The sequence below is a fragment of the Phyllostomus discolor genome, chromosome 6 (assembly GCF_004126475.2).
Source record: "Phyllostomus discolor isolate MPI-MPIP mPhyDis1 chromosome 6, mPhyDis1.pri.v3, whole genome shotgun sequence".
Taxonomy (NCBI): domain Eukaryota; kingdom Metazoa; phylum Chordata; class Mammalia; order Chiroptera; family Phyllostomidae; genus Phyllostomus; species Phyllostomus discolor.
Window position 1 is genome coordinate 107176806 of NC_040908.2, and position 1129918 is coordinate 108306723.

Genomic DNA, 1129918 nt, shown 5'->3' on the forward strand with positions numbered 1-1129918 from the left:
TCCGTCATTTTACAAAAGGGTTTCACAAAGGTATCTGATTATGGGTTGTTTGAGTCCTAAACAAATACTGTTTTAACATTTCAGGCAAGTGTCTTTTTTATTTATTTTTCATCTTTACTACAATGTTGTTATTTTAATTAACATGATATTTTTCCAGCTTCATTGAGATATAAGTGACATGTAACATTGTGTTGATCTGATACACATACATTGTGAAATGATGGCCATCACTAGCTTTAGCCAACACATCCATCACCTCACATAGTTAACATTTCTTTTGTGTGGTGAGAACACTTTAAGATCTACTCTCTTCCCAATTTTCAAGTATATAACACAGTATTTTGACTATAAGCAACATGCTGTCCATTAGATATCCTGAACTTACTCATTGAATAACTGGAAGTTAGTACCCTTTGACCGACATCTCCCCATTTCTCCCACCCCCTCAAGAAAGTGTTTCAATCTCTTTTAGCTTCAGTTTCCTTGTTTTAACGTGGTGGCACTGACAGCCACATGGCTATTGTATGAGAACTGAATGAGATTTTGTACACGAAGTAACAAGGATAATGCCTGACACCTATGTTGACAGTACGAGCTAGACTTTATTCCCCCCTGGGAGTAGCTGAACTTTTAAAACAATGTGTTTTATTCTACTATTCTTCAATTGCTTCACTCCTCTCAACTGATGACAAGAACCAAACCATTTTTCAGGCCCTCCCTGCCTCCCATCTATTGAGATTATGGCGCTGGCCTGGCTACACAGGGGCATAATCTGAGGAGCACCAGTGTGTCCTAGAATCTGAACCTTCTCCGGTGGTGAAATTCCTTGGGCTCTCTGCTCTTTTTCTGGTGCCTAGGTGTCACATGGGGTGAACACAGGGTGTAATTTATAAATAACATGTTCCCTGAGTACTCCAGGAAGAATTTTAGGCAGTTTTCAGGATTTGATTATGCATGAAACAGGAAAGTCATATATCAAAAAGATGAGACAGACTATTAGAAAGATAACTTGGTGAAATATAACTGGGATTTGCTATGGAGCATTCAAGCTTTAAATTGAATCAGTTATTAATCAGTTCATGAAATTAATTGATATAACTACATTGCACTTGGTAAAGAAAGTGTGATTTTATGAAATATTAGTTTCAATTATATATTATGTCATGTATTGTGAAATGTATTGTTTTTTTTTTTAAAAAAAGAGGGGGCTTGAAGGCCATGAGATTAGGCTGCTAATTGTTTATTTTTTCCACTGTTGGTTAGTCGTCAATGTTGGGAAGTTTCTGATTTAACAAACATTTATTGACACTTACTTTTCATAAGATATTCTTCTACATGAATGATTTTCTTTTCTCTTCCCTAACACTGATATTTTTCAGTGTAAGGCAGGTACCTTGTGTCAATCCCACACTCTTCTCGCCCTTCACCTGGCCTCTGATACAGGTTTGAGAGGATTCTGGTTAATAAACAGACTCTGACACTAGGTAGTAAAATGCAAATTCCTAAATAGAGTGAATGAGAGCTTCCCTAAAGCCCCTAAGAATTACGTAAGCTTTAACCCTTAACTTCTGTGCTCATTTTATTCAGAATTTTCTAAGCTTTGCGTCAATGTGAGTTGGAGTAAGGATGGGGAAATAGGGAAGAGGGAAGTGGAGGAAGGTTCCAGGTATGGGTTGAGAAGGGGACGACGTTTCAGGGTGGGATGAGAGGCTGAAAGCGCATCTGGGAGAAGGGGACGCTAGTATACAAAAGACTATTTCCGGCCTTGATTTCGTTACCAAGTCTCTTTGAGTTGAACTTTTTTGGGGGTGGGGGGGTTGGGGGGTAGGGTGGACGACCTCTCCAAAAGAACTAGGTATGTGTGTTCGTTCACACACACAGAGAAGGGAGTCCAGGGTCTCCACTTCAAGTATGAGTATTGTTTTCCACATCTTTGTCTTTCGAAGTTTGGGAGGCTGGGCTACGGGACACCTCTTAATTCCCAGCCCAGGGCATCCTGAACAGCAGCCGCCACAAGAGGCTGGTCCCCAGACAAAGGAACGGGAACGGCAGAGCCGCCTAGCGCAGCCTGGGCTGCTGGGCCGAGGGAACTTGCGCTCCACCACCAAGTGGGCAGTGCAGCCCCAGTGTGGCCCGGAGCTGCCGCGCCCGGAAGACCCAGCTCCCAGGCGCAGACCCCGCCCGGCTGGCTCAGCGCCAGCCTCTGGGCTTCCACTCATTCTTTGACCACCGCCCCCTCCCTGTCCTGACCCGCCCCACCGGCGCTGCCGTAACCACTGTCTCGGCTGCAGCTGCACCTTCTCCGGCGAGAGGCGAGCACTGCACGGTGGGCCTGGCGGCATGGCTGTGTCCTGGAGAAGCTGGCTGGCCAATGAAGGGGTTAAACACCTCTGCCTGGTAGGATGGCGGGCCAAACGCGCGTTGGGTCTCTTGTGCAGCAATTTTGATTCATTCTCTGAGCGTGCGCGGGTGGGAAGCTGGACATGGAAGTTTTGCCTCTAATTCGAACATTCTCAACTAATAAAGCTTCCCGCTGTTAATACCTGCAGACAATAATGATCCCATCCCTCCTCCAATGCATGAAAACTTTCCTATACACTGATGGGAGAGTGGATATGGAGGGAGAAGGGATGACTTTAATGAACACTGTTCTTTCTTAAGAATATCTTCTTTTGAACATCTTCCTATCTTTGCTCTTTTCCTAGATTGTTTCTGCTTGATGATATAGTTTAACAATACACAACTCTTGGGACATGGTGATGTCACTTATTTCTTACTCCTATCTTGCACTGCTGGGGATGTCTGCAGGTCACTCAGAAGACCTGTTGTGAGGCCAAATGCTTACTCTTAGGTGCAGGGACTGAGGGAGGTCAGATTTGTTTTTCTTAGTGTTTTTTTTTTCAACTTGCTGATTAATTGAAATTACTTCCTTCAATTACTAATTGAAATTTCATTGAAAGTATTGTGTCCAAGGAAAACACTTAATGTTTCCATTCATCAAGTAATGCTATGTTTCATTTTTGTTTTCTCCTTTTGTATGATTTAGCTTATCTGGCTCTCCCTGAACGTTTTGCTTTTCTGGAAATCCTTCCTGCTGTATAATCAAGGGCCAGAGTATCACTACCTCCACCAGATGTTGGGGGTAAGTGGGAGTTGGGTGACCTGGTGGATGCATTTAATGTGGGCAGACATTGCTACAATTTTTGGTTATTTCTTCCATTCATCAAAGAAACATAGGTTGTACACTATGAAATACTGATTATTCTCTAAAGTGATCAAGTTTTCTTGATTTCTCATTTATACTTGTCTGGGTTAAAATGATTTTACTCTGTGAAGAACCAAAGATATTGTCTGCTAGAGTGAAGTGGATGAAACTGTCTGACCAGGCTACTGGTGGTGCCTGAGAAAATTGGCTACTTCTTATCAGCTGCAGAGTGCCCTGAAGGATCTGCTTCTCCAGGAGGACCAGCTAGTGGCAGGCTTTTTGTTTTCACTAATCAAGACTTCAGCCTGACCATAAGCTTATCCAGAGGATATCTGCAGTCTTTCCTTTTACTGCCATTTCTCACAAAATATGTGTCTGATGCAGTATTTATTAACTAACATTGAGAAGCAGTTCATTCTTAGTAGTTGTCTGAAATCTCTGCTTTGTATTGCAAAACAACTATTTAGTCAATGGTTTATTTAAACTTATGATACACTGTGTACTTTACAAATAATTTGTTAAAGCCAGGAATCTATTTTTCCCATTTTACACTTGGGGGAATACAGGCTAGGGAAGCTGAATGACTTGCTCAAGTACCATTGGATGGTCAGTGTCAGAGCTGAATTTGAATGCAGTGCTGTCTGCTCTTTGGCATTTTTCTCACACTACACAGATTTTCTAAACCTTCAGTGGCCCATCTCATATATTTATGACACTGTTTACTATTATTATTCTTTATTAGTGCTGCCCAAAAGAAATATGAGTAATTTAAAATTTCCCAGTAGCATATTAAAAACAAAAATCCAGTGACATTAACTTTAATAATATATTTTATTGAAAATAATATTTCCAAAGCATTATAATAGATTGAAGTATTCAAAATATGGTCAATATGTAAAAAATTTAACTATGAGATATTTTTCATTATTTTTGTCTATTCTTTGAAATATACCTTGTGTTTTATATACTTAGGCACATCAAAATTCAGTCATTAAATTTTGATCAGAAATACTGACCTATGTTTAGATATTTTTTTACTTTCCTTTTTTATTGTTTTTCAACTACACTTGTCCTACATTTTTCCCATTGCTCTCCCCTCCCCACCCCTCTGGCCCCCTCCATCCACAGTTAATCTTACCCCCACACCTTGTCCATGCCCATGGGTCATGTTCTTTGACTTATGCCTTCCTCTTCTTTGTCCTGTTATCCCATTCCCCCCACCCCTCTGGTCACTGTCAGTTTGTTCTTTATTTTCATGTCTCTGATTCTGTTGTGTTCATTTATTTGTTTTGTTATTTAGGTTCCACTTATAGCTGAGATCACATGGCATTTGTCTTTCACCACCTGGCTTATTTCACTTAGCATAATGCTCTCCAATTCCATCTATACTGTCATAAAGGGTAGGATCTCCTTCTTTCCGCTGTGTAGTATTCCATTCTGTAAATGTACCACTGTTTTTTGATCTACTCATTTACTGATGGGCACCTATGTTTATATTTTATAAAGTTTTACAGGTGATATAGTATATTTATATATTCAAGTTGTTTCAAACATATTTAAAGCTTTTCTGATAATAAATGAGTATCAGCTTTTAAATTTTAATTTATAATTAATAAAATTAATAAAACTAAAAATTCATTTCCTTCATGGCTCCACACATATTTTACATGCTCACTAGCCATGTGTGGCTAGTGGCCACCATTTTTGGTAGCACAAGTGTAGACTGTGGGGGAAGATATTCCTACCATAATGTCCATATTGCACTTACTCTGCTTTAAAGCAAACAACTAGCCACCAATTCACACAATAAAAAGACATCAGAATATGGGTAGTCATCTTGCTCCCCCTGTCCAGAATAGGAAATGATATTGGAGGGAGAGCTCTGAACTCCAATTATTGGCAGGTAATTATAAAAATATCTCTGACTTTTCTCTAATCTTATGGTGAGAGCCTTTGAGAATAAAGGTAAAGCTATTTAATTTTCAGAACTGAAGTATTCATTTTTATCACTAGTATGCCAGGTGACTGTTCTCACACCAAAATCAAATATTAAAAAAATTGCATAAGAACTGACTTGGAAAAGAAGGTCTTAAGTGACAGAGAATAAAATAATGTTAGAATTAGTATGTCTTAGCACTTTTCATTATGATTGTTTTTTCCCAGACTGGTCTGATCCAGACTTGGAGGCAACACGGTCATGGCTGGTTTATGTTTGAGTTAATGTGCTAATCAGACTGTGTACATCCTAGAAGATGTTTAATTAGGCCATGCTGTGAATATTGGAGTCTTAAAATTATACACGGGGGTAAAAAGTCTTTTGAGGGAAGCCAGTACAACATCCCAACTAACCAACCAACCAAACAATAACTTACTCCATCTTCCCATAACAACTATTTTAAAAATTAAATTTATTAAGGTAACATTACCTTTTCGATAAAGGACTCAATTAATTACTTAAGATAAAATCTGGCCCTGGCTGGTGTGGCTCAGTAGATTGAGTGCCAGCTGGTGAACCAAAGAGTCACTGGAAGGATTCCCAGTCAGGCACATGCCTGTGTTTGGGGCCAGATCTCCAGTAGGGGGTGCTCAAAAGGCAACCACACATTGATGTTTAAAAGAAAAAGAAAGGAAAAAAAATCTGTTTTTATTTATTTTCAAAGAATGGAAAATATAGTTGCTTGTACTTTAGTGGAAAGTACTAATGTGTTATGACTATCTCTGAGAAATTTAATTTCTTAAATTTTTTGAAATCTCAGAGCAATTTGAGAATACCATTTATAAAATCCTTCATATTCATATCCACTTATGTGAGTTGTATTTCTGACATTTTAATGGTTAAAGAGTATAATTTAATTGATATAAACATTTTAATTTGAGAAGAGAATGAGTTTTATCATAGCAGATTCAATGTCTTTGTTTTATATCTTTCTCCCAAAACTAACATATGTGTATGGACTTCAGTTTTAATCCAGTTATTCTTATGATGCCATGATGAGAATTTTTTTTGCTTTGTCTTACAATTATTATTTTAGACCTGCTAGATTGTTATGAAGTTTTTTTTTTTCTAAACTCTTCCTGAGATACCTGTGGTAATTAGAAGAATGTTGTGAGCATTGAGGGTTTTTTTTTTGTTTTTTTGTTTTTTTTTTCTGATTTCACAGTGATGATCTTTCTTTGGTCAATCATTATCCTTCAAGTGGTTTGGAAACATTAACTGATTTACCCTCTCAAGAGTCCTGGGAGTTATATTATAATTAACATATTTCAGAGAAAGAAATCTGATGTTATAGGAGTTTCTTATGGTGAAAGATTGGAGTCCCTGGACCAAGGGACCTAGGATTTTAAGTCAGTATTGGTTTCACTGCTGGCCTAGGCAACTTTACTTTTGCTGAGAAGGCATATATGCCTCCTGTCAATTTCAGAAAAGGATTGATCATTAACTTTTTCCTTTTATTGCACAAAATACCGTGGTTTCAATATGAGATATTTTTGCCTAAGTGTATTTTTTGTTTCCTTTTCTTTTTAATATTCTGATATTTAAAAACAATTTAGTTCCTATTTATTGACAGGCAAAATGGGTTATATTACTTTGGTGAGGTCATTATATTCTTAGTCTATGATAGAGACTGTAGAATTTTAGATTTGGAAGAGAGCTTTGCTATCTTCACTTAGATTTCTTCTTCATTTTACCAAAAACAAAAATGAGGTTGAAGTGGTTTGGACCCTATCAGCACTGAATTCTTGGGTTTGTTACCATTCTGGTGTGTTGACCCTGTCAGCCCAATATTTAGCCTGTTAATAATGAACAAGTCTATGAACCTACGCAAGAACATATTAAACTCTGTACTTAATGGACCTCTAGCTTTTCTCCTATGTGAAATATTTAAAGATGTTAGCGGTTTAAGAGGTTTTAAAAAATATTGATTTATCCCTAAGATCACATGTTTTTAGCACTCCAGTTGTTTTAGACTTGACTCAGACAAACTGTTGAGGTATTATGAGACATTTTTATCTAAATAAGCCCTGATTCCACAGTGTTTCAGCACTTAATGTTTAGCCTCTTTGTTTTATACATTTAAATGGCCACTGTTTATTTCTCTTTTATCAAAATAGCATAGAATTAGGTATTGGAATTAATTTCAGAGATATTTAAATGTACTTTCTTCATTTAATTATTAATAATATCAATAGCAGGTTACATTCATTGAAGGCAGTATCAGGTGTTAATCTAAGAGTTTTGCCTGGATTAATTTATTTAATCTTTTCAGTCGTCCTATAGAGTAGGTATTCTAATTTTGCAGCTATGAAACTGAACTAGAAAAGTTCTGTAACTTGCTAGTGAGTGACAGAGGTAGGACTTTAGCTTAAACATCCTGGTTCTAGAGCTTATATTCTTAACCATGGTGCATGCTGCCTTTATCCAACATTAACTTTAGGGTAAGCCATATGGAATTGCCATTTGATAGAACAGAAATAATCAAGTATCAGCCATTTCATGTGGTTCAAGCTAATAACAACTATTATAATTTATTAATCGTGTGCTCTGTCCTTTTATAATCTCACTTAATTTTTAGTTTTTTGAGGAATCTCCATACTGTTTTCCATAGTGGCTGCAGCAATTTGCAATCTCACCAACAGTGCACAAGGGTTCTCTTCTCTTATTCTTAAGCTTGAGGCAGACTTGTACAGTGAGTAGGTATCCTGATACCTATCGCATTAATTTGCCCAGGCTTCCATAACAAAGGACTACAGACTGGGTGGCTCAAATAACAGCAACTTATTTCCTCACAGAGCTGGAAGCTGTATATTGTATGCTTTCTCCTGGAGAACACCCATTCTAAGGGAGAAGAGCCTGCTGAACTGTGGAATGTTATTGGGACCTTGGGGATTGTTCTAGTTTATTATTCTAATTTGACAGATCAACTTGGTATAGTTAAACACCTTTGTAGAGTCGCTAGAAAGCTCAGTGTGGATGGTAGGTGTTCTAATGTTAGTCAGTGTTTCTGGTTTATCATGCGAAGCATTGCATTGATCATAAATTTGATTTTTAAGGTTTCTGGGTAATTGTGGGGGGAGAAATCAAACAATTCTAATTCCTTTTTGACAAGATCATGGGCTTTGGAACTACAGGAGACTTTGAGTCTTGGCTCAGGCATTTATCTCCCTTATGATTGTGACAAATTACTTGCCCGAGCCTAAGTTTAAATCATCTGTATAGTTAGGCTTAAACCTTCCTCCTATGTTAGTTGTGAAGATTACATGAAAAAAAATTGCATGTGAAATGCTTAGCGCTTGGTGCATATGCACTCAGCAAAAGATAACTGTTGTTGTAAATATTAAATAATATTATTTAGTTTCAATGGCATTAATACTATAAATTAGTATTAAACAGTAATATTATAAATTATTTATGTTCATAAGTAAAAATGTTAAAAGATGTGTGGAGAAATATAAAGATGGAAGGAACTTACTGAGCATACAGCAGATGGCATTAGGACAGGGAAACATTCCTTTGTTTAGTTGATCTCTGGCTGCCTCCTTGATCCTTCTGGACGAAGGAAGGCTATCTGCTGATATTTGTAATCAGCAAAAAATTTATGGCAACTTGGTAATAATTGCTGAATGGAATTTCAGCTTTAGGTATAATGCATTTCATTCAAAAGAGCATTAATCTTCATAAAACCTTGGAATATTAAACAGATGAACAAGGGAAATAATGCCTGTCTCACAAGATTATTTGTGAAACTTAAAGAAAATTTAACCAAATAATAATAATAGTTAAACTCAGCATTCATTGAAATGTTCTCTTGAGCCAGATTGTGTTACATTTTTTGTATGCCTTCAGTGTCAGTGTCTTATCTAATTTACACTGTAGGTTCTATTATATAAGAGGAAGCTAAAGTATAGAAATTATAAATAACTTTCTTACGGATTCAAGTTCCTAGCATAAAGCTCATTATATAATAAAAGTTCCAAAAATGCCAGCTTTTCTTTTTCTTTTCCTCTTCTCTCATTCTTTATGTCATATACAACAATTCACTTAGCTGTTCTGTGCCTGATAAAATGTGATGAAACTCCCCTTCTTATCTCTCAAGTATGTGCTGCGGATTAGAGGATTTAACGGGTACAGAACTACTTTGAAGAACTGAAAGCATCACAGATGTTAAAAAAATAATTGGTTGTTATCACATACTGTTTCTAACATTCCTCCCAGATTTTAGGGCTCCAGCCATGGTACTATTATCAGAGATCTAGCAGTCAAAAAGGATGGTTTGGACAGAGGAATGGGAAAATTTTGTCTTCGTTACAGAGAAGTGTTATATAGCCATTAGCATCCAGTATGCTTTACAGTGTGTACCGTGTTGTCTACTTAAGTGGGATCTTGAAGGCCTGTTACTTGTAGTAATTAATAAGTTTGTTAAGCCATGAGCTAAGTGAGCCAAATATAAAGATAAATTACCTAGGTGGGGAGTGAGTTTACTTCACCTCTTAGTTTCCCTGTCTTAATGCAACTGTGTAAAGTGATAAAAGTCAAAAAATGTCATAAAAAGTTACTCTTGCAAAAAGTAGTTTTTGTTGCATTCTATTGTAGTAATGGGACTAAAGAAAAAGTAGACAGATTTAAGGAGAAGATGACTTCTCATGATCAGTAGAATTTGTTTACATTTTTAGAAATGGGAAAGTAGAATTTAACAATGACTCTTATCTATGCATAAATAAATCCAATACATAGTCTACAGAGTAAAGTGAGGAATACTTTAATGGTTTTCATGGGTTTAGAAATCATTAAAGGTCTTCAGACACATCAAGAATATTAGAGGTCTGATATAGACATTGAGGCAAGAAGAGATGAGTGGTGTTCACAGTGTGAAAGCATTTTATATATCTGACTTTCGTTTTTAGAGTGGGTGCTCCAACACTAATATAAATTAATGAAATTATGATGAAAGCCTTTCTGGCTATATTCTTTTATCTATGATAGGGTTTTATAATAGCTGATTCCAAATTGCAAGTAATTTTATTTAATATAATCTGGGAAACTCAGGTCCATTGAAAGGATCTGAAGTGGTAGTGATCCACACAGGTTTTTTTTTTTCTCATGCTGTACTTTTGGTTTTCTTAGTTAACTTTATTTTTTCCCTCAGTATACTCTCTTTTATTTATTTATTACTTTTAATAGTTTATTTTTTATTTTTTTTCAGTTACCATTTAGCCTACTTATATCCTCTTGCACCTTCACCCACTCCCTCCCGCCTCAGTCACCACACTGTTGTTCCTGTCCATGAATCCTTTTTCTTTTTATTTGACTCCTCTACCCACCCCACCCCCCTCACACAAATATGTCATCCTGCTCTCTGTTTATGAGTCTATCTCTATTTTACTTGTTAGTTCAGTTTAGAAGATTTTACATATGAATGAAATTATATAGTGTTTGTCTTTCTCTGACTGGCTTATTTTACTTAGCATAAAGTTCTGCAGGTTCATCAATGCTATTGCAAAGGGTAAAATGTTCTTTTTATGGCCAAGTACTATTTCATTATGTAAAGGTCCCATAGTTTTGCCCATTCATCTACTGATGGACACTTGGGCTGCTTCCATATTGTGGCTATTGCAAATAATGCTGCAATAAACATAGGGGTGTTTATGTTCTTTCGAATTAGTGTTTCCAGTTTCTTGGTTAAATTTCAACAAGTGGAATTGCTGGGTGCTAAGGCACTTCTGTTTTTAATTTTTGCAGGTAAGTCCATACTGCTTTCCACAGTGGCTGCACCAGCCTATATTCCCCACAAAAGTGTTCCCCTTTCTCCACATCCTCATCAGCTGTTGTTTGCTGATTTATTGATGATAACCATTATGACAAATGATAGGTAATATCTCATTGTGGTTTTAATTTTGCAAACCACAATGTGCAAACCACTAGCTATTTCTCTGATGGCTAGTGACATTGAACATCTTTTCATATGACTATTGGCCATCTCTATGTCCTCTTTGGAGAAGTGTCTATTCAGGTCCTTTGCCCATTTTTTAATTGAACCATTTGTTTTGTGGTTTTTTTTTTGGTGTTGAGTTTTATGTTCTTTATAAATTTTGGGTATTAACCCCTTATCAGATGTATTGGTAGATACGTTCTTCCATTTTGTGGATTGTCTTTTCATTTTGTTGATGGTTCCCTTTGCTGTGCAAAATCTTTTTAGTTTGATATAATCTCATTTGCTTATTTTTTTATTTTGTTTCCCTTGCCTGAGGAGATATATCAGAAAAAAAATTGCTATGATTAATGTTCAAGATTTTACTGCCCATATTCTGTTCTATGGTTTTTATGGCTTTGAATCTATCAATGAACTCCTCAATTCCTTTTGAGTTAATTCTTGTGTTTGGTGTAAGAAGGTGATCTAGTTTCATTTTTCTGCACATATCTGCCCAGTTTTCTCAACACCATTTATTGAATAAACTATCTTTAGCCCATTGTGTGTGCTTGCTTCCTCTGTCGAATATTAATTGATTCTAAAGGTGTGGGTTTATTTCAGGGCAATCAATTATTTCTGTTGATATCTGTGTCTGTTTTTATGCTAGTACCATTCTGTTTTGATTACTATGGCATTATAGTGTAGTTTGATATTAGGTAGATTGATTCCTTTAACTTTGTTCTTCTCAAGATCAGGGTCTTTTTGGTTTCATATAAATTTTTAAAATATTTGTTCTGTGAAATACATAATTTTTATCTTAATAGGAACTGCATTGAATCTACAGATTGTTTTGTGTAGTGTGGACATTTTAATCATGTTAATTCTTTCTATCCATGAATGTGGTATGTGCTTCCACTTATTTGTATCTTTTTAAATTTATTTCTTCAGTGTGTTACAGCTTTCCAAGTACAGATCTTTTATATCCTTGCTTCAATTTATTCCTAGGTATTTTATTCTTTTTGAAGCAATTGTGAATGGGATTTCTTTTTCTTAATTTCCATTTCTGATAGTTCATTATTGGGACATAAAATGCAACTGATTTCTGGATATTAACTTTGTATCCTGTTACTTTAATGAATTCATTTATCAGTTCTAATAATTGCTTGTTGAAATTTTTAGGGTTTTCTATGTACAGTATCATGTCATCTGCAAGTAAGGACAGTGTTGCTTCTTCCTTTCCAGGTTGGATCCCTTTTATTCCTTCTTCTTGTCTGGTTGCTGTGGCTAGGACTTTCAGTACTATATTGAAAAAGAAGTGAAAGTGGACATCCCTATCTTGTTCCTGATCTCAAGGGGAATGCTTGTAGTTTTTGCCCATTGAATATGATGCTCTAGTGGGTTTGTCATATATGGTCTTTATTATATTTATGTTTGTTCCTTCTATTTTCACTTTGCTGAGAGATTTTATCATAAATCATTGCTGGATTTTATCAAATGCTTTTTCTTCACTTATTGACATGATCATGTAGTTTTTATCTTTCATTTTGCTTATATGGTGTATCACATTTATTGATTTTTTTAAAGAATTTCTTTATTTATTTTTAGAGAGAGGGGAAGGGAGGGAGAAAGAGAGGGGGAGAAACATTAATGTGTGGTTGCCTCTCACACACTCCCTACTGGGGACCTGGCTGTAAACCTAGGTGTGTGCCCTGACTGGGAATTGAACTGGCAACCCTTTGCTTTGCAGCCCAGCACTCAATCCACTGAGCCGTGCCAGCCAAGGCACATTTATTGATTTATAACTGTTGTATTAACCTTGCATCTCTGGAATAAATCCCACGTGATCATGGTATATAATCTTTATGATGTTTTGCTGCATTAAGTTTGCTAATATTTTGTTGAGGACTTTAGCATCTATGGTGTGTTCATAAGGGATATTAAGATAATTGTAAAATGAGCTTGGGAGTCTTTTCTCCTCTTGAATTTTTTGGAACCATTTAAGAAGGAGAGGTGTTAGTTCTTGGAATGTAAATTCACCTGTGAAGCCATGGAGTCCAGGGCTTTTGTTGGTTGGAATTTTGATTACTGCTTCAGTTTCAGTTGGTGTCATCTGTCTATTCAGATCCTCTGATTCTTTCTGATTGAGTTTTGGAAGATTGTATGTTTTTAGAAATTTATCCATCTTCACCAGGTTGTCCAATTTGTTGGCATATAGTTGTTTGTAATATTTTCTTACAATCATTTGTGTTTCTTTGGTGTCAGTTGTTATTTCCTCTCTTTCATTTCTGATTTTATTAATTTGGTTCCTGTCTCTTTTTTCTTGATGAGGCTGGTTAAAGTTCTGTCAATCTTGTTTATCTTTTTGAAGCACTAGCCCTTGGATTCATTGATATTTTGTATTTTTTTTTTTTAGATTCTATTTCATTCATCTCTGCTTTGATCTTTCTCATTTACTTCCTTCTACTCACTTTGGGCTTTGCTGTTGTTTTTCAAACTCCTTTAAGTTTGAAGTTAAATTGTTTATTTGAGCATTCTCTAGTTTCTTGATATAGTCCTATATGGTATGAATTTCCCTCTTAAGACTTCTTTTGCTTTGTCCTACAGATTTTGGGTTGTCATATTCTCATTTTCATTTGTTTCAAGGTATCTTTTTAGTTCTTCCTTGATGAACTTCCTTCATGTTGACCCATTCATTGGACCCATTCATTGTTTAATAACATGTTGTTTAGCTTTCTTGTCTGTGTGTACTTCTCAGTTTTCTTCTTGTGATTAATTTCTAGTCTCATAGCATTGTGGTCAGATAAGATGCTTGATACAATTTCAATCTTCTTAAAATTGCAACTTGTTTTGTGTCCTAATATATGGTCTATCCCAGAAAACATTCCATGTGCACTTGAATGTATATTCTGCTGCTTTGGGATGAAATGCTCTGAAGCATCAATTAAATTCTTTTGACCTAGTGTGTCATTTAAGGCTGCTGTCTCCTTGTTGATTTTCTGTCTGGAACATCTATCCATTGAAGTCAATGGGGTGCTAAAATTCCCTACTATGACTTTGTTTCAATCAGTCTCTCCCTTTATGTCCATCAAAATTTGCTTTACATATTTAGGTGCTTCTATGTTGGGTTCGTTAATGTTTACTAGGGTTACATCCTCTTGTTGGGTCATTCCCTTCATCATTATTTAATTTCCTTTTTTGTCTCTTACTAGACACTTGGTTTTAAAGTTCATTTTGTCAGTTATTAGTATTCTACTCCAGCCTTTTTTTTCTTTCTATTTATATGAAATATATTTTTCCATCCCTTTACTTTTAGTCTGTGTGTATCTTTCATTCTGAGGTGGGTATCTTGGAGGCAGCATATATATGGGTCTTGTTTTCTTATCTATTCAGCTACCCTATGTCTTTTGATTGGAGCATTTAAGCCATTTATGTTTAGGGTGATTATTGATAGTTATGTATTTATTGCCATTTTAGTTTTTAACTATTTTCCTCTTTTTTTTTCTTTTTCTTCTTTTAAAGCAAGTCCTTTAAAATTTGCTGCAGTACTGGTTTGGTGTTAACAAACTCCTTTAGCTTTTTCTTGTCTGGGAAGCCCCTTATTTTCTCCTTCATTTTTAAATGATAGCCTTGCTGGGTAAAGTGTCCTTGGTTATAGGTCCTTGCTTTTCATCACCTTGAATATTTCATACCAATTCGTTCTGGTCTAAAATGTTTCTCTTCGAAGAGCAGATGGCCATTTATGGGAACTCCCTTGTAGGTAACTAACTGCTTTTCTCTTGCAGCTTTTAAGATTCTCTCCTTGTCTTTAAGCTATTACCATTTTAATTATGATGTTTCTTGGTGTGGGCTTCTTTGGGTCCATCTTTTTGGGACTCTCTGCAGTTCCCGGATTTGTGTGTCTTCTTTCTTCACCAGATTAGGGAAGTTTTTGGTCATTATTTCTTTAAATAGGTTCTTGATCCCTTGCTCACTCCCTTTTCCATCTGGTAAATACATGGTGTGAATTTGTTATGCTCCGTGTCCCAATCATCCCTTAAAAGTCTCTTTATGTTTTTATTTTTTTTTTTTTCCTTTTTGCTGCTCTGCTTGGGTTTTTTTTTTTTTTTTTTCTATCTTGTCTTAGAAATCACTGATTTAATCCTCTGCCTTATCTAACCTATTGTTTATTCCTTCCAGGGTATTATTTATTCCAGAATTTACATTCTTTATTTCTTATTGGTCTGTTTTTATAATTTCTATGTCTTTTTTCATACCGTTGAGTATGCTTATAATCATTACTTTAAACTCTATATCTAATAAATTGCCTCCATTTCATTTAGCTCCTCTGTATAATTCTCCTGTTCTTTGGTTTAGAGCCTGTTTCTTTGTCTTCTCATTTTGTCTGCCTCTTTGTGTTTGTTTCTTTGTATTAGGTAGATCTTCAAAGACTCTGGTGCAGGCAGACTGTTGTCAGTTGCTGCCTGTGGCTGGCTGTGGGCAACCTGTTTGGAAGCTATCAGTGATCCACAGCTTGTGGCTCTCTGCTGGGCCTGGGTGTGTGGTGAAAGGGTCAAGCTGAGCACCAAGGCTGGCTTTTACCAGCACTAGTTCTGGTTGGAGCGTCAGCTAAAGTAGAACTCCCAGTGATCTGCCTCAGCCTGCAGGCTTTCTGTTAGGATTAATCATGGAAAGTGCCTCCAGGTGTATGCCTCAGCAGCTGGGCTTTAGCTCCACAGCGCCTGGGGAGAGAGATTCCTATGGATGGGGCTATTTCTTCCCCTTAGGCTGATTCTACTTCAAGGGGGAATGGGCTGCCTGAGAAAATGGGTTCTGCAGTAAGGGGAATGACTGAGCACAGGGATCCTGGCAGGTGACCCTTCAGCTCTCTCCCCAGAGCCACCAATGCCAGCCTCTCCTCATGTGACTCTAGCCTGCTCTGCCCTCCCTCTTCCAGAGTCCAGGGTAAGTGGCTGCAAATGAAATTTTGTGTGTTGGTCTTTCAAGGGTCTCTCTTGGTCTCTAGCTGTCTCTTCCTGGTGGACACAAACCTGGCTGGTTTTCACAGATGGATGTTATTTGAGTTCCTTTACTGGTTTTTGTGCTCTAGGCTGGGGAGCCCAGTTTGTGGTTTATACTCCACACTTTTCAGGAGGAATCTCCCTGACTGCCGAAATATCCCTCCATAACTTTGGCTACCATCCTCTCATGCCTCCGCATTCCCTACCAGTCCCATTGTGGTGATGTAGTTTCTGTAAGTCTTTGGTTATAAGGTTTGTCTACAGCTAGTGTTCAGGTTGATTTTTCTAAAATTTGGTTGTAATTCCAGTTTGGTTCTGAGAAGAGGTTAGTGTGGCTTCCACCTACTCTGCTGCTATCTTCCATCTCCTCCACTGACATACTCTCTTTTACATCCCTTCCAATTAGCGTCTTATCCTTAGTGAACTTTGTGTCTCCCCATCTCCAATGAGAGCATGGATTTCAAGGGGGTGGTGAGGTGCCCTAGGAAGAGACAGTTTTGGAACAAGAAAATAAGAACCTCCTATTGAGAACACAGATGAGATAAGGTAGTTTTCGTTGGCCAAGTTACTTTTGATAATTTACTTTGGGCCTTTAAGCTTTGTTAATTCTCTTGGATTGAAAATCTTAGGCCCTAAAGCACATTTATAAAGTGATTTTAGTTATGAAAATAAAGGTAAAAATACATTTTCTTTTTTATTTTCATAGCACAGAATATCTAGAGGGAAAACCAAGCAAATATCAGCAGTGGTCTATACTAATGGATTCCATTTGGAAAACAATGACTCATATTAAACCACAAGAATGTAGAACTTCAATATAAAACTTCTGCTTGAGAAATGGCATTTGCTCTTTGACATTGTCTGTATTACATTTGTTACCTACCACAGAATTTTTCTGGGGGCTGGGCTTTGGCTTGTCCTATGTGGTACCCAACATTGAACTTTTAAGCTATTTTGATCTTGTACATTATTTAAAACATAAGACAGTGAAAGAATAATTCAAATGATATTCTTGGAAAAGTTTAGTTTCCTGGATCATAATGGATCTACAAGGCTTCCTTAGTTTTGGTTTGCCTGAAGAAACATGTGTTGGACATGTACTGGTTTTAAAGCTTGAGAATGTCATACTTAAAGAAGAAAATGCATTTTGTTTAATCCACAGATTTTAGATATATAAAATTTAATTTGTTAAAGTCTTGAATGACATTCATTCTAATTCTAGTTAAAACCAAGTGTCTGCTATTGCCTTTTCCCAAGCAAGGAAAAACTATTAATTTAAATTTCAAATATAGCAACACCTGCAAAAATTCCAGCTTATTAATGGCAACATTATAATATAGTGAGAAGAACATGGATTTTGTAGACTAATTAGTTTATTCCATGATTCTGTGCCTCTGGTTCTCTTTTGCTCATTAATTTATTTTGTTCAGTAGATTCTATTTACAAGTGAGATCATATGATATTTGTCTTTTACCAACTGGCTTATTTCACCTCTTTTTAAAATAAATATAATTTGTTGGGGGTGACAATGGTTAATACAATTGTATAGCTTTCAAGTGTACAGTTCTATGATATACCATCTATAAATTGCATTGTGTGTTTGCCTCCCAAAGTTAAGTCTCTTTTCTGTTGCCATATATTTGACTGCATTTGTACTTTAACCTGTCCCCACCTTTCTTTTTCCTCTGGTACCTACCATACTGTTGTGTATCTATGAGTTTTTGTATTGATTGATCAATTTTTGCTTTCATTTTTATGTCTCACATGAGTGAAATTATATGGTTCTTGACCTTTTCTGTCTTCCTTATTTCATTTAGCATGATATTCCTAAGATCCATCCACGTTGTCACAAATGGCAGTATTTCATCTTTTCTTATGGCTGAGCGGTATTCCATTGCATATATGCATCACATCATCTTTAGCCAATCATCTATGGAAGGACACTTTGATTGTTCCCATATTTTGGCCACCATGAATAATGCTGCTGTAAAGAATGTAGGGATACAGATGAGGACTGTCCAGAAAGTATCCATCCATGTACTCTGAAAAATAGAGATATTTATTGAAGAAGATATAAGATACAAGAAACATTGTACATAGGACAATGATGCCTCAATCTCCTTGAAAGTAGGCACCTTGGGACCTCACACAGTTCTCCCAATCATTATGAGTTGCCCTGTTGTATTTTCCTGATTCTCATTGATGGCCTCAAATCTCTTCCCTTTCTTTCAAAGATGATTTTATTTTTGGGAAAAGTCCAGATGTCACAGGGTGTCAAATCTGGGCTGTAGGTTGGGGGTGAGTCATCTGGGTGATTTGATGTTTTACCAAAAACACTGCGTGAGACATGACGCATGAGTGTGTGCATTGTCATGATGAAGATGCCAGTTACCAGTTACCCATAGTGCAGCCTTTGGAATCATGTGAATAGTTTCTGTGGAGGAATGTTGAAGCAAAATTTGATGCAGATTCATCGCTGTACTCTTTCAGTCATTTTAAATTTGATGGCCAGACAGTACACATGCTCACTCAAGGACTAGTGTAGTGAAGTCGTCATTGTTCATGCATGTGCATTCCAATCCACTCTCCCTGGCTGCCAGATTGGATTGTGTTGTGCAAACTGTTCTTGTATTAACATTGGCTGGACTGTTTCCAGACAGAACTCATATGTCTTTATGAATAAATATTTTCAAATTTTTGGATAGATACCCAGAAGAGAGGTTGCTGTATCATATGGTTAGTCTATTCTTAATTTGGGGGGAACCTTCATCCTGTCTTCCATAGTGGCTATACCAGTTTACATTCCCACCAGCAGTTAGTAAGGATTCCTTTTTCTCCAGAGATTCCCCAACACTTAACATTTGTCTTGTTAATAATAGCCATTCTAATAAGTGTATCTCATTGTGGTTTTGATTTGCCTTTCCCTAGTGGAGCTGACATTGAGCATCTTTTCATATATCTTTCATATATCACAGTTGTTGGCCATTTGTATGTCTTCTTGGGAAAAATATCTCTTTTGGTTCTCTGCCCATTTTTAAAAATGGATTGATTGTTTGGTGTTCAATTGTATGAGGTTTTATATATTTTGGACATTAACACTTTATTGGGAGCATTATTTGCAAATATCTTCTCCCATTTGGTGGGCTGCCTTTTTGTTTTGTTGGTGGTTTCTTTTGCTGTGCAGGAACTTTTTAGGTTGATGTATTAGTTCTATTCATTTATTTTTGCTTTTATTTTCCTTGCTTTTGAGGTCAATTTTATAAAGTCATAAGATCAAGATTTATGAGTTTAGTACCCATGTTTTCCTCTATGTAACTTATAGTTTCAGACCTTATATTAGGTATTTGATCCATTTTGAATTATTTTTTGTGTAAAGTAACAAATAGCTGAGTTTTAGTCTTTTGCAAGTGGCTGCCCAGTTTTTTTAACACCTTTTTTTGAAGAGAGTTTATTTTCCCTCTTTTATGTTATTGGCTCCTTTGTTGAAAAATTTTTGCCTATGTATGAGGGGGCCCAAACCCCCCTAGAATTATCTTCTGGAGGCTAGGTCCCTTGTAGTACAGGCTTCCTCTACTATGTGAGTGATCTAGGAACCCATCTGCAACAGTGTGCCAGGTGGTGTTGTTGTGAGAGGCTGCATTAGGCTTTCAGTGAAATTTTTTTGGAACACTTTTTAAGTGGGTTTTCCATTTTATGATAGGTGATTTGTGAGCACACCTTCTCACACTGTGCTGAGTGTTCAGCAGTTTTTGTCCCATAATGGCATGACTTCCATGCCCCACTCTCCCTATTCACCTGATCTCACCCTGAGTGACTTTATTTTTTTTTTCTCCAGTATGAAAAAATTTCTCAAGGGAAAACATTTTGCCGATATGGAAGAGGTGAAACAAAAACGGCAGGGGCAATAAAAGGCATCAAAAGGAGTTCAAAAATTGTTTGGAGTAGAAAAAAATGTCTCAATAGGTGTATTGCATCAAATGGAAAGTACTTTGAAGGTGACTGAAGTTTAAACATGTAAGAATAATACACAATATTTTATAAGTAAAATAGTTCTTGGGGGTCCTTCCTGATACACAGTTGTTTATATCTGGGCTCTCAATTATGTTTCATTGGTGTCTATGTCTGTTTTCCTGCCAATACCATGCTGGTTGAATTATTGTCTTTTTTTAGTATAACTTGAAGTCAGGATGTGTGATACCTTTGGCTTTGTTTTCTGTTCCCCCTACACCCTACTACTCCCAGGATTGCTTTGTCTGTTGAGTCTTTTGTGGTTCCTTACAAATTTTTAAAAAAATGACATGGGGCTTTTTATAGAGATTGTATTAAATCTATATATTACTTTGGGTAATGTGGCCATTTTAACTATGTTGATTCTTCCGATCTGTGAACATGGAATAACTTTCCATTTCTTTTTGTTTTTTTTTCAATTTCTTTTAATAACAAACATTTTATAGTTTTCATTGTGTTGGTTCTTCACATCCTTTGTTAAGTGTGTTCCTGGGTATTTTATTCTTTTTGTTGCAGTTGCAAAATGATTTTTTTAAATTTCTTTTTCTGAAATTTCATTGTTATAGGAATGCAATGGATTTTTGTACATTGATTTTGTAACCTACAACTTTACTGTGTTTATTGTTTCCAATAGTTTTTTTTTTTTTTTGGTGGTATCTCTAGGGTTTTCTATATAAAAAATCATGTCATCTGCAAAAAGCAACCATTTTACTTCTTCATTCCCAATTTAGGTGCCTTTTATTTCTTTCACTTGCCCAATTACTCTGCCTAGGACTTTAGTACTATGTTGAATAACACTGGTGGAATGGGCATCTTTGTGTTGTTGCCGATCTTAGAGAAGAAGCTTTCAGTTTTTTATCATTGAGTATGATATTAGCTGAGTGTTTGGCCTTTATTATGTTAAGGTACTTTACTTGTATGCCCACCTTATTGTGTGTTTTAATCATAAATGGGTTTTGTATCTTGTCAAATGCTCTTCTACGTTTATTGGCACGGTCATATGATTATTATCCTTTAGTTTTTAAATGTGGTGCACCACATTAATACATTGATTTGTGAATGCTAAACCATTCTTGTGTCTCTGGAAGGAACCCCAGTTGATCATGATGTATTACCCCTTTAATGTATTGTAGCATTTTAAGCTTTTTTTCATTTGTATTCATCAGAGAGATTGGTCTATAGTTGTTATTGTTGTTGTTCTGTGTGTGTGTTTCAACCTTCTGAGTTTTTCTCACTGGCATATGTTGGCCTCATAAAATGTGTTAGGAAGTACCGCCTCTTCTTCAATTTTTTGAAAGAGTTTGAGAAAAACAGGTATTACATCTTCAAAGGTTTGTTAGAAATTGATAGTGAAGCTTTCTGGTCCTGACCTTCTACTTTTGGGGATGTTTTGGATGGTTGTTGCAATTTCCTCACTGTTGATTGGTCTGTTTAGATTTACCAGTTCTACATGGTTCAGTATAGGAAGATCATATATTTCTAAGAATTGTCTATTTCTTCTAGGTTATTGAATTTGCTGGCATATAGTCTTTTGTGGTATCCTTGTATGATCCTTGGTATTTCTGTGGTATCCATTGTAACTCCTTTTTTATTTTTGATTTTGTTTATCTGAGTCTCTTTTTTTCTTAGTGAGTTTACAACATAGTGATTAGGCATTTATATAACTTACGAAGTGATCACCTCAATAAGTCTAATGCTCACCTGGAACCATACATTGTTACTACAATATTATTGATGCTGTAATACTCTGTATGCTGTAATTTATATCCCCATGACTAATTTGTAAATGCCAATTTGTACTTCTTAATCCCTTCTTCTTTTTCACCCCTCCAGTCTGTCACTCATCAGTTTTTCTGTACCTATGAATTTGTTTCTGTTTTGTTTGTTTGTTTTGGATTCCACATATACCTGAAAGCTATGGTATTTATCTTTTTCTGATTTATTTCACTTAGCATAATTTCTTCCACTTGGAAAACTATAAGACATTGAAGAAGGTAGTGGAAGAAGATACAAATATATGGAAGGATATACTGTGCTCATAGATAGAAAGAATTAACATCATTAAAATGCTCATACTACCTAAAGCAATTTATAGATTCATTGTAATCTGTATCAAAATACCAATGCATCAGGTATTATGTAGTAATTTCTGTATTTATATGGCTCTTTCTTATATATTGATCATAATTAATCACTTAAACAAAAACAGAGCACTTCCAGCCAAGATGGAGGTGTAGGTAGATACACTCTGTCTCCTCGCACAACCAAAAGAAGGACAACAACAAATTTAAAAACAAAAAATAACCAGAACTGCCAGAAAATCAGACTGTATGAAAGTCTGACAACCAAGGAGTTAAAGAAGAAACATTTATCCAGACTGGTAGGAGGGGTGGAGATGGGCAGACAGGCCAGAGAGAATAGCATGGCAAAGCAGAGGCCAGAGGATCAGGTGGGTGAGGTGGCAGCTGGTGGACTGGGCAGTCCCACATTTGCATTCAGATAAACTGGGAGAAACAACTGGGGAGGGAGACAAACTGTGCAATCCAGGGTTCCTGCATGGGGAAATAAGGCCTCAAAACCTCTAGCTGCAAAAATCTGTGGGAATTGTGGTGGCGGGAGAATTCCCAGCCTCATAGGAGAGTTTGTTGGAAAGACCCACAGGGTCCTAGAATGTACACAAACCCACCTACCCAGGAAGCAGCACCTAAAGAACCCAGTTTCCTTGTGGGTAGAGGGGAAAGTGACTGAAAGTGGGACAAGACCCAAGCAAACCACATTGATCCCTCTTGAACCTCTCCCCCACATATAGCACCACAACACAGTAACCTCACCCTGGCGAATACCTAAGGCTCTACCCCTTACAACATTAACAGTACATGGCAATAAAGAAATATGGCCCCAAAGAAAGAACAGATCAAAGCTCCAAAAATAGAACTAAGCAATGAAGAGATTGCCAACGTATCAGATACATAGTTCAAAACAGTGGTAATCAGGATGCTCACAAAAATGGTTGAATATGGCCACAAAATGGAGGAAAAAGTGAAGGCTACGCAAAGTGAAATAAAGAAAAATATACAGGGAACCAACAGTGAAAAGGAAACTGGAACTCAAATAAAAAATTTGGAGCAGAAGGAAGAAATAAACATTGAACCAGAACAGAATGAAGAAACAAGAATTCAAAAAATGAGGAGAGGCTTAGGGAACCTCTGGGACAATTTTAAATGTTCTAACATCTGAATTATAGCTGTGCCAGAAGGAGAAGAGGAAGAGCAAGAAATTGCAAACTTATTTGAAAAAATTGTGAAGAACTTCCCTAATCTGGCCAAAGAAATAGACTTCTAGGAAGTTCAGGAAGCTCAGAGAGTCCCAAAGAAGTTGGACCTAAGAAGAAACACACCAAGGCACATCATAATTACATTAGCCAAGGTAAAAATGAAGGAGAGAATCCTAGAAGCAGCAAGAGATAAGGGGACAGTAACCTACAAAGGAGTTCCCATCAGACTGTCAGCTGATCTCAGAGACCTTACAGGCAAGAAGGGGCTGGAAAGAAGTTTTCCAAGTCACAAAAGGCAAGGACCTATATCCCAGATTACTCTATCCAGCAAAGCTTTCATTTAGAATGGAATGGCAGATAAAGTGCTTCTCAGATAAGGTCAAGTTAAAGGAGTTCATCATCACCAAGCCCTTATTATATGAAATGTTAAAGGGACTTATCTAAGAAAAGAAGATAAAGAAAAAAACATGTATAGTAGAAGGACAGCAAACTCACAATTATTAACAACCACACCTAAAGCAAAACCGAAAGAAACTAAGCAAACATCTAGAACAGGAACAGAACCACAGAAATGGACATCACATGGAGGGTTAGCAACAGGGGAGTGGGAGGAGGAGAGAGGGGGAAAAGGTACAGAGAATAAGTAGCATAGTTGGTAGGTTGAAAATAGATAGGGGGAGGGTAAGAATAGTATGGGAAATGTAGAAGCTAAAGAACTTATGACACATGGACATGAACTAAAGGGGGGGATGTGGGTGGGAGAGGGTGTGTAGGGTGGAAGGGAGTGAAGGGGGGAAATGGGACAACTGTAATAGCATAATCAATAAAATATATTAAAAAAAGAAAAAAGAAACCTTTCAGGCTAGAAGAGGCTGGAAGGAAGTATTTCAAGTCATGAAAGGCAAGGACCTACATCCAAGATTACTCTGTCTAGCAATGCTGTCATTTAGAATGGAAGGGCAGATAAAGTACTTCCCAGATAAGGTCAAGTTAAAGAAGTTCATCACCACCAAGCCCTTATTATATGGAATGTTAAAGGGACTTACCTAAGAAAAAGAAGATAATCAAAGATATGAACAGTAAAATGACAACAAATTCACAACTATCAGCAGCTGAACTTAAAAAGAATACAAAAACAAAAACAGAACTAAGCAAACAATTAGAACAGGAACAGAATCACAGAAATGGAGATCACATGAAAGGTTATCAGCAGGGAGGGGGCAGGGTGAGATTGGGAAAAAGGTACAGGGAATATGAAGTGTAATTGGTGGGTACAAAGTAGACAGGAGGAGGTTAAGAATAGTACAGGAAATGTAGAAGCCAAAGAACTTATATATACGATCCATGGACATGAACTAAGTGGGGGGCGTGAATGCTGGTGGGAGGGAGGTATGAAGGGGAGAGGGGAATAAAGGGAAAAAAATGAGACAACTGTATTAGCATAATCAAAATATATTTAAAAACAGCAATAATAGCAGTTACAATAAAAGCAACAACAATAACAAATATAATATCAAATTTGGAAATACTATTAAATGGAGAGAACATTAAAAATCTACGTGGATACAATAGAATGCATTGTAAAAAAAAAGACAAATTGTGACAGTAACAATTTACCCTATCTTTCTGAACTGTAAACTATAATAGAAAGCCTGTGCCAAGCCAAAATACTAAGCAAGGTTTGGGTGGTTGTGAGAATGCATGTGAATGCAGGGTTTATTGTTTGTTTTATTTTTTTATTTTTGCACATGACAGTATATTAGTTTTTAATAAATATTTTAACATATGTTGAAATCTACTCCCCTTTTTTTCAGAATGTTTGCTAAATGTCTTAACAGCATATAAGCTAACCATGATGTAAGAAATATGGCATGGTACCTATGACAAAGGAACCATAGTTTGAATGATATTTAATGTTTGGGTCTCACTTAAGTTGTGTTTTAAAGAAATAGTAACTTTGTCTTTTGTGCCTTCCTATCACCCCAATAGTTGTTTTTTACATTACTTAGAACTGCCCTTTTTCTTCTATAGCTGCAATGTCACTCATTGTAACTTCCACTCTTCTCTGTTTGTTTCCATACCTACTTCATCTTATCCTGTCTTACTGATCCTATGCTTTAAATGGATATTTTTTCATTTATCAGAAGTCTAGAGTCCCACAGTTTATGTCCTTCTCATGAAAGTTTCCTCCTTAAGCTATGAACATATTTTCAAGACAGTTTCATAAAGTTTATCATATATTTTCCAATATGAAATAATATATAAGATTAAAGGGATAAAATGGAAAATGCATAAAAGTAGAAATAAAAGCAAATTTGCCACCCATATTTTCATTATTTAAAGATAATATTATCGCCCTGGCTGGCGTAGCTCAGTGGATTGAGCACGGGCTGGGAACCAAAGTGTCCCAGGTTCGATTCCCAGCCAGGGTACATGCCTGGGTTGCAGGCCATAACCCCCAGCAACCACACATTGATGTTTCTCACTCTCTCTCTCTCTCTCTCTCTCTCTCTCTCTCTCTCTCTCTCTCTCTCCCTCCCTCCCTCCCTCTCTTCCCTCTCTAAAAATAAATAAATAAAATCTTAAAAAAAAAAAGATAATATTATCCTTCAAGTTGTACTTTTAAGACTTTTCCCACTTTCTTTTTTTAGAAAATAATTTTTATTATGACGTTTATATTTGTTGATTCTTTTCCATATTTGTCATAGAGAAATAGGGGAAAATGCAACAGAAAGTCATTTATATCTCATCACCCACATATAACCACAGTTAACATTTTAGTTTTCCTAAATGCAAGTTGTTGTTTTTTTTAAAAATATGATCATTCAGAATAAATAGTTTTATAATCTTTTTTGTTTTATAATCTTTTTTAAAATATAGAATTAAATATATTTCTTGGTATTATTGCAAACTTATTGTTAAACATACATCATTTATTTTTAATATTTTACTGAATAAATAAAAACATACCTAACTTAAACATCCTTATGTTTTTGAACATTCAATTGGCTTCTGTTACTTTACTTACCTAAGAAATGCTGTGAAACACATCATTATGCTGAATATCCCCACTGTTTTTAGAATTCTGTCTTCTGGGAATATTATTACAATTTCAAAGTATATTAACCCATTGATTTCTTTTATTTTGTATTTTTATTGTTATTTGTCCAGTTAGTTCTTTATACTTAGTTGTTAAAATATATGACATTTCAAAAAACATGCTTCCCCCATGTGCTGAATACTGATGAGGCAGTAGAAAAAGTGAAGAAATCCCGTTTACTTCTAAGAAGTAAGCATCTGTCTCTGTATAATCTGTGTCAGTGTCTGCATCTGTGTCTATGCTTGGGCATCTAGATGCCCGTGTACACTTGCATATTATTAATTCAGTGATCTATCCCACATTATTTCACTTTTCTTATACAAATTTAACTTATTTTTAATGGCTACATAGTATCCCATAATGGATACCATAATTTGTTTTTCATTTCTCTACTGCTGACCATTTTAGTCCTATTCTTTTTTGTTTTTGTATTGCACATCACACTGTAGTGATTATCCTTATAGAAGTTTATGTGTACATTTGAATAAAGAATGTCTGTATGTTATTTTACTTTTAAATGAAAGGCCAAGGTGTGCTATTTTGGTCTTATTCAATGTTAGTTTTTTAAGGAAGGAAATCAATTTGATATACACTTCCTCTATTGTACCAACTTGTCACCTTACATTAGATTTAGTGTATTGTTTTATCAGGAGATGAACTAGTGTGAGCCACGGTATGCTGACCAATTAAACTCTGCTAAGGAGTTTGTCAGAAGAGCCTCATGCTTATATAGTGACTTCTCCCTCCTTACCCACAATTTTGCTTTCAACAGTTTGTTTCAGTTAATTGTGGTCAACTGAGGTCTGAAAATATTAAATGAAAAATTCCAGAAATAATTCACAAGGTTAAATTGTGTGTCCTTTGAGTAGCATGATAAAATCTCCGTTCTGTTTTGTCTTGCTTGGAATGCGAATCATCCCTTTGTCCATGATATCCTCATTGTTTATGCTTGCTGTCTGTAAGGATGTTGAGGTTATCAGATCAATTGTGTTATTGCAGTGCTTGTGGCCAAGTGACCCCTATTTTACTTAATAATGCCATATTCACATAACTGTTATTACAGTATATTGTTACAGTTATTTTATATCATTATGTTATTTTTGTTAATCTTGTACTATGCCTAGTTTATAAATTAAACTTTATTATGGGTATGTATATACAGTTGTCACTTGGTATCTGTGAGGTTTGGGTGCAGGACGACCACATATACCAATATCTGTGGATACTCAAGTCCCTTGGTTAGCTCTTCATATCTGTGGATGCAGAATCCAGATACAGAGGGCCCGCTGTATGGAAAAAAACGTAGTGTACATAGGTTCAGTACAGTCTGCTGCTTTAGGCATCCACTGGGGGTCTTGGAACATATCTCCTGTGAATGATGAGGGACTACTGTGTGTGTGCATGCAAAGTTTAGGTAAGTAGTCTGTACCAAGTGATCAACTTATTCAGTCCATCTTTACTGAATTCCTGCCTTTAGGCATATTGGCCATTTTAATACATCAAGAGTTCTTTCTCTTTCATTAGTTTGTTTGAGACAGTATTTTTTTCCCCAAAGATAGACAAAAAAAGTCAACTTGATTCAAAGTTAAAACTTATAGTTAGAGGACATGCTGACTTTGCTAAGATTGCTAGTATTTTGATGTCAAAGATAGAACTTAAATGCAATTTTATAGATTCAAATAAGACAAGTTATTAAATAGGATTGAGTTCAAGAGGAGTCAAATAGACATGTTTAAATAGGGTATGATTGACATGAGAGAAAAATCTTAATATTCAATATCTTATATATAATATTTGAGTTTTAATATATATTATGAATAGTCTGATTAAAATTCTAACCAAGTGAGAGGGTGCCATTGCTATGAGTATTGTTTCCTCTTAGAAAGTATTTAAGCTGCTCAGGACTCTAGTATAACTGTTTTGCCATCTAAGCTTTAGGGGGAATGTTGAGAAATTAAAAATGGTTTAAAGATGAGGAGGAATGATTCAAGGATTTGGAATGATTGTTCCTGATGAAGAGTAGCTGAGAAGAGGTGACCGAATACGCAGTAATTGCGATCAGATGTGCTGGACCTGTGATGAAGGAGAAACAAGACCTGGCTTAGCTTTCTAGAACACAATGCTCTGCAAGGTCCATTCTGTTCCTTGATGGCCTTCCCTGTGCGTGGATCATTTCTGTAGGAGAAGGAAAATATAACAATGGCATTAAACCAGATGCTCTGTAAATCTTGAGACCCTTGTTGTTGTGCCTTAAAAAGGAGGAAAGCATAAGGAATAGGCATGAATATCCACAGAAACTTAATACATGAATTAAAATAAATTCCATTTTAATAATGTTTGTCAGCTACAAAGGTCAAACTTTTACTTGAAATATATTTATATTTATGCTTTATTTTTTTAGAATAGTTTTCTGAGGAAGTTTTTATTATTGTTTTAAATTCTTCAGTTCTAGGTTTTGGAGACAAGTGATGTTGGTGAGGTCACAGTGTTTGTTATCTGTGTTAAAAATCGCATACCTTTTAATCCGATGACCTGTTCACTAAACAACATTGCCTTTAAAACCCGTGAATTTGTTTATATGCATTCTGAATCCCATTTATGTTGAATTTTAACTTTTCTAGGCAGGTACACATTCTAGAAGCGAATATTTTCTGTCTCTTGGCTTTTAGCACAGGAAATAAAAGGGAGACACAATGATAGAAATACCATATTACAATCTTGATTTCTTCTTCTGTAATAGCTATGTTTTCTTCTGATTCAAAATTGTCTTCTAAGGAAAGACCACATTTCTACTGCAAATGGAACAATGTTCTTTTTTAGAGAACATTTAGAGAGGGTAGAATGAAAGGTGATGACATATAAAAGGAAAGATTTGAGTGGAGCGTAAGAAAATCCAGATATAAACCAGGGATGGACACTATACTTTTGGTGCTTGCTTCAATTGTGTGGGAAAAAAAATCCCCCTAGCTTCTTTCTTTAGAATTGGTAGCCTCTTTTAGAGACATTACTTAAAAAATTAAAAAGCAGTTTGTAGATGGGAAAGAGAGATCAACTTGAGGCAAAAATTTCATCACAGTTATAAGTCTCTGGGGCTGTTAGTTGACAGAAACCTGCTAGCATCATTTGGAATGGATTACAGTTCATGATATCATGAAGGGACATCGTGAGCTTTTGGATATACCCTAAGGACTGAATTGGGAGTTTATTTGGGGATTTTTTTTAAAGAAAAATAATTACTGCAGTTATTATTAATTGCTTTCTGGTTGCTCGTGGCACAGTATTCACTATTATTTTTGCACAAAATCTTATCAAAATATTTAGGTAATCCACTTTTGAAGTAGCCCTTCATTGAAATGTCATTTGTTAATTCTTAAGTGCAATCTCACTCCCATGGAATGTCCATGATATTCTAAATAAAATATTATATATTTATGTATTATATATTTTATATAATATAACTATATTATATAATATACTGTATACCATCTATAATAATATATTAATGGTTCAAACTAAATATTTAAATTAGAACCACAGGTTTGATTTATAAGTATATAGGAAAAATAAATTCTGATTTTCTGCCATGGACCCTTTTGGTTACTGTTAAGACTATAAAAAATGCCTACCAGTGCCTTTGCAAATCATGTAGACTACTGTATGTGGTTGTCTCTTTTTATTCATGTTTCTGTTTCATGACAACTTTTCTTTTGGTTTTCATTGCTACAAGTATGCTTTCTCCAAGGAGTATTTTTTGAAATAATTCTCTTTCTTAATGACCATGCATTTTTGAGATCCTGGAAGATAAAAGGCAGTTTGGACTTTGCTGCTTTCCAATGCTGCCACTGCTAGCTTTGTGGGGGAGATGAGGAGGAGATACATAGCTAAAACATTACAATGTGTGTGTTAAATGTTCAAAAGGGGTTATGGTGAAAGGCAGAAAGGAAGCATTGGGAAAGATGCTTAATTTCAGAATATTTGAAGAATGGGGAAATTTGAAAGCATAAAAGAGGCTATAGGTAGGGATGTCAACCCTAGCAAAGCCTGAGAAAATGTCTCTTGGGCTGAGACTTGCAGAATCATAGAATTCATCTGGTAGTTAGCAAGGAGGTTGGAAGAGGAGGGAGTGCTGTGAGAAATGGAAGGAATGGCAGTAGCATGAGCTATGGATAGGGCACCAAGACATGCAGTTAAAACTTGGAATAGCTAATGTGGGTAATGCATCCAGGAGCTGAACTGAGCCATGTAGCATAAAAGTATAGCTGAGTAGCCTGGTTGATATTAAGAATATGACCTATTTCTAACATAAGTTGAATCAAAATGAAGGTTGGACTAGATGACCTATGGAGTCTCATGAAAGGGTTACAGTGACCCTGAGGGTTTTCTTCAAATTGGGTGCCGCTCAGTTCCATAGAGAAAATCCCAGCCTCCAGAATGGTGGGGGTTAGGGAAATGGAGGTAGAGTTGCTGTCCTGGGCAATCTGGTATGATGGAAAGAGAAGGTCCTGAGTTATGATACTAATATGAGCTAGATAGATCTCTAGATAGTAACCTCTTGGTTCTGATTCTTTTTTTCTTAATTTTCAAAATGAGGACATTGAGGATTACCTCATAGACTCATTCATTCATATACATCTACCATATATTCATTGAACACCTACTAGTTACTAGAACTTTCTTTTAAATCTTTATATGCAGTTGAGTGGAATAAAGCTCAGCTTCCATAGCCTCAGTTATAACATCACCCTTAGAGCTGAGGATGAAAACAGTCCTGGAAGGAGCGATTGCAGGAAGCCGTGCTAGAAGAGCCTTTCAATTCTGACACTAGGTTTGGCTTCTGGATGGCAAGGGACTAGGATGACAATAATAGCTCCTGTTGATTTCTTATTTTATGCCAGGCACTGCACTAAGTACTATACAAGCTCATTTAATATAATAAACCTTTGTCATTTTTCAAAATTTTTATAAATGAGAAAAATGAAAGAGAGGGTAAGAAAAATCACCTAAGATCACATAGCTAGTAAAGGGGTTTCAAATTCAAATTTGGATGACTTCAAAGTATATTCTAAAACAGTGGTCTGGTTGTACCTCTTAAGGGCTCTGTTCCATATGGCAGTAATCAGAATTTCAGGAAGTGCAGCAGGCATATATTTATTTTTTATTTTAAAAAAGGTTTTATTTATTTATTTTTAGAGAAAGGAGAGGGAGGGAGAAGAGAGGGAAAGAAACATCAATGTGTGAGAGAATCATTGATCAGCTGCCTCTCGCATGCCCCCAAGTGGGGATCTGGCCCGCAACCCAGTGTGGGTATGGCCCTGACTAGAAATTGAACCATGTTTTGGTTTGCAGGATGATGCCCAACCCACTGAGCCACACCAGCCAGGGCCATATGTTTATTTTTAAGTAGTCCATCAAGTGATTTCAGTGTGCAGTCAGATTAGGGACTCTCGTGTAAAGATTTACTCAAAATGACAAGGAAAGTTGCTGGTTGGATAAAAGTATAAAAACTGACAGAGTAAGAAAGTGTTATGGTTTGGAAAGAACCCTAGACTAGGTGCCTGAGTTCACATCTCTATTCTGGGGAGTGGAATGCTGTTAGGGAAATGGCAGAGAGCATGGAGGGAGGTGTGAGTTCCAGCCCTTGCATCTTTATAAACTCGTATAAGTGGAGGCAAAAAGAAGTTGGAATAATGACTTGTAAGGCCTCATGAAAGAGCTACAGTTCTGTGATTATAAAACATGTGAGAATTAGGTATTGTGTAGGCTTCATTTGGTTTGATTAAACATATTTTCTTGGGGGAATAAAAAAATTGAACTTAATTAGTATAAATTTACATAATTTTTGACAAACATAAAATACCAAATCAGAACATAAAAAATATTTTATAAACCTCTATGGTAATTTTTATTTTTATTTTTTCCTAGAAGTGACTAATTGTTGACTCACCAAGAGATAGTGTAGAAAATGACCAATTATTAAAGCTTACTATTAATACTTCACTGGCCTTTTAAAATCTCTTTGAATAATAGTTATGTATAGAGGTAGAATGTCATTATATTTCCCCCAAATTGTCGAGAAAATTCCCACTTGAAAGAAAAATGTTTATTTAAAAGTTAATTTACCAGAAAAGGTAGTTTGCAGATTCTCTCTAGAGTAAATTATTTCAATAGGATTTTGTTACATTTTAATAGCTTTGTCAAGAACTTGGATAAAGATGTAGAAAACATGAACATAAAATTTTCAGTGAAGGCAAACTAATAAGGGAATAATACATTAGAATACAGGATCCACACTCGATATACTGGGCTAAAGCTATTAAGTTCTTCCATTGTGTATCTGCTCTCTTACACTTCCATTTTTTTTCCTATCGTACAGAGGGGATTATAATGTAATAGCATTTTATGTGAAAAGATCTGTATGTTGTAAACCCCAAGATGAGCCGTTATGTGACATAGTCACCCCACCATGTAGCACAGAAGGAACAAGCAGGTCATGTCCTCAGTGGGGGAAATGATGGTCTTCAGTACTGCTCTCTCCAGTTAGTCTGTGTAGAGCATGTGGTTAATTCTGGTGAATTGGGAAAGGCCACTGAGATGACATGAAAATCACATCAGGAATTTTATAGGCACCTAATTGTGTTTAGCATGAAGAAAACAAAATTGGTCTAGGAAATCGTTCCACTTTTATCTTCAGTGTTTGAATGTCTGTCTTAGGTATATCTAGAGTACCCTACCCAGTAGGTGGAAGTTACAGAGACACAGATTTCATCTAAATGTAAGAAAACAAAATAGAAGCTTTGACAGCGGAATAAGCTGCTGATCCCTGAAAAAATTCAAGCTATGGTCAGGGTTGTGGGTAGACACTGGGTGGATGGGGGGATGTAGGTTAGGCTGTTTTAATTTTCCAGTTTTTGAAGTATGTCTTAGTGAATCATTTAGCAAAATAAATTTAGCAACATATTTATTCAGAACTGAATCCCTTTTTTGTAACAGACTCAGATATATTTGCCATAAAACATAATCCTTGTCTCAAACAAAATTTCACTTTTGTGATGATTAACAACCCAAAGTATAATTGCCAAAGTTACTTTCAATTTGTTTTTCCACACTTCATTCAGAGTGATCGTTACCTGATACTTATGTCCTCAAACCACTTCCATGTTTAAAACACAATCACTCTGCACTAATATTGGGATAAAGGTCCACATTCTTAACATGGCTTCCAAAGGCCAACAAAGTCTACCCCTATCTGCTTCCCTCTAGTTTTATGTTGTTATCACCCCCCATTTCCAGCCCAACCACATTGGACTACTAGTAATTTCTCATATGCTAAACCATGTTCCCATTTGCTACACATCAATTCTCATGCTGTGTTTTTTTTTTTTTTACTATTTTTTTCCTATACAATGGCATAAATATCTTACTTTAAGTATTTCACAGTCATGCAAGTCAATTTTTTCTTTTTATTGAATTTATTGGGGTTATATTCAAGTGTATAATTCTATAACACATCATCTGTATATTGTATTCTGTGTTCACCACCCCAGGTCAAGTTTCCTTCCATCACCGTTTATCCTCCCTGCATCCTCTTCTACCTCCCCCAAACTCCTTTCCCTCTGCCAAAGACCATACTGTTGTTTGTGTCTGTTTTGTTTTTTTATCTTTTCTGCATGGATGGCCTTCTCTTTCCTAGATAAGGCCTGCTGTCACCCTCTATGTCTCTGTTCACTTTTAACTTAAGCAAGGAAGTGTTTTGAACCTTCCTATTGAGATCTCATGTTGTGTTACACATGCTCATACTCTGTATTTCTCATTCACAGCATCGATCACTGTTACAATTTACATTTGATTATGTAACTATTTGATTCAATATCTGCTTCCCCTACTAAAATATAAGCATCCTAAGGCAAAAAGTCATTTTCTGTCTTCAGTTCGCTGTTGAACTCCTGGTGCCTTGCAGTATGCACATATCACAGTAAATGGGTTGAATGAAAAATGCAAATGGCACACTTACTGTGAAGCACAGAAGAGAACATTTAGAGAAGGGATGGGATACTGTGACCCTAAGGCAGTCAGTTAATTTTATATAGTGCTTGTGTTTTTAAAAACTGGTTTTTCACAAAAGTATTAAGAGCTAAATATATTAATTTTATAGTTAAGGACATTTTATCCTTCTCAACTATAAAGATCAGGACAGTTAACAAGATCAAGTTTCATAGTTATTAAGTGACAGACTTGAGATAAGAAGCCATGAGTTTGAGATTTTAGAAAATGACCATCTACTTGATATACCTAGGGTACTATGTTCTTTTATAATTTGCTTCAAATGGCATTATTTTCTTATAATTTTCTATGGGGCTGCCTTGGTTTGGGCTGCTATAACAAAATAGCATAGGCTTGGATGGCTTAAACAACAAACATTAGTTTTTCATGGTCTGGAGACTGGGAAGTTGAAAATCAAGGTACCAGCAGACTCATGTCGGGTGAGGGCCCTTTTCCTGGTTTGCAGGCTGCCCTCTTCATGCTGTCTCCTCACGTGGAGAAGAGGCAGAGCTGTCTCTCCCTCCTCTTGTAAAGGCATGGATCATAACATGGCCTGATTACCTCCCGAAGCCTCTGCCTCCAAATACCATCACATTAGGATTCAACATACGAATTTGGTGGGGACACAAACATTCTATCTACAGCAAGGACTAAGCTATGTTTTATTAACATATAAAGTATGTTTTCAGTTTTAAAAATTACATGTGGAATGGGCAATTAAGTTTCAGAAACTTGGACAGGTAGGATTTTAACCATGAAAGTGTCACTGCCATCTAGTGACAGGAAACCTGAATGAAACGCAGAAACTGGACTAGCAGGTTATGCCCCTTGGAATGGTGGAACACATTATTCACACAGAGTGGGCAGGGCACAAAACTTAAGGTGGTCATTTCTCTTTAGTGAACATTTGAGGCACTTATTCTTAACGAGGTCACAAATGAACGATGACCAAATGAAACAAATGCTGTGGTCTGCAGAATGCCCCCCCCCCCCCCCCCCCCCCCCCCCCCGTAAGTGAGTAGTATTGTACCACTTGACTGGGGTCTGCCTCCATTTTCCTCACTCCCCCCACTGTTTCTGAACGAGGGGATTTGTACTCTGGTAACCTAATGAAAAATTTTCATCTCAGTTTAAAAAACAGAGTATTTTCTGGAAGAAACATACATGTAGAAATGAGTTCTTGGTAAAATTTCCGGTTATGTTTTGCAGCATCTGAAGAAGAAGTGGAATGCCAAAATAAACCCCATCTATCCCGAGGGGACACTTAAAGCCACTTTGAATTAAATTACTGTGTGGTTTAATGTAAGCACAACAATAAAACACTTCCAGACACACAAAAATATTTAGAAAATGAAGTACAACAATTTTCTTTAATCATTGAACCACAAGGGAAATTTGGATAACTTATTTGTACCTCTTAAGTCCTAAATTTAAATATGATAGATTTTAGCTGATCTATTTCAAATGAATTATTATCCTGATACATTAAAATTGCAGGTAAAAATATCTAAAATCCTGTGAGTTAAATTTTCTTATGTATATCAAAAGAGAGAAAAGTTATTTTAATTCTCTGGAGGCCTAAAAAACAAAAGTCTGTCACTTTCAAAGGATAATAATTTTGCTGATTGAGGTGAGAAAATTATATTTAACATTTTTTCAGGTAGTCCAGAGACTTTAAGGTGTTGAACTCATAGTGTAGAAGTAGCCTAATTGGAAATATCAATTACTTTTATACAAGTCAATGGAAATTACTGCTTTCCTGACACTGTTTATTACCTGTCTCCCCTTCAGGGACGGTATTTCATATGTTGACAGTGTGTAACAGAGTTGCTGTTTTGCCAAGAGTTAAGCTGGAAATCTTGGGGGCATGAACCATTTCGTGATAAGAAAAGCATCTGACTTACACGTATTTCTTAGCCAATATCCTTAAAATAGTAGTTTTATGTTTATTTTGGGAAAAGTGTATAGGCATGACCCCGTCTCTTGTTTTCATGTAATAACTACTCATGTGAAGTATGTGATTAGTACCTGCCAATAACAGATGACAGTCTGGCAAGAGTTAGTTGCCAAAAAGTATTGTATCAATACTGACGGGGACTGATGTTTTGAAAAATATGTTGTGCAGTGTGGTTTTGATTAGCTTTGTATGGGGCACAACTAATCTGGGACCTCTCCTAATTTTTGGTCAGGGTTGAATTCTAGAGTTGTGCTTAAGGCTGACAGATGGGTAGAGTTACCGTAGTAAGGTGAAGAGCTTAAAGGCAGCTGCTAGTGTGGAAGGGTGCTATGTGGAGGCCCAGAGTGTTCTAGAATGAGAATATCAACTATAATAAAAAAATTAAATAGAACATAAATGAAAAGCTTTGTTTGAAATCCTCGGTACCTTATCAACAAACAAAGCATTCAACAGTGCACCAGTGTGGAAGTGGAGAATACACTGAGGCTCTCTAGGGCTTTTGATACCTAGAACAGCATGGTGGGGGCAGAACAAGAAATAGACCTCATGGTGGAAGGATGTACTCATTATTATAACTGTAGTAGAAATGAGAGGTGACCAGCTTTTATGGCAGTGCAGAGCAGAAAGAGACCAGTTTCTCTCTTGGGGGTTTTGGTGTGAGGAAAGCGGAAGGTTATTCAAGACTCTTGAAGGAGTTACCTTTACCATGATCCTCAGAGGAGCAGCATGATGTCTGTGTGTGTTTGCAGCTTGCATTTGTCTCTGACTGTGTTTTGACCCTTGTCTTATTTGTTCAGCTAGGATTGTGTCTAAGCAGAGCCTCTGCATCTGTTCTTAACCTCAACTGCAGCCTTATCCTTTTACCCATGTGCCGGACACTCCTGGCTTACATTCGAGGATCCCAGAAGGTAAGAACAATAAAATTATAGTCACAGATTGCAGCATAGAAATCAAGTGTAACTGTGGCATGTTAGTCCTGCATAGTTTTTATGGTCTGCCTTTCTGCTAGAGTGGTTACTTCAAAGATGACAATAAAGACCATGTCACCTTTCAAGAGGATCACTGAGCTATTTTAGATGACAACATTAAAGGTAGGGGTTAATTTAAAAAGTTATTAACAGTGGTATCAAGCACTGTGCTAGCTACTTCACATATGTAATTGTGAAACCTCACAATGACTCTGCAGTCGGGTATTACAGATGAAGAACCTGAGGCATACAGAGTTGGAGTAACTTGAGGATCGTGAGACTAGTGAATGTCAGGACTAAGATCAGTCCCAGTTCTGGGCTCCTTTCACTGAACATTGCCTCACTGAAATCCTGCTTTTCATTTAGTCAAATCCAGGTGAGCAAACATAAGCCCTAAGGCTACCGAGCAATACATAGATTGAGTGCCAGTGTTGGTGGCAATTTATCTCTTAAAGCTCGTAACTTGTTTTGAGCCATGTAGGCTTAGAGAAGGTATCTTGATTAAATAGTGATGTCATGTGTGGCTATTTAGTGTTATAAAATAAAGTATATAAGAAAACAACAGCACTTGGAAAGTTAAAACTCAACTGAATTTCTTTTGTCTTCAGTTACCCTCCTGTGTGTGTGTGTGTGTGTGTGTGTGTGTGTGTGTTATATGCATGTGGTCATTCCTTTCTATGCTAAGATAGTAAGGCATTGTTGGATAGATACTGATATTTATTTATTTATTTTGATATTGATAAATTACAAGGCGTTGTTAATGTGAGGTCACTTTGATGCCCTGTGAAGTTTATACACCCGGAATTACTACAGCAAAGCTTCTCAACCTTTTTATGTAATTGTATTTGGAAAGTCTTTATCTTTAATGTGGTAATTTGTGGAAATAACTCTTGGTTGCCAACCATTTTAAAATGCTATGTTTTGATCCCTGTGGCTGCCCATTGACTTGAAATAAAGAAAGAAAAGATAAATGGTAGGAAAAAAAAGTACCTATCTAAGTCTCTCAGTATTTAATGTATTTAATCTTAAAGGATTTTCCCCTACTGTGAAACATAGGTATTCAAAGATGCTTGACATTTTATTTTTCTTAAGATCAAGCAGGCATTTAAAACCATAATGAAATTGCTTTATTTTTAAAAGATCTTATTTTTTTATTAGAGAAAGTAATGGTATACAGAGTCTGGCACCAATAACGCCCCTTTTTTACTACTAAGTCTTTTGTTACAAAATCATAAGCATGTAATCCTGTAACAGAACAATGTCACACTCAAACCCAGCATATGACATTTCAAGAGAAATGTTCAAATTAAAACTATAAATTATTACACCCACATTATTACCTTACCAACCACACTCAAGTATGTGTTACTTCTGCCAGAGCCTGTATATAGTGAAATTTAAACATTCCAGAAATATGTGAAGTAATTAATGAAGGTTTCTTTTAATACTAGTCTGCCAGAGCAAGTGCTGATTACAATTTGGGGTAAATGACTACTGATATGTTAACATATAATTTAAACAATATAGGATTTGTTTTATAACTTTTTTATCTAACAGTATATCTTGCACATTTTCCACATCAATAAGTCTTCTCACATTCTGTATAATGGTTTGAGTGTACCATTGATTAGATATATCATAATTCACCTCACTACTTTTTAATTGATAGACTTCTGCCATATTTCTAAAATATTAATATTACAAACAGTGTTATAGTGAAAAGTTTTGTACATATATCTTATTTACTGTGTCATTTTTTTACAATATTAAGTGATTTTTATTTAGGTTGCAAGCAGGAAAACTAGAAGATTGTTAGATAAAAGCAGAACATTCCATATAACCTGTGGTGTTACCATCTGTATTTTCTCAGGTGAGAAAACCAAAAGATGTGGAATAGTATGTTATAATAACACATTTTATAAATGCTATTTTTATTATTCTATAAATTATTATTGCCACCAACTTGTGATTTTCTTATATAGCTTAATTTTCTCTTTTATGTTTTTAAAAAGAGTTGTATAGTGGTGCTACAGAAAAAAAGTGTCTTATAAAATGTTTCTTATAAAATGGCCTCCAAGCTGATAATGATTGTTCCCTAAAAGTAAATAACTTCATTTAAGAAATTGGAAGAAACAGACTAAAAGTTTTTAAGCTCTAATAATATGATAGGAGTTTACATGCATCAAATTAGAATGCAAAATGTAGATTTGTTGAATATGATACCAGTTGAAATTTTATTTGATAAATGTTTTTTTGATAATAATATTGAATACTTGGCTAGAGGAGCGCATATTTCAAAAATTTGTGGAAATTTATCCTGCTCAATTCCAATTAAAAATATAAAGTGAGAATGTTTTGGCTTTTAAGAATCATATTGCACACAATGCAATATACAGATTATGTATCATAGAATTGTACCCTTGAAACCTTTATGATTATATTAACCAATGTCACCCCAATAAAATTTAACAAAAAAAAGAAAGAAAAAAGAGTCAGTTTAAAATAAATTTTTATCCTGAGTATTTATGTAATACTTTAAAAAATTTAGAACAGAAAGTAATAAATGTATTAAGTGTGTGGAGTCTGGAAATGGAATGTCTTTATCGCCAACTGCTCTTCTGCCTTACTATGTGACATGCAAATGAGAACATGCATGCGAAGTTCTTAGGGTAGAATTTGTTATTATAATTTGCAATCCTAGGGATTAATTATCTCAGTGGCATAGCCCCAGACATTTTTATCTGGTTGTTATTTGTAAGACATTTGGTTTGGATATTTATGTAAGACCATTTTGATCAGGAGTGTTTTAATATAGCTACTACCAAGCTATCATTTAAACTTTAGCTTTTCAAAAATTGCTAAGTATTTCTTTACTGTTCTATTTCTGAACATCTATCTTTCTATTGGTAGTTCCCACCTATGGAGGTGAGAGATGGAGAGAGGCTTAGGGATGAGATTAGAACTCTAGCGTAGCTTGAGTCCAGGGATGGAGTAAGAGTCCAGGAAGAGGTGAGGGCCAAGGGTATGATAAGAGTTAGGGATGGAATGGAGCTAGGAAAGGTGGAAGGTCAGAAATGGTGGAGGATCATAAAATGTTAGCATTCATAACTTGATTTTCTCTACATTTTTTGCATCCAAATATTCTATAGTTCAGTTGGAGAACAACCAAGAACCTGAGACAGTGCAGCATGTTGCCTTGAATGAGTGAGCATGTTTTCCAGGGGGTCTGTATTCTGCCACTGGCTAGTGGTCTGACCTTGGCTAAATCACCTTTCTAACCTTAGTTTTCATATGTGTAAAATAGGTATGAGTTTATCTACCTCATTTTTTACTGTGAGAATTAAATGAGAAAATCAATACAAAGAACCTGGCATTGCTTTCTCCTTGCTCACTAAAGTTAGAATCCCTGGATTCTTTTGACCTAAAAGACCTTTTAAAGAAGGTGAAGGTACTCCTTTAGCATCCGTCTCATGCAGCTACTCCCTAGGACTTTTATTTAGGAGAATTCAGAGAGAATGACAATTCCACTGAGGATGCCTTTACACTTTTGAGCCATAAAGTATGTAGTTAACATATAAACCTTTAATTTTAAATAAACATTTCTTACTAGTTATTTCTGAAGTGGTGAGGCTTTAGGACACAGACAGGTTTGCTTAAATAATGTTTCATACCTGTGCCAAAGTTGAGTGTCACCTAAATATCCTTTGTTTTATTTCTTTGAAACCTGGTTCTTGCTTGTTAGTTAACTTCTAGTTTCCTGTTTATTTTTTATGAGACTCTCTTCCCTCTTCTCACTTGATCACTGGCGGGAGCTTATAAATCCTTTAAAAATTTTTTAGGTTATTTAGAATTCTAGTCCTTCTCTCTCATTTTGATTTGTCTTTCTGAGTAAGTCAGAACTTTTGGCTTCTCTATACCTCATATGCTAGGTTTGAGGGGATTATAGAGCTTTCTAATTTCTAAGCCATGTCTTCTTTTGAATTAGTAGTTCTGTATATTTGTGTAAACTTTAATGATTTACTAAGCAATTTTGGATCACTTATCTCTTTAGGCCTCTTATTTTTGTCATTTTATAGAGAAGTAACTTGAGGTGTTGGTAGGCAAACAATGAAGCCAAGAAAACAGGTTCCCAACTAATTATCTGTTGTTCTTTCCCATACATTATAATATGCTGTTAATTCAAACCATATTTCACCTACAAGAAAAGGTTGGAAAGGAGGGCATTATAATTCAATACACAAGGTCATTTGCTCCTTCCTTGTCTAACCTCCTCAAGATAATTTTCTTTTTTCCTTGACATGCCAACATGAATTTGTCTTCGACTCTTTAGTAATTTTCTAAAACTTCTTTATCTTGTATGAGCTCTGAGTCAGTTGAGCACTGTTTAGTGTGCCATTGTAGACACATAATTAAGTGGTATTTATTATTTTTCTGAGTGTTCGTCATATGGTTGCCAACACTTTTGGTATTGGGTTTAGGAAATTATGATTTAAATGTATAGATTGTGAAAAGTTTTCACTAGTTAAAAGTCTTTCAGTGAGCCTATACATTAGGGTGAGTGGCAGTGAAGTATACAAGATACATAACAGATTTGGAGTTATGGGAGAGGGGAGAGATGTGGAGCATTTGAAATGTCCCGGAACTGCTTCAGCAAATAAGTAAATGCCCATGTTATTATATTGCTGCTTTTGTAAGTATATGTGTGTGTGCACACGTGTATTTTTTTCTAATCTTGACTTACTAGGCTTATTTTATTCTAGCCTTTGAAAATTCAGTTTTCTTACATAATTTTAAATATTGAAACTGTATACTCAGGATTGTTTGTATCTTTAAAATTCCCCTTTTAAATTTAATATTTTATTGCTCATGTAGCTGTCAAAGTTTGACCCTGTGTTTATTTAGAGAGAGGAACTGACTCCTCTTCCTAGAACATATCTGAAAATCCCTCTGACTTGCACTTTGTGCGATTCTGTAGGGGTGCACGTGGCCGCCCACCTGGTGAATGCCCTCAATTTCTCAGTGAACTACAGAGAGGATTTCGTTGAACTGAACGCAGCAGCATACCGAGATGAGGTGGGTGGTCTCTGTCTCATTTTTCTCTCACTAGTTGTAAGATGACTAATGAGGGCCTATGATTTTCACAGATGATTTGTACTTTGCTGCTTCTTTTGAGTGCTCTTAAATGCAGTTGTCAAGTAGAGTTTTATTCCTTTTCAACTGGAAATATAGGTAATTACTATTTCAAAGTCCCTCCTGCAGAAAATGGGAGTTCAGAGAGTGTCTACTTTTTATTTCACCTTGTTCAGATGGTTGCCACTCAGACTTGCCTTCTGCCTGCCAGCAGCTCTGGTCTAATTCCTTTCGTGTGGTGGAGACTGTCAGCAGTCCCATTCCAGGGTGCAGACCCAGCAGTAACTCAGATACTGTGCTTGGGGGAAACAGGACAGAAGAGCAGGCCAACAGTTTGAGGACCCTGGATAATCATTTTATTTGACTTAAAAAATATTACTGAGTTTTAGTGGTTCATTCACTTTTTTTTAATCCTTGAAATCGGTGACCTTGAGTTGAATTTTGTAGCAGGCACTATCTGACTTAAGGGTGCTTTTCTCCATGTGGAGCTGCCCATGAAATGAAATTCTATTTGTAAGGTGCCAGGCCAGAGCCTGATAAACAGCATATGCACAAACCTGGTTAGGTCTTTGTTGCTCAGTGCTTCAGCCTGTCCTCAGGCTGCCCTTGCTTCATGGCGAGACTGCATTAAAACCCAGCTGCTCTGTTTGTCATTTGTTTGGAACCTGGTCCTGTTCTGCTGAGTCTGGTAGTGACTTAATAAGATTATTCCTCATCTTCTCCTACTCCGCTTTCTCCTCCATACATCACCAGACTTGTCTAGATTAATACCGTTTATGTCTTTGTCCTGCCTCCTGAAACAAAACAAAAAGTAACAACAGACAAAAACAAATTACAAAACCCCAAATAGCAAGCAACCTTTCATAAATCCTTTGACTGTGCTAGTGTTTTCTATTTATTTATTTATTTTTAAAATTTAGTTTAATTTTAATTATTTTTTGTTAATTTTTTATTGTATCTTTTCCATTACCATTTATCCCCCTTATACCCTCTCCCACCTCCACCCACCCCTCTCACCCTCACGATCACTACACTGTTGTCCATGTCCATGAGTCCTTTTTCTCTTTTGCTCTATCCTTCCACTCCTAATCCTCCCTGCCCAGAGCTGTCAGTCTGCTCTCCGTCTATGAGTCTGTCTGTTTTGCTTGTCAGTTCAGTTTATTCGTTAGATTCCACTTATGAGTGAAATCATATGGTATTTGTCTTTTTCTGACTGGCTTATTTCACTAAAACACTGATATGATTTAATTGATCTGGATTGGGGTCAGGCATGGTTGATTTTGAAGTGCTCACCAAGAGATTTTAGTGTGCACCCAGCATGAGGAAGCACTGGGAAGTCCAGCTTCGCAGCACACCAGTGGGAGCTCTTCTCATGTAATGATCTCGGCCCAGGCCTCCACTGCCCCACTCTCCCCTGCCTGTACCCAGTCCTCTGTCCTCCTCTGCAGTTTCCCTTTTGAAACTTTTCCTTCTTTGCTTCTGTCTTTTGTTTTATAATTCATATCTTTAATAACTATAATGCTTGTATTATTTTAATGTAATATGCTTTTGCTTAATATTTCAAAACTGTGAGTCATTAAATTTATTTTATTTTAAGAGGGGGTTATGCTCAGTATAAAATAGTTTAAAACTCCCACGTGTATGAAAAGCGAAATCTTTTCCTCCAAAAATAGCCACAGTTACTAATTTTCTGCTTCCTCTTAAGATGTTTTAAGTGATATTTTATGATAATTATTCCTTAGCAATTTACTTGTTTCCATAAGTACATGTATGTGACTTGCTATATCGGAAAGTATAAATAAATCCTATTCCCATTATATTAATAGGCTATAGTTTATTTTTAGCCTTTTCCTTATTCACAGATATGTAGGTTGATTTCTAGTTTTTGTTATGATCCACACACCAATAAATGAATTTTCTTGTACACTACTGCTAGGCAGATTCATAGAGATAGAATTTTGGTTTCAAAGTTATACTCATTTTTAGTTTAATGAACTTTGTTAACTTTCCTTTCAAAAAGGCTTCACCAGTTGACACACTTCTATTAAGTTTATCAGAGTGCTTATTTCTGTATCTAACTTAAAAAATGTCAATCTGATGAATGAAAAAGGTAACTAATTATTTTACTTCCCCTTTTCTTTATTTCCTTCCTTCCTTTCTTTCTCTTTTTTTTCCTCCCTCTCTGGCAATGTGCTGTGTAAAGATGGAAAAGTATACACAAATTGCAGGCATAAACAGGTATTTTCTTTACTGAATTGTCTTTGAAAATGATGGGTTTGTGCCACTCACCTCATTATTACTTTGTGCTTTCACTCTGCCTCCTCCAGATCTTCAGTGACCATCTTCCAGCTTGCAATGGTGGCACACTCTTCATGGCCTCGCTGAATCTGCCTTATCCTGTCATCTGTGAAACTGTGTCTTACACATTCCATCTTTATTCTATGACAATAGTAATTGTTACATCTCTGAGTTTCCATAACCATTTACTCCATTTTGTTCAACTTGTCTTCTGTTTTTAGTAGTTGTTTATATGCTGATTATTCTACTGTATCCTTTAGCCAGGTATAGAAGTCATTTGGCCTAAGTCAGATGAAGAGCTATTCCTAAGCAAGTGGTTCTCATTCAAGGCCCCTGAAATTGTATCATATAAATAGCTTCCTACTTTGTATATACCTGGCCTGATCCTAGACTCAATGGAGGCATAGGAAAGAAATTCAAAAGTTGAACATTATTAAGCATCATTAGGATGAAAAATAAACTCACAAATATCCTGGTGATTAATCTGTTTCCAGAAGGTAGGAAAACATTTGACTAGGGTCTATTACACCATGAGAGATGTAGTATAAATAAAACACTAATGATATTAATGTTTTATATTTCTGAGTAATAGGAACCTCTCCTTATTTGTCTTCATCACTTTTTACGATATTTGAAAAATGGACTCTCAATTAGTATTCTTTCCACTGAGTTTACAGTGTACAGCGCCTCCTATATATTTTATGACTTTTGATTCCCACTGTTTTAACACATTGTAGGTGTAATTTTGTAATTGTGGTATTAATGTTTCCACATTATAGCCAAAACATTGAGTTTCAGTTTGGTCAAAGGGTGGGCTTCAGGCCACTGCCCCTAGCTTTTAATTAGCCATTATGATTAAAGCTTACACCCTCTGACTCCACATCTAGTGCTCTTCGTTTCTCACATGGATAGACTTCTCTGAGTTGGATTTGTACTTTTTATATTTATAATCCATTTTAGCATCATGCAGCTATTATAAAACTTGAGTCTTATTTCCATTGGGAGGCTACATAGATCTTATACCCAGCCAAGTTTTTTGTAGAATTTTATATCATCCATGTTTTTATCTTTTAGTCAAATATTTTTCCCCCTTTTTTTTTTAGGATCCCAGAATTCTTCTCTTCACAAGTGGTAAGTTGTTATTAATTGCTCTTTTCTTAAGGTTCAGGAAAATCTTTGAAAATAAGCCTCATCAAATTATATAGCAATTAGATATATATTAAAATATAAAATATGAATATTTGCATATTAGAACAAATATTAGGAGTTCAAGGATAAAGTTGCAATGAAAACAGAAAGGTAAGGCAAACAGTTGGGGTTGGATGAAGAATAAAAGTAAGTAAATGCATTTGTCTTTTATATATTCTCCCAGTGAAAGCAATATAATGGCATATGCTTACTGAGGGCCTGCTTCCTGCATGCTGTGGCTCAAGTGCTTGTTGGTGATGACACATATGCAGAAGGTTCCTGCCCTCCAGGTGCTGGAAAGGAATGCCAAGTACTCTGAGCATCAGTGTAGTTCTTACAATTCAATAATTTAGAAGGATATTTTGTAATTTTAAAACATATGGAAGAGATGAAACAATCATTAAAATCATTTATTTTTTCTTGAAATATGTCCCCCCCTTGTTATTTGTAATTTACCTTTCCTTCTCAAGCATATTGTCCATGAAATCTTGGTCTAGACTGCTAATTTGTTATTCAAAGCACCTTGGAATATCCCCAAATTTTGTCCTGATGTTAGTAAAATGTGTACCAAAATTCTTCTCTTTTTAACCTTATACTAATGAAAGAAGAAAGCTTTCTTCTTTTTTGGAGGAGTTTTAGCACATATTTCAGGGATTAGGACAAGTGGGCAGTTGAGAGGTCTCTAAAGGTCTGGCTGTAGGGATCAGAATTGCATATGGGACTGAGGTGTGGCTTTGTCAAATGCATTGTTTTTCTTTTCAATCAACTTTATGATAAAAAATAAAAAGAAATCAGGTATTTTCTCCATCCATGTCACAACTGTATGTTTAGATTTGTAAAATACATTGTCTCTGTCTTATGATATTTGCCACTTGCAAAGCATTTCACAGTTTTCTCTTTAGCAATGCAGCTTAGTTTTGTTTACAACTTTGCTCATTGAAAACAGGCTTTTACTTAAGCCTTAAGAATTGGATGAGAAAAAGCAGAAAAATAAAACCTTATGTATGAATCAATGTATTTTTTGGTTCATATGAATTAATTTAAGAGAAAAAAAATTTGTTCTGATATTTTCTACAGTACACAGTATAGTTGAAGCCATGGAACATTTGAGATGTTTATAAAAGTTTAGTTTATAAAGATATTAAAAATTTCTTATATGACAAAGATATTGCATTAAGAAACTTAGTGTAATTAATACTTCCAAAAACAGGTGATCTCTCCACCTAAGTATAAAACCCCATTGCCTTTTCTCTTCCCCAGAGATTCCCATGACTGATGGTGGACTAAGTAGAGATGACACTTAAAAGTACAAATTTCCTGGATCCATCCTAGAGGGTCTTGTGGTGGGAACTGGCAATGTGCTTTATTAGCCTTCCCATTTACCTTGAGAGCTCTGGTTTTACTCTTTCGGAGCATCTCATCATACTCTTGAGCATAGCTTCTCACTAGCACCTACATTTTGCCTACTTTCTTGGCTTACTGTCTTTTTATCACCTGGTCAACTCCTGCTCAACCTTTTATCTTCAGCTGACTTGCACAAATTGTGCTCCCCCCACCCCCATTCCACTCGGCAGAACTTACCCTTTCTTTGTCTGGATTCCTAAAGATACAAAGTAAAAATGCTGTGTTGCCAAATAATTTATTTCCTCACATATACTGTCTTTTCCACCTGAATATGAGCTTTTCCATGGTGGGGCAGGGGTGCCCCTAGGACGTTCAAGGCCCCTGGCCAATATTTTTGTTCTGTCAGTACAAAACCACTTGGATCACCCCAAATCATCATGTCAGCATTATCTCAGTGGCCCAGTCTACATTATTTTATGAAAGCAGGAGCCACCTACTTCCCAGGTCTTCATCTTGGAATAAGATGAAGTATGAGTCTACAGTTCCTTGGGCATCTGACTGACCCCACTGACTAGTAGCAGGTGAGAAAAAGAGGCAACACCTAAGGATAGTAATGGGATGAGTGACATAGTTTTCTACAAAGACTTAATCTAGCTTAGCTTTACTAATATATCTCTGGCTAAAACTATTCTATAGCTATCACTGAATGTTATCAGACATAGCACCTAGGAAAAACTCAGTTCCTGATGAAGGAATGCAGCATGCATGCATGCTCTCAGCTGTTCTTGTGAGAAAGAATTTTTTTTTTTGTTAGTTGACTTGGTTCTTGGATTTTAGTTTATTTAGTGTTACATAGTCTTCTCTCTCTGTCTTTGAATTTTTTTCAGTGTAACCTATGTCTGAGAAATTAAGATTGTCTTATAGAAAATGAAGTTTGTGGTAGTACAAGTGACATAAAATATGGTAGTTAGTCTCAGTAAATAAGAAATGTTAAAAAAATTTCAATTAAGTTAGAAAATAAAATAAGTTTAAAAATGGGATTATTCAAACATTAATTTAAAAATATTTAGTACATATTGCCAAATTTGCTAGTACCTTGTATGATGAGAATAAAATGCACAATATTTAATTCTATTAGGAAACCCCTCATAAACAAATACATTTATGTTTTCAGTTATGTTAGAAGAAAACAGGATAAGGACTACAAGATGGTATATTTCTGACCATATCTAAGTATGGAGGAAAATGGTCTCAATTTCATCTAGAAATGGCAGCATAGTAAAATCATTCATTTTCAAGACTACTTATTAATGAATCTAATATACATAGATAAAAAGCAATAAGAGTAAACATTCAATCATGTCTTTTACTAAGGAAACAAGTATAGGTTTTGCTCCATAACTTGAAGGATTCAAAGAGTTCACAGTGTACTTCACTTTGGCAAGTAGCTTTGCCCAGTGAGGCTAGACTAGCCTAACAATATTTAACCTGTGCTTTCTGACTAGTCAAATATGTAGGAATGGAAGCTAATATACTGGGATTTAGCCAAGCTGTCATTTCAGGGTAGGTTAGGGTACCTTTTGATATACCTCCACAAACACTTAATACTTAGCTGTCTTTTAGCAGATGCCCTATGTTGTAATGACCTGTGTATCCTGTCTCCCAGACCAGAATGGGATCTCCTCTAGGGCAGAATTTATTTTGCTCTGGCACTTAATATTACACTATAGGTGCCCAGAAAATATTCACAAAATGGGTAAAAGCCACTTCTCTACAACATCCTAGATAACTTGTGGGCCAGACCCTATTTGTTTAATTCCAGTGACAAAATAATCCTAACTTCTTAAAGTATCACCCCACCCCTTCTTTTGGACCACTCTAATTGCAATATTTTTTATTGTGAATTATAAGTAAGTTTTTCTACCTTGCTGACCTTGAAGTCTGTTACTTTGAAAATTATGTACTCTGGTCTTTTTATACTTTTGGGAGATAGAAGAGAAAAAAAATAAATTCTTTACATGAAAAGATAACTTCATAAATCTGAAAGAACATTAAAAAACATTGAATTGATTCACCTTAGCTTGCAGATGAGATTCAGTGAGACCCCAGTTTGGCCTGAGGGGTGGTGACTGGATCACACGCCATTCATTGCATTGGTCAGGCTCTCTGGGGTTTCTACTTCATCTTCAAGTGACTGACCTCACCTATTTCACCCACCAGCCCCACCCAAGTCTTTGAATATTTTTTTCATGTTGTTCTCTAAAACGTGTTCTCTAGTTAAATATTCGAGGAAATATCTGTTCAAATTTAAACTGGTTTCTTGCCTTTTGGACTTTTCAGAGACTTTAATACACTAATGTGCCCTGTGACTTCTCAAGCAATGGTTACAACATCTTGGAGTAATAGAAATAAATATCCCAAAGAATTAATGTTCAAGTAAACACTTTGGAAATTATGCTTCTATTCTAAACACACTCAGTTTTTTCAGGTGTTTCCCTGATGAAGTGATTTGCAAACATGCCATAACTAATCTTGGCATGCTTAGAACCACATAGGAAGCCTTCTATGTAGATGCAGCAAATTTTAATGGTGCTCCAATAAAATTATAGAAACCACAAATATTACATTATAGAGCCAGCTGGGATTCTATTGTTTTTATTTACTTAGTCAAATAAGGATTTAAAAAAATTACTTGAAGTTTGAGAGAACTCTTTTTTCTTCAAATATATTAAGTTATAAATAAAGAACATTAAATTATACATATGTAAATTATGCTACTTTACTGGTTTTGACATGTTTATAATATAAAACTATGACCAAAATCAAGATAACAAATATATCCATCATTCTAAAAAGTTTTTTGTACCCTGTTATAATGTATACTTCTCTCTGTCCCTCCTAGCAACTAAGCTGCTTTCTATCACTAAAGAATGGTTTGAATTTTTTAGATTGTTATATAAAAGGAACCATAAAGCTTATACTCATTGAGTTTTCTTTGAAGGGGCCTGGCTTTTTTCACTCAGAGTAATATTAATAGTTTTGACATTCATTATGTTGTTGCATATATATATATATATATGTGTATATATATATGCAACTTTGCCAAATTATTTATATATATATAAATATAAAATATATTTTTATATATATAAATATATATATATATATCTCAAAGTTCATGGTTTGTTTGTGTATTTTACCACTGATGACTTTTCCAGGTACAAATATTCGTACCATTCAATTGTTTATTGAATGTACTATTCAACACCAAGTAAAATTTTTTAGCCATTCATCTGTTGATGAAGATTTTAGTTGTTTACAGGCATTAACTTTTAAAATGTAAAATGGCTATGAACATCTTTGAACATGCCTTTGTATGAATGTTTCTTTCTCTTGGGTAAATACCGTGGGAGTGGGAAGGCTGGATCATTTTGTAAGCATGCTGTTCTTTTTAAGTAGTATTTTTCTGTACTATTACTCTTTCAGAGTGAACTAGTGTAGTTATCATGCTCTCTCCTCTTACCTCTAAAAAGTTAAGTCCTTGCCTGGAAGAAAAGTGGAGAGAAGAGAGGATTTGGATTAGGCACATCAGAGAAGTCAAGTGTTGTTAGGCTTCCAAATCTGTGTATTGGGAAGAATGAGGAGGAAAGAGTACTCTTGGGTACTTGATAAGAGTACTCTTATTCCTTTATTTCTTATTTGGCCCTTTACATGTACAAACTTGTTTCTATTGTACTGAGATTTCTTTCTTTCTTAATATTATACAGTTTATGCTATTACAGATGTCCTAATGTTTTCCCCTTTGCCCATCTCCACCCAGCCCAACCTCTGATTCCTGCAGTCAGTCCCCATACCATTGTCTATGTCCATGGGTCATGCATAAATGTTCTGTGACTAGTCCCTTCACCTGCTTTCAACCAGTCCCCACCTCCCCTGCCCTCTTACAGCTGTCAGTCTGATCCATGTTTCTATGCCTTTGATCTATTTTTTTCTCATTAGTTTATTTTGTTCATTAGATTCCACTTATAATTGAGATCATGTGGTATTTGTCTTTTACCTACTGGCTTATTTCACTTAGCATAGTAGTTTCCAGTTCCATCCATGCTGTCAACAAAAGGTAAGGATTCCTTCTTTTTTACTGCTGTGCAGTATTCCATTGTGTAAGTGTACTACACCTTTTTTATTCACTCATCTACTCATGGGCACTTAAGCTGTTTGCAAGTCTTCGCTGCTATAAATAATGCGTCTATGAACAAAGGGGTGCATATATTATTTTGAATTGGTATTTTGGGATTCTTAGGATATATTCCCAAAAGCGGATTCTCTGAGTCAAAAGGCAGTTTTATTTTTAATTTTTAAGAAAACTTTATATAGTTTTCCACAGTGACTGCACCAGCATGCATGCCCACAAACAGCTCACTAGGGTTCCCTTTTCTCCACATCCTTGCCAGCCCTTGCTGTTTGTTGACTTATTAATGATAGCCGTTTTGACAGGTGTGAGGTGACATTTCATTGTGGTTTTGATTTATGTGTACCTGATGGCTAGTGATGTTGAGCACTTTTTCATATGTCTATGGACCATCCGTATGTTTTTCTTGGAGAAGTGTCTATTCATGTCCCTAACCCATTTTTTAATTGAATTATTTGTTTTCCTGGTGTTAAGTCATGCAAGTTCTTTATATATTTTTCTCATTAAATCCTTGTCCTATGTATCTTTGGCAAGTATGTACTCCCACACAGTGGGTTCTCTTTTCATTTTGATTATGGTTTCATTAGCTGTGCATTGCTTTTTAATTTGATGTAGTCCCATTTGTTTATTTTTTCCCTTGTTTCCTTTGCCCTAGGAGATATATCAACAAAAATATTGCTATGCAAGAGATCTGAAACCTTACTGTCTATGTTTGCCTCTAGGATTTTATGGTATCACAACTTATAAGTCTTTTATCCATTTTGAGTTTATTCTGTTGTACATTGTAAGTTGGTGGTTTAGTTTCATTTTTTTTTGCATGTTTACTAGTCCAGTTCTCCTAACAACATTTATTGAAGAGACTGTCTTTATTCCATTGTATTCTTTTGCCTCCTTTGTCAAATATTAATTGACCATAAATATGTAGGTTTATTTCTGGGCTCTCTATTGTGTTCCATTGGTCTATGTGTCTATTCTTACGCTGGTACCAGACTGTTTTGATTACAGTGGCCATGTAGTATAGTTTGATATCAGGTATTATGATCCCTTCAACTTTGTTCTTCTTTGTCAAGATTGCTGAGGCTTTCAGGATTGTTTTTGGTTCTATATAAATTTTTGGAATATGTGATCTAGTTCTGTGATTTATGTATCTTGACAGGAATTGCATTGAATCTATAGATTGTTTTGGGTTGTGTGGACATTTTAGTGATGTTAATTCTTCAAGTTCATGGACACAATATATGCTTCCACTTATTTATATCTTTCTCAGTTTCTTTCTTTAGCGTCCTATAGTTTTCTGAGTAAAGGTCTTTTATCTCCTTGGTTAAATTTTTTTCTAGGTACCTTATTGTCTGTTGCCATAGTAAACTATATTGTTTTTTTTTTAGTTTCTCTTTCTGATAGTTCATCACTGGTGTATAAAAATGCCACTGATTCCTGAGTATTGATTTTGTATCCCACTGCTTTGCCAAATTCATTTTTTGGGTCAAGTAGTTTCTAGTAGAGCCTATAGGGTTTTCTATGTACAATATTATGCCATCTGTGAATAATGACAGTTTTACTTCCTCCTTTCCAATTTAGATGCTTTTTATTTCTTTTTCTTGTCTGATCACTGTGGCTAGGACTTGCATTATTATGTTGAATAGGAGTGGTGAAAGTGGACATCCCTGTCTTTTTCCTGATCTTAAGGGAAACACTTTTAGTTTTTACCCATTGAGCATAGTGTTGGCAGTAGGTTTTTCATATATAACCTTTATTATGTTGAGGTATCATCCCTCTATTCTACTTTGCTGAGAGTTTTTATCATAAAAGTTTGCTGGATTTTATCAAATGCTTTTTTTTGCATCTATTGATATGATCATGTGATTTTTATCCTTCATTTTGTTTATGTGGTGAATCACATTTATTGATTTGAAAATACGTACCAACCTTGCCTTCCTGGGATAAATCCCACTTGTTTATGTTGTATAATTTTTTAATGTATGTTGGATCCTGTTTGCTAATATTTTGTTGAGTATTTTAGCATCTATTTTCATTAGAGATATTGGCCTATAATTTTCTTTCTTTGTTGTGTCTCTACCTGGTTTTAGAATTAGGATATTACTGGCCTGTTAAAAGAGCTGGAAGTCTTTCCTTCTCTAGAATTTTTGGAATAGTTTAAGAAAGGTGTTAGTTCTTGGAATGACTGGTAAAATTCACCTGAGAAGCCATCTGGTCCAGATCTTTTGTTTGCTGGGAGTTTTTTGATTACTGCTTCAATTTTTCTAGTTGTTTTTTGGTCTTTTCATGTTTTCTCCTTCTTCCTGAATCAATTTTAGAAGATTGTATGTTTCTAGAAATTTATGCATTTCACCCAGGTTGTCCTATTCCTATGTAGTTGTTCAGAGTATTTTCTTATAATCCTCTGTGGTATTAGTTACTTCTCTTGTTTCATATCTGATTTTATTAATTTGGGTCCTCTCTCTTTTTATCTTGATGAGTCTGGTTACAGGTTCATTAATATTGTTTATTTTTTTCAAAGACAAGCTGCTGGATTCATTGATCTTTTAAATTTTATTTTAATCTGTATGTTATTTAATTTATCTTTGTTATTGATTATTTCCTTCCTTCTCTTTACTCCAGACTTTGCTTGTTGTTGTTTTTCTAGTTTTTTTTAAGTGTAAGTTTACATTTTTTAAAAAAGATTTTATTTATTTATTTTTTTTAGAGAGGGCAGGGAGGGAGAAAGAGGGAGAGAGAGAAACATCAGTGTGCGGTTGCTGGGTGTCATGGCCTGCAACCCAGGCATGTACCCTGACTGGGAATCGAACCTGCGACACTTTGGTTCGCAGCCCACGCTCAATCCACTGAGCTATGCCAGCCAGGGCAGTTTACATTGTTTATTTGAGATTTTCTATCATCTTATGACCGTCTGATAAGCATCTCTCTCTGGCTGCTTTTGCTGTGTCCCATATGTTTTGGGTTGCTGTGTGTTCATTTTCATCTGTTTCCTTGTACTTTTTTATTTCTTCATTGATTTCATTGATAACCCATTCCTTATTTAATACATGCTATTTAGCCTCCATGTAGCTGAATGTTTTTGTTTTTTAATTGAGGCTTATTTCTAGATTTGTGCCAGTGTGGTCTGAGAAAATGCTTCATATGATTTTAATCTTATGGAATTTGTTAAAATTTATTTTGTGTCATACCATGTGGTGTGTCTTTGAGAATGATCCATGTGCACATGAGAAGAATGTGCATTCTGTTGCTTTGGTATGAAATGTTCTGTAAATATCAATTAATTCCAATTGATACAGTGTGTCATTTAAGGTCACTGTTTCCTTTTTGATTTTTTGACCTGTTGGTGACAGAAGGGTGTTAAAATGCTCTACAATGACTGTATTACTGTCAATCTCTTTCTTAAAGTTCTCTGAGATTTCCTTTATTATTTAGATGCTCATATATTGGGTGCATATATGTTTGCAAGGGTTATATTCTCTTGTTGGATTGATCCAGTACTATGTGGTGACCTTCTTTGTCTCTTGTTATGGGCTTTGTTGTAAGTCTATTTCATCAGATATAAGCATTGGTACCCAGCTTTTTTTGGTCTCCATTTGCATGGATCTTTTTCATCCTCTCACTTTGAACTTGTGAAAATCTTTTGTTCTGATGTAGGTCTCTCATAGACAGCATATATGTGTATATGAGTTATGTTTTTTTTAAGATTGTATTTGTTTTTAGAGAGAGGGGAAGGGAAGGGGAAAGCAAGGGAGAGAAACATCAGTGTGTGGTTGCCTCTTTTTCACCCCCGACTGGGGACCTGGCCTGCAATGCAGGCATGTGCCCTGACTGGGAATCAAACCGGTGACCCTTTGGTTTTCAGGTCCATGCTCAATCCACTGAGCCACACCAGCCAAGGTGGGTTATATTTTCTTATCCACTCAGCTGCCCTATGTCTTTAATTGGAGGATTTAGTCCATTTCTATTTTTAACATTATTATTGATAGGTGCTTATTTGTTGCCATTGTTTTGAACCTATGTTCTCTCTATTTCTTCTTCTTAAAGCAGTCTCTTTAACATTTCTTCCAATGTTGGTTTTATGGTAATGAACGCCTTAAGCCTTTTTGGTTTTTGTCTGAGGAGCTCTTTGTTTTGCCTTCATTTTTAAATGACAGCCTTGCAGGATAGAATAGTGTTGGCTGCAGGTCCTTGCTTTTGTTTTCTTTGAGTACTTTATGCCAATCTCTTTTGGCCTGAAGTGTTTCTGTTGGGAAATCAGCTGACAGCTTCATTGGAACTCCCTTGTAGGTAACTAACTTTTTCTCTTTTGTTGCCTTTTAGCTTCTTGTTTCCTTTAAATTTGCCATTTTAATTATGATGTATCTTTGTGTGGATCTCTTTGGGTTCATCTTGATTGGAACTCCGTGCTTCCTGAATTTGTGTGACTTTTTCCTTCACCAGATTAGGAAAGATTTCTGTCATTACTTCAAACAAGTTTTTTTTTATCCCTTGTTTGCTTTCTTCTCCTTCTCATATCCCTATGATGCTGATGTTGTTATACTTCATGTTGTCCCAAAGTTCCCTTAAACTATCCTCATTCTTTTTTAATCTTTTTTCTTTTTGTTTGTATAATTGGTTGTTTTTTTCTACCTTGTCTTTCAAATCGCTGATTTGATCCTCTACTTCCTCTGCCTACTTTTAATTCCTTCTAGTGTATTCTTCATTTCATATATTTCCTTCTTTATTTCCAACTGGGTCTTATTCATAGTTTCTATGTTCTTTTTCAAGCTGATGTAATTCCTACTAAGATCCTTGTAATTCTCACTAAGTTTCTTGATCATCCTTATAACCATTACTTTGAACTTTATATTTGATAAGTTGCTTGCCTCAATTTCATTTAGTTCTTTTTGTGGGGATTCTTCCTTTTCTTTTGTTTGGAGTTGTTCTGTTGTCTCCACATTTTAGCTATCCCCTTTTGTTCATTTCTATGTATTAGATTGATCTGCTTTGCCTCCCTGCCTCCGTGGGGTGGCCTTCTGTGGTGGGTGTCTTGTGGGACCCAATGATACAGTCTGCTTGACCTCCTGAGCTGGAAGTTCTAGGAATGTTTCTCCTGTGGGTTATGTGGGCTCTCCTGTTGTATTGTGTCTTGATTGGTGTTGGCCTATTTGTCAGTGAGATCTCCCCCCTAGCTAGCTGACTGAGAGACTCAACCCTTAGCACATCTTGTGTGCTGTTGTACAGGTACTGACAGAACAAAACAAGACAACACAAAAACAAAGCCAAAATAAGCGTACCCCCACCAAAAAGCAGCAAAATCAATGTCAAAAGAACAAAGAATAATAAAAGCAAAAGAGAAATGGAAAAGTAAAAGTAAAAAGTAATATGAGATCAAAGGAAAAAAATGATTATGTGAAGAGAGAAGTAAGAGAAACATTGAGTAAGGAATAGAAAGAGGAGAATGATAAAAAAATGACAAAGGAAAAAATAAAAACTAAATGGAAAGAAGGAATAATGGAGTAAGAAAAAGAAAGAGTAAAATAAGACATATAAAAGAAGACATAGAAAAAAGAGAAAATAATAAAAAGAGTTTGAAAAAGAAAAAAACAAAAATAATGAGAAACACAAGGTGGAGTTTGTTTCAGTGGAGTTTAGTATCTGCCTACTGGGATCTCTTTTTGGATATGGCTCTGATATTTTCAGAAGCTGGTGTAAGCCAATGTCAGATGCTGTCCACTTATGGCCTTCAGCAGCCTGTTTGAAGCTACAAGTGATCCACAGTTTGTGTCTGTGTCCTCTGGGCTTGGCTAAGCATGGGATGGGCCATGCTGCTCTGTAAGACTGGCTTTTAACAGCACAAAGCCTAGGGGTGGGTCAGAAAATGTCCTAAGGTACCACATGATCCTCCTCCACCTGCCTCTGCTTTCTGTCCTTCTGTCAGTCTTAATGGGGTCCCTGACCTAACTGTTTCTGAGAGGGCTTCTGGTGGAGTTGGGAGGATGGGATCTCTTGGCGGTGCTGATTAGACTTCAGGGAAGATGGTGGGTATGTTCCCTTGGCCTTGAGCACAGTGTCTCATCCTGTCCCAGATTATTTCCCTGAACTCAGCAGGTTGAAGCTTATAGGAGGAAAGTGGGTGTGGCCCTCAGAGCCCAGACTGTGGGTCTGCCAGAAACCAGGAGGATGTTTCTATGGCTCTCCTGTGAGGGGAGAGCTCCAGTGTGGTTCCCCAGGAAAGTGTATGGGATGGCCATGCCCTAAAGCCAGTCCCTGACACCCCCTGAGTCTGCCTATGTTTCTGTTTCCTCAGCAGGGGTAAAGATGCCCTGTGGGAGGAAAAAGATGCAGCATTGGGTGAGCAGGATTTCAGAGGTTGAGGCAAGCAGTATCCTACAGGGTAGCATAATTGCTTTTCCTCTGGGACAGGCTTGCTCTTCTCAAGAAAAATGGCTGCTGCTGTATTTGAGTATGTCCTGGCATAGGAATGCCAGCAGCCACTTCTCCACATCTCCCCCCAGTGCCTCCCATTCCATATTTTCCTCTGGTAATTTCAGTTCACACCACCCTCCCTTTATTGTAGCCCAAGGTCAGTGGGTATGGACAAAAGATCTGTGCTTTCACCCTGGTCTAGAGGTGGTTTCTGTCCACCTTGGCTAAAAGTCTCATTATGCAGTCTTTGGTTGTTTATTTCAGGTGGCTGTTCCCCTCTTTATTTTTATTTCTAACTTGGTTCTGGGAGGAGTTGCAAGAAAGGTACTCCTACTCTGATGGCCTCTTGCAACCAGCTGTACTGAGATTTCTAATTTTTTCAGTGATTATAAACTTTCTGGAATCCTAATAATGCACACCTGTATTGTTCTTATATCGTACCCAGCTTGTCTGCTTCTGCTAGTGGCTTACAGTCCATGATGGCTCTTCTGTTTCACAGCTGGTTCCTTGGCAAGAAGAGAAGCGGGGTGATACCTCTACTTTGGAGACAGAATTGTTTCATTAGGTTTTCCAAGAGAATTTAAGATGGAATCTCTCGGCTAGTACATTTGGGAGTTACTGTTGCTTGTGATTTTAAGAATAATAAAAGTAACTTATACACAAGATATTTTATTTGGTAGTAAAAAGATAATAAGAAATGAGACTATTTTGATTTTAGCTCTTTTTGATATGGCATATGAGCTACTCATTTTGACATGCTGTACAAGCTAACACCAGATTTTTAGCAATCAGTCACATCAATATTAGTTTTAAAAACTAACATATTTGCACATTTTAGTTTTTAAAAAATAAATGTTATGTCATATCAGAAGGACTGATTTCAACATGTTTTCCATACTACTGCAAGTGTTCTGAAAACATCAGCACTAATTTTTTTCTTGAAGTTAAATATTTTTTGTTCTACAGTTGGAGTTATGGTTTTCAGGAAGCTTTAAGTTTTTTTTTATTTTTTAGACGTTATTCTAGATAATTTAGCCCATTAAAAATTATTTGAAATTAAAACTGAAAGAGCTACTAGTTATATAAGAGAGGGGAGGAGAGCAAGGGAGTTTAGTACCATGGTGTGGAAAACCAAGCCCATATGTGTTAATCGTCAAACCTGTGCCATGTATTAATTATTGACATTTGGTATAATATGTACCTATAGAAATATGTACATATTCACCATTCTGAGTGGAATATTTACAAGTATAAAAGGAAACTCTTCTGTTATTGTTAGAAAAGACTGCTTTGACTTAAATATGTTAAAATTGTACTAAGTTTAAAAAAAACTTTTTTGAGGGACAACATACAGGAGATATATGATTTGAAGTGGGCTTCCCACAGAGCAACATAATACTTTGGATTTTAAGGCAATGATTTTTGTACTTTTTCTCAGTATGACTTAAGTTAAAATGTACTCATGTACATTTTTATAGTTCCAGGCCTGACAGGAGTTTGTATGGTACTGGTGCTCTTCCTGATGGTCACAGCTTCCACGTATGCAATGCGGTAAGTGTCAGTCATAATTTCAGTATCTACTGGTCAGATTGTTTAGATTTTCTTCAGATTACCTTCATTTTCATGTGTAGAAACCCACTTGATTGAACAGAATGCTTAGCCAAGCCAGTGTTCTGATGAATACACAATTCTGTGCAACTAAGAGTGAAGTACAGACATTTCTGTATATATCATTTCCTGTTTCTGAAAAATAAATCTTTGTTTTACTTAAATATTCTAGGTTGGTAAGCAACTGTGTATGGAGACTTTTTTTAAACTATGGAAATTTGAGTTCTTCAGGAACATTCTTCTGGAGGATAGTGTATCAATGTGAGGCCTGGGATTGAATTCAATTTGTATGCACAGGAACATATCACTTAAAATTATTTTATAACTCATTTCCTGATACGGGTTTGCTGGACTTTAATGTATTCTAAACAAAGCTTTGGAAACATGGTTAGTTGACATCTGCTAACATAATAAAAATACCAGCATTCACATTATTCTTCTAGTTAAGAGATTTTGAGCAGTTGCAGATCCACATTTCTGTGAACAGTCACATGTTCTTTCTGGATACAGCTGTTTTTCACAGTATTTTACAGTATTTTATGTTACTGGTCAAACTTCTTGGTTAAGAAAGCAAAAAGAAGAAACTATATAGTCTTCAAAAATAGTCATTCTATTTGTTGAGCTGTGAAATGTAATGGAAACACACACACAAACACATACTTTGAAACTATTTGCTCTACATCATGCTCAAAGGAGTCTATCCTTGCACTTCTGAACCTCTATGCACACAAACAGAAACCACAGAAATCTCTCAAGTAAACGCTCCACTCAGATACTAATGCTATAAACTTCCTGGTGTTATGTTTATACATTTCATTCTTCTTGGTTTTGCTTGCTCATTCCCCATGTCTTACCTCTACCAAAGTCACTCTTTCTCTTCCTTTCACATTCCTGATTTGTCTCTTCATATATATGTATTTTACCAAAATTGGACCATATTATATATACTATCTTAAATCAGCTATTTACTTAGATCTTGTTTTGAACAGGTTTTACTTTCCTGATGACACAACATATTACCTTGTACATTACCCTCCCAGTCTCCTATTGGAAGTTTTAGGTGATTCCATTTTTTTTTTTCAGTATTTCACTTGTGAAACAAACACTCTGTCCATATGTCTTTGCATACTTTTTCAATTACATCCTATGGAAAAATACCTAGATGGAGAACAGCTGGGTCAGATGGTGAGCTGATTTTTGTAACTTTTCGTAAGAATTAAAAATCACCTACAGAAAGGCAAATCTCCAACATTAGTGCATCAGGGTGACAATTGTGAGGGGGAACTTTTATTTTAATTAGGTCAATAATTCATAAAAAAAGCTTACTTTTCAAATTTTAGGAGTTCTTGAAGAAAAATTAGGATATCTGACATTTATTTATAAGATTGAAGATTTATAAATGCTCTGTATTTAGAAAAAAAAATCCTTAATTGAGTGATAGTATTATAAAATGGGATATAAAGTCAGCTTTTCTTCTCAACTGAGCCATTACATAAATAATTTAGTAACTGTATCTTGTTAGTTTTTTCATTTGTTTAAAAGAGATTATAAAACTAACTACTTTTCTCCAACCTTCACTGTGAGAGTCATGAAATACTTAAATGGATCATGAATATAATTTTCTTCTATTTTCTCTTTACTTTAAGGAAATAAAACACTAGAGAAAACAGGTGAATAATTATGACTTCAGTATTTGATTTCTGATATTGAATGTTGTCTAATAATTCACCAATGGTTCAATATGTGTCAGTTATTAAATGAAGTAATATATTCTACTAACAAATGACAATAATACTAATATATTTCCTCATCTCAGTAGAATTTGAAATGACAGTTGTTAAATCTGAACTTTAATCCTGAATAGATAAAATAATCAGTTAACTAAAAATCAATTTCCTTTATGAATTAAAAATATAAAAACCAAAACTGAGATCATACTTACCAGTGAATTATGAGATACATTCCTAAGAAAATCATGATAAAGCCAAAGTGATAGTTCAATTCCATTAAAGCATGTCATTATTTACATACAATAAGAAATTAAACATTTAGAATTATTAAAAAGAACCCAGGAACAAGCTGTCATTACTTCCAGAAAGGTAGGTATAATTGTCTAGCCAGAAAATCCAAGAGAACTGTGGAAAAAATACTGTTAATATCAAATAAAATAGTTGAAATAAGTAAATGAGTTCAAAACAACTATTACAAATTGCTGTTTTTATATAATAGCTATTATCAGATTGAAAATTGAATAAAGATTCCATTCATCATTGCAACAAAAACATAGAATATCTACAAATAAACTTATAAAGAACTAAGCGAAAACTATATAGCAAAACAATACTTCACTGAGAGAGAAATGAGTAGAGATTTGAATAAAGACTGTATAATGAAAAGAGGAAGTTCTTCCTCAATTATTTTATGTTTGTTACAATTCCAATCAAAATCCAAGATAGGTTATTTTGTTTGTTTTCTTCCTTGAATTTAACAAAGTGATTGTGTTATTTGACAAGTTTTTATTATAATTATGTGGAACTTGTACATTCTTAATTTGAATAGTTCACTCACAACAATTAAAGAAAATTCCCTATAGGAATTAGAACAGTTACATAATAGAAGAATTAAAAGTGTGTAACACACAAATGAAATAATACCCAATTTCACTTATCCAAAATAATAAAAAGTTACACAGTGGAGTCTGGGTTTGGGGAAAAAGGCACTCCTATTCTAAAGTTGGATTTGTAGTTGATAAACCTGTTTTCAAAGAGCAATGAGCAGTGAGTATCAAAAGCATTGAAAATGTGCTCCCTGCGATCTAGCAACTCAACTTGTAGGAATTTAGACTAAAAAAGAGATTGTGCAAAAAGGCATATGTTACAAGGATGTTAATGATTTCATTCATGATAGCAAAAACTGAATGAAGTAAATGTGAATCAATTGGTCATTGCTTACATCAGGGGTTCTGAAAGTATCTAGGGATTGTATCTGTATTTTTGAGAAGCTTTAAAAAAATACCTGCCCTCCACTTCCAAGATTCTAATATATTAACACCTACGCGGACATACAAAATAACTGTTATGTTTTTTACTTCTGTCAAACATTCTATAGATTGTGTTTATCATACTCCTGCATTTTCAGTCTCATTGTTCTATAGGACAGTAGCTACAAAGAGATGTTTTTAAGCTATACACTGTCCAGGAAGTGAATATAAAACTTTAATGAGTATTTCTTTAATTTCTCTCGATTTGAGTTTTCTTTAAACTACTCTCAAAATATTTATTGGAATAGGAACCTCAGTTGTTTTAAAAATCATTTAAAAATTGAGGCTATTGATAAAAAAGTAGCAAAAATACACATAAGCAGACTATAACTGCTTCTTAGCCCTACATCACAATAACTTTAAACAACTTATTTCAATTCTTTCCACGTGTCTTTATTTCAAATAGAAAAAAAGCCTTCAAAATGATAGAGATATTTATAATTTTTGTCAGTTCTCTCTGCATGGTATGTAAATACTTTGGTATAACACATAGATCTCAAATGAACCCATAATTGAACTCTCTTCAATTGTGACGTGTTTGAAATGCACAATCTTTTTAGTGAAATGGAATGTAAAGTGACATTGAAACTAAATTATTTGTTTTTCCAGAGTTTCTCAGTATGACATCTTCTGGTACACTCATAATCTCTTCTTTGTCTTCTACATGCTGCTGATGTTGCATGTTTCAGGGTAAGTTATAAAAATAAATTTTAAAAAATGTGCACTTAAAAATGGGGTAATGAAAGATACACCTGCAGGAATTTTCATATAGAGTGGTAAAATTATTTGGTTAGTTGGAATTGAGAGTAGTGTCAAGAATGGAAGAAATAATTTTATTTTTAGCATAGCATGTTTAATGGAACTAGTATAAAAGTATATTAAAATTGAAGGAGTTACTTCTCCCACAATGTTATAATTTTTCAAGCTCCCTATAGCTATATCCTGATAACTTCTTTGAGAAAGAAAGAAGTGAATAATTTCTAGAAGATATTGTAGTATTTCTATTTTCAGGAATTCCTTATGACTCTCTACTACAGGATTTGTAATGATGGTACTACTAGGTTTTAGTTTAGACAGGCTTAGAGGCAATAATAGTTGTAGAGAAAGCCAAAGATTTACAATGACCAAAGACAAAGTTGCCAAAAACACTGAGAATCACAAGGAAATAATGTATTCTAAGCTTGTTACAAAGAATATAACCCAATATTCTGAAAAGTACGTGAATCCAAGCAGTGTTCTCAAAAGCATGGTGTTTGAAGTAGTCCATTAGGTCAGAGGAAGAAACTTATATATTTTTGCATAAGCATATGTCTGCACGATCACTAGAGTGGACTTGTGGTTTCGTCTTGACACTCACACTGCTATGACACAATAGGTATCATATTTGCAGGTTCGCTTCATTTAGCAGAAGGATAGAGTAAAGGAAACATGGAAGGTCAACAGGATAATGTCAATGGGAGCCTCCATTATTCAGGCTCCACTTTCCTTTTCCTCTCCTTTATCCCCAAAGTAGTAACTCGGTTTTAAGATGACCAGACCACATGTCTAGGCATGGACTATTTGCCATGGGTAAGGCTCGTACCCCACAGGAACCAGTATCTTGGTTACAGCCCAGGTCTCCTCAAGGGATGACCTCAGTTGTAAGAACGCACTGCACATAGGAAGAAAGGTCTGTGAGTCCTAACATAATTTTATAGTGCACTCACAGACACTTCTGGACCCAATGCATTTCACCAATAATAAATACCAATAATAAATAATGTTGACTGGTTACACAGCTGTCATTCCCCATTTATCTTAACCCCAAATGTTCCCAGGGAAAGTGGAGAATGGTTCGGGCCTTCTGTTAGTCCTTCCTTCAGAATGTTTTGTAATGTACTTTGTCAGTATATTAGGTCATATACATAATTATACATTATTATCAGGATGCATGCTTGAATTATTTTCCCCGTGACTTTGGAGACCACTAGCTTAAAAAGCAGTCAGTAGTATATTGATCTCTATCTCATAGGTCCTGATTTGATTTGTTCTGTACCAAGTTCTAGCAGGGGTGTCCCACCCACAGCCTGCAGGCAACGTGTGTCCCAGTATGGCTATGAATGCAGCCCAACACAAAATTGTAAATTTACTTAAAACATTATGAGATCTTTTTGTCATTACATGTTGCAATGTATTTAATGTGTGGCCCAGGACAACTCTTCTTTTTCTAGTGTAGCCCAGAGACACAGAAAGGTTGGTTACCCCTGTATGTAGAACATCAGAAACATGGCCACACATCATAATCTCAACTCCCAGCTAGCCATGCCTGCCACCTAGGAAAAGCCATGGTTGATGAAGACTCCAGGTTCCTTCTTTTCCCTCTACAAGGATACCACATTCTGTGGAGAATTAGGGCACTAAGAAAGCCTGTGATAGAGAAAATCTGCTTTACCTTCTGTTCTTTAAATGTTTGTTTGCCTTCCCAGAGCTATTATCATAAAATGGACTATGAGTAAGCAGATGCTACTAATGATAACAGTAATTTAAAACAACTACATAATACTCTATGCCAAGTAGAAAATTCAAAATTATTTAGATGTTTTATTTCATTAAAGGATCATAATTTTATAAGGATACATAATATATCCTTACATTAGAGGATAATGTGAAACCCTCTTTACAAGTGGAAAACTGAGGTTTAAAGAGAGTAAGTAACTTGGTAAAGTTTACTTAATGATAGATTCTGGATTTAAATGCAGACATTCTGACTTAAAAACTCATGATTTTTACTACTAGGAGAGCACTGTACTTCTGAGAATTTGGTCTTGAGATTTCTTTAAAAGGGTTAATATCTTGCTTTATCTGAGATAATGATTTCTCATCTATAACAAATGAGAGAAAAATGTAATTATTTGTTTATATAATTAATTATGCATTCTTTGGCCTTTATGTTATACTAAGTTAAAACTCTAAAAATATCTGTTTCTTTGCAATTCAAAATGGAGTCATTTTTTTTAAGATTCAGAAGTTCATATATATTTATGTTTAAAAGGATTATATAGAACGTTCTTTCCCTGTTTTTTGGAAGTAAAAAAAGGCACAGTTAATTTTTGATTTTATTTTTTGTACAACAGTCATAAATAGGTAGTGGCTTTATACAAAGAAATAACAAAAGGAATCTACAAGCTGCATTATATATGATCAATCTGTTATTCCAACTGAAGTAATAGTCCTTTACATATTCTCAGTAGAAATGAAAAAAATTATCCTAATACTAAAATAAGTGTTACGCAACAAAAACACAATACTATAGGCATTCTAAAGTGCACATTTTTAAATGAAGTTTAACTTTTATATAATTGGCTAATAAAATTGTTTTACTTAAAGTATACAATTTAGTGATACACATATATGTTGTGAAATTTCACAAGAAAACAAATTGATATATATGTCACATTATATAGGGTTTTTTTTTTTTTTTACCTTTTTTTTCTGGTGAGAACACTTAATATTTACTCTAATAGCAAATTTCAAATATACAACACAGAATTATTTATTAACTGTGGTCACCATGCTGTGCATTAGATCCTCAGAACTTATTCATCTCACAACTTAAAGTTTACAGCACTATAAAGCTTAATTTTGAATAAAGCTACATCAATTATGCTTCTGATGTGGGAAGAATTACTACTGATAAATCTTGCAGCTTTCTCAAAATAGAACATTTCTCAAAATGTTTTTATTTTAGTTGCCAAAGGATCTTTCTGTAAGTAAATCTGTTGAAGTTATTATCTTTTGTGTCAGCGTTGGGGACTTAGACATATCTTCCTATGAAACGCCTTGATCATTTCATTCTCGAGGTTTTCTTTACATGAGTATAGTTATTCAAAACAGGTTTTGTGGATTTATACTGAGATTCCTGTTAAACAGTGTGCTTTAAGTTCTTTTTGTCAATAATTCTAGTAATTTAGGGAACCGAAGGATCAATGTGCATGAGAAATTTTAGGCTTCCAGGCTGAAATGATTAGAAATTGCTGATTTCTCTACATAAGCAGACATTTGCAGTAAGAAGAGCAATTGCTTCATATGATTTTTCTAAGGTTGCTTTTATTTTCATACAATCTCAAATTGTGACAGAAGCTTAAAGATTGTCTTCACCAAGACTCTCTAAATGTCCCCTATAATATGCCTAAGTAAATATTTAAATCTGAAGCGCCCATTCTGTCTTTGCTAAACTGTAATTTCCATAAAGTTCTTTATCTTCAGAATCAGAATTTATTTTACATTAATTTCTGAGTAGATTGAAAAATCTATGACCATAATAGGTAGACACAAAATAGTCAGGGGTAGGTTAAGAATAATATAGGAAATGGAGAAGCCAAAGAACTTATATGTACAACCAATGGACATGAACTAAGAGGGGGGGAATACTGGAGGGTAGGTGGTGCAGGAAGGAAAAAGGGGAGGGGAGTAAAGGGGAGAAAAATGGGACAACTGTAACAGCATAATCAATAAAATATACTTAAAAAGAAAATAATATAGTGATAAATAATAAATAAGGATAAGCTCTATATTTCCCATGAGAAAATCAATGGCTGTAGAAGCCATAGAAACTGAGTCACTCTCCTCTAAATTCTGTTCATTTGTTTCTTCAGTGATATTTCAAATCTCATCATTATTATAAACTCCTTCCAATAGTTGAAATTCATTTGGTACTTACCATGTATCCTACTGATGTTTGATATCATTGAATCCTGCCAACAATGCTGGTAAAATCTGCTGCTGCTGCTGCTGCTGTTATTCCTGTGAGAGAACAGGGGCAGTGAGAGGTGAAGTAACTTGCTGAAAGTCATGGTGATTAAGAGGAACTCGGGTTTGAATTTAGGTATCAGATTCCTGAGCCCACATTTCTAACCACTACATTATGCTGGCTGCAGTTTGGCATGGCTTCCCTCTATTGCTTTTAAAACTGGAAACTAAACAAAATGCAGGCTTCTGGGGTATATGATCTGATGCTGGCAAAGTAAAAGTCTTACCTTCGTCACTTCAAACATTGCACTCAATATATTTAAGATGTAGTTATTGTACCTTGTTCCATGATTATTAGTGCCCTTAGGTTCACCTGGTCTGCATTCCTGTTACCAATGTTTTAGATTTTTTTCATTATTTATAAGCAAACTTATTGCATGACACCCTAAAAAAACACATTGCATTTACAATAAACTCAGATGTTTCTTTTCAGGGTTCAAATGGATCCTTAAAATTTAATTTTCCTTTCCAAGAGATCATTATAGCATGGCCATTAAATAACTATAGTTCTTAAAAGCTGTAGGACCTTAACAAATAATCTGTTCTTTTTTTTCTTATCTACTAGATGGAATTAATAAAATCATCATAGGGTTATCTCACATTTATATAATAAATGCATTCAGTACTATTGTAGGCAGAATATACACAAACTCAATAAATATCAGTAGACAAAAATTATTCATGTACCAATGCTAATAGCTATATAAGGAAGAAATTCCACAGTTAACTGGAAAATCAGTTTTTTTCAGTTCTTGTAAATGAGACAGCACTTTTTATAACTTTTTTAAATTAAATTAATTGGGGTGACATTGTTTAATAACATTATCACATCCACCAGGACATTGGAAGATGCCAAGCATCCCTTTGGCCTCTGGAAACTTCAGTAACCTGGACACTACATCAAGAGCTATGCATTTTATGTCAGTGCATTTCATAAACGAGGACAGGCCATCAAATGAAAATTGTCATCACTCCAACTTGCCACTTTCCCTGATATCTGAATTCAGAACACCCCAACACAGGCTGTGGTACCTCCTTCCCAATGCTGAATAAGCTCCACCATCTGCAGAAATATGTGTGAGAGAGGAAAACACAAAACTCAGTGCTGTACATTTGCAAAAAAAAGCATACAACTCTATAACACATCATCTGCATAGTGCATCGTGCCCTTGCTACTAAAAGTCAAGTCTCCTGACCATTTATCCCCAATTTTCCCTCTTCTATATCCTACCACCTCCCTTCCCTCTGGCTATCACTGTACTGCTGCCTGTGTATGTTTTTTCTCTTAATCCTTCATTTTTTTCACCCAGCCCCCCGCAACCCTCACCCCTTTGACAGCTATCAGCCTGTTCTCTGTGTCTATGAGTCTTTTTCAATTTCTCTTGTTAGTTTATTTTGTTCATTAGATTCCACACATAAGTGAAATCATATGGTATTTGTCTTTCTCTGACTGGCTTGTTTCATGCAGAGTAATACTCTCCAGGTCCATTCATGCTTCACAAAGGTTAAGATTTCCTTCTCTTTTATGGCTAAGTCATATTCCACTGTGTAAACGGACTACAGCTTTTTTATGTACCCATCTGGTGATGGGCACTTGGGCTGCTTCCAAATCTCATTTATTGTAAACAATGCTGCACTGAGCATAGGGGTGTATTTATTCTTTCAAATTAGTGTTTTGGGTTTCTTAGATAAATTCCCAGAAGTGGAATCACTGGGTCATAATGCAGTTACACTTTTAAATTTTTGTGGAAATTCCATACTGCTTTCCACAATGGCTGTACCAATCTACATTCCCACCAACAGTACAAAAGGATTCCCTTTTCTCCACATCCTCACCAGCACTTGTTTCTTGATTTATTCGCCATTCTGACAGGTGTAAGGTGATATCTCATTGTTGTTTTAATACGCATTTCTCTGATAATTAGTGATGTTGAGCATCTTTTCTTGTGTCTATTGGTCATCTGTCCTCTTTAAAGAAGTGTCTATTCAGGTCATTTACCCATTTTTTAATTGTATCGTTTGTTTCTTTAATGTTGAGTTGTATAAGTTCTTTATACATTTTGGAAATTAACTTCTCATCAGATGTATTATTGGCAGGTATGTTCTCTCATTCAGTGGGTTGTCTTTTCATTTTATTGATGGTTTCCTTTGATTTGCAAAAGGTTTTTAATTTAATATAGTCCCATTTGTTTATTTTTTTCCTTTGTTACTCTTGTCTGAGGAGATATATTGGCAAAAATATTGCTATAAGAAATGTCTTTTACTGCCTATGTTTTGTTCTAGAATTTTTATGGTTTCATGACTTACATTTAAGTCTTTAATCCATTTTGAATTTATTCTTGTGTATGGTGTAAGAAGTTAGTCCAGTTTCATTTGTTGCATATATCTGTCCAATTTACCCAACACTATTTATTGAATACACTGTCTTTACTCCATTATATGTTCTTGCTTCCTTTGTCAAGTGTTAACTGACCATAAAGGTGTGGATTTATTTCTGGACTCTTTATTCTGTCCTACTGATCTATATGGTTGTTTTTATGCCAGCACCATGCTGTTTTGATACTATGGCCTTGTTGTATAGTTTGTCATCAGGTAGCATGATACCTCTAAGTTCCTTGTTCTGTCTCAAAATTTCCGAGGCTATTTAAGGTCTTTGGTGTTTCCATACAAAATTTTGGAATATTTTTTCTAGTCCTATAAGATATGCCTTTGGTATTTTAACAGGGATTGTATTGAATCTATAGATTGCTTTAGGTAGTATGTACATTTTAAAGATGTTAATTCTTCCTATCCATGAACATAGTATATGCTTCCATTTATTTATGTCTTCCTCAAGATTTTTCTTTCGTATTCTATAATGTCCTGGGTACTGGTATTTTAGTTCGTTGGTTAAATTTATTCCTAGGTATCTTATTTTTTGTTGTTGTTGTAATTGTAAATGGAATTTTCTTAGTTTCTCTTTCTGATAGTTCATTATGGTATAAAAATTGCCACTGATCTCTGAATATTAGTTGTATATCCTGCTATGTTGCTGAATTCAATTATGAGTTCTAGTAGTTTTTTTGATGAAGTCTTTAGTGTTTTCTATGTACAATATCATGTCATCTGCAAAAAATGACAGTTTTACTCTTTTCATTCCAATTTGGATGCCTTTTATTTCCTCTTGTCTGATTGATATGGCTAGGACTTCCAGTACTAAGTTGAATAAAAGTGATGAAAGAGGACAGCCCTGTCTTGTGTATGATCTTAAGGGAAGTGCTTTTAGATTTTTCTCATTGGATATGCTATTAGCTATGGGTTTGTCATATATTACCTTTATTAGATTAAGATATATTTCCTCTATTCCCACTTTGCTTAGTGTTTTTGTCATAAATGGATACTGGATTTTATGAAATACGTCTTTGCATTTATTGGTATGATCTTATGGTTTTTCATTCATTATCTGTATGTGGTGTATCATGTTTATTGATTTGCAGATAATGTACCAGTTATGCATCCTCAGAATAAATCCCACTTGATCATAGTATATGATCTTTTTAAAGTATTGCTGGATCCAGTTACTGATTTTTTTGAGGATTTTAGCATCTATGTTTATCAGGGATATTGGACAATAAAATTGTATTTCTTTCTAGTGTCTCTATCTTATTTTAGAATTAAGATAATAACTGGCCTCATAAAAAGAGCTTACAAGTCTTCCTCCTCTTGAATGTTTTAAAATACTTTGAAAAAGATAGGTGTTAGTTCTTCTTTGAATTACTGGTGAAATTCACCTGTGAAGCCATCTGGTCCAGAACTTTTGTTTGCTGGGAGTTATTTGATTCCATCTTTAATTTCATCCATTGTTATCAGTCTATTCATTGTTTAATAACATTATTTAGCCTCTATATGTTTGAATGTTTTCAGTTTTTTTTAAGTAATTGGTTTCTAGTTTTATATCATCATGATCAGAAAAGAGGCTCAATATGATTTTAGTCTCCTTGAATTTATCAAGACTTGTTTTGTTTCCTAACATGTGGTCTATCCTATAGGAAGATCTGTGTGCAGTTGAAAAGAATGTGTATTCTGCTGCCATGGGATGAAATGTTCTGTAAACATCAATTACATTTATCTGGTCCAGAGTGTCATTTAAAGTTGGTTTTTGATTTTTTTTCCTTGTTGATTTTTTTTCTCAGTCTGGAAGATGTATCCTTTGATGTCGATGGAGTGTTAAAATCCCCTATTATGACTGTGTTACTGCTGGCCTCTCCCTTAATGTTCATCAAGATTTTCTGTATATATTGTATTATTTAGGTGCTCCTCTGTTTGCTTCATATATGTTTACAAGAGTTATATCCTCTTGTTGGATCTATCCCTTTAGTATTATGTAATGTCCTTCTTTGGCTTTTCTTATGGACTTTGTTTTGAACTCTGTGTTTTCAGATATAAGCATTGCTACTGAGATTTTTCTTTGTTTGTATTTGCATGGAATATATTTTCTACCTCTTAACTTTTACTCTGTAAGTATCTTTTATTCCAAGGTGGGTCTCTTTTAGACAGAATGTATGTGGGCATGTTTTCTTATCCATTCAGCTACCCTGCATCTTTTGATTAAAGCATTTAATCAATTTACATTTAAAGTTATTATTGATAGGTACTTTTTTTTATTGCTGTTTTATTTTTATACCTATTTTTCTCTTTCTACTTGTTTCTTAAAGAAGGCCCTTTAATATTTCTTACAATACTGATTTGTTGTTAAGGAACCCCTTTAGCTTTTGTTTGTTTGTTTGTTTTGGTCTGGAAGCTTTTTATTTCTCCTTCAATTTTAAATGATAGCCTTTCTGGGTAAATTAGTTGTGGTTGTAGGTCCTTGCTTTTCATCACTTTGAATACTTCATGCCATTACCTTATAGCCTGCAGTATATCTGTTGAGAAATCAGCTGACAACCTTATTGGAGTTCTGTTGATGGTAACTAACTGTCTTTTTCTTGCTGCTCTAAAGACCCTCTCTTTATCTTTAATCTTTGTCATTTTAATTAAGATGTTTCTTGGTGTGTACTTCTTTGGGTCCATCTTGTTTGGGACTTCTGTGTTTTCTGGACTTGGTGTCTTTTTCCTTTACCAGGTTAGGGAAGTTTTCAGCCATTATTTCTTCAGACAGGTTTTTGATTCCTTGCTTACTCTCTTCTCCTTCTGGCTCCCCTGTGATGCAGATGTTGTCCCAGAAGTTCCTTAGACTTTACACATTTTTTGAAATTTGTCTTTTTTTGTTGCTCTGCTTGGGTGTTTTCTGTTATCTGGTCTTCTAAACTGCTGATTTAGTCCTCTGTTTCATCTAACCTACTGTTGATTCCTTCTAGTATATTCTTCATTTTAAATATTATATTCTTCATTTCTGACTTTTTTATGGTTTCTATGTCCTTTTTAATGCTTGCTATCTCTTTATGTTTTCACTGAGATTATCCATTCTATCCCTAAGGTCCTGGAGCATCTTTATCTCCATTGTTTTAAACTCTGCATCTGGCATCTTGGTTGTTTCCATTTCACTTAATTCTTTATCTTGGGATTTCTCTTGATCTTTCATCTGGAGCATATTTCTTTGTCTCCTCGTTTTGTCTGCCTTTTGTTTTTGTCTCTATGTATTAGATAGTACTGCTATGACTCCCAAAGTATTATGATGGATTTATGGTGTAAGTGTCTTGTGGGGCTCAGTGAAGCAATCTTCCAGATCACATGAGCTTAGTGTCCCAGGTATGTTTCTTGTGTGTTATGTATACCCTCCTATTGGAGTGGAGTGGACTGACAGCTATCAGAGAGGGGGGCTTGTTGCAAGACTGGGTAAAAAAGTTGAAGTGATTAAGTGGAAACCCCCTTTCCCCTTAAAAAACCCTCATAGACATAGAATGCTATTGGCCCATTCATGGGTGGAGTTAATTCTCAGCTTGGCACTAACTATAAGGACAAACCTTGATCACCATATATGAGCCACTGTTCACAGGCTGCCCCCCACAGCGGCTTTGTTCCTGGCAGTGTCTAGTGCCTGTCAGAGTCCCCCTTTAGTTGTGCCATTTGTGTTGCTAGTTGGGTTGAGCTCTGGTGTGGTCTGAAGCCCACCACTGGTTGTGTTGGTTCTGGGTGCACTTGGGCGGAGTTTTCGAGCAGATCAAAATCAGATATTTTGTGTAACCAGTTTTGGGCTACCTGTCTGGACCTACCTTGCTGTTCACTCTTTGTGGCTGTGTCTGCTGGACCTGGGTGTGTGTAAGAGGGCCAAGCCTCACAAGGGTTGGCTTCCTGCCACTCTGAGCTGGAGGCAGATCAATAAAAGGTCCAAGGCTCCCAGAGGTCCACCTCCACATGTCAGCTACTTTGCCACCTCTGAGGTCTCCTGGTCTTGCTCCAGAGCCTTCCAAAGAGAGACAGTAGAGTGGGCCCACACTGGACACTACCCACAGAATCTTCCATAAGGCACAAGCTCAATAGGGTGGGGTGATCGAGGTTGGAATATTGGAGCTAGTGGGTCTCTTTCTTGAGGGCAGTGTGGTCAGGTACTCAATGGGGAATGAGTGGCTTCTACTCCACAGCCATACTACTCAGCCTTTCTCTGAGTCTCTGGCCTTAACTCCTCTAGAAGAATCTCACTGCAGGTTCAGTTTGAGTGCAGCCATCTAGACCCTCTGCAGGAATGAGCTCATCAGTTTGGAGACACTGCAAGTTGGAAGGATAAGTCAAGTGAGTCTCCTGTTGGGGTGAGTGGTGCTGCCTGTACTCATAGGGTGGAGAAGAATGGTCCCCCCATACCAGCACTCCACAACCCAGTACCTGTCTGAGTCCCCAGCAAGAGGCTCCCAGGGAGAAAAGCTCCAAAGGTTCCAGCTTTGTACAGCACTTTGATCCCTTTGCAGGGCTGAGCTCAGCAGGGTGGGGTGACAGGGACTTGAGAGGACAGACAAAAACAGTCTCCCATGAGGGTTGTGCTGGCCAAGCCTATAGGAGGAGGGCAAGACTGGCCTTTGTTCCAAAGCCACACAGCTCAAAGACTGTCTGAGTGTCTGCCTAGAGCTTCTCCAGAAAAAGAGCCCACCAAAGGTCCCTGTTCAGTGTAGCCAATAGACCTTTCTACAGGGCTTGACCTTGGCAGGGTTGTGTCACCAGTAGTTGGAGGTTCAGGTTAGTGCACTCCCAAGGCTGTTGCTGAAAGAATAGAATTGTTTGACCTTGGGAGAATGGCACCTGAGGATAGTGTGGGATAAGAACTGAGGACAGGGACCTCAGTGAATGACCCTCCAGATCTTTCCTTGGGGTGATGCACCCAGATCTTTTCTTTATGATTTTGTATGCTCTGAGTCTCCTTCCATCTACCTGAGCCACAGGTGACTGTCCGAGAGAAAGATCCTGTGCATTGGCCCTTTAAGAGAGTACCTGGGATTCTAGTAGACTCCCTCCTTTTCCAGGTAGACAAAGCCCCTGCTAATTTTCACTATCAGTTGCTATTCAGGCTTTTCTTTCCATTCCTGGTTCTCTGGGTTGGGTGTCCTGGTGTGGGGTGAGACCCTATGCTCCTCATGGGGAATATTTGCATCTGAATATCCCTCTGGCTTCTCGGCTGCTGCACATAGGTGCAGGGCCAGCCCCCTCTGTTTCTGGCCTATTCTTATCAGCCTCTATGTGGCTTTTTCTATAAATCCTTGGTTATAGTACTTCTGTCAGCTGTCCTTCAACTGGTTATTCAGGTTGATTGTTGTATAATTTAGTTGTAAATCCAATTTGGTGCTGAGAGTAGAAAGACACAGCACTTTTGAAGAGTCCAAATTTTCCTGTCAGCAAAGTATTTGATGAATATGTAATGAAAACTGCTTAGCAGATCCATAGAATATTCTTTGAAATTAAAGACATAAATGTTAAATTCAAAACCATAAAACTTCTAGAAGAAAACATAGGCAGTACAATCTCAGACATTTCTTGTAACAATTTTTTTTTCTGATATATTGCCTTGGGTAAGAAAAACAAGAGAAAAAAATAAATGAAACTGCATCAAACTAAAAAATGTTTGCATAACAAAGGAAATGATCAACAATGTTAAAAACAAGCCATTATATGGGAGAACATATTCACCAATGATACGTATGATAAGGAGTTAATTTTCAAAATTTATAAAGAACTTAAATGACCCAACACCAACAAAATAAACAATAGAATTAAAAAATGAGCAAATGACCAGAATAGACAATTTTTTAAAGAGGGAATACAGATCCCAATAGATATATGAAAAGATGTTCAACATCACTAATCATTAGAAAATGCAAATTAAAACCACATTGAGATATCACCTCCCACCTCTCAGAATGGCTCTATCAGTAAATCAACAAACAAGTGATGGCAAGGAGAAAAGGGAGCCTTCATGCACTGTTGCTGAGAATGCAGATTGGTATAGTCGTTGTGGAAAGCAGTATGGAATTCCTGCAAAAAAATTAAAAGTGTAACTGCCTTATGACCCAGTGATTCCACTTCTGGGAATGTATGCAAAGAAACCAAAACACTGATTTGAAAAAATATAAGCACCCCTGTGTTCACTGCAGCAGTATTTACAATAGCCAACATTTGGAAGCAGTCCAAGCACCCGTCAGTAGATGAGTGGATAAAAAAGCTGTGGTGCACTTACACAATGGAATACGACTCAGCCATAAAAAGAAGGGAATCTTAACCTTTGTGAAGCATGGACCTGGACAGTATTATGCTAAGTGAAATAAAACCCAGTCAGAGTAAAACAAATATCGTACTATTTCACTCATATGTGGGATCTAATGAACAAAATATAAAAAGACTCATATATACAGAGAATGGACTGACAGCTATCAGAGAGCGGGGCTTGTTGCAAGGCTGGGTGAAAAAGTTGAAGTGATTAAGCGGAAATCCCTCTTCCCCCTAAAAAAACCCCTCATAGACAAAGACAACTGTATGGTTATTTCCAGAGGGAAAGGGTTGGGGGAGGTAGTAGAGGATATAGGGCAGATAACTGTTGATGGAAGGAGATTTGACTTGGAGTGGTGAACACACAATACAATACTATAGAATTGTACTCCTGAAATCTATATAGTGTTACTTACCAATGTTGCTCTAATATATTCAATTTAAAAAAGAAAAAAAAACAATATTATTTGAAAGAGCAACAATTTTTATAACATTGTTAGGTCTCAAATTCAATTGATTTTGACAATAAAGGTTTACCTTGGGACTTGCGAGGCAGCCTTCTCCCTAGGACTTTTTTCTTCTGGTTTTGAGTACATCTTTCTAGGAGGTTGCTATTTGTGTTCTTCTGTATTAAAGATATTTCAATTCATAAGACATTTGGATTGGGGAGAGGAGCCAACATTGTTTCCTCTTTCCAGAGATGAATGTAACTGGATGTTTCTTTCTTCGTCTTTATTTGAAAATCTCATCAGGAGGAATTATATCACTATTCTCACTTACTGATAAAAAGGGTGTTGGAGGGAAAAGCGATTAGGAATGTCCCAGAGCCTCAGCCTCCAGAGCCCCACCCTGCTCCTGTCAGAGGCAGTGCAGTAATGTGGTGTAATGAGATTTGGCTCCCTTACCTCTCCATCTTGCCATAGTCACCACTCCCACTGACTTTAGCTCTGGAGTGTTGTGTGGGTGGTCATTGTGTTTGATCTTTATATTTTCACAAAGGAGGGATTATAATGTGATAATTTTGAGAAGGAGAAAAGGAAGGTCCTTCTTAAATGTATGAATGACAAGAAGAGCCAATTAATAGTATAAATAATTTCTTGTGCCAGGTCTGCTGGACTTCTCAGACTATATTTTATTCTATAAATGATTGCTTGGATTATTCTTTTAAACAGAACTCTCTGACATTTGGGACTATTTGCTGGCAAGAGTTTATTTTAGAGCATGATTTATATTCTACTTTACTCACTTTGTCTAGGGAATTTTAAAGGAATGGTTTTTTATGTGCATGTTCCTAAAAACTTATTAATAAAGCCAGGCAAACACAATGGGCAGCCTTTATCCACATTAATGAATCAGAGTCACTGCCAGCTTCATAGTAATTTGGCCTCAAGAGTTAACCAGGGTTAGATCAATATTTATGAGGATAGGCTTATTACACTGGATTATCCTCCCTCTACTTTGAGCCTAAGAGGAGGAAATTAGAAAGATGCTATTGGAGGATGGAGGTGGTTATGAAATATAAGTAAGTGTTAGAAGTTGCTGATTACCAAGTATCTTGTCTTTTAGAAGCCATTTGCATTGAGGGCTCTTTTTACCCACACTGATGTGTGACCTTCCCGCTAGGGAGAGGCACCTGCTTACTAGAATGTCAAATGGAAACTTGATGAATGAAGCCCAGGTAAAGGAAGGCCTAGAGGTTGTATGTTAAGCAAATTCTGTTTTAGCACTAAGGGAGAAAAGTTTATTTTCATATATTTTCTTCTCAGTTTTGTTTCCCTTGCCTCTTGATTTTAAGTGGCTATATAATTTATTGTGCAAAGCAGACATTTCTGAAAATGAAAACAGATACTGTTAATAATTAAGCTGTGAATGTGGGTAAACCTGTATACATGGTTATTCTACCTATTCCTGGGCACACAGGAAAGTCCTAGGGAGGTTGATGGACTGCTTTTAAGTAAGCCTAGAGCCAGATTCACAAAGACCTTACGTCAAATATTCTCCATGGCTGCATGGGAGCCCAGAACCTGAAAATAATAAATACAGTAGATTTGGCTAACTGTGTCCTACTTTAGAGATTGTAATTGTGTGTCCTCTGCATGGTGAGCAGAAGGTTGAGGATTTGCATGACTGTGACTATAGCTAAATCTTTTGTATATTTTCCAACACTTAAAGATGATTTGTTTCAAATATTTTCTAGATGCTTAATTTCTGTTGGGTCTGACATAATTATTGTAAATTTCATGCCCATTATTTCTAGTACAAAGTCCCACTTCTTCAATAGACTATACTCAATTTGGATTCATAATCTCTAGGATTCATAGATTTCTGAAATATATACATGAGTGACCAAGATATATAATTTCAATGATTCCCAAAGCTGTGTATGGATAAAAAGAAATTAAAAATAATTGAACTGAATGAAGCCTCTTAAAGCTGGATCTTTCACTAGACAGTTAAAATATTATATTTACATATTTCTCCTGCTGAAGTTTCATACGGAGTTAAAAACAATGGATTAGTGGGAAAAATCAGAACTAGTGAGGCAATTTTATCCTCACATGAAGGAAATTGAAAGAAGAACTTAGTGGGCAAATACAGATGTGGACTTATAAATCACACTGCACCACCATTTTAGAGGATAATAATGATACTACTTACAATAATTTCCAGAGTTTACATAATACTTAATATGTTATGGGTACCTTTCTGGGCACTTTTAAAAATTAAATACAGCACTATGATGTAAGTACTGTTATTCTCATTTTAGAGATGAGAATATGAGGCATATGAGGTTAAATTAGGCCCAGAGAACAGACTGACAGCGGTCAGAAGGAAGGGGGTTTCTGGGGATGGGTGAAAAAAGTGAAGGGATTGAGCAATACAAATTGGTAGTTAGCTACAGACATGAGGATGGTAGCATAGGGCTTATACCAATAAGTCAATAATACCAAGATAAATATGTATGGAGCCAAGTGGGTGCCTACGGCAGTGGGGGGACCACACTGTGAAGTGCATGGTTTCCTGGAAACTTTGTGGTACATATGAAACTGATGTGGAATGGTATTAAATGTGAACTGTGAAAGAAAAATAATTATTTTTAGACAAAAATAATTAAAAAATATGACTGCCCAAGAGCACTCAGAACCTGATAGGGCTTGGGATTGAACCCACAGTCTGACCTCAAAATCTAAGCATTTAATTCTACCATTTTCTTGAATTATTAAATCACTCATGATTCAGAAGGTACCCTTGTTTACAAATGAAATATATTGATGTCATGTGAAGATCTAGGATATTATTCCAACTTATCTATATAAGTTGGTGAGTATGTATATGTGAATCCTTGTGTTTTGAATAAATAATTCAATTTTGTTACCAGTTATATAGATTCTGAGATTTTGTTCTCCAAGAAAACAGAAGAAAATGCTGTCTTTTTGACACTGCTTTATAACTGTTTCTTAAAATGTACAATCTCATATGGCACATAATAAATACAATAACTTCATAATAATCTAATAAATTATAAAATATTAATAAATCTAATAGTAAAATTACATGTATGTGGCATTTTTAATTTCCAAAATTTGTCCACATAATTGGAAATAACAACTAAAAAGCTAGATTCTAGACTAGAGCCAATAAAAATACAGTGGAAAAGACACTCTTATCAGTATTCTTTATTGCCATGCTGTATCTTTGTAGCTCTTCATTTAGAGAACAGATTTCCACACCTTTTAAAGTCTGTTACCAAGCCTCTGAGGGGTGCTTGCCATTGCTACCAACATAAAACAGGAATAAGAACAGGAATTGCATGGAAAAAAGAGAAAAAGAAAGAACCTACATATATACTCCTTGAAAAATGTCCAGGAGGAAGATAAATTCACACCATGTTGCCAGAAGTACAGAATATAATACACTATATAAAACATTAGGTAAAAGGGGAAAAGTCAGGTTATAACCGAAGTTGTACTTGAATCGTGGAAAATTCCAGTGTTCTCTTCTGCCCACCTCCATTCTGTGTCTGTGAGTTCCAGCATGAGGGAGAAAATACAGTGGAATGAACTAAAGTGTTTTTGAGGGTAGGAATGTTTCACCTGTCTTTATCAATGGAGTCCCTTTCACAAATCAGCACTCAGTATTTGCTGGACTGAGTGGAGTTGTATTAATTTGCTTTTAGCTGGAAATGTGTTGTCCTTTTACGCCCTTCCATTTTTCCTCCAATTTTTATTGCAGAGAGTGATAAAAATTAATTTGTATATTTGTTTCAATGTAACTTGGATTCCCACTTTGGGAGTCACTTATACTTGATGTTATCTAGGTAGTAAGTTATTATAGAAACTGGTATGACAACACCAGTGCTGGAGGAGGTAGCTGTCAGTGTCTCGGCTTCTTGGCCATGTGACAGACTGGCACATCGTTGTTGGGGATTTTCGTGTGCTTGTATGGGGAAAGTTCTTTGGGGCACAGAAGGAAAAAAATCATTTCTCTTTATTTGCTTTCCTTCACTTTTTGGTTTTTAAAATATTCCACTTAAATATATAGAATGAATAAAATTCCTGAGGAATTATCTTTCCTATATAAAATCTAAATCCCCTCACATAATAGTATTTATATATTTCCCATATGTTAATAAATATAATGTTCTAAAACTGTGACCTATAAGACATAGGTATTTCCCTCTTATAATTTCCCATTTGTAGGATTTATTTTTATGTAGAAATGATTTATTTTTGCTTACAGTTTATTCTGAAAGCTAGGTGGGGGTGGGAATTGAGTTCATATGGTATTTTCTCCCTTAAGGACACTGTATAGATAGAGAGAGGTGTACAGAACATTTTCATGCACATAAATTCTTTTATACTGTAGGCTACATGTTCGAATGAATTTTAATTTTCTGAACTGTGAGTTTACTTTATTCCCATTTTAGATAGCAATAGCCTCAGACCAAATATTTTTTTACATAATTTAAACCTCAGGCTTTCTCTTGGGACCTTATTTATAATAACAAGTGGTTCTGGCTGGAAGTACAGGATGAGAAAGTTGTGAAGGAAGGAGAAGGAACAGGGGCTACATTTATTTTAAGAAATGCTTTTAGTACATTAGTGTTTTATCTCACTGCCATTTTAAAGCCTGGAAGCAGAGGAAATGCTAAGAAATATTGGGTGCTTATATATTTTTTTCTTTCCAAGAGAACAAAACCCTTATTTTTGTGGAATAATAAAGTAGAAGGTAACAGGTACTAACTCTCTTTTTCAGCTCTGCAAACTTAGTAAAATGATTTATTTTAATTCACACATTTGGGGAAGGTTCTCATGTCTTGATCCTATGCTCTTATACTCCAAGGTGTAGTTTCGCTGGCTGCATAGTGTCTGTAACAGGCTGCTTAACTTAAAGAGGTCAATGCTAAATGAAAATATGGGATCCCTTGATAGAAAGTTATTAAATAGTTTAAGATAGTGAAAACAAAGCATTGAACCAATCACAGGGCCTTTCTAAGAGCAGGGTGTCATGAGACCACACAGGCCACACACCCATGTTGCGGGCCCTGTCTGTGTTGCCCAGTCCCATACCTTGGGCAGTGCCCGCAGCAAGAGCTGGACACAATGCGCGTATCAAGCTGCAGGATGCAAGTACACTCGGGTGTCCACAGCAGGAGCCCAGGACAGAATGCTGCAGCAGGAACCGGCTAGAGCAGACAAAGTGGGGATGAGAGTAAGGACTTTGGTTTGATGGGTGCCCAAGATGATTAGGGCTTTTTTGAGGCACATTAAATCCCTAGCTTAGAGAAGCACTCTGCTTCCAGCTGCTGCTAATAGGAAGGATTGACTCCCTTGAAAACTTGTCTGCTTAAGTTAGAATTGGCTCAGGGTCAAGGTTAGGGCTAAGATCTCAGATTGGATTTGGCAGTATTGGAAGGTGAAGACAGATGATGTAAGTTGCAGACTGATTTAATGTTGTTTCCTACAATGGTGAATGTACATACATGATTTATTTTTCTAAATACCATTTGAAAAATCTAGACATCTTGTATGAAGTTAGAATATGATTCAAACTCACTTCTTTGTTTGTTAAAACCAGGGACTCCTCAATCATGTGTTTCATCAACAACTACCACAAGAAGTTTCTATACACTTCCAGTCATTCACTAATTCATTCAATGAATATTCATTGAACCATTTCTACATATTATAGGCACAGTTCTAAGCATGAGAAAAATAACAGAGGCACAGAACATATTTTTGATTGTAAATAGTGTGTATTCTAGTGGAGTACAGAATCCAGTGAATTCCATCGGGTTTTGAAATATTGAATTTGAGTGTATATTCTTAAGCTCTTTTTTTTCTGGTACTTGAAACAAAGTAAAAAGAACTTTGAGAAATAAGTTGTTATCTTTTTTCTGTAAAGAGTAGAAACATTTTTGTGTGTTATACAATGCTAGGAAAAAAGTAGGTTCCTCATGGGACAAGGAGTTTTTCCTTTACTTTCTAGAATGATTAAAATCACCACAAACATGAAAGTAGCATGAGTGACACTACATTTATGAGAAATGTATATATGCCGTTAAAGCAGTGATGATTTTGTTATTCTTTTAACAAGGATGGTATTTTATACAATAATATTTAACCTTTGCCAAAATGTATTTTTTATATTCTATGTACTGTATTTTTATGACTTTGTTACAGCCAGTCATTTAAAAAAGATAGTATAACTATAATGTTTCTTTAAGGCAAAATGAAAAACTTATTTTTTGAAACACTATTGAGTGTTGAAAACATATCTTGAAATTCTTGTGCATGCAAAAGCAATAGTATCTACAACTTTATATTTTGATAAACCATAAAATCTTTGATTTCTCGTGTTAGAACAGTAGACATTCCAAAGAGACTTCAAAATCTCTCCTTTGGAACATAATACGCTATAACCAAAGAAAAAATTAGCAATAAGCATTGCTATTCTCACATGCTCTGGCAGCCTCCTTTTCCTATCACCAATTGTATCGCTGCCTTTACTTGGCAAGACTCAGTTTACCATTCATTAACATCTTTTTCTTCCTGCTTTTTGCTTTCAGATTATATGTCAATTAATTTTGAAAGATGCAATACATACATACAAGAATGTTCCCTACATTTTAACTGTTAGATATACTGATATATTTAAACAAGTTATATAGTTATCATTTGCTTTTAAAGTCTGTTCACCAGAAATGCATTGAAGGTTTCCTATGTGTAAGAAACTTCCTGGGATGGGGGGGTGGGGGGCTGGCAAGGTTTGGCAGTGAGTGTGGACTCATTCCCTTATATAGGGGGTTTATATAAATCAATAAGACATGATTACCTCTTCTAATTTGGAAAGAAACCTTGTGCCTTTGTTCATCTTGACCCCTCATATTTCAGTGCCAGTCTCCTACTCTCTAACCGTTGGAACCTCTGCATCCTTCATTATTTCCTCCATGGAGCCCTTTCCACAAGGTTGTAATCAAAGTTCATTGTCTCATTTACCCTCAAGAGGTCTCTGTATATCTATATAGCATTACTCATTTTGCTTTTTGTTATCGTTCCTTTCATGTCTGATTATACCTATTATAGCTAAGCTGTAGGTATGCAATTTATTTGTTTTACTGTATTTTTTCTGTTACCATTTAGTCCCTTTATACTCCCTTCTCCCTGAAATCATCACACTGTTGTCCATGTGCATGAGTCCTTTTTCCTTTAAGCAGGGTGGCGGCGGGGAGGTTAGGGGGCGGACAGATTGAGCAAAAAAAGGGAAAAAACCTATTCAATTTAAATTAATTAAAATGAAATAACATGAAACATTTAGGTTTGTTGTTCTTTTTTTGCCTGCACTAGCCACATTTCAGTGGCTTAATACCCACATGTAGCTCATGGGTTCCATGTTGGACAGCACAGATTTAGACCATTTTCACCATCACAGAAAGTTCTGCTGGAAAGCAGTGTGGTAAAAATCAATAGTGGAGAGGAGATTGTGAGCTAGAAGGGTCGGCTGGGCAGAAGGGGAAAGGGGAAAAAATTGGGACACTGTAATAGAATAAACAATAAAGAAAAACATGTCTAAAAAGTTGTAAGCTTCTTAAAGGCAAGGGCTCCAAAATTTTTCACTCATTCAAAGATGGAGGCACTGATCTTGACCGCACAAATTTGTTGTCAAGTTTATGAAAATAGGCATTGAAGCATCAAGCACTTGTTTGACACACCCAGTACCTGCCTCAATACTGAGTTCAAAATTTGTCAGTGTCCTCCTTGTGAACCCATCTGTATCTTTACCACCTCACTTAGCCCAATAACTGGAGATTCCGTACTTGAGCTGTTTTTTTCATGAATGAGATCTTTGTTTGATGTCATTGTCTCTCTGTAGACCTTTTCTCCCTTAGGTGTTTCTTTGATGGCTATAAAGACAAACTCAGACAAAGAAAAGAACACTTTTTTGGGGCTTTAAGACAGAGGTAGTCTATGCAGTTTGCTTTGAGAATAGCTTAAAATAATATGTCTTTCAAAATTAAAAGGGATTCTAGAATATTATATGCCACTTTCTATGCCAAGAACAGCAACACTGTTTACTTGACTGAGCTGGCCTGAAGATTTGTAGTGGACAGTGACAACACTGAGCATTCTAAGGACTGCTAGCACATGGGGTTGTGTTCACCTGACCACTGTTATGACTTTGGAGATGGAATAAGTAACATTCCTTTGCATGGTGTTAATTAGTCCCTTTCCAACACACACACAGAGTCAGATCTTATTTCCAGGGTTTTGTTCATTTGAACCCCTTTCCTTGATTTTTAATACTTCTTTAACCAATGGATTTGCTTTGAATTATATAGGTTTTTGGATTCAGGGACATGAGCTTTCTGAATCCCATGTTTTAACTGCTAATTAGTTAATCTCCTACTCAAACAAAGCCTTTGGTATTTCATCTGTGTAATGGGAATAAACACACTTACCTTGTATAAGTATTTTCTTTTGAAGTTTAAGTGAGAAAGAGATGTTTCTTAAAAACTCCTGACATACTTAATACATATTAATATTTCCCACCTTTACCTTTTTAATAGGTATGTTGTTAAGGTCTAATGAACTAATAATATGTTATATAATGAGACGTGAAGAACACAGAATTTGAGTCAGACCTGGGTTCAAATCTTGGGTCTGCCACTTTATCAGCTGTGTGACCCTGGGGTATTACTTATTGAAATAGTATACTAATTTTTAAGGTGGGAATAATAGTTCCTACTTCATGGAGTTGTTGTGAGGAAAATGTGAAATGTGAAATGTGAAACATAAACTGCTCTGTATTAGCCTACTGTCTACCATACACTAATAAGCTGTTACTAAAACACTCTGTTCCAGTTACTATCTGTGGTCTAACTTATGTTCAGCATCTCCCAAGACATCTTCCACTAGATTATAAATTTGTGGAGGGTTAGGAGCCAGATTTGACTCCTTTTTGAACTTTGTAAAACCACCTAGAATAGTGCCAAGAACATTATGCCAGTGTTTGTTCAACTTCTGGCCAATAGAATAAATCCTCGAGATTTTTGGCCTACCCACCTGTCAGCCACTGCCCTCAGGATAGCCAATGGGAGCAACAGGCTTTGGTAAATTATTACTTGCAATGGAAGCTGAATCAAATTAATGAGTGCCGAGTATAATGCTTAAACAATTATATGACTGGAACTCTATGAAAGATTATGTACTTGGCTCACTTTTGTATCATATACATTAATTTATTCTGTACCTAGGCTATGTCTGCTGTGTTACTTTAAAAATTGTGTGTGTCTTCTCATGAGTATTATGAAATATAGCCTACTACACACATGCTCCTGACATGTACTGTTTGTGAATGACTTCATCGTGACTAGTTAGTTATAAGGGAAAAAAATAAAATAAAAAGAAGAGAGAAAGAGAATTGAATATAAGTAAAAAGGAAGAGAATAATCAGGTTGAATAGATGATGCATTTGACCCTGACTGTTCTGTCTTTGCTTTTCTGACTTTCATAGGTAGATCTATTTAGTATTATAGTTTTCATGTTATAGTTTTCATTATTTTAAAATATTATCTTTGTAAAATCATTATAACTATGACATACTGAAAATATACTTTGTTAATATACTAAAATTAATTACTTGGAAGCAGGAAGGGTAATTCAAAAACATATAGTTGTCAACCAGGAAACATAATTTTAGAAATAAAAATTTTAATGTCTATAAAAAATAAAACATACTGAAAAATTGTCAGTGCTTTTCAAAATCTTACTTTTTTCTTCTTATGCAGAAAAATGTTTTGTACAATCTTTCTTTTAAGGCGCTGTCTCTGGGAGGTAGATCTTTACTCATTGACAGGAAATATAGAACACAGAAAGTTGAATGGCTTTTCTTAAAATGTCAAATAATATGAAACAATCAGAATGGGATTTTAGGGTTTTAGGCCCCCCTGCCTAGTATATTATTTTGAGCTTTTTATGTGATCTTGTTTATGGAGAAATTGAAGAGCAAACAGACTTATGGTCTGATTGCTTTGTATTGTTTTCAGACCATAAGAGATGCAGGCGTCCTGTCCCTGTTATTATATTTGTTCAGCATTTCTCTGTAAACCATCAAGGCCTGTTTTATTGTCTTAGCTAAATCAAATATGATTTCTGTACCTTTTCATTTGTGTTTGAAGATATAGTAAAAGTACCCGTCATTGTAGTGTTTATTGAAATGAAAACTTGGGTATGATTATATGATTGCCTAATAGATTTGAAATAAAGGCTGTCAAATTAAAAAAATACTTGGAAAGATTGTATGTGGTTTTTTCTTCCATGCATTTGTGGATTTTGGGGGTTGGAAGGATAAGCAAAATTTTTTGTTTAGTCCAGTAGTACAGAATTTATTTAAAAATGTAAAATTTCTTAATTGCTTTTTAAAATTTTTTATTGTTTATACTATTACAGATGTCTGCATTCCCCTCACCTTTGCCTAACTTCCCCTCACCTCCTCCTTCCCCCCGGCCATCACCATACTGTCGTTGTGTGTGTCTATGGGTTATGCATGTATATAATTTGGCTAATCCCTTCACCTTCTTTTATTCAGTTCCCCTTCCCTCTCCCCTCTGACAACTGTCAGTCTGTTCCATGTATCTGTGCCTCTGTTTCTATTTTGTTTATGAGTTTATTTTGTTCATTAGATTCCACATATTAGTGAAATCAGTTGCTCTTAAGTAAAATATATGAGAAACACTTTTTGGATAAATGCTATGTAAAGTTAACAAGAAAGAGAGGTTATTTCCTTATACTGTGTCCCCTGATTTCAACTTTTTTTTCATCTTCCTGTTTTTATTTTTTTCTTAATTTAATTTTAGAGGATTGCTGAAGTATCAAACTAATTTAGATACCCATCCTCCTGGCTGCATCAATCTTAATAGAACCCGCAACCGGAGTATTCACTTACCCGAATATCTCTCAGAACATGTTCATGAATCTTTCCCTGGAGGATTTTCAAAACCAGATGAGGTTACCCGGAACACATCTGTGAAGATATGTATGGAAGAGCCCAGATTCCAAGCTAATTTTCCACAGGTCAGATAATTTTATGTGTTTGATGGTCTCTACAAAATTGATATTCCCATAGCAATTAATCAATGTTGCTTTAAATACATGTTTTTGAAGGTAATAAAGCAACTATTCTTACAGAATAGAACATTTTAGGATGTTTCAGTGGCAAGTTACTACTTACTGTTCCATTATAGGCAGTTGACAGTTCAAGGGGAAAGACCTGTGACATTATGGAATATAACTGACCATATAATCTTTTGTCTACTATGTCACTGGTTTTGCCACAAGACAGGTAACAAAGATATTCTCCCTGTCCATTGAGAAAAATAGGTTGGATAATAAAAACAATAGTGAGAGAGCTAATAATATTTATCGGAGTGTAGTATAATTATAGTAAAATATTATGTATGATGTAAATATAAATTGTAAAGTTAACTTATTCACTGTTTATTATTATCTGCTAGGCAATGTGCTAATATGCAATATACGAACATTTTTTTAATAGTCACAGTAACTCCTTGAAGCAATTTCTATCATCCTCTGTTTTCTGATGAGGAAATTATTGCTTAAATACATAAAATACCCTGAGCAAACTCCACCAAAGTAATATGTGGCAGAAGTAAGACACTAAACTAGATATTGGAATAAAATGCTTGGTTTTAGAAAACTTCTCCAAAATACCTAGTGAGTAGTTTGATAAGATCTACTTAAGATAAAACCATAATCCTTCTTTGTGGCTATAGTAGCTGCGCATGTGGAATTATACCCTGTAGTCTTTGTACCAACTGGAAGTAGGGGAAACAGTGATGTAGAGTGTCTGTTTTAAGAAGAAGAAAGAGAAAATTAGAAAGAGTAAAAGCAGTCAGATACAAGGTGATAAAGGACACTAGACTTCAGGTGGTGAGCACACAACACAGTATGCAGATGTTGTGTTATAAAGTTGCACACCTGAAAGTTATATAATGTTATTATCCAATGTTGCCTCAGTGAATTTAATTTAAAAAAGAAGAAAGAGGAGTTGAAAGGTAGAGTTGTTGATGACTTTGGAATGAGTGTGATATTCTTGTGTATATTATTAATAATAACCCTCTAGATTTCTATTAAGCTTTACAATTTTCCAAACTTTTCTGCTGTATGTTGGGCAGAGCAAGTGTTGTGACTCCCATTTTACTTATGTGTGACCTGATTCTCAAGGGTTCAGGGACTGTCCCAAAGTTGCAAAACTGCTGTCACATTGTAGAGCTTACCCTGTGATTCTTACACACAGTGTCAAAATGTCAGGAGGAAAGGTATAATTTGTCTCCAGGGAAGGAGGAAGGTCTGCAATAACTATGTAAGAAAGGTTTTAAAAAGTGACCATTAAAATAAGTTTGGGTTGGAGGCCTCTGAATGCAGAGGGAGACAGGGGGTGCAGTTGAGGAGAGAAGGTCGGCTGCACAGGCCTCTGCACTCCCAGGGTGTCAGGGCTGCCGCCCCAGCATGCATGGAGCATGGTTATGCTTTCCAGATCCTAAATATTCTCTTTTTATGTATTCACATTCCATTTATTATGTAAATATAAGTTGTGAGCAGCATGCCTAGTCTATACCATATTTAAAAACATACACATGCACATATTCTGCAGTTTGTATATGTGTTTATGCATGTATGTAATACATTAAAATACCTAGGGTTCTCTAACAAACATCGGACTGGTGCATGGTTGCTAAAATCATCTTCAGATTTACTTAAGCTTTTAAATTCCCTTTGCTCTCTCTTTAGAGAAAAGCCTTGTGTAAATGCATTACATATTCGTTGTGTGCACAGAGGATGTATGAAACAGTATATGCATGATTAACTGTTAATAGGAGCTATACCCGAGGCAGTGGTTTGAGAGGAGGGTCTTGATATTACTGTACCTTTTATTTTATACTTTCCTGTTATTTGAATGTTACAGTGAAAATCTGTTATTTTCTTTTACATTTTATTATTTAGAGTACAGATTATGATATTTTTAATATGTCAAATAAACAAATAGACAGGATCTAAAGTCCTACAATACAAGTATTTCTTAAAGTACATTTTAAAAATTCTCTGTTAGACTTGGCTTTGGATTTCTGGACCTTTGTGCCTGTATTGTGCTGAAAGACTTTACAGGTGCATCCGGAGTAATAAGCCAGTCACCATCACCTCGGTCATAAGTCATCCTTCGGATGTCATGGAAATTCAAATGGTCAAAGAAAATTTTAAAGCCAGACCTGGCCAGGTAAGTCATTGTCCGACAACTTTTAAAATACCCTTTATTCTTATGTAATTTTTGAAAATTGGCAAATTCATGCTATCTTTGGTATACTTGAACTTCTTTCTTAGTCATTTAACATTTTTTGTTGCTTTTTAGTACATTATTCTACATTGTCCCAGTGTGTCTGCATTAGAAAACCATCCATTTACCCTCACAATGGTAAGAAACTTGATTTTAAATTTTTTTAGAATGAAATGCATGTTTTTCTTTGTTGAGTGTATATTACACCTCATTCTAAAACTCATTCAAGGCTGTTACAATATCCTTAATGTTTAAGTAAGTCATCTTTTTTACAAAGAAACATAATTATCTGTACAGAAAGCTTGTAACTGTTATTTATTATTTTCTACCATTTTAAGATTCAAAAAGTAACATTTAAAATTTATTAAATCTTGATGTTTCAAAATGCAGAACATTTCCTTGATATTTGCTCTTTTCCTTTTATGAAGTATGCACCAAAATATAATATGTGCATGATTTTCTTGGAAGAGATTGAATCCATGGGAGAAGAGGGTACTTTTTTTGAGTTACGGTGGAAGGATAAGAAAATCCAGGCAGCGTTTAGATAAGAAAAAGTCCAGTATAATTGGCACTCGTACTGTATATGGAGGAGGAAAAAGAAAATAAAGTCAGAAAAAAAAATGGAATAAAATAATGGAGGAGGGCACCCAGATAAATAATGAAAAGTCATCAAACAGTTTTGCACATTGCTAATATTATTGTATGTATCATAAAAATGGCACAGCCATTATAAAAAAAGTAAATAATTTACAAGTAAATAAAATAAAATAGGAACTTTTCCTCATTTTCCCCCTTTTCAATTATTTTCTCTAGAGTTTGATGTATATTCTTCTAGACATTTTCCAATATAATTTGGCATACATAGGTGTTTGACATGTTTGTTGAATCATTTATTTTATAATTTTCTCTTTCACTCTATATATTATAGAATATAATATATAATATATAGAATATATAATATATTATGGGCAATTTTTCATGTTACTATATATTTATATTTCTCATTTTTAAAATAACTGCACAATATTTTACAATTTATTTAATATTACCCATTGATCATGGGGATCGAGATTTTATTCAGTTTCTGACAAAGTTAGCTGAGAACAGGAACCACATGTTTAAATATATGCTTAACATAAGCAAATAACATTAAAGAAATTATGAGGTGGGAGGCAGATAAAAAACTGGTTTGACCTCAGTGCTGAGGTGTCAGATTGAGGTTCACTAGAATTGGAACTGCTGTCGAATTTGATGTGCCCTTGAGAACATGTACTTGTGACGAGAGCTATAAAGAAATCTATACTTAAAGGATAAGATAAATAAAAGGGAAATGTCAAATGGTTCGAGAAATAATAGAAGTTATTTGAATAGATAATTGCAGTTCTTTAAAAGAAAAAAATTTGCTTCATTGCTCCAAATTTAGCATTCTGTCTGTATGTAGTGAATTTATATATTAATGATTAAGAAAACGGTATTGTAGTTACAAGAGGGAAGGGGTATGAGGGGGTAATAAATGATGAAGGGTATCAAAAATACAGTGATAGAAGATTTGACTTTGGGTGGTGGGTGCACAATGCAACATACAGATGAAACCTGTATTACTTTATTAACCAGTGTCACCCAGTAAATTTAATTTTTAAAAAAGAAAATACAGTTTGGAATCTAGAGAAATAATAGCATTCTATTATATCAAGATTTAAGTTCAGGAGTGAGTTGGATGGAAACAAAGAAATTGGATGCTTGGAATTCTATATTCATGAGTTTTTCATTTTATCTGACCATCTGTATACCATGTATAATGGTTTGTAGCCTTCCCAGATAGTATGAGAATCAGCTCACTAATAGCATCCCCTGAGGGAGTTTCTGTTTTTATAAGAGGGAAAAGAGGCAAATCTTCCTGCTGTCTAGAAATACATTTGAGTAGAGAAAACATTTTTAAGCTAAATTTTACATGGTGCTGTTTGGTTAATTTACCATTTTGCTGATCTTAAACAGAGATACAGATGTTTGTCCAGAAAATTGGGTTTATTTGTGAACAACAAAGAACTGCAATTTGGCACATGTAGTCTAATGGTGAACCTCTTGCAAGTACAAAGAACAAAGGAGAAACTTTGTTTTATAGAAAAAAAGGGGAGTTCAGAAGGGTTGTTGTAAACAGAGTCCATTGGAGGAGACTGAATGTTTGAAGTGTAGTGGCTCTTCATTGGCTGAGTCGTAACAGCCATTGGCTGAGTAGTTGCTGGACAAGAAGATCCTACTTCTTCATATGAGAGTAGGTAAGAAGAAAAATATCTTCCTGTTGGAGATGGAAACTATGTCTCTTCCTGTTGGGGTAATTCACTGAGTGGTGAGTGAGAGCTCTCCCTAGAGGCCCTCACAATTCAAATTTAAATTAGGTTTCTGTTTATTAATCACACTAACTTTTTCTGACTGTCCCTTCATTCTGTCCAATTAGTTCTGTTCAGCACTTATACATGTAAAATGCATGCTTCTTAAACATTGTCACTGGCTAGTTCCCTTAAGGGTTCCTTTAAAAAAATTATTGTTTATTCTATTACCATAGTCCCTATTTTTTCCTTTTGCCCTCCTCCACCCAGCCCACCCCTCTCTCCCACAGTCAATCCCCTTTCCATTGTCCTTGTCCATGAATCATTCATACATGTTCTTTGACTAATCCCTTCTACTTCCTTTCTCCATTTCTCTCTTCCCTCCTCTCTTCCTACAACTATCAGTCTGTTCTATGTTTCCATGTCTCTGGTTCTATTTTTCTCATTAGTTTTTTTGTTCATTAGGTTCCAGTTGTAAGTGAGGTCATATGGTATTTGTCTTTCACCTACTGGCTTATTTCACTCTGTAGTAGTCTCTAGTTCCATCCATGCTGTCATGCAAAAGGTAGGAATTCTTTCTTTCTGCTGCATAGTATGCTATTGTATAAATGGACCACAGTTTTTTTAATCTACTCATCTACTGATGGGCACTTGGGCTATTTTCAACATTTGAACACTTGGCTATTGTAAATAGCACTGCCATGAACATTGGGGTGCATAGGTTCCTTTGGATTGGTGTGTCAGAATTCTTAGGATATAATCCCAGCAGTGGAATCACTGGGTCAAAAGGCAGTTCTATTTTTAGTTTTTTGAGGAAATGCCATACTGTTTTCCACAGTGGCTGTACTAGTCTGCATTCCCACCAAGAGTGCTCTAAAGTTCCCTTTTCTCCACAGCCTCAGCAGCACTTTTTTGTTGATTTATTAATGATAGCCATTTTGGCAGGTGTGAGGTGATATTTCATTGTGGTTTTAATTTGGGTGTTTCTGATGGCTAGTGCTGAACATTTTTTCATGTGTCTGTGGGCCCTCTGTATGTCCTCCTTGGAGAAGTATCTATTCAGGTCCTTTCCCCCTTTTTTAATGGGGTGTTTTCTTTCTGATGTTGAGTCTTATGAGTTCTTTTTTTTAAAAGATTTATTTATTTATTTTTAGAGAGGAAAGGGAGGGAGGAAGAGAGAGAGAGAGAGAAACATCAGTGTGTGGTTGCTGGGGGCCATGGCCTGCAACCCAGGTATGTACCCTGACTGGGAATCGAACCTGTGATACTTTGGTTCACAGCCTGCACTCAATCTTATGAGTTCTTTATATATTTTGGAGATTAAACCCTTGTTCAATGTATCATTGGCAAATAGATTCTCCCATATGGTTGGTTCCCTTTTTGTTCTGATGATGATTTCTTTAGCCGTGCAGAAACTTTTTAATTTGATGTCATCCTATTGTTTATTTTTTCCTTTATTACCTTGCCTTAATATTGACAAAGTATTGTAACATGGGATGTCTGAAATTTTGGTGCCTATGTTTTCCTCTAGGACTTTTATGATATCATGAATTTTATTTAAGTCTTTTATCCATTTTGAGTTTATTCTGGTGTATGGTGTAAGTTGGTGGTCTAGTTTCATTTTTTTGCATGTACCAGTCCAGTTCTCCCAACACCACTTATTGAAGAGACTGTCTTTACTTCATTGTGTGCTTGTGTCCCCTTTGTCAAATATTAATTGACCATAGAGACATAGGTTTATTTCTGGGCCCTCTATTCTGTTCCATTCATCTATGTGTCTGTTCTTATGTCAGTGCCAGGCTGTTTTGATTACAGTGGCCTTGTAGTATTGTTTGGTATCAGGTATTGTGATTCCTCCAACTTTGTTCTTCTTTCTCAGGATTTCTGTGGCTATTCAGGGTCTTTTTTGGTTCCATATACAGTTTTGGGGTATTTGTTCTAGAGCCATGAAATATACCATTGGTATTTTAACAGGGATTGTATTGAGTCTATAGATTGCTCTGAGTTTTTAGACGTTATAATGATGCTAATTCTTCCAATCCATGAACACAGTATATGGTTCCATTTATTTGTATCTTCCTTAATTTCTTTCTTCAGCATCCTAAAATTTTTCGAGTACAGGTCTTTTACATCCTTGGTTAAATTTATTCCTAAGTAATTTTTTTCTTGTTGCTACAGTAAATGAGATTTTTTTCTTAGTTTCTCTTTCTGATAATTCATTGTTGATGTATAAGAGTGCCATCAATTTCTGAATGTTGACTTTGTATCCTGCTACTTTACCTACTTCACTTATTAGGCTGAGTAGTTTTTTGGTGGAGACTATAGCGTTTTCTTTTTTTCCCCTTTGTGGAAATAATATGAAACATTTATGATTTACTTTATATATCAGACAAGAACAGAACCAAGTATTATAACTCTACTGCAGCATTATAAAAATCATCCCTTCACCACAGTGTAAGATTGAAATGCATCTGCATAAGGGTACATGTTACTCAAAGTGTAGTAAGAGTGCTGCTGCCTTACCAAGCCCCTTCCCAGGCCCTACTACAAAACGGGTGTTCCTAGTAGTTTTATTGAAACAAATCATTTCTTAAAAAATAAAGCATTTGAAAATAGAAATCAAAATGCCTCAGTAACCATATATTCAACTCAAACTATTTAAATGTTATTTGCTTCCCACTAATAACTCTTTATTTCACTCAAGCTATCCCCTACTAAAGTATTTTTTGCTCAAATAATTCAAATAAAAACACCCAGATGATTAGTAAATAAAAAATGTAGGGATTAGAACACCCTTTTAATTTGTTTTTAAATATTTTTAAGATTTAAAAGTGTTTAAACTTTATAATTCCTAGTAGGAAAACATTATCTGAAAGAATACTGTAATGGCAAACTGCTGTAAAATGTTACAGCTGCATTTGGAGCAGAGGGGGAGGGATTCTCTTCAATGACCCAGACTTTCTTCATGAGAAGGTCAGAGTTACACTGGTTTGTATTATTGTGACATACATTGGGTGACCCAAGTTGCTCTTCCTTTAATAAGGGCTTTATCTGTCAGAAGGATATTATGCTCGACCTCCAAATTTGGCTGACAATTTACTAATTAGGTTCATAACTTTTGGGTTACTCTGATATTGTGACATATTTGCAGGGTTCTAAGCTGCATCCTGGAAGGCCACCATAACTTCTGGATCCTACATGGCCACAAGAACCTTTGGACCACTGAGATTTCATTGAGCCCAGGCATTCCTGCCATTCCAGGCATTCCTCCAGGAAAGCCACCTGGAAAGGAGCCATACTGAGATCCAGATTGCCAACTGGTTTTTTCTCCGCTCTGGAATCTCTTATGTTCTTCCTGAGCCTTCTTAACCCTTTCCATTCTTTCTTTGTTCTGTCACTCTTCACATTTCTGGTTACTTTCTCTGATGTTCTGCAATTTTCTGGGCCCTTGGTTGAACTTCTTTAAGCATTTCATTAGCATTTCATCATAATCCAATTGACATGCAAGGACGAGGTCATGGGCTGCTTCTTTCCAATGGTCCGGAGGTATGTGTGCTCTCCCTCACCATTTATGAAACTGAACTGAATCAGGATTTATTTCAATAGCTCTGTCACAGTCTCAGATGGCAGTATTTGGCTTCTGTAATTTGATGAAGAAAGACACTGGCTTTCTTGGCATACACAATGACCATAGGAGGATTTAGCTTGATGGCATTTGTGAGCAAGTCAGTGGATTTCTGTAGTTCACCATCATTTAGAGCATCGGAAGCTGCCACTTTTTTATCCATCATCTCCTCAGTTGTCTCAACATTTTCATCTCCCATTTCTTGAACGGCACCAGTGTCTGCTTCAATCACACCCTCATTGTCAATTTCTATATCTTTCTTCACTTGACAGTTCATCTGTCTTCATGTCTTCCTCCACCTTCCTACTATCTGTTTTTTCTTCCTTATTTTCTTCTGATTTGGTTTTATGGGGGTAGCAGGTGGTATTTTACCTCTCATGCTCTCTACACACTCCCTCAGGAAGTGCATTTCCTCAGATCCTGCCTATACGTTTTCATGAAGGTTTAAAATTTGCTCACTTTGCAGGGAACCATGGCTACGAAGTGGCAGGAGGTGGCAGGCATGGCTAAATTTGCTTACTCAGTGAGACTGTGAGGAAGGGGCTATAAGGTTTTTCTGTGTATGCTATCATGTCATCTGTGAATACGGACTGTTTTACTTCCTCCTTTTCAATTTGGATGGCTCTTATTTATTTTTCTTGTCTAATTGCTGTGACTAGGACTTCCAGTATTGTGTTGATTAAGAGTGGTTCCCTTAAGGGTTCCTTTTAAATAAAAACAAAGTAATTTTCCATATGCTATTCCCACTAAAAATTGTGCATACCCCATTTTTGTCGAAGATACTAATCCCTACTAATTAAGTGCCTAAGAGTTTCCTTCATAAACTTTGAAAATATTATATTGTTTAATTCTTACTATGCTCATATTCCTATGAGACATGTATTATTATCTCTATATTGCATAGAAAATAATGTGTCTGTAAGGTATTAAATTAAGTTACACTGTTAGTGGCACAAGTGACATACTGACACAGATCTGCCTGGCTGAAAGGGGTGTTGTTAGCTGTCCTGTACTGCCTCTCTCTTGTCTCACTACTTATTGATGTTCAGAACATTCATATTCCTAAAGCTTCTATTGTTTTGGGCATGTTGTTGGAATCAAACAACAAAAAAGGAGAGAACATTACTGAAACTATAAAAAGGTGGTTTCAAGAGGAATATTTACTTGAAAGTTTTGGACTGTCTGCACAACTAAGCCCTTCAAATATGGTGGAGAGTTAAAAGTTAGATAAATTTTCCCGTTAGAAAAAGTCTAATACTTATTTTCATGTATTGTGACAGGGTAAGGAGATATCAATCTATAAAATATGCAATTATCACACATTTAGTAGTTTGAACTTTAGCTCAGTTTTTAAAATGGAGATTAAGCTTTTAAAACAGAAAATATGAAAAATAAGCACAAAAGATAAAGAACAGAAGCACTGTGGAAATTTTCACAATTTTAGTCCAGTTAAAGCTGAGTTTTGAGTACTGATTTAATTAGATACCCAAAGGTTGCAGTTTTAATTACTTAAGGTGCTTCAGCATTTTTATACTTGACATTGATTTTCCAACAAAAGGACAACATACTAACTTGGTGGGTTTTACTAGAAAGTTGTGATTGTTTTCCACTATTGCACCTGCATTCTCCTAGGGCAGAACCAGCAGGCATACATTTGACAAGACTGAGGGAGGTAGAAGGAAGATAGGAGATAGTATTAGACCATAGACTTTGGAACCCTATACAATCTGGATTGGAGGTCTGGATCTTCCACTTACTAGTACTATATCCCTGGACAAGATAAGTAATATACCTTTGGTTTGCTTCTTTATAAAATGTGGGTAATAATAATAACTTCTTTATGGAGTTACTGTGAATATGAGTTAACAGATATAGTCAAGTGCTAATCATGGTGCATGGCATATAGTAAGTGCTTGGAAGGTTAGAAGTTGTTATCCACCACCTCATCCACATTTCACCTTTCAAAATTTGTTGACATCCCTCCATTGTTGTTATCACTTCCTGTGTTACCTTAGCTATTGTGCTATCTATTTTTATTTGTTATGGTTGTTGTTTCAGATAATGAATGTAGACTCAAGACAGGATTAAACTGAAATTTTTGGTCTCATTCTGCTGCATGCAGTAACTGAGTAACCTCTGGCCACAGACTTGTTTAGAAACAGCCCTTTAGGGGACAGATGATTTATTTGCTTTTTGTGGTTTACTAGCCATTAGGATGAATGATGGACCTTTATTGGCTGAAAACCTGGATAGAATCTTACATGTTGTTCTTCAGCTTTTTGTGGATCTTTAAAAGTGTTTTGCAGCTATGCTCTGTATTAACAAAGTTTGGATTTTTCTACCAAAACAAATCTTCTATTAAAGTATGTCCCAACAACTTTAGATGTATAAATCTGATATGATTTTAAAAAGCCAAACTTAAGAAAGCATGAAACCTACTGCTTATTACAAACTGTAGCTTCTCTTAGCATTTAACTGAGGTAGACATTAATTATGCTCATTAATATTTTTCATGGGTTCTCAATTAAAGAAATAATACAGAATCTACTTTTTAAATGGTAGTGATTGATTGAAGTTTACACAAATATTTCTATATACTTTCCTTATTTTAATTCAGAAGTATGAATGTGCTTTCCTGACATCTGTGTTCTGAGTTGTGTGATTCATTATTTTTAAGCTTGGATAACCTAATTTCACATATTTTTCCATGAGTCAGAGGCAAGTCTAGCTGTTAGTTTATTATTGTCCGTACTTTTACATAGCATGCCTTCACTTGCCATCATTTTTCTGCTTTGTGTTTTTAATCTCTCAACCAGTCACTTTGGGAATAGTCTTTCCAGTTTTCAATGAAAACCAGACTAGAATGGCTGTGAATCTCTTCAAGACTGGAAACATTTTTGTTATTATTGATTTAATTTTATGGGTTTAAATATAAGCAGGAAATCTGCATCAGTGGTTTGGATCTTGGGCCTTGCTCTCATCTATCTAATTTTTGAAAATTGCTTTTCTCTAGAGTTTCACAAATCTCTTGCTTAGACAGCTTAGAAACTCAGCTGGTAGAGATGACAGATTAGCAAGGCAATAAATGTCTTAACTATAGACCAGGCACAGTGGTGGAAATTGACACAGAAGGTCACTAATGTTCATGAAATATAACAGGACATCTGAATTCTCTGAAAGTTAAACATCATCTAATTGCTCTAGCTTGGCTTTCTTCCAGGAAAAAAGAAAATATTTCTTCAGTGCATAAGGGGGACCTGCATAATAAATAAGAACTGAAATCAGTCAGTGTTTTCAGAGTGAACCTGCTGTTTAATATTAAACTTGACTTATTCAATTGGTATTTTTGGATGTCTCTTTTTCACTAGGTATCAAAGAGAAAATGATGGATAAAAGCCCTTTCTTGACTCACATCTCCTTCCAGCCTCTCCCCTATTTTTCAGTTCTTCTGTTTGTTTCCTCTTGTTCTCTCTTAAATCTACCAACTTTTGCCCACAGCGAAAACATTTCCAAGGTCAACATGACCATGTTGTTGCTAAGGCCAGTGTTCCTTTCTCAGTCCTCAGTGGGTTTGACATCTCAGGAGCATTTAGCCCAGCTGATGATCACTTGCTTTATTAACATTTTGCTTCCAGGACTTCTACTCACCTGGTTTTTCTCCTAATTTTCTGGCTCTTTTAAAATATTTTGCTTGTCATCCCTATAACCTCTAAATATCAGAACACTCCAGTGTCCACTTCTTGACACTGGATGTTCTGATATTTTTCTCTAACTAAACTCATTTCTCTGGTGATCCTATTCAGTCTTATTGATGCATCTGTGTGCTATTATCTCCCAAATTTATATTTCCAGCACAGTCCCCAACTATGAGATTCAAGGTTGTACATTCTATTTTCTGTCAGAAACTTCCACTTGGATGTCTAAAATAAATTGTAAGTTAACATGACTAAAATTGAGCTCTTAATCTTCAGCCTTCCAACCCTATTCCGCCCATGGTCTTCCTCCTCTTAAGGTAGTGCCAACTCCACTATCCAAGTTACTCAGGCTGAAAACCTGGACATCAAACTTGACTTGTATCCTTAAAAAAATACAGTCAACAATCTGTCCACAAAAATTCTTGGCTCTCCCTTCAAAATATGTCCAAAATTTTCACAGTGCCTACCCTGGTCTGATCCACTACCATCTGGACACTCTTTTAATTGGTCTCCCTCTGCCTGCCTTTACTCACCTATCAGTTAATCTCAAGAAGCCATCAGGATGATTATTTTAAGATGCAAATCAGATCACATTATTTCTCTGTTTAAAAACCTGGCAGTTTCTACCCGTATTTATGCTTGATATATTTTGGTTTGCATCTGTGTGAGTGTATGTGGGTAAGGAAGAGGAGACATCAGAGGTCACTGTAGCTGGAATACACTAAGAAAAAGGAAAAATGATAGGAAATGATGTCAGAGAAGATCTGAGGAGTCAGATTATGGGGTTTTGGCTTTTAATTTGAGTGAGGATGGAGCCATGGGAGGGTTCTGGGTAGAGGAATGACATGTCCAGCTTGCTTTTTTCACAAGATCACTCTGACTGCTATGTTAATATTAGATGAGAATATAGAGAAGCTGTGAGAACAGTTAGGATGCTCATCCAGTTGAGGTATGATGATGGCTTGCCCCAGAGTGGAGCTAGTAAAAAGTGTCAGGTTCTTGACATATTTTAAAGTTAGTGTTCACCAGGATTCCTTGATAGAAGAGGTATGGACTATGAAATAAATAGAAGGGTCTAGCTTATTGTCGAAGTTTTTGGTCTGAGCAACTGGAGTCACATTAGCTGAGATTGGGAAGGCTTGTATGGGCAGAACAGGTTCTGATAAGAGTATTTAGAGCTTGGTTTTGGGTGGGTAAATGTGAGATGGCACTTAGTGTGCTTTAATGAATGGCATCTCAGATCTAGTTTCCACCGTACTGGTTATTTTTGCATCTAGAGCCTTTTTGTCTCACCTCTGCTTATCTTTGGGTTTGTGGAGGAGTAATAGCCAGGCTTATGCTTGGAGTGAGATGAATCTGGGGGTCAAATTATTCCATATGCAGACATGACCATTTCTTCTTTTTAAATCATGAACCCAAACCCAGCTTCTTTCTTTTATCCCTGAGACCTAAGATTTCTCATTGTTTTGAGGGAAAGATGGGCTAGCTTCTCGAGATGATTCTCTTTTTAAAGGTAGACTAGTAAGTAGGGAAGTAAAGGGGCAAGGAGATTTATAGTTGATCCATGTTGGTTTGGGTGGATTATTAGAGTGAGTCAAAGAGAAACATGGAATACAAAGTTGGAAAGAATTCGGAACAGATGTGGTTGGCCATAGACTATAGGAAAGAAAGTATGTGGGTGTTCTTCCATGGTGGGGCACAAAAGGGAGTAATGGGGCACAGTAATGGGAGATTACTGTGATCAGACACTTTCTTTAATAAGATTATTTAAAAGGACTTGAAAGTCAATTGAATGCTGGCAGGAAGAGAAATACCTGATCTTACTCTGAGATGTGAGCCTCTCTTCTGATAAGGATATATAGGTTCCATAGGTTCCATGTGCAGACATAGGAGAATAAGAAGAAGAATATAACTTAGGAAGTAAGATAACAGCAATTTTAGCTATATTACATTTAGAGTGAATTTCTGGTGGAAATGTCTAGCTGGAATAGAAAATGTGAAACTAGATCTTTGGAAAAAGAAGCTAAAAATAAAGTCCTGACAATAATGATTAAAGAGCATAATGTTCTTTGATCATTTTCTCTGGTTTCATAAATTTAAAAACAAACACTTTGTGGCTTTTAAACTTCTTTTCCATGTTGAGTAAATCCTTGTGCACTGACATCACTTTCACATTTAGTTCCCAAATGTAAGATAATTACATAATATCTGTTTATATTTTTATGGAACTGTTACAAATTCATTAGTCGTTTAAGCACATTAAGATCTCAACACCATACTGAACAACTAATTTGAAGGAAACATTATATTTTATCCACAATAGCAAAGTATACATTCCTTCAGATGTGTTTTTACAAATTCTGTCACTTTACTTTCTTATCCTTAAACTAGATGTTGTGTACTCTGGTACTTATATTAAGGTCAGTATGAACCAAACTCCATTCTCTTCATCTAGGAAACTTACATGAGACTAGAAAAAGACTCAGCAATGTTTCCATGTTTACTTGGAAATTTAACATTGAAAATGATAAGCATTACAAAAAAGCTCATAATAAACTCCTTAAAATAGATGTGTGTAAAGTGAGTTTTCACTTTCTGTCTTTATTTTTCTTTTTCTTGGGATTTGTTAGGATATGAAGTATATAATATCTGGAGAGAAAAAGACACTGAAATTATTAGTCTACATATCTGCCTTTCAGTTAAAATCTTTGGCCTTTTAAATATTTTAAATCAAAATATATTTAAGCAAGATTTATAGTTAGATGTAATATACTAGCAGTTTTAGACTGGTTATATTGTTTTATGTAGATACTTATGAGCTTTTAGAGAAATGTGTATTGTCCTGTTGACTAGTTGATGTTGCTTTTTTTCTTCAACTAATGATGATCTATATAAAAACATTTAGTCCACTGCTTTCTATTTTATATTTGGGGGATTTACTGTGAGAATAAATATCATAATTTAGTAATACTTGGTAATACATAATTATTATTCAGAATTGATCCTAGTGTTTATTTATTTTTTCAGTGTCCTACTGAAACCAAAGCAACATTTGGGGTCCACCTTAAAATAGTAGGAGACTGGACAGGTATGTAGAACATAGAGTTTTAAAATTCATGCTTTGAAAATAATGAGCCATACAATAATGTGTTTAAACAGTGGAATTTCCAGCGCGTATACAAATGTATATATGTTCTCAAACCATTGTTTCCTTTCTTTACTTGTACAGTTTTGACATTTATGTTTTCTTCTTATAAGATGGAATTCTCATTCCAACTTTAGAATTGGAATGTGTTGTATATTAGTAACTTTTTTTTCAAATCTTTACAGCAGCTTTATTTGTAATAGCCAAAAACTGGATACAATCCAAATATCCACTAACAGCTGAGTGGCTAAAAAACAACTGTAGTATATTCATATAATGAAATAATACAAATGAACAAACTATTGATATATGTAACAAAAGGATTATCTCAAAATAGTCATGCTTAATGAAAAATAGTGAATCCCACTCCCCAGAAAGTATATTACATAAAATTCTAGGAAACCTAGTAATTTTTAATAATGTATTATTCACTGTGTTTGCAAATCATAGGTTTCCACTTACTTAGATATACTGGCAATAGTGGGGACACTGAACTATTTTGATTTTAGACAACATGATTTTAAAATTAGCGGTTGGTTTTGCTCTTAAATAACTGACACTTGGGATTGACATCACACAAATCTTCCAGTTCTTGCATGACCTTTCCTGTGGTGTTATCCCCTCCACTACATCTTCGGAATAGTGGTCATTTTTTATAGCAGGTCTATTGGCAATGATATTTTACTCATTTATTCAATATTTTTTTATTATCTAAGAGGTTATATTAAGAATACTGAGTAAATAAAACAAACATTATTCATTCTTCTATTCCCTCGACTGTTTAGGTTGGTTACTCAAAAGAAAGGATGCAGGCATAAGCATGAATGCAGATGTAAATAAAGATACCTTGTAATTGAGTGCTAAACTAGGAGTCGGTTTGTTAAAACTACAGGGAATAAGAAAATGTAGTCTAGAGCTATGAGACAAACTTCACAGAGAAGAGAGAAATTGAGCTGAACCTTGAAAATCAGAGAAATGAGGGAAGAAGTAGGTATGTATATGAAATTCACAGCACTATTAAATATCAGGAAAGATAATGATTAAACCATATTTAAGAAGGGTAAGTCAATCAGCCTTTCAGAAGCAAAGATTTTCTTTTAGGGAATAGTATATTTACTACTTTTTAGTGTCAGCTTGGTGAAAATCTTGAATGTCTAGACAAGATATTAAACTAACTTAGCGATGCTAGGGAACCTTTGAAGAATTTGGAGCATCATAATGAAAATAGCATTAGTAACTTGCTAGTTGGATCAATTAGAAACAAGGGAAGACCTGGTGCTGGAAGTCACAGGGGAGTCATTGGAAGAGAGGGGATGGAAACTGGAAAGTAGAAGGAAAGAAGTTATAAGCACAGGTTGAAAAGTTAGCATCAAGGAACCTGAATAAAGGACACTTGGGCAAAACCAAAGGGGGTAGGGTTGAGGGTGGGAGACAGGGATGGGTGGGATGGTGGTGAGGTGGAAGGGGGAAAGTGGAGACAACTGTACTTGAACAACAATAAAAAAAGTTAGCATTGAAAAGGAGGAAATAGTTTTTTGTAAAAATAAGAAGGGCAAAATATTGTATAATAAGAAAAACATTTTAGGAAAAAGAACAGTTGAAAGAGCTTACTTATATCATTCAGTTAAAAAATAATAGTATAAAATTCTTTGTCTATAGAAAAGGCAGCTGGCTTAGAATTAGAGATTTGAAGAAAATGGAGAAAATAGGCAACATAGGATTACATGGGCAAATGAAATTAATCAGATGATCTTTAAGCTGTAATGACCTGTTTGGACTCATGAAGAAACAGATGTAAATAGATATTGTTCATTCAATAGCATTCAAAGGAGCTCATGGTAGTCCATTGTTATAAAAACACTGGTGTAGTATGGGAACAGTAATTCTCATGACAACTACTTGATGCAATCACAATTGCTTAGCACCCTTTGACAAATGAAGAGTGAGTGAAGTTCTTCCCTGGTTCATATTTCAATATAGTAAGGATTAACTTCAGTAATGAATGATAATTGATAGACTTCTGCATCTGAAGGCAAGCAAGCACAATAAAGATAAAATTTAATTCATCAGTGTAAGCAGAAACTTCATGATGGTTTGTTACTGTTGTTACTGAATTCCTTCATACTTATTTTCTATTGTCAGTAGCTCATTAAAATAAATTCTCATAATTTATTTTAATCTCTATTAAGATTACTTAATAATTTCAATGTTATGTACTATGCCATTGAGGGAGAAACAAGTTAATTCTATTCATACTCAGTTCCAGTCAGATACTTTTCAATTAACAAAGACCCTCTTGGTTGTTAACTTTAATATTTGTTGATTTGGAAAAAATGTCAAGCATTCATGCAGAGAACTCCTAATATGTGTGCCACTCACTGTCTGGTAGTTTCGTTCAGAAGAAAAGAGAGAGGACCCAAATAAATACAATCATAAACGAAAGAGGATAAGTAACAATAGATACCCCAGAATTACAAAGGATTGTAAGAAATTACTATGAACAAATATTCCAAGAAATTGGGCAACCTGGGCAAAATGGATAAATTTCTAGAAACACACAATCTTCCAAAACTGAGTCAGGAAGAATTAGAAAACCTGAATAGACCAATAACAACTAGTGAAATTGAAGCAGTAATCAAAAAAACTCCCGGCACACAAAAGCCCTGGGCCAGATGATGTCATAAGATAATTTTACCAATCATTCAAAGAAGAAATGACACCTATCCTCAAACTATTCCAAAACATTCAAGAAGAGGAAAGGCTTCAAAACTCTTTTCATGAAGTCAGTATCATCCCAATTCCAAAATAAAGTAAAGACACAACAGAGAAAAAATTACAGACCACAGATGCTAAAATCCTCAACAAATCATTAGCAGAGTGAATCCAACAATACTTTAAAAAGATCATAAATCTAGTGAGATTTATTCCAGGGATGCAAGGATGGTGCAATATCTATAAATTGATAAACGTGATATACCAGATAAACAAAATGAAGGATAAAAGTCACATGATCTTATCAATAGATCCAGAAAAAGCATTAATAAGATCCAACACCCATTTATGATAAAAGCACTCAGCAAAGTGAGAACAGAGGGAGCATACCTCAACATAATAAAGGTCATATATGAAAAACCTACTGCCAACACTATACTCAATGGGCAAAGACTAAAAATGTTTCCCTCAAGGTCAGGAACAAGATGGGTGCCCATTTTCACCAGTCTTATTCAACATGTACTGAAAGTCCTAGCTACAATGTGGTCAGGCAAGAAGAAGAAATAAAAGACATTTAAACTGGAAAAGAGGAAGTAAAATTGTCATTCTCAGATGACATGATATTGTACATAGACAACCCTATAGGTGCCACCAAAAAACTGCTTGACCTAGTAAGTGAATTCAGCAAAGTAGCAGGATACAATGTCAATACTCAGAAATTGATGGCATTTATGTATACCAATAATGAACTATCAGAAAGAGAAACTAAGAAAACAATCCCATTTACATTTCAACAACAATAAAACATACCTAAGAATAAATTTAACCAAGGATGTAAAAGATCTATACTAGGAAAACTACAGGACAATGAAGAAAGAAATTGAGGAAGATACAATAGCTGTATAGGACCTGTTTAGCTGTATTAGGACCATGGAATTACCATTATGGAAGGAAAAATGGGAACATTACTCCTGAGATCAAGGATCACTGGTTTTTATTCTGAAAGAATTTATTAAAACTCAGTATTAAGAGCAGTGGTTATAGGAAATACCAAAGAAGTACTTAAATTTTAATGTCAGAGTTTTACTTTTTAAAACTGACTTTGAGATATTTAACAGTGACTTTTTCCTCCCTGAAGTATGTTCTGCTTGGGCAGAACAAGTTTAAGGCCAGCACATGCATAGTTTTTCTTAGACTAATCAACTACACCCAGCTATAGGGTGTCCATGAAGCACATGAAGCAGCTATATGTCACGACATCAAAGTTTTGTATTTATTGTCTAGCTTTTATTTTACCCAGGCCTCCAGCAGCATCTCTTAAATGTGTGAAAGATTTACTATAGATTAGAAGACTCTTCAAACCTCTTAAACCAGGGTTCCCCAACCCCAAGGCCATGAACCCAGAGGAGCAGCTGCAAATTGTCCTTTGCAAAGAGGTGTGACTGCACAGAGACCATAATAAATCAATCGCTTGCAGACTCATATCAAAATCCTATCAGTGAGTGGCAAGTGACAATTTAGCTGCATCTGGTGGTAGGCTTTATAGTGGCAAGTGAGTTGATACATTCTAATTGTACAGCTGCATCTGGTGGCAGGCTTTAAGTCATAATCTGACACTTAATGGGTCAGCGCATGGCCCACCCATTATTTTATTTACCACTTCTGTCTGTGCCTCTTTCCTGCAATGTGCACTTGTCTCAATCACAGTTTTGATAAACCCACATGCTAACCCTAGCCAAAATCAGTGAAAAACAAACACTACTGGAGAACTTCTTTGAAAAGGGAGAAAGACCCAATGATGGGATAACAGGAGACTCTAACACTGCCAACAAAAAGAAAGCTGCATTTAAAAGAAAATTCCAAAAGTCCTACTTAAATTACAGCTTCACTGCAATAGGTGATTCATATTCTCCAAGCCCGCTTTGTATAATAAGTGGTGACTGGGTAGGCAACAAAGCCCTGATACCTTCCAAACTGCTTTTCCACACGAAGACCAAGCACCCTGCATTAAAAGACAAGCCTCTGGAGTTTTTCAAAAGAAAAAAATGTGAGCATGAAGATAAGTGTGAAGTGTGTTGCTTATCTGAGCATAAGGAACACACTTCGGTTGCCCCTGTCTCCCATCACCCCCAATGGAACCATCTGGTTGTGGGAAAACAAGCTCAGGGCTTCCACCGCTTCTGCATTATGGTGAGTTGTAGAATTATTTCATCATATATTACAATGTAATAATAATAGAAATAAAGTGCACAATGAATGTAATATGCTTGAGTCATCCCGAAACCACCCCTCTGGGCCCTCCCTCCCTCCCTCTCTGTCTGTGGAAAAATTGTTTTCCATGTAACCAGTCCCTGGTACCAAAAAGTTTGGGGGGCCGCTGTCTTTACATTTCAGGTTTTTCATTGAAATGATGGTGGTAGAAGGGGTGGAGTGGATTTCACTTTGAATTGAATTAATATTTTGTTGTTCTTCTAAAAAACAGTTGAGCTTTCCAATTTCAAATATATGTGCACAGATGGCCTATTGGTTTGATCTAACTGTTCAAAATATCCTGTTACTTTCTTTATTAGATATCATTATTTTTAATAATGTCTAAAATAATGTTACACCATTGATTATTTTAGTGTTGTAAATATCAGCTTACTCTAGAGAGGTTTGAGTTGTACTATAAAAGCATAATATACCAAATAACCATATGTAATTAATTTAAATTTTTTTGTCATTTTTCCATTTAATAATTAGTATATTATTAATAAACAGACAAAAATGCAACAAAGGGCTTATAACAACTTTTTTCTTGAATCTTGGGTATCAATTTCCATAATGTCTATTGGAAAATCTTGCTACAATTAGAAGTTATGGTTAACTTTGATGAATCAAAGTGGGAATACAAGGATTTACCTTGTATTCTTATGCCTTGATCACATAATACATTTATATTTATAGGAAAAATAATTTTAAATAGAGAATTTAGTTAAAAAGTAGGACAAAAAAGAGGTGATAACTTTTTATAGCTCTATTTAATTCAATATTATTCTATTAGTCAGGCATGTCTCATTATTTTATCTAATTGTTTATGAAAAGACTAAAAGAGAATAAGTGATGTATTTAAAGTGAGTTTCTCCCCCATTTTGGGAAGTTCTTTTTAAGTCATATGATGACCGCACTATATAATAATAATGTCATTGTTTTATAATGACAACATATTTTGGAAAAGTTATGGCATCTGCTCTTATACTGTTTATGTCTGTGACTAGATTTTTATTGCTGTGAAAAAGCAAAAACTTAAAGGTACTCCTATTAAATACTGGGCTTGTTTTTTTTTGTGTGTTTTTTTTCAAGTACATGCCAAAAGATGAGGTCCAAATTAAGTATAAGCATTCTGACTTCTTTGAAGAACACAAAATTGTGTTTCAATATATGAAACATCATAGGTTTTAAATAATTCATGTTCACACAGTATAACTTTAAACTCATAATAAACACAAATTATCAATTGCTACATCTACAAAAAGTGACTAGAAATATGTTTTCCTTGTTTTTCCCTATGATTAGCAAATTATAAAGATTAGATATCTGTGGAAGATAACACAAATTGTTTTTTATTTTGCCTGGTAATCAAATATTTAATATAACTACTATGTGCTAGATTCTATACTGGACTCTGGAGACTGACTAAAACCAAAAAGGTCTCTGCTCTCTTAGAGACTATATTTTAGTCAGTAGAGACTTCCAATAAACAAAAAGAACAGACCAATAAATAGCATGTTAGATAGTGATAAGTACTATGAAGAACAATAAAGGAAGGTAAGGGAGTAAGAGTGACAAAGGGTAGTAGTGCTATTTTAGGTAGAGTGTCTAGTTACAGACATTTTGAGCAGCCATATAAGTAGGTGAGGAGATGAATCAGGTGGATTTTAGAAAGAAGTGTGTTCAGGCTAAGGAAATAATAAGTGCAAAGTTCCGATTATGTTTTTTTTTCACTTTTACCTTTTTATTTAAAATTAAATTTTTTATTTAAAATTCAAAAATTTTTTATTTTACTTTGTAGTTTTTATTATTACTTTGGATATTCCAGGGACAGCAGGGAGCCAGCTGTGCTGGAATACAGGCATTGAGGGAGATAGTGGTAGGACATGAGATCAGAGATTAAGTAGGGTATTGGATGCTAGTGGAGGACTTGGGCTTTTAGTCTGATGAATGTAAAAGGTATAGTGTTGAAGTCTATATCTGAAATGATTATTCATTTTGTTTTAATATGTACTTCCTGGTAGTTAGCAGGCTGAAGTTATTTTTGTTAAGCCTGAATTTAGGAAGAAGGCAGAAAAGGTTAGAAATCTGAACATTGTAGAAAATAGGTCAAACTTTTTTGGTTAGGTGGGTGGAAGAGATGTACCATCATTTTGGAGATGCTTCAGAGGTGGTTCTATTAAAGAGTTTGGTAGGCTCACCTACACCGTATGTCCTACCAGTCCTTGTGGAGGGTAGTAGCTTATTGCTACTCTCTGTATTTCTTCACCACCATCTTTGACTTGGCTTCTCAGTTCTTCCCACACTGGGGTCATTGGTTCCCTGTATTAAATTCCTTCCATTTAAAATATGTAGATTTATTTCTGGTTTGGCTGTATCCAGACTATTATAGGTGGTCAGCAGAACAAAGCACTGAGTCCAGAGGAGTAATATATAGGGAAAATAGGGGGAAATACAAAAGCCCTGAAGCAACCAAATGTTTGTGTTCAGAGACTAGTAATAAAAGCAGTCAGAACTGAGTAAGTAGAAATGTTGTAGGGAATAAAGTATGAGAACTACTCATGGACCAGATATAGTAGGTACTTGCAGTCCCCAGTTTTATTATAAATGTTATAAAAAACCATTGGAAGTCTTCAGTTAGGGTCTTAACCACATTTGATTAGAGTCTGGCTACTATGTAGAGAAAATGATGGGAGTGGGCAAGAGCAGGAATTAAGAGATGAGTAAAGAGAGAAACTCTCGCTGATGTCTAAACAAAAAAATATTCTGGTTATACAAAGGATGATAATCATTGGGTTATGAGAAGTGAAAGGGTTTTAAAGGCACATCTGACTGAGTTTTTTTTTTTGACACATTGGAGGTTGAATATAAGAAAAGTTAGGAATCAAAAATAAATATGAGATAAAGAACATTGTGGCATATTGGGGAGAGGGCAAGAGTTAACATTCAAAGTTCAGTCTTCTACATGTTGAGTTTGAGATGCTTCTTAGACTTTCTAGAAGTGAAGTTGAATAGGTATTTGCATATGTGACTTCAGAGATCAGGGAGAGGTCTGTATTAGAGATCTACACCTGGAATTAGTATTTTCATGGTAAAGCCTTGAAGCTGGATAGAGTCATCAAGGGCAGTAATCCTCAATCATGTGAGTTCTAACACCTTGCTTTATAACATTTTATATGCCCACTTTACATTCTTAAAATATAATTTACAGATATTATTATATACACAAATATGTTATAAAAATAAATATATTATACTAACCTTTTTATAAAGGAGTTATTAACACAATTTATAGTAAATAATTTACATTCAATATTTAAATTTTCAAGTATGACTACACTAGAAGTCATAAAGAAATATGTGACTTGTACCCACATACAGACTGATCATGAATAAGATAGTTGTAAATACAGGTTCCCAATGTAATTGAAATACTATGAGCACTATATTCTTTATGATGTGATGTTCCAAAATGGTAAACATCTTTTGGTTAAGTTCTAAACACAATAGAGTACAATATTACTGCAATTTATAGATTGTTTGCAATCCTGGAAATTTTAGTGCATGCTTAAATCATATAAAAACTTTCCAGTTTTTAATAATTATTTTTATTTACATTAATGTCCAGCAAGTCATTAGAGAAGAATGCAAGAGATGAGACAAGTCCTGCCATACAGTATTCTCCACAACATTTTAGGATATATAATGTCTGTGACTGCTCTCCAAACTTTAGTAACTTCTAGTTATAATTGTGAGAACCAAATTTTCTCTACAAGTTCTCAAAACTGGCCGTAAAAAGTGTTATTGTCTCACCAACAGCAACCAATTTAAGAAATGTGTATAGAGAATAGAACAGAGGACTAAGCCCTGAGACATTTTGACATATAGAGTTCAGCATTTTGACATATAGAGTTCTAAGATGACTTAGAAGGAGTGGTCGCTGGGGTAAGAGGAGGACCAGGAAAGTCTGAGTCCTGGACACCACAGGACAGTGCTTCATAAAAGAGGAATTGAGCTGTTGAAACAAATACTGCTGAGAAGTAGAGGAAAATGAAGGCTGAATTAATGACCTTAGGAGCTGTGTTTTTAATGGAGTGTTGAGAACAAAACTTGACTGAAGTAGGTTTGAGAAATAATAATAATAAGAGAAGTGGACATGGTTAGTATAGACAAATCCAGTGGTATGTTAGGGCCAGCTCCAGTGAACTTACTGGGTCATTGGGGGCTTCTTTTCCAACTCCATGTCCAATGAAGTCAAGTTTGACAGCTTTAAATAATTTATAATATGAGCATTCATCCTATAGAAATTGGTGAACACCATAAAGTAGGGGTTAAACGTTTTTTGAAGACCTGGCTATTAAATATTTGCCAAGACACCAATGGACAAATTCTAAGGAGTTTCTATGTAAAATTACATTAAGAAATAGGGCAGTTACCGAAGGGAGGAGGATATAGGGATAAGGCAGATATAAGTTCAGAGCACATATAACATAAATGTATGTCTGTACTTTTATATATATTTATTATATCCACATATATTTAATGTGAGCTATTATAATAGGTTTACATACTTTTGGGAATAATATGAATAATAGAATGAAGTAGAAAGGAGAACATTGACATTGCTGAAGGGATAAAAGGTATAATTACAGGAGCACAGTCCACAAGTGCCTCCTAATAGGTTCCGTAAGGACTGGATTCCCGTGTACAGTTGGAGGGCCTGGCTTCAGGTAAGGCAGCTGGGCAGTCCATGCTGTGTAAAAGGGGGGAAGACAGAGAAGATGGACGCAGAGCATGGCTACAGATTGGTCAACAGACACCGAGTGAGAGGAATGGGATTTCTCTTCTTCTCTTCTTGTTTTCTGGATCATATAAATAGTAAGGTCATCACTGAGACTGAGGATAGGGGAAGGTATATGGAATTTTGAGAAGAAAGAAGGTATAATGTACCATTTGAAGTAGTAAATTGATGACTGAAGCATGGTGGCCCTCCTGAGTTGTGCCAAGAGGTCTACTGAGATAAGTGGTTCAAAATTTAAAGTGAGACAAACCAAAATAATTGTGATTTTTTTTCTCCCCAGGCATGGTCCACTTCTTTAGATTAACAATTAGGCAGGTGGGGAGTTGAATTTAATCAACATTGGTCTACTCCTGATAAAATTCACTATAGTTGTCATCTCCTATCCATTCTCTGTACTGTAGCCATAGAAACTTCCAAGCATGAATTAAATTAAACCTCTCTCTCTCTTGCTTCAAACACTTTAATAGCTTCTCATTTCTCTTAGAATAAAGACAAAAAAGTCCTTATGATAGACTGGAGCAGGCACCTCCCTGCTCTAGCTCTGTCCAACTTGTCTGCACAGTAGCAACACTGGCCTTTTGATTCCTTTTGTTTTGTTTGCTTCCTCCCACCCTGTATATATCCTGATCCATGTGTTCACATTATTCTCCATCACCCCTACCCACCCCTACCATCATATATACCTAGTATCTTTAAAGCACAGCTCATCAGTTACTTCATCTGAGAAGCCTCTTTGACACCTCAGTTTTTGGTGGTGTTTCTTATATAGGCTGCCATCACTATATTTCTTTATTTAAAAGCACTTATCTCCATTGGTGACTATACATTCAAAGTGTGAACATTGGTGTGACAAATTTCCTCAATAGACTATACACGTTATTGTAAGAACCTGTATCTCTTTTTGCTTACCATTGTACTCAAGGGCCTATTAAAAGGATTTAAAAGTGTTGTTCATAGTAAATGTAAATATTTATTAAGGAAAGGAATAAAGCAGGGGAAGGAGGGAGGAAGGAAGAAGAGAAGAAAGGAGGATGAGAGGGAGGGAGGGAGGGAGGGAGGGGAAGCAGACATAGCCTCTGCTTCACGAAAACTTACAAGTTAGAGGGGCAGTGGTCAGATACAGAAACAAATATAATGCTGTGCCCACAAAAATGAAAGATGTCGTTGCTTCTTGAGGGAGATTTTGGAGGCTTTCTAGGTCGAACTATGTTTTAGTGATAAATAAGATTTGGTCAGAGGGAGAGATTATTCCAGGGAGAATGTCTCAGAGGGTGAACTGCCGTGAAATGCCAAGAAAATGTCATGGTGTTGGAAGGCCAGGCTGTAGTGGTATCCAGAGGTCATGTCATGGATGAGCTTTTAGGAATTGCTAAGAAACTTGGTCTTTTCTCCTAAAGATACTGGTGAAAAATGGAAGGGTTTTCAACCAAAAAATGCAATTAAATTTGTACTTTACAGGGGTGAGCCAAAGCAGATTTACAGTTGTTCATATGGAAAAAGACACACAGGTTATGATTATTACAATGGCTTTATTAACTCAAAAGAATGTCACAAGGCACTTACGAGATTGTGCCTAAGTTCACGGTACCACTGTGATGTTCATATGAACAACTGTAAACCTACTTTGGTCCACCCCTATATTTCAGTCACCCTGATGGTGTTATGCAGATTGGAAAAGAAAAGACCAGGTTAGAGGCCAAGATGCCAAATTAAAGATTTGGAAGCTGAGGAGAAAAAAGTTCTGTGGAGGTAATTGTGTCCAGTGGAATAGGACCGCTCAATAATTTTGTGAAGGGAATTGCTGCTAACCTTAGAAAGATGATCTTACTGGGAAGATGCAGAGGAGAAGTTTGGGATGGTATAAACTACTTTGAATTACTGAGTAAACTGGAGACCAATAAGTAGAGAGGGTTAATAAAAAGAAGCACCTGGCAAATGGGCCTATTTCTAAAGCCATCCATCCTGTTTCTAAATTCCCCCAGGACTCTGAGAGTGATTGAATTCATACTGATCTAGCCTCTGATTAGCAGTGGGGGATGAGTTAAAAAATACACAGATAATTACTTGTATAAAACCATTCAGGTAAATCTGGTCAGAATGAGAATTGATATATTAGATCTTTAAGCATATATTATTTATATAATGAAACAGTATATAAAATTCTAGCCTTTCATGAATGTGAAAATCATTGCAGACAGTTAATTAGTTCATTTGATGGAATTTAACATAACTTATTAACAATAAATCATTCAATAAATATGAGCTGGTGTTAAATGCCATATTTAGTAGCCTCAAAAATCAAGGAAATTTTTCTATCAGGGAAATTAGAAATTTGTCTTACATTTTAATGGCCATCTGTTCTCATGAAGGAGAATAAATTGTTTTCTCCTTGGTTTCTCAGTTAATGAACATGAAATCTATGTTATCATTTTTTAGAAGATGACAGCTCATTTAAAATCCCACTGAAAATGTAGAAACTGCTTAGCAAATTATTGGAATTCACTACTCATAAAGTTTTATTTTAGGTCAGTCATTTTACAAGTCCCAAAAAAAGGAAAATACAAAATTTTTGTTTTCTGGCCAAAAAAATTGTTACTTTTTATTTTTGAAAACAAGCAGATTATATAATTTCTGGACCTGGAAGTGGAGTTATTATAGCAAAGTGGTTTGTTTGCACAGATTGTTATGTTTTCATTAAGGTTTGTTCTGTTCCTAAGAGAAGTTTGGATTCTCTATTATCTGTTATTTTGTTTTATTTTACTATATAATATTAAGGAAACTAAGAATAGTGAGGAATTTTCTCAGTGCCATAATTTCTTAGGCAATGTCAAAAGTATGACAGTAATGCAGTATGTGGCCAAGAAGGTATACGTCATTCTGCCAAGTCATTCTAGTGGTAATGGACTAAATGATTTCAAAGAAGCCAGGAAGGCCAAGGTTCTGTGTCATTATCATTATCATGAGGATCATTTTGAAGTATGCATTTGTTTGATGCACTTGCTAAGTGCTTTTTAAAGGAAGCTAAATTAATAGAGTCCCTATTTTCTAAACAAATTGTAATTTTTAAAGGAAAATTGTGACTTGGTGGATTATCATGAAGCAGAAAATATTCTTTACTGTCATCCAAGTGAACACACCAAATACATATCTTAATACCAAAGGAATATACTTCTTATATTTGTGGATTCCAAGGCAATTGAGTAAGGGAACTTGGGGAATAGTATCTAGCAAAAATGCTACTGTTCTTAGTATGATTTGTGAACTTTAACAAAGGAGGAGGGTGAGATTTTATAAACACATGTAACTAGAGAAAATTTGGAGATAGCAATTAAATAATGGACATGGCATGCTAGGGAACCCTAAGAAATGTTCCTAGATTGGGTAGAATAGTTAGTGAAGTTAGTGAGGAAGAGCTGAAATGGGTTGTGGCAGTGTGAGGAAGAACTTGAGCATAGAAGATTTCTTGATTGTTGTTGGCACTGTATTGGGAAACTAGTAAAATGTTGAGGTGCTATTATGCACATGATTCACATAATTATGAGAAAAAAAAAAGGAGAGAAAATCCACACATAAAACTTTGCATACGCCACTGTTTACAGAGACAATGCTTAACAGAAAGCTGTCTCCAATTGGAGCAAATAAGAAAATGTGTTTTGAATGTGGGAGAGTCCTTAAGAAATAGTCAAGTGATTTGTCATCCTTTCTTCCCCATCTTCTCATGTGTGATGTTGTCCTGACTTTCCACTTTCAACATAACAGAACAAATCTTTTGTTGATGCTGGAATGGTGGACTGTTCGGTGGTGGTTTTGAGCATTGTGTCTTCCCTGGTTGAGATACAATTTTCAACCATAGGCTTTCGAAGTTGGCGGTGAGGATAGTGGAAAAGACAACCAGGGCCAAGATCCAAACCCAGTGGATGTGGGAATTTACCTTTCTCTTTCTTTCTTTCCTTTTTTTTTTTTTTTTTTGGTTTTGGAATGCATTTACATGAATAAATACCCCTATTCCTGCAGTGTTTTCCCAAATTATCTTTTAAAAAGAAGATTTTAACTGTATTTATTATACATTATATTTGTTTATTTAACTAGAGAGGTTGGCTTTTACAATGTAAACCTCTAACAAAATTTTCCTAAGCCTATCAAAGACATTCATTTGATGTTTATTATCTTTTCCATATTAAAAAGAAATCACAGAAAAAATTGATATAACTTTAGTGAATACTGAGAATCAAGCAATATGAAGAAAATGAACAACTTATTTTAAGAATAGGATAGTTTAGAGTGACGTGCTTTGTTTCTACATTTAACGTATGCATGTGGTAAAACCATTAATTCTTGTAAAAATGAGTTATAGGCTTAATATAATTTCAATCAAAATAAAACTCTAAAAAATATTAATGCTTATTTGAAAAAACAGAAGAAAATAATTAAAATAAATAACAAGAAAATCTAGAAAATCTCGAATAACTAGATAGGACTGGTTCCGTTAAAATGAATTATAAAGTGAAATAAAATTTACAAACAAGCTAAGAATTTACAAGGCTAAATAATGTGCCAAGGAACGTGAAGCTATTAAGTGAAAGAATTGAGGGTTGAACTCAGGCTCATTTATGCTAAAGCATGTGCTAATTTACTGTACTACCTTCTATAAACTACAAAAATTAGCATTTAAAATAGTTTAAATACTGTGGTACTAGAGCACAAATGACAAGAAATAAATTAATAAAGAAAATAGGCAGCCCAGAAAGAACCTTTAATATGTGAAAATATATATCATATGAAAAGTAAGTTCCATAAATCAATATGAACTATTAGTTTTTAAATAGCTAAAACAATTGGCACCTATTAAAAAATTAAATCTTTAAATGACAAAGATTATTTCCAGATAGGTTAAATACTTTAACATAAAAAATCTGTAAAGGAATCTGAAGAAAATGAAAATTGATAGTCACCAGCCTCTAAAGTAAAAGGCCATTGTATCTTGTAAGAATTCACAGAGAAACGTAAGTACATTTAGCTAAATAAACATTTTAAAATAATAAGGGAATTGAACAAAAATAAATATGTAGAAATCATCTATTAATGTCTTTAATATATAAAGAGCTACTTCAAGTCAAAGAGAAATAAGCTGCGAAAAGAAATGGATAAACTATGTTAACAAAGTGACTCATTCCAGTATTCAAATAAATGTCAATTAGAATAACCATATATTATATTGCACCTATCAGTTAACAGAGATTTTCTGTGTTGATTAATATTTATTGCTGGTAAAGATGCAAAATACTGACATTTGACTCTCAAGGATATACGATTAGGGTTCTTTAAGAGGATGCAACCTGTTTACTCTGTTGTAAAAAATCATAAAATTTATATAAGCATTGTAAGGTTCATTTGAGCTAGAAAACAGGTTAAAGTGGGAGCTTTCTAGGCAGGAAAGGGCACTGCAGGAAGAGAGAACACTGATTGCAATGAAAAAGGGTGATGTCATTAGGAAACAATCTGAGGTTAATGCAGCTGAGCTGTGAGTTCACAGTGAAAAGTGTTGGGAGACAGGCTACAAGAGATATGCAAGAGCCAGATTTTTAAAGAATGTTGAACATGAAGCTAAATAAATTACACTTTATTCTATATTCTACAGGAGATTAAGAATCCCTATTCCAGTACGTAATTTTACTATGCTGAAAATAAAAAATGAGATCATGTTCATTATTAGTAGGCAAAGTCTGTGAAGCCCGCTTCAAGGAATGGGAATCCGATCCCTTCAATCTTGAACAGATTTTGGTTAAACGAAGGACAAGCAGTCCTGGCTTTGGGAATGCCTATACAAAAACACCAGAGGGGTCAAAGAAAACCCAATTTTGTCCAATAAAACAACTTAACAATAGAAGTGAATTTATATATTTGCTTGTTACTCTTCCCTAATCCACCATTTCATGGGTTTGGTCTTTGACTAGGAGGTCCTGTATTTAAGAGCAGCTTTTGATAGGTTTCAAAGGACCATGCATCGCATGCTGTTAATTTTGTTTGCGCAAGGTTTTAGGTTAGAACTTCATAAAAACGTAAAAGAAGGCCTCTTGTTTCTTTGGATCTCGGATAAAATTGCCTGTTCTTTCTTGAATATGTGCACCCAGGGGGTATTCAGAATTTATGTAGAAAGCAGAAACTGAATTAGAATCAAGCTGAGCCTTGATCACTTTGAGGTGTTTCTTCTGTTGAATGCCTACATTGTTAAAATGTGTATTTGCTGTGACAAATGAAAATATAATATTTTCCTTAAGAGGTGGATTGTGGAAAGCTTAGTAGCAATAATGTGTCTACTCAAAAGTGCCTGTTAATTGCTTTCATTTTCCTTGAACCTCTGTTCTTTTCTTTCCCACTTGTCAATTTTTGTTATAGTTTAGCCTCAGTGGCAACAGAAGAGAATTTATATTTTTGTGAGGAAGCCAGTGATAGACGTTAATTCACTGATGCATTTAGAGGCCAAGAAGTCTGTTTGCAGTTCTTTTAAAAGCTGCTTTTGATTTAAAAAAATAGTATGTTTAAAAATACAAACCAGAATAATGAGTATTGAAGGAACAGACTTTTATCAATGTACTTCCTCTAAAAATAAAAGGATCCATGAAAGAATTTTCCTTTGTGTTTCACTGCATTGCCTACCTTCAGACCTTACGTTAACAGTACCAGTGTGGAGGCATACAGACTGTGTATGACCCTGCTGTGTTTTCTGTTACCATGTAAGCCTTAGGCCAGAAGGAAGGGAAGGAAGAGGGGAGAAAAGGGAGTACACTATTTTCCCTCCCAAGAATGAGGCAGTTTGATACATTGAAAGAGCACGGGACTGTGAGTTTTGAGGGATTTGTTTTTGTTTTAATCTTTTTGCCTCTTGCTAGCCATGTAACCATGGACCAGTCAGCCAGTCTGCTTGGCTTTTAGTTTCTTGACCTACAATATAATGCATTGAGGGAGTTGTTTTCTCCTTTTCCTGCTTATTGCTATGTAAAACTGTATATGCTTTTCAGAGAAATAATTCTAGAATATACATAATATAGTTCTGCATACATTAGGAATTATAATAGATTAATTTTGGGAAAGTTGAGAGAATCTCACAGAGAATATGGTGGAGGTTATATGTCAAGTATAGGATTTTTATGTTTATGTTTCTATCTCCTATTAAGATCCTTACTCATTTATTAGCTCTGGTTATGTATACATTGTGCTCACCAGGTTCTCATCTTCTGCGTCGCAAGTGTGGCTTGCTTTGTTTTGTTTTTTCCTTGCATAAGACAATTATGAGATTCTGTATTTTATATTCCTTTAACACTAACCTCAGTATTTATAAAGAAGGTGGTTTTATACAACCAGAGCATGAAATGGAATGCTTTTATCTCCTAGAATTGCTGTCTATTTCCATTTTAATTTTATCTGCAGAAGATTTGTCTATATCTTTAAGGGGAAATGTTTTTGCTTAGCAACTAGATTTTCTGATTTATTTAAAATAGTATTAATTTGAATACCTTTGATGTTGCTTTGAAAGCAATATTTTAAATAGCAACCATTGTTATTCAATAGCGAATTGCCATGGTAATATAGAATATTCACTTCATTTAAACTTTTCAGAAAAGGAAAATTATACTCTGTATCTTTCTACTTGGTTTAGATGTACAATACCAAGTCTGCCCTTTCTTTTTCTTTTTTGGCTTTTTATTTTTTGAAGTAATTTGTTTTTCTAAGATTAGTGTGCATATTTCTTTTCCTAAGGAAAATAAAACATCACATTTTGACAAACCATTAATTTCTTTGAATCCCTAGGAGAACAGCTCTTCTTTTCCTTTTTAAGTAATTTTATAATTACATTCTAAATTCTTTTTCAAGTAGCTGTAATGGCATTGCTATTCTTTTGTTGTCCTGACATTTTTTCATGATAAACAGGGCTGCCCTTGAGAATACGTTTGTGGTGAATAACAGGTACTTAACAAAAGTTTGTTGAGAGAGTAGATAAACGAAGTATGATTCAATCAATAAAATTGCCTTCTAAAACTTTTAGTTTTACTACTAATTTAAAGTTCTCTGACATTAGATATTAATATATAGAAAAGAGCAAAAATATTAGTAAAATTATTGTCTAGCACCATGGATCAGAATTCTTTTTTTGGTTTCTTTCACTTTTTCTAAACAAAACTTTGCTGATTCTTTTACTTTTTATTACCAACATATCCAGGCAAAGTTGGTTGTCCTGTTCTTCTGGACTCTTAGTAGTATGCACTTAGCACTTATTTATTTTAAGTATATATATCTTTTGATAGCATATATGTGTTCTTTAATGGACTTTTGGCATATTAAGGGCCTAACTTGGTACCTGTTAAATATTTCAGCAAATAGCAGTAAATACTTGCTGAAAAAAAGAAATTTTAGATGTGCATTTTGTTTATATATTTAAACAGTATTTACTGAATGTTATGAAGAAAATTAATCTGTACCTTCCCTTTAAGCAGTGTGTGTGTGTGTGTGTGTGTGTGTGTGTTTCTGCATCAGTGTTGTGTCTTCCTCAGCAGGTGGAAAATCAGACAGGGTTACAAAAGCTATAATGTAGAGACCGTACCCATGAAGGTCTTAATGATTAGTACCCTTGAAGATATTTTAATGTTTGTAATAGTATACACATATATCTTTTGAAAAATAGTTAGTTTTAGATAAGTACTACTAAAAATACAAACAGGATATCAATAAAATAAAAGTTAATGCCTTTTTTCCTTTCTTCATTTGAATTTTTTAGACATACTCATTCTTGACTTTCTGGTGTATATGCTTGTGGACTTGTTAGGTAATTGTAGATGAAGTTATTCAATACCTTACAGAGATTGGAATGCTGGAGAAAATTTATTATGTATGATAGCTTGTCACCCCCTTAGTTAAGTTCTCCTGAATAATTCTTTCACTACAGCTTTGAGAATATACTTATGAAAGGCACTCTAGGACCTTGAGAGGCTCTGTGGTGGCTGATGGCTGGCTGAGGATGACAAGTAAAAGAGGCCACCACTGAAGGGGGCTCCTTGAACCCAGTGGACATGATGAGGTTTCTGATAGGCTTAGGCTAATAGGCAGTACTTAATCAATAAAGCCAAGATAGGTGTGGTTACTATAATGGGCAGCATAGCTGGAAGAGTAATCAGAAAGGATTGACCTGTAGAGATCTTTGGTGGTGATTAACTGACCACGGTGTCCTTAGGACTCAAATAGGTGGATGACATAATAAATTCTAACTTTATTTGTACAAATGAAAGGAAAGCTCTAGGATTGGCAAATAGAGGCACAACTTGAATCATCTCACTAGGGAGTCACAGCCTTCACCCATTTCCCATACTTGAGTCAGTTCATAGATCTGAACCCCTTTAATAAAGGGATGGTCATATTCCTTTGAGAAAGGACTCTTATACATGTCAAAAATGAAACTGTAAAATAATCTTCTTACCCTGCAGCCATTGGTAGAGTGACTCTGCATTGGTGGAAGGGAAATCAACTTTTGGGGACCTAAACCTTGACTCTAAAACAACACTATTTCCTGAAGAACCAGAACATTACAATAACAGACCTATAACAGTAAGGGCTTAATAGAGTTTTGGCTTCAGTCTGTGACGTTATAGGCCCAGTGGTTCCCTGAGTGCATCCCGATGCTAGAATGGTTAATTGGATTAAACATACTTAGCCATTGTCAGGATCCCCTTATTCATAGAATCTCCTCTCCGTCTCTCTTCTTTATATTAATTTTTTCTTAATTTACTTTTATTGTTTCATACTTTTAGGTGAAATGAACATTTTACATTCTTTATTGTTAACTTTAAATTGATTTCTTTATCCATGCCATTGTTTCTTCTTTAACTCCAATAGTTATCTTATTCTTTTATATTCATTTAAAAATTTGTTAAAATGTATGTGTTCAGAGACATCACCCCCTAGCTTGCACCTCACTAATCAAAACATGGTCTTTACCAGCTTACTTTCTTCCCTGAAATTAACTTTCTTAAAGAAAACAAAAAAAACAGACAAACACCTTTTGGAACTATTTTGTGATACAGTCAGGGATGGGTAGGAAATGGCTAAGCAGAAAAGTGAGAAAGAGAAATTTTTGTTGGAAGGGACTTCATTTAATTTGAGGAAGGAAGGAAGGAAGGAAGGGAGGGAGGAAGGAAGGGAGGAAGGGGAGGGAGGGAGGGAGGAAGGAAGGAAGAAATAGGGAAGGAAGAGAGGGAATTGACTTAGGAAAGAGAAAAAGAGAAATAAAACAAGTACCTATTCTTCATAACTTGACAATACAAGCTAGAGACAAAGAGTGACTCTCCCTTGGAGAGTCAAAGCTGCCTTTCAGTAAAGAATGTTGAGATACACAATTAGCAGAAAAAGTGTAAGAGTTTAAGACATTTGTGAACACTTAGCATGTACTAATTCCTCACTCCCACCTACATTTCCATGTCTTGATGATTTGTTTTTGTGCAATGCTATAAAATTAGAATTGCTTTATTATTTTCTTATCTTTCGACAAAGCCAATCTTCAACTTGATTGGTGTTATCTACACAGACCAGATGCCTAGATTCCAGTTATTGTCAAGTTACTTCTATTATTATTGACATTGGTCACCTATTACATCTTTTAAATATTTATGTGTTAAATTGTCCTTATTTGACATTGTTTTTATAAGATAATGAGGAGCTTTTGAAGTAGATGTTGATCCAACATCAACAGATTTATATCTTTTCACATGTTCAATGAAATCAGTATGGCCTCCAGGGTGGATGGCAAATGCTGACATTTTATTTGAGTTACGTGCTCATCACCAGCTTTCTTGAAAGAGAAAAATAAATGTAATGTTTACTTCTTTTTTAATCATTTTATCCTATTACTTTTGAAATGATTTATTATACTTTATAAAAAAAAGATGAAAGCACTGTAATAAGAATATTCAGGCTACTCTATATTCATTAGGGTAGAGTGTTTAACCTCTACTTGCTATATATATTTGTCATATTAACCTAAATGACATTTTTCCACTGACACTCTCACCTTAAAGGCATAATGGCTTTGTGTATCTTGTGGACTGCCTCCTAGGGCATGGTGCAGCTAGTGAGTGTATCTCATGGGCCTGCAGGGGCACTTGCTTATTTCTGCACCCTCCCCCCATATTGGCCCACACTAGATGTTGTTACTTGTCTGAAAGAATGTGTGTCTAAGAATATTTCATTTTAACAGTGAGCACCTGTATTTTCAACAAAGTATTAGTTACATTATGTCTGAAAAGGGATGGAAAAAATGGTTTATTCTGATATAACTGCAAGCATGTGAATCTTACCCAAGAATAGCTGAGATCATGATAGAAGCTCTATGTACAAAGTGGAGGTCTTTAAAGCCCAGCCTTTGCAGCCTGGGTTCTTCAGAGACTGACTCTGAGAAGTAATTCACTGGTAAGTGAATGTAGGATGCATATTAGGGGTCAACACCTATGAATGGAAAAGAAAGTGTGTGGGATGTGGTAGAGGAAGGAGTTGAATAACCAGGCAGACTCTACAAATCCTGGGCCACACTGGTAGGATACTCTGGAGCAAATGTTGCCTGTCAAAATTGCCTGCATAGGGCTAAATTATCCCTGCCTTGTTCAGTCACTGGACATGAGCTTTTCTTGGAAAGGCATTTTCCCTGCACCTGAGGCAGGCACTAATGTAGATGACAGCTAGAACCCACCTGTTTATTGCACTCCCCACAGCTGGGCAAGTACTTCACTGAAACAGAATTTGGGGGAGGCACTTCTCTATATCCATCACAGCACACCCAGAATATTTTATTAGTAATATTCAATTTAATAAAAATAAAATTGAGGTGAATACTAAATTAAGCAGCTTGCTGAAAAGCGTAAACCAGAAACATTCTAGCATAAACCAGAAACGTTCCAGGCAAATCGACATATGACCACCCACTCTCCTTATCAGTGATTTTGGCAAGATTCCCTTCCTGCCCTTAAGCACGTGCTCTTAAAGGGATTCCATGTTGAAGGATGACTTAAAGATCACAGAGCTCCTCTGACTTATTTTTCCATTGACAAAAGGAATTAAGAACAGAGACAAAAGTTGGTAGAGGACTCCTTTTCTAACACCCAATTTGCTGTCTTCTATTATAAACTGTTGCTTCTACCTTCTGCAGTGAGTAAAGATTTGTTCTTTGGTGTCCCCTTTCTTAACGTGTAGCCACTTCCAACACCACCTGTATTATGAGATCATTTTCAGTGCTTCTTGTAAATCATAGAAATATTATAAGGTGATCATTTATTGATCTTCTTTTAGTTTTAAGTTTGAGTATGGAAGTAATGTCTGTTTCTTTGAAACATTTATTCTGTAGCTCCCTATTGTATATTGCATTGTACTAGCTATTGTAAAAACTAAAGCCTTTAATGGGTCTGCTTCAGATCTCTTAATAAGTATTTTATTTCAGTGCTTTTTGGAAAAAAATTAAAACTTGCAAATTGAATACAATATGAACATTAAAAGAAAGGGGAGAAAGTTTGTAACTATTAATAAAAATGCCAAGAATTTCTTTTCAGGTTTTTTTTTAAAGTAACATTGTCACTCTTTAGAGATGTTTTCTCTAATGTTTTTTCCCTGCCCATTATAATCTAGTATTTAAGAAATTAAAATACTCAGTTCCATATTGGAAACTGTGGAGAGGCAAAAGGATTTACCTTGGGGAAACAATGGTTTGAAATTGATAAAACGTTGACAGAGTCCCTCCAGCAAACAATTTCTTAGGTTCTTGTTACAGGCACTGATCAGGTGGCTGTGATCACATCTCTAGATATAAAGGACTTCTAGATTTCAAGAAAATAGCATAATTAGCAACACCTTTATATTTTTACTCTGTCTTTAATTTTTCTTTTTTCCCTTTTTTATAGTGACAGGGAGAAGATATTATTTTATTCTCATCCCAGGAATATATTTGCATACTCTTTTGTTGTAGTATGTAAATTCTTACCCCGTTTGTTATATTCTGAATATTGCAGATTACAAATTGGCCATTTTCCAAAGGGGAAAATAAAGAACTTGTCAACTTTTTGTACATAAGTGTACAAAAAGTACACTTGAATTTGAATTGGAAAGTATTTTATTTTTCTTGCTTTCATTTTTCAATAATTAATTATATTTTCTGGCAATTGATTTTTCAGCGAATCTAAATTAATATAACTGTGTGCAGTATGTTAACCAGGTCTGGTAGCCTCAGAATCGTTTCTGTTAACTGAACAGGAGAAAGGAAGAGTGGGTGAAAATCTACAAAAGCTTGGTGTTAATTATGATATATCCCCTCCTGGTAGAAAATCATGTTCAGACATTATCACATTGTTAGCTCATCAGAGTGTCAGTTTGCAGAAAATCCTCTCATTATTTTCAGCAGCTTTTATGAAATTGTTTTAAGAAGCCCTGTGAATGGACTGAGCCCTAGTATTTGGATAATTACCATTTTCATAAGAAATAGACTTCGAGCCTACCAAGAAAGTAAATCATCTGATGTGGCATTTTGCTGCAAGAGAACAGTATTACTTTATAATTTTTGCTACTTAGCAAAGGAAACATCAATTTACTTGACTCTTTTTTTCTGGTATCATATAAAGAATGGGATGCTAATTGAATAGGTGACAGAATCTTGGAAACTAAAGAAACACTGTGTAAGAATTATAAATAATTTTCATTCACTTGAATTTTTCTAAGCATAAATGTAATCATTTGTTTTTATTCTCATAAAGAAAAATAAACAATCATGTTTATGGGATAAAATTAGTTGTCTTCATTTAAGAACTTATGAATAGAATAATAAAAAATAAAATTTTTTAAAAGGACATAAATTTTAGGTAGAAAAATTTGAAAACTTTATTCACAGAGGTATGGGCACCCTTGGATTCACTGTGTTAATCACAGTGGACAAGACATGGAAACAGCTTGAGTGTGTTTTGATAGATGATTAGATAAAGATGTGGTACATACATACAATGTAATACTACTCAGCCATAACAAAAGATGAACTACTGCCATTTGCAACAACATGGATGAGCCTTGAGGATATTTTGCTAAGCAAAATAAGTAATCAGAAAAAGTTAAAAGCCATGTAATTTCACTCATCTGTGGAATATAAAACTGAAACTCGTAGACATAGACCAGAGGGTGGGAGGGATAATAAAGGGCAAAGGGGACCAAATGTATGATGACAGAAGATGACTTGACTTTGGATGGTGGGCACACAATATAATATATAGATGATGTAACATAGAAATGTGGACCTGAAACCTGTATAATCTTATTAACCAATGTAACCTCAATAAATTTAATTAAAATAAATAAAAGGATATAATTTTAAGGTACTGTTTATATTTTATGTTGTATATAGGTGAACTATTTTTTTGACAGTCATGATAGCTACTCAGGTATCTTCATATTCTCTTGGTATGCCTTGTTTTTATAATATTTAGATTAAAGAATGCTCCAAATGAAGGAATATTAATTATAGATTTAATAGTTTGAGTAGCTTTATAAGTGAACTCTTGTACACTACTTTTGTTCTTTGTGTGCTGGGGGAGGTTTATCTTTTTTTTTGTCTTATTTCATTTTATTTTAGGCCTATCAATAAAATGTAATTTTCAGAGATTTTCTTCCAGATTTATAATCAAATGTACTTTATGATTATATAATTGGGGAAAATCCTATAGTTGTATTATATTATAGTTGTTTGCATTAAGAATTCTGATTTTTCTTTGCATTTAAATCAGTTTGGGAATCATTCAGTAATACTTTAATTCATATCTATTTTTAGCACCCAAGGATATAACATATTTAATATAGTTGTTTGCTTAAACAGTTCTTTAGTTGATGTGTAAAGTTCATTATGTTTGCTGTTGGGTCTTGGGCTTTATGTTTCATGACTTTTCAAGAAAAGGATAAATGGAGGGCAGGAAAGGAAAAGGAGAAATACTACAAATACCTCACTTACTGGTGCACTACATAAATGGGAAAGTAGACTGAAGACCATGAGTCATATCATCAGAATTAGTAGACATTTCATTAAATGTATTTTATTTCTGTTGATTAAAAATTGAAGTATATCAGTCAATAATGTAACTTAAAATTTTAAAATATGAATTCAAATTAAAGAATAAGCATCTTGAAAAGGTAATAAATTGTGCTTTCATGTGGACTGTAATGTACAACCACCTGTGTTTTTTAGTTCTTCCCTAGGTGTATTATAAGAACTGTCAAAGCAGTGAAAACACAAAAAAGAGTAGAAGTCAGTTCTGATTCAATATGTTCTAATAAATATGAAGATAAAAGTCTACATCCTGCCTCTTAGCTGTAACTTGTAGCACAGTGCTCACGGAAGTTTAACATCTAACTATTCAGTAACTGGGAAATGGCAAATGTCATCAAGTATAGATTTTTAGTATTTTGTGGAAATTGCTCGCCTTCCATTAGTGATAGGCTTACTGAAGCCTGGATTTTCAGCTTTGCACTGTGTCTCAGCCAATGGTGTTACTCTGTCAAAGCTGAAGTACAGCTCCCCTTGCTTCCTTCTGGTGGTTGGTAGCATCTGGGGTCTTCTAAGGGCATTATGATTAAGCTTGGCAAACAGTTTTCTATATTCAGCAAAACTGGAAATTGGAAATACTTTTTCAGATAATACTTATCTAGCATCTTAATATGTATGCATAAGATACTGTTCTGTATTCTGGTGGCACTATACCCACCTACTAGAGTATATATCTACCATATAACCATACAAATGTAGTGTGATAAATTCTGTGACAATGTAAGCACAGAGTGTACTAGAAGTACAGAGTGGGGCCATCTATTCCAGATTTTTCAGAGGAGGGAAAGAAAGCAGGGATCAGGGAAGCCTTCCACAAGGGGTGACTACAGAGGTAATGAATATCTAGTCCTAGAAACATGGGATCCATATTAGAGTGATAGATTGTGCAATGCAGATGGCTGTAGAGTACAGCTGTATCTAAGGTAGAACTGAGGATTCTCCCTTCCTCTGCTCATCCTTCTCATTTTTACCATTTTCTTTTTCCCTCCCTCCCTTCCTTCCTCCTTATCTCACTTCATCCCCCTCTTCCTGCCTCCCTCCATGCCTTTTTCTCTCTTTGCCTCTTTTCTCCTTCCCTCCTTCCTTCCTAACCAACTGCATATGGACAGAATTTTGTTAATTAAATGAATGGTTCATGGGCTAATATTATCACTGGACATTTCCTGGCCCTAATGTACTCATTTATTCACTCATTTATGATGCTGTAGTTAATACATGTGTAATATTAGCAATTACACCTACATTTTTGCTTCTTTATTTAATCCCCTCACTCATCCTAAAAGATAGCCATTACCCTGAGTTGTGTATATATAATCCTTTTTTCATTGTGTTTTTCATATATAACATACCTAAACAATTCATTCCTCGGTTGTTGTTTTTTTAACCCAACAACAAAAACAATACTCTACTATATGTAATCTGGTTGGTATTTTTTTCTGCTCAACATCATACTAATATGATTTACTATGTTTATATTTGTAACTGAATTTATAATGTTTTTTATTTCCATTAATTTTTCATTTTGTGAGTATACCACAATTGTGCAGTCTCCTATTGATGAGCAGTGGAGTTGTTTACATTGTGTGGTTATGAACACTGCACACTGCTGCTGTGAACCTGTCCACCTTGCTCCCTGAGACATGCGGAGATTTCTGCTTGCCATGGCATGTGCATACTATCTAGTGGTGTGTGATTTTGGTTTGCATTTTCCAGGTTACCAATGAGAGTGTGCATCTCTTGGTATATTTATTGGTCATATGTATTTCTTCTAATCTTTCAGTTATAAGACTTTATTAGTCTATACTAGTAAATACTTGTTATTTTTACATTTGAGTTGTGATATACTAATCATAAAAAGGTGTACAGCCATTAAGGTGAAATGGGTATATTTTAGTAGTATAGAAAATGGTGGGTAATTTCGATACACAGTCAAATAGTTAACAAATTTAAAAGAATAGGAAATAATTCTATTTTGAAATTACTTTCATGAATATTTTTATAGCTTAATGTTTATTTTTCTTTTGACAGAACGATTTCGAGATTTACTGCTTCCTTCATCTAGTCAAGACTCTGAGATTCTGCCCTTTGTTGAGACTAGAAAATATCCCAAGTAAGCAATAGAAGTTCACTGGGTATTGAAAAGGGAATGGGCAAGTAAGTAATGGGAGAGGTTTGGGAGGACAAAGACAAAATGTTTTCTTTCTTAAGATTTCTGTAAATAAGCCAGGATAATATAACCTAATTAGTTTGAGAATCTCCTGCAATATAATGTCTCAGGCTCTGCACAGCTGGGCCTGAGGAAAAAAAAGACTTGCTTGCGAGTGCAACCAGCTCTGGCTGGGAAATGTTGCAAAGTGCAAACCCTAACTGTCTGTATCAGTGCCTTGTCATAGGTTTCATTTTGCTTGGTGCTGTATCAACAGAGACAGATACTTTTTTGGTGATCCGTCATCTGGTTTCCTGTTTCTATTTTTTAAATGCAAGGATTCATTCACAGTGTAATAAGTGGCTTTCAAATCACCCATGCCAGATATGATTTTAGCAATTTCTGTATACTCCTCTTCACTGTCTTTATAGTCTTTATGAGAAGTGATATCTCCTCTCTTAAATGCCACAAATGTACTTATTGGTTGAAGGCATATGACTTCATCTATCTAGAGAATAAAGAATAGCCACTTCTTTTTTTTTTAAGCATCATCTTTCTAAAGGCTGCTGAATGTTGGTATCTTGATCCTTCCTGTGGAAGTTTGGAGCATCCTCTACTCTATGAATGTCTGACTCTCTTTCCTAGCTAGTATACAAGAGGCTAAAGAATTAATGAACTAATATCTTAAATAAAAAAGGAAGTTCACCAAGTTAAAGAATTAAAGCTTGGTTTACACATTTTTTATCAAAGCTAATTATCATGTTAAATGATTCATTCTTTGATTGGTTTAGCAGTTTGTTCAAGTATTCACTGAACTTCTATTTCTGGTATAATTTTCTCCCCTAATAGTTAGCTTTAATAATATTTACTTAACTCTCTTGCCCTGGCTGGTGTGGCCAGTGGGTTGAAGCATTGTCCCTTAACCAAAAGGCTGCGGGTTCAATTCCTAGTCAGGTCACCTACTTAGGTTGCTGATTTGATCCCCGTTCCGGGCACATATGATCCCCAGTCTGGGCACGTACAGAGGACAACCAGTCAATGCTTCTCTCTTCCATCAAAGTTTTTTTTTTCCTCTTCCTCTCTCTCTAAAAGGAATTTTTTAAAAAATGTCTGTGGGTCTCCATGATATCACCTTTAACAGGAACCTAAACAACAAAACAAAAAAACAAGCAAAATATAACCAAAGACACTGAAATAGGGGATAGTCTGACAGTGACCAGAGGGGAGAGAAGAGGGAATTTCAGGGGGGAATGCGTAGGGTTTACAGGAACAAATTTGGAGGACACATGGACAAAAACTAGGGGTGGGGGGTAATGGGGGGAAGAGGGGAGGGTTGGGTGGGTGGGCTGGAATGGGAGTAGGTGGGAGAAAACTATAGTTGAACAACGATTAAAATAAAATTTAAAAAAATGTCCATGGGTGAGGATTTTTAAAAATTCTGAAAATAACACCCTGGCTGGTGTAGCTCAGTGGATTGAGCACGGGCCTGCACACTAAAAGGTTGCTGGTTCGATTCCCAGTTGGATTGTGGGCCAGGTCCCCAGCTGGGGACACATGAGGGGCAACCACGCATTGATGTTTCTCTCCCTCTCTCCTCTTTCCCTCTCTCTAAATAAATAAAATCTTTAAAAAAATTAAAAAATAAATTCTAAAAATAGTATTTACTTAACTCTCAAAACAAAAATAAATGTAGAATCCAAATTATTCATTGTTTTAAATATTAATTCCAATTTAATCTCTAGCAATATTCTTCCAGTGCCCTCACACCACCCATAGGGACACACATGTGCTGGACAGCCTGGCATGCATACATTATTCTTGCATGTACATGTTGACAGGGAGGATGGAGGTGCCTCAACTGACTAATGAATGTCTCTCAGTATTTTTTTCCCACAGCTGCTATTTGCACAGGCCAGTGATGCCTTCTTTTCTACCTCTTAGTCTCCTGTCTACCTGATACCTTTGCTTAAAGAGGAGAATCACAGGGGTTCTCAGCTGGTAAACTGTTTGCAGCTATTTCCTTAGGTTTTCTTAGCTACGTGGTCTTACATGTATTCTTCGTGTTCTTAGATTACTTTTCTGATAGTGATGTGATACATTCTAATATTTAAGTGAGGCACCATATGATAATCTTTCGCCAATGTCTGAGCCTTGAGGTAAATACTCCTTTTGGTATCTGTGGATTTAAAGAATAAATAGTATCCATTGCTGCCACATACACCATATTTATGGCAGCTAAGAGTGCAGACTCTGAAGCAGATTGCCTCACCAGCTGATGTTGTGACTTGGGACACGTAACCTTCTGTTTCTCAGTCCCACTGGTGTGCAAGGAGGAGGTAATAATACTTGTGTAAACTCAGGGATGTTATGAACATTAAATAAAGTAAACACAGAATATTCAGAACTCAGCTTAGCACTTAGGAATATTTCATTCTAACTGAAGGTTTTATTACTACTCATCTAAAATTGCATATAGAATTAACTAATTTCCCTAATTCCAGAATGTTAGGGGAATAGATTATTGGTCAATTTTGGAGGATAGCTCTTATATCAACAAAACTTTTGTCAGCCTGCCCTCATTAATACTTAGGGAAGTATAGTTATTCACTGTTTCTAAATTGTTGCTAGATGCTAATGTGAGATGCTGCTTTGGTGACCACCTAACATTTTTATGAGGTTTAGTTTTCTAAACTATCAAATGAAAGTATACTAATTAAAGATTTCTGGGTCTGAATTATATTATATAAAAACTCTGAATTAAATATAATTTGCCTATTTAAGTTACAGAATGTTGAGCATTTGCATCTTCCCATTGCCCATTTAATGTTTGGTTTGGCAGTAGAATTTTAGCAGGTGTTGGTGGAAGGCGGGTACAGCTAATACACTTCCATTTGTGCTGTGCCTAAGGAGTGTTGACTGGTCCAGGGAAGGGCATAGGAGTTAAAACTGAGCATGTGTGTGCCCGTGTGAAAGTTGTTGGGGTAGGAGAAGAGAGAGATGTGGGAGGGCCAGTTAATAAGTATGTATATGCCAGGATTTGTGTATGTCCAGACCTAATTTAAACAAATTTTGGATTATTGATTGTTTTAAATATTCTTTATTCTCTCATTTATATTCACTCTCAAATATGCTCTCATTATTCACTATTGCAGATAACTAAAAGTCAAAAAATTTTAAATTTTGTGACACAAAAATTGCTGGAAAGCTGAAAATTAATCAAACTATCGTAATTTGGTGCTTTTATTTTCAACACAGAATACTTATTCACGCTGAGATGTTCTCCCTCACTTTAATGGTTTTTTTTCCTGACTCAGTGAATATAGACTATATTAGTGAGAGGTGTTTTAAGAGCTAAAACATGGATAAAGAAGTGATTTATTTGCCCTACATTATATAGTGTCATAGTGATATTTACTGAGCATAATGTAGCTGACCTTTAAGGGAGATTCAGTCTATACTGGTTAATGTAGGCTGATTAATGAACGGTGGTAATTCGGACTGGGGGTGAGTTCTCAAGTCAGCATACTATCTCTATGATCTTAAGCATCTTGTTATCAAGAGACACCTAATAGTAGGGACACATGATAAAAGGTAAAAGGTATTCTTTATTTTAAGAAAAGGAGAAATTCATGAAGAATTGACTAGTTCTTGAAATGTGCATGTACATACGCACACATGTGCATTTTAAGGGAAAGCCATTTTTTAAAATGCTGCTTGCCATGGTACTGGAAAACACTGTTCTAAAACATGATATTGTTCATTAATCACTTTCTTTTTTTTAATATTTTATTTATTTATTTTTAGAGAGGGAAGGGAGGGAGATAGAGAGAGAGAGAGAGAAACATCAATGTGCGGTTGCTGGGGGTTATGGCCTGCAACCCAGGAATGTAGCCTGACTGGGAATCGAACCTGGGACACTTTGGTTCCCAGCCTGCGCTCAATCCACTGAGCTACGCCAGCCAGGGCTCATTAATCACTTTCTTACATCTGTGAACTTGCACTTAACCCACTGCCAAAACCAGGCATATCCATTCGAATCAGAATGTAACTGAAGACATTGTGCCATGCAAATTCTCAGAGCATGAATAGGTGTGACTTTCATGAGAGACAGAAAGAGGTGGATGAACGAAAAGAAGAAAGTAAATGTATACTTAATACAAAGTAAATGTTGATTCATCAATCAGAGGGAAGAAATGGAGATAATGAAACTTAAGTTTTGTTGTTGATTCCCTATCAGGGGTGTCAAACTCATTTTCACTGGAGGCCACATTAGCCTCATGGTTGCCTTCAAAGGGCTGAATGTAATTTTAGGATTGTGTAAATGTAACTACTCATTAACAGTTAAGTGAGAGCTCAGCACTGCGGCCAGGTAGAAACAAGGTGATGGGCCGGACAAAACAAGGTGGAGTGCCAGATTCGGCCCACAGGCCTTGTGTTCGCCACCAGTTCCTTGGTTGGTGCCACTGTTAGTAACTTTGAAGAATTTAGGGCTAAAATGCATTTAGACTAGAAGGTGGCTATAAATAATCCTATCCTTGTAGGTACAGCATACAGTTGTAAAATGATTTAAGACATTTGGCATAATTTTACTCACAAATGACTTGAGACCATTTTTGCAATTGGGCCAGCAAAACATGATTGAATAATCACTCTAGAAAATTTAATCACAATGCGTACAAAAATACTGTGAAAATACAGGAATAAAATGCTGCATATCTCTGTTTGGTTTTCATAAAGATCAAGTTGCCTGTATACTTAATGACAGAACTGGTTAGAGAGAGGAATATTATTTAAGACAAATTCAGAGCTGTTCCTGTTTGGCTTGGTTTGACACCAAACTTTGATCATTCGGGAAATAGAGCAGTGTCTCAACTCAATCTCATTTCCAACAGGCTGCTTAAAATAGGCTTCAAACAGTGATATTGGGCAATGTACTTACACTGCAAAGCCTCAGATAACCTTCCAGATGTCATCTATTCTCCAGTTTATATTTTTTTTACTCTCAGAGCAAGTTTTGAGTTCCTCTTCTTCTAAATAACCATCCCTCTTCAATAATTTTTATTCAGTCTGCATGTCTACAGTATATTTTTATTATGAGCTATATTATTTCTACTCATAATAAAAAATAATAACACTTAAAGAATTCTTTTTACATGCCAGGTATTGTGTTAAGTCCTTTATATGCATTATTTCATTTAGTCTTTACCATTTCCCTATGAGTTAGGTAGTACTATTTCTCAAATTCTCAAATTTTACAGATTAGGGAGCTGGAATAGAAGGGGTTTAAGTGCCTTACCTCTTACCTAAAATCACATGGAAGAACTGGGTCTCACACCCAGGTCTCTTTGGTCCCCAAAGTACACTTAATTGTCTGTACTGCCTCTCATTCATTTATTCATCCATTCTTCATTCATCCATTCTTCGAATATTTACTGAATAATTACTGTGCACCAGAAGCAATTGGAATTACTGAAAATATAAAAATGATTAGGGCATAGTGTATGGTTTGAGGGGTCTAAAGTCAAGTGGGGGAAGCAGAATCAGAATTAAATGGAGAAATCAATTATAGAAACATGATAAGACGTACAGGTTACAAGAAATGCATTAAAATCAATGGGAGAAGAGAATAGACAGTATCTTCCTATGTGGCTTATTCATATAAAGTTGAATTTTCCCTTGAGTAAAATCTTGACAAGTGCTATGTCAAGATGCAAGATAACACCAGATGAAGACACTTCGTATATGGAACAAAAACATAACAGCCTGGGGAGCCATGGAAGTAGCTGGTTCACTGAGAGATCACCTTCATGTGCCATGGCTGAAAAACTCTGTGTATATATGGACATACACATGGAGTGCAGTAATGAGGATTCCCAGTTCTTTTGATATTTGCAAATCTAGGAAAGCAAGATATCAGAATGAAACTGATCTGTCATTAGGCAGTAGGTCCCAGTCTCTGGGCTTGGGTTCCCAAGTAAAAACTTTACCATCAAAATAGCAAAAGTGCCTCCTGCTTCTCCTACCTCTGCCCTGAGTCACTGACTGTGCAGCTCCAGCCACCTGACTCCCTGTGCTAGCCATCGGTGTTTGGAGTTCTTACAGCATGGCAGGCACTAACAACAAAAAACAGTCTGACCTTGGTCAAGATTTGGATGATGTTGAGGAAGTAGAAGAAGAAGAAACTGGTGAAGAAACAAAACCCCAAGTGCATCAGCTGATTGTTCAGATGGCACAAAATCCTCAGATTCTTGCAGCCCTCCTAGAATGATTTGATGGTCTGGTAGAAACACCGACAGGATACAATGAAAGCTTTCCTGAAGTACTTAACAATCAGTGAGTGTTCTCAAGAATCTTCAAGTTTCATGTGCACAGATAGAAGCCAAGTTCTATGAGGAAGTTCATGATCTTGAAAGAAAGTATGCTGTTTCTATCAGCCTTTATTTGATAAGCTATTTGAGATCATTAATGCAATTTATGAACCTATGGAAGAATGTCAATGGAAACTGATTGAGGAAGATGAAATTTTGGAGGAGCTGAAAATGATTGAAGATGAGAACAGGATGAAGAAAAATAAGATCCCACAAGAATTCTTGAAGTTTGGTTGACTTTTTCCTAAGAATGTTGACTTGCTCAATGATATGGTGAGCAACATGATGACCCCATTCTGAAACACTTGAAAGATATTAAAGTGAAGTTCTGAGATTCTGGCCAGTCTGTGAGTTTTGTTTTAGAACTTCACTTGAACCAATGAATATTTCACAAATGAAGTGTTGACAGAGAAATATAGGATGAAGTCAGAACCAGATGGTTCTGATCTCTTTTGATAGGGGTTGGAATTGGTACCAGATAGATTGGAAGAAAGAACAGAATGTCACTTTGAAATCATTAAAGAGAAACAGAAACACAAGGAAAGTGGGACAGTTCATACTGTGACCAAAATAGTTGGCAGTGATGATTCTTTTTTAAAAATATATTTTTTGCCCCTTCTGAAGTTCCTAAGAGTATAGATCTGGGTGATGCTGCTCCCCTTGCTGCCGACTCTGAAATCAGTCACTTTTTATGCGATCATACAATCCCAAGATCAGTGTTGTATTTTGCTGGAGAAGCTATTGAAGAAGATGATGATGATTATGATGGATGAGGAAGGGGAAGAAGAAGATGAGGAACATGATCCAGAACGTGACTTAAAGGGTCAAAACCCAGCAGAGTGCAAGCAGCGGTGAAGCAGGATATATGTCACCCTGAGGAAAACCTGCGCTTCAATAACCCAAACACAATTATTATTTACTTACAGCCTGACATTTTTCTATTTTCATGGTTGACCCAGTAATTTTTTTAAAGATAAGGAATTAATATTTTAAGGACAATTATTTTACATTGCATTTTAACTTTAGTTTTTCTGCCAGATATGCTGAATGCAGACATTGTCTCACACATTTTCATTCATTGCCACATAATTTGGTTTTTCAAGGGTATTTTTATCATGTAATTATTAGATTACGGGTATAAAAATAAACAACTGTTGAATTAAAAAAAAGAATTGCAAAAACAAGGTGAACTGTGAAAAAAAAAACACTTCAAAACTGAAACACTTCGGAAACTGAAGACTCTGGCTTAGACTTATGATAAGTGAAGAAACTCTTAGTGCAAGGCTGATGGACATGCAGTAAAGATGCCTCGGTGCTAAGTGACGGGATAACTTACTGTGGACTCAGGTGAGAACTGGTTCAAGGATAAGGCCACAATGAGTCTATGGCAGCAAGGTCAGGCAGCTGAAGAAGTAAACACTTTCTAAGAGATAAGTTAAGCACATGTGATATTCCATCTGGTGCCTTTGAGAACTCTTTACTTTCTTTGTTCTGTCCCTCCTACATTCTCAGCTGTCATACATTTTCTCTATAATCAGTTGTTTCTAGTTTTTTAGTTTTATTGTTTGTCTATTTGTTTTGACTCAGAGACTGTCTATGACTTGCTGGAGAAAGTAGCCTAAAGTTTTTCCTTTATTAAGAATCATAAAAGCCCATTTTAATGTTCTTGGATAGAAACTACCTCCTTTTTGCATGAAGCGATTTATAGCTCCTCAACACTATTCTTAGCTCTAGAAAAGTGAGATACTATCAGAGATAAACTATGATTTTAGAAACAGTTTATGAACTCTGTGGCTTAAATGAATATTCAAATAGCAGTTAAAAGACAGTTTTCTATTAAATCTACCCATTTATAATGGTTATGATAGTATGATTTTGATAATATGCCTGTTTTATAGGAATTCCTCACTGAAGAGTTTTTACTCCCTGCAGACCTTAAATTAATTAATGGCTTCTGTTTGTAAGACCTTGATTGAATGACTCCAAGAAACAAACACCAATTAAAGTTTTTTTTCAAACAATGTTGCTTTTATTTATATATGAGATTATGTATAATTACAGAAATTTCTTAGCCCTCTGCTGGGTGAAATTTCTTTTCTTAAATTGTTCCTAGAGTCCAAATGATGTGGACTACTACTCACCACCTCCCACCAAGTCTTAAATCAGATGTTAAGGGCTTACTCTGATCGTCGTATTTAAAATCACCACCTCTACCAACTCTCTCCCTATGCTCCTTACCTGCTCCATCAAAAATATCAGTGGTACATGGGGTATTTTTAGAAATACAGATTCTCAGAGTCACACCAGACAAACTATCAGAAAATTCTGGGGTTGGGACCTCACACTCTGTGTTTTAACAAGCGTTCCAGTAAATTCTGCTGCATACTAATATTTGAAGACCATTAGTGAAGGACAGAAACATTTTTAAGTCTACCTCAGACTTTTGAACCACCCCCTTTTCTTATTGTGTTTACTGATATGATTATCTTCTGGGAATGGAATAGTTTAAAACTGAAACACTATCTTCTCTGGTAGAACAGTTAATTACATTCATCTTTTCCCAAGATAAAGAAAAAATTGTTGTGAAGGATGATCTTGAACTTTTCCAGCCTCCAAAGCAGAATTTTCCAGGAGTTTTGTGACACAGTGTGCCCTTCTCAGATTTTTTTTTTTTTTGCCTAGGTGTGTTATTTCTAACCAAAATAGTATATAATTGACTGTACTGATTAATATGTGATCATTAAGGACATGAACTACGGAATCAAATGTACCAGAAATTTAATAATAGTCTGTCCCCTTAATAGAAGGGTGGCTTTGAGAAAATTACTTAACATATTTGATTTTTAGTTCACATTTCAGTAAAAGGGAGGTTATATATTTCTGTGATAGTTGTGTGGATTAAGAGTGAAGATATATATAGAACATTTAGTGTAGGCCCTGAATTAAATTAAATGTTCAATGAAGAGTTTCTATTGCTACTACACCTCATTTTAGGTTTTAAAGATCAGGGTCTAAGACAGTTTTTGATTTTAAAAAATTAGAACTTTTGCCCTGGCCAGTGTGGCTCAGGTGGATATAGCATTGTCTTGTAACTGAAAGGTTGTGGGTTTGATTCCTGGTCAGAGCACATACCTAGGTTGCAGGTTTGGTCCCTAGTCCAGGCACATATGAGAGGTAACCAATCAATGCTTCTCTCCCACATTGATGTTCCCCTCTCTCTAAAAGCAATAAGGAAATATCCTTGATTGAAGATAAAACATGCACACACAAAAATTAGAACTTCTTTAAAAGTCAAAGCTAATCAGATAAAGGCATATGATTTTTCAAAAAATGTACATTACATTGGTATTCAATGGATGCAAATGGCAACACTTCATTATTAGTAACAATATCAAACATCAAATGCTTATTGTGTCTAGGTAGTATGTTAAAAGCTTATCAAGTGTAGTAGTATTCAGCTACATAAAACAGAAACATAGCTAAAAATGATGGGGCTTATTTTTCTCCTGTAACAAAATGTACCTTAGTAAGTGGCACTGGTATTGGTATAGGGTCAAGATGTTATATCTGAGGTGTCTGCAGGTCTCTTCTCCTTTCCCTCTCATGATCTCAAGGTGACACCTTCAGCTTCACCATCATGTCCTTATTCCAGGCAAAAGGAAGAAAAGCAAAGCCATAAAAGGTCCATGCAAGCTGAGTGGGCCTCCCTTTCAAGAAACTTTTTAGAATCCTAACCCAAACATCTGCTTACATTTAATTAGCCTAAACTGTGTCTTGTTTTGGATATTCCTTTAACCACTTTTTTTTCTGTTGGTATTTACTGATCACTTTTCTACAATAGGTATTCTTTATCTCCTAGTAATGCTGAAGGCATACATGATGTGGGATTTTATTTGCAGTTTTTGTTGTTCATACCATATGGGAGAAGATTCATATTCAGGTAGCAGACATTACTCTCCAGCTCTTGAAATCACTAAATCATTATTTTTTATAGAATCTCAACAAAAATAATATTCACAGAATAAAAAACAAAAATAGAGAGGAAACCTGATTTTATTACTGACAATAGTGGAGTTATCTGGAAAGATTCACAAGAGCACAGCTTCTCAGAATTTAATGTGCATATGACTCATCTAGAAATCTTAATAAAACACAGATTATAATTCAGTAAGTCTGAGGTTGGACTTACAATTCTGACTTCCTAACAAGTTCTCAGATAAAATTCATGGTGTTTATCCAAGAACCACACTTTGATGAGGGCATACCACATCATATCAGTCAAAGCCCAAAAAAGGGCTTTATATTCCCTTTAAGGTCAAATTTTACCACATCTTCCAGGGAAGAGAGAAGTACTCAATGTGCTAAGCAGAAAACAAGAGAGTAGAATAAAGAAGTGTCTCTTCTTCTAGCTGTCCATCTTTGATTTTAAAGGAAAATCTTGAAAGAACACCTTTCCTTTGAACTGAAAATTTCAGTTTGTTTACATTAAGGTACATTCTACAACATTATTTTGTATTTTTATTTGTTCCATTCTACTTTTTCTACTTCTTCCTCTTCTCTTTCTCTTTTTGTCTATGAATGTAAGATGTATAATAATGATAAAAACCATGGTCTATTTATTAATAAAGTTGAACTCTCTAAACCAATGGAAGAAAATGGCAAAAACAAAATATAGTGCAAAGAAATTTTGGGCTTGAAAGTTAGTGAAAGTTGCCCTGGCTGGTGTGGCTCACTGGATTGAGTGCTGACCTGCAAACCAAAGCTTGCCAGTTCAATTCCCACTCAGGGCACATGCCTGAGTTATGGGCCAGATTCCCCAGTAGGGGGCGCTCAAGGGGCAAACACACATTGATGTTTTTCTCTCTGTCTGCCTCCCCTCTTTCCCTCTCTCTAAAAAATAAATAAATAAAATCTTTTTTTAAAAAAAGAAAGTTTATGAAAGCTAAGACTAGCCATCAATGAAGATAAAGACCTGCTATTCACCTTTCTTTCAGCAGGAAGATAAGTTTCCATTTAGAAAAAGCAGGAGAGCTAGGAAAAGGATGGAATGACTTGTTTGAGTGGAAAAAGTAAGATATTTGAGCCTAAAGGCACATAATAAGTCACAGAAAATAAAAGGATCCATTACTATCTAAATAAATAATAGTACAAATTAAATACAATTATTAAAATAGCACTTTTTGTTGGAAAGGTTTATTGTAGTGCAGAAGTCTATAGATCTAAATTCAGTCTTAAAGTGTGCTTAACTGAATACTATGTGCCCTTGACCAACTTTCAGAGATAGTTATTTTAGTAAGGTTTTCAGCTGTGTTTAAATATATGTTGGAGTGGGGTGTGAACTTTGGCTAGACATTACACTTAAAAATTCACTAGGAGTTGGTCAGTTTATAACTCATGCATCCAGTTAACCACCTAGTATTGGAACAGTTTGATAGCTTTTCTTTTATATTCATTGAAGTAGTGCATATCAATGAGAGTTTCAAGTTGTATGTTAGCAGATCAAGCCTGCATTAGCCAGCACAAAAAAACAAAAGGCAAAAAAATTTCCTTTTAATTTTTTATAGGAACCTAGTACAACACTAAATATCCATCTACAATAAATGTATATGTGTTTAAGAGTGAAAAATAAATACAATATACTATACTATGTGCTCAATAATAACCTTGCTGGTACAGAAAATCTAAAAATGTTCCTAACACACACATTAATAATGTATTTTTTATTATTTAATTATAGTTGACATTCAATATTATATTATTTTCAGAGGTACAGCATAGTGCTGAGACATTTATATAACTTACAAAGTGATCCTCCAAATAAGCCTAGTGTCTATCTGGCACTATAAATGGTTATTACAATATTATTGACTATATTCCTTACGCTGTACTTCACCTCCCATGAAGATTTTGTAACTTCCAATTTATAGTTCTTAATCCCTTCACCTTTTTCATCTAGCTCCCCATTCCCCTCCCATCTGGCAACCAACAAACAGAACAGAAACAAACACACATTTATAATTCTTAATGCATGTTTGAAATGTTAGGACAGGAAGGGAGTTGCTTGGAGTTGTAAAGCATAAGAAATTTTCTCCCTAGATGAGTAAATGAAGTGAGCATTTGAGTACATATTTGCTCTTAACAACGAATCTAGTTTCCCCCCCAAATAATAAGGCTGGTCTCAATGGGTCACACATGTGGTTGACAGAGATAAGTCCTGGACTCTGAGGAGGGCCAGAGAGCAGATCAGAGACCTCTGCAAGTTGCTATGTGAAACATCATCACTGGATAAAGGAGAGATTAAACAGTTTGCTCTGCAGGAGGAGATAGTAGGGGTAATTGACTTATTTTGTCCTTGAGTCTGAGAAGAAAAAATTTTTTTAAATCGCCCCTGATATTTAGTAAACAGAAGCTCAGTCTCACTTGGGTTGGAACAGTGAATTCATAATATGTATGTAGCCCAGTAAACCTAGAGTCTATAATTTAGTTTAAAGTGATTTCAGATTTATGGTGTTCTCCTGTTTTGCCTGGAAGAAGATGAAAATCCTTATTTGGAGAACACATTTTAATTCTCAAAGGATTCCTGTACATAAGGCACCAAGGAACATGAGCTCATATTTTTTAAAATGTGGAAACAAAACACCGTGAGCACATGTTAGTAGAAATTGTATATTCAAACATTATAAAATAAATATTTAATACATCTAAAGAAATAAAAACATAAAGTAATGATTAGGACACATGGGACAACCAAATTTCTCAAAGCATTTTTGAAAAAAAGAACCAGTAGATCTTCTAAAAATAAAAGATACAATATCATAAATGTAGCAGATTAATACAGCCGTAGAGAGAACAAATGAATTGTCAAATAGAACTGAAATAGTTATCCAGAATGCCCCACAGAGGGACTAAGATATGGAAAATATGAAGGAAAGGTTGAGAGAGATGATGGTAGATGGAGTGAGAAATTCCTGCATGTCTTTACATTAAAGATCCAAAAGGAAGGGGAAAAGAGGGAGAAAGCATATGGAGGAGATAGAATATTTAAAGAAATAATAGTCCAAATTCAGGGTTACCAGTAAGTCCCAAGCAACATAATAAAAATAAACTCGAGATAGGATACCCTACAGTTTCCTTATAGAAAACTAAAACAGACCAACACTAGTCAGAGTAGTTGAGAAAGGAATGGGGAGGGTACGAAATAAGAAAAGGTGGACAAATAGTACAAGATGATATTTTGGTAAGTGATTCAACATAATTGAACTAAATTCTACAGTTCAAAGGGAAAGGCTTTCAGACTAGAATGAGAAATAGAACAATAAGCTGTTTTCAGGAGAGTCACATAAAATGAAGATTCAGAAAGGTTGAAATTTAAAGAAGGTGAAGCATATAGCAGAGATAATCTAGCCTAAGAATTGTTTCCGGTAAAGTGGACTTTAGGGTAAAAATATTTGTAGGCACAGCCCTGGCTGGCGTAGCTCAGTGGATGGAGCGCGGGCTGGGAACCAAAGTGTCCCAGGTTCGATTCCCAGCCAGGGTACATGCCTAGGTTGCAGGCCATAACCCCCAGCAACCGCACATTGATGTTTCTCTCTCTATCTGTCTCCCTTCCCTCTCTAAAAATAAATAAAAATTAAAAAAAAGAACTCATCAAAATATTATAAAAAAAAAGAAAAAAATATTTGTAGGCATAGAGTTACTGATCACTGATAGAAGTTTCAACCGATTATTTCTCTAAATGAAAATTAAAACAAACCCCTGTTTAGGGAAGACAGTTTTGGTTTGTTTCATTATGAACAAAAACAGAGTTTATTCTGATGGTAGACATAAGCCACCTATTAGATGTGTGGCCTTGAGCAAATATTAAAACTTCTAGAACCTCAGCTTCTCAATCAATAGAGTGGAATAGCACCACCCAACCCTCAGTTATAAATAACTCATCTAAAGCACGAAGCACTGTGCCAATCACATAGCTCTATTGTTGTCAAAATAGGTAAGGAAAATGGTTTTACATGGTAGTATCTTTCCCGAAACCAAAATATTAGGCCTATAAATTTATTTTGGTCAGAAAAATAATTCTTGGGCTGTCTAATTCAAATATAGCTATTCCCTATAGAAACTGCACTTCTCCAGAGATTTGTTATCATTTAAAACTTCATGAAAAGTAACATCTCCTTTGACATCAGTCCAGGTAGAATATGGGAGGAATACACATTTTTGCCTTATTTTACTGATAGAGATTTGACATCAAATCAGAAATTTATATAGATATGCCTTTTAATCTTTAAAATGGCATAAAATTTTTCAGTAGCTATTCCCCTAATGACTATTAAGAAAAAAATTTATTGTTTACTTTTTATACTGTCCTCTCATATAGCCTATTCATTCATTGGGTATGGCTAATAATCACAGGATTTATCTTTTATGTCTTAGGCTAGCACATCTATTCCTTTATTTTTTTAAGTATATTGAGTAAAGTTTCCTCTTTTACAATGTGAATATTTCTAAGAAACTTGCATTTATCAAAGTATGTGATTAAATGATATTTTTGTGGTCACAGAGAAATTGGGGATAGAGAATTTCAGACCTGTAACAACAAAAACTACCTCCCAAGCCCTGGCCCTGCTGATTCTCCATAATAAAAGTGTTTTTATGTTTTTTGTTTTTTTAACTTTTAAGTGCATGGCTGTAACACCTAGACACCACTGAACAATTCCAGAACTTGACCTCATGTAGCTTTTGCTAAGAATGATGGTTTCTTTTTTCCCATCCCTGCAAAGACTGTCTCCAGCCAGGTGTCTGTATACATCCTTTTCACTTTTATCACCTGCATGACTGATTACAAGGCTGCTCACACAGAGCAGCTGTGGAGCAAGAAGCTCTCCTTTTCTGGCTTGTGTGCAAGCAACTACTTTCTGGTAATTCTCACATATAACCAGTGTGTGTCAGAAGAACACATCTTATTCCATCTAGGAGGGGTGGAGCTTAGGACTGGTCTTGGCACCTCTTGGGACATCAGGTTCCTCATTTGTTAAATGGGGGCAATAATACTATACCTACCTTACAAAGTGTTAAGCTTATGACAGATAGGAAAAGTACAAAGCATTGTGTATACATAAAGTGGATATATAATACACTTAATTCTCAAATTACCCTCTATTTTATACTGTGTGTGTTTTTATCCTTGCCACTCTCTTCTTTTTTCTTTTAACCTTTAATATTCTATTTATTAAGTAACCTTTTTAATTGATAAGCACATGGATGGGATGCAGGGATATAGAGATCAGTAAAAAACAATCCTTTTCTCCTTGGGAAGCTTATAGTTGAGGGTTAAAATATACATTTTTGAGATGACTTAAATATATATTTATTATTTTTCCTTTTCTATTAAATTTATTGGGGTGACATTGGTTAATAAAATTATAGAGGTTTCAAGTGTACAATTCTATAATACATCACTATGTATTGTGTGTTTACCACCCACAGGGAAATCTCCTTCCATCACCATGTATTTGACCCTGTTTACCCTCTTCTATCTACCCCCAACCCCTCTTTCCATCTGGTAACCACCACACTTCTCCGTGTCTATGAGTTTTTTGTTTGCCTGTTTGTCTTGTTTGTTCATTTGTTGCTTTCAGTTTTATATCCCACTTATGAGTGAAATCATATGGGTTTTTACCTTTTCTGACTTAATTCACTTAGCATGACTTTCTCAAGATTTGTGACAATATAGATGGATCTTGAAAATAGACTAAACAACTTTCATCTTTATAACCTACTTGAGTACAAACATCGCAATTATTCATCTCTGTTTTTTTCTTCTTTTTTGCTTCAGCAGGTGGTAGTGGGCCTTACTCATAGTAAATCTTCTGTTGTTATAGGTTAATTCCCTCCCATTTATTTAATCTTTAAAATAATTTTTGCAATGTCTGCTGTAGCTGAAGTGATCCTTTGTGAAACCTCACAAAAGAAATAGTCCGTTAAAGAAGAATACCTTTTCTTTTTCTTGATTCTAGGTCTCCATTTCCTAAATTAATCTCTATTCTCTACAACCTTGACAGACATTTTGTGGAGAAAGAAATTTGTGATGAAATATATTTACAAAATGTATCCCCTGCTTGGAGATTATTAAGGCACTCCGGCATGTTAAAGACTTAGAGTTTTGAATTAAAGATATTTTTCAAAATCAAATGAATAAAATAAACCTTTTTGTAACACATTTTCCAAATTTGTTTGACCACGAAATACTCTTTCTCCCCCTCATATTATTGTTTTTTGAAACCCCTTTTAGGAAATACTAATAAAATAATACCTATTTTTTAATTAAAATGTTTTTCTTTTAAAAATGTATGAATTCTGACTAGTTCTCATCTCAGATTGTCTACATAAGTTCTACTTTAATTTATTATGATACCAGTGTCTTTGGGGGATGTGACCAGAAGTGTTGGGAAATAAGATTTCAGGAAGTGTTGGTTGTAATTTTATCTTTTAGTATAGTGGAATTATTTTGTAGCCGATAAATTTCTCCACTGAGAAAAGATCTGAATATAACTGTCATATCACCTGATCAATGTTACTCATTAAATCTACTAACATTTAATGGATTCTACTTTCGAAGGAAAAACAATATTTCAAAATATGTTTATATATTTCTTTTTTAATTTATTTTTATTTTTGTTATTGATGTTCAAGTACAGTTGTCTCTATTTTCCCACTACCACTTTCCCCTGCCCCAACTACCCCCACCTCCCACTCTCCATCCTACCCCCTCTTTGGCTTTGTCCATGGATCCTTTATACATGTTCCTTGACAATCCTACCCTTTTTTTCCCCATAATCTCCCTTCCCCTTCCCCTCTGGTTACCGTCAGTTTGTTCTTTATTTCAGTGTCTCTGGGTATATTGTACTTGCTTCTTTGTTTTGTTGATTAGGTTTCACTTATAGATGAGATCATATGCTAGGTGAAATAAGCCAGGCAGTGAAAGACAAATGCCATGTGATCTCACCAATAAATGTATATATTTCTTTGAACAGGCCAGGGAATAGGATTCTTCCTTTTCTTTGAATTTTCTTAGTTCCACAATCTTCATTAATTTTTTTTTTTGTTAATGGCCGAGCAGTGTTCCATTGTGTAACTGTCCCATACCTGTTTTACCCACTCATCTACTGATGGACATTTGGGCTGCTTCCATATCTTGGCTATTGTAAATAACACTGCAGTGAACCTAGGAGTATACATATTCTTTGAATTAGTGTTTTTGGATTTCTTTATATAAATTCCCAGAAGTGGAATTGCCGTGTCATAAGGCAGTTCCGTTTTTAATGTTTTGAGGTATCTCCACACTGCTTTCCACAGTGGCTGCACCAGTCTGCATTCCCACCAACAGTGCACAAGATTCTCCTTTCTCCACAACCTAGCTAGCAGTTGTTGTGTGTTAATTATTGATGATAGCCTTCTGACAGGTGTGAGGAGATATCACATTGTGGTTTTAATTTGCATTTCTCTGATGATTAGTGATCTTGAGCATATTTTCATATGTCTATTGGCCATCTGTACATCCTCTTTGGAGAAGTGTTTATTCAGGTCCTTTGCCCATTTTTAAGTTGGGTTGTTTGATTTTTTTGGTGTTGAGTTTTGTAAGTTCTTATAAGTTTGGATAGTAACCCCTTATCAGATGTATCAGTGAATATGTTCTCCCATTCTGTAGGTTGTCTTTTCATTTTGCTGATGGTTTCCTTTGCTTTGTAAAACATTTTAGTTTGATGAAGTCCCATTTATTTATCATTTTCTTTTGTTTCCCTTGCTTGAGAAGATATATAAAAAAAAATCTTGCTACAAGGAATGTCCGAGATATTACTGCCTATGTTTTCTTGTAGGATTTTTATGGTTTCAAGTCTAAACATTTAAGTCTTTGATCCATTTTGAGTTTATTCTTCTGTGTGTGGCCATAAAAAAGAAGAAAATTTTACCCTTTACAACAGCATGGATATACCTGGAGAACATTATACTAAGTGAAATAAGCCATTCAGAGAAAGACTAGTACCGTATGTTTTCACTCATATGTGGAATCTAATGAACAAACTGACTCATAGAGAGCAGGCTGACAACCCTGGGGGAGGGAGTTGGGGGTGAAGAGATCAAACAAAATAGAAAAAGAGCTCATGGACAGTGACAACAGTGAGGTGATAGCAGGAAGAAGGGGGTGGGTAGAGGTAGAAGAGGGTATAAGGGGGATAGATATTAATGAAAAAATACAATAAAAGACATTTGTGTACCAAAATACACACACACACACACACACACACACACACACACTAACTTTTCATTAGTCATTAACAAAACTTTAAAAATAAGTCAGGTTAATCTCACCTCCACTATGTTGCTGCAAGACTTTGAGTAGTTGCCTTTACTTTCAGTTGTCTTGTCTCAGCTATAATGATAGTAGTGGTAGACCATTCTTTTAAAGACAAGATATTAAGATAGGAAGAAAAATCACTGCTCATAAATTAAAGGCAATGGACTCTGCACATTAATCAGGTTAAATATGTGAAAAAGTGATTTAAGTAGTTCCTCTTTCTGCTTCCCTCAAAAACCCAGGTGTTGCCAAATAATCAATCATCAGTAGTTTCATTTTTTATCCCTTCTTTCAAAAAATTAGAAATTTATTTCACGTTGCACAAAAAAGCATTTCCAATGACAAAACAGCTGATTCTCTAAGGTTCTTTATATCACATTCTCATCTATATTTTTCATCTCATACTGAAATTAGCCCATGTCTTATCTTAATGCTGGACCTCTCCAATGGCCCCACAGTGGCCTGTAGGTGCTCATGGATACCAGTAAGAAACAAACATTTCAGTCATTGTGCCCTCTACAATTCTTAGCAACCTTTTTCTGTGTTATATTGTATTGTTCCTTTTAGATATGTAGGAAATCAGATTTATAGAGAACAAGTAACACACTAATAATCCTAACCCCAGTAAATGACTAGAACCCTGAGTTCTTGTCTTCTTGCCCAAAGTTATTCTGAAACTCCGAAGAGTAGATGGAGGGGTACCAGAAGGATGTGTGTGTGGGCATGCAGGCTAGAAAACAGACAAGTAGGAAAAGTAATTGATGAATGACTTCTTTCTCTTATCCTTTGCTAGTCAACTACAATGTCATTGTGTCAGTGTTTCCTTTTTGGAAACAGGCATGACTATAGAAGTGAGCAACACCAAAATTGCTGAGGACAGGAGTTGTATTTTTCTATCTCCAGAACTTTGTATATAGAAGATACTTGATAAGTATATACAAATAGAGGACATGTTAGAAAAGAAGTCCTCTACAAGGACAGGGACTTTTGTCTTTGTCCAATCCTGTAATCTCCAGCACCTGAAGAGTGCCTTATGCAGGATAGGTGCTAAAATATTTGTTAATAAACAGGAACCTGCATGCAATGGTCCAAAGAGCATCAGTCCTTACGAAGAAAAATTCATAAACACAGTTACAAGACATTGAACAGAGAAAATGAGTTGAAAGTTCCTGAGAAGGGTTTAGCTTGTGTACATATATACTTAAGCCAAGAATGTTTTGTGTGTTTGTACTTCCTGTTACCTTTCTTAGATGCTTTTATGTCTTCCTGGAATGATTCTTTTACGAGATGCTTTCATACCAAGCTCCTTCACTTGATTTAGATCTCGGTTCAAATGGTACATACACAGAGAGGCCTGCTCTGACAATCCCTTCAAACTGCCTATGCAAAATTTCAAGCATATTCAAAAGTAAACAGAATAGTATAGTGAGTTTTTATGTACCAAATCACCCAGCTTCAATAATTGTTTTATCTATTTCAAAAAAACATTTATCGCCCTGGCTGGAGTAGCTTAGTGGATTGAGCGCGGGCTGTGAACCAAAGCATCGCAGGTTCGATTCCCAGTCAGGGCACATGCCTGGGTTGCAGGCCATGGCCCCCAGCAACTGCACATTGATGTTTCTCTCTCTCTCTCTCTTTCTCCCTTCCTTCCCTCTCTAAAAATAAATAAATAAAATCTTAAAAAAACAAAACATTTATCACTATGTGGCATTATATCATATATCCTTTTATATCTTTATTTATGGGTTAGTCCCTTTCCCATTAAAATAAAAAATCCATGAGATCAGGGACTCTTTTTTCTATCTTGTTCACTTCTATATCCCAGACACTTTGAACAGTATCAGGTACATTGCAAGTACAGAAAACCATTTGTTGAATGAAGAAATGAGTGACTAATTAAGAGCAGATTGCACCACGTCTAGTGGATTCAAAATAGTTGTAGAGATTTACAATAATCTTATTTTTGCAGTTGGAAGTATTTATTTTTAATCCTGATGTTGTTGTTGAATGTTTATGTTCCAAATTTGCTTATATAGTGAAAAGTGGTAGAATCTATTTATATCTGTTGTTTTTGAGCCACTGATATTTTGAGATTTCTATCAAGAATCCAATATATTATATCATTAACTTTTAAATATATATTTTTGTTCATTGAGTAAATAAGCTTTAAAGTATGAGATGGAATAGATGTAATAAGAATCAAGCATATTGTGAGTATGTGATCTCTCAGTTTTTTCTGAATTTCTATGTTTAGAACACTACCTTAAGCATCTAAACTTTGATTATTTTATCTTGAGTTGCAGAAAGTAGCTTTTTAAATAGATATGGTATTTTTTAAAGCACTAGTCTTGTAAGCTTCCAGGACTTCAGAAGGTACTGAACATGTAGTAGTCATTAGTGTCTGAGCTTTGCTGCAGTAACTAGTTAACCTTAAAATATCCCTGAAAATGTGATGAAACACGTTCATTTCTTTTTTTTAAGATTTTATTTATTTTTAGAGAGGGAAGGGAGGGAGAGAGAGAGAGAGAGAGAGAGAGAGAGAGAGAGAGAAAAGCATCAATGTGTGGTTGCTGGGGGTCACGGCCTGCAACCCAGGAATGTATCCTGACTGGGAATTGAACCTTGGTTCACAACCCATGCTCAATCCACTGAGCTACGCTAGCCAGTGCCGAAACATTCATTTCTTGTTCATCAAGTGTCTTCTGTGAGTCTAGTCACCCTCTAGGAAGCTTCCTTCAAGTGCTAAGTCAAGGATTTAGTTGGCTTTGTCTTCTGGTTCAACTCATGGCTTTAGTTCCCATGGGAGGAAAAGAGTTTTCCTTGCTTCATTACAGTAGTAACAGATATCACTGCCACTCACAGCCCACTGGTCAGAATTAGACATAAGGTTCAATATAACTTAAAAAAAGTTCAGGAAGTGTAGTTTTCTGTGTGCCCAGGAGGAAAGGAAACCAGATTTTAGCAATGATTAATAGTATATAACACAAGCTACATGCCATAGACCTCAGAGATCAAAAGACTATCTATTCGTTAATTCATGTAGCAGTCATTTACCAAACACTTAACTGGTAAGCCCATGGATGCCTAATCTTAAGTAATCTGTTGCAATCACTCTAGACAATAAAAGACATGTATATCATAAGACTGACAACATAAATGTACTTTTTATGACTGTTACTATTTTTTTTAGCAAACTTTTTTTTTAATCCTCAACTGAGAACATGCTTATTGATTTTAGAGAGGGAGAGAAACATTGATGAAAGAGAAACATTGATCAGTTGCCTCTCATAGTTGCCCCAACCGGGACCAAACCTACAACCTAGGCATGTGCCCTGACTGGGAATTGAACCTGTAACCTTTTGGTTTATAGGACAGCACTCCAAGCAACTGAGCCACACAGACCAGGGTGTCAAAGTTATGTTTTTTACAATAGAAAAGAGCTTTAAAATTCCAATACCTTATATGCATGCATTTATTTTTTTAACATAAAAGTATCTAAATGTAGGTAGCCTAGAGGCTATGGTAATTATTAACTATGGTAATTAATAATCACAAAAGATAAGTATTTAGAACATCAGGTCAACATTTTAAGCGCCAGCACAAAGGAAAGAAAGGGAGAGGCATAAAGAGATGCAACTTCCAACTGAGACAGCTTCTTTCAATGAGCCTTCCAGTTTTTCCAATTGTACTTACAGGTATACCACTTTAACCAAAACAGAGTCATGTGGCCAAAATAGTTAACCTTGGGAAATGTTAACTATTTCCCGAGATTGGGAAATGTAGTGTTTTTCTGGGTACTTTGCTTCCCAAAATGGAATATTTTGTCACTAGGAAAGAATGGGAGGGTGCATATTGAGTGAACAATTGGCAAGTAGTTTTGCAGTTAAGAGGAATTCACTCACACACACTCATACATACACAGTTGGATATATAAACACAAAAGGAATATATAATCACAAGTAGAGTAATTCAGATTCCTTTAGATTGTTCTTCATCTGTTTCTATACTAATAAAAGCTAACTGGGGCAAAAGGAGAAACTTTTCTTTCTTTCTAGTACTTTTCTGTTCACATAATAAATGTTTTGGTAACTATTTCTGCTACTGACTTTGCCATTAAAGATAATATTAGTTATTGAATATAGACACAATAAGCAGTTGGTATTTTAATTTAGTCAAATATACTAATATAATATTTTTTCTTTTCTTTTTTTATTTTAATCATTGTTCAAATACAGTTTTCTCCTTTTTACTCCCAATCCAGCCCCCCCCTCCCAACCTCCCCACTTCCCTCCCCTTACCACCCTCCCCTTAGCTTATGACCATGTGTCCTTTAAGTTTGTTCCTGTGAATCCTTCCCACTGTCCTCTTAAATTCCCTCTTCTCTCCCCTCCGATCACCATCAGCCTGTCCTATATTTCAGTGTCTTTGGTTATATTTTGCTTGTTTCTTTGTTTTGTTATTTAGGTTCCTGTTAAAGGTGAGATCATATGGTATTTGTCTTTCACTGACTGGCTTGTTTCGCTAAGCATAATGTTTTCCAGCTCCATCCACGCTGCTGCAAAGGGTAGGAGCTCCTTCTTTCTTTCTGCTGCATAGAATTCCATTGTGTAAATGTACCATAGTTTTTTGATCCATTCATTTACTGGTGGGCATCTTGGTTGCTTCCAGCATCTAGCTATTGTAAATTGTGCTGAAATGAACATTGGGATGCATAGGTTCTTTTGAATTGGTGTTTTAGTATTCTTAGGATAGAGTGCCAGCAGTGGAATTGCTGGGTCAAAAGGCAGATCCATTTTTAGTTTCCTGAGGAAGTTCCATACTGCTTTCCATAGTGGTTGTACCAGTCTGCAGTCCCACCAGCAGTGCACTAGGGTCCCCTTTTCTCCACAACCTCTCCAACACTTGTTGTTTGTTGCTTTGTTTATGATGGCCATTCTGTCTGGTGTGAAGTGGTATCTCATTGTGGTTTTAATTTGCATCTCTCTGATAGCTAGCGATATTGAACATCATTTCATGTGTCTTTGGATTTTCTGTATATCCTCCTTGGAGAAGTGTCTGTTCAAGTCCTTTGCCCACTTTTTAATTGGATTCCTTGTCTTCTTAGAGTGCAGTCTTGTAAGTTCTTTATATGTTTTGGAGATTAAACCCTTGTCTGAGGTATCATTGGCAAATATGTTTTCCCATACAGTTGGTTCTCTTTTAATTTTGATACTGTTTTCTTTAGCTGTGCAGAAGCTTTTAATTTTCATGAGGTCCCATTTGTTTATTCTTTCCTTTATGTCCCTTGCTCTAGGGGACACGTCAGTAAAAAAGTTCCTTCGTGAAATATCTGAAGTTTTCCTACCTACGTTCTCCTCTAGGACTTTAATGGTGTCACGTTTTATATTTAAGTCTTTTATCCACCTTGAATTTATTTTTGTATATGGTGTAAGTTGGTGCTCAAGTTTAATTTTTTGTACATGGCTGTCCAGTTCTCCCAACACCACTTGTTGAAGAGGCTATTTTTATTCCATTTAATGTTGTTGTTTCCTTTGTCAAATATTAATTGACCATAGAGACTTGGGGTATTTCTGGGCCCTCTGTTCTGTTCCATTGGTCTATGTGCCTGTTTTTATGCCAGTACCAGGCTGTTTTGATTACAGTGGCCTTGTAGTATAGTTTAGTGTCGGGTATTGTGTTCCCTCCTACTTTACTCTTCTTTCTCAAAATTACAGCAGCTATTTGGGGTCGTTTATAATTCCATATAAATTTTTGAAGTGTTTGTTCTATGTCTGTGAAATATGCCATTGGTACTTTAATAGGAATTGCATTGAATGTGTAAATTGCTTTTGGTATTTTGGTATACCAAAAGCAATTTGGTATATTGCTATATGGACATTTTGATGATATTAATTCTTCCAATCCATGAACATGGTATATGTTTCCATTTGTTGGTGTCTTCCTTGATTTCTTTCTTCAGTGTTGTACAGTTTTCTGAATACAGGTCTTTTACTTCTTTGGTTAGGTTTATTCCTAGATATTTTATTTTTCTTTTGCCATTTCAAATGGGATTTTTTCCTTGATCTCTGTTTCTGCTGTTTCATTGTTGGTATACAGAAATGCCTTTGATTTCTGGATATTGACTTTGTATCCCACTGTTTTGCCAAATTCATTGAATAGGTCAAGCAGTTTTTTGGTAGAGACTATAGGATTTTCTATGTATACTATCATGTCATCTGCAAACAGTGACAGTTTTGTTTCCTCCTTTCCGATTTGAATGCCTTTTATTTCTTTTTCTTGTCTGACTGCTGTGGCTAAAACTTCCAGTATTATATTGAATAGAAGTGGTGAAAGTGGACATCCTTGTGTTGTTCCTGATCTTAGTGGAAAAGATTTTAATTTTTGGCCATTGAGTATGATGTTGGCTGAAGGTCTCTCATGTATGGCCTTTATTATGTTGAGGAATGCTCCCTCTATTCCCACTTTGCCGAGTGTTTTTATCATGAATGGGTGCTGTACCTTATCAAATGCTTTTTCTGCATCAATTGATATGATCATGTGGTTTTTGTCTTTGCGTTTGTTTATGTGATGTATTACATTTACTGACTTGCGAACATTGTACCATCCTTGCATCCCTGGAATGAATCCCACTTGGTCATGGTGTATGATCTTTTTAATGTATTGTTGGATGTGGTTTGCCAGTATCTTGTTGAGGATTTTAGCATCAATGTTCATTAGTGATATTGGCCTGAAGTTTTCTTTCTTTGTTGTGCCTTTATCTGGTTTTGGAATTAAGATGATGTTGGCCTAATAAAAAGAGTTTGGGAGACTCCCATCTTTTTGGATTTTTTGGAATAGTCTGTGAAGGATAGGGGTTAGCTCTTCCTTAAATGCTTTGTAGAATTCTCCTGTGAAACCATCTGGTCCCGGGCTTTTTTGTGTTTGGAGTTTTTTTGATTACTGCTTCAATTTCTTTTGTTGTTATTGGTCTGTTCAGGCTTTCTGCTTCTTTTTCATTGAGTTTTGGAAGATTATATTTTTCTAGAAAGTTGTCCATTTCACCTAGGTTTTCAAATTTCTTGGCATACAGCTCTTTGTAGTCATTCTTGCAGTCCTTTGTATTTCTGTGGTATCTGTTGTAACCTCTCCTCTTTCATTTCTGATTGTGTTTATTTGGGTCTTCTCTCTTTTTTTCTTGATGAGTCTGCTTAAAAGCTTGTCGATTTTGTTTATCTTTTCAAAGAACCAGCTCTTGGATTCATTGATCCTTAGAATTGTGCTTTTAGTCACTATGTCATTTAATTCTGCTCTGATCTTGGTTATTTCCTTCCTTCTGCTTGCTCTGGGCTGCCTTTGTTGTTGTTCCTCGAGTTCTTGTAGACGTAAGGTTAGGTTGTTTGTTTGGAATGTTTCTAACCTTTTTAGGTGGGCCTGTATCACTATGAACTTCCCTGTCAGGACTGCCTTGGCTGTCCCATAAGTTTTGGGTTGTTGTGAGTTCGTTTTCATTTGTTTCCAGAAACCTTTTGATTTCTTCCCTAATATCATTCTTGACCCATTCATTGTTTAATAGCATGCTGTTTAATCTCCATGATTTTGAGTGTTTTGGGTTTTTTTCCTTGGGGTTGGTTTCTAGCTTCAGTCCCTTGTGGTCTGAGAAAATGCTTGGTATGATTTCAATTTTCTTGAAATTGTTGAGGCTTGTTTTGTGTCCTATCATGTGGTCTATCTTTGAGAATGTTCCGTGTACATTTGAAAAGAATGTATATTTAGCTTCTTTTGGATGAAGGGCTCTGTATATATCAGTAAAGTTCATTTCATTAAGGGTATTGCTCAATGCCACAATATCTTTGTTGATATTTTGTTTAGAAGATCTGTCCATTTTTGATAGTGGGGTGTTAAAATCTCCCACTATAATTGTGTTGCTGTCCATTTCTTTCTTGAAGTCCTCTAAGATTTTCTTTATGTATTTTGGCGCTCCTATGTTGGGTGCATATATGTTTACAATATTTATGTCTTCTTGATGGATTCTTCCCTTGAGTATTATGAAGTGACCCTCTGGGTCTCTCTTTATGGACCTTTTTTGGAAATCTATTTTGTCTGATATGAGTATTGCTACCTCGGCTTTTTTTTCCTGTCCATTTGCTTGGAAAATTTGTTTCCAGCCCTTCACTTTCAACCTGTGCAGATCTTTTATCCTGAGGTGGGTCTCTTGTAGGCAGCATATGTGTGTGTCATGTTTTCTTATCCATTCAGCTATTCTATGTCTTTTGATTGGAGCATTTAATCCCTTTACGTTTAAGGTTATTATTGGTAGGTACTTATTCATTGTCTTTTATGTACGTGTGTTCCCCTCTCTCTCTCTCTCTCTTTTCCCTCCCTTCCTTAAAGCGGTCCTTTTAGAATCTCTTCCAGAGCTGGACTGGTCGAGGTGTATTCTTTTAGACTTCTTTTGTCTGGGAAGCTTCTTATTTGGCCTTCTATCTTGATTGAGAGCCTTGCTGGGTATAGTAGCCTTGGTTGCAGCCCTCTGGTTCTCATTACCTGGAGTATTTCTTGCCATTCCCTTCTGACTTGAAGTGTTTCCATTGAGAAGTCAGCTGTTAGCCTTATTGGGGCTCCCTTGTATGTTACTTCCTTTTTCTCCCTTGCTGCCTTTAAGATTCTCTCTTTGTCTTGAAATTTCGTCATTTTAATTATGATGTGCCTTGGGGTGGGTCATTTTGGGTTCCTCTTGATTGGGACTCTCTGTGTTTCCTGAATTTGTGTGACTTTTTCTCTCATCAAATTAGGGAAGTTCTCCTTCATTACTTGTTCAACTAGGTTTTCAATCCCTTGCTTTTCTTCTTCTCCTTCTGGTATCCCTATCATACGGATATTATTACGTTACATATTGTCTTGCATTTCTCTTAATCCCTCTTCATTCTTTCTGAGCCTCTTTTCCTGTTCTTGCTCTTTGTGGATGCTGTTTTCTACTTTGTCCTCCAGCTCGCTAATCCTATCTTCTGCTTCATCAAGCCTGCTTTTCATTCCTTCTACTGTGTTCTTCAGTTCAGAAATTGTATTCTTCATTTCCTCTTGACCTTTGTTGAGAGTTTCTATTTCCTTTTTCATGTTTATATAGTTTGCAGTGAGATTGATGTAGTTTCCCTCTAATTTCTGAAAGCTCATTGTGAGTTCATTGAACTTCCTGGTAATCATTGTTTTGAACTCATTATCTGATAGTTGAGTTGCCTCTATTTCATTTAGCATTTTTCCTGAGGCTTCCTTGTTTACCTTCAATTGGGGGTTGTTTCTTTGTTTTCTCATTGTTCGTGGGTTTCTTCTTTTTTCTTCTTGTTTGTTAATTTGATCTTTTCTAATTCCCTTTAATTATGGTGTGAACTCCTGTGGTAGAATATTTGTGAGATTCAGTGGTGCAATCTCCTTCGTGTATCCTGGTGCTCACAGCTTCCCTCTCGGAACTCTCCCTCACCTCTGGACAGTGAACAGCCGCTCTCCACTTCTGGCAAGAACCCAAATATACTAATATAATGTTATCAGAGCTTTAACTTGTCAGCTGTCACGGCCCTATATGCACTTTCTTACATATTTAATTAATGTTTCCCTTAAAAAGGCATGTTTAGAAACAGATGTATTTATTATTTTAATATTGACAGTTCATAAACAACATTTTCTCATTTTTTTATCCTTGTCACTATGAGAAACAGTAAAGTAAAACCTGAACCATCACAAAACCTAGTAATTGGATTCAGTATGTCTGCTGCATGTTATAGAAAATCACTCTAATTTATTGCCATCTTTCCCACTTTTGTCTCCCTCCCCACAGGCTGTATGTTGATGGTCCATTTGGAAGTCCATTTGAGGAATCGCTGAACTACGAGGTTAGCCTCTGTGTGGCTGGAGGCATTGGAGTAACACCATTTGCGTCAATACTCAACACCCTGCTGTATGTCATTTTGATCCATTTTGTTAGTCCAAATAAAGAACTGCCAATATTTTGGACATGTCCTTTTTAGTATGAAATAATTTCTTCTAAAATCCTTCTACTTGTTATTGAAGGAACTTCGTTTCCTGATTGATCAGAATCTTTAGTTCCTGATTGAAGGGAATGATTCAGTGGTTCTCAGTACATGGCTTTTGGCTTTCAGCATGCTCTGTAAGACATGTCAGCATCACACTTACACACTCCTCCATCTTTGTCCTCTGTTAAAATTATTCACCAGCCTTCATTTCTCTGCTTCCTCATCAGTGTTAAGTGCACTACTTCTCCATCAGTCAGCAAATATTTTTGAGCAACTGTGTTGATCTACCTTATAGGTAAATACTGCTAATCCAACAGTGAATGAAACTGAGCCCCTTCCCTAAAACCTTACATTCAAATGGGGGAGGTAAAAGTAAATCAGTGAAAAATTCATAAGTAACATCACTTCAGAAAATATTCAAACTATGATGAGAAGAGGTACTCATGGGCTATAGAAATAAAGGTACAGGGCAGTAAAGTGGATAAAGGTAAAGTACGGTCAGGAGGAGCTTTTCTGAGGAGATGACAAACGAGTCCTTCACTCCTTGTTCTCTTACTCAGCAAATTTGTAACAGACAGAAGAATAGAAATTTCAGAGGTAAGACTGCTTAACCAGGAACTGCTTCTTCAGTTATTTTTGTCCTAGGAGTATAATCAAAAATTAATTTATTAACATTAATTGTCATGAAAACACAAACAAAATGACAGTAGGAAATTTTTCTCTAATCTATTACATTTGCTCATCAAGATACAATTTGGATTAAAAGGCTGTTTTATGGAAAACCAAAAAAAGAAATCATAGTCTGAAGGGATGTGTTTGAATGATATTTTATTTCAGTTTTAGAGATACTTGATATAAATTTGGGACTTTTTGTACATTCTTAGAAAAATAACCATATTTTATGCCAGAAATTATGTTTCTGGAGAACATATTGCAAGTTATTTGGGCACCTAAATTAAAGTTCAGAAGAGGAAAGAATATTTTCTTAACCTCAAGCTTACTTCCTAATTATAAATAGGAATCCTATTTGGAATCATGATTTACTGGAATATATTACATAGTAGGTGGTTGTGAAATCCCCTTCTTTAATGATGTTAAGAAGGGGATAAACAACCAATTTCTGGAAGGATCTTGGCTTGCTTTGCCTGGAAGCCAGGGTGAGAATGATGACGACTGGATCCCTGCCGAGGGGCAGAATTCGCTGAAAGGAGTGGACTCTTTTCTGAGAGGCAGGGCTCGGATTATTCTTACCTAGGACTTCAGTTTATTGCTTTCAACTGGAAATGAGTGATATGCATATAATATTCACAAGCATGAACACTGAATTCATGGAGAGCATTATGTTTTAAATTCATTTGGGAGTTATAGTAAGGGTTATGTCAGATGCTTGAATGTAAATGACTGGTTTTTCTGTTGGTTCCTTAGTCATGAGAAGCAAATTTTCAAAGATACAGGAACTCTTAACATTTTCTACCATCCTAATCCATATTGTGTTATTTTAATTTTAAAGGGATGACTGGAAACCATATAAGCTTAGAAGACTGTATTTTATCTGGGTGTGCAGAGACATCCAATCCTTCCGTTGGTTTGCCGACTTACTCTGTGTATTGCATAATAAGGTAAAATTAGGTTTGTTTTCAACTTTACAGTTTTTAAATTTAAGAACAATTATTGTTTTTCAAATTACTAAAGTACTAAAGGTTTTCTATAGAAAAACTAATCCAAAAGTATGCAGATAAATAGTAAGGAGGAAAGAGCCTTTAAATTTCAAAAGGCAGAGATAACAGTTGTTAATTGGTACACATATTTTTAAATATTGATGTCTGTGATTTTACGTATCTGTGATTATCTGTGATTATGTGTTTTAACATAGAAATGCTGATTTATGTGTTCTAACATAGAATATTTTAACATAGAAATGCATTCATATTCTAATGATGTTTACATATACACATATATGATGTTTGCAAATGTATGCATATGGGGTGGTGAGGGGAGGCAGATGAAGAGAAACATCAGCAGGCAATTGATACTACACTTTCTATCTTTTGTTCTAATAGCTCTTCCCTCTTATCTCCACCTTTAATATTCCAAATGGACCATCATAAGACCTTTGGCATACTATGCAGAATTTCAAAAGCCCAAATTCTGTTTATTTCTTACAAAGATGAAAGCAGGCATTCTTCATCTGTCCTACTTGTAACCATTTATTTCCCTATTAATATGTCTATATATTTTTTAAGTTGTACAAGTAATACACATCTTTTTTTGCATCTTTGATGTAAATTTTTAAAATAATTAGGATAAAGCAAAATCTTCCCTTACTACTTTCCCGACCTAATCTATGTAACAAGAGGTGACCATGAGTGTTCTATAGATTCTAGCATACTGTTTGTATTGTTCTGAAAGTTGCTTTCTTCATCTTCTGACTATGTCTTGAACATTGTTGGTAGTGGTACATACAGAGTTACGTCATTCTTTTTAGTGCTGTACAGTATTTCATTGTATGAATGTATCTAATTTATTGAACCATTCCCTCGTGATGGATAATTACATTTTTATTACAAAGAGTACTACAGTGAATATCATACATGCCATTTTGTTCAGATATTTACTCAGTCAGTCATTCTATCACTCACTAAATATTTACTAACTGCCTTCTATAAATTAGAAATTGTTCTAGGACATAGAGCTAAATTGGAGATCAAAATAAAAGCAAGTTTCTGATTTCATGTAATTGACATTCTAAGTAGAGAAGATAGGCAATAAACCAATGAATAAATGGGATATCTGGTTCTGATTAGAACAAAGAAGAAATAGAAAGTAGGGTGAAGCAGCAAATAGTAAGTGATGGAGGACATACTAATGTATATTGTGTAATCGGAAATGCCCACCCAAAGTGGTATCTGAGCAGAGACCCCAGTAAAGTAAACAAGGCAGATATCTTGGGGGGAAATTTGTAAGGCAGGCAGACAGACCTGACTTTATAGGCAAGTGCTCTGATGCAATAGTACTAGATTGGAGGAAGATGAAAGAGAGCTGTTGGGCAAATCAGAGTAAGTAAGGGGACTGTGGGACAAACAATCAGAGAGGGTGTGTGTGTGTGTGTGTGTGTGTGTGTGTGTGTTTTGGCAGGTGGGGGGAGGGCAGATTACATAAGGCCTTTGGATTTTATGCAAAAGAGATGAGTTCTGGAAATGCACCCATAATAATTGAAAGCAGCGGCTTGAACAGATGTTTGTACTCCAATGGTCATAGCAGCATTTTTCACAATACCCAAAAGATGGAAACAATGCAGATGTCTATGGATGGATGAATGGGTAAAGAAAATGCAGCATATACATACTGCATTGGAATATTATTCAGCCTTAAAAGGATGAAATTCTGTGGTATGTTATAACATGGGTGAACCTTGAAAACATGCTGAGTGAATTAGTTTAGACATGGATAGACAATTGTTACCTGATTCTACTTAATAATGAGATACCTAGAGCAGTCAATTTCATAGAAGGTTGGTTGCCCAGGTCTGAGAGGGACAGAAAATTGGAACTTATTGGTTAATGGATACAGAGTTTCAGTTTGAGAAGATAAAAAGTTCTGGAGATGGATGGTGTTAATGGTTGCCCATTCATATGAATGTATTCAATGCTACTGAACTGTATACTTAAACATGGTTAAAATGGTAAGTTTATTTTATGTATTTTTTACCACAATAAAAAATAGTTTCCTGGGACCCTCCAGGGACCTGCTGAATGAGGAGGGAAAATAAAGAGAGGAATAAGTAGCTACTGAAAGGATGTGAACAAGACTGATCTAACTATAGATCATCCTGGGAAAGATGAAAATGCCAAGTCCTGGAATACTGCAGTTTCTAGAAGAGCGAAAGATGAGTAATAGCTAACAAAAGAGACTGGTGAGAGTGATGAGTGAGATAGTAGCAAAACAGAAAGGGAGTTCTGTCTTTGAAGCTAAGGGAGAAAAAAATTGTCAGGAAGTGCAAAATCACCATTCTCTAATTTGTGAGAATTTTTTTCTGCACTGATGCCAGAGACTAGACTTTCTGTGTTGGAAGTTGTGACTGAACTTAAATTTTTAAATGATACTGATAAAACTCTCCCAGAAGAGACTAAAACAGTTTACACTTATATCAAAGAATATGAGAGAAATGTATTCCATTAGTCTGATCTCTGAATCTATGAGTCTGTTTCTGTTTTGTTCATCTATTTTGTTCTTTAGATTCCACACATAAATGAAATTGTATGGCATTTGTCTTTCTTTGTCTTACTTATTTCACTTAACATAATACCCTCCAGATTTATAAATGTTGTCACAAATAGTAAGATTTCATTTTTATGGCTAATTAATATTCCCATTGCATATGTCTATCACCTTTTTTATCCAGTTGTCTACCTATGAGTACTTAGGTTGCTTCAATCTTGGCTAGTGTAAATAATGTTGAAATTAACATGGGATGCATATATTTTTAAGTTAGTGTCTAATCATCAGGCTGTACACCTGAAATGTATATAAAATAATATTGAATGCCAACTGTAATTGAAAAATAAATTTAGTATTTTGAATAAACTAGTCCACACATTCTGAGATGAATTGCTAATTCACATACCTTTAAGATATATTGGATAGCATTCTGTATTTTCCTTATGTCATTAATTACTAAATATAATTATAATATCAATATTTAAAGTTTTTGTTCTCAGTTATTTGAAAGATTATTTTTAACTCAAAAATTAAATTAGATATTTTATGCTAAAAGTAAGAAAATATACATCTTTTAATCTTCCAAAAGTGAGTTCTTTCACATCATTGCAGAATGCCTAGAACGTAACTTTCTAGCTGCCCTAGCCACTCAGTCTCCATGTCATACTTTCTGAAATGATTACAGAAGTTGCACCCTGAGTGGTCTTTCTTGGCCAGATTGTCCAATCTGGTGAGTTAAGAAAAGAGTGCAGTGCCAGATGTCACGTGACGATCTGGTACCAGTTCTGCTAATAACTAACTACATGACTTGCTTCAAGTCACTTAACCTTTATAAATCACATTGAGAAAATCAAAAAGAGGAACTAGGTCTACATCAGGCATTTGGAGTCTACCTCATACTGACTCTAAGACCTTGGATAAATCACTTAACCTTTATAAACCCTGTTTCCACTTCCAATTTGTAAATGAAGATAACAGCACTTAAAGCCTGATGTGAGACTTATCTTTAACATATCTAAAGGATCTATCATATTGAGCCCTGGCTGGCGTGGATTGAGTGCCAGCCTGTGAATCAAAGAGTCTAGAGTTCGATTCCAGGTCAGGGCACATGCCTGGGTTGTGGACCAAGTCCCTGTACAAGAGGCAACCACATGTTGATGTTTCTCTTCCTCTCTGTCTTCTTCCCTTCCCCTCTCTAAAAATAAATAAATAAAATCTTAAAAAAATAAAGAATCTGTCATATTGAAAGTATATAATAAATGATTGCTATAATTTCTATAAGTGATCTGTAAAATTCCTTTCAAGAGGTACATTCTGTTATTTTTTATTTGTGAGGAAAACAAGAAAGAGTGACAGGCAGGAGAAATAAAAATGAAACACATAATCTTTGTGCACGACACTATAGTCCTATCTATTTGCAAGACTGGTGATTCATGTATTTGCTGCCTGAACTGGAAGAAAATTGTTCCTTTAGTATGTTTCATTACTTATCTTCTGTGAAAGAGAAGTTGAAATGGAGACATTGAAATCATCAAGAACATTATTTAAATTTGTATAGTTTTTTGGGGGGACTGCAGGCACCAAACGTCAGTTATCAAGAGAGGAGTCACAGAACAGCATCCTGGGAGGCTTTTAAAACAAGAATCAACACAGAGTATGTATTCCATGAGGTGTCACCCATTGCTGGACCTAGAAATCCCTCAGTTCTTCTCAATTAAAATTTGTGAATCCCGATTCAGTTCAGGAAGGGACTTAAAATTAATTTAGTATTTGGTTATAACCTGAGGCATCTATTAGATGGGATATGATTAGTGATGATATTTTAAGAATATTATGGGTACTGATAATCATCTCACTACTTTTAAGGTAATATATATTTCATGAGGATTTTAATATTCAGAGTTGCCACATGTCAGAAAATGTACAATTTTAGATCTGGAAGAGACCCTTGAGATAATATCCTTCAACCGTATCATTGTCTTGGTGAAGAAACTGGAGCCAAGAGAAGTTGAGGAACTTGCTAGAAATCTCTGGCCCAGGCAGTCATGACAATAGACAGAGTCTCTCAGTTACTTCCTAAGTGCCCTCTTCATGGCAAAGGGTGCCAGAGGGTGATGAAACACTGATCACTCTCTGTCTGCAAAATGACTTCTTTTGCATTTTTAAAATATCTACTTGAATCCTAATACATAAATTTTTTAAAAATCATTACTTTCACACTATACATACTTACATATATATATAAAATATATATATATACATATTTGCTTGTATATATTGACTGTGATTAGGCAACATACATCTTAACAAATTCTAGAATCATGTGTGTTAGAATAGGAGGAAGTCTGAGTATACAGAAATAACTTTAATGTCTATTTACTTTTATGTCCTCTCAGTTTTGGCAAGAGAACAGACCAGACTATATCAACATCCAGCTGTACCTCAGTCAAACAGATGGGATACAGGTATGTGGATGGATGTTACTATAAATTAGACAAGCCTCTTGATAGTAGGAAATTTACTGTAAGGGCTGTGCTGGAAGAAAATTTCTGCAGGTGGTTTGAAGAGGTTTCCCACAGGAAGGCCTCTTGGAATGTGTCCAGAAAACTCAGGGCTTGTCCTTGAAGTTGACCATATTATGCCTTTTTGGCCTTCTCACGGGCAGCTGGAGCAGACTTTTGAACTCATTTCTGTCCTCTTCACTGTTGTCTCAAGTTCTTTAACTAGAGAGATCAGACCATAAGTAAACAGTCTTGTGACTATGAACACTGAGAGGAGGTTTTATATGAAAGAAAAATTAAGGTCATCCATAATAAACCTTATTTATCTCCAAGGGAAACAAAAAAATAGTAACAGCTATCATGCATTAGTAATTCACTATGCTAGACACTGTGCTAAGCAGTCATATACATAAGCATGTAATTCCAACAGATTCATGAGGTAGAGAATATTTCTATTCCCAAATTATAGATGAAGAAACCGATATTTTAGACAATATGGAAGAGCTACATAAGTATACGAAGCTGAGCATGAATGTATTCACAAGTTTTATTTTAGTAGTTTCATCATTTTCTGTAATAACTTTGAATACAAGATATGAGTGCTTGTCAGTTAGTTTAAAAAATAATCTAACCCTATTTTTCCTCATCAGAATTCTTCCCTTGGGATATAAATATATTTTATTTTACTACTCTAATGAAGCAAGTCAGTGTCATTGTTCCTCATAGTATTGATGTAATTAAGGTTTAGAGCATATATTGCATTTGGTTCTGTGTGTCATCCTGAAACTCAGACACTTTCTCTTTTCTTACTTCACTTTACCTCCAGGTCTCATATTCTGTTCCTTACAAACAACAGTTCTTTGGAGTTATTTGTTTATAGAGCCAAGATTTGGAGCTCTTCTGTCTTAGGCTTTCTTGTCTGAGGTCATTTCCCCAAACTTATGATTACAATTTGTAGTAACTTACCCATATAATGTGTCAAATATGACAACTGTATTTACAATGCAAAAACAATGCAGTGAAGTTTATGTACTGAGGCCTTTTTGAGAGTAGGTAATTAGACTGCATTTTTCAACATTGCAGTTGTTTAAAAATGAAGCAAATCAGCCATTTGTAATAATGGCATTTAAGAAGAGAATGGATTTTTAAAGGAAAAGAGGAAGGAAATGATGTTCTGATTATACTTAATAGGTTGCCATTTGATACTTATATTCTTTATATCATAGCAATTTGGTAGGAAGCCACAGCAGCAGCAAAAATGATGTTAGAGAAATGGGGAATTTGCCAACTCTGTATCATATAAAATATAATGCTTTCTTTGTGGCAGAAAATAATTGGAGAAAAATATCAAGCACTGAATTCAAGACTTTATATCGGACGTCCTCAGTGGAAACTTGTGTTTGATGAAATAGCAAAATTTAACAGAGGGTAAGTACCATTCTTCAGAAAATTTGACATGTGGTTAATGATCAAACTGAAATATTACCAAGTTATTATGTGAAGTTTTTAAAGATGAATTAGTAATGGGTTTACAAATTAGAAAGCCACTTAAACACTCAATTATCACTATTAAAGGAGGAAGCGAGTCAGACACTACTTTAGTGGTGTGTAATGCCAAGTTATTAAAATTTGGCTTAGAAATAGTGTATAAATTATCTATGAATGAGACTCTTCTACCTACTTTTAAGTTTGCATAGACCCATATAAAAATGAGTGTTGTTCATCCCCGCAGGATGTATCAGGTGATCACTAGAAAAGTTTTCAAAATCCCATTGGCAAACAAGGGGGCTCTACAAATAATTTTAACATTACATGTACCTAAAAATCAGTTTTTGTACCTTTTTTTCTGGTGTACCAGAATGAATACAATTTTTGAAACTTGAAGTTGTTTATCTTCTCTAGTCAGAAATATTTTTAAACTTTTTTATTCTTGAAAGAGGTAATTCTAAAGTAATTTAACATTATGGACTGTGTATCTATGATCTAAAGAGAGTGCTACTGAAAGAAAGCATTCACTTCAGGGCATAGAACAGACAAGCCATTTGCCTTCTATAAACTTATTATGGTGCAAGGCAATAGTCTACAGAAATGTAAAAGCATTTTGAAAACCATATACCACTCTCACATTTTAAATTTGGCATTGAAATAGGTTCATCATAAGGTTAAATAGTTGCAGATGTTGGCATTTTAAAATTAATGTAATTATTTTAAACATATCCACTGGAATCTAAACATCAGTTTTTTGGTATCAACCCCGTATATTATAAATGCACAAACAAGCTTTCATTAGCTGTTAGAATTATACACAATTATTTTGTTCTACTTGAACTTTCATTTCTATCCTGATTAATCTGCAAAATTTCATCAAAGTTCAATATATTTTTATATTTGAACTAATTATATTTTTGTTTCTGACCTAAACATTTTTCCAACAAGAATGTACATAAATTGATGGTTTAATTTTTAAAAGTTCCTGTGACCCTAAAGTGCTACTGTTAATTTTTTCTTCTGGATTGAGTTATCATTATAATTATTAGTATATACTTGATTAATTCATAATTTAAAAACTATATTTGATAAATATAAAATATTTGATTGTAAATGAATGAGACAGCTTCTGAGATGAAGTGATTTTTTAATCTCAATTCATGAATTCATGGATCAAGATGTCTTGAAAGAGTCACTGATTCTTCATGGCCCTTGGCTCCACCTTCACTGGTTTTGATTTGGGAAGCATGGTGTGGAGCCCCGGAAACAAAATTTAAACAGGAATATATTCTCATATAACTCAGATTTCGTGTTTGAAACTATTTCTGTATTCCCTTCCCTTGAGAACGTAGTTCGGGGTTGAAGAGGGAAGCATTATTTAGAAAGTGGAGGTCCTTTGTAACATGCAGGACCCCAGTTAAAGTGAACCTATAGGACAAAGAAAAAAGTCAACCCAGTTTAGATATCTTCTTTCCCATCTTTTCCCAATATCACCCACCTTCCATGTGATCATCTTGTCATACTCACCTGGGTCTTGCTATGCACCACAGACAATTCATTCCTTGTTAGTGACATTTAACTCACCTCTGACAAGCATTCTCATACTAGTTTTTGTAGTACACTGCTGAAAACTTTGAAAGTTTTGGTTTCTTCTTTCTTCCTTTCCTCTCTCTCTCTCTCTTCATTCTTTCTCTCTCTCTTCAATCAAGCCTCAAAACAGTAGAGGATCATTTACAGGAAATTAGACTGGGATTATCGGTTTCTTTGGTTACTAATTAAGAATTCTCATTTGTTATACTGTTCCTAGTTGAGAAGGATTTTGTCTGTTTATTTGGTTTTTCATTTTCCCGAAACAGCAAGCTGGTTTAAGATGAGCAAATGTGCACCACCTACTGTTCACATTGTGTACAACACTTTCACTTTCTGTATTTGCTCTGGTCTGTCACCTGAAATGCATTATTTTGAAAGGATTTTTATGTAGCATAGTTTGAAAAAGAATGAATTGACATTTTTGTTTGTTTTGTTTTATTTCTGAATGTTTATTTTTTTATTACTATTTACCCCCTTTACACCCCCCACCACCCAAGAATCACCACACTGTTGTTCAGGTCCATGCATCCTTTTTCGTTTTTGCTCAATCCCTCCACTCCCTAAATTCTGCCTCCCCTTAGCTGTCATTCTGCTCTCCATGTATGGGCCTGTCTCTATTTTGCTTGTTAGTTCAGTTTGTTCATTATACTCTAAATATGAGTGAAATCATATGGTATTTGTCTTTCTCTGGCTTATTACACTTAGCATAATGTTCTCCAGGTTCATCCATACTGTTGCAAATGGCAAAAATAAATTTTTTTACAGCTGAGTAGTATTTTACTGTGTAAATGTCCCATAGTTATTTTATCACTCATCTGTTGATGGATGCTTGGGCTCCTTCCAAATGTTACCAATTGTAAATAACGCTGCTATGAACATAGGGGTGCATAAATTCTTTTCAATTGGTGTTTTGGGTTCCCTCAGGTATATTTCCAGAAGTGGGATGTCTGAGTTGAAAGGCAGATCCTTTTTTAACTTTTGAGGTATATCCATACTGCTTTCCATAGTGGCTACCCCAATCTGCATTCCCAACAACCATGCAGAAGTGTTCCCCTTTCTCCACATCCTTGCCAGCATTTATTGTTAATTTATTGATGATAGCCATTTTGACAGGTACAAGATGATATCTCATTATGGTTTTAATTTGCATTTCTCTGATGATTAGTGACGTGGAACATCTTTTTATGTCTGTTGGCCATCTGTATGTCCTCTTTGGAAAAGTGTCTGTTCAAGTCCTTTGCCTACTTTTTAAATTGGGCTGTGTTTTTTTTTTCTTTTTTGGTATTGAGTTTTGTAAGTTCTTTATAAATTGTGTATATGAACTCCTTACCAGATGTGTCAGCAAATATGTCTTCCCATTCTGTGGGCTGTCTTTTCATTTTGTTGATATTTTCTTTGCTATGCAGAATTTTTTTAGTTTGATGTAGACCCATTTGTTTATTTTTTCTCTTGTTTCCCTTGCCTGGAGAAATATATCCTATTAAATACTGCTATGAGAAATCACCAAGATTTGCAGCTTTGTTTTATTCTAGAATTTTTATGCTTTAGGGTCTAACATTTGTCTTTAATCCATTTTGAATTTATTCTTGTGTGTGGTATAAGAAGGTGGTCTAGTTTCATTTTAAGGCTTCATTAATTAGAAAAGGTACCATTTAAACAGATGGGTTAATTTCAGATGTATTATTTTGGTTAACCTCCTATATATAAATATACAATGTGATGATTGATGGGGGAGGAGAGTAGGTAGAAGAGGGTATAGGGAGGTTAAAGGGCAATGCAAAGATACAATAAAATGAACTATTAATAAAGAATACGTAGGGAAAGAAATAGAAAAGACAAATTAAATTGCTTTATTTTTATTTTTTTTATTTTTTATTGTTATTATTTTACAGTTATCCCAATTTTTTCCTCTTTGCCCTCCACCACCAATCCTAATCCTGCTCCCACAGTCAGCTCCCACACTGTTGTCCATGTGCATGGGTCATTTCCTACATGTTCTTCAACTAGTCTCTTCCCCTACTTTCCACTGTTATCCCCCTCCCCACTCCTCTCTGATCACTGTCGGTCTCTCCCATGTTTCCATGCCTGTGGTTCTGTTTTGTTTGTTACTTTATTTTGTTCACTAGATTCCTCTTATAAGTGAGCTCATATGGTATTTATCTTTTACCAACTGGCTTATTTCACTTAGCATAGTAGTTTCCAGTTACATCCATGCTGTCAACAAAAGGTAAGAATTCCTTCCTTTTACTGCTGCGTAGTATTCCATTGTATAAGTTTACTACACCTTTTTTATTCACTCATCTACTCATGGGCACTTAAGCTGTTTCCAGCACTTGGCTATTGCAAATTGCACTGCTAACAACACAGGAGTACATAGGTTCTTTTGAATTGGTGTTTCAGGATTCTTAGGGTATATTTCCTAAGATACTGGGTCAGGAGGCAGTTCCATATTTAGCTTTTTGAGGAAATTCCATACTGTTTTCCACAGTGGCTACACCAGTCTGCATTGTCACCAACAGTGCTCTAAAGTTCTCTTTTCTCCATATCCTTACCAGCACTTGTTTGTTGATTTATTAATGATGGTCATTCTGACAGGTGCCAGGTGATATCTCATGTGGTTTTAATTTGAGTATCTCTGATGGCTAGTGATGTTGAGCATTTTTTCATATGTCTATGGGCCATCTGTATGTCCTCCTTGGAGAAATGTCTGTTCAGGTTCATTGCTCATTTTTTAATTGGATTGTTTGTTGTCCTGGAGTGTAGTTGTTTGAGTTCTTTATATATTTTGTAGATCAAATCTTTACCCAAGGTATCATTTGCAAATATATATATTTCCCATACAGACATGCCAACAGTTCCATAAAAATGTGTTCAACATTACTAATCAGAGAAATGCAAATCAGAACCATAATGAAATATTACCACTGGAAGGTACCACTTCATGTACTTTCAGTATCCTTGCATTTCCTTGGCTTTTGTTCTTACTCATTTTACTTCCAAATACACTAGAAGCTTTCTAATATATTATCACTGCTTTTGTTTTAAGCATAAGTTATTTTTTAAAGATTTTATTTATTTATTTTAGAGAGATGGGGAAGGGAGGGAGAAAGAGAGGGAGTGAAACATCAATGTGTGGTTGCCTCTAGCACACCGCATACTGGGGATATGGCCTGTAATCCAGGCATGTGCCCAAACCAGTGATGCTTTGGTTCACAGGCCTGTGCTCAATCCACTGAGCTACACCAGCCAGGGCCAATGTTTGAAGCATAAATTATTTTTTAAGAGATAAAAATAAGACAAAATATACCTTACTATTTATTTACAGATTCACTATTTTGATCCTCTTTATTCTTTTAGGGTAGATTCAAATTTCCATCTGATTTCCTTCTCCTTCCTGAAGAACTTCCTTTAATATATTTTATAGTGTAAGTTTGTTGACAATGAATTCTCTCACCTTTTGTTTGAAAAGTTTGTATTCCACCTTCACTTTGGAAAGTTATTCTTGTTTGATGTAGATTTTGCTTGGCTATATAAAGCTATCTAGGCTGTGCGAGGGTGGGGGGCAGTGGCGGTGGTGGTGGTGGAGGTTGGCTCAGCCCCAGCAGTTGGAGGAACTGCTGTGCCTCAGAGCCAAGTGCCCACTCATGGTCCATTTTCAGGTACCACAGGCTCCACAGTGTGATCCAATGAATGGCATGATGACACAGTCAGCTAAAGAACACTCCAAGTTTAATTTGTGAAGTTGGAAGCTGAAGGTCTTCCTGAAATATGTGAAAAACATGAAATTAGTTCTGTTCCCACCTTTCTGTTTTTCAAGAATTCTCAAAAAATTGACCATTTACATGTACATATGCCCCAGAGTTGACCAAAAAAATTCAGCATCCCTGGGCTCCTTCCCATGAACTGGTAATGGGCACCCCAAAGAAGACTTCGACCTTCGCTAAACAAAATTCATTCATGCTGCCCCTGCATGATGTTTACTTAGTAAAGAGACTCTGCAGGAGCCTTGCTGTGGTTTCAGCAAGCAGGTGGTAGAAATTTTTGACAAACAGAATTTTCAGTTTAGCAATTTTAATATCTCCTCAGATGAAGAAGTTTGTCAAGGCCTCAAAACCTATCCCAATGGCCCACCTATCCGCAGCTCTATGTTTCTGGCAGCTCACAGGACTTCACTTGACATAGTGAAGGAGCTGGAAGCCTCTGAAGCTCTAGGTGCAATTTGCCACAAAGTTCCCAAATTAGAGAGTCTCCAAGTACTGACAGATAAAGCTTCTGTGACACTATGAAAGGAAACAAACAGGAAGCTAAATATGGATTCAGCAAACAAATTCTGGAAATACTGAATAGTACTGGTGTTGAAAATGAGAAAGTTGATATATTAGAGGATGAAGAAGTTCAACAATGATTGAAAACATACCCCAATTGCCAGGCCAAGTTACCCTCAGCAGTACGTGATAGGGGAGCTTGTTGAAGGGCTGGGCATTGTTAAGGAACAGAAAGGAGATGGAGAATTGCTGCCTCCACTGAAGGAGAAAATTCATAAATGTTAAACGTGGTACCCAACTAATATGGAGATAAAGACAGCAGAGCAACTGATGAGTCAGTCCTCAGATGTGGACAGGGAGGAGAAAAGGCTTCTTCCCCAGCCTCTCCCTGTGTACTCCACAAGGTTATGCTAAATAAATGTATGCTATGTGTTTTGTACACAAAAAATAAAATGCAAACACCTTCAAATTCAATTTTTTTAAAAAAAGACTTTGGTATAGAATAGATGATGATTCCGTTTGTTTTTCAGCACTTAGAAGATATCATTTCATTACCTTCTGAATGGCATAGTTGTGACACGTTCATCTTTCATCTTCTGCTAATTTTTTGTAACGTGTCTTTTTCCCCTCTGGTTGCTTTTATGTCTTTCTCTTTGTCACTGGCTTTGAGAGTCTTACTATAAGTTGCCTTAGATGCATGTGTTTATTTTCATTAAATTTGGGGGAAAATTTTGTCAATTATTTCTTAAATGTTTTTTTTTCCCTTCTGTCATCTGTTATTGTTGGGAATACCATTACATATATTTTAGACTAGTTGATATTGTCCCATAGGTCACTGGGCTTTATTTTTTTATTTTGTTGGTTTTTTTTAATTTTTTTCTGTGTACTTTCATTTTGATAGGTTCTAGTGCTGTCTTCCTATTTATTTACTTATGTTTTCTTCTTATGTTTTCAGTACCTAATCTTCTGTTAACTCACAGTATATTTCTCATTTTAAATATTGTATTTAATCATTAGAATTTCTATGTAAACTTTTAAAAACCTTTCTCTTTTCATCATATGGATGCTTATCTTGGAACATATGAAGCATGCTTCTCATTGTTTCAATGACCAATGATAATTCTATCATTTCTGTCATTATGGGCCTTTTTCTATTGACTGATCTTCCTCATTTTGTTAGTTTGCTGGGACTTCTATAACAGTATCCCACAGGCTGAGTAGATTAAATGGTAGAAGTGTATTTTCTCATGTTCTGGATGCTGGGAGTCTAAGATCAAGATGCCAGCAGGGTTGATTTCCCCTGAGACCTCCCTCCTCAGCTTTCAGACGACCACCCTCTTGCTGCCTCTTTATACGGTCTTTTTTCTGTGCATGTGCGCCTCTCATGTCTATTTGTATATACACATTTCCTCTTCTTGCAAAGACACTAGTCAGCTTGGACAGCTTTGCTTTAACTTAATCACATTCATAAAGGTTCTATCTCCAATTACAACTACATTCTCAGGTACTGGGGGTTAGAGATTCAACCTATGAATTGTGGGGTTGGGAGTGTATGGATACAATTCAGCTCATAACACTCCTAGTTATAGTTCATAGTTCCTTGCTTTATACATCCCCGGTAATTTTTTATTGAATGCTGTACATTATGAAGTTTAAATGTAAAATGCCAAATTTTGATTTATTCTTTTCAATATTGTTGGATTTGTTTCTGGCCTGTTTTGTTACTTGGATTTGTTTGATTTTTTCATGACCTGCTTTTAAGCTTTGTTGGTACAGGTCTAAAGCAGCCTTCAGTCTCAGGCTGATTTTACCAATATCCACTCTACCTTTTGCAAATAAGGTGGTACTTTTCTGGAACACTACCCATTGCCCATGGATTATATATAAATCTTATCATTCTGGCTTATGGGAATATGAATTATCCACAACCTTGTTTAAACTCTGCACTTTGTTTGACTTATTGCTCCCTGATAGTTCCTTACTGAGATTCATGTGACTTTTTTCTCACATGAGCAAATCAGTACTCAGCCCAAGACTTGGGGTCACTGATCTCTAGCTCTCCAAAGCTTCTTTCTGTAGATATCTCTCCCCTACTGTATTTTTCTCTGCAAATTCTAGCTGCTTTGGCCTCCACAAATTTTATTTTTTGTCTCCTCAACTCCGTGAGACCACTAGTCAGTGCAGCAGCCAGTGGCTTGTCTCCAGGCAATAAGCAGAGACAGTTGGCGACTCACCTTGTTTTTCCTCTTTCTCAGGGATCACTGTTCTCTTCTGCCTATTGTCCAGTGTCTGAAAATACTTGTTTTATATATATTTGTCTAGTTTTTTAATGCCAGAGGGTAAACCTAGTCCTCATTAATCATAACTGCCAAGGAAAGTTTTATTTTCATAGTTCTTTGATTTATTTTTCAAGATGAAATGTTTTAATAAAACCATTTTTCAGTATTTGTTATAAATTAAATGGATTCACTATCTTTTTTTCAGCACCAATTATTTTCAGACAGTGGGGACATAAGTGTAATTTGTCTAAGATATATGAATTGTTAATCATTGGATATCCTAGGAAGAATTCCAACAAATCAACAAGCTTGGAGGAAGATTATTATAAAATATTTGTCATTTTCTGGGATTTATTTAGTCTATTTAGTCTACATGTATAATTTATCTACTAAAATTTTATGTTAGCAAATAATAAAACCTGCTTGGCGTTTGTTACATTTATTGCCGTGCATAAATGGAAAAGAACATGTATCCAAATTAATAAGCTTTTTATTTCAATGTGGATGTAAATTAGTCACTTAAAATTATGCTTTCAAGTTGGTAATAGCTTCTCTTTCTCTTCTCATGTTCATCATGAGTCATGCAAATCCATGGCCTCTTCAGGGGAAAGTGTTTGTAAAACAGTGGTAGGAGAATATTGACGAGATCCAGTGTGGACGGACGTCTGTCAGTTGCTGCTCTGGGTTTAGTCTCTGGTGTCACTAATGTCATGTAATGAAAAGGCTAAGGCAGACTGTTCACTCTTTGAATAAGTAAATATGTGCGCATAGTTAATATTATTTGAATTATACTGAATTCTAGTATGAAAAGGATGAGGTGAATAAAATATCTTCTAGGTGATCATTTACATTTGGAAAAAATTGAACAATTATTTTAATGGGCCAAAATTATTTTAAATTATCTTAATAGCAAGAAATTAACTTTCTTAAGTACCTTACACATGCTCATAAAGCATACTTCTTGTCATGTTCTGCCAAATTTTCCACCTGATTTGCCATTTTCTTCCTCTCCCTTTGCAGGAAAACGGTTGGTGTTTTTTGCTGTGGACCCAAATCAATTTCTAAGACTCTTCATAAACTGAGTAACCAAAGCAACGCATATGAGACAAGATTTGAATACAATAAAGAGTCTTTCAGCTGAGAATTTTCGCCGTAAACCAGGACTCTGAAGAAGGAATGTGTGCAATTTCTAAGACTTTGAAGTTCAAACAGCCATGTCATTCCAAAGAGTAGCAAGACTTCCTTATTTATGATTATTTAAAGTAGAAATGCAGAGAAGTGGCCAGATGACAGGTCACATTACATGTTTAATCTGGAAACCAAAGAGGCCCTTTGATGTGATTATTCACTTTTCAGCGCTAGAATTAAAACCATTAGATGTGCACTGTTGATTTTTATGGCAGATTCAGGAACTCCCCAGTGAGGAGCTACACTTGCTCACTATGAGGCTGATAGCCTTGGTCCTCTTTAAATTGTTTTTGGTTGAACAAATGCAAGATTGAACAAAATTAAAAATTCATTGAAACCGAGATTACATTTTCTACATAAGTATAAACAGAGTTGATTTAGAAAAGCTCCAGGCAAATATATTAGATGTTTGAAGATACAGCACAGGACTCTATTGATACGGGTACTTTGTGTCAATATCTAATCTTGCTCACTACTGATACTAATACCTCTATTTGATGTCTGTAGACTTCATGTTGAATGAATCTTTTACAGTTGTTGATATAGTATCTATTTTTATATATTTCTCTTCCCCCACCCCCCTCTGTCTAGGGAGGTCTTTCCTCCCTTGGCATGCATTAAGCACAATGATTTAATCAGTCATTTTCACCCTCAATTTATTTAATCAATTACTGTTGCATAATAATGAAAAATTATTATTACTATAAATTATAAAGGGATATATAGACTAAGTTTTTTCCCTTTTCAGCATTGTGATCTCTATTGTTTGTATTTACTTTTGTATCCAGCATAGTTTGTCTTAGTTTTTAGCTTCTTAAGGTACTTCATTTAATTTGCACTTTGAGACCAAAGCTCAGTGTCTATCTGTGGTCACTCAGACAGACAGAAGATGTTGGAGACATTGAAAGTGTACTCACACATCTAACAGAAAATCTGTATTTTACTTCCTACAAAAGATGAAGTACTTCATTAGTTATTCATTTCTAAGTCCAGAATCAAGCATATTATTGCTGAACTACCTTGTGTTTGGGTTCTCAAGAGAGAATTACTGAGTTTAAAGTCATTGTTGGCATTTCTCTATGTTAACCTATCGGTTCATGTTCCCTGCCCATTATAGTCTTGGCTCACAGGAAAAAATTAATTCACTTTATTACCTTAAGAATTAAGGCATTTTTTTTTCAGCTTAGTGATTTTGTTTTGTGGACGTATACCAGTGGCTATCAAATGTAGCATATTGCCAAAATCAGCAGCATGATCGGTGTTGCCTTTGTTTAAATTTGCATGATACCATATTAGATGCTACTGTCATCTTTTGCAGGGATTTACCAATAGCAATCAAGGCTGTTAAAGCATCCAGCATTGAATGCCCATAAATATATTACTTATAGATATTTCCTTCTCCCTTTGGAATTCTTTCTTCTCCCTTCTGAGGAAGACTAATCAGAAAAAGACATGGGAAATGTGCAATGTTCCTGAAGATTTAGCTCTGAAAACATATTTAATAAACAGCACATCTTGGTAACATTTTCTAAATTCAAAATAGTTTTCATATAAACACATAACAGGAAGGACTACTAAAAAGAAACTTGGTAAAGACAATGTGCAATACTGACTCTTTTGATCATAATTTATTTGATTATATTAATACAGCTAATTTCAGTAAACCAAGTGGAAGATTTTTCAGAAGAAGAGTAATCTAAGTAAGTAGGTCTGCTATTCTAAATGAGCCACTTTACCTATTTTAAATTCCAGTTGATGCTCAAACATTGTGTTAACAGGTAATTTTTGCTTCTGTAGATAGCTTCTGTAGTTTGCTTCATCGTGTATGTATATGAAAGCCTTGTTTTGTTTTGAGAAATCCTTTCTCTCTAGCTAATTCTTGTCACACAGATCTTAAAACACTAATTTTGGTGGCAATAAATGTTAGAATTAAAATGCTGTTCTTTAAATCTCTGTATGTTTACTTTCCCTTCACAAAAAATAAAACAGGCAGAGTTTCTTCACCAGATAATGCAAGTTGCAGAAACATTTATGTGAGTGTGTACTGGTGTGAACAGCCCTGGGTGTTCGTGTTCTGGGGTTGTCAGTGTCACTGGTTAAGGATATGACTATGGAAAATTGCTCCTCACTCTGGGATTTCTCATTTGGACGAGATCAGTGCTCAATTAGTCATTTTTAGGAAATGTATCTTTTTGAGGACATCATTAAAAAGACATATTATGGCATACATACAAAATATACAGACAGCCTTGGGGGTCCCACAAACAATCTCAAAATTGAAGTTTGGACCCCTGTTTTAAGAACCTCTGAAGAAAATTATCATCATTATAAGTATTTTTAAAACTCTACCTTTTTTCTTTCATTTTTGGAATAAACTATCAATTTTTATAGACTATACTAAGAAATTAACTCAGTGAACAAAGGAAAGGAAATTCTTTTTGTATCCCCCCAAAGAATCTGATAGACTCTTTCATCAGTTTTTAATCTTCTTGGGTCTCTTGCTTTATGCAAAGCAAGGCTGTGATTTTACATACCAGTAATAATAAAAAAAGTTTCATACACACACACACACACACACACACACCCAAAACACATAAGTTTGGGCCTTAGTTTTTATGAGGTTTTTTTTTTTGGTTTAAAAATGACATGATTGATGGTTTTTCATGCCATGATTTTAAATTCCAGTTGGGTGATTTTGATAGTTTAGGCTCTTAAAATAAAGAAATACAAGCTATACAAAAGCATAGTCTGAATGGATCTACTCCATATATCCACACTATTTGTACCATCCCCCCAAATCAGTGTTTACTGGGAGCCGTCACAGCAGGTACTTGATTTAAATTATAAGGCATTGTTAAAGAGGCTTGCTAGAGGCAAAAGGCTAGCTACTGTCATCACTAGACAATGCTGGTGTTAAAGGATATTGCTTATATTAGAGGAAAAAAATTAGATAATTGTTTTTCCATAAGGATGGTTAACTCAGCTGAACAGTGAGTTTTCTAACCACACCGGTAAGACATTTTCACCTGCTTCTCATGACAAACAGTCCATTTTCTTATGCTATCGAGAGCACTCTTATACCCAGTTATGTTAGAGAAGCATGAAATGCTAAAGTTAGGAGTACTGCTACTTTGCAGTTGAGGAAACTAAGGTCCAAAGGAAGATGGTAACTTGCTTCAATTCATGCACTGAGTTTGTCACAGAGTAAAAAGGAGCTCAGCTTTCCTAACCTTTGCTACTGAAAGACTCTTCCACTTCCCCATGAAATATATACATCTAATAAGACACATCTAGTACCATCCATTTGATCTCCATAAACTCTAGTGCTAGGTGGAAAAGAGGTACTGAATGTTAATTCTAGGTTCACAGCAGAAAATCGCACTCTTCTCTATACGTATATCTTCTGATTCTAAATTTGTTAGACACTTATTTTCCCTATTAAAATCCATTTTCTTGTATCAGTTTTAAAACATGACAATTGTGCTAAAGAGAGTTTGTTCTCTCGGACTCTGTATTAGAAATTTGTAATAATATATAGTTTCTAGGAAATACTAATATTGTAATTTTAAATTTCGCTTGATAGACCATAGTCATAACTTCATCAGCTTTCTAACAACTGAGGGATCTGTTGATATTTAAACAAATGACTGTTGTTTCTTACTTATATGACCATAACAGACCTCTTGTTCAAGAGAAGAGTATTCTTTTTGTAAACTAGTGAGACAGGAAATAAGTGAAATCAAGCATAATGAGATCCACATTTACTTCAACCACTATAGACAATGAGAACTGACTGTTTCCTTGTCTAAATCTCCCCTCCATTACCCCAGCTACTCTATTCTGTTCTGCAGTTCTCAAAGGACTGAGTTGCAAAAGCTAGCTAGCTAGTTTTCTGATGAAAAGAAACAGCAGACTTCTGATACTTAGCAAAGAAGGATCCCTTAAGAGAGAAGAGAAGAGAAAAAAGGCCTTGTGAATGATGATGAAATTAGTAGCGAATTAATTAATGTTGCTTTAGAGTAGAGACTAATAATTTTTTAACGTAAATACACAGAATTTTTATTTTTCCTTATATAAAATTTTACATTTTTGCATACAGAATCTAGAATAGATTTCTTCTTTTATTCTACAATGTAGAAAAAATCACTAGTAATCTTAACACAGAGAGTTAAACTACAATTTAAGAATTAGTAAGGGCAAGGAATGCCTGTGTCAAGGGAGCAAAACTAAGAAAAAAGGGAAGTCAAAGAAAGAAAAATGACTTAATACATCAGGACATGATAATGATTTTCTTTTTAAAACTTAATAGATTCTCAAATGGGTGGCAAAACTGGCTATTACTTGGTTTGGGGAAATGTAAAACAGTATGGGGTTTGGTTTGTTTTTAGAGAGCCTCTCCTATTTTCTTTGCCACCAGAATTATAGCAGAAGCTTTGGTCAGAATGACAATCTTTGAGAATTAGAGCTTTGATGAGCTGCTGGTTGACCCAGAGACAACAGACATTTGGATGAGAACCAGTGCTCTGTAAATGCTCTGATATATATAGCAATAAAGAAGGGGAGGCTGCCACCCACTGATTCAGCCACACAAAACACTCATTAACATTTTGTCATTGCAAGGACATATTTTTCAGCTTGGAGCTTTCCACTCAGTGAATGAAACCTTCTTCACAACGCAGACACTGAGAAACAGGTACCCTTGGTTGTATCCTAGCAGGGTACACTGCTCACCTGTATCAGCACATTCATTTGAGCCTCATTATCAATTTAGGATGATTGTATTTTTTATTTTACTAGTGAGCAGTCTCCAATGCATCAAATGGGAGCCTTGCTGGCCTACTAAAAAGATATGCCAGCCAACACATTGGCTAGGAAGAAAGCAGTTAAATCTTCCAGGTTTTTTGTCTCCAGCAGAGCCCTAAAGGAATGTAAAATACCTTACCCCACACATGCTGAAATGTGACCTGAATGACAGACAGTGATGCGCAGTTTACTCTGCAGACTCCCAGGAACTCTCTGGTTCAGGGAATATCAGCTCTTGAGTCAACCTGGCATCTTTAACCACGTAACTGGGTGCTCACCAGGTGTAATTACATGTTTACTTAAAAGTGACAATCTGCTATCAACATTGGGATGCATAGGTTCTTTTGGATTGGTGTTTTAGTATTCTTAGGATAGAGAACCATTATGCTAAGCGAAACAAGCCAGGCAATGAAAGACAAATGCCATATGATCTCACCTTTAACAGGAACCTAAACAACAAAACAAAGAAACAAGCAAAGTATAACCAAAGACACTGAAATAGAGGACAGGCTGACAGTGACCACAGGGAAGAGAAGAGGGAATTTCAGGGGACAATGGGAAGGGTTCACAGGAACAAATTTAAAGGACACATGGACAAAAACTAGGGGGAGGGTGGTAATGGGAGGGAAGTGGGGAAGGTTGGGAGGGTGGGCTGGATTGGGAGTAAAAGGGAGAAAACTGTACTTGAACAATGATTAAAATAAAATTTAAAAAAAGTGACAACCTTCTGCTTACCAAATGGCTAGAACAGGAAACTGTCTTTATTTTCTTCTGTTCCACAAAATTTGATTAAAGTTTAGAGTTGGGAAAAGTAGAAATCGCCTTGCTAAGTGGGAACAGTTGCTGGCATTTGTGCAAGTGTCATTGTCTCGTCCAGCTGCTTCCAGTGTGTGGAGAGAACAGCATCCTGGGTTAGAAATCAGATTGGCAGCCTTTACCCCTGCAAAGCATTAGACCACACATGTAAAAATGGACATGTGATTGACCTCCACCCAACTTACATGGATATAGCGGGGCAAGAATGTGGGGAGAGGGGGAAAAGAGTGATAAAGAAAAATTTCCTGGGAAAATCTTAAGTAGGTTTTTGCAAACACTGTGAAACATTTCTGAAAAAGCAAAAACAAAGGCATTTAAGTCACAGTCCATTGTAACCAAAAGAGTTAGTGTTTAATTGTGTTTTCTGGGCAAGTAGAGAAGTACCCACAAACAAATCAACACCACTAATCTGTTCTGAGATTCTGATAAACAACATTACCTGTTTTGTCCAGTATAACTGCCTCCTGAATTCCTCTTAAACTAATTTTGTTCAGGCCCAAGGTGACTAGAAATAGTGGTATTGATCTATGACAATCAAGCTAAGGATTGCTGGAAGGCACTATAACTTACCCTGCTTATTTTAGATTTGATGGAGTGAAAAGCAGCTGTTTATGAGACATCCTACTGAGTTAAAAACTAAAGCCTGTGTTGTAGAACTGGAAATAATTCTAAAAAAGACAAGAGCACCGCATCGTAGCTATTTATTTCCTAAGGGAAACAAATAAATGTATCTTTTTATTACTCTTGCCAAAGATACTTTACATTATGTATTTTCATCAAAATTCACATTATTTGGTAGTTATTTATGTTTAAATCATGTATGTATGTGTAGGAGAACAAGTGAGAGAGAGACAAAGAGAAAGCGGGTTTATGGTGGGATGGAAGAAAAATTGCCTGAATGAAAAAGATATTCTGCAATAATGTGTCATGACACTCTCCAACTTTCATAATAAGCATTCAACTATGGCAGCTTTGCCATTGGAAGAAGTGTAGTCCTCCATCAAAACATGAGGCGCTCAGGGATCCAGATGTGGCATTTGATTCTTGTCTGGCTCACGGAACTGTGAGTGCGTACAGTGCTGAAGAAGTGCTGACTCAGACCCAGTGCTTGTAGAGAGTTAGAAAAAGTACATTTGTTTTTATATGTAATTCTATTGCCGTGAAGTCATAGTATGTTTGTAGAAAACCATTATTTTTGGAACATGGATAGTGTTTAAAAGTGAAACAAAGATTAGACAAATATGATGCAAATTTCTTTTACTATAAACTAATTGTGCATCTTTGGCAGTAATAATCAAGAATTTTCTCCAGGATTTTGAGAATGAATTTGTATTATTTTTATTCTAATGAAAAACCAAATGATCACACTAGTCTTTCATGTGAAGATATTAAACAAGTATTTTTTAAAATGTTACTTCAAAAGACTTCGAAAGTGGTCTAATTCCAAGCATGTCAACACATTTGTAACTTTCATTTTAACAGGATTTACAATTAAAATTATAGAATTCTAATCACCAAATTTAATACACCAAATATGGGATTTTGGTTTTATTTTTTTATTTTGTTTCTTTGGTATTGTCAAATTTTATAATTGTGTCTATTAAAATATTGAAATAGTCATACAATTATAAGATGTCAAATTATATATATTTTCTGCACAGAAAATTAATAAAATACAATATGTTCATTAAGAAGACCAAATGTTGAGTTTTTATACTTGATCATTGAAGGTTTCAGTTTTACCTCAACATTCAATTTCTTGTAAATATTTACATGCATATAGTAACTCCTGCTTAAAGGAATTTGTTTATTTTTCCTTTGTCAATGTATCCCCATCTCCCTTTTTTGAAATCTATGAATTATGCAACATAAAAAATAGTCACATAGTAACTCACAGTTTGTCTGACGTTTACATAGATGGGACTTGAGTGGTTTGTCATATATTAACTTAGAGACCTGTGTTTCTAAGGTCACACCTGAAAAGTAGCTGTGTGATTTCCCCATCAGAAAAATGTGGAGCAGCTTTTTCTCTAAGATCATTCCATTTTGTGTGTTCTGTGTTGGCTGGGAACCTATAATTTGACAGTGGACAGGATGAGCAAAAATGCTTCAGTGTACATGACCGTGGTCACTTTTAGGTCCTAAGATATATCTGTGAAGGCATATGAAATTGAAAAGCCTTCTTGCATCAGCAGGATGAAAAGATAGTTGCTTCAGAGTGGAAGACATACTACTGTGTTTCCAAATCTGTGTTCTTTATATTAAATTATTATTATTTATTTTTCTCTAATCTAAAAATCTTTCATGGGTCAGATCAGATGCCACTGTCCTCTGATTTACAGAGCTTTTAGGAGTGGTGACTTGTTTATAGGGTTCAAGAAGTTACTTCACTATGCAGTTGGGCATCATTCTCCATCAATTCCTACCACACTGCAGTCCTTCAAGTGATTTATTGTCGAAGAACCTGCTTTCCTGAGATGGTGTCTTGCCTCCTGTATTTTGCAAAGCTGTCAGGCATTCTGTAATGGGCATTTTAATAGGTCAAGTTCAAATTCATTTAAAAGGCAAGATTAGCAGTTACACGTGCTTGCATTTATTTCCTATGTGCATTGTTTGCTATATGTCACAGTGGGGTCATGCGTACATGCTTTAATAACATTAATGTTGTAAAGATACTCATCCACAGTAGTCAGTGAGGGAAGACCACCAAAGATAATTAGGAGAAAAGGTTTGTGGGGAATGCACAAATCAAGGATACAAATGCAAATCCCAATCTGAAGATTAAAAGTTCTAAAATGCCTTCCCTTATTCATATTGATTACCCTGCTGTCAGGAATGTGTTTGCCGCAGCTCAAATATGAAAATGTGTGACAGTAAAATTTTCTCATCAGACATTTTATTAGGCAATAAAATCTACAAGAAGTCCTTGTAAGTAGCTTGTGTTGCTGAGGTCCTCTTTGCAGCTTGCCGATAATTGTGTTAAAACTGGGAGATGCAAACAAACGTCCAAAACTTGGTTTTGCATTTTAAATATAGACCCAAGGTATTGCTCCACAAATACTTTTTGACTTGGAGTGCTGTTAATTGTGACAGATTTTTCAAAGCCATCTTACATGCATTTTGACAAGGTGATTTCTATAATTCAGTTTCAGGTTTGCTTTGACAAAAGATTTTGTTGAGAGGTTTTGATTAGTAAACAAATTCAGATTTCAAGTTTTAAAAATAGCTGTCTTTCTGTCTTGTTTCTTTTATGGTGGTGGTGAGATGCAGTTAATTACTTATTTTAAATCTCTGATGGGATACTTCAGGGCCAGGGCAGGGCTGAGGGGGGGCGGTGAATGTGGTTTTCCAAAGCAGATGGAAACAACATGTGTAGTAATGTGTTACAACTGTGTAGACTTTTTTTCTTTTTAGTAGTCATTGCCCCTACCCTTTAACTTGACTTGTTTGTAACTTGGAGAGTGCTCCGAGTTGGATCAGCAGGCAGCAGGGAGCCACATTCTCTGAAGACATGCTGTGTGATTAAACAGCCTGACCTGGAAGCTTTGTCAGGACTCTCAGGCATGGTTTTGTTTTGTTTTGTTTTGTTTTGTTTTGTTTTGTTATTTTCCTGTTGTTTTCTAGCCCAGGTATAGATCTGAGAGCCCCCAGGTCCTGTGCTATGCTTAGCATACCCTATTTGTTTGGGCCTTTGGATTAACAGAGGCTCTGCTTCTGTTTCCCTGACTTCAGCCCCTGACTTAACCTACTACCTTTGGTTCTGAGTTTTCCTTTGTCTCAGGGATTAGGGGAGTCATCCAGGCACCTGGCCCTACCTACAGGTCACTGTAGCTGTTCATCACACATAACAGTCTTTTTTTTCAGTGGGTTTGTTCTATAAAGATGCCACACACACACTGAATTAGTAAATACTGAGCCATTGCTCCCAATTAGGTTCTTGTGAGTCTCTGATCTATTTCTGTTGAAGCTCATTTAATACACATGTGTTTTCTATAAGGCAAATCACAGCCTTCTTATGCTGGGGGGCCATTTTAAACAGTGAAACCCCCAACAAAAAGCACAAACATGCAAAAAATGTGATACTAGATAGGCCACAAAAAGAATATTTGAGTATAGTATGAGTTGAAATAGTAAGGCAGAACTACTCCATTTTAGACATCTGCTGGGAATGTGGGCCTCACGCGATACAAGTTTCTCATTGCTCTGTGCACATCTGCACATGGCTGAACGTTCAGCAAGTATTGATTTGGGGGGGTTACAAAAAATTAGTAGGTGATTTGCAAATAAGGAATCCATGAATTACAAGACTTGACTGTCCATGGAATGGTGACTGGAAGGGAAGATTCTGTGCCTTTTATTTCCTGTAGTTTTAGTTATTCCTCACTCACTACTGGTTTCAAACTAACTTGGAGTAGGTTTTCTGTAGGGGAGGTGCTTCTCCATCTTGGTCTGCTTCCTTTCTCAACCCTTTCCTTCTTCTACCTTAAGAATACTTTTAATTTGATTAGGTAGGGTATAATACACTTATTTATTTATTAGTAGCAAATTAGCCCAAATTTATTAGTAGATGTGGTTATTGTATGTACAAGATTGAGGATATAGATGTGTTTAGAGGAGAAGTTACTATACTGAGCCTCAGACTGCTGTTGGTATTAAGGCTGCTTGCAAGGTTGGCCGTTATCTGGCACTTGGGAACTTAGATTTCAGGAGGCTTCCCATCACCCTAACTGGCTCAGAGTGACTGAACTATTATGCAAATAACAAGGTTGTATACAGAGTACTGCTTTTCTTCTGGGAATCTGGAACTTTGACAAGTGCTAATCAGAGGTGCCTACCTGACCAATGTGACCACCCCCCAGTAACAACTTTGGACACTGAGTCTCTAATGAGCTTCTCTTGTAGGCCGCATTTCACAAAGACTGTCAGCCCATTGCTGGAGGAAGTATGTGCATCTTATATAACTTTGCTGGAAGAAGACTCTTGGAAGCTTGGGCCCGGTTTCCTCTGGACTTCACCCCCTGTGCCTCTTCCTTTTGCTGATTTTGCTTTTATTTTTATTTATTTTTATTTTTTTCTGTATAATAAAGCTTAACCTCAAGTACAGCTATAGGCTGTTTTATGAGTCCTAGAGACTGAAGAAACCCACATCACATTGGGCACCCCTGAACAGCCTGCATGACCCTTCATACCTCGTTCTCTCACTGCTCTTTAGTCAGACTGCGAGAGAAGTGGATGCAGGACCTCATCCCATGCTCTCTGCCCTCACTTTCACTTTTTTATTCCATGTTGGCGGCTGGACCCTTAAAGCAGGTTACTGTCTTCTTTGTTACGTCTCTTTTCTCCTTGTTTTTTTTTTTTTTTTTTTTTTTTTTCTCTGACAGAGCCAGAGCAGTAACTGCCCGAGATTTGGAGTCATTCTTTACTAACAGTTAATGTTTCAATAAGTGAACAGTTGGCCTACTGCTTGAATCCCATGCACTAACCTAGTTTTACCAAAGAGCCCCAGATTGGGGTTGGACACTGGCCCAGGTGCCAACACCACTTAGTCCCTTCTGTGTATACTGGTTATTGTATTTACTTCTCACAGAAAACTTGGCCCATGGATAGTAAAGTGTACCAGGCACAACACAGAGGTGATTGGAACGGCAGGATTCAAACATGCTTTGATCTCTTTTGTTCAATTAAATTTAAAAAACCACCCAAACTCCTAATACTTTTCATCTGCTCCTCTCTTTTTTTCTGCTCATATCTTCACCTTGTCTGTTCTCACGTTCTCCTTAAGTAGATTGTGGTGAACGTGGCCTATTTTGGTAGGATTAACCATTCTGAGACATTCTTTTCTCTTTGTTATCTTTCCTGCATTCTCCACTCCATCTCTTTTCATCAAATCTCATAATTCCTAATGTAATCTACAGAACAGGTTATATTCCCAGGAAAAGCAACCTTTATACCATCAGCAATGCTTTATTACACTTTTGAAAACTACCTGTACCCAGTTTTCCAACCAACATTTGGCTTATTTCACTACAGAAGAATTTGCTAGACCTGAAACAGCAGTTTGAGAGTCAATACATGATGGGGTGATGCTGACTGATGATCAGATATCACATTTTCAGTGTTATACTTTATCAAGAAGCCTCTAGGTTTCCATCAGGGTGAAGGCTGATGCTGTAACTGACCTCACAGACTGGTGTCTCTCTGGACCTACAGAATTCCAGATTCATCATGTATTACAATGGTGACAATTTTTTTTGAGACAAACTCCCTGAATTTTAGAGTCACTGCTGAAGTTAAAATCCTGCCTCCACTCAGGTTAACTCTGTTATCTTGGGCAATTTTTAAAAATTGTTCTCAGCTTTAATTTTCTTACCTACGACTGGGGGTGACATGGGTTAATATATATGAAGTATGTAGGGACACTAAGTATTCATTGCTATTAATAACAAGGATGATTGTAATAAGTAGAGAAAGATGTGTATCCAAGTCTGGAAGCAGTGAGGTATGTACAGCAGCAGGTGTAGATTAAAAGTCCTGGCCCTACACTTTAGTAGTTTATACCTTTTGGGCAGGTTTCTGTTCTTCCAATTTCTTCCTGAATAAAGTTAAAATAAAAATGCACTTTCAACCTTTATATGAGAACTAGCAATTACATAATAATAGTGCTATGAATTATGTCTAACATGAATAGATAAAAAGATAACTATTATAATTATTGTGGAAGGAATTAGGCTAACCTGAAGAAATCAGGTAGTAGACTATGAATAATTCATTACTTTTTCTGTATTATGATCTTATTTATGAAAGTGTGTTTAAAATGTTTCTCTGAGGTAATTGTATTTCCAGCACAATTCCATAGTTATTGTTTGTTTTCCTGCCACCTCCACTAATTGCTCATTTCCTCAGTGAAATGCATGTTGGAGTCTTAACAACCTTTATATTCCAGTTCCTAGCAAGATATCTCATTCTCAATAGGTCTCAGTAACTGCTAACTTAAATCTAATTTGCATTGTTGCTATAACTAAGGAGCATAACTAAAAGGAAATATCGGGTATTGTTAGAGGCACTCACTTACAAGCATAGGGAGAATCTTAAAATAGTCATCCTCAAGACAGAAAAATAAAGAGAAACAAAAGGAATCAGTTAATAATTTCTGTGATCAACAGATAATTTTTCATCACTTACACATGAGTTATTTGACTAGTTAAGGAAATATATAGTATCAGACTTTAAAACTTGAATATTAATTTTGATTCTTCCTCTTTGTCACTTATGCATGGTTATATTTCCAGCTCCCTCTTTTTTTAAAAGAGGTAACTTATGGTAACAACCTGTTCTATGAAAATGCATTAACTCACGCTTACTGAGCCCTTGTTATGCACTATTGTAAATGCTTTGCTCTTATTCAGAGTATATCAAGGAAAGTACTAGCTTTATTTATATTTTAGGATAATTTTTCTGTGAGCCCCTCTTTCTTCTTGGGGTTACTGTTTTCACCAGTTTAAATGTGTTTTGAAGTTTCTTGCATCGTACCCTGTGTCTCCCAGTGGCCACCACCTCAGTTGTAGATACAACCTGAACACCAGTTTGTTAACTTATTGGCCAAAATATAGAGTAGCATTCAATTCAAGACGGCTCACACTACATACTAGAAATGATTTTTCCATATGTATTTGAAATGTTTTTATAAAAAATTAATATCCAGAGTTCTTAGACTCCTTTTTTTACTTAATGACTACACTCAAAATTCTTTCAGGCATCAACTCAGGATGCATCTCAATGAAAAGTTTCACAGAATCCTCACCCCAGTAACCTAAAGCCACTGGAGGAGCGGGAGAACGGGGTTTTCTTTTGCTTTGGGGGAAAAGCTCTTTTGTTATCAAAGAAAACAAACTCAAAATTCTCAAACACTCTCTTGTCTGCCTTGCCTTCAAACCTTGATTGAAGACACACCAGTCATCTGAATAACCAGAAAGATTAGCTTAAATGTCATTTCCCCCCAAACTTTTCTTGCTGCTACTATAACAGGGTGCAGCCCAGAGGGGTACCCCAAATAGGGATTTGGGATGGGGTCCAGAACTCAAGGTGTCCAGGAAATATTAGGAAGATATATAGGATGTCCTTACCCCCCCCTCCACACACACACACAGGTGTGAGTTGGGGGAAAGAATACATGGAACAGGAACACGAAGAGCTAATTTGTACAGCAAAAGCTTTGCAGCTAACCTCTGGCATGGTCACTTAACATATCTATAACCTTTAACTAGTTGCATAGATATGTTAAATAGTTGAGGCCATGCTTTGAGCCAGGGGGATGGAAGTGACTTCCACCCAAGATATAACTGTGGGGGGGCAGTTCACCCTGGTTATACCAGGGTGAGAGCCTGGAGAAGATTGGCTCCATGACATGGGACCACACCTGCCCAGACTCACTATGGCAGCCCAGTAAAGGTAGAAGGATATGGGAATGCTGGCAGGTGTAACCAACTGTAGGAGGAGTCAGAAATGGGGGTGCAGAGGAAGGCTGCCGTGGGAATTTAAACCCAGACTTGGCAGCCATGTGAAGAGAGAACCACAAGGCCTTGGCAGAGTGGGGACCCCTGCAGCTTTGGTGAGAGTGAGGACTACATGGCTTTGGGGTGCTCCCTTTTGCCATGTGACTTAGGAAGCAGGAGAGACTTCGCCTGGAAGAAAAGGAGTGAAAGGACTCTTGCTGGTGGGCCATGAGAAGGTGTCACATGACTATGGATTAACTGGAGATCCTGGCAGCGACACAGCTGATGATGCCAGGAGCCTGAATCATGGACTTCTACTTCTTTTCCTGAGATACGGTACCCCAGATTAGGGCTGAGGAAGAAGGAAGGACTGTGTGTGTCTGTGGGTATCCTAAAGGACTTTAATATTTTAATGTAGACAGGTTAGTACTATAAGTCTGTATAGCTTTAAATAAACATTTCCTTTCCTTTTCACAAATCTCTGGCACTGAGAGATATCTTTCCTCTGGCAGTGGACATAGTGAACCTAGTGGGGGGTCCTTTCAGTAATAGTATACTGTACACCCCCCTTGGCCCTGTTCTGTAACACTACCACCACATGCATACACATACACATACAACCTCTAATCACATGCATGTGGCAATAAGCCACACCGACATGGTATATTACAAACCCCATGAACTATGGAGTCAGATGTAGGTTTGGAGCCCAGCTCTATATTTGCATATGACTTTGGCCATGCTGCTTAATCTTTTGGCATTCTAGTTTTCTTATCTTTCAAGTGAGGATAATACTAAACTCAAATAATTTTGTGATAATGAAATAAAGTCAAATGTGAAAAATGCCCAGATCCTGACATGACATACAATAAAATCCTCCCTGAATATTAAGTCTATCAAATCTTTCCACTTTTATAATTTTTCTCCAAAGACCCTAAGCCAAAACTCATATTTTTTTATCATTTGTGCATTAAGTATTTCTTGTTGTTCTCCCTGACTCTGCAACTTAGGGGCAGAAATTCTGTTTATTCCCCTCTGTATCCTGGCTATACCTAGTAATTCCAGCTCATGGTTTCATCCAATGCTTTCTATGAAGAATTATTCTGAATAAAACTATTTTTATAAATTATTGCACTATTGTCTGTCATGAATGGACTTTTCATCAGGATTTATCGCCTGTGGAAGCTCTAGTGGGGATGTCAACCATCTGCATCTAAGAACACTGTGTCTGGTGTCACTAGCAGATGCATCACACCCTTGTGCTTTCAGTTCCTGCTGAGAAGTTTTCTGTGAGCACTTCCTTCTTCTCAAAGTCACTGTTTTCATCAGTTTTAGCTCTCCAGCATAGAGTGGATGTCCTATAAATACTCGTTCCTTAAATTAATAAAATGATTAAAAATAAATCATTACTCTCCAACTCAAAGAGGAGTTTTTCCTGCTGAGGACAGTTGGCCTAGGATTTTCCTTAGTTTAAAGCCCAGTATCACATTAGTAAAGGCAGCTTAACAGCTGCCTTCATTTATGAACTGTAAGCCTGTTACTAGTGTAATTAAGGTTTCTGTGTCCCAAATATTGTTCTGTCTTAAAGCTACACACTTATATTTACTATATTTCATTAAATAGGTGTATTACATTAATATTTAAAATTATGCAAAATGATTTAGCAGAAACAAAATATATGGTTATATTTTTGTCTCCCTCTTTTTTTAACAGTTATGGTAACTTAATCTGTTCTATGAAAATTTTTAAACTCACACATACTGAACACTTGTTATGCACTATTGCATTTATTCAGAATATGTTAAGGAAAGTACTAGCTTTACTTATATTTTAAAAATGAGAAAACCAAGGAACATAAAGGTAAAATAATTCATACAAGGTCATGCAGCTAATGAGAGACTGAGGCAGGAATCAAATTCATAAAGTCTGACTTTAGATCTCACATATGTTAAAGGTTTTTGCATAACTCTAACATACTTAATAACGTAGTCTGTACCATGTTAACCTCAAATTAAGAGTAATTTATCACCTGGACAATTTCCTTGTTAGTTTTTAAGTCCATATTATAAACAGAGTAAGCCTCTCTCCCCAAAATGTCCCTGTCCAAAATCCCAGAACCTATGAATATATTTTCTGACATGGCAAAAGAGCTTTTTGGATGTGATTAAAGGCAAGGACTTTGAGATGGAGCCTTCAGGAGTACCAGATAAGCCCAAACTAATCACATGAATATGTAAAAGCTGGCAATTTTTCTGGCTGTAGTCAGTCACACAGAGATGTTGCTACAAAGAATGACCAGAACAATAAACAAAGCTGGCTCTAAAGATGGAGAGAGGCCACAAGACAAGGAATACACATCAAGTTCTCGCTTAAAATCTTCAATAGGTTCTTAGAAACTGCCACTTTAAGAGAAACATTGTGTATGGAAACCAGTTTAACCCTAGGCCAATTGATATAAACAAGAGTTATGTTTCTATGGCATATTTCTGGTCACAAAAGCATTACCAAATTTTTAAGTAATAATCTAAAATACTTCTAATATCAAACATTGAAATAAATGTGAGCTACACATACATTTAAGAAATATTTATAAAAACAAGGTAATTCTTTTCCAATCTGCTTATTCCAGTTCCGGATCACATGAGAAGCCAGAACCTCTCCCCATAGCTCAGGGTGTGAGGCAGGAGCCCACCCGGGACAGGACGCCCTTCCATCTCGGTGCCACTCACACAGACACCACACTCGCTCAGACTGGGACAGTCTGGACACGTGGATTCTCCCTGCATGCACATCTTTGGGATGTTGGAGGAAGCCAGAGGGCACGAAGAAAGCCCACACAGATAGTGACCTGGCTGGGAGTCAATTAGTTTTCCTCATCAAGATTATAATGAAATGAGATGGAATGAAATGATATTATGCCAGGACCTACTGTATGTGGCTTCTAGAAACTAGAAAAGGTGAGAAAATTAATTCTTCCCTAGCGCCGCCACAAAAACCTCAGCCTCAGTGCCACTGTGATTTTAGCCCAGTGAGACCTATATTGGGCTTCTGCTTTACTGAATTACAAGACAAACCCCTGTTGTTTGCACCACTGTGTGTGTGGTAATGTACTACAGTAGCAATAAAAACTAACACGAAGTTCACTTTGATAGTGGAGAATGTAAAAAAAATTAGTTTTTCTAAATTTTCTTTCACATACACACTCACACAAACACATCTATCTATTCTTTACAATTACTCAGGCAAGAGTGTTTAAAGATGACATGACCTGGTATGGAAGGCTGACCGAAACCCAGGCAGCTTGTAGTATTTGCTCAAAGAGCAGTAAAAAGAAAGTATTCAACCTTGTCTTGGGCTTCATGGCCGCCTGCCCTCCCAGCCTTCCAGACGCCAGTGTGTCTCATCAGCTGAGCCTGACTCGGCTTTGATTCCAATTGTTCTGATGTCCGAGCTTATGATTCCAAGGGCAGATTTCTGGCTTTGCTGTTTTTTATTCCTGCATTATTCTCGAGGCACATTCACTTCTCCACCTAGCTAAGAGGTAACACATTTCTTGAAAATGTCTTATTTTGGGACCACTTGCATTCATGTTATTCCCTATCTCTCTAAGATGGCTTCAGTCTGAATGTTCCTCTAATTTTAGTAAGGGAAAAATGCCTATTAAATACATGTATAATTTGAAAGAGATATATTTATGAAAGGAAGCAATATTTCAAGTGCCAATTATGATCTTCAGCTTCTTTCAAAGAGAATTGCTACTCTTCATCTTTCATTTTTTTCTTTATTCCTTTTGATCTCTTATTTTTTGACTCCTCTTTGCATTTTTAAATCTGTGCAATCCTTTTCAAAAGCACTGTGGCAATTCATTAGAAAAAACCATAAATTATGTATATGCTTGACCCAAAGATCATACCATTGGATAATTACTAATTTGAGAGAATCAGATGCTAAATGTACCAAGATATTCCTTATAGCACTAAACATAATTTAAAACCTTGATAAAGCCTAAATATCTACTAGCAAGAAACTGGTAAGTTATGACACATCAACATAATTGAATATAAACAATGATGAAATTCATAATAACGACCCATCTAGGAGGAATGGATTCAAATTCTACCTCAATTACCAAAGCAACTGAACAGACGTTATAAACCTGGGTAAGGCGTTTGTCCTAGGGAAGCCACAGTCTCCTCCTTTGAATACACAAATAATATTCTCATATCAACAATATGAAGATTGAATAAGTTTATATATATGTGTGTGTACTTAGTCTGGTTCTTGGAACATCATAAATACTCACTTTATCATGACATCTTGTTGTTTATTTTTAATACAAAATTAGAAATCTGCATGATATGATTGTGAAACATGCAAGAATTTGTAGATTAACATGAAGTTATAAGAAAAATTTTTACACTTCTATAAGAAAGGAAACTGACAAAACAATGAATTATACTGAGCTTTAATAAGGTTTTTATTTTTTTTAAAAAATGACTACTGAATCATTCCCATTTAAATTTTAAATAGGTGGAAGATTTGGAAGTCGGTCTCTAGCAGATGTCATAGACAATCTTCTTTATGGTGTACAAACTAGCAAATGGCTTTTGAAACAAACAACACAAAGTTGGGAAAAACACACCATCTTTTTTACTTGTATTTTCAGCAGCTTCTGATTAGAAGAGTCTAATCAGAAGGGGTGTGGAACTTTGTTCTACTGACATGCCCTCCAAAACAGCACAGGCTCACAATAGGTGGCCCCAATGAGGCCCTTTTATGGCAACAAAGAAAAATGTTCCTACAAATCAAAGCCCATATAAACACAGAAAAGGCTATTTTAAAGCTCTCACAATCAATGTCAATTGTCAGCCTGTTAGAGACACTGGCTAAAACGACTTGTACCCTCACATAATTTATTGTACAGATGGAGAATGATATATTTGACTTGTTGGAAAGGTTGGCTACTAAAAATACTCTTTTTATATAAAACACAAAAGAAGAATAAAATGCAGCAGCTGCTTATTTCATTCTATAAGACAACATGTGACTTATAACGGGGCAGTGGGAAAAGAGCAGAGCTGAAAAGGGATCTATTTATAAAAGCCATATTATAAAACAATGCCAGAGAATATAATGTTAACTAGAATTTAATAAAACTACCAGGTGTTCTTGAACTATCAGTCATGTTTTGTTACCTTTTGGAGAAAACCATGGAATCACTGTGGTGGCTGTTTATCACAAATGTTGCTGCTATGTAGGTAGTTAACTTGCTCCCTCAGAGAAAGGAAACAATATTCTCTGTTGACGGGCAGTGAGTGGTAAGGAGGGAACTGTCTTGTGATACAGAAAAGAATGACTTTTTGCAGATCCCTGTCAGTGACAGTTAAAATTCCTTACCTGCATTTTATTCAAGATGCTTTGTTTTTAAAAAAAAAGAATTAAGAATTCCACCAGGACTAAAATTTTGCCTTCACATCAAACCTAGCTAAGCAGTTGTGCCCTGAGATGAGACTCAAGGCAACCACAGTAATGGTGACTGCTTCCCCAGAATCTTCTGCAGACTGTGAGGCAGATCTCTTTTCCCACTCTTGGTTCTTGGTTTTATTTTTTTCCAGTTTCTAACCTATAGTGAACCCACTCCTCAGATGTCATTGCTAATTTATTTCAAATCTTTTTTTTTTCTGGTCATGCACCAAGTTGAGGATATAATTCCCAGTATTTGCCTTCTAATCCCACTGACCCCTGCTTGTGTCCATCAGTAAGTGTGCTGCTCCTCATCCCTTGTCTGATTCCCTCCCTTAGGAATCAGAAGTTAGACAAGCTAGCAAATGGTAAGTTCGACAACTAACCAGAGTAGAAGACTATTGCTCTGTAACTGTTATTAATACTAGTAATTTCTAAGAGTCTGTGACATTGCTTTACCAATATTTATAAATTTATATTTACTCTAGATGAGAATAGCCAAAATCATATGTTGTGTATTGGATGATTTTGCTTTTCTTTGAAATCCCCAACTGGACTCAGTGAAATGTAACCATTTAATGTAATGACATGTATATTTAGGCCAGTCTTTTCCAGATAAAGGCATTTTCAAGAGCTGATCTCTTCAGTAAATTCTTTTTTTAAATGGATTTACAAATAAACCTGAACACTATGCTTCAGAGTTACAGGATTGTAGAAAACTTCAGTTGAAAGTACCATATACAGGTCAGTGTGTTTCATCTTATATATACTCCCAGAGTGTAGAGCTTCAGGTGCCAGACCCAGGCAGGTTTTGGGAGCCTCAGTTGGAATATTCTGTCTTAACGCTTGGCATCGACAATAAGGAGACATGTTCAGAGATGACTCTGAAAAGTAAGTCAAGTAGTCAAACTGAAGGGGAAAAAAGGAAGAAGAAGAAAATGCTGAACAGAGAAATACAAACTAGGTATAAGGCCACATAAACGACTGAGGATGCCAAGACAGAGTGAATGTGTTTGCATGAAAGGGTGGAGTTGGGACCCAGTGACAGCACCCTTGAAATACTGGGGTGGGATCACAGGAATTTTTTACAGAGCATGCTTGGCCTTATTCCTGAATGGTTAGTTAAGAACCTTAAGCCAATTTAAATGTAGCATAGAATTAATTGTACACTTGAAACTTATATAATTTTATTAACCAATGTCACCCCAATATATTTAATTAAAAAATAAAAACAAAAAACCCCTAACACATTCTATAGACTCAATATTAAAATTCTCTTTACTAGAATTCAATTGAATTAGCCATCCAGGACCTATATTTGAAAATAACAGTGGTAATCACTTATATTTTATAAGGGTGTTGATTTTGGTTTTGGAAAGCTCTGAGTATTGTGTAGTTTTTCCTTTTATTGGACCCCTTAACCTCTACCCACTGGTTTCTAGTCTTTTTATGCTTTATATAGCCATACTACAAGTGTAATATCAATGAGTATTTTTAGAATTCAATGGACCCAGTTGAATTCAAGGAGCAGGATTAATCTAGACACCTTAATGTAAGATCTTAATAGCCAAGTAAAATGGAAATGTAATTTAACTAAATTGCAGACAGGCTGATCTTTACATAATTATTCTCAAACTTCAAATGTTTGTGGCATTTAAACATTCTCAAATTAAAATAAAGTTCTTCTAAAGAGGTAAAAAAAAAAGCTCTTAATAGGATTATTTTTGCTGTCGTTAATGGCAAAACAGCACCAGAAAATATTATTGCACTTCAGTCCAGCAACCCAGTACTTTGAATGTGGGCTAAGAAAGAATCAGAGTCAAGACTCAAAATAAAAGCAAAAGTTTATTTAGAAAGTCACAGAGGTAGAAGAAGTGAGCCCCCCAGCTGGGCTGTGTGGGCTCAGGACACAAGTCACAGAGGCAAAAGAAGCTTGAAGCTTAAGAAAAATAGAGTAAAGGTAAGCCCTTGGAAGAGTGTGGACATGCTCCAGAGAGAGAGAGATGCCTGTGAAAGAAGGGGTTGTGGGAAGTTTTGGGAGTGTTCAAGAGACAACAAGACTGCCAATTGGGTCCTCCTCCTGAGGGTTTTAATTTTCTCTCCAAAGCAAGGGATCTAACAGAGGTCCCAGGGGAGGGTTTCAATGGAATATTCATCAGTTTTTCAGGTGGGTCCGTTCAGGATTGTAGTCTTTACTGATTGGTCAGGACTAGGCTAAAGGGGCCTTAGTCATCAAAGCTGGTGCTGATGTCAGCTATAGCATTGCTCCATCTGGTTTTGCTGCTTTTCTGAGCCTGGAGCTGAAACACATGATGTTATCTCTAGTTTGTCCAGAACTGTGTTTCTGTGGTCAACAAACACAAGGCTTTGTTCATTTCTAAGATTATTTGATGTGGGTCAGAACCTCACTGCTCACCTCAGGGCTTATTGCTTAAGGGAATGGTTCTCAAAGGGCTTGTATGGGAGTCATATGAGGCTATTCCTTGGCCCCCTTGTTCCTCTGAAGGGGATATTCCACATGACTAGCAACATGCTAGTGTAGGATAGGTCAGGGGAGAGTCCAAACTGCATGACCAGCAACATGCCAGGGGAAGAAAGGGCACCCTGGGGGTGAGGTCCTTGTTTTCTCAGTTTTGCACATTGCTAGGTACCTGGGACTTTCTTCCCTGGTGACCTTCTGTACCAGGCCTATTGTTCCTACTTTGCGCATGACTAACTGCCTAACACATTGTCAACATATTTGATGAGCACATCTTGAGACAGGCACTTAGCCAGATTTGTTTGTAAGGACAGAGCCCTTGTTTTCAGTGAAGCACCTTCAAAAGCATAGTCAGAACTATGGCAGGAGACAGCTGAAGGATGTTTTATATTTGATGTTTATAACACATTTTGGAGCAGGAATGTAAAATGTAAGGAACATGCTTTCTGAGGAAAATAAAAATGTATTTCTCAAGCTCAAAGTACTCAGTTGTTAATATAAATTTGTTACTATTTTATTAAAATCAAAGAAAGACAATAAAAAAGAAATACGTCATTAAACAATGAAAAAGGAAGAATTTACATGGTTCTCGTATTTATAAGAACACATTTATTCAGATACAAGTAGCAGTTGTTTATTACCAAATGGCATTCTTTCCTGGGAAATATGGGCTTGAGGAACCTGTCAAAGGGATGATCAAAAACAGCAAGGCAAGCACAGGTGTGTTCTACCTGAGATAGAAGAGGGGTATACTTTGTATAAGATCACCATTCTGGTATTGGTCTTCACAGACAAATAGCAGGGATTTCTGTTGGGACATCCCCAGGGACTTGAACATCATTTGATTCAGAGGTCAGGCATTTGGGCCCTACTCTATTGTCTAAGCCTTTTATAAATTGCTCTGATACAACAAGCTGCGGTAATCCTCCTTTTCCATGAGGAGTGGCTGCTGTTCTTCAGAGACTTGCTTTTTCTTTCGACAACATATTCTCTTTCGACGACATATCAGCCTAGTGAGCCCCACCAGCACAGCAGTGATGACAGATCCCAGTATAGCTGCCCCAACGAGCCATGGCAGATCCGACTTGCTTGTTCTAAGTAGGGCTTAATGTAATCTTGAAAAAAGTTCTGGATTCTGAAATAGAAAGGACATCCTAATGGTTTTACTATGTTGTCATCGTCGCCATCCTCATCATCATCATCATCATAGAAGTCGTCATCATCATACTTGCCTAGTACCTTAGAGTCAGATACTTGGGTTTGAATGCTAGCTCTGCTACTTACCAGCTATAAGAGCTTAGGGAAGTTACCCTAATACCTCCTACACCTCAGTTTCTTCATCAGGAAAATAGGAAAACAACAATATCACCTTGTTGGCATGTTTTGAAGTTTATAGATAAAATCTAATCTGTAAATTTTGCAGCGCTTGCCCCCCCAGACAGCTACTGTAAAACTTTTAGGTATTATTCTGGTTTTTGCTTTCATATTTCTAAATGACAGGCAAATATTACTATCTCTTAATTATCAAGTTTATCTTTGGAATTCCTCAAATATAAATAATGATTTTGGTTCTCTTACAACTCCCCTTTCTTTGAGCTTTCCAGTATAATAATATCATGATTTGGGGGCAAATAACATCTATGATTTTTATTATTTTTAATATTTAGATATTATTCACAGTTGAAACAATATATGCTATGATTACATTTCATTTTTACATTATTTCTCCTTGGTAGCAATACTTTATTGTATCCTTTTGCTTGATTTTATGTACTCATCACTATTTTTTTAAAATATATTTTAAAGATTTTATTTATTTTATTTTTAGACAGTGACTAAGGGAGGACGAAAGAGAGGGAGAGGAACATCAATGTGTGGTTGCCTCTCACACCCGCCCCCAACCAGGAACCCTAGCCCACAACCCAGGCATATGCCCCTACTGGGAACTGAACCAGTGAACTCCTGGTTCGCAGGCTGGCACTCAGTCCACTGAGCCACACCAACCAGGGCTCATTGCTATTTATAAAATACCCTAACACCCTGTATCCATTCTGTAATACAATGAAAAGATGAGAGTACATATTGAGCTTAACCTTGCAGAAAATTATGGCTATGTGACTCAAGTCTTGAGCAAAAGTATATATGCAACTTCTGGGCAATTCCCTTGAAAAGAAATGGTATGCCTTCTTCTTTTCACTTAGCTGGAATGCATTAGTTGTCTTTGTGAGCCATCATGGACCATGTAGTCCAGGTAAAACTCTATGTCAAGTGGAACTATAAGAAAGGAGAAGCTCTGGTCCCTGAAGTTATGAAGCTGATACTGGACAGCATACTGAGACTGTTACTTGAGTAATACGTTAACTAAATTAAGCCCTGGATATTTGAACCTAGATCTTCTCTCTATCCCTTCTTTTCCACCCTTGCTGATGTAGAAACTATAACCTTTCTTTATGATCCTTTTCCTTGGCTATAGTCAATACACTGGACCATTGACTTAAGAAGGGCCAATTGGAATTCACTGTGCTGTAATTGAGAGTCACGTGGCTCAGGAGCTGATGACAGCCTTCTCAACAAGTGGAAGACAGGATCAAATCAATACACTCTGAAAAGTGGAGACAAGGGTCAGAGGATAACAAGATTTAGAATGAGAGAGATAGTGTTTAGGGTGCTTTGTTCCCTGGTTCTTGCTGTCCCTCAGTATCAGCTGAATTTCTGCCTTTCCCACAGTTAGAATGCTCATCCTGCTTCTTGAACTTTATAAACCAATAAATTCCATTTTTATTTAATCTCATTCCTATGGAGTTTCTGCCATTTGCATTTCAAAAAGTCCTAATTATTTAAAAATAATTATATGTTTACTATAGTAAAGATAGAGAAGTATCAAGATATTCAGGAAGTACCATTGTCTGCAAATCTTATATATAATAAAAATGAGATCTACAAACCAAGAAAAAGGAATATTTGTTTAATAAATTATCTTAGAAAGAATGGGTAGCAACATGAAATAAAATTTAAAATGAGGGTCTCACTGTTAACCATAAACTCAGTAATGTTCAGAACAATTAAGGGAAGGATGTGTTTTTTTTCAGTCAGGAGAATTTGTTAAAAACAAATTTTATATTAAATCCTAGTATTCACTTAAAGAAGATAAAAGTGGAGCTTCTATGGTTTACATGAGCTATAGAATCAAAACCCTGTTCATTTCTCTTGCTACCTTTTCTTTTTCCTTGGCACTGTTCTTTTGCCAAGGATCACTAAGATCCTCTAAAAGACCTTAGAGCATATTAAGCATTATTTGAACAATACTGGAATTTAATGAAGTAGTGTTTCTTTTCATCAGGAAGGGACAATGACTTGCAAATTATAAACACCAGGTTAATTACTAAAAAGATTTATAATTTTGAATTTATAGTAATTTAACTCTAAATAATGAAATAAAACAAAGCTAAAACAAAAGAAAAAATTTAAAATGTGAAACCTTTTAAAAATCAAGCATAACAGGTATTTTTATATTTAAAAATTATTTGAAAACAGGACTATAAATGCCTAGCTGATGTTGCTACTAATTACTTTATATAGTACATTTAAAATGTCTAGTAAAATGCATAGTACATACAAGTTACATAATAAATATGATTTCCTTTATTTGATTTAAAAATTTAACTAGAAATAAATAATAAATACCGTTAAGCCCCTACTGTGACTTGTTGAGTTTCCTCTCCCTTTACTCTCCAATGGTTTTGGTTGCCTTTCAGTAAAGACTGCCTATTTGGACACTAGGGAAGGAACAGTGAGGTGGAATATGTGTCCAAGACACGTGGGGACTAAAGACAATCCTCTCTTTCATGGAGCAATAGAGACCTAGTCTGGGGTATAATGTTTGCCACTTACTAGCATTGTGATTAAAATTAGTCACTTTGCTTTTTGTTCTCAACTCACTTAACTATAAAATAGAATAGAAATAACTACTACATAGGACTGTGAAACTAGCAGAGATAATAATTTGTATGCTGATGTCTCTTACATTAGTGTCTGCAGGCCAGGCTCTCTTGTGAGTTTCTAGGCAATTCAACTGCCCCAGAGACATATCCACCCTGGTCTCTCATATCACTGCATTTTACTCTGTAACAAATACAACCATGAGATTCCCTCTGTATCTAGCCCTGCTCCTAATGTTACTATCTCAGTGGATTACAGCACCTTTCACTATTTTCATGACTCAGACAGCTTAAAGGCATCTATCCCTACTATCTCTTTCTACCTCACTTATATAAAAATTATTTTTCAAGTTCCATAAATTTCTTTTCAAAATAATATCAAAATCTTTAGGGCTTTCTTCCTCCTTTCCTACCCCCACCACTACAATCCAAACTGACTTCATCTCTTGGACATGTATAATAGTGTTTTCACTGGCTTCCTTCAATATGCTTTGCAACTGCTAGAAAACTTTCTCCATGCTACAGGAACAGTAGTAATCTTTTGAAAACTTTGATTCAACTGTGGTCTATTTAAAATTTATTAAGACTTTCATTATTATAACAATATTGCCAAAATGCATAGTCCTTTATCAAATAATGAGTCTTCCTCACATACTGATATCCTCTGAAATGTCACTTTATTGACCCCTAGAGATGGGTACATTTCTAAATGAGTCATTAGGTAAGTAGTTGTTTAAGGTCTTTTTCTTCCATTAGGATGTAAGCTATCCATAGTGCCTAATACAATGCCTTGTTCAAAGGTAGTTATTAAACATATGTATGTAGAAAGAATAAATAAATCAATAAAACCTCTTAGAAAAACCCAAGTGTGATAGAAGATTTGAAATATATAAAAATACATATCTAAAAATGAGTTGGGAATTAAAAGTGGTGGCATTTTTTCTAGCAAACCTTCATGATAAATATTACTTGCACTCAAACTACTTCATTGATTTTACTCCATACCAGATACCAGTTGGTACTTAGATGGGGGAAGCTTGCAAGATATCAATTCTGACCTTGTAGGGTTCATAGGCAAGGTGGAGCAGAGAAAGATTTATCCATAGAAAAATAACCACATAACTCTAAGAAAGGAGTGATTAAACATGACCATGTAAATGTATAAAATGGTCTGATATCTGAGAGTTACAAATGCATAAATAGGATCAGAATTTAGCCAGCAAGAAGAGCATATTCAAAAGCATGAGTCAATGAAAGACTCCAGCATGTTCTGAAATGGAAGTCAGGAAATCCTAAGTAGTGAATCTTTGACAAACCTTCATCAATATGCTACTTTCATCATGTGCTGTGCGTGTTTACACAAGAAAGGGAAACATGTCACTTAAAACGACTCTTCTTTTTGACTCACGGAAACCCTTCCCCTTACTACACTTTCAGTTTGCAAAATCCCCTGTTCTCGGGATCTTAAATTTTCGAGAATTAATCTCACTAGCCATTTTAGTATTCCTTCCATTAGCTGTGATATTCAGATAAATCAAAATAGGTCAATCAAACTCATATCTATTCAACTAGTGGTCACCCAAAGGGCAGAAAAATGTTGACAAAATGCAGGTTCTCTTATTGGCCCTAAACTGTGGTTCTGCTATGGCACATACTAGATAACTAGAACAAGTTGTTTATTGTCTTTAAGCCTCTGTTTCCTTATCTAACAGTACCTACTTCATGAGGTAGTTGTGAAGATGAAAGGAAACAATGCACACAGCCTACCTCGAAGAGCTCCTGGAACATAGAAAGGACTCACTATGTGTTAGCTGTTGTGAAGTGACTAAATTGAGCTCTCGGGTGTAATTTTCCTTTGCACATACTACACAAATAGGAGAATTTAGCATTCAAGAAATACAATGTACACTTTCCTCCTCTATTTTCCTGTTATCCTTCTTTTAGTTTAGGAGAGACCCTGCCCTTTTATATCTGCTACTTGCCTGCTCGTCCTTCAAGGCCTTGTCATGTCTTTCTAGGTGGAATTATTCAGAAACCACTGTTTTCTTCTCTGTGAAGAGTTTAGAACTCTTTAATATACTTAATGTTTCATGCTATCTTGCACAAGTGTCTGATTTTTACACTGAATTTGGAGCTCTTTTGAGGTCTGGAAATGTGTTAGTCATTATGTCACTAAAATCTAGCACAAAAGGTAAGAAATTGATAAAAGTCATTCATTTGTTCATTTTACTGATCTGGTTATGTTTTCACAAATTATCAATGACTATAATGAAACATCAGTGCTTGTTGAAAGCCTCTTACCCACACGCCATATGTTGTCTTTTAGTTTTTATTGTTGACCTTCTTTACGTTAGAGTGGAAGCATCATGCAGTATGAAGAAGACCTTCTGGTGTTGAAATTGAATCCTCCACATATTGGTATTTGATATTGTGAAAGTCACTTAAATTCTCTTAATATCAGTACCCCACCTCTTTCTAGGGATAACAATACTCATCTAATATGTGGTTGGTTAAAGAAGCATGTGTGGAATCTACACATAGCAAGCTCTCGAGTAAGGGGAGACATTAGTATTTCTTCATCATCAAGAAGCTGCTGATATAGTTCTACTTAGAAAGATTATTCAAAACCCAGACTAATTACCATTCTAGAATTTTACATTGCTACCTTAATCATAGACAGAGCAATTATCATTATAATAGCTATTCTCATTATCATTATTTGGGCTTAAACAGAAAATGTCCACGATATTTCCTGGTAATCAGGCAGGAAGTTCCCAGAGATGATTTTAAAACTGCTAGATGCACTAGGCTCTTGAATACATCACATTCATTTAATTACCATAGTATCTCTTTGAGATATTCTGATCCCAATATTTCAGGTTAAGAAACTGAGATTCAAGGAATTGAAGTAAAATTTCCCAACATCACAAAACAGTCATATCTCATTGAGATAGTCATATCTCAAACTCATTTTTTTCCTGATTTTAATTCTAGTCTCATTCCATGGCTTTCATGTACAAAATACATATTAAGCAGCATGGGTATAAATTTAAAGATCCTTGCAACTTGGTTCATGTAATAATATATTGGTGATAAGGACTATGATGCACTTTCCTGATTTAAAGAATTTGGTGATAACATTGTAAAAACATGTTTTAAAAAAATCCTCACCTGAGGATATGTTGATTGATTTTAGAGAGGCAGGGAGAGGGAGGTGGTGGGGGGAGAGAGAGAGAAAGAGAATGTGAGAGAGAGACATTGATTGGTTACCTCCCATATGTACTGCAACCTAGGTATGTGCCCTGACCAGGGATCAAACCCACATTTTGGTGTATGGATCAATGCTCAAACCAGCTTAGCCACCCTGCCAAGGCAAAACATAACGTTTTGTGTTCTCTCAAAAGAAATTGGTCACACTTTATTCAGCAATTCATATGAAAAAAATTGAACTTTACCTGAATCTTGTAGGTAGCTATAGTCATAGCCCAGGTCTCTCGATGAAATAAAGAAATCACCATTTCTGTAGGGAGGTATAAAAGGAACCATGTAGGATTCCCGGTTATGTCCAATGGGTGCATTGGCTTCAGGATAAACTTCTTGAAGAGGACGGTGCCTTCGGAGCCATTGTTCAAAAATGCTGCAGAGGAAAGGATTATTCAGATTCAGAAACACATTGTTTATAAAAGAAATGTTGATTTCTTATGGTAAAATAACAAGACATATCTTAAATTCCTAAGATATGGAAAGATGCCAGGTTTTTTTTCATTCTTCGAAAATATTTTGTAAAGCACCAGTTCATGCTGTCAGGCCCTGATAAAACTCATTCATTTGAAAGAAATTTAGAGGATAGCTTCAAAACAGGATTTTTTAAATGATAAATGAAACTTACATGGCAAGTTTAGATCCTTCAGAATGCTGCAGCACAAGGGTTATTATTGGATGAGTGACAATTGAGTCATAACTATAAATTAAATACATTTCTTGTGTCAAAGAAAGCCCCCCCAAAAATGTACAAAACTACATTGGAATTACTAATGGAATTTGGTCATGTTTTTGGTCATGGTGGGGACTTTAATTATTTCAGCCTTCTTGTTACGTTTGGAGAAGTGTATACATACTGAATCTTGGAGGGACGAAGAGCGTATCTCCCATGGGAGCTAAAAATACTCACTTGGTTTCCCAAGTTCTGAAGCTAGAGTATAACCATACGATTCATACTCTGCTAATCAGACATACCCATCCAAGACTTTGAAAGAGGACATAGTGACACACAAAAAAAGCGGACAATTGAAAACCAGTCTAGTAGTGAGCAATGGCAGTTGCTATAACAACATTCAGTTTTTAGGGGCAGCAAGACCAGAGGTACCAGGAAAAGTATTTACTGTCCAGGGTTATCCTGTGTTCTATAGCACCATTTTGGCAGGTGACTTCGCCTATGTCCTCTTCCCTTGTTCCCACCTATTTCTGAACCTGCTTCTCCATGACTTCCTGACCTATCCAATATCCTATCAACAAATTATTTTCCTGTTTAAATCAGCCAGTATTAATTTCTGTTGCATTCAATTAAAAACTCTGACTGGAACAATAGATAAAATACTAAGTGCTCAAAAATGTCCAGTAAGAATGAAGTAGAAACTGAAGCTATAGCAGAATTTATAGAGGGCCATTAATCGTGTGACAGAGAGAATGACTTTGTATGTCAGGCTGTATAACATGGAGGAAGAACACTAGGGCTGCAGTCGGAGCATCCCCCTGAGGCCTAGCTCTGTGGATTAAGAGCTGTATGAGTGTAAGCAATCACTGAAACTCTTAGAGACAGCCTTTTCATCCTTAAAAGGAAAGTAATCATTGTTCTATCTGTTTTCAAGGGGATTGTTTAATGTGATGATTTTCATGAAACTGAAAAATAAGTAAGCTATTTTTACTTAGTTTAAAATTCAAACTAGGAGGTAAAAGGTTAGTGCATGGTCAAGAAGGTGGAGTCTTTAAAAAAGGTGATAATGTTTCAAACAAACAATTTTTTAAAAAGAACATTGAACGTTTTGAAGGACAATAAAGAAGAGAACGAGGAAGCCAGACAGCAGGAGTGACGATCATTTTTCTGTGATGGAAAATAATTCTGTTTGCTTGGAGTCTAGACTTCAAATACTAACTCTGGTCAAAGTTGAGTTTTAATTGTGAATGAATTGAGGTATTAGCAGGTCACAGATAAACACTGAAAATACCAACCACTCTCTAAATCACTGAATTATTAACTATGTTTACTGAATAACTCCTATATGTCAAGTTTTAGAGAAACAGGAAACTGGAAAAACCTGAGTTCTTTTGGTTGTGACAAGGGAAAGTTTTGAAATTTCTTAACCTGTTTTATTTTCCTTTACTTCATTTGCAAAATGGGAATAATATTTATGTCATGAAAGAATTGTGAGGATTAATTAAAATAACCTAAGATACACAACTAAGCGCTTGACAAATGGTAAGCAGAAACTATCATCCCTGTCCCCTTCTTCTCCTCTTTATTCTCTTAAAAATAACCTAAGATACACAACTAAGCGCTGACAAATGGTAAGCAGAAACTATCATCCCTGTCCCCTTCTTTTCCTCTTTATTATTAACATTATACTGGGAGAACTTCCCAGTTGGTGAGAAATATGAGACATGCTATAACAGAAATGTTGAAGCCGTGTATATTTGAGCTGGATGTTTAAGAATGGTTATTATTTTGATAGGCCGAAATGAAAAGGGAGAGGATTCAAGAAGATTGGTTGCTCTGTGTGTGCCTCCATTATCTCAAGCAGTTAGAAATGGGCTTAACAAATAAACCCTAAATTCTATTCAAGTCCTATAACTTATGAATTAGTGTTTTTTTTCTTAATGATTTTTAGAGTGTGAGGAAGGGAGGGAGAGAAAGAAACAATTTGTTGTTCCACTTATTTATGCACTCATTAGTTGACTCTTGTATGTGTCCTGATTGAGGAATGAACCCATAAGTGTGGTATATATGGACGATTCTCTAACCAACTGAGCTACCCAGCAGGGCTGTTCTTTTTGTTTTAACTTCTACAGTATTCTGTTCACAAGAATTACTTATTCATTATACAGGTTAGGACAAAAGTAGGTTTATAGTTGTGAGTGTGAACAAACACAGAGTTTATTCTTACATTATTTATTAATTATTGTATTATTTTCACACAAACAACTGTAAACTTACTTTTGCCTCTCCCTGTATACAGGTCAGAAAATATTGTATAAATAAGCAAAAAAAAATTACATGTAATTGCTCCATATTTTTGTTATATCTAGCTTTAAAAATATGTATAACACTACAAACACATTTTAACAAAAATAATTATATTATAGATAATATTTTATAAGGCATTTTATTTGTACCAAACAATGTTTAAGTAATGTTTGCAAGTTTTCAACTGATAAATCTGTTTTTTAATGGGAAGAAGTCTCTTTGATAATTAATCTTTCCCCCACCCCTGATGAACTGACTGATTTAGGAACAGTCCAATATACCATGAGCTACTAGACAAGGGCTTGAGGCAAAAACTGTGCCTTTTGTAAATTGAGAAAAATTACTAATATAGTTCAATTTATAAATAATCTTGTTTCTTCCCAAGAAATAAAAATTCTCTACCTAGATAAGACAAGGACATCAATTCTTAGCACCAAAAAATTTAATGAGTGAAACCATTAATGTGATCACTCACTTTATCAACCTTTTAAAATGAAGGTATTAATCTTGATTAAATTCTTCATTGGTGGTTCTCACCATCAGTTAATTTCATCAAACCATGTCTAGAACAGCTCACATTGGAATACTAATGTTTAACTTAGATAATCACACTGACATTTGAGGGAAAATATTCTCTTACAAAAGATTCATTTAAACTTTTTCTAGATAATTTCCTAGAAGTCTGAGCAACAATGAAATGTACAAAAAGAAATTAGGAAAAGGTCAAGACAATGACAGAGGGAAATAAGAAAGGCTGTATTTTATACATAAAAGTAACACGGGTTTTACATTTGACATTTAAAGACCCTGGTCATTCTCGTCCTTACAATGAGAAACAAACTAGATAAATGGAAAATCAACGACTTTTCTTGGACCCATGAGAGAACTAAGCTCACAGGGCAAACTGCTTCCCCAAAAAACTGCAGACAAGTGCATTCAGAGGAACACAAATGAGTTTTGGTTACCATGAGAAGTGCTGGACCGTAACCCGGTAGGAATACTTAAAATTTGTTGATGAACAAAGATACTAGGGAAATTTGAAGCCTTTGGCACATATAGGCTACAAAAACCATTACACATTATTGTTGGCAGATTAATGTAAATTCTTACATTAATGCCCATCTGCCTCAATACCTATCACCCAATAAAACATGTCTGACTTTCAATAAAAATTACTAGGTATTCCAAAAGGCAAGAACAGATGGGTAATGCAAGCAGACATAAGGAAACCTTAAGGAAAAAATAAAAGAAAATGCTAGAAATAAAAACTGTAATAAAAATGAAAAAGCCTTTAACAGACTCAGTAGACTCAACACAGATGAGAAAGAATCAGTGAGCTTGAAGATAGAAACTTTCAAAACTGAAATGTGAAGACAAAAAAAGAATGAAAAAAATCAACAACTCTGGGACAATATCAAAGGGGTAAAATGCATGTAATTAGAATAACAGAAGCAGAAAGAGTAAGGAGAACAGGAGAAATATTCTTCAATGAAAAAAACCAGAGGTGCCAACCACAATAGTTCCCAAAGATCAAAAGTGGAACAATTTGAACCACAGAGTAAATAAGGTTGAATTAGATTATAACCCAAAGTAAAAAAATAAATATAGATGAGTCCATACTGATATACAGCATGCATGCACATACATACATACATACATACATAGGCATCCTATAAGACATCTGAGCAGTACTCCTCAAAACTGTCAAGGGCATCACACAAGAAAAGTCTGAAAACTGACCCAGCCCAGAGGAGTCTAAGGGACATGATAATCAAATCTACTGTGGTATAGTGAATGGAATCCTAAACAGAAAAAGATATTAGGTAACTCCTAAATAATCCTAATAAAGTATAGATCTTGGTTAATAACAATGTATCAGTATCGTTTCATTAATTATGATGAATGTTCAATACTAACATAAGATGTTAATATTAGGGGAAACTGGGTATGGAATACATGGGAATTCTGTTCTATCTTTGAAAAATTTTTATACATGGACAACTATTCTAAAATAAAAATTTATTTTTAAAAATCTACCAATAGGGAAGCCTTAATGTAGTTAGATATTCAGTATATTCACCACCACCACCATCACAAAAATGTAACATTCACATATACAATAGAATACTTTAACTCATGTATTCATTTATTTCACAAGTAAATATGTATATTCTGAGCATCTTTAATAAACTGACTCTGTGCAAGGTATTGGTGGAGTTCCCTGTCCTTGTGGTACTCAAAGTCTAGTGGTGGAGATAGATAGTAACCAGAGATTTCAGACACATATCTATAATTACAGACTAGTAAATACCTTGAAAGAAAGCAACACATAACAATATTTGATTGGGAAAACTCATTTAGCCTCCAGCCTCTGGGAAAGTCTTTGGTGGTGTATTAAGCCCCAGAATTGAAGAATGAATATTTAGAGAAATGGTAGTGGTGTTCCTGAAGACTAGAATATAATTGGCAAAGGGATTTTGAGGAGAGGTATGAAACAATTTCAAGGAACTAAAAAATGATACCACTGGTATGGCTACCCATGGACAGTAAGGAGAGACTAGTTCAAGATAAGCCTAGTTAAGATAAGAGGTAAATGGGACCCAAATCATAAAGGGTAGAGGAGGCCATTTGAGAAATATTTGTAGTTTTTTCCTAAGAGCAATAGGAAACCACTGTTTGCATGTGGGGTGAGGGTATTAACATGAACAAATCATCATTTTTAAATGATTACACAGATTGCATTTTGGAGAAGGAGCTGATGGATAGATAGTAAGAGCTGATGTGTGGGGATTAGGCAATGAGGAAATCAGTGAGAAAACTGTATTTAGGTGAAAAGCAGTGGCTATCCAAGCAGTACAACTAACTGAAGGATGCGATGTCACAGAAGACTCCATGTTTCCTGGTGTATGCTGTGGAACAAGATATTTTTATTCCCAAAGATATAGATCACTGGAGGAAAAGTGTAGCATGAGGGGGATGTTAATATCTGAGTTTTGATGTGCTGTGCTTGACGATGCCTCTGAGACATTCCAGTGGGGATATAAGGTGGATATTTGGGTCTGAATTTCAGAGCAAGATTTACTCTGGACATATAAATTGAGACACTATCAGCCTATAGGAAATAAGTGAAGCTATGGGTGTAGGGAGACAATAAAAACACAAGAGAATCTGGGGTTCTTTTGTCTCAGATGTCATCTTTCTGAAAAGACAGGACAGATGAAGTGACAACTGCATTGCCTTTGAAAACCACAGCTTGAGATGCCAGCCATCCATTAAAAATTCTAGTCACTCAAATGTATTGCATGGTTTCCCATCTTTTCACTTTTTTGCTTTAGTTTTTTCTTCCATGTAGCCTTACTTTTGAAACATTTATCCACTTAAAGAAACCTTAATTATTAAAAAGACAATAAATATCTTCATTTAAACTCAGAGAATACCTCTAAGCCTCTAAACTTAGAGAAACTACTCATGTGTACAATGGGGATGGAATTATCTACTTTAACATAGTTAGGAGAACAAAAATGAAATAAAGCATTAAGTAGAATAATAACACTTAAGATAAGATGAAAGAATGTTCACAAAGTACATGGCCTAGTTCCTAAAAAGTAATAGTTTATGTTTCCTTTCCTTCTAAACCCCTTATTTTACAGACTAAATATTTCTAATCTAAACAACACAGCTAGTTAGTAGCACAACCAAGATTGGAATTGAGTGATCTGTGGCTGATTATAGTAAATGCCCTTGTCCTCTGTGTGCTTACATAGGGTGATGGAGGGTCCTGAAGTAGTGAGAATGTATGTGCTTCTACTAGAGATTATCTCTCTCTAAGAAAACTTGGAAGGGGCTCTGCTTGACTTTCATTTGAAACGTAAGCTGTTCAATAGACACCTGAATTAATTCTACAGTATTTACCCTAACTGTTCCTTTGTTCTAAAGACTTGCAGGTCCCACATACTCAAGGAACAGAAATGAATATGATACAAAAAAGATCAGGAAAGGATAGCATAGTAAATACAACAAAAGAGAGCAGAATCGTAAAAAAGACGAGAAAGAGAGAGAGTATTGTATCTGAGTGTGTAGGGAATGGGTGATGTATTACTCAGCATTTTCCAGAAAAACAGAACCAACCGAATGGGTATGTGTGTGTGTGTGTGTGCGCACAAAAGGGAAGAATGGGCACACCCACACACACACACACACACAGAAACAGAATAGTGTTTGACCACATGGCTGGGTACCATGGCCTAGACAAGTTGACATTGTATTAACCAACATAGGTATTGTCCAGTAAAGCACCTCATCTTAGATGACACTTGAACCTTAGTCTTGAAAACTGAATAGCAGAAGTCTGGGTAAAGTAATGAAGGGGAAAAGGCAATTTAGTAAGAGTAAGGCACAAGCATGAAGAAGTCTGCTTTTGGGGCCTTGCAAGTAGTTCTGAAGGACTACAGGGAAGGATATACGTGGTGCAAGTGGCAAAACCAAGGTAACACAGGGCCTTTCTACACATTATGAAAAGGAAAAACTCTGATTATTAGTCTGACATCTATGAAGAGCCATTGGAAGATTTTAAGCAATGGGTGAAATAACCATGTTTAATCAATGTGTAATTAGGTGAACCAACAGCTGAATTTGGGGGCCCAAGAGTAACCAGAAATAGATCGTGCGTGACCTACTTCACTGAAACTACTGGAAAAATTTAGTCTCCCTCTGGGTTGGAAATAACAATGTCCCAGTAGGTCTTTTAGTTCATGCTTCTAGCTAATGATAGAACTCATTTAAGAAGTATTTGGAAGTTTTTAATGAAAAACAACTTTTAAAAGAAACAGACACGTTCAGGGCATAGATTGTCAAGGCTGAGTAGCTAGCTACAAATGAAAAGCCTATTATACAGCTAAGAATTCAACTGCTCCCAACCCCAACTGAGTATAATTTCAAATATATAATCTAAAACTTTTTAGCTTAGTTATGGAAAGGGTAAACTAGTCCTTGGGGGATGGGTAAGGGAGTAAAAACCAGATTAAAATCATTTAAGCTAATGATGAAACCTGAGAGAAGTTAGTGTAACAACTAAAATATCAGTGATAATGAACCAAAAAGAACCAAAGAATTAGAAGTCTAAGAATGAAAAGGCCATTTCAGAGGGTTTTTTCCTTTTCCCATAAACACTTATGGGTGTCATTAAGTGGCAAGACACCCTGCTATGAACTGTTTTGAGAGTGGATTAAAAGCATGCCATAGTGCTCCCCAAGTGATTATAATGTGCACCCTTGATTGGGAGCCACTGTGTTAGGCAGAAATTGTACTCAAATCAAATGAGCCAGGCTGCACTCACAAGGTCATAGCTATTCAGAATGAATCTGTGAAAGATTCATCCTAAATGGCCATCCCTCCCAGATGAAGTTGAGTGTAAGCAGGGAACAGACTATTCATTTAACTCTCAATAAGTATTACTGATTGACATTTAAGTTCTCAGTGCTCTTACCTGTGATGTGGTAATAATAAAGCCTACTTTCCCCCTTCACTAAATTGTCCCTTTATTTCTTCCTTATATATTCTGTCTTATATTCACTACATATCATGCTCCCAGAATGGATAAGAATAGATCCCTGTCCTTATGGATCTCACTTTATGATGTGGTGAAGAGACACATAAATTTCAAAATGATGTAATGATGCTCTTGGAAGCAGGTGTATAAATCCTGTGGGATTACAGCAGAATCAGAGTCCAGGAAATCTTCACAGCTGGGATGTGTTTAAACTAGTAAGTAGATAGATTATGGGAAAGGCATTACATTTGAAACACAAACACAGACCCACAGGCAGCCTGGTCACTGATGCAATTGAAACATGAAAGCAGTTTGGTGGGCCAGACAGAATATAGGGTAGTGCAGGATCAACAGGAAACAAGGCCGGAAAAGTGAGAAAGGACAGATTGTGAAAGACCTTCTGTATACCAACTGGGAGAGATAGTTTGGACTTGATCTTGAGAGCTAATTTATCATCTAAGTACTTTAGATAAAGAGTGACCATAATTTGATTTGAATTTCAGGAATATAATTATAGTGGATATGTATATTTATATATTACATTAAATAACAAATCAACATGTATTCCATCTATGAAAGATCTACATTTAATAATAATAGATCAAAATGTGTTACTTCTGTCTATTGGAGATCACAATGTATCAATGGACTAATTGTAAATAAGGTAACTTCTATATAAGCAGACAACTAGTATTTTCTTAAGAAGGCTATGCTGCCCCCTTCCTTTAAAATTTCTCTTCATTTAACTCAGACTTTTCATTAGTTTCTATTTTTCATTAGAATAGTGCTTCTGAGTCTCATAAAATCATTTTTAAAAAGCTAGTCAATTTAGTAGCAGTTCCATTTAGCAGGTAGTCATGTCTCCAGTACTCTGCTGGGGATTTGGGCAGTCAGCTCCAGGGATGCTGCAAGGGGTGCCAGTGGCAATAGTGAGAGCCAGCATGGCAACCACATATGAGGTCCTGGTGTAAGTACTTCTCATACAGGAACTCATCTCATCAAAATGATCCTGTGATACATTTTATCCCTGTTATCCTTATTTTACAGATGGGAAAATGAAAGAGAAGAGGATAAGAAATGTCCCCAAGGTTACACTAAGAAGGGGCAAGTAGCAGAATTAGCATCCAAAACCAACAGTTTAATTGCAATATATGCTTTTAGCATCAGTGAAGTGTCACCACTCACAACAGTAGTCACATTAAAACACATGGAAAAAAACAAAAAAAAAACAAATGAAGTGGGAATTCACATAACCTTCCTCCATTTTTTAGTTAATAAACAGAGCAGCAGGAATCCACACAGGTTTGTTGTACTTGACACTTACCATGACACCAGTGTTTTCAATTGTGTGTTTTGTAGACACATTCACACACACACACAAACACACACACAGAGTAAACATGTGTGATTTGCATATTTTCTCATCAAATCAGGAAAGTGAAAGGAACACTGTTAAAGAGCTTCCAGTGGAAAAACCTATGGTATTTTGTATTAGAAATGAAAGCTTAATCTGTTCACTGCTACATCTGTAAAACCTACAACAGTTCCTGCACACAGTTGATACTCAGATGAATAATGCACCCAGAGGGTTCCTACAACTTGTTCCCTGGGAATAAGGAGAACATATTGTGTATTTCTTTAAAAATACTCAGAAAATACTTCTAGAATATCTATCCATATAGGCAAGAATGGACAGAGTATATGGTACAGTGGGAGATAAAATGTTTCAAAAGGAAGAGTTCTTAATCAGCTTTACAGAGAAAAGTCACCTACTCCATTTACATATTTGGAACATAAATACAGGTCCAAGGCCTTATATCTTTTGCTTTAGCCAAGGTCCAAGGACTGTATCTCATGTGGAAAAATGTCTTTAGGTCCTACAAAGTAAAAGTTATTATCATTCATGGTAATAATAGTAATATAAATTCAAGGTGGGCATAATTAGTAAAGACACCATTTCACTGACTGATTGTTTCTGGGGTGAGCACCAGACACACTCCATGGTTCCCAACATCCTCTCTGAATTTATGTTTAGGTACCATATCCCTAGGCCCTCAGCATCAGCTTTCACTGTTAACAGCCTTACTGCTTCCTCCCAGTTGGGGTAGATTTCCCCCACCTCTGAGGATTATAATAGAGAGTTCAGGACATGTCTTATGCCTATACAGATGGAGAATGCGTTTGTTCAGAATTATAATGTTCCTGCAAACAAAAGGATATCAGCACTATTTTGGGATATGGCCCTTCAGACACACACTGTATTACTTTCAGCCTCACAAGGAATGGGTATGATTTGATGGGAATTCAGAGATCACAACCTAGGGGTCCTTGAATTCACAACATCACAAAAGCTATAATTCCATTCATTAATTTTCTCCAAATCTCAACTGGAATTAGAATATTTTTTATTTCCATTGTAGGCTCTATGAATATATATTAATAAAATCACTAAGAATCTCATTCTGTATCTTGAATCATTAATAATTTGCCAACTCATCAATACCTATACCTGGCCTGAATATCTTCTGGGTCTCATCTCTTCTCCAGAACATATAATGAGAAAAATGAATGGGTTAGTTTGGTGCATATGAATAAAAAAGGGAGTTTAAATAACTTTTCTCAGTCCATTTAGTTAAAAATGGAAAAATGTAGGCAGACAGGAATAAAAGAGCAAAAAATATATGGGAATCAGCCTAAGGCATTTGAATTTATTCCATATATAATGAGAGTCACAGTTGCCATTTGAGAGGGTGATAAGGTTAAAAAATAGTTGTACATGGAAAGATTTATATGGAAGTGTTGTTCAGGATGGCTTTTGTATCTGAGAGATTGGAGGTAAGGGACCAACACATCGGGGTAGCTAAGTACCTGGACCTGTACTAAAAATATAAGAAAAATCAAAGGTAACATCTGTAAACAAAACAAGAAAGCAAAGAAAGTCACAAATGTTTGAACACAAGGAATGCCATCTGACAGAAGGAAAATTCAATGTGAACTCAAATGCTTCTTTTTAATGAACACCAAACATCCATGATGCCTAGGAATATGTATATTTATGATGTATAACTAAAGAATGCATGGAACACAAACACAGATAATTGTGGGGTAATAATATTACTATTGTTGGAAATGTAGATGAGAAAAATTATAAAGTGTTCAAGGCTAGCCTAAAAACAAGGAAGAAAATGTAAAGCAGCTTTCAGAAAAGCAAACCCAGCTGAAGTTGACAACCTGACATCTTGCAACGAGATGACTATTACTCTGACTACTGGAAGAAAGAAGCCCAAGAAAAGACCTCTATGCCTGAAAAAGAGATTACTTTTATATGTTTTTCTTTAAAATAGTAGTTATATCCCCACCTATCTACCTCTTATTTTCTCTGTAGCTGAATCTTCACCTACTATTTTCAAGTCTCTTTATTTTTCTATTCCTCTAATCTTCTCTTCCAGTTAGGAAAAACTGATGAATGTGTTTCTTACAAAGGTCAGTGATCAGAGTGACAACTAACCTGTAGTCAAAATATAAATTGCCACTTCAGGCAAAGGAAACTTGATTATTCTGTTTGTACTGTATCTCCACAATGGGAATGGAGCCAACCAAAGGGAAAGAATGCCTGCCTTCTGTGCTAAGAAGTAATATGTAGAAAGGTGAGAAATTAGTGAAGCCCATAAAACAATGAATAACAGAGTACAGAAGATCAAAGGAGCAAACACAGACTATCTCAGGAAGAGTTAGGAATATAAACTAAAGGGTCTATGACAGTGAGAACTTTGGAATCTCTATAAATGTCCCAAGTTGTTATCACTTGTTTTGTATTTTCCCCAAAGGATTATTAGTAAGATTCATGAAATGAAAAGCATGTGAAGGGAAAGAGAAACTATGGAGGTACTTTCCACTCCACTGTCAAGTGGCAGAGAAAGAGGAATTCTGAGTGATAGAATGAACATGGCAACCACACTTGTGAATTTTTCTTTGAGCCCAGCAAATAATAGTATGGTATCTGGCCATCCTTTGCATAAAAATGATACCTTACATTCTCCATCTGAAATCAGGGTCAGTGTTTGTTAATCCCCAAACTCAGGGTCCCTACACAGAATTCATCTGATGTTTCTGAGTGGCTACTGTGACTTTTGTACATAATGCCTTGGACATGTTGTTCTTGCACTCAAAAGCACCCATAGTCTGTAATGGAAGACAGGTATGTGAATATGCAGTTTTAATGGGCACTATGATAGAGATAAGTAAAAGGCAGTAAAAAGAAGGATGTGATCAGCTCTAATTGAAAGGAAAAATAAGTAATGTTTGAGCTGGAGCTGGAAAGGTTGCTAGAAGCTCGGCTGATGGATGAAGAGGAAGGGACAACTTGGTAATTTCAAGGAACAGATAACAGTTGGCACAATGGTCTTTTGGAGGAGGGCACATTCCTGATGATTCCAGCTGAGAAATCTGAGCTCTCCCTAGCTGGGGGATAGGTGAGTGTACTTTGCCTTGAATTTTCAGTGCCTTCACTTATGGTATCTACTTTTCATTCTCTCCTCAAAAAACGTTCATTGCCCTTCATTTAGAGACCTGTATCCAAATAGAAAGGAACTTCATAATTAATCATGTCATACCAAAATATTGTGAGAGCATGAGAGAAACTTTGAAAAATATTTAACTTGCTATTCTCCATAGAAAGAATTCTCAAGGGAGGAATATCTGAGGAAATTTATATCTGGGGGAAAATAGATGCTATATAATAAAGAAAGTTATTATTTAGAACATGTCATAGTTATGAAGCCATTATCATACAGATCCAAATACACTTTCCATTATCAATAGCAAGGTGGACAAGTTGATACATTCTGTTGACTTGGTTCAGCTTCTTTTTCAAGTTGCAACAGTTTTTCCCCGATAAACACATGTAAAAAGTTAGTCATAGTGACAGAGATAGAGGCTAGGCATGGGTTCAACAGTCTAGCTTTCCTTCTCACAAAGGCTGACCTAGCTACCATTATATGGAGTGCCAAATATGCTAATACCAGAGACCAACTACGAGGTTCTGACAAAACACCGTTTGGAGCAGGGAAGAATTCACTCACCCAGTACATTGATTGTATTGGACTCCTATCATCAGAAAGCATATAGCAATTGCATTCCCCAGAATAGACAAGTATCTGTATATAGATTTCCTACCTCTGTGGATAATGCTTCTGCCAGCACCACCATGGGCCCATGGAATGTTTCTTTATTATCGCATTATTCTGGTCAACTTTGCTTCTGACTGCAGGACTCATTCCATACCAAAAACATTGCAACGCTGCTATCGCCTATGGAATTCACTAGCTTTACCATGTAGTCTATTACCTAAAAGCAGTAATGTTCAACTGGTGTGCCTCAGGGATTTTTAAAACATGCAATACCTGACTGTTTAGTCAGGGACACTGACCTCTTTTCCCTTAGATTGCCAAATAAAAATATGACAACAGCCAACACAACAATAGCTGTCCAGTGTGAACACTCTGTCTTGAACCATAAATAAATAGGTCCTTTAGCAGAGGTGCATCTAAGTGGTCACATCACATAATAAGGTTATGTCTGATGGTTTAATTCTTGGTACCCAAAATCCTTATATATAAGTATGGGCATCTGATTTTTTACAAAGGCACTTTGGAGCAAAAACTGTAAGTGATCACTATTACTACACTACTGCTATGGCTATTAGTTTATTATTATTAATTATTATTATAAATCAGTCAAAATTATACCTATTTTTGTCAGATTACAAAAGATATATTTTTGTGCCATGGAATTTTAATAATTAGTTCATGTGCCATGAGATGAAAAAGGCTGAAAATCTCTGCCTAAAAGCAACTGATCTAATAAAAGAATGGACTGGCCATTCAAGATTCAGCTAGGGTACCAGCTGGGAGAAAACATCCTAAAGAACTGAGGTTGTGTCTTACAAAGGCAATATGTGCTTTGTATTACCGACCTGTATTTCTCCCATGTGCATTCTTTACAGGTTCTAGAATAAAGGCAGAAATGGGTGTGGTTTCTTTCACAATTACATCTTATAGACCACTTACATAACTTTTCTCTGTCACTAAAATTTTAAATTGTCGGCTTTTTAGGTATTTTTTTCAAGTAGGAGTGCTTCTGCAAGGGTGCATAGCAATATTGCATTGAATTGGAAATTTAACTGAAGGACATTTAGTTTTTTAATGCCTCTGAGTGCATGTGTAAGAAAGGATACTAAACTGGTGGGTGTGATCAATCCTGATTTTCAAGGCATATTTGGGGCGTTGTTGCACAGTAGTGTAGGGAAGTCTATATATAAGATTTAGGGTGTTCTCTGGGGGAGTTTTAGCATTTCTATGTTAAACAGTATGATTTAATGAAAGACTATGTACAGTAAACAAAGTAACGCAAAAGTATTTGGAATGCAGATACTCCAGGAATAAAACTTGCTGTCATTCACTAGGTAAAGATCCCTGGCTAGCAGAGATACTGGCTAAGGGCAAACATAACGTGTTAGAGCTAGTTGGAAAAATTGTATAATGATTATAGCATTATAATCTGTTATGTAAATGAGGTCTGCAGCAGCCATGCCTATTTTCTTCCCTGTCTATTCTAAGCATAATTTTACATACTACCTAATTTGTGCCTGTGTATATATATCCACATACACTGATATGTTAACTTCTTTTTTCAGGTCTCCTTTCTTCTTGTTATTTCATAAAAATTATCAATAATGTTTAATTTTACAACTTAGTTATTAGTACAGAATATCCAATACGGGCTGTGGCAGAAGTTGAGAATAAATAGCAACATTTCTTGGGGAGAGATACTATGATATCATCAGAAATGACATAATGGCTTATGGGGCTTTAGTTTCTCTTTTTGGTGATAGAATGTGAGAACCTTTGTGTGTAAAGGGAAAGAAAGCATGTGTGGCATTGGTCTAATATGAAATTTAACCATGTGTAGGAGAGTGGTGTGTATTGATTCTAAATGGCCAAAGGGTAGACTCAGCTAGTAATTAGCTAGTGTTTCTCAGTCCCCAAAATATCATACTATACTTTACTTTGTGACACCAGGGCTGAGACTCTGTAAGTGATGTATGTCTTTTGCTAGTGGGATCCCTCACACACACTGGCAATAGGCTGGAAGAACAAGGGACCTGTTGCCTCTTATTTATTCCAGCACCTGCTTTTGCCCTAAGAAAGCAGTCAAGTTCAGCCTCTAGCTTTTTTTTTTTTTTTATCAGCACTTACAGAATCAGCCTCATCATTCCCTTTAAAAAGTTTAACATGAGTTGGCCTATCATCACCCTCTCGGAGGTCTGAGATCTAGTTCTTAAAAATTGCTGAATTCCTGAGATACCAATACCAGCTGACTAGAACCCCCTACTCAGAGATTTGAATTTCTGCTCCATGAATTCCCTCTTTTAAAAACAAAGTAGTGCTGTGAGATGCCAACAGTAACGTAAGAAGTCTGAGTTCAGTTCTGTCAAGGCCTCCAAAACCACGTGAACCCCATGTCTCTAACCATTGGCTTATCTTTCTCCAGCCCCAGGGGTGGCACTGCATCTTCTGGTTCCTATCCCTGTTTCCTTTCAGTGTCCTTTTTCATGTTTTAGTTCTTTCATCTATTTAACCTACTGTTTGTATTAAAATCTGTTAAAAGAACTGTCATTCTTTCTATTTTCTCTCATCTAATCCTGACTGATAGAGAACACACACACGGATCCTTATTAGTTTTGATGATAAACTATAAAAAACAAAGTTCTTTTTGGCTAATTGGTCATGGGTTAATTTTTTTACCAAGTTAATAAAAGTTTTACATATAAATTAAGAAAAAACCTAGCCAGTAATTATAGAATATACCTTGAAGATATAAGACATTATCAAAAATACTCAATGTGTATTTGGATTTCACACATTTGCACATGAAGGCATATATTACATACTCAGATTGTTCCAAACATACCTATAAGTTTTCTAATAATAGAAGCATATATCTAGTTCTAAATTAAAATGAAAAATTACACATCTTACAAAATAGCCAAATTTATATTTGAAAAAATACAAATATTTAATGTGAAGGGAATGTAAAATAAGTTGTGATACAGAAATTCCCAATTATACCAAGAAATTTGGAGGTGAAATTTAAAATAAAGTGAATCTTTATAAATGGGTAATCAATATCAAAGGCATATTTGCAAATGAATTAATTGGAATAAACTGAAAGAAAAATAAAATTTTAAAATAGAAAAACCGCACACACCTGAAGTTCACTAGCAAAATGTTGGTTATTCAATATCCACATGTGCAGACCTGGATCATTGCTTTCTTAGCCATGTTTTACCCTGATGATATAACAACCTATGAATGTTATTTTGAATCACATGTGGTAGTTGCAGATGCCAAAGATCAGAATACAAGAAAAATGTCACTATTCGTAGTGTTTACTTTTCTTCTTTGTTCTGCCTCCACATGGGCCCACAAGCCTGCCTGAGAAGGGAAACACAGCTCTTCCATATGAATGCCATAGTAATATAATGCACCAGAAGAATTATTCTGGGTGGGAAATGGGACCACAGCAGTGCCTGAGCCGTTGTATATTTCTTTATTCCTGAACTTTGATTCTTAAGTTAACACCCCTCCCAGTGAGCAGTTCCTCCTAATAGCAGCTCTGTATCATCTGAACATGCTTCATGTCTTAACTATAATTTGCTGCTGTCTCAGGATCCATTCCTCACTGCCTATTCTTTGCCCAAGGTTTTTGTTTGATTACTTCCATCTTGACACTTACCAGAGACCCTAGTATGCCTTCACTTTGTGACTGAGTAGAGAGGAGAAATTAATACTTATCAGCAATCAGTTCTGCTTCTGCTTAAGAGGTAAAAATATTGCAAGAGAACAGTCATTCCCAATTTAACATTAAGAAAAATTTGCAACTTAAAAATCATATTTTTGCTTCATCAGAGAGCTAGAGTCACAGGGAAGCCAGGCAAGCTGATTCTAACGTGTGGTAAGCCATGTTGAGGAGAGCCAGGACATGTGAACTGTTTTGACTTTGGCAGAATATGAGAGGAAAGAGTAAAAGTTATACAATTGGATGAGGAAAACAAATTTTAACAATTAATTAAGCTACAGTGGGCTATGAAACCATTTAGAATTTCTGGGAATCCAAGACAGAGAGAATTCTCAACCACTTACCAGCTCTTTTCCATCAGCCATTACTGAGTGCCCATGGGAAAGAATGGGAGGCAGAAGAGAAGACATGTTGGGCCTGCCCAGGTCGAAGGTGAAGAACATGTACATCTGTGCTCTGGGCTGCACGAGCACAGGCTTCTAATGGGCTGATTGGCTGCTAGTGAGGGAGAGGTAGAAAAATTGCTCAGATCACAGGAGGGTTTTAGTGTTTTATTTATTTATTTATTTAATTTTAGGGAGGGTAGGGATGGGAAGAAGAGGAGAGAACAGAGAGCATCGATGTGCAAGAGAAATATCAGCTTGTGTCCTTGCACATGCACCCTGGCCCTTACCCAGACTAGGGATGGAGCTTGGCAACCTAGGCATGTTCCCTCCTGAAAACTGAACTGCAGAACTTTCAGTTTGGTAGGATGACACCCACCCAACCAACTAAGCCACTGCAGCCACAAATCTACCCATCTTTCTTCCTCTTTCTTCCTTTCCTTCCTTCCTTTCCTTCCTCCCTTCCTTCCCCCCTCCCTCCCTCCCTCCCTCCCTCCCTCCCTCCCTCCCTCCCTCCCTCCCTCCTTCCTTCCTTCCTTCCTTCCTTCCTTCCTTCCTTCCTTCCTTCCTTCCTTCCTTCCGTCCTTCCTTCCCTCCCTTCTCACTCTCTCTCTCTTTCTTCTCTTTTTATATGGAAAAAGACATCAGATGCTGGGAAATGGGAGGAAACATTTGCACCTACACCCCAGTTCTTGCCTTGTTTCCAGGCAAAGATCAGCTGCCTCTGGGAAGGAGCTAAGAATTCTGCCACCAAATGCCAAGCTGTACTGATTGACACTAGGCATCCTACAATATACATCTTGAAGCTTGTTCTTCTTGTCTTCTTTTTCTCCCTGAGATTAAGGGGTTTTCCTGCTTCTTTTGTTGAGGGAAAAAAGCACTTAAAAAAATAACTTTTGTCTTTGATAACTATATATGTATATATAAAATCTTCCTTCTGATTGCTTTGCATAAGGACACAGCTACAGAAAACCTTTTTCATTACTGCTATTTTTGACTTATTGAGTTTAATAATATAATCTTTCCTGAGTTTCCAACTGATTCTCATCCTCATTGTTATTCTAGACTATTGTGCCATTTTATACTTGACAACAGGTTATCTTGGGCCTTCTTGACTCCAGGATGGAAATAACATTTGTATTATACATCCTTGGTTTTCTGCTTTGCCAACCTTACATGCAGAAATTTTGTTTTGATATTTCCAGAAACCTTTATATTAACTAAATCATCTTAATAAATTTCATACAATAAAAAACATTGTATGAATAATTTGACAAATGAGGTTCTCAGTATAATAGTTTCTATGGATATTTTATATAGCATGATTCTTTGATTAGTTTTCTTTAGGAGACAATGTGGGGTAATTTACCCTACAGAATGATCTTTTAGAATTGAAACCATATTTTTCATAGTTTACTTTTTAAAGCATTTCAGTGTGCTTCACTTTAATGTTTTTTCTCTCATTTCCTTAGCAAATTTTCTTTAAATTACAAATTCAGCCATGTATCTCTTATTGTTAAAGAAAAAAAGGCCATTCCAGAATCCTTTCTTCTTAATTATTCTTCCTGTCAAACATGTTGCTGTCCTCTTGGTTTTATTTTGTCATCCATTTTTTAAAAGCATGGACAACTTTGACACTTTCAATTCATATTCTACATTCTTTCTACTACAATTTGATTTATTTTTACCACCTATCATGGGCTGAAATGTGCCTCACCCCTGCCCCCCCAAAATTTATATGTTGAAGTCCTAATTCATAGGACCTCAGAATATGACATAATTTGAAACAGGTTCTTTAAAGAAGTAATTAAGTTAAAGTGAGGTCTTTAGGGTGAGCCTTAACCCAGTGTGACTGGTGTCCTTATACGAAGAGGAATTTAAAAACCCAGACATGTGTGTAAAAACACCATATGAAGACACTGGGAGAAGATGGCCATATACAAGCCAAGGAGAGAGAAGCTAACCCTGCCAATACTTTGATTATGTACTTCTAGCCTCAAGACTTCTGAAAAATAAATTTGTCTTGTTTATACCACAGAGTCCATGGTACTTTGTTATAGCAGCCCTAACAGGCTAATCTATTACTCTACAGACACGTTTCTGGTTTCTGATGGTACTACCAGTGACCTCTTAGTTGGGATAATGATAGAACTGAAAGATGGGCACTTTCAAGTAATACTAATGAGTTAAAATCCTTTTTCAGTCATTAATAGCTCTGAAACTTTGGGTAAATATTTAATCTTTCCGAGCCTTAACCTTCAAACTTTTAAAAAGGGGATAAAAATACTTTTTTTAAGAACCAAAAATATGGTATATATGGAAATGCCTTTGAATAGTATTAAGCAGATGTTAAATAAAAGCCATTATGTTTATTTCTTTGCTATTGTCCAACCAGCATGTTTCTTTAAGTTAGCAAACCATTGTCATACTAGATTACTTATCTAATATTTTTTCTCTAACTTTACACAAAATCTTCCTTTCCTATTCTGATTCTCTCAGTCAGCCCACCCCACTTAGACCTGAAAACCTCCCATTATATTTTGATGACAATATAGAAGTAATCAGGTCAGAATACCCTAATTTCCAACACCAAGTTTACAAGCACATGTGCATCTATATCCTATGTATTCTTTGTCTCCCTCCAGGTCTAAAGGAAGATCCAACCCTAGTCATCACAAATGTCCACCTCTCAATTGGTCTTTGGACCTCAAATCTCAAGAACCTTGCTCAGGCAGATTTTCTTTTTCACTATTGTGTCTCTTCCTTTGCACTTGTTTCATTTCCAATAGTTTCATAAATATGCTTTAATATCCTCTGTCCTTAAAAAAATTAAGAGTCCTAATTCCTCCTTTGATCCCATATCCCCACTTCTGCTTCCCATTTCTCTGCTCCTTTCCTGGTCTAAAAAATTTCAAAATATTTACTATATTTACTATATATTAGTAAATATTACTAATATTACTCCAAAATATTACCTATTTACTATAGCTTCTCATGCTTCCATTCTACTAAAACTGCTGCTCTCAGGGTCACAGCTACCCCAATGTTTTCAGACCCAATAGGCAGAGATCGAAGGTGGTAGAGGAGTAAATAGAAGCTGCACAAACCTCACTCCAGGACCAAACTAGAATTTCAACTAAATTGTAGAGAAATCATCCTGAATAACCAACTGAACACTAGCTGGAGAAAAGCCTTACAACCAAGAACAGAAGGAAGACACCTCTTCACCACAAGACTGGCAGAGAGTGTGGAGGAGATACAAGAGGCTAGTTGGCTCCCATGGGTGGTGGCTAAAGTTTTGGAGGGGTATTTAAGCAGCCAAGGGTGATCCCCCTGAGAAGTGTGGGGTCTAAACCCCAAGCTTGGTTCCCCAGTCTTCAGCACCAAAACGAAGAATGGAACCCAGATAATATCAACTATGAAAAGCAGTGTGGTTTCTGTCCACCACAGAGAGATGGCTGGAGATACAGCAAGACTTTTATAGGGCTAACACACAAACTTCTGTTTACAGCCACTTACCCTGGGCTCTGGCAGAAGGGCAGAGTGGACTAGATTTGTGTGAGGCAAGCCTGGGGCTGGTGACTCTGGGGAGAGCACTGAAGGAACAGCCACCTGGATTCCTGGGCTGAGTAATTCCCCACACTACAGAGGCCAGCTTTGTCAGGAAAAGCACTCCCCTCCAAGTGTCATCAGCCTAAGAAGAAGCAATAACCCCACCCACAGAAATTACTCTGCCCTACTCTGTGAAGCTTAAGCCAGGCGGCTGAGTACAGCTTGAGGTTACACCAGTGATTAAGTTTAATAATGAAGGCCAACCTCTGGTAACTCTGAGACTTTAGCTGACCCTCTCCTGGGCCCAGTGCTGGTAAAAGCTGGCCTTGATTCATAGCCTGGCTCTTTCTGCACATACCCAGGCACAGCAGAGAAAGCCAAAAGCTGTGGATCACTGATAGCTCCAAACAGGTTGCCCAGGGCCAGTTATAGACATCTGACATAGGTCCACACAGAGTCTGTGGAGCTACCTAATACAGAAAAACAAATGAAAAGAGGCAGTTGAAATGGAAAGACAAAAAATAGCCCCCAAACGAAAGAACAATAGAATCCTCCAGAAAAAGAACTAAAGGAAGGGAGGCAAGCAATTGATCAGATATAGAGTTTAGAGTAATGATTATAAAGATACTAAACAACTTAAAAAGACATAGGAACAATAAAAAAGACCAGAGAGAAACAATGAATGGAATATCTGAAATAAATAATACACTGGAAAGAATAAACAGTAGGTTGGATGAAACAGAAAATCAAATCAGCGATTTGGAAGACAGGGTAGAAAAAACACTCAAGCAGAGCAGCAAAAGAAAAAAATAATTTAAAAAAATGAGGATAGCCTAAGAAACCTTTGGGATAACATGAAGCAGACTGACATCCACATCATGAGAATACCAGAAGAAAGAAAGTGGGCAAGGGATCGAGAATCTATTTGAAGAAATAATGATGGAAAACTTCCCTAGTCTGGTGAGAGAAAAACACCCAAGTTAAGGAAACACAGAGAGTTCCAAACAAGATGAACCCAAAGGGGCCTACACCAAGACACCATCATAATTAAAATAACGAGACTTAAAGAGAAGGCAAGAATCCTAAAAGTTGCAAGAGAAAATCAGGTAGTTACCTACAAGGGAGCTCCAATTAGACTGTCATCTGATTTCTCAACAGAAACATTTCAGGCCAGAAAGGATTAGCATGAAATATTCAAGGTGATGAAAAGCAAGGACATACAACCAAGGCTTCTTACACAGGAAGGCTATCATTTAAATTTTCAGGGGAAATGAGAAGCTTCCCAGAGGAGAAAAAGCTCAAGGAACTTGTTAATACCATACCAGAACTGCAACAAATGTTAAAGGGCTTGCTTTAAGAAGACAAAAGAGAAAAAGAAGAAAAAAAACAGAGGAAAATAGTTTAAGAAATAAAATGTCAATAAATATGTACCTGTTAATAATCACCTTAAATAAAAATGGCTTAAATACTCCAACCAAAAGACATAGGGTCACCCAATGAATAAGAAAACAAGACCCATATATATGCTGCCTCCAAGATACCCACCTCAGATTGAAAGGTACACACAAACTATAAGTAAAGGGATGGAAAATATATTTCATGCAAATGGAAAGAAAAAAAAAGCTAGGCTAGTAACACTTACAGCCAACAAAATAAACTTTAAAACCAAGGCTGTATAGTATAAAACACAGAAGGACACTACCTAATATTAAAGGTAACAATCGAACAAGAAGATATAACCCTAGTAAACATTTATGCACCCAACACAGGAGCACCTAAGTATGTAAAGCAAATCTTGAGGGACATAAAAGAAGGGATTGACAGAAATACAGTCATAATTGGGGATTTTAACACCACACTGACTTCAAAGGACAGATCTTCCAGACAGAAAATCAACAAGACAGTGGCCTTAAATGACACACTAGATCAAATAGATTTAATTGATATCTTCAGGGCATTTCACCCCCAAGTAGCAGAAAATACATACTTTTCAAGTACACATAGAACATTTTCCAGGATAGACCACGTGTTAGGACACAAAACAAGTCTCAATAAATTTAAGAAGATTGGAATCATATCAAGCACTTTCTCTGATCACAATGCTATAAAACTAGAAATCAACTATAAGAAGAACACTGAAAAATACATGACATGGGAGCTAAATAATGTGTTATTAAACAATGAATGGTCAATAAAGAGATCAAGGAAGAAATCAAAGGATACCATGAAAGAAATGAAAATGACAACACACCAATGAAAATCTGTGGGACACTGGGAAAGCAGTCCTAAGAGGGAAATTAATAGCGTTGCAGGCCTATCTCAAGAAACAAGAAAAGGCTTAAATAAAGACTAACTTTATACTTAAAAGAGCTCAAAAAAAGAACAACAAAGAAAGCCCTGAGTAAAAGAAAGTAAATAATAAAGGTCAGAGCAAAAATACATGAAACAGAGTCTAAGAAAATGATACAAAAAGTCAATGAATCCAAGAGCTCATTCTTTGGAAAGATAAACAAGATTGACAGACCCAATAGGCATTTCCTCTCCCCATTGCCTTAATCTCTTAACAGCACTTGATATACTTGTCCACTCCCTCATTCTAGAAATTGTTTGCCTGTATGACTTTTATGACTTAATGTTCACGTTTTCCCCTTCCCTCTTTGGCCAATGGTTTTTAGTCTGCTTCTCTGACTCATCTGTATCCCCTCATCCTCTTAATGATGGGTGTACCAGACTGTCACTTTTCTTCTCTATTTATACTCAGTCCCTGGGTGATCTCATCTACTCCCATGATGTTATTTAATGTCTGTAGGATAACAAATCAAATATATGTCTCTGACCCCTTTCTTTCTTTTGAGTTCCATACTTCAACCCAACCAACTACTTGGCAGCCTCTCTTGGATAGCTAATAACCATATCCAAAAAAGACCCTAATATATTTTTTAAAACCCGTCTTGATTCAGTTTTCTTTAATAAATGTATTGCTAGCCTAGTCTTTTCTATTTCAGTAAACAACCCCATTTTCTTTTCTAATGCGCCTGAACCTAGGAGATATCCTTGAGTCCACCTTCCTTTTCTTTTTAGCATTAGCTATATTTATACCACCACATAGTCTGTTGATATGTCTAGTTGGTTTTACTGCTAAAATGCACATGGACTGAGTTTTATTCCCTATAGCTCCACTGTCACCCATCTCACTGTAACCACTATCATCTCTCACCTGGACCATTGGAATAGTAATCTATGTCCCTACTGAAGTTCTCACCCCAACAATTCATTTATACAGCAGTCAGGATAACTTTTAAAAATGTCAGTCTACTTAAAGTTATTTTAGTACCTTGGTAAAATGATTTAAAGTCTTTCCATTGTACTTAGGTCTCTGCTGATTCCCACTAATCATTTTATACCAGCTTCCTTTTGTTCACCATCTTTAGCTTTGTTGGTCTCCTTGAGAAAAGCTAAGCTCTTTCCTTCCATGGGCCTTTTGAGTTTGTTCTTGCTTTCTGAAACACTTTTCCAAAAAGAATTTTCTATGGTTTACTGCTTCTAATGAACCCAGTGTCAAGTCATAGCTCACTGCCTTGGCAATGCCAGCTGTGACTAGCCTATCTGAATTGGAAATGTTTCAAGTAATTTTTATAAAATATATACTATATATCACACAATAGTACTTAATTGAATTTTGTACTCATTTCTTTATTTCTCTACTTGTATTCTCCCTTACTAGAATATAAGAATATTAATGGCAGGGACTTTGGCTGTCTTATAATTGTGTGCTAAGAACTTGTGTGTGTGTTTATAAAAATATATTCATTACCAAACCTACAACTTTAACAGGTAGTAATATTAACAGAATTTTATGGCCAAGAAAAGAAAGGATTAGGCTCTCTAAATAATTATGGTGAGAACCTTCCAATAGTCATGCTGCTTCTGCCTTCCTTGGTTAAATATCCCCCTGTCATGTTAAAAATTCCTTTCTGTCTCTGGGGCCTCCACCTTGCACCACAAGGCCTCAAAACATTCTTCCCTCTATTTTGTAAAACACTGTGTCCTTGGGAAGCTCACCCTCTCTGAGCCCTGATCTCCTTATTTATAAAAAAAAAGTGAGGGAGCGGGGAGTTGATTTATCTTACTATTTTTTTTTCAGATTTTAAAGTTCAACAAATATTGATGACAACTCATGTTCCTTTATCCTCTTTTATTAAGATTTTCAAGTTATCAATATTAATTTAAACAACTTAATTTCCCTAATACTAAAATGCATTAATCATGCAAAGAGCCTAGAGATTTTCCACATTGTACAAGGAACATTCTTTAGGTTGCCATGTGGTTTCTTTATCGGCTAATAGAATCCCAGTTCAATTCCCTTAGGTTAATATTTTGCTCCACAACAAAATAAGGCTGCCTGACTTAGAATGATCAGTTATACAACACTTTAGTAAGCATTTAATGAATGTCTCTTATATGCCAGGGTCTATGTTAGGTGCTTGGGTCTTTGTTAAATTCAAGGGATGTTCAATACATAAACCCTGTCTTCATGGAACTTAAGATTTAGTGGAAGAAACAGACAAATCCACAGATAAGTTCAAACAAAGCAGATTGGTACAAGAGCTCAATTCAACAATAGCAGCAAGAACAAAAATAGTTGTGGGGACATGGATAAGGATGACTATAGTGATACAACTGCTATGTGTTCTAGGGAATTAATTCTCCTGCTTTTGAAAACAAACAGGGAGTATTTTTAAAGTTGGTCACAATCCAACAGTATGAAATGAAACCAAGAAACAGACAGATCCTCCTCTGCCATCTGTCTGATTCCTAGAGTAGGCTTGAAGACATTTCTCTGGTTTCCGAGCTCACCTCCTTCCAAAACCCTGGGATATCTGCCTTTCTGAGCAAGCTTCAGCCTTGCAATCACCAGCAGGCAAGCAATCTGCTATTCATCCTTGAAGCTCCAGGGACCTGCCTTCTGCCTGGATTATTTGTGGTCTGCCAACTCAGCAGGTACTTGGCTTATGGGCACGCGGGTCAGGGCAGCCTTCTTAGCCGGATGGCCCAGAGGATGCTTGGGGAGCAGAATGGAGGGGGAGCCTCAGTGGCGAATACAGCCAAGAAGTCACTCCAAAACATGTAATTAATCTGTAGCTGAAGAGTGGGGCAAGCTTGCCAGCCCAGGAATGTTTTGCTTCAGGTTTATACCTCATCAGGATTCCCATGCACTAGAGAGACAAGCTACAGAAGAAACAGTGAGGTGTTGTCAACACTGTAGAGCACTGAGAACAGTGAGTAAAGAACAAAATATTGTGTATTCTTTAAAAAGTCCCTTAATACTCTACTATCTTTATAAGAACTAGTTTATATATACTAACATTTCTTCTGTGAAGTCTCTCTCTAAATCCTTTATGGAACAGAATATAGAAAAGTTTAAGAACATGGATTCATATCCTGACATGTTACTTAACCTTTCTGTGCTTCAGTCCATTTATCTGTAAGATGGGGATGATAATGACAGCTAACTGGTAAGACTGCTGCAAATGTTAAATGAGTCAACCCATATGATGCACTTAGCACTTGGTGCACAGCAAGCACCAAATGCCAGCTGTGCTTTTAGTCTTTTAGTAGTTTTAACTATTGCCTATTTCTAAAAATCTGTTTTGTTTTTTTATTTTTGTTTTGTTTTTGACCTCACACTTTCTTGCTTTGTTTCCTATGAATTAAAGGTTTTTATTACCAAATTTCACAGGTAAAAATCCTACCCCTTATTCACAAGGCCACCATTATAAGAGTGCTCCAAACAATAGGATGTAACAACAGAATATCCATTGCATATCCATTCAGTGTCAGGCATGGTGGTAGGTGCTGCAGATGCAATGCTTGAACTAGACTGCTCTTGTGGTCTTTACTTCCTTGAGCTTTTTTCTTTGCTCCTACATATTCTAGCCCATTAAACCACCATTACTACAGAAGTTGCATTTTGTTATGCACACACGTAGACTGGGAGGCATTGGGTAGGGAGGAATAGTATTAGTGACTGCTGCATCCCCATGGCCTGATATAGCACGCAACACACAGAGAACATTTAATGCTTGTTGAATTAGCAGATGAATGACCACAAGCATGTAGAAGTGTGCTTGCTTTTGTTCGCCTGGGCCCTTCTTGAGTGATTAGGTGCCAAGGAAATGGAAGGCTTTCCAAAGCCACCTGTCTATTGCTTTGACATTTATCCACAGGGCACCATCTAGCACTAATGTTCATCTTCTTTCCTTAGGAAGCAATAGGTATAAAAGCTCTCTATTCCACTGTGAAAATTTCACCTTTGCTTGATGGGTGTTGTAATGTTAGGTTAGTTAAAAGTTTCAATTTTTTCTATCTTTAGCATGCCCCAAATCCAATATTCTTAGAGAAAGAGAATAAACAAAACTCCAAACTGTTCTTTTTGTTTCAGTGATTACTCCTCAACCCTCTCTCCTTGCCAGAAAGGTTTTTTTGTTTTGTTTTGTTTTGTTTTTTATCTTTCAAACATGACGAGAGTGTCAAGTCCCTTGTCAGGCCTTAATCTGAATAGTGGAGGAACATAATTTTAAGTATGAATTGGACTTATCTGTCAGTTACCTATTAATCATAATTAAAAGCATGATTAAGCTGTCACTAAGAAATCTGCTAAAGCCCTTATTTGTGCTAATGTATTCTAGTGTCATTTAAAAAAAATTATCCAGAGTATTGTAAAGTCCAGAAAGGACCTTGGAGCTTTAGCTCAATTCAATATTTTTACAAATGAAAGTACAAAAAATTAAGGACTCTGAAGCCATGAACAAAAGATCGCATAAAAAGGACCATATAAAAACAAATTCTGAGTAGCTAGAAGCATAACACTTACATGTTAAAAGATAATTAAGGACTACAGAAAATATTTGCAATGTTTTGACAAAAATGAACAGTTAAGATAAAGTATGACAAGCCTATATAGTTCAGGAATAAAAAGATAAATAGACCTAATATGAAAGAGCAGAGAATGCAAACAGACATTTTAGAAAAAATATATATTACATAACATATATAGGAAATAGAGAAATTCTAATGAATACTAATGAATACTTTTCAGAGTAGCAAAGATTAAAAAGGCACATCACACCTAGGGCAGGAGGACAGAAACACTTTCATTCTCTGTGAGAATGAAGCTGGCACAGTCACTTTTGGAAGGCAATTTGGAAATATCTAACAATTTTAAATGCAATAAAGTGTGATAAACACCTTTCAATTCCAGTGTTGAGAATTTGATCTTTAGCTATATTCACAAATCAAAATCATATATTTATATATATTGTTTAGCAAAAGAGAGAGAAACAACTAAAATGCCTGTTAATAAGTGATTTCTAAATTATGGCATGTCTATACAATGAAATTCTTATTTAAAAACCTCGATTGATTCATTTAAAGATAGAAATTATACACACATTGAATGTCAATAGCATCTTAATATTATAATTAGTGCTGACTTTGTGAAGCCCTTAAAAATCCTGAAAGTGTCAGGTTTTTCCAAAATATGGAAGGACAAAATTTGGAAAGCAAATTTTATTTGACCTGATTTATAATACCTAACTTAAAAAAAAAGTTATAAAATTTGTTAAAAACCATAGCAAATTGTTCTCAATTCTGATGGCCTTTTTTCCTTCGATTAGTGCTTATTGCCTTTTCCTACAATATAAAGGATTATTTTTTACTTTTTAAATGCCAGAGATTCTGTATGTAACCAGAATATCTCTCTGTACTTTATGCCAACTTTATTATATTCTTTACTATTTAAGAAAGAAAAGAAAAAGATTCAACAGTTTCCTCACTATCCATTTTATGTTTCTAATAAAATGGTGCTTTGTCTGATATCAGGTAACAACAGCACAGTGTTTACCAGTCACTTCAGTTATTTAAAATATTAAGTAGGTCATAGCCTTACTTCTGTTTGGTTGGTTTGTGTTTTAGAGAAGCTTTAGGTTTACAACAAAATTGAGAGGAAGGTACAGAGATTTCCCAGGTAAACCCCTGCCCCCACCAGAGTGGTGCATTGTTACAACTGATGGACCTACATGGCACATCATTATCACCCAAAGTCCACAGTTTACATTAGGGGTCACTAGGGGTACTGTACATTAGAGGGCTCGGACAAGTATATGCTGACATACATCTGCCATTATAGTATCATACAGAGTACTTTCACTGCCCTAAGAATGCTCTGTGCTCTCCCTATTCTCCCTCATCCCTACCCTTGGCAAACACTGATCACTGCACAGTCTCCATAGTTTTGCCTTTTCCAGGATCTCAGAAAGTTGGGATCAGACAGTATATAAACTTTTCATATTTGCTTCTTTCCTTGGTAATATATATGTAAGTTTCCTCCATGTCTTTTCATGGCTTGATAGGTCATTTCTTTTTATTGCTGAATTATATTCCATTTCTAAATGTACCATCCATTACTTATTACTTATCCATTCACATACTGGAGGATATTTTGTTTGCCTCCAAGCTTTGGAAATTTTAAAGTTGCTCTAAACATTTATGTACAGGTTTTTTGGTGGTCATACATTTTTAGCTCCTTTGGGTAAATACCAAGGAACAAGAAGGTACCATACTGTCTTCAAAGCAAGCTGTAATATTTTATATTCCCATTAGTAATGAATGAGATTCCTGTTGCTCCACATCCTCCCCAGTATTTGGTGTTACTAGTGTTCCAGATTTTGAGCATTTTAATAGATGTGTAGTGGTATCTTATTTTAATTCAGTTTACAAGGGGATAGGATGATATATGATGTGGAGTATATTTTCATATGCTCATTTTTGCCATTATGTATTTTTTTGGTGAGGTATCTAGTAAGGATTTTGACCTATTTTTAAATCCTTTATTTTTTTATTGCTGAGTTTTTAGAGTTCTTTGTATATTTTGGATAACAATTCTTTAGCAGATGTGTGTTTTGCAAATATTTTGTCCCAGTTGGTGGCTTGTTTTCTCATTGTCTTGACATACAATGGAATTCTAAAACAGATTTTACAAGGAAAAAGGTAGATCTGCATGTATTGATGTGGAAATATATCTAAGATAGATGATTAAGTAGGAAAAAAGTACAGAATCATGTGCAAATACAATTCTCTACTGTACACAAGATAAATAATATGCTTTTTTTCCTCCCAGGGACAAGAAGAGAATAGTGAATGGGGACTTATTTTATTAATTTGATCCTTTTTATACTTCCCCAAATTTTCTAAATTTTTAAAATTTTATTTTATTTTTAAGATTTTATATATTTATTTTTTTAGAGGGGAAGGGAGGGAGAGAAGGAGAGAAACATCAATATGTTGTTGCCTCTTGAGTGCCCCTTACTGGGGACCTGGCCCACAACCCAGGCATGTGCCTTGATTGGGAATCAAAAGAGTGACCCTTTGGTTTTCAGGCTGGTGCTCAGTCCACTGAGCCACACAAGCCATGGCTCTGTTTTTTTTTTTTTTTTTAGAAGATAGAATAGGTTTTAGGCAATTTTCCCACTTGTCTGCTTTATATATTTTTCTAAATAAAAAAACACACTATATTTTATTCATTTATTTATTTATTTTTGGAGACTTAAATACCCAGTTTTATTTATTTTCAATAATGAAAGCAACAGAACAAAGAAGAATTAATCCACTAATTTTTAAATCTATCACAGCCTTAGCACAAAAATATACTTATTAAATAAAAAAACATTCCTAGTAACCAAGTAAGACTATTCTTGAGACTCTCTTGGGTATTGCCTGTACTTTACACAAGACTGGGTGGTAGGAAAATAAACACGTGTAGATATTGACTGACAAGTACTGGAAGAAAAGAAGAGCCAAGGAGCAGGGTCCCCAAATATTAAGTTACAAAAGGGAACATGGGTTTTCAAAGAAGTCTACAAATCAGAGTTCACTGGAGGATGCAAGGGTTTGATATAGTCCATGCTCAAGGTATTGCAAAGAAATCTTTCCACATTTCTAGATTCTTGATTTGGAATCCATCACAGTCTAGAGGAGCTGCTGCCAAAGGACAGGAGGCTCTTCATTCACACTGCCTGGAAACACCTGTCTCTTAATTTTCCTCCTTTGACTTGGTCACTAGCTCCTATCACCAATATAACAGGGTTTCCACCCCCCCCCCCCCCCCCAAAAAACTTACTACTGTGTAGACCAGCGATTTTCAACTGGTGTGCTGCAAGACTTTTTAAAACATGCAATACCTGACTTTTTAGTTCGGGGCACTGACCTCTTTTGCCTTAAATTGTCAAATTAAAAAAATGACAAAAGCCAACACAACAAAGCAGTCTGGTATGAATGAATCAAAAGTATACCTGTATTTTCTGTCACATCAGCAAAAACTATATTTTGGGGTGTGCCACAGATTTTGTAATAAGTTTATGTGTGCCATGAGATGGAAAATCACTGATATATCTCTGATTTATCTTTTCCTTTAATAAGAACACTGATACTGCCAGGGACAGTTGTGAACATACCCAATACCTTTAATTTTTATCCTCCTACACACTGATTGGCTACAAAAATCTAGGACTCACAGATCATTGGTCCAAAGACAGGTTTTCAATAAAAGAATCTCTAAGTTTCAATGGTCACAATTTTTTTCCTACCTTATCTGCCACACCTTTTTATCTGCCACATCTTTTTCTTTCTCATTATCTTCTTGATTATGTCTTTTGGAAAGCAGTTATCTGAGTTGCATTCTGAGCACCAGATTTTTTGATCAATGAATCTCAAGTATCCTCATCATTTTTTGGAAATCTAAGTTTCCAAATGGGATCCCATCAGCCCTCTGAGTAGGCTCTGAAAAGGAAGCAGTAGCCTTCAGCTCACCACTGTATTTTTTAAACGGTTTTATTTATTTATTTTTGGAGAGAGGGAAAGGGAGAGAGAGAAACAGCAATGTGATTGACGTTTCGGATGGGTTGCCTCTCACACACCACGGACTGGGGACCTGGCCTGCAACTCAGGTATGTGCCCTTACTGAGAATTGAATCAGTGACCTGTCCATTTTGCAGGCTGGTATTCGATCCACTGAGTCACACCAGCCAGGGCTCACCACTAATTTTAGAAAAGGCCTATGTGACTGTTGACAGACCAAAGTTAAACTTTCTCATTAACTGCAGGATGATCTTAATGGCAGCTCCCACTGCTGGTGGACAAACTTTTCCATCTTCTTCCTCATCAGGCTGCATCTATGAGTCTTCCTTAGGTGTGGGTGGATCATCATCACACATCATTAAGTATATTTCAAAATCAGGCCTCTCCTGCACCACAGGCTCCTCAAACCCTCTGGTGGCTTCTACAAACATCTTTTGGACTGCTTCTTCATTCTCCCTGATCTCTACCTTTACAAATTCTTCTCCAGGCAAGTCTGGAGTTGTCTTACTCTATAGTTCTTCGCTATCAGCAGCCTCTGGTCTTCCTCTGTTCTGCTGGAGTTTCTGGGAGGATGACTCAATAGGTACTTATGTTCCTAGCCCTGCAGTGCTTGAAGTAGCAGTCCTTCCAGGACTGCCAGGAGTGCTGAGGGAGCTGATTGGGCTGAAGTTGCCCCAGGCATATTAAGATAAGTTGAACCAAGAATTCTGGGAGGGCAGAATTTTTTTATTTTCAAAGGTGTCAAGAGTGGCATCTAAAACCCACCTGCCTAATGGCTTTGTTTCTGTTAATCAGACATGACTCCAGATATTGAATTTAATTATAGCACTTTTTAATAAATATATATTTAGTGGGCTAGCTAAAGCTCAACTTTTTTCCTTTTATCTGGTATATAAGTATATAATTATGAAATTTTGTGTTCTGGCAGGGGTCAACAAATTTTTTTCTCTATGGTGATAAAAACTAAATATTTTTCAGTTTGTGGGCCATTTGATCTTGGTCACAACTATTCAACTCTGCCTTTTAGCATAAAAGCAGCACAGACAATATGTTAATAAATAATTGTGCCTGTGTGCCAATAAAACCTTATTTACAAAGAAGGTAGAAGATAGATTTGACCTATAAACCATAGTTTAAGATTCCTTGCCTAAGACATTAAGTATCTAGGGAATCTAGAATTCTTTTAATTCATGAGATAACACTGAATATAAAAACTGCCAAAAACTCACAAGGACAATACAATATAAAAAATGACTCAGTAAAAAAAAAGTTCAATCTATTTTTTCTGGTATGATGTTGATCCAACCCTCCTTTATATATGGGTATAGGTGGTTATAGTATTATATTGCCATGATAATTTTTAATGTATATACACTTTCTTAAAAAGTATTTTCTGGCCCTGACTGATATGGCTCAGTTGGTTGGGAGTCATCCTGCAAAGCAAAATCTTGCTGGTTCATTTCCCAGTCAGGGCACATGACTGGGTTGTGGGTTCAGTTCCCAGTTGGAGCATGTTTGAGAGGCAATAGATCAATGTTTCTTTCTCACATCGATGTTTCTATTCCTCTTTTTCTCTCTCCCTAAAAATATAAAAATAAATAAATAAATAACTGTTTTCTGAGTAAAACTTGACTTGTGATATTAATTAATTCCTATAATATTAGAGTTGCCATGAAGGCAATAACAATCTTTCTAATAATCTTTCAGACTTCTAGTCACTTTGTTATTTAATATTATGTCCATGTTCCTGGGAGCATGACTGAGGTGGAAATGGTGATGAGTAAAACATTTAGTTTTCAGTTTTAGTTTCTCTATCTTTACAACAGGAAAAATGGAACCTGTTATATTTACTAAAGACAATGACAGTATTATCTTAACAGTTGATATAAATCTGTGCTCTTTGTTCATTAGCTGTTGTGAGAAAATTACTTTAGAAGGAACAGGAAAAAAACCCTACATTTGTCTGTCATGATTTGATGCTTTATTTTCTTCTCTTCTCTTTAATAACAGATACAGACAGCTGACCATCCTCCATATACTTTCTCCTCTGCTATCAATGATAAGGGTTAATAAGGGAGAGGGGAACTCCAGGGGAATTAAATTGCTGTAAACAGGATGATTGGGCCATAGTGGATCCTGTCTGGAGAACTGTTCATATAATTCTCAGGCCAGTCATTGAGATCAAAGACTGTATCTATTTATATGTAACAATATAAGGTTAGAAAAGAAGAAATAACAATATAATACCAGAAAGAGAAAATATATATATGAGATACAGCAGATTAGTGCCCTGTTCAGATGGCATTAGATAGCCTTGTACCAACTCTATGTACCCACCTTCCTGACTCTAAACAATGTAGCCAATGGCTATTCAATGTGGGAGTCCAAAAAATCAGTTCCTTTGTCTTAAGGTAAGACAAACTGATGTGTACTTTACACTCTACTAAGATCTGGCTAAGACTGGGACTTTGACTGAAACTGTACTCTTATTTGGCTTCTTCCTTTTTCTTACCTGCTTTACTTATTCTATCTGGTTTCTCTGTAATAAAACACTTCAGTAAAACATTTACATTCAAATCCTTAGTTTAAATTCCGTTTCTTAGAGAACCTGATCTGAGACAATAGGCCATCATAGCTCCTTGGCAAATGGAATAGATAATGTCATACTCATTTACCACCAACATGCACACAATTTATAAAGAACTGTCCACCAACCTGTCAACGAATGCATGGTGAAGAAGGAAAATGGGGTCGTTGGCAGATCCTTGTACCTGAGACATTGTTCCATTCATATACACGTGCAAGGCATTGTGCATAGTGCTTCGGGAGGCATCTGCTATCCCAGTAAGTGGACTAGCGAATCCTGTTAGTGAAAAGAATATTGAAAAAGATTAGTTTACTTTAATGATTGAAAATCTAAGTGATTATTTCATTTGGTTTACAATAACAAGCACAAGCCTAATTCAAAGTCATAGAATGAATAATAAAATTCATTCTGTATTGGGATATTTTACATTCTGAATATCCAGTGAATATTTAATAAATCTTTCTGGAATTGAATGGTATTAATCTGGGTACTGTGAACTGATTAATCAGATAAGTTAGGTTGAGCCAACTTGTACTCCCTTCTGTTGCTCCTGCCTATTATTCCTCCTTTAGATACTGAAAAGTAGTTAGACCTTTTTTTATAATTATCAGCATAGTTATTCTCACTTCAGTCTGTAACATTTAGAACAGACCTTTCTAGCCTGATATGTGTCATTTTGCTTTCCAGTTCTGGTGGTTACCTTTAATTTTGGATTCTAGCTCCAGAGAAAGTATAATATGCCTGACCTTCCACATCACTGTGCATTATCAACAGTCTGGGGTCTGGGTGAGGGGTGGGGGAACAGGCATCAGGTGAGAGTGTATTTGATTTTGCAAAACATTCGTTTCAGAGTTCATCAGAACTCCATTAATTTGTTCCATTCACTGCATCAGGACTAATTGTGGGAATAATAGTTATAATAAGAGCTATTGTTTTCTGAATGTTAATTGGACTAAATGCTTCTTTGTGATATATGTTCTCTAATCTACAGCAACTCTGTCAATTAGGAATTATTATTCCCATTGTAAATAAGAGGAAACTGAGGTTCAGAGAAATTCTGAGTTTCCCAAGGCTACAGAAGTAGTGGTAGAGTTGGGATTTTAACTCATTTTAATTAAACTTCAAGATCTAAGCTCTTGATATTTTGTGTTCTCTCTCACACACTCCCTGGGAAGAGGTAGAATAAGACATCATTTAAGTACATTTAGTCAAAACAAAATATAAGCAGAACTCAAGGCTGAGAACAAGACAAAGATGTCAGAGTAATAGAGTTAAATTCTAAGCTGGAACCAAGTTAGGGAACTATGACCAAGGCCATATTATTGAATTTCATCTTTTAAAAATATCAAGTAAGCAGAAACTGGTAAGATGATGATGACAATGATGACAATGATGACAATGATGATGATGATGTAGAATAGACACCATTAAAGCATTACAATTCGGACAGGGGAGGTCTAGCTTTATTTTGTGCACATAGGATTTTGTAATCCACCTCTTCATTTCTAAAGGTGCAGTTTTTGACTTTTGCATTTGATGCTTTGTGGATCGGAGTAGCTCTGACCCCTCAGCTAGGGATTCATTCCCTTCTTTTAACTTTTTTAATTCATTCTAAGAGACCATATTAAGTCCTGGTACCTCTGAAAACTTAGTCCAAGAACAATCACTTACCTCCCATCTGAACTCTCTTATCTATGTCAGCTTTTATCATTGACAATCACTATGTGCAGGAATTTTTCTGGCTTGACATAACTAATTTCATACAACCTTGAGAATGATGCTACAAAATAATTACCTTCATCATCTCCATTATATAGACTTGGGAAAAAGGGGCTTAGAGAGGTCAAGTAACTTGTCTAAGATTAAAAAACAAGTAAGAGGAGTTAAGGTTAGAACATCAACCTGTTTTTTTGTAGAGCCTAAGCTCTTAACTGCATGCTTTACTGCCTTTCCCATGTAGCAATGAATCACATACCATGCAGGGCAAAGTTCTGTAGAGCAATGGACTTCAAGCTTATTCTTGAGTAGTATCAAATGAAACATTTAAAGTAGATTCCAAAATGTTTTAATCATAATTAGGAATAGTTTCAGAGGACATAATTTCAAGGATGTTACAAATAGTATAAATTTAAAAACTAACAATTTAATATCACTTTTAGAAAATGTATCTTATTCACCATCATTTATGTAAAAAATACTTAAACATACTTTATTATACTCTAAAATTTTATGGGGTTTCCTTTTTTACTTAATCTCTTCTTTTTATTCTATTTTCCCACAGAATTATGCCTAAATATTATGTTATACTTGAAACATTTTTTTAAAAAGCCATTATATCAGCCCATCTTACTTTTCTGCAACAACAGCTGGTATAAAAATTTAAACTTGTAAAAACTTTCATGTGACTTAACCTAATCTCCTGGATTAAGTTATCATTAAATAATTTAGTTATAATTTATTTTTTAAATGTTTATATTTTTCAATTACCATCAACACACAATATTATATTAGTTCCAGGTGTACAAAATAGTAATTAGACATTTATATAACTTAACCCAATTAATCTTGTACCTGTATGACACTATACATAGTTATTATAATTTTATTGATTATATTTCCTATGATGTACTTTACCTCCCCATACCTGTTTTTATAACTGGGGATTTGTACACCTAAAGTAATTATTAGACTCTGGCTGGGTAACTCATTTGGTTAGAGCATCATCCCTAAAAGCCAAGGTTGCAGATTTGATCCCCAGTGAAGGCACATACAAGACTCAACAACTGAATGTATAAATAAGTGGAACAACAAATCAATGGGTCTATCTCTCTGTCTGTGTTTCTCTCTCAAATAGATAAATAAATTATTTATTAATAAATAATTATTAGCTATAAAAGTAATTCTTTATTAATAATTATTAACTATAAAAGTAAAGTTTTATTTAAAATTTATTTCTTAATTATATTGATGGAAGATTATTAATTAAAAATTAATTCAGAAAAGGGGAAGAGTTTACAGGAACAAGTATAAAGGACACATGGACAAAAACTAGGGGGGTGGAAATGGGAAGGAGATGGGGAAGGCCAAGGGGGGTTGGTGGGGATGGGTGTAAAAGACAGAAAATTGCACTTGAACAACAATTGAATAAAAAAAGAAAAGAAAGAAAGATAAATAAATAAATAAATAATTCAGAGATTAAGGAATGAATATTATTTATTGCTAGAAAGAATAAAATTACACATAAAATCTATTCTAGTTTTTTATACATATTTTTCATTTTAACTGTTGTTGCAGTATTTCTGAAATTCCCTGAAATTCCCTGAAATTCCTTTGAAATTCCCTGAAATTTCCCCCTGAAATTCCCCTGAAATTCCCCTGAAATTCCTTCTCTTCCCTCTGAACACTGCCAGACTGTTCTCTATTTCAGTGTCTTTGGTTATATTTTGCTTGTTTCTTTGTTTTGTTCTTTAGGTTCCTGTTAAAGGTGAGATCATATGGTATTTGTGTTTCACTGCCTGGCTTATTTCGCTTAGCATAACACTTTCCAGTTGCATCCATGTTGTTGCAAAAGATAGGAGCTCCTTCTTTCTTTCTGCTGCATAGAATTCCATTGTGTAAATGTACCATAGTTTTTTGATCTATTCATTTACTGATGGGCATCTAGGTTGCTTCCAACACTTGGCTGTTGTAAATTGTGCTACTATCAACATTGGGGTGCATAGGTTATTTTGGATTGGTGTTTTATTCTAAATTTTTTAAAATAAATTGAGTTCTAAGAAAATTTTGTCCTCATAAAAAACTAGGTTAGAATGAAAATATTTCCATATTAATTTCACTTAATTATTTGAATCCTTTTTAGTTATATATGCCAAAAATGATGTACTGATCCAGGATCTGAATAATCTGATCCATCAACTGACAATTTAATCAAGATTCTTTAATGAAAGCAATCTTATAAATTATAAATTTATTTACAAATCACTTGACTTGCAATATTTTTGCTACTTAGTTATTAAAGTCACTCCCTTCAGCAACACTGCCACAATATTTTGAATTCTCTGCTTCTAAGTTTTTACCCTTTCTGGGAAAGTGCTGTGTTGAGAATGGGTTCAGGATGGGGAAAGGTATGCCTTTCTTCTAAAAAGTCAGAGAAGGGAAACCATGAAAGTGGAGGTGGTAAAGGAGCACCTTCAAAGGAGTCTTCTTGCTCAGATTCATTGTAGGAAATTATACTTGCAAGTAGGACCTGGAAATAAATTTCCTTAAAGCTTTCTATGCTATGTACTCTTCAGCAAATCTTAGCAAACCTGCAGTAGTGTGTCTATCCAAGTTTGAAGGTACTACCATAGTGGAAGAACTTTTAAAATTAATTAGACCATGGTTTAAATGTTACATTACTTACAGAAAGTATAACCTTTGTCAAGTTAGTTATCTTCTTTCAGCCTTGGTTTCTTTATTGGTAGGAGAGAAAATAATTAATGCCCATCTCTACAATTTTCATGAAGATTAATTTTGATAGCACATATGAAGCACCCAATATAGAATCTGGTATAAAATGGATGCTTCCTCAGTAGAAGCTATCATTTTTATAAATTCATTGAATTTGATAAATGGGTGCTTATCATAAGAGCTACTGATCAAGACTAGCAGAAAAGCCTATTTTATCACAATTCACCACTGTCAGGACCCATTCCAGCACCAGACATCTCTTCCCCTCCTGAACTCCACTGCTCTACAGAAACCTGCTTGCTTCTTGCCTTCATATAACATTAGGTGCTCCTGGGTGATCCTAGGATTGTCACTCAATCCTAGAAGTGGGATTGCCATTCTAGTAATTGCCACATTAGTAATTGAGAGAATCAAACAATTGAATATACCTGTGATTGATTTCAAAACCTGTGCTTTTTTCCTGTAGACTAGAGATAGACTATGTCTGTACTGACTTGCTGACACACCTTAGGAACCTCTTTTTCCTATGGACTGTGAAATGAACCTATTGACTTGTTATTTTCACCTATTAACTGTGGCATGCAGAACGTGTTATTACCTCACTCTTGTCCAAGGAATCCCCATGGGTAGAAAGTCTAATAAGCCAGCAGGGACCTTGTTAGCAGTCACAGATGCCAAAATGGCTCGAAGTTCTTTGTGACAGTGACAGTTGCCCAAATTACTCTGTGTTATGCCTTTAAATCTGCATGCTACATTCCCACCAGAAATTAATATATACAGTTTCAGGCTGATGATAATAATAAGAAACTGCAGTTTGTCAATCCATCTCTTTCTCTTTCATTTCTTTCCCAGTAGCACTCTGAGAGTGTTTGTCTGTTTAATATTGATGCCTATCTCTGATCCCTGGAGATTCAAATGTAATTGTATATAGTGGGGCTCAGGCACTCGGAGTTTTAAAAACACCTTAGGTGATTGTAAAGGGCAACAAGGCTTGAATTCACCAATTTAGGTTAAGTTGCTCTCCCTCCTTTAAAATTGAATTCACACTTTAAAAACTTTATTGAATATATTATTTATCTGAATATATTATTTCATTCACTTGAACTTTTCTCCTCCTAGATTGTGACAATCTAAAAATGCTTCAGCCTTTAAAATCTCACATCACTTACTTCTGTGTTTATATTGATAACTGTTATAATGTGAACCCTTGAAAATGTTTAAAAAAATGAGCAACTACTGAGTGGCAGGCACTGGGCAGACATTTTCACACATCATCTTATTTAATTCAGTATGCTCTTTTGTGGGAAGCTGGGTTATAGGTAAATTTTATGTTGCCTTTTGGATTTTGAAATGTGGAAAAGTATGTTGTTAAATCTTCACAAGACAGTAAATTTAATTTATTTGATTTAGTTATATTTTAAATGAATTTCAAACCAATTTTAATATTTCATAGAGCTTCACAGATTTAATTGGAGAAAAAAAGTAAAAAGAAATTAAAAAAATATACATTAGTGCATGTGAAGATTGAAGAGAAGTGACTGTTAGACCCACTGGCTATATCCCCCCTAATTTACTCTTCTAACATAAAACTTAATTCAGAAACTATGACATGCACAAGTTAACACACAATAATTTTAAGAGGTTCTATTTGATGGCTGAGTACTTTTTAAAGGCTTGCATTTAAAACTAATTGCAGCAGAAGTATAATATTACAGATCAGGAAGGATTCTGGATCTAAGCAAGTCCTTAGGTATAATAGGAACATTAACTTTTAATCCAATTCAAGTTTTCTCAAATAAAGTGCCAGCCCTATAGCCATAAATGAACTAATTAGCATTTGTATTTATTAGAACATACTTTTAATTTGACTCAGGAAATTCTCTCACCTATGAAACAGAGCAATGAAGTAAATGTAGTGATGAGTGATTGGTTTCTTGCCATCTAATTACATGTTAAATGGTAGTTAAGGTCACAGATGCTCCATAAATTCTGTGGTCATCAAAAGTACCAGCAACACAACATGTAAACTTGTTAGAAATGCAAACACTCTAGCCCTACTAGAGACCTACTGAAGCAGAATGTCAGGGGGATTCACCACTTGCTTTAACAAGTCTTCCAGGAAATTCTCATATGCACTGAGTTTGAGAATGACTCCTCTAATTACCTTCACTTTTTGCACAAAGTTGGATCAGTCATAATGAGTCACAGTCTTCTCCAGAAACTCAATACAGGAGATCAACAGAACTATTTCATGTGTTTTCACTTTAAATTGTCTATTATTTTAAACATCAGATTAATTTCTCCTCTTGGTAACCTCAATGTTTGTGGGTGTGTTTTGTGTATGTGCACACATGTCTAATCTTTTGCTTTATGTAATTATATCATCCAGTGATTTTTTCAACATTTCATAGATCTTATTTCTAATTTCTAAACACATCTATAGAATTATCTTAAGTATCAAGAATACTGGTCCATTTATTCTTTTAAAATTTGTCTGGAACTTGCTTTAAGGAACAATTTTATACTGGCTTTTTATAGTCTAAGACTAGATTTGTGTGTTTGGAAAGAGTTGGGAACAGTGAACCACACAACAGAATAATTTAGTTCACTAAGTTGTACAGAATGAAATAAGCAAAGATCTTTATAGACAAAAGTATGATTTAAGCTGTATTCCCTTCCTGCTCTTATGACTGAATTGATAATACTTGGTATTTTTTGGTATATTTCACTGCGTATGCTAAAACATTAATAATACATTAATACTAACTATTTTTTGAAACAAAGGTAGGGTAGCTAACCATCCTAGTCTCTGTTTGCCTCCAGAGTTCTGGCTTTAGCACTGAAAGTCCTATGTCTCCTAGGTAAGCCACCTTCATAAACATGCAACTGAGCATTACCTGGGACTGTCCATGCTTGGCTTAATGCTCTCTGCTGCTGCTATCTTGAAATTCTTAATAATTTTCAAACATGGTGTCCAGTGTTTTAATTTTGCACTGTGTCCTACAAATTATGTAGCTTGTCCTGGTCCCCGGAAAGACCATATCAGTCCTAGGCAAACAGATGGTCAGTTGCCTTGCAAAGGTTCTATGTAACCTTCATTGCCTTGATTTGATAGGCCCTTTTTATAATATACAAGTCAATTAAATCATTTAAATATGTCCTACTATCTCATTTATATCTTTGCTTTTTAATTAGAAAAATCATTTGATGATATTTTAATATGCAAGTCTCAGATTCCATATCTATACTTTTCCATAATGAATATTATAACATTATTTGCATTACATGTTATAGTTCGCAAAACACTTTCAGGCACATTTTCTCATTAGACATTCCCAGTAGTGTACTAGCAAAAGATTAATAACTAAATCTCAGAGGAGAAGTGGAGAATGGAGAATATTTTGATTCATAGCACCTGTCAATTTTCATGGTGTAAATATTTCATGATTGTTAATTTCAAAGTATCAATTTATTGTCATTGAGTGAAGAGTTTGGAAAAGATGCTATCAGTTCTCACAGCAGATGTGTCAACTCCAGAGCACCATTGGATGTTCCTCACCTAAGGGAGATAGAGTAAGTATGAACATGCCTATACTGCAGATGAAGATACTTCTGAGCAAGATGAGGGAATCCTGATGACATATTAAAGGTCACATGTCTTCTGAATGGCTAATTCCAAAGCTATCTCCTCAGTCTTCTCATTTTGAATCCTATGGTCTTCTCCTTATACTACACTATTTTGTTTTTACCTTTAATATCTATAAATTTGTATATAGGGATTATTATTAAGGGTGTATAACAAGAACAAATATATGCCACAGATAAAAAGTTAACATTACATAAAGTTAGTTGCAGGAAAACATAACAAAGATTCCACTTTTGTTAAATTGAGGGTAATTATTTTTAAGATACTTTGATTAAAATCACTTGAAAATATCTTTGAATTTTTTACAGGTGTGTTTGCACTTATCAACCTTCAATTTCAAATAAAGTTTCCTTGTGCTTACATATCACAAAGCCTCATCTTCATGATTTAATTATAAATGAAATATGATTTATGTAGTTTCTATTTATCTTTGTTACTATTACTTAATTATCATTTGACAACAAGTTACTACCATTACTGTAGTTTCAACTCCTGCATAGTGGGCATTAGGCTAAGTGTTTTCTTATGCTCTTATATCAATTAATCTTCATAGTAACTCTATAAAGAAGATGACAACATTCTTTTCTAGTTATTTTTCTAGTTCTAACAGCACCTTTGTTTCCCTTTCTTTTTTTTTTCATAAAAATTCTGAAAAAACTGAGGCACCTGATCCAGACCAGTTCTCTACTGATATACTTGGTAGGGAAGAGAAAGCCCTTCATCGTGGTTCCCATGCTCCCTCTCCCTCTGGATGAGGGCTTCAGAAGCTTCCTATCACAGGACTTGGGATAGCATACAATCAGCTGGATCAATCAGATTCTTGTCACAATGCACAGGAAAGACTGGAATTCCTTGGTAGTGCCACCGGTGTACAACTATAAGGCCAGATGTTCACCTCCTTAAGACCGATGTTTGTTTCTGTTCAACTGAATTCCCTGATTGAGTTTCAAAAATTTGTAGGAGGTAAAACTGCAGCTTAAAGGTTGTGTTTAAAAAGTAATTCTAAGTAGAAAGTACTATTATTTTGTTACACTTTGGGTATCAGTTCAATTTAGGACTAATGCTTTTCTGAAACAATTTTTGTCCACTGGAGTTCTGAAATGCTAGTCTACTTCACTGTTTAGAATTTGTTTCTGTAGGGAGCTAGAAAATTAGCACATCAACATGCAAGAGTGACTTTATTATTTAATGACATTTTTCTATTACAGAGACTGTTCTAAGTATTTTACAAATGTTAATTGAAGTAATCTTTTCTAAAAGCATGTGAGGTAGGTATTGTTATTATCTCTACTTTGAAAATGAAGGATTTCAATAAAGACAGGTTAAACTTATGAAAATTCATCTGGCTAGTAAGAGATAGTATCAGGATTTTAACCCAGGGAGTCTGACTCTTAACCATTGCTCTCTGCTCCCTCTAAAATTATGTCCCTCTATTTGAAAGACTTGGGGACATGACTTCCCCTTTTGATGATCCAGTTTTGCTACCTCTTAGCCGTATGACATTGTCAAGATTTTTAAATTCTCTGAATCTCGGTTTCCTTATCTGTGAGATGAATGTAGCGAGAAATGTTATAAGGCTTTTGAGAGGAGTAATTAAAATAATAAATGTGAAAAGTTTTAGGAGCAGAAAAATATTCACATCCATGGTTATTATTAATTACAAGGACTCTCTGGAATTTTTAAGGCTATTTTATTAGGCTATTGGAAAGAACTTGTAACTTCTCCCCCTCTGTTTCCTTGCACTTTAGCTGATCTGCTTCACTTATCCTTGAGTATATCAGATCCTTGGTCAGAGTTTCTCTGACAATAAACACTCGATCAGGTACCTCTATTTAATAACATTTATACTTCCCTCTTTTAATAATTTATTTCCTTTACATTATGGTTAGGTATTAATGGTTCAGTTCTTAATTAGACTGTAAGTTCCAAAAGAAAAGGATCTGTATCATATTCACAGTTATTCCTAGTGTTTTGCAAAGTGCCTGCACACAGTAGATTGCTTTATAAATGTTTGTTGAATAAATAAATAAATACAAAATATTTATTTCTCTCTAAAACATGTAACTTCAGTTGCTAACACTGATTTTAAAATCAGTGAAGCTAAAATTTTTTGGAATGTTCCCATAACATTCCAAGGTTTGTGTCTCAGACAGGTTGTGGCTCTGAATCTGGCTCTTATGTCTTTATGTAATAGGCCATTCTCTCAATATTCTCCTAATGGAATACTTAATTGTATGTAGAGAAAGGACTAAGCAGCTTATATGAAAACTACCCAAGGTATTGCTCAGAATGGAGATGATAATAGATGTTAGGAGGTAAGAGCTAGGTTATTGTTCATTCAAAGCATGTTAATAAAAAACAATGAGTCACCCACAAGTTATGAAATATACTTTGGGAGATGCCATTGGAAAGAAGAATATACAATGACTAATAGAAACAGAATGTCATGGCCTTTTTCTATTTAGTGAAGAGTTGGTAAGTGGAAAAATATTATAGGAAGGCGGGAAAATAAGGCAATGAAAAATGAGAGGAAAATGAATTACCTTTGTCAGCCAAAAACTGAGGCTAAAATGTAAATAAGGTAGCTCAGCCCCAAACTAAAACCCCAAGCAATGACTGGCCCCTAGAGGGGAAAAAGCTGAAGAGGCTTAAGCAGAAAGACCCAACAGATCCATTCGATGTGTTCATGAAACTTCTTTCCTCAAACTCCTGGATGTGCAACCAGCTTCCCATTTAGGTGTGGCCTTGTGAATGTACTGTGGCCAGTGGCATGTGGGCAGAAGGTAGGTGGGCCACTGGCAGGGCTGGCCCATCTATTCCTTCTGTAGGTCTCTCTAAACACCCTCTTCCCTTGTCTCCCAAAAGATGCAGAAAATCCATCAAAGAGGTGGTGGACAGTAGAGTCACTGAAGTACCCATGTGAAAGACCCGTCACCAAACATTAACATCTGAACTGGGCCTTGTATGAGCAAGAAATCAATTTTTATTAGGTTAGGCCACTAAAATTTTGTGGTTGGTTTGTTATAGCTCCTATGTCTTAGTCTGTTTGGGCTACTATAACAAAGTACCCCAAAGTACCCCAGTCTATGGAAAAGAGATTGTATTAGAAATTGCTATTTTTCATTAATACTATTTTTTCTCTTTGTACTAATGATAAATATCCTAAATGTAGTAGGGCACATGGCTAGGCGATCACACTTTCCAGTTTTCCTTTAGAGCTGTGTGGCCATACCTGTTGGGCCATAGGGATAAAATGGAATTGATGATAGACACTTCTCAACTTATGCCTTTAAATAGGAATGGGCATGCACTCCACTTTCTACTTTGTGCTCTTCCTGCTACTTAAGATAAAGATATTAGAATGAAGATGTAGAGATAGCTGGGAGTTGAGGATGGTAGCCCTGCACTCTCTGTCCTGGATTATTTATCTCTGCATTGTTTCATAAGAGCAAAATAAAGTCTATCTTTTTTAAAGCCACATTATTTGTTTTTTCTTTCTTACACTATTTTAAAGTGAGTTTTAATTAATAAAGGGAGAGCTAGACTAATTCAACAATATTCTATAAAACTAAAGGCCTGCAGAATCTTGGAATACATAGAACCACAGTTGCATTTGGTGTTTATGTAAGTAAAGTTTCTTGATCAATTGCCATATTTCAAGCATTTCTACCCATAAACTGAGCCTTTTATTAATACATTCTCTCCTAGTCATTTAAGCACTAAAGTTTTAATTCCAAGTCACAAGCTTTCAGAGCATCTATTGGAAAGCCACCTACTCTAAGGTCACTGTCACGAGGTTCGGAAATTTCTACAGGAGGAAAAAGAAAAATCGATACAGTTAGAGTTAAAATTGTTTATAAAATAAAACAATATTCTAATACCTTGTCTTCATTGTAATATAACAGAGGCTTTCCACATTTAACAGACATCTTATTTGATACTCATGTAAATATGCAGACATGTAGTAAAGAAATATTATCTTGGCTTCACAAATAAAAAGATGTGCTATGTGAAACTGAATGACATACCCAGTATCTCATCATGTCTTGAATTCAAGTGATCTCTCTTCAAGGATGCTAGCATACTTATCACATTTCTAAATTTCATATTCTAGCTCTAGCACTTATACTCTATGTTGCTATAAGCAGATAAAAGGTAGGCAAATTATTTAGTAAAGTACCTAACCCTTAGTAACCTCTCAATAAAAGTTGGCTATTTGGGTTCTTTTATTTTAGCTTTTAATTTTTATAGGGATAGATTTACAGAAAGTTTTTAAAGCAAAACCCTAGGGAATACCACTTACATTATATTTTATGATACTTTTATTCTCTAGAGCACAATACAAAAAAAGTGAATGGTGTCCTTAGAGTTATAAAATGCATTAACCTTAATGAATCTTAAGAACTGGGTGCATTTTATCTTGAGAAAAGTGGCATCTCACCATATACTTAGCATTGGAGATAAGCTTCTATCTCACGTATTTTCCCTTGGATCTAACTAAAGCTCTACTACAAATTTCTACTGAAGTCTCTGTCTAAATAAATGAACAATCACTTTGACTTGGTGAAACATAACTATAAGGAAAAAAAGGGTAGTTATTCATAGTGTCTGGCATAAAATCAATTGAGTCTAATAAGCTGGACACTAGAGCTGATCCTTGGTATTGTTAGAAGCAAAATTTTAATTTTAGAGCAGATTTTCCCAAGTACATTTCTGGAAATCTATAAATAAAATTTATTTTGGAATTTTTAAAGTATATTTTATTATATAAGTATATTAATATCATTGATAAAAATTGGGACAGTTGTCCCAATTTTTTTCTCCCCTTTATCCGCCTTCTGCCCTGCACCCTCCCCGCCTTAGCTCACTCCCACGAGTTGTACATATAAGTTCTTTGGTTTCTCTATTTCCTATAATATTTTTAACCTACCCCTGTCTATTTTATGCCTACCATTTATGCTTCTTATTCCCTGTACCTTTTCCCCCATTCTCCCTCTTCCTCCTACCCCACTGAAAACCCTCCATGGTATCTCCATTTCTGTGATTTTGTTCTTGCTAGTTGTTTGCTTAGTTTTTGTTTTTTAGGTTCAGTTTTTGAGGAGTTATGAGTTTCTTGTCATTTTACTGCTAATATTTTTGATCTTATCCTTTTTCTTAGAAAAGTCTCTTTAACATTTCATATAATAAGGGCCTAGTGATGATGAACTCTCTTCACTTGACCTTATCTGAGAAGCACTTTATCTGCCCTTCCATTCTAAATGATAGCTTTTCTAGATAGAGTAATCTTGGATGTAGGTCCTTGCCTTTCATGAATTTTAATACTTCTTTCTAGCCCCTTCTTGCCTGTAAGGCTTTTTTTCAAAAATAAGTTTATAGTCTTATGGGAACTCCTTTGTAGGTAACTCTCCCCTTTCCTCTTGCTGCTTTTAAGATTCTCTCCTTATCTTTAATTTTGAGTAACTTAATTATAATGTGCCTTGGTGTGTTCCTCCTTGGGTCCAATTTCTTTGGGACTCTCTGGTCATCCTTCCTGGAAGGACTTCCTGGAAGTCTATTTCCTTTGCCAGATTGAGGAAGTTTTCCTTCATTATTAGTTTAAATAAGTTTTCAATTTCTTGCTCTTCCTCTTCTACTTCTGGCAGCCCTATTATGCAGATGTTGGAGTGCTTAAACTTGTCCCAGAGGTTCTGAAGCTTCACCTCATTTTTTTGTATTCTTGCTTCTTCATTCTGTTCTGGTTGGATGTTTATTTCTTCCTTTCATTCCAAATAGTTGATTTGAACCCTTGTTTTCTTCCCTTCACTGTTGTTTCCCTGTATATTTTGCTTTATTTTACTTTGTGTAGCCTTCATTTCTTCCTTCATGTTGCAACTGAGCTCAGTCAATTCTGTAAGCACTCTGATTACCAGTGTTTTGAACTCTGCATCAGATAGGTTGTCTATCTCCTTGTGGCTTAGTTCTTTTTCTGAAGTTTTGATCTGTTCTTTCATTTGGGCCATATTTCTTTATCACACCACAACCGTTAAGTTGTTAGGGGGTGGGGCTTCAGGTATTCACCAGGGTGGGGCAACCCTTATTGCTGCTTTGTGGTACTATCTGTGGCGGAGGGGTCAGAGAGGGAAAAGTACTGCTTGCTTACTCTATTCTAGCCCCACTTTCCAATGAACTCTCCTGTGAGACTGGGAGTTTCTCTCACCTTCACAACCCCCGTAGTATTTACAGCTAGAGGTTTTGAGTCTTTAGTTTCTGGGTGGGTTAGCCCCTCCTCACCCATGCAGTCCACCACCTTGCCTTGGGTCCTCTCCATTTGGCTGCCTATTTCCACTTCTCCTACTTGTCTGGATAAATGTTTCTTTAATCCCTTGTTTGTCAGAGTTCCATGCAGCTTGATTTTCCAGGACTTCTGGTTGTTTGTAGTTTTTAAATTGGCTATTATCTTGGTTTTGGTTGTTCAAGGGAGTGAAGCATTTCTACCTATGCCTCCATCTTGGCCTGACTAAACCCAAAGATTTTAAAAGAGTGTTCAGGAAAATCAAAGACACAAAGTGATAGTGGTGGGTGGGTTTTATAGTCAAATTAGTTGGAAATATTTAAGGTTTAACAAATCAAAACAAATCTCTATATTGTAGACCTTCTCAGATCCCTTATTCTAAGATGTATTTTGAAGCTCTAAAAAGGTATGTACTATCTATTGTTGCTGTTTTTCATTAATGTATGAGATTTTCCTGCTCCTTATTTCAATTTTATACCTGTACAAGGCTGGATTTTTTAAAAAATTTTGAGCCAAATACAATAGTATAATGTATTGCATATAGAAGCAGGAATTGAATCCATTTATCTTCTTTTATTTTTTTCAAAAATGTGAAGCAGTACCATTCCACTTACTATTTTTATATATATTTTAATTATGTTATTTTTACTAAAATGTAATAATTATTTTGCTATTCTAATAAATCAATAAATATCTTCAAATTTTCTCAGTTTAAGTTTTAAGAATGGTACATAGCTATAAATGTAACCTATATAAATAATAGTTTCTGGAGTTTTCCACATATTGTAAGAGTCGTAAATAGATAATGAAACCAAAAAATATTTTAGATCATTCACTGTAGAAGATTAGAAAGCAGTCCTACAGATACATGGGATATAGATAATTTACCTTGATATCCTGAAGTCTCTCATATGTGCTAAATGAATAAATACATAAAAATAGACTTCTTTTTTTATTCTTTCTATTGTTTACTTCTAATGAGTAGTAGCATCTTCATCTGAGGTTTGTCCCAAGGAAGTAAAATCTGTATATATACAATGCTAACTCTATACTTAGAAGAGGTGCATTATTATTTTGCTCCTTAAAAATGTTCGAGGTTTTTAAGTTGGGTTATTGGAAAAATGAGATTATTCTTTAGCAAACATTTTCCACAACAGTGAATTCACATGATGAATAATTAAATGAAAGCTATCTAATATGAATAAATATACATCATAAAGACTAACAGCTTATGCTAAATTATAAGGAGAGTTGAGAAGACTGAAGATTACAGAGAGGACAGGAGTGGGGGAAAAGGGAGACATTTCTTGTATATGTAGTAGGAGCTAGGTATTTATACATCTTCACAATAGCCTGAATGTATAATTATTAAGTAAATTTCTAAAATGAGAGAAGAGATGCTCATAATATTACAACTGAGGTTTAAATATGGTATTATACACCTTCAAAATCAGTGTTTCAATGCTCTTTAAAGAGCCCTTCCCATCTGGCTGGCGTAGCTCAGTGGATTGAGCGCGGGCTGGGAACCAAAGTGTCCCAGGTTCGATTCCCAGCCAGGGTACATTCCTGGGTTGCAGGATATAACTCTCAGCAACCGCACATTGATGTTTCTCTCTCTCTCTCTCTCTCCCTCCCTTCCCTCTCTAAAAAATAAATAAATAAAAAAAAAAAAAAAAAAAGAGCCCTTCCCAATCTGGGGAGTTCTTTGTCTTTCTCTCTCCAATGTAGCCTCCTAAAATGGTGTTTACCAGCATGTAATACCAGCACCTTTTATTTTTATTTTTTATTTTATCTGTTTTTCCCTTTTACATTTTTATTCAAGTAATAAATGACCATTATAAAGTTTTATAAGTATAATGAGAACAGTGGTTTTCTGTTCCAGTTTTTAGTTCTCCAAATTTCTAGATAATGTAGTATCTCTTTTTTGGCCTTTTTCAAAATTAATTTTTTGAGGTGACAATAGTTAATAAAATTATATAGATTTTAAGTGTACAAATCATCTGTACATCGTATTGTATGCCCACCTCTAGCACCTTTTAATTCATAGCAAAGATGTCACATGCCTTAAGTAAATTACTTTACTTTCTCAAAATTCACATTTGGTGAGAACAATTTGCATGTCAGTTCAACTAGTACATTATGGAAGAAATGAAGTAATCACTTAAAAACATATAAATACATGGTGATTGATACTCCTTTTTTTTTTTTTTTACAGAGATTGCTCAGGTTATATCATTGCACTTGCTGCTAACAGTTTACTGAGTATCAAGTGATAATATCCCCAAATTTTAAACTATTCTGTTTTTAAGTTGTTTTTTCTTTCCGAAAAAATATATAACTATGAGTTTCTACCCCCAAGATATCAGAACAATGTTTCTGGGCCTAAAGAAATCTGTCTCTGCAAAACTGAAAATGTCCCCTAATGTTCAAACAGTCACAGTTTCTATCAGGCTATAACAGAATCCTGACTTGAGAGTTTCTGACAAACAGGTACAATGAACATATTCTGGTGTTGCTGCCCTTCCACTTTAGGAAACAAGGCACTGACTGAAAATTTAATAGGCATTGGCATACATAGAAATTATGATTCACTTACTTTTTGTGAGCCTAGTATATAGGTATTAACTCTTCCCTGAGAGTAGCTTCCACCCTAGATATCTTAAAACATTTATACATACCGACAAAGCCTTCTCTATCATATAGCAGTCCTTATTTTATTTAAGGCTTTTTAGAAGTTAATGTAATCTTCTGATTACGGAATCACATTCAAAGTAAACCCACTTGGAAAGTAATACACAGGACACTGTTTTGAATTCCCTACATGTTATAGAACAGGACCTCTTTGCCCTGAGACAAAAGGTTATGCTTTGAGTCAAATGATTTGGGTTAGCTCATTCAGCTAGAAAGAGACAGATAGTCACCTAAACTCATTGGAATAACTACTTCACTGAAGATGGTGCTTTAATCAGTGAATGTTAAATATCATTAGGCTGTTCTAAGGACTAAGTGACATAATGAGAAATTAGAATATATGGTATATAAAGATTGTTGTTACAGTTATTATGATCAGAAGTATTGCCTGATCAGAATATCAACAAAATTGCTAAGGTGGTAATTCTAGGGAATTAAGTAACCAAGACTTGGAAAGTTAACCTGGTCTAGATGAATTATCTGTCAGAACCTCCCACCTTTGTTCTGAGTCAGCATTCACCAATCTATATCAAGCTACTCAGCCTTCTGATTCTCTCAGAATTGGTAAAGATATATAGGAAAGGACTTGAGCATTCCCATTCCTAGAATGTCTCACTCTGCTGAAGTAACCTCCTTGGCATTCTGGTTTACATAATCAGTCTCAATTGAATTTATTTATTTTTTTCTGAGTCATTGTGATCATTTCTGGATGTCCTAAGAAAGTTCTGGGACTTTGGGAAAGTCCCTGAGAAAGTCCCGGGACTTTGGGAAAGTTCCTGGGAAAGGGAGGGACACTGAAAAGAAGGTTATCCTTTGAGACTTCATTGTGACTTGCCACTGGCCTTTCTCTTCAAATATGCACACTGTTACCTAAAACTTCATTCAAAATTTCAAAACTTTCATATTTTTTTATTAAAGCCCAGAGCTAACTTTCCATTTTCTAGACTGTTCCTCAAGAAATCCTAGCAAATGAAGAAGTAAGATACTTCCAAGTGACATAGTTGACAGTTGTAATAAATCAGAAAGGATTAAAGGACTGTAGAGGGGAAACGGTTCTGAAGAATTATACTAGCAGATTTTTAGAAGTTATATGAAGACAAGCTCAATTTTTTTATGGCATATAGCTTAAGAGGACAAAACAAGACAGATTATTAAAAATCAATGGCAGACATTTCAGAATCATTCTTGATGTCTTGTTCACCTTGCTACCTCATAATCACTCACCAAAAAGAGCTTTGGGTTCTCTTTACTCTAGAGTATACAAGAGTTTCTGCACCTTAGCTAACTCATCTTCTTTTCATTCTCCCCATCTTAATACAAGCCCTCACCACCTATCCTTCTCCCATTAGTTCAGCTATCCATCTTTCTTCATTTTGCTAAGGCCGCTAGCTCCATGTATTTCTGAAATATAGGTAGAATCATATAAATTTACTGCTTAAAAAGCTCTCATTACTCTAGCTGTCTATAGAAGTGTTTCACAAAACAAGGGATGTAGACATATTCTTGAAGATATGAACATTATATCATGATTTTTAAACATTGGGTTTTCATCTATATCTCTTTTACAGGGAAGAAATGAAATCCATTTACATAGACTATACTTTAGTCCCTCAATTATGTAAGAATATGTGGATGTATACTTAGGGGCCTATATTTTTCTTCCTCCAGAGAAAATGGAGAAACACTGGTATTCATGGTATATTCTGAACTCTTTATACCTCCTCTTATTTCCCACTACAAACTTAATATTCTAGCTATATACCACTTCTCATTTTTTGTAACTAACTTCACCCATTCATTCTTCTGGTCCAATGCATGTATTGTTCCCTCTGCTGAAAATGCCTTTCCTTTTCTTCTCTTCTTCGTGAGAAATTATTGATATTTCAAGATTCAGTTTTATTTTTATCTTATTGGGAAATATTTCTGCTATATCTCTGGGTTCTAAATTCATTTTGTTTACTGATCATCATGTTGTGGTTTTCTCATGTGTTCATGTGGTATTTCATTAGATGGTGAGGTCCTTGAGGTCAGAAATTGTATAATAGTCATCTTTGTATGTATTTGTTCTTCCATAATTTCCTGAAATGCCAGGATTATGGAGGGCTCTTTAAATTGAATGAAATTAATTTTTTCTCAGTCTAAAGAACTTCCCATTCTCTCTTGTGAAGTAAGTGAATCCTAGTCCTTGAATGACCACATAAGGATATACCATATTAGCATCTCAGCATTGTATGGGATGTTAGACTGAATACATTGAAAAGTGTTTTCCAGTTGGAAGCTCCTATGATCCTAAATTGCACTGTGCTTAGGGTTGGAAATATGCCATTAAATTAGAGTTGTTTCTTGTTCCTGCACTTTATTCCCTTTTGTGTAACAATAGCTACCTTTGCTCTTGCCTCCATGTTTGAGAGAATTCTCCCCAAAAGCCAGTTATCTTAAAAAATGTCATCTATCCCTGGGTCTATATTGAGAATTTTTTTCATCCTTTCTCCTCCCTAGTTTTCTGCTATACCTAGCCCATCATGATCTATTTCTTCAGATCAAGTCTATACTTGGTTTGTAAGCTAATTGTCAAAAAATGTAATGACTGATAACTGACTGCCAATGGCTAATTACAGTTTAACATAATAACAGATGCCATTTATTGAAGAAATGTTACAAATTCCTTACATGTATTATACCACTCAATTCTTACACAAATTCCATAAATTATTATTCTTGTCTGCATTTTAGAGATGATGAAACTAAGGTTGAGAGGTAAATAACTTACTTAACACATCCAAGAAGTGGTGGAATTTGAATCAAATTCCAGTTAGTTTGATTGCTTTTAGCTATTTGCTAAAGTGCCAGTCCTCCCTCACTCTCCAACACACATAGTAGTTCTAATTTTTCATGAGTAATATTAAACTGTGAAATACAAGACACCATGAACAGTCAGAGATTTGCATGAGAAGATTCTTTGTGTCAAATAACCCATACTCCATGGGGACCAAACTATTTAGTCTTACTTTTTATAATACATGCTTATTTTTCTTTGCTTTATCTAAAAACATGTCTCTTTTATACAATTTATAAATTGTACATCTTTAATATTTACTTCAGCAATAAGTCTAAAAGGAAAGCTGTGAATACATAAATAACTTCAGTAGATGCAAACACAACAGGTCCTCCAACCCAGGGGTGCCTGTGAGAATTTTTTCTACAGGAGATACATTATACACTGCTCACAAGTCCCACAATAAAAAAGGGCACCAACAACTGTGAGATTCAATCAAAACCAATCATTCAATTACAACTGCATTTATTGACACAGGAGAGTGCAATGGTTGCTTTTGCTCCTGCTTTCCCAATCCCATTCTCCTCATAACTATATTCACTTGAGCACTCCTCATAAGCCAAGGCATCCCACACCCCCCACTACATCTGGGTTTTGAGATCAAATGTGTCTCCCTATCAAGCAAAACTTACTTCCAGATCTTTGTCTCTAATAGCCTTCCTCACTGAGAAGAACCAATGTTTCTTGGAGATATGACTGATTCCAGGCCTGGGACAGTGTAGGTACAGGATGACTCTAAAATATTTTATTCTACCAGAATGGGAGTGCTAAAAAAATGATGGGGATATAAAACAGAGACATAAGAACCAGCTTAATGGTGAGGTCACAGGTGAACTTTGCGACCATTTGAATATCAAGATAATTATGCACCTTAAGGAATTATATATATAATTCAATAATATATATATATATTATTGAAAAAATTTAAAGTCTTTACTCCATATGGTAGTCAGGAAGGAAAGAAAGAAGGAAAGAAGGAAGGAAACTCTCTTGCTAGCTGTAGAATCCTAAAGTGCTGGCTAATAAATGCAGAGGTAGTGCTAAAGTTGGAAAGTCATTATTTTGGGACCATCAGTGGATGGTAGTTGCAGGAGAAAATTGTGATGAGAAGAAAGATATTTGCATAATGTTAAAAAGTCCCCATGTAGTCAATTTATTAATTGAAAAGGGGAAAATGTAATTTATACAATGGGAAAATTGCACCACACCTGGAGCAAATGATCAAATTAATATGACCAACATGAGACAGATGGTTAGCATGTGCCTCCAGATGTGATACCCTCTGAGAAAGACACAAAATTGCCTGCTTAGAATTCTGGCTAAGAACACGTTACTTGGATCTGAACATGAGGAGATATCAGACACATTCAAACTGAGGAAGATTCTGTTTTAAAATGGTTGGAGGGAAGTTACTCCCCAAACATCAATCTCATAAAAAAAAGGCTGCTAAAATATTTCATATTAAAGAAGGCTAATGAGGCATAACAACTAAATGCTGCCTGACCCTCAACAGGATCCTGTTCCAGAGAGGAAAAATGTTATAAAGGATATTATTAGGTCTATTGAAAAAATTGGAATATAAATTCTAGATTAGAATAAAACTTTACATCAATACAGAATTTACTGAAGTCGATAACTGTTCTGTGATTATGTAAGGGAATGTTCCTGTTCTAAGGCAAAACACACCAAAGTGTCCATGAGTAAAGGATTTGATGTATGTGATCTACCTCAGATGGTTCAGACTGGGAGACAGAGAAAGAAAGAAAACAGGATAAACTGTAAACAGTAAGTGAATCTGTAAAGAGTATGTGTGTATGTATGTGATTCTGTTGTTATACTGTTTTTATTGGTGCAATTTTTCCTTAAGATTAAAATTATTCCTGAATCAACATTTAAAGAAGAGTAAACTATGTGTCCCCAGTCAGGAAAAACTCTTGTTAAATAGAGTCAATGTTTTATAACATGTTCCTACTAGAACATTAGCTTCATATAACAAATATAAACTAAACAGTGAGTTAGATGCAGTTTGAAATACCTTAGATATTATTTATGTGTTCAGTTATCAACACTTATTAAACACACATTATGTATCAGATAATGTTCCATGATATGACTTTCCTTACCCCTTCAAGTTATGTGTGAATGAGAATAAATTATTGGAAAGGAATTATCAAACAATTTTTAGTGATAGCAAATTATTTCCTATAAACTTAATGTTCTCAACTCATCTCTGTGCATTAGAAACTCATTTGAAAGCTACTAGCTGAATTGATACAGCTCAAGTCACTTCTTTTTTATTTGAAGCCCAGAGACGTGAAGCTCCCCAACCTTATTTCTGTGACCAGCCCACATTCCTTAATAACAAAGTTCATGCTTTCCCAATGCCAGAAAATCTGGCTAAAAGACCTGTAGAAACATGGAGGGTTAGCAACAGGGGAGTGGGAGGAGGAGAGAGGGAGAGTAAAGATACAGAGAATAAGTAGCATAGATGGTAGGTAGAAAATAGAGAGGGGGAGGGTAAGAATAGTATGGGAAATGTAGAAGCCAAAGAACTTATAAGTATGACACATGGACATGAACTAAAGAAGGGGAATGTGGGTGGGAGAGGGTGTGCAGGGTGGAAGGGAATGAAGGGGTGAAATGGGACAACTGTAATAGCATAATCAATAAAATATATTAAAAAAAAAAGATCCGTAGAGTACTTCAGTTCCTTTAAGTGTGGAGCCTCTTTGCATGTCATTAAGTCAGCATTTGGAATCCTGTTAAACCCTGCACAGTACCCATGGATACCCCAGACCAACCCTCCAGATGGTGGCTGACAATTTGTGTGTGTGCCTTAGTCTCAGCTTGTCTTGTCTGAGGCTCCTGGGTACCATGCATTGCCTTCATGTATGATTGTTGAAAGGCCAGCTTTATATTGTCCACCTTCAAGAAACTCAGCATGCTCTGTTTGTCAGAGTACAATGGAAAGGACTCTTGTATTTTGGCATTTGACAAATCTAGGGACAGATTTAGCTTTGCCCCTTAACAAATGAGCCATGGTACCCAAATTACTCAATACCTCTGATCTTGTTTCTTCCCTTTAAACTGGAAATAATGATGCCTTTTTTCTTAGAGGGTGACTTGAATGATTAAGTGAGATAGGGCTATAGAAATGTTTGGCATAGTGCCTTGCACACAGTGATTATTTGGAAAATGTTAATCATTGATATTACTTTAGTAAAGTAAGCATACTTTTTATTTCAACTGTTGCACCAGGATTCTTCTTTAGAGTGATATTCTCTTTGTTTTACTTTCTTCTCAGGAAGCATAAGGTCCAGAGTTAGAGGGTGTAAGGGCACAGGGAAATGAAAGAGACAGGGAAATTCCTTTACATAGTTAAGCAATAGAAGTTAAAAGATAAAACAATCATCACAAGGACAAGGAAACAAAACAAAACAAGTTAAGGATAAAGAATGAAAGAGAGCGCCCTGGCTGGTGTGGCTCAGTGGAATGAGCACCAGCCTGTGAACCAAGGGGTTGCTGGTTCGATTCCCAATCAAGGCACATATGTGGCTTGTGGGCCAGGTCCCTAGTGGGGGGCACGTAAGAGGCAGCCACACATTGATGTTTCTCTCCCTCTCTTTCTCCTTTCCCCTCAGTCTAAAAATAAATAAACAAAATCTTTAGCCCTGGCTGGCATAGCTCAGATTTGAGCATGGGCTGCGAACCAAAGTGTTGCAGGTTCAATTCCCAGTCAGGGTACATGCCTGGGTTGCAGGCCATGACCCCCAGCAACCGCACATTGATGTTTCTCTCTGTCTCTTTCTCCCTCCCTTCCCTCTCTAAAAATAAATAAATAAAATCTTTAAAGAAAAAAAAAAAAGAATGAAAGAGAGCAAGGTTTTTCTACCTGGTAGGGTGCCAAAGGTTTTAGAGGGTAGAGTGTCTAGTGTTAAATTCTGTTTTTGTCTTGTTACAAGTCAGTACCCTATGTTTTTCCAAACCTCCAGTGACTTGAGTTAATGTTCTTGTTTGCTTGTGTTGTTTGTTGGTTTGTGTTCATAATGCAAATTGAGGTGAAGAGGATGGATTTTATGACTGGGACCACCTTGGGCAGAGGAAAATGGACAGGTGCTGAAGGAATGACACATGCAAGATTGAGAGCTTTGCAGGAGAAGTAAGGAGGACCTAAAAGAGACTACGAAATGGCATCTCTGATGAAGCAAAAGATCTTAAGGGATAATGGAACAGGGGCTTAACCCCCACATGTGGGTTTTATCCTTATTCAAGTTAGAGGAATGGACTTGCCTCAAAGAATCTAGGGTCTAGAATATTTTAAACTAAATAAAATACTAAAGCTTAGGAAAGTATAATAGATCTCCAGTTCTATATTAATAATTACAAAAACTTCTGAACATTTATTGTTTTGTTTGGCACCAACATTCTTTTAGTGGAAAGACCTGACTTTACTTGCCATTAGGCTGCCTATTATCTCTACTGATTGCTACAGTGGATACAGCCACACATTTTGCTAGCGAGTTATTAATGTGTTGGATTATGGTGCACTGCCTAGACTCTGCTTTGTTTATGGGCCAACTATCTATGTATGACATGCCCTTATACTCAAAATTCTGAATTTTCAAACTCTTCTGCACTTACGGTGTTGGATAAGAGACAGTAAACATAAATTCAGAAAAAATATAAATTTTAAATGAGTGAAAAAGGGAGGTATTACCTTCCAGTGTGTTTCTAAAGCTGAAATTGGCGGTTCTATCCATGGAACCCGTTTCATACTGGGTCAGACTCAGGCAAAATTCCACGTCAGCTGAGGAGGGGAGCCTCGGGGTCCTGGCTTTGTCATGGTTTCCAGGGTTGCGCAGTAACGGTCCCTCAGAAGTCCCATTGCACAGTACCTGGCGGCTGTCGTACTCCTCCGATCGGCTACAGATGATCTGCACAGAACACCTTGATGTTAAAGTTGTCACCACCTCTAAGTCAAAGTCAAAGGGGAAAGTAAGGAAGTTGAAATTCCTGGTTGCCATATTTTTATCCCGAATTATAAGGAGGTTAATAATTTAAAGGTTGTTGAAGAAAGCAGCTTTCTGTGTGTTGAAGAATAACCCACAGAAATTAAGATATAGAAAAGAATTGTAGTCTTGAATCTACCACTTAAGAAAATGTGTTCAATTCCCTAAGCCTCAGTTATCAAATGGGGATAACAATGTCTTTGTATAATTGTTGTCAAATATTTATTTGAGGAGAAAACTAACTTGACAGACATGTTAATTACCTGTTGTATGGCTTCACTGGTTTTATGCCCATGAGACCAGGTATGGCCCAGAGTTTAGGTCTGTACCCCTCTTATTTTACCCCTTTCTGTATCTTCTCTGGCTGAACAACCAATTCCATGGCTTACATTAAATAATCAGAACTCCCCAATTCCTATCTCTAGTTCAAAGTGACTCCTCTGAGCCCTTAGTCTGTATATTCATCTCTGACTCCATTTTTCAATGATATCTCACATGCATCACAAATATAACATTAAAAACCCTAAATCTGTTACTCTATCTACATTTTCTATCTCACCAACCATCCTGCAATTCAAACCAGAAGCCCATGGATTATCATGTTTAAGCCAGACATTGGTATTTAGTGTTTGTGTTTTATTCTCTTTTGTCTTTCACATTGAAACCATCAACCAATATTTTCAATTCTGCCTCCAGAGGATATCTTGAATTTGATAGCCACTCTCCATTTGCTGAAAATTCTGTGATCCTACTGTTAAATTATGATGGGCTACTCTTTTCTGGGCATTGCAGGTGCCCCTTCATCCCACACTTTTTTCCTTCCATAACACCACCCATTCCTTGCCATGCATCTGATATTCTACCCAATCTTCAGGGTCAAGGCATCTTTTGAAAAAAAAAAAAAACAAAAAACAAACAAACACTGTAGATTCTGACTTTAAAAAATAATTCAAAAAGATTTAACTCTAAATATGAAGTTATAGGCATCTTTCACTGAAATATTCTTTTTGTAGTTTTCCTTATATGTATGTGAACAGTGAACTATGATAAAAAATTTGACTAAAAAAGACAAAAGTAGCTCTTTCAATAAATATAAAATAAAAATTCTAAGGGGTTAATAATATCACATAATTTAATTGACAGACTAATATTTTAGTGGTATATAAATTAATTCTTCATTTTAAAATCATTGGTGCCTTAGATTCAATGAGAGCAAGTAACTAGGTAGCAAGATGTCAACACTAAACCAAAACATAAGTGCAGGAGAACCTGCCCTGCCATCACTGACTATTCACAAGAGGCACAGGCTTCCACAGGAGACTTCTGCACACTCAGTAGATAATATTCTTCTTTGTCAAACTTACACTTTATTCACTTTCTTCTCCTGTGATAAAAAAAAAATTTCTGCATAACTTCCCTTAAAAAACTGTAATCTCCACAAGGATAACTTTCTTCTTAAATTATTATTATTGTTGATTCTCAGAATGTACGATAGAGGCTCAATAAATATTTGATGAGTGAATAAACAGATTCAGGGATAAACCAATGTATCTTCAACTACAAACATATGCTGAACACACTTTTTTCCAATCCTTTTATTGGTAAAAACTTCTGCACTAGAAGATATTTGCAGAAATGTATCATTTTTAGTAAATATATATCAGGGCCCTACTGTGTCCCAGACCATGAGGAAGACATCACTGTGTACATTTTTAAAAATTCTCACCTTGTTGGTTTATAGGATCTTATCTTTATTTCAGTGATGAGAAAAGTAAGCCCTGGTGTGGAAGAATATGAAAGGCTGCAAGACCTAGAACCCTCTGTTATGGTTAATAATCTTATAGACAATAGGTAAGACACAAGAATATTTTTCAAGTGAAAAGAATTCCTGGTCAGCTGTTTGTACCACAGTTGAAAATAATCAAGACAATCCTATCAGTCCCCTGCTCTTGTGGGTTTGCAATCTATAGGAATGTCACAGCAAATTAAGTCACCGTCAACTGAATGAGCCCTGTGTCCCAGGAATGGCTGCTGCTGTGTTAAATGAGAAACACTTAAAGAAGCTTTTAATTTTTGGTCAGTAAAATGATATTTATGAGTTGAAAAGAATTGGGCCCTAAAATCAAGGTGATATGGAATTCAGTTGTAGTTCAACTACTTACTAGCAGTGTGTCAATGAGCATGTTATTTAGACATGTTAAGTCTCAGTTTCCTCAACTATAATGTGAAATAATAAATGCATCTAACATTATATAATATAAATATGTGATTAATATATTGATAATATAATAAATAATAATTGAAATAATGTAATTCTGACTCAACAAATGACAGCTTCTAGTTTTCTTTATACTTCAACACATTCCACAATCCTTTTATTCACACATAATTGAGAACTAAAAGAGTTAGTTAACTTTTCTAAGGCCATAAGATGTTTAGAGCTAGAGCTAGAAAATTAATATGCATTTCTCTTATTCCAAAGCTATATAAACTACATTTATTAGTGCCTGTAAGTGACTTAGGGATGTCTGAATAAACACAATGTAACTTTTGTTTCAGATGTAATGTGTTGGATTCATTTATAGTGTCAATTAACTAGACACCATGGCAGGAACATAGAGGAGATCATTTTTATTTCTGTTTGAATAATAGAACATCTCATGATATTCTTGGTTAAATTAGAGAGGATTGAATGGAACTATTTTTGCTGAAATGCCACCTGCCAAGTGACTAAGTGTTCAGATGACTGGATGTATTAGTAACAAGGAGGAAATCTACCTTGGTTCCAGAAATAACTTGAAAAACTTAACCTCAAATCATTGTCTTTCTATTTGATACAGAGGGGAGGCAAGGTAGGGGAAATTGTTGGCACTAATGTTGTGACCAATCATGTAGATCACAATCAGAAAGACATGGTTCCCAATATTGACTCTTAATTAGCTACATGACCTTGGACAAAATACTTGAGCTCTCTGAGTATCAAAGTTTTTCATTTGTAAATGGAGATTATAACAACTTTCTATGAAAGATAAAATAATCTAACACATGTAAAGCCCTTAGTACATAGTGCCAAGGATAGAGTGTTTAATAATAGCAGCTCTTAAAATTTATTGAATACAAGACCATTGGGCAGGTCACCAAATTTTCTTTAACTCTGATTATATAATACTGGTTGAATATTTATTATTATAGTAACTAACACTGGAATATCATATAAGGACATATTATAATAGTAATTTATACACATATAACTCAAAGAATATGTTAGGTACTAAACTAATTATTTTATATTAACAGATTTCATCAAATCTCTTCACAATGCTGCTTTACAATATTATTTTAATATTTTTAATATTTTATTGATTATGCCACTACAGCTGTCCTGGTTTTCCTCCCTTTGCCCCCCTCTACCCCATACCCCTTATTCCTTTAGACAACACCCCAATCCTTGTTCATATCCATGAGTCATGGGTCCAAGTTCTTTGGCTACTGTACCTTACATCCTCATGGCTATTCCGTAACTACCTATTTTTACTTCTTAATCTTCTCACATCTTACCCACTCTTCCATGCCCCCCTCCCATCTCTTTATCTTTAATTTTTGCATTTTAATTATATATCTTGGAGTGGGCCTCTTTGCATCCATCTTGTTTAGGACTCTCTGTGCTTCCTGAATTTGCATGTCTATTTCCTTCACCAAATTAGGGAAGTTTTCTTTCATTATTTTTTTTCAAATAAATTTCCAATTTCTTGCTCTATCTCTTCTCTTTCTGACACCCCTATGACGTGAACATTGGATTGCTTAAAGCTTTTCCATAGGCTGCTTACACTATCCTCAATTTTTTGGATTCTCTGCTGTGATTGGTTGTTTTTTGCTTCCTTATGTTCGAAAACATTGATTTGATACTCAGCTTCATCTGCTCTACTATTATTTCCCTATAAGTTGTTCTTTATTTCAATTAGTGTAGTCTTCATTTCTGACTGGATCTTTTTTGTGCTGTTAAGGTCCTCATTAACTTCCTTGAGCATCCTTATAATCAATATTTTGAACTCTGCATCTGATAGATTGCTTATATCCATTTCATTTAGCTCTTTTTCTGGGGTTTTGATCTGTTCTTTCCTTTGGGCCATGTTTCTATGTCTCCTCATTTTGGCAGCCTCCCTGTGCTTGTTTCTGTGTATTAGGTAGAGCTGCTTTGACTTTGTGTCTTGGTAGTGTGGCCTAATGTAGTAGGTGTCCTATAGGGTCCAGTGTCACAGCCTCCCCTATCACCCAAGCTGAATACTCAAGGTGCACCCTTTGTGTGGGCTGAGTACACCTTCCTCTTGAGCCTTGGTTGCTGTTGGCAGACCAATGGGAGGGATTTACTCAGGCCAGTCAGCTGCAAGGATTGGCTATGACCACTTACCCTCAACCTCCACCCTCTGTGGAGGGTCAGCTGTGCAGGGGAAGAATGGTGGTGCTCCAATGTGGTCTGTAGCTGTTCAATGGGAGCATTGGCCCTAGTGTTTCCCAGGTGGTGCAGGCCAAGATCAGCCCCTACCTGTGTTTTTCTTGAGGCCACCCTGCCTGAGTTATAAAGCAATCTGAGATGGCTGCTACTTGTGCTGGGCCAAGCAAAGTAGAGATTGCCAAGCAAATGCAAGCTGTGAGTCTAGGCTGCCAGTTCCAGGCCTGGGGCTCACTGAGGCCAGCTGATTCTTATTTGAGAGGATTTAGGAGTTTTGAAGCATGAGCCAATACCAGCCATTCATATGAAAATGAAGCTTGGGTGGGCCTTATAGTGGGTAGGGCAGAGTCTCGGGGGATCTCAAAGGCAGGTCAAACAGTGTTAGCCATGTTGATAGAATCTTAGATATGGCACCAGTCTGCTGGCTCTGTAGAGATAGGCCCCAGAAAAGGGACAATGGCCTCTGCTCACCTTGATGCCAGACACCTTAGTCTCCCCCTGCCCACCACCCATGCCCCTCAATATCCACCCTGGTGCCGGAGCGCAGAGGGAGTGAGTCTGCATAGGTGAGTCCATGTGTGGGTTCTTTAAGAGGAACTTCTTGGGGTTCCTGAAGTTTCTTCCACTTACTCAGCTTTTGTAGCCAGAAGTTGTGGGGACTTACCTTCCTGGCACTGGAACCCTGAACTGGGGACTTGGTGTAGGGCTGGGACTCCTTGCCCCCAAGATATCCCTCCTGAATTTTTATCCACCACATGTTATGTGGAACCTGCCCGTTCCATGTCTGCACCCCTCCTACCAGTCTGGATGGATGTGGTTTCTTTAATTCCATAGTTGTCAGGCTTCCATTCAACACAATTTCTGTTGGCTCTAAGTGATAGTTTTTCTATATTTTAGTTGTAATTTTGTTGTGATTTTGCAAAGAGGTGAGCCATGTCTGTGTATGCCACCCTCTTGATCAGAAGTCTACAGACTTGCTCTTGGAGTCAAGTACTTTCCCACATCTATTTTATTATTTGAATTTTAGAAAAAAAAGATATCAGAGTAAATTTTCAGATACCAGATACCAGAATCTGATTCTGATATTCAGATATCAGAACCTTGTAGTTAAGTTACAATAGTCTACTGATACTCATGTTTATATGACCTGAAAAATTACATACCCTTTCCATGATACTATTGGGTTTTCTGTTCCATTCAGTATTTCCATTAACACAGAAAACAAGTATCTATGATCATTGTAGCTCAGTTTTTTGTTGTTGAGAAAAACCAAAGGTCAGAGCATCTAAATAACTTACCCAATATCATCTGGCAATGGTCTTTAGACAAAGATTTGTTCTTTTTCTATTTCAACACCTGTGGTTTATAATAATAACGGGAAAAAATCAAGTGTACCAAGTCAAATGAGAAAAGGAGATAGAAGAAACAGATGTATTAACAAAGAAGGTGAACCTAGCCAGTGCTCTCTTAAATTTAAAGAGATAGCAATAAACTACCAGTTATTAAAAGCTTTTAGGAGCAAAGATTCTTATTATGGCATTTGAGGTTTTGTCTGAAAAAAAATTGTAGAACATATGACATTCCACAGAATCTTTTTCATAAAAAAAGAGAGAGAAGCTGTTATTTCATTGAGCTGTTACCATGGTTACCTAAAACCCATGACTTTCTGCTAAAATGTGACTTTTTTTCTTCCCACTGTTTGCTTCCATGTGATGTGCTTTTCACCTGATGAGTGAATTCCCTGGCAACATTTCCCTCATGTCTATCATCTAGGAAATTGTTTTTTCTTTTTATTTTGATCCATCATGACAGCTGTTCCCAACCTACCTTTTCTTTTATTGGCTAGCTTTTCTGCTGCCTGCATAACATTGAATCAAATTGTGTTGAGCATAGGTATTTGTCCTTTAATATTGTTAAGAACCTCCCCCTCTCCAAAAATAATAAACGATTTTAATTGATGACAAATATGCTTTTCCTTGAAAAGATTTTGACACTAAACAAAAAATAAATGAACAAACATACAAAAAAGGTGTGAATTCTGAATATAAGCTTTCTAATATATTAGATTAGATTTTTATATATTATTTTATATATAAAACACCTGATTTTTAATATATTATTTTACTTATTAGAAAACCTTATCATTCAATATTATTAACCACTTTAAATGATACTTAGATATGCTTGATTTTTTTTTATTACGTGGTCCCTTGTTTTCAGGCACACACGTACACACATGCCGAGAGAGAACCATACAAAATGTCTTTTTCCAGACTGTAAGTTTGCTGCTTAAATGGCATTTTTGTATCCTTAGCCTTAGGGATCTAATGTTATAAAGAAGTGCCATGTAAAATTCCAGAAATCCAGCCATGCATAATTTAATTTTTAATGTTTGTTAGCATTGGAGTTAATATTTCTATGAGTTTTAATTTTGTTCCTTTCAACATACATTTGTAAAGCCTATTCCATGTATATATCATGGTCTTAGCATCTGTGGATATAAAAATAAATAAGAAATGATCTCTACCTTGGAGCAGTGGTCAACCCTGTAGACAAAGGGAGGTTTACAAACAATGATATGCACTGAAGAGTTATAGGTGTTATGATACAGATCTGTACAATGGGTGATAGTGATAACAAAGGGGTTAGAGCTAATTCTACTTGAGTAATGGATGTGGAATATGTTTATTATAATATGAATGAAAAGGACTACATAAGTATGTCTGCCCCAGTTGTCTGTACCATTGAATTTAAGGGAGTGAAAGGGACTTCAAGTAAAATGTTACACCCATAAATTAGTAGCTCATTTAATTCCTTCTGAGTCTAACTGGCTCCTTGTAAATAGGGAACAACATGGATGGCTTGAAATAGTATTGGAGTCAGAAGCACTGGGTTTTAGTCTTCAACTGTGTGACCTTGGACAAATTGTCCTAGCTTCTGGGGCCTCTCTACATTCCTTTATAAAATATGGACACAATACTAGATACTGTTGAAGGGTCTCACAGTCTGAGTTCAAAAATCCTATGAATCTCTAAAATTCTATTTTGTTGAATTTGGTGTCAAGTAAAAAATAACTAAAATCAAGGGGAAAATATAGGCTTTGTGTCAAAGGGGCTATCAATCTAGCTGATTTGAAAGGTATTAATGAGTATGGAAGCTTTGCAATTTCATCTCACACAAAATAGTCTAGTTCTTGATTTGAGTGTTCAGTGCAGGTAAATACGTTTAACCAAGTGGTGTGCCTATTACAGAACCTGAGTTGATAAGGTGGAAGAGGTACCAAAACAATCTAATAATCATTAAACCAGTGATTCTCAGTGTTGTCTGCACATTAGAGTTGCATGGGAAGGTTTTGAAATGCAGATGCCTAGACTTCACAGTGGACCAACTGAATATGATTTTCTGGTAGAAGTCAGATGGGAGCCCATGTGATTGTTTTTGAGTTTTTTTGTTTTGTTTTGTTTTTTAAAGCTCCCTAAATAATTTAGATGCTGAGAACTGCCAAATTAAATCAATATAAACAATTTATCTTAATTTTTAGAAGACTGTAACAAGAGAGGTTGTATGAAGGAATGGAAACAGCGAGCTAAAGGTTGGTTTTCACTGTCACTTCATGCAGTGACACCACAGATAGTAGGTGAATATGAATGTTTATTCATCTCACCTTCCTTATTTAAACTATTGTTTATGTGGTTTTTGTCAATGGCCTTTGTCCACCCTGCTTCATAATTTCCTTTTTAACACCAGTTACTACATAGCAGTTTAAATATAGAACTACATTGAAACGAATGTTATAACAATTTAGTCTAGTACTTACCTATTAGATTCAATAAGTTTTATATAGAAATGAAATTGGCCACAATCATAAAGGAACAAAAAGAAAAATTTTCCACTAAAAGTTAATAAATGATTCAAAAATTATTATAAATATAATTCATGTGTCACCAAGTAGCATACCTCTCATGTAATTAAATATCAGTTAGTATCTATCTACTAGGTTTCAGTGTGGATGTTATAACTTCTTTTTTTTTTTTTGTAATTTAGATAATCATGGGTCAAGTGAAGCTGTACAGTTAAGGAAAGCATTATAATTTCCTTGAGTGAAATGACTCAAAATCCCACATCCAAACTTAGCAGTATTTTAAGCAGTAACAGAGGTTGTGAGAGTTAGATGAGAGTTGTGCACTTATAGATTAAGTCAGGAGGGTCTGAAGTCTTATTGAAATAGATTTTTTCCCAGTACCTTTTTAATAGCCTTTCCTGCACAAATTCATTCATTAATCTTGGTAAATAGTTGACATTAATGACATCAGGCATTATACAGCAACTATTTTTCAATGAGCTTCAATAGGCTCCATTTGAAAGGTGTGAGAACTTAGATTGTTGGGCGGGGAGTGGAGGAGGCAAAGGGGATGGATGGGAAGCCATCCACATTTCAAAACTTCAGAATGTGAAGTACAAATATAATATCTTTCCCATCTTATTTAAATAGTGGGCTTAGTTCCATAAAGCACTGCTACAATACAAGTGTTTAGAATATAAACAGAAAAACATTCCTTCTAGCTTATGGCTTAAAATGATAAATAATTAAAAACATATTTCTTTGGTTACCTTTTGTCCCAAATCCAGAATGAAAAATTTAGAATAGGAGAAATATGAATTAAATTTTAGAATAGCAATTCTTTATCTTGTACCTCTAAAGTATGCATATTTTAGGGGGAGAAGAGCTAATTTCTTCTGCAGCTTAAGGAAAAAAGTGAAACAGAATGGCCATATCTTTTGGCTGAAGGCATCCAGCAGTCATGTCCTTGGAAATAGTTTTGGGTGATCATGAAGAAAATCGACCAGGCAACAAATCTTGTCTCTGCTACTTGCTAGCTCAGTGATCTTGTACAAGTTACCTACTATCTTTGTGCCTCAGTTATTTAATCTTTAAAAGGGGAATAGTTAATAAAAATATTAAATTAGTTAATGCACAAAAACACTTGCAACAGGGTTTCACACATACTAAATGCTCAATAAATGTTAGCTATTTTCACTATTTACCTATGTGGGCCTCAGGGTTGTCATGTATTTAAAATTAAAAAAGATTTAATCTAAAGACTATTCCCCAAATTGTCCTGATGGTAATAATCACCAAAGACATTTAGTAAATAATGCTTCCCCAGGACTGTCCACTAAAGATTCTGATCAATGGGTCTGGGATTAGGCCAGGAATTTTTACTTTTAATATGTGCTCTGTTGAATTTCATTGTGATGAAAATTTCAGACACACTGATATACATCATTTATTTATTTAATCATCTAAATATTCATTCATTCTTTCAATAAATAATAAACCCTTACCATTTCCAGGTCACCATCCTAAGTGCTAGAGGATACAGTGATGAACCAAATATTCTGTTTATTAGAGTTTGGGAACTAAGTAGAAGATATTAGACAAATAAGCGCAGAAATATCTATATAACTACAATTGTGAAGTGTGCTCTATTAAAGGAAAAACACAAGGTATGTTGAGAGTTTTGAATAGGGGTCCTCTTCTACTCCTGGCAGAAGAGATAAGGAGGGAGGTTTGCTTAGACCTGCCTGAAGAAGGTATTACTAAATTTCCTCTATGCCCTGATATTGTATGTTCAGCACACCTTACCTGCCAAGAGGAAAAGAAGGATGCTGGGCTGAGTAGGTTGGGGTTTGTTGGGTTGCGCCCTCCCATATATTCATCCGTGCAAATGTCACAGTTTTCAGCATCTCTCCAGTCCCAGTAAGGAATGGTGAAGTTCTCATCCCCTGTAAGCTCCTGGATTTCTCGTTCCCACAGCAACAAGAAGAGTCTGTGCCAAGGCAGGAAACCTGGTGCTTCATGAGCAAAATCAATGTCTCTCCAGATTTCAGACCCCCCAAGCAGTGTGTCCCTTGACACATAATAGTGCATCCAGACAAAGAGGTCATAAATGTTGATGTCACTAAACATGGGTGTTGACCCATTATTCATTTGGCCATAGGTGCCTGTGGGGATGACGTAGTCTGGGCTAGTAGTACGCTTTGCTAAAATGAGGTAAGCAAGAAATTTGTTCTTCTCTGGAATACTCAAATCAAAGATGTTTCTTCTCACCAAAAGCCGCCTTTCTGTGCAGTTTGGTCCCCCAAAGCCAAACTTGCAGTTTCCACAGTTGAATCCCATGAAGTTGCTAGAGCACTGGCAGGTCCTGTTATAAAAGACAGAGGGCCAGGACTCCCGGTCGTCCACCCCCGTGAAGGGGAATTGAGGCCCAAGGGGTGCATTGGATAGAACAATGTCCTGACAGGAACCCCTGCCTGAAAGCTGACCACAGGGACTCCCGTCACCCCTCCATGGTGGGCAGCATTCCTTCTCCATCAGGTCCTTGGAGGACACACAGGCTCGAGGGAAATGGCCATCAGAGGTCTGGAAACTCCACAGCAGGCAGTACAACACAGCCAGGAGCATTCTTCCTCTAGTTCTGACAAGGTCTGCTTGAGCTAGGTAATCGAGCCACACACTTCTCTTCCAGCTACCCCTGCAGTGACTATCACATGTTCTGGCTAAGTCCTGTATATCACCACTCCCACCTCCAGCATCAAACACTCTCAGTCTTTATCCTAAGCTTTCATCTTCTGAAAACCACATGACTAACTTTTTTTTGTTGGAGTTGGCATGTACCCCACAAGTGGGATAGGCCTGAGAAACACTATTCACCATTAATAGTTTCTTATGGTTAGAATAATAATAAATAATATTATTAATAATAGTGCCTGATCTATGTAAAACCCAGTTAATTGACTATGAAATTAATGATGATTTGAATTTGGAAATAAGAAGTAGTATTAGTAGTAGAGGTTCTCTTAGTAAGAAAGCTCTGGAAGTGTTAGACATTGTAGGTGTAAGGTAGGTGTTCCTCAGAGACCACAAATAGGTCACAGCATTTTCAGAGGTAAGCTTTGCAAAAAAAGGACCCTTTTCAGAGCCCAAAGATTATTTCTTATAACTGAATATACTACAATTTATTTATTTTGTATAAAGTATCAGAAGAAAAAAAAATCATTCTGCTACTCTTCCCTAATTATCTTGATGCATTTGGCTGCTTGCCAGCTCTCTAAGTGCTGATTTTCTGACTATACTTAAGGATAGGTCACTTTACTAGGTAGGTGGTCTGCCTTATTGAGGAGACTTTTATTAGTTAATATCCCAAAAGAAACTCTTCTTTTTAATGCTGTAGCCATTGCCAACTTTTCAATTTAGTGAGTGACTGACTCAGGAGTTTTGTATTTATTCAACAAATATTTATTGATCATATAAATTCTCCCAGGAATTCTTTCTCTGTGTGCATAGTGACTTGGATAAATTAAAATACATGAATAAAAACATAATTTTACCACTTACACTAATTTTCAAATGAGTAGTACAAATAATAAATATATGCGATTTTTAATAGAAGGATGTCTCATGAACTGAGGATCCTTGAAAGAATTGCACAGTTTTTGGATTTTTTTTTGTTTTTGTTTTTATATTTAGAGAGCAAGGAAGGGAAGGAGAGAAACATCAATGTGTGGTTGCCTCTTGTGTGTCCCCAGGTGGGGACTTGGCCTGCAACCCAGACATGTGCCCTGACTGGGAATCAAACCAGCGACACTTTGGTTTGCAGCCTGCGTTCAATCCACTGAGCTATACCAGCTAGGGCCGAATTGCACAGTTTTTTATAACAATATTCAAATTTTATTTAGGGAGTACCTTGAATAAAACCTTATATGGTGGGGATAAGTCAGAGAGACAAAAGAGAAAGGAGTCACTACTTCAGGCAGGAGAAACTATAGGGGAGGGAGCTGCATTTCATTGGCAGAGCATTGGATTCAGATAGGCTCCGCACATGATAGGAAATTAAATCTGGGTCCAATCCATGGAGGTGCTTAAAAATGAAAAAGTTTGAACTAAGGTGAGTTGAAGAATTAGAGGATGAGAGTAGTCAAATCAAAGTTGCCTCTCCTAGACTTCTTTATCCTGCTCCACACCCACACCTGGGTGGTGGAAAGAGCAAGTGTGGAAAGTGAAGGCTACGAGGAAGGCGGCAGTGTCTGGGCTCTTGGCTGTGGGGTTCTAGCGAAGGTCATCCCTATCGTGGCGACCTCAGAATGTCAGCCTGTCTGCCCTCTTCCCTTTCTGCTGAAGTTTATCTCATGAAAAAACATCTAGGTTCCTTCATACCGCTCTCTGGAGTCTCAAAGCAGCCTTTTGAGGTGGAAAGAGCAGTGTGTGGGTGAAGAGGAAGAGAGCAAGAAGTTTCCATGGAAATGCTGCCTCTAGCTGGGATCAGGAAATCATCACATGATCTCCACAAGGAGACTTAATCTTTTTTCTTCCTCCTTTCAGAGCCACAAAGAGATTAAAACAGGGTTTCTAGTCCCTGGGGAGTCTTGATTCTGTATTACTTTTAACCACATGGGGCCTTTTGTAATTCTGTTCCATCTACTTGCAGACAGAATTCAGCTTCTCATGTTCAATTTAATTAAGAATTTTGTTTTCCACTTGCCCCTCTGTCTCGGAGTAACTTAGAAAGCTTCCATCACGCCACCAGGCCTGTGTGTTTACTCTCCCAAGTCCGCTTTTCTTATCCTTCAGAGCATGTTCAGAGGAATGGCTAAAATTCGTTTGTCCTCTAATTTCTTTCACAGGGTTGATTTCTTTAACAGACCTCATTATTATTCTCAAATATAGGATACTAACTACTCTGGCCCATATGTATATCAGTCTTATTGTCAATACAAACTTCTTAGGTATCAAACCTCGTTTAGACTGGTTCCTCTCTGAACTCAAGGTGAACTCTAGGTGTCTCTAGTTTATAGAATTTGAGTGTTCTATCATCCAGGAAGATTATTGTGTGATTCAGCACCTCAGTTCATGAAATACTTTGTTAATCAGTACTAGGGGCTCAGTAAATATTCTGCAAAGATTTATTGATCATCAATTTTCAGGCATATACTGAGAGATGCGGATGTCATGGTAAGCACAAGCAAGAGCTTTCTACCCTCATGAAGCATGTTAATATCTATTAAAATAATATTTTCCTTTCAGTAATTTTGGATAATATTTATAACTATATATATTTTAAACAATGTTTTCCTGGTTAAATGTCTTTTTAAGCTGCTATAAAAGACAAACAGAGCTATTAGGAAAGGTGACAAAAGGACCTATCTAGTCAAGAAAGGTTTTCCAAGATTAATTACATGGCAAGTGTCCTCTGAAACATTAGTAGAAACCTGTTTAGGGAAGAGAACAGTGGCTGTGAGAGCATTCCAGACAAAAGGAGTTTCATGTGCAAAGTGAAAGGGGCATGGCATGCTCAGGAAACCAAAGGACATTTCAAGTGGTTATAATCTGCAAAGCTATGAAGATATGATACAAGTACAGAGGTATGTTCATGGATGAGATGATAGTCCTTAAAGGGTTTACAGCAGAGTTTTGAAATAATCATGAGAGAATTAAAAAATTCCACTCAAGCTGCTGAGATGACAACAGATGTGGGGTTGAGAGTAAGAGTAAATGTAAAAATAATTATTAGAGATTACTGGAATAATCCAGGCAAGAAATTATGTGGTTTGACCCAGAAAGATGATCCCTGAGGTAAAAGCAATGAATTCAAGAGAAGGGAAAGGTAATGGGCAGAGAGATTTCGAGTTGACGTCTAGGTTTCTGGCATGTGCCACTAACTAAAATGAGGACCAGTCAATGATAAAATGTTTGTAGGAAATGAACATGGATTCATTTTAGGCATGTTGAATTTGACAGTTTAAGCTATAGTCTAGCCATAAACAATTCTCCTCTGTTTTCTGATGTTTGCACCTATCATTCACACTCACTGGGATTTGATCTAGTCAGCCTTGCTCTTTCCCTCACTCTGAGCATTTGTCTGCTCATTTATTGGATGATAGTTTAAACATTCTTCTCTGGATTTTAGCCCTCATCTCAATTTTAATACTAGCTACAGTTTACTGAGTGTAAGTGACACTCAGTTCACTTAGTGATACTGACACTAAGTGATACTTAGTTCAGCTTGAATAACTACAATGGAACCAGAAAAAAAAGTAATTTAATGAATTAGCATGTAACCATCATCAAGACTGAACAACTATTATCTTTCTATAGGCATTGTTTCTTCTGTCCCACCAAAATAAAAAGAAACAAATTCTTTAGTGTTTTTAAAAAACTTTATATGTTCTCCATAATAATATCTCAGTCTACATAGCTAACAATTAAAGACTTAAAAATATAACCACGATACCAGTACATCTCAGACAAAAAGAGAGAACAATTGCTTAATGCCATCTGATTTTTAAATCTATGCTTAATTTACTTTCATTATCTTAAAAATGTTTTTTTCAAGATCCAAAAAAGTCTATATATTGCTTTTGTTTAAAATTATTTCTTAAGTTTTTAAAAATCTATATTTCTTTTTTCTTCATTTTAAATGTAATTTATTTTTAGAAGAAACCGAATTTTTGTCCTGTAGAATTTCCCCACTTCTCAGGTTGCCTAATGTTATCCTTATGGTATCACTTACCATGCACATTTCTCTATCCTGTATTTTCTATCATCTCAGAGACAGAGAGAGAGGATTGACTTCAGGGTCAATTTTGTTATTGTTTTTGTTAAGAATTATTTCACAGTTCTTGCTGTATACTACTTACTCAAAGACAGCAGAGGAATATGTTATATGGTTTCTGCACTAGTATTTTTTTTTGTTAATCAGTGGTTTGAGTTGATGTCAGACTGTCTTATATACTATATAGTGCTATGACAAAGTTTTACCTCATGGTTTTATTATCACTAATAATTGTTTCCTATATCCATTGTTTCATTAAAAATACAAGAATAGTGAACTTTGTAATTTTATGTGCATTTATTAATTGTGATTCTTTTGTAAAAATAACTTTTCCTCATTAACTATTTGGTTGCTCTCACATACATTCTGTACAAAAAGAAGGGTAAACGCTTGATTCTTGTCCTTTATCAGTTTTATGATAATGACTTAGTGCCCTAACGACCTCTAAACATAACTGATGTATTCATTTTAATTATCATATGATGATTTCTAGAGTTTAATGTACTTGATGTGATTCTTTTAAAGGTAAATGTTTTTTAAATATATATATATATCCAATATTCAGCTAATTAGTATGCATCAGCCAAGCTACATTATGATATGTTGGGCAATGATAATTATGATTGTGTTTATGTACATGCATGTGTAGAGCTGAAGGGAAAAATATGTAGCCATCAACTCTCTATAGTTTAAGTTTAGACTCATTCACTTATTCAATAAATATTGAGTACCTACCATGCCCAAGATCCTATCCTGGATACCTGGGGGATGCAAAGTGGCATAATTCTAAGGCCTCAGCTGTCCCTGGATTTGATACTTTGAAGTCAGATCCTGAAATTTTATCCAGAGTCTGCCAGTTATTAGTTCTTATGCCCCATGGGAATTAAAAAGGGGGAAGATAAGAAGTATATATTCAATAATTTCATTTTAAGCACATAGTTATGATTGTTCCATAATTTAATGTATCACTGCCTGAGTATTCTCAAACTTACAACATTCTTTGGAGTTGTACAAGTTCTGACACATGTTAAGTACTCAATAAATGTTAACTGCTATTATTAAAAACCACAAATTGGGTGCTCATGATGTTAATTGCTACAGTATTTCTCATTACTTCTAGACCTTCTCAGTGTTAAGAGCTAAGAAATAACTACTTTATTAGATAAAACTAGATATCATTATTATAAATTGACCCTTTCTTCTCTACCTGGCATTCTCACTTTCCCTTTTCTTCCAATTAAAACCTTGTTCTTAGAGATACTGGACATCTGCCATAACATACAGATGTCACACTTACTTAGGATTCTGAGCTTAGCACATGTTCTTTTCCCTACTAAGAATGTTTTCTCCTTTTATTTGTTTGCATAATCTAGTCATACTGCAAAGATTTAGCTCAGATGTCACAGCCTCAAGAAACCCTTTGCTTTCTACAGACTTCTTCTAGTCTTTCGTTGTAACCTGAGCTCACTTTTGCCATTGCAATCATCACAATACATTGTAATAATTTATTCATTTGTGTGATTCTCCCTTCAGATCAATTCTTTGGGGTAAAAATGTGATTTAATGCTAAGTCCTGGTACAGTACCTGACACTTTAAGAATATCTTCATTAGCTGGAGAATGGATGGATTGAGGACACATTTTACCAGCACTCTGATAGAAGCTCAGCTAGGCAAAGAAAGGGGACTAGTATTGACCTAGGATTTATTCAACAATCGATTCCATACAACACTATTCATTGGAAGTTTACATTGGGCTGGGCATTTTACATACAATTTTTAAAAATTTAATCCTCCAAACAAGACTGCAAGGTATATATTATAACCCTTCTATAGTTAAGAAAACTGATATTAATGATTAAGGTCAAATTATCATTAAATTGAAGAGGTAATATCTGTATAATTCCAAATCTCACAAGTACTCTCTTATATTATCTTCTATGTTAATATAATTTTACTCACTGCACTTTACTGTACTAATCCCACTTCTATATTATCTATACCTCATATTTTGCTTGGGGTCCATTGCATTATGGATGAGACATGACAAATTCACATGGACTATGGAGTCCTGTGGAGGAAAAGGGACAGGGACAGCGCGGCTTCTCTCTCAAGAAGAGAAAAAGCCTCAGCCCTTGCCTTGACAAGCTTGTATTGCTTTTCTGGGCACATTACATGATGGTCCTCATTTACTATGCACAGGCTGACTTTAGGTGGTTACCTTTTACAGAAAACAAAGGAGAGGATGCTGCTAATCACATCACAGAAGGATATTTGCAAATGCAAAGGGAAAAGTGGTTGAACTGGTTGCACTCCTCCTTGGAAGGTTTAGCATGGATTTTAGGAAGTTTAAAGATATGCAGTAAATGTTTGCTACCTCAATTCAAAGTGAGGAAGTTTTAGCAAAAGCAAGTCTCATAGCAATCTAGGTACAATGCGGGCTTGATTTTCAAGGGAAAACCTATCTGTGGGTGTGGGTCTTGTGCATCTCCAAGTGGAAGATGGGCCCACACCAGGCAGAATGGTCTCCTATAATTTTTTATACATTAAAATTGATATTTTCTTTTTCATAGTATATACAAGCATTTATAAAATATTAAGTGTATATGTTCAAGTCAGAAAAATCACTCATTCTGCACATAACCACAAATTGTTTTGGAACATGCAAAGCCCCATGCATTAACTAGTTTCCCTGTGGTCTCTACACAGAATGGTTGGAGTCCCTGATGTGGGCAATGCCATCCAGCAGTTTGATGTGCTTGTGAGAGCGTATGTGGCTCTAGGACACCAAAACTTCAGCCAAAGTGAGGGTCCTCACGAGCAATCCCCGAGGGTTTCATCAATAAAAGTAATCTCTTGTTATTAAAAAAATTGCGTAAAAGTGTCAAAAACAACAAATTTACTATAATGAAAAATAAACATATAAAACTTTTAGAAAGAAGAAGGATTTGGAAAAAGGGTGTACAATAAAGTCAGGTAAACTACTGGTCAATTCTGTGTAAAGAGAGTCATCCTGGTAAAGTGGAAAACACTGGGTCACACATTCATTCACATTAGTTCAGGTGCTGCCATGTTCTGTGTGACTTTGTGCAAAGTACCTAACCTCTCTGATTTTAACCTTCCACAGTTATAACATGGAAGTGATAACACCTGCCTGTCTACTCCCAAAGGTTGTTAAAATAATGTTGCTTTTTCATAGCTTTAGATAACAAAGTATGTTCACAAACTCAACCTTCTTGTTTCTTAAAGTATCACATTCCAAATATGAGCCCCCATCTCAACCCATAATTTCTGACTGGACACTTGAAACCAAGTATCTGTTTCTGAGCATCTGTCTTTCTTGAGTACCCAGTGATCCCTGTGACAACTAGAACAGACTGTAATTCCTAACATTATTCCCACCCCCACTAAATTAACATAATTAACATATCACTTATGGTAAAGAGAAAAAAGTAACCTAGTGGTCATGCTTCAAGTGATATCTTTTCAAATGGATGCACCAAGATAATATTCTCTGCAAGACAATGATTGAAAACATGTTTACCAAATAATCTACTGAATGCTTCCCTTCTCAATTCACTTCTTTCCAAATAGTTACATAGATTACTGAACTAAGTATGGGCTTACAGACATTTTTACATTCATTACTGCAAACATTTATTCCTACAGGGTGGGGCAAAAGTAGGTTTACAATGGTTCCCATGGAAATAATATAACAATTAATAAATAGTAATAGAAGAATAAACTCTGTGTTTTGCGTACTCACAACTGTAAACCTTTTGCCCCACCCTGTATTACCCAGTGTGAAGCACTATATGCAGAAGGATAAAGGGCAGTATCTACTTTTAAGGAGCCAAAATAATAAATACTCTTTCCCTTCTTCATTTAATCAATCAATGATCACTTATTGAGTGTTTTTATTTTGCAACACAATGTATGTGGTAACAGGAATAACAGTGACAAATGAATCAAGGTCCCTGCTCTGAAGTAGTTCATAGTCTGACAAGGGATTCAGAGAAATCAAAAGACAATTACCAGACAGTTCATTAAGTGCATATTGTTAATAATATTGAATGTGGTATCATCAGTCAGGGTCCTGGCAGGAAACAGCTGACACACTCAGGCTGACTTTTAAAGTTGATTTCATAAAGAAGCTATTTACAATTCTGGGAGGAGGGTTAAGGAAAATGAACAAGGAATAATGTAGTATCCTAGGCATGAAGGGTGAGGGGAGGAAACAATTGCTGGAACACAGAGAAGGTCACTGTATTAAGTGAGCCAGCTGGCAGGGGCTGAACCCTTGCAGAAGGATGCAAGCGACCTCTGGCTAACTGGCAAAGAGGGATTTGGGGACTAAATACCCTGACCCTGACTTCACTTTCCTTCTGCCCTCTGATCTTTCTGTCTGTGCACGGTCTGTGCATGAAGCCCAGCTCAAGCCAAAGAGGGACAGAGACCACTAACGAAGTTCTTCTCAGTCGGCTTCCTGGACGTCAGAACAGGGTAGAGAAGGCAAAGAATGGGCCTAGGAGGAATGGTATCTAGTACAAATGCCTACTCCGTGTTTTTCACATAGTATCATTCATCTTTGCAATGAACCTATATGAATGGTTATTCTAATCTTGCAGATAAAGAAAATGAGTTTCAGAAAACTTAAATGATTTATCCAAAGTCATGCAATTAATAACCGATGAATCCAGGGACTGAACACACCAGTGTGGTTACACTATCTTTGTTCTTTATACCAGGTCCACATGTTGGGATTTATGTGAGGGAACTATGGAAACATGATGAAGACATATAACCCAGATCATCTGTGAAGGGCCCTGGGGAGACTAGATAGTCAGGGAAGGTTTCCTGAGGAGAGATGATTCCTGAACTGAACTGTGAAGGAATAATGGTATAAGTAAACAGAAGAAGAGGAAGAAAGTATAACATAGGTTTAGGGAACAGAAAAATACACAGGTGACAGCATGCATTTAAGACCTCTAGTAATTGGTTATGATTGAATCAGGGCAAAGGAAATAAGAAAATGTGACTTCTAGACTAGCAGCATAAAAAATTGTTAAAATTTAGGGACTTTAGGTAAGTTAAGGGCTGCATGCTATTACCTCAAGGTATATAGATATTAAAGCTTATGTAGACAAATGAATAGGATTATTTTAGGTGAAAATAAGAGAAAAGAAGATATTAGGAAAGACCATTATGAGGACACAGCATGCTTCTTCATTACTGAAACCCAACTCTTTTACCATTAGAATTCAATTTATCACCTGCAAGGACTAGGCCAATATTTTCTAGATATTTTATCATTATAAAATGTAAAATTCTTATTAATGTGCACAGTTTTATCATAATGTTGTACTATTAAAGTGGCTCATAGTCCTAAGCCCATTATAAATATTGCATGTATGAAAAAAGTCAATCAGCGGTGCCCAGTCTACAAGAGGATTGGCAAGACTTCTGGCCTGGAAATTCTGTAACAGTATGTGTGGTATAGCTTTGCCCCCACACCATTTAAATATGAACTCCATTATTTTTTTGTCAAACATCTCCTGTTTGTCCAATGACTGAACAATAATAGAACCTTTATACAGAGTCAATCATGATCAAAGCAAAATCAAACAAATAAGCAAAGAAAAAGAAAAAAGGCTTTTTTTCAAGACCAAAGGTCTGTGTTATAGAAGCCATTGACCTCATTTTGAGCCTCAGTTTCTCTTTTTGTAAAATAAAGATAATAAAATCAGCTTATGGGATCACCATGAGAATGCACTTAGATAATGTTTTTAAAACAGGGGGCTTCTATCCCTCAGTTCCTCAAATATTCCATACCCCATTGCTTTGTATGGGGTTGGCCAAAAACTTCTTTTGGTTCTTTTTCCCTATTGTTACAGGGTGCAGCCAAGAGGGGGGACCCCAAATGGGCATTTGAAATGAGGTCCAGAATTCAAAGTGTCCAGGAGATTTTAAGATGTCTCTACCCCTTCCCCCACAGGTGTGAGTTGGGGGCAGGGGCACATGGAACAAGAACATGCAGGGCAACTTTGCAGCTAATCCATGGCATAGTCATTTAACATACCTATAGCCTTCGACAGGTCACTTAGATATGCTAAATAGTTATGGCCATGCTCTGGGCCAGGGGGATGGAAAGGGACTCTCCCACCCAAGATGTGACTGGGGGACAGGTCCCCTGAGTTACAGCACCTGCATGGGAGCTCGGAGAAGACTGGCTCCATGACATGGGGTCACACCTGCTCAGACCCACGATGGCGACCAGAAAAGCTGGAAAGGATAGCAGATTGAGGGCAAGTATGGCTGAGTGTGGGAGGAGTCAGAAATTGGGCTGCAGAGGAAGACTGGCATGGGGATTTAAAACACGGCAACCACTGAAGAAAGAAGCACGCGGTTTTGGCTGAGTGGGGACTCCCGTGGCCCTGGGAGAGAGGACCACGTACCTTTGCCAGAGCAGGGACCCCCACAGCTTTAGAAGAGGGAACTACCACTCAGCTTTAGCAGAGATCCCAGCGACACAGCTGAGGGTGCCAGGAACCCAGGGAGGTCTCCCAGTCAAGATGGATCACTGGGAAGAACCGAGGGCTGCCTGAGCCAAGGACTTCTATTTCCTTTCCTGCGATACGATACTCTGGACTGGGCAAGGGGGGAAGGAAGGACTGTGTCTGTTTGTGGGTGTTTTAAGGGACTTTAGGATTTTGATGAAGACATTAGGTCACTATTTGAAATCTGTATAGCATTAAATAAACATTTCCTTTCCTTTTCACAAATCTCTGGCATTGAGAGATGTCTTTCCTATAAATGGCGGACATAACAGACCTGGGGGTTTCTTTCAGTAATAGTATATCATCCCAGGCCCCCCTAGTTTTTTTCTGTAGCACTATGGTGGCTAAGTAGCACTTTAAGTTCATTTGAAACAAATGTTTCACTATATTTGTTACACTATATTATGACAGCTGTCATATCAGCATGCATAAAAAAACACATCAAAATTGGTGACTTTTTGTGTAGCCATTTTAATATTGAAGATGAAAGAAAATATGCAACATTTTTAGTATATTATGTTTTATTATTTCAAGAAAGGTAAAAATGCAACTGAAACACACACACAAAATGTGCAGTGTATGGAGAAGGTGCTGTGATTGATCGAATGTGTCAAAAGTGGTTTGTAAAGTTTTGTGCTGGAGATTTCTCACTGGATGATGGTTCACAATATGGTAGACCAGTTGAAGTTGGTAGTGATCAAATCAAGACATTGAGAACAATTGTTATACCATGTAGGAGTAAGCCAACATACTTAAAATATCCAAATTAATAAAGTTATCAGTAAAAATGATAAAAATGTGTCTTTTACTTTATGGAAAAAATTAAATGGCTTTTTTGGCCAACCCAATATTTTTTACAACTCTTTGCTGAAATCCATGCCATTATTTGACTTAAATAGAAGAGGTAAAATTTTAAAATGTGGAATTCACATATATTTAATTTGTTCCTTATATTAAGTAATTCTTTAAAAATATTAGACAGTAAATAGAATTTATATAAAATTTGAGTTATCAACTTCTCTTTCAGCTCACATCATCTCAATTTACTCATAGTTGAGCTTAGAAGTAAACGTGTCTTTGTGCTACTAAGATGGTACATCATGGCCCTGGCTGGAGTAGCTCAGTGGATTGAGCGTGGGCTGGGAACCAAAGTGTCCCAGGTTCGATTCCCAGCCAGGGCACATGCCTGGGTTGCAGGCCACGACCCCCAGCAACCGCACATTGATGTTTCTCTCTCTCTCCCTCCCTCCCTACCTTCCCTCTCTAAAAATAAATAAATAAAATCTTAAAAAAAAATTGTACATCATATTATTTCTATATTACTTGGTAGACAGTAAATAGAATTTATATAAAATTTGAGTTATCAACTTCTCTTTCAGCTCACCTCATCTCAATTTACTCATAGTTGAGCTTAGAAGTAAACGTGTCTTTGTGCTACTAAGATTGTACATCATATTATTTCTATATTACTTGGTAGAGAATCAGACAGTCTAAAGGATTAAGAAACTTTTCCATGATCCTAGGAGTATTCCATAGCTGTAACTTAATCCACTGACATAGAATTCCTCATTCTTTGTGATCACTTCACTTCTAAAGGGCCTGATATCTGTAAAGCTCTTTGATATCACCAGATGAAAATTGCTACTGTACACAAGGGCATATTTATATCATACAATCAGAAGCACTGAAGCATGGAAAAAATACATCCTTTGTGCCATAAGAAAGCAACTCTGATGCTGCCTGAAATTTGTGGCCTTGTGTTAGCATAAAAGAAGCTGGGGATGAGGCAATTGCCCCACATCAATATATTTTGTAAAGCAGGGAAAGAAACCCTGTGGGAAAATCTACTAGTTTTCCATAGAAGCAGGAACTTTCACCTACACCACATTCTACACGAAGTCAATTCAATTGTCTCTCCCAACCTGCTTCTCTTCTTTCACCCTGTCAAGGAAGGATAGTTTATTACAAACTAGGAACATACAGAGTACTGACAGCTTTCAGATGCTAACTGTATGATTCAGTTTCACTTCCTTGAGTTATAATGACTAACTGCAAAGCCAAAAGAAGGCCATACTGTGCAAAAGGTTAGTGGAGGACATCGAGTATGCATCAGAACGACAGAAGAAGGGGGAGCTGTGCTTTCATTTGACAGCCCAAATCCTGCTGCAGAGTCAGGCTGCCTTCTGTGCCTCTATTTAGCGGCTTAGAATCTTTCCAGCCAAGAGCTGGGTTAGCAGACTTATTTTTGTAATGGAAGTCACATTACTTTCTTTTTAATTAAGAAGTAAGTCTAAATTAAGAAGAAATAAGGATTTGTAAGATGCAAGCTTTTTGTTACAAGGCTCCTAGGGATACATGTGATTATTTCCCTTTTTCTTTCCAGAGTGTGAATATAATATATATTTATAGAAACACAAAGTAGAAAACTGATACAGACACTTGGCATGCTTTAAAATAAACTTAAATTCTGAAAAAATATTTAACAATACATAATTGGTAGAAGTCAAAAGTAAAGAAAAGGAGGAAGGGAGGGAGAATGGGAAGGAGTGAAAGAGAGAGGCAGGAAGAGAAAACATTGTTCTACAAATGCATAGAAAATAAAAAGCCAGAATGGTAATCTATCTATTGCATTGGTATGCATGAGGTTAATAATTCTGATATGCTCTTAATACTAGGAGATGAAGTTTTAACACCAATATAGGACCGATTTTGAAATGGAAAACTTTGTGCAGTTGGCAATGAAAAAAGTTTGCTCCTCAAAGAGAGGTTGAATAGCACAAACACATCCATCAGCACAAAGAAGTCACAGATAAGTAATAATTACAAACGCCTGGAAGTTTTACAAATTATAATACAACATTATTCCTCAATTTAAGAAGTGGAATGAGCTACAAGCAGAATAAACAAATAACTTCTAAAAATATTATAGGAAAACAAAACATAAATCTTAAAAAATAACTTCATAGAAGAGACTATTACAATTTAAAAAATCGGCAATTAAAAAGTACAGAAGACAATAAAAGGACATATAGAAAGTACTAAGAAAAAATAGTCCCAAAACATACAATTTTATAGTTAAACATATTATGATATACAAAAGACGTTAAATAAAGACATTTTGTCTGAGAATATTTACTATTCACAGCTTTCCAATAAAAGAATGACTAAACAATGTATGTCATTATGGAGGGGAAAAAAAAACAGAAAGATACAATGGTAGGCAAATATAACTGGATAAAAGAGATGGGAAATTTAAAATACACTGACCATAAAATCAGTAACAATATTGAGTAATTGGAGTGGTTTAAAAATGAAGTAGAATGGTAGTATGTAATAAACAATATGAACTTTAAGGTAAAAGCTTGATTAAGGATAAAAAGCCACCCTTATTACCAGAAAGCCCAAAATTACCAGAAAGCTAATTTTTTTCTGAGTTTCTAAATACACCTATTCATTGTCCCAACCAAGATCTCAAGTATAAAGATAACAAAAGGCTGAAGTAAAGAGACAGAAGAAAAAATACAGGAAATTATTATCCAAGATAAATCTATTGTAGCTTCATTATTATCAGATAAAATAGACTTTAAAGCCAAAAATATTTATTAAGGATAAATATGCTATTGTTGACAATAAAGAAACAATTCTGTACCATATAATTCAAGGCCATTTATTTCATTTAGAAGCATCTTATTTGAGTAATATAAATTTTAATTACAGTGTTTTATTGTTTAATTATAAATATTTTATAATTTTGTACCAGCAGCATACAAATTTTCTATACTTTTACACTCCCCAAAATTTATTAAAAAAGCAAAAGAGGCACTGACAAAATTGAACACTGATATTGAAATGTTCAAAATTGGTAAAAAAATCCTTTAGAAACTGTTACAACAAAGTTCATCTTTTTAGTAAAATATGAAACATTTCAATAATTGACAATCTACTAAGCCAAAAATTAAATCACAATAAACACTGAGTAAACAAAATTAGACAGATGTCTTTTCTAGCCATATTGAAATAAAAGTATTAATTAGTTTCAAAAGGCCAAATATATTTATAAATATCAAATCTTGAAAGAAAGATAAACAGGCATTAAAATATTTTAGAATTGGACATACAAGTTTTATGTAAAAAGGCTTAGAGGATGCAGGAAAAAATGTTTCTTAGAAGGAAATACATAGTTCAAAATGCATATATCATAATAGAGGCCATTACTAAAGATTAGTGATTTAAAAGTTCAATTCAAGAAGTTAGGGAACAAAAGAGGTAGCCAAAGAGTATAAAACAAAAGAAATAAGACAAAATACTGATTTTTAAAGTCGATAAAACAATAAAGAGGATCTTTTTTGTAGAACTAATAAAATAGTTAAATTTCTAAAAATGTTGATAAGAAACTCCAGAGAAAGCACAAACTAATTCTATGAAATTATGAAGGTAACATAACTACAGAGGCAGAGGGCATTAAAATCATACAAGAATTCTACCAAAAATTTATGATTAAATATTTAAAGGTTTAGGTGCTTTCCCTTTTCAGGTAAAATACAATAAATAAAACAGACTTTATAAGAAATAGAAGATCTGAATAAACTAAAACAATTAAAGTAATTAATTCATAGCAAAACACCCATGTCTCTGGACAAAAGCAACATTCCCAGGTGGTTTTACAATGATGTCTTGTCAAAACATCCAGGAACACATATCCCTGATATTAATCCCTTACAGATTATAAAAATGATCCAGTTTGCTTTATTTCAAAACCACACCAAGACAATATGAGAAAGGGAAACCGAAAGGGAATATCTCCTATAGACATAATGCAAAAATCTCAATAAAATTTTAGCAAACTTAGCAAATTAATTAAAAACTAACATGCTATGACCAACTAGAATTCATCTTAGTAGTTAGAATATAATTTATAATTATAAATTTATTAATAGATTTGGCTAAAGCATACTTAATTTCACTTCCTGATAAAATTAAACACAAATAAATGATAAAGGGGAATCTTACATGAATAAATTCACAAGGACATGAGTAAAAGAAGTGATAGCAACACATCGGTGAAGATGGAATGCAAAGGATGAGTGGTAAAGGTAGCCAACCTCACCAAGCTGAATCCTAACTTGGAAGAGAGGAAATCAACAAAGCTATTCAATGTGTACTGTAGAAAGTCTGAAAAGCTCAGGAATTGACAGCACAATGTAACTTTGGGAGTGGATGTGCAGGCAAAACTGAAAACAGCATGATTGAAATCTTCTGAAGATACAGTTTAATTGCAACATCTGGAAACCCAGTTCTGATTGTCTCCTCTGCACTCCAATACCACACGAGCAGAAATGCAGATTGCTTACTCTCTGAGAACCGCCTCTACCATTTCTCTAAGGGATGAAATGCACAGTTGCAGGTGGGAGCACTGCATTGAAAACAGAACTGGGGAGAAGCCCCACTACCTATTCTAAGGTGGTCCCCAAACGTCAACTCTCATCTCCAATTTAGCTTCTAGATTTCTAACAGTTGTTTGTTTTTCTTTTCTCTTTTGGGGAAGAGGTAGGATATTTTCTCTGAGAAATTTGACCAGCCCCAGAAAACAATCTGGGATTTCCAAATAAAACAGCTTTTTCAGAGACCTGTCTAACATTAAGCCTACAATTTATACCTGCCCCCAACATGTTCAATAAGCTTTTTAGTAATTTAAGTTGAAATGCGAGCCAAGATCTCAAAATACCTGAAGAAATCTCCAAATGAAATGATGAATGCAAAGAGGCAACAACAACTGTGAATGAACTGTAACTGTTATAAACAATACGTTGTTTTCTAGAAACTCCTAGGGTAGGAAGCTTTCTCTAGCAAAACATAAAGATGACTTTCTATTGACTTCAGGCATTTGGTTTTATGAAGTGTGGGACCATTCTTATTTTTATTTCTTTCTTTACAGATGATTTATCTGGATTCTTAGAAGATTCTATAATGGGGTAGGTCAGACCTAGAGAGCTGAGGATACCCCAGGTCCAGGGGAGCTCCACCCCCAAATCCAGCAGAAAGGCAGGGGAGCAGGGAAAGCTGCTGAGGCAGCAGATTAAAGCAACCTTGCCATCCCTGGAAGGGAGGGGCTGTTGAAGGAGGCTGCTGCCCAGGGCAAACTGTAAACAAAGACAACTGTAATCCAGCCACACCTAATGTGGAGGGGTTGGGGGTGAGAAGAGGGGAAGGAAGTTCATACAGTGCTTGCGTGAGCTGTGGGGGCTGGACATCCTGACCAGGGTGACTAGTGACTTCTGCCCACAGCTGATAAAAGGGGCAAAGACAAACACGGTCATTGGTTGGAAAGCTGAACACTCCACCTGGCTTCCTGTGCATACAGGATTTTCAGAGGCCCTTTTAAAAAGCAAAGGCTGGGGGAAGCTCACTTTCTTACTTGATACAGGCCTTTTGAAGCTTGGCGCAAGCTCTATCTCTCTCTCTCCCTACCTGGCTTTTGGTGCCAGGTGTGGGCTCTAGGCTTTGAGCTTGCTCCCCACATGGACTGGCATTTGCAGGACCAGGCAGATGTCGGGCCCATCAAGGGCTTAGGCTCTGCATGGTTGGAAGCCTGGTTCTGGAGGCTGGGTCCCATGTTGGGACAAGTGCATCACTGGGCTCCAGACTCTGGGACACTGTGATTCAGTGCAGCATGGCACACACATCCTGGACTGCTACATGGAGACTGAGAACAGCATACCTCGGATTCTGAGAGAGAGAGCTGCTGCAAGAAGATGGTGACTCTGAAACACCCCAGTGCACATTCAGGAGAAGATGGACATTTGTTTGCATCACTAGCTTAAGGACAGATAAAGAAATGGGGGAACTTCTGGGCATGGTTTTGGCTTGTAATCTTTTGGGGAGCAAGAAAAGTTCTGAGTCTCATGGGAGAGAAGGGCACAGAGCAAGGGTGTTCTCAGCACCCTCCCCACAAGTTCAAACCCTATTAATAAAAACCTGTTTCCTTCAATACAAATCACAGGGTCATGTGGACAAACACCATTCTGCACAATTACAATTCTTTCTGTCTTCAAAGGAAAATTAGAATTTTGTAAAACTTTGTAGTGAGAAGGAAAAATATTATAAGCATTTACTAAAAGTTCTTTCAAGAAAATTGTAATGAAGATTATTATGAAGTTTTGCGATACAATTTAGACTTTGCTGTCTCTTTAAAATAGTTAAATAATGGCACAGCCAGCTAGCTTAGTTGGTAGAGCATGAGATTCTTAAAATAGTTAAATAATGAAACATAATTCTTTTTCAAAATTTTGATATCAATATTTAGTTTTGATGGAATATCATGTCTCCAAGACTGTCTGCAAAGTGATCCAGTAATATTTGGCTAACAGATGCAAATAAATGCCAACATTTCACTAAAATGTCTTTTGGATTGCTATATCTTTATGAATATTTTTAGTATCTGGACATGTGGGGTATGGAATAATAATCTTGCATTTCAAACATAGCCTCCATGTAGAGAAGGCTGCTTGTGGGAAGGTGGCTATCCATTTTGCTGTTTGACAAAAACCTGGATCTGTCAGTTGGAGAATTCTAAATCAATAAGAAAAAGATAAATTACCTCTTTAACTTCTTTCATATGGATGGGACTCTTCTACTTCAAGAGGTGATTTGTGAACAGGACACTTACTGACATTTGTTTGTTTTTACATTGATTTATTTTAACCAGCTCTATCAGTATTAAAATTAGTGGAAATTCTTAGTTCTCAAATTGTCAGTGTCCCTTTAAATAATGGTGTAAATTTTATCTTTATCTATGTCCTTACAAGTAAGTACTTTAGTGATAAGTTTGAGAGGACATGTCTGGAGCTGCTAATCAAGTGTCACTTTAAATGAGAATTCCCAGTTGTTGTTTAATAGAGTTGGCATTTTTAAATTAAATATTTTGTATGCTTCCTTATTAACTCTTAACTCTTAACTCTCCAGTGGGGGGCAGTGATTTGGAGTATTCACCTATATAACATATTTATTTTTTATGTATTATGTTCCAGACTCTGTGTTGGCCCTAGGGAAATAATCAATTATATGATGATATTCCTTTACCTTCCAAAGGAATAACAATTTAATGTGAAGACAGCCTAGTAACAGATAAATCCAAATTCAGTACAAATTGAAGGAGCTATAATAGTGGTAAGCACAAAGTAGCATCGAAATTGATGAGTACAAAAACTATTTTGAGCAGTGGAAAAAAGTCTTGATAGGCATATTGCATCAAATGGAGAGTACTTTGAAGGTGACAAGTTTAAGCATGTGAGAATACACACTTTTTCATAAATAAATTCCATTTGGGGGGTTTCCCCCTTGTATGTGTTTGCACAGAAACATATACCTGAACATTTATAGTCACTTTATTTATAATACACCAAAGTGGAAACACCTCAATTATCTAACAATGGATGCATGGATAAACAAAATCTGAAATATCTCTGCACTGGAATATTATTCAGCCATAAAAAAAACCCAAAAACAAGGAACTGATACATGGATATTCATGTTGTGCTTCTTTGTTTCTGTTTGAGACATGAGGATGAGGGATGTAAAACAGGTTAGGACTGCAATCACCACCAGCTTCTGCTGACCTGAACTGCACAGTCAATAAGACATACTCTCCCTCATTCTCCTTCCACATGTTCCCCCAAGTCTCTCACATCATAGGCATGAGAAAATATAGGGTTGTGGAACTGGTTTTAATTTATTTTACCATTCAGAAGTTTACCAGGTTGAAGAGAAATACATTTTTAAAAAATTAACAAAAATAAAAGAAAAATAAACAATGCCAAAGGACAAATTTGATTAAACGTTATATTCCTGAGATACACTTTACTTGATCGTAATGAATTTTACTTTTTATAAGTTTCTGTGTTTGATATGCTTGCATTTTTCTAGGAAGTTTTGCATCCCCATTATCTAAATATAATAGCAGAGCTTGTAGGTTAAGTGCTTTAGAGCAAGAAAAAGATTGAGTTCTGGGTTAAATTCTGGCCCAGAGTACAGGATATAATTTATTCTAAGTCATTGCTGTTCATTTTAACAGTGTTAATAAAAATCCTTTGCCTTTCTAATGAATTTATACTTTAAAATTGCTTTTATGAGCATTATTTAATAAGATTTTCACGATAAATTTCTGGAGGAATATTCACTTTTTTCATTGTTTTTGATAAAGCAACTAACATTTGAAAAGATAAAATGATTTGCTCAAGTTCTTAGAGTTTAGAGGACTGTACTTTAAAATAGCTATTATTTTGGAATATAACATTTCTAACTCCAATTCAGTATCCTTAACATTTCCTGTACCTTTGTACTTCTTAAGTTTAGCCTAATATTTTGGTATAGATGGTTTGTTTTCATACTTCTGGCCACCCAATTCTATACCCTTTTCTTTTCCTCTGCCCATGTTCAGTCCTGAAGCCCTAACTATGTAGGATCTGCATAATCTATTTCCCAAATCTTCACACACCACAACACATCTCAAGCATCACAGCTGTCTTAGAGCTTTCATTTATAGCATCTTCAAGAACTATGCTTCACTGACTTTAAGATACTACTGGTTATCAGATGCCTTATCAATAACACTATTAATTTACTAATGACACTATTACTATGAAATGTATTATTGCACATTACACTGTGAAATGGTGCTTTCTCATCACATTCTTTATAATCCTAATAGTAGAAATGTTAAAGTGTAAAAAAAGCTGCTTCATTTATCTATTGCTGTGTAATGATCCACTTCCAAATTTAGCAGCTTAGTATAAAAAATCATTAGTAGCTTTTTTGGTTCTGTGGGTTGACTGGACTCAACTGAGCCGTTCTCTCTTGGGTTTTCTCAAGCAACTGCATTCCAATAGGAGTTATGACTGTAGTAATTCAAGGCATCACTGGGATCAATGAACCAGAAGGATCATTCACATGGATGGCATTTGAGGCTGACTATTGAAGGAGAGTTCAGATAGAGCTATTGAATAGACTACTTAAACATAACTTCACATGGCATTTGCTTCTCACAGTATAGAAACTGCATTCAAAGAACAAGCATTCTGAAGTGCATCCCAAAGAGAGAAAGTAGAAGCTGCCAATCTAATTAAGGGGTGGGCCTGTAACTGTAGCACCATTACTTCACTTACAATTTACTGGTAAAAGAAGTCACAGGACCTCCTTTATTCGAGTGAATAAAGAAATAGACTATCATGATGGAAGATTGACAAGTGCAAATATATTACAAATATAAATATACTTCTGTGAGTTCAAGAATGATTTGAGGATATACGCCAAGCTTCTTAATTATGATTTCTCCTTGTTATAGAGATTTGGAAGGAGTGACTCCTTTACAGGACTACAAATTTAAATCTTGGGATTATTACAGATTTTTATTTTTTGTGTTTTCCCCTTATATTCTAAGTACATTTTAAAGAGCATTAAAAAATGTTCAGAATTAATATTGATTAACTGCCCTTTCCAAATTTTCTATGATGCTTCCAGGGATAGAGTGATTACTACCATTGAAAGTATAATTTATCTATATTTTTCAAATTCTTTTTTTCTAACAATTCCTTTAAAATACCACTGTTACATTTTTATTCCTCATGTTTGCATAGGCATCAACCTCTTAAAGAAATAAGACTTCACAACTTTATTCTTCATATCTCAGAGCCCACATTTTTGGTAGTGAAGTAAAACTTAGAAAGACAAGTGGAATCCTTTGAAAAAGTGAGGATTAGAAATCATTTCTCTTAATCCTTTGTGTTATATAGATTGCCATAATGATGGGAAGATGAAGGAATTGGGGGGATTCTGGTGGTATTATTTAGCTATTTCACCATACTAACTCTTGGTGAAATTTTCTCTTTCTCATTTTCGCTTAATCTAGGTAAGACCATGTTTCAAGAAAGGTTTCTAAAAAGTCAGGTAAATGGCTTCTACTTCTTTCTACAGTTGACCTTGAAACAGCACAGAGGTTGGGGACATTTATCTCCTGCACAGTCAAAAATCCACGTATAACTTTGACTCCCTCAAAACTTAACTGCAATTTGATTGACGCTGAGCAGAAGCCTTGCTGATAACATAAACAGTTGATTGACATATGTTTTATATGTTGTATGTGTTATGTACCATATTCTTATTGTGAAGGAAAGAATGTCCAGCCTATAGATACACAAGACAGAACCAGATTGGGCTGATACAAGAAAGTCAGCCTTCTCCAGCTAAGTACGAAAGAAGAACAGAGTGAGTAAGTTTTTGTTTTTGTTTTTGTTTTTTACAAATGAGAAAAATGTTTACTAAGCACACAGTTTAATAGTTCTCCTTTAACAGAATTTTACATATATGAACACAACCTGAAGGCAATTAAAGTTTCAAGTAACACACTACATAGGGTGCCTAGTCTATAACTGAAAAGCTGCTGAAGTTTGTGACATGCCACTATAAATGTATTATGAAAAATTATAAATTATTTGACGATTATTCTGATAACCTCTTGAATGCAGCAATAGTGTGTGGCTCTGTAGCTCCATATTGGCAAAATTCATGGACATAATCATCTTCCACCATTACAGATAGTCCATATTCCAGAAGGAAGCTGATGAGACAAGACTTCAACTTTTCTATATCTCTTTCAATTTGGTAATTATATACCCCTGGATATCTACCATGTTGTTTATGAAATCCATCCATAGCCTGTAGCATTAAGTATAATACCATCTCATTATCTGGATTGTCCATGCTGAAGATAATTTCATCCCTGTTAACTGCACTTAAGCCATATTCCTCAGCTAAGGTTCAACACCTTACCACTCGAAGAAGTGCAGAATTGCTGCAGAGTAATTTTAATTCTTTTTCTGAAATGGACTCTTGTCCCTGGCCTATAGACTTTCCCAATTTGGCCACATGATTACCCACAGCAGTAGCATCTTCCTTGGCTTTATCATGGTAAACATTTTGCAGTTTTATATATTTGGCAGAATCTGTAATCCTGTTAGGAATTGTGCCTTGGACACAATCTGAGGACCTGCCCAGAAACAAAATCTCAAGTGTTTGAGTAAATGCCCTACAGAATGGCAGTTTTATAGCTTATTTTGTGCACTAGAATCAAATGAGGAGATGTAAGGAAGGTTACATGAAATCCAATGGTGGTAGATTAAATAAGTGGGAGAAAGCAAAGCAAGGAAGCCTCTAGGACTGGATAAAAAGCAAAATGAAGAGACACATACTTCTTTCACACTGGTGGGTGCAGGATAGTTAACATTTAGTATTTACGGCACATAGAGATGGAATGTAGGCAACAAGGTACAAAGAGGAGCTTTGTGGTCTTGCACTCTGGTGCCAGAGTTGTGCCTTTGAGAGTTCTGGAAAAGAATATTACTCTGTCATTTCAAAGGTGTGTTATCCTAGATGCACAGAAACAATAGACAGACCTCACTTAAGGTAAAGATTAAAGTTTATCAGCAAAAGTACGGGCCTAGGATGTGACTACCCACCATGACCTGTATAGTTAGGAATTTTTATGTTCAAACCATTACCTGTGGTGACTTTCGGTCAGCACCTTTGCCAGGCCCACCACGTGCCCCTTCCACCCTTAGCTGAGCTTGTCATTAGTATATGGCCCCCTTTTCTTTAACATTACACTAAAGTAAGTTAGAGAAAAGATGTTAAGAAAATCATGAAGAAGAGGAAATATTTATAGTATTTATTGAAAAAATGTGCATATAAGTGGACCTGCATACTTCAAACCCATGTTGTTCAGGGGTCAACTGTATGCTATTCCTTTACCTCTGGATATCCCCTTTCCTCAAAAGGGCCACATCTACCAAAAAGGGGAGAGATGGAGTACTTGGAACAGCAACACTATTGATTCCCAGTAGTAGGAAAAATAAGTGATGATTATTTTGTAATCACTGCAGGACACTATAGGCATTCATAATTACTATGAACTCAACTTTAAATCTTCATCTTGTAACTAGAAAAGACACCGGCAGTCAGGCTACCAGTCACTACCAAACCTAATAAGCAATGATAGTGATTGAATCTTTATGGGCACTTTATTCAGATGGCCGATGATTTGAGAAGATGGTGGGTTCACACCCTAAGAGACCACCTTCCCTTTTCTTTCCTGGCCAAGAAGTTTTATAAGGTGGGGGTGAATGGATAAACAAAGAGTGGTAAGGGCTTTGAAATTCAAGCAGGATTAGATGAGCAAAGCTTCAGCATTCCTGTTCTGGGCAGTTAGCTGTTTCCAGGGGATGGTGGTAGTCTGCTCTCCCTGTAGCACAAAAGGTCCGGGTGTCCCCAGGCAGCAATCTTCTATCAGTGCCCCAGAGGGCCAGCTGTTTTCCCAAGAGCCAGGAGGGGCCTTATCTGTAGTTTCTGAAACAAAAGCTTTAACATACACATTATTTGCTAGACTTATAACTTTTGCCTTAAGCTAAAATTTTCCAAGTCTTGAGTCCCCTATCAATCTTATTTTTAGTAAACCCTCATGAGGTGAAAGAACTGAAAATTAAAGTGCAGGTTTCTGAAGACATCAAAATAAAGTCTTTGAGAGTTTAAAAATTGATATGCTCCAAATCTGTCATAGAGGATTTTGTATATGTTTTTCTTTCATTTACTGTGATGCTTTCTCCATGGGCCACAATGCTTTCTGAACATCTATTCAAGCGTGCTGTAACAGTAGATACTGGAGTAATGAGAAATGATTTTATGATCTTTATAGTTCCTTTCCCCTTTCCGGATTTTCTCCCTTCCTGTCCATAAAACTTGAAGAGCACCACTTATCTTTCTACAGATCAGATTGACACTAACTAAGGTGTATCCAGAGTTTGAGGCTGATTCTGTTATGACAGGTAATAAATCACCTGAACATTCTTTTCTATATTTGAGGAGGTGTCAAAATCTCTTTTCTAGCAAGCTGATTATAGATTATTTTTTCCCCTCAGATGGCAAGAGCTTTCACACCCATACCAATTTTCCAGTGGCTGTTGAACTAATGCCCCAGTTCCAATTAAATTCTTATATTTCTTGTCATCTGTTTTCTGGTCACAAAAGGGATGGAATCCTGAAGGTACTGATATTGGGATCTTTTTTCATATATTAATACATAGTCAGAGAAAACACTGTTATTAACCTTATAAGTAATTACTCCCCATTTTTTTCTATTCAAAATAAGGAGGAAGTCCAGAGAGATTTATCAATAATATTCTTTCCTACATTCCATTCTCAGAGTGATAACACTAGGGAGAAAAAATTATAGGCCTGTGACCATCTGATCAAATACAAATTAAATTTGTTGAATTTAGCTGGACTTTCAGTATTCTTCTTCATCTTTCTTACAAAGGATACTTCATACTTGTTTTTCACACTCTTGCTTCCTTTTAGCAGATGACCCAATCTTTTGCTTTAGCTAGAAAATTTCTCTTTTTCACAGGAAAGGGGCTTTCACCATTCTTCTCATTCTTTGATTTCTGTCACAACTTGCTCTTTTGTTATCCTCCCACATCCTGCCCCCAAACCCTCATGACATCCTGTACCAGCCTTTGCAGCCTGCCCTGAAGCTCATCAAGTCTTCCCTTCAGGGAAAAACCTTCTCTTGAGTCTCCCAGAATTGCCTTTTCTTTGCTTTTATCTCCATAGTCTAAATCCTTTTTTTTTTTTTTTTCACTCCCTACTCTGACTATAGTTCTCTTTGTGGTAGAAGCCTGTCTCTCACAGATCAGCAGTAGATTCCTAGTACCTAACAATCAGTTTATCTTAGTTTTTATTCTTTGACATCTCTATGCAGACTGTTTGTTATCTTCCTCCTCTGTATTTAAAAGCTTCCCACTTTTGTTTTCTGTGATTTCCAACTTCTCTGGTAATTCCACCTTCTTTCAGCTGTTTTTCTTTTTATTTTTCCTCCTAACATTGTTACAGGGTGCAGCCAAGATGGGGGGCCCCAAATAGGCATTTGAAATGGGGTCCAGAACTTAAGGTGTCTAGGAGATTTTGGGATGTCTCCATCCCCCCCCCCCCACCCTGGCCCAAGGTGTGGGTTGGGGGAAGGGACAAATGGAGCAGGGCCATTGAGAGCTGTTTAGCATAGCAACAGCCTTGCAGCTAAGCTCTGGCATGGTAGTTTGGCATATTTGGCATATCTATAACCTTTGACTGGTTGCATAGATATGTTAAGTAGCTGTGATCAGCTCTAAGCCAGGGGAATGGAAGTAACTTCCCCACCCAGATGTAACTGGGCGGGGCGGGTCCCCTGAGTTACAGCGCCTGCGTGGGAGCTCAGAGAGGATTGGCTCCAGGACATGGGGCCATGCCTGCCCAGACTCATGATGGCAGCCCAGTAAAGCTGGAAGGATACGAGTTCTGGCATGTGAAGCCGACTGGAGGAGGAGAGCCATGCACAGCCCTGAGAAGAAGAGCCATGTGCAGCCATTGGGGGAGAAGCACGCGGCCTTGACAGAGTGGGGACTCCCGTGACCCTGGGAGAGAAGACCACGTGCCTGTGCCAGAGTGGGTACCCCCACAGCTTTAGAAGGGGGAACCACCGCCTGGTTTTAGCAGAGATCCTGGCGACTCAGCTGAGGGTGCCGGGAACCCAGAGAGGTCTCCCAGTCGAGACTGAGCACTAACTGGGAAGAACCAGAGGACTGCCTGAGCCATGGACTTCTATTTCCTTTCCTGAGATATGGTACTCTAGACTGGGCAAAGGGGGAAGGAAGGAAGGACTGTGTCTGTTTGTGGGTGTTTTAAGGGACTTTGGGATTTTGGTGAAGACATTAGGTCACTACTTTAAGTTTGCATAGCATTAAATAAACATTTCCTTTCCTTATCACAAATCTCTGGCATTGAGAGACGTCTTTCCTAGGGCGGCGGACATAACGGACCCGGGGCCTTCTTTCAATAATAGTCTATCATCCCAGGCCCCCCTTGTTTGTTCTGTAACAACATCACCTAGGTGCGTTCTATTTCTCAGCATTCTATTCTCAGCCTTTCATATATTTATTTTCTATCCCAGAGAGGTTATCTAAACTTTTAGTTTTGAAACCAAGGGTCATTGTAATTCTGATTTGATTTTAACTTTAGTTTTTAAATAACCATGTTTCTTTCTTCTCTCTTAGTGCTCTTCACTGACCTGACCTTAGTCTCCCATCTTGACCATTGACCTCTGTGGCAGCAGAAGACTCAAGCCCAGCCCTGACCCATGGTCATACGTTTAAGCCCCAGACAGGCTACAGGTAACAACTGTGGATGAAAAGGGGCCACATGCTAAACCTGACAAGCTCAGGGCAGGCCTGCCTGGAAGCCTTACAAACACAGAAACCTAAAGTAGCCACATAAGATAGTCTAAAATTAAAAGTTTTTGACTAAAAGCAGTTCTTGGAGGGTAATCATGTCCTAAGACAGTGTATTTCTCTAACAAAGGTCAATCTTCATCCCGACTAAGCCTGTCTGCTGTTTTTTTGAAGCTGGAAGAGCCAGGGTTCCTGCTCTCTGTCACTTACCAGACCCCATAGGCAGAGACAGGGATTGAATCTTTGTGAACGCTTTATTCAGAAGACCTGTCATCCGAGAAGATGGTGGGTTTGTACCCTAGCAGAACTCAGAACATCTTAAATTCCATTTTCAACTGACCCTTTTTATAACGAAAACAAAGTATAGGTAAGGGGATTGGAATTCAGGGAAAAAGTTAATCAAATAAAAAAAGCTGCAGCATTCTTTCATCCATGCCCTGGGCTGTGGTCTTCATCTGTGTCTTGGGTGGTGGGTGGTGGGCCTCCGTCCCTAGAGTACAATGGCTCAGATACCATCTTGATTGCTTGCAGTCCTCCTGAGACACAAAGGTGGAACTGCTTGTGGTCTCCTGGAGTCACTGTGGGTCATACCTTCAGTCCCTGAAACAATACCTTTTTACATGAATTGATTACTAAGATTATTAGTTATTACCTGAAACTACATTTTTTCCAACATTTGAGCCCTCCATCATTTTTACATTTAGGATAACATACCTGATAGCATGTCTTTGCAAAAATAATTTCTCTTTTTCTGGACCCCTCATACAACAGGCCACACCCTGTGGAGAGCAAAGGTCCCCTCATTGTTATTGTTATTATGTTAATTGTTGACTATTAACTATCCTATTCACTTGTGTAAAAGAAGTTGGTGTCTGTCACTTTACCTTTTACCCAGTCCCAGAGGTTCCACCCCACACCCCACCGCTTCTTTGCTTTCTCCCACCTACCTAATCTATCGCCAGTAGATTTCATATAACCTACTTACCTCTTCTCTTTTGACTGTAATATATAAAATAAGGTGCATAACTGCCATTCACTGGAACATTTTCTTAACTCATTGAGGTTTTGCTTCCTGGCAGTTGTCATTAGTTTGGCTCAAATAAATTCATAAAAATTCTCTATGGGTTTGAACGTGCCTTACATTGGTATAACCTAATCTAATTTATATTTCAGCTCTTGAGCTCTAAGGCAGGTCAACCCCCTTGGCTATCTCTCTTTGAAACTGGTTCTGAAAACAGAAACTGACCTCAGAGCTGTCCTTGAGACCTGAAGAAATGATTTATTGCCCTTACCTTACCTCTGACCAATCAGCTCCTAACATGACTCTGAACCCCTAACCCTTGGTGTCTTGTAATATTGCTCTATATAATCTGCAGCCTACATGCCATCAGAGACTTGAGTCTTTTAGAGCACAGGCTTGTGTATTTCTGAATTGGCCATTTCTAATAAACTAATTTCTTTTTTTATGCAAATCCCTGCTTATGTATTTATAAGCAGGCAACAGGCAGATGAACTTAATTATTTGGGTTTGGTAACAGTTTTAGTACCTACTCTTAAAATACATTTTCAAAATCTGTATCTCCTAAATTGCTTCTCTTTCTGTATTTTAGCTTTTCAAGCAAAAAATCTGGGTGCTATTTGTAAATTTTTCCACTTCCATTCTCCCCATTTAGACCAATAAACATTGAATGGGAATAGAATTTGGCACACGGAAATGTGCCTCTTTAGCATAAAAATTATCTTTAGCTGATTACTTTTTAAGAAACAGCAGACACAGGAAAAGTTCTAAAAACTGAGTAGAACTTATACTTTTCTAAGGGATTATTTACATATCTAAGGGAAATCTATTTGTAAGGATGTATCCCACTCTGAAACACAAGGAGGAAGATGACAATTTCTAGAGACTCTTATCAGGAGAAGACAGGCCTGAAATCTACATTACAACTATACCCTTATTTACAGACTTTTTTTTCTATAAAATGCCTTCTTTTATCTTTAGTTGGAGATAGTATTTAAGCTGGTGGCTTGGGCCATATTAGAGAGTTAGTCTGTTTTCCTGAGTGTCTTCCTTGTATATAGGAAATATACATGTTATTAAATGTCTATTCATTTTTCCACTATTAATCTGTCATTTTATTACAAGGTGGTCTCAGCCAGGAACCTCAAAGAGTAGAATAATTTTATTCTTCCTCCTCTAAAATAAACAAGAGTAACTCAAAATTACTTCTACCTGATTCATTTCTTTCATTAAGAATTCACTGGTTCATTTCTCTTTAAAACTTCATAATCCCTTGTCTAGACATGTGAAATAGTTTCCTAACTCTTTACATCTTAAGTTTCTCTTCCCTATATTTGTTTCTCTAACTTACTAGCATATTCTCTCTAAATGCATGCTTAAACATATCTCTTATAGAGATTTTGACTCTTCAAAGTATGCTTCACTCAATATAAGATTTATTTCTCTCTCAAATTATCATTATCATGTGATAAATCAATGTCTGCTTATATTTTAATTTTGCAAATGGAAAAAAATGAAACTTTAAACACATAAGCCTGAGGTTGCTCTGAGATCTGAAAATATTAGAATCTAAATTGCAATTGTTTGCTTATCATGCTGGCTATTTATACTTATTCCAACTCAGAAAGCTTCAAAATAAGTAAATAAACAATAAAGTAAACAAATATTACTGGTATCTGCCATGATAGGTGGGAACCCATTGAATAAAATGCAGTAAAAATTTAAAGTAGGGCTTGTCATCTTGGCTGGATACTGAAGTCACCTAGGGAGTTTGAAAAAAAAAAGTTGATGTTTAAGTTTTACTAGAATCTCTGGAGATGGGGCTCTGACATCAGTATCTCTCTCTCTTTATCTCCATATGTGTGTGTATAATTTTTAAAAACATTTCAGTTGATTAAAATCACAAGTAGGATTGAGAACCAACAGTCTGACTTGCTACCCAATATGTTGTGAAGGAGGAAGAAACTTTCCTCTACCCTCAAGTTTCTCTTTAATGGCCTAATAGTTAAATCTAAATGAGACAGATTAACAAGAGGACATAACCAAATTCAATCACTTACATATGCACAGGAACCCCACATAGATGAGAGTCAGAGACCCCCCTGCAGGAGAGGTTCAGAGACAGAATGGGAAAATGAGATGCTTCATGACATTCTGAGCCAAGGATGTTGTAAGCTGTCTTGGGGCTTCAGAAGGGAAGAAGGTCATTGCAGGACAGTAAGAAGAGCAGAAGTTTGGTAATTAGTAGTTTTCCCTAACATACAGATGGTCAAAAAATGTTATTTCTGCCAAGAACTCTTACTATGGGTAAGGCTCCTATTTTACATGCTAAGGGAGAGGTAAAAGTTTCTTATGAGACTGCAGGGTCTTGATTGCCTTCAATTCAAATAATTCACATGCCCAAGTGTCACATTTAGGGGAAGCCAGTTCTGAACCTCTACTATGTGATCCTTTTGGTGCAGGTGTTCCAAGGGTCAGGGGACCCAGAGGTCTATGACCTGTGGGTTCTTGGCTTCATGCAGCAAAGAATTCAATTAAGGGCCTACATAGGATTTAAAGTGAAAGTGTGTTTATTAGTAAAGCAGTGAGACAAGGAATGGGCTATTCCACAGACAGAGCAGTCCTTTAGTGGAATTTGCTTCCTTTATTGAGGTTCATTTAATGAAAGGGGGTTTGGTATTTAATAAGTGGGGAGGGAATATTCAGGATCTTCCCAGGCAGAGGGTGGGGATTACTCAGAGAAGTATGGTCTGCCATTTCGTGTCCTTATATGGGCTTTCCATTTCTGGTCTAGGCAGCTCCAGGTGCATCAATTAACATGCTATTGAATTGCACTGGGGGTATAATGAGACTATGGGTTATCATTGGGTGAAATTAGTCACCATGTGGGATTGATCTGGTCTGTCTGGTTTTAGTCATCCATCTAGTGGGGAGTGGTCTTACTTCCTTGTTGACAATTCCTCTCACCACATACTCTATCTCACTCTGACTTCAAGTAACAATATTACTCTCAGAGCTACTTAGAAACACAAAATCTGGGATGTGACCTGTGATTCTGTACTTCTAAGGCAAATTCTGAAAGTGGTCTATGGGATGTTACAGAAAATGTATTTAAGGAAAATTAGATTACACAGAGTTAAATAGAACTATTTAGTGCTTTTATATGCAAATGTATTAAATTCCTCTCTAAGAAAAGGTATGGTATTCACAATTGAACAAATTTACTTATCACTGTTATTGTTTTGTGAGTTGTTGGTTTGTTTTTCATAGTATTTCCTAGGACTGAAATGTTTGACAGAGTACTTAAGAAAACAATTGGTATAACAATGTTTCTCATAGGAGAACTATTGGCATTTTTGATGGCATATTTATAATGGTACTTATTATTAAGGCATTCTTTGTTTTACACATTTCAGGAAGTTTTGCATCCCTGACCCCTGTTCATTAAAGTCAGCACCACTGCCTAGTGAAGAATAAGCCCTGCCCATAAGTTACCAAACAATGTTAAAGGGTGGTACTCCAGATTGAGAACTATCTTTTAGCTAGTCATTGGACAAAAAGAACAAAGGAGATCAAGTTTACCAATTGGAAATGGTTTTCACTACAAATCTCTGAGCCTTATTAACATTGGCCTAAATTTTTCTTATCTTTGTTTGGACCGATATGTAAAACATCAATCCCTGCTGGTGCCATATCTAGACTTGTTAAGCCCTCATTAAGAGCACTTCCAAGAGCTAGAGAGGTCCGAAGTCATCATAAGGATTCTGTTCTGTACAGAGATTACAGAATCCCATACCTGATAGGGAGCATTGCACACTGATGAGGGTTAAGTTGCTGGGGCCATTCAGATCACATCAACCTTAGCTTTCTATCCTCATCTTCCATATGTCCACTAGGATTATCTTTTTCCTAAGTCACTGATCATATTATTTCATTCCTTTACCAAAAAATCCTATATCAGTTTCCTATTTCTAAACATTACAATCTAGATCCTCAGTGAGACATTTAAAAAATCATAATATTTGAACAAATTGCCTTTTTCACATGTACCTGCACACTCATATACACATGCAATTTTTCTATTTCTCTCTCTGTGTCAATTCTAGTAACAAGCTCTTTCTGACTGAATTCTCACTATTTGCCAAATGAGCTATATACTTTGTATCTCTAAGTTTTTGCTCTTATTACTTGGAATGCCCTTTTCAACTTGACTTTCTAACAAAAATTCTACTTAACTTTCAAAATATCTTATAAATGTCACCTCTCTGCAAAAAGTTCTCCAACATTTCTAGTTCTTTCTGCTCATAGCTTCAGACTCATACCATCCACAGCAGTGATCTACCTGGAATTAGAAGGAGTGTTGGCTGATGTGGAAGATCTCTTTTTCCCTTTCCCACATTCCCACTTGGGCTCTTAGAGGAGAGTGCTCTGTAGACCTGATGTCCTCTGATATCAGGCTGAGAAGGCAGCTTCCATCTTCTATGAATCTCTTCACTTGCCCTTTCTTATAAAAGAAATAGTTGTTAATCTACTTTGTGAGGCTCTGACATGTAATGAGCAACATTGTTCAACCAGCTGTTAGAGTTATTTTGCCTAGATATTAGAAAGTACAGTCTACTCTTTTCCTGGTTCTGCCTAATGAATAAGATTAGTGGAAAGACTTTCCTGTATATTTTGCCTCCATGTGGTAAGAATCTTTAGTCAGGGGCCTAATACCACCTCCTAAAGGCAGTAACCTCAGTCTCTCTCTGTCTCCATCTCTCTTTCCATCTGCTCTCCCAACACCCCCCGCGCGCGCGCGCGCGCGCGTGTGTGTGTGCGCGCGCGGGCACCTATGTTTCTCTTTGTCTCCTTTTTCTCCTTACCTGGCTGTGTATGTTCTCTGTTGCTCTCTGTCTGACTTCCTCTCTCCTTTCTCTGTGAATAACTGGAGTGTGTGAAAGGCCTGAATTATCTGTAGTTTATTAAGTCAACTGCTTTCTGTAGGTGGGTGTTCTAGGCTATAAACATGGATGGATTATAAAAAGACTCTATTTGACTTACATCTAAGCCACATTTTTTAATCTGCTTTTACTTTGAGAGACCTGTGCTTTGAGGTTATAGGGCACTTGCTTACCAGATTAGAGCTTTTCAGTTTGTTTATATTTTCTCCTCCTCTTTCCATTAGATAGAACTTGTACAGAATCCTCCCACTTGATCTCTTTTGGTATATTGGAGGGTGCAGGGAGTGCTGGGACAAACTATGGCAGCAGCTCTAGAGTGGAAATGTTGATTCTGATTTTTTTGGAAGTGCAGAATAAATGAAAAAGCTTGCATTTACAGAGGCAATTTTTATAAAGAAAAACCAGATTTCATTTAAGTAAGACCCCCTTAGGACTGGGCCAGGAAAATTAAGATATTAATGTTGGAAGACTATTGGGCTTGATGTAGAAAGATATTGTGGAAAAGGAATGCAGCATCGGTAGGATCTGGTGTCAAGATGTAATACTATAGCAAATGTTTAAAGTTTGAAAGAATACAAGAGCCTTTGAGAGTCTTCACATGATTTTTCTCTCTAATTCTTATTTCCCAAATACCATTTAGATGTCTCTACCATGGCCTTTTGTAGGATGATCCAAACTGTTAGTAAGTTCTAGCTGCTGGAAACAAAATTTGCTTAGCATAACATCTGAAAGTATTATATTGGTTTTTGCATTTTAGAGATAAAAAGCAGGTGTGGTTGTAGAGCTGATTATGTGATATTTTCCTGAGACTTATTGGCTTTTTGAACTCTTTATAAAAGTGGAACTTAAAAGAGTCTTAGAATAGGATTAATATAGCTCCAGAGACATTTAAAGAGTCATAGCTATGCGGAGAAATCCAGATATTATTGGAGAGAAAATTTGGGGGTTGAGACTGAAAACTTCTTATTTGAACTCCTTTAAATTATAAAGAGTGGGTGTTTTATTTTTTGGACTTAATTTTTTTATTGGGGGAATTAAACATGTTTTTTATATTGCAAAACCTATATTATTTTGAATACTCTTATGGTACCTCACAGCACTCACTATCCTACATGCCCTTAATAGAAACACTGGACTAGATAACAAGAAAATTGGACTTCTGGCCAAGATGGAGGCATAGGTAGATATACTGTGCCTCCTCGCACAACCAAGATAGGGACAAAAATAATTTAGAAACAGAATAATAACCAGAACTGACAGAAAATTGAACTGTATGAAATCGAACAACCAAGAAGTTAAAATAGACCCATTCATCCAGACCGGTAGGAGGGGTGGAGATGGGTAGCCGGGCACGGGTCACAGCGTGGAGAGCAGAGAGCATTGGGACTGGACACATAAGGCATCTGTGGTGCGTAAGACGGCAGCGGGTGTACCCTGAGTACGCAAGAGGCAGCTGGCAGACCTGGGACTAGGGGTGGCAAATGTCAGACCCAGCTAGGCGGGAATTGTGAAGCAAGGCACTGTGTGCAACCCAGGATCACAGTTCTGGGAAAGAGCCTCAGGACACTGATTGAAAACACCTGTGGGGGTTGAGGCACAGGGAGGGACTCCCAGCCTCACAGGAGAGGTCCTTGGAAAGTCCCGCAGGGTGCACAAGCCCACCCACATGGGGATTGGCACCAGAGAGGCCTGGTTTGCTTAAGGGAAGTGGCGGAGGGGACTGAGGTCCTACAGAGAGCGGAGCAAGCGCCATTGTTCCCTCTTGACCCCACCCCCACATACAATGTCACAACCCAGTGGCTGTGGTGCCCCGCCCTGGTGAATACCTAAGGCTCCACCCCTCATACGTAACAGGCACAACCAGACCAAAGGGTGGAGGGGGAAGTTGGCTCAAACAGAACTGAAAGCCCCAGAAGCTTTCCTTTTAAGCGACTAAGAGATAGCCAACCTATCAGATGCACAGTTCAAAGCACTGGTGATCAGGATGCTCACAGAATTGGTTAATTTTGGTCACAAATTAGATGAACAAATGCAGGCTATGATAAGAGAAATGAAGGAAAATGCACAGGGAACCAATACTGATGGGAAGGAAACTGGGACTCAAAATAATAGAGTGGACCAGAAGGAAGAGAGAAACAACCAAACAGAAAAGAATGGAGAAATAAGAATTCAAAAAAATGAGGAGAAGCTTAGGAACCTCCAGAACATCTTTAAATGTTCCAACATCTGAATTATAGGGGTACCAGAAGGAGAAGAGGAAGAGCAACAAGTGGAAAACTTATTTGAACAAATAATAAAGGAGAACCTCCCCATTCTGGCAAAGGAAACAGACTTCCAGGCAGTCAAGGAAACTCGGAGAGTCCCAAAGAAGTTGGACCCAAGAAGGAACACACCAAGGCACATCATAATTACATTAGCCAAGGTAAAAATGAAAGAAAGAATCCTAGAAGCAGCAAGAGATAAGGAGACAGTAACCTACAAAGAAGTTCCCATCAGGCTGTCAGCTGATTTCTCAGAGACCTTACAGGCAAGAAGGGACTGGAAAGAAGCATTCCAAATCATGAAAGACAAGGACCTACATCCAAGACTGCTCTATCCAGCAAAGCTTTCATTTAGAATGGAAGGGCAGATAAAGTGCTTCTCAGATAAGGTCAAGTTAAAGGAGTTCATCATCACCAAGCCCTTATTATATGAAATGTTAAATGTTAAAATCTAAGAAAAAGAAGATAAAAAAATGTACAGTAAAATGACAGCAAGCTCACAATTATTAACAACCACACTTAAACAAAAACAAAAAGAAACTAAGCAAATAACTAGAACAGGAACAGACCCACAAAATGGAGATCACATGGAGGGTTAGCAACAGGGGAGTGGGAGGAGGAGAGAGGGGGAAAAGGTACAGAGAGTAAGTAGCATAGATGGTAGGTAGAAAATAGATAGGGGGAAGGCAAGAATAGTATGGGAAATGTAGAAGCTAAAGAATTTATGACACATGGACATGAACTAAAGGGGGGGAATGTGGGTGGGAGAGGGTGTGCAGGGTGGAGAGGAATTAAGGGGGTGTAATGGGATAACTGTAATAGCATAATCAATAAAATATATTTAAAAAAAGAAAATTTAAGATGGAAAAGTAAGTTAGAATAAAATATAATTAATATCCTTCATTTATTAATTTTCGATTTAGCCAACTATATATAAACACTGAGCTAACCAGGTCTTGTCCTAAGAAGAGAGAAAGAATCAGTGGTAGAAAAGATTAGGGAGCAAAATGATGAAGGTGGGGGTAGAGCAAGCATTATTTGTTACTAGTTTTTTCCCAATGGGCTTATAAATATCCCTGGCTGCCATAGGTATTGCTATTGCCTTTCGAATAAAATAAAAAAATATGAAGAATTATGTAATACATTATACTAGAAAAGTGTGATATATATACATACATATATACACACATACAAATACACACAGGCACACTTAGTTAGGTTTGAGTTGAAAACTATGTATAAAGACCTTAAATAGATCATGCCTTGGGTATGAATTGTATTATAAGTAATTACTGATGGCAATATCTCTAACTTGCAGGAGACTTTATTTTTTAAAGTTTATTTTATTGATTATGCTATTAAAGTTTTCCCAATTTTCCCCTTTATCCCCTTTCCACCCTGCACCCCCCAACCCTCCAGCATTCCCCTTCCTTAGTTCATGTTCATGGGTTGTACATATAAGTTGAGTTCTCTGTTTCCTATACCATTCTTAACCTCTCCCCATCTATTTTATGCCTACCAATTCTGCTTCTTATAACCTGTACCTTACCCCTCATTCTTCCCCTCCCCTTCTCCACTGGAAAACCTCCATGTGATGTCCATTTCTCTATTCTGTTCCTGTTCTAGTTGTTTGCTTAGTATTTGTTTTCATTGTTATTGTTTTTTTTTTTAGGTTCATTTGTTGATAGTTGTAAGGTTGTCACTTTACTGTTCATAGTTTTTTATCTTCTTCTACTTCTTAGATAAGTCCTTTTAACATTTCATATAACAAGGGCTTGGCAATGATGAACTCCTTTAACTTGACCTCATCTGGGAAGCATTTTATCTGCCCTTCCATTCTAAATGATAGCTTTGCTGGACTGAGTAATCTTGGATGGATGTTCTTGCCTTTCATGACTACAAATACTTCTTTTCAGCCCCTTCTTGCCTGTAAGGGTTTTTTATGAGAAATCAGCTGATAGTCTTACGGGAACTCCTTTGTAGGTAACTCTCCCCTTTCCTCTTGCTGCTTTTAAGATTCTCTCTTTATCTTTAATCTTGGGTAACTTAATGATGATGTGCCTTGGTGTATTCCTCTTTGGATCCAACTTCTTTGGAACTCTCTGGGCTTCCTGAACTTCCTGGAAGTCTATTTCCTTTGGCAGATTGGGGATATTTTCCTCCATTATTTTTCCAAATAAATTTTCAATTTCTTGCTATTGTTCTTCTCCTTCTGGCACCCCTATCATTTGGATATTGGAATATTTCAAGTTGTCCCAGAGGTTCCTAAACCTCTCTTCATTTTTTTGAATTCTTGTTTCTTCACTCTGTTCCAGTTGGGTGTTTATTTCTTCCTTTTGTTACAAATTGTTGATTTGATTCTGGTTTCCTTCCTGTCACTGTTGGTTCTGTGAATATTTTGCTTTATTTCACTTTGGGTTTCTTTCATTTTTCAACCAAGCTCAATCAGTTCTGTAAGAATCCTGATTACCAGTTTTTTGAATTCCACATCAGATAGGTTGGCTATCTCCTCATTGCTTATCTCTTTCTCTGGAGTTTTGCTCTGTTCTTTCACTTGGGCCCTATTTCCTTGTCTTGGGGGCAGGGGGCACCTGTTAAGTTGTAAGGGGGAATGGCCTTAGGTATTTGCCAGGGCAGGGCAGCCCTCGGCTGCATTGTGGTGCTGTCTGTAGGGGAGGGGCCAGAGAAGGAACAATGCAGCTCACTTGCTGGGCTCTAGCACCGCTTTCCAATGAGCTCTGGTGTGAGACTGGAAGTTTCTCCCACTGTGGTAACCCCTGCCATAGTCCACAGTCAGCTCTGAGTCTCAGTTTCCCGTTCAGTCAGCCCTGCCTGCACTGTTTGCTGTCTTGCCTTGGGTTCTCTCTTTCCGCCCGTCTGCCCATCTCCCTCCTACTGGTCTAGTTCTTCTGGTTAACTAATTAGTTAATTCCTTGGTTGTTGGAGTGTGATTTTCTGGCACTTCTGGCTACTTACTGTTTTAGATTGGTTGTTATCCTCCTTTTGGTTGTGTGAGGAAGCAAAGGGTTTCTACCTACTCCTCCATCTTGGCCAGAACTCAAATTTTATATATATATACTGCTATCAGATTATTAGATTACTGTTTTGGAAATAATTTACAATGCAGTTCATACCCTATTTAAGGTGTTTTATGCATAGTTCTCAATTGAAACCTAGTTGATTAAACATGTGTATGTATTTGTATATTGTATATGTAGGTATACTAAATTTTCTTTTCCAGGTATTATATATAATTTAGCATATTTCTTATCTTACTATATGATAGTTTATTATAAAACATATATAATCAATGATATACCTTATATAAATAATATTCACCATAAAAGCATACTTTTTTCAGAAGTTATGCTAAATATTTTAAAGTTTATATTATTCTCATTAATTTTCACTTTTATTTTACCATCTCATTCTAAGTCTTAGGTTGGAGCCCTTTCAATTGGTTTGATTTTAATATTTGGTTTTATGAAAAAATTATAGAACTTTAGAGCTGGAGGGCCTTGCTGAACATCAAAGACCAGAGCTGCTTATTTTGAAGCAGTCAGATGTTCTTTGACTTGGCTACAGGCTCTGTTCACCCAGCTTGTGTTGTCTGACCTAATCATGAGTAAGGTTTTAATTCACTTTCTGCCACAATACCCTCAGAAGTCTGTGACTTTCTCTATATTCTGCAGTAAGAAAACAGAAATAAAAGGAAGAGAAATGGAACACAAATTCCCATGTGTCTAAGCTGTGTTGCCAAACACTCATATTTTCTCTACCTACTTGCCTTTGCTTTGATGAATTTCAGCAGGTCTTTCTGAGCCACAGCTCAGAATCCCTTCACAGCTCAGCTTTGGAGCAGCAATATGATGGAAAGATGGACCAAGGTGACCTAACCTGCATGTACATAGAGGGTGCACTGGTTTTATTTACTTTGTATAATGTAAATAAACAAAAATAGTAGTCACTTTCTAAAAATGACTTTTTTGGTTTTACATAAAGTTGAAAAATGTCAATTGACTTTATTAGTTAGCAGTCAGTGCTACAGGTTGGGTGTTTTTATAGATTGTTTAGTGGTGGATGTTAAAGTCCTCCACGAACTATTTCTTGGCACCATCACTAACCAAGGACTTGATTTATTTGAAAACAGTATAAGTTTTACACACAACCAAGTTATGTGTGTATGTATGCAAATGTGTGTATATATACATATATGTGTATGTATACATATATAAACAATTATAAATTTTAATGTTTTAAATAACCTATTTCTTGCAGTATCAGCTATCAAAATGGAAACCTAAGAGTAGTCAGGATTAATTTTTTAAGAAACATTTTGTTAATAGGAAAGTCATCATTATACCAATGATTCTTAACCTGAGATTCAAGTGCAGATTGATGGACTTCACCTTATTCAGGACCACCTCAAAATTTACATGGATATGTACTTTTCTTTAGATCTATAATTTTATAAAACCACACTCTATTATACAGGTTAACAGGATATATGTAAAGCTACATATAATAGAAGCCCCAAGTTTTGAAATCTTGATGTGGTAGAAACATGTATCTTCCTCACTTAAAATTCCAGGCTGATATGGTAACTTGACATTCTGAAATGGTCATAGATCCAGGATCCATTGATCTTTTGTTCCATCATTATATATATTATTTATAGATGGCTCATAAATAGATCAGCATTTCAGCCAACATAAAGACCCTTTCCTTTTAAAGGCAAAACTGAAAATTGTACCAGACTGTCACTGAAGTCTCATTAATTAGAACTTAGACAAAATTGTTATTCTGAATCTCAAAGTGTCTAGCCAAAAATGATTGTACTACCTTAAAAGGAATATGGGAATAATTATTAGGGAAAATCAACAGTTTGCCATAAGCATACACTATAAAGTAATTAGAATGATACCTAATATATAATAAGGACACATCAAATATTAGCTATTTTAACCATGGATTCTTTAAAGGATTCTCTATCATATAAAACTGAAAAGAAAATGATAGTAGAAGAGGAGTTAAGAGAATTTGATCTATAAATTAGTTACCCCATGTAGCATTGTCTTCTTTGCTTTATATATAATTTAAACTCTGTATTAATAAGAATTGTTTATTCTAATAGAGTGGGATGTATAGGTGTTTCTCCCACAGAACTAGGTATGTAATAAATGGTATGCTAGTTGACACAACTCTAGAATTCTAACTTTAGTTTGAGATATTGAAAGACATTCTGTTTGGTGTGAAATTTCAGCATTAGATACCTTTTTTCTCTACTACATGGAAATAGATATTTTAGATTTGGACTAAAAGAACAATTGTTCTACATGATTATCTTATACTACCCACATTGTTTTACTTAATATAGGAAGCCTGAGGGTTCTTTGGTTTAATTTTCTTAAACCAAAGAAATATATCCCTGAATATGAGGACTGTCCACAAAGTATACAGCCACATACTATGAAAAATAGAGACATTTATTGAAGAAGATATAAGAAACATGTATATAGGACAATGACACCTCAATCCCTTTGAAAGTAGGCATCTTGGGACCTCACACAGTTCTCCTAATCACCATCAGCTGCCCTGTCATATTTTTCTTGATCTCATTGACAGTATGAAATCTCTTCCCTTTCAAAGGTGATTTTAGTTTTTGGAAAAGCCAGAAGTCACAGGGGGCCAAATTTGGGCTGTAGGGGGTGTGAGTCACCTGGGTGATTTGATGTTTGCCAAATAACTCTGCATGAGACATGATGCATGAGCCAGCACATTGTCATGATGAAGCTGCCAATCACTAGTTTCCCACAGCTGTGGCCTCTTGAATCATCCAAATAGTTTCTGTGGAGGAATGTCCAAACTTAATACAAAATCTAATGCAGATTTGTTGCTCTACTTGCTCAGTCATTTTGAATGCAATGATCACACAGTACACATGCTCACTCAGTGGTGTCCACTGCCCACACTGACTAGTACAATGAAGTTGCCATGTATGTACATTCTGGTCCACTCTTCTTGGCTGCCAGGTTATATCAATGTTGTGCAAACTATTCTCCTTATATTAACAATGGTTGGACTTTTTCTGGATATCCCATAGCAAAGACCTAGGGTATATGTCAATATTTCTAAACTGTCATAAGAAATTCATAGTATATAGATATTATATCATAATTATTACCAGTACTAATTTTTTTACATAACCAATTTGGTAGTTAGCCATCCAGCCAGGAATATGAGACATCTTTGAAAGTTCTGAACTTTATCAGCCCTCTAAGAAACCAGATCAAATACTTTATAAACATACTGCATACTATCCCCCTTATTCAGCATACTTACAATTAAATAATATTTGTGATTCCCTTCACTCTGAAAAACAGTGTGTTATAGTAAACATGAAACTTATTAATTTGATATGTGTTAGAGATATTATCAAGAGTATTTGTGTTAATTTGTTATTTTTTCAATTACAAGGCCTAGGCTTATTATAATTTCACTCCTAACAATGTGATAACTGATGAGTCATCCAATTTCCAATTCTGTAAGTTCAAATGATCTACCTGTAAAAATTTACACTTAATTATTTAGAAGTATCAATTCAAAGGAAAAATTAAATGGTTAAAACATAATTTCAGTTGCATGTGACAGAAACATAATTTAAAGCAAATTAATGAAATGGGGGAGGGTGTTGAATGGTAATGGAGGCATTTATCTTTGAACACATTTCAGGACCAGATGAATCATGATGGAGAGGTTCAGGGGATGATATGAATGGCCAGTCTTGGGCATATGGCTACCTTAGTGCTTGCAGTCAAGCCTTGTAAGTCAAGGCAGTAACCAGAGAAGCAGGAAGGAAGACACTAATAATAACACTAAAATTAGGACACCAAGTGGTTTTGATTAAAGTTTCCATTATTGGTGTAAGAGAACTCCATCAACATAAGAGGGAAATTTAAGTGGACATTTATACATGAACAGTTTGATATATTTATAATATAATAAAAATTCATTAATATTTTAGATAGCATTTATGCATTTATATTTTCTTATAGATGTAGATAACTCATTCATTCAAATAAAGACTAAAGTAGTAGTTGACTTGGGCTGCCATAACAAAATACCACAAACTGAATGACTTAAACAACAAATATTTTTGTCTCAGTTTTAGAAGCTAGAAGTCTGCAATGAAAACATTGGCAGGGTTGGTTTCTTCTGAAGGTTATGAGGGAAGGATCTGCTCTAGGCCTCTCTCCTTGGCTTATGGATGGCCCTGTTCCTATTGACATAGAATGTTCCATGTATACATGTCTGTGTCCAAATTTCTCCTTTGTACAAAACCATTTATATTGAATTAAGGTCAAGCAAATTAGGTCATTCTAACTTGATTACTTCTATAAGGAACCTATTTCCAAACAAAGTCAAATCCTGAAATATTGAGATTTAAGACTTCGACATGACTTTTTCACAGTTGCTTCTTTACTGCCCCTTTCCGAAGTTTTATTGAGATACAATTAGCATACAGAACAATATAAGTTTAAGGTGTACAGAATAATGATTTGACTTACATATATCATAAAATGAGTATTACAATAAGTGTAGTTGACATCTATTATCTCTCATAGAGATACGATAGGAAAACAAAACTTTCCCCTCATGATGATAACTCTCAGGATTTACTCTCATAACAATGTTCATGTTCATGTTCATGTCAATGTTCATGTTTACTACACAGCAGTGCTAACTATAGTCATGATGCACATTCCATTCCTAGTACTTATTTATCTTATAATGTGAAGATTGTGCCTTTTGACTATCTTCATCCAGTCACTTCTCCCTCTGCCCTCCACTCCAGTTTTTATTTGGCTCTATGTGTTGTATGACTCCCCAGACTACACCCTCCTGACCAAAGTAATTGAGGGAAAGGCAGGATATTTTCATATTTATTCACACATTCTTTTCTTTGTGACACTCCATTTCTCCATAATCATTCAGCCCTTGAAGTGAGCCTGATTCATCTGCCTGACCATTCTGGGTACTCATTGAACACCCTTGACTTCTTTTCTGCCAGCATTCCTCACCTGATTTACTTCAAGTAACAGGATCATAAAGATTTTAAAAAAACTGAGCCTCAGAAAGAGAGGGGTTGAGTATAGGCTCTAGACTACATTTTTCTCTCTGAGGTTCCTTGCCTTTGTAAATCTTTTTACTGCTTCACCAGTGATATAAACTAGACTGACATTATCTATTAACCATCACCACTAACCAATAATGGCTCATTCCACATTTTTGCTAGAGTGGCAAGAGTTCTCTTACTTTGTGTGACCTTAGCTGACAGGGAGCATCCATGGGATTCCTCCTAGAATAATAATGGCACCAAAAAAGCTCTGCTCTGTCAAAATATAATTTTTAAATGTTAAAAAATGACTTTTGTACAAATATATATCAAACTCATTTCACACATTTAATCAGTCCTTTGAAGAAGCCAGAAGGATGGTAAAGCTGGTTCCAAAAACGTTTGTAGAACATATTTATTTATTCAGCTAAAAGAGAAATGTGTAAATACATTTGCTAAACTAGATACAAAGCTGACTAATATCCTATATGCCAATAATAATATAATTTTTTATTTTTTAAAGATTTTATTTTTTATTTATATTTAGAGAGAGAGGAAGGGAAGGAGAGAAACATCAATGTGTGGTTGCCTCTTGTGTGCTCCCAAGTGGGGACTTGGCCTGCAACCCAGGCATGTGCCCTGACTGGGAATTGAACTGGAGACACTTTGGTTCATAGCCCACTCTCAATCCACTGAGCCACACCAGACAGGGCTCAATAATAATATAATTTTTAAAGTTATCTTTTCTAGTAGACAACAATTTTTTTTTCTGGACAAAAATTATAGTTGCAATTTAGGAATTTTCTAAGTGTTTTAAGAGTTTACAACTTTACGGAGTCTATAAATAGAGATCTGATCAATAGAAAATAGTGAGTCAAATACACATTCACCTAGGAGACAAGATTATTCTAGGCTTTGTGTCTAATTTAGCAAACTTAATTTTTTATTTTTTACCTTACTGACAGTGTAGGTCTTTACTTCTCAAATACTCTGAATTCTCAAGTGGGTCTATTAGAATACACCTGTGTATGACAATGGACAATATGAAATAAACTTTTTGTGTTATTTCTACATTTTGGAAAATTTTATCTTGACTACTCTAAAGTTATATGCTGCATGATTAACAGAGTTAGGAGGGAAATCAATCTTTAAAATCACTTAACAATTTTTAAAAATTAAATCACCAGATGCCTAATTATATGTTAATTATTATAAGCAACTAAGGTCTTAGATTTGTTCATTAACTATTTATATTACTACCTCCCTTTCAGCAGATAAGAGCATCAAACACAAAAAACTTGGTTGCCTCTTAAAACACTTATGGAACATCAAAGGTATGCCTACTTATCATGATAGTTTAATCCTCACAGCAGCTTGGCAAGATGGTTATAATGCTATTATTAATTTACCAGATTATTTAAGTAACTGGTCAAGATCACTTAATTTATAAGTAGTAGAACTGGATTATACTGGACAGTAGAAACCTGCTGTCTTGGCTCGTAAATCCAGAGTCTTTTCCCTACACTATCTCAGAGACAATTTCTCGACAATTTTCAAGGGAGCTTGTTGGAAGAGTGAAATTTAATGAGGTAATTATCAAGAGTTTAGTCTAAAAGCTCTAATAGGGTGAAAGTAATTCTGTTTGAAATGACTAAGCAAGCATCAAAGAATATCAAGTATTCTAATTCCACATAATAGCAAACTGATGTCTGCTTCTTTTCTTGCTTTACACTACATGCCAGGTGTGATTAGTGTGGAAAAATAAGAAAGAAGGAGATATCACTAGGGTGAGGGTTACAGTCATTGCTATTGGCTTGAACTGATAATTTTTAAAAAAATGCAGGAAGAGGCTATTAATGGAAGGAGTACTGCAGGAAGATGTAGGATAAATTTGGAGTCCAAGGTGCTAATCTCACTCTACTACCAAATCAATATGGCCTGGCCAGGTTAATGTTCCTGGGCTGCAGTTCCTTACTGTGTGAATTAAAGTGGTTGAGCCAAATGATCTCTAAGGTCTATTTTAGCTTTAATATTCCTCGAGCCCATTAAGGAGTCAATAATAGGGGACAAACAATACATACCAGCAACATTTTTTATTGCTTAAAATCTTTTAATGACTCCCTATTGCAGTATTCATAGCATTGTGGTTAAGAAATTGCTCAATTTCTCTGTGTCCTAATATTCTTACTTGGGCTGTTAGCATCTAACTAAGATTGGGTATGTTAAAAACATACCACAATGCTCAGAAAATGATAAGCATTTACTAAGTACTGGCTGTCACTATGGGCTATAAGATTAAGTGATTTAATCTTATGATTTACCTAGCCCCTTTAAACTTGTCTACCTCACTGGCATTCTCTCTCACTATTCTCTGCCGTACACATCATGTTGTAAAGCACAAAACAATCTTTATTTTTCAGTCACTTTTGAAGAACTATTTTACAAGGTAAAGATTTCTACATTAGTAACCTTTAGTTTTTTCCTCTCATAATGCTTTAAGTATTCCATTCCACTCTCCTCACTTGCATGGTTTCTGAGGAGAAGTTGGATATAATTGTTTTTCCCCTCTGGCTTCTTTCACATTTTTTTAATTTTTGATTTTTTGCAATTTAAATATAATAAATATGCTTAGGTGAAAGTTAGCATCATTTATTCTGCTTGGTGTTCTTTGAACTTCTTAGATCTGTGATTTGATATCAGACATTAAATTGAGGACATTTTCAGGCACTATTGCTTCAAATATGTTTTAGGTTTTTTTCCATCTTCCTTTTCCTGCTGGTATTACCATCACTATTAGGTTTTCACATCTTTCAGAGTTGTCCCACAGTTCTTGGTGATCCTGGGGTTTTTGTTCTTTTAATTCATTTTTTTTCTCTTTGCCTTTCAGTTTTGGCAGTTTGTATTTAAATGTCCTCAAGCTCAGAAATTCTTGTCTTGGTTGTCAACCCCACTAATGAGCCCATTAAAAACATTATATATTTTTTGTAAACTCTAGCATGTCTTTTTAAAATTCTTTCTTAAAACTTCTCTCTCTCTGCTTACATCATCTGATCTATTCTCACACACTGTGTACTTTATCAAAATTCTTAACATAATAATCATAGTTGTCTTAACTTCCCAGTCCAATAATTCCAACATGTCTACTATATCTGAGTCTGGTTGTGTTGCTTGTCCTGTCTCTTAAAATTGTGTTTTTTGCCATTTTGTATGCCCTGTAATTTTTTTTCTTAGTACCTGGGCAAGATATACTAGGTTAAGGGTCTCCTGTAGACAGGCCTTTAGTACTGTGGTGGTGAGGTATAGGGGAAGGGAAAGGATTCTTTAGTCCCATGTTGTAGGACTGAGTCTGTGTTGTAGTGAGTCTGTGCCTCTGGACCGTGAACTTCACAAGTGCTTCTCAGTTCCCCCTGCCCTGAAATGCGAAAGAATAGCTAGAGTGGGTTGAAGTCAGGTATTTCCTTTCTCTCATGTGGAAAGCTAGAAGGGCCTAGCTTTCCACATGAGAGAAAGGAGGTGAGTATTTCCCTTCCTCTCTGTGGAAGGTTAGAGCCAGCTGGAGTTGGTTATTTCCCCTTTTTCCAAGTCAGGCTCTAGTAAAAATCTCAGCATATTAGGTTCTGGTTAAAATTTCACCTGAGAGCAGGCCATGATAAGAATATAATGCTCTGCCATATTTTAAAACAGAGATTTTTCCCTGGCTGGTGTGTGGCTCAGTGGATTGAGTGACAGCCTGTGAACCAAAGGTGTGCTGGTTCAATTCCCAGTCTAAGGCAACCCATACCTGTGTTGCAGGTCATGTCCCCAGTGGGGAGCACAACACATTGATGTTTCTCTCCCTCTCTTTCTCCCTTCCTTCCCCTCTCTAAAAACAAATAAATTAGATCTTTTTAAAAATAGTGATTTTTTTCTCTTCTTCTTCAGGACACTTGAGGGGTTTTCCCCAATACTCACTGTGAGAACCTTGTTGAGCTTCTAAGCTAAAACTCATAAACATAGGAGGATCTCCTCTTCCATGAATGAGGCCTCTGAAGTTCTCAAACTTGTTCACACTGAGCCTGAAGCAATTCACCAAGCAATGACCATTCAAGTTTCCTATCCCAGCACCAGTTCCCTCATGGGTTTCTGCTCCAGTAAGTTGTGATTCTCTCTATTAGCTTTTCTGTCTCTTTGATTTTGGAGACATCAGTTTTCTCTTACTTTTCTTGTGGATCTAAAAGGAGTTGCTGATTTTTCAGCTTGTGCAACTTTTTATGCATTGTTAGGCTGGAGAGGTCATTTCTAAGCTCCTCACATGCCACACCACAAACTGGAAATTTTTGAAATTTGCCTTAGTGAAATTTGAAAGGCTTGTTTTGTATACAAGTGCAGATATCCATCAGACAACTGAAAACTGGTATTGATATATCACAAAAAAATATTTGAAGCCTAAAGATGTCAATTAAGAAGATGAGATGGAGGTAATATTACCAGGGCATAGAGAAAAGGGCATAGAAAAAAAGATACATGATACTAGAATCTTGGGGGGGGTCCCCCACCCTTATTGTGACAAGGTAATATAATATTTCCTGTAATGTTTATCCTCCCTGTTCTATGGGTTTGACCCTGAGGTAGCTTATAACCCTGAAAGTGCAAATATTAACATGGTAATAAATAAAATCTATGTGACAAAGGAACATGTCATTTTAAGACACCATTTACTTGCAGAATCAACAATTCTCAGGCAAACATTTTATTACTCAAGCCTTAAAAATCATCTTAATTTTACTGACACTGTAATTATCAAAGGACATGTCTAGTCTTAAAGTAGCAAGTCTGTCCAATCAGTCATTTCACACCATGTGTTAGCACTAATCTTTATACCATTCTCAACAATCTGAAAATATGTTCTCTACCATTGTGGATGGCACAGGCAAAAAGTTTAATATACTTATCATTTATCATTCTCAATAATTCTTTTCCAGTGAATTCAAAACTTAGAGCAATGTTTTTATGAGAAGGATTTTTTTTTACAGTGATGTTAACCTTTAGGTGTGTTTGACTTTGTAGTGTGAGAATAATCAATTTGCTTGACTTTACCTTTCATGGTTGATTTAATTTTACCTTGGAAGGTTTTTTCACTTGTCCTGCTATCATACTGTTCTTTGCAGTGATTATGTTAAGTAAGAGAATATATACCTATTTCCAAGTGCCATAAGAATACAAGTTTATATATTTGCCATGTTGTTTTATACCTTATGTCCCCTGATTCTCCACCCCCCCACTGATATAGCTTATGAGTTAATCCATTTAGATTCAATATACTAAATTTCAAGTGGAATTTAATACATGGGTTCCTTAGACAATGAACGACAAATTAGAAAATGCCTAACACCTTAATCTAAACAATGTATATTTCTTCCATGACTCTTGTAAGGTCAACTAATATTGCAGAAGAGAACACCACATCCTAGATTTTCTCTGCTGCTGAACATCTGGCTGAATTGACCACTCCCTGTTTGCTTGCTAACAACTTAAGAAATAATTGCACCTGTCAATGAATAAAACATTGAACAAAAATCATTTTGAAGGAAAAGTGTCCAGATCTTCAGACCTTTTGCATCTACACAGCCCCTAAAAGAAACTTGGTGGGGTCACCACTCTGAAACACCAGCCCTGAATTTCACAGGCTAGAGATCCTTGCTGGATGTAAAGGGAAACATTGAGAGCTGTACAATTATATTAAGAGAACAGTCTCCAGAAGACAAACTCTGACAAGTCCTCCTCACATGGGAAAAGCATTCATTCTGTGTTAAGTGGTTATACTGGAAAGTAATGAAATTACAGAATTGCTATTATTTAGTATATCTAAGAGGAAATGAGTTGACTCTAGTACATGATAAAAGTGGCATCTCAAATCACTGGTTTAGAGATGGACTTTTTAATAAATGTTACCACAGCAATTGGTTAATCATTTGAAAAAAATAGGAACTTTGGTCCTTTCCTCACTCTATATACAAAAATAAGCTCTAAATGGATCAGTGATACAATACTAAACATTAAACCATATGAGTACTAGAAAAGTATATCATTTTAAAATGTTCATTCATCTTTATTTTTAAATTTTTAAATTTAAAATACATTCCTCTTTAACCTCAAAGAAAGGCATTCCAACTATGAATCAAAATCCAGATTAAAAAAAAAGACTGATAAATTTGATTACACACAATTTTTTTTAATCCTCGCTCAAGGACATTTTTATTGCTTTTAGAGAGGAGGAAGGAGGGAGGAGAGAGAGAGAGAGAGAGAGACATCAATTGGTGGCTTTCTTGTACCCACCCTGACCTGACCTGGAATCTAACTCACAACCTTTCCAACTGAGCAACTCTGGCCAGGGTGATGACATACATTTTTTAAAACAATAACTTTTGTGACAAAAAACACATTATAAACTAGGTTAAATGATACAAACTCAGAGAAAATATTTTCAATATATATTATATATAATAGGGATACTTTCTGCACACCTATATGAGAATTAACTCCAAATGAATTATGGACCCCAAATATAATAGCTAAATATCAAACATGTCAGAAATAAAGAAATGATAGCCTGTGACTCTGGAGACCATAAATCATAAAAGATACTGAAGCTTCCTTCTTTCTCACTCTTTCTCTCTCTGTTCAAACCATGTACCCTGGGGAAAGCCAGCTACAATGATTGGAGAAGTCATCTGGAGGTGTCCTTTTCACAGGAACTGAGGCCTCCTGCCAACAGACACACGAGTGGCTTGGAAATGGATCCTCCTGCCCCAGTCAAACTTTCAGATGACTGTAGCTTCAGCATATATTTTATTGTAAATTCATAAGTGATCCTAAGCCAGAAACACCCAGGTAAACTGTTCCTAGATTCCTGATCTTCTGAACCTACGTTACATATAAAATGCTTAATGTTTACATGTGAGATTTCCAGGGGAAAAATGTTAAAATGTCCCTCCCTCCCCCTGCCTGTTGCTTATAATAAATAAGCAAGGCCATTTTACATGAAGAGGTTGAGATTTGATTGTTTTGAAATTTTTAAACCTCAAGATATCAAAGCATGTTAAAATTAAGAAATGACTTCTGAGCAAAGAATAAATCCAGAACATGTCCAGAAAACCCAGGTCCATGGATAAAGAAAATACTGTGACTGAAAAGTATTTCGATAAAATTTTAGATCGATTGAAGGTGGTGTTTCCATGTGTACTTTAGTCAGGCAAAAGCCATCCAGGGAGATTGGGTTTCTAGGAAAGTTAAGAGTGTTGTCTGTTAGCATTATCCACAGGAATCCAATTAGAGAGGATTTATCACAAAAGGATTCATGACTGTGGCTTTTGTCTAACGGAATGGACAACATAAATTTCACAAGAGATCCAAAATGATTTATGAAAATTATATCGGATTGGGCTAAAGGGTCAGAGAGAGTACAGAATGAGAAGCCTTTGGACTCCCACACTTCACTTGCAGGATATGGACTGAGAAGACTATTTATGCCCAAACACATATTACTTCTCTTGGACAAGCAGGAATGACTCAGTCATAAAAAGATTCCAAAAAGCAAAGTCATGAACTATGGAGAGTAGCTCCTGGGCAAAAGTCCTGCATTATAATCAAAGAACTTGCACTATTTTCCCAAATGGATCTCAGAACTGCTAGAAACCAAGACTCCTATGTACCACGTTTTCCCCCTTTTCTGAGAAGGGATATAAATGTATGTAGAAGTTGGTCTATGCTTATATTGGATGTATGAGAGGCAGATAACTAGTTTTTCTAGTTCATAAGACTTCAAATTGGAAGTAACTACACTTTAAGATTTTTAACATATGAAAACTATACCAAGGATCCTTATTGGAATCTTGACTTCATTAAGGTGACATGATTCTGGACTTCAAGCAGATGTTGTAATAGAATGAGGCATTGGGGGGTGGAGCATTTCAGTGTATTTTATATATTTTGCTTGTGAGATGGATATGAACAGTGTCTAGACTATGGTAGCCAGCATATGAAACAGCCTCCACAGATCCGCACCTCTTCGTAGTCATGTCCTTATATATTACCTTTCCACATTCTATCACAGATCCTCTTAATGTCCAGTAGGATTAAAATAGGAGAGACAATATAAGATTTTGGAAAACTGTAGGTCATAAAAGACATTGGAAATTAATTCCCTCAATGTCCCTCCCTCTTTCTATGTTTCTTTTTCTCACTAATGGAAGTTTCCTGCTGTGTCATGAGCAACCCTATGGAACTAATATTTGAATGAGATTCCCCAGCCCTTGTCAAGCCTCCAGTTGGTTCCAACCCCACTTCACAGCTTGACTGAAACCACATGACAGACCCTGAGTCCAAATCATCTATCCAGGCTGCTCCAGGAGCTCTGATCCTCAGAAACTCTGGAAAAAAAATGCTTACCAAAGCTAATAAGTTTTGGAGTACTTAATTAGCCAAAAATGGATGATTAATATACCAAAATAATGGTGTGTGGTAGAGTTGGTCTGAGGATCACCTTGTCTTATTGCTTCACTTGATAAAAAATAAAGTGGGAGAATCCTTTGTAATCACTGAATAGCAGTAGCATGTAGACATGGCTTTTGCTTTATGATTTACACTGAGTTGTTTTTTTTTCTACAGGAAGACTATAGGCACATTACCTAGTTGAGAGAGATTTACTCTGACTTATTACCCACTGGCTATGTCAACTTTGCCTCCATTATTCTTAGGTTGAAATCTGTACTTTACCCACATAGAATTACTTATATTGCCCCAATAAGTCATATTTTTGACATTTTTACATCTGATTTTCCTTTATCGTATTATCTTCTTATCTAGTTAATAAACCCCTTATCATTCTTCAGATCTTGTTTAAGCATTTTCTCTTCTCTAATGCCTTTTATACTGCTTTCAAAAAATTGGCTTCTTTTGCCTATTAATGTACTTTGAATACAATTTTATTTAATAACCATCATACTATATCTCTATGTTTTCAGTGCCTCACCTAGTGTCATGCACAGAATAAGTGTTATTACTAAATATTTTCTGGGTTAATTAAGGAAAGACTGAATAGGTGAGATAGGACTCTGAAGATACCTGATGAATATGAAGTATACAATAAAAGCTTATTGGCCTGAAGTTCTACAAAAAAAAGTCATATGAAACTAGACAGTGACAATTACTATTATGTTTCTAAATGTATTAGCACCTTAAACCTGTAAGTATTTAACATATAATTTATAAAGAAAGACTTCTTGATTTACTATAGAACTGGGCTTTTATTCTTGCAGAAAATAAAAGCTGTGTTTATATTCTGGAGGTTATTGGTGGCAGTCATTGAGTAAAAGAGTCATAAAGCTGCCATATTCCTATTTAAATTTCTAGAGGCCATAAATTATGTTTCATGAGTGGACTATCTAGCAATGACATAAGAGAGGCCAAGCAATTGGATTTAGCCAAATTGAATTCCAGATTCCAGCATGCTTCATAAAATAGCAGGCAGAAGGACCAGGGGAGAGGGTTTCATCTGAGTCTGCAGCACACATTTAGCAAACACCTGTTTGAGCTTAATGGCAGACATGGACCTTGCCTATTAAGTCTTATTATTAAGTATAAAAAAATAAAGAAATGTGGCAAATGACTCTGGTAAACTGACATGATGCCCTAAGAGTTGTGATAAAAAAAATTGAGAAGAGAAAAACAGGAATTTGAAGAATGGTAGATCATGAAATGGGGAAGGTGGCATCTCAAACAGATTTTAAGTATAGATAGATACACACCCATGATTCACAAAATCATTTTGATTATAAGAATCAGTGTAGAATAACATTAAGAGCATCACTTTTAGAACCAGAAAGAACAGGGCTAGAATGCTGTTTCTCTTTCTTACTAATTATAGGACCTTGAATATATTATATTACCTTCCTGAGTCTTGATTTTATCATATGTAAAATGAATATAATAATAATAATTCCTCCCTCTAGAATTGTCAGAAAAATTATGTGAGACAATCTATGGAGAAATATTATACAGCCTGGCACAAAGGCAGCAACGAATGCATTGAAATAATTATTGCTGCTAGTATAGCTATGGTGACTATAGCTATGGTGGAAACCCTCAAAGATGAACTGAACTTTTTACTCCTTCACCTTACCATGAATGCCAATAGAATTCAGCCTTCATGTGGTCATGGGAAAAGGCCAAGAGAAAGATACAATAATAGAGATTTTCAGCTTCTTTTCATTGAGCCTTTGAACTAGACCTGCAACATCTTTATTGTAAGATTCCTGTTACACAAGAGCTGTAATCCATGAATTTTAAGTCAATGTTTAATAGGGTATTTTATCTATTTGCATCCCAAAACATTCCTAGCTGACATATTAACTATCCAACAAAAACCCTTCTTAAATTACAGAGAAGTAGCAGACACTACATAGCATGAGGGCTTTGATAGGTACAAGTCATCTCCATATTCATTACAGAAGGTAATTCTGCAAAGGTTTACTAGATTACAGAGTGTGAGTAGAGAGAAAAACAGTAGCTTCCTGGACTTAAACTGCTAGCCGATACCTTCCACTCCCATGACCTCCATGCTCATGACAAAATCTGAGTTTCCTCATTTGTACTATGGAAGTAAATAATAAGGACTTTATAGAGCTGTTGTGAAGATTAAATATGATAGTGTTTGGAGATTTCCTTCCATAGTGTCTAGCAATAGATATCGTTCGTTAATTGGTAGCTATTTATGTTATGATAGCATCATATTATCATGTCCTAATGGATTTTCTTGAAAAATTTCCCAGTTGTTTTATATGTAATAAACTAGTCTTCTCACTTGATATATAAATTCCTCCTGGAAGGGGCTCAGATCTTCTATTTAGTTTCGACCCCATTCACTTACCCCCAGTCCCACCCCCCAGCCAGTCAGCAGCCAACTCAGAGAACGTGCTTATTGAATTAAGGATGTCCAAACTACTTTAAGATACTAACCCATTAGTATCCCTTCACATAACTGAGGCTGCTTCACATGGAGGTTGCACTTCCTTGACAGAAATGCAAAAATCCTGAGGCTTTTTTATTAAACAATTTTACCATATTAATTTATCCTTTAGAGTTAAAATTTCTAAAAGTTACCTAAGCTTGTCCTCAACATATACATTTATTTTCTGGATATATGAAGATAAGTTTGCAAACTGTGAGAGAGTATCATCAGTAAGGCTCATCTTGATTATATTTTAAAGGAAATAATAAGGAAACATCCTAACTAATGGCTCTATTAGCATATTTCTTGGAAGTCCTGATAACTGTGACAGAGTTGACTCTAAAGTAATGAATGACTTAGAGATAAGAAGTTTCTGCTGTAACTATAATTATACTTGCAGGTTCTTGGAGTTATGCAATAAGATAGTTTTAAGTCACAGGCACCAGGATCAAGTAAACCTCCCTGTTTGATCCTATCCTGATTCTGTTTCCTATGGAGTTTTGAGAAAAATTACCTAATATCTCTAAGCCATATTATTCATTTGTACAATGTTGTTGAATACTATGCTCGCTTGATAGGGTTATGAAAATTGGATAAAACCATATATGTAAAATGCATTAAATAATGCTGGTAATAGTAATTGCTTAGTAAACATGGGCTACTCACATTGTAGATTGCAAGTATAATATAGATTTTAGTTAGGCTCTCTGTGCTTCTTAATATCTGGATTGGATTAGCTTGAGCCCACCTGTTCATAGCAGACTGCTATAGTATTTCTAAAATCCCAAGAGTGGTCAATTCTCATAGCCATGTTTTACTCTGGATTTTATGTCTGCTGGATTATTGCTTATTGGCATTAATTTCAGGGTTATCCCTTCATTGCTGTTTCATGTTAATTCAAGCAGAACAAAGCATATTCTCCAGATTTTCTTATGTAATAAATGCAGTTCTTAACATACCCTACTGCCAAACCCAGCCCTAAATTTCACTTTTCTATAACTCTGTCATAAAAACTCATTAATGCACTCTGCCAAACAACTGGGCTGACCATACCTGGTCTTTGTGTCTCTCTTTACCTGATAATAACTATGCCACCATCACCTGCCCATCTCTACCTGCCCTGTCCCCCACACACACATTATAAAGGAGCTAGGACTGTGATTGTTTTGTGTTTAAAATGACGAAGTTTATTTTTGATATTTTCTCAGCATTTTGAATAAAGGAAATGCCATTTTTGAGATAAGTTTTTTTTTAATTTTATTTATTTATTTTTAGAGAGGGAAGGGAGGGAGATAGATAGAGAGAGAGAGAGAGAGAGAGAGAGAGAGAGAGAGAGACATCAATGTGCGGTTGCTGGGGCTTATGGCCTGCAACCCAGGCATGTACCCTGGCTGGGAATCGAACCTGGGACACTTTGGTTCCCAGCCCGCGCTCAATCCACTGAGCTATGCCAGCCAGGGCAGGAAATGCCATTTTGTATAAGTTTTTATTACCTTATAATAAGTTTTTATTATATTCACAGGTTGAGTTGCTATTAAACACTCATCTAAAACTAAAAGGACAGATCTTTTCTTGCAAGACTTGCTTTTGGCTTGTTTGTGTGTTATAATTTGAGCAGTCTGCACCATTTTAAAAGAGCATGCCATTCATTCAAGGATGACAGGATTTAGAGTCAAACTTCGTGTGTTCCCATCCTTATCTCAGTGTCTTTATCTGTCCAAAGAGTAAACTAACATTTATTCTAACACAGTGCTTGTGATGGATGAATTAGAAAATCAACATTAATATTTTTGTAAAATATAAAACATGATCCATGTGTTACTCGGTATTGAATTGGAAAAGCATGGCAGAATAGAAAAAACACAAACTCTGATGTCAGTGGCTCTGGGTGAGTGACTTGGAACAATTAATTTCACTTCCCTTTATCTCACTGCCACCTCAAAATGAGGCACACATTAATGATTACAATAATCATAACTTTTCATGGGTTTTTAAATAAAAGTTAAGAATAATAACGCTTTTGAGTATTTTTATAGCATTGTGGAAAAGAAAAAGTTCACTGAATCCTTACCATTTTTCCTTTCTCATTTATTTGGTTCTAGAAGTCAATAATATTACCTTGCTTCTTGTCCAGAATTCTGTTAGTCACTATCCTAGGGAGAGTCTGCTAAATCTGCTGATGCTGACAGGTGATAGTGCCCTGGCCATCGGGAGCACAAGGGACAGTATTGACCTTTGGTCTTGTTTGGTCCAAAGTTCATTGGGATGATCATTTAAAGAACTTACTTCATTCCGAGGCAGCGTGATTCTCAGCTTCTGTGAAGAGGAGGAAAACTCGTGGATCTGTGGAGGAATAGAGCATGTGGCCTAGGTTACCGAATCACTTTTGAAAGCAGTTCATCAAAAATTATTGTGATCATTGAAAAACCAGACGGTAAGGAGACTGCTTCAGGACAAAAGGGACCCAGGGATCAGCGTGGGGACCAGGGGGGTTGCAGTCCCCAGGCCCCGTGCTCCTGGGTCTGCCTCAGGGCTCCAGGGAGAGGTGAGTCATTGCTCTCTCCCCAGAATTCGGGGGTTGAACAACTCCAGGGGAGACCTTGTTGCTTGAATTCACTGAGAGGCCAGTCGGACAGGGGGAAAAAAATCACCCAGGGACTGTGAACACCCACCCAGAGACCTGGGAGAAGTGAGTGCCTCCAGCCGGCACCACCAGGGGTGGCCTGGAAGAGCGCCCGCACCCCTAACCTGGTGGGAGTGTGGATCGGTGGAAAACCCAGACACCACAACCACGATCCAGGAAAGGGCACAGGTATTCTCAGGTTTCTGGAGCCTGCAGTGCTGAACTGTGGGAGCGCGCGCTCCTTTGGGAATGCTGACTCTCGCACTGTGAACCCAGAAGGGATGCAGCACTTAGTGCATTCCTAGAGCCCGAAACTCAAAAATTTGGTGGATGGGAGCGCCCTTCTATGATCCCCAGAGATGGCACAGTGAATCCCAAAATGTCATGGGTGCTTCCTGAAATCATAGAGCTGGAACCCTGCGGGGACCCTGGAGCCGGGGAAAACTTGGCAGTGAGCTCTGGAGAGTGAGTGTGCTCGGGAGTGCCCAGAGTCCTGTAGGGGAAAGTCAGATTGGCCCTGGGGATAGTACCTGAGAGAGTTACTGAGATTTGGCTGGGAAGAGTGATAAGCATTTCCCTCAGTCAGCTGAAGCCAGCAAGATCAGAAAAACCGGTCTGGCCAGTTAAAAACCAACAAGAGGTTTTTTTGTTTTGTTTTGTTTTGTTTTGTTTTTTGTGGCTGGATTGATTTTATCTTGTGTTTTAAGTGACATTTTATTTTTTAATTCTTATTATTTTTATATCTCTCAATCCCTATGTTTCTCTTCCATTCATCCTAGTATTATTCCTTCCACTCCAAATTTATCTCTCCTGCATTCCATCTTCTGCTTTTTTTCCTTTTTTGGGGGGGATATTGTGTGTTTGTTTGTTTATTTTTGATTTTGCAAGTTACTGTAAATTTGTATTATCTTTTTTTCACTCTTCTGACATTTTTTATTTTAATAGTATTTTGGTATTCTTTTTCTTTCTGTATAATCTTCTTTGCTTGGCTAATTATACTGTCATTTGACAGGTCCCCCCTGGTATCTCAGTCACAGTGTATTGATAATTTACTATCCTTCATTTGTGTTCCATTAATGCACCTCTCAAGGTTCTATACTCCTTATTCCTGTTATCTAGATCTCATTGATTCTGCCACAAGACTGTTGCTTTACTATTACTGTTAATAAGACCTAGCTCATACAATTGTAAATACTACTCAACACCCCTACCTGAACTCAGCCCACTTTACAATTTCCTGAACTATACTATTGTGGGGGTTGTCTCTATTCTTTTACACACTACTCCTATTCACTAATCTTTATTCCAACCCTACCTTAGAATCTCACCTCCCACAGCCTCACAGCTTGCTAGTTCCAACTAACAATCCTTTCATCCCCAATAAGAGTCTTACCTTCTTTCCATCCTTTCTAAAATGTGGATAGTGTGGTGGAGGATCACAGTTAAGAAGTTAACACTATAAGGAGGCAAAGGATAACCCATCTCTTCTCTACTGGCTGCTAATGTAAATATCATAGTATACTGTCTTGCTGTCTTAAACCATTTTGCCGTACTCCTCCAACTGATCACACAAAAACAGTAGGGGGAAGTTGTGAACACCAGGATACATGAAGGAGACTGCACCACTGAATCTCACAAGTATTCTACCACAGAAGTTCACACCATAATTACAGGGAACAAGAACAGATCAACTTAAGAAACAGAAGCTAACACGAAGAAACCCACAAACAATGAGAAAACAAAGAAACAATCCCCAACTGAAGGGAAATGAGGAAGCCTCAAGAAAAATGCTAAATGAAATAGAGGCAACTCAACTATCAGATAGTGAGTTCAAAACAATGATTACCAGGAAGTTCAACGAACTCACAATGAGCTATCAGAAACTACAGGGAAGCTACAACAATCTCACTGCAAACTATATAAACATGAAAAAGGAAATAGAGACTTTCAACAAGGGCCAAAAGGAAATGAAGAATGCCATTTCTGAACTGAGGAACACAGTAGAAGGAATGAAAAGCAGGATTGATGAAGCATAAGATAGGATTAGCGAGCTAGAAGACAAAGTAGAAAACAACACCCAGAAAAAGCAAGAAAAGGAAAAGAGGCTCAGAAAGAATGAAGAAGGATTAAGAGAAATGCAAGACAATATGAAACGTAATAATATCCGTGTAATAGGGATACCAGAAGGAGAAGAAGAAGAGCAAGGGATTGAAAACCTAGTTGAAAACGTAATGAAGGACAACTTCCCTAATTCGATTAGAGAAAAAGCCACACAAATCCAGGAAACACAGAGAGTCCCAATCAAGAGGAACCCAAAGAGGCCGACCTCAAGACACATCATAATCAAAATGGCAAAACTTCAGGACAAAGAGAGAATCTTAAAGGCAGCAAGGGAGAAAAAGGAAGTAACATACAAAGGAGCCGCAATAAGGCTAACAGCTGACTTCTCAATAGAAACACTTCAAGCCAGAAGACAATGGCAAGAAATACTCCAAGTAATGAGAACCAGAGGTCTGCCACCAAGGCTACTTTACCCAGAAAGGCTCTCAATCAAGATAGAAGGCCAAATAAGAAGCTTCCAAGACAAAAGAAGTCTAAAAGAATACACCTACACCAAACCAGCTCTGAAAGAGATTCTAAAGGGACTGCTTTAAGGAAAGGAAGGAAAAGAGAGAGAGAGAGGAACACTCGTACATAAAAGACAATGAATAAGTACCTATCAATAATAACCTTAAATGTAAATGGATTAAACGCTCCAATCAAAAGACATAGAATAGCTGAATGGATAAGAAAAAATGACCCACATATCTGCTGCCAACAAGAGACCCACCTCAGGATAAAAGACCTACACAGTCTGAAAGTGAAGGGCTGGAAACAAATCTTCCAAGCAAATGGACAGGAAAAAAAAAAAGCCAGGGTAGCAATATTCATATCAGACAAAATAGACTTCCAAAAAAGGTCCATAAAGAGAAACCCAGAAGGTCACTTCATAACACTCAAGGGAAGAACCCACCAAGAACACATAAATATTGTAAATATATATGCACCCAACATAGGAGCACCCAAATACATAAAGAAAATCTTAGAGGACTTCAAGAAAGATATGGACAGCAACACAATTATAGTGGGGGATTTTAACACCCCACTATCAAAAATGGACAGATCTTCCAAACAAAATATCAACAAAGATATTGTGGCATTGAATAATACCCTTAATGAAATGGACTTTACTGATATATACAGAGCCCTCCATCCAAAAGAAGCTAAATACACATTCTTTTCAAATGTACACGTAACATTTTCAAAGATTGACCACATGATAGGACACAAAACAAGCCTCAACAATTTCAAGAAAATTGAAATCATACCAAGCATTTTCTCGGACCACAAGGGACTGAGGCTAGAAACTAACCCCAAGGAAAAAAACCCAAAACACTCAAAATCATGGAGGTTAAACAGCATGCTATTAAACAATGAATGGGTCAAGAATGATATTAGGGAAGAAATCACAAGGTTTCTGGAAACAAATGAAAACGAACTCACAACAACCCAAACCTTATGGGACACAGCCAAGGCAGTCCTGAGAGGGAAGTTCATAGTGATACAGGCCCACCTAAAAAGGTTAGAAACATTCCAAACAAACAACCTAACCCTACGTCTACAAAAACTCGAGGAACAACAACAAAGACAGCCCAGAGCAAGCAACAGGAAGGAAATAACCAAGATCAGAGCAGAATTAAATGACATAGAGACTCAAAGCACAATTCTAAGGATCAATGAATCCAAGAGCTGGTTCTCTGAAAAGATAAACAAAATCAACAAGCCTTTAAGCAGACTCATCAAGAAAAAAAGAGAGAAGACCCAAATCAACACAATCAGAAATGAAAGAGGAGAGATTACAACAGATACCACAGAAATACAAAGGACTGCAAGAAATTACTACAAAGAGCTGTATGCCAAGAAATTTGAAAACCTAGGTGAAATGGACAACTTTCTAGAAAAATATAATCTTCCAAAACTCAATGGAAAAGAAGCAGAAAGCCTGAACAGACCAATAACAACAAAAGAAATTGAAGCAGTAATCAAAAAAAACTCCCAACATACAAAAGCCCTGGACCAGATGGTTTCACAGGAGAATTCTACAAAGCATTCAAGGAAGAGCTAACCCCTATCCTTCACAGACTATTCCAAAAAAATCCAAAAAGATGCGAGACTCCCAAACTCTTTTTATGAGGCCAACATCATCCTAATTCCAAAACCAGATAAAGACACAGCAAAGAAAGAAAACTTCAGGCCAGTATCACTAATGAACATTAACGCTAAAATCCTCAACAAAATACTGGCAAACCGCATCCAACATTACATTAAAAAGATCATCACCATGACCAAGTGGGATTCATTCCAGGGATGCAAGGATGGTACAATATTCGCAAATCAGTAAATGTAATACATCACATAAACAAAAGCAAAGACAAAAACCACATGATCATATCAATAGATGCAGAAAAAGCATTTGATAAGGTACAGCACCCATTTATGATAAAATCACTTGGCAAAGTGGGAATAGAGGGAGCATTCCTCAAATAATAAAGGCCATATATGAGAGACCTACAGCCAACATTATTTTCAATGGGCAAAAAATAAATCTTTTCCACTAAGATCAGGAACAAGACAAGGATGTCCACTTTCACCACTTCTATTCAATACAGTACTGGAAGTTTTAGCCACAGCAATCAGACAAGAAAAAGAAATAAAAGGCATCCAAATCGGAAAGGAGGAAACAGAGCTGTCACTATTTGCAGTTGACCTGATAGTGTACATAGAAAATCCTATAGACTCCACAAAAAAAACTGCTTGACCTAATAAATAAATTTGGCAAAACATCAGGATACAAAGTCAATATCCAGAAACCAAAGGCATTTCTGTACATCAACAATGAAACAGCAGAAGCAGAAATCAAGGAAAAAATCCCATTTGAAATAGCAAAAAGAAAAATAAAATATCTAGGAATAAACCTAACCAAAGAGGTAAAAGACCTATATTCAGAAAACTACATAACACTCAGGAAAGAAATCAAGGAAGACACAAACAAATGGAAACATATACCGTGTTCATGGATTGGAAGAATTAATATCATCAAAATGTCCATACTACTCAAAGTAATTTACACATTCAATGCAATTCCTATTAAAGTACCAGTGGTGTGTTTCACAGGCATAGAACAAACACTTCAAAAATTTATATGGAATCATAAACGACCCCGAATAGCTGCTACAATTTTGAGAAAGAAGAGTCAAGTAGGAGGGATCACAATACCTGACACTAAACTATACTACAAGGCCACTGTAATCAAAACAGCCTGGTACTGGCATAAAAACAGGCACATAGACCAATGGAACAGAACAGAGGGCCCAGAAATAAACCCATATCTCTATGGTCAAATAATATTTGACAAAGGAAAGCAGCAACATAAAATGGAGTAAAAATAGCCTCTTCAACAAATGGTGTTGGCAGAACTGGACAGCCACGTGCAAAAAAATGAAACTCGAGCACCAACTTACACCATATACAAAAATAAATTCAAGGTGGATAAAAGACTTAAATATAAACTGTGACACTATTAAAGTCCTAGAGGAGAAGGTAGGTAAGAAAATCTCAGATATTTCATGCAGAAACTTTTTTACTGACTTGTCCCCTAGAGCAAGGGACATAAAGGAAAGAATAAACAAATGAGACCTCATCAAAATTAAAAGCTTCTGCACAGCTAAAGAAAACAGTATCAAAATTAAAAGAGAACCAACTGTATAGGAAAACATATTTGCCAACGGTGCCTCAGACAAGGGTTTAATCTTCAAAATATATGAAGAACTTACACGACTACACTCAGAGAAGACAAGAAATCCAATTAAAAAATGGGCAGAGGATTTGAACTGCCACTTCTCCAAGGAGGACATACAGAGGATCCAGAGACACATGAAACGATATTCAATATCGCTAGCTATCAGAGAGATGCAAATTAAAACCACAATGAGATACCACTTCACACCAGTCAGAATGGCCATCATAAACAAAGCAACAAACAACAAGTGCTGGAGAGGTTGTGGAGAAAAGGGGACCCTAGTGTACTGTTGGTGGGACTGCAGACTTGTACAACCACTATGGAAAGCAGTATGGAGCTCCCTCAGAAAACTAAAAATGGGTCTACCTTTTGACCCAGCAATTCCACTGCTGGGACTATATCCTAAGAACACTGAAACACCAATACAAAACAACCTTTGCACCCCAATGTTCATAGCAGCACAATTTACAATAGCTGGGTGCTGGAAGCAACCTAGATGCCCATCAGTAAATGAATGGATCAAAAAACTATGGTACATTTACACAATGGAATTCTATGCAGCAGAAAGAAAGAAGGAGCTCCTACCCTTTGCAACAGCTTGGATGGAGCTGGAAAGCATTACAGTAAGTGAAACAAGCCAGGCATTGAAAGACAAATACCATATTATCTCACCGTTAACAGGAACCTAAACAACAAGACAAAGGAACAAGCAAAATATAACCAAAGACATTGAAATAGAGGACAGGCTGACAGTGACCACAGGGGAGAAAAGAGGGAATTTCAGGGGACAATGGGAAGGGTTCACAGGAACAAATTTAAAGGACACATGGACAAAAACTAGGGGGAGGGTGGTAATGGGATTTAAGTTGGGAGGGCTGGGAGGGTGGGCTGGATTGGGAGTAAAAGGGAGAAAACTGTACTTGAACAATGATTAAAATAAAATTAAAAAAAAAAAAGAGAACTTTCTTCATTCCTTTGATGCATTTGTAGCTTGATGTCTTCAATATCACTGTCAGACTGCCTCTCAAAGATATCAGTAGGTAAGAGACATCCTGCTTGATGCTGCTGACAAACCAGGCATTATATACCAGGTTTCTGTAGAGCATAAAAAGAAATAAAATTTATCATACTACTGCTGCTTTAAGAAAGAAGGACCGTTAAAATAGCCATGTGGATTAATTGCCCTTTGTAGTAATATGATGAATTCTTACAATTAAAAAAAAAATACTGAGAGTCTGTAGGGCACCAGGCCCTGTGCTGTTGCTGGGGTTGCAGAGAAGAACCCCATAGGCAGTCTTGTCCCTGCCTTCACGTTATTGTCAAATAAATGCTCTGAGACATCAGTTTTCATTTTGTATATGCTCAGCTTAAGTAAGGGACTCAGGATGCATGAATGTTTACCATGGATAGAAAGATAAAAAGGTTTTGAATCTTGAGTTTCATAGCATGCTTAGAGGCCACTGTATTTTTAACGGGGGAGAAATTAACAACAGTGGACTGAGAGTGTCTGGAGAGGAAACTGGATAAATGGGGGCCACACGGGGGATACATATTTATGTCATAGGATCTACGTTGGAGATTTACTTTATCAAGAAATCAAATGTTCATTAGTAGGTAAGACGCCTTATTAGAAAAATGCCCTTGAATTGTCACTCTGATTATACACTATGCTCCCTCTTACTTTTGGAGAACATGTAACTCAAGCTAGTCTCACTCTTATAAATGACATCTTTCTCAGGCCAAAGCTCTACCAAGGGAACTCACCTCTTTACTGTAAGTACATCAATGCTCTATTTTAATGATTTTCAACCAGTGTGTCGCAAGCATTTTTAAAACATGCAGCACCTGACTACTTAGTCAGAGGGGCACTGCCCTCCTTTCCCTTAGATTGTCAGATTAAGAAATGACAAGAGCCAAAACAATAGCTATCTAGTGTGAATGAAGCAAAGTTACACCAAGTATTTTTGCCATATCAGCAAAAAATATAATGTATTTTGGGGGGCGCCACAGAATGTTAGTAATTAGTTTACGTGTGCCATGGGATGGAAAAGGTTGAAAATCACTGCTCTGTTTGAATAGAGCCTCTGTGGGTGATCACCTACGCCTGTAGCAGCTCTTACTCTGCAACCCTCTGCTACCCTCTTCTGGTGGGAGTCTATCACTGCAATTAGCCCTTCAAACCCGAGTGAACCTTATCTCCAGGTCTGGTTGTGGTAATGGCCAAATTAGGAAAAATGATGTAAGGCAGACAGACCTCATAGCAAGACCAAGTTCCTGGCTCTAGGAAATCAAGTCCCATCCCAGACATTGACATCTGAAGACAACAGTAAGAGGCTTCAGGTGGCGGATCAAGGAATCAGTCCATATCAGACTGGTGACCTATTATACAGGGTCCAGCACAAATAACACCCTTTTTTTTAATTTCAAAATCATAAGCATGTAATTCTGTAAGATAACAATATCATACTGAAGCACACTATATGACATTCTAAGTGAAGCGTTCAAATTGCTGTTCATCTTGTGGGAGATAGTCACATACCCTACCAACCACACCCAAGCAGGTGTTACTTTTGCCTTACTTACTTACTTTCTTACTTCATATTGGTATGCTCCCCAGCAGAGAGTAGGCATGACAGTAGCAAAACTATTACTTTTTATTAGGCCACATTAAGAAGCACAGGCAGCAGATAGATCTGTGCCTTCTTGTGAGGACTTTCCTTATTTAAAATTATCTTCCCGCTTCAATATATTTTTTTCCATGTTCCAAAATTTTCTATATTGCTTAACCATCTAACAAGCTATGTTTAATTATTTAATTTTGTTAGTTATTTGTATATGCTATTAGAACATAAACTTTAGGAAAGTGTGGCTTTTTTCTGTTGTCACTGCTGTCTTCCCAACACTTAGATTAGGACATATCATGTATTAGTTACTCAATAAACACTTTCAGAACAAAGAAATATCAGCAGGAATCAGACTCTGTGGTCACTGAGCTGTGGGTTGAGGCCTGAATGTTCTCAGTGAAAATACATCAAAGTCCCCCATTTCTGATGCTTCGAAGTGAGAACCAGGGACAGGGCAGTAGATATGAATTAAATGACCAAAACTGGACTCAGGATTAGTCACAGGATTTGGCAAATGTGATTGATAGGTTTGACTATACATAGTTCTCAAATGCTACAGCTTATAACAATGACCTGGGAAGCTTGTTAAATTGCAGATTCCTGAATCCCTATACCCAGAAATTATAACTGAGGAGGTACAGATTAGAGTTCAAAATCTGGATTTTTAACAAGTACCACAAAGATACTCTGATACAGAAAGTCCTTTGATGACACATGGAGGAAAAAAGGAAATGAATACTTCGTGGATGAAGATTAAAGTCATGCTGCCAGAAGGAGGGAGATAGTGCAGATGGGGATTGTGCCTGTGGAAAAGAAGGTTTGCAGAGGCTGGGAACACCTGGAGTCTGAGGGTGGTAGAGTGTCAGTGTCTGCTCAGTTTCCACCCTGGTTAAAATGTGCTTTCTGCAATCTTAGGTGTCTGTAATCAAATGTTAAATTTTAATATACAGCAGGTGATTCTGATACCAGAAGCCCAAAAGTTGTAGTTTGAGAAATACTGGCATAAAAGGAAGGGCAGAGCAGGGATATTGTTTTTTTCTTAAAAATCCCTTCTGTACATGTACCAGGCACTTAGCCAAGAGAGCTTTACACAGAGGTAAACATTATCACTGTTACTTGACAGGTGAGAAAAAACGAGAGCAGCACCTATACACGTCCCTGAGGTCGCACTGGTAAGAAAGAGGTGAACTGTGACTCAGATGAAAGAAGTCCTGCATCCACTACCTATGGTCCTTTTACTGCACTTGGATTTATCTAGTATTCATGGTGGCCCTCCTGTAGTTCATTCATAATTTGGTCAACTGTATGTAGTTGTGTAGACCCTGTCACAATCAAGATATAGAATCTTACCACCATATCAAAAATGTTTCCTGGTGGTATTTTGCAATTATTCCCTCCCCCCTATCAGTAGTTCTTGCTAAAAGATGATCTGATTCTGTCCTTATAGTTTTGCCTTTCATAGAATTTATAGAAATGGAATCATTCTGTATGTAGTCTTTTGTGTCTTGATTACCGTAGCTTTACTGTAATCACTGAAATCAGAAAGTCAGTGTAGTCCTTCAATATTTTTCTTTTATTACAAGTTCTTTTACTTTTCCAAATAAATTTTAGACTATGCTTGTAAATTTCAGCTAAAAATAAGCTTGCCGAGAGATTTTTGTATCTTGAATTTAATCTATAGATCAGTTTGAGGAAAATTTTGTGTCTTCTAATCATTGAACACAATTTATGTATTCATCAACTGAAATACTTTTTCACTTTTCTTAGCAATGTCCTATAATTTACAGCATATAAATCTTGAACATCTTATATGCATCGTTATGTGTTTCATACCTTATTTGAATTTCAAGTTGTTCATTGCTGGCCCCACAACTCTGATAATGAGTAACTTCTTAAATTTTGTACCTCAAGTAACACTTTTGCTTCACCTTAATATTCCCTGGCTAGTATATAAAAATGTAAGTAAATTTTATATATTTAATTGTGTCCTGTGATCTTGTTAAGGTCACTTATTAGTTCTAATAGCTTTTGGGGTATACATTTTTGGGGATTTTTAATGTAGACTTAAATATCACCTATAAATAAAGGCTAATCTCTTCCTTTCCAATTTACATGTATTATTTGTATTTATCTTATCATATTGCTTTAGTAGGAGTCTACTTCCAGTACAATATTCAAAAGATGTAGTAGGAAAAGATATTTATTACTTGTTTATGATTATTAAGAGAGAAAGCATTTAATCCTTTACTCTTAGGTATACGTTTTTATATGACTGCTTTTTATCAGGTTGAGAACATTTCTTTTTTATTCTTACTGTGCTGAGAATTTTTATTATGAAAAAATGTTGAATTTTTGTCAAATATGTTTATGCATCTGTTGAAATCATTATAAAGTTTTACTTTTATTTGTATGTTGTTCATATACTGCATGAAATTATTTTCCAATGCTAACATAATGCTTCACTTATAAAAGCTATTTGTCATGACATATTTTTTTAATATATTGCTAGATTCACTTTGCTCTCATATACTAGGAAAATATTGGCCAAATTAAAAACTAATTGACTTCAAAATAAGTGACAAAAATGGATATGAAAATCAACTAAAATACCTAATGATTAAAATGGGCATGCAAATAACAGATATTCTAAAAACAAAACCTAATAAAGGCAAAAGAAGATATAGACAAATTCACAATTATGATTTTAGATTTCTGAACATTTCTTATAACAATTAATAAAATAAATTGACAAAAATTTGTAAGAAGCCCTGTGCTAAACATTCAACCAACTATAACTAAAAAAAAAAAAACACATTTTTTTCAAATGTGTATAGAATCCATTAAGATAGATCATATTTTAGACCTAAAAAAGTCTCAATAAATTTAAAAGGATAGAAATCATATAAAGCATGTGTATAAACCACAATGGAATAAAACAAACAAAAAATTGGGTAAATTTGGGAAACATTTTGGAATAAGTATAAATGAAAGTACAATATACTAAAATTTGTTGGACACAGTTTAGAGAGAAATTTATAGCCCTAAATTCAACAGACAAGAACAAGCCTTCAATTTAAGAAACTATTAAAAGAACAAATCAAATCAAAACAGAGAGAAGGAAATAAGTGTGTAAGAAACCAATATAGTAGATATCAGTGAAACAGAAATCTGAAAAATAGAGAAATTTTTAAAAACCCAAAACTGTTTTTTGAAAAGATCTTTAAAATTGATAAATTTATATTCCACCTGCAAAAATAAACCTTACCAATATTAAGAATGAAAAAGACTACATTTATTAGACAATAATTTATATGAAAAGGCAACAAATCTTAATAGCCAACAATTTTCTATGATTTTTACTGTGAAAAACACCTAACATCAAATTTACCATCTTAACCACTTTTAGGTGTGCAGTATAGTAGTTTTAATTTTATGCGTATTGTTATGCAATAGATCTTTAGAACTTTTTCATTTTGCAAAACTAAAAACCTATACCCATGAAAAACTCCTCTCCCCCCTTCTCTTCTGGGAACCACCCTTTTATCTTGTTTCTGAGAGTTTGACTATTTTATACACCTTATAGAAATGGGATCATATAGTCTTTTTACAACAGGTTTATTTCAATCAATATAATGTCCTCAAGGTTCATCCATGTTAGAGTATATGACAGGGTTTCCTTCTTTTTTAAGGCTAAATAATATTCCATTGTATGTATGTACCACACTTTCTTTACCCAGCCATCTGATGACGAACATATAGGTTGCTTCACCCCCTGGTTATTGTGAGTAATACTGCAATGAACACAGCATGTGCAAATATCTCTTTAAGATTCTTTGTTTTATTCTTTTGCATATATATTCAGAAGTGAAATTTCTGTATCATATGGTAGTTCTACTTTTAATTTTTTGAGGAAACTCTATGCTGTTTGCCGTAGCAACTGTACCATTTCACATTCCCACTGGCTGTGAACAAGGTTTCCAATTTCTCCACATCCTCACTAATCCTTGTTTTTTGGGGTGTGTGTGTGTGTGTGTGTATGTGTGTGTTATAGTGGTATCCTAATTGGCAAGAGGTAAGATGTCATTATGGTCTTGCTTTCCATGTCTCTGATGATTAGTGACATTAAGCATATTTTATGATACACCTTTTGTTTTTGAGAAATATCTGTTTAAATCCTTCTTACCTTCTCCCGGTAACTTGAAAGGATATTCGTGTCCAGTTGATCTCTCAAAGAATTCTTGGATAAAATTTAGACCTCATTTCCTCTCTGGAGACCGAAAGGTAGAAGCAACTTTACTTCCTTGCTGGCTTCATAAATATCAGTGCTCATGCTGTGTGGGGACGAAACCAGAGCTTTTATACACCTACAGTGCTATGCCAAAAATAAGATGGAATTATTTGTTTCCTAGGCAACCATTTTATAGAACATGCGTAGTTTTCCTTTGAAGGTGTGTGAAACAGTAAAATTTACTATATACTATTTTCATTTGTCCCCTTTTTAAAAAATAATAATCTATTAGCCAATTGTTTTAGCATGCATAGATTGTTAAGTTATGCAACTAAACTCTGACCAAATTTTAACTTGTTCGTGAGGAGGCCAGGTGTTCTTTTTTGTGTGAACTCAGCATGGAAGACAAAGAGGTGGTGGGGTAAAGGACAGAAGGAAGAAAAAAAGGAAGGAAGGAAGGAAGGGAAGGAGGGAAGGAAGGGAAGAAAAGTATATTTACCTATATTTATTTAACTTTAGTACATTCACTCTATATACTAAAAGGGAAGAAGGAAGAAAAGAAATAAGAAAGGAGAGAGGGGAAAAGAACTACTAACGAATACCCAACCATGGGATTGTTATGTAGATTAAAGCAAGATGCTAAGTATGATGCTTGGCACTTATTATATGGTCAATAAATGTCAACATTAAGACTATAATTTCAGGGATCATTTCTATAGTATGTTAATAAATGGCAACATTATTATATTTTATTTTGTTAAACTAAAAACAATTATATCTGTGTCAAAAACATAGGCAAGGACTCAAGTGTTAAACATATTAGAAAGTATAATCTGCAGTGTGTCTGAGATGGTAATATTTAGGCCTGGGAATCAGTGAAGATAAGGCATTGATAGGCTTGGATGGAGCAATCTGTCCTTTGTTAGCCTAAATCAACATTAGAATATAGAAATGTATAGAAATCAACTAGAATATAGAAATCTGTGTGACTTTCACTCGATTCTTTAAACTATTTAGCACCACTCCTCTAGGAGGCTTTATATGCAGTATTTTACATGCAATGACTGTTTCAATTCTGACATCCTAAAATAAAGGTATCACTGTTGATATTTTAACAGGCATGAAACAGATGCTCAGAAATTTTAAGTTATTCAGATCAAGCTTACAAGACCTATTTAGGTTTAGGAACCAGAATTCAAACTCAGATCAGATCCTTGTTCAACCACGCATGGGTGTAGAGGTCCTCTCCTTGTCCTTCTCCCCAGGAAACTTGGTATAGCATTTTCAGAAAAGCAAAAGTAGCTGAAGAATATTTGATAAGAAAAATCAAGGTATAGCTTATCTAGTAGAGTAAGGAATGTATAATATCTGATACTCCAGACTATGAGTAGGAATCAAGCCAAAATTATAAATTATTTTGGTGGTACTTTCTCATAAGAGACCTTTAGTTCTAGATTAGTAATGCAATTCAATAAATACATTTCATAGTAATTGATGGTGTTATTTCAAACTCGAAACATTCCTGGGTTTATACAGTTGCCTTAGAATCACAGCTGCTACAAAACAGGTTCATGGAGAACTGTAGCAAAGAACCACATCTTAGCCCTGGCTGGCATAGCTCAGTGGATTGAACATGGGCTGTGAACCAAAGTGTCGCAGGTTCGATTCCCAGTCAGGGTACATGCCTGGGTTGCAGGCCATGACCCCCAGCAACTGCACATTGATTTCTCTCTCTCTCTCTCTTTCTCCCTCCCTTCTGTCTTTAAAAATAAACAAATAAAATCTTTAAAAAAACCCACATATTTTTCCTTTTCTTCCTCCTCTTCAAAAATAAACCTCTTAAAAAGATGCACCAAAACAAGACATGTAAACTAGCCATTAAATGAACTGGCACCAACCTCCATTTAGTTTTTTAAACTGCAAAATTATTATTTTATTTCATTTGCATTAGATTGTCTTACTTTGATAAACTTGCATATTTAAAAAATAATTTAGAACAAATTTTAGTTGTCTTTTTAAAAATGTATTTTTAGAACTATCAAAGCATAAATGTTTTTGTTAGTTCAAAACACATTTTCCTTTCTCTTTTCCAGAGTTGGGTGCAATCCTCTTATAGGACAATGGCACTTCATAAGCCTTTATCTAAGGACTGGCTTGGACGAAGGAATTCAGCTGGCTCAACTTCTCCAGCCCTCTCCCCTGGGTAATAGAAACAAATGTCTCGGTTTCCTTTGTCAGTATGGCCCCAGACTATTAGTGCCATGTGGACAAATAAGATGCTCTGAGAGGTTTCAGTTTATTAGGATCTGAACGAAACCAAATACGCTTTTGTAGAAAATGGATCCTTCAATTATAATGCCTTTTTAAGAGTGTTTTAATCATTTTAGCTTGGGTGAGGTTTGGTGAGGCTAGACACAGATCAAAAGAGAGAAGCCAAAGAGGGTTTACCATGTGGGCCCTCACAGGCCCCTGGGGAGAGCACAGGGTGCCCCACAGGGCCACTCAGGGAAGTATCAGGACTGGTCCCTGGGGAGAAAGAGAGAGAGAAACTGTGGGCCAGTGCCTTTCTGTGGTTTCTATGGGGAAGCATACTTAGGATAAGTTACTTTGAATAATTTCAGCAGGCTTTCCACAGTGGCTGCCCCCAGTTGTCTGGTGCCTGGCCTTGGAACAATTAGGGCAGGAGTATAGTAGCCTGGAATGTGAGAGTCTGATCCTGGAGCTGCTTAGTGGGCTTAATTGGTTACTCAAGAACTGACTGACCTCTACAAGAGCCTCAAAACTGGGTCAACACCACTGCTCTGGCTGGTGTGGCTCAGTAGATTGAGTACCGTCCTGCAGATTGAAAGGTCACCAGTTCCGTTCCCCATCAGAACACACACTTGGGTTCCAGGTCAGGTCCCTGTCTGGGGCCTGTGAGAGGCAACTGATTGATGTATCTCTCAAGCATCAAAGTTTCTCTCCCTCTCTTTCTCCTTCCCTTCCTCAACTCTCATCTGCCATGCTGTCACTGCTGACTACCGTGAACAACCAGTACATGTTTTTGAAGCTTAAGGATATAGCTGTTACAGGACCTAGGGCTAGTTATGCAAACAATAACTAACTTGTGTGTACATTTTGAGTCTTTTTCAGAGCAATGACAATATTAATGGGAAAATTTAGTTCAAATCTCATAAGGTAGAAATTATTATGCCAGTAATATATGACACTAACACAGTAACATTCCTACATAGTACAATGCAAACAATATTTTTCTCTAATCTTGGAAGATTTTTTCCCCTCTGTTTTGTTGCTATTCTCAATTATAATTCCTTGATTTTGCAGAAATCAGGCCTGAGACAGGAAATTTTTTTCTTGGCCCTAGATGTGGAGTTTCCAAAGGGCAAGAACTTTTTCTTTCCTTTAATTTTTTTTCTTTTCCTTTTTTGTCACACTATGCAAATTCAATCTCCCTCTAACCCACAAACACACTAATCAGCATGGAGTCACATATATAGTTTTGTATTATATAGTTGTTTGTCTAAATTTATGGACACTTTGATATTGCAGCTTAAGCCATTTAAAGGTCTATTTTATATTTTAACTAGCCTGACTTGAGGATGATTGTGAAAAACATTATAAAGCATCAGCTGGTTGATTTTAAAACATGAAGCCAGGAAGACACCACTGCGTATTCTTTTCCTGTTGTGATACCTACCATTATTTCCCATGGTTACCTTTTGGATTATTTAAAAAACTGTTTCTGGGAACTATGCATAAAGTGTTATAATTGATTGATCCTACTAAAGCTAGACAAAGAAATGAAAATGTTGATGATCTCTTCTCAAGCCTAGTTTTCCCATTACTCAAAGGTTCTGTGAAGCAAAGAGATTCTTGAGAGATTACATAATTTGCTTATTCCCCAGATGGTTTATATATGTGCTATATGTTATATAGTTTTTAAAATATGCACACTAGATCAAACATGTGATGACATACTGTGTTGGTGAATGTGCAGGGAAGTAAATGTATCTTGAAGGATGAATATGTACTCATTAGGGAAAAAAAGGGGATTTCCCCTTTTTTAAGGACATTTCCCAGATGAAATTTTAAGTAGCACAGCCTCTGTGGAGGAAATTTTGGTGATATCTGTAAAAATTACAATTGATGATATTCTTTGGATGTAACCTAGATTCATATTTACAGTTACAAACATATACTAAAAGCCAAATATATCCATAACTGGGAAGCAAGAGCAGGATCTGAAATAGAGAACTCTATAGGGCTTTTTGTGCTGTTTTTACAGGTACTCATTGCTTTTATTTTGAGTTTTTTTTTATGAGTGTGTAACTTAATCATTTTATTCTTTGGAGGGTCCTCTTTAGGATCTTAATTCATCTTGGAACAAAATTGTCCCAATGTCAAGTGGATCTCATTCCCTGGATGCCATTCTTTTCTTCCACCTTTATGTCACATTGGTCACATAGTACCCACACTGAAGTTTCTTGCTAGAATTGCATCTTTTCACAAGCCCCAGAACACTTGTCTCATAATGAAAATTGTCTAACTGTGGCCTGACCACTTCTACTAGAGGCATAAAGGGTGTTTGCTTCTCTTCAGTGAAGCTGAATAACCTGGTACTAGAATGTCTCCAATGTACCTGCTTCAAAGATCATCAGCCACTTCAGTGGCCTTGTGTTTATTACCAGACTCCAGATGCTGATGCCCACTCAAGCCCTATGTGACTTTGCTACCTTTCTTTTGTCATTGTAGACAGTTATTCTCATTGTGTTTACTCCTTGAGGCGAGCTCTACAACTTGGTCATTTTTCCTAATCTCTGGGAGTTTGCCTCTTGGCTGAGAGAATCCCAGTTAGCAAAATAAATAAATAAATAAACAAACCAAGAAATAGATAAAGCAGAGAGGACAAGCAGAACAACTAGAGGAGTGAAAAGGTATTCATTCATTTATTCTAAAAATAGTTTTTGATTGCTAACTCAGGGCCTTGCACTGTGCTAGAAATAGTAAGGTGAGTATTTGGTTGCTGGTTGCTGTTCTCAATTTCTCAGATATTAGAATAACTTTCATCAAAGTTATTTCCAAATTTTCATAGAAACTGCCAGAAGCTTCATAACTGATGCTTTCATGCATGTTTAAAAAATCATCAGTGGCTACATTGTATTGTTATGGGTGTTGCTTTTTGATGATGCCTCTTTGATACCTACTGTAAGTAATTCAGGATGGAGGCTCTTTAATATTATGAACTGTAGGCCCATAAAGTAACTTAAAGAGGAGAAAGGACTATTTCAAAATACCTTCAAGGATTTTGCCATGGTGCCTCACTGTGATCCTGCTCTCATTTCTCAGTTACATGTATTTGACTTTTAGTATATATAACCATGTGTAACTGTAGCTTTCCAACAGTTCATCACAAGATCTTAAATTTGTGTCTCCTGGGTGCTCTCAAAGCACTTTAATGTGCCCTCATGTGGTGGCTTGTACCCTGCTCTGCCCTGGCCCTCATCAGGATGTGCTGTCACTGTTCTCCCCCAATTCCTAACTAGACTGTGAGATTCTTAGAAAATGTGCATGGCTTAAAAATAGGGTTGCCAGATTTAGCAAATGTAAATACATGACAGCCAGTTAAAATTTGATTTTAGAAAAACAAAAAAGATTTTTTTAGTGTAAGTATATCCCATAAAATATTTGGGACATACTTATATGGGAAAAATGATTCAGTAATCTGAAATTCAAAATTTAACTTGGCTTTCTGTATTTTTTCTAGAAGCACTACTTTGAAGATGTCATATAACATGAAGATTTTATAATTCTACCTTTAAATATCATTTAGCAAAAAGGACAAGATTTAATTATTAGCTATAAAAACTTTTAAAAATAACATAAATCCCATTATTAAATACTGTAGTCTGACAGTCTACTTTTACATAAATCCTATTATTAAATACTGTAGTCTGGTAGTCTACCTTTATATCTACATTTATATATAAAAATAATAACCATGTATATGTGTGTGTATATATATATATTACAAAATGTTATACAATTTGCTGGGTTTCCTTTAAACCACAAGTTTTGAGTATTAATTTCATTTTCTTTTTCTTTCTTATGCATTCATGGGCTATTAAAATAAATGAAAGCCAATTGTTCAAATGTCAACTCATGTTTTTATTTAGTAAAGATGTTTTAAGCTGCTAGAACATGTTGGGCATGTCCTAACCAGGATAATGCATGATAGTAAGAAGACAATGAGAATATGGTCATAATTTTGTAGAAATAACACTGGATGATCTAAACAGTAAACATTTAATAACTATATAATGTGGATATTTGTGATTATAGAAATTTTGGAACTTTGGAAACAAAATAAGAGGTTCAATAAATCCAAACAAAAAAGAGTTAATAACTATATAATATGGGCATTTGGTATTATAGAAATCGGTAGAACTTTGGGAACAAAATAGGAGGTCAGTTGATATCAATGAGATGGAGATATCAAGGTTATCTAAGGAAGACTTTAGTTTTTTCTATTCTTCAGTCAATGCATTATTTATCTGTTTCTAACTGGAAATTGATTATTTATAATAAAATACACAGGATAATCAAGTAAAAAGAATTGGATTAAAATTTTGAACTAACAATTATGGTCTAGCAAAATTGAGAGCTTAAATTAAGATAGAACCTGTTTATAGTAGAAAATGGCAACGTTTCTAGGGAATTTTCTTAATTGTATTGTGCATATTATTTGATGCAGGAGAGCCATATTTAGAATGTTCTGGATTTAAAAAATCAGTTACAGGTTATTAACTTAATCCCCTGAAGCACAGCTTATGCCTCCCATACAGTTCCGTTTTCTCAGTTGTTCTTTGTTGGTGTTACAGATGCTGTGTTTCTGTGGAAGAAAGAAATCTGAATTGATATGCATTTCATCAGAGAAATAAACACAAGGCAATTCTACTCATTTATCTATCTATCTATCATCTACCTAAAAATTTAACATTGTACTCAATCTCTTATTTATTTCTCTTTCCTCCTACTTTTTATTAAGATGATAATGTATTATGTAAGGTAAAGACTTTAAGTTAAAGGCACCCTTCCTTGGGGTTTCAGAAATGGAGGAAAGATTTTAATTCTGAGATTCTGAAAATAAGTAATGAGAGAAGGTAATTTTTTTATTATTTAAAAGACTCATGAGTATGGTCACCATGGAAACCAGACATGAGTCCATGGAACGTCAAGAGACCAGAGGAGAGGTCTAGGGCTGAAATACTGAGTCTTAAATTTGGAATGCTGACATTGATTTTAACCCTCATTTCAGAATAACTTCTTCATAAATTATGTGATTTATTTTAGATAACACTGTCTTGGGATTTAATAGGTTTTGCTAAATACAACCCTGTGCTATTTTCTTTCTGTTTTTTTTCTTCCCTCTCCCTTCTTCCACCTTTTCCATCTTCTCTCCCTCTTTTTCTTTCTTCCTTCATTAATTTTTCTCTTTTTTTTTTTCTATTTCTCTTTTTTTTCCTCTTCATCTTCATTTTTTGAGTGAAGATCTATGGGGGGCACATGTGAAAGAAACAAGATGGGAGAAAACTCCCTTGGCTTTTCTATATTTATAATATAACTGAAGATTTAGGAAAATGTTATAACATATTAAAATATATAGTGAGAGCAATAATTGGAAAATAGATCATTTAAATATTCTAAAAAACTGAATGCTCTAGCTAGTTCAGTGTGAACTCATACTTTAAAAAAATGTTGATCCCTTTTGGAGGATGTCCTTATATAATTATATACCAATAAAATAAAATGATATGTAGTGAAAAATAATAATCAGTATATTTACAAATACAGGAAATTATCTAGAAACAAGCAAAGTAAAGCAATAAGAATACAATTTACATTGGTGTACAATCACGTACAACTAGACTTGCAGAATCCTGAGGTTATTGCTCTTTGTAACCTCTCTATCAGTGCACTGTCTGATGTGTAACAGCTGCTCAATTGACATTTACCTTAAAAGTCTATAAAATACACTCCCCCACACACATACATGCACAGATATATTTTTAAAAATTAATAAATAAAATGTGGAAGATTAAAAGCTACTTTTTATGAAGTTATTGGAAAATAAAATAAACCATTTTCTTGCTTTTTTTTTAAAAAAAAAGAACATTGAATTAATTATCCTTTAACATTTTGAACATTATTATCCCTTCCTGAATTTTCATAAAGTGAATTGCTATATAACTTTATTTTGCTGTTACTCTTTAAAGAAATCCAGTGATACTAGTTTAATTGAGATTTTATAATAAAATTGTTTTATTGCAGATTATATGAATCCAGTATTTCAATATTTGAAATTTACACAACTATGTGTCAAAGAGTAGAGGTATTTGTGGAGATAAGGGGCAGTATGAGATAATGGAAGTAGAACAAGTTTAGAGTTTCAGGATAATATTTTGCTTTTAGGAGTTGCTATTATAAACTTGTCTGATAAGGGTAAGCTACTTCACCTCTCTGGATTTTACCATCTACTTCTCACAACTGATATGAACATTTGGAGATATGTGTTTCCTATATAAAGTATGCCTTTAAAATGTTTGTAAATATGAAATATGTGAGTTCATTTTAAAAGATTTCCATACTCAGATGGGGCTAACAGGGCATTAATCTCATAAAAGTTATATATTTTCCTTTGCCTAATAACATGGTGCCTACACTCTTATTTATGATATCATTTATGCCAAATTAATTTAAAATAAACATAAATGTTTTCAATAGAGTGGGCATTGGATCTAAATATTGGCTGCACATTAGAATTATCTGTGAAGCTCTTTAAAAAACAATTACCTGGAACTTCCAGCCAAGATGGAGATGTAAGTAGATATGCTTTGGTTCCTCACACAAGAAAAGGACAACAATGAGTTTAAAAAAAAAAGTTACCAGAACTGCCAAGAAATTGAACTGTGTGGAAGTCTAACACTAAGGAGTTAAAGAAACATTCATCCAGACTGGTAGGAGGTGTGGAGACAGGTAGCAGGGTCAAGAGGATGCTCAGCAAGGTGACAGACCAAGCCAGGAGGGGTTGCTGCTGGCAGACTGAATGGTCCCACATTTGCGTGAAGATACACCAGGAGGAACAACTGGGAGCAAGACAGACAATACAACCCAGGGTTCCGGCGAAGGAAACTAAACCCTCAAATCCTCTGGCTGTAAACATCTGTGGGGGGCTGCTGCACTGGGAGAAACACCCAGACTCACAAGAGAGTTCATTGGAGAGACCCACAGGGTCCTAGAACATACACAAGCTGACCTACCTGGGAATCAGCAGTAGAAGGGCCGAATTTGCTTGTGGGTCATGGAGGAAGTGACTGAGAGCCAGCGAGAAATGAGCAAGTAGCATTTTTCCTTCTCTAACCCCTCCCCCACATACAGCATCACAACACAAGGAGGTGGGTTGCCCCACCCTGGTGAATATCTAAGGCTCTGCCCTGTAAATGTAACAGGTACACCAAGACAAAGAAATATGGCCCAAATTAAAGAACAGAACAAAACTCCATAAAAAAGACTAAGTGATGATGAGGAGATAGCCAACCTATCAGATGCACAGTTCAAAACAGTGGTAATCAGGATGCTCAGAGAAATGACTGAATAAAGATGCAAAATAGAGGGAGAAGTGAAGGCTGTGCAAAGTAAAATAGAAAAATATACAGGGAACCCACAATGAAGGAAAGGAAACTGGGATGCAAATAAACAATTTGGAACAGAAGGAAGAAATAAATATTTGACTAGAACAGAATGAAGATACAAGAATTAGAAAAAAAAAAGGCTCTGGGACAACTTTAAATGTTCTGACATCCAAATCATACGAGTGTCAGAAAGGGAAGAGGAAGAGCAAGAAATTGAAAACTTACTTGAAAAAAATTATGAAGGAGAACTTCCCCAATCTAGAGAAGGAACTAGACTTTCAGGAAGCCCAGGAAGCTCAGAGAGTCCCAAAGAAGTTGGATCCAAGGAAGAACATACCATGGCACATGAATTACATCAGCCAAGACTAAAGGTAAAGAGAGACTCTTACTAGCAGCAAGAGAGAAGGAGATAGTTACCTACAAAGGAGTAGGTAAGACTATCAGCTGATTTCTCAAAAGAAAGTTTGTAGGCAAGAAGGGGCTGGAAAGGAGTATTCAAAGCCATGAAAGGCAAGGACCTACATCCAAGATTGCTCTATCCAGCAAAGCTATCATTTAGAATCAAAGGACAAATAAAGTGTTTCCCAAATATGGTAAAGTTATAGGAGCTCATCATCAGCTAGCCCTCATTATATGAAATGTTAAAGGGTCTTATCTGAGAAAAAGAAGATGAAAATTATGAACGGTAAAATGACAACAAACTCACAACTATCAACTCAACCTAAAAAACAAACAAACAAATAAAACTAAGCAAATGACTAGAGCAGGAACAGAATCAAGAAATCGAGCTCACATGGAGGGTTATCAGCAGGTAGGAGGAGGGGAGAGAATGGGGGAAAAGGTACAGGGAATAAGAAGCATAATTGGTAGATACAAAATAGAGGGAATTAAGAATAGTATAGGAAATGGAGAAGCCAAAGAACTTATATGTACGACCCATGGACATGAACTAAGAGAGGGAATGCTGGTGGGAGGGGGGTACAGGGCAGAGTGGGATGGGGGGTGAAAATAATGGGACAACTATAATAGCATAATAAATTAAATATACCTGAAAAAATTAAAAGTAAACTAATTCCCTGGTTCCCTACATGCTCAGTGGTTTTAAAATTTCTATTAGTGGTCCTAAAGTGTAGCCTAAATTCAGAATTACTAAACTAGAAAGTCTATAAATCTGAATCCATTTAAGCCTGTTTCAGAATGCAGCTTATGGGAATCTGGATTGATTGATAGAATATATTCACTAATTTTTGAAAGTATTATATGTTTGGTATATATGTTTGGTAACTACTATGCCAGATATTAGGAATGCATAACATATGATGTTTACCCTACAAAAGTTTGCATTGTATCAGAGGAGGTGGGATCCTAAATAAATAATTATGATTCAATATTATACATCTTATGTTAGGGCTTTTTAGGAAAGTTATGCGCTAGCACAAAAAATGGTGGGTACTCCTTCAAGAGATTTGGGCAGTATTTCATTGCAGCCAATCTTGAAAGATGAATGAAAATGCACTCATTAGGAAAAGAGAAGGATAAAAATAAGAGTCTTTTCAAAAAGTTTTTTTTTTAACAAAGCTATGATAAAACTACATAGTATGTTAGGAAGGTAACATAGTAAAGGTAAGCCAGTAATGAAGAGAACATAAAAGAGCACGGGACCAAACAAGGAGGAGACCCGGGTGCCATACTTCCGAGTTTGAACTGTGATCTACAAGCATTATAGAAATGAGAGTACACAGTAGTGTGTGTGTGTGCGTGTGTGTGTGTGTGTGTGAGAGAGAGAGAGAGAGAGAGAAAGAGAGAATGGGATTAGGAGTAAGACCTTCTATTGTTTTCAAGTGTCCTGAAGATATCCATTCCAATCTAAGATTTAGAAAGCTGAATGTTTCATAGTTCTTTGGATTATCAAGTTCAGTTTAACTATAGGAAGCTTTTTAAGTTGAATGATGATTACATTTAAACTGCTTGCTAAATTATTATATGTGAATAATAGCTATCATGGCATAATAACTATGTGCAAGGCACTTTCATAAAGACTTGAGAGTAGTTAGCTCCTTTAACAGTAACAAAGACCTATGTGGTACTTGCCATTACTCTCTGTCTACTTCATAGAAATGGAAACTAAGGCAAAGAAAGGTTGAATAATTAGTCTGTAAACAATATAAGCAACACAACCAAGATTTGAATCCATGGAGACTGGTATCGAAGATTGTGCTTATTCATGTGGTATGCAGCATTCATCTACAATAACTATAACTAACAATGTGTTGAATGCTTGGCATGTACCAAGCTCCGTGCTTAACAAGTATAATTGATTTAGTCTTCACAACTAACTTATAGAACTAGTAATTTTCCCATTTTACACCTAAGGGGAGTTAGAAAGCAAAAGTGAATGCTTTATTAGTTCAACTGTAGCACTTGGATTCTTGGTCCATCAGTCAGAGTTCTTGATAGATCCATAGTGTAGCACAGCTCAAAAATCCTGTTAAATCTTGAAGAGATGTTAACACCAAGTGATTAGTAACATCAAAAGGCATCCTTTCATCAATTTTCAGTTTCTGGCATTGCACCAAATACTACATAAATTATTGACTTTAGCTCAATAAACTACTAAGGAAATGAAACATTGGAAAACAGAAATCTCCTAAATCACTACTGTGAATGTTAAATATGATGTTAGATTTCAGGTGATTGAGTTAAGACTCTTTATAATTAAATATATTATAAATAGTTATAATAGTTATATCTATACTATTAAGAGCATAATCATCTCTTATATATACAGTGCAAAGTTTCCAGAGATTTTATTAAGCAATGATTCCAAGACTCTGTTGTGAAGGATATAATCCTTTACACAACCTTGCTTGGTCACTTAAATGCAAAAGAGAATCCTGCTGCCATTTTATTTAATCTATTTTTGATTATAGATATAAAAGAAATCACTGCCTTTGCCAAAAGTATTAACTAAGAATTAGAAGATCTTACACTGCAATTTATAAAAGATGAACTGTACCAGACTACAAGGTGGGTTTTAAATTTTCAAGGTCCCCAAAAAGATTAGACCTCAAACCTCAAACTATAAATCTAGAGCCTTGCATATTCCAGTATACAGGATGTAAATAACTGTAAATTAAAATAAACTAATTCTCACTCCCATCATTACCATCTCCAAATATCATGTACTTACTGCATTTCAGGGATTATACATTCGCTTCACACTCATTATTGCTTATGTTAGCGGCAACCCTAGGCAGATACCATTATCCATGTTTTAGAAAAGAGAAATAAAAAGTTTCTAGTCAATAGGAAAACAGAATACAGAGATGAATTTTTCTTTATTTATGAGCATATTAATCCAATGTTATTATCAAAATTTTTGCCCACACATGGTATTGTACTGGAATAATAGAGCCAGATTGTGAGGAAATGTAATAAAAAAAAGAACCATGCTTTGCCCACAATCCTATAATAATTTTATAGTTTGCAAAATGACTTTATATATAACCAAGAAAATTAGATATTTCCCATTTCCAGAGAAGGAATTGAGGTTGTGAGGTTCAGTAGTTTGTCTAAGTGCCCTAGTTAAATAAGAGCAAGAGCCAGTTTTCAAATGCCTATTTATTAGGTTTGAAATCCAGCAGGCACTATGATACACTCTTTGGTTTGGGGTGCAAAACCTAACTCACTCAGAGTGAATCTGGGTATTCACTCTGGACTATCAGGGAAGTGCTTTGTCTATTGCCATGACAGCATTAAGCACGACAAAGGATCACAGAGTGAAGATGAGTATCTTTGTGTTTGCCACATGTATGTCAAGAGCACAGGTTGGGCAGAGCTTCATCCTGGAAAACAGTGGTGGAAGTATCTGTAGTTTCCCAAGTACTGAGAGGACAAAGCTCTTTAATTAATGTATTTTTACCCAGTATCATGAAAAATTGAAAACTTCCCAGGCCATATTCTAAATCTTTACTGCTTGAATAATAGGGAGATAAGTGACACTAGACCCATAAATTCTTTGAGTTAAATTTGCATGTTATGCCTGGAACTTGAAGTTTTCAACAAAACCATGTAATATGAAAAAGGTTTCCATTTTTCTTGTAAAATTCTTGTTAAAACATTTAGTTTTTAAAGACCATTTAGAAAAGTTCCTATGTAGAATATTAGCATTTAGTAACAGTAGCAACAACAAAATTCTTTTTTTCTAAGAATAACCATTTTCTTATATCAGATGATAATTAGGGAAGACATTTTCTGTCATAAATAAATGTTTTCTGCTAGACCGCAGATTCTACATTAGTCTAAACCATTCACGTGTTTGTCACCTCTTTCTGCATGGTTTTTGTCTTCTATATCAATAACTTTTATGTATATAATCGCCTCATTCATGTTTTGAAATCAGGCAGATTAAATTTATTAAATAAAATCAGCTAAAACAGCAACCTCTATTTTGCAATTAAGTGTACTGAAATACAACGAAGGTTTTCCAAGCTCCACTTAATCGACACCAATATCTTTTCAGTTTCTATAAAATGGTAAGTGTTCTCCTGTCTCAGAAGTGCCAGCTGTTGTTCCCTATGCCTGTAACCCACTTCCTTTCTTCTCTCCCTTTGGTTATTCACCCCTTCCTACCCCCAACCCAAACAACACAAACACACTCATCCTTTGCATAGTTGAATCTTTTGGATCGTTACCAAATATTACTGTCTCAAAGAGATGGAGTTTTTTACTGCCCTATACAAGCAAGATATCCAGGGGCCTTCTAATGCTGTTATTCTTTATAATTTGCCTGTTAAATTCTTTATCGCGCCTCCTATAAGTTGCAAGACATATTTGTTGGTGTGCCCCTTACTTGACTTTATTTTATTTTCCATTCTATCCCCAGTACCTAGCCATGTCTGGTCCATGCTAGTTTAATAAATATGTAACAAGTAGCATCAGTAAACCTATATACACTCATATGTGCATACCTAATAACTTGGTTTTCTCATGTCAAGCCAGTATTTATTTTGTTGCAGTTTTTGATTGGCAACTGGCAAAATAAAAATGCTTGATGGAGTGTTCATTAAATGAATGAAAATTTCCTTCAGAGAAATTATTTTAAAAAACCACATATAATCTGTGATTTGATGAGTTCAGATAATCATACAATTGCAAAATATTCAGTATTGCAAAGAGCTTTTTGGAGTCTAAAATATGAGTTGGGTAATTCTAAGCACAAATGCAAAAACAGAATGTACGAGGTATATAAGAGTGTTCAAATTGCAGAAGAGTGCCGCCATTCAGGGGTCTTACAATTCTCCTGCAAACATTCACATAGTTGACTGTCAGTGATCCCAACTAAGAAAATAAAGGACAGCATGCATGTAACATGTATATCTCTATTTTCATAAATGTTTATTCAGACATTCAAATATATTTATTGAGTAGCTTCTATGTGCCAGAATTTTCTTTGGATTTGGAATATAACAGTAAAACAAAGATTCCTTTCCTTGAGGAGTTCACATTCTGATGGTGGAGGGGGGAACAAACAGATAATACACAGTAATCAAAATGGTGAATAGATTATATAATCCAATCATATTATGATCTAGAAATATGGAGGGAATAGTGTTAGGTAAAAGGGATCAGGAGCACTGAGATCATGAAGTATAAAAGTTTACAGTAGGGTAGTTTGGGAAGGCCTATTTAGAGAAGTAAGATTTGAGCAAAGATTTGAAGAAGAGGAGTTAGCCTCCTTCAAATGGCAAGTTCCTGGAGGACTTTGATTTAAGCTAACTTCTTACAAAGAACACTCTTTCTGCTGTGTTGAATACAGCTGGTAGAGAAAAGGGAAGAAGCTATAAGTTACTAGTTGTAACCAGATAAAAGATGATGTGGCTTGATTCAACATGGTATCTGTGAAGGTGGTTAAAAGCAGTAAGATTCTGGATATATTTTGAAGATGAGAGAAAGAGAGGGTTCCAAGTTTCAAACTTAATCAATCATAAGTATAAATAACTTTTTTCATCCCACACAAGAACTACAATATTTTGATTAATAGCTCATCTTAAGGCGAAAATCATACCCTTGAGCAATTTACAATCAGAACTTACTTTTGGGACATAGTTGTTTTTATGCTCCTTTTACTTTTAATTTTACCTAATTCAGCACTTTATAATTATGAGGTAAATCTATACTGTAAAATGTCACAGAGCAATTTAAGATTATATAATTTTGTTTTCCTTCTCATCTGAAAATACCACTGTGTACTACATGGAGAATGTTCTTCACATCTTAGCTTTTAGAGCACAGGAAGTGGATATGCCTTGGTAAACGATGTACTATTAAATGTAATATTACCTTCATGGAGTGCTTTATCATGTGTGACATGCTTTAACATGTTTCATCTCATCACATCCTCTCCATAACACTGGGAGACAGCAGGGAAGGAAATTGAAGACTTTAAGTGACTAAGTGGCCACCATGAGATCTTCCCTAATCTCAGCCCACTCACTTGTATACTTTGAGCCAGTTCCAGCTGACGAAGAAAGATGGGGGATTTTGTGTGTCCTATGATAACCATGGTAACAAAGACTCAAATCTTTGACCTTGCTATACAACCAATTCTTCATCCAATTGGGCTAGTAAATCATTTTTTTAAAGATTTTATTCATTTATTTTTAGAGAGAGAAGGGAGGGAGGGAGAGGGAGAGAGAGAGAAAGAGAGAGGGAGAGAGACATCAATGTGTGGTTGCTGGGGGTCATGGCCTGCAACCAAGGTATGTATCCTGACTAGGAATCGAACCTGCAACACTTTGGTTCGCAGCCCATGCTCAATCCACTGAGCTATACCAGCCAGGGCTAGTAAATAATTTTATATATAAGACAATTAATTATATTTCCAAAATCCTCTTATCATTAGTTACCCTTTATTTTCCTCAGAACTCTCATTATTTTTTTTTGTATTTTCTCATCTGTATCATATTTCTCATCTTTCTTATTCAGGAAGATCAACCACAGCTTTGCTGGCCTCTCTACAAAGTAGTAAAGTTTGCTTTGTGGATTGCAATAAAAGAATCTCAAAAATTAATGGCACCATCAGAATACACATGAAAATGGGGAGAAAAAAGATGTCATTGTAAAGATCAACAAGGTGTGGTAGATACTTACATTTTTCTTTTCCTGTTGAATCCTGGAGCTATCAAAGAACAAGTTGCCTTGTTTTCAAGGATGCTGTGGGAAACCTACATTAGTAATGTATGCATCATAACCAACATCATCAACTTCAGTGTTTTTATCTCTTAATCTTTCATCCAAATGCTACAACACCTAGGGCCCAAAATTCAGCTAGGGAGGTATATAGATAGGTATAATAATCACATTGCTCCAATGCCTTTCTTTTCTTTATATGTAGCTATGCAATTAATTTATACCAATTTGTTTTTCAGAGGCAGAAATGAAATGTTTTTGGGAATTTAAAATTAGCTCAGCATATCTGTATATATCTATATTTATATCTATATCTATCATTTATATATAGGGTGTGGCAGAAGTAACACCTGCTTGAATGTGGTTGTTAGGGTACATGAACATCTCACATGAGATACCATTTTGAACATTTCACCTAAAATGACATATGGTGTGCTTGAGTGTGATATTGTCATGTTACAGAATTACATGCTTATGATTTTGTAATAAAAGACTTTGTAATAAAAATGGGGTATTATTTGTGCCACACCCTGTGTGTGTGTGTGTGTGTGCGCGCGCGCGTGTGTGTACAATCTTGGTGAGTTATAGGGGTGGTGGGAGAAGGGAAGCAAAGTCATAGTGAAAGATATTTAACTGCTTTGGAGGAAGAAATTTTAATGGGTGTAGAATCATTTGTAAGAAGTGCAGACATGCAAAATGGCATTAGTAATAAGTAATGCCATTAAAGAGACCATTCTTTCTAACCACTCACACCTCTGAATCTGGGTTCCGGACTTCCTGATTTTCTCTACCCTCCAGCACTGAAGACCCTTCTCCCAAACATTGTCAGGGGTTTAAGTAACATCGTCAGAGAGAAACTCATTATCTACCTGCTCCCCAGCTTCTCTCTGAGTGACACACCACCCACGCCTCCCCACACATTTCTTCTTCCGCGGCTTATGGAGGGAAGCTGAGGAGCTGCAGCGGGAGCCTGAAGCAACCGTCTCCTGAACCCCGAGACTATGATGCTGCAAGACACTTGTCACCCATTGAGTCTGTGCCCTAGTCGTTCTACCGCCCCCCGCCGTGCGCTGCAGGAGTAGGAGCCAGCCCAGCGCTGCGCTCCCAGCTGCGTCTGCCTGAGTGCGGCACGTGCTCCAAGCGCTGGCGCGGGAGAACCAGCGCCACCGCCGGGGCCCTGAGCCGCTCTGCCTGCTGCCACCGCTGCCTCCATCGCCGCCAGTAGCGCTCCCGCTGCAGCCCAGGCCGCTAACCGAGCGCAGGAAGCCCGCGAGGAGCGGCTGGCTGGGGGCGCCAGGCTCAGGGCGCACATCTGGTAAGCGCAGCGCGTTTTTCTTTCTTTCAGATCTCGAGTCACCACGGATGTAGGATACCGCCGGAGCCCCTCCCCCAGCACAGGGCTGGAAAGCATTCAGTCAGGGGGCGGGAGCTTGGGCAAACGGACCCAGGAGGGCAGGTGGTAGGCAGGTGAAGAACTGGTGGAGCCAGGGACGCTACGAGGTCCTGCAAGTTTAGAAAAGTCACCCTGCAAGGACGTGTGCTGTGTGAATCAGACATGAATTTCTAGTCAGGAGCCCAGGCTACCGCGGCATAGCTCCAATGAGAGGTTTATGAAGATCATTTTGCTTTTATTTGCATGAGTGAGGGATTTAAGTGTTTTGTTTCCATAGAAAACGAACTAAAAAATATCAGAGGAAAACATAGAGATCTGAAGCAAAGGAGACATTTGGACACCTCTCTTTCTTTCACTCTCATACCAATGCATGTGCACAAAGGGGCGCATTTATCAAGGAGGGGGGGCTTTACCATCTTTGAGGCTATTAGGTGTTTTGGGAGCTATAAAAGCTTTCGCTGTTGCTTCCCCCCGGAAAGAGACAGCAAAAAAAGGGACCTTGTTGGGCATGAATGCCAGTGTTCCATTTCTAAAATGACACTTCCATGACTACATTAACCGGAGGAAGGGATTTTCTATAACAAGGGGCCATTTTAAGGGGGTACACATGGAACTCTGGACCTTTAAGCTCAAGTTTATGTACTCCAGGTGAAGCTAGGAAGACATCCTTACTCTGGGTTCCTTTGTGGAACTTTGGCAAAGGATGGGGTTGTAGAGAGTGGTGGGGGGAGAGAGGAGGAGAAGGGAGCTGAATATGACTAAATGAACTGTGTGAGGAGGAAGAAGGAGCAGAAGGCTGGACGTCAGGTTTGGAATCACTGTGTTCATTCAGTTCCACCCTGAGTAGTCTCTGGGCTGGTCTCCAGGGAAATGTGTGACCTTGAACAAATTCCTTAACATTTTTGTATTCAATTCCCCATCTGCAAATTGTAGAGGTTCTTCTGGGATTCGGGACACTAATGTCCCATGCAGCAGTGTCTGTCTATGACTGTATGGGTTTGAGGATCTACATTCAAGGGAGGAAAAACACACAGAAAATCCAGATAATGGAAGCATCAGTGCATTTTCCCCAAAGTACCAAAGGCATTTGCAAGCTCCTGGCTGTGCATTTGGTGTAACGCCTGTTGGGAGGTCTGTAGAAATGGGTGAGCAGGACAATCGGACACCTAGCTGATAGCCAAGGGAACCTGGGGTTCTGAGTGCTATTTGGACAGGTTCAGATCCACTGAGCCTAAAGTCACATGCTTTTTTTTTAAAGGTATCAATTAAAGAAGGAGGTTTGGTAGCAAGCTGCGAAGTTCTGTCAATTTGAGGGTTTGGGAAATAATTTGGAATCAATTTTAACACAAGAAAAATAAATGGAACCTCACTTTAAAGGTTGGGGACTAAGGATGGGAGGGAAAAGGTTTTAGAGTGAGATATGAGAAGACTGCAATCTGAGCAGACGGGTGAGGAGGGAGAAAAGAATGGATCTCCTTCCTGAGACAAGGGTTGCTAGACTCCTAGGAGGCAACTGGCATTTGTCCAGTGTCCTTGACACCTCTGGCACTTGTCTGAAGAGGGCACAGGTACCCCTTACCCTTCAATACAAGCTCATTCTTAGAACTTAGTGATTTGCCACCCAGGTGTTGAGATATAAAGATGAACATGGGAAAACTCAAGTCCTAGGGGTGTTCCCCCAATCTCCCCACCATGTAAGCATCTGGTGGTGGAGCTAGTTTACCTTATCCAAATTCAACCCAAAGTCTGTGTTCCTAAAGGAACTCACTGTGCCACTTGGTGGCACCAAAAAGTTGTGTTAAGAACTCTGTTCTCTATAAATACAAACTACCACCCCTCCCTCCTCCGCACTCTCCCCTTCCCCCTTCCCCTTTTCTCAGTAGCAGGGACATTGCTGCACACACCGCCCTCAGCTCTGCTGTTCTGCGCTCACTGAGCGCAAGAGATGAGCTTAAGATCATCTTGGGGGGACCCCGGGACTGGAGAGGCCGGCTCTGCCCCACTGATCCGTAAGCCCCAACTTTATGGGGGGCTAGCTGGACCTCATCTCACTGCCCACTGCACAGTCAACAGGGGGGTAAGCTTGCTAAGTGTCTGTGTGACCAAAAGTCCCCGGGGCGGGAAGGATGTAGCCGCTATCAGCTTGCTGGGTGGCTCTCAGTTTGGTTTGGGGGAGGGGGATGAGGGTGGAGCAAGGGTGGCCAGAACCTCGAGACTGAAGTCTGCTCTGTTTGCCCGCGGCCTTAGTAAACCTGTCGGGAGAAAAGGTGAGAGCAATAGGGCAAAGGAGGAATGACTGCAAGGGTTGAGAAAGGGATTATGCATGTCTTGAGATCCGAGTTCCCGCTCCCCAAAGCCAGGTGCGCATATTTAGAATGCAGGCTGAGCTTCCCCAAACCGCCGGAGGGATTGGAATAGAAAGAAGAACAGGTAGAGAGGGAAAGAAAGGGGAGTCGCTTCCCAGTAGCTCGGTTAGCTGCCGTGACTGGGGCGCTTGCTGCAGAAAAGTGGGGACAGCGGGTGGTGCTGAAGGCTCAGGTCTTTCAGTCTAGCGAGCCTCTGTCTAAATCTCAGTCTGCGCCCTCCGCTTTTTCCTCTCTCATGGATGTGTCTTTCCCGTCGGACGTAAAGCCTAATAGTTACCCCGGAGTGGCAGCATGAGCGGCATGGTGAAGAATGTGCCCAGGCTACAGCGACTTGGGGGAAGAACCCGGGGCAGGCCCGTGAGCTAGCTTGTCACCAGAGTCTAATCCCTCACTCACTTGGGACCTCGCAGAGGGACGTGAAGAATTTGCCTGGAGGGCTCTCGGAACTGGTGCTGGAATTTCCAACAGCCCCTATTTCCCTCCGGAGCAGGTTCTGTGGGGAAGGGAAGTTGAGAAGAAGTTAACAAGCTCTTGTGCTTATTTAGGCACAATCTTGGTGCTGCCTCAGCTGCACTGTAAGCTTGAGTAGTCAGGCAGATAGATCCTCCAACACTTTACTCCCCACTAAGAAATTGACACAGACTAGTGGGGGGGCAGAGTCTCCCTTCCACCTTCTTCTTCATTCCCTACGTGCTGATTTGTTGTTTTGAGTCCCTAGAGACTGAACTAGAGCTCATCTGTATCCTTAATGCTGGCTGCTGTCCATGTGAGGCAGCCAAGGGAGCATTGTCTTGTACTATGTGCAACCCCTTCACCCAGTGGGAATAAGGCAGGGTTTCCGTGGAATCCTATTAGTTATACAACATTCTAGACATTCTTTTGAGTATTGAGTGTTTGGGCATGCTATCTCTTGTTAGGGTTCTTTGTGGTCTTCATTTCCTTCATGGTACACAGGAAATTTTCTTTTTTAATTTCTTCTTTAATTTATATTTATGTAAATACACGTTTAAGAATCAGTTGTGACAATTTCTACCCTTTATGGATGTGATTCCTGTTTTAAAAAAGGGTCTTTTATTGGGCACTTGAAAATGTTGCTTCCTGAACTCATCAGGTTAGTGCACATCCTACAAAAGTCTCTAGCCTTCTCCAGAGGAAACCTTTTCAGCACTCCGGACAGATCCTTGAAGGTTTCTTCCAAGAAGAACATGGATAGAACTCTTTCTGCATAACTGCTTTTAAGAGAAAAGCTTTCGCTGGTCATCTACACACCTTGACAAAATATACAATCTAGATATTTTTATTGCACACCCTACATCTCTGCTATCACATGGCCATCTTTTGGTTGTGGGCTATGCTCAAAGACAAATCAAACTTTTCAATGTTCATTTATTAAAGGGAATATTAAGATTATTTGAAGAATGGGGGTGGTGGTATTTGAATAATCCGAGTACTTGCACAGTTCTTCACTTTACTTCCATAGGTATACACAGGCCTCTAATATCACTTCATAGTCCACACTATTGACATGATGACAAACACCAAGGTGAAAATGGAAAAATTCATTCATAGGTACTAGATCCAACTAGCACAAAACACACACACTTTAAGGATATTTGAGTAACTACATACAATTTTTTAGCTTTTACTCTAATTATTAACATTGTCTCAGTTCAATAATTATTTCAAACCTGTTCACTTTCCTGGCTAAAGGATGTTAATAATTCCAAATTTTAAATTTTCCTTCAAAACGCATTGAAGATTTTATAAGATTGGTATTATACTGTCTTTTATGGAATTGTCAGAGCATTTTAGATAGAAAAACTAAATTAAATGCTCATAAGGATAGGTGAAATTGCAGGTAGAAAATATAAGATAATCATGAAAAATATTGTATTTATTTGTATACCATTTTCTCCCAGGATATTCATACTCACTTGGATAAAGAGATACATCTCACTATTTTTCTTTACATTTTTGCCATGTTATTTTAGTAGATATATAGAATATAAACTAACTCCTATTTTATAAATAGATATATGTTTATATATGGTGGTATGCTAAAGCTAATCAGCTTGTTTGAAGTTTGAATATACTGATGGTGTATTACTGCAAAGCAGGAACATTCTAGAATTTAGAAAATTGTGTTATTTTAATATCTAGAGAAATATTAATCTTAGTCACAAAGCAACATTAAGTCATCATTTTCATTAATGAATGGAGCTTAGAAGAACATAAGAAGATAGGAAAATCTAAAATAATATTTTTGAGTTTATTTTGTGCTTGCACAATGAAAGAAAAAAATTTTCATTTTAAAATTTCAACTATTTGTAAATGAGACAATATCTTCTTGATATTACTTTACCTCAGTTAAATGATAGTTCTAAAATATGTTATGTCACTGTCTTGCTTTCATTTCCTTCAAATTTACAAAAAAAGAGAAAATTTTACCAGTTTTAATCTTGTTTGAATAATATATACCTTCAGTCAGAAGGGGAATTAAGCAGAATTCTTGATGCAGGCTCAGGCTCACCCTTACTCTAATAACTACATTTAAGCGAGCACATTGGGCACCAAGCCAAGCACTAGATATATTATTTAATCCTCATAACAATCATACAAGGCAATATGTGTTCATACTTTTTTTATGTTGTTCATACAGTTTATTTTTCCATTCTCACATAACAAGGAAATGGAAGGAATAAAAAAAAAAAAACATATACATCTGCTATTTTGGAACTCAAATTTACCTTATTCCATCACAGTAGATAACTTTAACCTATGATGTGGTTAAACATCATGAAATTGTTTCATTGCAGTCTCCAGTGAGTTGTGGTATTGTGAGTGCAGACACTTGCACAAGGTTGCCCACGTTTGAACCCCAGCTTGGTGGCTTATAGCTATGTGACCTTGGACAACTCAATGTTGCTCTGCCTGTGTTTCCTCATTTTAAAAATGGGAAACAGGTTGTAACACTATTAGCCTCCTTGAGTGATTATGATGAATTAATCGCACAAATTTAAGTAAAGTGCCTGACCCACAGTGAACAGAACAGAAATGGATGTGATAGCTATTAATCCCATCCAGGCCCTTGAATATCAAATGTTTCCTAGTTTTTTCATGTTATTGAATTTAATCTTGTCAACAACTCTGTGGGTTGGTACATAATTGCTTTCTCAAATATCTTTTCTTATTTTAGTCAAACTATTCAGGAAATTTACATTAAGTGTAGCAAATGTGTTTTATGTAAATGTGATTCTGTTGGTCTTACAAAAATACCAGACCTAAGAATAATTCCCTAATAATTATTTTTTCACAATAAATCTGGTAATAGACCCCTAGCTTTAAACTTCTGAACATAAATATTCTAAGAAATATTAAAAGCCTATAATCATAGTGGCACTAGTGGGCATTGCAATGATAATGCTGCCTATTTACATTTACAATATTTTGCAGAGGAATAATTTAAAATATTTTTAAAAAATCAGTTTGCCTTAATACACACTAATGTGGTAGAACCCTTCAAAGGTCCAAAAGAAAAGTAAATAACAATGTTATATTACTTAAAAAATACAAATGAGATTTAAAAAATCAAGTTATAAATTACTGTATAAAGTTACCCTTATCATGTTAAAATCATAATGGACTTTGCACTTTATATTTAAAAAAGCCTTTGAAATGGTGAAGTATATTATAGGATACTCTTCTCACATTCATTTATTGTAGTTTGTGGATAATCAGAACTATCTTTATTTAATGTAAGGCAATGTGATCCTTGATGCTCACAATTTAATCTGTACTTCTCAAATTGAAATTGCAGCCAAAAGCAAGATAGAAACCAAGTAAACAAGGACTATGACACATCTATTTCAAACTGTTTTCCTTAGAATTATTAGGAGGTTTCAGGAGAAGACTCTGTAGAGCTGACATATCCAAGTGATTCGCTCTTAGCTGTGTTCTTTTTTGATGATTACGTAGAGTTTACCAGAATGAATTTCATGTAAATCAGTGGTTTTCAGCCAGGAATGACTTTGACCTGTGGGGGACTTTTGACAGTCTGGGGACATTTTTATTCATCACAACTAGTGGAGGTGTGTGCTATTGGCATCTGGCGACCAGGAATGCTGCTAAACATCCTACAATGCACAGAACAGAAGCCTTCCACCCCCCACAGCAAAGAATCATCTGGTCCAAAATGTCAACAGAACTCAGGTTGAGAAACCCTGATATAAATGATTCTAAGAAACAGTTGCCTACGTTTATTTGCTTTGTGTCCTCTGAATGTAGCTGATTGGCATTACATAAGAATTTGATGGAAAACAGTCTCCAGGATATCTTGTAATCAATGTATAAGGTTTAACCAAATAACCCATTTGATCTTATGGAAGACATTATCATTTGACTATGTATACTTTGAAGCCAAGAAAATTGGTTTCATCTGACTCTGCCATTTATTATAGATACAAGATTTGTGGCAAAATACTTTACCTCTAAATCTCAGTTTCTAGGGACATTAAATGTAGCTAGTGATCATACCAACCTCACAGGGTTGTTGTGAGACTTACATTGGAATAATGCTTATACAGTACATTGTTTGCATAAAATAGGCATTCACTAAGAATTAGATGTTGATAAGTACCTAGAGATTGAATTAGAAACACAAAATCACATTTTCAGAGACCTGATGATAGGTAATATAATATGCACAATAATGCTTTACAGTTTTTAGAGCTACGCCATAAATAATAAGAAAGCAGCTGAAGGCTGCAAAATGGGAAGAAGGCTATAATCCCTGCTTGATAATTAAATTGAGACTAGTTAACAGTGGATTACATCATTTTTATTGCTTTGCTGTACAAGGCTGTTTCAGGTCTTCATGGACTACTAAACGAGTATTTTTAAAATGATTTACAACGATTTAGTAAGCTTTATTCCACTGCCAGTATCTTTTAATTAATGCATAACATTGCAGATTTCTCTTTCATACAATATTATTTAAGATCCTTTTTTTCAGTATTAGGCTTTTTCAGTTAAAATATGGCATATTTTTTTCTCCTGGGCTAAACAGAGAGGGTGCTGGGCTTTCTTGTTTACCAGGTCACAGATATGTGCTTGAGATAGCTACAACAACGGGGTTTTCTTCAGACTATAAAGCTCTCAATATTATTGTACCTCAGAGTGTCTCTTACTTATGGGATGTGCTTGTTTTCAGGAAATATGTCAAAAGCATCCATGGCATATGCAATATTGACACCCCTGACTACTTGTGATGAGGCTGTTGCTCACGCAGGAGGAATCATTTTATTGTTGATGTCCTGAGCTGTGTGATTTGCTTGTGTGGGGATTAAGTTATATAAGAGACATCTGTGCCAGAAAGATGGTCAGCGTTTGAGAAGATTGTTGAAAACAAAAGACAACGTGATTATGAATCTAGTTACAATGTAAGTTGTCAGTTATGGAAAACTCTATGTCTCAATGTTTCTTCTTTATATTCATTTAGGGTACAGCATGAGACTGTATTATTACCTGAGACAAAATAGTTTTATGCATATGAAATATATGTCTGTTGTTTTCTATAATGGGGTAGTGATTAATTTTGTCATGCTGTGAACCCAGAAATATAAAATTGATTGAAGAAGTTTAGTGTTTCTGAAAATAGGACCTGAACCAATATATCATATAAGTTGCACTATTTATATAAATTCTCATCATTTCCCACTTCTGACTCAATAAAGGTTTTAATATCATTAGATTGTAGAACTATAACATTTTGTAGGTGTTTTATCATTGTATTAGTTAATCCTTGCCCACTATCTATAGCAAAAACCTGATTTATTTTTTTGCTACCAACCTATAACCCCTACTACCTCAGAGTTATAACCTAAAGCAAATAATTTATTCTCATTGAGACTCTATTTACTGATATATGAAATGGGCATGATCAGACCTTCTTAGAGTAATTTTGTTTAAGATTGAAGGAGGATTGGTAATGGAGAAAGAGTCTGTACACTGAAATAAAGTACATGGTATTATTTCCCTTCCTTTTCTTTCTGCCAGACCCATGCTAAATGAACCAATGAAACTCATGTTGAAATAGCTAAGGAGAAGTGGCTTCACCCTATGAATGTATATAGAAGCAAGAAAGTGCAGATCCTCATGGAAAGAACATTGTGTGGTACCCAGAATTGATGAGGTTAAGGAGAAAGGACTGAGAGTGAAGCTAATGCTGCCTTTTAAAATCTAAATTGATAGATTATAAAATGTGAAAACATTTATGACAGCAATATCATGCATTTGTCCCATAAAAATACTTTCAAATATAAGAGAAACACTGTTTATAAAAGTAAGAAAATCTGTAAGCAATCTAAATATCTAACAATAGGACATAATTAAATAAATCTTGGTTCATTCATGTAATTGAATACTAGGCAACTATCAAAAAGAAATGGATTTTCTAAGCATGAATCGTAGCTCTGCTATTCACTTGCTTTGGAATATTAGCCAAACTATTCTATGCCATGGAGCCTGAGATCCTCCATCTGTAAAATGTGCATAAATTTATTTATCCTATAGTTTTTGATGACAATTAAATGACACTTCATAATCATGACTAAGCATATTGCCTAGCACTTGATAAGCTCTCTATTTTAATTTTTGTTATCATTGTCCCCATCATCAAAATGAATTAACATAGAAAATCTTTATAAACATTATGTAGAGAAGAATTAAAATATGTGATGATATAGATTTCATACTAAGGGTCCATTTAAATAAAAATATTTGTGTATAAAATATGCTTAGAAAATTATAGAAGAGTGGATGCTAAGTTGTAGAATGTGATTAAGCCTGGGTTTTGAGGTGACTGTAGCAGGATCTGGTCCAAGGGCTGCTAAAAATTATGTAATCTCTGTGGGTTTCAGTTAAACTGAATCATCTACAGGGCTCTCTCTAGTTCTATGCTGCTGTTTTCCTTAATAGGTTGAAAAGCTGTGGGGAGCGCTTAAAGTTTCCCCCTGCCACTTTGTCAGTTTTTGCCTCTTTTTCTTTTGTTTTTGTTTGCTTCTTTGTTTTTGTCCTTTGTTGCCTAGACCCATTGAACAGAAGGAGTTTCATTATGTATTTTTCAGTTTTCCATGGTTGGGCAGGGGTAATTATTTGTGAACTTTAGCTAGATAGTTGATCAGAAAGCTAAGTGGAACCAATTCACTACTTGTTCACTTGTGGAATTTACTGAATGTTTATTTAGTGCAAGGATTTTACCAGGTGCTGTATATGGTGCAAATTTAACCTTTAAGGGGTTTGTTGGAAAATAAAATGTGTATAAATAGCTATAATTTTAGCTTAGTAATAAATATCATAAGAAAGAATGCATAAACACTCAATGTGAGTTCAGAGAACAGAACAAACACCGCAAGGTGAGGAATTAGGGAAGATATTATAAAGGGGCTATTTGAAAATATTGTCTCATTTAATCCTCATTAAAAGTCTTTAAGGTAGGTACCATTCTCATTCCAATTAGGCTCAGAGAGGCTAAGTAACCAAGGGCACACAGCCAGCAGATGGCATTGCCAGGATTCAAACCCAGGTCTACTGACTCCAACCAAGTCCATGCTCTTAAAAATTCTCCTGTAAAGGCCTTTGAATTAAGGGCATATCAGGGACCAGAAGAGGCATGAAGAAAACCATTGGGGAAAAGAGGTATATTCCTGGAGGAGACACACATTTAACCTGACTAGCAGACCCCCAAGGAAGAGCAAACTGAGGTCAGATGAGGCCTCAAGAAAGACTCTGGCAAAATTTAAAAGGCGAATTCCTCAATCTCACCTAAGAGAATCACAAATAATACATATAATTTGATAGCAAATTTAGGAATTTAAAAAACACAGATTAAGACAAAGAAGAACATCTTATTAATGTCCTGTAGCTGGATGCTTCAAAAACATCTCAAATTTAACTTGTTCAAAAGAAAATTATTAAGGGTTCCTCTGCCTCCATCTATTTCTGTACCAGTCTATTCTATGTCTTTTAATGGGACATAAATACACTAGTTTTTTTAGACACAAACAGTGATTCCACTCTCCCTTACTGTCCACATCCAGTCCATCACAAAGTCCAGTTCATTATACCTGCAAAACATGATTGTGTCTTCTTCTCTCCATATCTATGCTCACCAATCATAGCCAAACCACCATCATCCTTACCTAAATGTGTATGAGTCTCTTAATCAGATTTCTATAACCCATAATCCAGAACAATGACAGGCTAGAACAATCTTTTCTAACACTGAGTTGTGCCAATCACTTGTTTACATCTCCATTGCTTTCTGTTGCACTTACATCCAAATTAGATTTTAAGAGCCAACAAGATTCTATATGGTCTGGCCCTTTATTAGCTTTTTATACCTCATCTTGTAGTACTATCCCTCCCATTCTTTATGCTCTAGCCACACTTTCACAAGACCATCATTTTCATCCTTTATTTTATTGTTCTTTGCACTTACCAGGTTCCAGCTAAAGTGACCTTTAGAGTATCTGTAAGCCCCATGAGTATAAGCAACATGTATAAGTTGTTCTCTCTTGAATGTTTAATTCTTAGGAGAGAGTTGTAGCACAGCCATGCCATGTATATTTGTCAAAGGAGTTAAAGAATAAATGACTGGTGCATAATCGATAATGACAGTAATTATCAATTGACATCATTGCATTTTGTTATATTAGTGTCTCCCACCCAATAGTTAATAGATATTTGTTCAATTAATTGAACAATTAATTTAGCTATAATAGAAAGTATGTGTATGTAATATACAACATATTTTAAATAAGTCTTAATCTATTTGTTATTAATCACATATATGCACTATATCTCAATATATAGGGCTTGCTTAAAATAGTTCCAACAAATAAAATGCACACGACTAATATTTTAGTTTCATCAGTTTGATGGGCTACCTCTAATCCAGGTGTGTCAAACTCATTTTCACTGGGGACCACATTAGCCTCATGGTTGCCTTCAAAGGGCCAAATGTAATTTTAGGACTGCGTAAATGTAACTACTCCTTAACAAGGTGCAAGGAGCTCAGCATTGCTGCCAGGCAGAAACAAGGTGCCAGGACAGATAAAACAAGGTGGAGGGCAGGATTTGGCCTGTGGGCCTAGTGTTTGCCACCTGTACTCTAGTCTCGTATCACCTTGATGATCACATAATAAAATAAACCTTGTTTTGTTATTGAGCTTGCTCACTAATATTCTGGATTTAACTAGAAATTGTGGTTACTTTTACTTCAGTTTTTTTTTTTCTGTCTGCAATAAAATTCACATGATCATGAGGGTAAGCATTGGCCCCAGGTCTGTGGTCTAAGCAAAATGAGGAGAAATCTTGAGACTACTCAAATAGTTTCCAAATGAAAATATTAACATCAGTCTTTGTTCCCTCCCCCTCTGGTCTACAAAGCCAAATTCCACTGATTTTTTCTCCTAAACATTGCTAAATATCTGGTTATTCTGGAAGATCTTGTCATTTGCAGTGGTTTTTTTTTTTTGAAGCGTTTGGCACTATACAGAGGGATTCTTTCTCTGTTGTATAGGAAACAGTTGGGGGGGGATGAAAATGAGAGTGAGAGTGATTAGAAATGTGGTTCAGGTTATATTCATTTTGTGTTGGGACTAGAATTTTTGCAGATCTGATGACTTTTGAAAACCATTAGTATTCCTGAAGAAGCATCACCTGTCTTTGAAAGGTGGTGCTTAGGGAGTTAGTCACTTTAAAACAGTTTGAGATCCTTGGTTGGCAGAGAAGATAACTTACAAAATAAGTCTCCTATACAATTATTTAAATGACCCAAATCACTAACTTGTCAGTTCTTTTATAAATTATGCTAGAATTTGTTGTAGGCAACTTGGGAATTTTTTTTCTTTTTTCCAGGAGTTTAACCTGAAAAATTGACTATATTCATAGCTATGCTAAGTTTCTACTTGGAAGGATGGTTCCGAACATACATTCTCTCAGCCCTTTGAGTCTTCCTGATGTATTTTTTTCCCTGGATTAGAGATAGAGGTCTGATTACTGTGAATTACAAGACTCTGTAATTACTTTGAAGACTCTAGAGGACCAAGTGAGTTGCCAAAGAATTTTCTCTTCCTCACCACCTAGTCACAGAATGCCTTTGGAAATTTACTAACAGAAGAGGTTATGTCTTAAATATGCATAGCCCTAGTCAACACACAAAACACTTGCATAACTGATACCTTACATTGATTCTTATAAAGGTGGCTTAACAGATATTATTTCCACTTTTCAGATGAGGAAATTCTGGTACTGAAAGGTTAAATAATTTACTAATACTTCTTGGTACCATAACTGGAATTTTAACCTGAATATATTCTTCAAAAATTGGTGCTCATGTCACTATGCTTGTTGTCTGTGGGACATTGTTTTGTGTAATATCCCAACCCTCTTCCTTCTCTCCTGTAGTTCATTTAACTTGGAAATACTCACATGACCACATTGTCTTTGTTCTATCACATATGGAAACTAGACACAACACTTACCTATTGGGAAGATTATTCAACTTGCTTTACATTGCATTTGAAGAAGTGATATGTAGACTCTCTTTAAGTAACTTTATTTTTGTAGTTGTATAACTAATACATGCTCAGTGATGGAAATTCAGAAAGAAACAAAAAGCATTTGTAAAAAAAATTAGCATCACCCAGTGATCACCAATGTTTAATATTTTGGGATTCATACTCTCTAAGGTTTTCTGTTCATGGAATAGTTTTGCTTTTAAGATGCTTTCTCTCACCTCCATGTGAATACATGTTACAGCTTACTACATATAAGATTTAGTTTTCTTTACTTCAGGTGAACAAATGGAAAAAAATATTAACCTAAACAAAGTAAGATCAAGAAGCTATATCAGCTTCTTCATCATATCACAAAATTCACAAAAGAAACATACAAAGGATAAAAAGATTTTTGTATTCTTTTTTTCAAGTTATCTGTATCATGAAAAACTCATCTTTCTCTAGTAGCATACACACCACTAGAAATTCCCAAACTAGTGGCACTTATGTTGTTAAATACCTATGCTACTTTTTTCCAGGTTTTAAAGACCATGGTCGTGTGGATGCATCTAAGTGAATGCTACCTGGGGACATCGTGGTCCTTTAGAGAGAACCTCTAAAACACTGGCTAATTTCTTGGTTTGCCACTCAACGGGGGACACTATTTGATTCTATCTATCAGGACTCTCCTAAATTCTCCCCACCATGCTATCTTTATTAGCTTGAACTCCTTTCCTAAAATGGTCCTTCTGTTGATCCTGTCAGTCCTGCTTTTGAAAGAAGATGTCCGTGGGAGTGCACAGTCCAGCGAGAGGAGAGTGGTGGCTCACATGCCCGGTGACATCATTATTGGAGCTCTGTTTTCTGTCCACCACCAGCCCACCGTGGACAAAGTCCATGAGAGGAAGTGTGGGGCAGTTCGTGAACAGTATGGCATTCAGAGGGTGGAGGCTATGTTGCACACCTTGGAAAGGATCAACTCGGACCCCACACTCTTGCCCAACATCACACTGGGCTGTGAGATAAGGGATTCCTGCTGGCATTCGGCTGTGGCCCTAGAGCAGAGCATTGAGTTCATAAGGGACTCCCTCATTTCTTCAGAAGAGGAAGAAGGGTTGGTGCGCTGTGTGGATGGCTCTTCCTCTTCCTTCCGCTCCAAGAAGCCCATAGTTGGGGTCATTGGGCCTGGCTCCAGTTCTGTGGCCATTCAGGTCCAGAACTTGCTCCAGCTTTTCAACATACCTCAGATTGCTTACTCAGCAACAAGCATGGATCTGAGTGACAAGACTCTGTTCAAGTACTTCATGAGGGTTGTGCCTTCAGATGCCCAGCAGGCACGGGCCATGGTGGACATAGTGAAGAGATACAACTGGACCTATGTGTCAGCTGTGCACACAGAAGGTAGGATTCCTTTACATTCATCAAGTATGTTTTATTGTGGACTCAATAGCTTCCCAGTGAAAATTTCAGGTTTTTCAAAGGCTAAAATATTCCTAACTGTTTGGAATGTTTTGAGTTGCCCCATTATACATCACTAATAAAGAAGGGACTGGATGGCATACGTACAAAGCAACATTGATTTAAGATGAGTGTTCATGTGGCCATCATTTGGTAAAGTGGAGGTTTTTTTGGATTATGTATTATATTATTTGCACTTCTGCTAAAACAGCAGTAGAGATTTTTAAGTTTTCTAGATCTTCACTGAACACATTTGAAAACATTTTAAATGTGTTCCAATAGCCTGTTATTTCAGATAAAGAGAGGTACATATAACTACACATAAGGAATGAAGGCAGCCAGTTCTGGCCCAGGTATACTGTAGTAGAAAATTATCAGACAGCTTAGTCTTCCAACTGTGTTTCAGTTGAGTATATAATTAAATTGGAAATTACGATGTGTATGAAATAGTTTTATCTTCATATAGAACATACCTACTAAGAAAGTGTAAGTTTTAATAATTCATTGTTAGTTTGAAATGCATTGCATCTTTGTGCCTAAAGTATAGCAAGGAAGGAAAATATGGCTGAGACTTTATAACAGTTAATAATAATATTAGCTCTTTTTATTACATATTGTATTTTTAAAAAGCTTTTTTGTTTACATTACTTGTTAGTTCTTACCCAAGGCTGTTTGGGATAGGGTTTTTTTTTTTTTTTTTTTTTGACCTACATGGTTTAAGGAGCCCAAATGGTGAGATTCACTGGTTACGCAACATTCTGACAACAAACTGCATACACTACACATGCTATAGAACACCAACAAAGGTTCCAAATACTTTTTATATCTCATTTAATCATTGGGAGGATTAGGTTAGTCCTGCAATAATACTATCAGTGTGGTCCAAACAATCTAATCCTATAAAATGTGGGGTGACATTATAGGGAAATTAATGAAATGCCCAAAGAAAGTCTGCTACAGAAATTGGGAGCCAATCTCCAATTAGATACAGCATAATTTTATATTAAGTGGCATAATATGGATTTCACTGTATAGCTGCTCTTATTAATTATATTCAAAATAACATAAACATAAAATGAGTTTCTATTTTGATTCAGAAGGACATATGCTTCTGAAATTTTCATGTATAAACTTCTAATTTACTTACATATTTGTTGATATATAGAGGTGATTGGAGTAGGAGAAGTTTGACTTTTTTCCCTAATGCTGAGATTTCCTTATAAAACCACTATTTCATTAGATTCTCACAATGAGCAGTGATATAGATAATCCCATTACTCCCATATTTTATTCCCATTTTAAAATAAAAAAATTTTTTAAGAATTTAAATAATTCATTCAATAAATACCTGATACCAATTTCAGATTCACGAGTAAGGCTCATAGCTAGTGACTCCTAGTTCAGTGTCCTACTATAATTTAGCAGAATCCAATGACATCACATTCTAAGGATATATTTATACAACACATATTTATTAAGTACAAGTAGATGAAAGGCCCTCTGGTAGTTCTCAGAAGGACAGCATGCAATCTGGCAAAGGAGATGAAGCATGCACTAATATAACAATGATTCAAGATGACAAGGAGTTAAAATATGCCTCTAAAGTAAATTGTATGAGAAAAAAACACATTCTACTCTGTGGTGATGGGGGCTATGGTGGAAATCTTAGAGAATGAAATGGAATTTGAGAGTTGAATTTTAACAGGAAAAAAACCTGACAATTGGTGAAAATTAAGAAAGGGTGGATTTCTAGTAAAAGGAGTGAGAAAACAAAAAAAAAATGTAATAAAAAGGATAAAAGTATGTCTTGGTTTGCCTCAAAAAATCATACATTTTATTAGGAACTTCCCTCTAGATTCAGAAGTGTAGGGCTTGGTCACTATATGGGAGTTGTTCATTCAAGATTGTATTAAAAAAGAAACTCATCATCACGACCCCTGACTTACTAATTTAAACTGTTTTTTAAATGAGATGAATACCAATAGTAACCTAATAAAATAAATCATGATGCATTCCATGTATTATTACAGTGCCATTGAAATTAATGAGGCTTTTTATGGTGAGACCATAATGATCCCCAAGATCATTTTAAGTGAAAAAAGCAAGGGAAAGTTCTGTGTATATGGTATGTTTTTTGAGTTTATAAAAGCCATTTACTTGGGTATTTATAGAATTGCTCTCAGAGCATAGCAAAACTGATAACAATTGCTCCTCTGGGGATAAAATCTAAGTAGTTTGGGGATGAGATGGAATAAATGAAACTTATTTTTCTTTTGTTCAATATAACATTTGCATGCAAATATTTGAAGTTATGTATTACATACAAAAACTATAGATTACAACAGAACAATTAAAAGAAAATATTCTTTTTGTGAGTAAAAACTGAGCCAAAATATTCTGTTGCCAAACTTAGGCAAATTTAATTATTTTGCCAAAAATAGGCCAATGGAAATTTTGTTGCCAAATTATGGCAAAATGTTTGGATAATACCATCAACACTCAGGAGGGAACAGATTTTGAATATGAATATTCAAAGACTGGAGGAAATGCTCTTTGGTTTATTGTTTTACATGGTTTAGTCAAGAAGTGTTTGATCACAATCATGTATATGGATAATGAGTGTTACTTACATTTTATCAGTGTAGGAGCAGCATGGTAGGAAGTTTCACAAGGTAAAGCTCACGTCTAGGATCAGAAAACTACTTGAGTAACAAGTTACAGCTCATTTGGGTACTGTTGGGAGCTCCTAGGTACTGCCCTGTTTTCTGTTGCCTGGTCCTTCAGGAAGTCCCTGCTGGAATTTTTGTGAAATGGCAGTGCCAGTTCTTAAGTTGACACCTTTTTGGGTAGGATTGGAATAATTCTTTCTAGCCCTTGGTCACTCAGCCCTACTATCCCAAATTTATCCCTATGTCCTTATAATTTTCTTCCTTTGCTGAATATCAACTGATATTCCTCATTCTTTAGGAATATAGACAATTTCAAATGCTTTCACATGAGGCATTGAGGTCTATGAAAAGATGTCCCACTTTCAAAAACTATCTCCCAATTTGCCTATTTATTTATTATTATTATTTTTAATTTTAATTGTTGTTCAAGTACAGTTTTCTGTCTTTCACTCCCATCCCAGCCCACCTCCCAATGCTCTCCACCTCTCTTCACTTTCCACACCCCCTAGTTTTTGTTCAGGTGACCTTTATACTTGTTTCTGTAAACCCTTCCTCTTTTCCCCTGAAATTCCCTCCCCTCTCTCCTCTGGTCACTGTCAGCCTATTGCCTATTTATTTTATACTTAACCATGACAGTACCGTGCCGCTCAGTCCTCTTGGCAGCTATCACAGATGTTCCTTTAACAACATGTATGCTATCACAGAATTCCAGAGGAGAACAAAAAGAGACTTCATTTTCTGCTTCCAGGTTAATCTCTTACATTTGCTTTGCCCTTGATTTGTGATTTTTGTAGGCTACAGGACTATGTATTTACTGTGGCTTACTGTGTTATGCAGAAGCCGTTCCTAGGTGTTTTTAGGCAAAAAGATTAATAGTACCCAAAGAAAAAAATTAAGGCAGACAACATTAGCCCTTCAACTGTATGGGGGAAAGGAACATGCAATGACTGAATTTTTTTTACTCCTTTTAAAGGAGTCAAGTTTAAGGGATCCTTTGCCTCAATACTTTTGCAACCCTTGGTTCACGTGCCCACTATGGCACAGAATTCATGGGCTCACCTGTTTAGGTGTATGGAAGATGGATTGCTTTGGCTTTGATGACTTCCATTAATGATCCCCTTTGCTTTGTATGTTGAGAGCTTCCTTCTGCTCTAATGCCACACTACCCTATGACTGCTTTGGTCAACAGAATTTGGTGTAAGTGAGGACTCTCTTTCTAATCTGTCTGTCTTGGAACCCTGTGATTACCATGAGAAGGATAAGAACACCCATGTTTTCTAGATAAGGCCATTTCAGGCCACTTGATCTCATTCACCTGAGAGCAGCCAATGAAGAGCCACACAGCTGCCTTCCTGACACACAGTTATTTGCAATCATGTAATAAAGCCTGGCTGAAACCATAAACATTACCCAGCTAACCATAAATTTATGAGCAATAATAATTACCTTCAAGATGGGTCCATTATAAGTATATTCATCCCAATGACTTTAAATTTTAATCCTCCTCTCAAAATGAGATACTACTACAATGTTTAAACATCAAAAATTTAAAAAGTATATTAACTTGTATTAATAGTCTTGATATTTAAATATGAAATAAAATGGAGTAAATGCTGTAGGCAAGAAGAAAAACTTTAAAGGCTTCCCTCATACTTCTATAGCTAGAGATAAAATTCCCTAAAGCATGAATGTTTTAAATAGTCATATACTTGTATATGTTCCATTATTCCATGCTTCCCCTTAATCTAGCTTAATTTATTGAGAAAAGTAATTATAGATAGCACTTTATACACAAAACTATGTATATCATCTCATTTTATGGATGACTTACAGGATTTTCACATCGCCATTTTTGCTGACTTTATTTTAAAGTTCACTGTGCATCCCTAGGGCCTGTTAGTGTGCTTAGCACACAATTGGTGCTCGATGACTGCTGAATGGTTGAATTTGTGTTAGAATAGTACCTATATCACTATTTATGAATATATAGCATGCAGATAAATAGAAGGCACTCATAAGTTCTCACAGTTTTGCTTCTTTATAAAAATGAGGTGCCAAAATACCTCCCTTAATTAATTGTAAAATGCTATTCACACCCTACTTCCTTTTTTTGTTTGCACTGGTTCTTGAATTTATTATTTCCATCTAATGATAATGGAATGCTAATTTATTCTACCTAAAAAAAAAGTGTCGGCGATGCCCTGGGGGATGCATGTACCAATAAGTAGTGCTGGTAATGTGACATCATTAAAACATTGTCTTCAGGCTAACTTACATATTGTAATGTTGTACCACTTTTAGGTTATGATATAGTTTGCCATCAATTATTTTAAAATGTGATAGCAACTAGGCTTTGGTTGAAAGAACTTCAGTGTAATTCATAGTTTATATGCTTAGCTTCACTTCTTAAAAAATGGAAATATAGTTCTCCCAACACACATTTCCTCTTGTAATTATATCAAAACAACAATTAAGTTCGGAAAGACCAGAAATGTCACCATGGGCCCTACTTTTTAAAGGGGTTTTCTTTTCTTTTTTGTTTTTGAAGATTTTATTTACTTATTTATTTTTAGAGATAGGTGAGAGAGGTTGAGAAAGAGAGAGAGAAACATCACAGGTTAGAGGTAGGTTGATCGCATGTCCCCAGCTGGGGACCTGGCCTGCAATCCAGGCTTGTGCTATGACTGGGAATAGAACTGGAGACTGGTTCACAGGCTGATGCTCAATCCACTGAGCTGCACCAGCCAGGGCCAAAGGGGTTTTATTTTCTTTCTCCAGGGGTAAGTATTGTTGAGGGTTGAGATTAATTTTGAGATGATTATCATGTTAATTCAGACATACAAACTACTAGTAGCTTTGTAGAATGTTGACACTGAAAGGGCTTTAGGCAAACATTTAATCTAACTCCTTTATCTCACAGTTGGTAAAGCAGAAGCAGTCAAGACAAGTATTCTGGACTTACTTGTACATAATTCTTTACAGAGCTGGATCTCAAAACTTAGGGTTCTAGTCCAGAATTTTGTTCACACATCATTGTGGAAGATAATTACTCCTTTTTTTTTTATTTTTGCCATTGTATTACCTCTCCATTTGATTGCTTCATTCCTTTTTCCTTCATAGGAATGATGCCAATTCACTCAACCTTTTAATGCTTATTTTAAAAATTGGCTTTGAGGAGAAGCATGGTTCCTTTGTTCTTTTTACCTGTAAATTAGATGAAGTGCTTCTTTGCCTGAGTCATATTGAAGATTTGAAGAAACTTTGAAAAATTTTTATTTGCTTCATAAACATTCTGAAAACATTAGAACCATAAATTTTTGTAAGTATGGATTGATTGGATCATTATTTTGGTTATCACTGACATAATAATAAATAAAAATCAGAAAATACAAAGGCTTTTAGGTAGATTCTTCATTAAATTAGATCATAGATCCACAACCTTGGAGACTCATTGGCAACTATAATAATAAAGAAGCAATTTTTCATGGTCTTGTCACTGCCAGAAACTACATCGTTAATACTGAAGAAAATACAGATAGCCCTGGGAAGTGTGCTCAGAGAGGTGCTACCTCTCTTGCCTTCCAGATAGAATAGCTTATGTACTCTTAGCTGATAGCCTCTAAGGGAGTTATTATTGTCTCCTTCAGAAAACAAAAATGGAATCCATTGACATGTCTAGCTGTGACCAAGGCAAGACCTTTCCTATTTTCAGTTTTTGTTTATTTGTTTGTTTATTTATTTGTTTTTAATACAAGCTCTGGCTTGGACTCTGACTCACCTATAAAAGGCTCATGTCTGTAATAAAATAATACCCATGTTTCCACTTTCTCAGGTACTATTGCTGTCCATTCACTGCTGAAAATACTAGAATTTCCCCCCAGGTGCTCTATGCCTGGGGTGACTATATGTGAGAATGAACTTTGTTTTCAGAGGATGTCATTCCGTCATTCCCCCAACACACATAAATAAGTACCTGGGGTGATGTGCGAATGTGGACACTATAGTTCTATTAATCAGATGCTTCTTTTGACTTGAAGATAATCTCTGAGTGAGAATGCGTGTTCAGTGTTGGACACTTATCCATTTTATGGTTGGGAACTGAACAAATAGTGTATTTTTCCTTAGTCTCCCTTATTCTATATCTCACAGAAATAACATTATTGTCTGAGCTTTAGCATTTGCATATTCAGAAAGTCTATTCATTCTGTCTATAAGAACTAGACTTGTGACTCAATTCTTGGTCATCGTAACCTTATTAGATTCTAGGTTTATAAAGTTTAGTAATGAGTAACAGATGTTGCTTCTGATTGAGGAAAGCTGAGGAATGGGAGGGCATGGTGAAAAACATTTATGTTCCAATGTAAAGCAATTTCTGCACAGCAACTCTACTAAACACATAGGAAGCAGGCATATAAGAAAAAAAGAACAGAAGTAGAGATCCACATAACTCTAAAAAGAGGATTTTTTTACTTCATCCTCTCTTTTTGTTTACCATGTTTTCCTCATCTCTTTTGTTACCAAACATTTTTATATTTTGTAGGCTGTTCACTAAGTCTTGTCAAGAGTAATAGCCATCTCATTATGTCAATAATTTTAAAGTGGATTGAAGAAAGCTGGAGATTACATTAATGATATCTTGAAAGTGAAAAAATTAAAAAGGACTAGAAATACAGAAAGATAACCGACATCAGAGTTTCTACTATGTGATTCTGAGAAAGTCACTCTAACTCCTTTCTTCATTTGTCAGATGAAAAGGGGCTAGAAAGGACATTCTGGGAGATCCCTTCTATGACTAACCTTCAGTTACCTGCTCTTCACATGCTTCCACAGACCATGGTTGGGCTGGATTAAATGGTGGACAACACATTTAAAATAAATGCAACCAAGTATGGTCTGTTCAAAGGAGAGTAGCCAAAATGGTTATGTGACTTGATATCATGTCTTCAAAATTAGTTGAGAAAAGGCAAGACATAGCAGGGACCAGACCACTACATTTAGGTATTTGAAAAATTCAGATGGAAAGGAGCTAGATTCATTTTATATGGAGAATTACAAAGAGGTAATTACTGAAATGCCAGAGTAACAGATTATTTAAAAAATGGTATTTCTGTTCATTAACAGAACTGTTCAATGAAGGAATTGTCTCTCTTAGGAGACAGTGATCAGCTCTCTATAACTTCTGTGTGCAAGCCTGGAATGGACAACCACCTAGAGGGGCTGTGGACAAATGAACATCAACCTCAGCTGAGGGAGGAAAGGCATTGGGCTATTTATCCTTTTAGATAACTCCCATTATTGACAATCAAATATAATTTAATTGGGATTCTATTATTCTGTGAGTTAAAACATGGCCATACATACTATAATCTTTCATAAATGTGTTAGTTGATTCATTTATTCCATACAAAAGTCTGATAATGTTACATTTTATATGTAAGATAATAGATATTGAAAAAGTGTTTCCCCCACCATATACAGCTAGTTACTGGCAGAGCGAGGATTTGGACCCAAGTCCAACTCTTTCCAATTAATTCCAAACTTCCCCCATTTATATTGAGGAAGTTATGAGTTAAAGGAAAAGTAGAATGCACATCTATTGATTCTTTACCTCGTCCCTAAAAAAAACAAGAAAACACCATCTGTTTCCCCACAGAGAAAATCTTGTTCTAATATTTCCTGTGTCTTTTTATCTGGCTTTGAAACCAGTACATTTCCTTGTTCCCATGGAAAGAATTAATTACAGTAAAAAGAAAATAAATTAAGGAAGAGGTATGTGGCAACAAGTCGACCTCATAGAAGACCTTTTGTGGGTCTAATGGTCTGATGGCACAGACTGTACCTGGTTGTTTCTATTCACATCTCTGTTGCACATTCTGCACTCCATCTTCAGAGGCCAATTATGGGAGGAAGCGATATGGTGCACATTTTTTAAGAGCAAGAGGACATATTGTTAAAAGCTGTAGCCTTATGTATGAAAGACTTCTTTGGAATTCATGAGGACTAGGAGTTATGAAATCTCATTTTGGCACATTTGCAAATACTCCAGAAGGATTTCCCAATTTAACCAAATGTTGAGGAGACTTTTTGGCAAGAGGTATGGTAGTCAGATATATTCATTTTAGGGGACATTGAAACAAGAGATTGTGCCACGATGATTTTATGCATCAATTTTCATACACACAGTCACACCTACACAGGCTTTCAAAGGAACGAGATTGTCTAGTCAGTGTTTTTTTTTTCAAAAAGTGTATTATAATCTGTAAGTTATTTGTCAAACAAATTTAGTGGGTTGAGACTAGTAGTTAATATAGAGTATGATAAAATAGAATAGAGTAAGATATAAACGTCAGAATATATCTAATGATAAGAGTAGATATTGTTTTGTAAATTTTAATTTTAGGTGCATATAGCTAGCTATATGTGTACTGTGGGTTATCATGGAAAATCTATTTATTACTAGGACTTATAGCAGAAAAAAAATGCTTACAAGCAACTTACTCTGTTTTTTCCTTTAACATTATTAATATTTTGGTTGCTTTTTGTTTGAGAAATGCAACTTACATACAGAAGTTTATTTTTCTGCAACAATGTCATTTGGTTTGTCTTTCCTGGATGGGTGGGCTTTAAATCTTATTATTAAAAACAAGCGCCCCAGCTGGCGTAGCTCAGTGGATTGAGCGCGGGCTGCGAACCAAAGTGTCGCAGGTTCGATTCCCAGTCAGGGCACATGCCTGGGTTGCAGGCCATGACCCCCAGCAACCGCACATTGATGTTTCTCTCTCTCTCTTTCTCCCTCCCTTCCCTCTCTAAAAATAAATAAATAAAATCTTAAAAAAAAAAAAAAAAACAAGCAAGAATTCCAAAGCACCATGGTGGGAAATGTTAGAGGCTTTGAGAAAAATATAAATAATTAATATATTGTTGGTAAATGGCATATGCATCAATATGAGACAATGGCAAAGATACTAGATCTGGATGTTGGGGGTAAGTTTCCAGTCCTAGGTTTTATCAGATATCCAAATAAACCTGGAAACATTTTTTAAATATCTCAATATAGTACATTACATATAAATGTAAAATACATTAATTATAATTTTGGTATTAAAATTTTACATATAAAAAATTAGCCCTGGCTGGTGGCTCAGTCAGTCAGAGCATTGTCCCATTGCACCAAAAGGTTGCAGATTCATTCCCCAATTAGGAATTGGGACACATACATAAGTTGTAGATTTGATTCCTGTCAGGGTACCTACAGAGGCAGCTGATCAGTATTTCTCTCTCACATGAATGTTTCTTTCTCTCTCTCTCTCCCTGCTTTCCTCTTACTCTAACTTTAATAAAAACATATCCTTGGGTAAGTATTAAAAAATAAATTAGAAAAAAATAAACATGTCTAACTTCTTACAACACACACACAAAATACAATGTGATGCATGTATGCTATTCATAAGACAATTTCTTGGTTATATAAAACAAATCAGTGCTCCACTTTCTGTTGTTGTGTGTAATAAGGCAAAGTTTTAATGTATAAAGTGAGTCTTCTTTCAGTTTTCTGAGTTTCCCAATAATTATGTGTACAATCTCAGTTGATGTGTAGTCAAGTCTAAATTTGAGGTCTTTTGAGAACTATGAAGGTCAGGCCAAATGCCAATCATAAAGTGAGGTTAGATATGAGAGAGCACTTTGAGAAGTAAAGTAGTTCCATGAAGTGGGTAAGCTACAGTGGACTTGTGATCTTAAATTCACAGTTTGCTGCAAAGACATCTCAGGAATCTCAGTTCCTAATTCTCTGGAATTATATTATTTGAGTAGTAGTATGGACACAGGCAGGTTTCAGTGCATGTACTGATTACTGTTCTTGCTAGTGAAAGGACTTTGGACAAGTCATTTAATTTAGTTTTCTCATTATCATGTTGCGAGAACAATACCTGCCCCATCAGACTGTTGCAAAAAGAAAATATAAAGCACATGGCATTATGTTTGGCATGTAGCAAGTGCTTAATGAGGACTTTCTAAACTAGCCTGCCGAAAACTTGCCTTATCTGAGACATAAAAAATAAATAATTAATGTTTCACTCCTTTCCTTAGTCAAAAGTTATTATTAAATGATGTGAAGAACCAGTCAGGAAAATGACCAACAAACAGTGAGTTTTAGATTCTTACCAATTGTCCTTTCGGAAGTTAGGCTTGCAATTGTATAATGTAATGCAGGGTGCTTAGTACCTTGGCACAGTTATAAGTGGATCCCACAACCTCTCCTCCAATTGCTGAGAGGCATTATGGTATAGTAAATGAGCAAAGTCTGGAAAGTTCCAGAGCTAGACTGTTAATGTGGTTATCTTCACTGTGTGTGTGTAGGCAGTGGAAGTATGGATACAGAGGAGCTTAAAGATAGAAAGTTAATCCTGTATTTTAAGCATTTCTTTTTTTAAATTTTTATAACAAGCATCTTTATCAGTAAAAAGTCAGCACAATGAATAACTTCTTGTAAACTTCAAATTAAACTTACTAAATTTACTAGTCAGTAACTGCAATTTGTTAATGAAACTGAGTTACAGCACATTGAAGCATTCCATAGGCCTGAGTATAAAACAAAAGGAGATAATATGGGCCTTAAGAAATGGAAGAGTTTGTATTTAATAGCTACCTTGGTTTGAAAACTAAATGATGGTCTCTTAAATTTTTTATGGACCAGATAATAAAATAACAATAGTATTTTATTGAATACTTATTATAATATCAGAAATGATTAAAGTTTTTTATTATCTATGAAGTGATATAAAGATTTACATTTTGGTGCTATTATTAATATGTAATTATTAAAATTATCAGAAAGTCAGTCTTACCCATAGCTAAAATAAAAATAGATATAATATAGAGTAAAAAGAGTATTTCTGTGTTCCTTTTCTCCAGGATTCTAAGAACAGAACTATTTGTATTTTTGACAATTCCTTTAGAAATTTTTATCATCTTTTTCTGATTATAGAACTTTTCTTCAAAAGTATCTTCTTTGTATCAGATTTGGGTTAGGATGCCCAGCCTTGAGCCTCGCTCTCTAATGAGAGAGCCTTTCATTTTTTAAGAATATATTATTGCATTGTCACATGATGGATTTTTATTCTTTAGATCAGCTGAAGAAATATGAAAGTTAAGTAAGACATATTTAAGTTTCCTGTTACTTTAATTTTAATTTCATGGAATTTAAAAAAAATAAATTACAAATGAAGCTGGTAATTATTATGTTTTATTAAACGAAGAAAAGAGAGAAAAACTATATTAAGACAGTGAAAAGAGTTTAACACTTCATGTGGTTATTCTATTTGTAATCAAACTTAATTTGATTGCTTTCAATTCCCAAATTAGTGCACTCATCCCTCATTATACGAATGCAATTAGTTCTTTTTTGTTTAGAAGAAATAAAAAAATATGCAAATCATTAGTTTCCACTATATTTAATGTACAAATATAATTAGTTTTCCTTTTTTGTTCAGAGAAGTAAAATATATATAAATAATTAATTTCCACTATATTTAACATTAAAACCTAGGTTTTGTTAAGTAATATATGCTGAAGAATCAAGCTGGCAATAATAATTATTTGGACTTGTATTTATATACAATTGATAACTTATAAAACTAATAAAATGCAAAAAAAGTTATTTGTGTTTGGTGGTGCTTTCATTTGCCAATGTGTAAAGAGTTATAAAAATGAGAAACTTGCAACAACATTTTTGATTTGAGAAAATTTTTTGCACAGAATAAATAATAAATTTTTTATAAAGTTCAATATAAATATATATTTCAATAAAAGCATACCTCATAGAGCTTGAGGCCTATGTGATGTTCTAACAAATGAATTAATTTATTCATTAATGTGAAAATATTTATTGAGAAGATGTGTTCTAGCCTCTGTGGTACACACTGTGAAAATTGTGAGGTGGAAGCACTTGCCAGCATGTGACTTTTCACAGGTGTATACCAAGCCATGCTTCATATTAATATAAAGTTTACCCTCACAAAAATAATACAGTTTTGTGTAAGAAAAAACTCATGAAGTGACAACACTATAGCAAGAGATGAGTGTATTAAATGAGATTGGAAGAAACAAATCTTTATTAAGTATAATTTGGATAATTAGAGAGTTTAAAGATTTTTTAATAAGAAATCACTCTTCACTTACCAGTCCTCACCAAATAGTACAAGTGAAGCATGTGATCCTAGAAGCAGGGTATCACATGATTAATAGGGATGAATATTTGTTGAAGGTACAAGGAAAAAAGAAAAAGAAAAAAAAAGAGCAATGTGTTGTCATTTTGTTTAGCACAATGTGATTCTGCACTTGCCTCGTGCTTAATATTCTGGAATGGAAGGGAGCCCTGCAGAACCACAGGCAGCATGGTTATTATGCTTCCATTTATACTTTTCAATGTCTCCTGCTCTAGTATGAAGTTAGTAAGTACTCTTCTATCCCAGATAGGAAGTCTGAGATGGGTACCATTGATAGCATTTTTTTATAGAAGGTTAAAATTTTAATCTCAGATTTTATATCCTTGTTAATGGGCATAGCAGACAACTTCAAACAATAAGCTATAAAATGTATAATCACTAGTAATTAAGACATTGTATAGCTTGTTTAAGAAGATAGAGATCCATTCTTTTTATGATTTTTAGGACCCTGATAATGAACTATCTGGAACTCTAGGAAAACTTAAATAATTTTTATGCCTTCTAATCATACTACATTTTTACTTGCATAAATTTAACATCATTTGAGTGAAATTATTCACAATTTCAAACCTATTTCTGACTTTGATGTGCTTGGTACCTGTCTTTCTTAAATTCTCAGCCTTCTTCCTGAGTCTTCCTTGAGTCTTTTTTAAGTCTTAAACTCTATTGTAAGGGATAAGTGTATTAAGTGCTGTGTTTCAAGTTCTTTTGAGTAACTAGTAGAATTAATGGTTGTACTGACTTAGTTTCACTTTTTTGAAAAGCACCTTTCTTGAAGGAGGCTGTGCTGTCTTGTGACTGTAGAGAATAGTAATGTGACTTTGTCTTGCAGGATAATTCTCTTCTAGCCTCAAAGCCTGTTACATGCCTTTGCTTTCAACCTTCACTTTATCAGTAGATGGCAAATTACTGCATAAGATAATAAGCATTAAAGAGGTCAAAAAGAGTATAGAACACATGCCACCAGTAGGAATAAAGATTGTCATTTAGAAGCATGAGAGGACTTTCAGAAATTGTACACAATTTCTAATGAAAGGCAACTAAGATGCCTTAACCATTCCTGAAAAAGATCAGAAACTAATGCTGAAGTGATTGAACTTTAGTATGGAAAACTTTACTTCTGATCTGGTTAGAGTGTCAAAGAATTTGATTTTAAGTTCAGTGGAAAAGGCATGAATTTTGGAATTACCCTGGAGACCATGTTCAATTTCCCACTTTGGGATAACCTTCGTCAGTTCACTTAATGCTTCTGAACACACAGGTCCTCATTTGCAAGACGACAAATGGCTTTATCTGCACTCTTTGTACTAATACTTTGTTATAATTGTCCTGTAACATTATTTGTTATAATGGTCAGCTGAATAATCAGTTAATGCACTTTGTAAATCCAAAGTTGGAGAGCATTATACTAAGTGAAATAAGCCAGGTGGTGAGGGACAAATACCATATGATTTCACCTTTAACTGGAACCTAACCAACAAAACAAACAAGTAAGCAAAATATAACCAGAGACATTGAAATTAAGAACAACCTGACAGTAACCAGAGGGGAGGTGGAAGGGGACAATGGGAGAAAGGGGGAAAGTGTTTTCAGGAACAACTATAAAGGACACATGGACAAAAACAAGGTGGGTAGGAACAAGGGAGAGAGGTGGGGATGGCTGGGGTGGGGAGTAAATGCACACCATTGTAATTGAACAACAATAAAATAATTAAAATAAAATGAAATAAAATAAAATAAAATTTACACTTAAGTTTTAAGCCACTGCCAAGAACAGTCACTTTACAGATATTAATATTGGATATTACCTTTATTAAAATTGGATCATCCCTGTTAAAAAAAACCGCAGTAAACTAATGCTTAAATCTAAAAAAAATGTTGGCTGATATGTTAACTAATTAAATATTAAGTGAGCACTCACTGTGTGCCAAGAGCTATTAGCCTGGACTAGGTTATTACAAAATACTGAGTACAGTACTGTGGAAATCAAACACTAATCAATGATTTTTTATTAATTATGTCTCTATCACAAGAAAACAGTGAGATTTTGGCTGCCAAATGTGGTTGGGGGAAAATGTTAAAATCCTTTTCCAACATTATGCCATGTCTCATCAGTAATTGACAAATATTGATAAAATGTCAGATGTAGAAGGGACCTGACAGTTATAGCAATAGGTGCACTGAATAGTTAAGAGAAAGCTCAGATGTTAGGTAAATTCAGACCTTGGATTCAAATCTCAGTCCTGTCACTGTCTTCTGTGGACATGAGGTGAGTTTTCTAAACCTAAATTACATCATTATAGAAAAGGTGTGATTATTAATATTTTTGGCTCATCAGGTAGTTGCAATCATGGATTTAGTATAATACCTTGCACACAATAAAGGTTTGAAAAATTTTGGCTGTAGTTATTTTGTGTTCTTTGTTCAACTATTTCATGTTTAGAAAAGAGAAATTCAGGCCTAGGAAATTTAAGCAACTTATGTAAGGTCATAGAGTTACTAATTCCAGGAGAATATTTAGAAAATAGGCTAAGTGCTTGGAGAATTTTTCTTGTAAGGACACTTAGTTGTATAGCAATTACATTTTAATTATAATTGAAATATTTATTTACTGTGTTTATCTTTGAGTTGAAGGGCCTGGACTCTGGTTAAACAGGTCAGAATTTGAACAAGTTTTTTAACCTCTGTAATTCTCAGCTCCATCAAATGTAAAATGATTAATGATGCTGATGGTGAGGAGCTGGATGATGATGATGGTAGAAAATAGTTATAGGGCATGCAACCATGTGTCTAGGCCTTTTTCTCAGTTCTTTTATATATATTAATTCATTTAATACTCAGATCCTCTGAAGTAGTACTATTTTTATCTCAGTTTTACAGATGAGGAAACTATGTCTCAGAAGAATCAGAATAGTATACATACATCAAATATTTCTGTGAACATTCCAATGAACATTTAAAACTGTGTAAAACACTTACTTATGATGGGCAGTTCACATTAGACAGTCAGTAAATATCATCTGTTAATACTAATTTGATTATTATAATTAACTTCTTTTTGGCCTAGTCATTGATTCAAATGGAACTTCTTGGGTTACATTTGCACTTTGAAAAAAACAACTTAAATGATACATATTAAGGGAAAATGAGGAGAGCACAATCTATTTAAAAATATATATATAATTTTTAAATATGAAAATAACATACAGATATTATTTAATACATGCAGAATAAAAAAGTGAAAAAAGAACTTTAAAAATCATTAATACTCCAATATAAATAAAACTTTATGTCAGGATATCTTTTATTTTTATCTTTCTTGTGCACAATTGGAAAAACTAGTTATAACTAATTTTAAAACTAGTTATACATGATTTTGTGTTTCTTTTTTGTTCACATTTTAACTTAGCATTATAAAGAGAACATTTTTGTCATATTGTATGAATATTATTACCCATAGCTATATAATATCCTATCATTTTCTACAACATTACCCTTAGGCTATTTAAATTTTTTATTATTCTGAAAAGCATATAAGTGAATACAATTTGTCTGGAAGTTAGCTCTGTAATTTTAAAGAGTTTCTTAGCTAAATTTACAAAACAAACAAATAAAAAACAAAATAAGCAAGCAAGCAAGAAGATTAAATTCCCACAGAACTTGAAAGGCTATTGACAACACTTAAGATTTTCTATTTATAACAGCAAGATTGTAAATTTTAAAAAAATTAATTGTTGGTAATATATTGGGTTAGCTGAAAAGTTTGTTTAGTTTCTTTTTCCACACGATGGCTCTAGTAGTGCTTAGCTGTCTTTAACTTCATCTGGAACAAATTTGTTAGATTGTATTGTGACAGCTGTCATATCATCATGAATTAAAAGAAACATCAAAATTGGTGAATTTAATTTTGAAGGTGGAAGAAAATATGCAGCATTTTTCACGTATTAGGCTTTATTATTTTAAGAAAGGTAAAAATGCAACTAAAATGCAAAAAAGATTCATGCAATGTTTGGAGAAGGTGCTGTGACTAATCAAACATGTCAGATGTGGTTTGTGAAGTGTTTTGGTACTATTGACATTGTGGCCAATAGTGGGGCTATCTATGCATTGGAAGATGTTTAGCAGCACCATTGGCCTCTATCCACTAGAAGCCTATAGCAGAGAGATAACCAAACTATTAAAAATATCCAAATCAATAAAGTTATTGGTGAAAATGAAAAATGTGCCTTTTATTTACAGAAGAAACTACATGGCCTTTTTGGCCAACCCAATAAGTACATTTATCTAACTATTAGCTTGCTTAAGAAGCAAAACATTGCCTTTCTCCCTGCCTATGGATTACATATCCAAGCTGCTTTCAAAATAATTTTTTTTTGTATTATAAAATAGAATTTTGAAGGTTTAAATATGTAGACTGTTCATGCATCAAATATGACGTTGTTATTAAACCTTTGTTAGGCATCATCTAAATCACCCTTTTTTTTTCATGAGTCCTACTCTTAACCATACACATAAATGTTACTGTAACTCTTGTGATTTTTGGGGGGGAGCAGCTTTATTTCAATATATTAATATATAAGAACCTGCAAATATTTGATATTTATAATTTTATGAGTTTGGACATATATATACACCTGTGAAACTATCTTTGAAATCCATACATTGGATGACCTTTTTCCTCCTAGGAAAAAGGACATTGTACCCATTTTTGAAGTCATGTTTGGTCCTACTTCTTCCATGGGTTACTTAGCCACCTGTATTATTCTTCTCTGTCTTCTCCCCTAAATTTTTCAGTGTTTGTTCATATTATTGGAATACTTTACTTCCAGTTTTGCTTCTGTGTCCTATGGTCTTAGTGAAATATAGTAGGGCACAAGAGTACAGAATTTGGAGTCAAATAATCTGGACCTAAAATTCTCAATATAACAACTTAGCAACATCACATAACTCATTTTAAGGACTTAGCTTAAATATTTTAAAACAATTATTCTTTAAATATGAGATTACTCTGGCATAGTGTTATCTCATTACTATAGTTAATACTGAGTATTTGCTATATTTCCAGGAACCATGGTCCTGTTTTATTTAATTCTTATAAGAATACTGTGAGTTAATTAAATTATTATTGTCGTTTAACAGATGAGGAAATTGAGGCAAAAAGTAGTTAAGTAAAAGCACTTACTTGCCAAAGTGCTCCCTGAAAAAGGCAACCACATGATTTTGTGATTATTTCTGCCTTATTTTTTCTTCTTTCAGTTGAGAAAATGTCTGCAGTATGGGTGGATGCATGTTGAGACTTGGGTATTGCCACAGAGTTTTTTAGCCCTTTATGGAGCCAAAGAAACAATAAATTGTACCAAAAATTAATGTGGGTACTCTTGTGAAGGCCAATCATGCTGAAAACACTTTTATTGTAAAAGGAATTGGCTAGAATAATTAGGGTTAAAGACAAATATACAAATTTTACCATTTAGAAAATGATTAGGGTCAGCTGATCAAAAACAGTAAGCAGTTCCAGACCTGAACCCACTGTAGTTGTACTACTTGTATTAGTTAGAAAGAGGATGAAGTCTGGTTCCTGTATTTTCATGCTTTCTGTGTCATTATTGGTCTGTCTGTTTTAGAGTTTGTTTTTTTTTTTTTAAAGGCAGTGTCTCTCTTCAAGAAAGAAGAAAAAAAAGTAAATGAGAGTAGTAAGCTATAAAAATAACATAATGGAAGTAAAAATTATCATGTAACATAATATGTATAACTTCTGTTATTTCTTTGTTGCATCCCTACCTCCCCACATATTGATCCCTCCAGGAAGAAGGCATTCACTAATTTCTGCTACCCAGTTAACCACCTTGGTCTGATTATTCAATAAATGAATTTTATAGAAAATTCTGTAGGAAATTTTGACTAAATGATGTAGGGGCTCCTTAATACAAGACATTTAGAACAGAAGAAGTTTCTGCATGCACCATCCCCACTATTGCCCCTCCACAATAACTCCTATAAAATCTGGTAAGAGATGCATCTGGAATGCATCTGGAATTATTAAGTACACATTATCCTGGTGTTACAAAAACAAGACAAAAATTAAAGAACTAAATCTTTACATTTTAACCAGCATAACTTTAATGTCAGAGTGTTTGTGATAGAAGACTAGAAAGCTATTCTCTACATGAATTGAAATATTGACTTTAGATACATATTCTTAATCAACAAAACTAACAAATGAACAGAAAAGAACCAGAAACATGGATATAAAGAACAACCTACAGTGTCCAGAGCGTAGGGAGGAGGGGAATAATGGGAGAAATAAGAGGAAGGGTCAAGTTAAAGAACATATACAAAGGACCCATGGTCAAGGACAATGAAGTGGGGATTGTCTTTGGAAGCAGAGGTTGGATGGGGCAAGGAAGAGCAATTGCCGGTGGGGGGGATGGGGACAGCTGTAACTGAACAACAATTTTTAAAAAAAGGTGTTCCCCAGCGGGGGAGGGGCAGCGGGGTAGTTACCTTCCAAAATGAATGTGACCTGCTATTAAGTTATATCAGAATCTTAGGAACAAATCACTAATTATTTAGGTAACTTGAGAAGGGGAAGGGACTAGTCAAAGAACATGTATGAATGACCCATGGACTTGGACAATGCTATTGTGGAGATTGGGCACAGGGGTTGGGCTGGGTGGAAGAGGGCAAAGGGGGGAAAATGGGGACAACTGTAATAGAATAACAATAAAAAACCTTCCTGCTAAGTATGTATGAATTATTATATCTGAACTTCTTTTTTTTTTAAGATTTTATTTATTTATTTTTAGGGAGGGAAGGGAGGGGGAGAGAGAGAGAAAGAGAGAGAGAGAGAGAGAGAGAGAGAGACATCAATGTGCGGTTGCTGGGGGTTATGGCCTGCAACCCAGGAATGTACCCTGGCTGGGAATCGAACCTGGGACATTTTGGTTCCCAGCCCACGCTCAATCCACTGAGCTATGCCAGCCAGGGATATCTGAACTTCTTATATGTCACTAGTTGTTTCCACATTTTATTTATTCCTCAAAAAATACCATTCTGACACAATGACCAAAAATATTTTAATAATGCCTCTACCAGATAATTTGTATATTCCTTCCTTCATTAACTTCTTAGGCTTATTTGTGTTCAAAATTCTATGTTTTTGAAAGAAAACACTCCATTAGAGCTCTACCAAAGCACTTTTCCATTTTAACACATAATAATATATTGTGTATTTAATGGCACTAAACACTTTGGTTTATGAGATATAAGCCAAAAAGTATAGTAATTTAAATCCAGTATTTAAATTGCTAAAAAATGAGCCAATAATTCTGTTGGGGTAAGGTATTACATGACTGTTAGTTATAATTAATGAGAATGGAAGCGTCTTTTAGTAAAGGACAACAGATTTGTTTGATGTCTTTCAAAGCACTTGCCAATATTGTGAGTACATGAATGCCAAACAAATACATGTTGAAATACATTTATTCAAAGTTGAATTCAAATATGACCATATATTCTAATAAAGACACACAAATGTTAAATAATATGGAAGTGTTTTATTTTAGGACCTAGAGGTCACAATCTTATTTTATGGGGTAGGCTGGGTGACCAGTTTATGGTAGCTTGGTCTGTACTATAACCTCAGAGTTTATGGATTCTATCTGATATAGAAGTGTGAAAATCTGAAACTTTGTCATAAGCTAATTTTATTTAACAAACCAACTCTTTTTTGGCCTTCCTTGTTCCCATAGCCTATTGCTAGGGGTTTTGAAATAGTGAGTGAATAGCCAGATGTCATGTGGAACAATTACTGGGCATAGATAGTGAGCTATCATCCAATGTGAAAGAAAGTGTAAGATGAGTGAGAGAAAGCTGGACCCTGCATCCTGAAAGGGAGTGATGAAGCTCCTTTCCTTTTTCCCAGGTGCACCTGTTCTTTGTGTTAACATTTCTACTTTGTAACATGGATTACTTACCTCATGTATTTTCAATTGTGTATGAGAGATATAATTGTAAGACAAAATTTAAATGATTATAAAACTAGTTTTCCCAGGTCACCTTCCATACTACCCTGTGTATTTCTCTTTTTCTTAAATTGTATTCAGTTTACTGGAAAAGAAAGTAATTCATTTACTGTATTCTTCTTTCTTCCAAGAGGGCAAGAAATATGAGAAATAATAACTGATGCCACACATTGAATGATAATCATGTACATAGCATTTTCATGTGTGATCTTATTTGATATTCCTATTGACTTATAATGCAGATATGATTGTTATAGGAACCAAGGAAACTAAAGAATTGAGAAAATAATTTTATAACACTAAGGTATGCTGAAATAAAATTTTATTTTAAGCATTTCTGATTCTAGAAATTATTTCCATTATATCATGCTATATTGAATATTTCAAAATCAAATACAATGAAAGTATAAAAAGTACCTATTAAACCCAGACCCTCCAATTCCACTCATGGAGATAGCTGCTGCTGTCAATTTTGTGTGTAGTTTTCCACCTTTTCTCTATAATTTTTAAAAAATCAGTTTATTTTCCTTCTTTCCTTTTTCCCATTTTTAAATTTTTTATTGTTCAGTTACAGTTGTCCCCATTTTCCCCCATTGCTCTCCCTGTCCTACCTACCCCCACCTCCCACACTCATTCCTCCTCTCCTTGCCTTTGTCCATGGGTACTTTTACACCTATTCCTTGAGTTGACCCTGTCCCTTCTTCCCCCAATTTCCCCCCTCCCATCTGGTCGCTGTCAGTTTGTTTTAAAGTAATGATTATAACAATAAGTCAACCCTGCACACCTTCTTCTGCAGCTTAATTAAAAATGCAATAGCAACAACAATGTATTGGGGGCACCATTCCAAATAAGTATGATGCATCTTTTAAGTGTAAATCATTGTTCAGGTGCTATCACACTGCTTCTTTGTAATTTTATTGGCTCTGCATTCTTTATTCTGCATTACTTCTGTCTCATATTTTCACTGTTGATGAAGTTTTCAGCATTTGGCCTACATTTCCACTGCATCCTTTGTTATCATACCTAGAAACCTGTAAACACAAGTTAATGTCTATTTCAGGTACTGAACTTACAATTTATGGTCAGCCACAAATACAGATCCAGCCAAAAAGTTATCAGTTGAACAGAACTACAATTTTCCTCTGGCAATCAGGAACATGAATAGAAGTATTCCCCTCAGAGAAGCAAAGTGTTATTCATATTCCTTTTTCTCATACCCCACTGCTCCACACATCCCTACATCACAAGAGGTAGAAGGGAAAATGGAGGCATATAAAACAAATAAAATTTTCTAGATTACATTTTTACTACACTTGGTGCTTAGCTTTTAGTTTCTCTTGCCAACATCTTATGGATTTCTGGCTAAAGAAAGACATCAAGAAGAGACAATAACCTTTCTTGGTAGAAAACTTGCCTAATCATGATGTAGAACTGATCTGATTACCTGTCATCTGAGATTGTCATCTATGGAAGAGCCAGTTCTGGTTATTAGGGAATCTACTATAATGCAGGAGTGGGCAAGGTGTAGATGATAATATATAAACAGAGTTCTAGGCCCAATATTAGGTTATGAGGCTTGATCCATAAATTTCAAGCTTATAAGCAGGGCCATTAAATTTGTTCTTTACAGTTATACAAACAACAATCGAAAATATGTCATTACAAGGTTGAACAAAGAACACATTGTTTTTCCAGTATTGTTGGCCATAATATACTGGAAGAGAATACAAATTTCTCTGTTGCTTTCATCTTGAGATCTTTGCACTAAAACAGTGATATGGTGATATGAGGTCACATGTCTGTTGTTATTTAGTGTTTAGTAAGGTCTATATCAACCAAAGTATAGAATTCTAATATTTGGAATAATGAAATTAAAAGTTAATTTAATGCTGTAACAAGCTACTTCATTAATTACTAGAGCATCATAATTATTTGTGAGATGAGAATTCTGAAATCAAAGACAGACTGGAGGATATTTTAAAGTAGTGATGGTGCAGTTGGGGTCTCATTCAGTATACCCTTCTCAGTATCTCTGGCATGGCAGGTCTAGCTGTTTGAGGCTAGGATTTATTTTTATGTATTTTTAAAATATATTTTATTGATTATGCTATTACAGTTGTCCCATTTCCCCCCTTTTATTATGTTCTGCCCTGAACACCCCCTCCCACCCACATTCTCCCCCTCCTTTAGTTCATGTCCATGGGTAGTACATGTAAGTTCTTTGGCTTCTACATTTCCTATACTATTCTTACTCTCCCCCTGTCTATTTTCTACCTACTATTTATGCTACTTATTCTCTATACCTTTCCCCCATCTCTCCCCCTCCCCCACTGATAACCCTCCATGTGATCTCCATTTCTGTGATTCTGTTCCTGTTCTAGTTGTTTGCTTAGTTTTTTTTTTGTTTGTTTGTTTGTTTGTTTTTTTAGGTTCTGTTGTTAAAAGCCGTGAGTTTGTTGTCATTTTACTGTTCATATTTTTTATCTTCTTTTCTTAGATAAGTCCCTTTAACATTTCATATAATAAGGGCTTGGTGGTGATGAACTCCTTTAACTAGAACTTATCTGGGGAGCATTTTATCTGCCCTTTTATTATAAATGATAGCTTTGCTGGATGAGTAATCTTGGATGTAGCTTGCCTTTCATGACTTGGAATACTTCTTTCTAGCCCCTTCTTACCTTAAGGTTTCTTTTGAGAAATCAGCTGATAGTCTTACCTACTCCTTTGTAGGTAACTGTCTCCTTTCCTCTTGCTGCTTGTAAAATTCTCTCCTTATCTTTAAGCATGGGTAATGTAATTATGATGTGTCTTAATGTGTTCCTCCTCGGGTCCAACTTCTTTGGGACTTTCTAGCTTCCTGGATTTCCTGTAAGTCTATTTCCTTTGCCAGATTGGGGAAGTTCTCCTTCATTATTTGTTCAAATAAGTTTTCAATTTCTTAGTCTTCCTCTTCACCCTCTTGCACCTCTATGATTCAGATGTTAGAACATTTAAAGGTGTCCCAGAGATTCCTAAACCTCTCCTTATTTTTCTGAATTCTTATTCCTTCATTCTGTTCTGGTTGAATATTTCTTTCTTCCTTCAGGTCCACTCCATTGATTTGAGTCCTGGTTTCCTTCCTGTCACTGTTGGTCCCCCGTAGATTTTTATTTATTTCATATAATACAACCTTCATTGCTTCCTGGGTCTTTTTTATGCTATTGAAGTACCCAGTGAGTTCCTGGAGAATCCTGATAACAAGTGTTTTGAACTGTGTATCTAACTGGTTGGCTATCTCCTTGCCACTTAGTTGTATTTTTTTCTGGAATTTTGAACTGTTCTTTCATTTGGGTCATTTTTTTTTCCATCTCAGTGCAATTATTATGTACTAAGGGGTGGAGTCTTAGGTGTTCACCAGGGCAGGGCAACCCAGGATGCTGTGTTGTGGTGGTGTGTGTGGGGGTGGGATCCGAGAGAGAACAGTGCTGCTTGCTTAGCTCTCTGTCAGTTTTCAGTCACTTCCCCCTCTACCCACAAGCAAATTGATGCTGATTCCAAGGTGGGTGGGTTTGTGTACATTCAAGGACCCTGTTGGTCTCTCCAATGGACTCTTCTGTGAGGCTGGAAGTTTCTACTGCTGCTGCCTCAACCCCCACAGGTGTTTTCAGTCAGGGGCTTTGAGGCTTTATTTCGCTGCACTGGGCCCTGGGTTGTGCAGCCTGTCTCAGCTCCCTACTTGTTCCTCCTGGTTTATCTGCATGTGAATATGGGATCACCCCCTCCAGTCCTCCAGCTGCTGCTTCACTGGGACTCCTCTCCACCTGGCTCCCCATCTTTCTTCCTCCTACAGGTCTGGATGAATGTTTCTTCTTTAACTCCTTGGTTGTCGGACTTCCATACAGTTCGCTTTTCTGTGAGTTCTGGTTGTTTTTTGTTTTTGAATTTGTTGTCCTTCTTTTGGTTGTGCAAGGAGGCACAGTGTGTCTACCTATGCTTCCATCTTGGCCAGAAGTTCTATTTTTATGTTTTAATGTGCATCATCAGGGTAAAAAGAAAGACACCTCATATAAAATGGATAATCTGAAGATTAAGATTAATATTTTAAAATATAGTAGGGACCAACCTTAATATTAGAGATCATCAAGGAACTTCCGAAGACTATGTGGATGGTTGAGGAAAGACCCTGATGTGTCTGGGACTAGTTACAAACCAGTCTGTATCACCTTGAGACTTGAGAATTTCCTATGACCCCAGTGGCTGTTAATCCCAATTTAACAGAAATAATTTTGTTTCTTTAACATTATGATAGGTAAGATGAGTTTGGGTAGGAGAAGGAAGAGGACAGAAGAGGAAGGAATGAGGCCATGTTGTATAAAATGGAAAGCAGAGGAATATGAAAGGAATATTATTTTTCCAGGTAGTGTGGCATGGACCATTCTCCAACTTTATTCCATTATTCTGCATATACTCACACAATAAATATTTACACACATACCCCACACACCCCTTATATGTATTTTGCTCATGATCCATAACAGAGCAGAGGGGTCCAATGATACCACCCTAGTATAGCATATGTCGCTGCCTGGGATATGTGCCTGGAGACATTCATGTGAAGACTCACTTGGAACCTTGTCAGAAATACACATTCATGGGCCCCACCCCAGACGTAGTGAATCAGAAACTTGGAGGGGGAGGGCTAGCAATCTTTGTTTTAACCTTTCTGTTGCAGGCTAGTGTTTGAACTCAGTACTGAATTCAGTTTCTGGGAATTTCATTTTGAACATAATTCCTGAAAAGCAGTTGCTCCTACATTTTCATTTTTAAGTATCTCTAGACTCAGTTAAAATACACTTCCTCCTTCAGTCCTCCTGAGAACCCCATGATAAGTGAGGGGAAATCTCCACATACTGAAAACATTCATTCGAAAGCATCACACCTGGGAACCTTTTAAGGCACTGTCTTGTATTATTGTTCTATTCAAACACATTTTACCTCCCTGGCCAGACAAATAAGGAAAATTACTTCATCTTACTCTCTTTTTAAAAAAATTTTGCATACCTCTGAGCTTAGATGGGTCGTATTTAAATAATTAGTGAATGGTGACTATAGGGTAAGGGTTCTGTAATGTCAGAATACTTAAAATTTTGGTTAGCCTGTGTAGTATATTGTTGAATGTTTTAAGACATGAGAACCAGCTTTGTACAGGAATACAAAGAAAAATCATGAAGTGAGAACCTACAGGGGTGCCAAGCACATATTCACTTAAAGTAGTATATATTTACTACCTGCTGCAAACCAGTCCTCATAGGGTACATTGGGAAAAATATAATATGGCATCTGCCCTTAAAAATCTACAGCCTTTCCTTACTTACATCTCTCAGATAGTCTTCTCAATACCACCCTATCTATGCCAGGCTACACCCAAACCAACCCAACCCTTAAGACACCATCTAACACATCATCCTGTTTTATTTTCTAAAGAACATTTATCATTATCTCAAAATCTCATGTTTTTTTTGTTGCTGTTGTTCTCCTACTTACTCTCTGTCCCTCTTCCAACTCCATCAAAGTCAGTTTTGCCCAATACATTCTCAAATGTATCTGCAAATGCCTAAAAAAGAACCTGGTACATAGCATCCACTCATTACCTGGATGAATGGATGAATGATTTAAAGAGTAAACAACATTCTGAAAAAGACATTGTAAATAAAAGATATCATAGGTAAAGAAACAAAGGTGCTGAGAATTTAAATTCAAAGCTTAAATGGTGAACATCTGGAATTCAAGTCAAATTCTTCCCAATTCTAAAGCTTGTATTCCTTACTTACACTGGCTGTTTCCATGTGATTTTCCCTCTTAGTGTCTCTTTTTTCAAACATACACAGGAATTTGAGCTGCAGTTCTCAGTACAGATTGGCTGTGCTTAAAAACTGGCTGCTCAAAATGGTAGGGAGCTTTGCAGTGAAGTGTTTCTATAAATTAAAATACCTAGGAATACGACCGAACCATCTCTCCCAATAGTTTTGCTGTCTGAAGCCTCAGCTTGTGGAAGCTTCCTTGAACTGAAGCAAGGAAGCAGAAAGATGGGATTAAAAGCAGTCAGCCAATAGATTGCCAATCCAGTGAACTGATAGCAGGACAACAGGAACCTTGGCCATGGACTGCTTTTAAAGAGGCCTGTGCAGGTGATGGGGTGACCTTGTCGTTGGTGATATTCCCTCCCTATTTTTTAAATATGTTTCTCTTTATGATATTGAGGGAAGCACATGGCTCATGAAGAACTTTAGGGAGCCTTTTTATCCCTATGAATTTTAGTTCTTTTGTAGTATAGCCATTTAAATCTGACCTTTTCTTATTAGTTTCAAAATTTGAGTATCAGATTATTCTAAGAACAAACTCATTTATTATGGACTAATAAGGTTGTATAAAGCTAATGATGACATGGAACTTAGATAGTGAAATGAGGCAATTCTTTATTCCTGGGGATTCTCACAGGGCTCTGGGAAAGTGAATGTGGCCCAGCAAGAAGAAAATCACAAATTTGAATCCTAGTTCTGCCACCATCAGAAAGCACTTATCCTCAGTAAGCCTTAGTTTCTTTTTCTGCTAAATGGGATTCATCATGATTACATGGCAAGGATATTTGAGAGTTAAGTGAGATAATGATTGTGAAGGCCCTTTGTACAGTGCTTGGCATATAGTAAGTCCTGCATAAGTGTGTGTTGGAGTTATTTTAATGTAGAATAATATGTAACAAATAAGCTTTCAGTTGGAATCTATTAATAATTAATCGAAAACTAGGCTGGAGCTTGGGAGCTAGAACCAATGCTGCCTACAGTTCTGTGTCTAGCCCATGTAGGCCTAATTATCTTGAGGTCTTTAAGGAGGCTGCCTACTAGTCCAGTTGATGGAGGGCCAACATGGCCATACTTTGGTTTGGTTTCACTCCTCTGGCTACTAGCATTATAGTTAGATTTTTCTAACCACTGATACTTAGTAATCTTTTTTTTAATACAGTCTATTACTAAATTCTCCTTTGCTTCACACTCTTAATATGGGCGTCTATTTTTTTTCTACTCACAAGAAGAATCATGACTTAGCTTAAGAATGTTTTCTACAAGTAATCTTGCTCTGCAATCTCTGTGGTGGTAAAAAAAAATGAATATATTATTAAAGTTGCTCTCTGTTCAAAATATATTTCAGTCCTATAAACATGGAACTGCAACTCCTAGCACTTGGGTTTAAATTCTAGTTCTGCCACTTTCCATATAGTATGATCTGGGTCCTACATTACTCTGCTATAAAATAGGGCCAGTGATGCCCACCTCACAGGGTTATTAAGTGAGTTACATTAAATAAGACAATGCATATTCAACACCTTGCAAGTGAGAAATTAATCATTGTTAATGCTTTCACTTACCTCCTTCCACAAACCTTGCACAGCTGCACATCACCCCTCTCCCTGCCCAGATTGTGCACTAATGAGATTATAAGGCACGTCCTAAGCTTGCTACAGCTGCAGCCCACTAAACAGAGCTCTCTGTGTGATTGAAGAACATTGTACTAAGATGGGCTCCCAGAGTCCTGTTGCTTCTTTCAGGCAGTGCACTGTCTTCCATTAAATCATATGAATAGTTAAACCAAAGGTCACCAATTCATCACCCTATTTTATAGCTAAAATGTTTCTGCAGGTTCCAGAATCATAAATAATCCTCCCACTCTGTAATTTTGGAACTAATTGTGATTAAAGGTAATGTTTTTTAAGATGGCACTTTTCTTGTACTAAGCCTAGATAAAATGAAAGGGTAAAAGAGAGTAACTTTCTAGTACATGAACCTTAGTGAGGTGATCAAATTTAACATAAAAAGTCATAAGTGATATTGATAGTGTGTACCCTTGAAATGATGTATTGAAAATAGCACTTTCTTCATTGGTCTTTCTCCCAAAACCATATAACCCCACTCTAGTCATGAGAAAAACATCAGATAAGACCCAATTTAAGGACATATACAAAATACCAGATTAGTATTCCCCTCAAAACTGTCAAGATAATGCAAAAGAAGAAAAATCTGAGAGAATCAATCCATCTTGAGATTGATGCCTCCTAAAAAAGGCATAATAACTAAATATAATGTTATGTCCTGGATGGGATCCTAGAAAACCAAAAAGGAAAGTAAGCCAAAACTAAGGAAATTTGAGTATAGATTTTAGTTAATAATAAAGCAAGATGTTAACAATAGGAGAAATTGGGTATGGATGCACAAGGATTCTCTGTACTATCTTGGTAGTAATTCTAAAGCTATTCCCAAAATTATCATAACTCTTATCCTTAAATACTCAGGTCACTCCTTTAGGAAACCTTTTTATGTAACCCTATAATCTCATATCTTCTCACTCCCCCCATCACCCTGCTTTGGACATGCCTCTCCTATTGATTCTGTATTACATTGCCTTGTACTCCAATTGTTTCAATAGGACTGAATGTCCCTTAAGGACACGGATTTGTTCTTTTATCTCCACATTCTACTATGTTTCACAGAGTTCAGGATACATGATAGATAAGTGCTTAGTAAGTGATAGAATAAATGCAAAAAAATTGAACAAATCAATGTTAAAATAAATGGATGAGTTTTTTTTTTTTTTTTTTTAATGAATGAGTATCAGGAGGGCCAGCAGATGCTATGATTTGCAATTGTGCTGAGATGATGTTGAAAAAGAGCAGGACTGATGGCCCTGACTGCAGCACATGTTACATATTGTTATGCCACTGATAATCACTAACAAATGGTCCATTTCTGAGTGGCAGAGCTCCAGTCTAAGGAGCTATTTCATGTATTGATATTCCATGTGACCTACCCATGGGTTTCATTCATCAATTCATTCAACAAACTTATAATAACAAAGCCAACAATAATAGCTAGCATTTATTGAATACTTACTATGTAAGTATAGATAGCCATATATTGGCTATTTGCTAAAGTGAACAAACTGGTTTCATCCATGCAACAACTTTGTAATGTACATTAATATTATTAGTCCTATTTTACACATGAGAACATTGAGGTAGATAGATTAAATTAACTTTCCCTGAAGTTACATATAAAGAGTTTACTATGTTCCAAGCACTGGATATACAACTGCAAGAGTAGGAGAGAAAAACTGTGGAGAAGGGTGATAAGGAACAGAAACAATGCTACTCACGAACATATTCACCTGGACTTTTACTTAAAAGGTTGTATCACTTCTGCCCTTCCTTTTGAAGGAGCTGAGAACCAAGCCTTCTGTAGATTTTCTTTTCACTCTTTTCTTTTCCTTCTTCAATAGAGATTTGGTACTGAGTAGTCAACAAATAGCAAGTAACAGCTCTGCATCCAACATAGTGCTGGTTAGAGAAAGCACATTGTTGTGTCAAAGATTTCAAACCAAAATCAGGTAGACCTGGACTGGAATTGTGATCTGCAATTGGAGTTTTTATACCTTGGGAAGACAGCTTTGGCTTCTTTGAAGTTGAAAGGCATTTGAGAGTTCAAGCGCCCTTTCCTTATGTCCACCTGTGTAGTCATCCATGAGAGAACATGACTTCTTGATAGTGTTGGTAGTGCCAGTCTTGCTACTTGTACTTGGTAGTAAGAATGTATAGCTCCTCTTTATACTAGGATTTTAAAATACCCTTATTTTAAAATCTCATTATAAAGCTTATCTGTAGATAGCTATTATCCAGTATCATCTCCATGTGAAAAACTGAGTGGAAGTAATATTTAGAACGATATGTTCAAGACTATTTTATCCTTCTATTTCTCTAATGGGAGAACTTGATATCATGTACCAAATCTCAAGAGTCAGTATGTTTCTCATTGGTTTTGCATCTTGGAAGAAGCGTGTTCAATGAATTATGCCCAGATTTATGGAAATGCCACATAATAATGGCTTTATGTTATACCAGCTGACTGACCGTAAAGAAATCACTTCTCTAAATGCTGATTTCATCCTCTCATGAAGTGGAGATGATAATATCTACTTTTCAGATGTTTTTAAATGTAAAGGATTATATATTAGCCAGCAAATACTACATCCTCAAAATATTTTAAAACTTTTTAAGCAATTTTTTGATATAAGACTACTATTAGAGACAATATTACTTTATTCATAGTTCTTATATAAAAGAACATAGTGAAAATATTCTTACTGGAACAAATTTCATGAAAATATCTATTTTCTATGTATATGGAAAATATATAGGCATATATATAACTATATGCTCCCATATATGTCTATATGGAAAATCATATTTCCATGCATATAACAGAATGTATAATAAATATAAAATATATGTTATACATACATGTTATATTTATTTATGTTAATATCTATAAAACATGTAACATAAATAATGGTGACATATAGATATTTTTTCTTTTTACCTAAAATTTCATAAAGCTCAGTGTTAGAATAATTTTTTAAACACAGTATTTTTTTCCTTAAATAATTGATCCTTTAATTCTCTTTCCTTCCAACTGGATTTTGATGGTTCAATTTCAGCAATTTGCTCCTTCTATTGGGAACTACTTTTGATCACATTAGAGACAAGGAAGACCTCAGATGAAAAATATCATGCCATCTATTTCAAGATTTTAAAAAAAACAGTTAGGGTAATGACATGTTCCTTAAATCACGCAGCTAGCCAATGGCAGACTCAAGGTGAGAATAGCCAAGTCTGCCTGGTGCTCTTCCAAACTGGCCTGTGTAGTCACTCAAAGTTTTAATGAGGGCTCATGAAGCTCTTTTTAAAGTACTTAACACATATACTGGGAAATGACAGTTAGTTCTATCTGTGCCTGTGTGCTACTTAATTGATTTAGACTGAAAAAAGAAAAAAAAAAACAAAGGAACTGATAATTTCCTGATGTAGAATGAGGGCAGACTCATATCCAGAAAAAATTCTGTTTGCCCATAAGTAATTACTTCTATATATTACCTAAGAAATGCATATTCCAATACTGCCACAGACACCTATTGATTTCTTTTCAGTCATTAGTAGTGAGTGGCAGGGAAAAGCACAATAAAATAAACAAGCAACATATTCCCTTGGAGCTGACAACAAAGTAATGAGTTGCCTCACAGTGAAGGGAAACAGAAGGAATGAGAGATCAGTCTATAAATGTTAAATTGTGTGGTATGATATCACTAATTTTTGTATGATGATTAAATTTACAAAATTATATAATGTAGCAATATTGTGAATGGATTAATGCAGCAGTTTTCAAACTTTTCATCTCATGTGACACATAAACTAATTTCTAAAATTTGGGTACACACCAAAAATATATTTTTTGCCAATCTGGCAGAAAATAAGTACAATTTTGATTCATTCATGCCAGATAGGTATTGTTGTGTTAGCTGTTTTAATTTTTCATTTGACAATCTAAGGGAAAAGAGGTCAGTGCTCCTGACTAAATAGTCAGATATTACATGTTTCAAAAACTCCAGCAGCACACTGGTTGAAAATCTCTATATTAATGGAATTTTATAATTATGTTCATTTCACCAGTAAAGGATTTAAGGTTTAGACAACAAATAAAGTGACCGATCCAAGTTCAAATAAATATTAAGTCATGGAATATTATTTAAACCTAGATTTTTTGAAACCTAGTGCTGTGCTTTTTCAACTGAGCCATGTTATATTGTGTTTGTGTGATTCTACTGATTGACATAAGCCACAAGCTAGAACCTTAATACACTATTGGTCACCCTACAAACCAGCCTTCACCATGGTGAAGGATGAATGGATGCAGGTCACCTGAACACCTGCAATGGGCACTCTGAACAGAAGAAGCAGGCAGGGTCAAAACCAGCCATCAAGAGTATTTGAAGCAAAAAGGGAAGAAACAGACCTGTCTGCAAGAACAATGAATTGAGGAAATAACTTCTAAAACAAGTTCAGATAAGATCAGCAAACTTTCTTCATGCTTTTATGATGTTCTAGCACTGTTGACCACACACACCAACTGCTTTCTATTTCTATACCATACATTGATGCTATAGGCAGGGATATGGCACAAATAATGCCCCTCATTTATTATACAATATTTTATTACAAAATCATAAGCATGTAAATCTGTAACATAAAATATCACACTCAAGCACAGCATATGACATTTTAAGTAAAATGTTCAAATTAAAACGATAAATTATTACATCCATATTATTACCCTACCAACCACACCCTCAAGCAGGTGTTACTTCTGCCCGACCTTGTATATATTACAAAATAGTCCATGACACTTGCAATTTTCTTTCCTTAAGAAGGCTATATTTCTTATTAGGAAATAGAGGTTGTGAAAAGATAAAAGATGCCTGGAGTATTCTGTTTGTGGCATGTGTATGTGTGTATGATGCAGGCACACATATGTATGTATAAGCATGTGCTCAGTGTTGTCATATGTAACCATGCTAGTGAATCTCTTTAATAGAAGACTTGATTTACTGATGTTGGGCATTGTTTTTCTTAAACTAGAACTAAAAATATATAGCCTTACAGATTTAAATCTGTCCATACCTTCACATATAATGTTCCCTGTCAGGACTGAGAGATCACACAATTCAATACCAATCTCAACTCACTAGACATTAACACTGTAGTCATTGAGTAAGCACATAATCACATAATTTCAATAACCATCTGGCAGGTTATGATGAGTACTATAAAAAGGTTAAAGTGTTAAAGTGTCACAGAAGACGGGATGGTAGGTTTAGACTTGGCATACAAAAACCATTTCTCAGTAGAAATGGCATTTGGTTGAAACCTTAATTATGAAAAGGATGTTGACATGGGATGATGAACAGCTTCCACAGTTCACAGCTATGGTCATAACCAAAAGAATTCCTACCTGAAAGTAGTTTAGGGTAATTCTGCTGTAATAGCACAGATCTGACAGCACTTCAGAATATGTTGTCAGTTAGTGGGCTTTTGGTGCTAGGTTTTTATTATTCACTCTCTTCTACACCAGCATCCTGGCCAAAACCTGATGCCCGTAGAGCGCAATGGAGAGATCTATAAATCAGCTTTATTCAAGTGTCCCACACACGGACACTTGAATAGTTACCCTCTCTTCTCTGATAGAATTTAGAGACAAATATAAAAATTTCCTAATACACCCCAGACTAGAGAAGTACTCTTGGACATGTGTTCTCTGTGGGCCAAGGCAGGGACATAGGTGAGGAGAGCCTAAATAATTTCTGCTGAAATAGCTACTGACAAATATAGGAAAAAATGCATGTTCATTTTATTTGCAATATTTGTCATTTATCATAGTGACAAAATTCTCACATGAGGTGAGCTAACATGCCATTCCAAAGACTCATCCAATCTGAACAGAAAAGGGAAATAAAACTGCATGTATTGACTTGGTCCATTGGGACTTAGATTCAGTGAAATATGGAGAATGGATCACATTACATTTGTAATGATATAGCTAACAAATGATGAATGTTCTAGTGATATCTTTGGGTAATCATCTGCAAACATGTTTTTTTTTCAGGACTTCATGGGATGTTGATTTTATGCACACTAGAAACCCTCAACCATCTGTAATGGCAAATGAGTTCTCATTGTTTTGGCTAATAATAGACAGAGCACCCAGTGAAGTTTTGAAATTATTCAAATAGTATAGAATGATTCCTTAATGTTGTTCTTGAGCATTGTTTTACTGCTCTTTGAGAGTTTGGGCTGGATGCAATGCTGACATGTCTAGGCTTTATAAAATTTTAATGTTCAGTCTCTGTAGGGCCTTCAAATTTTGTTCAATTTTGTACATGCATTGAGTGCTCATCTCCTTCAACCCATTTCCTTCTTCTTCATTACAGGGTGTGGGTTGTCAAAAGCTTCTGTGCAGCAGTAGCATTTGATTCTTTTAAATATGGCCCCAGAGACAAAATTATGTATGCACTCTGGGTAGAATTATAAGGTAATTATATTTTTCTACTTGCCACGGATTGTACCAAAGAGATACCCATTTGCTATAAGCAAATTAACTCTCTCAGCAAATTAACTTTCTAAGCATGCCAGGTTAAATGATCTAGACTCAGCTCAAGGTAATTTGATGCCAGAGCTCACTGGATTGGATCTGACTGCTTCGACTTTAGGAAAGTGAACAAGCATGTTAAATTCCTACTCCCACTAGATGATCATTTGCTAGTATCATTTGCAGGTATATCTTGCCTTCTTTTGCCCAAAGTTCTATTTCAACAAGTCTACTCTTAGTCCGCTATTCACTTTGTCTTCATTTTCTTCTTTGATCATAGATTTCCCACTTATTTTTTTTTACACTTATAACAATCTTCCTTCCTTTTTTTCCTTTCTTCTTTCTTATCTTTTTGAATCTGTGTTAAAAATACATGCATTAACCTATGCATTATGGCTATTAGATAAGTAACATGGAAAACAAAATAACTTGTTATTTAAAAGAACTATCTTTGGAATCAAAGTAATTTGGGGTCTAATCCATGGTTGTGTCCTTCCTAGTTATGGGAGAAGGGAGCAAGCCATTTAACCTCTTTAAATTCAAGCTTCATCATATATAAAGACATCTATGAAATAATATTGTTATTAAATAAATATTAATAGGATTGATAACATCCACATAACAACAATGCCATGAATATTATGTAAAATAATGTAAGCAATGCATTAAGGAGACTCATCCATAGTAAAAACTCAATCAGTGGTCTAGATGCTGTGATTGGTGTTGCTGTTTTGGTGATACTGTTGGTTGCAGTGGTGGCAGTGGTGGCAAAGATGGGTCATTGTGCTTTTCAAGTGTGTCATACTTAGTTCCCTGTGAAAGTGTATGCAAAATTCATGTCATCAGTGTTAGGAGGCCACCATGACTGAAAGGGCAATTTTGTGTCAAGTTCTGGTTTTCAGGAATCAATTATGATAAATTCTTTCTATAGGCAAGCTGAAGCATTCATTCCTCAGCAGCCCTTGCCAATTTCTCTGCAATACAGGAATAGTCAACTAGACACCACTGAACTTGTAATAACTGTCATAGCTCTTATAAGTTGTTTCTGTAAAATCCACAACTCTGTTAGCCTGAACAAACACCTTGATGAATGTATCTATTTTTAAATTATTTTTTCATCCCTCTATTCTCATAAAACAACATCCAAATTAACATTGCTCCATAAGGTTGAAATATAAGAAACCTGACTGTAAATTACTATAAGTAAAGCTAATGAAGGATTATGGGGGTTTTCAAAGGAAAAAAAAAAGAGGAGACTAATGCATTGGGAAAATTAAGCAGATGCACTGTGAACATTAATTACAGTTCACTAAGATTTTGTTTACTGAGGTTAGCAGGTTCTAAGTCATTGAGTTTTCTTAGAAAATGTCCACAGCCAGCCTTGCACCATAATTTATGAAACAGAAGATATTGTTTCTCTCTACAAACTGAACCATGTAAAGTTAAACACAGATTTTCTTAATAGCCCCTTGAAAAGCAAAAGAGGGGGGACCTAGAGTCCACCAGGATGTTTAACACCACTAAGGACTTCTCCATTTCTACACTGTGCCATCCTCTGCAGATACCAGCTTTAGTTTTGCAAACTCCTGGTGTGGTGCATTACATGTGGCTCTACAATGTGGGAAAGGATATTGAAATAAGCTAGATACCCCTGTTCTAGTAGCTCTTTTTCACTATCCAGCTGTGTGGTACCCATAGCCTCATTAGGTCCCTGGGCTTCCAATTTTTCATCTATAAAAAGTTATTTGTTTTGTATCATTAGTTCTTAAATATTTTCAATCATAATCCCCTTTGCAAGTACCATGAAATCTATTGGGTCTTGGGGTCAGACATATGGAAATTTTACAAAATAAATTTATGTACAATTTTGATAGTTCTATGATACCTTAAAGCTCTTACAACTGTGTGGACCTTAGGCTAAGACCTATACTATAGGTGATTCGTATTGTCTATCATAACTCCATAATTCTATGATCTTTAGCCATTTAAATATTTTCTCCCTCAAATAGCTTTTGCTTTTAGAGTCTAGTGATAAAATGTACATGCAGAACCTCTAGAGAAGAATTCTGAGACTTGGCTATGTTCATCTTGTTCTTCCTTTAGTTTTGGAGTTACTGTGAGATTGCTGGCAAATTACACATATTCTGTGGGATACCCTTATAGAGTAATATAGTGAAAAAATCTTGGACTTTGAAATCAGATAGATCTCAGTTGAAATTTTGGTTATATCATATATTCACTGTGCAACCTTAAGGGAAAATATTCTGTGGGAGTGCATTCATTTTATATAATCTGTCTAATAGTTTGTAGTCTCAAGGCTTTAAAAAATCACATTTAAAAACTATTTGCCCAATGTTTACCTCAATCCCTTATAACTAAGTTTCTCTCAAGTCTAAGAAGGCACTGCAATAGTGACTCCTACATCCCTCTTTATTCTCTCCCTTTGCATCTTTCATTCCAGTCTTCTCTAAGCTCATTCTGCACCATCCTTAAGTCATCACTTTCTATTTGAAACAAGGTGTAGACTATGATATGATGTGCTTGTGGCAGCTCTGAATTTTTAACTCAAAGTGTTAATACATGTCAAAGCCATATGAGGACATTTGTAAGTCCTAGGCACCCTTTACAAGTAGAATTGCTCTTCCCAAAATAACATTCATATTAAAATACATTCACATTCCAAATTTAAAAAAATTTTCTGTTGCTGAAAATATGAATTTTTTTTACATTTTATAATTTTGAATCTTGAATTTTAAAAATTTGCTTTTTTCTGTTGCCTAATATATGTGTGTATTTCAGCGTGTATATATATGTATGCACTTAGAAGATATATAGTATATATATGCTATATACAGTGTGTGTATACACACATATACACTTTGCCAAACACACACATATGTATAAAGGATTCCTCTCATCTAGTGAATTAACACATCCATTACCTCATATACAATAGCTTTGGTATGAGTCCTAGTTTTGTCATTTATTAGTTAGATGATCTTGGGCAAATTCTTTCCATTTCTCTGAGCTTTAATTTTCTTTTTTTTTTATTTTAATATATTTTATTGATTATGCTATTACAGTTGTCCCATTTTTCTCCTTTTATTCCTCTCTGCCATGCACAACCCCTCCCACCTGCATTCCCCCCCTTTAGTTCATGCCCATGGGTAGTACTTACATAGTTCTTTGGCTTCTACATTTCCTATACTATTCTTAACCTCCTCCTGTCTATTTTGTACCTACCACTTATGCAACTTATTCCCTGTACTTTTTCACCCATTCCTCCTTCCCCTTCCCCACTGATAACCCTCCATGTGATCTCCATTTCTGTGATTCTGTTCCTGTTCTAGTTGTTTGCTTAGTATTTCATTTTGTTTTTTTAAGGTACAGTTGTTAATAGCTGTAAGTTTGTTGTCATTTTACTGTTCATATTTTTTATCTTCTTTTTCTTAGATAAGTCCCTTTAACATATCATATAATAAGGGCTTGGTGGTGATGAACTCCTTCAACTTGACCTTATCTGGGAAGCACTTTATCTGCCCTTCCATTCTAAATGATAGTTTTGCTGGATAGAGTAATCTTGGATGTAGCTGCTTGCCTTTCATGACTTGGAATACTTCTTTCTAGCCCCTTCATGCCTTCAAAGTTTATTTTGAGAAGTCTTTGAGAAGCTGATAGTCTTACCTACTCCTTTGTAGGTAACTGTCTCCTTTCCTCTTGCTGCTTGTAAGATTCTCTCCTTATCTTTAAGCATGGGTAATGTAGTTATGATGTGCCTTGGTGTGAGCTTCCTTGAGTCCAACTTCTTTGGGACTTTCTGAGCTTCCTGGACTTCCTGAATGTCTATTTCCTTTGCCAGACTGGGGAAATTCTCTTTCATTATTTGTTCAAATAAGTTTTCAATATTTTGGTCTTCCTTTTCTCCTTCTGGCACCCCTATGATTCAGATGTTAGAACGTTTAAAGATGTCCTGGAGGTTCCCAAGCCTCTCCTAATTTTTTTTTTGAATTCTTGTTTCTTCATTCTGTTTTGGTTCAATGTTTCTTTTTTCCTTCTGCTACAAACTGTTGATTTGAGTCTTGGTTTCCTTCCTGTCACTGTTGGTTCCCTGTACATTTTTCTTTATTTTACTTTTCATAGCCTTCATTTTCCTCTAATTTGTGACCATATTCAACCAATTCTGTGAGCATCCTGATTACCAGTGTTTTGAACTGTGCATCTGATAGTTTGGCTATCTCTTTGTTACTAGTTGTATTTTTTCTGGAGCTTTGATTTGTTCCTTCATCTGGGCCTTTTTTTTTTTTGTCTCAGCTGGTCTGTCAGTGACCTGTTATTTTTCAATCAAAGAAACTTAGGTTAATGGGTGGCTAAAGTAAAGTTGAATACAATTATCTAATTCTTAACTATTCAATATTTAAAAAAATAAAATTAGTTCATTCAACCTAAAAATGTCTAAGGAATACAAGAGAAGGAATAGACTTAATAGCCTGTGATTATTTAGTTTACAATTTAGTGCTGTTCCATACCTGTGTGCTAGCATGTCAAGTTACCTTTGTTTTAAGACATTACTTTTATATATTTTATTTAGTAACTTAGAAACACTTGGTTTATTTTTAATAGTTTTGTCTGTATTTTTGAAATTGGTAGAAGGAGCAAAGGAGGATGAGATGCATAGGTATATTAGACATTGATAGTGTCTTTTATATGGTGTTTAAAATGATAGAGCTAAAGGCAGAGAACGGATGTATCCTTTGTAAATTAGTTTTTTTAAAATTATACCAAATGCACTTAATTAGTAAACAAACTCTAAGGAAATAACAGAGGCAGATGAAAGTACAGGAATTTTAAAAGAACCTGTATACATTTATTTTTTTCCTCTATCCTCTTAACATGCAATTTTTTATTGCTTTAATGAGACCATTACTTGTATATAACTAGCTGATAATCATAACTTATTGTATAAAGTGAAGAAACAATTTTTTTCTTGACTTTGAATCAGAAACAATACGAGGTATATTTAAAGTAGGAGATGCAAGGCAGTAGAGTAGACCAAACTATTTTTAAAATTTTATTAAGTTTATTGGGGTGATATCAGTTAATATATTGTGTAAGCTTCAAGTGTACAGTTCTTTAACATATCATGTGTAGGTTGCATTGTGAATTCACCACTCAAGGTCAAGTCCCCTTGTTCTGTCACCACATATAGATCCATTTTACCCTCTACTAATTTCCCCAACCTCTTTTTCCTTAGGGTAACTGCCACACTGTTGTCTGTGTGTATGAGTATTTTTTGCTTTGTTTGTTTTGTTGGTTTTCAGATTTATATCCCATATATGAATACTATCATATGATGCTTGACTTAAAAAAAATCAAAGTACATTCTCCAACATCAGAAGTTACAATGAAATCTTGTACTGTGTGAACTAGGTAAATTAAGTTTAGGGTAAAAACACTAACAACAAAATGATTGTGTTCCTTGAGTTCAATAATAACAGAAAAGACCAAAAAATTGGTGAATTATCCATTACCATCTATTGTAGCCATAATTTTGAGTGTGTTTCTATCAAAATGAATCTTTTACAATCTTGACAAATATAGCCATGAGGAATAACACTTAGTTGGAAAAATATAGACTGTAGAGTAAATTTTACAGAATAGTTCTTGTTTATTTACATATAATGGACAAAAATAACAAGAAAGAAAATGTGTTGCTTATAATAGAGATCTGAGCATAGTCAAATTACCAAGCTAACCATGACTATTATCTTAGTTAGAAAAGTCAGTGTTTTAATTAGTAAATATTCTTTATCTGTCAATTTATTTATTGGCATGGGATAAAGCTCTTTTGAAACATAGTATCCCAATAAACAAATTATGGTCCAAAAATATGTCTTCTCTATGCAATACTATTTTCTACAGATTCCTTTTAAATTAAGACTCAACAAAAAGAAAAATATTTTTTCCATATTTCCTCTCTAAAATCAAAGATAGGTATTTTTTTAGCATAGAATAATCATACTGAGATTTGAAATTCTGTTTTCTAAGTGGCCCCCAGGACTGCTTTTCTTTATTAGAAATTTAGATGTTTTAATATTCTGAGTGATGAAACAATAAATAAAAGATTTCCACTTTAACCATCCAAGTGCAGCTATTATTATGCAGCATTGAACCCAGGAAGATTAGAAAATCAGAGATCCTCAGGACCCACAACCCTAGTTCAGAACCTTATTTTCTCAGTTTGATTACAGGAGAGCCTTCTTGCTGGCCTCCCTACTTTCTCTTTGCCCTTGCCATGCGTTTTGCACTCTGATTCCAGAAGCTCCTTAAACACTGAGCTACTCGTGCATTTCTTCTACTTAACCCTTTATTGATTCCTCCTATACACTTGGGTAGAAGCTGCACCAAGCAAGGTAGACATGATCCTCCATTATCCATTCCTTTCTTGATTCTCCAAGGATTATTTTTTCTTCCTCATTGAAGTGCATCTGTGCTCTAGACACAAAAATCCTAACCATGAAATAATAAAAGGCAGCAATAATGGTAACAAAACCCACTCCCATTTGATTGATTAGCAACAATGTGATCAATCACTGGGCCTGAGGTTTTCATTTATTCATCCACTCAAGAAATACTTACTGAATGCTTAACATATACTTGGCATTATACTTACCAGAGAGGTTCATTGGCAAGAAAAGAACACTAGTCATATGGGTCAAGCAACAACAAATACATTCCCTGCCCTCCAGGACTATAGTCTTAGGTAGGGGATATACCAAGATTGCAACTCCAGGAGGGCAGGGGATATATTTGCATTCACCTAAGCAAATGCAGGATTTCATTTTGTTGTTGTTGTTGTTGGGTCCTAAAAAATACAGGGAATACGTCCTGGGAGATTCCATGATAAGGGCTTGTGACTTAATCAGGAAGGATGGGGGAAATACACTCGATACAAGAGTTGAAGAATGACTAGAAATTATATTGGCAAAGTGGGAGATAGAGAAGAGCTAGGCAGAAGTAATATTCAAATGCAAAGAACAGGCGAGAGAAGGTGTGTGAATTAAAAGAAGGCAAGAGCGATGGAACACAGAACATGGGGGAAGGCGAGTCATGAAAGTAGCTTTAGTGAGACAGGGGACAAGTCTTGCAAGACCATTTAAATAGATCATCAATAATTTAGTTTTGGGGACAAAGGTATGTCATTTTAGGACTTCTAAGTGAAAATGTGACTTTATTTGGTGTTTGTTCTGAAAAGGTCCCTCAGCCTGCTATGGAGCATGAGTTAGAGGCAGAGTCCAATGGGATGTGGGAAGGGTTAGAGATAGTGGCTAAAGTCCCAGAGAAAGGGTGTCAGTTTATACTTAGGCTAGTTTTCAAATGGTGGGTTTGTTTCTAAAACAAAATGTATCATTCCATTTAAGCCTCACAATAATGCTATGAGGGAAACCTTGTCACGTCCACTTTACACATCAGTAAATTGAGGCTTAGAGTTAATATGAATTTACTTAGTCCCTTAGAAATATGCGGCACAGTCAGGGCACAGAAACCAGGCCTCTGAATTATAGATCATATTCTCTTTCAGCTATGCTGCTCTCTTTTTGTATTCTGGCATGCTGTACTTCTCGCGATGCTGTAACTTTACTGCACCCTGAACTTGAAATACCCTTCCATTAAACAAATCTCTGGGATTTTTCTCTAACCACAGCCACTTCATGCCCCCAGTCTCTGTTAATATATGTCCTCCACAATCTTATAACACTTTGTGCTTTCCTGCTGTTTCCTTACTTCTTTTCTTCTTCTACTAGATTATGAGCTTCTAAACACAGGGAGTAGTAGTTTTATTTTCATAGCCCCAATGGCTAGCAAGATGCCAAGTGTAAACTAGGTTAGCAACAACTTAAATGCTCATGGTAATCTTCTAGATCAAACACCCACACAAAACTTGGATAGTCTGTGCAGTATTCCTGGCAAATGGTCACTGGAGACATCTGCCATTACCTTAAGTAATACATTATTCTAAGTGCCAGGCACAAAACAACACTTACAATAGAATCATATTTTATACTCACAAAGTCTGTATACAATACATGTTATCATGACCATAATACATGTGAGGAAACTAAGTATGTTGTCTAAAGTCACCAACTCCAGAATTTAAGCTTAAATCACTGGGCATTCAAAGACTTTTGACCTAGATATGATATATCCACCTCTGTTGCACTTGTGTGGTCATTTTCAGTTGTCCAGTGTGAGATGTAGGATGGAGAATAACTTCTTCACTTTCCTGACCCTAGACTGACAAATTAGATAGCTTTCCCAAGTCACCAGAGAGAAACAGGTGGTTCTTTCTGATCCTAGTCATTTCTTCTCTTTCCAGCTCCTTCCAGTTATGGAATGTATAACCTGTTTGTAATATACAATGACATGCATTCAGCTTCTCCTGAAATGATGAGGAATCTCTCAGAAAGCACTGGCAACAACTCTTTCAAATCTATATTTTATATAAGTACATTTTAAAATATAAGACATAAGGAAATATATAGTAAAAGGTAAAAGGTTAATATGATCTGAAGAGAAACCAGAATATACATAGGGAAATATTTAGAAAAACAATTATGGCACCTTATTTGTCAACCTAAATCTATGGCTAAGGTTCACCTATTTAAGAGTTTTGCTAAATGTTGGCTCTGCTCCCAGCACATGAAATCCTGCAGTCATAAAAGGCAGTAGCATCCTAAGCCTGGAAGTATCCTGGTCTGCCAGAGTGTGTTCCAGATTGGGAGCTGGAATCATTGGGTTCTCAATTGTATATAGTCCGTATGTTATCTCTTTGAGCTTCATAGCTCTCTGATTAGACTGAGCAAACTATCAGAGCTTTGTCTGAAAAACAATGTCTAATTTTTTAATTCTTTTAAAAAAAATCCTCACCTGAGGATATGTTTATTTATTTTAGAGAGAGGGGAAGAGAGACAGAGAGAGAGAGAGAGAGAGGGAGTGAGAGAGAGAGGAAGGAGAGAAGAGAGATAGAAACATCATCGTAAGGTAGAAACATTGATCAGTTGCCTTCCATATGTGCCCCGACCAGTGATAGAAACTGCAACCTAAGTGTGTGCCCTGATGGGGAAATGGACCCACAGCCTTTTGGTGTATGACACAATGCTCCCACTAGCTGATCTGCCCAGCTGGGGTAAAAGACAATGTGTTTCTACAGTGTGGTAGAAACTTCTAGTCTCAAAAACATGGACATTTCACTCAATTGTATGTAGTATTAAATAATTGTAGATTTCGTGTAGATCTTAAAAGTTCATGTAATCAAATTCTTTTTCTTACCAGCTTACGAACAGCTTCCTTGGCTATGCTGTGTTGCAAGAGAAAAATGATTCTTAGAAAGACAAGTAAATTGCTCAAGTCACAAAGCTGGATTTCAAACCTAGGTCTAAATGATTCTAGAGCCTAAGCTCTTAAACATGAAGACATATTTTTATTTTTTCCCTTTTCAAAAAAATTATTTTAATTGTTGTTGCAGTACTATTTTCTATCTTTTACCCCCATATCAGCCTACCCACCCCTAGTTTTTTTTCTTTTTTTTTTTTAATAGAGAACAGGCTGACAGTGTTCAGAGAGGAGAGGAGAGAGAATTTCAGGGGAAAGGAGAAGGGTTTACAGGAACAAGTATAAATGAAGACATATTTTAAAATGGCTATGTTTTTCCTTTGGTTTCAGGTTAAATATCCTAAGTCCTATAAACTTTCCTTAATTGATGTGGCTTTATTTTGTTCTCAACATTGATCCCCAATCATGAATACTAATCGGAAAAGGAAAGGAAAGCCATCCAACCCAAGTGCACAAGATCTTTAACAAAGGCAATACAAGTGCAAATGTAAAATAATTTGAGAATTTCAATTTTATTTACATTGCAGAATGTAAGTCTCAATATTAGAGACTTTTTCAGGCTTCTCACACTTGAAAGCTATTTTCTGATAAAATAATATAATATCAAAATACTACAAACCATATTTTCCTCCTAAGTGAAATGAGAAACACCTTATAAATCTTTCTTTGGGTTTTGCATAGAGGTTAATGAGGTCATTTGGCCTAACCCCTACCATTTAAGAAAAAGTTGTGGTATGTTCATTTATTGAAAAGATACCATTTAAGATATTAATTTGCCAGGGCCTCTACTATGGTCTAGCTTTCTAACTGTTTTCCTCTAGTACCCCTAACTCAAATAATTCTTTGATTTCTTGATGACCTACAACTCATTGTCTTTAGTTACCTCTTAATCTTTCTTCATTATCTTTCTCAAGACCTCATTACTATCTTATTCAGACTATATTTTAAGGTCAACTTTATAATCACTCTTTGGATTAGCTTTATTTTCCTTGTACATCATTTCTGCCAACACACTTCATTGGCACAATTCCAGCTTTGGCTATCCCACTTGTCCTTATTCAACACCTGCATCTGAGCCTCTGAACAGGGCTGGAGAAAACAAGCAATGATGCTGACTGGTTTTTACTTAAATTTAGTATCATGAACCTCATGTGGCCCCAATTTACTGCCTGTCAATCCTACCACTACATTTTGTTAGTCAATTCACTCTCCCTCTGTCCTAGATTATTTTACACCTGCTCCTCTCTTCTGAATCCTGTAATACTTCTCTGATTTTTTACACCCAATAATAACTTTTCTTCCTATTTCACTGAGAAAATGAAGAAAAACCAGTAGAGATCTTAATTCTCTCACCAACAGACCCACCACAATTCCTGCAATCCTACCCACGTGTTTCACTTTCCCTTCTGTTTAATAGATAAAACATGTACAGAGTCCTAGAGATTACAGTCCTTAGGGGTATGACACCTCTCCTTACGGAATGTACCAGCCAATGAGGTTGGTAGGTATCAAACAGATGACTGCATGACTTGATCTCAGAAAACTTGGGCAGCATACATAGCTACATAACTTTGGGAGTGAGTTAAAGCAAATCTCTGAAATCTCAGTTCCTTGTCTTTACAAATAGAGGTAGCGCATCTACAACCCATATCATGAGATTTCAATGATATAACAACCATGAGTGTGTTCTGTAAATTATAAAACATTTGAACATGAAGCATAGTAATACTTTGTCAGAACCAAGGCTGCACCATTGCTGCACTGATTGAACATGCACTAATGTAGTAGATGGTTGAGGAGAGGTTTGCAGTTAGATTTTGAAGTGAATGCCCCACAATACTTGGTGCTACATTGGCTTCCCTGACTAATACATTCATATAACAAGTTGTTTATGTGTTCAAGGATAGTGTCTCAGCAGTTTCCCTTTGCAGCTCATTTTAGCTTTACAATTTTTAAAGCACTGTTAAAAAAGTGTCATTTGCCCTGACTGATGTGGCTCTGTTGCTTGGGCATCATCCTGCAGAGTGAAAAATCACTAGTTCAATTCCTGGTCTGGGCACATGCCTGGGATGCTGGTTTAGTCCCTGATCAGGGCATGTATGAAAGGTAACCAATCTGTTTCTCTCTCACATCATTGTTTCCTTCCCTCTCTTTCTCCCTCTCTTCCCCTTTCTCTAAACAACAATTTAAAAAATTTGTTAATCCTTTAAGATCCAATTCAAGTGTTACCCTTAAAGCCTCCCATGCCATTTTTATAATCTTTTCCCCATGTTCCAAAATACTTTGCATTCATCTTAATCACACATTCATTGCTCTTTTTTCTTTTATTTATATTTTCCCCTCCCAGTACCCCCTGCCTCCTTCTTTTTATATCATCCCCTCAGGGGAAGGATTTTCAGGACTATGCTCATTCTTTTTGTCTTTCTATCCCAAGACTTAGCAAGAAAAGGAAGCCTGGTACTACGACACAGATTGGACTGAAGTACTGAGGTTATTGGTCTGTTTTCAATATCCTTCCCTCACCCCAGTTCCAGCCTCTCCCTCCACAGTGAGACCAATGAGAGGAAAGGCTGTCTTTGTTATGTCATTCCAGTGCTAACATGATGCCATGAACATAATGAATAGTAAGCTAATGTTTGGGAAAACATGGCAAGGGAGAAAAAGATCCTCCATTTATTAAACATATCTTTTGGAGCAAATAACCTGTGCCTTGTCATGAAGGAAATGCTGAAGATAAAGCAATGAGCAAAAATACAATTAAATATTCTTGCTTTTTGGAGCTTATATTCCAGTGACAAAGATTGACAATAAAAATAATAAATTAACCCTAAATTTTGTTAGTGTGATCTAGACTACATCAAGGATTAAATAAGGTTCCCAAGGCAAACTTCACTGGAGACATGACTTTAGAGTAATGATTTCAAGCAAGTGAGGGAGTGAGATATGTGACTTTCTGTAGGAAGAGTATTCTGAGAAGTGAGAAAAAGTGTAGAAGGCTTAATAAGGATAGGGAGATTTAGGAGAGTTTTAAACAGAGGGATGATGTATGATTTATGCTAAAATATATAGATAAATGAAAATGCAAGAGAGTACACTGATTATAAAATGTACAATGGTTGACTTTATTAAATACTCATTTCTGTTGGCTCTGTGTATTTTATTGAAGCTGGGTATATGTAAAACAAAGGCTGTAATTGTTGTGAAATATATATTTGGTGCTTATAATCAACAAATGCGTTCATTATATCTTTGGTGAATAAACAAGTTAATGAACTTGAAAGAGAGGTTGCCAAGGGGTAGTCTACTGGCATTCATTGCAAAAGAAGACTGTCATTATGTGGAAATCAAGGGCAACAAATCCAGTTTTTAGCATTAGCAGCTTCTCATTTTTTGATTTTTTTGGAAAACAGGATTTTTCTGCATACTTTACTTAATGTTCTTGAATGGAAAAATTAATACACATCCAGTTTGCTGAATACATCCACAAATCCTTTCCCTGATGCAAATAACTTACACATTTTAATAAATCTTCCAGATCCTAGTTATGATTTTATTTAAAACATGATCTTTGGAATTCTTAATTGTCCTCCAACTTTGGCACCTTAACATTTTTCTTAACCTAAATACAGTTAGGAAAACAAGTTAAAAATAGATAAAGTTGAAATAGAAGCCAATGCATTTACGCCAAGAGGTTTAGAAGACAAGATGTGCTAAGGCACTTCCTTATTCCTTACATGCCTTTTAAAATGTTATCACCATATTTCCAGAACTCTCCTGGGACAGAAGATAGCTCACAGTTTCAAGATATACATGTGTTTCTTGTTTCTTTTGTGTGTGTGTGTGTGTGTGTGTGTGTGTGTGTGTGTGTGTAGGTAAAATCATCATGGAGTGAGAGCATTAGGAACAAGTAGGATTTTTTAAAAATTACTTTATTGTTGTTCAATTACAGTTCTCTGCATTTTCTCCCCACAACCCCCCCACCCCAGCCAAACCGACACCCACTTGCTTCCACCCTCCCCCTTGGTTTTGTCCATGTGTCCTTTATAGTAGTAACTAAAAACCCTTCTCCCCATTGTCCCATCCCTCCTGGCTATTGTTAGATTGTTCCTAATTTCAATGTCTCTGTTATATTTCATTTGCTTTTTTCTTTTGTTGATTATGTCCCAGTTAAAGGTGAGATCATATGGTATTTGTCCCTCACCACCTGGCTTATTTCACTTAGCATAATGCTTTCCAGTTCCACCCATGCTGTCACAAATGGTAGGAGCTCCTTCTTTCTCTCTGCTGCAGAGAATTCCATTGTGTAAATGTACCATAGTTTTTTGAGCTACTCATTTGCTGATGGGCACTTAGGTTGCTTCCAGCACTTGGCTATTGTAAATTGTGCTGCAATGAACATTGGGGTGCATAGGTTCTTTTGAATTGGTGTTTCAGGATTCTTAGGGTATAATCCCAACAGCAGAATTGCTGGATCAAAAGGCAGTTCCATTTTTAGTTTACTGAGGAAATCCCATACTGTTTTCCACAGTGGCTGCACCAGTCTTCATTCCCACCAACAGTGCACTAGGGTTCCCTTTTCTCCACATCCTCTCCATCATTTGTTTGTTGATTTGTTTATGTTGGCCATTCTGACTGGTGTGAGGTGATATCTCATTGTGGTTTTAATTTGCATCTCTCTGATGGCTAAGTATGCTGAGCATCTTTTCATGTGCCTCTGGACCCTCTGTATGTTGTCCTTGGAGAAGTGTTGGAACAAGTAGGATTTCGAATCTGTTTTAATAATGACAATCTGCCTAAAATATATGTGTTTTGGTTTTGTTGACTCTATTATGATTAATGTGATATTATTTAAAGTCTGATTTATTTTGAAAGAAGCAGGACACTGATGTTAGGAGCTTTTTAAAATAAACATTTAATTTTGAGGTAATTAGAGACTTACATGCAGTTGTAAGAAATATATGGAGATACCTCATGTACTTGTTACCTAGTTTCCTCCAGTGGTGACATTTTGCAAAGCTATAGCACAAATCACAACCAGGAAAGTGACATTAATACAGTCAAGATGCACAGCAGCTCCTCCCCATGAGGATCCCTCATGCCTCCTTTTTCAAGCAGCATCATTCTCTCCATTCACCCACATCCCAGACCCCTGGCAACCACTAAACTGTTCTCTTCTCTGTTTCTATGATTTTGTCATTTGAAGAATGTAATATAAATGAAACCATGCAATATTTGACTCGTTTGGGGTTGATCCCATGTGGAATCATTTTCTGTTTCTAGTATTATTACTTTATAGTATGTTCATGATCACTCTATCAGTGCTTGACATTCCATGTATCTCAGCATAGCCCATCCTAATTCAGCTCTCAGACACCCTCCACATAGCTTAAAATGAGCAAGGTAGACCAAACAGCAGAGAGAAACAGGAGGAGGATTCAAATTTTGTTAAAAGGTAAAAATTTTCTTTTATTATTTTTGTCTTTAAATTCAATAGAGAGTTAGAAATAGCACCCATGTATGGTATTTGACATCCATCACTATTCAAATTTGTTAAGTAACTAGCTCCAGCCACACATGGTGTTCATGCATATGTGTCTGTGTGTGCTTATGTGCATTAAGTGTGTATTGTTTCAACTTGCAATTTCTTGCATGGTTTATGAAGCCCAAGTTCACAAAATGCCACCACTTCTTCTCTTCAGAGGTACTTAAAGAAGTGCTTTGGAAGTTCATCATTATTTTTCTCCTTGTTTTTGAAGATGAAGTCTTTTATTCCTGACACAGATAGCATTTTTTCATGAATTTCAGAGACAAACACATAGTTATAATCAAATTTTGTGTGTAGAAAATAGGCTGACTTGTAGTAAAACCCCCACAGAATTTGTGTGTGTGTGTGTGTGTGTGTGTGTGTGTGTGATGAGTCAAACTTTGAATCTGACAAACTGACTGATAATTAAAACTTTCCTGAAAATTGTGAGGCTTAAAAGCTCTCACACAACTATTTTTACTTTGACTAACAACTGTGTACAGTTGCCTCTCTGTTCAGTGAGAGGTTTTTATTTTTGTTTTCATTTCTGTTTGCCTTTCTTTCCCTGCTTTTAAAGACCATGTTCATGGTAGATGTCAATTTCTGAAAAGTCTCTGGATGAAGAATTCAGGTGAAGAAAGCAGTTGTATGTTTCCTCTCTACTCCATGCCCAAAGCTCCAATTTATGACCATTCATTATGCATTTGTATCTATTTTATCATTTGGAATTTCAAGTTCTAGGGCTTGGTGCCCTGCATCTTTTTGATAAAATTTATACACTACATGTCAATCATATTATTAGAGATAAGAACTTGTATTTAGAAAACGTCAAATTATTTGCCTCTGTGAATCTCAGTATCTCAACAAACATCATAGTTTTTAGCCTAGTCAGTTCTGGGGATCTCTAAATGGTCTTGCATGAGGCTCTGTCCTACAACATCAATGCATTAAACATCTTTTGCAGCATGTTGCCTACACATCCCTTCCACAGCTTGCACTATGTGCATTCCAGGCCTTAATTTTACATACATGTTCACATATAGCTTTTGCCCTATACAGCCATCTCATCCCTTTGTGGTTCTTCTATTTCATCTTCTTTCTCATGTGAGTGTCAAATATCTCCTAACCTCTTACCCCAAATCTTTGCATGCTTTTAAAATTTTGGTTGTAATGTCATTTTTTTTTACTCTCTTCATACGCACAACTCCCAAAGATTAGGTGCCCACAGCTAGGCAGGACTCATTTTGTTCATTTCTGTATCTCCATAGTCTGGCAATTGGTAAGTATATAATAAACATCCTTCAAATGACTTAATTTTAATAATGGTTATGGAAATGAATGAAAAGATGGGTGAATATCTTGAGTATAAGTTGAAATTTATTGCCATAACATTTCCTAAGATTATTAAGATAACTTAAGTCATGCTCATTGCTTCCAGGAAGCTGTGGGGATCTCAGTTGAACCCCACCTTGTGAGTCCTTGGATCTTGATCCCATGGAACCAGAGGTATACTTGGGACAATAATTTAATAAACAAAGCCTTAAGATATAAAGTAAATTCAAATTCTCATTCTAATCAAATCCTAATCATACCAAGAACACCAACAGATATTTTATAAGATGCTTTAATTCAGTACTTTTCAAAGAATGTCCATGGACATCTGAGGGGTCCTAAAGACCCTTTCAGAAGATCCACAATGTCAAAATTACTTTTCTAGAAATCATAAAAACCTAGTAAAAACATACCATATAATAATGATAATATTAAAAGTGATAAAAATTAATATTAATATAATTCAGTTTTTGTGTCAGGCATCTTACCAGATGCTTTAGTGTTTTATCTCATTTAATTTCACAATAAATCTATAAAGTAATAGTCATTTTTCTTATAAAAGAAGGAATTAAGGTTCAGAGTCCCACCTCAAGTTACAGAGTTAAAATATAGTAAAGGAGAAATTTAAATCCAAGTGTATATTATTAATCCATTGACTAAACTTCCCCCCATACCACTTCTCTTCTCCATCAAATTTCAGTGGAGAAGGAAAGCAGGAAAGCAACCATTAGTTATATGAGAGTATAACATTGTGTCCATCTAAGGTAAAGAAGCAGAGAAGAGTGACCACACTGTTGTGAAGATGGTCAAGGAAACACTTTTTTTGGTCTGAGTTGGATATTTAAGAGATAACTAGGTTTTATCAAGTAGTAGGAATAGGTAGAACAGAAGGTCACTCTTGGCACAATGACTAGTCTGTATGAAGGTAAAAGTGTTAACTTAGTGAAACACATTTCAAGAACTGCAGACTGTACCAATAAAGTTTCAAGGGCAAGAAATCAACAGAGGAGATAAGTTTGGAGGGGAGACAGGAGCTAAATTACAGAGTACCTTGTATGCTTACATAAAATGCTTAGTATTTGACTAGAAACAATGAGTAGGGGACAATTCTAAACCATAGATTTTTTTTTCAAAAGCAATCTTTATTTGGGAATAATTTTAAATTTACAGAAAAGTTGCAAAGATAGAATAGATGACAGGTCCCAGGCATTCCTCACTCAGCCTCTCCTAATTGTTAATATTTCATATACTTCTGCCATGTTTTTCAGAAGTAAGAAACTGACATTGGTTTACTATCATTAACTAAATTACAGTCTTTATTTGGATTTAACCAGTTTTTCCACTAATGCCCTTTCTTTTTATGTTTCCATATCCAATTCAGGGTATTAACAGTATGTTGCATTTGGCAATGTTCAGTAGTGCTAATACCTCTAATCTTTTACAATTTCCTATATATTTTTTATGACATTGCTATATTTCTGAAGATTTTTACTTATAGATTTTAAAAATTGGATTCTTTATCTTATAATAAATGTAAATTCACATGTAGCTGCAAAAAGTAATACAATAAAACTCAAGTATACTGTATGCAGTTTCCACCTATGGCAGTATCTTACAAAACTAAAGTACAATATTACCATCAGGATATAGGCATTGAAATAAGTAATAAACAGCAGTTTGATTACCACCAGGATCTCTTATGTTGCTCTTTTCTTATGGCTGCAACTACATCCCCTCTCTTTTCTCTTGCTCAATCCCTGTCAACCACAAATCTATTTTCCATTTTTATAATTTTATCATTTCAAGAATGTTTATATGCATAGGATAATAAATTTATGACTTTTTGTAGATTGGCTTTTAACAGTCAGCATAATTTTCTGGAGACTTATGTAAGTAGTACATATCAACAGTTTGTTTTGTTGTTGTTGTTGCCTAGTGGTAGATGTATCACATTTCTTTAAATATTCTTCCACTGAAGGATATCTGTTTCCGGTTATGACAAATAAACATGATATAAAGATTTGTGCCCTGGCTGGTGTAGCTCAGTGGATTGAGCACGGGCTATGAACCAAAGCATCGCAGGTTCGATTCCCAGTCAGGGCACATGCCTGGGTTGCAGGCCATGGCCCCCAGCAACTGCACATTGATGTTTCTCTTTATCTCTCTCTCTGTCTTTCTCCCTCCCTACCCTCCCTAAAAATAAATAAATAAAATCTTAACAATGACAACAACAAAAAAGTTCCTCTATAAAAAAAAATTTGCAAACACTTTTTTTTTCTGTAAACATGAGTTTTTATTTTCCATCCTAAAGATTTATCCTAAATGTTTAGGTAGGAGTACAGTTGCTGGGTTGTATGATAGTAGAAAGTTTATTTACTTTTTATTTATTTTGAAGAAACTGCCAAACTGTTTTCTAAAGGTACCATTTTACATTCCCACCAGCAATATATGAATGATTGGTGTAAATTTTTTTTATTTTGGACACCTTGATAGTTATTCCATGATGTTCCATTATAGTTTTGATTTGCAATTCCCTGTTAGCTAATGACATTGAACACCGTTTCATGTGCTTATTCATCACCTACATAAACTCTTCAGTGAAATATCTCATCACAACTTTTGCCTATTTTCTAGTTGCAGGTTTGGGGGGTGCTTTGTTTATCTTAGTCTTTGTTTTTGTTTTTACTATTAAGTTTTTTAAAAAGATTTTATTTATTTATTTTTAGAGAGGGGAAGGGAAGGAGAGAGAGAGAGAGAGAGACATCAATGTGTGGTTGCTTCTCACATGGCCCACACTGGGGACATGGCCTGCAACCCAGGAATGTGCCCTGATTGGGAACCGAACCTGCAATGCTTTGGTTCACAGCTTGCACTCAATCCACTGAGCTATGCCAGCCAGGGCTTTACTATTAAGTTTTTAAAGTTTGTGTGCACTAGATGCTAGTCCTTCAACAGATTATGTGGTTTGAATATCATTTCTCCCCATCTGTAGGTTGTCTTTTCATTTCCTTCCCACGGGCTTTCACAAAGCAGAGCATTTACATTGATGAATTCCTATTTATCAGTTTTCATTTCACAAATCATGCTTCTGTCAAATCTAAGGATTATTTGTGTTACTCTAGTTAAAAATTTTCTCTTACATTTTTGTTTTTTTCCTAAAGGTTTTGTAGTTTTATGTCTTACATTTAAGACTGTTACCTACTTGAGCTAGTTTCTGTATAAAACATAAGGTTTCAATTGAGGTTGTATATCTGTAGACATTTTTTATACAATCCTTCCGAAATGTTCAAAATCTGTGTTGAAAAGGAAATCCTTCCTCCATTGAATGAATTGCTCTGGCAGTTTTGTCAAAAATTGTTGGCCATATTTGTGTTAGTCTATTTCTGAGTGTTCTATTCCACTGATTTTCAAGTATTTCTCCACTAATTCCATTCTATTTTGATTACTGTGGCTAAATAGTAGCCTTGATTTTATTAACCATAGATTTTTTATGAGATATAGCATAAATTTACCATCACTCTCTTTTTGTATTACATATTATGGATCTATACAAAAGACAAATGATTTTTACTAATTCTCTACATCTGGAAGTGAAACATGAGGTGTCATGGAAAAAGTTCTGGACATAAATCTAGGTTCAGTTGTCAGGCAAGCATTCTTAGAATTTAACAAATTAAATAAAATATTTCTTTTAGATGCTATACCCTGGAAAATAAAAGTACCAAAGTCTCTCTTTAGATTTCATTGACCAGTACTGAAATTCAAATCTTAGCCTTTCCTTCTCTTGGTGTGTTTTTTAAATTAATTTACTTTTTTTCAATGACAATGTATATTCAATACCATTTTATACCTATTTCAGATGTACAGTTTAGTAGTCAATCACATACCCTACAAAATGCTCTCTCAGTAAAATGCTCTCTTGGTGTTTCAAATAAACCATCTGAGTAGTACATGGATTTAAAAACCTTTAGATGGAAAAAAAAGCCTTTAGATGAAAAATATGTATCTCTTACAGATATAAAGTGAACTCAATTTAGAAAGGTTTTATAATCTTTGTTTTTTTAAATTTAAAGAAGTAACTCTTTTACAGTTAAAAGAATGATTTGTTGCATAATATACATATCATTGTTATGCACATATAAGCTTTCGATGCTAATTAAGACAAGTTGGGAAAATATCCAAGGGGGAAATAGAGTTTTATTGGTATGTAAATTTAAAATAGCAAGAGAATTGCTGTGAGGAAGAAAATTTTATAATGAATTAATCCAGAAGTTATTATGATTGTATTACAAAGTCTTGTCTGTTAGTATCATAGCATACAATTAAAAATGTAAATGAGAGTGCCTTGCAAAAGAAAAATTATGAAAGCAGGCTCTATTATGATTGTGAAAGTTAGCCTAAGTTTTAAACTGTTTGGAAGAAGAAAATCAGCAATAAAATGTAGGAGAATTATGTCTTTGACTCAAGCTAAAACAGTGTGAATTAATATGGACTCTGCTATAAATCATTCATTCACTCAACACTTATTTATCGAGTGAGCACCTACTATGTACTCACTCAATAATTCAAGATACAGAACAACAAATAAGGTGGATTCTATCTCTAGCCTCAGGGTCTTTATCCTATTGGCTCATGACTCCTTACTATTCCAAATTACCTCATAATGATTTGACTACTTGAAGTTGGCATACTACACCAATTTAGCACTATGTTTCCAAATTCTCCTGCTCACATATATATACTTGAAATGAATTTTACACACACAGACACAAACAAGGCAGTCATGCACACCTTAGTAATTTTTTGTTTTTATCTAAAATGTTTAATTATAAGTTTGAATATTAACAAGGGACATTATTTATGTTATAGGGTATTTACATTTTAAAATAAAATATAATATTACTGATTTAAATGTAAACAGTGAAATCTTACTACCATATGGACTTGATATTCAGCACTGAGCCATTTAAAAATAAAAGAATGTATTTTTACTATTATCTGTAAGTTAACATTGTTCCCAGTTCCTCTTGAATTTATATTTCCAGTCTACATTCTTCACAAAATGTAATCTTAATGTAATATATTTTTTATTTTTATCTATTATACATTTCTAAAATTTTATAAAAATGCAGGTAAATTTTGTGTATACTTTTTACTGTGATTAAAATATTATACTGAATTGAGTTATTCTCATAAGTATTTTAGTATTAAATAGTTTGAGACCATCATACACATATTACACATTATAAAATATAATTTTTTATACAGTGTGTTATTTTTAAAGATTTTATTTATTTATATTTAGAGAGAGAAGGGAGGGAGATAGAGAGAGAGAGAGACATCAATGTGTGGTTGCTGGGGGTCGTGGCCTACAACCCAGGCATGTACCCTGACTGGGAATTGAACCTGCAACATTTTGGTTCACAGCCCATGCTCAATCCACTGAGCTACACAAGCCAGGGCTATAAAATATAAATAAATTAATTTATTTAAAATGACAACTTTTTATAAGATAGATGAAGATTTTTCCACTATTAGTCATGAACCTGTGACTAAATATTATTTAATGTTAGAATTGAGATTTACATTAGCAAAAAATTTACATATCACTTTTTTTTTCAATTTTTTAATTTTGTAAATGTAAGGGTTGTGAAATACTGTAGACATAAGTAAAGAGCTGGGATAGAAGAGGTTCTGTTTTTCAATTGACACTAAATTCTTTGAAATCATTCTGGATCATTTGCCAAAAATCATATGTGAAACAAAAGAAAGTAATTTTAATGACAAGTTGACCACCTGATAAATCTTTCTTTAATTTTGATTGAAATAATTATAATTCATTTGACTTGAAAAAATACTTGTTATCCAATACTAACACCAATATTTTGAAATGACATTTTGCTCTCCCCAAATATTTTACACCATGGACAAATGCATCATGGTAAATTTAGGGAAAAAATGCTATAAATCTTGCATTGCAAGAGTACAAAGGAAAGAAAAAACTAGCATTGTTGATTAATATAAGGATCTAGCTCAGGTTCAAACTTAGGTTGGACTCTTTGATCACAATATTCCCTGAGCACTTTACCTGCTTGAGGTCATTTAACTTTTGTATACACCTGTGATATAAGAAATTATTCTAATTCTATAGAAGAAGAAAGTGAGGCCTAGAGAAGGTAACAGCCTATCAAAATTCAGCAGAGCTAGGGTTTGAACTCAAGTTCATTGCTCTTTGCACTTAAACATGCTGCCAGTCACCACTTTTATTTCTATAATCTTAAAATATAAATCTGATATGTGTATGGTGAGATAGTGCCTGAGAAAGTATTTGGTTCTGCATCCTGTCTGAGAAAAACAGATGTCTAAATCATCCAGAATGAATGATTTTTCTCTCCTTGATTTGTAGTTTGGACAGCAATCCTTTGATAATTCATTCCAGTATTATATCTTTAAATTGTAAAAAAGAATGCTGTTAATGAAAAAAACCTTTCATTTAAAATATATGCCATTTAAAAACTACTTTAATGTATATTGATTCATTACTATTTCAAGAGAGATTGCGTGAGTCTAGGATTCAATGTCATATGGACTTGAGTACTTCCGGTCAAGATGGAGGCATAGCTAAATATGGTTCACCTCCTTGTACAACCACATAAACTTTACAACTAAACTATAGAACAACCATCACTCAGAACTGTCAAAAAATGAGCTGAATGGAAGTCTCACAACTATAGAATTAAAGAAATCTCATCCATCCAGACTGGTAGGAGGGGTGCAGACACAGAGATGCACAATGGGCTGGTTTCGTTCTCACATGTGGTAGACAAAATTCAGGAGGGTTATCTTTGGAGAAAAGAGTCTCAGTCCCACACCAAGCCCCTGAGTCAATGGTTCCAGTGCCAGGAAGATAGTCCACATAACTTCTGGATGTAAAAACCAGCTGGGATTCAGTTGGTAGAAGAAACTTCTGGAGTTCCAAGCAGTTCCTTTTAAAGAACCCCCATACAGACTTACTCAGACTTACTCCCTCTGAGCTCCAGCACTGGGGGAGCAGCTTGAAAGACAGCAGTGACATATGCAGAGGAACTGCAGTGTTTGGCATTAAGGCGAGAGCTGGGGGACAGCTTTCTCCCAGACAGAAACCCTCCCCTAACACAGCCACAGACTGCAGGCAGGGGCCATATCTGAGACTCTATCCACCTGGTTAGCCCTGTTTGCCCCACCTTGGAGATCCCCTGAGGCTTCACCCCACTCAATTTATTGGCCCACCCAATCTGTTAACAGTAGCTTTATCATATGAATTGTTGGTCTTGGCTCATGCTAATCTGAGGGCAGATAAAGCACTTCTCAGACAAGGAAAAACTAAAGGAATTCATCACCACCAAACCATTATTATATGAAATGTTTAAAGGGACATATTTAAGAAAAAGATCAAATCCATGAAAAATAAAATGGCAATAAATACATATCTATCAACAAGTATATCTAAAAAGCAAATCAAGCAAACAAGAACAGAGACAGAATCACAGATATGGAGAAATTTTAATGGGAAGGGAGATGGGGTAATGGGTGAAGAGGTGAGGGATTAAGAACTACAAATTGGTAGCCACAGAGTAGCTGTGGGGATGTAAAGTACAATACAGGAAATGGAGTAGCAAAGAACTTAGGCACACGACCAGTGGGCATGGCTAAAGGTGAGGGGATTGCCTGAGGGAGTGAGGGGTGCTGGGTGGAGTGGGGCAAAGGGAGAAAATTGGAACAACTGTAATAGCATAATCAAAAAACATATAAAAATAAAGTAATACAGACTTGCACACCTTTTAAAAATTATTGTTGTTCAAGTACAGTTTTCTACCTTTTCCCCCTATCTCTCCCTACCACCCTAGCCATCCCATCTCCCTTCCCTGATTCCACCCCCTCTTGGTTTTGTCCATGTGTCCTTATAGTTGTTCTTGAAAAAACCCTTCACCCTTTACCCCCATTATTGCACACCTTGATGTTTTATTAAATATATGACACATTGTATGAATTACCTAATCTCTGAGCCTTATTATCCTCATCTCTCAAATGCAGCTAATAATAAGGTAAACATGCAATTTTATGAGATGACATACACAAAATGTTAACAAAGTGAATAGCATAGAATAAATACCTGGAATCAAGGGCGGTGGGTGCTGGGAGGAGGTAAAGTTGAAAAGGCATAGGAGTGAGATCACAGAGTACCTTGTATATCTAGATAAAAGGTATAATCTTTGAATAAGAATATTGGTAAGGAATGGTTCCTACTCATCATTTTTTTTAAAAAAATAACTTTTTCATTTGGTAATAATTTTATATTTACAGAAAAGTTGTGAAGATAGTACCTACGATTCCTTCACCCCCCTTCCCCTAATAGTAACATCTTATATTTGTCAAATAATAAAAGAGCATGGTGTAATACTATCAACAAACTATTAGTCATATTGTTTTTATAATGTAAGAATTATTAGGAAAGGTAATAATCCTTTTATTTTATCAACATAACTCTTTTGCAGTTTTTTTCTTTTAGGTCTTCTCTTCTCACCAACATCAGGTAGCCATTGAAGTTGAGTATGTCAGGACTTTTCTGCCCTGCTTAATTCTCAGAAAGCAGTCAGTAAGGATCCTGTTATTACTTTTAAAAATTGGTTAAATATAGTTTATATCTTGTTAATTAATCAGAACATATTTACTTAAACTTAAATCCTTATTTTTTACCATTTAAATTAAGAGTGGGTGACTGAGCTATTATATTATTTGTCCCTAATACTTCCAATGTTTTCAGTTATTTTTCAAATATAAAACTCAGAGGTAATTATTACAATGTGCACTGAAGTTTTAGTCAGTGGACAGAATAATAGGTGTGCAGGATTCAAACACCTGCACATGAAAAGCCTCTATTCACCTCACCATCCTCATATCTCCAGAGTCTACCAATTCTCTTTATCCACATTTAAAATTTCACAGTTCTTTATGGACTGAATGACCCAGGCAATTTGACACTTTTGTTTTTGAGCTTTTTGCTTTTGTTAGGCCAATGTGGGCTCCATAGGAAGAGGTTGGTTGATAATTAGAGAAGACTATGACTGAACCTCATCAGCATTAGAAAATATGCTCATGTCTGTTACAGGCCTCCATGCATCTCAGAAACCCATCGACTTTGGCACAAATTCTCACTAGGAAATCATAAAAAGAGTTTGTTTTCCTATGCAAAGGAATTTAAAGTACTCCTTTCTACTGCAATACAGGACAGTAATAGACAGAAATATACAGAAGTATCAGACCTGAGCACAGAGAAAGGCAGAACCAGAGTATTAAGCAGATGGGCTAAAAGAAAAGTTTGAGCAAAGCTGAAGGCTTTTTTGTCAATTGTAGGGAAAATGCTGAGAAAATACAAATGGCATGAGGCCCTCCAAATATGGCCAGCAATAATAGGACATGCGTAAAAAAGAGTGTAGACCCAAATAAATTCTCATATCAAGGGTCATAATTTTTTTCAAATGCCTTAGAAAATTTATAACAGACTCAGAGTATATATATAACTGACATATGAATTTGTATTTAAGTTAGAGAATAATATTTAGTTCATTATTCCAGTAAATAAATGGTTGGCTCCAGTGTCTCAAAAATTATTTTGTTTACTTTTTGGAATTAAAAGTTAAATCCTCCATGTGTTCTGAAACCATGGGGGTGAGATGAGCTTGACCCCCATCACCTGCAAGGCTTCTGGTCTTGTAACAGACTGGTTGCTGTCAGGGTGAGCTCAGCATTCATCACAACACTCAGTGCTCTTACAACCTTTCACCTGCCTTTGACCTTGCCACCATTCATTAGGTTTGTATTACTTAAGAGTTACTAGAGCATCAGAAAGAAAACTACATTGCTCAACACAAAAATGGATTCTAGATCCCTGTGAAATAGATTTTTAGTAGAACTGGAACTGTTTTAGAAACAGTGGGAGGTAAATTAAGGGTCTCAATGACACTCTATTGTAGTTATGTCCTCTCTAACACAGGAATGAGTTTGCAACCTTAAAGCACAGAAACTGAATTTAGTAATCATGCAGTTAATGTCAGCTCTTCTATTCACTGGATTGATGTTTTTTGACAAGTTGCTTACCCTCTCTGAGCCCCAGTTTCTCCACCAGTAAAGTGGAATTTATGCATACCAAATAGAGAATGTGAGGATTATACAACATAACTGATATGAAGCTCCTTGTTCAGTAACTCTCACTGGAAAGGGACTGGGCCTGGAGCAGGAATATCTTGGGCTGGCCTGTAGCATATGGGTTCCTGACTTCATATAGGGAAGATTCCACAACATGAGTCTGGGTGATTTGGAGAGTACGTTTTTTTAAACCTGGGACAGTGAAACAAAAGAAGGACTTAGGAAAGAAGAAGCAACAGGAGAGAGCCTAGGTGGGTTTCTTTGGCTCTCTGGAAAAGAAGAAAGTTATAGTAAAGAAGTGAGCCAAGCTGGGGTTGCGTGGATTCACTGAAAAGTAAGAATCACAGTGACAGAAGTGGGCCAAGGAGCTGCTGTTAGCTCACTGAAAAGTCCGTGGAAAGGGGTCCTTGAGACAGGTTAAGGAGATCAGCCCAGGATGAACTGCTGTTGCAAACTGCTCCTCTGGTTGCAAGTCTCATGGGGACCCATAGAGTTCAGGAGAAAGAAAAAATGTATATGCCCAAGAAAAGGAGGGGCATGGGTATGATCCAAGGAAAGTATGTGCTGGGTTCTTTGTTTTGAGGGTTTTTATATTTTCTAAAGTTGGGAATATTAGGGGATGTCTCAGTGAAGTATATCAATACAATATTCATAACCTTTACAGATGTGTCCGTTAATATGTTGATTCATCAAAATGAGCATATAGAGGAGTAGGGCCATTCTCTTGTCTGTTTCATCTCCAAAGAATGTCACCGAAGAGGGACCCAAATGGAGGTAGGTCTACCCCTTTAGGGTCTAGAATGTGTAAATCATTTGCTCCTGTGTCCTTGGTTAGGGAAGATAAGACCTTGTGATTTATACCCGACCAAATTGCTTGATCAGTTTGTTCAGCTATCCATCTCATTTCCCCATTTCACTTGCTAAGGAATTTTCCTAGCTTCTTACTACCCTGCTGCTGTATGAGGCACTCAAAGCATTAGCTGCTGTCTTCCTTCTGTCCAGCATCAACAGTTTGAGCGTGTTATGTGTTGTTTAGTCTTCTCTTACCCCTGTTGACTCTATGAATGAGTGATGTCCACAATATTCTGGCTTCAAAGCCTTGCTCAGCTCCTGTGGACTCAACTTTTTAGATCAACCTTTTAGAGCAGGCTAATTGTGACAAATGAAAGAAAAACTTATTACTGCAAATGAAAATATGCAGAGTTTTCTATATAGTGTCAGATAAAGCAGGTGATATGCTTAAGGATTTATAAGCAAAAATGACAAATGTCAGGGGAAGTGAAAAATTCTATGCAAGATTTGTACAAGATCAAATGCCTTGGTGATGGAGTTATGCTGGTGTGCAAGAGAAAGTAATTCTCTCTGCCTGTCTTTACCATGGAATTTTGAAGTCAAATAATATTCTTTTTAGTTGCCAATATAGAGCCTGAGAGTTCCTAGGAAATTCTATACATATTACATCTGTCTTCCTACACAAGGTTTCCTTCCAGAGCAAATGGCCTCTAATTCAATGCTGAAGGCAGTACAGTATGGTAGCTTAAATTAAAATTTCAATTTTTTAACTGTAGGAACTATGCTTCTCACCAGCTAGGGTCATTTACGCAGAACAAGTCTCAACCTCTTGCATGTGATACCACTTCAGATATTCCAGACCGTTATGGCTGATAGCAAGTATGTAAGTTCCTTGAAATTTAAACATATGCATTTTGAATGAAATTTAATTTTTAAAAATTGACCTATTTTTTAAAGACTTTAGTGATCATAATCAGATTTTAAAGGTACCTAAGTTGAAACCATCTAGGATGAATGTCCCTAGTTTATTTAGAATTGGAAAAATTCTTTCATTTAGACAAAGGGTCTTCTTTAATATCTTCGAATGAATCTACTATTTGAAAACACAATTTTGCTGGAATCTCATTTTATGTGCACCAAAAATAGTATTTCATTTAATCTATAGGAAAATTAGAACAAACTTTAAGTTTCTATCCAAATATTGACTAGTGTTCTAGAGATAAAATTATTAATTTTCTCTCTTGAAAAGCAAAATTATTTAGGGGAAATATGCTAAGCCTAGAGAAAAAAAATCAGCATACCTAAGTATTTTTATTGTATTTATAGGAAAATAATGGTTGGTATAAGTCTACACTAGATGTCTAAAAGAACTTCTATCTTATCTCAGAAAAAATGTTTTATGTGTTGCATTTACTTCTAAATTGCACTAGTACAATATAAAAAACTTACTCTGGATTCTTAATTCGGTGAACAATTATCAAATGTTGCTTCTATGTATAATGAAGTGCTACTAATCATAAAGAACACAATATTGAAAAAGAGCCTCATCAGATTCCGCACAAATCTATTGTGGGTGAAATTTACATAATAACAGCTATTATTGATTTGTTTTTTGCTAAGCCCCATGTTCAGCACCTAGACTTTTAAATGCATTTCTTACAACAATCCCTTTTAGTAGATATTATTATCTTCATTTATTAGATAAAGACACAAAATCTTTGGAATAGAAGAATTGAGCTACCAAATTCCTTTTAAAAAAGTAGAGTTTAAGAAAGAAAAGACTCCTAAGACTAAAGTATATTTCAGTAAGTTTAGAGCTTATTACTCAAGACATTTTAAGAACTCTGAAAAGGAAGCAATAAAACACAGTAACAATGTTTAAATAGACTTCATACTCTTTTAAAAAGAAAGTTTAGAAATATGAAGTTACAAGAATATGTAGGCACAATGTATCTGGCTATTGACAATATGTTTAACAAGGTTTTTGATAATATGCTCACATCTAAGATGTCAAAATGTGAGATGGAAGATTCAGGTAGATTCATAACTTCTTTGCTAATGAGAAGAAATATGCAGATTTGGGGGTCTGTATTTGGAATCATAATTGCCCTGCTTATGCCTCACTTCCTTTGTTTGTAAAATTGTTATAGTATCTCTATTATTGAATACTTATCAAATATTTCTCCTGGTTATTACTGAGACCCAGTGCCTGTTACTGATGATCCATGTTACTTTCTCTCTTGGAAATGTATATGTAATGTTTATATTACATACACATTCATATATTTACACACATACCAGAAATATGTATATAATTAAGTTATTTACATTGTTTGATCAGATTAAGATTATGGGAGAAAGCAGTGAATTACCAAAATGTAAATTTTGTACAGCAGTCTCTTCTTCATCTTTAATACTAAAAGATATTCTCATTGAATTCTGGGTAAACACCTTACATCATTTCAAAATCTCAGCTAGCATAACAATAACCTAATACTGCAAAGTTGGCATAAGAGTTATTTTAAAATATGGATGCATTTATAATAACAACAGGGAGAATGCGTACTTTAGGCAGTGGCTATGACTCTGAATCTTGTAAAACACAGAAACAATTTTAGGAAAACTGCTAGATTTCATTTGATGAGTTTAAGATCCTTGAGTCCAATAGCATTGACTCAGTAGGTTGTTCTTCAAAGAGACAGATCATCAAGGGTCAATTTGTAATCTGCCCCTGTTTTTTCTATTAGGCCTTTGATTATTTTCCTAATATTATCTACAGCCATAGTTTTCTCCAAGCAATATAAAAGGCTTTGGGGAGCAGACAATGTGGCAAAGAGCTACTGAGTTAGGATCAGCTGTGTTTAACTTACCCTTCAGCACTGTTACTAACTCCACTACTTCGAGGGATTCAATCCTACCAACACATGAGATCTAAAATGAGCCAGATTCTCCAGGATTTGCTGCCTTTTCTGATATGACCCCTTGAAGGCTTATACTTGGGATCTTTGTCAAAACCATATTCCTTAGCTGGCCCTCCAGCCTGGCTCCTCCTGTATGGTCTTCCAGACCACCATAGCAAAAATCTCCATACTAGACACTGTCCCTTTACTATCTTTCACGCAACCTGTGTTCATCTTTGTGGTGTTTGCTCAACTGTGGGGACTGGAGAGAAGCGGTATTTAGATATAAACTATCAGGATCTTTGAGGAGGTAAGGATGCTGAACACTACATGAGATGGCTTTAATGATTAACACTAGGAGAACTTAAGCAGAATCTGAATGATTATCTGACAAGAATGAAGTAGGAAATGAGATAACCTGAAAATTATCTTTCAACTTTAAAAGAACAAAATTGCATTTTGTTCTTGCCAGCATTTTTGTTCTTGCTTAGCCCAGCTCAAATATTCTCCCTTATGACTGTTCCTTGTTAGACACCAGGAAGTCAAGTGGGTGGCTCAGAATGCAGTTCTCTCCTCAATACCCTGGTAATATGCTCATTTTTCCTGGTAATGTATTCAGTGCCATAGACGTGCTAATTAATGTATTAGTGAGTTGTTTCACTTTTGCAGGGTGTTTTGAATAATGGGTAGCTTTGCTTTGATGATAGTATTGGACAAAAGGCTTATAAACTTACTTGTCTGATTACTCACAAATAAGAGGTAAGGACAGAGCAAGGAAACCTTGCTCACTTACAAGGTTTCCCTCCCAATTTCATCCACCACATGTGAGTGTGGGACCACCCATTCTACCAGCAACCACTGCCTCACTGCCTCCACACTGTATCCTCTCTGCTCTGGCTCCCCATCTCTGCCCCTCCTACCCATCTGGGTGAATATTGCTTCTTTAAATCCCTGGTCGTCAAACTTCCATACAGTCGACTTCTGGGCAGTTCTGGGTGGTTTTTTTTTTTTTTTTTTTTTTTAAGGTTAGTTGTAATCCTTTTTATGGTTGTGCAAGGAGGCAAAGAGTGTCTACCTACACCTTCATCATGATGGAAGTTGACCTAAGTAATTTTTAAAATAGTGGTTGATTCATTTATTCTGTGATCTGGTAAGTCACAGCCTCTCTTATATCCCTATATCATGTCAAGTTTAGTAGTGTTATTTCCAGACATACATTACTCTTAAACTATGGTCATTTTTTGAGGCAATTGATGTGAAAAAAATGAAGAATAAAAGCAGCAGAAGGAAGAATGTTATATAGGTTTCTTCTCCAAGAAACAGTCAAAACAAAGAAAGTTTTAAGAGGTATCCTGATCCCTTCATAGAAAATCAGTTGCTAAGAGACTGTATTAGTTTTCTATTGCTGTATAACAAATAACCAAGATCTTATCAATTTAAAAGAACAATTTGAAATAAATCTGAAATCTGAAAGCAACTTACTGGGTGATTCTGGACCAATGGTCTCTCCTGAGTTTCACCTGAAGGCTTGGCTGGGGGAATAGTCTCTCCAAACCCTCTCCTTGTGTTTGTTGGCAGGGCTCAATTCCTCAATGATGATAGGAGATTTCAGTTCTCCACCAAACACATGAGCCTCTCCATAGGCTACCTGAATGTTCTCACAATATATCAGCTGGTTTTAGGTAGACCTAATGTGCCCAAGATGGAGGTCTGTCTTTTTATATTCCGATCATGGAAGTAACTGATTATCACTTGTGGTGTATTCTAATCATTAGAGATGAGTCAATCAACTCAGCCAACATTCAAACAGAGGACAACTAAGCACTGTTTGTTAAAGGAAGAGTATCAAAGAATTTGTTGACATAATATTAAAACCATCACATGGGCATCTTCAGAGAGAAATGTTTACAGACCAATATGGCTTAATGTGGTTAATTCCAGCTTTGGGGTAAACAGTCTGGTACAGGAAAGAGCACTGATCCAAAGAGCAAAAGTAAATAATTTCTTGTTCTGATACTGATTCCATATGTGGTCTGTCAATTTGAAACTTTATAGTGAATATAAGTTACCATGAAGGATTGGTAAAACATGGATTTTCAGGACCCATGCACAGATACCCTCATTCTCTGGGCCTCAAGTAAGGCCAGAGAGTGGATTTCTAAAGGCTTAGATCATGCTCTGCTGCCAGTCTGGGGCCAACTTGAAACCTCAAGCTCCCAAATGTGGCCTATGGCCAGCACATCAGTATTACCTGGGAACTGTTAGAAATGTTACAATCTTAGGCTCCACCTAGATCTACAGAATCAGAAGCAGCAGTTTAATATTATCCCCAGGTGGTTTGTATGAGCGTTAAAGTTTGATAAGCACTGCAGTCTGGGAGGTATTGCTTAGCAGATGAAGGCCTTAGTTTCCGCCTTTGTTAAAATAGCCATGTTGATCTCATTTCAATTCTGACATACTGTGGATTAAAAATTAAGGTTTGAGCCCTGGCTGGCATAGCTCAGTGGACTGAGCATGGGCTGTGAACCAAAGTGTCGCAGGTTCGATTCCCAGTCAGGGCACATGCCTGGGTTGCAGGCCATGACCCCCAGCAACCAGATATTGATGTCTCTCTCTCTCTCTCTCTCCCTCCCCTTCCCTCTCTAAAAATAAATAAAATCTTTTAGAAAATTAAGGTTTGAAGGCAAACTTGTAGGAATGAATTGTGCTCCTGCAAATCTTAGCTTCTGCATGGATATAATGGGTGTCACATAGCATCTGCCCTTGGTTAAGGTAAGAGAGAAATGATGTGATGAATATAACGGTCCTAGCTTCCATTTGAACAGAGAGCTACAGTCTGACATTGGTTTTATACTTTTTCATGAATATTCAGGTTGCAGCTAGCACAGAGCTGTTTGTGAAATTGCTTATTTGTTATGTTGGTTCCACCTATTTGATTAGTTAATTTGGTAAATTTAATGATGCTTTAACTGAAATGATTCCAGTTAATGATTATTGATTTGAACCTCAGGAAGAGGGAACTAAAATTGATTCCCAGGTAATTATAACTTAAAAATACATACATGGAGTGTGTGCAGATGCTGACTGATTAAAGATAATGAATATTTAAAAAACTGATATAAAATTGAGACCAAATTGGAGGGAGGCAGATTGTGACTTGGAGAGTAATTAAAACAAAAATGAGATATGACTGACCAACAATTAAATGGGTTGGCCTGTCAAGGGGGTGTTCTTCCTTATGGGGAGTGTTCAAGCTGAAGTTAGATGCCTGATTTTTAAACCTCCATGCCCTTTTTTTTTCATAACACCATCTCTCATACCCTTCACTGCAGCTATGTAATTCTAATTGTAACATTCTGTATTAATATAGACTAACTATTGGGCCAGACATTCATAACTAACAATGACTTTAACAAGACATATGTGTATTTCATTTTCACATGTGAGACCTAACTGAGCCTTTTCCCATAAAAGCCTCCAGTAAATTGTCAGGGGACCAGGCTCTTTCTATTCGGCTCCTCTACCACAACAGATGGCTTCTCCTCACATCCAAATTGTAACTAAAAAGAAAAAAAAAGACAAGGCCAACTATCTCTTTCATTTGTGTAGTTGTTGGCCATTCATTTAAAGCCTTAAGATGCATACTTCACTTTTCCCTGTTCTGCTGGGTAATCTGGTAGATGGCCTTGGCAGGTAAGGTATTTCTCTCTGTCTCCCTTGAGTGTCATTCATTGCAGGTGTATTTCCTTTGTGCCCCCGATCTCATACATATGTCCAAGGTTCATAACTCAGTTCTCACTCTCAGTGCTCAAGCAGTCATCAACAGAGAGCTTTGGTTTTGAACTCCTCCTGGTATCCCTCTATTTCTATGAGTTGAAGTGGTCATGTCCTTCTGTTGTAAATTTTTAATAGGTAAAGGTCTATTCAGTGTGTGTGTGTATGTAAATATACGTATATATCTCATTTAGTGAGCTTGGCTAGTTTGTAACTTTGTTTTGCTTCTTAAACCTTTTGTCACTGTGTAACAGATTTATTCTATGAAATACCTTCTATGAAATACCTTGAAACACATGGACTAGTCTCATTTTAATAGCTGAGTTATGCCTAACAGAGTACATGACACTGAATTCCACACATTAGTTTGGCACTTCTTTTGGCCTACTAGTCTGGCCACAGCTAGTTTTGAAAGATGGTGGGTAGAACTTCCAGTACTCGGTTGAATAAGAAAGGTGAAAGGGGCACCTTTGCCTTTCTTGTCCTGATCTTAAGGGGAAAGCTTATAGTTTTTGCCTGTGTGGGTACATAATAATGTTACTTATTTAATTTGTGATAGGCATATTTATGTATTTTTCTTTGTAGTTAAAATTTAATTTTTTTTCAAATATGCAGCTTTTGGTTACATTGATTAGTTTCTATTGCTTTTCCATTTTTAGTTACAGTGATTTATGCCAACAATTTTATTGTTTCTTTCTGCTTCATTTAAACTTATTGTCTCTTCTATATCTAATTTATTTTTTTAAGATTTTATTTATTTATTTTTAGAGATAGAAGAGAGGGAGAAAGAGAGAGAGAGAGAGAGAAACATCAATGTGCGGTTGCTGGGGGCCATGGCCTGCAACCCAGGCATGTGCCCTGACGGGGAATTGAACCTGCGATACTTTGGTTTGCAGCCTGCGCTCAATCCACTGAGCTATGCCAGCCAGGGCTATCCCTAATTTCTTAAATTGAAATTTAGATTATTGATTTAAGACCTTATTTTATAAGGTAGGTATTTATTGGTATAACTTTTAAAAATTTATTTAGTTGCATCTTACACATTTTGATGTTATTTACATTTTTATTTAGTTTAATTTTTTTCCTGAGATTTTCTCTTTGACATTTACATTATTTAGAAGTCTTTCATTTAGTTTTCAAACATTTGGGAATTTTCCAGATATCTTTCTATTATTTATTCCAGGTAAATTTTACTATGGTTTAAGAATATACTTTGTATGATTTTTTACTTTTGTAAAATTTAAAGTTCATTGAATTTCTAAATACATATTGTTTATCTTGGTGAAGGTGCATGTGTACTTGAAAACAATGTATATTCTGCTGTTTTGGGGTAGAGTGTTCAATGATATGTTCCTTAGGCCAATTTGGTTACTTTTTGAGGTTTTAGATATTTGAGGTTTCCTGATTTTATTGCCTCCTTATTCTATAATTTATTGAGAAGTCTCAAACTATAGTTGTGGATTTATATATTTCTCATTTCTGTACTAACAGTTTTTGATTTATGTATTTTGAGACTAGTTGTTCATTGCATACACAATTAAGATTATTTTATGTCTTAGAGAAATGATCCGGTTATGCAACTTTTTATACCTGATAATATTTTTGTTCTGAGTTCTACTTATTCTAGTATTAATACTGCCATTCCAACTTTCCTTTGATTAATGTCTGTTCACCACATCTCTTTCCATCTCTTTTATTTTACCATATATGAGGCTTCACATTTTAAGTGAATCGTAGATAGTATATGCCTTAAATTTTTATCAAATCTGACTATGTTTTATCAAATCTGACTATGTAAATGTTTAGAACATTCACACTTAACATTATTAATATGGTTGTATTATAATCTACAAATCTGCTAGGTGTGTTGTAGTTATTCCATTGTTTTTTTCATTTTTTAAAATATTCTGACTACTCTTGTGTAACCATTTTTAAAGGAAATTTTCATGTTTCTTTTCTTCTTTGACACTTTAAAGATGTCACTTTATTTTCTTTCAGCTTGTAGATTTCTGAAGGGGACTCCATTATAATTCTTACTCTTATTCCACTGTATATAATTTAACTTTATTCTTTGGCTACCTGAAGAGATTGTATTTGTCTTTGGTGATCAGCAGCTTGTATATGATGTAACTAAACATGGTATTTTGGGTATTCTCCCTGTTGTTCTGAGCTTCTTGGATCTGTGACTTGTTTTCTATCAATAATATTGGAAAAGTATTATGTTTTACTTCTTTCTGCAGGTATCTCTCCATTTGTTGATCTGGGCAAATTAAATGCTCTGTGACCACAGCACTTTCATGGGTTCAACAACATTTGTGAACTTGATGTTTGCCTGGCTTATTTTTGTTGTCGTACTGGGACTGGTGCACATTCTAGCTCCCTACACCTTTTAGAAGTATATGGATTATAGTATGAAGTCTGCAAAATCTTATTTCTTCAAATTCTGTATAAATTCTGTCTATCCTACTGTCTCTCAGAACAATGACAGTTATGGTGGAGTCCTCTGAAACAACAAGGTTGGATGGGAAGATAGCACCCTTAATTTAATTTTTGCTACTATAGTGGCTGCAATGTCTGGCTAACATTTTTTAATTAAAAAGGTTTGGTAGCATCTTCTTTTCTCCAGCTAAGGTACTTTTTTGAAGCTCCTTAATATTACTGTTTCAATCTAAAATGAAACAAATCAATCCACTTTTCTAATAAGACTACAAATAACCAGAATCACTATCAATTAAATTGCAAGCTACCTATAAAGACTGCCTCACTGAGCATATCTGTATACCCCTCAACCTGTAAAAATTGTTTAGCTTGGGGCCAATGTCATCCCTCTCTCCTGGGACCTTACTAAAATATCAAAGAAGACCTGATATAATATCCTGAATGTGTCTAATCATTTCCTCATCAGCATAGACTCTCAGGAAGTAATCTTTTTTCTTAGTATTGGGAGAAGTTTTACCAAATATTTGTCACAACATACTTAAGAGTAATTAGCTTTTCAGAATGTATTACCTGTGCTTTCAGAGCCCACTCTACTACCTCAAAGACAGTGCCACATGTTTTATATTCTGTTATAGAAAAGTCCCATTTTAAGGAAATAAAGTCTAAATTGTTTAAATATAGGTTCACATGTCATTAAAAATTGAATTAATAAATGAAAAGTACTTAAATAAAATAGCAGTTAAAAGCCCAAGCTAGATCATTTTTGAAAGCACAGCCATCCAGGCCTTTCATTTTCCTACCCTACTTACTCTCTCCTCTCTAGCAGGATGCTTTTATCTACACAGTCCAAGATGGCTCAATAATGCAATGATTATATTTTTGATTTTATATATATATATTCCAATAAAATGCAAGATAAAAAGGATATAATATTTTTCATTTAAAACATAAGAATATTATATGCATCACACCTGCCCATATTCAATGATCAAAACATATAAATGGTGATAGAGGCTGGGAAATGTAAATTTAATTTTGGGTAACTATTTGCTTAGCTATTAAGCAGTGGGCTTATCACTGTCAAAGAGAATGCAGTGGTACAATGTAATTGGGGGAGGATTAACAACAATCTGCCACATATATGCTGTTACTTAATGCAAATTTATAATTGCTTCACTGTTTTCCATTGCCTGAAATGACTGTTTCCCTTGTTTTCCAACTTGTCTACTCATGTTTCTTTGGAAACTGCATCTGTGTGTCACCTACCTGAACCACATTCACTCTCCATACTATGAAGTTGGTTTCTCCTCTGATTCTTGAAACAGACTTTAAGATAGTCTAGGGCATGTCTTACTCATTTTAGTATTCTATGTATCTAGCATAGAGTAAATTAATTAATGAATAGGTGACTGAGTAAATTGACAGATTTGCAAGGTGTTCACAATACAGATGAGTGAGGAAATTAATGAATGATTTAGAGTACAGTTGGATGGATGAGTAGATCAGTGAATGGATTTTTCAGTGCACATGAAGATTAAATGACTAGATGGGTGAGTGAAGGGATGGATGGATGGGTGGATTGAAGAGCAGATGCATGAATATATGAATGAATGAATGAATGAATGAATGAGTACATGGATAGAAGTGAAGGTAGGTGAATAAATGAATCATTAAATAGATGGATAAATAAATGCATACATATATTGGTGAGTGGATAGTGAGTGGAACCTACACACGTATGTCTGAATTGCAACTTCTGCCAAAGTGCATCAAGTTGGGAAATAGAAAAGCCTGGATTTTTATCACACTTTTGCCATTTTCTCTCTGATTTTCCCAAGTTCCTTAAGCTCTCTGCATTTTAATATCCTTGATTCTAAACTCTAAACCCAAATTGTAATACATATCTTACAAGTTTCTGTGAAGGTTAAATAGTGCACTATATAATGTGATTGGTACAAAGCACATGCTCCATTAAGAGTAATTGCTATTCCAATCATTATCATCAAATACGCCATCAAATCTTGCTTTTTTGGTTATTTTATTTATTTATTTATTTATTTATTTATTTGTTTGTTTGTTTATATTTTCACAACATTTGACTGACGTGGGCATATGTGGAAATATATATGTAATCTTGGCTTCCACGATCTTTGGGTAGATAAGACATATGTATTAAAGGATAACCACTATTAAAGTAAAGTAAAGTATCAGTGCCAAGTGATAAATTTATGAGGAATTGAAGAAAGAGAAAGATCATGGAGGGTCAATCAAGTCTTGGAACATTATATTTGAGTTTGATAGGTAAAGAGGGTGATTAAATTAGCAGAGAGTTGAGAACATATTATCGATGCTTCTGATTAAACAGCAAAGTATCTGAAGAATATCAAAGTAAAAATGAATAAGTTGCAAGAGTTTTATTTAACTGTGAAAGAAAATGAGGTCTTAAAACAGTTGAATGAATGGCCCAAGGACAGACGGTGACTTTGACCCTGGCACAGTTGCAAATGGCAGTCTCAGTTCTTGGCTGCTGTGTCTCTGGATTTGCCAGTATTCTTAAAATAAGCAAAATATTTTTTAAATGCTGTAACATTTCTCTGAGGACAACTTGGCTGAGTTCTTTTGACTTAAACCAGAAAAGTAAATCACTGGGAACAGCTAAGATGCTAGCCCATTGAACCCATTTGTTTACCTCCCTGTCTAGATGCTAAAAACAATGTTCTAAAACAGTGAATTCATGTATGTTACCTAGTCACATGGTACCTCTTTTACCCTACCTGTCTCCAGTCAAGCCTCCTAGATTTACTTGATTTATATGTATATTTAGATTATTCCTGAAAAATTTATAACCGAGAGATCCGGAGACTCCTGAACATCTTCAAGGAGTTAGTGGTATAATTTAGAGCTATTTTAGGCCCTGACGTCTAACACAAATTGAGTTATAATAAAAACTACCAGTTAGCTGTGTGTCCTTGTGTATGTGGCCTAATCTCTCTCAGCCATATCAGTATCATGGAAATGCCAATATCTGTTGACTCACTTTGGTAGATCTAGGATATATTTTCACCTGAATTTGAGCTCACTGTTTGTACTAACTACAGTCCCATAGACTTGTTTGGTTTAGATCTGTGCTCTCATTATGCTGGACTCCTTAAATGCTCTTTTTGCCCTGAGTTATCAAATGCAACCAACTCTATTAGATGTCCATCAGTGATGGAGAATCCAGGATAAATCAACCAAAACTTCTTCATATCTCACATTTACCTGAGAATCCCAAAATCCTTGAATTTGTGAGTTTACCAAATCTTCCTGATTCCACATTTACTCTGCTACTGACTGTTTTCAAAATGAGGAGTGATTCTTTGAAATTAGAAATTAGTTCTGCTACATGAAGCATTAGCCACAAATCAACTTTCAGTTTGTTGTGCATGTTTCTTTCTAAAAAGCTTTGCCTTTCTCTAAAAGTGGTTGAGAAAGTCAATTTTAAGAGTTCCATAAAGCAGTTTTGAGAGGTAGCAACATTATTTTTAAAATAAAAATTATGTATAAATGCAATATAATGATTTAATATACATAGTAAGAAGATCACTACAGTCAAGCTACTTAGCATTTTATTTCCTTATATAGAGTTACCTTTTGTGTGTGATGAGAGCATATGAAATCTACTCTTGGCAAATAAAATTAATGTCATTTAATAATATTCTTATAAAGTACCTGCTTCATAGAGTTGTTATGGGAATTAGATAATCTTACATAAAGATTAGTACTGCCTGACACACACTGATTGTTATCTGTGTTGATTATTGGATAATATCTTGCTCTTTTTGTGACCTTTCAGTAGTTTTCAAACTCACTCATAGTAAATGTAAACTGACCTACACATTCTGATCCCTATTGCTTCTCTGACCTCATGACTTCTTTCCTCCCATTCTTGCATTTTATTTTAAGCAAACAGTTTACTTCCCCTTCTCACAAAACTCCAAGTGCAAGTGCATCTCAGTTTCTTTGCATGTGAGGTTCCCCCTGCCTATAGAACATGCTTCTCTCCTACAGTCTGCATGGCTTGCTCCTTTCCTCTTCTAGTTGTCATCTTATCAGTGAAGGTTTCATTGAACACCATAATTTTTCAAAGTGTTAGGCAATTAAGTTTATTAGAAACTCAAAGGATAGAGTTTCCAAATTTTTTCACAATACTTAAACATTTTCTCAGGTTGGTCAGAGCTTACTTTTGAAATCTGAGCTTTAAACATCAATTTAGCAACCTATGCACTGTCCACACTCTTGGAAAGTCTCAGCAAGACATGAACACTACTTCATGCCTGGTTGCAATGAGACAGCCCTCTAGATCCCTGAGCAGTGCTTCACAAGTTCTAGCATTGGATTCCTCCTTGATATTGAGGGATAAGGCATAGGGTTTTCTAAGCTTTGGGGTTTTGTTGTTGTTGTTGTTGTTTGTTTGTTTGTTTTATTTCTCCAGCGCTTAACTGAACTGGCTTACAAGCTGTCCTTTTCAACCTCTATGGAGAATATATGTTATATCACCCTAGGTCCATGTCCTACTTAAGCCTACTTTTGTAAAAATGGAAAAAAAACTGGGAAGGAAAAGAAAAGCAGAACTACATAGCCAGCTATTTTTTAATCTTTTTTATTGTTTCTTTTTTTTAACTTCTTTTTTCTTATTGTTGTTCAAGTATAGTTGTCTCCATTTTCCCCCTACCACTCCCCCTGACCCCAACCATCCCCATCTCCTTCCACTGTGTCCACCCCCGCCTTGGTTTTGTCCATGTGTCTTTTATAGATGTTCCTGAAAACCCTTCCCTGCTCCCCCCATTACCCCCTCCCACCTCCCCTCTGGTTACTGTCAGATTGTTCTTAATTTCAATGCCTCTGGTTATATTTTGCTTGCTTCTTTGTTTTGTTAATTAGGTTCCACTTATAGATGGGATCATATGGTATTTGTCTTTCACCACCTGGATTATTTCACTTGGCATAATGCTCTGCCATTCCATCCATCCTTTGCTATTGCAAAGGGTAGGAGCTCCTTCTTTCTTTCTGCTGCATATAATTTCATTGTATAAATGTACCATAGTTTTTTAATCTATTCATTTACTGATGGGCACTTGGGTTGCTTCTAGCACTTGGCTATTATAAATTGTGCTGCTATGGACATTGGGGTGCATAGGTTCTTTTGAATTGGTGTTTTAGGGCTCTTAGGGTATAATCCCAGCAGTGGAAACAGTAATATTTTCCATACTACTTCTTTTTTGCTACTTTCCTTTGCTTTTAACACCATATTTTAAATTGCATTGAAAATATTCTATGGAAAGTAAGACAAGAAAGTCTTTCCAAATTCTAGCTGTATTATTTTTTCCTGTCAGGAAAGCTTGGTTTGATTTTATGATTTATTCTGCCCCATCTCATCTAAACACAGAAGTCAGGGGTATGACTGATAGCAATACACTGACCTCTTATCACGTTCCCTCGTTATTGTCTGGGCAGTGGTTCTAATGTAGAATTCTGTGTCTCTGGCTTATTCACCCAAGGTCAAGACCTCAACGCTATCCCAAATAAGAGATGAAACTGTGTGCATATGTGTCTGTGTGTGTGCATGTATGGGGGAGTATGGTATCTTGATTTGTTCCCAAACTGGAGTTGCTTTAAAGGAGCTCCAGTTTTGATATGAGTAGTGCATATTTATCCATTCATACCAGTATAACAGTATTTACTCCAGGACTTAAACATTTCAAAATGTTAGATGCATGTGACACAAAATTATTTTTTAAAATAACATTTATGTATATTGAAGCTAATTTTAAATTTTGTTTGTATTAGGTATCTGAACATTAAAAATTATATGGGCTAAATATTATTTGGTAAAATTTTACATAAAATTATCACTTTCTTAGATATTATGTCTCTAATAGAGTTCCTGATACAATTCTGAATACATTTAAATATGATGTCACTATTTTATTTTTCTGTAAAATTTCTAATTTAGCTTTACTTCCTAATATAGTGACTATCAATATATATTGCCACATCACAAAAGTCATTCTGAGTACCCAACAATATACCTAATAGATATTAGAACAAATTCTGTTAAAAAAAGGATATGTTCACTTACAATTTTATGTTGAAATTGTAAATACCTAAGCCCAAATAGTCTTACAGCTATGGTCTTTTTCTCCCTTAAATTTTTCTCTTGACAAATATTTTTATAAGTCAAAACTCATCAAACAGTTGTTTCTATGATTATTTTAATTATTTTAACAATTTCAGATACTAAAAACTTTTATATCTTCTCAATTTCAAACTTTGGTATTATAAATTTTCTTGATTAAAAGTAGGAGATCTTAAAATACACTTCAATTTCAGAAAGAACAAAACACTATTCAAAAATTTATAAATTAGAACACTATGCACATCTTTCCGATCTGCCCTTTTTGTTTTGGTAGGATAAATATAAATATGTTTTTGTTAAGTTTTGTTGTCATTACTTGAAATTTTACTGAAATTAAAAAAATTATTTGGTACCCCAGTAACTGGGTAATGTGATCACAAATTCTAAACTGATTTTGAACTAAATTTCAACCAAAATTTATACAAGTCACTAATAAAATTCATTAGGAAAGAAAATTGAGGTTTAGGTTAAATTAATACTTCAAATGCTAAAATATTTTTTAAGTTTTGATTAGTGGGCAGCAAAGAGACAAAGGCTATATGCAACATTTTTGAAGTTTTTTAAAAATTCAATATCAGTTACATTACAAATAATTCAAAGTTCGGATACCCTTCGAATATATATTTGTGCTTTTGACAACCACAGATTCAACTTGAATTAGAAGAATATTGCAGCTTGTTTTGATGCACTTATGAATTATGTACACACAGCACCAAATTGCAAGTATATTTTGTTCCTTACCATTTTTGTACAGTAAGAATATTGTTTCCTATGTCACTGAGCTCCATCAAAATTTGTACTTTTATTAGCATCACAAAAGCAAGTTGTTTTATCTTCAATGCTTATCTTTCAACTGAATTTATAATAGCATTCACAATGTTGCCAGATATTTTATTTTCAGTGGAAAGAACTTTCAAAAGTTCACTCCATGAAATAGAAGGGGGAAAAAAAAAAGCATCTAATAATTCTATTATAAACTGCATCATGTGACTATTACAGTTAACCTGTTTAGCACCATATTTTATTTTCTGTATTTATACAAGACAACTTGAAATGGAAATGACAAAAATTAATATATAACAGTTATTTGATCTAAACAAAAAATAATGCACCTTCTGTGTCTATACATAGGTTGCATTATTGTCCCAGGCACAGTGTACTTAAAATCATGACTCACTTTTGAACCATGTGCTAACTAGAAAAAAATCAGTATCATCAAGTGTTCAGGTTTTCAAACAGTCAATGATATGACTGTGACTGTCGTGTGCAATGCTAAATGTCCAAAAACATTTTGTGTAAGTTTATATTATACATCAATGTCTACAACAATGGAAAGTCAGTATCTTTTCATTAAACATGCACCTCTATTTTGTTCAGGTTGCTGCTGCTGAAGCAGTTTATTTACAAAATAATAAAAAGCATCATAATATAATTAAATGCCTGCATAGTTGTACCCCATTCACAAATAATCAAACAGCTGTAAAAAAAGTGTTCAAATTACTCTTTTACACATTCATTGGCAATATTGCTTAATCTCTATTTCATGAACATATTTTCAATGTACCTTTCAATATTTTACACTTTTTCTCTTAATGCAGCAAACTGACTGGTACACCAAAACCAGACAGCTTTCAAACACTTCCCTTACAACCACATAAGACCCAAAGTAGTTACCTCTTCTGAGCCACTCATGTGAAAGCATGCTATGTTTTGTCAGCACGAATCCTACATGCTACCCTTGAAAAGATGACTACTTAGAGTGTGTGTGAAAAGAGTCAGCAGAAGAGAGAGGAACTTCACATTTAACCCCATGGTAAAGTAAAAACATTGTTAACTGCACATTTGTTTCACACTTTAATAAATAAGATTATAGAGGAAGGTGAAATTAAAAAATGGACATTATGAAACTATCCCAAATCCCTTAATGCAGTTATTTTTGAACAAAAAAAGATAATTTGTTATTTCTCATGCAGATGAGAAGGATGTTCAGAAGTGAGTAGGTGGTCCACAGTAAGTAGATGGCTCTGCCCTGTAAGATCACTGGGGATACGTGTGGTATCTGCCCCAGTGCCCACCAGTCCCTTAAGGTCTTGCCTTCATCCCACAGTTGAAGCTGGCTAATGACATTTGAGCCTCAGGAAGAAAAGGAAAGGAAGTACAAAATAAGCAATTTCATTTAAGGAGTCAATACACATCATTTGTGCTTATATTTCACTTGGAAGAATACGAGTATAGTCCTGGACACCCTCGGCTGCAAGTAAGATTAAGAAATAGAGGCTGGGAAGTGTTGCAAGGAAACAATTACAAAGTCAGAACGTAAAACCAAGACTGTGCCAATTATAAGAACTACATTATCAAAAAAAGGAAGGAGAATTCTCACCAGCCAGGCCTCAGGACTACATTAGTTTAAATATTTGATTGGGCAGATGCATAAATATGCCCAAGGCCTCCTATAATATTTTCTTGAGGTTTAATGCAATAATTAAAAAAAGAAATATTTAAAAATGAAAAATTCAAGAGAAATACTAAACTAGGACACCATGACAACAAGGATAAACTGGGACAGTTTTGGGAAAACTTGAATATGTGGTCTCCCCAACTATTATGATTGACAGTAGAAAAAAAAACAACAAATTGATTTGGCACCTAATAAAGAGCTGGACTGTGCTAATTACTTTAAATCTGCAGTGTACTTTTTCTTTTCAATCATCCAAGCCTGTTATTATTATTAGCCTCAGTTTCTATATGAATAAAGTGAAAAGGTTGGCAAGCTTCTCAAAGGCCATGTAATCCATAAAAGTCTCTAAATCATGCTCTTTCCACCAGACCAAACTCTCTCTATTAATGAATAGGTTCTGAATAAGGATTTATCAGAAGATTGAAGTGTATTATGGAATTATTTCATGCTTTAAAATAATTTCCCCATAGAGAAACTATTGCTCTTTATTTTTCCTTTGAGTAATCTTAGTTCATGTTTTATTCCCTTTAATATTTAAGTCCCACTGATCTGGAAATGCATCTTGTTTTTTTGGTGTATATTGAGAAAATTCTCATGTAGTAACATACATAGAAACATATCAGGATGGTACTCATCTTATTGGACTAAATTCTCCCCACTGTTTCTAATATGATGTACTTAGATCTCAAACAATGATTGAAATATAATATTAGTAGGAATGGTAATTCGGGTATTCATATGTCTATTTTCATTATGACAAATGGGTAAAAAAATAGGTCTTTTAAAGAACATACTTCCTTTTAGTGGGATAGTCTGGTGATACATCAACACTACACCTATTACTAATCACTACATCATTTTGATTGTTCTCATCGCTCCCTCATCTCTATCCATGTAGTCTGTAACTAAATTCAAAGTTTTCTCAGCTATGGCTTGGAATAGTGGGAGTAAACTCCCAACCTGTTTTCTCATTTAAAACTTCAGCTCCATAAAATGTGTTCTATAAACTGTAGCCATACTGCTCTTTATAAAATGGAAATCCATTCATAGCCCTCCTCCTTTGAGTGTTTCTTGGATCCCTTTGCCAGGCTTCATAGGCTCTTCTCCATATGCCTTATGCTCCAGCCATGCTGTGCTGCTCACACATATTCTTCCAAGTACATGCCCTTAATCTGGAACACCCGTCTCCTTCTCAGTGATGTCACCTGGAAAATTCCTGCTCATCTTTCAAGTCTTACTTTCAACATTTCTCCCTCTGAGAAGCCTCCTCCAACTGCTCTGACAGAATGAGGTCCTTTTCTGTTCACATATACCTAGCAGACAGTACTCTTTGGTCATAGGACTGTTCACCTTGAATTACAATTATTATCATGAATAATTACTGAGTATTTATTAAACTCCAAACACCATACTAAGTATTGTATGAAATTACATATGTTGGGTTACATAATTCTCACATTAACCCAATGAGGTATGTTCTTTAATTCCCCCATTTTACCCATGAAGAGTGGGTTCAAGGGAAGCTGAGGGAACTGTCCAAAGTTAAATGATTAGTTAATCAAGCCAGGAAAGAAATGAAAGTCAGTGTACTTAAAGTTGTGTTTTTAGCTATTATGTAATTCTGCCTTCCTGATCAGACTGTGAGTTCTTGAGAATAAAGACAATGTAATATTTATAATCAGTCTCTAGCCTAGCAGAGTGCATAGCATACAATGCTTGCTTAATGAACACTTGCTGAATAAATAAATAAAATGCTTATCAAATCATGGTAAAATATGTTTTTAGAATAATAACTGGGAAACAAAGTAATTCACTTAATAAATGCTATTATAATAAATGTCACATCACTTAGATTATTTTATTCTCTGACTGCTTTACTTAAAAATTCTGTTAAGGGAGTTGTACTCTGAAAACTCTAGTTTTTATGTGCAAAGATTGTGAAAGCAAAGTGTTAGGTGATTATTCTGACAGAATTATCAAGGTGAGGGGATCCTGTGCCAACCTGCTACTCTACACTTCACACTTTCACATTCTCACTTATGAGTGGTACCAGGAGCACTTGAGCAGAGGACTGGGTTTCCTTCTAATGCTGTTTTGTGAACTGATAGTCTCGACCAGCAATTTTCAACCTTTTTCATCTCATGGCACATGTAAACTAACTACTAAAATGCTATGACACACCATAAAATATATTCTATTTTTTCCAATCTGAGGAAAAATAGATATAATTTTGATTTATTCACGCCAAACAGCTATGTTATGTTAGCTGTTGTCATGTTTTTTATTTGACAATCTAAGGGGAAAGAGGTCAGTGCCTGACTAAATAGTCAGGTACTGCATGTTTTAAAAATTTTTTTTGCAGTGCACTGATGTGCCATGGCACACTGGTTGGAAATTGCTGGTCTAGAAAGAGTAAGACTAAAACAACTGAAACACAAACACTGTTTTCACATCTTGATTTTTGAAAAAATTCCTTTCAACTGTATTTTTTTATATTTTGATTATTTTTTCTTTTAAAACAATTACCTCTGAAGTCACATGTATTATTTACATAATGAGAAGAGTTAGTATTTAGTAATTATATCCACAGCTGAAAAGTTTTCCAAATTCCATTTGGTATAAATTGAACTTCAGTGTGTTCAAACATGCTTTTTTAGTGTTCTAAGAACCTATTTTATAAGCAGGCACTTTAAAGGGATTCAAACGGTCCTCACCTAAAGGAGCTTTTCAATTACTGACTAGTAACGTGTTTTTAGAGATCTTTTTATTGTGTGAAACATAATGTTAAAGTTAGGATTGCTGAAAAATACTGAGGAGGGAGTGATAAATTCTTATAAAAGAAAAATCTCTGTACTGGGAAGTAACTCATCTAGGAACTAATGATGTAAGATTCAGTAGGTGGGGGACAGGTGGGAAGAGCACGCTAACAAAACTCCACCCATAATGGCAGAAAAGTGAGAAAGTTCAGGGTAAATTTGGGACAGGGAGAGAAACAAAGGTGTGATTAGAGTGTAGGTGAAATGTCAAGAAATTTGATACAAAAAGTACAGGCATTTAAGCTAATGAAGAAGTTGAGTGTGGGGGAAGAAGTTTGACAAATTGGTTTTATATGCTGAAGAAATGGAGATTCTTAAAAACTATAATTATGTATCATAATTGTATATATAGTTATGTTATTGAGAGGTAAGGTGCATGGTATACAAAATTTATTTTCACAATCATATAATTAAACATAAATATTCATCAACTATTATTGTCAAATCTGAATATTTGGCATAAGATTTTTTAGCATTACCATTTAAGCATGGCAGTGATCAATGTATAAGTATAAAACATGTTGTACTGTTCAAAATATTTTGTGTAGCAGATTTTCAGATTGTCTTCATCTTTTCTATTCTTACAGAATAAAACTGTTCCACCCCTGTGGCTGTGTAACTGAATGTTACATTAGTTTAATTTATATTTGTAAAAAAATAATACAAAATAACTTGGTTTGCTTTTTGTTGTTGTTACCGTTCTTATACAATTGAAATGTTAGAAAGGTCAAATGTAAATCATAGGTGTGTCCCAATAATTTTTTGGAAACTTAGTAAGTGGGAAACTACTTTCATAAATTGTATTAGTTTGGAAGACATAATAGCTTAAAGAGTCCTTTCCCTTTACCCTGCTACACTTGACTCCTTCAGCCTTTACTATTGCCCATTCGCTGGTCTCCTCTATTCGCCCATCCCCAGTGCCATCTCCCCCATGCACACCACCAGGCGGTGAGGCTAGCAGAACCATTGTTGCAAGTAGACTGCACTCCCAATGGTGGGAACAAAATGAACCAGGTGATTACAAGATAGCAATGAGGGGTTGCCCAGCACTGTGTTGTCCACTATTGTAGCTACTACTCACATGTGGGTATTTAAATTTAAATAACTTAAAATTAAGCAAATGAAAAATCAGTTCCTTAGCTGTACTAATCACATTTCAAGTGCTCAGTGGCCAGAGCTGGCAGACAGCTCAGACTTATGGAACATTTCCATCATTGCAGAAAGTTTTATTGGACAGTGTCATACTTCAATGTTAGACCTGACTATAGTCCTAAGTTGTTCATCTTTCATCAGTTACTTATTCTCTCTGGGCCTCCTTTTTCTTTATATAACATTATGATAAAAATAGTAACATTGGCCTTACTTACCTATGGGACCATACAAAGAAATGTTAGCTAAAATTTTTTTTAACATTGTATTAAAAATCACTGTAAAGTGTCACGTGTTATATTATTTTGGGATCTCCTGAGCCTGATAGGAGGTTTTGAATGCTCTACCAGTTTCTTTTTAGGTCTGCATCATCGCATCCTAAATGAAACATTTTTGATGCTATTATATGCAGGAGACCAGCGCAGTTTGATATGCTTTTTTTTTTTTTCATTCTCCCATTTGGAAAGGAAAGCATTTTAGCTAAATTGTGGACTCATATTTAACATTAAATAAATCTGCTGAGAAATGGCCAGAATGAGAATCTAACTCTAACAATAGTTGAACAGTATGTTGATGATCATTCTTTGAATAGGAACTTACCATAATGGTCTATACCATTATGATTCAAAGGCTGAATCAACATAAAATCTAATGTGTTTCTTTCCGTGGTGTTTACAGAAGCCTCTGCTTCATGACATGTGCATTTAGGTGAAATGCTTCTCTTGAATGCTTCTTAGGTGGAATGCCACAAACAAAGGTCATATGCAAATGATTGCTGAAATATCCTTAGCAGCACAAAACATTCAATTATATAATTTTCTGCCTTGCAGTGAATTCATTCCTTTTTTCTCCATAAAATGACATTTTATATTTTTTCCATAACATGTGTGATTCAGCAGCACAGATACTGGGATCAAATTACCAAGTTAGTCATTGTTCATATTGTGCATAGAGAGGATTCTGTGGTTCCTGTGTGTGGCTAAAGGAGGTTGGTCAACTAGTATTTATTCAGTGGCCAGAACACTCCACAGAGACCAGCAGTAATGTCCATAACAAGGCATAAGGAAGCAAATGAGGCTGCAGGCTTGTATGGTCTTATGGATTATAAAGGGTCAGGATATGTGAATTTAAGGGGTCATCAGAGTGTATATATTCAGGATATATTTCAGCTCAACATACGTTCATGTAGTCCTTCAAAGATAGTTTTAATGAAGGAACGTATAATAAAATGGACTTTTGCAATTTAAAGAAGCCATTTAGACTTTCTTAAGATCTCATTCTGAAAACCTATTTTCTGCCTAATTTTATGCTAGGAGCTTTTGATCTATTGTACTTACAGATGCAACACTACTGAACTTTGAAATTACTTTGAAGTTTGAGTTTAATTGATTTTTTACAATATGGCATTTGCTCTTTCAGTACCTCAAGAGGTAGGTTTCAACATCTTTGTTATCACATTTTTCTCTTTTTTTGTTCTAATAAACTGCAGAATGCAAACTAAAAGCCCAAGTCAAAAATTTTAGAGCAATGCATGTATCAAGCAAGCAATTCTAATTGCTCTATTAATATGACACCGTTTCTTGAACCCTTATAATCCCCTATTATGTAAGGGGTAAGTGATCCCTTATGAGCATATTACTGTTGTTGTTATTAATAACTGTTATTACTCTGAGGTTAGAGAGATTAACTGATACATTCTAACACAGCTTCTGATGGGTGTCGTTAGTAAAGAACTCCTGCATTCTGTGGCCAATATGACCTCTCCTCTCACATATTAGGCAGTACATTTTGATATTTGTACAGTTTTTAAATTTATAGTAGTCGTTTAACCAAGTCTATCTTTCATTTTGAAACTGATATGCTATAAAATTTCTCCAGGCAACTAGAAATCATCATGAAATGGATGTGAGTCTCTGTTTTTTCTATACATTAGCTTCAGAGTTAGCAGCAATTGCATAATCATCCATTTCCACCATTTCTTCTAACACATAAATGCTACTAATTCTAAAATTTGAAAGTCTCAGTCATACTGAGTATAGCCAATTTTCTATTGTACATAACCATCTCAATATATTGCTGTTACTCACTGATAACATTGACTGGTAAGGCTCATTTGGTTGGGCATCATCCCACAAAACAGAAGGTCACCGGTTGAATTCCTGGTCAGGGCACATACCCAGGCTGCAGGTTGGGTCCCAAGTCAGGGCACATATGAGATGGAACCAATCAATATTTCTCTCTCACACTGATGCTTCTCTCCCTCTCTTTGTCCCTTCCTTCCCCTGTCTCTAAAAATGAATACATAATTTTGTTTAAAAAATCATAGCTTCTTTTCTTTCTCCTGTGATCTTCTCATCAATTAATAATGTTCCACAAGGCTTCCAATTGAGAGCTCTTGGTGCCCTATGGGAATTCCTCTCTCTTACTCACCATGAAAAGTAGCATACTGCAGTGAAAATTGTGATACAAGAGGAATTAATAGATCTGGACATTGTGTCGATAGATATGGATTCAAATTCTGAGTGTATCTTTAACTGAGTGCATGCCCTTTCTTGTTTGGGGCCTCAGAAATCTCTTTCTAAGATGGAGATAACAAACCTTACCTGAAGAGTTTGTTGTAAATAATAACTATGAATAATCAATGTCAAATGCTTGTCACTTTAATAGTTTGGGGCAAAGAATAAATGTTCTCAAAATTGTGTGTGACCTGAAACAAGATACATTTGAGCTGCATCTTGGAGGTGAAATTGGTTGGTCACTACTAGGACTTCATGAAAAGTCTTTTTAGGAGAAAGGTTTTCCATTCTTATGAGGTTGTCTCATGATGGGGTAAGTAAGAGATTTACTTTGGTAAATGCAAAGAATATAGGGATACAGATGCTAAAGTTTAAACTGGAAAGATAAGGAGAGACCAGATTATAAAGTTTCTTCTATGGCAAATTTAGGATTTTGGATTATAGAGAACTAGTGAAGGTGTTTAAGCAAGAAATAAACATAACAAAGCTATGTGCACCTCTATGTGTATGTGTTTGGTTCAGAGTGAACTATTTTGACTCAAATTCCACATAGAATATGCGCTGGATTACAAAGAACTAAAAACAAAGGCTGCAATTCACTAGGATGTCTAGAATTTGCAAACAAATTAATCAATTATTTTAAGGACCAAACTGTTATGACCTCTTCAAACATTATTGTTATTGTTGTTTTTGTTAGTTATTTAATCTGGCCTCTTTACAAGGTTCTGGAAGACAATAAGAATATGATGGCATCCACATTACTGATGGAATCTCAGTCAAAGAAATGTTATCACCTGGAGCATTCTTAAACTTCTTTATTATTTCTTGCACTCTAATTGGACTAAGAATGTTTACATCTGGGGATTTCTTTGCACAGGTAGAGTCACTGAAGAATCTAACAACTTTATTAGTGAAGCATTCTTTGGCATTAAAGATCAATTGGACATACTGACTTTTTTAAACAAAGGAATAGGAAATACATGAGTACAAAAACAGTAAGGTGACTACATGTGAGATTGCATGCACAATTATGAAAAATGATTCCATTTTATTATGCCACTTGCCTTTTGCCATTTAATCCTTCCTCATGCATTAATTAATATTTTTATGTTCTTGCATGTTAAAGTTGATAGAAATCCCTATTTTGAGCATGTTTGGTCATTCTGTTGAAAACTTTTATTGAATTAACACTGATTAAACAACTTTATCAAAAACCATATTTACTTTACATGCCAGTGCCACCCATACAGAAGTAAATGCAAACTCGTCACTGGGACAGTCAAAAGACTAACACCTTCCCTTCTGACACAACTCCTCTACCTACCAATGCATACCATGGAGGCTACTCATCATGAAGTTTTACTTTTTAACCTCTGTGCCTTTGCAACTGTTAATTCCCTTTTCCTGGCATTCCTTTTATACTCTTTGCCTGGGGCACTCAGTATTCAAGGCTCTCCTTTAACTCTCAAACATAATTTCTGGTTTTTAAGTCTTTGTAACTACTGACTCTGCATTGGTGAAGTTTTGGTTAATTAATAGATTAATATAATCCATCTGTAATGCAGGAGTAGACCTGCTCTTACAGGTTAGAGGTGGTGATCACCAGGGCTACTCTCCTTTTATTAAAAAAAAGAAAACATATTCAGAGCTAAGGAATAAATAGTGAATAAATATTCTACTATATCTAAAACACCTCACTCCTATCTGCTTTCCCCCAACTACCAATAATATCAATGATTTGCATGTATGAAGGGTTTTTTTTTTAAAACAATTGTAGTTTTAAGGCCTAAGCTCTGGAGCTAGAAACAGAAAATTAGATCAGGTAGCCACTGACTTTCAAGTGTGAGCAACAGAAATCTTCACCCCCTGGAAGTGCCTCAGAGGTGCCTGGGAGAGTGGAAGGAGGATGGAAGCCAAAAGGATAGGTAGACAAGAAAAGAGGGGGCTTGGGACAACCCACACCATCTCAACCAGAGCAGTCCCATTTTATCTGTTTTATGTATTGGCCTTCTGTATAAGATTCCCTTTCAAGAAAGAAAGAAAACTGGTACTTTTATTTTAAAAAGTTGAAAATTATTGGTAAAAACATTCTGACTTCCCATATTAGTGGTTCAAAGTATGAGGGACTTTATTCCCCAATTCTTGAATCAGGGATTGATACTCAGAGCAGTTTGAGTCATGTACTGGTTTCTTTAATTAACTCCCAGGGTGGTTCACAAAAGACAGATGGCTACAATGTCAGCGCTGTGGCTAAGGATGGCATGCTGATTCCAGTTCACACAATTCTAACAATGACCAGAAACATAATTTTACCCATGACAGTAAAAAATTAAACTTTAATAAAATTTTCCTCTTTTACACATTTGGAGAAAACATGCTGTTTCTTTGTTAACTTAGGTATAACCTGGGTGGGCACATAGTCCAAGTCTAGAAGAAATCAAAAAGTTCTTAGAGGTTTTGACTACTACATGCAACAAACACATTTCTTTTGTCATGACCATTCTGTCTCCTATGCCTTGCCCAGCTAATATGCACACACTTTTAAAAATTTTTTATTATCACTATTATGAAAAGGCTTATATCCAAAAGAAAACATAAAGTCAAGAAATAGTTATCAGTTTCTGATTTTATGCAAAATATTAGGTCTCAAAGGAATAAAGTTAATCATGGAAATCATTCAAAGAGCAGAATAAAAGGGGAAATAAAACTTTAAACTAAGGAATATAATACAAAGAAGAAAAAAGAACAACAAAGGCAAGTGCAAATAAAGTGTAATTTCAGGGGAAAAGGGGAAGGGTTTGCAGGAACAAGTATAAAGGACACATGGACAAAAACAAGGGGGATGGAAACACGGGAGGGATGTGGGGGGTTGGGGGGGCTAGGCTGGGAGTAAAAGGCAGAAAACTGTACTTGAACAACAATTAAAATAAATTAAAAAAAAAACACAAAAAAAGGAAGAATGATTACTTGCAGTTGGGGCAAGCCAGGGGAAACAAAACATGTCCACCTGCTCATTTTATTTCTGGAATGACATTATTCTGTGCCCAGCTAAACAATCGAGCACAAAATCAGTTCATTCCTCTCCTTACTGCCTAGATTGATGACTGACATGCAAGTCCCTATGAGATGTATGAGCAATCTCTGGCCACTATGATTAGGGTTTTATAATAAAAATACAATGAATAAGGAATCAGATATCAATATAAATCTGAGTGCTTTGCAGGGAGAACTTCCCTTCTTCCCTTCATCCATGAACTCACATTCTTCCTACTGTTTCCAGTCATGGTTGTGATTTTCTAAAACAGTGTGCTCCATCAAGACTTCCAGCCAAGATGGTGGCATAGGTAGATACACTTTGCCTCCTTGTACAACCAAAAGAAGGATGACAAATTTAAAAACAAAAAACTACCAGAACTGCCAGAAAATTGAACTGTATGGAAGTCCAGCAACAAAGGAGTTAAAGAAGAGACATTCATCCAGACTTGTGTGCTGAGACAAAAAAAATATGGCCCAAGTTGAAACAGCATATCAAAACTCTAGGAAAACAACTAAGTGATGAAGAGATAGCCAGCTTATCAGATGCATAGTTCAAAACACTAGTAACTAGGATGCTCATAGAAATGGTTGAGTATGATAGCAAAATAGAGGAAAAATGGAAGGCTATGCAAAGTAAAATAGAGAAAAATGTACAAGGAACCAATAGTGAAGTGAAGGAAACCAGGACTCAAATCAATGATTTATAGCAGAAGGAAGAAATAAACAGTCAACCAGAGCAGAATGGAGAAACAAGAATCCAAAAAAGTGAGGAGAGGCTTAGGAACCTGTGGGACAACTTTAAACATTCCAACATCTGAATTATAGGGGTGTCAGAAGGAGAAGAAGAACAAGAAATTGAAAACTTATTTGAAAAAATAAGGGTAATCTGGCAAAGGAACTAGACTTCCAGGAAGTCCAGGAAGCTCAGAGAGTCCCAAAGAGGTTGGATCCATGGAAGCATGCACCAAAGCACATCATAATGACATTACCCAAGATTGAAGATGAGAGAATCTTAGAAACAGCAAGAGAGAATGAGAGAGTTATGTACAAAGGAGTTTCCATAAGACTGTCAGCTTATTTCCCAAAAGAAATCTTACTGGCAAGAAGGGGCTAGAAAGAAGTATTCAAAGTTGTGAAAGGCAAGAGCCTACCTCCAAGATTACTCTGTCCAGCAAAACTTTCATTTAGGATGGAAGAGCAGATAAAGTGCTTCTCAGATAAGGTCAAGTTAAAGGAGTTCATCATCACCAAGCCCTTATTATATGAAATGTTAAAGAGATTTATCTAACAAAAAGATCAAAACTATGAACAGTAAAATGACAACAAACTCACAACTATCAACAAGTTGATAAAACAAAACAAAACAAAAAAAACAAATGAAGGAAACAACTAGAACAGGAAAAGAATCACAGAAAGGGAGATCACATGGAGGGTTATCAGTGTGGAGGAGGTGAGGGGAGAAAAGGGAAAAGGTACAGGGAATAAGAAGCATAAATTGTAGGTACAAAATAGACAGGGAGAGGTTCAGAATAGTATAGGAAATGTAGAAGCCAAAGAACTTATATGTATGACCCATGGATATAAACTAAAGGGGGACAATGCTGGTTAAAGGGGTATGCAGGGCAGAGGGGAATAAAGGGGAAAAAATGGGAAAACTGTAATAGCATAATCAATAAAACATACTAAAAATTAAAAAATAAAACTTTGTGTTCATTCAGCTCTGAATTTCTTTGATTAACCTAATCATCACATTGTATTATTGCTGCTGGTTCACTACATCTCCTCTATTACTGTAAACACTTTGAGGGAAATACTTTGTCTACTTGATCTCCATCACATCCGCACTGTGTATCCCAGTTTTACTAAGCAAATATTTTTTAAATGAACAAATTTTTCCATGCTAGGTATAATCATGAATATTATCTTCTATTCCCACCTTGCTGAGTGTTTTTATCATAAATGGATGCTGGATTTTATCAAATGCTTTTTTTAGCATCTATTGAAATGATCATGAAGTTTTTGTCCATTTTGTTTATGTAATGTGTTACATTTATTGATTTACAAATATTGTACCATCCTTACATCCCGGAGATGAATCCCACTTGGTCATGACATATTATCTTTTAAATGTATTGTGAAATCTGGATTGTCAATATTTTGTTGAGGATTTTAGCATTTATGTTGATCAGAGACATTGTGCTGCAGTTTTCTTTCTTTGTTGTGTCTTTACCTCATTTTGGAATTAAGATGATACTGGCCTTATAAAAAGATTTTGGACGTCTTACCTCTTCTTGAATTTTTTGGAATAGATTGAGAAAGATAGGAGTTAGTTCTTCTTTAAATGTTTGGTAACATTCCTATTTGAAGAAATATTTTAAGTAATTGAACAGACCAATGGCTGAGCCTGACTGTAACATGGACAGTTTATGAAGTAACATGGACAGGTTAGTTATTATAAGATACCAAATATAAAATTGTAAGAAGGCTCCAACTTTTAGTTTAAAGACATTTAAGGCTAAACTTAAGAATACCTTTAAAATGCTGTATACTGTTTTTAATAAAAAGTTTAATATTTTTAAATAAAAGTTTAAATGTTAATTACTTATCAGTGACCTCTCTGAATTGCCCACTTGGAAGGCTTGTCTCTGAGGGAATGTAAAAGAATCTCAAAAAATATGTTTTTCCAAATAAAACACATTTGGAAAAAGGTCATCAACATGATTTACAGACATGTGGGCCAGACAAGTAGATAAGTAATTGCAAATTAAAGGTTAACAGTTTGGTAGTCTTTAATGAAAGCCTTTTCAGCATTTTGGTGACACCAGGTTTTAAAGACTTTTATCTACCAAATCAATAGGGCACTGAAACTTCCATATAGCACTGTTTTTATTAGAGTGAATTTCAATTTGGAGTAAGCCAATGTGATTTAAAAATATCAGTAACTTCAGAAAATATCTGGAGAGTACAAGATATTTATAAACAAAGAATCTTGTTTATTTATTTTTTTATTATTGACACTATTACAGATGTCACCAATATCCCCCACCTTTGTCACCCTCCACCCAGCCCCCAACCCCTGGCCTTTACCACATTGTTGTGGGCTATGCATATATATATATGCATATATGTATTTTTTTCCTTTGGCTAATCTCTTCCAGTCCCCACCACCACCCTCCCTTCTGAGATCTGTCAGTTTGTTCCATGCTTCCATGCCTTTGGTTTTATTTTGTTTGTCAGTTTATTTTGTTCATTAGATTCCACATATGAGTGAGAGCTTATTTAGCTTAGCACAATCTTCTCCAGGTCCATCTATGCTGTTACAAAGGGTAAGAGTCCCTTCTTTTGTATAGCCGCATAGTATTCTATTGTGTAAATATACCACTTCTTTTTTATATACTCATCAACTGATGGGTACTTGCACTGTTTTAAGATCTTGGCTGTTGTAAATAATGCTTCTATGAATACAGGGGTGTATATATTCAACAAAGAATCATTTTTTAAATCACTGTAATGCCATGACCTAAATATAACACCACTTAACATGTTGTTACATATACACCTATTTCTCTTTCTTTTTATAATTATCCTGGGCATAGTTATAAAACCTGTTTCTTATTATTTATATATTGATATTAATTTTTATTACTAATAGACCAGAACAATAGTAATAATAGCAAGCAGGATCAACTGCTGACTATATGCAAAGAACTATGCTAAGCATCACTTACACATATTATGGATATTTCTATGTCACTAAATGTATGTGTATATATTTTAATTTTTAGCTTCCATATAGTATGTAAATATGATATTACATGACTATATCATAATTATTGCTAGGCATTTATGTTATTTCCAACTATTCTAGTGTATATATGTGTGTGTGTTTATATATATATATGATTTTTGCATAGTCAAACCTTTTATGCATCTTAAAACATTACTTTGAGATAAATTGTTGTATTATTCCTTAAACAAAACATTTACCTATTCCACTAAAACATCATTATTGTGCTGTTGTATCAGAAGGGTAGAGAGAAATGGTGAGGTTTTGATATGGATAGGTGAGTTATCATCCAGTAGTCTTGTCCTAGTTTACCTTCCCATTGATCATGATATTTCTTTCCCTACATCCATGCTGACAATGATATCATTATGTATCAATCTTTGATGAGGTTAGTAAGCCTTGAAGATGATCCAGGTGAATTTATTTGATCCAGGAGACATGGAATGATTATTCTCTCTCTTGATAGGTGGATCAACATCTTTGAACATCTTAATAGGTGGCCCGAGTAGTGTGCCTTCACAGTATACCTAATGTTATACTCTGAACCGTAAAAAAGGCTGAAAGTATTTCAGCATACTTTCCACATATACATACCTAACAAGTGACAATGTAAAAAGATATAAGGACATTTATCATCCAAATGTTATATAACATTGTACACAATGTAATTCTTGGGTTATAACATAGAACCTGTTCAGGGGATAAAAACAACAGCAATAACAACTGCAATGGCTAAGAATTTACACATTTTTGCCTTTGCTCCTGCTTTTTCCTTAACTTGGTGTTACAGGGCTGCTTTAGGTTTCTTACTTCCCTATTTACATTCTGCTAATCATTGGGATCTAGATCAAATGCCTGACCTACTTTGGAGCTTTCTTGATCTTCCCTAATTAGAATTGACCTTTGTTTTTCCTTTTGGTTTCCCAATATATTCTTTCTCTCTCTGTTCATTTATTTTTTTAATTTGGTATACTTCATAGTTAATAAGGTTATTTCTCCCATTTTGATGCATATTCCTGAAGGTGGGCTATACATTACTTACCCATGCTGTACAATCATAACTCAATATCACAGTGCCTGTCAAAACACATACTTTCAAATATTTGTTGAATGAATAGGCACAATGTTTATTTTCAGTAATTCTTGTACCTTATAATATTCTAAAACCTTTGAAGAATTATTTTTTCCTTTATATTGAATTTATTGGGGTGTCACTGGTTAACAAAATTATACAGGTTTCAGGTGCACAATTCCACAACTCATTATCTGTACACCTAAAATAAGCAGTTACTTTCAGGAAATATTTTATTTTGTTCTTTGAAAGGACTCAACATATCTATAGCATGTATAAGGGCATTTTTCTCCATTCTATCATTAGAATAAAATCCCCCCATTTTGATATAGTTGAAATAAATTTTCACAGCTAAAATTGAGAAAATTGTATACCACATTCCAACCTTTTCTTGTTTTTAGAAAAAACTACCACCATTTCAATTTATCCATAACTGAAATGGTCCTTATGGCTACTTCCTTTTGTTCTCTACCTTCAAGGACTTAGGGATATGATATGAAATTATATTTTAGGGTCAACTAATCCAAGTTGTATATTTTCCTTTAATAATGTGCCAAGTTATTAATCCTTTCTTTCTTTTTGCCTGAGTTAAAACAGGCAATCTTTCTTTAGTATGTCTTATTTTCTTTGGGCTTAAAAAACATAGACAGTAGTAAAGTTTGGGGGAAATGACAGTTTCTTGTCTGTGTCTAACAACTTTATTTAGTTGTTTATATTTTAATTTATTTCATTAAAATATCACTCTGACCCAAACTAATATTCTTGTCATTTAAACAAAACAGAAGTGGATGAGAATAATGCATATATCACTTACACATATAGATTCAGTCCAGATGAAGTGGGGAAATTTTTTCTCATTTTTATTCTTTTTGGAGCTTCTCTTAGATTATTTATATTGGATTGGAAGACATGTATAGTGCATGCTAGCAAATGATTAATACACTTAATTTCCTATAAATTTCCTATAAATTTGTAATTTAATTTCCTATAAATTTCCTATAAATTTGTAATTTAATTTCCTATAAATTTGTAATGCATTTAAAAATAATTTTTGAGGTCTCATTGACAAATATAGGTTAACTTTGTCTGGTCATAAATACTTGTTGATAAAGAGAGGAGAGGCTAAAACCACAAAAAGGAACATTAATGAACCCAAATTATGTTGCCAGACTCATTATTAATTTTAAGTAGAGCACTAGCTAAAGCAAAAACTTTTCTTGATAAGTTAGAATCATCTCAGATTTTTTATTTTGTTTTGATTATACATAGGAAAATCTGAGTATGAATATTCTAACTGAATTTGTATAACACCAGTATTTAGTTCATGTTAAATAACAGTTAAAGATGAGTGGTAAAGTAAATTGTATTTTATTGCTTCCTTTCTTTAAATCTTCCTTTACAAAGCATCTCTTTCATTACTTGTTCTATTAATGAGTAATTAACAGTTACAGTATTATTTTAAAAGCATAATTGAGTATGTACTCATTGTTAGGTTTTAGTTCTACATGCATACCTATGGAAGTAGAAATCAAACCAATAATCCAGAACCAAGGACCTGTTAAAGGTAGGCTGTAGAGCCTAATTTTTGAGCTACAACTATGCCATGTATTGTCCCAATTTCACATGATGAAATTGAAATTAAAACTGTTTATTTACTTAATCCCCCCTTTTTTGTCTACGGAAAGAGCTAGGGTATAAAGTTAAGTTTGTCTGACACTAGATCTTACACGCAGCAGTAAATGTTCATTCCTAAGAAATACACTCTAAATACATGTATATAACATAGGTACACACCTCTAGTTAACATTTAGGGAAAGAATTTCTCCATCCACAACTCTTAATATCCTTTTACTGCAATCTATGCATCTACAAAGGCACATGCTAGCAAATGGCCTAAATTTTAAAATTATATTGATGTATGTTAAACAGAAACATTAAAACAAATTAATAGGCCTGCATTTGAAATGTTTAATTCAACCTTTGAACTCTGTATTTATTGAGCCATACATAGCTTATCAGCCATCTGGAGGAGCCTTTCCTGTGTGTTTTGGCAGAGCCCACACTTAGGTGTCATTTTTTCACTATTGGTAGATTTGGAAAACAGGTACTGATCAAACACTTGAGTGAATCGATGGATCTCTTAAATGCTTTAGATTTTATTGTGTGTTACACGTCACTGAGTTAGCTCTAAGTCCTGGCAACCCTGTGAATGAGAAATGTCCACACTGTCCTCTCCCCAGGAGCCCTGCTCTGCTCCTATAGACTCCTGCCTATGGCTTCTTCTATGGAGTCAATCCATCTCATATCTGGCCCTCCTCTTTTCCTGCTGCCTTCTTTTTCTCACAGTACTATTATCTTTTCCAAAGAACCCTGCTTTCTCATGAGGTGTCTGAAGTAGGACAACTTCAATTTTGTTATTTTTGCCTTTAGCAATGTTTCAGGCTTGATGTGCTCTGGGACTCACCTGTTCATTTTTCCAGTGGTTCAGGCTATCCGCAGACCTCTCCTCCAACACTGCCCAACTTTAATCACAGTAAAGTCACCTTTCTTTAGAAACATAATGTGTGAAGTACGTTGTGAGTACATAGATGGAACTTGGTACACTTGTGGACTCAGCCTCCTCTCAACGACTCTTTTTGGCGTTATAGTTGACTGCAGCCTACAGTATGAAATCTCTACTATAGCCTATTCTCATTTCAGAGATGAAGTAACTATGCCCAAGAAGGGAAGTTAGTCATTTGCCATTGTACAAATTGTAAATACACTACTATAATTAGAATTCAGAATTGCTTAATTTTGGTCCTCCATGCTTTCCCCCACACTAAAATTTCTTATCATGTTTGCTCAAGGCCTATTTGAGAATTGGGTGGATTGTTAGCCCAGAAAAATGTGCATGTGTGCATCCATGCGAAATGTATTACATTGTCCAAATAGGGTTCACAGAATTGTCAGAGGATACTCACAAGCCCCAGATATTAACACTTGTGAAAATGATCATCTTCATTTCTATGTTAAAATCAAGTAGTCTGAGGGGCAGAGTCACAGTGGGCTTCCAGAAGCTGATTCTGAAATCCCAATGATTGACAGAAGTTTTTAGATAATATTTTTAAAAATAGTTCCTCAATTTTCAACAAGAAATACTTGATATAATGTGTATTTAGTAGAGGCTATATTTGAGCAACAAACAATGTCTCTTGAGAATGTTTTTAGGCTACAAAACTCTAAAATTTTTTAAAAGGAAAAAACAATCTAAATCTCACTCTTATTACACACATACACACACAAGCAAAACAAGAGAAAATGAAGAATAAAAAATCTTTGCTGCTTAACTTTGTGGTGTTTTAAAAAGTAAGGCCTGCCATTAGTTAGAAAAATGACAGGGAAGTTAATAATGCGGCTCATAAATATGGAGGAGCATGATCCTCCTCTAGAGACAGTGCCTACCAATTCCTGTGGATTCTGGTTGCCAGGAGACAAAGTTTGGCCCATTTAAATTAAGTTCAGTGGTCTAACAAATGCCACATTTATGATAAAATGCTAAGTCTTTTGTGGTAGAAAAATTTCTATTTAAAATATGTAGGCCTTTTAAAATGTAATCTTCTTTCTAAATAATGACAAATATGTGCAACTTTCAAATTGAGATTCTTTCTTTCTTTTTTAGAGTTAGAATTCACATTGCAAATTCTAAATAATGATGCCTTCTCCCAGATAGTCAAAACAATCTAACATTGAGGTCTTATTCTACAATACATTCTTGCTGCCAAAAATTCTGAAGGCTTTCATTTTCAATCCTGGGGTATTTGGCTGTGTGCAAATAACTGCCAGTAGAATTGGGGTAGGGCCAACAGGAGGACAGAGCTTTCTGTGCAACTACTGACTTCCTTCCTTTTGGTACATCTTCAGTCCTTGTGCATTCAGATAAGTTCTTCCAAACCACTGAGGGATAAAGAGAACTTCATCCATCATGGGGCTGACAGTGAATTAGTATAGTGTGCATTAAAGCTTTAGTCTTCTGAAAAGAAAGGCTAAAAGAAAGACTACAAGAAATGGATCATCATTTTAGTGTAAATAGTTTAAATATGTAAGTATGAATATTTAACTGTTAATTAAATATTAAGTAGTTGAAATGTAATTACTAAATATTTAATTTATCTATTTGATATAGAAGAGTTAGATTAATTTATTCATTGGAGATGTTTTGCTGAGTGACTACCATGGGTAAAGAACCATTCTAGGCCTGGGATCAATGGTGAACAGAGCACGGAGCTGCTCTCATGGGACTTACATTTTGGTGGGCTCTAGATTGAGGTCCTTAAAGTAGGTTGCTCTAGGATTTATGTGTTAACCCATAGCCTTATGTTACTTTAGAAAATCTGTACAAGATAGCTTGAAAAACTATTTCAGAGGATAACTATTGACATTTCCTCCCTTCTTCCTTCCCTCCCCCCTCTTCTTCTTATCACTACTATATAGCTTTTGATCTGAACACAATTAGAGATTAATAATTTTAATTCTATCAAGAATAAGTGGTAGTAGCCATAACCAGTGCTCTAAATGTTATAATTGTCAATTATTTTACCTTTTGAAAAATGTGGACATTCTCCTTTTTATAAAAGCCTAATCTTTTTAAGCCATTATAAATCTTATTGAAGAAACCTTGATTATCTGAATATTTTCTTACCCTTACCCAAACAACAAGACCAATTAAAGAAAGTAATCACCTCCTTTTTTGTTTTATACAAATTTTCAATGAACAATTCAATAAACTGCTTTTTAAATTAAATGTATTGGGGTGACATTGGTTAATAAAATTATATAGGTTTCAAGTGGTTAATTGTGATATACCATCTGTATATTGCATTGTGTGTTTACCACCCAGAGTCAAATCTCCTTTTGTTACCATATATTTGACCCCCTTTACTCTTTTGTACCCCCCACCTCTCTTTGCCTCTGGTAATCACCATACTGTTGTCTGTGGCTATGAGTGGACAGATCTTGAGAATATCTCACTAGTCAACAGAAAAAGTCAATAAAAGGTCTCTTACTTGCCATTTATTTTTCATTTTGCCATGGGAACTAAGCAGCTTATTATAATTTTATTGTTTAACATTTGAGAAAATAAAAAATAATAAATGTTTCTAAGAAAAAGGAAAATTATTTCTCTTGTCCTTTTGAGGTGGGTGTTATTGACCTTTTGAAATTCACTATGCAGTTTTTCACATCATGTTTGAAGTAAACCAGTAAAATGCAAGTGGAGTATGAATCCTACCTTGGGATTCAGTGAAATAGGGCAACAAGATGCATACTGAGGCCCAGAATTAGCCTTAGCATCCCCACTGCCACTCTCTGGTCTGAGCTGCCATGACCTTTCGCCTGTATTATTCTAATCGTTCTCCCTCTTTCTGCCTCTGGCTTCTGGCAGTGTATTCTCAATACAGCTGCTAGGTGGTCCTTCTAAATTGTCAGACATGTCATTTAGTTGCTCAAAGTTTCCTGGTTTATTATCTGTCACTCCTCAAAAGAATATAGGCTCCATTAAGACAGAAAATTTTATGTGCTTGATCACTACTATGTCCTCAGCACTTGGAAGAATACTTGAGGTACAATGAGAACTTTCCAGAAAAAGTCCAGCCATTGCTAATATAACAAGAACGGTTTGCATGACATTGATGTAACCTAGCAGGCAAGGAGAGTGGACTGGAATGACTATTCATGAATAATGATGACTTCATTGTACTAGTCACTGGGGGTGGTAGACAACCTTGAGTGAGCATGTGTACTGTGTGGCCCTCACATTCAAAATGACTGAGCAAGTAGTGCAATGGATCTGCACCAAATTTTGCATTAAGTTTGAACACTCCTTTATGGAAACTCTTTGGATGATGCAGAAGGCTTTTGGGGACTATGCAATGAGTGTGGCACAAAGCTTCAAAGATGGCCAAGGATTTGTGGAAAGTGATCCACATTCTGGAAGGCCTGCAACAAACAAAACACTTGAGAATGTTGAACATGCATGACTATAGTCAACAAAGATTAGTAAGTGACAGTGAGAGAACTAGAAACTGATCTGGGGATTCCAAAACTACTGAGTCCAAAATTCTGACACAGGACCTTGACATTAAACATGTCACAGCAAAATTTGTTCCATAGCTTCTGCTACCAGAGCAAAAGGAACATGGTGCTGCAGTTGCTAACTTGATTCAAACCACTACCAATGAAGCAAATTTCCTCAAGGAGGTCATAACCCCAGATGAATCATGGATCTACAGCTATGATCTGGAAACAAAGGCCCAGTCTTCCCAATGGAAGTCACCTTGTTCCCCACACCTGAAGGAAGTATGACAAAGTCACAGCAATATCAAGACCATGTTGACTGTTTCTTGATTGGGAAGGTGTTGTCCATCATGAGTACACCCCTTCAGGCCAAAAAATTAATAAGGTGTACTACCTCAGAGTTTTTTCATGGTTGACAAATGCAATATGATAAAAACAGCCACAACTATGAGCAACTGGTGATTTACAGCTTCATCACTGACAAGGCCTGCACTCATGCATCACATCTCATGCAGAATTTTTTGGTGAAACATCAAATCACCCAGGTGACTTAGCCCCCATGCAGCCCATATTTGACACTCTGTGACTTCTGGCTTTCCTCAAAAATAAAATCACCTTTGAAAGGGACAGAATTTCAGATTATTGATGAGATTCAGGAAAATACAACAGGGAAGCTAATGGCAATTCCAACAAAGGATTTTGCAGAGTGTTTTTAGCAGTGGAAGAAAAGAACCTATGCACCCCCATGTTCATAGCAGCACAATTTACAATAGCCAAGTGCTGGAAGCAACCTAGGTGCCCATCAGTAAATGAGTGGATAAAAAAACTATGGCACATTTATGCAATGGAATTCTATGCAGCAGAAAGAAAGAAGGGGCTCCTACCCTTTGTGACAGCATGGATGGAACTGGAAAGCATTATGCTAAGTGAATTAAGCAAGGCAGTGAAAGACAAATACCATATGATCTCACCTTTAACAGGAACCTGTCAACAAAACAAAGAAACAAGCAAAATATAACCAAAGACACTGAAATAGAAAACAGACTGACAGTGACCAGAGGGGAGAGGGGAGGGAATTTCAGGTGAAAGGGGGAAGGGTTTGGAGGAACAAATATAAAGGACACATGGACAAAAACAAGGGGGATAGAAATGGGAGGGAGGTGGGGAGGGCTGGGGTTTTGGGCTGGTATGGGAGTAAAAGGCAGAAAACTGTACTTGAACAACAATTAAAATAAAAAATAAACAGTGGAAGAGACACTAGGAGAACTGTGAGGTTTCAAGGTGCCTTCTTTGAAGGAGACTGAGGCCTCATTGTCCTATGTACAATGTTTCTTGTATCTTGAATGCTCTTCAATAAATGTGTCTATTTGTCATATTATGTAGTTGGATACCTTCTAGACCAAACTCATATAGAACAAGGAGAGAAATTGTATTTTAAGCCAAATTAGATATGGAATTATGGAAGAAGGGCTAACCAGTGGGAACTCTAGTCAGTGATGGATGCAGATTCTATTAGAAGTACAGGTCTCACATAGGAATGGAGGAGAAAAAACATCCTGAGGTCTCTCTTCTATGCCCCTCATTCCTATTTCCAATCATTAACCAAACCCAGCTAGAAGCCAGACAAGAAGGGATCCCAGTTTCTGTACTCCTCGGTGTTAGCCTTTTTTGGCACAGAGTAGACCAGAGAATTATAGAGTCTGGGTCTGAAGAGGATGGAGATCGGGAGGCATAGGAGATAATCACCACAGGATGTAATTATGCCTCTGATTTCCTCATTGATCAGACCACACATAGGTGACTATTTAATTCTGGGCACCACCTGCTAACAGGGTCATTCACAGACTAAAGGACACAAGCTAATTAAATATACATAATTGTGAGTATAGGAATTAGAATTTCTAACCTTGAGAATATATGATTTGAGAGAATATATAGAACTGACTACATAATTTGCAAGGCCCATTTCAAAATGAAGATATAAGAGCATTGTTCAAAAGTGATTAAAACTAACAGGTCAGTGACAGTGAAGGGGTAAACCAAGGGTGCTGCCTTCTAGGTCCCACTCTCAGGTTGTGTGCCCATAGAGGCAGCCCTAAGGACATGTCAGCCTGTGTCTGACATTTAAAGGTCTGGCATGTGGATGATGAGGTCAATGGATAAAGCTTAGCCTGTGTCTGAAGACAGTAAAAACCACATCAAAAGAAGGACAATTTATCAAGTGTTCTTTGCTTTTTTGTTTTTTTAATAAGTTGATCTGTTTGATAACATAATGTCTTTCCTATAGCTGGCATTGTTTGTGCTGCATTTAGCTATCATCTGTCAGCAATACTATAGAAAGGATTTCATGTTAGGCAAGATGTTGGAGAAATTAATAATATGGATGTTTTCAGTTCTAAGGATTATATGACATTGTACAGAAACATAGGACAAATGCTTAGAGGGCAAATGCCAGCCTTTGACAGTAGTGGAGTCAACTTAAAAACACATGATCAGAATCAGAGCTTACAGATTTCCAACCTAAAGTTATTTCTATGAAATAGGATGGAGTAAAGAAGTTTCTTAGGGTTAGTCAGACCCTTTTTGAAAATAATAAACTTGTATTTGTTTCATGACAGTGAATTGTTAGTAAAGCATTATTATTATTTTCTTTATACCTAAGAACTGTATAGTTTAATATGTATTAATGCAAAAAAATCTACTGAAGCACAGAATTGTGACTTGGGCTTCACTTTCGGGCACTTTCCTCTCTTCACTGTGGCCCCTTTCTCAAACTGACACGTGCTCCTCTGAGCCTTACCAGCACTGCGCTTTGCACCCCAGCTGGTAGGTGCTGCCATTGTAGCTGGTTTATAGTGAGAAAGTAAACAAAGTTTAACTGATATAACAAGGAATTTATTGTTACTAAATAATGCATATTTGTAGGTTCCCCACCACTGTCTTTAACAAGAGACTTTTGTTTTTCTCCCAAAACAAAATTGTGCCCACACCCCAAAAGCATGAAAAAATACAGGTAAAATCATTGTCTGTGATGTGAGTATAAAGCATCCAGAGCCCCACAAATTCACCAGTTCCTCACATCTAATTTTAACTTATGAGACGACACAATGTGTAAAACAATAATCTAGTTCAACCTCCTCAACGTACAAGTAAGGAAACACAGCCCAGATAGATTTGGTAGCTCATTTAATACCACATAGCTTATTAGAAGTAGAACCAGGAAAACATAAGGCTCTGAACATCACTACTTTTTAAAGTACAGTATTCTACCTGGACTAAATAAAGCCCTGTTGATCTATGAATGCACTAACCACTCTGACAATCATATGGATAGAAAACTTTAGAGCATTCTAACAGTGAGGAAAAACTTTACCTTTGAGTCCAAAAATCTACATGCTTTCAAATTTGTTTTAATCATACCTGGATTGTTTCATTATTTTTTTTCAGTAGGAAATGAACAAGAAACACAAAATAGATAAGTAAATAAAGATAAAGATACAGAACCCACACAAGCTATGTAGTTACAGTGCTGTGTAGGCAAAGGACTTGCTAATTTTTTTCCCCCTTAGGACTCCTCAGGAGTCCAGGCAGTTATTCCTGTGCCTGGAGCTGAGCTGTGCACACCATGGGGTCCAGACCATTTTCATTGTTACTAGACTCTATATGGTAGATTTTAATCTTTTTTATCTTTTTGAGGGCAGGTGAGTCATATGGAAAATTCAAGAAGTGACTAGGAAAAAATATGTTTCTATTTACAAAGAAACCATTTTGTTCCAAATATGATATGGTGTATTTACTTGTTATTTTAGGATATTTGCTCATTCCAGTATAAGATTTAATCCTTAGGAGTCAGGGGGACTTTGAATTTCTTTTTCCCCATTCTGTAGTTACAAAAAAGGACGGAGCCCAGAAATCCCAATTCTTTCATATATTTCAGGTTACATGGAAGTTTAGGACTTTTATTTGAAATGGAAATGGAACATGTTCTGCATTTCATGTTTTAGAGTGCAGAGCCCATTTATGCAGTTATATATTTATGTGCATATGTGTAGCTATTTCAGTTGAGTTTTGCTTAAAATGGTCTCTGCTGATTTGTCATGTTTTTGTGTTAACTGCCATTGATTCAAATGGCATAGGTGCTAATGTTTCTCTTTGTCTGTTTCACAATTTTAGACATGTTTATGAGGAATTGGTTTAAGCTTTTGTTTAACTCATACCCTCTTCACAATCTCAGTTGAAGGAAAAGCCAATCTCAACTACACCCACAAGAATGTAAAACAGTGTAGCTGCCATGGAAACAATTTGGCGGTACCTCAAAAAGTTAAACATAGAGTTACCATATGACTCTAAAATTCAACCTCTAGGTATATACCCAAAAGTATTAAAAACAGGAACTAAAAAGGATACATGCACACCACTATTTGTAAAAGCATTATTTTATAATAGCTACATGAATGGATAAACCCAATGTGGTATTTCTATACAATGGCATATCATTCAGCCATAAAAGATGAAGTTCTGATCCATGCTACAACACAGATGAATCTTGAAAACATTATGCTAAGATAAATAACCTAGACACAAAGCCTCGAACATTTTATGATTCTGCTTATATGAAATATCTATAATAGGTATCTTAATAGAGAAAGAAAGTAGATTAGAGGGTACTAGGGCCTGAGGAAATGCAAGATGGTAAGTTATTGTTTAATGGGTAAAGCATTTCTCTTTGGAGTAAAAAAGTTTTGGGGATAGTGAAGGTGGTTGTACAACCTTGTAAATGTAATTAATGCCACCAGAGTTTTCATTTAAAATAATTAAAATGGTAAATTTTATGTTATATTATACCACAACTTAGAATGAAATACCCCCACCTTTTCTAGAGGAAAAAGAAAAACAAAGAGCAGGAAAAATCTTTTTTGACCTCAAAATAACTATTATTGGAAAGCTTGGCCTGCCCACTCCAGGGTTCTAGGTACCTGATAGCAGGTGAGAATGTATTTATCATTATTTTCTCGTTATCCATGTGAGGCACTGCTATGGGAACTGTGGATACAGAGGTGAGTAAGATAAACACACCCCCTGCCTTAGCCTGTGTCCAGTGAGGAAGGCTGAGAAACATCAAACAGACAAACAAAAAGAAAAATGTAAGTTATAATATCTGCCTTGAAGGAAAGAAGCTAGGGACTGCAATAGAGACTCTGTGTGTTTACATGTGCATAAGTTAGGGATGGGGGTGGTGGAGGACCTCCTTTCCAAAGAAATATAAGATGTTGACTGAGAGAAAAATCAAAGCGTATACAAAGTCAGAGGAATGGATGGCAGGTCAATCTAGCCATTTAGGTACATGGTAGTGGTAGGTAAAAAAGAAAGGATAATATGAGCATGCCTTGGAACCAGTTTGCCTCACACACCAGCCCCATTGGGGAAGGAAATAGATGAGCAAGAACAAGTTGCTGACTTTGTTAATATGTTAAGTGTAAATATCAGAGGAGTTTTAAATTGCTATTAAATAGTGTTTGGCCAGAGGATGTCAGAATTGCTAGAACCATGTCTTATAAATTATCTATTTTTTCTTGAGGCTTCCAAGTAATGATATTCTCAATGAACAATGACAAATGAGAAATCAAAGTTCCACTTTAATTTTAGTTTGGCTAGTGCTTATAACTGCCAATGAAACTTTTTGGACAACCTGGATTGGAGCATGTGAATTGGATTCAATATTCTCAAGCAAAGCTTTCTACCTCAAAGTACAGATCTTACCAATAACTGGCTGCCAAGTTCAAAGAAATGAGAGTTTCTGTGTTTGAAAGAAAGCAACAAAGAAAGTGTGGTTGATAGGCTTCCTTGGATAGTGGAGAGAAAAGATAGGCCCATGGCTTTGGGTGAGCTCACTTATTGTTATGCAATCCATTAAGTGGCCATCCTGACATCTGACCCATCTTTTAAAATCTACTCTTTGGTGACATGTTAAGTTAATTTGAGATATGAAAAAGATTTTCACAGGCAGATAAGGGAACAATTATGCATGCCAGTCAAAGGAAGAGAATGACCAAAAGGTTTGAGGACTGTTTTCCAATATACCTAGAACATAATATATAATAATAAAAGGTGTAATAGGATAAGAAGCTGAAACTGCAATTTAAGGCCATACTACTTTTTTTTAAGATTTTATTTATTCATTTTGAGAGAGAGAGAGAGAGAGAGAGAGACATCAATGTGCGGTTGCTGGGGGTCACTTCTCACTTTTTATGCTTTGGGCAATCATTTTCAAGTTCATAGGAAAATAGTCACCTGATCTGGGTTGGGGGCTATGTGGGAAAGGAGACTTGCAGAAGAAAGAGACTACAGCAGGGTGGAAGTAAGGATCCAATTACTACTGACCAGACCTGAGATGACATTTACTGATATTACTAGAAAAGAGTCTAATAATTTGTTTTCTCTCTTATCATGTAATAAGACATGATGAATTATAACTATTATTTTCAAAAAGCTGTCATGCAATCCTAGGCTTTTCAGGACCAATATTCCCTACTGTAGTTTTCAGATGACAGGGAGCAGCGGGTTTATTCTATTCTGAATAGCATTCTACGCCAGGTAATGTCCACATGGTACTCTACTCACAATTATTTCTACTTACTCATATTATTCACTCAAATATTAAATATAGTATTTGCAGAAAATTATAACATGGGCATTATGGGCATTGATAAATGTGAAACATTGCCCTGAGTTTTATCTCATTTTGATAACCATTTAGTATTTTAGTACATATTTTCTGTAAATATTATGTGACATTGTTTTATACTGCACTTGCACTATTATTATCTTTTGTTTTTAGTCAGATAATAGCATTTGCAGATGATTCATGGTGGAATTATGTGCAAATGGTATGTATCACATACAGCAGAGATCCACTCAAGATATTTTCAAAGCTGGTATTTATGAGCACCAACCCTGTTTGATTTTCTGCTATGAGGTATTGTAACTATGACTATGTGTGAATAAATTTTTATTTAAGTCTTTAATAATTCTATGAGAAACATGTCTTAATTACCACTCTTCATATTAAGACACTGACACAGAGAAGTTAAGTGAACTTCCCAGATTACAAAGGTAGTAAGTGACAGAGCTGGGATTTAATCCATATCTGCTTGTTTCCAAAGCTCTAGGTCTTCGCACTCAACTTATTTTGCTCTCCTCCCTTGTAAATCATAAAACCTTGTCAAATGCTCCATGTAATTATAATAATGTAAAATGTACAGATGAATAAAAACAGCTGGAAAGAGAGGCTGAGGCACTTTTAAAGCTTACAGATCATTAGTGGTAAGGTAGAGCATTCACAGTCAGACCTCGAGTTGTGGCCCAGCCCTCTGCCTTCTAAAGTCTATTGTGTTAGGAGGAAATAGCTCTGTATTCTGTGCCCACCATTTCCTTTCCTAGTCTTCCCTCTCAGTCTCGCTCCCAGTCTCTTTTTATGTCCCTGTGTGTCACTATAACATGTCTGAACAGAGCCAGATTGGGGAGCACAGAGAGCCGGAAGAGGTTCCTCTGGGGCTTTTGTGGGAGGCTGGAAGGAAACCAGCTGTAACCTCTTGGCTGTTAGCAGCCTGTCAGCCTAACTCTACAATGACCCCTATTACCTAATACTAATGGGGTTAGCACTATATGCCTGACAAGCCTCTAGGTACTTTACATGTAGTTTCTTAATTTGCATAAACATCCCATTATACAGATAAAGACAATGTTGCACAGAGAAGCCAAATAACCCCTGCAAACTCCCACAGCTAGAAAATGGACCAGCTAGAACTTCAACTCTGGCTTCTGCTTCCAAGCCAGTATTCTTCACACATTAGCCAAACTACTTCAAATAGTCAAAGTAACTCTTAAATTTCAAAAACAGCCAAATAGAATACAGACTTTTACTGACCATTATAGGTGGTCAAAATAGTAATGAGCATCTGGAATTACTTACTATTTCTTTTTATTGATAATAATCACTGATTATCTCCTACTTTAGCCTAATCTGGTGTGACTTCCTAACCACTTTCAAACCTGGCAGTGTGTTGTAATCTCTCTAACTACTCCATGCTGAGTCACCCAATTTTTAATGGAGAAAGGTGATATTTAAGTGAGATTAAGTTATCTGTACAAGGTCACATAGCTAACATATGACAAAGTTCAAAATTTACTATGCCCTATTTCCCAACTCCAAGTCAGCTATTATCTTCATTGTACCATGATAGTGCTTATTTTTTAACATGGGTAATTTCCAATATTGTGACATATTATTTTTCTAAAACTTACCTACATCTATTTGTTATAGGAATGTAGGTTTGCCTCTGCCTAGGAAGTAAAAGGAGAACAGACAAAAATAATGTAGAACTTTAAAAAAATCTTTTTTCTAAGATGAAAAGCATTACTTCTATAATGGTTATATCCTTGAGAGCTATCTAGTGAGATAATCCCTTGAAAATAACTATTGGACTTATATATAAATATACTCATAATTTGAGGATAGTAAATAAAATGTGTCTCACCTCCTAGGAAAGTCACTTGAGAGACACTCAGTTTCAGCTGCTCTGTGTATTGTCTTTCATGAAAATCACCCAATACTGAGAACTCTCCAATGGCAGAGCCAAAAGAAGCTAAAATGAACAAGCCAGTAACCATAAATGCCTTTGATTTTATTTGTAAATACATGCAAGTTATTTCATCCACCTTAAACAGATGCTTAAAAATTAAGTCCTGTTTACTGAACATGGAGGGCCAATATAATTCCATTTCTACTCTCTTATTCATCATGTAGATTTAAGGGTACTTCAAGGATTTTTAATATATTGTTAAAGTTTTTTAGATCTTGCTCTACCACTCCTCACCACCTTTATTTTGGTTTCCTGGAAAAAAAATAAGACTTGAATATGTATGTTTCTCCTCTTTTGGAATGAGCTTCTGAGAGATGCAGGGAGAGCCCTGCACTCAGAGTCAGATGTCACTAAAAAAATCCTTCAGAAGATCCCAAACTCTTTCATAAATTACACTCTTGGTTCTTATGGGCATGTCTTCGACTCTCTGGCAAGCTCTTGCTTTTAGTCCTCTCATAAATAAATATTGCCCTATCTTTGGGAAATGTACCCAAGCTTTATTTTCCCACTCTTTCCTATCTTATAATCTTCCTCTCACTGAGATGATTTATCTATACAGATAACATTTTTCTTTCCCTTTAAATTTTTAAAAGATCAGCAGATAAAACATAAACACAGTAGGCCTATATCTTCTGATGGGATGCAGATGTATAATACATTCATTATTTGGTTGTATAATTATATACCTCTGAAAATGACAATGTTCTTTAGATAAAAGGACTTTCATTTATAGAGTCTTTTATAGTAACATAATAATCCTAGATATTTAATAGATAATTTAGCCTGATAGCTCTCCAATCCAATTTCATTTTTCATATATATATATGTATTTGTGTGCGTGTGTATGTGTATGTGTGTATTGTGTAATGAGTTGAATGCTGATCCCTTAAAAGTACACATACTATAATTTAATGCATATATAGTGCATTATGTAAGACACACTTTATATTTACAAGTTAACATGAGTATTTAGTCTCAAACTTATGGTCCATGGACTCCTAGAATTTCACTAAAGAAGTAACAAAAGTATTAAAGTTATTTCCAGTATTTAAAATAACCTAAGAGATAGCATATGGTGCTTGCACAGATTGATAAAAATCAGAGGTTCATTTGCTCTTGGCTAGAATAATGACTTTGGGAGTGGATGATGTTGGTTTGCTTTCACCAATTAGTTCAGATTGATGGTTAATTGTGGCTTTAGTGAAAAGTATATGGTAGCATGAGTTCATTATAAATTATTTTTCATGAATAAAATATTTCAAGGTAGGGACTTCAAGAAGAAAATAAATTATCAAAAATTTTTTATAGGTAGTAAAGTCCTGATCATTAGACCCAGGCCAGGGGTGCATACATACATTCAAAGTCTTGCACAGGTCATGATGCCTTTGTCTTAATTTTCTTTTACAAGGTTAGTTTACTTTTAATATCTCATTTTTCAACTTGTCACCCTATTTTTTATATGAACTTTCTCTGTTTTAAAGGATTCTTTTCATCAGTTGGCTGCTAGATACTTGGTTGTCAATTTGAAGCTGCCCCTCTCCTTAATTATTTCTTTTGTATACAGTTAAAGCATCACCAATTCATGTGATGCTTTAATTATAATCTCATTCTGAGCTCTGAAATGGCTTTCCATCTCACTCACAATAAAATCCATAGTTCTCACCTGACCAGCAAGCCTTAAAGGTCTGTCCCAGTATCATGCTCATACTTTCCTCCTAACATTCCCCATCTAAACTTCCCTCCCATCACTCCCCTTCTACCAGCCAAGCTACTTATTTGTGTCTCTCTGAAGATGTCAGAAACCCTCTGGCCTCAGGGCCTTTGCACTTGCTCTTCCCCAGGTTAGAGATACAAGTGTTTCCCTTTCTTCATTCAGGTGGTCATCCCTAAACATAAATAAATAAATAAAAATAAACACTTCCACCCTGGCTGGTGTAGCTCAGTGGATTGAGCGTGGGCTGGGAACCAAAGTGTCCCAGGTTCAATTCCCAGCCAGGGTACATTCCTGGGTTGCAGGCCATAACCCCCAGCAACCACACACTGATCTCTCTCTCTCTCTCTCTCTCTCCCCCACTTCCCTCCCTAAAAATAAATAAAATATTAAAAAAATTAAAAAAAAGAAATTTAAAAAAATTTAATAAAATAAATAAAAATAAACACTTCTTTTGCTATTTTCTATTCCCTTACTATGATTTATTTCCATATATCGCATACTAGATTTAATTTTGTTTGCTGTCTGTCTCTCTTTAGGAGAATGCAAGCTACATAAAATCAGAGGGTGGCACAGATGTGCTCAAGGCTGCTTTCCCACACCTTAGACGTGTGTCTAGAATACAGTAAACCACACGAGATGTTTTCTGAATGAATAAATACATTTATTTCTTTATTCTCCATTCAACATTTGAAGATATAATACAGAAGTCAGCAAAAGTAGGTTTACAGTTATAAGTATATGAAATGCAGAGTTTGTTCTTGTGTTATTATTTATTATTTTATTATTTACTTGTATTACAACTGTAAACCTACATTTTTTCATGCCTGTAGTAACATTTGTTGAATTCTCAGTATGCTTCAGTAAATCTTTCAAACAATTCACATAGACCATTTCCATTCAATTCTCACAAAAAAACCTTTTGAGGTAAGTTGTCTTATTGCCTGCTCTTTACAGATGAATAAATGAGGCTGAGAGAAATTAAGAAATTTTTCCAAAGACCACACAGCAATAAGTGGCAGAGGCAAGACTTAACCATAGATATCCTAACCACAGACGGAAACTCTTACACATTAGGTTCTACCAGAATTGCACCAAATTCAAGGGAGAAACTAATTAATAAAACTGCTTTATAAGCAAAAGAGAAAAGCAGCCTGTAATACAATGGGAAAAGGGGTAGGATGAGGGATACTTTGGGAACTTCTCAGAGGACTGTTTAAATCATAAAAAATAAGGAGAATTTTGACATGTAAGAAAAGAGAGATAGGATGGTCCTGCTCCCAGAAGTGGGGACAGCCTGTGGAATGCCAGAATTGTACTGATTAAAAAGTCATGGCTTAATGTGGAATTCATGTGGGCTCTTTGCGTAGGAGATAGGGGAACAGAGCTGAAGCATTTGGCTTATTTAACCCTAGGTTTGAGATGGCTTCAAAGATGTCAAGTAATTAAAAATAAGCACCGAAAAGAGATGAAAAGAAAATATCAGGGGTTGTGGGAAGATCTCTGTTCAGAGCAATCAAGCAAATGATCATTGTCACAGACTAAGGAAAAGTGGGCCTCCCTTCTAATTAGTAAACTGGAGATATTGCCGACAAGTCAGTGTGACTTGATGGCAAATTCCCTGCCATTTCAGAGCTCATTCAAAAGGATGTAATTCTTGAAGGGTCATAGCCTGAATCCTTCATTTTCCCTGGCTTTGCTACCTTGCCAATGTAGTAGATAAGGGAACTTTCCAAAATTGCTCAGAGATCAAAGAACATTAAGGCTTGCAACTAACACAGGAGATTTCAAAGAGATTAGAATCAGGAAGAATAAGGTTGGAATTCTACCTCTGGCTCTTCTTAACTTTGGGATTTTATGTAGCTTAAAAGTTATCTCATTTTTTTTAATATAAGGAGGGAAAGAAAGATATCAACTTATAGGTCTATTGTGAGAATTAAGTAAATTAATACATGTGAAAAGAACTAACATTGAAGTCACACAATAAACAACAATTCCCTTTTTTGTGATTAGCCAGCCAAAACCTTTTATTTCATTGATAAGAAAACTGATAAGGGAAAATGAGATGACCAAACTCACACCTGGCAGTCATTAATCATGTGGGCTCTCCATCTCAGTATCACCACCAAAATGGCTTTACATTCCATTGAAGATCTTGTGTCTTTTCTAAAACTTCTAATTTTCAGCATCTCTTTACCATCCTCTCAAAATCATGAACCTGCTTCACTTTCAAGTGAACTCTTCAGAGATCACTTCAAATATGGGGGTCAGGTATGGTAGGCAATACTGGAATGACTCTAAAAGTAACAGAATAGTGTTTCATAAAGTGGCTCTGGTAGCCCCAGTTTCCCTGCAAGTCAGCCTGAAGCAGACTGGGCTAAACATCCCTTCTCTGTCCTGGAGGACAGGTGCTTTTCTCCATCTTATGATGTGTTCCATTACCTACTAGAATTATCTAGTTAGTGGCCCTCTCTAGTATGTGAGGGCAGGTGCAACACTCTACTCATCTCAGAGTCACCTGCTGAGAGCATCATGTTTAATACATAGTAGATATACTATAATATTTAATATAATCTAATAGTAGTTTGTTGTAATTAATATGAGGCCTATAGAGAAAGTCATTACTGTGTTGTAATAACATCAGTAGTATGAGGATGATTATGCCAATATACATATTCAAAATAGTACTTTGACTAGCATTCTCTTGGGTGTATAGGTTTTACATTAGTTAAAAATTCACATAGATGTTTTATTTGTATCTGGCAAAATAATCATTCACTCTACAAATTTATATCCAAGTAATGGAGTGTTCTATTTTGTTCAGACCAACTCATAAAAGCCGGTTGTGTGTATCTCTTCCTAACTCCATGTTCAGCAACTTCATATTGATAGTTTGAAATTGGCAATGGTGGGAGTGATCATGCCATGGAAATCAACAGATGAGTGAGTCTTGGGGATTTTTATTTTTCAGAGAGCAAGTTGTTGTATATTTTCCAGCATATCACTGTATAGGACTCTTAATCCACTATAATTTGTGTAGTTCTATATTCATGGATGTATCTGTCTACGGTGTAGGCTATGTCTCATTTTCTGGCTCCACTTCATTCTTCACATAACCTGAGTACCCATAAATAATTCCTTGCAGAGTTGTTTCTATACATAAGAGACATCTCCAAAATGAAGTTAATTAATATGGGAAAACAGTCTCCATAACTAATTCGTTTTCCCCTGATATATATTTTCTCTCTCTCTCTCTCTCTCTCTCTTTTTTTTTTTTTTTTGGTTTATTAAATAGTAGTTGGGAGGATCTGCTTAGTAGTTGTGGATCAAACTCAAAGTTTAGTGGACTGGACAAAAAAGTCTTTCTGGAACTAAAAAACAATGATATTGCTTTAAAAATGCAGATAAATTAAATCAGCTGATCAAACCTTTGCCTTATTTATTTGGAAAGAGAAATGTGGAGTTAAGGTGGTTTTTCAGATTATTCTTGAAAAACTGAAGCTGAGATTGTTTTAGACCTCTTTATATAGAAACAGGGTAGGTTTTTCACCTCTTAAGATTTCTATTCAGGATAATACAGTTTTTTCAGCCTAGTCCAGTATCATGAATAAATCTATTTTGTCCATAAACGAAGCTTGGTTATAAAATGCAGGTCATTACTATAAAGCAATCCTAGGTTATAAGTTAGTCCATTTCCTCTGTCATTACTTGAGGGTAGAATTATTCAAAAATATGGGTATGTTTAAAAATTCTATTAGATTACTATTCAGCTTTTTCTCTCATAAATAAATCACTGAAGCGACTAGATTTGTCTTCCAAATATAGTAAATGAGAAAGAAACAATTTTTATTGCTAAAGGTAAATCAGTTCTATATTTCTGACATCTCAGAGAGTGAGATAACACCTAACTGTGATTGATAGATGTCTCCGTTTTAAGTAGCATCTTTAATAGTGAGATTTCTCTCACACTTTATCCCAGTGCAGAATGTTATGTTGTTGAAGATGAAATAACCCGAGAGAACAATGAATTATTTTGACATAGATTCCAAAAGGATCTTGGGAAACTGTAGCGGATACCATTGGGATTTTAAAAATCCATGTTTGCTTGCTTGTTTGTTTTGTTGATTAGGTTCCACTTAAAGGTGAGAGCATATGGTATTTGTCTTTCACTGCCTGGATTATTTCACTTAGCATAATGCTCTCCAGTTCCACCCATACTGTCACAAAGGGTAGGAGCTCCTTCTTTCTTCTGCTGTGTAGTATTCCATAATGTAAATGTACCACAGTTTTTTGATCCACTCATTTACTGATGGGCACTTAGGCTGCTTCCAGCACTTGGAAAATGTGCTTCTATGAACATTGAGGTTGCGGGGAGTAGTAGGGCACAGTATGCAGACAACTGTACTTGGACAACAATTTTTAAAAAAGAAAAGAATCCAAGTTTGTAGAGGAATAAAAAGATCTAAAGCTCACAATCAGATATCTAGGAAACTATCAAGTAACAAGAACAAGAATATAAAAAAAGAATAGAAATAACAAAACAAAACATGCATATTCCTTAGGTTACTTCTGGTACTACCTGAACTCCGACTAAGAGAAATTGAGGTTTAAAGGGAATATTTTTGGTAAAGTCTAGGCATTTTTAAATCTATCCATTCATTTGCTCACTCCTCCTTCTTCTTAATCAGTAAATCCTTAATAAGTAAGCTAATGTATGTATTGGGCATCTAAAAATTAACTGCAACAGTCTTTGATCCACAAAGTAGTAGCAAACCAGAGAGACAAATAGATATGCAGGTTGAATATAATGTCATAAATGGAAAGGAAATTGCAACATGTTTTGTGCGAATACCAAGGAGATATAAATATCTTGGAGAAATGTAAATGAAAAGGGAAAATACATATTTGAACACCTGTGATATACCAGGTGATATGCTATTTGGTTTTCCATAGCTTATTTCTTTTACTGTTTCTCATTAATACTGCAGACAGTATTGTTGCATTTTACAGATGAAGAAACTGAAGCTTAGGGAAATTAAGTTGGAGTTTGGTTTGAATCATGTCCTTCCCAAAAGATATGTTGAAGTCCTAATTTCAAGAACCTCAGAATATGACCTTATTTGGAAAAGTGTCTACCGAGGTAATTAAATGTAAAGTAGACTGTCAGGGTGAGCCCTAATTCAATATGACTGATATACATATAAAAGGGGAAATTTGAACACAGAGACTGACATGGACAGAGGAAAGACACACATGAGAAAGCCATATAAAGATGGAGGATTGGAATGATGCATTTATTAGAAAAGGAATGCCAGAGATTGCTGTCAAACCCCTAGAAGCTAGAAATAGGCAAGGGAAGCTTTCCCTACAGGTTTCAGTGGATCATGGCCCTGCCATTGAGGACTCCTAGCATCCAGAACTGGGAGACAAAAACTTTATCTTGTACTAAGCCATCCAGTTGGTGACACTTGGTATGTCAGCCTAGAAAACTTACAACATTTGTCAAAAACATAAGGCTAGTAAGTAGTGACTCACAACCTTCCTTTTTTGTTTCCAAGCCCACATGTTTCCTCCTACACAAAGGAAGTGATTTTTTTACCCAAGTCTTTAAGGATGAGTTTCGGGTGGAAGAGTAAGGAAAGTGCCTTCTTTTATTAGAAAACTGTGAGTTCAGGCTTATTCTAAAGACCCTCATGAATGACTCACTATTTTTCTTACTTTTAAAATCTTTTTTATTTATTTTATTGTTGTTCAAGTACAGTTGTCTCCATTCTCCCCCCACCACTACCCCATGCCCCACCCATCACTGCCTCCCAGCCTCAATCCTTCCCCCCTTTGGCTTTGTCCAAATGTCCTTTATACGTGTTCCTTGATGACCCTTCCCCTTTTCCCCATTATCCTCTTCCCCCCACCCCTCTGGTTATTGTGAGTTTGTTCTTTTTTTCAGTGTCTCTGGTTATATTTTGCTTGCTTGTTTGTTTTGTTGATTAGGTTCCATGATCAAGACTGACTCACTATTAAATTATAGCTGACATAAGGATTCCTGAGGATCTCAGATTCATTTGAACAAGTTGTTAACATGGCTGTTAGTCCCTAGAGTTGTGTTTGTTTTTAAGTTCATAAAGATAGGGACTCACTTTTGTGGTATGTAGAATGATAAAGCTTAAAAGCATAATCTCTCTGACTGTTCCAGACTATCATAGCTGCCTGAGACTCAGGACTCGTGCAGTTGTTATATAAATGCCACAATTTTGACAACTGCATTCTGCCTTATAACTGTTTTGAAAATGGATATGCCTGGGTTTCTATCTACTTTTACCTTTCACTCTTCAAACATTTTCAGACTACACTTACGTTTTTCATTTTCCTATTCAGAGTTTAACATAGTAGACTCTAAAACCCATATTGATTGTGTGGCAAGTAGTCTGACAAACTCTTGTCATTAGTGCAACAGAGTTCAGTGTCCTGAAATAGACATAATGTACATGTATTATTCTGAAGAAGGAAGAAGAGTTTATTCCCCTATATTTCTATTGATAATTGGGTGAAGCAAAATGCTTCTACCGAGTTTTAAATTAAAAAAATCGCAATCATGTGTGAATGAAGACAAAAAAATCTATGGAATAACAGAGGATGTGTTTCAGTAATCATGTATGAAAAACACATACGCACAATCTCAGGGTCCCAAACAATGTACAATCTGTTATGTGAAAAAATACCATAACAAATATATTTTTGGTATTGTGATTTATTTTTAAGAAAAATCTTTCTTTAAAATGCAAATACTCCAAATTAACACAGAAATAAATTTATAAATGAGGAACCTACCACAAACTCTATTCTTACTATCCTTGCAGGTATTGTTTTTTTTTAATGATAATTAAAATATCTTAATACATTAAACTATTGTACAAAAATATAACTTAATTATATTGAGTTTGCATTAATATTTGCAGACTACGCTAAAGTTTTACATTTATATTTTTTCTATTCTAAAGAAAAAATGATAGCTCTTTTTTTTGTAATAATCTTCATCACATTTCTGACAGTTTGAAAAGACATAGTGTAGCCTTTTCTGGTTATTGTAATAGCAATTATGACCAAATAGAACATATATTTATTTTTTCTTTTTCTTTCTGCCATCTCTTTGGTTTTCTGCAACTAGGAAAGTGTCTCCACTTTTAAGGACTCATGTGATTGGATGGTGACCACCTGAATATTCCAGGATAAGTGCACCATCTTAAGGTCCTTGACCTTAATCACATCTGCAAAGTCCCTTTTGCCAAGTAAGGTAACATATTTTCTGAGTTTAAGGATTTGGCATAGACCTATTTGAGGGCCATTATTCTGCTTTCACAGGCAGAAAACAAATTCAAATAGCAATTCAAATACAGAGGTGAAAAACGTATTTTATAATTTTTATGATCTGCCTTATAAAACCTGAAACAAACAGAAGCTGAGGAGAAGTGACTTTTATTTGAAAGCTATATAAATCTAGACAATAATGTTAGCTCAAATAAAACTTCTATATCTTCCTATAATTAAGGTGCTATCAATTTGAAGTAGATTTTGATGAGTTGAGATATGTAGTGTAAGCCTGACAGGACCCACTAAAAAACACTTTATAAAAGTTAAAAGAAAGATTGAGTTAATTGTTTGTAGATGTCAGTGGTTTTAGAATGGGACATTTGTATCAAAGAATTACAGAACAGTCTCTGTGACATGAATGTCATCATCTGCAAACTGGACTTAGTCCTGAAAACGACTTCCTAAGTGGATTGTAGGGTGATGAACATGAATGAGCTTTGGCTTCCAACAAACTGGAATTTTTTTTTTAATTTTAATCATTGTTCAAGTACAGTTTTCTGTCTTTTATTCCCATTCCAGCCCACCCACCCAACCCTCCCCACCTCCCTCCCATTACCACCCTTCCCTTAGTTTTTGTCCATGTGTCCTTTATATTTGTTCCTGTAAACCCTTCCCATTCTCCCCTGAAAATCCCTCTTCTCTCCCCTCTGGTCACTGTCAGCTGTCCTCTATTTCAGTGTCTTTGGTTATATTTTGCTTGTTTCTTTGTTTTGTTGATTAGGTTCCTGTTAAAGGTGAGATCATATGGTATTTGTCTTTCACTGCCTGACTTGTTTCGCTTAGCATAATGTTTTCCACCTCCATCCACGCTGTTGCAAAGGGTAGGAGCTCCTTCTTTCTTTCTGCTGCATAGAATTTCATTGTGTAAATGTACCATAGTTTTTTGATCCATTCATTTACTGATGGACATCTAGGTTGCTTCCAGCACCTAGCTATTGTAAATTGTGCTGTTATGAACATCGGGGTACAAAGGTTCTTTTGTATCAGTGTTTTAGTGTTCTTAGGATAGAGTCCCAGCAGTGGAATTGCTGGGTCAAAAGGCAGATCTATTTTTAGTTTTCTGAGGAAGTTCCATACTGCTTTCCATAGTGGTTGTACCAGTCTACAGTCCCACCAACAATGCACTAGGGATCCCTTTTCTCCACAACCTCTCCAACATCTGTTGTTTGTTGCTTTGTTTATGATGGCCATTCTTTATACCATGAAGTGGTGTCTCATTGTGGTTTTAATTTGCATCTCTCTGATAACTAGCGATATTGAACATTGTTTCATGTGCCTTTGGATCCTCTGTATATTCTCCTTGGAAAAGTGTCTGTTCAAGTCCTTTGCTGATTTTTTAATTGGATTCCTTGTCTTCTTAGAGTGGAGTCATGTAAGTCTTTATGTATTTTGGAGATTAAACCCTTGTCTGAGGTATCACTGGCAAATATGTTTTCCCATACAGTTGGTTCTCTTTTAATTTTGATACTGTTTTCTTTAGCTGTGCAGAAGCTTTTTATTTTGATGAGGTCCCATTTGTTTATTCTGTGCTTTACATCCCTTGCTCTAGGGGACATGTCAGTAAAAAGGTTTCTGTATGAAATATCTGAGATTTTCCTACCTACATTCTCCTACAAACTGGAATTCCAACATGCAGCTTTATAATTTTGAGCACATCATTTCACCTCAGTAAAGCTGTTTCTTTTATTGTAAAAAAGGGATAATAACCATACCATCTTAGTTATTCTATGAGAATTAAATAGAATAATGCATTAAAGAATTTTGCATGGGTAATAATAAATGTTGGCTTTCATAATTGAGTTGTAAAATATTTTTGAGCTATAAGATGTGTAAAATATTCATTATTATTATTTTTCCCTAGCTTCCCTGCCAAGGCAAAAATGTAGAGACAAATCTAAGAAGCCAATATATATTTATTTCTTGCTTTCCTGACAGATGTGCTAATCTTTAAAAGATATGCTCCTATTCATAATCTTGTGTGGAAAACAGCACTAAAATTGAGAAACATTAATATAACTTTTGAATTTGACTTGAAGGAGGAATTGGAGTACTCTAGGCAAAAAAAATGTGCAAAGACATTCCAAAATATATTATTAGTTTACCTGTATTAGAGAGTAGCTACAATGTACAGGAGTATAGTACATGATATATCACTTATATAACAACTACTCCAACTTCAAAAATGAAGAAGTTAGAATTCAGAGGGTTTAAGGTTTTTATCGTGTAACTGCAGATTGTGGATGGTCATTTAAAGTTCAAATCCAAATTTATCTCCAACATTTGTGCATCTAACCACTAGCATACCTAAAGGAAGAAGACAATTCTCAAACAAGTATTTAAGCCTCCCAGAGCTTTATAAAAGAAAAAGACATCATATGGAGATCTGAGTTCTAGTACACCATACCCTAACCAACTGAACTAACTAGCCAACCAGTGTTACTAAAACCTAGGATGCTACATCAGTTTAATTGTAATGGCTAAAGCTAAACAATTCTTTAATGATTATCTTCATCTCTGGGGGGGTGGGGGGGCGGCGGAAACTTATCAAAATGACAAAATTGAAAAAGTACAAAAGGAACTTCAAATTTCTCTAAAATACTGAACAGATAATATAGTTTAATGAATTAACACTTACCAATGTTAAAATTTTGAAAAAAAAAAATAGGCTTCTGCCATTTTCTTCAGCCTAGAACTTTTAGCTGGAAGTCAATACTTACACAGAAAAGCCCATGATTTTTCCTCCTGGGCCCATGGCAAACATGCTTAATTAAAAATATTCCTTTTCTAATCTGTAAAAACTCTAATAGTTCTTTTTAGTACCATGTTTTAGACAACTACTAATCACGTAATAAATTATGAAATTGTTTATTAATATGAAATAATCACAAAATAAATTTCACCTGTAATACTATTACCTGGTAAATATCAGTGATGCTTTAAGGCAGTGATTCTCAGTGGGGAATCATTTACTCCTGTAAGGACACTTGGAAATTGGAGATTTTTAAATTGTTGTGCTGTTACAGTTGTCCTCGTTTGAATGTTGTAATTGGAAAGGATGCTACTGACACCAAGTGAGTTGAAGTCAGGGGTGATGTTAACCTACATTGTACAAAATGTCAGTGAGGTCAAAGTTGAGAGACTGAACTTTAAGGAGTTTATTGAAGAAAAACCATTATGTGAGCCTATTTAGTTAATTTGTTGAAATAAAGATGTTTGTTTGTAAAGGGCTCTTATGAGAATATAGTGGTGACTGGAGTACCTAAAAATGAAGACCCAGATGATGGTTGAATTTCATCTATTATTTTCCTACCAGCTGAGGGCAAGACTCTTTCCCAGGGGGACCTACCTGTTTTGTTTTGTTTTTTGTAAAAGCGGAGATGTCCAGTTCCTGCCAGCAGCATATGAAAAGATGACATACATACACAGGCTGCAGAACCAGACCAGTGATTTTTCCTCCACTCACTGCTCACAAAGAAGTTGCCTGAATAAATAGCTGCTATTCATTTCTTCACATAAAGAAGCTGACACATAACATGGCTTTTTGTACTCATTTTGCTAGCTAAAGGATTTTCCGTGTGTCCTCTAGCAGATAGTAAATTAGGATTTACATGTATCATAAATAAGGTACATACTCTAATGCACTGAATTACACATACTTTCCTGAATTATCCTGGATCCACAGAAGTTTTCTACAACCTGTTCAACATGTTCTAAGCAAGTAATAGGAGAACATACAGCTTATATTAGCAAATGAAATTAAGTTGATCAATAAATTGATGAACAATCCTTTTGTGGAGTTTTGTTGAGCTCTAGAAGCTCACATTAAAAAAATACCAATCTCAACAGTATTAATAAAGTAAAAGTTTGGGTGAGGTTCCTTTCTTTATATATGTATTCTCAATTGTTCCAAGCATCATTTGTTACAAAAAGAAAATTGTCCTTTCTCCTTTAAATTGCCTTTGTAACTAAGTCAAACACTAATATGCCATATGTATTTGGTTCTATTTCTAGGCTTTCTTTTCTAGTCTATTGACTTATGTGTGTATATTTTCACCAGTAATGTTTGATTCATATAACTTTATAGCCTTGATATCAGTCTATAAGAGTACTCTACATTTGTTCTTTTTTAAAGTTGTTTTGGTTATTTTGAGTCTTTTGCCTTTTAATATAAATTTTAAAATAAACAACACTATCTACAAAAAATTCTGTTGTAATTTTGATGGGAATTGTGATGAATCTATGGGTAAAGTTGAGGAAAAATGACACCTTAACAACATTCAATTTTCCAATTCATGAACATTGATCTCTCTTCATTCTTTTATATCTTACTGATTTCTTTTATCCATGTTTTATAGCTTTTAGTATACATATTCTTCATTAGTTTCTTTGGATATACCTTATGTCTAAGTATTTATGTGAGGTGCTATTGCAAATGCCACTGTTGTTTAAACTTTAAATTCTAGCTATTCATTGCCAACGCTTAGAAATATGATTGATTTCATATAATGATCTTTCCTGTATTCTAAATTTACTAATGAATTCTTCCAAGCATTTAAAAAAGATATAATGCCACTTCTACACAATCTCATCCAGAAAATAGGATAAGGGAAAACAATTCCTAATTTATTTATAAAGCCAAAATTGCCCTAATACCAAAATGTGAAAAAAATATTGCAAGGAAACTGTGGACCTGTATTCCTAATAAACATACCCAAGAAATCTCTTCAATATAATGCTAAATTAATTCCACCAATATATAAAAGAGATAATACATCATGATAAAGTGTGGCTTATTCTAGGAATGCAAGGCTAGCTCAACATTAAAAAATCAAACAATAGAATTTACTATGTAAACAGAATAAAGAAGAAAAATAATATGATCCTCTCAGTATTTGCAGAAAAAATTTAAGATTCAACATCTTTTCATGATAAAAACTCTTAGGAAAACTAGCACTCGAGTGAGACTTCATTAATATAATAAAGGACATTCACAAAATTATACAGATAGTGTCATGCTTCATGTGAAAGACCGGATGCATTTCCTTCTAGGTCAGGAACAATGAAAGTATGTCCCCTCTCACCACTCTGATTCAACATTGTACTGGAATTAAAAAAAAATATCTCCATTCACATTGTTTTACATAATTGTCTAGGTAAACTATCCCAAGGAGTCTGCAGAGAACCTCCTAGATGATAAGTGAGTTTAGCAAGATCATAGAATCTTCTCTAAAGATTTTCCTGCAAATATTGAGAGGATCGTACTATTTTTCTTCTTTATTCTGTTTACATAGTGAATTACATTGTTTGATTTTTGAATGTTGAGCTAGCCTTGCATTCCTAGAATAAGCCACAGTTTATTGTGATGTGTTGTCTCTTTTATATAGTGCTGGAATTAATTTAACATTATGTTGAGGAGTTTTCTTGGCTATGTTTTTTAAGGATATAGGTCCACAGTTTCCTTGCACTATTTTGTTTTCAGATTTTGGTATTAGGGCAATTTTGGCTTTATAAAATGAATTAGGAATTGCTTTCCCTTATCCTGTTTTCTAGATGAGATTGTGTAGAAATGGTATTATATCTTTCATAAATTCTTGGAAGAATTCAGTAAAAAATGATCTGAGCCCAGAGCTTTATTTATTGGAAAAATTTTAAGTATGTTCTTAATATTTTTTAATCAGTATAGAGGTCTTTTATTTTCTTCACACTTATCATGCCATGAATTCATAGGGAATTGGTTCCAGTAGCTCAGCCTCCTTCACCTTGGTTCTCACAAAGTGTGCTTCTTCAAGGGGTGTGGGCTGGCACTTCAGTTGAATCCAGGTAACTTTCTCTTTGACTTCCTTCTTTTTCTGATCATTTTCCTTCATATGTTTCAGGAAGCTATCTCAGCTCTCAGAGTGCTTAATACATACATTACGGTCAACACATATATTCTGTTGGCAAGGATTTTGCCCTTAACTTGTTTGTTCACAACAATGTCCACCCCATGATGGGTGACACTCTAGACTCTTCCAGTTTTGCCCTGGTAACATTGGTGGGGCACTTCTTTTTGAAGTGCCCCTTCCTTTGATGTCTATAATATTACCTTTCTTGAAGGTTCACATGTATGTGGCCAAAGGAACAACTCCATGTTTTCAAAAAGGCCTAGAGAACATATAGCAGGTGCTTCTCCTCCTTCCCTTTGCTTTAGTCATTTTGGTGAATTACTGGAAGTTGGCGGTTCCAGACAAAAAGGAGGCCAAGCTGACATATATTATTTTAACATATGTTATTATATATATAACTATTCCAATTACCCATTTATTCCTAGGTATTAGTAGGTATGTCTTTAAAATAATTGTCCCATTTCATCTAAGGTGTCAAATTTGTGGTCATAGTAGCATTCCCTTGTTATATCTTTGATGCCTGTAGGGTATGTAGTGATGTTCTTATTTCATTCCTGGTATCTGTGATTTACACCATCTCCCTTTTAATCTTGGTAAATATGATTAGTAGTTTAGCTTTTGGTTTCATAAATTTTCTCAATTGTTTTTCTGTTTTAGATTCAATCAGTATCTGTCCTGGTGTGTGTGTGTGATCTCCCCTCCTCTGGATTTAATGTGCTTATTTTTTTCTATTATATTAAGGTTAAATTTTAGATTATTGATTTAATAATTTCATCTCATTTATACAATTAATGCTATCAATTTCTAAGCCCTGGTGTACTGCATTCCACAAATTTTGATATTTTCCATTTTATTTTTTGCTAACCAAATTTATGAATGCTATGAATTCCAGCCATAGAAACTTTGAAGACATAGAGACCAGTTAAGAAACTTTATAAGAGTAAAATAGACCAAGAAATGCAACTAAAACACCTCTTCTCTGAATGATCCCTGTATAAATAAATGGCAGGTAGCTATCAGGGCAAAATATTCTCAGTCCAACTGATCTTAGATTGCTTTACTCAATACATATTCAGTATAATTTATAATTTGCCCTTAAGTTATGTTTTTAGCCCAATGACCTTCTCTTATACTATGGGATTATTCTACTCTAAGTACAATTGGATTTTATTTTACATTATTGACTAAAACTGATCTTACACTCTTATTTCTGTGTCTTTTTCCCTTCACTTGAAATGTCTTCCTTCTTGAACTTAGTCATTCGAAATAGTATCCAAGTTTTAGTCTGCTATCTTTTATACATATCAAGCTGTTATTTTCACCTTTCAGTGAACAATTTTTTACTACGATATAGACTTCTCAAAGTTATGCATTGTCTCAGCCTTCTGTATTTGCTTCTCAGTGTCCTGAGCTTCCCCATGTGAATGCTCAGTAAATATTTACTGTTTTGTTTTTGATATTTTCATCCTTCAGTTTATTGTCATTTAATGGAAATCTTTAAGATTAAATACTGTAATAGCATCTTTTTCCTATAAAGATAGATCTGATTAGCTTAAAATATTTTACATAATCTATTTTGCTTTCATTAATATTCATAATTAATATACAAAAATGTTGTGGTCTATCCTAAAAGATTATCCCACTTAAAATACAGAGGTCTTAACGGAGGAAATATTGAATTATTATGAATTTACCTTTTACAAGGCTCATTTCTGTAAAATGTAAATTTAAAAGTATCCCTGAGTTCCATAATTTCTCTTGTATATATTATAATTCTTGGGTGATTGAATTTACGTCATCATATTGCATTTGTGCCCTGTTTTCTATTATCTTGGTATGTTTTTTCCCTTGGATATTAATTTTATTTCTCATTATTCTTTGCATATATAATGATATAACATCTTCTAAAACATGTAGCTTTCATTAGCTCACAGAGATTTCCAGAAATACCTTGACAATGCTAAATAATGTTAATTTCTGTCCTCCTCATTTTTCTTCTTTTTTTAATTTTATTTTAATCATTGTTCAAATACAGTTTTCTCCTTTTTACTCCCAATCCAGCCCCCGCTCCCATGCCTCCCCACTCCCCTCCCATTACCACCACCCCTTAGTTTTTGACCATGTGTCCTTTAAGTTTGTTCCCGTGAACCCTTCCCACTGTCCCCTGAAATTCCCTCTAATCTCTTCTGTGGCCACTGTCAGCCTGACCTCTATTTCAGTGTCTTTGGTTATATTTTGCTTGTTTCTTTGTTTTGTTGATTAGGTTCCTGTTAAAGGTGAGATCATATGGTATTTGTCTTTCACTGCCTGGCTTGTATCGCTTAGCATAATGTTTTCCACCTCCATCCACACTGTTGCAAAGGGTAGGAGCTGCTTCTTTCTGCTGCATAGAATTCCATTGTGTAAATGTACTATAGTTTTTTGATCCATTCATTTACTGATGGGCATCTTGGTTGCTTCCAGCATCTAGCTATTGTAAATTGTGCTGCTATGAACATTGGGATGCATAGGTTCTTTTGGATTGGTGTTTTAGTAGTCTTAGGATAGAGTCCCAGCAGTGGAATCACAGGGTCAAAAGGCAGATCCATTTTTAGTTTTCTGAGGAAGTTCCATACTGCTTTCCATAATGGTTGTACCAGTCTGCAGTACCCCCAGCAGTGCACTAGGGATCCCTTTTCTCCACAACCTCTCCAACACTTGTTGTTTGTTACTTTGTTTATAATGGCCATTCTGACTGCTGTGAAGTGGTATCTCATTGTGGTTTTAATTGGCATCTCTCTGATAGCTAGCGATATTGAACATCGTTTCATGTGTCTTTGGATCTTCTGTATGTCCTCCTTGGAGAAGTGTCTATTCAAGTCCTTTGCCCACTTTTTAATTGGATTCCTGGTCTTCTTAGAGTACAGTCGTGTAAATTCTTTATATATTTTGGAGATTAAACCCTTGTCTGAGGTATCATTGGCAAATATGTTTTCCCATACAGTTGGATCTCTTTTAATTTTGATACCGTTTTCTTTAGCTGTGCAGAAGCTTTTAATTTTGATGAGGTCCCATTTGTTTATTCTTTCCTTTATGTCCCTTGCTCTAGGAGACAAGTCAGTAAAAAAGTTTCTTTGTGAAATATCTGAGATTTTCCTACCTACCTTCTCCTGTAGGACTTTAATGGTGTCACAGTTTGTATTTACATCTTTTATCCACCTTGATTTTATTGTTGTATATGGTGTAAGTTGGTGCTCAAGTTTCATTTTTTTGCATGTGGCTGTCCAGTTCTCCCCACACCATTTGTTGAAGAGGCTATTTTTACTCCATTTTATGTTGCTGCCTCTTTTGTCAAATATTAATTGACCATAGAGACTTGGGTTTATTTCTGGGCTCTCTGTTTTGTTCCATTGGTCCATGTGCCTGTTTTTATGCCAGTACCAGGCTGTTTTGATTACAGTGGCCTTGTAGTATAGTTTAGTGTCAGGTATTGTGATCCCTCCTACTTGACTCTTCTTTCTCAAAATTGCAGCAGCTATTCAGGGTCATTTATGATTCCATATAAATTTTTGGAGCATTTGTTCTATGTCTGTGAAATATGTCATTGGTACTTTAATAGGAATTGCATTGAATGTGTAAATTGCTTTGGGCAGTATGGACATTTTGATGATATTAATTCTTCCAATCCATGAACACAGTATATGTTTCCATTTGTTTGTGTCTTCCTTGGTTTCTTTCCTGAGTGTTATATAGTTTTCTGAATACAGGTCTTTTACCTCTTTGGTTAGGTTTATTCCTAGATATTTTATTTTTCTTTTGGCTATTTCAAATGGGATTTCTTCCTTGATCTCTGCTTCTGCTGTTTCATTGTTGGTGTACAGAAATGCCTTTGATTTCTAGATATTGACTTTGTATCCCGCTGTTTTGCCAAATTCATTTATTAGGTCAAGCAGTTTTTTTTGTGGAGTCTATAGGATTTTCTATGTATACTATCATGTCATCTGCAAACAGTGACAGTTTTGTTTCCTCCTTTCTGATTTGGATGCCTTTTATTTCTTTTTCTTGTCTGATTGCTGTGGCTAAAACTTCCAGTACCATATTGAATAGAAATGGTGAAAGTGGACAGCCTTGTCTTGTTCCTGATCTTAGTGGAAAAGATTTTAATTTTTGCCCATTGAATATGATATTGGCTGTAGGTCTCTCATATATGGCCTTTATTATGTTGAGGAATGCTCTCTCTATTCCCACTTTGCCAAGTGTTTTTATCATGAATGGGTGCTGTACCTTATCAAATGCTTTTTCTGTATCTATTGATATGATCATGTGGTTTTTGTCTTTGCTTTTGTTTATGTGATGTATTACATTTACTGATTTTTGAATATTATACCATCCTTGCATCCCTGGAATGAATCCCACTTGGTCATGGTGCATGATCTTTTTAATATACTGTTGGATGTGGTTTGCCAGTATTTTGTTGAGGATTTTAGCATCAATGTTCATCAGTGATATTGGCCTGAAGTCTTCTTTCTTTGTTGTGTCTTTATCTGGTTTTGGAATTAGGATGATGTTGGCCTCATAAAAAGAGTTTGGGAGACTCCCATCTTTTTGGATATTTTGGAATAGTCTGTGAAGGATAGGGGTTAGCTCTTCCTTAAATGCTTTGTAGAATTCTGCTGTGAAACCATCTGGTCCAGGGCTTTTGTGTGTTGGGAGTTTTTTGATTACTGCTTCAATTTCTTTTGTTGTTATTGGTCTGTTCAGGCTTTCTGCATCTTTTCCATTGAGTTTTGGAAGATTATATTTTTCTAGAAATTTTTCCATTTCACCTAGGTTTTCAAATTTCTTAGCATACAGTTCTTTGTGGTAATTTCTTACAATCCTTTGTATTTCTGTGGTATCTGTTGTAATCTCTCTTTCATTTATGATTGTGTTTATTTGGGTCTTCTCTCTTTTTTTCTTGATGACTCTGCTTAAAGGCTTGTCGATTTTGTTTATCTTTTCAAAAAACCAGCTCTTGGATTCATTGATCCTTAGAATTGTGCTTTTAGTCTCTATGTCATTTAATTCTGCTCTGATCTTGGTTATTTCCTTCCTACTGCTTGCTCTGGGCTGTCTTTGTTGTTGTTCCTCGCGTTTTTGTACATGTAGGGTTAGGTTGTTTGTTTGGAATGTTTCTAACCTTTTTAGGTGGGCCTGTATCACTCTGAACTTCCCTATCAGGACTGCCTTGGCTGTGTCCCATAAGTTTTGGGTTGTTGTGAGTTCATTTTCATTTGTTTCCAGAAACCTTTTAATTTCTTCCCTCATATCATTCTTGACCCATTTATTGTTTAATAGCATGCTGTTTAATCTCCATGATTTTGAGTGTTTGGGTTTTTTTCCTTGGGGTTGGTTTCTAGTTTCAGTCCCTTTTGTTCTGAGAAAATGCTTGGTATGATTTCAATTTTCTTGAAATTGTTGATGCTTGTTTTGTGTCCTATCATGTGGTCAATCTTTGAAAATGTTACGTGTACATTTGAAAAGAATGTATATTTAGCTTCTTTTGGATGGAGGGCTCTGTATATATCAGTAAAGCCCATTTCATCAAGGGTATTATTCAATGCCACAATATCTTTGTTAATACTTTGTTTGGAAGATCTGTCCATTTTTGATAGTGGGGTGTTAAAATCCCCCACAATAATTGTGTTGCTGTCCATATCTTTCTTGAAGTCCTCTAAGATTTTCTTTATGTATTTGGGTGCTCCTATGTTGGGTGCATATATATTTACAATATTTATGTCTTCTTGATGGATTCTTCCCTTGAGTATTATGAAGTGACCTTCTGGGTCTCTCTTTATGGACCTTTTTTGGAAGTCTATTTTGTCTGATATGAGTACCCCGGCCTTTTTTTCCTGTCCATTTGCTTGGAAGATTTGTTTCCAGCCCTTCACTTTCAGCCTGTGTAGGTCTTTTATCCTGAGGTGGGTCTCTTGTAGACAGTAGATATGTGGGTCATTTTTTCTTATCCAATCAGCTATTCTATGTCTTTTGATTGGAGCATTTAATCCATTTAGATTTAAGGTTATTATTGATAGGTACTTATTCATTGTCTTTTATGTACGTGTGTTCCTCTCTGTCTCTCTCTCTCTCTTTTCCTTCCCTTCCTTAAAGTAGTCCCTTTAGAATCTCTTTCAGAGCTGGTTTGGTGGAGGTGTATTCTTTTAAACTTCTTTTGTCTGGGAAGCTTCTTATTTGGCCTTCTATCTTGATTGAGAGCCTTGCTGGATATAGTAGCCTTGGTTGCAGACCTCTGATTCTCCTTACCTGGAGTATTTCTTGCCATTCTCTTCTGACTTGAAGTGTTTCCATTGATAAGTCAGCTGTTAGCCTTATTGGGGCTCCCTTGTATGTTACTTCCTTTTTCTCCCTTGCTGCCTTTAAGATTCTCTCTTTGTCTTGAAATTTTGCCATTTTAATTATGATGTGTCTTGAGGTGGGCCTCTTAGGGTTCCTCTTGATTGGGACTCTCTGTGTTTCCTGGATTTGTGTGGCTTTTTCTCTCATCAAATTAGGGAAGTTCTCCTTCATTACTTGTTCAATTAGGTTTTCTATCCCTTGCTCTTCTTCTTCTCCTTCTGATATCCCTATTATACGGATATTATTACGTTTCATAATGTCTTGCATTTCTCTTAATCCCTCTTCATTTTTTCTGAGCCTCTTTTCCTTTTCTTGCTCTTTTGGGGTGTTGTTTTCTACTTTGTCCTCCAGCCCGCTAATCCGATCTTCTGCTTCATCGATCCTGCTTTTCATTCCTTCTACTGTGTTCTTCAGTTCAGAAATTGTATTCTTCATTTCCTCGACCTTTGTTGAGAGTTTCTATTTCCTTTTTCATGTTTATATAGTTTGCAGTGAGATTGATGTAGTTTCCCTCTAATTTCTGATAGCTCATTGTGAGTTCATTGAACTTCCTGATAATCATTGTTTTGAACTCACTATCTGGTAGTTGAGTTGCCTCTATTTCATTTAGGATTTTTCCTGAGGCTTCCTCTTTTCCCTTCAATTGGGGGTTGTTTCTTTGTTTTCTCATTTTTTGTGGGTTTGTTCTTTTCTTCTTGTTTGTTAAATTGATCTGTTCTGATCCCCTGTAATTATGGTGTGAACTTCTGTGGTAGAGTATTTTTGAGATTCAGTGGTGCAATCTCCTTTGTGTATCCTGGTGTTCACAGCTTCCTCCCACTCTTTTTTTTGTGATAAGTTGGAGGAGTAAGGCGAAATGGTTTAAGACAGCAAGACAATCTGCTATGATATTTACATTAGCAGCCAGTAGAGAAGAGATGGGTTATCCTTTGGTTCCTTATAGTGTTAACCATGATCCTCCACCCCACTATCCATGTTTTAGAAAGGATGGAAAGAGGGTAAGACTCTTATTGGGGACGAGAGGATTGTTAGTTGGATCTAGAAAGCTGTGAGGCTGTGGGAGGTGAGATTCTAAGGTAGGGTTGGATTAAAGATTAGTATATAGGAGTAGTGTGTAAAAGAATAGAGACAACCCCCACAGTAGTAGAGTTCAGGAAATTGCAAAATGGGCTGAGATCAGGTAGGGGTATTGAGTAGTATTTAAAATTGTATAGACTAGGTCTTACTAACAGTAATAGTAAAGTGACAGTCTTGTGGCAGAATTGATGAGGTCTAGATAACAAGAATAAAGAGTATAGAACCTTGAAAGGTGTATTAATGGAACACAGATGAAGGATAGTAACTTATCAACACCTTGTGACTGAGATACCAGGGGGAACCTATCAAATGACAGTATAACCAGCCAAGCAAAGAAGATTATACAGAAAGAAAAAGAATGCTAAAATATTATTAAAATAAAAAATGTCGGAAAAGTGAGAAAAAGATAATACAAATTTACAGTAACTTGCAAGATTAAAAAAAAGGAAAGAAAAGCAGAAGATGTAGTGCAGGAGAGATAAATTTGGAGTGGAAAGAATAATATTAGGATGAATGGAAGGGAAACATAAGGGATTGCGAGTTATAAAAATAATAAGAATTGAAAAATAAAATGTCACTTAAAACACAAGATAAAATCAATCAACCAACAACAGCCACAAAAACAAAACAAAACAAAACAAAACAAAACAAAATTAAAAAAAAACCTTTTGTTGGTTTCTAACTGGCCAGACCAGTTTTTCTGATCTTTCTGGCTTCAGCTGGCTGAGGGACCTTTGAAATGCTTCTCTCACTTCCCTGCCAGATCTCAGCAAGTGTGTCAGGTACCCTGGGCGGTCCCGAGCACACTGGCTCTCCGGATCTCACTTCCACGTTCTTCCAGACTCAGGGGTCCTGCAGGGTTCCAGCTCTATGATCTCAGGAGGCACCCGCGACATTTTGGGATTCACTGTGCCCTCCCTGGGAATCGTAAAAGGGCACGCCCTTCCCCCAAACTTTTGAGATTTGGGGTCTAGGATCACCCTAAGCGCCTCGCCATGACCCTTCTGGGTTCACAGCGAGCACGAGTCAGGCTTCCCAATGGTGCGAGAGCCGAGCCCTTTCCAGCTCCGTGTTCCCCGCCGAACTGCACTCCACCAGGGCTAGGGGTGTTGGCGCCTTTCCCGGCTCCCCAGGTCGGGCTGGCTGGAAATTTCTGAGCCAGTACTGTAGGAATGCACCAAGTGCCCTGTCCCTCCTGGGATCACAGCGCGAGATTCAGGCCTCCCTATGGGGCACGAGCCAGCCCCTCCTGGCTCTGTGCTCTCCACCGATCTGCACTTCCACCGGGCTAGGGGTGTGGGAGCTCTTCTAGGCTGCCCCTGGTCCAGTCAGCTGGAGGCCCTCACTTCTCCCAGGTCTCTGGGCAGTGTTCATAGTCCCTGGGCGATTTTTTTCCAGTCCAACTGGCCAGTCTGTTCCTTCAAGCAACACGTTCTCCCCTGGAGTTGTTCACCCCCGTATTCAGGGGAGGGAGCAGCAACTCCCCTCTCCCAGGAGCCCTGAGGCAGACCCAGGAGCACCAGGCCTGGGGACTGCACACCCCTAGACCCCGCACTGATCCCTGGGTCCCTTTTGTCCTGAAGCAGTCTCCTTACCGTCTGGTTTTTCAGTGATCGCAATAATTTTGGTGTCCTGCTTTCAAAAGTAATTCGGTAACCTAGTCCACTTGCTCTGTTTCTCCACAGATCCGCGAGTTTCCCTCCTCTTCACAGAAGCCGAGAAAAACACTGCCTAGAGTAAAGCCGCCATCTTCCGCCCCCCCCCCCCCCACCGCCTTATTTTTCTTCTAAATGAAAATTTAGGTATTCTTTTTTTAAAGATTTTATTTATTTATTTTTAGAGATGGAAGGGAGGGAGAAAGAGAGAGAGAGAAAAACATCAATGTGTGATTGCTGGGGGCCGTGGCCTACAACCCAGGCATGTACCCTTACTGGGAATCGAACCTGCAATGCTTTGGTTCTCAGCCTGCATTCAACCCACTGAGCTCTGCCAGCCAGGGAAGAAAATTTAGGTATTCTTAATAGCCAGATGGATACTTGGATTTATAAGTTTCTGTGTCATATAATGGAAAGAGCACTTGATAAATTCCAGAAGCTTGCTTCCTATTCCTAATATGTACCAGTTTTTGATCTTCAGCAAGTTACTAAATTTTTCTGGACTTCAGTTTGTTTATATATGTACATATATTGGGAATAACCATCTCTAACTCATTCTCCCATGGTTATTATGAAGTTACAATGTAGTTAACTGCCAATAAAATGTCATTAAAATTACTTTAAATTATAGCCATTAATTTAATATCTGTTCATTCCTTTTCAGAAATAGTGTTTTATATTTCTCTGAAAAGTGAAAATATTGCATGAATGAAAGCTTTTCTAACATGCTAGTGCCTTTCTTGCTAATGTTGGTTAACCTAATTTAGATTGGTCACCTCCTTCCTATCATGTCCATATACTGAATTTGAGGTCTATAAACTCTCCCTGTCCCTCCTATTCCTCATCTTACCTTTGTACTCTGAAGTATGATCTATACTCCACTGCTAAATATAATGCCAATCATTCTTTTCTTCTTGTAAGTACCCTTATTGTTCATTCTTTTTTTCTTTATTTCTGCAGCCTGTGTCCTTTTTCGAGCTCTTATCATCTCACAATTGGATTCCTTTAGTAGTTTTTCATTAGATCTCTCACTGTGCTTGACTCCAATCATCACAACAAATCACTTCCAGAAAAATCTTTTTAAAATACTATTCTCATTCTGTAACTTTCCTGCTTGAAACATAAAATGGTTTTATTGTCTATTGCATTAGGTTGACACTCTTCTCCTGGTCTTCAAACTTCTTTATATTTTAGTGCTTTCTTACATTGCTAACCTATGTGAACCCTGTGATTCAGAAAAATCAAATACCCATGAACATAATTTATATTCAATATACCATCCCTCAACCCCATAAAAGTTTTAACCCATATCTGGGATTCTCTCTCATTAGCTAAAATATTTATTATTTGCACCCTGCCTTTGCAGCTTAATTAAAGTTCTATCATCTGTATGGACTAATTTTTTTCTCTATCTTATACTTGTTTCTTCTTACTTTAATTAGATTAACAGTTAGGACACTAATTGTAAGTAATAGAATTTGAAATCAAGCTAGGCTAAGCAAAAAAAGGGGGGGATTTATTTATTTATATAATTATGAAAGTCAGGAATGTAGTAAGAGCAACTAACAAGTAAAACTAGTGGTGCAATGCCAACAAATCCATTCTTGCCACATTTAATTTCTCTCCTTTTTGTGAGAACATCATTCTCTCTTTTCATTTCTTCATGAGCCTAGAACCATGCTGCTGCCTACTCTTGGCTCACATTTTTGTAAAAAACAAACAGATTTTGCAGAGAATAAAAAGATTCCCTACATTAGCTTGAGTTTGGAAAATATCCAAGCAAAAATTCTTATGACCAGTTTAGTAATAACACCCATTTAGGCCAATTGCCAGGGCCAGTGGTCTGCAGATCTGTAAGTGTAAAGTGGATAATTTCCTTTTTTCATAGCTGGTGTACAGGCTTATGACTTAACACAGTCCTGAATTGTAGGGTTATTTTAAAAACTGAATCAGTTTTTGTTTTTTTGCAAAGTTAGAAATAGATATGACTCTGATATCAGGGATTTCTCTCTACCAGAATTGCCCCTTGGAGGAGAATCAATGATGTCTTGAGGGACAGGGAGGAAATAAGCCGCATTGGCAGCCTCCATATGCTTCAGAGAGTAACGTGCTATTCCTGTATGTTAGGTAATCCCAAACGGTTTATTACACTCTAGCATCCCAAAGGTATGATTAAAGGATTAGAGTGTGGAGAAAACAGCAGACATTAATGCAACAGAGTGAAAAAAAAAAAACACTTTGGTATTATCCTGGGATTTCATCAGCAACAAAATGAGGACAAAAGAATTGGACCATGAGCAATTTTATTTAAACACTGGGTGAATCCAATCAAGATGCTTTAGCTTTTAGCTTCCCTGATGACAGAGGTTATGTCTGTTCTAATTTGCTTTGTGAGGTGTCTACATAGGCAACAGGGATAGGGATCATGTTTTTAAGAAATACTCAAATGTTTGTAGCAACATTACCAAACACTCAGTGCACCACCATATCTAATGAGCAGCTTTAGTTTTAAATTCCTTGGAAGAACGCTCAGTGATAGTGAAATTAACAGGAGATATAAATTGGGAGCTGTGGTTGTTAGCTGAAGCATTGAAAATAGACACAAGAACATAGGGAGACTTTCTATTAAGAGGAGCTGGTTGCAGTCAGTGAAGGCAAATATCAGCATCTATGAAAAAGAATTTATAGGAAAAAAACTTATAAAACTGTGTATGATTAAGAATAGTAATGATCGTTGAGCTATTTTTATGTGCCAGATTTTGTTCTGAACATTTCACATGCAAAAGTCAAATTTAATCTTTATAACTACTTCATGAGAATTTTATGGATGAGGAAACAAAGGCTTAGAGAGATAAATAACTTGCCCAAACTCCAAAATTAGTGACAGAGCCAGGATTAGAACCCTGATTTGATTAGAGTAAGATTTAAACTTAGTCTAACTTTAGAGCCATTTTCCTGAAGCCTATTTTGTGACTACCTATTGGGAAGAAAAATTTATAAAAAAGCTAAGATAGGGACTAATGTTTATTGGGAATCTATTTTGTGCAGACATTGAACTGGTAGTTATCCTACTATTCCTGAGGTGATTTAGAAACTGAAACTCGGGGGCATTTAAATAACTTGTCTAGGCCCATATATAGAGAGAAAATTGCATATGCAAGAATTAAACTCAGTCTATATATATTGCAAGATGCAATGTCATTTCCAAATATCATGATGACTATGACAACATATTATCTTAATTCTTATCTTGCCCAAGGATTTGGGTACCTTTTGTGGCTAGATGTTTTCGTCAGCTGCAGAGGTATATTTTAGTTTGTTGGGCAGCCATAACAAAGAACCAGAAACTAGGTGACTTAAACAACAATTTATTTCCTCATAGTTCTGGAGGCTAGAAGTCTAAAAATCAGTATATAGTAGGGTTGTCTTCCTTTTAGGGCCTTACTCCTTGACTTGCAGATGGTCACCTTCTCCCTGTGTCCTCATATGGTCTTCCCTTTGAGCATATCTGTGTCCTGATCTCCTCAACTTATAAGGACATGACTCATATTTGATTTGGGACTCATATGACCTCATTTTACTTTAATTGACTCGTCAAATGTCCTATCTCCAAATACTGTAACATGTTAAGGTACTGGGGGTTAGATTTCAATACATGAATTTTGGGGATACACAACCTAACTCATAACAAGGGCATATAGTGCTTTGGGAAAATGACAAAAACTGAAGAGTCAGGTAGGCTGTAAGGTCCACTGCCAGCACTTTCAAGTTACCATAATTTCTTATCTGGACTATTACATCAACCTCCTAACTAAGCTTCTTGCTTTCTCTCTTATCTAATCTTACAGGAAATAATAATTTGTCAGGGTTGTTCCTTAAAAGACCATATAGCACAATTCCAAAAATCATCATTTACTTTGTAGTCCATGTGAATGCCAACCTTCTCCAAGTTATATTACAAAATGGCACTGGATACCTTCTGGTCTTTGTTTCCTTTATTAATTCTAAACATTTGTAATTACAATACTATTTTTCTCTCTGGACTACAGCTCCACTCTCTTGTCTCATTATTGCTAGTGTATTCTTTTTTAAGTGCAGCTCAGATAATGTCATCTGCCCTCTCAAACCCCTTGTCTTGTCCCTCTTTATCAAGTCAGAGCCTCCCCATTGTGACCCTAGCCTGCTCCTGCTCCTCCCTTCTTGTTGGCCCTGCAGTGGGAAGACTGGATCTTCACTACATATTTACCCACCTCAACCTGCTTGTGCTTATTCTGCTTGCTCCATCTGGAAAGCCATCAACTTATTGCCAAAATCTACTCCTTTTGCAAGACCCAACTTAAATTCCACTTCATGAACAGACATTTTCCTGACATAGCTAATCAGAAGTGATATAATCTCTTTTTCTCCACCATTAAACTTTCACCTTTACTATGCTGGATCTTTTTACAAAGGGAGTCTTTATTGCAGCCACTGTAACCTCAGTGGCCCTTTCAAAGTCTTGGAGTAACTGAAAACATGATAGAGACCATTGGCCAGCAAATCTTAGGAGACTTTATCAGAATAGTCCAGTGTTGCACTCGCAACAGCTCATAAACGTACGCACAAGAGAATTGTTACATTCCATAGTCTGCTGTTGCACAAAGCCTTTACTAAAAATTAAATTATATAAATGTATAATTTAATAAATTATTTTTAAAAGTAAAATATCAGCAAATTCTAGTTAAAAATAAATTATTACCAATTATTTTACCATTTTTAAAATATTCTATTTATTTACTTTTAGAGAGAGTGTAAGGGAAGGAGAAAGAGAAGGAGAAAAACATTAATGTGTAGTTGCCCCTGGTATGTCCTCCTCCCCCCACGGGGACCTGGCCCACAACCCAGGCATGTGCCTGACTGGGAATCAAACCCCCCAGCGACACTTTGGTTTGCAGGCAGGCACTCAATCCACTAAGCCACACCAGCCAGGACACATTTTACTGTATTTTTTTCCCTCTTTAGGATACTTACAGCTATATGTTCAATATAACATATATTGGTGTACTACTATGCATCTCCTTCCAATGCCATGTTTAATGATCTCACATTGGTAGCCTAAAGTTTCTTGGGGTGGGAATATTTACACCATGGAAATTAGTGCGCTAAAAATCAGGGCTTGATTTTTATTGCCTAGATTTAAGAAAGTGATGCAGAACATGTAAAAGTTCAGATTAGACTTAAAAGTGTGTCATGTCTATAGCCATTATATTGCAAATAGCACAATGTGTAAAGAAATACATTTCCAGTATTTGAAACTATTTTCTGATTCAGAAAAGTTACTTGTGTCATTGATTGGTGAGCAAAGTTCTGACATATACCTTATTTGTTTTCAATTTCATCAAATATCTTAACATATGTAAAAGTCAGTCAATATTCATGTCAGAAATATACCAAGTAATCAATTGCAATCATACATTGGCTGTGGATACAAGATTTTGACATTTTGTGAGAGTTAAGGAGCCATATGAAGTTTCTAGTAAAGAAGATTGTATATTTTGTTATTTCTGAATTATGTGCTACATTTATTTTATAAGTAAAATTTGTAATACACACATAGCACACACACATATTCCTCCAGAAAGGTAGTCGTTAAACATTTACCACCAGATGCCCCCAGATCATGGGGGTCAAGTGAACTCCTTGTCAAAATCTAAGAAACACACATTTGTAAATAGTTAAAATAACATCAGTGTTTTACCTTTCCTATATCAGATATCACTTAAGACACTACTTTAAATCTCCTTGGCTTCATTTATGTCCAGGCCCTTTTTCTTTCTTTCACTCCCAGCTGGTAAAACCAGACTTGAAATCATCACACATGAGTGCCTGGCCTCATGTCTGTCTACATACCTCTGACTTTCTACTTAGGACCTCTCTTTGCTCAGGTAGACTGCTTGGAGCGAATTCATGATAACAAAGAATAGATAAAATAATACCTTGAGGAGGTCATCTTTAACCATTAGCAAGGAGAGACTGCGGGCATTTTTCCTCCCTTCCTTTTCAATACAGCCTTGAGAAGTAGTCTTTATATGGCCTCTTGATAGATCATCCCATGAAATGCGCAAATAGCCTCAGTAATCCACCCTTGTGTTGGCTTTCTCTCTGTCTCAATCTTGGTTTCCCTCAGCCCTGTGTTATGGAGGACCAAGGCTAAGATACTTCTCATAATCATGTGGGGCAAGTGGACAAACATCTAATAACATCTGCTTCATGTGACTAAACTAATTCTTGGAAAGAGGGCATAGCTAAGTTATTTTCCATGTCAAATACAAAAATTAAAATTATCCAGTAATAACTGAAAGGAGACACAAGTAGCAAAAGGATGTATTATATGTCTCATCACCTGATGTGTCCAATTATAAGTAATCTCTTCTTCCTTTGAACTCAACCACCTACATCCAACTTACTACTTTGTACCTGTATTATGGTATATACCTATATTTTTATGCACATAAATATGTTTATGTCATATATATAGATAACTATATACATTCACATATAAGTATATCTATCATATATGTACAGGTCTGCCCAGAAAGTATTCAGCCATTTAATATGAAAAATAGAGATATTTATTGAAAAGGTTACAAGAAACATTGTACATAGGACAATGACACCTCAGTCCCCTTCAAAGTAGGCACTTTGGGACCTCACACAGTTTTCTCAATTGCCATCAGCTGCCCTGTCATATTTTTTTGAATCTCATCAATAGTCTAAAATCTCTTATCTTTCAAAGGTGATTTTAGTTTTGGGAAAAACCAGAGCTTCAAGGTGCCAAATCTGGGCTCTAGTGGGGCTAAGTCACCTGTGTGATTTGGTGTTTTGCCAAAAAGCTCTGCATGAGACTTGGTGTATGAGCGGGCTCATTGTCAGTGATGAAGCTACCAATCACCAGTTGCCCATAGCTGTGGTTTTCTGAATCATCTGAATAGTTTCTGTAGAAGAATGTTCAAGCTTAATGCAAAATTTGATGCAGATTCATTGCTGCACTCACTCATTTTGATGCAACAGCCACAAAGAACACGTGCTTACTCAATAGCATCTACTGCCCCCACTGACCATACAGTGAAGTCATCATTGTTCCCACGTGCGAATTCCAGTCTACTCTCCTTGGCTGCCAGGTTACATCAATGTCACACAAACCATTCTCATTATATTAACAACAGTTGGACTTTTTCTGGACTGAATATATATATAAAAATCATATATATGATCCTTCATCAGCCCCTCATGTACTTATCAATGTATTAAGTAACAGATATATATGTATGTAGCTGACCTTCCTTCAACCTTGTATAGTATATAGCTTTTAAATTATTATTCATTTCTATAAATGCTTGGATATTGAATAGGATGGAATCTGTCCTCTTAAGAGTATTAAATCTAGGATCTATGGAGACTACCCAATATTAAAAAAACTAGTAAACTGGGTCAGCCTTCCTGCACCAACAGCCATCTTTTCCCCAGATTAAGCAAGAGTTTTAGTGATTTCTATAAGTGTATAAAACCTGAAATAAACATAGTAATGCTTGAAACTGGATTTCTTTCTAGAGGAAAAATAAAATCACAACTTTTGTGGTTCCATTCCAGAAGGTTTTGCCCTTGCTTTACAACAGACACTCCTGAGGATTTTTTAATATTTAAAATAAAAAAAAAACTTGCTAAATCTAATTTATAAGGAAATGTTACATTTCTTCCCTACAGGTTCCCAATTATTATCAGCAAACAATTTATTTCTTCAGAAATATATTAGTGATCTTTGTTCTCCCTTGGTTTGATATATATGAAGAAAATGCATTTCTTGTGTCTGGTGAAAAGTTACAGCAGTTGTTGGCATGCATTTACAAATAGAAATGAATGCATTAAGGAAAAAGAACTCTCAAAAGGGTGGATATCTTGAAAGGCCAAATGATATTTGATATACTGTCTGGGGAATACTGGTAGAACAGATGATTGAATAAAGATTAGTTACATAAATTTCAAGTTTTCCCACTTCAGTGAAGACTATTTTTCATATGTCATCAGAGACATGTTACCAGATACCTTTTCAATAGTTCTGCATTGAGTACAATTTCCAACTCTTGATACATACTTAAATATGTACAAAGAAAACCTAACATAAATTATCCATAAGGCTCAGAATATATATTGAGAAACAGAAAATGTAATTCAGAGCAAGCATGTATAAAAGGAATAGAGAAAATGGCTAAAATTATTTTCATAATGATTACAATATAATGGATCAATGTAAGAGGCAGATCTAACATCCCACTCTCTAAGGATCCTTAGAGTGATCATTTTATAGATAAGGGGAAAGCTGACAAGAAAAGCTACACGGTTTCTCAAAACCATGCAGGTGATGAGTTACCAAGATTTCAAACACTATCGTTGTTCCATTTGAGGCACAGGATTCTAAGCTCTGCTGCCCTTCACCATGGACCCCGTCTTAGTTTAGCCCAGTGCTTTTGGTTCAACACCACAGCTGCTTCGCACAGCTGTTCACAGTAGATGCTTAATAACAATTCATTAAAGAAAAGTTGATGAACCTTGAGGGCATTATGCTAAGTAAAATAAATCAAGCAGAGAAACATAAACACTGCATGATCTTTCTTATATGTGGAATCTAAAAAAGCCAAACTCATAGAAACAAAGAGGAAAGTGGTGGTTGCCAGGAGCTGCAGGTGGGGAGGTGCATAGTGGAGGAAATAGGGAGGTGTTGGTCAAAGGGTGCAAATGTTTAGGATGAATAATTCTGAGCATCTAACATGCTACATAAAGGCTATAGTTAACAATACTGTGTTGCACTTGACAGTTGCTAGAGAGAGCATTTCTTAAGTATCCTTGCCAAAAAAAAAAGGTAGCTATGTGAGGTTATGAATATGTTAACTAACCATATTATGGTAACCACTTTACAACATATGTTTATATCAAGTCATCACATTCACACATTAAATTTACACTATGTTATATGTCATTTATATCTCAACAATCTTGGGGGAAGAGTTAGTACTTATTTTTTTCAAATGCATTTATTCAACAAATATTTAATCACCTTAGGCTCTAGAGGGGGGATAGAGGGGAATTAAAATGTAACGCCTTTTGCTGATTAGCTCACAGTCTCCTAAGGAGTCATAAAAACAAAATAATTACACTAAACCATGAAAAAAACCTGTTACATTGGAGTGAGTGGGCAGTGAGGGCACAGCAGTAATTCATACTCTAATAAAGATATACTGCTAGCTAGATGTGTAATTTATAAAAGGTAAAAACACAGGTGAAATTAATTTTAAAAGTACATTTTTATTTAACTCAATGCATCCAAAATTTTATTATTTCAACATAAAATCAATTTTATAAAGTATTAATAGGATATTTTACATTTTTTGTACTGAGTCTTTCTTTTATGCCAAGAAAATATCTCAGTTTGAGTTAGCCACCACATATCAAGTAGCCACATTCATGCTCGGTAACCACATGTGGCCAATGGCTCCCATACTAGACAGCATAGGCCTAACCAACAGACAACAGTTGCCAAGGCCATAATTCTGCAGCAAGGTTTGTTTGACTCACTCCTCAATGAAGTTCAGAGTTTGGAAACAACCACAGCATAGCCACTGTACTATACTTCAGTTCCTTCTACTCATTTCTCAGTTCTAAAGTGAATGATGGTCCAGACAGATATTTCCAAACTGAGTCCTTCCGTTCACTACTGTAGGAGGCACTGAGTCCTCCCAGACGGAATCTAGCAACCACAGAGCCTAGACAGTGCCCACCCAAACCGGACAAAGTGGTGGCGGGACAAGGAGCTGCTGTCAAAGAAGTTAATTCTTTTCAGAAAAGGCTGTCAAGCTTGAACAGATTTGGCTGTGCTGCAGAGAATTTTGTGCCTTCAGCTGGCAATGGGAGAATTTCTGGGTTGTCATTAGACCCAGTTAGAATGGAGGATCAGAGGTGACTAGCAAGCTAAAACAGAGGCACATGAATAACTCACCAACCCCCCAGGCCCACTGGCACACAGTTCCATATAGGGGTTTATTCTTTCTGTGGAAATGGAATCACTCTTAATGAGACATGCACGGCAGGCTTCAGCTGTGAGGTTGACAGCTTATAAAGAAAGTAGAAGGAAGTTGAATTCTGAAGGGTTACAGCAGGAATCTGGGTCATAGCTTCTGTCTCAACTTTTTTTATTTTCCTCTAGGAAGAATAGCCAGAAAATGAAACTAGTCAGAACTGCATTATTTTTGAGAAGATCAATATAAAGTGATTTTTTAAAAACTTTGCAAATCTCAATTTATTTTATTAACAGGTAATAATTAAAATACTGCAAAAATCTTAATACCAAAATTAATTTTTCCCTTTTGCTTGTCCCTCTGTAGTCCTTTCTCCCCAACAAAGATTTTGTTAAGTAACTAATAATGTGACACGGCATGTCCGGTTCCAAAACCACCTGCTAATTTTACAGGCCTTCATCTGTAGAAAAGCTATAATTAGGCATTGTATGTTTTGTAGGAAGGCTTTGATATTTAAACACCAATTCTTGGCAGTGATGCAGATTGGATCATTTAGTACTAAATCATATATGTCTATAATATTTCTAGTAATTAGGCAAAAAGTTATTTGTTAAATAATATATGTTTGCTGAGATGAATTCAATTTAGTAGTATCTGTAACTAGTTTCAAATGAAACATTTCGCCGTGGGTAAGGGCCTTTGAAAGAACCACGGAACTATTGAGCAATTCCCAGTTCTTTTTTTTTAAAGATTTTATTTATTTATTAATAGAGAGATGGAAAGGGAGGGAGAAAGAGAGGGAGAGAAACATTAATGTGTGGTTGCCTCTCACCAGGCCCCCACTGGGGACCTGGCCTGCAACCCAGGCATATGCCCTGACTGGGAATCGAACTGGTGACCCTTTGGTTCACAGCCCGTGCTCAAGCCACTGAACTACACCAGTCAGGGTCAAAATTCCCAGTTCTTGAGGGAAAATAATATACCGTAGGAAAAGAGCACAGGCTTTGAAATTTGACAGATAAAGGTTGAAATTCCAGTTTTTCCACAAACCAGCTATTCATTATTTGGCAAATTATCCCAGAATAAGCAATTCATTATAAATATGAGGAATAATAGCTACCTCATAGGAAGAGTTGGCTTGAATAATAACTATTATTATTATTATTTGAAATGACTTGTGTAGTAATTGGTACATATTATTAACCTTTAACCAATTAATTCCACAGGATCTAGAAAAATTTTAATAGTGATGACGATGATGATGATGGTCATACAGCCTGCTCTTTTATGGCTTCTACCATGGTGCCAAAATCAGTGAATTTCTTTTACTATTCATCTTATTTGAGTATTCACACAATTAATTGTACAAAGAAAATAGAAGCCCTTTGTTATCTCAGTTTCCATAAGAATGCATTCTCTTGAGTTCTCTTCTTTTTATATTTTTATTTTTTATTTATTTTAGAGAGAGAAACATCAAGTTGTTGTTCCTCTTATCTATGCATTTATTGGGTGATTCTCCTATGTGCCCAGGCTGGGGATCAAATCTGCAATGTTGGTGTGTAGGGATGATGCTCTAACCCACTGAGTAGTGAGCTAGGTCTTTGATTTATCTCCTTCTTCATTGTTTTTGTGAGCTTTAACTTCTCAAATGATGCATAAATATTTGAATTATTTAGGGTGTCATCAGAACTCTCTTACTTTTACATCCTACACTTTGTCTATTACTGTTACTGGCTATATGTCAATGACTCCCAAACAGTTCCAACTCAGACTTCTATTCTCTGACCCAGATTGTCCTTATTCAGTTTCTATCATGATATTTTGAACTGGCCATTTCACAGAAATTTGAAAATAAATTCTAAAACTTTATTTTATTTTTTTCTACATTAGGTTCTACTTTAATTTTCTCTCTCTTGGTTAGTTCAACCCATTCCAAGAACCAAAGTTACTATAGGGAATAAATGCTACAACTTTATTCCAAGGCTCAGAACAGGACTACAGATGGAACTCAGACTTGTATAAGTACTTCACATGAGTGGCAGTTATAACTGTCATGTACATTTCTTTCATTGATTCCATTTCATGTCCTTGGTCATGCATGCCTTAGTGTATTCAACTTTTCCCTTAAAGTCAAACTTCTTTTTCTAGTTTCATTCCTGGTAGCCAGAAGAAAAATTTACCAACTTAGTATACCTTTCATTAAACCATTTGACATGTACTTTTTCTGACAATATCCTGTGGCCATGGTTAGTATTCCCATAAATAATATTTTATATATATAGTTCAAAATCTGAGTTACTAAGTTATGTTATACTAGCATTTTTTTTCCTGCTGAATTCACTATTGAAGTATTGTTCAAATTTTGCTTGTATAACCCATGCCTAAAGTAATGACTAAGGTAAATTTGCTAAATGAGATGCTTCTAGTAGTTGCAGTATTGAGACAACCTGGATGAGATCCAATAATGGCCTGCTATTATAATGAATACTGTGTGATATGGTTCATGTCATAGAAAGACTTCAGGGTAGGATTTGAAATAATTGGACAAACTTTGGAAATCTATTTGTTAGCAAAGTTTTCTTAGTAAAGGCACTTATAATTACTGATGGAACCTTTATGAGGGTACATAATGATGATAACATTTAACAACAATCTTTTAGCTTTAATTTTTTTTATTAATTATATCTCCAGCATCTAAAACACCTAGCTGTCAAGTTCAATGGCCTTATTTAGGAATATTCCTTGGGTCACTTAACTTCCTTTTTCCTTTCCATTCAACAAAAGTTTTTTTTTTTTTAGATTTTTTATTTATTTTTAGAGAGGGAAGGCAGGGAGGGAGAGAGAGAGAGAGAGAGAAACATCAATGTGCGGTTGCTGGGGGTTATGGCCTGCGACCCAGGAATGTACCCTGGCTGGGAATTGAACCCTGGACACTTTGGTTCCCAGCCTGCACTCAATCCACTGAGCTACGCCAGCCAGGGAAAAGTTTTTATATACATTGTTTCTGTTGTGAGGATAGAAATCTCTTCTTTTTTTTTTTTTATTTCAATCATTGTTCAAGTACAGTTTTCTCCCCCCTACTCCTGTTCCAGCCCCTCCACCCAACCCTCCCCCCTTCCCCCCATTACCCCCCACCCCTAGTTTTTGTCCATGTGTCCTCCAAATTTGTTCCTGTAATCCCTACCCATTCCCCCCTGAAATTCCCTCTTCTCTCCCCTCTGGCCACTGTCAGACTATTCCCTATTTCAGTGTCTTTGGTTATATTTTGCTAGTTTTTTGTTTTGTTTTGTTTTGTTGTTTAGATTCCTGTTAAAGGTGATATCATGTGGTATTTGTCTTTCACTGCCTGGCTTGTTTCACTTAGCATAATGCTTTCCAGCTCCATCCATGCTGTTGCAAAGGGTATGAAATCTCTTCTTTAAAGAACATTATTATCTAGTAGCAGGAGATAAACATAAACAAATGAGTGATACAGAGTTTGAAATTGCTATAATCATTGTACATGGTTATAATGAGAAAAATGCATGTATGTTAAAAAGAGAGGAACAGAACATCCTTATAAAAGAGATATTAATAAAAATGAGAACAGGTGTTGGCGCTCTAGCTTTTCTCACTTCTGGCTGTTTTAGGTAACCACACTGGTTTAACTAAAACACAGCCCACTCAATATGGGCAGCTTTGGCTAAGATCTCCTCATGCACAGTTATGATCCCTGAAAAGGCAGGAAGGGGTGAGTGAGCATTGGTTTATTGATCCTTCCCACGCATATTTTGGGGGGATGGTATCATGCCAGGCAGTAACTCTCATGAGAAATGACAGCATTTTCCTTCACTAGTAGTCATTAATAGAATACATTATTTATAATAGTGAAAGGATATTAGTAGTAAAAGCCACTTGGAATATATTTTTAAATTACTGTTTATATTGAGAATTTTAATTTCCTTTTTGACAAAAGATAATTTGGTCCAACTAAAAGGATAAAAGTTCTAATATGGAAGGCCAAGCTTAATATTTTTTTTAAAAAATTAAACTAATAATTCCTAAAGTGAATACTTTCTGAAAGTTTTTAATCTACTTGATAATTATATTTGAACAAATAAATTTATATAAAATTTTATTCTTACCTATCTTTCTGTACCACCTTTTTTGTTCAAGAAATCCCTGATTACCCACTATTGATGATAAATATAATTGAACAAGTTTATTTACTACCCTCAAGGGGTTTACAGTTTGGAAAATAGAATATATGAATCTATTCAAAATATAATAAATAAATATATATAGGATGGAGCATAAATATATATATGTAATATAAAAATACAGAATATATACTTTAAATTCATTCTAGCACAGCATAATAGTTAACACCATAACTTGTCATCTGAATCAGGGAACTCTTAGAAATCCCATGAGAAAACAAATTATGTAAAGTGGGTTATGTTTTACTAAAGAAGATATGTTAATATTGTAGATGGTATTTTTAACCAAGTTCTCAATATCAAATAAATCATCTGTATGATTAACCTTGTCATAAAGGTAAATGAACCACAATTATAAGCATTACTAGCAATTATAAGTAACAGGAATTATACTCTTCAATATTATAAAATAGATCAATAGGCTAAAATGTGTAAATATCTAGAGTCTACCATGTGCCTAATATTATACCTATACTTGATGAGTTAATATCTATGAAATGAGTTACTATCTATGAAATGAGTAACTAGGTTACATTATCCCTATAGGGAGATCCTTGAAAAGCATGGTGGAGCAGGTCAATTTAGTTCCACAGGCATTTTCTGGGTGGCACTATGGAGATATGGTCTACATTCTAAGTAAGTTTACAGTCTGGACATTTGAGTTGGACCAGAAAGAATGGGTCAACATGGAGAAATAGGAGAAGGGTATTCCAGGTGGAAAGAACATCATGATTAAAAGTAATGGTGAGAATATTTGGGGTATCTAAGGTACATTTGGAAGAGCCTAGTAAGAAATAAGAACCACCCCCTTGCCCAAGACCCCCTGAATCCCCTAGACTCACCCCCCTGAGAACCACCCCCTAGTGCCCTGCACTGCCCCATTTTCTCTCCAATGAGGTGAAAGAAACTACCATGAACCAAGGGAAACTCACCAAACTGCAGGCATATGTGCACAGTGGTGAGAAAGGAAATGCTCGTAGAAAGAATGTGATTCACAGAACAGCTACAGCATATGATAAAAAAAAAACCCTTCAGTTCTCATTATAGAAGTTAGGGATAAAAAATACCTCTGGTATTGAAGAGGTAAACATGTTCACAAACCAAGGGATGGTGATCCACTTTAACAACCCTAAAGTTCAGGCATCTCTGGCATGAACACTTTCACCATTACAGGGCATGCTGAGCCAAAGCAGCTGAGAGATACACTACCCAGCATTTTAAATCAGCTTGGTGCACACAGTCTGACTAGATTAAGGAGACTGGCTGAAGCTCTGCTCAAACAATCTGTGGATGGAAAAGGACCCCTTGCTATAGGAGAGGATGATGATGATGAAGTTCCAGTTCATGTGGAGAATTTTGATGAGGTTTCCAAGAGTGAAGCAAATTGAATTGAGTCAACTTCTGAAGATAAACTTGAAGAAGTTACTGGAAGCTACTATTTTATATTATGACTGCTTTTTAAAATTTCCTTTATGGATCTAATAAAATCTAGATCTCAAATATTTTAAGCCCTAGCCCCTTGGACACTGTTGCTCTTTTCAGTTTTGGTTTATAGACAAATCATTCTTTGCAGCTAAGCTGAAGAAGGGACTAAAGTTTAAAATAATGGTTAATAAAGTTCATTACCTAGTTAAAAAAAATAAGATCCCCCCAGTAGTGGTACATAAGGCGTAAAAAAATGAAAGCTAGGAGATGATAGGAGGTTATGTTACCATGTAAGCTCCTGTGCAAGGAATAATGAGTGAGGATTTGATTATAGTGGGAGAAGGGGAGTACAATAGAAAACCAGAAACTCATGTCAGAGAAAAGAAAATTATTTGTATTTTTAAGGATTCTGTTAATTTTTATTCTTATCATCATTTTCCCCAACACACATAAGATTTGTAAATTTGAACCATCTCTCCAACGAATATTTTGTCAGAAAAATTTCTCACTTACTCTATATATTCTATTTATATTACCATTCTTTGTTACTGTTATCTGAAAGTATGTTTAAGCCACAGAAGGACAGCAGTTCCTGATAGTGAATTGGTACCACCAGAAACAGCACTTGTCTGTGATTATACAGTACACACTGAAGAATTGTTTAGTGTCTTTAAACACTAAATATCAAATAAATCATTTTTCTTAGGTCAGAAGAGAGATTTAAAGTTATTCTGTAGCAAGTTTCACTTTCATTGTGTACCTTCAGTCTCAAGTAGAGGCAGGTATTTCTCTGGAAGTATGACTGACACAATACAGGTCAATTAGTACTAGTGAAAACAACTACCTTTAAATAATATTTGAGGTTGACATATTAGAATCTTTCTATCCAGGGAACACTGAAGTCCTCGGGAGAAAATTCATATGGGTTAACTATTGCACAACATGATTCTTTAAGTTTTAAGTGAAATACTATGTAATCATTTGAGTGATACATTCTAGACACAAATGCTGAAATTCTAATTGTAGGCCAGATAACCAATTTGACAATTATTTTGTCTGGAAAATTCCCAGTAGGTATTGATTACTTTCTACTATTCTATTCATTCATTTTTTAAGGTTTACAATTAAGTTTCTTTTTTTATTGTTGTTCAGCTACAGTTGTTCCAGCCTTTTCCCTATTGCTCTCCCAGGCCTCCACTTCCACTCCCACAGTCAGTCCCCACTGCATTGTCCATGACCATGAGTCATCTGCTCATGTTCCTTTACTTGAACCTTCACCTTCCTTCCCCTGCTATTCCCTTCCCCCCTACCTCCTGGTTACTGTCAGTTTGTTCTTTATTTCCATGTCTTTGGTTCTATTTTACGTATTTGTTTGTTTTGTTGATTAGGTTCAACTTATATGTGAGATCATATGGTATTTTTCTTTCATTGCCTGGCTTATTTTACTTAGCATAATGCTCCCCAGTTCCATCCATGCTGTCATGAGGGGTAGGAGTTCCTTCTTCCTTTCTGCTGTGTAGTATTTCATTGTGTAAATGTACCACAGCTTTTTGATCCACTCATTTACTGACGGGCACTTGGGCTGTTTCCAGGACTTGGCTATTGGAAATAGCACTGCTATGAATACTGAGGTATAGGTTCTTTTGAATTGGTATTTCAGGATTCTTAGGATATAGTCCCAGCAGTGGAATTGCTGGGTCAAAAGGCAGTTCCATTTCTAGTGTTTTGAGGACATTCCACACTCTTTTCCACAGTGGCTGTGCCTGTCTGCATTCCCACTAACATTGTACCCTTTTTTCCACAACCTCACTAGCACTTGCTGTTAGTTGATTTGTTAATGATGGCCATTATCACCAGTGTGAAGTGGTATATCAGAAAACTACAGAACACTGAAGAAATAAATTAAGGAAGACACAAACGAATGGAAGCATATACTGTGTTCATGGACTAGGAGAATTAACATCATTAAAATGTCCATACTACCCAAAGCAATTTATAGATTCAATGCAATCCCTATCAAAATACCAATGAAATAATTCACCATTATAGAACAAATATTTCAATTTATATGGGACCATAAATGACCCCAGATAGCCTCAGCAATTTTGATAAAGAAGAACAAAGTAGGAGGGATCACAATACCAGATATCAAACTATATTAAAAGGCCACTGTAATCAAGAGTCTGGTACTGACATGAGAACAGACACATAGACCAATGGAACAGAACAGAAATAAACCCATGTCTCTATAGTCAATTAATATTTGACAAAGGGGACAGGAACATTAAATGGAGTAAAATACCCTCTTCAATAAATGGTGTTGGGAGAGATATGGACAACTGTATGCAAAAAAATGAAAATAGACCACCAACATATACCATACACCAAAATAAACTCAAGATGGATAAAAAGCTTAAATATAAGAAGTGATACCATGAAGGTCCTATAGGAGAATATAGTCAGGAAAATTTCAGATGTCCCACACAGCAATATTTTCACTGATACATTGCCTGGGGCAAGGGATACACAGTCATCCCTCACTATATTGCGGTTCACTATATAGTGAGGGATGATTATGTATACTTTACTGGTGAGCACCTATATAGAATTTTATATGTTGTTAAAATTACATAGGTTTAAGAGTGTAGAAAGTGTTTAAAAGCATATGAAGTGTTTATAAGAGTGTGTGAAAGGTTTACAGGAGTGTGGGAGGGGTTTATAAAGCCTTAATATATATATAAATAATAAAATAAATATAACACCACTACTTCACAGATTTTCACCTATCGCAAGAGTCTCTGGAATGTGTCTCCCGAGATAGGTGAGGGATCACTGTAAAGCAAAGAATTAACAAATGGGACTATCTCAAACTAAAAATCTTCTGCATGGCTAAAGAAAACATCTGCAAAATGGAAAGGGAACCGACTGTATGGGAAAATATATTTTCCAATGATACTTCGGACAAGGGTTTGATCTCCAAAATATATAATGAACTCACATGACTCCACACCAGGAAGACAAACAATCCAATTAAAAAATGGGCAAAGGACATGAACAGACACTTCTACAAGAAGGACATACAGAGGGCCCAGAGACACATGAAAAATTGCTCAACATTCATTTATTCTTTATTCAACTTGTGTTAGTTATCTTCCAGGTCCCTGTGAGGAATTAGGAATACCAAAGTAAAGAACACTCATGTTCTGAAGGTTTAGTAGGAGCAAAGAGAAGACAATGTTCTTTTCTTTTTAGTTTTATTGTTATTTAAGTACAGTTGTCTGCATTTTCCCCCACCACTTTCCCCAACCCCAGCCATTCCCACCTCCCTCCCCTGATTCTACCTCCCTTGGTTTTGTCCTTGTGTCCATTAGTTGTTCCTGAAATCCCTTTTCCCATTTTTCCCCTATTCTCCCCTCCCACCTCCCCTCTGGTTACAGTTAGATTGTTCTTAATTTCAGTGTCTCTGGTTACATTCTGCTTGCTTGTTTGTTTTGTTGATTAGGTTCCCCTTAAAGGTGACAATGTTCTATTGTAAGATCAAACAAGGCACAAAGGAGGGAATGCACAGGAGTGTTAGGGAAGACTTTGCAGAGGAATCCCTTGAGCTTGATATTGGAAAATCAGTAAGTAGAAGGTCATTTGACAAGAGGAAGGAAAAGTCACTGGATTTTACTTTTTTCATTTGGATCAGTGGCATCTTGTGGAAACCATCTTATTTCTAAAGTTTTCTGGTATACCAGAAATGACTCATATAGTCTTAAGTTAGAGTATTTACTCTTAGAATAAATGTGGATTAAGCATGTTGTCATGGGTTTCAGGATTACTGTGTTTCATAATATAAGAAAAAAATAACCCTGGATCTATTTTACATTTTCATGCATTAGGCTCCCATTCTGTGACTGAAATGGAAAAAGAATTAAGCATCTTTGAAAAAACAATGTAGCCAAAACCAACTGATATGATAGAAAATTAAAACAAAAAAAGATAGTTAAGCAAGTGTTTGAAATAATATTTGATTTTGATTAAATTTATACTATAGTAATGCTATTTACAAAATTAGCCAGTTATTCTCATTATAGGGATAGTATAAGAATAATTGCATATTGATATATATCACCAGAAACATATGAGAATTTCTAAGTTATAAATTAATATTTACTATTTTATATTTGATTCAAGAATATTATAGGAAAATTTTATCTTCAATATGGGCATGCCTGATTTCTTTATTCAGTGATATTCACATGGCATTTCATTTAAAATTGTCCAGCTCCACTTTTCAATTTCAGCAACTTCCAAGTATGTTATTTAAATTTTTCCATCAAGCTGTACTTTTATATTTTTCAAAATCTAATAGTACAGAAGGGCTCCAAGTAAAAAGAAAATTTTATGCAGTTTTTGTTTTCACCTTTATATTTCTAAGTAGTATGAGTATATGCTTAATTTTTTAATGCCTACGTTTTAATTTATGAACAATAGTCATCTTTTCATTCACGTCTTCTTACTTATTTTAATAGTATTTGGCTAGTCTTATTTTCTTAGATTTGAATAATTCCCTCAATCATCTTATTTTTGTTTCCTGTATATTCTACTTCCAAATTGTGAGTAGAAGATCTGAATACTCTTCCCTTTCCACCAGCTCTCCCCACTTCACTTCTCAACCTATTGTCTCACTCTTTAATTTTCATAGTAAGTATTGATAACATGTGTATTCTACTGCATAATGACTTTCTCACTTTATATGTGCACTTATAAAGGTAAAAATCAGTATTTGAAATTTGCATCATCATGAATCTAGTGTGTGCTGAGTCAAGTGAGGCTGTGATTACATGTCTTTTATAATTCCAAGTCACAGGCCCTCTGATACTTAAAAGAGAACATCTGATGGGTTCCTCCTTTTAGCAGTTTCTTAAAACGAATCCATAGACTAGTTTGATATTTCATGCCATGTATTCCTTTCTCAAGAATTTTTGTTGTGCTGTTGAAAATAATCTTTGCTTTCTCAGATTTTCCCTTACTCCATATGTTGCTTATAATCTATTTAATTTTCTTCAAGAAGCCTATGAACACTTTTAGTTTCTCCTTTTAAAAAAAATATATAATTCCACTATACAGTATTTTTATCAGCTACTGAAAATCTCAACACTTTAGGCTTTCCAATTTTATTGGAAAAACTGGAATATATATGTTCCTATTCTTAGTTTCACATATAAATGGGTTTCCTTTATTAAATTATTATTCTGCTGAATTTTTATGTCTCATATCCATTAAGATTCTTTCCTATTTAAATTTTAAGGTGTACTACTTGGGTTTTGCTCTGATAAAATCATGTTTCCCCAGTAAGCTTATTCTTTAGTCTAATGATCAGTATTAATGCCACCTGACACGTTATTTATTTTAGTTGTTCTGAAGGAGAGCAGCTTAACTATGCCTACAATACTTGTTTATAATTCCAGTGGGTGCAATTAATTGGGTTCAGGCTCTCTGCCAGAACTGTACATATATTAAATATAATATACACAATGCCCATACATTAGGCAGTGTTACCTCTGATTTTCAGGTGAGAAAGATGAGATTTAGAGTGACTATTCAAGCTGAATTAGAACTCTTCCTAATAACTATGAACCTATCTCTTTTTGCAAGCTGCTTCCATATATCTTACTGTATAAACAAAAGAAAATATTAAAACAAAGCTGTTAGGAGAGGAGCTAAAATTACAAATGTGTCAGGTATTTTTTTCTTGTTTAACTGAATACTGAGAATTTTCACTAATGCCACCACAATCACTATATCTAATTTCAAATTATTTATGTAAATGCCCAACATTAATCAAAATGGTAAGTTCAAAACAGTCAGTTGAAAAATAGAGTTGGCAAAAAACACATCAGAGAATAATAGATTACTCCAATTAGTACAAAACTAGTAATTTAGGCTGCTTGTCACATTTTTCAGAGAAAGCCCTTTAAACTTTGTTACTTGCAAAATAACTATATTGCCCACCTGCCATCATCATCAGAGCTCCTTGTTGTTTAATCCTGGAGAAGTAAAGATGCATCTGGCCCACCAGTGGTTTTGGCTGTGTCTCAAGATGGTCTGTTCTGCTTTGCCCCATAAAACTGCACAAAAGTCCACCCTCAGTGTCTGAGAATTCTCATTGGCAAAAGTTACTTGTGCTATCGCGGAGCACACACACAGGGTCAAGAGTGAGAAGACATCTGTTCCAACCAAGATTCTGCCACCTGCTTGCTAAATGCAACTTCAGGTGTCTCTGCTGAGAAAAAAATAATATTACCTTTATCCAGACTTCGTGTGAGAAGCAGTGAGCTAATGTATATGAACTGACTTTCCAAAATTCAAAATAAACAGTTATTTATGTTACCTTTAATATAGTCATATAGTGAAACCTGTACAATTGAATGCCTTGTGCTGTCCTATTCATTTGAGATCTACTCCTGATGAAATTTCCTTTCTTAGGTCTAGTTATTATTAGTCCAATTCCATCTTTATGTGTCCCACAGCTTGGGTCTCATAATAGTCGCCTGTGTTCTTTAAATCAATGCCCCTCACCCATCTAATTTTTGAAAACTCAGAAAATGAGCTCCAAAATCATCTAAAATTGAAGCTTAGTGACCTTTAGTTTGGAAAGAGAAATGCAGATATAATTGGGCTTCTGAGTCTCCTAAAAGTCAGCCATAGAGGAATGCAGGGAGCAGAATCATTACCCTTAGATCTGCAAATGAAGTTCAGCCTTCCACCCACTGTGTATGTGCCTCTGGGAAAGTGCAAGCCCAACTGCCTCACCTGTTTCCTTATCTGTGTCATAGAGGTCAGAATGCATACCTCAAAATATTGTTGTAAGAGTTAAGTGTGGTTCCATATACAGAGATTTTACACTTCCTAGCATGCAGTCAATTGTCAGTATTAATTCCCAGTTTTCACTAATTTTAAAAGACCTTGATCAATCCTTAACTCCCAAATTTTCCAAAGAAATTTTCAATCATTGCCCAGTATACCTAACTTCCCTATGATTATATAGAATGAACCTTTAAGTGTTTTTCCCAACTTATACATTTATCTGTACCAAGACTAAAGGTGAGATGAACACACTATGAGAAGCAAAGGGAAGTGAGATAGAAGGAAAAAAATGCAGATAAATGTTTCTTATCATCTCACACTAGACTATAAGCTTTTTTGAGTCAAATATGAAGCTGAGTTGTTTATTTCTAATATTATTCACTCTCAGTGAAAATTTTTAAAAAGTTCAATGCATATATATAGAATGTAGTTTTATTTTAAAGTGTCCCAAATGAGCAAGTCAATAAAAGAGCAAAAGCTCTTTTTGCTCTTCAGGTCTTCAGGTCCCAAATCCGAGACTACCAAGTAACCTTCATGCTCCTAGCCCTTCTGCCTTCGAATTGTACCCAATTAATCCAACACTCCCATTTCACCACCCCTCTGCTTAAATCTTCACACAGGCAACTACGGAGAGAGTGGGATGGAAGCTTTCAAAGATATGTCAGCCAAGGAAGGAATCTGCATTGCTCACTCTTACAAAATCTACAGCAACGCGGGGGAGCAGAGCTTCGATAAACTGCTCAAGAAGCTCAGGAGTCACTTGCCCAAGGCCCGAGTGGTAGCCTGCTTCTGCGAGGGCATGACCGTTCGAGGACTACTGATGGCCATGCGGCGCCTGGGTCTAGCTGGAGAATTCCTGCTTCTGGGGAGGTGAGTGACTGTAAGAAAATTCACATGGAGGTAATACCAGGAAACTGGCAGCATCAAAAGGCATCTTTAGGTGCACAAGAACAGGTGCTTTGGAAGCTTAACCTGTGAGTGGAAGTAGAGCTTAAATATAAAACACCAGAGCCTGGAAATAATCATGGAAGATAAGTAGATATGCCATGTGCTAGTTAATGCTGATAACAGGAATAAATCTATAAAGATGATGGGTCCTTAAGTCCTCCAAAACATGACTATAATGAAAGATAGATTCTTAAAAGTTTGCATAATTCCCTTGGGCAGTAAACACATTTCAAACTACTTGCTGTTGCCTTTGAAACTGATTTTGAGAATGACTACAAAAACATATTTCATAATATAGAATTATAGAATTTTGGGTTTGAAAGCAAGAAATTGCTTTTACAACTAATTTTCTAAATGTTCAAAAATGGACTCTTATTCTACTTTTTTTAAAAAGATTTTATTTATTTACTTTTAGAAAGAGGGGAAGGGAAGGAAAAAGAGAGGGAAACATCCATGTGGGAGAAATACAATGATTGGTTGCCTCTTCGTATGCCCCCAACTGGAAGCCTGGCCTAGCAACCCAGGCATGTACCCTGAAAGGGAATGGAACCCACGACCTTTTGGTCTGCAGGCCAGCACTCAATCTACTGAGCCACACCAGCCAGGGCTGGCTCATTAGTATATGTAACAAAGGTGTTATTACATTTCCTGATCACCCACATTGTTACCAGCCACATTTATAAAAGATTAACTTCTATAGGGATTTATTTTAATTAGCTGGATAATCCACTTGATTAGCACAACTCAGTTCATTCTCTGCTGGTTCTGTTGAATCAGTGTATTCTAGTTCTCCAGAGAAACAGAAATGATAGTATGAGTATATATAGCAAAAGACCCAAGAAAGCCAATATTGTGGCTCTGGTCCAAAAGCTGGCAGCCTGAAGACCAAGCAGAGACAATGTTTCTGTGTAAGTCTGAAGACCAGAAAAGACCAATGTTTCAATTCATGTGGGAAGACAGACCAGTTCCCACTGACTGGGCTTTTCTGTTTTATTCATATCTTCAGTTCACTGGATGAAGCCCACTCAGATTAGGGAAAACAATTCGAATTATTCAATCTACTGATACAAATGTTAATCTAGATGATCTAGAAACACCCTTATAGACACACCCAGAATAATATTTGACCGAATAAATGTCTGGGCACCCCGTGGCCCAGGCAAACTGTCACATAAAATTAACCACTGCAACAGCAAGATACCGAACAAAAACTGAGGTTCAGCAGGCTGCTGCTTCTAAAAGCCTAACAGGTGTTGGTACAAAAAGGAAAGAGTTCTATTCAAGTGTAGTACAACCTGGGAATATGGTGAACTCCCATCTGAAAGGTATCTTAATCCTCCTGCTAAAGCCCCCAGTATTTACAAGGGTAGGGAGGGGAGGGCTTTTTCCTAATCCAGTTATCTTCCCAGCTTTTGGAGTGCTGGGGACCCTATCCATTCATCTTTTTAGCTTTCCATGCTTGCCTGAGCCTCATCTCCCTGCTATCTTGGCCAGTGGGCAGAGTCTCCCCTCCCTCTTGACTGACTGTTTTGGGGTAATATGGCACCATAGCTTGAATGTGTGAATGAAGTTCACCATGCTATGCCATAAAAAGGTTACCATTTCATCACACATCTTTTCTAGTAGGCAGCCAATTTAAAGAATATTGAAATTCTCCAAAGCCACTGCATCTACCTCAATATTACTGTCCAAAATAGAAAGTTAACTCATTATTTATTTTTAAATGCTCATTAAAATAAGATGGTTCCTTTATTTTCCAAATGCTTAACTGACCCTCTGTGATCAGATGGAGCACCTGCTTAGCCATATTTTATGATAGCCACTCTATGTACCTTATTTTTTCTGTCAGATCTGATGGCAGTAGATTGATGCTTTATTTTAATGTGAGAGCAACTATCCTTCATAACAGTGATATTGAGAGATTGCTTTTTCATCGATGTCATACATTTTACCGAACATCATCCCTACCTGGCGAAAGAGATGCACCAGTTAGTTTCATACAACCCAGGAATATGCCCACTGCCAATATTCTTAAATTCCAAAGTTCAGTGTTGCCACTCAAGTAAAAGAACTGAAAAGTAAAAGCTGTCTTTTAACAATCCTGCCTTTCTGATAGGGAATAAAATATTTTGTATCTCCTATCTGCTTTTTTGCCAACATTAGTAAGATAAAACAATTGCATTTCTTTTCACCCATAATTTGTCAACAAGTAAATGTTTTTGATAACATGTACACAAGGAAAATTGGTTTTTACTGTATTTGCTACTTTCTAACTGTATTTTTATTGCTAACAGCACCCTAAGGACAAAATTCAAAATTTTTGTATGTTTTTAAATTTATTCTGTGTATGCTGTTTATATGAACTTCTCTTCAATTAATTTAATTTATAGAATAATAGTTGGATAACCTTTCATTAGATTTCCTAATCCTTTCATTGACTGGCTAATAAGAAATCAATATTGCCTTGGCCAGGTGGCTCAGCTGGTGGGAGTATTGTGCCATATGCCAAAAATTTGTAGTTCTGATTCCTGGTCAGGGCTCCTAGTACCCAGATTGCGGGTTTGACCTCCCGTTGGGGCACATACCAGATGCAGCTGATCGATGTTCCTCACATCGTTGTTTTTCTGTCTTTCTCTCCCTTCCTCTCTAAAATCAGTTAAAAAGAGGATTTTAAAAATTTAACATCGAGTTGAGCATCACTTCATTTCATCTTTGAGCAGTGTTTTTAGAAAAGGCTTTTTTACTCTGAGTTAAAAAAAATAACTCCATGAAGTTTCCACTTCTTGAATCATTCTTCTTCTTCTTTGTTTTTTTTTGAAAATTACATATAATACTCTTTCAAATATTTGGAAACAGCAGTACAGTCCTCAGTCCCCTTAACCCTCTCTTTGAAGCATTCCTATTTCTTCCATTTCTACTTCTTCATAATGAAGGAGCACTCTACATATTAATAAAACCATTTGTAGGGTCATCTATAAAATGCTGTGTGCTAATTAATATGCTAAGCACTTTATATGCATTGTTTTATTTAATTATTTATTTGACAAATATTGAGTGCCTATACTATATGTTGAGATGAGATGAATCAGTGAATAAAACAGACAACAATTCCACCTCTTATGGACCTTACAGATAACAAGTTTATATAGAAGGTAAATAAGTGCAATGAGAAAAAATAAATCTAAGAATAACTTTCATATTGAGTACTATTATTATCTTCGCTTTATAGACAAGGACCTTATGACTCAGTAAATATTGAGTAAAATGATATGAAGGAGGCCATATATATGTACATGATGAAGGCAAAATTACAATAAGTCTGTGTAAATCTAGAGACTGAGTATTTAGCACTGTGTTTTACTGTTTCTCAGTAAGTTCAAAGTATTCCTGATCATAAAATTGGAGGTCTGAGGTAGTGAGTTGAAAAGCAAAATTCAATAATTTTAAGAGAGAATTTAGACCATCTACTCACTCTCATTTTGTAAGTGAGAAAAGTAATACTTCAAAAGTTTGGATGACATGGTCAAAGTTATACAAGAGCCTTATTACCGTCACTCTCAATCCATTGCTTTTCTCCACCAGTCTGATTCCTATTAAATAGAAACAGAGGGAAGTTATAATTGGATAGCAAATTCCCACTTCCTCATAAATCCTGGTGAGATACAAGAAAACTATCCTGCATAATTCAACTTTAAGTTAGCATTTTAAAACTAATGTTGCCTCCTAAAATTATTCAATTTACCCTATAACTCTTCTTAGTATTTTGAGATTATTTTGTTTGCATATATTTTCCCAGTCTCTCTTTATGCTTCCTTCTTTCCCCACCTGCAATTTAATGTGGATGTATAGTTCTCTAGAAACTAGGTGTCAAAGCTTCAAGAAAAGAATCTATATTCAGAACTTCCTAGAATGTCGCACATTTAGTAGATGCAGTTACTTATAAATCTCTCCTGGTGCATTGGGATAGGCCATTTCAATAAGTCATTTAATACTGGCAAACCGCATCCAACAATACATTAAAAAGATCACACACCATGGCCAATTGGGATTCATTCCAGATCCCTGGATGCAAGGATGGTTCAATATTCATAAATCAGTAAATGTAATACATCACATAAACAAAAGCAAAGACAAAAACCACATGATCATATCAACTGATGCAGAAAAAGCATTTGATAAGGTACAGCACCCACTTATGATAAAAACACTTGGCAAAGTGGGAATAGAGGGAGAATCCCTCAACATAATAAAGGCCATATATGAGAGACCTACAGCCAACATCATACTCAATGGGCAAAAATTAAAATCTTTTCTACTAAGATCAGGAACAAGACAAGGCTGTCCACTTTCACCACTTCTATTCAATATAGTACTGGAAGTTTTAGCCATAGCAGTCAGACAAGAAAAAGAAATAAAAGGCATCCAAATTGGAAAAGAGGGAACAAAATTATCACTGTTTGCAGATGACATGATAGTATACATAGAAAATCCTATAGACTCCACCAAAAAACTGCTTGACCTAATAAATGAATTTGGCAAAACAGTGGGATACAAAGTCAATATCCAGAAATCAAAGGCATTTCTGTACACCAACAATGAAACAGCAGAAGCAGAGATCAAGGAAAAAATCCCATTTGAAATAGCAAAAAGAAAAATAAAATATCTAGGAATAAACCTAACCAAAGAGGTAAAAGACCTGTATTCAGAAAACTACATAACACTGAGGAAAGAAATCAAGGAAGACACAAACAAATGAAAACATATACCATGTTCATGGATTGGAAGAATTGATACCATCAAAATGTCCATACTACCCAAAGCTATTTACACATTCAATGCAATTCCTATTAAAGTACCAATGGAATATGTCACAGACATAGAACAAACACTTCAAAAATTTATATGGAATCATAAATGACCCCAAATAGCTGCTGCAATTTTGAGAAAGAAGAGTCAAGTAGGAGGGATCACAATACCCGACACTAAATGATACTACAAGGCCACTGTAATCAAAACAGCCTGGTACTGGCATAAAAACAGGCACATGGACCAATGGAACAAAACAGAGAGCCCAGAAATAAACCCAAGTCTCTAATATTAACCCAATTAATATTTGACAAAAGAGGCAGCAACATAAAATGGAGTAAAAATAGCCTCTTCAACAAATGATGTTGAAGGGAGAACTGGATAGCCACATGCAAAAAAATGAAACTTGAGCACCAACTTACACCATATACAAAAATAAAATCAAGGTGGATAAAAGACGTAAATACAAACTGTGACACCATTAAAGTCCTAGAGGAGAACGTAGGTAGGAAAATCTCAGATATTTCACAAAGAAACTTTTTTACTGACTTGTCCCCTAGAGCAAGGGACATAAAGGAAAGAATAAACAAATGGGACCTCATCAAAATTAAAAGCTTCTGCACAGCTAAAGAAAACGGTATCAAAATTAAAAGAGAACCACTGTATGGGAAAACATATTTGCCAATAATACCTCAGACAAGGGTTTAATCTCCAAAATATATAAAGAACTTACACGACTGCACTCTAAGAAGACCAGGAATCCAATTAAAAAGTGGGCAAAGGACTTGAATAGACACTTCTCCAAGGAGGACATACAGAAGATCCAAAGACACATGAAACGATGTTCAATATCGCTAGCTATCAGAGAGATGCAAATTAAAACCACAATGAGATACCACTTCACACCAGTCAGAATGGCCATCATAAACAAAGCAACAAACAACAAGTGTTGGAGAGGTTGTGGAGAAAAGGGATCCCTAGTGCACTGCTGGTGGGACTGCAGACTGGTACAACCACTATGGAAAGCAGTGTGGAACTTCCTCAGAAAACTAAAAATAGATCTGCCTTTTGACCCTGTGATTCCACTGCTGGGACTCTATCCTAAGACTACTAAAACACCAATCCAAAAGAACCTATGCATCCCAATGTTCATAGCAGCACAATTTACAATAGCTAGATGCTGGAAGCAACCAAGATGCCCAACTTGTAAATGAATGGATCAAAAAACTATGGAACATTTACACAATGGAATTCTATGCAGCAGAAGAAAGAAGGAGCTCCTACCCTTTGCAACAGCTTGGATAGAGCTGGAAAACATGCTAAGCGAAGCAAGTCAGGCAATGAAAGACAAATACCATATGATCTCACCTTTAACAGGAACCTAAACAACAACACAAAGAAACAAGCAAAATATAACCAAAGACACTGAAATAGAGGACAGGCTGACAGTGCCCACAGGAGAGAGTAGAGGGAATTTCAGGGGACATTGGGAAGGGTTCATGGGAACAAACTTAAAGGACACATGGTCAAAAAGTAAGGGGAGGGTGGTAATGGGAGGGAAGTGGGGAGGGGTGGAAGGGGGGATGGATTGGGAGTAAATAAGGAGAAAACTGTATTTGAACAATGATTTAAATAAAATTTTAAAAAATAAGTCATTTAACTAAAACGTTTGGTAGGACTAAGGTTACTCTCCTGCTAAGACAACCTTATCCATCAACATATCTCACCACCTGTGCTGCACATCAGTTGAATGTTAGATTGATATGGACTTGACCACTGGGTCTTCTCATTCAAGGTCTGGATAATCTGCTGTCTCACTGCCAGTAAAAAGGTGCTGTCCAGGTCCCTGAAATACCTTGCTAAACACTTTGACTCTGACAACAGGAAAGGATCAATAATCTAAACAAAAATAACATTTGTAAAAGGCCTTATTTTTCTAGAATGGATACATTGCTTTAATTCTTGACCTCAGAAAACATTATTTGAGATATACTATTTATGAATTATAAACCTGAATATGAAATTGGAAATAAGGAACAATTTTTAGCATTTTAACTATATAAAGAGAGCTTTATCTTTTCTTTGATTAACAAAAATTATTTATATATTTGAATTAAGAATCTGTCTTAAATTTTCTGTCTAAAGAACAGAGAGTCTTGTGATAATTGCTACCAAGCCATAAGAAGAAATGTGCTTAATTGCAAAATATACTTGGGAATTATAACTGATAATTCTCAGTACGAGGTCATGCTACATTAATATTTTTAAAAATGGAAAGGACAAGAGCTTACTCCAATAAAGATCTTTGTGGATAGAATTACAAGTAATTGTTCTAGTAAAACTACAGTAGTAGTTATTAACCAGAATTAGACATTAGTCTTTATTCTTGTATAAAGCCACAGTATTTATTTCAAATTAAAGCCACTTGAAAACAAATATTATTTTATTCCATTTGGGCCACTCAGTGTCATTTAATTGTTATGCCAAAAAAAGGTTATTTTCATTGAATTCCCATACATGTTAGGAAACAAGTAGGGAGAGAAACCAAACAGGAAGGAGAAAGAGAACAAGGGGAAGACATAAAAGGAGAAGATGATGAGAAGAAATGAAAGGAGAGAAAGAGAGGAGAGACAGAGACAAAGACACTAATTAAATGCTTTGAACAACACTGGACATGCCAGTTTTAGATGACTTTGAGCTTGGTACTAAAATCCCTATTTTACAGGAGAGAGAATTGAGACTCAAAAAGTAAATGACTGGGCAAGACCATACCAGTTTCTTCCTCTAGTGGACATTCTTAGTATTGCAAGGAGAGATGTTTTAAAGCAACATAAATGTTCCTACACTTGTGATAAGCTCAGTTTACTTTTGCTTTATTTTTTGCTTTTTGCTGTTTTAGGTTTTTTTCAAAATTAAATAAACTTAGTAAATGACTTAAAATTGTTTATATTTTTGTTATGAATTTATAATGCAAATAAGACAGCCAAACCATGCCCCCCTTTGCCTGGAGGAGTCTTACTGCTTCTCTACAGTGAGCTGGGAAGAACAGACTAATTGTATAATGTTCATTCTATAAACAGCCAGTTGTTTAAATATATATGCCTAAGATGACATGCAAAATTTTCTGAAACATATGAGTTGAGCACAGAGTAAAGAGATCATGGGTGAAAAATTTGGAGAGGTGCCTAGGAGACACTATTTTCAGCTTTGAAGTGCTTTGACATTTATTCCATTACTGGGTAAGAATTTATTCTGTGGGAATGAGAATATGATTGGTTTAGTTTTCCAAAGGATATTTCTGGGATATAGATAATGGATTAGAAGAGTTAAGGCAGATACAGGGTATCAGTATTCATAACAAAAATGATCCTGTTGACTTAGGCAGTGTGGATATAAAAAGGTAGCAGAACAAAAGCCACTCATTAATTAAAATATGCTTATTACCTTATGTGTGGAGATACTATTAGAGACATATGCAAACTCACCAAAATGAAGACATTAAATATGTACAACTCAATAAGTTGAAAAACATAAGTGTGGTAGCTGCTGATGTGTTGGATATTGTGGAGGAGTAAGGGAAAATGTCAAGGATGACTCCTAGGTTTTTGTGTTGTGTAACAACATAAATGACGGTACCTTTAGTGAAATGAAGACAATTGGGAAAAGATCATGTGAGAGGCAGAAAGGAGATCATGAGTTCAATTTTGGATAAGTTGACCTAATATGCATTTCAAATATAAAAGTAGTCAACAAAGTAGGAGAATATGTGAGTCTGGAGCTCAAAAGAGACATAGAGGCTATAAATAAAAATGAGCAAGTCATCTAATTCAGATTTATTAACAGAATATATGGGTGTGTAGAATTTAGAAAGAGAAAGTCTCAGAACTTAGCTTTGAGGAATCTCAAAATTTAATGGTCACAGAAAAGATGAAGTATGAAAGGAAGAGAAGGATAAACAAATCCAAAGATATAGGAGGAAAACCTAGCAAGACCCAGAGAGGGTCTTGTCACCCAACCTAGAGGAGGGTGTTTAAAGGAGAGAACAGCAGTGTCAAATGGTTCTAGGAGATCAAGTGAAAATAATGCTAAATGGGCTTTTAGATTTATTGAGATGGTAAAAGTTAATGATTTAGCAAAAGATGGATGAATGGAGAAATAAAAGCATTCAGTATAAAGTAGCTAAGAAGTGAGTAGAAATAGAAAATAAACCCGTGGCATATAAGCCACTGTTTTGTGACATTAAACTAATAAGGAATGGATAATGATAAAACTTTATCTTGATGAAAAATCAGGTCAAAAGAAAGATATTTAACATAATATTTTTATTTTGTCCAAAAAGGTAATTTATCATCATAAAAAACAGTGAGAAACACTATATAATAAAAAGCACGTATATTTCTACATCTGTATCAACACAGGATATTACTAAGTTATTTGACATTTGTTAATCTTCTAGGTGCATTTGACATCATTATTTTTAAATTTGTATTTCTTCAATTATAACTGGGATTGTACATCTTTCACATGTCAATAAGTGATACATATTTATATTGTCTATAAGCTACCTAATCAAGCAATAAGTCCATTTTTTTTCTGTTTACTTTCCTTATTGATTTATATCAGTGATTTTCAACCTTTTCATCTCATGGCACACATAAACTAATTACTAAAATTCTGTGGCACACCAAAGAAATGTATTTTTTGCTGATCTGAGAAAAAATAGGTATAATTTTGATTCATTCACACCAGGTGGCTATTGTTGAGCTGGCTGTTGTCATTTTTTTTACTTGACAACCTAAAGGAAAAGAAGTCAATGCCCCTGACTAAATAGATAGTTATTGCATCTTTTAAAAACTCTTGCAGCACACAAGTGTTTGGTGACACACAGGTTGAAAATCGCTGACTTACATAAAAGCACTTTATAAATTAAAAAGGGGAAGGGTCAAGTCAAGGAACATGTTAATAGACCAATGGACAAAAACAACAGGGAGAGGACTGAATGTGGGAGGTGAGGGATGGGTAGGACAGGGAAGAGTAATGGAGGGTGGGAGGGGAATGGGGACAACTGTAACTGAACAATGATAAAAAGAGGAAAAAAAAGTAGTTCATTGACATGTGCAGCAAATATTTTTCCTCCTGCCATTTAATTTTTATCTTATTTATGGCATTTTGAACAATGCCAAACTTTATCTTTCAGGTTTTTTTACACTTTTTAATGACTCATGGTATTTGTATATTGCATGTAGAGGCCAGCTACAGAGGTTTGTTTAATAACTGGTTGTTTAATGTTAGGATCCAGGTAGGATAGGAGAATGTAACAAATGAGGAGGGTGCAATGTATAGTGTAAAATCCCCCAAATGTGGGGCTGGGGGGCAGAGCACACATGGAGGGAACAAACTGAGGGGGTCAGCTCCAGAGCTGAAACAGAAATACAAATTATGTCGGGGCAGAGGTAGGTATGTTTAAAGGTTTGAAAACGGGAAATTCTCTTGATAGTTCCTCTCATCTTTGTAAATTTGGAGGCAAGAAGGGAGGGGTGTGTGTGTGTGTTGCAGGGCTCCAGTGGGGAGTGGGTTGAGAAGTTGTCAATAGAGATTGGAGAACCAGGAAAACTGTGTCGTTAGTAAGTGGTATCATATGTTATCTTCATTTCATACCACTCCATTTATTATAAACTGTGGGAGAGAAAGAAGATCTGGCTATAGTATAAAGGAGAAATGTTCTTAAAATAACAAACTTAACATTTGTACCAATACTGTCACATTGGTAATGTCATAGATTATTACTGTTGTTAGGGCTTTAAAGGTTGGTTAAACAGCCTTGTTTTCAAATTAAAAATCAGAAGAATTGAGTCATGGAGGTTTATGCACATCTACTAATTAGAGACTTTGACCTGTGACCAAATGGAACTCCTAATGCTAACCCCACCCCCAGAGTCATGGGCATGGCTAGGCAATAGCAGGACTTTCCTACTTTAGAAGATGGCTCTCAGAATGACAGTAGGAGGCTCCTCAGTTCAGAGGGCAGACTGCTCCATAAAAAGTCAAGGCTGAGTCACACATGCTCAACTTTGCAGTTTCACCACACAGATAAGTCACTCATTCTTAAGAGAGAAGGGAGGGAGATAGTGGAGAAAAGCTATGAGTTTTTATTTTCATGCTTTTTCTTCCCAGGGAGTGGAAATCTCTGAAACTCTCCTCATAAAATGTGAGGAGTAAGATATATTCTATTTCTCACAAGTTCCATCTGAAGTAGACACAGTTACAATGAAGACTATGAAAATCAGAGGCATTACTTGTCTCATCAATGTCACCATGCTCATCATATTTGTAGCTGAAATTTAAATGAAACTGGTTACTTTGAATGATGCTAGGGATTCAATCTGACCAGTGAAAATGCCCAGAAGGAAAACAGAGGGCCTGGATGTTATTGGACAGAGATGGATTCCTGTGTGAGGTATGAAACCCACTGATGACTTTGAAGGCCTCTTCTTGTACTAGGGTTTGTGTTTTAGAGACCTCTGCATCTCAAAGGGTTCTGGTAACTTAAGACAGATTGCAATTTTAATATTTGATTAGATGAACTTTAAAAACAATTGGATGATAATAATAGCTATTGTTTGTGTGTATCAAGCACTGTCCTAAGTGGTTAGTTTAATTAATTAATTCATTGACTTTTTATGACAATTCTATTAGAAAGTTATTACTATTAACTTCATTTTACTGCTGAGAAAACAGAGGCCAGAAAGACAATTAATTTTCTCAAGATTACACAGGCAGTAAGTGGCAGAGAAGGCATTGGATAATGGCCTGTATTATTAACCACTATGGTGTAACTAAGTCTTTGATCATCCTTAATTTCAATAATAAATTTGACCCTTATGGTATAAAATACTAATTTATTTTTATATATTATTAAAATAGTCTTCAATAAAGGAAAGTAGTAATTACAGATGATTCTGAAACAGAGAAGTCTTCTTTTTTTAAGTAAGATATATCAAACCTGGAGCAATCCAACATTCTGTAAACAAGACAAATTCAATAATGAGATGGACTAGTCAACCCAAATTACTATTTTCCCATGCAAACATTCTGGTAAAATTTAGTTTTCAGGAGAGAGAGAACTTTGAAGTTGCTTTAAGAAAATGATCAAATATCTGTGAAGGAATAAAGGCAAATACAGAATATTAGTTTGTGCTGAAACCAGATGAAATTCATCTGTTTTTTCATTGTTTTCTTTTTTAAAAAAATTTATTTATTTATTTTTAGAGATAGGGAAAGGGAAGGAGAATGAGAGGGAGAGAAAGAAACATCAATGTGTGGTTGCCTCTCACACCACTCCCCGCCCCCCCTCACTGGGAACCTGGCCTGCAACCCAGGTATGTGCCTTGACTGGGAATAGAACTAGCAACCCTTTGGTTCACAAACTCATGCTCAGTCCATTGAGCTACACCAGCCAGGCATGTTCTTCCATTGTTTTCTAGAAGAGTAATACAATTTGATGGAATGAACGTCTTGTGTACATGTTTCTTCAAGTTGGAGGATGCTATGATAAATCATTGTAAGGCAGCTCTGACAAATTAAGGTCTGTGGGACAAATCCAGAACCCTCCCTAATTGTGTAAATAAAGTTTTATTGTAAAACAGTCACACTTATTTATTATATGGTGTGTATGACTGCTTTTGGGCTATGATGGTAGAGTGGAGTAGAACTTGTAACAGAGACCATATGTCCCATAAATCCTAAAATATTTACTATCAGACCCTTTACAAAAAAGTTTGTTGATGCCTGATCTAGAGTTTTTTCCATCTGTCAATATGGTTTTGCTTACTCACACCACATATTAGGCCTTATGCTTTGAATATTTATTCAGCAGTAGTCAAGGTTTGCACATAAACCCCACTTTCTTTGAATTTCTCCTTGAGGCTGTAAGGCTCCCGCTGAGTCAAGGCTCCAGACAGTTCTGGCAGTGTAGGCTGAAGTGAAGGGTACAAGTTTGAATGTGGTGTTTATCAGTGGAGAAGGAGACCAGGAACAAAGGAGCTTTTTTTGATTTTAGCATCCTGGAACATAATGTTCAAAATAATTGGAACATATAGTACATTTGAAATGCCTCCTTTTCAATCTTGAGTGATTAATTTTTCCAAAAATGAAAGAACACACTAAATTTAGCAAGGAATATACTGTTTGAGTGTAAATATTCATCCTTCTAATAAGTTATTCTTCTCTCATTTGCTAAATTGGACTGGTGGACCTGGATTAACAGTTCACATGATCTTTCTCCCTCCATCTTCCCCATTTTCCTGGGAGTTAGTTTTGTCTTAAACTAATTTAATTATTTAATCCTTCTGTTAATAATCTTAGTTGACTCCCTTTCTCTTTTATATTCAAATCCCAAATTTGGCATACATGGCCCTCAACATATGGCCAAATTTGCCAATCATTTCCCATTATACCCAGAAGTGAGATTTAAAATATTTAATAACCAGTAAGATGTATACAATTAGAATAGATGAAATCCACAACTAATGGGTAAATCTGTGCCAGTGCATGCCACCTAAGTATCAGAAATAATACACTTCCACATCTCTCCCATCAAGTCCAATTATCCACTTTTCCTATATCAAAGAGACCTAGCTGTTATAATTCCCCAGATACCTGGCTCACAGTGTCACCTATACTTCTTCTTGCAATGGAACCCAAGTTTATCATGTAAGACATTCCCCAACAGTTTTGAAGACCACCTGAACTCTAGTAGGACTTCCACAAAGTACTTTAAAGCTCCTGTGACTTTTCATTTCTGGTGCTTTGTTTTCCTCTTCCTCTTTTCCACTGGAATATGGGCTCCTGGAAGTACAAGTAAAGTTTTATTCATCTTTGTGCCTCTAGTACCTAAGATATTATACATACTTGAGAATGGCTGTGACTACAGAGGAAAAAAATTATGTGTGGCAATTATATAGAGGTAGAAAAAGTTTCCAACTTCCATCAGCCTGAGTGAAAAACAGGCTTCTCAGGCTCATACAGAGTAGAAAAGCAGAATGAATATGTGTTGCTCCACAACGAAGCCAAGTAAGAACCCATAGTAGAGGGCAGAGTTCATTCCTGAGGACATACTCTATATGATTTTATGAAAGATCTAATTCATAGGTTTTAGTATCAATAGTGAGCTTCTAGCCTTCACAAAACAGATTAATGAAAAAATAGGTATGTCCTGTGAGGCTAAACTATGCAATCGACTAACAAATCACTTGCAATAGGCAAAGTCAAATAATTAGTAAGATGGTGAGACAAGAAATACAATGAACATATTTAGACTTCTGTCTGCTCTGCTTCAAAGGTTTAGGTTTCTTTCAAAATTGGGAAGAGAGCAGGTCCAATTTCTTCAGTCCTCTGATCTTATATTAGAGTTGCCAATGTTAACTAGAAATGGTTTAATTATTCATTCAGAACACTTTAAGGCTTTATTGTTTTCTATTCTCTTATCAAGACATCAACAAAACAAAGAGACAACCTACTAAATAAAAGAAGATATTCACCAGTGATACATCTGATAAGGGGTTACTATTCAAAATGTATGAAGAATTCATAAAACTGAACACCAAAAAGCCAAACAATGCAATCAAAAAGTGGACAGAGGAAGTGCCCATTCATTTTTTAAAAAATACGTTAATATAAGGAAACATTAGGCTAATGCATATTTTTCCCATACTTCCATTACCTTTTTTATGTTTCCCTTACCTCTTCCTTCTTCCTCACTTCTCTCCTTTCCTTCATTCTAGATAACCAATATGAATGACTTGGCTGTTTTCTTCCTTGCCTTTCTTCTTCTAGTAATCATCAGCAACAGATACATTTTCCTCCAATTTCATTGTGTTTTTTTTAACTTTGATTATGCCACATTTTCTCATTCCATTTAGATATATAATGAAATATCAGTCTTTATGTAGTCCTGAACTTCCTTCTTTGATCAAAAAGTTTTCTCTGAAGCCAGGAAATACTGTTTGTTTTATACCTTTATGCATTTAATGCAACTAGAATTATTTTTTAGTTAAATCTATTCAGTAATAAATCCAACATTATTTTCTTTAAGGTAGATGCTGAAATGTGTCTACAGGATATACTAAATAAGTAATTCTTTTTCACTGAAATAACAATAATGCTTTATATATTAAATTTTACACTTTAAAATTACATATTTTTTGTATACTCAGATATAACTTTAGATTCTGCCTTTGGTACCATAGTATGACTTGTCTTGTTTTTTTTGCCAGTAGCAGAGTGTTTGTATGACAGTCTTTCTAGTATACTTTAATAACTGGTAAGACATACCACCCTTATTATTCCTATTTCTATAATTTTATTTTTTATTAAATATTGTTGGTTCATAAAAAATTATTTTTTCTAATTATAAAGTTAGGTTTCCAAACATTAATTTTTGGAGGGTTGGAAATTCAGTGATATTATATGGTCTGATCAAAAATAGGAAATAAATTTTAATTATATTTTTATACCTTTTCATAAAGATAAATTATTTTATAAAGATTTTATATTTTTATTGAATTATTATAGTGCTTATAGTTTTTGTTAGCATATATTTAATTTCCAGCTAATTATTGCTAGTATAGAGAAAAGCCACACCATGTTTGGATAATTAAATTCCTCTTTAAATATCTGTTACTATTTCCAGAAGCTTTCCACTTTCTAGATATGCAAAAATGTCATCAACACAAAGTAATTGCTCTACTTCCTCTCTATTAGTTAAAATAGTTACATCATTTTCTCAACTGTTCACATTCAATAAAATCTCTAAACAAAGATATATAATAGTGACAGGTATCCTTTTCTGTCAACTTAATATTGATGAGATTAAGTTGTTAATTTACTTTTTAGAATGCAATTTTATACTTTTGTCTTTATCATATTTACTTACTTTCTTCTTGCATTGTCATTTTAGTAATTCTGTATTCTGGTATCTTCAGATCCAAATACATACATTAAACACACACACACACATACACACACAGAAACTGAAATTAGAAAAAACAAAAGTAGATGTGTAATTAGGAGCCTAACTGGTAAAGTTACAATGTAATTTTAAAAATTATATTTGGATCTGATTCAAGATGGCAACCTAAATGCACAAGTTTACCCTTCCTCCTGCCTCAAAAATCCGCTGAACTGACCAGCCATTTTATTTAGAGTAGAAACTACTGTCTTTACAGTTTTACCAGACTCCCACATATACCCCTCCCCCTCCTATTGCTCTTCCCCTCTCCCCCCACCCCAGCCACAATTGTTTTATTAGTGTTCCTCCAAAATCCTAATCTCATTTACACCACAGGGCCTATGCATTTACTGTTTCTTCCTTTGCCTGAAACAATCTTCGATCTGAGATATCTCATCACTGTGGATTTTATCTTAAGTCTTCACTCAAATGTTACATTCTCAGGGCAGCTCCCCTGACCACCATATTTAAACTTGAAACATACACTGCCACACACACTTCCCACTACCTACCTACTTTATATTTCTCAACAGCATGTATTCCCCTCTAATATGCTACATAATTTTCTTACTCAACTTGGTTCATTGTCTCTCTGGTGTGCACTAGAAGGTAAACTCTAGGAGGACAGGGATTTTGTTTTTAATCCTCACCAAGGGATATGTTTATTGATTTTGGGGGGAGAGAGAAAGAGAAAGAGTAAGAGTAAGAGAGAGATACATCAATGTGGGCGAGAAACATGGATTGGTTGCCTCCAGTACACACCCCGACCAACCAGGGATCAAGCCCACAACCTTTTGGTGTATGGGGACAGTGCTGCAACTAAGTGAGCCATCTGTCCCCAGCCAGGGCATGGATTTTTATTGGTTTTGTTCACTGTTCTATTATCTGTCTCTGGAAAAATACCTGGTACATAATAAAAACCTAACAAAATCATCCTAAACTGGAGAACCCTTAAACCATATTTTGTCTGACAGAATTTTTACAGTTTCCTGGTTAGAAACCTGGAGTCACCTACAATCAGAGATATCAATTATGGCAGAAGAAGTAAGCTTTACATTACCAGCTAATTAATATTTGTACTATGGCAGAACAGCTGAGCTAGTTCCCTCATTCTCACCAGCTTCCTCTCAGCTGAACTCTCTTGGTACAGCTGACTCTTCCTTTGTCCTCAAGCAAAGCCTTGAATAGGAAGAAGTGCCCAGTATATTAAGAAAAAAATTAAAGCTAAGAGTTCTAGAGATTTTCATGAAGTATGCCTACAGGGACAAGTTATATGAGACCTGGAAAGATGAGATGTGTTTAAAGATTCCAGTATAAAAATGCAACAAAACCCCTGTGGAGCAGTGCTAACCTGGAGGCGGCCCTAGGACAGGGTGACTGAATTAATGTCAAGGTGAATGACACTGCCATTAGCTCACTGATAAGTTATCTATATAAATGTTAAATTTGCTGGGGTTTCTGGGTTTTTAGTGTTCAGATGCCCTTATATTGCAACTAAAACAAATGTAATTTGTACAAATCACTTATTTCGCCTGAGAAGGGAGCATTATTCCCTTCCAAAAAATCCATTACAAATAATCCTTTTGTCTCATACAATAGAATCTTAATTCTGATACTATATCAAAAAACTTTTAAGATGTATCTGCATTTAGTATGGTAGCCTCAAGAGATTGTGATAGCTTGACATTTCCACTTTTTCCATTTTTACAGTTTCCATAGCAGGCTGGGTTATGTGGCAAAACAATGGGAAAAGGCAGTGCTGAAAACTCCTGTGGGAAAATTTCATTCCTGAAAATGCTACATAATCTTATTACTTCTAAGTAGAGAAGATTTTTTTTGCTTAGAATTTGCTACTGTGCATTTTGAAGTAGTACAGGGCTAATACCTTATATTTCTGTAGTGCTTTAAAGATTACAAATGCTTTTATGTGCATTATGGCATTTAATCCTCCTTGTGCAGTAAATGCAAAATAGTCATCAGTGAAAGTATGTCCAGATGGCTGAAAATAAACATCAGCCACCCAAATAAATGCTACACTAGTAACTACTAAATGCATGCCTTAGAAGCTTTAATGAAAATATCAAAGGTCCAAAGTAAAATTAAACAATTTTGTGTACATATGCATGCATCTATATCTGTATATATAGTTGCTATCTGTAATTTTTCATTTATTTATTGCTTCAACAGGTATTTATCTGATACTAACCATTTTGCAGGCACTATTCATTGAATATAATGTAGCTAAAATGACTCATGCAACCCTGCCCTTCTGGAGGTTAAAGTCTAAGTAGACAACAAACAAGAACCAAATATTTAATTCTAATTCAATGGTTTTTAGCTTTATCAAGGTATAATTGATATATGAAATATTGTACACACTTAATATATACATCTCGATAAGTTTAAATATATGCCTAATCTGTGATACCCTCACTACAACCAAGATACTAAACATACCTGTCACTCCCAAAAATGTCCTTGTCTTGTCTTTGTGTGTGTGTGTCTGTATTTTGGTAAGACTATAACATGAGATTTATCTTCTTAATGTATTTTAAAGTGCAAAATACCATTGTTACCTATAGTTACTGTGTTGTACAGCAACTCTGTAGAGTGTATTCATCTTGCATAACTGAAACTTTATACCCACTGAAAACAACCACCCATTTCTCCTTCGCCCAGATCCTAGCAGCCAACATTTTATTCTTTCCTTCTATGAGTTTGACTATTTTAGATACTTCATATGGGTAAAATTGTGCTGTATTTGTACTTCTGTGACTGGCTTGTTTTACTTTACAGAAGGTTCTCTGGCTTTATCCGTGTTGTCAGAAAAAAGAGTTTTCTTTTTAATTTTTTTTTATTGTTGTCCAAGTACACTTGTCTCCATTTTTAGAGCTGAATAATATTTCATTGTATGTATACTAGTATGCCATATTTTCTTTATCTATTCAACTGCCAACAGACATTTTGCATCGCTTCTGTGTGTTGGTGGTTGTGAATAATGCTGCAGTGCACCTGGAAGTGCAGGTATGTCTTCAAGATCTTGATGACAATGCTTTTGGGTTTCTAGCCTGAGCTGGAATTGCTGGACAATGTGGTAGTTCTATTTTTAGTTTTTTTGAGAAGCCTCCTGTTTACCATGTGGATAAACCATTCCCCACAACAATGTGTAAGGATTCCAGTGTCTCCACATTCTCACCAATACTCCGTTTTTTAAAAAAAATAGCCACCCTAACAGGCATAAGGTGATATCTCACTGTAGTTTTGGTGAGCATTTCCCTGATGATTAGTGATGCTGGGCACCTTTTCATATACCTATTGTCCATTTGTATGTCTTTTTTGGAAACATGTCTATTCAAGACCTTTCCCCATTTTTAATTAGGTTATCCAGTTTTTTGGTATTGAGATACATGGTTTCTTTATGTACTTTGTGTATTAACAAAATAGATGGTTTGTGAATATTTTCTCCCATTTGTAGGCTACATTTTCAACCTGTTGATTGTTTCTTTGCTGTGCTGAAGGAAAATTTAACAAGTATAGTAAAGAAATGGTATTTTTACTTAGGGAAGTAAAATATTCTTTCTTACATTAAATGATAATTAGTGGTAATTTGTTTTACTAAAATTAGGAAAAATAAACTGAATTGCCAATGTTCCATTGGCTCTAAATTATTTCATAACTTTTATAGTATTTGTGAACCGCCATTTAAGCCTTTTCCATAATGCACATATACCTTTAAAGATATAATCAGAGAGGGAGTAGCAATAAGTTTAAAAACCAGCTTGACACCTACAGTGAGACTTGTTCTTTTCTCTTACATAAGAGTAATTACTTCTTCCAACAGAACCCAGTCACTTTCCAGAAAATACAATGTATTTGTGTTCTGAATTAGAATGCAGAATATGGTTAACATTTATACATGCGTAACATTGTTTGAGCATGCAGTGTGTTAAAGGTGAAATAAAGTAAGGATGACCAAAAATATCAAAGTATGTAGTCTCATTCACAATTAGCCAAGCTGCCTTAATTTCTTTCAGTATTCCTTTAGGAATATGTAGACAATGATCATCTTTCTTGTTGCTAGAATCAATATTTGCTCTAATTAATTTCTTATTCCAAAAGCTATAATCATTGAATGTATCTTGTCTTTTATGTTTTAAATTGTGATTGATTCACTCATATATAAAACACAAAGCAGCTTTTTTCAAATATCTAACATTCATTGCACTCCACTTGTTTTTATGTTGTCAACCTCATTTTACAAGGCCTTTTGAAGTATTATGAGAGAGATCCACAGTTGTATGTCAAATGCCATCTATTGCCTCATCTTGACAAGTCATGAAAAAGGCCACTTTGCTGATTGAAGACATATCGCACTTCTGAATTTATACAATTAAGGTGACAGAATAGTAAATAAAGTACGTAAGACTGCTTCTGGTAATTATGAACAGAGTGGGCCAGTGCTAATGCAGTGCCTCTGAGGGAAAAATTGAAGGCAACTGATAATAGGGATGAAACAGTAAAAACCTTTCAACCTCATTCGAGTGTCCTTCCACTTGTCATTGGCTGGCAAAAATGCAGTAATTAGGAAAAAAACAAATCTTAAACAAAAGATTCAAGATCCTGCTTAGTTGATCTTTATTCTGTTAATTGAAATAAAATATAATTCAGAAAGCAAATTGAATAGCCATCAGAAAGGTAGTAAAAAAGTTGCAGATGAAAATATAAGGAAAAATCAAACATCAGACTGAGGCACTAATATACGTACTAAGTGTCAGGCTGCACTCACAGTCAGAGTGGTAGTCCTCACAGGAACTCAAAAGTATTTATTCATATGTGTTTAGCTAAAATTAAAATACATTTGCTCAGTCTTATACAAATGATTGTGCATTCAGTATTTTTAACTCTGAAAATGAGCACACGATACAAATATATGCCTCCTAAAAGGTGAGGGTAGCTAAGAATATTCAATTTAAATATACATATACATACCCCCCCTACACACACACATCTCACTTGCAGAAGATGATTAATGATTTAGAGCTTTCTAAATGAGCCATAGTGTGTGTCTATGGGCTGGTGGGGGAAAGGGCAATGCATATGGGCATTCAAAAAGATTAAAGTATTCCTTCATATAATCTAGCCCTATAGTTCCTGACGTATTCATAAAAGACTGCTATTATCTGCAGTCCTTCTTGTTCACTACCCCAGAGCCTTCTGTGAAGCTTTAAAAGCCAGTCTAATCAATTTCCAATAATCAGAGAGTGTTAAATGCTGTCATTTAATTCTATTTTTTCTGAATGCTTCCAAATTGAATAAAGGGTGTTTTCCATAATTAATGCAAAGACAAAAAGAATGAAAGAAGAAATGATAGCACTATGATTGTAAAGTGGACAAATGGTAGAAATAAGGCCCAGAGACAACCTAACTATGCAGTATAGAACCCTCCAAAAGCTCAAGAGTTTGTGAAAGTAGTTACCTCTGACAGCTGAACTAAAAAACAAAAGAGCAGAAGTAACTGAAATTTTGCATGAATATTAAATACTCCTAGAGTCCCATCTATCTGGCAGAAAAGTTGACATGTGTTGAGAGTATAAAGCAAAAGGGAGGATCTCCAGGTTGAAGAGCCCAAAGGCCAATTGAAAGAAAAACAACTACACTCAGGGAGATAAGGTAATGTTTATGTACTAAATGTGGATAGCCCCAGTCCTTTTTCCCACTTGGGATCCTAAAAGGAAAGAAGTCAGATCTTTCTCTCCAAGTGGAAGAGACATGTGATGAGCCCAACTTCAGGGATGACCCAACAAACAGCCCAGTAGGGGTTTCCTGGTACAAAATCCATAAAAAACAAGTACTACCCACCAGCACAGAGTCTGCATTTTTTTTTCTGTTGTTTTTTTAATGTCCCACTACTAAATATGAAGAGACCATTGCATATCCCAAGACACCTGAGAAAGGACTCTAACATGGAAGATAGAGCACAAAACCAATAAACAAAGGCTAGTTGGAGGAAACAGAGACCCTTTGAAAAGGTGAAAAGTTCAAATAAAGAACTAATAGTAATATTTCCAAAGACATGATAAGATATTGTATCCTTGGAAGTAGAAACAAACACTGCACAAACGAATATGACAAGGAAAAGACTTAGAAATGAAAAACATATGAAAGGATAAAAATAAAACACTTTCTAGAAGTGTGTGAAGAAACAAATTGATGAAAAATATAAAAATGTAAAACAAAAGAGTGAAGGAATGGTATATAAGAGAAAAAATATATGACTACAGAACTAATTCAGGATGCCCAAACATTTAAATAAGAAGAGTTTAAGAGTAGAGAAAACAAAGGAAATAAATCGTTAAAACCATATTTGAAGAAAATGTCCCAGAACTGAATAACATGAATTTCAAGGCTGAAATGGCCCTATGAATACCATATGGTAGAAATACCCACCCACCCCTGCATAACCACCAGCCTGAACCCATTTTTTCCAAATTTTAGATAATGAGCAAAAGTTAAAATATATCAGGTTTCCAGAGAGAGAAGATGGGGGTGGGAGGACGGGAAAAGAGAGTTAAAAGGATTAGGAATCAATATAACTTAGAGGTATTTAAACACACTTAATAAGTGAGAAGATATACCACATTTGGAGATGAGAAGAGCCAATTTGTTAAGATGGCAAGTCTATTTCAGCCCCGTCTTCTACTTTCTTTATGCTTTCCATGATCTCATCATGTACCAGCTAATGCTATATTTGTTTGAGTTCTTAAACTGTACCAAGACTTTCTCTGCCTCAGAGTGCTTGCACATGCCTTTCTTTCAATGCTCTTATAGACTTAACTCAGCTAATTCTCAGCTACTCATCCATCAAATATCAATGTAGCTGTCACTTCCTCAGTGAGTTATCTTATTATCTAAAATAACTTTGTTCCTTTTGCATTAAACTATATTTTTAAATTAGTGCATTTATGTAATTTATAATTATGATTTGGGATTTTTACCTATATAATATCAATTTTATTCCTAAGATCATAAACTCTACTATGCCTAGCACATGGAAGGTTTCCTATCAAATTATTAATTATCTTATGGTAGATTGTAATTCTTATTCCAACTAAGACATCAATTCCATTTGGCAAAAATTATGTCTGTTTTACCATTGTATTCCCAGTGCCTGGCATTTAGTAGTTGCCTGTAAAATATATGTTATGCAGTCACTTAAATACTTGCTCCAAACAAAAGTTTGAGAGAAGAAGCATTGAAAGATACTTGAGTAAGAACTTTCACTGAAATAATTTCCCATGAAAGAGGCATCAAAGAGGAAAGATTCTCTGTAAATCCTAGGGCACAAGCTGACTCATAATAAAATTGTGTAGCAAATAAGGGGAAGTTATTATTTGCTAACTCTTTCATTAAAAAGTATTTGTGGTAGACCTACTATGTGTCAGGTCCAAGAGGGACAAATGAGTATATAGTGGGGAAGAGGTGAGGTATATGGGTAAACACTATGGTCATCTCATGTAGACCACACCTGTCTATGGCTTTCAGAGTCCTATGGGAACTTCCCTCATGCTCTGGAATGTTCTCATCAGTCATCTGGGTTAATATAGTCCCCTTATCTTTCAAAGACATCCTAAGGGTTAAGTAGTATCAAGTTCACTGTCTCTCTTCAAGCCTGGGAGACTTGTTCCTCATTCTTTCTTCCATTACTATTTTTGCTAGGAATACTAACACCCTTGCTCCTCTACACAACACTCACCTGTTTTTCAAGCACTTTTCAAGTCCAAATTCCCTCTGGCTAGAGAAGAACCTGAAAACATATACTAGGTTCAAAATTCGAAGAGAGTTTTTTCCAAGCTAAATTTTTTCCTGTAGATAATGGTCTAATGGAGCATTCTAAGAAGGGGAAGTACTGGAACAGTTTTGCTATCCTTAATAAGGATCATTGCAGGAGAACCAGACTAGAGCTATGGAAGATCAGCTAGGATATTGTGGCAATAATTCAGGCGCTGCCACGAGTCTGGAGGAAAGTGGTAATAGGGGAAGAACAGAGAAACTAAAGAACCTGGTTTATACAGCATGGGGGAAGGTGGTTATGAAAAGTGAGCCTCTCCCTGTGGGGGGCTGGTCCTGGAAGGAAGGGCTCTCTGCTCAGGAAAACAATGCCACTTCAAACCCTACCTTATTCTCCACTTTCTTTTTGGCTCCTTAGGAAATTTTTCAAAGATGCAGACAACTTGAAAGATTTGTAAATATATTTTTAAGTAGGAAACAGGAAGTCAGTGAATTTAAGAAGTTCAAACTCTGTGTTTACATCTCTGTTTTTGATGACTTACTCTCAGAAACTTAGAACAGCTCTTTTCAAATGGATTCTCAGGACAGATGCTTAATTATGTTGTTATTTATGGCCATTTCACATTGATGTAGAGACCTTTCTGGAATTCAGCTGAGGCCATTGGATCATTACCTTTGCTGACAAACTTCCTGACTCCAGTGATCCGTATCTGCAGGCAGTGGCCTCTATTTGTTTATATTTCTAAAATGAGATCCTACAAGTCTGAATAAAGAGAATTTTGCTTTTCTACTATGAGAATAAATTGTCTATTGCCCCCCAAAAAAGGGCTTTGGAGAGAACCAATTTTGGTGTTTTTGCTGACTTATATAAATTTTAGAGAATCCATTTTCTTAGTGTTCATTATATTTCCTAGTTAAAATATATATGTTTAGGAATCCATGCAACCAAAAGATGTACCTAGAAATATTTCATTCTGTTTCAGAGAGAAAGGGGAATGGTGAGGGGGAAGAATGTATTGGGGATAACACTTAAGTTCAGACATTGACTTAATATTGTGCACATGTCATTTTACTTACTTTCAAAGCAAGCTGGCAAATTAAGAATTTATCTGACATATTTCTACAGATGAACAGGCCAGACTACTTGTGTAGTTAATAAATGTCAGAGCCAGGTTTAAATCATAGTTTTTCAAACTCTAAAATTATTTTTCCCAATATCTAACAGCAGATGAGTTAATTGACCAATGAATGCCTCATTTTTCTTTTACAGAGTAGAATACTTCTAATAATATAGCTTTAATTGAATAAAAACTGTACAAAAATGTTTTTAATTTTTGGATAACAATATTTTACTATAATTGCCTCTGTAACTTAAGAGGTTTGTAATCCATGCTGTAAATAATTGAAGGTTTCTTCCCATTCTTTCTGCCTTCTTCTTTTTTCTTTTTTGAACCCACAGACAAAGAAAATGGGTGGGGAAAGGATTGAATGCCTCATTTTCAAAAGGTATGTGACTGGGGAGAGGATAGAAATAATAGGAACATTAATTTTGCTGATTATATTTACATTGGCTTATTTAGTTAGGGCTCTTAAAAAAGAAATTGTGTTATCTACAGGAATCACATGGATTCATTTAAAATAATTTAAGTTGAAATAGTCTTCCTCTTTTAGTAGGAATGAAGGGCAAATCATTGCCATTAACAATATGTATTTACTCACTTTTAAAAAAAAATGACATTTAAGGCCCTGTCTGGTGTAGCTAAGTGGATTGAGCGTGGGCTGCGAAACAAAGCATCACAGGTTCAATTCCCAGTCAGGGCACATGCCTGGGTTGCAGGCCACGGCCCCCAGCAACCACACATCAATGTTTCTCTCTCTCTCTTTCTCCCTCCCTTCCCTCTCTAAAAATAAATAAATAAAATCTTTAATTAAAAATGCATATAATTTTTTAAAAAGTGACATTTAGATACTGAATTTATCAACATAGCTAATAAAAATCTGTGCAGATATTATACAGGATATGTAAAATGGGAGTTAAGATATGTAGATAGTTAAGTGTTAATTTAGATGGATTCATTACTTAAATAATGTTTATATATTAATACCAACTTAAGAGTTGTCATCAGTGACACAGCTACTGTACAATATAAATACCATTTGTAAATTTATATAGTCATTTGAACTTTGCAAGGTATTTTTATATTTTTGTGCATAATCTTTGCTTCAGAGGAAAAAGCTATGACTCACTGTGTTATAAGATTTGCCCAAGGTCACAAGCTCAGAAATAATGGCATCGAGCCTCAAACCTAGTTATTTTGATTCCAAGATCTATGCTCTCTCCACTCTATTTAGACTGCCTTTCTTTCCTTAGAATCATTGGTATTAGTGATTTGTATGAAGTCGTGGAAGTGTTGTTTATCAAATTTGTCCTTCACACAGAACCAGAAGTTTCAGCTAATGTGAGTAATGACAGAGTAAAAATCAGAAGGAAAAACCTTCTGACAGAAAGGTTGAATTTAAACTAGAAAGTTGAAATTTAGTAGAGATAAGCTCTAGCAATTAGGTTTAATTGATGGTCTCAGTGATCTTGCAAGTCCTACAAAACTATGAGAATCTTTTAAGTAGAGTACTTTCTTTTTATTTCCTTTCCTATTTGGTAGAATTGAAACCTACATTTGCCTTTGATATCTCCTGTATGGTTTATTGAATAATTAATTATATAGGAAACTATGATATAGATATGCATACCTGATTATTGGTCAGCTTTTCTCTGCAAATGAACTCATTGATTACAGCTATTTTGAGGAGAATAATTTGAGAACTTTAGGTAGAATGACTTTAGGGTTAAATAATGCCTATTGTATACAAACTGAGGTAGAATGATATAAGGTTGAATAATGCCTACTGCGTACAAACTAAATGAATATGCAATTCTGTTACAATTTACAAAACAGTAATTCCTACATAATAAATGTTTAACAGAATGAGAAAATTGTATGAATATCTAAGCAGCCTTATATTTGTAAATCTAACCTCACTGCTAGAAAGAGCATGACTTAACTTACATTTTAAAGATGCATTTATCATTCATGAACATATTTTCAAAATATAGCTTGGTCATATACTTCTGCACAGAATAGAGGCATTTATAGAATGTTAAGGGCTGATTTATTTTTCTGCCATAATCATGAATACCACCTATTGCTAAATAAAGCCAGAAATAATGGTGGCAGGTAAACCAAATATGCTATTTCAATTTATACCTGTAGGATTCCCATTGTCTTCCCAGGTGTCATCAAAATGGGATTGTCACAGACTCAGATCATTAGTTCATTTTCATTTTTTCTTTTTGTGGTTTTATTGTTTTGTATGTTTATGTTTCATAAGCTGTATTCCTCTCCAAAGCAAAAAGGAACAGAGGTTTTGATCAGTTTAAATAAAGGAAATACCAGTGAGCAAATTGCTTGTTATATAATAAACTTTCTGTGAGTACTTGCTACTTCTAAATTGCCATAAAAGGTGAGACTATGATGTAAAAAAGAGACTTAAGGAAGTATTATGGCATAGTGAGTAAAAAATGACTTCAGAGTAGAACAAAATTGATTTCAGTTGTTAGGTCTGTGGATTACCAGCTAATGTCTCAGGCAAGTTATTTAATTTATCTTTACTTCATTTTTCTCATGTATAAAGATGACTATCAATTAATGTCACATATTTGTAGCAAATAGAAACAATGAACATAAAGAATTTAACACAAGATGTGGCACAAAGTAAACACTTGATGACTTCATAAATAATTTAACATTATTATCCCTCCCTCAAGGAACTTAACAGGTGTTTCCTTACACATTCAGAGAATGTTTGCTTTTGTTTGTTGGCTGATTGGTTGGTGATAAAAATATCCTTCATTAACTGATGTTATTTTTGAAAACATTAATCAGAGAAATTAGAAATCAATGTAAAAATTTAAATAAGGTAAAAGATTAGCACTTTTTGAGTTGATATCATATGATTACACCAAACTGAAAACCAATAATTCAGGTCTTGAGAATTTTTTTAAATACAGCTGAAAATTGAGTAGGTAACAAGTTTAAGTCCATGAAGCAATTAATCTAAAAGAATGAACATGTATAAAAAAGAAAAAAACTGCTTACTATTGTCCAATATTAAATTTTCTTAAATCAAAGTGTCATTTTATACACTGCTTACACTTCAGTGGCAGAATTTAGCAAAGTAATTCCAAATTATTTTTAAAAATTCCCATTTGTGTTCCTGCTGCAAAATTCCAATATAATTTGAATACATCTTAGAACTGGTCAAATATGTGAGCCTCAACTACAGAGTATTACAGAGCCAAATTTTGTCTTCTAAACAGATTGATAATTTGGTAGTTTGGATTGTTGTAATTCATAGGTGTTAATTTTATGTGTATATATTTCTTGGCACTATTTTGTCAACAGCTTTATTAAAGTAGAATTGACATACATTAACTGCACAATTTTAAATATCCAATGAGTCTATCTGCCACCCCCAAAATATTCCAATCCATTTGCCCTTAATTCTTTTTTGCTGTCTTATTGGCTAAAACTTCCACTATAATGTTTAATAAGTATGTTGACAGCCAGAAATAATTTTTTCTCATTGATTTTGGGGAAAAGTATTTAGCCTTTAACCATTATATATATTGGTTTTAACTTTCTTATAAATGACCTTTATTAGGTAAGATCCTTTCTATTCCTAGTTTACTGAAAACATTTATGAGGAAAGGATGCTGAATTTTTGTCAAAATGCCTTTATTGTGTCTATTTAAATAATCATATTATTTTTATTTTAGTGTGGTAATATATAGTATTAAATTGATTTTTGTGTGTTAAGCCAAATGCAAGTTATTATAATAACAATAGCAGTGAAGCAATTAACTGTTTTTGTTTGTTTAAAAAGCTTTAAACTACAAATTTATATTAAAAATAACTAAGTCTAGTAGAGTTTTCTATTTCTGAAAAAGTTATGAAGGAATTTTTTATTTCATCTTTATTCTCAAAAGTGTTAGAATAATTTTTGTAATACTCCTCTTGATTATTTTATTTCTTTTTATTTTTTGCCATTGACTTGTATACTTTATTCTTTTAAAAAATTTAGTCGAATTATCCATCCTCCATTTAACACCCTTATACCCCCCTCCAATCACCACATTTTTGTCCATGTCCATAAGTCCTTTTTCCTATTTGCTTGATCCCTCCACCCCCTAACCTCCCTCCTACAATAGCTCTCATTCTGCTCTCTATGAGTCTGTCTCTATTTTGCTTTTTAGTTAAGATTGTTCACTTGATTCCACATATAAGTGAAATCATATGGTATTTATCTTTCCCTAACTGGCTTATTCCACTTAGCATAATGTTCACCACGTCAATCCATGGTGTCACAAAGGATAAAATTGTTTGTGTGTGTGTTGAAACTCTTAAATTTATTGTTTGAGCATAACATACATTAAAATAGCATCGGGATGTCCCAAAGAAAACTGCAAACAGCTTCTTTTCTTTTCTATTTCTTTTTTCTTTTTTATTGTTTCCATTACTATTTACCCCCCTATACCGACCTTTCCCCCAAATCACCACATTGCTGTCCAGGTCCATGAGTCCTTATGCCTCTTTGCTCAATCCCCCCAATCCTAACCACTCCTGCACCCCAGAGCTGTCAGCTGCTCTTTAAGTCTGTCTCTACTTTTTTTGTTATTTCAGTTTTTTATTACATTCCACATATGAGTGAAATCATATGGAATTTGTCTTTCTGTGACTGGCTTATTTCACTTGGCATAATATTCTCCAGGTCCATTCATGCTCTCCAAAAGGGTACAATTTTCTTCTTTTTTATGGCTGAGAAGTATTTTATTGTCTAAATGTCCCATACTTGTTTTATCCACTTACATACTAATGGACACTTGGGCTGCTTCCATATCTTGGTGATTGTAAATAATGCTACAATGAAAATAGGGGTGCTTATATTCTTTTGAATTAGTGTTTCAGGTATCATGGGTAAATTTCCAGAAGTGGGATTGCTGAGTCATAAGGCAGTTTCATTTTTAACTTTTTGAAGTATCTTCATACCACTTTCCACAGTGGCTACACCAATTTTCATTCATACCAACCAAGAAAAAATGGTATTCTTTTTTCTCTATATCTTCATCAATACTTGTTAGTTATTGATTCATTGATGATAGCCATTCTGACTTGTGTGAAGTGATATCTCATTGTGGTTTTAATTTGCATTTTTCTGATGACTAGTGACATTGAGCATCTTTCCATATGTCTATTGGCCATCTGTATGCCCTCTTTGGAGAAGTGTCTATTCAGATCTTTGGCCATTTTTATATTGGATTATATGGGGGTGGTATTTTGTTTGATAAATTCTTTATATGTTTTGGATATTAAGCCCTTCTCAGATGTATTGATGAATATGTTTTCCCATTCTGTGGGTTATCTTTTTATTTTCTTGATGGTTTTCTTACATCTTTGGGAGCTCTGAGACTTTAGCTAACTCTCTCCCTGGACCCAGTGCTGGTAAAAGCCAACTTTGGTGCACATATTTGTTCTTTCAGCACACACCAAAGCCCAGGAAAGGGAGACACAAACAGTGGATTGCTGATAGCTTCAAACAGGTTTCCCAGAGCTGGTATAGGCAATGTGTGACATAGGCCTTCAGCAGTTCAGCAGAGTCTGTGAAGATCTACCTAGTACATAGAAACAAACATAAAAAAGCAGCCAAAATGGTAAGACAAAGAAACAGGCCCCGAATGAATGAACAAGAGAATTCTCCAGAAAAAGAACTAGATGAAAAGGAGGCAAGCAATTTCTCAGATAGAGAATTTAGCATAATGACTATAATGATATTCAGCAGCATAAAAAATACTCAGAAATTATAAAAAGGGATGAGTTAAAAATAAAAAATACAATATCTGAAATAAATAATATGCTGGAAGAAATAAGCATTAGGTTAGATGAAGCAGGGTCAATGAGTGATTTGGAAGACAAGGTAGAAAAAAACACTGAAGCAGAGCAGCAGAAATAAAAAAGCATTTAAAAATGAGGAGAGGTTAATAATCCTTTTGGGCAACATTAGTGTGACAACATCTGCATCATGTAAGTATGAGAAGGAGAAAAAAATGAGGAAGGGGGTGAGAACCTATTTGAAGAAATAATCACTGAAAACTTCCCTAATGTGGTGAAAGAAAAAAGACACCCAAGTCCAAGAAGTGCAGAGAGTACCAAACAAGATGAACCCAAAGAGGCCCACATCAACACATATAATTAAAATGGCAAAGCTTTAAAACAAGGAGTGAATCTTAAAAGCCATAAGAGAGAAACCCTTAGTTACCTACAAGGGAGCTCCCATTAGACTGTCATCTATTTTCTTAACAGAAACATTTCAGGCCAAAAGGGATTGGCATGAAATATTCAAGGTGATGGGAAGCAAAGACCTACATGCAAGGCTATTTTATCCAGCAAGGCTATTATTTAAAATTGAAGGAGAAATAAAGAGCTTGCCAGACAAGAATAAGCTAAAGGAGTTTGTTGATATCAGTATTGCACTAAATGTTAAAAGACTTGCTTGAAGAAGAAGAAAAAAAAACATAGGAAATAGTTAAAAATAAAATACCAATAAATATGTGCTTAAATAATCACTTTAAATATAATGGCTAAATGTTCCAATCAAAAGACATAGGGTAGCTGAATGAATAAGGAAATAAGAACCATATATATGTTGCATCCAAGAAACCCACATCAGAACAAAAGACACACACAGATTAAAAGTAAAGAGATGGAAAAATATATTTCACAGATGTAAAGGAAAAAAGGCTGGGTAACAATTCTTCTGTTCAACAAAATAGACTGTAAAACCAAGGGTATAGTAAGAGACAAAGAAGGACACTATATAATATAGAGAACAATTCAACAAGAGGATACAATCCTAGTAAATATTTCTGCACCCAATATATGAGCAGGTAAATATATAAAGCATATCTTATGGACTTAATAGAAGACATCAAGAGAAATATAGTCAAACTAGGGGATTTTTAAAAAGATTTTATTTATTTATTTTTAGAGAGAGAGGAAGGAAGGGAGAAAAGCAAGGAGAGAATCATCAATGTGTGGTTACCTCTCACATACCCCATACTGGGGATCTGGCCTGCAACCCAGGCATGTGCCCTGACTGGGAATTGAACTGGTGACCCTTTGGTTTGCAGGCCCAGCATTCAATCCACTGAGCCACACCAGCCAATACACCAAAATAGGGGATTTTATCATCCACTTGATTTCAATGAACATATCTTCAAGACAGATAATCACCAAGGAGATAGAGACCTTATATGACACACTAGATAAAATGGATTTAATTGATATGTTCAGAGCATTTCATCTCAAAGCATCTCTTTTCAATTGCATATGGGATGTTTTCTAGGATAGGCTACATGTTAACACACCAAAACAAGTCTCAACAAATTTAAGAAGACTGAAATCATATTAAGCATATCTCTAACCACAATGCTATGAAACTAGAAATCAATCACAAGAAGAAAATTGGAAAATACATGAAGACATGGAAGCTAAATAACATATTATTAAACAATGAATGAATCAGCAATGAGCTCAAGGAAGACATCAAAAGGCACATTGGGCCCTGGCTGGTGTGGCTCAGTGGATTATGTGCCACCTGCTAAGTAAAGGATTGCCAGTTTGACTCCCAGTGGGGCACATGCCCAGGTTGTGGGCCAAGTCCTTGGTTGGGGGCATGCAAGAGGTAACCAATCAACACATTGATGTTTCTCTCCCTCTCTTTGTCCCTCCCCATTCTCTAAAAATAAATGAATAAAATCTTTTTGAAAAAGATGTATTGAAACACATAAAAATGAGAACATAACAATCAAAACTGTAGGACATTGGGAAAGCAGTTCTAAGAGAGAAATTCATAGCATTACAAGAAAAAGCTCAACTAAACAATTTAACTTTATACTTAAAAGAATTTATAAAATAACAACAAACAAAGCCCAAAGTGAGTAAAAATGAGGGATAATAAAGATCAGAGCAGAAATAAATGAAATAGAGTCTAAAAAATAGAAAAGATCGATGAATCCAAAAGCTAGTTCTTCAAAAAGATAAATAAGAAATAACAACTTTTGGCCAGACTCATCAAGGAAAAGAGAAAGGGACCAAGTAAATAAAATCAGTAATGAAAGAAGAGAAATAACAACTAATACCAAAGAAATATGAAGGATTTTAAGAAAATATTATGAACACATCCATGGCAACAAATTGGACAACTTGCATGAAATGATTAAATTCCTAGAAACATACAATCTTCTAAATATAAACCAGGAAAAATCAGAGAATATGAATAGACAGACTATACCTACTGAAACTGAAGCAGTAATTCAAAAAATCCCAATAAACAAAAGCCCTGGACCAGATGAGTTCATATGTGAATTTTACCAAACATTCCAAGAAGAACTGACACCTCTTCTTCTCAAACTATTTCAAGAAATTGAAGAGGAGGGAGACCTCCCAAGCTTATTTTACAAGGCCAACATTATCCTAATCCCAAAACCAAATAGAGACACTACAAAAATGAAATTTATAAGCCAATATCACAGATGAACTTAAATCCTCAACAAAATACTAGCAAAATGAATATAGCAATACATCAAAAAGATCATACACCATGATCAAGTGAGATTTATTCCAGGAATGTCATTTTGGTACAACATTTGCAAATCAAGAAATGTGATATACCATATAAACAAAATAAAGTATAAAAACACATGATCATATCAATAGATGCAGAGAAAATGTTTGATAAAATCCAATACCCATTTATGATAAAAACTGTCAGTAAAGTGGGAATAGAAGGAACATACTGAAGCATAATAAAAGCCATATATGAGACACCCACTGCCAGCATCATACTCACTGGGCAAAACTACAAACATTTCCCTTAAGACTGGAAAAAAAGACAATCTTTTTTACCTCCAGTACTATTCAACATAGTACTGGAAGTCCTAGCCCGAGCAATCAGACAAGAAGAAGAAATAAAAGGCATCCAAATTGAAAGGAAGAAGTAAAACTGCCTTTACTTGCAGATGACATGATAGTGTACATAGAAAACCCTAAAGATTCCACCAAGAAAGTACTAGAACTGATAAATGAATTCAGCAAAGTATCAGGATACAAAATTAATATCCAGAAATTAGTTGCATTTTATATGCCAATGAACTATCAGAAAGGGAAATTAAGAAAACAATCCCATTCACAACTGCTTCAAAAAGAATAAAATACCTAGGAATAAATCTAATGAAAGATGTAAAAGACCTGAACTTGGAAAATTATAAGACACTGAAGAAAGCAATTGAAGAAGATACAAATAAGTGGAAGAATATACCATGGATAGGAAGAATTAACATTATTAAAATATCCCTCCTACCCAAAGCAATCTCTAGATTCAGTGCAATCCCTATCAAGATACCAATGGTATCTATACCTAGACCAAATATTTCAAAAATGTATGTGGAGTCAAAAAAGGCCCCAAATAGCAACAACAATCTTGTGAAAGAAGAACAAATTTGGAGGAATCATGCTACCTAATATCAAACTATACTATAAAGTCATAGCAATCAAAGCAGTGTGGTGCCAGCATAAACACAGACACCTAGATCAATGTAACAGAATAGATTGACCAGAAATAAACCCACACCTTTATAGTCAATTAATATTCAACAGATGAAGCAAGCACATGCAATGGGCTAAAGATGGTTTATTCAGTAAATGGTTTTAGAGAAATTGGACAGATGCATTCACAAAAATGAAATTAGACAACCTTCTTACATCTTACACTAGAATAAATTCAAAGTGAATTAAAGACTTAAATGTTGGACCCAAACCCACAAAATTCCTAGAAGAAAACATAGGCACTGAAATCTTGGACATTGCTCATAGCAATATTTTTCTAATATATCTCCTCAGGCAAGGGAAACAAAATTAAAAAAAAAAAAACAAATGGGAATACATCAAATTAAAAAAAGGTTTTGCATGGCAAAGAATTGACACTTTGATCCAAGGTAATATTTTTTTCAATTCTGGTTCTGTTTCAATTGATTATTTTTTCCAGTTATGGGTTATGTTTTCCTACTATTATACATGACTAGAAACTTTTTTATTGGAATCTAGATAATGTAAGTTGTACCTTCATAGTAATTGTGTTAGGCAGGACACTACAGCTATGCTTAGTCTAGAGGTAAATGTTCTCTTCTACAGAAGCAAGAACCTTTTGAGTGCCTGTGAATTATGAGTTTCTCCATTTGACTTATAGAAATAGATGCTCTTTGAGGCCCTCTATATTCACTGGGTACCATTTTATCTAATACTTTTGAATAGTGCATTCCATAGCCTCTAGCAGTTAGCTCACATGCATGCACTTATCAGTACCCTGCTAAATACTTGAGGGAGACCCTCTGTAGGTATCTAGGATCCCTTCTCCAGTCTTCTATCTGATAAACTCTAGCAGCAGTTTTCTCCTCAGACTTCAATTCACTCAAGATAGTATGCCGGGGCCATCTTGCTTGTTTTCCACATTTTATGGTAACTGTCCTTTATTGTTTGATATGTAAGTTTCTTGAAACATTTAAAATATATTTTGTCCATTTTTCCCTGCTGTTTCAAGTGGAAGGGTAAATCTGATCTCTGCTACAATATCTTGGTTTAGAAGCCAAATACCAATCACACTAATTTCTGAATGATTACTATTAGAAAGTACTGTTACATCCTAGAAGCAACTTGAATTTATAAAGCCACATCTTGCTTTTCTTTATCTTTTTAATTAATGGTTAAATAAGAAAGTAAATATTATAAAGATACTATGTATGATAGAGGGATAGAGCTTATTGAAATAGAATAAAGAAAGCATATTTATTTCCTAAATATTTTAAGGTACTTTATTCATGATTGTACATTTTTGCTGTAATGTAAAATTATCCGGGTAACCTAAAATTTTACATGAATCATATTGTATGTGGAAATGTGTACACACACATTTGTTTGTCTGCTTTGCTTAATTTATAAAGATACTATGAATTAATACAAACGTTCTGAATCTATTTTACTTTATCATGACACAGTTGTGATATACAACCTATAACTTGTCAAAATGTATTTAGAAAACTTGCACTGAATGGAAATGAGGAAACAAGGTATTTTACCAATACCAGCCCTGAAATGTTTCAAATATATGGCAGTTTTTTCTTTGAAAAAATTTTAATGAGTTGAAGACAATTGAAATGAAGTAGATGGTGGTAGAAAAAGTTGGACTGGAGCGGGTTGTAAAGTGATACCCAATGTGTGCTGATTAAAAGACCTCGGCAAACCTCTAGGGAGAAGGCAAAGAGTGGCCTGGGTTGCTGTCCTTGGTGCTGTCTTATTAGCCACTCATGCATTTAGCAAGTGGGCTACCTGCAAGTCACAGGGGACACAAACATGAATATTTTATGTTTGTCAGTAACTTCTTAAAACTCAGAAAAACAGTGTTTAACACATTTATGAAAGATGTAAGCCTAATAAAAATCACCAATTTCTTGGGTAAAAAATATTAGGATTTTGAAAGATCTAGAATACTGAAGCAATGTACCAAAATAAGAACAAAAAGATAAAATGAAATACAGTGTTACACTACAGTTAAAGAAAAAAATCAAATATAAATATGTGAAGTTGGCAGTGAGGATGGGGAGGTGGGACAAAAAGCAAGGCTTTACCATAATTTTGTTGAGAAAATATAAAGATAAGTAGAAAATGCATAGAATGAGAGATTCAGAGGCCTTGATTTCAAGTCATTTTCTTGTTGTGAAACCATGTTCAAAACATTTAAAAACATTAGTGTTCCCACTTCCCCACATGTATAACTGGGTGTGTATAATCGCATAAGGAGTATTTTAATTCCTACAGTTTGGTACTTTCTGTGCTCAAATCTGAACTGTGGGAAGATATGTACTTTTATTTTTCATCATTGAGAAGGTTTGGTAGCTTCTTTACATCTCCTTATAAAAACATTCAAGGTAGGGATCCAAGACAACCCAATAGGGAAAGGCTAGACTCTTAACAAATGGTGCTGGCAAAATGGGGGAAACACAAGCAGAACAGTAAAAGTGGATACCTATCTCACACAACTCACAAAAATTAACTTGACATGAATCAAAAACTTATAAATAAGTCCTGAATTCATAAAACTTCTAGATAAAAATATAGGGAGAGCTCATCAAAATTTGCCTTGACAATAATTTTTGGGCATGATGCCAAAAGCACAAACAACAAAATCAAGGCATGGCACTACATCAAACTCAAAGGCTTCTGCATAGTAAAAGAAACAATTAACAAAATAAAAAAGAACCTATAGAAGGTGAGAAAATTTTTTCAAACCATATTTCAGATATGGGGTTAATATTCAATGTATATAAAGAGCTCAGTCAGCTGAATAACAAAAAATATGAATAAAATAGACAGAAAACTAAACAAACATTTCTCCAAAGATAACATTAAAATTGGCAATAGGCACATGAAAAGATGCTAATCATCACTAATCATTAGGGAAATGAAAATCAAAACTACAATAAAATGTTACCTCATACTTGTCAGGATGGCTGTCATCAAGAAGACAACAGACAAGTGCTAGAGAGGATGTTGTGAAATGGAACACTTATTGATTGCTGGTAGTAATGTACGAGTTCTGTCTGGAAAAAGTCCAACCATTATTAATATAATGAGAATGGCCTTCATGACATCAGTGTAATCTGGCAACCAACAAGAGTGGACTAGAATTCACATGTATGAATAATGGATTCTCTACAGTAGTTAGTGGGGATGGTAGATACCATTGAGTGAGCATGTGTACTGTGTGGCCATCACATTCAAAATAAATGAGTGAATAGAGCAACAAAATCTGCATTAAATTTTGTGATAAGCTTGAACATTCCTACTCAGAAACTATTCAGATGATTCAGAAGGCGGCAGCTATGGGCAACTAACTGGTGATTGGCAGATTCATCACAACCACTCATACATCATATGTCCTGCAGAGTATTTTGGTAAAACAACAAATCACTCAGGTGATTCAGTGCCCACCACAGTCCAGATTTGGTGCCCTGTGACTTCTGGCTTTTCCCAAAACTAAAATCACCTTCGCAAGGGAAGAGAATTCAGACCATTGATGAGATTCAGGGAAATACAACAGGACAATTGTTGATCATTAGAACTGTGTGAGGACCCAAGGTGCCTACTTTGAAGGAGACTGAGGCATCATTGTCCTATGTGCAGTGTTTCTTGTATCTTGTATCTTCTTCAATAAATTTCTAGTTTTCATAGTATGTGGCTGGATACTTTTTGGACAGGCCTCATTCATCGGCCCAGCCACTTTGGAAAACAATATGGAGATTCTTCAAAAATTTAAAGTAGATCTGCCATACACCCCAGCAATTCCACTTCTGGTTATATTCCCAAAGGAAATGAAAGCAGAATTTCGATGAGGTATATGTACTCCCATATTCATCACAGCAGTATTCGCAATAGCCAGATATGGAAACAACCCAAATGCCCTTTAACAAATAAATGCAAAAAAAGATGTAGTATATATACTCAATTAAATATTATTCAGCCATACAAAATGAAGATATGCCCTCCTATTTTACCAACATGGATGGACTTTGAGCACATGGTACTAAGTCACAGAGAGAAAGACACATATTATATCACTTATACGTGAAATCTAAAAAAGTTAAACCTATAAAAAACAGTGTACCAAGGAATAGGATTGGGGAAGGGTGTAAGAGTATGGTGTTTAAGGCTTCAGACATCTAATGAGTAGTAAGTAAGCTATAGAGATCTAATGCACAATATAATATAGACAATAATAATGTACTATAATTATGTAATGTGATATAGTGACATCAACAATCTTATTACCATATATAAATGTATCAAAGTAATATGTGTTACTCCTTAAAGTTATTTAATATTACACATTAAATTTATTCAATAAAAAAGGATCATCATGGTAGAGACAAAGTGTTAGCCATATTTGTATCAATGATAATAGTTTATTGATGGAAAGAATTTAAATCAGAAGAGCTGATCCAGACCTATGTCTTCCACTTACTGTGCAACCCTAAGCAAATACAGCCAGCTCCCCATATGTAGGTTCTGCACCTGCAGATTCAACCAACCACAGATAAAAAATACTTTTTAAATGTTATGTTGTTATTGACCTATAGTTGCATCTATACTGAATATGTACTGACCTTTTCATAATATTCCCTAACAATACAGCATAACACCTATTGACATAATATTTACATTGCATTAGGTATTATAAGTAATATAGAGATGACTCAAAGTATATGGGTAGAATGTGCATAGGTTATATACAAATACTAAGCCATTTTATATAAAGGACATAAGTGTCTGCAATTTTGGTATCCATGGAGATCCTGGAACTAATTACCAAGGGACAACTGTAATCTCCAAGTGTCAGTTGCCTTATCTTTGTGATAAGTGCATTAGAAAATACCTATTCAGCTAGAGCATTCTATATTTCTTAGATTCTTATTCATACATAATTAAGCAGCTCAGCTCTCACCAATATGCTTTTGGTTGTTGATATAGCACATATAATTATCTGAAGTTTGAGGGAGCTCTTTAGAGTCTCATCACTGAAATGGCTTTTCCTGCTGAGCCAATTGCAATATATTTATGAATATTGGGACAATTTCTCTTGGATATTTATGAAATTACTATGGAAATACAGTGTTTTTTGGCAGAAAATGGTTAATATTGTATGTAGCTTATCATTATAGTATTGCACCCTTCAGACTTATAAAACATGTAACTTCTAAAGGGAAATTAACTTCACCTTCCTCTTGTTACAAGATGAAAGCGGTAACATTAGCAATATCATCGAAGTGGCCTGCAGTGTGCTCATTTATTGTGAGTCTTATATAACTGACCTAATTCTCCCTCTCCACTCTGGAGGAAAGACTTTCTTCAGGGAAAGTTTCATGTTCTTCCTAGCCATTACCTCTGATACATATTATAAATTTGTACCACTGGATACTGGTTTTTTTTGGAATGTTATGCCTCTAGAAGAGGACAGACATTGGGTTAAGAAGAGCAGATTTGATTGGAGAAGGACAGAAATTACCATTTATTATGTGCTTATGGTATGCATTATATAAGATAGCTCATTTAATACAAGACAGGACATATGCATATATTTTGCATCATTGCTTCTCCATTTCATGAAGTCTGTGTTTGTCTTATAGCTATTAACTTACAGGGACCAATCTCTTTAGTTCTGAAAAATCCTTTCTATTTCACTAATCAGGACAGAATTGACCCCTTCAAATCTACCAGAGTGCACCAGGGCTGTTGTCTGACAAAACCATTTTCTTCTCTACTCTCAGAAAGGCCTCCAGGAATCCTTTCTTTCCTCTGCCTGGAAGGACCAAGAGTTAGAATTTTCCCACATGTACAGAATAGTATGGAACACTGTGGGTTGTATCAATGGTCTTTTTTGCTTGTTTTAAACTATTCAAAACTAAGTTTTGGATTCCTTCTATGGTAGGAGACCTGTGAGATTCAGTGCTGCAGTCTCCTTGATCTCCTAAACTTGCTGCTCTTGGGCTGTCATTTATGTCAGCTCTCTGGATGTCTTTGGGTTTTGATTGTTGTTGGGTCTTTCTTTGGTGTGTCCTTCCCTCTAGTTGGTTAACTAAGGGTCGCTCCACCTACCACATCTTGTATTCTGTTGTGCAGGTGTGGACAGGTTGTGTTGAAGCTGGTTCTTCTGTCTTTACAAGGCTTTGTGGTTCTCTCTTGCTATTATTGTTCAGTTGTTTGTTCTGGGTGGTTTCTCCACCATCTAGTTGTAATTCCAGATTGGTCCTGGGTGGAGGTTATTGTGTCTTCCCCTCACTCCTTCACCTTCTTCTGTTATTATCTGTTGGTGGTCCTTTTGTTGGTGGGTTCTCTCTTCCAGCATGTATACTGGTGTTCACAGCTCCTATCTAAGTTTTGGATTCCTTATTCTGCTCTTCAAACTCCTTGTTTCTTTAGATTTTATGTTAAGCCTTTTATTCCATTCTTTCTCTCCTCTTTCTATAATCTTTCATGAAGAATATTTTTCATAAAAGACCTTTATGTATTTGTCCTCAATAATACCATCTTAGACCATGTCCTGCTGGAGACATGTTTGAATAATTGAATTGTTGCCCAAGTGTTCTTACTTCTAATATGTCCTCCTAATTTCTCAGATAATCATAGTATCTTGAGAATGGAAATGACAATAAAGTTATATCTAGATTAATGACTTTTTCAATGCAGGGAGCCTAAGATATTAGAGCTAAGATTGTTCTTGCTCAAATCTTATCTAATTTAATCTTCATCATCTTTCTCTAAGGTAGGCCATCTTATCCCCATTTTATAAGTGAATAAACTCTGTTTCTCTCAAATAAGAGATGATTTAGAAAATTCTTTGAGGGCAGGGAGACCATCTGCCAATATTGACTTCCTTCTGGGATGTGGTTGGTGACAAACACGTGTAGATGCTTTCTGCACCATGCTTATCCTAACAGTCCCTTAGGTGAGTGAGCTTCAGTATCTTCCGCTACCCTATTTTAATTCCTGGTTTCCAAGGCTCCACTTGAACTTGCTCATCTTATTTTGTGGCATTTATTCTCTTTTAGTTGTTTCTTCCTATAGGGTTTATAGAGCTAAAGGGAATATTGGTCCAGAAATGATGTTTAATAAAGATTGAGCCCCATGTGTTTATTTTTGCTAATGTTACCACAGAGAGACTGACACTCGTTTACTAGTCTTGACATTCCGAAATCCTACTCATTTTTTAAGAGTTTACCCAAGTTTCTCTCTGCAAAGCCCTTCTCAACTACTCATATTTCATAATTGCTAGCTTTCCTGGATTCCAACAAGCCTACCACACACAGTACTCTTCCATTAACTCAAACTCTTTGATCTAAACTTCAGTTTTACCCATTTTGCTCTGAAGTCTTGCTCATACCTGAATCCCATCTCTAAGATTGAGGGTCACCATGTCAGAGATTTAACCAAAATATAGAAATTGTATTATATACATTCCTCCAGTGGTTTCCAATCTCACTGGGAAAGATCTCTCTAGCCTTTACTGCTAGATCTTTTAGGTTCAAGTTCCTGAATAGGACTTTTAGATAAAACACAGCACATCCAGTTAAATTTAAATGTCAGGTTAAAAAGAAAAACAGTTGCTTAATATCAGTTGTGCCAAATATTGCATGGAAAATACTAATGCCAAAAATACTCATTTTTATGAAATTCTAATTTAATTGGTAACCCTGCATTTTTTGTTTGCTAAACCTGGTGACCCTTTCCCTGAGGAATCCCCCCATTTTTGACATATTAACTTCATAATACCTCGTCAAAATCCATCTTGATTTAGTGTCCTTTTATGATACAGTACCTTACACATCTATAATGCTGCACTGCTTTCAAAGTGCATGTATACCTTATTTATTCTTCAAAGTTACCCAAGTATATCATTCTACCTTTACCCCTATTTACTCATATTTTTAATATCTCTGTGTTTCAACTTTCTAGGACATAACTGAGTTAATTATACCTGCTTTGATGAATTGTTACAAAGATTAAATGGGATAAATGACATAAAATAAACTCCCTGAAAGATAAAAAGAAAACCGATAGCCAAATGAACCTATATGGCTTCTACACTCCTCTGCCATCACCCTAGCTTGCTTAATATCATGAAGCAAATACATAAGAAAGGGACTTTAAACATGAATCAGCTGGTTACAGTTACAAACTTTTGTAATATGCTTCATAGAGAGTAATAAAGTCTGACATGAAGCTTAAGAATATACACTTACACATCACCTTCCTTCCTTCACTTGGATATTCCCCTATCTTCATGATAGATATTTTTCATTATTATAAGATTATAATAAACATAGGAAATAATAACCTTAATTTGAATCTGTTGCTCTGCATTTTCTGTCAGTATTTAGAATTTTTTTAAAGTTTAAAAGGAATATTTTTAAGGAGTCTCGGCTAAAACTAATTAATAGTCTCCACATGAGAACAAACATACAATTCAAAGATAAAATAGATTGTAAGTCTGTGTCCATTCTCTCTTTGGATATTCAAGAATATCAGTTAGTAAAGCCCTAATGCCAACGCATGCCAAAAAACTGTCTCATAAATTTTTGCGAGATGTGAAAAATAAAAATATGTCCTGGTGAGCAGAACAAATTCATGCTCAGTGATCATATTTCCAGGTACATTATTAGTATTATGAAGATGGAATGAGCAGAATCCAGAGACTTCCACCAAGATAGCAATTCATCAAGGAAGACTGAAAGATTGAAAAGAGGAGCTGTTAAAATAGCTAATTTTGATTTTATTACTATTAATATTTTTCATACAGTGACATTTTAGATCCCAACATATGCTGACACCTAGGAGTGGCATTTTCCAAGGTCACCATGTTCAAATGTGTTTTGAGAAATTGGTCACCTCTTAATAAAGTCTAGGGAAATTTACTTTTTCACTTCACAAAAACTGTTTTACACAGTCTCATGCTATTTACCTGTAAAGATCATTGCTAGTCTCTGCTTTTCTTTCCTTTTTATAGTAGAGAAATTAAAAATAATAATGGAAATACTTCATAGAGTTTTAGTATTTTTTTGTGTGTGCCTGCATATTTTTTCAAAAATGCACTTTTCACAGTACACACTCTGTATATTGAATCAAAATTCTATGACTATAAAGTAACAGAGACTATAACAGTGTCTAAAAACAACCAGATTTTCTTTTATCTTGTAAATTTTTGGACTGCTTTAAACACTTAGAAATTAGAAAATAATGTCATCCCAAAATTCTTTTCCCAGTAGAACACTGAAATATGAGATATTAGGTAACAAGGCTTTAATGCACACGAACAAATCTACTCCATGTACACACTATGTAAAACATGTCTGTTATAAATAATTGCCAGTAAATATATCATGCCATACAATGATTAAACAGTAGATATTATACAATGTTATTTGTACACACACATAGCATAGAATACATAACCAAAATCTAGAAATTCATACTTGAGTATTTAACCAAAATATATGGTATAAAATGTTTAATGTGTTTATTTTAGGATTAAAATTTACATTCTATAAATGATAATAAACATGGAGGAATAATTTTCCAAAGTGTTATAAAAACTGCCTGACAAGTGAGAAACAGCCTATTAATTGGGTAGTAGATATAACTAAATTTCTTAGCACAGTGTATTCAAATAATATAAAGAGGTCTTATTTGAAAGTTATATTTATTCACTTTCAAATCATTAAAAATAATAGTTTCTATGAAGAAAATCTTCTTGCTTATTCTCTAAATTTTTTAGGAAACAATAAATGCAATTTACATATCAGGTATCGCCTTTGGTGACAGATCTGCCTAATAGCCTGATGGAGAATAATCACTTACAATTTGTAGGTTTCTCAAAAAGATGACAGATCCTCAATCACTCCTGATTCAGGGGCCCAGCAGTGAGTGCTTACCAGAGAGGTGGTATTTTCCGGACATAAGTGGGATAAATGTTGAATGTCACATTGAGCCCCAGCAGCTCAATCTCTCAGCAGGGAGATGTTTCACATTACCATAGTAGAACAACAGCCCCAGCAGCTCAATCTCCCAGCAGGGAGATGTTTCACATTACCATAGTAGAACAACAGTCACCTGATTACCTTCCCTTGCCCTGTACTAAGCACCTGGGGAATGTGTAGATCCTCTCCTTGATCTCCTAGAGCACCAGCCCAACCTTAATTGCTTCCCATTTGAGCAAGTCTTCTAAATAGTTTCTCCTTTTCCTGTCTCTTCAGACTTGAGAATAATGTCTTCATTGTAGAGAGGATAATCTGCTTCAGGTGATGCAGATTAGAAATGCAGAGCTGATATTTGAATTTAGAGTTGTTTTATGTGAGAGGTCTCTCTCTTTCTGCAAATATGATTCCACCTGATGAGAAATCCAGTGGTTTCCCATTGATTTAAGAGGTCAGAGCTCAAACTCAGTTGCATACACACTTAAAACTATGGAATCTGCCTCCATCCTACACATCTTTTCAAAATTTATCCCAATCAACAGAAATAGCTATGCACTCGATTCATGTGTTACTCACTCCTTGACTTTGTATATGTATTCTGTCTGCTTGAAATATCCTTCCCAATTCTCTGCTTATTTAACTACTATATTTTTTAAGACCGATTCCAAAGTGTCATTGAGGAAAAAGATAAGAGACTACTCCTCAAAGGTCTAATAACCCTCAACTAGAACAAAAGAAATTAGATATGTTTTTTGAGATTGATGAATTCCCTCATTGAGTAAACATTATTGAACCTTTATCAAATGCTAATTACTGAGAATAGAAAAAATGAGAAAATAAATGATGAAGCATAGATTTTACTATTTGGGATTTTAGAATTTTTTAAAACTGTTTTTGTCTAGAAGACTGAAGACTCTTAGATCAATAATGTTTGATTTTCCTTGAAGTCTCTCTTGCATTAATAAAGATTTCCTATTTTTCTGGAATCCAACACTGAGTGCCTTAAGTATGTTTTATAAAGCAATATTTTCTGTTTTCTGTAATTCTACAGAGCAATGCCAGCATGCATGGGCTACATGTGAAAGCTTGTGAGACATAGAACCTCAGACCCCAGCTCCTTAGTAAGCTACCTCCTGTTGGTTGCAATAATGCCCATTACATCACCAATACAGAAAGTTACAAAGGAGACACTAGTCAATAATGATTGAATTCATTTCAATTGAGCTTTTGGAATCAACTCTTATTTGGAATTTCTGGGGTTTGTTTGTTTGTTTGTTTGTCTGTTTGTATTGTAAAGTGAGCCAAATGTCCTATAATCTTAAAGCCTGGACCAAATGCAGAAGAAATGTTATTCTTCATTAGTTTTCTCTATGTCCTTACTCTTAAAACTGGGCCCATGAGCTCTTATCACTTGCATTGTAAGTGTTGAAAAAAATCAAGGAAACCAAGGAAAAAAGAGAGAATCTGTCTCCCTGAAGCTTAGAAGAACTATCTTGAAGCACTTCTCCACATGCCCTTTCCCAACACTGGTCTCTGCCTGGTCAGTCAAGGGAAGAGTTTTCCTGTAGCTTGGTAATATTCCTGGTCCTATTGCATCATCTGCATGGAAGCAACCAGGAAATGGTTTAACCTTTGTTCAGCATACCAAACCTGGCCCTTATCAAGCATGACCTAAATAAGCTTTTTTTTCCTCATACAAGTTATATAATTAGACTGAGGCTGTATATCTAGAAAATGGCAGGACCAGAATTTAAATCTGGACTTAGGAATGTATGACTCCAAAGCCAATGAGCCTTCTACTTAACTACACTCTATCTGTGTGAAAGGAATCTAATTTTCCCATCATATGATTTTCTCACCTATGCCTCAGTTTCTATCCATTGTCCTCTTCCCACACTTCTTTGATGCTTAAGAAAGAACTAATGAGTCCCAGCCAGTGTGTCTCCATGGTTGCAGCACCATCGTGTTCCCAGACAGGGCACATTCGGGAGACAGCTGATTGATATTTCTCTCACATCACTCTCTCTCTCTCTCCTTCTCTTTTTCTTTGTCTTGCTCTCTCTTCCACCCCCCCCCCCGCCCCTGCTCTCCTTCCTTCCCCCCGCCCCCCACTCAAGTGAGAATTTTTTTTAAAAAGAAAGAAAGAATGAATGAGGTTTTAGAGATCAAATCACAGAATTTAGGCTGGCTGGTATACTTAAGAACATTAGATGTTCCTCAGTTTTCTTCCAGTAGGGCTTAGATGGATGATTATTTACAATAGATTTATTTTCCTCAAAGAACTACATTGGTCTGTGCAGTCAGCTGGCTGTTGGCATTCCTGAATTAAGCATTTACAATGTTTCCCATGCAAAAGGGAATCCAGCAGCCTGTGCTGTGTAGTGGTTTACATCTGTATTGAGACACAAATAGGAATCTTCAATGCAGAAACACATTGCCAAGTACCTGTATGGCAACATCCTTTCTTATCCTCATTTGCAATTATTTTTGCATTTTAGGAGAAAATTATGGGATGCAGAGTATTTCAGGTTTGTGGAAGTGCCCCAAACCCATGGATGTATCATTATCAGAGGCCAGAAGGTCTACTGATAGGCCCCTGAACTGTCAGGGTCTCAGGACTATACAGCCATTGACTTTGGATCTCTCAACACAAGCCACCGGATACTGATGTCACATTCTAGTAGAAATAGCTTTACATGTTGTATTTTATTATAACAGGCGTTCTATTTGAACAATATGCCCTCATTGAAAAAGCCAGACCATAGTTAAAAACCCTCTTTCTGAAAGTGTATCCCTTTCATTCATGTAACAATTTGCCTTTAATAAAATTACTTTTACTTTCACATACATCACATTTGATCCTCATGGCCACACTGGGAGGTGGAATAGCAGATATTATTTCATCGGATTTATCAATAAAGAACATGTTGCTCAGGGTATTTAGGGTCTTGCTTAGTCTTGCATTTAGGAAGTGACACCTATGGGACTTAAATCCAGGGATCTTAACTGTCAGTCAGCTCTTTCTACCGTATCACAATATCCTCTGTCTAATCCATCAAGAGTACCTCTCATCACCACTTACAACTGTAAAAAAATATCATTCACTGATCTATTAAATATTTACTGGATGCCTGCTGTATTATGGACAGTGTAATTGGCACTAAGGATTTGAAGTGAATAAAATATGATACTTGTCTTCGAGGAAGACAGTGTTTGCTATGGGAGATAAATAAATTAAAAAATTTGATTCTGATTTGCAACTAGTTGTATAGAGGTTTAAAAAAGAGTGCTATCTCACAAAAAATATATTACATAATCACCCTAGCTAGTTTGACTCGGTTGGAGCACTATCCTGTGCCTTAAAGGGTTGCAAATTTGATTCCCAATCAAGGCACATGCTGGGTCATGGGTTTAGCCCCAGTAAGAGCCCATGCTAAAGGCAACCAATGAATGTTTCTCTCCCTCTCCCTTCCTTCCCTTTTCTCTAAAATCAATACTCCTGCCCTTCTGTAAGGATCAAAACTACATATTACGTTGCTCTGCCTGGGATTATCAGAAAAGAGTTTGATATGACATAATTGCCTTTTGTCCAGGGAATTACAAAGCCCACAAAAACAGTAGTGCTTGTGCATTAAGCTGAAAATCAGATTTTATTTTATTTTATTATTTTTGGTTTGTTTTTAGAAAGTTTCTTTTTAATTTTTTTATTTTATTTTTAAGATTTGATTTTAAAGAACTAATTTGTAAAGTGACTTTGGCAGATTTTCCCCTTTTGGGCCTCAATTTCTTCATCTGTGAAATGAAAGGAGTGAGCTAAATGACAGGTAAGTTCATTTCTAGCCCTATGCTTTTATTTTATTTTATTCTTTTTATTTTTCTCACAGGTGTGCATAAACTCTCTGTAGGGCTGTTTTCAGAAATTGCTTCTTAGGCTTATTTTTTAGTTAGAAGCTCATTCATGATGTCAGTTTCTCTTTTTACTAGGAGGTTGGTTCTCATTTTCATTGTCTTTTAGCCGACAGTCTGTAGGTTGCCAGGAGGTCTGGGACCAAAGCCCAGTCTGTTTCAGTTGGAATTACTGATATGTGCTTCACTGTGTTATCCAGTATTTGGTTTGAGCTGGCCATTTTCCAAACTATTTACGCCATTCTCATTTCTGTAGGTGAAGTATAAGACAATGTAGATGAAAAGACCTTTTAGCCTCTATTATTCTGTGATTGCTGTGACCGTAGGCACACGAGAAAGCCAACAATCACTCCAGAGAAACCTAAGACAGGCAGCTATATATATCCACATGCAAATTTAGGCTGAAATCACATCTGTTTTCCAATAAAATTGCTAGTGTGGTACATTAAGTTTGGAAATTTTTGTGGTATACACTTCTACTTCTTTGTATTATTTATTTCATTGATTATTTGCCCATATTACCCATACCTTCACTGCCCTCAAAAAAACAGGACTAAAAATTTGATGCAAATCCTCTAAAACTTCTCCATGTCTGTACATATGTATATCATAATATGTTATATATATAAAATATATAATATATAATTCTCTTGAAATATACTCACTTAGACTTTTATGAAAATGAGATAACACTACATATACTGCTTTGTATTTCCTAATTAGTCCTGATGAATTTCCATGTTTCATGGTTAGCTATAAATATTCATTTTTAATATTCAAAAATTATTTATAAAATCAATAATAAAACTTTAGGTTGAATCAATGTTTTACTATTATATACAGAAATATAATAAAAATGTTCTTATAAAACTAATTTCTAAAAGTGAACTTCCAAATTAAAGGTCACATACTTTTTAGAAATTTTAATGCATATTACCAATTTGTCCTCAAAGAAGGGCATAAAAAAAAGGGAAGGAGGGTGGCTGAGAGGGACAAAAAAAATTAAAAAAAAATGAAGGGCATGGAAGTCCCTTTATTTCACGTATTTTTCTTTCTTTTTTTTTTTTTTTTAAAGATTTTATTTATTTATTTTTAGGGAGGGAGAGAGAGAGAGAGAGAGACATCAATGTGCGGTTGCTGGGGGTCATGGCCTGCAACCCAGGAATGTACCCTGGCTGGGAATCGAACCTGGGACACTTTGGTTCCCAGCCCGCGCTCAATCCACTGAGCTACGCCAGCCAGGGTTATTTCACGTATTTTTCAAAATTAGATACTAAGCAGTAATTTATTTTGGAAAACAAAAGCATTTTAAAAAAACATATACTTTTCTCATTTATATACATGCAGAGCTATCTTAGAAAAAGTATCTTCTACAGTTTTTCATAAAAAATAAGTTTCACTATTGTATTTTATCCTGATTTTCTAAGATTAATAAATCTTAGAAACTGACTTTGACTCCAAAGCCAGGACATTAAATAGCAATCTCTCTCTCTCTCGGAAACATCCCCATCTATGAAACAATAATTATGGACTTAACAATAACTTTTTACAATACCATATGACTCTCAAAACTTCCAGATTTATTCCCTCATTTATTTTTCATACCAATGTTGTTAAAACCAAGAAAAGACAGACATGTCATTAAAAGAAAAAAGTCCACTTTTGTTAAACAGAGAATTATAAATTTAATTATGTGAAATGAAGGCTGTTTTCTGCCCTGCATAGGCAACCACCCACAACCACCAACTTCCACTCAAGATTTTTTTCTTTAAAATGAACTGCCTTTTAAAATTTCTTTGACTTACTCTAAGTTCCCATTCATTGATTCATTCATTCACAGAACAATTTCTTTTTTTTAAAGATTTTATTTATTTATTTATTTATTTTTTAGAGAGGGAAGGGAGGGAGAAAGAGAGAGAATCATCAATGTGCAGTCACTGGGGGACATGGCCTGCAACCCAGGCATGTGCTCTGACTGGGAATCGAACCTGTGATGCTTTGGTTCGCAGCCCGAGCTCAATCCACTGAGCTACACCAGCCAGAGCAGAACAATTTCTAATATACTGAACTTAGGATCAAGAGTTCCTAGCATCAAATAGAGTGCTTTGTATACAACAACTATTTAATGAGACTGTTTAGAATGAGTAAATGAAAGATTATATAACATAGTAGGTGTCTTCAATGGATTTTTTCAGACAAATGAAGATGAGAGGAGAAACACAAGTTAGTTAAGTGGTGTTGTCATATCCAATATAATAAGATTGAGAGCAGAGTTGAGTGCCACCAAACACTGATTTAGGTGTGAGGAAAACATTTTGTGTCAGAAAATATTTCCATCCAATATTGATACTTTACCTGGCACTTAAAGCCTGAATAGGAGTTTGTTATTTGCCAAGAGAAGAAATGAGATTCTAGTCAGTGAGAGAAAAAGACAGGATTTAAAGAAAAGCATTACAAAGCTCATAGAAGAAAAAAAAAGCACTGTATTTTATCATGCATCACAAAGTTTATGGCACAATATTTATGTCATATGTCAAATTAATTTTAAAGAGAGGTAGGTTGCCCTGCCAGGTGGCTCAGATAGTTGGAGCATCATTCCATACACCAAAAAGTTTCAGGTTCAATGCCTGGTCAGGGCACATACCTAGGTTGTGGGTTCCATCTCCAGTAAGGGCACGTGTGGGAGGCAACCAATCAATATTTCTTTCTCTCTCTCTCTTCCCTCCTTCCCTCCCTCTCTTCCTTCCTCTCTAAAATAGCATATCCTCAAGTGAGGATTAAAAAAAAAGAGAAAGGTGGGGTTATAGGGGGGACAATATGCTAACTTACTCCTTAATGTTCATTTTTAACAATAGTAATTCATTAAATTGTTTATTTAAGTTAATACAGTGAATTATATTTTCAAAATCAAGAGAGAAATATGGGTGTCCTGATACTAATCTCTATTATCTTGCACCACAATAGGCTCCTACATTGTGACAAGTGGGAGAATCCAGAAAATTTAGAACCAGCCTTAAAAGGCAAAAGGAAGAGGCTATTATTAGATTGTGAGATTAGTGTATCTGGACTTATTAAATTTTAGTTTCACTGGTACACTGTTTTTTTTTATGGTCACAAGCAAACCTTGGAAGAATGAAATGACGAGACTCTCTGAGCTATTGTTTAGATCACTAAAGACACTCACTACATTTGGCATATCTCAGGCACTAGCTCTTCGATTTGCATTTGTTAAAAAAAAAACAACCTTTATTTCTTCCCACTCCATGTGCGTGTGTTCCCTTTCTTGGTGGTGTCACTTGAAGCATAAAAGTTTTCAATTTTGATTGTCTAAAACAACAACGACAACAAAAACCAGACTGATAATGAGCACCATTGTCTTCTCAAGTTGAACACCTAAGTTTTGCAGAGATGGTGCCCATGCCCACACAGTCACTGGATTTAATATGGCAATTATTCATTCAATAGCAAACACATCTTGGTTTACAACTGTGTACCATGTAGTAATCCAGATTCTAAAAGTGTAATAAGATTACAGTCCTGTTTCGTAACATGTGTTTATCTTCCTCCCTCCTGTGGCATCAGCAAAAATGATACAGTCTCCTGTTTATCTTGCATCTTCCCGAGAGAACAATATTACTTCATGGCCCTCAAAAAAGGTAACTTGTGGCAAAGGAAAAACACGTATGACCCTAAATTCTAAAGAATACTGTTACTCATTTGCTAATTTTGGATTGTTTTTAGGCTATCAGGCATATATAATGAAGGACCAATGGCAGATGTGGTTGATCCCTCTTTCACAGATAATGGAAATCTGTCATGAAAATATCCTGGCACTTAACAAATAATTACTACTCCAATTATATATTAACTGACTTTTATCATCATGAATTTCTACAGAAGTAACAATATTGAATTCGAAGCTGTTCGCAGTTCTCTGATCCAATTCTCTATCATCAGCACAAAATAGCTTAAATTTATTAAATAAGGTGTTGTGTTATATATATCTTTTAAATTGTGTCTTCCACAAAATTTGGAAGTAAATGTTACTTTTTATAAAAGTTGATTGCATTTACTCAACATATATTTAGCAAGCATCACTTGTGCCAAGCAACATATGAGAACCCAGCCAAGTATGGTCTTAAAAAAAATAAAAGATAGCTGCCCTAAAAAAAACTTAGAGTGTGAGGGTTATTTAAATTGAGTAATTCCTTAGAAATGAAATACATAGTAGAAGACCCAAATTCTGATACTATTTAATATTGACCTTGCTTTGCTTTTGTTAGCTAACTGTATGGCTGATTTCGTTGAACTGCATTTTGTTCATGGATCTATTCATTCCCATTACTTATTTTTAATTATACTAGGAGTGCAAGCAGTCCTGAAGACGAGTAACAGTGTTTATTCTGGCAATAATAGTGCATGAGGCAATTTAATTGTATCCTTGAGATGATTTTCTGGACCCATTAGTTGAACCCATTTTCTCTGAGTAATTCATTGTAGTCCATTTCAAATTACTAATACATTTCATTAAATAGGTAACAATTCAGAGGATTGGCTAATTGTTGTTATTATTTTTACCAAGAAAGCTTCTGAAATGCCTCTCTAGGGTCCTTCTATGCAGTAGGGACACATGTAACTATGAAATATTTTGTTTCTTAGGCTAAGGTAAACACATTGGTAAGCACATCAGCAGGATAGCAAAATGATTAAGAACAAGGACTGAGTTCCAAGTCTCATGTCATCCACTTATGAGAGAAATGACTTGGGGCAAGTTATATAACCTTTATAAGCCTTCATTTACTCCTTTGTAAAATGAGGAGTAATAATAGTATCTAATTAATAAAGTTGCTGTAAAGGAAGAATAATATCCAGGCTAAGAACCTACCACAGAAGCCTTGTGGAAATTGTGTTCAATCCTGTAATTATTATTTTTACTAATAGTATTACCATTAATTGGTTATTTCTCATTTCCAGATGTATCCAAGCAGTGATGCCATGAAAAGCTATTCTTTTATTGCCTTTTCCTATTATATATTCCATCCTGATAGACTATCTATGTTTATAGTCAAATTACTTTCCTTTGTTTTCCAGTTGCATGCTCCAGCCTTCCCCTCTGTGGTGTCCCCGAGGGAATTACAACACTGCTGTTGAACTTGAGCGCCACTGTTGTGTAGTAGGCAGGGCATTGTGCTGGGAATCAACTGTATCAGATTATGTCACCAACTGACATAAAGGCCCTTTCAGTCCTGGCATGCCATAATCCTTATGAAATTCTACAGAATGGGATCCCAGTGCCTCTCAGCACATTCTTATATTCCTCCAATAGGGACCCCACCATTTTTCTCCCTGTTCTAGCTCTATTAAAATAGCCTCACTAATTCTAACCTGAAATTTTTGTAAATTCTACTCATTTCAGTTTGATCTTTGTTATTTTTTTTTTGTCTTTACGAACTCACAGCCAAAATTCTTTTTCATGCAAGGCACCTTAGGGGATGGTAATCATGCCCTATCAGTTGTCTGGGCTTTACATCTACAGTTGTCTTAGCTAATTCTCATATGAAAGAGGCCCCAAACTCATAGACGGACCCTTTATGTAGCCCATCAGAGAGGCAAGCCCATTAGGATATAAATGTACTTCTGCACCTGATTCTTTATCCCAGTTGACAAGGCAGGTACAATGACCCTGCAGTGACAGGATTTGACCCCCACCTTAACACTTAATAATATCATCATCCTCTTCCTTGTTCAGGCTTGAATCTCTTGAATACTCAATGCATGTACAGTATTTTGTTTTCCAGTTCTGTTAAGTTCCTCTCAATGATGCTTCTCGCATCCATTCCCACTGATTCACCTTATTTCATGTTCTTAACATCTCAGTTGTAATAGCTTCTTCACTGATCATTTTGCTTGTAGTGTCTTCACCTTGGTTTATCTTTTAATGGTATATCAAAATATTCCTCTTAAAACATAACTTATTCAAAATTCTGTGATCTGACCCCAGAATCAACACACTATACAGCTCTGCCAGAGAATCTTAAGCCATGGTAAATAATTCTTACTTGAGATGACCAATAAGTACTTACAGCAGTTTTATGGAGAGGGTTAAAATAATTTGTTATTAGAAAGGTTATGTTAATTCAGTGCAAATAATGGCTTGAATATGGGTTGTTGCATGAATCCAGGTGAAACATGCTGGTGCCCTAAAGGAAGATAGCACAGATGGGAATACATGAAATGGGCATCTTACAAACACTCTGAGGAATCTAAGCTCAGTATGAATTATTCTTTCTCCACCCCTCCCCAGCCTGTCTGTGGTGCCTTCTATTCCTTCTTCTTCTTCTTCATTTTTTTTAACATCACTGCTTGAATATGTCTCTGTTCCACTGTGAACACAGTGGAACCCAGTTGACGCTCCTAGTAGGTTTGTCCTGGCTCTAGTTCTAAAATGTTAGACAATGATTATATAACAAAGTAGAGGGAGATTCTACACCTTACACAAAAATCCATTCTATCAGAAAGAAAGGGGGTCGGTAGAGGTAAGAGAGGTTATAGGAGAAATAAATGGTGATGGAAGGAGACCTGACTCAGGGTGGTGAACACACAACACAATATACATATGACTTATTATAGAATTGTACACCTAAAACTTAAATAATGTTATTATCCAATATCTCCCAAATAAATTCAATTAAAAGGTGAAAAAAGAAAAAGAAACACATTCTAATGTCTGTCCTGCATATCAGGATGGACACTTTCTTATTTTTAAGGAATTTTAAAATACAATGCATATATTTATAAGTCTAGGAGAGTAGGGAAATGGTATGATTTCTTATAAGACTAAAAAGAAATTTTTTTCAAGGAAACACTATTTGATGACAATATTGTATGATAAAAATTATGTATTATACTATTTCAAAGCACCAAAGTATATTGAGTGGGTTAGGCAATGTGTATTGACTACATAGTGATTGAGTTATTGAATGATGGTGGGAGGAAGACATAGGGTGGAGGGGAACAAAGGGTAGAACACATGAGACAACAGTAATAACACAATCAATAAAATATATTAAAAAAGAAATTCCTCTTTAAAATTTTTTTCTTTCAACAGAGATGTAAGTTGGAGGTTTATCAGTCTGGTATCTAGAAATTCCCCTTATTTTCGACGTCTTTGTTATCTGCTCAGTACCAGAAATTGTAGAAGTCGTGTTGTAAATATGTTTTGTCTTTTGTTTTTTTTTAATGCATTGTGTTAATGATAGCTCATTTAAAAATTGTTTCCTTGACTACCACATTTAATTGTTTACTATTTCAACACTTGGCACCAATTGTGCTACTTCTGCCCTGTAAGTAGTCCACATTAGAATAATGAAACAAATATGCCACATTCCCCATGAGTGACTTTACCCAGGTGTTCACATATGCAGACTCATCCAAGCATGAGACAGACTATTTCTAGAGCAAAACTACCTGGGGGATTTGTCAGGCCCCCCTAAGCAAACAGTGCTGCTGATTTGACTGTAGTATTCACCCCTCAAATGCTACCACAAGAACTTAAAAAATCAGATTATTGGTAATAAAATTGGGTGCTTGATGAATCAGCCTAACAGTAAAAAGTCTTATTGCTAGGATTTTATATTCTGTCCACCTTGTTCTCCTTGCTTTCTTTAATTTCCAAATTTTCCTTCTGCCTAGCTTAACACATTACCCAGGTAATGTACCAACAATGCATTAAAACTCGTGTTACTCTTATTTTAGCTAGGCTAAAAATGGATGTTACAAATAACTGAATAGGAAATAAGTGACACAGCAGCCCAGTGGAAAGCAAATGAGTTTACAGAGCACAGAGTTAAACACTGATTAAAGGAAGGAACACAAACTTCAGGCCAGAGATTTAACATAAATTAATGTCCACTTTATTTCTGACTATTCCTTAAAATTGTAAGCTTTTAAAATAGTGATATACTGCCTTAAGATGTTTACACTTTTTTATTTAATAGTGTCATTCTTCCATATACTTCAGTATTTATTTTAATATTGACCATGTAATAGGTATTGATATTTTATAACCCTGAGACATGTTATAGGAATAAAAGGACTGTCCAAGTTATCTATGGAATGTCCATTTATCGAGTCCCTACTTTGTGACAGGTGGTTTGCATCTGTTATTTAATCAAGGGATATTGGAGGTTGGTAATGGGATCAGGTCAACTTTAATGGCTGCAGTGCAGCATTTGTTGATGGCTCCAGACTTTATGTCTGAAATTGAGAATATAGAGAAAATAGGACAACGTTGTTCTTTTCAAACATACTGTGTTCCCCCATACCTACGTTGTAAAGCCAAAATTCTTTTGTAAGTTTCTCACCCACATATTTAGCTGCTTATATGACATTTCCAATGAATATTCATGATACCTCAAATTCAGCTAGAATGAAACATTCATCATCTTACCATCTAAAGCTTATCCTGCCCTCTTTTCAGCAGTATCAATCTTGAAGAATTAGAATCATTGTAGAATCTTCCTTTAAAAGCTTGACCCTCAGGTCTAATTAATAACTACATACTTCTTTCATATGCTTGTTCACTCCTCTGCATTCCCACATCAGTGCTTTCAGACCTCCATCATTGCTTGCTCTGCAATGTTTCCTATTTGGTCTTCCTTTATTCCCTCTACCACCCTTGCAATCCATCTTTCTCATTGCTGTCAGAGTGATATTTGTAAAATTTAATTCTTCTGTTTCCATTGTCTACTAAATAAAGTTTAAATTACCAATGCATTTAAAGCTCTTCATTATCTAAGCATTTACCATCTTCTCTAAACCTACCATTTGCTGTGCTCATTCCTGTTTTTAAATGCTCCAGCTTGACCTTTCCAAAGTACACCATGTCATTCCCTACCTGCAAATCATTACATCTGTTGCCTGAAATGCCCTTCTTCTTACCTTTACTTCTCATTTTTTACTTCATGCTTTTTCTCTCTTCCATCCTAGGCATCCTGTCCTTCCATAGAGTCTGTCTATATGTCATATACACCTACCCTTATATGTTTGTTTAAAAATGACTTATTACATATTTTCTCCCAGGAATATTTTATATTTAAAAAACAAATGTTTTGCAATTCATCTAAAGTTATAAGTCACATATGGTAAGATTTACCATGGAGTGGTCTTTTTTTCTGATTAAGGTGGGTGTTAGAGAATAATAAAATACTTTAATGTGTGGCTTTTTGTTTATTCAATAAAGATGAGTAAGACAGAATCTAGGTTGTCAAAGAATTCATATTTTGATAGGAAAACCAGTCACATAATTGATAAGTACAGTAAAGTGTGGTATTATAGGTATATGTGTGCAAATAGCATGAATCACATATTATGAGTAAATTAATGGGTAGATAGATGGGAAAATTAATATTGTGCAAAACCAGCATAGAAGAACACCTAGAATTTTCTGGCACATAAATGATGGTCAATAAATAATTGTGGCATGAATTCATTTTAGACATTAGTGATTTTTAAGGAGTCATCTGGTATATTGTACTAACTAAACCTTGAAGGGTATGTAAGGTTTGGGTAGAAACACAGGGAAAGAAATACATTGTAGGCCAAAGGATATGTGCAAAAACACGGGAGTACAAACAAGTATGGTATATTTGGGAAGAATCAAATAATACTTTGATATTGTTACAGCATAGAATTTACTATAAGGAAGACTGTAAAGAATCTCTAGAAGTAGTGAACTTTTTAGTATATTAGCTATTCTGTAGACTATGGGTTGCTACTGGTGTATGGTTTAATGAGTTAGAATTTTTCTCTTGCATTTTTAATGTGGTACCAGAGGAGGTAGTTAAGAAATTTTGATCATGCCAAAAGGTAGAACCATAAGATTTTAGTGAGTATAAAGGACATGTGGACAAAAACTAGGGGTGGGTGGAAATGGGAGGGAGGTGGGGAGGGCTGGGTGGGTGGGCTGGGTGGGAGTAAAAGATAGAAAACTGTACTTGAATAATAATTAAAATAAAACTTAAAAAAGAAAAAAATCCCTTATATATATCTAGTAAACTTTAAATAAATGCCTAAATATAGTGAACTTGAATAATAAATGTTGTTTCAATTGGACACAAAATGAAAAGTATTATATATGGCAGATAACTGAAATTTAAGCATTATGTCAGTAACTCATTCTTAAATTTTCAATCAAGATATTTTTCTTTGCTTGTGTGCTTAAATTAAATTTGGCCTCCAAATATTGACAGTTTATCTCAGCCACTATTTCCTTCTTATTAAGTATATTATCCTTCTGCACTTCCTGAGGTCCCATTCATCTATTTGCCAATCACAGATTATATTATCATAGCTAGAACAAATTATTTGCCCCATATTCTTCACTATCCAGATGTTTTAATTGGGGGACTAAAGAGGGGAACTAACTTCCCTAAATTTACAACTGGACCTGGTTTGGAACATGGTTGTAATTCTTGGTCCAATGATCTTTCCTCTAGTTATGTTGTTGATACAAAAAGACCTTGGATTTTCTTCCAGGTTTATTCATCCTCCTTATCAACACACTTTCCAACATGCCAATAAGTTGGATACCCACAAAAATGCCAGTGTTTTATGGTAAAGGTGGCACAGAATTTCCATCAAAATATCAGTTAAAGAGCCTTTCATCCTTCCTGTAGACTCTCACACATCCTCTTGCCTCTGAAGTTGTCTAACTGCTTGCATCTCCACTTGATGTATTTTTTCAGTATAGCTTTTTATATACAATTTGACAGCCCTTATCCAGTTTCCCTAGCAACTGATCAAATTTGAAAACAATAAAGTTGCTTTAAACAGAACTGGAAATTAAGAACAAGAAACTTGAACTTACTTTCATTCCAGTCAAATCTTTAGAGATCTCAAATACTTTTGACATTTTTGTAGTAATTTGCTCTCACTATTTTTACTTCAGGGCTGACTGTGTCACTCTTTTTTCTCAGTTATAAGAAAGACCATGTGAAACAGAGGTCCTGTGGAGACAATATAAAACTATAATTTTAATATTTTTGGTAAATGGAATTATTGTACAAAAGTATAAAAGTCCTTTCTTCATCTCAATTATTTTATGTACTTTACCACCTCACATGGCTCCTGGCCTCTCCTCACTCTATTTTTACTGTTTTCTCTGTTCTCCCTTTAATCTCCAATCTAAAATTCTTCATATTTCTTTACGCCTACAGTTTTATCCTGTACTTTTATCTGTGTTGTTTCTTCTAAAAATTTGCCATTAGGTTTATTTTTTTCATATCCCATAGTGTTTACTTTACAAAACAAAAACAAAATCACTTAAAATGTTATTCTTGATTCAATCATTTACACATAATGGCCCATTCTGATCTAAGGATTAAAGAAGAGTAAGGAGATTTTTTTTTCTAACCTAGTTTCTACCTGGTAAACCAGAAGGATATAAAGATAATAACCTTTTACAACATTTATAAAAGAAACACTTTGCCATAAAGATGAATAAAGCAAAATAGCTCCTCTTGAGAAATTCATATCTTAATGGGGAACACAGGCATAGATGGAACCTATGTATTTACTTGCCCATTTGACATCTCCACTTGGACAGCATACACACCTTTTAAACTTAAAAGGTCAAAAAATAAACAAAACAGACCTAGATTTTCATTTCTTTCTCTCTAATCAGGTCAGACTCCCCATCTCAGTAAATTATATTATTTCATTACCAAAGATAGAAAATTGAATACCTTTTCTTCACTTCCAGTTTCTATCCATCAATAACACCTATTGATGTTATTGAAGGTATTAAAGGATACCTTAATATATTTAATTCTCATCCAAGTCATGGCAGTGCAAAGCATTAAGCATTCTGTGAGCTCCAAGTTATCACCTCTGTTCATTTTGGGTGATGCAGGGAGAGCAGAATCAGCAATGATTTTTTGGAGGAAATCATAGCTGAGATGGCTTTTATTTGCCTATTAAAGCCCTAGCCTTCATTCAGAACACATCCTGATTGTCACCTCCATCACACTGTCACTACATCTTATGGATGCTTCCCTTTCTGTTCATTGCATGTAATCTGTTTCTCTCTTAGGCTGTGAGTTTCTTGGTGCCAGGAACCATGCCATATTAATGTCTGTATATTCAATACCTGGCACCATGTGTGGCAAATACTTAATGTGTGGAGATTAGAAAATGTGTTCCTGCTGGAGCTTCTGAAACAGCAGCTATTTAAATGACTGAGCATCTCACATGTGTCGATGTATGATATTAAGCTAAGCATGAGAGTGCTGCCAATAAATGCCAGATATCAGCTGGTTTTCTTTACCTAATTTACCATGCCTACAGCTAAATGTTTCGCAGTCACTATAACTACTACTGCTTATGTCAAAAAATGACAAACTATACGGAGATGCTCCTTTCTTGTTAATTTCTTTAATGCTAAAATTTTCAATAAAAAAATTGAGGCTTCACTTCATTAATCATAGTAAGCTTTTTCTAAATACTTATTATTTGCAAACAGCTTTAGTAAGAGTGACTAATTGATTCAAGCAACTAAATACTTTGACTACATATGTGTATGAGGATTACATATCATTCACCAAAATGTGTTTTCAACAACATGATTACACACACAATATTCTTAGACATGATGGTTCAGCTGCCTTAAATTTCAAATTCTTTTACTTTAACTATATGTTTTGGAGTCACAAGGAATATGAGAGTGCAGATCTTCACTCCATCCTTCTCACTTCATTAAAAAAATTAGTCAATTTCCTCTTACACTATTTTTCCCTACATTAAGCATTAGCATAAACTAAATTTTCTTCTTTCTAATGTGTTCAGGGAATCAGGGAAGAAGATCATGTACTCTACATTTAGAAATTGAGTGAAATAACTACTGAAATAGGGAGAAGAATGGTAAAGTATGTAATTTGTTAACAAAGCAGTTTATTTGAAGGTCATTAATTATAAGGGAACATAATTGCAATTTTAATGTTACTAAGTAACCAAATGCTTACCATAGAATCATTTCAGTTGAGATAGAAAGATAATCCCATACACTCCACCTCCACTGACAACCCTCTGCAGAATACATTTGGAATCTTTTAAAAGCTCTGTTTAATGCTAGTAATCAAAATGTTCTGCTGTTTTAGTGTGTTAGTTACCATAATGTGATAAATTTAATACAGAATTTTCAGTCTTAGAATCTCTTAAGAATGGTTTCAAAATGTCAGCTTAAGGCAGGACTTCTCTTGTGAATTACATGTCATAGAACTGTAAAAATATTTCAAGATAAATTTACCAGAAGGGATTATGTAATGGAATAACAGTTAAATATTTGCAGCATGTGACCAGAGATTAACATTCCCAAAGATGGACAGCCCTTCATCTGCTAATCTGGTTTAGTATGAACTTGCTTTGGATTTTGATAATTCTGTAAGGAGATGTGAAATTCTGCATTTATGGAATCATGTTTTAAAACTTTCATTTCCTAATGCCTCAGTTATTTTCCCTTATCAGGTGAATCACATTGTCGCAGGTTTGATTCCCAGTCAGGGCACATGGCTAGGTTGCAGGCCATGGCCCCCAGCAACCGCACATGGATGTCTCTCTCTCTCTCTCTCTCTCCTTCCCTTCCCTCTCTAAAAATAAATAAATAAAATCTTAAAAAAAGATGAATCACATCTATCCATGCAACACTTTTTATTAAAAAGAATGGGAAGGGACATAGTACAGTGATGAAGAGCACTGACTTTGGAGTTTTATTGTCTATGTTTTAGCCAACCACATTTCATCACCTACAGCTCTGTGGCATTGGGTTATTCACTTAGTCTCTCTTCACCTCATTTTTCTGCTGTGGCAGATAATGCCTCACATTAAATTAATGTCATAATTAAATGTGATTTACATTGGAAATAATCACTCAGAACAGTATCTGGTACCTAAGAAAGAGTGGGCTCAGTGGGAAGAGTGCAATGACCAATAAGTCAGTCCTCTAATGGACCTGAGGATGGAGAGTAGAAATGTGCTTCCTATGAGTGGTTCTGAACTAGCAGATTTTTCCACGAAGTGATTGGGCATCCTATCTAATGGATCCGTACACAATTAGATGATATTTTCTTATCTTTGACACCTGAACAGACTGTGAGATTGTTGTGAGCACAAGATACCTGATTGCTTTCTTTCCAGTAGTTGTTTTCCACTGTGCCTGCTGCTATAAGACTTACTAGAGTGAAGAATATGGGAGGAAAATTATGTGGTGTGCTGGTGAATGTACAACAACTGAATCTGAGAGAAAACGGTGGGTGGGGAGCTGGCATGGAGGAGTTTGATTTGTAGCATTATAAGATGTTAGGAAGAATGTGCATAACAGGCTCCTGTAAACTGGAGTGAGGCTGACACCAGCACTTCCCTGATTATGGGGGATTATTTTTCTTCTGTGTAGAGAAGGACTCACTGTTAGCAGATTTATGGGATCAAAAGACAGAATGTAAAAATAATCACTAGTGTTTCCTCTGTGCCAATGGATAAGGTGCTTTGCAAGCACTAACCCATATAATCCCCCCAAAGCCCTGTAAAATAGGTGTTTTTATCCATTTTAGAAATAAGAGGAATAAGGTTAAGATATATTCTAAGTACAAAAAAAAAAGGAGGAAATAGAAGTGCCCCTTCGATCTATCATAATATGTCTCATGCTGACTCAATCATATGGATGTACCAGCATCCAAGATTAATATGTGTAGAGTTGTCTTCATTACCCAGAAAGAAGAAAAAATAGAATTAGAAGTCAAACTCCTATAGTCATAGTTATTGTGTAGTAGACCTTTGGGATACATGCATTGCTTGAACTACCACCTCTGCTTCATTGTTTTCCTTTGTCTTTTCTTTTATTCTAAAGTCTGCCTTCACACACCTATCTACATGCATTTTCTGCACTTATACTGTAGTGCTCTAGAGCCTGCAGAATTTGAAATAATTTGTATAGACAAATTGACAACATCCGGGCGACAAACTGTTATTTTATAATGGAAGCCTAGTCATAATATATGTGGACAATAAGGAAGAGGCAACATTTAATGCTTAATTGATTACAGGATTCTAAAGACTGAAAGATGACTCTAATGAACAAATCATTTAAATATAAGTCCATCACAGTGAGTTTGATTTGAAGATATCTCCAAATTCCTATTAGTTAAACCTCACTAAATCCAACAGACAGCCTCCATCTCTCTAACTATATGTAAATACATCTTCACTCCATTTTGAAAGTGTAGGAACAAACACATTATTTAGAAAATAATTAATTTCAGTATGAGTTAGCATAGTAATTTAGAGTTCAGACTTTCAAGGAGCATAGGCTTTAGTTTTAGTCCTGAGCTTAATCTATAAACCTCAGTTTTCATCTTTAAAGTGGAAATAATATTAATGATTAACTAATTAACTGCTTACAAAGATTAAGAACAATAATGTCAATGAAGAGCTTAGCACTCTGCTCGGAACAGGTAGTGAGTGGGCCATGCATGAGCGCAGCCATTGGCACTATTAACATTTCCTCTGAAACCTGCTGGCACCACAATTGGTTAGTCTTGGACCACTTGAATTGCTGTTTTAATTATGTGGACATTCTACTAATAAAGACAATTTTCTCCTATATCATAATGAAACCTAAAGTTTTCAATATCCGGAGCATAGAGAGGTATAGCCTCATTTATAATACAATTTTAAATGAGCCAATACATGTAAAGTCATAGGGACATATCTGACAAAAAGTATCTACTTTATAAAAACTAGCCATACCTATTATTGTCATTATTATTGCTATTACTACTTCTACAAGAATAATTGATTTTTTCCATTTAGAAATTCAATCTTAGTTTTTGAAAAATATGAACCTAATAATATATGTGTTTACAAACATATGATATAAGGAGAGAAACCTAAATAAATAAAAGTGATAATTTTGTGAATCGCAAAATTTTTATCTAAGATAGACAGCATATTAGGATGACTTAGAAATCATGTGTATAAATCCAGTATTGTGTTAATGTGATTCTCAGGCTCCTGATGTCATATAGAGCCATGTTGTTGCCAGCCAGGAGTGTCCCTAGTTCCTCTGCTCAGCATGGGATCTCAGCTTTGTTGGCCTGTCAATTTCAACAGGTGTCACCGAGCTACAAGGTGATTAGACCCAGGATGCTAGTTCCCATGTGGTGGCAGAACTCCACACCTGAGTTGTTGTATGGTCAGCACCTTGAAGGCTCCCCTCCTTGTTCACACTTAGCAGGAACCCAGGCACCTTTCTGAAAGCCACATAGCAGCAGAACAAGCTCACTATTTGCCTGACAAATGGGCCTGGTTGGAAGCAACCAGGGGACCATCTGTGAGAATCAAATGTAGTTATAATGGCTGGAATCACAGCCAGGAAAAATTCAACCTGCTTAAAAATTCCAAGCAAAGGGCTGTATCACACCTTTGCTCCACTTAACTGTACATTGACATAATGCATGCACAGAAGTGTGGATAAAATGGTTTTGCTTATGCTTATATCTGTGAACAAATGAAAGATCTCTGTCTACACATAATAAGGACTCTTGCATATACCTTGCGAGGTCCATCTCTGTTTCTGTAGTGTTTTCAGTATACCCCTGCCAATGCTCAGAGCACATTCTGCCAGCGAACAGTGCTGATAACCAGAGAGACAAACTAAAGATGGTGAATTTTCTCTTTCCTTTCATGCTTCCTTTTTTAGCCACCTTTACCCACCATGTGCTTTTCTAAATAAGCCTTGCACAAAATGTTACACCAATAGCAAATATAGATGTGGTAGCTTGGTTGCTTCTCTAGTGTCCCATTTGTTTGTTTTTTTCAGCTCTGAATGCCATATGTACTGCTACTCAGAAAGACTAGGATCAGTCTGAGCTGATTTTCAAGAAGTTTTAAAATTTCCTAGTTTAAAAGAAACACTAAACTATGACTTTTTATGACTACAGTGTGAAGAGATGAAAGAATAAGGCAAATGTATGCCACTCTTGAGAGCTACTCTTATTGGTAATGAGAGTTTATTTCTAAGTTGTATTGGTCATTTTTCTATGTCTCTAAGAACGCATTTGAACCCTGGCTGGTGTGGCTCAGTGGATTGAACACCAGACTGAAAAGCAAAGGGTCGCCGGTTCTATTCCCAGTCAGGGCACATGCCTGGGTTGTGGGCTAGGTCCCCAGTAGGGGGTGCACGAGAGGCAACCATGCATTGATGTTTCTCTCCCTCACTTTCTCCCTCCCTTCCCCCTTTCTAAAAATAAATAAATAAAATCTTTTTTTAAAAGAACTCATTTGAGATATATATCATAAATATATAGGTATTCCTAAAATGCAAATTAATATTTGATAACATTCATGGGCATTATATATGTATCCTCAAATATATTACCTAAATTAACTCTTTTAACTCTAAAATCTCCATGAGATTCAGTGCTATTATAATCTTCATTTTCCAGATGAGTAAACTGACTCACAGAGAAATTAAGATACTCTCCCAATATCATGCAACTGATAAGTAGCTTGGTCAACCTCAGTTACATGGGTTAAGAAAAGGAGTCTAAAACCATGACTTGTCTAAATCATGGTCTCAGCCATCAGTAGTGGGAGTTGAAGAGTCATCAAGGAACATGTATAAAGGATTCATGGACAAAGACAATGGGAGGAGAAGATTGAATGTGGGAGGTAGGGATGGGTAGGGCGGGAAGATGAATGGGGACAACTGTAATTGCACAACAAAAAAGGAAAAAAATACAACCAATAACACTGGGGAAAAAACAACAAAACACTTGATACTTTTACTAGTATTTTGGAAAATTTCAAAGTTGACCCAATGGGAGTAATGAAGGTAATTCTTGATTAGAAAAAAAGCAGCTTAGTGTAGTGGAGAAGCAGGCTAGTACAATAGTTAAGAACATTCCAACAGGGAAGACAAATATTAAAATAAGTTGCATAGTTACTTGTTATCTTTATAAGTGCTACAAGAAAAGCACACAGGATACTATAAGAGCCTATTAAAAGAAAACTTATTTTATCTTCCTTATTTCTGCAGGAAAGGATTCTAAAGAAGAATTGACACCTGAGCAATTAGTAAGACTTTGCACAGGAAAGGAGGTGTGGGGTGAATCTTTCAGGCCAAGGGGGAAGCATCTCATTTTCTAGAAATGAAGAAAACCATGGTGACTAGAACATGGAGAGGAAGAAGGAGATATAGCCTAGGAAGAGGTGATGAGGGCCATGACTGGGGTGGGTGCCATGCCAAAGAGGGAGAGGATGGATGTAAGAGACATCATGGAGTTGGCATTGATGGACCTTAGTAACAGTGTTGATGTATGAAGTGAAAAATGTTGATCTGAAGCAGATGTGCTATGGTTTTTGCTTTTGGATGACTAGGAAACCAAATAAGGAATTTTTTTTTTAGCTGTGATATAGAAGTTAGGAGGAGGAGCAGTTCCAAGAGCTCTTCCAGAACTCTATGTGTGGGTGGGCATGTGTGTAGGTGTGTGAGGATATTAATTTCTTTAATTCTGAAATTAGAAAACTGAACTCATTTCCTCTTTCTCGCAAAAGAGCACAGAACAAAATCCTATTATTGAAATCAACAGATAATGGAGGGGGGGTGGTGGCTCGGGTTTCTAAATAGCAGGAAAATTGAATGTCTGTCTAAACTCAAAACAGTGTTCTCTTTTCTCCTTACCCTCTGTTGCATAGTAATCCTTTATACCCAGTGCAGCCCGATAAATTTAAGATGTCAGTTTGCATGTTTTCTTTAGAGCAAGTGCCACCATGGCTAGATTCAGTCAGATGAGAAATCGAAGGGATCTCAACTGCCTGCTACTCCTAAAGAGCTGTGAAAGGCTAAATTATCCTTCTGGGGTTCCTATTTACAGCTCCAGCAGCTTAACTAGGCACTTCTTCATGTATTCAGGGGCAGTTGAAAACAGTGGATAAAGCACAGGCTTCAGATACAACATTTCTCTTTAAATACCATGCGTACCACATTCTGACTAGTTGTGGTTACTTCAGCAAGTTATTCTCTGAGCATCGTATTCTTCATCTATAGAGAATTTTGATGATAATCAAACTCATTAAATTATGCAAGTTATTTGTATACACAGTAAAGCCTTGGTCTAGAAAGAGTAAGCACTAGATAAATGGTAACATTTTATTTAACCTAGGAGGTCAGCAGGTCATGCTCTTGCTTCAATAGAGAGCAGTAAACTTCTTATATAAAATATATTTGAACTGCATGAATCCTAAGTGAAAATATTCTAGGTAATAAATAATTTAAAACAAATCTTCCCCTCATCTAATAGAGAAACAGTTTTATTTGAAAATACCCAATCAACTAAGAACAGGAACTGGCATTGATTATATAAGTTCTCTGGTCTGTGTCTCCTTTTCCTTTTTTCATGTTTTTGTGTTTGTTTGAATCTTTTTTAAAATACATTTTATTGACTATGCTATTACAATTGTCCCATTTTTATTCTCCCCTTTCTTCCTCTCCACCTGGCAGCCCCCCTACAATGGCACTACCCCCCCCCCCCCCAGTTCATGTCCATGGGTTGTACATATAAGTTCTTTGGCTTCTACATTTCCTATACTACTCTTAACCTCCCCTGTCTATTTTTGTACCTACCAATTATCCTTCCTATTCCTTGTATCTTTTCCTCCATTCTCCACCTTCCCTGTCCCCACTGATAACCCTCCATGTGATCTCCATTTCCATGATTCTGTTCCTGTTCTAGTTGTATGCTTACTTTGATTTTTTTTTAAATTTTTTGGTTGCATTGTTGATAGTTGTGAGTTTCTTGTCATTTTACTGTTCATATTTTTGGTCATCTTTTTGTTAGATAAGTTCCTTTAACATTTTGTGTAATAAAGGGCTTGGTGATGATGAACTCCTTTAATTTGACTTTATCTAGGAAGCACTTTATCTGCCCTCTCATTCTAAATGATAGCTTTGCTGGATAGAGTAATCTTGGGTGTAGATCTTTGCCTTTCATGACTTTGAATACTTCTTTCCAGCTCCTTCTTGCCTGCAAGTTTTCTTTTGAGAAATCGGCTGATAGTCTTATGGGAACCCTTTTGTACATAACTCTCTCCTTTCCTCTTGCTGATTGTCAGATTATCTCCTTATCTTCAAATGTGGATAATGTAATTATGATGTGCCTTGATATGTGCTCCCTTGGCTCCAACTTCTTTTCGACTCTCTAGGCTTCCTGGAATTCCTGGAAGTCTATTTCCTTTGCCAGATTGGGGAAGTTCTCCTTCATTATTTGTTCAAATAAGTTTTCAATATTTTGGCCTTCCTCTTCTCCTTCTGGCACCCCTATGATTTGGATGTTAGGACATTTAAAGTTGTCTTGGAAGTTCCTAGGCCTCTCCTCATTTTTTTGAATTCTTGTTTCTTCATTCTGTTCTGGTTGAATATTTATTTCTTCCTTCTTTTCCAAATTGTTGATTTGAGTCCTCGTTTCCTTCCCTTTACTGTTGGTTCCATTTATATTTTTCTTTATTCACTTTGCATAACCTTGTCTTTTTCCTCTATTTCATGATCATACTCAACCACTTCTGTGAGCATCCTAATTATCAGTGTTTTGAACTCTGCATCTGATAAGTTGGCTATCTCTTCATGCTTAGTTCTTTTTCTGGAGATTTGATCTATTCTTTCATTTGGGCCATACTTTTTTTGTCTCTGCACACCTGTTACATTGTAAGGGGAAGAGCCACAGGTATTCACCAGAATGGAGCAACCCAAGTAGCTGGGTTGTGGTGCTGTATGTGAGGGAGGAGTCAGAGAAGGAACAATGCTGCTTGCTCAGCTCTTTGCCATCTTTTAGTCACTTCCCCCACTACCCACAAGCTGGTTCCAAAGTGGATGGGTTTGTTTATATTCTAGGATGCTGTGGGTCTCTCCAACAAACTCTCCTGCGAGGCTGGGAGTTTCTCCCACTACCACAACCCCCACAGGTTTTTACAACCAGAGGTTTTGAGGCTTTATTTCCCATTCTGGAACCCTGGGTTGCATGCTCTGTCTTGTGCCCCCGTTGTTCCACCTGGTTTATCTACACGCAAACGTGGGACCTCGAGGTCTGTCAGTCTCCTTGCCTACCCTGTCTGCTGTACATTGCCTTGCTGTGTGTCCTCTCTGCCTTGGCTTTCCATCTCTGCCCCTCCTACCAGTCTGAATGAATGTTTTTTTCTTTAACTGCTTGGTTGTCAGACTTCTATACAGTTCAATTTTCTTGCAGTTTTGGTTTATTTATTTTTTTAATTTGTTGTTGTCCTTTTGGCTGTGCAAGAATGCAAAGTACATTTGCCTATGCCTCCATCTTGGCTAGAATTCTCTGTCTTTTATACAAAAAGCAAATTAAACTAGACCAATATCGTCCAATAGAAATATAATGTGAGAGAAATATAATGTGGGCCACATGTATAATTTTAAATTTCCAAATGGCAAAATTATAAAAATAAAAAGGAGCAGGTGAATTTTTAATATTATATTTTACTTAGTTTAATAGATCTAAAATATTACCATTTCAATATGTAATCAATATAAAAAGTGTTGTACTTTCTAGTTTTTGTTATTAAGGCTTTAAAATCACATATGTGTTTTACAGTTTCAGCATATCTTCATTCAGAGCAGCCATGTGTCAAGTGGCTACCATACTGGAGAGCCTGAGGCTAGATAATCTCTAAAAATCTTTCCATGCCTAACATTCTATGGTATTAACTACATATTAAGCCATTTTCTTTTCTATTTTTATTGAATGTTATTTTTTATGAGCACATGGGTTTAGCAATAGCGAGAGAGGAATTTCTGATATAGCTGAGTTAAAAATGAGAAAAAGACATTTACAGTGCTTAACAGCTGCTGAGTGGAAATATGATCATATCTATCCAGAAATCCATTCTGAGGCTAAGTGACAAATATCCTTCTGTTATTCTTTTTGAAACTGAGTACATTATCAAATGATTATATTTAAATTAATAGTGCCAAATTCTACTAATACATATTTATCAATAATTTAAATTATTAGACGCCACAGAATTATAAACTTTATTATTTCTGTCAAGTATATATTATTTGCTAGAAGCATATTCCTGTTACTCTTTCATGTGATAAACTTCTGTTCAGTTTTAGTGACACATACTATCAATCACAAAGTAATAAAACAAACATATAACCAAGCCAACTCTGTTTCTGGTTCCTGTGAGGTTAAAACAGAAACCATTTGGTCATTTCATCAAGTAATTCTGAGCATGGAATTTTTTCAGTTTCTTTCTTTATGAATAGACTTTATTTTTAGAAGTTTTAGGCTTACAGAAAATTTGAGGAAATAGTAAAAAAGTTCCCTGTTACCCTCAAAGATGTACATAAATGATTTTCCCAATTATTAACATCTTTAATAATATATTAATTGTATATTAATGAGGTACATTTGTTCAAATTAATGAAAAATATTGTACATCATCATTAAATAAAGTAAGTAGTTTATTAATATTGCTTTAGTTTTCACTTAATGTTCTTTTCCTATTCTGGGATCCCATCCAGGGTACCACATCACATTTAGTCATCATGTCTTGTTAGCTCCTTATGACTGTAATTGTTTCTCATACCTTCCTTGACTTTGATGACCTTGAGAGTTTCCCTCATCAGATATGCCATAGAACATTCCCAAATTGAGATTCATCTGATTTTTTCTCGTGATTAAATTAGGGTAATAGATTTCTGAATGCTGGATCACAGAGGTCAAGTGACATTTTAATTACATTATATCAAGGGTGCATACTATCAACAAGATTTATAATTGTTAATATTGACCTTGACTACCTACTGAAGGAGGGTTTCTCAGGTTTCCCCAATGTGAAGTTACTCTCCCCTCCTGTTTCCATACTTTACTCTTTGAAAGGATGTCACTATACATACACTCACTTTAAGAGTAGAGAGTTTTGCTCCCTCCTCTTTAGGATAGACAAATGCTTACATAGTTTATTCTTCTACAGTGAAAATTTGTCTCTTTTTCCCATTTACTAATTTATTCAAGTATTCACTTATATCAGTATAACTTATAAATATTTATTTTATACTCTAAATTATAATCTAATAATACTTTACTTTGTTGCTCAAAGTGTCCAGCTTTTCCTACTGGAAGTTCTTTAAGTTTGTTCTTATGCCCCTTTGAAATACCCCATTAATGTGTTTTATTGTTGTTTTGTGAAAGCTTCCTTACTTTCTGGTACTACAAGATACTCCAGGCACATCTTATATATTTCCAGTACCTAGAATCAACCATGTCCCCAAGCAGCCCTGGTTACTTTTATTGGAGAATGGTAATAGAAACCAAGATCTGAATGCTAGTTGTGCCTATTACTATTGGGCCCTTTCAGCTGACAGAGCAAAGAAATGTATGCTTTATATATTTGGCTGCTTTATCCTGAACATGATTTAGATTGCTGACAGATCTAAAAGTCAAAAATAAACAACAAGACAATAACAGTAGGAGACTTCAATATTCCACTTTTAATAATGGATAGGACATCCAGATAGAAAATCAATACAGAAACAGAAGACTTAACATGAGAGACTAAAAGACCCAAATAGACATATACAGAACATTCCCCCAAATGGCAGTACAATTCATATTCTCCTCAAGGGCATATAAAACATTCTTCAACATATATCACATGTTGGTTTCAGAATAAGTCTTAACAAATTAATAAGATTGAAATTATACCATATATTTTATTATAATTGTATTGAATCTGCAGATCAATTTGGGAAAAGTTAACATCTCAACATTACTCTTCCAAATTATGAACACAGAACATCTCTTCACTTATCTGATTTCTTTCATCATAATTTTATAGATTTTCACATTCAGATGCTCTGCATATTTTATTAGAAATATTTCCAAAGCATTTCACTTTCTTATCCAATTTAAGTGGTATTTTAGTTTTACTTTAAAACCTGAAGAGCTCATTGCAGAAAGAAAGAAAGAAAGAAAGAAAGAAAGAAAGAAAGAAAGAAAGAAAGAAAGAGAAAGAAAGAAAGAAAGAAAGAAAGAAAGAAAGAAAGAAAGAAAGAAAGAAAGAAAGAAAGAAAGAAAGAAAGAAAGAAAAAGGAAGAAAGAAACTTTGGTATATCCCTATGTATCTTGTGACCTAGCTCTAATTTCTTGTTTATTCCAGGAGTCTTTTTTTTTTGGTCAATTCTTTAGGATTTTTTTTACAAAAGTAATCATTATTATCTGTGTATGATTAATAGAGTTCACATTTTATGACTAGATTTCTTGAATTCATTTTTAAAATTCTGATATTGGCAACAACAGCCATAATTCTTCTTCATTCTCAAATACTTACATGCTTTATATTTTTTCTGTTTGCAACTAGCTTTGATGTAAAAACATGTAGAAAATGTTTTTCTAGCTATGTTAATAGATATTCTTTCGCTATAACGACTGATTTAAAATTCTGGAAAATTATTTTCATGTTCAAATCAATTAGTATATAAAGAAGGAAGATGAATATTGATTAGCTTATATAGTAGAAAAAGATGTAGGGTTAAGTTTTCCTTTTTCCCCCTCTAAATGTAATAGGTACAAAATGAATACCATTTCTGCCTCAAGAATATAAAATGTTTTTTAGATAAAAGCTGTTTTTATTGTTGTTCAATTACAGTTGCCCCCATATTTCTCCCATTACTCTCCCCTGCCCTACCCACTTCCATTTTATCTTCTCCCTGATTGTCTTCGTCCATGGATCCTTTATACATGTTCCTTGACTTGACTCTTCCTGTTCTTTCCTCAGTTGTCTCCCTCCCGCCTCCCTCTGGCCACTGTCAGTTTGTTCTTTATTTCCATTTTTCTGGTTCTATTTTTCTCATTTGTTTGTGTTGTCGATTAGGTTCCACTTGTAGGTGAGATCATATGGGATGGTATGGGAGAATATAAATTCTTCACTATAGTTATCATAACTATCATGGTTAGCATTTATTGAGCATTTGCTATATGCCATCATTTCGATTAACCTGGATAACAATCCTGTGATGGATATTATGTTTTTGCCCTTTCACAGATAAGTAAATATTGAGGCTTAGAAAGGTTAAATATTTTATCTAGGTTCATGCAGCTATTAAGTGAAGGGGTCAAGATTTGAATAGAGGCCTTTTGATTCATCATATAATAGAGTATTTGATTAAGAGTCAGAGAAGCCAGTAAAATACCATGAAATTAAAATAAGATATCCTTTTTCAACATAAGGAGTATAACAAAATTATGCCATTGTCTCATTTGGGGAACTAAATGATAGAAGTTCTGTTTTGAAGTGTCTTAACAGTGAAAATAAACATTGTATCATCATGTGTAGTGTGGAAACAGCCCTGCCTACCAGCTGAGGATTCATAATTGGCAAGCAGTGTATAAAATTGGAACAATATAGTAGGGCTAAATTATACAGGACTTGGAAGAACAAATAGAGCTTAATCTTGATGAATTAGAAAACAAAATACCTTTAAAGATTATCAAAAAAAGATGGTACACTATTCTGAAAGTCCTAGGTCCCTGAGACAAGATAAGATCCAGTATTAGAATCAGCAAGGAAAAGAGAGTTTGCTTATATATGACACCCAGCAATTTCATTTTGTAAACATTTATGATAAGTACCATGCTAGAAGCATACTGAATAAAGATAGCTTAGAAACCATCCCAGTTGTTAAGCAGTTTATTGTCCTAAAGTTAAGTAGGAAAATGTCAAATTAAAGGGAAAAAATGTGCCTTACAATGTTGGAGAAGCATGTTTCAGAGGAAGTGCAAAAGAATATACAATTAACCCCAAAAGGATAGTTAGACTGAGGATAGTGAGGATAACCACCCCCAAAGGCTTGACCCCTGAATTGTGTTTTTTTAGGACATGGTAAAAAGGTTAAAGAGGAATGGGGGTAATTAGATGATTATCAGATTTACAGCAAAGGCTGGAACCATGGAGGATCCTAAGGACCAACATTTATTGTGTGCTCACTATGTGCCAGGCACTCAGCAAGGGTTATTTCTTTTATTTCTTAAAAAAAGCCCTTAGAGATTAGTAGTCTTATTGTGTTCATTTTACAAATGAAAGAATTGAGACACAGTGAGGCTAAATAATGTGATCAAGGTCATCCAGGGAATAAATGGATAAACCCAAACTTCTTTTAGCTAAGCTGTCTGATGCTCAAGCCTTACCATTGCATTGTGCCACCTCCACATAAAATGGAGGGAAGCTTAACAGAATGCTAGAACCAAGGAAGCAGTCTAGAATAAGTGTTCAAACAGGAGTGAATGTCACAGGTAGAGTTCAAATCACAAAGATCCACTAGGACATAGGAGAATTAATTTAGAAAGCAGAAAATAAGGCAAGGTGTCAACCAGGAAAATACAGGCAGGAAGCTCTTTTCTATCCCAGGCATAAATAATCAGAGAAGCTTCTCAGACAATGTCCCTGTCTAGCTAAACCTGGCCACCTTAGTGATAATGCCTCATCTTGCTATATCAGAGACATCCTAATGAAGTTTCACAATAAAAATTTGATTCACCAACTTTTGAATATCATGTATTAAATAATATTAAGAAATTATTCTTAATGAATTATGAAGTATGATTATATTATAAAGTATATATTTTAAATGTCAGTTAGAAAGAAATATTAATGTGTTTATAGGTATAATGCTTTGATTCCAAGGACTTACATTAAAATAAGAGAGACAGACAGAGAGAGGGAGAGAATTAGTTTAGGTGAAATAAGATGATTGACAAATATGTGGAAGAGTATTTAAACCAATGATGGAGAAATGGGGGTTCATCATATTATCCTGTCTTTTTGTATATATGTTTGAAACTTTCTGTAGTAAAATGTTGAAAAATGGTTTCAAGATAACTTAATATCAAATAACAGTTTCCAATTCAGCAAGGTAATTAGAAATGAGGTCTTATTTAATTTAGATTAATGTAAAACTTATTTTTGATCAAGACTAGAAAATAGATACAATTAATTCTGTGGTATTTGAATATCTTCAAGGTCAAATTATACAGAATTTTTACATGTAAAACTGAAGACAAAAAGGAAAATTTTGAAAAGTGTTATTTCCTTCAAATATTTTGTTTCTAGTCCCAGTGGGAAACCAAAATAAAGGGAACATACTCTTTCAAATCACTAATTCAAGGAAGTTTCTCTTCACACTTATCTCTTAAAATGAATTTGTTTAGTCTTAACACTATTCCTAAGTTTTATTAGTTCTTTCCTTTGGACCACGGCTGGCTGGTATTAAGTACTTATCTACTTAGAGCTTTCCATTTGGATCTCATTAGAGAGGAAGATCAATCAATCAGCTGCTTCTACATTTTGAAGTGTTTTCTTCATTTCTGTTGACTTCCCCCAAAACCAGGGCTCACTGTCACTGGCTTTTCCTCTAGACAGGACTCTGGGTTGTTGAGTACCTGCAAAGAAGAGACATAGTTGAGAGAAATGTAATATGATTATGAGATGAGAAAATGAGATAAATAAAGTGTATACATCTTTTTAAAACAGAATCATGCAGGAGATCATTTGGGAGCCAAGTCAGTGGGCACCAGTTCTCATCTGTCCTATACAGGAAGTTAGGCTGGGGTATCCATTGGCCATGATGGGTCTTGGGTCAGCTGGATATTATTAAACCCTTATGGTTTACCCAGGAATCACGTCCTCTGGGCTTTGTAAGAATGCCTTGCTCTTGAATGCCTCAGGCAGCCTACTCTGCATGCATAGAAACTAATAAAAAAGCCAGGATTGGGGAAGGCTCCTGGGGACTCTTATCCTAGAGCTTTCCTAGAGCAGTCCTTTGTCACTGGCATCACTATTGACATGTTCTATGGCATTAGTATGTGAGGTACCATCTCTGGTATTGGGGAGAATATAGAGAAATATCCAAGCTTGCCATTTCCTTGGAGATAATGGACTAGAACAGAAAGAACCTTAGAAATTAAAAATGCAGGATATTTTCTTTAATTGTCCATGCAACTTCTATTGTCAAACATCCATTTGAGGAGGCAGTTTGGCAGTTTCTTGTGAAACTAAATATTCTCTTACCATGTGATCTGGCAATTATGCTCCTATTTACCCAAAGCAGTTGAAAACTTAGGTGCACACAAAAACATGCATTTGGATGTTTATAGCAGTTTTACTCATGATTGGTAGAAATTACAAGCAATCAAGATGTTCTTCAGTGAGTGAATGAACAGGTAAATTGTGCATAGGCATACCAGATACTGAAATATTATGCAGCACTAAAAAGAAATGAAAATCACCCTGATTGTTGTAGCTCAGTGGGTTGGGCATCATCCTGCAAACTGAAAGATCACTGGTTTGAATCCTGCTCAGGGCACATGCCTGGGTTGTGGGCCAGGTCCCTGGCTAGGGGACATGACAGAGGCAACTGATCAATGTTTCTCTTGAACACTGATGTTTCTCTCCCTCCTTTCCCCTTTTTCTAAAAATAAATAGATAGAATTTTTAAATACAATGAAATATTGAACCAGAATGACATGGAGGAATGAACCTTAAATGCATATAATTAAGTGAAAGAAGCCAACCTGCAAAGGCTATGTACCATGTAATTCCAATTATATGGCATTCTAGAAAAGGCAAACTTACAAAGATCATAAAAAATATCTGCTAGATTAGTGTTGAGAGAGGAATGAGTGGTAAAGAGGCAAAAACAGGGAATTTGGAACCCATAGGCTTGGGTATATACTCGGGCTTTGCCACTTCTTGACCATGTAACCTGTGTAAGTCACTTAACCACTCTGTGATACATTCAATTTTTTTATCTGTAAGGTCAAATAATAATTATGCTATCAGGTAATAATACAAGTAAGTTGTCTGGTACAGAGACAAGCATTGTTAGTCAACGTGCGCTAGTGAACTTACTTCTCAATTGGTATAAAGATGTATGATTATTCTGGAATAGGTAGGACTTCCGTTGTCCTAAAATCCAGAGGTTTTCAAATTTTTGTGCCTTTTAAGTGTTTCCAAGATAATTATTTTTGAGGTTCTAGAAAATGCCTCTGATAGAGTTGTTTTGGGTCAAGAATAAACTGCTGAGACTGAAGCCCGCGTACGACCAGCACTGCCACTGCTTCACCAAATAGACCAATAATGATTCCTTCCCAGAAGCACAGCATGGTGTGGGGATTGAATGAGCGGGGGCTGTGAAAAGCATAGAGATGTGCACTTTTCCACCATAGGGGCTTAATAATTGTTACTTCCTTCCCTTCACTTGAATTCCCTACTCTTGGGCGTCACCAGCAGAAGCTGTAAATGAAAGGGAAGATTTTGTAACTTTTAAGATTTCACCAGCCTATTGCTCAGTGATTGCTAAATAACTACTTATAGAAAAGGTGACCTTGTCATAAATAAAGGTTTGCTGCACATAATGCCTGGCACGTCTCCCTGTCTGTTTGTAATCATTGCCTTTAAACCTCAGTTTCATTTTTTCTTGCCCTGCCTTTTTTCCCTCTGACCCTTCATTAACATTATTCACTTGGAGGTAGTTAATGTAAATCAAATTGCTGTCACTTGGCTTTCCACCAAGCTGTGGTGCAAATTTATTTGTCAAACTACGGTCCTGGATTTATAAATTCAGACCTAAGTAAACAAGAGATGCATGTGTAACCTCCTGTTGTAATCACGATACAGAAGAGAACTTACCTAGCATGTTTGTCAGATTTACATTCATTTCACCAGTCTGCCAACAGCCACCTTGTTCTCCAACCTCCAGTACCATTTCAATATTTTCTTGAAACAGCTTTGAATTTTTTTATATTTGCCTAACTAGTCAATATAAGCTTCATTACCATTGGCAATTAACAGCAATTTCTTCCAGCATGTATAGCCAAATCAGTGTGTGTGGTTGATCATCTAGAACTAATTAGAAGTATCTGCTGCTTATAGGGCTACAATCTGCCACTTCTGGTTAGTGATTAATTGAGCAAAATTGTTGTTAAGTTTCTGATATGATGCAATGTGATTTAATTTGCCTCAAATCTCTTTCAGACAGGCTGTTTGATTCACTACTAATTTGGATCCTGGCAAAATGGCTCAAGTCCTAACCTGAGGCTTTATAATCATATTCCTTTCACTGTCACTGAATCCTGTGTGCCCGCTCAGACTGTGAGAGCCCACAAAATAAAAGGGATAATGTCCTCAAAGAGGTCACCACTGAGGGTAATTTTGGGAAAGACCTGGGTTCTGCTATTTCCAATCAACCCAAGCACATCGAACAGTGGAGAGGGGAGACTGGGAGATAAAGTGTGATATAGCAAGTATTTGAAAATTGAGATTGAGATAAAGATTCAACATATTCAGGTTATTAAAATATCATCCGTCCACCATTCTCCCTTCCCCCATAGAATCTTCTGCCACTAAAAAAAAAAAAAATATAATTGTGAGACCTGTTGTATACCCAGATTCTGTGCCAAATAGTGGCAGGTTGGACAATTATTGTTCTCAGAGTTTTGTACATTTGCTTACGTGCCAAATTCCAATGGGGAAGGTGAGAGAGTTCCTCACCATTGTTCCTGAAATCCTTGGATCTGATGTCACAGACCATGCAGGCACAAATATGGCGTTTATATAAAAGTAGGGATTAAAGGGTGGCAATGACATTGGAAGGAAAGCTTAGGAAACTTCTTACAGCATTGTTTGCACAGCAAGCTTTCCATTTTTGTATTTGTCTTTTCAAGGCTTAAAAGCAGGATATCAGATATGATATCCGATGTGATGTTTATTGCAACTTTATTCACAATAGAAAAGATATGGAAACAACCTAAGTGCCTGTTAGCAGATGAATGGATAAAAAAGGTACCTACACACACACACACACACACACACACACATACACACACACATGAATATTATCAGCCACAAGAAAGAAAATCTTGCCATTTGTGACAACATAGATAGACCTTAAAAGCATTAAGCTAAGTGAGGTAAGTCAGACAGAAAAAGACAAATACTTTACAACTTCATATATATGTAGAATCTAAAAAAAGCTGAACTTGTTAAAAAAAAGTAGAATGGTGGGTACTAGGGGCTAGAAAGTGAGGGAAATGGGGATGTGCTGATGAAAGGGCACAAACGTTCAGCTAGGAGGTGAATACGCACAGCATTGTGATTATAGTTAACAATGCTGTATTATATACTTCAACGTTGCTAAGAAACTAGATCTTAAATGTTTTCAGCACAAAAATGAAATGATAATCACAGGATTTGATGGCAGTGCCATCTAATGCTAGGATGCTAATAATCATATTATAATATATGAATGTGTCAAACAACAACTGTACACCTTAAACTTATACAATGTTATATACCAGTTATATCTCAATTTTTTAAAAATGAGGCAAAAAATACAGGTTGATGATATATGCGATAGGCCTAGAGCCCCTCCAACCCTACTCCCAAATGCTCCTTTCGCATGGAGGGAAGCTGGCCAACTTCCTCATCACCTTTCCTCGGCTTCATCTATTCTAATAGGGAGAAGGGGTTTTGTTTGTTTGTCTTGTTTGTTTGTTTGTCTTTTTTGTTTATTTGTTTGTTTTATGACAGAGCTTCCAAGGTCTCTGTGGAGGCAGTTCTCAAAGTTCAGTGTTCATCAAAATTCCCAGTTGGACTTGTTAAAAATACATTCCTCACACCCCCAGATTCTCACTTAGAAAGACTGACATAAAGATAAAAATGCACCTTTTCCATAGACTCCTGAGGAGATGCTAAGATAGGTATTCAGCAGGGATCACACTTTCAAAGACTTTTTCTATATGACATTTTCCACCCCCATCCAGGAGCATCTTCACATAAAGGGGACAATAGGTACATGGGGAGTCACTAAGAGAGAATAGTAGACACTCATTTCAAAGTATGAATTTCCCCTTGATTAACTAGAAAACTGGAGAAGTTGGTATTATGGAAAGAATACTGGGTGAGAAGTTAAAATCCTTGATTCCACATTAGACCCTATTTCCTAGCTTTGTTTTCTCTGGCCATTAAATTTTCTAGCTCCCTTAGCTTCCCGTTCTGGGAAATAAGGATTTTAATATTACTTCTGCTATCTCACCATCTTCTTATGAGAATCAAATGAGATAATAGTTAAAGAAGTGCTTATAAAGTATTATGCAAATGTAAATAATTGTCATTATACCTTGTCCAGAATAGAAATGATCGGAGATTGAGCTCCATGATTGCCTGGATCTTCCGCAGTTCTAATTCCTATTATTAGGGAAGGGGTTACACAAATGTCATTCAGTGCCACACTTCACAGCTACTTAAGAGTCTATAAATATCTCTGGCACAGCCTAACTTTCCTTTTATTTCACCATAGCTGAACCTGTTAATCAGAGATGGTAATGGGGATGGTTTTGATGATATTCTTTTACTGAGACAGTCATTTGCTTGCTGGACCACTTCACTTTTTTAAAATGTGTTTGCATTTATAACAGATGTGTGCTTCTGTTAGTACTTGTCTCAATTTCTCTGTCTTGATTTTCCTCACAGCTGGATCTATTTTCATCATGAAATCATCTCTTAACCCTCCCACCCAGACACACCACCAAAAGTTTGAGTCACTGTTCCCTCCCATGTATTTATGGGTGTATTATTGGAACAGTGTCTCACCAGAGCTCAATTCTTCAAGGATGTAAGTTATGTCTCGATCATGGCCTATTCCCTGCATATATGCATGGCTTGTTGTAGGCACTTGATGAACAGTGAACACATGGATGTAAAGAGTAAATGAATGAAAGAGCACCATCTATAGGTTCAAGTACATCTAGTTCTTGAGACATTTCCTGGCAGACAAGTATCAGTGAATGCTAAAATTGGTGTGTTAAAGCAATGAGAAATAGGATATTTTCATATTTTGAAATATCTATCTACAATGTATTTAACTATTACAAAGGGAAAAAATAGTAAACTGATATTTCGGAGACCTGACAAAAATCTCTTAACCCAGTGATCAAAATGAACATCAGTAGTAATGAGACATATCAATATCATGTATCTCAATATGATTCTCTGAGAGGACTCAAAATAACTTTTGTAGTATTCTCACCAAAAATGCATAATTTAAATTTAATCAGGAAGAAACAGGCAAGCCCAAATTGGGCAATATTCTACAAAGTAACTGGCCAGTGTTCTTCAAAAGTGACAAAGTCATCGATAGCAAACATGTATAAAGGATCCATGGACATGGACAATAGGGTGAGGATTCACTAAGGTAGTGGATGTGGGGGGTGGGGCAGGGAGAGCAGTAGGGGGAAAATTGGAGCAATTGTAATTGAACAACAATAAAAAAAACAAAGGAAGACTGAAAATCTGTTCTAAATTAAAGGAAACTTGAGGTGACATGACAACCAAATACTGTATATGGTTCCAAATTGTATCCTTGTCTGGAGAAAGAACTTTAGCGGGGAAATTAGCAAACTCTGAAAAAACTCAATAGACTAATCAGTTTACAAGTGGGGTCAATTTCCTGGTCTTGAAAATGTACTTGGTCATGTAATGTTAGCATTCAGAGTATCTGGGTGAAGGCTACTTGAGAATTAGTTGTACTATCAGTGAGATTTTTATAAGTCTGAACCTAGCACCATATGCCAAGAAGGGGACTAGTTCTACTTCTCAGATGGTTACATAAATTAAACATGGGGGCATATATTCCAGGAGCTTTAGTCTAGTAAAGGATATAAAATGACAGTGTAAAAAAGTGCTAAATGCTATGATAAGAGATATTTAACTTTAATTCCTATGCATATGTTAGAAATAGAAATATCCCTTATAATGGGAATATAAAAAATACAGTCTGAATAAGGCAGCACTTTAGTTGCTCCTTAAATAATGTCTAGAATCAAAATGTGTAATGATAGGGGAGAAGAAAGTCAAGGTGTAAGAATGGCATTTCTTTCAATAAAGATCCCAGAGCAAATAATTGCAGTGAGAGTTTCCTGGAACATGGGGATTTGTAGGAGGTGAGTTGAACGTGGGTATTGAGACTTTATTGAAGAGGTTCTTGAATGTGATGACAAAATGCCATAATTTCATTCAATCGTCATTAAGGAGCCATGGATAGATTTGGGACAAGATGATGTCAAGATTAGTAAGAAAGATATAAAAGGACTGGGTTAGATGGAGTAAAATGAGGATTATGGCATGAACTGTTGGCTACTTTATGTTATTTAAACACTCAGCATTCAAAAAAAAAGGAAAAGTGGTCTGCAGCTATGAATATTACTCTCTTCACTGTGAAAGAGTCATTCATGTTTAAATTGTCCAATCAATAAAGAATTGTGAATTCAGAGATCTTCACATTCATAGAGGCAGATGGTGGGATTAAAAAGAGTTCTCTTATGAGCAGCTATATGACTAATACATTTGCCACCCAGCTGTTCCACATAATAGATAGGGAAGTTTTAAATAAAGGTTTGGAAGTGGATGGGTGTTTTATTGTTATGCAAATTTGGATAAGTCAAGTGCCATTTCTTTTGGTGTCAAGTGCCATTTAAGAGCCTGAAGACACATTTCACTGAGGTTCTGACCATTGATTTCTCTTTAACGTTTCTTAAATATCTACTGATTGCAGAAGTATTGAACCATAATAGTTAGGTGACCAGCTCTGCAATACATAATTAACATTTTCATATTCTAGTCTGTCACAATTAATCTTTTTATATTCTATTCTGTCAGATTTGTATAATTATGCAAAAGTACAAATAATTAAACTGTAAAAATATAGAAACATGCATTTAAATATTTCAAAATGCCCAAGGATTTTAAATAGCAGTAGTAGTTTACAATCTTTTGCTTCAAAATTACTCTGAATAACCGAATTTTTAAAAATTTATTTTTGCCAGATAAAACTTCCCAATTTTTTATATTCAAGTTTGTGTATTCTCTCTCTCTCTCTCTCTCTCTCTCTTTCTCTCTCTCTCACACACACACACACACACACATATACATATATATGTCTCAAAAACATTGTAAGTATGATTTCTACTATTTTTGTCACTGTAACATTTTTAACATTGACAACAAAATCTGTGTCTGGACATAAAAACATCACTTTATGAGCATTCACTGTTCTCTCTGAAGACATGACATATTTTCACAACTTGAACTTCAACTTGCATGTTTACATCCAGTCACAACACCTGGGATTCAGATTCTCTCTATTCCTCTAGAGGCCTTCCTTTTTGAAATTCTAGGTCCCATAATCAATTTATTTATATTGCTTAATGGTCCAAAATTTAGTTTGATCTATCCAGTGCATTTCTATCTTAGATATAGAGACTGACTTGGGGAAAACTGTTCAGATACATGCAAAAAATGAAACTAGACCACCTTCTTATGTGATATACAAGAATAAACTTAAAATGGACTAAGGACTTAATTGCAAGACCTGAGACTATCAAACTCCTAAAAGAAAAGATAGGCATTAAACTCTCTGACATTACTTTTAGTATGTAGATATAGATATAGATATAGATGATATATGTAGATAGATATAGATATAAACACAGATGTCTTCAAGCAAGGGGAACAAAAGAAAAAATAATTGAAACTATGTTAAACTAAAAAGCTTTTGCACAGCAAAGGAAACCATTAACAAAATGAAAAGACTAGCTACCAATTAGGAGAAGATATTTACCAATGATACATCTGATAAAGGGTTAATATCCAAAATATATAAAGAATTCATATAACTTAACACACACAAAGCAAACAAACAATCCAATTAAAAAGGGACAGAGAAACTGAATAGACGTTTCTCCAAAGAGGATATCCATATGGCCAATAGACATGTGAAAAGATGCTCAACATCACTAATTCTCAGGGAAATGCAAGTGAAAACCACAGTGAGATATCACCTGGCACCTGTCAGAATGGCTACCATCAGTAAGTCAACAAACAACAAGTGCCGGTGAAGATGTGGAGGGCAAAAAAACCCTGTGCACTGTTGGTGGGATTGCAAGTTGGTGTGGCCACTGTAGAAAGCAGTATGGAGGTTCCTCAAAAAATTAAAAATAGAACTACCTTATGGCTTAGCAATTCCACTCCTGGGTATTTATCCAAAGAAATGCAAAAATACTACTTCAGAAAATATATAAGTATCCCTATGTTCATGGCAGCATTATTTACAATAGCCAAGATATGAAAGCAACCCAAGTGACTATTAACAGGCAATTAGATAAAGGAGAAGTGGTAGATATATACAATGAAATATTACCCAACCATAAAGAGAATTAAATTTTACCATTTGCAACAACATGGATGGACCTAGAGGGTGTTAAAGCTAAGTGAAGTAAATCAGAGAAAGACAAATGCCAGATGATGTCACTTATATGTGGAATCTAAAGAACAAATGAACAAACAAAACAAACAGAATCATAGGTACAGAGACCATTTTGCAGATACCAAAGGGGAAAGGGGTTGGCAGACTGGGTGAAAAAGATAAAGGGATTAGGAATTATAGATTAGTAGTTTAAAAAATAGTCATGGGGATGTAAAGTACAGCATAGGGAATACAGTCAATAATATTGTAATAACTCTGCATGGTGCCAGGTGGGTACTAGACTTATTGGGGGACCACTTTGTAAATTATATAAATAACCACTGTGCTATACACCAAAACTAATATAATATTGCAATTGAAATAAAAGACTCAGAGACTAAGTGACAAGAATGCCCAGCTGTAACATGGGAGCATTGGGACAGGGCTGGAGACTTGCCAGTACTCCTGTTGAATTGTGATGCATCATTCTCAGTATATTGATAATAAATAATTTTGCATCCCCATTGAAATGACTACTGATACCATGAAAGCAGCACTCTAATATTGTCACGATGTTTTATGTTGCTTAACACCAGAGAATCAGCAAAGTATAGTTTCCCTATTCATTCTTGTCCTGCAGAGAAACATGCCGAAGTGGGCTAGCTGAGGGCACTATGAAAAATGTTACCACAGTAGCACCCTGACCTCTTCACACGCATGTATTTGTCAGAAAGTTGTAAAGGAAAGCACTGTGTAATAACAGAGGTTTCTTGGTTGAGGGAATAGCCTTGGTAGAAAGGGGGCCTCCAGCATTTGACTGCTAGCATCAGCCTGTCCTGTCTTTAGCTGACTCAGTCCTGTTCACCTAGCTTCTTGCAAAGAGGTACTAAGGAAGAGATACAGAGAAAGTAAGCCTCCAGGGCCATGGGAACTTATCTGTCCTTACCTGTTTAAGGTTGGATAGATGTGGAATCAGTTTGTGCGTAAAAATACAAAGACATGGGAAAAGTTACTGTATTAAATCCAAACATAAAGTAAATTTCATATTACTACTGGGGATGGGTGGATTTCAGAAAAGTATTTTTTAATTAATTTTTTTGTTTTTCTTTGTAATTGAGATTGGCCTTATTTTTAATAGAACATTAGAAGAACTAGAAGGATCTTTAAAAATCATTATGGTCAGTTTCTTTCACTGAGACTAAAGGAGAGGAGCACATTTTTCTAAGGATATAAATAGGGTAACCACAGTTGATTGTCTAAATCAGTACACCTTTGAGAGTATTCAAAAGTGTTATTATTCTGGGAGAATACTCATAAAAGGAAATATCACAGAAAAACTAGGTCACATGGTTATTCCAGACATAAAAATTAACAATTAATAATTTTGTCTTTTGAATTTGGTAATCAAACAATTTTGCAATTATACCTCCTTCATGCCTGGGAGGGAGGCTGAGGCTGGGTGTGCATACTGGGTGTCAGTAGTGTGGAGAATGGTGTTAGCCCAGTCCATGTTGCCTGCACAGTCTGGCATTTTGATATTATGACTTTGCAGAGTTGAGAGTAAGGCGAAGAGCCAATAAATTGTTTTACAGTTATAACCTAGTAGAAAGGTGGAAGCACACATAGACTGGTGTCTATGCAAATGTGAAAATGTAGTTGAGTGTTCCTATGTACAGCCAGGTGTCTACATGCCCAGGCATTGGGCACGTAGACACATTTCAAACCCTGTTTACCTGTCAGAGGGAAGGAGGGCCCAGTCTACTTCCAGATTCTCCATGGCTCAGAGATTGGGGGACGAAGTGCATCCCTGGGTAGGCTATCATCACAGACTGCTGTGTAGAGGTAAAGCTAGCAGAGATGAATAGATGTAGGCAAGAAGTGACACAGAGCAAAACAAAAGTTTTACTGTGACACCAGACAACAAAGTAATGGGCACAGAAAATGTTTATCCTGAGAACTCATTTTATTTCATTTTTCAGCAAAATGGAATACTGGCCAAACTACATTTTTAGGCTAAGTTTTGTGACCACAGAGTGTCTGGGAAGCTGAGAGATTTCACTTCACTGTTAAAGTAACAGTTATCTTTGGACAAATGAAGGAAAAACCCATGAGACAAGGGTGAGAATGGGCGAATATCAATGTTACAAAATAAAACTGAATTTAATATATTTTTCAGAGTTATATAATGAGATTTCATTTAGAGTGAATAACTCAAGTACTATAAAAGCAGTGATAGCTTAAAATAGGTTTATTTTGAATGTGCACATCAAATGTAGGATCTCAAATGTAGTAATATGTCTCTAGCAATATGAGACTAGTTTATTAGAAGTTTACATAATTCATTTATTTTAGTATATTATCTAAATAAATATTAATTTAATGAACCTAGAGTTCATCTATGATGTCTCTCCTTGGATACCCAGCATATCCATTTCTGAATTCCAAACTATTGATTTCAACACTGGAATTTATTTCCAATTCCCATACATATCATCAATAACAGACTCTTCAAAAGTGTAAAATTGAGTGCCTTTATTTAGCACCTTCTGTACTGTTGCGCGTGGGTCACCGGCCAACAGTGACCACGGAACGCTGTGGATGGCTCGCCGAAAAACACGCGAGAAACAAACACACATGCACAGAGACAAGACTAGTTTCTGTGGGGAAGAAGGGATGAAATGGCCACCCCCCCTAGTGGGGAGCGCGCTGATTTACCGTCCACACTTGCTTTTATTGGGCTCATTTTGCATAATAATTCAGGTAAAGTACAGTACTTATCAGGGGAAAGTAAGGAACTATAGAAAACAAGGAACTCCGCTGGTCTATTGAGTTGGGGTCAAAGAGCTGTAAGACTTTGAGGAACAAACTTCCTTCTTGGACCCCTCTCATTCAACTGAGAGCATTCTAAACAAAGAAGGTTTCACAGTAATTTACATGTTCTTTCTTAGGCCTGATCACCCAAGGAATCTGCCCTTTTCAGCACAGAGCTGCACCACCCTGTCATTGTTTCAGGCTTAGCATGGGAACTAAGGCAATAAGGAGATTTTCTCCCAGGCGATGAGAACTCAGGCTATGTCAAAGCCAAGGAGCGAGGGTCCGTCACCCTCTTTTGCTGCAGCCCCCCAAATCCTTCTTTTGGGGGGCCTCCCAAAGTGATCATGCCTGGCTTAGGTCATTCCCCCCGTGGGGAATCTTACCCGTCTTTGGCTAACCGACCAAGCTTTTTAGGGTTCAGCAGCAGAAGCAGCATTCCTGCCAGGGAGATAAGCCCTTGTCTCCTTGCTGGCTTACGGTTCCAAGGGCGTTCCCTTAGCCTTAGCCTAGGCGGGGGTTTCAGCTTCTGACACCAGTCAGGGCAGTTCCCAACACTGTATCAGGCCTGTATTATGTAGAAAAATAATATACAAAACTTTTAACTTTCTAACATCTATGACATACACAAAATTATCCAAATATTCTCAAATTAAAATAGGCTCAATATATTGACAGCATACAACTCCAGCTTCCTTTTATTTCACAAAGAAAATTGGAAAATGGAAGACTATTTGGATCAATTTATGCTGTAACATACTGTTTCTTGAATGTCAGTCATTATTATTTCATATAGCAGAAATAATTTTCCATGTCCATACACTACCTATATTATTAGTTGCTTTATTGTTTCTGAATAAAGTCACTTCTATACCAAAATAAGTTTATTTTAGAAGGCAAAGTATCTTTAAAGCTGTAACTGGAAGAAGAGAGAATTTTAACAAGTATCAGTTAACAATAAAACACATGACTATTGAAATAAAAATATACATCAGTAAGTCCCTAAAATGATCTTGCACATTCCTAGGGTCCTCACACCATTCATTCTTTGGTGAACACAGCTCACCCAACATCTTAGAAATGAAGAGCAAGGAAACGCAGCTGACCAGAACATGCAGGTGACATACTGGAGCTGCTGTGAGTGAGGCACGTGTGGCCCTGCCCTGCCAAAATGTTTAAGGCCCAGTTGAGATCTGTTGGAAAAAAAAATAACAGACATTACTAAGTGGTTTTTGTAGTTCAAAAGAAAGCAAAGAGGGTGCCACAGTAGCAAACAACCAGCAAACTTAGTCTATTTGGAGAGTCAGAGAAAATCTTAATAATGTATGCAAAACTTATGTGAGGGCCCTGAATGTGGGAGAGAAGAGAAAGAATGCGTAAGAAACCTCAGAGGTAGGAGGGGACTGGTCACAGGTACTCTTTTTCTCCCACATTCACTACTGTATTTTGTTCTTGTGGAAGCCAGTTGCCTTTTCTAAAGCTTATTACATAACTCCCTTAAGCTCCCCCAGAACCATAAACAGTTGCAAGAATAAAATCAACTCAGGTTCCTGAGAAGTTTCTTTGCCATTATGTAACAAACAAAAGAGAGAACATCTACAGTCCTATGGGGTCAACTCCCAGAAATCTTAATATCTAATCACTAAAGCTTTGATATTTCCTGCATTTCCATTTTAACTTGTTAATGTGTCTAAGACTACCACAGCATAAATGGCAGCATCACTCATTTTCTCTGAAGAGAAAACCTCACAGTCAGAAAGTTGCCAGGCTCTGAAGGTATGTCACATCAAGAGAATTCTTAACTCCCAAGATGATTAAATGGCAGAGAGGACTCAAATTCAGAAAATCTGGGTTCTAATCCTCAAAATGTCTGAGGAAATATCTGTTCTCACTGAATCTCAGCATGTACATAAAATATTTTGTCCATAAGTTATCCAGTCATGCAATATGAAAAATAGACATTTATTGAAGAAGATACAAGATACAAGAAACATTGTACCTAGGACAATGATGCCTCAGTCCCCTTCAAAGTAGGCACCTTGGGACCTTACTCACTTCTTCCAGCATCTCTTCTACTGTTCAAAACACTCTGCAAAACCCTTTGTTGGAATTACCATCAGCTACTCTGTCATATTTTCCTGAATCTCACTGATGGTCTGAAATATCTTCCCTTTCCAAGGTGATTTTAGTTTTGGGAAAATCCAGAAGTCACAGGGTGCCAAATCTGGGCTGTAGTGGGGCTGAGTCATCTGAGTGATTTGATATTTCACCAAAACCTCTGCATGAGACATGATGCATGAGCACGTGCCTTGTTGTGATGAAGCTGCCAATCACCAGTTGCCCGTAGCTGTGGCCATTTTCATCATATTGCATCTTCTCAACTGATGAAAAACACAGAGGTAGTTTTTCTTATTAATTGTTTGGCCTGGAGGAGTGTACTCATAATAAACAACACCTTTCCAATAAACAAATCAGTTATCACAATCTTTATCCTGCTGCGACTTCAGACATGGAGAACCAGGTGACTTCCATTGGGACAACTGGGCCTTGTTTCCAGACCATAGCCGTAGACCCAGGATTCATCTCTGGTTATGACCTTCTTGAGGAAAATTGGTTCATTGGTAGCAGTTTGAACCAAATCATTAGCAATTATAGCACAATGTTCCTTCTGCTCTGGTAGCAGAAGACGTGAAACACATTTTGCCATGATATGTTGCATGCTAAGATCCTACACCAAAATCTCAGACACCATAGATTTTGGAATCCCAGATCAGCTTCTAGTTCTTGTGTTGTCAGTCACTGATCTTGGTTGATTGCAGCCCATACATGTTCAACATTCTCCGGTGTTGTGCTTGTTGCAGGCCTTCCAGAACGTGGATCACTTTCAATAGATTCTCAACCACCTTTGAAGCATTTGTGCCACACGTTTATTTACGCTGCACTCATTGAATCATCCCCCAAAACCTTCTGAATCACCTGAATAGTTTCCATGGAGGAATGTTCAAGCTTAATGCAAAATTTGATGCAGGTTCATTGCTCCACTTGCTCAGTCATTTGTAATGTGATGGTCACATAGTACACATGCTCACTTGATGGCATCTACAGCTCCCCACCCCCCAATGAGTACAGTGAATGAAGTCATTCATACATGTGTATTCTAGTCTACCCTCCTTGGTTGCCAGGTTACACTGATGTTGCACAAACTGTTCTCATTATATTAATAATGGCTGGACTTTTTCTGGACAGACCTCAAATATGTATGCTGGGGGGAAAAATCATTACTTATCTCAAAGTATATATTTTTGTCAGGCTTTCCAGAACCTTCGTGACCATATGGGAGAATGATATATATGTTTTAATGATTCAATGACAGACTTGATTTACAGCTATTATATTTAAGATAGTATCCTTGATTCAGCATGCACAGCTAACCACAATGTAGTTTCTATTTTCAAAGAGCTTACAATATAATGAGGAAAATAATGTATAAACACCCAGAGAAATGCCACACTCTATAGAAAATATTGCCTGATCCTGTAGAAACTAAAATGTTTTTATCTGCCCTTAAATCCATTATTGATAAATAGTTTTATTGGGCCATTACTATGAAATCTACTTCATAGGATATACAAGTTAAACTAAAATAAAAGTGTGAAGGAAATTCAGAAAAAATAAAGTGCCCTTAAGTAATCACAGCTTTGAAAAGATCCTTCAACAAGGATCTGAACTTAAATTGTCTGCTGACACCACCAAGTCCTGGAAAACTATTGCCAGGAGAGGTCTTCCAAGGTCTCCAGGGCAGAGTGAGTTCTATCCACTTAGACCAACAGGGACAGTGAAGGGGATGAAATGAGACCTTGCATTCTGAGGATGACACAGTTTGCATGGTGAGGGTTAATTCTGGCCCTTAATCAGAGATCTTTTCATCTTCTTTCTCCTCATATTATCTCTCTTTAAAAATTTTTGCCTTTAAATAATAGTCTCAGTAGCAGGAATAGGAACTTTGGTATCAGATGTTTCTTAAATTCATAGCCCTATTCTCTGAATTTGAGTTTCCTTATCTAAAAAAAAAGGTGATTTTCTTTATGTTAATAGGTTATTATAAAGATGAAACAAGGTAACTTGAAAAAATGCTTAGAACCTAGCACAGTGTTCAGTACATAGTAGGCATTCAGTAAATGCCAGTTCTTCCCCAAAGCCAATGTTATATTATATTTTGCAAATATTGTAGATTTCTTATTTTTATGTGTTTATAACACCTATCCATAACACTATGCTCTACTTATTCTTATTGTACATGTGATCATTGGTTCATTCATTAAGAAAACATTGATGTGTCCATGGGCTAGACACTGAATTAGCGGAACAGGGTCCTGCCTTCAGGGATCTTTCAATAAAACATGGGAGACATACATTTCAAGTGGTTTTAATGCAATTGGGAAATGCTGTGATGGAGACACGTCTAGGGCACAGAGGAGGATGTGCTCAAATTTGTTGGTAGGCAAGGATGTTTTGAAAAGGAAATAGTCAAATAATTATTGTCTCAGAGACGGGGGAAAGAACTAGCATGTGATCCAAGAGAACCTGGGTAAATCTTACTTTTGGTCTCATTTTTATGAGGTCTCTCTAATGATAGGGGCCTTGAATCGGTGGTCCTAGGTTAGCTTAGACTGCAGCTGGGACACAATCACTCATTTTCTAGTCTAGAAGAAATAAATTTTGACAGCTGTAAATGAAGTTTGCAAATTTACATACTGTTTTAAGCTCTTAGGTTACCTAGGATGAACAAAAAGGATACTGTGATTGTTTCAGTGGACTACTCTTGAGGGGCTCTGACCCTGCTCACTATTGTTTACACTGATTATTCAGTTAATTTCAGTGAACTTAGGTCAGGGAGCTACTACCTTCCAGGCACCTGGGATAGACAGTGAACAAAACAAATAGTCTCATCACAGATGTCATTCCCAGTTTCAAGAAGAGATGGGAAGATAAACAGGAATTTTCCAATGATGTTGTTGTAACTTTGTAAGTGATGTTGAATCTCCATTAAATATCTGTTGAACATTTTTCCATGATACAGGATAGGACAGACTGACGTAGCAGCACAGGGATACACCCTTGGCTGTTCCAGAGATTTATAAAAAGCTTCCTAGAGAAGGTAACACCTAAGTTGTATCAAAATAAACAAAGAAGAAGAAGAAACAGACTCATAGATAGAGAAGAGACTGACAGTTGATGGAGGGAAGAAGGGTTGGGGGGCTGAGTGAAAAGGGTGAAGGGTTTAAGTACTAATTGGTAGTTACTGAATAGTCACAGAGATGTAAATTACAGTATAGGGAATACAGTCAATAATATCATACTGACTATGTTTGGTGCCAGATGAGCACTTGAAATATCAGGGGGACCACTGTGTAAAATGCATGATCATCTAACAATTATGCTCTGCATCTAAAACTAATACAGATTAATAGTGAATGTCAACTATAACAGAAAAAGATGAGCAATGTCACAGGGCTATAAAACATCAAGGCGCCCATTGGAAATAGCCTACAGGTCAGTCCAGCATGCCTAGAACATCACATATAAGGGAGAAGTGGTAGGTGATGAGGCAGCAGTGAAGTCATGACAAACCTGGCATGTATGCCTAAGTGTGTGTGATAAAGGGCTTTATCAGCTTGCTTTCTGGGGTCATTAAAAGAAATAACAACTTGTCTGGATAATGGAAGTTTCTGTTGATAGTAGCGCATTGATAAAGATATTTATTTCTAAGTCAGTAGTTTCCACCTGGAATTACAATACCTATATGGTTTTTATTTTCTATTCATTCACTCAGTAATTGTTTATAGATTTCCTGCAATGTCCAATCACTATTATGGCTCCTGAGAATAAAGCAGTGGGCAAAATACATGCAATCCTACCCTCATGAAACATACTGTCTAGAGAAGGAAATAAATATCAAGCAGATAACTGTGAAATAGCACTGTGGGAATTTCTGTGAAGAAGTATGGGGTATTGGCAAGCCACTAACTTCAGGGCCCAATGTGCACAGGATGCCAGAGAAGGTCCCTGAGAAAAGGTGACTTCAAGAGAGACCTGAAGAATGAATATGATTATAACAGATGAAGATGGGGTGGGAGAGAAGATACCTTCCAACTCAAAGGAATGGTATGTGTTTAAGCTCTGTGGTACACTAGTAACTTGTACTCTCATGGCACCAGGAAGCAGCTGATAGTAACGGCTGATCATCAAGAATATGATCAGAGATGATGGATCAGGAGAAATTGGTAGTTATCAGTACATGCAAGGCCTCAAAGATTACGCTAAGGATCTGGACTACCTTCTAGCAGTGTTTAGGTAAGATCTGCATTTTGAAAACCTCACTCTGGCTACCAAGTGAATAAAGAATTAGAATAGGTGCCCTGGCCAGTATGGCTCAGTGGGTTGGACATCATCCTGCAAACCAAAGGGTTTCAGGTTTGATTCCCAGTCAGGGCACATGCCTGGGTTGCAGGTTTGTTCCCCAGTTGGAAAGCATGTAGGACGCAACCAATCAATGTTTCTCTCTTCCATCAGTGTTTCTGTCCCAGTCTTTTTCCTCCCCCTCTCTCTAGAATCAATAAAAGAAAAAAAATTAAAAACTAAAGACTAAAAGAGTTGGAATAGGTGTTGGAAGATCAAACATGAGGTTAGAGAAAAGGTGTTAGACCAAGATCTGACCACAGTAATGGAAATCATTGGAGACACAAAACACAGGTTAACTCTGCAGCTCAAAATACAGTGCTCTGCCTGGACAGGCTTTTTATTATCTTGATTTTTCAGATGCTTGACTTTTCAGATGTTTCCTAGATGTTTTTCAGAATTCATGTAGCTCAGCAGCCTCTTCAACAGTAAAAACCATTTGATTGGAGAGACAAACAAGAAAAAAGCAAAGAATAACAGGAACGGTCATTCATTGCTGGTGGGAAAGAGGAAAGGATACAGCCAATTTAGAAGACAGTTTGGCAGTTTCTTACAAAACTAAACATACTCTTACCGTACAAAGCAGTAATCATGCTCCTTGTAGTTACTCAACCTCACTGAAAACAGGTCCACACAAAAACCTGAACGCAAATGTGTATACCAGCTTTATTCATAATTGCCAAAACTTGAAAGCAACCAAAATATCCTTTAGTAGGTGAATAAACAAAGTGGTGTACATTCAGACCATAAAATATGATTTAGTAATGAAAAGAAATGAGCCATCAAGCCATGGAAAGATGTGGAGAAACTTTGATAGTATATTGCTGGGTAAAAGACAGCAACCTGAAAATGCTATAGTGTATGATCAAACTACATGCCACTCTGGAAAATGCAAAACTATGGAAACAGTAAAAAAATCACTTGTTGCCAGGAGTTTCAGGGGAGGGTGAATGGGTAGAGCAGGAGGGATATTTAAGGCACTGAAACTGTTACTGAACAATAAGGGGGGGCTAGGAGGGTAAGGCAATTTACTATTACCCAAAAGGAACCCCCCAGGTTTGCTATGTCCGCCACCAGAGGAAAGACATCTCTCAATGCCAGAGATTCATGAAAAGGAAAGGAAATGTTTATTTAATACTATATAAACTTAAAGTAGTAACCTAATGTCTTCATCTAAATCTCAAGGCCCCTTAAAACACCCACAAACACACACAGTCCTTCCTTCCCCCTTTGCCTAGTCTGGGGTACTGTATCTCAGGAAAGGAAATAGAAGTTCTTGGCTTAGGCAGTCCCCAGTTCTTCCCAGTGATCGTGTCAGCTGGGAGGCCTCCCTCAGTTCCTGGAACCATCAGCTGTGTCACCAGGATCTCTGCTAAAGCCAGGTGGTGGTTCCCCCTTCCAAAGCTGTGGGGGTCCCCACCCTGGCAAAGCTGCGAGGTTCTCTCTCCAGTGCCCCAGCCACGTGGTCCTCCCTGCACAATGGCTGCAGGAGTCCCCACTCTGGCAAAGCTGCGTGGATCTCTCTCCCAGGGCCACGGGAGTCCCCACTCTGCTAAAGACCAAGTGATTCTCCCTCCAATGGCTGCCACTTCTGGGTTTAAATCCCCACGCCAACCTTCCTCTGCAGCCCCATTTCCAATTCCTCCCACACCCAGCTACACTTGCAATCAGTCCCATATCCTTCCAGCTTTACTGGGCTACCATTGTGGGTCTGGGCAGGTGTGGCCCCATGTCATGGAGCCAATCTTCTTCAAGGTCCCACGCAGGCGCTGTAACTTGGAGGACCTGCCTCCCAGTTACATCTTGGCGGGGAAGTTACTTCCATCCCTCTGGCTCAGAGCATGGCCACAGCTATTTAACATATCTGTGCAACTGGTTAAAGGTTATAGATGTGTTAAATGACCACGCCAGAGGTTAGCTATAAAGCTGTTGCTATGCAAAATAGCTCTTAATGGCCCTGCTCCATTTATCCCTTCCCCCAGCCCTCACCTGGGGGAGGGGGAGTGAGGACATCCTAATATTTCCTGGACATCTTGAGTTCTGGACCCCATTCCAAATCCTTATTTGGGGTCCCCTTCTTGGCTGCACCCTGTTACAAACTACTCTGGATACACATCATCATACATTTGTCAAAACCTATAGAATGTGTAATACAAAGACTGAAGTTTCGTGTCAACTGGGAACTGAAGTTAATAATAATGTATCAATATTGGTTCACCAATTATAACAAATGTGTCACACTAATGTAATATGTTAATAATAAAGGAAAACCAGGGGCAAGGTGAGCGAATATATGGACAGTTTGTACTTTCTGATACACTTGTTGTAAATCTAAAACTGCTCTGTATATTCGTCTGATAGTTGTAAAAAATACAAAAGTCATGGCATCCCCATGAATTTTTGAAAACTCAAACTAAACAGATCATTTTGTTACACACCAAACAATGGTATGATTTTTTGCTTTTTGCCCAGGGATTGTTCTAATCTTAGTACACAGAGATGGATTATGCCAGTGCCTTCCAGACAATATGAGAGATTTAGGAAGTGGAAGCAGCTGCACCAAGAAATCTACATGTTCTGGTCTCTGAAAAATATAAAAACTATCATGAAGTGATTCCTCTCACTTCTGGGTTTTCCCTCTGCTTAACAAGTAGAAATATGTCCAAAAGACAGTCCCAGCAAGGGACCCGGAGCAGGATGAAGTAGTATCAAAAATCTCAGCAAATTCCCACAAATACTACAGACGTTTGGAGGTAGATGTTATGTCAGGTCATCAGGGCATCTCTGTGGTGATACCAACTTACATGACCACAATTTCAAACAGGAGCAGCTGATTAACATTACTCTGCTATTCCGCACCCCTTCCCCGAAAGGCCCAAACCAGAGAAAGGTACAAACAGGTGTTAATTGTTTGCAATTCTCAGCCATACTGTGTAATCTTGGCTAAATGTGGACCAAGAGAATATTCATTTATTTGATGTTTTCTTCTCATTGCTTTGCTAATTAATTTAGAAATGTGAATTGACACAATATCAGCAATGGGCCTTGTGTGCAGCTTGTGATAATTAGATATCACTAGTCATTCAGTCACACCTTACATCCCCAGTCTGTTTTTCTGGGAAGAAATTAGGAAGCAATGAGGTATGTCTTCATAAAAGGGAACAGTCTTTCAAATTTGCATCCAGTATTGTGGAGAACAAAAGCTGCCTTTTTCTTTGTCAATTTCCTTTCACATATTTGATGATCTCCGTATAATAGGACATTCTTGTCTATATTAACCTCAGATGCATAAAAATTTCTTTAGGGAGAGAGACTTCATAGATAGAATATTTGCACTCATTTTCAACACACTGTCAGTGCCTAGAAGTCAAGCACAAACTGTCGGCTATGTAGATGGCACGATAAGTGGTGGATGTGCATTTGTAACAGTATGACTGTGGGGAGGTTAGCTCTTATTGAGAATAATTGCTGATATTTAACTTTAAAAAAGTATGCATGATTAATGCCACTTACAATGAAAGAATGCTACAAACAGTAATTTTAAACATTGTTTTTATAGTTGCTATTATGCATTAAGCATATTTGTCTGAATTAAGGAAAAAGGTAACAGTTCCTAGTTTTATATGCTTTGGTTAGTAAAACCAAGAAAACATGAAATAGTGTATTCTTAATGTTCAGATTCTTCACTGCTGCTGAAGTGGTTGCAATGATCAGATGCTGCCTCCTTCAGGGATCTTTCTCAACCCCATACTCCCATCAAAAAAATCAGTTCCAGAACGAAGTAAAGTTAGTTGCTCTTTCTTGATGGAAATGTTCACTATTATAGCTAACAGTTATTGTCTGTGTTTCTGTGTTGTGGACATGATACTAAATGTTTGATATATACTCTCTCATTTAATCTCCCCAACAATCTTATATTAAGGTTCTGTTATTACCAAATTTATAGCAGGAGAGAGTATGTTTCCAAGAGGTTAAACAATGTGATTTTAAGGTTACACATGTAGCCCTGGCTGATGTGGCTCAGTGGATTGAGTACCAGCCTGTAAACCAAAGGTTACACATGTAGTGAAATAGCAGTGCCAAGATTTGAACCCACATATCATCATCATGACCATCCTACATTAACAGCTGTGTTTTTGTTTCTCCCTTATAGAATGCACAGATGAGGTTTTATAGACATTATGGGATATTTGTCATTCTCAGGTGGGACTGATTTTGAGACAAGTACTAGAAACTCAACATGAACAACCCCCCATCACCATGACCACTACCATATACACAAACACACCCGGTAATAAGTGTCCCAACAAAAACCACATGAGCCTGAGTCTATAGAAATGGTCTTTGGATAGGGCAATAATGATTTTTAGAGACATTAACCAGAAAAACGCAGCCCAACATTATTTTTAACTTTGCATTTTGATAAACTGAGTATATCTCCCCATTGTAAAAAAAAGACTGACCAATGTTTGTTTATAGCAGACAGTTTGGTTATATTAACTAAGAATAGGAAAAATCTGATCTAACAATAGGCCACGTTAGCTCCGATTGCCACAAGAAAACAAAATTTATCTTTTGTTCTTACAATCTGTTGTCTAGTTTATCAGTGAGTTACCTCAAGTGGTTACCTTTGTGTCTGTTTCTCTTCCCTTCTTCTTGGGGGACTACATGGAAGAAGCCTGGCACTCCAAAAAGGACTTTGTTGAGATTGAGTAGCCTGTCCAGATGGGTATCTTGTTAGACCTGAATTAAGTGTTTCAAGCTAAGACTTTACATACTCTTCAAGGCCATGATCTTTGGGATACAATTTTACAGCCTTCTTAACTCAGTGGATTGTGCAAGAGGTAGGGTCTTAAACACTTTTTTAAGGTGTGTGGCAGGTTTATGAGCAGATAATTCCTCAAGTTACATTTTCCCAAAGGCTGAGAGTGGCCTCTTAGTAGATTATTTACATTTAATAAAAGGATGTTGGTCCTTCTCTTCATTTAAATGTCTGCTAGGGACAGTTATGATCCTGATCAAATCTGTACATTAGTCAACATTTAAAAAACAAAAACAAAACTACAACACAGAGCTCTTTCCAGAGCATTATCGTGAGTTCAGTGCCTCTCATGGTTGCCAAAATGATATCCCATCTTCCGTCTCTATAGTTTTGTACATGGTATTCATTTTTTCAACAAATAGCAAATTAGGTACCTCCAGTATGACATGGCCCATTTCAGGCTCTAGGGGTATAACAGTGAACAAAACAGTGAACAATTTACCTCTATCTCTGTTCATAGAGCTTATACTCTAGTGAGGACAGATAAGCAATGGAGAGGTAAATAAGTAAAATGTATACCATGTTAGATGGAAATAAGTACTAAGGAGAAAAATATAGTAGAGAAGGCAAATAGAGAGCTATGAACAAAGATGGAATAAAGCCATCGTATGTATGTATGTATGTATGTATGTATTTACGTGACATTAGTTCAAAAACTGTACAGATCTCCAGTGTACAACTCAAAAAAGCATCATTTGCACCCTGCATCATGCTGTCATCATCCCAAGCAAAGGCTCTTTCCATCCCCATTTTCCCCATTTGCCCACCTTTGCCTACCCTAACCCCCTTTCCCTCTGGCTATCACCACCTTATTGTTTGTGTCTATGTGATATATATATATATATATATATATATATATATATATATATATATTTAATTCTTTCACCGTCTTTTATCCATTCCCCAATGCCCCTCCCCTCTGACAGCTGTCAGTCTGTTCTATGTATCCATGCCTCTGCTTCTGTTCAAGTGAAGGGACACTAGATTTACAATGGGAAGCAGATGAAAAATTTTGTCTCCTAAATACAAGATGTTGCCTTCTCATTGAGGTCTTTTGCAGTCTGTGAGGTATTTGAGAAAGGAGTCATGTGCAAGTCCAGTCATTATCAAATGTATTTTGAGTTAAGCCTTCACGATATAAAGTGAATTAATAGACCTTGCACTCTTCCTTACATCATAGTAGGGAAAACAGTCATAGATAAATAATTACAATGCAGTGAAATCCATAAATATAGAGACATAAAAAGCAAAATGGAAATTAGGGAGACAGAGACAGAACTAAGCCTAAGGAGAATACAAGAAGGCTTTAGAAAGGAGGTGATATTTAAACAGAGAATTAAAGATAATAATGGCTAATAATAACAGCTAACCTTGTCTTCTCTTTCAAAGGAAATTTTAATAAAATTTCCTGCTTTTATATTTTAAGTTACATAATAGTATACGATGAATATATTTCCTTTGTAGAACTTTCAAACAGAAGTGCATATAGGAAATGTGAATGCTACACACCACTCTTTCACATTATTGCCTCTAAATCCTGGATGAAAACACTTGGTCATGCTGACAATGGAGGGAGAAATAAGTAAAAGAAGGCTATTTATTTATACAACAAACATGTGTTGAAGGCTTACTGTGTAAGGTAAATTGAGTACTAGTATTAAGAAACATGTGTTTTGAGGACATGACCTTTGTCCTCAAGAAGGTTATATTGTAGACAAATGGAACCACCTGTATAGGCATTGAATTATGAAGGAATATAGCACTTTCAAGTGGTGGATGGAACCAGAGTGTAGAATAGACCTCACAGAAAGTTTTACGCATTAAGTCTTGAAAGATGGGGGCTGGATTATAAATCTGGGAAAATAGCCAATGGCTAGATTATAAAGGATCTCATATGGTAACTAAGGCATTTGGATTTCTAAATATTTTTCTATGTGGCATCTTTAGAAATTGTAAGTAAAAGAATAATACTATTGCATGTTCACAGCTCTTTTGTCTAACTAAAAGCCTTCTCAATATTTTGATTAATTTCCTTATAACCTTACTAATATATTAATAGTCTATTTTAATTAGTAACATATAATTACTTATATCTTTCTAACTATAAATAGTTATTATATAAAATATGGAAAGCACAGGGGAGTAATGGGAAGAGGCCAAAAATACATCTGTTATTCAACCACCCAGAGAAAAATGCTAACATTTTTATGTATTTTCTTCAAGCATTTTTATAAACGTGTATATACATATTTATTGAGTTTCATAAATACTATACAATGGACATTTTACCATGCTTTTAAATATTCTTTGAAAACATAATTGACTAGAGAATGATAATCTAGTGTAGGGAAAGATCTATTTTAGTTACTTAAAGCTAATTTGGTGTACGCCTAAAAATATGGGCTGAGGAGTCAAACAGAACAAGGCTTCAGTTCTTTCCTGAACTTGCTAGCTGGAGGTCTCAAGGTAGTTCAGTCTCCATAAACCTCAATTTTTTCATTAATACACTAAAGATAAAAAATTGATATATTTTATAGTATATTATGAAGATTGAATAAAGTGTGCAAGCTTTCAAAGGATAGTGCCTGGAGATATTAAACATTAAATAGATAAATGTTAACTACTATAATTATTAACAAATATAATTATTATATATTATTATGTGTAATAAAATATCAACAACTATTTTCCTAATGTTTCAGTGTTTATAAAGCAATCTTAACATACACAAAGACTAGCAGATGATTTTTATTAGCATATTGCCCTCAGTAGGCACTAAAATTGTTTTTTGGTGGTAAAGAGAACTGGATGCTATTTAAGTAGCTTGTTCTACACAAGGCCTTTTTTTTTCAGTATTTAAGACAAATTTATTGTTCATACACCAAAAAGACATTTTTCAAACCAGGAGCATTCAGACCAAACCATGAACTGACTTTTGATTAGCATTCACCTAATAGGTAGTGGAGTTGAGCATCTTTTCCTGTAACTGTTGGCCATCTTGGCCCAACTGTTGGCCATCTCTGTGTCTTCTTGGGGAAGGTGTCTGTTTAGGTCCTTTACCTTTTTTAATTGAATTGTTTGTGTTGTTGTTGTTTAGTTGTATGCATTTTCATATGTTTTTTTATATTAGCTCCCTATCATTTACAAATATTTTCTCCTATTCCATTGGTTACCCTTTTGTTCTGTTGATGGTTTCTTCTGCTGGGCAGAAATATTTTCAGTTTGGTAAGTCCTATTTATTTATTTTTGTGTTTGCTTCCCTTGCCTTTGGGGTCAAGTTCACAAAAACCTTTCTGAGACCAAGGTCAATAAGTTTAATACCTATGTTTTCTCCTATGTATTTCATTGTTCCAGGCTTACATTCAACTGAGTTCCTTTCCTCTAAAGAAAGCAGCTGCATTGTGTAGTTTTGCTGGTAAGGGGCACAGATACATGATGATTTACTATTTTTCTATGTGATAAATATTTGAAATATAGGCAATTGGGCTGACTTAATTTTCATAATTAGTTTAAGTCACTCCAAGATAGTCAAACCTAAATAAACAGTTTAGGGCATCTACCTCTGGCCTCAGTCACTTTGGATTTGGGCAGGTGCTTTGTCCAAGCTGCCCATGACTTTCCAGAACAAATTCTCCTTACAGCAACTCTCATCTTTTGCTCTAATGTTACCTCTCAGGACAGTGCTCTGCTGACAGACATATTCACTTCTTTTTGTCCACACTGTTTTTGTAAGAAACCTTTAAAATGATAGGAAATCATAGAATTCTAAAGCTAGAAGGGATTTTAGTGTGCATCTAATTCAGTGTTGTCTTTTCTTTCTTTTTTCTTTTCCCTTCCCTTCCCTTCCCTTCCCTTCCCTTCCCTTTCCTTTCCTTTCCTTTTTTTCCTTGTTGTTATTCAGTTACACTTGCCCCATCTTTTCCCCTATTGCTCTCCCCTGCCCCATTCCCCCAACTTCTAGAATCAAGCCCCCCCCATTGTCCTTGCCTATGTGTTCTCTATTCATGTTCCTTGACTTGCCCTTTCCCTTCCTTTCTCCATTATCCCCCTCCCCCTACCTTCTGATCACTGTCAGTTTGTTCTTTATTTCAATGTCTCTGGTTCTATTCTGCTCATTTGTTTGTTTTGTTATTAGGTTCCACTTACAGGTGAGATCATATGGTATTTGTCTTTCACCACCTGGCTTGTTTCACTTAGCATAATGCTCTCCAGTTCCATCCATATTCTCACAAAGGGTAGGAGCTCCTTCTTTCTTTCTGCTGTGTAGAATTCCACTGTGTAAATGTACCACAGTTTTTTATCCATTCATCTACTCATGGGTACTTAGGCTGTTTCCAGCACTTGGCTATTGTAAATAACATAGCTATGAACATTGGGGTGCATAGGTTCTTTTGAATTGGTGATCAGATATAGCTGTAATCAGAATTATCTGGGGCGATTTATGAAAAATAAAAAATTTCAGACCTAACCTCTAATAGTCCAATTGTGTATTTTTAACTAACTCCATGGGTTATCTTTATATACAACCATGTTTAAAAACCACTAATTTGATTAATCTTCCCATCTAAATTAAAGTTAATTCAGGCAGGAATTGCATCTTTTCTCAATTATATCCTGATCCCAGAAATGAAGTTGACAGTAAGTAATACCTGTTGAAATGAAAGTGAAACCCTAGTATATCTTCAGAATTGCCTATTTGTGTATTTATGCTTACTCATCCTTGTTTCAAAAGGATTTAAGACAGCTTACAAATATTCATGTAAAAACTCCATTCTGCATCAGGAGAGGATTCAATTGTAGAATAATCAAGGGGGGAATCAGCAGCTCTGTCTGCTTCCTAGATGAATTCTCATTCCAAATTAGTAACATTCACTTTACTGAGAATTGTTTAGTTATTTTCCTTTCATGAAAAATGCCATTATGGAGAGATATTATGATACTATCTTGCAGTCGAATAAACCTGCATTCAAATCTTTCTATGTGCATAACACCTACCCTGTGGTGGCTCAGTAGTCCTGGGAAATACACTTAATTGTTCTTTACTGCTAATTCTTCAAATTGCAAGAGTCAACCCAGTTCATTTTTATTTCACAAGTATTAATTGAGCATCTAGTATGTGGCAGGCACTATTTTAAGCACTTTGGCGACAAAACAGATGGCATGACCACTCTCATGATGCTTTTAATCTATGATACATAATTCTGCTTGTTCAGATGTTTGTTGCTATGGAGATGAAATGTACACAAAGGCCTGGTATATTTGCAAACATTCCATAAATGTTAATTATCTTCTCCACCTTTGATTTTCTTCAAGTGCTATACACAAACAAAAGTAATTTCCCCAAATGTCCCCTTTCAAAAAAATTATCGTAATTCTTAAGAAAATTCAGATAAAAGATAGTGTCTAAAGGAGTACTTTGGCTTGCATGTAGGCTCTTTCATCCATGCAGAATTCATGGAATTCACAGTCTCAGAATTTTCCACCTTAAATTGGTTCCAGGGAGAAGCAAGTACTCACATCTTCTTATGTAGTTTCAGATACAGCTATACAGTAGACACACTCAATATGCATCAACAGAAAACATGCACCCACATTCATTCTTATGTGCATAAAGCTTCATTTCACAAGGCTTAGAGCTTAATGAAATGACTATAGATGAACTTGCAAACAGCAAAGACAAATTCATTACTAACTAGTTGCTAATCATGTTGGGACTATGCCTCAAAGAAGGGACATATAGCCAGGTTATGCAATGCTATGTGGCCATATTGGTGAGCTACAGGACATGCTTTAAATTTCCATCACTGTTTCCCAGAATCTCTCCATCAAAATAATTTCCCTCTACCCTTATCAAAAATGAATATTAATCCTAAAGAGAGAGATGTTGATGTTATATTTTTAAGCTGACCTGATAGCTGACACCCCCACCCTGGCACCTCCATGCATGCCTACCTTAAGGTATACCTTTCAGATGCTTTGAGAAACACTCTTACCCCTCCTCTTTCACCCACCATTATCCTCATCATCCCATAAACCCCAGCTCATAGCCTACATCCTTTAGAAAACCTTTCACAGTCCCCATGAGGTCCACGGTACATTCCTATCTCCCATATTTCTCCAAAATTTACTCTCTAGGCCACTAGTTAAAGAAACCACAAAACAAAACCCCTAAGTCTGTATCAAATTAGCTAAAATCCATGTTCTTTATACAAAAAATGAACCTATCTACAATATTTGATAAATTAATTATAGCTCATAAATTTCATAAATCTAAAATTTCAGTGTTAATCTTGTCTCTACATTGTCTTTTAAAAATGGGCTGTTTTCAATTGGAAGGAAAATATCTCACCTCTTAAGTTTCATGGAGAGAAGTCAACAATCTGGAGGATTTTTATAAGTCATTGGAAGTATTTTTCTCCTGAGGCATCGTAACCACTTAGGCTCATTAGGCTCCCAAATGAATCTAAGTCTCCAAAGATGGCCCTGAATGCTTGAGGCAAGTTGCCCATGCCTGTAGAGGCGAAGTTGCATACTTTCCACCAAAGGAAAAGATTATTCTTCTTCCTTCCATTGAACATTTATAACATCACATTCATGACTCTGACATTATAACAGAAAAAGTATCTGTGCCACAGGATAGTATAAAAGATGCGTACAGATTCTCCAGCTAACTACACCACTTCTTTTCTGTAACTTTATAGCACATGTCACAGTAAGATCTGTTTCTGTAGGTGCCTTTCCTAATAAATATCAAAGTAGCCATCATTAGCTGATCACTTATATGTTACAGGCTCTGTGCTGAAAGCTTTACAATTATCAGCCTGTTTCATCTTCAGCATTCCTAAATGGTAGATATAATTATTACCCCTATTTTACATATGACAAAAACGGGGGCTTGGAAAGAGAGGATCAGGTTGCATACCCAAAGCTTTTACTCTTAGTTGCTGCTCTACACTGGCATAAACTATGAACTCCTCTGGGAAAGAGGACATTTTTATTAACATATTTAGAAGCTGCTTAGCTAACATAGCACATGGCTCTGAGTGCATACTTAGGAAATATTTGTTGTTTTCACTAAATGTTCAAAGTGAATTATAGGTACACTATGGCATAATGCTTTCTGGAATGCAATTGCAAACTGTGTTTCCAAATTTTGCTATAATCTGCTAAGAGCTGTCTGAATCTAGATAGGAATTGAAGTCAAACATTCCTTTTTCTACACTAGGGCTCTTCAATACTCAAGCATAATTGCAAAACTTGGCCAAATGGAAGAAACAAACTACAATGAATACCAAAAGCACCAAACAGAAAGAACAATCTGTAAAGTTCCAGTTTTTATAAATACAAAGTAGTAACTTTTGAGTTTTGCATTGCTCTCTATATCTCTTTCACAGCACAGATAAAATTACAACTGGTTCTAATGACATACCTAATATGATGACAAAGCAAGTTAATTTAATTTTATAATTTAATGAAATTACCCTGTCCAACCAAGTGTCTATGATAGGTCTTCTGACTCTTTGTCTATTTGCCTTATGGATTTTTTGACATCAAATGACGAATAGGATTGAAGATCATTCTAACTCTAAAATGACTAATTTATGCATGTTATTATGTAAGAGCTCTGTATTTCCTCCCATGCTAGTAAGACATTAAGATCACACTTCTGGTTATATATTTTCAGCCTCTATTTTCCCAGAGAAACCCCAATCTGTCCCAATGCTCAATGCCAAAACCACTATAAGCATCTCATTGAAAGATGCATTGAATAAAACATCATTCCTCTACCAGACAATAACAAAATCATAGACTGTAGAGCATATTAGCTCTAATGAATTTATACAAGCCATAGATTATCTCTACTTCCAGTATACACATGTGATGGGGGAGGGGAGAGCTTCAGAAGTGGTGGCACAAATATTTCAACCAAAGGGCCTCAGAGTAGTCATATGATAATCAATCATTTACAATTTATTACTAAATCTCAGTACCTTCTTGAAGAAACCACATTATACTTTGTTATTTAAAGAACTATTTACATAGGACAGAGATAAGGATTTTAGGCTTGCAAGGGAAGTTCTTCCTCTGTAATGATTCTGTACCTTCTGACACTGTGTTTTATATACTCATTCATTAAACATTTATTGAGCAAAAATTGTGTACTGTGAGGGTGCCTGGATGCAAAATAAATATCATATAATAATTTCCCTCAAGAAATATCCAGTCTTGCAGGATGGGGTCAATGAGGGGAAGTGCAGGCTACTATTCTTAGAGTTGATGTGTTGTAGTGAATCTCTCTCTCCTCAGTTCTGACACCAACTAGTTGTGTGATTTTTTTTGAAAAGTCTCTAAACTTTGATACTTTATTCTTTCAAATGTCAATAATATGAATGAAGAAATTCAACATTTTTTTAACTCCTGCTATTTGTCAGACACTATTCTAAATGTATTATTTCACATAATCCTTTCAATAGTCCTAATCAAAAGTTAGTATTATTATTCCCACTCTATAGATAAGGAACTTGAATGATTAAATTACTTGTTCATGGTCATATAGCTAACACATGGTATGTCCAGGCTATGAACCTGGGCCAACAGAATTCAAAGCCTGTGAACTGGAGGAGTCCATGGCAGCATGAGAACTATGGGGGCTATAAGGCAAAGAATTCTAAGGCTGGCAGCCTCCATTGTCATTAGAATAAAGATACCTTCCTTTAGAGAGAATGTCCCTTCTGCTTGCCATTCCAGATCTACAATCACCTCTCCTCTGTCCCATGGCCTGCCTCAGTGGGCTCGTGCTTTTGACTGCAGGAGGACTTCACCAGCCGGAGGCAGCAGCCAGAAGTCGGAGGGAGGAAGGGAAGTGAGATCAGAATATTTTTTTCTCCAGCGGCCACCCTTTCTGTGGGCTTACTTTGAACTGGCTGCCTGCTTTCCCTAGCAGGCCCTGTTTCCTCAACCCTTTCTATCCCTGGGTCTGAGTGAGGTCACTGCTCCCCCCATCCTTTGCTCCTTTGCTTTAGGGCTGGTACCTAGGCTCCACTGTTACTAAGATATGGATATTCAATCCTTAATGATTTCACCACATCCTGCCTACACCTTCATAAACAGTGCCTTTGTTAATCTTTCTTAAATTTTCCTAATTATCCTAATCTAAGTGTCCCATCTGTTTCTCCACAAATACACTGAGTTATAACACACTAAATGATCAGCACCCCTGGCCCCAATTCACCCTTAATAGTGTAATTTTCTACCTCAGTTTTCAGTGCTTCTGCAACATAAATTGTTTTTCAAATCTTCAGACTTGCAATCCTTCTGGTTCAGGGACTTTATCTGCCCTGGTCCTTCTACCTGGAGTACCCCTTCTACCTGGAGTGCCCCTTCTCAATACAACCCACCACACACACACACACACACACACACACTCACACATACACAAACATACCTGGCATGTAATAGGTTTCAATGATATATTTTGGAGTTAATAAATGAAACTAGGAGCCAAAAAAAAAGAATTTGCTTCAATTTTTATCAAGTAATTATGATTCTTTAGCATTGAATAGCTCATATTTTGAAGGGCATGTTCTATGTTCACCCACACCTATTCTGTGAGGTGAAGAACATGAGTTCTGGAAACTTTAGTGACTTGCCTAAGAAGCCACAATAGTAAGTGGCAGAGCCATTAGTTAATCCTTGTTTGGTGGAAATCCATGTCCTACTATCACTGCTTTTTGGGGCTCTGGCTTGAGAGTTGGGGCCAGGCAAAATTGTCACCAGCTCAGCAAGGTTCTCCCAGGCCCTAAAATTAAATAAAGCCACTTTTGTAAGGATGTTCTGGAAACTATTCTTTCCTTTTTTTCTCAGGCCAGGTTTTTATTTGCATCTGGGCATGATAGGGGTAAAGCGGATCATTCTGATGAAAAAGAAGCAGGCAATGGTAAACATGGCCCAAGCCATCCAGTGGACTGATTTTTGTGTGTGCCACTCCTCCTGCTCTCATTCTATCTCCAGCTTCTTCAGGTTCTAGTCAGGCATATTGAGTGAGTACAACATGGTCTGATTATCCTTTGTGGTGGCATTCTGGGTAGCCAGTGTGTTGGGGTTAAGGCTCTGGTCCAGGACTTGCTTTTCTTCTGCCAGCTTCTACTGGAGGCTCTGGTGTTTCTGTAGGACAAGGTCTAGCTTGGCTGCCAACTGCTTCTCATCCCCTGGCCTGGGCCCTACTGCCCCAGTTCTCTTCCTCACACCCAGCTTGGGCTCCCTAACAGAGCCCATGGCTAGCAGCTCACTCCATATCTCACTGGTGTATCATGCCAGGAACTGCAGATGTACCATTTGGTGGCAGTACCTGCTCCCTGCCTGTGGTTGGTGCAGCTGGTCTCTGAGGAGGAGGTCGGTGTCTCTCTGCAGCATCCAGTAATTACTTCAGAAAGTAATTACTTACTTCAAAAGTAAGTCAGCCTTGTGGGAATATTCATTGAGCACCTCAGAGGCCTGTTTGCTTGCCTGGGCTTTCAGGGTATGCAACACATCCTCAAGGACTCCCAGGTCATTGTCCAAATGCCTCTCTGTCACACTTTTCTGTTGCCATTTCTCCACATCAGGTTTGGCTTCAGCCTCAACAAAGCCATCACCCACCAGAGGTACCACACCCTTTCACCCCAGAAACTATTCTTTTCCAAACCTTTTCATTTCCTATCTAGTTTCTATTTCTATTTTTTTCTAGTATGTTTTTCCTGCCCACCATTTTTATGAAACCAAACAAAACAACACTTTCTGTAGTGAACATGACTGCACCTTTGCAAGTGCCTTATTTTGGAACAGATAAAGGAACAATGCCTATTGTTTGAAAGCACTTGATTGCAGAGTGCCACAGGACTACTGAGAAACATTAGCTGAGGTAATTCAGCTCCTGGGGCAGTTTAATTTGAAACAATTGCAGTTGTGAATGCAATTATGCAGCCTTTCCCTCTGGTGTACAGGGGGGAGAGAACCAAAGGGACCTTCAGCAAGAAGCTAGAAGAGACCACTTCGTAGGCAACAGAGCTGTTACTTGCTTTCTGTGCCAACCCTAGAGCACAGTTTTTGCCTATTAAGAACAGATTCCGTTTGTTCAGTGAGTGTTTGTGAAGACAGAGATATTCAGACACATGGCTATAATAGAACATTAGCACATTCAAAAACCCACCTAAATTTGCCCCTGGGGCACATGGGAATGATGCCAGGAATGCATGTTTGCCCAAAAATGATCATGGAAATACAGTTCCTACTTACTTAGGGTAACTTCAGGCAAATAGCCCAGCCACCCAATGCCACAGGTTAATGCCAGGGCACACTTGTTTCTGCTCTGACCAATCTTCATGACACTGAGATGGCCTCCTCTCCAGAGACTTCCCTTGTTCTAGACAGCTGGGTTTGGGCTCCATGTCCAAAAGTCCCTTCCATGTTCTGGTCCTCACTGTCATAGCCTACTTTCTTCCATGCCATTAGTCCAGGGGAATCTGTCAATGTTGCAAGTCCAAGCTTGCCAGGCCCTGCTTAAAGGCTTCCTTATTACTCATCAGATAAAGTCCAGATCACTTAACCTGGCTCTACGTGACTTGACCTCTACTCAACTCTTTGGCCTCATGGCCCATCATCACTTTATCCTCACCCCCGCCCCCCACCTCTATGCTATCACTACCCAGAATGATGCACAGGGCCTTGACACATGATCACTTATCTTGTTGGGTCCTTGCACACACCACTCCCTCCCTTGCCACATTCCTCCTTCCTTGGTCCACTCATGGAGAGGTCACTAAGCACCTCTTCTCTGGGAAGCTTTTTCTGACATCTGCTCTCTCCTGTTCTCTCCAGAGCACTCTAGACTTTTCCTCCAAAAGAGTAGTTGCTATTTTCATCATTGTAAGACATCATCAAATGTAAGATATGTCTCACAGAAATGTGAAGACAAGAAAAAAATGTGGAAACTAGAATTGATAAAATATTGTACCATGATTTTCTGTTTATTCATCTCTCTCATTAGACCTTTTGAGAGCATGTGTTCTGTCATGTATTTCCATAACTGAGTTCCTACCATGTTATCTGGCTCTTATCAGGATCTTAATAAATGCTTTTGGTTTTTTAATAAGCGAATGAGATTTTGAGGGTGGGGACTAGGTGATATTTGTAAAGTGTCCACATATGACCCACAATAGAGCAAAAACGCCAGTCTTTATCACTCCTAAAATGGGGTAACAAGAAATTTTTCCCATTATAAGCCTTTAAAAAAACTTTAGAAACAGTAAATTATTTATTCAACTCTGAACATCTTCAATGTGTGAGACTGTGTGGAAGAATCTTTTACACACATTGTCTAATGTTATAGCCACTAAATCTCTGTGGTGGAGATGGACTGACATGTTTACAGATTAAAACAAACTCAAAAAGGAAAATTATTTGAAAGGTCGCATATTAAATGGCAGAGAGACGATTTCAATCCAACATTTATATCTCAAAGCCTTTAGTTTTTATACCATTTCTTTGCCTCCCCTCATCCCAGTATTTCCCCAAATGTGAGATGCCTACAAGAGAATGATACAAATAGAAAGTATTAAATAACATGCTGACAAAGTTATTCCCTTTCTCATTTAGTCTTTTAGATCATACCAAAAAAACAAAAACAAAAACAAAAAAACACTCTCCCTTTGCTCAACATGTTGACAAGCAATAGCACCCAGTTAGGCTATTTTTCCTGCCTTGATCTACCACCACTTGATGCTCTTCAGATTGCTTGTATCAGTTCAATAAAGGAGTGCAGTTTCAATAATATTATATGCAGGTTGTTTAATGCACAAAGAATGTTCAAATCCCATATTGCCATGTTTCCTTCCTCTTCAAAGGATCTTGAAAAACCTATACACAAAGAAGGAAAGGACCCTGTTTTATTAGCTGGGCCATGGCTGATAGAACCACTGGTACATAGCTGATGCTTGAGACCTAAAGGTCCTTATTCCTCAGCTTGAATCAAAACTTCACACTTGTATTACCCACTGGAGGCCTCATGGTATAAAAATATTAAGTATCAACCAACATTCTCAGCCAGATGCAGAAGGAAAGATGTGGGTAGATGTCATACATATGGGAGGTAGAGTAGTTGGGGATGGGCTAGTTGGTTGGTTCAGCTAAGGAATACCCCCTCATGTGATGAGAAAGGAAAAGAGCCTCACACATGTGTATATTCTTTACATGCACAGTGACACTGCCCATTTATTTATCTAACTTGTATATATCATACTACATGCCAGGTTTGACTTAAATATTTTAGATATTAACATAACTGTGTGATGTAGGTACTACTACTAGTCTATAGATGAGGAAACTGAGGCACATTAAATAGTTTCTCCAAGATCGCACAGCTAATGGATACCAGCATTTGGAATCAACCCCAGATAGTCAAGCACAAGTGATCATCTTGTTAAGACTAATGTAATCAATCAGATTATCCATTAGTGTTCCCCTTGAAGGACTTAGAAAGGCGGTATACAGAGAAATGGGAGAATTATTCCTTGGATGCTGTCAAACAAGATTAAGAAATGGTTCCATTGCATTCACCCTTAAACATTGCAGTCTAGGTGTTATATTGGTCAATAATTAATTTACTATATGATCACCAAATTCATGAGCTTTCCCTTAATAATGCCAGTAATTTGCCACCACTAACTAAATATCATCTCTTCTGATGAGAGGCTATCTACTAATTTTAGGTTAAACTAAACTATAAGCAAAATTATAGATACTGTAAAATTATAAATGCCCATATCCTGGAGAATTTGTATGATTCTATAGGCCAAATAAAGGATTTACCAAAAGGCAGATCAATTTATAAATTCTTTCCGAGGGAATTGGATATTAACATGGAGGAAATTTCCCGAGGAAGCAGTTTTAAAAATAAGGAAACCATACATCCAGGTTTATGTCCCTTATATCCATGTATGTTATCCGTGGGCAACCATTAATTGTGCCCCCTTTCAGTCTCAGAAATTTCCCAGGCTGGATATCATAGTATAAGGTTGCTCCATGTCAGGGCCATAACATAGTCCATGTCAGGGACTTCAGTCTCCACTGTAGCGGGTAATAGGAGTACAAAAATAAAAGACACATTCCCTGACCCCAAGAATCTCACAGATTAGATTTCATTCCACTTTGATGTAGATGCATAAAAAGAAAATTACTATAATACAATAAATTCCACAATGAAGAAGTCAAAACAAGGTGTTAGGTTAGTAAAAGGCACTAAATGTAGAGTGAAGAAGCTTGAAGGCTTAAGAAACTTCTTCCAGGAAAGTTAACATTTCAGTTGAATCTTAAAGGATCATAAATGCTAATTAGTATTTGAGGACATGGCAAAAGATGAGCATTCAAAATGGAACAAATAGCCCTGGCCAGGTTGCTAAGTTGGTTGGAGCTCTATCCCCATACACAAAAGGTTGTGTGCAGGTTGGTTGGGGTGTGTGCAGGAGACTACTGATTAATGTTTCTCTCTCTCTGTCAAATCAACAAACATATTGTCAGGTGAGGATTAAAAAAATGCAACAAATAAACTTAGATGAGATATGTGAGGGAGTTAATAACACTGTTCAAAAAGCATAGGATTTGGGATCAAAGTGTTAGATTTTGAATTCCAAGTATGTGAAATTCCAGCTCTGTGTCTTTAGGAAGTTACTGAACCTCTCAGAGTCTTGGTTTCTTTATGGGTAAAATGGAGAACAACAGTATCTAACTCATGGGATTGTTATAAGGCTTCAATAAATTAATATATGTAAAAACCTTTAACAAGTAGATGATGAATAGTAAATGCTATAAAAGATGGGTTATTGTTAATTTAATTAGGCTGAAATATGTAGAGCGTATGCATGTGAATATCTTAAGTTGAGAACAAAAATGAGTTTCATGTGTGACATAACGAAAGAGTTTTTACTTGACCCTAGGAGAAATAGCAGTTATTAAAGGGGAGTACTATAAAGCAGATTGGATTCTTTAAAAATGAATCATTTTTGGTAAGTGTATAGAAGACAGATTGGAGATGAGATTAACAGGAGGCACAGAGACAGGCTATGTAGTAGATAAGGAGTGGCAGCAAGGAAGGAAAATGTCACCACTCTATTAGGAAATGTATAGGCAGTATCACCTGACTCCCTGTCAGAACTGTCACTGTATTGATGTGACACCCTTACCACAAGAGCAAGTCAACCAAGTTAGGGGTGTGGAGATGAAATTTGAGTTTTCAACACAGTAATACTTTTATCATCTATTTTACAAAGGTTACATTTAGGAGCAACTGAATGTTAAAGCTACATAAGGGACCTAAAAAATGATTTAGCTCCAAGGTTCTCTATTCTAGCTACCATTAAAACACCCTGGGGAGATTTTACAAAATAACACTCCCCAGACCCCACATTTGGTTAAATAAGTAAGAGTCTAAGAGTGAAATTCAAGTGCTGATGTGTCTTTAATGATCCCCAGGTGATTCTAATGTTCAGCCAGGACAGAGAACCACCCAATCTCATCCAACCCCCATGCTGGACAGAGGTGGAAGATGAGCCCCAGAAACTCAGCTTCTTTTAGGATGTGGATGGTAATTGTGTTATCTGTCTTCCCTAGAATATATACATACGTTTCTTATATACTTAATAGTTGGGTATCTCTTGGACATAATATATTTGGTAATTAGTTTATGCCAGTGCTAGAAGTGGGAAGAAAAATTAATACATGAAAACAAAATTGCAAAATAAGGGAAAAAAGAGAGGAAGGGCTTTATGCAAATGGAAATGAATACAGGAAAAGGATACATATGTATCCTTCTGATCTAAGGGAGATGAGGCCTCCTAAATTATGCCAAATGTGTTTCCTCCTTGGAAAAACGTAGTTAGGAGAGAGCAGAAAAAGCATAGAGATAAGAAGAAAAAGACATCGCATGGCTTCAAGGGGCTGTGTCTGTCTTGTTTACTTTTGCATCTTCACCATCACTAAAGTGCAGAACTTTGCAAGTAGATTAGTTTCAGTCCTTAGTTAAGAACTAAATAAGTGGAAGGAAGAATGTGAAAAGAGCAAAAGAGTCAGGCAGAGTCACTCATTCACTTTTTCTGTTAGATCCATTAAATCTTTCCAACAGTTTCAGAGATGATAAAATAATTTTCAGAATGTTCAATTCCTTTATATACTGGGCTTCTTTTTCTGCCATAAGCATCCTTGAGTTTCTTTGAGACTGAAATATGCAGTGGTCCCTGTCTTCTGTCTGATGGTCCATGTAGAGAAGGCAGTCACTGATGCTCTGTGTATAAATGAGGGCTCAGCAGAGAATAAGTTCTGGACTTAAAATTGGGCCCTGTTGGTTATCATGTGATGTGGGGGCAAGGTCCTTAACTTTCTTTACCATCAGTTTCCTGATGGAAATGGATATTACTATGGACCTGATGCTTGTGTCCCCTTCAAATTCATATTTTGAAGCCCTAAATCCCTAAAATGTTGGTATTTGGAGGTGAGACCTTCAAGACATAACTAATACTAGATTAGATCATGAGAGTGAGGCCCTTATCATGGGGTTAGTGCCCTTCTAAAAAAAAGAAGTTGCAAACTCTCTCTCCACATGTATGCACCAAGGAGAAGCCATGTGAGGATATAAGAAGGCATCTATCTGAAAAACAGGAAGCAGCCCCTCACTAGATTAAAAATCTTCTGGAACCTTGATGTTGGACTTCCCATACTCCAGACTGTGAGAAATACGTATTTGTTGTTTAAGCCACCCAGCCTATGATATTTTATTATTAGCAGCCTGAATGGACTGACACGTGTATGGGGTTATTGCAAAGGCTAATGATGTGATACATATAAAGTTAGTAAGACCTTTAAAGTTAGTCACCACATGATAAGTGCTCTTAAATATTGTTTTATAATATTTATTATAATATTATATTAAAATATTATATTATTATATTATACTTATTGTTGTATTACTATTTTAACTATTATTATTTGATCCATTCTACTTCTCACTGATGAAAACAAAGAACCAGAACATGAGAAACTACAGATATTACAAGAAGCTCATAGGGGTGGATACAACTTTATTGTCCTTTGCCCAACCTTTTATTTCAAAATAAAACTCTTTACTGGGCTTTGCTTTGCCTGCCTATAGCTCCACTGTGATCACAGATTGGAAATTAGGTGTTTTAATATAATACTAAATTTCCCTATGCCATCCTTTAGATATCTAATCCTATCACAAGATGATAAGTTTCTTGAAAAAAGAAATTCTTATTCTTTAGAGTATAATTAAATAAATTGGAAATAGTGTGACTGAAAAGAGACTTCTTTCTCACTTTATATATCTTCCTTAGAAATCTTGATTATTTCATGGGAAGGTACAACACAGGACAGGGAGGGTTATGTGTGGGAAGGACTCAGCCCTTTCTCCTGCGGACAGACATCCATCAAAGATTTCTTTTTAAATATGACAAGACTTTAGACTGAATTCTCTGTTTTGTGCTGACCATCTTGAGAAAACATGTGATTAAGTCAAAAAAGATGTATAATCCCCTAATTCCAAACATCCTTATGTCTTAGTTTACTGGGACTGTCATGACAAAACGCCACAAACTGAGTGGCTTAAACAACAAAAATGCATTTTCTCACAGTTATGGAGGCTGGAAGTCCAACATCAAGGTGCCAGCAGATTTGATTCCCTCTGAGGCCTCTCTCCTTGGCTTGCAGACACCTCATTCTGGTTCTTCTTCACATGTTTGCTCTTTGGTGTATTTCTGAGTGTCCTAATGTCTTTTTCTTAAAAGGCCTCCAGTCCTATTTGATTACCTCCACACACACTGGGACCTCATTTAACCTTAATTCCCTCTTTAAAAACCTTATCTCTAAATATGGCGATTACATTCTTAGGTACTGGCGGGGTTAAGACCTCAACATATGAATGGAGGTGGGGGAACACATTTTAGCCAATAATTCCTTATTAATGATTTTTAATTTAATGAGTAATATGTTTTGACCCTATTAAATGGTCCAAAAGTGCCTCCTGAGTTACTTGCAAGTATACAGCACCTCCCCATAAAACCAAGTAAACACCAAATATTAAAGAGTAGCTGAATTTCTGTTTGAATTCATAATACAATATCATAGGCTGAGTCTCCAAGAAACAGACATTGAGAATATGCATGCATGAGCTTTACTAAAAAGTGTTCTTGACCACAACATCTGTGAAGGATGAACAAAGCAGGACTGGAAAGAGAAGCTGAACTGTGAGACAGTTGCAACAGAGAATGGTTTCTGATCCTTTAGCACCCTCAAGCTAGATAAACTTTCACGGTTTCCTCCTTTTGAAGCAATTGTTCCCCTTTATCCTTCTGCACCTGTGTGGGTGGGGAGTGCCTTGGACAAGACAGCATTCTTGTGTCTGCCACAGTCTACCCTCTGTACTCCTTGGATCTAGTTACTTTGTGTATTGAATTTACTAAGAATAGCTGTTGCAAGATTCTCATTGGACTTTTTCCCAAGGAACCATACACAAGAAAGGCCGATGAAACAAATTATAGGTCCCACATGTGAAGCTGACCTTGAGTGCTTACCTGATACTGTTTGTTATCTTTACCTTCCTCTACCACCTATTCTAGATTTCCCTCATTCCAAGCAAGCACCATTGGCTGTCCTTGTCTAGATGGCTTACCTACTTAATCGTGACGCAGTGCTTCATCCCTGAATGGTTTTAGTTCTTGGTCACCATGTCTTTCATATATCATGGCTACTGCATTTGTTACTTTTCTGTCATGATGGGGCAGGGAGGTACCAAAAGACATTCCAGTGATTCACCCAAGTAACAGTCGTATTTTTCTCTATCATTACGGTCACAATGTACTGGCATCTCTTCTCTTATTTTTTTTTTAATTTTCTTTTTTAAAAAGTTTTATTTATTTATTTTTAGAGAGCAGAAGGGAGGGAAAAGGAGACAGAGAGAAACAGCAATATATTGTTGCCTCTTATATGCCCTCTACTGGGGACCTGGCCTGCAACCCAAGCATGTGCCGTAGACTGAGAATCAAACCAGCAACCCTTTGGTTTGTAGGCCAGCACTAAATCCACTGAGCCACACCAGCCAGGTATCTTCTCTTCTTGAAAGCTGGGTCAGTGATCTATGCCAGCATAGTGGTTCTTTTCTTTGCTTGATGAGCTCTTCGCCCAAGAAGCCGAAAGTGACAGAGTGACAGCTAAAGCTAAAAGTCTACTGGGGTACTTGTGTCCCCTGTTGTGTTCCTATTTGGAAACCCAGACATCTAGAGCCACAAAACCTAAATGTATGATGATGGAAAGCACACATACCCTACTTAGGATCATGTTAAATGGAACCACTAATAGTGTCACTGCTTGATTGCTGAACTGCTTGGTTGTTGAATAAATTCAACCTACTGGACACACGGCAACACTTCACTTATTAAAGATGTTTATTGTATCTTAGAGAATGGCATTTCGTACTTGCAGGACACTATACTTAAGCTAATACCTTAGTTGTGCCTTCAAGATTCTGTCCCATTACTCTATAAGGCTAGCAGGTTCTAGACTGTATACTATGTGATAGAACCAGTGAATCCCATGGGAATGTGACCACTACCACACCCCTTGGCTGATCAGTGAGTCCTTTGGTCTAGTGCAACAGTAGGCAGGATCCCATGTTGGTAAACCAAACATTCTGTGAGCCTTCATTTAGTGGTGCTGACTGAAGCCTTGTGGGCAGGAAAGATAAGTCCATACATGCAATATGTATGTTGATATCAGTCAGAATAAATTGTTGCCCCTTTCAAGGTAGAAGAAGTACAACACAGACAACATACCGCCATGTGGCTAATTGGACTCCTTGAACATGGGGACTCAACTTGGTCTCTATGGCTTATAAGTTGAACCTATACAGATCAATGATAGAGAATGAGAGTCATGCTATTGGATCCATGATTAGCTAACAGATACTCTTGAGCCCATTCTACCAGCAAAGGGGTGGTCACTGACAAAGAATGGCTGCTTGGTGCCTCCTCTGTGGTGGATGCTTTCTGATGAACTATAATATTCAACACAAAGTTCTCTTTACACGTCGTCCACCCCCATAGGTGGTTCATACATATATCTTTTTCCCAGACTTCCCAGTGGCTGCCAGTTTCCCCCTTTTATTCCTTGCAGCCCCTAATTAACCAGTCATTCAACACTATATATCTGTATATCTGTATCATCTATACCTATATATCTATATCTATATAGATAAATAGATATATCTTATCTATACCTATAGATATATACATATAGAATATATGTACAGATATAAATATATAGACATAGCTTTCTACTTCAGTCCACTTTTCTTCCCACCCAGAGTGGATAACTGCCAAAGTTCTGCCCACTGGGAGGATTTTCTCTCACCACTATTTTTCAGGGCTACCCTGAGAAGGTCTGTGGTTTGGCAATAGCCCATTTTTGCTTTGTACTCATAATCTAGCTCATCCATTAATCAAGCTTATCTTTTTTTTCTCTATCACTGGGTCATAAGAAACTCCCCATGCAGCCATAGGTGTTAGCTCTAGGAAAATTACTGATTTAGCAGTGGTGGATTCCATAGGATCTGGACTTTTGTGTTATACTAGTGCTTACTGGCTTCATACACATTTGACCCAGACTGTACCACTTTTTTATCTTACAGCAGAATAGCACTTCACCCTCCAAAGTTGTATCCATGTGAAAGAAGAGAGTCGGCCTTAGTACCTCCACATTGGAAGGAGGATGCTCTCATGGATGTTGAGTGGCTAGAATGAAGCAACTTCTTAGATCCTTTGGCCGAGCTAACTCCTGGAGAAGGGCTCAGTTGTGACTTGTCAGCAGTCAATACCCCAGGCAGCTGAGAGAATAAATACCTTGGTCCTAAAGAGTCATCTTCATGGCACTCCACAGCAACCACTGCCCATATTTGACAGGATTATACTGGCAGATAAGGCCTAAGAACTGAGGGAAGTTTGGTAGCTCTAAAACTTGCTTGAGGTCTGATTCCAGGAAGAATTACACACACACACACACACACACACACACACACACACACTCCAGTGAAGGTCTAGAGTCTCTGTTTCTATCTACATGTCTCAGTCTTCTCACAAATGACCTGATGAATATAGAAATAGCCTATCTGGTTGTTGTTACGAAGCCTCAGTTTTCTGCACCTATAAACTTGAAACAGCTACAGTTTCTGCATAGGTTGTAACTATTTCTAGAACATGGAAGCTTATCAATACCCAAAAACACATAGCTAGAAAGTGAAGGGAGAGAGCATTTAGTCTCAGGAAAAATGGTTAAAAATCCTTCAATTTGTTCAACCTACTGTACATCTATAATTTCTACTTCTAAAAACCTTATCTTTAAGTAAAATATGCCATTCATTCAGCAAATACTTATTGATGCCTCCTCTGTACCAGGCATAACGCCAAGCCATAGAAATTTAATAGTTAAGAGTACTTGCACTCTGGTCGGATGGCCCAGTTGGTTGGAGCTTTGTCGCATACACCAAAAGATTGTGAGTTCCATTCCCAGTCAGGGCACATACCTCAGTTTCGAGTTTGATCCCCCAGTGGTGGCATGTATAGGAGGCAACCAATTAATGTCTCTTTTTTTCTCTCTTGCTCTCTCTCTCTTCCTTCCTCCCCCTCTCTATAAAATCGATTAAAAAACATATCCTTGGGAAAGGATAAAATACAAGGATACTTGCTTTCATGGAACCTGCAAGTCTACTTGTAAGGATTCACATTTATCAAACAGCCACAAAGTAAATAAAAACTTACAATTGTGGTAAGTGCTCTGAAAGAGAGGAATGTGGTTCCATGAGTGTCCATATTGGAACTGATCTAACCATGGAGGTCATGGAAGATTTTCTTAATGTCTACTGCTTAGAGATATGAAACATTAGTAAAGTTGACTAGATGAATTAATTTTTTTAAGTATTCAAGGCACAGGGAACAATATGGGCTGAGATCCTTTGGCAGAAGAAGGCGTTGCACATACAAAAAAAATCAAAGGAAGGTTATTCTGCCTGGAGAAAATAAATGAGAGTGTGCAGCATAGTGAGATGTCAGGGGTAAGCAAGGGCCAGACCATGCAAGATCATGATCAGGACTTTTGTATTTACCCTGAGAGAACTCGCTAAATTGTTTTAATTATGGAAGGTTGTAATATGATTTAGGTCCCCTAGCTGCAAAAATGGATTGGCAGAGGACAAGACTGGGTAATGACAAACAGTTAAGGGACTATTGCAGTTGTTCTGATAAAAGGTGGTGATAGCATGACCGGATTCAGTTGGTAGAGCTGGAGAAAAGGGGGTGGGTTTGAAAAATACTTAGTGAACAAAACAGCACTCTATGCTGGATTACACATGGAGAGAAGATGTCTAGGGTCACTTTCAAGATTCTTGGTTAGCATAACTGAATGGAAGTAGTGCCAAGTTGGACACACATAAACATTTCCAGGCAAAATGTGATTAAATATTTCATTAGCTTACTTGCCCACAGAGAGATTCTATTAATTTAGAGCCATGGCCTGCAACACAGTCCTTAATTTTTGACTGTGAATTCTGTAAGAAAATGATGAAAATTATAAAAACTCTGTTCAGACAAAAGCACTTTGCACTGACACACAATTATGCACATATTTTATTGGTCAGCTTAATCCATGTTAATTTCAATTCACATGGCATTTATGAAGTCCATGATCTGAGGCAAAAAGGCTCTTCCAGATCTTTATTCTAAGTATACCCCATTACTTCACTTGCACACAGTTGGAAGACAGGGAACATGATTTTGTACCTCTGTTACAGTTACACATTTATCGTATTTTACTGTTGGTTAACAAGTGAGTATTGAGTGGGAACTTGCAAAGCACTATCCTAGTCCTCACAAGGAATCACAAAACATAAATGCTCCTGTGGGAAGTCATTCAAAATTGCATCAATCCTTAATGACAGAACCAAACACAAGGGTCCTCTGGCAACTGCTGTCAGAGAAAAACAGCTCTCCTTCAGAGAAAAACTGCCTTATGTCAGCTCCTTTTCACATTCCTGGCTTCATGTGGCCTTGGGGGGGGGATAAAAAATATTTCCTCCCCAGGGTAAGAGTCATTTGGATACAGCTGTATTTGAAAGGGAATTGCTGACTTAAGATTTGATTCCATGATGAGCATTTCATAAACACACTATATATAGTAATTATATACACTATATACTGTATATACATGAGATATAAATTATATGCTAAATCAGCTCCTGTGCCAATTGGACATAATGGAAAAGAGAATCAGTGCTTAAATTGTAGCTGGCAGGCTTACAAAGAAAAATATTTTAAAGGAGAACCATATACAGGGATATGCAGTATCACCTTCTCCAGAGTCTTTTTGAATTACGCATCAGCTGACATGAAATTTAGCCATAATCCTTAGAGTTTAGGGATAAATTTGATACAGTTCAAAGATTTCTTCTATTTCTCTCATTCAAAAACCTCTTAAGGGCTTACTGCATGCCAAACACTGTCCTAGTACTTTACCTACTTTATCCATTTAATCTTCACAATAATTCTATGAGGTAGGTACCATTTTAGAAAACCCATTTTACTAAGGAACAAACCAAAACTCAGAAGTGTCATATTATTTCCCCAGCAGGATGCTATCATCAAATACCTAATGCCATATCAAATCCAGGTGTGTCTGACTTGGAACAGACAAGTGCTATCTTATAAATTACCACTTCACCTAAGCTAGACATCCCAACTAAGTGGAAATAATAATGAGTAGTTTAATATCCAAATGATCTGCCGTTGTTAACTGCTATAGCTATACAACTACCAATGATGTGTGCTGATTTCTTGAAAACTAAACTACAGTTCTTTCAGGACCATTGTAATTGAAAGACACAGAAAAACCCACTGGGAGATATTCAAATATTAAAAGCAAATTTAATCTAAGTCACCACAGTAGAATCATATCAATGTTTCTTTGATCATGAGAAATATAGAATTACTTGGGATCTGGAGGAATTTCTTTAAAAAATATCATCCATACTTATTTCCTATAAATGCTGACCTGGGGCCTTCCAAAGCAGTAATACAATCACACAAAGTATAAATATGCTATTGCATGAAAAGTTTCTTCATAGTGAATCTCAGTATTTTCTCTTAGAGAGTAAGTAGGACAACTCTATTATAAAAATAATGAAAGTATATATTTGGAAGATGGCTGAGTTAAGGAATGGTCAAGCAGTAACTTTTTTCAACATCTAAGAACTGTGTATTTTTAAAATATAAATCATTCTTACATGTTACATAATCATTTTTAGAGGTTGTTAAATTGCAATTAGACAAGGCCTTTTGGCCTTCTTCTGAAAAGTAAGAGGCACACAAGCTTTTTGCTATATTGTTTCTGCTTGTCAGAAGTCACACCTAGATGGCTGTAAATAATCCCTTCCAATTATTTTATAGCCTTTGATCTAGACATATAACTTATCTCTGAATTCAGCCATTAAACTCATAGAAGGCCAGGGTTTATATGGTTAAGTTCATGGCTCTTTTAAGAGCAGGTACTTCGTTAGGTAGAAATGGTTCCATTTGAAGATCCCAGTCTACAGTCTACAGCCATACCACCCTGAACACACCCGATCTCATCTGAAGATCCCAGTTTGCACTTAGTCTTCAACAAAAAGTCTGGTAATGGATGTCCTTTTGCATTCTTGCACATTCATGCACAGGAGAAATAGTTCATCTGTACCTATAGTCGTGTATAATCAATAGCATAAGATTATTCTATAGCCATTAACACTAATGTATACAATAAAATAAAAATAGCTATAATATTGCTCTCTGAAAAACCAAGAAAGTGCATAACTGAATAATTCTTAGTTCTATGGTCATCATGGTCCTCTGAGTGTGCATTTAAAAACATTTAGGGCCCTGGAGGATTGCTGGTTCAGTTTACAGCTTGTTCAAGCTCATTAGTCTGATCCCATCAGAAAAGTTAGATGCTCTAGGAAGGGCGGAACTAAAAATGGAATTATGCCCAGTGTTTTTTTTTTACCCTTATGTCCTTCGGCAGTCTTCATTTACATTCATCCTACCTCACATAAACTTTGTCATGTCCTTGTACTTAGCTCTACACTTTTTTTTTGTTCTATTCATTGTGCCCACCTGTGATGCTCTTCTGCTGCACCAATCCATATGAGACTCTTCCTATACTAATGTATTACAGCAATATTGTAGAATACATGTGTTTCATAGGTTCAATTCACTTCAGGAACTCCCAATACACGGGAATTGGATTTCACCAAGCTGATAAATCATAAAGAAACAGATTATTTAATAAAACTCAAAATCCCAAATTTACTTTGTAAAGGAAGTTGTCTGATTATTCAGCATACCTATCTCTTATTCAGTCATGCTGGTAGTAAAAAGTATCATAGCTGCCATTTATCGAAACTGTGAAATGGATACTATTAACCCCAACTTGAAGATGAGAAAACCAAGGTTCAGAGAGTTCAGGCAACTTGTATAGATCAAGAAAGAATTAAGATTAACCCCATATCTGTTTCCCTCAGTAGAGTGTTCTTAATCATTACATAATACATCTCCTTAGAGCTTGATTATAAGGCTCACATTTAGACTGCCTGAAATGTCCCTCCCACTCTTTCATCACTTAAATCCTATTCTATGCTGTGAGTGTTTCTTCCCTACTCCTAATATTTCCTCTCTACGAGGGATCCTAGTTAGTGTGGCCCTGGGCTTCTCTGCAAGCAGGTAGAATGGCATCTCTAACTGGTAAGTGTGGAAAGAATAACTAGGATCAGTCCCCCTTCACCTTTCTTCTATAGGGAGTGATCCTTCTTTTAGAGCAAGAGCTGTCCTGGGTTCCTAAGGTTTACATGTGCAGCCTGTCCACGTGGAGAAGTATGTCCAGTCTACTGATACCTTGTTGGGTGGGTAAGTCTGCCTAGTTCTGGGGATCAGTTTAAAGAAGCCCACTTGACTCTGCATTCAACTAGTATCCTAGTTTAATGTCATCAGTAATTATGTTGATGCTTTTTGCCCTATACTTTCACTAGCTTTTTCAGAATTGGACAGGGATGAGGGGTGCAGATTGGGATCCCACCCAGACACCTATGTTCTACTTTCTCTGAAAAGCCTTTCACAGAAATCACCTTTCCCTTTCCTATCCCCACAATACTTTGTGTTTCCATACTAGCCTTTATAACAGGTTCGTTTATGTTAATAACATGTTCTACTACCCATGTGAAACTACAGAGGCTCTGAAGTGTCTTTCTTCCACATATCACTGTACCTCCCACAGAACCTAATATAGTGTTTTGTATAGTGTAATATATAGTGAGGTCCAAACAGTAGGACCTCAAAAGGATTTCTGTTGAATGAAGTGAATTGAATTCAATTGCTTCTGTGTCATATCATCTTTGCGTATAGTCTTAAACTTTTTTAAATTTACGCTTTCTTGAATTCCCCAGTCAGTTAAAAGCTCTAGGAAGTACATACTCCTTTTTGTCTCCTCTGCAGTAGACCACTCGGTGTAGTGATTCAGGCTCAGCGGAGAAACTATTAAATTTTTGGCCATCTCACTGACCACGCACCATCATTTCCACTGGGAGAATTGCTGGTTTGCCTCTCTTCACATTCACTGTGATTATGCACCCTATACCACCCCCAGGTGCAACCATCATGAAAGGTTACCCTGGAATTAAGAGAGTTGGCACCTCAGAAATGGTAACATTTTCATGATTATAGCTGAGGCATCTTCACAAGCAACTGGGAGCCAGCTGCCATTAAATCTATATCAAGCAAGAGGAAACCTAGCCTTTTTCATTGTAAATGGAATGTTGTTGCATATCTTAAAGTTTTATTCCAAATGAGTATGAGCGTGACAGTGTTTCTAAAGCAATGAATTTAACACCTAGCATTTTAAGAGCTTGCACTTACTGCCAAAGCACTAATTAAGCTTTATAAATGAAAGACTAAGTGACTCATTAGAGGTCACAGAGACCATCAGTGTGGGGCTTTTGAATGTCATAAGGGCCTTGTATGAAGGTCAGGCTCTGTTCGTTCAGCATTATTTTTATGTGAAGTTCATTCTGTAGCTAATCATAATCCAGTTCATTTATGTACTCATTCATCCATTCATGTGTCCATGTCTTAAAACATTCGAAAAGCTCTTGTTGAGCATATTTACAAAATCTCATAGGAATGGCTAGAGACAGAAATAAACAAATCATCACTCTTGCCCTTAGGGAAGGACAGATCAAAAAAAGGAATTATTAGAGTATACAGGCTATGAGATAAAGATGCTATGGTAGGATGAGAGGGTCTCTACCCAGGGGTTTGGGAAAACTCCATAAAGGAGATCAGGTTTGAGCTGCATATTAAGGGATTTCACAGGAATTATTCAAAGACAAAAGTAATGGTGCAGAGCTTCCAGTATTTTCAGAACAGAATTTCTTCTGAGAACTATAGCAGATAAGGGCTGAGTAGGGCTGGGACCAGATTATGAAGTGCCCATAGGTCACACTAAGTAAATAATTGATGATGTCATCCTCAAGCAGGAGGATGACATCATAAATTACACCATAAAAAGTTCACTGTGAAACCAGGGAAATAGATTATAAGCTGTTGTAATAATCTTGGCTAATAAGAATGAATGGGATGGATAAGAGTCTTATTTGAAAAATACTTATAACAGAATGACAGGACTTGTTCGTGATTAAATGTCAGTTTGTTGGGGGTTCAGAGGAGAGACAGTAGAACACAAGGTAAGAACTGTGAAGAACTCCTAAAATCCTGGCTTAAACAGGTGAGGAGGTAGTAATATCTATTACCAGTGTTAGGAAAATCAAGATGATATGGAAATGTGGGAAAATAAATAAATCCAGATGTTGAGATTGAAGTATTTGTGGAATATCCACATTACAGTGGATGGATACAGTAGAGAGTAGCTGGAGATTAACATCAGGAAGCATAAAATAGTCATCAATATAGTGGTTGAAATTATAAAATCATTTCCACATCTAGCCATGTTTCTCATTGCTTTGACTTCACAGATAGTGTTTCTTACTTCTGATAGGATCACTGTCAGATCTTCCAACATGGCTGAGGAATGATTATTCTTTTGAAATATCAAACACCAGAATTATGACACATCTACTCATTATTCTTAGGAATATAGGAAAATGATTATGTGAATAAGTACAGTACTTAAAATATGTTAAAACGTGATCCTTTCTCCAGTAATAGAGAGGAAAAAAAAAAATGTGGTTACAGTGGGATTTGAACAAGCCCCTGTTTAACATTATTAGAAATGCAATATCCTCTCCTATACCACTTTTTATGCTCTCCTCTGTGCATCCTCCACTCTTTCCACCCTTACCCCATGGAATTTGCTGAGCTGACTGCATTTTAACCCTCCAAATGTCAGTGGTAAATCATTTAAAGAAGATCCAGAAAAGTGAGGCCCTCTGTGTTCTATAACTTTCACATATCAGGTTAAATAAATTTGTCTATATGCTGCTTTAAATTGGTTCTCTTCCAAACTCCACATATGCAAGTTTCATTTGTAAAGCTAACCCAAATCACTGACCAGAGAGATGAATAAAGATGTGGGGCCAAAACTGAATGTGAAATCAGTGATTGTACAATTTACTTTCACAGCTCAGTTCAGGCTGGACCTCTGGCCTAGAAAATTTCCACAGCCCCTCTTGCTCCCAGACCCACCCTGATGTGGAAGGGCACTTTATCACACCACCTCAGATCACCTCGTATCTCTGGGGCTAGAGTGGCAGCTCCTTGATGGCGAGGACCATGCCCTTCATTTTAGTTGCCTCAGAACCTAGTTTGGCATCAAATCCAAAATAAAAATTTAGTTTTTTATCTATTTTTTGTCAAACCATGACAAGTTATATGAATTAGGAACTATTTCTTCTAAATGAAACTGTAATTCATTCTAGAATTCACAGATAGCATTTTATCTTTTTAAAAAGATAAATTATCATGAACAAAAACATCATTGGATAATTGTATATAATATCCTATTTTAATGAATGAATCTATTTCAGGATATTGCTTTCTTTGTTCAAGGTTTATAATATGCTTTCCCACAATGATGGAATTTCTTTTCTCCCCAAAAATAGATTGAGCTCTGTTCAAAAAATGAAATATGAGTCATTAAGTTAGAATAAAATATTCTAAATTATATATCTGAAATTCAGGGCTAAGAAATTCTGAATTTCATATTCTATAATAAAAGGGTTGGATTAACCTTAAGAAACAAAAAATAATAATACCATGATATCTGATATATGCATTTCTATTATATATGCTCAACTGTATTCTTATTTATCTGTATTAATAAATTGACTGTAAGATAAGAATCATCTCTGTGTTACTGGATCTTTGCACAAATTTTATCAGCATCTTTCTGCAGTAGGCAGTTGCCTACAGTTTGTTTATCCAACTGGATAATGAGCTCCCAAAGTACAGGTTGTTTAGGTTCTTCAATATCTATGATGGTGCATGGCATAAAGAACTGTAAACATACATCCTCAGTTAAGTAAAAACCAAAAAATGTTCTGATTAAATAATGGCATCAGAGCCATGCATTTCTTCCCAGCTGAGTCTCAGCTGGCGTCTGGTGGTCATCGTTATCACCATGTTCCACAGCTGGGCCTCTGTCTTCATGCCAAGAGCAGCACATGGGAAGAAGCCAAGAAAGGGTCATGAACAGATGTCAGACATCAGGAGAAATAGGCATGACCTCAAAGCTGACCAGATAGAAGGAAAACAGAGCTGGGGATCAGAAAGTGATCTACTAAAACGAAGCCCAGACACAAGTGAGAACAACAGTGCCTGAGGGACTGTCTGGGATCAGGATCCTGAGAGGTTAGTGACTTACAAACTGAAGAAAACCAGCAAGGATATCCATGGTGTAAAGATCCTCACTAGCCATATAGGCCCATAATCAACTAGGCTTTCTCTAGTGTTTACGCTATTCCCTCCACCAATACTACAATTTGGTCACCTCAGTTCTTCGTTATTTTTGTACAGACCCATTCCTCTCACTCATTCTCTGAAAAGTCTTACCAAATTTTCAAAATTAAATTTGGTGCACTTCCTACAAGTTCATAAGTAAATAAGGTTGCACTAATTCACGTATACCCAAATCCTAAAACAGTGCCTAATACAGAATAGGCATTGGTAAATATTTGTTGAATGAAATAAGAAGAAATGTGTTCTATTTATGTATGGACAGAAACTGTTGAAACACAAGAGTTGCCTTATCAGTATCATAGTTAGAAGTTTCTAGTATTTATTCATTTAAAAAATATTTTTCAATAGCCTAGGTACTATACTAGATGCTGTGAGCACTGCATTATGAATGTTTATCGTATCTTTGCAATGGCCCTTTCCCTTAATGTTGGTTTTGTATGAGTGCTTTGAGATAAGGTTGATAAATAAGGTGCTTTTTTGTATTTTGACACTAATTATAACAATAACCAAGTAGAGGTGGTTCTTTTGTCATACATTTTGCAGATGATGAAAATGAGTTTCACGGAGTTAAAGGTCTAATTGAGTAACTTGAAAAGGTGGCTGAAATCAAACTCATATCTGTCTTATTCAAAGACAATTCTTTTTATACTATGTGTTTGTGAAAATGTCCTTATATTGTTATTATTATCATTCCCTTACTAGTTGAGCAAAGTATAGAGATTTTATTCCTCTTTGATATATTGGGATTAGTAAATAAAATATTTGGGTAATTTGTTTCCTCAAGAAATTGTCATCCTGACTAGTGTGGCTCAATGGGTTAGTCATCCTCCCACAAACAGAAAGGTCTCCAGTTCAATTCCCAGTCAGGGCACATGCCTGGTTGTGGGTCAAGTCCCCAGTTGGGAGTGTGCAAGAGGCAACTCACCAGTGTTTCTGTCTCACATTGATGTGTCTCTCTCTTTCTCCCTCCCTTCACCTCTCTCTAAAAATAAATAAATAAAATCCTTTATAAAAAATGAAATTTTCTATATAAGTAAAAAAATAGTCTCAGAGTAAGTAAAAAGTTTTCTAGTTGGATCTTCCTATGTGCCTTAAAAATTGTCTTTAGCTAGGCTATATTTAATTATTAAATCAAATAGAATTTATTAAAATATAAGAACTACTTTTGGTTAATACTTTATCAATGCTACTTAGTTTTGTATTGAAATTTAGAGAATGTTATACTGAGTTCTTCTCTGGGCCTCCTACAGCCTGAGCATCCTTGATTGTACCTATTGAGAATAAAATGATTTAAAATTAAATACAATTTTTTTCAATTAAAGAAAATTGAAAGAGACTATGTGACAACTAAATGTTAAGATATAAACTTTATTTTACCCATAATTTGGTTCCTTTATTACATTTATTTAAATACCCAACAACCTTATTCTAAGAGTTTAAGTCTTTAGCATTTAAGTCCAGTACTGAAGGGAGATCTTATAGGGCTTTATATTATAGGTCTATAATCAAATGTGTCACACTGTGCTTCTCACTTCTCACTCAAGACCTTTCCAAATGGCCCAGCCTATTTGAACACTTAATATGAATGAGTGTGTATGTGCAAATGCCTATGATTGTAGGTAAATGAATGCACTGAAGGGAAGAAAAAGAGTAAAAATTAAATAAATTAAATATTTTAGACTTCTATATAAGCTGATTTAGAGTGGAAGGATGGTTGCAATTGTAGACAGAGTTCTGAATTTGGCCCTCAGTCCTATCACTGTCTTGCAACATAGATAAAATTTTTAAAGTTTTCTAATTTTTCTCATACATAGTATAGTTGTACTAATAGTTAATTAGCATGAGTACTTTGATGAGTTATTTAAATAATATTGGTGAAGGGCTATTTTAAATCACTCTAGCTAAGTACCACCATCCCCTCCACTATTACTATCTAATCCACTGTACTTAATATATTTTATTCCATCATACATCACCACCTAAAATTATTATATGTGTATATTTGTTTGTTCTGCCAACCCTTCCAATAGGAGCTCTATAATAATAGGTGCTCTTCTTACCACTTATCACTACTAGTTTTCCAGGGACTAGGGAAGGGCTAGGGCTTATTAAGTTTTTTTTAGCTGTTGAATTATATTGTCTTATATAATCTATTTTCATGTGTTCAAAGTAGATGTTAAATCTTGCATAAGAGCACAAGCAGTTCTTTTAAAACTACCAACTATAAATTAATTTATATTGAAAACTAATTTCCAAATAATGGAACTTAGTAAGATATTTTGAGTGGGTAATATTGAATTTGAGGACAATGCTGACTTCATTTTGATAATTCCACTCATAGCTTAACACATTTTACCTAGGAAATCTGTAACATGTTTTGTCTAGCAGGAGCTGAATTAATTAATTAATTAATTAATCAATTTAACAGGTACAATATAAAGTGCTAAGGTAATAGAATATGATTGTGTACATTGTTTCCCTTGTGACAACTTAGTAGGAAGGACTTTTCACTAGAGGAATTGAGTGCAAGCTAAGTAATCAAGAAGCATAAGAGTTTTACAAATGCTCATACCTCATGGGGACATTGACAATACCATTAATGAACTGCAGTGTGAAATTAATGCACTGCCTTGTAGGGACAATAATCCCCTGAGACCCACCTGTGGTGGCATTACAGCTATGACTCATTTTCATAAATTGTTAGGAGGAAAAGTACCATGAAAATAGGATAGAAACTTTATTAATAGCATAATGCTTGTATGAGTTAGGAGGGAAGTCTCTTGCTTTTAAGTGTTGAGAAAGTAACTCTTTAAGGTAGCAATGAAACTGAAATCATTTAAAGTGCTCAATGTAAAATGGTTGCCTGAAATCAGTTGGTTAAAAAGACTATTTAATTTAAACATCAGTAAGCTATTGAGCAGCCATAATGAACCAAATAAATGGGAAATACCAAGGAAAAAAAAGAATAAAGGGAAGGAAGCAAGGAAAGAAACAGACAAGGAGAGAAGGAGGGAGAGAGGGAGGTTGGGAGGAAGGGAGGGAGGCTTCTTTAATTCAAAGGCAACACAAATTAATTGTCATATACACAAACACCTGATTGTACCCTATACAACTGTAATGAGCAATAACTGCATAAATATACACACAAACAAAACATTATCAGCAGATGTATAAAAAATGATTCATTATTGAGAATATAGCAAGGACTGGGTAAAATGTCAGGAAGTAATTAATGTCAGAGTGTCTCCTTAAAGGATAAATAGGATTTAAAGAGAAAAAAAGAAATGGTACACATTTTTCAGATGTTGAATAATTGATATTCTGGCAGTAGTTTTCAAAAGGGCTAAATAGATAGGTAGTCCTGTATGTTATTGCTACACATGATTATGTCTAACAGCAACCCTGATTATAATGAATGTTTACCGTTTTCTGATTTGAATCATACACTCAGTATTTTTATTAAAATAATTATTCTCCAAGGTTAGATTATTGCTGAATTTTTTATTACATTCACATGAAAGTTGCATGCTGAAGGTTTTATCTCCAAACTCTGCCTCTTTACTTTGGCCAAATTCCCGACAACTCCATAGATGTATACTAATACATAAGAAAACACATTATTTATTCTGTACTCACTCCTAGTTTAATTAAAGTCAGTTTATTGGACTTAAATAAAAAAGTAATTGTGAATTTTAAATTATACTGAGAATACTGTAATCTTGGTGTTCTATATAACACTAGATTTATATATGTGGTGGCTGCTATTTAGATCATTTAATGAGTAGGAAAAGCAAGCATCTTAAGAATGGTTACATTTATCAAAAAAAAGAGCATGCAATGTGAATAACAAAAAGAGTTTGTTATTCAGACTCAACCTCTAGAGTTTGTGGACAACAAGGGAAATATAATTCAGAAATTAAAAGGAAGAAAAGGATTCAGAAAAGTAGTTTCAAGCCAAATAACACTGGGTCATGAAACCAGAGAGGAAGGAGTTCAAAAAGAAATTCCAGGATCCAAAGATATCAAAGGGGTAAAAGACAAATATTGCAAAATAATTACATCAGTAAATAATTTATTTACCTAACAAAGCAATTTCTGTAAAAGAAGTAAAGGGGAAAATGACTTTAAAAGGTAAAAAGAAAAATGCATGGAAAAGTGGAAGAATAAGGAGTGCTCTATTAATACAAATTTGAAAGTGAAAAAGAAGAAATAAACAAGACATAATTCAGGAGGAGTGAGGAACAAATTAATGCTGCTATTTTTTTTCTAAGATATGGAGATCTGAGTAAATATGAACATCCAGGAAAGGAGGGAATGCAGAGAGAATAACTGAAATATTTACAAAGATTCTGAGAGCAAGTCCATTCAAGAGTCTGGAAGAGGAGTGTCTGAAACTTAAAGACAATGAAAGACATTGAAGCTGAGACTTAGAATCAGTCATTAGGATATTGTACAAAAGCCACAGAGTCTTGCAAAATTATCTCTTATTTATAATTATCAACTATGTTTTTCACATAGTATTTGACACCAAGATGAATTTTTGATTACCATATTTGTCCCAAAATACTGTCTTCTTTTTGTTAAGTGATACAGGCCTCTTTGCTCAAAAAGATCTTTCAGTCCAGCTCTGAATTTAAAAACAAAAAAAAATCTCATATATAAATAAGAAATTTTTTTCAAGGATCACCTGTGACTCATGGAGGAAATTTATATCATGGGATACTCCAGAGAGGGTAGTATCCATGTCATCATTGCTCCTTCACTATCTTCTTTATATACTTCTCTCTGAGTACTCTTCAGACAATCAACAATGCTGAAGAAGAAAAATGGTAAGGATGATGTGATGGAAATGAGTTGTTGACATGTTGAAAGATCAAGAGGGTAAAAATTTTTGGTTTAATTGCGAGATTGTCACTGAAGTTACTGGTTATAGAATACCAACTCAGGATCTGGAGAAGACAAGAGAAAGATAATAAACTAAGTTTATGTAAGTAAATTAGTGGTTTAATCATTGGAATTGTAGCAATCCTCAAGTGGCTGTGGGGTACTTTTTGTCTGTTTCTTCTTAAGTGGGTGAGAAAGATGAAGAGAAGAAAAGTGTCATGAAACATATAGTTAAGGGAGTAAGTTCCAAGTTCAAGATCTCAAAAATAGAAAGGTTATTTGAAATCAATTTGTCCAGTATGTGGCCAAGCTTGTGTTTTACTGAATTTAATTCATAGAAATCAAGTATGGTGGAGATGTCTTTAACAGAGATATCCCTGAGATTGACACTTGCTATTCAACCTCTATCCCACGTAGTTTTCAAACTAATTTAGTTTAGCTTCTCTCCCAACTTATAAATTGAATGAGCTAATAAAATCATTGGGGTCTCAGGATACAGTGATACATGAAGTCAGCTCTATGAGTGGACTTCCCAGTAATATAAGGCAACAGAATTCAGATGAATGTATAAATGGATGGGTGGATTGATGGATGGATGGATGGATGCATGGAAAGTAGATAGATGAGACAGATAGATCAATAGATAGGTAAATTAAATAGGTTAGTTAGATAAATAGGCATATATATACATACATATATTTACCAAGCTAGGGTGTATTTGATTTCTTTTTTTAACCTAATAAACCTGACTCTTCATTCTCAGATTCATGTCCCCAATGCAAACTCTTTTGAATCCCAAACAGGTATATCTGACATTTCTACTTATGCATTAGAAAGTCATCATATTTAAACTAAAATTCTTAATTTTCTCTACAAAACAGTGTACCTTCTCCCAATGAATGGTGCAACTAGCCCTAAAGTTGTTTAAGCAGATTTTTAAAAGTCATATAATCTTGTTCTTATGCCAATACCAGACTATTTTGATTACAGTGGCTCTGTAGTATAGTTTGGTATTGGGTGTTGTGATCCCTCCTACTTTGTTCTTTTTCAAGATTGCTAAGGCTATTCAGGGTCTTTTTGGTCCCTTAAAGTTTTTGAAATATTTGTTATAGATCTGTGAAATATGCCATTGTATTTTAATAGGAATTGCATGGAATCTATAGGTTGCTTTGGGTAGTATGAACATTTTAATGATGTTAATTCTTCCAATCCATGAACATAGTGTATGCTTCCATTTATTTGTATCTTCCTTAATTTCTTTCTTCAGTGTGCTATACTTTTCCTAGCACAGGTCTTTTACCTACTTGGTTAAATTTATTCCTAGGTACTTAATTTTTCTTGTTACTATAGTAAATGGGATTTTTTCCTAGTTTCTCTTTCTATATTTCATTGTTGTTATACAAATATGTCATTGATTTCTGAATATTGAATATTGACTTTGTATCCTGCTATTTTGTCAAATTCACTTATTAGGTCAAGTAGTTTTTTGGTGGAGACTATAGGGTTTTCTATGTGCACTATCATGTCATCTCTGAATAATGACAGTTTTACTTCCTCATTTCCAATTTGGGTATCTTTCATTCATTTTTCTTTTGTCTAAGAACTTCCAGTACCATGTTGAATAAGAGTGGTGAAAGTGGACATCTTTGTCTTGTTCCTGATCTTAGGGGGAAAAATTTTAGTTTTTGCCTATTGAGTATAATGTTAGCTGTAGGTTTCTCATATAAGACTTTTATTATGTTGAAATATGCTCCCTCTATTCCCACTTTGATGAGTGTTTTTATCATAAATGGGTGCTGTACCTTATCAAATGCTTTTTCAGCATCTATTGATATGATCATGTAATTTTTGTCCTTCACTTTGTTTATGTGGTGTACTATATTGGAACAGAATAGAGAACCCAGAAATAAACCCAGATCACTATAATTAATTAATGTTTGATGGAGGGCACAAGAGCATACAATGGAATAAAGACAGCCTCTTCAATAAATGGTGTTGGGAGAACTGGACTGGTACATGCAAACAAAATGAAACTAGACCACCAACTTATACCATATACCAGAATAAATTCAAAATGGATAAAAGACTTACATATAAGTTGTAACACCATAAAAGTCCTAGAGGAAAACATAAGCAGTACAATTTCAGATCTCTTGTGTTAGCAATATTTTTGCCAATATATCTCTTGGGGCAAGGGAAATGAAGGAAAAATAAACAAATGGGACTATATCAAATTAAAAAGCTCTTGCATGGCTAAAGAAACCATTATAAAAATGAAAAGGGAACCAACCATATGGGAGAACATATTTGCCAATGATACATCAGACAAGGGTTTGACTTCCAAATATGTAAAGAACTCATAAGACTCAACAACAGGAAGATAAACAATCCAATTAAAAAATGGACAAAGGAACTGAATAGACTCTTCTCCAAGGAGGACATACAGATTGCCCATAGACATATGAAAGAATGCTCAATATCACTAGCCATCAGAGAGATGCAAATTAAAACCACAATGAGATATCACCACACACCAGTCAGAATGGCCATCAATAACAAATCTATAAACAGCAAGTGCTGGTGAGGATGTGAAGAAAAGGTAACCCTAGTGCACTGTTGGTGGGAATGCAGACTGGTGGAGCCACTATGGAAAATAATAAGGAATTTCCTCAAAAAACTAAAAATGGAATTGCCTTTTGACCCAGCAATTCCACTGATGGGGATATACCCTAAGAATCCCAAATCACCAATGCAAAAGAACTTATGCACCCTACATTCACAGCAGTGCTATTTACAATAGCCAAGTGCTGGAAAGAGCCTAAGTGCCCATTAGTAAATGAGTGGATCAAAAAACTGGTACATTTACACAATGGAATACTATGCAGCAGAAAGAAAGAACTCCTACACTTTACAACGCATGGACAGAACTGGAAAGTATTATGCTCAATGAAATAAGCCAAGTGGTGAAAGACAAATACCATATAATCTCACCTGTAAGAGGACTCTAATGAACAAAACAGAACCACAGGCATGGAAACATGGAACAGACAGAGTGTGATCAGAAAGGAGGGAGGAGGAGGGTAGTGGTGGAAAGGAACTAGGCAAAGGATATGTATGAATAACCCATGGACAACTGTGGGAACTGACTGTGGGAATGGAGGTAGGATGTGCAGAGGAGGGCAAAGTGGAAAAATTCGGACAACTGTAATAGAATAACAATAAGAAATAATTTAAAATAAAAGTCATACAGTCCTTCATATAGCCAACATGTCTGAAAATCTCACAGTTCTATTTCTTAATATCTCTCAAATTTCTTCATTATCTTCCATCTCCACTACCATCATCCAAGCTACAGTGACCTCTCTCATGAATCAATATAATTACATCTTAATTTGCAACATATTTTTTAATATTCAACTTAATTTTTCATATTTTAACTAGTACATAGAATGATATTTCTAAAATGCAAATCTCATCCGGTCATTGCTTGCTTAAAACCCTCCATTGACTTTTCATTGTTCTTGGAACAAAAACTTAAAAATCTTTAAAGTGGCCTGTGTGTTTCCTATGAAGTGGCCTTTGTTATGTTATGTCACTGTCCCCCTTATCCTCTGCTTTGGCCTTCTTTCATCTGTTTACATGAGCCACATTCCTTCCTACCTAAGGGGATTCAAACTTTTTCCTAGGATATTGCCTTTCCTGATTAATTATTACTCACATATATTTTTTTTACTTTGTTAATTATTACTCATCTTTGAGCTCAGATTAAACATTCCCTTCCTCAGGGAAGTCAGCTTCTGATATTTTTCCATTGTTGTATTTCTTTTCCTTATGATCTTGGTGTTAATATTTTTATTCATTGTTATGGCATCAAATATATCTTTTTTGCTACATTGTATATTTTGTTCCTAAATTCATTGCCTGGCATACAAGAGTTGCCAAATGTATGTTGAATGTATAATGTTATTAACCAATGTCATCCTAATAACTTTAATTTAAAAAAAATAATAAATAAATTAGAAAATCCTGGAGGAGAAAGAATTGGCCAATTTTTGAAGTATATAAGAAAATTGAAAATAATGCTGATGGACAACAAATTAAAGAAGCAATAATTTGGATGGTGCGGTTCAGCTAAAGGACGAGTGTGGAAAGTTTCAGAAGGTCTAAGTCAATCAAAACTTTATGATGTTTATAATCATAAGTCCACATTATTCTGTATATTGTGATTCTTAAGTTGTTAAGAATCAGAAATCTATTATCAATGTTATATAATATTAATTTTAATATTTGGAAATATGTGTAGCATAATTGTCAATAACTATTATTATAACATTTTATGTATTGTGATAATATACAATACTAATCTAAAAACTTGCCAATTTTTAGAAGCCAATAAGTCTCTTCCATCTAAATGTTTAATGTAGCAAATCAAGCACAAAGTTACAACCTTATGATCAATGATAAATTCATAGCCACATCTGAATTTCACACCTGCTTATAAGATTTAATATTTTTGTTTTTAATATAGGTAACAGATAATACAGACTGGCTTCAGCATTAAAGAGGACTTATTAGTTCATGTAATTAAAAAGTCCAAGATGGTCAGGTTTTAGGCATGGTATGACCAAAAATCTGACTCCATTTCTTTGTGACTCTCCATGTTTCAACTTTACTCTCAGATTGGCTTTTCCATCATGGTGAATAATAGCAATTAGCAGCTTTACAGTTTCTTATAACATTTTCCAGAAGAAGAAAGAGAATATCTATGTCCCACAGAATCCAGAAAATATCCTGATTAGACCAGGGGAAACACATTCTAATTATACTGACTAAGGTTACCTAAAACAATACCTGTGGCAATAAAAGAGATTACTTTGATTGAGACCAGTCCAGACTGATCTCTAGAATTGAAATGTGTTTACAGCAGGGGAGGACAAGAGTGAATATCAACAAAAAAACACCACTCACTATAAGTTTGGTCTTCTGGATGCTGCTGTAAATGTACAACTGAATAAAAATTCTCTCTATATACATGCACATGTGCATGTACATATATAAACACACATGTACACACATACATATATGTACATATATACAATACAAACACATGCATGGCGTGTCCAGAAAGTATCCGGCCATGTACTATGAAAAATAGAGACATTTATCAAAAAAGATACAAGATACAAGAAACATTGCACCTAGGACAATGATGCCTCAGTCCCCTTCAAAGTAGACACCTTCGGACCTCACACAGTTCTCCCAATCTCCATCAACTACCCTGTAGTATTTTCCTGAATCTCATCAATGCCCTGAAATCTCTTCCCTTTTGAAGGTGATTTTAGTTTTGGGAAAAGTCAAAAGTCACAGGGTGCCAAATCTGGGCTGTAGCAGGGCTGAGTCACTGAGTGACTTGATGTTTAGCCAAAAACTCTGCACAAGATGTGATGTATGAGTGACTGCATTGTCATGATGAAGCTGCCAATCACCAGTTGCCCATAGCTGAAACCTTCTGAATCATCTGAATAGTTCCTGGGGAGAAATGTTCTAGCTTATCACAAAATTTGATGCAGAATTTTTGCTCTGCTCACTCAGTCATTTGGAATGTGACAGCCACACAGTACACATGCTCACTCAATGGCAACTACTGCCCCTACAGACTAGTGAAGGCATCATTGTTCACACATATGCAATCCAGTCCACTCTCCTTGGCTGCCAGGTTACATTGATGTTGTGCAAACCATTCTCATTATATTAACAATGGATGGAATTTTTCCAGATATGTATATTCTAGTCACGTAACTATGTATAGAAAAATTAACTTCATTGGACATTAACATAAGTAAAAATGTGAAATTACAGGTTGTCCACCAATAAAATAATTTAATCCATTTATATAACAACTTGTTATGTCATTGCTCTAACTACATTTCCACAGCTTTCAAGTATTTTTCAAAAAGTTCAGTAATCAGAACAGATTGTTTTCATTTTTTCAAATACAAATGTATTTTCTATAATTCCAGGTGAATAATCACTGAGTTCCTTCAACAAAAATGTACATGTCTTGGCCACAATTTGACCACACAATAGGTACTAAATAAAGAAGTGTTGATTATTTGAATAAATTAACTTTAAAGATTCATTAACCTATCAAGTCTTTAATTTTCACTTAAAAAAATAGTCACTTCCATTATCTAGTAGCTTGACAACAATGGAGTATTGAGTTGAAGGATTCATTGTGTCCTAGTCACATTCTTGTTCAAAAATTTTTCAACAAAATTGAAACTCTGTCCTCTGAAATACTCTGTTCTAGGCAGTAATTATTCTTTTTATACTCCCTGTAGCATCATATGCATATATAAAACATAGATAGCCCTTGTAATGTGTAATTTGTCATCCATCGATTCAACAAATGTTTATTCAGTATTTACTCTGTTCCAAGTTCTGAGATATAAATAAAACAAAGATATAATACCTGCCCCCAAGGAACTTAACTGTGTGGGGTTGGATGAGAGTGGACAAAGAATGTCTTATTTGTCATTGTAACTCAACAGTAGCATAGATATATAGTAGGTGCCTAATAAACATTGAAGTTCATAAATAACTCATTGAAGACTAAATTAATTACGTCTTTGGAGAATTTATCATTCACTACATTGCTCTGGAAAGGATGGAAATGGGACTCTAGTCAATCACAGTTATAAAACCAATCAATTAAGGGAATAAAACACTGAATTAGAAAAACTAAATTTTATGAGTGTTGTAATAAAATTCAAGGCATTAAATTAAGTTTTATGGAATGCTGATGCCTTCCCTAAGGAACAAAATACTTTGACTTTCCTAATGATTCCTGTTGCCTAGTTCTTTGTAAGAATTAACCTCAGGGCTTTTATTTAAAGGTTAATGAAACCAGACCTGCAGTTCTAAGCACTTGATGTTTCTAATTCTTGAAACACTGTGAGTGATTGTCTTATATATGAGGGTGCCCAGACCCTCAGTGTTAACATCTATTCTTTCTGCATTTACACACTCAGTCCATCTGTCCTATGTATATCTTTCCACCTGGTCACATTGGTTTTACTTCAACAAACATTTATAGAGTGTCTATTATGAGTCAAGATCGTTACTGGACTTGTGGGTGAGGGATGTGGAAAAATGCAACCAAGTTTTGAAGTCCAGATAACTTTGGCATAAATCTAGACAGGGCAAATGGCTAGGGAGTAAAGAATATAAGTCTGATTTTTTTAAGAAGATAAGTTTGATTTTAAGTACAGAGCTTCAGGTGAGGCTGGGACATCTTGACAGACCATATGGTAAATAGTTGTAATTGTTGGTCAGAATCTTTGGAGAGTTTGGATCTTCACAGAGACAATAGTTAAGTTGGAATTCTTACCACCACTCACACATGCCATGAACATCTCCATTCTTTTCCTGGTGATACCTTTACCTGAAATATCCCATTTTTCTCAGCCTACACAAAAGCTATGAACACATAAAAACTCAGTTCAAGTTATTTTCTTTAGATCCTGCTTTGACTGTCCTTTTTATCCCTCTAAATATCCCTTACTACTGAACTTCTTTTCTTGTGCCCATCATAACACCTGATATTTGCTTATAACTTCAGGTTGTTCTAAATTATTTTGTGTGTCAAAAGTTTATCAACCAAGATTTTAATCTTCTTGAAGTAGGAAAATATTATTTACCCTCTCATATATCCCACAAGCCTGAGAGTTCAGCAAATCCTCCAAAATCCTTTGTCATTTAAATTGCTAGTATACCCCTCTTGGCCTTCTCATAACAAAGTCCTTCATCTTTAAAAATCATCACCCTCCTTCTGTTTATTCAGCATTCAGGAGTCCCTGTTTCATTGACAAGCAATGGGTTAATTGTTCTTTCTTGAAGAAGAGAGGCATCTAAACTATTGAAATGCAATGTGCTATATGCTAGATTGAAATTAAGCACAGGGTGTTTATGGTACAAAAATGCATCTTTCTTTTAGACAGGTAGGATTATTAAAGGCTTAGAAGAAAAGGCATTTGAAACAAGGTCAAATTGAGTAAGATGAGGGGAAAAGGTGTGACTAAGCTAGCATGAATGATTATTAAAACTGGTAGTAGGAAGAATTAGTAAGAAATCATAATATCTTCTAGGAAGAACTGAAAGTAATCAGGGCATACAGAAATAACAGGAGATTGATAAGAGAGAATATTGAGCAAGGACAACAACATGAAAGATCTGTGTTCTTGTTAAGAAGCTGGCTTTTATTTAAAGGCAGAGAGAGCCAAAGAAAATGTTTCAGCACAGATGTAATATTACTTAATTTGTGTTTTATAAATATTTCCAATAAGAGCAAAGGGAGACCAGTAGTACCTATTCCAAGTGAGAGAGGATGAGTTCCTAAATAAATTCATCACTTGGGAGGTCATGAAAAAATAGGTTCCCAAGACAGTAAGGATGTGGAATCACAATGACTTTGTATCTAGAAGGGGCAATCCTTGAAAAAAAATAGGAGTGACACTGGCCTCCCACTAAGATGATGGTTTGAACAATTACAGGAGAAATGGTAGCATCCATATGCACAGCAGAAAGGACAAATGTTACTGTTGGGGAAAATGATGACTTTTCCCCAACAGTAACAAGTGGGGGAAAAGTTGTCTTTTGGACAACTTTTGGACAAGTTGTCTATCTCACAGGTGTCAAAAACTCTAATCTGAGCTCAGGAAGCATAATAAGGCTGGAGGTAGAGATTTAGAAATAACTAGATAAAAATGGTAATTGAAGTTATGAGATGAAATGTGAGACTCTAAGAAAGTGCAGGTAGAAAGTGCCAAAGACAAAACCCCAGGGAACACTAATCCTCAAGGTGCATAGGCTCACCCAAAAGAATGCCAGAGAATGGAGTAGTCAGGGCAGTAAGAGGAGGGCCAGGAAAAGATGATGCCATGGGAGAACAGATTTTCAAGGAAGACATGGTCAATCATTTAAAATGCAGCAAAGGTCAGTGACGCTCAACACCCCTTCCCTACCCAAACAGGACACGGGCTGATTATCTACTTCACTCTGGTATTTCTTAGATCCCACATATGAACAAGACATGCTTGTTCTTCCTCCACACTTCTCTGAATCCTCTCAGAGCTTCTCTGTAAACTCTCCACCTTGTCCTCACATCTGCTTTATTTGAACAGGGCAACACACTCCTACAACCAGTAGCACATGGACACCTGTTAATTATAATTTTTCTTCAAAATAGTGTGGTGTCTCCTAATATAAAATTATGCACTATTTGGTCCTGCCCAACCCTTCTCTATTCTTCTTCACAGTCTGGGTTTATATTTTCAACTAAAGATAAAATACACATCCCAAAACTTTTTTTTTCTTTTTACTTCTAAAACATGTGTTTTGCTCTAACTGGACATTAAAACATGAACAGCCAGTACATTTAAACCATTTAGGGGCAATTGCAAACTAAAAAAGCAATTTTAGCAGCCTAAAAAATATCAATAATAAATGAACTTGGTCAGATGAGAAACAAATGAGTCTACAACTCAGAAATAAACTGTTCTTAAATTGCCAGGCTTCTCTGGGTGGCTTTCATCACCAGACGCAGGTCCAGAGCAGAGTGACTGAACTGCTTCACTTCAAACTCAGAGTGTTGATTATTTACATTGTTGACTCTTCTGTGTTGAATGTGACTAAAACTTTGTCATCCTCATTGCCAATAATTTTATAACTACAGACCATATTGTCTTGGTTCTTTGGAACTGTTTTCCTCTTTACAAAATATCCTGTAAGGAATCAACACTCAGGTGAAGGGATGCTTACTAAAAGTAACAGGTTCTGTTTTTCCTACACTAATTTATGTACATCTGGGTGTACATACATATATGCATGCTTGTATACATTAGCATGCATACTGATGTGTGTACGTGTGTGACTCTTTGTGTAAAACTCTAACTGCCCTAGAGGACAAATACTATCAGTGCTTTTCTTGTTAGCAGAGAAGACAAGGAAGGTTATGTACCCATTTAGATAAAAATATTCTGCCCATCCAATGAACATCACATTGGGTTAAAACAATTCAACAAATAACAATAACAAACAAAATAACCTCCTTGTTATTGAAATGTTTACTGATGCCTGTAGAAGAGCTTCTAGTAGTAAAATTTATTATAATCTAACATGATAATATATGTGAGCTTAAAAATAATTGGTTGAAGTGAAATTTAATAAAAAATAATAGTGTTGCATGGTGGGTAAGAAAAATAAATGCCCCATTTCTGCTAGCACGGCACATCCTGAATTCTTTCATCACCTATTAAAATGTAAATCCAGTATCCAGCTCTCTGAATAAGCATGATTTTATCATCTCTTAATTCACTTTTAGCATCTTTTTTTTTGCTTTTACTATCTCTTATTTTTGCTGTCCTTTCTATGGCCTTGCTCTCATAGAATTTTGTCATTTTATGATTTCTCTATCCCTTCATAATATCTCAGTTTCTTCCAAGCCAACCTGACCTTCTTAATAATCTTATGCCATAGTTGATTGATCAGACCAATTTCCCAACCAAACCTTCAAATCTCTTGCAAACCTGATCTTACACTCCACTCATTTAGTGAAATCAATCCTATAATCCACCTGCTACAGCTCTGTGTCTAAGCTGTGGAGAACTACTAGAGAAAAGCATGCAACTGAATCCTGTCCTGATCCACATCAGCTTGGTCATCTTCTTCTCTTCTCCTTCATCTCACTCCACTAAAATCTGGCTTCTGTTCTTACCATGCCACCACACCTCCCCAATTGTGTTGCCAGATCCTAAAGGCAGTTATATCGTTCCTTTTGAAGCTCTTGCCTTCGTTGGCTTTTTATTAGCATTCTACTCACCACCACTACTCCCACTGTTATTCTCTTCCCTCCTCACCTTTTCTTCTCAAAATCCTAAATGAACATCTTCTCCTCCAAGTATTCCTTAAGTATTGGTGTCATCTGGCCTTCTGCATTTCTCCCTTGCTCATATCATGCATAACACTCTCATTGGGTAATCATATTTCCTATAACAGTTCCACCAAGAACTGATTTATTGACCACATTTAAATTGAATATCTCAGGCCAGACTTCTCTGAATTTATACTATATGTGTAATTGTGTTCTTTTTGTTTTATTGTTGTTCAAGTATAGTTGTCTCCATTTTCCCACCACCACTTTCCCCTGCCCCACCCACCCCCACATCCCACCTTTAGTCCTACCCTCCTTTGGCTTTAAAGGATGCATTTTTAACATAATCCACTTGAGTACCTTGCAAGCATTTCAAAATCAACATATCTAAAACTGAACTTCTCAACACACATTTCTCTTTATAAATGTTACTGGTCACTCAAATAAAAAAAATCAGCCATTCTGGACTCCTTTTCCTTAATCACACTCCACAGACTATTAATCAGCAAGTCCTGCCTCTTTGAACTCCTAATACAGAAGTTCTTACTTTAATTCCTTACTTTTCATTTTACAATCACTTCCTTTTTATAAACCCTCATTAGTCCTTACCTGAATTATTGCAGAAGCTTCCCTGTAAATACCCTGATTTTATTTCTTCAAGTTTATTTACATGAAAGAGTCATCTATCAAAACTGTACATTGATCTATGTCACATTCATGTTTAAAATTTCTATAAAAATTAAACTGCTGGTCACCATGATATAATCAATATGGAGACATAAGTTTTTCTTGACTTCAGTTATCCTCAAAAGAGGGACAGCTAACAGCTATCCATAGACAAGACACTATTGTGAAAATCTAAGAACCTAAGGGTAAAGCTGAAGTACCCTCCTAGAAGACAGACTGAGAAGGACCACATTTGGAAGGGTAAGAGGAGCAGCCACCCTCTGACCACATTGCCCCTCTCCTAGGTTGGCACAGCCCCACAGTGAGAGGGCTTCCCTCAGTCTATGGTTTTGCTGGGGGGATGCGGCGAGAGCCCAAGGTAGACATCTAGCTCCCCCAATGTTGCAGGGTAGTTCCTGGGAGGCACATCTGGGCCTCACATAACTGAGATAACTAGGATAATCTATGGGTTTTGACTTCTAAGAATCAGATAGAATCAGAGAGAAGGAGGGTGAAGTTTACAGCAATTAGCATTTAGGTGTTGGCAGACTACATACCTCCTCACAGCTGCACCCGAGTAGAGGTTGCCACCAGTAGCCCTGTCCATCTGTGGAGTCAAGCTAGTGGCCCTATCTGGCAGAGAGCTCAGTTGGTATCTCTTCCAGATTCAGGTCACCAGCCAAGGAGCTGTATCTGCTTTGGAGCCTCACCTGCTGCTTTTGTTCCAACTTCCTATCCTCTTTTCCTTGCCTTTCAATGAACTGTTGCATACCTCAAAGGTTAAGTTTTACCTCAGTACACGTTTTTTGTTCTCTGGGATCTTAGCCTCTTGAGCGCTAGCTGACCAGATAGTTTTCTAACAGCATAGATACATTTTTGTTTAAAGTTTATCCAGCCTTCCCAGTTGTTTTCAGAGGGAGTTTGTCTAATCTATCATGCCTAGAAATGGAAGTAGCTGTTTGGTTTTAGTATAATTTACATTTTCAGTCTATTTGGATTAATTATTGAGCAGATGGCAATCATATTTTTCAGACTTTCAGGTTCTGACTTTTGTCTGGCTTCTTATATAATGATTATTTCTAAAACTTAATCTCATACCCAGAACAATTCTCAATTACTTACTGGTCTTCCACAGCTTATAAATTTTCAATGGTAAACCATATCTGATAGATGTGAGAAGTTAACAATAGAGTTGGTTTCAGCCTGTGTCATGGGGACACTTTGTCAAGGAAAAGCATGTTGCCTCAGAGTGAAATGGGATTTGAAGATAGTCCATTCTCCATTTATGTACAGATATCAAGGTCTCTTGGGCATTTTGTAATAGTGCTTTCCCTTATGAAGAATGAGACTCTTCATAACTTTCCTTACACTACAAACATGGGTATTTTATCAGAAGATGACTGCAGTGGTTTAAAGCAGTTCTCTGTTTACAGTTTTGGGGAGGAAATAAAGAAGAAAACAATTCCAAGGTATGGGTGTGTGTGTGTGTATGTGTGTGTGTGTATAATAAAAATTAAAATAACTCTTCTCTTTACATTTTCATATACAAAATCAGATAACTTTTGACACAGATTTGGATCAAAGACCACATTAAGAGGTTGTACAGGTTCAGTTTGGGTTTCCAGATTTAGGTAAACTAAGTTTGAATCCTGTATAGCCCTGGGTGATTTACTACTTTTCAAGCTGAAGTATCCTAACCTTAAATGTGAAGATGTAAACACATCTACTTCACAGGATTATACTGTATATAATACCTGGAGGATAACACACCCTAAATATGTAATCACTGTTATTCTGTAAGTTTTCATTTGCCGGGCTCTAATGCTGAAGAGTGAGTAGGGAGTAAAGTTTTTTCCTTCTGTTTATTCTTTATACACAGTGCTCTGCAAAGAAATTGGCATATGCAGTGTTGCCCATCAGGCTTTGCTAGATGAAAAAGTAATGTCAGATAATGTGGCAGGTTAAGCAAAGTATGAGGAAATAAATAAGATAAAAATTATAAGTCCCTCATGACCTGTTATAAGAAATAAAGAAAGAAAACACAGGAAGGGTGGCAGTCATATTTGTCAACACCATAATGAAATCTGCCTTACTGCTGGAAATGTAATGCACGTTCAAACAGTAAGTATTGACTGTTTGACCAAACACTGTGTTTAGCTTAGCAGCATTAACAGGAGAAACTGATACAATTCAATGGAAAAAAAAGTTTGTAGACTGAAAACTGGAAGGTTATTTAAGCAAGGAAGCTTCACGAGGACACATAAAAAGTACTACATAAAGCTGTGGATACCCTACTGATAATGTGCTTTCTCTTTTTAACTGAACCATTTATCTTACTCTATATTACACATTTTATGCAACCATTTCAACTTTTACACTTCTTCAAATGACTATAATATGCCAAGAGACACATGGGCTGTGTAATTCATAAAATAACCTATTTACACATTTTTTCAGCCTATCCTCTTTGAAGGGTGTGTATAATAAGGAAGCATTTGTGGAGGGACAAGACTTGAAACCAGAAGGGAGAGCATTTGCCATCCTAGAACCTACAGTGAGGAAGGATGGATGTTCCATCTATTCTAATGTTTGATACTGTTGATCATTTTTTATAATTCCCCAAGTGTTTGGAAGTCAGTCTACTCTGACCAAACATAAAGTTAGATCAGACCTCCTAACACTGTATTCCTTCCAGTATTGATATGCTTGGCCTTTCAAGTGAGGAAATATAGAAAGGAGGTGGGGAGTTGGTAATAACTTTCTACAGCTTTGTAACAAATTACCACAAATTTAGCAGCTTCAAAAAATATCCACTTATTCTCACATCTTCTGAAGGTTGTGAGTCCATGTATGGCATAGTGGGTTCACCATTCAGGATTAAAAAGGCTGAGATCAGGTGTTCCCCAGCTGCATTCCTTTCTGGAAGCCTTGTGAGAGAATCTGCTTCCCAGCACATTCAAAGTTTGGGCTGAATTCCATTCCCTTTGGATTTAGACCTGAGTCCCTATTTCCTTGCTGCTTTTTAGCCAGGAGTCACTCTTGGGTCAGGGAAGTCACCTGCATTCCTTTACACAAAGCTCCCTCTGACTTCATAGCCAGCAGTACAGCTTTTCCTGCAGCTGTCTCATACTAAATCCCTCTCATGATTGAATGTCTTTGGGAAGACTCAGGACTCTTTTCAAGGATCACCTAGGTAGGTCAGCTTTGCTGAGGAATAATTTCCCTATTTTAAGGTCAATTTATTTGGGACCTTAATTACATCTTGAAAATTCCTTCAACAGCAGCACCTATGGTGATTAGTATTTTATTTTAATTGCTGTTCAAGTACAATTTCTGCCCCATCCCAGCCCACCCCCAACAGCCCCCCCTCCTGTCTCCACCCCCTCCTTCTTATTTGATTGAAAAATAATTGAAAACAGGTGTTGTACCAGACAGCAGGAATCTTGGATGCCATGTTAGAATTTTACCTGTACAGTCCCAACCCTATGGTCCCTGTCCCCCATTACATGGCTCTGAAGCATCTCCCTTAAGAACATTCTCCATCCTCTCATCACTGTATGCCATTATTTTGGAGGCTCTATGAAGCACAGAAAGTGTTGAAGTTTTAGAACTGGAAAGATATGAATTTAAATCCCCTCTATATTTGCTGTGGGATTTCAAATGGGTTACTTGGTCCCTCAGAGCCTCAGTTTCCTGAGTGGTAAAATCTAGGGAATTAAGAAAAGTAATTCAATGGCAATCATCTGTCCTATGCTAGACACTCAGCAAACTTTAGGTTCCTGACTTTTCATCCTTTTGAATGTTCTGAGATAGCTCCTCCAATCCACATCTAGTTATTCTGTATAAAGCCTTGGAAATTGAAAGACTAGATTTACAAACCCCAGAAATCAGTTGATTTTCAGTAAATAACCTAACCATTTTCTCAAAACTTCTACATCATGCTTGTTTTTTGTTTTTTGAATTAAACAATTCACTGATGTTGACTGGCATATATTCATTAGAAATTTTAAAGTATAATATCCTTCCTTGCTTTTCACTATTATTTAGAGATTCTAACACCTTCTACGCCCCCAGGGGAGGGAAAAAAGGAATATCATATGAAGACAGCCAAGCAGTCAGTAGACTCCCACTATTGGGAAAAAAAATCCCAAAATATCTGTTAAAATGCTATTGGTAAGAGATTTGGCAGGGTGATGATTACATGTGGGTAGAACAGCAGTTTCCATAATAATTATGTGGGTTGCAAACAGATTTTGAAAAAAATAAAAGCTCTGGGATGTTTAATGAATGTTCGAATGTTCTAATAACCTTAATAGCATCAGGTAGAGACAGAAAACCATTTTGGAGGGGGAACCAACTTAGCCTTTCAGAATCATTTTATAAGGCACATCCAACAGCATTGTTTTCTCAGTTAAAAATGACTATATGCAGTTATCTGAACAGCATTCCCCTATAATTTGAAGTTTGCCTTTTAAAGTCTAATTTCCTAATAAGTCATTTTAAACATCTCTTGAGTGCTTAATATGTGCCAGACATTATAATAAACATAAGGCTGAAGAGACATCCAAAACATAAAATTTATAGTCTACTTGGGGAAAACAGAAGTGAATGTGCCTAACTTTAATACTATGATAAATACAAAACTGAAAACATCATAACATTGCCTCCTTGAGAGCAGAAATCCTATCTTCTTGTTCATCACTATGCCCCAACATTTAGAATATGAGTTACCCAATACCTGTTCAATAAATAAGGGAATAAATATCACGGTGTTTTGGAAGTAGAGAGGAGGGAACTATTTAGCCCAGGGGAGCTTGAGAAAGGTTGTTATAACTTTCATTGAAGCTCAGTCTGTCTGCTTGATGAATGAGTTGGATTTTATCAAATCATGAAACACATGAAGAGGTGAAAAGATGGCACTCTGTGCAGAGAGAATAGCATCCTCAAAGACTTGGAGGTGTGAAAGAGTGACATATTTGAGAAATACAAATCGGCATGCTGTGTCTCCAATATACAACACATGCCTGGTTGGTGTCAGCAGTAACAATATCATCATGATAAGCAGGACTAAAGAATTCAGTGAGCAAGAATAAATGTGTTCCTGACCCACCCATGACAAGTCTCCCCCTCATTTCCCCTCATGTTCCTGATACAAAATTTAATGACTTCAGGAATAGACATTCTGTGGCTACATTTTTAGTCTGATATTGCTCCTTTGAAACAGATTTTGAGGTGATTTATTTATGTTATTTGCTCATGGCAGATGGTTCCCCCAAAACTCTGTAGAGTTATACTAAATAATTGTGTTGCCAATTGAGAGTACAAATAATGAAATTCTACCCATTGCATGTGATTAGCCTTCCATGTACATAAATCAGAAGATTGTAAATGTAAAAATAAAAAGTTTGAAAACACCCAGAATACTAATTGAGGTGATCAGGGAATAATTTCAGGGAGACAAGACAGGAATATGAATTTCAGTGAGAGATGATTCAGTGACTAGAAACCTAATGGATTTTACTTTTGTGGACAGACTGAGTAAAAAAGGAAAGAAGATGTTCAGTGTATAGGATAAGCGAGGAAACTTCTAATGGTTTAGAAGTCATCAATACCTATCCAAGCAGGTCATGCCTAATGGGATGACAAGAACAGGAAGACTGTTACTAAACGGTCACCTCATGCTACATATATTTTTCTGTTTTCCATAGCAGTAACTTAAAACATAGATTGATAAAAAATAAAAAAGGAAAGAAAGATTATTTTGGCTGCCTTATAAAGTTTTAGATTTTTATACGGGAGACAATTTAAAGTTATATAGCATCTCTATATTAACATTCAATAGTGAATGAAACATTTTTCCTCATAATTTTCTAAGAGTTCTTTTTATTCTTGTTAGCATGTAGTCCTCAGGAACTTCCACATTTCAGAAATTTATTTGGTACTAAATCTAGTGATTGTAAATCCTGCAGTAATTATTTTATAGCCATAACTACTTGGTGCACTTTATACGAGTAAGTTTAGTTATTAAAGGACAAGTAAGATTATCCATCTCTGGGCATTGAGAGCTATTAAGTGTATGTGTTCAAAGAAGAGAGGAGAGGTTAAGTTTAGACTACTTAAGACTTATATTAGAAAATTATGAGAATTAAATTTTGGTACATTAGATTGCTAATGTTTGGAATAATTGGGAGAGAATCAGTGATTTAAAGCAAGAGAAGAGAGAGGAAGTTCTGGGAGTTTTCAAAAGTGAGAAAGATGAGGAAGGATTTTTATAGTTGGAGAGAAGTACAACATTTGAAACCTTAGAGTAAAGTAGGGCTGGGGGACCAGCTGCTTCAAGGTAGAACTATATGTGCATGCCAATAAGTACAGAAGTTAAAGTCAATAAATAAACAACAATTTGGATATTAATGTTACCAAGGATAATAATGGTAATGGTATTTTAAAGTGCTTTCTTATGTGCCAGTAACTATTTAAGTGTTTTATGGGCTCTAACTCATGTACTCCTTGTAAGGTAGATATTATTAGTACTCACTTTAAATAAGAAAACTAAGACAAAAGATATTCAATTGCCTTAAATCACAGTTGAAGTGTTAGAGTCAGGATTCAGACCCAAATGGTATGACTCCAGAATCTGTGCTCTTAGCCATTATACTTCCTCCCAAACTAAAAAAGTGACTTCAATTTCAAAGAAAAACAATAAAGGGTTGGAAGGAAAAATGTGAGCCAATTGGTAAAACATTTAGAAAGATAAAAGTGAATACTAAAGACAAATGCAAGATTAAGGGTGATTAGAATTGAGTGATATAAATGAATGGATGATACTAACTTCACATTTAAGGCTGTGATGAGAAGACATAGTCAGGGGCCAAGAGTCAGTTTTCCCACCTGTCCTCTGACTTAGGAGTGGGAGATGATGAAGCCCATGAAAAAGTTACTCAGAAAAGCTGTTTCCTTTGGTATGAGATAGGAGAGAGAGGAGGCAGAGGGAAAAGAAACCACTAAAAAAGTAGGGGAAATGGGAGAAGGGAGAGATGACATGTTTTAAGCTAAAAATAAATGAATTAGCCAAAAAGCAAATGTTTGCATAGCTCATTGCATTCTTTAACTAAGGCTTGGAGTGAGCCAGCAAGTAACTGGTCAAGAATTGTCTTAAGACCTTTCAAGAAGATAAGTCATAGTGATCTGTCAGTCCTACAGATGGAGGCTAGTGTGACCTGGTATTAAGAAGGAAAAGGTCATTTCTCGTTGGTTTACCACTCTATGCACTGTGGTTGATGCCATCTAAGAAATATACTAGACATTCAATAAACAACTATTTGCTAAATGAACCAATCATCATAACTAATGATGACAAGCTGTTATTCTTTGTATGCCTGACACTGTGACAGCATTTATAGTGAATACATTTCATGGAGTATGGTTGGGCAAATATTGCAATATAGTTGAAGCATATTATTTAGAAAATACTAGGCTAAGTAGGTATTGATGGATTTTAAATTATATTACTTTATTATTCTCATTTTTTCTAGCTTTATTTAGGTCTAATTGACAAATAAAGTTATGAGATATTTAAAGTATAAAACATGATGATTTTATACACATATACATCATAAAAGGATTATTCCTCCAAGTTATTTAATGCATCTGTCACTTCACATATCTACCTTTTTTTAAATCAAGAACTTATAGCTCTACTGTTAACACATTTTAATTATACAATACAGTTTTACCAACTATATTCACCATGTTATACATTAGATCCTCAGACCTTATTCAAATTATAACTGAAAGTTTTACCGACCTCTCCCTGTTTCCCCCACCCTGCAGACCCTACAGCCACTTTTCTACTCCCTGTTTCTATGATTTTGATTCTTCCTTCCTCCCTTCCTTCCTTCCTCCTTCCTTCCTTCCTTCCTTCCTTCCTTCCTTCCTTCCTTCCTTCCTTCCTTCCTTCCTTCCTTCCTGTTTTTGATTTCACATATAAGTGATACCATCTGGTATTTGTTTCTCTCTCTGGCTTATTTCCCTTAGCATAATGTCCTCTCAGTTCATCTTTTTTGTTGTTTTTGTTCAGGCATTGTATTAATGAACCAAATATTTATTGAGCACCTGCTATATGTCAGATATTAGTTGAAATGGCAGTAAAACAGAATAGACCTGGTTGGCAGCATCCTCAGTGGAGGTTATCATACAGTAGAGGGAAGTGACATTCTCTCAGCATGCATGTAACTAATTATAGATGTACTAAGTTATTACCTTACATAATTGCCTGGACAACCAGAGAATTGACCCCTCTGTTAGAAGATAAGGATGGTGGAAAAGGCTTTCAGAATTAGAGATACCATCATATGTAGGCCACAGAGGAAACTCTACAGTAGTGAAATATTTTTATGAAAAATGTATTTCTTTCAAAAGTTGAGTAGAGTTGGTGTTGAAGACAGAAATGAAAACTCATTTGGTAGCACAGTTCTCAATATGATCATTCAAATTTTTAAAAGATTTTATGATTTTAGAGCAGCTTTAGGTTCACAGGAAAATTGAGAGGAAGGTACAGAGATTTCACATATCCCCCCTGCCATGACACAAGCATGATCCCCCCCCACACCCCACAATTATCAATTCCCTCCACTAGACTGGTATGTAAGTTATAACTGATGAACCTGCCATGCAAATTACCCAAAGTTCACAGTTTAAATTAGGTTTCACTCTTGATATTGTACATGTGTCTATCATGCAAAGTAGTTGTGGTACCATGCAGAGTATTTTCACTGTCCTAAAAATTCTGTGTTCTACCTCATCATATCTCTGTCTGCCCCTACCCCTTAATCCCTGGCAACCACTGATGTTTTTACTGCCTCCATAGTTTTGCCTTTTCTGGAATGTCAAATAATTTCACTCAGAAATATGTATTCAAGTTTTTTCCATGTCTTTCCTGGCTTGGCAGCTCACTACTTTTTAGCACTGATTAATATTCCATTATCTGGATATAGCAGTTTATTTATCCATTCACTTGCTGAAGGACATCTTGGTTGCTTCCAAGTTGTTACAATTATGAATCAAGCTGCTCTAAACATATACATGCAGGTTTTTCTGTGTATATAAATTTTGGAATTCTTTGGTTTAATACCAAGAAGTGTGATTGTTGGATCATTTGAAAAAATTTATGTTCTGTTTTATAAGAAACCACCAAACTGTCCTCAAAGTGGCTGTGCCATTTCATATCCATGCCCCCCCTCCAACTAATGAGCAAGAATTCCTGTTGCTCTACATTCTTTTAGCATTTGACATGGTCTCTGTCCTGGGTTTTGGTAATTCTAATAGTTATGTAATGCTATCTTGTTGTTTTAATTTATAATGAATGATAAAATAATAATCTTTAAATTGAAATATTTATGTTATAAACATATAATGGTATGGAGTATCAGGTCTTTACAGTTCTGTAATTATCATTGTTTCTCGTTTGTTTGAGTGCCAATAGCTATTATTCAGCATACAAAAACATGAACAGAATAGAGTGGTTTAAATATGGTACTAGAACCACACATAATAAAAGTATTAACTTGTATTTTTAACATTCAAATCAATTTGATGGAAATTATATAGAAATCAAGAGAAGAAACACTAGAGAGCATATAAAGGAAAATCTGATCATTGCAGGCCCCAACATGTATTCATGTTCTCCATTTATTACTCAAACCTGATCTCTTCTTATATTTTATGGATTAGAACATGGAGCTACAATATCATTAATTTTTCTCCCATAAACCATAAAAACCCCACTACTCCCTCTTTTCTACACATCTAATCTGAGGGATTCCTAGAATCTTCCCCATTGCTGAAGCTGCTTTAATTCAATCCTGCATAGGTTTACTTGACCATTGCAACACATTTTCATTGTTTTTTTTTAAATAGTATGTTATTATTTATGCTATTAGAGTTGTTCCAATTTCCTCCTCTTTTCCCCTCTTCACCCAGCCTGCCTCCCCACTCCCACAGTCAATCAACAAACTGTTTCCCAGGCCCATGGGTCATTGTTGTACGTTCTTTGACTAATCCTTTCACCTTCTTTCAATCAGTCCCCACCTTTCCCTTCCCTTTTTACAGCTGTCAGTCTGTTCCACATTTCTATGCCTCTGGTCCTATTTTGCTTATTAGTTTACTTTGTTCATTAGATTCTACTTATAAATGAGATTATATGATATTTGTCTTTCACCAACTGGTTTATTTTACTTAGCATAGTAGTTTCCACTTCCATCCATGCTGTAACTAAAGGTAAGAATTCCTTCTTTTTTACTGCTGCATAGTATTCCATTGTGTAAATGTAATACAGTTCTTTTTTTTTTATCCACTCATCAACTCATGGGTACTTAAGCTGTTTCCAAATCTTGGGTAAATGTAAATAGCACTGCTATGAACATAAGGGTGCATATATTCTTTTCAATTTGTATTTGGGTCTTCTTAGGATATAGTCCCAGTATTGGAATTGCTAGGTTAAGAGGCAGTTTTCACTTTTAAGTTTTCTGAGGAAATTCCATACTGTTTTTCATAGTGGCTGCACCAATCTGCACTTCCCACCAAGTGCAATAGGGTTCCCTTTTCTCCATACCCTCTCCAGCACTTATTGTTTGTTGATTTACTGACGATAGCCATTTTGGCAGGTGTGAGGTGACATCTCATTGAGGTTTTAATTTTCATCTGTCTGATGGCTAGTGATGTTGAGCATTTTTTGTTACGTCTATGGGGCATCCATATATTCTCCTTGTAAAAGTGTCTATTCGGTCCTTTGACCATTTTTGATTGAATTGTTTGTCTTCCTATTGTTGAGTTGTATAAGTTCTTTGTATATTTTAGAGATTAACCCTTTTTCAATGTATTGTTGGCAAATATGTTCTCCCATAAATTGGGTTCCCTTTTCATTTTGATGATGGTTTATTTAGCTGTGCATAAGCTTTTTAATTTGTTGAAGTCCCATTTGTTTATTTTGTCCTTTGTTTCTCTTGCCCTAGGAGATATATCAGCAAAAATATTACTACACAACAGATCTGAAATTTTACTGCGTATGTTTTCCTCAGGGATGTTTATGGTATCATGACTTATATTAAAGTCTTTTATCCATTTTGAGTTTATTGTGGTATATGGTATAAGATGGTAGTGTAGTTTCATTTTATTGCATGTAACAGTCCACTTCTCCCAACACCATTTATTGAAAAGACTATCTTTACTCCACTGTATGCTCTTGCCTCCTTTGTCAAATATTAATTGATAATAACAACACAAGTTGATGTCTAGGCTCTCTACTCTGTTTCATTGATCTATGTGTCTGTTCTTATGCCACTACTAGACCATTTTGATTATAGTAGAATTATAGTATAGTTTGATATCAGGTCATGTGCTCCCTCCAACTTTGTTCTTCTTTCTCAAGATTGCTGAAGCAATGGAGGGGCTTTTGTTTCCATATAAATTTTTGCAGTGTTTCTTCTAGATCTGTGAAATACTCCACCGTTATTTTTATGGGAATTGCATTGAATCTATACATTATTTTGGGTAATATGGACATTTAATGATGTTAATTCTTACAATTCATGAATATGGTATATCCTTCCAATTATTTTCATCTTCCTTGATTTCTTTGTCCTATAGTTGTCCAAGAATAGGTCTTTTTCCTCCTTGGTTAAATTTACTTCTATGTATCTTTTTTTTTTGCAATAGTAAATGCAATTGATTCCTTAGTTTCTCTTTCTGATAGCTCATTATTGGTGTACAAAAATTCCATTGATTTCTGGATGTTGACTTTGTATCCTGCTACATTATACTTCAACATAATAAAAGCCATATTCAAAAAACCTACTGCCAACATCATATTCCACAGGCAAAAACTAAAAGCTTTCCCACTAAGATCAAGAGCAAGACAAGTGTATCTGCTTTCACCACTCTTATTCAACATAGTACTGGAAGTTATGACCTCAGCAATCAGACATGAAGAAAAAATAGCAGGCATCCAAATGGGAAAGGAAAAGTAAAACTGTCACTACTCACAGATGGCATTATAGTGTACATAGAAAGCCTTACCAAAAAGCTTCCTGACCTAATAAATGAATTTAGCAACACATTTTCTAACTTGGGTCTCTAACACTCATCTATAACCACTCTGATCTGTCACTTGCACTACTACCACTTCCAATTCTCATCCCTCTTCCTCTTATTTTTCACCTTAGAAGCCACCACTGGCTCCCCATTACATGAAATATAATGGGATAGCACAAAAGGCCATTCAAAATTGGTCCTCCTCTGCTTATTTTTTCCTTAGTTCACTATCCTGTGCATGCTACATGGTTGCAAAGCCTAATACTTATCATTCCCTGATTCCTAAATACATTCTCCTTATTTTTAATATTTCAAAATATTATTATTGCTCTATTATCAAAATTTTCCAAAACTCAAATCTTATCATTCTATAAGCAGTGAGTCAGCAATTTAATGATCTTTCCCAAGTGCATTTGGTTCATACCTACAACAATAACTCATTTGTATCTGGTCATTTATTAATTTGTCTGTCCTCCAGACTCATTCTTCCTCTAGACTCAGCCTCTGGAGTGTAGTTTTGAAAACCTTTTTAACTTACATTTTTTTCAGTTTCAATACAGTTTCAACACACAGTATGGTAGATTGTATTTTTCTTCAAAATATTCATTGACTCTCTCTTTGGAAAAAAATTACACACACACATCTGTCCCATTCTTGTCAGGTTTGCCCTTACAATTTGCTTCAGCTAATGAAATGGTGTCACTTTGAATCAGCATACTTAGGAACCATTGTGTGGTTCCATTATGCTCATCCCCATCCCCTTCTACCAGACAGGCATATTTCAGAAGGAAACTGTTCTTTCAGACTAGGTCTCAGAATGCGAGTGACATGGAGCAGAGTTGTAGGCCTTCTGCAGTGAACCTAAACACTGAACAAGAAATAATCTTTTGTTCTGAACCACTGAGATATTGGAGCTGTCTATTACCACACAATAATTTAGTTTAAAATAATTATATATTTAACAAATGTTGAAGAAAATAAGGAAAGTTATAGAGACATAGAAGGTAAATTTTGACTGGGGAATTCCAGCATCAATTTAATTTTAAATAAGAACCTTCTGTTGAAAACAGAGAAGTAAATATTATGTGTTGATCATTATGAGAAATAAGGGGAATTGGGGTTTGAGAGGAAAAAGGGGGAAGTGCAGATCATAGATTGCATATGGTGCAATCTTAGGGAAAAAAATGAAAATAAATTTTTACTACATGAACATGTCCTTAGGATGTCTGCAGGAAAAATGTAAAGGAATCTATGGTATCTACCGAAGAGGTGTTTTGAGAGTGGGTACACTTTGAAGATTCCTCCTTTAGTTAAGCCAACCTAAGTAATTTAATTTTTTTTCAAAAAATAAATGAAAATAAAATAAAGTGATTTTTCCTGTTTCAGTGTCCATCTGTTTACAGTCAAAGACTGGATGTCTGACTAAAAGAACATCCAAATTAAGAATTTATATGTACACTCAATTCTTGTTATTTATAGTAGTTATGGTCTATTAACATGTACCAAACACTAAATAAGTAAATACTGATCAATCCACCCCAAATACTAGTGAATACTGATCAATAGGCTTAAATTGCCAGGAGCTTCTAGTCAAAACATTTTCAACTACTCAATACATAGCCTTGCTTATGTGTGTTCATTCCTGAAAACACCTTATTTCATGTATATTGTTGATTCATTAATATTAAACTCACAGAAAACAGCACTTTACTCACACTCAAGTGCAGCTGATTTTATATAGGTATTTTCTTTTCTTTTCTTTTTTTTTTACTATTGTGTGATTACAGTTGTCCCCAGTTTACCCCCTTTACTCTCCCTGCCCTAACCATGCCCCACCTTCCACATTCAATCTTCCCCCCACCCCTATTGCCTTTGTCCATGGGTCCTTTATACATTGTCCTTGATTTGATCCTTCCCCTTCTTGCCCCCAATACCCCCTACTTCCCCCACCCCTCAGGTCACTGTCAGTTTGTTCTTTATTTCTTTGCCTCTGGTTCAATTTTACTTGATTGTTTGTTTTATTGATTAGGTTCCACTTATAGGTGAGATCACATGGTATTCGTCTTTCACCACCTGGCTTATTTCATTGAGCATAATACTCTCCAGTTTTGTCCATGCTGTCGTGAAGGGTAGAAGTTCCTTCTTTCTTTCTGTTGCATGGTATTCCATTGTGTAAATGTACCAGTTTCTTGATCCATTCATTTACTGATTGATTCTTAGGCTGTTTCCAGTACTTGGCTATTGTAAATAATGCTGCTATGAACATTGGGGTGCATAGGTTCCTTTGAATTAGTGTTTCAGGATTCTTAGGGTATAATCACAGCAGTGAAATTGCCAGGTCAAAAGGCAGTTCCATTTTTAGTGTTTTGAGGGAATCCCATACTGTTTTGCACAGTAGCTGCACCAGTCTGCATTCCCACCAGCAGTGCACTAGGGTTCCCTTTTCTCCATATCCTCGTCAAAACTTGTTTATTGACTTGTTTATGATGGCCACTCTGTCTAGTGTGAAAGGTATCTCATTGTGGTTCTAACTTGCATCTCTCTGATGGTTAGTGATGCTGAGCATCTTTTCATGTTTCTGGGCCTTCTATATGTCCTCTTTGGAGAACTGTCTATTCAGGTCCTTTATCCATTTTTTTAATTAGATAGTTTGTCTCCCTGCTGTTAACTCATATAAATTCTTCATATATTTTTGAAATGAAACCCTTGTTTGAGTGTCATTGGCAAATATATTTTTCCATATGTTTGTTTCCCTTTTCATTTTGCTGATGTTTTCTTTAGCCATGCAGAAACTTTTTCATTTGATGTAGTCTATTTGTTTATTATTTCCTTTATATCCCTTGCCCTAGGGGACATATTGGTGAAAATATTGCTGCATGGAATATCTGAAATTTTCCTGCCTACATTCTCCTCCAGGACTTTCCTGTTGTCACAACTTATATTTAAGTCTTTAATTCATCTTGATTTTATTTTTGTGTATGGAAGTTGGTGGTGGAGTTTCAAAGCATTAACATTATCAAAATGTCCATACTACCCAAATCAATTTATAGATTCAATGCAATCCCTACTAAAATATCAATGACATATTTAACAGATATAGAACAAACATTTCAAAAATGCATATGGAACCATAAATGACCCAAATAGCCTCAGCAATTCTGAGAAAGAAGTGAAAAGTAGGAGGAATCACAATTCCTGGTATCAAACTATATTACAAAGCCACTATAATCAAAACAGTCTGATACTGGCATAAGAACAGACATATAAATCAATGAAACAGAATAGAGAGCTCAGAAATAAACCCATGTCTATGTGGCCAATTAATATTTGACAAATGGGGCAGGTGCATAAAATAGAAAAAATAGCCTCTTCAACAAATGGTGTTGGGAGATCTGGACAGCTACATGTGTATAGGTATTTTCTATGTAAGGTATATCACAGCCTTTGTTCTTGGGAATTCAATAACAAATCAGCACCATGATTGGGGGTTACTTTTAACAGCAAAATCAACAAAACACACACACACAAATTATTAAGTTGGTAACTCTGCAAATACAAAATCTACATATAATGAGGATTCACTCATTATCAAATAATTGGAAAGAAAATAATGAATTGATTAGAGGAGATCAATAAAAATACCAACCAGTGAGAAAAGAGAAATTAGGTGGATGGATAGTTGGACAGATGGCTGGCTGGTTGGATGGATGAATGAATGGGTGAATAACCTGATAGATAGTTAGATAGGGAGATAGATCAGTTGATTGATAGATCAATAGATAGATGGATACATATATAGATACAAACAAACAAATTCTAGAAAAGTGCCTTAAATGCAGTGCATTTTCAGTTTGTGTCCTAATCTTGCTGCCCTTTTTTCCTGATCTGGTAAATTATTTGTTACCCAAAGGCATTGAAGAAGTGCCAGAGCCTTGAGAGGCCACACTTTCAGTGCAGTAGAAAGCAGCACATAGTAGAAAAGTAAGCTCAAGTTTTTCTTGGGATTTTAGCTTACTTTTAAATTTATTATTTCTTACTTACAGATACTCTGTCATCTTAACACAAATCTTAAAAGTACATTTTTATGAAAATGTAAATATTTAATAAACTAAAGTCAATATAACACCATCTAACTTAGCCACCATGGAACTGAAATTGGAGAAATCAGCATTTGTGCTGTCTGTTACTACCAGAACCAATAAGCAGAGATAAGGATTGCATCTTTATGGGCACTTTATTCAGATGGTCAATGATCTGAGAAGACAGTGGGTTATGTACCCTAAAAGACTATCTTATATCTCATCTCAAGTCAACCTTTTTTATAAGGAGAAGAAAAGTGTGGGTAAGAGGTTTGGAATTCAGAAAAAAAGTAGGTAAAGGGTTTGGAATTTAGGGGAAAATTTAATCAGATGAAAGGTGAAGTCCTGCAATTTTCCTACTATTCTTTCATCTGTGGGCCATTGATTTTCTTTTTTAAAATTATATTTTATTGATTATGCTATTACAATTGTCCCAATTTTCCCCTCAGGCAATCCCCAAACCATTGCTCATGCCCATGGGTCATGCATATAGGTTCTTTGGCTGCTTCACTTCCTATACTGTACTTTACATCCCCATGGCTATTCTGTAACTACCTATTTGTAATTCTTACTCCCCTCACCTCTTCATCCATTCCTCCACACCCCTCTCCCATCTGAGTCCTGGACAGTGTATGTCTTTCCCTGGAGCCCAAAGGCTCAGATACCATCTTGATCGCTTATAGTCCTCCTGGGGCACAAAGGACAAATTGCTTGTTGGTCTCCTGGTGTCAGGGTGGGTCTGGCCATCCTGGTTCCTAGAACAATAGCTTTCTACATGCATTAATTACTGTCTACATGCATTAATTACTAAGCTTATCAACTGTAAGTTAAAACTAAAAATTTTCCAATTCTTGAGTCCCCCCATCAGAATGAATTTACTTGAGACTTACAGAGCAGATAATCCCCAATAAATTCAAATAGAATAACTATGTTTTGTCACATAGATATTGGAATTTTCTGTTCACATACAAATCCTCTATGGTTTTTATTTTGCTGTTGAATGAAAATATATGGACCAAAATTATTTTAAATTCACAACTCCAACTTATAAGCTACTAATAAAATATCATCTCTGGGTAAAGTTTTAAATACAGAAAAGAGATCTACACTTTTTTTAAAAAGCTAAAGAACATAATGAAAGATTAGTAAATTAACACAATTTGCCTCTGACATTTTTGAATGGAAATATAACCTCTAAAAAAGTTTATGAAGACAGACTTTTATAATACCCATTAAATTTGATGAATTAATTGTGAAGAGTAAATTGGACCCATTATAATCTTGCATTTCTTATGTAATACTCATAATCATAACATTACATGAAAGCAAGCTAGTGATAACAGAAGAAGCGATTTCAATTTTCTCTTCCTCTGACAGTGGGTGCTTGACAAGCAGAGCTTCCTGTCCCATTCAAAGTATGCTGTGCTTCTCCTCAAATGCCAATGAGACCCACACTATCATACCATGTATATAATAAACCCTCCAAAACAGAGGGAGAAAACGAGGCAAACAAGCCTACTTCATTTCAACTTGTCAGCTTTAAATAAAGCTTCTGTAGCTGAATATAAGAATCTTGAGGGAAGATGTGTGAAGTAACAAAATTCAACATGGGAACAAAACATATTGCATTCTTTTTTTTTCCCCAGATCTGCCACAAAAGTTTTGAAATTTTACCATAGATAAATTTTAATAAAATACCTTCTTGTCAAGGAGGACTTAGAGGAAGAAATAGTTTATTTTGGTTTTTTTTTTCTCCTCTTCCACCCACTGAGGCCTTAGGAAATATCTCAAGTTGTCTCAAACCCTTGCAATATCTTTGGAACAACTCTCACTATCAATTTTTTAAGTCAGAGCTGATATGGAAAGTTGACACTGAAAAACAGGAAATCCTTTTGCAATTATGTTAATTACTTACATAATACTTCTGGATAGATTTTATAAGCAAAATATAGGAGCATGCTCTCTGCCTACAAAAATAGAGTATAAATGCATTTGAACAATAATAAAAAGTAATTAACATTCCGATAAACATAAATATCTGAGTATCAATAAACAATTATTGTTAATATAAATCCTTTTCTTCACCCTTTCCCCAGTGTCCACTCCCATTAACCCAACTCCAAACACTCCAGCAAAGCATTTTGGAGGCTCCATTCTATTCTTCCACTCAACTCATTCCATATCCCTTCTCTTCCCTGTTTGGGTTTTTTTTTTTTTCATTGTTAAATTTTCCCTTGACTCTATCTTTCCTGAAAGAGCCATTGCTCCTCTTCGAAGGAAGGACAACATCACTGGGTCCCAGCAGGTACATAGCACAAGTTGTGTAAATTCCAGTGGGAGAGAGAATGGAAAAAGTCAGTGTCTTTTCCTTGAATGCCCCAAGGTGTGAATAAATTTGATACAAAGATCAAGTCCTGTCTTTTATTTCCAGTGTTTCATCTCATGTATTTTTCTAATAAACTTAAAATGTTTTTCCTTGTTCTGTTATACTCAAACCATTATAACATGAACTCTCTGATTTCAACTCTTTTATTGTGCAATTGCTAGATTACTTTGAGTGATCAGTGCATAAAATGATAGTGATGTTGAGGAGTATGCACCCTGACACCATGTCTGATGGTACATTGTTAAGATGTTCTTTCAATCACTCCACTATAAGACATAATTTCGTGTGTGTGTTTTAAGTGCATTAGAGGAACAGTATGAGAATAAAAACAAATATATGGGCTATGGACTACAAGGACTTCAGTTTGAGGCTCTGATGAATGTTCATAATAGCGAGTTTTTTTTAACCTCTCTATAATTCACTTGTGAAATGGAAGGAAGGAAGGGAGGGAGGGAGGGAGGGTGGATAATGTGATATAGGACAGTTAAATTAATAATAATCATGTTTTAGAAATAGTTTCATTATTTTATGATCATTATAATAATTACTATACAGAAAAAAATATATTCAAAGTTAACTTGACCTAGCTATAAAATGTTCAATAAATAGTGTGAATGGTGATATTATGCAGCTTCCAGGCATACACAGTATTTTGCAACCAATAAAATTCTGCCAGAACATTAGTTATTCCCTGAAGTTCAAGGTAAGTGGGCTTGGTGCCTTCCAGTACTCTTAGACCCAAAGTTTCCACTGTGTTTTGCATTTTTTATTCTAAATAGCTGCTATCTTAGGAATCATGCAGGCATCATGCAGGACCATGGTGTGGCCTAAAGTAGCTATTTAATGACATCCTTTCAAAAGGAAAGCCAATGGAATCATTTTCTTAAAAGATATCTGTTCTAAGCTGAAGGGTTTTCTGTTTCCCCACAGTGATGGATGGGCTGACAGGTATGATGTAACAGATGGATATCAGCGAGAAGCTGTTGGTGGAATCACAATCAAACTCCAGTCTCCTGATGTCAAGTGGTTTGATGATTATTATCTGAAGCTCCGGCCAGAAACAAACCTCCGAAACCCTTGGTTTCAAGAATTTTGGCAGCATCGTTTTCAGTGTCGCCTGGAAGGGTTTGCACAGGAGAACAGCAAATACAACAAGACATGCAATAGTAAGCATATTTACTGTTTCGTTTAAAGTGAATAAGTCGGAGACTCCAATTTGAGTAAATAGTGTCATGGAGATAGCGGCTGTAATCTGTTAGAGAGGAGGGCTTTTATATAAACCAAGTATTGCTACATATAGTGATAATCAGGTTTTATTCTCATATTAGAGCAGTATCTACTCTATTGAGATTAAAATGATTATTTATATTTATGTCATTCAAGAAATTGTCACTATGCTAAAAGAGTGATGTAAGCTCCATAGTAGGATATTCTTGACATCCTCAGAGGCAACTACATACTGCTCTTTGATTAGCTTTAGTAGTTAGCACATTGTGAGGCACACAGTAAGGTTTTTTTACATATCTGAAGAATGAGTAAGTAAAGGTTGAAGGACAGAGCCAACTTCTACTTGCACCAATAAACCATAAAATAGTTGCAGGGAGGGGCTATACATAATTACAATGTTTCAAGACATAACATGAACAGAGCCATTCATTCAGTCAGTCAACTAGTATTTATAAAGTGCCAAATATTGCTTTAGGTGTAAGGGAACCAAGTTAAGAAAAAGTAGTTCCTATCTTCAAGGGCTTTAGTGTGTTTTACAGGAGATAGTTATCCTAACAAAAATTGCAGTTCAACATTGTCATTGCTATAAGGTTAAACAAAACATTTGGTTATTATTACTTGTAGCACATCCAAAAGGAATCTTGACTCTAATAACCAGGTAGGACCAATATTGTCAATGCTGAAAAGGTTAATGTTTGTTAAAATTGGTAAGGGACTTGTTTGTAGTGACTTATTGCACATTGAGTAAAAGAAACCCCGTATGTATTGGCATAGGAATAAAATGTTTTAGTTGGTGATGTAGGTGCCTTCATCCATGATACTGGAACACATGAGTGTACTGGGGTAGTATAGTAGGGTCATGGACCATAGTCCTGGTCCATGAACTAATGTTAGTCCCCCCCAAAATTGCCACATAACAGCACCAAAATGAGGAAAGCAGTAATAATGTAGTAAGTTTTTTATAATTCATTTTCCTCTGAGTTTATGTCAGTCCTATGTTTTTTGTATCAGTTCATTTTTTGTGAAATGGTGGAATAGTAAATGGTGATTTGTGCTTGTTTTTAAATGTCCATGTTGTTTAGTAAAATAAAAACTTAGCTTTATGCCAGTACATATTTGGGTAGAGTATAAGAGACAGATGCTGGAGGGTGGATAGCGTACTGGTCAATGAAACCCAGAAATAGTAGAAGCACAGTGTGAAACTAGGTTTGCTTCTCTCCCACTTTCCATATCCTGCTAACTCTTGTCCAAAATCTTCAAATGCTTATTGATTTACTGTGTTTTTATTCTTTATTTTCATGAAGAAATGTATACGAATAAATGGCATTGTGATTTGTTTTCACAATTTCAATTTTATAACTGTTATCATATCTTTCACAGTTCTTTTTTTTTTCTGTCTTCTACTCTCCTTCCAGCTTGCCCTCCCCAGCCCTCCCCCAACCCCTGTTCTATTCAATTTCTGAAGGACACAGACTTTTTTCCTCTGTTGAGACTTGGGTGCTTATGCCTCTCTATGTTCCCATTCTATGATTATGTAAAAATTCCTATCTGTAGCTACATTGTAGGAGTTATAAAGAGCAAGCTGTATATCTGATCTCATCTCTAGTTCCTCTTCACTAAGGAGTTACTCACAACCCCTAACTACTGTGATTAAGATAATTTTTACAGTTAGTCTTTCCCTTCTTTTGTACTAATGTTCTTCTTGTCCCACTGCTTTTTGTTAGAAGTGCCTTCTACTTGAAATAGTAGAAGAATAGTTCTTTCTCTCTTTTACTCTTTTATTTTCCTGCTGGAGGTCATATCTAGATATAGTCTTGAAAAACTCATTTATTGATTTTCATGGAAACAGTATTTCTATGGAAATGATCTATGAAATCCTCCCTTTGAACCAGTTGCTGTAGCTCTCTGTCCCTCCCAGGAGCACCCTGATGTTATCTCTCTGCTCAGAATGTGTTCCTTACTCCAGTACTGGAAAGCACTCAGTAGCCTCCACCCGTTGGGAATCTTACCTGACACCAAATGTCATTTTGTATACAACCATGGACACGCGTAATATCTCCATTATCTTCTCCATGAGGGAAGTGCTATTATCCTTATTTTAAAGCTAACAAAACCAAGATTTACAGATACAAAATAACTTGTTCAAGGTCATACAGCTATTAAATACTGAGACTAAGAATTAAATTCAGATTTGTCTAGAGTTTAAGCAATATACTCCACTAAAAAGGTAGAATACTATAATTTTAAAAATAGCCCCATCAAATTTGCAATATGCAATCATAAATACATAGGTCAAAGATACCAAAAAGTAAAAATAAATCTTAAAGTTATTTGTGTATGACTATAGACTGTAATAATAGATACTGAAATATTCACTAATCTCTACTGTTGACCTTATTTCCTAATTTACTCAAATGTCCTTTTAGCATCTCAATCCCCACCTTCAAAAAGACCCCAGGTGGTTTATCAGTATCTGTAACACTACTGCACATGTACAGCATTTCCCTAAATACTAATGTCCTTAAGCTCTTTCATCAGGCAGTGTGTGTAAAACAATTTTTGAGTTGGAATGGTAAGAAATTTTAGGAGTTTCTAATTCATTTCAGACAAGAAAGTTTCACCTTATTCACTGTTCATAGTGACTGAAACCTAATAGATAATTCAAAAAGCAAAATGTCTTCACCCAAAGAGTAGAAATACCCATAGATTCTTAGGAGCTTCTTGGAAGGCAAAGTATGACAGCTAAGAGAAGCATCTAAATCTAATAGTCAAGACCTATCCATAGCCTTATAAAGAATGAAGTATTAGCCCTGGCTGGCGTAGCTCAGTGGATTGAGCTCGGGCTGTGAACCAAAGCATCGCAGGTTCAATTCCCAGCCAGGGTATATGCCTGGGTTGCAAGCCATGACCCCCAGCAACCACACATTGATGTTTCTCTCTCTCTATCTCCCCCCTTTCCCTCTCTAAAAATAAATAAATAAAATCTTAAAAAAAAGAATGAAGTATTAAAAAGCTCAGTAACCAGAAAGCTTACAGAAAACTCCTAGTCTTGAGTAAGTAACAAAGCCATGCTGGAAATAGATCAACTCCTAGAAATTAATTCTGGACTAACTAAAAGGAAGTAAGTGATTTTTTATCTAGATAGAAAACCAATGCAACAAATAACAGTAAAATGTTAATGGAAAAGCCACTAATACTACCTTAGTACAATTTTCCAAATATAATTTATTTTTCTTTAGAATGATTTATTTATGAGTTATAATAACACCTAGCTGACAGTCTTTTATATAGCCTCTTCCAATTTCTCACTTAAGTATCAATGAATACATCAATAACAAAAACAGAGAAAAAAAAAGAAGAAAACTTATGTAACAACAATCTTGCTAAAAATGACAACCATCAAAATGTCAATGCCCAGAGGACTTCCACTAAATAGCCATAACACCTATGAAGTCAGAAAAAATGTTAGTAGTCTTATTTCACAACCATGTGTGTGTGAACCTCCCCAGCACACACCCCAATGAGTAAAAAAGTTAAGTGTGGAAAAGGAAAACTAAAGAGACAAAAGAAACTATTGTATGGGGGTAAGTTTTTTCTCAGGAAAAAAATGAAAGTATATGACAATGGGACTATGGGGTGGTTTTCCTTGAAAAAAAATTGTAAAGTCATTGTGTTAAAAATCGTAAACAAAGTTAAAAGCAAAAAAATGGCATATATAGCAATCTAAATATTGACTTTCTTACAATAAAATTTCATGCAACATTGTAATATAAACATTTAGAAAGAAATGTATGATAGATATATTGGCAGGTGTTTCATAGAAAATTAGAAATAAGTAATAAACATAAAAATTTCACTCTCCCTGTTAATTATAAAACTGAAAATTTTTCTTTTTATCTTTCTATACTTTTCAAACATTCTAAAATGAGGATAAGTTATTTTTTATTCAAAGAAAAAGCATTTCAAATAATTATTTTAGGACACACACTCCCCCACACACATTTTTAAGGGAGACACTTTCACTTATGTGTGGTGTATGTGTGTGTGTTTCATGGAAATATATATATATATATTTCAGATATATATGTAAATATACATATATAAAACAAATCATATATATATATATATATAACATATCTTAAGTGTACAGCTTGATAAGATTTACATTTATACATCTCTGTAACTGTCACCCAAAACAACAATATCAGCAAGTTGCTTCATGTCCAATCCTAATCAATAACATGCCCCATTAATATGAATGTTTTCAGTGTCCATCAGTACTCCCTCTCCTGGTACATTATAAAAATGGAATCTTATGCTATTTACTTCTTTGTGTCTAGCCTATTCCCCTCAATAGAATGTTGTGGGACTCATCCCTGTTCTTTTATGTAGCAGCATATTTTTTATTGCTGTGTAGTGTTCCTTTGTATGCATGTCAGAATTTATTAATTCTCCTATAGGTAGACATTGAATTATTTATAGTTTTAAGTATTAAACATAAAGCTTTTGTGAACTTTATTGTACGTATATCCTGGCAGACCTATAGCCTAAGTCCTGTTAGATGTATACCTAGTAGTGGAGTTGTTAGGTCATAGGCTAAGCATATGTTTAGATTTAGTAGTTAATGTCAACCAGCCTTCCAAAGTGGTGGTACTAATTTACATACTTTACTGAAATGGATGACAGTTTAAACTGCTCTGTACCTTTGTCAATATTTGTTTTTTTGTTTTATTTTAAACATTCTATGAGCATGTGGTAGTAATTTTGATTGGCATTTCCATTGCATATTATAAGGTTAAGCTTTTTTTCATATATTTATTGGAAATTTGGGCATATTCTTTTGTAAAGTGTTCAAGTCTTTTCCACATTTCTTTAAATTGATTACCTTTAGAATATCTATTTTAAGAGTTCCTCATGTACAGAGGATGTGAGTCCTTTGTTAGATATATCTATCATGAAAATTGCCCAGTTGGAACAAAGCTTATTACAATTTCCTTTTTTCTCATTTGCTATTTGTTTTATGTTGTCCAATTTGTTCTTTAATTTTTTTCTTCCTCCTTCTTTACTGCCTTCTTTTGGATTAATTCAAAATTTTTATTATTCTATTTTACCACCTGTCTCAATATTTTTGTTTCATCTCTTAGTATAATTAGTTCATTTAGAGTTTTCAGTAGAAATTGCTAAACAAATTCTTAATTTAATACAAACTATTCTAAGTTGATTTCTTGTTTACATTCAAGAATCATGCACATCATTAAGTTAATATACCCTGTCATACTTTTTTTGCTATCACCATATAATTTACTTTTATGCATCTATGTGCTATATATAATACTACAGAGCTTTGTCAGGGTATTTGCTAAAAATGGTCACCAGCATCCAGGACTGTTCATTACTTTCATCTGTGAGTCTTTCAGCCTGAAGAATTTCCTTGAGCATTTCTTGTAATGTAGGTCTACTGCCAACAAATTACATCAGCTTTTTTACCCTGGGAGTATTTCACTTTTAGTTTTGAAGGATCTACTCACTAAGTATAGCATTCTATATTGGCAGGTTTTCTTTTGCTTAGTTTTATTTTAATTTTTTAGTTTTTTTTTCTTTAAAAACAACACTCCATATTTTTTTCCCAAGATTCCATAATTCCACTGGGAAGTTAGTCATAATTCTTAATGTGGTTTCCCTGATGGCAATATGTCCTTTTATTTAACTTTTAAGTTATATATATATATATATTTATATATATATGTTACATATATAAATTATATATATATAACTTATATATAAGTTATATGTATATATATATATTTCCAAAGTTATATATAAGTTATATATATATATATATATAAAACTTAAAAGTTAAATAAAAGGACATATTGCCATCAGGGAAACTATATATATATATATATATATATATATATATATATATATATATATATTAGTTTTTAGTTGACTATGGTGATAATAGGAATGCATTCCCTTGCATATTTCTTTGTCAGGGCTACCAGAGCTTTCCAAACCCATGCATTAAAGATTCACATCAGTTTTGAAAAAAATCACCAGAAATTATTTCCTAACTCATTCTACCATATTTCTGTTTGCTCCTTCTGGGACCCATTTACACCAATGCGAGATTGTTACGTTGAGTCCTGGTGTGACTTTTTCTCCAGGCTCTCTTCACATCTTTTTTCTCTCTGTGCTCAGTTTCACTCTTTTCTATTATTCTGTTTTCAATTTTACTAATCATGTCTTCTCCTATGTCCAGTTTGCTGCTAACCAAAATAAGTGGTTCTTAATCTCTGATATGGTGCTTTACACTCCCAGAATGCCAATGTAATTATTTTTGCAGTTTTCAATTTTATGTTAAAGTACTCCTTCTCATGCATTTTTAATCCTGTACTTTGTTTCCTTGAACATATTGATTATAGTTATTTTAATGTCCTTTTTTCTAATTCTAATATCCAGATCTTTGATCATTCTACTTCTATTGACTGATTTTTCTTAGTTATTGATCACATTTTATACTTCCTGCACATGTGCAATATATTTTCTTTTATGCCAATGAGTTGAAAATCACCATAAGGACTGAATCTTACTTTGTATTCCCTGGAGTGATAGTTTGCCTTTTCCAGGTTCAAAGTTATTAAGATTAGGTAGTCTGTAGCATAAGACAGCAGCAATCAACCCCTTGTTAAATGTCTTGAATGGACAATTAGCATGGGATTTTTAATTGAGAGTCTAGTTATTACATTCCCTGCCCTGAATGACTAACTTAATCAGATTTTTACTATTTCTCAGCTTTGCTCTCCAGTCTCCTATATCATAATGTTTCTAAGTTCAGCATGTATCTTGAGAAAAAAGCCCATTGAAGTTAGAGCAGTTGCAGCCCTGGCTGGCGTAGCCCAGTGGATTGAGCACGGGCTGGGAACCAAAGTGTCCCAGGTTCGATTCCCAGCCAGGGTACATTCCTGGGTTGCAGGTATAACCCCCAGCAACTGCACATTGATGTTTCTCTTCTCTCTCTCTCTCTCTCTCTCTCTCTCTCTCTCTCTCCCCCTTCCCTCCATAAAAAAATAAATAAATAAAATCTTAAAAAAAAAAAAGTTAGAGCAGTTGCCATTCCTCAAGTGGATCTTTTCTTCCAAATGGTAAAAAAACAATGAGAGCCTTCAGTCTTTCTATTCCAAATCTTGAGCCTCTCATGAAGCCTCCAGAATCAGCAACTGAATCATGAGGGGAAACGGTTATCATGCATTTATGGCTCCTGGAGCGTACAAACAGATATGCCAGAGCATTTCAATATCCAAAAGTGTTCCTGGTTTCTCTTTTTTCCAGAAGTGTTGTATACAACAATTTGTGTTCTTTCCCAGATCCTCACAATATGACTACTAGAAATAGCATCATTGAAGATGTAATTAGGTGAGAATAGGGCATACTGACATAAGACAAAATCTTAATCCAATATGACTGATGTCTTTGTGCAAAGAGAAGTGACTCAGAAACAGAGAGACACACAGGGAAACTGCTATGGGAAAACACAAGGCAAACACTGGAACGACACAGCAGAAAGACAAGGACTGACAAAGATTAACAGCTACCACCAGGAGCTAGAAAGAGGCATGGAAGGATTCCACCCAGAGTCCCAGGGGATGCTGCCCCCTGATTTTGGACCTCTAGCATCCAGGCGTGTGAGAGAATAAATTGGTTGTTTTAAGAAACCTTGTTTCTGGGACTTCGTTATAGCAGCCTTAGGAAACCAATGTTTCTTCCTTTAGGCCAAGCTAGGTCATTACCTGGGTCCAGAACATGCAGATACCCTCTAATAATAAAGCAGCTAGTAGCACCTGCCTACTTTTGCAAGATTTCCACCTGCAAAAGGAATTTTAATTCATTTCCTTTGTTGTTTCTATACAGCTTCACTGCTTTAAATTTTTTTAACTTTAATTTTTGTTCAAGTACAGTTTTCTTTTACTCCCATCCCAGCCCACCTACCCAGCCCTCCCCACCTCCTTCCCATTTCTACGCCCCCCCTAGTTTTTGTCCATGTGTCCTTTATGCTTGTTCTTGTAGACCCTTCCCCTTTCCCCCTGAAATTCCCTCCCCTTTCCCCTCTGGTCACTGTCAGCCAAATAAAAATTTTTAACTTTTGCATTTCATTGGCCTTTTGAAGTTATACGGTGAAAGAGTTTTCATTTGCTTTCTTTTTCATCCTGCTTAACACTGGAAGTCCCTCCTTCACTCTTTAGTCTCATCACCCCTTGCAATCCCCAGTTTGATGTATAAATAAAGCCTGTCATTTCTTGTTAATTCTGGTTTTGTTTTTAAGCACTTAAAACCTTAAATCAGAATACTACTATAGCCCTCATGTGTTTTATCTATGATGAAGTGTTAATATCCAGTTTTATATACTATTAACAGTGAGCCTGAGTTTGGTTGTTTTACTTAAACTGCACAATTATTTTAGACTTAAATTATAAGTTAAATTAATAATAGTAAATTACCCTGGCTGGTGTAGCTCAGTGGATTGAGTGTGGGCTGGGAACCAAAGTGTCCCAGGTTCAATTCCCAGCCAGGGTACATACCTGGGTTGCAGGCCATAACCCCCAGCAACCGCACATTGATGTTTCTCTCTCTCTCTCTCTCTCTCTCTCTCTCTCTGTCCCTCCCTTCCCTCTCTAAAAATAAATTTAAAAAATTCAGTTCAACCATTACTTCTAGAAAGTTTTTCTTTATTAAAAAATAATAATAGTAGTAAATTAAAAGTATTAGGAATATAATTTAATTTTTCCAATTGTGCACTTAAATTACATAGTAATAAAAGATACAGGAATTTAATTAATACTGTTTTCTAATAACTGTATGATAGTCTATTTTCTAATCAATTTAAGGACCCATTTCCTTTACAGTTATACCCTGTCACCCACTGACATTCGGTTGCTTTCTCCTTTCTATGAATTCTCCTTGTCACACATATCAACTTCTAGAGGTGTCTTTTATGACACAACACACAATCACCTGGATGTCCTAAAGACACCTGGAATTTTGTATCTAATACTAACCTCATTGTAACTTCTATTACCACAGCCTCCAACTTTGAGTTCCTCCTTTTAGAATCTCCAGCTTAAGTAAATGATTCACTTTTCTACCCTGTCTCCTAAGATGTAGGGGTAACTGAACCACATATAGTCCTCATTACAAGGCTGTGAATTCTACTGTCTGAACAACTTCACATCTGTTCCCTTCTTTTCTTACTGCCTAAATTCAAATATTTATACTATTGCTGAGGTTTAGCTCTTCATTATCTCTCACTTCAAGTATCAGAATAATTTTCCTGTTTAATCTTCCTTTTGATACCAGTTTCTTTCTCCTCCATTTATGCTGGAAATTGTCCCAAAGGTGTTCGTCTAAAGTATGAATCTCATCATGTTACCCTCATTCTTAAAAGTCTTCCTCGGTTCTCCAATACCTACAAAAAGGAATACCAACTGTTTCATTCCAGTCATAACTCTTTAAATTCAGCATTTGAATTTACATCTTCTGTTCCTTAACCCCATGAAATCTGCGCTCCAGCCACTTCACAGATTGTGTTCCTTTACGGTGACATGTTGTTTAATTGCCCGTGCTTTTGTACATGCTAAATCTTATTCAATGAAAGGCCTACCTCAAGATATTTGTCAACTCCCCTGAGCTTACATTCTCATGCATTCTAATACCTCATTTACCAATCTCAAAGAAACTCTATTTTCCTTACATTTCACTTCTTGTGTCTTTTGTCTTATTTTTGTCACATACTAATTCAGACATTTAATGCAGATCCTAGTCTTCCTTTATTTTTATGTCAACATGTAACCACTCACATAGCCATCTGTATTTGGAGATGCTTCTTTTCTCTTTCTGTGTCAGTAAGTTTCCAGCTAGAGGTGTCCACGTGAGGACCTGAGGTGAGTTAGTTAAAGGATACTTCTTTATGTATCACATAACAATTTTTTCTATCATCTTGTTTGCATTTAAAATGCACATTAGTGATTTGGCTATTATTCAAAAACACTTCACCATTTCTGAAAACATGACTAAAATGCCAAAAACTGTGCATTGAGGGGAAATAATTGTCTGGGTAAGAGTAGCTGGACCCTAAGAAAAGTATTACAAATTAAAATAAAGTGTCACAGCTAACCCCTAGATTAGAGACTCTTCATCGTCACACAATATTAACATATCCAAGACTATATTTGTAAAGAAAACTAATCCAGATTCCATAAGTACATATATTGAGATAATCACATTCTGTATCCATTTTGGGGGGATTCATAAGATGCATAAACTTGTTAGAAAAAGACAAAAGAACCTGTTGTAAAAATGTTTAAATACCCTCCCTTCTTTTATGCAGCATCTTTTTGTTTGTATTTTACTATGAATTCAACCTTGTTATGTAACACTGACTATCACCATACTTTAGAAAAGACCATACTAGAGCAATATTAATAACCATACATTGAACGAAAAAACTGATCATACTATCCTAGTGCATGTGGTGAAATCTGCTGAACAAAAGCCCATTTCTACATTTTTATATCAGCCAAAGAATTAAGTTAATTAGAATTTGATGTGACAGTTTGACTTAATATGATTCTTGGATTTTCTTACATTTTGATACTTTTCATTGCCAGGGGGAAAATTTTTCTGCATCTTAAAGTCTGTTTTAAGAAAATGAAACATAAAGGCAGATCACGCCCCCAGACACTAACATATCATTTTTTTAAAAAATGTTATCTGTCATATTTTTCTTTTAATTCCAGAATTTAAGAAATGAGAGTGATTATCCATCCAAGTAAGTGGTGGTGTATGTAATTTCCCATAATGAATATCCATCCACAGAAAGTACTCAGTGAGGTCCCCAGGAGAAAGCCCTTGCATTAGGATCTGCAGAGGTTCCAAAATTCTTAATACACTAGATTGGAACCCAAGATACATTAAAGATATTTAAAATAAACTAGAGTGAACCTGACAAGCTTGCCAAACCAATCACTGGAGGCATACAGATGCACTGTGAAGAGCACTGGGTTTTCTCTGGCCGGTGTGGTTCAGTTGGTGGCAGCATCATCCTGTAAACTGATTACAGTCTCAGGGCACAGGCCTAGGTTGTGGATCAATGTTTTTCACTTTCTCATTGATGTTTCTGTCCCTCACCTTCTCCCTCCCTTCCCCTCTCTCTAAAATCAGTAATTGTTTCCTCAGGCAAGGATAAAAAAAATGGATTTAGACCCAGAAAATCTATATTAAAAAGTCAACCTATAACTATCACTAGGCCTCTCTGAGTCTCAGTTTTCTTGTGTGTGAGATAAGGATAATAATTAAAAATACCTAACTCTTAAGAGTCTAGTGAGGCTTCAGCATGCTGATGAATGGGAAGACAAAGATCAGATGGGAAAATGCCTACCTTCAACAAAGATGAACTAATAGAAGCTGAATTTACTCTCCTGCTTAAAATAACAAGAGAAAATAAAAACAGGACAACATGTATAAAATATAGTTTCAAAGCATTGGACATCAAGCAATGAATGACAGTTGTCCTCAAGATACTAGAAATAAATGAGGTGAGCCCTCCAAGTTAAGGAGATGGCATTATGAGTTCAGAGAAACCAAGGAAGTTTTCAGAGCCCAGGAACAGAGGATAGAGCTGTGTGAAAAGAGGACTCTGGAGATCTGCAGAGATTCCCTCTAGAGCAGTATTTTCAACCCATTGTTGCAAGAATTTTTAAAACATGCAATACCTTACTATTTCTCAGGGGTGCTGACCTCTTTTCCCTTAGATTGTCAAATATATGAATGACAACAGGCAACCTACCAATTGCTGTCCAGTGTGAATGACCTGCCTTGAACCATAAATAAATAGGTCACATAATAGAGTTCCATCTTATTGGCCAGGAGGCATAATAATGTTACATCTGATTGGTTAATTCTTGGTACCAGAAATCTTTATATATTGTACAAGTATAGGCACCTGATTTTTTAAAAAAAGCCATTTGTGAGCAAAAAGAATAGGTAATTACTATTATCATTTTCTTGTGTGTAAAGCAATCAAAATCACACCTAATTTTTTGTCAAATCAGCAAAGAATGCATTTTTGATGTCCTGTAGAATTTTTGTAATTAGTTTATGTGTGCCATGAGATGAAAAAGGTTGAAAATTACTGCACTAGAGTAGTCAACTACGTATTGATGTCTACACACATTTGAAGCCTGGAACTGAACCACCCTGAAGGATTAGAGTGAACAATACTCCTGGCACCCATATGGCACAAGGAACAGTATCTATCCCCACCAGTGAGACTGAGAAAACTTATAATTCAGAGTATTAAAACAACACTTAAAGGAAATTTTAAAGCATTAACTGACTATATTAGAAAGGGAAAAATTTTCAAATCAATGTCTAAAGACCTACCTTAAGAAATTTGGAAAATAAGAGAAAATTAAACCTGAAGTAAGAAGAAACAAAATAATAGATCAGAATGAAAATCAATGAAATATAAAACAGGAACATAATAGAGAACAACAATGAAACTAAAATGTTTATTTTAAAAAATCAATAAAATTGAAAAAAAACAGATTGGTCAGGAAAAGGAAGAAAACATAAATTACTAATATCAAGAATGAGAGATGTAGCATCAGTACAGAGTCTGCAGATAGGAAAAAAATAAAATATTTTAAAACAACTTTATCAAATAAATTCATCAATTTAAATGAATTGAAGAAATTCCTTGAAATGTATAAATGACCAAAGTTCACTGATAAATAGACAACCTGAATAGTCCAATATCTGTTAAAAAAATCAAATTTGTACTAAAACACTTTCCCACAAAGAAAATTCCAGAGCAGATGGTTTCACAGGTGAATTGCTACCAAATAATTCAAGAAGAACTGATGAACATTCTACATAAAATCTACCAGAAAGCTAAAAAGGTAGGACTACTTCCCAATTCAATCAATGATGTCAGCATTCCCCTGATACTAGAACCAGACCAAGATATCACAAGTAAAGAAAATTAAAGATCAATATGCCTCATGAACATTGATGTAAATATCTTAAACAAAGTTTTAGTAAATCATACCCAACAATATTTTTTAAAGATTTTATTTAATTATTTCTTAGAGAAGGGAAAGGAGAGAGAAAGAGAGAGAGAAAAAAATGTGTGGTTGCCTTTCATATGCCCCCTACTAGGGACCTAGCCCACAACCCAGGCATGTACCCTAGACTGGGAATCAAACCAGAGACCCTTTGATTCATAGGCCAACACTCAATCACTGAGTCACAGTAGCCAATGTCCCAATAATACTTTTAACATATACTATATCATAACTAAGGAGGACTTACCCCAAATGTAAGGTTGATTTAATATTCAATAATTGATCAGTATAATATGTCAAAACCTAATATTAATTTCTCATAAAATTCTTAGCAAACCAGGAATAGACTAAACATCCTCCACCTAATAAGATGTCCCCCTGTGATGAGGCAAGAAGTTTGCCTCTTACCACCAGAAGTTTTCGTCAGTAAAATATACAACATCAACTAAAGAAATAAAAAGCACCGAGATTTGACATGATAAAATAAAATTGTCTTTATTGATAAATGCCATGATTGCCTATTTAGAATATCTAATGGTATCTACAAAAGTTCCAGTGAGTTTATTAAGTTTTGCAGTATATCAGATTAATATATAAAGGTTTATTTTATTTTTATATTAGTAGTAAAAATTAGAAAATGAAATTAAAATACTACCATTTAAAATAATATTAAAAATATGAAATAGTGGTAAGTCTGGCAATAGATAGCATCTCTTTATGCTGAAAACTACAAAACATTGCTCAGAAAACTGAAGATATAAATAAATGGAGGGATACACTGTGTGTGCATATTAGAATACTCAATAGTGTTAACATTGTCGATTCTCCCAGAGTTCATCTATAGAGTTGAAGAATGACAATCAACATCCTAGAATTCTTTTTAAATAGAAATTGACAAACAAATATTAAAATGCATGTGGAATGCAAATGACCTAGAATACTCAAAATAACTCTGAAAAAGAAGAATGAATTTGGTGCATTAGCACTACATGATTTTCAAGACTCTGTCTAAAACTAGTAATCAAAACAGCATGGTATCAGCATAAAGATAGACAAATAGATCAATAAAACAAAACAGGAAATTCAGAAACAGACCCACATATATATGGAAAACTGATTTTGACAAACATGCACAAGCAATTCAGTGTAGAAAAGATAGGCTTTTTAATAGATGGCACTAGAAAATTTGGATTGCCATAGGTTCAATGGATTACTCATCAAGAGAAAGCAATGAACTGTTGATATTCCTAACAATGTAGCAAATCTCAAAATATTTATGCTGAGTGAGAAATCAGGAAAAGAAAGAGTACATGCTGCATAATTCATTTTCTTAGAAACTTTAGAAAATGCAAAATAATTTACAATGAAAGAAAGCATCAGTTGTTTCCTGTGGATGGGAGGGACTAAAAGATCCATGGGAAAGCATGTCAGAATGGATACATTCATTATCCTGATTGTTGTAATGGTTTCACAAAGGTATCTATATACAAAAACTTAAGTTGTTCACTTTCAGTATGTGAAGTTTATCAAATTTTAATTATACTTTAATAAAGCTTTTAAAAGTGTTTAAGTTCAATTATATACATATGTTTATTTGAGCATAAGCCAGATTTACTCTCAGGCTTCAAAGAATTCCAACAAATAAGGAAATAGTGAAATCCTTTGTCTCTTATATCACTTCTAATTTTGATGCTCATAACCAAATAAAATTTATTTTACAGAAGTATTTATATTTGTAGAAGGATTTTTCCTTCTGTTTTTAATCCCTAAACTCATCCCTTTTGAGCTGCCAGGTGCAGCATTCTCTCCTAGCCTCTCAGATGGCTCAGCAGTGGGCGGGGGAGCTTCAGAGGGGGGACCTGTTAAGTTTAGCTCCACCAGGTCAGCGCTACCACTCACTCACTCTGTAACCTTGGGCCCATTACCTAGCCTTGTCTTCTTCACTTATAGAATTTAGATATTACTTATATTATAGCATCAATATAAAGATATTAAAAAGATGATATATGTGAAGATTCTATAAAAGGATCTCTAGAAATGTATTAAAACTTTGTGCTTACAATGTTATCACAATAGATTGAGCTTTGGAAAATATTTGCTTTTAAGTTATTGTGAAAAATAAATGCACCATGTTGTATTCATGGATTTTCCAATAATCTCCAGGCTAGGAAGAATGATTAATAGTATATTATTAGAATACAACATTGAAAAAAGATGCCTGCTCTTCCTCCATTGGCCTTAGTCTTCATATTAATGTGGGAGTTTAGTATGCCTGCCTTATAACAGGTGCCATTCCCTGAGCCAATATATGAAGCTAATTATAATTTTAATTTTATGGCTGAGTGTCTAATGTAGTATATGAATTTACCCACATCACCATGGCAACACTGTGGGATCATTGTCACCACAGCCCTCATGGTTGGCATGGTGTTTTAACTTTTCGGTAATTCCCACTGTCACAACCTTCAAAAATTGTAGAGAACTCACACATAGACCTGCTGGCTACTAGATAAAGAAGCTACTGTCTCCTATAGCTAGGATGTGCAGTTGAGGTGTCCAGAGAGCCTTCTATCAAAGAAGTGAAACAGCATGATGGCATTGTTGTTACACCCTTACCACCTTGGGTAATGACAGGGGGGATCTAAGGAAAGAGCAGAATCTGGTACTTGATTTCAGGGTATCAATGTAAAAGGATAAAATATATGTTATTAAAACTAAATAAATTATCTTTTCAGTAAGTACTTACTGAATGCATATTATGTGCCACTTATTATCCATTTGATTTGGTGCCAGAACTATAGAAGTAAGTAAAACAGACAAAAATACCTGCCTTCATGGAGCTTACATTCTTGTTAGGGGGAGACAGATTAAAACAAAATAGGTAAGTAGTTATGTATTATACCAGACATTGAAAATGCTAAAAATCTTGAAGTTTGGAAGCAGGATTTAGAATGTTAGGGTGGATGCAATTTAAATAAAGTGTTTAGGGAAGACCTTACTAAGAAAGGGACCTTGTGTAAACCCCAGGAGGAAATAGGGGACTAACCCACCTTGCACATGGGAAAGATGGTTTGGGAGTAGGAAATCACAGACACAGAGTCCACAGAGGGGCCTAAGCTGTCATTTTTGAGGAAACAGGTGGGAAGCCAATGTGGCTAGAGAAGAGTAAGTTGGAGGACACTAGGAGATGATGGCAAAGAGGTAACAGAGGTTGAGATCTTGTAGATTCTAGTTGGCATTGTGCTGACCTTGGATTTTACTTCAGTGAAACATGAAGCCATTAGAGAATTTTGGCAAAGGAAGGACTCAAACTGGCTTTTTTAAAGATCACTTTGGCTGTCATGTTAAGAATAAACAGTAAATGTGAGCAAAGAAAGAAAACATGGAGATGATTAGAAGGCTATTGTGGTGATATGCTGAGAGATGATGGCTTCGGGTTCAGGCCATAGCAGTGGAAAGCAGTGGTTATTTTTAATTATGTCCATTTATTGAATGCTTTTACATGCCAGGCATTGCAGAAGAGAGATTCAAGTACAGTTTTATCCCATTGAGTAGTAGTAGTATAATTATTTACTACAGTAGGAAACTAACGCTTTAATAGGTTTACTAGTTTTTCCAGGACAAGTTGAACTTCAAGTACTTAAACTTCATCAGGCTTCACAGTCCCTGCTCTGTGCACTGTGCCCCAAGGTCTCTCAGGCTTAAGGCTTGCTGAATGTGTGACTCAACCAGGGAGAGTAGTAGAAGCAAGCCTATGGATAGGAGAAATCAGCACAGGTCAGCATATCCAAGAATAATTGGAAGGCAGAGTTTGGAAGTGGTGTGGATAAGTGGAAAGGAGAGGCCAAGGAGAGAGACTAGTCTGAGTGAATAGGAAAGGAGTGCTTGCATAGACATTCCATCATGGAGAGGGCTTCTGTTTGTCTATGGACAATAATGACAGCATTCCAATTCCCAAAGCATGTGATAGAAAGAGCATGGTTCCCCGAGTTGCTTGGAATATACATCAGATTGTGTTGTGAACAAGAAATAAACTTTTATTGTATTAAGATACTAAAAATTTGAAGGTTGTCACAAAAGGAAGGTTAGTTACTCTGACTTGCTATACCTTTCTGCTGCAGCAGCAGACTTTTGTCATGATGTGTTAATACTACTCTACTCCAAAGTGACTACAAGAATGAAAGGATCCATCTGCTACCATGATGATTCTTAATGAGCTTCTCAATTCAGTTTTTGGAATATGTCCAGAAAATATGAGCTGTTGCTTTCAAAATATTTTACTGATTAGCTTGAGGCCTCATGAAAATTAGAGTAGATGGTAAATATGACCCAAGTGGCACACGATTTCTTTTCAAAAAAAAAAGTATTGATACAAATTCGGGGCATTTATTAAATTTCAATTTATTTTCTTTAACCTAGTTACTATTTTATTTGGACATCCATTAAGCAAGATCCTGAGCTAGTTTAAAAGCTGTAAAAGAGAGTATAAAGATTATCTAGTGGTTAATTTCTTCCTTCAGGTATAATACATCTAAGGAAAGCTTTAATATGAAGTTACACATGTTAACTAGAAAATTAGTGAAGTGAGCCTTGAGGGATCCAGGCATATTAGAGAAGGTAGAGAATGCTTGTGTCTGGGGAGATTGGGCCTTAATGACATAGTTAGTGTTTCAGTTAAGTCCTGAAGTTTGATTGGGCTGTGACCGGGAGAGTTTGAAGCAGAGTATTACAAGCTTAGAAGACTAGAGGAACTGAAGAACAGAATTGAGAAAACACAAGGACTGTTCAGGTGGTAGAAGGTAAACTTGTTCAACCAGAGCAGAAGTGTCATAGACAGTAACAGGTAAGGCTGGACATAACAGAGAGAAAAGTTTTCTTAAGGATAGTGCATGTGAGGCCATGAATTGAGAAATTTTCTTCTTCATATTAAGTAACTGTTGAAAATTTTTTAGAAAAAAAATGATATAATCAAAAATCACATTAACAAAAGTTAATATGAAAGCATCATTTGGAGTTTATTGGCTGGCAGAGAGATTAGTACTTTATTGTATTGAGCCACTGGGAATTTGAGGGCATCAGAACAGCTACTGATGGATGACAGAAAAATGGCATGAACCTGGTGATGCCTGAAGTTGAGAGAATGGGAGAAGTAAAGGGTGACTTCAAGGTTTCAATGATAGGTTACCGAGAAAACTTTGTTAATAAAAAAATAGAGAAAATAGAAAAAGGGACTAAATGGGTAGCGAAGATACATTTGGCTTAAAATATTTCAAGTTTGAAGTCACACAGGTAGAAATGCAAAGACAATTAGAAGTGGAACTGGTACCTTAACAAAATGCAACAGTAATGAAGACTCCTGTGGTGAAAAATTACTAATAGTATTGTCTACTTACTTAAATGAAACATGTCTAGTAAACAAGAAGCCTAGATGGAAGCATGGAGAACTCCATGCTGACAAAAACTGTCCTGTGTCCATCTTTCAGACAGTAACTTCAGGAAGAGCAGGGACTATTAGACCAAAAAATGTTCCACGAAGAAATATGAGGTAAAGTCATATATTAATATCACGATCTGATTCAATTGATTCACAGGTGGTGAATTTACATAAATAAAAATGTACACACGTTAGAGAATATCATAGTATTACAGTTAAATATAAGCTCTGTCATTTGACAGGCTAGATTTATATCCTGTTTCTGCCACTTGACAGCTCTCGGACACTGGGCAAGTTGCTTAAACTCTGTTTCTTTAGTTTCTTCAGATGTAAATTTGGGATGATATTAAATGCATACCTGATAGAGATCTTACTAAAAGAATGTGGAATAGGATCAGTGAAGCATTTGACACTGTCTTTTAGCCAGCTCAGGCTACCGTAACAAAATACTATGGACTGGGATGTTTAAGTAACAGAAATTTATTTTCTCACAGTCCTGGAGGCTGGAAGTCCAAGATCAGGGGGCCGGTGTGGTTGGGTTCTATTGAGAACCTCTCCATTGCTTACAGACACCTGCCTCCTCACATGGCAGAGAGAAAGAGAGCAAGCTTTCGTGTTTCTTTTTATAAGGACCCTAATCCCAACATGAGAGCCCCACCCTCATGGTTTCATAGTCCCAATCCCACATACCCACCAAAATCCCATCTCCCAAAGACCCCATCCCAAATGCCATCACACTGGCGCATAGAGCTTTACCATAATTTTGAGGTGATACAATTCAGTCTAGAGTACATAGTCTCTGACATTTAGTAAAATTCAATAAATTACATCATTATTAGTAATTTCCTGCTCTATAATATTTTCTCTAGCACTTTAGTAGAGCTAAGAAGCCCACACTTCAGAACAAATTAAAAAATGTAATTTTAAGAAAGAATACATCAAAAAATTACATTGTCGAAAAATGTAACTCAAATAAATTGAAATTACAAACCTCTCCAAGTCACAGGAGAGCAAAACATAAGAGGGTAGTGCATTGATAAATTATGTGTAAATGCTTGCTTCTTTGAATGTTCCAGGTCAAAGTATTTTCTGTGTTCTGTTTGAGCTGGCATTTGTTGCATCTGGGAAATTCTAACAAAATATTAAAATAGTATTCAAGGGTGTTTTATGGTTCTAGAACACCTTATCTGACATACGAGGTCTGTCCAGGTTTCCACCCTTGTAATATAAAAAATAGGGACATTTATTGAATAAAATGAAGATAAAAGAAACTGTACATAGGACAATGAGACCTCAGGACCCTTCAAAGTAGCCACCTTGGGACCTCACACAGTTCCCATCATCATCAGCTGTTCCAACATATTTTCCTGAATGTCATCAATGGTTTGAAATCTCCTCCCTTTCAGAGGTGATTTTAGTTTTGGGAAAAGCCAGAAGTCACAGGGTGCCAAATCTGGGCTATAGTGGAGGGACTGAATCACCTGGATGATTGGATGTTTGCCAAAAAACTCTGCACTATACTTGATGCATGAGCAGGCATGTTGTCACGTTGAAGCTACCAATCACCAGTTTCCCATAGCTGCAGCCTTCTGAATCATCTGAATAGTTTCCACAGAGGAATGTTCAAGCTGAACACAAAATTTAATGCAGATTTCTTCCTCTATTCACTCAGTCATTTTGAATGCAATGGCCACACAGTACACATCCTCATTCAATGGCATCTACCTGATGCATGGGTCACCGGCCAGCAGTGATCACGGAACGCTGTGGATGGCTCGTCGAAAAACACGCAAGAAAAAAACACATGCACAGAGACAAACTAGTTTCTGTGGGGAAGTAGGGACAAAATGGCCACCCCCTCTAGTGGGGAGCGCACCGATTTACCATCCATACCTGCTTTTATTGGGCTCATTTTGCATAATAATTCAGGTAAAGTACAGTACTCATTAGGGGGAAGTAAGGAACTATAGAAAACAAGGAACTCTGCCGGTCTATTGAGTCGGGGTCAAAGAGCTGTAAGACTTTGAGGAACAAACTAACTTCCTCCTAGGACCCCTCTCATTCAACTGAGAGCATTCTAAACAAAGAAGGTTTCACAGTAATTTACATATTCTTTCTTAGGACTGATCACCCAGGGAATGCGCCCTTTTCAACACAGAGCTGCACCACCCTGTCATTGTTTCAGGCTTAGGTGGAGCAGGGGAACTAAGGCAACCAAGAGATAAGGAGATTTTCTCCCAGACAATGAGAACTCAGGCTATGTCAAAGCCGAGGAGTGAGGGTCCATCACCCCCTTTTGCTGCAGCTCCCCAAGTCCTTCTTTTGGGGGGCCTCCCAAAGTGATCGTGCCTGTCTTAGGTCGTTCCCCCCTTGGGGAATCTTACCTGTCTTTGGCTAACCAACCAAGCTTTTGGGGGTTCAGTTATGAATAGAGCAACAGAAGCAGCATTCCTGCCAGGGAGATAAGCTTTTGTCTCCTTGCTGGCTTACGGTTCCAAGGGTGTTCCCTTAGCCTTAGCCTAGGCAGGGCTGTCAGCTTCTAATACCAGTCAGGTGGTTCCCAACATCTACGGCCCCCACTGACTAGTACAGTGAGGTTCTCATTGTTCACACATGCACATTCCAGTCCACTCTCGTTGGCTGCCAGGTTACATCTGTTGGGGACAACCCTGCCTGGTCTCAGGAAGCTGTAACCCCCTGCAACTTAGGCTGAGTGAGAGACCTCCGAACCAGGAGACACTAAGGAAATAAAACTTATTCCCCTGGCATGAACGCTGCCTGTTCTGTGCTTGGCCTCCTAGGCTTGACCAGTTAGCCACTGACTGGTAAGATTTCCCATGAAGGGAATTGACTAAGACAGGCATGATCACAAGAAGGCCTCAGGGAAGAGACTCAGGGCTGTGGAAATGAAGGGGTGATGTACATCAACCCCTGCCCCCTTGGCTTTGTCAAAGCCTGAGTCATTGTTCTTAGATGTGAGAAATCCAATTCTCCTGGCTGCCTTTGTCTCCTCTGCCCAACTCTGGCCTGCAGAAATAGCAGGGGCAGTGCAGTCCAGACCAGAGAGGGCAGACCCCCAGGGTAATCAGGCCTGGGACATAGAATATGCAAGATCCTGTGAGACCTGTTTACTGGAGGATGATTAGATTGGAATTTGAAGGCACAGACAGGAAACCAAAACTAGCCCTTTGAGCCCTGTAGTCCTTTCAAATGATAAAACTCCAAACTTTGGCCAGAATCACAGCGGGGATTTGGTCAGCATCTTTGAAAGTCACCTATTTCTTTTAATCTTTTCTGGCAGATTGTGATCCACAAACTAAGTCTGTATTCTTTTTTTTTCTTTCTTTTTAATTTTATTTTAATCATTGTTCAAGTACAGTTTTCTCCCTTTTACTCCCATTCCAGTCCCCCATCCAACCCTCCCCACTTCCCTCCCATTACCACCCTCCCCCTAGCTTTTGCCCATGTGTTCTTTAAATTTGTTCCTGTAAACCCTTCTCATTCTCCCCTGAAATTCCCTATTCTCTCCCTCTGGTCACTGTCAACCTGTCCCCTATTTCAGTGTCTTTGATTATATTTTGCTTGTTTCTTTGTTTTGCTGTTTAGGTTCCTATTACAGGTGAGATCATATGGTATTTGTCTTTCACTGCTTGGCTTGTTTCGCTTAGCATAATGCTTTCCAGTTCCATCCAAGCTGTTGCAAAGGGTAGGAGCTCCTTCTTTCTTTCTGCTGCATAGAATTCCATTGTGTAAATGTACCAGAGTTTGTTGATCCATTCATTTACTGATGGGCATCTAGGTTGCTTCCAGCACCTAGCTATTGTAAATTGTGCTGCTATGAACATCGGGGTGCAAAGGTTCTTTTGTATTGGTGTTTTAGTGTTCTTAGGATATAGTCCCAGCAGTGGAATTGCTGGGTTAAAAGGCAGATCCATTTTTAGTTTTCTGAGGAAGTTCCATACTGCTTTCCATAGTGGTTGTACCAGTCTGCAGTCCCACCAACAGTGCACTAAGGAGGATCCCCTTTCTTCCACAACCTTTCCAACACTTGTTTGTGGCTTTGTTTATGATGGCCATTCTGACTGGTGTGAAGTGATATCTCATTGTGGTTTTAATTTGCATCTCTCTGGTAGCTAGTGATATTGAGCATCTTTTCATGTTCCTCTGGATCCTCTGTAGGTCCTCCTTGGAGAAGTGTCTGTTAAGTCCTTTGCCCATTTTTTAATTGGGTTACTTGTCTTCTTAGAGTGGAGTCGTGTAAGTTCTTTATATATTTTGGAAATTAAACCCTTGTCTGAGGTATCATTGGCAAATATGTTTTCCCATATAGTTGGTTCTCTTTTTATTTTGATAGTTTTCTTTAGCTGTGCAAAAGCTTTTTATTTTGATGAGGTCCCATTTGTTTATTCTTTCTTTAATGTCCCTTGCTCAAGGAGACATGTCAGCAAAAAAGTTTCCGCATGAAATATCTGAGATTTTCCTACCTACATTCTCTTCTAGGACTTTAATGGTGTCACGGTTTATATTTAAGTCTTTTATCCACCTTGAATTTATTTTTGTATAAGGTGAAAGTTGTTGCTTCAGTTTCATTTTTTTGTATGTAGCTGTCCAGTTCTCCCAACACCATTTGTTGAAGAGGCTATTTTTACTCCATTTTATGTTGCTGCTTCCTTTGTCAAATATTAATTGACCATAGATACTTGGGTTTATTTCTGGGCTCTCTGTTCTGTTCCATTGGTCCATGTGCCTGTCTTTATGCCAGTACCATGCTGTTTTGATTACAGTGGCCTTGTAGTATAGTTTAGTGTCAGGTATTGTGATCCCTCCAAGTTTACTCTTCTTTCTCAAAATTGCAGCAGCTATTCCGGGTCATTTATGGTTCCATATAAATTTTTGAAGTGTGTGTTCTATGTCTGTGAAATAAGTCATTGGTACTTTAATAGGTATTGCATTGAATGTGTAAATTGCTTTCGGTAGTATGGACATTTTGATGATATTAATTCTTTGAAGCCATGAACATGGTATATGTTTCCATTTGTTTGTGTATTCCTTGATTTCTTTCCTCAGTGTTATGTAATGTTTTGAATACAGGTCTTTTATCTCTTTGGTTAGGTTTATTCCTAGGTATTTTATTTTTCTTTTTGCTATTTCAAATGGGATTCTTTTCTTGATTTCTGCTTCTGCTGTTTCATTGTTGGTGTACAGAAATACCTTTGGTTTCTGGATATTGACTTTGTATCCCGCTGTTTTGCCAAATTCATTTATTAGGTCAAGAAGTTTGTTGGTGGAGTCTATAGGATTTTCTATGTACACTATCATGTCATCTGCAAACAGTGAGAGTTTTGTTTCCTCCTTTCCAATTTCGATGCCTTTTATTTCTTTTTCTTGTCTAATCGCTGTGGCTAAAACTTCCAGCACTATATTGAATAGAAGTGGTGAAAGTGGACAGCCTTGTCTTGTTCCTGATCTTAGTGGAAAAGATTTTAATTTTTGCCCATTGAGTATGATGTTGGCTGTAGGTCTCTCATATATGGCCTTATTTATGTTGAGGAATGCTCCCTCTATTCCCACTTTACTGAGTGTTTTTATCATAAATGGGTGCTATACCTTATCAAATGCTTTTTCTGCATCTATTGATATGATCATGTGGTTTTTGTCTTTGCTTTTGTTTACGCGATGTATTACATTTACTGATTTGTGAATATTGTACCATCCTTACATCCTTGGAATGAATCCCAGTTGTTCATGGTGTATGATGTTTTTAATGTAGCATTAGATGCGGTTTGCCAGTATTTTGTTGGCGATTTTAGCATCAATGTTCATCAGCGATATTGGCCTGAAGTTTGCTTTCTTTGTTGTGTCTTTATCTAGTTTTGGAATTAGGATGATGTTTGCCTCATAAAAAGAGTTTGGAAGTCTTCAATCTCTTTGGAGTTTTTGGAATAGTCTGTGAAGGATAGGGGTTAGCTCTTCCTTAAATGCTTTGTAGAATTCTCCTGTGAAACCATCTGGTCCAGGGCTTTTGTGTGTTGGAATTTTTTGATTACTGCTTCAATCTCTTTTGCTGTTATTGTTCTGTTCAGGCTTTCTGCTTCCTTTTTCACTGAGTTTTGGAAGATTATATTTTTCTAGAAATTTGTCCATTTCACCTAGGATTTCAAATTTCTTGGCATACAGTTCTTCGTAGTAATTTCTTACAATCTTTTGTATTTCTGTGGTATCTGTTGTAATCTCTCCTTTTTCATTTCTGATTGTGATTATTTGGGTCTTCTCTCTTTTTTTCTTGATGACTCTGCTTAAAGGCTTGTCGATTTTGTTTATCTTTTCAAAGAACCAGCTCTTGGGTTCATTGATCCTTAGAATTGTGCTTTGAGTCTCTATGTCATTTAATTCTGCTCTGATCTTGGTTATTTCCTTCCTTCTGCTTGCTCTGGGCTGTCTTTGTTGTTGTTCCTCGAGTTCTTGTACACATAGGGTTAGGTTGTTTGTTTGAAATGTTTCTAACTTTTTTAGGTGGGCCTGTATCACTATGAACTTCCCCCTCAGGACTGCCTTGGCTATGTCCCATAAATTTTGGGTTGTTGTGAGTTTGTTTTCATTTGTTTCCAGAAACCTTTTGATTTCTTCCCTAATTTCATTCTTGACCCATTCATTGTTTAATAGCATGCTATTAATCTTCATGATTTTGAGTGTTTTGTGTTTTTTTTTCCTTGGGGTTGGTTTCTAGCTTCAGTCCCTTGTGATCCGAGAAAATGTTTGGTATGATTTCAATTTTCTTGAAATTGTTGAGGCTTGTTTTGTGTCCTATCATGTGGTCTATCTTTGAAAATGTTCCGTGTACATTTGAAAGGAATGTGTATTTGGCTTCTTTGGGATGGAGGGCTCTGTATATATCAGTTAAGTCCATTTCATCAAGGGTATTGTTCAATGCCACTATATCTTTGTTGATATTTTGTTTGGAAGATCTGTCCATTTTTGACAGTGGGGTGTTAAAATCCCCCACTATAATTGTGTTGCTTCACTATCTTTCTTGAAGTCCTCTAAGATTTTCCTTATATATTTTGGTTCTCCTATGTTGGATGCATATGTATTTACAATATTTATATCTTCTTGGTGGATTCTTCCCTTGAGTATTATGAAGTGATCTTCTGGGTCTCTCTTTATGGCCCCTTTTTGGAAGTCTATTTTGTCTGATATGAGTGTTGCTACCCCGGCTTTTTTTTCATTGTCCATTTGCTTGGAAAATTTGTTTCCAGCCCTTCACTTTCAGCCTGTGCAGGTCTTTTATCTTGAGGTGGGTCTCTTGTAGGCAGCATATGTGTGGGTCATGTTTTCTTATCCATTCAGCTATTCCATGTCTTTTGATTGGAGCATTTAATCCATTTACGTTTAAGGTTATTATTGATAGGTACTTATTCATTGTCTTTTATGTACGTGTGTTCCTCTCTCTCTCCCTCTCTCTCTCTTTCTCTCTTTTCCTTCCTTTCTTAAAGCAGTCCCTTTAGAATCTCTTGCAGGCCTGGTTTGGTGGAGGTGTATTCTTTTAGACTTCTTTTGTCTGGGAAGCTTCTTATTTGGCCTTCTATCTTGATTGAGAGCCTTGCTGGGTAAAGTAGCCTTGGTTGCAGACCTCTGGTTCTCATTACTTGGAATATTTCTTGCCATTCTCTTCTGGCTTGGAGTGTTTCTATTGAGAAGTCAGCTGTTAGCCTTATTGGGGATCCCTTGTATGTTACTTCTTTTTTTCCCTTGCTGCCTTTAATATTCTCTCTTTGTCTGGAAATGTTGCCATTTTAATTATGATGTGTCTTCAGGTGGGCCTCTTTGGGTTCCTCTTGATTGGGACTCTCTGTGTTTCCTGGATTTGTGTGACTTTTTCTCTCATCAAATTAGGGAAGTTTTCCATCATTACTTTTTCAAATAGGTTTTCTATCCCTTGCTCTTCTTCTTCTTTTTCTGGTATCCCTATTATACAGATATTATTACGTTTCATATTGTCTTGCATTTCTCTTAATCCCTCTTCATTCTTTCTTAGTCTCTTTTCCTTTTCTTGCTCTTTTGGGGTGTTCTTTTCTACTTTGTCCTCCAATTTGCTAATCTGGTCTTCTGCTTCATCAGTCCTGCTTTTCATTCTTTCTACTGTGTTCTTCAGTTCAGAAATTGTATTCTTCATTTCCTCTTGGCCCTTGTTGAGAGTTTCTTTTTCCTTTTTCATGCTGATGTAATTTTCAGCATGAAAATTTTCAGTGAGTTCATTGTAGCTTCCCTGTAGTTTCTGGTAGCTCATTGTGAGCTCATTGAGCTTCCTGACGATCATTGCTTTGAACTCAATATCTGATAGTTGAATTGTCTCTATTTCATTTAGCATTCTTTCTGAGGCTTCCTCCTTTCCTTTCATTTGGGGATTGTTTCTTTGTCTTCCCATTGTTTGTGAGACTCTTCTTGTTAGCTTCAGCTTCTTAAATTGATCAGTTCTGGCTCCCTGGGTTTGTGGTGTGAACTTCTTTAGTAGAATAGCAGTGAGTTTCAGTGGTGCAGTTTCCTTGATCTCCCAAGCTCACTGGTCTTGTGATGTCGTTTAAGTTGGCTTTGTGTTTGCCTTTGGGTTTTGATTGTTGTTGTTGAGTCTTTCTTCGGTGGTTCCTTCCCACCAGCTGGTTAAATGAGGGTCACTCTGTCCACCACCTCCTGTATTTTGTTGTGCTGGCGAGGGCAGGTTCTGTTGAAGCTGGTTCTTCCATGTGTATAAGGTTTAAAGAAATCTTGTTCAGTTGTTTGTATTGGGTACTGTCTCTACTGTTTAGTTGTATTTCCAGATAGGTCCTGGATTGAGGTTTGTGTGGTTACTACTACCTCTTTCACCTTCTTCTGTTATTATCTGTTAGTGGTTCCTTTGTTGTTGGGTTTCCTCTTCCAGTGGGTATCCTCTTGTTCACCAACTCCACCTATTCTTTTTTGTCATCAGTTGAAGGGGGAAGGCAAAATGGTTTAAGACAACAACAGAGAATTCTATGATATTTACAGTAGTAGCAAGTAGGGAAGAGATGGGAGATCCTTTGACTATGTATAGTGTTAACCGTGATCTTCCACCCAGCTAGCTGATTTTTAGAAAGGATGGAAAGAAGATAAGACTCTTGTTGGGGATGGAAGGATTGTGAGTTGGATCTATAAAGCAGGGAGGTTGTGGGAGGTCAGATTCTGAGGTAATGTGAGAGTAAAGGATAGTAAATAGGTGTAGTGTGTGAGAGAATAGAGTTAACCACTACAGTAATAGAGTTCAGGAATCTTTGAAATGGGCTAAGATTTTGGGGGGGGGGGGTGTTGTGAGGTAATTACAATTGCATGGAACAGCAGTTATTTACAATAATATTATGGCAACAATCATATGACAGAATCTATAAGATCTAGGTAACAAGAATAGGGAGTACAGAACCTCGAGTAGTGTGCTAATGGGACACAGGAGAGTTAAAGGACAGTAGATTAGCAGTACAGTATGGAAAGAGATATCAGGGGAAAGCTGTCAGATAATACAATATATCCAGCCTAGCAAAGCAAACTATACAAAAAGAAGAGGGATACAAAAATAATATTAAAAAAGATGTAGGAATACTGGAAAAATAATAATAATACAAATTGGAATAACTTGCATGTTCTCTGTAATAGCAGAGTGAAACTTATCTCACTGTTGCAGCTGTTGTGATGCCCCATCTTTGGGTTCAACTTTGGTCTTTTCACAGATCCAGGATTTTGTCTCACTTGTAGGTATTTAGAAAAAAATTTTATTTTATTTTTTTTTAATATATTTTATTGATTATGCTTTTACAGTTGTCCCACTTCTCCCCCTCTCTCCCCTCCACCCTGTACCCCCCTCCCACCCACATTTCCCCCTTTAGTACATGTCCATGTGTCATATTTATGAGTTCTTTAGTTTCTACATTTCCCGTACTATTCTTGCCCTCCCCCTATCTATTTTCAACTTACATTCTATGCTACTTATTCTCTATACCTTTTCCCTCTCTCTCCTCCTCCCACCCCCTGCTGCTAACCCTCCATGTGCCCTCCATTTCTGTGGTTCTGTTCCTGTTCTAATTGTTTACTTAGTTTCTTTTGGTTTTGCTTTAGGTGTGGTTGTTGATATTTGTGAGTTTGCTGTCCTTTTACTATACATGTCTTTTCTTTATCTTCTTTTCTTAGATAAGTCCCTTTAGCATTTCATAAAATAAGGGCTTGGTGATGATGAACTCCTTTAACTTGACCTTATCTGAGAAGCACTTTATCTGCCCTTCCATTCTAAATGAGAGCTTTGCTGGATAGAGCAATCTGGGATGTAGGTCCTTGTCTTTCATGACTTGGAATATTTCTTTCCAGCCCCTTCTTGCCTGGAAGGTCTCTTTGGAGAAATCAGCTGACAGTCTGATGGGAACTCCTTTGTAGGTGACTGTCCCCTTACCTCTTGCTGCCTCTAGGATTCTCTCCTTCGTTTTTACCTTGGCTAATGTAATTATGATGTGCCTTGGTGTGTTTCTTCTGGGGTCCAACTTCTTTGGGGCTCTCTGAGCTTCTTGGATTTCTTGGAAGACTGTTCCCTTTGCCAGATTGGGGAAGTTCTCCTTTATTATTTGTTCAAATACGTGCTCAATCTGTTGCTTTTCCCCTTCCGATTCTGGTACCCCTATAATTCGGATATTGGAACGTTTAAAGGTGTCTTGGACGCTCTTAATCTTTTCCTCAATTTTTTGAATTCTTATTTCATCATGCTTTCCTGCTTGGTTGATTCTATCTTCCTTCTGGTCCACTGTATTGTTTTGAGACTCATATTCCTTCCTTTCACTATTGGCTCTCCTCCGCGTGTCTTCCTGCATCTGTTTTATGGTAATCTGCATTCTTTCATCTAAATTTCGTCCAAAATCCACCAGTTCCGTGAGCTTTCTGATCACCAGTGTTTTGAACTGCGCATCTGATAGATTGGCTAATTCTTGGTCGCTCAAAAGGATGAGTCCTGGGGGACTGATCTGCTCTGGTGAAAACATGGTTTTTGTTTTTGTTTTTTCCCCTGTCTCTCCTTTTTCTTTTTTCTGGTCTGGTTGCTCTTGTTACGGTGGGGGGCGGAGCCTTAGGTGCTCACCGGGGCTGGGCACCCCGTCGCTAGATTGTGACGTTATACATGGGGGCGGGGCGGGAGCGGGAGCGGGGCGGGAGAAAACAATGGCGGTAGTTCCGTTCCCCTGGACTCAGACCCTTGTCTGGGCTTCTGGGCCGCGAGTTCTGCCCTGGTCCACAATCGCTACCCCTCTGGGTCTGCCAGCCGCAGCTTGCGTACTCAGGGATCACCGCTGCCTTCTTACGCGCCCGATGGCTTTTGCGCCGATTTCCTGCCAAACCTTCCCCCGACCTCGCGTGCCGCTGGCCCGAGCCAGCCCCGCGTCCACCGGCTCGTCTTCTCCTACCAGTCCGGATGAACACGTCTACTTCAACCTCTTGGCTGCCCGACTTCCATTCAGATAAATCCTCTGCCGGATCTGGGTGTTATTCTGATAGTAAATTATTGTTGTAAATTATTGGTTTTCTAATCTTGGTTGTACGAGGAGGTATGGTGCGTCCACCTATCCCTCCATCTTGCCGGAAGTCAGAAAAAAATTTTAAAAAGTAGAAATAGAAAAGGTAGACGAACGAAGGAAGAAGAGATGAAATTGGAGGAAAGGAAGGAGGAAGGAATAAAACAAGAAATCAGGAAAGAAAGGAAAAAGAAATCAAAAGAGAATAAAAACAATAAAAATTTAAAAATTAAAAATTGTTAAAAAATTAGAATCAAGTTAAAAAGTCTCTTGGTTTCAAAGTGGCCAAACCGGTTTTTCTGCTCTTGCTGGCTGTGGCAGGCTGAGGGGTGATTGGTATGGCTTTTCTTCCTGGGCCATCGGAGCTCCTCAGCCTTGTGCCCTGGGTGTAGGAATCAGGTCTTTCCCCAGGGTTACTGCTGTGGACTGGGGTGTGGGGATGCTCTCCCTGCACTCTCGCCCACACGCCCATGGCTGGATAGCAGTGAGGCTGGAGCGACTGATCACTTTAGGGGAATTCTCCAAACAGTGTCTGTCTATTCACTCCTTCCTCTTGAGAAACTCCTCCTGTTCAAGCCTGCCGCTCCCCACAGTGGCCTGGCTTCTCCCACCGCCGAACCCTCCAGCCAGACTGGTGACTGTGGGGGTCAGGTCTGCTACATGACCCAGCCTCTCCGGTGTCCTCAGCCTCCAAAGGTGCTCACAGCCCCTGTGTGTTTGCTAGCACCTGGGTTCCTCCCAGTGCCGCTCAGACCTTGTTTGGCTGGGGAGGGAGTAGTTGTCCCGGCTCTCTCCCAAGGACTCTGTGGCAAACCCAGCAGTGGGCCCTGGGCCTGGGGCTGCAGCCCCCGGACCACATGCTGGTCCCCGGGACCCTACCTTGTTGCAGCCCTCTTCTTAGGGTCCGGTTTTTCGGTTCCACCACAATCCTTGGTCCCCTATTTTCACATATGCTGAAGTATGTTGGTTGGTTGCTTCTCTACTCCATAGATCCATCAGGATTTTCTCCCCTGAGCAGAGGGAAGCCAAATCTGCTCCTTCCTACTCCGACGCCATCTTAGCCCCCCTAAGTCTGTATTCTTAATAAAAACCTGCTTGGGAATGGAAATGGGGTGCTTCCCAATAGAGAGAGTGGCCGTTCCATCCCTACTTCCCCACAGGACCTGGTTGTCTCTGTATGTTTTTCTCCTGTTTCAATGAGCCATCTGCAGGGTTTTGCGATCACTACAGGCCAGTGAGCACGCGTCATACATCAATGTCATGCACACTGTTCCAATTATATTAACAATGGCTGGACTTTTTCTGGACAGACCTCGTATAGCAAATTGCTCCAAAAGAGTTTTGGGTTGTTGGTTTTTTTTAAGCCTGGTTGACTAGCTGCTACTGGACATCATGCAGAAGGTTTGGAAAATAAAACTGGTGTTTGAACTGATTCTCAGCAGCACATGACAAGTTTTCTTTAGTAGAATTTCCTTGGATGCCTGAAATTTTCAGTTTCTCATACCAGTTTCTCTATTGTTATTTTTCCTTCCTTCTTATTTTACCTCCTTCTTTGGAGGAGATAAAAAATCAGGCATGGACCAGGGTTTCCTTTTATGCTCTGATGTAATATTTAATTAAGCCTCAGCTGGTGACGAGAAAGAAGAAAATGTATCTGGTGATTCTTTTTCTAAACTGAATTAGGTGGTTCAAATAGTCACAGGTAATTGGAGAGTGTGATCCCTTGTGAAATCAGCTTCCATCACACCAGGCATCTGCTAACTTGGATAAGGGAAAGGAACATTAGTGAATTGAATTTGATGTCTGCATTCTTTTTGTCAAATAATTCAGCTCAGGAAATCTTTTGGTCCGTGGCTCTACTTTAATATAAAATTAAATAATTTCTCTCTGTTGGACTGCAGGTGCCCATACAACCCATGAAATATGGGATAGAGCCAAACCAGTAATTATTATAAAAATTAATAGTTGAAATTCAAATAATTAGTAAATAGTTGTCTAGCTGATAACAGGTTTCTTTTCCAAAAACAATTTGTCCCATGTTAGGGGTTTTGGTTGTAATCACTAGAAACCAATTTTAGACTGGCTCTCTTAACCAAAATAAATAAACATAAATAAAAGTAAATACTGTTATTTGGAAGAATATTGAGGCCTGCTAGGATCTACTGGTAGCTGGGAGACAAGGTTTGTAAACTTTGACCAGCTCCCTAGGGCCAGGAAACAAAGAAGCTCCACTTTCAGCTGTTTGGCCAGAGCATAACTGCATTTGGACCCTACAACTTGCTTCTTTGCAAATAAATTCTTGCCGTCCTTTTACTTTATGTCACTTTCTCTGATTCCAGGGAAGGTGTTTCCAATTTCCTGAGCCTGGGATGCATTCCATTAGCTGGCAACCCAGGAATGGAGAACATAGGAAGACAAAGCTACTCCAACTTTACCAGTGAAAGGATTCTACACCCTTCTAGAATCCAGGTGTAATAAAGAACTCATCAAAATTAGGAAGGGGATTTGGATTCTATGCAGCTAGATAATGAAGATTACTATAGCTTAATTTAGAAAGTGGGAATGATATAAGTGGTCTCATTATCATTATTGTTGTCATAGTTAACATTAATAAGCAGTTCCTTGCTTTCTAGGCTCTATTCTTTACCCACACTTTCCCAGCACAAACTCATTGTATGCTGCTATCAATCTTATGAGATAGCTACTATTAGTGTCCTTTTATTAAAAAATGAAGCAAAACTGCTTAGTAAGGTTAAATAACTTGCTCAAGATACACACCAAATAGCAAAGCAGTCTCAAGCCTCAGGCTGTATAGCTGAAATAAGCTAACATGTGCACACACATGGGAATGACTTCTCTGCAGCCATTAGATAATTTTATTGAGTACACAAGGTGTTTGACAAATATTAGCTGAAAACTCTGGCTAGAATAGCTTCAGTTGGTACTCAATAAATATTTGTTGAATGAATAAAGGGATGCATATTACATGTTTATTAAAAGGCCAGGTGTCAGGTGACAGGTGTCCCCTCTCCTCTCTAGTCACCCCGCCTCTTGCGTGTAGCTCTGAGCCTGTGTGGAGCTGGTGATCCCAGGAATCAAAGAAAATAAAGTCCAGGTTGTAGTCAAATTAGTTCATATGCACAATGGTAGGCTGAACTGTGTATTTAAGCAGTTGTTTATCTTCATTCCTTCCTTTTAAACTTGATATTTTAGTAAATGTTTTTAAATAAGAGATTGTTATATATAATTGAAATGTCTTTGTGGATCATTTTATTTTTCAACTCCACAGCTTCTCATTGTGATTTTTTTAATGTGGATCAATCCTGGAGACTATGCAGAGAAGAGAAGTGTTATTTCAGACACAGGACAGAAACATCTTCACATAGAGCCATGGTTACTATATAACCAAGGGCAGGTCCCACCTTGAATTCCAGCAACAATTAGAGGTAACAAGTGGGAGTTCTTTCCAAAGGACAGTAATGTTTCAGCTCTGAATTGCTTCACTCTGGATGAGTGTCAGGCCAGATGATCCAGCTCACAAATTCTTTGGAGAACTGTATAACCTGCCCTAAAATCTACAGATTATAAAATAATAATATTATTTTTACAATTATAAATGGTTCAAGGTTTCCTCCCCCTCTTTCATTCACTTGCTGCTCTGTCCCAATCCTCAGATATTATTGTAGTTGCTATTTTACAGATGAGCAAACTAAGGCTCAGTGAGGTTTACTGGATTGCCCAGGCCAGGACATATGACTGACAAATAAAGAGCTAAAATTGGAATCCAAGCATCTAAAATTATCTTCTTTTTTAGTATATTGTGCTGCCCTCCATAAATGCAAAACAAACACATGGAACACTAAACAGAACCAGATCAGTGATTTTTATAAATTTCAATACTTAGATCAGAACTCAAATAATTAGTCTAGCTGATAACACTGAGCCACCATTGAACCAATTTGGAACTTTACAGAATGATGAACATAGAAAAATCACTGAGTAGTCTAGAGATCTAGTTTAGTTTCTATGTTACTAGATTTTGACTCTAACATGGGTATTAAATACCAGTTCACTAGAGAAAATCTTGGTTGTGTTGTATCTGTCTGCTGTTTGGATAGATGATTGGAGTTAAGTTGGGACTGAGACTAAGTGGTAAAAAAGTTAATGTTTCAAAGAATGGTTTATACCCACCCCCCAAGATTCTCTATGTAATACAGTTCTGGAGTGTTTGAAAAGTGTTCAGTCCAGATACTAGCAATGGTTTACAATTTGATGTGTTTTCAATCTGTTTGTCCTTAGAACATTTGTCTGACATATATGAAACTCAGTTTCTTTGTATTAAAAAACAAGGCTAATGGTAAGACTTGTAATGGTTAAATTAGAATAATGATAATTTATCAATAAACATTACCCATTATTATTAATTAAAATCTTTAACATATTTTTCATTTGGTCTTTAAGTGCTACCCTCAGAAGTTAGTAGAAATGATTATTCTCAGTTTCAAGTAACAGAAAATGACATTTGCCAAAGTGACCTTCTTACATTTATAAAAAGTTAAGGGAGATATAGGCACAGAAAGGTCAGCCTATAGAGCCAGCTGAACTGAGTTTGAAATTCCACTTTAGCATGTTTTAGCTTTATATGTCATTGGCATTTAATTTTAACTCTCTGAGCTCAAATTTTCTCAGCTAAACAGAGGCAGAATACAATGCTTAGTTTACAGGTTTGCCATGAGAATTAAGTGAGACCATGAATGTTAAGCATCTAGCATCTGTGGGATACTTTCTTCTCCCATCTCTTATCCTTTAATAACTAACTTTAAAATATTTCAGAATAAAGTGGTTTATAGAAAATAACCATTATCATGGTTAAAAGTGGCATTATTGTGCTTATAAACTAAAAACTAGTTCTGATGGTACAGTAACTAGTACACCCAAAAGAGGGTGCTTCATATAGACTTTTTATTAAAAAATCCAATGTATAACATTTTATACAAATATTTTTACACTAATCAAATCTCTTGTAATATACATAATAATTAATCTTCTATGTGTACAATTTGTGAACTCTGCATTTTGTGGTTGAACTCTTTGCAGAAAATTTATATACGGCAATATAATTCATTTTTTTCAATTTTCTACTTAATTCCAGTTATGGTACTTATTATATGAGATTGGGTTTTCATTTAGCATGCTCATTATATTAATTAGAAGTAAAAGTCTTAATGGAACTTAAATTTAGCATCCCTTATGATCAGAAGTATAAACATTGTGTGAGTAAAAAGAACATCGTAATTCTCAAATTTGTACAGGTGGGGACAGGAAATTTTCTGAATTTATTAAACTATTCTAGTGATCTTTTGCATATAAATTGTACTATGTGTACAACAAAAACAGCATGAATTTCTAGTCATTGAGTACCTGTTGCAGAGTCATGACTTCTGATTTATTGTCCCTAATTCTCACAACTCTACAAGCAGTTATTGTTTGTCTTGGTTTCCCAATAAAGAAGCTCTGAAAAAAGAATTACTCAATCCAACTGGGAAACTCTAGCAAGACTTCACAATAAAGTTACCATTAAACTGTTTTGAAAAATGATAGGAAGCCCATCAGATAAAGATGAGATAGCCACATCTGTAGGAAATATTATAAAACACAGTTAAAAAGGAAAAGAATAATGGCAATGAAGATAGATAGAGCCAAGTAGGAAAGGGGCTGGTCTTGGAATTTGGCCTGAGTGTAATAAAGAGAATACTGTGGCTTTTTGCCACATCTTCTTTTGAATAATGTCATAACCACCAGCTTTTATATCCCCATGGAATTCTTCCTTCATTTATACACCATATGGAAGTTCCTCAAAATACTGTGATGTGAATGAAAGAGATATGCTAGCTGAAATAACATCCATCAGAGGGCTGCCAACTGGCTTTTAATGGTGAATCATTTAAATTTAAAAAGTTGGCATTCTGCGCATAAAAATGTATAATCCCTATTCAGCTTCTATAGCTCCCTGAAGATGTCTTCTTTCCACACCTCTTGAGATCATTTCCTTTTCAACATCAGCATTTAGAGGTCAACTGTCTGTATTCCAAGCACAGTTATAAACTGGAGACATTGCAGAAAATCAAAACCAGTGTCTCTACAGGGGAGTGCTACAACTCTGGGTTTCCAGTGCTTCCTGATGCACAGGAGGCACATACAGTGTTAGGAAAGGGGATGGTAATTTATGGAATGTCACTAGTTACTTCTGCGCTTCCATAGACTAATCTTTCATTCATGACATCACTAGTCTCTCTCCAAGTCCTAGATCACATAACTAGTCCTTTATTTTATTAATCTTAACATATTCTCCCAAGAAGCTATCTGTGTCTTCATTAATTTCATGGTCTGGCCCACTATATATTAATTCCATGCAGTAAATCTATTCATATTTATTCATCATTCATATGACCTGCCAATATATTCTTGACAATATTGACCACTGCTCTGGGTGCTGAAAATACAATAATAAGATCAATGTGGGCTTAGTCTGCATAGAGTTGACTACCTATTCTGAATTAATCTCTGAATCTCCTAGTATGTTTAGAAGCTTTTGCACATGTTGATAAATGTTAAATAAAAGAATAAATTGCATACTCTATGCCACAGTGTTAAGAACTGTGGAAGATACAATATAAACAAGATCGTTTTAGCCTTCAGAATGCTCATACTCTGTGGTGGGCACAGACAAGCACATAGATAATTCTAATGTATGGCAGAAAGCATTATGTGTTGTAATAGAGGTATAAACACACTTCTGTGGGAGCAGGTAATGGCAGAAGATTAATTCTGTCTTGGAGGATGCTCTGCCCTGCTGTCACGGCAGGGAACAAATTATGCTGCCATCCTTGGAGCAAAACTGGAATCCATTTGCCATATGCATGAGGAATGAGTAGAGTTAGAAAATAAATGAGAGTCAGGAGAATTTGTTTCACTGTAATTCATCCTCATTGCAATGTTACAGTATGTTATCCAATAGCATCTTCCCAATTTATAATCTCCTTTCTAGCAAATACTTGAATTCCTTCCCATAAAGCCTGTTTTTCTTTACTATTCTTTCTCTACTGGTAGGTAGTGAGGAAATAATGAGGGCAATCTGAATGTCTTTTAGTTTCTAGCATAAGGACTGACACAAACTAATTTGCCAATTTCATTAGCCTACAGTCATGAGTTAACTTGCTGAAAACAATATTAAATCATGGTTTCCTTTACCTCCCACATGAAAATAGCACTAATCCAAGAGTTTGGATACAGCATGTATTGGGCCAGCTACGACCAGGTGTGACTTTAGAGAAATCCTTTTCCTTCCCTCCACCTTATTTCCATCATCTATAAAATAAGTTTAATGGAGCAGATTAGTATAGGAGCCCAACAAGTAAAAACTAGAGGCAGGTCAATATTTGCCATGTGAGAAGGTGAAGCCAGTTATTGTGACATCTGAGTTTTTCAAGAGAGTTTACAAAGCTGGATTCTTATGTGAACAGAAGAATATTTAGGCCAAACAAGAACAAAAGAATTTGGCCCAGGGGCTTCCAGTCTGCAGTTTCTAGAGTAGATGCTTTCTCAGGTCTCTTGTCCCTCAGACATTTTCTTATTCTGCTTTTTGAGACAGTCTGATTTCCCTTTGTTTAACAGCTACTAAGCTTCAAAGTTCCGGTTCCCCAGATGAATTAAAGAACATGTTTTGAGTGCTGTAAAATTAAATTGTCATTCCAGATTGGGGGATTTAGTGTCTGCTAATCCTTTTGGGGTCTTCTGATTTGATTAAACAATAGAAAAACTAGGACTGAATGTTAAGTGTTCTGAATTAGGAATCCAGTTTTGAAGAAACAGAGAGCAACCATCCTTCCCTCTTGCATTTCTCAGATCGGGCCTGAGGGCAGCTGGCCAGTTTGGGTTGGCACAAATCCTCCTGCCTACATTGGCCTGCCCTGTAGTAGGCCCTAAAAAAGAATCCTTGAACAAAGTTGACACTGCTGAATGAAGTCCAGTTCCTTCATACATTAACATGCCAAGTCATTAGCATGTTCTCTCTTTCTTCCTTCTTATTGAATAAGAAAAGAAGTCTGGATAAAATGAGCCCTTTTATTATGCACACTCAGGACTTTAGAATCTGCCTAATAAGGTAAAATTTCTTGGGACACACAAACTTCTATCACTAAGCCCCCATGTTCCTTACGTGCTGAGTTTTTTGAGTACGTTACTCATGTTTATATCACCAGCACTGAACACAGTGTTTGACATACAGCAAGGGCTCCGTAAGTGTCTATTTAATCAGTAACTTCATCAAACTCTGAATATATCAACAAATAAATTAACTAATGACCCAGAATTTCTCTGTAGGGTCTAAAAAGCAAGAACAAAGGAAGTGAATATAACTTAGTTTTATTGAGACATCTAAAGAAAGATTGTGTCTACCAAAGGAGAGCAGGGAGCTTGAAAATGTAGACAGAAAATCAGTACAAGGTGGTGGGACCCTTTCAGCACTCCCAAATAATCATGGACAGTCCCTTACTCCAGCTGTCATCTCATGATTCTAGACATTTCAAATCCAATGTTATCTTATGTCATAGAATGTTAATTTAAAATATACAGGAAACCACCTCGGTTAGCTTCCAGTTTCAGGTTCACCCCCACCTTCCGTGGGCTGTGATTCCACCATCAGGGCAGTTGTCCAAGCCTGTGCAGTGCCATCAGAGTCCACAGCACATGTGCCTCAAGGAGCCATCAGTCTTGGACCCAGGCAATGTTGTCTCCACAGTTCATATCTCAAAACTTTGGTATGCTGACTGAGGTCAAATCCATGCCTACACAGCTCAGGCGGGAGCCTGGGAGTTCATATTCAGTTATTGGGGATCACTTTCTTGAGCTCTTCCCCTCTCCATAGTCTCTGTGACACTCCAGTGCCCAACCTTTCCCATTCCCCTCCTGGTCCCCTGGGTAGAAATCTGAGGCTTTAGTTTCTACCTCTGCCTCACACTTCCTATTTCTTCTACTAGATTTCCATGGGAGCCAAGTGGGGAGAGGCTAGAGGAAGGGAGAAAGCAACGGGGAGTTTCTCTATACTTAGGGAACACAGTTTCTCTGGTCACAGACAAGGGGTCTCACCCTAAGTTACAAGTGTTTGCCAAGCCATGATTGCCTTCGCCATCATCCCCTCTGTGGAGAAGCCTGGGGGCTTGCACAGGAAAACGAACAAATAGAAAAGAAAAATGAAACTCCTCCCACTCTCTCCGACCTGTAGGGTACCCTTCCCATTCTTCAGACCAGAAATAGAGAGCTCCTCTTTGTGTTCTTTCTGCCTGCCCCTGGGACTGGTTAACCGTTCATGTTTTGGGCTGCCTTTGAATCCAGGCCACAGGGTCCTGGAGAAAAGGGATCCAAGAATCTCATGCATGGTTCAGTGGTATTATGAATTCTGGTGTCCTTCCCCAGTCCACCAGTTACCATTCATTTACTGTTTAGGATCCTCAGAAAGTCATTCCACCCAGGGTTTTTAGCTGCATTCAGAGTGAAGAGTGCTTTCTCCATCTTGACTGGACTAGAATTTTTGCCATGTAGTTTTATTAGTTGGTAAAAGCACACAGGATTGCTTAATAGTAATGGGCAACCTGGCAAATCCTGCTGTAAACTGGCATTGTTATTTAGTTTTGTTTAGCATCTTTCTACAAAGAAACAATTGCTCTAGTAAAATGATTTGATAGTCTGAAGACCAAATCTGGTATTTGGTGACATCTTTGAAATATCAGGCTTTACTCACATACTTAATATGCCTTATTAGTGTCAATTATGTGTAAAGTGCTGCATTAGACACAATGGCCACCTCTGTGAATGATGCAAAATCTTCATCCTTAGGGTGTATAACAGATTAGAATAAAGAGGTAAATTGAGGACAGAATAAGAAAGGTCTTGAAGGTCAGAAAAAGGCATTTACAGTGTAATTTGCTTATCAACTGAACGGTTTTGATAAAGGACTAAAAAAATCAGTTTTGTGCTAAAGAAAGACTACTCTCTACATATCTACATTGGAAATACAGAGACTCAGGCAGGGCAAGATTGGAGGCAGTGAGATATGTTAGGAGGCTGTTGAGAAAATTATAAGACATTCTGGAATTAGTACAAGTAAATCATGCTATATCCATACAAATGAACCCTATACAGCCAGTAAAATAGTCTGGCATGTCTATGTTAAAGAAGTAATCTAAAAGTAAAACAAGAGTCTACTGTCTGAGCTGGATCCAATCAGTTTGTGGTATTTCTCTGAGAAAACAGTCCAAGCCTTGTATTATACGGCCCCTCAATAAACACACTAGGCACAGGCGGCCTGGCTAATGTCTCTGCTTGGTAACATACTTCTTCCAGATCTTTATATTTTGAATGTAGAGAAACAAACCAGAGCATTGGTAACAGAACCAAGTGACATAAATTAATTTATTTTATCAAATGCTTTGTAAGTATAAACATATTTAATCCTTGTATAAAACCATTTCAGTTAAAATCAAAATATTTTAAGATTAAAAACAGTCAGATACTATTACAAAACCCATTTTCTTCAGGCACAGAATGGTTAATGATCTTGGCCAAAGTCGCATAGCTAATAAGAAGCACAGCTGTGATTCTCACCAGCTGCTGGTTCCAGAATCTGTCCTCCTGTCCTCTGTGCTCTGCTGCTCTGAGTTGGCATGTCCTCTCTAACATAGCGCAAGACATCTTGCAGATTCACCTCCTTCAGAAGTGTGTGGAGTTAGGAAGGGGATGGAGCTAGACAGAGTCCCAAGCCTGAAGAGATGAGGCAGAAGAATTCTCTAATTAACCGACAATGCCCCCACATCTACAAACATTGAGTCTATTGTATTAATTACTTTTAAATGTGAACAGCACTCCTCATTATACACAGAAAGCTAAGCTTGCCAGAGCTTTAGTAAATCATCTTGATTTCCTTGGGTTCTTCATCTATAGTGGAAATAGCTCCTAGTTCATTGAGTTTTATGAAATTAAAGCATTTTGTAAAGTATCTATTTTGTTAGCACGTATTTTAGCAAAGCTCTGCCAGCTCCCTGAAGGTGAGAGCTCTGCTATGAATTGCTCCTTCTAATAAAGGAAAATGTCTGGAAAGTGGGCAGAAGTCAAACTTCAATGTCTTTGAATTGAACCCCTGCTACATTCTGAATGCTAAAACAGCTTAAAATATTCTTCTTTAAAAATACATGTTATCAAAAAGACTTGAGAATTTCAGAGTCTTAATTTAAGCTCCATTAGTTTCTTCTAGCAAGTTTTTTTTTTTAATTTGGAATCTTTGGATGATAAGGGAAAATATTCAGTTACAAGGAACTTTTACAAGGCTCTAATGCTGTCCAAATAGGCCAGTTGTTCCCAGGTGCTCAATAATTAACAAGTGAGTCAACACACTGCACAAACATTTTCTTTGGTTTTCAAGCTCTTGTTTTTGCTCAGCTTCTCTTGTATATTCCTGGACTCAGGTCTGAGGCAGCACCAGGGGGCGCTATTGGAGGGAACAGAAACAGCACTTTCCAGGAAAGATCCAATCGTGTTACTAGTTTGTTTTGCCCTAATTTTAACTTTTAATTAAACTATTTAAAACTGTGATACAATATGTATCGGATACAGATATGTGTTCAGGGAGTACATATTTCCAGGGAAAAACAATGCTGTGTAGAAAAAGAGAACACTAAGCACTAGAAATTCTTGTCTACTTATGATTTTTACTATCTGTAAGACCTTGGAAAATCTACATAACCTTTCTCCACCTCAGTTTCTTTATCTTTACAGTTTGGATACAGCATTGATGCACATCACTGGTACACACAAAAATTATTTTGAAAACTGCCAAATAAATGCTAATATTCATTCTTGCTCCCAATTCAATTCAAGAAATAGTACAGTAACCTTTGACCTAAGCACTGTGATCTGATATGCAAATGAATATGGCTCAAATTGCTTTTGTGCCAGTTGCTGTCTATCTCAGATAAGGCATTAAAAAAAATAAGGAAGAGAACCTGAAAGATGACTGCTTGGGAGCTCCACTGAGCTTTGCATCAGATGAGACCTTTGACTAGCTTTTAATCTCCAAAGTCTTTGCCACAAAACAAAGTGACTAAAGGTTATTATGGTTTATATTTCAAGATACTTACTGTTCATGAAGGACCTATGTTCTGCCAGGCTTTGTGTGAGGTACTTATGACTTTTGTAAACATTTAATTCTCATATCACCCTTGCCAGATAAAGGCTGCCATTTAACAAATAACTAAATTGAATCTTAGAGAATTTAAGTAACTTGTCAAAGTCACAGAGCTAGGAAACCCAATTCTGCTCAGAAGATGAAAAATAAAAGGATAAGAATTAAACTACCACCCATTTAATAGACACACAAAAAAACACCTATTGCTAAACCATGACCATGGGTTTGGAGGCTGAGTTGCAGTATGTGGATTAGGCTCAAGATCAAGCACCTATAATAGCCCCAAAGATGACCTATTTTCATTCAGTTTTTGGGAAATAGAATCAACCAGGTGAGTAACTCTGCCTCTATTTAGGGAGTTAAGGAGAGGAAAGTAGGGGATGGACTGACTTGGGGACTGGATGTTCAAATTCTCCTTCCCCTGAGTATACCTGCATTGCTATAGTATGGTACACAGGGTGCCTGAAAGAGGTACAGAGAAAGTAATGAAGAGTTTGGAAGGACAAGCTTAATTTTAGTGTCTGCAATAGTGGTGGGCTTTGTGAAGGAAGTGCTCTTGGAGTCTTTAAAAATAAGTCGGTTTAGTGTTAACAGGGTCAGGAAGGAAAAGAAAATAGAAGGGATAGTCTAGTTGGAAGGGACAGTTTTTTTAATGCATTCAAGAAATATTTATTGAGGACCCACTATGTGCCTGGCACTGTTCTAAGCACTGAGTAATGAACAGAACAGGGAAAAAATCCCTGTTCTCACAGAGTTTACATTTCAGTGGGTGGATGAGACAACAAACAAGACAGATATATAAATACAATATTTAGGTGGTGGTAAGGAAAAAAAAATATTGGGAAAGGAGTTAGGGAGAGTGAGGTGGAAATGCAACTTAGGCAGAATATCCAGATAAGTCTCACAGAGAGGACAATATTTAAGTAAAGACCTAACTCGGGGGAGGGAACAGGTTCTATAGATCTCTGAGGCAGAACATTCCAGGATGAAAGAACAAGAAGTATAAGGGCCTTGAGGCAGAAACACACCTGGCATGTCTGAGGGTCAGGGAGGAGGTCAGTGTGGCTGGAGAGGAATAATGTAAGTGCAGAGTAGCCAGAATGGAGTCACAGGGTAAGGCTGGAGCACCATGAGCCAAACTCCAAATGTCTTTCATGGTCATTGCAAGGACTTGACTTTTACTTTTGATAATAAGGGAGCCACTGATAACTTTGATCAGAGGAGCCTCATGATCTGACATATTTTAATGGAATTTATCTGGCTATTTTATTGAAAATCAGCTTGAGTAGCCAGATGGACAAAGATAGGAAAGAGACCAGTTAAAAGACTGTTGCTATAATCCAGGCAGGGAATGATATATCTTGAACCTGGCAGAAGTAGATTAGAAAGAAAATGTTTAATTCTGGATGCATTTTGAAAATAGATCAAATAGGAGTTGAGAAGTTATGAAGAGAAAAAAGAGGAGTCAAAAGTGCCACCAAAGTATTTGACAGCACCTAGAGGAATGGAGTTTCCAGCAATATGAGAAGAAATGTGGAAATACAAATAGACTCAGCATAGAGAAGGACATTGTAAGGTTTGGTTGGTAGCCTGAGGCCAGTGTTACCTTGAGAAGGAAGCAGGATTCCTCATCTTACCCTTATGTCAGAATGAACCATGCTGGTTTTCCTAGCAGTCCTCTCTGCTCATGGAAACTTAGAGAGCCAGCAATCAAGAATAGGATAATATATCTCTAAAGTTTAAAAACTTATCAAGAACCATGCTATCTTTGGAGAGTTACTTTTTATTCCACTTAAAGAAAACTTCACAATATGACAAACTCTGTCATTACCTGGGCTTCCATTTCACCTTATTACTATGCTCCTTCTATTTGTCTCATTCCTTTGCATTCTTCAGTCACTGGACCTGGTAAGAGATTCTGCCTCCTAAACACTCATGACCATAACCATGGCCCCTACCCTAGTGAAGGTCATTTTCAGCTACCGCCAGGATTGTGGCAGTGTTTCTTAACATGTCTTCCTGACTCCACTCCTATAGCCCTTTAAATCTTTCTCCGTACTGTAGCCAGATGGGTCTTTCTAAAAGAGAAATCTTATCAGGTTGCTTACATTTTAAACACTATAAAAGATTCTCATGCTCTTACAATAAAGTATAGCAAACTGACAGTAGCTTAATCAGTCCTACCTTCTCTATTACTTCAGTTCTCCCCATTCTCTCACTGTCCATTCCATGATCTGGCCATTCCAATCTTCTGAAATTTCCCAAATGTGCTCTATCTAGTGTGTGTACCTCCAGACATGCTGGGAACACTCTTCTCCTACTCTTCTTCCAGCTGACACTCAACCATAATGCCAGGTTTAGTGAACTTCTGGGTCTGGTGTCCCTTCTGATTCAGTCCTACCTCAGCACTTGCCAAACCAGATGCTTATCTGCCCTCTAGACTCTAAGAAAACAGGAGCAAAAATCATGTCCATCTTGTTCAACATTTTCCCCCACTCACAGCAAGTTCTGAGCAGTGAGAAGAAACAGGCACTCACTCCATTTTTCCTGAATCAATAACCCATACCCAGTGTTAATTTTTTAATGTCAATTCCCCTCTTTGGGCCTCTATAGATTTTAATTCCACTTATATTACAGATTTATCACCTTATGCCTTTCACTGTAGTTAGATAATTTATCTCTATTATTGCACAAGTTTCTTCTTAAGTGCAGAATCCGCGTTCATTCATCTTTGTAGTTCCCCTGTCTCACCTGCCACACAGCTTTATGTATGCTCAGACTCCAATAAATGTTTGCGGAATTAATTAATGAATTAATTGTGTTTAAATGTTATATTTCATAATTTCCAAACAGTCCAGTTTATGGAGAGCACATACTTTGAGGTTCCAAGTGGCAGGTGAAAAATCTAAATTGGTAAGTTGAGGCAAGATAGTGGGAGATCAAGTTTGCTTCCGTGGTGATTTGGAGATTTGTTGAGGGTTTCTAAATCATGGAAGTATATTATCACAGCACAGTTCAAGATAGATTAATTCATCCTTATGATAACTTTTGTGGTAGAGAAATTCAGTGCTATCCTATATCCATTCCCAGAATCTGTTAATGGGGTAACTGAATCTTGATACTGTTGGGGATTCAGGTCCTTCAGGATTTGGAGGAAACGACCTGGAAATAGAAGACAAGTATTAGGCATAGTAGTTGGCTCCTGGGTCTTAGTATTGCCTCTTGTTCTAACTCTAATATCGTTCCACTGCATTTTCTAATTATTTAGAGTCATAGATATCACTATAGTGGAATTAAATCTCAGAGTTAATTCCTAATTTGTTTCCCAATAGGTTCTCTGACTCTGAGAACACATCACGTTCAAGATTCCAAAATGGGATTTGTGATCAATGCAATCTATTCCATGGCCTATGGGCTCCACAACATGCAGATGTCCCTCTGCCCCGGCTACGCAGGCCTCTGCGATGCAATGAAGCCTATCGATGGACGGAAGCTTTTGGACTCCCTAATGAAAACCAACTTTACTGGAGTTTCTGGAGATACAATCCTATTTGATGAGAATGGCGACTCTCCAGGAAGGTATTGTTACAATTCCCCTCTAGACAATAGAGCCTGAACAACAGACATCTCTTGATCCTGAGGTGCTGTTTCTCTCATTTGTGGTTATCCAGGCATCCTGGCCGTGTTTGACTACCTCTGACACCACAAAGTGAGTAGAGCCCTATTTCCTGTGGCCAGGGAAAAGTATGGATGCTGATGTGTAAAACATGGTCTTGGAGTCATCCCCACATTTCAAAGATCTAAACACAGAGGCAGGAGGCTCACATTATCACAGATGATCAAAAGCAAGTTCTGTTGCCATGTATTCCATGTATTCCATTGTCTTCTTGGGTCATAGAACTATTCTGAAACAGGAACAATTCAATTTCCAGTAATCCAGAAATAGGCATGAGGTGCTGTTATATTGTTTGCTGTACCTACAGTGAGTTATAGGTCATATTTTATTTTATTATCCTCCAAAAGGAGCACTTTCTCCTTTCTCAAGGCCTAAATTGCTTTTTTTCTCTGAAATTTTACCCTCCATTACTTATAGAGAGGAGCCTGAAAATATGGATTTACTCATAATTATATGTGAGCCTCCAGGGAAAGTCATTAAGTACCTCAAACTTTCAGAATTCAAATCTTTTTCATACTCCAAATTCTTAAGTGACTCTATACATGGAATGTCTAATCCATGAGAGATAATGTTATTGAAATGGTATTCGGAGATGTAGCAGGGCTGAGTGTTCACTCTGCCTTGCTCTAGATCAACTGGGGTCCTTTGGTCTCCGGCTGTAAAATCCCAAGTACTCTTCCAGTGACACATTATGCTGACAGCTCTGCTTGCAGAGCATGACCTTATATGTTTGCAGTCGAGTGTGGCCAAGCAGGTGTCATGACCCTCCATGACTTGCAGCCCAGGTGCCTACACATTGTGCCAGTCTCCTTGGTTTAGCTTGTTTTCCATATCCCTGAGGTAAGCTGGAGCTTGTCTCTGCTGCAACTCTTACCTTCTTACAAGAGGAACTTCCAAGTGACAACTAGTATTAGGTCATGAAGCTAAAAGAAAAGCTGGATATTTTCTCTTTTCTAGAAACATGAAGATTATTGCTCCAGGCAAGCCATTAGCTAAGATTAACTGACTTTTCATATGTGGTTATCTAATTTTTGACTACTCAGTATATCCGTTGTGAGAGGGTGAAGGATTCAGAGTGGGGAGGAGAAATACAAATATTTTCCCAAGGTTAAAGTAACTTGGCGTTTTAAGTAACTCTTCTTGGGGCAGGTGGACCAATGAGTTCAGTCTTTGGACTAAGGTCAAGGTCTATGCTCTGGCATCTATGCAGGGATTTATCATTCTTCTGTGTATCCCTACAGTACTGACATCATCTTGGGACTTGTTCACAGACTTTGATAATTACAGCTTCACCAATTCAAAGCATTTCCATATTATATACCCAAGCCAGTTCCACAAACTGGATAGTGAAGAATGGTTCAGCTCTATCCCTATGGGAAACCTTAATGAGTTTGAGGGAACATCACTATCTCATTTACAATCCTCCAAATATGCTTGTAATGGGGCACATTTCCAACCTTAGTTCTTAGTCTTCTTTTGGGACATGAATTTCTTTAAAATTAAGATAAAAAATTATAGTTATTCTCTCATTGACAATACACATAACATTTTACAAACAATTTGTGGGAATTTACAGTTGTTTAGAGATTTTCCATGTATTACTAAGGTTGGGTATTATATTAGCCCATTAATAAATGATCAGAATTGGCCTCTGAGGGCATGAGCCAGACTTGGGGGAGAAAAAAAAAAGGTGGTTTGCAACTTTTTTTTTCCAACTAATCCAGTTATATTTACAAAATAAATAGAACTAACATTTATTGAGTGTGTGTCCTTAGTCAAACGATAAGTCCTTGCATTTTAATCCTGAGATAAGTAATGTTATTATTCTCATTTTCAGCTAAAGGTTTACAAGCACAGACTTACAGAGGTTGAATGACTTGTCCAAAGACACAGTCTAGTGAAATGATAGTCAAGATTCTTACTCAGTATGCTGGGCTTCACCCCTTAACCATATATATATAACATGCTGCCAACTAATCAACCAGAATCACAATGAAAAAGACATTATTTTGTATGTATTATGTTGTTATTTCTGTGGATTAAAATCTACAGTGCTGCTGGATCAGAAACATTTCAAACTGGGCAACAGACCAGGGGAACTTGGAGTGATCAAGTGTTCCCTTAAAATGCCAGCATCACAGAGAAGCTGCCACCGCCCTCAGGCACACACACTTGTGGGTCACTGGAGAGTAAACTAGAATCATGGTTTTTATACTTCATGTCTAATTAGACTACTGTCAGTTCACATTGCTTTAACAAAACCCCTGGTGCCAGGTGTGTTAGAGAATTCAAAAGTTTTGAATTTACAAAAGGTTATGCAGCCCTCTAATGCTTCCAACACATGGTGGAAAAGCACTTCTTAATCAACACAGTAATATTTCTGCAGCAAAACATACACATACTCACATGGAGTGTGATAAATAGACTATAAATAGACTCATGACAGTGTAGGTCAAGTTTTGTCACTCGATAAGTTCAGATTGGGTCATGTTATACTGCCAAGTGAGTTATTTAAAAAAAAACTTTAGTTTTCAGAGCTCTGAAGATTTAAGATTTATAAATTAGAAATATGGACCTTTACCACTTACTGTCAACCATATAGATCACAGGTCAGCAAACTATGGTCTGCAGACAGAATCGAGTCTGCTGTCTTTGTAAATAAGGATTCGTTAGAATACATTCACACTCACTTGTTTAGATACTGTTCATGGTTGCTTTCACATGACATTAGCAGTGTTGAGAAGTTGCAACAGAGATAATTTCCTTTGGCCCAAAATATTTACTGTTTGTCTCTTACAGCAAAAGTTTTCTGACCTCTGGTATAGCGTTCATTGGAAACTAAAGTTTTGGAGGCCTCATCATGGCCTTGGATGGATCATAATAGAACAGAGGAAATATGGGGAATCTATGTTAGACCAATGAGTATTTAAGGCAAAAGTTTTAACATTATATTGGGGAACTTACAAATGAATGTAAAATATGTGAATGCAAAATATTTGACAACATGAAGGACAGGGGTATAGAATTATATAAGGGTAAGGTTCTTATATTTTACATTAAGTGGCACATTAACTTTCAGCAGAAGTTAAGATAAATTTAAAGTGCATATTGTAATCCCTTAAACACCCACTAAAATGTTAATGCAAGGTGAAGGGATTAGTTTAAGAACATATGTGCATAACCTGTAGACACAGAAAACAGTGTGGTGATGGCCATCAGGAAGACAGATGAGGGCTGGGAGACAGAGGGAGGCAAAGGGGGATGGGAAATGGAGACATCTGTAATAGTGTAAATACAAATAAAGTTTTTAAAAAGTCAATAGAGGAATTCTAAAACCAAAATTATTCCAAAAGAAGTCAGGAAATGAGGAACAAATGGACAAAAACAAATGTGACAAATAGTAAACAAGGGTAGAACACTAGAAATTTGCAGATACTGAGCTGGTTTGCACACTGATTCTTGTTATGTGGCTCTGCCCATAAAAGGACCATAGAGATGATCTGTTTCAACGTCCTAACTACCCTGGGAGAAAGTTGAATTTCAGAGAAAGGAAGAGGAATGCTCAAGGTAACACAGACCATTGGTAACAGAGAAATGACACTACACAGACCTTAGGCCTAATCATCACATAAGAAGAATTATTAAATTGTTTTCATTGTCTTTATATTACATTTGAAGTGATTCTGTATATACAGTTGAAAGGTTTCATTATTAAAGTTACCATTAAAGTTTTGGGTGAAACCAACTCTGTGGTCTCTAAAGAGAGACCATAATCTGTGATTATATAACCCCAAAGGCATAGACTATTATGTGCTTGGAGTGTCCATTATGTTGGCCAATAGAAAATTCATCACATATTTAAGAATTAACCTTTTTCTTTTAAGAAGCACTTCAGCACCTGAATTATAGACTGGGAGGGCCTTAGGAGCCATGTAAGCCCAATAATCTGCACAGTGCCCCCCACCAAATGATGCTTCAGTTCCTTCGACAATAGTCTTGCTTCAGCCCCTTGGCTGAGTTCAGAAGCTCACTGTTTCTGAGGAAGCCTGCTCTAATTTTCAGAAAGTTATTTTTTTAACTGAGCACTGCCTTCCTTTAGTTTCTATTTATGCTTTAATAGAACATTTTCCCCTTTTGGTTAAAATATATTATAGATTTTCTTGGAACAATATATAAAATTAAGTAAATTTTTTTTTCAGGTATTTCAACTTGAAATTTTGGTCAGTTAAAGTGGTAGCTGAAGGAGGCAAAGGGTTTTCATGTTTATTTTTTGAAATCTAGATCCCTTCAGTTTTTACCATTTTCCCTATGCGAAACAACAACAAAAAAAGCATGGATATAGCTATAAGAGCCTTAAATTGTGGAGTAGTTCAGATTTCTGCAATATTTAAACAATGGGAAGCTGATCCCGTAGCTCTGTCGAGTAGATCCAGAGCGCAGTGGAGCCTAAAGGCTGAGATTAGGTCTGGCTCTGCTACTAGCATGCTCTGCATCTTGGTCATACTCATTAGCCTCGCTGAGCTTCAGTTCCATTATCTGTAAAATTGATGTTTGGGACTAGGTTTTTTCAGAGTTAAGAATTGGTAGAATGGGAGTGATGGCTCATTTGAGGGTGAACAATGAAACCGTCAAAACTGTTCAAATCAGTAGCAGCAAAGAAGGAAGCCTCCTGACACCAGCATTTCTTTCTGCCTCCAAGCCTAGAGTGTTCAAAAGTTACATGCTCACAGAGGCACCTTTTGAAGACCTAGAAGTCCAATGTGTTTGAAGTAGCCAATGACATAATCCATGAGCTCTTTTTGTCTATGTTCTCTGTTCTAATGGCTCAACTCATTGTATACTTATAGTAGCCATGAGATAACTGGCAGTGAAAAGACGTAGGATTCAGTTTTGTTTCCCATAGATCGTACTTTTGGTTTAGAAATGGAATTTAGACAGTTACTCAGAATTGTTACCGACTACAAATACAACACGGTAGAATAATCCTTAAGCCACTGAACAGCCAACAAAAACTTAAGAATGAGTTAACATTCTGAAAAAAAAATAGTACAGTAAAAAATGTGATTGGGCATGAAAACAGAGTGGTATCATTTTACAACGTTCATCCAAACAGGTGGATGTCAGGACTGGTCTTAGTATATATGTCCTGAGCATTGGTCTGAATATGCTAATCTGGCAACTTGAACCCAAAAGCCAGAAAGTTTTCCATCCATGTCATTTTCCACATAACTAAATATGCTGAGCATGGGAAGTTGCAGGAGGTATTTATAAGAGTCCATCTTCCAGTCCTATAAACCTTGAGAGGGAAAGTCATAGGGTAATACGTGAAAACTTCGTGTAACTAAGACATACCTATAGATATGTCTGATACAGCCACCAGCCTGCAGTGACAGCGGAATGCTGCGGATGGCTGGTTGAAACAGGAGAAAAACATACACAGGGACAACTGGGTCCTGTGAAGAAATAGGGATGAAATGGCCACTCTCTCTAGTGGAGAGTGCCATGACCACCCTCTGTAGTGGAGAGCATGCCACTTTCCCACCAAAGCAAGCTTTTATTAAGAATGCAGATACAGTTTGTGGATTACATACAGTCTGGCAGGGAAGATCAAAAGGAATAGGTAGCTTTCAAAGGTGCTAGTAGATCTCCCGCTGGGATTCTGGGCTGAGAGTTTGTGTTTTATCACCTAAAAAGACTACAGGACCTAAAAGGTTACTCTCGTTTCCTGCCTGTGCCTTCATATTCTAATTCAATAGCATCCTCCAGCAAGCAGATCTCACAGGATCTTGCATATTCTATGTCCCAGGCCTGATTACCCCAAGGGTCCACCATCTCTGGTCTGGACTGCACCATCCCTGCTATTTCCTTAGGCCTGAGTTGTGCAGAGGAGAGAAAGGCAGCCAGGAGACTTGGATTTCTCACAACTAAGAACAAAGACTCAGGTTTTGATGAAGCCAAGGGGGGCAGGGGTCAATGTCGATCACCCCTTCATTTCCACAGCCCCCCAAGTCCTTCCCTGAGGCCTCCACGTGATCATGCCTGTCTTAGATGATTCCCTCCTTGGGAAATCTTACCCATCAATGGCTAACTGATCAAGCATTGGAGGCCAGGCACAGAACAGGCAGCATTCATGCCAGGGGAATAAGTTGTGTCTCCTTAGTGTCTCCTGGTTCAAGGGTCTCTCACTCAGCTTAAGTCATGGGGGGTTACAGCTTCCTGAGACCAGGCAGGGAAGACCCCAACATATGTCTACAAGAAAGGACATAGGGATGGCACTTCTCCAATGTCCTCAGACTGAAAAGTTATTTCAGAAGTGCTTCTGTGGTAATGTTCTTACATGGAAGAAAAATCATCTAGACACACACATCAATTTTCCTTCTTTATATCTCTACCCCATACTCAAAATAAAAATAACACCTAATAAGGGCAAAGAATTCACAAGGTACTAGTATATCCCAGGATTTTTTGCATTGCATGAGGTACTTTAGAAGCAATTTTCAGGCTTATTTTAAATATCACTCCTGTAAATGTCTTTACAGAATGAATTTAGCCATTGATTAAGAATAAATAATAAGGGAAAAATCAGGCCCTTTTCAAATTACCCCCAAATTCCCTATACCTGAAGACAATATTAAAACTTACCAAATTTCTCACTTGGTTAGAAAAGGAAAATTTTATTTTCCTTGAGTGAAGATGAAAACCTTTTCATCATTTTTTGAAGTCTAACAGTAGTACTTGTTTAAACCTCTTGAACTTACTTCAAAACTTGTCTCTTATCCTGCTAAGGTCAAGTCACCTTCTCACATGGCATTATTTTCTATTTCAGGTATAGACTTGAATATTTTTTTAAAGTGGTCTCTGAAAAAAAAGTGAAACATACAGGTTTTTTGTTATTCTTAGTGTAGTCATGGAAAATTCCAGTATCACTGATATGACAGTAGATACATAGTTTGGGATGAAATGTATTGCTTTTTCATAGCTGAGATTTTCTATTGTTAGCTGAGTAATTATTATATTCTTGTTCCTAAGGTATGAAATAATGAATTTCAAAGAAATGGGAAAAGATTATTTTGATTACATCAATGTTGGAAGCTGGGACAACGGTGAGTTAAAGATGGATGATGATGAGGTGTGGTCCAAGAAAAGCACCATCATCAGATCTGTGTGCAGTGAACCATGTGAGAAAGGCCAGATAAAGGTAAAACAGGGTCTATGTTCCTTTATTTCTTGTTGTAAATTCAAAAGTGTTCATTGTCTTTGGCTACTGTTTAAAATTTTAGAAACTTGTTTTATCTTATATACTGTAAGCTTCCAAATGTCAGAAACTGTACTTTTTACTTTTTTCTCATTAATTCCTTGTGATATCTGGTATGACCCACAATAATCTTAGTACTTGGACTCATTGAACCAATTGATAAGTCATGTTTGCCCACACTCTTTCTACCTATGAGAGTTTTTAAAGACATATTTCCTGGGAGTACATAGTTCACAGTTGGAACTCATATTAACTTGTAATTATCTTAACAACTATTTATCAAACTCCTACTAATGTAATAGTTTATATCAATGGAGAAAAATAAGTAAGACACCTCTACTGCTGGAAGAGTTACAATCTAGTTGAAGAAGAAGATATCATGGGCACAGATAAGTAATGTTGTGTAAAAATGCGATGATTTCATTAAGAAAGAAAAGAAGGGAACTATATAAATTCATATAAAGGGAAGGGAAAGATTTCTTCTGAATAAAATGTCAGACATTGTACCACAAACAATAGCTATGATTTCAGAGAGAGATGAGGGGAAATGCAATAATTACTTCCTGTTCTAGTAAAAGAACATTAATAGGAAAGGCATAGAAGTGGTCAGGTTTTCTGAAATAATTGTGAATAATCTAGGGTATATTGCTTTAAATACTTGTTATAAAAGAGAAAGTTAAAATAATATATTGAATCCATATTAATGAAGAGTTCTAAATAGGTTGAATTTAATTTTATTAACCAGGGGTTTGAGAATAATTTTGACCAAGATGTTGACATACACTGGGCTATAGTAGGTGAAGATTCATGAATAGAGGTATGAAACATAAGTAACGAAAGAAGAGACAAGTTAGAAGTACACTGTGGTTAGAAAGGCCCTGAATTGTGCAAGAAACAATGAGAATGGAAAGGGAGCAAGGATGTTTGAGATGAACTTATTGAGGTAGACGCTACCAGCCCTGGCTACTATTTGGATGTAAGGTTGGAGAAGAGAAAGAAGTCTGAGACAATCATCTGTGATTCCTAGGCTTAGTAACTAAAGAGCTCCATTGTCAGGAACAGAAAAATGGAAATGGATTTACGGAAAAGGCAATAGGTTAGTCTGGGGTGTTGGTTTTGAGATATCTAGTCAGTGGTAGAAAATATTGGTCTTTAACAAAGAGAAATAAGGCTGAAGATACAGATTTGGGAATTAATTGAACAGAGCTAAAATGGAAGCTATTTGAGGAGATGAGATCACTGCACCTGAAAGTACAGAGAGAAAATAAACGTACACCAAGAATAGAGATCTTGAACAAGGTCTGCAAAAAGGAACAAAAAGTAGAGAATGAACAGCCACAGGGTCAGGGACATATAAAGAACCAGAGAGCACGGTGTCATGTAAGGTAGTCATCAATGGAAGAGAGAGGTCAAGGAGAGAAGGACTGAAGGAAAGACATAAAAATTGGGGTTAGCCCTTCACTTGGGGCCTTCTGGAAACAGGAGCCTGCCAGATTAAACAGAATAGAATGGTAACTGAGCAATGAGAACTGTATGGCAAAATGCAGGCAAAGGGGTGGTCTGGGAGTTTGAGGACTATGTATAGCTACTTTTACACTAAATAAGGTCTAGCTACATGAACAGGAAACCATCCAGTGAAAGAGGAGGGTGAAAGTATACTAAAAATTAAAAGGAGCTTATCTAATGGGATATAATGCCCTAGGGGAAGAAAAACAAAGTCAAAATAAGTTATTCATCAAATAGTTATTAAACTACTACTGGACATTTCATGCACTTTATATAACTAGTATAATTAACCTTGCTATTTTCTATCAACCTTACCTTCACACTGTTTAGAACACATTCAAGTTGCTCATTTATTGAATATTTCAGTATCAATTGTAAAGTCTTCAAAAGGTTGTTATGAAGACTTAGTAAGCATTAGACCAGAAAAAAGAATGACAAGGTAAATGAAGATAAGTATAAATTTATTAATACCTGCTAAATCACCCAACAGCTTATGTGGTATCTGAAAATTTCCTCATGTTTTGTTGTGATACACAAGGGTTGGTCAGCTGTGGCCCACAGGCCTAATCTAACCTCCTGCCTGTTTTTATGCAGTTTTATTGAAATCAAGCCATGCTTATTTGTTTATGTAATGCCTATGGCTGCTATAGTAAACAGAATTGAATAGTTGAATTTCCGTAAAGACTGTATGGCCTATAAAGCCTGAAATATTTACTGTCTGATATTTTTCAAAGGGTTTGCTAACCTTTAATGCACAATGACAGTCTGCATTTTGGCCCATCATCTTGCAGCTAAACACTTCATGTGAAATTCTTTACGAACTCATTCAGAATATCAATTGCTCACAGTTTCCAGTTCCTCCTGTAGAAATATTACCCTACGTAATTACTCCATGGGCTCTGTCTTGGCCCTTCACAGCAATAGTTTGAACATGTAACTTCAAAATGCCAAATGGCTGATTTGAGAGATTTCTTTATAATACGTTTTGTTTCACACCATTTCATATAGAGGCCTTGAGGGCATCTACAGATTTTGGTATCTACAGGGAGTCCTGGCAACAGCTGCCTGCAGAAGGGACAACTTAAGTTTTTGTTGGCATCAAAAGTTATATGTGAATTTGGATTGTGCCAGGTTGGGGGAGGAGGGTTGGTGCCCCTGACCTCCATGTTATTCTAGGGTTAAATGTATATACTTTTCTACTTCATTCTACTAGGAATAATTTATACAATAGAAGAATTTGATTCCCTATTGTAATAGTTTAAACACTAGTTAATTTGTAATATTTATTTAGTCATTTTGATTCCAAAGTCTATTCTCCTAACCAGATCTTATTTTCACTCTATTAAATATAAAATTTACAACATTTTCTTAATATGGTTTAAGGCTCTCACTTTGCAACTTCATTAATAATAGCAATATCATATGGCATTGTTCAGATTTACTCATTTAGAGTCCAAGAAAGGGAATTAGTACAGCAAAGGTTCAAATATGTTACATATATTTATTCAGAATGAAAGCACCACTACTTCTAGGATATTCAGAAAAGAATTGAAATTACTTTGAAAGAGAATTGTCACCACCTCTTGTACTCAAAATGAATGTGAGACAGAACATACATAACAAATGAAAAAAAGTAAAACAAGTCAGTTTCGAATGATCAGAAGACATATTAGTTGTCACTACTGATACAAAAAAGGGGTGTAATGTTTGAATTAATCTTGAAATATAACATGAACTTATTTTGGTAAAAAAAGATGAAATTCACAAGCCAATATGAACTGAACCACAGGAAGTCAGCATATTTCTAGAGGGAAAAATGCAACTGCTCTTGTTTGCTCAGCCCTGCAAAGAAAAAGAATCCTGCAGTATTTGAAATGTGTCTGAAGCATTACTAATAACTATAGTTTTACCAGCATGGTTGAAATTACCCCCAAAATGAAGTTAATGTCTCTATGTGAATATTTATATGCATACTAATAATAAAAGAGTTAACATTTTACTGTTGTACAGTTGACAAATTACTGTGATATACTTTTAATCTTTTTAATCTTTATGTTCCTAAACAGAGACCTGTGCAAAAATGACATACTATCCATCCAGATAGGTTTTTGTCATACTTTGCCTATCAGTGGAATAGTTCCATTTATAAAGTTTTATACATCAAAAAGCTTTGAATTTAACCAGGCTGTCCATTAATTCATCTCTGAAAAAGTTAAGAGGAATTTAATTATAGCTACTAAGCATAGTAGCTATATTTAGTAGCTACTAAAATATATAGCATTAAAACGTAATCCTCAGGAAACCTTATAAAGGTAGGTATATTTAAACAGCAATGGCCTTGGTTTGAAGAAACAGGGTCAGATGGAGGATGCACAGCTACTTAGTGGATACAAGCGATAATAGAACCATGGTGCCTTTTGATCGCCAGGCCAGTACTCTTTCCTCTACATCTTTCAAAATATCATGAACTCAATCTTTATATAGACCAATAAGGCTCAGCATTCATGGGCATGACCCTGAAGTCCAAGAGGCACTGTTTGATTCCTCATTTACCCACACATGTTGTGTGAGCTCATGATGCCTCCATTTTCTCTCTAAAACAAAGCAAAAAAAATAAAATAAACCAGTTTTGTTACAAAGGGTTGTTCGAATGTTTTAATGAGGTAACAACTTGTGGCATTCACTAAATAGCCAGTAAACAGCCAATATTACTGTAGAGAATACTTTAGCTTGATTAAACAGGGTCAAGTGAGCAGTTCTGCCTCACTTCTCTGGATGTTTTAAGGAAAGGATAGTTTAGACCCTTTTTGTCACCATTCCCTACCTATATTATTGCAGTGCCAAGAGTCAGCACAAGGAATGGTACAAAAAAAGAAAGAAGTGCCACCTTACAATTGTGTTTAGCTATAGACGTCTGGTCATTGTTATTAGCAAAGGTTCTTAATAGAGTCAGCATCTAAGACAAGGAATAGAGTATGAGGTGTGGAGGGAGGTAGACATCCTTTTCTAAAGAATAATATCTGAGACTCTTACAATTGTTAAATTATTTCAATTCTTTTCTATCACCTAAAAGATCAAATAGATGAAGAGGTATATAATAGTTTCTATGACCTTACCCATGTCCACTTTCATCCCAAGCAAATCAAATTTACTAGAATAAGAAGGGATGGGCTGAATTATTAAACTATGTTTTTAGTAGAAACAGAGACCAAGAGAGGACCTCCAAAAAAATTTCAAAGTCTGTCTCTTCATTCAATACAAATTCCTAGTCATTTTTGATCAATATGGACAGATTGTTCAACTTTAGCAAATATACAACAGTTTTTGCTAACAATCTGCAGCTAGTGGACAGGTGCTAAGGTAAATCCAGAGAACACAAGTTCTTAATTTGAGGGAAAGACAGGCATAGCTTAGGAAAATTCAGTTACATATAAGCATATGTGGATGTATGTGTATTTACATATGAGTACAAACACAGGCACTTATGTACACAGTTAATTTTCCAAAGACTTACATTTAATTTAATTCTTGACCTATCACCAACCAATTTTATGATGTTGAAATGGTTACCTGGCCTGTTTCTTTAATTATATAATGAGAATATTAATACTTATACTGCCTACCTGGTAACATTTGAAATAAGTTGAAAGTAACATTTGAAAGTCCTTTCTGCTTTGTGAAGCAGTACATTTGAATAAAAGATTGCTGGATTTTTATGCATGCAAAAAAAATAATGGTAGTTTTGAATACTTGCTGTAGGTGATCCGGAAGGGGGAAGTCAGCTGCTGCTGGACCTGCACACCCTGTAAAGAGAATGAGTATGTCTTCGATGAGTACACCTGCAAGGCGTGCCAGCTGGGGTCCTGGCCCAATGATGACCTTACAGGTACATGTATCCCAGTGTCAGCACAGATACATTTCTCAAAAAAAAAAAAAAAAAGAAAAAGAAAAAGACACAGGCATGGGAGGAGGGGGTCATTTATCTCCAAGTATTTCTCATCTTGGTGGCCTTGGTTTATGTGACAAAGGATTTCCTTAAGAACAGAAGCCTTCCCAACAACTGGATAATCAGGAAAATCTATAGATCTTACAGAGAGATTGGCCTATATGCCCACCCTCACCACCAAACTAAATCAGAAGCCCCAAGTTTACTACTGGGCATTTTCACCCCATCCTCAAGATACTCAGAAGTTCCTATGCAGGACCCCAGTTTACTGTCATGTGAGGTAGTGAGCGAGAGCTGCTGACCGGGAAGAGACTAAAATACATTACGATGTATCAAAGAGCAAAAGAGTTACACAGAGTTGAGTAGTGCTTTTCTTTAAACCAGGAACCTCCAACTAATGAGTCTTCAAATAAAGTTAGCCCAAGGCAAACTGATCTCTGCTTGGTTTTTGTTTCATTTTGTTTTGGTTTGTTTTTTGGAGGGTGAGGTAGGTGTTTTGTGTTGTTTTGGTTTGGGTTTATTTTTTACAAAAATGTTCAGGAATGTATCATTTTGTTCTCAACATTATATTTCATAGCTATATCTAATTTTTACAATACAGAAACAGAATATGTAGCTTTCATCTTTCCCTCTAATTTATTCAGTGCATATTACCTGCCTGTTTGCCTACCACTGAAATAAAGATACAGCCTCTGTCTTAAACAAGTTAATAAGGAAGGCAAAAAGATAAAAATATGATTCCAATTAATAAAAAGGCAAATTTGTGAAAGAAAAGTATAAAGAGAGGTCCTATGAGACTAAATTTTCTAAGAAAATAGAGAAAAACAATTCAGGAAGAGGAGCACCAAGTGTTACGTCAGGTCATCTAGCAGTTTTAAAATTAATACAGATTTAGCACAGCTTAAGGCTTGAAAACTATAACATCATCAGTGTTAGTCTCCATCCCTCACTGGATGAGAAACTATTCATGGTAGTTGTATTGGCTCATTTTGAAAGACTTTTTCTAAAACTCCTGTGATCTTGGGCCTTTTGAGGCCAATTCACAGTAAAGCTTTGTTTTCAATGATTGGCATTTATGCAGAAAACTTTCCTTTTCTTAAAAAACAAAAATCTCTGCCCTGGCTGGCATAGCTCAGTGGATTGAGTGCGGGCTGCAAACCAAAGTGTCGCAGGTTCGATTTCCAGCCAGGGTACATGCCTGGGCTGCAGGCCATAACCTCCAGCAACTGCACATTGATGTTTCTCTCTATCTCCCTCCCTTCCCTCTCTAAAAATAAGTAAATAAATGATAATAATAAAATCTTAAAATAAAAAAATAAAATAAATAAAAATCTCTGATTTAGTAAAAAACCCAAATGCCTTGTGTTAGCACTGGAATCTTATTTTTACCATTAGGCAATGAGCTTTCTGATCTTCTTATACATCCTGGTATCCCACAAGCCAAGTCAGTGGCAAACACAAAGTCTTCCATAAATTTAGTTGAATAGATGAACTATAGCCCACTTGCACACTCTCAGTAAAATGTCAGAAAGAAAAACAAACAATGATTGGTTTCTGTGGGAGGGGGGTGAGGAGCAGTATTGTGATCTTTACCTTTTTGCTATTTCTCTTTTACTCAAATTCCTAATTTCAACATGGATTATCATTAATTGAACAACTATCTTGCAGATTCAACTATCTGCATTGCTAAGCACCTTGAAACTCAATATATAGATGTAATATTTTTTGTTGTATATTTTGTAAAACCATGCTGCTGACAATGAACATGGTCTGCTTATGTAGACATTGAACAGAAAAATATTTATTATTCTTATTTGCATTATAAAATAAGTGGTAGAGAAACTGAGGTTAAAAACCAGATGTGGCTTTATACTTTATCATCTTATCAGAAGAGAAACATTAACCACCACCCCCTTCTCTCCTTCTCTCACCTCTGTGTAACACACACACACACACAGACAAATTGTGTTCAGTAATATGAGGTAAAAAAACAATATTTTTAAATTAAAATATTAGGAAAGGCATAATTTAAATGTGCAGTCATAAAAGATCTCTCAGAAGGAATGAAAAGTAGATGAGACCTAAATGGTGAATAGTAATAGCTAGCAAAGAATCGTGAGACGGGCCATTCTGGCTGGAGGAAAAGCACATGGGAAGGCCTGCGGACAGGGAAGCAAGTGGGAAAATGGTGTCAGGAGAGATCAGAAATGTGGCAGGGGCTAGATCCCATAGAGCCTTGGAGAACACGTTCAGGATCTGAGTGTTTACTATTCAACACAATGATAAACCATTGTGGGCAAAGCACTAGGAGAAAAAAATGATTGCAGGTATATCTTTAAAATATTCTAATTTCTGTGAGGGAGAATACTGTGGAAAGAGTTGAAAACTGGGAACAGAGAGATCAGCTGGGTGGTTACTGCAGGGTGGCTGGAATGAATATTAAGTAAAGCTACCAAATACTCTGCCTTGAAAGCTGGAGAAATAAATGCACTTTTTCATAAAAATCAATAGTCTGGTTCCAGACAAGATCACTTTGAGATGCCTTTGAGATTTTCAAGTGTGAATTAATTAATTTAACAATTAAGACCTTCTAGTTTGTGCCAGAAAATGTAATAGGAACTGGAAATATAAAATACAGTTGAAGTTTCCAAGAAACTCACAACCTAGAACAGCAATGTTCAACCTTTTTTATATCATGGCACACAAACTCATCACTAAAATTCTGTGGCACACTGATCTGACAAAAAATAGTTATAATTTTGATTCATTCACATTGGATGGCTGTTGTGTTGGCTGTTGTCATTTCTTTTGACAATCTAAAGGAAAAGAGATCAGTACCCCTGACTAAATAGTCAGAATTGCATGTTTTAAAAATTCTTGTGGCACACCAGTGTGCCTCTTGCCACACACTAGATAAAGATCGCTGATCTAGTGGGAGAAAAGCATGCAAACAGGTAACAACAGTGTACTAAGTGCTGTAGGTGAAGAATGAACAAAGTATAATGGAAAAGTGGAGGAGGGCCTACCTAACACTGGAGAATTTGGGATGGCTTACTTTTTTTTTTAAGATTTTATTTATTTATTTTCAGAGAGAGAAGGGAGGGAGATAGAGAGAGAGAGAGAGAAATATCAATGTGCGGTTGCTGGGGGTCATGGCCTGCAACCCAAGCATGTGCCCTGACTGGGAATCGAACCTGCGGGACTTTGGTTCGCAGCCCAAGCTCAATCCATTCAGCTACACCAACCAGGGGATGGTTTACTTTTGAGGCTTGATCTTGAAGCTCACTTAATAAAAAAGTACAGATCATATTAGAAAGCAAGGACAGCACCAGGGCTGTGAATGACACCATCATTCTCCAAACTGGCCCAACCCAAAAGAAGTGACCCTTCTCTAACCCTGTCCACCCATATCTAGTCAATTATCAAGTCTGGCTGCTTGACTTGCTAAATATTCTTACCCCGTCCATACAACTCTTCCCTTGACTGTGTTCTCATCATCTGACATTTGACTACTACAATCATTTCCCAGTTTATTGCCCTACTCCCAAATTTATACTATATTCCTGTAAGTCTACTATTCACCTTGCTACTGGATAATGTATCCAAAATACAGATTTATCCCCTTGATTTCATTGCTTAGCACTTACCAGTGTTTTCATGTCTCTATAGGATATATTCCAAGTTTTTCAACATGACACACAAAATTCCCTCTCTCCCATCCTTTCCTATGATCTTGCCACTTTCAATCACCACCTTTTTATAATGCTCATGTTACATTCTGGTATAAAGGGCTGCTTATAATTCTCATCTACACACAGCACTATTTGATTCTTCCATGCCCATACATGTATTTTCTTTTCTACTTGGGATGCACTTACTCGGTGATATAGAGGAGGCTCTCAGTCAATGTGTGTCAGCCTGCACTAAAACAATGGGGAGAGCTACCAGTGAAGATGAAAGTAGGCATTAGGGGCATCCTGTGAAGTGAGCCTGTAACTAAAACATTTGGACTTTGTCCTATAGATAGTGTGGGGCCAGTGGAGGTTTGTAATCAGAAGAATGAAATGATTCCTCTGGTTACACTGATATTATGTGAAGTTTAACCTTTAATTGAGATCTACAGCACTTTGTCTAAGAGCCTCTAGCTATTTGCAGCCCTATCTCACTGACTCTGATGCAAAGTAACAGATCACTTGGAGCTGCTGGCGAGAAGACTGCTCTGATGGCTTCAGTTATTCCAAAACCTGCCACAGAAATGCTTCAGGGAACAGTGTAAGCCTCTCCTCTACCCACTTGGCTTATAGTTGCCCCACTTCACACTGCAGCATGACAGTTCAGACCACCCTTGGTCAGTGCCCTCACTGTGGTAATAGCAGCTCGCTCACACATAATGCTTCCTGTGTGCCAGGAACTGTTTAAAGCATCTTCCAAATGTTAATTCAATTAATGCCAGCAAAACTCTGTAAGACTGGTAGCACAGTTAAGAGATCTGAGCCCACTTAGAATTGAATAATTACTTAGAAAAACAAGTAGGAATTGCAATCAACAGGCATTACTGTCCATATACAGGGTCCAGTAGAAGTAAGGCCTGCTTGGGGGTAGTTGGCAGGGTAATAATATGGGTGTAATAATTTATAGTTTTAATTTGGACATTTCACCTAAAATGTCACATGGTGTGCTTGAGTGTGATATTGTTATGTTACAGAATTACATGCTTATGATTTTGAAATAAAAGATTTTGTAATGAAAAGGGGGCATTATTTATGCCAGCCCTGTATTTACCTATGGACTTGTATGTACATATACATTCAGAAAAAGATGTCTGAAATGAAGGTTACCTATTGATAAGAAAATATGTTTATGAGTGATGGGATTGTGGGCTACTTTTTCAAATATACACATATACGTGTAAACATACATTCATATAATATGAATTATATTGTGAAAATGTGTTTTTATAAATAAAGCCTTTAAAATAAATGTTAAGCTAGCCATATTCTTAATAGTCATCATAGACTAGCAGGAACCAGGGACCAGGAATGAGGGAGAGGAGGAGAATCTAGCATGAAAACTAGAAAGAAAAGGCAGAAAGAAATTTATAAATGGAAGGTGAGGGCAGAACACAGACAACATTCCTAATTCAACTTATCTTTATTGAGGACAGCAAGTAGTAATTCTTTACCTAACAATTGTCAGATATTGTTGTCAGCAGTGAGTAGGAAACAGGATCTGTGCCCTCAAAGAGATCATCATCCTAAATACCGATAAATGATAAGATATTTAGTGTTAAGAGCAAAGAAAAGCTGTTAACAGCAAAGAAAAAGAGTAAGTGAAAATAAGCTTCCACTTATTTAAGTGAAGTGAAAACACTTAAATAAGGTTTAAAGTTGCCTCTTCAGTGAATTGAATACATACAAGCATCAAAGTAAAGTTGGATGTCGAGCAAACTAAAATGAAAGAGAAGAGTGTCTTGGATGTAGAATGATGAACTGAGAGTGATATAGGCAAGCTGGACAAAGGTCAACTCTTAGAGGGCTTTGGAAACCATGATGAACATTTTAAAGTTCATCCTAAGGGAAACTGAAACCATTTGTTATTCATTCAATCATGTAGTCATTCATTCAACAAATATAGACTGAAGTGTTGAAAATATTTCTATGACCAAACTATAATTATCTGCCCCATAACATTTACATTCTAATGGAGAGAATAGTTTTAAATGGGTCAATTATTATCACCAGAATATCAAATATCAAAAAAGAAAGGAAATGTAATCAAGATAGACTACTGTGTAAATACTATTTACATAGTCACAACATAAAGAGTGAATATTGTTTAAAAAACGATGAACAGGGGGGATACTGATTTCAGAATAGTAGTTTCATCTAGAAAGAGAAAGGAGTCAGATGTGAGTTACAAAAGTGATTCCGGTTGTATCTGTAAGTTGTGTGTGTATATAAGGTGAAACAAATAACAAGATCTGTTAAATCTATTTTTTGCTCTATGCCTCCCTGCATGTTTATAAAGTATTCATATTATTTGAGATAAATATTGAATGCTAAAAGATAAAACGTAAAAATAAAGGCTAAATTGGGAATTTCAAAAGAAAGAGAAGAGAAAATGACAATAAGGAAATTTTGTGAATCACAATGTGAATCTGTTTGTGGTTTGGAGTATGATGATGCAGTGGGAATAAAAAGCAATGAAAAGATCTTATTAGGAGATAAAATCAATAGGAGGACATAATTGTTTCCCTAGGAGAAAACATTAAGTGAAATGTGGTCTGGTTTGAGAGAGGAAGGAGGGATAAAAGTGTAAGGCAACAATTTAAGCTAGGCACCAGATAATTCCCTAACAGCTGCTGCCAAGGTAACTTTTTTGTTGCATACCATTCCTCACCAGAAACAGGCGAAAAGTGTCCTAGAAAGAATATTTAATTTGCTTTCTCTCAAAGAATTTAGGATAGGATGTAAGTAGCAAATCTTTAGCTCCCCTGGCCAAAGCCAAAGGCATGAAAACACTTCCAGGTGGGTTTGCCAAGTCTGGCCACCTTCCAACAAACCCAAGTAAAAAAAAAAAGCAAAAACAAGGTGGCTTTCAAAAAATAACTTGATGGAAAACTTTTTGAGGAAATTAGAATGATTTCGTGCTTTTTCACTCATAAAGAAATGTATCATACTTATTTTTATGTGCAAAGCTGTAAAATGGAAGGGAGGCACTGCATATAGGCATTTTAATGTCAAAAGGAACATTCTCTAAGAAGTTTCTTTGGTTCCCTCCAAAAGGTTCTTTTGGAGGTAGGAACCTTTGTGTCTTACCTTAAGAGGAAAAAAGGGAACAAACAAAAAGGGAGTTGGTGGGAACCTAGGAGGGACTGGAAGATGAGCTCCAAGGAGGTGTATCCATAGATGCACTTTGTAACTCCAGCTTTCGAGTTACTCTCTTCTTACATTGGTTGTTTCTTCTGTGTTCCTGGGTTGTCTCACTAATCCTGGGATTAATTTTTTAAACTTTTAAGAAGTACACTAAATAAAAACATGGGAGGATTGCTTTTACATTACAATAATTAAAACTATCTTAAGCACTATCCTTTGGAATCTTATGAGATCAATATTACTATTTTACAGTTGAATTAATTAAGACCCTGGAAGATTCTTTATGTTGCTCAAGATCACAAAATTAGTGAAAAATCAAGTTTGAGTGCTATGATTTCACTACTTTATGCTACCTGCCTTTCTTCACAATCACATTTTGAAGCCCCATAGTTTCAGAAAATTATAGAAAGAGAAAAAAAACAGCTTTCAAGTAGTCATATGTTACTTATTACCAAGTTGCTCTGATAGTTTTCATTTCAAGTGTGCTTAAAACAAGCTGTCTGTTTGATTATTACAATTTAATTTGGACAAGAAAAGGGGTAAAAAATCCTTGCCATTTATTAAGTATCATGTGTCTCTGAATCTTTGTAATAGAATTTAGATAAGAAATGTGTTTATTTCTGTTAAAATAATTGGAACAAATAGTTCCTGTTGATATTAAAAATAGAACAGGCTTTCAGAATGATAACCTGTTATTTCTTGGCTTCTAGGTTAGGTAATAATCTGGATAAAAACATGCTATATAGCTGGTTATCCTCTCATTTATTCATTCAGCAAAAGTTCTTTTATCAAGTTTTCTTTCAACACAGTTTTCAACACTGTGCAAGGTTCTAGTGCTAGAAATATAAAAGGGGTGTATCTTACTTTCCATTTATATGGAATCAAAACTTTTTAGTGGAAGAGGCTGACTTAAATAAGTTATTGCATTAAGAGTATAACATATGATACATACAATAGTTGAATCATATGCCAAGGCCAATGGTGGCACAAAGAACAGAAGTATTCCTTAGCAAATAGTTCCAACTAAGCACAAACAGCACTGGGAACTGACCACAGAGTGTTCATGCAGCCAGAGTTCCTACCCTCAAGTACCCCAGAGCCTAGGCAGACACGCATACAAATAAGCAGTTCAGTTATATTAACTGTTACCTCTCTGGTGTTAAAAAAAAGTTTTAAAAATATATAGTGATGAGAAATGGACATAGAGATAAATGGATTGATTTAAGAATAAATGAATAATGAAATCCCAAAAAAGTTCAAACCTCCCTCTATTGAATGTCTTCCACATTTTAAAGTAACTACATTAAGTATGCCTGGAATATAATAAAAACTCGTTTAATGTTTGTCTAATGAAAGAATAAAAGAGACGGGGAAGTAAGAGAAATAATGAAGAAACAAACAAACAGAGGAAAGGAATGAAGGAGGAAAAAAACAAAAGAGCTAGGAGGAGTAAGAACTGGTCACTATAGGAACACAGAGGAGAGAATATTTACCAGCTCTTGAGTGCTTAGTGGTCCCTTCTGGGAGGAGACAGAACCAGTGTGAGTGGAAATGAGAAGTTAATCAAGTAAAAGGGGGAGAAACTTTCAAGTGGGAAGGCCCTAAGGTTGATAAAACATGTCCTAGCTAAGAAAATGTATATTTTTTCCAATATCACAAAGCTATTCAGAGGCAAGTGAATAACTATTTCACATTCACCTTTCTATCAAAGTCTATCCTATGATAACTACCCCTTTCTAAAGAATATACATCATGATCATGAGTAGCTGTTAAAAAAAGAGTGATCATTTTGTCTAATGATATAATTTCCAGATCCCAAAGCACTTTTCAGACTTTCCTTGTTAATATTGCTACATAAACATTCACCAATATAACCTAGGGAAGGTAGATTTATGACAAATAAATTATCTCTAATAATTCATCTTTATTATCTTCCAACAGCACAGCAATTAAATCAAAAGGCTTTGGAGTCAGACATGTCCATGTTGAAATCCACATTCCATCAATGAGACATTGGTGTGATTTTATGCAAATAAATTTCCTTCTCTGAGCTTCAACTTCCTCTTCCATTAAGTGGAGATAATTGTAGTAATGAATTTATTGATTTTGACGGGAGATTAAATAGCATTCATAAGTTAATACCCCTTAACAATCCTATTAACTGTCATCTCTCCAGTGTTCAAAAGAAAAGTCTTTAAAAACATATAATGATGAGAAGTAAACAGAGATAAATGAATTGACTTAAGAATAAGCAAATGATAAAATCTGGAAAATGTTCCAACATCTCTCTATCAAATGTCTAATATATTTAAAAGTAGGATCCTTTAAGTCAATGACTATTGAGCCCAGTGAATTGCATAGGGTAGGTGAGAAATTTGTATTTGTTGAATACAAATTCTCTGTAAAGATAGTCATGAGCCGTAACAATACTAAAAAATAATCTGCTATTTTTTTAATCACTCTCCCCGATTTTTAAAAAAAAATAGTTTTCTGGTTTCATTTATGACTTCATCACTCACCTTTGATGTTTTTCTTACATATAAGGGAAAAATTTTTTTAACCTTTCCAGAAGGGATCTAGCATCTACTACTGCCATCAATACTTCTACATTCATTGTCAACTATTCATTGGGTAGTATTTGAAATAAAACTAAGGGTGGAGTTTTGCAGTGTTCCAGGGGTTATTATTGATCTTCTTTTCTATCTACTTTCACTTCATTGGAGATCTTACTCAGTCTCATATTATTAAATATTATCCATACACTGAAAATTTCTGAATTTAAATATATAGACTTGACTCTTCATCTAATCTCCAAGCGTGAATATTCAACTACCTACTTAACATGTTTATGAAAATATCGATTAGATATCTCAAATCCTACATTTCCAAAGCAGAAATCCAGCTCTGTAACTTCTTTATCTCCAAGGCTGCTCTATCTTTAGCATTCTATATTTCACCTGATGGCAATCCATTCTTTCATCAGTTCAGGCCAATGCCTTTGGAGTCATCTTTTGACTCATATCCTTTAATCAGCTAGTAAAAATCTCCAGTGACTCTTCCTTCAAATACAGAATTTTATCATTACCTCCACTCTAAGGTTCCTGGTCCTAGTTAGTAATCAACATTAATCACCTTTACTGCTGAAATAACCTCCTAACTAGTCTTCTTGATCCTACCCTCACGCCTATCTACAGCCACCACTTAAGACCCCAGGCAGAGATACCTTTTTAAAAAGCAAGCCAGACCATGCTACTCCATTGTCTAAGAACCTACAATGATTTCCCATTTTAATCAAAGTCAAAGCCCTTACAAATTATTATCTGGCCCCTTGTTATATCTCTGCACTACTTTCCCCTTCACTTCATCTCCCTCTTACTCCATCATAGAGGTCCTTTTGTTCTTCTTTAAAATACCTGGAAGTCTCTCACTCTGGGGCCATTGCCCCAGCTGTTCTGTGCCTGGAACACCCCACCACAGATGCCACAGGGCTTTCTCCTCTCCTCCTGCAAGTCCTAGCTGAAATGTCTACCCAGACCAACTTGTTTAACATTACAAACTGACCCCTTACCCTATTCTACCTCTTATTTTCTTCATTTAATATATAACCTTTTATCCTATTATACTTTTTATGTATTATTTTTGTTGATTATATATTGTCAGCCTCCCCAGTTGGAATATAAGCTAAAGGGCAGGGTTTGTTTGTTTGTATGTTTTGTTCACTTGGAAATAGATAAGTTCTGAAACACAGTCAATACTCAATAAATATTTGCTGAAGAAATAAATTACAGAATGGAAGAAAGAAAACAAATCCCCAGTATTGAGTGCCTATCATTCATTGTCATAGAAACTTAGTTTTCTGCCAGCTAATCCTTATCTGCTGTTTACAAACAAACAAACAAACAAACAAAACCCTGAGGTTGAAGATGTAAAATATCTGTGCTGTATTCACACACTAAGTAGCAGAAGTAAGGTTCAAGCTTTACTGTAAAAATTGTTCTGAAAACTCATGCTTTCTCTTGATACAATGCTGCAGGTAACATGGAAATGACCATGAATCACTGGATTCTTTCTAAAAGGATCTCTAAAATCCTGTGAAAAAAATGTGTGCACTTGTGCTTTAAAAACAATGAGTTATTTCATGTTGTGCTGAAAAGAACAATTACTTTTTTTTTAAATGAAATGCCAGGGCTCATGCATTGAAAATTTATAAAATGCCTTCTTACTCTTCCAATTTCTCAATTCTCATTAACTTATGAATTTGTTTATCCCATCAGATGAGTCAGAAAGATGGTATATTTATAAATGTAATACAATTTGCTACAGGAAGAAACAATTGCTAAAAGGCCCTCTCTCCGTGGAACTTTTCAAAACAAGTCCTCAAAGAGAACATAAACCAGTTTTCCTCTTGCTAGAAACTGAGCAATAAAAAATGTACATTGTGCTCTTTTTCACAGTGATAAATTTGTGGTATGGCTAGAAATAATGTCATCATGGTCAAAAACCACTCTGATATAACCAGACTGGAGAAAATAATGTAGTTCCATTGATTTCAGGTTTTGAAAAATATAGCTTACCCAAAATAAATTATCACATTTCCCCCCAAGACCATAAAACATTATAACACAGTGCTTACCACTACAGTCTCTAACCCACTTGGAAGATGCTTCATAAAGCATCAGTATATTATATGAGTAATATGAAGCAGATAAATGTCTCCCATCTTGCTACTTCTTAAAAGTCCCATTAAGTCAAGTGAAAAATTCAGGGAGCACATGCACTACCCTGTACTTACAAACAATTTAAGATAACATAATACCATTTACTTGGGGCTGTGTATATATAAACAGGCTAAAAAGATAAAATAGGCCTGGCTTTTCCCCAGAAGAGCATAAGATGACCTAATAAAACACAGAGGCACTGATGTTGAGTCACTACTGTTTTATGTACGTATTTCTCTTTTTCCTCTTTTTATCACTTTACAGTTATTAAGCCAGTGTTCAAGTCACATGTTATTTTATATCATCCTCACAGTAACCCTTGAGATGTAGGCAGGAAGGTGTTATTCTCTTCCCTCCTACAGTTTTAACTGATTTCCCATTTGAACTGTCAGCAGTACTTCCAGAGATGTTGTGATGTTCTTATGAAACTAAATTACTACTATGCTGTAAAGGTATTATTCCTCTGTACATCTGATTCCTGCATTTTGGCTGTTTCCTTTACATTTCTCTTCTCCCCATTCCATGTCTGTACTTCTCCTTGCATGGTTCCTTTCACTTGAAATGCTCTTCAGTCCCAACCCTACCTCAGTTCCCACAACTAAAAAGGAATGAAATAGTGGGGCATCCCTCATAAGACATTGTAGGCATTAAAGAAGGTGGTGAGTGTATAGTACTTAGCACAGTGCCTAGAAGAGTTGAATCCCAGAGCCTGAGCATTTGACCAGTACCCTCTTTTAGTGGAACAGACAATTGCCTTTGTATCACCATGGTGCAGGCCCAGTAGCTTCAATAGTGTAGATGCTAAGTAATGGGCATTGAACTAAGAAGTGAGTGTAATGCTCTAATTGTGCTAGGTGAACAATTTTCAATATCTAGTCAGCACATTTTCTTATTTAGATTCATATGCTGTGTTTTTCCACTTCGTCTGCAGTAGGACCAGAGTCATATTTGTCAAAGCTGATCCCTACAAATGTGCATCTGGGATAATCCTTCCCCTTAGCACTCTGCAGTATGATCAAATCATTCTTTACGCCTTAATTATGAAATAAATCTTTAAATACAATTTCAAATTCTGCCATAAAATGTACCCAATAACAAAGAACAAAAATAAAACTACAGTAAAAATATAGCTCAAGTTGACTCAACTCTCTAAATTTTATTTAGGGAACCTAAACCAAAATTATACAATAAGCCAGGAAGGGCTGGGTTCAATGATAAACGGAGGTCTGCGAGCCCCTCTGAGCAGTGTGAGGGATGCCCCCTTGTCCATCCTTGTTCGCTTGTGCTGTGGGTATTCAGTGCCCATTCAGAAAAATATCTGCACTAGAAAACTTCAGAAACACAAACCCAACAATTTTCCAATCAGGGTCTCTAACTAGAAACCCTCAAGACATACAGGCAAGGATGACAACCTTGCTGAAGAGTTGGAACTAATGTGATTTTTCAGACTGGAACATGGATTTATGTCAGAAAAACAAATATCAAATACTTATATTACCACTAGCCTTGCCTTGCCCATGGCAGACATTGTTAATTACTCATGATTCTCCTTCCATTAGTAGCCTCAGGACCCACTTCAGAGGGACACTTGATCAATTTGCCTCCTCTGATACAGCATCAATCAAGCAAGCAAGCAGGCAAGCAAAAATCCCAGTGTTTTAATCTCAGCCCCAACAGGTTAGCGTATTGAACCTCATATTGACCCTCTTTAAATAGAGGAATGATTCCAACTTCAGTTGTCTAGTATAAAGTTTACCTAAGACATCTAGGACAGCACCTGACATACAGCAATAAATGTTAGTGTACTGCCTCTTTTAAATGCTGGTGTGAACAGGACCAAGGCAAATTTGCCTCCAACTGAGGCAATTTATGATAAATCTTAAATAACATTTGGATGAAGACTAAGTTTGTATTTGAGGGAGTGACTGGGGTATGTTTTCACACTAACATAATGGTAAAAATCAAGTCTATGATATGCCTTCCCTCAGAGGACTCAGGGTGCTTTTCTTCTGCCCAAGGTAAAAATTGTTGCAATTAACAGTTTTGGGGGGAACAGTTAATCTGAACTTTAAATTAGATGGTACTTGTTAAAAATTACTACTGTTTACTGTATTCCTCCTTCTTCTACCCGTATTTCTCAGATTCAATGAATTACTCAGAATTAGATTAATCAGTCGATCACAAAACACTTAACAGTACTTAATCAACACCAGGAATATTTCTAATGTGAAACATGTCATACTACTAGGCAGTAAGCCTTTTGAGTGCTTATTTAATTTTGCCCTCTCTTCATTACTAGAATCTTGACTAAAATTTAGATGCAGTACCCTGAATTTGGTCTTCTGTCTGTAACAGTATGAGGAGGAACTCCCCTAAAAATGGAATTTATTTATAAAAAATTGTGTGTTTGTTCTTTACATGTTTAAACTTCAGTCACCTTCAAAGTACTTTCCACCTAATGCAATACACCTAATAAGATGTTTTTCCCACTGCTCAAAATAGTTTTTGAGCCTGTTGATTTAAATGCCATTTTTTGTTTCATCTCTTTCACATCAGCAAAACATTTCCATTTGAAGACTTTTTCATCCAGGGAAACAAAAAAACCGTCTCTCAGGGCAAAATCAGATGAATGGGGAGGGTGGAGTACTGGGGTCGTGCAGTTTTTAGTCATAAACTGCTGAACACTCAGTGCAGTGTGGGCAGGTGTGCTCCTTAATCACCCATCATGAAATGGGAAAACAGGTTGAAAGAGTCGTCAAAAAAATTAACTGAAGCCAAACATAGCCTCTCACAACAATGCCAGCTGGTACACTGATACAGATAGGTTCCTAGAACACTCACTTCGTGGGGAAAGCCTATACTACAAGGGACCCACCTTCCAGAAGATAATTCCAGTTTTTTGGCAGTCCCCCTCATACATAACATTTCCATAATTGGGGACTTATCATAAGTAAACAAAAAATTTTACTGAGAATGATTTGATCCACATACCAGATAAGAATTATATACTTTGGTTATACAGCAAATATATTGGTTTGTAATTGCTGTGCTGACTGTGTAAGTGAGACACTGTGCTTAGTACTGGGGATCCATTTGTGAGCAAAAGAGACAAAGTCCTTAATATCAGGGTGCTTACTCAGTCAAGCAGGGAAAACAGACCCTAACAATATAACCTCTCTCTCCCCGCTCTCTCTCACTGTCTCTCTCTCATATACATACACACATACACTAATTCCAATTCTCCTGAACTATGGAAGTTATGAAAAACTGAAGTTTAGGCTTAGTGAAGACAAAATGGTACAAGATCAGGGATATGGACAATGCAGGAAAAATCCTGAGTCTGCATTCCTCTGCCTTCTCAAACCAACACCTAGAGATCCAAAGCTAGAGGGGTGAAGAGAGGAGAGTCATTCAAGTGGTCTCTTGATGGAATCACTTGAAAGCAAGCATTACGTTGTTATAACACCTTGTGCTCTGGCAGAATTGTTGCTCGTGTACCAGTTTTGTGTACTTGAAATGGCCTTACAAGCAGCTGAGGACATGTACATCTGACTCTCAGAGGCTCTCAACAGCAACTTTCCTTCCTCCAAAAATATACCAGGAATAATGAATCTTGTTAAAGAGTGCTTGTCTAGCCTACTTGCAGAATGTCAGGCACCTATCCCAAGATCTCTGACTTCTCATTCCTTCCGCCTGAACAGACACTTGGAACAGGGGTTGAAAATGCAATAGTTTAGGACTATTAATACAGTCCTAAATAAATACCCAAATTAAAGTGTAAAATTAATACCCAAACAGTGAGCATGAGTGAGCACAGTCATTGCTGAAGAGTCATATCATTTTTAGGTGTCCCAGAAATCAGTGGACCATTTTTTTCCACTAGATGTGTCAAACCACATTGGTGGAATCACAGGATGAATGTGAATACCATTTTGGCAGCTCACTTTCCCTTTTTAAAAAAGTTGTAATTTTCAATATATATTTCACTTCAAGCTATGAAAAGATGAATTGTACTACAGAACCATAAAATATGGATCAAGCATGAACAGGGAGGAAAGTGAGAAGTGAATAGCTACTTAAATAGATGTCATCAGATAATAGGCCATTCCAGCCAATGGCTTGTCTGTATTTCTCGAAAGCAATGTAATGATGCATATCTTCTGAGGAACTCTCATATGCTTGCTAGGAGGGAACTGCACTGGCATGATCAAGATCTTTTAATCTAAAATATAATATATATATGCTAAATTGATAAAATTTATAATAAAACTATAAAATATATACACTGTAGATTTGTAGTTAACCTCTGTATGCCCTTCTAGTAGGTAGTAACTTAATAACTCTTTGGGTAAGGATTTAAGAAAAAGAAATATTTTAGAGGGTATGCTGGACCATCCAATTAACTGCTTGCCTTTGGCTTCTGACACGCTTCTTTCCTTCTAAGCTGATCTCTCTTATGACTTCCCTGACCTGTCCTCTTCCCTGCCATTCCTTAGCATTGGTGTTACACCAGACCTCTAGGCCCTGATCTCTTCTACATCTCTGAATTTCCTCATTGATTGCTTTCATTTACATGTCTCTCACTTCACCCGTAAACAAGTGATTCTTTTTTTAAGTATTTTTATTGATTATGCTATTGCAGTTTTCCCAATTTTTCCCCCTTTATCCTCCCTCCACCCTGTCCCCAACCTTCCAGTATCTCCGCCCCCCTTAGCTCATATTCATGCGTTGTACATATAAGTTCTTTGAGTCCTCTGTTTCCTATACCATTTTGTATTTTTCCCCATCTATTTTATGCCTATTAATTATGCTTCTTCTTCCCTGTACCTTTTCCCCCCTGTTCCTCCCTTCCCCCTCCCCACTGAACTCCCTCTGCGTGATGTCCATTTCTCTGATTCTGTTTCCGTTGTGGTTGTTTGCTTAGTTTTTGTTTTCATTGTTTTTCTTTTCTTTTAGGTTCATTTGTTAATTATTGTGAGTTTGTTGTCATTTTATTGTTCATATTTTTTATCTTCTTTTTCTTAGATAAGTCCCTTTAATGTTTCATATAATAAGGTCTTGGTGATGATGAACTCCTTTAACTTGACCTTATCTGGGAAGCACTTTATCTGCCCTTCCATTCTAATGAAAGCTTTGCTGGACACAGTAATCTTGAATGTAGGTCCTTGCCTTTCATTACTACAAATACTTCTTTCCTGAAATCAGCTGACAGTCTTATGGGAACTCATTTGTTGGCAACTGTCTCCTTTTCTCCTGCTGCTTTTAGAATTTTCTCTGTCTTTTTTTTCCTTTGTTTTATTTTAATCATTGTTCAAGTACAGTTTTCTCCCTTTTACTCCCAATCCAGCCCACCCACCCAACCCTTCCCACTTCCCTCCCATTACCACCTGCCCCCCCAGTGTTTGTCCCTGTGTCCTTTAAATTTGTTCCTGTAAACCCTTCCCATTTTCCCCTGAAATTCCCTCTTCTCTCCCTTCTGGTCACTGTCAGCCTGTCCTCTATTTCAGTGTCTTTGGTTATATTTCACTTGTTTCTTTGTTTTGTTGTTTAGGTTCCTGTTAAAGGTGAGATCATATGGTGTTTGTCTTTCACTGCTTGGCTTATTTCATTTAGCATAATGCTTTCCAGCTCCACCCAAGCTGTTGCAAAGGATAGGAGCTCCTTCTTTCTTTCCGCTGCATAGAATTCCATTGTGTAAATGTACCAGAGGTTTTTGATCCATTCATTTATTGATGGGCATCTAGGTTGCTTCCAGCACCCAGCTATTGTAAATTGTGCTGCTATGAACATCGGGGTGCAAAGGTTCTTTTGTATTGGTGTTTTAGTGTTCTTAGGATATAGTCCTAGCAGTGGAATTGCTGGGTCAAAAGGCAGATCCATTTTTAGTTTTCTGAGGAAGTTCCATACTGCTTTCCATAGTGGTTGTACCAGTCTGCAGTCCCACCAACAGTGCACTAGGGAGGGTCCTCTTTTCTCTACAGCCTCTCCAACACTTGTTGTTTGTTGCTTTGTTTATGATGGCCGTTCTGACTGGTGTGAAGTGGTATCTCATTGTGGTTTTAATTTGCATCTCTCTGGTAGCTAGTGATATTGAGCATCTTTTCATGTGCCTCTGGATCCTCTGTAGGTCCTCCTTAGAGAAGTGTCTGTTCGAGTCCTTTGCCCATTTTTTAATTGGGTTACTTGTCTTCTTAGAGTGGAGTCGTGTAAGTTCTTTATATATTTTGGCAATTAAACCCTTGTCTGAGGTATCACTGGCAAATATGTTTTCCCATACAGTTGGTTCTCTTTTTATTTTGATACTGTTTTCTTTAGCTGTGCAAAAGCTTTTTATTTTGATGAGGTCCCATTTGTTTATTCTTTCCTTTATGTCCCTTGCTCTAGGGGACATGTCAGTAAAACAGTTTCTGCATGAAATATCTGAGATTTTCCTACCTACGTTCTCTTCTAGGACTTTAATGGTGTCACGGTTTATATTTAAGTCTTTTATCCACCTTGAATTTATTTTTGTATAAGGTGTAAGTTGGTGCTTGAGTTTCATTTTTTTGCATGTAGCTGTCCAATTCTCCCAACACCATTTGTTGAAGAGGCTATTTTTATTCCATTTTATGTTGCTGCTTCTTTTGTCAATATTAATTGACTGTAGAGACTTGGGTTTATTTCTGGGCTCTCTGTTCTGTTCCATTGGTCCATGTGCCTGTTTTTGTGCCAGTACCAGGCTGTTTTGATTACAGTGGCCCTGTAGTATAGTTTAGTGACAGGTATTGTGATCCCTCCTACTTTACTCTTCTTTCTCAAAATTGCAGCAGCTATTCTGGATCGTTTATGGTTCCATGTAAATTTTTGAAGTGTGTGTCCTATGTCTGTGAAATAAGCCATTGGTACTTTAATAGGTATTGCATTGAATGTGTAAATAGCTTTGGGTAGTATGGACATTTTGATGTTATTAATTTTTCTAATCCATGAACATGGTATATGTTTTCATTTGTTTGTGTCTTCCTCGATTTCTTTCCTCAGTGTTATGTAGTTTTCTGAATACAGGTCTTTTACCTCTTTGGTTAGGTTTATTCCTAGGCATTTTATTTTTCTTTTTGCTATTTCAAATGGGATTTTTTTTCTTGATTTCTGCTTCTGCTGTTTCATTGTTGGTGTACAGAAATGCCTTTGATTTCTGGATATTGACTTTGTATCCCGCTGTTTTGCCAAATTCATTTATTAGGTCAAGCAGTTTGTTGGTGGAGTCTATAGGATTTTCTATGTACACTATCATGTCATCTGCAAACAATGAGAGTTTTGTTTCCTCCTTTCCAATTTGGATGCCTTTTATTTCTTTTTCTTGTCTGATCGCTGTGGCTAAAACTTCCAGCACTATATTGAATAGAAGTGGTGAAAGTGGACAGCCTTGTCTTGTTCCTGATCTTAGTGGAAAAGATTTTAATTTTTGCCCATTGAGTATGATGTTGGCTGTAGGTCTCTCATATATGGCCTTATTTATGTTGAGGAATGTTCCCTCTATTGCCACTTTGCTGAGTGTTTTTATCATAAATGGGTGCTATACCTTATCAAATGCTTTTTCTGCATCTATTGATATGATCATGTTGTTTTTGTCTTTGCTTTTTTTTATGTGATCTATTACATTTACTGTTTTGTGAATATTGTACCATTCTTGCATCCTTGGAATGAATCCACTTGGTCATTGTGTTTGATCTTTTTAATGTACCATTGGATGTGGTTTGCCAGTATTTTGTTGAGGATTTTAGTGTCAATGTTCATCAGTGATATTGGCCTGAAGTTTGCTTTCTTTGTTGTGTCTTTATCTGGTTTTGGAATTAGGATGATGTTGGCCTCATAAAAAGAGTTTGGGAGACTCCCATCTTTTTGGATATTTTGGAATAGTCTGTGAAGGATAGGGGTTAGCTCTTCCTTAAATGCTTTGTAGAATTCTCCTGTGAAACCATCTGGTCCCGGGCTTTTGTGTGTTGGGAGTTTTTTGATTACTGCTTCAATTTCTTTTGCTGTTACTGTTCTGTTCAGGCTTTCTGCTTCCTTTTCACTGAGTTTTGGAAGATTATATTTTTCTAGAAATTTGTCCATTTCCCCTAGGTTTTCAAATTTCTTGGCATACAGTTCTTCGTAGTAATTTCTTACAATCCTTTGTATTTCTGTGGTATCTGTTGTAATCTCTCCTCTTTCATTTCTGATTGTGATTATTTGGGTCTTCTCTCTTTTTTTCTTGATGAGTCTGCTTAAAGGCTTGTCGATTTTGTTTATCTTTTCAAAGAACCAGCTCTTGGGTTCATTGATCCTTAGAATTGTGCTTTGAGTCTCTATGTCATTTAATTCTGCTCTGATCTTGGTTATTTCCTTCCTTCTGCTTGGTCTGGGCCATCTTTGTTGTTGTTCCTCGAGTTCTTGTACACATAGGGTTAGGTTGTATGTTTGAAATGTTTCTAACTTTTTTAGGTGGGCCTGTATCACTATGAACTTGCCCCTCGGGACTGCCTTGGCTGTGTCCCATAAGTTTTGGGTTGTTGTGAGTTTGTTTTCATTTGTTTCCAGAAACTTTTTGATTTCTTCCCTAATTTCATTCTTGACCCATTCATTGTTTAATAGCATGCTATTTAATCTTCATGATTTTGAGTGTTTCGTGTTTTTTTCCTTGGGGCTGGTTTCTAGCTTCAGTCCCTTGTGACCGAGAAAATGTTTGGTATGATTTCAATTTTTTTAAAATTGTTGAGGCTTGTTTTGTGTCCTATCATGTGGTCTATCTTTGAACATGTTCCATGTACATTTGAAAGGAATGTGTATTTGGCTTCTTTGGGATGGAGGGCTCTGTATATATCAGGTAAGTCCATTTCATCTAGGGTATTGTTCAATGCCACTATATCTTTGTTGATATTTTGTTTGGGAGATCTGTCCATTTTCGACAGTGGGGTGTTAAAATCGCCCACTATAATTGTGCTGCTTCACTATCTTTCTTGAAGTCCTCTAAGATTTTCTTTATATATTTGGGTTCTCCTATGTTGGATGCATATGTATTTACAATATTTATATCTTCTTGGTGGATTCTTCCCTTGAGTATTATGAAGTGGGTCTCTCTTTATGGCCCCTTTTTGGAAGTCTATTTTGTCTGATATGAGTATTGCTACCTTGGCTTTTTTTTCCCTGTCCATTTGCTTGGAAAATTTGTTTCCAGCCCTTCACTTTCAGCCTGTGCAGGTCTTTTATCTTGAGGTGGGTCTCTTGTAGGCAGCATATGTGTGGGTCATGTTTTGTTATCCATTCAGCTATTCTATGTCTTTTGATTGGAGCATTTAATGCATTCACGTTTAAGGTTATATTGATAGGTATTTATTCGTTGTCTTTTATGTACGTGTGTTCCTCTCTCTCTCTCTCACTCTCACTCTCTTTTCCTTCCTTTCTTTAAAGCAGTCCCTTTAGAATCTCTTGCAGGCCTGGTTTGGTGGAGGTGTATTCTTTTAGACTTCTTTTATCTGGGAAGCTTCTTATTTGGCCTTCTATCTTGATTGAGAGCCTTGCTGGGTAAAGTAGCCTTGGTTGCAGACCTCTGGTTCTCATTACTTGGAATATTTCTTGCCATTCTCTTCTGGCTTGGAGTGTTTCCATTGAGAAGTCAGCTGTTAGCCTTATTGGGGATCCCTTGTATGTTACTTCTTTTTTTTCCCTTGCTGCCTTTAATATTCTCTCTTTGTCTGAAATGTTGCCATTTCATTATGATGTGTCTTGAGGTGGGCCTCTTTGGGTTCCTCTTGATTGGGACTCTCTGTGCTTCCTGGATTTGTGTGACTTTTTCTCTCATCAAATTAGGGAAGTTTTCCTTCATTACTTTTTCAAATAGGTTTTCTATCCCTTTCTCTTCTTCTTATTTTTCTGGTATCCCTATTATACAGATATTATTACATTTCATATTGTCTTGCATTTCTCTTAATCCCTCTTCATTTTTTCTTAGCCTCTTTTCCTTTTCTTGCTCTTTTGGGGTGTTCTTTTCTACTTTGTCCTCCAATTTGCTAATCTGGTCTTCTGCTTCATCAGTCCTGCTTTTCATTCCTTCTACTGTGTTCTTCAGTTCAGAAATTGTATTCTTCATTTCCTCTTGGCCCTTGTTGATAGTTTCTATTTCCTTTTTCATGTTGATATAGTTTGCAGTGAAATCGTTGTAGTTTCCCTCTAGTTTCTGGTAGCGCATTGTGAGTTCATTGAGCTTCCTGATAATCATTGTTTTGAACTCAATATCTGACAGTTGAGTTGCCTCTATTTCCTTTAGCATTTTTTCTGAGGCTTCCTCCTTTCCCTTCATTTGGGGATTGTTTCTTTGTTTTCTCATTGTTCGTGAGACTCTTCTTGTTAGCCTCTGTTTCTTAAATTGATCTGTTCTTGTTCCCTGTGAATATGGTGTGAACTTCTGTGGTAGAATTCCTGTGAGATTCAGTGGTGCAGTCTCCTTCATGTATCCTGGTGTTCACAGCTTCCCCCTACTCTCTTGTTGGTTTCTAACTAGACAGACCAGTTTTTCTGGTCTTGCTGTCTTTAGCAGACTGAGGGGCCTTTCAAATGCTTATCACTCTTCCACTCTTTTTGTCTTTAAACTTGGGTAACTTAATGATGATGTGCCTTGGTGTGTTCATCTTTGGGTCCAACTTCTTTGGGACTCTCTAGGCTTCCTGGACTTCCTAGAAGTCTATTTCCTTTGCCAGATTGGGGAAGTTTTCCTTCATTATTTGTTCAAATAAGTTTTCAATTTCTTGCTGTTGTTCTTCTCCTTCTGGCACCCGTATAAATTTGGATATCGGAATGTTTCAGGTTGTTCCAGAGAATCCTCAGCCTCTCTTCATTTTTGGGGGTTCTTGTTTCCTTGTTCTAATCTACTTGGATGTTTATTTCTTTTTTTGTTCCAAATCATTGCTTTGAATACTGGTTTCCTTCTTGTCACTGTCAGTTCCCTGAATATTTTGCTTTATTTCATTTTGGGTATCTTTCATTTGTTCTTTCATTTTTTAATCAAACTCAATCAGTTCTGTGAGCATTTTGATTATGAGGGCTTTTAATTCTCCATCAGATAGGTTGGTAATCTCCTCATGCCTTAGTTCTGAGCTTTTGCTGTGTTCTTTCATTTGGGCCATATTTCTTTGTCTTAGCACACTTGATAAGTTGTAAGGGGCGAAGCCCTACTTATTCACCTGGGTGGGGCAACCATTTATGCTGCACTGCCTGTGAGGGAGGGGCCAGAGAGGGAGCAAAGTAGCTTGCCTGCTCATTCTTTAGCTCACTTTCCAACAGACTGTTGTGTCCAACTGGAAGTATCTCCCACTGCAGCAACCCCAGCTGTAGCCCATAGTCAGCTCTGAGTCTCAGTTTTCCCTTTAAGTCAGTCCCTCCCTTGCAGCTAGCTCCCCCAAGCTCGGCAGTCAGCCTCGCCCCTCAGCTGCCTTGCTGTGGTTTTTCTGAATCTGCCCACACAGTCACCTTACCAGTTTCGTTGTTCTGGTTGATTTTTTTCTTTAATTCCTTGGTTATTAGAGTTCCATGCAGTTTGATTTTCTGTTGCTTTTGGTTATTTATTGATTTTAGGTTGGTTGTTATTCTCCTTTTCGTTGTGCAAGGAAGCAAAGGGTTTCTACCTACACCTTCATCTTGGCCAGAATTCTAAACAAGTGATTCTTAAAGCTATAAGTTTCATCCTGATATCTCTTCTAAGCTTCTGTTACCATGTCCTCAGTAGGTCATAGATACTTTAAACATAACACTGCCAAACTGGAACTAGATATCATTCCCATAAATGTGACCTTTACTTCCTACAGCCTTTATCTTAGTTAATAGAGTTGCCTTCAACTTAGTGTGAAGACTCTCTCCTGATTTTTCTATATGTCTACCTCACAATTTCTTCAATCCAAGCTCTAAAGTGTCTTTACTAGCTGAGTATTATCTTAAGTGCAGTGACTCATAGTTTTTGACCTATCATCCCTTGACTTTCCTCTTGTGATAGCCTTTCTGACCAGCTCCTTTGCCTCTAGAGTCCACCTACCATCTTTACCTGCCTTTCCAATCTTTCTTCCCCCACCACTAGTCCAGGCTATGAGACAATGTAGTTCATGAAAAGCTTTAGGTAGGGTTAGGGTGATCACGTTTTTGAATGAGTATATAAGACATTTGCATGCTGGATGAGAAGTCCACCTGATCATCTATAAGGCTCGGTTGCCAACCAAGGAACAAGGACCAGTTATGTAGTCATTGAGCTTAAGATTCCTTTGTCCCACCCCAATGTACTGATTCAAATCTCCTAAATTTAGACCCTTGAATTGTACTTCTGTAGGCTCCCCAAATGATTGTGATTCACATCTGTTTTTGGAAACTCTAAGATCTTATCCAATTATAAGACTCAGTCAGTGATTATAACACTCTAATCAGAATCCAATTTGCTATTCCAACGAAAAGTGCAAAAGTATTTTGTGCAATGACAGCATCATTTAACTAAACATAAAGACTTCTGAGTGGTACAGATTTAATGAAAAAACATTCATTTAAATATATAAATTCTGGTAAATTTGTGAAAATAATCACATCACATTAGAGGCATGCTTTATGTACATTTCTTCCAACACACATATCTAATGGGGTTTTCTTTAGCTTCACACATGATGTTAATTAGTTGCACATGAATAGCTGAAGAAAATATATAAAGTGAAAACAGTGGTGAATGTTATCATATGCAAAACATTTAGTAATTAGGGTGTTAATTACATTTAGATAAAAACAATTAAGATTTAGCAGAACAGCAGAAAAAACAGAAGCGAGGAAAATGAAAACTTGTTTCCCTTTCTGGCCATGAGCTACTAATGCCATATGTAGTAACTGATATAGGAAACATGTTATATGGCACCCAAAGCAGAACTTCTGTCATTAGCTAGAGAGAATCAGCTCAAAAAAGAAATTTAAAAAGAAGGCATGTAACCTAAACGATGCCAAATTGTATCACCTTTTTTTTTCTGTTGTGTAATAAAATGACATTTAAAAAAAAAAAAAACCTGTGAGGCATGAGTAGAGAATAATTTGAGAATGTTGGCATTTGCCACACAAGCCAACTGTTTGTCTTTGGGGTCGGTTTTCCTCTACTACCTCTTCCTTTTTTTAAACACTATCTTCTCTTCTGCATCTCCCAGACTTATCTCAGGCCACTCATCACACTATTGTATAGTTTCCTCCTTTCTTCCTTCCAGTGCCTCCTAGTTCTTTCCTTATAATTAATCTGTTTGCCAAAACTATCAAATTCCTGAACTCAGCCAAATCAATATTTTCATTAGCTAATTCGGGTTGAAGGAAGACTTTATTGCTCCTATAGACTGGGTCAGGATCTATACTATACTTCTTCATGGCCCTTATTATAGTTGTAATTTTTTAGAAGCCTCTCCCACCTGATTATTTTTTATAAAGGCAGGAAAATGTGTTCATTTTCTTCATCATTTTGTTTTCAGAACAGGAACAGCTCTTATCACAGAATATGAATTAATAATATAGAGATAAATATTTTATGAATGAGTACATGAAGAGATGAGTAGTGTGGGTTCCTGAAATTGAAATGGTAGATTGGAGACAATGTGAAAGGGTCATGAGCAGCTGCTTGTAACTTAGGTACAACTGGCCCAAGTAAATATTTCTTCCTTCTTTTTCAATATGTGTCTGTGTTTTTGCAGGTTGTGATTTGATCCCAGTACAGTACCTTCGCTGGGGTGACCCTGAGCCCATTGCAGCTGTGGTGTTTGCCTGCCTCGGCCTGCTGGCCACCCTGTTTGTTACCGCAGTCTTCATCATTTACCGTGATACCCCGGTAGTCAAGTCCTCCAGCAGGGAGCTCTGCTACATTATCCTTGCTGGCATCTGCCTGGGCTACTTATGTACCTTCTGCCTCATTGCAAAGCCCAAACAGATTTATTGCTACCTTCAGAGAATCGGCATTGGTCTCTCCCCAGCCATGAGCTACTCAGCCCTTGTAACCAAGACCAACCGCATTGCGAGGATCCTGGCTGGCAGCAAGAAGAAAATCTGTACCAAAAAACCCCGATTCATGAGTGCCTGTGCCCAGCTGGTGATTGCTTTCATTCTCATATGCATCCAGTTGGGCATCATCGTCGCCCTCTTTATAATGGAGCCTCCTGATATAATGCACGACTACCCAAGCATTCGGGAAGTCTACCTGATTTGTAACACCACCAACCTAGGAGTTGTCACTCCTCTCGGATACAATGGGTTGCTGATTTTGAGCTGTACCTTCTATGCTTTCAAGACCAGAAACGTCCCGGCTAACTTCAACGAGGCCAAGTATATAGCCTTCACAATGTACACCACCTGCATTATATGGCTGGCCTTTGTGCCAATCTACTTTGGCAGCAATTACAAAATCATCACCATGTGTTTCTCAGTCAGCCTCAGTGCCACAGTAGCTCTAGGCTGCATGTTTGTGCCGAAGGTGTACATCATCCTGGCCAAGCCAGAGAGAAACGTGCGCAGCGCCTTCACCACCTCTACCGTGGTGCGCATGCACGTGGGGGATGGCAAGTCATCCTCGGCAGCCAGCAGATCCAGCAGCCTAGTCAACCTATGGAAGAGGAGAGGCTCCTCTGGGGAAACCTTAAGGTAAAAGCCGCGGGGACCTTGTGGGGCACTGGCCCTATGGCTGAAGCAGTGGCATTTGTTTCTGTTTTTTTTTGTTTTTTTAGGTGGAAAATATCTGAATGAGTGAAACTATAGGAGGCATAGTGCTGGGAAAGGGATTTTGGACATTTTCACTGAGTGGTTTTTGTGGGGTTAATTGGATGTGGACCCAGGGACTTAGGCCAAGCCAGAAACATAGAAATTGGGACCTCTGGTAAAGCAAAGTTATAGTAAAAGGTGGGTGAAGTCTGAGGGCAGGGAGAGTACAATTAAGTCATTGAGCCAGGGCAAGGCCCTCCAGGTCCTGAGAGGACAGAGATACTTTGTGCACTAAATTCTAGTTCACCAGGAAAGAGTAGAGAAAATTATTTTTAACAAAGAAGATTATGCTGAGAACAGAACACCAAGAACCTCACACTTCCAACTGTACCCACATGTGCCTGAACTTTTTTCAAGCCCAGAAAAGTTACTGATTGTCCAGTCCATAGAGGTATGAGAATGTAGAATTTATATTCTAGTTCTTAATGGGCAAGTTGGACTCTTGAGAAATGTCTGAGTAGATGAAAGAAACAAGAAAATAAAGTAGCTTTGACTACATTCTTCCTAAACAACCAGCCAGCCTCCCACTTTCCCTGTTGCCAACAATCCCATCCCACCCCATCAAGTTCAGTGCCACAGGTATGGTTACTAGGCAACAGCCATCTGAAAAGAATCTGAAGCCAAGTTCTGAAGTCAGTGATCCCCCCACACGCACACATGTGAAAGACTATCTTATGTGATAAATGCCCCCCCATAAGTTACTTCAAAAGGCAATGAGAACATCTTATCAGTGGTTTGGGAACACATTTGAAGGTGTGAAAAAAGCTATATAGGTTGTTGAATTGGAAATAAGGATCTGCTTTCATTAAGAAGTGCCTATCAAGAGAGCTAATCATGACTCATCTTCTAATTGTACTGAAATTTGACAATTTTCCTAAAATCTAGATAAATAAGGGGAAGACAAATATATTTCAAATGGAAGACAAATGGCTAAATAATGTAGCTTGAACAACTCTCTTATACCATCATTTAGTCTATATAAAAAGTCCTATTTTCTATCAGCCCTAATTCCTCAAAGCCCAAATTGTGGAGATGGTAAAGATACCATGCCTGCTGAGGACTGAAAAGGACTCACAAGATACTTAGAGTTATCCACATGGCCCAATTCATTTGCATTATTTATGTGTATCCTTCCCTCTTTCGATTCTTTTTAAGCCTTGCATGCCTCTCATCTCTTTCCATGCACCTTGTACAAGGTAGTCAACCAGAGTGTAAACTTCAGAAAAAAAACTGTCTTTTATTTCTTCAATAAATCCTGGAGATGCTACATTCTATACACAGAAGACCTTCCATATCTCAAACCTGCTGGCATATTTTCCATCTGCCTTCCTTACTCCTCTCTAAAACATTCTTTTTCAGAAACTTCTGCAAAATCAGCCTTTTATTTTGTTGAAAATAACTTATTTTTTCAAACTTACTTTATCAGCCTTTCTTTAAACTCTTTCTGTAAATAAAATCTTCCTTGGCATCCTGAGAAATAAAACATGCAGGTTGCCAAAGGGACAGAACTGTGAGTATGTGCTGAAGCACTCCCAAGACTCTTGAGGGCAGTCTCCTTAGAGAAAGCGTGGGGTGGTGATGAAGGACACTGGCTTTGGAGCCAGGTTCTCCTGAGCTTGAGCACCATTTCTTCTCTCTCAGCCTTAATTTCTTCATCCTCCAAATTGAGATCATCTCACCGGCTTCATAAAACTGTAAAGAGAGAAAGGCTTAATATGTGTGAAGTCCAGGCACACAGTAGATACTTATTGAAAGTAGCAGGGTCCAGAACTAGATGGCACTGGGATTGAAGCCTGGCAGCATCACTTACTATCTGTGTAACTTAACTGTAGGCAAATCACTTTACCTTTCTGTGCCTCAGTTTCCTCCTCTGATAAATGGAGATGATCTCTCCATTACCATCATGCATACTTCAAATGCATACTTCATCCAGTGATTGTGAGACTAAATGAGTTAATGTGTGTAAAGTGCATATGCCATATAGTAAGCACTTTTTAAGTGTTTGCTATTAAGTCAACAATAGTCAGTCTTCTTCAATATCTGAAAATCTCTGTGTTGGGTATGCCACCAGGATGATCTCACTAATGAAAACATAATAAAAGGCAGTACAGATCTATAGACACATTGATACAGCCTGGGTTTTCCAGGGCATTTCCATCCTTACATTATCCAACTTCTTGGCAAACTGTAGAGCACACCCTTTGTCCTGGTTTGAGCAGGGTAAGCTCCTTAGGAGTGAGGGCCTTATATACCTTTTTCATTACTGGGTCTCCAGTGCCTGGAAGTATGTAGAAAGGTGCTTGGCATATAGAAGATACTCAATAATCATTTGTTGAATGAACGGATTTGGGAAGGTGGTGATGTGGTAGGGATTTTTGTCTTGTATTCAAGTGGTTGAACACATGCTACTACCCTCTAGTGGTTCTACTTTCATAAAATTAAGCCTACAGTGACCTGTATCACAAATACCTACCACACTCCTGTGGTCATCAGTTTCTGACAAAGAATCAGGCCATTCATCCCATCCATTGATCTCATGTTTTGCTATAACTCTAATGTTCCACTAGTAATATTAGATTACTATTTTCAACTATATCATTTGTACTTCAGTAAAGAAAGAAGGAACATCAACAACAAAATTTACTGAGAATGCCAATAGAAAATAGGAATGCTCTGGGTTTGGGCAATATTTTAATTTGTTTCCCCTACAAGGCCATGTACTTCTTAATCACTGAATTTTGCAGTCAGTGCATTTGGGTAGTAGGCGATCAAAAGGAGTAAGGGGGGACCTTGGAAATTGTTGGGCTTTCAGTGTATGGTCTTAACAAATTCATATCTGTCTATGGGATCATGTGGTCATGTCTAAGGCAGGCTACAGTAAGATTATATAGAGAGTTCTGTTTTGCCATTAACCAGGATGTACAGATTTGAACCTGATTTTTGCATGGAGAAGAAGAAAGGCCAGAGAAAACAATAATACCCTTAAATCACACACATACCATACCTACTCCCCCTTTTAAGCTACAGTCCTAAGAAATAAATTAGATCTGAACTAAAATACCTTTTCTGTATGCCTCCCATGAGCTATCAAATTAAATGTTTCTCTTTGTGATTCAAAATCAAGACATTGAGAACACTAATATAATTATATATGACATATGACAGTGGTTATGCATGGATTTACTTCCCTGTTTAGTTTATGGTTTTATAAAGGCCAGTGTGTTTCACATTGCCTGTCACATTAGGGCTGAAATAACAGCAAACAAGTGAACTTGGGTACTTCTAATACTTTCACGTTTTATTCTAAATTACCCCCATTAGTTATGCTTCTCTGGCTTGAATTCCGTAATATGCCAATGATCCAATCTGTTGGGATCTAGGGTGCTGTGTGATTGTGAACAGGTACTTCAGTTCATTTCTTCCACTATAAAATGGTAGATAGTTAATCCTGTTGTGAGGACTAAATGAAGTGATGTGTGTTAAATTCTTCATATCACCACATAGAAAAGTATTCAAAAAATGGTAGCTTAAACTTTTAGATTTGTGTGCAGCTGCAAGAAAGATAAAGGCAGATTCTCAGAGGCCTACATGATTTGTTTGGTTTCATTTTCTTCATTTCACAAAAATATATGCAGGTAAACTGCTCCTGGTGTTCCTCCAAGGCTCAGTGACTCAGACCTGACATCTCTGCTATTCTGTATACCTCTGCTCATGGTTGCATGATGACTGTCCTGGCTCCATGCATGGCATCCTTTTATTAGGGAAAACAACAGTCTTCTCAGAGTCCCACAAAAATTGTCCTTATGTTTCATGGACACAATCATCTCATACAGCTATCTCTAGCTGCATGAGTATAGACAGTGTGCGTTTAGCTTTTACATCCTCCATAACAGAAACTGAAAGGCAGAAGGGAGAGGGGTCAAGCTATTGGAAAAACCAACAAATAGTGTCTACCATGGAAGGTGGCAGCACCTAATAGTAATAGTGGTGGTAATAAGAGAAATGTCTCATGGTCACAAAATATTGAAAGTAGAAGCAAAAATATTCCCATTTTTCAGAAGAGGAATTTGAGGTGCAGCATGGTTAGAAGCCTTGCCCATAGATAAGTCAGTTATGAAGCACTTTTTATACTAAGCCTCAGCTGTTTTGGCACTTGAGCTTACCATTTCCCAGAATGAATTTTTTGGAAAGCTAGTCTCACAAATACTGCTCCGTGAGAAAAACAAAAAATGCAGTTGGTCAAACAAGTCTGGAAAAAAAAAACTCTCACTACTCTATCCTTTTGTTGTAAATAAACATTAAGAAGTCTTGCAGTGTGGAAACCAATTGTTCATCTTTTCTTTTTTTTTTTCAATGTTTCCCAAGCATTTGAATACAGGGCTATTTTTTTCCAGTAACTTGGTTAACATTCTAGGGAATTGATACTACAAGGGGACTCACTTGGGAATACATCATCAGAAGGCATGCTTCTGAAGAGTAAATCCTATCTTCAGTGAGAAGGGTGACAGAAAAAGCCAATTTCTACCTCCATCATAGAGATTGCTTCAGTGTTCTAAATTCCTATGGGAAGAATGCAGCTACTTTTAACAGATCTAGGGGTTTACTGGGAAGTTAAATAGGCTCACCCTAGAACACAAAAAATGTCCAGAGTCAGTCATTCAATTCACTTAAATAGCACAGATTTTTATTTAAAAGGAAGTGAGTCACTATAGATTGTTTATATAGAAACGTACTATTTATGCCACCAATGTATAGTGATCCCTGTGATTAACATTTTGGTTCTAGACACTAATTCCCAGCATGCGTGGTGCCGCATCAAATCATTGTCAAGCAGATAATACCATGCTTCCGTTTAAGGCCTTCACTTCAGCTGCAGATTGACAAACACAGAACTAGTTGGGACCTAATAAAGTACTGTTTGTGATGAGTCTAAAGTTCTGGCTTTACAAGAGTCAGAATGTCCAGGGTCTTGGGGCAGAGGGTCTCAGAGGCAGTGGGCCTTCCGTGGCTGAATTAATGACATGGGCCTGTTGCAGTACATCAGAAATTTTCTCAGAAAGTAAAATGCTCCCTGGGAATTTTACTGGCAAAAACATTACCATGGCCTCCACCTTAATTTTAGAAATTACCATTTGCCACTTTTGTTTTAATTAACTAATTAAGTTTGCTTTAATTAACATTGTCATGAGGGCCCCCTTAGGCTGTTTGCTAACGCAACTGATAGTCCTTTCACATCCATCGCCAAAATTACAATTTGCCTGGAAACCTGGTTCTCTTGTGTGAATTCCAATATAACCCAACTATTATCAGAATTTTGATGATCTCCAATTGCTCAGATTTCATTAAGGGGTTATTAGTCTGTGTGAAGTAAGGTTCATGCTATCTCTCCCTCCTTAGAAACCCCTTTCTCTTCCTGCTGCCTCTTCAGATCCTTTCTGCTTTCCAAGGCCCAGGGCCCTCAAGGAAACCCTGTCAGATTAAGCAATCTCACAGACTTGGCCTCATCTGGACTCAGAACATGTATTATGTATATCCTATGTTTAGCACACATTGCTTACATCTTCTTCATTTATTACTAAACTCACAAGCCTGCACTGAGAACTGAGCACAGCCAGGCACTGTGCTAGGCCCTGGGGATATGGAGATTGTTTTGTGTACATGGGCAATATTTTCACATCGGATGTTGTTGTAGAAATATTCATCTCTTCCTTGGTGCCTAGCACAGTGCCTGACATAGTGCAATGCTAGAGGGTAGATTATGCATCTGGTGGGGAGCAGCTCTGAGAGCTCACACCACCCCCATGGTGAGACCACTTGCTTTGTTGACTTGATTACCCAGATTTCATATGACAATGCTTTGTTCTAAATATATAAGAAATGCCTTTTTTTCTAAAACCAAACTTTTTCTTTGAGTCTAGTTTCCACTGAGTGCCTGCTCTGTGGCAAGCACTGTTACAGACCATGGGGTTGCAGAGATAACTAAAAGACACTTTCTGAGGACTTCTCAGTCTGCTGAGACAGAGTTGGAAGCAGAGAAGCTCAGTAAAGCAATGCAGTGCCAGCAGAGGAGTCTGTAGGGGAACAAAGGGTCCCGGAAGCAGAATCAGTAAATTCTACATGTTGGGAATTAGAAAAATCTTCTAAAGGAACCAATTGAAAAAGAGAAACTATACAATCATTTTAATCCCTGCTTAGACGTCTTCAAGGTTCTCCACTGGCTATGACAGGATAGAGCCCAATTTTCTCTGCCTGGCAAGAAAGACCCCTGGTGGTGTGACTCCTTCTCCCCAGCCAGCCTGTCACCTAGTCACTTCCTATTTGACTTTCCATACTGACCCACTCACATTTTTTTTCCTTTTGGGCCTCTATGGAGGCACCAGTAGAGGCACAAAATACATGGGCTCCATTCACCCTCCAGTCTCACTTGGCCAGCTCATAGTCATCTTCTCCTGGAAAAACCTGTCCTAGCATCACACTCCCTTAGGTCCCCCTCCATATGAAGAGATGGGCCTGTGCTCCTCCATATAGAAGACTTATCAGCCATTGTTATAACTACCTGTTTAATTGTAAGGTTCCCTAACACACATGCGCATGCACACACTCACACACACTGTACTGTGAACTTGTAAAGCACAGGGCCCACATCCCAGGCATTTTCTGTGCCACTGGCACCCAGTGTAGTGCCAGGCACATTGTGAACACTCAGAAATGTTTGCTAAGGGACTGAGTTGATGGACAAACAATGATGTCTGAGCCACAATGGCATTTGCCAATGAACCTTCAAAGGCTTAAAATAGTAAATAATTATGTTACTGAGTACTTGCTATAAGTCCAGGACTGCTCTAAGCCTCTTAACATGTATTAACTCTTTAAAAAATTTTAAGAACAATCCTCATTTTACAAATGAGGAACCTGAGGCAATCGGAAGCTAATTTGCTTGCTCAAGCCCATGCAGATAAGAAATAGAAAAGGCAGCTGGCTTCAAAGCCCATGCAGATAACCATTAAGCAATGTTCCCCATTCCAGCTGCTAATACACTGTGGCCTGAACTGAGAAAAATTAAGATTAAATGTGTAGAGTAAGACTCAGCCCCGGAGTTTCCCTGAAAACTGCTTCTTTGATCTGCATTGCCCTGTACTTTCTTAATGTGGCCATTCCTTCAACTGAGCCTCATTTGATTTCTTTTTTGCTGCACAAATAAAATACACAAAAGGCTCTGATATAAAATTTGAATTTTAAAGGACTGCCTGAAATTTTTTTTTGTTTAGTGATGATTTTAAATATCTGTATAGATTTTGTTTGTGAGCAAAAGCCTAACTGACTCATTTTTACTACTTATTTATCATTAATAATATTATTATTTTATTACAACTAGGAATTATGAGGATTTACATTACTTTCCTGACTAATTCTACTTTTTTTTTCTATGCTAATATTATATAAATACTCACAAAATAGGCCAGGAATCCTGATGTTTCCCTCTTTGGTCCAGTCCATTTTAATTCCAACCAGTGTTTTTAGAGAAATTACTATGTACTGAGTACAGTGCTGAATTCTAGGAGTGTAGAGATAGAACACAAATTCACCCTTAGTAAAACCTCACAGAGCACTGGGGAGCAACCCATACACAACTTCTTAAGAAAGGAAAAATGTACCAGGAAATCAGAGGTCACTAAAAAGGCTACCTTGTCCAATCTGGAGTTTCTGGGAAGGCTTCTCAGAAGGGTGACGCCTGAGTTGGATCCCAAAGGATGATGAAGCAAGCCAGATGAAAACCACGGCATATAGTGTCCTGGGGATCAACATGAACCAGACCCTGTGACACTGAAAAAAGATGGTGCATTCAAGGAAATACGACACATAAAATGGGTGTCTGCAGGTGACAGGAAACAGGCTGGAGAAGCCGATAGAGAAGAGGTTCAGCCTGAGGAGCTGTCAGTCAACCTCCTTCCAGCTCCCTCGATTTCCTTTCCATAGTCTCTTCGATCTGTTTACCCTACCTTTACACATCCAGTTTCCTCATACTCGTGGCCACCTCCCACCAACATAATGCCCCCCACATACCCCAGCCAAAACTCTGTGTCCTCATCCTTCCTCTGGGCTAGAGAATAGATAAATTAATTTGTGATATTACAATAATTATATATAATTTGCTTCATCCATTATGCCATAAATACTTATTAGACAATTACTTTATTACAGGGGATACTATATATATATATATATATATATATATATATATATATATATATAATTGGACCTTCACACAAAGTTTTATAATAAGAAATAGTGCTTCCATCCAAGGTAAGAAAAAAATAATAACTGAAACATGTAAGAAAACCCTTTATTTGGTGCATATTTAATAAGTAGTAAAACCCAAAACTTGGGATTCAAACCCAAATCTATATGTGTTCAAAGCTCTTTTTCATTCTAACATTGCCTTTCTGATGGATCAATTTTCTCAACCATGAGTTCCATTTTGTTGCTGTTATTATTCATAAACAAGGTCAGTGCGAATATATTTCTACCACATAAAATATTCATATTCTGATTCTGATTTTTACTCTTAGAGAAATGACCCTAAAGGTGACTTTTTTTCTTTTCTTTTCTTTTCTTTTTTTTTGTATAGAGCCAAATCAGTCAAGGTGACTGATAGGACAAGGTAGCCTATCCGTACCTCTCATGTTATGAACTGGCAGAAGTAGCATGAGCCTTACCAGCAAAGACATTTATTCCAGTCCCAGCTCTGCCACTTACAACATGAAACCCTGAACAAAACACTTAACTCTCAAAGCACCTGGAAATGGGGACAATAATATTCATCACACTCTGTCATGTTCACAGGTTCACTGTGAGCATAACACAGAGATTGTCCCACAGGCCAGGTTCATAAAGTGGAGCTCCTGTCATCCTAATCATGGAGTCCTCCCAGTTCATGTCCATCCATAGCACACCTCTGGTGATGGAACACGGGCAGGTTCCATGACATCACTCTTCAGGAAAGCTACGGAAATGGAAATATTCTACTTCGTGAATCTGGCCTGAATATCTTGCAAGCCCACTGCCCTCTAAATTTCCATTATACTTTTAGATGGGAGGTTAAGAAGTTTTTGTTAAAGTGCTTTTTTAAAAATAAGCCTTTCCAATGCCCTGGCTGGCGTAGTTCAGTGGATTGAGCTCGTGCTGCGAACCAAAGTGTCGCAGGTTTGATTCCCAGTAAGGCCACATGCCTGGGTTGCAGGCCATGGCCCCCAGCAACCACACATTGATGTTTCTCTTTCTCTCTCTTTCTCCCTCCCTTCCCTCTCTAAAAATAAATAAATACAATCTTAAAAAAAATAAGCCCTTCCCCAGAGTTTAAAGGTGTTCTGTAGGTGTTAGCCACTTTTCTCACTTCCCTTGCGATTTTGGCAGGCATTTACATTCCTTCGCTTAAAAAAGATTACTTCTTACCTGGCCCAGAACATATGGATCCACTTTACCTAAAATTCAGAAACTAAGTAACAAATCACTGCCGTGCATTTTATACGTAACATAATATGAAGTTCTCTTTGTTGAGGGAAGTATGTGCTCATATTATTCACTTACGTTTAGCCAAAAAAAAAAAGGCGTCAATTGAAGGAGCTCATCACTACCTCCCTCACGTGCACAAGCTCGCCACCTGGTCCCATGCTCCAGCATCAAAACAGCACACTCCATGTGGCAGGAGCTGCCAGAGAGCATGGCTCTCCCTGTGCTGAGTTAAAATGGCACAGCCAAAAACACAGACCAGTAATGCTGTTTTCTATAATTTGTTAGTCATGTGGCTTTCTTAGTTGGAGGGAAAAAGAGAGAGCATGACTTGGTAAACAAACATAGATCTGTCACTGACTTTGTTCTTTCAAAACAAATAATAACTGAAAAGAAATGCCTGGCAAACCTCATGAAGCTCTCAGTGAAGATAATAATAATTACAATCAGCATTTGTAAAGCAAGCCCCAGTCCTGTGAGAGACACTGTATTATATGTTTTACATATTAGCAGTTTATAGAATAACGCTCTCCAACCCATCTGGAGCTCAAATAAATAGTCCTATCCTGGCCACAACACTCCCTGAAAGACATAGGCCATTGAGGCTCAGGCTGAGGGAGAGGAGATTTTGGTCTTCTCCAACACAAAACTCCTGTGAAGTTCCATGACATTGCACAAGGTTTTTACTCTGGTCATATGTAACATACACACACACTTGCAAGCACACACCCACATGCTACCAGAGATCACTAAGGGCAGAAACACTTCCTTTTTCATCTCTACAACAGCTCTGAGCAGAAGCTCAGTAATCACTCTTGCAGTAAGACAGGAGGTAAGAAGGAGATGGAGCCCAAGTGTGCCCTCCTAGTTATTCTCTGCAAAGTATATAAAGGTGCCGCTGCCCTACACCATCCATCTTAAGTATCCTCTATGCTATCTATGTCCTGTCCACTTTAGTCTGGATGCCACCAGCGTTGTGGTCAGAAGCCAAGAAGAACAGGGCCTTCTGGTGAGAGTCAGGCACACCAGACGCTGTGCTCTGGCTCAGGCAAACACATTATGACATTGCAGGAAAAAAAGGGGCACAGCAGAACATCTGAGGGAAGAAAGGGAACTTGAGTTCAGAGTGAACAGTGGGCACCTCTCTCAGAGGCTTTCCAGCCACCGGGCACAGCCAAGTGAGCAGCCCATTGCTGAAGAATGGATCAGGGCGAAAGTGGGCTTTTCTCTTCCACTCACAGAGAGCTAGTGCCTGCCAAAACGGCAAAATGAGAACCAAATGTTCTAGCCTAAATGGAGCAGTAAGCACTTTTCCCTTTCATTGGTTAACTAATAAAAATACAAGAAAAAATTGATTTCGACATCCACTCACAACAGCATTCTAACTTTAGGACTTGTTTTAATCCAAGGGATGTTTGAAATGTCTGATACTTAAGAGAAACTGAACAAATTGACTTCAGTGAGAACTTACAAAGACGCATTAGCAGAATGTTAATGTGCTGAACTGGAGCTGAGCAGATGCAGACTTCTTCTGTCCCGCTTGTCTTTTTCACCTTCAAATTCCAAATTCCTGCATCAAAGTGCATGTTATCTAATTTTCCCTTGGACATTTCCAGAGGCTTTCTGTTAATTGTATTCACTGTGCAGACACTGCTTTGTGACTGCATCTCCAGGGAGAATGGTGCCAGACAGTGAGCAAGTTGCAGGCTGAAAGGAGCAGACAGCCTTTAAACTCCTGGGCATTTCTCACCATCCTTAGTGGTGCTTGTGAACAACCAAGCTCTACGTGTCAACTGTTTGCAGATTCTCTCCTTTCTTCCTCCTTTCCTTGCCCCCACAACCCTCATCCCCACCCCCAGCAGTCAGGGGACTAGGTTCCTCTCCTGGCCACTAGGTGGCAGGCAGGGTTCTCTGGGCAGCTGCAGTGGGAGAGAGCCTTTCTGCTCAAGATGCTCTCAGTTTGTGTAGCTATGTTAGAGGGCCACCTCTATGGGCTGCACAGAGAGCTCATTGCAAACAGCCAGAGGCAGACTTTTGCAGAAGCAATGCTAACAGTATACACACTGATTCCCAGATGTGCCAAATGAAGAAGGTTCCTAATACAAACCTGTTGGTTTTCTCATCATTGCTGATATCACATTTCCATACCTATAAACATAGGGTGACATATAAAAGCTAGAAAAAAATCAGCATTGAGGTTGTGTTTTTTAAAGATACATATTAGTTTCACATACCACAGAGGAGCCTTGACTGACTATCCTCCTACCACTCACTTTTGCCACCAGGAAGGCCTTTCAAATTTGACAGGTCATGCTTCCAGTGTTTATTCTTCAGGAATCAAACCAACTACTATTAAGATCGCCAATGTGTAGTATTTATTTAATCCAATTCATTTCTTACAAAGACACTGAGAAGGTTTGTTATGCCCATTATACTGATAAGTACACTAAAGGTCAGAGAGATAAATACTCTCACCCAAAGTGGTAAGTGGCTAAACTAGGGTTTCAACTTAACTGTTGTAGTTGCCTATAATTCACTAAATTTAAGGCTTTCTCTAAAGTTTGATCTTCTGAATGAGAAGCCAGTCTGCCCTGCCATACATTTAGTCACACCATTTCTGGCGAGGAAGAAAGCATGGTAAAGGGCAGGGAGGCTTTTACTTCAGTGAAAATGAATGAGTTGGACTCTGCAGCATTTTTACCTGAGTGTTCAATGCTAGTAAGACAAAATTGAGGTCTGCTGGTGGGAGGTGGGTGAGAAAGGAATCTTACATGCGGCAGACAGTCACTACTAGATGTAAAATCAAGTTTTTAGGCACTCTGGCCAAAAGTTGAAACAGGAAGAACCTACAGAAGAGAAGGTGGAGTGTAGGATGTGGAAAGAGGATGATAAGAATAATGATGTGATGATGATAGTTTTTATCAATGTTTATAATGTGGTAGGCACTACTGTCTGTGTGTCATAAACATTCGTTGTATCCTTAAGACAACCCCGATAGTAGGTATTCCCATTTTATAAATGAGAGAATTGACACATTGAGATTGAACAAACTGTCCAGAGGAAGATAGCAGGAAAGGGCTGGACTTGAATCTTAATCAAAACAGTGTAGCTCTAGAGTCAATGACCTCAACTGCCAGAAATTATAAACACTAAGTCTTATTTGAAAGGGTAGTAAAAAGTATTCAGGAATCAGTGAAGGGTCAGGGTTGAGAAAGACATTTGATAAAGTGTCATCACTTCTGTAATTTGATTTAAGTTGGATATCCTCCTGTTTAAACCCCTCGACAAACTAAATGTTTATCCATTGCCCCATTTTCTTTCATTAACCTTACCACTTTCCTTCCAAATCTCCCTTACCACTTTCTCTTTCTATGAGACTTAAAGCCACTATCTAGAGTACTTTGCTGAGTTATAAGCCATTTAAAGCACAAAGCAATCTGCTTTGGCCAACACAGAGAGTACACACAAGAAAGACATTTCAGCATCTGCGTAATGGAGATAGCACTGACTTGAACTAACTCGGTCAGAGTGATGGGATATGTTTCCTAAAGGCAGATTCAGATTAAGTGCATGCTTTCACTTTTATCTGCTCTAAGTTTTATGATTTATTTTTATTTCCTTTTTTCAAATGAAGACCATTTCTATGTTGTTGATTTTAAACATGTGAAATGGTGGAAGGTGTCTTTTAAAAGTGGTCAGGTACAGTAGAAATTCACCAGATATTTCTTAAATATCTACTTCTTGTAACTTTTTGAATTAAGTGTGTTTCATATCTCAGATAATTTTAACATCTAAGACAGAGCACTAGAGGCAAATATTATTTTGACAAATAAATTAAATAATTATTTCACTATCATTTCTCTAGACATTATCACTGATGGCTCTTCTTCCTCTTACACTTCTCCGGATAAAAGCTGCACCTCCAACCTAGTTGCCTAGTCTCATGTCATTCTTGGCTCTCCACTTTCCTTGACACTTCATTTTCTCTACTTTTGTGTTCTCATTGATATTGCCATTGATCAGGACCCTGTGATCTAATGCCTGAACTACTGACATAATTTCCTTCCAAATCTCCATTATTGGTGCATCATCCTGTCCCAACAGCTGCCAGAGTGATCTTCCTACATGCAAATCTGATCCCCTCACTCAGCCTTCAAATTAGTAGGTATATATACCTTACCATATAAATATTTAAAATTTTTGACATGTCTCACAAAGCCCTTAAGGACCTGTTCCTGGAAGACTTGACTTTCTCAACCTGAGCTTCAGCCACCAATCTATTCCACCAATCCCCTAATGCCCCTACCAGAGGTGCTCTTCCAAACACTTCACACATCCCAGCAGCACCAAACAGCATATACTATAGTCCCCTAAACACACCATGTCTCAGCTGTCTCTGTTTGGTGTGCTCCTGCTGGTGTAAATTCTACTCTTTCTGCCTCTACTACTACCTGCCTTTGTGTCCCCTCTTTTTATCTAGAAAATGCGCTCTTACCCTTCAGTTCCTAACACAGATATTACCCCTCTTTTATAAATTGAATTTCCATTCAACTTTCTGGATCTCCTCATGCAGAATTCCCCAAGTTGTATTGTCTTGTTGGTTTATCCTCAAGTTGTATTGTCTTGTTGGTTGATGTGTTTTTCTCCTTGCTAAACTTTCAATTTCTTGTAGGTATTGCCTTCTGTGTTTTCATCACCAGAAACTAACTAACCAGCAACTAATACAGAATCTGTTTTAACAAGTTCTCTAATAAATATATTTTAAGTGAATGACCAGCAACAATTCACTTCTCCAGTTTCCTTTGAAGACCTTGCTTCTCCCCTAGTGGTGACTAAGCACTCAATAGTAGTTCATTGTCCAAGAGAATAAGTCAACTTTTCCTCTCTTGCCCTACCACTGCCTGATAGTCCTGTCTCTTACTGAGCATGTGGAAAGTAAATGCTAAGAAGATTTAGATCTGGTACGTTGTATTGTTATGAATGATATGTTTCAGGTGTTTAATTTTGGGGAAGAGATATGCTTTGAAATGATTAATTAAGTGGTTTGGCTCTGCAATACCTGAAGTGTATTTGTGGGGCTATAAAAGACTATGTCTGGATTATTTTGATGAATTACATCTAAAACACTCCCTTTATAAAATGAATTGAAATTCTTGAATGCTGTGATTACAGTGAATTTTAATTTGCATGTGATGTTAGTGGTCTCTTTTGTTACTACTTGAATTTGATTAAAATATTTTTGATTAATTGATATAAATTGGTTGGTAGAATAAACTAAGCTTTTTATTTTTTCAAAATGCTATATTCCCAGCAATGTTCATCTTATTCGTATTAGCTCTGCTTAGAAGTGGCCTAGCTGCACCATATCTGGGGCATGCAAGTCATTTCTGTTTCAGAACATAACATTTCATACCAGGAAAAGTTTGCTGGAGGCACAATTCCTAGAGTTAATAATTCTTTTTCTTCCCTGAAGCTCCATTCCCTTGACAGAGATGAAATTCTTGAGAAAGAAATAAATAATGGGAAGATTATATCCTTTTCCCTAGCTTCTTGGCTAAAATAAGTACTCTACATTGCCTGAGTCATTTGGCCACCATTTCTCTGTCATCCTTACCAAGTACCCCCAATATACACACACACACACAAGAAAAGAACAAATATTTATCAAGCTCCTTCCATGTGTTCTGTGCTGTTTCACACACTATGTTATTTAATTTGTTCAACCTTGCAAAGTAAAGACAAACCAATTTTTATAGCTGTGAAAACTGAGACTCATAGAGATGAAATAAGTTTTCTAAGAATGTCCACTTAGCTTGTGATTGAGTTGATTTGAACCCATCCCTCCCAGGCTTCTTTTCATGGTCTTTGCACTGTGCCTTATTATATCCTCCATTACTCCTTGGCTGGGGAAAATAGTCCTGTTGGTATGGGAATCAGTTATAGAATTTCAACTCTCGGTTTTCTTCTAGAGAAACTCACAGAGGTGGTAGCATTGAAAAGAAATCTAATTGGGAGTGTTTGAGTTGCTCATCAGGAGAAGATAAAGCAAGTTACCTAGCCAGAGATAACTGCAGGCTCAAAGGTACAGAGTGCAGGGCTACTTGGAGTCACCCCTGGTCTCCCAGCTGTCAGTGTTCTCTAAGGTCAAGCTGTTGTCCTTGGCTCTCTTCTCCTCATGCTCTCTTTGGAGAACTCAACCATCGTTGCTATTTCAATTCTCAAGTGTTCTTCCTTGAACTTTAAATGACAACTGGATAATTCCACCTTCATAACTGCAACCTCAACTCACTCTTATATCAAATAAACTTGCCTGTAACAGTTTCTTTATTTCTGTATTTCTGTTTCTGTAACAAATGCTACTCCCCACACTCAACATGTCAGTCATGCTTAATTTGTCTTTGTCTTCAACTTAAACATATTAAACCAGATATTACATGCTCTTGTGATATTACATGCTAGTTTAAATTGTTTTTTCAAACATTTTGGGTTTTTATCTATATTTTTATTTCCACAACTGTTATATAGATCCAACACCTTATCTCTGCATATCTGAATTACTGCAATAGTGATTAAACCCAATATATTTTACCAACTCAAAAATAGCCCGTGCTCTTTCACATCTTACATGCTGAAAACATGCTGACAATTCAAGGCTTTTCATAATGTCTTCAGCTTATCTTTTGTACCTTTTCAACCTTACCTCATGCTGCTCGTGAGCTCTAATCTTCTGGATAAATCAAGCTGCCTCCCCCATGAACCCCAAACACTCTTGTACATTGCTGCTTCTACAAAGTATTTACTGAGCATGAAATTCATTCCCAATCATTTTACTCAATCCAGCTTATGCCATTTATAAAGCCATTATTTACTCTAGTCCACAAAAGTTCTAAATGTATATATACCATATTAATGACTTTACCATTCCCTTAGATTGATATATATCAATATATATGATACATATCATATATAAATATGTGAGAGAGAGTGCCTTTAAGTTGTTATAATGTGTGTGATGTCTTATCTCTGTAATACAAATTTAAAAATTTTCTCATATTTTTAGTTATCATGAATTCTCCATAGTATGTAGAAAAATATTCTTTCTTAGTTTTGACTGCTGAAGAGTTTGTACAGGAACATCTTTCTAAAACAAAGAAAGCTTTATGTAGTCAAGTTACAATCAAACTACATTAGGTTAGCTATACTATCATAACAACAACGGCAATACACAATACATAATGTATTTACATATATAGATAGATATAGATTAGATATAGATATAGGTAGATATAGGTATAGATCCACCCATTGATGACAAAGCAAAAGTCATGTGACAGAGGACTTGTCCAGAAAGGTGAGAAGAAAATGTAGATGGGTAGCAGAGGATCAAAGTAAGGTACAGATTTTGTATTTTGTCCTGATTTTTATGGGGAGCTTTGGAAGTTTTCAGAAGTTACCTGATCATATTAATACATTAAAACTATCCCTATGGTTTCTGTAAATAAAATAAAATCTAGAATGTAAAGAAGAAAAAGGAGAAATTAGACATCCATTATGGACTGGGTAAGAGATTGTAATGATTTAAAATAGAAAGTAAGACTTAATGATTATTATATTATATATAAAAGAAAGAGAAAAATTAAAGGTGAGCCCCAGGTTTTACGACCTGTGGAAATGGAAGGATTGGGTCCTGTGTCACTCAGCCTTGGGGAGGGCAGATATGAAGGGTAAAATCAAGGCTCAGTTTTGGACATGTTAATACTATATACCCTATGTGCTTAGAGTGAAGTCCAGGGTAGAGATTAAAATAAGATTTGGGGGGAGCCACCCACACTTGATAATAATAGGACTAAATTACAAGAAATTTGGAATGGGGGGATGGTAAGGTAAAGGAGAGAAAGTCTGAAGTAAGGTAAGTTTGGTTTTGAAATTGTTAAATTCAAGATGCATAAGAGACATTTAAGTGAACAAGTCCAAGAAACTGCTGAGAAGATCAAAGAGAGTTTGGTGTTTGAAGTACAGTTTAGGACAGCCAAGGGCAGGGCCCAGGGATCAAATAAATAAGGGGAAGTTGAGAACTAAACCAAGAAGTCCTGAATGTTAGTATTAAGTACACTTAAGACCCAAATACAAGTGATGCCAGAAACAAACATAAAAAGAATGATTCAAAATGAAGGGGTGGTCAATAGTTCTAATGTTACAGAGAAGTCGAATTACATGGAATGAAGAGTCTTTATCACTGGATATGGTAACTGGTTTGGCTTTAAAAAAAAAAAAGAAAACAATTTTAGTACTGATATCTTTGAGGAAGCTTTTTATCTCCCAAAGGCCCAAGCAAAGAAGGAAGTCAGTGTTCATTCACCTAGTAGAACTCTAAGTAGTAGATATAGGAGGCCACAGAGTAAACTTTGATATAATATACGAATTACCAAAATGCAAGCAGGACACCCATAACTGAGGATCCTATTGGTACCAAGAGCATTGAGACCCCATAACAGCCTTTTGAAAACTTCCACTTGGGATGGGTCTCAGTTCTTAAGATCTTTCTTGCTTGCTCTGCCCAAGTTTCATACTCCTGAATCTACTACATACATAGCCACAAGTTTATGAACTGGACTGCAGGAGCAGGCAGGGGAGCCCTGGGCGGTGGCAGCCCTGCCACAAGGGCTGGGCAGTGCCACCCAAGGACTGGGCTGCCAAGCATGGAGCAAACTGGTCTTGAGGAGTGTGTGAGGAGCAAGGCCCCCTAGAGGGCAGCAGAGCCTCACAGGGCCAGGGAGAACTACTGTACCAAACCAGGGGTTAGCGGGCAGCTTCACAAAGAGACACAAGGGGGCAATAGACACTTTTATGGAAAATAGAATCGAAATGAAATGTAGTGGATTAAAGGAACAGTTACACCAGAGGTAGAAAGATCTAAGTTGTATACCAGACAACAAAAACAAATGGGCTAAAAAAAGGTGAGTTGGGCACTGGTCCATCATAGGCCAGCAAAGTTCTCTGCTTGGTGAATGTGAATGCTTGTACCCAAACAATAATAATAAATAGGTACTATTTGTTGAAAATCTATTACTTATGCTGTCTCTTATGAACTAGTTGATATTTTAGGCACCAGAGAGGTGAAGATGAATACACCAGATAACTCCTGTTCTCACAGTAGAGCCAGAGACGTAAGCAAATGATTAGAGAATTGTAGTGGTTTTAAGTCTCTGTTGGGGGTGCATAAAAAGAAGTAATTACAGGAGAGGTGACTGAAAAGGCCTCAAAGAAAGAATAACATGATGGTGTTATTCTGGTTGTGGTAGGTTTTTCCTCTTCTTCTCTGATTTCTCTCGGTCTTCCCTGAAATAATCTTTCACCTCACCTCATTCATTCATTCTTTCATTCAGCACATTTCTCTACTGAGCCCTGCCAGAGTTCAGTCACTGTTGTGGGCATCGGGTTGCAGCTGTGGTGTCTGACATGGCAATTACAGGCAAGGCAGTGAGCTTGCCCCTGTTGGTTTTCTTCCTCCTCCCCTCTCTGCACCCTGCTCTCTCTCTAGTGACAAAGGAGAAAACTTGGGCCTTCAATTCTAGTAAGTCTGGTGAGGACGAAAGGTGACAGAAAAACACCATGCCTTTCACTTGACTAACTGTTATTGTTTATGCATTCAACAAATAGTGATTGTGCACATGAGCTAATCTTCTGCCTGACATGCCAGGTTAAGTTCAAGATCCACCATGACATTTCCCATTTTAATCCTAGGATCTTTCCGTCTTAGCCATACATTGATGTTGTTTTCTTCATCATCGATTTAATGTCTTCTCTTTATGTCATCCCCATTAGATTCTAAGATGGCTCTCAAGGAGCTCAGAGCTATGCAATGTACCTTCCTATGCCCACTCAGAACCAAGCACTGTGCAAAGTATCAAGAAGATGCACCATATGTGTCTAAGTATATTATTTATAATCAGAAGGACCCAGTTTTGAATTCCAACATCAACATTCATCAGCCTTGTGAATTATAATTCTCTTTTAAATAACATCATCACTATCCTTCTCCAGGGTTCCAAAGATGTTCAAGAACATCCTAAAGTGCTATAAAAACATAATATAAAATGCATAAAGACTCCTAACACAGGCCATGTTTTCTCTCCCTCCATTTCTTCCCATTCTTTGGCTTCTCCTGGAGTTTTTATTTTTTTCTGAATTGAGTTTTCTTTTCCCTTTCATTGCCCCTTTGGTAATTTGACTATTTTCTTCTACCTCACATTTTAGGGCACAATCTTTAGAATTCAGCAGAGCAGGCATGGACCCTGGCTCTGCCTTACTGTGACTTGGAGCAGATACTTAATGACTCTTGCTCACTGTCTTTATCTGTAATATGGGAATAAAAATAGTACCTACTTCATAGCATCTTTGTGAGATTTCATTACATTAAGATCCATTTAAAACATCAGTGCTGTGAGTTAAGTAACATTGCTTCTATTATTCAAAGAGAAAATTAAGGAAAGTTATATAAGTTATCCCGTATCATACAGCTCCAAGTGATAGTGCTAGGAAATCAAAACTATGTTAATTAATTCCAAAGTCAGTCCACTTAATTACTATGATTTGTTGCCTATTTCAAGTCGACTAAAGTGAAATAGTTTAGAAAAATTTGAAGAACTATTGTATATCTATACATGTGTGTGTTTGTTTATGATTAATAAGAGATAAGTATGTTTGTGGTTATACATGTATATGTACATTTATAGTATATATTATGCTATTATATAGCATACATTAATTTGTTACACTCTGCCATGATAAATTCCTATATTTCTAGATCACCAAAGAAGTCCTAGTTCAATATCTAAGTCCATAAGAAACACTAGTGAATTTACCATAGAAAAGACCTTACAGAATAATTTGTAAGTAATGTTTCCTTGGATATCTCCCATTATGAAATCAAAACAATCTCATTTTCAATGTATCGTGATAGACACTGAGGGATGTGGAATTTGCTTGGCAAAATGGATGAGAGATGGCAAAACTAGTAAATCCTTCTGTTAACAATATATGTTGACTATAAGAAAGTACATTATTCCCAAACCAGGAGAAATATAATTTCCTTTATTAAAATGACACTATTAAACAATGCGATGAAGAATAGAAGGAAAGTAGAAAGGTAGTATGAGTCATGCACTTGTGATTGTCTTATGTTGTCCAGTGTAAAGAAAGCTCATGTAACAGCACAACTCATCAGCCCCAGGGCTTCCCTGTCCTTGGGTCATCCCCACCCTTAGGAGCTGCACCACAGAAAAATGCCCTCCCTTCACCTCACCCCTCACATACCTACCGGAACCAGGAGTACCCCAACGTCCCTCTACCACTCCTACCTCATCTTGGTCTTATAAAAATCAAGTGGTTTTAAAGTCTGAGAGAGAGGGAAACCAAGATCCTTTGGCAAAATTTGGAAACACTTTTGATTTGTTCATCAGTAGTCAACAGACAGAGGAATGGAAAGAAGAATGAAAAGACATGTCTGAAGGTGGGGCAGGAGTGACCAAGGGTCAGGGAGAAGACTAGAAGACTGGCAAACAAAACAACTTTGTTGAGATAAGAATTGCTGAATGAACCTCTGTGTAAAACAGAAAGGGAAAGAGAGCTAGATGAACAGAGTCAGGTTTAGATAAATATTATTGCCTTGCCTTTGACAAACATTGTTGCTTTTACCATTTTCACAATTGTACTCATGCATAAAAGCAACTACTGTATACAAGGCCCTATACTAAGTGCTTGTGAAAAGAACAGGCATGCCCTTGCTGTCGTGAAGTTTACAGTCCAATGAAAGAGACGGATAACAAACTAGTGAACAAACGACTAATGGTAATTTGTAATAACCAGTGTTATGAAGAAAGAGACTATGACTCTAATAAAGATCAACAGGGGAGAAAGGCTCAGTTGTAGTGAAGAGAAGAGCTTCATCTATCTCCATAGCATTTTCAAATCCAGCCTAAGTCACAGCAGCATAAGTTAGGGTGTGGGAGGGAATAGATCATGAGAGCTGAGTCTAAATGGAAGTAAAAATTAAAGATTAATTAACCCACAAGATTTAATGGAGATGATACAGGGTATGTCCCATATGAAGACTCATGGTTTCAGAAGTATTAGGAGACATGTGGGGGAAAAGTGAAAACAAGGCAAAATATTTTATATTAGGACTGTCAGAAAACCCTGCCTGGTTATAGAAATTATTAGTAAGGAAAAAAAGACAGATATGAAAGTAACACTATTTTGCACTCTATTAAGATCAAGAATTTTACATAAATTGTCTGACTTAATCCTCAACATTTCTATTTTGCAGATGGGGCAATTGTAACTCAGAAAGCAATAGCAAGTCTGGTAATAACAGCTAGGTAATTTATGATTTCCATTCCTGTTTTTTTCTTCTATATTTTTATTGTTGACACTATTACAGCTGTCTCCATTTTGTCCCTTTCCCCGCTCCCTCCACCCTTACCTCTGGCCATCAACACAATATCGTTTTTGTCCATGAGTTATGCACATATATTCTTCAGCTAACTCCTTGACCTTCTTCCAACCAGTCCTCCACAACCCCCATGACCTCTGACAGGTGTCAGTCTCTTCCATGTATCCATGCCTCTGTCCTATTTTGTTCTTCAGTTTATTTTGTTCATTAGATTCTACATAGAAGTGAGATCATCTATTTGTCTTTCTCTGGCTGGCTTCTTTTATTTAGCATAATTGGCTAGAAGGGAAACTGAGATTCAGGGGTAGAGACAAGTTTTGTGATACTTAAAGTTCATACAGTTTGGCTGGTAGTTACAAAAACAGTCATGAGGATGTAAAGTATAGATAGGAGATACAGTCAATAAAAGTGTAATAACAGTGTATTGTGTCAGGTGGGGGTGATCACTTCATAAGGTATCTAAATGCCTAACCACTATGAGTACACCTGAAACTGATATAATATTGAATATCAATTAAATTGTCATTCAACTGCAATTGAAAAATATTCCAATTTAAAAAATAGAAATATAAGGTTCATTCAATTTGGGAAGCTCTATTTAAGAGAAAAATTATCAAATGTGAGTACAGAGATAAGAACAGAGACTTATAAGAAATTGATTTGAGGAAAGGGCTCTGGTTCTCCATCAGCTTCAAAGCAAATCTGTTTCCATGGGGAAGCACGGAGGTTTGGGCTCCAACAGACCCCAGGCTGAGAAAGTCAAGCTGCTGAGGGTAAACTGTAATCAAGGCCAGCACCCAAGAGAGATCAGGCTTCCTGTCTACTTGGATGGAAAGAGTCAGAAAAGAGCAAAGGCAGGGGCTCCAGCCAGTAGATCAGGAGAAAAAAGAAAGGGTTTGAAAAATAGCAGTTGCTTGTGTGCTTTAAGCCATTTAAAGATGAACCAGGCTCAACAAATGGCCCAGCTAGCATTTGTCACCAGCATTTTTAGTGAGAACCAATATGCACATGGTTAACCAACCCAGTAACCTTGCACAAGATGTTTAATCTCCCTGTGTCCTAGTTCTTCCCCACTCGTGAAACAGGGATGAAAACAGAACTTAATTCATAGGGATGTTGCAGCGATTACATCAGTAATTTGTCTGGTATATTCCAAGTGCTCAGAAATTATTGGCTCTTGCTGTCATTATTATCCATCTTGATCTGACGTCAAAGTTCTTTCCGTTGTTCACACACAAAAAATGTTAGGAAAAATTTCCGTTGGAAAATGAATCCTCTGTCTTTAGGAAGAAAAATTATTTTGTCTGAAAATTCCTCAATCTTAAAATAGAAGCTTGCAACTTTTAATTAATGATTTACTACAATGTTCCTTTAGGCTGACCCTGTCCTGATATGGAGACACTCCCTTTGGGAAACATTATGTTCCTCCCTGGAAAGTTTCCCTTTGGAGGATGTTGTGTAAGCCTGTGAAGCACCTTAGGATTAGTTTTAAATCTGGATCTTCCTGGGTTTCTGTTGATTTCGAAACAAGCAGCAAAGCTGAGCGAAAGCACACAATGAAAAGGCAATGACTTGAGATGATTCATTTCTGAAAACAAGTTCTCATCATAGGTGGCATTAAAATACATGTTTTGGGAATTTTCTAGAAGTGAAATGAAAGGCTTTACTCAATACAAAATTTAACACATTTCCATAATATTGCTATGCTGCAATTTATTAAACTATTCTCTGGTGGTTTGTTTGTTCTTATTTTGTTTAGTTTTTGCTATTTTCCATAACACCAAAGGGAAAGATCTTTGTACAGAAGCCTTTGAGCAGCTGTTGAATTATTTCCTTAGAATAAATTTGTATGAATAGAATTCCTGGGTCAATATAGCTGATTCTGTACATTTTAATTGTTTATCTGCACTGCTTTCCCACCTGTCAACCTCCACCTTCCTTCCATTTCACAGAGGACAGAGTAATATGTTCCTTGGCAGTTTCTCAAATACTTTCGCAGCTTATGTTCATTATTGACATTACCTTCCAGGACCATTTGACCAATTAATCATGGTCAATTTTCATTTTTAATCTGAAATCTTTGAATGAATCAATTTGACACTTCAAGTCTGGGCAAAAGCTCTTTTTCTGCACATAGAGACCACAAGATCTGCTGGAACACGTAGAAAAAAACATTCTAATATATTTACTTCCTTATAGATACACAGAGGGTGAAAGATGAGACTGAAATAAGGAATTAAGTACCAATATTACTTGGTGATATTGAACTAGATCAGGTTACTCTTTTCCTCTAAACTGAGGATCTGTAAGGACTTTCCTTCTGTATTCTTCTAGAATTCTCCTTTGGCCAATTGGACTTGAACAATTGACTTGGGCTTCCTTCCAGCTCTCTTTGTAACACCTGAGGGTTGTTGAAATATTCCACCACCTCATCCTGTCTGTCTCCTGGTATCACGGTGTCCCACATGTTGACACTGCCTGGCAATTCTAAGTATTGCCTCTTCTACTGCCTTCAGATTTCTGTGTGTTGCTGTGTGGGTGGACATGGCAGTCTGTGTGCATGTTAGCAGGGCGCCAGGAGGGTGGTCATTCCACTTCACCATTGTGTGGTCTGATTTTGACCTTTGAAAGCATAAGTTTTCCTCTTCCTTTCATGTATGACATTTCAGTCTCTGAAATGGGTTATAAGATTATTTAAATAAGTTTATTTTTTCAGCATAAAATGAACAAAAAAGTGAGGTTGTTAATAAAGCACATGAAGCTTAGAAGTAAAACTCTGGTTTCTAGTCCCGCTTCTGTGATTTATTATCATTTATGGGGCATTGGCCACACTATGAGGCTATCTAAGCCACAGGTTCCTTATCTGAAGGATGAGGATAATAATCACATTACTCAGTGTGTTGAGATAATTAAATGGTAATGAGAAAGTCTTCTATAATATTTTAAATGATATTCAAATGTATATCTCAGTTTCTCTCCTTACTTTATCACTGTCAGGATCTGAAGTTAGGGTAGTCAGAAAGGTAATGTGGCAATAAATCTGGAAAATAAAATATATTGTGCTGCATTTAGCTTCATACATTTTTAACTTAGAAATTGTTTCTGGGTAATTTTTAATCTATCACCTATGGGTAGGCATTTGATCTGAACTTTGCCTGTCTGGAGTCCAAAGCTGAGGTCTAAGCTGGGGTTTGAGGAACCAACATGGAAACAGGGTAGGATGTATCCAAAGCTGTTATAAAGGTTTATAGCGGTACAAGGAAGGTGAGGCAATGATTGGAGCAAAGTCAAGATTAAAAACTAAAGGCAGCAACATGCTGTCCAAAACCAGAGAGGCACTGGAAAGGGAGAGCTAAGAAAAAAACTTGTCTCCAATGGTTCCTATAAGAGGACTTCAATATAATGGTACCTGAAAGAGAATGATGGTACCTAAAACCATCATTGAGAAGAGTCCAAACCACTTTCACCTGTATCTGTAACTGACTGGGTAAGGGATAGTTAGCACATAATGACCCTGAGCCTTGTTTTCTTCATTTGCTTTTTCTTGGCATTTTCTTTGTCTGGTGACTTGAAGAGTAATTGAGAGAAATCCTTGGCAAATAAATACATGCCGACCAATGCCAATTCTGCAAACGTGTGACCAAAAGCTTTACCAAAGTGTTTACTTAAGTGCTCTGACTTGTGACAGTTCCTGCTAACTAATCTAAATTTAGTTTTACTTAGAAAATGTAAAACTAAACCCATAGTAACTGGTTATTTTTGGTTCCTGGATCCAGTTACAATATGGTGGGGGGACACTTCATCACACCAGCATGAAATTCCCCTGACACCCTCTTGTGTCCTATAATTCAACTCAATTCTGAAACTGTCTACCCAGAGATAGCATCAGGCCCCACAGGTTAAACCAGTCCTAAACCTAACTTATCACCTGTGCTGATGGACAAGCTGTAGACTGGAGGCTCCAGTGACCTCCTCCTTGGACTTTAGATGCCAGCTCTAAGTCCAGGTTGTTACCTGTACTTCTGACTGACTGGCTATAAATCAGAGGTCCCCACAGTCCCCTTATCCCTTTCTCCTCCAAACCCCACCATCATCTATTTTGCTTAATTTGCTAGAGTGGCTCCCAGAACTTACAGAATTATTTTAGTTGCTAGATAATTAGTTCATTATCAAAGGACATAACTCAGGAACGGCCATATGAAAGAGATATAGGAGCTTCCACATCCTCTCCACATGCCCCTCTATTCCTGTGCCACTGCTTGTTCACCAGCCCGAAGGACAGCTTTATTACTCTCAACACTTGGGAAACTCCTAGGGTATTTGGAAGCTGTGGACCACGAACCACAGTCATCAGACTGACCAAATGTATTTTTTTAATAATTTTTCCTTATAAATCACAATATGGCCTGGCTATGACTGTAATTAGTATGGCTTCAAGTAAGTAAACAGTGACATTTGTACCAGGGTTATGGGAGCCAACTGTTTCATCACTCTCTAAATAAAGATTATTGGGAAAACAGTACTTTGTTTTACCCAGGCTATCTACCCCTTTTTTCTTAAACACATCTAATTCTATGAAGACTGTAATAGTGTGTATGAACAGGAACAATATTTTAAAAAACAAGATCAATTACATAAGACTAGATTATTTGTCAGTAAGTTGCTTCTTTAGAGTCTTCATAAATACACACACACACACAACTTGTAAATATCCAAATCTAAGTAAATGCTATAAATAACCTTCAAAGGTCTAGGGCTCATCCTGGATAGAAAAAGTAATAAAAACAAAGTTAAGAGGTAGGATTTGGTATTAGAGAATCTAAAATCTAGTTCAAAGTGGTTTACATGATAAGGAAATTAATCTCATATAAAAAGAAGTTTTAAAGTTAAAAAGGCTAATTCAGTGTTCAGAGACATTGCCCAGAACTTACATTCTTTAATTTTTCAAGTTTTTAGAATGTTAGCTTTGCTTCTCTCATGCCTGCAAAATGACATGGTTGTGGCATTGTCAGGTATCACATCCAGACAACTGTCCAGAGCAAAAAGGGATTCTGTTTTCCAGCTAAAACAAAAAAAAAATTGTTCTTATAAATCTTCAGAAGAATTAGTTTATTGGGTTACAATTATCATCTTAACCTAATAAAGACCTAACTTCCCAAGGTAAGGAGGAGGCAGATTTTTAGGAAGAATGTGGCCATGCTAGGGAGGGGCAATTTTTTTTAAATGAGTATCTTTTATACAAACTTCCTAGTTTCAGTTATTCACTTTCTGCCAATCATGTCCCCCATATTTTTTGCTCACTCTATAAGTTTCCTGCCCAAAGAAGCTATTTCACTTTTCCATCCGTACTTTCACAAAACTTAGGTTGCATCAGTTCTACCATCATCCCACTTGCAGCTTAATCAAGAGACCTAATGTCATTTAATATGAGTTTGCTGCTCTTTCCTCCTTCCCATCTGAAGTTTTCCCCATAACTTGGTTCTCCTTTTATTCACTCATTCATATGTGCATCCATTCGACAAATATCACCTGTAATTAGCATGGCGGCATCATAGGCACTGTAAAGACCACAGTGAAGGAACAGTCCTAAATCCATGCCTTCATAGAGCTTACATTCTTTTGAATATTCTACTGGAGAAAAATAGTAAATAAAACAAATAACCAAAATATAAATTATGTTGGATAAGACAAATGTAGGAAATGGTAACAGGAAGAATGGATCATATTTGCATTTTAAAATAGGGTGCTCCTGGTAGGTTATGCTGAGAAAGTAACCTTTAGGAAAAGATAGAAGGTATCTAAGGATATTTTTTTGGAAAACATTGAAGGCAGAGAAAATGGCCATAGCAAAGACAACACACCATGATGGAAGGGTGCCTGTGGTAGGGGGCTCTAAGTAAGGACAGATGCAGGACCAGAATGGGAAGCTATTACAGTTTTCAAAGTTATGAGATGATGGTGACTTGAACCGAAGTAGTAAATGGAGGTGGTAAGAAATGGTCAGATTCTGGGTTATGTTTTGAACATGGAGCCTTCAGTGTAGCTACTCTTCAATTATGAAGTGTAAGGGAAAAATTGTGGTCTCCCCTTTTTCACAAGTATTTTATATCAAAATTTCTACATTAGTTATTCCCTTTACTCACATCTTTAATTTTTTCTTTCTTCCTTGGTATCTTGACTTAAGTCTACAAAGTTGCCTCATTTTGTAATTATTAAAATAAAAACAAAAAAACAACAAAGCTCTTTGAAGATTGTTACCTTCCCATTGCATTCATTTATTCATCCATGCATTCATTCACAAGGTCTACTCACTCTGATCATCTTTTTTAATTCTCCAGTCATCCAGTTTTGTGCTCAATCTCAGCCTTGAGAGTGCCTTCTGGACTGCAATCTTTTGTATGAAAAGCCTTTAATGGGCTTGCTACAACATTTGGAATGACCTGTTCTATAATTGTTTCAAGTGTCCCTCACTCAATAATTTACTTTTTCTGCACCTTATTGGCCAAAAAGTACTCTTTTCTTTCCATATCATTTTCTCTGCTCATACCATACCTGTATTCTGAATAACAACAGGTAGTTGAGGAAAAAGAGGGTTTAAATTTGCTTTGTAAATAGGATGCTTTCATAATGATTTAAATAGAGCTTTCCTTGAAGAACATCCTCCTATCCACTTATTTCCCAGCCTTACCCTCCAGCCCCATTAGTATCTATTCCATATTGAATTACTAAAATTAAAATGTACTGAACTAATAAAATTAATAAATGTTCGACATTTTCAATCTGCTGTTCACTGTTCACTGACTTCTAAGAGAGATCATATTGTTTGCTTTTACTCTGAATACTTTAAAGAATGATAGGATGCCCTGAATGGGTAGCTTAGTTGGTTAGAGTGCTGTCCTGATTTGTCAGGGCTGCAGGTTTGATCCCTGGTCAGAGCACATATAAGAATCAACCAATGAATGAATCAATAAATGGTAGAGCAAATGGATCTCTCTCTCTCTCTCTCTCTCTCTCTCTCTCTCTCTCTCTCTCTCTCTCTCTCTCTCTTCCTCTCTTCCTCTCTCTCTAAAAAAAAAAGAATGATGGGTTAAGTAAAATATGTATACAATGATTTCCACCCATATAGGGAAATATCTCCCTGTAGTTTTCACTAAACTGAATGATACATAGCTTGGGAGAGGAAAAAAGGCTATGTATAGAAGTTCAGAAAAATTAACTCATTGCTTCTCCTTCAAAGAGTAGAGTTTGGCACACAGTAGAAGTCAGCATGGGAGAGATGATAAGAGAAAATTATTTCTCAAGATAATTTTATCTATAGGAGAGAACAAAACCTTAAGCAGAACAAGCCCTTGACAAAATTGTAGAGTCAAGGAAATGTGCCTCTAGTGCCTTCAGCTTTCCCCTTTTCTATTCCCTTTTCCCTTCCACTATGGAAACCTCTAGCATCCCTATCCTGTCTTCCTCCACTCATTTCTAGCCATGTTCTCAGAGAGTCTGCAATACCAACCTAAAAAAATCCCTCCAGCTTCAGGAATCATCCCCCAGTTCTTGCTTTTTTACCTTATATACACATTTTTTAAAATTTCTTCATTTTATTCTAGTGTTTCATCTCATTCTCGACTCACTTATTCATTCTGGACCACATAGCCTATATATAAATGTCAACAATCCTATGTTTATTAGATATTGATAGGAAAGGAGAAAAGAGTGAGGAAATGGAATTTTTTATTGAAACCGTAATGGAAAAATTATATTTTCTATCTAATCCTGAGAGAGTCTTACCCCCATATCTTTCAATTTACCAGATGACCATAGGCTCTTGTGGAACTGAGTAAAAGGAGCTAAAGCTTCCTGGGTAAAGGAGTTATGAAAGAAACAACAACAAAAATCTTCACGGAAGGTAGCTAAAGCTAATTTCAAAACAAATCATTCTTAAATCTATTAAAAGTTTGTGATATTTTTATGTAAAGGTTATGGCCCAGAAATCAAAGTGTCAAAGCTATGTGGGGCACAAATCTAAATGTCTGGAAACTGTATCATAAAAAAAAAACACATTCAAAAACTCTGAATTTAGTATCTGGCATTTGGTAGGTACTCAATAAATGTTTCAAGGAAATACTTACATTAACAGTGTTATAAAAGTTTTTGAACAGGTATGATGAGCAAGTCTGTAGGCCCCTCTCTCCACTGACTTCAAATTCTGCATGCTCTCTGTGAACACTTAAACCATGCTCATGGTATTTGCAACCATTAAGTTCATGGCTCCTCAGTGAATAACCATTTTCCAACCTCCAGATTCTTATAGCCATGTGTCTACTGAATAGTCCACTTGGGTATCCTACTAGCTTCTCAAACTCAATACTCCAAAATGAAGCTTTTTTATGTCAGCCCCCAAATATACTCATTTTCTATATTTTCTTAACTCAGTTGTAAGTACACCACCCAAGGCAGTAACTGGAGTAGCATTCCACTCACCTTTCTCTTACACTCATCATCTAGTAGATCCTACTCATTTTACCTCCCCCATATTTTTGAAACTGTACCTTTTCATTCATATCATCATTACCCTAATGCATTATCTCATCATCCTTCACATGGACTATTGCCATAGTATGAGTCTATCTGTAGTTTTGTTCCATCAAATTCATAGTATTTTGTCTAAATGTCATTCTGACCACACTTTTTTTCTTAGCTTAAAATGTCACAGAGGAATCGCATAACCTACAGGATAAATTCATCCATAAACTACATTTTATATATGCCTCTCCATCCACACTGCCTATTTTACCTTGTCTCATTTTATTCCTGATTACCATAAAAAATGCTAAACACTGTTTCCCTATGTACACCATGTGGCTAAGACTATCTATGTGTTTGCTCTTGATTTTTCTTCTGCCTGCCTACTTATCTTTTCACACTGTTCCCACTCATCTTTCAAGATTTATCTTAGGTGTTGTATCTCACTAAAATTTTCCTGCCATTCTAGTATTTGGTAGGTAGGCCTTTTTGTATGTTCCTATAATAAAACTTCTCACATTGTTTAAAAATGTTCTGTTTACATTGCATCCTCCCACTCCTGGTTGTGAGCTTATCAATGGCATAGAGTTACCCACATGTTCCTTATCACAATGCCTTGCATGTGGAGTATTCAGTAAATGGTTTGAATGATCTAAACTAAGCATACATGGTACATCTATAGGAACCCAAATGAAGGAATAAAATTTAAAATCCTATACTAGGCCCTCCACTGGCTGTCTTTGCTAACTGTACCACTCATTTGCAAAATGGGGTCAAGGAGAGAAAAGCTAAATAACAAGCCTTCATAGTTTTGTTTCTAAAGTTACTGGCATTGTTACTTAAAGGGATGTTTAATAAGAAGAGCTCTGGAATCAGACAGGCCCAATTTCTAATCATGGGTTCCCCACCCATAAACACTATGAGCTTGCGCTTATTGACACTGATCCTAAATGCCTGTCTCTTTGGAATGAGGACATTAGTATCTTCTATATAGAGTAGTATTATGAATTAATGATAATGTACTGAAAAGTATCTGGCACATTCAAATGTAGCATTATGATTATTATTGCTACTGTAACTTTGAATATAATTCAGTAAAATAAGCATTTCATTTGACAAGTGAGTTAATATTAAAACAGTACCTCACAAGTATGTGTGTGTGCATGTATATACATATATTTTAGTAAGTGCTTAAAAGATATATTAATTTGTTATATAAGAAAAATAATTTATTTATTTTTAAAAAATATTTTATTTATTTTTAGAGAGGGAAAGGAGGGAGAAAGAGAGAAACATCAATGTGCGGTTGCTGGGGGGCCATGGCCTGCAACCCAGGCATGTGCCCTGACTGGGAATCAAACCTGCGACACTTTGGTTCACAGCCCGCGCTCAATCCACTCAGCTACACCAGCCAGGGCTTGAGAAAAATAATTTAGATTGATATTTAATACACTAAAAACTATTAAAAAGCTTAGACTATTTTAATTAAGTTCTATATTTCTGAAAAAAAAAACAAATAAAAAGAATTGTACATCTGCAGAAAGAACTGTGAAAGCATTATTAGTTACTTTAAAAGCACATTATTGGTGAATGGAATAATGAATATGTGAATGAATGAAAATGTGAATTATTTAAGTATATGGTAAACATAATTAAGCTGTAATTATAATTATAGACAAACAATAAAGTTCCCATCTGAAGGCAAGATGAGCTTCCCCAACTGAATGGCATTTTCACCTTCTTTTGAATATAAGAAATACTAGATAGTTCCAAAAAGTCAACTGTATCTTGCTTCACTGGAATGAGTTGGAATTTGTATTTTTTTGTTTTTTGTTTCATTTTGTTTTGTTTTGTAAAAGCTTTTACCAAATGAAGTTGAAGTTGGGCTTTGATAGCATAGGATGTTTAGGATGTATTTCATAACCATGGTTAACTGGCAGAGAGAGAAAAGAGCTTATGAGCATGAAGAGTATAGATATCCTAACTTATCTATGAAAGTTTTCAATTAATTGGCAATTAGGCTAACTCTTGAAGATATTCAAAAATACTTTAAGGATCCCTTTGAGTGACCACTCGTCATTCTAGTCCATTAATATTCTTTTAACCTTTGCTATAGAGTAGCATTTTGGTTGTAGGGCCCAATTGATAAATAAGCACAAAATATTTTCTATTGACATGTGGAATGCCATTCAATGATTGGGGTTTCACAAGGGATTCTCTTCTGAGGTGTGTTTTTTTTTTAATATATTGAGGTGAGGCTGGCTAAAAATTTATACAAGTTTCAGATGCACAATTCTACAACACATCATTTGTGCACTGTATTGCTGTGGCTGGGACATCCAGTGCTTTAAATAACAGTGGTGAAAACAGCCTGTCTTGTTCCTGATCTTAAAGGAAATACTTGTAGATTTTGCCCATTGAGTATGATGTTGGATATGAGTTTTTCATTTTATGGCCTTCATAATAGTGTGATATATTCCCTCTCTTCCCACTTTGCTGAGAGTGTTTATTACGAATGAGTGCTGAATTTTATCAAATGCTTTTTCTATATCTGTTAATATGATCATGTGGTTTTCATCCTTCATTTTGTTTATGTGGTGGGTCACATTTATTGATTTGCAGATATTGTACCAGCTTTAACACTACTTGATCATGGTATACATTTTTAATGCATCACTGAATCCTGTTTGCTAATAGTTTTTGAGAATTTTATCATCTATTTTCATTGGGGATATTAGACTATAATTTTCTTTCTTTGTAGTGCTTTTATCTAATTTTGGAATTAGGATAATAGTGCTCCTATGTCAGATGCATTAATGTTTACTAGAGTTATATCCTTTTGTAGGATTCATCCCTTTATCATTTTGTAGTGCCCTTCTTTGTCTCTTACTAGAGCCATTGTTTTAAAGTCTATTTTGTCAAATATAAGTACTGTTGCCCCAGCTTTTTCTTTTTATTTCCATTTACATGAAATATCTTTTTCCATCCCCTTTAGACTGTGTGTATCTTTCATTCTGAGGTGAGTCTCTTGCATGTGTATACACATGCACACACGCATATATATGTTTTCTTTTTTATAATATACATGTTGTTTTTAATGATTATGATTATTTGCAAACCCTATAACTAATGCAGTCCTAATTCTCCACAAAATGGTGATAAGTTCTAAGTTATAAATGCTTAAAAACAACTGATTTATCCTTCTGCCAGGCTCCTGGCTGTGCCTCTGCCCAACCTCTCCTTTCCCAATCTGCCTCAGGACTTACTTTTTGAAACACATTTGAACACAGCACCTTTAAAACAAAGAGCTACTGTACTCTGGTTTCCTCTTGAGCCCAGGGTAGTGACATGCTTGATATGGAGATGTTATGTTAAGGGAGATGAGGCTAAACACACTTTTAGTGAGTTGAAAAACTATCCATTTAAAACTAATTAAGATAATTAAAGAAAATGCTCATTTAATTAACATTCTAAATCTTGTTTTCTTATCTACTCAGCTACCCTATGCCTTTTGATTGGAGCATTTAAGCCATTTACATGTAAAGTGATTATCAGTAGGCACATATTTATTGCCATTTCATTCCTCTTACTATGTTCCTGTGTTTCTTCTCCTCCTCATTCTTCTCCTACCTCTTCTTCTTAAAGTAGGCCTTTTAACATTTCTTATAATACTGATTTGGTGGTAACAAACCTCTCTAGCTTTTTCTTATTTGGGAAGGCCTTTATTTCTCCTTCAATTTTAAACGATAGCCTTGCTGGGTAAAGTAGTCTTGATTATAGGCCCTTGCCTTTCATCACTTTGAATATTTCATGTCAATCCCTTCTGGCCTGAAATGTTTCTGTTGATAGTTGACAGTCTTATGGGAACTCCCTTGTAGGTAACTAAATGTCTTTCTCTTGTGGCTTTTAAGGTCTTCTTTGTTATTTTAATTATGATGTGTTTTGGAGTGGCCGTCTTTGGGTCCACCCTGTTTGGGATCCTCTGCATTTCTTGGACTTGTAAGTCTTTCTTTCACTGGGTTAGGAAAGTTTTGGTTATAGGACTTCTCATCAGCTAGGCTTCAGTTGGTTATTCAGGATAATCACTCTGTAATTTAGTTGTAATTCCAGTTTGGTCCTGAGAGGAGGTAAGTGTTGCTTCCACCTACTTAGTCTGGTTTGGTCCAATCCTTTACTTCTCTAATCAAGCCTTTAAGTTCTTTCCCTCTCATCTTTATGGCCTAGACATAAAGTCACTTGTGTACATACTGCCTGCTTCTGTTATTTCCCTCACTAGTCTGTGGGCTCTATCAGGTAAGACTTACGGATTATTTATCTCTATTGCCCCAGGACAAAGTCCATTGCCTAGAATTTAACAGATGCTCAATTAATGTCTACTGAATAAGGTAATCCATTCCATCTGCTTGGCTTAATTTAATGAGCCATTTTTATTCAAATACTAAATACTTTTAACATCTTTTAGGAGGAAAAAATAAGAAGAAGACCTTCAGCTCTGGCCAGTGTGGCTCAGTTGGTGGCAGCGTTGTCCTGTAAACTGAAAAGTTGTGAGTTTGATTCACAGTCAGAGCACATGCCTAAGCTCCAGGTTACCCAGTCAGGATGTGTGCAAGAAGCAACCAATCAATGTGTCTCTCTGACATCAATGTTTCTCTTTCTCTCTCTCCCTCTCTTCCCTACTCTTTAAAATCAATAAGCATGTCCTCACGTGAGGATTAAAAAAGAGGAAGACCTCTATCCCAGAACTAATAATTATTTTAATTTTGTTTTACTTAAATATTAATTTTGAGACAGCAGGAAAAGAAACTTTTTTTTAAAGTGACCATACCAAGGGTAAACAAGTGTTCTGATAGTGATTGTATCACTGACTGTTGAATACCAAAAGTAGATGAAGTGCCATAATATCAGGCTCCAGTTTTACAAGTAAAAAAAGGTGATGGAGATAATGAACTCTAAGAGTATTGGGCCCCTGCAAGCTCTACTGGCAGCTGTTTTCTACTGACTAGGCTGGTGACATTGGTAACGTCAGTTAAGTAAGTCTCAGTCACTTCACTTGGCAAATGAGGACGACAGTGCCTCTTTACCCCACAGTCTTAAACTGATGAATAAAAAAGAGACTTTCTATGAAAGTATGTTGGCTTTAAAAACTGTCATTCAAATATAATGGCTCAAATATTTGAACTGTCATTCAAATATCAATTCATCTGGATGAACCATGTAGGAAACTAATGTTGAAAATCTTATAACTTATTTTAGATGAAACATCTCAGTAACTTCTAGGATTGATGAATTGCCAGTTCTGATGCAAAAGTTGTTTGAGCCACCCTGCACAATTAAAGCAACCCAATCCTGACTTTCAAACTTCAGCTTAATGGTTATATAAACCTCTCACATCAAAGGAATATCTTTTCTCTTTTGGCGTCACCAGTCTCTAACATACGAGAGTGAACAAAAGTAGGTTTACAGTTGTGCAGAACAGAGTTTATTCTTATATATGTATATATTTATTAATTATTGTATTATTTACTTGTGTTATTTCTCTTCTTCTTATATTATTGCTATTATTTTGTATCCTTACATATGATTTATCTTTTAGGTAATGATGGCTGGTAACTTAACCTAATTTTGACCACCCCTGTAACGTTCGAACATAGTACCACTTCATGAAGGTTCTTTCATGGCAATAATTATTTTTTTAATAATTATGGAAGGCAAAAAGTATGGATTCTAAACTTGGACTTTCTGTGTCAAAAATCCTTGATAAATCTACCTAATCCTTACAATTTTAGGTTTCTTCCTCAGATACGTGGATATGATAATAACAGAGCCTCTGCCACAGGACTGCTGCCAGAATTAAATGAAGTAACATTCTCTCTGTCTGGCACATGGTAAACAGTAAAGAAATAATAATTCATTGATACTAATCTTTTTCTTAGATGGTAGGGATTGCACGGCTTTTACCACTAACTATTAAATATGATGAACTCACAGATTAATAAGTAATGTGAAAGGATAGATGACATATAGTTTAACCAAGAAATAACAAAATTGTCTCCACTGTTACTCATTTACCATCACAGTCATCTGATAAGTATCACAGGTCAGCTGTTGCTTTGAAAAACAGGAGCCCCTGTTTTGCCTTGGAGTGACCCTCTGCAGCCGCAGCTCTTCCTGAGCCTGGCCAGTTAAGCATACAATCACATCTCTCTGTTTGCTCCTGTCCTTGTTCATGCTCACTAGGTACAAAGACAGGAGATTGGCCCAGCACAAGTCGGAAATAGAGTGTTTCACCCCCAAAGGGAGTATGGGGAATGGTGGGAGAGCAACAATGAGCAGGTAAGCAAACTGTGAGTGGCCTGAGGTGGTGTGAACTAAATGTATGCAAGCTAGAGGAACAGGTGGCTCCCTGGTCTGGGTCCTCACTCAATTGTGCATCCCATACAGTGTGTCCAACCTGGGCCACCACTGGTTTTCTATGTGTGTTTGACTTGCAAAACCCATGCCATCTTCATGTAAAGTGATGGGAGCCTCCTGTTCTAGATGCTGCTGTTTCCCAGGGCTGTGTGCTTTGCATGTCTGAAGCCTTAGCTCACAGTCAGTTCTCCCATGGATTTTAACATATTGGTAAACTGCTTCTGGAGTTTGCAAAGTGGAAGAGCTTGGAGGAAATTCACATTTTGGGGTTATCCACTCACTTAAAAAAAAAACAAATTCAAAAGCCTAAGACTGGTTTTGAGAGAAGGACTACAACTGAGGGAAGATGCCAGCCCCTGATCCCAAACAAGCCTGGGAATTAATCTGACTTACTTTGAGCATAATGTGAACTCATAGCTGAAGGCAAATGCCATGCCAAACTATCGAACTGTAGAGGCAAGAGGCTTTTCGTGACTGAAATCAGGAAAGCTAGTCCTCCTCTAGCTACAGTAGCTTTGCATCTCCTTTACTTCTCTGTGTCTGGTGGTGAATACCCCCTGTTGCTGCGCTATGCATGTTCCTTCATACCAGGCACTCCCAACTGAGCTGTGCCCAGCAAGCTGGGGTATTTGGAACTCGAAACATCAACTAAGCTGTGCTGCATGAAATTAATGTGCTTTATTGCATGGGACTGGGTTTAAAGAAAGGGGCTCTGGAGATAAAGACTTTCAAGATTGGCATTAAACAGTTCCAGAATGCTGGAAAAGTCTAGAGGACAGGGAGTCATTTACCATGGCGTAACTCTCCACCTCTAATTTCTTGTGGCATTTCCTAATCTATCTGTGAGATGTGGAAGGGTAGCTCTTGCAAATCATCCTGGACTAAAGGAAAGGGGAAGTGCAGAAAGTAGAGTATATACCTGTGTGTGCATGTCCTGAGAGCAGAGCTTAAGAGCCAGCTCCATAGCAAGAACATAATTCTGCTGAATCCTGTTAAACTCTTACCCCAAATATTGTGTTTGCTTCCTCAGTAGGGGATCCTTCTGGTTTTCAAAACAATGTCTAACTTTCTTAAAGGACCACTGCATTGCAAACTTCTAGGAGACCATTCACATGGCTGTACATGAAAATGGTGCCTTTAACTGTACAACATACAGCCTGAGAAATCATTCATGGCAGCTCTGGTCAAGAGCTTGACCAACTTCATCCATGGCTCCCAGAGACAAGACAATGAGAGTGTTTGTGTAGGCACTTATTGTGCACATTGGTGTATCTGATGGTGTTATGCCTATGATCACTTTCTACAACTATTTTTGGATCTCAGTGCATCTGGAAGATAAGCCTCAAGGTTGTTTTGTGGTAGTAACTCAATAGACTGCTACTGAGCTTACTGGTTTCCTTCCATACGGATATGACAAAATGTCATAATTCCTGTCTTTGAAAATCAGTCAAATAGCACCTGAGTTGGCTGGACAAGGTGAAAATGAATGCATCAAACACAGGGGCTCTGTCCAGAGTGACTTAATGATTTGAGGCAATTGTGTATGATGGGAGTTTGGCTGCCTGTCAAACATACTGTGGCAAAATCTTAGACAATATAACCTAGAAATCTATAGCATTACATGTTTCTTAGGTCATCCTAATTTAAGCAGTCAATGCTGATATTTAGGAATACTCCATTTATCTAAGAGATGACATGAAGCTCTTCCTGGCGAACCTTAGGTCTCAATCCTACCAAGCAGTGTTCTTGGGAGTGTTTGGTCAATGCTCAGAACTCTCAGATCTGATCAGCCCTCATTTAGATTTGCTTAAGGCTGCCTTGATTGGGAATGGACAAGAGACAGTAGGACACAGAGGGTAAGGGGACCCAGAGCACACAAAACAAACTTCCTTGGGTGAGGTCTAGATCTACGGAGGTAGGCACTCAATGTGTCTGCACTGAGAATGGTCCAGCTTTCTCTACAACAGCAAAATACCATTTAGCTCTTGTTTCCTCAGTTGTTTGGATGTAGCCAAGGTAATGGCAAGGCTTATTACATTGATATGTCCTGGTGGGGCAGAGGGATATCAAGCATGCTGTTGGAAAGACAGTTCTGTGGGAGTGACAACCTCAGCCCCTCAGGCAAGCATAATTAATTGGGACAAATGATTTTCTCTTCCTGCCTTTTCTTCCTTCTCATTTATTTATCATTAACTAAAAGCTGACAATGAGAGAGAGAGAGAGAATGCGTGGGAGAAGAAGGGAGTCCTTCAGTGCTCTAAGAGAACTTTTTTCATTGGGGAAGACAAAAGTCCTAGAGACAAACAAAAGGAGAGAACACAGTGTCTAAGGCCTTTGAATCCTTTTTTTCCAACTTTATATTTGCTCATATAAACATACATACAATGACATTTATCAAGGAGAAATAAGATTAAAATGAATATGAAGGAAAACTATATCACAGAAAAGACAACTGCAATGTAAACCATTTCTAATAAGAGGTGAGAGTAGTTAATCCCAATTTGCTTACTCTGGAATTGAATGGAAGGGCTGGGAGTCAGACAACTGCATGAGGCTTTTATAGATACTTTTAGCATCACCATATGGCCATCTTTCTTATTACTCCCCCCAGTTGCTTCCCAGAGCCATAGTTATTATCATATTCACTTTGCAAATAGCTGGGCTGGTTCTGTGAACATTACTAAACAACCAGTCCCAGGGAGGGGCTAAGGAATCTCAAACCACAGAAAAGCAGGAGGGTCACCCTGCATCTCATTTGCCCTATGTGTTCTACAGTAAAACTATAGAATGGACAGGACCCTATGAATTCACACCCAGGTGATTCTTCATAGCCAAGATGCCAGGCAGCAGAGGAGTTTTAAATGCTCATAATCATAACTGGCCAGAACACTTTATCTGTAACATTGGTAGAACCTTAGAGACATTCCTCACTTCTCCCTCCTACCTCCACCATTATAATGTGGGCATTTGAAAAGGAATGACAACATTATATACATCCATAATACTCTAGCTTCCTGAAATATTTTGTTCCCGTTTCCCCTTTATGTGAACAGTTTATTTTTTCTTTGTGTCAGAATATAGCATAACTTGTCATCTTTTCCTGTTTTCACAGTGGACAGTCTAAGTGTGTTTCAGAGCACAGTCCTCCTGATTGCAGGAGAAGTGAAATAGAGTCCTAAACAGGGAGGTGCTCTATGAATTGGAAATTCCCTAGACCTTGTTACCCTGTAAGTTCATACTGATATGGTCCACCCCCAGGAATGGCTAAAGCTTCAGCAATGAATGTTGTTATCTCCTTTATCAGCAAGGATATTCTGATGGAGTCTATGTGTGATGTGCTCATGTAGGACCCCATTAGAAGAGGCTCAGACATTCTGAGCCTCCCAATCTCTCTCTGAGAAACGGCTCCCTTAGTCAAATGAAAGTGATAGATCTTCAGTCACCCACCAGTGCTAGAAGAGAGGAGGGTGGTACCAAATTATTTTTATTGTTGCTAGATCATGATATCAATTGCGTGAACTTCTAAACCCCCTTCAGCTAAGTAACTAATTTTTACCTAGTAGGATAATTTATGTGTCAAAATAACTCCTTATTTGATATCATTTCTATAGCTTATGCTACTGCAAATAGAATTAAGAGTAATGGAAACTAAATAATAAACCTGAACTGAGTATTCAGCTAGGGCTACGCCTACAGTTACATAAAATTCAGAATCCATAGAAGAGACAGATCCTGCCTTTTGGAACAATAGAGGTCAATTTAGTTGGTTAGCAATATATCAGAACTACTCTTCATTCTTTCCCAAAATCAATTTCAAATTAATGTTCTAACTTATATTTAGAGATGTTCTAAAGCAGATAATGATAATTACTATAATTACTATACATTTGACACTGTAGTAGTCCCTTCGTATATGATATGCATTCTCCCAAGAACATTATAAACAAGGTATTTTTCATTTCTGTGGTACAGATCAGGAAAATGAAGATCAGGAATATTAAATAACTTGTACAGTAGAGTTGTTTAGTGAAAATTCTGAGATCAAAGAGATCTTATAACCTAATGTCAGCTGTAGCCAGAAATGTGACACGCCTTAGCTGAGATGCTTTAACATCAAAAGGAGTCTTTTGCCTGAACAAATCATTTTTTTGGAACCATTTTAAAAATCCTGTAATATTCTCTTATTCTACAGCCCCCCCAAGATTCATCTCTGCGATATTTAGGTCAATTGATAAAGAGCTTTGAAATATCTGATCAGGTTATTTTATGGACACAGACTTGGGTGTTGCCATTTCCCTGGACACTCCACAAACATGTGTCCTATCACTCCTGTGCACCTCAGCACTTAGAGCAGACACAATATTGAACAGTGGCAATGACTCTGGATTTAGGTTCAGATCTGAGGCACAGTTCTGCCTTTTATTTGACTTGGACAACTTAGTTAACTTCTATAAGCCTCAGTTTTTGTATCTACAGTACAAATAAATAATACCTGTCTACACCAAGGGTTCAAGGTGATGGAATTTACTTCATTTCCCAAACACTCCCAGCCCACCTACTGCACACGAGGGGCCATACCAAGCACAGCAAATGCATGTAGTTACTGCCTTTGGAGTGTTCTAGGATAAGCCCAGGAACAGATTTATAAATAAGTAATTAAAAACAGCTCCCGATAAGTGCTATGTCAGACAACCATTGTGAGGACAAGTATAGTAAGATAGGTGAAAACTTCTTGAAGGTGTAAAGTTCTATTCAAATGGGAGCTATTGCCTTCCCCAATCAAGCTGGTTTCCTCCAGAAAGTCTTCCTGGCTGTACCATCCTACCGGCACAAAGCAGCCATGTCTTCTTTTGTTCTCTCTTTACTCAATTTTACTCTGGACTTTATACTGATTGCTGAGGGGAAAAAAATCATTTCCTGTTATGGGGGGTAAAAAACCCTCTCATCTTAGTTGAAGCACCTCAACTAAAGCCTAGAATTTAAATCTCATCATGAGAGGTTTAGTTTGAGATTTGCGTCCATGTTACTGAATTATGAAACATAAGAAATAGCTTAATTTGAGGAAGGAAACTGTGATGACCCAACAAAATGCCTCTTCTTGGCACATGCCCCTGCCTCACATCCTTTGTTAGACACTTTCTTTTGATGAGGTCTTAGGGGTAGTAGCACCCTGAATATGTAACATTTTGAAAAGGCCTCCTGTTGGTGTTAAACCAAAGAGAAGTTAAAAGAGGGCCCAACTGTTCTCTCCAAACACAGATTTAGGAATTTTCAGAGAAGGATGCAGCCACTGCTACCTCCCCAGCTATTCAGAAGGGAGGGAAAGTCCATCTTACAGGGTTGTGGGAAAATTTCATGAGATTAAGCACATGGAATCAGAATCTTTCCCATATATGCAATACATGTTAATTGGAGTCTGTTGATCCATGTTATTTTAAGATTCCCCAGGCTTTATGCCTCATTAAGCTCCACTTTATATGCAAATCCTTTGAAAGTTCTTCCGCAGTGAGCAACATTTTCTCTGAAATATTTCAACACCAACAAGAAAATTCTAATGGGCAAGAACAAATGTCTTTCCTTTTATGATAGTTCTTGGGCCAATAGTATATTCTTTTCCATCCTCATTTTTTTTTATCACAACTCTTAGCATCTCAAAACTGTATCCCTACACTATGAAAACAAGCTCTTAAATGTACTCTGGACACCACTATCTGACTTGTGTCAGTCTTCTTGGTTCCTCACTTCCTCAAAGACTAATTAGCTTAACAAATATTAATCAGGCCTTAACATTTTCTTGAAGTAGGACCAAGATGGGGGCCAGATGATGAGTAAGGTCAATGGGTGAAGTTGGGGTGAGGGTTTAGAAGATTATGTCATGGTTCCTACATTCAATATGTTTTTGTTAAGATCAAGCAAGAAGATTGAATGCATAAAATATTAAATAAAAATGCAGAATTCTTACAGTGGAAGAATAACAGAAAAGAAGCTGTGCAATATTCATTCATTTATTGATCAAGCACATAGATTGCATATGTATCTAAGACTTACATAATCTCTCTGATGTAATACATTAGACTGCCCAAGTATTCCTGATACAAGAAGCCCAAGGTGAAAAAGGTGAAGGGATCAAGAAAAAAAAGAGAGAAAAAAAACACCCTCATACACACAGACAACAGTTTGGTGATTACCAAAGGGAAAGAGGGGTGGGGGGAGGTGGAAGAGGTTAAAGGAGAGATAAATAATAATAATGGAAGAAGACTTGACTTGGGGTGCTGAACACACAATACAATGTAAAAAACCTATATAATTTTATTAAGCGATGTCACTCCAATAAATTCAATAAAAATAAAGAAACTAGCATTTGAGTACAGAAACCTAATAGCTAACCAGAGACAAGAACTCAAATAAACCAAATAAAGTTTAATTTTTTCTATCTAATCTGAAATGATCTAGCTGGGTTGCTAGGGTTTGGGCCAGGATCCTTTCTTTCTTTAATATATGTTTGCTACCAGCTGAAAAAAAAACCCCACAAACCCCAAAGTTAATTACTGAGTTATTCAAAAAGCAAAAGAAAAAAATCTATATAGGTCAGGGGTGGCCAGGAAGAATTTTCATACTGGACAAAAAAATCCAAACTCTATCTTCCAATGCCTTAACTTCTTCATCCCACACAGTCAAACTGTACTACTGCTTATCTTTGGAAAATTCCTTGTAGATTCCTGAACTTCTGTCATTGCTATTCTTCCTGGAGGTCAATGTCAAGCACTCTTTTTGTACTTGGCTATAATCTTCTAATTATTCAAGACCTAGATACAATCTGTCTGCTATGGGCCCACAGTATTCACTGGCCACCACTTTCCTCCTTCTGGAAATGGTTTCTTCCTCTTATGAAGTTTTGAATTTCTTGTGAGCTTCACCCTCTAGAAACTCAGTGAAGTCAGTCCTTGTTTTCATGCTCCACTATCCCTCACTCTCCTCACCCACAGCACCCTACCACCCACCCATTGACTTTATTTCAAGGCCCTAAGAAGAAAAAAAAGCCTCTATCAAACTACCCTGAGTAACTCATATTTTTAACCTTCTGTGTGTATCTTCTCTCTTTAATTCAACTTTATCCTCTTTGATGGTGATCTCTTATCTCAATATTTCTCAGTCACAATATCAATAAGCATTGCAGAATAAAATCATTGGCAAAGGTATCACATATCTTCTGCTACCAATATTAGTTGAAGGTTATGTTTGCAATTATTTTTCATTAACTGGCATTCCAAGTTAAGCCAGAGAGAAAATGAGAAACTTAGAACTATCAGGGTAGGAATTAAGTGTGCTACATATAGGACAATTGTCTTTTATTGGATAACAGCACCAAAAAAAAGGCTGAAAATTGCCACATAATATTAATGTATGTGGTTGTCAGCTTCCTGTGCCTTCATCATCAAGGCATTCATTCATTATCCTTGACAAATGTAGGTGCTCAGTCAAGCTGTGCTTCTGAGTTAACAACCAAAGAGAGATATATAGGGTTTGTTCTTCAGAGTGCAAAGTATGTGATTAAGTAGTACATCAACATAGGATAATAGTGAATATAAATCAAATGGCTAAATTTTCTACTTAAAAACGTGTATTACCACCAGGTAGCACCTGAGACTTCTCTTCCATGGAATAAGGAGAGCTTCAAAGAGCAAATATAGACAGTGTTCTGTCATGGAAAATGGAATTGGAAATTGTGATATGGTATTAGTCCCACTTTGCCATTTTCTGTGTAACCTTGGGCAAATATCTAATCTCACTGAGCTTCAGTATTCTCGTATTTGAAACTGGGATAAAGATGTTGATACTTTTGGCCTTGGAGGAGCAGAATGATCCTAAAAGTGCTTTGTAAGGCAGTATGCAAATACAATGCTCTATTGCTTTGTTATTGTATCTGTACTAGGCAATTTGGTCCTTGACTTCATTTCCATTTACGGCAGTGTTTTTTCTACATACATACATACATACATACATCTCTGATGCATACATCATCATGGCCATTTAAGTTGTTTTTGTCAGGGAGGTAGCTATTTACATCCATTTATGCTGTTAACTGGGAAATTTATATAAATGATTCTGTCACATTCTTATATATTATGGTGTATTTCTCAGTGTAGTTGTTGAAATTAAGACATCAGGGTTTAAAGCTCAAAAAGAAATTTTCCACCTAACTTAGAATATCTGAATACCAACAATTTCAAATTACTCAGCATCTTTTAAAAACTGCATTTCCATATTTTGTAATTCAAAGCAAATTACTGAAAGGAAAATGTATTGATAAAAAGTTTAACAAATGAGCTGAAAATGGAACTACAATTGCAAATTTTCTGCTTATACTATTCCTAACTCATGAAATTCTCTTATTGACCTAGTATTTTCTGATGTCATTCCAAAGACATATTTGCTAATTAACAAGTTTTTTAAAAAGACAATACTTTTTGTGTTAGAAAACTCAGAATCATACTATGTCTCTCTCCTGCCTACCCTTCAGTCCAAAATCACAAACAAGAGAGATTTGGTAATTAAGATAGCTTTTTCATAAAAAAATTGTTAATTTTCAGAGGACATATATGAGTATTCTGATGCCCTGAAACTGTGTAACTTATGAAAGTACTAATAAGCTATGTAACAAAAGAGAAAGTAAGGGTTTAGTTATTTTTTTTCTATTCAATGAAATACTCTGAGAATTTTAATTGTTTATATGCTATCAATAAACCCCAAAACAAGTTCTGGGGGTGGGTGGGAGTGGAAGCACACAGATTATTCAAAAGCCATTTAAAATGAATGCAAAAATTCTAAATTCTATAGACATTTTTGATGGTCAGACTCTCTGCATTAACATTTGTTTCCTGATGATGGTGTGGTGTGCCCTGGCAGAATGCTCTAATTTCTGCAGGTTTTGGCAGATGAATGGAGAAATGGGAAAGGTCATTGAGCTGACATTCAGAGATGGCTTGAAATGAATAAATTATTTGTGTCCCACATAGAAAAGAAGACTGAATATACTTGTGAGAACAAATATATAAGATTTTAGCAGACCCAAAATGTAAACAAAAAATAAACAAACAACAAACCCAGCCCTCAAATAACATTGAAATGCTGCTTTTTTTTTTTTTCAGGAACAAAGAACAAACTCTTATGTATTATAAAACAATAGATTTATTACATAGTATATTTGGCAACATAGTTAATTGGTGCCTGGAAAGAGCAAGAAGGTTTTTTGGTGTTTGTTTTTGTTGTTGCTTTGGCCACTTTGCCCTCCTTCCCAGATGTAGCAAGCTATTGGTTCCATCTCTCCTCCATTCCTCTTTCTTCCTCCTTGTATTCTAATATCCAAAATACTCAGCAGGTAAGGTGAAGTGCTCCAGATAGAAAAGGAAAATTTGCTTTTGCTTTTTCTTACCTCAGGCCCCTAGGACAAATGTATAATCCTGATGCTTTAAAAAAATTATCAGCCTAAGTAATAATAAATAATATTGTATGGCTGAATGTAAGGTTTGATGGTGATAAATAAAACATCTCTTGCAGAGGTGCTTTGCTTAATAAAGTACCCTCATGTGTATTACCCTTAGGTTCCTCCCAAAAATGTAAGGTCAGCAGGGAAGGTTTATTTCTCCTTCTTCTTCCCTTTCTCTCTCTCTCTTTTTTTAACCAATAAGCAGAGAGGCTTAAGTATGTTAAGTGATTTGCCCAGTGTCACTCAGGGCCAGATCTTGGACTCATTCTAGGTCCTCTGCCCAAACTGCCCCAGTAAGCTATCACCACTGAGAAGTTTCACTAAAACAGATATATATGAATTACACAAAAGTAATAAATACTTCCTTTGTGATTTTCATGGTAGACTTCAAGATCTGTGTTTTCATATTTAGCTAATGAAATTTTTTATATGTATACACTGAGTACTATTCAGTACAGTGAGTTATATATAAAAAAATTGACCCATAGGACAAAAATAATTTATATTAAGGTTTAATCGATTAAACCTTAATTCTAACAGGAAAATAAGTCAGTATGAATATATTTTAAATGAAATGCATTTATCCACTCAACCTACTGTTATAGCCAAAGGTACTGTGGATATTAACAGACAACAAAGCACCCTCTGGCTGTGCCTTCATAACTCTCCATTCAGCAATGAGATACAGATACAGCAAAGAGTTATCACCTCATGCAGGGACTATGAGAACCCAGTTTAGTCAGGGGTAGGGTCAAGGAAAGCATTCCTCAAGAAAAGGCCATTAAGGTAAAATCAATTTTTTTTTAAATGAGCCAAAGCAAAAAGGAAGGAAAAGGCAGAGAGAACAGAGAACAATGAAATGAAAGAGCATTTCAGGACAAAGTAAAATGTGGAATTTGGTGGTGCAGGTGGCATCACCCAAGGATGAGAAAGAAGCCACAGATCAAACTCTAGGGAACTCCAATTTTTGTTACAGTTGGTCAGATTAAGGAGAAAAACCAGAAATATGTTATAGCTTTACCACATGTTTCTACCTTGCACTGAATTCTCTGTTTCTCAAACAAGAGCTCAAAATGTAACTGGGTATACTGTATGTATTTCCTGAAATGTAGTACTTGGGAATGCAAAAACTAATCCATAGCTACCGTCTCCTTACCAGACCCCCTTTCACCTACATCCTCACAATGATCTTCATCAAATGAAATACTGTTTGTTTTTTACCAAGGCTTAAAGAGATTATTATTTTGCAAGCATACAGGGTGGCTGATCCAGATTTAGAACCCAGATTTTATGATCCTTTGTCCATTACACTTTCTAGGACTTGAATCCTTTCTAGCACAGAAGGATTCAACACAATCTAAGAATCCTTTTCATCCATCCGGATGCTTATTAAAACCTACTTGTGGTACCAATGAATAAGATAGATAAGGTCCCTGTCTTCTTGGAAACTCTATTCTACTAATAAACAAATTAATGTCATAAGTTGTTTTTTTTTCCCTTAGAGTTTCCATTTACTTTATAGGACAAAAAATCTTTTATTACCCAAGAAATGAAGTGAAGTGCTCAGATTTGGACTCAGTTTCTCTGGTGTCTCCAGTGTCCATTTCCCTTGTTACTTTAATTGTCTGGTGCTCTCTCTCCCACATGACTGTGGGCACTGTGAGCAAAGGTATGGCAGGAAAGAGATCAGTGTTTTGTGCAGATTGGTTGGCTAGCATAGTTTTCTTCTCATACGTTCATCCAAAGGTCTTACAATCTGCCATCATGTCTTTGGGCATGGCTACGTGATACCAAAGGCTGTCACTGTTAACACCCAAAGTTACATTCCATCAAAATCTTTCTGGGCTGGGAACAAGAACTTCCCTAGGGTAAAACTTGGAGGATAAATCTAGTTATGCTTTTCATTTGTAGTCCATGCTTTGTATTAAAGTGGCCTCAGAGACCTAAAAGACTAATTGTCCCTCTCAACATGCTTGCTTTTCATCCTGCTCGTAGGAGAGAAAGGGGTTTGTTGGCAACCATCCATCTAATCAAATCCCATAAATAATCTGGCCCATTTATTCTGTGCCATGTTCCAGGAGTTAGTGGACATGTGGGAAGAAGAAAAGTAATGCACTAAAAACATAAAAAGTGGCAGGTCAGATTAATGCAAAATGCAAAACAAACTATGAACCTTTCCTAGAAACAAAAGTTAAGAGGTAGGCAGTTCCCTTTCGGCTACTGAGGCTGCATAGCAACCTGAAAATAATCTATCAATTCTTTGCAGGGAGAGAGCTGTGGGTGGGGGATATCTCACATTCCAGAATCCTGAAGGCCACCAGCTTGCAATGCACTGGTTAGGTTAAATGGAATGAGAGTTCAAAGGAAGGAACAGAGGAAGGAAGACCACAAAGTGCAAAGGGATAGATAGGAGCAGTGTGGGAAAGAGGCAGGATGCATGTTGTTATAGGGACTGCAGAACCAGTGATCTGTTATCAACAGGGTTGGTGTCTCAGGCAGAGTGGTTCTGGCAGTTACTTTGGCAGCCCTCAGGCAGGTGGACTCCAAAGAGAATTTAGTCCACTGCCTGGCAAAGGTAGGCCAGTCTTCTAGGTTGGCTTCTAAGAGGCCAAGGGAGCAATGGGAACCCAGAGAAAAAGGATAGCTTCTTGTTCGAGTTTCTCAGTTTGTGAAATATCCGCTGCAGAATTTTTTGGAGATCAGGGTACAGAGTACTTGTAAAACACATAGATTCTTAAAACCCAATCCAAGCAATCAGAATCCCCTGGGATCCTGCCTAGGATATTTGACAAATGCCCTCCATGAGTCTTATGCACAATTAAATTTAATAACCACTTGTCCAGATGATAAAAATTGGGTGGCCATTAGTCTACAGACTGCCCAAGGCTATCTCTTGGTCACGGCACATAGAACAGAGCTGTCTGGACATAACAGACCCCTTGTTACAGAGGTCTCAGATCTGTTTGTGAGAGAAGCCACACTGGGATCTCTTCATATACCATCCCTGAAGGTCCTGCCACAACCCAGGCCATAAGTAGCTTCAGAGGCTGTTGTGTCACTTTTTTCACTCAGGTGCTGAGGCACCAATAGCATTGTCATCAGAGCAGCTTACAACCCCAGGGTGGAACCAAAAAGAACTGCGTAGGGAAAGAAGGAGGGATAAAGGCCCTGAGAAATCAGGCCAGTCAGACAATATTCAAGACCCTATAGAAAGTGACATGCCAGGTGTCAAAGGCAATATACTGCATGCCCCCTCGGAGAATTTTTTCAAATTTTAAGCCTGAAAATAAATTTGTGAGGAAAATTTCTGTGAAGTTAAAAAGTTCTACTTAATTAGATATTCCTATATGCGTTCACTGAATTTGTATTTTCCAGCAGATAAGCCAGATTAAGTGAAACCATTTTCAAAGTCAGGAATTCATACAGAAATCCCTAGTTAAGTACACCAGCTATTGGCCTGCAGAATAAAAACTGAACTGGAAGCATTGGGTACTTCCTGGTAAACCTTGACTCTTACCCCTTCTCTCTAACTGGGTTGGTGATTTGAGGTCCTAGTTCTCCTGTTTCCTTTCAAAGGCTGCCAGCTCTAGGAAGCCCTTGCCGGTAGCAGGCTCTTCTGCACACAGCCAGCCTTCTCTTCTATGTTTGCAGTATAACCAGCTGTTGCACTCCTGGGTGGGCTCAGAGCTACTACAGAATCCCCATAAATACTTCTTCATCCTTACTAATATCCCCTTTGACCACTCTCGTGGAAATGATAAACAGAAGGCTAGATACAAGAAAGCAGACTTTAATGCAAAGCAAAACAAGCAAATGCCACTTCCAGGATCTCTTTGACTGGTATCCTTTTGATGCCCTATGTCCTGAAAAAACAAGGAGAGTCCGTCCCAATCTAAGCCCCATAACCACCCACCATAGGGGAAGCCCGCAGGGGACTACGCTAAGTCACCTTTCTTCTCCCCTTTCTCCCCAGCTCCAATGGAAAATCCGTCACGTGGGCCCAGAACGAGAGGGGCGGCCGTGGACAGCACCTGTGGCAGCGGCTGTCCATCCACATCAACAAGAAGGAGAATCCCAACCAAACGGCTGTCATCAAGCCCTTCCCCAAGAGCACTGAAAGCCGCAGCCTGGGCGCCGGCAGCGCGGGTGCCAGCGCGGGGGTCACAGGAGGTGCCAGCTGTGCAGCCTCGGGCCCTGGCGGCCCAGAGCCCCCAGACGCCAGCCCCAAGGCGCTGTACGACGTGGCGGAGACCGAGGAGCAACTCCCCGTGTCAGCGCGCCCGCGCTCCCCATCGCCCATCAGCACGCTGAGCCACCTCGCGGGCTCTGCCAGCCGCACGGAGGACGACGTGCCCTCGCTGCACTCAGAGCCGGCAGCGCGAAGCAGCTCCTCGCAGGGCTCGCTGATGGAGCAGATCAGCAGCGTGGTGACCCGCTTCACCGCCAACATCAGCGAGCTCAACTCCATGATGTTGTCCACCCCGTCTCCCGGGTCCAGCGTGGGCCCTCCGCTCTGCTCGTCCTACCTGATCCCCAAAGAGATCCAGCTGCCCACCACCATGACCACGTTCGCTGAAATTCAGCCTCTGCCTGCCATTGAGGTCACTGCGGGCGCGCAGCCTGCCGCCACGGTGGCCCCGCCACCTGGGGGCGCTGCCCTGGAGACCCCAGTGACTGGGCCCGAGGCTTCGGCAGGCAAGCCGGACCTGGAGGAATTGGTGGCTCTCACCCCGCCGTCCCCCTTCAGAGACTCGGTGGATTCGGGGAGTACAACCCCCAACTCACCAGTGTCCGAGTCAGCCCTCTGTATCCCATCGTCTCCCAAATATGACACACTGATTATAAGAGATTACACTCAGAGCTCCTCGTCGTTGTGAATGTCTTTGGAAACCACGCAGGGTTCCCCAATGGAGCCAAGACCGCTGGTGTTCACGCAATGACAAGCGTAGTCGCCTGGTTAAGATCTGAGGTGGAAGATGCCGAATTGAACCATGAGATTAATAGTGCTACTTAACATCAGCCGATGAAGACACCAACTACAAATCTTTTGGCAGATTTTCTTCTAGTGGCCTTAGAAAACATGGGCTTTTAAGAAACACTGCTATTTTTTGAGGGCTAACAGGAGTCTGTTGAAACAGTTACATACCAAGTGCTTTGCTCTAGGGACACAATGAGTGTGAAACAGTGTAATGGAGGGGGAAAAGGCATAGTTAATAAGCAACTGTAAAAAGTTTCATTTGTTTACTTTAGTTCTTTTCCCAGAAGATTCTTTGATTCACCAAACATGAATGTACATTTTCTAACAAACTCAAAATCTGGGACCAAAACATCAACCTTTCTCTTTTTTCTTTCCTTCTTTCTTCTTTCTTTTAAAGACTTTGAAAAGTTGTACCTTGGGCTTGGGCCCGGTATTTACTGAGGCATAGTGAGTTTGTTGGAGGCCTACACACGACTAGAAGAAAGGTGCGCTGATGTCTGTAGGACTTTTAACCAGAGACTTACTTTCCTCTCCAATTTGTTTGTGAAATCCTCTTCCAAAAGCCTGTGACTGGAATTCCACCTAGTTATTTCAGTTCACCTCCATTAACCAAGAAAACCAGTGGAAGATTTCTTGACTATTTCACCATGTTGCCAATCAATACTGGAGTAGCAAAAAATATTTTCTGGAATACTGTTTTGTAATTCCCTCATTGGGGTGCGTTGTGTAGCTGGAAATTCTCTTTATAATAATAATTCTTAAGCTCCAGCTCGGCTATCTCTTTCATGAAATGTGGCCACTCCTCCTTATGAACGCTGTTCCGTTAGCATTGCCAGCTAAAATATTAACATGCATTTGGGCTTCTTCACTACTTTCTTTTGAGAACCTGATGCACAAAAAGCTCCTCTGTTCTTTCCAAGTCCCACCACTGGAAGAATGGTCCATAGACCCAATGAAGACATTGACACGATCGGAGGGACTGTTATTCAAAAAATTAACACAGTCTCAATACACTGGAAATCTTAAACTGTGTCAAGTTGGATTAGCAGAGATTTAGCCATGCCAGTGAGCAGTGATTTTAACTTATCTTGGCTGCTGAAACAGGGCAGCTATGAACTATGACAAATGTAGATTTTTCAAAGCAATACAGAATACTAAAACAGAGGAACCTTAATGAATATAAAGTATACAATCCTTCTTAGCCATTCCAAAAAGAGGCAAAGCAATTATTAATATTTTCCTTTTTAAAATAATTATTAATATGATTTTGTGCACTTCACACTGTCACTTTTTAAAGACTGCAGAAAAGAGATTTGAAGTTATAATAGAAACACACACACTTTGATAGGCTCATGTAGACAGACTTCACAGCTCAAGACCTGCATCCGCTGTCGTCTCTCTCTTCCTCCCATTACAGCTATCCTCGGGTGCCAAATGTTTTTGATTTTAAATAAGGATAGTAATAAAAGGAGGAGGTGTCCTATAAATTTAAAGTTCAGTTGACCCAGCCTTATACTAAAGATAGCCTTATGAGAAAGATTTTCTGTGAGGCCGAAGTATATATTTGGCAGAGAGAAAAACAAGTGAAACCTTTTACTTTTTGCTCAATACCCTTTTTTTGTATGTGTTTTTTTTTTACTTTACATCTCCTTAAAAAAGACATTGAGAAATGGAAATATATCCATTGGCATAATTTATCATCCTTCATTTTTAAAATCTATAATAAATATATTGCTGGATTTCCCTTTTCTGGTACCTGTTTTAATATTAAATTTTAAATCAAATCTGCCAATATAAGATATTAAAAACTAACACTAATTTAATAAAATGTAAATTTAAGAATTCAAACCTCCCATGACAAATTTGAAATAACATCATCTGAGTGCCCTGATCCCAAATATGATAATGAGACTCTTGAAACAGAATGAATATAATTAAGTGTTATGGTTTCACTGAAAGCAAATGTCTGCCTCTACTTGAAAAACAAATGTAAATATTTTGAAGTATTATTATCCCTGGATCCTCATCAAAAAGGTGGCATTCACCTGAGGATTACTATCTTGATTTCTTAGGCATTGAAATCTTTCTAAATATGCTTTGCTATCCGAGTTTTAAAATTTGTTTCATAAAACCCTTATGTTGAGTTCCACTTTATTCTCAAGTACAATTAAGTTTCACTGTACTGACCAAGAGAAGAACAATTTTTGAACTTTCTTCATAATCAAATTACTTTTTAATTTTTTAGTGACACATTTCTTTTAAAAGTACACTAATTTATGAGAAAATGTATCACAAAATAAAATTTAACACAAGAAATTACCATGTTACAATTCCATATGAAATTGCAATCAACTGTAAAAAAATAATCCAATTAGAGGAGAACAAAATGTATTTTTCTCTGTATTTCTATACCCTTTGCCACTTCATTCTGTACATTGTATAATACATATTATTATTAGTAATGCATTCTTGAGATCTTTCATTTTGGAATGATGCTCTCTTTTTTGCCAGTTTTCATACCAGGTTCCCAGTAATAAATCTTCAATACAAAGAGAACGGAATACTCATTCTAGAACTAGGATATGAACTTCACAATTCATTTGGGTATCTATTTTCACTGAATTTCCTTGAAAACAATCTGTTCCTGGTGCCCAGTGATAATTCAGTTGGGAGCAAAAGGAAGGAGAAAGTACAGTGAAATGCTAAAGTTCATTTTCAGGTCAGAAAAGTGATCCGAAAGGACAGTTTGGTTCCAGAATGAAAAAAAGAAGACCTGGTTTGATCAAGTAATATGGACTATCTAAGCAGTCCACCCAACCTTCAATTTGGGGAGAGGAGCGGGGTCAGCCTGAGAAGAGCGTATCTGGATTGGGAAGAACCGTCTGTCTAGATTAGGAGTGGGGAACATAAAGAAAGGGACTATGGAAAGGAGAACCAGATGAAATTTTACTGAAGCAAAGGAAAAAAGCAAACCCCCAAATGCACTAAGCCTTGTTAGTAACAGTCTTTCCCAAGCTACTGCTGTTACCAGCAAACGATCAAAAGGACTAGGAGCTATTTCTGACTGTAAATGAATTGTATAATGGCTCTGCTGCAGTTCTGTGACTTCCAAACCAGGAATTAAAAACACTTACTAAGAAAAAAGCATTTCCTATGCTAGTCTCCCAGCAAAATGTACATGTTTTGGAGACTTCAAAGGTATTATCTGAGTTCACATTTAGCCACAGCTTATTAATAACCCTCAAGCTGTCAGAATCCCTATAGTAACCATTTACAATTTTATACTGTGAAAAAATACAGATCAGTGAAAAGCATAAAGATTAATTAGAATTTACTTTAGGGAGGGTCTAAGGCCTGGGAGATTCTCTACTATCTGTTGAAGAATGAGGCATGTATAAATAGTCAGCTGAATTTCACTGATCTTCCCAATGTGAACAAATATACTATGTATATTGTGTGTATTTCTAGATTTCAATGGCAGCTGCTGGTGGTGTTGTAATTAGAAATCTATATAGAATATAGATGTTTTAGGAAGATGGTGCCAATCCTAAAAGATTTGTGTGGGCTACAAGTGCTTGTACTTACTTTTTGCACTTATAACTGATTTGGTTTTAAAATTGTGTGCGTGTATCTGTTCTTTTTCTGTTGTTGCAGCTTGTACTATTAAAACAATAGAGAATGTTAAATTATTTTGATGTGAATTGCAAATGATTTTTTTCATAAAGTTTAACATTTTTATCAGCATTGTTTCGCTTTGTACTTGTATAAATGTGTTTTACTTTAGCATTTTAAAGTACACTTGCCTGTTTCTCAGTTGTCTAAATCATGTTATAGTTGGTGTTTGTGAAGTCAGTTACTTTTTGAAAAATATTAAAAAAGAAACTATGACATGACTTTAAGATTCTTCCCCTGAAATGATTAGAATGTTGTGTTAATAGTGTTTTCTAACACCCAAGGAGCCATATTCTAAATGTTAAACTCTGAATGATCCACACATTTGAATTATGGAGTTTACAAAGTACTTGCCTGTGGACAGTAGATTAAAACCAAAATATAAACCCAATCACAAATCAACTGGAGATGCTGTACCCAAAGATATCTACAAACACCTTTCAAGACATAAATACTTAAAAAAAAACAAGGAAATATGTAGGCAAAATAGTTTGTGTGTGTGTGTGTGTCTGGAAATATAAGTACAAATTATTGTATATAGTTCCACAATCATCTGTGTTGATAGAGGTAGTATCACAAAAATAATATAGATTTGTGTGTGTAGACATGTGTGTATATAAATATACACACATCTATGTAGATATTTCACTTTTGAATCTATCTATACATGCTTTTCTGTGTTTACATGTGTTTCTGTGTACATGTGTGGGCATATCCACATAATTTTTTCAGTAAAACTTTTACTTGACAAATCACTTTTTACTTTGATCTTAAGCAAAAAAACTTAAATAAACTTACACTATTGTACACAAGTTAGTTAAAACCTAAAAGCAAAATATGGGCTAGATATTTAATGTGTGGAAGAGAAAGACATGGTAGATTTTAAAATACAGGGTCCAGCACAAATAACATCCCTTTTTATTACAAAATCATAAGCATATAATTCTGTAACATAACAATACCACACTCAAGCATACCACATGACATTTTAGGTAAAATGTTCAAATTAAAACTATAAATTATTGCATTTATATTATTACCCTACCAACCACACTCAAGCAGGTGTTACTTCTGCCAGGCCCTGTATAGCTTTTCTGTTTCCTTACATTGTATTATTTACTAACTTACAATATACACATATATTCTCATAGTATGTATGGAAGTTTATACAAAACTGTTTGATCTTAAAAAAAGAAACCATTTTTTGTGCATTGTCAGAATTTCCTGCTTTAGCATCTTTATTCTGAAGTAATACAAATGGGTATGTGTTCATATAAACTTGAGGTTGGAGGTGAGGTATCTGTGCCACATACAGAAAATTATCTTCTAAAGATCAAAAAAGTCTTGGGAGACTCCATAGAATTATGGAAGGTCAGTCAAAAGCAGCTAATACAATAGAAATGGCATTGAATTAAAAGTCAGGATCTATTACCCTGTGCCACATGACCTTGGATAAATTGACTTCTCCATAACTCAATTCCTCTTTCTTTAAAAGAAGAAGTGAGTGACAATAACCCATGAGATTTCTTTCACTGCTATCATTCCTGGTACCTGATAAATGCTTAATAGATTAGTGTATTAGTAGATTAGTATATGCTCAATAGAATAGATCTATTATTAGTGGTAACATATACTGTTAATATTCAGCAGGCGGCTTAGATATGTTTTGTCCAATATTACTTGTGGGGCTGTAACAAATTCTTGTCCAACTTAAAGCATACACCATCTGGGGGGAAGCCTATCAATATTAGAACTCATATGCAACCTTGGAACTATCTATCTAGAATGACTTAGAAAACCAACCTTAAACACCACAGAAAGAATGCTTTTCTTCTTTTGTAATCTATGCTGGCCAGTTTTCCTTGGTTATACTGTATGTGAATAAATTTTAACATGCAACCAATTCTCAAATATTTACCTTTTTAGGTACCTAGCAAACTAGATAGATAGATAAATAGATGGAGTTATATTAATGAAACTATCTCCTAAACAAAAGTAGAGTAGTACAGATTTTTATCAAACTATTTCAAAATTTGGAATCACTTATTAGCCTGTTTATTTATTTATTTTTTAAGAGAGAGGGGAAGAGAGGGAGAAAGAGAGGGAGACAAACATCAAAGTGAGTGAGAAACATCGATCAGCAACCCAGGCATGTGCCCTGGCTGGGAATTGAACAGGCAACCTTTTGGTTTGTAAGATGATGCCCAGCCAACTGGGTCGCACTGGTCAGGGGTGTTTATTATTTTAACAAAATTATTTTAATAGTTAAATTCTATGAAGAAAACCTCTGTAATCAGTTTCTCCAGACACTCTTAGAATCCTAAACCAAAAGTGTTTACAGAAAAATTTAGCTTAACCTCAACAAGGATAAATATTTTTAACTAGTTTTTACTCCAGAATAAAGACATTTATTTTTGCCAGGACATGTAAGTCTTTTTTTGGATGTGACCTATATGAATATTTATTTAAACAGGCTAATTATGCATTGTATATATCAGGCACATTTGGCTTATTTATTTATAGGTCATATTTTTTAATCATTGACATAAAATAAAGTTTCTCATAACTATATTTCTATAACAGGATAAATCTTATATGATAAATTATATAAATGATATATTTATGAAAATTACATAATATAATAAGTTGGCTTTTCTGAACTGCTAAAAATTAATAGGTGTTTCATAAAAGTTTTTAGAGTTTTAAAAGTTTTCAAAACATAATTCTGAGTTACATGGCTGCCTTCACCTCGGAACTTGCCAGACTTTAAACAGGAAAATGTTCATTAACTCTGAAAATCTTTTTGTTTAATATTTTATTTATTTATTTTTAGAGAGTAGAAGGGAAGGAGAAAGAGGGAGAGAGAAACATCAATGTGTGGGAGAAACAGATCAGTTGCTTCTCACATGTCCCCACCAGGAACTTGGCTCACAGTGTCAACCCAAGCATGTGCCCTGACCAGGAATCAAATCAGTGGACTTTCAGTTTGTAGGACAACACCCAACCCACTGAGCCTCCTCAGTCCGGCCTTTCCCTTCTTTTCCCTTCCCTTTTCCCTCCCCTTCCCTTTCTCTTTCCCTTCCCTTCCTTTTTTCCTTTCCCTTCCTTTTTCTCTCTTTCCCTTTTTCCTTCTCTTTTTCATTTCCTTTCTTTAATGAGTAGTCTTCTCAGAGTAGTTTTATGGAACATTTATAATTTATACATACTTTTTATTTTAGTGTTAAAAATTAATTGCTAATGATCCCCAAAGGCTTCTAGAGCATAACATATGAATTGATACAGTTATAGCATCACTAAGAGTCATTTCACTGGACTGTGGGAGGTCCTGCTTAGTTTTATTGTTTACTTGCTCCCTATTTCCTGACTTCTCAGAATTCTATCAGCACATTTACTTTATTCTCAGGGATCAGTTAAGGGTCTTTGTTTCTTTCTTTTCTTTTTATTTTCATCATATATGTTGGATGGTTCCCTTAAATCCAACAGCCTCAAATGGAACATTATGTGAGATAGCAGTGTTCACTGTCAATGTTGAGTAGTCAGTGAACTGTATTCCAAGAGCAGACTAAAATGAAATAAAATACTAGTAATGTAAACACCAAGAACAATCAAGCATATTTAAAGGTTTAAACAGATAATAGATATTATTTCCATCATTTATGAATCATTCAAAAACATTAACTTTCGATTTGATGGCAAAGGAAATCTTAATGATAAATTTCAAAAAAATCATATAGGCTACATTCACTGGCTTAAAAACATGCAATTTTTGAAATCATACAGACACACACACAAAATAAACCTGTTTGGGATCTTTCTTTAAGTGTTTTCTGGGATGAAAAAGAAAACTTACCTAAAATCACAACTTACTTAAAAATGAGCATCAGTGAATACCTTGACTATTAAAATCTGCATAACAGCCAAAAAGTAGTCCAAAGAAAATATTTTACTCTAAATGCACATATTTAAAAAAAGATTGAAAATACATTAAATATTCAAATGAATACATTTAAAAATAAATAAAACAAATAAGAAAATACAAATAAATATTAAGTCAAACTTAATACAAGAAAACAAATATCTAACAAAAACTTCAAAATGATTATTAAAACCTGTCTTTTAATTTGAAAAGACCAGTACATTGACATTCATTGAGGTTTGGTAAACATAATTGAAAAAAGGAGAGAAACCACAATTAACTAGTAATAAAAAAGGAGTCATAGCTACACATAGAGGATATGCATATAGAAAACACTAGGTAACACTTTATACTAATGAATTTGAAAGTATATATTAAATTAGTATTATCCTAGAGAGGTGAAATTATCAAATGAAAATAAAAGTAAGTAGAAAATTCATACCAATAATGACAGAATATGAGTAAATTTTAAAAGATTTTAAAATAACCCTTAAAAGCATAAACCTAAATATTTTTCAGGTTATTTTCACCATGGTATATAAATATCCAGTTTGTTGTGTATGACAGGAATTCCTTCTCTTTTAAGGCTAAATAACAATCCAATTTATTCATACACCATGTGATATGTGTACACCACCTTATATTTATCCATTCATCCATTGACGAACATTTAACTTGTTTCCACATCTTTAGCTATTATGAATAACTTAAAAAGAAGTATTTCAATACATGTTGCCCAAGACCCTTCTAGAGAGTTCTAGACAACCTCCTTCTTCCCCTTCTTTTCCCTCAAAGTCTGTGCCTTTATCAGCTGAGCAGGCTACTTGAAGTTGGGAGGTGTAGGGTGTATATAGTAGTAGGAGTGGATGGTCCCCTTGCCAAGGACTTGCTTCATGTTCTTGTAAACCATGGAGAACTCCCCCAGCTAAAGACTGATTGTTTCTGGCTGATTTCCACCTGGCTTAAGGTCTTGCAATTGCAGATGCCCACCAAGTCCCGCAAGATGATCACATACCACAGGGCTCCTTCCCCACCTCCTTCCCCACCTGAGACTTCTCTGGGGGCCACGCCTCCTCCTTGGCCTTGTGCAGGTGCTTCAGCAGAGAGGGCAGTGCCCTCCTCAGGCCAGGGTTTAGGCTCCTAAGGGCTGCATCAGCTGCTCTGCTCCGGGAACTGGTACTCCAGCTTATCAAGGTCCTCATTGAGGTAGGTGAGTTTGCGGAAGGTTCATTTTTTCTGCTGCTGTACTCCCTCCATTTGTCATTCCTTCAAAAGTCTTTTTGTTGTTGTTTCCATTGTCTATTATAATTTTTTAACACAAAAACTTGGAGAAAAAAATTCTTTCTCAGTTCTCCCACGGTTCTTATCCCTCCCTCTTGCCCACACAACTCCTGACCTATTTGTGAGGGTCCAGTTCCTGTTTACCAAACCTGTTTACTGCCATTTTCACAGAAATCAACCAGGGCTGTAGGGGCAGGAGTTTAGAAGAGGGTGACAGGACTGATCCACCCAAAGGTAGGCCAGGTGCAGCTTCACGGAATTCAAACGAAAAAGCTGGTAGCCTCACCTTGAATATTCTAAAGTAAGCTGGTGAAGACATGGGGTGGGTCCATCGAGGCTTACAGGACCTCATGGGCCTGTGTCAAACCCCAATAATGAACACCTGGAGAAGAATGGAGAGGACCAGAGAGGCAGTCTTGTGAAAAGTTTCACAATTCTCCCATGTTGGGAGGTGAGGAAAGTCTAGAGGCACCAGGAGTCTCACTCATTTTGTCAGAAAAATTTAACTTGAGTGTTAGCAAGTCACTGATACTGAGAAAGGTTATGAGGGGTTGAGCAGCTGATAAGAATGACAAATGAAAGTTCCTGATACTTTCATTTGGATTGTTAAACACAATTATTAAGCACTGAGTTGCTTTTAACTGTTTTTTTTAGCTCAATAGTGGTTTAAACATAAAGATGTCAGGTTTAATTTAGAAACAAATCAAGAACATTATAAATATGTGCAATTTGATTTTTAAACTCCAAATATACTTCCTAATATCAGATCATGAAGCAAGATTTTTGCCATAATATGTGGTGCTATTTCAACCTACCTTTAAACTACACTCGATCTCTAAACCAAACATGAAATAATGTCAAGTCTTACTCTGTTATCAAAACAGGATTTTCTTTCCGAATAGAATTTGAGTACATTTTAAGAAGCTTTTTGATTAATGAAAAAGATGGAAATATGTCCTTATATATAATTCATTTAAACAAGAAATTATGAATGTCTGCCACATTCCAGGATACTTTTCTAGATTCTGAGGGTTGAGCAAGGAACAAAACAGAAATTATTGTTTGCATGGACCTTACTATTTATTATGTGTGTGAATATGTGTGTGCTGGCAGAAGAGACAACAAACAAAATTTAAAAACAAGATCTAGTGTATATAAGAAAGTGGTGTGGAGAAAAATAAAGCCAGTAAGGAGACAGAAATTCAGGAAAGGGGAGTAATTTTAAATAAGCTTATCAGGAAGTATCTTCTAAGTATATGTGAGCAAAAACTTAAAGGAGGTACAGAAACAAATCATGAAATTATCTGTGGAAAGCATTTGTCAAGCAGAGTAAATAGTAAGTGCAAAGGCCCTGAGGAAAGAGTAAGCCTGGAAATGTTAGGAACTGCAACAAGTCTAGTGTGGCTCCAGGAGACTGATCCTGGAGTAGGATAGGAAGACCTGATGTCAGTAAGCCCAGAGACAACTCATGTGGAGTCTTCTGAGCCATTATGTGGAAGTTGGCTTTTACTCTGAGCATTTTGAGCGAAACATTGTCTGATTTATTTTAAGAGTCTGGAAGTCCTGGAATAAATTGTTAGAAGCAAGAAAACTAGGAAGAAGGTACTGCACTTAAGAGACAAGAAAATGATAGTAACTTACAGAGCACATCAGTGGCAGTGTAGGTCATGAGAAGTGGTCATAATTTACATGTATATTTGTAAGATCGACTCATTGAGATTTGCTGATGGACTGCATGTGAGCTGTTAAAGAAAGAGGAGTTGAGAATGACTCCAAGTTATTTGGGCAAAGATGAAAATGCTCCTAATTGAGTTAGAAAGGCTATAGTTGGGGCAGATTTTGGAGGGAGAATCAGGACATGTTGAATTTGGGATGTTTGCTGGGGAAGACGTTTGGATGTTAGAGTTTAGAGCTCACATAAGAAGTCTAAGCTAGAGCTATTCCCATGTCAATTAATGATGCCAAGAGCAAATTCTATTATGTAATATGTAATCTTACATAATATATAAAGATCAGGAAGCTCAGAAAGTCCCAAAGAAGTTGGACCCAAGGAGGAACACACCAAGGCACATCGTAATTACATTAGCCAAGATAAAAATGGAGAGAATCCTAGAAGCAACAAGAGACAAGGGACAGTAACCTACAAAGGAATTCCCATCAGACTGTCAGGTGATTTCTCAAAAGAGGCCTTACAGGCAAGAAGAGGCAGGAAAGAACTATTCCAAGTGAAAGGCAAGGACCCACATCCAAGATTGCTCTATCCAGCAAAGCTTTCATTTAACATGGAAGGGCAGATAAAGTGCTTTTCAGATAAGGTCAAGTTCAAGGAGTTCATCATCACCAAGCCCTTATTTTATGAAATGTCAAAGGGACTTATCTAAAAAAAGAAGATAAAAAAACATGTAGAGTAAAATGGCAGCAAACTATAATTATTAACAACCACAGCTAAAACAAAAACCAAAAGAAACTAAGTGAACAACTGGAATAGGGAGAGAACCACAGAAATGGAGATCACATGGAGCATTAGCAAGGGGGGGGGGGGTGGAGGGGTAAAGGTACAGAGAATAAATAGCATAGATGATAGGTAGAAAAATAGACGGGGAGGGCAAGAATATTATGGGGAATGTAGAAGCTAAAGAACTTATGACACATGGACATGAACTAAAGCGGGGAGTGTGGGTGGGAGAGGGTGTGCAGGGTAGAGGGGATGAAGGGGGGGAATGGGACAACTATGATAGCATAATCAATAAAACATATTAAAAAATAAATTATTTAATATAAAATTACTCATCATTTACTACCTAAAAATTATGTTTTCTTTAAATTCTAAGAGAGATGTTGTGAAATTACCTACTTATGAAAGGGGTTTGCAAATTAAAGATTGAAAAATACTATATTTCCCTAATATATTTATATATTATCCTTCTGGTTAATTTTAGTATAAAAATCATGGAACTTTATAGTATGGGTAGAAGCTTTAAATTACATCTACTTCAGCAATAATAGTTCACAACTGAAAAAGAGCACTTCTGCGTGATAGGTGAGATTGGCCTGACTAATAAATACTTCAATCTTAGTTCTGACTCAAAGGCAAAACTCAGAGCCAGTTTCACTTATACCATTTCTTCAGACTGCCCTCTGTAACTTGAGGCCTCTGCATAACTATTAAGCAAGCTGTTCATTGGTATAACATTCTCTGGACTTTTCTTAAAAGCTATGAAACTGGTCAACAGAAGACCCGACATTCAAAACCTTCTTCTATTCCAAGATCCATCAGCCATTCCAACACAACTTGTCTCATGAGACTTGGCTCTGACATTTCTCTCCAAAACAGCTCACAGTTGAGTCCCAGGCTCATTCCAGGCCTAGGCAGTATCTTAAGAAGAGCAAGCATAGAGCTCATGGTGTTCACTTGACATAGGACAAGTCAGAAACGGTGTTATTTCATCCAGCAGAACAGAACACCTTGCCCTGGGACATGCTATCACCTGAAGAATAGGGGCCACTGTAACCCTTAAGGCACACCCAAACTAGTTGTGGGTGTTGTAGTTGTCTGGGAAAGTTTCCTAGAGAAGGTGATGCTGGAAGTAGGACTTGAGGGACTACTAGGCACAGGGTATTCTTGACACAGGAAACAGTATGTAAAAATGCACAAATGCAAGGTTCGATCATCTGTGATAAATGTGAGAGTTTTGGTAGTTTTCAAGGGTAGTGTTCTTATGAGGAAGTGTCAAAGTGACTAAGAAGTTTAGTAAATAAAAAGAAAGAAAGGCTTTGTATTCTTTGCTAAGGATTTAGATTTTATCTTTAAGGCAATAAGGAGCCAGCAAGTTGTTTTAAGAGTGAATTGATATAAACAGGTTTTTGTAAAATATGATTGCAGTAGACAGGTTTTTGGAAAATATGATTTCCATCCTGTGGAAAAGGATGGGGAAGGCAAGCTAGGGGCAGATGGATCCATTAAGAGGCAATCTATTTGACAAATAATGAGAGCAGAAACTGTGCAGATGGTGAAGAAGTGGTGATTTTAGGAAACATTATTAAGGAGAATTGATATAAATTAGCAGCTGGCTAAATGAAGTGAGTAAGATGAAGAGCGCTAGGATGACACTCAGGTGTCTGGTGTGGTGCTTGATAGAGAGTAGTACCAATCACCGAGTCAGGCCACGCATTGGGAGGAACAGGTTTGTGATGAGTTCTGTTTTGGAGTTGAGATAACTGTGAAACTATGGTAACATGTCCAGTATGTATTGGATTATTGGGGCAGAGCTGAAGAAAGAGGAAAATTTAGAATCTCAGTAGGAAATAGGTGGCTAACTCAAAAAGGTAATTAGAAAGGTGTTAATGAAGGATGTATTACAACAGTCTGAGTGGGATTAGGCAACTAACTAGAGATTGGTTGGAAATGAAGGGGTAAGAGGGAAAAGGGTTTACTGAATGGGCAAGAGCTACAGCTCTACTAGACGACAACCTGAAAGGTGCTGTGGTCTTTGGGAGCAGGGAAATGCCACATTCCCTTTCTTCAAAGCAATCTGCATCTCAGATGGGTTGCCTGGACCTATGGCAGTTGACTACATGAGATACACTTACTCAGGAGAGGTAGCTTGTCCTTTGCATCAGCCTAGGAAGACTGTCCTGTTACCAACAGTTTGACCAAATATCCTTGGATTATTACAGCATTGCATTTCTAAGTAACACTGGCAACTGTTTATATAATTCTAATTGCCTGATAACCAGGGCAATCAGTTAAATCTGTAAATCATCAAAATTACAAAAGACTATAGACATGACCTTCTATAGTCTGCTATTTCCACATCTCTGGATGTGCATGTATCTAGGAGCTAACGCTGTAAAGGGAACATAGGGAAGCAGAGAATAAACACAACTCCAAGGCATTTATTTCATGTTAAAACAATCATACATACATAATAGGACAGAATGCAAATAAATCCATGTGAATTTTAAAGATAAAACAGAATATGTAGAGTAATTTCATGTTCCTCTTCCATGAGGAAAATTGGGAGAAGCATTACGTCCAGTTGCCATTGGAGTCCATAACTCAAACTCTACCATTTAAAGTTTTCATGACCTTGGACAAATTGTTAAAATTCTCAGAGCCTTGAATGTCTTATCTGTCTCAGGATGATAATATCTAACACAAGTGTTACTATGAGGATTAAATGAAATAATTTGTTACAACAAACTAGCACAGTGCTTGGCAACACTGCCTAAGTATGCACTCTTTTCATTCTCAGCTCATCTTGCACTAGACATGAGGTTACTGAGAGTGGTACTGATTTGTCCAACAATAAGTTCATGGAAGAGTCAGGACCAGGAAAGGGAAAGATTGAGCATCTGTTATGTGTTTGCAACTGCACATGGAGCATACGTAATGTCATTTAATCCATACAAAAGGCCTTGTGACTTAGACTGAACCTATTTTCTGGCCCCCATCCCAGCAGCTTTCTGCTACATCACACTGCTTCTCTTTATTTGGATTCTCCACTTGCTCAACATGCAATTGCATTATCTTCCAAGAAGCCTTCTGAGACATTCACATCAAATTTGCCCTCTTGCTGTAGCCTTTCTTTTGCATACCATGATGAAAGCTGATTCCAAAATCATAAATGGATGGGATTCTGAAAGGCAGAATTGAGCACCTGAGAGGCCAAGGTCAGGAAAACACCCAGATTCAGATTTTAGGAGATTGGAATCAGGCTTGGAAATATTTCTTCCTTCCATCTTCTTTACTAGAGAGAATAGCTTAGGATGGACCCAAATGACTTTTTACTTTTTCTAAATAAAGAAATATGCTTATGCAATTGCCAATTTGGAAGATACTAGCAGCAAAAGAGTGAGACGTGTATATAGCAGCATTTCCTCAACACTTTCTACAGATGAGTCTAACACAGCTCTGGCTCAGAAGCCCTGGCCAAGGGATTGTAGCCACTGCTAATATCATCCATCTGTGGACAATATGCTCACAAACCTTTCTGCCAATACAATGACAGGGCTGCATGAGATAGCACCTTTACACTAAGGGAGATGGTCCTTTCAGGATTATTACATTATGCTCCTTCTTACCCTACCAGGGATCACTTGGGTTATTTTAACTCAATTTTACCAACACCTGCCTCTGCTGCTCAGGAAGGACATACAAATGCAAAGCATCCATGGGGACATTCAGAGTGCTGAGAAACATGCAACTACTTGAGTCAGGCAAACAACTCAACATAAATTCACTTTATTATGCATCTGGTCTTAGCTGAAATGACAAATTGTGTCTGGACATACAATGTGCAGAGATGAAGAAGAGAGAAAGGAGAAAGCTTAGCAAGTTTTACATTTTTATTTTAGGGTTTTCATTAGATCAAGGGTTCATGAATTTGAGCCAAAATTCTTTGCAAATGAAAGATAGAGAGACTGGCCTAGGTTTTTCACAGAACCAAGTATGGCAAGTTTTCTACAAAGAGCAATAGAATTAACATGTCCTCAGCTCTGTTTACTAACACTCCGCAGTTCTACTAAGGGAGATGGTCCCCTTAATTGTCAGAATTCTCATCAGTAAGATATTCTTCACTGCAGGGTTAATGGAAGCTAAAGCAAAAAAAATGTTTGCCTTAATGAATTATTAATATTTATTGATTTAAATAATAATAAGTTCCATTCTAAATAAGATTTGCATTAGCTTTTGACAGGAACATGATCAAACAACTAATATGCTATTATAGAATGCCAAAACTTGAACTAGGTCTTGTAACGTCTGGTCCTGATGTAAGGGGTTACCTCCATGACACCCTGCTGCTTTCTCCTTTTTCTTGAACTCTGCTATATCTCAGCAAGTTGCAAAAGAATTTGCCTCTTTCAGGCCACAAGTGCACAGGGCTAAGTGTGTCAATTTCTTAGAGAAGCACAGTCATGTAGTTAAGCATTCCTCTCACCTTTCCCCTTGTGTCTGTATCTCCGTAGAATGGCATTAGCTGTCAGCTGCTTTGGTTACACAGGCTGGAGTATAAGAAAACAGTGTGAAAGCAAAAATACATTTAGTCTGAAAAAATACTGGATAAACAACAAATTAAAAGGTGAATACACTGTGGCCTAGCTTTGCATCAAACAGACCTGGGTTAACATTTGAGTCCCATCATTAACTAACTGTGAGATCTTAGGCAAAGTAATTTAATTTCCCTGAGATGTAGTTTTACTTTCTGTAACATAGAGATAATAATAATGCCAAGACTATGTTCAAGGTTGTTTTGATGATAACATACTGTAATAATATGTACAAATACCCTTGTAATTATAAAGAACCATAAAATGATTAGCTGTTAGCTGTTATGGTAGGTATTAAAATACTCAAATATTTCTGCTCAGCCTGCTATCAACTTAATTCCATTTGTTAAAAACTGTATCCTCAACTCCTCTTTTTTCTTTTCTCTCATACCTTTATAACTCTCGTTTGATCTATATTCAAAATATATACAGAATCAGAACATTTCACATCAATTTACTTCTACCTGTTTCAAGTCATCTCTTGTCTGGATTTCAGCAATCATCTTCTAAAAGGTCTCTGTTCCACCTTTCCTTCCCCTCCCTACCCCAAGGTATTTTCATTGTAATATCTGGAGTGATGCCTTTAAATTATCAGTCAGGTCATGCCACTCCTTTGCTTAAAACCTTCCAAGACCTTATCTTATCACTAAGAATAGAAGCTGATATCCTTACAGTAACCTTCAAAGTCTTTTTATTTCTTAAAGAATGTCCTGCTAATGCATCAGATCATGTACGCCAACATAGTCCTTGGTCTCTGAAGACTTAGGAAACAATAAAACCACCCACTTCCAGGTTTCACCTGACACAGGGCTTGTCCTTATCTACAGTCAGTTCCCTATCTGTTATCATTCCCTTGCTAGTTTACAAAGCATTACTTTAGATCAGGCTCCCAAAGCTCTAGAATCCTATTGTTGAACACAGGTAGCCTCAGGAACCCACGTGACATCCTCCGAAGCTTACAGTTAAGGGAAAGATCAGGATTGGCTTTGGTCTAAGCCCAAAAGAGACGAATGTCAGACCTCTATATCCGTGTACAAGATGTTCCATTTGCCTAGACTGCTTTTTCCACGTATGTAACTTGTCAAAATTCTACTCATTAGTCACAGTTGAACTTAGATGCCACTGACTTCCTATATACTTACCTAATCGACCCATTTAAAAGTCAGTTTTTCTTCCTCTGCTCCACCAACACTCTCCTTCCATTTTAACCTGCAAATCATCTTCTTCATCTTAACACACTGAATGTATCTGCTAAATATTGAAAAAATGTCACTTTTTTAACAGTGGATCATTGCAATATTAATTCTCAAGGCAAAATAGGAAGATGGTCCCTTCAAATTTTTGAGTGGGGATTAAAGTGGGTTGAGAGAGGATATTGCTTTCTGGCAGGGTGAAATACTCACTTAGAGGGATCTATGCTCTCCCTTCCCTCCTCCTATCTCTCACCTTAAAGTATTAACTGTATTAAGAAGTTGAAAGTTGTAGACTTCTAGTCAAGATGGAGATGTAGATAAACATAGCTCACTTCCTTGTACAACCAAAGCAAAAATTACAACTAAACTACTAAACAACTATCACCCAGAATTATCAGAAAATTGATCTGTATGGAAGTCCAACAACCAAGGAAATAAAGAAGTCATATTCGTTCAGATGTGTAGGAAGGGTGGAGATGCAGAGACACAGAACAGGTGGCACAGGAGACACAGAACAGGGACACAGAACAGGCAATCCCACCCCCGTGTGTGATGGGTAAAAATCGGGAAGGATATTTCAGGAGCAAGACATTTCATCCCCACACCAGGCCCCCCAGCCCATGGTTCCAGAGCCAGGAAGATAAGTCCCCATAAGTTCTGGTTGTAAAAATCAGTGGGGGGTGGGGTGGCAGAAGAGAAGGAGGCATTCTCAGACATCTCTACTTAAAGGGTCTCAAACAGTCCTAGGATTTACACAGACTTACTCCCTCTGGGCTCGAGAACCAGGGCAACAGCTTGACAGGTGGGCACCAGTAGCATACAGGGAGAAACTGAAGTGTCTGGCATCAGAGCAAGTGCCAAGTGTCCTTCTGGACAAAACTCCAGAGGCCAGGCATTGTCCCATTTCTGAGCCGCCCCCCCCCCCATACAGATCTACAGAGCTGCAACACCATATATGAAACTCCAACCTGGTTCACACAGGTTGCCCCACCCAGGCAATTACATAGGCTCCATCATATCCACCCCATCCAACTTAGAGGTGTCGAGGCAGCTCTACCTAATACATAGAAACAAACACAGGGAAGCTGCCAAAATGGGGCAACAAATAACAACAACAACAACAACAACAGGAGCAGCAGCAAAAAAAAAAAAAAAAAAAAAAAAAAACCTCCAGAAAAAGAACTAAACAAAATGGCAATAAGCAATTTATCAGATACAGAGTTCAAAACACTGGTTATTAGGATGTTCAAGAAACTCACTAGGTACTTCAACAGCATGAAAAAGACCCAGGAGGAAATAAACATTACACTAAGTGAAATAAAGGAAAATTTACATGGACTCAACAGTGGAGTGGAAGAAGCCAAGAATCAAATCAATGATTTGAAACACAAGGAAGAAAAAAATTCAATCAGAACAGCAAGAAGAAACAAGAATAAAAAGAAAATGAAGATAGGGCAAGGAGCCTCTGGGACAACTTCAAACATACCAATATTTGAATTATATGAGGTGCTGGGAGAAGAAGAGAAAGAGCAAGAAATTGAAAACATACTTGAAAAAATAATGAAATAAAACTTTCTTAATCTGGTGAAGAGAATAGACATAAAAAAGTCCAGGAAGCACAGAGAGTCCCAAACAAGTTGGACCCAATGAGGACCACACCAGGACACATCATAATTAAAATGCCAAATGTTAAAGATGAAGAGCGAATCTTAAAAGTGGCAAGAGAAAAGCACAGCGTTACCTACAAAAGACCTCCCATAACACTGTCAGCTGATTTCTCAAAAGAAACTTTGCAGGCTAGAAGGAGTTGGCAAGAAGTATTCAAAGTGATGGAAAGCAAGATCCTACAACCTAGATTACTCTATCCAGCAAAGCTGTCATTTAGAATGGATGGGCAGATAAAGTACTTCCCAGACAAGATAAAGCTAAAGAAGTTCATCATCACCAAGCCATTATTATATGAAATGTTAAAGGGACTTACTGAAAAAGAAGTTCAAAACTATGAACATTAAAATGGCAATAAATTCACAATTATCAACAATTGAATCTAAAAAAAACCAAACTGAGCAAACAAGCAGAACAGAAACAGAATCATAGATATAGAGATCATTTGGATGGTTACCAGTTGAGAGGGGGAAGGGGAGAATGGGGGAAAAGGTGCAGGGATTAAGAAGTACAAATTGGTAGGTCCAGAATAGACAGGATAATTGCAAGAACAGTATAGCCAATGGAGTAGCCAAAAAACTTATATGCATGACCTGTGGACATGAACTAAGGGTGGAGATTGCCAGAGGGAATGGTGGTACCAGGTGGAGGAGGGCAAAGGTGTACAAATTGAAATAACTGTAATAGCACAATCAATAAAATATATTTTTAAAAATTGATACCATAGAAAGGAAGGAAAGAGGGGAAGGAAAGGAAGGAAGGGAGGGAGGGAGGGAGGGAAAAGAAAAAGAAAAGAAAAAAGAAAAGAAAAGAAAGAAAGAAGAGATGGAGAGATGGAGGGGAAAGTGGAGAATGGGAGGGGAGGGGAGGGGAGGAGAGGAGAGGAGAATTAGTTGTAGACTAACAGTTATTCCCAAAAGCAGGCAGGGAGAGCTGTGTAGCAGAATCATCTGGGGAGAATTTTAAATAAAGTCATACTTCTGTACTCGTTGGCTTCAGAACTCATCAAAACCTGTACTCTGTCTCATTTTTAAATGATACATTTGTTAATGATCTTGGTTTTATTTTTTTATCATTTTTATTATTATTACAGTTGTCTCAGTTTTTCCCCCTTTGCCCTCCTCCACCCATCTAAACCCCTGCTCCCACAGTCAATCCCCACACTGTTGTCCATATCCATGGGTCATTCATACATGTTCTTCGTCTAGTCCCTTTTCCTTCTTTCCTCCATTACCCCCCTCCCCTCTCCTCTCTGGTCACTTTCAGTCTGATAACATGTGTGCTTGCCTGTGGTTCTGTTTTGTTGATTAGTTTACATTGTTCATTAGATACAGGTGAAATCATTTTGATGAGAAAAAGTGTTTCAGCACTTGGCTCAGCACTTGGCTCAGCACTTGGCTCAGCACTTGGCTCAGCACTTGTCACACTTGCTAGAACTTGTATGCATCATGATGCCGCCTAACGAGAGAAAATGCTTCATCACTCATTGCTTGTTTTGACTGGTCAGTTTCAGCACTCGTCACAAGTTCCACAATGAGTTAACGACGAGTACTGAGATACCACTGTATAAGGATCCCTGGGCTGCTTCTCTGGAAAGCCCTAGAACTTCAGTTTATGTACATCTGGGCCAGGACCTAGGTGTAATAACATTCAGCATCGAATGCTCAGCAAAGTTTAGGAATAATTGGCTTAGAGGCTATTTTAATACATTTTTAACAGATGGTGGCGACTGTAGATGAGGGAGGAAAAATCATTCTGACCCTCAACACAGCACAAGAGAGAAGATGACCTAGCTAGAGGGTGTGCTTTTCCAGTTTAAGGTCATTTTATTTTTTTGTCTTATCATTTTATTTTCTTTGTCTTGTCATTATATTCACTAATAACTTCCAAATAAAAAATTTTTTAGGCTTAGGTCACCCTCAGGGAATGAATATGTGAGCCAAAGATATATGTCTCAGTGTAAATTAGTAAGTTGACATCCTAGTCACTGTATATTAGTCTATGTTGTGTGGGCTTTGCTGTGAGTCTTTTCTAAGAGATGTAACCATTTTATCGACAACATTAGGTTTCTGAAGTTGCAAACCTTCAGGCCTTGTGAAAAAGGACCAAGCAGAGGTTCATCCCATTAAAAGTTCATACATTAGTAGCTGGTGGAAATCTCTGAACACTCCACTTACCTTTTACTCATTAACATATCATTAATACATAAAAAATGAAAAATAGGGAAGATTTGGAGACCTGGCTACAGGTCTTGACTCTGTGACTGATTTACTTTGTAATATCAATCAATACTGATCAAATACCACTTATATACTGTATTGCTGTGTCCCCAGCATCATCCTGGACATCTTATGCCCATCATTCTGCTTAATTATTCCATCAATCCTGCAAAAGGGTTATTATGTGGCAGATGCTATTAGATTCCTACACATTAGTGATTTTTTCATTGTCCTTAGAGAATCCCAATTTCATTTCAGGTTCTTGGTACATAAAATGTATCCAAAAGAGTTGGAATTCTTGCAGCTGTCTTGGAGTCTAGGGTGACTTTAAGGATGTAACCCACTTGCTAAGAATGAAGAGGAGTAATAGCCTGGGCCCCTGAACAGACTGGAAGGCAATGTGCACTCCCTGGATGGTGTCCCTCTGTATTTCTTTTCCATACAAGATAAATAAACCACTGAAATCTTGGGTTTTCTTTTTATGTTGCCAAACATAATCTAAAGTGCTACAGAACTAGATTGTTATTTTAGATTAAGGAAACCAGGTTCAGAGAGATTAAGTAATTTTCCTGAGATCACAAAGCTAGTGAGTACTGAGCATAAATTCCTTACCTGGTAATAGGATTCTAAGGTCAATGTTGTATGCTATATGACCTCCAAAAAAGATATTTCACTTTTATGTTTGGTATAGGCATTGTGCTTGGTATTGTAACATATATTATTTATTCTTTAAGGACGGGATTCGCTATATCTAAAAATTGGGTGATTTAATTAAATTATCTCTTCTTTCCCTGGCTGGTGTGGCTCTGTGGATTGAGCATGGGTTGGGAACCAAAGGGTCACCAGTTCAATTCCCAGTCGGGGCACAAGCCTAGGTTGTGGGCCAGGTCCCCAGTTGGGGGCCCCTGAGAGGCAACCACACATTGATGTTTCTCTCTCCCTCTTTTTCCCTCCGTTCGCCTTTCTCTAAAAATAAATAAATAAAATCTTTAAAAAAAGAGATATAAGGTCTTTACCACCACCCCCACAAAAAACAAATTATCTCTTCTTTTCATTTCTATGAACCAAAACCAAAGACCCTTACCTATAGTCTAGCAAAGAACACTTGCCAACTTAGCCAAAGATTGGCTGAAGTCTTTTCTCCAAGTCAGATGTTCTCCAAGTCAGAAAGAAATGACCTCTTCATCTTTGATAAACACTCTTACATGAGGTTCAACAAGCCAAACTTGTTCTAGTCCTCTGCTTCCCTTTCAAAGTTACTTACACGTTGTGGAAGTTGTATTGGAGCCTTAGGACCCATTAGAAATAGGATGAAAGAGAACAGAAATGTAGATAGCTCTCCTGCTAGAGGAAAGAGATGGGAAAAAAAAAAGGAGAGAATGGCTCGTTCTACAAAGCAGCAACTCCACATTAGAAGGTTAAATGAAGAAAACACACATATACAAACTGAGAAAGTTAAAAACTAAAACTAGAAAATTCTGAAAACACCATACATCACTGTGTATTTAAGTACAGTTGAAGTGTTGAGTATAAAACAAAAGCAAAACACACAAAGTGAAGCCATAAAAAAAAAGAAAACTGATTATTTAAGCTCAGGATGAAAAAGTTTTTTTTTTAAAACAAAGAAATGAGGAAAAGACAACAAAGGGAAAGAGCAATAGATTTGATTATTTTTAAAAAACTAAAAAATATAAATAACAATAGGAAAAGTTCAATTGTATGAGGAAAGAATTGCACATTACAATGATAAATCGTTTCAAACACATCAACAAACATTTAAATAACACAGTGTTAGGCAAAAGGTAACTAAACCAGCATCTTAATACACTGATGGTGGGGAGATAAAATAACAGCTTGTCTAAAAAGAATTTTAGCAATGACTATTTACCCAAGAATTCAGATCAAAACTTATTTGCAAATGTTTTCATTTTTTCAAATATTTTATTAAACATGACCTTTGACTCTTTCTTGAAAGAAAAGCCCCTTTTAAAATTATGAATATTTACTTTCAGTGAAACTATTTATTTAACAAAATTCACAACAGGCTCCCTAGACTTCCAGAAAAGATTTGCTAATGCTACATTTATCAGAAGCTACATGAATTTGCCAAGGACACTACCTGGAAATCTTTAAAATCCTCTAGAATGTAAATGTCCTAGGTACAGTGATTTTCAACTTTTTTATCTCATGGCATATGTAAACTAATACTAAAATTCTGTAGCACTCTAAAAAATATATATATTTGCCTACCTAACAAAAAAATAGATATAATTTTGATTCATTCACACTGGATAGCTATTGTTTTGTTGGCTGTGGTCTTTTTTTTTTTTGACAATCTAAAAGAAAAAGGGTCTGTACCCCTGATTAAATAGCCATTATATGTTTTAAAAATTCTTGTGGCACACTGGTTGAAAATTTCTGTTCTAGTATGATGGCTAGGAAGGGAGTCTCATTCATTCACTTATTCATTGTGAAAATCTGTGAAAAACATCCCTTTTTATTTTTTATTTTTTAAAATAATGTTTCATATCTATATGTTGGTGATAACAAATTGGATTTGTACAACACCAGGTTATTCGCATTACAAATTCACATTAAATCACAGCTTTAACTATAGATTGAAATGTAGTTTCATAGTATTGAAGACTTACTTTTCTACCGCTAAATTATTTTCATTTCCTAGAACCAGTTACTCTCTTCTTAGTTTTTATGTCAGCATTCTTTTTTTTTTTTTTTTTTTTTTTTTAAAGATTTTATTTATTTTTAGAGAGGGAAGGGAGGGAGAGAGAGAGAGAGAGAGAGAGACAGAGAGAGAGAGAAACATCAATGTGCCGTTGCTGGGGGTTATGGCCTGCAACCCAGGCATGTACCCTGGCTGGGAATCGAACCTGGGACACTTTGGTTCCCAGCCCGCGCTCCATCAACTGAGCTACGCCAGCCAGGGCTATGTCAGCATTCTTAATTAAGGTCAGGTTCAACAAACAATGCCAGATTCCACAGATGTGGAAAAGTAAATATTTATTATGCAACAATTGTAATTATTTTCCATTTCCCAAAGCAATTTTTTTTCTTTTTTAAAAAATTATTTTATTGTTGTTCAAGTACAGTTGCCTGCATTTACCCCCACTACCCCCTCCACATCCCAGCCATCCCCACCTCCCTCCCCAGATTCCATCCAGAAACATCCCTTTTTAATTACAAGTTTCTTTTCTAAAGTTAGTAACTTTCCCAGGATTGAAACTCTCTGAAAATTTAAGCTGTAAACAACATGCTGTTTTTAATTAAAAAATCAGGATCTATTTTACTCACAGCTATATCCTTTATACCTAGTGCCAACCATATATTAGGTGCCTAGTACATAATTCTTTTGGAATGGACTTACTGGGATTGCTGGTTTAGAAGAGCCATAAGGAGGCTCCAGAAAAGGAACTAGCAACCCTTTATGCTTGTAAGAATCAGCTAGTGGGCTTAAAAAGGAAAAGGAAAGAGTAAAAAAAAGAAAAGAAACCTTGTGCACACTACCCGCTCTACCTGTGGAACTAGAATCTTTAAGGATGCGATGGAGCTCAAGGAATCTGTATTTATCCCAGAACTCAGGTAATTCTGATGCATAAAAGAATGCTTTTGGCCATTTAAAGACCACTGCATATTTTTCTCCTTTTATTTTTTTAACCCACCTGGGCACTGTGGGGAAATTGTTGCAATACCATTAAACATGACATTAATGATATAAAAAGGTAGAGAAGTACCCACATATGAATGCCCAGGAATGTATAGAAAATCTATTTGTTTATATTAAAGGCTAGATGTAATTTATTTTTCAAAATATAAAAGATTGTTTTTGTCAAAATCTACATTTCAGTGATTTCCTCTGTAGTCAAATCATCAAGTATGATGTCTGTCCAGAAAAAGTCCAGCCAGACATTTTTACTATAACGAGAACCATTTGTATGACATCGATGTGACCTGGCAGCCAAGGGGAGTGGACTGAAATTGGCAGCTTCATCATGAGAGTGCGCATGCTCATGCATCACATTTCATGCAGTTTTTTGCCAAAACATCAAATCACCCAGGTGACTCAGCCCACCTATAGCTTAGATTTGGCGCCCTGTGACTTCTGGCTTTTCTCAAAACCCAAATCACTTTTGAAAGAGAAGAGATTTCAAACCTTCAATGAGACTCAGGAAAATATCACAGGGCAGCTGATGGTGATTGGGAATACTGTGTGAGGTCCCAAGGTGCCTACTTTGAAGGGGGACTGAGACATCATTGTCCTATGTATAGTGTTTCTTGTATCGTGTATCTTCTTCAACAAATGTCTCGATTTTTCATATTACATGGCTGGATACCTTCTGGAAAGATTTTGTATATGTTGAGTGACAATGAGGTTTTCTATCTATGCTGGGAGTGGGAAATCTGATTTTAGGATTTGTACCTTGCATCCTGGGGGAATTTTAATGGGGATGTGGATCCTTATACAAACACAAGGTGGAAAAAAATAAGATATGAGGAAAGGAGGGACAGTAGAAAAAAGGGTTTACACTCTGAGCACTGGTTTACAATGAGTTACGGTGATGCTTGGTGATCTACAGATATCTCATTTAAGGATTTGATTATTATCACCTTGGAGATAAAAAACTGAGCTTTTAAAAATGGATTAGATTCTCAAGGTTGTTTCATCCCTTGGTCTACATTCTTTCTGAGTAGACATACAACTAGAATGACACAACCTTATTTTTCTTTGGGACTGTCCCAATTTATGCCTGTTGTTCCAGTGTAATTTTTGAGAGCATTCACTTTCACTCACAAATGTATCCCAATTTAGGTGATAATTGTGTGGCCTCTCTACATATGCCTAGATATTAAATGTAAGCAGACCACAGAAGTCAAAGGTGGAGGATACTTGATGGACCTCCATGAGTGACATGTTTTGGAGTCAGGCAAACCTATGTTTAAATCCCTGCTCTTCCACTTCATAGTATTCCATGGGCTAGACAAGTTATATTGGAATCTTGAGCCAGTTTCTTTACCTCCCTAATATTCAGTTGCACCAACTGCAAAAGGGACATAATAATGGTGCCTTCCTCATAGGGTTGTGCTGAGAATTAATCATGCAAGAAGAATGTTTGCATGGCTCAAAATAAAGAATAGATCAATAAAATCATTTCTCCCCACAGCATACACAAGGGCAGTTTTCCAACTGCCTATTTCCATTAAATAATAGGATGAGACCCATACCTGTAGAAAGGACACAGGTACGGTTGGTTTCTTCATGACACATTGATGGCTCATGGGAAAGCACTTTCACTTCAAATAACAAATTTTTTCAACATGCCTGAGTTATGGTCTCTGTCCAGAGAACTAGCATTTGACCTGAAGATGACACATACGCAAGACCATCTCCTTTTAGTCCGTAGAAAATAACAGTTTAAATGGCCCAATGTTTACCTCTCTGCAGCTTTCTTTCTTTATCTTGGGGGTAATTAAAAATAAGATCTCAGTGGTAGCCTTTCAGAACATGTCAGTTCATATTACTTGAGAGATGTCTCCCTATGTCCTTAAGTTCTGCATCCTACCAGTGAACAAGCAAAAGCCAGAAAAAGAACAGGATGTGCTAGGGACTGTTTTTTCTCTTCATAGATTCCACCTAAAAGATAGTCACTTTAGATGTCACTTAATCTGGCATATGAAGGATGTCATCTTAGGTCTCAGCCTCCCCCTCTTTACCTCTCCCAACCAGCCTTCTTGCTGATCTGATCTTTAACTCCATGCTATCCTTAGTCTTGAGGTAATAATTGAAATTACTGTAATCCCATTCCCCAGCCACCAGCCAGTCAGAGCTCGAGGAGTGGGTGTGGGGCACAGATCAAACCAATGATATCCATGAACATCTTTCCATATAATATCCCCATTCCCCTGCTATTGCTCTCTATCCCTTTATCAGGATATAGCCAGATGCAAATGCTGAAAAGTATCAACTGCACATGGCTTACACAATAAAGGAATGTATGATTTTAACTAACAAAATATCCAGAGTTATAGTTGGTTCTCTGAGAATTTTATCCTTGGATAAGTGGCAAGATAGCTTCAGCTGTGCCAGGTTTTACCTCTAGAAAATGCCAATTTTCACTTTAGCTGGGTAGAAAGTAGTAAAGCTGACCAAAAAAATGGTCTCTCTCCTCAAATTCAGTTAAATCAACAAATACAGAGAGGTAACTGGGTACCAGGCATTGAATTAAGTGTAGGTTTACAAATGTGAAAATATAGTTGCTGCCTTTAAAAAGCTTACAATTTAGAGAAATAAATATGTTAACAGATGTTATCCAAAAAGCACTAAAAAAAAGTCTGTGCTATAACTATGCATATGATACTATGAGAGGGTAGATGAAGGGAAATAACCTAAAAGGGGTTTGGGGAAGGCTTTCTGGAGGAGAGGATGGCTTAGCTGTCTTATTAAGTTTACAGTATAGCTCAGTGGTAGAGAGAGGTGTATGTAAGTGAGCACTGCACCAACAGAACTAAGAGAGGGCACAATGGGGTTTATGACGGGAGTGCACATAGAAAGGATCATCAGTCTGCCTGAAACATTCTGAAAACCTTCTTGGAAGACAAAGTGCTAGGCTTGTGGAATGAGTAGGATTTTGATAGGCAGGAAAGATTACAGAAGGAAAACGTAAGTTATCAATATACTGAAGGAATACATAGATTTAAGGAAAGTGAATAATCAATCTAGAGAAGGTAGAATGTGATGTCAGATATGAGCTGGGAATTAAAAACTGAATGTCATGTAGACACCAGATTATGAAGGACTTTGAACTACATGTAGGTTAATGACATTGGACACTATTCTCTAAGTGGTGATTATGAGGAAAAAGAACATATTTCCTACCTAAAATGAGCACTAGTTATGCAGACATGGCAGATCAACCCCATTCCATAGTGTTGTTCTGCGCCTACAATCATTTGTTCTAGAAGCAATGTAAAAGACAGATAAACACGTCGGCAATCCAGGAAGCCATGGTATGGAACATGGTGATGCTGGAGAAACATCGCTACCCGTAATTTCCAAGTTTCCATGCTTGAGTTCTAGCCACAGTGGGTCTCTCACTCTTTCTGTTTTATTTTTGTTTTTACTCTTAGGCTTCTTCTGGACCCCAAATTCCTAGCAAAGTAATTTTGACTGATCTGTGATTACATGCCCAAACTGGGGGCTGGAGTGTCTACTAATCATCAAACATTTTGGACCTGAAATTTTAAATGCCTGAATTTTTATCTGTATTTTACTGCTACTATTAACAAGGCATTCTCTGTGGGTCTTGATCCTCTCAAAAATAAAGTATCTGTAGTTAACCTTGCCCAGCCTACCTCACAGGGTAACTGTGAGGACCAAATAGAACAACTCCTCCTCTTTCTCCTCGTATTGTTAAGACTAATTAAGTGCTTATCAGGCATAAGCACTATTTTAAGCACTTTAAACATTATTGACATTTCTTCTCTCATTGACCTTATGAGATAGGGGCTAATTTATACCCACCTCACAAATGAGAAACTGAAAAACAGAGAAGGTAAAGTCTTGTCCAAGCTCACACAGTTATAGCAACAGATCAGGGAACATAGCTTTTGAGTTCATGTTCTCAACAACTCCTAACATGGATGTGCAAACACCTGGTAATCTACAAATCACTGTCCACAGATTGTTATTACTGTCAAGCAGTGCATTTTAAAACCAGAAAAAGACTGTTAATGTCAGAAGATCAAACAAATTAGATATTATTGAGCATTTCTATCTTGGTTTATACACGATTTTGGTAGTTCAATTTTGCCCTATTTTAGTAGTTGTAGAAAAAATACATACTCAATTCTGGCTCAAATTTTTCTATGTGAGGTTTTTGGAAAATGTTATGTTTGGCTTTTGTGACAAATATTTTGATGCCTCTGGCACAAATTAATACTTTGGGTTTATTCAGTTTCATGACTCACACAATGTGTATAATTTATTGCTGCTTTGCATACAAAAGAAAAGCATAAGAAAAGTGGTGAGAGTGACTAAGGCGAGGAACAAAGAACAAAGGACCCAGCAGAGGGCAAGGCAAGGGAACAGAATCTTGATCATTTTCTAAAGGAGCATGTTCTCCCGGAAAAGACTAATCAAGGCTCTTTCATTTTTAGGAGAGTTACCAAACTAAGAAGGGAGAGAGTGTTGTCAGAATGCAGTGAAACTTGAAGAATGAAGTGTAAGACCTGCAGTATGGCTGGGCACCCTGGAAGCTGAGGCTGGAAAGCTGAGAACAGGGCAAGGGTCTTTACCAGAAGGCCCACCATTAATGCAACTCAGTAATTGGATGTGCAACAAATTTGCCTTTCTTTTCCACTTCCAACTAATTCAGTTTATCAATATGTGAACCAAACCTTAAAGTGCAGCTTATGTTTTTTGCTGCAGTATGGATGGCCAAACTTTGATTCAGGTGTTCACCGGGTCAAACAAGCTGTGTCCCAGGAGAATATTCAAGGTGTGTAAAGCCAAAAATAGGGAGCAAGGAATATTCTATTAAAGAAGTTGTACCTGGGTAGACACACTAAACTATCCAGTAACATTTAATAGCCCTGACTAATTGTGGGTTTATGTAAGAGATGCAAAACAGCACAAGGCAGGTAATTTTTTTGCACAAAACTTGAGCTCTGTTTGAAATATTGGACTATAAGCAAATAATAAAACAAAATTAAAAGAGAAATTGGTGTCTAATTAAAAAAAACTTTGTGATGCACTAAAGACAGCATATGCCATAAAGAACTCATCAACAAAACAAACAAGCAAGCAAAATATAACCAGAGACACTGAAATTAAGAACAAACTGACAGTTACCAGAGGGGAGGTGGGGGAGGGGGGATAATGGGGGGAAAGAGAGGGGAGGTTCTCAGGAACAACTATAAAGGACACAAGAACAAAACCAAAGGGAAGGTGGGATAGAGGGTGGGAAGTAGGGATGGCTGTGGTGGTGGGGAGTGGTGGGGTGAAATGGAGATAACTATACTTGAACAACAACAACAACAAAGTTATAAAAAAAAAGAACTCAGAGAAAAATGAAGCTAGGTGACCAGAGTGGTAGGAGAGGGCTTCCTAGGAGAGCCTGGGCCTGACTTGAACCTGGAAGGATCACTGGGTTTGGATAGGATGGTAAAGGCTATTTCATGTAGGAAGGAATGAGAAAGGCACAACTTTGCTTCAAACTAATTTGCATAACAAATAGGTTGAACTTCTCTTATATGTGGCAGATGCTGTGTTAGGATATGCAGTTATCAATGGGTACTTCAAAAATTCTTGATGGATGAAATGATAGAGAGTCTACATAAATAGGAAAGATGTATTAGAGAACAGTACAAGATGCACAATAGAGATGAGGCCATAATGTGGAGAGGGTTAAAAGCCAGGCAACAGACTTTTAGGAAACAGAAAACTATTAAAGGGGCTCAGATTAAGAAATATCATGATGAAATTGGCATTCAAAGAGGATGAGGTGTATAATCGGGAGGCAGAGAAGCCATCCAGAAGAAAATGGCTAGTGACTCGGTGTGAATGATCGAGGACCTGGTCCAGGTTGTTGGCAGGGTAGAGAGAGAAAAAGGCTGACATGAATGATATTCTAAAGGAAGCAGTCAGGAGAGGATGAATCATTGATACTTCTGAGGTCCTCAGGCCATATATAACTACAGGTGATAACAGGTTGGAAATGGAGGGATTGGGAAGAAGAACGCATTTCAGTATCTTCCTAAATGTGATATGATGATGACGGAAAGTAGTAAACACTCACAGCCTGGATGGTAACTCTGTTAATGACATTGCTAGGGCATTTCTTTTCTTGTTTCTTTCTCTTTTTTTTTTTTCTGATTAACATATTTCTGGCACCTTATTTTCAATGGATACAGAGAAAAGAAACAGGCCTAGCATCAGGCTTCTCATTTTAGTGAATGACAAGATTGCACTTAGAAGGCGTCATTAAGAAGAATGCTGTCCCAAAACTGAAAAGTACTCCCGCATGTCATGGCTGTTTCCCCTAGAATACACGATTCTTTTATTGTCACATTGATTTACTAACTGGGGCTTATTTCAACAGAGGCTGACATACTGAGTTAATGGCCCTGGCTGAGCAGGTGAGAGTGACAGGGAACAATGCCCAATTACCTAGGATAAATGCCAGCCTGATTTCACCCCACCCCAAGGGAAAGGTTTGTTGTTCACCCACAGAGTAAGGTGTGCTCAGAGAGTATAGCACCAGGACGCATGTCCAAATTAGGGCAGGGAAGCTCATTTGAACTGACTTTCTTTTAAAAAAAGTATATTACTCACTACTAAAATACTACTTTTCTTTCCCAAGAAATGTTTCCAACTCTTAAGCCTCCTTCTTTGGCCAAAGTAGAAGACTGCATGACTCCTTCTGATTCCTCTTGTTTTCCACCAGGAAGTTAGTTTATTGTCTTCAGAGATCTTCTCCTAGAAAATCTACCCCAGCAGCAGTGTCTGTGGGCAACAGGTTTTATGCCAGGATTTCCCCTGTAGTTTGCTCTCAGGGGAATTTTACCTTTTGAATAGCATGATTTTAATCCAAACAGAACTGGGAAGTCCTGACAGCTAGGCTTCGGCTGGCACTCAATAAATCTAGTTGAAAGACAGAAAATTTAGTCCCTTTGACGTGGAATTTCTGGGTGATTTCTGCACAAGTGGAATTTTGGGTCCATAAAGTCAGGACAGCTTGAAGAATGAATATATTTTTCACTTTACAGTAAACTCACTCAGTTTCATTAGTTTAGCATGATCACGGTTGAGTCAGGAATTATGAAAATGCTTTACTTCCAGAAGTTAGAAGTTTTGGGTGGTGGCACACAATACAATATACAAATCATTTATCACAGAAATATACACTTGAAACCTCAACTATAATCTTATTAACCAATATCACCCAAATAAACTTAATAAAAAGTTCAATATTTGATATATGATTAGATTGATTTTTCTTTTTTTTTAAGATTTTATTTATTTATTTTAGAGAGAGGGGAAGGGAGGGAAAAAAGAAGAAAAGAAACATCAGTGGATACAAAGAAAAGAAATCAATGTGTGGTTGCCTCTTGCGTGCCCTGGTGCCCCACACCAGGAACCTAGCTCACAACCCAGTCATGTGCTATGACTGAGAATAAAACAGCAACCATTTGGTAGCAGGCTGGCCACACCAGCCAGGGTGATTTTTTTCTTTTTTTTGATTTTCATTTTTTGTTTTACTTTTTCCAACTTAATTGAAGCATACTTGACAGATAAAAATTATATATATTTAAGCTATACTGCATGAGGTTTTGATATATATAACATTGGAAAATGACCATCACAATTAAGCTAATTAACATATTAATCACCTCACAGTTATGAGTTTTTCTGTGTGCATGTGTGTATATGGTACAAACAATACATATCAACTCAGCCAATTTCAAGTATACAACGCAGTATTATTTTTTATTTTTTAATTGTAGTTCCCACATAATATTATATTAGTTCCAGTTATGCAACATAGTGCTTATACATTTACATACTATATGAAGTGATTCTCCTGATATATCTAGTACCCGTCTGGCATCCTACATGGATGTAGGATGTTATTACAATATTATTAACCCTTTTTCCCTGTGCTGTACTTTATATCTTGTGACTATTTTTTTAACTGCCACTTTGTACTTAATCCCTTTCACCTTTTTTTCCCATTCTGCTACTCCCTCCCATTTAGCGGCCATCAGTTTGTTCTGATCTATGACTTTGTTTTGTTTGTTCATTTATTTTGGTTTTTAGATTCTATATATAAGTTAAATAATATGGCTTTTGTTTTTCTCTGGTATAGTTCACTTAACATAATACCCTCTAGCTCCATCCATGTTGTTGTAAGTGATACGATTTTATTCTTTTTAAAAAATATATTTTATTGATTGTGCTATTACAGTTGTCCCCTTTGGCCCTTCCACCTGGTACCACCATTCCCTCTGGCACTCCCCACCCTTAGTTCATGTCCGTGGATTGTACATATAAGCTCTTTGGCTTTTCCATTTCTTATAATGTTCTTACAATTCCCCTGCCTATTCTGGACCTGCCAATTTGTACTTCTTAATCCCTGCACCTTTTCCCCCATTCTCTCCCATCCCCCTCCCAACTGGTAACCATCCAAATGATCTCCATATCTATGATTCTGTTTCTGTTCTGCTTGTTTGCTCAGTTTGGTTTTTTTAGATTCAATTGTTGATAGTTGTGAATTTATTGCCATTTTAACGTTCACAGTTTTGATCTTCTTCTTCTTTTTAAATAAGTCCCTTTAACATTTCATATAGTAATGGCTTGGTGATGATGAACTCCTTTAGCTTTATCTTGTCTGGGAAGCACTTTATCTGCGCATCCATTCTAAATGACAGCTTTGCTGGATAGAGTAATCTAGGTTGTAGGATCTTGCTTTCCATCACTTTGAATACTTCTTGCCAACTCCTTCTAGCCTGCAAAGTTTCTTTTGAGAAATCAGCTGACAGTGTTATGGGAGGTCTTTTGTAGGTAACGCTGTGCTTTTCTCCTGCCACTTTTAAGATTCTCTTTATCTTTAACATTTGGCATTTTAATTATGATGTGTCCTGGTGTGGTCCTCATTGGGTCCAACTGGTTTGGGACTCTCTGTGTTTCCTGGACTTTTTTATGCCTATTCTCTTCACCAAATTAAGGAAGTTTTCTTTCATTATTGTTTCAAGTAAATTTTCAATTTCTTGCTCTTTCTCTTCTTCTCCCAGCACCCCTATGATTCAAATGTTGATACATTTGAAGTTGTCCCAGAGGAAACATACCCTATCCTCCTTTTCTCAGTTCTTTTTTCTTCTTGCGGTTCTCATTGAATACTTTTCTTTTTCTTAGGTTCCAAATTGTTGGTTTGATTCTCAGCTTCATCCCCTCCACTGTTGGTTCCCTGTAGATTTATGGCTGAGTAAACCCATTGTATGTATGAACCACATCTTCTTTATCCAGTTATCTATTGGTAGACACTTAGGTTGCTTCCATGTCTTGGCTATTATAAATAATGCTGCAATGAACATAGGGGTAGATATATCTTTTCAAATCAATATTTTAGATTTCTTCAGGTAAATACCCAGTAGTGGAGTTGCTGAAAATGTGATATTTTGATATATATAATGTTGTGATTATGTGAACACAAGCAATTCAATTGACCTTATCTGTAAAGTGAAAATTACTCCTACCCTAGAAAGTTGGTATCCAGATTACATGGTATGATGTTTCTTTAAATTCCAAGTGGCATTCTTTATATATTGTAGGAACTCAAGTTTATAAATATTTTACATATGTGTAGATAGTTGTGCTTGAATGGTCAACTTCAAGCAAGATTTGTGGCAGTCATTGTAAATTATCCCTTAAAATCAGGGAAGCAGCATGGATATACTTTTAAAAAACTGTATTCATTTCAGTGTAACTGGGTCCTAATTGCTAACTTCTCCTCTTCCTACCTGAGGAAATTCAAGATTTACATTTTAAGAATCAATGTTCTTATCTGTGAAATATGGAAATTTTTTATATATTCCTTATAGAATTGTTATAGTAACATTCTGAAGACAGAGGGACTTTGTAATATATAAGCTGCTTTTAAAATCTAAATGGTTACTTTGACTATAGACAAGACCTGTGGGGAACACTGTGGCATCACTTAGGAGAAAGGTCAGAGTGGTCTTATGTAGATTCTGAATAGCTGCACATTGTAGAGAATCTACAATATACCAGTCATTTCCTCAAGCACTTTACAGACACATTCTCTGACTCACTAAATCCTCACAACAATCAGGATTTAGATTGTTCCCAGTTTCCATAAGGAAATTGAGGTTCAAAGAGGTTAAGCTAAGCATTAAGATGCTTAGGCCCCTTGGTAATGAGTATGACCAAGGCATAAGCCCAGGTCTGTCTGGTCCAAAGCCCATGCTCTTTGCCCCATGTGGCACTGACATAGCAGTATGAACTAACAGATGCCGCCCAAATTAAAATTACATGGACTTGTGGTAAGCACACTGGCATGGGGCGTGTGAAGTGGGTGGGACAGATGCTGAAACTATGCACAAGTATGTGTACTGTCTGAAGGGAACCAGGGCAAAAAACTTGCTTATGAAAAAAATCTGTTGCTCTCAAAATGTTAAAACATTTTGTTTAAATAGAATCCTCATTTTCCTGAAATCGGAACAGTCATAGATTTAGTAGAATATGATTAGTGAGGCAATCAGGAATGCTGTTATAAGTTACAGTGTGGCTGGTCCTAGGAAGGCCCCCTAAGTATAGTATGACCTTTAAATTGGCCTCATTTAAAGTTTGACCCTTCATTCCATTAATGTCCCTCTTGGCAATATTTTTAAATTACTTATAAAAATGTCATATAACTTGTTAAAAGAAACACAAAGGAGATTTTCAATCGTGGTGGCTTATATGGTCATAGAGTACCCCCCAAAAAAGACGTTTTACTGGTAAATGGTGTCCTTTCTTTTTAAATTGTGAGATCGACTGCACAACTTTTTATTTAGTGAAAGTTGAATTTCAAAGGAGCAGAGAAAGTAACTGATTCTGTCTATACTATGTGGTTATAAAGTCCTTTCTGAAAACATCATCAAAATGGAAACTTTAATAAGTAAATAACATGATTTCTGAATATTGATTTTGTATCTTGATGTTTTGCCAAATTCACTTATTAGGTCGAGTAGATTTTTGGTGAAGTCTATACGGTTTTCTATGTACACTATCATGTCATCTGTAAATAATGACAGTTTACTTCCACCCTTCCAATTTGGGGGACATCCTTTTCTTGTTCCTGATCTTAGTGGGAAAGCTTTTAGTTTTGGGCCATTGAATATGATGTTGGCTGTAGGTTTCTTGTATATGGCCTTTATTATATTGAGGAATGCTACCTCCATTCCCACTTTGCTGAGTGTTTTAATCATAAATGGGTGCTGTACCTTATCAAATGATTTTTCAGCATCTATTGATATGATCAAGTGATTTTTGTCTTTCCTTTTGTTTATGTAATATACTACATTTATTGATTTGCAAATATTGTACCATGCTTGCATCCCTGGGATGAATCCCACTTGGTCATGGTGTATATGACCTCTTTAATGTATTGCTGGATGAGGTTTGCCAATATTTTGTTGAGGAGTTTAGCTTCCATGTTCATCAGTGATACTGGCCTGTAGTTTTATTTCTTTGTTGTGTCTTCATCTGTTTTTGGGATTAGGATGATGCTGGCTTCATAAAAAGAGTTTCGGAATCTTCCCTCTTCTTGGATTTTTTGGAATAGTTTGAGAAGGATAAGGGTTAGCTCTTCCTTAAATGTTTCATAAAATTCTCCTGTGAAACCATCCAGTCTAGGGCTTTTGTGTGTGCTGGGAGTCTTTTGATTACTGCTTCAATTTCCCTAGCTGTTATTGTTCTGTTCAGGCTTTCTGCTTCTTCTTGATTCAGTTTTAGAAGAATATATGTTTCTAGAAATTTGTCCATTTCACCCAGGTTTTCATGAGAAAATATATTTGCCAATGATGCCTCAGACAAGGGTTCGATCTCCAAAATATGTAAATAACTCACATGACTCCACACCAGGAAGACAAACAATCCAGTTAAAAAATGGGCAAAGAACCTGAACAGACACTTTTCAAGGAGATCATACAGAGGGCCCATAGACATATGAAAGGATGTTGAATATCACTAGCCATCAGAGAGATGCTAAAAACACAATGAAATACCACTTCACACTTGTCAGAATGCCCATCATTAACAAATCAACAAACAACTAGTACGGGCCAGGTTGTGGAGGAAAGGGAACCCTAGTACCCTGTTGGTGGGAATGCAGACTGATTCAATCACTGTGGAAAACACTGTGGAAAAACACTGAGGAAGAATTTCCTCAAAAAACTAAAAATAGAACTGCCTTTTGACCCAGCAATACCACTGTTGGGATTATACCCTAAGAATCCTGAAACACCAATTCAAAAGAACCTGTGTACCCCAATGTTCATAGCAGCACTATTTACAATAGCCAAGCGCTAGAAACAGCCTAAGTGCCTATCAGTAAATGAGTGGATCAAAAAATTGTGGTACACTTACACAATGGAATACTACACAGCAGAAATATTCCATTACACAATGGAATACTACTGACCTGCCTTTCTCAACAGCATGGATGGAAATGGAGAGCGTTATGCTAAATAAAATAAGTCAGGTGATAAAAGGCAAATACCATATTCACTCACCTATAAGTGGAACCTACTCAACAAAACAAAGAAGCAAGCAAAATAGAACAAGAGACATGGAAATAAAGAACAAACTGACAGTGACCAGAGGGGAGGAGGGAAGAAAATAATGAGGGAAAAAAGGGGAAGGATAAGTCAAGGAACAACTATAGAGGACTCATGGACAAGGACAACAGAGGAGAGAATTGAATGTGGGAGAGGGCATGTGCGCAGGGCAGGGGAAAGTAATGGTGTGAAAATGGGGACAACTGTCATTGAACAATAGTAAATTTTTTTAAGTAAATGAAATAATGGGGATCTTTTAGTAAAATCTGTGTTGGATTTCCCATGCAAATATTTGGAGTTAAGTCATTTTCTTTTCTAAATATTAATTGAACTCTTTTGTATTTTTACTGATCATAAACAATGATACATTCCTGTTCTAAATATTTTAAATAATGCCAATATTACATAAAATAAGTGTAATCGTTTAAACATAAACATTTTTAGCACCTTGATGAACATTCTTCTGCACACGTGTATGTTCTGTGACTGTCTCTTTCTCTTGCACACACTCCTACACGCAAGCACATACACACATAATCTTATAAAAATGGAACGAGACACATCTAACATTTTATTAAGGTTCTTCTTTGCAAGTTTCCATGGATATCTTTCCAAGTTTTCTGTTATGCTTTATGTCTGCTTAGCATTTTCATTGTATAGATGGATGAGGCTTATTAATAGTTATCAACTGATTAAAAAGCCTGGAATAAAAGTCAGCAGTTTCTGCCAACTTGTAAGTACCTCTTCCTCTTAAGTTTTAAGGCCCTTGTCTGTAAAATAAGGTGGCTGAAGTGACTTACCTAACACTAATGTGCCGTATGTCTTCCATATCCTCCCTTGAATTGTTCTCTTCAGTTTCATGTGCCTCTCTCTTCCCTCACCTCCCAGAATGAATTAAATACTGTAAAAGAGGTATCATGAGAACACACAAAAAAAGAGATAGAGGGGGAGGGGATGATTACTTCATTTGGGAATCAAGAGATGATTTTTGGTGGGCAGCTTAAAGGTTGAACTTAAAGAGCTGGTAGTATTGAATGTGAGGTATGGTGTGGAAAGAGGCATTCAAAAAGCAGGAACAGCACAAACATGGGCATTGAGTCAGGACAGAGCACACAGTCAGGTGATACCTATATAAAGATTACTTAAAAGGCAGTGACTGCTCTGGCTGGCGTAGCTCAGTGGATTGAGTGTGGGCTGCAAACCAAAGTGTTGCAGGTTCGATTCCCAGTCAGGCCACATGCCTGGGTTGCAGGCCATGGCCCCCAGCAACCACACATTGATGTTTCTTTCTTTCTCTCTCTTTCTCCCTCACTTCCCTCCCTAAAAAATAAATAAATAAAATCTTTTTAAAAAGTGACAATAAAGTGGCTGGGATCATATTATGGAGGAAATTTATAAATTGTGAGAGTTTTGAGGGTGGGATGAAGAGGAGTAGAAAATGAGAGTTCTTTAAAGCTCTTAAATTAGAGGAGGATGAAAAAGAAAAAGGGTAAAATGATTCCTCACCTCCACCCCCTAGCCTTTTTTGAGCAGCTGAGAAGGGGAGAGTTTCTAGGTGTAAAAGGCCAGTTGGGAGAGTGCAAGATCTGAATCTTGTTAGCAGCACTGGGACGGGCAGGCAACAGGAGGTGCAGCAGGGTGCAGTTTTTAAGAGCATGGCCTCTAGGGCCAGACTGCCAGGGTGTGAATCTTTTCTCCAGGGTTCAGTAAATGTGTGAGTCCAGGAACTTACTTAAACTCTGCTTTAGTTTCTCCATCTGAATACTGAGGATAGTACTATTAAGTACCTTCATTGTGTGTATTATGAGGATTAAATGTGTTGATATTTGCATATAACAAGCACTATAAGCATTTGACAGAAGTAAAGATGGAATGAATGAATGACATTTCAGATAGGAGTCACTGGGATATTTAGGGGAAAAGATTTGATGCCATAACATAAGGAAGTAAAGATGGCTACAGCAATTGTAGGTCAGGTTACTGAGAAGGTGCTAGAAAGTTGGGAAATCATGAGTAGGTTTGCAAAGGGAGACTGTGAATGATGTCTGACTCATGGTAGGTGGATTTTAAGCTACTAAAAGTATAGTCACATACAATATGCAGCTGGAAAATTAAAACATAATATGAGACTAGGGAACTCAAGGAGAGGGGTAGTTTTAGAATCATGAGTTTCATAAATCATTAGGAGTGATTTTTGGCTTGGGATATGATAAGGTGAAAATTCTCGACTTAAAGAGATAAAAGTGCATGCTTTCACCCAATAAAGATATATTAGAGATATGGAAGAATATAATTTTAACATTGGTCCTGGATAACAAGGATCCATTTGACACATAACTTAAAATGGTCCCTTATTACCTCCAAGAAAACATTGATGACAATACTGTGCTTCTGACACTCAGCCTGCCTGTAATGTAATTTTCAAATGATGACTTTCCAACTGGGCTGCATAACACAATGACAAATGCTCTATTTAATGAGCCTCCAAGCAATTAAGACACCAATACATCAGAGAATTCTATTGCATTTAATCATCAGGGAAATAATGTACAAAAATGTACTGTGATAATTAAATGAACTTGATAAATCAATTATGAGTTAATTTCCAAAACAGATTTCCAAGGCTATAGAACTCTGATATAACATGGTTATAAGTTAGTTGTTAAGTTTTGAAAAAAAGAGAGAGAAATAATGGAAAAAGTACTTATTTAGGATTTAGAAAACACTAGTTGTTTGTGCTCGCCAACTAATTTCAAGACTTTTGTCAAATCATTATATTTTTCCTGAACCTCAATTTTTATAAGGTTTATACTATTTTTTTGAAGATTTTATTTATTTATTTTTTAGAGAGGGAAGGGAGGGAGATAGAGAGAGAGAGAGAAACATCAATGTGTGGTTGCTGGGAGTTATAGCCTGCAACCCAGGCATGCACCGTTGCTGGGAATTGAACCTGTGACACTTTGGTTCGCAGCCCGAGCTCAATCCACTGAGCTACACCAGCCAGGGCTAACCTCAATTTTTTATTTGTTGTATTACACTAAAATATCTTTGTGATACTGTGATGAAAATAGTATTGCAGGTAGAAATTATATCATAGTCTGCTGCTCAGTTTTGCTAACACATGCTGGGTGGGTCATTGGTGTCTGTGGCAAAGAGAGCAGGCCTAGGTGCCAAGAAATCATATCACAGTTTTATCATAACTTTTGTGTGTTTAACTTACTGCACGTCAAGGTCTGGACCTCAGCCTTGCAGGCCCAGCACATGTGGGAACAGATCCAGTTCTCAGTAGCAGGTTCATATATGCAAGTGAATAAAACAAGAAAGAAAACAGAATTCCAATGTTCTAATTAATAAGATATAATGATCAGAGAGAATGGAATACTTAACATAGAAATTCCATCATATTCTCCTCCTTTTCTCATACTTTCTTGAGAAGACAGATATTAACAATGCCATTTTAATATATGGAATTTAAAATATGAGGAATTACCTAGAATCAGAAGTGTAACTATATGACATTACACACTCACTTGCTGCAGACATCTCATAACAGAGGTCCTGTCTTGGTGAAGACTCCTGCTCCTTGGGTGGTACTTGGTCATGGCCCCAAACTCACCTCTGTGATTCCCCTTTTCTAATCATTATTGACTGATCAAACACCATTCTCAAAGTACATCTTTCATATGTTACTATAATAAAGCTAGTTAACAGTTAAGTCCATTGCCTGGTGAGCCACTATCACTAGACCTTTTATTTCTGTCATATGGTCAAGCTGGTGTTGACTCTACAGGTTTCTTCTCAAATGAACGTCTTACTTGCAAGTTCCTGAGGAGCAACTCATGCCCTCTTCTCTGTTTCAGTGTAAGGTAGCAAAAATTTTCCTTTATACCCAGTTAGGCTGACTATGAGATCCTAGGAAGCAGAATAAGATAGACCATTAATGTTGTCCAGTAGAACTTTTTGCAATGATGATACTATTCTACAATCCATGTGGTATAATACAGTGACCACTGGTTATATATAGCTATCAAGCACCTCATATATAATTATTGTGACTGAGGAACTGAATTCAAATGTTATTTTTAATTTAAATATTAGTAGCCACATGACACTAATGGCTACCATACTGGGCTGCAAAGGTAGAGTAGTAGTTCCCAAAATTACTGAATCAGAAAACTTTGTGAGTGGACTCCAGCATCTATGCTTTTAGAAATAGCTCCTCAGAATTCTGATGTAAAAACACCTTTGGAAACTTGTCAAGAAAAAGTAGTGGACTTAGAATTGAGAAGCCTAATCCTACCCATGATCTGTTACATAATAGTTTTGGACAAATAAATTAGTGGATATGATTATCAGCTTCTTTTTGTTTATAAAGAAAAATTACCTTGGGGCTACTATATACATTAGCTAAATTAATACTTCTGATAAATTGTCAGGTCATATTCTTGGTGAGTTCCAGTATTTTCAGCATAGTGGATGATGTTGAATATGTGACTGAATAAATGATTAAACTATAGCAGTGGAAAATCCCTGACAAGGTATTACTTAGTTGTTCACAAGCATCATCTCATAATAATACTTACAGATAAAATTAACGAGTTACTGTATGCCAGCCAAAGTGCTTAATATTTAACTTGTGTTGACCTGTGTAGTACATATGAAGTCTGTCCAGACAAAGCCCAGCCATTGTTAATATAAGGATAATGGTTCGTGAGACATCAATGTAACCTGGAAGGCCAGAAGAGTGGACTGGAATGTGCATGTGTGAACAATGATGACTTCACTGTACTAGTCAGTGGGGGTGGTAGACGCTGTTGAGTGAGGCTATGTACTGTGTGGCCATTGCATTCAAAATGACTGAGCAAGTACAGCAACAAATCCACATCAAATTTTGCATTAAGCTTGAACATTCTTCTGCAGAAACTATGCAGATGATTCAGAAGACCACAACTATGGGCAAACTGGTGATTGGCAGCTTCTTCACAACATGCCTGTTCATGCATCATGTCTCATGCAGAGTTTTTGAGCAAAACATCAAGTCACTCAAGTGGCTCAGCCACTCTACAGCCCACATTTGGCAACCTGTGACTTCTGGCTTTTCCTAAAACTACATCTCTCCACCTTTGAAAGGGGAGGGATTTCAGATCATCAGTGACATTCAGGAAAATATGATGAGGAAGCTGATGGCAATTGGAAGAACTGTGTGAGGTCCCAAGGTGCCTACTTTGAAGGGGACTGAGGTGTCACTGTCCTATGTACAATGTTTCTTGTATCTTTTATTCAGTAAATGTCTCTATTTTTCATATTACATTACTGGATACCTTCTGGACAGACCTCATGTTTTATAAATATGGTGTCTAACATTCAAGAAGGTTAAATTTTTTATCCCAAACCATGAAGCTAACAAGTAGTTGGGAAGGGGGATAAATCCATATCCATTACAAACCAATATCCATGTACTTGATCAGAAAACTCTAATTTCAAAATGGCATTAGCTCTTCTTCCATTGGGTTACCTAAAGCAGAGCAACAGAAGAAGTGGTACATATAGGCTTTACTGCTCGTACCCTGACTGATTTGAAGTTGCCATCAAAGTGTAGAAACAGGATGAATTCAAGAGAAGAGACACTTGACACAAATCACAGATGAGGTGAGATTAGACTTAGAAGTAGGTTACCAGCAAGCTCTGAGGTCGAGCACCAGGCTTAAGGAGCATTCAAGCACTTGCACAAACCAGCCCAAGGTAACCCCCCTGCTCAGTTCTTAGTTTTAGTTAACACGCCTGAAATTGAATGCTGTGACAAATTTTGTTGAAAGTGTTAAGTCAGGTATCACACATTCCCGAAGCTCAAGCTCTCATTTTGATACTAGATATTTTTCATAATTTTGTTTTGTCACTTCTCAAAATGTCATTTCCCCCACCAGAATTCCTCTCCTACCAAATACCACTTTATCATACCTTAAATATATACATACATTATAAAAGCTTGAGCAGGTTTGTCTGTTTACATTTCTGTAGCAATTACAAGGGACTGACTCATCTAATCCTAATGTTTTTCCTGTCTCTACAGTGGAGGCTATAAAACTAATTATTCAATTTTCCACTCCTTTAGTGAAGAGTAACCACATCTCACTGACCCATAACATGCAACTGGAAGTCTGTTTTAGGTGCTTCCTTGCCCCTTTTATTCTTCATGGCACTTTTACCCTTGGTGGCTGGAGGTGTATTCGAGTGGTTATCTTGAGAAAAAAGCCCTGGGAAAAGGAAAGCTGTTGATTTGACCTTTTTAACCTGTGGAACTAAGGCCAGCCACCTCCTGCCACAGACACGCCTATTTTGAGGCTAAAGTAAGACTTTGCTTTTTTTCCTCTGAAGTAAGGTTACTAATATGTACAGTTAAAAGTACCCCAGCTTGAATAACTGGCTTTATAAAATGGATTGGGATATTCTTCCTTTTTAATGACCCGTAATTGTTAACCATTAGAATCATGTATATTTTAAATTTAGATCTTAGCTACTTAAATTATCTGGTTCTATTGCTTTATAAATGTTATCTTTCCACTCCCTTCTTGATAACTGGTTGATTCAAGTTATTTTGGGGGAAGGTGAGACTTCTTTTTATAACATATTTTGTTAGGAAATTATCTATTTTTTCCAGGATTGAAGGAATTTTCTTTTGCAGGAGTTGCACACAATGTTCTTATATATTTTGTCATTTTCATTTCTCTAGATATATATTTTTTCCTTATTCCTAATTTCAACTGTTTTTTGCTGACTCACTGTTTTTGCTTAGTCAAGGTTGAACTGTTTGTTTCAAATGACAATTTTAGAATTGATTTTTCTATTTATTTTCTACTTCATTAATTTTAAAAGTTATTAATTCTTTTACCCTACTTATATTTTGCATGATTTATAATTATTTTATTTTCTAAATTAGTGATGTAAATATTAAATTCCTTGACTCTAGTCCTTTATTGTTTAATAATGAAAACATTTAGGTATAGATTTTTTCTGTTAATTGTTTTAGCTCTTTCTCATAGTTTGAATTTGAAATGTTTACATTTTGTATTTTTATAGGAATTAGGCAATTTTAGGTTTTATTTTTATTATGATCTAAATGTTATCTAAATATGTATTTATTAACTATAAGCACTTAATGTAATGTTTTTATTTATTTCTAATATGGTGACTTCTCATCAGAGAGTAGATATTAAATACTTACTTTTTAGAGTAACTGTGAAGATATGGTTTGTAACCAAGTACATGATGACTTATGTTAGTTATATGAATATGCAGTAACATTTATGTTCTATTGGAAGGAGCGAATAAAGCACCTGTTATGTGCCAGTTACTTATTTAAGTGCTGTAGATAAAACAGTCACCACAAATAGGTTATAGTAAAGCTCACATTTCAATTTTAAGGAAAAACACAATAATCTCACAACAAATAAATACAACATATATCATCTTGAAGATAATAAGATGGTGATACTAGTAATATTTACTAACTAGTACAGATAAAGAAAATTCTAATTCCAAAAAAATGTTATTCTCTAAATCAATGTTTACCAAGTGATAGAAGTTGTGGTATTAATCATTCGTAATATCATTCTTATTATTTCAAAATCATTTATTCATCTTAGAAATTGGTAGTGGTCTCTTTGGATTGAGTCAACTGTTATTAGTTAAATGATACCTTTTTTTGGTTCTATAATTTGAGACAGATTTTGACAGAGAGAATTGTATAAGTATTTTAATGAGCACTCTTCATTTAAGTTGATAGCCATTAGGTGATTTGTAGCCTCAACAAGTAAAAAAATGTTTCTTAATAATAATGATAATATTAACAGCTCTAAATCTCTCTGTTCCTTTTGAACAACAGTTATATTCAAAATGATTTTCTAATGACCTTTAACTATATTAAAATTTCAGTTAGTGTTCATCTCTCTACATCTAAGTGAAGAAAATCAACACCAAAAAATTCAACAACAACAACAACAAACAGCTAAAAAATGGTCAAAGGATCTGAATAGACACTTCTCTAAAGAGGACATACAGAGGGCCAATGGATGTATGAAAAGATGCCCAACATCACTAATAATCAGAGAAATGTAAATTCGAGTCACAATGAGATATCACCTGATACCTGTCAGAATGGCTCTCATATATAAATCAACAAACAAGTGTTGATGAGAATATGGGGAAAGGGAACCCTCATGCACAGTTGGTTGGAATGAAGATTGTTGCAGCCACTGTGGAAAGCAGTGTGGAATTACTTCAAAAAATTAAAAATGGAACTGCCTTAGACCTAGTAATTCCACTTTGGTAATTTATCCAAAGAAACTCAAAACACTAATTCTAAAGGATATATGCATGCCTGTGTTCATTACAGTGTTATTTACCATAGTCAATATTTGCAAGCAGCCCAAGTGCCCACCAGTAGATGAGTGGATAAAAAAGTGTGGTACATTTACACACAGAATATTACTCAGCTGTAAAAAAAAAGGAGATCTTACCCTTTGAGACAGCATGGATGGACCTGGAGAACATTATATCAAGTGAAATAAGCCAGTCAGATTTCACTCATGATTTCACTCATATATGGAATCTAATGAACAAAATGAACTAACAAGCAAAATAGAGACAGACTCGTAGATGGAAATCAGGCTAACAGCTTTCAAGGATGCTGGGGAGGTGGAGAGATTGAGCAAAAAAATGAAAATAACAGAAAAAAAAACTAGTAGACAAAGACAATAGTGTGGTAATTGCCAAGGGAAGGGGAGTGGGGGGAGGTGGAGGAGGGTAATGGGGGGAATAAATGGTGACAGACAGAGACTTGACTTGGGGTGATAAACACACAATACAGAGTACAGATGATGTGTTGTAGAATTGTGCACCTGAAACATGTATAATTTTGTTAACCAGTATAACCCTAATAAAAAAGAAAACCTTTTATTAGAGTATGTTAAGCAATGAAGATTATTTGCTAAAATATATTTAATTACTTGCCTCAATTGCATTAAACTTTTTTAGCGCTAACTCATAGCATTTTACAGACATCATTGGGCCAAATTTCAGGACTCAAGAGATTAAGAGAAATATAAAATTTTATTATCTCTTTCATGTTTGTCACCTTACAAGCACATTTTCTAATTTATTAAGCAATCTAAGCCTCTAGAAATTGTTATTTAGTTTAATTTTATGTGAATATGTAGTCATGCCATGTTTCATTTCTAGACGTTTACTTTCATGGATTCTTTATTTTGATTTATACATTCAGTCACTTTAACTGTCTATTGAATTAATCTAACAGCTTTATTATTAATCTGTTTCCTTCTTGTGAAGAAAAAAACACTAGCATATCTGTTCAAATGTCATTTGGAAAGCCAAAGTTAGCTTAAAACTTACTTTTTCAAGTTTTTAATGACTTCTATTTCATAATTTTCATCAAAGTGAATATTCAAGGCCTGATACAATTTCCAAACCACTTCTGTGGCTACAGTATAAGTTGCTGCCAATTTGGCTTATATATATGTTCTTCTAATTTCTAATTTCTAGATCCTCAGATATATTGTTTAATTATGTTTGACAGTTATGTGCCAATTAGAACCAAATTTAAAGTTTATTGAAAAAAAGATGATTAAAATGATTTACCTAATTATTGCATCATCTAGAGATACTTTTATTTGGAGACGCTGCCAATTAAAACATCTGGAAATTTTCAAAATCTTGGCTGAAATTTAAGTCAATCTGTCTGTTTAATATTATACTGAACCATTTGCACAAAGATTTGATAGTTTTCAAAGTTCTCAATGATCCCACTTTTTCACTCATAAATAATGCTAACTATATTACTTCAGATAATGCCCCTTCTAGTCCACAGGATTTATATAAACCATTAAAATGACTTGAAAGTCTTGAATTTTACATTTTAAGTAAATTTTTAAACAAGTTAAACAGTTGAAACATTGTTGATAATGCTGGATTTTTTAAAGACATTTCTAAAGTATAGCAAACACAGAAAAATGCACAGGTTATAAGTTCATGGCTACATAAATTATTGCAGAAGAATGACTATTACTTTTTTTGGAAGCCTTCCCTCTCTGTCCCATATGAAATGGAAACTCAGTTTCAGTATCCTCCAACACTCCTGCTTCCTTTTTTCTCTATGACTCTTAGAGCCATCTCAGATCAAATAAATTTTCTTATTTACCTGGACTCTCAAAATAGTCCCCTAAGTTTATTTCCTACAGCCTTGTACTCTCTTAGTTCTTAAGGTCTTGAAAATTTGTTTTACCATTTCAGTACTGAAATGGCTACACTGCTAATTTGTTCTTTTTAATTGAGATTCTTTCATATCACTTGGTAACCAATGAAATAGTAATTATGGTAAACAGCAAGATTAATTAATAATCAAAGTTATGTCACTGGTATTTGCTGATAGTCTCAGGATGCCACAGAGAACACTGGGGAACTGCGTTCCCATTGTGGTGGCATTCTCAAAACAATGCTGCCTTCCAGTTAACTGACCTAACTTATGATTAGTTGCAAGGCTGCTCTGAGGATTGTTGTCTACTAAACGCTTTGTGCTTTGTGTGAAGTATCAGTTCATCATTCTTAAATAATGTTGTAGCTAATAATTCTGAGGTTAGATGAATCTTCTAAATCTAGAGAGAAAAAAATAACACTAACAATGAACTTCAGTCTAAATTCTGTGCACAAGTCAGAAAAGCGGGTAATTGGAATGTCATTTGATGATATGGAAAAATTAGCACAAGATAAAAACAAGTAACTGTATTTGGGTGAAGAAAACTCATTGAATATTTAACCAAAACATGAGTGACTTACTATTGCTAATAACATAAATGTTGGTTACAAACAACCCTCAAAAGTTTTATCATTAAAAGTTGAAAGTGCTAAGCATTTACTATTTCTATCACTCATCTTCCATTTAAAATTTATGGTCCAGGTATAAAAGATTGCATTTAACCAAGAAGAAAATGTCTTTAAAAGAACGTGAATCAACTTCACAGTGAAGGAATAAAAATAAAATCTTGGGAAATATTCTTAATTACAGAGTGTGTATAAACTCTATCAGAGAGGATCTCCAAGGCATCCCCTTTCACATGAGCTTCTTTATCTGTCTGTATGGTTTGATAACACCTTGCCTTATTTGATGTCTTAATAAAGGATCTCACAGTCCTACCCTAATTTTGATCTTTATAACCTGTTTCTTAAATTCAGAAGTATCTGGAGAAGTTGGAAATTTTTGAACCCAGCAAGTCCTGGCTCCTTTAGATTTAACCTTTTTTTTTCTTTAAATTTTATTTATTTATTTTTTAATTTTTTTAGAGAGGGAAGGGAGGGAGGGGGGGAGAGAGAGAGAGAAACATCAATGTGCGGTTTTTGGGGGTTATGGCCTGCAACACAGGCATGTACCCTGGCTGGGAATCAAACCTGGGATACTTTGGTTCCCAGCCTGCACTCAATCCATTGAGCTACACCAGCCAGGGCCAGATTTAACCTTTTTTTTTTCTTTATCTCATTGCTGTCCTCTCATATTTCTTAAGGCAATGAGAGAAAGCCAGGTGGCACTTTCAGTACTATTCCTGGAAATCAACCCAGCTACATCATCCAGTTTGTTAGATAGGTATCTTACTTTCCACATTGCTGCAGGTTAACAGTGTTGTCAAACTTTCTACTACTTAGTAAAAAGAGTCTTCTTCCTTCCAACTACCAGTGTTACTTTCCTTCATGCCACTGAGGGCCTCCTCAACACTTCATTGTCTTCACTGACACTCTTTTTGTGGCCCTCTGGCTTTCACCCCCAGCACAGTCCCAAAGTCAGTGTTTTGGGGTTTTGTTATAGTAGTATGCAACTTCTGGCACCAAAATCACTTCTAGTTACTCTTTTGCTGCATGACAACCACAAACTTAGTGACATAAAGCAACCACCATTTACACTCATGGATTTTGTAGGAATTCAGAAATGTTACCACAGGAATAGGTTTTCAGCTCTTTGATGTCTGGGGCCTCACATGAGAAGACTCAACAACCAGGGATGACTCAGTAACTGAGAGCTGGACTCATCTGAATGTTTGCTCACTAACAAGTGGGTTAGATTTTGCTGCTGTCAGCTGAGACCTCATACCTACATATGAAGACATGAAAAAGACTACTCCATGTGGCTGATTAGGCTTTCTTATGCATAGTAACTGAGTTCCAGGAGTGATAGTCCCAAGAGAAAAAGCAGGAACTTTTATCACTTTTTGTGGCCTAGCTGCAAAGGTCATATAGAAGCACTTAGCTGTCACAAGCCCAACCAGTTTCAAGAGGAGACAACATAAGTCTCACCTATCTATGGAAGGAATGTCACATTGTAGGAAGAGTATGCATTATGGGAAATAGCTTTGTGGCAGACTGGAAAATACAATCAGCAACAATAGTATTTTCAAGCTAAATGAACCATAACTTTGAAAATTAAATAAAATATGAATCCAGTAGAAAGAGTTGGCACACATAAATTATATACTTTAAGGAAAGTTTATAAGAGACTACAAATGTGACAGCAGGGTTTAGTAAAATTGTGTAGAATAGTGTACTATCCAAGGCAGGACATTGTTATCACTCTTAAGTTTGAAATAGTAAATCTGGTTTTGAATCGTACTGTATCGTTTCATATCTTGCTCCTTTTTTCAGCAGTATGTAAGTTTCATGTGTTCTTGCAGGCAGCTCACACATCATTTTCTTTACTGTGTATAATTCTTTTTTTTTTAACATATCACAGTTTATTTATCCTGTTGATGGACTTTTTCCTAGTTTTGGCCATTGCAAACAATGTTGCTCTAAACATTCTTGAATTTGTATCCTGGTGCTCACGTGCACAGATTTTTAGGATATCTACCATGAGCAGAATGACTGCATCATACATCCTGTACATCTTCAGCTTTACTAGTTAACGTCAAACCACTTTGCAGTGTAATTGAATCAATCTATGATAAAAACAACAGTGAATAAGAGTATCTTTTGTCTGATATCTTTGATGACACTTAGTATTGTCAGACTTATTTGTTATTGTTTCCTGCTCTCGTGTTGTGGTGCATTTTGATTTTTTTTCCCTGATTCCTAGTGCTGTTGTGCATTTTAGGCTTTCTATTTGTAAAAGTAATAGTTTAAGACTTCTGCTTAATTTTCTGTTGTTTTCTGTTTTGTCTTGATGTTTTTTTCAGATGTCTTTATATATTCTGGAATAAACCCTTTACCAAAAATATATATTGCAATACCTTGCTCTTTTTCACTTTCCCTAAAATGTTAATCTTTAATCACATGGTAAACTTTTCCTTTTTTAATTGGTTAAGCAATTTTACCTTACTACTTCATGATATTTTCTCATGTGATCTTCTGAAAACATTATAGTTTTCCATCTTTAGTTAGGTCTACAAACTATTGAAGTTAATGCATTTGTTTCATGTGTAGGATATGTGCAATTTTATTTATTTCCCTACAAATACTCCATTGTCTGAAGCATTTATTGAAAGAAATGTCTTTTCCCCTTTGCTTCATATTTGTATAAGAAATACCATCTCACACTTGCTATAATAACTGATATACTTGGTTTTATCTGTGTCATTTTATTTTATGTCTGTTACATAATATTTTCTTCTTACTTATTTCTTTCTGTTTTGGTTTTAGTAAGTTTTAGTCAACATTTCCCCCTTTTTATTATGGAAGATTTATATTCTTCCATACTCCTATATTTAGACTCCATTTCCTGAAACTCAAATATCTATATTTATAAACCTCTGTATTCAGTGTTATATGAAAACAAGATACCAACTATTTCCATACCTATATTTTCTGTTTTTCTTGTTTATTTCATACTCATTTATTTCACATTTTAGTCTATTTTACTTCCCTACCATAGCTTAGTCCAGGAAAAAAAGGTTAGAAAGTTTTAAGATTTCACCTATTTCTCCTACTTCCTGAATACCTGTATTTGTTAAGATAATTTAGAAACTTTAATCAGAGGTGATTATCAAGTTTTTCTTTGCAGCATAACTAAATTAGTTTAGTAGTCCTTGTTTAGAATTTTTTATACATTTATAAACTGTCATTATCCATTTATACACACATGCATGGAGGTTAAAAATGAGAGAAAGATTGAGTGATTGCTAACCACTTCACTTTCGCCCATCTTGATTCTCTGAACTGTTTTATTTCTTGATTTGTTAGAATCCTTCTGGGAATATTTTTATCAAAGAGGTATATTTTCCAAATATTTCAGTATCTAGAATTTACTTAATTTTAATAAGATAAATGATGAATGATATTTGTATTGGCTCTTAGAGTCTAGTGTAGTAATTATTTTTCTCTATCATCTGTAGATGTTATTATTCTTTATCTTCTAGATTCTGTTGTTTCAGATAAAATGTCTCATACCACTCTAATTTTTTTTTACAAATTACTTGTTTTTATGTGTGGAAACTTTTAAATTTTTGTCTCTATTTTTTAATCTTAAAAAAGCCTTATCTTTAGAGTTCACATATTTTACCAGGATATATGTATGTGCATATATTCATTTTATCAAAATTGCTTGGAACATGGTGAGTACTTATTTAAATGTTCTAAAATTCAGTGAGATTTTTTTTATCATTTGTTTAACCTTTGCTCTTTTTTTTTACATCAGCTCCTTTTTCTTCTGTAAGTCTCACAGTTAATTCTTTTTTGTTTTCCTCCAAGTCCATTATCTTTTCTTCCATTACCGATTCCTTATACCTTGTGCATGTTTGGTCATATATTGAACTTCTTCATGTTCTTCCAAAAATATTAATAACTGTCTCAAAAGTATCTACCTTCTCTTTTTCTTCCCCTGAGTTATTTTCAGATTTGAATTTTGTTAATTTAAAGCCTCCCTTTATTTTGTCTTTTTTTATTTCCTTGCAAGCTTTCAGTTTCTGTTTTCAGTTTCTGATAGTATAACATTTTCAAGAATTTTAGGGGTCTGTCATGTATGTCTCATTAGAAAAGAAGCTCTTCCACAGGACTTTCTTGTGTAATCAATTTCTGTTCTTGGCCTCTATTTAGATTGTTGAGGGGAATCCATGAGTCATGTGTCTAATCTCTTCAATGAGATTTCCTTGTGATTGAACACTCTGTCTTTCTGATCTTTCCAAGCCACTGTCAAACAGTTATTGAGCTACATCCTTGGCTTTCTGTCCAGAGCATACTTTCAGAACAGTAAATTTTCTAATTTTTGCATCTTTTGCAGTCTGGATAGGTTGACAGTGTTCCAAATCATGAAGTATTTGTTCCTTTTTGTTTAACAGGTCCTCAATTCTTTGCTTGGAAATGTACCCAGGTAAATATCCAATTTCATTGCTTAGAGGTTTTGCTTTCCACATTGCTGTAAGGCACAATTCAGCTAAGCTTTGTGTTACTGTATAATGAGGATATTCTTTTTTTCCACTTTCCAATAACATGTTCCTCATTTTCTCTGATTTCTCACTAGCAATATCTTTAGTGCTCATGTTTCTATCAATAGTCTGTTTATAATGCTTTGTGTGTTTATGAAGACAACATAGGTTTTTGCTATCATGTTTTTTGCTTCCTCACTAGGACACATTAATGTCCACATTTATATTAATAACCTGTTCAAGTCAATCTATACTTTTTCTATCATGCTTCTCAAAATTCTTTCATCTTCTGCCCATTGTCCAATTCCAAATCTCCTCCTTTTTGGTATTTACATAGTTGCACCCCACTTTCAGGTATCATAATCTGCATTAACTTCCTATTGCTGCTCTAACAAAGTGCAACAATCTTAGTGATTTAAAAGAACACAAATTTATTGTTTTATAGTTCCGTGTATCAGAAATCTGAAATAGCTTTCATCACAAAACCTTTAACTTAATCACATAGTCCAGTTCCTTTTGCTTTGTCAGGTCAGGTAACACAGTGTACAAGTCAGGCTTCTCCAGAACAGAAGCAATAAGATAGATGATAGATACATGATAGATACATGATAGATAGATAGACAGATTCCCTCTTCACTGGAAGAGGACAATTTTTTGCCTAAGTCCTTCAACTGATTGAAGGAGGTCCATTTATATTATAGAGGGTAATCAAAGTTTATTGATTTAAATGTCAGTGCCAGTAAAATACCTTTACAAAAACATGTAAAATAATATTGGGCCAACTATCTGTCTTAGTTGACACATAAAATTAACCATCATACACAGTAATAGATTTCAGGGATTAGTAGTTGAATGTCTTTGGAGGATCATTATTCTGCCTACCACAGTAATGATATAAGAATGTGAAGAATTAAAGGAGTAAAGTAAGAAAACAGAAGTGACAGGAAGAAGAGCAGAAGTATAAATGGTATTGTCAAAAAGCATTTCAGACAGATAAAACATAATTTACAACAGCATGGGAATGCAGATGTCAAAAAATGTAGCAAGAGACAAAGATACAGAGGTGGCCATGGCCAGCTTACAGGTGTAAGAAGTTAGTCTTCATAAAGGGTTATGACTTTTACCCTAAAGTAAATCATTGGGTGTGGATAGTGAGACTATCCATAGTGAATCACTGCAGAGTTTTGCTTTTAATTATTGACACTGTTACAGATATCCCCTAATTTCTCCCCCTTTGCCCACCTCCACCCCACCCCTGCCCTCCTCCCAGGCCTTTACCACACTATTGATTGTGTCCATGGGCTATGCATACATGTTCTTTGGCTAAACTCTTCACTATTTTTACCCAGTCCTCCCAACCTCTTCCATCTGAGATCTATCAGTCTGTTCCATGTACCCATGCCTCTGGTTCTATTTTGTTCAACAGTTTATTTTATTCCTTTGATCCTGTACATAAGTATGTTCATATGGTATTTGTCTTTCTCTGACTGGTTTATTTTGTTTAGCATAATAATCTCCAGATCCATTCATGCTGTCACAAAAGGTAAGAGTTTCTTCTTTCCTACAGCTATGAAGTATTCCATTATGTTAATGTACTGCAGCTTTTTTCTCCACTTACCTATTGATGGGCCCTTGGGTCCAGATCTTTGCTATTACAAACAACACTGCTATGAGCATAAAGGTGCATATCTGTTTTTGATTGGTGTTTTAGGATTCTTAGGGTATATTTCCAAAACTGGGATCATTGGATCAGAAGGCAGTTCCATTTTTTTTTTTTTTTGTGGGGAAACTTCATACTGTTATCCACAGTGGCTGAATCATTCTGCATTCCTACCAACAGTGCATTAGGGTGCTCTTTTCTCCACATCCTTGCCAGCACTTGTCATTTGTTAATTTGTTGATGGTAGTCATTTTAGCAGGTGTAAGAAACCTCAAGCCAACATTGTACTCAATGGGCAAAAATTGAAATCATTTTTTTTAAGGTCAGGCAGAGGACAGGGATGTCCACTTTCACCACTCTTATTCAACATAGTACTAGAAGTAATAGCTGCAGTGATCAAACAAGAAGAAATAAAAAGCATCCAAATTGGAAATGAGGAAATAAAACTGATGTTATTTGCAAATGACATGATATTGTGCATAGAATACCCTAAAAACTCCACTAAAAATAACCAGATCTAGTAAATGAAGTTGGGAAAGTAGCAGGATACAAAGTTAATATCCAGAAATTGGTGGCATTTTTATACACCAATAATGAACTATCAGAAAAAGGAACTAAGAATAAAATCCCATTTCCTATTTCAAAAATTAAATAAATAAATAAAATACCTAGGTACAAACTGAACCAAGGAGGCAAAAGATCTGTACTTGGAAAACTGTAGGACACTGAAAAAAGAAATAGAGGAAAACATAAACAAGTGGAATCATATACAATGTTTATGGATTGGGAGAATTAACATCATTAAGATGTCCATTACCCAAAGAAATCTATAGAGTTAATGCAATTCTTACTAAAATACCAATGACATATTTCACAAGTCTAGAACAAATATTCAAAAATTTATAGGGAATGAAAAAAGACCCCGAATAACCTCAGCAATCTTGAGAAAGAAGAACAAGGTTGGAGGGATCACAACACTGGATATCAAACTATACTACAAAGCCATTGTTATTAAAACAGTCTGGTACTGGTAGAGGAACAGGTGATGGATCAACAGAACAGAACAGAGAGTCCAGAAATCAGCCACACCTTTATGATCAATTAATATTTGACCATGGAGGCAAGATATTACAATGGAATAAAAACAGTCTCTTCAATATATAGTGTTGGGAAAATTGGACAAGTATATGCAAAAAAAAATGAAACTAGGTCACCAATTTATACCATACACAAGAATAAACTCAAAATGGATAAAAAACTTAACTATAAGTTACAAAACCATAAAAATCCTTGAAGAACACATAGGAAATAAAATCTCTAACATCTCACGTAGCAATATTTTTGCCAATATATCTTCTAGGGCAAGGGAAACAAAGGAAAAAAATAGATGGATTACACCAAACTAAAAAGTTTCTGCACAGTGAAAGAAACCATCAACAAAATGAAAAGAAAACCCACTGAATGGGAGAACCCACCAATAACATATCTGATAAGGGGTTAACTTCCAAAATATTTAAAGTACTTACACAACTGAACACCAGGAAGACAAATTAAAAATGGGCAAGACCTGAACAGACACTTCTCCAAAGAGGAAATACAGATGGTCAATGGACATGAAATATTGTTCAATGTCACTAATCATCAGAGAGATGCAAATTAAAACTACAATAAGGTATCACTTTACACCTGCCAGAATCACTGCTGAGTTTTAAGTAGGGAATGATGAGCTAATCATTGTGTTTGAGGTAGACCACTCTCGTAGCAGTGTGAAGGCCTGACTTCCAAGAAGAGTTGTTGTGGGTGAGGGGAAAATGAACAGTGACTGAAAAAACAATGACATTGAAGGGAAGGAGCTCAGAGGATAATCAGTAAGGCTTGGTGCTAGATGAGTTAAAGATGATACATCAGTAAAAATATGTCTAACAAAAATTTGAAAGATGTTCATGTCTAAGACAGAAATGTGATTTCAAGGACAGTTGATTATATTATTATAAAACAATGTAGGCATCTGGCAATGTCTTGTTAGAGTGATGATATTTTATTATATGCTAAGAAAATGTCATGGTCTATTGATAGGAAATGATGGGGGCTTCTCATTCCCAAAGACTTTCAAGGGAATTTCAAGGAGTCTATAGTTAAGATATTTCTTTTTATGGCCCCAGTGTGAGACTAGAATAGGAGGGTTTGATGAGTGTGCTAGCAGTGAAATGGTAGCTATAGAAATCTTACACCATATCAGAAAAATGAAATGAAAAAAAATTCACTGTCATGTGGTATGTATTATTTGCTAGGTACTGTCATAGGCATTATTACATATGATTGTTTTAAATCTTAATAATAATGACTCAATTTTTACTGAGCATGGTGTCAGGTTTTAACAAATAACTTACATGTACTTATTTAATCATCATGTATACTTGGAAATTATACACACACACACACATAATTAGTATTGCTATATTTTACTGTTAGTATTGCTATATTAAGATGAAGTAACTGAAGCTCGGGAAGCTAAATCATCTTACTCCAAATCACATAGGAGAGAATTCACACTTAGACATCTCAGACTCTAATAACTGTTCTTGTAAGAAACAAAAGGCAGGTTCCATTTCTCTTTACCAACAAGGTCTCACTCAGTATAAGTCATGGACCAAATCGCAGCTGTGGTGTAATGTACAAAGAAGACAGCCAATGGCTAGCTGTGAAACCTTGAGCAAGTCTTTACTCTCTGTGTGTTCCACTTTCCTCATTTGTGAATTAGATTTATGTTTTCCATCCACTGACCTATTGACCAGCACAAAAAAATCGCTCTTTTGTGACTGTTTCTTTCACTGTTCCCTTCTGTGAGACTGTGAGGCTCAGATTCCCCTTTTTCCTATCTCATATTTTAGATTCCACCTGGTAGATGGTGACCACTGACCAAATATGCAGCATGATTGGGTTTGCAGAACATCAAATAAGACCTCTAAAGCCCCAGAGCATAAAGTCTATTAATGTGCTGCAGCTGATAAAGTTTGCGTTTTTTTGTAAAATTGTAAATGTATTCAGCTGTGAAAAAAAAACGCTGTTTACTGAGATGCTTTTGAAGGAGCATTTCATTTTGTATAGAGAAGAAATCCTAACAGAAGTAGAAATGAACAAATAAAGGCAGGTGGAATGTCTTCTCTGTGGGAGAGATAAAAAGTAGTGCTAACGTGCATTAAGGACAATGGAATATAGACAGTACAGATTCCTTCCAGAACTTAGAGACATCTTCACACCCTGGAATTAGTTATAGAGAGTGGATAAAAAGAAATAAAGGCTTCCTGGAGTGATCCAAGAAAAAGTAATTTGACATTTGCAAAACTCTTTAGTCCTGAGTTCCCAAAAAACAAAATTGTTTATTTTACTTAGAAATTCAATTTAACTTAACAACATGGAAGTAGCAGGTGGGCTTTTAAAGGTAAACACTGAAGTATGGAAAGCTATTATACAGGGGACTCACACTCTGTGACAAGCTATAAACCAATATCTTTCTTCAGTAGAAGTGTATGACAGGGCTTGGGGCTGTTAAAACGATTGAAGTTCCTTCTAATTGGAAAATTGCCACTTTCACACAGTCCATCAGACACTCACTTGGCTAATACTTAATGGAAGATGCTGATGGAAAGCCACAAAGGTGTCACTGGGGTGACATTCCATTTAAAGTCACCCTGAAATAGACACTGTGAGCTTTCCAAGGGGAGACATAACCATTGGGCTGGAAGCAGGCAGGAGTATAGAGCAGAACCTAACAACACAGGAGAGAGTTGTACAACCCAGTGGCTGAGGGACTGGGCTCAGTGGGATGAAGTATCACTGATGTCTGCAGATGTATTTTGCATCCCTCTTCCAACACCTCTCTAAGCCCTGCCTACTCCCTGAAGACAGAATGTAGAATATGGGAACAAATGTGCAATTCTATTTGATTGAGAATTTGTGCAAGTGAAAATGAGGAGTAGAAAGAAAAACAAGTCTTTGTATAACAGCAAGTAGATTAGAAAGCAGGAGAACAAATATGTGTGGCCTCTCTTAATGTGACCTCTTTTGTTATCAATGAGGGAATTGCTTTAGATGATGTCAAAGTCAGCTCCAAAAGTTTATTTCTGCTAATTAATTATTCTTTGTTTATTTCAGTTGGATAGATGGAGTTAAGGTATAAAGCAAGAGCAAATATTGGCAGGTCTTTTTGAGAAATAAAAGAACATTGACCTAAGTTAATTATGGTGACTGCTGACAAGTATGACATCATACCTACTGACTGACTCTTGAGTCTGCTTCCTTCTCTTCTTCCATCAGCTGCCCACCACTGTTCATTGTCTCAGTTATTACAGACTTGCCCATGGATTTCCCTGCCTCTGTTTTACCATCTTCCAATCTATCTCTACACAGCAGCCAGAGTGCTATTTCCCCAAATCACAAAACTTGTTTGCTCACAAATCATAAATTGTTCATTGTTGGCTTCACAAATAAGATCCAAACTCATTAGCGTGTTGCACAATACCTTTTGTGATATGGTCTCAAGTGGGTGCCACCCATAGCAGGATGAAGAAGGAAGCCTGCAATGACTGGGGGTTGTTTATCTGAGTGACTCTCAGATATGTTCTTTGGAGAGAGAACAGGAGTCATGTACAGAAGGAGGTGCCTAGAAGCCAATAAAAATGCGTAGCATCAAATTTGAAGGCTTGAAGATAAAAACATGAGGTCCAGAAACAAGTTAGAAATATCTGGAGAAAAACAGATGTGGAGCAAAGAACAGATAGCATGGAAGCTTCAAGAGGAGAATTGCATAAAGTGAGGGTGGGACTCTTCATTTACATGCTGCCTCTCATATGATATGAGAGAGAAGGAGAATGTAACAGGTTGCAGGGGGGGCAGGAAGTACTCAACACTGCATCTCTTCCTAGCCTCAACTGCTCCTTGCCCTCACATATGCTATGCTCTTCCAGTGAAAGAGACTGAAAATTACTTCATGTTCTTTCACATGACTTTGCTCATGCTGTCCTCACTCTGGAATAGACTGTTATTTTCATCTGCCTGACAAATTCTTTTTCAACCTTCAAGACATGGCATAGATTTCAAAAACTGAATGGAACTGCCCTGACCAGTGTGACTCAGTTGGTTGGGCATTGTCCCACAAAGCTAAAGTTCACCAGTTCAATTCATGGTCAGGGCATATGCCTGAGTTGTGTGCCAGGTCCGCAGTTGGGATGTGTATAAGATGCAACCAATCACTGTTTCTTTCCCTCTTTTTCTCCCTCCTTTCCCCTCTCTCTAAAAATAAAATAAATATTTTTTAGAAAGCTGAATGGACCCTTCTGCAGACCCTGACACATTTAACTCTTCGCACTCTGTGTCACCACAGGACTTTGTAAATACCTAAGAGATACTACGTATTACATACCATTATTCTTTGTTAATGTAGCTGTCTCCATACTAGGATGTTTTTGGAATTTAGGGGTTTGTGTTATTCAATACACTAAATGTAGGAGAGAGATCAAGACCCATTAAAGACTCTCCACTCTCCTTTCTCATAGATTGAACCTGAAGGACTAAAACAGAGCTCTACTTTCAGTATTATCATTTTTCTGACTTCAGATCACCACAGGGAATATCTGCTTCTGATTTAAAATAGATGTCCAGAAGAGGAAGACCTGTAGAGAAGAAAAGACAAGGACTTGAAGGACTTTAGATCAAAATAGTACAGATATGGGGTAGAGAGCAACTTGATTCTCATACCACGTAATGTTAAAGATTTTTAAGTTGCTTCCCAGAAAAAGATGACTTCGCTTGCCTTGGATGGGAGTGGGTAAACAGTAAAGGAAGCTGAAGGTGCATCCAATACTGCTTATTTATCACAATAATACTTTCTTTTGGATAAGAGGCTAAATTGCTACCAAGCTGGATTTGGGAAGGGATAGCATCTTAAAAGACATGAGTATCAAAGTCTTAAGATGATATATTTTTTTAATTGCCCCATTATCTTTCTGAGATGAGGAGAACTTTTCAGTATATGGAAAGATTCAATTCAAGTAAATTCAATTCTGCAAATATGTATTAGATTTTTGCTAGAATAAAAGTTACTATGCTAAATTGGAATTACAAAAGAGAAATGAAATCATGTATAAGTGAATGTGTGAAGCAATGTAAAGAAATGTGTGATTTAGCTTTGGCACTAGATAGATCTGGGTTCATAACACAAATCTTCCATTATTCTATGTAACATATTGGGTGTTATTATATAAATTAGAAGACTAAAGTATGTGGACAAGCTAGGATGATTCCAGATGAAAGTTAACAGAATATCCATCTAATAGTGACTTAAACCATATGGTAAGAAAATGTTTCACATAAGAGGAAACTCAAAAGAAAAGGTAGTACTGGGATTAGTGCTGGCCCATTGATGTCAAAAAGGATCATGCTTTTCCATTGTGTTTGGGTTGAATTGTGTTACCCCAATAATGTATCTTGAAGTTCTATTTCTCAGAGCCTAACAATGTGACCTTACTTGAAATTAGTCTTAACATAGGTTATCAAGTTAAAGTAGGGTGGGCTATAATACAGTATGACTTATGTCCTTATAAAAAAAGAAATTTGGACACAGAGATAGACATGCACAGAGGGAAAATGACATGAACAAACACAGGGAAAACACTATGTCAAGACAGAAGTTTGGAGAGATGTATCGACAAGGCAAGGAGCACCAATGGTGGCTAACAAATCATCAGAAGTTCTAGAACAGTTAACAAAAGACTCCGATGTTGGGAACCGCCCTGACTGGTATCAGAAGCTGAAACCCCCACCTAGGCTAAGGCTAAGGGAACGCCCTTGGAACCGTAAGCTAGCAAGGAGACAAAAACTTATCTCCCTGGCAGGAATGCTGCTTCTGCTGCTGAACCCCAAAAAGCTTGGTCGATTAGCCAAAGACGGGTAAGATTCCCCACGGGGGGAACGACCTAAGGCAGGCATGATCACTTTGGGAGGCCCCCCAAAAGAAGGACTTTGGGGGCTGCAGCAAAAGGGGGTGATGGACCCTCGCTCCTCAGCTTTGGCATAGCCTGAGTTATCATCTGGGAGAAAATCTCCTTATTGCCTTAGTTCCTGTGCTAAGCCTGAAACAATGACAGGGTGGTGCAGCTCTGTGCTGAAAAGGGGCAGATTCCCTGGGTGATCAGGCCTAAGAAAGAACATGTAAATTACTGTGAAACCTTCTTTGTTTAGAATGCTCTCAGTTGAATGAGAAGGGTCCAAGGAGGAAGTTTGTTCCTCAAAGTCTTACAGCTCTTTGACCCCAACTCAATAGACCAGCAGAGTTCCTTGTTTTCTATAGTTCCTTACTTCCCCCTGATAAGTACTGTACTTTACCTGAATTATTATGCAAAATGAGCCCAATAAAAGCATGTATGGACGGTAAATCGGGGCGCTCCCCACTAGGGGGGGTGGCCATTCCGTCCCTACTTCCCCACAGAAACTAGTCTTGTCTCTGTGCATGTTTGTGTTTGTTTCTCGCGTGTTTTTCGGCGAGCCATCCACAGCGTTCCATGGTCACTGCTGGCCGGTGACCCACGCGCAACACTCCTCTACAGGTTTCAGAGGGAGCATAGCCCTGCTGATATCTTGATTTCAGACTTTTAGCCTCCAGAATTGTAGGCAATAAGTTTTTGTTGGTTTGAGTCCAACAGTTTATGGTATTTTATTATGACAGACCATAACTGGAAAACTAATACACATCGTTTCAGTTCTACCAACCTCAATTTTCTTCTTGGTGCCAATCTCTTCACATAATCACAAAATGAGTATGGCAGTCCCAGGCACTACATCCTGCCTCTTTGTCCAGAAGAGAAAAGAGGGCAGTTTTTCCTGCTGTACTTCATTTTTAGGGAGAAAAAAAAAAAAGAAAGAGAGGGAGGGAGAGAGGGATAAGGATAAAGAGAGAGAAGGAGGGAGAAATTTCTTTTCCCAAACTTAGGTCCCCAAGAAGACTTCTCTTCAGGTTCCATTAGTTAGGAATGAGTCCTGTGCCCATTCTCTACATTGCAAGGGCGGCTGGCAACAAGAACATCTGGAATGTTACACCCGTCTCACAGGAGACAGACACTGCTTTCAAAGAAAAAAGAAGAGAATAATAGCTGCCAAGTTGGCAACCAGTGCCATCTGCCATAGTACATAAAGAGCCTTAGATGGGTGATGACAGCTATTAAAATCTTTAATTCCATTTTGGCAGTTTATATAGACTCTTATGTAGAATAAAATTGTATATTAAAATAACAGCTAGCTAAGATCTATCTGATTATCTACTGTATGGTAGGCACTGTGATAGACTTCACATGTATTTCCTAATTCTGTTTGAACAAGCACCTGACAAAGTCAGTACAGTTTATGTTGCCATTTAACAGGTGGGAAAACTGAGACAGAGAGCACGTTACTCAATTAGTAAATGTTGGGGCCAAGAATTAGTAAATGTTGGGGCCAAGAATTGATCTTAAGTAGACTCATTTGAAAAATCAATAAATATAATATCTATCCTGTGAGATAGAAAAATATGTCCTTTAACAATCAGTTTTCCTTTAGGAGAACTGTGAAAAAATTAAAGCTTTCATAAAACTCCACAAATATCCTTAGAGATTTTTGCAAACTGCCTTGAACACAAAATTCTATAAACTCACTCTTTATAAATACAGAGTTGGTCAAAAGTATGTTTACAGTCATGCATATGGAAAATAATACAGTAATAATGCAAGAATAAACTCTTTGTTTCATGTACTCAAAACTACTTTTGCCCCACACTTTATAAAAAGCCCTAATTCTTCAGAGGAAAATACTTTTATCCAAATTCAAGAAAGAATGTTTGGAAAACAAATGTGTTGTTTTATTAGGGAGTTAGTCTGGCTTAGTGAGAAACTCACTAATTTTAGAGTCATTGGATCCCATTTTAGTCACTTAAAAAATATATAAACTGTGGCTGCTACTAAGCATCTCCAAACCTCATATTCCTCATATGTAAAACAGTGACAATAATGACTAAATTTGTGTGGCTGTCTTAAGGATGAAATGAGATGATGTATGTTAAATACTTAGCATGCTATATGTTGCCGAGTAATCACTCAATACTTGTAGCTCTTATTATTCCACATTAGAATTTTGTCTCAGTTCTCATGCATGAGCACTGTCATGGAAATTATTAGCACCATCTTAACAATTTTTTTAAAGATATATACATTGACTAATTTATGTAAGCGTCAGTGAATCAAACTGAAAAATATATCCAGAATGTGCTTATGCGTTGGAACAACCCCCCAAAATGTCAGGTGACCATATTTTCAAAGTAACCAATTTATTGCTTTTTAAAATTAGCATTACAGTAATGAATGTTGTCACATGACAATAGCCTGTGAAAAGTGGCTAGAAGTGACAAAGTTAGTTTTGTATTTAACAGCAAAAAAACACTGGGAATATATTAAATGATACTGGTGCCCCTGTCAAAAGTCCCTTCACGGCTTTGGTTATTTGTTCAATGGAATTTCCGAATGTGTTTTAGAAAGGTGGTTCCTTTTTCATTTCAAATTTATTTGTTCTAAATGGTTTTAGCATATACTCCTCATCTAATATGCAAGATTAGATTCAACCTGGCAACAATGGTTTTCTGATTTAGCAGTTTAGTAGTGCCTAATCCAGAGGATTTTTGTGAGGATTAAATGAGTTTTTATGTTCCAATTGCTTAGAAGTGTCTGACACAGTGAGAATTCCATAAGAATTAGTTGTTATTGTTACTGTCATCTTTGCCATCATTATTAAACATAAATGAGAAATGAAATTAATTTATGATATAACATTTTCTAAACAAGAAATAGGAAGCACATGACTATATTTAGAGAGGTCTGTGTAAATTCTTTCATGAGTATAATTCCTAGGTTTAAATGAGTAGATTATTATCAATTATCAAAACCTTAAAACATAAAAAGGTATGGATTATATTGCCCCAGATCCATAAGCATTATAAAAGAAAGGGCATGTTGATTTTGTGTTTTATTCCATTTTTTAAAACTTCTAATTACATGTCAAATCTTCTTGATGCCAAAAAGTATTCACCTTATAGAAAGTATTCACCTTTCTATCTATATGACAAAATGTTAGAGATTCTTGGATAACTTAGAGATATTAAGCATATCTAATATCTATTTGCTGGACAGATAGTAGGTAGATAGATATAATTTACTATTTTATAGATCATCAATTTACTCTCAAATAGATAACTTAATTCTTTAAGGAGTTTATACAGTGAGATTATAAATTTCCTTGTGTTTATTAATCCCTTAGAGATACTCAGTTGCTCAATAGTCATTTAATATTGACTCTCCATTTTACATTAAAATAAATTCTTCTAATGCTTGCCATTAGGAAAAGACAACTACCAAGGGCTTAAGATCCCGACTTCAAGTAACTCATAATCTAGTATGGAATGCATATACAAATAAAAGTAATCATAATTTGGTGGACCCCATTTCTTTCCTGGTTGTCAGCTAGAGATCTGTCTCTCTGAGATGCAAAGACTGGCCCTCTCCACTGGCAATGCACAGCATGAATGGTTGCTTTCTCTCATGTCAGCAGAGCCTAGCTTTCTATCTTCTGCTTTCCCCTTCTGTCCTTGTTCTTTGTTTTTAACAGCTCCCATGGTTATATTGGGCTCATCTGGACAATTTAGAAGAAACTCCCTATTTTAAGGTCAATTGATTAGTAACTTCAATTACATCTGTAAAGTCCCTATTGTTATGTAAGCTAATGTATTCACCAGACTGTTATTTCATCATATTCACAGCTTCCAGGAACTAGGGCAGGACATCTTTTGAGGCCGCTATCTGCCTTCTGTATCTAATTAAAGTTGTGATAGTTTTAAAAGTCAAACAGTATTAAAAGATTAAAAATGGAAAAAGAAGTCATTAGTCCTTCCTCAAAGACATACCTCTCTGCATTGTGCTTATCCAGATCAACTATTTTCAATTATTTTGTGATTTTGTGATTTCTTCAAAAATTAAAAAGTTTTAAAAATGAATTTGCTGACAGTTGGGATTGACAATTTCCATTTGGGATAAGATTGAATACACTCGTCTCTCTGCTCCTCCCCACTAAGTACAAATAAAAAACCTGGAAATAATACAGTGGACAATTATAGGAGGATGCTAAAATGTGAAAAGAGGGCAGACAGGCTGGAGACCCCAGAACCTGAGGAAAAGATAGAGGCCTGGCATCTCTCGCCTCCCCCATGAACAAAACCAGGGAAGGAGGCCAGGGTACAATATTCTCAGGATACACGCAGCACCTGCAGGGACTGGAAGGGATCCTTGCTAGCACCTACCCTCACAGGCCCAAACTCTCCCACTTCCCACCTAAAGTCACCAGGTCCAGAAAATTCATGTCTCACAGTACAGGTGGCGTAAGAAGAAATCAAACAAGAGACCAGTGACATCAAGTGAAGGAAGCAGGCCAAAATTGTACTGAAAGACTTCTAAAAACTAAATTGTTAAAGGAAATGCAGTCCACAAAATAGACGAAGATATATATGCTCAAGCTGAAAAGGGTGACTTCTTGCTAAAATAGAAGATTTAAATAGAATTCAGAATCACCTAAAGTCCCAAATTTTGATGATCCAACCAAAAATCACCTGACATACCAAAAAACAAACAAAAAATCTCAACTTGAAAAAGAAAAGTCATTCAAAAGGCACTGAAGTGAATTTGATGTTGGAATTACTTGACAATGGATTTTAAAACAGACATAATTAAAAAAATAAAAGAGCATTATAAATACTCTTGAAGCAATAAAAAATAGAAATATCACAAAGAAAGACAAGATATAAAAAAGAAGCAAAAGTTACAGAACTGAAAATTATTATAACCAAAATAATACATTTCCCATGTATAATGGGCACCCACATTTTTGTGAGCATTAATAATCCTGTTATACACAGGATTATTTTATCCATTGTTATACTCATGTATAATGTGCATCCTTATTTCCCTCAAAAATTTGAACAAAAAGTACTCATTATTCAAGGCAAAATACAATAAGCTTTCACCACTCTGATTTAACATACTATTTAAATTTTTAGCCAATAAAATAAGACAGAGAAAAGAAATAAAAAAACATACAGATTGAAAAGGGAAGGGAGTTGGGGGGTAATGAAAGCTAAAGGGAGCCAAATATATGGTGACAAAAGATGATTTGTTTTTGGGTGTTGTGCATACAATGCAATATACAGATCATGTATCATGGAAATGTAAACCTACATAATCTTATTAACCAATGCCACCTTAATAAATTGAATATAAATAAATAAATAGAAATCCATTCTTAAAAAATTTGTTTTATCCAAAAAAAAGAAAGAAAGAAAACTCTCCCTATTTGCAGATGACATGATTTTGTACACAGAAAATACCAAGGAATCTACAAAAGCTCCAAAGAATAATAAGGTTCACCACGGTTGTAGAATACAAGATTAAACATACAAATCAACTGTATTTCTACATACTAACAAAGAACATTCCATGAACACTAAAATTAAAGAAAAAAAATACCATTTACAGGTGTTCAAAAGAAAATTAAATATTTAGGAATAAATGTTAAAAAAGATATGTAACAGCTATATCTAAAAATTACAAAGTGCTAATGAAGTAAATCACAGGTGAGCTAAATAAATGGAGAGACATACCGTATTCATTGATTGGAAGACCCAAGATAGTGAAGGTGCCAATTCTCCGCACGTTGGTCTATGCGTTTAACAAAATCTCCATTAAAACCCCACCAACCAGGAAAAAAAAAAAAAGATAGCGGCAGAGGAGGATATATTGTGCACCTCCTCTCAGAAACAAATTGGAAATAAAACTAAAGAGAGGACTAGACACCTGAGTTAAACTGAAGACTACCCAAAAAAGAGGCTTTTAACTACGGACAGGAAAAAACCTACCATGACAGGTAGGAAACGTGCAGTCGATGAGGGGTCGGCTTTTTCACAAGGGCAGCAGGCTGAGGTGGCAGCGTGGCTCTGGAGCTTCCCCTTGAAAGGAGAGAAGTGAGTAACACAGACCAGGGTCCCGAACACAGAGCACCAGTGCTGAAATCAGCAGACCGTGAAGCACCCAGCAGTGAAAGGCCCCGGGGGTCTGTCTCTGCTGGGGAGAGACGAGACCCACTGGAGAAAAATCCACTAATGTAATTTTTTCTTTCTTAATTCTTAAAGGGGCCAAAGCACAGGTTTTATGTTTGTAACTACTCACCTTGGGCACCAGTGAAGGCAAGGCAGCGAGGACTGCAGTGTGGTGAGGATAGTTTAGTGTGGGAGGCACTGGAGAGTGACATGCGGGAGTAGCTGTGGGGCTTTCTGGGCAGGGATATACCTGGATTCCATGGCAGCCATCTTGCTACAGAAGAGCAAGCCCCGCCCCTCCCGGGGGCGGGGGATCAATTACCTTTCCCTGTGGTAATACCACTCCCCCTAACCTCCCTCTGGAATCCTACTCCCTCTACGCTACATCTTTTTTTTTTTCCTTTTAAATGGTTTGTTCAGTGTTTTGCTTTGTTTTGTTTTGTTTTGTTCTGTTTTGTTTTGTGTGGGTTTTCTTCCTTTTATTATTTGTTTTCTCCCATCCTGCATCTTAACCCCTGCTGAGGAGACGGAAGCATACACAGACGCAGGGGATTTCAAAGGCCAGCTATAGAGCACAGCCATACCATATACTCTGTGGGGAAACAAACATGTTTTTCCCTCATAGGAAAACAGTAGAAAGACAAGGTAGGAAAAAAACACCCATTCAGAGCAACAAAATGAAAAAAAGACTTAAAAAGAATGATATTTTAAGGGAGTTTTGGGACAACATGAAATGTAACAATATTCACATCATATGGATACCAGAAGGAGAAGAAAGTGAGCAAAGGATAGAAAGCCTGTTTGAAGAGATAGTGACAGAAAACTTCCCTAACTTGATAAAGGAAAAAGCCACTCAAAATTAGGAAGCAGTAAAGGTACCAATTAAGATGAATCCAAAGAAGCCTATACCAAGATACACAATTAAAATGGCAAAGTTTAATGACAAAGACAGAATCTTACAGGCATCAAGGCAGAAAAGTTATCTACAAGGGAGCTCTTATAGCAGCTGATTTCTCAAGAGAAACAATACAGGCCAGAAGGGATTGGCATGAAATATTCCAAGTAATGGAAAACAAAAACCTGCAACCAAGACTACTCTGCCCATCAAGGCTCTCATGTAAAATGGAAGGTGAAATAAAGAGCTTCCCAGATTAAAAAAAAAGGCTGAAGGAATACATTTCCACTGAAGTAGCATTGCAAGAGATGCTAAAGTAACTGCTATAAGAAGAAGAAGAAATAGAAGAGCATAGGTACAAATGACAGTGAATCGTGTTGTGGATCCTGGATCCTGGGGTCCGTGGTGTTATGGATGAGATGAGACAAATTCACATGGACTGCCGAGTCCTGTGGAGGAAAAGGGATGGCATGGCCACTATCTCAAGGGGAGAGCACCTCGACCCTTGCCTTGACAAGCTTTTATTGGGTTCAATTTGTACAGGAATACAGGGTGTATACACAAAGCTCATCTTTGTTTACATCAGTCATTGTCAGGCAGAAATGATTAAACAATAGATGATATTCAAAGAACTCTGAGGGCTTATTCTGAGTCAGGGTCAGATTGTTAAAAGGCCATAAAATTTTGAGGAACAAACTCACTTCCTGCTTGGACCCTTATCATTTAAATTGAAGATATTAGCAAAGTAGGTTTCATAGGATTTTTTGCATTCTTTTTTTAGGCCTGATTGCCCTAGGGAACCTGCCCTTTCCAGCACAGGGGCACACCAACTCCAGCATTGTTTCAGGCTTAAGGCATTGTTTCAGGTTTAAGTCAGGCAGGGGAAGTAAGGCAGCCAAGAGATTAGGAGACTTCTTGCAGACAGAATGAGGACTCAGGCTATGTCAAAGCCAAGGGGCGAGGGTCCATCACCCCCTTTTTCTATACCTCCCCAAATCCTTCCCTGAGGGCCCCTTCTCAACTGTGCCTGTCTTAGGTCATTCCTCTTTTGAGGAATCTTACCCATCATTGGCTAACCAGTCATCTGCCCAGGGCCAAGCAGGGTGAAGAGAAAGGGGGCAGAGGTGGTGCCCCTACAAGGAAGATAAGCTTTGTCTCCTAAGCAGCTTATGGCCCCAAGGTCCTTTACTCAGCCTTAGTTATGGGGAATTATAGCTTCTGAAACCAGGCAGGGCAGTTTTCAACAGAATAGTACCTATCAATAATGACCTTAAATATAAATGTGTTAAATGATCCAATCAAAAGACATAGGGTTGCCAACTAGATAAGAAAACAAGACCTGCATATATGCTGTCTACAAGAGACTCACCTCAAAATAAAAAATTTACACAGACTGAAAGTAAAGGGATGGAAAAAAGTATTCCATGTGAATGGTGGCAAAAGAAAAGCTGAGTTAGCAATGCTTTTGTCTGACAAAGTAGACTTCAAAACAAAGGCCATAATAAGAGACAAAGAAGGACACTACATAATACTTCAGGATTCAGTCCAACAAGAAGATATAACACCTGTAAACATATATGCTCCCAATCTAGGAGCACTTAAATATATAAAGAAAATCTGGGCAAACTTTAAGAAAGAGATCGACAGCAATGCACTCATAGTAGGGAATTTTAACACCCCACTGTGAACAATGGAGAGCTCTTCCAGACAAAAAATCAACAAGAATATAGCAGCATTAAAGGACACACTAGATAAAATGGATTCAATCAACATCTACAGAACATTTCACCCCAAAAAAGCAAAATATGTGTTCTTTTCAAATGCACATGGATCATTCTCAAAGATAGATTGCACAATAAGACACAAAATAAACCTTAACAAATGCAAAACATTTGTTAAGCATTGAAATTATATCAAGCATTTACTCAGATCGTAATGGCCTGAAACTAGAAATCAACCTCAAAGCAAAAACAAACAAACAAACAAACAAAAAAACACCCAAATACATGGAGGTTAAATAATATGTTAATAAATAATGAATGGGTTAACAATGAGATAAAGAAATAAAAAAGTATCTGGAAGTAAATGCAAATGAATACACAACAAACCAAAGCCTATGAGGCACAATGAAGGCGGTCTGGAGAGGGAAATTCATACCATTATAGGCCTACCTAAAGAAGATAGCAAGTTTTCAAATAAACAACCTAACCCTAGACCTAAAAGAGCTAGAAAAACAGCAGCAACAACAACAACAAAAAAACAGAGCAAGTAGAAGGAAGGATATAATCAAGATCAGAACAGAAATAAATGACATAGAAACAAACAAAACAAAAACCAATTCAAAAGATCAACAAATCCAGGAGCTGGTTCTTTGAAAAGATGAAAAAAAATTGACAGAGCTTTAACCAGACTCATCAAGAAAAACAGAGAGAGGACCCGAATAAATAAAATCAGAATTGAAAGGATAGAAGTTACAACTGATACCATAGAAATACAAAGGTTTGTAAGAAATTGCTATGAACAATTATATGCCAAGAAACTAGACAAGCTGAGTGAAGTGGATACATTTCCAGAAATATACAATCTTCCAAAACTGAATCAGGAAGAAGCAGAAAACCTGCATAGACCAATAACCAGTAGTGATATTGAGGCAGTAATCAAAAAAGTCTTGGCACACAAAAGCCTTGGACCAGATGGCTTCACAGGCAAATTTTATCAATCATTCCAAGAAGAACTAACACCTATTCCAAAAAATTCAAGAAATGGGAAGACTTCCAAACTCTTTTTATGGTCCAAAATTGGTAGACACAACAAAGAAAGAAAAATATAGGCCAATATCTCTGATGAACAAAAATGCTAAAATTCTTAACAACATATTGGCAATACATCAAAAAGATCATACATCAAGATTGACTGGGTTTTATTCCAGGGATGCAAAGATGGTACCATATCGGCAAATCAACAAACATGATAGATCATATAAAGAAAATGAAAGGAAAAAAATCACATAATCGTATAAATAGATGCAGAAAAAAACACTTGATAAAATCCAGCCACCCATGTATGATAAAAACACTCAGCAAAGTGGGAATAAAGGGAGCATACCTCTATATAATAAAGTTCATATATGACAAACCCATTGCCAGCATCATACTCAATGGGCAATAACTGGAAGTGTTTTCCTTAAGATCAGGAACAAGACAGGGGTATCTGCTATCACCACTTATTCAACATAGTACTGGAAGTCCTAGCCACAGTGATCAGAAAAGAAATAAAAGACATCCAAATTAGAAATGAGGAAATAAAGCTGTCATTATTCACAGATTACATAATATTATACATAGAAAACCCTATAGGCTCCACCAAAAAACTACTAGAGCTAATAATAGATGAATTCAGCAAAGTAATGGGATACAAAGTCAATATTGAGAAATTGATTGCATTTTTATACACTGAGAGAGCTATCAGAAAGAGAAACTAAGAAAAAAAAATCCCATTTACTATTGCAACAACAACTAAAAAGATAAAGTACTTAGGAATGAATTTAACTAAGGACGTAAAAGGCCTGTATTTAGAAAACTACAGGACACTGAATAAAGAGATTGAGGAAAATACAAATATGTGGAAGCATATACTGTGTTCATGGATTGAAAGAAGTAACTGTTAAAATGTCCATACTACCCAAAGCAATCTAGAGATTCAACACAATTTCTGCTATGATACCAATGGCATACTTCACAGACATAGAACAAATATTTCAAAATTTTATATGGAACCAAAACAACCCCAAATGGCCTCAGCAATCTTAAGAAAAAAAGAATAAAGTTGGATGGATCACAATACCTGATATCAAACTATACTACAAGGCCACTGTAATCAAAGCAGCCTGGTGTTGGTATAAGAATAGACCCATGGATCAATGGAACAGATTAGAGAGCCCAGAAATTAACCCATGTTTTTATGGTCAGTTAATATGTGACAAATGAGGTAAGATCATACAATGGAGTAAAGGCAGTCTCTTCAATAAAAGGTATTGGGAGAACTGGACTGGTACATGCAAACAAATGAAACTAGACCACTATCTTACACCATATACCAGAATAAATTCACAATGGATAAAAGACTTAAATATAAGTTGTGATAACATAAAAATCATGAAGGAAAACACAGTAAAATTTTGAATATTTTGTGTAGCAATATTTTTGCCAATATATCTCCTAGGGCAAGGGAAATATAGGAAAAAATAAACAAATGGGACTACATCAAATGAAAAAGCTTCTGCACAGCTAAAGAAACCATAATCAAAATGAAAAGGGATTCAACTGTTTGGGAAAACATATTTGCCAACAATACATTGGACAGGGGTTTAATCCCCAAAATATATAAAGAACTTACACAACTCAACACCAGGGAGACAAATAATCCAATGAAAAATGGGCAAAGGACCTGAATAGACACTTCCCCAAGGAGGACATACAGATGGCCCATAGACATATGAAAAAGTTCTCAACATTACTATCCATCAGAGAGGTGCAAATTAAAACCATAATGAGATATTACCTCACATCTCTCAGAATGGCTATCATTAATAAATCTACAAACAAGAAGTGCTGGCAAGAGTGTGGAGAAAAGGGGACCCTAGTACACTGTTGGTAGGAATGCAGATGGGTGTAGCCACTGTGCAAAACAGCGTGGAATTTCCTCAGAAAACTGAAAATGGAACTCCCTTTTGATCCAGAGATTCCACTATTGAGAATATACCCAAAGAACCCAAAAACACCAGTCAGAGGAATTTATGCACCTCCATATTCATAGCAGTGTTTTTTACAATAGCCAGGATTTGGAAACAGCCTAAGTGTCCATCAGTAGATGAGTCAATAAAAAAAAAAAAACTGTGGTACATCTATACAGTGGAATACTGCACAGAAAGAAAGAAGGAGTTCCTACCTTTTGCAACAGCATGAATGGAAATGGAGACTATTATGCTAAATGAAATAAGCTAGGTGGTGAAAGACTAATACCATATGATCTCACTTACAAGAGGAATCTAATGAATAAAATAAACTAATGAGCAAAATAGAACCAGAGACATAGAATCATGGAACAGACTTATAGCTGTTAAAGGGGAGGTGGGGACTAACTGAAATATCATGAAAGGACTAGTCAGAGAACATATATGAAGGACCCATGGACATGGACAATGGTGAGGGGGCTGAGTAAAGGAGGAAAATGTGGGACAACTGTAATAGCATAAACAATAAAATAGTTTTTAAAAACCCATCAAGGCTTTTTTGTAGCTATGGACAATACTAATTCTAAAATTTACATGGGCGTTAATGGACCTAGAATAGCTCAAACAATTTTGAAAGAGAATAATGTGGGAGGAATAACAGTACTTTAGGTTAAAATATATAGCAACAGTAGTAGCAGCACAATGGTATTGGCAAAAAGACCGACACACAATTCAGTGGAACCCAATAGAGAGTGCAGAAATAGCCATATATGAGTATGGCCAACTGACTTCACAAAGATCCAAAAGTACATTTGATGACAGAATGATAGCTTTTTAACAAATGGTGTCAGTGTAATTGAACATCTGTCTATAGGAAAACAAACAAAAAACACGAACTTCTCAATTTAAAGAATGAAAACATAGGAGAAACGTCTTCATTACCTAGGGCTATGTGAAAAGTTCTTGTTCTTGACATGAAAAGCATGTTTCATAGAATGGAAAATCAGTCAATTAAATTTCTTTAAAAGTAGAAACTTTTAAAGAAAGTCTCTCCCTGGCCATGTAGCTCAGTTGATTGGGTGTCATCCTACAAAACATGAGGTTACAAGTTTGATTCAGAGCCCAGGCAGATGGTTGGGGCATGTGTGGAAGGCAACCAATCAGTCGTTTCTCTTTCACATCAATGTTTCTCTCCCTCTCTTTCTTGCCCCATTCCCCTCTCTCTAAAATCAAAAATAAAATAAAGATGAAAATAAATATAAGAAGGAACTTCTCTGCAAAAGTCTCTTTTAAGATAATAAGAAGACAGTAAGGTATAGGCCAAGAGAAAATACAAATAAAACACATGTCCTTTAAAGAACCAATATCTAAAATATAGAAAGAACTCTCAAAACTCAACCATAAAAATAATTACACATGACCTGGCTGGTGTGGCTCAGTGGATTGGGCGTCAACTTGTGAACCTAAAGGTCACTGGTTTGACTCCCGGTCAGGACACATGTCTGGGTTGTAGGCCAGGTCCCCAGCTGGAGTCATGCAAGAGTCAACCAGTTGATGTTTCTCTCACACATCTATGTTTCTCTTGCTGTCTTTCTCCCTCCTACACTCTCTAAAAATAAACAATAAATAAAATATTTTTAAAATAATTGCACAATTCAGTAAGAAAATAATTGGCAATAGACATGAATAGACATTACACTGAAAAGAATATTCAGATGACAATAAGCACATGCAAAGATGTTCAACATCTTCAGCTATTTAAAGGAAAATTAAAAAAAAAAAAAACAAAATAAAATACCACTACATAGCTATCAGAATAAATAAAACCAAAACCTTGATAATAACAAATACTGACAGAAAACTTAGATCATACATACAATGCTAGTGGGAATGTAAACTTGTTCTGGAAAAGAATAAAACTCAGTGATGCTTAGTTATAAGGGAAATTCAAATGAAAACCACACTGAAGTACTGCCTCATACCTGTTAGAATGGCTGTTATCAGTAAAACCAGAAATAAGTGTCAGAGAGGATACAGAGAAAAAGGAAACCTTAGGCACTGCTGGTGAGAAGGTAAAGTGGAATAGTCACTATGGAAAACAGTATAGAGATTCCTCAAAAAATTAAGAAGAGAGCTACCATATGACCCAGAAATCTCTCTTGTGGGTTTCTACCTGAAATATTTGAAAACACTAATTAGTAAAGATATGTGCAGCATTATTCATGGGAGCCAAGACATGGAAATGACCTACATGTCTTTCAATGAGTGATTGGATAAAGAAAATATGGTACACATACACAATGGACTTCTCAGCCATAAGAAAAGAAGATAAAATACTGCCATTGCAACAACATGGGTGCATCTTTAGAATATCTCACTAAGAAAAATAAGTCAGATGGAAAAGAACAAGACCATGTAACAAACTCATAGACACAGACAATAATATGGTGGTTACCAGACAGAAAGTGGGTGGAGGAAGGATGAGGGATAAATGGGGTCAAATATGTGGTGATGGAGGAAGACTAGATTTTAGGTGGTGAGAACAAAATACAATATACAGATGGTGTATTATAGAATTGTACACTTGAAACTTATATAATGTTATTAACCAATATCACCTCTCCCAATAATTTTGTGTTTTTTAAAGCCACAGGAACTTCTCTGGACATTTTGGGCTTTTTGTGAATTTATTATTCCAAAACAAAAAAAAGATTAAAAATATATATTTACTATTACCTTTTGTGTCATGTTTAAATATTCTCAACTGACTTCCTATTATGGAAAATGAAGATTTTATCTTACTTACATCCTCCATTCCCCTTTCATCTCACATTTCCCCATTATAGTTACTACCACTATTATTGGTTAAATCTGTATGAAGTGTTTTTATTTTTATGATGACATAAATATTATTCCTTTTTATACAAATTACTAGTTATATTAAAGTTAAAACTTTTTATTTGCTTATGTGAATAAATGGCTAAACCTTCTTCTTACACTTCTTTCAACAGCTCTGTACAATATTATACACAGAAAGCCTATCAGATAACCAATTCCACTTTTTTTCCATTTCCTCCTTGGAGTCTTTTCTGAGATTTTCTGTCCCATACTCCACTCTCCAGGCTGGTCTACATAAAGCTCTGCTGCATAATTGAGGTCTTGGAAGTTCTGTTACCATTCTAGAAAATCACCTCATTTTTCCCCTGTGCTGGATTGCCCATCTCCCAGTGCCATGTACCCCATGTCCTGATCCACCGCCCATTTTTGGTGGTGTATATCTTCTAGCAGCTTCCTGAGAAGGGATGCATGCAGACTGAGATCTTGTATGGCTGAAACTATTATTTTCTTCGCCCTTACACCTGACTGGTTATTGAGTTATACATGTGATTCTATGTTGAAAAAAATTTTTTCCTCAGAATTTAGAGACATTATTAATATATTACCTATACATTTTTATTCTCAACACAAAATTATCTATACATACAGTTTTTACTGTCAGGATTAATTTTAAATTAACATTTTATCATTGGTATTTATAAATTTATGAGTTTGTTTTGACAAATTCTAAGTGGGCCTTTACAGCTAGAAAATTCATATCCTAAGAAATTTTCTTATATTTTTTATAATGTTATTATTTTCATTTCCTGTTCCTTTTTTCCTCAAATTGTTATTGTTTAGATAATATCTCCTAGACTGGTTCCCTAAATTTTATTTCTATTTTTTTGTTGTACTTAGCGAATGATTTATTAACTTTATCTTCCAAACCTGTTTCAATTTGGATATTATATTTTAATTTCTGGGAAGTTGTTCCCACCTCCTGAGTGTTCATTTTTTTAAAGCCACCTAATCATTCATAGATGCAGCAACTTCCTTGTGAGCATTAATTTTAACCTCTCACAAGTTTTCTTCTACTCCTTGCATTGTCTGTTTCTTCTAAGTGCTGGCTTTTTAATTTTTTGTTTTGAATTATCGCTTTCACTTTAGATACTTCCACCAGTGTTCAATAATTCCTTGTTTCCCTTTCACATTTGAAAGTGAGGCCCTGAAGAGCTGGTTGGAAATACCATGTACGTGTTCAGGGCTTCTTGAATGATATACACCTCTTGGAACTAGTTGCACAGTATTTCTGCTTTTGTGTTAAGCCTCAAATTTCAATATATGTTGGGTTTTTATCGGTATCGCTTTGGTTTTTTCCTCCAGAAAAGAATTATCCCAACTTCTACCAAGAATACATAAGCCTAGCTACTAACATATTAAAGCTAGAAGGACAAAGGGACGAGGATGGGAGATCTTACCTTGGATATCTAGGTTTTCACTTAATTACTTCAAGCATAGAGCTTTACCTCTGCTGGATGTCTGCAAATCCATAGCCTTTCTGCTTTAATTTTTCAAGAAAATATACTTCCAGTGTCCTTCACTGGTGGAGAAAGGGACCTAGGTGGACTAAATGCTCTTTTGTAGACTTCCAAATAGTCCTCTTGTTTTCAGACCAGCCAGAAATTGATGGGGACCCTGGCTCATGGGGTCTGCCACATTGTGAATGAGATATGAGACAAATTCACATAGACTGCTGAGTACTGTGGAAGAAAAGGGACAGCATGTCTTTTCTCTCAAGGGGAGAAAAAGCTACGGCCCTTGCTGTGACCAGCCTTTATTGCTTTTCTGGGCACATTACATGATGGTCTTCATTTACTTTGCACAGGTTCACTTTAGGTGGTTATCTTTTACAGAAAACAAAGGAGAGGATGCTGCTAATCACATCACAGAAGAAGGGTATTTGCAAATGCAAAGAGAAAAGTGGTTGAACTGGTTACACTTGTCCTTGGAAGGTTTAGCATGGATTTTAGGAAGTTACTTTGCAGCAAATGTTTGCTGCCTCAATTCAGGGTGAGGGAGTTTTAGCAAAAGCAAGTCTCATAGCAGTCTAGGTACAATGCAGGCCTGATTCCCCATGGGAGAATCTGTCCGTGAGTGTGAGTCCTGTGCATCGAACCTTGCTTTCCACTGGAAGCTGGGCCCATGCCATGCAGAATGGTCTCCTACAAGAAATCTCAAGAATTTATAAACATGTACAACAAAAAGAAGAATGAAATTAACCCAGTCCCTATTACATCTCTGACACTTTCTTGCCACTAAATTTACTTTGTCTTGTTTAATTCTGTCTACTACTTTCTGAGATGTATTATCCTTATTTACAGAAGAGGAAGCTGAAGTACAAAGAGGCTGATTAAGTTTTCTAGTAACACACAGCTAATACGTGTTGAGAAATTCAATATAATTTCTTATTAGAGTTCTTTAGTCTTTTACCCCAATTTGTGCAAGGGTTCAAACATAGGATACTAGGACTATTAGGAGTATTGCTGTTGTCCTTGTTCATCAGTCCATACTGGTGACTTCTTAGATGCTCCTTGATGTAAAACATGTGTTCCCATCTTGCTCATTCCCTGGGGCATGGACATCTTTTTCTAATTTAGGTAATGACAATGGTTGGTATTTGTGCTCTGTAGATGTGCTACACAGACTTCCTCCCTGTGGTCTGGAGAGCTTCCTGGAGGGTGGTCATGTTGGACATGAGACTTGACTGTTTCCAGAACACATTAACCTCTATCCTCTTCCCAGGAGAAGAAACTCTCTCAAAAGTATTCCTACCACTCTTACGTCAACCTTTCAGGGACATGACTCACTTGATCTCTGTAATAAACTTAAGGGATTTTACAGAAAAATAAAGAAGAGTCATACACCAAAGACGTTTCTGTTTGCCACTCTAGAAAAACTTATGAGGAAGTGAATTAGCCAGATCATTTTTTTGAAATGAGAGATGCAAGACTAAAGAGTGAACAAATTAATAGTTTGATAAGTTATTCTGCCAAACATACTACTTTAAAAAAAAATCTGGATTCTTCAGCAAGCACTCTATACAATGCCACTAATTTTTAAAATTATGTTCTTTTGTTCTTAATTGAGGCCCCTTGAAACAGTACAATGTGCATTGCATTTTTTGGGAGCTTTGTAATCTCTCTAGTAGACTTCCCTTCCAGATGTGTCATGATGCTGTGTCATGATTGTTTTTTTCCCTCTGAACTTCTTGAAATCTGCTTCCTAAAGCAAACTTCAGTTTATGTGTGGTCTTTTGTTCTCTGGCTCTGATAAGCTAACAAACATGGCAGCTTTCTACCCCAGCTCTATCTCTTGACCCAAATACTAGTTCCCCTAGGCTCCTTATCTCCTTTTCAGGAATCAAAGTATCCAAATGACAGGAAAGAATTCCTCAGAAATTATTCTTTGAGTTGAAACAGTGTTTTGGCAAATGTTACTAGGTTGGTTTTGTGTCCTTTCTTGGTTAGGATATGTTTCTTTCTGTGACTGGTCCCTGCTCTTTGTCATGTTGAGACAGGATAGTAAGGACCTAGAAAAATTTCCTGACAAGTGAAATAGAAAACTGAGATAGGTAGCTAAACAAACTGGCAGAGCAGTTTGCAGCCAATTGCAGATGGTCTCTAGGGCAGAAGGCCCAGTGCCTGGCAGGGGCACAGGGAAAACAAAGACCTCACGCCCAGGTCTTTCCTCCAATCACCTTTCCTCCTTGGAGATAACATCTAGGCCTCAGTTGTGTTTCAGTTACAGGCCTAGAAAAGCAGCAAAATCCATTGAGCAATGCCAGGACCTACTGCAATGACTAAACCCACCCCTTTCCCCCACTGCCCTGCCACTGACCAATCACTGGAGACTGTGACCCTGAAAGGGAACACCTGAAGAACTGATGAATGTTCTGCTGAAACCCTCCCCTGAGACCTCCCCTAAGGTCCCCACCTGCAAGAAGGAAATAAGAACTCAAGACAAAGGACCTAGCATGCACAGTCCCTCTAGGGAGCACCATTTCTTTTCCCATCTTCTTCCCCCACTTCTTTCTTCATAGGCAGGAGTCTCCTAAACTTCAAGGCAATGGGCAGCTGGCAGTATGTCCCAGGCTGATCCCCTGAACCTGTCCCTAAAGCCCTTTTTTGCCTGACTTCCCAGTGGACTAAGGCAACCCAGCCTAGGCTCTCCTGTTGCTTCTTCTTACACGAAGACCTTTCTTGTTTCATTGTCCCCAACTTTAATAAGTTCATCCTCATAGTCACCAAGACCCATGTTATGAAATCTTTTCTATACCAAGTCAAGAACCCACATCCTACAGCTGGCCCTAGGCAGATGCACTGAGGGCCAGGACCCTTGTTTGGTAACAGTGTGAAACCCCTATGATACCACCTCAGTTTCTCTCCCTGCATTCTCATGGAAATGAACTCTAAAATCTAATTTGAAGATTTCCACAGAATGTATACTGTTGATATAGAGTAGACCCATAAATCTCTGCCCAAAGGATGTATTTTTTTAAAGGGCTCAAGCTTAAATCACCATATTTCAGTCTTGAGTTTCAACCAATCGTTACAAGATTGTTTATCTATCTTCTAAATTGCAAAAGTTAATATTAAGTATACAATTTCTTTCCCCCTTTTTTCTTTTTTATCCTTACCTGAGGACATTTTTTTTCATAGCTTTACATGTCCCAATGTGGGATTGAACCTGCAACCTGGGTTATGTTCCCTGACTAGTAATCTAACCCTCGAGTTTTCAGTGTATGGGATTCCAACCAACTGAGCCACACCAGCCAGGGCTTCTTTTCCTCTTTATTACTGTTTTCTATTGTTGTTGTTTAGAGTTGTCACATACTTTATATATTCTCCTTTTTTCACATTACAACTCTGCCTGGTTTGGTGCTGTTTAACTGACAGGTGAACAATTTAGTAGACCATAAATTCTCAAAGCTCACAGTGCATAAGAAGTTGTTGTAGAACTAATTTAGAGTTGCAGATTCAGTGACTTCCAATTTCATTTTCCCAATGGGCTCAATAGGTTTATGGTAAGGCCCAGATATAGATATTCTGGGGGATAATTCTGATGTAGGCCACACTTTGAGAAGTACTATTCCAGACACACAAGTGTTCCACCTTTGCTGGGATAGACTACAATCATCCAAGGACCCACCATTCCAGTATCTTATGCTATTGTCCAGAAGTCAAAATGAAATACTTTCTGTGTAGCCAAATGTTCAACTGAGACCATTTTTCTCCTCTAAAGTCTTACAAATAGAAAGATATGTTAAAAATACCACCCAGGATTTGTTCTTTCTTTATTTCCTTTAACTTTCTACCCAACACTTCAGAAAGAATTCTACCTCCAATGTTTTGAATTCAAAGTCAGCAAGAGTGGGAAATGGTTAGCCATCTTGCAAAAACTTTCCTTTTCTTATATGAGACATGTTTTCGGAAAACAAGACATCTCCTGAATGATAAGGATGTTCACATTCATCTGAATCTAAATGAATCAATTGAAAGCTACCTAGAGCCATGCCAAGTTATTCCTACCTCCAGTGATCACTGGAAAGCTATCTTTTTCCCAACAGTGCTTGAAAATCATCCTTCCTGGATCATGTCTTTCCAGATGACCTGAAGTCTCTAAATCAGTGGTTCTAAACCAGGTGCAGCTTTGACTCAGGGAATATTTGGCAATGTCTGGAAGACATTTATAGTTGTCATGAGTAGAGAAGGAGGAGTCACTTGAATCCAGTGAGTAGAGGCCAAGGATGTTGCTAAACATTTACAATACACAGATCAGCATCCCCCCAATAGAAAATAACTGTAAATTATGCTGATATTAGAGGCCCTGCTATATGTAAAACAAGCCTCATACCTGTTATGAATATGCAATATCCTCCTTAGCTATTTTTCTTGCTTATTAAATATTTATATTCCATTACCTTAATGTCATACTTTTCAAACTTTATTCTCACAATACAGCCTTTAGCTTCCTTGTATAAGCTTTTATCCCATTCACTCTTTTTTTTCTCACTTTTCCATATTAGAAGGATTACCGTGGACATCTGGACATCTGTGTTTTTTATGACTAGCAAGTCTTCCTTTAGGTGAACAGCATCTCACCTGTTCCCTCCATGTGGTCCCTATGAGTCTGCCAAGCATGAGCTCCTTGCTTTCCTAAACACATGGGTGATCATGGGGGCCAATGCTCAGTCAATCTGTCTTTTTTCCACTGGGAATGACAGACCTACACTTGACTGAAGGCACACAAGAGCACAAGATCGTTGTAACTGAATCATCCAGTGACAGCACTTGAATGAGAAAGGCCCCACATTTCTGCTTCTACAAGCTACACGTACACATGGATTCTTCTCTCTGAACTATCCAGGATATTTACCTTTCTATATTCAAAATCATTAGAGACCTATAGTGTTGCTAGCAGTCCCAGAACTTATAGGATACACTTTTATCACTGATCTGCTGACCCAGAGAAGAAATAAATTCCCAGCTGCTTCACCCCTTATTTTGGGAAAAGACCTGCTTGAAATTAATTCAGAATGAGTTGGGGCCTGTGTCTGGTCAGTAGAACAACTTGGTGTGCATTCTCAAAGCCCTGAAGTCTGCCTCAACACCCACTCAAGGAAGCAGAATAGAGTATTTTACAGTGGTGCTCTTCAAAAGCTGGCCAGCCTTTTAGCAGCATCAGCAACCCCATGGCTCTTTAGAAATGCAAATGAGGGGCTTCTTAGAATTGCCATAGTTCTCAAATTTCAGCATGCATAAAAGTCATGGGGACAGCTTGTTAAAATAAAGGTACCTAGAATTCAGTAGGTCTGGGTTGGGACCCAAGGGTTCACTTTGCTAAGGAGTTTCAAGATGCAGGTACTGTTGCCACTTTTCTTCAGACAACCTTTAGAGCAGCTTAGTGAGAACATGTCACTTTTTCTGCTTTTAACCTTTATCTCATCTGACATAAAGCTTGGTTGCTCTCAGTTGCAAATAATAGGAGCTGCTTCAAACTGGCTTAAATAACAAAGGGAATTTATTTCCTTGTACAAATTGTACTTCAGAGTTTTGAGAGCTTCAGCCCTAGTACAGCTATGTTGCCAACTATCTCGTTTTTTCCAAGTAAAAGACCTTTCTTTGAATATTGCTGACAAATGTGAAGTTGTCAGGTGTGGATGTACTTACTAACTGATTACCACTCCTCAAATTTATCTTTCACCATATCCATATAGCATTTTAGCAAATTTTAGGCCTGCAATAAATATACGTTAATATCTGTCCTTCCATGGTAGGCAGTTAAACAGGCGTGAGCAGAGTAGGAATGATAGGCCAGGTACAGAAGGTCACCAAGGTGGAAAGCCCCGAGTGCCTAGCAATGGACAATTGTAAGGTGATCTTTCGTCCCATAGCATATCGCTGGTCATGCTGTTTTGACCCTCTGACCTTTCATGTCACTAGTAGACCCCCTTAGAGGAGAAGCAAGGGGGCCAGAGAATAGCTTCATATGACTCCTTTGCATGACCATTCCCTTAAGCAGTAAAGCCCTGGAGATGACATTTAGGCCTCAGTTGTGTTTTAGCTCCAGGCTCAGAAAAAGCATCAAGGCCAAGCAGGGAGTTGCCAGAGCTGACATCAGGACTAGCTGCGATGACTAATGGCCCCATACTTGACCCCATATTTCTGATGCCAAATAGTCGATGGAGACCACGACCCTGAGAGAACACACTTGGAAAGCTGATGGGATCACGACCCTGAGAGAACACACCTGGAAAGCTGATGAGATCCTCCCCTATAGTACCCACCAAACAGAAAATAAAATCCCTTGAGACGAAGGACTCAGCAAATTCTCTCTCTCTCTCTCTCTTTCACACATATACACACACTCACACATATACACATGTCTGCACCTTTCCCCACCCCTTTCTTTCCCCAGCCCAAGCTCTCTCTGGAGCATGACCAAGGGAGCCTTTCTGCCTCTCCTTCTGCCGGGCACAGACATCCTTGCTTTATTGTTTCAAGGGCCTTGCTTTTACTCAACTGGCTTATTTTTTTCTACCTCTAACTTTAGATTTATTTATTTAATTTTAGAGATTGGGGGAGGCAGGGAGAAAGATGGGTTGTTTTTCACACACCCCCATCTGGGGACCTGGACCTGGCCCACAACCCAGGCAAGTACCCTGACTGGAAATCAAACCAGCACCCTTTCGATTCACAGGCCTGTGCTCAATCCATTGAGCCACAGGAGCCAGGGCTTTGACTTTAAACTTTCACTTGTATTTGAGCTCTGAATTCTTTCTTAGCTGAAACTCAAGGACCAAAGTCCAACATCTGGTGCTTCTCTTCCTTTGAAGATGTCTTTCTGTTATCTCTACCTGAAACAATCTCTTTTTTTGTACTATCATATCCCTTCATTGTACCACAGTAACTCCCAAATGCCAGGAACTCCTTTGTGATGGGTAGAGAGTGGAGGACAAAACTGATATGGTCTGTGCTTTAAAAAGCTTTAAAATACTTTAAAATTCAGCTTAGATGACTTTCTAAGAAGTTTTCAGTTCTCCTCACCTTCTTCTCCTACCCACATCTGCCCAAAACAATGTAGTAATCCCGGTTAGTCCTATATTTCCTCTTTCACAGTGTGTCGTATTATACTGTGTATATATAATAAGTAGACAAATCTGAATAAACATTGTGAAAAGTTGATATAAATGGAGGCATTTTTTAAATGGAGCAGAGCAGCCATTCCACAGGAACTGCCTTGCATGTCTTGCTACTTGAACCTTTACAATATCCAAACTGGGCAAATAACCTTTGGATTGAACCATGGCAACATTGTCTTCCAAACAACCACTGGCAAATCTAACATTAAAGCAGACATCCTGACCACAGAGATGGATGATAATGGACTTTCTTTCTGAAGACAGAATCAGTAACCAACCATATGTAGCTAAAGAGTAACTTAGCCTGTTATCACCAATGGAAATTTCTTTCTTCTATTCACTTAGGTATCCCTTTTTTATTTCTCTTAAAAATCCCTAGCCCTGGCTGGTGTAGCTCAGTGGATTGAGCACGGGCTGTGAACCAAAATGTCGCAGGTTTGATTCCCAACCAGGGTACATGCCTGGGTTGCAGGCCATAACCCCCAGCAACCGCACATTGATGTTTCTCTCTCTCTCTCTATCTCTCTCCCTTCCCTCTCTAAAAATAAATAAATAAAATCTTTAAAAAAAATCCCTGCATAATTGGGGCAATATTTGGGTTTTTGTCTAAATCTGTGCTACACAGGTTCAGGTTCTTTTTTTATCTCAAATAGATGCTAACTGCCTCTCATTTTGGCTTTTTTATTTTTGGTATAAAATAGAATCACTCAAGTAGAAAGAGATAACTCAGAGAATCTGACCATGTGTATGTAAAAGTCATGGGGTTTTGGTAACTTGGATCAGGATCCATTCAATTAATGTTATTGAGATACTCTCATTTTGAAATATACAAGGTCTGTCCAGAAAAAGTCCAGCCATTGTTACTATAATGAGAATGGTTTGCACAACATTGATTTAACCTGTCAGCCAGGCAGAGTGGACCGGAATGTACATGTATGAGCAAAGATGACTTCACTGTACTAGTCAGTGGGGACGGTAGATGCCATTAAATGAGCATGTGTACTGTGTGGACATTGCATTCAAAATGAGCAAGTAGAGCAAAGAAATCTGCATCAAATTCTATGTTAAGCTTGGACATTCCTCTGCAGAAACATCTTGGATGACTCAGAAGGCCGCAGTTACAGGAAACGGGTGATTGGCAGCTTCATCACAAAAACGTGCCCACTCATGCATCACATCTCATGCAGATTTTTTTGGCAAAATATCCATTCATATCACCAGATGACTCAGCCTCCTTACAGCCAAGATTTGGTGCCCTGCAACTTCTGGCTTTTCCCCAAACTAAAATAACCTTTGAAAGAGAGGTGATTTCAGAATTTTGATGACATTCAAGAAAATATGATGGAGCCACTGACAGCAATTTGGAGAACTGTGTGAGGTCCCAAGGTGCCTACTTTGAATGGGACTGAGGCATCATTGTATCATCTTGTATCATCTTGTATCTTGTACCTTCTTCAATAAATGTCCCTAGTTTTCATAGTGCATGGCTGGACAGATCTCACATAACACACAGGGTAATGAAGACTGGGAAAACATAAAAATTCCATATCAGTTGTATTATTTTTAAAATTAAATCTAGATATTAAAATATATGATGGCATCTTGAGAAATAAACAACATTGCAAAGTATTTTTTTAAATAATTCTATTCTGCTGTGGGATAGTCAACTGTATTAACTGTTATTTTTCCACCTAAGCACAAAATAAAACCATGAGGTCCTGGACCTGGATTGGACATGTCTTTAGTTGAATAAATCCCCTGAAGAGTACAGACTTGATTTATAACTCCATTTGAGCCATTTACTTTACTGATGATCTTTTCTCCTTCCATCCAGCATGGTAAAGTGCTGTCAAAGAAAACAAATGACTCGGACTCTGGGTGTTGTGTTGGTGTCTAGTTTACCTGGGGTCCTTCATGTTCTTCCCTTGTGCATATCTAAAAATGGCCTCTCAAGGTCAGGAAAAGGGTGTGTGCACACTGCTGAGCAAATTGGAAATAAAACTAGGAAAGCTTATGAAGAAAGGGCAGCAAAGGGGAAGCAGTCTCCAGCTCCCACCTCAACTTACCTTCAGGTTTCTCCTTTTTGTTTTTTTCTTCTCTCAACTCATTTGGCATTGGCGTAGCCAAGATGACTGTTAATCATTATATTTTAATCTGTTGCTATAACAATAATAATAGAAATTGTGATATGGTGATTTTGGCAAGGGCCAAGAAAGTACCAAGACTATATAGTGAGAAACACAGCCTGGCCTTCTATGGTTCGGCTCGTTTACACCAGACAGATCAGTAAACCACAAGTAAAGGAGAGCAGTGTGACACCTGCTGTTCTATTTACATAGGAAAGATCAATATTTTGTGGGACCAAAAGTCATTACAGTATTGAGTGCTTAGGAAAAAGAACACAAAATAAAAAATGTGTAAAAGGTGTTCATAAAATGATAAAGGAAATGGGAAAATTACAAATGTAAAAGTGTTAACAGATACCACCAATATCATAAAATCTAGAAAAATAGTATATAATATTATTAACAAACTGACTCTCCCACTTTTATGATACTTTCTCCCTCATATATATGTCCAATTCCAGGTGCCATAAAGTGCTTTTAAATAGCAAATAACTCTGCAGGTTCTGGAGTGGAGAGAGGTAATAGACTTAACTGATATGGTTTAAATATATATTATGATTGTAAAATTTACAAAGGCATGTCAACAAATTGATGGTCCTCCTGTAATGTGACCTGGAAGTGCATCTGCTATAGATTGAAATTTTTGTCTCCCCAAAACATACATATATTAAAACTCTGACTCCCATTGTAGTGGAATGAGGAGGCAGGACCTTTGGGACGAATTAGGTCATGAGGGTAGCAGCTGCGTGAATTAATGTCCTTATAAAAGAAACTCCAGAGAGCTCCCTCATCCCTTTTTACCATGTATGGACACAGTGAAAAAATAGCTATGAATCAGGAATCGGGTGTTCATCAGACACCCAATCTGCTGGCACCTTGACCTTGGACTTCCTAACATCCAGAACTATGTGAAATAAGTTTGTGTTGTTTTTAAGTCTCACAGTCCATGTCACTTTGTTATAGCAGCCTGAAAAGACTAAGACAGGACCCAAGCAAGTGAGGAGCCTTGTAGCTTTAAGTTTCATTAACTTAACAGTAAATCCATCTCATGTGCTGTGTGCATTTGGCTAGGAACTTGACTGTTAAAATTCAGTGAATATTTTGAGATCCTGTGCTAGAAATATTGGAGAGATTTATGAGGCACATAATAATGTGGAAGGGAGCCTATTTATATACTTCCATCTTAGAATTTTGAAATTTTGATCTATGTGAATGCATTGCCCATTCTTAAAGTAAGTAAATAACTTTAAAATAAAAATTTAAAAAGAAACCTATGAGACATGGTTATTATTGTTACCTTTGATAAGCTTTTTCAAATTATGCTGGGATGGAAGAAGAGAATAAGAAATGAAAAGTTTGAGAACTCTCAGGAATCTAACGGGGACATAGACTTTAGTTCCTGTGAAATTATTTGTGTATCTCAACTCAGGCTTTGTTCTGAACTGAAGGGAAGAAAGATGAGGCCAAACAGGAAAGAAAGGTAGTCAAGAGAGGGGTCATTGTGTTCTCAAGAGATGAATTCACTTACAAAGTTCCTTCATAAAACCTTGTTTAGAGTGAGAGTAAAGGCCCCAGCCAAGCCACTGGTGCTAAGCATGAGTCAGTATCTTGAAGGCCATACAAGGCCCAGTTGAATGGTCTGGACCAAGAAAACCAGAGGAGGATGTCTGCTTCCAAGTAGACACTGATATTCCCCTTGCTTGCCCCATGCACCCTGTGCAGTCCAAGTAGTCCACTGCAAGATAACTCTGCACTCTATAGGAGGTAGCCTTAGGCCATAGATGTGTGAGAGGCTTCATGATGGCCCTTACAATCCCCTGACCTACACAATCTGTGAACATGATAAAATGATTGTCATTTTAAGCCACTACATTTGGTATAATTTGTTAGACAGCACCATAACCAGAACACTATTCTCTACCCATCTATTTCTGAAGCAAGATACTAAATACTTTAAGCATAAATTATTTTCAACAGAGTTGGAACTTTTTTGTGCAAAGACCTGGAGGCATTCTCTCAGTGTGTTATGACATATTGTTAGACAAGTAGTAGCTTGAGTAGCAATATGACCCTCAGAGACTAAGAGGTGGAATGCATTCCAGTCCTACTGCACAAGTGCATTCCAGGAGTGCTGAACTCCCAGAGCCTCTCCAAACTTGCTGTGTTCTCTTACCTAGATACATGCTGTTCTTTTTGCCATGAGTACTCTCCCCTGTGTCTCATTCCTTCAATCACATCCCTCCCCTCCATCACCACCTTCTTCTTTAACTAACCCCCTAAAGTGTAAGTGATCTCCTTCTCTGTGTAGCCCCCTGCTTTTGTCATTGAGAGCAACCATCACACTGCCTGGTAAATACCTTTTTGTACATATCTTCACAAGATTAAGAAATTGTAAAAGGATTTCAATCTAAAAGGGAACTGGGGGAATACAAAGTGGATAATCTCATGCATGAGACCTCAGAAGAATGGAATTTAAGAACTGGAAGATTTCATATATGCCTGATTTATAAAAGACCAAGACTCATCTCCTGACCCAAATCTCTTCCATCCTCAAGCCACTGGACTTACTGCTTGGATTTTGGCTGGACTTATCCCTCTTTGCACTCCTTGACCACAAATAGAGTATGCCCTGCCCTGAGCACTCCCACCCCGAGTCCTCAATGAACTTGCCTATATGCAGCATGCATTCATGAAATTGCAATTTCTCTCATATTCCAGAATAAACTCATTTTCTGGTTATTTGAACTTGCCTCAGTTTATTTCTTTATTTAAGTTAACAAAATCTTAAAAGGTATGGAAAAGTTCTTGTTCATTGTTGTACTTCTAAAACTCTAACATGCACATAGAACCTGGTATATTGTAAGTGCTCATTACTTACTCATTAAAGGGATAAATGAACTATAACATGTTCTTTAATGGAGGGATTCACTTAAGTGACCCTTTAGCTCACTTTAGTTTTTCTTAGTGTTATTGGTTAAATGGAACTGAACCTTTATTCTATTCTTAGAAAAGAGAAGGAACCATTCCATGAATCAATATTAAGACTTGGGCTAGTGAATTTACTGACCTGGTCATATAAAGCCAATGGCCACATTGACCTGGCTCCTTATATTCTATGACCACCTATAATGGCCCCTATAAAGTGAACCCCCACAATCCTGTTGGAAGAATTACAACTTGAGAAATATTTGAACACTCTCCCCTTATGACAGCTCCTAGGTTAATCTTGAGCCTATTTGGGCCATGCATCTGCCCGGTCTCCACAATCCAGGCCTTCAAGAATGGGTAAAATGTAAAGACTTTCACAAATCTTAATTATTGTTGCAAGCACAAAATATAGATAAGACATACTTAGTAAAATATCAGTGAAAGATGAAAAGAACTATCTCTATAAATGTAACAAATAAGTAGCTGTACCATTTACCAATGGCCTTGGGCATATCACCTAATCGTGTTTGCATGTCTTTGCTCAGATGCAAAATAAAAGTTGGAAATAAAAGTTGCATTTACCTACAGTGTTAATGTGTGTAAAATGCTCAACCTACCACCTGGCATACAATGAATTATCATTACTGATTCACAAAACACTACTGTGTACTTTTAATGTACTTTTGAATTATCTTTGGACATTTAGGAAAAGAAATTTTTTTATTTATTTTTAATTTTAAAAATTTACTTTTTGGTTTGGAAGAATAAGAGGAAATTTCATGATAGAAGAAGTATATTATCTGTGTTTTGAAAAATAGATAACATTTTGAAATAAACAAAAAGAAAGTTCTTAAAATTTTCTTCTAACTGAGAATTGAAAAGGTATGCTCTGCCAGCCAGCTTTCCGGAAAAGTTAGAATTATATTCTAAGCTTTCATTATAGAATATGGTAGGAACGTGGCAACTGGGGGAGAAAGAGAAGGGAATTAACAAAGATTTCTAGTCCTTCCAACCCTTGACCTTTCACAAGGTGGGACCTTAGTGGCAATGTAAGAATTAGAACCAAAGCCTTTGTTCCAGGGATATTTCAAATGGATCAAAATTTAGTTCATGATTGTTCACTGAATCATTTGGTCTCTTTTAACAATTGGAAATATGGTGATTAACTTGAACCTTTCCTAAATAAGGTCACACATATACCGTATTTTTCAGACTATAAGACGCACCTTTTCCCCCCAAAATCTGGGATGAATAATGGTTGCTAATGCTGATGTTGAATTCTGTTTTCATTTACATTGGTGAAATATTACATTGTTTATGTTATTAAATATTTTACCACATTTTTTGCTTCAAAATAATTTTCCCTATTTTCCTCTTCTAAAACCTAGGTGCATCTTATGATCCTAAAAATATGGATGGGGTGAAAGAGAGGAGAGGAGACAAGAAAGGAGGAGTGGGGAGGGGAAGGGAGGGTATAGGGGACAGATGGGGGGGAGAGAGAAGAGAGAAAGAGAGATTGAGATTTACCTGGTAATCAATAATGCAAGAATACTATTCTGCCTGTCTGCCTTTCTTACCCCAGCCCCATCCACATCTCTCTAGAGCAATTTCAGCCACTCCCATCATAAAAGACCCAGCTGACAGAAGTGTAGGCTAATTAAGTACTTGAAAAAAAGGAAGGGAGGAAGGGAGGGTAATAGAAATGTTATTATGTACCCCTGTGGGCCAAAACAAAACTAAAATTATAAAGTAAACTTCATTATGTTTCACAGTTCTATTTTTAAAGGGGTAAAGAATTAGGAAAATGGTAATGAACAGAAAGAAAAAATACCCTAGGGAAGAACTGACAACAGAGAGAGAGCTGCCCTCTGAGGAGTAAAGGAAACTTGCTGTCTTCTCTGAGTCACATTGGAGAGGGATCAAAGTTGGTGCCCTACCTTGCTGACTGTGAACTCCTTAAAGACAAGCTGGCAAGAGGAAGCTGTGGGAAGGGTGTTTGCAAGGCATGGTTTTCTCAGAAAAGTGGTTCTTCAAATCTTAGGGTTCCTGGAGGTCATGTGACAGGTTATTTCCTGGTATCCATTCTGAAGACTTTGGGGACAAAAGCAGCTTTCTGTCCACCCACTGCAACCTCACTATATTTCCTGTGCTTTGGGGCTTTTTGCCTAAGAAGGAAGTTTGACTAGAGTATGTCAATGTAAAATTGACCAAACCTGTGGAGAATTTTTGTAAGTTTATTTGAACCAAACTGACGATACACCTTGAAGCAAGATCTCAAAAGACTATGAGAAAAATGCTTCCCAGGATAACAGTTTGTAGCTTCTCTTTACACATTTAGAATTAAGGAGGAAATTAAAGAGATTACATGAAAACGGGAGAAAGCAAGGCAGGGAAATTTCTATGATTGGATTGCAGGATAGTTAGCAAGATTAGGTGCTCTTTTGAGGCTGATTGGACTTCTGAGGGGTCTGAAAAAGAGGTATGTCAAAGGTGTGGTAAACTAGATGCACAAAAACAATGGACAGGACTTGCTTAAGGCAAAAGATAAGTCTTCTATAGGTCTGGAGTGTGACTACCCACCATGACCTGCAGTTAGGAATTCATGAGGTTACTTTTGCTTAGATTTATTTCAGAGCCCCCTTTTCACCCACAAGCAAAAAGAAATAAACACACAAAGATACCACTCTCCCAAATCCCAAATATACTTTAATGTAGGGCTGGTACATAGCACATCCCTTTGATACTTAGAACAATCCTCGCTGGAAGAGAATGTATTTCTGTGATTTTACTTGTGGCCTTCTGTGTTAATTCAGTTTAAATCCTCTAATTTTCTACAAAAGCTCCAAATAATTGTTACTTTCAGTTCTCCTGGCCCATGAAATATAAATGTGAATATGGAAAGAATATTAAGGATTACTTAAGGTTTGTAATCCCCTCAGACCTTACCAGAAGTTTGACTTCCCAAAGTGGCAGAGTTTTCTGTGAGGCCGTGACCCTCTCTGGACATAATGTCAGAAAGCAGGTGTTATAGGTGACTCTGGCTTCATCACCCAGGCTTTCAGCTTTCTACTGCAAAGCCTCACTCCTTTGCATCAGGGCTCTTCTGGTCCCTGCCCACAACCAGTCTGTGAGCAGGAAGGTGGGGATCAGCCGCTTAACTTGGTTTGGATTTCAATATCAGTATTCACTCTCTATGTATGTAAGAGGAAGATTTGTTCTTTAATTAGAGGATTTTGGACACTTCCCGTAATACATGGTGAGGGAGAGAGTTTTAAAAGAAAGCCTTGACATCACACCAGAAAATCATTTGCTCACTTGGCACAAACATGAAACAGGCGGTAAATGGGGTAAAACATGAGCCAAAGAGAGTCTGGGAATTTATCCCTCCCCGTACCCTGTGTCCCTCCTCAGCACACACAGCCAAATTGTTTCTAACAGTCAGCAAACTTGTCTTGACATCCTGTTCTCACGACACTCTCAGGCTCTTTTATTTCTCTGCTGACTCCTGACTCTCCTTAGGCCAGCTGGAAATCCTGCCACCACAGCTAGACATGATTCAAAAGCAAAAGTCCCTCTCTCCCCTCCCAACTCATGACTCTGTACAGCCTGTCCTTTGACCATCCACGTGACTGAAGTTGCTCTTCAGTCTTGTCTGCTATTGCGGCCTGTAGGATCTTCCTCTGGAGTCTCTCTATGGCTCATTACTACTTCCCACCACTTTATAGCCTTGTTCTGTGTCAGAGGGCTGCAATTTCCCACCCTAGATGCCTCCTCTGGGCTTATAAAAGTTAGTACTGGGCCAAATTATGAAATTTTCCCAAGTCTTTGAGTCTAGGCCTTCCCATCCCTTTTGACATTCTTTTTCCAATTGGAGCATCAGAAGGGTGTATTATGTAGGCATTGAAGTATACTTACTCTCTTATATAAGGTGTGGTGTTGCTACTTTAGCAACATAGTACACCATGGGCAAAATGGGAAATAAGCCCTAAATATTTTTAATGATCTTTAAAATATTCCTCTCCATTCTTAATGCATTGTCCTGGTTCATACCTTTATCATTTTCTTACCTGGGCACAATCTTCCCAACACAGTTCCATATTCCCCGTCTGCCTCTAACCTCTCCATTCTATGCATTTCCCACTGCCACCACTGTAAACTGTAAAAGATGTGAGGCATCACACTGTAAGTATGATGATCTTAAGTATCTTAGCACTTACAGGATAAAATCTAAGATCCACAGCAGAGTATTCAATTCCATCTCCTGCCACCCTCCCAAGATCACCACAGGCAATGGAAGCTACACTATTGTTCCTTGACTACTGCTTGCTGAGCCTCTACTCCTTGGGGTTCTCCTCCTGGAATGTCATTTCCTAGGTTCTTTCAACCCCCACAAAACATTTTAACCCTCAAAACTAAACACAGAGATTACACTCAGACATTTAATTCAGAAATATCTACTCCCATAACATCTTTTGTGTAACTTATTCAAAATGTTTGTAAGCCCTGGCTGGTGTAGCTCAGTGGATTGAGCGCAGGCTGGGAACCAAAGTGTCCCAGGTTCGATTCCCAGCCAGGGTACATGCCTGGGTTGCGGGCCATAAACCCCAGCAACCGCACATTGATATTTCTCTCTCTCTCTATCTCCCTCCCTTCCCTCTCTAAAAATAAATAAATAAAATCTTTAAAAAAATGTTTGCCACTTTATATTTTTATTGAAATGTTTTGGGTTACATTTCTATTTAGAAAATGTATTTATTGCAGAAAATTCAGAAAACACAAAAAATAAAGCCAAGTAAAATCATCTGGAGATAAAGTCTACTGTTGGGAACCGCCCTGTCAGGGAGAGGAGACAAGGCAGTGGAGAGATTGGAGACTTCGCACAGGCAGAATGAGGACTCAGGCTTTGCCAAAGCCGAGAGGCAAGGGCTGATCACCCTCTCTTGCCATAGCCCCCCAAGTCCTTCCCTGGGGCCTCCACATAATCATGCCTGTCTTACTTAGATGGTTCCCCCCTTGGGGAATCTTACCTGTCATTGGCTAACTGATCAAGCATTGGGGGCCAGGTAAGGAGCAGAAGCAGCGCTTCTGCCAGGGAGATAAGTTTTGTCTCCTTAGTGGCTTCTGGTCTGGAGGTCTCTCACTCAGCCTTAGCCATGCGGGGTTACAGCTCCTGAAACCCGGCAGGGTGATTCCCAACAGTCTACTAATGTGTTGAAGTATATTTTCCCATCTTTGATTCTATGCACAGTTTCATGGCTTTTTCTCTCTTGCTCCCTTGCATGCACCTCATATATACTCACAAACACACACTTGGCCATTCTAACATATTTTATAATGACTTCTATATTCTACTTACAATGCATCATAGCTTTATTTTATATTTCTAAGTGTTCAGAGAATAAGCTCCATGAGGAATAGGAACTCTGTGTGTGTAAAACAGATATATAGAGACATTTAGGTGAGTTAATAGTCAAGAATTATTTGTTAAACAAATTTAATAAGGAAAATGAATAAGAAAGAAAGAACATGAGAAGAACTGGAGCACATGTAAGGTAAAGAGATAAGGAGAAGAAAATAAATGACTGAACAAGGCATTTATGACTTTTAAAGTTTTTATATACTTTATATTGATTCTCACAGTAGCCTTCTGAAGTAGCTGTAACAGTTATTTACAAGTCAGGAAAAGGAAGCTCAGAAAGGTTAAGTGACTTGCCCTTCGTTGTGCACTTAGTAAGTGGAACAACTAGTTTTGGGAATCTGTAAATTGTGTTTGTCTCACTCTACCTAACTTCTAAAAAGGAGAGGGCAGCAACAAGGTCCCTGCTGAGGTCTGGGAGCTTGAAGCTGCCTGGCATGGTGTCTGGTGCATAGCTGCACTAAATAAGTGGTTGTTGAACTGAACCAAGGACTAGAAATGAGAAAATACAAGCAAAAGATAATGTCCAGGGATAGGCATCCTCAGTCCACTTTTCTCTGTCCTCACCATGCTTGCCTGATCACTGGAGAAAGTCTCTTAATAGATCTGCCTGCTTCTAGTCTACCATTCTTCATAAATGGACACTGGTAACATTAAATAATTTATTGGTTCCCTCTGCTCTTGGGGAAATGTTCAAAATATTCTTCTGGCTTAAAAGGCTCTTCATGATTGGGCCCATTTCATCTCCATCTTTATTTCTCACTTCTCTTCCTCTTGTTCATTTGAGACACCTCTAGATCCCCAAAAGTGCTAGAACATTCCTCTCCTGCTCTTCCTCAGTAACTGTTACTCTGAGCCTTTCTTAACTGATTGTATTCATTTTCTATTATGTGTAACAGATTGTCACACACATCTGGCATAATGTGGCTGGATTATCTTCTTAAGGTCTCACTGGGCTAAAATCAAGGTATTGGCCAGGACTATGCTTGTCTTCTGGAGCTGAGGTTCATCTTTCAGACTTACCAGTTCTTAGCAGGATTCACATCCTTGTGGTTACAGGGCAATGGTCCCCATTTCCTTATCCCCTTCCTCTTCAAGCCAACAATAGGGCATTAAGTCCTCTGGTGCTTTGAATCTCTCTTGTTTCTCCTTCTGCCTCTCTCTTGTTTTAAGGGTTCTCGTGATGACACTAGGCACTTTTGGATAATCATGGATAACCTCTCTATCTTGAGGTCAGTTAATTTATGAACTCTATTAAACCAGCAAAGTCTTTTTACCAAGTAACATAACATATTCACAGGTATAACACGAGAGGGTGAATGTCATGCTAGTCAGATTTCTGCCTACCCCACTGATCACTCCCACTTTGGCTTAGGTGTCCATAGAATACGACCCATGCCCATTTATTTCTTGGCCTCTCTTTCTAGACTTTAAACTCCATGAGGACAATGAATAGATCTATTTCACAAGGCAGTGGTCTGTTGGCACAAACTTGTCCCAACTAGCAAGTTCCTATTATTAAATATTCAGCAAATTTGCAATCTGGCAGTTAAACATAGATTATTATTAAAAATTACACATTTACAATTAAATAAAGTATATTTTCAAAAGAATGAATAATCAGAACTCATCACTTCCTATTTTATTATACTCCTGGTTCCTCACATCTGTCATCTTGAGGTTATTTTCCTTGATTGTATCTCTATTGTAGAAACACTGATGTGCTACTTACTGCACGTCTCTTCCCAGCTCCCTGTTTAGTGATGCTACATTGGTAGCCTGAAATTGGCCATAGTGAGAGGATTTATATCAGCTATTAGCAAATACCAGTTGATGGTTTAATATGTTATTTTCTTTTCTAGACTTAAGAAAATGATGGTGAAAATGTTCATAATATAGATTAAACTTAAAAGTGAGCTGTAGCCATTCCATAAAAACTTGAAATGTTATTCTTCCAGTATTCAAAACCTATGATCAGCAAAGAAGTAGCTTACATTATTGACAAAAGAGTGAAGTTACAACATATTTCATTGTTTTCCTCTTACATATTTATTTTTATTTTATTTTATTTTATTTTATTTTATTTTTTAGAGAGGGAAGGGAGGGAAATAGAGAGAGAGAGAGAAACATCAATGTGCAGTTGCTGGGGGTTATGGCCTGCAACCCAGGAATGTACCCTGGCTGGGAATCGAACCTGGGACACTTTGGTTCCCAGCCCGCACTCAATCCACTGAGCTACGCCAGCCAGGGCTCCTCTTACATATTTTTAAAGGTTTTATTTATTTTTTTAGGGAGAAAGGAAGGGAGGGAGAAAGAGAGGGTTAAAATCAAGCAACATTCCTGTGTGAACTAACATTCATTCATCAGTTGCAAATATAGGTTGGCTGAAGATACAGGAATTTGACCCCCCCCCAAAAAAATATCAACAAGAAATTGGCTCTATGGAATTTGCACAAAGAATATTGAAAATTGTGTGCTATAAATTATTTATATTGATGTTTTACATAAAGCATGCATATATATGTATGTATGCATGTGCACACATACATGTTGATGCTCATCATTAAAATTTACCAGCCCACCACTGAATGTACTTGAATATGCTCCTAGAGCTTACCACAATACTTTGCATATAGCAGGTACTCAGAAAATATTTGTTTAATGAGTGACTAGATGGAAGAAGGTATCATCTACCTGATTGACCAGAGAACACAGGTGGGTGGAAAGGGAAGGGAGACCAGAAATAAAGCAATGGAGTAGAAAAATTGGAAGGATTCAAGGGACTAGAGGTCAGCAGGGTGAACAGAGAATTTCTCTAAAATTCAACAGAAGTGAGGGAGTGGAGAAGGAAAAAAATAAAGGAGCTATGTTGACAGAGAGTATTTGAGGAGTTAGAAATAATAGTTAATATGTATTAGGCACTACCTTTTTTGCTAGGCCCTCTGCTGTTAAGTCCACTTCAGGTCAATACTCTTTTATAATCCTAAGAAAATCCATATTTATTCTGGTATCGTAAGTGAAGAAACTAGGCCAGTAGACTTAATAAACTTGTTCAGAATGAGTCAGCTAGTAAAAAGCAGAAACCAATGTGGTCCGAACCCAAAGTTTGGACTCTGCAAAGCTGCACGAAGATTGGAGAGAGAACAAGGCTTCGAGTAGGTGTCATCTAAGGCCTTGTGACTCACGACTCACAATGTGTTCAAGAGGCAGTACCTGGAAACTTGTTAGAAGGTTGATACTTGCCCAGATTTACTAAGTCAAAATTTATCCTTTTAAAAATTATTTTACAAGTTACCCTGGAAATTCTTATGCACCTTAAATTTGAAAAACCACTGGTTTGGGGGCACATGTACCAGCAGGTGACTACACTACACATGATCATTAAAGCTAAAGAAGTCAAGAAATACTATGGGAGATATTACAAGATTGAAGTTTCCAGCACAAAGTGAGGATGCTGCCTCTAGCATGTGGCATATTAATAGCACCTAGAAAGTTTTATATATTATCAGGGCATTGATCCTTATACATACCATGCTGAGATCTGGCCAGTAGCCCCCAGTAATCAAAACAATGAAGGAATGTCTGTGGATCTGACCTTAGGTTTCAGAGGCTCCAGCCATCTCCTGCCCAGGGGTGTAATCACTGCTTACCTCCACAGTGAACTCCACAGGTCTTGCTTTCTATACAAATGGCCGTGCCTTCCCATCCCAAACAACGGTCCCTCTGGCTCTTAGGATTTCACATGTCACATGCCCCTCACCTAACATACTCTGTTTCCTCCTTGCCACCAAGCCACATTTCCATCTTCCAGCCCACATTTATTTCCAGTCTTAAAATGATTTTTTAACATAAGCCATTTTCCCTGCTCACATGATATCAACTCCCTTACAAGGATCAAATTATACCACAGATCCTTGGAAACAAATTATCCAAAATAAACAGGTTTTAAGAGAGGGTAGATAGTCCTATTTGTTCAAATGAAGCATTCTCCTTTTTTTAAAGAGCCAGAAGCTAGCTCCTTCCTTCTTACCAGGGTCCTCTGTTGCTCAATAACAATCTAAGGCCCACAAATGTGTGAGAGCTGCCACCCACATAAACTTTTTCTCCAGCAACAGACTTTCTAGCTGACTACAGAGGAACAATAGTCAGCTCACACTAGCCAACTCTCAAAACAGGTCTTTGAAGAAGACAGGGAGCAGAAGCAAATTGGTGCTTCTAGTTTTTTCTCAGATTTATGTATGGACTCCTGTTATCAGTTTTGTTTGATCTCTTTGTCTCTTTGTCTCCATTTGGGTGATAGGGAGTCTCTGTGAGAACAGCAATGAGAAAAAGCTTATGAGCCTCCCCTCACATGATCACCCAACTGATTACATCCTTGTGGTTTAGCAACTTCCTCTTCTCTCTCAGCAGCTGCTAACCGCATTGCCAATAACCTTGATTGGGGATGTAATTGGTTCTTTGGATTTTGCTGTATTCCTCACAATATTTCAAGCTTGTAATTAGAGAGTGAGTTATACAGACTGAAAAAATGGTTCAGCTGATTGTAAGGGAGAATGCTTACAGATTATTCTTTCATTATAAAAATTCATCAGAGCATGTAAACCAATTCGTTTTTCCTCTTTCATTTCTCAGAGAAAGGTTTTGGTTTGGTTTGGTTTGGTTTGGTTTGGTTTGGTTTGGTTTTGCTCGGGAGAAGTGATGATGGTGGTAGCTTACAGAAATTCTAGAAAAAAAACATGGAGATGAAATGTGCTTAAAACAGGGGAGCTGAAACAGTCTCCTACAAGGAAGTCTGTAGTGAACCACTTCTGGAGATGTGGAAATGTAGCTTAGCACTCATGTGGAAAACCAGTAGGGGGTGAGTCGGCACACAGGATCACGCCTGTGAAGTTCTCCCATGGGAAATCAGGCCTGCATTATACCTAGGCTGCTTTGTGACTTGCTTTTGCTAAAACTCTCTCACTCTGAGCTCAGGCAGCAAGCCCTTGCTGCGTATCTGTAAAGTAACTTCCTGAAGTCTGTGCTAATTCTCCCAAGGACTGAAGAGTAACCAGACCTGTTACTCTTATCATTCCCTTGCATTTACAACATTTTTTCCCTTATAATCTGTAAGAAGTAATCAGTAACATCCTTTCTGTTGCTATCTGTAAAAAGTAATTACCTAAAGCAAACCTAAGTATAATGAATGAAAACCTTCTTTGATGTATGCTATTAGAAAGCTAATAAAAGCATGTCAAGGTCAGGGTCAAGGTGCTCTCCCCTTGACAGAGTAGCCATGCCATCCCTTTTCCTCCACAGAACTCAGTAGTCAGTGTGAATTTATCTCGTCTCATCCATAATGCCATGGACACTCCAGGCCAGTGTCCATGCCAGAAGTCAAGCAAAATTCCCTAGACATTTGGAAAGCTTTTTGATTTGATCTGAGTCCTCACTGGTACTTTGTAAGTTAAAATTTGCTATATTTAGATTACAAATTTTAGATATATAGACACTCATGATGATTCATTTATGCATATGTGCATTTAACCACTAATTCACTCATTTATTCAATAAACGTTTATTAGGCGTGAGATTGAAACAATAAGTTCAGAATAAACAGAAATAAATAAGACATCTTCCCTGCCCTCCAGTAGCTTATAATCTAAAGGGGTAGAAAAGTATATATTTAAAGATATATTTCTCTAAAATTATATAAATACTAAAATGGAGATTTCTAGAGAATACAGTGAGATCCAGTAAACATGGTCATTTCTGTAAGAGTGGTAGTATCTTGGTAGAAAGCTTTTCTTAATAAAGCAAAGGAAGGAAGAATAGCATAGAATTTTTGGTGGAGTAGATAGAGCTTTAGGATCACTTTCTATAATCAAAACTGATGTGCTCACATCTTATATCTAGCTCACCCCATTTTTTCTGTCCATGACTGCACGTTACCAGAATCAAATTATATCACAAATCCTTGGAAACAAGTTATGCAAAACAAAAAGAAGGCTTTAAGGAAAGGTATATAGTTTTTTTTTTCAAATTAGTATTTTTCTTTTTTTTTTAAAGATTTTGTTTATTTACTTTTAGAGAGAGGAGAAAGACATCAATGTGTGATTGCCTCTCACTTGCCCTCCACTGGGGACCCAGTCCACAATCCAGGCATGTGCCCTGACTGGGAACCAAATTAGCAACTCTTTGGTTCACAGGCCAGCACTCTATCTATTGAGCCACACCAGCCAGGGCAGTATTTTTCTTATTTTTTAAAAAAACCCTATCTAGTATTGTTTTTTACATGCAATGCATATGTCAATTAGGGTATTCCTGCTCCTTAAACTCAGACTGCTCAGCGCTCCCACACCATAACCAAAGCCTTCTCTAAGAGTTCTCAGAATCCCTGGAGGACTTAGATTTCCATTGTCACTTCTACCTCTGAGCACCTACTCTCACAGGTCACTTTTATTTAAGGATTATCTCATCTTCCTTGCATGATGCCTTTGATTTATACCACTTTCACTCAGGTATACAATCTTCAGATCTTTTCCTTGGACTTGAGAAAATACCAACAACAAAATCATCCAGTTGTGGTGCTCATATGCATAACAACAGTGTAAGCAGTGAAGAACCAAATCCCTATGTGAACCATTACCCCATTTGAACCAATCACCTTTGTCCTTTGGCCACCTGGGCACAGTGGTGTCACTTGCTCTCCATCTTAGTGGCATGTCTTTCTTCCTTTCTCACTCTTTTCCTTCTAGATGGGCCTCCTGGCTTGAGCCTGGAAACTTCAAATTCTTTTTCAGTGTGCAGAGTAATGTGGTACCCTCTAGCCGCAACTCTAAAATTCAGCTCTAGAACAATTTTTTAAAATTCATTTTTCACTTATAGTTGACATGAAATGTTATGGTAGCTTCAGGTATGTATATACATAGTGTTTACACATTTATTTACCTTACAAAATGCTCACCCTGATAAACCTAGTAACCACCTGACACCATACATTGTTATTAAAATATTATTGACTATATTCCCTATGTTGTATTTACATCCCTCTATTTTTAAAACTGCCAATTTGTACTTTTTTTTGAGTGAGAACTTTATTTTCAAATATTTTATCAGGATATAAAGAAATAAATTCAGTATTATTTTGGAAGAGAAGGAATTTACCTTTCCATTAACTTTGGCCCCTCCCAACATATGTACTCTCCTTTTCCAGTTTTAATTTTTTCCATCGTTAATATTCATTCAATTTTACCCACACATTTACCCTTTAAAAAATTTTGGACTTCTTTATCCCTTCACCTTTTCACCCATCTCCCCAAACTCCCTCCAATCAGTGACCATCAGTTTTCTCTTTGTATCCGTGAGTTTATTTTTCATTTGTTTCTTTCTTTTGTTTTTTATATTCCACATATAAGCAATATTGTATTATATTTGTCTTTCTCTGTCAGATTTACTTCACTTAGCCCAATACCCTCTAAGTCCATTCACATTACTACAAGCAGTAAGATTTCATTCTTTCTCGCACTGAGAAATATTGCGACGTATGTGTATGTAGGTACCACCTCTGTGTGTCCACTTGCATATTGATGGGCACATAGGTTTCTTTCACATTTTGACTACCTCTTTAACATTTCTTATAGTACTGTTTTGGTGGGATAAACTCCTTTAGCTTTCTTTTTCTTGTCTAGGAAACTTTATATCTCCTTCAGTTCTAAATGATAGCCTTGTTGGGTAGAGCAACCTTAGTTGTTACCTTTCATCACTTTGAATATTTCATGTCAGTCCCTTATGGCTGACAAAACTTCTGTTGATAAATCAGCTGATGGGTTTATGGAAGCCTCCTCATATATAACCACTTTTCTCTTGCTGCTTTTAAGATTCTCTCTTACCTTTAGCATTTAATTATGATGTGTCTTGCTGTAGGCCTATTTGGGATCATCTTGTTTGGGATATCTGTACTTCCTGGACTTTTATGTCTATTTTCTTTGTCAGATTAGAGAAATTTTCATCATTACTTCTTTTTTTAAATTTTCTTTTAAAGTTTTAATAGACTTTATTTATTATTTTCTAAAACTTGATACCATTAGAGTTGTCCCACTTTCTCCCCCTTTGTCCCCCTCCACCTCAGCCCACCCTCACTCCCATAGTCAGTCCCCACATTGTTGTCCATGTCTATGTGTCCTTCATACATGTCCTTTGACTAATCCTTTCACCTTTCAATCAGTCCCTCCCTCCCCCTTCTCTACTTATAGCCATCAGTCTGTTCCATGATTCTGTGCCTCTGGTTCTATTTTGCTCATTAGTTTATTTTGTTCATTATATTCCTCTTTTAAGTGAGATCATATGGTATTTTCACCAACTGCTTTATTTCATAGGTTTTCAATCCCTTGCTCTCTTTCCTCTCCTTCTGGTACCCCTATGATGCAAATTGATGCAGACACCGGCCCACGTTATGTATGAGGTGAGACAAATTCACATGGACTACAGAAATCTTGAAGAAAAAAAGGGATGACATGGCCCCTCTCCGTGAAAGAGAGGGTCAGCCCCATCCCTTGCCTGGACAGGCTTTTATTGCTTTCCTGGGCACATTACATTGAGGATGGTCCTCACTTACTATGCACAGGTTCACTTTAGGTAGTTACCTTTTACAGAAAACAAAGGAGAGAATGCTAATTACATCACAGAAGAAGCGTATTTGCAAATGTAAAGAAAAAGTGATTGAACTGGTTGTAGTCATCCTTGGGAGATTTAGCATAGATTTTAGGAAGTTACTTCAAAAATATGCAGTAAATATGTGCTGCCTCAATTCAGGGTGAGAGAGTTTTAGCAAAAAGCAAGTTTCAAAGTGGCCTAGGTACAATGGCAGGACTGATTCCCCATGGCAGTACCTATCCATGGGTGTGGGTCCTGTATGCTAGACCTTGCTTTCCACTGGCCTTTCTGAGTGGGAGCTGGGCTGCATTTCCCACTGCCACACAGAGCGGTCTCCTATAGCAAATGTTGTTACACTTGATGCTGTCCCAGAGATCTCTTAAGTTATCCTAATTTTTTAAATGTTTTGTTTCTTTTTGCTGTTCGGATTGGGTATTTTCTGCAACCTTGTCTCCAAGATAGCTGATTTTATCCTTCATTTCATCTAACCTGATGTTGATTACCTTTAATATATTCTTCATTTCAGTTATTGTGTTTTTCATTCTGACTGGTTCTTTTTTATGTTTTCTGTCTCTTTGTTGAAATTCTCACTATGTTCACCTATTCTTTCCCCAAGTTCATTGAGCATTCTTATATCCAATGTTTTGCACTCTGTATCTGGTAGTTAGCTTTTTATTTATTTAGTTCTTTTTCTAGTATTTTGTTCTATTCTGTCATTTGGGACATGTTTCTTTATCTCCTCATTTTAGCTGACTCCCTGTGCTTATTTCTATGTATTAGGTAGAGCTGCTATATCTCCTGGTCTTGGCCAGGTGGCCCTTAATAGAATGTGTCTTATGGGGATCAGTGGCATAGTCTCCCTGGTCACCTGAACTTGTGTCCTCTATATGGGTTGTGTGCGACCTCCTGTTGTAGTTGGGCCTGAGTTGCTATAGTGGGTAAGGTTGACCCTCAGGCTAACTGACTATAAGGTCTGGTCATGTCCACAGCAAATGAGCTCTTATGCTGGAGATGACCCCACAGAGCCAGAGTCAGTTTAGTAGGTCTGTGGTACCAGCCAAGTTTGCCCTTAATTTGTGCTCTTTGTGGAACTGTTTGGGTGATTCTCTGGTGTGGTCTGAGGCCAGCCATGGGGTGTATTGGTTCTGGAGACTCTTAAAAGGGGACCCTGTATAGGCCAATGTCAATCACTGCTTTGTGCTTGGCTTGGGGCTTCTTGGTAGGAGCTACAAAGTAATCTGCAGTTGGTTGCTGATTCTGCTGGGCTTGACAGCACTTGAGAGAGGCTCTTCTGTAAACTGAGGCTGGCAGCTACTTATGCCAGGTATGGGACCCTTTATGGGCACCATGGTATGAGCTGAGGCTAGCTTCCACTTTTGCTGAGTTTGTGGCCACTTAGTTGAAGCTAAGTTCCTTTCCAAGTCTGGCTGCTACTTGTGCCAAGCTTGAGGCCACCTGTTGTGCAAGTTCTAACCAGTCTCTACTTGTACTGGGCTTGGAGCCATCAAGGAGGAGCTATAAGTCATGCTGAGGTCAGCCACTGCTTGTTTGGACTTGTGGACCTTTCAGAGATTTGGGGGAAGTCTGCAACATGAGCTAAGTCAGGCTGCTTGGGTGGAGAAGTAGCTAGCCAGGCCAAGCAGGCTATTTAGGTGGTTAGGATTTTAGGGTCCCACCAGGACAAAGTAAAGTGTATTAGCCAGGTTAGTGGAAAGTTCAGATTTGGTATTTGCCTGCACTAGACCAGCTGGCACCTGCCAGTGCTTATGTTCCTAGAGAAACTTGCTCTGACCCCTAACCCTCTAGCCTTTGCTCTGAAGTTACTAAACTTAGTTTTTCCCTGTATGTCCCTAGTGCTTTTAGAATGTCTTCCCTTATGCTGGGGCTTAGAGCAAGTGAGTTTTGTCTGTGTGTGGTCCTTTTAATACCTTCAGTGTCTTGGTTTCCAACAGTCCTTTGTTTCTCTAGGACACAGTCCCTGCTGGTTTTCACAGGCAGATGTTATGGGGACTCTTCTTCCCATCACTGATTATGCTTCAATTTGGGGAGCCTAGTTTGGGGCTGGGACTGCTCACTCCTTAAGGGAGACCTCTGTAGCCAAGATATCCCTTCTGTTTCTTTTTTTTTTTTAAAGATTTTATTTATTTATTTTTAGAGAGAGGGGAAGGGAAGGAGAGAGAGGGAGAGAATCGTTGTATGAGAGAAACATTGATTGGTTGCTTCTCCCATGCCCACAGCTGGGGAGCTGGCCTGCAACTCAGGCATATGCCTTGACTAGGAATCAAACCAGTGATCTTTTGGTTTGCAGGAAGATGCCCAATCCACTAAGTCACACCAGTCAGGGTTCCCTCCTGTTTCTTAAACTCCACACTGTGGGTATGGGGCCTGCCTGTTCTGCATCTCCCTCTCTACCAGTCTGTCCTGGCTATTTCTTTACATTCTTAGTTATAGCAATCATGTTTACTTAGTCTTCAGGTGTTTCTCAGTGATGGTTGTTGCTCTAACTTAGTATAATTTTGATGTAGTCATAAGAGGAGGAGAGAAGAGTATACCTACTCCACCATCTTGACTGGAAACCCTAGGACACTTTTTCTTTATTAAAAACCCTCCAGGGTCTGAGTAACCTTGGGATGGTGCTTTGAATCCCAGGAGAAATTACACTTCTAACACAATCTGCTCTTCTTAGAAAGTACTTATGGTTTTATGTAGTACTCTCCTCCTACATTACATCAAGAACTCTTCAGATTTGAAGATGGCATTATTAGTGATCAAATTCTGCTTTGTTCTTGTTTTCTTTGGAGCTGGTTTGCAAGAAATTTAGTCCCATTACTACACAGCTATGCGTCACTGTTAACTCCAAGCATAGTCAGATCATGGTTTTGTTGAATCTGGATATCTTAACTCTCTAGATATCTAAAATATGCAAGAACAAGTATTAGTCACCAGTCACAATATTAAAAATAGGCCACTGCCTCTGGATGAACTTAATTGTTCTATGAACCTTAATCATGTACCAGACATTAAATTAACTTTTGTTCTACTCTATAAGAGTTTGCATTCTGACCAAATATAAATCCCAAGATGGTTTAAGAAAAGGCAGCATCTTAGGATTAGTGAGTAACCTCTAAAGAGGGTGACTTTAAAGGGGAAATATTCTTTCTTAGTATATTTCCTAGTTCATTAGGGCATCAACCCCATGCTTTGCATTTGTGCCTCATCCTACATGCTCTATCTCCAGGGATATAATAGTGATAACATAGGAATATCCTCTGAAAAAGAAAAAAAAACATAGTTTTAGAAATATAATGGATAAGAGTCTTCCACTACCACCAATTGTGACTTAGAAAGTTCTCCATGTTTTCAAGGAGCCTAGAGCATTACGCATATTACATTGTATTATAATTGTGCAATCATGTGTCTGTCTCCTCTCTTGGCTGTGAGCCCCTAGAGGGCAGGGTACAGTACAGTTTACCCAAACTCAGTTCTTAGCGTGCTACCTGAAACTGGCAGTGTATTCACAGGAGCCTTACTGAAGTAAGGGAAGAGGGGATGAGGGAAGAAGAGAGACAAAGAGGAGAAGGTATTATGACTGTCACTAGTGAGAATGAGATTATTCTACACAATTATTTCAATTGGCATCTGGGAGAATCCCCCTTCAGAAGTGTGGTCAATCATACAGAGTTTGTGTAAGGATCAGCACAAGGATCTCAGCTGCCAGCTGTATCAAATTGAGTATAGCCTAAGTACTGGGTTAAATGCCTTCTTGTAATATGGGCAAGAATATTAAATTCTCACAGATATTTTATGCCAAACAGTATTACCTGATACTTCATTTTGCTATGGAAAACCACAGTGGGATTCTAAGCTTTGTTTTATTTTGTTTTAATGTAAAATGCAATCAATTTGTCATATGTTAGTGTTGTTGGCTTAACTGTGTCTCCTCCCACCCGGCAATTGATATGTTGAAACCCTTACTCCCACTACCTCATAATGTGACTATTTGGAAATAGACCTTCAAAGAGCTGATTAAAATAAATAGAGGCTATGAAGGTGGGCTCTAATCCAATCTGACTAGTGTCTTTATGAGATAAGAACATTTGGACCTGACAGAGAGAGAGACATCAGGCGTTTACACACATAAGGAAAGACCAAGTGAGGACACAAAAAGATTATCTGCACACCAACCAGGGAGGCCTCAGAAGAAGCCAAACCTTCTGACACCTTGTGGATTTCCAGCCTCCAAAACTGTGAAAGAATTAATTTCTGTTGTTTAAGCCATGTGGTCCGCGGTGTTTTGTTAGGGCAGTCCTAGCAAGCTAGTACACTTAGAAATAGCACTGATCTCTAGTCCATGCCAGTAAGACTAATCTTGGTTCTTCCACTAAACAACAAATACTCACTTTTTAAAATTTAGTTTAAAAAAATAAATGAGTGAATAAATGAATTAATGAAGTGATTAACGAAGAGAAAAGATCTAGAAAAATGTTACAAGTTAAATTAAAAAAAACACCAAAACCCTACTTGTGTACTCCCAGATAATCTCTTATTTTCAGAATATCTGAGTTTTCTAATTTCTGAAATAAAACTGTTGGAAAGTTATTTTGTCCCTTGACTTTAAGAGTCTGTCATTTACCCTTAAGTACATGATTAATAATGCTGGTTATGACGATGAGGAAGAAAAGTGAGAGTCAAGCCAGGATTTCAGCTGCCATGAGTGTAAGATCGTGTAATCAACACATGGTGCAGGTTTGCATTGACTTGAAGACTACCATTAGAAACCAACTTTTTCAGCCTGAGAAGATAAAAACTAAAATCTATCACATGATTGTATGTTATTACAATAGGCTAGATTGTGCTGCAATAATAACCAACCTCTAAATCTCAATGACTTAACACCTACTCTACGTCTGTGTTCATCTCCAGTGCATGTCAGCACTGCTCATATTAGTGGCATTAATCTAAAGCATAGTGTCAAAAAAGACTTTCCAAAAATCACTTAAAAAATAACAAGGAAAGAGAATGAAAGTATGAAATCATCATGCCTTTTTAGATTATTGATCAAATTATGCCCATGAACTATCAACGTGGACAGAATTCTTTTTGTCCCTAACACTTATTCTAAACTAGAATGAGTATTTTTTTCCAATAAACCTTTGGAAAAACAAATAAATAATTCTTACTAGGGGAGGTCCAAGAAACAAATATAGGAGGTATCAGAAAAGACTCTTTTGATGATATAACCTCGTTTGAAATTGCATATCTTACAAAACAAAAAGAACAAATTGTTTTGTAAAAAGAACAAACTAATTAACTAGACTAACGAAGGAAAGAGAGTTTCTTCTGATCATTGACTAAGGCTCTCTGAAAAAAATGTTACTGATTCTGTTTTACAGATGAAGAAACTGAGGTTCAAAAACAGTCAAGTCATCCATTTGAAATCCAATTCTGGTTTTCTCTACTCACTTCCTCCACATTTTTACCCTCTCTCTCTCTTTACTTCTCAAATGCCTTCCTTTTTCTGCTCACTGCTAGAATTTCAAAATCTAGAATCAAGAAAGTCCCAATGGACTGAATTCTCAAGAAACAATAACTCACACTGTTCAAGTTTTCTCCCAGGCCTTTATTTCCTTCAGAAGAGATTCAGCCAGAATTTTACTTGTTAATCCTTGTATCAGGCTTTACATTTTAAGAACAAGTGTGAGAGGCTGCTTGATTTTGATGAAAGAAAGAATCCTTTACAGTGGGATTATGAACTTTAGGGAGAGGGAAAAGTGAGTGAAGGCTTTCCTCGTGACCTTGGAACCACACCACAGCAGGCATCAGCCCACGCTAGGAATGGCATTGCTCTGATTCTTCCAGTCCAGGCACAAGAAATCTGCCATGCAAAAATGGTCATCCCTGAGACAAGAAATTTAATTCAAAACAAAGGTTTTAAAAATATATAGGGTATTAGGGGGATGATTTCAGACACTCTACTTCAACTACAATATTTTTTAAAAGGGGAAAATCCACAAGCATTCATGTTCTTATTTGCTCAGAGATGAGTCATCTACTCTTTTGTAGTTTTCTGCCATTCACTAAGACTCCTCTAATTAAATCATCTGTTACTCTCATGGATATTTCCAGACTGACTACTGATTACACTCTTCCTTCACAGCTTGCTGGCTCCCCCTTGTAATAGGACATGATCTCTTAAGTCGGTGCTCAGTAGCATTTTAGCACAGGACTAGCATAAGGATAATCTCAGTTAATTAGAGGTAAATCTAAGCTAAAGACAATGGTCTGCTAAGAAAATCTCTGTGTACCAAAACTGTACTACAATCTAATTCGAGAAAGACAGGAAAATGAATAGAATGGCTCCTTGCCAGAAAGCTCTGATCCTTCTCTGATTTTCCCATGGCTATTTGGCATACCAGAAAGCCCTTGAGTTTAATTTCTTTGTTTAGCCTTGTCTCCTTTTTTTCCTCAGTGTTGCAACTTGCTTACCTAAGCTTCATCAACCCACTTAAGCAGAAATGGGAATTTCCATTGAACACATTTCTAGAGAACATCAGATGTTGGTCATTGAATTGGAAGTAGCTCTGTTATCTAATGTACACAAAACATTTTTAACTCCTTTCGATATCATGACCCTTTCACACCAGCGTTTTAATACTCAGCCAGAGACTGTATTTAGAATATGCCTCTTTTCTGACAACTCTAAGTATATCTAAGGAGCTAAATCTGATAGATGAAATCTGAAACTAAGCTGTGACCTAGAAATGGGATTTTTCTGTGGCTATTCATAAAACAGATTCCTGGACCTGGGTGATTTAAGTTGACCCATAGCTCAACAAACCTTAAGGAAAACCACAGTAAGCCACTGAAAAAGAGTAAGATGAATACAAAAGAGGAAAAAGAACCAGTTTCCCACTAATGTTTTTCACAATCTGATGGAATATATAAGTAAAAATATTCATATTTATACTGATAATTCTAGGAAACAGGCACTGCCAACTGGTGTTAAAAATCATCTTTGGAGGGGGGCATGAGGTGGCCTGGTGCCTCGGTGATGCTGATGACATAGGCATGCTCAGTTTGCCCATTTATGTGCATCTTGCCTTATTTTTTAACACATTTATGTATTCTATATATACTATTTTAGTTTTAAAAATTCAAAAAACCTTTTAATTAGTTACATATATCTGGGTGTAAATCTCCAGGATTGTTTCTAATAATCATCCTGGTTATCACTAACATTTGAGCAGCTTAAATACCTTTTCAAACAAAGGGAGATGAAAATAAGTAAGCAACAATAACAGCAACAACAATAGGAGCTTCCTAGTTAAGCCTGACAGTGTGCAAATCACTGGGCCAGGCCTCAGAGATCAAAAGGCACAGTGCAGGGGAGAAGTTTTTGTCCACCAGAGGTCTCAAACTGAGACTTAGGAGTACCTGTACTATTTCCAGGTATATAATTTCAACTGGGGAGGTGGGGGGAAAAGAAGAATTTGAAGATGTATAGGCAAAATATGCTGTCTGGTGAATTGCTAGCCACACCATTTGCTACTGTCTTGTGCCCACCTGTGTCACACATTTATGCACACATACAAGGACCCAGAGGGAGGCCAAGGTCCTAACCAGTTCTAGACTTTTCTGTTCTTCGAGTGAATCTGAAATTCCAATTTTTGCGTCAGCATCAAGCTGTATGTGGAATCATTGAGCAACCTGCCAGATCTCCAAGCAACTCCTAGCACTGAACACAAGTGTATAGGCCAGGCTAGGTAGCGAACACATCAATAAAACTAAGAATCCACTATCCTCTGTTGTGGAAAGTGCTGTGCATCCCTCATTAACCTTCTAAGTAGCCACAGTCATGCAGTGAGCACTAATTATCCTCATAAAATGTGGTGAAAATTGAAATCATAACCAGGTTTTACTGTTTTTGAAAATAGCAATGGCCTTACTTGCATCTTGGGATATTATCAAATGTTTCTCTTGCTCTTGTCCTTTTTATTCCATCTCCATCTCTACCTCCTTCCCCCTGCCATCTTCTCTCACCCAATTGCTGTGCTGTTATTTGTAAAGCCTTGACCACCCAACCTGAGGGGAAGTAGATGGCAGTGATTTTATTTTATTCATCTTGTATGCTCACTGCCTAACACACTGTTCAGACACTAGACTGTCTCTCAATAAATATGGGTTCAATATTGAAGAAGATATAAAGACTAATCAAATTATATGAGACTAAATATAAATGTGCAACTTAAAACCTAAGAATCCATTTAATCTGGTAGAAAAATTCTAGCCCTTTATAAAATGTTAGAATTGGAAAGGAATTATATTTTATTTTGTTCAATATCCTTGTTTAAACAGAGAAGGTAAAGCAAGAAAGGAAATGGATAATGATTTTTAAAATACTGCAAAACCAGAGTGTCATTATTTGTAGACATACATTCTTCATAGAACTTCCAATTACCTATAAATTATTAGAATTAGTAAAAGAGCTTAGTAAGTTTTCTAGATATAAAATCAATATAGGAATCAACTGTATTTCTGTATACCAGGAATAATGAAATTAGAAAGTGCAGTTTTTAAAAATATCATTTACAATAGCAACAACAAAATAAGGTCCCAAGGAATAAGTCTAGAAAAGATGCACAAGCTCTTTTTGGAGAAAATTATGAAACTTTGGTGAAAGATATTAATAAGTCTTAAATAAAGAGAATAATATAATTTTCCCATGGATAGAAAGATTGAACATCTTAAAGATCTCATTTCTCTCCAAACTATTCTATAAATTCAATAAAAAAATACCAATAACATGTTTGTAGAACTTTACAATCTAATTCTTAAAAGTATAAAGAAGAGCCCAGGGCTGAAAATAGCTCAGAGAGTTCAATGTGTTCCACCAGAATCAAGATATAGTATACAGCTTCAGTAATTAAGCTTCTGTGTTGCTGATACTGGGATGAAAAAACCCCAGATGGAGCATAAAGAGAACCCAGAAAGTCATCTACACTTAAATCAAACAGGATATATCATAGATCAGGAGCTGCAGATCAGAAGGGTCATTTATATATAAAAAAAGAAAAAGTCAGTGTGCATCCCCAGAAAGGTCCTATAGTCAGCTAAGGGAAAGCCATGCTTTGACCTTTCTCCAGGAACCATGAAAGTTTCTCTGCCTCATGCATACTCTTTTCTGTTTAATTTCTCATTCTTATCACTTGCACTTTGGTATTGCCTCACCTAAAATGTTCTCATGATTTTTCTTTTTTTTGTCAGTTGTGTTGTTTTCTTTCATGAGTCAGACTCTTCTCACTAACTGTAGTGTCCCTTTCTTAACCTTTCAACTACTTCTCTTTTAAATATTCTCTAAGTTGCCTAAATTTCCACCATCCCTTTCAAGTTTGTGGAGGCAAGGAACAGTGCATAGTATATAAGTGGGGGGTTTAAAAACCCTATTCTCAAATGTGATGTGAATTCATTGGAAAGTGTACAAGGGAGAGGAAGGAAGTGTCCCAGGCTACTCAGGAAATACCAAAGCCTAAAAAACTCCCAGCCAGACAGGATAGAACATACTTGAGAAATCTGGAAAGAGGTCCAAAAGGACACTGTTTTACAAATTATTAAAAGTAAATGGATAAGAAGACTCATTTGATATTTCAAATAATACAATTCAGTAATGAGTTTGATGCCCTTTAAGAGAGAATGATCCATGGATTGGGAGAGTACCGTGCCTCACAAGCATAGGAGTGTTCTCACTGAGGGATTTGGGGCAAGCAAGAGCAAGTTATACAGAAGATTTGAAGAGGCAATGCAAACACAAGGCGTGACTGACTAGGAGGTCAGGAATTTTCTGGTGAGGCTAGTGTGTTCTGTTTTTTAGGGAAAGGTGAGCTCGTTAAAGCTGAGCCAGAGGGTTGCGAATGGTGTAAGTTTCCTAGATAGTGAGTCATTTCCTGTAAGTGTGGGCTGAATTAGGTTTGGATTGGTATGGTGGGCTGGGTCACTAGAGTAGCCTGCATTTTGTGGGTCCTGATATGTGGATTTCCTTTATCAGGGGTATCTTTCCAAAATATAAGCAATATAAAAATAAAACAAAGTCCAAAGTTGGTATATTCATTCAAATATTCATTTATTCAACTAACATTTAGAAAGCATGTTCATTTGTACCAAACCTCACACCAGACAACTGGGCTATAGTGGAAAAAAAGAAACGATTCCTCAAGTAGTTTAGGCTCAAGAGACAAGGGAATATTAAATTTCTCATATGTATTGATTTTCAGCAGAAGTCTAGGTTTATTTCAATCTTGCCATAAGGGTACTAACTACAAAGAAAGTTCAAATCTTGCTTCTGCCAAGAGTCTTTATAGGAAATAAACAAACAAAACAAACAAATACACAAAAATACTGTCTTGATAAAATTGTTAGTCTGGGTGCATAAAAAAGTGTACATTAAAATTTGTTGATCTAGTCCTAAGATTGTTTAAAGGTTTTAAGTTTTGAAACTTTGCAGGATAAACTATAACTTCATTGCCCAGGGTAATAATCATAAATACCACCAATTAGTAAAGAAAAATGAAGTTAGATGTTATCAAAAAGCAATTATGCTTTTGCCCAGGTTTGAGACGATTTGTTTCTTTTCCAGTCCCTAAAATTCTACTAAGAAAAAGGGGAGAAGTATAAACTGAAAAGTATGATATATATTGCTTATCATGAATAAACATTGTAACAGAGCTTTTGTGACAAATAAGAATTGTTAGACTTCTGGCCATGATGGAAGTGTAGGTAGACTCATTTTTTCTCCTCACACAACTGTAAGATGGGTAACAACCAATCTAAAAACAAAACACAACTAGAAGTGCAAGAAAATCAAACCATATGGAAGTCTGACAACCAAGAATTTATAAAAGAAATATTCAATCAGAGGGTAGAAAGGGTGCAGAGGATGTGGTGTGGTGTGCAGAGGAGGTGGTGGGCAGCCGCAGGAAGGCAGCTGTGGTGGCAGCCTGTGGAATAAGTGGTCCCACATTAATGTGTGGTGATAAAAACCAAGAGGGACAACAGAGGAGCTAGTGATCCCATCCCCAGGCCAGACCATGCAGCCCAGGGTTCCAGTGATGGGAGAGTCAAGCTTCATAACCTCTAGCTATAAACTAGAGGGGGTTGGTCCGGTGGAAGAAACTGCTGGTCTCTCAGGAGAGTCCATGCAAAGGGCTCATTGGGTCGTAGAATGTCTGCAGATGCGCCCACTCTGGGAATCAGCACAGGGGCAGCTACTAGAAGGGTGTCAGACACTCCCAGGAAGTGGAGGAAGAGACTGGAAATGGAGTGAGAGCCCAGCAAGTGGCATTGTTCCCTCTCTGACCCCTCCTCTACATACAGCACCAAAAACTGGCAAAGTGGGCTGGCCTGCCCTGGCACATACCTAAGGCTATGCCCCTTACAACATAACAGGTGTGCTAAACATGGGAAGCTAATACCTAAAAAGCAGGTCTACCTAATACACAGAAACATAGGGTGGCTGCCAAAATGAAGAGACAGGGAGATAAGGCCCAAGTGAAGGAATGGATCAAAACTCCAGAGAAAAAGCTGAGAGACACAGAGATAGCCACTCTATCAGACGCAGAGTTCAAGGCATTGGTGATCAGGATGCTCATAGAAATGATTGAGTGCAGCCACAAAAAAGAGGACAAAGTGAAGGCTATGCAAAGTGAAATACAGAAAAACATACAGGGAACCAACAGTGAAGTGAAGGAAGCCAGGATTCAAATCAATGATTTGGCACAAAAGGAAAAAATAAATAGTCAACTGGGACAGAAAGAAGAAACAAGAATTCAAAAAAAAAAACAAGGAGAGGCTTGGGAACATCTGGGACAATTTGAAACGTTCAAACATCAAAATCACAGGGTGCCAGAAGGAGAAGAGGAAGAGCAAAAAATTGAAAACTTATTTGAAATAATAATGAGAAAAACAACAACAAACTTCCCTAATTTGGTGAAGGAAATAGACATACAAGTCCAGGAAGCTCATAGAGTCCCAAACAAGTTGGATGCAAAGAGGGCCACAGAATGACACATCATTATTAAAATATAGAGACTCTTAAAAGCAGCAAGAGAAAAAAAGAGAGTTAGCTACAAAGGAGTTCCCATAAGACTATCAGCTGATTTCTCAAAAGAAATACTGCAGGCAAGAAGTATTCAAAGAGATGAAAAGCAAGGATCTACATCCAATATTTCTTTATTCAGCAAAGATATTACTTAGAATAGAAGGACAGATAAAGTGCTTCCCAGACAAGGTAAAGCTAAAGGAGTTCATCATCACCAAGTCTTTGTTGTATGAAATGTTAAAGGGACTTATTTAAGAAAAAAAGATTAAAAATATGAACAGTAAAGTGACAACAAACTCACAACTATCAACAACAGAATCTAAAAAAAAAAACTAAAACAAACTGGGAAAGCAACTAGAACAGGAATAGATTCACAGAAATGGGGATCACATGGAGGGTTGTCAGTGAGCTGGGGGCAGAGGGAGAATGGGGGAAAGGGTACAGGGAATAAGAAGCATAGTTGGTGGGTATAGAATGGATGGGGGTTGGTGTTAGGAATAGTATTGGAAGTGGAAAAGCCAAGAACTCATATCTAAGACCCATGGACATGAACTAAAAGGAAATGGGAATGCTGGAGGGAATGGGGGTCTAGGGCAGAGGAGGTCCAAGGGGGAAAAATGGGACAACTGTAATAGCATAGTTAATAAAATATACTTAATAAAAATAATTAGTAGTAAAAGCAATAAATAAAAGCAAAAATGATAGTATAAAATGTTCAATATCTGCTACTTCAAATTAGGAAGATACATAATCATTCCTACCAGAGGAACTTCAGTGTTCTTCTGTCCTCTATCACACCCTATATGGAATATTCAGTTAACTAACAAATTCTCTTCACCTTGATTCTCATTTATCAAGTACTCTTATCATTACCTGACCAGCGATGAAAAGTACTTGGAGCAGAGAGACTTGGCATGAATAGTTGTCCCACCATTTAAACAGGTTGAAAGATTGAAAAAGTTATTTAAACTTTCTGAACATTAGTTTCTTGATGTGGACCCTGGCCCACAGAGTCTGTGTGTTGTGGCTACAACAGACAAATTCACACGGACTACAGAAATCCCGTGGAGAAAAAGGGATGGCATGGCCACTCCCTGAGTGAGAGAAGGCCTTGACCCTTGCCTGGACAAGCTTTTATTGCCTTTCTGGGCACATGATATCGAGGGTGGTCCTCATTTACTATGCAGAGGTTGGCTTTAGATGGTTACTTTTTACAGAAAACAAAGGAGAGGATGTTGCTAATTACATCACAGAAGAAAGACAGTTGCAAATGCAAAGGGAAAAGTGGTTGAACTGGTTACACTCGTCCTTGGGAGGTTTAGCATGGATTTTAGGGAGCTACTTTAAGGATATGCAGTACACATTTGCTGCCTCAATTCAGGGTGAGGGAGTTTTAGTAAAAGCAAGCCTCATAGCAGCCTAGGTACAATGCTGGCCTGATTCCCCACAGGAGAACCTATCCATGGGTGTGGGTACTGTATGCTGGGCCTTGCTTCCCACCGGCCTTTCTGAGTGGGAGCTGGGCTGCATTTCCCACTGCCACATAAAACGGTCCCCTGCAGTTTCCTCAATTCTAATATGGAAGTAGTTTCCCACCTAATAGAGTTTTTGTGAAGGTTACATAAGATAATGCACATAAAACCACCTGGCACAAAGTAGGCATCCAATAAAATTATAATTAATTATATTATCATAATCTTTATTTCCAGCCAGCATGGATTCACTCTGCCCATTGCATCTTATGTTTGGATCTTAGCTCCAAAATTATCAGCTGTAAGATAAAGTGTCTCATTTAAGTTCCTCATCTGTTAAACAAGGATGAAGTAAGAATTACATTACAGAATTGTAATGGCAACTAATGGAAATAATGTGAGAAAGTACTCACTGCCATATGGTGTAGTCCCTTACTAAATGACATTCCCCTGACCCAGAATAACCAGACCTGGTATTTTGGCCAATTGAGAGGCATTCTTGTGTTATAAATGAATAAATGGGCATTTAATTTGTCAGTTTGGTTGTATGTTTTGTTAGTGTGAGGGAGTCAGTCCTCAGTGGCCTCTAGGGCTATTATCCCTGGGTAAATTGAGCAAATTGAGGAAAAATCAGAATATCCTATCAATAGCGGTCCATATAGGAAGCCCTACATCATGAAATCGCTTGTTCTCTGATGTAAATTGTGTATAAATGCATAAAAAGAAATGAAAATTAGGGTACTGATTTCCATGTTGTATGTCTAAAAGGAATAAAAAAATGGTTATAAATTCCTGCAGATGGATTACAGGGGACTGAGCATGAGATTAGCTTCTCAGGAATTTACATCCTCTGTCACCATTCCCCCATGCTCATCCATATGCCCCATCTGTTGAGATCTCTGCTCCAGGCTCCTGCCATTATGAACTACCTGATATTCTCTGATGATTTTGTGATTTCTCATTTTCATGCCTTTGTACCCTCTAGTCCCTCTGCCAAAAGTGGCTCTGTGCCCCTTTGCTCTACCTTTCTTGTATACCTGCATTACTTTTAAGACTCAGCTCAAATGCCACTTCTTCTGAGAAGACTTCCTTCTCTCATATCATCAATACCATTTTTCTGTGTCTTCTGGATCCTTCCTTGACCTTCACTCTAAACAGGCAGGCAATATCTTTTATCCTCCATCTGCCCAAAGCATAAAACATAGGCACTGACAACTGTTTTTATTTTTATTTTTTTAACCTCAAGCCTAGTCCATAGTAAGTTGTCACTAACATGTAACCTGAGACTGACAAGCCAAAAATCGAGGTAAAAATAAGGTCCAATTTCAAGTAAAGATAAAAATAAGCAGCTTTATCTTTAATTGGTAGGAAGAATTTAAGTCTTGGGATCTTGTAGTATGTTATTCTTAGCAAAGTTTTTCTTGTTATTTGTTTTATTTTTGTTTTAGTATGGGGCACATGTTTTTGTATTTCTAAAATAGGAATAATAATTATTATTCAAGGTGATTGTAATATTTGAAAAAGATATTATATGTAAATGTGCACAGTGTAGTACTTGGATGAAGATAAGCAATCGATAGATGTTACTAGTCTAACCCAGTTGTCAGTAACCTATTCCTAAAAAAAAACCCAACAACTTACAATAACTAGTGGCTGACATTGACTTTACTGAATATTTTATAGGAAAACAGAAAAAAGTATTTACATCTCACCCCCCACCACAAACCACAGAACACACCAAATACAAAGCCTCTTTTTGGCCATGATACCACCGCAGATCTCATTGACGCTTCAATAACTAACTATGAGTAGAATGGTTAGATTATATAATAGATACATACTTAATTTTTAAAAAAACTGACAACAGTTTTACAAAGTGGTTTTACCATTTTAGATTCCCATCAAGTGTTTATGAGAATTCCAGTTCCTCCACACTGTTGCTAACTTTTGGTATCATCAGTCTGCTTAATTTTAGTTAATTGAGTTAATTAACTTAACTCAATTAACTTAAATTTAGTTAATTTTAGTTAATTCTGCTTAATATGAAAAGAACTATGCCAATTAATAAGAAAAGAAATGTCCACTTTAATAAAAAATGAAGTGGAAAAATTAAAACATAGGGAAAAAACCCACAATTCTTGAATAAGCGCTTACCAAAAGGAGAAGGCTAATTTACCTGCTGAGAGTAGGAGCAGGGAGATCTTAAAGAGAGAGGCGAGTATTTAAAATAGGTCAGTAAAGGAATGAGAACAGTTTGTGATCAGAAGCACACACAAAGCTTTCATAGCAGCACTGGGAGACCAGTTGAGACATTATCCAACAGGGGTGCATAATTTCTCCAGCATTGTTCAGTCTCTTGTGAACAGTGGGAGAGGATCAAGTTCTAAGTCAGAGATAATAATCAGTAAGGTGCAGCAGGGTGGGACAACTACTGAAACAAATGATCCCAAGATATTAATGGCATATTGCCAAAGAAGAGTTTGACATTAAAATGTAGGCAGTGGATGGTCTATGCTCCACACAGTCACTCAGGCATCAGGGGTTTTTTTATCGTGTCTCTTTGCAATCCTGTAGATTTTCTAAATTCTCTCCATTCATCCAATAGATGCAGGAATATTGCTAAAATTAGAGATGGGAGGTTTTCATGGACCAGGCTGGGAAATGCTGTTTATTACTTCTACTCACACTTCACTGGCTAGAACTTAGTTATTGGTTTTATCTAATTGCTGGGGGAAAGGTTAAAAAAATCATCTGTCCTGAAAGATGAGGATAATAAAGATACTGGTGACCACTTTCAGTCTCTGACACATAAGACAAATGTCAGATACCACAATATTTTTCAGAATAGGGTCAAAAATAGAGATGTGATAAGTTTTCAAGTTTAGTTTGTATAGGAATGTAATGTATTACACACCCTCCTTTTTTTAATTTCTCCTTCTGAAAGCTGGTTCATGGACCTGCCTCCTTAATATCTTTAGCACTTAGTGCCCAGTCCCCTCTTTTTACCTCAGTCCTGGCATCATTCTCTGTTGGGTGTAGAGTTCATATTCCTTCATCAACTCAGCTCTGTACTGAGAACTTACTGGTGGCTTGAGTTTACTCCCTCTCTACATATCTGTTCCAGCTGCCTGTGGTCTGATTTACTCCTGTGCTCAGGTAGTTGGTTTCCCCTTCTCTTTCTTTTGCCTGTTCAAAATCCTTTTTATTCTTCAAAGTTCAACTTAATTCAAAGAATGCTTTTTTGTGAGCTTTTCCATATCCAAATGCCTAAGCCATTGACATGCTTTTAGATTCTGTATCTTCCATTTTACTTACTTTGATCTTGGATTGGGACATCAAAGACTTTGAGGATCACTTTTTTATCTGCAATATGGGAGTAGTAGTTATCTTCAAGAATAATGGTAAGTGTTCAACCTAGTAAATAAAGTACAAAGTATCTAGGCTCTAATAGATAAATCAAAATCCCAAAGGTAATTTCCACTCTGCCCAGAACTTCTTTGGCATTTTTATTTTATCAGTCCTTTCAACATTGCCACATTTTCTCATGTGTCATTGGTGTCTGTGCACTTGTCTTCTCCTTGTTATTGGATTTGTAATTATGAGCAGATGTTCTTTTCTAAGCAAGCATGTACATGCATGTGTGCGTGCATACATGCATGCATGAAAGAATTCTAATAGCATTGAGCACATCTACTCATGGCACAGATCCAATAAATGTGTGTTGAAGGTCTCTCAAAAAAAGTAGATAACTAAAAGGTTTAAGTCAATGTGGTAAATACAAGAAACACACAAGCTTTTAACAAGGAAGAATCCTGTATTAGCAAGCAAAAAATGTATCTCAGTAAATATGAAAGTGCTATATAAACTGTAGCATGTTACATCAATGGAAAGGATTAGCATAAAGTAGAATAACATTGAGGTTAAAATTTTTTGTGTTCACCAGTTACCATTAAGAGTCCAGTTCATAGCTCTTCCTTTCATTGCTTTTCTTTCCTCCAGGAGTTAAATTTTTAAAAGTTTAACTTGTTCATCATTTTCCACCAATTGTATTTGCTTGATAGAGCTGAATGCAATCCTGTAGCTGTTCTTCTTTCCTAAATACTGAAGGAAAGCCTCATATGGACATCAGGTTTAAGCAAATAAGTGACAGGCAACAGTATGTGACCAATATGCACATAAACTGGAGAGAAATTTACAAAAGATTCAGAACTTGAATGTCTAAAAGCAAATGGAGTGGTCTTTAACACACTTTTTACTCATATTTCATATACACAGATTTTTTCTATTACATACAACTGACAGAAATAAATATACCAAACTTTTTCATTATATGTAATGTTCATCTTAGTATTAATATTAAGCTCTTGCTTCTAAAGTCACTATTCAGGAAGTTGATTTATAGCTTTAAAGTTGCTGTTCCTTATGAATTTCTAAAAAAAAAAAAAAACTAAAAGTTGCTTTGGCTGGTGTGGCTCAGTGGATTGAATGCCAGCCTGTGAACCAAAGGGTCACTAGTTCAATTCCCAGTCAGGGCACATGCCTAAGTTGTAGGCCAGGTCCCCCATCAGGGGTGCGCTGGAGGCAACAACACATTGATGTTTCTCTCCCTCTCTTTCTCCTTCTCTTACCCTCCCTCTAAAAATAAAGTCTTTTACATTTTTTAAAAAAATAATAAACAAAGTTAGCAAGTTAGTATGTGGAATTAGGGGCTAAAATAAAAATAAAGACAACTAAAAATACTTTATGCCCTCATTTTTGAAGCCCTGAAGTTATTTATTTTTTTTTTACAGAGTTCCTGATAAGGCCCTAGTTGAAAATATTTCTATCATTGCCATTTTAATCTGTAGAGCATTGAACTGACATGGAATCTAGATTGCTTCTGATTATATAAGGATTGAAAAAGACAGCTTTTTCAGGTTTAAGGACTACCTGTCTACTCATGGGACCTCTATAGTTAAAATGTGAGTACGAAAAATATTTATTTTTAACTAAATTAAAATGGATTCTGATAATAAGCAATAAGATATGTAGGGGAAAACCTGTTTGGAAGTACTCACTCTTTTGCATGTATGAATTTACATTCCTTCAATAACAACCATTATATATATTAAGCTCTACAATATTTGGGGCATGGTATGAGTTGCTTAAAAGATTACACCTATTGGCTGGATTGCTACTCCCCTCCGCCATCCCCTTCACCATTCACACATCCATAAGAGAAATTTTGCAACCAATTATGCTGGGAAAAGATACCACCAGATAAATCTACCACCCTACTATTATTTATCGTGTCCCATGATTTAAGGTTTTCTGCTTAGCTGATCCTTTAGGTACTCAGTAACTACCATCCATCCATCCATCCATTTATCCATCCATCCATCCATCCATCCTTACCTTCATCCATTTATTCAGAGCTATTTAAGAGTGGGCATTGACTTACTGTGAGTTAGGCACTTCCTATGAGATGCAAAACAGATATGGTTTCTATTACCACAGAACTTTAGTAGGAGATAGGCAGCAATCAAGTAATTACCTAAATAAATACCTAAATAGTTATATATAATGCTAAAATAAGAGCTATGGTAGAAAGAAATCATATGAAAGAGAATAACAATAAGGTCTAATTTAGCCTGGAGGCTTAGGAAAAATTTAAGAAAATAGTGTTTAAGTGGGCATCTAAGACTAATTGGGATTAGTCAAATGAGAAGTGAGGAGAGTAGGAGAGAATTCCCAGAGGAAACACTAAAGTTGAAAAAGTATCTAAGCATTGGAGTAACTGAGAGAGGACTAGACAATAAGTATAGTGAGTAGAGGGAGAAGCAGAAGGAAGCAGAACCAGATCTTAAAGGACTCAGTATGTCGTTCAGTGGTTTTAGATCTTTTCTTAAAACTATTGGGAAATACTTAACAATACTGATTATATGATGCTATGTAATCTTTATACATGGTAATATTTGTAATATTTATAAATGTTAATTATTTATAATACTGATGATTTAAAGCAGAAGACTAATATCATCAGATTTATCTTTTGAAAAAATCACTCTGGCTGCTAGTAAGGAGGAGAAATATGACAGCATCCAGGGAGGATATAGGATATTAGACAAGACATAAATGATGGTCCCTTGGACCACAGTGGTGGTAGAGCTTAGAGACATTTCTATAGACAAGAGCTGATTACTATTGTAGCCAGCCTCCAAAATGGTTTCCAAAGGTCTCTACCTCCTGGCGTTTATGCTCTTGAATAAACTACCTCCATATTAAATTAGACTAACCTGTGTGAACATTAGAATACTACAAAAGTGACAATATGTGACTACTGAGGTTAGATCAGAAAAGGCATTGTAAACTTCTTAAATTGCTCGTTCTAGGGAAAGTTGTCAGCCATACCACGTAGCCTTTATGAGAAGTCCATGTGAAGGAGAACTGGGGCTTCACACACCAACAATCAAGACCAAATTGTCAACCATGTGAATGAGTTAGCTTCAAAGTAGATCTTTCTGCCCCAGTCAAGCCTTACCTGTGCAGCCTTACCTGATACCCAACTGCATTATAAGGACAGACTCAAAGCCAGAATTGCCTAGCCAAGTCATATCTTCTTGCACCACAGAAATTGTGAGAGATAATAAATGGTTATTGCTACTTTAAACCACTAATTTGTTACACAGCAGTAATTAATATGTGAAAGACTGAATATGGTTAAGTGACAAAGACAGAGGTATGACGGAGAATTCCTAGACTTTTGGCTTACACAGCTGGTTTGACATGCCTTTACAAAGAATACAGGCAGTGACCTAGTTCCTGATAATAAAACAAACTGTTTCATTTTTGATTAATTTGGGGTGCTTTTGGTACTTCCAAGGATTATAAGCATCAGGATTATTAGTTGGAAGCAAGGTAAACAAGCTTTGTCAGATTTACACAAAAATAATTCACTAAAAATTATTGGGGAAAAATCTCTGTAGAAGAAAACAGGAAAATATCAACATGAATTTCTAGTAGGCAATTATTTCTTTTTTAAAGTTCTTTTTTTTTCGATTTTAATTATTGTTCAAGTACAGTTTTCTCCCTTTTACCCACAATCCAGCCAACCCACCCAACCCTCCCCATTTCCTTCCCATTAGCACCCTCCCCCTAGTTTTTGTCCATGTGTCCTTTAAATTTGTTCCTGAGAACCCTTCCCATTCTCCCCTGAAATTCTCACTTCTCTCCCCTCTGGTCACTGTCAGCCTGTCCGCTATTTCAGCCTCTTTGGTTATATTTTGCTTGTTTCTTTGTTTTGTTGTTTAGGTTCCTGTTAAAGGTGAGATCATATGGTATTTGTCTTTCACTGCCTGGCTTATTTCACTCGGCATAATGCTTTCCAGCTCCATCCATGCTGTTGCAAAGGGTAGGAGCTGCTTCTTTCTTTCTGCTGCATAGAATTCCATTGTGTAAATGTACCATAGTTTTTTGATCCATTCATTTACTGATGGGCATCTAGGTTGCTTCCAGCACCTAGCTATTGTAAATTGTGCTGCTATGAACATCGGGGTGCAAAGGTTCTTTTGTATTGGTGTTTTAGTGTTCTTAGGATAGAGTCCCAGCAGTGGAATTGCTGGGTCAAAGGGCAGATCCATTTTTAGTTTTCTGAGGAAGTTCCATACTGCTTTCCATAGTGGTTGTACCAGTCTGCAGTCCCACCAACAGTGCTCTAGGGTCCCCTTTTCTCCACAACCTCTCCAACACTTGTTGTTTGTTGCTTTGTTTATGATGGCCATTCTGACTGGTGTGAAGAGGTATCTCATTGTGGTTTTAATTTGCATCTCTCTGATAGCTAGCAATATTGAACATCATTTCATGTGTCTTTGGATCTTCTGTATGTCCTCCTTGGAGAAGTGTCTGTTCAAGTCCTTTGCCCATTTTTTAATTGGGTTGCTTGTCTTCTTAGAGTGGAGTCATGTAAATTCTTTCTATATTTTGGAGATTAAACCCTTGTCTGAGGTATCATTGGCAAATGTTTTCCCATACAGTTGGTTCTCTTTTTATTTTGATTCTGTTTTCTTTAGCTGTGCAGAAGCTTTTTATTTTGGTGAGGTCCCATTTATTTATTCTTTCCTTTATGTCCCTTGCTCTAGGGGACATGTCAGTAAAAAAGTTTCTGCATGAAATATCTGAGATTTTCCTACCTACATTCTCTTCTAGGACTTTAATGGTGTCACGATTTATATTTAAGTCTTTTATCCACCTTGAATTTATTTTTGTATATGGTGTAAGTTGGTGCTCGAGTTTCATTTTTTTTGCACATAACTGTCCAGTTCTCCCAACACCATTTGTTGAAGAGGCTATTTTACTCCATTTTATATTGCTGCCTCCTTTGTCACATATTAATTGACCATAGAGACTTGGGTTTATTTCTGGGCTCTCTGTTCTGTTCCATTGGTCCATGTGCCTGTTTTTATGCCAGTACCAGGCTGTTTTGATTACAGTGGCCTTGTAGTATAGTTTAGTGTCAGGTATTGTGATCCCTCCTACTTGACTCTTCTTTCTCAAAATTGCAGCAGCTATTCTGGGTCGTTTATGGTTCCATATAAATTTTTGAAGTGTGTGTTCTATGTCTGTGAAATAAGCCATTGGTACTTTAATAGGTATTGCATTGAATGTGTAAATAGCTTTGGGTAGTATGGACATTTTGATGGTATTAATTCTTCGAATCCATGAACACGGTATATGTTTCCATTTGTGTGTTGCTTCCTTGATTTCTTTCCTCAGTGTTATGTAGTTTTCTGAATACAGGTCTTTTACCTCTTTGGTTAGGTTTATTCCTAGGTATTTTATTTTTATTTTTGCTATTTCAAATGGGATTTTTTTTCTCGATTTCTGCTTCTGCTGTTTCATTGTTGGTGTACAGAAATGCCTTTGATTTCTGGATATTGACTTTGTATCCCGCTGTTTTGCCAAATTCATTTATTAGGTCAAGCAGTTTGTTGGTGGAGTCTATAGGATTTTCTATGTACACTATCATGTCATCTGCAAACAGTGAGAGTTTTGTTTCCTCCTTTCCAATTTGGATGCCTTTTATTTCTTTTTCTTGTCTGATTGCTGTGGCTAAAACTTCTAGTACTATATTGAATAGAAGTGGTGAAAGTGGACATTCTTGTCTTGTTCCTGATCTTAGAGGAAAAGATTTTAATTTTTGCCCATTAAGTATGATGTTGGCTGTAGGTCTCTCATATGTGGCCTTTATTATGTTGAGGAATGCTCCCTCTAGTCCCACTTTGCTGAGTGTTTTTATCATGAATGGGTGCTGTACCTTATCAAATGCTTTTTCTGCATCTATTGATATGATCATGTGGTTTTTGTCTTTGCTTTTGTTTATGTTATGTATTACATTTGCCAATTTGTGAATATTGTACCATCCTTGCATCCTTGGAATGAATCCCACTTGGTCATGGTGTTTGATCTTTTTAATGTATTGTTGGATGTGGTTTGCCAGTATTTTGTTGAGGATTTTAGTGTCAATATTCATCAGTGATATTGGCCTGAAGTTTTCTGTTTTGGAATTAGGATGATGTTGGCCTCATAAAAACAGTTTAGGAGACTCCCATCTTTTTGGATTTTTTGGAGTAGTCTGTGAAGGATAGGGGTTAGCTCTTCCTTAAATGCTTTGTAGAATTCTCCTGTGAAACCATCTGGTCCAGGGCTTTTGTGGGTTGGGAGTTTTTTGATTACTGCTTCAATCTCTTTTGCTGTTATTGTTCTGTTCAGGCTTTCTGCTTCCTTTTTCACTGAGTTTTGGAAGATTATATTTTTCTAGAAATTTGTCTATTTCACCTAGGTTTTCAAATTTCTTGGCATACAGTTCTTCATAGTAATTTCTTACAATCCTTTGTATTTCTGTGGTATCTGTCATAATCTCTCCTCTTTCATTTCTGATTGTGATTATTTGGGTCTTCTCTCTTTTTTTTTCGATGAGTCTGCTTAAAGGCTTGTCAATTTTGTTTATCTTTTCAAAGAACCAGCTCTTGGATTCATTGATCTTTAGAATTGTGCTTTTAGTCTCTATGTCACTTAATTCTGCTCTGATCTTGGTTATTTCCTTCCTTCTACTTGTTCTAGGCTGTCTTTGTTGTTGTTCTCGAGTTCTTGTAGACGTAGGGTTAGGTTGTTTGTTTGAAATGTTTCTAACTTTTTTAGGTGGGCCTGTATCACTATGAACTTCCCCCTCAAGACTGCCTTGGCTGTGTCCCATAAGTTTTGGGTTGTTGTGAGTTCGTTTTCATTTATTTCCAGAAACCGTTTGATTTCTTCCCTAATTTCATTCTTGACCCATTCATTGTTTAATAGCATGCTGTTTAATCTCCATGATTTTGAGTGTTTTGGGGTTTTTTCCTTCAGGTTGGTTTCTAGCTTCAGTCCCTTGTGATCCGAGAAAATGTTTGGTATGATTTCAATTTTCTTGAAATTGTTGAGGCTTGTTTTGTGTCCTATCATGTGGTCTATCTTTAAAAATGTTCTGTGTACATTTGGAACAGACAATTCTCCAAGGAGGACATACAGAAAATCCAAAGACACATGAAGCGATGTTCAATATCGCTAGCCATCAGAGAGATGCAGATTAAAACCACAATGAGATACCACTTCACACCAGTCAGAATGGCCATCATAAACAAAGCAACAAACAACAAGTGTTGGAGAGGATGTGGAGAAACGGGGTCCCTAGTGCACTGTTGGTGGGACTGCAGACTGGTACAACCATTATGGAAAGCAGTTTGGAACTTCCTCAGAAAACTAAAAATGGATCTGCCTTTTGACCCAGCAATTCCATTGCTGGGACTCTATCCTAAGAACACTAAAACACCAATACAAAAGAACCTTTGCACCCCGATGTTCATAGCAGCACAATTTACAATAGCTAGGTGCTGGAAGCAACCTAGATGCCCATCAGTAAATGAATGGATCAAAAAACTATGGTACATTTACACAATGGAATTCTATGCAGCAGAAAGAAAGAAGGAGCTCATACCCTTTGCAACAGCATGGATGGAGCTGGAAAGCATTATGCTAAGTGAAACAAGCCAGGCAGTGAAAGACAAATACCACATTATATCACCTTTAACAGGAATCTAAACAACAAAACAATACAAAACAAAAAACTAGCAAAATATAACCAAAGACACTGAAATAGGGGATAGTCTGACAGTGGCCAGAGGGGAGAGAAGAGAGAATTTCAGGGGGGAATGGGTAGGGATTACAGGAACAAATTTGGAGGACACATGGACAAAAACTAGGGGTGGGGGGTAATGGGGGGAAGGGGGGAGGGTTGGGTGGAGGGGCTGGAACGGGAGTAGGGGGGAGAAAACTGTACTTGAACAATGATTGAAATAAAAAAAAAAGAAAAAATGTTCTGTGTACATTTGAAAGGAATGTGTATTTGGCTTCTTTGGGATGGAGGGCTCTGTATATATCAGTTAAGTCCATTTCATCTAGGGTATTGTTTAATGCCACAATATCTTTGTTGATATTTTGTTTGGAGATCTGTCCATTTTTGATAGTGGGGTTTTAAAATCCCATACTATAATTGTGTTGCTGTCCATATCTTTCTTGAAGTCCTCTAAGATTTTCTTTATGTATTTCGGTGCTCCCATGTTGGGTGCATATATGTTTATAATATTTATGTCTTCTTAGTGGATTCTTCCCTTGAGTATTATGAAGTGACCTTCTGGGTCTCTCTTTATGGACCTTTTTTGGAAGTCTATTTTGTCTGATATGAGTACTGCTACTCCAGCTTTTTTTTTCCTGTCCATTTGCTTGGAAAATTTGTTTCCAGCCCTTCATGTTCGGCCTATGTAGATCTTTTTTCCTGAGGTGGGTCTCTTGTAGACAGCATATGTGTGGGTAATGTTTTCTTATCCATTCATCTATTCTATGTCTTTTGATTGGAGCATTTAATCCATTTACATTTAAGGTTATTATTGATAGGTACTTATTCATTGCCTTTTATGTACATGTGTTCCTCTCTCTCTCTCTCTCTCTCTTTCCCTTCCTTTCCTTAAAGCAGTCCCTCAAGAATCTCTTGCAGAGCTGGTTTGGTGGAGGTGTATTCTTTTAGACTTCTTTTGTCTGGGAAACTTCTTATTTGGCCTTCTGTCTTGACTGAGAGCCTTGCTGGGTAAAGTAGCCTTCTATCTTGACTGAGAGCCTTGCTGGGTAATGCAGACCTCTGGTTCTCATTACTTGGAGTATTTCTTGCATTCTCTTCTGGCTTGAAGTGTTTCCATTGAGAAGTCAACTGGTAGCCTTATTGGGGCTCCCTTGTATGTTACTTCCTGTTTCTCCCTCGCTGCCTTTAAGATTCTCTCTTTGTCTTGAAGTTTTGCCATTTTAATTATGATGTGTCTTGAGGTGGGCCTCTTTGGGTTACTCTTGATTGGGAGTCTCTGTGTTTCTTGGATTTGTGTGGCTTTTTCTCTCATCAAATTAGGGAAGTTTTCCTTCATTACTTTTTCAACTAGATTTTCTATCCCTTGCTCTTCTTCTTCTCCTGATATCCCCATTACATGGATATTATTACGTTTCATATTGTCTTGCATTTCTCTTAATCCCTCTTCATTCTTTCTGAGCCTCTTTTCCTTTTCTTGCTCTTTCTGGGTGTTCTTTTCTACTTTGTCCTCCAGGTCGCTAATCCGGTCTTCTGCTTCATCAGTTCTGCTTTTCATTCCTTCTCCTGTGTTCCTCAGTTCAGAAATTGTATTCTTCATTTCCTCTTGGCTGTTGTTGATAGTTTCTATTTCCTTTTACATGTTTATATCGTTTTCAGTGAGATCGTTGTAGCTTCCCTGTAGTTTCTGGTAGCTCATTGTGAGCTCATTGAGCTTCCTGATAATCAGTGTTTTGAACTCAATATGTGATAGTTGAGCTGCCTCTATTTCATTTAGCATTTTTTCAGAGGCTCTCTCCTTTTTCTTCATTTGGGGATTGTTTCTTTGTCTTCTTATTGTTCGTGAGACTCTTCTTGTTAGCCTCTGTTTCTTAAATTGATCTGTTCTTGTTCCCTGTGAATATGGTGTGAACTTCTGTGGTAGAATACCTGTGAGATTCAGTGGTGCAGTCTCCTTCGTGTATCCTGGTATTCACAGCTTCCCCCTAGTCATTTGTGATTAGTTGGAGGAGTAAGGCAAAATGGTTTAAGATAGCAAGACAGTATTCTATTATATTTACATTAGCAGCCAGTAGAGAAGAGATGGGATATCATTTGGCTACTTATAGTGTTAACCGTGATCTTCCACCCCACTAGCCACATTTTAGAAAGGATGGAGAGAAGATAAGGCTCTTATTGGGGACAAGAGGATTGTTAGTTGGATCTAGAAAACTGTGAGGCTGTGGGATGTCAGATTCTGAGGCAGGGTTGGAATAAAGATTAGTAAATAGGAGTAGTGTGTAAAAGAATAGAGACAACCTCCACAATAATGTAGTTCAGGAAATTGCGAAGTGGGCTGAGATCAGGGAGGGGTGTTGAGTAGTATTTACAGTTGTATGAATTAGGTCTTATTTACAGTTATATTAAAGCAACAATCATGTGGCAGAATCTATGGGATCTAGGTAACAAGAATAAGGAGTATAGAGCCTTGAGAGGTGTACTAATGGAACACAAATGAAAGATAGTAAATTATCAACACACTGTGACTGAGATAACAGGGGCAACCTATCAAACGATAGTATAACCAGCCAAACAAAGAAGATTATACAGAAAGAAAAAGAATACCAAAATACTATTAAAATAAAAAATGTCAGAAAAGTGAGAAAAAGATAATACAAATTTGCAGTAACTTGCAAGCTCAAAAAAAAAAGGAAAAAAGAAGATGGAGTGCTGGAGACATAAATTTGGAGTGGAAGGAATAATACTAGGATGAATGGAAGAGAAACATAAGGGATTGAGAGATATAAAAATAAGAAGAATTGAAAAATAAAAAGTCACTTAAAAACAAGATAAAATCAAACAATCAACCAACAACATCCAAAAAAAAAAGACAAAAAAAAAAACCCTCTTGTTGGTTTCTAACTGTCCAGACCAGTTTTTCTGGTCTTGCTGGCTTCAGCAGGCTGAGGGGCGTTTGAAATGCTTATCACTCTTCCCAGTCAAAACTCAGTAAGTAGGGTACTGTCCCCAGAGCCAGCAGGGCACTCTCCCCAGAGCCAATTTGACTTTCCCCTACAGGACCCTGGGCCCTCCCGAGCACGCTCTCTGGAGCTCACTGCCACAGTCTCCCAGGCTCCAGGCCGAAGAGCTCCTGCATCTTTTCTGGGTTCACGTTGCAAGCTCCGGGGATCGCAAGGAGATGCGCCCTTCCCCCAAATTTCACCATGGTGGGCCCTATGTTCTCAGGAAGCACTCACATCTTTTCTGGATTCATGGTGCAAGCTCTGGGGATTGTGAAGGGGCACAAACTTCCACCAATTTCTCCGTTTCAGGCTCTAGTACCCCCCGAAGCGCCAGGTCCCTTTCGGGTTCACAGCGTGAGAGTCAGGAATCTCGGAGGGGCTCCGCGCTTCCTGGAGCTTCCCCAAGTTCACCACCGCAGGCTCCAGAAACCCAAGAACTCCCGTGCCCTTTCCTTGTTCAGGACTGTGAGGTCTGGGTTTTCCACAGATGCACACTCCCACCGGGCTGGGGGCTCATGCGCTCGTGCAGACCGCCCCTGGTCATGCAGGCTGGAGGCACTCACCCCTCCCAAGGCTATGGGTAGGTGCTCACAGCCCCTGCGCAATTGTCTCCCAGTTCTGTGCCTTGTCTCCCTGTGCCTTCAAGCAACAAGTTCTCCCCTGGAGTTGCTCAACCCCTTTTGTCCAGGGAGGAAGCAGTGACTCTGCTCTCCCAGGTGACCTGAGGCAGGCCCAGGAGCACCGGGCCTGGGGGCTGTAAACCCCTGGTTCCTGCGCTGATCCCTGGGTCCCTGTTGTCCTGAAGCAGTGTCCTTACCATCTGGTTTTTCAATGTCCGCTATAATTTTTGATGTCCTGTTTTCAAAAATGTTTCGGTAACCTAGGCCACTTGCTCTGTTCCTCCGCCGATCTTGAGTTTCTCTCCCCTGCACAGAGGAAGAGAATCATGCTCCCTTAAGGAAAGCCGCCATCTTTGAACTGAGAGGCAATTATTTCTTAAAACACAAAAAACAGTGAATATACAGAATAACATGATAACTTGGAAATTCTCTTCTTCACAACTTCTCTTTAAAAGACAACATTGAGAGAGAAAAGGAAAAAGCAACCCACAGGTGGAAACAAGATAATATGTATTATTATATATAATATAGTATTAATATAATATAGTATTAATGATATAATATAATATAATTTATTATATATTGTATTATATATATCCTGAAAGAATCATATCCAGAATACATACAAAAACATACAAACTGGCCCTGGCCTAGTGGTTCAGCTGGTTAGAACATCGTGCGGATACGCCAAGGTTGTGGTTTGATCCCCAATAAGGGCACATAAAAGACTCAACCTATGAATGCATAAATAAGTGGAACAGCAAACCAATGTTTCTCTCTGTCTCTGTCTCCAATTTCTCTTTCTCTCTCCATTCCTCTCTAAAATTAAAAAAAAATTATTTAAAAGAACCATAAACAACTTAGCTTCATGTCTTGTGGAACAAATTTCTGAAAGACCTCTGCTTCAGGAAGGTGGGAGAGGATAATGGGGGGAGGGGGAAGGGTTTTCAGGAACAAGTATAAAGGACACATGGGCAAAAAATCTCAAAGCGGGAGAGGATCAAGGGTAGGAAGTAGGGATGGCTAGGGTGGGGGGAAAATGGAGACAACTTTATTTCAACAACAATTTTTAAAAAGTTAAAAAATAAACATAATGCAACCTAAAAAATAAAAAATAAATAAAAGACCTCTGCTTCATACTACAACTGTGTTTTTTAAAAGTGGTTAAACATGTATTGTACATCCTGCCAGTACTGGACTAAGGATAGGGAGTACAAAATACAATGCTGCTCTGACTTTATTTGATATAATGGGCTCCAGCTCAACAGCAGCTGTTTCCCAAGACTAATGTTTTAAGAAATAAGCTACTAAATAGAAAAAAATAATTATAGAACAGAAAATCAGCAGTAATTGATCAAAATTTATGCAAAGAATGTCTATATTATGAAATACCTGGTTATAATGAAAATGTTTCAGAGGAAATAAAATCCATAGGGAGAACTTGGCAAAGCATTAGCAATCCTATGTTTTACAAAATAGAGAAACAAAACAACATGCGTGGAAAGGAAAATTATGATCAATTAGAATTTATTGCATCCTGATTATATTTCAGGCCGTCCGGTAAGAGTTTTGAAACTACTATCTAATTTAATTCTCACTAAACCACTCTGAGGTGGATATCATTATTATTTCCATTTTACAAATGAGGACTCTCAGACTCAGAGACATTAAATAATTTTCACAAAGCTGCAGAACTAGTACATAATGGAGTTGGCATTTGAACCATGCTTTTAAACATGTTTGACAGATGTTTGGATCCGTTTTGAAAAATTCTGTTAACATGTAGAGTATTTCTTAGGGTTATATTAAGATGCCTACAACATCACATGTTAAAAAAAACTTAAGCACCAGAAAGCCTAGTTAGTAGATTAGCTTTAAGAGGGCACCTAAGACCCAGCTCAGAAATTTCTCCCTAACCAGCATCTCACCCCACCACTCCCATCCTCAGGATTACTTCATGATCCATTTAGGGGAGGCAGCTTCCCTTTAATAGCCTTTCTTGAGGTTCTGAACAATGGCCACCAACAGCTCATTGCCACAAATTTAGTAACTACCCCTAAATATAAAGGAGGATCGGAAATGCAGTCTTTCATTCTAGGTGGCAATGTGCCCAGCTCAAAAAGCCAAGTTCTGTTACCAAGGAAGAAAGTGAGAATTGATGTTGGGAAAGGAGTATAATTATCGCTGCCAAAAATATCTGCAAATTGTGACCTCCTGCCCCCACTTATATTGACATATAATTGACATACAATATTGTATTAGCTTTAGGTGCACAGCATGATGATTTGACATATGTGTGTATTATGAGATGATTACCACAATACATTTAGTTAACATCTGTCACCTCACATAGTTTCAATTTCTTTTTCTCGTGATGATAACTTTTAAGACCTATTATTTTAGCTACTTTCAAGTATATGATACAGTATTATTAATTTTAGTCATCATAGTGTATGAGGGAGGGACCAAAAAAAAACCGGAATTATCTTCTAGAGGGCAGGCCCCTTGTAGTACAGGCTTCCCCCACTAGGTGAGTGTCCTAGGAACCCATCTGTGGATTCAGTGTAATAGCTGACGTTGATATGAGAGGCTGCCTTTGGCCTCAGTGAATTTTTTTGAAGACATTCATCGTGTTTGCCCACTTTATGATGGGTGATTTACAAGTGCCACTGCCCACAACTCACTGAGTGTTCACCAGTTTTTCACCAAAAAATGGTATGACCCCACCCCCATGGCTCACCCTCCCTATTCACCCGATCTTTACCTGAGTGACTTTTTTTTAAGTCCACCAGATGAAAAAAGCCCTCAAAATGGAAACACTTTAGACATGTGGAAGAGGGAAACAAAAAATGGCAGAAGCTCTAAAAGGCATCAACATTGAAGAGTTCAAAAACTGCTTTGAGCAGTGGAAAAAATGTCTCAATAGGTATATTGCATCAAATGGAGAGCACTTTGAAGGTGACAAAAGTTTCAACTTGTAAGAGTAAAGACACCATTTTTTATAAATGAATTCTAGGAGTTTTTAAGGGTTTCCCCTTGCATGCAAATGCAAATTGATTTAAACATTTATATCTTATCCAAAATCCATAACATTAAAGCTACTCTTTGAACTAATTACATGCAATAAAACCTTAAATAATTGAAATAATCAAGTGGGAAGTTGTATTTAGTTCTTTGTTTTAAGATTTACCAACAACCATTTTCATTTCAGCCCTTAAAAACATAGCATTGATTATTGCTTTAGTATATAGATTCTAGTGAACACAATCAATATTACTCATGGAGTTCCCTGAAGTGCTGGTGTCAGTCACTGTAGTTATCATTGATTTGTATACATTTCTCTGAATTTGTTTGATAAACACCTTTAAAAAGTATTTCTTGAAACTGTGCTAGATGCTCAGAAGGGATTAAAAGAAAATAAAGCATTTTCTGTCATTCAAAGGAACTTAAAATCTAGAAATATATACATTCTTAATATGTGTTTTTGTTTTGAAATTATCTCAAATTACAAAAGTCTTTAGCACAGGAGTAATTTTTGTCCCGAGCTTTTGAAACTAACTTTTTAACATGATCCTCTTAATACCTCTGAATACTTTTGTGTATATTTCCTATAAACAAGGACAGTCTTCTACATAACCATAACAAAACCATTAAAATCAGAATATTAAATATTGGAATATTACTATCAAAGAATCATCAGATGCCATTAAAGATTCATTAACTGTTCCAATACTCTCTTTACTATCAAAATGGTCCAGCTCAGAATCATCTTTTCAGTGCAGTTTTCATGTTAGTCTTCTTTAATCTTCCCAGTTTTTCTGACTTTCCTGTGATTTCAATAATTTTGACGCTTACGGGCCAACCATCCTGTAGCACTTCCTTCAACCTGGGGTCATTTGACATTTCCGCAAAATTAGATTCAAGTAATTTGTTTTCTGCAGAAATATTATGGCAATGATGCTGAGTGCATCCTGTCTAGTGGTAGATACACATAATTCTGATTTGTCCAATTAATGGTGATGTGTTCTTTAATTGCTTGATTGGGGTGGTATTTGCCAGGCTTCTATACCATAAAATTATACGTTTTTCTTTTTGTAATTAGTACATATTTTGAGTAGAAACAGTTTGTTTATATCTTAATATGCCTTGTTAAACTTTCAACTTATGCATGCATGGTGCCTATATGTATGTCAGTATAAACCCTTAGAGTCTTATTTATTCAACTGGTTTCCATATCTTACTATCATTTTTTATTCTGTTGCTCATACTGTCCCAGATTTGGTTTATAATAGCTCATTTTATTTGGTCTCTGTATCTTTTTGACATATCTCCATCATTTCTTGGGCACTTCTTTCTTTCTAGCAGAGCAGGATGTTCCAGACTGATTATGTACTTTCCCTTCCCCAAACCTGGAACCAGTTATTTCTCCATTAACTCCTTGTGTTTTTTATTGGAGAATAGTATTTATAAACCAAGGTCTGGGTGCTAAATGTGTCCACTTCTACTGAGTTGTTGCTGTCCCTAGGTTCTCTCAATAGGCAGAGCTAGAGAATGAACAGATAGATACAAATAAAAGGATATAGATATATACACATACATGCATGTTCACAATTATATCTATATTTATCTCTGTATCTACCTATACATTGGATATTGCAAGTCTACACTGATATCTCAAGTTCAGTCCAACACCACAGGTTCACTCTAGTTTTCTCTCTTGCCATACTTTACCTTCCTTTTCTGAAATCAATTTGGCTCACATTATCCTTAATATATTTATTTTTCCAAGGCCCAGGAATGAAATCTTCCATTACCATTGCCCACTTTGCCTTCTTGCAGATTCCCTCCTCTTCCTGCTTGAGTTCTGTCCGACACACTTCCCTGAGATACTTCTACTCCCTGTGTTGACACTCTTCTCACTCCACTTCCCTCCTCACTCCCCTCAGACCATATGCTTGGGCTGTATTGTACAGGGATGGGGAATAGGCAACCTATTGGCAAAGAGGGGTGGGCAGGTGAGCTAGGGCTCCCAGCATTTCTCTGAGAACCATTAATTCCAACTCTCAGCATGTGGGGAGTCCAACACTCTGGAAGGGACCTCCCCCCTACTCTTGGGCTCTGATATGATCACTATAGCACCCTCCTATAAATATGCCCTCCTTACCCGCCTGACTCCCCACTCTGTGCCACCATGGCCTCCCTCCCACCACAGACACCTACTAGTAGCTCCACCAAATGGTTTTTGGACTGAATTATTTAGGAATGAAAAAGAAGATAAAGAAAAGAAAAGGAAGAAACAAGAAAGAAAGTAAAGTAGGGAGGAGAAGAGTGAAAAAGAAGCTAAAGAGCTGGGAAAAAAAGGAAGATATAGATTTTGGGAAAAAAAATAAGAGTCATAAATTTCAAAGAGACCTTGAGAGTTCATAGTCTAGAGATTCCTGAGTCTGGTTAAATATTGGAATCACCTGGACAACTTTTTAAAAACTAAGATCATGAATGTCCTGGTGAAGAGGCTGTTATTTAGCCAGATCCCCTGATGTCCTAGTAATGGTTTGTTCTAATGCACATTTGTTTTCAAACTCTTCTAGCAGGCACCACGATGTCCTCCAGTTTCAGGGGAGGATGTGTGTGTGTGCACATGTGTGTGCGTGTGTGTAAATAAAAGAGGTGAGGGGGGTCCACCTAATAAAACTCTCCCACTTCCACTTCTACCAGGGCAGAATGAGTTCCAGGTATATTTTCTGTATTTGGACTCCATGCAGTGCTCCATTAAAATGCTTTTCTGGCTTTGAAATAATGAGAAAGCATTGCACTACATTATTTTACTTCTCTTAATCACTTCCTTTGGCCTTTACTATAATCAAAGAAAATTCTGGAAATAAGCAACTCTTTTAAAAATATAAGCATTCTTCAGCACAACATAAATTACTCCAACTGTCAATCTAATTTAATGTGGTATCTGGTGATACATATCGTTTCATAATATTTTTACATAGTCACTAAGCTCATTCTTTTGTACAAAGGGCAAATTGAAAAATAACTCATGCTTTCTAAAACAAACCTGATACTGTGTTCAATATACTAAATAAATCATAAAAATCATTATAACTATAGCTATTTTTTACCCCTTTGGTGAAGTACAGTGAAATATGTATATGTAGCTTTTCATATCACATTAACGAATATTTTCATGTGCCTTCTATATGTTCGGCACCGTGAAAAATAAGAGGTAGTCCAGCCCTAAGGAATAGTTCATACTTTATTCAGAGAGATACAAAAAACAAAAATAATGCAACACTATTGGGACAAGTATGAAGATAAAAGAGACTACTATGGAGCCCAGACTAGGGGCATATAGTCCAGTCTAGGGGTTTTAGAAAAGGCTTTGTACAGGACATGAGTTTTGAGCCACAAAGCTTATTCCCACTGCTCATATGTGGCCAGGATGAACTTCAGCATATCAATTTCTACATGAAGCTCATTTACTGCTTTGGCTCTAATGCAAGATACAGCAAATGTGCTTAGATATATTTTAGACGTAGCAAGCTCTATGCTTCTTAAATAGGTGTGAGTAGGCAGGGTCTGAACATGACATCATTCACTCCTTTCTCCACACCTAATTTAATGGACATTAATGGTTTTGTTTTTGTTTTTGTATGTTTTAATGTCTTCTCATGTAAATATTTGAGAAGTAGCCTGCTATGGGACAAGGTGAACAAGAGTTGAAGATAATCTAGGTAGTGAGAACTGAATCTACTACTTGTGAGTAATATGATGGGCAATTCATGTTTGCTTTTACAGTTGCTTTATTTGTAAAATTGGTGTGAACACATCTTTCCAGAATCTATGTGTGATGAATTAGGCAATGCAAGATCATGTCTTTGTTATGTTTAATATAGCACTTCATAGACATTAATTCTGATGATAAGATGTATTTTTTCAGCCCTGGCTGGTGTGGCTCAGTGAATTGAATGCTGGCGTGTGAACCAAAGGGTCACTGGTTCCATTCCCTGTCAGGGCATATGCCTGGGTTGCAGACCAGGTCCCCAGTAGGGGGTGCATGAGAAGCAACCACAAGTTGCTGTTTCTCTCTTTCTCTTTCTCCCTCCCTTGTCCTCTCTCTAAAAATAAATAAATAAACTCTTTAAAAAAGAAAAAGATGTATCCTTTCATCATCTTCAAGTAATGGATCTCTGCTCCCCCCATCCCACACCAAAGGATAACAAGTTGGTACTAAGTGATAGTGTAATATGTACTTCCTGGTAAATGATAAGTGGTCAATCTGTGTAAGTTCTATCTACAAAAAGTACTGCAGATCTACTATTATGCTTCCAATATGAAATGTGTGTGAGAGATGGACCAATGTTGATGAATTAATCAGCATTCTATGAATTTGTGTCAATCATTTCAGAGTTTACGAAAGAAAGAAAAACACATATTTGGTTATTGGCAAGTTCTCATTGGAACATGATTAGTACATAAAATAGATGCATGGCTGCCTACACATGGGCTAGAGCCTTGCTCCTTAATGTCAGGTCTAGAACTTTAGATATACATATACAGAGAAGAGAGTAGGATAGTATATTTGTGTAGCTGAGTGACAGACCAGATGTAAAATTCAAAAGAATTAAAATTATGCTGTCAACAGTTGCAAAGTAATTTGGTAAGAGCAGAAAAACTGAATTTAGGAATAAAACTTTCAAATTCAAACAACCTGTTAAAATATACTTTTTAAATAGTTCTCTTATTCATTCAATAGATTTTTTTATTGAGAACTTTAAATGGTCCAGGTACAATATAGATTAACACCTTGATATCAATTTGGTTTCATGTCATTTACTAGTGTATAGGTTTTATTTTTTAAACAATCAATTCCCATATTTTGGTTTCTAAATGTCACTCTTCACTAAATGGAACAAGCACTAGTTGGAGAAATGGTTGACTATAGAACTGGAGCGGGGAAACTACAAAATGATCCTAGAACATGTTTTGGTGCTAGCAGGTAAGGAGGCGCCTGAAGGATGATGGGACAGGTCAAAAGGACACAGTCACCCATTTTAAGTGGCTACCCTAGGCCGAATACAGAAACATCAGGGCACCAAAATGACAATGATCAGAAAAGATTATAACTCATTTTTAAAAAATATTTTATTCATTTATTTTTAGAGTTGGGAAGGGAGGGAGAAAGAGAGAGAGAGAAACATCAATGCGTGATTGCCTCTCATGTGGGGACCCAGCCCACAAACCAGGCATGTGCCCTGACTAGGAATCGAACCTGCGATGCTTTGGTTCGCTGCCCATGCTGAATCCACTGAGCTATGCCAGCCAGGAGGATTATAACTCTTAAATAAAGTAATTCATGAATCTTCTCTGACACAAGTGAATTATGTGGATATATTGGAAAAATGAAAGTTGTTTCCACTAGAAAACCATCAAGTGCATTTATAAGGAATGAGGGATTAGTAAATCACAGCTTGTAAACCACCATCACAGTAATTGATTCAGGCAAAATGTATCAATAGGTGGACAGAGCAGTGAAAGAATCAGTAAATTTGAAGATAGTTCAATAAAAATTATTCAAACTTAAACATGAAGAGGAAAAAAAGAGTGAAAAAGCAAACAGAATCATCTGAGTTGTAAAACAATACCGAGTGGTTTAATGTACACATAATTAGAATCTCAGGAATAGTTGAGACAGTGAGATAGAAGAAATATTTACTGAATTAAAGGACAAGACTTATTCAAATACAGTGAAAGACAATAAGCCACAGTTCCAGAAGCCTCAGAGAAACCCAAGAAGCAGGATAAATACAGGCAATTATATTTTTTTCAGGTTTTTTCTGGCAGCTGATTTCTAGTTTCATACCATTATTATCAGAGAAGATGCTGGTAGACAATTGTATTTTAAAGAGATTTTAAAACTTAAAGTCTTTTATGTTTCCCCACATTGTTACCATGTCTACTCATGGTTTTGTTTTGTTCTTGTCAAATGTATATATGCATTTTGACTCAAAAGTCCATCTGACATCATACTCCTTCTACCAGAAGAACTCTCTTTAAAATGTCTTTTAATTCATGTATGCTGGAAGTAATTTATCTTGGCAATCGCTGTTTGAAAAAGCTTGCTTTCCTATTTAAAAGATGTTTTCATTGAGCATAACTCTGGGTGGAGTGTCATTGTCATTATCTTTCTGTGCATTGAACAAGCATGTCCACTGACCTCTGGCCACGTAGTTTCCAAGAGAAGTCTGCCTACGTTCCACCTTTGTTTCCTAGTGTGTCGTGTTTCTTTTTACTCTGCTCGACTTCAAGATTTCCTTCTTATCTTTGTTTTTCAGCTATTCAGCTACACATTGTGAATGGTGTTTTCTTCATATTTATCCTGGAATTCTAAAATTAATAAAGTAGATAATACTTTGCAAGTCATTTTATGAGGCCAGCATTATCCTGATAGCAAAACCAGATATACTTAAAAACCCCCAAACCATAGGCTAATACCCCTCATAAATGTTAAGAAAAATATGTTTAAAAAATTAACAATGAAATCAGAAGTATAGTTTTAAAAAGGACAATATATCATGACTAAATCGAGATTTACCCTAGTAACTCAAGATTAGTTCAACATTTCAAAATCAATCAGTACATTTTTATAGTCTCAACAGACTATAAAAAATACAATTTATATGATCATATCATTAAATGCAGAAAGAGCATTTGACAAAATTCAAGATACTTTTAAGATGAAAAATAACTAGATATATGACTGAGTTTTTAATTTGTGAGTGAACCTTGTTACTTCTTTCTCTCAAGAAATTTGTTCATTTAATCTGTTGTAATTTATTGGCACAAAATATTCAAAAATATTTTCTTACTATTTAATGTCAGAAGAATCTGTAGTTATGGCCCCTCTTTCACTTCTGACATTATTAAATTGTGCTGCTTTTGGCTTTGGTCAGTGTGACTAGTCATTTATCACATTTATTAAACTGACAATAAGCAGCTGTTAGTTTTACTGTTTTTTCTATTTTATTTAATTTTAATTGTAATCATTCTGCTCTTGGCCTTATTGTTTGTTTCCAGGTCTTACTTTGGATTTAACTTGTTCTTAAAAAATGTTTTTGAAAGCTGAAATTTAGGCAATTAATATGAGACAATTATTCTTATTTTAAAGAATTTATGCCAGCAATTTTCTATCTTTTCCAGTTCATGGCACACATAAACTATTGCTAAAATTCTGCAGCACACCATTAAATATATTATATTTTTTGGCAACCTAACAAAAAAATTAGGTATAATTTTGGTTTATTCACACCAATTTCTATTGTTGTGTTGGCTCTTGTCATTTTTTTATTTGACAATCTAAAGGAAAAGAGATTAGTGCCTCTGACCAAATAGTAAGTTATTACATATTTTAAAAATTCTTGTAGTACACCAGTTGAAAATTGCTTATTTATGCTATAGATTTACATCTAAGCATTGTTTGAACAATTTCACACAAATATTGACATGTGTTTTTACTTTTATCTAGTTTAAAATATCCCACAATCTCCCCCTGGAAATGCTTTTTAATGCACAAGTTGTTTGGAAGTATATTGTTTAATTTTCAAATATTTTAGAATTTTCCATATATCTTTTTGTTAATGCTTTCTAGTTTAATTCACTTGTACTCCCATGACATATTTTAATAATAGCCACCCTTTTAAATGTACTAAGATTTGATTTAACTCAGTATATGTTATATCTTGGTGATCCTATTATGTATATTTGGAAAAAATGTATTTTGTGCTTTATAGGGCTATATTTCTTTTGTAAATGTTGATTATGTCGTGTTGATCAATAGTGTTGTTCAGATCTTCTATATTCTTATTGATTCTCTGTTTACTTGTCCTGTCAATCACTGAGAAAGAAGTGTTCAAGTCTACAACTATAATGACAGATTTGTCCACTTTTCCTTTGAGTTCTATCAGTTTTCGCCTTGTGTTATTAGGAATTTATACATTGCGGTCATTATGTCCTCTTCATGAATAGGCTCATTTTCATTATGAAATTTTCCTATTTATTATCAGTAACCTTTTTCATTCTGATATACATTGTCTGATATAAACTGTCTCCAGTTTTCTCTTGATTAGTATATGTTCTTCATCCTTGTACATTTAATCTAAGTCTATCTTTATATTTAAGGTTTGGTTCTTGAAGATGTCATGTAGTTGGTACTTATTTAAAAAAACTAAATCTGAAAATTTCTGATACCATTCCCTTTCATTGAAAAGTTTAAAATATTTATAATTATTATAGTTAACAATATACTAAGGTTTAGAATGACCAACTTTCTAGTTGTTTTCTACTTGACTGCCTGTTTCTTTTTTCCTTTTTTTCTTTCTTTCTTGTTATCTTGGAATAATTGAGTAATTTTTAAGTTTTCATTTTATCTCTACTATTAATTCATTAACTATAACATTTTATTTTCTTTAGTTGTCATATGTATTATAAATATTTTTAATAGGAATATAGATAATCAAAGAGAGTGTTTGGAAGTACACTGTTATAAGGTTCTTATATGTGGAGCAGAGCAATATTATTTAAATTATGATTGTGATAAAGATAAATATTGTAAACCATTAAGTGTTGGTTTACAGGAGCTACCATTAAGTGATAGCAGTGACGGTACTATTTTAGTCCCACAGGGGTTATCTAGTGTCTTCCTGTTAGCCATTCTGAAGCCAGCATTCCAGGTTGGCTCTACTAGTGTGAATCACTTTATTTTATTTTGTTTTACTTTATTATTGCTATGGACTGAATTAGCCTCCAAAAATTCACATGCTGAAGCCCTAACCACCAATGCTATGGTACTCAGACACAGGTCTTTGGAAGGTAATTAGGGTTAGATGTGGCCATGATGTTGGGGCCCTCGTGACAGAATTAATGCCCTTAATAGAAGATTCCCTCCCTCTCTCTCTCCTACTCTCTGTCCCTTGTTCTCTCTCTCCACACACACATGAAGGGATCATGTGACCACACAATGAGATGACAGTCACTCACAACCTAAAAGTGCCAACCATAAAACCTATTTTGCCAGCACCTTGATCTTAGATTTTCCAGCCTCCAGAATCATGAGAAATAAATTTCTGTTTTTCAAGTCACCTGGTCTATATGTAGTACTTTGTTATGACACTCCAAGATGACTAATAGAGTTGTTAACAAAGGTCTCTTTAAATGGATGGAATTGGATTCTGTGAGAAATCTCTTCATGTTATAATAAGACTGAATATAGATGAGTTTAAGAACCCTCCCTATGTCATCTGCCACAAGCTTTAGAAGCAGGGATGTCCAATCTGCAACCCTTGGGCTACATGCAGCCCAGGATGGGCTGTTAATGCAGCCTGACACAAAACTGTAAATTTACTTAAAACCCTTTTTTTTGGTCATCTTTTTCTTTGTTAGTGTTTATGTATTTATGTGCAATCCAAGACAACTCTTCTTCTTCCAGCATGGCCCAGAGATGCCAAAAGTTTGGACACCCCTGAATAGTGTTAAAAAAGAAAATACTGGTAAATTTATAATGGTGAAATACTTACAAAGCTTTGAAATGAGAAAGGAAGGCATTTGGTATAAGTATTAACCAGTAAGCTTCAAGTTTAGGGGTATGTGTGTATGTTAAAGTGGCCACAGGAATTACATATGTAATTTGCCCTCACACTGTGCATGACGGTATGCAGAAGGCCCAACATTGGGGCTTCTCTTTGTGATGCTTTCGAGGGCAGTATTTTATATTCTCATTTGTGTTGTCTATTTAACAGCTCATTAGTATTTGTTGATTCAACTTAATTTTATTTCTTTTGGTTACACACTGATTTCCCCTTCTAACATTTAATTTTTATTTCATTGATTTGAGAGAGAGAAAAACATTAATTTGTTGTTCCACTTCTTTATACATTCATTGGTGGATTCCTATAAGTGCCCTGATCAGGGATGGAAGCAGCAACCTTGGCATACTGGGACGATGCTCCAACCAGCTGAGCTACCTGACCAGGGCTCTCCTTCTAACCTTTTCAAAGGTCAAATCATTTCACTTAATATGGTGAATTATAACATCAGAATCATAAAATGAACACAAGATAGGAGACCTTGTTTGGGCTTCATTGTGGAGAATATTAGCACATTGTTTCACCTCTTTGGACTCAGTTTCATCCTCAGGGAAACAAGAAGGATGGTCCAGGTGAGTCAATAAAATTCATTCATTCCTTAAAATAACACCATTTTTAAAGCGCTGATTCTGTTACACTCACTAAACTAGGCACTATATTGTTGTTCCTGCCTTCATTAAACTATCTATATTTAATTTTTCTTTAGATTTCATTCCATTGCCTCATCAGAAATCACATTACCTTGCAATGTAATATATGCTGGAATAAAACAGCAACATGGTGAGTGGAATACCGAGGTTTGACTCTCTCAACATCTATTTCAATTACCTTCCAGTATAATAGAGGCTGGGAAGCTGAAAATCACATTTTCAAGATTTCCTTGAAGCTAAGATTCTGGATGTGTTTATATTTCACCAACCAGATGCACAGGCATGAAACCTGAATTTAAATTGGGTTAAATGGGGAGAACAGCCAGGTGTGAGGCATTTGTTTTGCTGGTGGGGCCCCAGGAAGCAGAGAGGTTATGGGACTGGCTGGAACAACAGCTTCTTGACTTAGCAGATGGGTTCCTAATCGTGATGGAAGCGGCAGCACCCTCAGAGATGCAGTTCTGTGGTGCAGCTTTGGGAGTCATTGTGGGGAGTTCAGCCTAAAGTCTGTTATTTAATTTCTCCAAATTCTGTAAGTCATTTAACACACATCAGTAAATTTATCTCTACTTTCATACTCTGCAATCAAATGCTGACTGACAGAATTGATAAACAACAGGGAAAACATGCCTAGGGAGCATTATGAAAATAGCCTAAGTCAAAAATTTCCCAGACTGATCCAAAAATATTAGTGATTTGAGAGACGTTTAAGTAGGTACTTAAGTACAAAGGATTTATTTTCACAACTTCTTACAAACTCTAAATAGTTAATTTGCATGGTGAATCACATTGTGCAGCATTTAGCCACTGCATTTTATCAGAAAATTAATCATTCATTTCAGGAGAAACCTATCATCAGCTTGAAAACCCCAGAGTGTGTAAAACATTGGTCTAAAGAAAACACCTGGAAGTCTGAGCCAACACCCTTTGCTTTTGTTCCAGGTCTATTTGTTCCAATCAATCTGTTTAGACTTTTTATTTCCCTATACCTTGTTGTCAGATGGTCTTAGTCAGTTTTCTGAATACAGATATCAACAACCAAATAGTATAAAATGTTTATAATCCTATAATGTAAACAGTGGCATTAATGATTTGAACAAAGTAATTTAATTTCAGTTTGGATAGAGTGATGAAAACCAGATGCAAAAGGAAGCCCTGATTTATTTAATGATCCCAAAGACACCAAAGTGTAAACAATAACAAAGTAAATAGTTGTTTTTATGTCCCCATTTTTGTGTGGATATAAATGAGTTCAACAGGGATAAGACCACAAGAGTAAGAAAGAACTCTGAGTATTTCAGGGGTGAGATAGTATTTGAATACTATAGAATCCTAGGCTTGAGATTAGCATTAACTTTACAAAATTAATAACATTATAGCGCAATGTGATAAGCACTGTCATTTTCTAGAGTAAAGGGGGAGATTAATTCGGCCTAGAATGACAAGGAGAGATGTCACCGTAGATGTGATGTTTGCTGTCTGGAGGGCTTGTTAGAGCAGGACTTGGCTAGCATAGAATGGAATATAGTAACTAAATTGGCTGAGGGTGGCTCAGTGTGATTACAGACCCTGGCAGTAACTTCTGTGGGTTTAATGAAATCTGAAAATTATAATCAGGGCTCACAACTTGGCCATGTATCATAATGTGAATTAAGTGATTAGAAGAAGAAGATCACAAAATTATAGTGTCCTTACTATGATTTATTATCATGAATAAACTTCATGCTTCAGTCTTAGGCAGGCTTTATAAGCCTGGCCTCGGAAGCAGGCCTTTTCAGCATTCTTGCTCCATTCTTCTGGTGGTTTCTTTTCTGTCTGTGTCCGTCCTGGACAGGAAAGAGTTTTCTACCTGTCTCCAAGTAACAACTGACCTCTGCTTTGTATCAGTTCAGGAACCTGGATTCAGGACTTTTCTTTCACTTTTCCTTGAGGCAGAGATGTTTTAATTCTTTCTCCCATGAGTGGATTTTTTTCCTGAGTTCTGGGAGTGAGGGAGAGGTTTTACTACCCTTTCACAGAAACAGACACCTTTTACATCATCACTTTCCCATAACAGAAAATCTCCTGGGCCCCTGGTATGGAAGCGGTTGCTGCCCCTCCCCCAGTGGCTTAAGAATTTGTTTTATATGAGACATGGATCCAGGGAAGCAAGTGGCAATTTGCTTTGTTCCCCAAGTGGCCACTGACTTCTATCTGAATACTGTAGTGATCCAAAACACTGAAGTAGTAGACTGAAATATCTTTTCATCTCCAGCAGTGAGTGTTTTTAGGAAGTATAATGATTGCCTCATGATTCATTGTTTAAGGAGATTGCAACCAAACATGATAAACATTATAAATGCACATGCAACTCCTGAATAAGGAAATGTTTTACTAAATAGCTTTGCTTTTGAACCCTGTGGACCTTTGATATCCTATTCTGAGTATTTCATTAATGTCATACGTGGCTAATTAAAAGTCATTATTTCAAGAAAAATACATGAGCCCTAGCTGGATAGCTCAGTTGGTTAGAACATTGTCCTGATATGCCAAGGTTGCGGGTTCAATCCCTGGTTTTGGCACACATAAGAATCAATCAATGAATGCCTAAAAAAAATGGAATAATAAATTGATGTTTCTCTCTCTCAATTCTATACCTATGCAGCTGTATAAGGCATTATGCTACACCTCTTTTAGGGAGGGAGATATAGGAATACATCAAATATAAACTGCATATATGTGTGTGTGTGTGTGTGTGTGTGTGAATTTATCTCTATATTTATATATATATACATACACATATATGGACCCCCAAAACAATTTATTTATAAAAATTCTACATTTATTCTTACATTTTTAAACTTCAGTCACCTCCTAAGTACTCTCCATTTGATGCAGTATACCTACTGAGACATTTTTTTCCACTGCTCAAAGCAGTTTTTGAACTTCTCGATTCTGATGCCTTTTAGTGTTTCTGCTATTTTTTGCCACATCAGCAAAACATTTTGCTTTAGGACTCTTCATCTGGTCGAACAAAAAAAGTTGCTTAGGGTGAAATCAGGTAAATAGGGAGACATGGGGGCCATGCCATTTTTGATCAATAGCTGATGAACATTCATTAAAGTGTGGGCAGGTGCTCTAGTAAATCACCCATCATGAAACGGGCAAACATGTTGAAAAAGTCTTCAAAAAAAATTCACTGGAGCCAAATGCAGCCTCTCATAACAGCACCAGCTAGTACACTGATACAGATGGGTTCCTAGAATGCTCACCTAGCAGGAGAATCCTGCACTACAAGGGGCTCACACTTCAGAAGATAATTCTGGATTTTTGAAGTCCCATCTCATATAAATACATATATACAAATGTGTACACACACACATACACACGCACAGAAAGTGCCATAGAAATAATGAAATGATGTAGTGGAAGAAGGCATTGCTGCCAGTGGAGTTAGATTAGGGAAAATCTTCAGGATTTTAATTTCCTCTTGAAAGATATTTAAGATTTGAACATGAAGAAGATGACACATTCCAACGAAAGAGATAAACATGAGTAAAGGCATGGATCATGGGTGAAGTATATGAAGGTCTGTCCAGAAAGTATCCAGCCATGCACTATGAAAAAGAGATATTTATTGAAGATCCAAGACACATAGGACAGTGACACGTCAGTCCCCTTCAAAGTAGGCACCTTGGGACCTCACACAGTTCTTCCAATCACCATCAGTGGCCCATCATATTTTCTTGAAACTCTTTGAAGTTCTGAAATCTCTTCCCTTTCTAAGGTGATTTTAATTTTGAAAAAAGGCAGAAGTCACAGGGCACTAAATCTGGCTGTAGGGGAGCTGAGTTACCTGGGCGATTTTGCCAAAATACTCTACACAAGACATGATGCATGAGCAGGCGGGTTGTTGTGATGAAGCTGCCTATCACAAGTTTCCCATAGCTGTGACTTTCTGAATCATCCAAATAGTTTCTGTGGAGGAATGTGCAAGCTTAACACAAAATTTGACGCAGATTCATTGCTCTACCCGGGCAGTCATTTTGCATGCGATGGGCACACAGTACACATGCTCACTCAAGGGTGTCTACTGCCCCTACTGACTAGTACAGTGAAGTTGTCATTGTTCATTCATGCACATTCCAGCCCAATTTTTTTGGCTGCCAGGTTATGTCAATGGCTCACAAACTGTTCTTATTATATTATAATGGCTTGACTTTTTCCAGACAGACCTCATACATTTGGAGGGAAATATTAAGAGGTCAGTTTTGAAAAGAATATAAGAATATTGAACAAAGGAACATTCCAAGGAATCTTGAGCAAGGCTTCAAATTTAACCACCAGTGAGACCTGAAGTTATGCCCATTCATTATATTACAACTTGGCTCTATAAAACATACAGTCTTCTCTTCACTCAGGACCTACTTTTCTGAGTTTAGTTTCCTTTGTCTGAAAATTTCCCCATGTTCTTATCCTTCCACTTCTGCACTATTCCTGACCATCTTTTTCTACTTAATTCTTATTCACTGTTCTGCCTAAACATCACTTCCTCAAGAAAGTGTTCCTTAACTCATCTGATGAAGTTAATTCCCTTATTATAGGCATTCATAATACCCTGTGATTTTCCTGCATAGCACATATAAAATTTTAATTATATAATCTTTGATTTAATGTTTATGTTTTCTGCTGGATGCTGAAGCTTCATGAGGACAGGAATGATTTTCATCTTACTTACTTCTCTATCCCCAGGGCCTTCTAAATTGTTTGGTCCATAATCAGTGTTTAATAAATGTTTCTATAACAAATATAAAAAATAAACAAAGATAGACAATGAGCAATATCTAAAATCATGGAGGATAAAAACTTTTAGAATTCTTAAAAGTATATGTGAGCAATAAAACAGTACTATTTTCAACCAATGTGTAGTCTTCAAAGCGTATACTGGGAGGAATTCACTAATTTAAGCAAAATCAACTAAATGCCAAATCTATAATATACATTTGTGGAGGCACTAAGAATATAAACAACAAAAGAAGAGCTCCTTATATCCAGGGCTTACGGTTTGCCAGCTTATACACACATTACCTCATACAGAGATGAATAAGACTGATACCAATCTGCAGAACTCATCATTGAGAGGTGAAAATAGTAATGATTAATGCAAGTAATTTTCTCTAATTTAATGTACAAACATTATCTCTAATTTAAGATAGAGGTAATTATAGAGAGTTTCGGAAAACAGAGAGCATGGGTGAGATTAGGTGTGCCGAAAGGCATCGAGGAGAGATTCAAAGAGGTGACATTAAGGTAGGCCTTGAGTTCAGCAGGTAGATAAGTACAGTGGGATCTAATTAAGAGTATTATTAAGAAAAGTTGTCTGAAGAAAGGAATGAAGGTTTGTGAGTAGTTGGCATATTTGAGGAATAAATGAGTATTTTGTGAAAGGGAAAAGAATAGATAAGTAGTACAAGATAAAAGAGGAAAAACAGAATTGAGACCAGGATGTGGAAGCCTTGGCATATGATGCTGAGGATGTTGAACTTGACAGTAATCTGTAACCTTGTGGAGAAGCCTAAAGATTTTTTCCTCTCCTTTTCTTATGTTGGTGTAATAAACATCCCAGTGTTCATAACTGTTAATGAATATAGAATATATTTTTTGTTCTGTCTTCCCTACAGAATTGTAAAACCTTAAAAGGTAGAATAAAAAAAATGCATAATTTGAATTCTAGTAGCCATATAAGAATACTATTTTCTCTTCCATAGGATTTTTAAATTTAAAAAAGAAAACATGGAAAAATCATAAAGCCACATGCAAAGGAATGAAACTAGACTATATTTTGTCCCCATGAGTAAAAATTAATGCAAAATGGATCAAAAACCTAAATATAAGATCTGAAACAATAAATTACACAGAAGGAAACATAGGTACTAAACTTGGTCTTAAAGAAGATTTTATGAATTTGACTCCAAGGGTAGTAAAGGCAAAAATAAATGAATTGCTCTATATCAAACTAAAAATTTTATGCACAGCAAAAGAAATGGCCAACAAAATTTAAAAAAAAGCCAGTCAACCAGATAGGAGAAGACATTTGCAAACAACAGCTCTGAAAAGGAGTTAATATCCAAAATATATGAAAAACTCATACAACTCAACACCAAATAATCCAATTAAAAAATGGGCAGAGGACCTGAGCAGTCATTTTTCCCAAGAAGACATAAAAATGACTAGCAGATATATGAAAAGATGGTCAACTTCACTAGCTATTGGGGAAACACAAATCAAAACTACAATGAGTTACCACCTGACACATGTTAGAATGGCTGTTAGCAACAAGACAAGTAATAAGTGTTGGAGGTTTTGGAAAAAAAGGAGCCCTCATTCACTAATGATAGATAGTAATACAAACTTATAGCCACTGTGGAAAACAGTGTGGAAGTTTCTCAAAAAATTAAGAATAGAATTACCATATGACCCAGCAATCCCTCTTCTGGGTATCTACGTGAACAATTTTGAAAACATTATTTGCTAAGGTGTATGCACCCCTATGTTCATTTCAGTGTTATTCATGGTGGCCAAAACATGAAAACAACCAAAGTGTCCTTCAATAGATGATTGGATAGAGATGATGTGTTACATATATGCAATGGAATACTACTCAGCCATAAGAAAAGATGAAATACTGCTGTTTGCAACAACATGGATGGACCTTGAGAATATTATGCAAATCAAAAAAGTCAGCTAGAAAAAGCTAAGAACCATATGATTTCATTCATCTGTGGCATGTAAAACTGAAACTCAGAGACATAGAAAACAGGATGGTGGTTACCAGAGGGGAGGGAGGTTGATGAATAGTAAAAGGTGAAGGGCTCAAATATATGGAAGATGATTTGACTTTGGGTGGTGGCAGGCACACAATGCAATACACAGAACATGGATTACAGTAATGTACATTTGAAACCTATATAATCTTATTAACCAATGTCACCACAATGAATTAAAAATAAATACATCATTAAAAAATAAAGCATGCTTTTAGAATATTTAAGTAGTACATCAGAATATAAACATCTGTTGAAAACCACCAATGACACTTGTTTTAATATATTATCATATTATGCATGGAAAAACATACAATCCCATATTTATTCTTTGTGAAGTAAACTTGCCATACTATGCATATATTTAGCTATATAATTATTTTAACAAACTATCATGAATAGCTTTTCAAGTCCATATTTGCAGATTAACATATACTTCTATAAATAAATATACAATTACCTAGCTTGAACATATCACAATTCACTTATTTTTTACTAATGAATATTTAACTGGGTTGTTAATATTAACTCCTAAAAATTAACACAATACATATAATTTGACTAGTTTTCACATTTTCAGGTATTCATTCAAGTACTTATATTTATGGGTTTGCCACTTACATTTTGATTTTTCCAAATCATTCACCAAAAAGGTATAAGAATTTATGCTTCCACACAAATTTTAATGGATTGCCTATGTTCTTAAGCCTGTGTTGTCCAACATGTGAACCATTAGTCACATGCAGTTGCTTAAATTCAAACCAAATTGAGTTAAAAATTTAATTCTCAGTCACACTGGTCATATTTTAAGGAATCAATAAGCACCTGTGGTTAGTGACTACCATAGAGGACACTAGAGACACAGAACATTTCCATCACACAGAAGTTGGGCCATGTCTACAGCCAACACTGGATACTATGGATCTTTTATATTTGGGGCAATATGATAAATTTAACAGTTTCATTTTAATTTTTATGTTTTCATCCCAACTGTAAGCATTTTTCAAGTGCTATTGACCATATTTCTTTTAATGTTAATGGGCTGTTTCTTATCTTTCAATATTTCTCTAAGATTGTTTGACTTTTATTCTTAATATGCAATAGTTATTGATGACTCAATATATTTGAGCTAGGATAACAAAATAAAATAATACTACAGTGATATTATTTGGGGTTTTAACTGTTAATAAAAAAATTCTTATAAAGATTCTTTATAATAAATTATATATCTATTCATCAAAATAATTTTCTAAAGATCCTAGATTGTCAACCCTTGATTAATGCACGTGATTATCAATAAAAACTAATTGAACTCCTTTCTTGGGGGGGGTAAAGAATTAAGTACATCTGGTTCATCTTAAATAAGCCCAACTTTATTCCCAGTTTTGCACACCTAAGAACGTCTTACTGAATTGAAAGACAAACAGACTGCTTAAGTCCTCAAATTTCTGGAAAATGGACCTGCAATGAAGATAACATAAAACCATCTTGTTTTGAGCTAGTTTCAACCTAACAATAATCAGTATTGTGGTTGGACCAGATCTTGTGGTTCTTATCATGATTGCAAGGTGCCTTTCAGCAATAACAATTGATAAACTTTGAAAAAATAATGGTTTATAACTCATAAGACCTGGGTTATAGCGCGCCTGGGACCACACAGAAGAAAGAGGGAGAGGGAGGGAGGGAGGGGGGGAGGGAGAGAGAGAGAGAGAGAGAGAGAGAGAGAGAGAGAGAGAGAGAGAGAGAGAACGCAGCCCAAATGGTTAGTCATAGAAATCAACCAAAATAAATCAATCAAAAATCTCTAAAACAAGGAAACCTCGTTGATGGCAGTAACACAGCCTGGCTTTAGTGTACCTCTGGTTTAGATGTAAAAGTATAGAAGAAATCAAAATGTAAATTAAGTTTTAAGGCTTTAGTTTTAATTAGAAATTTGTGTAAAGAATTACAAACAGTTGGCTGAATGATGAAAATAACAAATTCAACATTTCTGTATACCACTTAATAATTTCCAAAGAACTTTCACATAAACCACTGTTGAGCCAGAATAAAAAAGACAACAATTAGTCCCCTGATTGGGACTTTGAGTCCTGCCTATTTCTGGAGCTGACATAGCTCCAGGAAGGAGTCCACCTTTGCTATCCACGAAGGTGGAGCCGGGTGCGCAACTCTGCGCAGCGCTGTGTCTACTGGCAGACCCCAGCATGCACACAGGCAGGTGGCCGAGCTCCCGCAGCCCAGCCAACACTGCTCCACCTGCTCTGTAAAGGACAGCACTGAGAAGCCAGGGTGGGGCAGGCCTCACAAGAAGCCACCGAAGGAGCCCAGCAAAGTGCCAACACCTAAGAGACCTTGGGGCTGATCAAAGGGGAGCAGAAACAAGGGCAGATGCCAAGACCCAATAAACCACCATGACTCCAAGGAGGAAACCAAGAGTCAGCCCTCCCCCGCCTCAAACTGGAGAAGATAGAAGAATAGGGCATCTCACAGGAGTCCTTAAAGAAAGAGCAGTGACAGTGCAGTGCCACCTGCTTCTTCACCAAGGAGCACCCAGTTCCTTCTGGGACTGGACAGCTCCACTCCCACTGCCCTTGCCCCTCCCCCCAGGCCCACAATTACCGCCATCCACCTGTGCCCACACACACCACCACACTACACAGCATGGCAGCTGCTGCAGCTTCCCTCAGTAGTGGGAACATTGCTGACTGGGCTTCTAATTTGGGGAAGTCCCTTTCCCACTTTTCCCTCTGGCTTCCCATTAAGGGGCCTTGGAGGGCTTCCCTGGCCTTAAAGCGGATTGAGCACCATGTCACTCTGACATACACACTCCATTGTACTGATGGAGTAGCACCTGTGGCCAATGGATAGGGCTGCATGGCCCCAAATATTCTGCCAACTTGTGTGTCAGCAGGTGTAACTCACACCTACTTTCTTTCCTTCCCCACCTTGCCTAGTCCCTGCACTAGGTTGCACATTCCCCTTTGGGACACAGTAAAGAAGGCAAGAGGGTTTTGAGTTCCCTACTCCATCTGCCTCTACTCTAAACCTCAGGTTTCCACTTTGCTCACATGGGTCACTATGAACAAGGATCTGGCCTTGCCCACTCCCCAATGCTCCTCCTCAGCCCCCAAGGCTCTGGTTCCATCTTCTCCCTCTTCACAAACGACCTCTGGATAGTTGTGTTGTTTTGTGTTCAGTGATTCATCCTTAGACATTTGGCATTGTTGTTGCTGCCAGCATGTCAGCTGTAAAATGTTCATCTTTATTGCCTCCGTTTCTGCCCACACATCCCTCCTCCAACATGCTCTTGGGGGAAGGGACTAGGAGCAAAAGCAGGCTGGGTTACCTACTACCCCAGTCCCAAGGAAGGTGGGGACCTGTCCCTAGGATGCCACAGCACAAGTGTGCAGGGGTTCAGGGGTAATGTTGATGCTGAGAGTGTAGGGGCTACCTTCATCCCCTGTTCTGCTGGGGGTGGGAGGGTAGCTGTTATCTGTCCCAGCCTGGGGCCCCTCTTGTGATTTCCTATTTGCAGTTACATGAATAAAAAATATATGTGTCCTTTTTAAAAAACATATGACAATTAAAGTTTGGGGAAAGCTTGAAAGTGACGAGTCAGAAGGTTGAAAGTTTAGATTACAGAAGATAGAAAAGCTTGTTTTGTAGTCTTACCCTCGCCAATGCACAAGAAAGACAGGCTTGTTCTGATTGGTCCCGATGGTGTACAACAGAGGCATTGTGATCCAGGTGTCAAGGGGCAACAGAAAAAGCAATGTGGTCTGAAGGCTGGAAAAAGACCCAGAAAACTGGGACATACCAGAGGAAGTCACAGGAGATAAGAAGTGAGTCAAGGTTTGAGAGAGAATTTCAAACTGGTGGATCAGAAAGAATGGATACTATTACTCAGCGTGGAAGCTATAAAGGTTTTTAGACCTGTAAAATAATGATGAAATGGTAATGATGATGATGATAGCCACCTATGCTACTAGTCACACTTAAAATCTTCACAATAATTTAATGAAAATTATAACATTAGCTTTGGTGTTGCATAAAGATTAGGTCAGACTTTGGTAATTGCCAAAATCTAATGAGGAGCAGACTGATGACTGGAAGTTCTGTGCTCTGAGCCACTGCTCTCCTGCCAGGAGGAGTCAAGGAGCCTGTGGGTCTGTCTGTATCCTGAGGCTCAACTGAAATGAGTGATAAGACCGTCCTTTAATAAGTGAGTATGCACAGTTTGAACTCCAAGGTCCCAGACACTGGGGGAAAGCAGGTTTGAATTCTCTTTGAGAGTGGGGGGAAGAAAACATGCAGAAGAGCAAGAGAAAGACCACACGTTCTAGGCTATGGCTTCTGAGGGGAGAAACCCTCTTCTTCATTTAGGGAATTTTCCAGGGGCAGAATATGTGGTGCTTTGTGTAAGAAATGAAAGCTTCTACTTAGGGGTGATCTTATCACCATGCAATGCCAATAAGCTTATTCTTGTCCTCTCCTCTTTCTTCAACTTACATTGCCACCTCCTTGCCTTTGCTCCTCTTATTTCAAGTACCTCAGCAGCCTGGACCTGTGTTCTTTTCATCCCTCTGGTTTCCACCGTCATGGAAAGGGAAACATGAGGACATATGAAGGGGAGAGAATGACTTGATCCTACCTAAGGAGAACAGAGAATGTCTAGTGTTATGGTAGCAATAATCAAGTAAAACCTGCCTCAGAGAGATCCTCCCTTACTTGGGGTGGAGAAGGGGTCCTACTCTCATTGTGAGATGGCATCATTTACTAGTGCTGCTTGACATCCTGGCTAATGGTTTTTTTAATTCAGTCTCTCATGTGAATCGAATACTGTATTTTCTCTGAATTTCCTCAAATGTAAATTTGAGATAAGCATACATATCAGGCTGGAGTTTGGGGGAGATTAAAGGTGATGTCTATGTAAGCATTAATCAAGTACCTGAATGGAAAGAGGGAATTTAAGGGAGATTCATTGTAAGAGGTATGAATGATACTTTCCTTAAAAATCTCTCTGAACTGACTTTTCTCATCAAAATAAGATACTAATACTCTAGTGTTGCTGTGAGAACTAACAGAGGTGCATATGCAAAGCACTTGGCTCTTCAGAGGCCAACACAAGAAGTGAATAGTATCAGTGTAAGTTTCTCTTCTAGGGTCTGCCTGTGCAATTAGAGGGATCCTAGCTGAAATCTCTTGGACCCTATCTTTAATTTTCTTAGTACATTCAATAATTTGTACGTGGATGCCACAAACTCATTATGTTGTATTCCTTAACAAAGAAAGGGTATGTCTGTGTGTATGTGTGTGTGTGTGTGTGTGTGTGTGTAATGTCAAACAATAAGGGAACAATCATGTACATTTTGGAACTCCTTTGTAGTGGAATATTCAAAATTATTAAAGTAAGTAATAAGATATAATTTTAAGCAAAATAATAGCATGTGTGAAAGTGTGTGAATAAAAACATGTGTGCACACAAATAAAATCTGCTAGCTCTGAGAGCAGGGACAGTAGTGTGTGTGCAAGTGTGTGCCTGCACATTCACCGCAGTTGTCTGGCAAAGTGCACAGCATACATAAAGTACTCAGATGACATATATAGAGGAGAAAAAGAAGAGGGAAAAATAAAATGAGTTGTCTTAAATGAATTAAGGTTAAAACTTTCCCTTTAAAACTTTCTTTATTGAGTTTACAATATAGAACTTTAGGTGGTAAAAATCATAGCTTCCCAGGATATTAGAGATGGTCCTCATTTGTAACATCAAGGTGCATATATATCAGACTCACCTGGCCCCCACCTCAAAGTAACCATTTGGTAAACTTTTTCTGGTTGGGCTCTCTGGTCCCAGTGGGTAAGACAGCACTTGCCATGTAGTGTGATATGCTAGTGGTGGCAAAGGAGCCAGAGTTGCCCCACCTTTGCTTTGAATAAGCAAAGAGAGGACCAGAGTCTTTCAAGGAACAAAGACTGCATACTATCCAAGAAAGATTACAGGGAAGCTTGTAACTGTTGTAAGAAAGGCATAGATATGTGTTCTAAAAATGCTAGCTACTATGAGAACAGTGCAGCCACCTTGAGTATATTCGGAAGGTTCCAGGAAGCTCTTGGAGATGCACAGCAGTAGGTGAGGTTGGACAACAGTTTCGTCCCAGGACATCTACAAGAGGGCCAATGCCACCTCTCTTTAGGAATGCCATGGCAACATGCTGCAGTTACCTGAGAGCCTTAGGAGTGGATCACAAAAATGCTCAGGCACAAGAGCTCAAGAATACTAATGAAGTCATAGAGTACGACAAAATAGCATAAATGGATTTTGGGAAGTGGGATTTTTGAAAAGTAGTTTTCTCCATGAATTGTGCCCCTGTTTGCCATTGCTTCAGGTCCTCAGAGCAGAGTGTTTAGCAATGCTGTGTCATCATCCAGAAGCACAATCTGTGGCCAGTGACATTTTACAAATGATTCCACCAATGCAGAATCTCTATAGGTACCAGGTCTTTGCCATTATTATGAAGATTGTACTGAGAAGGTGGTTCAGTCTTTTTGTACAGGTTGTCAGGATGACTCCTGACCACGAGAAGGCCTGTGCTGCTTGCAGAAATGCTGAAGCACTTAAAGTGAAGAAAGAAGATGGGAATAAAGCTTTTAAAGAAGGAAATTACAAGTTAGCATATTAACTGTACCCAGAAGCCCTGGGGATAGACCCAAACAATATAAAAACAAATGCTAAACTCTACTGTAATTGAGTAGGGTTAATTCCAAGCTTAGGAAACTAGATGATGCAACAGAAGATTGCACAAATGCAGATGACATATATACAAAAGCCAGCTTGAAAAGGGTTCGATGTTATGTGGACACAGAACAGTATGAAGAGGCAGTGCCAGAATATGCAAAAGAGTATCAGATGAAGAAAACAAAAGAACACAAATGACTCCTAAAAAGTACACAGCTGGAACTGAAGAAGAGTAAGAGGGAAGATTACTACAAGATTCTGGGAGTGGACCCAAGAATGCTTCAGGAGGATGAGATCAAGAAAGCTTATTAAAAACGGGCCTTGATGTGCTAGCCAGATTGTACCAGTGGAGACAGTGTTGAAGTGCAGGAGGAGGAGGAGAAAAAGTTTAAGGAAGTCAAAGAAGCTTTTACCACCCTCTCTGATCCCAAGAAAGAGACTCACTATGGCAGTGGGTAGGACCTGGATGAGGAGAGCATGTATATGAGTGATTCTGATGCAAGCAATATCTTCAAGGCATTCTTCAGTGGTCCTGGGGGCTTCAGCTTTGAAGCATCTGGTCCACAGAATTTCTGTTTTCTGTTTGGCTAATGAAAGGAAACCAGAATCCAGAAAATGCAGACTTGATCCATTTAACCTTGAATGTGAACAATTTACCTCCTCCCTTCATCATGTCCCCATGTACTTAACAGCAGTTTTGTTTTCTCAGCTGGATGCCAGTGTCTGTGAGTGGAATAAAAAAAAGGGAGCCAGCACCCAGGACTGTAGGCAGGGGAAGGAGGCAGAGGCTGCTGGGCAGGGAGACAGCTTGTGAATCTTTGTTTTATTGTTTAAATTTACTTAAAGAATAAAATATTTTGACCATTTTTGGCAAAAAAATTCTGGTTATCTCATAATTTCTTTGCATATACAAACATGAAAGTACATTTTTTACCAGATAACTTATTTTTATATTATGCATTATAGCCATCTTTCCATGTCTGTATTGAAAGCTGTATCTTACTATTTTTTAAAACCTCCAAAAATATCCTACAGAATGGATTTTCCTTAATTTATTAATACTTATCTACCCTTATTACTACCCAATTCACTCTTAGAAGCAATGCTATAATGAACACATTAACACTTGAAATTGCAGAATTAAAGCACATGTACTTAAAAATTTTATTGATATTTTCAAATTACTCCTAAGAAAGGCTATTTCCATTGTTATGCCCATCAATAATACAGCAGAGTACCTATTTACCCACATTTCACCTAAAGAGTACATGCTCAATCCACTACATTTTCATCAATTTTGTAGGCAAAACAGTTGCATTTTAAATTAATTGGTAAGAATTAAAATATTTTTACTTCACTTAAATTGCTAATGCATATCTCTGGGTTATTTTACTATTGTATTTTCTTGCATTTTAATGAAAAATATATATTTGTTCAAAAGAAAGATTGAAATGAAATCGCTAATGAGCCTGTTAAATTTGAGCCTTTTCCCTAAATTTAAGTACTTTCCCTGGAAGAAATAAATTATTTACAACTACATAGAGCAGAAAAGCACTGAAGAGAAAGGAAAGAGAGAGAATTCAAACTGGACAGTTACAGCAAGAGCTAGCTTTGCCCTTATTCCTTCTCCATAAGCAGAGAAAACCTTCTGTTCATGAAAACAACTTTCTTAGCCAAAAAGCAGAAAGTTGAAGATTAGATAAGGCCTTCAGGTTTCCATGGAGCAAGGAAACTTCTGCTAATGCTTCAGCTACTTCAGCTTGAAAAGATGTCAGTTCATCCATTCATTGGGTAATACGTTGCCCTTACTGAGCTTACAGTAAAGCTGGCGAGAAAAAACAATTTGAATTCTTCTTCTTCCTTTTTTTCAGTGGAGGTTGAGGGATAAGGACAAGTAAATGAATGAGGGATGGATGTACCAGCTGATAAATTTTGGGGGAATCTTGTCTGAATGTGGACAGACAGAGAGGCAGCGCTAGTGAACGTGTGTTTGGTTATTGCTTATCAGTCATAACCATGGTAAAACAGTTTTTAGTTTATTATTCTTTGACCTAATCTTTTATAATTAATTAATTATTTAGTAAAGTTTACAAAAACTCTTCCTGCATTATTTTTCTCTTATCTGATTTTCTTTGCTACAAATCTCCCTTGATTTCCTCACCCCACTCCAGAGATGCTGATGCTTTCGCTTGAGGAATAGACAATCCTTATAACAATGTTAATCTACTTAACTTTATTAACTTGCCAGAAATGCCAGGAGATAGTTAGTGCTTTCCATGTTTGAAGAAATAAGCCTGTTTCTGTCTATCCCTAGAAATATGAAATGTCTTTAAATGTATCATAAATCCCAACTGAAAATAAATTTCTAAAGTGAAAACTCTGATTTCAGCATATCAAAACTAAGATATTAAACTTAGTCTTCTTCTCCTCCACTTTTAGAGAGAACAAATCAAGACTCAAATGACTTAAATTTCTTTCCCTTATAAAAACAGTTTGCTTCTTTCTGTCAAAACCCTTCATTTGTGCAAGGAAATTTGAATCAGGGGAGAAAGATACGTGAAAGGGAAATCAGTTCTGGGTTTGGGTGACCTATGTATTCTGATAGTGTCCTCAAGAGTTACCAGCAGCTACAGAAGGATTTTCTCTTTTCTTGGGGTCACCTGGAGTCAATTTACTAGTCCCCATTGCCCCACCTTCCAGATCCTCTCAGCCCCTCAGCCCCACTCGGGTCTGCAGTACACCCCTGCGAGCCATGAGATCTATTGGGGTGGTATTTGCTCTTATTTTGAAACAAAGGAAGTTAAAATCAACCCTGCTCCCCAAAAGGCAAATCTTTTCTTGTGGTTTTGTGAGTTCTGGCAAACTTTTAAGCTTCTTGACTTTCAAGCTTTTTCTAATGAAAGAAATATGTGTTAAATAATATAAATCCTTCTTGAGCTGTTACAGTTTTTCAAGGGATAATTTGTAGATGGAAGTAGAGGCTTACGGTAATGTTAGATTTTTCAGGTCATGGAGAATAGCACTTTCCTTTTATTTTTATACAACAAAAATTTGGGTGCATAAAGTGTGTGGCATAGTGAAAGAGAGCAAGGGGACTGAACATTGACCTAGGTTTAACATTGACACCATTACTTAGAATCTGTGGACTGTCTGCAAGATGGTAAGTTGCACAGTGTTATACCTACCTTGGGTTTTTATGTGGATTTTAAAAAGTAAAATCTTTGCAGAAGTAATGCAAAATATTTGACATAATAGTAGGCACCCTCCTCTTTGTGCTGAAATTCAAATACCCAAATTTCAAATGGCTGGAATTTTGGTCTTTATTCAATGGAATTGTCATTCCTAAATTTAATTCAGAGACTTTCATGTTTGTAAAATCCTCTTTCTTGATAGATTGTTCTCAGCCACATGGTCAAACCCGAACAATTAAGTCAAGGCAAGCCCAGTGAGAAAGAGTGGCTTGTGCAAGATCACCAGCTACATGGTAAAGTTTGGCTTGAAATTCATGTTTTGCGATGATTAAAGATGATGTGCAGTGGTCCTCTCCACCTTGTCTAAGGCAAAATGGCCACTTAAATAATTTGTAAATGCCTTTGACAACCTCTATTTCTCCTCTATTGTAGTAACAGTACCTGAGCTAGTTGCTGAAGAACATGCATTTTGACTAAATATTTCTATAAATTTCTTTACATAAATTTGTGTAATATTAATCACAACACAATTTATATACATATGAAAAAGAGCCATGCATGTGATTATAAGACATTTTACCTATTTACATCTGTTTTGGTGCATTTTGCTCCCTACACCCCATAGAACTTCTTACGTTCTGCATTTAGAAACTGGATATACAGTTCTTCAGTTTTTCATTTTTTTTATGTGACTCTTTTCTTCTCAAAATAACTATGAGTTTCTTGAACGCAAGGAGGACAGATTCTTGGTAAAAACATGAAGAAGGTCAAAGTTGTTTATACTGTTTCACTTCCCCTTCTGCTCTCCTCTAACTCTCAGGAAACCTCCCACACTTAAAGGCCTTCCTGCTCTGAGGCTCTCTCTTCAAACCCGATCCCTCTTTCACCCCTTTTCCCAGCATCACTAACAGGTTGTGTGGGAAAAAATAACCTTAACCAGCTATGAAGCTAGAAGCGATTTTTAAATTTTATTAGTGGAGAGGTCATGATTTGGGCATATTTTTATAGTTCTCAGAGGTATTTGCATTTTAACCGGGGGCAATTCAATTCAATAACCATTTATGGAAACCAATTTCAGGCCTGTATAATATAGTTACAGAATATCTTTCACCCCTTGCTCACCCCTAGGAGCATGCTCAGAGACAGATGAATAAATGACTTCAATGAACCCTGTGACTAATATGGCGAGGGAAGAGGCTACATTATGAAGCAGGTGTACAGAAGAAATGATTAAGAATAGTTGGTATAGCAGGGAAGCCTTGGAATTAATCATACTAGTGAAATAAAAGTGACATTTCGTCAGGGGTAAACTAGCAGGGAAACTGCTACCAAAAAGCTACATTCTATTTGTTTGTTTATTTGTTTTGACACATTAAAACTTTGCAAACAAAATAGGAACTTTCGAGACTCTAATTTTTCCCTCTAAGGTATACCACTTCTCTCTCTCCCTCTCTCTCACTCTCTCTCTCTCTCTCTCTAATCAAGAATTAGCTAAAAGCTCGCCTTTGCTGATTCAGATCCCTTCTTTAAGTTTAGGAGAATTAGGAGAGCCCTTAGGCTCTCCTCATACATTGTTTTATCAGATAATTTTGTGTATTAGTGATACTTCCACCCACTTTAATAGATATAAACCTTCACATTTTTATTATAGATCTTACAGTCTACAAAGCACTTTCACATAAACATCATCACGTGTGATCCTAATAGCAGTTCTTTAAAGCAAAAATCTTCTTTGCCCTGGCTAGCATAGCTCAGTTGGTTTGAGTGCTGGCCTGTAAAAAAAGGGTTGCTGGCTCAGTTCCCAGTCAGGGCACACGCCTATGTTGTAGGCCAGGTCCCCAGTGTGGGGTGCGCTGAAGGCAACCACACATTGATGTTTCCCTTCCTTCTCTTCTCTAAAAATACGTAAGTAAAATCTTTTTAAAAATTGTCTTTATTTTATAATAAGAATATCTAAATCTCAGAAAATTCCCCAAATAAGCAGATGTTAAAGTTTGGTCTTTAACACTAGTACTCTTTCCACAGAAGAATGAGACCATATTCTTTTGTTGTTGTTGCTGTTATCATTTTTAAAGTAACTTTTATTGATTATGCTATTACAGTTTTCCCACTTTTTCCCCTTTATCCCCCCTTCACCCTACCCACAAGCCTCCAACTTTCCCCCCTTAGTTCATGTCCATGGGTTGATTCTTCTGTTTCCTAGACCACTTTGTATCTCTCCCCATCTATTTTACATCTACTATTTATGCTTCTTCTTCCCTGTACATTTCCCCCCCTATTCCTCCCTTCCCGCTCCCCACTGAACTCCCTCTGTGTGATGTCCATTTCTCTGGTTCTGTTCCCCTTCTGGTTGTTTGCTTAGTTTTTGTTTTTGTTGTTTTTTCTTTTCTTTTAGGTTCGTTTGTTGATGATTGTGAGTTAGTTGTCATTTTATTGTTCATATTTTTTATCTTCTTTCTCTTAGATAAGTCCTTTAACATTTCATATAATAATGGTTTGGTGATGATGAACTGCTTTAACTTGACCTTATCTGGCAAGCACTTTATCTGTCCTTCCATTCTAAATGAAAGCTTTGCTGGATAGAGCAATCTTGGATGTAGGTCCTCGCCTTTCATTACCTCAAATACTTCTTTTCAGCCCCTTCTTGCCAAGGTTTCTTCTGAAAAATCAGCTGATAGCCCTATGGGAACTCCTTTGTACTTAACTCTCTCCTTTTCTCTTGCTGCCTTAAAATTCTCTCCTTATCTTTAATCTTGGGTAACTTAATGATGATGTACCTTGGTATGTTTCTCTTTGGGTCCAACTTCTTTGGGATTCTCTGGGCTTCCTGGACTTCCTGGAAGTCTATTTCCTTCACCAAATTGAGGAAGTTTTCCTTCATTATTTGTTCAAATAAGTTTTCAATTTCTTGCTATTGTTCTTCTCCTTCTGGCACCCCTATAATTTGGATATTGGAACGTTTCAGGTTATCCCAGAGGGGTAAGTTTCTCTTTACTTTTTTGAATTCTTGTTTCTTCATTCTGTTCCAGTTGGATGTTTATTTTTCCCTATTGTTCCAAATTGTTGCTTTGAGTCCTGATTTCCTTCCTGTCATTGTTGGTTCCCTGAAAATTTTGCTTTATTACATTTTGGATATCTTTCATTTGTTTTTTTCATTTTTTGGTCAAGCTCAATCAGTTCTGTGAGCATTTTGATTACCAGGGCCTTGAATTCTCCAGCAGATAGGTCGGCTATCTCCTCATTGCTTAGCTCTCTTTCTGAAATTTTGCTCTGTTCTTTCATTTAGGCCATATTTCTTTGTCTTAGTGCACCTTTTAAGTTGTAAGGGGGCAGGGCCTTAGGTATTGCAGGGGGCAACCTTCTTTGCTGTGGCACTGCCTGTGGGGGAGGGGCCAGAGAGGGAACAATGCAGCTTGCCTGCTCAACTCTGGCTCTAGCCCCACTTTCCGATGGACACTCAGGACTCTCGTGTGAGACTGGGAGTTTCTCCCATCTTGGCAACTCCCACTGTAGTCCACAGTCAGTTTCCCATTCAGCCCACCCCACCGACACAGCCTCACCACAGGTTCTTACTGGTCTGGTTGTTCTGGTTGACTTTTTCTTTAATTCCTTGATTGTTGAAGTTCCATGCAGCTTGCTTTTCTGGTGGGTCTGGTTGTTTATTGATTTTATTGATTTTAGATTGGTTGTTATTCTCCTTTTATTTGTGCAAAGAAGTGAAGGGTTTCTACCTATGCCTCCATCTTGGGTGGAACTTCCCCATATTCTTTATACAACATCTTAAAATTGAGAAAATTATATTGGACCTGCATAAGAAAAATAGTAAGCTGCATATTTTTCAACCTTCTAGTTTCCTTGCTGTTCTTACATGTTTATGTCTCTAGTAATATTTATTTATCACATCTTATTAATATCTGTCTCCAAAACCCCAGGTATTTTCCTGTTTTACAAATTTTCTGTGGAATTAACATGCACATAGGAAAAGACTACCTGAATATCATTTAAAATCCATTTATAAAGGTCTTTCAGCACACAGATATGTACTAGATTGCTTGACTTGATTAACTTAACTATATACCATTGAGATTATAACTGGACACGTTCTTTCAAATAAAGTGATTTGAATTTGTTTTTGTTCATTAACCTATGGGGTGATTTTCCCCTTATATATGGAATAAAATCTTAGATTTTAAAGTAGACTAGAGATTAGACAACAAGCTAGTCTTGGAATGTCATTTAATAGAAACTGGCGCCCAAGAAGTTGTTACAGCTAATCAGTGGCAGAAACTTCCCTAGATTGGCTAACAGCTGTGTAAAGGAAAGTCTGAGTCATTAAGTAGCCAACGTCCAGTTTACCATGCAGCAGTGAATATCATGCGCTCATTATAAAAACCCTTGCTTTTTAAAACAGCTTCAAGAATTAAGAAGCCACACCTGGCTGGTGTGGCTCAGTGGATTGATTGAGTGCCGGCCTATGAACCTAAGGGTCACTGGTTCAATCCCTGGTCAGGGCACATGCCTGGGTTGCAGGCCAGGTGCCCAGCAGGGGGCATGCAAGAGACAAACATTGATGTTTCTCTCCCTCTCTTTCTCCCTTCCTTCCCCTCTTTCTAAAAATAAATAAATAAAATATTTTTTTAAAAAGAGAATTATTAGGAATAAGAATAATTTAAAAAATAATAAAAATAAGGGCTTTGGAGAGACAATTCTCCATGACATTGCTACACATGTTGTGGTAGATAGACTACCTTTTCAAGGTGGTTCCCATTTCAAAATGCCTTGGAAGCTAGAATTAGTGTCTTTTTACAGGTCAAAGGACAAATTTGTTTGTTGACCAAGATAGCAAAGATGAGGTTTCCCTCTTCTTTCTGGAGACATTCCAGGGCACTAGAGATAATATCTTTCTCCAAAGAGAGCGAGGGTGAGACTTGTTTGCCAGTACCTCTGTGTAGGATATCCCCATCTGAGAGTTCCTCTGCTGTGATCCGGATCATTGGTGTGAGCAGTATGTGCCTGGGCCCAGCCCTGCATTTTCCCCTGCTGCTTCTTTTGTCTCACAAAATAAATTATATCATCACATAAATGTTTTCTCACACTACCGTGAACCTTTCACAAACTTTTATTGGCTGTATGTATGTTGTAATTAGCATGCACCATATTTTCCTTATTCTGTATAGTTATTTTTTTCTGATATTAAAGATACACTTTAATTAACATCTTTTATCTTAAAGTTTTTTTATCTGCTATGATTTTCAATAGGATAGCTATTCAGTCAAAGGCTCAATATTTGAGTCAAAGGTTAGAAATATTTTTTGAGATTTTTATTTCATATTACCAAAATGCTTTCCCAAAGATTTGAACCAATTTATGTTCTCACTAGTCATGTCACAATGTGCTTTCACAACTAAGGTCTTTTACTTCTTCCTCATTGCTCATCATGTTGGCTCCTCTGAACTCTTTACAGTTCCTCAAATTCCTCCAGCCTTTTCATAAGTTCTTCCTTAGAATGTTGTTGATAAAAATGACTCTTACCCTGCAAAATCAGCTTCAATGTCATTTCTTCAGAGAGTTCTTCCCTGACTTCCCAAACTACCACACATTACCATTACAAGGGGGTACCTTTGTGAGACTCACCCATGTGTGACTATTTAATGCTTTTATTCCTGCCTTAAATTTAAGCTCCATGAAAACAGAGACCTCGTTTGGCATATTCTTCACTGAATCCCTGGTGCTAGAACAAAACTTGACAAACAGTATGTACTTAATAAGTATTTCTTTAATGAATTCATATTTTCAAAATTACAACAATCTAGTGAGTTTGATTGGCAATTATTCTACACATGACAAGGTAGGCGTCATAGGGATAGTTTCAATTGATCTCCATAAGGTCACCAAGAGTTAGTGGCAAAGATATACAGTAATCATAACCCAGCTTTCCTGGCTCCTAGCGAATACTTTTTCTAATACATTCAATGCTTCAGCAAATTGTAAAATATTCTTATCATTAAAAATAGCATATCTTCATGTAAATTGGGATCTTAACTAGGGATAATAATATTCTGTAAATACATAATTGTCTCTCTACACACATAGTATAATACCTCTGAATCAACTATTTTCTATTAATGGATTTCATTGAACCAATCAAGGATGATAACCAAATTGTTTTCCTGGTCTTCTAGGAAGCCACATTAACTTAAGACCATACAGGAAATGAATTATACTTTTGTTTTGACTTTCAGACGTGTCATGTGAATCATGTGCAGATGATTTTTTTCATTAACTCTCACAATTATGCAACAGGCCTATTGTCTGAAACATAAGTGTTTCAAAGAAAAATCAATAAGGAAATTCAAACATACCACAATAAGTCTTATTTATTTGGCTCTAAGCAACTAGAAAATTAAAATTGTGCTAATGTATTTGTATGTTTTTATAAGGAGAAGCCAGTGATAAATAAGTTACTATGAGAAATTTGCTTTTTAAAGTTACTCTCAATATGTGCCATACTGTGGTATTAAGGTATAATGGAACTAAATTGGTTCCAGATGCTACACAATCTATATCATAGAACCACATAATATGAACCAATGCTTATAGTAATATCCATTGAGAGTAGCTACGATGCAGTTCAGGTAGCCCTCAGTTCTTGAAAATTTCAAAACTGTCTTCTCCAGGTTTCTGATCAGTTTTGCAAAAAGCTGGGCGTCTTTGCCTTGATCCTAAGAAATGGTACACTGATTTGTCATATGGTCCTGGAAAAGGAAGCCAAAATTGGTCTTAGGGAGAGTTGAAGCAAAAATTCAGTTATTAAATTTTAGACTTGCCCTGGTTGGGTAACAGTTGGTTACAGCATCATCCCAATATGCCAAAATTACAGGTTCAATCCCCAGTCAGGGCACATATAAGAAGCAACCAATAAATGCATAAGTAAGAGTAACAACAAATCATTGTTCCTCTCTCTCCCTCCCCCTTCCTCTCTCTCTAAAATCAATCAATTCAAAAATATACATTTTAAGCCCTGGCTGGCATAGCTCAGTGGACTGAGTGCGGGCTGTGAACCAAAGTGTCACAGGTTCGATTCCCAGCCAGGGTATATGCCTGGGTTGCAGGCCATGACCCCCAGCAACTGCACATTGATGTTTCTCTCTCTCTCTTTCTCTCTCCCTTCCCTCTCTAAAAATAAATAAATAAAATCTTTAAAATATATATATACATTTTAGACTCAAAATCCTTCTTCCTGGCTTTCATCATATCATTATCTTTCCTGGTTCTCATTCTGAATTCTCTTAATTTTTCTTCACGATCACCTTTTCTTATCCATTAAATTGTGCTGACTGTAAGGGGTCCTGAGCCTCTTCCCCTGTAGTCCCCCTGCATTCTGTGAACTTGTTTTGGGTGATCTTCTCTACTCCCATAATATCTACTCCCGGTTATTTGAATGACTTAAAAAAATGTACCCCGACAGTCTTGAGGCAGTATGAAGACCTTGCAGCTATTCTCATTGCCTGCCTATGCCTTGAACAGCATAGATGCACAATAAATATCTGTTGAATGACTGAATGAACCCTTCCATGAATCTTACACCAATGTTTCTGGCTTATTACTAAACATCTTCACTCTAATATCCCATAGGTATTTTAAATACATGTCTCCATCTGTTTTTACTTTCTTCCCAAAACACCTACTCTGCGATCATTTCCTCTTGCTTAGTGGCTACAACACTAGTACTGTGTTGAATAAATACTTACTGAATATATACAGTTTTGTGGTTAAAAAGGATTAAACTTCCTTTATTAACTATGGATAACATTTATTCAAAGTATCTGCCTGTGGCTACAGACTTGGATAGAATTTTCAGAGGAAGCCGGACGGTGGCCATGGAAGTCAGAATCTGCTAAGGAGTGTGTAACAACTCACCTGCCTAATCAACTAGCTCTGAAAACTAGCTGGAGCATCAGGCCCATACCCAGCCATTGCCGGCAGTCAGTGGCAAAAAAAAAAAAAAAAAAAAAATTCCTGAGGAAAGGGCTATTGTGGGACATACATGAATAGGCAGAAAGCATGCTTCAAAGGAGATATAATTATGTAATTACATGGGAATATGCCAAATAACACAGCAACTAAAATACTAAGAGGAAATGATTAAATAACTAAGGTTTATTAGATTGAAATTACATCTATATATTCTAACCATTCTTTCAGAAGTGAAAGATGTGATAGAGGAAAAAAATGCATAGAAAGACTTAATTCAATCACGAGTGTATATAAAAGTTCTCTAGAGTAGAGAAAATGCACTTTTATATGTTTATTTCACTAAACTAAGCCATAAATTTTGTCACAATTACTAATAAAATTTTAAATGCTAATGTTTTACAGCCTACATTCCTAGAATATAATCTAATAAAAAATAATAAGTTAAATAAAAAGTACTGAAAATCAGAAATAGACTCGCAAATAAATTATGAAGTCAACTAAAAACTCAGACCTAAATTATGAACTTTTAAATTACAAAGATAAATATGTACTTCATACTATAACTTGTGGGATACAATTCAAGCTTGTCTCAGAAGAAAAATGTGAGCCTAATGACCCTTTATTATTAAAGGAAAAGACTGAAAATGAGGCACTAAGTACCTATGTTAATAAATTTTAAAAAGAAGTATAAAAGGAAGCAAATAAAGTAGGGATAAAAATTATATTAAAAAAGATGAAATTAATTAACTTAAAAGTTATTAGGGTAGATGACTGTACTCAAAGTTGGTCCTTTGAAAAGGATACCCCAAATTTATATCTATTGAATACCCCATTAAGTTAAAAAAAAGTGTACTGGAAGTAGCAAAAGCACACAATTTTGTAAGTGATAAAGAATTTTAAAACAAATGGAGTGATTTTAAAAATTTATAGCAGGTACTATGGAAAAACTGCTTAAGGGGAGCTAAGAAAAATGTGAAAAGAACAGGGAGCATATGTGCTCTGAAGTCAATCAGTAAAAAAAAATATTTCAATATTTATGGGAATTACATTTATTCAAATTTGGTGTTCAAATTTAGAGGGAAAATAGGTTTATTTAATCAATGGCGTTGGTACCCTGGCCTAAGTCCAAAGAGAATTGAACCTCTATATCACACAATATACAAAAATAGACCTTAGGTGCTTCAGAGACACAAAGTTACAATTTAATAATAGTTACTTAAAATATTTCAACGGATTCTAAACAACTTAAAATATTTAAATTTAAAATATTTAAAACAACTCAGAGAAGAAAGTAGGTTTGTAGGGAGGAGGCAGGGCAGGGATGGGAGAGGACTGTCTTTTACGTTACTGATAGAAATGCAGTTTGCTAGGCCTGTTCAAGATACTTAATCCTGCAATGTCTATCTGACTTAGCAGTTAGTTCCTGTCACTTTGCTTCAGAAATAAAAGCAGCTGTAGGGGGCATGTATGTTCAGAATGTCTTAATGCAACATTATTTGTAGTGGCAAAAAAAACTGATGATGCTAATACACCTGAAAACAACCCAATGACCATTTAAAAATAATTAAATAGATGTGTTACATATTTTAAGTACCATGCAGCTGTTTTCCTTAAAACAATTCAACTCCTTGGTGTGATAAGATCTCTGTAATTTATTTTTAAAAATGAGTTTCATTAAAAATGAAACTTTCAGGTTGAAGAGAATGAAAGAAAGAACAAAAATCAGATAGAGAGCGGAAATGTAGGGTATGTTCCTATTTCATAAAAATCCCCAAAATTCATACCCAGGTGCATCAAAATTGTAATGATAATAATGGTGCTTACCCTGTGACAGCATTTCATGTATTAACTCATTCAAAACCTCACCACAGCCCTCTGAAGCAGGTCATCCTAGTTTTGCTGATGAAGGAACTGAGTCAGAGCACACAAATAACTTTCCTAAGAGCACACAGATAGTGAACCAGCGTCAGAATTCAGACCATGGCATTCTGGATCTAGAATCTGTGCTCTTAAACATTATGTGTCCTTCTTCTTATTCATATTTGCAAATGGCTGGGTAAGTTTAGTGACGAACTTGGAACTGTGCACACTAGCAAGTGAACATAGATTAATTTGCTTGGCTGGGAAGGGAAAGGGAGGTAGAGGAGAAAGAAACTATTTGCCACAATGGCAAAATATACTTGGTATAATTTTAGGTAAAATTTATACAGGTTAGTGCAAGGAAATATAAGTCTATTGTGTAGGAAACCATTAATTATAAGCTGAATTCTGCTTATGGCTTAAGGATTCAGGGAGTACTGTTTCTGTTTAGAAGGGGTTTTTTAGGGTCATTTTGAATCTTGATGGAGGAGGGGCAAAATAGACATGGTCCATGTCTGTATTTGATTTTGCCCAGAAAGCAGAGGCTGGGGGTGGCTAGATTGTGAAGAGCTAGGTGAGATATGGTGGGAGAGGACAGGTGATTGGGACCTGGTGAGAAAGATGATTATCTCAAGTTAGGGATGGGTCTTTACAGGGCATAGTTGAGATCAAGGAGTATTTCCTCCTCTTGGGAGAAGTCAATACATGCATGCTAAATTTCTCAGAAATCTTTGCCAAAAAGTCACCTGGGAACACATGTAATGAGTAGGAAATTGTGAGTGGCTGTAAAAGGCCTAGTTGAAAAGTAATAGGTTGAGATTTACAAACTGTTATAGGTTGGTTAGTGACCCCAACCATTTGAACAGTTTCAGAACTCCTGGGAGGGAACATAGAGTGTTGGAGTTGAGGACTGGTAGGGTGACCCCACTATCAGCGAGAACTTTGACTGAATAAGTCCCTAATTTTAATGCTTAGTTCCTCTAGGTGGTTAGCTGCTCAAAGGGGGAAAGTCCCCATTGAGTCCCTGGAGCATCTCTAATCTTGTTTAGTAACTTTGGATCAGGCTGCCTTATCTGGATTGAATTGGAGCCATTACTTACACTGAAGACAATTCTTTTCAAAATGTCCAGTATTTTTGCAAAAGAAACAAGATGCAGGGGTTTGATCCGGTGTCTGGAGAGAACTAGGGGTAAGGGGATTAATTGTTGAAGTTACATGGCTATTAGTTTAGCCATTTTTTCCCCCAAAGGCTAAGGCTCAAGTAATTTAGGTTTCTTTGTCTTTTCCTGTTGTCTTTGCTAGTTGGTTAGCTAGTGAGGCAATTTCATGGGATCTTTTTGCCATCTAATTGATGTATTATTTTAATAAAGTATAAGGGCCTTGTAAAAACCCACAACAAAGATGGGATTGAATAAATTAGTAACTTCATCATTACAGTTGTTGGTTTCAGAATTTTGTTGGAATACTAGCTCAGAATGATCAAAATAACCTAAGATGAATTCATCTTTTCCTTGCAGGCCTTGAACAGCTTTCCAATTTATTCGCCTGGGGAAATTTTGGGAATGGCTTTTAATAATTTTTATGACTGTTTCTGTAAGGCTCTTAGGCCTGTGGCAGTCAGGAGTTTAAAGTATTACAGGGAGTGGCTTTGACCTGTGTCATTCATCCATTCTGTAGCTGGGACATTGCCAACCAGCACGTGGATGAGCTGATATGGATTGGAGAGACCTGGCTGTTAAGCACTAATGATGAGACTAAATGTACCTTTGGATTCAGTGGGATTAATTTTGGGCTTTGGGAAATCCTTTGGCTAAAAGTTTGGCTTCAGTCCCATGAGTCAAAGAGACAGTTTTGAGTCCTTTGAAGTTAGAATCTAAGTTATTTAGAACTTTAAAATGGGCTCTCTTTTTACAGAATATAAAGAGAGTTTCACCAAAAGGAGTAGGTTAGGGGTGGAGTCACTAAATAGGGACTGAGGGACTGTGAGATTTTAGAGGATTCTGAAAGTAAAGGAGGAGGGTTGCTTGCACAAGTCTTTTCTTCTTCTAATTTCTGTGGGCACGGATGAAGTTTACAATTATTTCCTTGGAAGGCAGACATAGCTGCTTCCTGGTACCCTTTTGAGACCTTGAAATACTGATTAAAGAAAGCCTCCTAATCTTTGGTGAATTCAAAAATTTCAGCATTGGAGTTGACATAAATATGCTAATTTGAAAATCTCAGAGGAGCCCCATTTTGTCCAAGAAAGTTTTAAGTCACCCCCTGTAATTTTTAATCAGAGATTAAGCCAATTTAATCATTTCAACTATTTCGACCATAACTTTTAACCGAGAATATTGCGCAAGAGTCTGACATCAATGACTCAGGTAAGGTGGTTAAGTGAGCATCTGATACAGTATCTGAGATATAACTCACCGAAATCATTTCTGTTATCAGTGAGTTATAACAGATAACAAACAGATAACAGTGACAGAAAAGGTATCTGTCACTTTTATAGTGATTCCAAAATGTTAAATGGAGACATAAAGAGTGAATACCTGAATGTCTTATTCTGTTTCCCAGTACATTCATACAGAGCATTTTAGATGATGGAATATAGGTCTTGGTATTAGAAATGCATTTAAAATACCTTCTTATTTGTCTTTTATATTATATTTATTATTTTCCTTTTTAAATTAAATGTGTAACTTCTTGTATATGATTTTTATTTCAGAATAGTAAAAAGTTCTTGAAAAGTGTTCTGAAACTCAATTTCCAACATGAGAGGGGGTTCCTTCCATACCAACAACTAATCTTGGACACCAGCAGAATGTTTGAGAATTCAGCTCAATTTTGACACCATCTACCTGGATACAGAGGCAGATTCCATAGGTAAAGGTCTCAGTCCCACAAGAAAACCCTCCCTTCAGAAGCCAGTTTTAAGCCCTAGTTGTTACATGTGCTTCTAACCAACTTGCTACAACTCAGAGGTTCCCAGGACCCCCTTCTTGGATTTGATTAATTTACTAGATCAGCTCACAGAATGCAGTGAGCTGAGTTTATTCACTAGATTTTCAGTTTATTGCAGAGGATTTTAAAGGATACCAATCATCAGCCAGCTGGGAAGATACATATGGAGCAAGGTTCAAAGGGGCTTCTGTCCTCATGGAGCTTGCAGTCTGGCATGGTAGCACCTGGGTGTGTTCTGGTTCCCCATTGCAGAAGCTCTCCCAACCTCCTCCTTTTGGGTTGTTCCGGAGGTTTCATTACATAGGTGTGATTGATTAACCTATTAGCCACTGGTGATTAGTCTGACCTCTAGTCCCTTCCCTCCTCCCACGGAATCTGGGGTGGGATAAAAGTTTCTTACCCTCTGTTCAGGGTTGGTTCCCCTGGCAACCAGCCCCCATCCTTAGGTGCTTTGCAAATGTCACTTTAATTAACATAAACTCAGTTGTGGTGGAAGCACTTACGATGAATAACAAGGTACCTGGTTCACCTTTAGGGCTCTGAAGCATTTTTAGGAACCTAGAAAAAAATCAAATAGTATTAAGAAAAGAGGCTTGCATTGCTCTTATTGTTCAGGAAATTTCACGGGTTTTGGGGAGCTCTGAGACAGGAACAATGGATGAAAACCAAATATACCTGAGAAATATATTGTGGTCATCTGAATATGTGAATATATATATATTTCAGGTGATTTATAAGATATATATGTATCTTATAGTATTGTGATTCATAAGAAGAATCTTATACATATACACCTTATGAATCACAATATTGTAGTCTCTATAAAATATTCATTATAAAAATAAAACTTTGGATCTGAGCACTTTGAAAATCACTATTTAATCTCTCCCCACCCCTTAATGGAGAGAGGGCTAATATTTTATTTGGGAGAGAAAAACCTTTGTAATTAATTAATAAATAATTGGAAATAAACTCAATTGAAAATCAAGGTACCTGAGGTTTATTCTTGAATCTCAGTAACTTGCAGTGTGGCATTCATTCGCCAAGTTGTTATCTCTTGATCTCCATTTCCTGGTATTAAATGAATCCATTAGACTAAGGGGTCACCAGGATCACTTTCTACTTATCGTTCATTGAATAAAGATCGTTTTAGACCTTCTTCAAAGTTGTGTGCTACTTTGATTACACCCATAAATTTCCAACTTCACTGTTCAGCTCTTCAATATTGATGACCAAGTAAAAGTTTTAATGTTTTAACAACCAATGACATACTTTCCCAGAGAATCAGGAAGGCATTGGTACTCTGCCACTGTATCTCTAAACTGTTCAGTGTATTAGCTCAAACATATGATGCCAGCTTTTAACCCTAAGTAAAAGGCAATGAAACCTAGACATAGGGTGTTGTGTCTCCTCCCCATTGCCTTTGCAATTTGCGTCTACATTAGAGAGCACTTTCACTTCTCTATTTTCAAGGGCAACTCCTCATGCCCAATTGAATTTGGCTTTCAGGCCTAGAAACCAAGATAATGTTATTAAGTGCATTTAACATCCACAATACTTCCTGAGTGTTTTCAAGCCAGAATCTAGGGAGATAAAGGTGAATAATGTGTACTTGCTGCCTTTGAATGCTTACATCTGATGGAAAAGGTGCATGGATATACAAATACTTATGTTTACCAGTGTGATAAGGGCAAAAACGTACATGCCCTAGAAGGGAGGGACACAGGAAACTCTTGTTCACCTCTTGTGCTTAATGCTGGCACAGGGCCTGACACCTAACAGTCTCTGTGCAGAAAAGGAGCCCCAACTTCCTACATCAGCCTGTAATGTCAAAAGAGATCTAACAGGAAAGGTGACATTTCAACCTAGCAATGAGGCACCTGGAAATCATGGGGTGGGGGGAAGAAGGCACTTTCCTCCACCCTCAAGGTTCTTTTAGCTGATCTAACAATCAAATAGATACTGGACAGATTAACAAGAGAAAATAATGTAAATGTATGTGTATATGAACCCCACAACAGGACAGGGTCAAAGATCCACATGTATGAGAAGTTTAAAGAAAGAAAGGTAAAATATGCATAAATGACATTCTGGCTATGGTTGAGGCAAGGTGACTTGGGGGCTTCAAAGGGCCATTGCAAGATGACAAGAATAGCAGATGTTTAGTAATCAAAAGTTTGCCCTGCCTCCTAGATAAGGTCTAAAAACGTTATGCCTGATCTCCTTTTATGAGCAAGTCCTCTAATTCAAGTCTTTCAGGCAGTTAATGGAGGGGCAGAAGTTTCTTTTGAGCCCACAGCTGAAGTTGCCTTGAGCTCAAAACAATCTGCATATCACCAAGGCACATATTGAGGTGGAGCTTTCCAAACCCCCCACCAATGCTTCCTAATAACTACTAGAGATGGGCCTGGCATACTGGGATGCTGCTCATGATGAAATGGAGGCCAACCAAGTCTGAGGCTTGTGCTGCCTTTCACCACCAACCCAAAAAGCAGAGACAGGGGTTAGATTCTAAGTGTGCATCTAATATCACATTCCAGAAATCAGAGAAGATAGTGGATAAAAACCCTAACACCCACCTTCCCAAAGCTCCTCAGGGGCAAGTTTATACAGGGGGAGTATGGAGAGGGGGTTTTGATCTTGATGAACATTTTCATCACTGATTCCTGGAACAGAACGGTCAGTGTTCTGATAAGGATCTCACAGCCAGTCAGGCAGTGGTCGGTGTGCGTCATCCAGGTGTTTCTGGGGTGCAATCGTCCAGTCTCCGCATACCTGGGGACCTGGCATTTAGGTTCAGGGCTGGGTTAAAAATTCCTTTGTTCTTTCCTGGTCAACTCTTAACTGCAATGAAATCTCAGCTGGAACATAAGGTTAAATGTGTATATTTGATTAATTGGTTACACATTCTATTAGTAATCACCTAAGGCTATAATGGAGAAGGAAGAAAAGAAAGAGGAAAAAAATCTTATTTTCTATTCTACCCCTTTCACCCCTTTCAATAAGACCAGCCTTCTCCCTTCCTCACCCTGGGCAAATTACTTCCTCTCTCTGGGCTTTATGCTTTTCAAGGGTGAAAGAAGGGGTTCCCCAGCATGAATTATGAGAGCGTGTGTGTGTGTGTGTGTGTGTGTGTGTGTGTGACAGAGAGAGAGAGAGAGAGAGAGAGAGGGAGAGAGAACTAAGTCCTATAAAGTCTGCAGGGGGAACAAAAACAACTAGTACACAAGAACTGCAAGTCTGCACTGCACTCAATTCTCTTGCGGGTAACAGGCAAACAACATTAACAGGAAATCTAGCAAAACCGAGCCAAAAGACGGTAGTGAAAGTTTTGGAAAAAACGGAAGGAACAGCAGTTCTCAAACTGCTGAGGCGGCTGGGGACAGCGAGTACAATTTTATGAGAAAAAAAAAAACGAACAAAAAACTTGAGTTAGTAAGAAAAAAACGAAAAAGCAAAACAAAACTCCGCTTTAAGATCCTTCGTTCTCTGGGACTTGCTCACCTGTCTCCCTTCCCACCCTCCCCCACCTTCCTTCCCTCCGACTCTCCGACCCCTGTCCCTGCCACTCGTCTGCTCTCACAGTGTCTGTCTGTCTGTCTCTGTCTCTCTCTGCCTCTCAGCTGCCTTCCCTCCTCCGCGCTGAAGAGCGTGTGTTCCCATTTTCATTCTCTCTTTTCTCTCTCATCCCCCCCCACATTTCCCTCTCTCTCTCTCTCATTTTCTCTCTCCCCCCATTCTCTTTCTCATTTTCTCTCTCTCCCTCATTCTCTCTCGTTCATTTTCTTCTCTCTCCCCCTCTCTCCCCGCGCCCCCCCAACCCCTCAAGGAGGAAGTCTGGGTCGCGTGCGGACCAACTTTGACTCTTAAACCCTATTTTGAGTCGTCCCTTGCCAATAAACCTTGTCCTTGGTGGCTCTCGGGGCTCAAGGCCCCGGCGAGGGCAGTGCTCGTTCCGAACCTGCAGCCAGGTGCCCCAGCGCCCCTCTGCCCTCTCCCACCACCCCGAGACCGAGACCGGGACCGAGACCGAGACCCCGCCCCCGCCCAGTGTCGGGTTTCCGGCCTCTGGTTATTTTAAGGCGCGCGGTCTGGGTCGCCTGACTCCACCGCTGCCCTCCTGCTTCCTTGCCTTCACCTCGCCTCCAGCCCTGCCAGCATGGGTCCCTGGCCCCGCTCTCAGCTCGCGGCTGCCCTGCTGCTTCTCTGTGGCATTGGCACTGCGCACGGCGACACACCTGCCAACTGCACCTACCCTGACCTGCTGGGCACCTGGGTCTTCCAGGTGGGCCGCGGAGGTTCCCAGCGTGACGTCAACTGCTCGTCGGCGATGGGTAAGCAGCCGCCCTGCCCGGACTGTCCCCCTTCCCTCACCCTGAGCCCCTTTCCCCGCAGCGCCCACACCGAGCGCCTCCACGAGGCAGAGCGCACTTCCACGAGGCCGGGGAGTCTTGGCTGGACTCGGGGCTCCTTGGGATGCCCTCTCCTGCGCCAGAGTTGCCAAGTGCAAGTTTAGCTGCTGAGAACTTTTAACTTCACCTTTTCTTGGTTATTCCTGGGGCTTCAATACTTTCTAAAAGACTTTCTTTCCCCACCCCCTTAATTTTTGTTTTCTGTGTTTTGGGTTTGTTTGGTTTGGAGGAGAGTTCAGACCTTGCAATCTTATCATCTCCGGTCCAATTGTTTGTTTGTTTGTTTGTTTGTTTTGCTAGTGAAGCTCAAATACTTGAGAATATAACAAAAGGTTTTGTTTTCTTTTGTTTTTGTTTTTAGGTTGTGGGAAAGAGCCCTTATGCCCAGTGATTTTGATTTAGATGTGTGTCGATGCTACTAGTCTGTGTAAACTTCTGGTACCCCTCTGCAACTGTTTTGTGTATTGCAGGGATGTATATAAAATTCTGTGAGTTTTTGTTCTTTTAATAACCCTTTAGCACAATGCCAGACACTCAATAAATATCTAGTACTTGAACACACAGGAATATTCCATATACCCTTTAGATAACATGGTTACACCAAGGAGGAAGAAATTGGTGAAGTGAGAAGAAAAAACATACTGTTTTGATCAGAAGAGGCACCTTTGTTCTGTCCAAACCCTTGCCTGCCTATAGCTTGGCCAGGCTGAGTGAAGCTGTCAGCTGCACTCTCCTCTTCAGCAGAGCAAAGATTGCCAGGTGATTTGTTGCTAAAACAGATCGATTCAGCTGTCTTAACTCCAAATGACTGTGGCATTGCATAATCCTGGACATTTTAACCATCTTCTGTTTTAGAAGTTGAAGTTGAAGGTATGAAGCAGAAGGGAGACCAGGACTTGTACTGTTTGGGCACATTGTATTTCAGAGCTAATATTAATCTGAACTATGGAAAAACGCCTCAAGTGTGGAAACTTCCAGATGCACACAGCAGAACCTCGTTTAGTCAGCCTATGACTATAAATTATACTTTTAACCTTAATATAATAATTAAAGACACCCACTTGACTGAACCCCTATCTTCTAAAGTTTAAAAGTTTAGTTCCTAATGGCACAAATTAGCTTTGTAGGACAGAAACTTGAATTTGCTAAATACTGTGGAAGGATTCAGATTCTGAAGTTCTGAACTGTAGAGCCATTATAGAGAAAGATGCTCCATTTCTTCTTTGAAGAGGTCATTTCCTTTGCCTTTCTTTTGATCTGATAGCAGGTCTTTTTATATTTTAATAGTTCCACTTTCTGACTACCATTTTGTCTTCTCTTCATTTCTGCCTGTCATCTTCAGCATCCCCCATTTTTTCCTTTTCTTCAGTAGAAAAATTTCTTCAGTCTCTGGATGCTCTGGGAAGGCAGGGGCTGCACTTTTTAGGATCTCTCTGACTGTTGGCATATTTCTGTCTTTTGAGCCCTCACTTCCCAGGTTGGACTGAAACACCTCTGAAACTATACAGAGGGATGCAACAAGATGGAAAGTCTGATAGCTTCGCAAGCCAGATGGGCTCACATTTGGTGGTGTGAAAGGAAAGCAGCTTAAAAATTGTGGAATTGTACAGGGGCTTTTTCCTCCCATTGAAGTACAAATAATTTTCCATTGTTGTGCATTTTCTTCTCTTTAGGACCACCAGAAAAAAAAGTAGTGGTGCACCTTAAGAAGTTGGACACAGCATATGATGACTGGGGCAACTCTGGCCATTTCACCATCATTTACAATCAAGGCTTTGAGATTGTGTTGAATGACTACAAGTGGTTTGCCTTTTTTAAGGTTAGTTTTGTTGGACTGTGCATTCATATTTTTAATTATTTAATATCTGAAGTCTCTTCTAATCAGCAGACCCTCAGAATTTTAAGATTAAGAAGATAACCAGAATTGACACCACTTTTCCCAAGAGGAATTAGATGGTTTATTTAAAATTATGAATTCAGTAGATTAAAAAACCTGATCTATATTTGAATATGTACAATCCATATACATTTAAATTTCTAGTGTGGTAAGTATGACTAAATTCCTTTTTTGGAGGTTTTATTTATTTTTAGGGGGTAAGGGAGGGAGAAAGAGAGGGAGAAAAACATCGATGTAAGAAACATTGATTAATCAGTTGCCTTTCCCATGTGCCCCAACCTCACCCATCCAAGGATCAGGCCTGCAATCCAGGCCTATGCTCTGACTTGGAATTGAACTGGTGACCTTTCGCTTTGTGGGGATGACATTCAACCAACTGAGCCAGGCTGGTCAGGGCTAGGACTACATTTTTAACTTATTTTCTTTATTATTGTACCTTTGCTTCTGAATGTTGCCTTAATGACTTGGCTTTGCATTGAATGTGCAGGAAAGATATGGATACCGTAAACAATTTTGGACTTATTATGCTATCTTTCTTATCATTGCTTGTTGGTTCTGAGAAATTGACATGAAGTAACATGATATACTAAATATTAATGTGGATAACTTATTTGACTAAACTAAGACAAAGAGATAGACAGTGTCTGAGTTACTCCTTGGGCTAGCTAAAGTAAACGGTCATCCGTCCAGGCCATCTTGTTTTCTTCTCCCGCTAGGGAAGAACTAATGTCCGTGTGTGTATGCTAACATGTTGTTTCCTATTGCAAACACACTCCAGAGTAAAAGTATAGCACAGATTGTAGTCCATCTCAGATACCCTTCTGAAGTTGGAATTTTTCCTCTTGGCAAAGTATCAAATGCTTTAAGTAAATTGGAACCACAAGCCTGAGACTAGCTGTTTCTCATTTATAATCAAGTATAAATAAAAACAGACATTTTCATGGAGTAGGGTTTACAGCCTTTAGAACATCTGGTAAGAGTTAACCATTCCTGGGATTTGAGGAGAAGTGGGAGAATGACTGTTAATGATGATAAAAGACAAAGCACCAACGAAACTTCTAAATTTACTGTGATTTTTCTCCTGGGTCGGGATTTAACCACTAGGATATGGTGTTAGATCTGAGCCAGACCTGTTTTTTCAAATACTAACTCCGTGTGCGTGCATGTGTGTGTGTGTGTGTGTGTGTGTATGTATTTATTTATGAAGAATCCTCTTTAATAAAAAAAAAAAAAAGAAAACAGAGAGGAAAACTTGCTTTCACTCACTTGGATTGTCTGGTCTGCTATTTAGCTAGCAAGAACCAGCTGTCCATGTTGCCTGTTGAGGGCCAAAAGTCCATTTTATTCATCGAAGCCCATGCTTAAACTGTTGTAAAATATTTTTAAGATTACCTCTGGATGCTATATATTTTTAAAATCATAACAGTATTTATATGAATTTTTAAAACTGTAGTGCATATGAGGTAAATGTAATTCAACCTGATTATAATTTTTGGTATGCATATTCCTGAGTTTAGGGCTTTGTAGACTTCTTATAGATACTTTGTCACAGCCCTTAAATATTTCTTGCCTTCAGGCTGAGAATTCCTATGGAATTGATGGCACAAGGAAAGAGATAGTCAAGATAGTTGTTACTGTGTATCATCCTCCCCCTCTCCTCTCTCCTCTCCTCTCTTCCTCTTCACCTCTCTGGCTTCTCCATCCCCTCTGCCTCCTCCTTTCTTGCTTGACACAAAACCATTGTAACATCAAATAAGATGAGAAGTGTTCTTTACCCTAAGTGGGAAGACTTAATATATATGTGGTAGTAGGACAGAACCCTACTAATTATCTGCCTAATTATCTGCTTCTGGATAGTGTTCTCTTACTAGGAATAAAAATAGGAAGAGTGTTCGGCTACTGATTTCAGTATATATTTTAAGCACACATTCAACCAGAACCATTATGAGGTCCATGTTTTCCTCTCTGCTAAAAAATCAACCACTCAGACTGGTCAGTAGTTAGGAGTTATGACAAAGATCATAATACCAGTAAGCAGAATAGAATATACGTAAGATAGTTGGTTTTAAAATTTCCCTTAACATAATCAAGCAGTTCCAGATAAATATATTTTGCAGAGTGATAGAATCCATGTCCTTTTTGCAAAACCAACTGAAAATTATGGGGAACAGAGTTTTACAAATTATAAGAAAAAATGATAAAGCAGAGTTGATTCTAAATAACAGGCAGGTCAAGCACTTTTTGTGAAACTTGAAACATGTTAACACAAAAGGCTTGTCAGGTTTCACCCAAAGCATCAGGGTATTTCCTGCTGTGTTCCGGGAAACCATGCTGGGTGTGTAACTCAAGAAGAGACAAACCCATTTAATGAGTGAAGCTCATGATACTTTTCCCTACAGACTTAGTAGTTATCATTTAAATAAAGGTTAATTTATTTTTAAAAATGAAGAATTATCAAAACTTAACCAGTATTTTGTTCAAGTTTAAGTGTCTTATGTAAACTACAGCATAGTCCACTCAACTATGGCCATTACAGGGGTATCTGGCAAATTTTTGCCAAGTATACCTGCTATCATTGTTCTCTGCATCGTTATTTTACAAATCAATTGGATCTCCAGATCTCCACATTAACTCATCCCAGACCCTACCACTGGGTTCCTTTTGCCCTGTTCAGATACGCTCTCATCAGATTGTTTCTTACTGTTCCCACTAGAGTCTGCTGATCTCATGATACTTACGGGATATTCTGTTAGGCTCCTGCTCCTCCCTCTGCTCAACCAGCATCCTGCAGCTCCAAGAGCAGACAGCATTCACATCCTTCTCCCTGCATTCCCACTCCTATTGCTAGAAACTTACTTTATTAAATTCTCCTTCTTCAGGACTCACTTAGAAGATGAACATTTTCCATCACTTGAGGTTCCTACACCATTTTTTCCTTAATTTTATTGGCTTCATAATCTATCCTTTTTTACTTTTTATGTGTGACTAGATAAATTCACATGCATTTCAAGCTAGATAAAATCTTGGCAGGAAGTGAATCTTGACACTGAAAGTTTGTGCGTAGTTTGAGTTGGGCAGAAAGCACTAGGTAAATATTTTTAAGATCCTTTTTCCTTCTCAATTTCCAGTAGACATTTAGTTATCTGAATACTTTATGGGGGGTTACAAATTCAAATGCATTTAAGGCCCACCCTGGCAGGTACCTAAACATTTGAAACAACCTTATGTAAAACAATAAGAAGTAATTAGACCCATGGCAAAATAGAAACTTCCTTAGAGATCTTCATTTCAATTTTCTTTTCAAACAATATGCCCCAAATAAAATACAACACTGTCTGCAGGCCAGTTTCTAAGACTATCAGATTTTAATAGCATTTACCTTTTGGTTATAGTTGGCACAGCCCAATAAATTTGTACCCCTCAAAAGTACCAGTAGATTAAAGGGAGCCAACTTCTTATAAACAAGGTAACAAAACAATGTAAAGGAGATTTAATTATGGTTGACTTTATGTGGTGGGTAGATAAGCAATAATTTTTTTCTTTGTGATTTTATGGACTTTGTTCATTTTTTATGATGAGCTTGTATAAAGCTTCTCTATATATGCAGTCCTCTTCACCAGATTGCCTGGTGGAAGTGATAGGAAACCAACTCCTCTCCAAAGAATACTCTCAAGTTGAATAGGCTTTCTACCCTTTTACTGTTTCTCATTTGACTATCTCTGAGGCTGTAAGAGGGAGTGGTAGAAAAGGAACTCAGATTTTATTTTGAAGATTAAGCTCTCTAAGGGCTGAAAAAGATGTATAGAAGGGAAATTAGATTCATTATGGCTGAAAATTTTATTTGGTGACAGCAAAGCAAACTTCATTGGTTTTTAATTGAGTTTTTGTTTGATCCACCTGTTTTCATAGAATTGTAAGAAAAAAAACAAAAAATAAAAAAGTACTATAGTGTTTATTAGACAGGTTGCTACTCAGAAGATGGAAATTTGGCAGTCTTAGAATTTTTGGGAAATGGTTGGTGAAATTCATAACAGAGGATTTATTTCCCCATTTTATGTTCCAGTAACTTCTAGGTTTAAAACTTAAACTTGTAAGCTTAAAGCTTGTCACAACAGCCAGAAATGTCAATCATTATGTAGTGGATTTGGGAATCTTGTACCATTTTTTCTGTTGTGCCTTCTGGGTTCATTTTTAAGATGTAACAATTCAGCTTTTAGAATACTTACTATTCGGATAAGTTTACTTGTTTCAATGTAGATTCCATACACCAAGATTAGAATATTTTTAAAAAACACCTTGGGGTTTACTTTTAAGAGTGTTTCAGTTGAAGGAAAGAATCAGAAGTTTTAACACTTAATGAATGCCAAAGTACTTGTTTTTGTTTTCTTTCATGATGATGTTTAATCTCAATATAATGACTCAATTTCCCATTGTAAACTCTTCATAGGATGTCACTGATTTTATCAGTCAGTTGTTCATGCATCTGGGAACTGTGGGAATATATGATTTACCATATCAGAGGAACAAACTGGGTGAGCTACATTGAAAAATTTGAACTTTCTTCTTAAAAGCAAGCTTCCCTCCTCCTGGTTGCTTATGCAAATTAATGTTTATGTATTCATCAGGGAGCTGGAGATGAAACTGGAGAGATTGTGGTTTTCTTTTAGATTTCTTGCTTGAGCCTGCTTCTTTGCTACCTTTTATATGCCTGCACTATTTTGTGTGAGTGGTTTTCCACTTTCACATGTTCTGTTTGCACACTTCAGATTAGCTCTCCCAGGTATGGTGCTTATAACATAAATAGACATGAACCTGAAAAGGAAAAGACTCAGTTAAAAAATGGTTAGCTTAAGTTCAGTTCAGATCCTTGAAGTAGCTAGGCTGCCTCAGGTGGTTCATTTTTTTTCCAAAAAAGACTCATGAGGGAACTATGTCAAGCCATGGCATTTTAAGTCTGTCTTCTAGTGGAGAAGATGGTTCTTCCAGAGAAATTGACATATCTGTCACTCATTCCTGTGAGTTATCACCCGTCTTTTTAAAAATGGCTGCTTCTCAGAATATAAAATGTTGACTGGAGGAAGAGGATATTTTTCACTCTTTACATTTTCACACTTTCAGAATATGTGTTTAAATCATTGCCCTCACTAGATTCACAAATTTAAATGTCCAGAATTTTGATGGGAAATGGGTGTTTAGAGAAAAAAGTTGATAGAGACTTAATTTTCTTGCATTTTAACATTTTCCCCTTTCCCTTCCTCCTTTACTTAGCTCATAAGTACTAGAAGTGAGATATGAAAAATAAAACTGGTTATAGCCTTATCCTACAGCGGCATTTGTCAGACTGTTTAATGTCCCAACAATGGTTGGCATGGCTTCCAGGTAGGGTTTCTTATTAGGTAGAACATTTCATCCGGTTAACCTTTACAGCTCATTCCAGGCAGCCACTAATAACAGATCAAGATGAAAATTAGAGTTGAAACTAAAAAGCTGTTTCTTCTGAGTTCTTCTCTGGTAGTTGAGTAAGTGTACATTTTGTTAAATAATTTCCTTTATTTCAGAATTTCTCAGTCTCTTCACCATGTTATTTGGTGACAGCTTAGGAGAAAGATGTAATAGGAAACTTTTCCAAAATATTCACCATTTTTTTTCTTACAAAAAGTAAGGTATTCTCAGATGCAGCTTATGCAGGTCTGGCTTAAAACTCTCACTCTTCACCCTAATTACAGATTCATTCCCAGTAGAAAAGGTAGTCCCTGCATTTGCTCTTAAATGGGATAAATAGCCTTGTGTCTGGAAATATAGATCCACACATCACTACGCCTGCATTTAGAATTTGTAGAGTATATAATTTAATGTATCTGTGTTACTCGATTAGCCTGTTTTTTAAGTGCATTTCAAAATGTTGTTAGGTTTATCCAGTGGCAGTCCATTTCAAATGCATCTGCATGTGCTTCTTGACTGTTGGCTGCATGATGCTTCAGCATTCAGCTTTTGAGAATGGTGGCTTTTTGTGGATGTCTTAAATAGCATGAACAAAATACTAGCATCTCAAATACTAGCATTGTTTTTCTTTTTACTTAAAAGAAATTAATATCATTAAGTATTGTTAAGAGGCAATATTAACTCTAGTTTTTATTGTCTTGTAGTTATTAAATAGAGCATCTGTTGAGGGGGTCTTTTAAGACCACAGCCCAACACAGGCTTGGGGCTAAGAGGCAGACCAGCATGCAGCACTGGACCTACCTACCTCTGACGGCCAGCGGAGGCCTCTAGCAGCTACAGACCCTTCTGGAGTCTTTATGTGCATGTAAAATGCAGAGGAGTCCTGGTGACCTACCTCCACGGCAGCTGCCCTCCCCAACATTTCCATGGAAAGCAGCCCCCCGCCACTTTGGAATGTGAACAGCCAGAGACTACGCAGGAGAAAGACAAAAATAATCTGGAAGTCTTAGGTGGCTTTGCCATTCAGCCTCTGAGTAAAAGGAACAATATGCACCATAGTTTTTTTTTTCTTTTTTGAATACTCTTTTATTGATATGATTTGTCAGAACAAGCTAGGATTAGTAATTTGTATTTCATTTTGCTCACAATGATCTTTTTGAATGCCTTTTCTTTCTCTAATTACCTGAGGAACCCCACCATCTATCCTAAGGAGAAGATAAGGCTTCAGGATATCATGAGATGCTCAGATACGTTATTGGTGGGAAGATTGTCCTGTGGAAGAGGCTTTCTCAGATAAAGCAGACTGCTGAAGGGTATCTTTTTGTTGATCGTAAGCCTATAGTACCCCTGGCTAAAAAGAGATGGTCCAATGAATATATTTTATGGGGTTTTTTTGATTAGGTGCCATCCTTGTGCTAAGAATTTGAGGTACTTGACCTTACAAAAACACTGTAAAATAAATATTACTAACTTCATTTTACAGATAGGGATAATTAGTTTCATATAGTACTTAAGCTCACACAGCTTAAGAGTTAAATGATAAGGGCTAGTCTTTCAACCCTAAGCACTTCCTTGGGGCTAAAGAGTGAAAGAAAAGCCATTTCACAAGTACTTGGAGTCACATTTGGGTAGATTTTATGGTGAGTCCCAGTCTGTAAGCACCAGGATCTTTAATGGGATAGAATATGCACTGCGTTGGCTTCTGTTGAGATTTAGGAAAGAATTGGCTTGAAGCTTAGGTTTCTTTTCCAAATGAGCCTACTCACTTTCTTTTCTAAGCCAGGGTTCTGTCATTCAAGATAAAAAATTACCTTCCCCTTCCCTTTGTAGTCCCCCAAATTGGAGGGAGAGCTTCCTAATCTTCAAATTAAATACAACCTAAGTACCTTTGCCAAGTTCACTTCTCTTAATACCATTATTGTTCACACTGATTGCTATCATCTAGCTCTTTCCTTTTAAACAATGGACTAGTTTCCGCCTCAGTTATTTAGAACTGATTAATATCAGCCTTGGTAAACCCAAAATGTGGGGCTACACCTAATTCATATTGTCTGGGAGGACCTCCCTCCTGGATTCCTGCTTAAAGCGAGCAATCTTTCATTAGAGAGCCACTTGCCATCATTACATTAGTTTAGAGCTTTTTATCCCACCTGGGAGGTACTAGTCTGTGATTCTGGGAAGGTTGTATCTTTTAAAGATGAAGTAACAGTACAGGCTACTACTTCAACCTGGATATGTCCTACCTGTTGACCTGATAATTTTCGTTCACTCAGGGCCTCCCCAGCTCTCTCCATTGCTGGGAGAAACACCCTGGCTTTGGTTCCCATTGTGCTGTGCACGCAGCTCTCTGCTCCAGCAGCACTGACTCTGCTGTGATGCGGTGATCTGGTGGCGTGTCCTCATTTTTTTCCATATGGAAAATCTGTTAATTTCCCTGTATATCTTAAGCACCTAATGTACGTTGAAATGTCTAGGTACTTGGAAGGTTAACCACTTCTCTTTTCAAATATTTTCACAAATAATACCAGTTTACAAATAATTCTATAGGGTTGTAGAAGCACAAATCAGGAATGGTACTATGTTTATATTTTTGGATTTCTGCTTTCAAATATATGAGTTATGTGCCTCCAGAATCCTGAGAGAATTCAGTGTTTTCAAACTGATTTTCAGGATGTAAATACTGACAAAGCAACCAATGTGTGTGTGTGCGCGTGCGTGTGTATGAATTTAAAATCATGTCTACTAAAGTGATTGTTTCTCTTAGAGTAACTTTGCATTTAAATGTTTGTTTTGATTATGAAGAAGAGAAGATTTGGCAGGTATGGAACTATAAATATGTCTTAGAAGGCTTCGTGGTATTGTACTGCTTACCATTCTCCACTGTAATTGCCTGTATGTCTTCTCCTCTGGTCTTTAAACTCTGTGATTGTGGGGATCAACTCTGTATTAGACCATTTTATTCCCTATGTGTAGCACAAAATGTGAAAAATAATGGGGCTTCAATAAATATTTGTAAAAGAAAGGGAATCAAATAATACATCATTGTGTTGTCCTGTTGTTTTATTGGTAAGTTTCTGGAATTATTTTTACATTTGAGCCCTCAGAGCCTATGGTGGACCCTCAAGCCTTATTCTTTGAATGACTTTGTATAAAAACACATGAGGTTTTTAAATTTTACTATTTATTTATTTATGTTTTAATGTTTGCGTGTGACTATGGAAGCCGAGATAGGACTCAAAGTTAAAAGGAATGACCTTTCATAGTTACTAAAACTACAGTAGCTGTCGGAGGAAGGAGCTTTATGACCGAATTAGTTCTCCAGAACCTGGAGACCAGCCAGCCTGGGCTGCTGTCGCTTATGCAGCCTTCTCACTGAGTGCAGCGAGCACCACCAGCTACAAGTTAGATTAAATGGCGGCTAAGATTTCCTCCAACCTCACAGCGTTAAGAGTTTATGAGCGAGGGATATAAAGTACAACATTAGGAAATAAGTCAATAATACTGTCATAAATATCTATGTTGTCAGATGGTTAATACACTTGTTGAGGTGATCACTTTGTAAGTTACATAAATGTCTAAGTTGTAGACCTGAAACTAATATAATACTGTATGTCAACTGTAATTAAAAAATAAACTAAAAACTAAAGAGTTTATGAATGAGTAAGTGATGAATAAGCCAAGGGATTTTGGCTACTTTAACACTTTGCTGAGTGTTAAATTGTTGTTTTCTTAACTAGTTCTGGAACATACATTTTGGATCTAACTGTCTTTGCAGTACTGGAATGAATAAATTGATGACCCTTCATTTTACATGTAAATGTAGCATCCAGTTTCTTCAGTAAAATGCTGGAAGATACTTGGTTGCAACCATTGTGACAGTTTCCTGGCAGTTTTACTGTTAACATTCAACTTTGTAAAACAAAACGGTTAAGTCTATCTAGTAAGCAGACAACTAGGGGAAATCCTTATAACTAACATAAGGAAGTTTGTTTCTGAAGGAAGGGCTGCTGCTCTTGCCTGGGTTTGGCAGAGCACCAGTCTAGTAAAATGTGCCTTGTTCTCTTTTGTTGCCATGTGACCTCTGGACTCGCCCTCCAGACCCGACAGCAAATGGAAGTGGTTAATCTGCACTCATGTAGGTTATACAGGGTGGGCAAAGCAGGTTTATAGTGGTTTGTATGGAAATAATACAATAATTAATAAATAATAATACAAGAATAAACTCTGTGTTTTGTGTCCTCATAACTAACTGTAAACCTACTTTTGCCCCACCCTAATATGTACACAGTAAACCAAAGGCAAAAAATTGAAAAAAGAGTCTTTGTTTTTAAGTATTGTGAAAATGTAATAACTCTGCATATATGATTTATCATTAAATCATTCCACTTTTGTTTTGCCGTGGCTGGTATGGCTCAGTGGATTGAGTGCCGGCCTGTGAACCAAAGGGTCATTGGTTCCATTCCCAGTCAGGGCACATGCCTGGTGGGTTGTGGGCCAGGTCCCCAGTAGGGGGCATTCAAGAAGCAGCCCACATTGAAGTTTCTCTCTTCTTTCTCCCTCCCTTCCCCTCTCTCTAAAAATATATAAATAAAATAATTAATAGCAATCATTCCACCTTTCTGAAATGGTGCATGACCTCAACGAAACAGACCTAGATGTTCACATTTTTAATTATGTATTCCACAATATGTATAGGTACATTTAAAAATTATATACAGGCACTACCACACTAATATGTTTTCTCTCAAACATATGAAATAAGTACTTGATTTATTTATCATCCCAAAATATCCTGACAAAATATATTTCATTGTGATAACCTTTGAAAACAATGTACAAATATGCTTCATTATCATGACTTTGGTGCCAAAAGCAATGTTAGAGTTTCTGTTACCGGTAATTTATATTACTGAATACTTTGAACATGTGGAAACAGAATTTTCTACTTAAAACCTTTGAAATAAATAATTTTATTAGTTTTGACCCATTTTGTTAAAAGTTTGAAGGTGTCACAAATTCGGTAGAGATTAGAAGAATTACTGTTTGGCATTAGGGATGGTGACAATTTAATAGACAAAGTTAAACTGAAACATTTGCTTTATTTATACATAAGATTAAAAAGTGAATACTGCAGTGATGGAACCCTTTAAAAGCATCTGTTTCCAAAACCTTGTCTTTTAATGTGGCTGACAGAAATCATACCAGGAGCAGTGTAAGTGTAAGCTTTGTCATTTTCCTTTGTTTGCTTTTATTTACATCATTAGTATTTGAAAATCCGGATTTCTTTGCAAGTGTTGTTTTAAACTACTTGTTCATTTTGTGAGAGGTAGCTTAATTAAATCACTAGGTACACAAGTATGTTTAAGCAGACACACAAAGGAATGTGCTGTGTCCCAACCACCTGGGGTAGCACACTATGTGAGGAAGGGACATCTGACATTGGAGTGCCTGGCGCTGTCAGTGTTGCTTTGCATATTAAATGATAGTGGACTTTGGTTTTCAATTTTATTTTTATACTACAAATAGAAATACAAATTATAATATTTTCCAATATTATAATTGGAAATCATTTGTAAATCATTTGGAAATTACTGGTTGGCAGGATAGAACTTGTATGAACTGCTCAAGTGACAGTTTGGTCTGAAGTGTAAGTTCCTTGGTGGTGTGGAAAAAGTCTTAAACAGCTTTGTGTCCCCATGGTTACAGATGGTTACTTGTTTAGTGTTTTAAATTTTTTAAACTCTTCAAATTTCAACAGCATCTTTAGCCTTTATAGGAATACAGTGAAGTGCATGTCACTCCCATTATCAGGTGAAGAAGTTCAGGCTGCCCAGTTGTGACTTGGCTCCTGGTTACGTGAAGAAGTAGCAGAACAAGGGCTTAAAGGGCAAAGTCCTTTTTTTACTACACTGCTTTTGTCTCAGCCAGTGCATTATTACATAAAGTATTCAAATATTTGCTAAGTGTCATTAATCAGGCAAACAGTGGAACATGATGTAAATGATTTATCACCCCTCTATGTCAAAGAGCAGTTGAGAAAGAGTCACGATAAATAACAAGTTCTAAAATAGATGAATCAGTTTTTTTTTGTTTTGGGAGTTTTTTTTTGGTTAACATTAGTAGGTAGAACTAAACGAATAGTTGATAAAATGAGAGGGAAATGGAAGAAGGGGGGTTTTGTGAATGCTTGGCCACCCAATGGTAATTTTGAAGAAGCAAATAGATAGTTATTCAATGCTAGCAGTTTTCTAAACATAAGTGCAAGGGTTTGGAGGTTCTTCAAATTTTATGAAATTATCTATTTGCTTTGGTAGAAATTGGCATTAATGAATATAAACTTGAATGACCCCATCTGTGCAAAGCAGGATTCAGAAACTAATGTTTATACAACAGACATAGTACTCTTAGGGAAAAAAAAATTTTGGCTACATTTCAAAGTGGATAGTGTAGCCAAGACTTCAACTTCTTAATTGGTAATAATGTCAAAAATCACATAAGAAGTATTCCACAATAGCAGGAAGAGTGGCCGACACCCTGGGAACGTTCAGACCAGAAGCTAACAGGGCACGGTGTGTGGTCCTCCCCAGTAGAGGTGCTGAGTGCACTTGGCTGCTGGAGCGGCTAGTGCTTCATTTCTCCCAAGCGGAAGATGCCTTACACAGTGTGTTACAGCCCTGCCCTACCTTCTATAGGGTGGTTTTAGGTTCTAAAAAATTATTTTAGATTGGGAAAACTACAGAATAATATAAGTATATTAAATGGAAAATAATTCCATCAATTTAATGTATCAGAAATGGTACAAAAATGGGCAGCTTCCTTTGTACATTTGTTTGAATTAAAACAACAACCGTTGCAGAGTTTTTTGAGATTATTTAGGATTACTTAGATATATAAATACTCTAAGTATATAAAGAGTGTGCCTGAAGTAAGAATTATTTACCTGGCTTTATGAATATTAAATAGGAAATCCACAGATATAAGGACTATATTAGGAAGTTTAAAGAGAGATTTTGGAACTCCTAGATCAAGCTAAATTTACTGATAGGGAAACTGAGGTTTGGACAGGAAAACTGACATTTCTGAAGTAACACTAAGAGTCAGAATTTGGTCTCTGATGTTATGGCAGCACCATACTTTTGTTAATTTTAGACTTTGTATTTCTTCTGAGTTTCTGTGTTGTTGAAATAGGACTTTGCATTTGTTGTTCTGACTGCTTCTCCGTGCCAGTTTCCTACATGTTAAATAAACAAAAATCCTGTTCTCATGGTGCTTATTTGTGTGTGTGTGTGTGTGTGTGCGTGCGTGTGCGTGTGTGTGTGTAAAGAATAACCGCATAGGCTGTTGTCAAAACTGAATAGGTTAGTATGTATAAAATAGGGTCTGTGAGGTGAAGGCCATTATTGTTGTCCTCATCTTACAAATGTGGAAACCGAAAGTACAGGGAGGATAAGTAACTTGCTCAGGATCACACAGCCAGTGAGTGGCGGAGCTGGATACAGTCTGGGCAGTCCTGCCCGAGATCAGGTCCTCTACACTGCTTTGCATTAAAAACCCTTGACAAAAATGGTGCAAAGACTGACGGGTTAAGGAAACATAGGCACCTGAACAATAAGGAATGGCCATTAGTGCTTCCAGAATATTTAGGTGGTCCTTGAAAGACCTTGAGCAATAGTTTGGACCTTGAGCAATAAAGAATTAATAATTCTTTAAGGGAAAGGATGGATAAAGCATTGAGCCTTGTAACTGTCAACTCATATTTGAATTTTTCCTCCCCATTTAACTCTGCAAAGCCACTTTTTTTTCATGAGAAAAATAATGCCTATTATCCCAAGAAATCATTGTGAGGCTCAAATGGTACAGATGGAAATCCTTTGAAAACTGGGTTTTAAGCCTTTGCTGCATGGATTCTAGGTATCTTCTCTCAGTGTTTTTGACAATTGAATCACATGGTTACTTCTCTAGCTCTTTCTGAGAAGACAAAGTATACGAAGAAGTGGTGTGTGGTACTAGGAAGAATGCTCTGTTCTAGGAGTCCTTGATTATAAACTCTAGTTAGACACCTCTTCTAGGTCTCTCTTTTTTTTTTGTCCCCTGAGACTATTATTTTTGTTCTCTTGAACATCGAAGATTTTTGAGTAATCTGTGAAATGTTTATGAAGTATGAAGTGATAGATAAATGTTAAGGTCCAGTAGTTTTGTAATACTGGTGATGGGGAGTACAGAGTCCTTGAACAAATCTAAATGATGGGAGGACTGAGGCAAAGTTAGTCATGCTCTAGTGATTTCCCTCTCTCAAAATAACAAGCCCGCTGTCCTCTCACAGGGGAACTTTATTTGGTGATAGCCTTCATGCTTATAGCTGTGACTCAGTTGTGCCAAGTAGGTGGGCAAAACCACACCATGGGAAACACAGGGCCTATTTCTTCCACTTTGAATGCCCCTAACTCTTTTGGTCTGTAGGGAAAGTCATTTCATCTGTGATCTAAATTTTGGCTTAGATGGGGAAGTTTTCTGGGCCTCTCCAAACATGGTTAGGTTGCTGAACCACATGATGTTGTAATGAATTATTTACATATTTGTTTACATCATTAAATTCTAAACTTCTAAGGGCTGCGGCCTCGTCAACACATATGTGCATGCATACCTAGCACTTTGCATAATGCCTGGGGAATATTATGTGATCAATAAATATCTGATAAGTAAATGAAAGAGCTTAGCAAAATACAAAATACATTATATAAGTCATGATTATTTTCAGGAAGTGTTATCACAACGCCAGATGGGTCCAGGTTAGCAGCCTCTGGTGCATCTGGGCCATCCCATACAGACATCCTGTTCGTAGGTTGCAAGTCTTATTCTTTGGAAACAAGAATATTTTTAAAGTGATTAATTTTATGAAATATGTATAACCATCTCTGTTTGGTAAATAACCAAGAAAATCCCTCCTACACACTCATTTCACCTTTCATTTCCATTTTTAAAAACTGTATTTCATAAAAAATGTATATTTTTGCATTCAACTTAAGTAGTACCTTGTATTTTTTCCTCTTGGTGTATCATAGGTGTTCTGTTTCTATTGTTCTATGGAGGTGTCAGCATACTTTTTCTTAGACAGCGAACATTTTAGGCTTTGTGGGCCTCATGTTTCTGCAGCAGGTACTCAGTTCTGCCGCCCTTGCACACCAGCAGCCACAGGCCACACAGACAAGTGGCCGGGCAGTGTGCCGGGAGAGCTATGTTCATGAAAGCAGGTGGCCTTCCCTAGCCTTAGATTGCCTAACTCTTCTATAAAATTCCCATTTACATTTAAAATGTTATATTATATGCCTTTGAACCATTAATTTACTTAATTATTTTTATATTTGAAAATGCAGGCTATTCATTTGTTCTTGTTTTGACCTTTTCTGTGATGCTGCAGTGGGTGTTTTCTGTGTTTAGTAGGATTATTTCCATTTATTTGCATTCGATGATTTCTATAAAGTAGATCTCAAGAACTCTTAAAGCCTTGCCAAGACTGCTTTCTAAAGCAGCAGAGGAGGGAGGAAGGGAGCATTGGCTTAGCCACAACCTGGCCTGCATGACTGACATATGACGGGGGAATGGGGAACACGGCCGAGAGCCCATGCCAAAGAGAAATGCTAAATAGAACCTCAAGGCATGTAGGTTGCATCGTGTGAGGTTGCCAATATTAGAATGCTTTTGATCTATAAAAATTTTTGTGGTTTCATGTAGTTCAGCACAATAAGCATACATTTTGTCAACTATGTCACATAATACACCCTGCAACATTGCATCCTGATTATATCCTCGGCCTTTGTTTCCAAGTTCCTTGACCTGAGCTGGGCTTTAGCAAGGACATGAGGAGTGGTGAGCTGAACTCATGCTAGTGAGCTATTCCTAGCCAGAGGTGGACAGATGGGCTTCACAATATCATGAACCACTGAGATCGAAGCAAAATGTACCTATGAGTAGCCCATAGTAACTTATCCTGTGCTATCTAGCTTGGTGATTGGGGGGGGGGGGGGAATCCAGGATTCAGATCTAGCTCTTTTGGATTCTAAGACCATTTTTAACTCTACCAATAAGTATGATTTGAATTCAGAGATAGTCATATGCAATAAGGTAATATTATCTTTAAGTACAGTTTAGCCCACTCATTCCTCTAAATTTGGGATTTGCAAACTATAGTCCTATTTTTTTTAAGATAAAGTTTTATTGGAACATATTCTACTTTATTCATTTATGCATTCCCTATGCATATTTTACTTTGCATGGTGGAGTTGAGTGGTTGTGACAGAGGCCTTGCAACCTGCAAGCCTTAAAATATTACAATACGGCCCTTAAAAAGGAAGCGTGCCAGCTCCTGCATGCAGGTAAAGTAGTATTCGTTATCTTAGAGTAGGAGTCTGCCAAGTACAGCCCATGGTCTGAACCCGGCCCACTGTGTATTTTTTCTCAAGAAAAGTATTGAAATACAGCTGACTGTGGTGCCAGTTTGGCTGCTTTTGTTTCCTTAAATTAAATCAATGCATTAAATTGTGCCCAAGTTCCTTCCTTATAAAAAGTTAGCATGCTTTTTATTTCCTGCATCTCACACTCTATCTATGCTTTCACTATGGAATATGTCTCTTTCCCCCATGAAAAGATGTTGTAACATGAGGATTCTAGGCTCTGGGGCCAAAGCCTCTGAGTTCCAGTCCCGGATCTATCACTTTATAGTTAGCATTGAAGTAAGACAAAGGGCCATATTAGTGAAATAAAATAGAATATCCAGTAGCCAAGTTGCTTTATGATCTGAATAGCCTACTGAATTTGAAGATTGACAGAAGAAAGGATTTTCAGTCTTATGAAAATATTCATCACGTATTCCTGTGTTTTATTGGAGTGGATCTTCTCTGAGTGGAAAAATATAGTCTGCCCTACTGGCCAGGATTTAGTTCCTGCCCCAATGCAGGTCTTACCTTATGTAGAGGGTACATATCCCCTCTGAGCTGAGCCTTTATTTTCTAGTTGGCAGAAAGGGGTTTGGGTATCTGCTTCCTCCTAGGCTTATTGTGAGGATTAAATGAGGTAATTTGTAAAGTGCCTGGAATGTGGCATTTGCTATTAAAATGTTAGTTTCTTTCCTTGTCTTTCATATCCAGAAGTGTTTTGTTATGCAAATGTCATTTGGTGACGAACAATGCTTACCATGTAGACATTTATTTCTCCTCCTTGTCCAGAGTACCCTTCGAGAATGTGAGCTCTCAGGGTGAAGCCTTTGTTTTGGTTGGCAGAGCTGATTCCCAAGGTGAAAGGAAAAGGGGGTGTCTTTCCTGTGACTGGGAGGCGGGGCAATGGACTGGAAAATTGACCACAGATTCACCTGGCTTTTCCTCCCCTTATTTAATTGCAGTATAAAGAAGAGGGCATGAAGGTGACCAGTTACTGCCATGAGACAATGACTGGGTGGGTGCATGATGTGCTGGGCCGGAACTGGGCTTGTTTCACCGGAAGGAAGGTGGGAACTGCCTCTGAGAATGGGATCGTGAACACGGCACACCTTCAGAGTCTCAAGGAAAAGTGAGTGAGTTGTCACCAATGAAAGATACATTTCGTTTGGTTTATAGTACATATAATTATGTGTGTATGTTGATTCTTGAAAAATGTTATTTTGATTATATAAAATTTATTTGGCTTGGAAACAAAATTTGACTGGAAAAATATGTTGACTGATGTAATTGAGAGAAGAACCTTTTTTTTTCCCAAAACATTCCTAAACTAATGTAACAATGATGGCTTTAAAGGAGATTTATATAAGAGGACTGCATAACTGCAATGACTAGTAAATAAAAATCATTTTATTATTGCCATGTAAAAACATGTTGTATAATATTTGTAGATACATATGTTTATGTTGTAACAACTATAGGCAGTACTAACTGAATGTAAATTTTAAACAAGGCAATAGTAACTGAAATTAAAATTCTTAGTATTTATGTTGTGTATGTCATTTGCCAAGCTGCCACAGCAAAGTACCACAGGCTTAAGGGCTTTAACAACAGAAATTTGTGTTCTCACAGTTCTGGAAGCTAGAAGTCCAAGGTTGAGATGTCGGCAGGTTTGCTCTCCTCTGATGCCTCTCTCCTTGGCTTGCACATGGCCGCCTTCTCTCTGTGTCTCCATGTGATGCTCCCTCTGTCTGTGTCCTCAGTTCCACTTCTTGTAAGAACACCCTTCATGCTGGATTAGAGCGTACTCATATGACCTCTCTTTACCTTAACTTCTTCTTTAAAGGCCCTGTCTCTAAATACTGTCACATGCTGAAGTACTAGAGGTCAGGACTTCAACATTTTAATTTTGACAAGATACAAATCATGCTATAACCTTCAGTTAATGTTTTTATTAAGTTAGGTACACTTTAGGTAACTGTGAACAACACAAATAAGACATTTCAGACTTTTGTTAGTTTGGGAAAGAAAAGGAAAAGGAAAAGAAACATTGTTGGTAGCAACTTTTCCTGTTTTATTTAGTTGTGAAATCCACTGAAAGTGTATATAAACAAATCATCGAAAGCAGGTCACCCTAGCAGGGAATGACTGCAACAGAGAGGTGGGGGACATGAGTTTAAAGAGGACAAAATGAGCCCTGGCTGGTGTAGCTCAGTGGATTGAGCGCGGGCTGGGAACCAAAGTGTCCCAGGTTCGATTCCCAGCCAGGGTACATGCCTGGGTTGCAGGCCATAACCCCCAGCAACCGCACATTGATGTTTCTCTCTCTCTCTGTCTATCTCCCTCCCTTCCCCTCTAAAAAAAAATAAACAAATAAAAAATCTTTAAAAAAAAAAAAAGAGGACAAAATGCACTTGTCGGGGAAAGTGCTGACCTAGATCTAGACTAATCCATGCCCCCCCCATTTTTAATTTATCTTTTAAATTGCTTGCCTTCACTTGACCATTGAGCAACCCATTTCCTAATAAGCTGTTCATTTTTACTCTGTGATTTAGAATATACTCCACACTATTGTATCTTTTTGACATTTCAAACATTGCTTCATTTAGTGAAGAAGCTAAACTGCTAATCGGAGTGCTGAGAATATATGTTGCCTCACCTGTAAAAGGAGCATGTGGGATGAAATTAAGCTCAAGATCTCTTTCAGCTCATAATGATCTGCTAATCCACAGTAAGGTACATTATTTTTAATCTCACTGGATTTTTAAAAATATATACATACATACTTTTTTAATCCTCACGTGAGAACATGCTTATTGAATTTAGAGAGAGGGGAAGGGAGGAAGAGAAACGTCAATGTAAGACAGAAATGTCAATCAAGCACCCTGCCAGGAGATCAAACCCGTAACTGAGAACCTTTTGGTTACAGGATGATGCTTTAACCAAATAAGCCACACTGGATAGGGGTGATATATGTACTTCACCCATTAACTCTGTAATTTGCCAATCACAAGCTAGTTTTCAACAGTTACATTCCCTGGATCACGGCTGCATAAGAGTGGGATTAACTGGAAAACAGGGAGACCAGAGACATGGCCGGAGGTGACACCACACAGCCTGTGCCACGGCGGTACAGTTGTCAAGTTCAGTAGTGGTTTGGTAAAGCTGGTCCGCTTCTGTTCCCTTTGTCAGGGATTCTCGTGTTTGTGAAAATTGGAATGACAAGTGGTAGGGTTCCATTTCCTGGTTTGAATTATCATTGCCTTTATCCAGAATCTCACTAGCAACTGGTTACTATAACACCAGCCCAAACTTCTCTGCCCGCATGTGGAGAACACTTCCCATTGTAAAGGTAACAGTGCAGGTTGCTGTCCCTATGCCAAACCTGAGCTTCTTCAGGAAGGTTTTGTTCTCCATGAGATCTAGTACACTGAACAAGCCAAATGCTTAAATTTTGGCAAGAACAAGGGTGTCGCTCATGAAGTCTACAAAAGGAATCTGTGTGTGAGCATTGTAGAAAGAGTAAGCAGCATTTAGACTCATAAGTTGGATGGCTCAGGATGGTGGAGAGAAGCATATAAAAACACAGGAAGTCTGTCACCTCCTCATTTGCATTCTCCACCCAAATGTGTCAATGATATTTTCCTGAGGATAGAACCAGTGCTCTGCCTCTTCCTGGCTCATGACTGGCATTAGGTAAAGAGGCTTCAGGTATCTGGTGAGGAGCTGGTGCACTTGTTAGAATGTCCTTGTTTTCCATTGGTCATGGTGCAGCTGTCTTGGAAGACTAGGGCAGTCAGTAGAGCTTCATGGTATCTGCATGGTCGTATTTCCACTCAGGTAGAAAAACTTCAGTCAGCTTCTGTGGGTTTCAGGACTGATACCAGTACCTACAGGTGTCAACAGGCTTTGGAAATACTGCCACGGCAGTGTAAAATGCCCTCCAGCTGAACCCACCCACTTATCTCGTGGATCAGGAATGGAGCCAACTCCCTGGAGCGCCGAGTATTGTACACACACAGGAAATTGATATCCACTACCTCTGTGTGTCTTAAATGTGGTTGTTTGTGGGGATGGCACTGATGAACCCAGCCAGTTTCTAACTTGAGGCAACTCGAACCCCACAGTGCCACTGAGGGAGCCAGCCAGGCAGCCTGAGAGCCCATAAAAGAAATTCTGGGGAGCACCGTATTTTTTGGACTATAAGATGCACTCTTCCCGAATTTGGGAGGAAAATGAGGGTGCATCTTATAGTTCAAATGTAGCTTACCTGGCTTGCTGTGGAGGGTGGCAGTTGAGCAGGGTCACAGGTTATTAAATATTTTACCACATTTTTTGCTTCAAAATTATTTTTCTCCTCTAAAACCTAGGTACATCTTGTGGTCCAGTGTGTCTTATAGTCCTAAAAGTACGGTAATCAGATTGGAGCACTTTGTCATCATCTTCCACATAATTCTCATTCAGGAGGCTGTGTAATTCTTTTAGCATGCCTCAGTTCCCCAGGTCCAAGGCACACCAGGTAAAGTCCTGGGGCAGGTGTGGGGCTCCTGGCAGATATTGTCTCTGTTGAGCTCCTTGGACTGTGGGTGTTTTCGACTTCTCCCAATTTCAGGACGGGCTGTGTCCCTGAAGTGGTTCCTTTACTTGCTAGCTTCCTCCACTGTTGTGTGACAGGTCCCTGACCCACTGAAAACAGTTCAATGGTCTTCTGTATTTCCTGGATCCTCCCTGCTGGCGAAGAGTTCATCTTCACATGTTGTTTCTCCACTGCATGTCTTGCTGCCTTTCTCTTTCTTCTTTTTTTGTCTCTTTTTCTTCTTTTGGCCCCACTGTCATTGGCTGGCCTCAAACCACCCCAGTTGTTGCTGTTGTCCTCATTTTCGTGGTCACTGTAGTGCTTACCACCAGCCATGTCTGTTCCCTTCCATCCTCTGTAGATCCGAAAGTGCCAGGGACTTCTTGTCCAGCTCACTCTCATTCACCAGAAACTGGCCTCCATGCTTCCTTAATCTCATTGGACCTCAGACCCTAAAAGTAGCAGTGTTTAAGACCTACTTTGTCATTACTTTAATGTGCACAGCATATGATGTTTCCCCAGAAGTTACAATACAACAACAAGGGAAGTAAGGGTGGTTATTGCTCCTCAGACACTTGAGGTCCATGAAATAGCAGCTCTTATCAGTGGAAAATATTTCAAGATACACATTTACAATTTAAAATTTACTCTTGTCTAAAGAAACAAGTAACTCTAATTTGTTTTTGTTGTGATAGTATTGTGAGGAATATGATATAAGCAGTTTTATAATCTGTTTAATAAAGGTGCCTCTTTGGTTTCACTCTGTAGCAAATGGGGAAGAAGGGGAATGACTTTGGTAAAACAATCAACATTAATCTATGTGGCTGCATGTTTTTCTTATAAATTTCAGTGCTGTCAAGATTTTTTTGACTAGAGCAAAATGGTTTCTCTATGAACATATAAATTAGGAGAAAGAAAAGTTCACGGTATGCCTAAGACATTACTCAGGTTAGGCATATCCTACTTTGCCTAATGGAAAGTTTACAGAAGTCTTGGGTAATGAGTCACACTTAAGCCACTGAATCTTATTTAGTAGTAGTAGTAATATGATAAATTCTATAATGCTTAGTACCTGGCACATGGGTGTGATACATATTTGAATTAAATAAATAATCAACTCCCCTAATTTTTTTTTTACTTTGTAAACATGCTTTTAGTGTTCTGTATTTATTCACATCTGAATCCAAGCATTTAGCATCAGGTAAACCAGAGCATCTCAAATTTTAATGTTATCATGAGTCACAGGTTGGAGGAGGGAGGGTCTTATTAAACTGCATGTTCAGATGGTCTGGGTTGAGTGCTTATAGTCTGCATTTCTAACAAATTTCCAGGTCCAAGAACCAAATTTTAGTAACAACACTATAAATCTGTCCATACAGAATAAATTTTTTAAATTATATAGCGATATGATTTTCCATGCTCTATATGCATTATACAGTTTGTTTTGTCCTCTTTTTTTTTTGTTACAAAATTATAAAGGTGCATTGTAGAAAGTGTAAGAGGTAGGGAAAGATGGTGATCCCGTGTCACCACTCAGAGATAACCATGGCTGGCGTTTAAAAATGTACTCATAAATATATATTGTACTCTCACATAACTAGTTAATTTTATATAAACTTCTTTGATATCCTAGTGTTAGTACCCTTTCATATTACTAAATAATCTTCCAGACACTTTTACTGAATAAACTATATAGTAAATTAAGTACCAGCATTTATTTAGTCAGTGCCTTATCTTAGAGCATTTGTTTCAGTTCTTTATAACCAATCACAAATATAAAAATGTTTCATTGAACAATTTTATACATTCATCTTATTTAGCCAAACTCCTGTTTTCATAGAAGACATTCCAATTCCAGGCTGCTGATGTATGTATCAGTGTATATATGCTGATTTATATGTCCTTGTATATGCACATACACATGTGTACATGCATACATATATGCATATATACATATATGACCACAGGCAAAAGTGGATGGTGTCTTTTGGACTCATACATTATGTATTTATATATGAACCAAACCCAAATTTGCTTTGGTGCCAGAAAAGCAGCTTTGTTTAAACAAAGGATATCAACACAGACTGTGCTATAAACAACAGTTTGTTTAAAATATGAGGGACAATGAGGAGGATATATATCAAAAGCCTGATGTGTGTAGAGTCAAATTAAGGGAATTTTTCAGATCAAAACTGCTTACCATTTATGGCTAGAATGTCTGATACTGCCACACAAGGCTCCCAGGGATCCCTTAGCTGGGCTGATGGGTTCACATGCTGCATTTCTCACTGTAAGATGACTTGAGTGTGCAGTGGCATCTCATTAGAGTTAAGAATAGTTCAAGGATCCTGAATATTTTGGTTCTTGTTTTTCTGAAATCAAATTTTATTTTATCTCATGATTTCAGTTTATCTAAGTTTTGTGTTCTGTATATTAATGTTTCTTGTCCTGTTGACTGTTTGGAAATTCGGCATTGTGTGCCTCTCTATATACTGTGGTACTCCTAACGTGTGGATTTTTTAAATACATTCTTATTTTAGAATAAAGATTATTTTGAAGATTTGAACAAATGCTGATGCTACATTACCAAAAAAAATTGCTTTCCTGAAAAATTATACCACTTTCCACTTTGGCCCAGAGGATAAGAGTGCCTATTTCAGAGGAGTCTATTTATATCAATAAAAAGTGTACCTAAAGCTGTTTTATTTTTGTTGGCAGGTATTCCAATAGGCTCTACAAATATAATCATGACTTTGTGAAAGCAATCAATGCCGTTCAGAAGTCTTGGACTGCAACCACATACATGGAATATGAGACTCTCACCCTGAGAGAGATGATTAGAAGAGGTGGTGGCCACAGCCGGAGAATCCCCAGGTAATACAGCACATCTCTTTACCACTGATAAAGACATTTGTGTTGAATGCCATCCTCTCTTCCAATCAGCATGTCTCCCTGGATTGCCCACCATTTTACTGGTCATTCCCACATAATTATTTTTCCTTTCTTTCACCTTTTTTTCTGACCATCTTCCTCTTCTATTCATACATACTCGAATGCTCTCCAAGTCCTATTTATGGGTATTGCTTTCACAGCATCTGACGCTTGCATGATTTCCTTTCCATTTTCTGAATGCTGGCTCAGTTAGGGCTTTGTCGTCTCTTCCCTGCATTATGGATTAGCCTCCTACCTCCTGTCTCTTTGGTCTCTTTCCCTCTCTGTCCCCATTCTTAGCTTTTCTATAAAATATTACTAGTTTCATCTTTCTATACTCAGCTATTATTGTGTTACTGCCTATTGTATAATGAATAAATTTAACTTGGTAACAAAAGCCACCTATATTTGACCATAACTATATTTACTACCATGACCTGCTTTCAAATGTATGACACAATTACTGAAAACTTTCCTTTCACATAACCTCCATTCATTCCATTCCTTTTCCCTCAGATACCCCTCAATTTGCCTATAATAACTGCCAAATTTGACACCTGTAAAAATCTCAAAAATTCTCTCTCTGTTTTAAGGTTCAAAAAAATATTTATTTATCAGTATACCTCTATTTACTCTCAGCCAGAAGTGACATTTCCTATCTTTAGCTTACATACTGCATGGTATATTCTTACTTTAGGAAATTAGGTGATAATACTTTTAATTTATATAGTCAGGAATTTGGTAGATTTTTAAAAATTCTTTCAAAACTGTAGCTTATATACTCAGACATAGATCTGAGTATATAAGCTTAACATTTGTAAAGTAGCCAAGGGTATTTCTGTGATGCCATACCTTGCTTCAGGAGAAATTCATGCAACTGAAACCCATAGGGAGCTAATGAGAGTCAGTAAATTGTGTGGGCAAGTATTTCCCCTTAGTACATCACAATGTGTTCCAAATTTTTGAGAATACACTATTTCCTTCATATAAATAGAATGTGGTTCATATTGTATTGTTTGAAAAGGCAACTGATTAATTAATTGTTAACTAAGTAAAATGCATTCTGACTTTCTGTCTGCAGACTAATAATCCTAATGCTCTGGTATTTTTCAACTACAAGGCTGTTTGGAGATTTTTCCTATCAAATTGATAGCATTTTCTCACAGTTCTGCCCCTTTTCAAAAAAGAATGTACAATATTCTCAATATTGTATATGATATTTCTCAAGGTGTGTTCTATGGAATTTCTAGTCTGTGAGATGCTCTTGATATTCAAAACTGGAGAATGGAGCATGTCCTATCCCTTCTTAGGTTCATAACGTGAATGGGGAGAGGGGCCCCTGCCTGAAATATTTGAGCCTCAGACACAACTGCTTTGCTATTTTTCATGTGCCAAGTAGAGGAACTCTTTTAAACTATTCTTTTAAGATTTTAGTTATTTATTTTTAGAGAGAGTAGAAGGGAGGCAGGAAGAGGGAGAGAAACATCTGTGTGAGAGAGAAACATTGATCGGTTGTCCCCTGCATGTACCCTGATCGAGGACTAAACTCAAAACCCAGGCATATGCCCCGAGCAGGAATCAGCAACCCTTCATTTCACAAGATAATGCCCAACCAACTGAGCCACACTAATCAGAGCTATCTGAGGAACTCTTGTGCTTTATTCTTCTCTCCTATCACCCAACCACTTTTGTTCTGGAAAAGAGCTAGCTTTATGATGGTCTACTTTTGGGGCTTATGTTCCATAGAAGGTTTGAGATATGGAGATGGAATTGAGTGAAGTTGGAAATAGTGAAGCAGACAGCGTGATCTAGCAGCCTCATTTTCAGTAGTGTTTTGTATGTAATAGAAACTCTCATAGATTCTTAGTTTAAGATACAGGGAGTTTGTGCAACTGCTGAAATGATAGAAAAAAATGTATTATTCTTAGGCATCTCTCTGAGTCCAGAACATTCACCAGATTCTTATAGAATATGGACCGAAATGATTAAGAGCCACTAATGTACAGTATAACTATAATCTTTGTAATTCCCACTTCTCCATCTCCCACATCCCCCTTTCACTCTCTTCATTTTTTTACACCATTCAGCTTCAGTTGCCACATTGTTTTTGCTTTGTCTGTGTGTGCATTGAAGGGCAAACGTTCTGCCCAATGGAGTGGTGGAAAGGAGGAAGTTATCATGTGAATGCCTTTCATGTGCCTGAGAGTCACTTAAATCTATCAGCATCATATTTACTCTTCTTAATGACAGTTATCATGATAATAGCTTAATAACTTACCAAGGACTTATCAGAGGCAGGCCTGTTCTAAGCCTTATTTTCATAAAAATCCTTTGAGGTATGTATGTTGTAGCCATGTTAAAAACAGTCCATCATAGTTTTGTGATCTTAGGATCTTTGTCTGATGTGACACAGCTAGTAAGCAGTGAAACCATTTGAAGGATGTTGGTATGACTCTGAGATACTTGCCTTGAAATTCCTTTTTTATCTTCCATATTTCTTGGTGTATTATTATGTATGTACAAGACAATTAGTTAATATTTACTGATCGATCAAATCTTTTGGTCTCTCAATATAAAATCATAAAAACTGTTTATTTCTTTCCAAAATTTTTTGTACCCTAGTTTTTATTCATAAATCTCAGAAAAAGTATCCAAGGTTTTAATTTTGGTTTATTTTTTCCTGCCGCATGTACAAAATTTTTATGATGCATAGCTTTTTATATGCCTTGGTTAGTCCATGGACATTATCCAAGTGAAAAGTTTTATAGCATTACTATAATTTCTTTGTACTTTTAGTGGTAATTTCTTTATGTTTCAGTCTCTTTTAAAAAATATTTATTTACTTATTTTTAGAGACAAGGGAAGAGAGGGAGAGAAACATCAATGTGCGAGAGATATGTCAATCAGTTGCCTCTCACACGCCCCTAACCTGGGGACCTGGCCCACAACCCAGGCATGGTCCCCAACCAGGAACTAAACTGGCAACCCTCTGGTTCACAGGCCGGCACTCAATCAATTGAGCCACACCAGCCAGGGTTATGTTTCAGTCTCTTAATGCTGTCTTTCATATGGTCAAAGACCACCTCATATTCATTGTCTAGTAATGTCCCTGTTTTAGTTAATGTTTTAGTGAAAAATTAATTGACACTGCTGTATAGAATATACTATCTCTTCTTTATAGTTCCCAAGGTTATGATTGCTGGTCATAACTGATTTTTTCTCTTTGTTTCATCTCACTTTTGTTTTGTCCTAGCATTAACTTATACCACCCCTACAAGATGTGTGTGAGAGAAGGAACTACTTGGGATTAGTTGCAGAGGACATGAAGAAGCCCAGAAATAATTTTTGCCAGTGACTAAATTGAAACCTGGTAAAAACCAATGTGGTAACCGCTGGAAAGTTAGAACACTGTGGTATGATAATGCCAAGTTGAGTAAGCAATTCAAGTACTTTACAATAACAGAAAAATAAATGTTACCACAATACAACAATAGTACCCTAGCAAAAGAGTTGTTGGAGTAGAGAGAGAAGTGAGTTTTGGCTAGGGGTTGGGGGTTGGAGGCTGCTGCTCTATGAGCAGTCACTACAATTAGAAAAACTCTAAGGGGATTTCTTTTAAGCTTTGGACCACAGGCATTTTTGATAAAAGAGAGCAGCAGTACAAAGACATTGAACTTAGCATTCAGCAGACTTGGGTAAACTTTAAGGAGTCTGGTATGGCTAGGGCTAGAATGCTTTATTTGTATGTGTGTTTTAAATCTCTAATACAGAGAAGCTTGTAGAACAATTTTCTCCTTTCCAGAAAATGTCTAGCCATCATTTCATCATCCCAGGCAACTCTTCTTTCGTGTCTTATTTTCCAAGCATATCAATAAGGTGTAGTTCTATAATGGTGAAGCAGTTTATCCTCTGTTTATGAAGCCAGTCTGCTTATGCTATACTCAGGCCTTTTATTTCTGTGCTTCCTTCACTTCTTTTACTACCTCATTGTCTCTGCCACGCACCTCCTGAATCATACATCAGCTCCTCTATTTCTCTTTATCCTTTGTCAGCCATCTTTACCTTCCCATGTCTACTTGCTTGGTCAAAATCTGTAAGAAGTAAGAGAATGCAGCTGTTGAAACATACTAAAAATAGCATTGCAGTGGCACACAAAACCAGTGTCATTTCACAGGGGAAAGTTACTAATCCATGAAAAAGAAATGGGTGATGAAAGCCATTTACACAACTTAGTTGTATAATAGATACATTATATAGATTGTCACATTATTGTGCAATGGACACATTGAAACATTGATGGCACAAGTGCTCTTTGGGGCTGAATCTAGATCTTAGCCAGTCCAGAGGTTGAAATCCTAGAAGCAGAGGTTAGGCAATCATCCTTAAAGGAAAGACTATGTATTAATGTCAAATGTATATTTCCATCCTAGGCCCAATCCCGCACCAGTAACTGCTGAAATACGTGAGAAGGTTTTACATTTGCCAACCTCTTGGGACTGGAGAAATGTTCACGGTACCAATTTTGTTAGCCCTGTTCGAAACCAAGGTAAAAAAAAGTTTAATTTTTCATTAATTTATTCTGAAGCATTTATTGAACATTTACTGTGTCCAAGTTCTGGAGTAGATTCTGGGGATACAGAAATGAAATGGGTGTGATTCACTTTCAAAAGAAATGGAAATGATACAGCCATTGAACACTCACTTTTCCTTTTATATCCATTCCATGACAGACTTTGGTACTAGATAATTTCTCCAACTGAGCACAGAATTTCTTAATTATCCTTCTTAGTATAGGTTCCATGTAGTTAATGAAATTAATCAGAATGATATGTAAGCAAAACTCATTTGCCCTCCTAGCAGGAGAGATTCATATAAAAACAAAGAATCCATTCAACTAAAATCTGTCTTCCTTCTGCAAATGGTTTGCTGGAATCCTACTTTGCTACCTGCCTTCCCATTCCCTGCCCTGACCCAATTATTTAGTCTGTAATTACTGTAGAAGCCCAGAAAATAGATCCATAATTTTTTCTGGTAGATTTTTTGAACTGTGACCTTTCCATTCACTTTGTATCAGAATATTATATATTATGGTAAATATTAACCCCGCTTCCAAAATCATGGCCTTGGATCAGAGCCCAGGTTTACCAAAAGTTTCACTACAAATGCATTTTACCACTTATTTCCAGAAACTGGATACAGTATGAGTAGATTTAATAACTATTCCTTGAATAGCACTTGACAGCAAATTATCTTACCCTAAATTTTAGCCAACAATGACTTAGAGAATCATTTATGTAATACTCAAGATTATTATTTATAAGTTCATTCTGAAGATAATTACAGCACATATGACTGATTTGTTACTATAAAATATGGGTAGTTTTTGCTGTCTGGAATCATTCTGATTAGTGTCTCCTGAGAGGATTATAAGTTAGTAATACCCAAAGATAAATTGTTCTTCCCTTTACCTAAAACTTCAGTGACAGTCAGCTTCTACTTCTCAGCATTCAGCACTGACCCTTCAATTTTATCCTCACTGAACTCTTACAAAGTGTTCTAAGTCCAGGGCTTGGGCAGGTCTTACAGCAGCCAGTCAGCATGGTTCCTGTCCTGCAGGCGACAGACACCAGAGGTCACATCTCTTTGTCTTTCCTTTGTACTAGTTATTCTAGGACTCTTGACTCCCACCTTCTCTCTCTCTGGGGAGGGCTCCTTTGGAAAGGAGGGATTGGAAATGAGAGACATTTGAAGGTAATTGAGAAAGGAATGCAAAGTGAAATTAAAGAATAGATGTTAAAAAGAGGATTAAAATTTTCTCTATCATCCAACAGATTTCCTATGCTTATTTGAAAGGAATAAGTAAATACTGCATGTCCATGTTGATTTTGCGGGTCTGGCACGTGGTTGCTTCTGTTGTGTTTCATGTTTACAAAGTACCTAACAGGTTAGGAGGTTTTTTTAATGGCTGAGGATATAAAGACTAATGTGACATTAAGTCTTTAGGAAAGTCTCCAGGAAGACCCTTTCTTAGAGGGTTATACTTGAGCAAGATCTGCAAGCAAAATGTTAAAATAGAATATGATAAATGATTTGAGAAAGTTTTTAAGATTCCTTGGAAGCACAGGAGAAGGTGGAAAGAAAAGTTTAGTTCCACCCACTTCCCAAAAGATGATATGACTGACTGTGATGAGACAATAATTCAGGGGAAGAAAATTAGGCTTTCTAAAGCCAAATTCTTTGATGCTGGTTTTCTTGTAGCTTGGAAAAGCTAATAGGGTCTCCAATGACCCATATTCCTTGCATGTTATAAATGTGGTTTGCACAGACATGGGTAATTTAAAATCAGAAGTATTTGATAGATTAATTGCTTTTGAATTGATCCCTCATCTGTAATATCTTGTTCGGCACTTGAGAAAATAATGTACTTAGAAGTTCCTCTTTCAACTTTTTTTTTATACTTTCAGTTGGAAAAAAAATATTTTCTCTTCCTACTAATTGGGCTACTTGGAAATTTTCACTAACTTTAAGAACACTGATGTTCTATATAACCCACAATTCAAAATCAGCCACAATCAAGGGTATTCACAAGTTTATGCAGAGAGAAAATCAAGATTAATGGACAAAAGAGGTATTGGAAGACAAATGAGGTTTTATGTTTACTCTTGAAAACAGGTTTAAGCACCAGCCTTACAGCTAGGTTGACTATGAAGTGTGAGAGGGAAGAGAGCTAGGAAATCAGAAAAGAGGGACTTAGTTTTTCTTCCAGCTATGCTGACTTTATTTATTATATAATATCTTGAAGAGAGAAGAGGGATGTCTCTCAGGTCATGGTAATTAGGAAATGCAGAGTGTTTTCAAATGTTTAAAGTGCAGTTCATTTCAGCCTTGTTTTAATTACTGTTTACACTGTTAGAGCTGGGAGGCAGAACCCTTAAACTCTCTGCTTTACTGTATTCATTTTACACACAAAAATACAAAGAAATGCCAGGATGATCAAGTGACTTGCCCAGAGCCGAGTGACAAAGCAAGAGGGAGAGGGGGGAAGAAAAGGAATCCTGACTCCTTACTCCTAGTTCAGTGTATTTTCTGCCATTGGAAGGTACAGCTGAACATAGTTAAGTCATGGGAAAATCATATTATCTATTTGAGATTGTGAAAATTTGATTTTGGCAGAGTTCTGTCTGGGCCAGATCTCCCCTGGCTTTCTTAAGGGATAATGGTTTTTTAGAATGTAGATTCTGGCCTTGACTTTTGCAGTCATTAATTAACTTACACATTTTTCCGGGAACTACAGAAGACTGAGGGAGGTTATCTCCTTTTTTCATTCCCATGATTTCTCTGTCATTCTCAGCTCTTGAGTATACATGTGTCCTGTCCCTCCCACAGTGATGGATGGTCAGAAATAACCAAGAGAGGTTATTTCTGTGGCTGTCATGGGCCAAGAATGCTGGATAGCCACAATGGGGTTGTTTCCAGATTTTCATGGGATGCTATTTTTTAAAAAGATGCTGATGTTTCATTATAGGAACACAGGCTTTGGCTATTTACAGTCACTCATGTAGTTCTTCGACATTCTGTGACTTGAAATGTCAAGGATGTTTAAGGATAGCATTATTCGGATAGTTTAAACAAAATGTATGTTTATTTTGGTCTATTAAGTAACTAGATGACAGGGAAAGAAAATGTGAAGATTCATTAAAGCAGCTATAGACCTATGAACTGAAAAAAAACACTAAGCCTGCATTAGGAGTGATTTGGGCACTAGTACCTGCCATCTACTAGCTGTGTGACTTTGGACAGGTCATTATTGCTTCTTTCAGAGTCTCAGTATGTGCATTATCATGTGAGTGGTTTGTATACTAGATGAATTCCAAGGCCCCCTTGCAAATGTTTGTCTTCTAATGCTCATAGTTTAGGTGATTCTTCATCATCAAAAGCAGTATGTGATATGATTGGATAAATCTGAGATGTTCGTGGGGAGAATTTTGAGGAATATCATAAATGGTAGCAGGTAAAAGGTAGTAGGGCTCCAAGAGATTCTAGGGTTTGGATCTATGATATTGTTGAATTACTTAGAGGAGGCTCACATTAGGATCTAGAGTTCTGCCTCCCTTAAGGGAGACAGGTTAGAAATAAGACAAGGTTGACTATTTCCATTGAAGTTATTCTTTTTTCCTGGATGTAAATATGTATCTATTGTTCATAACTTGACTCTTCTTTCTACAAACATGAATTGAGTTCCCTCATTGCATCAGGCACCAAGATGAAAAAACAAACTTTCTGCAAATACTCAAGGAAATTTACAGTATAGCTTGTGGAAAACTACAAGTAATTCAAGTAGAGTTTGGAATGTTGGAGGCTGAGTGTAGAGTATCCTGGATTTCCTTTGCACTAAGGAAGGAAGGAGATCAACAGTTACCTTCTACAGGTAACATATTTTGGATGCATAGTGCTCTTTCGAATATTTTGGTCTCTAAGGAAGGCAGTTACTAAATTATTAAATCCATATTTATTAAAGAGAACAATGACAGCATTCTCTTTATGAAGAAGGAGTTTTTTGAGTTGTCATACTGTGTGTTCCTTGACCTCATCTTGTGTGTTTAAGGGGGTGCTCACCACTGAGATGATTTGGTAACTGATATTAGTAAAGTGGGCAACATACCAATTGTGTATAATTACATTTAATACCAATGTCTTGGATTTGGTACAAGCAAATGTCCATGTAGAATTTGTATCAGTGGCAGAGTGAAAGAAGCTACGTAATAATGGAAATATTAAAATTATGTTCATTTCTTTCTAGAATTATAACAATATATAATGATATATAACAATTATATCTATATCTATATATATATAGATATCCCAGTTTTGATATATATGTGCCATGTTTTCTTATTTATTTCTTAACCACACATATTGAAGAAACAAAGAAAATAATATTGTTTACATAGTTCACCTCATAATACAACGTTTTCCCTTCTTTTGAAACAGCAACTACGTTCCTTGCAAATTAACTTTGTCTTTGCCAGAGCATGGAGGTGTTACATAGAACACCTTGTCCCTTCTCCCCACCTCCATCCAGCTCCTTTCATGTTTCTCTCTCCTCTCAGTGAGACTTTTCAGGGACTGTGGCTGTGCTACTGAAACCCTCATCCCCTCAGGGCCAGTCTGCTTTCAGTTTCACTACCTCCATCTGCCTATCATTTCCTCATTGGCTGCCTTAAATACCATACCATTATAATGACTCTCTTGCCCTTCTTGGGCTTTGTGGTATTTTGCCTCCTTGACTCTGGTTAAATCCAACTCTCTACAATACACTCATGCATCAGCCATTCTTAGAGTTAGTTCCACCTAGCAAATTGCTTTAGAAAATGCTGCTGTAGAGATATTAAAAGCTCAGTTTACATGTATCTCTCCCTAGTTTTTCTCTCAGTCTGATGGCTCAGAATGTTGCAGATATCAATCAATTCTTCATGATCAAGAATACTGTCAAATGCTTTGCAGAAGTTGGGAGTTTTTTGTTCTTTTCTTTTTTAATCTTAAAATATTCTCAAGGAAAGCCCCATGTAGTAACATTTGCCTTTTGAAGAAAAGCTGAAATTTTAATATGTGTGTATAAGGTCAGCCATGCTTGTCCAGGGAGTCTGCTTTAATGCTCTCATCCTTACGAACAACCACAGCAACACTCAGTATCAGTATTTCAAGGTGTCTGAACCATTCAGCTTTTTCTCTGTTTCTTCATGACTCTTTCAAAGGTCTCCTGGGTTATGTATCTTTTTTTTTTCCATCACCAGCATCTTGTGGAAGCTGCTACTCCTTTGCTTCTGTGGGTATGCTGGAAGCAAGGATACGTATACTGACCAACAATACGCAGACACCAATCCTGAGTCCTCAGGAGGTTGTGTCATGTAGCCAGTATGCTCAAGGTAAGTACTGATTCCAAGCACTATTTACCTGTGTGTGGCTAGGCATTGTTGGCAAAGTAAAAGGATGGTGTAGTAGAGAGAGCACCCTGTCTGTAGTCAGAAAACCCTGGTGTGAGTTCTGGCCCTGTCTAATTACTAATAGATGGTTTCTTATGCAATTCGCTATACCATCCAGCAAAATGTCAGTAGTTACTATATAATGGATGAGCACTGCCTTTTAGGGGACTCATATATATTACCCAGCAATTCTCAAATCCTTGAAAAAGTAGATATAATCCCTAATTCGTATACAGGGAGCAGACATGAAGTTGTTTGGTAGTATTTTGAAGGCCACACAGCTTCTAACCCTCAGAGTTTCAGTTCCCACTAAGGTCTCCCTCCAAAACCTGATTCGTATTAAAACCAAACTGACACTGGTTTCTCTTTAGGGTAATTTTTAAATTTCGTGTGTACATTTTCAGAACAGGGCATTTGTAATGTATGTAGAAGCCTAATTGCCATTGATTCAGGGAGAAACATTCCCATTTTAATCCTTTATTTTGTCAACCTCAGATATGGCCAATAAAAAGTTGCTCAGTTCACCAGTGAGACTGCTGGTGAGTGATTATTTATCAATAAGCCTTTCACTCTTTCTGAAATACTTATCAAACACAGACACTGTGACCCCGAGGCTCTGGAGACTGTGATGTATCCAAACAGCCCTCCACTTATGAAGAGCCATGGTGTGGCATCTGGATATTTAGTAATAACAGTAATAATGAACTTTTTCTGCATGTACGTGAAGTGGCTAATTTAAATCCTACAAGAAAGGCAGAGTGGCTATCTGTATTTTACAGATAAATAAGCAGAGGTACAGAGAAATTCTTTACACAGTTTTGGATTTGAAGCTCCATGGTCAGGCTTCAGAGCTTCCCAGTTAACCACTCTGCTCCAGCTCCCATCAGGTGCTGAATAAATGTCTGTTAAGTAGATAGCAATGAGAGGATAGTGAGCTACATGGCCACTGGCTGGATGAATAAAGTGACATGTAAGCCAGGAATAACTTCTGGGATAACAAAAAATTAACGGAGTAGAAAAGAAAGACTAGGAAATGGGACGATTTCTCCTTGTGCCCCTTTCTAACAACAGGGTAATAACTCTGTGTTATTCATCCTCAGGCTGTGACGGCGGCTTCCCATACCTCATTGCAGGAAAGTATGCCCAAGATTTTGGGCTGGTGGAAGAGGCGTGCTTCCCCTACACAGGCACCGATTCTCCGTGCATGCTGAAGGAGGACTGCTTTCGTTACTACACATCCGAGTACCACTATGTGGGAGGGTTCTATGGGGGCTGCAATGAAGCCCTGATGAAGCTGGAGCTGGTCCATAATGGACCCATGGCAGTTGCCTTTGAAGTCTATAACGATTTCCTCCACTACCATGAGGGGATATACCACCACACTGGTCTGGCAGACCCTTTCAATCCCTTTGAGCTGACTAATCACGCTGTTCTGCTGGTGGGCTATGGCACTGATCCAGCCTCGGGGATGGATTACTGGATTGTTAAAAACAGCTGGGGCACTAACTGGGGTGAGGATGGCTACTTCCGGATCCGCAGAGGAACTGATGAGTGTGCAATTGAAAGCATAGCAGTGGCAGCCACACCAATTCCCAAATTGTAGGGTGCATCTCCCAGTATTTCATGCTGACTTCCCTCAGTCATGAAAGGGGATGACTTATCCACCTCCCGCTGGAGACTTTTACCGCAGCAATTTCAGAAGATTACAAATAAATTCCTATGAATCTTTTTGCCTTCAAAATTAAAACTGCCCTTGATTTTAATATACCTTCCCATTAACCACTGGTCTAATTTTTTCTAAGTACTCAATTAAATGAGGTTTTTATAGATGAGCTATGCAGTAATGGATTTTTACTGATCATTTCTAATCTAAACATGGTATATATTTTTTAAAAAATCTATATGAAAATCACAAGACAAGGTGGCAATGAGTAAATTTTTTTGTAAATGATAAGTGATATATGTTAGGGAATTTATATGTGGGCATAAGAGAACTTCTACCATTAGTTCCTTCAGATACATCCAGATTCACTGTGTCACTTATATAAGTACTTTATTTATTTTTTCTACTGGACATGGAACTTTATTTTTAAACCTCACAGGCACAGAGGACCAATGGCTGGACACAGGGAGGCCAGGGTGGGGCTTATGCGCTCAGGCTCGGCAGTCCTGCTCCAAGGGGTGGACCTCCAGGCCAGCGGGCTGCAGCCCCTTGGTGCCACCCCACAGCGGGAGGACAGGCCGGCCCAGAACCTTTGACAGATGAGGCTTTACGTTTCTGTAGGTTGTTTGGGAGCTTAACTTGTAGTTGTCCAGAAATTAAAACCACTTGGATTTTTTAAGTACCTGTGAGGTCATCAGGTAAATTAAACACTTTTGAAAAATTCCTATTCCTGACCCTTGCTAATAATATCTGACAGACGCCATCAAGATTAAGTGTTAAGGTATAAAAATACTATATTTATGTGTATATAAAATGGCAACAAAACTAAACCACATTTCTAAAGCAAGTGTACTGTGCCAGAGGACATGGCATAGTTTTATGTTAAATGCATTTATAATCGTGGCATCACCTCCCACTCTTCTCAAGGAAAATATTTTAAATAACTTAAATAAAAGTCAGGGGATGATGACTACTGTTTAGGATTTTAAGAGGGTGGAACATTCCAGTACTTTACCAGCATGTCTAGTTGTGGTTTCGTGGGTGTCCTTCCCTGAAGTCAGCTCATGGTAAATTTGTTTGGTTTCAAAAGGAGCTTGGATTTTGTAGAAGACAAAAAAGTGGTAACAGTATTTGTATCAATTACAAATAAGAAGATGAAAACACAAATGTCATAACTCCACTGGAAAAGGGTTTCGGTGCCATCACAAGAGACAATACAGAAACCAAAGTGTGCAAATGGAAGGGGCAGGAAATTCACCCAGAACATATGAAAGCTTCTGATATAAGTTTAGCATATGCAAAAACTGATGGGAAGAACTTCAGAAAGAGTCTTCAGTGTAAGTGAAGACCTCATGGGGACACGCTCAGGAATCGCAGCCCTCGGGCCCATGGTGGTATCACACAACCCCTGTCCTGTTTCCCTGATCCCCGGCATCTCCAGAGGCAGCACTGAGGCTCAAAAAGGGACCAGACCAAGAGGGGAAACGTCAGTTTAGGCCAAGTTTTCAATAATTAGCACTCACTACTCAAGGAAGGCATCCTCCACGTTCTCACTGAGGACCGAGCTACTGGTGTTTGGTGTTTCACGTACCAGTGCGCCAGTGAAGCATCTTCAGTTTTGGATCATGGCAGCAATGGGAGTAACTGAGCCCTGGAGGCCTCAAGGCTGTACAGATGAGTGACACATGGGAAGTGCCAGGACAGCTTAAGTCTTTTGGGGACAGCAGTTCAGGGAAGCAGCAGCCAGCTGGAGCACCTGCTAGTGCAGAGACCTCCACAGTTGTACAAAGATCTTCCTTCACAGTCGAACATGTGCACCAGAAGCTCCTCCGTGTGCTGACTCACCCTGATGTCCCTGCACCCAGGCCTGCCACGTTTCCCATGTTGCAAGACTTCCAGACTTGGGCAGAAATGGTGCCAAAAGGAAAGCTCCAGGTGAGCAGCTGAACCAGAACTGGGCAGGGGAGCCCAGAGCCTGTATGGACCATGGCTCTGGGCTCAGAGGAGGCTGTAGTCAGGGAAGGGGTACAGGCTTGCTGTCACTGGACTAACCCCACCTGAGGGCAGTTTCAGAGCTGTCTTACAGCTGAGAAACATTGGGGCACACTGCTCTCCTTTCTCCCTACTTCCCTTGGGCCCTCTTCGGGTTCAAATAATAATAATAATAAAACTTATTTGGGAATGTTTTTTGGCCTCCATCTTCTGCACATTGGCCAAAACCCCTGCATAGTGCCCACTCCCTGCAGAAGCATGGGTGGATCGAAACTTAGATGGTGGAAAGTCAGGGCTTAGGAGACTGCCCAGGTCCCTTCTGTGTCACCCAAGGGACAGAATCAGGCAATGCAGGGTGACCTGTCGAGCACACCAAACATCTCACTTACAAAATTTATACCTGTCTTGCAACTTTAACCTTTTCTGAAAACATTAAAACAATCTACCAGATCTCAAGTTTGAAAGTTTATCCTGTTAGTTCTGGCCTCATTCATATGCAAAAATTATTATTTTTCTTCAAGTACATCAGAGTAGAAGGGAAATCCAATTCACTCAGTCCAGTGTGTGGAACTATTATTATTCCATGGACCGATCACTCTGGGCCTGACTCCCACATAAACCCCACCTTGAGAGCTCTGTGTCCAGCACTGTGGCCCCTGGAACAGTCTTTGCTAGTGACTAGTTCACTTGCTTTCTCAATGAGAAAGCTATTGGCTTAATAAATAAGATGTTCCATTAGACACATTTCTCTATTTATAACTTATCTAAAATGTTATCAATGGCGTCCTCTGTTTCTGAACAAGACTGAAAAACAAAAGCAGTCTTGGTGCATACAATAGATTTGTTGACTGCTTCTGGGAAATTCTGAAATGAACACTATGACTTAACAGCTCATTCACAAGCAAAATAACCAATTTGTAATTTTGCAAATTAGGAAAACAGTGGGATAAAAACCTTCATTCCAAATGACGGGTGAACCCTGCTTTCTTGAGGAGACCCTGTCCCTGTGGTCTGTAGAAATCTGTTTTGGTTTCACATGAGACAGAGCACAGCCAAACTTTACCTTAAAGGCATAGGTTAGAGAAGGTATCAACTGGATGGCTAAGTCATCAGTTTGTTACTTCTTTCTAGAACTTGAGACATTAGCAATATTTCAGAAAAAAACATGTACATGAAGAGGAAGGACATAGACTGGATGTAGCCTTACCCAAGGGAACAGCCAGGAGAGACTGGCTAAGAAGGTTCAAAGGTTCAAGTTCAAGAAAATATTGTCATCCAGGATGCTCTTATGTTTTCATTACATTACAATCTCTTTCACAAAACAGTATGCAAAAGAAAACAGGAAGTCTTCACTTACCTCCCAACCATTGTCTTTAATCATGTGGGCCAGCTTGATAATAAATTTTCTTTATATTTCTGGCTGCTCTCAAATGCATGTTCGTATTTCCACCTGAGTGTGGTTTTGCAGTTCTCACAGTAGATGTCTGCGACAGCGTGCAGGCCAGTGAGAAGGACTCTCCTCTGCGGGGCCACAGCCCACATTCACCACAGAATTGAAGAGGTATAGGCGCATCCCTGACTCCCCTGAAAGGACTTGGAGATCAGCTTGTCATGATTGGCCAGGTGGGCTCTGCAGTGGACACAGCTGTATGCTCAGTGACAGTCTAGCAGATAAGCTTGGACAGTTTTGGATGTTGTCATCTTCACCATCTCTGTTGGGCACACATTGCTCAGCTCAGGGCTGAGCACTGGAAGAACTGCGGCTCTGCTGGGCTCTCTGACAGAAGCAGCACTGGAACATGCACGCAAGAGCCATTGCTTTTCTGAGGGCATGTGTCACTGTCCACACAGCTGGGATGAGAGAAAAATGTCACAACAGCTGTGGCCCTAAATGCCCATCGAGCCTGGGCCTCGGTCAGCTCTGGCTCAGTTCTCAAGCAGCTCAGGTGCAACCCAGGATACACTGCGAGGCATCCTCCCGCCTCCTTATAAGTACTCTAAAGAGAAAAGCATCTGAGGGTATTTTAATAAAAAAACATGAAACTTTATGATAGGGAATATGTTCAAATAGTGACCAGTGAATGCTAAAATCATCTCCTGGGAATTTGATGAGCCAAAAGCCATTTGGAAAAGAAACAGGAATTTTGATAAAAAAATCTTGATACTGGTTAAACTTTTTTATGGTATATCTTGAATTTGGAAATTTTTGTTAGCCTTCATTGGGTGAGTGGTAATCTCTTAATTAGCAGAATATTAGCCATTTAGCTTTGGACATAACTTTGGGTCTTCAAGATATATTTCACAGTGGTATGAAAGCTCTATGCTGAGTAAACAGATGGCATCTATTGAAATGATAGAGTAGGCAAAATTAGGCAGTCAAGCTCTAAAACATCAATAAGAACCATAAAGCTTTCGGAAGAGACTGCAAGCAGAAATCAGGGACTCTAACCTCTGCACATACAAAGAGACTAAGGCTTAGAAAGAGGACAAGTAACTCATCTAAGGTCACTCAGGTGCTAAGTAACAGAGTCATGAATAACACCTTGACCTGTCTCCTTGAGCAACTGAGACACAATCTCAGCACTTTATGCCAGAGCATCCAAAATCCTAAGGGACACTAAGTGCATGCTTGGAAGTTTCACCTTGACATGTTAAGTCTCAGAGTTTTGCCCTAACCTTATGTCCTTTCTGCATTGCGATTCACTACAATGACACTTTCATTGTTCTTGAAATGAAGTGGCATTCCAGGAGTTTGCCTCATGTGTAAGGTGTGGTATCTTGAGCCTCTTGGCACACTGACATACCTTTGACCTTTTCACTACATGGTGACATAAAACTTCTGGAAGTCCTCAAAGGAGGTGTGTTTTCTTTGTTACTGTTACTGATTGAATGAATGTAATTTTAGTCCCACTTTATGCCTAGCCTTGTTGCTTTGTGAAATTGAGAAAGGAATTTGAAATCAAGCATAAATTTATTTTGTACTAAAATTTATAAAGACACTACCTGTCTGCTTAACAGATAAGATTTTATTAACATCTTACCTGTTAATCTCATCTTCTGATTTTCTATGGGAAAGCAGTTAGAGGACGTATATGAGAGCATCCTCTCATGAAGATGCAGAGGACCTGTGGTTTTGCACAATTTTCTGAGGGCCCTGGCTGAGCTCAGCAGGAAAATCATTCATTGCTGGTATCATGTTGTAATACTTCAGAAAATATTGAAAAACTATATACAGGTGTGAACCTAACTGACAGTGGGAAGCAGCCCTCACAGCGTCATTAGTTGAGGACAAGCAGTGGCTTGAAGAAGCTCTAAGTCTTCAGAGGTTGTGGAAGGGATTGCCTGAAATGAGAGCTCCAGTTACAGCACCTCCACCTGCACTGGTCTGCTGAAGGAGTCTACTTTTCCTCTTTTCACGTGGCAGAAAGATCACATTTCATCCACAGTGGAGGAATTAAAGACCGTGACTAAGTGAACATGCTTCCTCAAGCCATGTGATTAAACTGTTAAGCGGTACAAAAAGCAAGTTTCATTCTAAAACTTGTCTATGTTGGTGTTACTAGACCGGATAATCAATGTCTGTAAACAAATTAAACTCTGGAACAACTGGGACGACAACTCTGGCTAACCCCTCCAGAAGAACTACAGTGAAAATATGCATGGATGACATCAGTAGCCGCAAAGGAAAACCAAGGTTAATGAGGCGACGGCGATGAGCACCGTCATGGTATCAACTTTGTGTCATAGTGCCTGGGGAAGATTTCTGGCTCTGCCACTCGCTACCTTGAAACCTTGGGAAGTTTCCATAAACTACCTGTGCTTCATTCTCCTCATTTGTAAATGGAGGTAATGGAATAGACCTCTCTCACTGAAGTCTTCCTCCCTAAATTCTTGCTATTGCAACAAAGGAACCAAGTTGATTTGCACTTTTGGGTGCCATCATTTGCTTTCTTTAAGGTCAGGCCTTCCACTATCCCAAGTGGGTGAACTAAACTGAATTCAGGTCATGGAATTTCCCTGTCCAAACTTGCTCAAGGGACTCTGACCTGTCACCACTGAACTCAGGGCGTGAATAGGTTTGGATAGAAAGGGATACATACACTTGCTTCACAGAGTTCTCTGGGGAATACATGCCTTCAGATATGCAAAGTATGCAGAGCAGTGCTTGGAACATAATGAGTCTGCTTTTTCTGAACTCAGTGTGTAAAGTAATCTTTTGCTTTAGGGAGCAGCTATGACATCTTCTATTAAGAGATAAGACCTAGCCTATTATGAGGAGGAGCTTTGGGGATTTCTTTTTCAAAGGGAGAAAACCTCCTTGGCTGGGTGGCTCAGTTGGTTGAAGCATTGTCCCAGTGCACCAAAAGATTTCAGGTTCAATTCCCAGTTGGGGCTTATACAGAAGGTAACTGATGTTTCTTTCATATTGACATATTCTCTCTCTTTCTTTCTCCACCCTCTCCTCCTTCCTCCCCCCTTCCTCTCTCTCTAAAATTAATAAATATCTCAGGTGAGGATTAAAAAAATAATAAGAAATAAAAATAAAGGGAGAAAACCAACAGAGGAACTCTGGTACAAAGAATCCCAGAGAAAAACCTTCAAAAACTATGAATTAAGGAAATGATTCGATTTTCTGGTGTAGAGGTTACACATCCCTTACCACACCACAGCCACTGCTGCCTGTGAGAACAAGTGTGAGGTGATCCAGTTTAGAAGGCTATGGCAGAGCTGGAAAGTCTCTAACAGAGAGAGGTCACTAGCTTTGATGCAAAAAAGACTAAGGTTGTAACAATTGGCTTTTCCCATTTGGAATTTTCCTATTGGGATAGGGTGAGCATAACAGATTGACATAATAATGTGGGCAGGTCACCTCAGTCCACCTCTGTCATTAAAATAAAAATGGCTTTTGCAGGTGAGATAACATGCCTGGGCTTCCAGGTAATAAAGATAAATCTAGACCCCAGTGTGTCTGGAACTTTCTATTGTGCCCACTGCCTCTTAATTAAGAAAAATGGAGAAGGCTAAACGTGAGACAAACGACTTCTCCTTGCTCTGTTAAAATCATTTCTCCAGTCCTCTCCAGCTCTCACATCGTTTTCTGGCCTCAAAGGGGAAAATGCTCTAAGCTCCAATCCATGTGATTTGGAAAGTTGAACAGATTTCTTCTAAAATAGTGATGTAATATTTATATCTCTTAATTGTAGTAAGGATTTATTTTTGGTTTAAAGTTAAATAGAAACTTCCTGACCAAGATTGGATAGCTTTAGCTATATCAGAGTCTTCTGCTCTGATGAGAAATTGATTTGAAATTGTGTATTGGTGGTGGGTCAGTTAGCCATTGGACCTCAGTTTCATTAGCTGTAAAATACTGACCTCATTGAACTGTAGTCCTGACTCCAACTGTAAATTTGCCTGAAATTGCCTGGACTCTAAAATAATTGAAACCTCAGCAGACCTGGCCATGCCACACAATGTTCTCAGAGTAATAACACACGGAAATTGCAGGAGATGAACTAGACAGAAAGTGCAACACAAGCTTTTGTTGATCTCTTCCTTTTTCCTTTCAGAAGTCCATTTATTGAGACCCATTTTCTTTAAGTGCTTTTTAAGAGTTAGCAAAAGTGAAAAATTTAACCTTTCCTTTTCTGGTCTTGAGACTCTGATGCTGATGTAATACTTCGATTTTGAACTTTCTGTTTTAAAAGGCAATTTGTTTTTTGAAATTCAATTCTCTAGGCAGTTAAATGGGGAAAGAGTGATAAACTCCAAACTCTTGAGAGTAGGAAGGAAAAAGCTGACTTGTTCCTTCCTCTAATGCAAAAGTCTAAAGAGAGTGAAATCCTAGCAGTCAATTGAAAAGAAATAAGATGGACAAATAGCCTTCCCCTGAGGAAATGCGGGAAATGCCAGGGTGGCTGGGCTGTGCATTAAAGTAACCACTGAGATCATTTGTTTTTTTCCCTGTACTATATGTTCTTAAACTGCAAAAGTATTGAATAGTTTCAGTGTAGTGTAAGACAAATGATAGAAAATGAATGCTTACAGTATCAGGTTTTTGTGCCCACATTCTCCTTTTTGTGGGTTTTCTTGAAAGCTAAGAGAAAAGCCCATTTTTCCTTCAGATAGCTCTTCCTGTGCCGTCATAAAAATGCACAGTATTCCCAGAAGACAGGAGACAGTCCAAGTTAGCAGGCTAAGATTCAGTTGTATAACTGGATGAGTCTATGAGAGAAGTAAACAACAGAGCACTGTGCTGTCAAAACGTAATGGACTTCAGAATCAGTCCTGCCTCTGAGTCTTTGGTCCTCTGATGTTTGTCATTGGTACCTGAGTCCAGTTACCAAACAGAGAACTCTAGTCTCAGTGTCTTTGCCTGTTCAAAGGTGATGCCAATACGCTCAAGAGTTGGGACAAGATCTGAAAGAAGAAATGAGTGTTTATGTATTACCCTTCTTATTTTTTACAGAAAGTTTAAAGCAGTTTACAAAGGTAAAGCGTGCAGTACAAAATACATTCACATAAGTGAACTGAAGTAAAGGAAGATCCAGTCAGAAAAGTAGGCTGTGACTGAACAAAGACTGCACAGAGAGTGCAGCACCTTCGCTGGTACGTGGTGGAGTTATTCTTAAAACAGTGCTTCACAACCAGAGGTGATTTTGTCCCTTGGGACGTTTGACAATGTGTGCAGACATGTGGGTTGTCACACTAGGGGAGAAGACACTCTCCATAATGAAGGGCTGTCTGGCAGTGGTGCCAAGGATGAGAAAGCCTGCCCGACAACACGCTAACTCCCTCACACTTTTACTTTTTTTTTATGGCACTAAGTGAATGTTACTGACTGAAACAGGGAGAAAATTCTGAGGACTGAAGTTATCCCAGAAGCTTCCAGAGAGCATACAGAACTTGAGCTGAGCTGTGAAGGACCAGGAGTGGAAGTCAGAGACAAGGAGGCTGAGGGAGTGGGTGAAGACTGACGTCATCAGGGAAGCTAAGGGCAAGTTCCCTTATTTCAAGATGACACATTGGGCCCTTTCTGAGTAGCCCCCAACCAACAGGAACTCACTAATATAGTTTTTAAAAGATATAAAACTTATTAAATACATAGCCATAATTAATCTCGGGAGCTGGGCTCATTGGTGAACCAGACATTGGATGAATCATTTTAACAAAGGAGGAGGGGAGCAAATCAGGAGGTGGAATGATCACTGGGGATTCATGTGTGTGGAAAAATTCTGTCATACAAGATGGACACATCATTTCAACTTGCCAAACATGTGATTGAGATAAGGATAAAAAGAAAGATCGATTGCAATATTTTTGCTTAAAAAAGCATTTGTTTAAAGCATTGATCCTTTGCTCTTGTCAAGTCACATAGAGCATGTATTCTTTTGAGATTGATGAAAACTATGGATTCTTTCCCAGAAAAATGCACATGCTCATCTTAAATTTTGCAAAAATTTCTGGCATTTCCTGAAGATTTACAAGCCCCAGCACAGTGAAGTATACTTTTGTGGGTATGGAACCTTTTCTCCTGGCCAAGTAGCTAGTCCGAAGTGCAGATATTTTCACTGTGTTCTTTGAGCTACAGGCTGCAAGAAACCTTTGAAAAGTCTTGGCAGGTGGGATGCAGGGAGCCTGTTCCAGGTAGGTAACTCAGCTTCCAGTCATAAACCCACCCTTGGTCAAACCCTGTTTGGAAACTGCTCCCGATGTGTCCTCTGAGTCTTAGTGACTCTCATTTCCCAGCCCCTTCTTTTGGTTTCTCTGGGGTCGGGACCTAGTCTCACGCCCACCATCACCATCTATTTTACTCTACCAGTGAAACCTGGTAACTTCAGTCCTTTCACCAATAGCGAGACTTCTGCTGCCCACTGCCTGCCTTCAGGAGCAGTTTGTTTTGTGCAACCCCTGAGTTCCCCAGAACTTTGCTCTCACTGTCCACAGAGGCAACACCTTTACTTCTCCATCCCCTGGAACTTACTGCCACCTCCTCCCCTTAACTGCCCACTGCAGCAGTCTCAGCGGGTACCTCTCACTGCCAAAATATACTTCATTTTTGCAGCCAGTTAGCTCTGTTTTTATTGGCAATAATAATAGCTGCAATTTATCAAGGTCTTACTTCATGCAAGGTGATGTGCTGAGCCCTTAACATACACTGTTTTCTTCAGTACCTCATAAAGATCTTGTCTTACAGACAAGGAATCAGAGCACATGAGTAACTTGCCCCAAATCACAGAACTCATCCATTTACTTAGGATTTGAACCTGGGGGGTGGGTCTCTGCTCTAGAACCACAGCTCTTATCAACTCTACTTTTTCCCTCAAGATTCCCTTTCTGGGAAGGGTTCACAGGAACAAATTTAAAGGACACATGGACAAAAACTAGGAGGAGGGTGGTAATGGGAGGGAAGTGGGGAGGGATGGGTGGGCGGGCTGGAATGGGGGAGTAAAAGGGAGAAAACTGTACTTGAACAATGATTTAAAAAATACAAAAAAATGCCCTTCCTTTGTCTTTCTTAGTGGTGTGTTAATTTTTCAGGGCCTGGTGCCTTTTCTTCCTATCTTTTTGTAACCGTCATACTTTGCACAATCGCTGAGAGATAAGAAGGTCCCTTCATCATTTAAATCAGGATGAATGACAGAAGGGTGGGCTCAGAGAGGGAGGCAGAGTCAGGAGTGGGGCGGTGAGAGAGGGATGATGACATCCTCTACTTTAAACACACTGTGTTTCAGCTGACTGCCATAACAGGAATGGCTTCTCTTTTCAACAAGTGTCTCACCAGAAATGTAATAGGATTCTTAGAAAGGATTTGTCAAACCTAATGTTTAGCAGATTTGCAACAATTGCCATAAGCTCAAATGGAATATAGTTTCTGGCAATACACTGGGCCCTCCAAGGGAGAGTGGATTGTTTTACTTCATGCGCAATGGCGAGGAAGGTATTAAGGATAGCAACCTTCCCTCCAATATAAAAATATATAAATAGCTCTGGCCAGTGTTGCTCAGTTGGTTGGAGCATTGTCACCCCATAGACCGAAGCATCATGGGTTTGATTCCTGGTCAGGGCACATACCCAGGTTGTGGGTTTGATCCCTGGTCAGGGTATATGGGAGAGGGCAATGAACTGATGTTTCTTTCCCACACTGATGTTTCTTTGTCTCTGTCTTTGTCCCGGTGCCTCTCTCTCCCTTCTCTCTCTAAAAGCAATAAAAACCTGTCCTCAGATGAGGATTTGGAGATATATATATTTATGAAGAAAGATGGTTGAGGCCCTCTCTGCTACATTTCATGCACCTCAGCATGCTGGCAGAAAGCCATCAACCCAACATAGGTTCACAGAACTGTAAGAGAAAGTTTGAAGTCCACCTGGGCACTCAATGATTTCTCTGTGTTCATTTGAACTGCCCACCCTTGGGCTTTTGAAGTTTCGTATAACAAAAGAATAAAACAGAAAGAGGTTTCTGCATGAACTGTCATGGAATTCAGCTCAGAGCCCTTCACCATGAAGAGTGCTGGCTTTGGCAAGTATTCAGGAAGCATCTCTAGGGGGAGCCTTCTGTTTTCATGATGGAAAAAAGTTGTACAATTCATCACAGCATTGTTTACAGTTATAACAAGTTGGAAACAACCTAGAAGTCCAACAAATAAGAAGTAGATTATTTATAGGAGACACGCTTGACAATATATTATACAATATTAAAAATAACTATGCTGCCAATGTAATCACATTAAGAAGTGTTTATGTTATGTAGAAAATGATGCTGTTTTGTTAATACGCAAATTAACACGTAAGCACCTTCAAAAGGGCAGGAGGATTATGAATATCTTGTTATTTCCTTTGTTGTTTGTGTTATAACAGCCTTTTATAAATAGCAGAAAATATAATCAAAATTTGCATAACCAAAAAACACTTATCATGTAAATATGCTCCAGTCTCTCTCCCCTCATAAAAAGCTGCCAACTTTTCATTCTGTTGCAAATATCACATCACTCTTTCCTTCTCTCAACAGCTAAGCTTCTCCAAAATAGTTTCTTTCACCTTCTCTCTTTGTGTTTTTCTCCCAATCTATTGAAATGTGCCTGTGCCAGATCACTTCTTTGAAATTGTTTACATCAAGGTAACAAAACTCACTTTGTTGCTAAAAGCAGTCTTTAGTCTTTGCCTCTGCATTTGAGACAGTCATGCCTTCCTTAACGGGGCCAGTCCCAGCTTTCAGGTCTCTAGTTCCTTGTAGTTCTCTTTTCAGGCCCTTGGTCCTCCACTCATTCCTTAATATTCCTTCCTCCAGCTTTTTTACCAGTCCCCTTTTCCCTGTCACTATGCATTTCTCTTTTGGGACATTTTTACTGTTGGTATAGATTGTCTATGTGCTGGTGAAGCCCAAATCCAGCCTTCATCTCAGGAGCTCATGTATTACATGTCCATTCAGGTGTAACAAATTACCCCAAAACTTACTGGTTTAAACCACACACATTTATTATCTCACATTTGCTGTAGGTCAGAAATACAAGCACAATTTCACTGGATTCACAGCTCCATGAGTTCTTAACAGGCTGCAATCAAGGGGTCAGCCCATTGTCTGTAGTCTCACCTGAGGGCTCAAGGAGAAGGTCACTCACAGATTGTAGGCAGTGTTCAGTTCCTTGTAGGTTCTTGAATTAAAGTTTCTTGCTCACCGTTGGCCAGAGGCCACCCTCAGTGCCTTGCCATATGGGCCTCTCCAATATGACAGCTGGCTTCATCCGAGTGTGCAAGCTGTGAAAGAAATACAGAGAGCAGATTAGTAAAATAGGTTCAGTCTTTGTAATCTAATTATGAAAGAGGTGATATCTTTAATGGCCCCATATTCTATTGGTCAGAAGCAAATTACTCAAAGAGAGAGCTTTACAGAAAGACTGGGCATCAGGAGATGGGGATCATTAGGGCCATCATAAAGATGCCTATTGCAATTCTAGACCACATAGCTCACTTCCAACTTGGGCATAGATGTAAAAGTCCCATTAGCAAGTGCAAAATGCATTAACTTGAATACATAGTCCTTTTTTCACCCCCAAAGCATTCTTGTTTTCATTCTTTTAGTTAGTGGCATCAACATGCACCCAGTTTCCAAACTAAGAAATGTAGGTGTTATCATTGATTTATTCTTCTTCCTCAGCCACAACATTCAGTTAGTCATGACCTCCTACCAATTCTGACTTCTAAATATCTATTAAATCTGTTTTTGCACATACCTGTCTTAAGATATCATGATCTGTTACTTGCGTGACTGCTATAGGTTCCTAACACACCTTTCTACTTCCACACTTGCCCTCTTCCAATCGTCGCCAGAGCAATGGTGACAAATGTCACACCCCTGCTTAAAGTCTATAATGACTCCTCATAGGACAGGAGTATTTTGAGGTGGACAGGCTAGCAGTGTGAAAATTCACATTCAATAAACCTTTGGTTTTCATAAGGCAGGCTACAAAAACTTAAAGGCAGCAAAATCTTCTTTGTCATAGGGATCCATGGAAGCTGAATGACAAATATTATAAGGGAAATATCTTTCTACCTGAATAACATCCAAACTCCTTAATAGGATATAAGTGCTCTAGGGTGGTGTCTCAAATGTGCGGGGTGTAATGTTAAAACAATTGTATTTGTTTGTAGTAACTGCTACCAATTGATCTTTAAAACATTATATTTTGGGAAGCCTGAGTCCGTTGAAGATATTTCAGTCCTAGAGTGTAACTTTCCAGGCATTTTCATTTATAAAAAGTTTCATACCAGTTCTAAGAATCTCAGACCTGTGTATTCTAACATCTGAGTCTCTGAGAGACTCTCAATCCCCAGGGTGACAATGTATGAGCAGGAAAATGCTCCTGTGTGGGCCCTGGCAGAGGCCGGGGCCTGCACCTGTCAAAACAGAGCTCTAATTCCTCCCCAGACTGTATTTGGTTCTAGCTGCCTAGAATTTTGACTTGCAGCCTGCTTTTAACAAAGCTCTTCTTTTTTTCTAATCTGGCAGTAGAGTGGGGATGATGAAGAGTGAAACTGACATGTCCTAATCCTCTGTAACATAATCAGTTATCAAATATTTCTCCAGCTGTTGTCCCCCGTAGGGGTTGACGCCAGCCCTGAAGCTCAGTCTGGGAGCTGTCTTTGCAGAAGCAGACCTGAACGTGCCGACTGTGTGCTGGAGGCCAGACACCTGTGCCTGCTGATCAGTCGGGGCTGTCCCTGCCTTCAGGATGTAGATTACTGGATTCCCTACAACATACCTCACCCTTAAACTCATTTTAACTGGATCAATTTCCCATGCCTGTAAAACAGTTGATACTTGTTATCCTGACAGTCCCGTTAAAAATGAGATTTGAAAAGTATTGTTTTCACAGACACACATGAGAAAGAATTATAAATCACCTAAGACTTGATTTGACAGATATATTTTCCTATTCAAAAATGAGTAGTGTTTCTGGCATTTGCTGTTGTGCTTTCTAGCTGGCAGCTGAATTATCCTGGTCTCTGCCAACAACTCTGGCCTCAAAAGCTGATCTTCAAATACCCTGTGTTAAAGGAGAGCTTAAAACACTTAATGACAAGTTACATGTTAAAAATAAGCCATTGTATTAACCTGATTATGAGATACTATGCCAGTGAAAATGGCCATGATAATAGACAAAATAATTGGCTATTAATGGTACTGTTTATACTGAGATAGATACGACAAGTTTTCAGTGCAGTTTTCTGTCTTTTACTCCCATCCCTGCCTGCTCCACAGTCCTCCCCACCTCCCTCCCATTTCCATCTGCCCCTAGTTTTTGTCCCTGTGTCCTTTATACTTGTTCCTGTAAAGCTTTCCCCTTTTCCCCTGAAATTCCCTCCCCTCTCCCTTCTGGTCACTGTCAGCCTGTTCTCTATTTCAGTGTCTTTGGCTATATTTCACTTGTTTGTTTGTTTTGTTGTTTAGGTTCCTGTTAAAGGTGAGATCATATTGTATTTGTCTTTCACTGCCTGGCTTATTTTGCTTAGCATAATGCTTTCCAGTTGCATCCATGCTGTCGCAAAGGGTAGGCGCTCCTTCTTTCTTTCTGCTGCATAGAATTCCATTGTGTAAATATACCATAGTTTTTTGATCCATTCATTTACTGTTGGGCACCTAGGTTGCTTCCAACACTTGACTATTGTAAATTGTGCTGCTATGAACATTGGGGTGCATAGGTTCTTTTGGATTGGTGTTTTAGTATTTTTAGGATATAATCCCAGCAGTGGAATTGCTGGGTCAAATGCAGATCCATTTTTAGTTTTCTGAGAAAATTCCATACTGTTTTCCATAGTGGTTGTACCAGTCCGCAGTCCCACCAACAGTGCACTAGGGTTCCCTTTTCTCCACAACCCCTCCAGCACTTGTTTGTTGCTTTCTTTATGATGGCCATTCTGACTGAAGTGGTATCTCATTGTGGTTTTAATTTGCATGTCTCTGATAGCTAGCAATACTAAGCATCTTTTCATGTGTCTCTGGATCCTCTGGATGTCCTCCTTGGAGACATGAGATAGGACAGGTTTTAATAGTCCATTTTACAGATGTGAAAACTGAGATTCAGCAAGGCTAAAAGCCTGGCTTTTGGAAGAATCAGTACTTGATCTCACAGCTTAAACCTAAGCCAATTCTGTTTTCATTTTTGCCACATTCTTTTCAATGTTTATTTTATGTAATGCAGTGTAGTAGGCATTGAGTTAATAATTCTCCCTTAAACTGTACCTGACAGAAAATTATACACCACTCTTAGCCAATAATGACTTGGAGAATTACTTATGCCTTCTTTAGCATGAATACTTCAGCACTGCTTTTGAAGGTAATTATCCTAGCTGCGATTGATTTTTTATTACAAAGAGGTGTGGGCTTGGTTGTCCACCAACATGCCCCTAAGTAAATATGTCCTCATGCCATAAACAAGGATCACCATGTTCTTTATTTCCAGGAAATTTATTTTAACTAGGACTCCTGCCTCTTTAAATTCACCATCCTCTTATTCATGCCCTCACACCACTTGATGCTTTGGGACCTCCAAACAGAGTCTTGTTGTGAGACCAGGATGTAGTCTGTCTCCTCTATGTTGAAAACCAGTACCATTAACTATTTTTCAATTTGATAATAAGTCTGGTTTAGCTCAATCCCATGCATATTGCTTCCTGTCCTTTGTTCTTTTTCATGGAGAAAGGAGATTAGAAGTTGCTGAGGGAAGAGTCCATTGGAATAGTGTTATAAACCTCTACTTGTGAAGCTATCTGGGACCTCAGAGGTGGTTGGCATGGAATAAAGAAAAACAATAGTCTACTATACGGGCTCCAATGACACATGCTGATATGACACAGGAAGTATTGATATTTAAGGGGACTAACCTGCAGGTGATAGAACATGGCAACCCACTATGTACAAATGGTGGCGTAACATGGTTCTGAAGTTTGGGCAAAGGTACCCAGATAAGCAGTACCTGGATGAGGTAGGTAGGCATGGTGTCAAGACCCAATAATCTAATAGGGAAGCATGGTATCTGGATTCAGGAAAGTAGGCAAGGCTTTGGAGGGTGTGGGGGGTTGGGTGTTGGAGAGTGTTCAAGGTTGGGGAGGGAGAAAGGCTGCAGCACTGGGCTTGTTCCGCCCCTCCTGCACTGGATGGTAACAGTGCTGAATAGACTGGCCCGCTGGTGAGGATGGGTCAGTGGGGAGGAAGACTGTGTGCAGGGAAATGATATAATCAGATCTTTACTTTAATAATATTTTTACCTGTTTTTAAGAAAAGTTTGAGAGGAAGAGAAGACTGGAAATACTGAGACTAATTAGAAGGCTGTCAATATCTTCAAAGCATTGTCTGTCTCACTTTTATCCTTATCAGACTTATTTTTCCAAATATCTGTAGAAGGACTACCCTTACCCAGCTGTTTAACACTTATTATCTGTTTCTGTATCACACCTTCCTAATGAGATTGTAAACTTTGATGAATTTGGTGAATTTAATTGTTTCATAGCATTAGGTTCATAATAAACAATCAGAAAAATACATGGGTGCTGTTCATGAGAGAGAGAGAGTATGGCAAGTGAAACACAGCACAAGTGGAGAAATGGAGGCCTAAGATGTTTCCCGAGGCCTAAGATGTTTCCCAGGCTATCGATATGGAAACATGGAAAGGCTGATTGATTCCTACAGCAAGGTGTTATCAGGTGGGCACCTTTCTGAATCATAAGTCACAGCAGTTTATGCTTATTGTTTGAAAACTACAGGGTGGGGCAAAAGTGGGTTTACAGTGGTTTATGTGGAGAATAATACAATAATTAACAAATAATAAGAATAATATAACCATAAAGTGTATTTCATGCACTCACGACTGTATACCTACCTTTGCCCCACCTTGTGTATTATTTTATGTCCTTATCATCAGCTTGCTTGTGTTTCATGTGTCACTTGTAAACAGTATAGAGTTGGGCCATTTTTAAAATCCAGCCTGACCTGTTACTGTGTTGAATCCATTTGCACTTAATATAGTTATTGAGATGGTTGGATTACTCTACCATCTCTGTGTTTAATTACTTCAAAAAAATTTTTTATTGATTGAGTATTAAAGAGAGCGAGGAAGGAAGAGAGAAATAGGAAGGGGGGAAGAGAGAGAGAGAGAGATTTGTTGTTCCACCCACTTATGCATTCACTAGTTGACTCCAATAGGTTCCCTGACTAGTAATCAAACCTACCACCCTGGTATATTAGGATGGCGCTCCAACCAACTCAGCTATCTGACCAGGGCTTGGTATTCAATTTCTATTTGTCCCATCTGCTCTATATCCCTCTCTTCCTTTTTTCTTGCCTCTGTTGGTTGATCTGAGCTTATTATTGCTTCCATTATATTCTATACAGTACAGTCTTCAAATCCCCAGATGCTTCCTCATAATTATTATGAGGCCTGGACTGCTGGAGGATTTCTTGCTGTTGTCCTCTAGGCTTAGTAGGCCCTGTGCACCTATGTCTTGGGAAGAGCCCTCTCTTGGCAGCACTCCTGCTTCCTCCAGTGTGACGGAATGCCGCCTCCTAGGTCTCAGTGCCTGGGGGAGAAAGCTTCTCTCAGTTACCTCTCCTCACCCTCAGGCTTAGACCATGAACACTTGCACCATAGAAAGAGTCTCTTTCATTTCCTCCTCTCTGACCCAATCTTCCTTGTGAGCTGTCAGTGAAGGCCCAGGGAAAGAATTAACGGGGAGGCGTGGAGATCTTTGTGCCTCAGTATTTAAACATTAATTAAAATTTCATCTACTTTCTTCTACCCGTGTGCAGCTTCATCCTTCTCTCACTGCTTTGCCAAAGGTAAGCCCTTCCATCAGAGAGGCTTGTCACCTTTTGCATTTAAGTTCATTAGGTGACCTTGTGCCCTTAGATCTTCTATAGACTGAATATCTTTTAAGGTTTTGATATTCCCCAGCTTGTTCTCCTTATTAGAGTTTAAACAACATTTTCTTTTGACTCTCTGCCTCCTAAGGAAATATAGAATGCAGATGATGCATTTCCCCATAATAAACATAATAGTTGGCACCTCACTGGTGCTCAGACAATATTTGCTGAGCCCTGGCTGGGTGGCTTGGTTGGCTGGAGCATCGTCCTGTGCACCAGGGGGATGCGGGTTGATTCCTGGTCAGAGCATGTGTGGGAGGCACTGGATAAATGGACTTCTTTCTTCTTATGACCAGAACAGCAAGACCTCTATGTTCTGTAAAAGCAAAGACAAACTAAAATACCATGAAATAGACTTGGGATACTAGAAATAAAAATGCTATTTTTTGTTGCCCTGAATCCATTACTTACTTAGAGAGGTTGATCCTGAGAAGAATTTGAAGGAATTTAGAACATAAAAATAAACTACTAAAAAAAATTCAAGGAACTAAAGAGATTTCTGAGTTATCTGAAAGGAAACAAAAGATATCCATGTTGTCAGGAACTGAATTTGTTTAAAAACAATAGATCCAAGGAAAATTAATCACTAATGTTTGCAGGCATATATGTGTATATGCACTTATATACTCATATGTATGCATCTGTACTTATACATATATGTGGTGTGTGTGTGTGTGCGTGTGTGAGAGAGAGAAAGAGAGAGAGAGAGAGAGAGAAGAGAAATTGAGAAGTGAAAGCCAGTTGCTAAGACAAACCTTCGGATAGAAACCGAAGTTTCTATCATCGACTTGCAAATGGAAACTGGCGCTGTGCCTGGAATAAAGATGAAACATTTTGACTCGGTTAGGCTTTCTTCCAGCTGCAGTTGTTGGGGTGAGGATTTGCAGCACAGAGATACTCCCTTTGGGTGCCTGTGCTTTAGAGATAGTTAAACTCAGGCCTCGTGTGACCCTCTGGACCTCCCTCTCAGTCTGATTCTGGAAATGCTGAATACCTGACTCATCTCTTCATGCATCTGAGGCTGTTTTATCACAAGGCTTGACATGTCAGTAACTCTTTAAAAAAGTCTTTGGTCCCACCGTGAAGCTAGATTGTTGCCTTACAGGAGAAAGAGGGAGAACTATGCTTTCTGAAAAACCAGCATGCTGAATGACCTTGGTCTGAACCCTTTAAAATCATCAAATGGACGCAGGGCTGTGAAATATTTACTTGGGTTATTTTGAGTCACGTATATTTCCAATTTCTTTGCACACAATTAGTTTTATTCTTAATTTTACCACCAACACTGAGAGCTAATCTTTGTATCATGAAGTCTTCTCTATTTTACCTTCTGAGTGATTTTTATAAAAACCAAATCTGTCTCAAATTATTTTTTTAAAATTGCATCGGTTAAATTCTTTACAAGTTTGCTACTATCTTGGATTAAAATTCAAGCAGAGGGTTAGTGTAACATAGAGGTTAAGAGTACAAACAATTGAGTCAGATGGGCAAGCTTCGATTCCAGGTTCTAACACTTTCTTACCTGTCTGTATTTCCATCTCCTTATCTGGCAAATGAGGAAAATGAGATCACCCCCCTCATACAGTTGTCAAGAATATTAAAGAAGATAATTTACCTAAAACCTTAAATTCAAAAGTTGCCTAGTACACAGTAAGTGTTTGATGAATGCTCGCTACTATTTATATTAACAAAGAATGTAAGGCCAGTTGTGATGGAAACTTACTCTCCTTTTAATTTCCTGTATGTCAAGACTTGGCTATATTTCTCCATACATGGTTTTGTCCACTATTCACAACCACCCTAGCAACCAGACAGCACCCTTGTTTTCAGGCATACCAAGTAGTTACTTCATCATCCCTCTCATCATCATCATAACTACATTTTTCTTTATCATGTATTGTCATTCCAATTTTATAGAGAAAGTAATCCTTTCATATAGACTTGAATAATGTAAACGAAGGATCTCAATCTGGAATGAGATCGAGAAAGACAGGAGCAGAGGTGAGAAACAGGCCATTCAGTGTTCTACCTCTAAGTCCAGTATCTTCTTGAGACACAGCAGCACTGAAATCTTTCTGGATTCACCCTGTTTCATTATAATGCAATATCTATTTTGGCCAAAGCTACCTTTTCCTTGTCAATTAAAAAGCCCTGATGGCTACTGTGTGGCAGAATTCAGAGGGTGGCTCAGTGGGTTGGGCATTGCCCCCCAAAGTGAAAGCTCACTGGTTCAATTCCCTGCAGGGCACACACCTGGGTTGTGGGTTCTTCTCTCACACCGATGTTTTTCTCCCTCTCTTTCTCCCTCCGTTACCCTTTCAATAAAAATGAATAAATGAAATCATTTTTAAAAAGTTTCAGGTGGTGTGATGAATCATCTTTGAACAAAGAATTGGGTTCGTTGTGGGGAGGGCAAGTGACAGAGACACCAGCTCTGTAACCAAAGGGTTAGGTGACAGCCTGTTTTGAACCTGAAGATCCTACTCACCTTCCCTCAATTCAATAGCTTCTGCTTACTTTGCATTTGCACATCTAAAAGTTGCTGCTGAAAGGGCTCTACTCCAATATTGACAATTTTCTAAAGTGGACCTGGCAGCCTCCACCTCCAGACATAAATTTTTATTTCTCTCTACCTGGACATTGTGCTCTGTGACCACCTCACATGTCTAACAGGTGGAGAGCATGCTGCCGATGAGATAAATGTGGAGACAGATACACAGAATTGATGAGGTCTCAGCGGGAATCATACTACTGCTAAAACAAGCCCAGGGTACCCGGGGCACAGAGGCCATTCTCAAGGTCAGCAGGGATAATGAACACTGTAACAACAAATGGTGCTGTCAGTAATACCAAACTCACAGTTCTTCACCCAGGAATTCTCATTACAAACCCTTTGTTCCACCTGATCCCATGTAAAGTGTTCTCAGATTTTTGTCAGGAAAAGTGTTAAAGATCTAAACTTTTATATGGAAAATCATATTCTAAACTGGATATTAGTTTCTTAAACAATTGTTGTTGGTTCAAAACAGCCATATTTTTTGTCCCTTCCCTTTCTTTCATGTCTCCATTTAATTTTATTTAATCTCATCCATTATTCTAGCTTCTAAATCTATGTATAATGGATACGTATAATGGATGTATACACATGTATGTGTAAGTATATATATTCCTAAAACATCCCATGAGCAAAACTGACTCAGTAAAATTGTTTAATTCTGAATGTGAAAAGTCTTAGACTTAAACTATGTGAGACTGAAAAACAATGGGGCTATTTAATTAAATAGATACATATAGGCTAACAGAGTTAAGAAAACATTTATTGTAAGTTTCTTACTTTTTAAAATATGTATTGATTGGTTGGTTTTTGAGAGAGAGGGAGAGAAACATCAATCTGTTGTTCTGCTTATTTATGCATTCATTAATTAATTCTCGTGTGTTCCCTGACCAGGGATTGAACCTGCAATCTTGTCATAACTGGATGATGCTCTAACCAACTGAGCTGTCCAGCCAGAGACAGTTTCTTATTTTTTAACACAAATCATGCACAGATAAAAACTGTGACATAGCAACTTTATCCCCAGCTACATTCCCTTCAAGCATAAAACTATGGATAGATATTTTCGAGCATCCCAGGTCTCAGGAAATAGAAAATCCATGAGCTACTCTTGCAAAACAAAAAATATACTTGATAATGAGGCCCAGAGGATCAACAGTTGTATTTTAAATAAGAACTCTGGAAATGGATAAAGTTGGGTAAAATACTAACACTGAATTGTTTAAATATAGAGCTAAAGTTAACCATCTGCAGGAGCTATGGTTATAGAACACAATTTATGTTATAAATATACAATCTTTTAAATATAATGGCATAACAGTGAAAATAATTAGGTAAAAGAAAGGAAGAAGGAATAAAATATAATTGTACTTATTTGTCACCTATCAAAGATGACAGTGAATGGAAATTCAGAAATTGAAAAATACTTTAAAAATATGACTAATATCTCAACTTCCAATGCACACATGTAATACATAGAAATATATTTTAGGAATTATCTATTGTGATAGAAAAATAATTTTAAAGTACAGTAATTCTCTTGGAGTACTTCACTTTGAAAAGTAACTTTTTCCTTTAGAAAAATTGCAGATTTAGAAGAAAATGGTGAGGATGATACAGAGAGTTCCATCTACCCACTCCCCCCCCCAGCCAGTATCCCTGTTACTAACATCTTACACTACATTACATTTGTCATTATTGATACATTATAACTAACTAAAATTCATAGTTCAGTTTTTTAAAGTTTCTCCATTTTACCTGATCATTTTCTGTTCTAGGATGCCATCTAGATAGATCACCTCACATCTACTGAACATGTCTCCTTAGGCTTCCTTTGGCCATGACCGTTTCTCTGACTTTTCCTGATGTTGAAGACCTAGACAGCTTTGATGAGAACAGGTTAGGCAAATTACAGAATGTCTACCAACTGGGATTTATTTGAATGTATTTTCATGGTTAGACTGAGGTTGTGCGTTTTGGAGAGGATGATCACCAAGGTACAGTGCCATTTTCATCACTTTGTACCAAGGGTCCATACTGTTGACACGATTTATCACTATTAACCTTAGTCACCTGGCTGAGGTAGTGGGTGGTTGTCGGGTTCTTCACTTTATTCTTTTTCCCACTTTTTATACTTTACTCTTTGGAGTGAAGTCACTATACCTAGTTTGCCCTTAAGGCATCAGGAGTTATGCTTCACATTTTTAAGGGTGAAATATCTATATAAATATTTGCGATTTTTTCTGCAGAGATTTATCTATTTTGTTATTAGTTTATTTATTATCAGCATGGTTGATGGATATTTATTTTCTAACTTGTGTTATAATCCAATACTATTTTACTAAATTTGCTGCTCAAATCATTTCACCTTTGGTCACAGGAAGGCTTTCAGTTGGCTCCTGTATCCCTCTCAGATATCCTCATCCTTGTGGGGCTGTGTTTTTGCATTTTCTTACCTCCTGGCACCACGAAATGCTCCAGGATCATCCCCTGTGTTTCCTGCTCCAGACCTAGAATCAGCCATTAATTTGAGGAGTTCTGGACAGGGCAAGGAAATATTTGTGTATATACTAAGCCATTTTCTATATTCAATTTTTTAAAGACTTCATTTATTTATTTTTAAAGAGAGGGGAAGGGAAGGAGAAAGAAACGGAGAGAAACATCAATGTGTGGTTGTCTCTTAAATGTCCCCTGCTGGGGACCTGGCCCACAACCCAGGCATGTGCCCTGACTGGGAATCGAACCATGACCCTTTGGTTCACAGGCCCACGCTCAATCCACTAAGCTATATCAGCCAGGCTCTATATTTAATTTTTATTTTCAAAGTTAAAATAAATTAAATACATTAAATTTAAGAGATATGCATAAATCAGCCCCACATATCTTAACATTTTCTATCTATCTACAGTCATACCTCATTTTATTGTACTTCACAGGTGTTGCATTTCTTACAAATTTGAAGGCAAGACCCTTCTTCACCTGCAAAATCATTAAGACTTACTTTATTGTGATACTCACTTCATTGCCATGGTCTGGAACCAAGTCTGCAATATATCCAAGGTATGCCAGTGTCTGTCTGCCCCTCTATCTGTACATACATATATAGATAATTCTGGAATGACATATTCCTACTATTACTAATCATTATTTTTGGGTGATGAGATCCTGTGTGTTATTTTACTTTCTTCTTTGTAATTTTAAAGTTGCATTGATTTATTTTAGTTTATTGATTTTAGAGAGAGAAGAAAGTAGGGAGGGAGGGAGGGGGGAGAGAGAAATGTTGATTTGTTCCAATTATTTATGTTTTCATTGGTTGATTCTTGTATACGCCTTGACCAGAGATCAAACCTACAACACTGCCATATGTGGATGATGCCAGCATTGTATTTTTAATAATGTAAAGATATTAAAAATAGTCAAGAAAGAAAAGAAGAGGAGGAATACAAAGGAAGGAAGGAAAGAAGAGAGAGAATGAAGTTTAGAAAGATAGAATTCTGGGTCTGAAGTCACAGTTCTTCACACATGCGACCTGATCAGATCAACCTTCCCTAGCATTGATATATCACTACCTGCCCTGAGAGAGTTGAGAAATTTACTATTTTTTATTTATTGATTTATGTGTGACAGGAAAGTGTCAACATTTAGAATGACTGTTTTTTTCAATACTGCTTTCTACCCTAATATTCCATAAAGCATATTTAGTATGGTTTGGAACAATTAAGTTTCCAAAGTTAAAAGTTTACATTTAACCCCTGGTATAGTGCAAGCAACTAAACTGAAAAGGTAAGTGTCAGATAAAAAGTTATCTTGACAAACACATGTACACACAACTAAATTTGCTTATCTGTAGGCAATGACAGCTCTGTTACAACTTAGGCTAGCCCATTTCAGCTTTGATTTTGAGAAACATCTTGATTTCAGAAACATGAAGAGGTGGAAAAGAAAAGAGATTGAATCAAGACACTGTGATTTTTCTTATTTTTAGCAAAAGAGGCTAAACCATGAACTAGGGATTGCCATATAGACTGATCTTCTGCCTATGTTGCAAAACAACTTAGATTACTAATCAATTATCAATACCGGGAATGGATAGAAAGAGTTGGCTATTAGAACCTTGGATGAGAGGGTTGTGACCCATGCACATGAACTAAGGGGTGGGGGGAGGAAATCCTGGTGGAAGAGAATGCAGGGTGGAGGGAAATAAAGAGGAGAAAAAAATAGGACAAATGTAATAGCATAATCAATAAAATATACCTTAAAAATAAATTCTTTATAGTGAATTAAAAGCTACTTTGCCATATATATATACATATATAATCAAATAATAAGACCTCTACAAGATAGAGCTTGAAAGAACAACTTACCAACTTATTAATATGTGTTTTTATATTTAATTATTTTAAAATTGGCAATTTCTATGACTCATATTTGGAAAAATCCTCTTGATTAAAGAATGTATAATCAAAGTCCAGGAAAGTGTTGAAATCAAGCAAGTAAAACATCACACTTTCATTTCTAAAGATAAAGCAACTACGACTTAAAGAATGATTTTCTAAATTTATGGCAAAGTCAGGACTGAAATCCATACTTCTGTCTCTCTGCCAAAGGCCCTTTCCACTTTACCATCTTATCACAATGCATGTTATTCCTCGACCTGTAACAACTATTATAAATATCTATAGTAAATAACTCAGCCTGTTATTGTGAGCAAACAATAACTCGTTGGCCAAAATGAGCTTATCTTCCACAGGGTGATGTGTGAGAGATCCATTCTGCAGTTAGGCCCTGTGATCCCTGCCCCAGTCCTCCCTGGCTTGTCTCGGAAGCTATTCTGCCCTTAAAGCTTACTGGCCAGGCATGCTCCTATGTATATATACATGTAGATTTAGAAATAGAATAAATTATCTGGTCTAATTAAAATGACAAGAACAGTGTATGTATTATCAAGAAAAATATGATTTTGGCTGAAAGTTTCCTTCTGGGAGCTCAGAATGGATTACTATGGAATGTTCAGCATTCTGAAGGCTATGTTTGTTTTCAGTACATTGTAAGTGGAATATTTTTCACCCTTCTGAGTAGAGCAGACAAAGGCTTTAATTAAACAAATGTCACATGGGAACTCTTGCCCCAAAAGCCTTTTATTGGTCCTAATTAGCAGATGCAGCTGTAGACTCTATCTATATTAGATGGTCTGTTTATTGTGTCCATTTATATAACACTCATCAGGGAGCATGCAGAAGACACCGCAGAATTACCAGCTTTAATTAAAACTTGTTCAATTGCTAGAGAAAACATCCCATGCAAAAATGGGTCAGATAGAAGAGGAAAATAGAAGAAGAAGGAGAAGGAGAATAATAATACTGGAAATACTACCAAGGCTTCATTGGGAAAACTGAAGGAGGCTATTTGATGATCTGATTGTCTCCAACTGTCTTGGAGAAGCGCAGGCATCTCAGGGCCAGGCTGAATTAAACAGATAGGAAACCATAGAGGCAGAGCGTGTCCTGCCTCTGTCCAGGCAGGACTCCTGAGTGACTGCCGGGGCCTCCCAGGTTTCATCCTAAGTAGGCCAGGAAGGAGGAGGGGCATATTCATCTAGACATATTAATTGATGTCTTCATTTAAGGAATTACATAACACTAGTGCTGGAAGCTTCTAGCTTATTTTGTGTACCTCAAATACAATCTTTAACAAAATTAGCATTGCTTGTTCAATTTTTGCTGTGCTTTTATTTATGTACTTTTTGCATCTTCCGGATAAAATATCTGAGGCTGAAAAATATTAAGCCCTTTCCAAATGTCATAGAGTCAGTCCATGACAGAACCAGGATCTAAACTTCTGCCTGATCCCAAAGCCCAGACACCTTTGTCTGTACTATAGGACTTTTCCTATATTAGCTATAAAAATGTAATATTTTGGCCATTAACTAGTTTAACATGGATAAATGAGCTGTAGCCTTGAAGACCAACACACCTGAGATTAAGCCCTAACCCATTTTCTTACCATCTCTATGCTTCAGTTTCTTTATTCCTCAGATCAGGATAAGAAACACTTCTTGAAAACTAGATTATAGGAGATAAACTTTGTAAAGGGTATTGGCCTTGTGGAAAATGCTTGGTAAATACTATTTCACATCCTATTTTTACTTATACTGCACCATGGCCTAATTTGGAAGACATTCTGAGATGGAAGGATCTTCATATCTCTTCGGAGTGTGGCTGTGCTTGCTAACCCAAGGCCCTCCGCAGGAGAGATGTATGTCACTCCCCTCAGTGTTCTGCAGCAGCCATATAAGCCTCCTTTATTTGTTCTCTTTCCCGAGGGAATGATTGATTGATTGAGGTGTGCCTCTTCCGTATAAAAATAGTCAAATGTGAAAGAAACATGACCAGACAATAATGGAAAAGCTCTAACAGTTTAGAAGAGTATTCAAACTTTTCCAGTGAAGCCCTTAAAGGCACAGCAGAATGAACTTGTGTCTCCATGTGGTTTGAATGCTCTAGTATAAAATGAAAGGCTCCTTTACATCTATAAAGGATATAATTTTATTCTTAAAATAGTGCAATTTTGTAAATCTTAGTATATATGTTTTGTAAATTGAAAACCATTAAATTATTAAGGCTGCTCCCCTCCCCCCACCCTTGAAGTCATTCGATCACCCCCACACAGAAATGCCCTCAGGTCTCCCTGCACCATCCCTAAGTACTCCTGGGGAAGTTTAATATTCCAGCCTAAGAATTACACCTTTAGGAAGCATTTCAACCATGGTAGAAATAAGTCAGATAATCATTTTTGCCATCTTGAAATTGTATCTGAGGTAATTGTCATAAAAGTAAGTTCCTTCTTTGGCTTTAGACCTCACATTCTCACAGGGGTCCTTAGGAGGCCCGTTAATTCTAGACGAGGACAACAGCAAGGCAAGAGAAAAAGAACTGGGTTCTACACCAACTATGCATTTTCCTGTAAATGTCACTGTTTATATGTTATAATAGTAAACCTCAAATACCTCAGTTAACTTACTGTTCAAATGTTTCACAGCCTTATTGCATTTTCAGGTTTACTTTTAAAGTGGATCCTCTGGCACACTGTTCAGACCCCTTGATTCACACCTGAAGCTCTCAGTACTGGCCCTTCCCCACTGGGTTTCCCCAGCTGGGCCGATTGTCGCCTGGTTAGGGCTCTCAGCTAAGTCCCTCTCCAGAAACTGCCCTCCAAGGGCCCCGCCCGGCCCCGGGTTAGGGGCCGTAATCCAGAACATCCCTGAAGGCCATCCCAGCTCCTGAGTTCCCAGGTAGATTGGTTCTGTTATCACTGCATAGCAAGTCAGTTTCTTATGCAGTCCAGCTCCCTTACCGATTTGTGGGTGCTGCTCCTGCAAACAAATGTTTGCCCTTGAGTCTGTTGACCAGGGAACCCAGCCTATGACAGCTTCTCCTATTAGCAAGTTAGTGTGCCTTCAGTTCTCCCCACACGGTAATTTCCCAAATTTCATTAGACACCACACCTGAATTTAAATACGAAAATAAAATAACCATGTGAATCTGAAACAGCATTGGTATGTGCATAGGTGACTGTAGTCAGCAAAGTGTTATTTCTAATTCAATTAGCTTTAGTGCAAGCATCTATTTTGCTTCAGGCACTGAGCTGCTTGAATTTACAAATTCAGTCTTACTTGATTTTCACAACAACCATACAATATAAATGTGATTCTACATGGTTAGGAAATGAAGAAATCTAGACCTATTCCCTTGGTTAAAGTAATAGTGTTAGTACATTATGAAGCAGAATTGGAACCCAGGTCCCCTTTTTCCAGTTGTAGTAGTTGTGAACATGTGTGCTGTTCACAAGTATTTCCAACCTCTGTTTTCTGAGCATGAAGTAGCACTGCACTGCTCTCTCCTCCTAATGTTAAGCCTGGCCACACCACTGCTTTGGAAGAGCTGATAACTTTCTGCTTTACTTCCCTCCCTGCCACGGGAGTTGTATGGCTCTGGCACTTTGTGTCCCCGAATGAAGACAACATGGAACAGAACCCCTAGCACAACTCCAGGTGGGCAAGAAAGGAAAGTAAAAGTGAATTTGAATTGTTTTAAGCCATTTTTCTCCAGGGGTTGTTTGTTATCGCTGCATAATCCAATGGACAAGATTAATACAAAAGTTATGACTAAAGAACAAGGTTTTTTTTAAACTAAGGTATATTAGTAGAGAATTGCCATTTTTGCTACAACTAAAGTAGCCTTAACACTAGAATTTATTTCATAATGAAATGTAATTGAAAGAGTTTGGGATTTGCAACCATGTAGATACAATTTAATTTGAATATTTGATCTAATGTGCTTGTTTAATGACATTAGGTTTTAATTTCTCTTTCTCTTTCTCTTTCTCTATAATTTTGTTATAACATTGATTTGATGATTTGATAAAATAAGTCCTGCAAAGCTCTTTGCAAATTGCCTTACACATAGATGATACCAATTAAGTGTTTTACAGAAAGGGGTCCTCTAACCTCCTGGATCTGAAAGTTGTCGTTGAAAATACAGCTTTCTGAGGCCCATACCAGACCTACTGAATTAGAATGTAGTGTACTATAATGTATACTTTTAACAAACTTCTTTAGCAATTCTCCATTTAGATTGAAAGCTATTGTACTAAACAAATGTTAAATATTTCTGTCATAAATGTATAGTTAGTTAATTAGTTAGTTAGTTAGTTCAGACAGCTTACAAGCCTTCAGTGAGATTCCTGAAGTTATCTTAAAAGTGTCAACACAAGTGTCACCCACCGCACTGCACATCAAAGTGAGGTCAACAGAGGAGACAGGGAATGCAAGGCCCACTTCAAAGTATTAACATCGGAAAGAAAACGCTCTGTGAATTCTTTGTCTCTAACCAGCACATAAACAGTATAGTGCGGCTATGGAGGTCTTAGCTGATGAAAAGGGGGGCAAAGTGGGGGGTAGGCATGTGGGAGGTAAAGACTGGCTGAAATCAGAGGCCCTTGAAATAAAGGTGATGGCCAAATCAAGGCAAGAATACTTCTATCAGAAACTTAGATGAGTAAACAATTACAACTCCTGAAATTTTCTGGCGGAATTCTAGGCCAGACCTTGTATTGCTTTTAGCATTTGAGGTGCCTTTCAGGATACTCGCTGGTGCTTTGTAGTGGTGATTGAGCAGCTGTGGGGCTTTGTGTTGCCCTCTCAACCCCTTTAGCACAAAGTGGGTTTTTCCTACTTCCCTCTCCCCAAGTTTGTGTGTGCAAATGTCTGTGGATTTGTAGGCCAAAAAAAGGGAAGCTGAAAATAACCAAGTAAAAAGAAGCTATTTCCAGTGAAGCAATTAGACTTTCTTGTTCAAAAACAGGAAAGTAAACAGCACTTCTGACTTCTAGTTTTGTGGTCTGGGGGTCAGGGAGGGAAACCTACACCCACTGGGATCTTGGAATAAAGGGCAGGGGGGAGTGCAGGTCAGAGCTGGGCACTGTGGCCTAAGGCCACTGTGTGAAGAAGTGCTGGACTCAGTGTCACTTTGAGGGCCTGGAGTCCCCTAAGAGTCATCCTTCTGGACAGAAAGCTGAACAGGGACCCTTCACTGCAGTTTGGAGCACAAGAGTTAGGGGGGCCACTACTCCTTCAAGGCATCACACAGCCCTGAGGAGCAAGGGCTGCAGAGACATGCTCACTGTGATCTTGCTTCCTCCTGCTCCAGTTCCTGATGCCCAGGGGACCCTGTTTCAGGCCTGTCTGAGCACCCCCACGCCCGTGCCCCCCCGCCACTGCCCATCTAGTGTTTTTGTAACATACAAGGGAAGAGAAAGGAGCTCAAAGCAACAGCCCTCCAAGTAACTGATACTGGATCTCCCACAGATTTAGGCGGGTGGGGAGTCTTCGGTGAATCTTAAATAAAACTGAGAAATTTAAATAAATGTGGTATCACTTGCACTGGGAGTATTGAGAAATTTGGACTTGTGTTCTGTTCTCTTCACACTTGCCTAAGATGGCAGACTCCCATGTTTGGGGTTCGGCCAGACGCTGAAAGAGAATATAGCAGTCCCTAGAATAATGGTGTTTCATTCAACATCATTTTGTTAGAACATTGATCAGACACCTAGGAACTTAACTCTTGCTTATATCAATTAGCCTATGGTAAAATTGCTTTCATGATACATTGTTTTTCTTAAAGTCTCAGAACCTATCCACAACTTTAAGTGAGGCCTTACTGTGCAAACATAAGGCAAGACTGTTCCATTGTGCCTTAGCATTGCTTGGAGGAGTGAGTTGCTATAGTCACCATTATTCCAATCCCAGAGGATGTAAAAAATAGGAATCAGGCTCAGATTTGCCTTCACTTTCTTCTGGTGCCTTGCTGGAAGCCAAATCTGAAACCACAGAGAAGTCTTCCATTGCTTTTACCTCTGTGAGTGAACTGGATTTTCATTTAGAATTATGCCAAGTCATAAGCATTTGATCGCATTAATTGTGCCTTATTCTTTCATGACATACCGTGGAGCAGATGCTGTTTATTGCCCCATTCTTTGTCCTCACTCCTCCCTCCCGACATTCCCCTTTCTAGTACATGTCTATGCAGTTCTATCAAAAGCTCCTAAGATTTTACCTGAGCACATCCTCCAGACTACAGACCCCAGCAGGCTAGAAGTGCCAGGAGTTGATGCACCAGGCAGCAGCCCTAAGACAAAAAGAAATGGGATGAGCAGATAAACATACATCTTCCTTATCCAGGGGGGCAGGGTGTGAAGAACTCTCTGCCGTGTTCTACACTGTCTCTAAATTTCCACTGGGATTGAGCCCTAGTTGCCCTCAGTATTAAGTTGCTTGATATTGCAAACTTTTCTGGCTTTTTTCCATTTCTTGTCTCCTGACTCCACTTTTTAATTGGTGATTCTTGGGATCACTTCCCAAATATCCTATGTGCACACAAATGTTTGTTTCAGTGGTTTCTGCAGGGAATATCCAACCAAAGACAAAGACACCTTGGAATAAGAAAGAGATGTAATGAATACTTAACGAGTGACTAGGATGGAAATTTAAAAAGATTTCATGTAGCCATAAGGGGATGTTGGGTTGCCCCACCAAAGCAGGCTGCCAGCTCTCCTCCAAGGGGACCCTCACCATGGGACATGTATTGTCTTGCTGAATTTTCCCCAATCTGAGTCCTTGCTGACCTTGTCAGTACAAAGAGTAGATTTATCCCTTCAGCAGGGTTATATCTATAAAGCTCACAGAACTGAGACACGGAACAAAATACCAGTTTATGAATTAACCAAAAGAAGCAGTGACCACAGAGGTTGAAATGTTCAACCTCCAAGTGACCGCTGTGTACTGTTGCTAGAGGCTGACCTACATGGAATTCCAAATAAGCCGCAGATGTGGCATGAGTGGCATGTAATTGTCATTAGGGAAGTCAGAGGCACCCAACGCATTATTCTTAAACACCCTGATACCCACATCTGCAAGTATGGGCAATAGTGCCTGTGAAAATAGAAATCTAATGCTTCTGGACAATAATTCCCTCCAGCCTTCCACAGCGGGGATCCCTTCATGAATCGGACTTGGAGATTATTGACTAGCTGTGCAAATGCTAACATGCGGAATGCCTCTGAGATTCTCAATCCCTCCTTCTGGGCCTCCCATTCTTTCTTTAAATGTTAATAAATTCAATCAGACTCAAACCAGTTCTGCTGAATTATAAATTATTCTCATTTGCTCAGTGATTTTTCATATGTCAGTTTTAATTTTAATTTCCAAGGGGCAAACTCATTTCCCTAGTTTTCAGTTTTAGTAGGGCTAACCAACTACAGCATGTGCTTACTAATACCACCTACACAACCAAGGTGCATTTCATTTGTTCTCACAACCAATATTTGAAGTAGATGTTATTAGTCTTATTTTACTCATAGGAAAATAGAGAGCCAGGTAGACAAAGTATTGTCCAACAATGGAGCTGGAATTCAAGCCCAGATTTGTCTAAGGTTATAACTCCTGCTCTTTCTTCTTTGTCATGCTACCCAAAGGTTATGAATGGTATCTAGCTTCTACTTAGAGCATTTAATTTTTTTAAAGATTTTTTTATTTTATTTTTATTTTTAGAGAGGGAAGGGAGGGAGAAAGACAGAGAGAGAGAAACATCAATGTGCGGTTGCTGGAGGTCATGGCCTGCAACCCAGGTATGTGCCCTGACTGGGAATCGAACCTGCAACACTTTGGTTCGCAGCCCAAGCTCAATCCACTGAGCTACGCCAGCCAGGGCCTACTTAGAGCATTTGATTTTGAAGAAAAGCTTTCGCCACTAAGAACAAAATTTGACAACTCCTAAGGGTCTGTCTAGCTCTAAGAGCATATGATTTTTTAGTGTACCTGGCTTTGTTAACCCTCAGAAGGAAGGCCTTTTTCTAAATAATTCTGACAAAAATTATTTCTCTTGGTTATTCAGGGGCAAGAAATTGCGTCTGAGTTATCTTCATAATTTCCTCACTGTTTTACTTCACTGAACGTAGGACCATGTCACTCATTCCTGTTACTTACCAAGTCTTTTTACTAATGCACACTGCATCTGATATCGACATTTCACAGGGAATGAGAGTAACTTTCTAAAGACTGTAAAAGATCTAATTACCTTTATTGACCCTGCCCAGAAGCAACAACAAATAATGCTGTAATTAACTGAGTTTGGCTATAAATGGGAAACATGTGGGTGATTTTTATTACACAAGAAGAAAGGAAAGCTCAGTAAGATGATGAGTAACTTATTTAGCATTCTGAAATTTGTTCCGTGCTGCTAGATCTTTCTTTTTCTCCTTCTTGATTTCTTTTTCTCCCCACCCTTCCTAATTTAAAAATGTTTATTTTTCCAATTATGAAGTTAAATAGATAATTATCAAATAATTTTGAGAATACAAAAAATGGAAAGATAAAGCTATCCTTTTTTATTATTTAGAAATAACTACAATTAGCCTTATAATGTGTCTTCTTTTTGTGTTTGTGTATATATGATAAACTGTTTTTTTGTTTGTTTGTTTCCTTTGGATATCATGGGAGTAGATGCCCTTTGGACCTTTGGGGGAGTCTGTCTTTTTCAGTCTCCTTTTCCCAGAAATGGTGAGTTTAGACAGGTCAGGAGGAGACCACCAGGAAAAGAAGGACAAGTGTTCATGCAGAGGCTGTGAGGAGTGTGAACATGGGGTGCCCGGCAGGAAACAAGCAGCATGGTAGGACTGGAGGATGAAATGCTGGGAAAGGAGTGGTTAGGAGGTGAGCAGGTCCCAGATCAGTGTGATCCTGGACTGCCAAGAAAAGAGGTGTAGATTCCAACAGGAAGGCCACAAGGCAGGGGTTAGGCGGGGTAAAATCAAGATCAGAGCTCAAGAACAGTACCTGGCACATCACAGGGGCTCCATGTATTCAGGGTCTGGCATAAATAATGCCCCTATTTATTATGAAAGAATTTATTTAAAATCATAAGCACGTTCATGGTTTTTTCATAACAATAACAATACCACACTCAAGCACACCATGTGACATATTAGGTGAAATGTTCAAATTAAAACTATAAATTATTATACCCATATTATTATTACCCTACCAACCACACTCAAGCAGGCCTTGCCTCTGCTGGGCCCTGTATTTATCGAATTAATGAATGGATGACTAAATGCTGGTCTTGTAGAAGTTGGAGGGTAATGAAGTGAACTACAGGCAGGGAAGCCAGTGAGGAAACTCTGGTTTCCTAAATGACTAAGCATTTAAACTAAGGTTCTAGAAATAGAGATAACAAAGACAAAAGAAAGAGTTATGGAGAAATTAAATAAGGTTCCTCTCTCTCACCAAATGTGCCCCCTTGCCAGGTGGGTAGGATACCTTTGCTCAGTGCCTCATGCTACTCTATTATCTCACTTCTCAGATTGACTTTAAACTTTGGTTTAATTGACTATTAGATAACGAGCGATTAAATTAACATGGAGAGAGTGCCAGTGGCTTTAGCACATGTACAGAAGATAAAATTGTATCCTCTAGGCATCTACTCTATTAAATTCTTATATATATGAATTATCTGCCAGGTCTTTGCTTGAAATGAAAACACTCTTACAAAGTAGAATTTGGGCATTCTAAGCAAGCAAAAACTTACTCTTTGTGTAATACAGATTTTAAAACTGGCCTTAAACATTTCAAATCGTAAGATATGTCATTCTCTGTGGTTGCTTATGCAGTTGGTGAAAAAAATGTAGGCAAGGCCTAAGGGCACACATATTTGCAGGAATTTGCAGTGCAGAATGCTCTGAGCTAGACTGCACACACCTTTTTTTTTTAATTTTTGTTTGGATGATTCTGTCTTTTAAGTCTGTATATGAGTTTTAGACAAAAAGACTTTATATTTTGTGATTTCATGGATGATCTGGCTAAGTAACAACCAACTTTATAAATGACGAAAATAGTAGTATAGTTAATACTCTGATGGAGCAAAGGTTATGGATGAGATACACAAATGTTAGGAAACACTCTCCTCAAGTGCAAGGAGTAGGTCTGACTCTCCCTGTATTTCTTGGTTAATTCCAGTTCACTCTTTTGAAAAGAGACAAAATATTTTCTTACCTTATTCAATTTTTTTAATCTTAGGCAATTGGAATGTTTTCATCACCGGAATTTGGGTCTGTGCAACCCCCAAATGTGTCTTCCCTGCTCAGTGTCCACCTACTAAGTACCTACTATGTATGTTTAAAGAGCTTATATGCTATGTCATGAGATTATCATACTTTATTTTCAAATTGAACCTGTAAGAAAGGCATAGGTATCCCCATTTTGGAGACGAAAGAATTGAGGAGCAATAATGTTGGGTAAATTTTCCATGGTTATATAGCTAGTAAATAATGAAGCTGAGATTTTGACACAAATCTGAATCAAATGTCCAAGTTATTTCCTCAACACACTCTGCCTCCCCATCAACTAATCCTGTGGATTTGGAGATGGAAATACTGTAACTGAAGTGAAAAACAAAATGACCTGAGAAAGAAAACCAAGACTAAATATACAAGAATAGAAACAATATTTAGTAAGAATTTTAAATCTGTATCATACTTCATTATTTAAGAGATATGTCACATACAGAATCTTCTTAAGACAACCACATGATGTGAAAATACAGACCAGGGTTACTGTTCTCATTGTAAATGAAAAACAGAATTTCCTTAGGAAAATTACAGAGACTTACCCAAGGTCACAGGGCAATTTAAAGCAGAATTCTCTTTAAGAATTTGAGGCAGGATTCTTTGTAAAGCAGAATCCCCAGTTTCTGGTTGCTGACACAATGTGTCTTTCCTATGTGCTGAGCAACCCCAGGCAGCTTGTGCTTCACAGAAGGCTGGGCTGCAGCCCCTGTGGGAGCAGCCACCCCAGACAGACTCAGCACCCTGGGAGAGCAGCCCGGTGGGTTGTGCTGTGAGCTACACCGGCCCCCAGAGCAGGCGAAGGGTCGGCAGAATTTCAACATCTTACTTATTGTTGCTGTGTGCCCTTTCATTGATTGATTCATTCATGTATTATTATTAATATTATTATTATTCCTCCTCTTCTTCATCACCATCACCATCATCATCATCATCACTCTCCCTATTACTGGTGAAAATCTAATGTGTGAAAGTGCTGTGCTAGGATATGAAGTCATAAAGTTAAATAAGACTGACTATCTGCTTTTAAGGGCCTCCCAGTCCAAAGGAACAAATAGATACATAAACAAATAATTCTATTATAAAATGGAGACTCTAAAACAGTGGTAGAAAGAGATTACTGGGCCTTGAGTCGGAAACAAGCCACTAACGGGGAGGGAGAGTGTGATGTAGGGAAGGCTCCATAGAGGACCAGTCACCTGAAGACTAGTAAAGACAGTTTGGAGTGAAGAAGTAGAAAGATCTTCTCAGAAGTGAGGCTTGTACTGAGGCACAGAGTTACTGAACATTCTGTGTGTTTGGAAAAATGCATGTGCTTCCAAATTACTGGAAGATAAAGTATGAAAAAAGATGTATAGAGATTGGGGCAGAGATAGTCCAGAGTCAGAAGAGATCTCACAGCAAGAGGGAATCCAGGAGGAGGGGTTTCTAGAGGTGTGAAGTTCGGTTAGGATGTGCGTTATTAAACAGAAAGTAGGAAGCTTGGCAATATGTGTATGTGTGTGCAGGTGTGTGTGGATGTGCAGGTGTGTATGGGGTGTGTGCTCATGACATCAGAGCTCTAGATTCTGAGAAGGGAGACAGAAAAAGAGGATCTCAGACCTACCAGGAAGTAGAGATAAACTGCTAGCTCTTTCAAGATTCTCGAGTTCTTTTCCACCAACTGCTCTTCAGTCTCTTAATGTTCTTCTTGTAAAGAAAATTTTGAAGTAATGTAACTTACATATGGAAAACAAAACAAGAGAGAAAGGCATGTACACAAACATATCATCCATGATCCTGTTCTTTTGTAAGATTTACTATTCTGCTTACAAGTTTGTGTATTTTTTCTGTCTTGTTTTTATATTTGTTGATAGAAATGTAAAGGTGAAGGAAAACAGTCCTCCATAATCTAGTTCTTTGAGAGCAATTAATCACTTGGTTCAGGAAGGAAGGAAGGGAGGAAGGGAGGGAGGAAGGAAGGAAGGAAGGGAGGGGGGAAGGAAGGAAAGAAGGAAGGAAGGAAGGAAGGAAGGAAGGAAGGAAGGAAGGAAGGAAGGAAGGAAGGAAGGAAGGGAGGGAGGAAGGGAGGGAGGAAAAGGAGAGGAAAGTAAAGGGAAGGGAAGGGAAGGGAAGGGAAGGGAAGGGAAGGGAAGGATGGGTAAGATATAGAGAACCTAAAAATATCAGTGGCATTGACTGTGCCCACTCTGGCTCAGTGCGCTTTTTTTCAAGGTTCTGGGATCACCCCATGAGATGGATATGACTCGTGATGGGTGTGATATTCATTTGATATTTAGTCAGTAATTTCACAGTAAGGAACTTCCTTCTTTACTGAGTGTTCTTCAAGGAGAAGCTAAGGAGGGTGTTCCCTGCAGCTGTATTGCCTCTCCAGGGCTCACCTTCCATCTTGTCATCACACAATTGGGGGCACTCTCTTCTCCAGCTTGGGTCCCAGGTGGGGGACATCAGAAGCCCAGGCTTTATTCTTACCAGCTTCATTACTTCTCAAACCTACTTACCAAAAATAGGGACATGATGATTATTGTCTGAAATGTTTGATCTTGCTTGGTGAGACAAAGCTTAGTACACTAGGAACTAAAACATTCTCATTTAGAATGTACTGATCAGAATGAGTATATTAGGTTTGCTCTCCTATTCTAATATATGCCGTGCATTAAAAAAAAAAAACACTTGACATTTGTTCTTTTTCCTTTATCTCCCAAAGGGGAAGCATCCACAAAAAAGGAAAATTTTCAGAAAGAGTTGTATAGGTATGTATTATGCTTTTAAAAAGTTATTATACCATAAGCATTTTTATGTTTTTGCCTATACTATGTATAGATTTATATTTATATATACTTTCACATGACTATATGTGGCTTCATAATTTACTCTACTGCTCTTTGACCTTTTATGGCTTCCAATTTTTCACTATTGTAAATAAACTTTGGTGTGCAAGTAGGTTAATCCATAGTTTATTTTCTTAGCTTTGAGTCCAAGGAAACAAATAATGAACCTAAGTATGTAGTACTTAAGAGTACAAGCTTTGGAGTCAGATAGGCCGAGTATAGAATTCCAACACTGACATTTACCTGTGACACACTTTATTTTTGTTGTTGTTGTTGACATTTTCTTCTGAAACCCTGGAGTAATATTACCCTTCTTAGAGACATGATTGTAATAAATAAGTAAAATAATCATTATATAAAGCAAATGAAACAGTGCCTGGAATAAGTAAATGCTTTAATATTATTAGATTATGGAAGTGTTTCTCAAGTATTATTTAACAACACGGAATATCACTAACAAAGTGAGAGCACTGACCTGCGTTGGATGTTATTTTTTCTGTGAATGTTATAGTCAGTTTCTTTTCTTTCTAACTGATTTACTTTTTACTTTCAACTTACAAATTAAAAGAAAATGAAGATACCAGAAGCCTAAGTAATCCTTATATAGGGAGCACCTCTCTTTATAGTGGCTGCTACATATTATATATAAATATAATGACACAAAGACTGTGTCAGAAGACCAGATTACTTCCGCTGTACAGATAAGAGATGTTTTCACTTTAGTTATTTTTTTTAGTGTAAGTATGTCTGGGAGGAATGGAGCAGCATAGAAACAGCGTCCATTTTTTGAACACTGCTACATATGTGCCTGAGATTGTGTCCTAACATCACAGCCATCCCTACCCATTGCATTATTCCATTTCTCCAGTCACCATATGTCATTGTGGTTTATTTCCCACATGCCCTTCCATGACAGAGGTATGGTAGAGCGAGGGTAATGTAGGAAACACTCAAGGGGGAGGAGAGGCCACCAATGATAACCTGTCACAATCAGTTTTGTCCTACAATCATTTAAAACCAAATCCTCATAGCTCCCTGTTCTGACTGTGCCCATCTGGGCAAAGCAGACTGACCCATCTTACCCCATGGGAACAGTGGGCTGGAAACTTGCCTCTGATACCCCCTAATTTGTTAATAGAAGAGCTACAGACCATCATTTCCACTTAGTCTGCTCCAGCTCCTTCCTGTAGTTGATTCAGACCAGTGATATAGGCCTCTTTGATGATGTAGTAGGAAGCCTGGATACCTTCATTCTCATGGTCACTGTTGCAGGCACTGTCCTTGAAGCCCACTTCCTCAGACTGAAAGTGTGTGACTCTAGAACATGAGTTAATTAATGTTATGCCACTACTGCTTTGTTTAGCTGTGGAGGAACCTGATAAGGAATGTCTCCTGTTTCTATTTAAGCTGTACACATTTTTTCATTCATAACCCTGGGGCAAAACAATTACTGTGACAAATGCAAAGACCTGGGCATTACGGGCTCTGGGTGCTGATTTTGTGTTAACTACTAATTCAGTGTGGGACATATGCTACTCCATTCCTTGACTGGCCTTCAGATTCCTCTTCTGTGAAAATTAAGGGATTGGTTTCTTGCTTTCCTCAGTCCTCTTGGCATCCTAAGGACTGAAATGATTAATAATGGGCTGGTGGCAACCATAGGTTTTATAGGGTTCCACCTAGTGGCTCTGTCTCATATTGCAGCTGCAAGTTCTACAAGATTTTCTCAGGACTGTGGTTAGATGCCCCGCACCAAAGCTTTTGGTTTGTATGTGATACAGTACATTCCTAATAGATGCAACAGAGAATGGAAAATAATGGTAAGGAAAAGGGAAGCAGGATAAATATTTGAGCCTCACATTTAGTAAAGCCTCAAATTTAGATCAAATCTACACTTTGATGTTATCTCTAATTGAGATGGTAACAGCCATTGATGTATGCATTTAAGCATTAACTGGTTAAATGGGAACACTTAAAATATACTCCAGCATTTGTAACCATGTGTCAGCATTTCTTCATTTAAAATAGAGCTGGAGTCCCAAATGATGGAGGTAGTTCAGATCATCCTATCTTTGCAGAAATTTCAAATGTAGAGAACAAAGTGTATGCCAAGCAAAGTTCTGCTGTGGCAAACTCCTCAAGGGAAAGGCCATAGGGGAGATGAGAAAAGCACATAAAACTACGTAGTCCTATAGCACAACAGTCATGTTTTCACTGCGTACCTGCTTTGTGATTATGTTAAACACCAGAGATAGAAAGATGCAGGAGACATGGTTCCTATTATTTTCAAGAGACTGATAATTGAGTAGGAAAGGAAGATGTTTATAAAAATATTTACAAGGCCATATGTAAATATATGAGCTACAATGGAGGTTTTTAAAATAACTACAGTGGCAATACAACAGAGAGATCTATTTTGTTGGGAGAGTTAAGGAGTCCTTTGCAGGATCAAAGGCACAGAATAGAAAAAGAGGAGTCCTTCACAGAATAGAAGCTGGTACTTAAAGGATAATTCAAAGTTTTCTAGTAGGATGGGGAGGAGATCTTCACAGGTAGTAAATAGAACATAAAAGATTATGTTAAGTGGGAAATGATTCAAATAGTATTGAGGTCGAATCTCCTAAGTGTTTAGGGACTGAGGAAAAGTACATTTATCTTTTTTCTAATCCATTTTCTTTTTTTCTTGGACAAAAACCCTGCCACCATATACATTTTGTTTTCTGAAAGGACTAAACTCAGCATAGCAATGGCTACAATGTATCTGTGAAGTGAGAATGATGTGTTTGTAAAGAGCACGTGTTGTAGACACTACAGCCTTTGCTTTGAGTCCTGGCTCTCAGCTTGGTAGGTCAGTAAACTTGGGCATCTCCTTAGCTCTTTGAGATTTGCTTCCTCATTTAAAAAAAACTGACAAAATAATAACACCTACTACAAAGAGTCGTTGTGAAGTTTAAATGTGAGCACAAATAATATCTAGAATGAAAATGAAGGCATTGCTATAAGATTCTAGAGAAATTAAAATAATTAAATTTAAAAATATAATAGGAAATAATGAAAAACAACTGTCATCAAATTATAAAATATTGATAAAATTGATCAAGTTACTTTAAAAAATGATGTATTAAAACATATACAAGATCTTGCAAAAATTTACAATTTAATAGGCCTAGATTTGGTAAAGATATGTGTCTGAAAATTAAAACCTCCCCACAAAGGAAACAGGGTGCAGATAAATTTAGTGGTGAGAAATTACAAACATTTAAAGGAAAAATAGCAGCAATCTCATGTAAACTCTGTCAAAGAATAGAAAAAGAGAGAACACTTCCAATATTAGTAGGCCAAGATAATCTTGACAACAAAATCTAATAAAGACATTATAAGACAAAACCATTGCAGGTTAATATCTCACATAGACACAGATGCAGAAACTCCAAATTACATTAGCTAAAAACTGAATCAATTGAGATAAAGTTGGGTTTATCTGAGATTGTTTCAATCTTTAAAAATCTATATAGTCCACTATAAAAAAATAAAGGAAAAATTATATGATCAGCTTAATAGTTGGAGAAAAAAGCATTTATATTTCTCAATATCCACTCACATTATAAACTCTTAGCACACTAGAAGTAGAAACTAATTTAATCTGTTAAAGAACATCTATAAACCCTCACTGTATGCCTCAGGATTAATGGTAACATCTTTGAAGTTTGCACCATGAGGTCAGGAAGGCGATTGAGATGCCCACTCCCACCCTTCTGTGTAACACTACACTGGGAATCCTGGTCAGAATGCATGGCAGACTATTGCCAAGGAAGAAATGATTGTCGCTGTGGATGGAAAACATGGTTAAGGATGTGCAAAACACAGCAGAATCTCCAGGTAAGCTATAAGAATTAGCAAGTGAATTTAGTTAATTGAACATGAACATATCAATTTGCATTTTATATACCAGTAAAAAGTGATTAGAAAAAAATTTTCAACTACATAGTTAATGAATAATGTACAAGGTCTTCCTCTATGCAGAATACTGTTGAACATTACTGAAAGATTTTAAACACATTTGGATGGAATCCAGATCAAAAGCAAAGCATTCAAAAATACCCATAAAATGTTAGCATTAATTGCACATAAACCCCAATAAAAGGAGACAACCTGCTCATCATAAGATGGTTTTCAAAAGAACTTCCATGAAAACTGTCAATGACTTCAAAGCTTTGATCATGTCTGACAAGGAAGGTTGTGGTATGTCTTATGAGTGTCTGAACATCAGAGGAACTAAAGAAGATAATGTTAATAGTGATCTTCAAACTGCAGATGAGAGAGAGTGAGGAAAAGGGAGAGGGCTGGGAGAATAAATTAATTCATATGTATAATGTTATCGTGGGGTTCCAAAGACAAGCAGCAGGTCACCTGACTTGGTTTTTCAGCTATAATCAAGGATCTGTATTAAAAATAATTTCTTATGATTCAGCAATAATGTATACTCAAATCCTACTTTTGTAGACTAAAAGTCATCATGGGCTGTGTTCTGCCTAACTGGATTTATTGGTGAAACTCAGGCCATGTGGTAAGAAACATCAGGACAATACTATTTAAATCATGGATAAGTTTACCGTGCCTACTGTTAGGCTTGTGAGTTGAGCTTCCAGCGTCAAGTGTTACAGAAGAGATTTTACATATACAATGTGTTACATATTATTGCACATTTCTTAAAAATAAAGGAATGGAAGTCAAAGAGGATATGCAACTTGTTCAAGCTACCCAGGTAGTCAGGAGTAAAGAGTCAGGTTTGAGCTCAGACCTACCTGACTCTAAGACATGAGCTGTTGCTCTGGCCAGGTCGCTCAGCTGGTTGGTGGAAGAAAGCGGGGGGGGGGGGGGGGGGGGGGGGGGGGGGTTGTGGAATTGATTGATGTTCTCTCTCGCATTGATATTTTTCACTCTCTCTCTCTCTTTCCTCTCTCCCCATACTCTTTTCTAAAGAAGGGAAGGAAGGAAGGAAGGAAGGAAGGAAGGAAGGAAGGAAGGAAGGAAGGAAGGAAGGAAGGAAATAAAACATGAGGTGTTTTCATTATGCGTGATGCCTATAAACTTGAGGCATGTGGTAAATTGTTTAGCTCCTTCTTGGCAGCCCATATTATGTAAAGCTATAGGATTGACAACACAAAACATGGTAGAACCGGGTATATCGAAGATTCACTCTCAAGAAGTGATGGTTATGATAGTAAGCTGACACTCAAATTGATGACCAAATTCTGTAGAGTGGGCTACTTCCCTCTGCTGTGTTGCCTTGGTAATAAAGCCTTAAACAAACCTGTGACACTCTTCAAAGAAAAGGAAGTTTAACTCTAAAACTCAGAGGACTTGTTTATCTTTGCAGTGTATTAGTCATCTGATAAAACCTTAATTTATTTAATAGGTAGTAATCTTGAAAGCATCATAAATAAACTACTAGTAACTGAGTTGGTTCTTTTACCCTGGCTAGGTTAGATTCATGTGACCAATGGATCTTTTCCTGACTTCTGGGTAGGTGCCAGATTGTGCAGATCAAAGATAATTTCCTTTTTGTACTTGTGTGAATGTTAGAATTACACCTGAATAGGTATATTTCAAACAGTAGGGTCATTATGTAAATTTATAACTTGTTGTCTTAAAATTTTTACATAAGCTAGAATGTTCAATATGGCTTAATAAAAAATCAAAAGGAAGAGTGAAGATGTAAGTAACCAGTATTTAATATTTATTAATGCAGCACATTAAAATTATACATTAACTTTGTTTAAACAAGAACAATAAAATCCTCAAATTTAATTCTTCATAATTACTCAGCTTTTCAGGTAATGTTCCTTCTTTGTTACCTCTCATTTCTAACTGTCCTGACCCTATATATTTTTACTGCTTAGTTCTGTATCCTTAGGGCTAAGTAGTGAAAGTTCTTTTTCCATGCCCTGAACATAAAGATTTGTCTTGTGATTTGTATGCATATTTTCTGTATAAATATCTTTCTCACTGAAATATAAAGACCTTAGAGATGGTGATTGTTTTTCATTTTATTTTTGTAATCCCCAGGGAGTCTAACACAGTGTCTTTCATCTAGTAAGTGCTTAACAAATATTTGGTTGTTGATTAAATAACAGAAAAACTACTTAGGAAAAATGCAATCAAAATTAGAAATTGAAAAGACAAGGTCATCTTAAATTCTTCATGGGAAAAGATTATTTTTCTTTTTGATATTCTGAAAAAAAGAGTACAGCGGAAATGGAAGAAGCCATAAGATGTTTACATGATAAAATATAAAAATGAATAACACTTTTAATTTACCAATTATTTTCAAGGAAAGAGAAAAGCAACTTTTTATTTAAAATATGATTAAAATATTATTTACATGTAAATTCACATTATGGATTGTCTGTGACAAATATTTCATCTTTAGCAATCTTTTTATTCATGACACTAGATATTCCAGGTGAGAGATATTTCCCCTAGCCCATTTATCTTTAGGAAGTGCAAACTCTTCTTTATTTAAGTTTAACCAAAGGTAGTTACTATTTCTCTGACCATCCTTTTATGGATCCATTTCATCTCCCACAACCTAACAGTCACTTTGCACCCCTGTTCCACTTTACGCCTTTTTCTCACAAATCTCTTCCACTGTTAAGAACTCAATTAGCACATTATATAGGCAGCTGTTGTTTCAACATTTGCCTTTATCCCAAGCTCCAGTAATATGTCTGTAAATGTCATCAGGCAAAACCACTTGAATGCCCTATGTCACCCCCAAATAAGAATCAGATTAAACTCACTTAATTTTATTATTATTTTAAAATCATTTTTAATCCTCACCTGAGGATATATTTATTGATTTTAGAGAGAGAGGAAGTGGAGGAGGGTAGGAGGGAGAGAGTGAGAAACAGTGATGCGAGAGAGAAATATTGATGTGAGGGAGAAACATTGATGTGGGAGAATAACATTGGCCGGTTGCCTCCTGAAGGCGCTCTGACTAGGGATGGAACCCAAAACACTTTGATGTACAGGATGACATTCCAACCAACTGAGCCACTCAGCCATGGCTGATTAAACTGATTTTAAATGCCAAGTACTGCACAGTACTCTCTAGTCCTGCCCATCTCTGCCATCTAATTGCAAAATAATATATCTAAACTTCAAACACACAACCTTCTCCCCATCCCACATGTTGTACTATTTATTATAAGGGCCACTATGGATTGAGCCACCTACTGTGCTCTATGTCCCTTACAAGTTACTCTTTATACTAGAGATCTCCTTAATTAAAAATAAATAAATGAAGGTAAGTGGTATTATCTTTAATAAAAAAAATTCAGGCTCATAAAGTTTCATGTGGCTAAGACTTTATACAATAGACAAAAGATTTAAGCCAAGATTATTATGATTTCAAAGTTAAAGCTCTTTCCACTACTCCTCACTGCCTCCAAACTCCACTCTCTTATTATTAAAATATAATATGATGGGGAACCCCCAAAATCAGAATTTATTTATAAAAGTTGTGTATTTATTCTTACATGTTTAAACTTCATTCACCTTCAAAATACTCTCCATTTGATACAATACACCTATTGAGATGTTTTCCCCACTGCTTAAAATAGTTTTTAAAATTGTCAATTTTGATGCATTTTAGAGCTTCTGCCATTTTTTTTCTGTCATTTCTTCCACATTGGCAGAACGTTTCCCTTTGAGAACTTCTTTCATTTGAGGAAACAAAAAAAGTTTCTTGGGGTGAGATTGGGTGAATAGGAAGGGTGGAACATGGGGGTCATGCCACTTTTGGTTGAAAGCTGCTGAACACTCAGCATGGTGTGGGCAGGTGCATTTGTAAACCATCCATCATGAAATGGGGAAATGCATTGAAAGAATCCTCAAAACAATTTCACTAAAGCTGAATGCAACCTCTCACAACAACACCAGCTGCTGCACTCACCTAGAGGGACAGTGGGCCCACCCTCCAGAAGATAATTCTGGTATTTTGGGGCCCCCTCTCATATAGTGGTTAAGAGCATTTACTGGAGCAAGAATACTTAAGCCTGAATTCTGGATGTTACACTTACTATGCTTGTGAACTGAGATCAAGTTACCTTACTTCTCTCTGCCTCAGGTTTCTTATTTATAAAATGAGATGTAAAAATACATACCTGAGTGGATTATAAGAACTAAATGAATATAAAGCACTTAGAACAGAAATTGGCATATGATAATGCCAATATCTCTATACTCAATATAGTATTCTTGGGAATCAAAAATAATCAAATTATGCTGTCTTTTTTCTAAGATTTTATTTATTTATTTTTAGACAGAGGAGATGGAGGGAGAAAGAGAAGGAGAAAAACATTAATGAGTGGTTGCCTATCTCGGGCCCCATACTGGGGACCTAGCCCACAACTCAGGCATGTGCCCTAACTGGGAACCGAACCAGAAACACTTTGGTTCGCAGGCCAGCACTCAATCTACTGAGACACACCAGCCAGGGGAAATGATGCTATCTTATCAGTCTTTTATTTAAAATTATTTCATATATCCCTTTTGATTTTTTCAGCTTTAATGTCCATGGTCCAAATTTGGCAATCCATCATGGTGAATGACTGGTCCATTTTCTGTGCTTGTAAAACATTCATCTTTGTATCTGCACCCACTTTTTGGGCTGCACTTCTCTCCAAAAATGCCCTGTCTATTCTCTGTCTAATACGATCCTACCCACATCTCCAAGTCATGCTCAAATTTGTGCTTAACCAAATTCTCTAATTAATGCAACCAGAAGTCATAATTTCTTCTTCCCACTGAAAAACCAAGAGTTGACCTTGATTTAGGATTGGATAGGGTTTAAATTGTTAGCTGGTCTTACCCATTCCTGCATACCTCAGATATATGAACCCTGCTCCTCTCCACATAACAGCATCATGACAAAGTTCTAACCCCCTGTTTACTAAAGGACAGATTTGAATGATTTTATGATTCTCAACTGGCTTTAAGTAGAGATCTTTGAATACTTGGTTCTCTAGGGAAATTATTCTCAACTAATGTTAACATTCACTGATTAATCAGAATCAGTGTGGGAACGATGCATATAATTGCTAATATTGTCAGAATTTTATGGAAAGAGAGTTAGGATGGTGTATTCATCAGGGTAATTAACTCTGCTGCTGAGGAAAACAAACTCAAATCACAGTGGATTAAAAAAATAAAAGTTTATTTTGCCTCTGTTATAGTTTGCCTGTATAGTTTGCCTGGTCAGGTGACTTGCTGAAGGTTCTGGGGTAGTGCTGGCTTCTAAGCAGTTGCTTAAGGATATTGATTTCCTATCCTGCAGCATGGTTCCCACCGTACATAATCTCAGAGGCCCTCACTTCTTGTCATAAGATCAGGGGTAAATTAGGGAATCATTAGAGTGGTTTACAGCCAGGCCTGCATAGTAGCACATCATTCAATTTTATTGGTCAGATGCCAGTCACATGACCCCAACCCAAATTCAACAGAAACTGGAAAATTACTTTTCCTGTGTTCCCTGGAAGAAGAATTGGAACTAATCAGTATCCAGCTGTCTGTGACAGGATACCAATGGAAACAACATTATCAATTCTGTGGATTATTAGAACTGATATTGGAAAAAATCCACCAATATCAATTCATACAACTACTATGACACTGTTTCTTCCCTGCTCCATCTGAAAATGACATCATGTGTTAACACTATTCTAGTTACTCCCAGATAGTAAATCATCATTTAGTTCTAAGAACAAATTTAGTCTACTACTTGAAAAATCCAGTCTGAAAAAATAAAACTATGGAATCCGTTAGAAACTAAATTTTTCTTGTTCTCCAACATGCACCAACATCACATTGAAAAGCCAGGACACACAATGGGTTTCTTCTCACCAGCCATAATTTTTTAGTTCTCCAGGATCAGTGTAGGGAGAGAGCAAAGAGGTCAGATTCGGGAAATGTCAGTCTCCCATTGTTCGGGTGTGAACTGGAGCTAGTGTTTTTGGGTACAGTAGAGGTTCAGTGATGTTTTTCTTTTTCCTCCTGAGGTACATTTGTCAGTTCCTTGAAGATTTCCCAGTTTGGAATATCTGCTTTCCACACCACTGATATCAGCAAGGTCTTTCTCTTGGCGGTTCATTCACAACCCCCACTCTTTTCTTTATGAAGCTAATAAACACATTTAAAATGAGGGTGACTCTTGGACAAAGTCTATGTATTTTAAAACAACCTCCAGATGGCTCCCTACTGCATAATCCTTGTGGGTCCTTGACAAATTTACCCGTCTTCACCCGTCATTAGTGGAAACTCAGCTGCTTCCCAATGTGGAACACTACTTTTCACTCTGACACTAGGACAGGAGTCACAGCTCACTAATTTTAGGTTTCTCAGGCATTAGTTTCCACACCCCAAGGGATGTATATCAAGTTGTCTAAGTGGTCTTCTTGAAACCTTTCTCAATAAATCTGACGGAAGGAGAAGCACACTTTTTACCTTGGGAGCAAGACTGGCAAAAAAAAAAAATATTGCAACATTCTCAACTACTCTCCTTTAAAAATTTTCTCATTCCTCAACCTCAACTCAGGAGGTGGCTTTTTAGTCACATTATTTTTTTTTAAATCTGCATAGATGGTACACTATCCTTTTGGAATTTGAGGGTAGTGCATATATTGTTTTGTTTAAGCTATGGGCCTGCCCTCAACGAATACTGAGAAAATTACCAATTTAAAATATTGTTAGCTTAATAATAAGTAAAACTTTCAAGAAATGATTTATTTAAAAAAATAAATTTGAATAGATTGACTAAATATCATGTCTCAATTATTTGCATTCTGATTGAGAAATAAAAAGGAAAAATTAGAACTTAGCGGCCTGAAAATTTTTGGACATCATCTGAGTGTGCTAGAGAGATTGTTTTGATTGAGGGAATCTCATTGATCATGAGTATCTTGCAAAATGGTTGTTGAGAGCACATGTTGAAGGGACATGAAAATTATACCCTACTTCATGCTTTTCACAACATGGCCATCATGCATGTTCATACATGTAATGTGAAAACTTTTTTAGTTAACAAAATGAAGGTACCATATCACTATAAAAAATGAGAGAAGCTGCTGTGGGAGAGGGAGATATGTACATTTGTATTTAACCTAAAACTAGTCAAAAGAGCCAATGTTACCATAGTAATATCAGACATAGTCAACTTTAGAATGTGGAATATTACCAGGAATAGCAGGTCATCACATGATAATAAAGAGGACACGTTACCAGAAACACATAACAATTCTAATCTTGGGGATTAGATTGAGAGATTGGCAGGTTTTTTTCTTTAGTGCTGAAAAAAGGGACAGTTAATTGACTGAACATGGAATAGCCAACTGTGTCCTTCAGGGGTTTCCACATAGTTCTTCTGCTCCCTACCTCAGATAACTGCAAAATCTGTCAAATGTCTTGAGGGAGAAATTGGTTGTGTGCTTGAGACCAACCTCTTCTCACTGGTCTTTCTTTATATTCGAATCTCCCTGAGACTGAGGAAGTCTCAACTTTTACTTACAGAATCTTTTTCGTAACTCCAAGCCTCTGTCCAGCCCCCAACTTTAGGAACTATTTTATGTGGGCCTTTATGATACTGTGATTTATAATAGAAGATAATATATTATATTTGATATTCCTTCCCTTTTCTGACACAGAGTTCCCTAAACCCTTAAATTTTGTTAAGTGCTGAGAGCCATAAAGATATCTTTGGTTATGTTAATAAAGTGACTTGGAAAGCACCTAAGGATAGGGACTGGTTGAAGTGAAGCCAACCATCTGAGAGTTAGACTTTCATTTCAAGCCTTGACAGCCCAGAGAGGGGAGTGGATAGGGGCTAGAGACTGAGTTCAATCAACAATGGCCAATTATTCAATTAATTGTGTCTAAAGTGATGAAGAGTTTATAAAACCCAAAAGGTTGGGGTTGAGAGCTTCTGGGTTGGTGCATGTGGGAGTGCTGGGAGAGAGGTATGCTTGGAGGGGACATGGAAGATTTAGGCCTTTTCCTCTGGCTGTTTCTGAGTTATATTCTTTTAAAATCAACCTGTGGCCTAGCATATAAAATGTTGTCCTCCGAGTTTGGTGAACTACTCTTATGAAGTAATTGAAGCCAAAGAGGGGATCATTGGAACCTCCAATCTATAGCTGTCCATCAGGAGCATAGCTGACAACCTGGGCTTGTGACTAGTGTCTGAAGTGGGCGGAGGCAGTCTTAAGGGACTGAGCTCTTAACCTGTGGAATCTGATGCTATCTCTGGTAGATAGTGTTAGGAATGAGTCGAATTGCCAGTATACTCAGTGGGTGTCAGAGACCTATTGGTGGTATGGAAAACCCCCTCCCACACGCTGGAAATTGGGAACTGAATCTGCAGCCTCTGAGGTCCCTCAAGTTTCCAGTTTGTTTTATACCAGCCCTGCATGATTGTGAAAGACTTTCTGATTTCTCTTTCTGCAGCAGAGATCCTAGGCCTGAGCTAACTCTAATCCTCCACCTGGTGTCAGAATGGGCAAATGCCCCTCGAGTGGAGGAAAATGGTAGGAGGTCAGGAGCTCACTTATTCAGGGCACTTTCTCCTCTGAAATTTTAATCTAACTTTTGTTTTCCACAGCACCTTGTGATGATGCCTTTAAAATTAAGATTTGTAAAATTTATGTGTTTTTTTCCTAGGTTTAATTATTTATGACCAGTGGGAATATAAGTATAATCTAGCTTACTACCTTTGAAAGTGAACTTCTTTGTTCTATTACTCTTTAAAAGTTTAACTGCATTTTATTATATTAAATCTTCCTTAATTTTATGAATCATCTCTTAAGTTTAGGAATTTCTTGTATTTAGAAATATAATCATTAAACCAAAGTTTGTCTAAGTAGATTATTTTTTTGAGGAGCAGTGTGAATTTAAAAGGATTTCTTTGAAATTCTGTCTCTTTGTGAATATGATTTAATATTTTCAGAGTTGTGAAAATAATGCAGTACCTGTGAAAGGACATAGACAATGAAAAAGAATATACAAAACTGAAGTGATATTTTGTTAGAATGTAGAAGTAATGGAATAATCTGAAAAGTAGGACGATTTCCCATTATATATTTACTTTTGTAAGATCTATAGAGATATGATATCAAAAGTATAGTTCAAATGCCCTTGTTCTAGACAAAGGCTTCACAGACATATATTTAAGTCCAAAAGAGAGGAACACATGTCATTGTTGAGTATACATTTTTAATTCATTTATTTTCATGTAAGTTATTTCTGAATTTTCAGGATCTCAAAGATACTATCTTCTATGTTTAAAAAATAAGACAATTCACACTGAAAGGGGTTAAGAATCTTATATAGAGTCACCCACACAAGTAGGAGATTGAAGGGCCAGAATTCAAACCTCAGGAAGTAAGTACAGACCTGGGCTCTTTGAACAATACCAAAGAAGAACATGCTCCCCCACCTTTTTTTTTATCACAGTTTTACTGGGAAGAGAAAAAGATTGTAACTCAAAGATTCTCTGTAATCTGTTCTGTTCTACTTGGAGCATGAAATAATACATATGAGGAATACATATGTTTCTCCTATCATGGCATGGCCACCAAAGCCCACTTGTCTGGAGATTGAAAGAACCATTCTGGAAGTCTCCCTGTAGAGTTGTTACCAGACAGGGGCCTGGCCCTGAGTGGGTCTGCCCATGGTCAGCTGTAATGTGTGGGTTCTTGGCTTCATGTAGGGAAGATTTCACAACCTGAGTCCAGATGACTATGAGGATCCACTGATTAAAGCTGGGGACAATGAAATGAGGAAGGGCTTAGCATAGAAGAAGCAACAGCAGAGCCTAGGCTGGGCTGGCTTATCTGACTAGAGAAGTCAGAGAAAAGGGGTGCTTTGGGGACAGGTTCAGGGGGTCAGTTTGGAACAAGCTGCCACTGCCCATTGTCTTAGTGTTTAGACGACACATGCCTGTGAGAAAGGAAGTCAGGGTCTACCGGAAAAGATACCGGCGTTCAGGCTGCCTGTCACTACCAAATCCAATAAAAAATGACAGCGATTGTATCTTTTATGGGCACTTGATTCAGGTGGTCATCAATCCCAGAAGATGGCGGGTTCATATCCTAACAAACCACCTTCCCTTCTCTTTCCTGGCCAGATCTTTTATAAGGGGGTGGGGGCTTTGAGATTCAGAAGCTGCAACATTCCTGCCCTGGGAATTTAGCTGATCCTGAGGGGGAGCGGTGGTCGTCTGCTCTCCTTGGGGTTTGGATGTCCCCAGGCAGTAATCTTGTATCAGTGCCTTAGGAGGTCGGCTGTTTTTCCCAGGAGCCAGGATGGGCCTTATCTGTAGTTTCTGAAACAAAAGCTTTAACATACACATTATTTGCTAGACTCATAACTTTTTACCTTAAGCTAAAGTTTTCCAATGACTCAAAGTCCTTGAGTCATTGCAATTGGCTCTGGTTTTGCTGCTTTTCTGGGCCTGGAGAGATAGCTCAGATAATATAACCAAGGCCCAGATGTTATCTCCAGGGAGGCAAGGCCAGGGGAGGAGAGGTTACCCTGGGAGTGAGGTCCTTGTTTTCCCAGTTTTGCCCCTGCCAGGCACTGGGCCCTCCACCCTGGTGACCATCTGTACCTAGCTGTAAATTGCTTGGCCATTGTGTTCAGCTGTTTCAGTTTCCCCATTCCACTTGCCAAAGAATTTTCCTAGTTTCTCACTATCCTGTCTCAGAGCCATTTTTTTCTCAACTGCTAACCACATATTGATGATTATCCAGGCAAGTTAGACAGCCATGGGGAAAGCAGGATCTGTAACAAAAGTCAGCTTCCAGAAGGGGAGCGGGAGTGGGGGAAATGGGGGAAAAGGAACAGGGAATAAGAAGCATAAATAGTAGGTACAAAATAGACAGGGGGAGGTTAAGAATAATATAGGGAATAGAGAAGCCAAAGAACTTAGATGTACAACCCATGGACATGCACTAAGGGGGGGTGGGGGGATTCTGGTGGGAGGGGAGGTGCAGGGCAGAGGGGAATAAGGGGGGAAAATGGGACAACTGTAATAGCATAATCAATAAAATGTATATAAAAAACAAAAACAAAAAAGAGAAGCTATTCAAAGACAATGTTATGGAAATAGAGAATTTTGCAGATGACAGGGAGAAAATAAGTTTCTGAGAGCATAATGGAAGGATTTGAAATGCTGAGGCTCAGGTAAAATTGGGATCACAATAGGGGTTACCCAACAATGAGCATTTGAGAGTCCAGTAGCCAGAGAATGAGCTGGGTGTTCTGAGCCTAGAAAAGTGACAGATAAGAACAGGAATAAAGGCGTGAAGGAATTAGTTCTGAAGGGCTGCAGGGCAGATGGCGCGTGTGGAGCAGTGAATGTCAGTAGGTGGGAGAGTGGATAGTGGTGGGTGAGAACAGGAAGAAAAACAGAGAGGGTCACCCATAGGGAAGCTATCAGTATCTGGTGATATACAGGCCACAGAACAATGAAAAGACAGCCCCAGTGAGAGGGCAAGGAGCTCATGCTCACTCATCAGGGAAGCTGGATGAGCAATGCCCCAATTCTTCAGCCAAGATCTCTTTTGATTATCACAAGTCCCTAAATTTGGCAAAAGGTGGCAAGTTTTCAGTTTCACAGTTTCGGCTGTTAGAGCTAAAAGCCTGGCACACGATTAGTATTTTCTGGCTATTACTTTCTAGTAAGGCCTGATTTTTCTTTACTAGATGTCTACCAAACTGTATTCATCTCAGTTTCCATCCAGATAATTTAAAGTGTTGCCAAATAATTTCAAGAGCTCTAAACCAGGGAATCAATAATTGGAGTATTAGCTTAACTCCATTCACTAATACCATGTTTTAAGGTTTTAAGATCCATATCTTTGCATTATTTGTAGTAACTCTGTTTTATCACGCAAACTTTAGTGCAGGAAATGTTAGGTAGGATAGAAAGCAAACCAAGGCAGGTGGGAGGAAGGAGACATGTCTCACCCACTGACTCAGCAGTCCTGAACCTGGTCAGATAATATGCCAGATGTTCCAACATCACAGGAAACACTATGCCAGCAAGAGAGGAGGGCAGTCCTTGAAATTCTGTGAATACGCTCCGCTCTCTGGGAAAGAAAGCCTTTGAACCTGTGCTTTCATCCCAAAGCCGGAAAGGCCAGAAAATGGCCCACAGTGTCCAAAGGAAGAAGTCCATTAACACCTTTGGGTATTCATGTATCACCTCGCAAAGCTGGCACCACCTTTACCTGCCAATCAATGTGTAACTTCTTTAGCCCCATCCCACCAACTACATAAGCCCTTGGAAAAAAGGACTCTCTCTGGCCACCCTGCCTTGGCCACACCAGGCTCTGGCACTTCTGCCCTTGCCACCCTCACTCTTCCTTTTCTCCCCGACCTCAGTGAGACCCATTCTCTTCCATGAGAACATATCACCAATAAGCCTGCTTGCACACTAACAGACTTGCTGATTTGTAATATTTTACTGTATTGGAAAGAAGAACCAAGTTTTTACTGTACAGATATAAGAATAAATATGATCAAAGTAGCAATCATAAAGGTAACCAGATGTGGCAAATTTATGTCTTAACTTGACTGGTTGTGGGGATGCCCAGATTAAACATGATTTCTCTGAGTGTCTGTGAGGGTGTTTCCATGTGTGATGAGATTTGAATCAGTGGACTCAGCAAAGAAGATTGACTTCCCCAGTGTGGGTGGGCATCATCCAGTATATTAAGGGACTGAAGAGAACAAAAGGCAGAGAAAGGAGGAATTTGGTCCCCTCCTTTTGTTCTCCTGCACTGATTGAGCTGGCACATTTCTCATCCTCTCCAACCCTTGGACTGGGATTTGTATATCAGCTCTCCTGGTTCTCAGGCCTTCAGCCTCAGAATGAATCATTGGTTTCCTGGGTCTCCAGCTTGCAGATATTAGACTGTGGACTGAGGGATTTCTCAGTCCCCATAACCACATGAGCCAATTCCTATTATCTCTCTCTCTTATCTTCTCCTGCTAGTTCTGTTTCTCCGGACAACCCTGGCTAATACATCAGATGAAGTGTAAAATCTTAATATCCATAGTCCATCTGAGAATATTTATGTTATAATTTTCTCTTTGGTTTCAGGGAGATGAGTTTAGTTAAGTAAGTATAGTATATTTAACTAGGTAAATTCACATATGTTACTTAGTCTAAGTGAATGTAGCATATTAGTCCTCTAGGTAGTTTATTCTGTCACAATATCCACCACTTCATACAGTTAGATTTTTAAAAATTTTACCCTGGCTGGCGTAGCTCAGTGGATTGAGTGCAGGCTGCGAACCAAAGTGTCGCAGGTTCAATTCCCAGTCAGGGCACATGCCTGGGTTGTAGGCCCGGCTCCCAGCAACTGCACATTAATGTTTCTCTCTCTCTCTTTCTCCCTCCCTTCCCTCTCTAAAAATAAATAAATAAAATATTTAAAAATATATAGCCATTGTTTTCTTAGAGAATGTACTATCCCTTGAGCTAGAATGATGTCTATACTCTACACCATTTACTTTTTTATTTTTTTAAGATTTTATTTGTTTATTTTTAGAGGGGAAGGGAGGGAGATAGACAGAGAGACAGAGAAACATTAATGTGCAGTTGCTAGGGGTCATGGCCTGCAACCCAGGCATGTACCCTGGCTGGGAATTGAACCTGGGACACTTTGGTTCCCAGTCCGCGCTCAATCCACTGAGCTATGCCAGCCAGGTACTCTACACCATTTAGAAAAGTCCTTTCAGCATTTAAAACTGATTCCAACCATCTCCTCTGTAAAGGTTTCCCTGACCCTCCTGCTTCTATGGCTATGACTCTGAAGTTAATAATTCCATCCTATGAACAATTTCTGGAACATATATATTTGTATTTTAAATATAAAATAATTTAAAATATAATTTAATATATTTTATATAAAAATAAATATATATTCTATTTTATTCTAATTTATTTGTATCTCAGTTTCTATCTCAGTGATTATTCATGGGAAAATATTATATTATTTTCATTTGTACATCCACAGCACCTAGTGTAATAACTTATTCTCAGTATATAATAAATAAATTTTATTGAATTGAAATATGCATGACTTATGGCCTAACCTCCCACTTCCTTAATTTTGACCAATTTTGGATTGTTATTTACTTAAACCCATACTGCTAAATAAGAGAGTACAAGAGTAACAGAGTAAAAGAGGGTGAATAAGATATAAAAATTTCCTTAAGGCACTTAAAGTCTGAATAGAACAAAAGGAACAATGCCATATCTGAAGTGCCTCCTTTCACAGAGGGTTTTTATTAGTTGCCTGAGGTGGGGTGGTGTATTTTTATCCTTGACCCTCTTCTATATATTTCCCCCAACTCCCATTTCTTCTGGTACTTTTCCCATCAACTTGAGAATTTCAGAAATGTAGACCAAGCCCTCTAACTACACATTTAATTTATAAAAAGTTCTATATAAAATTGTTTTTCAAATGAGTATAATATAGACCTCCCTTAAAATGAAAATATTTTCGTGGATTCCTAGTGTTGGTCTAACTTATTTTTATTATAATGTTGCCAAAATATGTATAAAAATAAGACTGGGTATAAACTCCTTAGTCCTTTCAGAACCAAAAAGCAAAACACATGTATCAATTAGATATATAAATCTAGGACTTATTTAATTAGAATTAGAATATTAATTTAAATGTGACAGGTGATGTCATTTTTTGAGATTTAAATTTCAATATTAAATTTAATATGCAATATTCATTTGTTGGTTTCTGTTTTCATTTCATTTTTATTAGAAATATTCTTGTAATTACTAAAACACCATTTTAGTGGGTCAGTTACATTAATCGGTCATTATAAAATACAATACTGAAAAATTTAAAGGAACATTTAATAAAACAAATCCCTTTGTTTTATTTTTACTTCTGTACACACTGCCAAGGAACTAGTACAAGCTGGTGGATAGAAACAAAGGACCAGCCCAGTGGATTTGCTTACGACCTGAACTGACTGTTTGGGCACCAGTTTCCTTGGATTTCAACAGGACCTACCAACATGATGCTATGCCAGCTTTCAGCCATCACATAGCTCCAAAGTGATGATAAACCCACAAGCAAACCCAGGCTCAGGAATCAGTGGCAAAATTGGTTTTTTAATTTGATTCTCCAGAAGATCCATTTATTCCCGTGTTTGACTTTCTAGGTTTAAGTCCTAGGAAACCTACTTGGGTATGGTATCCACTGAGACATTGTCTAACTCTTGGTCATTGTTGGCTATAACATATCTTATGCTCAAGAAGTCACTTTATTTCTTGTCTTGAGAAAAGGATAGGTAGCACAGAAACATTTTCATGTGGTTTTTGACATTCTTGAGCTTTGTTCTTGAATGCTGTTATGTTAGGTACAAACAATTTTATCCTTCCCAGACTTGCTTTTAATATTTTTTAGGCAAAAGTAGAGAAAGCATTCGGCCTAGTTTATTTTTGACCCACTCTTGAGATAAATCTCTTCTGAAAACTTTACCCAGCACCCCATTTACTATGAGGTTTCCCAGCCCAGCTGGTGAGAAGAGACACTAATTTCAGCTCTGTGTGGGCTCCAGGTACTGTTCCCTTGAGAACATTCTTTTTCTAGCCCCGAATAGTTTCCTCATACACATTTGCTAATCAGTGCTTTGCTAAACACTGAAGGCGGGTCCTCTGTATCTCTTCCAAGTTCTCTTCCTGCGCAGCTCTTTCTTTATGGTACAGTCTACCCTTGACCGACATGGGGGTTAGAGGTGCTGGCTTGTAGCACAGCAGAAAATCCGTGTGTAACATAAGTTGGCCCCTAACAAAGGTGGATCCCCAACTGTGGATGGAAGGCACTACCGTATCCTGTGAACTTCAGGTGCCTTGGTGCCCCAGACTCCCATCTGTGACTCCTGAATTCAGACACGTGCAGGGATCTGCCTGAGTTCCCTGTCCCTGAGTCATATCCTACAGACTTTCTCAAGGCAGTGGGAGGGGCTTACTTTGTTTGCTGTCTCTCTGTGATCCCTGTTCTTTATTACCTGATGCTGATGTGCAGTGTCCTGAAAATCATTGTTTAAAAATATTTTGTCCAATATATTGGTTGTTTTAGGAAGGAGGGTGAATCTAGTCCCGTTACTCCATCCCCGTTAGAGGCAGAACTGCCCAACCTCCTTACATCTTGCAGCAACTCCATTCTCAACACAGGGTTTGTAAGATCTCTTCTCCATGAAGCCATGGAGAAAGAGCATGAAGGATCGCATGTAAGTGTTATGAGTCAAGTCTGAAAGTGGTTACTTATGTCTGTGACATTGCCCTGACTAGACATCAGTCACATTGCTGCATTTGGCTGAAACGCCAGTAGGAAATAATAGTCAAATTGTAATCCCAGGAAAAAATTGGAAATAGATTTTGGTGAGTGACTGACTGATTTCTGCCACATGGTACCTTCATGGGCACCAAATACCTATTTTACTCTTCCTCCCACATAACAGAAGACACTTATTCCATGTCAAAGGAGACCATGCAGGCATTTGTGATTTTCAGGTGATGCTCTTTCCTCTCCATCAATTCTGATGTCACCTATGATTTTGCAGCCTAAAGAAAAACAAAAAGAAAAGAAATTGCTCTCCCATGCCCACGCAATGAAAAGCATTGGAGCAAAAATAAAATCACTACAATTAAAACTTCCATTTAGCCCTGGCCAGTGTGGCTCAGTTGGTTGGAGTGTCATCCGGTAGCCAAAGGGTTGTGGGTTTGATTCCCAGACAGGGCACATGCCTAGGTTACGGGCTTGCTCCCCCATCTTGGTGTGTACGGGAGGCAACCATCAGTGTTTCTCTTCCTCTCTCCCTTCTTCTCTCTCTAAAAGTAATAAAGAAATGTCCTCGGGTGAAGAAAAAACAAAACAAGCAAACAAACAAAATCGTCCCTTTTAGACAAAGAAAAGAGTGGAATTCTACCGCAGACTGTTATCTACAGCAATGAGCATGCCATCAGGCAGGCATTGTGAGAGCCCTGGCCCCTAACAAATGCAGGAAGATTCCTTGAATACATTTTATTTTTCTTTCTGAGAAGAACTTTTTCATCTTTTGTTTTTTGCAGGACCTGACTCCTCCCCCTGGGAGTTACTTTCCTAGTTAATTATCCTCCATTACCTTTCATGGCGACAGCCAAAGTTAGTTTGGGGAAGCATTCTTTTCTCAGGGGCTACTGAAATTTCATGCTGCTTTTTCGTTCATGAAATTTTGGGGCTTGTATGTGTTTGAGGTGTGAATGGTCAAGGCATTTTTAGTATTGGCTCATGGCTTCATTAGCAGTTTATTTTCCTCAAAAATTAGTAGAACTATTTGCTTCCAGGCAGTTTCACATGACTGTAAATACGCTAACATTCCTTCTTGGACATGAGTCTGAAACCTGGTCCGTTTTTATTACTGCTTTCTCATCCACGTGTCTCTCATTCTCATTTGTGGCTACCTAGAAACCATCCGAAGGCAACTGCGGGAATGCCACACATTGTTAGGCTGTTGTTGTCTAAAGTTTTTTTCAATCTTACCTTTTTCTGTTTGAGGTCTAGAATAAGTCACCTTTTTCAATCCTTTGAGGCCTTAAATCCTGGAATCTACATATTATCTTTTATTTATGATGGAAAACTATTACCTAAACTGTTATCTTTCTTACAGTAAGTTGTTAAAATAGTAGCAATGCACACTAAGATTATGGATCTTTTCAACTACTTATCCTGTGCTATAGGCCCATAAATACCTTTCAAATTACTGAAACATTTGTTTTATCAAATATTTTCCTTTTGTGAAGTATGGATCACCAGCTTTCCAGAGTGTTCTATCTTCAACTAAACCAACTACAACTAAACAACTACATCGACTTCATGAAGTTTATGTTACAGGGTGCAGCCAAGAGGGGGGACCCCAAATGGGCATTTGAAATGAGGTCCAGAACTCAAGGTGTCCAGGAGATTTTAAGATGTCTCTACCCCTTCCCCCACAGGTGTGAGTTGGGGGAAGGGGCACACAGCAAGAACATGCAGGGCAGCTTTGCAGCTAATCCATGGCATGGTCATTTAACATACCTATAGCCTTTGGCTGGCCACTTAGATATGCTAAATAGCTATGGGCATGCTCTAGACCAGGGGGATGGAAAGGGACCTCCCCCCCAAGATGGGACTGGGGTGCAGGTCCCCTGAGTTACAGCGCCTGCGTGGGAGCTCGGAGAAGATTGGCTCCATGACATGGGGTCCCACCTGCCCAGACCCACGATGGCGACCAGAAAAGCTGGAAAAGACAGAAGACTAAGGGCAAGTGTTGCTGAGTGTAGGAGGAGTTGGAAATGGGGCTGCAGAGGAAGATGGGCACAGAGACTTAAAGCCAGACACAACAGCCATTGAGGGGAGAAGCACGTGGTTTTGGCTGAGTGGAGACTCCCGTGGCCCTGGGAGAGAGTACCATGTGCTTTTGCCAGAGTGGGGACCCCCGCAGCTTTAGAAGGGGGAACCACCACCTGGTTTTAGTAGAGATCCTAGTGACACAGCTGAGGGTGCCAGGAACCCAGGGAGGTCTCCCAGTCAAGACGGAGTACTAACTGGGAATAACCAGAGGATTGCCTGAGCCATGGACTTCTATTTCCTTTCCTGAGATACGGTACTCTGGACTGGGCAAAAGGGGAAGGAAGGACTGTGTCTGTTTGTGGGTGTTTTTAAGAGATTTTCGGATTTTTTTGATGAAGACGTTAGGTCACTACTTTAAGTTTGTATAGCTTTGAATAAACATTTTCTTTCCTTTTCACAAATCTCTGGCATTGAGAGACTTCTTTCCTCTGGTGGCGGACATAACGGACCTGGGGGCTTCTTTCAGTAATAGTATATCATCCCAGGCCCCCCCCCCGCCTTGTTTGTTCTGTAACATTTAGACTGTTCTTGTAGCATCACTCTGCTTTTGGAATCAATATTTTAAAGTAAGTCAATAAAGTAATGCAATGGCTCAAATGCTATAATTTATTTTCCTTTTATGTAAAGTCCAAAATGTGTGTTCTTTGTGCACAGGTGGTTCTCTTTCAAATGGCAGTGACCAAGACTTGCCATCTCCTACCTACAGCCCCTAGGATTGCGATGCTCTCCTCCATCAGTGAGTGGAAGGAGAACGCGTTGGGGTCATGCACCAGCTGCACATGGAAGTAGACATATCACTTTTGGGGTTTTTTGGCTAGAACCCTTCACAGGGCCAAAACTGACTGCAAGGAAGGCTAGGGAATATACATAATCCTGTTGCATCAACAGAATGAGCCAAAAACTTGGGTGCACAGCTAAGGAGTTTCTGAACAGAAGCCAGTATTGTGGAAGCTAGAGTAGAAATACTGAGAAACCTGAATCCTTCTAAATTCTTCTATGCTACTCTGTCAAGTTTCCCCCTATAGCTGGACTTTTCAGCCATGTGAGCTAACATTCTTTTTATTGTTGAAGCCTATTTTAGTTGAATTTTCTGCCACTTGCTATGCCAAGCATTGTAATTAATATAGTTTCCAAGTGAATTTTCCATTAACAGCCACTAACAACCACCGTACCACCCCCCTCCACTGCTGCCTTCCTGTTATTCTAACTATTGTAAAGTACAGTCTGACTGTTTCATGCTTGAGGTCCCAATTCCCAGTAAAGCATCTGATGTGTCAGGCCTGCATGTTGGGAATTCAGCTCAGTCCAAGTGATGAGGTTTCAAAATACGTAAGATAGGAGTTTGGGAACAGGCTAATTCCAGGTTGAAGGAGCTTTTGGAATTCATGTTTATTTGAGAGTTAATCTTGTAGTAGGAGGGTAATCTGTGATGATTTACCAAGGCCTCAGAATATATGACCACATCTTTGAACTTCCCTAGACCAGAAGAAAATTCACGTATTAGTCACTGGTTTAAACCAAATGTTTTCCTCCTCCCTGCCCCTGCCCCTCCCTGTGCCCCCCTCCCCCTTAAGAGATCATCTGCCCAAATCACACTTCTTGGTGATACCTAATCTGAATTTGTCTTAAATGGAATTCAAGCAAGCCTACTTTCTAAGCCAAACAGAGCTGAGCCTGGTTCTTATCTTTTGGTGTCTGCCTCCTTTTGTTTCCTTTATAAGAACAAAACCTCATTTTTCCCATTTTTTATGATTTTGGGAATCATTCATGGAGTGTCTCCTGGGCATCAGGCACTCTGCAGTGTGCTGGAAAATAGCCAAATTGAGTGATTGCCATAAATTAGGCAGGGGAAGAGCTCATAGACATTCAGGCAATTTCTAGATTGTTAATGTGATATTATGCAGAAAAAATACAGTCATTAAAGTTTGAAGCTGTGGACATACCTCGTTTTATTCTGCTTCACAGATGTGTGTTTTCCAAATTGAAGGCAAGACCCTCCACCCGAGAAAAAGATTATGCTTTGCTGCATTACGTGCAGGTTGTGTTAATTATGAAATTGAGCTCTCCTTCTCTGAGTTTTAAATACTTCATTGTAAAACTGTAGATAATACCATTATTTTGAAGTTAGACCAATTGCTAAATGATGCAACACTGGTGAAAGTGCTTGGCACAGAGTAGGATTGGAAGTACTCCTTTTATCCTCTTTCTTTTCTCTCTCATCTCCCTCTGGATAATCCAATCAAGAATATAAATACAAATATTATTTTGGAGATCAGTACTTTTCTTCCTTCCTAAACTGGCAGCTGCACGGACAGTTTCTTGTTCTGACTGTAAAAGTAACCCTTCCTTGTCCAATTGGGGTGATGTCCATTGCCTCCCCCCGGATATATTTTATAGGTGTTACTGATAAAGGGCAATTAGACATCAAAATAACAACTGCAAAGATCACGCACTAAAAAAACGACAAGGAAAACTATTTTAAATGAAAGGCAGAAAAGCATGAGGACTTAGTAAAACTTTTATTATCTAATTGACCATCCTTGTTAAAAATTACTATTTGTATTTACTTCATTTTAACAAATTATTATAGGCAAAAATGAAAATAAATGGGTTTATTTGATTCCGTTTGCTGTATATTTATCTGGAAATAGAGCATTCACTTTAGTGCTCTAAAAGTTGAATCTGTAACCATATATCACATGTAGCATCTTATTAAGGTTATTTTTGCAGTATTTCTTTGTTAAATATCACCCCAAATTAAATCTTTAATTTAAAAAAAAACTTTGAGTCTTTATTAAGATGTGTGAAATGCTTTGATGTACTCAAGATGAGAAGTGCTAAGTGGTAACTATAATTAGATGTACAAAATTCACATGTGCTAAAAATTATGTTCAAATACCACATTAATTTTTATGATATTTGTATTTTGAATGAACTCCCAAATTATGTGAAAGATAATTTATTTAGCTTCAGAAGAATATTCTTATGACTTCCTATATCATTTTGGGAAAAAAAGACATGTTTTATTATCTTTTGAAAATGGAAATGATATTTTCTTAACATGGCATTTCCAGTGATATATCACTTCATAATATGTTAAAGATAAGGAAAAATACATAATATTCTAGTGATATTATATATAAAAAGCTCTATTTGTCTCCAAAGGTGATGATTTGCTGAGCTTTATCTTCAGTACACATTTCAAAAACATGAACTGTGACTGGAAAAGCATCCTTTATAATGTTTGAAACAAAGGAAATCCTCATAGTGGAAACAAGTAGAATTAAGAAACCAAGGTACATACATAGTATTGTTATAACAGTATTTTTACCTATCTACCTATACACATCCCAAAGAAATAAATGATGAAATAAAATGTTTTGTAGTGAAAGTGTTACAGACTTTCAAAGGGGCTAAGAAGTCACTTCTAGTTGTAATGTTCAGTAGTCTTTCTTAGAGAAAGTTGAATCCTTTTAGATTTATATTATGGACAATAGAATACTTTTAGCCTTATGGTTTAAGTTTTAGTAGAATATTAGTATTAAGTCTTATAACAGACTTCTTTTAGTCTTATAGCAGAGACAATAGGAATAGTGAGAAATTATAACCTACTTTTGTATAGCGATCTCTTCAACTGAAAGAAACAATTGCTCAGTTGTTTATCTGATTTGACTTGTAAGTAGAGAGGGTGGATACTACTTATTACATTTCACTGATAAAGAATCTGAGGCTCAGGGAGATCCAATGACTGCTGAAGTCTCACTGCAATTAAGTTGTAGAGCTGAGACTAAACTCAATAATTTGGCTTTTTAAATTCATTCATTCACTTTTATTATTTTAAAATACACATAAATGTACTGTCTTAACCATTTTAAGTGTTCAGTTGTGTGGTATTAAGCATATCCCAGCACCACCATCCATCCCTATAACTTTTTTATCTCATAAAATTAAAACTTTACCTGTACCCATTAAACAACTCTCCATTTTACCCTCCACCCAGGCTCTGGCAACCACGATTATATGTTCTGTCTTTATTTATGATTTTGAGTACTATAAGTACCTCATATAAAAGGAATCATACAATATTTGTCTTTTTGTAACTGGCTTATTTCACTCACCATAATGTTCTCAAGTTTCAATCATGTGACATATTACAGAATTTCCTTCTGTCTCCAGGCTGACTAATACTCCACTGTATGTATACCACATTTTGCGTCCACATTTTAGTTATTGTGAACAATGCTGCTATGAACTTGGGCGTGAAAATATTACCTTGAGACCCAATTTTCGATTCTTTTGGTCATGTACCCAAAAGTGGAACTGCTGGATCATACACTAATTCTATTTTTAATCTTTTTAGGAACCGCCTGTTTTCTACAATGGCTGCACCATTTTACATGCCCACCAACAGTGCACAAGTCTATTGATTTCTCCACACTTGCCAACAGTTTTTCCTATTTTTTAAATACCTGCCATACTAATGGGTATGATGTAGTATCTCATAATAGTTATGATTTGCATTTACCTAATGATTTGTGATGTTGAACACATTTCATATCCTTATTGGCCAAAGATACTTTTGAAGAGATGTCTATTCAAGCCTTTTTCCCATTTAAAAAATAGTTTTGTAAAGTTTTAAATTATAGTTGACATACTATATATTACTTTTAGGTGTGCAGCTGCATGATTAGATAGTTATATAACTTATGAAGTGATCACCCTGATAAATCTAGTATCCATCTGGCACCATCTATAGTTACTACAGAATTATTGACTATATTCTCCATGCTGTACTTCACATTCTCATGACTATTCTGTAACTACCAATTTGTATTTCTAAATCACTTCACCTTTTTTACCCATTTCCCCCAACACCCCGCCCATCTGGCAATTGTCAAAATGTTCTCTGTATCTATGAATTTGTTTCTGTTCTGCTTATTCATTTATTTTTCTTTTTAGATTCCACATGTAAGTGGTATCATCTGGCATTTGCCTTTCTCTATCTTACTTATTTCACTTAGCATTGTACCCTCTAGGTTTATCCATGTTCTTGCAGATGGCAAGATTTCATTCTTTTTTATCAGTGAATCATATTCCATTGTATATTTGCACTACTTCTTTATCCATTCATCTCTTGATGGCAGTTAGTTTGCTTTCATAGCATGGCTATTGTAAATAGCACTGAAATAAACATATTGAATAAACATCCATCCATTGAATGGATGTCTGTGGCATCTCAATGTATTGCTTTGGGTTTCTTTGGATAGATACCCAGAAGTGGAATGCTGGGTTCTTATTTGTCTCTTGATGTAGCATTTGTTTTAGAGTCTATTTTGTCTGGTATAAGTATTGCTACCTCAGCTTTTTTGTTTCCATGATCATGAAATATCTTTTTCCATTCCATTACTTTCAGTCTGTGTGTGTCTTTTGATATGAAGTGAGTCTCTTGTAGACAGCATGTGGAAGGGTCTTGTTTTGTTATCCATTCAGGTACTATGTATCTTTTAAATGGAGCATTTAATCCATTTGCATTTAAAGTAATTGTTCACAGATATGTATTTATTGTCATTTTATTATTCATATTTTGATCCCTCCTTCTCCCCTTCTTCTTCCTCCCCCTCCCTCTTTTTTTCTAGAATATACTTTAACATTTCTTGTAATACTGGCTTGGTGGTGATGAACTACCTTAGCCTTTTCTTTTCTGAGAAGCTTTTTATCCTTCAATTTTAAATGACAGCGTTGCTGGGTACAGTAATCTTGGTTGTGGGTCCTTGCTTTTTATCATTTTGACTATTTCCTGCCAATCTCTTCTGGCTACAAAGTTTCTGTTGAGAAATGAACTGACAGTCTTATTAGAGTTCCCTTGTATGTAACTAACTGCTTTTCTTTTGCTGCTTTTAAGATTCTCTCCTTTTCTTGAATCTTTGGTATTTTAATTATGATAAGTCTTGGCATGGGTCTCTTTAGATTCATCTTGTTTGGGACTCCCTGAGATTTTTGGATTTGTATGTGTCTTTCCTTCACAAGGTAAGGGAAGTTTTCTATCATTATATTTTCAAATACATTTCCAATTCATTGCTCTCTCCTTTCTTCTTCCAGCACCCTCATAATGCAAATGTTGGTATTCTTGGACTTGCCCCAAAGCATCCTTACACTATCCTCATTTTTTTTTGGATTCTTCTTTCTTTTTGCTGTTGATTGGTTCTGCTTTTTATTTTCTGCTTTCTTATTTTTGTAGTATGTTCTTTATCTTGACTGGTTCTTTTCATGTTTTCTGTATCCATTTTTATGTTTCCTGTCTCTTTGTTGAACTTCTCACTAAGTTCCTTTACTCTCCTCCTAAGTTCCTTGAGCTTCCTCATTAACAGTGTTTTGAACTCTGCATCTGGTAGATTGCTTGTCTCCATTTTGTCTAGTATTTTTTTTTTCTGGAGTTCTGTTCTGTTCTTGCATTTTAGCCATGTTTCTTCGTCTCCTCATTTTGGCAGCCTACCTGTGTTTGTTTCTATGTATTAGGTAGAACTGCATTGTCTCTTCATCTTGGTAGAGTAGATTACACAGTAGGTGTCTGGTAGAACCTACTGGCACAGCCCCCCCCCATTAACCAAGCTGTGTGGACTGTATGCACCTCCTTGTTGTAGTCAAGCCTTCTGCTGTTGGCATATTAATGGGAAGGATTTATCCCCAGGCTGATCAGCTTCAAAGACAAGATGAGACCACAACAGTGGATCTGCTATGCAGAGACTGACCCCATGGAGCAGAACTCACTTCAGTAGGGCTCAGGTACCAGCTGAGTATGTCCTGAGTTTGTTGCTAATGGAGGTGATTGGGTGGTGCTTTGGTGTTGTCTGAAACTGTCCACTAGGTGTGCTATTTCTGTGCCTCCTGGCACAGGCCAAGGTGAGCAGCCACATGTGCTCTGCCCTGGGCCACCTGGCATGAGCTACAAAGCCATCTGCAGATGGCAGCTACTTGTGCTGGGCTTGGAGGTGCTTGGGAGAGGCCAAGCTGCAAACCAAGGCTAGCTATCACTAGTGCTGGGTCTGGGACCACTTAGCAAGAGGTACAGGGTATGTAGAAGCTAGATGATGCTTTTTTGAAAGATTTGAGGAAAGTATGAAGCATGAGCCAAGAGATGTTTGTATGGTAAAGCTACTGGAAACTGCTTGGGTGGGCTGGAAATTTGGGTGGGGTGGGGTCTTAGAGAATGACTAGGGTGGGGTGAACAGTGTTAGCCATGTTGTTGGAGACTCAGATATGGTGCCCACCTGCTGGCTTTGTAGGGGAGGGCTCAGCAAAGGAACATTGGTCTCTCAGCACTTCTGCCTGGGACAAAGCTACCCCTCCAGCCCTCAATCTAAAGTTATAATTCACTTCCTCATCATATGTCCTGCTGTCTTTTGAGCTGCTGCCACAGTGCTGGAGGTCAAAGTGAGTGAGTCTGAATAAGTTCACGGGGGCCTGTAATAGGAATGCCTGGGACTTCAGAAGCCCTCTGTCTCACTCAATCACAACCTCTGCTAATTTTCACAGTCAGAAGTTATGGGGACTTTTCTTCCCAGCATTGGAACCCTAGGTTGGGGGCCCTGGTGTGGGCCTGAGACCCCTTGCTCCTCATGGAGTACTTCCACAGCCAAGATATCCCTTTCAATTTTTAAACATCATACATGGGTGTGAGACCAGCTCGTTCCAGGTCTCCACCATTCCTACCACTCCCTATATGGCTTCTGTTTGATAACCATAGTTATAGGCCTTATGTTCAGCTGGGTGTCAGGCAGTTAGTTCTAAATGGCGGTCTTTCTGTAATTTATTTGTAATTTTGATGTGGCTGTGGGAGGTTCTGAATAGAATGTTTACCTATGCTGCCATTTTGATTGGAACCTAATGTGGCTTTTTAAGTGTAATTTGAAGAGCCATGATGAATGCAAAGTTAAGAGTTATCGTAAGATTCTCAGCTTAGTGAATGCCTAAGATCTGCTTCATGTATTACTTTCATCCAGGACAACCAGTATTTCCCTTGCTGGGACCAATAATTACAGCCTTTTCAGGAATGCTTGTCAGCCCAGTGTTCCAAATGTTATTTTTCCTAGTTTTGCTAACTTCTTTGTCTAATAAATGTCATGCTACACTAGCTAATTAGCAAACAGCAGACAATGTGTGTTGATGCATAACTCTTACTCTTCTGAAGCCTCTATTTACTGCCAATGACTTGTGACCTCACTGTGAACCCTGGTGGCAGTAAAGCTACCACTGTGATTAGGGTTAGAATACAGTAATCTTCTTAGTCTTAGTTGAAACTGTGAAAATCCTTTTCATCTTCAATTATTGTTTATTTGGCCCATTTCTCTGGAGGTCCAGGGGCTGTCTAATCCCCCAGGCTGAGCCTCAGGAGTCTGTATCAGCAGGAAAGAATGTCAGCCCTGCATAGCAGGAGCTGGAAGACCAGGCCGGGCCATGGATTTGAGAGTCTACAACCCTGATGGGGGTGGAGATGGGGAAGTTTTAGGAACTTGCTTATCTGATGGTTATTTTCCAAGGGAGCTACTTTTAAAGTGGTTCAAGAAAAGTTCCTAATAGTATAAAATTTTCTTAAGTGGAGAAGAAGTAACAAACTGTAAAACACTTTGTTTAAAGAATTCCTAACATAAAGTAAACTGAGTTACTACAGATGACTCAGGAGTGATTCAGCTGATTAAACTATTCACTCCCAAAGGAGCTCACATCAGCAAAGCCAAGGTGTCAGTGGCTGTGCACAAACTTTTTCCCGAACAGCTGAGGTATGTGTTCATCAAAACCCCGGGCCCAGCCTGGATTACCTGAGGATCCTATCTTCAATGAGTCAATAGCAAGTGTTTGGTAGAAGAATTTTTTCATCAGATGGAGGAAGCCTCAGCAATGGCTGTCATCAGGAGCACTAAACAAGACTGTTTCAGTGGAAGAGGAGGGCCTCTTACCTCACCTGTTGTAAATACCTGTTGGAGAGGTCCTGGAGTTTGGAGTATTACAGTACTGATCTTCCTGAGCATTATGGTATCCAACAATCTAGAGGGCCTGGTGCCATTTCTTTTGGAATTTATCATAAGATTATGAGCCTCGAGAAGCCCAGTAGACAGACATGTCTGGGGTGCCTCTGGTCCTCTTTGTGTCTCTATTCCCTGTTACATGGGCCAACTTGTACAACAATATACTTTACTTGAAGAAGATGATCCCAGCTATCTAAGTAAGAGTCTCTTTTCCAAGGTACTCAGGTTGCTACTAAAAATTGTGCTACATTCATATCTTGTGCATAAATCTTTGAAAGACTGATTATTTCCTTGGGATGAATTCTTAAAATGGGAACATCTGGATAAAGAATATTTACTAGTTGTTGGATAATTATGCCTATATGTAAGATTTATCAGTGTAAAGATGCTATTTAAAATGGCTTGGAGCATGTGAGGTGAAGGGTCCAGGCTGACTTGGGAGTTAGTGGCACAGTCAGAAACAGAACACAGCCCTTAAAACTTCTAGTTCAGCAGCCTTTACTCCCACCTTCCCTTTGTTTACTGTGGAAGCCTGCAGCCATGCTCAAGTTCCTTGTCAGGGGCGGGGAAAGGCCAGCTGATTGCATCTAGGGCTCAAAGTGCTTAACAGTAACATAAGATATGGTTTTATGTGGTTCATATTTTCTGTTGTGATTAAAACATTTACTGAGTGTCTGTGCAAGTCAAGACACTAAATGCAGCCTGGCCTCAATGAGGACAGAACATGTTTTGAGCACACGGGTATGACATGGCAGGTACTGTGCCAGGTGCTAGTAGGGTATACAATGGATAGGGTATAGATTGGGAGGAAATGTATAAAAAGAATGTTGATAGGATATAAACCAATGAGATGTGATACAAATAAACTGCTATTATACAGGTTCGTGCTAGGGATGGAGATAACTTCTCCCTGTCTGACTCAAGGGAGTTTATCATTTAGGGTTTGGTTTGGCTGCATATAACAGAAAACACAACTCAGAAGATTAAATAAGATAGAATTTATTCCCCCTGCACATAAAATAAGTTCAGAGGTGGTGAGTAGAGCAGTCTGCTACTGAAATCATTTATTTTTAAAGAATCCTGGAGTGGTAACAGAGGTTTAGGCAGGGGAAACAGAGTCAGGGAGATTTCCTGAGGAAGCAGCTTTTGGATAAAATGTCGAGAGGGACTGAAATGAAAGGATGGGTGGGAGGGATGTTGGAGGGATGAATCAGCAAACTGATGTCAGAGCGGAAATACAGGGCACAGGCAGGAAGGAGGCAAAGATGGTATCATGTTTGGGAGGGCTGCATCTTTGGAGGAAAGGCAGTGTTTCCTTTAAGATGCATAGAACTGGTGGGGGAGGCTCTGGTCAGTGCCCTGTGACTGGTGGGCTGTGTGACAGTCACTCCATGGCAGTGTGGAGACTTTGTATGGTGTGCTGCAGCCTGATTATGCCACCCATGAAGTCATGCGTTGGTTCCCTTGCGAGGGCAAACATCTTGGCATTGATCAGATAAGTGGAATCAGGACTCTAAAGGATGGCCAAGAAATACTAAACAAAACAGTGATGCTGAGCACCTGGTGGAGAGGCCTGGAAAAGCCATTTCAGTGACGATTGCTGGGATCAGAGCTGCAGGAAGTCCTCCTCCAAGACCCATTAGGTGTGCATTCATTTCTGAAAAGAAAATTGTTTTCTTCTCTTTAAATAAATAATATCCCCTGTGAAAGTAAAAGAATAAAAAATATAATAGTATAAAAATATATAAAAAGCAGTAACCTCATCATCTAGAGATAGTCTCTGATGACATACTTGATGCAGACACCAGCCCGCAGTGTCCCCATCATTATGGATGAAATGAGACATTCACACAGATTACCAAATCCGGGGGAGGAAAAGGGACAGCATGGCTTTTCTTTCAAGGGGAGCAAAAGCTTCAGCCTCCACCATAACAGGCTTTTATTGGGTTTCTCCACCCATTACATGATGGTCCTTGCTTACTATGCACAGATTCGCTTTAGGTGGTTACCCTTTACAGAAAACAAAGGAGCCAATGCTGCTAATCACATCACAGAAGAGGGATATTTGCAAATGAAAAGGTAAAAGTGGTTGAACTGGTTACACTCATCCTTGGAAGGTTTAGCATGGATTTTAGGAAATGGCTTTGTAATAAATGTCCTCAATTCAGGGTGAGGGAGTTTTAGCAAAAAGCAAGACTCATAGCGGCCTAAGCACATTGCAGGCCTGATTCCCCACAGGAGAACCTATCCATAGGCATGGGTCCTGTGCATCTCCGAGTGGGAACTGGCCCCACTCCACACAGAACGGTCTACTACACATGCTGGCATGTAATTTTCTACACCTTTGTGTGCATATCTGTATCTATGTACAACAACACATATACACAGATAAAATGAAAATTATATATACTGTTATATAATTATGTTATAATTATGACAAACTGGCTATGATAAGATTTTATATTTTTTCTAATTTTTAAATATTGCAAAAAGCTTGTGAACATCTTTCCAGGTCATGGAATATTTTTCTCTAACATTATTTATATGGGTTGTATGATATATCATTACATATTTATAGCATTATGGTATTTAACATATCTTGAAAGTTCCAATTTTTTTCTATGATAATCAACACTGTTATATGCAACCTGAAGTTAACTGTGTATAAACCTCTCTTTCTAATGATTTCATTACCATAAATTCCTACAAATGAAACTGTTAGATAAAAGGCACAAAAATGTCTAAGGTTTTTGATATGCATAACCAAATTTCCCTCCCACAGCTTTTTCTTAAATTATAGTCTCACCAGGATCTTGTGATAGTATCTGTTTCTTTGAACTTTGTCAATATTGGGTATTTTTAGTATTAAGAGATGATTATACTACTTCCATTATTAGTGACAAATGTTTTTTCACGCTACTATTGGCTTTTTGTGTTTGCTTTCCTGTGTGGTCAATTGTTTATTTATATCCCTGTCCCTTTATCTATTAGGATGTTTTAAAATAATTTGTAAGAGCCATATATATATATATATATATTTTTTTTTTCCCCTTTTGTTCTAAATGCAGCTTTTTTTTCTCCAGGTTATAATTACCATTTGTTTTATATATACATGTTTAAAATGTTTTTTTTCTTTTATGGTTTCTGCCTTTTACATACTGCTTTAAAATCCTTTGCCCACAATACTATTAAGTAGACATTCAACTCTGTGGTCTGGCAGTACCTTTATGGACTAGAGAAACACTCAGGAATTTGAGAGAAACAGAGGATGCAGGATGATAGGACGTGTGAATAGTAAAGAGGGAATAGTCATGTGTGACTGAGTTTTAGGCCTGGTAGCCTTTGGTGAGGGTGAAACCACTGACTAAAACCAGGAGTACAGGAAAAGGAACAAGTCTGTTAGGGTAGATAATGAGTTCAGTTTTACACTCTTTGCATTTGGAATGCCTGCCAGAAAGCCTGGTAGAAATGGCCCAAAGGCAGTTGGAACAAGGATACAGAGTGCAGGAGTAAGGCTGGGGTTTTAATACAGACATAGAAACATCTAGCAGACATCTGGTAGTTTAATGTTTTCTTTTCAGTGCACATCCTGGGCCAGACACTGTGCTAATAAGCAGTTCACTGCATTGCTTCATTTCGGCTTCCTGACAACTTTAGGAGGTGGAAATTATCATCCTCATTCTGCACATGAGTAGACAGGCTTACAGAAGTTAAATTACTAAGTCCTTGTAACTGGTTAGTGGTGAAAGTCAAATGTGAAATCAAATAAGTTGCTTGATTCCAGAGTTTTGTCTCTGGCTCTGTTTGCTCTACTGCCACAGGAGTGGATGATGAGCTCACCAGGGACCGCCAGTCCCCAGCGGGGAAACTAGCACACTTTAGCATTGGGCAGAAAAGAAGGGAAGGGGCCAGTGAAGGGACCTCAGAGGAAGCAGAGGGGAGGGCCGTATGTGTACATGCTGACTGACATTGTAACCAGAATGCAAACATTTTGTTTTAATCTTCACCCGAGGACATACTTGCCGATTTTATGGAGAGGGGAAGTGAGAGAGAGAAACATAAATGGAGAGAGAAACATTGATCTGTTGCCTCTTGTTCGTTTCCCGACCAGGGACCAAACCTGCAGCCTCAGCATGTGCCCTGACAGGGAATGGAACCCACGACCTTTCAGTTCACTGGGCAACACTCCATCCAACCGAGCCACATTGACCAGGGCCAGAATACAAACATTTTGATCGTAGCAGTTTATATCTTATTATATCTCATACATTCTTATACATAAATCTGAGACCCCACTCCTGACCCTGCTCCTGAAAAAAAATTCTGTCACAGCACTTTGCACATCCATCTGTCTTGATTGGTGCCCCAATGGTCTGTCACTAATTTTCTTGAGTTATATCCCCAGAGCTAGACCATATCAGTCCCTGTGTCCCCATTTGTTATGGATAGGGTCCCATTCACAGGAGTGCCTCAATATTATTAAGCTATTGCCTTCTCTAAGAGCAGCATAGGTGGACTCCTTGGTTCATGCTGTCTTCATAGGTGGGTAAGATCACTCCCCCTGACACATTGCATGTTGCTTTTCCTGTGTTGCCTTTTTGCCTGAGTTGTTTAGTGAGTGTGGGATATATACTTTTATCTTTGAATCACAGATTTTTTCTTTTCCTCTTTTATTGGGTGATTCCCTACACACTTAGGACTTTGTGAAATACAATTCGAATCACCCTTTTTTATGACCTGAATATGCAGTCACACAGCAGAAGTAAAACTGGACCTGGATTTAACCACATGTAAAGGATTGTGGTATAGTAGGCAAAGCATCCGCTTAGAACTTAGAAGTTAAATTTTTCATTCTGTTCCTTTGGGCAAATCATTTAAATTCTTTGATTCCCATTTCCCTCCTTATCAAGTGGAGGTACCTATTACCAGGGTGGTTGTGGGGGTTAAATAAAGTAACCAAGATAAAGGATTTGGCCCATTGTAGCCACCGAATACAAGGAAGCTGAAACTCTGATTTCATATAGAATCACTTTGCTTTAATGTTCTTCTCCATGCTTGCCTTTTGAGTACTCTGTAGCTCATTTATGCTCATCCCTGCTCGGTGGGTTAGGAGGCAAATGAGTCCCGACTCAGCCTCAGTGTCTAATGCATGTCTGATGTTTGCAGCTATGGTACAAGGTGTTAATTGGTAATATATTTGCTGAAAATGGCTTAGGGCAGAATCTGATTTTCTTGGTCCAGACTAACAGTGGTTTCAGAAACTCACTTGCACACAGTTTCTGATGATAATCAGTAAATATTTTATTGTAGTTTTTCTTTCTGAGAAAAAAATCCAACATCAAAATTTTCATGGACTGAAATGCATTCATTTCAAGCACTTGCCATACAGAATCCACCTTGGCCTCTCTCCAAATGATCTAGAAATTATTGTCTCCTTCCAGACAATTGCTCTGTCCTGAATCAATACTGAATGTAACTCCCATTGCAAGTTAGCACAGGCTTCAGACAAGCCTAGCAGATAAAAGGGGAACTCTTTGCAGACAACAGAGAAATGAGCTGCAGCCTTAACTTGGCAGAACTATTTATTAAAATGGTGATTTAGGAGATTTTTCAAATGCCATTCTTAGTTGTAGATCTCATTTGAGAACTCTAGCCATCTGCCTCAGGAATGAACATGCTTTAGGACAGCCCTGGCTTGTTCCTGTGGTTTGGTGTAATTATTAATAGTGCCCCCTTTCACTCTTCAGAGTCCCTGTTTGTCTGATAAATTCTATGGTCATTCCCTAGAGGCTTTTCTTCAGAGCAAAGCCCATCTCTTTGAAGATATATTCTTTGCACTAATCTAACAAAAATTACTTTAGTTTCCTACAACAGACTCTTTAGCACCCTATCTTATAGTCATTTAAGTATGTCTTCAGAGGAATAAGTAAGAGCCACATAAGCTAATGACTCACTCCCTATGGCTCTCTTACTGGTGAAAGCAAGTAAGCTGACATAGGGACTCATCTAACACAGCAGCTCTGAGAAGGAAATATGAGGATTTCATGTTTATGTTTCAAAGCCATTTCCAATCATTTGCAAGTGCAAGAAGATATGCCCACATTTGGCAGCAAGGAATGAAGACTCAGAGAAATGGTACTCTGTGCCTTTGGATATGCCATTCCATGCTTGAAGTCTGAGCACTTTTTGGTCTTACACACCTTTTACAGACTTGAGCCAGCTGCATTTCTGTTCTTTAGGAGAGGGTGTGTTATGGTTTAGCCATCTGAGGCAGTAAGGTTGTCCAAAGATCATCAGAGATGCTCTGAGAGCTACTGTGGAAACAGCAGTGCAACTGCTGGGAGGAGGAGACACATGGCAAAACCCCAGCTATTTTCTCTGCAAGGAGGGAGAGTCTGCTTGGCAGGATAGAGCCAGGCATCCTTCTGGATAGTCCCAAAGAGTCTGAAGCAGATGGATTCACAGGTTGGGACAGATGAATTCTTATAAAGCCTTAGAATGTGGGGGTAAAGGGAAAAGGAGGAATAATGCTCTACCTATTTGCAAATGCTCTTTCATCTAAACTGCTCTAGCCTGCATCTAGTTTATATTCTTGTCCCCAGTTGCCTGGCTTCCTATTTGTAGTCTAATTCTGAGAGAAGGAAAGAAGTTCAAAGCAAGGCAAGGGAGCACAGAAAAGTTTGTCCTCTAGAAAAAAATAATGTGCGTGGAGAGCCCTTCTTTGGGGGGCTGGGGGGTGGGGGAGTGTATGACAACTGAGGAGAGAACAGAGCCATGTAACCAGACGAGAACCATGGCATGATGTTGGCTTTGAAATGGCCCTTTCCTAGCCTTTCTCCCAAATCTCCTCAAGGAGGGACAGATGGAGTTAAGGATAGAAAACTTCATCTCTTGGGTAATGGGGCTATGGTGTGGATGATAGGAACCAGCAGGGGTGTCACTCATTCCAGAGAATGTCGAGAAGAGTTAGAATTCTGATATCTTAGTCAAAAGTACTCCCCAGAGATCTTGTGGTTCCACTCCCTCATTTTCCCTAGAGGACTTTCAGGTTCAGAGACCTTGAGTGACCAGCTTGAGAGACCTTGACTGAACAGCTAACTTGGGGTGCTTACCCAGCCATGCAAATCTAAAAGATTTTAAAAATACAAACCAAGCCCTGGCTGGTGTGGCTCAGTGGACTGAGTGCTGGCCTGAGAACCAAAAGGTTGCCATTTCGATTCCCAGTTAGGGTACATGCCTGGGTTGCGGGCCAGGTTCCCAGTTGGGAGCATGCGAGAGGCAACCACACCTTGATGTTTCTCCCTCCCTTTTCCTCTGTCAAAATAATACTCTTAAAAAAAATAAAATTATGAACTGACAGCAATTTCTTCCCACTGTGAAGAATTGTCATGAGACTTAAATGAGTGACTCTGGAAAAAAATTGCACATACTTCCTGCTCAGCCAAGGAGCTTGCTCACCATGGTTGCCCCTGCTGTCCTGG

At 36.7% G+C, this 1129918-nt stretch overlaps 4 protein-coding genes, 2 long non-coding RNA genes and 6 pseudogenes across 13 annotated transcripts; 8 read left to right on the forward strand and 4 right to left on the reverse strand.

Annotated features, from left to right (window-relative positions):
• Positions 1–2247: 2247 nt before the first annotated feature.
• NOX4 (NADPH oxidase 4) lies at positions 2248–179507 on the forward strand. 4 transcript variants are annotated; one of them, XM_036028698.1, is made up of 18 exons: positions 2248–2397; positions 3047–3142; positions 37286–37396; positions 39242–39326; positions 42432–42529; positions 45988–46015; positions 59489–59561; positions 63268–63348; positions 87470–87686; positions 89743–89907; positions 90040–90102; positions 102639–102699; positions 129657–129738; positions 158303–158422; positions 160009–160117; positions 165113–165181; positions 166542–166645; positions 175860–179507. In XM_036028698.1, exons 1-18 carry the CDS (start codon positions 2341–2343, stop codon positions 175978–175980), a joined length of 1740 nt encoding a protein of 579 aa, XP_035884591.1. In that variant the 5' UTR covers positions 2248–2340; the 3' UTR covers positions 175981–179507. The 4 variants fall into 4 exon arrangements, with proteins under 4 accessions (XP_035884591.1, XP_028373288.1, XP_035884594.1 ...); XM_028517487.2 differs by having other exon boundaries at positions 166545–166645; XM_036028701.1 differs by lacking the exons at positions 2248–2397; positions 3047–3142 and adding an exon at positions 2886–3001.
• LOC118501231 lies at positions 95103–98432 on the reverse strand (annotated as a pseudogene).
• Positions 134120–139224, forward strand: LOC118501230 (annotated as a pseudogene).
• On the forward strand, positions 171632–173245 carry LOC114500927 (annotated as a pseudogene).
• Positions 179508–198837: 19330 nt separating the features above from the next.
• Positions 198838–276033, reverse strand: TYR (tyrosinase). The gene is given in 6 exon segments (XM_028517022.2): positions 198838–199157; positions 199160–199208; positions 205469–205655; positions 240231–240378; positions 264713–264929; positions 275102–276033. Coding segments are annotated over 6 exon segments (1608 nt in total). The 5' UTR covers positions 275921–276033; the 3' UTR covers positions 198838–198969.
• Positions 276034–363603: 87570 nt separating this feature from the next.
• On the forward strand, positions 363604–839336 carry GRM5 (glutamate metabotropic receptor 5). 2 transcript variants are annotated; one of them, XM_028516315.2, is made up of 10 exons: positions 363604–363763; positions 377306–378167; positions 534410–534659; positions 699442–699677; positions 745419–745665; positions 752792–752960; positions 758283–758409; positions 783772–784711; positions 821547–821642; positions 835181–839336. In XM_028516315.2, the coding sequence occupies exons 2-10, from the start codon at positions 377507–377509 to the stop codon at positions 836082–836084; spliced, it is 3630 nt and encodes a 1209-aa protein (XP_028372116.1). In that variant the 5' UTR covers positions 363604–363763; positions 377306–377506; the 3' UTR covers positions 836085–839336. The 2 variants fall into 2 exon arrangements, with proteins under 2 accessions (XP_028372116.1, XP_028372117.1); XM_028516316.2 differs by lacking the exon at positions 821547–821642.
• On the forward strand, positions 526410–527095 carry LOC114499829 (annotated as a pseudogene).
• A 155117-nt stretch (positions 839337–994453) lies between the features above and the next one.
• Positions 994454–995976, forward strand: LOC114500863 (annotated as a pseudogene).
• Positions 995977–1011239: 15263 nt separating this feature from the next.
• Positions 1011240–1014203, reverse strand: LOC118501232. The gene is made up of 2 exons (XR_004903845.1): positions 1012141–1014203; positions 1011240–1011705 (listed from the first exon to the last, which is right to left on the reverse strand). It is a non-coding gene; the product is annotated as an uncharacterized LOC118501232 (long non-coding RNA).
• Positions 1014204–1015202: 999 nt separating this feature from the next.
• On the forward strand, positions 1015203–1054640 carry CTSC (cathepsin C). 3 transcript variants are annotated; one of them, XM_028515770.2, is made up of 7 exons: positions 1015224–1015481; positions 1017233–1017378; positions 1034294–1034460; positions 1040623–1040778; positions 1045266–1045381; positions 1050630–1050761; positions 1051919–1054640. In XM_028515770.2, the coding sequence occupies exons 1-7, from the start codon at positions 1015307–1015309 to the stop codon at positions 1052419–1052421; spliced, it is 1395 nt and encodes a 464-aa protein (XP_028371571.1). In that variant the 5' UTR covers positions 1015224–1015306; the 3' UTR covers positions 1052422–1054640. The 3 variants fall into 3 exon arrangements, with proteins under 3 accessions (XP_035884596.1, XP_028371572.1, XP_028371571.1); XM_028515771.2 differs by lacking the exons at positions 1034294–1034460; positions 1040623–1040778; positions 1045266–1045381; positions 1050630–1050761; positions 1051919–1054640 and adding exons at positions 1021904–1021988; positions 1023603–1026769 and having other exon boundaries at positions 1015205–1015481; XM_036028703.1 differs by lacking the exons at positions 1034294–1034460; positions 1040623–1040778; positions 1045266–1045381; positions 1050630–1050761; positions 1051919–1054640 and adding an exon at positions 1021904–1023482 and having other exon boundaries at positions 1015203–1015481.
• Positions 1054641–1055674: 1034 nt separating this feature from the next.
• On the reverse strand, positions 1055675–1057009 carry LOC118501233 (annotated as a pseudogene).
• A 12604-nt stretch (positions 1057010–1069613) lies between these two features.
• LOC118501234 lies at positions 1069614–1093953 on the forward strand. 2 transcript variants are annotated; one of them, XR_004903847.1, is made up of 5 exons: positions 1069614–1072930; positions 1075223–1075343; positions 1076381–1076514; positions 1081425–1081494; positions 1093679–1093953. It is a non-coding gene; the product is annotated as an uncharacterized LOC118501234 (long non-coding RNA). The 2 variants fall into 2 exon arrangements; XR_004903846.1 differs by lacking the exon at positions 1069614–1072930 and having other exon boundaries at positions 1075039–1075343.
• The last annotated feature ends 35965 nt before the right edge of the window (positions 1093954–1129918 follow it).

Coding starts and splice junctions, on each gene's coding strand:
- GRM5 (XM_028516315.2), top strand. CDS start 377,507: ATGGTCCTTCTGTTGATCCTGTCAGTCCTGCTTTTGAAAGAAGATGTC. Junction 534,660..699,441: donor GAATTCCTGCTTCTGGGGAG/GTGAGTGACTGT, acceptor GTTTCCCCACAG/TGATGGATGGGCTGACAGGT. Junction 821,643..835,180: donor GGGAGAGCAACAATGAGCAG/GTAAGCAAACTG, acceptor CTTTCTCCCCAG/CTCCAATGGAAAATCCGTCA.
- CTSC (XM_028515770.2), top strand. CDS start 1,015,307: ATGGGTCCCTGGCCCCGCTCTCAGCTCGCGGCTGCCCTGCTGCTTCTC. Junction 1,017,379..1,034,293: donor AGTGGTTTGCCTTTTTTAAG/GTTAGTTTTGTT, acceptor ATTTAATTGCAG/TATAAAGAAGAGGGCATGAA. Junction 1,045,382..1,050,629: donor TAGCCCTGTTCGAAACCAAG/GTAAAAAAAAGT, acceptor TTCCATCACCAG/CATCTTGTGGAAGCTGCTAC.
- NOX4 (XM_036028698.1), top strand. CDS start 2,341: ATGGCTGTGTCCTGGAGAAGCTGGCTGGCCAATGAAGGGGTTAAACAC. Junction 59,562..63,267: donor GCTTCCACGTATGCAATGCG/GTAAGTGTCAGT, acceptor TTGTTTTTCCAG/AGTTTCTCAGTATGACATCT. Junction 87,687..89,742: donor TCCAAGCTAATTTTCCACAG/GTCAGATAATTT, acceptor ATTCTCTGTTAG/ACTTGGCTTTGGATTTCTGG.